This window comes from Lissotriton helveticus, chromosome 9 (genome assembly GCF_964261635.1).
Source record: "Lissotriton helveticus chromosome 9, aLisHel1.1, whole genome shotgun sequence".
Lineage (NCBI taxonomy): Eukaryota > Metazoa > Chordata > Amphibia > Caudata > Salamandridae > Lissotriton > Lissotriton helveticus.
Genome location: NC_136070.1, coordinates 628,527,659 through 629,681,091, shown reverse-complemented (window position 1 = coordinate 629,681,091; position 1,153,433 = coordinate 628,527,659). Strand labels below are relative to the sequence as shown.

At 44.3% G+C, this 1,153,433-nt stretch overlaps 2 protein-coding genes and 1 pseudogene across 5 annotated transcripts in view; 2 read left to right on the top strand and 1 right to left on the bottom strand.

Moving 5' to 3' along the window:
- LOC144781713 (putative palmitoyltransferase ZDHHC24) overlaps positions 1-202,098 on the top strand; it is a 385,661-nt gene extending 183,563 nt beyond the window's left edge. For 3 of the 4 annotated variants that reach the window (XM_078660689.1, XM_078660688.1, XM_078660687.1), the window contains 3 exons: positions 73,788-74,065; positions 138,619-138,931; positions 201,131-202,098. In XM_078660689.1, coding sequence (XP_078516815.1) covers positions 73,788-74,065; positions 138,619-138,929 — 589 coding nt within the window. In that variant the 3' untranslated portion in view covers positions 138,930-138,931; positions 201,131-202,098. The remainder of the gene's footprint in view (positions 1-73,787; positions 74,066-138,618; positions 138,932-201,130) is intronic. The other variant, XM_078660690.1, reaches the window with a different exon arrangement.
- Positions 202,099-284,109: 82,011 nt separating this feature from the next.
- Positions 284,110-1,081,919, bottom strand: LOC144781711 (cytochrome P450 2F2-like). Its single transcript, XM_078660686.1, has 10 exons — positions 1,081,796-1,081,919; positions 995,929-996,133; positions 845,988-846,150; positions 740,106-740,255; positions 612,315-612,475; positions 486,436-486,612; positions 450,427-450,568; positions 401,514-401,701; positions 306,057-306,198; positions 284,110-285,035 (listed from the first exon to the last, which is right to left on the bottom strand). The coding sequence occupies exons 2-10, from the start codon at positions 996,103-996,105 to the stop codon at positions 284,854-284,856; spliced, it is 1,482 nt and encodes a 493-aa protein (XP_078516812.1). The 5' UTR covers positions 996,106-996,133; positions 1,081,796-1,081,919; the 3' UTR covers positions 284,110-284,853.
- On the top strand, positions 285,489-298,162 carry LOC144782564 (uncharacterized; annotated as a pseudogene).
- Positions 1,081,920-1,153,433: the final 71,514 nt, after the last annotated feature.

Here is a 1,153,433-nt window from a genome sequence, read left to right as displayed (position 1 = left end):
GTTTTCCAGTGTAAAATGTTAACCTGCTCTCTCTTTCAAATTGGAAAACAGTTTGCTATGGTAGGGCGGGAACCGTGAGGCTCCCGCCCTACCATAGCAAACAGCAGTGTCCTGGGGGTAGGCACCCCATGACACTGCTGGAGCCGGCCCTGGGTGGTGGCGGTCCCCAGGGCCATCAAAGGCTCCAGGAGGGGGGCACGCATGCCCCCTCCCATCATTTGTAAAGCCCCGGGGGTAGTGGTCCCCGGGGCTGGGGAGTCCATCACGGACCCCCCAATTTAAATATTAGAGCCCAGGAGATGCATGTGGGGGGGTTTCAGCCCCCCACACAGGTTTATTTTTAAAAAAGAAGCCCCAGGGAGTGGTGGTCCCCGGGGCTGCGGGGGGGGGGCTGTGAGCCGTGGGCCCCCCATTATAAATAAAAACATTGCCCCCGGGGGCTAATTAATAATAAAGCGGGCTTCAGGTTTTTTTTCCTTTTTCACGGGATACGCGTACCCTACGCGTATCCCGCGATTTAAAATAATTAAAAAAGATTTTGACCTTGAGGTTCATTGTGAAACCCCCTGAGCAGCCCTAGGGGGTCAGGAAGACCTATAGCAAATAGCAAACTTTTCCTGTCAATCTACACACTCAATCTACACACATATACAAATAAATAACAAATCACATTTATTCCCACATTAAATCAAAACGAAACACAGTTTTCTATTCCTTGAACTTTTGAACCCTTTCCAACTGACAAAACTTTCAACCCTATCCCCATTCTGCCTTCTGCCTGTTGCCATAGAAACACTTCAGAGAACAGTTAACTAACCACACAGGTGAAAAGTTCATCAACCAATGTTGCAAATCAAAACAGCAAGTGTGCTTGACTTGTCAATATACCAGCTAATCTTAAGTAAAAATGTTTTCTATCACTTTATGTTAACTAATAAATATCAGGCTTTTAAAAAACAGAAAATTTCACCCTAGTTTTCAGTGTAAAATGTTTTCAAACAACCAATCATTTCTTTGCTTTTTTCAAAACTGCATCTTATCCACCATTTTAGAAAAATCTTATTTTTCAAACTGCCATTTCATTTACAGAGACCATCTGAGTGCCTCCAGACCTCTCTTCAAGATGCTTAGAGTGTGGATTGTGGGACACAGCTATATTTTCTGGAGCCAAAGGTACCCAGAACAGAAAGGATTTCACAAAGACCTAGGTTTACCAAATGTAGACATTAAATGGATTGGACAGAGAGGGTTAAAGTAGCACCAATTGATGCCATTGGTTAAATCCTTTTTACATCTCCAACACCCTGACCTTATAATTGTGCACTGTGGTGGCAATGATCTAGGCACTTTGACTGGGGTAGGTCTGGAAATGTTTATGAAGGACACCTTTACAGAACTGATGTCACTTTTCCCCCAAACTACCTTTGTCTATTCTAATATATGCCAAAGACAGAATTGGAACTGGTCCAATCAATTTTGTCCACAGATTGAGAAAGCTAGGAAACATGTGAACAAATCTGTTTCTGCTTTTCTCCGAAACTATAAAATGGGGTCCATTTACAACAACAATCTGCGTTTCAATATGGATGGCATCTATAGGAGAGATGGTGTACATTTTTTAAATGAGGGGAACAGAGTCTTCCTCTTGAACTTTAGACTCTGCATCAGTACTTACTTGTGTAGGTACTAAAATCTCCCAATAAACACAAAGGCTCTTTTTAGAGCCACCCAACATCCAAACACAAGCTTGAAAATATCTGAAAAATATATTTCTTTTGCAAGCTTAGGTACGCATACGGGACGACTTATAAACCTCGCGCCAATACGTCGTACGGCAGCGCTTGGTACGCGTACTATAATTTTACAGTAAAAAAAAATAGCTCCTATCACTAATTTTTATTATTATTACCCCATCCCCCGGGGCTCAAATAAATTGTTGGGGACCGTGGCAGGAGCCCCAATCCCCCCACGGTCCCTGCCGGCTCCCAGCGTCCTTCGGGAGCTGGCATTGCTTTTTGTCAGGGATAGCAGCTTACATGCTGCTCTCCCTGACGAAAAGCAATCTGCTTTCCTATTTGAAAGCAGTTTTCTATGGTAGGGTGGGAACCGCGAGGCTCCAGCCCTACCATAGCAAACAGCAGTGTCCCGGCAGTAGGCACCACGGGACACTGCAGGAGCCGGCCCTGGGGGGTGGTGGTCCCCAGGGCCACCAAGGGCTCCAGGAGGGGGGCCGCGCGGCCCCCCTCCCATCAATTGTAAAGTCCCGGGGGGGTGGTGGTCCCTGGGGCGTCCATCACGGATATTAGAGCCCCGGGGAGGTGGTGGTCCCCGTGGTGTGTGGGGGGGTTTCAGCCCCCCATACAGGTTTATTTTATTTTAAAAGAAGCCCCAGGGGTGACAGTCTCCAGGGCTGCGGGGGGGGTCCGTGAGCCCCCCGCATTAAAAATATTAAAGCCCGGGGGTGGCGGTCCCTGGGGCTGGGGGCCTCCGAGCCCCCACACCCTATTAAAATAAGCCCCGGGGTGTAGCGGTCCTTTAGAAACAATCAATTGCCCCCGGGGGCAAGAAAAAACAAATCTGCAAATTTTTTTCTCGAAATTTAAAAAAATAATAATATTTTTTGGGGGGCCATGGGGTCCTTGTGGGACCCCCTAAACAGCCCTAGAGGCCAGGGTGTTTCTACCTTGCCCCCTTTTTGCGTTTTTCACGTTTCTTTTTCTGTTTTCTTGTGCCTCGGTTCTACCGAGGCACAAGATGGCTGCCAACACTTCCTGGTTTGGAGTGTTGACAGACACTTTTAAGCCAATTAGCATGCAGCTCGTGCTCGTAATGGTACGCGTACTGTCCTCGGACGGTACGCGTACGGTACAACCTCGGATATATATCTATGATTTTACTGTTGATTTTCTAAGAAACTACTGAACAAATTTACACCATTTAACTAAAAGCATAATCTGCGAACCAAACGCTGCCTTTTTGTCAAATTTGGTGTAATTCCATTCAGCAGTTCGGGCTGTAGCCTCACTTAAAGAACCCTATGGAAAATTGAATGGGGAAAACACGTTTTGGGACCCCCCTTTTTCTCGACAGAGACCTTTTCATGTCTAGTAGTTACCATTGATAAAAAAATTAGCTGGAAGCCCCAATTAGATCTGCTTACAGTTAGCACGCGCAACGGTCTGGTGCTCTCTTGAAGGAGAAAAGGTTATCTTTCACCAAACCGATTGCTCCCTTGTTACATATTTATACCACTAAAACTACCGCCTCAATCCTATATGGGACTGAGCTGTGGGGTTACGCTAATCTTGACCACTTGGTGGTGGCTCAGAATATATTTTTGAGGTCTATAATTGTCCTTCCGCAGTCTACCCCGCTACTGCCCCTATATTTGGATCTTGGCTGTCAATCGATTAGTGATGTGGTCCACTATAGGCTGATAGGATATTGGAGGAGGCTTTGGGTCACTCCCGAATTATCACACTATGCATCGGCCTTACTTGAAGTTAGAGATCTGGATGTTTCCAGGAAAATCCCATGGCTAAGGAGTGTTAAAAATACACTTAGCGAGATTGGGATGAGCCGCCTCTGGACAGCACCTGACGAAAGTACTTTTCCATCTAAAACTGAGCTTAAGGCAGTGTACTGGAACATGATAGTCACAAGGCGATTCTCAGCTAATATCAATCCCTCACTGTCTAAATTATTTCTTGACGCAAAGTATGAGGCTTCTTATGAGAGCTACTGGGATCTAATTACTTCCACATGGGACAGGACACTGTACCATCAGTTTAAGGTGGGATCGCTACCAACAAATGTTTTTACGAACAAATGGTGCATATCCAACAGTAGCAATTGTCCCTCTTGTGATGATATGAGGGAATCTGTGTCACATTTTTTTCGCATGCCCATTGTATCACAAACCCAGGTCTAGATGGTTGAAACCTATATGTTCAAATATGGGGACTAGATCCAGCAGCGAGGTTTTTAGGATCCTAAAATCATCTCTAGAGGGTCCTTTTGTCATCGCTGTTGCAAAGCTTTTGGGTTGGGCATGGGTGATACGTTGGAAAGTTAAAACAACTGGGTAAAAGATTTCTGCTTATGTCTTGTAGTTACCCATTAACAATCTAGCACTTTGCATTTTATTGTATAAATTCGTCCCATATGATATTTATGATGAAATTATATTTCAGACTGTATTGTTAATATGGCTCGATTTACAGTTTTTAGATATTTATTGCTATATCATGAAACTTCAGGGCAATTGCTGCCAATTTGGACAAACCTGCACGTGGATACCCTCTGTTTTTATCCTTTTGTATGTTGATACAACTTTTTAGATTTTTAAAAAAAATCGAAATAAAGTTTTTGACTGACTAACTGGAATATATATGATACATATTTAAATAACAAACCAAACCACTTTCACTTGATGATGTCATCAGTGATGTCATTAGATATGTCATCAGTGATGTCACTGACCATGTCATGAACGATGCAATATGTGACATCATCAGCAGTGGATTGCAGACGCGCGAGATGTAGTTAGTTCAACTAACTATATCGGAGGAATTTCAATGGTTTTGTATGAATGAAATATCCAGCTAACTATAACACCCCTAAAACCTATTGTTTTTTCAGTGAATTTCTAAGGTTTTTTAAATGCTAATTCCTAACTATATCAGGGCTGGAACCTATAATTTTTTCAGTGAATTTAAAAGGTTTTTTAAATGCTAATTCCTAACTATATCAAGCCTGAAACCTATGTTTTTTTCAGTGAATTTCAAAGGTTTTTTAAATGCTAATTCCTAACTATATCAAGCCTGAAACCTATGTTTTTTTCAGTTAATTTCAAAGGTTTTTTAAATGCTAATTCCTAACTATAACATGTCTGAAACCTATGGTTTTTTCAGTGAATTTCAAAGGTTTTTTAAATGCTAATTCCTAACTAGAACATGTCTGAAACCTATGGTTTTTTCAGTGAATTTCAAAGGTTTTGTAAATGAGAATTCTTAAATGTATTAATTCTTATATTTATTGTTTTGATACTGATTTACTACATTTTTTTAAACTATTAATTTTTATATATTTTATTTTTTAAATTACGGTCCACTATAGGCCGATAGGATATTGGAGGAGGCTTTGGGTCACTCCAGAATTATCACACTATGCATTGGCCTTACTTGCAGTTAGAGATCTGGATGTTTCCAGGAAAATCCCATGGCTAAGGAGTGTTAAAAATACACTTAGCGAGATTGGGATGAGCCGCCTCTGAACAGCACCTGCCGAAAGTACTTTTCCATCTAAAACTGAGCTTAAGGCAGTGTACTGGAACATGATAGTCACGAGGCGATTCTCAGCTAATATCAATCCCTCACTGTCTAAATTATTTCTTGACGCAAAGTATGAGGCTTCTTATGAGAGCTACTGGGATCTAATTACTTCCACATGGGACAGGACACTGTACCATCAGTTTAAGGTGGGATCGCTACCAACAAATGTTTTTACGAACAAATGGTGCATATCCAACAGTAGCAATTGTCCCTCTTGTGATGATATGAGGGAATCTGTGTCACATTTTTTTCGCATGCCCATTGTATCACAAACCCAGGTCTAGATGGTTGAAACCTATATGTTCAAATATGGGGACTAGATCCAGCAGCGAGGCTTTTAGGATCCTAAAATCATCTCTAGAGGGTCCTTTTGTCATCGCTGTTGCAAAGCTTTTGGGTTGGGCATGGGTGATACGTTGGAAAGTTAAAACAACTGGGTTAAAGATTTCTGCTTATGTCTTGTAGTTACCCATTAACAATCTAGCACTTTGCATTTTATTGTAAAAATTCGTCCCATATGATATTTAATGATGAAATTATATTTCAGACTGTATTGTTAATATGGCTCGATTTAAAGTTTTAGATATTTATTGCTATATCATGAAACTTCAGGGCAATTGCTGCCAATTTGGACAAACCTGCACGTGGATACCCTCTGTTTTTATCCTTTTGTATGTTGATACAACTTTTTTGATTTTTTTTAAAAATCGAAATAAAGTTTTTGACTGACTAAATGGAATATATATGATACATATTTAAATAACAAATCAAACCACTTTCACTTGATGATGTCATCAGTGATGTCATTAGATATGTCATCAGTGATGTCACTGACCATGTCATGAACGATGTAATATGTGACATCATCAGCAGTGGATTGCAGACGCGCGAGATGTAGTTAGTACAACTTACTATATCGAAGGAATTTCAATAGTTTTGTATGAGTGAAATATCCAGCTAACTATAACACCCCTTAAACCTATTGTTTTTTCAGTGAATTTCTAAGGTTTTTTAAATGCTAATTCCTAACTATATCAGGGCTGAAACCTATAATTTTTTCAGTGAATTTCAAAGGTTTTTTAAATGCTAATTCCTAACTATATCAAGCCTGAAACCTATGGTTTTTTCAGTGAATTTCAAAGGTTTTTTAAATGCTAATTCCTAACTATATCAAGCCTGAAACCTATGTTTTTTTCAGTTAATTTCAAAGGTTTTTTAAATGCTAATTCCTAACTATAACATGTCTGAAACCTATGGTTTTTTCAGTGAATTTCAAAGGTTTTTTAAATGCTAATTCCTAACTATAACATGTCTGAAACCTATGGTTTTTTCAGTGAATTTCAAAGGTTTTGTAAATGAGAATTCTTAAATGTATTAATTCTTATATTTATTGTTTTGATACTGATTTACTACATTTTTTTAAACTATTAATTTTTAGATATTTTATTATTTTAATTACGGTCCACTATAGGCCGATAGGATATTGGAGGTGGCTTTGGGTCACTCCCGAATTATCACACTATGCATTGGCCTTACTTGCAGTTAGAGATCTGGATGTTTCCAGGAAAATCCCATGGCTAAGGAGTGTTAAAAATACACTTAGCGAGATTGGGATGAGCCGCCTCTGGACAGCACCTGCCGAAAGTACTTTTCCATCTAAAACTGAGCTTAAGGCAGTGTACTGGAACATGATAGTCACGAGGCGATTCTCAGCTAATATCAATCCATCACTGTCTAAATTATTTCTTGACGCAAAGTATGAGGCTTCTTATGAGAGCTACTGGGATCTAATTACTTCCACATGGGACAGGACACTACCATCAGTTTAAGGTGGGATCGCTACCAACAAATGTTTTTACGAACAAATGGTGCATATCCAACAGTAGCAATTGTCCCTCTTGTGATGATATGAGGGAATCTTTGTCACATTTTTTTCGCATGCCCATTGTATCACAAACCCAGGTCTAGATGGTTGAAACCTATATGTTCAAATATGGGGACTAGATCCAGCAGCGAGGCTTTTAGGATCCTAAAATCATCTCTAGAGGGTCCTTTTGTCATCGCTGTTGCAAAGTTTTTGGGTTGGGCATGGGTGATACGTTGGAAAGTTAAAACAACTGGGTAAAAGATTTCTGCTTATGTCTTGTAGTTTCCCATTAACAATCTAGCACTTTGCATTTTATTGTATAAATTCGTCCCATATGATATTTAATGATGAAATTATATTTCAGACTGTATTGTTAATATGGCTCATTTCAAGTTTTTAGATATTTATTGCTATATCATGAAACTTCAGGGCAATTGCTGCCAATTTGGACAAACCTGCACGTGGATACCCTCTGTTTTTATCCTTTTGTATGTTGATACAACTTTTTTGATTTTTTTTAAAAATCGAAATAATGTTTTTGACTGACTAACTGGAATATATATGATACATATTTAAATAACAAACCAAACCACTTTCACTTGATGATGTCATCAGTGATGTCATTTGATATGTCATCAGTGATGTCACTGACCATGTCATGAACGATGTAATATGTGACATCATCAGCAGTGGATTGCGGGCGCGCAAGATGTAGTTAGTACAACTAACTATATCGGAGGAATTTCAATGGTTTTGTATGAGTGAAATATCCAGCTAACTATTACACCCCTAAAACCTATTGTTTTTTTCAGTGAATTTCTAAGGTTTTTTAAATGCTAATTCCTAACTATATCAGGGCTGAAACCTATAATTTTTTCTGTGAATTTCAAAGGTTTTTTAAATGCTAATTCCTAACTATATCAAGCCTGAAACCTATGGTTTTTTCAGTGAATTTCAAAGGTTTTTTAAATGCTAATTCCTAACTATATCAAGCCTGAAACCTATGTTTTGTCAGTTAATTTCAAAGGTTTTTTAAATGCTAATTCCTAACTATAACATGTCTGAAACCTATGGTTTGTTAAGTGAATTTCAAAGGTTTTTTAAATGCTAATTCCTAACTATAACATGTCTGAAACCTATGGTTTTTTCAGTGAATTTCAAAGGTTTTGTAAATGAGAATTCTTAAATGTATTAATTCTTATATTTATTGTTTTGATACTGATTTACTACATTTTTTTAAACTATTCATTTTTAGATATTTTATTTTTTAAATTACATTATAATTACATAATTACATTATACATTATATTAAAAAATATACTTTCTGAGAATGATTAACTTTAGTTTAAATACTTAGCAAATAGGCAATAGAGTTTTAAGTACAATAGTTACAGTTGTTACAATGGGCAACACAATTTCAAACACAATGCAACATTGAGCTGAATGGGAATTTCTAGTTAAAGGCAATTAGTTACGTTATGGATTACTTTTCTAACCACAGGACTGGATCCTAGATTTAGTCCTGGGGCATCTCCTGTAAACAGTTGAATTAAATTGTTTTTGTTACAGTGTTGATTTTTAAGGAATATTATTGTATTTTAAAAGTTGACACTTAGAAACTTTTGCACATAGAATCACCAATGTTATCCTATGGGAGGAAATTCACTTAGCAAGTAAGTAGTGTTATTGTTACTTTTTCTAACTCAGTGGTGGATCCTGGATCCAGCACTGGTGCATCTCCTGTAAACAGTTGAAAGAATGCGTTTAAGTCATACAGGCGATTTTTAAGGAATATTTGTAGTTTATGAAAATAGACATTTTGAAACTTTTCTGGTGAAAATCAGACAATGGATTCCTATGAAAGAAAAAACCCAAAACTTTATTGTTAAGCCCCCAGGTGGGCCAGGTCCCGGGTGCAATTCCAAAGTATATAGCGGGGGCCTGTGGGGGGACCCCGCTGCCCCGGGCACCACCACATCCCCTGCGCTCTCATTTTCTAAAATAAAATGTGTGTGGGGGGCTCGAGCCCACCCCACACGCCCTGGGGACCACCACCTCCCTGGGGCTTTGCCAATTAAATGTGGGGGCACGCCCCCCGCAGCCCCAGGGACCTCCACCTCCCTGGGGCTCTGTTTTTAAAACAAAACATGTGTGTGGAGGGCTCAAGCCCCCCCACACACCCCAGGGACCACCACTTCCCCCGGGGCACTAAATATTCAGATTTGGGGGTCTGTTGCAGACCCCCGCAGCCCCAGGGACCTCCACCTCCCCGGGGCTCTGTTTTAAAAAAAAGACATGTGTGTGTAGGGCTCGAGCCCCCCCACATGCCCGGAGACCACCACTTCCCCGGGACACTAAATATTCAGATTTGGGGGTCTGTTACGGACCCCCCGGCCTGGTGGACCACCACCTCCCCGGAGCTTTAGAAATGAAAGGACAGGGGCCCTGCGGGAGCCCTTGGTGGCCCTCGGACCGCCACCCCCCCAGCACCGGCTCCTGCAATGTCCCAGGGTGCCCACCCCCGGGACATTGCTGTTTGCTCCCACCCTGTCATTGCAAACTCTGCTTCGGTTTTTGGATGCGAGATCTGGAAACCTGCTCTTGTTTCTAAAAACCGAAGCAGATTGCTTTTGCACAAGGGGAGTTGCATGTCAGCAGCTCCCTTTGTGCAAAAGCAGTGCCGGCTCCCGCAGGAGGCAGGGAGCCGATGGGACCGTGGGGGCATTGGGGATCCCCCCACGGTCGTGAACTTTGAGGCCAGGCCCCGGGGGATGGGGTCCTGGCGGAGGAACACGTGCCCCCTCCTGTATAATTGAAAAAAACACACGGAAGGAATGGGGTCCCTGGGGCCAGAAGTGGCCTGGACCCCCTCTTTAATTTTTATTTAAAAAATAGGCCATGCCCCAGGGGATAGGGTCCCAGGGGCGGATACGTAATAATGGAAGTGGATCTTTTTTTTTCGATCAAGTTTGGAGTCGGGACTCCAGCGCTCAGCATGGCCCCCCTGTGTAACGTTGTGCTGGATTCGTGAATTCACCTTAAATAAATAATTAAGTAGTATGTAATATAGAAGGTAGTCTTGTGTTTGTGAAGTTGTTTTAAAGAGGTATTGTGCTTGAAGCTAGTGACAAGATTACAATTAATAGAGTTGTTAAAAATATATCAAAATTAAAATTTAATATTTAAAGTTGAAAAGTGTGTTGTGTTATAGTACATTGAGTTTGTGCTTTTGTTTGTGAATTCGTGCTGGGTGCGCGAATCCCAAAAAATAAAATATGTATATGTTCAAAATACATTTTATAATCAGTATCATGTTATAGGGTGGCTCTAAAAAGAGCCCTTGTTTTCACATTGACTTTGTTGTAGTTACATGTAAGTGCCGATGCAGAGCTTTAGGTTGTTGAGAAAGACTCTGTTTCCCTGATCTTTGAAATATACTCCATCACTCCTGTAGATGCCATCCATATAAAAACGTAGATTATTGTTATATATGGAGCCCGTGCTATGGTCTCTGAGGTAAGCAGAAACAGCTTTATTGAAAAAATTTCTAGCTTTCTCAATCTGTGGACAGAATTGATTTGACCACTTCCATTTCTGTCTTTGGCATGTGTTAGAGTATACAAAGATAGTTTGAGGTAAAGGGAACATCAATTGTGCAAAGGTGTCCTTCATTAGCATTTTCAGACATACCCCAGTCAGTGTGCCTAGGTCATTTCCACCGCAGTGCACAATCATGAGGTCAGGGGGTTGGAGATGTAAAAAGGTTTTAACCAAAGACATCAAGTGGTGCCACTTTAATCCTCTCTGTGCAATCCACATTTTGCAAAGCTAGGTCTTTGTCAATACCTCAGCATTCTGCAAACCTTTTGCACCTGAAAGCATAGCTGTGCCCAACAATCCACACTGTAAGCATCTTGAAGGGAATGTGTGGAAGTAATGAAAAGATGTCTGTAGCTGAGGTAGTCTGTTGGTAGAATGAGAGGTATGTAAAATGGTGGAAAAGATGCTGTTTTTTTAAAAAGTGGAGAATTGATTGGCTGTTTAAGAACATTGTAGATTAAAAAATAGGGTGCATTTTACTTTAAAAAAAAGCATGTTTTCTATTGGTTAGTAAAAAATGTCTGAAAGGTACAATAGAAAGGATAAGGTCATTTTTTGCAAAGACAACCACACCTGTTGTATGAATTTGAAACATTGTGTGGTGAACTTGTAAATATGGTGAACGTGTGACCTGTCAGTTAAGTTCAGGGTTCCATGAACTGTTATAATGGAAACTGGCACTATACAGAATGGGGGTAGGGTTGAAACTTAACTGCAGCATTAAAATGTGAATTTGTAATGTAAATATAAATAATATGTTATTACAGTGACATTCCATAGTCAGTACTATCTTTAGAAGTGGTGTGATATTTAAAAATAGTGGTAAATGTATTTGTAATATATTTTTGAACTCGCGTATGGATCCGCGGCTCCATCGCTTTGGTGCACGGTGGAATCGCGTCTACAAAAAATTCTAGAAGCAGTTTGGGTACTGTAATGGGGTGGAAGGGATGAAAGGAGGTGAGTCAGATGCCTTAAAGAGTGATCTTAAGGATGGCTTTATTTTGGTATATGACTTTCTCCTCCTGATCATCAGCTTCTCTCGTGCAAAGGATGCAGGGTCCGTCTTGGCATTTGAATCCAGCCTGGGGGGGGGATTGATGCTACCGCTCCGTCCAGCAACCGGAAACAGCTCCGTCCAAGATCCGGAAACAGAGAGAGACAGAGGGAGGGGGATTAGAAGGACGATCTAGGTTTGAACACGTAGGGGCCAGGGGTGAAGGAAACCGAGTGCAGAGGTGCTATATACAGGTACGGCTTGTGCCTACAGTGCTTGTGAAAGGGAGGGAGTCACGGGGACACTTTTACTCTGTACAGCAATTATTTACACTCGGGATTTAACTCGGTAGGTAGGCTACGTCGCCCCACCCAACCCGCTACTCTGCCCCGTACCTGTTCAAGCCACGCTCCTCCCGCGGGAGCGTGGCCGGGCACCTCGTGGTGACGTTGGCCTCCTGGCTTGATGTTATCAGCTCGGGGGTCACCGTCGTGGCTCGTCTCGTCTCCCTACTCCTTGGTGCACAGCTCCGCTCTCCTTCTTCGCTCTCCTTCGCCTTTCTCGTCCTCCGGGGAAACGCCGTCCGTCGATTTCCTGGATCCGTCTTCTTTTGTTGTGGTGACGTCTGTCAGGGGAGGGGCGTCGTCAGGGTGGAATCCCCAGTTAAAGGAGCCCTGGTTACGTATATCCTTGTACGACCAGAAACTATCGTTTTCCTGCTGGTGCCACTCCTCCTGATAGTGTGAAGAGGGTTGCTGTTGAGAAGGGACAGAAGCGGGTGAGAGGGGGGGCAGCTAGCACCAGTCATGTAAATGTTCTTGTTCCCCGGAAGTCTGACCCGCTCCGTCACAGGTACTTTTAGAAGTTAGTTGGTACGGGTTAATATGTCTAACCAATAGTACTCTGTTTTAGAATTTGAAATAATGTAGGAAGCAATGTGATTTGTTACTAACATGTCTTTGTGTGGAGAAAGAGAGGGAAACGTTGCCATTACTGGTTTTGCCTTGCTGAGAGCAGTTCATAAGAAAATCGTTTGTGAGTTTCTGATATTTCATATTCTACAAATCAATTTAGAAGGGGAGTTATAAATTTGTGAGGTAAATTATGTGTTAGCTTAATTTTTAAAGATAAAAAAAATTCATAAACTTTGATGTTTGAAATATATTATTAAATGTAGAGATGTTTATTATAGTTTGTTTTATTGTAGTTAAATGTTGCTTGAAATAGATTTTGTATAGTATTATGTGTATATTGGAATATGGATTACTGATTATGGTAGTTTGTTTTAGTGTGTGGATATGTAAATTTGCAGTATACTCCATAATTTTAGCTGTTCCTTTAAATTTAGAGGTGGAATCTGTCAAATAGTAAGGTGTGCATGGACTTTTGTCTCATGTATGTTTCTACCTATATATGTATTTTCATACGTCTTATACATTTCAAGGTGCATGAAGTATAACAAAGAGCTGTTGTTCCTTTTTATGTGGTAGGGTCAAGAGTGTGAGTACTAGTAGAATGGTGAAGATGTGGCAAAAAACTGTGTTTTGAAGGATGCTCACACAAGGCATTATTAATTAGGCTTCTTTTTCTAGTCTGTGCAAAGGTATAGTTGAATGATGCCGCATAATTGTAGATAGAAAGTTGAAGATGCTGTATAAAAGTATGGTTTCAAAGATGCTCATCTAAGGTGTTATTAATTAGGCTTCTTTTTTTTGTCTGTTGAAAGGTATAGTTGAAAGATGCCGCATAATTTTAGATGTTTGGTTGAAATTGTACCTTTGTTCTTTGAATTTGGATAGTGTTATGAATGCTTTTAGTAATATGGTGAAACGTTTACAAAAGATATGTGAAGAATTCCTTATTTATGTATGCTTTTAGTAATATGGTGAAACTTTTACAAAAGATATGTGAAGAATTCCCTATTTGTGTTTGGGTATATTGTACCTCAGTAGTCCTGCAATCACCCAAGAAGTACACATGCACTTATAAAATCACCCATTCACTTGCTACGTAGTCATGTAAATCTCCAGACATTTTCCCTGCAGTCATGCAATCGCTAATGTGTTATCCATCTAGTCCTTTAATCCCCTTGTACTCTTTCAATCAGATACACACTTTTCTTGTACTTATGTAATCATTCAGCCAGTACTTTTGTACTTTTTAAAAACACCTATTCACTACCTTTGCACTCCTGTAATCAATCAGGCAGTATCTTAGTAGTTCAGTACTCACAAGCTGGTACTCATTAACTTTTAAATCACCCACTTACTTGCTATCTACTACAGTAATCCACCAGAGATTATCCTTGCAAGCATGTCATTATCCAGGGTCTAGTTATGTACTTTCCCTACAGTCATGCAATCATGCAGGCTGTACCTGTGCAGTCATGTAATAACCTACACACTACCCTTGCAGTCATAGAATCACCCATTGCCTTCACTTGTATTCATCCATTCACCTAGGCAGTAGTGAAAGGATGTTGACTGGACACATTTGGAACATTTTTGAAATTGACATTACTTGAAGAACCAGAGGGATCTTTCGCAATCTGGGAAGTACACCACCAATTGCCATTGGTTAATCTGACCGCATTCTTGCGAGTATCTACTACTTGCTGAGAATCTAAAAACTTTGAAAGACCTTTCCTAACTGAAACAGGATTTTTAACTTTGACCCAATCTCCAATCTGAATGTTGTGAGAAATTTTCTTTCCAGGTTTAACCTGTTTAGAACACACATCTGAGGATTTTCTATGAGCAGCGTCCCACATATTGCTCATGTCGCTACCTTGACAAAAATTTCTTATCATCCAGAAAGGATATACTTGTGAACAAGCTTTTCTTCCTCTCATGAGTTCGAATGGAGTGTAGTTGGTAGCAGAATGAGGAGAAGTGCGGTAGGACCATACAAGATCTTTGACTGCTTTAAATACACAACTTCTAGACTTGAAAGCAGCTTGAACACACTCCACAATAACTCTGTTAAATCTTTCTGTCTTGCCATTGCTTTGCGGATGATAGAGAGGAGTTCTGGTGTGTTTGATACCACACGACCTCAAAAAGGAGTTCATTTCATGAGAGATGAATCGAACGCCGTTATCGGTTAATATCTCCTCTGGATAACCTTCTCTCAAAAATATACTATTCAAGCAATCAATGACGCTTTTAGAATTTGGTATACTAATTGGTTCAACTTCGACCCACCTTGACAAATGATCAATGAGGACCAAAAAGTATTTGGAGTTGTTGGGGAGAACATGGAACGGTCCCAGAAAGTCCATTCCTAACTTCTGCCAAGCACGACCAGGAACAGAAACCTTAGATTCTACAAGGCCTTCCAAAACTAATACCTTGTCACTGGCATTACAACGTGAACATAGTCTGACAAACCCATCTATCTGAGAGTCCATTTTTGGCCACCAGAAGTCAGATCTCACTTTTCTTATAGTAATAGTGGCACCAAGATGGCCAGAATGTGCTACCAAAATAATTTTTTCCCTAAAACATGATGGAGGAACCAATTTGTCACCACGGACAATTATACCATTTTCCATTGAAAGCTCAGTATTAATCTTCCAAAACATTTGGAGATCGGGAGAAAGACATTTCTCTTTCGGCCACCCCTTTTTAATAAGAGAGGAAACTTCTTTAAGAACCACATCATCACTTAGTGCTTTGATCCAATCATCCTCTAGAAAAGATATGGACTCTTGACAGACATTAGCAACAAAGCACTCCTCTACTTCAGTCTCCCAATCTTGTTCATCACTGTCGGTTATGGGAAGCCTAGAGAGGCAGTCAGCTCTGCTGTTTCTTCCCCCTGGTATGTATTCCACGCTAAAGGAGAATTCAAGTAATTTCGTGGACAACCTTGCTAAACGAGCTGTCGTGCGTTTGACATTTTTTCCATTTAAAATATCAACCAAAGGTCGATGATCTGTTCTGAGAACAAAAGACCTGCCCCACAAATATGATTTGAATTTCTCCACACTCCATGTGCAGGCTAAAAGTTCTTTTTCAATGACGGAATATTTCCGTTCAACGGGACGGAGAGTGCGAGAGGCAAAGCCAATAGTGTATTCCTTCCCGCCAGAATATTGAGAAAGAACTGCACCCAAACCGTACTCACATGCATCAACCGTGACAAAAGTTTGTCTTCCTTCAACAAATGCTTGTAGAGCTGGAGCTGAAAGTATATGATCTTTGATAATATGAAAACCTTTTTGGCATTCTTCTGACCACACAAAGGCAGCCCCTTTCTTTAATAAAGACCTGAAGCATTCAGTAATTTTTGCATAATCCTTCATGAACTTTGCATAAAACTCACACAAACCGAGGAAAGACAAGAGTTGTTCTCTGTTTTGAGGAGCTGGTGCCTCAATAATGCTCTTAACTAAACCAGGCCTAGGTTTAATACCTTTTTCCGAAATGATATGTCCTAAATACTCTATTTCCTTGGCCTTGAAAATACATTTACTTTTCTGCAGGGTTAAACCTCTATTCTCGAGAACTTCGAAAACTTCATTAATTGCTTGGTTGTGCTCACTCTCTGTTTTAGTAAAAATGAGAATGTCATCTTGAAAGACAACTACATTGGGATTATGGGCAAACATTTCCGACATGAGTCTTTGAAAGACTGCTGTGGCTGACGCCAGTCCAAAGGGAAGACGACAGAATTGAAACACACCATCAGGAGTGACGAAGGCAGTGAGGTGTCTGGATTGAGGGTGCAATTCTACCTGGTGATAGGCAACTTTAAGATCAAGTTTCGTAAACTACGAAGATGACCCCACTTTGGCAATAAGGTCTTCAATACGTGGCAGAGGAAACCCATCAATCCAAATGGCTTCATTGAGAGTGCGTAAGTCAACACACATTCTCAAATCTCCTGATCTCTTCTTGGCTAAGACAATGGGGGAAAGCCATAGAGTGGATTCAACTTTTTCAATTATCCGTTGATCACACAGAGCCTTCAAATGTTTAGACAGATCACTTCTGATGCTCAAAGGAACATTGCGTAATTTGTGCTTGGTAGGAATTACATTGTCTTTTACTCTGATAGAATGCTGAAAGTTAGTAATTTTTCCAAGACGGTCCTCGAAGATTTTACTAAACTTTTGTTCCCAAGTATTATGAACATGAGAACAGAGTGTATTGCCAGTAACCATGGTAACAGAAGTGTCTCTTTTAACCTGTTTGTCAATGAAAACTGGATTAGCTAATCCTGGCTAAATAGTCAAACCTATTTCAGCTTGGTGGATAAGACCAAGAACATTAATTCCTTTCTTGGCCACATACACCTTCCCCTTGATAGTTACACCTAATACATTAATGTCAGCCCAGAAAAATCCAAGTAAATTAATCCTACTGTCTTCAAAGGCTACAGTAAGAATATCTGGGGGCAATAAACTCTTATCATGCCAAAATTTGGTGTATTTATCTTGTGAAATAATGGTGATGCGTGCACCAGTGTCGACTAGCAACTGAACGTGATCTTTTCCAATGATAACATCAACCTCGGGATCAGGAATATGTTGAGAAACGCTTTTTTCATGGGAATCCATGACTACCACTACGTATTCCTGATGCATGATGTCCTCATGAGAAAGATCACTCTCATTTGAAAAATTGTCGCTATTTTCGTTAATACTTTCATCATTGATGACACACCGAACATTTCCTCTTAAACTTCCTCTCCTGCCTCTCATGCATATTTTAGCAAAATGCCCCATTTTACCACACTGCCCGCATTGCTGATTGACAGCAGGACAGTTCTTAAAAGAAGAAACATGAGAAGAAGAACCACATCTATAGCAGAACATTCTAGAGTCAAATTGTCTGAATCTACCACCTCTAGATAAATTGGGCCTTCTGAAATTGCTACGTGGAACAAAAAGAATTCTGGTTGTAGGAGAACTAGAAACAGCACCAGAGATTGTGGTATTGGACATGGCTGTTTCCAGCTGTTTGACATCATCTATAGAGGTTTCTATACTTTTAGCTATATCGACCGCTTTATCTAATGTGGGGTCTTTGCACGTAAGTAACTTCTTTTGAATTTCCTTACAATAGCAACGTGCAACAAGTTGATCTCTAATGAGTTGTGATGTGAAATTGTCAAATTCACAATTTGCGGCTAACATTTTTAAAGCAGTTATAAAGGTATCAATGTTTTCATCACTCTTTTGTGTTCTTGTGAAAAACCTATACCTATGTACAACTAAGTTTTTTGTTTTAGTAAAATATTTTTCTAATTTCGCTTTAGCTATTTCAAACTCATCAGGATCTTGACCTTCAGGTGGATCATATGGAGGTAAATGGTCAAAAACGTTTTGACCTTCGACCCCCAAATGGTAGTACATGAGGTTCTTTTTCCTCTCCGGTCTGTATCTTTGGCCATCAATAGCACCTAAGTAAGCCATAAACGATCTAACCCATAATTTCCATTCTAATGGGGGATCACCAGGTACTTGTAAGAACGGAGCAGGTGGAGTGACACTTTGCATAGTTAAATAGAAGAGATTTTAAGTATTGATGGAATGAAGATTAAGTTTGCTAGGTTGAATTTGCTTGAAGAAAAATATTTGAAAACTTAGATTTGTTATAATCCTTCAATGAAGAAAAATATGCGCTGGTTGTGAAGAATGTGCGTTAAAACACCCAGAACTTATTTTCCCCCCAAAAAATTGTGAGCATATCACAGAAGTAATATGCTGCAAAGATTGTGTGTGTAACACAGAGGTGACACACTGTAATAATTGTGTGTGTACCACAGAAGCTATGAATTGTGTTGGAAAAATGTTCAATGTTCAATTGCAGATTGAGTTTCAATTTCTGTCACTAGATGGCAGCGTGCAATAGTAAATCTTGTCTCTTCTCTGTCCCAGATAGTGCGTGAATTGCTTGAAGAAATGAACACAGTGTATTTAGATAGTAAAATTGGAAAAAAAAAGTTTGACAAACACGAGTAAAAGCTGTGTGTGTCAGCGTCACATTCCAGGCATTACTTGATGTTTAAGGTAATTTTATTGTATCCGACGAGTAGCCAGCAACCAGCACGATGAATGGTTTATATTTTTCTTTTTAAAAACGAGAAGATGGTAAAAGTGTCTGACGTGTGATAACACGAATCCCCTCTCGAGCCAGCAAATTTACGTAGTGAGGTGCAGGTGACAGCCCCGTGTTGGCTTCGGTTGGTAGGAGGTTTCATCGGAGTTAGTTACCATGGAGAGTAACATACGAACTTGCACAGAGCGTGAATGCGTGGAAACGTGCCTGTAATTGGTTAAGTGTGAACGGCAGATGGTCACGTCATTCGCTCAAGATTCGACGACGTCATCATTTTTATGGACGCAGCGTTGGGTGAAGGTCCCGTTAACTTGATGAAACGTGGTGAGGATAATAGTGTTTTTTAATAACAAAGTGTTTTTGCATTCAGCAGTCGCGTGTGTCTTCAGGATCTGGGAAAGTCTTTTAGGAATTATATATTTCAGAGAGATTTTTGAAAGGAGCAGTTGAGCTTCCTCGTGCTTTCTTTTCCGTACTTCTCTTAGGTAAACAGAGAGGTAAATTACTGTGTTAGGCAAAGTCTTTGAATGGGTACGGCTCTCCCGCGCTCTCTCTCGAGTAAGTACTTGTAAATTAGGGTTGAAAATGTACTTACGGTTTTGCGTGTAGAATGACTGTATAATTTGGAGAGAAAAAAAAAACGGCACAAGTTGAAATTTCCTGGTAGGTCGGCAGGATCGTTGAGTAGATCCCGTCCTCAGTCGCCAGTGAAAGGATGTTGTCTGGACACAAGGAATATATTCTTTGAATGTAGTTTATTGCAGAAAGGGAGAGCCATCCCAGCAGGCAGGTGGATGGCAGAGTAATAACTGCCCCAAAGAGAACACTGTACATGGAACATTCACTGTGACATAGAATGGTTCCAAGTTGCGCAATGCATATCACCACAAGTAGTCAATGACCCATTGATCCTTTCAGGTGCAATTTATACACTTATCCATGCTGTCAATGTGTATGTTTGCACTCATGTAATTAGCTAGTCACTATCCATCTTCTCCTGCAGTTATCTAGTGACTACCCTTGCACTCATACAATTACCCAAGCACTACTCACAGAGAGTTTTGGAATCACTCAGACAGATCTGGTACATGTGTCAGTTTCTAGGTTTTACAGTATTTCAGAAATATTGTATACATATTTGTTTTAGATATGATGATTTGGAAAGGTAGACACATATGTATGCATACTTTTAACAATATGGGGAAACTTATAGTTGAGTTATTTAATAGTGTGCTGCTTTATATTTGACTAGTCCCAACTGTCATGCAGTTATAAAACCACCCAAGGACTCACCATGCAGTCTTACAATGATGGCGGCGCCACATATGCAGTGCTGTAATCACTCAGGTATGACTGCTGCACTGATGCCATCATTTAGGCACTATCTATGCACTTATGCAATCACTAAGGTATAACTCATGTAGTTATATATTCACTCAGTCACTACTGTTGCACTCCTTGAAACACGGAGATACAACCTTTCAACTCTTTTAATCACTCAGCCAGTAGTCATGCTGTTATGAAATCACTGAAGCACTACTTTCGCACTATTTTATTTACTCAGGCTCTACCTCAGTAATCCTGCAATCACACAAGAAGTACCCGTGCACTTATAAATTCACACAATCACTTGCTATGTAGTCATGTCAAACCTCAGACATTCTCCCTGTAGTCATACAATCAGTGAGATGTTATCTATGTATTCCTTTAATCCCCTTTTACTCTTTCAATCACATACGTACTTTTCTTATAGTTTTGTAATCATTCAGCCAGTACTCATACACTTGTAAAATGACCCAGTCACTACCTTTGCACTCCTGTAATCAGTCAGGCAGTATCTTAGTAGTTCAGTAATCACCCAGGCGGGGCTCATGGACTTATAAAATCGTCCACTCACTTGCTATCTACTAGACTAATCCCCCATATATTACCCTTGTAGGCAAGGAATCACTCATGGTCTAGTTATGTACTACCCCTTCATTTATGCAATCATACAGGCTGTTGCTGTGCATTCATGTATTCACCTAGCAGTACTCAATGACTCATCTATGCTTTCAGGTGCTATTTATACACTTATCCATGCACTCAATGTGTATGTTTGCACTCATGAAAATACGTATGAGTCCATTCTGATTCAATCTGCGCACCTGTTTCAGGCTATTGTTCATATGGAGCCTAAAACAGGTAAGCTGCCTCCATCATCATTTACAAAGAGGCTTAAAAGGAAGAGTTGTGTATTTACCTTTAGATTTAAAGAAAAATATTTAAACTATTGGTGTAGAGAGAGAGGAAACTGAACCTTTAGTTATTCTAGTTAAGGGTGTTCCAACAAAAAGCCCTCATGTAACAGCTATTAAAAGGCAGATAGGCAAGGGGAGAAGGGAAGGAGCTCCTGGTCCAAATGGAATTCCATCACCATTATACAAACAGGATGCAATATTCTGGGCTGAAGCGTTGTTAAGAGAAAGAAGGATGCTAAACATTCTACCTAGCTCCTGGAAAGGATCAATCATTTCTCCAATCCACAAATCCGGTGGAAAGTCAGCACCACAAAACTATCGCCTAGTAGCTTTACTAGACAATGAGGCAAAATATTTTGCTGGCACATTACTAGAAGCCCTCCAGGCATGGGCCACTGAAAAATTTGCAATACCCCTACAGCAGACTAGGTTCGTAAAATCAGTCGGAACATTAACCAACATCCTAAGTATGCCAATGCTCATGGATAAGGCTGAGGCTTCGCGGTCACCCCATGCTTATGCATCATTGACTACAAGGCCGCCTTTGACCAAGTTAACCGCTTTAAATTATGGACCAAACTGTACAAATGGGGGCTGCCACAGCCCTTTCTAAACCTGCTGACAAACTTACATACAGATACATGGCTGCAGGTGAAGTTGGGCAATAGATCTTCCCTGTCAAGACTTATACCTACGGACAAAGGTTTGAAACAGGGTTGCGTCTTGGCACCCACTCTGTTTAACCTTTACATAGCTGACTTAGTACCACTCTTGATCAGCTGTAATTCACATGCCCCAAAACTAGGAGACATTCTGATACCTTGCCTCCTGTATGCAGACGATATAGTCCTGATCAGTAAAACAAAAGTAGGGCTACAACATCTTCTAAACGTAACATGGGACTTTTCCAAAGCAAATTATCTAACGATCAATCTGGATAAAACGAGATCTATGATTATCATTAAAAAAGGAGACAAACTGCAGCCTGGTTCTGGGGAGAAACAAAAATTGAGGACACAGCGGAATACAAATACCTGGGAGTGAAGCTGGACGCAGGGGGACGCGTTTTGGCACAGAAAAATAGCATCAGGCGCAAATGCCTAATACTGGCTACCACGCTAAAAACATTAAACTCAAAACTGACGGCACCCTCGATCTTTACCTTGATTGAGGTAGCCCAGGCTAAACTACTGTCCACAATTACCTATGGCAGTGAGGTCCAGAAAGGCAGAGACACTTAAACACTAGATGCCACAGTAACAAAAGTATACAGGGTCAACTTTGGGCTGCACAAACACACCTCGCCTGCGCAAATCAGGCTTGAATTTGGCATTTGAAAACAAATAGGTACCAGACAAGGGGCCTTCATCATTGCGCGGGAGAAAGTGTGAAAAGCTCCGCACGGTACACTCAATGAACAGCTATGGAAGGAGTTGCAACAACACGCCAAATCACTTGCCACAGAATATCTCTACAGCAGCTTAAAAACGATGGGGCTATGGCAGCTTTGGGAAACACCAACAACTAGCATCATTTAAAAAAACTAGTGTGGAGGTCAGTGAAACATCTTTCCTTGCTGGATGACAAAGCTGCATTGGCAAAAAGGGCCCACAGCTGGATGACTTTGAAGTTATACACAAAGCTGGCCAGTCAAGCCTACTTCAATCTGGGCTATGGCCAAAAAACTAAAATTGCTTTCATGAAGTACAGACTGGGGCTGCTAACCTGTACACAACACCTCCCACCCTGACTAAGAGAGAAAGCGGGTCCTTTGTGGTGGTTATGCGGATCAGCTCCTGAAAATTTGCTGCATCTGCTGTGTTCCTGTAGAAAACTCCTCAAGGAACGGAAACAACTGCTGAAGCAACATTTTAACCAGCGGGGGATTCGTATCAGGAGGCAAGCTCTGCTGGCATGTTTCGCACCCTTTGATCCACAACTCAACTGCTGCCAAGTGAAGTACCGGAGACTGTGTGAAAGTAAAATGCCGGAAACGCTGATCTAAGGAAACCAGGTGGCAAATATATGAGCGACTCCCTAAGGCGCAGTGAAGAAATTCTCCCCACTTAAAAGAACTTCATTTCGGATGGACGAGGTGATCGGACTCCACAGCAGTTGAGAACACGCCATATGGAGCCGATGGTACTTCAACTTAGGGGTTAACTACCAAGGTCAGAAGGTCCTCAAACAGGGGGAGGGAAATCTGCTGACGACCTGGAATGCGGCCTGCAGCACACGGACACAAAACAGACTTCTTAACTGTAAAGCTATTTAACCCCCAAAAAATAAAAGCTTTTTTAGAAACTTTTTAACATAACATCCATGAAGGAATGTGTAGTATATGTATTTATTTTGCTTTTTGATTATGTGGGCTTTTTGCAACGTTTTTAATTAACTATGCAAATAAAAAAGTATAGCTTATACCTTATACCAACTAAGGGGCCGATTAGGATGGCGGACGGACTTGCGTCCGTCCGCCATCCCAGAGGTGGAGGGACCGTCCACATGGGCTGCGGCGGTCCCTCCGTGCAAATTAGGATGTGACCGCCACCCTGGCGGTCACATCCTGGATATTTAACATTGCGGCGGGTGCTGCTTCAAGCAGCACCCGCCGCAATGTTAAAAGTGCATGTTTTACCTTTACATGCACAAAGCGGCAGGCACCGCGCGGTGCCTGCCGCTTTGTGCATGTAAATACTGGGGGGTACCATAGGTACCCCCCATGTGCACCCCCCACCCGCCTACACCCTGGGGGCCCGCAACGGGCCCCAAAATCAAAAGTACACATGCTTTTCCACGGCGGAAAAACCGCCGCGGAAAAGCATGTTTAAAAATGCATCCTAATTTGGCTGGCAGTGTCTGATAGACACTGCCAGCCAAATGAGAGTTTTTCCGCCGCGGTTGTAATCCGACCGCGGCGGAAAAGCAGCGGACAGAAACCAAGACCCACCAGCCATCGTAATGCAGCGGTGGGTCTTTGGTGACTCCGCAGAGGATTTTCCGCCTCCTCCGGGCCGGAGGTGGCTTCCGCCGGCCCGGAGGAGGCGGAAAATCCTCCATCCTAATCGGCCCCTAAGAGTCGGAAAATATGGAAAGAGTTAGTAGATGTCACCAAAGTTCAAAATGCTTCGTTATATCTCATAAAAAACAATCTTTATTATAAAAATGTATATCTGGAAAAAGAAGAAATAGTTTTAGGAGATGATAGCGAAATTCCAACTGGCCAAATCGAAAAAGTGGACATCTACAGGAGTGAAGAAATTGATGAACATTACAGTGTACATCCTTTACATTCAAAGGAAGTGATTGGAAATACTATTTAATTATTTCAAATGAAAAAAGCAAAGGGAACTCCTATGAGTGTTTTGGAAAGAAGTTTAAAAGCCAGTTGTTTTGCACAGCTCTTCCCCACTTGAAAAGGTGGATGATATGATGAACGACCCGTGCAGATTCCACCTTCAGATCATCGTACAACAAGATTGTACTCAGAAGATCCAAGATTTTGACAGTGTATCTCATATATATTTAATCTTTTGTTTGACAGTGACTTGGCTGGACTTTCATATGCAGTGAACCACATATTAAAAATAGGAGTTCATCTTCAACATGTTTCTGCAAAAGGGAATTCATCGACTAAGTACAACAAAGAGACTATCATTTAGAATCTCAATTGATTAATTTGATGGCGTGTCAACGTGGTACTAATGAGTAATGGTTTTGTCGTCATGGAGAACTTAAATGTATGTTAAGGAACTTAGGAGCCTCTACATGGTTTGTTACACTAAGCTGTTCTGAATAAACATGGGATGATTTACTTGAATTTCTTCAAGAAGCAAATTCAAATATCAAAAACATTGAATTCAAGGCAGCTAGAGAACAGTGTTCCTTGGATCCTGTAAATGTGTGCAGCTATTTTAATCATTGGTTTCAAGCTATGATGTCTTTTATCTGCAATAAAAACAACCCACCTCTTGGAGAAGTTATTGATTTCTTTTGGAGAAAGGAGTACCAAGCTAGAGGTGCTCCTTGTATACATATGTTTTTATGTAACAAGGATGCACCTAAATTTGGAACTGATTCTGATGAGACTGGTTTATCTTTCATTGAAGACTATGTTATATGTGGTATTCCAAAAACAAGAGAAGAAAATAGCTTAAGACAACAAGTTTTACGGTTTCGAACTCATGGATGTGGAAAATATTATCGACGGAAATACAAGTCAAAGGAACATTTTTATACAAAATGTTGTTTTGGATTCCCACGTCCAGTAATTTCCAAAGGAAGAGTCAACAGTTTCATGTCTGCAGTGAGGCATACTATAGCTCGAAGATCTCCAAAGAATACTTACAATATAAAAAGAAGTGAAGATTCAAAGTATATTAATGATTACAATCCAGTGATTTTGACGATGTGGAATGCAAATATGGATATCCAGTTGCAGATAATTTGATTGCTGTTGCTCGCTATGTTGCGTCATACATAACAAAATGTGAAAAGACGGAGTTGATAGCAGCAATAGCCATGAGTGAAGTAGAAACAGCAATGCATCAAGCTCAACAGGATATTATGGAGTTGGGAAACTTGGAAGAACCACTAAATATTGAACAGAAAGAAATATGTCAGCAAGTTACATAACAGATTGACCATGGTTTACTTCATGAAGAAAAAGAATGCAACTGCACATCATTTAAACCTATTCGAATGTATATCAGTGGTCAATCTGGTACAGGAAAAAGTTTCTTAATTAAAGTTTTGACCAGTTATCTACAGAAAACCACTGAATCACATTTATCTTTTAACCGCTCCAACTGGGTTAGCAGCACACAACATTAAAGGGATTATGTTACATCGTTTACTGATGCTGCCAGTTGGACATGAAAACAATTTGGAATATCACAAGCTATCTGGAGAAGCTGGTTATGAAGTTTCAAGAGTACTAAAGAAAATGAAACTTCTGATAGTTGATGAGGTGAGCATGGTCTCAAACTTAATGCTTGCCTTTGTACATTTAAGAATGCAGCAGATTTTAAAAACAGATTATGATGTCTTATTTGGTAGAAAACATGCCATTGTATTCGGCGACCTACTGCAACTTACTCCTGTAAAAGGGCAACCAGTATTTAAAACACTTGTGCATGAAGACACCAGGAAATCGTTGGGAAGTATTGGAAGTGTCAACAGTTGGTCTCATTTTGAATATAAAGAACTTATTAAGAAAATGTGACAAGCAAGTGATGAACATTATGGAATGATTCTTCAAAATATAAGAATTGGTGTTTTGACAAAACATGGTAAAGAAGCTTTGCAAAGTCGGCTACTTACAAGCTTGTCTCCAAATGAAAATGTTGCGCCTGAAATAATATACAAAAAACTTGGAGAAAATATTATCTATAATTTGCCTAATGCCAACCCTGCAAGAGTCTTCTACATTCAATGAAGAACCTTTGAAGCTGGAAAAACAACAAATAATGAAAATGGGAGCCATTGATAAAATAGAACACAAAGGAATTACTATTATTTTGTCGGAAACATTTAATTGAAATATGGATTCTTTGAAAAGTCCATATCTAAGACTGCTGCTTTAGAAAAGAATTTACATGTATTTGAAAACCATCGGGTCATATTACGGCATAATTTAGATGTAGAAAAAGGTTTAGTAAATGGAGCAATGGGGAAAGTTTTTGATTTTGGTAAATATTAAAATAGAGATGAAGTTACATTTTTGAAGATTACATTTGATCAGATTGAAGAGGTAAAACAGATTGGACATTGTGCTGTTATTTTTTTTGCTTGTTAAAGACTTGTATGTTCGTAGAAAACAGTTTACTCTTTCTTTGGCATATGCAGTGACCATTCATAAATCTCAAGGTTTAAGTGTGGAGAATGCTTTGGTAAACATTGGAAGTACACTGTTTAAAGAGGGAATGACACATGTTGCATTGTCTCAAGTAAGAACATTAGCTGGATGTATGTGATTGATTTTGATGAGAGAAAGAATAGTGCAGATGCAAATTGTGTAAGAGAGTGTAATCGGTTAAGAAGATTGTATGCTCCGAACTTAGGTGAATATCCCGTATATGAAAAACGTGTAGTATGTCTAAAACGAACATATGAGAAACACTGTAGCGAGGTTGGAAAGAACAAAAAAAATCAAGGGAATGTTGTGGCTCCAAAGAAAATGAAAATGGACACTGTTGATGATGACGTAGGATACCAGTTAGATGTAATTGTGAATGTTGTGTTTTTTCTAGAAAATCTTCATCATCAAATTATGGAGAATCGAGAAAAAATATTTTGTTCTTAGTTGCATAATAATTTTCTTAAATTGACAACCGATAAAACTAGAATCCAAAGTCCTTCTGGCATTCTGCATCTTTTGGACATATGTTCTGGTTCTTCACATTTTACACTTAATGAACAACAAGATGCTCAAGAATGTTTTATGTTTATGCTTGCAGTATTGGAAGATGAAGGAATACAAATTGAAAATCTGTTTGGCCTACGTTACAGATGGGATCATAAATGTGATAGCTGTTCTTTTTCTTCTACCACTGAAATAGACACTGAACGATTCATATATTTGACAATACCAGATTGCAAAACAGTGTCTTTTAACAAATTAGTAAAAACAGCTAATCAAGATATGAAATGTACTAACTGCAAATCAGAAATGTTGTCAACATTATTTATAGAAAGATTTGGACAATGTTATTTTAATGCTACAACGTTGTAGAGCAAATAGAACAAAATTGGAAACCAAAATTAAAAATGTTGTGGCAAGTCAAGTGTCAATTTCAGGACGAACTTTTAAAGCAGTGACTATTATTTTCCATATTGGACCTAGTACATCTGGACCCTATACTGTGTATTTAAGATGCAGAAAGGATGGACACATTGTAATGATGTCCATTTAGATTTCAAATGTCGGTTGCCATATAAATTACCAAATTCATATCTAATATTTTTGATGCCAAAGTTCTGAAAACATCATTCAGCCTATTGGGAAGATGTCAATATGAATTAATGAGTTTATATTGGATCAGCCTATTGAGTAGATGTGAACAATTAGTGATTTTTTATTTTCGTTTCGGTTCATTGATATTGCATTTGGAAAATTGTGATAGAAAGAAGAAGCTCATATATTTGAAGTTTCTATTAAATGCAGTGAAAATGAGGGTTATTTTTGAAAATGTAAAGAGATAAATGAAGTAGTATGAATATTTTGAACATAGATTTGTTTGTTTTGTACAATCTTTTTGATTGTGATTTTTTGCCCGCTGTTTCATGATGATCAACATTAAAAATCACTGTGTATGGTGAAATTCAATAGAATCTGAAAACAGCAAAAAAGAAAACCTGATTGTTGTGTAATTCTAAGACTATGTTGTGTTCTTAATGTATAATATTATTTGCAATAATAGTATGTGTACTCCATTTGTGAAAGTCTGAAGGTGAAAATTGACCCCCAGTCCTTGCATATTGAAGAAACAAAAAGTGGACTCAAATCCCTAGCGAAGGAAAAGTCCAGACTAACTGATATGGAGTATTTGAGACAAAAAGAGTCAGGGCAATTTTTGATAAATAGTTGGAGGAATGAAAAATGTTATCCTTACCTAGATACCCTACCAAATCAATGACTCAGAATGGAACTTTTAAGAATGAGAGTAGGCATTAACCCCGCTCGAGCCAATGAGAAAATAAAAGGAATACTGATGGACCATGAGGGATGGTGTAAATGTGGGATGGGTATGAAATGTAATTGCCTTCCCATTCTGTTGAATTGCAAAAAATTGCTAGACAAACGAAAATTGTTCCTACGTTCAGTATTTTTAAAGTATGGGATTGGGACACTGATGCAAGCAATTGAGCTCCTCATGGACATGCAGTTCCTTGCTATAGCAATAGGAGTGGTGAAGTATATCCAGGCAGTTAAAAGGTTACTCATGGAATAGGGAATGGAGTAGTTGTCCGTGTACTAATAAAGAGTATTTGTAAATATAGTAATTTTAAGTGGTTTTTAAACAGAAAATTAAAAAGTCTAGATTATATCGGTGTTTTCAAATTGTGTCCTTAAATTGATTATGTATTTGTTTTACAAATCTAAGTGCAATTTTAGGATAATTAAGTTATCTTTTGTATGGAGATAATGAATTTGTAATAATCCCTTTGTATATTAATAATGGCATTTTTACAATTTTAATCAAAGGTTGTGTTTTAATGTTATGCTGTTTATTGACCGATGGTCAAAATAAACGTATCTTTTGAACTTGAATAGTATTTTCTCTTGTCTTTTACAGAAAGTAAAACTAAAGTTTGGAAATATTTTTAATTTAATTTACAATGAAACAGGAAGGCATTTCCTATGCACTGCTGCAATGAGCGTCACATTTCCCATACGTTTCTGAAATGAACCAGCTAATAACCATAGACTTATCCAATCACTCCACTAATGCGCAAGCTCTTATAAAATCACCACACACTACTCTTCCACTCTTGAAACCACCTTGACACAACCCATGCACTCATGCAATCATACACACATTACCCATAAACTAATGCAAGCAGTCAAGCACTACTCATGTGCTCTTCCAATCTTGCATACATTACCTCCGCACTCATGCAATCACCAAGGCATTATCCCAGCAGTTATAAAATCACAAGCACCACCCATACACTCCTGCAATCACTCAGGCACTACTCATCCACTCATGCAATAAACCAGACACTACTCATGTACTGCTTCAATCTACCTATGCATTATTCTGATCACCCACACACTACTCATTCACTCCTTTAATTATCCAGCCAGTAAACATGCACTCCTTCAATCACCCAGTCACTACCCATGCACTTATAAAATCACTATGCACTATCCTTGCACTCTTCCAATCACCCAGGCACTACTCATCGACTCATGCTATAACCTATGCACTATCCATACACTCATGCAATCACACAGGTACTATCCATGCACTCTTCCAATCACCCACGAACTACCCATATACTCATGTACTCACTATGCAGTACCCATACAGTCCTGTAGTCACCCAGTTAGTACCCAAGTACTCATGTAATCACTCGCCACTATTCAGGCACTTATAAAATCACCCAGGCACTACACATGCACTCGTCCAATCACCCAGGCATTAACCAAAAACTTAAACAATCACCCAGACACTATTCATTCACTCCTGTTACCCAGGCAGTTGCCATGCAGTGCTCCAATCACCCAGATACTACACATGCACTAATGCAATCACCCAGCCATTACCTATACACTCATGCAATCACCCAGGCACTACACATGCACTCTTCCAATCACACAAGCACTACCCATGTACTATGCAATCACCCAGGCATTATACATGTACTCATGCAATCACCCATGCACTACCCATGGAATCCTCCAATCACCCAGTCAGTACCCCAGCACTCATCCAATCACTCCGCCACTACCTAACCACTTCTCCAATCATCCAGGCAGTACTCATGCACCCATATAATCATGTACATATTATCCATACACTACATACAGCACATACAAATTTCTCTTTTTTTAACAGAATAAGTAGTCTAACATTAACTGTTTTTTTTCTTTTTTTGTTTTTCTAACTCCTTTTTGGATTTTTTGGGTGTTTAAAAAAAAAAACTACAGAATAAAGTAACAGAACTGTTGCCAAAACTTTTGCAATTTAAACAACATTGCAAAACAAAAATATTAACAATGATAGCTTCGAGCAGCAAAGGCTCTGGCATCGATGGACTGTTCGCCATAACACAAAATCTTTTTGCATTTGATGCATAACTGTTCTAGGCCAGCACATTCGGGCCTTATATCAGGTACTCAGTTCAACGATCCAGGACCAGAGGAAGTGCTTGGTACTGCTTGTTAGTCGTCCTGCTGCACTTGTTGTTCCAGCTCTCTTTTTCTTTGCTTTCGTGCCAGCTGTCGAGCATGTATTGCTTGTAGATGTTTTAAAATCAAAGAAGTACCACAGGAGTACTTCTTTTTGGAGCCTCAAGATAAAACATGTTTGTAAATGCTGCAGGTGACCTTTTAGGCATTAACTTTTTTTTCACCCTCCGGAAAAATAAACAAGTCCTACACAATACTCTCCTGTTTTTTGCATGGGGGTTCCTCAAAGTCATCATCTTCTTGATCGAAGTTCACCGGTGCATTTGAAGATGCTATCTTTGTAGGCTTGTAAAAAAACCACCAAAAAAGCTCAAGAAGAGAGAAAAACACAACAGGTGTGTCTCCTGCCACGATTCATCAAGGAATGACACAATTGGGTGGGGTCTTGTAACTTCTAGAATGAAAAGGGTCTCAACCAATGAAATTCTTTATTTTAAAAGTCACATGGATTCGCACACCATGCACGCACCCAGCGTTCACCCATTGCGATTCCGTAAAAATATTTTTAACAATAATTTTCTTTATTCTACTTACAGATATATGAATTTTATAAATAATTGATATATTCTCTTTCTTTAATATACTGATATAACTTATATATATCTGCATCTGATCCTGAATGAAATTGATACAAATTTCCGACCTTGTTGCTTTTTCCCACAGAGGGCTCAACTTTAGTGTTGGGATGTTTTGCGGCCTGAGTCCAGCCGCGGGAATGAAGTATGCCGCTCGAGGGCGGACCCGTGATGGCGCCAAGCAGTGTCATCTCTGCGGGAGGTCGGAGTCCTGTGACCAGATGATAAAACACAGCAGGATGCCCAACGCCACAAAGCATCAGCCCACAGGGGTTTTATAACTTTTATTCGACTTTGCTGCCACGCAGAACCTACTCACTTGAGGCATATCGCAAGCACTACAAGAACCACAATTCCGTTTGGACACGCCCACATGGGCGGGCTCTTGAGTATGTATGAAAGTGCACGCTAGGCTCTCTGAGTGAACAGCTGCCATTGACAAAGGGAGGATGATCCCGAAACCGGTTTGGCAAGGAACAAGAGAGATGCCTGTGCCGGAGTGCGTCTCATGCTGCATCTGATCCTGAATGAAATGGATCCAAATTTCCGACCTTGTTGCTTTTTCCCACAGAGGGCTCAACTTTAGTGTTGGGATATATATATATATATACATAAAAATAGTTTTCAAACTTAAAATTTTGCGGCGGAGTCGCACACCCAGCGTGACATCTGCAACTACGTAAGTAACGTTACACGAGATCGTAGTTTCCGCACCATCGCTTACGAAGCATGCATCCTACATGACTTTACCAATATGGCGGATTGGATTCGCGATCCGATCAAGACAGGTACACGATAGATGCGCAAATCCACTTTTTTATAAACAATAATGAATATTTACTCCTTAAGAGTTAGAAAATAATACATTATTTTTATAACAATAACAAAATAAGAAAAAATACTTTTGGGACATTATAGCAACAAATTACAATTTAAAAAACCTTTAGGGACGTTAAAGTTAGAAATTAGCCTTTAAAAAAACCTTTGAAATTCACTAAACAAATATAGGTTTCAGGGACGTTATAGTTAGAAATTAGCATTTAAAAAAACCTTAGAAATTCACTGAAAAAAAACTGGTTTCAGGGACGTTATAGTTAGAAATGAACATTTAAAAAACCTTTGAAATTCACTAAAAAACATAAGTTTCAAGGATGTTATAGTTAAAAATTAGCATTTAAAAAAACCCTTCGAAATTCACTGAAAAAAAATATAGGTTTCAGGAACGTTATAGTTAGTTGGACATTTCACTTGTACAAAACCAGAGAAACTCGGCCGTTAGAGTTAGCTGAGCTAACTGTAAATTGCGCCCCTGCAATGCACTGCTGATGACGTCACATATTACATCATTCATGACATGGTCAGTGACATCACTGATGACATCACTGAAGACATCATCCCCGTGAGAATCTGATGCACCTACTCACACCCCAATATAACCTTTGATACACCCACTCTAAAATACAGACTACTATTTTCGAAAGCATACACACCAATACCAGTTACTACATACCCACTCCCTGATATCTAGGTCTACACACACAGCCACTCATTCACCCATACAGTCACTGTTGCAGGCATTCACTCATCAATACAGCACTATCATTTGCACTCATACACCTATACAGACACTCATACACCGCCCTATAGAGTTACTCTCACACCTAGTCAATCATGCAAAGAATCATTCACACTCCAATTTACTCACCTATACAGTTATACACACACCACCTCACTAATTCATACAGATACTAACACATACTTACTCTCTTATACAATCACTGATACAAGCTTACACTCATTCGTACAGCCACTCTAACAATCACTCACTCTCACATATAGTCAGTTATATACTCCAACACTCACATATAGTGCCTTTCACATATGTAGTTACTCATGCATGTACCACTGAGACATCAATTCACTCACCAACATACCTATACACACACTCACCCACCCATATAGATCTTCAAAGATGCACTCTTGAACCCATACATCCAGTGAATCACCCACTCACACAATTATGCACAGAGTCACACACCCCCACCCACCCACACAGACACTCAGGCACCCATACAGATACTCAGACAGCCAATCAATAACCCATATAGACACTCGTGTAGCTACTCACCAACCCATTCAGCCGCATACACACCAACTGACAGACTGATAAAGACATTCAGACATTCACACAGTTTAGTCACTAACCCATGCCTTCAGTAAGACATGTTTAATCAGTCACTTATACAGTCAGTTATGCACCTACTAAATCATCCATTCAGACACTTCTACACCACTCTTTCTTCAATACACCTTGGTGTATATATATATATATATATATATATATATGTATGTATATATATATTCACTGAAAAAACCATAGGTTTCACACCAGTTATAGTTAGCTGAACATTTTACTCATACAAAACCATTGAAATTCCCACGTTATAGTTAGTTGGACTCACTATAACTCGCGCGCCCACAATCCACTGCTGATGATGTCACATATTACATCATTCATGACATGGTCAGTGACATCACTGATGACATCTCAAATGACATCACTGATGACATTTCAAATGACATCACTGATGACATCACTGATGACATCATCCAGTGACTGTGTGTTTCTGTAAAGTTTAAATATGTTTTACATATTCAAGAATGAGTGGGTGTATAAGTGTCTGGATGAAGGATTTAGTTGGTGCGTGACTGACTGTATGAGTGAGTGATTAAATGTGTCTTACTGAATGCATGGGTTAGTGACTAAACTGTTTGAATGTGTGCATCAGTATGTTTGTTGTGTAAGCTGCTGCATGTGTTGATCAGTAGCTATATGAGTGGCTATATGGGTTATTGATTGGTTGCCCAAGTATTTGCATGGGAGACTGAGTGTGTGTGTGGGTGGCTGGGAGGTGTGTGTCTCTGTGCATAGATGTGTGAGCAGTTGATTCACTAGGTGTATGGGTTCAAGAGTGCATGAGGAAACAGCTGTATGGGCGGTTGACTGTGCATGGCTGTGTTGGTGAGTGAATGGATATCTCAGTGCTACATGTCCAAGTAAGTACATATGTAAAACACAGTGCATGTGAGAGTTGGCATATATAAATGACTATACATGAGAGCGAGTGATTGTGCGAGTGGCTGTATGGATCAATGTGTACTTGTATCAGTGATTGTATAAGAGAGTAAGTATTTGTTAATATATGTTTGTATAATTGAGGTGTTGTCTGTATAACTGTATAGATGAGGAAATGGGAGTGTGATTGATTCTTTGCATGACTGACTAGGTGTGTGAGTAACTCCATGGATGAGTGGCAGTGTGTGAGTGTCTGTATATGTGTATGAGTGCATATGATAGTGTTGTATTGATGAGTGACTGTATGTATGAGTGATTGTATGGGTGAATGAGTGGATGTGTGTGTAGACCTAGGAATCCGTGAGTGCGTATGTGGTAACTGGTATTGGTGTGTCAATGGTTTCAGGAATGGTAGTCTGTATTTAACTCTGGGTGTGTCAAAGGTTATATTAGAGTTTGAGGAGGTGCATCGTATTATCACATGAATGATGTCATCGGTGTTGTGATCAGTGATGTCAGTTGAGATGTCATCAGTGATGTCATCAGTGATGTCATTTGAGATGTCATCAGTGATGTCATCAGTGATGTCATTTGAGATGTCATCAGTGATGTCATCAGTGATGTCACTGACCATGTCATGAATGATGTAATATGTGACATCATCAGCAGTGGATTGCGGGCGCGCGAGTTATAGTGAGTCCAACTAACTATAACGTGGGAATTTCAATGGTTTTGTATGAGTAAAATGTTCAGCTAACTATAACTAGTGTGAAACCTGTGGTTTTTTCAGTGAATTTCAAAGGTTTTTTAAATGCTAATTCCTAACTATAACGAGTGTTAAACCTATGGTTTTGTCAGTGAATTTCAAAGGGTTTTTAAAAGCTAATTCCTAACTATAACGAGTTTGAAACCTACGGTTTTTAAAGTGAATTGTTACGTTTTTTTAATAGCTATTTTTTATAGCTATTAATTATTATAATTTTTTTAAATTATTTAAATATTCTATATTTTTGTAATATTAATTGTTCAATGTATTTTTCCTATGTTTTTTTTTTTTAACTCCGGAGCGCTCAGGGTGCGCTTACCCGTAAACGCACCCATACACGTAGCGTGAGCGCTATTCCCGCGAGCGAAAAAAATATATAATTATGTATTTAAAGTAAATAATAATGCAAGACATTCAGTGGCATACTCATAAAAGTAGTATTTTTGATTTTAAATAACCGTATTTTAAGTTTAAACGCATTTCCGAAAATCTAGCAAAACGTCATTCAGTGTGATCTGTGTCAAAAAAGTTAGTCATAAATTTTTCAAAAAAACATTTAGCATACTAATTCATTTAAGACACAGAGCACAGCCCATATGAATGACCACTACATTACAATGCAGAAACCTGACTCATTTCCAAAATACTTTTCCAATATGCACCATTAATTTTTTTGCCAGCATTACATAGAAACATGAGACACAATGCAAACAGAAACAGTACCCTATAAGCTAAGAGATGCAAACTGTGAGGAGACACAGGTGACATTATAGAAAAAGGTGAAAATATAATTCCTTAATTAATGCAGACACTCAGTGTGAAAAAAGTTAAAGCCATACATTTTACCCCAAAAAATTTAGCATAGTAAATCGTTTCAGACACAGAGCACAGCCCATTTAAATGACCACTACATTACAAGGCAGAAACCTGACTCATTTCCAAAATACATTTCCAATATGCACCATTCATTTTTTTGCCAGCATTACAAAAAAACATGACACACAATGCAAGAATAAAGAAGCTCAATATGCATCTTAATCTTCCCCATAGTGCATACAGCACTCTATCTATATTAAATTAATCATTACTCACCTTTAAAAATACTTTTGAAGATTTAGAACAGTGTCAGTCACACACACCAGATTTTCTTAAGCAGAATCTCTGAAATGCACCTCAAACACTGCAACCACAAATGGCCCTGATTCCCTGTAATTCTTCACACATATCCCTGGACTTAACCAATCAAAATTCTTCCCACACTATTTCAAAACTAAACTGACATTTTAATTGGTTCTACATTTCAAAACTTTCAAACTCACATAATATTCACCCATCCCCCCAGTGCTCATTCAGCCTGTTACCATGGTAACTCCCACCTAACTCAGCACACAGGTGAAAAGTTCATGTCACTATGTTGCAAATAAACCCAGCAAGGGTGTTTGACTTCTCAATATAGCTGCTTATCCTGTGCAATGTTTCTTTCAATGACTTTTTCTCAACCATTAGAATTACTTCTTTCAAAAAACAGAAACATGCACCCTAATTTTCAGTGGAGAATTTTAAGAAACCACCAATCATTTCTTCTTTTTCAAGTGCACTGAATCTCAACCACTTTTTTTTTCATAACTCCTACTTTCAAACTGCCATTTCATTTCCACAACTCATCTGAATACAACCACATCTACCTTCAAGATGCCTAAAGTCTGAATTGTGGGTCATAGCTTTGTTCACTGGAGTGAAAAATATGCAGCAAACAGAGATATTCCCAACCTTGATTTACCAAATGTGGATATTATGTGGATTGGCCAGAGAGGATTGAGATGTCACGAATTGATACCATTGGTAAAATCCTTTATGCATCTACCACACCCATACCTCATAATTGTGCACTGTGGTGGAAATGACCTGGGCACTTTGACTGGGGTAGGTCTGGAAATGCTTTTAAAGGACATCTTTGGGCAATTGATGTCACTATTTCCAAAAACTGCCTTGGTATATTCTAATATATGCCAAAGGCAAAAATGGAACTGGTCCAACCAATTTTGTCCACAGATTAAGCAAGGAAACATATGAATAAATCTGTTTCTGCTTTCCTCAGAGACTATGGTATGGATTCTATATACCACAACAACTTGCGTTACAACATGCAAGGCATCTATAGGAGAGATGGTGTACATTTTACAGATGAGGGAAATAGAGTCTTCCTTTTGAATTTTAGACTCTGCATCGGTACCTACTTGTAGGTACAAAAAACACCCACATAACACAACAGCTCTTTTCAGAGCTACCCTACCTCTAAGCACTCTAAATTCTTTTTTTGTACTCTAATATTTTTCACTGTTTTTCCCCGTGGTGCGCTCAGGGTACGCGTACCTGTAAACGCCCGTGTAAGCGCACCCTGAGCTTACTTTGCGAAATTAAAAAAATAATAATAGTGTTTTTGCCCTTCAGGGTCCTCCTAGGCCCCCCTGAGAAAACCCAGGGGGTCAGGGGGTCTCTACCCTGCCCCCTTTTTTAGTATTCCCCTTTTGTTTTTTCACCTCTTGTGTCTCGATTCTACCAAGACACAAGATGGCGGACTCTCCGGACTATTTGGGATGTTGACAGACACCCGAGAGCCAATCAGCTTTCCGCTCGCGCACTTCCGTGGTGCGCCCCCTGGTACGCGTACCGGTAAGCGCTCGAAGCGCGCATATAGATATATATGTGTTTTTGAAGTTACTTTTCATAAAAACCACTGAAGCGATTTTAACCAAATATAGAAAAGGCACTTCTGCGTACCAGTCCCTACAATTTTACAAAGTTTGGTGTAATTCCATTCAGCGGTTAGGGCTGTAGCCGTGTCTGAACGTCCTATGGAAATTAACATGGGGAAAACACGTTTTGGGCCCCCCCTTTTTTCTCGGCCCCCGCATGACGAATCCCCCCGAAACTTCCAGGGAAGGAGCGGAGCGGAGCTGGCCTAAATTTTGGAAAATTACACGCAAATTCCTCAACCGGCGCCAAAGTTATTCCCAATAGAAAGTTACGGATTTCCTATGGAAACTAGGTCCTAACTATACCTACCTACTGGCGACCGCCAGTAGGTAATATATATAACATATTTAAACTTTACAGAAACACACAGTCACTGGATGATGTCATCAGTGATGTCACCGACCATGTCATGAATGATGCAATATGTGACGTCATGAGCAGTGCATTGCAGGGGCGCAAACTATTACGGCCAAATTTCTCTGGTTTTGTATGAGAGAAATGTCCTACTAACTATAACGTCCCTGAAACCTATGTTTTTTTCAGTGAGTATATATAAATATGTGACGAAGCGCTGCCGGATGCCCAACCCCGCCTCTCCTGACAAAACAATGCCGCCTTACCTTTCACCCTATCCCCTCCTTTATTCGCAGACTCCTACACCTTCCACACAGAAGGAACCCTGGCCCTTTAAGACCTCTCCACTCCCGACTGCTGCTGCTGCTCACGTGACCACATCAGCTGGTGCCTCCTCCTTCAAAGCGGAAGAGACTACGGACTCGGCGTTGGTCGTGTGGAGAGACCTGACGCCGTTTACCGAAGAAGACCTCGCAGTACAGACTTTTGCGGTGGCTACCGGGCCAGGGAGGACTGAGGAGTATCGGAAACCAGAGGCTGGAGTCAGGAGGAACGACCTTGCCGACCGAAGGACGAGCGTCTCCAGTGCCAGAAAAGGGGGACCCTCTCCGGCAAAATGAAGGAACCCGCCACGGCCCTGGGGTACGGAGCCATCTGGGGGCCGTATGGGTCAATGGAAAGGCGGAAGAGAAGGGTGGGGCTACCGACCGACCAAAGTCGCTGGGGATCGCCTTTCACGCTAGAAAGGAGACAAAAACAAGCTAGCGCGTCACTGGTGGCGGATGGGTGTACAAGCCCCTTCACTCCCTTACCCCAATTTGATTTAGGTGTTACGCCCTTTTACAAAGTTCTTTCCTTTTTTTCTTTTTTTTTTTGGTTGCCTCCACGCGGACTGTTGGGCTTCGTGTGAGCCACTTTCTACCCACTGACAAGAAGAGAGCAGAGGAACCCTTCAGTTACTCTCTGAAGCAAGAGAATGAAGACTAATATCAAAGACTTTAAGTACTTCTGTGTTTCTTTTTTCTTTGATCACAGCCCAAAGTGCGCCTATAAATAAAAAACCCTTGACTAAAGAATATCTCTGTCTCCTTGACTATTTCTCCTCTGAGCCACACGTGGTGTCAGAAGTGAGATTTAGAAAGCCTGCCAAGGGAGAAAACCATGGAGAACCTCATTCAACAACTCATACGTGGCCAGGAGAAACTTGAACGGGCCATTGAGAAACAAATATGTTATGTTATGTTAGGTAAATTTATTAGGCGCACAGATGCTCCAGCAAAGGAGCGTCCTGGCGCCCGTCAGGTAGCAACACAACATAACCAGATAAAAAAGGAACAAGACTAGGGAAACAAGAAGGTTTTTACAGCCCGCCGAAAGGAGAACAGATCCTCAAGTGCACGGATCTCAAAAGGGAGGGAATTCCATAAAGCAGCTGCTCGCACTTGGAAGGAGCGGCCCCCGGCGCGACAGCGTTTAAACCGGGGGACCACGGCAAGCTGTAGGTCAGAGGATCTTAGGGCACGGCCAGGAATATAGCGGGACAGGAGGTTTGCAAGGATAAGGGCAGGGGATCCCTTAATGATTTTAAAAGCAACGCAGAGAGCCTTGAACTGAATTCTGCGGGCAATCGGTAGCCAGTGCAACCTGCACAAGGTGTTAGAGGTGGCGCAGAATCTGGGCAGGCCCACGACTGCTCTTGCTGCTGCGTTCTGGACCCGCTGCAGGCGAGTGAGTTGCGCCTGATTTAAGCCCACTAACAAGGCATTAGCATAGTCAAGGCGTGACATCACGGTGGCCTGGATGACAAGTTGCCTGGTTTTCGCATCAAAGAATTTTAATACGGGTCGAAGACCTCACAAGATGCCAAAACAACAGGCAGCCGTACGTTTAGTGTGGCATTCAAAAGAAAGAGACGGATCGAGCCACACCCCAAGGTTTTTCAGTTGGACGACCGGAGTTGGTGTAGGGCCTAGATCCGTTGGCCACCATCTGTCGCCCCAGAGTTCCGTCTGCTTACCAAAGATCATAACCTCTGTCTTACCTGCGTTCAGCTGGAGACAGTTTGAGGTCATCCAGCTGGCCACCGCACGAAGTCCCTCCTGGAATCTGGGGCATCCACCTCTGCATCCCCGCTGATAGTAACCGCTAGCTGGGTGTCATCTGCATAGGACACCATAGTCATGCCCCAATGCCTGACAACCTCAGCCAGCGGTCTCACATATAGGTTAAATAATGTGGGACTCAGCGATGATCCTTGGGGGACCCCCAGTTCCAGAGGATGGAAAGCGGACTGGTGGGGAGGGACGGCGACGCAGTAAGAACGGTTGGTAAGAAACGATCGGAACCACTGGAGTGTGAGACCGGTGACACCGGCTTCCTCCAAGCGCTGCAGAAGGATCGGGTGGGCCACGGTGTCAAAGGCGGCGCTAAGATCTAAAAGTACCAGCGCCGCCGTTTGGCCCGAGTCCAGCACGGAACGCAAATGCTCCACCATATAAAGTAGAGCCGTCTCCGTGCTGTGCCCCGCTCGAAAACCATTCTGCGTCCTGTCCAGAATGTCAGCTTGTAAAAGATGGTCAGAGAGGACCGAGTTGACATGCGCTTCCAGCACTTTGGCAGGCCACGGGAGGAGGGAAATCGGGCGGTAGTTCTCTGGTTTGTCGGCATTCAAAGTTGGTTTCTTAAGGATAGGCACGACAACCGCCTGTTTCCACTTCGCTGGGACCACTCCGGATGCCAAAGAGTTGTTGATAAGGGAGCAAACCGGAGGGAGACCAGTCGATGGGAGGTCACTAAACAGAGATGGGCGAAGCGGATCAGCCGGGGATCCGGACTTAACCTGTTGGGCCAGCTTACCAAAGCTCACAGATGTTAATCTCGGGAGAGAATGTAGCACATTCAAGGTAAGAGGTTTAAAGGGGCCAGCAACAGCGGGGGCCGCGATAGGAAAGGCTCTATAGATCGCCTGTACCTTTTCCCGAAAATATGCAGCCAAAGCCTCACAGTGGGCCATAGAACCCTGATGCGTCAAGATCACTCTTTTAGAAGTGAGATCTTTCAAGGCTTTGAAGATCGTTTTGGAAGGGTTAGTGCTGGTACGAAACTGAAGGGTATAATATGCCGCACGAGTTTTGCAAACTGCTCGATGATAGACTTTTACTGCAGCAGAATACAGAGCTTTTTTATCACTGGCATACGCTTTACGCCATAGCCGCTCGGCTCGTCGGCAGATGTTTTTAAGTGCCCGTAGAGAATCGTCGTACCAAGGACTAGGGTCCCTGGTCCCACGCTTACACGCGACTAATGGAATAAGGGAATCAAGAGCCCTATTAACCCATTCACACAAACGATCATAGCCCTCGTCCACAGAGTCCGTAGCAACAGGTGGGTCGGAGGATAGCAGATAGAAAAAATCCTCAAGTTTTAATTTAGACCAACACCGTCTAGAAATTAAGCGAACCGCAGGTTTGCGGGGAGGCTCATGCAAAGGACAGTGTATGCAGACCAAATAATGGTCAGTCCAGGCCAGGGAAGAAGGGGTAGGACTCTGGCTTCTTGCAGGTTAGTAAAAAAAGGGTCAAGAGTGTGACCACCAACATGGGTGGGATGAGAAACCAACTGGATCAACTGGAGCGCCTCCAGGTCTGCAACCGAGCTACGAACTGCCGGTAAGGACAGGTTGTCGTAGTGGAGGTTTAAATCTCCAAGAATAGAGAAATTGGAGCAGCCTACGGCCAAGGTGCTAACAGCATCTGGAAGGGCCTCCCTGAAAGCCGCATCGCTGCCAGGGGGACGATAAATCAAAAGGCCAGTGAAAGCGAAGTTGGACGTGACTGAGATTTTAAACAGCGCGCTCTCACAGCCACTGACAAGAAGAGAGCAGAGGAACCCTTCAGTTACTCTCTGAAGCAAGAGAATGAAGACTAATATCAAAGACTTTAAGTACTTCTGTGTTTCTTTTTTCTTTGATCACAGCCCAAAGTGCGCCTATAAATAAAAAACCCTTGACTAAAGAATATCTCTGTCTCCTTGACTATTTCTCCTCTGAGCCACACGTGGTGTCAGAAGTGAGATTTAGAAAGCCTGCCAAGGGAGAAAACCATGGAGAATCTCACTCAACAACTCATACGTGGCCAGGAGAAACTTGAACGGGCCATTGAGAAACAAATATCGACCGCCCAGGCAGACATTGATCTATTTAAAGATACCATAGCACACCAGGGAGAAAGACTACAAGAAATGGCAGATGACCAACAGTTACCCACACAACTACAGAACCGTGCGGTAACAGGTCCCAATATTTCCCTACAAAAGTATACAGAGGGGGATGATCCTGATGCATTCCTCCACAATTTCGAGAGAGCAGCCCAAGGGGCAGGGTGGCCAGAGGCCAAATGGCCTTTCTTCTTGGGGCCTCTCCTTACCGGAGAGGCCCAAGCAGCTTATCAGGTGGCCAATGGGAATGGACACACTCCATAACAAGAGATAAAAACTATCATCTTGGACCATCTTGGAATGGACGCAGAAGCCTACCGAGTCAAATTCCGAAAAGAAAGGGGCAGTCCTGGTGATACTCCGAAAACCCTTTAATTCAAACTTAAGGCAGCAGCAGAGAAATGGCTACAACACCAAAACAATACAAAAGAAGAGATCATTTCCCTCATCCTATTGGAACAATACATAGAAGCCTTACCTTATCCCACACAACGATGGCTTAAGCAACATACTAAATTAACGGGTGAACAAGCTGTAGAAATGGCAACATCTTTCTATAGGGCACAACCCCGGGCTTTGCCATGGGACAATGAGAAGTCTGAGCGCCCTTCCCCTTTTGTTGTGAAACAGGAGAAAAAAACTGTGAAACCCCATGCAGAACCAAGTAAGACAAGACAATACCGTCCAGAACCCCTACCTATATGGGGGCCCCAGTGCTTCGAATGTGGAGACTGGGGCCACATTGCCAGGAACTGTACCTGGAAAAAGTCTGAGGAACCGATGGAAATAGGGTGTATTCCCCCGTCCATTCTCTACTCGGAAGAAATTGGGCCGAGCTTCTATGTAAGTGCACGTGTGGGGGACATCCCGGTAAAAGCCTTACTAGATTCGGGTTGTGGGCAATCCGTAATTCGTCAGTCCCTGGTACCACTTCCCTTCCCTATAATAAAGGACAGGTTTCCTATTCGGTGTGTACATGGAGATGTGAAACTGTATCCTTTAGTCTCTCTTCCAGTCTCACTCCCCAATCGAATAACTGTAGAAGCCAGGCTCGGAGTTCTCCCTACCCTCCCTGAAGAAGTTATTCTCGGCCGTGATAATCCAGCTTTTCTGACACTCCTAACAAACACCCTTAAAAGGAATCATAGCCTTCCACGACCCACTCTCCTTACTCAGGCCCCCTGGTTGTCCGATAAAAGCTTCCATCATGCTCCACAAACCGACCCCACTCTTCAACCTGCTTGGGACCACGCAAAACAAGACTCAACTTCTCCGAAGCATATTTACCCCTCCTTTAACATACAAAAATGACTGCTCTATTGCATAGCAAAAGATGCCGGTACTCCTCAACTTGTGGTACCCCAGAGCTTTTGAGAATAGGTACTCTTCTTTGCATTTCCCACCTGCTGGCGGGGCATAGGGGGTCTCAGAAAACCACAGAAATTCTATTACGTCATTTCTGTCGCACAGGTCACTCGCTTCTGTCGGGAATGCGAGGTCTGTCAAAAACAAAACCCTTACAGACCCCCTCCTGTACCACTACAACCACTCCCCATAATAGGAAATCCCTTTGAGAGGATAGCCATGAATCTTATTGGCCCACTCCAACTCACAAAAAAAGGCAACCTGTTTGCCTTAGTAGTGGTGTATTATGCCATACGATATCCCGAGGCCTTTCCCCTCCGTGCCCCCACCAGCCAAAACATCAGTGACAGGCTCCTAGACCTGTTTTCCAGGGTAGGATTCCCTCGCAAGATCCTCACGGACCAGGGAACCCCCTTCGACTCCAAAATCATACAAGAGGTCTGTAAGTCGCTTGACATCACACAGATTAAAACCTCTGTCTATCATCCCCAGACAGACGGTCTGTGTGAGCGATATAACTCCACCCTGAAATTAACGTTAAAAAAGCTATTGAGCGTGGAGGGGAAAGAATAGGACCGACTCCTCCCTTTAGCCTTATATGTGATACATAGCCAAACCCAATCCAATCTAGGGTGTTCTCCCTTTCAAATCATTTATGGTAGGGAGCCTCGTAGCCTGTTAGAGATAACAAAAGAGTATTGAGAACATGAAAAGGAGGAGTAAACCAAATATTTCCTAGAATACAACCCTGCATGGGTTGGTGAGTAGCTACATGAGTGTTTATATGGGTTATTGATTGGTTGTCTGAGTATCTGTGTGGGTGAGTGGGGGGTGGGTGACTGCATAGATATGTGAGTGGGTGTTTCACTGAGTGTATGGATTCAAGAGTATCTGGGAAAGGCTGTAGGGGTGGGTGTGTGTATATGGGTGTGTTGGTGAGTGAATGGATGTCTCAGTGGTACATGTGTTAGTAGGTACATATGTGAAAGGCATTATATGGGGGTGTTGGAGTATATAAATGAACATATGTAAGAATGAGTGATTGTGAGAGTGGCTGTATGGATGAGTGCGTGCTTGTGTCAGTGATTGTATAAGAGAGTAAGTATGTGTTAGTATCTGTATGAATAAGTGAGGTGCTGTGTGTATAACTGTATAGGTGACTAAATCGGAGTGTGATTGATTCTTTCCATAAATGACTAGGTGTGTGAGTAACTTTATGGATGAGTGGAGGTGTATCAGTGTCTGTATATGTGTATGAGGGCAAATGGTAGTGCTGTATTGCTGAGTAACTGCGTGTATGAGTGACTGTATGGGTGAATGAGTGTATATGTGTGTAGACCTGGATATGTAGTAACTGGCATTGGTGTGTTTATGGTTTCGAAAATGCTAGTCTGTATTTTAGAGTGGGTGTATCAAAGGTTATATTGGGGTGTTAGTAGGTGCATCAGATTATCACATGGATGATGTCCTCAGTGATGTCACTGACCATGTCATGAATGATATAATATGTGATGTCATTGCAGGGGCGCGAGTTACAGTTAGCTCAGCTAACAATAACTGCCAAATGTCTCTGGTTTTGTACGAGTGAAATGTCCAACTAACTATAAAATCCCTGAAACCTGTGTTTTTTTCAGTGAATTTCTATGTTTTTAAATGCTAATTTCTAACTGTAACATCCCTGAAACCTGGGTTTTTTTTCAGCAAATTTATAAGGTTTTTGAAATGCTAATTTCTAACAATAACGTCCCTGAAACCTATGGTTTTTTTCAGTGAATTTCAAAGTTGTTTTAAATGGTAATTTCTAACTATGCCTACAGAGGTGGGGCATGTGCAGAAAGAGGAAGAAAGGCGCAGATAGAAGCAAGAGAAATTAAGAAAGAGGCAACAGAAGTCCAAAAAGATTAAGAAAAATGCAGAAAGAAGCAAGAGATACGCAGAAAGAACCCACAGATGTCCTGAAAGAGGCCTTGTTGCAAAGTTATCCTGTGCCCCCAACTTTTTGCTGACTGGTACTGTTGGTAACTGACTCTGACTAACCAGGCCCGGAGCCAGTGCTATGCTGAAAGACACTTAGAATACAGTGAACACACCTACACACACTAGGGTACACTATGGGTTGGGATATCCCTGTGATTGGCATGACCTCCCCTGTAAGGCCCTAGTACATAATAGACCAGGGGGATTAAAACCACCTCTAACTCAGAGGTGCAGAAAGAGGCTAGAGAAGTGTAGAAAGAAGCAACAGAGGTGCCGAAAGAGGTAAGAGAGGTGCATAAAGAAGCAAGTGAAGTGCAGAAAGAGGCAAGAGAGGTATAGAAAGAGGCAAGAGAGGTACAGAAAGAGGCAACAGAAGTGCATAAAGGTGCAACCGAAGTACAGAAACGAGCAAGAAAAGTGCAGAAAGAGGCAAGAGAATTACAGAAAGAAGCAACAGCGGTGTAGAAAGAAGCAAGAGGAGTGCAGAAAGAGGCAAGTGAGGTGCAGAAAGAAACAAGAGCCGTGCAGAAAGAACCAACAGCGATACAAAAAGAGGATAGAGGGGTGCAGAAAGAGGTTGGGGAGGTGCACAAAGAGGCTAGAGAGGTACAGAAAGAGGCAGGAGGGATGTAGAAAGAAGGAAGAGAAGTGCAGAAAGACGCAAGAGAATTGCTGAAAGAAGCACGAGAGGTGTAGAAAGAAGCAAGAGAAGTGCAGGAAGAAGCAAGTAAGGTGCAGAAAGCAAGCAAGAGCAGTGCAGAAAGAACCAACAGTTATGCAAATACAGGCAAGAGGGGTGCAGAAAAGGTAGGAGGGGTGCACAAAGAGGCAAGAGAGGTACAGAAAGAAAGAGGCAGTAGGGGTGCAGAAAGAAGGAAGAGAAGTGCAGAAAGAAGTAACAGGTGCTGAAAGAGGCGCGAAGGGTGCAGAAAGAGCCAGAGAAGTGCAGAAAGAGGCAAGAGAGGTGCAGAAACAGGCAGGAAAGGTGCATAAAGAGGGAACAGGTGTGCAGATAGAGGCAAGAGAGGTGCAGAAAGAGAAAATAGGGGTGCAGAAAGAGGCAGGAGATCTGCAGAAAAAAACAACAGAGGTGCTGAAGGAGGCAAGTGAGTTAAAGAGAGGGGAAAGAGATCTGCAGAAAATAGCAACAGAGGTGCTGAAAGAGGCAATTGAGGTGCAGAAAGCAGCAATAGAGGTACAGAAAGAGGCAATAGAAGTGCAGAAAGAAGCAGCAGAGGAGCAGAAAGAGGCAAAAGGGATGCAGAAAGAGGCAAGAAAAGTGCAGAAAGGGGGGACAGGGGTGCAGAAGGAGGCAAGAGAGGTGCAGAAAGAGAAAAGAGGGTTGCAGAAAGGCAAGAGATCTACATAAAAAAGCAACAGAGGTGCTGAAAGAGGCAAGAGATCTGAAAAAAGCAACAGGCAAGTGAGGTGCGGAAAGCAGCAAGAGAGGTGTAAAAAGAAGGAAGAGTAGTGCAGAAAGGAGTAACAGATGGGCTGAAAGAGTCAAGAGAGGTGCAGAAAGAGAAATGAAGGTTGCAAAAGAGGCAAGAGATCTGCAGAAAAAAGCAACAATGGTGCTGAAACAGGCAAGTAAGGTGCAGAAAGAGCCAAGAGATCAGCAGAAAAAAACCCAGAGTTGCTGAAAGAGGCAAGTCAGCAGCAGAAAGAAGCAAGAGAGGTCCAGAAAGCGGAAATAGAAGTGCAGAAAGAAGCATCAGAGGTGCACAAAGAGGCAGGAGGGGTGCAAAAAGAGGAGAGAGAAGTGTAGAAAGAAGCAAAAGAGGTACTCAAAGGGGCAAGAGGATGCAGAAAGAGGCAAGAGCAGTGCAGAAAGAACCACGAGAAGTGCAGAAAGAAGCAACAGAAGCACAGAAAGAGTACAGAAAGAAGGAAGAGAAGTGCAGAAAGAAGGAACAGGGGTGCTGAAAGAGGCACGAAGGGTTCAGAAAGAAGAAACAGAGGTACAAAAAGAGGCAAGAGTGGTGCAGAAAGAGGGAAGAGAGGTGTAGAAAGAGGCTAGAGAGTTGCACAAAGAGGGAAGACAGATGCAGAAAGAGGCAGGAGGGGTGCAGAAACAGGCAGGAAAACTGCAGAAAGAGGCTGGAGAGTTGCTGAAAGAAGCATCAGAGGCACAGAAGGAGGCACAAGGAGTGCAGAAATAAGGAAGAGAAGTACATAATGAAGCAACAGGGTGCCGAAAGAAGCAAAAGAGGTGAAGAAAAAGGCAAGAGAACTGCAGAAAAAGGCAAGAAATGTGCAGAAAGAGACAAAAGAGGTACATAAAGAGACAACAGGGGTGCAGAAAGAAGCAAGACAGGAGCAGAAAGAAGCATGGAAAGTGCAGAATGAAGCAACAGGTGTGCAGAAAGAGGCAAGAGAAGTATAGAAAGAAGCAAGTGAGGTACAGAAAGAGCCAAGAGAGGTTCAGAAAGAGGCAAGAGGGGTGCATAAACCGGCAAGAGAACTGCAGAAACAGGCAAGAGAATTGCTGAAAGAGGCAAGTGAGATGCAGAAACTGGCAAAATGGTACAGAAAGAGTGAAGACGAGTGTAGAAAGAGACAACAGGGGTGCAGAAAGAAGCATGGAAAGAAGCATGGAAAGTGCCGAATGAAGCAACGGGTGCCGAAAGAGGCAACATAAGTGCAGAAGGAGGCAAGAGAACTGCAGAAAGAGGCAAGAGGGTTTCAGAAACAGGCATAAGAGGTACAGAAAGAGGGAACAGAGGTGCAGAAACAGGTAAAAGGGGTGTAGAAAGAGGCAAGAGGGGTGCAGAAATGTGCAAGAGAGGTGCAAAAAGAAGCAAAAGCAGTGCAAAAGAACCATCAGAGGTGCAAAAAGAGGCAAGTGAGGTGCATAAGGAGGCAAGAGAACTGCAGAAAGAGACAAGAAAGTTGCAGAAACAAGCAAAAGGGGTACAGAAAAAAGGAACAGGTGGGCAGACTGAGGCAAGAGAGGTGCAGAAAGAGGGAAGAGGAGTGCAGAAAAAGGCAAGAGGGATGCAGAAATTTGGAACAGGGGTGCAGGAAGAAGCCAGGGCAGTGCAGAAAGAACCAAGTGAGGTGCAAACAGAGGCAAGTGAGGTGCACAAGGAGGTAAGAGAACTTCAGAAAGAGTCAAGAAAGTTGCAGAAACTGGCAAGAGAAGTGCAGACAGGCAAGAGAATTGCTGAAAGAAGCAACAGCGGTGTAGAAAGAAGCAAGAAAAGTAAAGAAAGAGGCAAGTGAGATGCAGAAACAGGCAAGAAAGGTACAGAAAGAGGGAAGACGAGTGCAGAAAGAGACAACAGGGGTGCAGAAAGAAGCATGGAAAGTGCAGAATTAAGCAACAGGGGTGCAGAAAGAGGCAAGAGACGTTCAGAAAGAAGCAACAAAGGTGCAGAAGGAGGCAAAAGAACTATAGAAAGAGGCAAGAGAGTTGCAGAAACAGGAAGGGGTAGGAGAGGTGCACAGAGGCAAGAGGGGTACAGAAAGAGGCAGCAGAGGTGCAGAAAGAGGAAGAGAACTGCAGAAAGAAGCAACAGGTGCTGAAAGAGGCACGAAGGGTGCAGAAAGAGGCAAGACAGGTGCAGAAAGAAGGGACAGGTACAGAAAGAGGCAAGAGTGGTGCAGAAAGAGGGAAGAGAGGTGTAGAAAGCGGCAAGAGAGTTGCACGAAGAGGGGTGCAGAAATTTGCAAGATAGGTGCAGAAAGAAGCAAGAGCAGTGCGAATGAACTAACAGAGGTGCAAAAAGAGGCAAGTTAGGTGCAGAAGGAGGCAAGAGAACTGCAGAAAGAGGATGGGGATTTGCAGAAACAGGCAAAAGAGGTGCAGAAAGAGGGAACAGGTGGGCAGACTGAGGCAAGAGAGGTGCAGAAAGAGGGAGGAGGGGTGCAGAAAAAGGCAAGAGTGATGCAGAAATTTGGAACGGAGGTGCAGGAAGAAGCCAGAGCGGTGCAGAAAGAACCAACAGAAGTGCAGAAAGAGGCAAGAGGGGTACAGAAAGAGGCAAGTGAATTGCAGAACGAAGCAAAAGAGGTGCAAAAAGAGCCAACAGAGTTGGAAAAAGAGAGGTACAGGAAGGGGTAGGAGAGGTGCAAAAAGAGGCAAGAGGGATACAGAATGAGACAGCAGGGGTGCAGAAAGAACTGCATAAAGAAGCAACAGAGGTGCTGAAAGAGGCATGAAGGGTGCAGAAAGAGACAAGACGGGTGAAGAAAGAAGGGACAGAGGTACAGAAAGAGGCAAGAGTGGTGCAGACAGACGGAACAGAGGTGTAGAAAGAGGGGAGAGAGTTGCACAAAGAGGGAAGAGGGGTGCAGAAACAGGCAAAAGGGGTGCAGAAAGAAGCAAGTGAAGTGCACAAAGAGGCAAGAGAGTTACAGAACGAAGCAAGCGAAGTGTAGAAGGAAGCAAGAAAACTGCAGAAAGAGGCAAGTGAGGTGCAGAAAGAGGCAAAAAGGGTGCATAAAAAAGCAAGACAGATGCAGAAAGAAGCAAATGAGGTGCAGAAAGAGACAACACGTGCAGAAAGAGGGAAGAGAGGTGCAGAAAGTACAAGAGATTTGCAGAAAGAGACAGGAGAAGTGCAGAAAAAGAAAGAAACATGCAGAAAGAAGGAACAGAAATCCAGAAAGAGGGAAGGGAGGCGCAGATGGAAGCAAGAGTGTCTTGCACACCATTAGTATCAACTTAACACCCACATTTAGCAATAAGTAACAGGTGACCATTCTAGGTTTGCAAAGGGCCTTCCACTAAGCTGTAACACTTATTGCTGCTTTTTTGGAAACGTTTGAGCTAGAAACAAGGCTTATTTCGTTCAAATCTACAGATTAGGGAGCAGACGATGAATTATGTGGCTAATGCAGAACATTTATAATTGTGTGAAAGTGGAGCCAGACAGTCACATAATTCCAGTTGCCCTGCTCATACCTCTGACTAGGTCCACAAGTGCTCCTCAGTGATTCCTTCTTTTTTGTTTTCACTGTGTTCTTAGTTGAGCTTCTATGGAAACAAGGAAGACTAAACCTGAGGTTACCACTCCACAACTCAGACTACCATACCACATAATTACTCTCCATAAAACATAATCCCCATCTACATAATTTCTATACACTAAATACCACATACGTTCTACATATTTTCACTGCACAACATACCACATAATTCCACTACAACCAACGTACATCCACTCCACTCCCAAAAACATTAGTAAAAACCTTTGCATTAGAACGCCAATAGCTCTAATTCTTGCAAATGCGAAACCTATTACATTTCAAACACTTCTTTAGCTAGTTGTTGCCTTTGCAGAGTCCTGGAGAAAGGGTGCTGGGCCTCCAGGTATTCTGCTGCGTAGGTCTTACAGGAGGTACCAGGAGGGCTTCTTGGCCCCAAAGGCCCTCAGGGGTAAATTGGACTTCATCCCGCATCCCGTAGTCTGCCAGGAGGCGCGTTTGCAGAGTGGTGGAGAAGAAAGGGGGGCATGGCCTCCGAAGACGTCTTAGCAGACCCACTGTGTGGGACTTACTGAAGGTAACAAGAAGGGTAGTTGACCCCCAAGGACATCCTTGGGTGCCAACTACCCCTCCTATTACCTCCAGTAAGTCCCACACAGCAGAATTGCTAAGATCTCATAGAAGGCCATGCCCCCTTTGCCCACCACTCTACAAATGTCCCCTTTGCTGCTGGGGGTCCTCCAGTAAGCCCCACACAGTGTGATTGCCGAGAGGTGGATAATGGCCGTGCCCCCTTTCCCCACCACTCTGCAAGCGTGCCTCCTGGTGCATTCTAAGTTTGGGTATTAAGTTCCCTTCATTTCTGAGTGTCCCAGGGGGCCAACCAGCCCACCAGGTACCTCCAGTGAGCGCCACACACCTGGATTGCTGAGAGTGGTCCGAGGCCACGTCCCCATTTTACACCACTCTGCAAACGCGGCTCTTGGCGCGCTGCTGCTCAAGGGATGTAGTCCACTTGTGTCCTGAGGTCCTCATACCTCAGGACAGACCCCCAGGGAGCCTCGGTTTTCAACCTAGAACACGCAGGGTGGTGCTGGGAGGGAGCGAGCCTACGACGGGATAGCAGCTTTTTTAATATATATTTTTAGAAGAAGGCTGTGTGGCCCCCCTTCTTCTAGTATTTTTGGTGTCCTGGGGACCCAATCCCCCAGGGCCTGACCCGGGGCAAGGTCTCTTGAAAAAAAATATTTATTGGGAAGGGGGATGCGCGGCCCCCCTTCCCTAGGCCACTATTGGCCCCAGGGACCCCATCCCCTGGGGCTGGCCTCTTTTTAAAAAATATTTAAAGGGGAGGGGTGTCGAGAGGCCTCCCTCCCGGGACACTATTTGCCCCGGGGACCCCATCGCCCAGGGCCTGGCATCTTTAAAAAATTAGGGGAGGGGGGCTACATGGCCCCCATCCTAGGCCACTTCTAGCCTCGGGGCCCCATCCCAAACCAAAGCAGGAGTTTGCTATGAAAAGGCAGGAACCGTGCTCCTGCCCTGCCATACCAAACAGCAATGTCCCAGGGGTGGGCACCCCGGGACATAGCAGGAGCCGGCCCTGGAGGGGTGGCGGTCCCCAGGGCCATCGAGGGCTCCAGGAGGGGAGCCGAACGGCCCCCCTCCCAACATTTACAAAGCCCCTGGGAGGTGGTGGTCCCCGGGGCCCGGGGATCTGCAAGGGACACCCGCATTCAAATAATTAGTGCCCCGGGGAGGTGGTGGTTCCCGGGGCAGTGTGTGGGTGGCAGGACCCCCCATGCATTTATAAAACAAAGCCCCGAGAAGGTGGCGGTCCAAGGGAATGCGGGGGAGGCGCGTGCCTCCCGCATATAATTAAAGATAGCGCCGGGGAGGTGGAGGTCTCCGGGGCTGCGGGGGCCCCACGGGCCCGCTAATTTACTAGACATAGCCCTCGAGACCTGGCCCACCCGGGGGCTTTTTTTTTTTTTTTTGACAGCCGGATCCCCGCACCCAGCGCGAATTTGGCCGTTTAAAAAAAATATATATGCTTTTTTTGGGCATGGGGGTCCCTGTTGGACCCCCTGAGCAGGCCTAGGGGGTCAGGGGGTTTCTACCCTGCCCCCTTTTCTTAATTTTTCATCTTTTTTCTGATTTCTTGTGACTCGGTTACCGACTCCATAACCTGTTTCAAAATTCCTATGGAACTTAATATGGGGAAAACACGTTTTGGGATCCCCTTTTTTCTTGGCCCTCGCTAGAGGAATCACCCCGAAACTTTCAAGACAGGAGCTAACCGGTCCGCCACATTAGTTTTGAAAATTTCACAAAGGTTCGTCACCAAAGATATTGGCAAATCAAAAAAGGCTTTTCCTATGGAAACTAGGTCCTAACTATAAGTACCTACTGGCAACCGCCAGTAGGTAAAATATATATATATATATATATATATATATATGAAAGAGCAAACGCCACTGCGTTCAGCACAAGCCACGCCCACTGAGGGCGTATTTCACCGAATTGAAATAAAAGTAGTTAAAATCAGGTGAGCGTTTCTGTGCCTTTGTTGAAGCCCATGAATAAGAGACGTATTGCCTTGAAACGCGTCGGGAATGGAAAAATGCAGAATCAAGGAAGGTGGGCTGCTGAAGGCAACAATCCGGAAGGAACAGAGCACCGTTGTGTGCCCTCTTAAGCGCAGTGGCGTTTGCTCTTTCACATATCGCACGGCGGCCAGGGCCGTGGAAGAGGAGCACCAGTCTCATACCTTGTGAGAAGGCTGTGGAGGGGGACAATCTCTCTCAATCCGGCACGATGTTCTGAGCAAAGGAAAGCCCACACCCAGCGATTCTATCCTACTTAAGGAATTTAAAAATGCGAAATTATAACAGGGGCACAGAGCCTACTCAAGGGGACATAACTTACCTGCATGGACTGCATTTCCCAAAATGCTTTTAAAATCAGCACAAGCCACGCCCACTGAGGGCGTGTTTCACCGAATTGAAATAAAAGTAGTGAAAATCAGGTGAGCATTTCTGTGCCTTTGTTGAAGCCCATGAATAAGAGGCGTATTGCCTTGAAACGCGTCGGGAATGGAAAAATGCAGAATCAAGGAAGGTGGGCTGCTGAAGGCAACAATCCGGAAGGAACAGAGCACCGTCATGTGCCCTCTTAAGCGCAGTGGCGTTTGCTCTTTCATATATATATATATATAAATATATATATATATATATATATATATACGACTCCTGCTCCAAAAGAAAAAGGCAAGCACATGAAGATTGCTTGCATATGGCTTCTTTAAATGAAATAGGTCACCTCCAACTCAGCAGCTAAAACAGACACGTTTCGGCTGTCACACCAGCCTTTGTCAATCTAATTGACGCCATATTTAGCACTGAATAGATAGTGCCTGATTCATAGAACTGGAGGAAATACTATGGATACTTCAAATACTTCACAGTAAAATACACACATAAAAGAATGCATAATGAAATTGCGTAGTATATCAAAAACATCATGGGCAGTGTACAAAAATATAAGCGTGAACCTTTCAGACTATTGCAAGTTAACTACATTGAATCCACTGCTATTAATAAACAGATGCCGTCAACCACCTCATTAAGCATTCAAAAAGTTCATTGGGGTGCATATATTTCAATCCTGTTGTCGACTGGAGTTAATGTCACTTTCTGCTTGCCTGGTAACTGCTGAACAAATTGTTGTAAGACTTGTATATTGAAATTTAAAACATGAAGAACATACGCAAAAAAGTAGAAACAAAGTATCCATCAAAGTAAACAGTGCCCAGTAGTGAATATAGCCCATGAAAGTCTCTTAACCTCAGATTGAGCCTTAGCGTCGCCATAACATTCCTGAGGACTCTTGTGGGACTACCATTCCCAAGATGCCATAGTGAAACATAATTTTTCCGATGTCCTGAGATATGGCTGCAATAAGCAATAATGCTGATAAATACTGCTACGGTATGGGCCCTCTGTACAAGTTAATGAAAATCAACATCTCGGTGCTCCTGCGATGTTCTTGGCAAAGATAAAAATTACACAACATTGGAGTTAATAATGTTCAGCATAATGTGCATACATGGAAGCAGATCCGTGGCATCTCCGTCAGTCACTCGGAAAATATCCACAGTTTGCAGCAGCCCAACATAAATCATGATGCGGGATCGGGGGAGATCCTCATATCAAGATTGATAAACACCGCAAACCTCACCAAGCTGAGACAATACTCATATGGTGCCCAGTTACCAGAGCTGCCTCGGCCTGCTGAGGGAAACTGTAGGGTGGATGGCGAAACTCCGTCTATATGCTGAAAACCAGATGGTTTCCCTGCGTATATATATAATTGCTGTGCAGGAGCATGACTTGTGACCAAGGTAGCACATAGGCTACTTAAACTTTACAAAGGTAACACTCTAGGGCTTCAAAGGAAGAAAATATAGAAGCCCTCCAGAGCCCATGTTCAGTGGTCAGTACATGCGCACTGACCCCAAAACCATGGAAAAATAGTCTTATCGTTGATGCCATACACGATAAGGTCATAGTATATGGTCCAGAAATACCTGAATGGTATGAAATGTTAACTATCACCTGCAGACTGCAGCACTTATTGTGTATTCCACTAGTTTGACAAAAACATGTATTCTGGCCTATCCTTGTAGTCTGACTGCTGCAGTGTAAAACCTGCAGTGTGACCCATTCAAATAACCCTTTTCAAAATGTAAAAACCTCCCTTTCAAATATTAGTAGGTCACCACTATATAGGCCTTGTAGTTCACAAGTAAGGAGCATGTAGGCCGTGTAGCCCATAAAGGGGCATGTTGAAAATTAACTTTACCATGCCTCTACAGTGTCAAGGCCCAAAAGGTTGGGTTTACTGTGCCAGCTGTCCTATGTCTGAACCGCTTTAAATACCAACACTGTATCTTGAGAATGGGACCAATTAGAAAAACAATCAAACAACTAATTTTAATAGATATTAAAAATACAGTTTGCTTGTGAAGTTGCATTTTTAATAAATATTAAGGATTGGTAACTTATAAAAAGACACCCTTTTCCTTCCTCCAGTTCCTAGAGGCTAATTTGCATTAGCCCACCAGCTTCTACAAACCTGTACTTGGTCCGAATAAGGTGTGAAGTGCCTCCCTGGAGTAAACAGTCGGCTGACTTTCATGGGTAGAGAATATTCTGAGTGGGTTCTGTGGGCATCATGTGACAGCAGACTCTCAGATCCTGCTTAACAGTTCTGTTGAGCCATATATTAAACTTAGACAAGAGAGAATACAGGATGCCAAGACACTTCTTTTGTATCCCATTTGGTTGCTTAAGGACCCTGTTTTGATCATACCAGACGTCTGTATTTGGGTTTGTAGTGGTTACAGTGTCTGCTCCAAACTGGATTTAGTGTTAGATGTGGGAAGATACTGATCATTTTCCAATGACACTTCCACATCACATACACCCTCAACTCCCACAGCTCAAGCTTAATGTAGCTGAAGACTTTTGCTTTCTTGAAAATAGCCTGATACATGGCATTTTGGGCCTGTTTGCAGTAAGACCCCGGGAACCTTTAACTCAATGGTTAGGGAGTGTCCATGACTCACCCCCACCCACTAACTGGTGCCAGGCATAGCGTGGCACCTCCAGACACCCACTGCAGAACACTTTCCAGGCATGCAGAAGATTATAAGAGGACTAGTTCTGCTGTCTCTGACATGGGAGGACCCCTAAAGTTCTGGACCTGCTCTCTCTTGTACTTGGGGCAAAGAAGTGGACTCCACCGGTTAGTTGTCTGACCTCCTATGTAGCTACACAGAGAACAAGAGGCAAGAGGCCTTTTCCTGGAAGTAACCAGCTGATCAGTGGCAACTGTACCTTGACTGGACCCTGCTGTTGGCCTGTGACTGACACCCTGTGAGTCTATATTGCCTGCCCTATAGTTGTAAGAGGCTTTAGAAGTGTACTCCTGTGATAGTGAGGGCACCAGAAGAAAGTTTGAAATCTTTTGAAAACATTTCCTCCAGACCAGTGAAATAGAAACCTTTTCAAACTTTCGGACTACCAGACTTTTACTGGGACCACTCCACTTGGTATATACAAACTGGGCTTCATCACAGTCATCTTGAAATTGCACCTTGGTCTGCGTCTAGCACGATTGTTGACTATCATTGCAGCTTTACTTTTTCTTGGCTTTATTTCTACTTAAACTTTCAAAATTCATATCTTTTTGTCCCCTTTTTGGATTTTTGTAATTGTGGTGTCATTTAGTATATTCAGTTTTCCTCTGCTTTTTCTAATACAGTTGTGGATTTTAGTGTTTTGCATTTTTACTTTATTGCTGTTTTGGTACTTAATAAAGACTTTTCAAGTTGATGTCAAGGGTTCAAACTGACAAACGTTGTGATTATTCCCTGAAGTGGACAGTCGTCCACCCCAAAATATTAATCCAGTTTCTTATAGTGCTTAACAACACCACTAACTCATTTGAAAAGGTGGCCTGATGGTTTTGTACTTATATTTTCAGTTTATAGAGCTACAGCTTCACTTTGCTACAGTTTGTGGGAATTAAATGGATGTCAATCCTCATATTCGAAAGCCATTGAGAAAATATGTTCCATTTGAATTCCCTGACATTAGAAAAGCCTCTCATGTGGTCATTTGAGTGCACACGGTTGCTGCAGGTAGGTGTCCTCTATACCTCAAATGCTACAGGAGGGTTGATCAGATCATCATTTAGGATATCATAGTCTTGGAAACTCCCCATCATCCCATCTAAAGTAAGAAATCTTGTGATTCTTTTTACTCTCTTCTCCCCTTGGATTTGATTGGCACTATACTGCTAGCAATTTTACTTTTAAAGTGTACTTTATATGTCCCCACCCTTATATTATTTTACTCATTATTTTAATTATGCACTTGGTGCTTTCTTTTTTTTTATTATCCTTGATTGCTTTGTTTTGCCTCTCTGGTTTTAATCAGGTTTGTTTAATTTTTTTTCTTTTCAAAACCTCGACACTTCATGCTGAGTGCAGTTAGATCTTCTGGACTCCAGTTTTGTCCTTTTTTCAACTCAGTCTCCCACTCCCCCCTCCTCCGCCATCCGTGTCTGTTTTTTATTTTCCTTTAGCAGGGCTGGGTTGTCATTTGATCTTCTACTGCCACAACCTGTGGCACTTCACTTGAGCTTCATACACAAAAGCCTGACTTGGCTGTCTGCTCCGGTCTTAGCCTCAAAAGTGACTGAGGTCAGAACCCTTGACGTTTTATCCAACGGCCACAATGCCACAGATATTTTATATGAGAAAGCAACTTAGCATAAGTCCTTAACCATCAGGTTCACCTCTTTTCATTCAGGGAACTGCTCATTCTGACTCAAGTAGATACCGCCCTGCTTCTCTCCTGTTACTCCTGTTTCTATCTTTCTCTGTCCTCTTATCTCTTCTTAATGAGAGGCCCCTTCCAAAGAATACAACTGAAATTATTTATTTTACTAAGCTTAACTTATTGGAATTGTCTTTATTATTGAAACCTGAATACAGGTTTATTGGGAATATCCTTGCAAGTTCCCTCTCCTTACTAAATTCTTTGTAAGAATCATGTTGGTAAGAATGGTCAGTGGTTGCTAATAATATATTATGAGCAATATTCTCTTTCCGTTAACCCATTTGCTTCCTCGGAATGTCCTAAATATAATATTTCCCTATTGGCCTCTTCTTGGTTTGTCTCTGTTGTGGCATAGAGCCTTGGACTGGTAAACCGGTTCTCTCCAGGGAAACTGGAAAAATATGTGATGCCGGGGGAAAGGGAAACACCAAGTATGTGTTCTTCTGATCAGGTTGCACAATCCAATCCTTGAAAATAATGTGTCTCTCAGTAGCTCAATCCCTTCCATTTTGAAGTGATGAGAGACCAACCACTCATTGAAGTCCCCGTTATTTATAACAAGGCGATAATATTTGTTCTTCTTTTCCAAAAGACAAATATTGCTCAGGAACCCCTGCGGATGTTCCACAGAAGGGGCAACTGCTTCCTACATTTCTAAGCTCTTAGCTCCTGGGCTATCAGGTCTGATTACAACTTTGAGAAGGTGATCAGCTTCAATCTCTACCACTGCTGGGCGATCCATAGAATTCAAACTGGAACCCCTTGATTGTTTGAAGTGCCTAAGCATTACTGATCAGATCCCTACATTTGTGTGCAAACAAAGCCAAGCCCTCCCCCTATTTTAGTTCCAGGTCTTCTACTAGAACCTCAGAATGGGATACAACCTCTAAATTGATTTTGATCCTGCCACTTGCCTCTTCTTGATTGGTGTCCTCTCTGAAGACCTTGGCCTTTTAAGCGGCTGGAAGAGCACCCTCTGCCCCTCCCAAAAACTTTTATCCCCAAAAATCTTCTGGATTAAGTCTTGTGCCTTGTGAAGGGATGCAAATGTAGAAAAGTATTTTTCCAGTTCTTTGAGAAAGTGTTCCCCGAACATTCCCCTTTGGGCTACTGGGATGACATCTGAAGTGGCTATTCAATCTTGAGCAACAATGATTTGCTCCTCTGAGATGATGCAATTGACATTGTCCAAAAATCTTATGGCTTTTGGTCCTAACCTGATAGGGCCTCTCGTGATATTAGGGTTCCTGACTCCTTGGCTTCCTTTGCCTTTTCTAGGATTTTGAGCAGGGGACCAGCAATGTCCAACAGCTTATTCTGGCATGCACTCCAGAATCTGTCACTGCAATTCTTTGCTAAAAAGGTAGCCATCCTACCATCAATGTCTGGGGTTGTGGCCACCTTGGTCAAGGGCATTACACCCAAAGGTCTCCTCTAGCTAATTTGTGTAGAGGTTTTCTGAGAGGGTTGGCCACATATTGTGCCACCTTTTCAGCCTGGGTCCACTCAAACGGGACCCAGCAAACTGGCAGGTGTGTTATCTTGCAGGTTCTCTGCTTCTTCCGCCTTATGTCATTTATACTCGGCTAGTGGGCCAGACCTTTAGTGTTCTGTTTTCTCTTTTTATAGGTCTCAGTCATTTCTTTCCTTTCCTACTTTTTCTGTTTTATTATGACTTTTTTTTAGCATATCCTGCAGTGCCCAAGACAGTTCTACTGGGCCCTCCTTTTTCTGCATTTCATCTGCATTGTGCTGGACCCTGTACATACAGCAACTGCTTCTTGAAATGGTATTGTCCATTGTGTACAATTGTTTATTGTTGTACGAACGATTGTTTATTGTTGTAAGATAGCAAACATGTTGCTTCTAAATGTGTGAGGTATGTTTAAAACAATAGACTGTGTAAAATATATTTTCAGCTTTTTTATTTAAACAATAATGTTTAAACAGCAGCATGTTTTGTTTTTCTACTTCTTTTCTTCTATTTAACCTTCATGTGGTTGTTAAACGTTCGTGTTTGTTTTTTGAGGATGGGTATATAGTGGGTGGATTACTAAATGCTTAAGTTCAATGATGAGTGTCGGAGCTCATTTATGAAGATGTATTGAGTGCCCTAACTCAACAGTGACTGAAGAGGCATGTTCAGATGTAAGCAAGCACCTCTTGCATTTTAAGTGGTTGCTTTAGCTGACAACTCAGCCAGGAAAATGTTTAAAATAGTCCAACGCATCACTAATCCCATGGCCCTGGACAGCACAGTTACGCCATCTCCTACCCTCTGTGCTGACCTGTCAGACTATTTTGAGGATGAGATACAAATGACCTACTCTGTCTTTCCTCTATCGATCCCCCCATCTTTCACCTGCAGAGCCTTACCCCAACCCCCCCGGCACCTGGTCTGAATTCCACCCGTTGCCACCTGAGGTGTCACTCAAGGAACTGTATAATTGCAAGTTTGGCTCCCCCGGAGATCCTTGCTCGGCTTGGTTCTTTAAACTAATGGCCTCTTGGCTTAATCCGCTTTTGAGCGATACAAAAGGGGATGATGGACGGAGCGTTTGAGCAAATCAAACACTCACCCCCAGTCTACTGATCTGGGTTTAATCCATCACCATTCTTTAGCTCACTCGGCCACCCCAGTTCAGACATGGCTATATGCAAATCAGTCTGACCCTGTGCCTCATGGGAACAGTCCAGCCCGAACTGCCAAGCCATGTCTTCCCTGGACCGGAAACAAGCATCCTGGGACCGGTTTCAGATTCATAATCCTCATCAGCCAGGCTATCTTGAATCCAGTGGCCAAGTGAGCAAGGGACTCACGTCTGAGCATACCCTGCCACACTTAGGGCAAACAAAGCGATACAAAAGGGGATGATGGACGGAGCGTTTGAGCAAATCAAACACTCACCCCCAGTCTACTGATCTGGGTTTAATCCATCACCATTCTTTAGCTCACTCAGCCACCCCAGTTCAGACATGGCTATATGCAAATCAGTCTGACCCTGTGCCTCATGGGAACACTCCAGCCCGAACTGCCAAGCCATGTCTTCCCTGGACCGGAAACAAGCATCCTGGGACCGGTTTCGGATTCATAATCCTCATCAGCCAGGCTATCTTGAATCCAGTGGCCAAGTGAGCAAGGGACTCATGTCTGAGCATACCCTGCCACACTTAGGGCAAACAAAGCGATACAAAAGGGGATGATGGACGGAGCGTTTGAGCAAATCAAACACTCACCCCCAGTCTACTGATCTGGGTTTAATCCATCACCATTCTTTAGCTCACTCGGCCACCCCAGTTCAGACATGGCTATATGTAAATCAGTCTGACCCTGTGCCTCATGGGAACAGTCCAGCCCGAACCGCCAAGCCATGTCTTCCCTGGACCGGAAACAAGCATCCTGGGACCGGTTTCGGATTCATAATCCTCATCAGCCAGGCTATCTTGAATCCAGTGGCCAAGTGAGCAAGGGACTCACGTCTGAGCATACCCTGCCACACTTAGGGCAAACAAAGCGATACAAAAGGGGATGATGGACGGAGCGTTTGAGCAAATCAAACACTCACCCCCAGTCTACTGATCTGGGTTTAATCCATCACCATTCTTTAGCTCACTCAGCCACCCCAGTTCAGACATGGGTATATGCAAATCAGTCTGACCCTGTGCCTCATGGGAATAGTCCAGCCCGAACTGCCAAGCCATGTCTTCCCTGGACCGGAAACAAGCATCCTGGGACCGGTTTCGGATTCATAATCCTCATCAGCCAGGCTATCTTGAATCCAGTGGCCAAGTGAGCAAGGGACTCACGTCTGAGCATACCCTGCCACACTTAGGGCAAACAAAGCGATACAAAAGGGGATGATGGACGGAGCGTTTGAGCAAATCAAACACTCACCCCCAGTCTACTGATCTGGGTTTAATCCATCACCATTCTTTAGCTCACTCGGCCACCCCAGTTCAGACATGCTATATGCAAATCAGTCTGACCCTGTGCCTCATGGGAACAGTCCAGCCCGAACTGCCAAGCCATGTCTTCCCTGGACCGGACACAGGCATCCTGGGACCGGTTTCGGATTCATAATCCTCATCAGCCAGACTATCTTGAATCCAGTGGCCAAGTGAGCAAGGGACTCACGTCTGAGCATACCCTGCCACACTTAGGGCAAACAAAGCGATACAAAAGGGGATGATGGACGGAGCGTTTGAGCAAATCAAACACTCACCCCCAGTCTACTGATCTGGGTTTAATCCATCACCATTCTTTAGCTCACTCGGCCACCCCAGTTCAGACATGGCTATATGCAAATCAGTCTGACCCTGTGCCTCATGGGAACAGTCCAGCCCGAACTGCCAAGCCATGTCTTCCCTGGACCGGAAACAAGCATCCTGGGACCGGTTTCAGATTCATAATCCTCATCAGCCAGGCTATCTTGAATCCAGTGGCCAAGTGAGCAAGGGACTCACGTCTGAGCATACCCTGCCACACTTAGGGCAAACAAAGCGATACAAAAGGGGATGATGGACGGAGCGTTTGAACAAATCAAACACTCACCCCCAGTCTACTGATCTGGGTTTAATCCATCACCATTCTTTAGCTCACTCGGCCACCCCAGTTCAGACATGGCTATATGTAAATCAGTCTGACCCTGTGCCTCATGGGAACAGTCCAGCCCGAACCGCCAAGCCATGTCTTCCCTGGACCGGAAACAAGCATCCTGGGACCGGTTTCGGATTCATAATCCTCATCAGCCAGGCTATCTTGAATCCAGTGGCCAAGTGAGCAAGGGACTCACGTCTGAGCATACCCTGCCACACTTAGGGCAAACAAAGCGATACAAAAGGGGATGATGGACTGAGCGTTTGAGCAAATCAAACACTCACCCCCAGTCTACTGATCTGGGTTTAATCCATCACCATTCTTTAGCTCACTCAGCCACCCCAGTTCAGACATGGGTATATGCAAATCAGTCTGACCCTGTGCCTCATGGGAATAGTCCAGCCCGAACTGCCAAGCCATGTCTTCCCTGGACCGGAAACAAGCATCCTGGGACCGGTTTCGGATTCATAATCCTCATCAGCCAGGCTATCTTGAATCCAGTGGCCAAGTGAGCAAGGGACTCACGTCTGAGCATACCCTGCCACACTTAGGGCAAACAAAGCGATACAAAAGGGGATGATGGACGGAGCGTTTGAGCAAATCAAACACTCACCCCCAGTCTACTGATCTGGGTTTAATCCATCACCATTCTTAAGCTCACTCGGCCACCCCAGTTCAGACATGGCTATATGCAAATCAGTCTGACCCTGTGCCTCATGGGAACAGTCCAGCCCGAACTGCCAAGCCATGTCTTCCCTGGACCGGAAACAAGCATCCTGGGACCGGTTTCGGATTCATAATCCTCATCAGCCAGGCTATCTTGAATCCAGTGGCCAAGTGAGCAAGGGACTCACGTCTGAGCATACCCTGCCACACTTAGGGCAAACAAAGCGATACAAAAGGGGATGATGGACAGAGCGTTTGAGCAAATCAAACACTCAGCCCCAGTCTACTGATCTGGGTTTAATCCATCACCATTCTTTAGCTCACTCGGCCACCCCAGTTCAGACATGGCTATATGCAAATCAGTGTGACCCTGTGCCTCATGGGAACAGTCCAGCCCGAACTGCCAAGCCATGTCTTCCCTGGACCGGAAACAAGCATCCTGGGACCGGTTTCGGATTCATAATCCTCATCAGCCAGGCTATCTTGAATCCAGTGGCCAAGTGAGCAAGGGACTCATGTCTGAGCATACCCGCCCACACTTAGGGCAAACAAAGCGATACAAAAGGGGATGATGGACGGAGCGGTTGAGCAAATCAAACACTCACCCCCAGTCTACTGATCTGGGTTTAATCCATCACCATTCTTTAGCTCACTCGGCCACCCCAGTTCAGACATGGCTATATGCAAATCAGTCTGACCCTGTGCCTCGTGGGAACAGTCCAGCCCGAACTGCCAAGCCATGTCTTCCCTGGACCGGAAACAAGCATCCTGGGACCGGTTTCGGATTCATAATCCTCATCAGCCAGGCTATCTTGAATCCAGTGGCCAAGTGAGCAAGGGACTCACGTCTGAGCATACCCTGCCACACTTCGGGCAAACAAAGCGATACAAAAGGGGATGATGGACGGAGCGTTTGAGCAAATCAAACACTCACCCCCAGTCTACTGATCTGGGTTTAATCCATCACCATTCTTTAGCTCACTCGGCCACCCCAGTTCAGACATGGCTATATGCAAATCAGTCTGACCCTGTGCCTCATGGGAACAGTCCAGCCCGAACTGCCAAGCCATGTCTTCCCTGGACCGGAAACAAGCATCCTGGGACCGGTTTCGGATTCATAATCCTCATCAGCCAGGCTATCTTAAATCCAGTGGCCAAGTGAGCAAGGGACTCACGTCTGAGCATACCCTGCCACACTTAGGGCAAACAAAGCGATACAAAAGGGGATGATGGACGGAGCGTTTGAGCAAATCAAACACTCACCCCCAGTCTACTGATCTGGGTTTAATCCATCACCATTCTTTAGCTCACTCGGCCACCCCAGTTCAGACATGGCTATATGCAAATCAGTCTGACCCTGTGCCTCATGGGAACAGTCCAGCCCGAACTGCCAAGCCATGACTTCCCTGGACCGGAAACAAGCATCCTGGGACCGGTTTCGGAATCATAATCCTCATCAGCCAGGCTATCTTGAATCCAGTGGCCAAGTGAGCAAGGGACTCACGTCTGAGCATACCCTGCCACACTTAGGGCAAACAAAGCGATACAAAAGGGGATGATGGACGGAGCGTTTGAGCAAATCAAACACTCACCCCCAGTCTACTGATCTGGGTTTAATCCATCACCATTCTTTAGCTCACTCGGCCACCCCAGTTCAGACATGGCTATATGCAAATCAGTCTGACCCTGTGCCTCATGTGAACAGTCCAGCCCGAACTGCCAAGCCATGTCTTCCCTGGACCGGAAACAAGCATCCTGGGACCGGTTTCGGATTCATAATCCTCATCAGCCAGGCTATCTTGAATCCAGTGGCCAAGTGAGCAAGGGACTCATGTCTGAGCATACCCTGCCACACTTCGGGCAAACAAAGCGATACAAAAGGGGATGATGGACGGAGCGTTTGAGCAAATCAAACACTCACCCCCAGTCTACTGATCTGGGTTTAATCCATCACCATTCTTTAGCTCACTCGGCCACCCCAGTTCAGACATGGCTATATGCAAATCAGTCTGACCCTGTGCCTCATGGGAACAGTCCAGCCCGAACTGCCAAGCCATGTCTTCCCTGGACCGGAAACAAGCATCCTGGGACCGGTTTCGGATTCATAATCCTCATCAGCCAGGCTATCTTAAATCCAGTGGCCAAGTGAGCAAGGGACTCACGTCTGAGCATACCCTGCCACACTTAGGGCAAACAAAGCGATACAAAAGGGGATGATGGACGGAGCGTTTGAGCAAATCAAACACTCACCCCCAGTCTACTGATCTGGGTTTAATCCATCACCATTCTTTAGCTCACTCGGCCACCCCAGTTCAGACATGGCTATATGCAAATCAGTCTGACCCTGTGCCTCATGGGAACAGTCCAGCCCGAACTGCCAAGCCATGACTTCCCTGGACCGGAAACAAGCATCCTGGGACCGGTTTCGGAATCATAATCCTCATCAGCCAGGCTATCTTGAATCCAGTGGCCAAGTGAGCAAGGGACTCACGTCTGAGCATACCCTGCCACACTTAGGGCAAACAAAGCGATACAAAAGGGGATGATGGATGGAGCGTTTGAGCAAATCAAACACTCACCCCCAGTCTACTGATCTGGGTTTAATCCATCACCATTCTTTAGCTCACTCGGCCACCCCAGTTCAGACATGGCTATATGCAAATCAGTCTGACCCTGTGCCTCATGTGAACAGTCCAGCCCGAACTGCCAAGCCATGTCTTCCCTGGACCGGAAACAAGCATCCTGGGACCGGTTTCGGATTCATAATCCTCATCAGCCAGGCTATCTTGAATCCAGTGGCCAAGTGAGCAAGGGACTCAGTCTGAGCATACCCTGCCACACTTAGGGCAAACAAAGCAATACAAAAGGGGATGATGGACGGAGCGTTTGAGCAAATCAAACACTCACCCCCAGTCTACTGATCTGGGTTTAATCCATCACCATTCTTTAGCTCACTCGGCCACCCCAGTTCAGACATGGCTATATGCAAATCAGTCTGACCCTGTGCCTCATGGGAACAGTCCAGCCCGAACTGCCAAGCCATGTCTTCCCTGGACCAGAAACAAGCATCCTGGGATCGGTTTCGGATTCATAATCCTCATCAGCCAGGCTATCTTGAATCCAGTGGCCAAGTGAGCAAGGGACTCACGTCTGAGCATACCCTGCCACACTTAGGGCAAACAAAGCGATACAAAAGGGGATGATGGACGGAGCGTTTGAGCAAATCAAACACTCACCCCCAGTCTACTGATCTGGGTTTAATCCATCACCATTCTTTAGCTCACTCGGCCACCCCAGTTCAGACATGGCTATATGCAAATCAGTCTGACCCTGTGCCTCATGGGAACAGTCCAGCCCGAACTGCCAAGCCATGTCTTCCCTGGACCGGAAACAAGCATCCTGGGACCGGTTTCGGATTCATAATCCTCATCAGCCAGGCTATCTTGAATCCAGTGGCCAAGTGAGCAAGGGACTCACGTCTGAGCATACCCTGCCACACTTAGGGCAAACAAAGCGATACAAAAGGGGATGATGGACAGAGCGTTTGAGCAAATCAAACACTCACCCCCAGTCTACTGATCTGGGTTTAATCCATCACCATTCTTTAGCTCACTCGGCCACCCCAGTTCAGACATGGCTATTTACAAATCAGACTGACCCTGTGCCTCATGGGAACAGTCCAGCCCGAACTGCCAAGCCATGTCTTCCCTGGACCGGAAACAAGCATCCTGGGACCGGTTTCGGATTCATAATCCTCATCAGCCAGGCTATCTTGAATCCCGTGGCCAAGTGAGCAAGGGACTCACGTCTGAGCATACCCTGCCACACTTAGGGCAAACAAAGCGATACAAAAGGGGATGATGGACGGAGCGTTTGAGCAAATCAAACACTCACCCCCAGTCTACTGATCTGGGTTTAATCCATCACCATTCTTTAGCTCACTCGGCCACCCCAGTTCAGACATGGCTATATGCAAATCAGTCTGACCCTGTGCCTCATGGGAACAGTCCAGCCCGAACTGCCAATCCATGTCTTCCCTGGACCGGAAACAAGCATCCTGGGACCGGTTTCGGATTCATAATCCTCATCAGCCAGGCTATCTTGAATCCAGTGGCCAAGTGAGCAAGGGACTCACGTCTGAGCATACCCTGCCACACTTAGGGCAAACAAAGCAATACAAAAGGGGATGATGGACGGAGCGTTTGAGCAAATCAAACACTCACCCCCAGTCTACTGATCTGGGTTTAATCCATCACCATTCTTTAGCTCACTCGGCCAACCCAGTTCGGACATGTCTATATGCTAATCGGTCTGACCCTGTGCCTCATGGGAACAGTCCAGCCCGAACCACCCCCTTTTGTACCGCTTTTGGCTGCCATAAGTGTGGCAGGGTATGCTCAGACGTGAGTCCCTTGCTCACTTTGCCACTGGATTTAAGCAAGCCGGGCTGAAGACGGCTGGAATGCCAGAAACCGGTCCTCGGAAGCTTGTTTCCGGTCCAGGGAAGACATGGCTTGGCAGTTCGGGCTGGACTGTTCCCATTAAGCACAGGGTCAGACTGATTTGCATATTGCCATGTCTGAACTGGGGTGGCAGTGTGGGCTAAAGAACGGTTATGGATTAAACCCAGATCTTTTGACTGGGTGTGAGTGTTTGATTGATTCAGATGCTCCGTCCATCACCACCCCCTTTTGTACCTCTTTTGGCCGCCATAAGTGTGCCAGGGTATGCTCAGACGTGAGTCCCTTGCTCACTTTGCCACTGGATTCAAGCAAGCCGGGCTGAAGACGGCTGGAATGCCAGAAACCGGTCCTCGGAAGCTTGTTTCCGGTCCAGGGAAGACATGGCTTGGCAGTTCGGGCTGGACTGTTCCCATGAGGCACAGGGTCAGACTGATTTGCATATTGCCATGTCTGAACTGGGGTGGCAGAGTGGGCTAAAGAACGGTGATGGATTAAACCCAGATCTTTTGACTGGGTGTGAGTGTTTGATTGATTCAGATGCTCCGTCCATCACCACCCCCTTTTGTACCGCTTTTGGCCGCCATAAGTGTGGCAGGGTATGCTCGGACGTGAGTCCCTTGCTCACTTTGCCACTGGATTCAAGCAAGCCGGGCTGAAGACGGCTGGAATGCCAGAAACCGGTCCTCAGAAGCTTGTTTCCGGTCCAGGGAAGACATGGCTTGGCAGTTCGGGCTGGACTGTTCCCATGAGGCACAGGGTCAGACTGATTTGCATATTGCCATGTCTGAACTGGGGTGGCAGAGTGGGCTAAAGAACGGTGATGGATTAAACCCAGATCTTTTGACTGGGTGTGAGTGTTTGATTGATTCAGATGCTCCGTCCATCACCACCCCCTTTAATCCGCTTTTGAACCAGATCTGGAACTCCTCCCTGACATCTTGTATTTACCCAGCTGCTGGAAACAAGCTTTCCTGCTGCTTCTGCTCAAGAAACCAGATGCCGATCCTGCAGAGCACAATAATTTCAGGCATATCTCTCTGCTGTCTGCTCCAGCGAAAATCCTGGAAGAGGTAGTTCAGAAGCAACTGGCTGAATTCCTTGAATCAAATGATTGCTTCCATGACTCGCAATCGAGTTTTAGAGCAGGGTACAGTACAGAGACTGCTCTTCTGGAAGTCTCTGAAACCATTCGCAAATCTGTGGACTAGGGCGCCTCAGCTATGATGGTGTTGCTTGACCTGTCTGCAGCTTTCGATACTGGCCCACCCAACTCTATTCGAGAGACTGGGACAGGTAAGAGTGTGGGGTACGGCTCTGTCCTGGCTCCAATCGTTCATGGAGAATCATTTGCAGCAGGTATTTCAACACACTTAAAATCCTCTGAGAAACCCCTCGTCTGTAGGGTTCAGCGCTGAGCCCCCTTCTTTTTAATGTATACCTGGCCCCCCTGGTGACCTTGGTCGAGACATGGGGTGTGAGGGTAGTCTCCTATGCTGATGATACTCAGCTTGTGTTCTCTTTTAAAGAACACTCAGAGGCTGCCTTTCTCAATTTTAAGCAATGCATGTAAAACTTCTCGGCCTGGATGATTGAGAATTGCTTGAAGCTAAATACTGAGAAAACTGAGATCTTATTCTTCAACCAGGCGGCACCACTATTCTCTATTCTGTGGTTGCCCTCAGAGCTGAACCAACCACCTATCCCCCACCACTTATCCCGGTCGACTCCGCCAGAAACCTGGGGTTCAAATTGGATAACAACCTCTCCTGTAAGTACCAGGTGCATCATATCTCCTCTATATGCTTCTGAAAGTTAAGAGTGATGAGGAAATGTCTTCACTTCCTGCCGGAGGACTGCAGGAAGACTACGGTCCATGTACTGGTGACTTCCCAGCTGGTCTATTCTAATAGCCTTTACCTAGGGCTTCCAACTTACCTGATTCGCAGGCTGCAGATGATTGAAAACACAGTGGCCAGATTAATTAAGAAAGTGCAGTTTCGCCATAATATTTCCCCTCATTTACGGCGCCTCCATTGGCTATCTGTCAATAGGAGGATCGAGTTCAAGGCACTCTCCTTGGCCTACAGAGCCACCAGAGATCAGGGCCGGGCTACATGAGGCAGAAATTGCAAATATACCTGCATGACTGGGCATTGAGATCAAACCACCTGGTACTGCTCAGGGTTCCCCGCTTTTTTAAGGCCAGGATAGGGGGCAGAGCATTCACGGTGAAAACTACAAACCTTTGGAATACTATACCCCTCCACCTCCGCATGATGGAGTCAGAACAGGCCTTTAATAAGGCCTTAAAAACCTGGCTCTATAGCCTGCCTTAGATCGACCCTCTTTTACCGTTCACTGCAATTCTGCAACATAGCGCTGGAACACCTCTGATGAGGTAGCCGCTTGCTTTATAAACTCAGATTTTTATTAATATATATGTCTTTTACTCAGTTTTTTCTTTCACAATATTTTGAGTCTTAGCTAGTACATTTGCATTTTATTTTTAAAAAATATGTTAATGCTTCGAGTATTGTTTATAAATCATAATCATTCATAATCATTTCTGCACCTTACATTTGTGCCTCTGACGATGTTAACTTAGTAGGCTTTACAAGCGCTTCTAAAGGTTTGCCACGTGGCACATAAAGTGTAGGTTTCAAGTTTTATTTATTATGATAAGGAACTCTATTGAGGTCCACATAAAACAACATATACATACAAAACAACAAATGTATAAAAAAAGTTTCCATCACAAACACTTGCAATAACTTAATACAGGTCCAAAAAACATTTGAAAAAGTTATACAGTTTAAAAGCAAACATTTCATTAGGCGGGTTAATCAAGGCTGCCTTAAACAAAGATGCAGATAATATGTTAAGTTGTAAGCAAGTTAGTCTTAACCATCTACGCCTGCCAGGCATCAGTGCAGGGCAAACAAACATGACGTGATCTAGATCTTGATCATACAATTGGCAAAGATCACAACGTGCCGAACCACCAAACCAGCTGGCATGTAAAACTTTTAGCGGAAGCAAATTGTGTCTTAATAAGTACACCAGTCGTCTCACACCATGGAAAATATTCCAGTACATATACGGTTGAGCTTTCCGCAAGGTATAAGATTCAATCACAGGCGTACAACCTTTTTTCGCTAGGCAAAAGTCTCTATCTAGACTAAACCCCAATTCCCAGGAAACTGACTTCAAAACAGTTTTTAATTGATGAGGGGACAATAGAAATAGAGTCTCCTCATCTAATTTCAATTGTAACACAGCAAATCTGAAGTTTTTTACAATCGATGAGAAGTCATTAAAAGATCCTAATAATTCATTTTTTATGAGGTTTCTTAAGGTATTGGGTTCACCTTTAGATAATGCTACTACCCAGCGTATGATACTAGCCAGACCTTGTACCCTGCTGCTACGTAATCCCAATTCCAGTCTCAAGGAGGCAGTCGAATTTGCTGTGCCTACACACATTAAACTCCGAAGAATTTTTCCTTCTGCAGAGTTTAAAAAACTCCATTTTTTTGGATCAACTAACTCAATTCCATATAACAGGGAGGCAGGAACTTTCGCTCTGAAGACATCTAAAAGAATAGAAAAATGTCGTCTACCTGTGGCTTTATACAGCGAAACTAAGCTCTTTCCCTGAGAAATGGCCCTCCGAGAGTTATTGTCTATGTGTGGTTTGTCACTTAAAGTATGAGAGACAATTTTACCTAAAAAGGTATAAGAGTTCACACATTCTAGTTTTTCCCCCCCCACAACCCATGGAAAGTTAAAACATTTAGGCTTCTTTCTACCAGAAAAACAAATCACCTTGCTTTTTGCCGTATTTATAGATAAAAAATGACTTTCAGCAAATTCAGAAAGTGCGTGCAACCGATTATTTAGGCCCTTTGGGGTGAGATCCAAAATTAGGATGTCGTCTGCATACATTAGGCATGCAATTGGAACACCCCCCAGGGACGGGGCAATACCGGCGGAAGCCGAAAGGGCAGTGGGTAAATCAACAGTATATAGGGAAAATAGCAACGGAGCCAAAAGGCAACCTTGCTTCAACCCATTAGATGTTGAAATTAATCTCGATACGCCGCGATCACCTCCAAGTAATACTCTGCACCAAGTGTCGGAGTACAAGGCGCGAATTAACTTAATGAGTGATGCAGGCATACCTAGGTTAAATAACTTTCTCCACAGCAAATTTCTGTCAACTTTGTCAAAAGCGGTGGAAAAGTCAATAAAAGCACCATATACCTGACCACCCCGAACTTTCACATATTTTTCATTGATAACTTGTAATGCAGTCAGGTTATCTAAAGTTCCATGATTTTGTCTGAAACCAGTTTGCTCCAAGGGAAGGATTTTATGTTCAGATACCCAATCATTAATTAAAGAAAGCACACATTTTGCAAACACCTTACCAATAGCGTCAAGCAAGGCAATTTGACGATAATTTTGTGGTAGATCTCTTGCCCCTTTTTTATATAAAGGGACAATGATGCTTCCTTTCCAGGAGGGGGGGACTGTTCCGCTAAAAAAGCAGAATTCAAACACTGGAAAGAGTATTTTACTCCAAAGTTCACTCTGGTTTTTTAATACTGAAATTGGGATTTTGTCAGGACCCATCGCACCAGAGGAGCGCATATTCTTAATGGCACATTCAATTTCCTTTACTGTTGGACAATCTAATTTAGGTGAAACATTCTCAGATTCAATTTTAAACTCAAAAGAATTATTATTACTGTACAACTTCTCGATATAGTGAACCCACACCTGTTCCTCAATGGCAATGGGCGTAGGACTGGCTCTAGTACCACAGCCTTTGCCAATTAAGGACCAAAAGGTCTTAGTTTGGCGATTATAAGAAGCTTCCCTCAGTTGAATCCAGAGGGCATCTTCCTTAGAACGTTTTAAACGGGCCTTAAGCCTGACTCTCCTTCTTTTTAGAATAGACAACTTACATTTAGCTTCTTGGGTAAAACTTAAAAATTGTCCCCTTACAACTTTATTTATTTCTCTGTTTAAAGCCCGTAGAGGGTAAGGGGCTAAAAGGGACTGTTTCACACCTGATTTCTTTTTTGCACAAGCAGTTACGGAATCTAAAAAATTTGTAAAACATAACAATACGCTCCCTTCCCAGAAAGGTAAATTCTCAACAGTAGAATAGAGAAGAGGCGCTAGGTTTTCAACAATACAAGGATTCCAAAAACTTTGTGTAGGTGGGGGGGCTTCTGACTGGCCTTTGTAGAAGTACTGGTTCGCCAATTGTGAAATAAGCTAAAATGTAGGCACTGGAGTCTTCCCAGAGAAAATAGCTCAACAGTGTGATATTGTTTTCAAATTTTATGATGAAGAATATAACAAAAGTGCCTTTTAAAATAAAGTTTTTTTAGGAACATCATAATAGAATTCTAAAGAAGGGTGTATATATATTTATTAGAGTTTTATATTTCAAATGGCTACATATGTTTGTTGCTTTCATATGCTTTGATTGTTTTTCTATTAGTATTTTTATCAGTCACCAGCTTTGATTTCTCGTGACGTTTTGTGAGTGATGATCCTCTTTCGCACTAGAACGCATGGCTGATCAGATGTTTCTTTTCCAGATTTTGCTACTCCTGTGAAACTCATGTGCCACCACGCTGCAAGCACTGCTACAACTGCAATGTTTGCATCCTACGGAGAGACCACCATTGTGTGCTACTGGGCCAATGCCAGGGGCATGCCAACTACCGGTACCTGATTGGCTTCCTAATCTACTGCTGGGTCGGTCTTCTGTACGTCACTGTGTTTAATGCTGAGAATTTCATGGGCATTCTTCAAGAGGGCCTCAGTATTCATAGCTTCTTGTTGCTGCTGATGCCCTGGTTGATGCTGGTGACAGGTAGCGCACTTTATTTTTTCAACTACTTGTGCTTACATTGCAAAAATATAAAAAGCTGACTATTTGCTTTTTGCACTCACTTTATTCTACTACTAGGGCTGGGGACATAGAAGTGGCTGTCTGAGCTGCAGATCACTATTTCAGACCCAGACAACTTTTTGAAGATTCGGAGGGCAACTGCAGGGGAGTAGCTTCAGGGGGTTTGTTTAGCGAGTTACACCCATTAATCAATTTATTTTCTGGTAAATGGTTGGGCACAAGTGCTTTCAGTGGGGGGTGGTAAGGTGTCTGTCAGGTTTCCCCTATATACACACAGACAAAAACGAACACACACTCTCCCTTTCTTTGTTTTGAAAGGATACAACAGTGTTGGTAAGTTTACAAAATACTATGTTACCTTTATTTAGTACCCCTGCCAATCTGCATTCTCTCCCTTTCCCCTGCCCCTTAAGCCCCTCTCATGCGCCCTGCCCCATATAATGTATTTTAACAATATATGCCAGCGCGATTGTTAGGAAATCTGTAGCACGCCCCCCTTCCCCAATCTTGCTGATTAACCTACGCCCCTGGACAACTGTCTCCATATGTGTAAAAGAATTGGAGAGTGAATTATGCAGCTGTAGAGAGAGCATGGCACCTGCCAACATCCCGTTCATTATGAAGCTTCAAGCTCAATAAGTGAGAACTCTTGATTTATTTATTTTTAGTGTGTTCTATAGCGCGAACATGACCCTACACAGGGTATCAGAGCGCTTTACAGTAGCATATAAAACAACATTTTTACATATTACTAGCCATTGGTGATTGTGATATAAGCATGTCCGTAATGGCAGCATCATTAAAAGTTCACAGAAAGATAGCATCATCAAAAAGTTCAGAGATAGATTTCCATAAAGTCTTTAGAACTTAAATGAGATAAAAACTAGTATAACATTCCAAACTTAGTACAATGAGCTGCTTGTGTGAAAATTCTGCCAGCCCTGCAGAATGAAATACTTGAAGTACAGTTTTAAGGGAGTTCCTCTCCCCCATTTCAAGCAATGTTCATCTCCTAGGTGCAATCACAATGCATGAAGGGAAACAGACTCCTCCCACTGCACAAAAACGTACAAGTGATGATCCCCAAAATTAGAAGAAAATAGCCTTACTAGAATCAAAGTCATTACTTGGGCATTTTCAACCCTAAGTAGATACATTGGAAATCCTGCTTAAAGAACAGTCATGCTTGTGCGCAAAATCTTCCGGTCTACAAATCAGCACTTCGTATTAGTGGCCGTCAGCAAAGTTATTGGCCACCATTATTGAATCTAAAATGCCATGAGGGCAGCTGAAGTTGCTAATAGCTTCACCTTCCAATATCTAGGGCCAGATTCACATGAAAGCTGATTGAGGCGTTTTGAAAACATAGCAGTGTTGCACCCCTTTGCAATTCTCTTTTTACTTACATGATTACCCATCAGTCTTCACTGGGAAGAGAATATTCTCATTTATAGTTAGCTGGGCATGCAAACTGGTCTCTGTGCAGATAATGCCATTGTCTTAAACCAGGGTCAGACTGGACTAAAGGGCAATCAGGCAATGCTCGGTGGGCTGGTCTGACAGGTCATTGTGTGGGCCATTTTTAGGATGAGCATTCAAGACCTGTTGTAATTTCTCTTGTGGGTTTAAAGTTGGCCTGGCCTGTGAATTCCGTTCCGCTCGCAGAATTTGCGGAATTTGGATCATTTCACATTCCGCAGAGAACGCGGAATTGCCAAAAATTCAACGATCTCCAGCTTCGCGGAATTGTTTGCTTGTTCGCGCTTTCAAAATGTGTGTTCGCAAGATATTCCTTCCCGAGCACGCAAACAGCATTCGCGAACGGGTGGAACAAGCAATTCCGCGTGTTCGCTGAACTTTTGCGTGCTTGTGGAGATTTTTTACCGTTTCGCAGACTTTGGAGTAGCGCGACTAGGCAAATTCCACCCACCCCTAGTTTGAAGCCTTCCCCCTGCTTTTGATTTGTTTGTTTCAATGTCCTTTAAATATCTGTGGTTGCGAGTGGTCAGTCCTTCTTGGTCCCGCCTTTTTCCCTTCTGTTCCTCCCATGCAGCAGGGACTAAGTACTATCTCATTCTGCTATCGTACTTTATGTGTTCTTTGGAGGATTGTCTTTCTTGGCTTACTGGGCTGTCACTGTTTGCCTGTGTTCAGCTTTGGTGCCATAGCTGTTACATGTAAATATAGGATTCCTCCCTCCTACCTTCTCTTAATGGCACAGTTGGGTTAGTGCTGCCTCCCGCGCCATGCCACCTGCACTTCCGTTGACAGTATGTATTTAGCTTTTTTGCACTCTTCATGTCCACTGTCAGTTGGGCTTCTTTTTGGTTGTATATTCGAATGTTTAGGTCTTTTTTTAAAGGGTATTGGGATGGTAAAGTCTTGTCTCCCACTCCTCTCCTTGTCAGTGTTGCCAGATTGGGCTATTTCCCACACAAATGGGTGAAATGTATCCCATTTGTGTGGGGAAAACCCATACTTGGCGGGGGCTACTTTTTGGCAGATATAAGCCCAGTGTGCGCAAAATATCGGCTGGAGCAGCGCCAACCACGACGAGTCCGTGGCGTACCTATCACAGCTGCGCACTGTGTTTGGCAAGGTCCAGATTGGCAAATGAGCGCGCAAAGCGCGCTGATTGCTGAGGTTTGATTGGAGGACCAGTCTGTGCGCTCTGTGTTGTTGATGATGAATTATGTATAGATTTATGTACACGCCCCCAGCCCCTCACCCCCATTTGTGTGGCGGCCGGCGAGCAGCAGCACATGTGTATGTAAGTGCAAGCACACCTGCTTGCACATGTTGCTCACCCTAGCATAGCGGTGTTATTGTTATTGTTATTGTTAACTTAGTTTTTTATAGCGCCAACTCACCTACAGGTCTCTAGGCGCTCAGGACCAGATAACAAACAACAGTGAGTGAGGGCGAGAGAGAGGCAGGGACGAGTAATATGACTTATTTAACTGGGTCAAGTGCCTCCCTAAATAAAAAGGTTTTTAACAGTTTCCTGAAACACAGGAGGTTCGCTTCTTTCCGAAGTGATTCTGGTAGATTGTTCCAGATCTGTGGGACCATAACCGAGAAAGACCTCCCTCCTTTGGTTTTTAACTTGTAGCGAGGGCAGACCAGAAGCTGGGATTCGGCGGACCTCAAGACTCGCTTGGGGGTATACACCTCCAAGCGTTCTTTAATGTACGTAGGGGCTTGCCCATAGATAGCCTTATGGGCTGTGCACAGGCTCTTAAACTCCACCCTCTGTTCAATGGGGAGCCAATGTAACTTGAGCAGTAAAGGAAAGGCATGGGATCTTCTAGGTACCTTGAAGATCAGACGCGCCGCATCATTCAGGACCACCTGCAATCTATTAATCAAGATTTTAGGCAGACCTAAATAGATGGCGTTCCCATAATCCAGCCTCGAAACGATGGTGGCGGAGACTACCATACAGAGTGCGGAGAAGGAAAGGAGAGGGGCCAGCTTTCGTAGCTGTCTGATCAAGCCAGTACACATCCCTACTACTGAGGAAATCTGACTGGCCATTGACAACTCATTGTCAATCTTGATTCCGAGACTTTTTACTGTGTCACACGGTATCGGTAAGGGCCCTAATTCCGGGGGCCAATAAAGGTCACTCCAGGGCGAGGCTAAGGTGGAGACCACCAACACCTCCGTTTTTTTGGGATTTATTTTCAGCAGATTTGCCGTCATCCAGCTGACCGTATGTCTGAGAATATTCTGAGCGCTAGTTTGTGCCAGGATCGTATTGTCTAGACTTAGCAGCAACTGGGTGTCGTCAGCGTAATTAAATACACGACAACCCATGTTAGCTAACGAGTCGATCAGCGGCTGGAGGTAAAGGTGGAAAAGCAGTGGGGATAGTGCGGAGCCCTGAGGGACTCCGCACTCCAGAATGCCCACCTCAGAAATAGCGTCCCCCAGTTGGATCCTCTGGGTCCTACCGGTCAAGGAGGATTGGAGCCATTGATGGACCTGACCCCTTATCCCAAAAGCAGCCAATCTGTCCAATAGCAGGGAATGGCTGACAGTATCGAACGCCGCCGATAGATCTAAAAGTATCAAGTCGCTCGGTTTCTTACTGTCAGCCATACCTCTCAGCTCATCCAGCACCGAGAGCATCACCAACTCGGTGCTGTGATGTGCACAGAACCCCGCCTGACGCTCCTGGAGAAGATGGTGTGATTCCAGGAAAGAGGAAAGGGACCTCAGCACATGTTGCTCTAGAATCTTGGACAGAAAGGGCAGTTGGGATATCGGCCTATAGTTTTTTAAAATGGCCGGGTCGGCTCCGGGCTTTTTTAACAGAGGCTTAACACGTGCCTCCTTAAAACTTGATGGTAGATGGCCGGTCTCCATTGAGCTGTTAAGAAGGGAGATAATATGATCTTCCAGGATAGGGCGCGCCAAACGAAAGACCCTAGGGGGACACGGGTCCGTTGGGGAGCCTGACTTTGTATTGTTCATAAGCTGCGTCCAGCACAGGAAGCTTAGAAATATATACTTCGAAGGAGAGTTGAGCTTCCTGTGACGGACAGGGGGCCTTCAGGGCACTATTCTTGATCTCAGAGAGAATAATCTCCACTTTCTCAAGAAAGAAGCTTTGAAAGCTATCCGCAGTTATTGTTGTTTCCGTCATTTCTGTTTTTTTGCTCAACTCAGTTAAAATTTTGAACGTTTCCTTGTTGTCAGCTTGGCTTATACGGGGTTCATAAAAATCTGCTTTTGTTTCCATAATCAATTTTTTATATGACTTAAGTGAGATTTTGTATTGTTCCCTGTCTGTCCCATCTTTGGTTCTCCTCCAGGTCCTTTCTAGACAACGGAGTTTCCCTTTTGTGGTCCCTCAGGAGCGGGGTGAACCATGGAGCACCTTTTACTACTCCTTTTACTTTTTGTAGTTTCTCAGGAGCTATCTGGTCAATTGCCTGGCTCAGATTCTGCATTATATCCTTATAGTCCTGTTCTAGGTCTCCATTTGAGACTAAAGTTAGGACCCGATCAGAAAGGCTGCAGGTCAAGGATTGTGAATCCACTTTTGCCCATTGCCGGACCTTCTTCAATTTAGGAGGTTTTTGGGACAAATAGCTTGCTATAGGGATCTCACAGTTCACCAGATAGTGGTCCGACCAAATACATGGTACAATGTCCACTAGGTTTACCCTAGGGTCTGATGTCCAGATAAGGTCCAAGATGTGCCCCTTAACATGAGTGGGGGCATCCACAAGCTGTCTAATACCCAGTGAGGCCATAGTATTCTCCAGATGTCTAGCTGGCAGGTCTTTCTGGGCTTTATCCCAATGCATATTGAAATCCCCAGTCACGACCATTTTTTGGTATCTAGTACATAGATCAGACATGATCGGGGCAAATAAATCATTGAAGACTGAAGTGGAGTTTGGAGGACGATAGACGGTAAGGATCACTAGACATGAGTTATTCAAAGCGATCTTTACTCCAAGTATCTCAGCTAGTTCTATGGTCTCAGCAACAATTTTGACAGCTTTTAGGTTTTTCTTAAACAGGATTGCTACCCCCCCACCCCGGCATTTTCCGTGCGGTTATGCCATACCGCATCATAATTACTGGGAAGGGCAGCTATAATGTCTGGCAGGGAATTTTCGCCCAACCATGTCTCCGTAAGAGTTAACATATCAATAGCCTCATCTTGGAGGAGAGTAAAGATTTCAAAATGGTGCCTTTGAAGAGACCTAGTGTTTAAGCAGGTTACTTTCAAGGAGAAAGGGACTGGTCCAAAACGACCCCTACAAGGTCGGAAAATATTCAAGTCATCTAGTCTAGTCACCATAGTGGGGTCTAAAATATGCCTACCCGAATCCAGATCTAGCAGGTCTTTAGATGAGTATACCTGTCGCCGGCCAGAAGGCCTGGCCCCTGACCTCGATCGAACGCGGATGGGCGCAGACGGGCGCAGACGGGCTGGACTCTGGCGTGACTCTGGCGTGACTCCGGCGAGAGTCCGGCGAGCCCGCTGCGCGTGACCGCTGCGCGTAAGCATGCCCGTGTTAAATAAGGGTCTAGCGTCCTTCAGACAACTAGACCGTGGACCAAGATGGCGCCGCCAGGCGTCCTTCCCTCCCTCAATATGTCAGCCAAAATGGTAAACTTGGAGTGAGGGCCCGCCGAAAAAGTGGTGAGAAACTATTACAGTGCAGGCAAGAGGGCTGTGTTTAAAAACAGGGGAGGAAGCGCAAATTATTATTAAACAAAATACAAAACGGGATTTTTAAAAAGTATCAGTAGAAGCCTCAACTATTTTACGCAATTCGACGCTGCGCGCTCTGTATACAAACTCAATTCACCAGTCAAGGTCTAAAGACTGGTCGGCTCAATTTCCTCACCTTAAATAGGGTCTAGCGTCCTTCAGACAACTAGACCGTGAACCAAGATGGCGCCGCCAGGCGTCCTTCCCTCCCTCAATATGTCAGCCAAAATGGGAAACTTGGAGTGAGGGCCCGCCGAAAAAGCGGTGAGAAACTATTACAGTGCAGGCAAGTGGGCTGTGTTTAAAAACAGGGGAGGAAGCGGAAATTATTATTAAACAAAATACAAAACGGGATTTTTAAAAAGTATCAGTAGAAGCCTCAACTATTTTACGCAATTCGATGCTGCGCGCTCTGTATACAAACTCAATTCACCAGTCAAGGTCTAAAGACTGGTCGGCTCAATTTCCTCACCTTAAATAGGGTCTAGCGTCCTTCATACAACTAGACCGTGAACAAAGATGGCGCCGCCAGGCGTCCTTCCCTCCCTCAATATGTCAGCCAAAATGGGAAACTTCGAGTGAGGGCCCGCCGAAAAAGCGGTGAGAAACTATTACAGTGCAGGCAAGTGGGCTGTGTTTAAAAACAGGGGAGGAAGCGCAAATTATTATTAAACAAAATACAAAACGGGATTTTTAAAAAGTATCAGTAGAAGCCTCAACTATTTTACGCAATTCGACGCTGCGCGCTCTGTATACAAACTCAATTCACCAGTCAAGGTCTAAAGCGGTGTGTGGTGTGGGCCGGCGATACTAGTGTATGTGGATCCCCAGGGCCGTCAGTCTTGTAGCATGCGAAAGCGTTACCAATGACGGCCCTGGGCATCATTTTTGGCCAGCACCCGCACGGTGCTTTTTAGGCAAGCGGTGACGCACACCATGCTCTCTCTCGGCCCACATGGGACGCACTGTGAGTGTCAGCTGCTCTGATGGTCAATGTATTACTGCTGCAACACAGTCTTGTCCCTCCATTTACTCGGAGTCCTCCCGCTTTGAGACCCCCGACTGGATACTTACTCTCTGGACGGACCGAGGGAATGGAGTACTAGTCATGCACATGCAGTGTCAGTCGTAGTCGGACTCAGAGACCGGCCTGCCTGCACTGGGCCTGGCCTGTGTGCTGCTGTGGCCCCGCAAGCATGGCTTGGCCCCAGCCTTCCCTTAAATAGGTTGAGAATCTGATCGAAAGAGACCCATCACTGCTGGTGAGAAGCACGCCCCCTGCCCTAATTTAAGTAAGTGAAATTTAATTTTTACCTCTCTGTCCAGGCTATACAGCAGCAGTAGGAACTGGTTGTTGAAGTTTATGCCACAGAGGGTGTGTGCACTGACCAATGCGTTCCTGACCGGGTGCAGCCAACCTCATATTTGTTAAATTAACTTCAGGGTGCCTTAAACTTCAAGGTGCCTGTGTAATGTATCTCTCCGGTCCCGTTTTTCGTTGTGAGTGAGAGTTGGAAGGACACCACATATGAAGTTACCTGAAGGCGAAGGATGAGAAAGCATGGAACTGCCTTCCCTGTGTTTTTTATAGTGTCTTTTTCCATGGTGGACGCAGTGTGTTACTTATGCTAACTCATTAAAGGGAAAAATATGTAAATGTAATTTTTTTACTTTCGAAATTATTGGGTGGTAGTTTTTAGAAAAAAAGTTTTCAAAGCAGGTTTCGTGTTTTGGTAAAATTATTCCTTCCTAAAATGGAAGGCCTTGAAGCTATGGAGTTTCTTGCAGCTTCAGCACATAGAGGGGGGGGGTCATTAACGTAGTTAGTCAGTATGCAAGTGACATCATGGCGCTTGCCATCATAGCCCATGATGTCGCAATGTGTGGCATCACACTAAGTGACATCACAAGAAGTAACATCAGATAAGATCCCACACATTTGTATATCATGAGTGCATTAAGCGCATTATGAGATTTAACACATTTTGCTTTAGGGTTGCAAAGTCTGCGTTTTCAAATATTTTATGGGATTAAGACATCTTTTGCAGAGGTGCCCAGTAAATATCAGGAAATAATAATTGGTGAGATAGCTCTGGAGGGTAACGTATTTGTTGAAGAGATCTTGGTTTTGTGTAGTCCCAGATCTAAATCAAAGTAGTATAGAACTTAAATGTGTCTCCTGCAAAACACATCATGTAATATGGAGATGATAGATGTTTTGGTAAGTGGGCAACTGCCTTGAACACAGATCCTTTTGTCACTTGTAGTTCATAATTAGTAAGCCTTTTAATATAGCACAGCGAGCTATGTAGGATATGTGACTGCTACATCTTTTAACCCTCACTGAGTCATGCAACACTTCTTGTACATTGATTTACACATTACATGATTTATTTTCAATGTGCATGTTATGTAAAGCACTCTGACACCCTGCATTTGGCTGAGTAGCGCTATAAAAGAAATAAAATAGTGCTATTTAAGTTGTGTGTAAAATACTGGGACAGACTAACACATCTGACATTCTTACAGTTCATGCTCTTACATAAAGGGACTGAAAAAGTCGAAAGCATGCCTCTCTTAAGTATCTGTGAAGAGATAACAAGATGCGTGCATGTGTTTCCCTCCGTTGCATTTGCATTTAAGTGTGAGGTTGCAGGCCACTCTATCAAAAGGATGCCCCATGGCCCCTTAAATTAGCCTTTATCTATAAATGAAAAACTGGGACTAAACAAAACATGGATCCCTCCAGAAAATACATTATCCTCCAGAGTTTTCTTACCAGGGGCATATGTACAAGGAAAAAGAGCATTCTGGATGTTAAATGATCAATCAACCAGTTAAACTTCAACCCCCCCCACCCAAGACACCCTCAAATGGACGAGCGAGAAATCTTAGACAGATCTCCATGGACGACTTTGAAAGACGGTTATGCTCGCTCCTGCCTACCGCCTCGGACGATCTTTCTACAACGGAACTTACCACTCACTATGACTCTACTATGACCTCCATCCTTGATCAAGTAGCCCCCCTGAAACTAAAAAAAAACAGGAACATTCCGTCCAGATCATGGTTCAACTCTGACATCAATGCGGAAAGAAGACAACTAAGAGCCGCAGAATGACTATGAAGGAACAACCCCTCCAATTTCCTCCTCGAGCAACTCAAGGAAACCCGAAGGAAATACAAAAAGCACATTATTAACAAAAAAAACACCTTCTTCTGCACCACCCTCGACTCTGCGATAAATAGACCGAAAGAACTATTCAACATCATCAGATAAAAAACATCCAAGCCCTCAGCTGCCCTTGGCCAAGAATCCAAAGACCTAAGCGACAACGTCGCCAACTTCTTTAAAGACAAAATCTCCAAGATTGAGCTCTCACTTTATATCAACCCTAACCCCTCATGCACTAACCCTCCCCCAGAAACTGATGCCAACACATGCAAATACTTTGCAAAATCCTTGAAATCCTTCAACCCTGTACCTGAAAACGAGATTCTCAAACCGATCGCCACCTCCAAACCCACATCTCATGCACTTGACCCTTTACCCACCCAACTGACCAAAAAACTGCAACTCTCCATAGCTCCGTTCTGGTGCAAGATCATAAACAGCACCTTGAGTTCCATCATCATTCCTGACTGCCTCAAAGTCGGCCAAGTCACACCTCTCCTGAAAACACCCGGCCTTGACACCAATGACTTGAACAACTTCAGACCAGTTTCCAACCTCCCCCTCCTTGCTAAAATCCTTGAAAAATGCATTTTTTCACAACTAACGCAGCACATTGACAACCTTAACCTTCTATATCCCCACCAATCGGGATTCGGCAAAGGCTACATTTACCGAGACCGCGATCCTAAACATCGTGGACGACATGCACAAATCTCTAGATACCGACAAATGCTGCCTACTCATTCTCCTGGACTCATCGGCAGCCTTTGACACAGTGGATCACAATCTACTCATCAAGGCTCTGCAAGACAGAGCAGGTGCTGACGAGGTGGTCTTACAATGGTTCTCCTCCTTCTTTCAAAAGCGCTCCCAAAAAATAAAACTCAAATCCTTCACATCCGACTCACACTCCGTCAACAGAGGTGTCCCACAAGGATCAGTGCTCTCCCCTCAACTGTTCAACATTTATAAGGAACCCCTCACCTTCATACTTAAAAAAGCCAACACCACCTTCCATCTCTATGCAGACGACACCCAGATCTATCTGGAAACCTTTTCCTTTGAAGATATTCAGAGACTAAACAACACTCTCAAAGAGGTCCAACACTGGCTAGCAATAAACCCCCTCAAACTCAACCAAGACAAAACCCAAATACTCCTCATCTCCAAAAAAGAAGAAAATCCCCAAACCATTGGAATGGATCAAAGCAATCAATGCTCCCAACGGTAATCTCACCCCGGCCAACTCGATAAAATCTTTAGGAATCGCACTAGACCCTAAACTGGACATGGACAGACACATCAAGAATTCCACGAAAAGTGCCTTCCTCAATCTGAAGCTTCTGAACAAAATAAAACCCTTCATCACACCCAAAGACCTCATACAAGCCACCCAATCCTTGCTGATATGCAGACTTGATTATGAAATGCTATCCTCACTGGTACAGCGAAACCCCACCTGGGTCCCCTCAAAACTTCTTCAAGCGCAGCAGCCAAAATGGTCACCGGAGTCAGGAAATTTGAGCACATTGCACCTGCACTCAAAGAATTAAAATGGCTCCCAGTTGAGATGCGTGCCAGCTTCAGAACTGCCTGTCTCACACTCAAAGCCCTCCACACAGGGAAACCGGAATACCTGTCTTCCAAACTCAATAACGCCAGTCAGACAAGGAACCTCAGGAGCTCCAACTCCCTACTGCTCATCCCCATGAAAACACACAAACAAAACACCGCCGCACGATCCTTCGCTGGAAACACACCCAAAATCTGGAATTTCATCCCAGCACACATTAGAACTATCCCGTCCTTTGTAAAAAATGTAAAAAACTCCTAAAAGACATCTTCCTCAACCGCGCCTTCCCAAACAGTTAACCGTCGCTGTTGGACACTTGGTGACTTTCTGCAGCACCTTGCAACTTTCTCACCAGCAGTGCCCCTTACGCCCCCCCCCCCCAACTTGGTACCCCTCCTCCCTGTAATTGGTTTCCGTTCATGACAGGGTGCGTGGCTCCCAGGACTGCCTTACCTAGAGTTGGAACATGACACGCCGGGACGATATGAACCAATTTGTATACCTATGCCTGATTTTTGTTTTCCTGCATTATAATATATTATAATCTGTTGTAAAGCGCTCCGATACCCTAGGGTCTGGCCAGCACTACATAAAACTCCTTAAATAAACAAATTTAGCAAATGTTAACTTTGCAAGTTTTTGAGTGACATTTTATTTGGATTAACATTACTTTTAGTGTAAAATGCAAAGGGGAAAACTTGTCTGCTTGTCACAAACTTGAGTCCGACTTGGAAAGTTGAGAAAGTATGAGGGGTATTCCATTAGGGTGTATTAATTTTTGCTGTGATCAACAAGCTGTCCACAGTGAGGACTGGTTTTGAAAATGAGTAGCATTAAGACAGGTGCCCAGTTAACTCCCTCCCACTATCTGCATATTGAATAGAATTTACATTTGTCATTAAAATGGTTTCTGATGACTATTTCTGTATAATTTGAGACTTGTAACTTTTGGCTGGTTTTTGGGCTGACACTGGTCTACGTTGGGCTGAATTCGGGCTTATACTTGAGCGGCTTTGGGTTTGGGACGGGTCTCAAAATCTGGCAACACTGCTCCTTGTGCTTTCATGCTTGAGGGAGGCAGAATCCGCCCCCGGAACTACAGCCCACTCTCCTCACACCCTCACACTGTTCTTTCTTAGTCTCTTACCTCAGCTCTTCCATTGGCTGACGCACATCTGATTTCTAGAAATAACAGGTAACAAGATGCACTTAGAGCGTTAACGTTGTGAGCGGCCTACCGGGCCTTAAAGTGAGTTGCTAAAACAGAGTGTTGGCCCAGTGAGAGCCATTCTCCCACACATCTCCCTTTTCGGAGTAGCCATGTGCCTCAAACTCTCAAGACAGTGCGTAATTAAAACTCTGCAGCGGACACTGTTTGTTTATGTGCCCATTTCATAAGAACTGAGGTCATCTCTCCACCTCCTCATGCCCCATGGAAGTCGAAAGTCTGTCAGTGAAACACTTTTATTTAAAGAAGTTTCGCTCAGTGGCTGATGTTTGCAAGAGGGTGGAGGGGGAGAGGGTATGGGGGTGCTGCCAGTCCGCTTATACTGCGTGGGCGACCAGCTGCTGAAGAATTTGACAGCAGGTAGCAAGAAACACTTAGAAAGATAACTGGCTCTAGAGAAAAGTGTTTTAGGGGCTAGTGGCATCAATTCACTTGAAGGCACCCCATATCACACAGTATCAACTTTATTCATACAGCGAAGAGCAGAAATCACAGTCACACAAACTGAGCATGGAAACCTGGGCTAACCTTAACAAGTAGCTAATACGGCATGGTTCCTAACCGAATCTAACATCCTGAAATTAAATTTGCATTTTTAATAATTTCTGGTCCTACGGCAAGGTCGCTAACCGGTGTCAGATCCTTTTACCCAGCTACGCTCGTCCGAGATGCGCATGCGCGTCGAGGGCCCGTTTACCCTCGTGTGCTCCGTGAACTCCATTTAACCATAACAGGAGGGCCCTTACACTCGCGCCTTAGCGTCATAGTGTATGTGAGGGGTGGCTACCAGCCTGAGGAAAGCGTTGACTCCCCTCCCCCGCACCCAAGCAAGCGGATATCCTGCCCCTGAAGTTCTGGGAGAGACCAGTGGCCCCTCCCCCTGGGCGACCCCTTTCGTGAATGGGGCCGCCCCCACCTAAGGACCTTAAATTGCTGCTCACCGATTATGACCTTACCGCCACAGGCCAGCATAGTTGACCGACTATCTGGCCCCCCCAACCGCCTACACTGAAAGGTCATACCTCCTAATTAAAACCCTCTACCCCTGCTAGTTTATTCCCTATCAATAGGGCATTCCCTGACTCCGTCAAATGTACCCCTAACCTGCAAGTAGAGACAACCCCTCCAACTATCGCCAACCTTTTCTTGTGTATAGAGCACTGTGTGCCGCGCAACCTAGGAAACTGGCTTTCACACCATTGTCAAGCCCTACACTTAAACACACGTTACTCGCAAGGAGGAACCCAAGAAAGAGGGCATCAGCATGGAGAACCTACGTGGGCCCGCCACACTCCGAACAGACCCACTCATTGAATAGTCTATACAATAAAGAGGTAGCTAGCTACGTCTGGTATTCCACTAATACCACACAGTGGAAACATAAAATGAGGTAACTCACAAGCCCCCTAAAGGAAACCTTTCACTTTAGTTTTTGCAAGCAGCATCATTGAACATTCAGTTTTCCCAAATCAGTGCTGCTCGTAATTCCCTGCAATGATTGCGAAGCCAGGCTTCTGGGAGCATCAATGGTCGATGCCACCAGTATATCCAGGATAAGGACAACGCTGACCTATTCTTACTGTTACAGGTGAAAAGACCGGCAAATTTCACCTAGCCCAACATTGTTTTCATCTTGCAGAAAGTATCAATGTAAATGTAAATGTGGGTGCAAGACACAAATTGATAGCTAGGGAAGGTTGGAGCACTACTACCTCCCCTATTTGTCCCCTAAGCGACATCTGGCGCTGCAATACATCTAGCCACATAGTACAGGCCCTTCTCCCAAGCTTGGCTGGTTATTGTTGTTTAATGCTATATTTGATCGTAACTAGCAGACAAGAGAGGCGACCAGTGGCCCCTTGTAGCAATATCAACTATGACAATAAGTAAACAATGCCATCATAACATTTGCCCCATTAAGTAGCACCATTTGCTACTGTGTCAGTGAATCAGGACAGAGTATATTTGTCAAGCAGACCCAATAGTTCAAAGTAAAACGAACAGCCAAATGTGATTCTAGTATTTCCCTGCTGTGACCTTGTGGTTGAATTACCAACTGCGGGGATTAAAAGCATACACCGTTACTTGTGGTTGCAACGTTAAATAATTTGACTTATCCTTTCCCTGCACTTTTTTGGCCAGTATTTACATTACAAATTCAGGCACCGAGAGATTAAGTGAATTGCCCTAGAATCACAGGATGTATACGCGACCCCGAGGATCGTACCCTGGTCTCCAGCGTCGGGCGTCTATGCTGACGGACCACATCCCCTCCCTCTGCATTAATGCATGTGTTGTATAATTATCCTATCTTTGTTTCTATGTCTCACCCTGCATCTTACCTATGTCATAGATTCCAGAATGTAGATGGCTCTGCTCTTCCTAGTGTTCTAGGTGGAGACAGTTTGTGCCTGGCCAGCTTGTATGAAGATGCCTGCTGTACTTCTCTTGAAATAAACCTGCTCTACCACTCATGCAGTCTCCCAGCGATTTACTACATTTTTGGCGACATTGTAAAGCTGGTCGGCGAACAATTTGAGACTTGAGATGATCTTTGATGCCCAATCCAAGACATCGTTTCCGTGAGTGGAGCAGTATACAGCATAGGATCTTCAAAGTAAAAGAACCCATCGTCAGCAAGTTTCGACATCTTTTGTATTCTGCGAGTGAATACCAACTCTGCCAAAAGGTGCTCATTTACTTCAAATCGTGAGTAAATTTGAATATAGCGCGAGCGCATTGCGAAGACATTGACAACGAAATCTGTCGCTAAGCAACCGCGCTATCCCCGACGTCAATCTCCTCATTGTTGGAATCTCCAAGGAGATGGACGCTTCCTTTGCTGACGATACATGCGTTCCAACCCTCGATTGGATAGAATTCAAACCTCGTTTTGGATACTGCAATTGCGGCGGCCATTTTAGCTCTCAATCCTACACCTCCCAAGCCTCGTTTTCATTATTATTTCCGCGGCGGCCATTTTAAAGTACCTCAAACACGAAGGAAATAACAAAACAGCAACAGTACTGCAATCTTCGTCCTGGTACACCTTTGGATATCGAAAAGAAGAATTCCAACGAATTTAAACAAATAAGGGGTATGTTCACAATATAATAACAATTATTAACAGTTGTGCTACTTTTATCAATAAAAAAATAAAAAAAAATTTTTTATATACACTATTTATCAGCTCTAAACATGGCACAACAAATTATAGTAACCTTACCTCAATTCTTACCTGAGCCTGGTATCCCAGAAATTCCTTGGGAAGATTGGTACATAATGTTTGACAACTATCTCGAGGCACTAGACGGACAGGAATTCTCTGCAAAAAGGAAAAAATCCATACTTTTAAGTACCCTTGGTAAAGAAGGACAGAGAGTTTTCAGATTTTTGCCAATAGTTTTGAGAGCTAATGGTCAGGAAATGCCAGATGAATTTAAAGAAGCGGTTGCAAGGCTTGAAATCAGATTCTCAAAAGAAGAAAATTTGGTTATGAACCGCTATAAGTTTTATACACAACACCAAAAGGATTCAGAAACAATTGATGACTTTGTAGCTCGACTTAGAGAATTATCTGTAGAATGCAAATTCGGTCCTATGAACGATGAACTTATAAGGGATCAGCTTATAGTTCAGTGCTCAAATAAAAAGATACAAGAGAGGTTATGGGCTGCCAAGAACCCTTCTTTAAAAGATGCGATTGACCTGGCTAAAGTCATTGAAGAATCCAACAAATGCATAAAAGTCCTAGACTCACACAAGTCGTGTTCTCAACAAGAAATTTCTGTTGTCTCCGATAGGAAAAATTTGGTGGAATGTGAACATTGCAGTGGAGACAGTGTCGCTGTGGTCAAAAATAGGCCCAGACCTCCAGTAAAAAAAATCCTTCACAATGAATAAATATTGCAACAGATGTGGTAGTAATAGCCATTCATCAGACGCAAGGTTTTGCTTTGCTGCCAACAAAGAGTGTTTGAAATGTGGTAAAGTCGGACATTTCTCAAAAATGTGTAAAACAAAATCCAAACAAAGAGTAGCTACTGTAGATGACTATAATAATGACATTGTAACCGATGCATGTCATCGATGAAGTTGATGTCATAAGCGATGATCCAAGGCAAAACAGACCGAAAGCCATTTTCAAGATTGACTCTCACGAAGTATCCTTGATGGTGGACACAGGATCACGTCACACAATTATTCCTAAGTCCACTTTTGACACATTCTGGGAGGGTTTAAACTTAGAAGAGAGCGATATATCTCCAAAAGGTTTCAATGGTCAAAAGATTGAAATCCTTGGTTTCTTTGAATCTGAAATTGTCTTTGAGAAGAGATCTACAATTGGCAAAATATATGTCTCCATTGATGGCCCTCCCATACTGGGTTGGGTACATCAATACGATCTCTATATAGTCATTAATCCTAGAGCGAAGAATCAGATTATGGTTGTAGAAGACGATTCAATAGATTGCATTCTAAATGAATTCAGGTCTGTATTTAAAGACGAGCTGGGTGAACTGCGAGGCTATACTCACCTCATTAAACGAAGAAGAACAGTTTGCCTGTGCAACATCGTGTAAGGAGAATCCCCATTTCCATTCGAAATGAAGTAAAAGTCCTGATTGAGGAAATGCTTCAATCTGGAGTGATAGAACCAACGGAGGCATCAGCTTGGGTTTCTCCTGTGGTCATTTCTAAAAAATCAGACGGAAAATTAAGGTTCTGTGTTGACCTTAGGGCATTGAATAGGTGTGTAGTTGCGGATACATTTCCATTACCCAATATTGCTGAGATGGTTTCCACTCTTCAGGGAGCCAAATACTTCTCTAAGCTTGACCTGAAGAGTGCATACCATCAGGTCAAACTCCACGAGTCCTCAAAACATCTCACTGCATTTATCACTCCGGAGGGGATCTTCCAATTCACTCGTCTTCCCTTTGGTTTGATATCAGCAGCGAGTGTATTCCAAAGGCTGGTCAGTGAAATCTTTAAGGGGTTAAAGAACGTAGTGTTCTTTCAAGATGACATCTTGGTTTTTGGAAATTCAGTGGCCGATCACAATCTTGTTCTTAAAAATGTTTTACATAGAATTTGGGACACTGGTCTTACTTTACGTAAGGAGAAGTGCTCTTTTCTTGTTCAAAACATTGAATACTTGGGTCATGAAATTTCGGCAAACGGCGTAAAACCAAAGAAAGATCTCCTTTGTGCAATACGTTCTGCCCCTTGCCCGAGTGATAAAGACCAATTACGGTCATTCATGGGATTGATTGAATATTACTCCAAATTTGTGGAAAAATTTTCTGAGAAAACCTTGCCTTTGAGAGCTTTGTTAAAAAAAGGTTGCAAGTTTTCTTGGGGACCTGAGCTTGATATGTGCTTCAATAGTATCAAAGAAGACATTTGTAAAGCAAAAGTACTTGCACCTTTTGATACAAACAAAGTTTCCACTTTGTTGGTAGATGCCAGTGCACGTGGACTTGGTGCAGTTTTGTTACAAAGGCATAAAGATGGTGAGAGGCCGATTGCGTTTGCTTCGCGCACTCTTTCTCAGTGCGAACAGAATTACTCTGTCATTGAGAGAGAGGCCTTGGCGGCTGCATGGGGTGTCCACCATTTTCGACCTTATCTGTGGGGTATACGTTTCAACCTAAAGACTGATCACAAGCCACTAATCCGGATTCTTTCCCCAGGTGGTGCATCTTGTTGTTCTCCAAGGTTGGCGAGATTAGCTTCTAAACTCCAAGAGTATCACTTTGACATTTCTCACATTTCTGGTTGGAGGAACTTTCAGGCGGATTGTTTGTCTAGACTAGCTGTTCCGTCTAGTATGAATGCTGATCTCAATCTTGACGATATGAAGGAAAATATTGCTTGGATTGATGACGTGCTTTCCCTGAGTGAGAGTTCCTTTTCTCGTGCTGATTGGATTGAAGCTATGTCCAAAGACAATGTTATGCAGGAAGTTGTTGTACATAGCTTTTCCCTATCTGTCCTCTCCCTGCATGCTCTGGCTCCAACCTTCTAGACTGCTTGCATAGTTCTCTCTGTGTCACTGTCTGCCATTCCATTCTGTGGCAGTTACTACCTGGCCAGATGAGGTTACGGTCCTGTTACTTTTCTGTCTGCTGTATTAAACTGCTTACCTGCAATCTTACCGGATTTGGAGTCTTCTTTCTTTATACAACATTTTGGCGACTTCAGGATGGGAGCATCTGGCCAAATGTTTGCTACAGCCTAAGAAAAGATTATCCTACAACAGCGATCCGTTCCTCGACGAATCCACGAGTGTCAGCGCTTTGAGTTCTCGATGTCTTCTCCTTCTGCAACCGTCTGATGTCGAGATTTTATGGATTCAACTTCCTAAAACAGCGTTTTTGTTCTTTGCCTCCGTGGTTGCTACCCACAGCGTCACAAGCCTGAGGTGCGTAGCAACGGAGTTGAACGTCACTTGTGTGTGTCCCGCGTGGCCATAGCAACGGTCTTGCTGGATCTGCTTCCACGAGCGGAGTCTCGAGCTGAGTCTCGCGCATTGACTGCGCACTACTGCACGGACCTCCGGTTGTTGCGTGGTGTCTACGCAAGGTCATTAACGTGACCTTCGTGACAACATACGCTGGCGGCCATCTTTGTTTACTTCCTCAGTCCGATCTGTGCAGTTCATCAGTCCGATGCGAGCAGTTCGCTCGAGTGGTTCATTTCAAGTTAAAGTCGTTGGCACGCAACGTTTCCACACAAGTAAGCACGTTATTCATTAACATTAACGCTAGGAAGTGCAGCGCCGAACATTTTTACTGGTCAAAGTTCATAAGAATGATACGATATTTATTAACATTTGGTGATTACTCCTAACGCTAGGAAGTGCAGCGCTGAATCTTTTTACTAGTCAAAGTCCAAAAGAATTGTACTTTCGTTGCGACACTGAACTCCCTGTGCTTGGTATTCATATTGTTTTGGCTGCTGGTCTGTAATGGCGCAATCTATAAACATCGCTCTTCCTCCTCAGTTTCTAACTGAACCTGGCAGTCCTTCCACTCCTTGGGAAGACTGGGTCATTATGTTTAATGACTACATTGAAGCCTTGGATGGTGAGGGCTTCTCTGCCAAACGTAAGAAGGCCATCCTGATGACCACATTAGGCAAGGAAGGGCAAAGACTTTTTAAATATTTACCTCAAGTTCTTTCCGCCACGTCACAACCTTTGGATGAATTTGAAGAGGCCATTGCCAGACTGGAGAACAGATTTGGAAGGGAAGAAAACCTAATTCTTCAACGTTATAGGTTTTACAAAAATAAACAACTTGAGGGCGAAAGTATTGATGACTTTGTTGCTCGCCTTCGTGAGTTGTCAGTCAAATGCAACTTCGGTCAAATGGCTGACGAGCATATTAGGGATCAGTTGGTGGTACAGGTCAACAATAGAAAAATTCAGGAGCGCTTGTGGGCCGCTAAGAACCCTACTCTGAAGGTAGCAATCGATCTTGCTAAGGTGGTCGAGGAGAGCGAAAAATGTATTAAAGAGTTATCAAAATCTAGTTCGGATACCAAGGTTGCGGAAGTATCTTATAAATTAACTAATAGCGATATCAGTGATGATGAAACTGCTGCTGTTGCGATTGTCAGAAAGAAAGGTTATGTATTACAAAAGAAAAATATGTCTCAACAGCCATTCAGTAGATCACAGTCGCAACCTAGTAACAAGTTTGTGTCTAAAATGTGCTCTAGATGTGGGAGTTATTCTCATTCTTCTGATGCAAAATTTTGTTTCGCTAATAACAAAGAATGTTTAAAATGTGGTAAAATAGGCCACTTTGCAAAAGTGTGTAAGAATAGAGCCAATCAGAGGGTTACTGTGGTGTGTGATTACAATGAACTGAAGCGTGATGTCAACAAAATACTGATTTTGTATGATTCAGTGTGCGCGTGTGATGAGAAGAGGGAGCGTATTATTAAAGCAAAGGTCTTAGTTGATGGAAAAAACGTTGACTTGATGGTTGACACTGGGTCCAAGTGGACTATCATTCCCTCGTCTATGTTGTATGAGGTTTGGGGTAACAAACATTTGGAGGTCTGTGACATCTTTCCATCCGGTTACCAAGGGGAAAAAATTAACCTCCTTGGTTACTTCAATGCAATGATTGTTTTCAAGAACAGGTCAACCCAGGGCAAGATTTATGTGTCTGTGGATGGTCCCGCAATACTGGGTCGTTCTCACCAGTACGATCTACACATTATTGTCAATCCCAGAGCTGATGATCCCGTTCTTGTTGTGGATGATTGTTACGTGGATGACATACTTGCCAGTCACAGTCAGGTTTTTCGTGAGGAACTGGGTGAGCTACAGGGGTACACACACAGGATACTGTTAAAAGAGGGCAGTATTCCCGTACAGCACAAAGCGCGGCGTGTTCCTTTTGCCTTGCGGGCTGAGGTCAAGGCTGTTTTAGATGAGATGTTACAAGGGGGTATTATCGAACCGATTGAAGCCTCCCCATGGGTTTCTCCTGTTGTCATCTCGCTCAAACCTGACAACAAGATTCGTTTCTGTGTGGATCTACGCTCCTTGAACAGATGTGTGGTGGCCGATATATTCCCTTTACCTAATATAGGCGAATTAGTTTCCACCCTTAAGGGAGCTAGGTTTTTCAGCAAGCTAGACCTCAAGCATGCCTATCACCAGATTCGTCTGGATGATGCCTCAAAGCATCTTACGGCTTTTATCACGGGTGAGGGAACTTTCCAGTTTACTCGCTTACCGTTTGGTCTAATCTCTGCTGCCAGTGTTTTCCAGCGCATGGTTTCTGAAGTGTTCAAGGGGCTAGATAAAATTATCTTCTTCCAAGATGACATCCTCATCTTTGGCAATACCTTGGAGGAGCACAATGATGTTTTACGCAATGCCTTAGGTAGAATTGTGGATGCGGGTCTCACGTTGCGCCGAGAGAAGTGTGCGTTCTTGGTTGAAGAGGTTGAATATCTGGGTTTCTGTCTCTCTGCTGAGGGTGTAAGGCCTAAGAAAAATCTCTTAGAAGCGATAGAGCTGGCTCCTCCTCCTGTAGATAAAGAACAACTCAGGTCCTTCATGGGGCTAATTGAGTTTTATTCTAAGTTTATCAAAGATTTTTCCTCAAAGACTGCTCCCTTAAGAGTTTTACTAAAGAAAGGGGTCAAGTTCTCTTGGACGAGTGAGCAAGAGTTTTGCTTTAACTGTATCAAAACTGAACTTAAGTCTTCAGGTGTTCTCACACCCTTTGACATTAGACGTCCTTCTATTTTGATGGTTGATGCCAGTGGTGTTGGTCTCGGAGCTGTTCTCCTCCAGAAACATAAGTGTGGTGAGAAAACTGTCGCTTTTGCCTCGAGGCCTCTGTCGACCTCTGAGGTCAACTATTCTGTTATTGAGCGAGAGGCTCTTGCGGCTGCATGGGGCGTTAACTACTTTAGAACATATCTATGGGGTTCTCGGTTTGTTCTTCGCACGGATCACAAACCCCTAGTAAATGTTTTGGCACCTGGTGGTACAGGCAAGGGCTCCCCTAGGCTGGCCAGGTTAGCTTCTCGCCTTCAGGATTACCAGTTTGAAGTTGAATTTGTTCACGGCTGGAGGAATGTACAAGCCGACTGTTTATCGCGTCTCCCGGTTTCTTTTCCCAACCCCGGGGATTCCTTGTGTGAACAGGGCGATGACAAGGCTGTTGCCTCCTTACATGATGTCGTGTCTTTGTGTGAGAGTTCCTTTTCAGCTGAGGAGTGGTCCAAAGGCATGGATGATGATCATGTTTTGAAAGCTGTAGTTGATCTTGTTCTCAAGGGGGCGAGAAGAGAAAGTGCCGTGGAACCAGCTGTCAGACCCTTTCTTAAGGTTGTCAATGAGTTGTCTGTGTGTGGGAAAAATGTTCTCATGAGGGGCGATCGTTATGTTCCTCCAAGCTCTTTGAGGGGCAGGATTCTTGGTTTAGCTCATGAGGGCCATTTGGGTCAAACTTTTACTCAGCGGCGTGTAAAAGAAAATTTCTGGTGGCCCTCAATCAACAGTGATGCTGTGGAGTGTGTTGTCAAATGCTCCTTGTGCATGGAAGGAGAGAAGCGTCTCAAGGTCATTGGTTCTCAATCTGTTGGCAGCATTTCCTTTAAAAGCTTGCCTTGGCACACAATATGTTTAGATTTCATTGGCCCTATGTGCGAATTGCCCGTAAATCAACGTTTTGCGGTGGTTGTTGTTGACTGTTTCTCTAAGTGGTTGACTGTACGTTTCATGAAGGAGATTACAACTGACTCCACCATTCTTTTCCTCAAGTCTGTTTTTGTGAATGAGGGTTATCCTTCAGTTCTCATTACAGATAACGGCACCCAGCTCACCTCTACCAAAATGGCTTGTTTCTTGCGTGAATGTGGTATATCTCATCACCGCACCTGTCTTTATAATCCCGAAAGCAATGGTCTGTGTGAAAGGGTCAACCGACTAGTCAAGGGTGTTATACAGATGTCAGTTGCTAGTGGGTGTTTTTCTGATGAGCGTGTACAAGAGCTGGTTTGGGCTTACCGCTCAACACCCCATGGGCAGGCTGGAAAATCCCCTTTTGAACTGATGCGAGGGCGTTCCCCTGTGTCCAAGCTAACTCCTTCCTGGTTGAGGGATGATAACAAGCTTTCTTCCCCTTCAGATATTTCCCCTCTTCCCATCTCCACTGGCGATTTGGTCAAGGTTAAGCCGGGTCGCTGCTCCAAGGGCCTTTCTAAGTTCACTGGTCCCTTCCGGGTTAAGAAAGCTTTTCCCCATTTTGTTCTTCTTGAGAATGGTGCTAAGTGGAACTACAGAAGGGTTGCCTTATATCAGAAGGAGGTCTCCAATACCCATGATTCCGATCTTATTCCTTCTGAGACAGGCTGCAGTGGCTATATGTTGTCTGCTCGACAAGACTCCGAGTCGCGTGACTCACCTGCTGTACGGGGGGAGGTGGGTGGTGGCGATGCTCCTTCGTCTGCGTGTGATGATATGCATGAGTGTTCTGATACTACCTCTGGTGTTTCTTCTTCCAATGTCTCCTCAAGGTGTCCACGTTCCCGTCATCCTCCAGCTTACTTGAGTGACTATGTTCATTAACAGCTGTTATTGTTATTTTGCTCTTTCTTTCCCTTGTTTTCATTTTGTTCCCAAAGGAGGGAGATGTGTTGTACATAGCTTTTCCCTATCTGTCCTCTCCCTGCATGCTCTGGCTCCAACCTTCTAGACTGCTTGCATAGTTCTCTCTGTGTCACTGTCTGCCATTCCATTCTGTGGCAGTTACTACCTGGCCAGATGAGGTTACGGTCCTGTTACTTTTCTGTCTGCTGTATTAAACTGCTTACCTGCAATCTTACCGGATTTGGAGTCTTCTTTCTTTATACAACAGAAGTCATCCAGTTGATCAAACTAGGTTCACGTAGAGAGAGTTGTGTGCATGTTTCTGTTCGCCCTTTCTTAAAGTTGATTGATGAACTGTCTGTGTGTAAAGACAATGTGGTGATGCGCGGAGATAAGTTCGTGCCTCCTGCTGATTTGAGGTTAAAACTTATTTCCATAGCGCATGAGGGTCATCTTGGCCAAACCTTAACGCAACAAAGACTCAAGCTGAATTTCTGGTGGCCTGGGTTAGACTCTATGGTTTCTTCCTGGGTTGAAGATTGCCATACGTGTAAAGTAGGTGAGAAGAGATTGAAAGTTTCGGTTGGTTCTGAGATGGGTACGTTACATTTTCCTGATGTTCCGTGGCATACCATCTGTCTGGATTTCATTGGCCCTATGGCGGAACTACCTCTGTCTCAAAGATTTGCTGTTGTCATTGTAGATTGCTATTCCAAATGGTTATCTGTGGAGTTTCTGAAAGATATCACCACCGATACCACCATAAAGCACTTGAAAAATCTATTTTTTTGGGAGGGTTTCCCTAATGTTATCATTACAGACAATGGCACGCAGTTGGTTTCACATGCTATGCAAACCTTTTTGGCTGATTGTGGTATTTCCCATCACAGGACCTCCCTATACAATCCCCAAGGTAATGGTTTATGTGAGCGTTTGAATAGATTGGTCAAAGGTACCATTCAGATGGCCCTTTCCAATAGCTCTTCTGTCTCTTCTCTGGTTCGTCAAATGGTCTATGCCTATTGTACCACTCTTCACGGTACACAAAATAAGTCTCCCTTTGAGCTCATGAGGGGTAGAGTTCCGAGCACCAAACTAATTCCCTCTTGGCTTAAAGGTTTGGTTCTTCAATCACATCTGACAAAAGAAGTAAGTGTGCCTGGTTCTACTCCTAGTCCTTCCAATAAAGGTTCTGTGGGACAAGTGTCAAGAGTAGTTTCTAACAAACTTACTAAAGGTGACCTGGTAAAGGTGAAATCTAGTAGAATTTCTGGTGGTCTGTCGAAATTCTGTGGTCCCTTCACTGTAAAAATGATCTATCCTCACTATGTTGTTCTTTCCAATGGAGAGAAGTGGAACTTAAGGAGGGTGGCTCTTTATCAGAAAGCTGTTTCAGTTTCTGGTTCTCCGCCGACTCCTTCTATTTCCATCCAGGACCAAGAGGCTAGTGGGAATGATTGTTCAGGTTACATGTTTATTTCTCCTCAAGCTCCTACTGCACCTGTTCCTGTGCATGCTTTAGGTAGGAGTGATGGTGGAGGAGATGCTCCTGATTCCCAGCTTGCGTGCAGACCCTTAGATCAGTCTAGTTGTCTTCCTGGTCCCAACTCTCCTTTGTCTGCTTCTAGGCCCCAAAGATGCCGTAGGCCTCCTGTTTACTTAAATGATTTTTGCTGTGATAAGAGTTATATAAAGGAGTGACGTGTGTCCCTCTCTTATATTTCCTTTGCTGAATTTTGATATTCTTTGTTTTATCTTATCTCATATCCAACCTATTTTAACATGTTATTCTTCAATCTAAAGTCTAGGTTGTTTAGACTGTTACTGCTTTTAAGTTTCTCTTCAATGATAAGTTTTTATCTTGCTTCTAATTTGTTTAATTCAACGAGAGGAGATGTGTTGTATAATTATCCTATCTTTGTTTCTATGTCTCACCCTGCATCTTACCTATGTCATAGATTCCAGAATGTAGATGGCTCTGCTCTTCCTAGTGTTCTAGGTGGAGACAGTTTGTGCCTGGCCAGCTTGTATGAAGATGTCTGCTGTACTTCTCTTGAAATAAACCTGCTCTACCACTCATGCAGTCTCCCAGCGATTTACTACAGCATGCATTCGATATTTCACTTTTAAAACTTTGGCAGCTATGAGGACACCTTTTGAGCAAGGGAGCAACAGGCGCCTCTTGGTTGGTTATTTTGGTATGGCAGCACCACGGTCCCACTCGGTCACCTACATCTCAGAGATGATATTTTATTTATTTTTAATTTTTAATTTATTTACTTATTTATTTTTTGCATCTTTATATCGCGCAGAATCGACCAGAAGGTGTTGGAGCGCTTCAAACGGGCACCATATTTACATTACACCTTCAGGCACGGGAGATTAAGTGATTTGCCCAGGATTCAACAAGGCAGTCCTATTGCCTTTTAAATAAACAGCTTGGAAAACGAAGTGCATGTTCATCATAAGTTCTTGTCCTCTAACCTGAGCGAGGCTTGAACCCCGGACCCCATACTTACGAACCTGACCGCATTGGCCATGGGAACCCAAACAAAAACCTCTTGTAACTAACATAGAATGCATCGGTATTACTTCGAATTCATAATCTGATTTATCACCCAGCACATACTGGTAGTGGTAAGATACGGTTGGTGTTCATAAAACTTAGCTATCTCGAGCACAGGTTGTCGAATGTCAAAAACTTGCCTCAAAATCTCCTCACGGGATGCAAATTTTCATGGCATTACCGCTGACTGCCATTGGTGAAACCAAAGAAATCAGGTTTTACAAATTAATGCATGAGCACTTTCAGTCACATAAAAGCAAGGAAGGAGAAGACAATTAGGAGATGCTTCTCCAATCCCAATTCCCCCTCACGAAAACCCCATGATTATTTCACAAGACCTCGTGAGTTGAGGGCTAGCGCAGGCTTTAGGTCACCACTTCCAAGTTTTTTCCAACCTGTCTACACCTAAACATCCAATATCGGATATCAGCTCCGTGCTGATCACTGTAATCCCTAACCTATCAGAACACAGTTCCCAAAGACACATTTCCCGGTCAGGGAGGAAAGCCAGTTATGGCGGACAGTAGTATATCGCTAAAATTACCGACCCTTCTCGGTCGGAGTGTTGGAAAACACCACCACCCTCCTACTGCCCTTAACAGGGAAACATATACACACCGAGTGATACTCCTTTTCCCTTTCCCCATCTGGTCTCGTGTGCACTCCTCATAGCCCCCAAAAATGCCGGGCACAAGGCAGACGCAGCACCACATTGCTAGCGCTTTACATCTCATTCCCTTTGGTCGGCTCGGGGAGGTGTAGTGATTTGCCCAGAATGACAGGATGTTTAAGCGACATTACCGAGACTCGAACCCGGCTCCTCCTGGTCCGAGGTTGAGCACCCTAGCCGTTAGGCCACCTCCTCTCCACTTGTTGATAACGCCAGAGTACAACAAAGAAGGCATGCCTGGCCTGCTGCTCAGCTGCGACCAAACCACTGCATCAACCCATCCTCACCCAGTCTCTCGCTGCTTTGGGAAACAAAGCATCAAAGGCAGCGCTCTACCACTGAGCTACATCCTCCCCTCACAAGACCCACCACGCCAAACTTCGATACCTTAACATGTCCAAGCAAATCCCCTGCCCAAACAACACAAGCGCGCGTGTACCCACCGCTGATCAACTCTCCGTGCTCTCCACTGCCCAGCACCCTCGAGGCATCCGAGCGCCCACGGGCATCCGCAACGTACATCATGGCGCCGCACACAGACAGCTCCTTAAAGCTCCTCGAAGCGCGCCGCCTCAGTCCATGGAGATACTGGCAGCGGCGAAGTACTTAAGGAAGATCCACGATCCGCCGGACATTCCAGTGTTCCAACGCCGCCCTCAAGATCCCCGATCCGCCAGATAACCTGCAAAATAAACAAAAGCAAAATTAAACGGCCCCACTGTGGGGCGAGGAGCGAGCCTGGGAAGCGCGGGCACAAAGAGGCCGCTTCCCGCGCTCCCCAGGCTCTTAACCCCTCCCAGGCTGCGGTCCCGCCCCCTTGACCCGGAAGTGCAAAACTGCTTCCGGGGCAAGGGCGGGACGCGCGACCAACAAAGGATCGGCCTGAGGGGGGGGCCGGGCCCAGCCATGTGTGCGTGGGGGCCGATTGGCCCCCCCTTTTCTTCTGGATGCGGGTCTCAACCTTTCACCTTGGGTATTGATTCATGTCATCTACTGCTCGTTGTGTGTTGGTTATGAGTGCCAACGTGCCATCAAACAGCATCTTGTCTCTGTAAGTCACGTAAAATCGTGTACCAGTGTGTTGCAATTGTAATTTTACGTAGGCCTAGTGTGTCCTCCCTGTGTAGCGCAACATTTTCTGAATTAGCCCATACCTGCAGGGGGCGCTTCCAGGCCAGTGCCTTAGGGGGGTTAAGAGGACTTGCACATTTTTGTGATTAGCCGTTTTGCCTGAGGCGTGAGTTCACTCTTTGACTTTTGTTCCTGTGATAGATGTGTAGGATGCTTGTTTCCCACTCTGGGGGCACCACGCGTTCCGTGCAGCGGGTCAGGGCATCAGTTACCGCAATTCAGCATTCTCCAACTCGTGGGCAGCTCCACAGCATGTGTAGCGTCCGGGCAGTTAAAGTATTTATTATTTTTGGCCTCCGTGACATACGCTTTTTGCGTTATGTAATATTGTATTACGTGGAAGCTCATATTCCGCTGTATGCTAATAGGACCTTCTAATACAGTGGCCCACTCAGCGTTTGTGAAAGTGCTCTGAAGATCCCCCTCCCAGCTCTATCAATTGGTATCGCTGTGTGATGCCTAGGGAATGTGGAAAACCATTTGCCCATAACATGTAGGTATTGCATCATTGAATGCGTCGGAGGTTCCTGAGTAATGTCATCCTAATGTTTGCTCAGTGCTGCTATGACTACTCTGTGTAATAGGAATTGGCCTAGTAGGATTACATCCTCTTCAACTGGATAGGCAAACGGTATCAGGGCACCTTCACGATGCAAGTCTCCTACATCCTGGATCACCCCCTCTTCCCAATGGTGAAAATCCAACAACGTGACAGTTGTGTGCCCTCTGGGGGCGTCCAGTAGTGGTAACGCTGGTGCATGCGGTTTTGTGTTTCGTGTGATATGTAAGCACCTGCCATAGCAGCGGTATGCTGTGTTGAGCAGTAGTGGGGTTGGCGCTCTTTCTTTATTACATGGGTGTAACAGACTAAGGATGGTGCTGAGGAACCAGGGCGGGGAGGTGGTCGCTTTGTTGGGCAGATGATGCCCGGAGAACGACCTGGCCACCCATTGCAGCTGCGCAGCAAGATAATACCGTTCTAGATTGGGCATCCTCAATCCTCTTCGGTTTGTAGGCAGGTAAAGCTTCTGAAGAGCCACTCTGTTATGGGAATTTTCCCCGATGAAACTGCTCATTGCCCCTCAAGGGTTCGGAAGAAGGGCGGTGGTACATTTAAGGGTAGATTAGTGAAGTAGTATAGTAGGTGCTGTAACACTACTATTTTAATCAATACTCCACAGCCTGTAACCGTCAGTGGGAGTGCGCCTCAGAACAGCCTCTGTGAAGGTAGGGATGCCATCACTATGCCCAAGTTGCCGTCAAATAGGTTGTCTTGCTAATGGAAGACTCTGTCCCCAAGGTATTGGAATGTGTCTGTCTTCCAGTCCGTGTAAACATTGTTGAGCGTGTATCCCGGGTATGGGCACATTCTATCAAACAAATACAGACGTGACTTGGATGCGTTCTCTTTTAACCCTGGCAGAGCGGTACACACCTGCACAGTGTGCGCCAGTGACTGTGGAATGAACTGTATGTCCCTGATGTATGTAAGGAGGTCATCTGCGTATAGCGAGATTGCATGTGTGTCGTCCCCCAACAGGATTCCCCAGCCCATCCCCTGTATGTGAATGGCCGCTGCCAAGAGCTTGATAGCCAGTGAGAACAGCAGTGGGGAAAAGGGGCATCCCTGTCTAGTCCCTCTCTAATTGGGGCCGAGATGTAAGGCCCTGTCTGTACTCTAACTGTCGTCTCGTTATAAAATAGTTTGATCATGTTGAGAAAGGCGCCCCCAATTCCATAAAGTGGCAGCACAGCAAACAAGTATCTCTATTCCAGGGTGTCAAATGTGTTTTCAAGGTCCAACACTAGACAGCCGGAGTAGGGCTACTGATCTGAGTATTTTACCACCTTGAAGAAGCATCGTAAGTTTAACGAGGTGCTGCGGGCTGGTACAAATCTGTTTTGCTCAGCGTGAATTAGGGATGGGATCAGAGGTGCTAACGAGTTAGCTAGCAATTTTGGTAATATTTTGTAATCTGTGTTTAGTAGGGCTAAGGGGCGACATGAGCCCAGCTCTAGGGGTTCCTGTCAGGTTGAAGGTGCGAGACCAAGCGGGCCTCATTTAGTGACTTGGGGAAAGCTAGTCTCTCCAGGGCAGTGGTATAGAGGGCATGCAGGTGTGGGGTGAGAGATTTTGCATAGGCTTTATAATATTCTGCAGATAGGCCATCGGGGCCAGATGTCTTGCCCATTGCTAAGGCTGGGAAGGCTTCCCGAATCTCGTCAGGGGCAATTGGGGCATCCAGTGTTTCCCGCTGTTCTAGTATTATGGCAGGCAGGCGCACTGAGTCTAGAAAGATGTCTACACAGGCTTGATCGTGTTGGGTGATTGATTCGTAGAGTGCGGTATAGTGTCTTGTCATTTCTGTGTGTATCTCATGTTGTGTATACACTGCATTGCCCGCTGCTATGCGTATCACGTGTATGGAGGGGGCTAGGTTGCTCCTGGTTGTCATGGTCTTTCTGATGTTGCGTGTGTGTGTGCTGAGTGCGCAGCGTAGTTTAGGCATCGCAATCGTTCTGGCAGTTCCACTTGTTTTCCTCGCATCACGTCTAATCGCTGTCTGTAGTCTGCACCTGTCACCAGCTTGGCTTCATATTGTAATAGCTTGTGTTCTACCTTACCTATGTTTGCGGTCAATTGTTTGCGCATTTTCAACACGAGTCCCATACTGTGTCCCCTAAAAGTTAACTTAAATGCCTCCCATTCAAGAAGTGTGTTGTTTATGGAGCCTGCGTTAACATCAAAGTATTCCACTGTGGCAGTTGCCAAGGAGGCCTTGAATGCCTGGACCTCCAGCGCTGCTTGCTGGAGGTGCCAGGTAGTAACCGGCAGCAGGCCTATGTTCCAGCTAAGATCCACATGTTGGGTATTGTGATCAGAGTGCCTACGTCCCAGGTAATCGATCTTTCTGACAAGGGGTAACAGTGACGGTGAACTTAAAATGCGGTCTCGTCTAACACGTAGATCGTGTGCGCGAGAGTAGAAAGAGTATATGGGCCTGTCAGGGTTAGGAGCGCACCACACATTGTATAGGGACCAGGGGGCGAGCCAGGCGCTCAGTGCGTGAGCATTCGATAAAGGAGTAGTATGTGTCAGCGGGTTGAGTGAGTGGTCCAGAGTGACATCGAGCACAGAATTAAAGTCTCTGCCCAATAGCCAAAGGATCCTGCTCCAGGGAGCCAGGGCATTTGTGAGCTGGTGGAGGAATGCTGCCTGTTTGGTGTTGGGGGCATAGATGGACCCTATCAAAATGGTTTGACCATTTAACCAGCCTTTTGCAAACACATACCTGCCTCCCTCATCTGCTTTCATCTACTTCAGCGGGGGTCCCTGTTCTGATCCACACCAGCACTCCTTGTGCCTGAGAGGAGAAATTGGTGCTAAACACCTGACCTCGCTAACAGCAGCGTAGGCGGATTGCCTCCGCTTGTGTTAGATGAGTTTCCTGTGGGAGTGCTATGCTAGCTGTCCTACATTGCAGGTATGAATATATATAGTAGCATCTTGCTGATGTGTATATTCCCCTCACATTCCAAGTAATAATGTTAGCCTGTGTCATGATGTGGGTTTATGAATGAGTAAGCTGTATATGGCCTGGCTTACCGGGCTCAGTGAGAGTGATTGCTTATGCAGGGTTTGGGCGTTGTCTCCTCCATTTGTGGGTGCAAAAAGAAAATGGGGTTCAGCCCTACAATGTGTGAAACTTCATTAGAGTGGACCCAAAAAGGGGGCCCTCCAAAACTGTAACATTGTGTCATGGTAAGTACCGAATGTGTTGCTGGGGGTAATTCGTATGATGGTATCAGCTCCCAAGTGCCATATACTGTTGTGGTGAGAGAGCCCTGTAATGACAAGTGTATATAGTGTTGTAGTCAGAGAGCCCTGTAATGACAAGTGTACTATGGTTGGCACCTTCAGACGTCTTGCGGCGAGACAACCCCTCTTCGGTGCTTCCTTTGGTTATATCCTGGTCACACAATCTGGTCCCCGTCCGTGCAGTTAGAGTACCTGGCCCAGTCTAGGGGGGACCAGGTGGATTCTTTTTCATTCATTGATTTGGTGGATTCAGTTTCTTGATTCGAAATGCGCATCCGGTCGCTGATTGCCGCCGCTACCTGCAGAGTCTCACGCCATTCTAGTATTATTTGCTCCAAGTCGGGAACAGCTTTAGGTGCGATTAGTTGAGTCGCTCCTTTGGTCTTGGCCTTTCTGCAGTTGTCCCTGTCCTGGCGCGGTCTCACTTGTGTGTCTGGCGGTGTGCGCCTGGCTTCCAGTCCCAAACCCTCCAGCCAGTCCCAGGCATCCAACGGGTATCAAATAAATGTTGACCACTCTAAGCTGAGCCAAGAACGAGAGGGAGTAACGCATATCCAGAGCACGTAGGCAACATTTCACTATTTCAAAGGAGCTCTTTTGCCTCTGTTCCTGGGCCTTTTAGTCAGGAAACAGATAATGTGTTCATTTTGTATTATTATGTCTGGTAATTTACGGGTTTCCCTTAGGACAGTGTCTCTGTCTCTGTAGTTCAGTAGCCGAATCAGCAGCGGCCTGGGATTTGCGCCCGTAGGTGGTTTGCGAGCCGGTACTCTGTGTGCACACTCTACTACAAACTGGGGAGCCAGCGTGTTTCGGGTAATAGCTCCTTTAACTCGTTCTCCATGTAGGCCACTGCGTCTTGGCCGTCTTCGCCCTCCATTACACCCACCACTTGTATATTATTGCAGCGTGATCAGCCCTCTGCACCCTCCAGCATTTCTTCTAGGATGCTCACTCTGTCCAGTAAGCTCTGCAGTGTTGTGGCGTTTGAACGTGTGGTTGGACAAAGGTCAGTCAGTCTGAGTTCATTAGTTTGTACTTTCCCAGCTAACTTGCGACGATCTGCATGTAATAGTGTAAAATCTGTTGTGACTTTGTCGATTTTAGCTTCTAGGAACGTACGTATTTGATCGATAGTCACAGCAAGTTTTTCAACTGCACTCAGCACTGTGTCCATTTTGACAGCTAGTGTTAAATGTAAGGACTCTGGGCCCGTGATAGCTTCAGTATGGGGCAGCCCATCCACACCAGGTTGGGGTACTGTCTGTGATGCGGTTGACCGTAGATGACCCATAACTAGCCGTGGGCTGTAGGCATGGGAATGCTGTTCCTCAGATTGCAGTTTGACCGTGTTTGCGTTATATTGTCTTGCAACCATTGATCCTACTGCCACTTTTGAGATCTCTGCAGCAGGTTTGGCATAGCAATCCTATCCTTGTGTGGGGCCGGTGGGACTTCTCCAGGTCCTTTTCCTCAGGTCAGCTGTCTATTATTGTGTGGCGGTTTGGTGGTGGCCTCATTCGCAGGGCCCGAGGCTATAGCTTCTTCCCTGTGGGCTTCTACTGTGTTCTTTCTTGGTGTCCTGACTTTTCCAGGCTTCCTGTGGTGCTTCTTGCAGTGTGAGGGCCAGTGGTGGAACCGTCATCTAGTGTGTCAGTGTTTCTCGGGCCCGGGGCGCCTCGCAGATATCTCCTCTCTTCAGCCGTCGTTTTATGTGGTAGTGCCAGGAGAGTTTGTACTCAGATTTGTGGGATATAATCCAGTGTCATCCTAGTGCCGCATTTGTGTGGAGTGGTACATTCTCTCTGTCTGTGCTTCAATTGCAATGCGTGTCTCCCAGAACACTCCTAACCCCAGACCTGGGCCCGAACCAGCCCCCTGACCTTTTCTGGTCACCTCCTAATCCGGTGAAATCGTTGGGTTCCCTCCCTGCTCCTCACCTCATGTACCTTTGTGTGTCCAGTCGTGGACAGACGCCGCATCTCTTCTCAATAATGTGTAGGCTGATGTATTGCTCGCCGGGTCCCTCTGCGGTCTCGCTGACCGAGTGGAAGGCGAAGCGACGTACCACCACCGCTGGGTTAGGATTCCTTGTGCCTTATGCCCGATCTGGCCTCAAGGGCTCAGTGGTTTTTTTTTTCTGCTACAATCGGAGCGGGCCAGCCAAGGATTAAGGCAGCGCATCGGACCCCACTCTGCCCTACCGTCATCAATCACTTCTTCCGGCCTCGCCGCAAATTACCCCCTGCGGGTTGTGCTGCGGTCCGGGCCCTTCCAGGCACATTCTCTGGCTCAATTTCTGCTTGCTGTTTTCCGGCCTTAACCTGCTTTTACTTGGCTGCCGGTGGTTACTTTACCATTGCCGCTGGGCCGTCTCCTGGTCGTTGTAGGCCTCCAGTTCGATGTAGTGGTGAGGCATGGGGAGACGCGGCACCCTGCCACTGTCCGGATCAGAGGGTCTTTTAGCTAAAGCCCTATCCGACCTCCCAGGTTCTGAGGGATTCTCGCTGCAGTGGGCCAAGACAGCCAAGGGAAAAGGCCGCAGGTCAGGCCTCGTCCTACCTTCAACGCATTCCTGGTACTGTGCCAAATCGCTGTCCGCATGATGCATTTTTATTTATTTATTTATGGAATTCTAACGCGCTATAATCTACTCTAACAGAGTATCTCTGCGCACAGAAAGAAAAGAGAACAGAAAGAGGCAATAGCAACAAGTTGGTATTTGATTCGTTGGTCATCCGAGGGCGCACAGACTATGTCTGGAATAAAAATGTTTTAAGTTTTTTTCTAAACTTTAAGTGTTCTGGACATTGCCTGAGATCGAGAGGGAGTCTATTCCACCAGGTGGGTCCGACAACTGACAAAGCATTTCCACCTTGTCTGACCTTCTTTGCCGTTGGTACTCTCAATAAAAGTTGACTGCTGGACCTCAGGTCTCGGGTAGGATTGTATGGGATGAATTTATTGTTCCAATAGGATGGGCCACATCCATATAGGCTTTTATGGATTAAGCAACATATCTTAAAATTGATCCTTTTACGGACAGGAAGCCAATGTAATTTGTTTAAAAGGGGTTTAGATGGGGTTCTAGGTGGGGCATTCAATACTAGCCTCGCTGCAGTATTTTGTACCACCTGGAGTTTTGCAAGTACGCCCTCATTAGCTGACAACAACAGTCCATTGCAATAATCAAGGCGGCCCAATATCAGTGCCTGCACCAAGGTTTTCCTGGTAGAATCCGGTAATATTGGGAAAACTTTCCGTAGAAGTCCAATAACATGGAAACATTGGCCAACCACCCAGTTTCCATGCTGTTTAAAAGAGAGTGCTCGATCAAGGCGTACCCCTAGGTTTTTTACAACCAGTTTAGGCTCGGGCATTAGACCAAGCTCGTATGGCCACCAGTCTGGTGTCCACAGGGTTCTAGCCTCCCCAAAAAGCATGATTTCGGTCTTATTTACGTTGCATTGGAGATAATTCCGTGCCATCCATGTAGCCACAGCTTTCATGCCTTCGGAAAAAGCCGTCCTCACTTCGTCGGTGAGATTCTTAAAAGGAAACAAGAGCTGGGTATCATCCGCGTAGGAGACGGGGATGAACCCAAATTCTCTCAGAATTCTGGCCAGGGGTGCCACATAGATATTAAAAAGAGTAGGGCTCAAGCAAGAGCCCTGTGGCACCCCCTTAGTGATCTTAGTCTCAACCGACCGAAATGGGCCCATGCTAACAGCTTGGGAGCGGTTAGATATAAAACTTTTTAACCAAGCTAAGGCTGTGCTCTCAATGCCTATCGTGGTCAAGCGTTCGATTAAGATTTTATGAGATATCGCGTCGAACGCTGCCGACAAATCTAATAGTACCAGGATAACGGAGTATCCTTTATCCTGGTACATAAGGAGGTCATCAGTCACCGACAACAGGGCAGACTTGGTGCCATGTTTTGGTCTAAAGCCAAATTGAGAGCAATCTAGCCTATTAGTCTGTTCGTTATAGTTGGATACACTTTTGTTAACATGTTTCTCTATAAGTTTCCCCATGAAGGGAAGTAGGGATATGGGCCTAAGGTTAGACATTTCAGTCCAGGGAGTGGAAGAGTTTTTCCTGATGGGCCTCACCAATGCTTTCTTCCATTCCCCAGGGACCTGACCTTCCTTTAATGAAAGATTCACCAGGCTTTGAATCTGTGGGTTCAGAGTGTTCCCTACTTCTGGCATAATCCTGGCCGGAATGATATCTAAAGGACTACCACTCTTAATCTGGCCTAGATAGCATTCTATCTCTACCTGAGAGATAGGGGGGAAAGTGTCCAGAGTCACTTGTCCTGGTCTTTTTCCTTCATCCAGAAGTGGAGACATTACTCCTGTGGAGGACAAATTTACTCTGGTAATGTCATCGTGTATCCTATTTATCTTGTTGGTGAAAAAGTTGGCAACTTCATTACACAATTGTTGGGACGCTACTTCAGGGGTTTCACAAGCAGCCGGTTTCACAAATGATTGAAGGGTTTGATATAGAATTCTGGGGGCATTACCTGCGGCTGAGAGTAGAGATTCAATATGCCTTTTTCGGGCGCATCGGATTTATTTGTGATAAATAGTGAGAGCTGCCCAATAATGGGTCTTATCTGTATCGCAGTGGGTCGTTCTCCACCGCTTCTCCAACTTTCTGGCCGCTTGTTTAAGTATTCTTAAATGCTCCGAAAACCATACTTCCTGTTTCCGAGCTTGGCGAGGTTTAAACGTTTTCATAGGGGCAATATAGTATACCGCTTTAAGCATAGCTTGGTTCAAGTTGGCTAAAACCATATCCACATCCTCAGAAGGACTAATGGAGGGCTCAACAAACTGTTCCTGAAAAACTTCAGGAGTGACCTTATGCCATTGCCTGCGTCTACTCGGCAGGACTTGCGCCTGAGCGGAAACTTTGCCAGAATGGGAAATATGGAATTCCATAACAAAGTGGTCTGTCCAATTTACTTGTTTTGGAGGAACACATGTCATGGTGTTAGCTTTATTTGTAAAAATAAGGTCCAAAGTATGTCCTGCCTGGTGAGTGGGACCTGAATTCATTTGAGTGAGTCCAAACATGGAGAGATCAGTCAATAGAGAGTGTGCATCTCCACATTCCTTCAAGTCGCTGTGTACGTTAAAATCTCCTACGAGTATAAATTCACTCTCAATATCAATGTGTCTAGCTAAAATCTCCAACAATGCGATGTTAAAACTGGCATAAGGTTGTGAGTTGAAGCTCTGCAGCTACATTCGCTGGTCCGCTATCGCCTGCCACTCCTTTGTTATTGACCTGGTTGTGAACGGGTGCTGGTGGTTGCTTCGTGGCCACCGCAGGGTTGCCTGCAGTACACAGAAGGCCTCAGGGTGTCCCTCAGTATGCGCTGATTCCCTCTTCCGTTGATGCTCTCATTCCTCCCCACTGGGAGCACCGACGTTTTAACATATTTCGGCCATAAGGTTAATTACGGATGGCTTCTCATAACCAGGAAAAATTCAGGCTAATAGGGGCAGGTCGCAGAGCTCCTCTAGATCGTGTCCGCCATCTTGGCTGCTTGGCCACGCCCCCTCATCTGTCTTTCCTCATGATGCTTTAAAGCTCTCAGTGTCTGGTATAGAGTGTCAAAGAAAACAAAAATAAATTATTTCATGCTTAGCAACTTAATTTTTTTAATTGAAGCAGGCTGTGATTTACTTATGTAGTGATAAAATATCGAAATGTGAATTTCAAATATAAAAAAACAGTTGTATATGTGTTTAAATGTAATAATATAACAGATGTCACGTTGTTTAAGCTTTGCTTTTTTATCTGCAGCACAGCCAATATGGCATATAAGGGGTCCACACACTGACTAATCAGAGTCAATTGCTTCAATTTTATATTATATGTTTTTGGGATCAAAATAATCATTAAATATACAACCTCACGTATTATCTGGATGATGTGTTCTGCTGCTTCAGCTGTGGGAAGAAGGAAGACAGCAGTAAGTAGAACACAGGATATAAGACCAAGTGGGATCTACATTCTTGTCTTTAGGTGTGCACCTTCTGACTGCTCTTTTCAACCTCTTTGATGCTATCTTCTTCACATTCCTATGATTCTGTCTTACACTCTCTTGTCATTGAGATGACGCGTTCATGGGGAACAATCCCATTTTCTGAAATGCCGCCCCTTACACAGGGGTCTCGCCCCTCTTTAATATTTATTCTTCTCCTGGTTTGGTTGTATACTTTTAGTAATTTCCGCTTGTCAGTGGTGCGTAACAATGTTAATTTTTGTACTATCCATTCAGTCATTTAGCCTTGGTTCATTCATACTTTTATTTATCTACCCATTCAGCATCCTTGTAATTATCCAATCATTCTTTCAGCCTTTATGTATTCATTCAACAAGGGCCAATACCAGTCTAGCAGGGAGAGTTCTCACGCATTGAACATCACTCACCACGATTCTACTTTTAGAACAAAACTTTGCACTATCAGTGCACCTCCTCCCTGAGCCAGCCTACTGAACATAATCATTTCAACAGAAACAAACCAAAAAAACACTTGATCCTCGTGGGTCATGTATTCGCGGCTAAAGCTGGCCTAGGGATAAGATTAGCAAACTGCTACTACCACCTTTCAGCACTCCCATTATGATTGAAGTTGATGTTTACAAAAGCACTAATAAAGCTTAATTTCCTAAAACATACACTCACTAGGGACATGCACATCTTTGAGTGTTTTTTAAATGCGGTTATGTCACGTGATTCATTCTGCCTAGCTCTGATAGTATTTGACTTGTTTCTGCTATATGGTGGAGTGATAGCCAGCCATACCCTTAAAAGCTGTACAAAAACTGAGTAGCAGGACTTGTTAGAATTGCATCGTCAACCCACATATCCAAAGCAGGCCATCTACTTCTAATTCCTGTAAAGTTATAGTACTTTCTTACCACAGAAACACAATGGTAAAATGGTATATAAATACCCCCACTATTGACTGTTGAATAAATTATTGTTTCAAATTGCTCCTGATGAATTCACCAGCCCCACACCCCTATCAAACTACTTTACCATTTTATAAGATCGAATTGTGTTGCTTGATTTTACCTACTTCAGAAACTGTAAATTGTCTCTGCCATATCTTTGGGTAAGAGATGAAATATTAATGTGTTTGCAAGTTTGGGTCCACATTTCCTCTTTGCTTTTAAAACTACCATATCAGTGTAACTGGGTGATTTTAAATAACCGTTTTCAAAAAGCCTATTCATGATACATTTGGAGTGTTGCAGTATGGTTGTACTATTTGTTATTGTTAAGGGACATTGCAAGGTGATATATGCTTTAGTGGATGAAAAGTAGTTCCTCTCACAACTTCTTTTTGAAACAGCCAAGCTAGCTTTTAAACATGGAATCACTAGAGTTTAAGGCCTAGATGTATCAAGCCTTTTGCGATTCGTTAAGGCCGAAATTCGCAGAATTTCGGCTTTAACGAATCGCTAACGGACATTTTCCATCTTTTGGGATGTATGAGAAATTAGCAAAATAAGGAATCGCAAAAAATTGCGATTCCTTATTTTGCTTAAGCATTTAAGGAATCGCAATTTTGCGATTCCTTAAATGCCATGTATGAAACTTTTTTACATTGCGAATTCAGGTTAAGGAATCGCAAATTAACACCAATTTGAGGTTCGTGTAAATTTGCGAAATCCTTCCAAAAACCAAAATATGACAATTTTGAAGGTGGCATGTGACACACATACATGCCCATAGGGCATGTATGTGTGCCATATGCACACACATGTAAGTTTCAGGGGTGCAGCAGGGTGTCCATGAGACACCCCTGCACCCTTGAAATAATTCTCAAATTGCGATTAGCAAATTGCGAATTCGCAATTTGAGAATTACTTCACAATCATTCCTATGGGCCTCCTGGCCTCCTGGCCCATAGGAATGCATGGGAAATTATTCCCTATTTGCAAAATGTGAATTCGCAAATAAAGATTAATAAGGAATCGCTAAAAAAAGCGATTTTTTACATACATTCCATTTTGCGAATTCTAAATAGCGATTCGCTAAAAATCGCTATTTAAGATTCGCAAAATGGAATCTTGATACATCTAGGCCCAAATCCTTGTTCTTTAAACCCCTTTATTTTCACCAGATCCATATTCAAGCTCACTCTAAGCCACTGACCTCAACATAGGTCTCTTGCCCAATAGTCTTTAGGGGAATGCTTTAGGAGTGGTTATCAAAAAGTAAGTGGAAATGCTTTCAAAAAGTGAGCGAAGCTTTACCCTATGAAGTTCTTCACTGATCTGTGAGGGAACTTGGTTATAAGTGAAAATACCATAATAAGTAGTACTAGCAAACACATGATCACCAATTTGAGCATGGATGAGTAGAAAGAACATTCAAAGGGCTGTCACTAGTATATCACATATTTCCACTACACAACACACTACATCATTTTATGCCACACAATTCCACAACAAACCATTCTAATCCAACACATTTCTCCCTTGCACTTCCACCTACAAAGTCAACTCTCCCCCAGACACCCACTGCCCCTCTAATCTCTCCTTCACAATGCCACTACCTCTTCTCATCTTGCAATCCCACTGTCATACTTTGCTCACACTCCCTATCTCCGCTCTATACTGCCTGCTCACACATACTAACACAGTTTATTTCCAGTGCCTTTTCAAGGATTCCGTCCCTCAAGCCCATGCTCTCCTCCTCTTCTTAGGGTGTCTTCTGCGTCAACAGACACTCCCTCTTTATGCATCTGTAGCCTGCTCTCCCCTTCTTTTTCTCTTTCTCATGCACTCTTTCTGCTCCTCTGTCTCGAGTTCATTCACCACTTCGTGCACAAACCACCTATCCCTCTCTGTCTTCCTTTCTGTCTATTCAGTGCAGCTCTCACCCCTATCTATTCACCATGCCACATAATTCCACAACACAAATACATTCCACACCATGCAATTCCACCCCACACAATGCCACAACTAACAATTCAAATACTACCCACAGAATTCCGCTCCATACCACATACACCCACTACACTCCGAACCAAAACACATAGGTAAAACACATTGTCATTTACAGCGCAAATAGATCTAACGCTCCCAAATGCGAGACTTATTGCATTGCGAATGCTTGTTTGGGCTGTTTGTGGGCTTGTTTTATGGCTGATTTTTACTGTTGATGATTTCCTTGCTATTGAAACAAATATTGTCTGCAGCAAGCTCAAATCTATGCAGTCTTTCATATCTTCCAAAACACTTATACAACCTGCCTTTAACAGGTTCAAAACTGCCCAATTTGCAAACATGGGCCACGTTGTAACATCTAATTCAAAAATGGGGGCCCACTTTTTATTTGGATCCTCGTGCCTATTTTCTATCCCACTCTGACCCTGTCTTAAACCTAACGCCATTAGGTCGCCCAGTGTGAAATACATACACTTGAGATCCTTTATCCAAGATAAACACAAGAAACCCCCAAATAACGGCATTTGGAAAGCAGCGTAGTAAAATTAGAGGTAAAGCAAACTGAGGAAACATCCCAGGAACGAGAATTTCATCTGGAGGACTGGAAAGGAAAGTCAGTCATGAAAGAGGCAATTGTTATGCATGCATGGATACTGTAGTTTCCCATTTTTTCTTCTATAATCTTCATTTACCACTAACCTTTTGTTTCAGAGTAGCATGCTCCTTGCTGTAAAGCACTTCAAAGCCTCGTCCTGGGTAATGAGCGCTATATAAATGCCTTTACAATTACAAGTACAAATTATAGTCTGCATATAAAAAAGCAAAAAGGATGTGCATTTTTTTACTGCTGTGTAGAGAAGGCGGGTGGCACATAAACTCTGAGGTACAACACAAATAGGTCCATAGACTTTAAATATTTAACTACTATTATTTAACAATTTATTCTTTGGTTTCAAAAATTGTCCAGTCATTTTCATCACCCACATAAAATGTCCCTCCACACAGTCCTCTTCCCAATTTGCTCACACACGTTTTTCACAAGTTACTGTGCTTTCTCAAGTCTGTAATGCTATAAAAACATATTTCAGTTACATATATCCTTCTTTAATATCTGAAGACATTATCGTTGATACAAAAACATGAATAAAATATATCAAATTCACCCACAGTGTGTATTTATCTAATATTTACCCATATTTACCCAAAATGTCATATGTACCCAATCGACTAGAAATGTCTCAAACATTTCCAACAATATAAATGATCCCAACAATGGAACGGAGGAAAAAAAAATATTAGTTGAGTCAGATGACTAAGAGATACATTTTAATACGAATTGTATTCCCAATGTATCCATTGGAATGCTGACTCCAGTATTGGGGTTGCCTCTTTCCTAGTGGGATTCTTGGCTATACACCTACATACATGCTAGGTACACTTAGGTAGACCTAGTTACGGTTTGCATCGTGCTAGTACTCATGATTACTGCCATGTATCTATATGCCTGCATATATTCACTGTTTTAGCACCATGGTAGAATTATACCTTTTATTTACTCTGCTGGTGCTTATGATCATATAGATCTGTTTTTATCTAATGGTTGTTGCGGCACATTTATTTTATACTAGAATGCCTCTGTTTCAATAAATATTTATTGAAAACGTCCCCACCGTTTATTCTGTGTATCTCTGAGACAAAGTGAGCACAAGTTACTGAGCGAAAAGTACTGTACTGTTTCCACCATCCCTGGGGGGTCAGGGTTGCCATGTTCGATAGTTGCCAGAAATGATTAGCTCCTTGATAAGGTTGTGGGGCTTATAGTAGCTCTGTGAGCTAGCGGGTCTGCAGACTAACATTATCCTTTGGGGTTGTCTGTAATCAGTCTGGACACCAACCTTCATTTTATGTTGTCTAAACGTGCAGATCCTATATAGATTTGTAGGACCAACACGACAACCCACTATTGTGTCATGAGCCGGTTCTTGGTGGGTCGTGCAAGTACAAGCAATAAAATAAAGATCCCTTTAAATTCTATATTTATCTTGTCACATTTTCTGTATTCAAGTGTCAGAGGTCAAATGCCAGACTTTGTCTTCTGACAAATTGCTGCTTATGTTTTGTTAACATGGGGATTGGTATTTACAAATTCCTCTCACTTTTCAGTCAGAGAAAGAAAAGTAGTGAATGATGTTACAATCTTGCTGGTGCACAGAGAGTGAAAAAGGAAAGGCTGTAAGATGTAATTTTTTGTAGCATACAACAAACAAAATGTAAATTCCTGTAAATGCTTGTTACTTATGTACCAACTCAGGGGAGTGTATTACCCGACCCAGCATTGAGAGGGCATGTAAAGGATATTATAACACTGGATCTACCACCATAGGCAACCCCTGTTTGTCCTGGTACTGGCAAAGGTGCCGCCACTCGGGAATAAAGGGCTTGAAGGTTTTATGCAGCTGAAGAACAAGGTTTCACACTGGTTGCATAAGCGAATGACCTGGGACTGTCCACTTTATGATCAAATTAACATAGTCAGAAGAGTATCTTGGGTGTGTAGGGATGCCAAAACGTTTGAGGGTGATTGTGTGGTGTGATTTTTAACAGTGCGCAAGTGGGTGGCGATCTTGTAAGGGATTTGTCTCGCCTTTCAAATCATGAGTCGAGTATTGTGGCTGTACCTCAGTTGTTTTTTTAACTGGTCCTTATCTATGCTAATTTGGTCTGAAAGAGAAACAAGGAGAGAACATAGTTGGTAGGGTGATGGAGATGGAAATATACAATCTTCCCACTGCCAATAGGTTTGAGTCTCTAAGTAATTTGGACTCCTTAGACTGATTAAACCAACCTTATACCATCCCTGCCATAGATGCTTTGATTTGCAATCCATGGCAAGTGACAGGGGTCAGCTGAAAGTAATACGTTTGAACATAGCTGTGTTAGCAAGCAAAATGACTGACTGACAATGGTGCTGTTTTCTTAAAGAAATGTATGTAGTTTGCTTACAAGGCACGTGAGATACAGACTGTAATTATGCACTGGATGGCAATAGTTCTTTTCAAGTTCAATCAACCATAGGATTGCATGGGAGGGCAAAAGGACGTTTGTTATTATTAATTGCCCTTAGATTAAATTGTCATTTTGAGCATGTGGATACTCACTCAAGGAATTTAGTAGCTGTTATGCTAACATTTCAGTTGATGGGCAGCTTGCTTATCCTGAATGTTTAGAACTCCAATTTTACTCAAAATAAGGAAACACTTCATCGCTCTTAATAACTTTTTAGAAAACATTTTTAGCATAAGGGATTATTTTATTCATATAATGTTGATGGGTAATTTTAATTTGCATCTATGTGCAGCTTGCCCGACCATGAATCTCTGTAAATATGATGAGGGCACTTTATGCACGGTGCACTTTCGACCCAGGGATATCTGATGAACTCTGTTAGCTGGTTATAATTCAGACATCTTAACCCCGTTGGATATCAAGCACTCTATGGGAGATATCACACCATCTTTCATGGGGAGAGGAAGAGGATCTGTGATAGATTTTATCATTGTCTCTCCTGGATTTCACCATTTATTAATGGACTACAAGGTTCGATGGGACGGTTGAAGTGACCATAATTTGATGACAGCAGCTTTTAACTTGCATATTAAGTCACACGCTTAGGTTCCAAAACGTGAGGTGGCATTATCTTTAAGAGATCAGAACCACAAATTAAACTGGGCCATGATTAATCCAGATGATTTTCATCACCAACTATTTCAGTGTGGTGATGAGGATTTTGAGATTTGTCTGGATAAAGGCCTTCCTAACAATATTATCCTGTCCTCCTTTAGTACCACATGCAGAGTTACAACATCCCTGCTATTGAGGCAGGGCAAGCACCGAAGCCGCACTCCTGGTAGGTTGTTTGACCATTTGTGCACTAATGCAGTCTGTGACTTCAAGAAGTCCCTTAAGGAAATTCCTAGAGACCCTATTAATGTCTCCAGGTATCGGTCTGTATATAAACAGACCTTGAAGGAAAGGATTGTTTACATCAGGAAGCCTGGGAGAGGATAATTCATGCTTTTAAGGTCCGGGGTAGTGTGCTTTTTTGTTACATCGTAAATTGATCTTTAATGTGAGTTACTTTGAGCTCTTCTATGAACTCACACATTTCAGAAGATGTGTGGATGAAACATTTTGAGTCCATTTATGGTGGCCCAGAATCCACTCCTTCACCATTTCACCTAGACAAGTGGGCAAGTGGGAGGTTTGCTTGGAAGGAGGTCCTTTTGGATAATATAGCCCCAGGTTCAGATGGGGTACCTGGAGACTTATTTAAATCCAGTGTTGAGTTGTGGGCTTCTGTGGTCACTATCCATTTTAAAGCAACAATGTGTCAGGGTTTACCAGATTCCTGGGCTCATCCAATAACTGAGCCTGTATTTAAAAAAGACAAAAGAGAGGACCCGGATTCATACTGGCCCATCTCATTAATCGATTTCAAAGTGAAAATCTTGGGCGGGTGATTTTATATTGATCGAGTTCTTGGGCCAAACAGCAAAATGTGATATCTGATATACAGTATAGCTTCAGCTGTGGATTATGGACTGTTGACCAGTGTTTACATTTATATTTGATCTTCTCTAAGTACAAAACAGTCACAAAAGGGTTTCCTTCATGGATCTCAGTTCAGCCATTGACAGAGTGAATAGAGGTAAGCTCTGGGCTATACTGAGATCTATGGAGGTGGATATGAACATTGTTTGTTTGCTGAGAGATCTGCATTGCAATCTGACTGCTTCAGACCGATATGGCGATGGCGGGAATGTAACAAAAAACCTTTTGATTGAAAAGAAGAGTCAGTCAGGGATGTCTTTTAGCCCCTTTTCTTTCTACCCTGTATAATAACTCCCTAAACCAACATTTGCTGAAGGAAGGGAAGGACTTAGCCCTAGTGGGAAAGTGCCAGATTGGTGTTCTATTGTATGCAGATGATGCCGTACTTATCTCAATAACTGCTATGGGCCTTTAGCGGCTATTACATTAATTTGTGGAGTTCATGGATAATCTGAACTTAAGCATGAACATTAATAAAACACACATAATGGTTATAGGCCCAAAACAACACTAAACCAAGGTCCTTTTTTATTAGTGGCAAATGCATTAGCACAGTAAAACCATCAGTTTCAATGGACCCAACTTTGTGGAATTGGGTACATAGGTGTTTTGTCCAGAGGGCCGGCGAGCTTGAGGCTCTCACAATTCTCGGTGCACCCGAAGAAGAGGGGAAATAAACACAGCAAGGCGACTTCTGGTGTAGAGCTGGCCTCTGCCGAAGTCCCTCAATGTGCAGGAAAGTTTTGACAGGGATGGTGTTCGGCCTGAACACAAACAAGCCTTGGTGCTTGCATCAGGCTCCGGTACTCTGGGTATTGGTGCAGGGGCCTCCGGGGTGGATCAGTGCCTCGCAGACTCAATAGATCGACGGGGCTGACCTCCCGGACACTTGGAGACCTCCCCCTGGCCTGCTGCTGTGTCGGTGGACACGGTGGTCAGCAGATCAGTGAATCAGTCTGTGCGGTTGGTGAAATGCTGGCAGCCCTCCGAGGCTTTGGGAGGATGTACAGCTGTAAGATGAGTTGGGTATTTGCAATTGTCGGGACAAGAGCAGGCAGCGTTTGGCACAAAGTCTACAGTTAGTCCACAGTTCTCAGATCTTTGGCTCTTCTTTGTACTCTTGTCAATCAAATCTAAGTTTCTGGTGTCAGAGGGCCACCTAAATACTGAATTTCGGGGCTTAAAGGGGAGTGAAGAGTAGTAGGCAGTAGGCTACTTAGCCTTGGGGTCACTACACCCTCTATATGACCACTTCCTGTGTGGAGGTGGCATTACCCTGTCCCAGAGTTCTTAATTCCACCAAAAACTAAATGGTGGCACCCTTCTTTCATGGAGTACATCCGGTAGCCCACTTTAAGGGTGTGACTAGGCTGGTGGTACAACACGCCAACTTGCATAGCTAATTTCCCGCCTACCCTGGTGCCAAATGGGCCTCAGGGCATGGGGAGGTATCCAGGTCTGGGAGAAGCCGAGGTTGCATACCAAAGTGGAAGGGGCTTTGAAGCCCCTGGCATTGATATGCTAAATCACTAGTTATCCTGCAGGAGTAGGTGAAAACACCTCTCCGGAGCAGGCTTTGTTTCTTGACCTCAGAGAGTGGAGGCATTCATCTACAAGGGGTCAGAAACTGGTCTGTGGTGGCAGACTGGACAATACCAGGCAGCTAGCACACTAGAGGAGAAATAGGTTTCAGGGGGTACCTCTAAGGTGCCCTCTGGCTGCATGTCATAATAAATCTAACACTGAGATAAGTATGGATTTAATAGGACAAGCTGCTTGATACCATACACCATAGGTTTCAATTAAGCCATCATGTAGCAGGGTAATTCGTAATGACCAGTGGCCAGAACATGTACTTAAGATGGCTTCCTTTGCCACAATGTCTAGGAATCTAACTAGACATCACAGGGCATATCTGCTAAAGGCCTGCTACAGGGGTGACTTACATATGCTGCATGCATTGTCTGTGGGCATGGCACACAGGGTGTGTACCATGTCGTGTTCTCAAAATGGTTTGTACCATTTCACGCATTCTGCAATGGCAGTCTGTATGTGTTGCTGTGTGTATTCCTTGGGGTGGCCCAATGCATGCTCCAGCCCTTAGGAACCTGCTTTAGTGCCATGCCCCAGGTACCAGGGGTACCATTTACTAGGGAATTAAAGGGGTGCTAAAGTCTTTACCAATTGGTGTACAATTGTATATTTTACCTTGTTCTAGGGAAAGAGCCCTGGCACTAGGGGCCTGGTTAGCAGAAACCCAGTTCACCTTCAGTCAGAACTGCATCAGTACCAGGCAAAAAGTGGTAGGGGTGACGATGACAAAAACTGGCACTTTCCTACAATTGTGCCTTAAGGTTCAGTTTTTATCTTTCTTATTTTAAAGAGTTCAGTTCATCCCTTTTGTATCTCAAGCGTTTACCTGACATGGAGGTTTATCACTCTGTCGACAGCTTCCTTGCGGGAGCAGTTAGAGTCAGAAGGATCTTAGGTGACATATAAACTGTGTTACTCCAAACTTTTAGCTTAATATAAGAATCGAAATTTGCCTAGCGGATGTAACGGTAAGTTTCAATTCTATTAAGGACACGGAGGCAAGGATTATGCTTTCTATTCTTCGCTGTTTCATTACATACCATACAAAACTCACAGCAGCCCAGAAAGCACTTAGTCAAAAATAAAACTTAATCACAAGCTCATGAGACATTAGATAAACTACAATTTCCATGAGTCCATCAAACAATCCATAACATAGTCCTTCCACTCTTTCCATGGAGGCTAGATATGCAGTCCCTCTTCACTGTTCTCCCTCTTTCTTCGCGCAGGTTACGCTCGCTCTTCACTGGTCTTGTTTGGAACCATCATTGCCTGACAAAAAACACGATAGCATGAGCGTTGTAAAGGAAACCACACCGACAGCAAAGTAACCAACATCATCAAGCATGAAAATCCACATTGATCAATAGTCAGATCAAAACCCAATTACTTACTACCATACGGGTGGGTTCTTCTCCGAAGAAGAAGTCCAGGGAGGGATAATCCTCGCCTCTGTGTCCTTAATAGAATTGAAACTTACCGTTACATCCGCTAGGCAAATTTTGATTCTATGGCAGGACCGGAGGCTCAGATTATGCTAGTTCAAAGCTTACTCACCACCAACTGGGATATATCCAACACTGGTTTAAAGTAGAACCTCTTAAAGGTGGAATCCGAGGACCAATCCGCGGCGCGCAGTAAATCCTCTAAACAAGCTCCTGCAGAAAACGCCTTAGAAGCCATAGCTCCTCTGGCTGAATGAGCTTCAAAACTCTTACAGCCTGATTCATGAAAAACGGGATTTGCGAGTCTCATATAGCGATAAAATGCGAACCGCTATTGAGAACTCGCAAATCAGAATTCCTGAAGATTACCGGGAAAAAAAAGCGACTCGCACGCGGGCGCAAATTCCGTTAGCGACTAACGATAATCGCAGAATAATCGCTATTTCCGGCTACCTGCGTCGGGAATGCGAATCGCAATCTCGCGAGATTGGGAAAACAGGAAGTCGCTTTTTGAGCTCAGTGATGACATCACAACCAGGAAGCAGGCAGTTCCCACCCCCATTCACCACAGTGAGGCAGACCTCGAGGGAGCAAGTTGGAAAGCTGCAGCTATTCTGGTGATTGCGAAAGTGCTACTACTCTGCTGCCATGTCAGAGGAACCTGTTCCTGGCCCCAGCAACAACACAGGGCGGAAGAGGAAGCTAAAGTTTTCTGAGCAGGAGCTCGAAAATTTGATTGAAGGGGTGGTGGCCAACCACGATAAACTCTTTGGGAAAGACTCCAGGAAGGTCCCGGAGCAAGAAAAAAGGAGGATCTGGCTGGGAATAGCCTCCACTGTGAACTCCGTGGGTGTGGCCGATAGGTCACTTGAGGAGCTCAAGAAAAGATGGTATGACCTCCGAGGTCGTGCCAAGGAGAGGGTGGCGGAGCGCCTTGGAGAGTCATCGGGCACTGGAGGTGGCGGACCTACAGTCCCTCCTAACACACCCTTGGAGGACCAGGTGGAGAACACCCTTGAGAGGGAGGCGTGCGTTGGCGTCACACTTCTGGACTCCTCCCGCCCCACCCAAGACACCCAAGGTAAGTGGCATGCGACTGCGACCCTGTCCCCTATGACCGTCCCTGACCAAATAGGCTCACATAATGTTCCTTAGTCATGCCATTGTTGCGCATCAGGAAATGCCCTGAAGCATTGTGGGAGATGTAGTCTGTCCACAATGTAGTAGTACCACAATGCAGCCAGACAGGTTCCAAAGTACGCAAATCCACAGCCATCCAGGGAATGTCACCCAGCATGCATGTAACATCAGCACGTCTGACAGTCACATGCAACTAATGAGTGTCCACTTACCCTCACAGGTGGCGCAGAAAGCAGCGACAGTGAAAGGCTGCAAATAGATGAGGAGGCCCAGGAGGAGGATTTTCCACCACAAACCCAGGCACCAGCCCCTGCCGCTGCAACAACACCAGCAGCCAGGCCCCCCACCGTTGTGCCCCCTGCATCTGGCGGACCACCCACAGCCAAAGCCAGGACCCCCACCGTTGTGCCCCCTGCATCTGGCGGACCACCCACAGCCAAAGCCAGGCCCCCCACCGTTGAGCCCCCTGCATCTGGCGGACCTCCCACAGCCAAAGCCAGGACCCCCACCGTTGTGCCCCCTGCATCTGGCGGACCACCCACAGCCAAAGCCAGGCACGCCACTAATGTGCCTCCAGTCCCTGCCGCACCAGCAACGCCTGCTGTGACACCACCTGCAGCTGGTGCTACAACATCTGGGGGGCCTGCGACAGCGCCAACACAGCGGCCAGCCACAGTGACAGGCCAGCAGAGCAGGCGTGGGAGGTCTCGCCATCACACCACTGCTGCAATAAGCAGGAGGGGCAATGGACAGAGACATGCCTGTTTGAGCGTCGAAAGACGCATGTTGAGGATACATCAGCGCCAGTCACAGCAGCAAGGTGCCATTCAGCTCCAGCTCCACAAGATTGGGCGCAATGTGGCCGGAGTGGGAGACCGCATGGACCGCATGACGGCGGCCATGGCCCGCATGACTGCAGCCATGGAGGCCAACACCGCTGCGATGATTAAGCAGCGCAGTGCAGCAAGCCGGCGCCACCACCAGCTCATGAGCCGGCTGGCCTCCTACAGCAGGTCCAATTATGTGGCTGCAAATGCCACTTCACAGTTGTCGCGGCGGTCACTAACACAGCAGCACCAACTTGTACAGTGCTGTGAGGACATCACCAGGGTCCTGGAGCACCTCACCACGGCGGTTACGGCACTACACCCTCCTGCTCTACCTGCCACTGTAGGGGGTGACGATGGCAGTGAGGGGGCATCCAGCATCAGCAGCCACTCTGCCACACTAGTCCCGCCACTTAGGCGCAGCACCAGGGCAACGCCAGGTACAGGTGCCCCGGAAGAGGAAGAGCCTCAGAGGTGCTTGGGCATAACGCGCAGGAGGCGCAATTGACTCTTTCAGACAATCACAGGCACAGGCTGACAATAAGCCTGCCCTGTCCTTTGACACTGCAGTATGAAGGAATACTGTTAGTAGTAAATAGTTGTACTGGTGACATTTTTTGTGAATGAAACAAATATATTTATTTGGCAGCACACATTAGCGTTGTGTAATCATTACATTTTGCATGCAATTGTGATTTGTGGGGTGAGGGAAGAGGGTGGGCTAGAAATTGTTCTCTGTGATGTGGTTGCGACGTCTGTGGCCTTCAGCTGGGTTCTTCCCGCGTGCATGGTGCGCATGTGCTGGTGGCCGGTCGTCCCCTTCTGATTCACTGCCTGAGATGTCAACAGGTATCCGGCGCTTGGTTGCAATGTTATGAAGCATTGCACAGACAGCCACAATGCGGCAGCACACAGCAGGACTGTAATACATGGCCCCACCTGTCTTGTGCAGTATACGGAACCTGCTCTTGAGCAGGCCAAATGTCCTTTCTATACAGTTCCTTGTCCGGATGTGCGCAACATTGTAGCGCCGTTGCTGAGGTGTGGCAGGGTTGAGGTAAGGGGTCAGGAGGTATTCCCGTAGGGCGTAGCCACTGTCACCTGAATGAGAGGAGCAGATGTTGATTGCCTGTGCAGCGCAGTTACTTCATAGCAATGTGACATTGTCGACAAAGTGTACTTACCAAGTAGGTGTCCTTCCCCAAACTCTCCCCTGAGCAGTCGTGTGTGGAGTCCGCTGTGTCTGAAGATAAAGGAGTCATGGGTACTCCCTCGGTACTGGGCGACAATGTCAGTGATGATGGTCTTGGCATTGCAGACCATCTGTATGTTGAGGGAGTGGTAGGACTTTCTGTTGCGGAACATATACTCCGTGGCAGCTGGTGGGCAGATGGCGACGTGGGTACAGTCTATGCAGCCGAGGACATGGGGAAAATGGGCTACATTGTAAAATTGTAGCTTTGTCAAGTCCAATTCCTGTTGGCTCGTGGGAAATGTGATGTGACGGTGGAGCTGGGTGAGCATGGCGTCAACGAAAGTGTGGAGGCAGCGTGACATGGTGGGCTGGGATATCCCCCCAGCAGCCGCTACTATGCCCTGGAAACTCCCGGAGGCCAGGAGGTGCAGGCTACACAATACCTGCACATGTGTAGGCACCGAATTGTTTCGCCTTGTTGGGTGCTGCATGAGGGGGTCAAGTTCATGTATCAGCCAGATGATCATTTCCCCATTCAGCCTGTATTTAGCAAATATCTGTTCTCTGGTTTGGCCCAGCAAGGTGACCCGCTGGCGGTAAATCCTTTCCTGCCTCATGCGTCTCCTCCGTGCTGCTCGCTGTAGCCTTCGCCGCCTCACCACCATGTACATTCCTGGCATTGTGGAACGCCTAATGCTGCTGCTGAATGTCCTTATGTGTGATTGGTCAGGCCTGAACCTGTTGGTGATTGGCCAACGGTTTTTCAAATTTTACTTATTCATGGCTTTTATGGTTACCACCTGCTTTGAGTTGTCCTTAATTTGCGCCGCGCTAACTGCGATTTTGGGTTTTTTCGCAATTGGAGATTTTTCATGAATGCCGATTGAGAATATATTGCGTTTCGCTATTTATTTCGCAGATTCCGTGGTTGGTCGCTTTTTCCGTATCGCTAATGCTCGACTACCGGGAATCTGCGACTTTTATAGCGTAATCGCTATTCTGTGTTAGCGTATTCGCTATTATGTGTTAGCGATTTCGCTATTTTGTTCTTGAATGCCAATTACGTAAATTGCACCCGCAATTGCATTTTCGCAGCGATTGCGGGCGCTATTTCGCTTCATGAATCAGGCTGTTAGTATCAATGCCTGCTTCCTGCATGACACAACGCACCCACCTCGCAATAGTGGGGGAGGAGACTGCTTTGTGTGGCTTTCGCAAGGCAATTAACAATTGTCTCTCGCCCGGAGGGCGAAGTTCAAGAGTCATCTCTTCACAGGCTTTCAGACATTGCACTACACACAGTTTGAGTACATCCACAAAAGCTGGGTACGAGATCGTTCGTGACGCAGATTTTTTGCGACGCCCCACCATAAAGGTAACCCCTTCCGGGGAGAAAACCCTCGCCGAGACATCCAGGGCACGGACATCTGAAACTCTACTGCAATATACCAAACACAAAAGCATGGCCAGTTTAGCTGAAAGCTCTTTCAAAGACAAATATTTATTAGGCTGCCAGGACAAGAAGAGATTAAGGACCACGTTAACATCCCAGAGGACTGAGTACCGAGGCTCTGGAGGTAGTCAAAGACGAATGCCCCTCAAGAGCCTAAAAACAAACGGGTGTTCACCCACCGGTGCCCCGTCCACCGGATGATGGCCCGCCGAAATCGCTGAACGCAGCGCATTGATAGTTCGGTATGCTAGGCCTCTGGTTGCCAATTCTGCCAGAAAATTCAGAATAGGAACGACTCCTGCGACCAAGGGATCAAAGTCCCTTCGAAGACACCAACACATCCACTTAGTCCAAGCGATTCTGTAGCGCTTCACCGTACTGTTTGCCCAGGCCTTGGACAAAAGTCCCTCAGCCGACCTCGAAAGGCCCGGGAGCGACCAGCGTCGCCGGAAAGCCTCCCTGCCATGAGGCGGAGAGAACCGTGAGTGATGAGATGATGCGGCTCCCGATCCGGATTGAGCAGCAGGTGAGGAAACCGGGGGAGTAGGATTGGAGAATCCCAGGAAAGTTCCAGAAGAACTGAACACCAGACTTGGGACCTCCAGAGCGAGGTCACCATCACCAGCACCACCACCTGTCGGCGAACCTGGGCCGCCGTCCGCATCACCATCGAGAAAGGGGGGAACGCAAACGGTCTCTCCTGACTCCAATCTTGGAGAAAAGCATCGGTCGCCTCCGCCAGAGGATCCGGTCTCCAACTGAAAAACCTTGGGAGCTGATGATCCAAGCAGGACGCAAACAGATCCACTGAGAAAGGACCCCACAGACTGTTCAGCCACTGGAAGACCTGAACATCCAACATCCATTGGCTGGAGTCCCGCAGATGCCTGGAATGCCAATCCGCTACCTGATTGGCTTGAACCGGTAAATATTCCGCCGTTACGGATACCTGATGAGCGAGGCAGTAATCCCAGAACTCCTTCGCCAAAGCTGCCAGAGCCTGGGACCGAGGACCACCCAGGTGGTTGACGTACCGCACTGCTGAGACATTGTCCATCTTCAACAGTACACATGATTTCGCTGAATCTCTGGTCCAGCAGCGTACTGCGAAGGACCCCGCCAGAAGCTCCAAACAATTGATGTGCAACTTCTGTTCGTCGGACGACCAGGTGCCCCCTGTGGAAAAATCTCCGCAGCGGGCACCCCAACCCGACCTGCTGGCGTCGGATTCTATGACCAGGTCCGGAACTGATCCGGAGATCGCCCGACCGTTCCAGGCCTCCATGTGGGATAGCCACCACTCCATTTCCTCCTTCGCTTCATCCGATAAGGGAACCACCTGATCGTATGACATGCCCCTCCGGAGGTGTTGAGCTTTGAGACGCTGAAGCGCCCTGAAGTGAAGGGGACCCGGGAAAATCGCCTGGATGGAAGAGGAGAGAAGTCCCACCACCCGGCAATCTGCCGCAAGGAGGTACGATCCTTCACAATGGTCTGTCGTAAGAGATGCCGAATCTTGGCAATCTTTCGTGATGGCAAGCTGAGAGTGGCTCCTACGGAGTCTATGACAAACCCCAAGAAACTCATCGTCTGACTCGGTATCAAGACCGACTTGTCGCCGTTGATGATAAAGCCCAGTCCCTGCAAAAGGACGACTGTCTGCCAGAGTTGAGAACGCAACTTCTCTGGGCACTGTGCCATCAACAGGATGTCGTCCAAATAGACAATCATCCGGATACCCTGACTTCGCAGGTATTCCACCGCCGGGTGCAACACTTTCGTGAAGCACCAGGGGGCCGAGGAAAGCCCGAATGGAAGGGCGGTGAACTCGAACACGCAATTCCTCCAGAAAAACTGTAGAAAACGGCGGTGTGGAGGATGAATGGGAACCACAAGGTAAGCATCCTTGAGGTCCAAGCGTACCATCCAGTCTTGTGGAGGGAGGACATCCCGGAGGAGGTGAATCCCCTCCATTTTGAAGTGCCGATAAACCAACCACCCGTTGAACTCCTTGAGGTTGATTACCGGTCGCCGTCCCCCGTCGGTCTTGTCCACCAGAAAAACATTGCTTAGGAAACCCGAGGGGTGCCGAGTTGATCGACGAATGGCTCCCTTGCAAAGCAACTCTGAGACCTCTTCGTCTATCAACTGCGCATCGGCGTCTGAAAACACCATAGGACGCGGTGCGCTTACCTGAGCGGGTCGGTCGTAAAACTCTATGTGGAAACCTTGCACTGTCTGCAAGACCCAAGCGTCCGCAGTAAGAGCTACCCACTCCTCGTAAAAGGCCGCTAACCGACCCCCAATGCGCACCTGCTCTGCAGGGATTACAGACAAGACACTCACCGTTTGAGTTGTTGGAGCCGGAGTTCTTTCGGAATCCTCGACCACCAAATCGCTGCCCTCTTGTGGGATAAAAATTGGTGAAGTTGGCTGAGGTTTGGTACTGACCTCGCCCGGAGCCTTGCCCTCTATTGCCGGCATTCTGTCCGCCACGGCCGGTCGATCGGCCCCTACCTCAACCGGCCCCTTGGGGAAAACGTTGTTGGAAGACCCGTTTTATATTGGACTGAGCTTTGTCCAGCGAGGTAAAGGTGGACACAAATTTCCACAGCTCTTTTATGAAGGGTTTCCCGAAAAGCCCGCCTTGGGCCACGGCGCCAGCCTCCGAAGAGGCCAAGTCCCCCAATTTTGGATCCAACTTGATTAAAAGGGATCTCCGATGCTCTGTCGACAGGGCGCAGTTGGCGTTACCCAGGAAGATAACTACGCGCTGCGCCCAGTTTGAGAGGACGTCTGGGGAAAATGCAGCCCCTGTAACTTTTGCCTCCTCCGCCATATCGAGGATCTTGGTAATAGGGCCGACCGCGTCTAATAGCTAATCCTGGCATGACCGCCATGAGCGGTCAATGCCTTTGCGAGGATCCTTCATAAATTTTGCGAGGAAGGTGGCCATTTTCGCATCTAATTCCGGTGTAAGGGCCACCTTACCCTCCAGCGTGGGCCTCGGACATTCACCCCGTAGACACCCTCTAGCCTCCTTCTCCAACGGCTTACGCAGTCGGCTCGCCACAAACTTCGCTACCATGTCACCCGGCGCCCAGGCTGCGGATCGTGGATGAATAATCTCATCCGGATCCAGCATGCCTGAACTGTCCTTGGGCAACTCAGCGGCAGAGCTCGAAGGCCACCAAGAGCGGACCGACTCCCCATCGTCGTCAGTATCAGGGGAGTCCCCACCAGGAGATGGAGGCGCTGTACCCAAAGCCACCGAGAGATCGGGGGCCAAGGCCGGGGTAGGGGAGGAAGCGGTCGCCTTAGCCAAGAACGCATCCCGTAGGCGTTCAAAGGCGCCCCTGTCCACCCCCTGACCCCCCTCCGGCAACCCCTGCCTGCAAGGTTTCTTCGGGGCCGGGGGACCTTCACCTGAGGGGCCCGGGAGGCTTGTGGGCGCTCCCGCGTGAGCTTGCACCAATTTGGCGCACTCCTCAACAATGCGCGCGGAGAGGCGCTCCTCCATGGGGCCCACCACCTCCGTGACGCAGCGATAGATAGAGCTGTCCTCAGCGTGGTAAAATTCTTCATCATTCAAATAGGAGTGGGGCTCCTCATCATAAAACCCGTCCTGCTCCATTCTCAAAGACAGTAGGGACCCAAAACCCCTTTTTCAAGTACTACCCAACAGGGTGGGCGTCAGAGTATAATATGGACAGACCTGCGGACTGCAAATCTTTGGGGGCCACACGTTTGGCAATAAAGGCTGCACTTAAGCCTCTAAGCGCGCTGACCCTCAGAAGCCGACCAGGTCTACAGCCCCACTGCGTGCTACCACACACACTTTATTGGGCCTGTCACAGAACCCAGAGCTGCCCGGAGGCGATTGACCAGTAAAAACAACCGTAAGTGCACTGGATTGCCTGAAGGCGATTGACGCAGTAAAACCGCAAGTACAGACCCAAAGGGCGTAAGATAACTGGGGGCAATACAGACCCGGTGGACCGGGCGTTTGTGAGGCGGCAAGGGCAAGACTCCGGCTCGTTGCAATCCTCAGCGCGGCTCCTCTCTACGAGGCGAACCACGCTGCGGATCAACGAGACGTCGGAGAGCTCTCTAGCGGTCTTGTATACACACCACAACTCGCGTAGGGGACAAACGTCGCGTCAGGAACGAGAACGTTCCCGCGACTCAGGGGGCTCTGAAAGAATCACAATCAGAGCCCCTCCCGACCCCCACACATCAGCATTACCGACAATAAATCCCCCCAACAGATTAAGGAGAATCAAAAAACACTTACTGGCTGCGTGAGCAGCGAAGAAAGAGGAAGAACAGTGAAGAGGGACTGCATATCTAGCCTCCATGGAAAGAGTGGAAGGACTATGTTATGGATTGTTTGATGGTCTCATGGAAATTGTAGTTCATCTTATGTCTCATGAGCTTGTGATTAAGTTTTATTTTTGACTAAGTGCTTTCTGGGCTGCTGTGAGTTTTGTATGTAATAAAACAGCGAAGAATAGAAAGCATAATCTGAGCCTCCGGTCCTGCCATAGAATTGAATTTTTTTTTGTAAAAGTTTTATTTTATTTTAAGTTGCACAGGAAAATAAACAGAGGGCTGCGGGGGAACCGCACATAACTCAAAGTCATGGTAAAATCTTTGTACGCACAGCAACAGTGACTCAAGCCATTCCATATGCATATCCAGCCCAGGCGCGAGACCACATAGCAATTAGGACCATTGTACACAGTGTTCTAACAGTTTGTCATTAGGTCAGTCCAGCTGAGACACCCAGCGCCGCACTGCGCCGGGCCCTAGCCCTCCAGGAACCATACAAGCGGTGCAGATAAGCAGTTCGTGGATCCTCCACAGCCCAAAGACAGAAACAACCAACATCCCCACCCCACCCCCTCCCTCCCCCCAGTGGTGACGCCATTCACTCAACACTCAATCATACCTACATTACACTTGAAAGAGGTGCATCGACCTCAAAGAGGCCGGACAGACGGCCGAGGGCAACCCCTTAGACAGAAACGTAACCAGAGGACCCCACTGATACCGGAAATTCTTATACTGGCCCAGGAAGATGTCCGCCACTCTCTCCAGACTGAGCAACCTCCACAGCCGCGCGTGCCACAAGGAGACCGCCGGGGCCTCCTTCTTCTTCCAGGCCGCAGCCAGTGTGAGCTTCGCTGCACCGAGGCACAGCCACATAATCTTTTTATCCGCCCTGGTCTGATAGATGAGGCCAGGGTCCCGCAGCCCAAGCAGGACACAGGCCATAGAGTCATCAATGGGATAAGGCAATATGTCCTTCATGTGGGAGAGGATTTCCTCCCAGTACGGACGGATCACCGGGCAGTCCCACCAGATATGGCGGAAGTCCCCCAAAAGCCCGCAACCCCTCCAGCACTTATCCGAGGTCCTCGGGAAAATGCGGTGAAGCCTAGTCGGGCACATATACCACTGCATGACCGTTTTGAGATGGGCTTCCCTCAGGTGCAAGGAATGGTTAAAGGACGACAAGTCGCGCCACAGCGCCGACCATTCCGCGTCTGAGACATCTCGCCCCAGCATTTCCTCCCATTGCCCCATATAACGAGGTCGAGGAGCTATAGCCGATTGAAGCAGCAGTTGGTAAAGGAAGGAAATGGCCCCCTTCATGGCAGACGTCCGCAAAATAAAGGCTTCGAACGGCGTCGGTGGTCTCGTAGCCGCCTCCACCACTCCAGGCGACGTAGCCCAGTGAAGCAGCTGCACATGCCGGAATTGCTCAGTCTGGGCAACCCCATAATCCCTCATGCAGTTAGCGAAAGTGAGGGTGTCCGGGCCGTGGAACAAATGGGTCAACGCCCGACACCCCCCCTCCCTCCACACCGCAAACGGCCCCTCATGTAGCGCCGGCGGGAAAGCCGGGTTGAAATGCAAGGGCGTGAACGGCGAAGGGAACGTGGTCCAACGGTCATCTCCCGCCAGTGAGTCCCACACCTTCAACACCGTGCCGGTGGGAGTGCTGATATATGCATTGAGGGGGCGGTCCTTCTTCGGTTTCCAGGCCAGGTCCCAGATTGACCTGCCGGCAACGCATCGGTCCATATGGAGCCAGTGTTTCTCGGAGGTCTGTTGCGACCATTCTACCAAAACTCTTAGTTGCGCTGCTTTGTAATACAACTGCAGGTCCGGGAGCCCAACCCCACCCTCCGATCTCGGCCGACGGAGAACCGCATAGGAGACCCGTGCCTGACCCCCCTGCCACACAAAACGCAATAAAGAAGTCTTGAGGCGCCGAAAGAAATCGCTGCCCACGGGGATAGGCAAGGCTTGGAACAAATATAAGAATTTGGGGAGGAGGACCATCTTCACGGCATGGATTCTGCCCAGCCACGACAGAAACTTCGGCTTCCACCTATCCAATTCCGCCTGGGATTTCGCCAGCAAGGATGGGAAATTAGCCTGGAACAGCCCGCCCACCGTCGGAGTCAGGTGGACCCCCAGGTAGACAATCGAACCCGTGGCCCAGGACAACGGAGTCAGCGGCAGCACCCTGTCCCTCTCGACCTGCGACAGGGTAAGATTCAGGATGTGCGACTTGCTATAGTTGACCTTAAAGCCCGCCACTCCCTCAAACTCCAACAGGGCCTCCCGGACGCAAGGAAGCGAGCTCTCCGGATCAGTAACGGAGAGTAAGACATCGTCCGCGAAGAGCGAAATCTTATGCTGTTCCCCCGCGAATGGTAAACCTCGGATCCCCTCATGCTCCCGCACCGCCACCGCCAGCGGCTCAATGCTCAGCGCGAATAGCAGGGGGGACAGAGGGCAACCCTGCCTGGTGCCGCGAGTGTGAGCAAAAAATGCCGACACATGACCATTCACCGCAACCCGGGACCGGGGGCAGCAGTAGTTGGCCCTCACCATAGTGATGAAGGTCTCCGAAAAACCAAAGGCAGTCATGGTATTGAAAAGGAACCCCCAATCCACCCGATCGAAGGCCTTCTCGGCGTCCAGGCCCACTAGAACCGCCGGTATACGAAACCGTTCCGCTTTTTCTATAAGATGTACCACCCGACGCGTGTTATCATGCGTCTGGCGCCCCTTGATGAAGCCAGACTGATCCGGATGGATCAGCGCCGGCATAAGGTCTTGGAGCCTACGCGCCAGGATCGCCGAGTATAGTTTGGCGTCCAGATTAAGAAGCGCTATCGGGCGAAAGGAGGCGCAGTGTGCCGGATCCTTCCCCGGCTTTGGCAACACCGTAATCATCGCCTCTGCCAGGGAGCCAGTGGAGGAACCAGAGGAGGCCACATCATTAAAAAGGGCGACCAAGAAATCACAAAGCTCGGAGGCGTAAGATTTATAAAACACAGCCGTGTAACCGTCCGGGCCAGGCGCCTTGTGAAGCTTCAAGTTCGTAATAGCCGCTAGCACCTCCTCCCTGGTAATCGGTGCCCCTAAGAGCTCATTCCATTCCTTAGACACCTGCGGAAGGGTTAGACGCCCCAGGTATGCCTTCTGGGCAGCCGTTCCTAGTTGTTCCCCCCTGTATAGGTCCGAGTAAAAGCGACCGAAGAGGGCCGCCTTCGTCTCGTCCCGATGCTGCAGTTGTCCAGCAGAGTCGCGAATCCCTCCAATGTACTCACGTTCCCGCCTGTCACGAAGCTGTCGGGCCAAGTGCCTCCCCACCTTATTACCACAAGAGTAGGACTGTCGGCCCAACCGCAGTAGGGTAAACTCCGCCCTGTTATTGTAATGGGCCCTCAGTTTCCCCCGTACCGCCGTGAGAGGCCGGAGGGTCACCCTCGAGGGGTTGAGTTTATGTACCTGCTCGAGAGAGGCCAGTTCAGCCTCCAGGGCCTCCCTCTCCCTGCGTCGCATCCTATTGAGTTGTGCGTTAAGGCCCAAACAAGTGCCCCTGATGGACGCCTTAAAGGCATCCCACGTGTTGGTTACCGAGGTATCCGACGGTGGGTTGAGGGCAAAGAACTCCCTAATGGCCACCCGCAGCGCCTTGTTAGAAGCCTCGTCTCGAAGCACCGAGGCCGGGAAATACCATTTCCGTTGCCCGGAGCCTGTCGACGACCAGCGCAGAATAAGTACCAGCATGCTGTGGTCCGAGACCGAGAGGGGCAGTATGGTGGAGTCAAGGACATCTCCTCTAAGAGCCTGGCTAAGAAATATATGGTCCAGTCGGGAATATGAGCGGTGCACATTAGAAAAAAACGTGTAATCCCTGGACGTTGGATGTAGAGATCGCCACCCATCAATCAACCCCATGTCCACCACTTTTTGCCGCGACACCTCTGAGAACACACCAGTATCCGCCCTGCGAGCGCCAGAGCAATCCAGCGCCCCGTCCCACACCAAATTACAGTCCCCCATGATAAACAACTGCCCTTCAACAAAATCACCCACTTTCTGCAGTAAACTTTGTAAAAACTTATTCTGGCCAGTATTAGGAGCATACAGCACAACAAAGGTACAGAGCCTCCCCTGAACTAATCCCCGCACCATCAACCAGCGACCCTCCCTGTCCGTGCGCACCGCCACAGGCTGGAAACGCAGCGAGGCATGGAAGAGGAGGGCCACCCCCCTGTGCTTTGTGGAAGCGGAGGATCTGTATATCATGGGATATGCCTTATGCTTAAGCCGCAGCTCATCCGTGCGGGTAAGGTGAGTTTCCTGCAGACCCACTATATCCAAGTGGTGGTCCGTTATGTATTTCCACACCTTATGCCTTTTCTGCGGAGAGTTCAGTCCCTTAACATTCCAGGTCCCTATGCTAACAGGCATCGGGAGACAAAAAACAAGAATCCTCTATACCTCGGGGGCAGGCCCTCCACCCCAGCCGGTAGATGCCCTGTTTACAACACATGGCAAGATCAAGCCCCCGCCAACCCTCCGCCCCACAGTCCCAACCTCGAGTCCCACGCCCATCCGCCTCGCATCCCCCACACCAACAGCACCTCTCAGTCTCCCAATCATCACCACACAGCACCATCCACAGCACAGCCGCGTCACCACCAACACCCCCCCTCGCCCCCAACCCCAACACCCCAAACAACCCCACCAAGACCCTCCCCCCCCCAGAAACCCCCCCACAAACCATCAGAAGTCCAAAAGAGTCCTCCATGGGACGGCAAGGAGACATCGGCCGATGTCCCCCACGAGTCTCGTATCTGGGCGTCTTCTCCCAAAGTACATAGGAACCCACGATACCTGTAGGGGTGCGCCCCTCCGGCGCCAGCCAGATCCCTCTTCAGAAATCACGCCGCCCCGGAACCAAGCTGAGAGGCAGATAGCGTGGCGGTGGCAACCGAGGCCACCGCGTCGACCCGTTCTTGCAAGCTGGTGGGCCTGTCAGGCACCCTCCTCCCCCCCTCCCCGCCCACCCTGTGCCAGGAGGGGGACCGCCGCCGGCCCCTTGCGGAGGGACTCCTGTCGCCAGGTGAAGCATCCGGTCTGTCGATCCCCAGTAGATCCATGGCCGCTTGAAGAGACCTGATCTGTTCAAGCCTGTTGTTCCAACGAAATATGATGCGGAACGGGTGGCCCCAGGAGTAAGCAACGCCGCGGTCCCGCAGGAAGGCAGTCACAGGCCTGAATTCACGCCGCTTCTGAAGAGTAGAAGCTGCCAAATCCTGATACAGCTGTGGGTGGTGTCCACGAAACTGGATAGACGTAGCCTCCCGGGCCTTCTTCAGAATGCGCTCTTTCAACTGAAAATCGTGGATGCAGACTAGAATGTCCGGCGGAGGGCCCCCCCCGCGCCTAGGAAGACCAACCCTATGGGCTCTGTCCATCTTGACATCCGTAAGTTCTTCGTCGCCCAAGATCTGCCGGAACAGCTCCAGGATATAGCCTCTCAAATCGCCGGACTCCCCGTCCCATGGTACCGACTTAATACGGATGTTGTTCCGCCTGGAGCGGTTCTCTAGATCCTCCGCGTGGGACTGCAGATCCAGATTCTGTTCCCTAAGACGCAGCACATCCTGTTGCAGCTGATGGACATCATTAGCCAGGGTAAGATCATGGTCCTCCAGGGTGGCTACCCTCTCGCCAACCCCATCCAGGTCTCTCCTCACCTCCCGAAGGTCCGACGCGAGCTGGGACCGCAGCTCTGAGATGTCATCTTTAATGGAAGCAAATAGCTCAGTCATAAATGCTTTTGTGACCGGCGCCTCACCGTCCCCGGACATGGAGGAGGAGCCCGCCCCAGGCGATGGCGGAAGATTGGAGCCCCTGGCCAGGCCATCCTTGTTAGGCTTCCCCCTCCTCTGGTTGTTCGCCATCACAAGGTCCGCCGTGTGCGTCCCCTCAAGTTGATCCCAAGTCGCCGTCGACCACAAATCACAGTGGCAATCGCCGGCCACGAGGGCCTCCCGGCGTCCTTCTTCGAGGTGTTAGGGCCGCTATATCCGGACCTCTCCACTGATCGGCCCGCCCTGTAGATCTTGCGACAGCCCCCCCCAGGTCACAGTTCAATGGTGTGCGTGCCCCCACAGACCAGAGAGCGCTTCACATGTCCGGGCCACCGCTCCCAGATTCAATGGTGCCCAGGTCACTGCAGGGCACAGGCCCTCCGAGCCGAGCCTCACGCAGGTCGTAGATCACAGCCAAGACTCCAGGCGTTACGCCTCCTCCTCCACTATAGGCCGCCGCCGTCCAGTGTGCCCCGCAAGCAAGCGTAGGCCGCACTCGGCCGCAATCTGCAGGCGACTCGCCCCGGGGGGGCCGCCCAACCCGCCCAATGCCGCTTCTTCACAGCTCCCGCCCAGCAGTCCGGCACAGCCGTCGCCCTTCGCGGGCCAGATCGCGGTCCCGAGCCCCCCGGCTGCCTCCAGGCGCTCACCTCAGTCCGCGCTGCAGGGCCCCCGCTCCGCCGATCTGCATACAGCCCCCAGCTCAGCCGCCGTGCCCCCAGTGCGGTACACGGGAAGGGGGCAGCGGAGCAACGCCGACCTCCGGAGGTCCCGTCGGCCACTGAGGCTAAGGAGGCGCCGCTCCAGGTATCGGGCCGACCTCCACCACCTCACGGCAACCGCTCAGCCTGCACTTCCTGTCGGCTTCCTTTCTACGCCAGTCCGGCGTCGGACAGGCCCTTCACCGCATCCGCACCAAGAGCGCGCTTCTCCTCGCGGGACGCTCCGAGGGGCCAACGCTGCCGCCAGTACTCAGCCGCTATGCTCCGGTGCCCTTAGGCTACAAAACCACCGGTCCAAGCACGGTCCCGGGGGTGCTATTCGGTGCGTTGTAGAATTCGGCGCCGGAGGGAACGCAGAGAGCGTCTTACTCCGTCGCCATCTTGGCCACGCCCCCTAGAATTGAATTTTTAATGAGTACATTTGTTTGTCATCCGGGATAGCGTGAGATATTGATTGTGAGGTAATTATATAGAGCAATCGTAAATGCATAAATATGTATTCTGAATGTATTTAGAAATTAATGCTGTATTATGGGCATAGAACAGTTTATTTGAATATTTTATTTTAATGATGGTTGCTGGGCTTTTATTGTCTGTATTGAGCCAAATAAGCTTGATGATGATGATGCTCCAAAATAATAAGTAACCATTGGAGAGCAAATCTTTAGCTAATTCTGTGAATGAGGCTGTCAGAAGACAAATAAACTGCAAAAGGTAATCTGTATTTTTCAACCTTGCCACTGTAACAAGAAGCACAGTTAGGTTTTCGAAAGGAAGTAATCTCTCTGAAAATAATTTTTCTGCCATATTGTGTATTTTTGCAGGCCAAATCTGCATATCTACCTTCGTTTTTGCATTTGTTGCAGACATCTGTGTAGTGGGATTAATCTTCTGTTCTGGCTTCCTGGCCCTCCACACTGCCTTGCTTTTTCGAGGTGCCACCTGCAAAGAGTTGTATGCTGGACAACGCTGTTATGACCTGGGGTGGCGGCGTAATGTGAGGGAGTTTCTGGGTACCCGTTGGTTTTTGACCTGGCTCTCCCCTTGGATCTCTTCACCACTCCCAGGAGATGGAGTTCGTTTTGAGACTAGGAGTCCTCCAGTTCAACAGCTGGGGAAGTCGTCTGAACTCTGAAGGTGAGTCCATGAGACACATATATTAAATCAATCATATGTCAATGTTAGTTTGACAAATTGTTTAATCTGAGATTTGACTGAAAATCCAACTGAATATTCTCACAAGGAAACGGAGCACTCATCTTTTCAAAAATTATGTTTAACATGTGGTCCTTAGCAAATTTCATTCGAATAAATACGTTTTTAAAATAGGTTGCTGTCCCAAGGAACCCAGGCTATAGCCTTATATCCTGCCGTGCGGCCTATATCAGCCATCAAAGTCCTCCTGCTCTATCATCATAGGGAATAAGGTAGCGAAACTTTAATGGTGGGTACAGTCTGCTACGCAGGGCTATTATGCTGCCCCATTAGGGCTGGATATTCAAACAAAAAACACATCTTCCCTGGAGACATAGTGGTTTTAAACCCTCTCACAGCTCGGAAGCTTCTCAGGCTTTGCTTCGCCCTACTACTATGAATGTTTAACTATTACTGCCTGTGATGTTGTGCAGTCTAGTAGTTGGGATGGGAGGAGCACCGGGGCTGGAGGGAAGAGGCAGAGCATGAAGAGGAAAGGGCAGTTAGAGTAGGGACTGGGACCTGCATGGATGCAAGATAATAAAGCTCCATTAAATGTAACCTACGTGTCTGTCGTTATTGGTGTCACGACATGACAACTGGCGACGAGGATGGGATAAAGTGGTAAATTCACCCCAGAACCCTGCAGGAGCGCCCCGTCCCGAGCAGCGTCCGAAAAGAGAAGTGCTGCTGTGGAAAGTGAAACTGCTGCCCAAATCGAGAGGCCAGCAGCAGGTGATCCTCTTCCCAAGTCAGGCGACTGTGGGAGCCCAAGAGGAACCGAGAGAACAAGCGCCTGGGCGTCCAAACAAAAGAAACGCTCAATCGTGCCAAAACGCGACTCACACCCGATGCGTGCACGTTGGCGTGCACTGAGAGAGCAGGAGTCGGGAGCTCACTCCGACTCTGCCTGGCACCCCAAAACTTTGAAGACTGCCCCTGGAGGTGGACGCTGCCCCAAAAAGACTGGCTGGTAAGCGCTATCAAGCGCGGTGAAAAACGAAGCTCGAGCGGCCCCGACATCGGAATCTCACTCCCGATGCGTGAGTCTCGGCAGGTTGTCGCCGAGTGAGCGCGGGACCTGGTGAAGCAAGGTGGGAGCCCACCCCAACCATACCTGAATGTGGCAGCTGCTGAGGAAATCTGAAATCTGGAGCGTGTTGCCCTGAGACCGACTGCCGGTGAGTCCTGAAGAGAGAATGAATGGAGATGAAACCTCGTGGGAAATGAGAGTTCAGTGACGGCGGCCATCTTGAAGTCAGGCAGCTTTTGGGACATCCTCTATGTGTGGATTGCAAGCGGCCATTTTAAAGTCAGGCAGAATCAGAAATCAAGGAATAACTAGTGGCACATGCAAACAAACATTGACAATTGCAAATAAACATTGTTGAAAACACAACAAGCATTGGCTAAAGCAAGAGACGGTACGGCTACCATAGCTGACACCAGTTGTGAGCAGTACAAAGTGAGTGTCCCAAAGAACGCAAGTGCGTCGATAGTTCATCAACTCAGCCATATCAACCTCACCGGTTCGAAATGGAGGTGGTGCGGCCGCGGCTGTGGCTGCTCCTGTCGCACCCATCGTCTCTCATCTACGCCCCCCGGAGCCATTGACACTAGTGGCGGACGGAAGTATGGGTCCTCGCTGGCAGGAATGGTTGGAAGATTTTGAAGACTACCTAGAGGGATCGAAAGTGACCGGCGACAGAGACAAACTAATTGCACTCCGAATCTTGTTGGCAAAGACATTGGGAAAGTGATCAAAGAACTGTCAACAGATGATAAAGGGACCTATGATAAAGTACGTGAAGCACTCAACAAAAGGTTTGTGCATAAAAGAAATGTGGACTACGAGAGGTATGTGTTTCATCAAGCTCGCCAAGATAAAGAAGAAATGATGAGCACATTCATCGCACAATTGCGGCGATTATCACAATATTGCAAGTTTGACTCCTTTTCAACTGACGATGCCATCAGATTGAAAGTCATCGATGGTTGTCATTCAGAAACCCTTCGCAGGCGACTATTGAGAAAGAGTCATGATCTCGATGAGATTGAAGAGATGACGAGAGTGCATGACCAGGCAGAAGAACACGCAAAGGTCATGGAGACAGGACGGGGCGAAAAAAGGGAACAGGCCTACTGGACGCAAAGCTCCAGCCGTCAGAGAAGGTCTGGTGACCACCAGAGGAAATCTCGCCCGGCGTCCAGACACACACGTCGAAATAATCAACACCCCGATTCGAGAAGAAGGAGCAAGAGATCGAGTTACACCAGGAAGACAGAACGGACAAGGAAGTGCTATCGATGTGGGTATGATTTCCCACACACCGATTCGTGCCCAGCGATGGGGCAGCAGTGCCGTAAATGCGGACGTATGAACCATTTCAAAATCATTTGTGGAGTCTACAACACGGAGAGGAAGAGTGAAAAAACAAGATCTCGAACTGATGAAAGGCGCCACCATGTAAAGGCTGTGCAAGACAGGGCCGTGTCGTCCTCTGGCTCGTCACATTCCAGCAGAGAGTCTCACAACTCGCACTGGACTAGGCGGTCAACGTCCAGGGACTCCAGGTCGACCTCTCGAGAGACAAAATACACCGACGAATATGTCTGCATGGTGGCAGACCCGGATCAACAAAAAAAATATCCTCTGCTGGACATCGAAGTAGGGACTCATGCCACCAAATTTGTACTTGATAGTGGGGCGTCACTTAACTACATGCCAGTGACTGAATACAATAAGATGAGACCGCAGCCCATGTTGAGCCCTGCACACGTCAGAGTATTCACCTGGATGTTGAAAAAACCACTCCACTGTCTGGGCAAGTTCGCCACAACACTTAAGCATGAGTCAACAACAATTCAAGCGTATATTCATGTCATCCATGGACCGGAGGCTGATTGTCTCCTCAGTTTGCCCACAGCTGAAAGACTCAGGCTGGTTGAAATACTATATAGAGTCCATGACAATCCTGACATCATTCGGAAGTTTCCCAAACTCTTCCAAGGACTTGGCAAAATGAAGAACTGCCTGATTCGTTTACACATAAACAATCAAGTGCGTCCCATTGCTCAACATCCACGGCGAGTCCCTTTCCACCTACAACAGGCCGTAGAGGACGAGATCCAAGAACTGCTTCAGGCAGACATTATTGAAAAAACAGACGGTCCCACACCATGGGTGTCCCTGTGGTCATTGTCCCCAAGAAGGGCACACCTGAGAAAGTGAGATTGTGTGTGGACATGAGACTTCCCAACACCGCAATTAAACGGGAACGACACCCAGGACCTCATTTGAGCGATATGATAGCAGCGCTCAATGGAGCCAGAGTTTTCTCCAAATTAGACCTCAACAAAGGGTATCAGCAACTGGAATTACATGAAAAATCGAGATACATCACGACCTTTGCAACACACTTGGGTTTATTTCGCTATAAAAGACTGAGTTTCGGAGTCTCTTCCGCAGCAGAAATTTTTCAAGAGGTGATCCGCCAAATCATCAGGCACATCCCCAATTCACTGAATTACAGTGACGACATACTGGTGTATGGGTCAAATACTCAGGAACATGATCAGGCTTTGGATCGTGTGTGTCACGCCCTTCTGGAAGCTAACTTAACGTTGAACAAAGACAAGTGTGAGTTCCATCAATCAACACTCAAGTTCTTTGGTCACGTCTTTTCGGGAGCTGGGATGAAGCCTGATCCCGAGAAAGTGACTGCGCTAAATACCACCAAGAGCCCTCTGGATGTCAGCGATGTCCAATCCTTCCTGGGCATGGCCAGTTACTGCTCCAGATACATCAAAGACTATGCAACGATCAGTCATCCTCTCCGTGCCCTCACAAAGCAAGGCCAACCGTTTGTGTGGAGTCCCTCGTGTGAGAGGGCATTCCAAGAAATCAAGCAAGCAGTAGAGTCAGCGGACAACCTGGCCTATTTTAACACCAAAAGGAAGACGGAAATCACTGTGGATGCCAGTCCTGTTGGTCTAGGCGCCATTCTAGCACAATATGACAATGACACAGAGCGACGTTTCATTGTGGCCTACGCCAGTCGCAGCCTCTCGGACACTGAAAAAGCCTACTCGCAGCCTGAGAAGGAGAGCCTAGCGGTTGTGTGGGCATGTGAACATTTCCATGAGTTCATTTTTGGCAAACATTTTACCATGGTCACAGACCACCAAGCCCTTGTCACGATCTTTGGCAACCCCAAGGCCAAGATGCCTCCTCGCATTAAACGGTGGGGTCTGAGATTGCAGAAATACACCTTCACAATCATTCACAAACCCGGGAAGGGTGAGAATCCTGCGGACTACATGTCCAGACATCCACTGGCAGCTCATGAATCACGCCCGTCGATGGCTGAAGAATACATACACTTCGTGGTAAGTGTAGCCCGACCACCTGCCGTTCTTCGTGAGGCAATTAAGGAGGCGACGGCCCACGACAATATCCTCCAGAAAATAATGCGTCGGTTATCCACACATCGATGGAGACATGAGAGTGAAGATGAAATGAAAGACCCACAGATACGTCAGGAGATGCAAGCCTTCCGTCACGTCAGGGATGAGCTATCAACCACCTCAGAAGGGCTCTTGCTGAGGGACCATCGGATCGTCATCCCTAGACAACTACGTCAAGGAGTGGTTAATCTTGCGCATGAAGGTCATAGAGGAGTGGTTGCCACCAAGAGGACCTTAAGAGAGAGAGTGTGGTTTCCGCAACTAGATCAAATAGTAGAGTCCACGTTGGAAGACTGTCCGCAATGTCAACTAGTAAAGTCAGGTGATCCTCCAGCTCCACTTCAGATGACCCCATTGCTGGATGGAGTATGGCAGAAACTCGCCATGGATTTCTATGGACCCCTCCAATCTGGTCGGTGTGTGGTGGCAATCATGGACGAATACTCGCGATTCCCAATCGCTCAATTTGTGTCATCCACCAATGCATCCAGCACAATAGCGGTACTGGATGAAGTGTTTGCTGAGTGGGGTGTTCCTAAGGAACTCAAAACGGACAATGGCCCTCCTTTCAATAGTCATGAATTCAGTGAGTTTGCTAAACACATGAACTTTCACCATCGGAAGGTCACCCCTCTATGGCCACAAGCAAACGGCACCATTGAGAGATTCATGGCCACCCTAAAAAAGACCTTTCAACAAGCCATGCTAGAAAAGAAAGATCTGCAGATGGCTCTGAATGAAGTGTTAAGGGCGTATCGAACCACACCCCACGCGACCACCGGAAAATGCCCTGCCACACTCATGTTAGGCAGGCCCATCAGGACAAGGATTCCTACGTGGGAAGGAGCTCTAACACCGGTGTCCCCGACACACATTCACTACGAAACTGCAAAAGCTGACTGTGCGGAGAAGAATCAAATGAAGATATACGCTGATGCCCGACGGCATGCCAAGCCCCCCTCCTTGCAAACTGGAGATTGTGTAGTGGTTAAGCATGAACAGACCAAGAAGACTGACTGCAGGTTCAAAGACGAACCTCTCACTGTTACCCAGCACAAAGGCACCATGATTACGGCTGAGTCGGAGCAGAGACGAATTACTCGCAATGCGTCCCATTTTCAGAAGTGCACACCAGGTATGAAGGAAATACTTGAGAAGGACACGATGCACCCAGACATTAGAGAAGCAACTCAACCAAGCCCCTCATTGCGGTCGGGTCAGTTGCAAGGAAATGCGATAACTGACAGTGAACCCTATGTCAGACCACGAAGAGACATTGTCAAACCAAGAAGATTAATCGAAGAAATGGATTAGAAGCTGTTCAAATTTCTTTTGTTAACAAGGGGGGAGATGTGATGTTGTGCAGTCTAGTAGTTGGGATGGGAGGAGCACCGGGGCTGGAGGGAAGAGGCGGAGCATGGAGAGGAAAGGGCAGTTAGAGTAGGGACTGGGACCTGCATGGATGCAAGATAATAAAGCTCCATTAAATGTAACCTACGTGTCTGTCGTTATTGGTGTCACGACATGACACTGCCCACCTGGCTAGATTTGTTATTAACTGTCAACCATGCTCACCGGAAGCTGTGAAAGCGAGCAGCAGCAAGCCCAGGAATCTACTTGGCTATTACTAAACTGCTTTTTCTGGGGGGTTTTCTAGCACCACTGCCTCTGCCTCTCTCACTCCCCATGCACAAACCATGGAGAGGTGGGGGACCCGGAGAGTCAGAGCATGTGAATTAAAACATTGGAATGTTGACAACAGTGGGCCTCTACTGGTGTGTATAGCCCTTTGTTGTTCCATTGTCTTCAAAGGAGCTCTCAACATTCCAGTGTTCTCATTTTGCATGAGCTGTAGTTCTTAAGTTTAACAAGCGTTATTAACATAACTTGCAGTATAAAAACATAGGGCAAAAGTGGAACAATATTTGAGAGTAAGCACCCTATAAGATAAAATAGATGCCAAAAAACATAGCAGAAAGCTTTTTACATTTTAGGGTTATAAAGGAAGCGAAAGGGAAGGGAAAGAAAGGGGAAGAAATAAATATACTCTGCCACTATGAGCTGTATTTTTATTTTTCGTGATTGAAATAAACTTAGCAAGTTTAAACTCAAACTGTCTTTCATATTTGCAATACATTTGTCTGCCTTCACCACTAGGCACAGGGTTGCTAAACAGTGTCTTATGAGGTTTTGACTTTGAGATTCTTTAATGGACTCTTTTGTTATGGCAAGATTGCCAGCTACATAGTATTTTGAAAAGGACCCCCTGACTGCATGTGACGCTGGCATCTTGATTTTTTGCCAAAGCACCTATGAAATCCTGTGTGCGCACTGAGGCCTAGTCCTGAAATTGACCAGAAGAATCAAGGCCTAGATCTCAGATCAGGAGGTACTCCAAACGTATATCTGTTGGACACGAGACTACTACTGTCTGTGTCAATTGGGACATGTACTGTACTGTGGTGGTAGCATACCAATTTTTAATCCATAGTATTGGAAAGGACTTTTTACCGGTTCAAAGTGATAACATGATGCATGTAAAGTTGCGGTTACATATTATGCCAAGACCCTGTGCTGAAATAGCTTTAAGTATGTCAAGTGGGTATGCACGTATGGTACATGATATCCTGTCTCCATGTTGCTTGCAAATCGGTGAGTGCTAAAGCCAGTAGATCCATTTTGGATTGGTTCTGGTTTGACATGGTTCAAGTTCGAGATTGCAATACAGTCGCCCCAGACAGTGGAAGTATATTGCCTGCATTCCTGAGCTAGAGGGTATAGCCTAGACGCTGAAGTGTGGCGGGATGGAGTTTGGGTTGCCTTTAGAACTTCAATTGTAACCTTTTTAGCAGGGGCTTGCTGATTTGTTCTTCCTGGGTGCTGTCATGTAGTTGATAGAGGGAGGATGGTGGTGATTCAGCTGGAGAGCTGTGGTTCTGCGCGAGAGTCTGCCTAATTGCTGAGCGGGAAGGAGTTACTTGCCTTTTAGGAGCTGTCTGCCAGAGGAGAGGAAGCCCAGCTGCTAACTCCAGAGAGAGGGTGAGCACAGAAAAGGCAGACTGCTGTGATAGTGTTCTTGAAGTTGACAAGTGTGTGTCAGAGGATCCCTGGCCTCCTTGCATATCAATGATAAGTCAACATAAACCTGTGACTCGTCAGTGTTACATGTTTTAATTTTCTTTATTTTACAAACTCAAGCTTGACATACAATTGCCTGCCTTCTTTCCAACTCACAAAGGGAATACCACATTTCAGTGTTCATTAACTTCTGCGATTACATAAAATCAGTTGTCTAACATTTTTGAGGGCTACTGTTGCATTCTTCCAGTTTGTCAGTTTTCTCTGGGTCATATAATTCAATGGGGCATTTTATTTTTATTTTCTATCAGATTGTTGCCTTTCCTCCCATGTGTCCCGGTCTTGGAGCTCATGTTCAACTAGTAACATCCCCCAGATCAAAGTACTGTAAGCCTCCTCCCTTTAATACTGGAATCACCTCTTCAACCCAACATTCCATATTCACCCATCTGGTCATATCTGTTTCCCAGAATTTGTTTTGTGTATCTCTGCTTCACTTGTGAAGTTGGGCCAACTCTTTAGAATATAGTCATTATTCTAGTATATATCAAAAGTTGACTTTACTGAGCCTCCCCCCACACCCAACAGTCTACTGCAGAAACATGCAAAGCCACTTAGTCTTTCATCTTTATATACATCTACTTTTTGGGGCTTCCTAGTAGCATTGTCTCAAAATCTAGGCAACTTGGAACATATAAGAGCATGCCACTAAGCTAGTTGCAGAATGTGAATCTACTTACACTCTTTCTGTTGCACCGCCCTGCCATTACTTTTATTATTTGTGCATGTGTGTAGGTAATGTTCTGATCACTTTTTATGGCGAGCATAGACAGCCCATGCCCTGTCTGCAAGACCTGCTGTAATCAACAAAACATCTTTATTCTCACCTGCTGCTTACCATAGGTTCACGCCAGCGTCTCTCTATTTTGCTGCCTCCTAATTCGTTGGTGCAGCCAATACCTCACTTCCGTTTAAGGCCGAGGAGCACCACCAGCTGAGTACAGTTTCCTTACGATTTCCTTCGTTATGTGTTTTGTTACTTTCCGCCTGTCTTGTTTTTATTAGCCCATCCTGTTTTTCATTTGCTTTCCTTGCGTGTTTTTAGTAGCCCGTCCCGCTTTTCATTTGATTTATCTTTTATTGGCTGTGCATGGAGAAGGGTGGGGGCAAAGGGTCACCTCAGCCAGTGGTTTCACTGTGCGAGCGTGAATTTTTCTTGCACAGTCTAACTTGAACGAGTGTATCTATTACACCCTGACAGCTTATGTCGAGCACAACACTGGCAAACCTTCATACAGAAATGCCATACTCCAAAGTTGATACATCTCCAACCTAGGCAAGCAAAATCCTGCTCACTACTCCATGCACGCAATAGGGCAGTATTATTGGAGCTTTGCTGACTAGATCTGCTTTGAAATAGTTTGCCCCTCCAGGCAATACTAGTGTAAATCAGAAGCAAATGTTTATCTATTGCGGCTACAGCAGGGACGTTATATATGTCCGCCTGAGGCAGCTTGGTTTCATTTGTTTTCATAAAAAGTCAGATCTAGTTTTGGTGGTAAATAAGTGCAACAGACAGTGTTCCATATCTAGATATAGCAGCCAGAGGTGAGGTGTGGGCGGTGTCCTCTGCGCCTAAAGTGAATCAGGCGCTTATTAGACACACATCGACCCTTCCAGCACCGGCCTGAGGGCTGAGGATTGTGTGTGATGTGCAGGCTTATGGTATCAGTGTGGTGTTGGGGCTGGGAAGCATCTCTTTCGGCAGTCGAATGGAAATAAAAGTATTGTAAAATATGCACTGTGGAAGTCAATGAGTTTGGCACTTTCTTTTCTTTCTGGTTTTACTGATGTCTGTGGGAAGCTGATGTCCTTGGTTTAATCTACTCAGCGAGTCGGCTATGTCAGTTTTGAACCATGACACTGCACACTGAAGCGGAGTAAGTTGGTAGAATGCTCTAAAATTTGAGACTGCAACATACAATTTGCCTGGACCACAGTTATTCGAAGGAAAAACCTTTTTGGGGAATCAGACAAAATTAATTAAGTCCAAAAACGCAGCAATTTTTATTTATTGCCGATTATTTCAATATTTTTAAACATTATTTCAAATCTTGATAGCAGAAAAAACACTGTACATATCTTACAATTTTATACATAGAAAAAACACAAAAATGTCAATAAATCAACATCAAACATCATACAGAAAATTAAACAAAAAATCAATGGATACATAGAACTAGAAACATAAGTGCATGAATAATTAATAACTGAGAGCAATTGAATCTATGGGGAATAATATCAACTAAATGATAGTGGTTCAACTCTATCTAAGCTAATGAGTCTTGGTTATTTTTATCGTAGAATTGTTATTCCACCAAAAAAGCTGCCGACGTGTTTCAAGACCAGGACAATCATGCCTGGTCTCTCATCAGGGCTCAAAGTTCTTTGTATCGGGCTTTTCTTGAGGCGGAGGAGGAATGATGTGGAAGGCAACGAGGGACTTTAAGAGTTTTATCCAAAACAATCTTCGTTATGCCGTCTGGCGGTGTAAGCGCACTAGGGCGTTACCATCAATATTTCAAGATGTGAGGAAAATGATTATTTATCGTACAGTTATGTCCCATCATACACCCTCTTCCGTCATGTCCCCGAGCCCATCACGCCAAAACACGAGCACACGAGAACACGAGCACGAACCGACCACGCGCTGATCATGCGCCTCATGTAGTCACACACGCGCTCTCCTTCCCCAAAAAGTCAAACGCTTATCCTTATGGTCAAAGCGATTCCGAGAACCAACTGCCTCACTCAAACCGTACATTACTGTGGTTAAGCCGATGCCGAGAACAAGACCCCCTCCCCATCTGTAACCATTTCCCTATAATCGGGCCAATTCCGAGAAATGGGCCCCACTCTGTTAAACCACGATAACCAATTCCAAGAAGAAGAGCCCCCGAATGCTGAAACACGACAAACAGACATCCTGTCACGACCACCTCTCCCCTATCTAAGGAACCAGCCTAGTGTTATTTCTCCACACCTTCGCCTCTCTTGTGCTTCCTCATTCTAAATCATGACGCAGCCTTATCTCCTCTACCATGTCTTCACTCTTTCATGACGCTGCCTCCTTTTATGGTCATGACTTCTGTTTTATTGCAACATATGATCCGGACCTACATGACTTCTGTCTTATGTTAACGTATGATCCGGGCATTCATTGAAGGGAAGCTCCTTCCTCTTTTCCTGCTATAACTACTGTGTGTTCAGAAAATAAAGTTAGAGATTCTTCCGATCCTCCTCAGGTGACGGAGCTCTCCCTTAACTCGAGTTACTGAATAAAGACCCTGAATTCGAACCACCACGGAATCTACTCTTCATACTTTGAACTTATTGATATTGCCTAGAAATTCTGATCAAGGTAAATTACTAAAATATTTACCACAGCAAATTGGCACCCGAACAGGGGCTTCCCTTTCTCCCCACACGCCGGTGATGCGGACCTAGACCGGTCTCTTCAAGACATCGACGGACTTCTACGTGCACACTGCAGGGTGTTCCTGCATGAACTCCTTCGTGTCGAAGAGGGGCCGAGCCACGGCCTAGCCATCCATACGAGGCGGTGAGGACGACAGCGGAAGTTCCGACCCAGAGCCCGAAACCTGTGAAGATTGCCGAGTCCGAGGTCGTCTGAAACCCGACCAGTCCCTGTCCACGAGCGCTGCGTAATCAAGTGTCCAGATCTTCAAGGTCTTCAAGTTCTCTGCACCTCGGTGAGTACTGCTGGGGGTGTATAAAGACGGGTTCTGAATTTTCAGAGCACGGTAAAGACGGGTTCCGAATTATTCGGAGCACGGTAAAGACGGGTTCTGAGTTATTCAGAGCACGGTAAAGACGGGTTCTAGGTTTCTAGAAAACGGTATGTTTGTATTCTGATACTCAGAATATATCGAGTTTTTTCAAGTGTAAAGTTTTATCTTTATTTGATACAATGCCTTTGTTCTCTAAGCTGTGTAAACTGGGTACCCGGAAGGGGTTACTGGAACAGTCTGTACCAGTCCCCCCGAAGGATACTCCTGGTTATTTTATGTACACAAAGTATGGGATTGGTGCCATCTTGTATTTGGATCTTTGGGAAGGTTATACTAAAGATTTAGACATCGCGTTCAGATGGCCAAAGAGTGGCACATGGGATTTGAATTGTATCATTGCGGTTGAGAAAAGATGTTGGGAAAAGAAAGCGAGACCCTCGATGTTAGAGAGTGATGATATATGGCGAAAAGAAGCACATCGAAGGGAACAGAAAGAGCAAGGGAAAGTTGAGAAAGCAAAAGGAATGTCGGAAGAAAGTAAGATGAAAAAGTTACAGGATCAGGATGATGATATTTGTTCTGAACAAAAGAAAAGGGAGGTCTCAGCCTCAGTAACGGGTATATATCCTGTCCTCTCACCAAAAACAGGGTCCGAGATTAACTCAGATTCTAGTACCCCTACGGCACCTCCACGCCCTAAGGTTCCTTCTGTACCCGACGATTTTATTACTACTTACTTGATGGAGCCTCCTCCTGCTTATACGAATCAGGTAACAGCCAGACGAGTAGTTACTCAGACGGAACCCATCCCTGACACTTCGGGTGGTGTTCTACCTCTGTTAGAATGTGATTATGATCCAACCCCAGGGGAAGGTTCACAAGCAGATATTTCCCTTCGCTTACGAGAAGCTCTAGAAGGTATACGAGAGGTACCGAATATCACAAATTGCCTAAACAAAATTTATGAAGCGCTTCGAACAGGAGAAAATTTAGAAACACTACAGGAGGCTATAAAAAAATAGACCCAAAGCACATAGAAAATGCCTCTCACGATTCATGATCACTTGTTTTATTAGAATGATAGCTAGTGCAGGAAAAAGAGTTCCTGATGATTTACTACAAGTGGACCAAGCAGTAGTCGCAGGAAATTACAATAAAATAAAAGAAATAGATCTTTTTATTCCACTGTTCATAAGCAAGGTTTCCGATTCCCATCGAAAAGATGCCCCTACCCAGGGAACTGTGAATGAGAGTACGAGCGAGGATAGAGACGAAGGAACTGCTTTTCAGGGTGCAGTACGTTCCCGTATCCCTCGTTCTCAGAATAACGGACAATTCAAACTTAGAACTAAGAAATTGTCAGCCCCCACAGATAGGTTGTTCCAACGAACGCAAGAAGCTCTAGATGATTGGATGGACAACGAGTCTCCACTCACCACACAAGAAAAAGAACTCGCGAGATCAAGCACCCATTGGGTATCTCAATACTCCATATATGGCTCTGATATAGTTTCTCAAATGTTTTTATCGATCCCTCTAGCCTCTCAAAGGCTAGCTAGCATCTATATGGTTCAACACCTCATTACAATGTACGAAGATACTGGTTGCCCACCAAAAAGATTACATCCTCTCTTACGAGACTGTTTAGAAGGGAGGTGGGTGGCTAGGGGACAAGAATTCCTTAATATCTTCCTTGAACTACGACAGCGATATATCCAATGTTTTACAGACAGTTATGATATAAATCCCCATCCCTATGACCAAGGACAGTTCCCCCTCCGAGAAGTACACCCCGTTGCAGATTCCGATGGAAAGTTGCAACAAACATTCGTGTACACTCCTTTGACAAAACTAGAAATACTCGAGATGAAGAAAATGGTCCCTTCCCACGAAAAAGACCCTTCGGGTTTCCATAGGGAACTCAAGGACATTCTTCAAATGGGTTCCTTTACTTATAAAGACCTCAATATTCTCCTTAAAGTCCTGTTACCTCAAGGAACGTACGACAAGCTAAAAGGAAAAGATTGGGAGATTGAAGGGAAAAAGGTAACATGGGCAGACTTAGAAAAAGAAGATGCCACTCGTAATCCCGGACAAGGTTTGGGACCTCTAGTTCAGGAACTCCCTCGCTGTCTCCTTAAAATACTGTCCCAGTTGCTGACCACTAAGAAAGAAGATTGGGATGCTATCCCTGCATGTAAACAGAAACCAGATGAGGATATAGGGGACTATTATTCCAGGTTAGAGAAATGCTTCCTCATCAACAGCGACCTCTCCTCCGGTGGAGATGCCTATAGTCGATTATTTGTTTCCAAACTCGTAGAAAATGCCTTGCCCACGATCAAAAATAGAGTACTGAAGGTAGAAAGTACTTGGCAAGCAAGCTCCCCCTCACAAGCACTTCAGATGCTCCAATATCACCAAAATAGAATTAGGGACGAACAAGAACAAGAAAAGAAGAGAACAAAAGATACTAAAATGAAGGTATTAGTAGCACAAACTAATACGATCCAACAGACCCCTAAACAACCCCAAGTATCACAAGAAAAAGTTACTTGTAATTACTGTAAAAAGCCAGGACATTTCGTGCGTGACTGTCCAGTATTACAACATAATATTGCCACTGGGAAGACACAACCTCGTAACTATCCCCCTCGTCCTTCTGCTCCTCCAACTGATGCTAAACTTACCACCCAACTCTATCAGTACCCAGTGTCATCCTATCCTGAATTCCCCACGATCTCATGAAATAGCTGGGAGGAACACGATAATCGTCCACTAATACCGGTCCCGGTTGACCAAGAGGGTCCCTATGTACATGCTAAACTCCTAGGTAAGGAAGCAACATTTCTGATCGACACCGGGGCTAGTAGGACGACAGTGCAGCACAACGAAGTTCCCAAGGTACCCCTCTCTAGCTCAAATAGTATTTCCTTGGGTTTTTCTGGTACACCTGTCATCATCAAAGTTTCTGAACAATTTCTCTTAAAGTTGGTCCTCTTACAACTTCCACCGATTTAGTACTTACAAAGTCCTGTCCCGAAAATCTCCTTGGCATCCAGACACTAAAAGAACTAGGTGCTATAATATGTTGTTCCCCAGAAGGAGTCGGACTATTCCTCCGAGATTTTAAAGGTCGTTTCACCACACGAGAACTAGATGTCAGACTAAGAGACATTCCTGTTACACTATGGGCTACTGATCCAACAGATGTAGGATTCATGGATATTACACCACACTTAGTGACACTGAAAGAAGGCGTTGTCCTACCTCGTATCCGTCAATACAAATTACCTCCAGATGCAGAACAAGCCCTTATTCATATTATCGATGATTTGATGACAAAAGGAGTAGTCAGAGAAGTACCTTCCAACACATGTAACTCGCCAGTCCTGCCAGTCAGAAAGAAAACTGATGATGGTGCGCCACCAGTCTACAGACTCGTGGTTGACTTACGTGAACTCAATAAATGCGTAGTACCACAATACCCTGTGGTCTTGGATATCAGTACTCTGTTAACAGCCATAGATCCTGAGGCTGCACATTTCACTGTAATAGACCTGAAGAATGCTTTCATCAGTGTACCCATCCACCAAGACAGTCAGTACCTATTCGGATTCTCCCTACAAGGTCGTAGCTTCTGTTTCACAAGAGCTCCCCAAGGATATACAGAAAGTCCCAGTATCTACAGTCAGGCACTTAAAAGACAGTTAGATGACATTGTTCTGCCCGCCAACACGACATTGTTACAATATGTCGATGACTTGCTGGTCACCGCACGCTCCGAACCAGAATGTGAACAAGCTTCACGAATTGTCCTAATGTTCCTTGCACAACATGGCCACAAGGTGTCACCCTCGAAATTACAATTGTGTTTACAGCAGGTGGCCTACCTAGGACACCTGCTGTCAAAGGAGGGTAGGGCACTCACACCTGAAAGAATTCAACTCATTTTTAACATTCCTGTCCCCAAGACACAGAAAGAAGTCCGTGCCTTTATTGGCCTCACGTCTTACTGTAGACAATGGATTCCCCAGTTTGCATACTTGGCCAAACCCCTGATACAGCTAACAAGCACAACCTCTTCCCCATTGCCATGGACACCTGAGCACACTTTTGCTTTTGACACCCTCAAACAGGCATTATGCTCTGCACCTGTCCTAGCTACACCTGATTATGCCAAACCTTTTGTCCTCTTTGTCACAGAACGGGAAGGTACAGCCTTGTCAGTACTCATACAAACACAAGCTAACAAACACCGTCCCTGTGCTTATTTTTCTAGCACTCTTGACCCTGTTGCACAAGGTTTGCCGGCCTGCCTAAAATCTGTTGCAGCTACAGCTCTAGCAATACGACAAAGTGATTCCATAGTACTAGGACACTCCCTTGAAGTACAAGTTCCACATGCAGTAGAATTGCTTTTGAATAGGACACAGACACAACACCTAACCATAGCTCGCCTCACAGGTTACGAAGTCACTCTGTTCCAACCCCATATTATCATCAAAAGGTGCAATATCGTCAACCCAGCTACGCTACTGCCTACTGTTCCAGTTGACAACCAGGTTCATGACTGCTTAGAGGTGGTCGAACTAGTCACAAAACCCCGGTCTGATCTTACAGATGTCCCTCTAAGTACACCAGAACACACACTGTTTGTAGACGGTTCCTGTATGCGTCTCCAATCAGGCGAACTCTCAGCAGCCTATGCTGTCACTACAGAGAACACCGTCCTTCTAGCAGCCAGAATACCCGTACATTCTGCACAAGCAGCAGAACTAATAGCTCTCACCCAAGCATGTGGATGGTCCAAAGGAAAGCGAGTCAACATCTACACCGACTCACAATATGCATTCGGGGTAGTTCATAATTTCGGCATCCTTTGGAAAGAGAGAGGTTTCCTGACCTCTCATGGAACCAAGATCCAACATGGAGACCTTGTCCTCCAGCTACTAGAGTCAATACACAAACCCACAGAAATAGCCATACTAAAATGTAAAGCACACACCAAAGTTGTAGACTCTATCACCAGAGGTAATGCTCTGGCTGACGCCACAGCTAAACATACTGCTCAGACAGAAACACTAAACACCGAAACCACCATTAGTACTATCTGTCCAGTTATCGATCCGACCAAGGATGTAGTAGACATCCAAAATCAAGCCACAGAAACCGAAAAGAGAAAATGGGAAGAGGAGGGAGGATCACACACAGATCAAGGTTGGATAACACAGGACAAATCCAAATGGTTTCTCCCTGACCTAATGGTTCCCATAATGATAGAAACTGCTCATGGTCCCGCACACCTAGGACAGAAAGGAATGTTAGACAGTCTGAATCTGATATGGCACAACAAGCATCTGCGTGCAGCAGCCAAACAAAAAGTACGAACCTTTATGATTTGCTGTCAGTTCAATCCAGGGAAAAATGTATCCATTGAACAAGGAGGGTTCCATCCTCCAGATCACCCCTTCGAAGTCCTACAAATTGACTACATACAGATGGAGAGATGTCGGGGATATAAGTATGTCCTCGTAGTAGTCTGTACCTTAACTCGATGGACTAAAGCATACCCCGTCCCAGACTATGGTGCCCAGATGACTGCCAAGCAATTGGTGAGGGAATTCTTCCCTCGCTACGGGTTGCCAAGAGTCATTTACTCTGACAACGGACAACCATTCTCCTCTAAATTGATGGAAGCTGTCTCCTTACTGCTAGGATACAGCTGGAAGTTTCACTGTGTTAGGCATCCCCAAGCAGCAGGCCTAGTCGAACGACATACCCAGACATTAAAAACAAAATTAGCAAAAATATGCGCTGACAAACAAATAGATTGGGTTACAGCTCTTCCGGTTGCCCTCTTCTATATGAGAATGGTGGCACATTCCCGGACGGGTCTGTCCCCCTATGAAATTACATTTGGGAGGCCTCCGAATATCTTGGGTGTCCCATCTCCTAAAAAGCTAATTGACATTGATGCAAATGTACTGACAGATACTTGGCTTCTTTGATGTCTGCACTACGTTCTTGCCGTTCACAGGTGGCTGCAGCTTTTCCAGACAAGTCCACGCCCGACGAGCACTCCCTTCGGCCTGGTCAATGGGTGCTCGTCAGAAATTTTGATCGAACCAGCCCTCTGGAGAAAAGGTGGACGTCCCCCAAGCTGGTGCTGCTGACGACGAGGACCGCTATCAAAGTCGAGGGATGGAAAGGCTGGCTACACGTCTCTCATTGCAAACCCTTCTACGGACCAACTCCGGACACTGTTGCTGATCCTGAGACCAGAGACACTGAAAAAACAGACTTTAAAGACACTGAAACGACAGACTTTATTTCACCCCTCCCAGAACTTTTACCCCAAGAAGAGTACAAATCGCGGCTGCGATCTTACCCCAAACAGACTTGAGACATTTGCATCTGAATCCGGCCTGCCAGTGGCTATTTAAGCCCAAGACGGACGCTTGGTGAAGCGGTTGCAGGGAAGAGTCCGGTTACTGGTCCTTTTTTTTCCTCTCGAAGATTAAGCAGCCGAAATTATGAAGATAAAGACTCATTGTGCGAAACTGTTACATGACAAAGTTCCCCTTTTCCTTTCTATCATGATTCTTATTTTCTGCATCATGGCTTGTCTAGGTTGGTTCCTTCATCTAGCTTTCCCACCGTCTTCCCCCGCGCCCTTGAACAATACTGCTATGCATTCACACGTAGATCTTCCTCCACATCTCATGAACAGAAGAAAAGAGTTCTTCAATAACACATTCATCTCCACACTCCACCAACATCAATTGGTGATTAACAAAACAAATTGTTGGGTCTGTGGTTTAATGCCACATTCTGTGCACGGAGGAATGCCTTTTATTCCTCTCCCTTTTGGCTATGCTGGATCTACCTATGCACTCTCTATGATATTTTCCGCCTCTGTTAGGAACATTCCTGAGACCCCGATCAAAAACGCTAGTACCTGGAATGAGATAAAAACAAAAACAGTAAGAGCCGTCGCAAGGATGGTAACCTTCACAGCAACATGGGGACGAGCAGACATTAGTGAAAACACCAGTTACTCCCTCTTCAATGACACCACCTCCTTTAGGGAGACATTTTCAGTCCAGAAAAGACAGACAGACCAGGGAGGATGGGCCGTGCCCCACCAGGGCCTATTCTGCGTAAGAGGAAAGGGCAAGGGTCAGAAAATGGGAGATAGTGAATGTAACAAGACCTACACCCTACCTGATCCAAATTTCCCAACGATGGCCACTGCCCCCAACACCTACTTTATCTGTGGATCTCACGCGCGCACTTGGTTACCTCAAGGCTGGTCTGGAAAATGCTACATTGCATTTCTCCTCCCCCCTACCTACACCGCCCCAGCAGATTATCATCTCAGTGACCCCCCGACCGTAATTAATAGACGGCGAAGGGGGGCCATAGACGCTGAAGATACAGCGGGGCAAGAGGCTGGCGATTTCTTTAAAGGAGTCATCCCATTCTGGGGGCCTATGATCAACAGCCGCCACATAAGACAACTGACTCGTGTAGTCCAGGGAGCCATAAACGAAACAGCCGGTGCATTAAGTAACATCACCGCTGAGATGGCTGCAGACAGACTCATGACGTTACAAAACCGTATGGTCCTAGACATCATATTGGCTGACCGTGGTGGTGTATGTGAACTGATCGGGTCCAGCTGCTGTATATTTATCCCAGATAATGCACCCTCGGTGTATGCCGCTATTTCCCGCCTTCATATACTTTCCAGAAAACTAGATGCAGACACTGGTGCCTGGTCCCTGACGGGTTGGCTCTGGAGCCTCCTGTCCTCATGGGGATGGAAGGTGCTTACAGTCCTGGGTCTTGCTCTAGCTATTCTCTTCACCTGCTGCCTCTGTATTCAGTGCGGTCCAGCACTCTGTAGTTTCTGTATCACTACCTGCATTCCCAAAACCCAGACCAGAAAGAAAGAAAGAGAAAGAATCATGTTACAGGAACAAGTAAACGACCTAATGAGTATAGAGGTGGACTAGAAAAAGCAAAGAATTTTAGAAGGGTATATTATGGGACAAGGAGGGAATGAGGAAAATGATTATTTATCGTACAGTTATGTCCCATCATACACCCTCTTCCGTCATGTCCCCGAGCCCATCACGCCAAAACACGAGCACACGAGAACACGAGCACGAACCGACCACGCGCTGATCATGCGCCTCATGTAGTCACACACGCGCTCTCCTTCCCCAAAAAGTCAAACGCTTATCCTTATGGTCAAAGCGATTCCGAGAACCAACTGCCTCACTCAAACCGTACCTTACTGTGGTTAAGCCGATGCCGAGAACAAGACCCCCCCCCCATCTGTAACCATTTCCCTATAATCGGGCCAATTCCGAGAAATGGGCCCCACTCTGTTAAACCACGATAACCAATTCCAAGAAGAAGAGCCCCCGAATGCTGAAACACGACAAACAGACATCCTGTCACGACCACCTCTCCCCTATCTAAGGAACCAGCCTAGTGTTATTTCTCCACACCTTCGCCTCTCTTGTGCTTCCTCATTCTAAATCATGACGCAGCCTTATCTCCTCTACCATGTCTTCACTCTTTCATGACGCTGCCTCCTTTTATGGTCATGACTTCTGTTTTATTGCAACATATGATCAGGGCCTACATGACTTCTGTCTTATGTTAACGTATGATCCGGGCATTCATTGAAGGGAAGCTCCTTCCTCTTTTCCTGCTATAACTACTGTGTGTTCAGATAATAAAGTTAGAGATTCTTCCGATCCTCCTCAGGTGACGGAGCTCTCCCTTAACTCGAGTTACTGAATAAAGACCCTGAATTCGAACCACCACGGACTCTGCTCTTCATACTTTGAACTTATTGATATTGCCTAGAAATTCTGATCAAGGTAAATTACTAAAATATTTACCACAGATGACTGAGATCCTGAGGTGTGTGTGCAGGAGACAGCGTCCGTAACTGAAAGGCAACGCGTGTGGAAGGAATCCCAGAATCATTTACGAACAAATGACATGACAGGGAAAATATTGATGGTAACGCCCTAGTGCGCTTACACCGCCAGACGGCATAACCAAGATTGTTTTGGATAAAACTCTTAAAGTCCCTCGTTGCCTTCCACATCATTCCTCCTCCGCCTCAAGAAAAGCCCGATACAAAGAACTTTGAGCCCTGATGAGAGACCAGGCATGATTGTCCTGGTCTTGAAACGCGTCGGCAGCTTTTTTGGTGGAATAACAATTCTACGATAAAAATAACCAAGACTCATTAGCTTAGATAGAGTTGAACCACTATCATTTAGTTGATATTATTCCCCATAGATTCAATTGCTCTCAGTTATTAATTATGCATGCACTTATGTTTCTAGTTCTATGTATCCATTGATTTTTTGTTTAATTTTCTGTATGATGTTTGATGTTGATTTATTGACATTTTTGTGTTTTTTCTATGTATAAAATTGTAAGATATGTACAGTGTTTTTTCTGCTATCAAGATTTGAAATAATGTTTAAAAATAATGAAATAATCGGCAATAAATAAAAATTGCTGGGTTTTTGGACTTAATTAATTTCGTCTGATTCCCCAAAAAGGTTTTTCTTTTGAATAACTGTGGTCCAGGCAAATTGTATGTTGCATTTTGAAGAAGGCCTAGCCTGTACCACGTATTATAGGCCTATCTCCTTAGGACTAAAATTTGAGACTGGCATGCCTCCTTCCTCCCAAAGTAGCCAGACCATGCCCAGTGCTATTGTGCCTCTGTTCCATTCACGTGTAGCTGGGTCATAACCGAATCCATTTGCAGAAACTTGTTTCTGGGATCTACATCTGGAGATGACTGTTATTTTGCTCAATTCAATCCACACCATGAAATAATACATTGATAAAATCAGCCATATAGACAGACTTACTTCAACTTATGTTAACATTTCCCTCACATTACATTCATATATTTCTACTTGATCTTTAGCCATGTCTGGTGGCTCAGTGGACAATAGTCCACTGCAGGGGCTGGTGTTTGACTTCATGGTCACAGGTTCAAGTCCTGGCGGGTCCACTCAGCCTTTTATCATTCTGAGGTTGATAAAACGAGTACCATTGAGTTGAGTAACAATAAACATCTTTTATTCAGCACCAAGATGCCTGGGTGAACTTGAGCTTTACAAATACACATTTTATGTTATATAATTGTATGTCTAGGTATTAAAATAGTTTTGTTTGCACTTGCAGAGGTACTCTCTAGCCAATAGCAATTTATGTAACTTCAAATGAAACGCTGAGAGCGATCCCACGTATTGCAGTGTTTTCTCTAGCTCACCCCAGGTATTCGTTTAGTCTCTCATGATTAACAGTGTGTTATCACCATACCCAGATATAAAATGTTTAACTAGTAGTCCACCTTTCCTGTGACTCAACCTCATTATCTGCGCCAGTAGTTCAATAACTAGTGTGAGTTTTGAAGAAGACAAAGGGAAAAACCGTCTCTTTCCCCAGCTACCTTCCAACTATCAGGTATTTGCCTATTTTTACTGTTATATATTTAGCTATACACGTTTTTTTAGGACCCCCATATTGTGCATTTGTTCATATGCTTAGACCGTATAGGTTGTTATTAATTTGAAACAGCTGATGCATTTATTTTCAATATTTTGCCGTGAGCGAGATTGGGACTTGTGCTACATTCCAGACAACACAGAAGGTTCATGAACTCACAACAACAACGGAGTGCCCTCAGGGGCCACCCAAGTACTTGCCATTTATTACTAACAAGGAGACAACTGTTATAGGTGTGAAATTGATTGGCAATTTCAATACAGTCTCTTTGATACATTTGGGGTGAATCGGCATTGTTGGCCATACTGCAGCATCTTGCTACCGTATTCCAACCTCAGAAGGAACGCTGTTACCTACAATTGTTTCATAAATATATACCTCTATAGGTAAAAACACCTTAGGGGCTTGTCGTTCAAAACTGCAACCCCGGCCTATGGCTGAGGTAGAGGGAGTACAGAAAGAAAAAACACCTTCTGATGGAAAAAGAAACAGAAGAGTAAACGGAAAACATGGAATCGATCTCTACAAAAGCTGAAGTCCAGTCAGCCAGGTTGGTACTAGCATGTGAATAGCTGTTCTTCGTATACTTGAGATGACTCAAAGCGGCCAAACTGAGTGTCATGGGAGTGGCGAGTAGGCAAGTCAGAAAGCTGAAATGTGGCAGTCTCAGTATACCAAGCACAGTGGGACAGAGGAGGAGAACGGGTCGGATTCAAAAGCTCATTATGAAAAAAAAAGTGTCAGGCTTGAGCACTCAAAGAAGAAACATGCCTCAGAGTGTTAAAGTCCTTTTGGAGAATGGGATGTTCCCATTCGAACAACATGTCCACGAACGGCAGTGGGCAACTGCTCACTAAGCAAGACGAAATCCCATTCTGAATTGCTTATAAAACGAAACAATTACAGGTGGTCGATCGTCATAAAATGCCCAAGACAAGCAGCACTTATAGACAATGCAGCTGAGAAAAACATAATCCATTAAACTCTTAGGAACATCCAGGTACTATTTCTACTTGGAAATTAATAGATATGTAAACTTCCCATACAGAGTTCATAATGGAGAAATACAAACTGAGGGTGACATATCCCATACTTAAGTTTTCAGGTCACTTTTGTTGGATGCCTAAGATATCCTAGCTGAGGAAGAGTAGCCTCTTTGCTTTGTAAGGATATGCGTCGGGATGAAGTGATACTGGAATTGTTTTCTTCCCTAGTGCCTGAGAATCATGTGATTCCTCTGTGGAGGGAGCCAAACGTGTAGGTTTGAAATCCACTGAATCCGGAGGTGTAGGTCAATATTAAGTCATGATATTGCCTTGTCACTTAGCTATGAACATTCCTCAATTTCCGGTGTCTAAATCAGACAGTACCTATTGTATCCTACTAGACTAGAAAAATGGGAACTCAAACAGATGTACACATGCAGTGCAACATGCTCACAGTACTAGACTGATGGCAAATCTAGTACAGAAAAAAATGAAGACGGCTCTTGACATCGGTAATAGTTTCTTTTGTCAAAGTCAAAAAAGCTTTATTCTGTAAAATGACCATAAAAGCATTCTAATAAAAACAATTTATATTACTAAAAACTGTTGATACTTATACACACTTCAAAAATAGTTTACAAACATAAATACAGTCCATTTTTCCAATTGATAGCCCAAGGCGGTTAGTCAATCCAAAAGTAATATAAAACATTGCACATTAAAACCATTTAAAATCATACATTTTAAACATAGTTTCATAATTATTTGGATAACATGTTATTCCATTTAATATATAGATCACCAGATAGTACCTCATAGCAACTCAGAGGAGGTCAAACTACCATATTTCATCATCAAGGGCTTTTCATAAAATGCATATAGGCTTCTCATAAAATGCATTTAGTACAAAGTGTCCAAGTACATTTAAAATCAGGGGGCATTGCAGCTCCAGGTTCAGTCATCGAAATGTTCATAAGCTAATGCCTCTAAATAGGAATAATCCTTTCTTCTCCTAATAGACATTTGTATAAAATTACTAACTGCATTCAGAATTTTATCATTCTCCAAACTGAAAATAAAATTAAAAGCTTGCTTATAGTGATAACATTTGTTGGTTAGAAAAAGTGGTTTCAATACAAGTTTACGAATGTCCCTATAAAAGTTACAGAATAATAAAAAGTGCAACGTAGATTGGCATGATTTTCCATCACAGAGGCATTTCGAGAGTATGTGATACCACTTTCTTGACTTGGGAAATGCAATTAAATAGTGTAATGTACCAGCCTAATCCTTGTTAGGAAGAACCTTTGCTGGGTATTTCTTACTATAATAAGGTAAGGTTGTATGCCCATAAAAAGAGGACGCTCGCAATAAGAGGTAACACTTTCTTTCAAACTTGCTTCGCCCTGTCTTACCATATCCATAGAGGCAATAAACCTTGATGTCAACTCTTTTTTACTATACCCCTGTATAAACATTGGCTCTTTTCGATTTTGAGTTAGCTCGCAGCTTTTTAAAAGGGTATGGATATGTTCAAGAAAACGTATTTTCCTACTGTTGTCAATAGCCAGACAATCCAGTATTATATCCTTTGTAAACTTTGTTTATTCTTTTGTCCATATCCCATGCCATAAGATAAGGCCTGCTATTCCTATAAGGTCACTAATATTGGGCACAGACAATTCTTTTTGAACTATACAATTGGATGTAGAACTAGGAACTGCTAACAAATGTTTTAAAAACTCGTTCTCTTGAGTTTGGAGGGAGTCAATGTTAGCCTTTCCCCATAAGGCTGCCCTATAACATGCAGTTGTGATAGATTTGCTTCTATATAAGGTAAGCATTTCCCTTATGGGTTTATTTCCTATGTTTGTTGAAAATCGAAAAATGCCCTCAATTGTTTGCAAGAATTTTAGGTTAGATAAATTTATATGCGTGCCCCATGTACCATTCTTATTAAACAGTAAGCCTAAATATGTAAAGCTTGAAACTCTATTAATTACGGTGCCACCTACGTAGTGCTCTCTATTCCTTGCACTATTCTTACCACATGTCAGGACAAAGGTTTTGGTTAAGTTCAGCTGTTAATCCTTTTCAGTCATGAAATTAGTACATTTCTCCATCAGACATTGTAGGCCATTTGCTGTCCTTGAAATCAGGACAGCGTTGTCTGTGCAGAGGAGCACTGGAGTTAGACGAGCACCTACTCTTTGGGCATCAACTTTTAAATTTTGCAAAAAGGGGTCTACGTTATTTATATATAATGAAAATAAAAGAGGAGCTAAAACACACCCCTGTCTTATCCCCCGCGTTACCCTAAAATCCGAGGTACATTTGCCCTTTCAGCCAAACCGAACTCTGGATAATAAAAAGGTATTAATCTGAGACAGATATATGACGATGTCTTTCAGGGCACTTAAATCATCCAGTGTTTGCCATAATTTAACGTGGTTAACCTAGTTAAAAGCACTGGTGGGGTCAACAAAACAAAGATGTAGGGCCCCTCCCTTGGCTAAAGTATATTTCCCCACTAATAAATCCAGGTTTATGCCTTGTTCTACCTTCCCAATACCTCTTCTAAATCCATACTGGGCCTCGGTTAGTATGTTATTCTCAGAGGCCCAGTTTTCAAATCTTCCTAACAGGACTCTCCCCATCAATTTGGAGGTAAAGTCAAGAAGGGATATGGGACAGTAGCATTTCGCCTCCTCTCTATCCCCTTTTTTGAAAATGGGTACTATTATACTTTCTACCCAGGATGTAGGTAGCTATCCACCTAAGGTCACATTAGAAAAATTCTATAAGATATCATGTTTAAAAACATCAATCTATAAGATATCATGTTTAAAAACATCAATTGGAACGGAGTTGGAGGAAGAATCGCCATCGTCCACAAGAACAGCATCAGGGTCTAGCACCGACGACGCACTCAGCACCGCCGAACACATGCATTTCCAGATCCACACAGACCCTAACTCCACTCTCAGAGGCACCCTCGTCTACCGACCCCCCGGACCCCGTCCCCAGTTCAGCGACTCCATCGCCGACTTGATCAGCACGCACGCCCTGATATCCACCGACTACATCCTCCTCGGAGACCTGAACTTTCACCTTGAGAACAACAACGACAACAACTCCACAACCCTGATCGATAACCTCACCAACCTCGGAATGAAGGAACTCGTCACAACGCCCACCCACTCCGCCGGCCACACGCTCGACCCCCGTCTTCTCCTCAAGCCTGCACATCTCAGTCAGCCACACCACCGAACTCCTCTGGACCGACCACCGCTGCATCGCTTCGCCTCCCAGAAACCCACCACACACCACCGCACCCAACAGATCCCCCGCTGCTGCTAGAGCAAAATCACCGAAGACCAACTACACGCAAACCTCGCTCTCAGCCCACCCACCGAACCCTCCAACACTGACAACGTGCCCACAGCCTCAGACGCTGGATCGAGGACTGCGCCAACACCCTCGCCCTGCTGAAGAAACCTCCCCACAGAGACACCAGCAAGAGGGGCAGCAGGTTCACCCCAGAACTCCTAGCCTCCAAGCACGCCTGCCGGAAACTAGAGAAGAAATGGCACAGTGAACAAACTCAGGACAGCCACGCAGCACACAAGGACGCCATCCGCAACCACCACCACCTCCTCAGGGAGGCCAAGAGGACTTCTTTCAAAGACCGCCTCGACAACAACGCACACAATAGCAAGGAGCTCTTCAACATCGTGAAGGAACTCTCCAACCCCAGCTCCAACACCAACGACATCCCGCCGTTGTAAGCCCTGTGCGACTCCCTCGCCACCTTCTTCCACCGCAAGATAGCAGACATCCATGACAGATTCAACACCCAGACAGTCCCAACAAACAGTAACACAACAGACCCTCCGCACACCATCGACCACGACCCGCTGCTAGCCTGGGCCAGCGTGAGCATCGATGACACCATCAAGACCATGCGCACAATCCACTCCGGCTCTCCGTCAGACGCATTCCCGCACCACGTCTTCAACAGAGCAAGCAGCACCATCGCACCCCACCTGCACAACGTCATCAATCTCTCCCTCGAGACCGCTGCCTTCCCACAGATCTGGAAACACGCCGAGATCAACGCCCTACTCAAAAAACCTAAGGCAGACCCAAGAGACCTCAAGAACTTCCAGCCCATCTCTCTGCTCCCCTTCCCGGCCAAGAGCATCGAGAAAACCATCAACAGACAGCTAACTCATTACCTCGAAGAAAACAGAATCCTGGACGCTTCCCAGTCAGGGTTCCACAGCAACGAGACTACCCTCCTCGCCGCCACCGACGACATCCCTGCTGGACAACGGCGAGAACGCGGCACTCATCCTCCTAGACCTCTCTGCCGCCTTCGACACCGTCTGCCACCGCACACTACGCGCACGCCTCCACGCAGCAGGGATCCGAGACAAGGCTCTGGATTGGACCACCTCCTTCCTCTCTGACAGAACCCAGAGCATCCGCCTCCCCCATTCCGTTCCAAAACCTCCAAGATCATTTGCGGCGTACCCCAGGGATCCTCCCTCAGCCCAACGCTGTTCAACATTTACATGGTCCCTCTCGCACATGTAGCCTGACAGCACCACCTCAGCATAATCTCCTATGCCGACGACACTCAGCTGATCCTGTCCCTCACCAAGGTCCCCATCACCGCCAAAGCTAACGTCCGCGAAGGAATGAAGGCCGTCGCTGACTGGATGAAGACTAGCCGTCTGAATCTGAACTCGGACAAGATGGAGGTCCTCATCCTTGGCTCCAACCCTTCAGCCTGGGACGACTCCTGGTGGCCGACGGCACTGGGGGCAGTCCTGACACCCACCGACCATGCACGCAACCTGGGAATCATCCTCAACTCAATGCTCTCAATGACCAAGAAAGTCAACGCCGTCTCCTCCTCCTGCTTCAACACCCTGCGCAAGCTCCGCAAGATCTACAGATGGATCCCGACAGATACAAGAAAGACAGTCACCCAGGCCCTCGTCAGCAGCAGACTCGACTACGGAAACACCCTCTACGTGGGAGCCCCGACCAAGCTCATCATACGACTACAACGCATCCTATAACGCCTTGGCACGACTGATCCTCGACATCCCACGCCACGGCCACATCAGCCCCCACCTGAGAAACCTGCACTGGCTCCCCGTCAACAAGAGGATATCCTTCAAGCTCCTCACCCACGCACACAAGGCACTCCACAGGACCGTCCCAGCCTATCTCAACAGACGGCTCTCCTTCTACATCCCCAAACGCCAGCTACGCTCTGCCGACCTCTCACTCGCCACCGTCCCGCGCATCCGAAGAACAACCATCGGTGGGATATCCTTCTCCCACCTCGCTGCCAAGCCATGGAGCACCCTCCCACTGAGCCTGCGACAGACCCAAGACCTGCTGACCTTCAGGAGGATACTCAAGACTTGGCTGTTCGATCAGTAGGGCCCCCCCCAGCGCCTTGAGACCCTCGCGGGTATGTAGTGCGCTTTACAAATGATTGATTGATTGATTGAAAAACATCAATTGGAACCCCATCCAGTCCAACGGCTTTACCATTAGCACTTTTAATTAGGGCTCCTTTAATCTCTTCCAAAGTTAGCCGGGGTAGCCTAACAGGCTCAACTATAATAAAGTTGCTCTTCTCCTTTTGCTTGACTATAGCAGCTTCTGGGTTAAAAATACTTTCAAAGTGCATTATCCATTCTTCCGGTGGAACTAAAACCTCGATCTTCGCCGCTGAGATACCTCTGAGAAAAGGGTGATCAATGGTTTTCCAAAAATAAAGATGTATCACGTGTTACTGCAGCTTGTATTAATTTTTCCCAGGCCTCCTCTCGGATCTCTAATTTCCTTAGGCTCAAGGCAATTTTATATTTACATTATTCCTAGGTCTCATTTTTAAGGCGGCTTTTAATTCTTTATTTAACCTTGAACACGCCTGATTAAACCATCTGGGGCCTTGGTTGTGCATTTTTTCTTTTGTTTTAATTCTAAATCATCCTCTATTTCTGTAGTAATATTATAAAAAGCACTGATAATATCTGGTGGAAGAGCTGTCTAGGCAGATATCGATGTTGTGCTGTTTTTTCTCTATAAGGTTACCCATAAAAGTAGTTGGGTTAACTCCTGATCATTTTATTGAGACTCCGTAATTACCCTGTGTCTTGATATTTATATCAGCTGCCTTCCCTCTATTTAGCCATGTCGTAATAAACTTCAGGGTCATTATTAGGGGTGATGGTCACTAAACACACTTGCACAAACTTTAAAGTTTTCCACTAGGGCCCTACATTGTTCTGAGACAATGAAATGATCAATAGTTGAGGACGATGTAGCCCCTACAAATGTCGGGGTAGGTAACTGCCCATCAATAGCGTCTACTTCCATGACTACTAAATTATATTTGTGGATAGCAGAGTTAATTGCTTCACCATAAATATCATGGGGGAAATGGGAAATCCGGTCACCATAATAATCAAGGTAACCACATTGTTCTCCTACTGCAGTTTCACATCTTTCAATATTAAAATCACCTGCCCAGATGATCATAAAATCTCCCCCATTCCTTTTAAAAAACTTTCCAGATCTTCTACTAGAGAGTTAATCACCTTGGATCTTGTATTATCAAAAATATTGTTGTATAAGTTAATTACAACAAAGGACTGTTTCCCCTCAATTTTAAGATAAAGAAACTGATAAAATTGTGACATGGTATAAACTTTTCTTAAAGTTAGGGGCGAGGATACTGAAATTGCAGCGGCTAAGCCACCTTTTGCAAGCCCCATTCTGGGAGGAATAGCCTGGGTACATATTGATTTGTCAAACATAGTGCCTGAATCACAACACTTGGAAGTGTTCCCATTTCGTTCTATCCAGTATGCTTGTACGAGATTACCACCACTTTTGGAGGCTTCCAGTTTGCTAATACAAGATTGCCATAGGGGAAACAAATCAGTCGAGGATTGTTCCCAGTGGGAATAAAGGAAATTCTCTGTGATGATTGTATTGTCTTGTCATACATTGATCATATATAGTTCATTGGAGGTCACAGGTTAGGTGACTATTTATAATGGTCAGACAGAATAGTGACTATTTAGGCCAAAACCGACATAAAATAAAATAGTGTAATTCTTTTTGGATATATGAATTATCCAGTTAAGGGAAAGGACTTGCACCAGTTTTCTTATATAAATATGTTTCGTTACATTCTCCAAACCCATTGAGAAAATTACAATCCCTAATGGGACTCCTAAAGTTTGCAAAGGCTTATCTCCCACACTATGTTGAGCAGGTGAAGCTTTTACGTGACCTAACTTTACCCATTTTCTCTGAAAAAAAATTGAACAGTTGCACATGCGATTATCTTGTGTGAGCTATAGGCAGATATGTTGGAGACAAAATATTTGCAGAAACAGCACAGTAAGAAATTTGAGTTATCTAGGTTAGTCCATGCACATACAGCTACACGTATGCTTTTTTAAGTGAAGGATAAATAGTCCCCATAGGCCGTAAATCACACTTATATTAATTATGCAGGTAAGGAATGGTGCATTCTGGCTGAGAAAATTCTCACGGCAGTGCAACCAGGCATTTTGAACAAGCATCCACATGTGCAGGGAAAACAAATTATAATAGCTACTCCCATACCTACTTTAGAGTCAGGTATTAAAGCTAGTGTATTGAAGGCATGTGTATGGCACTTGGTCTGGATCCAATGGTCCTCATGACAAAAATCAAGTAATATAAAATGTGAATGCAATCCCACATGCTAGAATATCAGAATTCTTAAACTTTCAATAGTTTGATGTTGTCTACCTCAGTCTCATTGGCTGTATTACTAATTGTCAACAACTACAAGTATATAGTGGTTAAGGACAATTCCTAGAGTTCTGTTGGCATGGCCGTAAAAGACTTGCTGTAACTACTAGCGATGGAAGTGGTGCATACCTTCCATTCAGACAAGAGTTTCTGATGCCATTTCTGCTCTGGAAGTATGCCTGATGTTTTCGCATCCATTCTGTCTGGAATGGAACAGCATGGTTGAATGAGTCAATAGTACAATTACACAAGCCTTGACTGTGAGGGTACTTGACACAGGATTGTTATGATACCACATCCTATATCGGGCTCAGCAAACACTTCAATACCTTTCTATGGATAGTTCTATTTGGTTGCTCACTGTACTAACTTCTGTGTGGCATACAAATCTACATACCTGATTTGTAGCTCCCCGGAAAAGCTGAGAAGCAAAGTGACTCACCTGACTCATGTGTCAGACTGTTGCAAAATCTAAAAGATGAGGGGCAAACTTCTAAACAAGAAGAAATCTTCAGACTCCATCTTCAAAGGTACAAGTGGGAGAACTTGTTCAAGAAAAGATCCCAGGGAAAGTACCCTTTGAACTTCCATCCAGATCACCTGTGCAAGTAGTTCTTGGGTAGAAGGCACCCATAACGTAATCCTGGCCAAATTGCCTGGTGCTAAGAAAAACAGGAAGGTGTCAATCAAGCAGATCAAGTCGCATCATGTGGCAGATTCTGCATAGTTGCTTCCCACCCAGAAGGTTGGTTTATTCCAGGTAATGCGTCTTACTTTCACATCAAGAATGTGTGACCAATCTTGCTGTGCAAACGAAACCCGTTACCTGGAATAAACCAACCTTCTGATATTTGCTAAAACTCTGAGTGATCGCTTTATTGGGACATTTTTGGGAATACTGAGGCCCGGCTTGCTCCGCGGGCTGTAAGCGATCCTCTGCGTAGTCATCTGAGCAAGGACACACAAAAAAGGGCACTCTCAAAGAGATGAGAGGCTTCTTTCCATGCAGAAAGTGTAAAGCTTGCAATAAAAGCAAGAGAGTCTTAAGTTATGACATTCCTGACATTAAAAAAAAACTGAGAAAAATAACAAAATGGATAACTTGTAACACCGCATATACAGTATATTGTTTATTGTGTCCTTGCGGGTTAAGGTACATAGACAGCAGTATCCACCCGGTTAAGATCCGCATTTTAGAACATATGCGAGCAATTGTAAAACAAGATGAATCCTATCCAGTAGCAATGCATTACGCCACTTTGCATCAGAGCAACAGGGGCCTGTTGCAGTACTTTGGCCTGTACCATGTCCCAACTAATGTACGTGGAGGAGACAGAATCCTAAAATTACACAGATTAGAATCACGTTACATAATTGACCGGCCAACTAAATCCCTAAAAGGTTTGAACAGTGGGGAGTTGGCAGTGCATTTAGGTGATTGATCTGAGGAATAGCCAATATACGGCTTAATGAATAAGTGTGTAAAGTGTGAATATCAATTGATGTCAGTAGAATAAAATTGACAATGCTTTAGGACCATTTTGAGCACATTTACACAAGTATTTTGAAAGCCAATACACGGCAGAATGTACTAAAATTTGTATCAATTAGCTAACATTATCAAGCGCTGATACACGGCGCAATAACAACTGTTGGAGATTGGGATTTGAATTCATGCAGCGAGTCAGGATAATGACACAATCTAAAGCACAAGTTACTTACCTTCGGTAACGATATATCTGTAAGAAACAGCAGTTAGTATTAGATACCTTACCTTAAAATATCCCAGGCATCAGACTGGATCCGGAAAATTTTGTGTAGCAGTACCCCTGCACGTCGGTAGGCGTCGTCTGCGGCTCCGCGTCCATCGTCGTTTGCGCCGGGATGACGTCGCCGGAGTACTTAGACGCCGCCCTCGTGCGCTGACGTCAGTTCTTATACACAGCTTTTCCGCGCCAAAAATGCAGAGCCATGATAAAAACCAACACTGGTGCCATGAAAACTAGGACCCTGAAAGGGGATGACCTTAACCCCAGATATCAGTTCGCAGAACGGGGAGGATGGGTGGGGCGGTAAGGAATCTAATACTAACTACTGTTTCTTACAGATATATCATCACCAAAGGTAAGTAACATGCGCATCTGAAAGAAACAGGTTAGTATTAGATTCCTTACCTTAGAATAGACACCCCAGCAATACCAACCTCCATGGTGGGTCTGGGAACCAATGATCACACCAGAAAGTCCTGGAGAACGGAACGGCTGAAAAAGCCATCTCTCCGGACTTGGCTGTCCAGGCAATAGTGTCTTACGAACGTGTACAGCGAGGCCCACGTAGCTGCCTGACAGATGTCCTGCAAGGGGACTCCCCGACCCAGGGCAGTAGTTGCCGCCGTGGCCCGAGTGGAATGGGCACGTAGCCCCACAGGAGGCTCCTTTTTAGCAAGAGAGTAACAAGCCTTCATGCAAAAGACGACCCATCAAGAAATGGTCCGTTTGTGCACCGCCCGTCCCTTCTTAGCGCCCACGTAACCAACAAAGAGTTGGGCATCCACCCGGAACTTGGGTGTGCGATCCAGATAATATGAGAGTGCACGTTTTGGGTCCAGACAGTGGAGCCTCTCTTCCTCTTTCGAGGGATGCGGAGGCGGAAAAAAGGTGGGCAAGGTGATGGACTGCCCGATGTGGAAGGCTGTGACTACCTTGGGCAGGAAAGAGGATCGCGTCCGCAACACAACTTTGTCCGGATGGACAGAAAGGAAGGGAGGTTGAGAAGAAAGAGCCTGGAGCTCACTCACTCTCCTGGCAGAGGTGATGGCAACCAGGAATGCAGTCTTAAGAGTAAGAAGATGAAGAGGACAGTTATGAAGTGGCTCGAAGGGAGCGCACATCAGATAAGTCAGAACAAGGTTCAAGTCCCACTGAGACATCACGAAAGGAACAGGAGGAAACATATGAGTGATGCCCTTCAAACACCTATTCATAACCGGGGACTTGAACAAAGAGGGCTGGTCAGGGACCCTTAAGAAGGCGGAAATGGCAGAGAGGTAGCCCTTTAGAGTGCCCAGAGCAGAGCCCTGCTGGGCAGGAGAAAGAAGAAAGAGGAGTACCTCTGAAAGAAGGGCAGATAGGGGATCCACAACTTTTGGTGTGCACCATGCCACAAATTTGTTCCACCTGCAGGCGTATACCGATTTTGTGGAGGGATGCCTGGCTGCCAGAATCACATTACAGACTTCAGCAGGCAAGTCAAATGGCCTCAACTGCCGCTGCTCAATCTCCACGCATTTAAGTGGAGACTGGACAGGTTTGGGTGGAGGACTGTCCCCTGCTGCTGCGACAGAAGGTCCTCCTGAAGAGGCAGACGAATCGGGGGATCGACTGACATGCTGAGTAGCTCGGGATACCAGTATCTTCGTGCCCAGTCTGGAGCCACAAGGATGACTTGGGCACGGTTGCGCCTGATCTTCTTCAGCACTCTGGGCAGAAGTGGTATAGGCGGAAAGGCGTACAACAGACCGCAACTCCACTTGCGACGAAAAGCGTCTCCGAGCGAGTGCCGCCTTGGAAATTCCAACGCGCAGAACTGATGACATTGCGCGTTCTCTTCTGTGGCAAATAGCTCTAACCAAGGCTCTCCCCACTGCTGAAAGAGGCCATTTGTCATCCATTATGCACCGACAGCTGAGTTCGTCCGCCCTGGCTTTCAGGGAACCTGCCAGGTGTTGAACCACCAGGGTCACGCCCTGATGTTCCAGCCACTGCCAGAGGCGCAGAGCCTCCTGGCAAAGGGTCCGCGACCCCACCCCGCCCTGTTTGTTGCAGTACCACATGGCGGTGGTGTTGTCCGTGAACACCTGCACTACACTCAGCCGGACAGAGGGGAGGAATGCCTTCAGTGCAAGCCGGATCGCCCGCAGCTCCAGAAGGTTGATGTGGAGCCGGGACTCTGCCGGAGACCAGAGGCCTCTGATCTCCACCTCACCCATGTGGCCCCCCCAGCCCTGGAGGGACGCGTCCGTCACAACTACGTGCTCCGGGTGGGGTAGGGAGAGGGATCTGCCACTGACCCAATCGCGGTCCGTGAGCCACCACTGCAACTGTCTTGCAGTGCCCTCCGAGATCAAGACATGGACGGACAAGTTGCCCTGATGCTGGGCCCACTGAAACTTCAGGTCCCACTGCAGAGCCCGCATCCAACACCTGGCGTGATGCACTAGAAGGATGCAGGAGGCCATCAGCCCCAGAAGCCGCAGCGTCAACCTGACCGAGACTCGGGATAAAGGCTGAAAGATCGGAATCAGAGCCTGAATATCCTGAACCCGCTGTTCGGGAGGATAAACCCAAAACTGCGCCGAGTCTAGAACCGCTCCAATGAAGAGGAGCTTCTGAGAGGGACACAGGTGCAACTTCGGCACATTGATGGAGAACCCCAGCAGGTGCAGGAGGTTGGCCGTAGTCTGGAGGTGGCTGACGACGGTCTGGGGAGAGCCCTCCTTCAACAACCAATCATCGAGGTAGGGGAAGACTGAAATCCCTAACCTGCGCAGATGAGCTGCGACCACCGCCATCACTTTCGTGAACACCCATGGGGCGCTGGTAAGGCCGAAGGAAAACACGGTAAACTGAAAGTGCTTGTGGCCTACCGTGAACCCCATGTAGCGCCGGTGGGTCGTCAGGACGGGGATGTGGAAATAGGCATCCTGCAAGTCCAACGCTACCATCCAGTCTCCCGGGTCTAGGGCAGCTAAGACCTGAGCCAAAGTCAGCATCTTCTGGCCCAGGAACGCTCTTGATGGCCCCCTCGGCCAAGAGGGCCGTAACTTCCTCTTGCAGAAGTTGCAAGTGATCCCCTTGGCCGTAGCCCTGAAGTCCTTAAAGCGTTCCAGCGCATGATCTGCCTTGCCACCGAAGAGGTGGCTGCCATCGAAAGGCATGTCCATAAGGGTGTTTTGGACATCGGCTGAAAAGTTGGCGGACCTCAGCCAGGCGTGGCGGCGAACAGCCACAGACGTGGAAATCGCTCTTTTTAGCGAGTCCGTGGTATCCAGTCCACATCTGATAGAGTACCACGCTGCGTCCTTTCCCTCTGCAAGGGCTTGAGCGAGCTTCGCCCGGGCTCCTTCCGGGCACTCAGGCAGCACGGCCGCAACCGTATCCTACAGACAGTGGTTGTAACGGCCCAAGAGGCACGTGGTGTTAACTGACCGCAACCCCAAACTAAGGGAGGAGAACATCTTCTTTCCGAACTGTTCATACCTCTTGGATTCCCGATCTGGTGGTGCCGTCGGGAATGAGGATTGGGAGGTAGAGGCCTGGATAACCAGACTCCCGGGGTGGGCTGGGTGTACAAGAAACTAAGGCGCCCGGGGCTGGCGGTGGCGCCTAGCGACGTACCTATCTACAGGAGGACCTGTAGTGGACCTGGACCAAGTGCCCAACAGGACGTCTGTGAGAGCCTCATTAAACGGCAGTAGAGGCTCTGGGGAGCTTACCTGCGGTTTAAGGACCTCTGTGAGGATGTTGGACCTCACTGTTGCGACGGGGAGCTCAAGAGCCAAGGCCTTGGCTGCCCTCATCAGCACCACACTATAAGCTGCCCCCTCCTCCGTAGCCATGGTAGGAGGGGAGACAAAACCGGTGTCTGGGGAGGTTTCCAGGCCACTAGCGACATCAGTCGGTTGCAGTCAGCACAGGGCTTGAACCCGGGCATCCCTACCGGCACCGATGGAGTCGCACGACTCGAAACGGATCCAAAAAGGATCGAAAAAGCTTAGTCAAAAAGTGACTAAAGGGTACCACTACAGTGAGTGCAACAGTAGAGAAAGTGTTGGATAGCAGAGGGGTAAAAATGACTATTCCCACTTTTTGAAAAACTACCTTCCTTATGGCATTTTCAACTTCTTCACACACGATGATTTGAAAATTATCCGCATTTATCGAATTTGTTATATTAATTCCTATAAGGTCCAGAGAGTTTTCATCATTTGGTCCGGCACATTACAGGATTGAGTATATATTGAAAAGTGGGCAATCAATGCTTCTGCTGGTATGTTGGTATCGATTTTAGTGATTCATTCCACATTGCCCTTAGTAATCAGATTCCAGAAGGTGGTATGGTTATTTCCTCTTGTTGCGGTCAAAAGCAGCTCCCACTTTCCTCGATCCCATTCTTTTTTTTTCATCTTTTAACATTTTATTATAATCTGACGGACGTTTACGGATCTCCAATTACAGCATTTATCAGGGCTTCTTTGACCAAGCTACATTTATTACTGTACCATGTCGGTATTTCCCTTTTGTTCTTGCCCTGTTTGACCACTTCTGTATAGATGACATCTTTGGGGTCCTCAAAAAGATTGGAATGGATTTCCCTTATTGCTTTCAGGGACTTTACTTGATTTAAATATAAGTCTAGGGTGCAATAAGCCCATATTCCCCTTTCAACCAAGCTATATATGTGTTTCATGGTTTCCTCTGAGCGCCTTACTGACTGCAATTGAATTCTTTGCTTATTATTTGATGGCTGGGAACTATTATCTTGGGGATGAAGAATTGTTTTGACATCTTCTCTCATACTTATACTCAATGAAAGATCTAGGGTGTTGTGGTCACTGCTTATCCTGTTAATCACAATCACATCCAGTACACAAGACCATAATCTAACATCCACCAAGATGTAGTCTATTAGACTCGGACTAGGTACTCTGTTGAAGGTGGGGTTCCCTATCTTGTTTGATTTTGTCCTGATGTTGCATGCTCAAATGCCCTGGTTAAGACTTATCCTGTTGATTTGGATTGCTAGGGCTGACCATTTTTTGATGGGTCGGAGGTTTAAATCAGGAATTGCCCAGAGTCTATCTTCTTTGGAAAGGCTAGTGCAGCAGGAGATATCTAGTAGTTTGAACTGGCCATTAAAATCACTGCCTATTAATTTCATATTCACTGGAGGTAGTTTCACCATGTGTGATGCAAGATTACCTAATTGGGGGGATTCCTGTTTGCTTGCAGAGGGTCTCAGATATATATTATATCTGCTGAGAGTAAGACTATTAGAAAGTTTAATTGTTACACACAATATGTCTTTTGATATCTCCTCTACACTCAACACAATGAAACCAAAGTGCATCCCCAACGTGGTCAGCAAGCCCCCAGAGGGTCTGCCGCGCGTCCCTGTTACTGCTGCTATAACGTATGTAAAATACCCCAGCCATTTGATAAGAGAAGAGTGCCAGGTTTCTTGGAAAAGACATATGTTGTACTGTTCTACAAAAGATTCCCTATCCGGGTTCCCATTTTTGACCGGATCTGCAACGTTTCAACAGACTACCTTCAGGATGTGTTTTCTCTCAGTAACCTCATTTATGGTAGTCTCTACTTAGTTTAAATTTTTCTCTCTCCTTTTTTCATTCCTATAATTCCCAGAACTATTGACCCATTATAGCAACTATGTGTGTGATTATTAGATTTACACCCCCTCGTCTGATGGACATATCTGGTTTGGTGAGCCGAATATTGGAATTTTTCCTACGCCATCAGTCAGTCAACTTAATCGAGGGGCCCTAACCTATTATGAACAGGAACGTTATATATGATATTAGTCTGATACCACCAGGGATTTGGCAATGGCGTGTTGATCTTGGTAGCTCCTATAAAGGGCTTGTAAAAGTATCCCAATGGGAGTAGTTTTATTTTTGAAGACCCTGTGCCCCTGATATCTATTTGTTCTATACTGTAGTAGAATCCTCACGACCCCTGGGTCTCTGAAGTTGATAATAATACAGTTTCCTTCTTGGTCCATCTCGCCCTTTCCTATCCAGCCCACTCTTCGAGTGAAAAGAAAATTATCAACCAATGACATGGTTAAGTCAGTCACGGGTAAATTCATGGTATCAATGGTTGCTGTGTCCTTTCAATTAGCTTGTTGTCAGCCTGGTTTCACTTGGATTCGGTTCCTCCTCTGTGTGGTCTGGAGTTACTACCATGGGGCCTACAGAGCCAGTCCCATTTCCTGGAGTGTCAGGGGAACCTTTCTGCGCTGTTTTGTGGTTAGGTTTAGTTACAATCTCTGCACTAGTACTGGGATGTCCACGTTTCCTAATTGACGGAGGCACCTTGATGTAAGGTTTTGTAAATTGTTCAACTTCAGATAATCTTGTCAATATTGGGGAAAGTTCCTTTTTGATCGCTGTTTGGATTTTCTCAAGCAATTCCTCCACAAGGTCGCCCACCCAGCCTTGTTTGGTGATTTTCTCAGTTCCATCCACCTGACCACTGCTGTGCAGCTGATTTATGTACTCTATGGACTGGGGGCTGCACGCTGGTAAGCCGACTTGGGCATCATTTTTATTTTTTATTATACTTTTGGCCTTCTTCAGTAGGTTGCAAGTTTTTTGCAAACTAGCCCCTTTGGATTTGCTAGTGCAGCGTAATGATCTGTGTCTTCTTTTGTGATTCTCCTGTACCATGACCTGATCCGTTGGCTCGTCAGCAAATTCATTTATTACCATTTGATCCTGTGGTACTTTAGATTCCTTAGACAAGTGACTGTGTAGAGCATTAGGTTCTTTGTCCCCTGTCCCCCCCAAGAGATAGTCTCCTTTCCGTGAGTTTTATTTCAGTAGCGATGACTCCAATGGCCCCCTGGAGCATACAACCAATAGAGGTTGGGTGTACCAGTGAGCTTGTTTGAGTCGTTTGGGCCTCTGCTGTGCACTTTCTTTTCCCCATAGTTCCACTGGTGGTATACTGCCAGCTGCCAGTCTAAATGAATTCCTAGGGCAGGCTACACTGTTTTTATTGCATAACTATGTTGAGTACCAGAAAACATTAAAAGTTTATATAGTGAGACAGATACTCACCCTGCTTTGCCTCTGTTCCGACCTTGTGTACCTTTAGAATCCAATGAAAAGGGGCTGCCTTGCCTCCAGGACCACACGGAATGCTGTGGGACCGAGTCCCACCCCAGCCAGTTGCCCAGGAGAGTTGGGGTGAGCTGCGGTATGGAGGGGCCTCGGATGGCCCTGCGCTGCTTACCATAGTCTTCTAGATGATGGCTGACATGCATTCAGAACTAATGCAGGGCCCTGGGGGAAGTGAAGACGCAGTCTAGTCTTCCTCCGGGGTCGTTCGCGTGGGGAGGGACAGGTTGGGGTTAGGGGGTGTGGTTGGGGAGTGGGTATAAGAATACAGGAGAGGAAGGCGACTTCCTCTTCCTGCATTCTGGCATCGTCGGGTGGGGAAGTTTAATCAAGGTTAAGGTAGTTTGTGTAGGCCTTAGGGCAGGAGCTTTGTGGGTGGTTGCGGCGCGAACCACTGGTCTGTGGTGTGGAGCTTGTGGCGTCGGGTCCACGAGGCGGAGGTGTTCTAGGTAGCTGGCGGTATGGCTGACGTGACGGAGGACCAGGTGAGGAAGGCCTTGAGGGTGCTGGGGCGGGCCAGGCGGGAGGATCTCCTCCGGCCCCGGGTCTTAGGCGAAGCGTGGGTGGGGCTCGCCCGCACTCGGCGGGCGGCCTCTGTGGGTGTGTCTGCAGCGGTGGTGGCATGTATGGAGGAGCCACCACCGCCAGATATTAGTGCGGCGGGTAGGGTGAGGGGCTCGAGGCAGGTGGAGTGGCACGCGGAGGCCGGCGCAAGAGCCTGCCTCTGCCTGGAAAAGACTGAGAGAGTGCCCGTGGGCTGGTAATGGCGGGGGCGGGGCCTAGTGCACTAGCGTAGATAATGAAGGATTGGGCCCCTGCTGTGGTTGATGGGGGGGCAAGGGGCCATGTGGGGAGCCTGGTGCCTGTGGGCCAAGTGCAACAGCTGGGTGGGAGCAAAGGCGGTGGGATGCAGGGCCGGTTGCTGCCTGGGGAGGAGGAGCCAGGGGAAGCTAGTGATGGCGTGGAGGCGCCCTGCGAGGAGTACACAGGGGCAGTGGGAGGATGGGCCAATGGATCTCTCTCAGGGACTCTTGCCCCTGCACCCCTGCTCTGGTGGGGAGTGTGTGGAGAGGTCGCTCAGCAGTTTTGCAGGTAGGGAGTCTAAGGGGCACCTCTCAGGTCAATGGTGGGGCGCCCGTGGGTGCATATGCAGGGGGTGGGTCCCCGGGGTCATTGCCCCCCATTGCTCCCCAGGTGGGATTCCATGCATCTTGTAGATAGGATCAGGGAGCAGCGCCTACTGGTGCAAGAGTCAGAGGCGCGTTGGGCAGAATTAGAGGCGGCTTGATCTGGGGCGGTCTGGGACGAGGAGGCGGAGGGGCCCCCACGCCCACCTCGGAGGAGGAATGGTGGCCGGAGCAGGAGGACAAGGACAGGGCTGCCATGGCCACGTCTGAGACGGCAGATGGTAGTGGTGAGCGGCCGGGCAGTCAGGGACAGCCAGGATGGCGATGAGGCCCGACGAGCCCGATGAGCCCGCCCAAGTTGGAGCAACCTGGGGGGTATCCCAGCTGGCGGAGGTCAATAGAGGGGTGGTAGGTTCGGCAGGGCGCAAGACAGTTCCTGGACGCCGCCTTGAAAAAGCAGGGAGGTCTGCGGCGGCCTTCCCTCCAGCACGGGCATGGGCAACAGCGTTGTGTATGGAGCACGAGAGTGGGGGTGATGTGAAAGTACAGAAAGGAGTGAAGAGAGCGGTACGTGAGGTTATGTGGAAGCCTGTGGAGGAGGAGCCTGTTTTGGAGTTGGACTATGGTTCTGAGAGTGATGAACTGGAGGAGGGGGAGGTGAGGGATGACGTTGACAGGACGGGGGGTGCAGAGCAACAGTGGTATTGGTGTTTTGCAAGCCTCACGGAAGAAGAAGGGCAAGGCGAGGGCGGACACCACCAAAGCCAGCAGCTCGAAAGGACGGTCGGGAGAGACGCAGACGCCTTTGTCAGGTGAGTGGTCTTGGTGGTCAGCTTGGGACGGGGGCCGGAAGAAGGCATGTAGTTCGGTGGGAGTGGGGGACAGGTCTGTGAGGGACACGGGGGGATCAGCGGCCGATGTGTCCGGGTGGGGACGTCCAAGACAGAGGCAGGGAAGGTGGTAGTGACGGCGGGGGTCCAGACTGACAAAACTGATGGGAAAGAGGACAAGGATGGGAAAGGGGAGGACAAACATCAGGAAAAACTGCTGTATATGGGTTTGGCGATGCCACTGGGTTCCCACTTATCGGACAGATTAAGAGTAGGATTTGGAAGCATGAATACGTAGACATGTTCAAGCTATTGCACATGAAGGTGCAGGCGAAGGAAGGCTCTAAGGAGGAAGAATGGGAACTAACTAGGCGACCCAGGGTGCCAGTGAACATGGAAAACTGGACGTCCGCTTTTCTCATTTAAGCAAGTATATATTGCGAAAAACACTTAAGACAGAGCTATCCCCTCTTGAAGTACATGGATATTATACGGAAGGCCCAGTTGCAATGTGGGGGATTTGCCTGGTTGAGTTATGATGAGGAGTTCCGGGCCCAGGTTAGCGTGAACCCCGACAAGCCTTGGGTGGAAATCGATCAGGAGCTGTGGATGCAGTGGATGGCACCGACGCACTCGTCGGCTTCCACGCACACGATCAGTGGTTTGCCGGTCCCTTACCGGTCCTTCCGCCGCAGCCCGCCCAGTATGGGGTGGGGGGGGGGTGCTGCACCCACGGGAACCACCAGTCACACGGCTAAGCCCGGCACCAGCACTACAGGTGCATGCTACAACAAGGGATATTGCTCACGGTACCCTTGCAAGTTCAAGTATTAGTGCTCCAAATGTGGAGGCCGGCATGACGTCACTCAATGTTTCACCTTGGTCCCGCCTTCGGAGCAGTGGCGAAACACAAATGCGAAGGGTAGGGGGCAGCCTGGACAGAAGGGCGCCTACTCCAGTTAAGGTGGAGGCAATGGCCCCGTGGCTCTCGTGTTACCCGGACAGGGAAGCGGCTTTGAAGTTGGTTTGGGGTTTCACAGAGGGTTTTCGAGTGGGTTATCGGGGACCGAGGGTGCGGAGACGGGCAGACAATCTTAAATCGGCGAAAGAATTTCCAGGAGTAGTGGCAGCCAAACTGCAAAAGGAGGTGGTGGAAGGTAGGGGGGCAGGGCCGTTCGTGGAGTGGCTGCATGAACATTTGATCGTCTCCCCATTGGGAGTCGTGCCAAAGAAGGAGGAAGGAGAGTTTCGCATGATCCATCACCTCTCCTGGCCGGAAGGGCAGTCTGTGAACGATTTCATCGCAGAGGTAGACTCCCGGGTGCTATATGCGTCAGTAGACGATGCAATCCGCCTTGTGCGGGTTTGTGGGCTGAGGGCGGAACTGGCAAAGTGTGATATCATATCTGCTTTCCGCCTTTTGCCAGTACACCCTGCAGATTTTCTGTCCATGGGATGTGCCGTTTCCTGTGCACTTTTTGAGATGTTTAGCACATTTCTGCAATGGGCTTTTACACAGATTAGCGTGCATAGCCAAACGTGACGCACTATCTGGACGACTTTCTCTTTCTTGGGAAGGCTCAATCAGGGGACTGTGGCAGGGCCCTGTCACAGTTTGAGGAAATGGCGCAGCGTTTTGGAGTCCCTTTGGCGCCTGAGAAAACAGCTGGGCCCAGCTGCTGTTTGACGTTCTTGGGAATTGAGCTGGATTCCATTCACTGGATAGCTCGCCTCCCACAGACGAAGGTGGCTGAGATACAGGCATGCCTGTTGTGGGCTATTGGAGAAAAGAGGATTGCGTTGAGGGCAGTGCAGCAACTGTTGGGCTTCCTGAACTTTGCATGTCGGGTAGTGAGGGCTGGACGGACATTCTGCAGGCGGCTCGGCGTGGTCATGTCGGGGCAGTCTTACCATACCACAGGGTCCGGGTTACCATGGGAGTGTGGGCTGACTTAAGGACATGGCTGACGTTCCTCACTGACTTCAACGGGGTGTCACTCGACTCTGTGGAGGAAAGGATGGTTTGGCAAATCCAAATTTACTCTGACGCAGCCGGGGCAGCAGGTTTTGCCATCTTGTGGGATGGCAGATGGTGCGCTGTGGAGTGGCCGGCACATTGTGTGAAGCGGGGGAGGAGCATTGCTTTTCTGGAGTTTTTTCCCTTGTTTGTGGCTTTGGAGGTGTGGGGGTCGGAGTTTCAGAACAGGTCAGTGTTGTTCCATGTGGACAATATGACTGTGGTCGAGTTGGTCAACAGGCAGAGGGCGAGAGAACTGAGAGTGCTGCGTTTGTTGAGGAGTTTTATGCTGAAATGTTTGAGGTTGAATGTGGTTTTTCGAGCCAAGCATGTCCCTGGGGCGAATAATGACATTGCGAATGCTCTGTCTCGTTCGTAGTGGAAGCGGTTCCGGAGACTGGCCTGGAGCGGATCAGTTCAAGACCAGACTGCCGGCCGGCGTCTGGTCCTTTCGGGGAGTGAGGGTGTTAGGCCTGGTGGAGAAATCGGTAGCAAACTTAATGCTGGATGCTGGTCGTCTGGGGATTTGGTTGGGTCAGTCAAAGACGGATCAGTTGGGGCGGGGGAAGTGTTTTGTGTGAGGCTGGCTGTGGGGGAATGTGACTGGTGGCTGAGTGGAGGGCATTTTTGGGTTCCTCCTCGGGGTCTACAGGTGGGGAGATCTTTTGTCATGCGTCTGGGGCTAGAGTCATGGCTGTGCAATTGTTGGCGGTCTTGCATATGGTTTTGAACAGGTTGGGGTTGAACCCGGCGGGCTTTGGGACACATTCTTTTCGCATTGGGGCGGCGATGGCAGCGGCACGGTTGTGTTGGTCATAGGACAGGATCCGGCGGATTGGTAGGTGGAAGTCTCGGTGTTGTGAGCGTTCTGTCCGGAAGTAGGGTCCGGGTCTGGGTTCTGGAGTGAAAGGGAGAATGGGTGGTTTTGGGGGAGACGTGTTTCAGGATGTTTACTAATTCCTTTTTCTTCTCATAGGTTGTGTGGGTGGCCCGGGGGCCAAGACGGTCACATGGATTGTGGGTTATTCGTTAGTGCACTGGGCCTCCAAATATGCAGAGCAACAGGTGTACAGCCGTAACCTGGGACTTGGAGGACAACAACATGAGGCGCACTGGTGGGGGAAAGGGGGGATGCGATGGGGGGCACTATTGCCCTGGCTCGCAAAGATGGTCCCACAGAAAGGATGCCTGGATTTTTTGAGGGAGAACTACTTGATTCAGCTGTCGGGTTTGGTGCTCTTACAACTGATGCAAAGAGACTTGGGAGTAATGAAGCAAAGATTGGCTGGGACTTGTATTGCATGGACTGAATGTATCCCTAGGCGGATTTGGAAAGGGGCAATCAAACATGGGGCAGTTAAGAAAGCTCTAAGGAAATTGAACAGAGCGATGAGGGTTTTTTACGAAGAGAAAGGTATGAAGGTGATAGCGCACCCTGGACTACGACTGGAAGAACGACTACTCTTTAGGGATGACGATGTGCATATTTCGACAATGGGGAACGCCTATTACATGATGGAGATGAGAGATGTGGTCAGCAAGTTGTGGAATGAGGCGATATGGTGTCACAGGAATGTTTGAAAGAATGGGGCGAAAGATGCACAGTAGGTCCCCTGGGGGGGGGGGAGGTAACCGCCCTAAAGGGTGTTCCCTGGTTTGAGGTACTTGGGAGGGGTGGGGGAGTCACTAGCGGGCACACCCACCTCTCGTGAGGGGGATGAATGAATGATGGGGGGACTGGAGGCATGAGGGTAATGCCAGGATGCTAAGAGAGATCGGAAGAAAGGGATGAAGAACGGAATGGGTCATGGAGTGGAATGGAAGGTGAGGCCAGAGAGTATGAAGGTTGAGTTGATGTGGCGGGGGGATTTGTTGTTGATTACTGTGTATTTGGTTGTTGTTTATGTTTGTGCAGCCTGGTCCTAATAAATTGCCTTCTGCGCTTTAAACATCAGTGTGGCCTGATTATTGCGCGATGTATCATACTGTGGAATAATTCAATGCTTTGTTGCAAAGTGCAGTGGGTTGACATTGTCTCCTTCATCATGGACTTTCTGTTTATCTTAGTATTACGCACCTTGGTACAATGAATATGCTTTTAGCAATAGTAACACAAAAAACGTTTTAACTTCTGCAGTGCAGTCCTTTGATCTGTAAAGGAGACACAACACCTTTTAAATACTGATAGTCCTACTCATTTCACTGATCTTCATGTTGTCTTTCATGCCTCTAACACCATTGCCATTGATACTTCTTTCAAGAAACTGACTTCAGACGTATACTAGGAGATATAACTGTATTTTCTGGGCTCACTGTTTTTGGACTTGTTTGGTAGATGTACCATGGGTTTGTTTCTCGTAGGTTTGAACATCTTAAACAATCTGCTACGAACATTAATTCTATGTATCCATCTAAGCAGCATTGTTGCTGTGCAGTAGCTTTCTACTTGAGAGTGAAGTTGCTCTTGAGTTTGGAGGAGCACAGGTGTCTTGGTCTTCATAGGCCCCTCCCAACAGTTGCAAGATCTCTCTTACAGAAACACACTTCAAGTTTATTTAAATGGATAGTTAATTAAAACTTGTGCAGATTAAAAGAAAAAGAACAACATGCTTTCTAAGACCCAAATAAAATATATATAACTTTTACAGAATAATTAAAATTTTGCATAAGAAGGAATCCTATGGCAGTACTAGGGTTAAAAAGGTACGCAAACAATAAATAGACTGGTAAACAAGCCAAGGCTAACAGAATTATCAAATGCCAATGGAGCATTACCTGTAGTCTGACCTTTTTTCATATCTCGCCTAATAAAGTGCCAGGTGCAATAAAACCATCAGCAAAAGGAGGATTTCCTGCCATATGTCATTACCTCCTCGTCCTGGTCTCCCCGTCCCATTCCTGATACGTGAGCAGCTGGTCTGCTCCACAGAAACCCCTACCTAGCTGAGCTGTTTGCACTTCCCCCTATGATGATGTCACTATCACGTGACTATATAGGGGGAAGTGCCACAAACAACATCCTGTTCTTTTTTTTCTGCGATCCTGTGGACCGCGTTCCTGGCTGTGCTGTTGGGTCTTCGCTGACGAGGTGAGTTCCCTGCTGTTTTTTGATGTGTTCGGCGGCGTGCTTTAGCGGCTGTCTTTTCTTTATTGTTTTGCTTCCCCCAGGCTGTTTTTTTTCTACGCGGCTCGCGTTGCGTGCCGTCTCTGTCCTGGGGGCTTCATTTGTACACGCGGCTCACGTTAGCGGCCGTCTGTGTTCTGGGGCACTGTTTGTTCACGCGGCTCGCGTTAGCGGACGTTTTCTGTGCTTTCCTCACCTGGGCTCTGGTTGGCCTGCTCCAGCGGCCGTCCCTGGTTTTCCTTCGGTCCTTTTTCGCCCTGCTTTAGCGGGCTGGGGCTTTGCTGGTGCTGGTATTGTGGCGCTCCTGTTTTTTGTCTTTTTGGGGGCGTGTGGCCTGCTGATTGGGCTGTTTTATGCCGGCCCTTTGCCTTACCTGCCACAGGTGTTCAGGTCCTCGTCCTGTATTTAAGGGGTCCTTCTTGGATGTTTTTTTGTCCTTGTTTTTGCCTGTTGGTGTGGTTTTTGGTCTTGTGCTTTCATGGATGCTGAGGCTTCTTCTTCTGCGTCCCCTCTGGATGCCCTGCGCCTCCTTGTTGGTGAGGCCGTGGCTGCTGCTTTCCTGGCCAGGGATGCGGCTGCTCCTCCTCCCAAGAGACCTCGTGTTTCTGTGGATCCCCAGGCTGCCCCGGAGGATGACTTGGGTCCTGAGGAGGATGAGGGTGTGCGTGGACGTTTTGTTCAGGGTGCTGAGCTCTCTGAACTTTTCGCACATGTTCGGTCCAACTTGGGGTTCTCTCCTCCTGCCGCTGATGTCTTGGAGGATGACTTCTTCACGCAATATGTCCAGCCTGCTCCGGATTCTTTGCCTTTGCACAGTGCTATTCGCAAGGTGTTGTCCCACGAATGGCAGGAGGTGGATAAGTCTGCTTTTCCTTGTTTCCTGTCTCGGCGTTACCCTCTGGAGGGTTTTTCTGCTGAGTTTCCTCAGGCTGTGAAGGTGGACAATCTGATGGCTGGCCTCTCTTCTCAGGGTTTGTTCGTTTCTGAGGACGCCCTGCCAGCGGATGCTGTGGATAAGCGTATTGAGGGTGCTGTGAAGCGTTCTTATGTTGCTTCCAATTTTTCCGTCCGTGCGACTGCCTATTCCAACTATATGGTTCAGTCGCTCCTTAAGGATTTCCAGTCCCTGTCGGTTTTGCTGCAGGACGGCGAGGATGCCACTCCTCTTTTGTCTTTGATGGAGCAGCAGGTTCGGTACCTGTCGGATATTTCTTTTGACAATTTGGGGGCGGCGGCGGCTGCTTCTGGTGCTTCCATCGCTGCTCGTCGTCATATTTGGATGCGTTCCTGGAAGGCGGACTCTTCGCAGAAGTCGGTACTCCTTAAATTGCCTTTTGAGGGTTCCAAGGTTTTCGGTCCTCGGTTGGAGGATTTGGTCAAGCAATCTGCGGAGAATCGCAAGCTGGTGGCTCCTGTCCGCCCCCCTTCCCGGGGTCGTGGGTTTGGTTACCGTCGCGCCTTTGGGCCTCCTGCTCGTGGCGCTTCTCAGCCCTTTCGTGGCAGGGGTCGTGGCCGGGGGGCCCCTGGAAGTGCCAAGCCCCGGGCCGCTGCTGGTGTTGCTGCCGCCGCTTCCTCCTCTTCCCAATGACTCTCTGCCTTTGCCAGTTGGTGGTCGCCTTCAGTCCTTCCGCGACCAGTGGTTGTCGGTTCCGGATGCCTGGGCGGTGCGGACTGTTTCGGAGGGTTGCCGGATCGAGTTTTCCTCTCCTCCTCCTCCGGGTTTTGTTCGGACCCCTCTGCCCCGTCTTCCTCTGAGGCGAGAGGCTCTGTTGGCCGGCGTACAGCTCCTGTTGGAGAAGCGGGCTATTGTGGAGGTGCCTCCTCTGGAGCGGGGCACGGGGTGCTACTCCATTCTTTTTCTCGTTTCCAAGAAAGACACTTCGGATCTTCGGCCTGTCTTGGATCTGAAGCGGGTCAATCGCTTCGTGCTCCATCGTCCTTTCAAAATGGTGACTCTCCAGTCCATCCTGCCTCTGGTCCTTCCGGGTGGCTTCCTGGCGTCCCTGGACCTGATGGATGCTTATCTTCATGTTCCTGTCCATCCAGACGACCAATGTTTCCTCCGGTTTGCTGTGGGGAGCCGGCACTTTCAGTTCCGGGTGCTCCCGTTCGGCCTTTCTTCTGCGCCCAGGGTGTTCACCAAGCTGTTGGCCCCTCTGGTGGGTATTCTTCATTCCATGGGACTGCTGGTTTTTCCTTACTTGGATGACTGGTTGATTGTCTCTCCTTCTTTTTCGCAGGCTCTGTTGGATGTGGACCGGGTGTGTCTTCTGCTGGGGTCCTTTGGGTTCCTTATCAACCTCAGGAAGTCCTCCCTGGTGCCCTCCCAGTCCCTGAAATTCCTGGGGGCTCTCTTCAGAATGGACTTGGACATGGTTTTTCTCTCGCAGGAGCGCCAGTTGACTTTGTTTCGTCACCTTTCCTGGCTTCTGTCCCAGTCCCGGGTGTCTGCCCGTCTCTGGTTGCGGAGTCAGGGGGAGATGGCGTCCACTCTGCATCTCCTTCCTTGGTCCAGGCTGCATCTCTACCCCCTGTTGCATCATGTCCTCTCTCACTGGGATCCTGCCTCCTTGGACTACGAGACTCTCATCCCGGTCACTCCGGGGATTCGGGCGGATCTCCAGTGGTGGTTGTCCCCTCTGTCTCTGTCCCGGGGGTTCGATCTCCTTCCTCCCCTGTCTGTGGTGGTTTTGTCCACGGATGCCAGTGCTCTGGGGTGGGGTGCCGTTCTGGGTGCCTCCAAGGCTCAGGGTCGGTGGTCCGGCTTCGAGTCTCTCCAGTCGTCGAACTGGAAGGAGCTGCGGGCTGTCTGGTTGGCTCTTCTTTGGTTCGCTCCTCTCCTTCGGGGTCGGGCGGTCTCTGTGCAGATCGACAATCAGGTGGTTCGTGCTTATGTGAATCACCAGGGGGGCATGTGTCGTGCCCTGTTTCTCCTTTCCCGGAAGATCGGCCTGTGGGCCGAATCAAATCTCTTGTCTCTGACGGCGGTCTATCTTCCGGGGACGGAGAATGGGCCTGCGGACTCTTTGAGCCGGGTGTTCCCGTCCTCGGTGTCCCTCTGTCTGTCTCCGGATCTTTTCGATCTGATTGTCCTCCGGTTCGGCCTTCCTTGGCTGGATCTTTTTGCCTCGGAGGAGTCGGCCCTTCTTCCTCGGTTTTGCAGCATCGTTCCCTCTCCCCTGGCGTGGGCCTCCGATGCTTTCTCGATTCCTTGGTCGGAGGGTCTGCTGTTTGCCTTCCCTCCATTTGCCTTAATTCCGAGGGTCCTCCGGAAGGTTCGTTGGGATCGGGCGGAGGTTCTCCTGGTTGTTCCAGAGTGGTCTCGGCGGTCTTGGTACCCCCTTCTGCTGGCCTTTTCTGTTCGCCCTCATTGGCGGTTTCCCCTGTGTCCCTCCCCTCTGAGGGTTCCTCTTCTGAGCCTTGCCTCTCTGCGCCGCCTCCGGCTGGGGGTTTGGCACTTGAGAGGTTGACTTTGCTGGATCTTGGGTGCTCGATGGAGGTTGCCCGTTGTCTTCAGCTCTCTCGACGTCCTTCCACTTTGAAGTCGTATGCTCGTCACTGGAAGAGTTTCTCTACTTGGTGCCTTGGGAAGGGTCTCTCTTCTGCCTCCTGTGAGGCTGTGCGGGTGTTGGACTTCCTCCGGGTTGGTTTCCTCCAGGGTCTTGCTGTTTCTTCCCTGAGGGCTCAGTGGGCTGCCATTCTTGCTTTTCGGGGTTCCTCCGTTACCTCTGTCTCCCCGTTGGTGGCTCGCCTTCTGCGGAGTTTCTTGCTTCAGCGTCCCCTCTCCCGTTCTCCTGTGCCTCCTTGGGATCTTCCCCTGGTTCTGCAGGCTTTGACGGGTCCTCCTTTCGAGCCTTTGGACTCTGTGGCCCTGAAGTTCCTTTCTGCGAAGGTTATTTTCCTGGTGGCCATTACCTCTGGCCGGCGCGTTGGTGAGATTGGGGCGCTGATGGCTTCCCCGCCCTTCTTGCGCTTTTGTGAGGATAAGGTGATTCTCCGCCCGAGTCAGTTCTTTCTCCCTAAGGTGGTGTCTTCCTTTCACTGTCAGGAGGATATTGTTCTCCCTGTGTTTTTTCCGGCCCCTGCCTCTCCTGAGGAGGTGCTCCTTCATTCTTTGGATGTGTTGCGGGCTCTCCGCATCTATTTGGAGCGTACGGCTGTTTTCAGGAAGGTTGATTCCCTCTTTGTCACCTATGGCCTCTCGGGGCTGGGGCTGCGTCCTTCCTTGTCCACTCTGTCTAGGTGGGTCAGGGGTGCGGTGGTTTCCTCTTACGGCTCTGCCGGCTGTCCTCTGCCTTCCTCTGTTCAGGGTCGGTCGACCCGGAGCGTGTCGTCCTCCTGGGCCATGTTCAAGGGGGCCTCCTTGAGGGACATTTGCAATGCTGCCACATGGGCTTCTCCCCATACTTTTGTTTCCCATTACCGGCTTCAGTTGGGGATGGCGGCCTCTGCTGCCTTTGGGGCTCATGTCCTTTCTGCGGTGCATGATGTTTGAAATGTACTGTTTTCTGGGGATTAAATGGACCTGTTTGTTGTCTCAAACCTGTGTGGTCTGTTTTTTTCTGTCAATCACCGTGTGCTTGGGTATGGGCTCACGTATCAGGAATGGGACGGGGAGACAGGACGAGGAGGTAATGCCCGGTTACTTACCGGTAATACACATTACTCCGAGTCCTGGTCTCCCCGTCCCATTCCTGAGCCCTTCCCTCCCTCCCTGGTTTGGGTTTTTGTTTGGGTGATTGTCTGTGTTTTTCATTCTGGGTATCTTTGGTATTTTCAGGATGTTGTTTGTGGCACTTCCCCCTATATAGTCACGTGATAGTGACATCATCATAGGGGGAAGTGCAAACAGCTCAGCTAGGTAGGGGTTTCTGTGGAGCAGACCAGCTGCTCACGTATCAGGAATGGGACGGGGAGACCAGGACTCGGAGTAATGTGTATTACCGGTAAGTAACCGGGCATTATCAAAAGTGTGTGTTGTCAGCTGAATCATAAGGAATAGAGAGCAATGCGTGTGAGCAAGAGATTTAAAAATGAAGAGTTACCGACTGCTTGCTGCAGTGGCGACCAAGGATGCTGCAGGAACAGTGTCGACGCAGGGTCTTAGTAGTTTATTCTCTGCCATTGCAAGAAGCGTTACTAGCTTGCAGTTAAGCTGTTGATCCTCTGACTTAAGAAGGCTTGCACAGCCTGTCTCCGTATGCGGATCCACAGTGAATTAAACAGAGTTTTGAGCAAACAGGACTTCTCCTCCTTCAGGTTGGTAGGGGTGCAAAGCATGTGTGGCATATCCTCTGTTCCATTGCAGCACAAGCAGCAGCACTTTTAGGTTTCCCCCCTCAGCAACGGCGGAAGATGCAGAGCAGATGGAAGCAGTGGCGGCTGGTGACATTTGAAAGTAGTGAGGGGTAAACATTCAGGATGGGTGGCACCAATTTTATATTGTGTCCACAGTTTGAACTGACCACTCTATTGTCCTCTGTACTGGTTGGAAATGCCTACAGTCAATAGCAAAACAACTAAAAGGGTCTTGACTCAAAGAACTCAGCAAGGCTGAGCCAAACTATACTAAAGAAACGAAACAATTGCCAATACTGAGAATCTAGATTTCAGTTTTCTTTTAACCTGAAAAGAAATTGGTTATCATGAATGTAACATGGAAAACCTGCTTTATCAATTGCAACATATAATTTTATTGCTTCAGAAACGACCCAGTCCCGTCTCGCATATAAAAAATATTTTTTTGTGTTATCAACCTTTAAAACAGCACGAGGAACACTTTTGTGTCCTCCCCCCTTTTTCCGTTTTTGAACTGTATAAAGTCTTATAAAGGGTCTGTTTAAAACAATGGTTAATTGATTTCCCTGTATTATATTGTTGACACCGGGACTAGTATTAGTGTGTATGAGTTGGAGTATGAATGTATGGCCAAGAGTGCTTGATTTTGATAGCGTGTTGAATTTTTTGTGTTTTTGAATTTTCTGTGTACTTACATTTCAGTGTTGTATATAAATGTATATATTTAGTTTGTGTTTCCATGCAAAAAAAGTGTAAAAAATGTTAGATCGTTTCTGAAGCAATAAAATTATATATTGCAATTGATAAAGCAGGTTTTCCATGTTACATTCATGATAACCAATTTCTTTTCAGGTTAAAAGAAAACTGAAATCTAGATTCTCAGTATTGGCAATTGTTTCGTTTCTTTAGTACAGTCAATAGCAGCCACCCCTAATCCTGCAAACTAGCCATGCAATGCCAAGCACCCACTTAAATCTGTCTCACTAGATACTAGTGTCAGACAAAGCAACTCATAAAAGCAACTCGCATGAGTCCTCATATGTACCCACTTCCTAATACGTGTCCAATATCACGAATAACAATGTACAAAGCAATGTGGAACAAATCCAAGAACGGCTGGTTAAACAGAAGCAAGAAACTATTTGGAGCACCAAACAAGCCCTCGCAGTCAACTCCTAGCCCTACCACAACCCACTGGTGTGCAGAGACAGTCTGATGTGGATGCCGGGGCTCAGTAAGTTCCACCGAAGCACAACAGCCAACCCATAAGCAGTGGCACCAAATGTTGAATTTGCAACGGAAAATAAACAAATTGAAGGCGCACACTTCTTTCACAGAAACCTTCTCTATCAATGAGCTGGTGTCTGACGCACACTGGAGCAGCTTCACGCTTGTCCGACATCCATGGGCACTTAGACACCCACCTGGCTCGCACACACAGAACTCGTTATGTTGTTACAAGACTTTGCCCAAATCCCTTAATTATCACTCATGCAGACACCAGAAACAGACTGGAGTGACAGGAATGCGGGTTTATGCATGGTAGCACACACAGTGTGATGCCATGCTGCGAGGTCTTAGGCTAGCCCAAAGCGTAAATCGATTCTAAACAAAGTTAATGAGTGCGCGAGTGCTTTCATCCCAAACTTCATAGCACCCACCTATTCTGCCCAATCAGTAACAAAGAAATATATAAAAGTGTGTTCTTTACTTTACAGTAACAACAAAGATGCTCCCTACCTTTCTGCTCGTCAGAAATTTTAATTTTCAGGCATATCAGGCTTTTGTACGAGTGTTGCACAGTGGCGCCGCATTAACCCTTTGAACGAGGCAGTCAGACGTGGTTAATCAGTTCTGGCTTTTTTTTCCAGAATGGCTTTTTTTTGCTAGCTTTTTTTTCAGACGGTTGCCTCTCCTCCCCTTTCAGGCGTGGAGGATCATGGTGCAGGCTCTAATCCTGTCCCGTCTCGACTACGGGAACGCCCTGTACCTGGGCGCTCCGGCGAGCTCCATCAACAAACTTCAGGTCACTCTCAACTCTGCTGCACGTCTACTGCTTAGATTACCTCGGAGACACTGAGGGTCAGCCGCCTTGAGAAAACTCCACTGGCTGCCCATACAGGCCAGAATCCAATTCAAAGCGATGTGCATAGCCCATAAAGCTATATGGCACAAAGGCCCTGCTATGATCTGCTCCTTAGTCATCCCATACCACCCCCCTAGATCGCTACGCTCCAGCACTACCTTCTTGGCAGCAACTCGGAAAATTAAACGAGCTAGATGGGGGGGGGCGCTCATTCTCTTGGAACGCTGCCTCCCGTTGGAACTCCCTGCCCCTCACCCTACGCAGCGAACCAGATCTACCCAAGTTCCGCAAACATCTGAAAACCTTCCTCTTCCAGTAACCTCCCAGTCTGATAGCTGCCTCCGCCCACCCGTCCTAAGCGCTACAAGGCCTCAGGGTAGAAGCGCGCTTTATAAAACCCCATTTAATTTAATTTCATTTAATTTCATACTCATCAGGCACATTTGTACAAACGGTATCAAACTTTATTCTCGCAGGATCTGTGAGCAGGAGCACACCATGCGTCATACAGGGAGAGTAAGGCAGTGGCGGTTGAGGCAAATCACATTGGAGAGGCGCAAAAATATACACATAACAAATACACATAATAATATACACATTAATATAAAGAAATATTCACATTTAAAAAATCACTTACCTTACACTGCCGTTCTACGTTCTGCAGCACACCCTCATTGTTTTGCAGCACTTCCTCGAAGCCCACAGCCAACTCATCCAATCAAGGCGCTGATCTCATACTGTTAAGCAGCATGAGTAAAGCGTCTTGATTGGCTGGAGCATGCTGGCTCCACGCTCTGAAAGGCACTGTAGGCCTGTACCTACTCTCCCACCAGCTGTACAAGACAGTCAGGTTGGAGATGTTTGAATAGCACATGTCGGTTTGGCCGTAGCAAGGTAGCCAGCCAAACCAACATGCGCACTCAAAACGTAATTGGCCACTCCTCACTGCTGCCAATCATTGGCAGCAGTGATGCACTGGCCCGCCTTGCCCTCGCACTCCATTTTCTGGCAGAAAGCATCAAACATAAATTGGTAATAAAATCATTGTGTTTCCATTTTATGTTTGATGCTTTCTGCCCAGCAGTGTGGGGAGGGGGGTGACTCTCCTCTACTCCCACAGAGGACCCACCGCTGTCAGACACAGAATAATCATCTGCAGAGGAAAGCAGACCTCTGTCCCCCGCATCTTTTTTTTTTTAAAGCACCCCGTCCCTTAAATGGACAATTGCTACTTTGAAGAAAAATGTTTCCCATTTGGGGAGACATCAGTGTGAACAGGCATTGATTTCTTGGACCACTGCTTGCTCCCACAGAGGCCTCCCAACAAAATTCACAAAGGGTCACACTACAGGAAGAGATTCTGCTTTGTAAATCAGATACGACCCCAGCTTGTGTATTGGTTTCTGACCAGTGCTTTGCTATTGCAGTTTCTGCCACAAGCTATTAATACATTTCATTATGAATCACAATTATAGGGGATGTCCCTTTCACACCATCTCTTAACTGTGATTCGTAATGAGTTGCACAAGACATTTTGCCAGTTGAAAAGGATTTCTGACTTTCTACATGCCTTTAATATCTTGCGTTTTGCTGTCACAAAGACAATCATTTCCCAAATCTCAGGCTTTGTGACCACAAAATGCAATATCTCAGGCTATCAGTCCCTTTCACTGTCACTTCTTCGTTATCACCCCTCCCTCTGTCTGTGTGTGTGTGTGTGTGTGTGTGTGTGCATGTGTGTATGGATATTTTATAAGCAACCATTTTAACACGGTGGTGACATTGACTAAGTGTAGTAAAACGCTGGAGGCAAAGCGTATTAAGAAGTACAATTAAATCATTTGGCTACATGGTTGTGGAGACGCCCAACAAATGTTCCCTCCACCAGCAGCAGATCATCAATAACAGTTGCATTTCAAAGTATAACATTCTAAGAACTTGCATTCTATGGGCACACATAGAAACATAAGAACATTGGCAGATAATGTTCACCTTATGGTTCTACAAAGCAATGAAACCCATGTTAGCATAAAAATACACTTACCGTAACATCCTCTGCCAATACTACACATCTTCCCTTCTTTCCAAAAACCAAGAAAATATATAAAACTAAACATGAACAGAACTGGTAAACTTACATCAAAGCAAGCAACAACAAAGTTATGTTTGAAAACCTGCTCGGAGTGACAATAACTCTAAAGCTGTTTCTTGGGATCGAACACTTGGGCAACATAAAGGTCTCACCGTTCTTGATAGATAAAGGTTTCTTGCTTACTTTGTCCCTCACACAGTCATCACCAGGACTAGCCCTCACTTTGGCAATTCTGGCAAGGTTCCACCAATACCCCCTTCAACTTGAACCGCATTACCATTCACCTGATGGTAGGCACTTGGCCCCTCTGATGCAAGCAAGCAAATAGTTTGCATGTATCAAAGATGCTGCTGTTTATGCCGGGGATCCGCCCGTAGCGGCCAGCGGTGCGGGACAGAAGGTGTGGAGCGGACTTCGCGGGTCTGGTGGCGCGGCTCCTGAACACGGGCCGTGCCTTAAAGCCTGCTGGGATCTCCTGCTTGTGGCGACCTAGTGATTGATTGCGGCGCTGGGTAGCAGACGCAACGGGTGCTATTTCCTGGCGGCATGAAGCGATCAGTCAAGGCAGATGGAGGCTCAGCGGGGGAGAGGCGGTCACCTGATAGAGTCGGAGGGCACCGCACCGGATACCCATTGCTGGATGGGGTCCCCTCGCGGCCCGGACGGCACAGCATTGCAACCACCTGAGAGGCAGTAAATTCAGAGATTGCCTGACTTCAACATGGTGCCCGCGGCAGATGCCATGCCTCATATGGGCACTGGGGCCTCTAATACAGCAACAGATCTGCACCAGGGGAGGAGTGGCACCTGATCTCCACATCACTAGGGCGCCTTACATCACATAGCTCCAGCAAGTTGATAGGGCCAATTGAATATGTAGAGGCTACTAAGCATTTTAACCTGTCCTCTAGAATCATCAGGAGGCAGCGGTCGAGTGATTTCAAAATACCCGGGTGCCTGACCTCAAGATGGCCACTACACAAATGGACTAAACAACTAGGCTCCTACCTACTATTCCTCACTCTTTAAGCCCTTCCTCCACCCACCTCCTTCTCGCTCCACCGGACTACAGCAAATAGAGAAGCCCCTCCACCTACACCAGACTGGACTGGCTCATTGAACTTACACAAGCGGGGCTAAGGATGCTCCCCCACCATCCTCCCCCACCTGGCTCATCCATCATGACATAAATTATGGGATCTTCCTCTGACTGTTGAGACCTAGCTAGCTGACCGATGCCTGGTGGAGCTACCTGTTAGCTAAAGAGGAGATGGGTTGTGGACTTCCCCCTCGGCCGTCACCTACCCAGCCGGACTTTGGGCAGACTTTCCTTTGTCTCTCCGTCGCATCTCCCCCTACCCTTTTACCCTTCCCCCAACCCTTCTACGCACCATTTTATATCTCGTCTTCCTATGCTCTTTAAATGTTTTTTAACTGAGACCTTACTATTTGACCCAAGCCCGGTGGAGCTACCTGATAGCTAAAGAGGAGATAAGCCGTGGACTTCCCCCTAGGCCGTCACCTACCCAAGCCGGACTTCGGGCAGACTTCCTTCGGCTCACCGTCGTATTTCCCTCCTACCCCTTCACCCTACCCCCTTGCCCTTCTATGCTCCATTTATCTCATCTCCTATGCCAGCGCTATATAAAACTCATTAAATAAATAAATAATCTTTGCCAGTTGGTGTGAGTCAACCCAAATTTCATTATTTAGTGAAATCAAGTCCACACATACTCGCAGCTACCCACACCTCCTGCAAGCCACCACAAGGGGAGAACGCCGCAAAGAGGATTCTTTAGGCTTTATGACCCCCTTGTCGCACAGACTCTTAAGCTCCTTTTAAAGGTCTTCTCTTACACTTAACGGCACCCCTCTGAGTTTATGCTTGACAGGGACCACACCATCCTTTATGATGATCTTGTGCTTAAAAACTTGAATTTTGCTTAATCAATCACTAAACACAGAGGGAAAACTTCCACTTCTACCCCACGTCATCGCAGTCAACTTCCAAGACTTGCTCTCTGGCACCTGGCCTTAATATCAAACCAAACTGCCCTTGGTGAAACCACCCCAGGAAGTTAAGGCCCTTGACTGCCACACAGATTTTGCCTCTGATCTTCCTTCCATTGGAACATAATTTCTTCTTCTATGGATCCCAACAGTACAATCATGCAACCTTCGTAAGAGACAGCAGAACCGTCAGGTGGCAATAACAGTCTCTCACTCCATGTCGACTCAGTCATCCGTTGTTTTATCATGGTGATCTTGGCACCCGAATCCACCAAAAGTTTGAGAACTTTACTTCCCACACTCACTTCTGCTATAGGGTCTACACAACACGATGAGTCACCCGCAATGTGTTCATTATTGGTGTTTCCACCACTGCAGAAATAACTTCAGCATCTGACTCAATCACGTATGCCACAGGTTTTCTATAAGACTTCTTTGTAAAACAGACCTTGGCAAAATGTCCTACTCTTTTGCAGTAGTTGCACATAACATTAGCAGCCAGACATATTTCCCCTTTGGGGTGCGGAGCATTACCACACCGGAAACACATGTTCCCATTGTTGGAATCCCCATTGTCTATCTTAGTGGGCTTGGAACCTGCAGAGTTAATGTTACATCCAGACTTCTGTTGGGATTTACCTGCCCCAACCACATTAACACTTTTTAGCAGTTTGTCATCTAGCTTCTTTAATGAAGCATGATAAATCCCAATACTCTTGGCCACTTTGATGGTTTCCTCTAGCTTAGGATTCCCCATACTCAATAACTGGTGCCTAATCTGTTTATCTTTGCAATGACACACAAACTTGTCTCTGATCAACTGATCAGTGAATCCTTCGAATTGACAGTCAGCTGCCAATCTACGTAAAACTGATATGTATGCAACAACATCTTTCCCTTCAAGCTGTTTCCTCTTGAAAAATGTGTGTCTTGGAACCATGAGACTTGGCTATTTGTCGAATCTGTTCTTAAGTTTAAGTACCATTTTCTGATACTCCACACCATCATCTCATTCTTGTTGAGGTCAGTCAGGCAAATATTTGAATATGGATCTACCCTTGAACCCCAAAGAATGAATAAACAAACACTTACTCCTCTCTGCAACAAATCTCAAAGCCCCAATTGCTCCCAAGTAAGTTTTAAAAGCAGTGAACCAAATTTCCGACCTTACCGGTGATTGCCCCAGGGTATCTAAAAAAGTAGGCGGATGGTTAACAGCTTACATGGTACACATGTTGTTAATCGAAAAAGTGAACACAATATAGCATAAAGCCTACCAAATTGGAAGTTGACAATACAGACAAAACCCTGCCTGTATGAGCTGCATAGTATACACTATGGGGCAGATTTATGATGACTGGCGCATCCCCAGGGATGCGCCAGTCATCCTGCGCCGCAGCTCCGCCACCCATGGTGCGCCGCATTTACAATGCGGCGCACCATGGGGCAAAAACGGCACAGATGCGTGACGCATCTGTGCCGTAAAGGTGGCGCATTGCTGGAGCTGCGTCGCAAGCGCGACGCAGCTCCAGCAAGGCTCGGGGGTGCCCCATCTCCACAATGCTGCGTCAAGACCTACGCCTGCTTCAAGCAGGCGCAGGGTTTTGGCGCAGCATTGTCCTGAAAGTGACTGAGTGAAATCTCATAGATTTCACTCAGCCACTTTTGCGAGGCGCACCTGCCCCGGAACGCCCCCCCCTGCGCAGGAACGCCTCCTATGGCGCAGGGCTTTACAACGCGACGCATCTCCTAGATGCGTCACATTGTAAATAGGGCGCATTGTTTGCGCCGGCGTTGCGTCAAATAAAGTGACGCACCGGCGGCGCAAGGCCTTCATAAATCTGCCCCTATATGTGCAGGTATAATTAAACACAATGTGAGCACACTATGTAGACAAAAATACTTTTGTTTGACAATTTGTTAAAATAACAGACTTGGAGTAAAAGAAATAGATGAGCACAATCTCAGAATGGTGTGCGTATCACCAAACAGCACAACAAAATCTAAACTGTAGAGCTCACAGTTTCTGAATAAAGCACAAAAATAAATGCTGTTTAGTATGATGATCAATCGTCAACGGGTGTGTGCGTCACCGTAAATGCACCAGCAAAGAAAGCACAATGTAGGAAATACATCACCCCAACACAATGAAGAGCTGGAACCTCACAAAGCTAAAATATTTGAAAAATGGGATGAGTTGTAGAATAGACATAACCATCCAGGCAGGACACAGTAAGGTGTGCGCATCATCGTACTGTATTCACAATAAATGTGAATACAATAAATCCGCAGCCCAGAAAGCCATTCTGAATGTGTGACTGAATATCCGGACACATGAGTACTGGAACAGCTGCCGGCATCAAGCGGTTATAGAAGAAACAATAGCTGCCCTCTTCAAAATGGCTGGCCCACGTAAATTTCGTCTGAGATTTGGGATGTGACTGACAACCACCCACATCCAAGATTGCGGTTAAACAACTAGACTGCAGAACATCTTCTGCACAGTAACACCACAATCTATGTCAGCAGCAAAACTGGTCACAACTAGAAAACATACACTGTGGTGCACAGAAATCTAGACGAGAACAAGGCATGCCCTTGGATCATGAGATGATGGGATGACACAGGCAGCCAAAACCTGTACCGAAAGGTCCGACTGTGTTGCCAAATTGTCGCCACATATTTTGTAGTAAAACGCTGGAGGCAAAGTGTTTTAACAAGTAACATTAATTCTTGTGGCTACACGGTTGTGGAGATGCACAGCAAGCATTACATCCACCAGCAACAGCTCATCAATAACACTCACATTTCCAAGTATAAGATTTTAAGAACTTGCATTCCAAGGGTGCACATATTTACATAAGAACATTGGCAAAGAATGTTCACCCTATGGTTCTACAAAGCAGTAAAACCCACAGTAGCATGCACAATACACTTACTTCAAAATTCTCTGCCAAGACTACACCATGCAAGCAAGCAAGGCACAAAGATGAGGTGAACACATAGCCTGTACGTTGACAGCTTTTATGTTGACAGTGATATAACAGTGGAGTAGTAAACTGTGATAGGGTAAGGGACAGGCTGTACGAATGGAAAGACAAGTTGAAGTAAACCCGCTGCTGAGTGTTTTTCTGTAATGTCACGCATGGCCAATGATTTTGCAGCATTGTGTGCTGTCTGAAAGCTTAAATAGAAATTCTGCAGCTAGCGGCCATATAGGGCAGATGGTGATCCTCTTTCTGGTGGAAGTAGAATTGGGACTGAAGTACTTCTAGCAACCCAGCTACCCACAGTGTTCTGCCTTCATCCATCATCTACATCTGTTCCGTGGAAAGCTATCTGATTGGTCACAAGTTTCTCTCCACAAAAACCATTCAGTCCCCCTCAACGTTCTTATTGTGCGTAAAAGGCTCGTTTACGATTTGAGCGCAAATTCATGAGCTTTTAACTGAAGTTTGTAAGTCCATATTGTAAGATGTTTTCTTCCTGCCGTTAATGAACAGAAGTTTATATATTTTCTATCTATGTATTTTGGCAACTTACAAACAGCATGATACTATTGTTAGTAGTTTAAGTATTCAAGGTAAACTTTTTATCACAATCCTGAGACCTTCCAAAATCAATGGAGCATGTAATCTAGCTATTATAACAATTGTTAAATATAAGGTCACTGAAACTGCCTCAGTGTGCAGCATTACGACAGACGTAAAATATAAGGTCACCAAAACTGCCTCAGTTTCCATCAACATGTTACAGGTAATGCACGCCCTGGTGCCTAGATGAATTTCTACAGTGTATTCACCATGCAGGCATAGATAATGTCGTAATACCTGCAGTACATGACATTTTTGTGATGAACAGACTTTTGAATATTGTGTTTTGTTTTGTTTTGTTTGCAGCATGTGCCTTAAATGTTGGCCAATAACTTGCAGAAGCCTGTGTCCTACCTGGCCCAAGATTCCTGAATCATAAGTGGGGATTTGAAGCAATGTTCGGAATTCTCAATTTTTGTTGTCTTTAACATCTTTTTATTATTCACTTAAGCACAGAGATCACAAATGAATCCAACAATGATTCAGGACTGGATGGTGCTTTGGTGATATTGATATCATATGAGTGTTCTCCATTTTCAATGTTTTCTATGTTTTTTAACGGACAATATGTCAAATTTTTGGTTTTCTAGGTAAGTTTGAGGTGCAGTCATCCAAGCCTTGTGCTTATCAGCATGTGTGGGGGTAATACATTGACACCTTGAACAAAAAGCCCTTCTTCAAACTCCATTCCATGAGTATGCATGTCCCTACTTGCTACTCCACTCTCCTGTGTGTGTCCAGTGCAGCTCTCAACATTGGACTCCTATCTGTGGCCCTTACTAGAAGTACTAATAGCATTTAATGTTCTAGGATACTATAGGACTGGGTGGGAAGACTGGGATATGTGGTACCAAAATATTGATTTACAGTATCGACCTAGAACAAAATCTATTCCAAGATATTGATTTGCAAAATATCGTCAAGTTAGGTAGATTTTGATTTAGAGTAGGAAAGCTAACCTTGATGATATTGTGCAAGTCAATATTTTGGAGTCTGTTGTTGCAAGTCAGTTTTATGTGGTCATTGTTTTGACATACAGATATTGAGGATGTTTGTAGTTCTAGCTGTGTGGCTATATAATTCAGTAAGACAAGGTTCTTGTATACAGCGCTTTTGCATACCCCATCTCTGAAACATATTGGCAGGGGTGTGAGGATGGGGAAGGTGTTTCTGTTTCTTTCCTTAATCCTTCTTACATACTGTTATGGATGAGTGTTATGTACACCCTACAGACTGTTAACTTTTGAAACTCTAATAAAATCCATTAAAAAACATATTGACAGGTTACTTTGTGAAAGATCATGATGCCTAAACTTGTGATGACCTCTACTACATTCTCCTTGTTAGTTAATATGTCCCCCGTCTGATCTTTGATGACAAAATCATCTTTTCAAAGCAGTTAATACATTTGGGGCCAGATGTAGGTAATTTAAAATTACCGAATCTAAAATACCGAATGTTACCGATTCGGTATTTTAGAAACGGTAAATGGGATGTAGGTAAAAATTCGGTAATATTCGGTATCATCCATTCGGTATTTAACGAATAGGTATTTACCGATTCGTTAAATCCCATTCATCTCTATGGGCCTCCAGGCCCATAGGAATGAATGGGAATTAACAAATCGGTAAATACCGATTCGGTAAATACCGAATCGCCTATTCAAAAAAAGAAAAAAAAACAGGAGTCAGCCACCCCCCCACCCCCCTCCCAACCAGGAAGTGGCCACACCCAGGCATGTGCAAGCAATCAGAAGCTTCTTGAGAGGCTGTGAGAGCAGAGTAGAGTCCCTGAGCTACAGGAAAACTTTACTGCTTTTCAAGTTGAAAAAATGGCAAACAACGCTGAGAAGGAAGGTGCAGAGAGGAAGAGGAAAATCATATTCATCACCATGGAGCTGCAGGTCCTCGTGGAGGAGGTGGTTAAGGAACACCAAAAATTGTTTGGGAAGCAGTCCCTGGCGGTGGCAAAATCTGCCAAAAGGAAGAAGAAATACAGTCAAAGGTAAATGCTGTTGGAGTGACCCCATGGGAGATAGACGACCTGAAGAAGAGGTGGTACGACCTCAGGAGCTTAACAAAGTGAAAGATTGCAGAGCTCCACAAACAGGCGAACCTTACTGGAGGAGGGAGGAACAGGGCAACTGCCCTGACTGAGCTAGAGGAGCTGGTGGAGTCCACCATTGTACCAGAGAGCGTCTGTGGACTCGGAGATGCGGACAGCTCAGCCAGAGCTGCCACCAGAAAAGGTAAGAAGCATGTACAGCAATCACCCCCACCCCATCCCCTTCCCTTCCCCTATGTGGCAGTGTTAACCCCACTCCAGTAGATGTAGCAATATACACCAGCAATGCATTATGGGAGATGTAGTCTTTTAAACACCTACCATGTCATACAGTACACCAAGCAACAAGGCATGCGACACACATCAGTGATAAGCAAGCTGAGGCAATAGCTACAGTGTTTCAGTGATTAGAATTTAATTGTATAAGCTGTGCTGCAGGAACACAGAGCTAATGTACGCTTATCTGTCCACAGGCGAGACATCTCGCAGGCATACCAGGGAGAAGGAAGGCAGTGCACCACAGAGGGATGACACACAGAAGGCAAGCACAAGTGCAGGGAATACCAGACAGGACACCGGTGCACCAACGGCACAGCCAGCCTCCCAAGACCTGCAAATGTCACCACAGCTGCAGGCCTCCCCAGAGCGTTTTGGCTCCTCTCTACTACTGTCCTCACCTGAAGTGCCTTCGTCACCGGCTAACACAACACCTGCAGTGCAAAAGAGCAAGAGGCATGTAGTTGCCACACTACTTCAAATGGAGCCATCAGCAGGTGACACGGTGGGGGATGAGACACCAACCTTGGCTGGTGAAGAAAGCACTGCCATACAGCAGTCCAGCACAGAGAGTGCCCGCACAGGTACCAGACACAGAAGGCTCAGAGACAGCAGTGCTTCACAACATGTGGAGGGTCCCAATGTCTTCTGTGGACTGGAGGGTAGCATGGTGAAAATACAGCATATGCAGGGGAAGGCCATCCAGTCGGTGCAATGCCAGATGAGGCACCTGAATAAAAACATGGCAAACATTGGAAAGGGCATCAGCTCATTGGTGGATGAAAAAAAGAGATGGCATCAGGCATGAGAGAGATGGCTGCAGGGATGCGGGACATGTCACAGTCCGTGCTGCTCTTCTGTACCAAACCTGACCAGGACAGGGCAACAAGGCGGAAGGACAGGCAGCAAGCACAGCAACACACTAAGGCAGTCAACTGCCTGGCCACAGCCACTTCCCTTCTTTGCAGGCGATGCGTGAACATGCAGGAGGGACTGGCACACAGCAGCAAGGACGTGTCCAGGGGCCTTGCAAGGGTGACGAGTGCTGTAGAGGTGCTGCTTAATGCGCAGTACATACTGCTGCTCTGGATGTACCTGAGAGCAAGGAAAGCACCTGTAGAAGCAGCATGACAACCCCCCTATTGCTGAGACACAGAGGAGCAGCAGGCTCCATGGTGCTCCCACTGCCCTCACACCCAGTGAGGACAGCCACCCAATTTCATCTGGCACTGGTAGGCGTGGCCAAAAATTACTAATGCTGCCCACACTCCATGACCATGAATGGGGAAGTGACCCAGGACTCCCATTATTGATAAATACCATTTGTGTTGCACATTTTAAACTACGTTGGGTACATACTCCACCTGGCTGTGCCTCTTTACTTACTTAAAAGTAGTTACGTGTGATCTCTGCCCGTCTCTGTCTCCCATCTGTTGCTGGCGCCACTCCCGCTGTGTTGGGCTCAGGCTGTGCACATACATCATCGTGGTCCTCACAATCCCTTAATTCCACTTGTTGCAATGACCTTACAGCAGATGACTGGTGAGTACTGCTGTGCGCCTCTGCTTTTGTGGAGGCAGCGGAACCTGCTTTTTAACAGCCCAAAGGTGCGCTCCACAACGTTTCTAGTAGATTTGTGTGCCAAGTTGTATCGGCTCTCACTCAGGGTTGATAGGTTCAGGTAGGGTGTCAGGATGAACGAGCAGACGGCATATGCGCTATCACCTATTTGAAAATGAGAGAGCCATTAATCACATGCGCACCAACACATACATCTGCAATATCTATCAGGGTGTGTCACAGTGTTTTACCTAGCAGGTATCCTTCTCTGAATTCCCCCGCTGTCAGGCGTGTGTAGATCCCACTGTTCTGAAAGATGTAGGAGTCGTGGGTGCTTCCAGGGAATTTGGCCACAATGTCTGTGATAATGTTGGCAGCATCACAGATTACCAGCACATTGATAGAGTGGGTTGACTTTCTGTTTCTGTAAATGTACTCTGTGGCAGCAGGTGGTCAGATTGGGATGTGGGTGCCATCAATACAGCCGATGATGTGAGGGAACTGTGCCAGTTGATAGAAGTTAGTCTTGGTCTTTAGCAGTTCCGCAAGTGTGTCAGGGAAGCTGATGTAATGATGCATTCTCATGCTCCTCCCGTCTCCAGACCCTCTCTCCCACTGCCTGTAGCCGTAGCCGCCTTGCTATCACGTAGAATGCCGCCATTCTGGTCACACTGTTGCATTTTGGGGCCTTTTTTTTCCTGCACCTGGTTACCACCTGCTTTCAATCCATGGTAAATACCGACTCTTAAATACCGAATTTCATGAAATTCTGTATTTTAGAAGTTGCCTACATTTTTTACCATTTCTTATTTACCGATTCGGTAAATTAGAATTCGGTATTTTCCGCATAGGTAAATTCCGAATCGTTAAATTCGGATTCGGAAATTACCGGTACGTATTTACCGAATGGGTCTTTTTTAGGCTCCTACATCTCAAATGCCCAATACCGGTCGGTAACGGACGAAATTCGGTAATTTCGGCCGTTACCGACCGGTATTAGGCTACCTACATCTGGCCCTAGGTGGCTTATTGCTGTAGCTTAGGATTTTGCCTCATCTTCTGTATTGGCAAGCCATCTGTCTTGTCATAGACTAAGTAATTTTTCCTACACTGGAAGGTAGTCGTCTAGACTAATAATCATCCATTGTGCTACTGAGGTTTGTTTCGGATAGCCTACAATGATCCTTTCTGTAACAACTAGTCATGCTGCTCTTTTAGGGGTGGGTAGAGGTACATTTACATGCTCTTCAATAACTGTTCCACGGTCACCAAGACTTCTGAAATTTCCCTGGGCATCCCCTCGCTTCGTACTAAATAGAAGGGGGACCCCTCGTCACTTCAAGGCAGGTAGGCGGGGAAAGTACATCAAACAAAAGAGAACAGAGATAACCTGCCCTTAATAATTTAGTGTAGGCCTAGAAATAGGTCCTTATATACTTATATTCACCCCTGAACCACACATACAAACCTCACAACATGGTTACAAAAATATAAAGGTTTTATAACATGGAACAATAAACTTTCTCAGTACATGATTGTTGCATAAATTATTGCATCATATAAAAATTGTAGTCATTTAATATAAAAATAACTCAATCAAATCATCACAACAATCCCACATGCCAGCCAACACTTTCATACCAACATACATACAACTCTAAACACGCATAAGTCCACAGATATATTATAGCCAATGATTGATCTGAGAGTAATAGATGGAGCAAAATCCACTAGGGAAGAACCCCAGATCGCTCAGATGGTCCCCAGATGTAGAAAAGGCCAACGCGCGTTTCGGTGTATAGCCCCAGCCGGGGCTACACCTTCATCAGGGCGGGAGTATACAGAGGCATAGTGGGACAGGATGTCGTTTTCAGAAATAAGAGGCACAACAATTATTTAGATGAATGCACTGGCCTCAACAGACAAAATATTCATAAAATCCAGGTGGAAAGGACTCCTGTTGTATATCAAGAAATTTCAAACTGGAGGGATAGATCTATCTGATCAATTTCCACATAGGTGTCGATAATCAGCAGCCGGATAAGTTCTAACGCATTCTTCCACAGTCTGAATTAGAAATTGGTAATCACTTCACTTATCCGATAAATGAGGAAGCATTCAAGGTCTTCTTCAAACGAACCTGCACGGCGGATGCGCACAGGGTCCCAGACTCGTCAGAGGTCCTCTCGCTTCGTAAACAGCTTTCTCTGTCTCCTAGAAATTTGTCATGCCCATTACCCATTGACCCTTAGTGGGAGGAATGGGGCTCCCCCACGTTCTTGGAAATGGTTCTCTTACCTATTATGGAACCTAAGTGCACAGAAAGGAGTGATATTCTGTGGAGGTCTACTTTGCTTGGTATTCTTAAATCTAGGAACTGTGCCATGGATGGGATTAAGGGCCAGATGTAGGTAGGCTTTTACCGGGTGGTAACGGCCGAATTCGGCCGTTACCACCCGGTAAAAGCAATTTGACATGTAGGTCCCTGTAATTTACAGACTCGGTAAATTTACCGGTAGGTAAATTTACCGAGTATGTAAAATACCGAGTCGGTATCATTACTGATTCCGGACAATTGGTATGTAGGTGGGACTCTTCTGAGTCCCACAAGCAGTACAACATCGGTATTTTACCATCAAATACTACTTGATGGTAAAATACCGTTTCTGGTGTGCATGCACATGTGTGCATGCACACCTATGCCATATGACAGGCAGACCTGCCCTTAGGGCAGGTATGCCTGCCACATGGCACCCGAGCCTCTTTTGGGGGTGCCAGAGGGTGTCAAAGTGACACCCCCTGCACCCTTGTGACAGTCGGTATTTTCCGATGTGGTAAATACCGACCGGTATATGCCCAATCAATCCTATGGGCTTCAAAGCCCATAGGAATGCATGGGCATTGACTGGTCGGTATTTACCACATCGGAAATTACCGACTGTTTCCGATTCGGTAATTGCACATCTGCAATTACCTACATCTCGGTATTTTTATTTTCCGACCTCTTAAATACCGAGTCGGTATGACTCGGTATTTAAGAGGTCGGTAAATAAAAATTACCTACATCTGGCCCTTAGGCTCCCAGGATATCTTCAAAATCTGACCATCTCCCTCCAATATGTCTGTATTGGTGGACAGTCCCAAATTGTGTATAAAACGGTGTGCACTGCCTCCCCACAGCATAGACAGGGGATTGTTATGCTAGGATGCATTAAGGTCTATTCCTCCCATCATGTTAAAGAATTACCAGATGTGGGGGCTAGTATCACTCTTGAGGTTTGGTCCAACTTAACCTATGGACAGTCTAATGAGAGAAAAGGTTGAGGCACAAGTTATTTATTGTTTTGTTTTTATCCTTTCATTTTTCTTTCACGATAGTATAATCCTGTGAATGCGGTTCCTCATATAATTTCACATGGAATTCCCATTCTAGTATGTAATTTGTAATGTTGATATGTTGCATTCAGCCCACACGTGTTTCACCCCCTACGTGGCTCTCTTACCTGGTGCTTTTTCAAGGCTGAAAAGTTAAGGAAATTGTGGGTTTACTGTTGTTATGAAATTAAGACAAGTTTGTCCGGCACCAGGTGTGAAGAAATTTCAGATCCAAGTGTCAATATGTCTATTGCTAGGTATGTGGTTGTGCAAGATTCACCACCATAAGTCTTAAATGTGCGGTTTTTATACTATCACGTACGAAAAAAGAAAGAATGAAAACAAAACAACTTGTGTCTCTTTTTAATTCATTTGGTAAAAACCCTCAACCTTTTCTCTCAGTTAGGGGATTGTGACTCTCAATCTATATCCTTCCTTGGGCCCAAGCCAGTTTCCTACTGGGTCCTAAGGGGACAGAGATGATCTGGTGTGTTGTTGATGAGAGTGCAGTCTGTTTGTTAGATGAGTTTGGAAGTCATCTTATCTAGGAGTACCCTGCTTTTGAGGGGAGCTACTGTCCTCCATCTTTTTCCAGGATAGTCTCATAGCCTGCAGGGCATGGGGCAACTGAATATACTGGATCAACTGTGAGTCATACAGATCATAATTGGCCTGTAGGTCCTGGAAGTACTGTATCCAACCCTCTCCCCCCAGATTTCCAAGGGTTGATATCCCAACTAGGTCGTAAGGAGCCTTCCCCGTCATCCCTTCCAGCTCCTTCACCCTTTCTCCAATACATTATGGGCTCATCTGGGAGAGTCTGCCTTTCCACCCCACATAAGCCATGGCTTGTCCCAGGCCTCTAGGGAGTCTATTGTAGGTACCAGCAAGGGGTGGCCAAAATTGCTTCTCTAAACGTTATGTGCGTGGGATGTGCCTCCCATAAGGAACTTTTCAAGTTGTGTAGCGGGCTCTGTCCTGGGTACAAAGAACCATTTGTTTACTGCCTGACGATGGGAGGCCAAATAGTATGCCCTAATATGTGGGAGTGAAATGCCACCATTGTAAACAGTATTTTGTTAGGTTGGAAGAGTGTCCACAGTGTGCCATCCACTTTGTTAAAGAAAGCACCTGGCACTGGCCAAGTGGTATTTTCAATAGGTGTAAGAATTTGGGCATGGTGATCATTTTAAAAAGGGCAGCCCTGCCCATGATCGAGAGAGGCAGACGTCTCCACCGTCAACATTCCTGTCTTGGATTTGGTGCTGGAATGGGGTAATCTGTATCCCAAGATAGCTGAAATCCTGCGTAGAGGTCATAATTTCAGGCTGACTCAGGACCACTGGAGGCCAGGTACTCATTTGGTAGAGAACAGTTAATTTTGTATCCCAATCATCTTTCAAAGTTATGGAATACCAACAGGACCAACTTTAGTGATATAACTGGATTGGCAAGGTACAGCAGTATGTCATCTATGCCCAGGGTCACTTTTTCTGGGTCTCCTGTTACCTTTGGGAAGCCTACCACATCCCCTTGGACCTTCAGCCAAAATCTTCAAGCAGTATTCCTCTGAAAATGTTATACTTACCCTTGCTACTGGGATGGTCATATAGCAAGTGCACCCACCGGCAATAGTTTGGGCCGGGTCCCAGCTTGACCAAGACTTGGAAATGGTATTGCCAATGTATGGAATTGAACACCTTCTCTGTGTCCAAAGACACAATTTCATGGGGTAGTTGTGTGTCTACTTGGTAGTCTAACCAGCTGTTGAAAAAGGCGGTGATTGTTTTAAGTGGCCTGTTTCACTACAAATCCCATCTGATCCCTGTGTACTAGCATCAGGATGACTTTTCTAGGCAAAATTCTAACAATTTTGTCGCAACTTAACTTCACTGTTCAGCAACGAGATAGGTCTGTATGAGGCATACCGAGTACATGGAATTACAGATCTGGTTACCATAACAATATTTGCTCATTCAAAATCTTATGGCAGTTCGCCCATGTCCAAGGCCTCCCCAAACATGGGGGCGCATTGCGAAGGTGCGCTTATAGAATTCCACTGGAATGACGTTAGGCCCCGTTGTTATCCCAGTTTGCATTAAATCCACTCCCTCCATTACCGTTTCCAGGGAGAGGTTCTGATCCAAATTTCTCATCCACCGAAGGAAGCTATGAGACGGGCAACTCCTCAAGGAAGGATTTTTTTATTTTTTATTTAATATTTTATTGAACAAAAGAAAAGTCATCAATCAGTTGACAATCAATACATTACAAATTGTGCATGAATGGGCATTATGTAAAAAGCAGTACTTCAAGAATCATGACAACACAGAGGTCCGGCCTTGGCCATGGCCATATCAGCTGTGGGGGAGCTATAGAGTTCACCTCTGTACATATTCCAATGTCCCTATTTCTTAGGACACCCCCTGAGCTTATATACAGTTTTCTCAGCCAACATGTATTTATCCATTTCAGCAACCCACCCCACCAAAAGAGGTTTTTGTGGGGCTCCCCATTGCATTGCTATTGCGCGCTTCACCAGCAGAAAGCCGAGGGCCACCCATTGCAGTTCCATTTCAGTGAGGTCCGTGGCGTCCCAGATGTTAAGGAGCCCTCCCTTTGGTGACAAAGGGACTTGTTTTCCCAATGCATCTGTCATTTTCCGGGTCGCTCCCTCCCATAGGTCTTGAATTACGGGGCAGTCCCACACGATATGATAGAAGGAGCCCACGAGGCCGCAACCCCGGAGACACATATCATCCGTGCGCCGACCTATCCTAGCCAGGAGGGGAGCGGACATGTATGCCCTATGCAGTACTTTCAGCTGTATCAGTCTGAAACGGTGATTGATCGCTGTTTCCCTGGGGGACATCAGTGCCAACCGCCATTCGTCGTCTTCCATGGGACCTACGTCACCCTGCCACTTGTCTCTCAAAGTCTGAAAGGAGTTAGGCATATGGCTACATAATTTGCAATAGGTGCAGGGTATCGCCTTTGTTTGGAGGGGCTCAGAAAGCAGTCTGTCCTCAAGAGGTGAGGCCTGCGGAAGGGAAGAGAGGTCGGGAATATTAGTGAGAATGGCATGCTTGATTTGAAAATAGCGGGAGGCCTCGCCCTGGGTAAGAGCGTATTTCTCTTGGAGATCAGTGAAAGTCAATAGTTTACCCTTGTGGATTATGTCCCCCAGTGTGGAAATACCGATCATGTTCCACTTATCAAAACCCTGATGATGACAAAGGGAGCCAAGTTTTTGTGAAGCCCAAAGCGGTGTGGCCTTTGTGAACATGTCAGACCATCCTAAACGTTTGTTGGCACGGTGCCAAATTGCTATAGTTTGTGTCATGGGTCCCACATATCGACTACGGGGGGCCTACTATACAAGGCTCCTAGGTAACGCTCTCGTCCCGTTTGATACCGCTCCAGGTGAAAAGCTGCGTTGGTCGGTGGGCCATGAAGCCAAGAGTTGGTGGACACCAGCTGGGAGGCCCAGTGGTAGAGGCGTATATTGAGCAAGGCGATACCACCATCGTACCACCCTTGCGTAAGTTTATGGAGAGCCATGCGGGGAGCCTTGGGAATTATGCTGTAGGTTTCAGTAGTACAGTGTAAGGCGCTCACACAGTGCAGGCGAAAGTGGTGATGATGGATAGAATATAGGACAAGTTAGAACGGTGCAAACAGTATAGAGGGAAACCTTAAAGCCTCTCAAAGGTGAACAGGCACAAAGATGCCTGGACACTTGTACAAAGTGAACAACAGGTACTGTGCACACGTATGATAAGACAGTATCAGGTGATACAATGATTCTAGACAAAGAGAAGCATAAGTAGCGTTGATAAATTTCAAAATGGTCTGTAGATTAGTTCAGTGTTGATCTTTATTTCTTTGTCTTGTATAAACATACGCCAGCCGACACGTGTTTCGTCAACAGGGTAAAAACCTGTGACTTATCAGGGCTGTATGTGGCGCAAAGGATATCAATGAATGGTGAAAACCACGTGTGTTGGGAAACAGGGTAGGGACGTCAGCAATGGTGATCACTGATCGTCGCGCCGCCAGACAGATAAGTAATTCTGCTGCGGGTAGTCCGGGTCAGTCGTGAAACGCTCCTGGCCGTGTTCTGGCGGTGGGTGACGGGGAGCCTTACCGTCCCACAAGAGGGGGCGAAGGTCTCCTTCTAGCGCGCAGAAGTAGGAGTCGGCAACAGGAAACGGGCAATTCTGTAAGACGTATAAAAAGCGTGGGAGTGCCAGCATTTTGTAAAGAGCTGCCCTGCCCGGGAGGGACAGAGGAAACGAACGCCAGTGAGATATGTCGCTGTGGAGGCTTTGCAATGGGCCCTTTAGGTTTCAGTCATAGAATAATTTGGGATCCGGGGTAACAAAGATGCCAAGGTATTAAAACCCTTCCTGGGCACTGCAATTGAATATCCCCTTGGGAGGGGAGGTGGTGGGCCGTGTAGCCCATAGAGCACTGATTTTGACCAATTTATGGAAAAGCCAGAATATTTACCAAAGTTGGTGATGACGTGTAATAAACTGTTAATGGAGGATCTGGGGGAGGAGACATTAACAAGGATATCGTCTGCACATAATGAAATCTTGTCAACTGTGTCATCATTCCACCGGAGACCCCTAATGGAGGCATCTGTTCTGACCCAATGGGCCAACGGTTCCAGGGTAAGTGCGAACAATAGTGGGGAGAGGGGGCAGCCTTGCCTGGTCCCCCTGTGCAACGGAAACTGTCTGGAGGTATGGTCATTGACGCGTACCTGGCCCCAAAGATCGGTATACAGCAGTTGAATCCATTGAATAAAATTAGGACCAAAGCCAAAGCGTACTAGGACCTCGAAAAGGTAAGACCACTTTATGTATTCAAAAGCAAGTGTGGCGTCAAGAGATAATATCGCAAGGTCCTCTTGTATATAAGGCTGCCTACCCATGACATTGTGTACTCAGCGGAGGTTGAGGGCCGTATTCCGGCCCGGGAGGAATCCCGACTGGTCGTCATGAATTAGGGAAGGGAGGACTGTCAGAAGCCTGGTAGCCAAAAGTTTGGCCAAGATCTTTACTTCGGCATTAATAAGGGAAATCGGTCTATACAAACCGCAGTCTGTGGCCGGCTTATTAGGTTTGCGGATCACGGCTATGGAAGCCAACCGCTGATCAGGCGGCAGACTGCCACTATCACAGCTTTCCTCAAACATAGCTTTCAGATCAGGGATTACCTCTTGTGCCATTCCCTTCAGGAACTCAATGGGAACACCGTTGGGTCCCATGGCTTTACCCGATTTTATAGCAAAAAGAGCATTCCCAATCTCCTCTGTCGTGAGATCTGCCTCTAATTCCTCCTTGTCAGCTTCAGAGAGAGTGGGTAGATGCATTGCACTCAAGAGTAGTCGAGAGTCTTCTGCAGTATATTGCGCCCTGGCCGTGTAGACCTGCTCTAGGTGGTCTGCGAAGGCCTCTGATATCTCCCGCAGATCTGTGATGTGTGAATCGTCTGGGCGGGCCAGCAACGGGATCCATCTGGATCCCTGCTCGCGCCTCTCCAGCCAGGCCAGCATGTTACCTGCTCTATCGCCCAGTTCGTAAACCCGGTGGCGAGTTTTCAGGAGTTTAGCTTGTGCTTTTTCCAGGGCCAACGCTTTATATTCAAGTTGTTTGGTTCGGAGACGCAAGCCGTCTCCTCAGAAAGGGTTACTGTTGTGGGCCGACTCTAAATGGAGCAAATCTGTTTCAGCCTGGAGAAGCTGTTCATTCTGTTTATGTAGATATCCAGTCTTGAGAGCCAGTGCTCTCCCCTTAATGACTGCTTTATAGGCCTCTCAGATAGTGACATCCGATCGCACCGACCCAACATTCTCTGCAAAATAATATTCTGTATGCTCTAGCAGGCTTTCTTTTATGTCAGGGATTTTTATAAGCCATGGAGTTATGATTATGGGACCCCGGGTCGCTTGTCGATGGTATGTAAGTTCTATAGTAAGCGGGGAGTGATCTGAAATTCCACGAGGGAGTCCCCTGGGATGGCGGAAGAACCCGACATCTGTCGTAGGGCAGAAAAAGTAGTTGATGGCAGGAGCTGCTATTGTGTGCATTGGAAGATTGTGTGAAATAGGAGTTGTCCGGATGAAATGTCCGCCACAAGTCCTCAAGCCCCATCGCCTGTGTAAAGTCTAAAAGGTCTGATCCCTGCCTGTGGAAAGTGCGCTGGGGACACCTATCTAGTGCATCATTCATTGTCATATTGAAGTCTCCACCAATAACTAGGGAACCTTGTGGAAGATCTAGTAGGAGTTGTTCTAAGGCCTGCAACGCATCCTTACCAAGAGCCGGCGGGATGTAAGCTGAGACAACATTCAACTGCCTTCCCTCCCAAGTGGCCTCTGCCACAGCAAAGTGACCGAGCGGGTCAGCCCATGCCTTCGTGCAGGTAAGTGCAATGTTTTTTCTAATGAGAATGCCGGTACCTCGGGACCCCGATGTAAATCCTGCGTGAACGAGCAACTTATAACCCCCCCCCTCCCGGTGTAATGCCTGACATGTGTTACCCATCAAGTGAGTTTCTTGCAGTAGGACCAGGTCAGGAGCGTGGCGCTTGAGATATTGCAATACAACCCCCCTCTTTATCTTGCTGCCAAGGCCGTTGATGTTCCATGTCATGAGGGTAAGCGCCTTAGTCGAGGGGAGTGTCATGGTGGTGTGTAGGGTGGAAAACAGTTAAAGACCTCACATATGGAGACCCCATATTGTTGCCCGGACAAAACTGCTAAAAGAGGTATAGCCAGGGGGAGACCCAGAGGAGGACGAAAGTGCCCAAATTTCAGACATGGAGGGCCCCATAGGGCCTGACAATGCTGATTACTGCGGACAGTTTCAAGGAAGACTCTGCAACTAGCGAACAAAGATTGAACCAAAAGGAACCCCCCCCCCTCCCTTCCCACCCTCCCTTCCTGCCCCCCTGCCCGAAGACATTAAACTATCCACACCCCAACTTGGCAGAGTGCCTGTCGCCCTCCCAAACATTGACGGGGTACCTGGTGAGCCGTCGGTGCCTCTCGCCTGAGGCCTGCAAGATCATAGTGATTGATAAGATTCATAACAAAAACATAGCAATGTGCACATCCGCGTATTACAGTAAACAGTGTTAGGACTAGTCAATCCATAATATCTGGACCGGAGGAAGAGCCCAAGGACAGCATGAACGAGTTCTGAGTTGAACGCCGCTGCTCGAAGGAAAAGTCACAGCAGGAGGGACAAGGCTGGCAGACAGCATCATGGCAAACATCGCAGGGCTGGTCCAGAACCGCTAAGATACCTCATTGGTCATCGTGGCTAACATCGGTAAACAGTTCCTGGCTCTCTGGCAATGGGTTCCGATTGGAGAGGTCATCTGAAGTCTTACGATTGTTTGGGGTTTTCCCTGTCCGGCGCCAGCCATCAAGCCAGTCCCAAACCTCGCTCGGGGACATAAAGAACCATGCTTTGCCCTCCGACTCTACACGCAGTTTAGCAGGAAACAGCATAGAGTACTTTATACTTTTGTCTCGCAAGGCCTTTTTGACTTCTAAAAAACTGCGCCTACGTGCTTGCACTTTCATCGTGAAGTCGGGGAAAACTGTAATGCGAGCATTTTCCAGGTGTAAGGGCGGTCCCGCCCATGCCGTTTGGAGGATGACATCCGATCCCGGAAGTTGAAGACCCTAGCGATGATGGGACGGGGGAGAGGTCCCGGTTTTGGCCTCCCTCCTGGGACTCTGTGTGCCCGTTCAATCGAGAAATAGTTGGATAGGGGCTTGGGCTGGAGGTGTTTTAGGATCAAGTTCTCAACAAAGAGATCAGCGGTTGGACCCTCCAGCCGTTCTGGAACCCCCAGGATGTGGATGTTATTGCGCCTTGCCCATCCTTCATATTCATCCATCCAGGAGCTCTCCCATTTGCTGTTGTTGTTTCTGGAGTTGGGCTACTTGCTGTTGGAGAGTGGAGGTATCGTCCATAAGAGCTGCGGTTTTGATCTCAACGTCTTTAACTTTGGAATCCATTTTGCGGAGATCCGCCCGCAGTAAGGTAATCTCAATGTTCACAGAGTCTATGCATGTTTCCAAAGAGGAGCGGACTCCAGCTATCGCCTCCATAACGTCCTCCAAGGTAGGTGACTTCGCTGCAGGTGAAGGGGGTACAGCCTTAGGCTCCGCATCGGAGGTCGCATCCTTGCTCTCCCCCTTGGATCCCCAAGAGAGCTTGTTGATCTGTCTCTGGGTGGATGGCTTATTTCCCTTGTTAGAGGCCATCAGGGACGCAGATACTTGCCCCTTTTCTCGGGCGTAGGCAAAGGTACGGACCAACATGCAATAGAAGGGTTGTTCCCCAACACAAGCCAGAGCATCCAGCTACCACCCCCACTGGACAGCCATTTCTGGGGAGTCCGCAGTTAAGAGGTGACCAAGGGCAGAGTTAATGAGTCGAACAATGGTGCCATGAAAGGTGAGGGCTTGCCACTTACTGCTACGCTGTCCGTTGGTTATGTCTGTGAGGGCCCCGCGTGGAATGCAACAGTGCGGGCCCAGCAGCTATACAGTGGGCGAGAAAGTCCAAGGAAGGTCCGGGGGTCAGGCTTCGCTGCAGGTGGTCGCAGTTCGGGGGTATGGCCCCCGAGACCAAAACACACTAATGCGGGGTGCCAAGAGGGACCACGGGTGCCCCCGGGCCGCCCGGGCCACGAAGGAAGTCAGTGCACTATGGATACGTAGCCCCAGCACACAACCGCCACATAGGAGGCCAAAAATGTATCTCCACAGCGGGGGCCACTCCGTATGGCGGCCCGATGACGTCGCCTCCAGTAGTGGGAGCACCGCCGTCCCCTGAAGCAGGCAGGAGCCAAGGCGGCGCAGCAGATGTGGAGGCCTCAAGCCGGGGACTCGCGTAGGCGCTACCTCGGTCGGGATGGGTGCGGCCACCTCTTCAGTGCAGCTGTCGCGCAGGAGCTCAGGGAAGGATAAAAGCCTCCCAACCTGAAGGTGGAGTCTCAGGGGTCGGGGGAGGGACGCCGATTGTGTCCACAGCAAAGTGTCGCCGCAGCCACTCTGTTGTGGGGGCCCACGAGGCGCCGCGTAAGGGTGGCGTGTAGGCCCAGAAGCCGGGGCATTGCGTAAAAGCCGTGCCGGCGTCACGATAGCAAGGGCTGCTTCACTGTCACCGCGGGGCTCCCTGACGATGTAATGTCTCCAGCCAGTGGGGAAAGGCAGCAGGCACACTCCGGTGGTATCAGGTGAGTGAAGCTGTATTCCGGCAGGTCGGCAGGCCCCGCTGACGCCAACGAGAATCTAGGCGCTGGGCCGGGACCCCATAGCAGCCGCCATCTTGAAAACACCTCCGGGGACAGCTTTTCGTCGGGCTCGTTCTTCCTCTCCGCTTCCTCGGGGCCTCTCGCTCTGGCCCCAGGATGCGCACACAGGATAGGCGGTGGGGAACTCTCAATTTTAGGGGGTCCCACACACTGAAAAACTGATCTATTTGGCGGATATTCAGGCGAGGGCCGGGGAGCCGCTCTAACAGGCGACCATTCCCTCTGGCTGCTAGCCACGCCCCCCCCCCCCAGGAAGGATTTAATGTCAGTTTCTGAGGCTGAGGCCTGTACACTATAGAGGTCCGGATAACATTGTGCGAACCTGTTGGCAGTGCTCTTATCTGTAGGGACCCAGATCCCATCAGGAGTCTCTAATTCTCCCAGCCTTCTAGCCACTGTTTCCCTTTTGCTGAGCCATGCCAGCAGCCAACCTGCCCAGTCTCTCACATCATATAATTATAATTTCCCTTGGGTCATTTAGGAACTGGTATTACACTAAGTCATGACTCAATATCTGAGAAGTAGCCCTCAGGTAGCCACACCTTTAGGGTGGGCTACCAACCTCCTTACAGTAAAGAAAGGTTAATACATCTTGATGGTGGCAAGAAAATTGCGCTCTGAGATTGCCAAATGTCACACATCACTGGATCTTTGTCACCAAAGAGGAGGGCACCTAATAGCCTATTGGCTTGTGACCACTTTGTCCCCTCTGGGCATTTTACGGGGATATAACGTCCACCCCATGGCACACTGAACCTTAGATCACATTTGATTTGAAGAAAGGACCAATGAAGGCCTGCCCTGCTGCACTTGAAACTGCACAGAGAGAGGCTGCACCATCAGAAGACTGCACCTGCAGCACTTTGGGGCCAGTAAAGGTTAGACTGTGTCTACGGCTTCTGACCAGAGGAAAAATTGATTCCTGGGACCAATTCAAACTAGTGACTCCAAGGCCCAGTTGGCTGATTCCCCTGGAACCAGCTGTAGGGACACAAGACCTGAAAAAGCACAAATCGGCAAGTTGGTAGCTACTGCAGACGTTCTGTCACTAACTGTAGCCTGTCATACCAAATAACCAATCCTCGATGGCTGAAAGTAGAACCCGAGTCCGCCAGACCCTGGAGTGCCATCAAAGTCTGGATTTGTGAACCAAGAGGAGCACCAGTCCCCTCCAAAGGATTTCTTCTCAACCAGGGTGCAAGGAGACCACTAGTCTTGCTTTGGGTTGCCAGCTACTGCAATAAAGAGAACTTTATAGGGCCCTGATCTCTGTGGCCAAAGTCGCCTCATAACACCTGTGGACTGAGGACTCACCACAAAGACACCCCGTTGACCGTACATCAATCGGAGCATCCTTGAGCATCTTTTCACTTCCATCCTCAGCATCAGGACCACTCCATTGTAGTCTATGGTGGTCGTCCTGTAAAATGTAAAATGTGGTTAAAAATGCTCTTATGGGGAGGTAACTGTACAAAGGATCCTCCCTGGGCCTCTAGACCTCTATCCTGTTGGATTTGGTCCCCAGGGTTGGACTTACTCTTTTGAACGTTTTAAAAGTTTACAAGCTTTTTGGGACCACATCTTGTTTGTGGTTGCAGTCAGTTTAAAATATTGATAGCTCCAAAATTCTGTATCTCTGGAACCCTCTGGTGAATTTTGATCATCAAGGTCTCTAAATATTCATAAAAATACTCTCTATGTTTATAAGTTATTGTTGTGTCTCTTTCTTGTGGTGGTGACTTTCTTATTTCATTGGTTGGTGCTGTTATATGCTTTACACTAAGTTCCTTTGTCAAGCTTTGCTGCTTAAAGCCACAGCTACCCAGGGTTCAGCAAAGGTGATCAAAAAGAGCCTGACATGACTCAAGACAGTGTTTGATATTTTATTCAACGATAAGGCCTAACCGTCATATCCTATAATACAGCCAAATCTCACAACAGATGATATCTCAAATGACAGTGTTTTTTTTGTTTTTAAGCATCAGTGTTTAACTCATTTCAGCACTTAACTATAATGTTATATTAACTTCTTTTGTGTGAATTTCTAGGGCTTTTTAAAATGTAACATGTATCTTATTACAATACCTAGCTATAATGTCACTTTAACTCTTGGTGTTTTCATTGAACCATTCACAACACGGGATTGGCACAGCCCTATCCCCTGCTGGTGGCAGAACCACCAAAGGCTGTTCTCAGTGGTCAGCTTGCTGCCACTGCCCCTGCTCCCCTCATGCTTGCCCTCCATTCTCCATTGGTATGCACATGCCCCATCTCATGCCTTCCAAGGTCAGCCTTCTGCCCCGCCCCCTCCCACCTGCCCTACATTCTTTATGTGTGTGACCATGTCCTCTATAGTTCATTATCCTGCCTTCAGCAGCATCCCCTCTGTGGTCAGCTGGCTACACTTGCCCTGCACCACCTACCGTATGTTCTTAATGAGAATGCCCCAGCCCCTCCCTTGTGTCCTCCATGGCTCATTGTGCTCACCCTGTCCATGCTGACCTGCATGCTGTGGTCAGATTGCAACCCCTGCCCCCTTCAGTCTGCCCTTCATTTGTTATTTGCATGCCCCTGTCCCTTCCCTTTACTACTTGGTGGACAGCTGACTGCCCTGCACATGCCGACTTGCCTTACGTGGTCCTCTTGATGCCTCTACTCCCCTCCTCCTTGCCATTTATTTCTCTCTGTGTCAGTGACTCTGCCACCTCCCTCCTACCCGTCATAGTCTGCAGTGAAGCCCCTACCAATGCAGGACATCCCTTCATGGTTAGCTTGTTGTCCCTGCCCCCTCCTCTCTGCCTTCCATTGTCCAAGTCTGTGCCCTGCCTCTCCCTCCTCATGGCCTTTTGTGCTGACAATGCCCCTTCCGCTTGCACTCCATGCTTAGCTCAGTCACCTCCTCTCTGCCGTCTGTTGACTGAGTCCGTGCCGCTGCCTCCTCCCCTTGCCCTGCATTGTCTGATTGCTGTTATGACCCCTCCTGCTTGCCCACTGTGATTAGATTGTGACCCTGCCTCCTCTTTGTTGTCTGAGTCCATGCCCCTGCCCCCTCACACTAGTCCTTTATGGTTCATTGTGCTGCCACTGCCTCTCTTGCCTATCCTGTGTGGCCAGCTTCCTGTCCCTGCCTCCTCCCCTGGCTCCTATTGTGCGAGTCCATGCCCCTATACCTTCCTTCCTGGCTTCCATGGGCCATTGCGCTGTCCCTCCCTTCTGCCTTTCATTCTCCATATGGACCTTACCCTATACCTTGATACCCAACACACACATGACTCCCCACCATAACACATGTGGAATATAATTAAATACACGTGCATGCTTGCGTTGGAATACACTCACCACTTTTAGTATATGGCACTAATAGGGATGGCTCCCTATCACATTACGTTTTGAGCCTAATAAATATCACTGTTTAATCCACCAAGGTTCTACACCACACCTCTGCCAAACACGGGGTGAAGTTCTGGGATCATGTGACCCAGGTAGCGGATAGTCAAACTCATGTAGATGCTCTTCCTGAAAAGATCATGACTTTGTTTTAGATGTAAACCCCTGATGAAGTCTGCTGTGACTGACACAGCCAGAGACAAAACCCTTGTTGGTGAAGGGGCTTGTTTAATAGATATGAAATAAAAGAACAGTTGAAACCATGACCTCAACTTTGGATCTCTGTGTCCATTGTACTGCAAATCCCCCTTCTGCCTGTCCTGCACGGTCAGCTGGCTGCTCTTGCCCCCCTCCCCTATACCATCAGTTGTCCATGTACATGCCCCTGCCTACTCAAACTCTCCATGATTGTGCTGCACTGCGCATCCCACCTGCCCTTTGTGGTCTATTGTGCTGACATTGCCCCTTTTGCCTGCACTGTGTGGTCAATTTGCTGTGCCATCCCCTCCCTCTTCCGTCATTTGAATCAGTACCCCTACTGCCACCTGTTCTGCTTTCCATTGTCCATTGTGGTAATATTGCCCCCTGCACTCTATCGTCTGATGTGTTGTCCCCCCCTCTCCTGCTTGCCTAGTGTGGTTGATTATTCCTGCCCCTCATGCCTGCCTTGCATGGTCAGGTTGTTGCCCCCGCTCCATCCCCCATGCCCTCAGTTGTCCAGGTTCATGCCGCTATCTCCTCCCTCCTGCCCTCCATAGTCTGTTGGCATGCCCATGCCTTGTCCCCCTTGCCCTTCATAGGCTGTTGCACTTCCACTTTCCCTCCATCCTGCCTTGTGTGGTCAGCTTGCTGTTGCTTCCATCGCCCCTGCCCACTTCAATCTGTCTGCATGCCCCAGCCCCCTCTCTCTTGGTCCATTTTGCTCCCACTACCTTCCTGCCTGCTGCTCCTGACAACTCACCCTCCTGATTTCCATTGTCCAAGTCTACACCCCGAACCCATCCCTCCTGCCCTTCATGGTCCATAGTGCTGCCACTGCCCTCTATGGTTCATTGTGCTGCCACAACCTCTCTCATCGGCCCTGCAGGTTGGTTTGCTTCCCTTGCTACCCTACTCCATGGCCTCCATTGCTCATCATTCTGCCACTGACCCTAACTCCTACACTGTGTGATCTGGTATGCAGCCACTGGAGGGTTTAAAACTAGTTGCTAGTTTAATGTTTTTCATCAGATTGATTACTTGGTTATTTGCTGAATGAGTTACTTGAGCATTTTGCATAATCCTATCTTTAGACTATATTTGGGTTAAATTTGGGTGATATTTGAACTACATTTTGGCTCTTTTAAATAGCGGCTATCTTGGAAGTTTTTTTTTATCAAGCTTTCATTTCTTTTTTGTACTGCAGTACCCTTTTAGGGAAGCTTACAGCTTTGATTCAGTCAAGATGGCATTCCGGAGTGCCATAGTTTTGTCATATATATAGAATGCTAGTACTCTAGCTGCTGTATAGAACACTGTGGTAAAGCTGCAGTTAATCACCAGGGAGTTAACTGGTAAGCTGCTCTTGGTGTTGAAAGTGCATGTTTTAGTCTACATGCTTGAATGTTTTACTGAACTGGATGAGGAAAATAATATCTGAGAACTCATGGAAAATGTGTCCTAATTTTGCTTTCAACAAAACTAACCATAATTTCTTTGACAAACCAAAGCCCTTCATTTGTTCACTTCTAAAGGAAAATGTTAAGTTTTACAGCTTTTATACAATCACGAAGGCTTCAGGTGTGCTACATGCTTGTTGTTCAGTAGAACACTGAGGGATGCTGCAATAGAACAGTCTGCTACTGTACATTTGTTTCTTAGAAAATCAGACTTTATTCTCACATGCTTGCGAATAACAGTGTAAATATGTAGAAACTATCCTCTCATGTTAGCTTCTACAGCACCTTCCATAACCTATCATGAGTGTAAACAGTTTTCTCTCAAATATGACTCATCATATCCCAGCAGATGGTAAGCATTTTACACAGGATAAAATTACCCTAGATTGCACCACACTTCCTACAATCAGTATAGTACCATGACAAATGATTTATAATGTGACTAAAATCAGTTACCAATATATATATATATATATATATATATTACGCTCCATGGGGATGTCCAAGTAGTCCAATATATATATATCCTAGGCAACCCCTCCCCACTAGCTCTCAAGTCACTCTGGCCCCCCTCACTTGGCGTACCCCCCACTCCTAAGGACAAAATCAAGAGTCTAGGCATATAGCTTGATAAATCTCTCAATCTCAACGCCCAAGCCACCAAACTATCGGCGACCTGTTTTGGCCTACTTAGGCTAATACGGAAGATTCTTCCCATATTGCCCTTCCAAGCCAGGAAAATATTGATCCAGGGACTTGTTCTCTCCAGGCTGGATTTTGGAAATGCCCTTTACTTGGGAGTCCCCCAGTCCACCCTGAACACGCTCCAGATCGCACAGAACTGCGCAGCCCACTCATTACTTCAAATCCCCCGCCGTACCTCGGTTAAGACCGGACTGAGGAGCCTCCATTGGCTGCCATTGGCTGCCAGTGAGACGAAGAATTGAGTTCAAGACTCTCTGTATCACCCATCGAGCTTACTGTAAAACGGGACCGCCCATTAATCATTCCCTGATCACTGCATACATCCCCGCAAGACATCTCAGATCATCTTTCCTAGTTACAGTCCCTAGGATCAAGAAAGCCAGATGCAGAGGCCGAGCCTTCTCATACAATGCATCAAGGCTCTGGAACTCCGTTCCCCTTCACCTGCGTGCACAACCCAACTTACTATCCTTCCGTAAGCATTTAAAATTCTGCTCTTTTCACACCCTGATTAGCCTCACCCCTACACCCTGCTCTCACAATTCTGTAGCGCTAGGACGCCTCAGGGTAGCTATCGCGCTCTACAAATCCGCTTTCCATTCCATATATATATATATATATATATATATATATATATATATATATATATATATCCATCACCAAAGTTTCCTTGCTTGAAAACGCCAAACCACGGTGGGAAGTATATCCTCTCTTTATTGCAGGTAAGTAGAAAGCAGCGCCTTACTTCCCCCATGTCCAAATGCGCCAACCATGTTTGGGGCCAACCGCCCTTGATCACTGGTCTCAACACAGGCACCAACAGCTGCACTATTTAAAACGTTCTCACCGCCCTTTTTACGACAATGCATTCTGGGCAACAGAGTTCTTTACTAAAGTGGAATTCTTTTTCAAAGTGATGGCAGCCGGTTCTGTGTCGCTATATTGTATTCCCCTTAATGGGCTGGAAAGGGGAAACAACTGCAGCGTTCCACGTAATCACCACGCCTGCAACTGGAGGAACTTCCAACTCCACGAACCCTGTGTGCACAGGTCCGCGGCCAGCGAAGTATGCGGGGGGCATTCTCGCAACAAGGAGCGCCACATTAATAATCCATCACCAAAGTTTCCTTGCTTGAAAACGCCAAACCACAGTGGGAAGTATATCCTCTCTTTATTGCAGGTAAGTAGAAAGCAGCGCGTTACTTCCCCCATGTCCAAATGCGCCAAACATGTTTCGGGCCAACCGCCCTTGATCACTGGTCTCAACACAGGCACCAACAGCTGCACTATTTAAAACGTTCTCACCGCCCTTTTTACGACAATGCATTCTGGGCAACAGAGTTCTTTACCATAGTGGAATTATTTTTCAAAGTGATGGCAGCCGGTTCTGTGTCGCTATATTGTATTCCCCTTAGTGGGCTGGAATGGGGAAACAACTGCAGCGTTCCACGTAATCACCACGCCTGCAACTGGAGGAACTTCCAACTCCACGAACCCTGTGTGCACAGGTCCGCGGCCAGCGAAGTATGCGGGGGGCATTCTCACGACGAGGAGCGCCGCATTAATAATCCGTCACCAAAGTTTCCTTGCTTTAAAACGCCAAACCACAGTGGGAAGTATATCCTCTCTTTATTGCAGGTAAGTAGAAAGCAGCGCGTTACTTCCCCCATGTCCAAATGCGCCACACATGTTTCGGGCCAACCGCCCTTGATCACTGGTCTCAACACAGGCACCAACAGCTGCACTATTTAAAACGTTCTCACCGCCTTTTTTACGACAATGCATTCTGGGCAACAGAGTTCTTTACCATAGTGGAATTCTTTTTCAAAGTGATGGCAGCCGGTTCTGTGTCGCTATATTGTATTCCCCTTAGTGGTCTGGAATGGGGAAACAACTGCAGCGTTCGACGTAATCACCACGCCTGCAACTGGAGGAACTTCCAACTCCACGAACCCTGTGTGCACAGGTCCGCGGCCAGCGAAGTATGCGGGGGGCATTCTCGCGACGAGGAGCGCCGCATTAATAATCCATCACCAAAGTTTCCTTGCTTGAAAACGCCAAACCACAGTGGGAAGTATATCCTCTCTTTATTGCAGGTAAGTAGAAAGCAGCGCGTTACTTCCCCCATGTCCAAATGCGCCAAACATGTTTTGGGCCAAGCGCCCTTGATCACTGGTCTCAACACAGGCACCAACAGCTGCACTATTTAAAACGTTCTCACCGCCTTTTTTACGACAATGCATTCTGGGCAACAGAGTTCTTTACCATAGTGGAATTCTTTTTCAAAGTGATGGCAGCCGGTTCTGTGTCGCTATATTGTATTCCCCTTAGTGGTCTGGAATGGGGAAACAACGGCAGCGTTCGACGTAATCACCACGCCTGCAACTGGAGGAACTTCCAACTCCACGAACCCTGTGTGCACAGGTCCGCGGCCAGCGAAGTATGCGGGGGGCATTCTCGCGACGAGGAGCGCCGCATTAATAATCCATCACCAAAGTTTCCTTGCTTGAAAACGCCAAACCACAGTGGGAAGTATATCCTCTCTTTATTGCAGGTAAGTAGAAAGCAGCGCGTTACTTCCCCCATGTCCAAATTTGCCAAACATGTTTCGGGCCAACCGCCCTTGATCACTGGTCTCAACACAGGCACCAGCAGCTGCACTATTTAAAACGTTCTCACCGCCCTTTTTACGACAATGCATTCTGGGCTACAGAGTTCTTTATCATAGTGGAATTCTTTTTCAAAGTGATGGCAGCCGGTTCTGTGTCGCTATATTGTATTCCCCTTAGTGGGCTGGAATGGGGAAACAACTGCAGCGTTCCACGTAATCACCACTCCTGCAACTGGAGGAACTTCCAACTCCACGAACCCTGTGTGCACAGGTCCGCGGCCAGCGAAGTATGCGGGGGGCATTCTCGCGACGTAAAAAGGGCGGTGAGAACTTTTTAAATAGTGCAGCTGTTGGTGCCTGTGTTGAGACCAGTGATCAAGGGCGGTTGGCCCAAAACATGACTGGCGCATTTGGACATGGGGGAAGTAACGCGCTGCTTTCTACTTACCTGCAATAAAGAGAGGATATACTTCCCACTGTGGTTTGGCGTTTTCAAGCAAGGAAACTTTGGTGATGGATATATATATATATATATATATATATATATATATATATATATATATATATATATATATATATATATATATATATATATATATATATATATATATATATATATATATATATATATATATATATATATATATATATATATATATGATTGCCACACACTCTGAATCCTCGAGTGAAAAAGTAGACGGCACTCCAAGTCTGTGTTCACCATAAAAGATTTATTGGCAGACCCCCCTGCCCCCTCGACAGACGCGTTTCACCGTTTAGGCTTCGTCAAAAAAAAAAGAACAAAATATATATATATATATAAACACACAATCCACCAGTTGTCGGTCGATTTGTGGAAAAGTAAATTTTGCCATGTTCTGTGTCCCTACGTGTTCCCCATCCTATGTTATATGTGCATGATTAATATGCATATGTATTCCCCATGTTTGATTAAAGACGCAATTACAGTTGTGTCCATCCCTAGTATGCTAGTTTCCAGTTCTCGTGAAAGCTACGAATATCAGGCCTATGTAAAGCTACGTTGCCACGTTTCTCAGTGTGCACGTTATTTCATTGAAAAGTCCCCGTTTCTAGGCCTCAAAAGGGCCCGGACACCAGATTCAGCTCCTGTCTCCTGAACCCTCGCTGAGGAGCGATACAGCCCCCACCTGTATCCTCGACCCTTCACTTACTTCCTGCCTCACAGTGCCCGGCTCGGCCTGGCTCTGCCTACGAGTCTGCCAAGAGTATGTTATGATTCTAGTTATCAGTCCAGCCCTCCTTCTCTGCATTCCTAAACTACTGAATCGCATCAATAGTTTCCGTCATCGTCTAGCCTTTACGTCTCCATGTAAGAGAAATACTGTATTAATGGTCATTTAATATTCCTCAACACGCACTACATGTAGAATAATGCATGCTCCAGTCTTAGAGTCTGTTAGCCTCTCCCCTCCTGACCCTTAGTTTATATCAACATGTTCTCTAAACATCAGATACTAGATAGGGTTTAGGTACATGTCGCCCTGACTCTCCAGACTTCAGTCTCTACTCCTAGCACAGAGTTCATAGCCCCCAGCTTCTCCTAGTAACACGTCATTGTCAGTTTGCGCGCACCATTAGGTCAGAGGTCCCGGCTCCTTAGGTAGCCCCCTCCATGTTTCCGCCCCATTTATGACATATTCTGTTACGTTTACATCACATGTCTATGTATACGCCTCCTGTTACACCTACTTTCACCCTTATCTTTCGCGACTGCTATTGACCACACCCACTGCTCCGCCTATTGTATGTATTGCAATTGCAACTGTTTTAGTATATATGCTTGTGTACTGTTATTAAATGTTACGGCGATCCTTTTTCCCTAGCGCGCTCATTCCCTGTCCCCCCTGCAGGGCCCTGCCATCCTGTTCCCGTGCAGGTTGTCCTGTTCCTGTCCTTTATGCTGTATTAAACCTGCAAACTCCTACTACCTCGAATCTTGACTCTTATTTATTGAGCTATCTGTTATTACTATGTCCAGTCAAACCTAGATCCGGTATTATTTATTTATATACCACATAATGGAGCCCGAATAGGGACTTGCCCTTTCCCCACGCGCCGGTGAAGCCACGCCGGCCCCCTGACCCTCTGCAGCCGTGACGGAACCATACCGTGCACGTGCAGATATTTCTGCTTCAAGTATCCCTCAGGCCCACGGAGGAGACGGAGGTGGCGGTCCAGCATCCAGACGAGGCGGTGGAGGAACGCGGCGAGTCCCGACCAGAGCCCAAGCCGAGAGTCCAAGGTCCGAGGTATCCGGAGGCCCACCCGTAACTGAAGTCCGAAGTTCGTCCGTCCGGCGTCGAAGCAGTCCAGTCCAGTCCGAGGCCTTCCGTTCTTGCTGCCCGGTGAGTACCGTTGCTGGGGTAGTATCTAGACAGGGTCAATCTAATTGTCTCTGGTCCGTGGGGTTTGGTGGTACACAGATCCCAAAACGAAGTGTCCACTTCGGTGGATGCGGGTCCTGACGTGTCTCTTTATGAGACCGGTAAGTTTCGTACTGTTTCAGCAGTGCATCTAGTTTCTGTTCTAGTCAGTTCTGTTCTCGAGAAATTCATGTATTCTGTTTTCAGTATTCCAGGTAGTATTCTGTTCGAACTGTTATTTTAAATGTTCTTCATGTATTTTAATGTCGTGGTATGAAAGTGGTGTAATTATCGTGTTCATTTTGTATTGTATTGTGTCTAGATTACAGTTCAGTCATGCCCCTATTTTCTAAATTACGTCAGTTAAAAACTAGAAAAGGTCTGTTAGAAGCAGCAGTTCCTGTCCCGCCTAGGGACAGTCCAGGTCACTTTATGTATCAGAAGCATGGCATAAGTGCCATATTATATCTAGATTTATGGGTAGAGTATACCAAACAGTTAGAAGAAAAGTATAGATGGCCCGTATCAGGTACATGGGATGCCGAGTGCATCATGCGAGTAGAAGAAGCATTATGGAAAAAGAAAGCCAGACAGTCACAGAAAGATGCCATCGAGTTATGGCGCAAAGAATCTCATAAAAGAACCGAAAAAGAAATCAGAAAGTCAGAATTAAGTAGAGAATCCTTAGAACGAGCCCAAGAAAGGGAACTAATCGAGATAGGTGAACGAGTTAAAACCGAACAGTCAGACAGACAGAGGAATGCCCTTATTAAGGGTATGTATCCTCTTCTTGCCGAGGGCTTGCCAAAAGCAACCCCGGAGGCATCTAGTAATTTTCCGCCACCATTAGTTCCGATCAAGCTACGTCACAAACCGACCGCAGCTGATATTTTTATTTCGTCCTATTTGGACGACACGGTTCCAGAATATACAAATCCTGTTCCGCCAGCTCCTGTAAATAATGTAAATCCTGCTCCTCCAGTCACCGGAGTACCTGTTACGGTACCCCCGGTCCAGCCCACATTACAATTTCCCGCCGCGCCAGCACGAAGAGTATCAGTCGACGATTCCAGTATAGGGGCCGCAGGAGGAGGTCCTCCGGGTACCCCGCCACCACACCAACGAGTAACGTTAGTCGAGTTACATGAATGTGCGTTACAGCGTACGCCCAAATATAAGTCCGTTGCAGATATCCGACGAGCCCTTACTGAATGCCGCTATGATCCAGTTGCAGGTGATGATAGTACAGTTATACATTCCATCCGTGTAAGACGGGTGACCGGGTATTTGGATACCCTACCGAATATGAAAGAAGATCTAGACAGAATATATCGTTTCATCCGTACAGGGGATGATCCAGAAAGTATTGGCGAAGCCATGTCTCAAAGGAAAGCTGAGATCCAGCTCATGTTATTAAAGTTTCTGATTAATTGTTTAATAAGAGAACAAGATTATCCGACTAAAGATCCGGTCGAAATGAGAATCCTGACAAGGTGGAGTGATAATATAGCCGAGGGTAAGCACAGAACCATCAGTAGTATAGAGAGTATGTACAAGAGAATTCGTAAGGAAATAATAAAGTTACACGAACAACGTAAAGCAGCACAAGTAAGCGAGAAAGAAAATGACTCTTCTACAGAAGAGGTAGAGGACGAGAATCCCACCAGAATAGCGTATGTAGGTAGAACTAGACTTTCCGACCGACATTCACGTCTAGACTACAAGAAAACTGTCCCTCATCCAGCACCAGAACAAGGTTCTCTAGAACAAGTATTTCAAGCTACCGATCAAATTCTGAAATCACGAATCGGTTATAGTGAATTAAGTACTATGCATGAACAAGAACTAGCCCGATCAGCAGTCCGATGGATTACTGATTCTACCACTTTTCCAGACGAAATAGTGGCACAAATGTTTCTGAAACTGCCCCCAGCCGAGCAGCGACTGGTGGGTATGTATATGATCCAGCACCTCATTACATTGTATGAGGGTCAACACTCTGATCCAGGTCCGTTACACGATGTCCTGAACGAGTTACTCCAGTATAGATGGAAAGGTTTAGGTACCGATTTAATTAGTGTCATTCTAGAACAGCGCCATAAATATAGTGCGTTTTTGAACCCGCATTTTGTTCATGTCTCACCCCCAGAAAGTAAACCGTTTTACATAGACAGACAGAATCCGTTACGAGAAGTACACCCAGTTAAGACAGCGGATGGTGAAATGCAACGAGTGTTTGTTTACACTCCGATTACAAAGATGGAACTCTTAGAGATGAAGAAATTAATTCCCTGTCATGACAAAGATCCAGCAGGGTTCCACCGAGAATTAAAAGACATGCTCCGTATGGGAGAATACACGTATCCAGATATAATTAAAATGTTAAAAGTCCTGTTGCCCGCAGGCATATATCAAAAACTCAAGGAAAAAGAATGGGAGGTGGGAGAGAAAAAGATCGATTGGGCAGTTCTAGAAGCTGAAGATAAGATACGAGTACCAGGTACCGGTCTTGGAGAGAAATGTAAAGAATTACCAGAACTGTTAATACAAGTTTTGCCAAGATTGTTAGCCACTAAAAAGGAAGACTGGGATGCAATCTCAGCCTGTAAACAGAAACAAGACGAAGACACTAGTGATTTTTATTCTAGATTTGAGAAATGTTTTATTATAAACAGTGGCTTGAAGACGAGTAGCGAGTCATACCCTCATCTCTTTGTTACTAAATTAGTCGAGAATTCAAGTCCACAAGTTAAGAATCGAGTTTTGAAAGTCGAAAGTACCTGGCAAGCTAATACCCCGTCCCAAATGTTACAGATGCTTCAGTATCACCAGAATAGAATCAGAGAAGAGCAAGATCATGAAAGAAAACGTATGAAAGACACGAAAATGAAAGTACTAGTTGCACAATCTGTTCCTCAAGACAGTCAGAAGAGGGGTACGAATCAAGCCAGTCATCCTGCAGCTCCCGTTAAAGGGACCTGTAATTACTGTAAACAGCCAGGTCATTTTATAAACGAGTGTGCAGTTCTGAAACATAATATAGCTACTGGTAAAACTAAAGAAAGACCACGTCCGCCTAGACAAGAACAAGTTTCACAGACTTCTCAGCCACAGAATGCACAACAGACAGTTCCAGCACCGCAGCCTATTGCTGCAACACAGCATGTTACACAGCAGATGTACCAGTATGCACAGTCCGAGTATCCAGAGTATCAACAGTATTCATGAAACAGCCTAGAGAGGGAGGTAGGCTTGCCTCTCATCGAGATTCCTGTAGATCAAGAAGGTCCCTATGTTCATAGTCAAGTACTAGGGAAAGACAGAATGTTTCTGATTGATACAGGGGCAAGTAGGACGACCATCAGTCACGCCGAAGTTCCAGGGGCTCCGCTCTCAGGCTCTAGAAATGTTTCCCTTGGATTTTCAGGAAAGCCTATTGTAAACGAGATATCTAAGCCAGTTACTCTAGAAGTAGGTCCATTGTCCCGCACTACTGATCTGTTACTTACGAAGTCATGTCCAGAAAATCTGTTAGGCATTAAGACACTGAAAGAATTAGGTGCAGTTATTTGCTGTTCCCCAGAGGGAATACGATTGTTTTTACGTGACTTCAAGGGTCACTATGTATTACGAGATTTTGATCCGAGATTGTCTAATGTTCCGCAGCATCTATGGGCGCAAGGTCCAACTGATGTAGGTTATATGCAAATCACACCCCATCGTGTGACTCTCAAACCAGGTGTAGTGTTACCACGAATCAGACAGTACAGATTGCCACCTGAGGCTGTAGCAGCCTTATCCAAAATTATTGACGAGCTCATGGCTCAAGGAGTAGTTGTAGAAACTGACTCCAATGTATGTAATTCTCCGATCATTCCAGTCATGAAACGTACTGATCCAAATGCACCCCCAGTATATCGATTAGTGATTGACCTTCGAGAACTCAATAAATGTATTATTCCCCAGTACCCAGTTGTTCCAGACATCTCTTCCCTATTGACAGCCATTGATTCCGAAGCCTCATTTTTTACAGTCATAGACCTCAAGAACGCGTTTTTCAGTGTCCCCATTCATCCAGACAGCCAGTTTCTTTTCGGATTTTGTTTAAATGGAAGAAGCTATATGTTCACACGAGCTCCTCAAGGTTTCACGGAAAGTCCTAGCATTTACAGTCAAGCACTTAAGAGACAACTAGACAATATTCACATGCCAACTGACACTGCCCTGCTCCAGTATGTCGATGATCTACTGATCACAGCCCGTTCTGAACGTGCTTGCGAGCGAGCATCACTTACAGTCCTGTATTTCCTTGCCGAGATGGGGCACAAGGTGTCCCCTTCGAAGCTTCAATTCTGTGTCCAGCAAGTGATCTATTTAGGCCACTTACTGTCCAAGAGGGGTAGGCAGTTGACACCTGACCGTATCCAGTTAATAGCGAGTCTTCCTCAACCCAAGACACAGAAGGAGGTTCGTGCTTTTATCGGCCTCACTTCTTACTGCAGACAATGGATTCCTCAGTATGCATTTCTAGCTAAACCACTGATACAGTTAACGACACAGGAGGCAGCCGTATCGACTGTCCTCCCTTGGACATCTGAACATACACTTAGTTTCAATGAGTTAAAGAAAGCTTTATGCCAAGCTCCAGTTCTAGCTACACCGAACTACAGTAAGCCTTTTACACTTTTCGTCACTGAACGTGAAGGTACAGCATTATCTGTTCTCACACAAGATCAAGCAGGACAATACAAGCCCTGTGCTTATTTTTCGAGCACACTAGATCCTGTAGCCCAGGCTCTGCCTGCGTGCCTCAAGTCAGTTGCAGCCACAGCACTAGCTATCAGACAAAGTGATTCCATAGTATTAGGACATTCCTTGACAGTACAAGTTCCACACTCCGTGGAAGTTCTTTTAAACCGTACACAGACTCAACACTTGACAATTGCACGTTTAACAGGTTATGAATTGACACTGTTCCAGCCACACATAGAAATCAGACGCTGCAACGTTCTAAATCCTGCTACACTATTACCGTCAGTTAATTCGAATCCTGCCACACACGACTGTGTGGAAGTAGTTAATATTATGACCAAGCCAAGACAAGATCTGACAGATATTCCATTACCAGATCCCGACCTGACACTTTATGTGGATGGTTCATGTATGAGAACAAGTACAGGAGAACTAGTAGCCGCGTATGCAGTGACTACTGACACTGAAGTTATAGAAACACACCGTATTGACACCCTGTCTGCCCAAGCAGCAGAGCTAGTTGCTCTGACACAAGCCTGCATACACGCCAAGAACCTGAAAGTCAATGTTTACACAGATTCACGTTACGCATTCGGAGTTGTACACGACTTTGGAGTGCTCTGGCAGGAGAGAGGTTTCATGACTTCTCATGGAACCAAGATTCAGCATGGTCTCCTTATTCAAGCTCTGTTAGATGCCATACACTTACCAACATCTATTGCTATCATGAAATGCAAAGCACATACGAAAGTTACTGATACTATTTCTCAAGGTAATTATCTAGCAGATCGCACAGCCAAGCTTACAGCACAGACTCCAGACATTCCAGTTAATCCGACACAGACACATACTCCAGATCCGACTACCTGTATGACAGTTAAGGACCCTACTCAAGATGTCATAGATATCCAGTTACATGCTACTCCCGATGAAATCAAGAAATGGTCCGAACAAGGAGGGGTCCAGACAGATCAGGGATGGGTAACGAAGGGAAAAGTCACATGGTTTCTCCCCGACTCTATGGTTCAAGTCATTATCAATACCGCACATAGTCCAGCACATTTAGGAGAAAAAGCTATGTTAGACAGTATCCAGAACATTTGGTTCAACAAGCATTTACGAGCTGCAGCCAAGCAGAAAGTCCGTACCTGTATGATATGTTGCCAGTTTAATCCAGGTAAAAGTGTCCCGGTGGAACAAGGTGGATTCCAGCCCCCTGACCACCCTTTTGAAGTCCTCCAGATGGATTATATTCAGATGGAGCGATGTCGAGGTTTCAAGTATGTCCTTGTAGTTGTATGCGCTTTGTCCAGATGGACAGAAGCATATCCAGTCCCAGATTACACAGCCGCGACCACTGCCAAGCAGCTGGTTCGTGAGTTCTTCCCCCGTTATGGACTCCCTAGGGTCGTATATTCTGATAACGGCCAGCCATTCTCATCTGAGCTTATGAAACACGTTTCCCTTTTGTTAGGGTACCAGTGGAAGTTCCATTGTGTACGCCATCCTGAAGCAGCCGGTCTCGTAGAGAGACATAACCAGACCCTGAAAATCCGCATTGCCAAAATATGTAAAGAGAAAGGTGTGGACTGGCTAGTAGCTCTGCCAGTCGCTTTGTTTTATATGCGCATGGTCGCACATTCCAGATCAGGTCTGTCCCCGTATGAGGTCGTATTCGGCCGCCCCCCTAACATGTGGGGTACACCTAGACCCCGAAGTATTACAGATGTTTCAAGTAATATGCTGACAGATTACCTAGCTTCCTTGATGTCTGCCCTACACTCTTGTCGTTCACAGGTTGCCGCCGCATTTCCAGACAATACCGAGGTGGCACCGCATGAAATCGTTCCCGGATGCATGGTTCTTGTCCGGAATTTTGATCGTTCAAGTCCGCTGGAGCCCCGCTGGAAGGAGCCCAAACAGGTCCTCCTGGCCACCCGTACTGCCGTCAAGCTGGAAGGCAGGAAGGGCTGGGTCCACCTGTCTCATGTGAAAAGATTTTACGGACTAAAGACTGTTTCAAAGAACATTTCCGAGGATTTTAAGGATTGCCAAAGTACTATTCTTAAGGACTGTCCCGCAAAAGACAATGATACTAAACCCTCCCTGTTAGAGAAAACTCCGCAACAGGAGTATAAGAAGAAATTAAGGTCTAGTAAAATAAGTCAGCCAGTTTGATTGTCTAAGTCCTCCCCTAGGTGAAACGGTTAGACCGGTTTCTGACATGTATATAATAGACCCCCACAGAGAGAGAGTTAGTGAGAACTCTAAAAGTTGCACTATTATTTTATGTTTTCTGCTATATCTCAGCCTTATGATTACCTGCACAAGTTATGCATTTTATTTGTATTTTCCAGTTTCTCATGTAAATAAGTCTTCTAATGTTACAGTAGAGCACACGTTTAGTGATCTGCCTCCTCATGAACTATCTTATCGTCTTGCTATGCGTAATAATTCCTTTATCCGCATGTTACATTATTCACACCAGACCAGCAATGCCACTAATTGTTGGGTGTGTGGTCGACTCCCCCCTTTCCAGACACCGAAGGGAGTTCTGCCACTCTTTCCTTATCCATTTTCACATAATGGTTCGTGTGGAGCATGGTCCACGTTAACGTCATCCTCAACAGATATGTCTTTTCTTAACAGTACATGTTCTCCAGACAAGCAAGGTCTCCCCCACAGAACAGGGTTAGATCTAGAAAATGAAGTTTATAATTTGGGTACTTATTCTTCGAATTTTATGGTCCTGAATGTTCAGTCTGATACTACTCCAGACTTACCTGCTATGTCAGTACTACCAGTTAAAGGCGAATTATGTGTCCGAAAGAATGGTTCCGTACATGTAGGCCATAGTGATTGTACTACTATTGTCAAGTATAGCGATTGTCGATTATACTGAAACTGCTCTAGAACAATACATAGATATCAATAAAGGTGTCTTCCCTTATTTAGGTACTGTTGTGAATAGTAAACTGATACGTAGATTAACCAGAACACTTGAAGCAGTAGTGATTGAGACTACTTCTGCTCTAGGTAACTTAACCGAAGAGCAATCCTTTATGAGAATTGTCGTGCTCCAGAATCGTCTCGTCCTTGACGTCATACTGGCCGATAGGGGCGGGGCATGTAGAGTCATCGGATCTAGTTGCTGCATTTTCATTCCTAATAACGCACCGTCTGTTTATTCAGCTATAACCAGACTCCATAAAATTGCCCATATGTTACACCAAGATCCAGGTACCTGGACATGGTCCGGTTGGTTCTGAAATATAATTTCCGCCTGGGGATGGAAAGTATTGTCTTTTCTAGGTATTGCAGTAGCGATCATATTCAGTTGCTGCCTCTGTATACAATGTGGCCCTGCGATTTGTGGCATTTGCGCTACCTCTTGTATTCCTAGTCCCAAGTCCCGTTCTAAATCCCGTTCCAAGAAAATTCGAGACGAGCAAATGATACTGTATGAAATGATAGATGGTATCATGAATATTGATGTTTCCTGATGGAAACGTAGTGACAAGGAGGGAATGTGGAAAAGTAAATTTTGCCATGTTCTGTGTCCCTACGTGTTCCCCATCCTATGTTATATGTGCATGATTAATATGCATATGTATTCCCCATGTTTGATTAAAGACGCAATTACAGTTGTGTCCATCCCTAGTATGCTAGTTTCCAGTTCTCGTGAAAGCTACGAATATCAGGCCTATGTAAAGCTACGTTGCCACGTTTCTCAGTGTGCACGTTATTTCATTGAAAAGTCCCCGTTTCTAGGCCTCAAAAGGGCCCGGACACCAGATTCAGCTCCTGTCTCCTGAACCCTCGCTGAGGAGCGATACAGCCCCCACCTGTATCCTCGACCCTTCACTTACTTCCTGCCTCACAGTGCCCGGCTCGGCCTGGCTCTGCCTACGAGTCTGCCAAGAGTATGTTATGATTCTAGTTATCAGTCCAGCCCTCCTTCTCTGCATTCCTAAACTACTGAATCGCATCAATAGTTTCCGTCATCGTCTAGCCTTTACGTCTCCATGTAAGAGAAATACTGTATTAATGGTCATTTAATATTCCTCAACACGCACTACATGTAGAATAATGCATGCTCCAGTCTTAGAGTCTGTTAGCCTCTCCCCTCCTGACCCTTAGTTTATATCAACATGTTCTCTAAACATCAGATACTAGATAGGGTTTAGGTACATGTCGCCCTGACTCTCCAGACTTCAGTCTCTACTCCTAGCACAGAGTTCATAGCCCCCAGCTTCTCCTAGTAACACGTCATTGTCAGTTTGCGCGCACCATTAGGTCAGAGGTCCCGGCTCCTTAGGTAGCCCCCTCCATGTTTCCGCCCCATTTATGACATATTCTGTTACGTTTACATCACATGTCTATGTATACGCCTCCTGTTACACCTACTTTCACCCTTATCTTTCGCGACTGCTATTGACCACACCCACTGCTCCGCCTATTGTATGTATTGCAATTGCAACTGTTTTAGTATATATGCTTGTGTACTGTTATTAAATGTTACGCCAATCCTTTTTCCCTAGCGCGCTCATTCCCTGTCCCCCCTGCAGGGCCCTGCCATCCTGTTCCCGTGCAGGTTGTCCTGTTCCTGTCCTTTATGCTGTATTAAACCTGCAAACTCCTACTACCTCGAATCTTGACTCTTATTTATTGAGCTATCTGTTATTACTATGTCCAGTCAAACCTAGATCCGGTATTATTTATTTATATACCACAGATTAACGGCAAGCACACGAATATCCAGTTACAAAAGTGTTTATTTCCAAACCCCCCTCACCCTTGACAGACGCGTTTCGCTTTCAGCTTCGTCAGTGTCAGTTTGTGCCTTACAAAAATCGCCATTTTTAAACCCCACCAGACCTTACGAAAATTCAAAAACATAAATGATGGTCAATTCTGGTAACCATGGTGGCCATTTTGAAGTGTCTTATTTACCATCTATTCCAATGTTTAAAAAGGCGAGTATAAAGTGCTCTAGTGCAATTTAAAAACAGTGACAGCAACAAACATATCATTATACATATGCTGGCTCCAATTTCTGAAATTCATCACGTATTTTTACATTGTCCCATTATTTCTACATGAGGTATTCCGGTTCTCTTAGGACCTTTTTTTTTTTGCATCACGGGGTGTATCCCCTTATTAATTCCTAAATTACATTTTCTCCACCTATACCTAAGGGACTTGTTGTTGTGCCCTGAATGGGCTTTAGTTCATGTGTGTGATGATGGATTTATCAAAAACAGGGCACCATGTCACAATTCTAAGGGGTCATGTTCGTACAGTCAAAATTGATTCAGTTATTCCTATTACAGCATGGACAAAAGGAGAGCAACTCATCGCTATCTATAGATGTACCCACATCTCTTCATCATTGTTAAGACCCCATGGTGTCATAGTTTTGAGGTCGATAATATAGCTGGATTCTGCAATGCGAAGTGCCTTCTCCCTGTCTCCTCCCCGTTCAGAGCGACTAATTTGATCTATGCAGTAAAAACTGAGAAGATCTCTGTTGCTGCCATGGAATTTTGCAAAATGACGGGCTACCGGATAGGCTTTGTCTTTATTCGCGATAGCCCTCATGTGCTCTAGGATCCTCAAATTGGTGGGATTTATGGTACTGCCTATATATCGCTTATGGCAGGGGCACTCTAAACAATAGATAGTATATTCTGAGTTGCAATTCAGATGTTTAACAATTTTTCTGTTTGGTTTCTCATCTCCTGTCCTTCCTGGGTATTCTTTCACTTTTTTGCTGTACTTACCGGCTTTACAGCGCAAGCATGGATAGAACCCCTGTATGCTGCTAGTAACTGGGGTTTTCATCTGTGGGGAGAAGTGGCTGTGAATTAAATGATCTGAAAGAGACTGGCACCGACGATATGTAATCATCGGTCTATCTGAAAGATGTTTCCTTAAGATGTTGTCTGTGTGTAGTATGTGCCAGTTCTTCTTAAATGAGTGGACCAGATCACCTGATTTGTTGTTAAATGTGGTGATCATTCTTGTCTGATCGCCTTCTGGTTTGGCCTCCTGCACCACTAGGAGATCCCTCCTATTTATAGTTGATGCCTTGACCGCTGCCTGTTCTAGAATGCCTTTCGAGTAGCCCCTGGCCAGGAACCTACCCTTTGCATCTTGTTTGGCATTCTGAAAATCTTTTTCTGCTGTGCAGTTTCTTTTAAGGCGTAAATATTCACCATAAGGTACGTTTTTTATTAGACTCCTGGGGTGGTGGCTTGCCGCGTGTAACACGGCATTGCCCGCCGTCGGTTTTCTGTATAGTCGGGTCTGGAGACTACCGTTCTCTACAAATACCTCTAGGTCTAAATAACACACCCTTTCTTCACTAATGTTGCTGGTGAATCTCAGATTCAGATCATTATTGTCTAGGGAAGCGGCATATTCCTCAGCCGAGGACCTATCGCCCCGCCAGACAATAAAAAGATCATCAATGTATCTAGTCCACATCAAGATCCTCTCACTCCACACCTCATTAGTCCCTCCCCAGGCCTCGTGCCTCTCCCACTAGCCAACAAACAAGTTCGCATAGCTGGGGGAAAAGCACGAGCCCATGGAAGTACCCCGTATCTGTTTATACAGTTGACCAGAAAAAAGGAAAAAATTATTATACAAACAAAATCTGATCATGGATAATATCATGCTACTATGTGTCCGAAATCTGACATGCTTTTTATCTAGGAACCATTTCGTTGCCTTGAGTCCTTTTTCATGATTGATACATGTGTATAAATTGACAACGTCCAATGTTATTAGTAGCATATTTGGTTCCCAAGAGATGTTGTCCATGATACGAAGGAAATCTTGTGTATCCCTCACATAGGAGGGCAAGTCCTTTCCAATGGGAGCTAGATGTGAATCGATGAAGCGTGAGGTGTTTTCCAACATGCTCCCGATTGCAGAAACAATCGGTCTCCCTGGTGGTCTTCGGGCATTTTTATGGACTTTGGGGAAATGGTAGAAGGTGGGAAGTATCGGAAATTCACAATGGAGAAAATTGAACTCATCTGTACATAACATACCATCTTCTTTCCATCCGTTTAATAGGGTTTGATATTCTATGGTACTGTTTACATATTGATCTCTCTTTACAGTAATGTAGCACTCTGTATCTTGCAGTTGTCTTAGCGCTTCTAGTTCATAATTCTCCTTATTAAAAATGACGATATTCCCACCCTTGTCCGAGGGTTTTATCTCTATTGTTTTATCGTTTTTTAGAGCTTTTATCGCCTCCCATTCCCTCCTCGTGATATTAGAAGTTCTCATGTCCATTCTTTCTTTTGCCATTTTATCCAGGTCTAACAGTACAGCTTCATTGAAGACATCAATAGCATCATGGGATGCATTCGGTAATTTTTTTGATTTCTTTTTCATATTGCTCGGGTCCCTTGTCTGTATACCAGATACCTGATTGTCATTCTCCAAATTGGACTCCTCATTTTGGATCTCTTGAGTGGGTGTCAATAAGAACTCTGCAAGTGTTTCCTCTGTCATTCTCTCTGTGCGATCCACCGTGGTTGGATCCAAATGTGTTCCCACTATCACATTGCTTGGGTGTTGGAGGAAAATCTTCTTGAATTTCAGCTTTCTTATGTATCTGAATAGATCTATTTTTGTGTCCACAAGATTAAATTCGCTTGCAGGGCAAAAGCTTAAACCTTTCTTCAGTGCCATGATCTCATCTCCTGTAAGTGTTCTTTCCGACAGGTTGATAATATTATTGTCTTCCATGTGTGTTAATTTCTCTTTTTGCTGGAGACACTCCGGGTTACCATTGGTGTCGTGATTGGTTGCGAATCTCCCCTTGTGCCTCTTCCCCCGCCTCGTCCTCCTCTTTGATTTTGTTGAGGGGGATAGTTCCTTGCTGGTGGTCGCTGGCGGGTTTCTTTCATGACCTGGTACTCGTCTAAAAAAGGTTGTTTCATAGTCTCCTTTCCTTTCGCTGCGGATGCCATGGGTTGTTCCCCATTCCTCAGTTTCCACAGTCGTCGTTGCATTATTGCCTTGTGCAAGTCTTTTTCTTGTGGCGTCGAACTTCCGTGCAAATGTTAAGATTCTACCTGAAAGGTAGTCTTGTTCATCCCTTTGAAACTTTGAAAAAAAAAAAAAAAATATATATATATATATATATATATATATTACCTACTGGCGGTCGCCAGTAGGTATATATAGTTAGGATTTTTTCTCTATGGGTTTTTTGAAAATTCTATGTCTAATAACTTTGGCGTTTGTGGACGGAATTGGCTGAAATTTTCAGGAAAATGGCACATTTTGTTTCTGAGCAGCCCCTGAAAATTGGGGGGGGTTTCGTCCAGGGGGGGGTCGAGAAAAAAGGGGGGTCCCAAAACGTGTTTTTAACATTGAGTTTTCCATAGGGCGGTTGGCCTCACTTTTAGCCCGAACGGCTGAATGGATTTGCACGAAACTTGGCAAAATTGTAGGGACTGGTAGCCCGATGTGCCTTTTGTAGGTCTCAATATATGTGCTCCAGTGGATTTTGAGAAATTAACGTTTAAAAAAAGATATATATCTGTAACAGCGGACTGGGCAGCGGCCCAGGACGCGTACTTTTCGCGCAACGGAGCTTTGTGAAGCGAAGCTGATTGGTTCTCCGGCGTCTGTCAACATTCCAAACAGTCCGTAGCGGCCGCCATCTTGTCTCTCGGTAGGATCGAGAGACAAGAGGAGGTCAAAACAAAGGGGGAAATAACTATAAGGGGGCATAGTAGATCCTCGCTGACCCCCTAGGTTTGATGTGGAGGTTTTAAAAGGGCCCCGCGGGGCAAAAAAAAATAATAATAATAATAATCGAACGGCTGAATGGATTTGCACGAAACTTGGCAAAATTGTAGGGACTGGTAGCCCGATGTGCCTTTGCTAGGTCTCAATATATGTGCTTCAGTGGATTTTGAGAAATTAACGTTCAAAAAAAGATTTATATCTGTAACAGCGCACCGCTTCGCGTACTTTTCGCGTTACGGAGCTTTGCGAAGCGAAGCTGATTGGCTCTCCGGTGTCTGTAAACATTCCAAACAGTACGTAGCGGCCGCCATCTTGTCTCTCGGTAGGATCGAGAGACAAGAGGAGGCCAAAGCGAAGGGGCAAATGACCATAAGGGGGCATAGTAGATCCTCGCTGACCCCCTAGGTTTGATGTGGAGGTTTTAAAAGGGCCCCGCGGGGCAAAAAAAAAAATAATAATAATAATCGAACGGCTGATGACCATAAGGGGGCATAGTAGATCCTCGCTGACCCCCTAGGTTTGATGTGGAGGTTTTAAAAGGGCCCCGCGGGGCAAAAAAAAATAATAATAATAATAATCGAACGGCTGAATGGATTTGCACGAAACTTGGTAAAATATTAGGGACTGGTAGCCCGATGTGCCTTTGCTATGTCTCAATATATGTGCTTCAGTGCATTTTGAGAAATTAACGTTCAAAAACAAGATATATATCTGTAACAGCGCTCCGCTTCGCGGAGATAAAATTATATGTGTATTACCTAGCTGTTGCTAACACCAGTTAGCGACGGCTAGTAGGAGATAGCGACCATCTTGGGTCCCACTTTGCATGTGAGTGATATTTATCACTAATGACATGCAAAGTGGGCATGCCAAGATGTTAGCGACTGGAAACAGTCGCTAACATCGCTATCTCCTATTATCAACTTTTGGAAATATTCGAGATAAGCGCGAATATCTCCAAAAAGTAACAGCTGCCCTGAGCAGTTCTTAGCCATGTTATCCAATGGGAGGTGGATAACATGGCTAAGAGCATTAGCTCGGTAATGCATGAATATCGCGGAGTTTTCAGCGACATTAATGCATTGCGCTCGTTTTTTATCGTATTTGCGATAAACCTTGATAATAGCAAGGTTTATCTGCGATAATTTCTGACGGTAAAAAAATCTTTGCAATGCATCGTTAGGGATAAATATCGCTTAACTTTGGTAATATGCCCCAACGTCTGTTAACGTTCGATTCGAAGGAAATCAGGAATTGTTGAAAAACATTGTGTGCGCCATCTTGTCTTTTTTCAAATGCCACACTTTTGTCGTGCACGGCAGCCATTTTAGATGCCTTGACCAGATCCACTCTGTGAACGCTGTCGATCCTTACCATGGCTCCCCACCCTCGCAAGCATCTCCCCCAGGCAGTGGTCACCCCCGCTCTCTGTTTTATGCATGGGTAATAAACCTCCCCCCATCTGCGCTGTTCTTCCCTGAGAATCACACCCTGTGCCCGCCCGACACCTCCCTTTCGCCCTATTCACTACCGCACCCTCTGACACTCCTTTTCCTCTGTGTCCGATTGTCCAGGCCGGTCCTAGGCTATCAGCTAGCCCTGCAGATGTAGTTTATGGCCACAGCTGTAAAGAATCACCCGTCTTCAAAGGAGTTATAGTAGATCAAGGCCCACACTCGATGAGATCCGTCACAGCAGAAGCGTTGCTATTATCTGAAAACCATCCTGTATTGTGATTGGGGAGGGGACCGAGCGTGAAGCGGAAGATTCCAGGGATGACTCTTTGTACATCAAAGTTTTTACAATTATGTGTCACATTAAAAATATATAGCACTCCGACAAAGTAGTAAGATTATAAAACTTTAATAATTTATAAATATATACAAGAAAACAAAAATAGTAATAACATATAAACATTTTTAGAGAAAAACAACGAAGTAGCGGTCGGCTGTGCGAATAGTCCCAACGCAGCACAACGTCCAGATTTCCGGCGTGGGGCGTCGCGGGGGGTGGGTGATCAGTAGCAAACTGTTGTGCGAATAGTTCCAAGGCAGCAGAACGCGCCGAAATCTAGATGACACAAAAGTGATGTCTAGTAAGTTGCCACCCAGCAAATAACGGCGTGGGGCGTCGCGGGGGGTGGGTCATCAGTAGCAAACTGTTGTGCGAATAGTTCCAAGGCAGCAGAACGATGGCACCAAGGTGATGTCCAGTAAGTTGCCGCACTGGTTTTGGTATCCTACAATGCTGCTCCGAATAACGGCGTGGGGCGCCCCGGGGGAGGCGGCGTGAACGGGCCTCTCCAGGTGGAGTGTCATCTGTTGTAGTGGGGCGCCCCTTTACCGTTTCAGTTGCCATTCCGTCCGCTTTTGGTCCACTGTGTCAAAATCCGCCATTCAGCTGAGTTGCGCCCACTCTTGCGGTGCAGCGATAGGCGGCTGCCACAGGACTCTCAAAATGGCGGCAGGCTGTTTCCTTTTTGGGCCTGGTCCACTGAAATGGCCCTGGGACACCTTGGAAATCGGACGCTTGTCTGCTAGGTCTTGGACCCCATTCTCGAAAGCGTCCCCTCCGCCTTGAGAATTCATCAAAAGTTTTGGGGGCCCCGACTCCTGCAGGCTTCTGGTGGGGAGCGGCTGCCATGATTGCTCGCGGAATGACCACGACGGAGCTACGAGATGGTGGTGCTCTCATGGTGACGCCAGCTTCAGTCTGAAACATCCAGAAACAAGGTGGGGCTTTCATCGTTTGGGGGGAAAAAAAAGTTTTCATCCAATGAAAAGTGTTGTTTTTAGGTCATATGATCAAGCCTTCCATCATTAGGAAACCAAAAGTAAAATGAACCAATGAAAAGTTTTATAAAGAAGTCACATGACCTGTTATGCGGCATAGGGTATAAAATGTGGAGAAAATACGTTGGCACGTGAGGCGGTGTCAGTAGCGGACCGATGTGCGAATAGGCCGAAGGCAACACAACGCGCCAAGATCCGGATGGCATCGAGGTGGTGTCATAGTTGAGAGTTCTGAGCAGCGGTTGTAACACTGTCTGAAGCTTATTTGCAGCTGCTGCAGCTTCACTACGCGCGAAGATCCGGATGGCACCGAGGTGGTGTGTAGGAAGTTGCCGCACTGGTGTGGCCATCCTACAATGCTGAAAGTCGGCGTGGGGCGCCCCGTTGGCCTGTGAGTTTGCGTCAGTAGCGGACCGATGTGCGAATAGGCCGAAGGCAGCACAACGCGCCAAGATCCGGATGGCACCGAGGTGGTGTCTAGTAAGTTGTCGCACTTCTGTGGCCATCCTACAATGTTGAAAGTCGGCGTGGGGCGCCCCGTTGGCCTGTGAGATGGTGTCAGTAGCGGACTGATGTGTGAATGGGGCTAAAGGCAGCGCAACAATATTTTCTACTATATTTCCGGTGTAGAAGAGACCACAAGGCGCTGAGATGCCAAGATCCGGATGGCACCGAGGTGGTGTCTTGCAAGTTGTGGTACTGGTGTGGCCATCCTACAATGCTGAAAGTCGGCGTGGGGCGCCCCGTTGGCCTGTGAGATGGCGTCAGTAGCGGACCGATGTGCGAATAGGCCGAAGGCAGCACAACAATATTTTCTGACTGACACCACAAGGCGCTGAGATGCCAAGATCCGGATGGCACCGAGGTGATGTCTAAGTTGCGGACTGGTGTGCGAATGGGGCCAAAGGCAGCGTAACAATATTTTTTGTATGGAAGATACCACTAGGCGTTGAGATGCCAAGATTCGGATGGCACTGAGGTGATGTCTAGCAAGTTGGTGTGGTCATCCTACAATGCTGAAACTCGGCGTGGGTCACCCCATTAGCCTGTGAGATGGCGTCAGTAGCGGACCGATGTGCGAATAGGCCGAAGGCAGCACAACGCGCCAAGATCCGGATGTCACCGTGGTGGTTTCATAGTTGAGAGGCACTTCATCTGCAGTGGGGCGCCGAGATCCGGATGGCACCGAGGTGATGTCTAGCAAGTTGCTGTACTTGTGTGGTCATCCTACAATGCTGAAACTCGGCGTGGGTCGCCCCATTAGCCTGTGAGATAGCAGTTCTTTGGATTTGCGAATAGGCCGAAGGCAGCACAACAATATTTTCTGACTGACACCACAAGGCGCTGAGATGCCAAGATCCGGATGGCACCGAGGTGATGTCTAAGTTGCGGACTGGTGTGCGAATGGGGCCAAAGGCAGCGTAACAATATTTTTTGTATGGAAGATACCACTAGGCGTTGAGATGCCAAGATTCGGATGGCACTGAGGTGATGTCTAGCAAGTTGGTGTGGTCATCCTACAATGCTGAAACTCGGCGTGGGTCACCCCATTAGCCTGTGAGATGGCGTCAGTAGCGGACCGATGTGCGAATAGGCCGAAGGCAGCACAACGCGCCAAGATCCGGATGTCACCGTGGTGGTTTCATAGTTGAGAGGCACTTCATCTGCAGTGGGGCGCCGAGATCCGGATGGCACCGAGGTGATGTCTAGCAAGTTGCTGTACTTGTGTGGTCATCCTACAATGCTGAAACTCGGCGTGGGTCGCCCCATTAGCCTGTGAGATAGCAGTTCTTTGGATTTGCGAATAGGCCGAAGGCAGCACAACAATATTTTCTGACTGACACCACAAGGCGCTGAGATGCCAAGATCCGGATGGCACCGAGGTGATGTCTAAGTTGCGGACTGGTGTGCGAATGGGGCCAAAGGCAGCGTAACAATATTTTTTGTATGGAAGATACCACTAGGCGTTGAGATGCCAAGATTCGGATGGTACTGAGGTGATGTCTAGCAAGTTGCTGTGGTCATCCTACAATGCTGAAACTCGGCGTGGGTCACCCCATTAGCCTGTGAGATGGCGTCAGTAGCGGACCGATGTGCGAATAGGCCGAAGGCAGCACAACGCGCCAAGATCCGGATGTCACCGTGGTGGTTTCATAGTTGAGAGGCACTTCATCTGCAGTGGGGCGCCGAGATCCGGATGGCACCGAGGTGATGTCTAGCAAGTTGCTGTACTTGTGTGGTCATCCTACAATGCTGAAACTCGGCGTGGGTCGCCCCATTAGCCTGTGAGATAGCAGTTCTTTGGATTTGGGCCTGGCTCGTCTGCTGTAGTGGGGCGCCCCTTTACCGTTTCAGTTGCCATTCAGCTGAGTTTCGGCTGCTCTTGATGCTACAGCGACAGGCGGCTGCAACAGGACTCTCAAAATGGCGGCCTGTTCTTTGGATTTGGGCCTGGTCCACTAAAATGGCCCTGGGACACCTTAGAACTCGGACGTTCGATTTTTTTTTCCTTTCCTGTACATGCAAAAAAAGGTAAATGCCCGGTACGTTACACGCTTCATCTGCCACGATGAACTCTCTAGAGGAACCGAAAAAAAATATAGTTGTGGTAACTATACCATGCATCGTCATATGGAGAGGTGGCAACAATTAATTATAGTGCTGCATAAAAGAGAGATTTGGAGGAGAACCCCTGACCTGCTAGTACATTCATCAAAGAAGTGGCACTGAGAGCTTCAGAGGCAAGGGAAACGGTCCCAAATATTTAGAAGAACTTTGGAAAGATTAAAATGACATGTTTAGATTGTGGCAAATTTATTTCATGTGGACATCTGAGTGTTACTCTAATAAATACAGCATATGAACATCATCATAGTCGATGGTTGGTAGAGACATTTTGACTATATCCTGGACCTGCCCGTCCTCGCCCAAAATGGCGCCAGAATAAATGGGACTCGTAACTCCTTGTTGTGTACTGGTTGCAGAACCTTGAAATCACGAGATACGTATGCAGTTTTGAAGCACATGGCGGGCGGGGACGAGAATTGATTGAATATTTCGACATCCCTATTGATATTAAGTTCTGATGTGTTATTGATTACTGTACTGTTGAAAGTTCGAATTAACGTCACCCATGGTACTTGCCCGCAAATGTATATCTAGATAATTTTATTGTAACTGGCCCTGTCGTATTTTAATTATAAAATGTACGTCCACCGATTCCGTAACTGTTAGACACCTTAGTTCTTGCAACCTAATGGCCCGCCCGTTACGTTCCTCTACAGTGTAAATGTCTATTCATCATATACGATTACAGTTTGCTCCGTGGCCGGCCCACGTGGTTATAGGCTCGTATTTGTATAATGAAATTTTCACAATAAAGGTTTTTAAAAGAAAACATGGTAGTAGTATATACATTGGTAAAGTTTTTAATAATAGTCACTGTTTTAGAATCATTAAAAGGCAAGTGAAATAAAGCAGACCAATTACATGAAGGGTAAAAGGTATAATACGAAGGAACGCAGTAAAGATAAATGGTCAAGGGCTGTTGTGTTTTCTATTCCTGCAATATAAAGTGATCGATAAGAATCTCATATTCAGGCGTATCGGCGACTAAGACAGCAGGTCGACCCTCTTTTGCTCAACGGCTCCGTCATGGGACGAAGAAACGCTCTTTTTCTCGAAAAAAGAATATATTTTACTTGCAGGACAGTTGTAAAATTTCCGGGAAAGTACATTAGCCTGGAACATTATAACATATATTTAAGAAAAAATAATGTTCGGAAGTAATGAAAAGCGTAATTTTTAGGTCATATGATCAAGCCTTTCATCATTACAATAAGAAAAGTAAAATGAACCAATGAAAAGTTTTATTAACAAGTCACATGACTTGTTATGCTTACGTTACGCGCTGCGCGCCCCGGATGACTTCCGGATGCGCTAACGCGGCGCGTCATATGACGCATTACGCGACAACGCAGGTACAGAATATAGTCAAAATGTCTCCACCAACCAGCGGTCGGAACACAACCCCTTTCAGCAGGCTAAATAGTTCTGTTAAATGACAACAGAAGGGACAGGCAACAAGAACCATCAGTCAAAGAGGGGAGGGCTAGTTCTTCTCTACCGGGTTACATTGGGGCGCTACCGGAACTGATCGAATTGGTAGTCTACAGTGTTTCTGGATGTTTCAGACTGAAGCTGGGGTTAGCATGAGAGCAGCACCATTTCGTAGCTCCGTCGTGGTCATTCCGCAACCAATCATGGCAGCCGTTCTTTATCGTTATTTTGGGCGGGGTGGGTGGCGGAGCCGAGCTGTTTTGCAGCCATCATTGTGTGGAGTTCAGTTCATCTCACTAGTTTTGTATTTGTCATGAGGGGTTGTTCCTAATGTTTCTATTTTTGCGAGGTCAAAAAGAGATCCCATTAGTGGCCTACTGATTTTGCTCGATTCTTTTTCTTTTTTTTTACACGATTTTTCGTTATCTGCAAAGACTAAACAGAGTATTGCGACTCTGTGTTTGTTTGTAAATAGAGAATGAACCAAAGAGAACTAATTCTAAAACAGTAAATACTTGGATAACAATGAATCAAATGGAGAGAGAAGCAGGCACGACGGATTACAATGGGGGCAAAGACCTGCGTTAACTACCTTTCACTATCTGCAAAGAGAGAGTACTCCTAATAGAAATGAGGGGGGGGGGCACCATTCAAAGCAGATCAGTGTGCATAAACACGAAAATGTTTTCACTTACCACGTACTTGACATTCGACAGCTTATGATATTTGCTATTAAAAAACCATTGAAATTCACTGAAAAAACCATAGGTTATAGACCATATATAGTTAGGAATTAGCATTTACAAAACCTTGAAAATTCACTGAAAAAACCATAGGTTATAGACCATATATAGTTAGGAATTAGCATTTAAAAAACCTTATTTTACTCACACAAAACCATTGAAATTCCATATATAGTTAGTTGCACTAACTATATATCGCGCACCTGCAATCCACTGCTGATGATGTCACATATTACATCATTCATGACATGGTCAGTGACATCACTGATGACATCACTGATGACATCTCAAATGACATCACTGATGACATCACTGATGACAACATCCAGTGACTGTATGTTTCTGTAAAGTTAAAATATGTCTTACATATTGAAGAATGAGTGGATGTATAAGTGTCTGGATGAAGGATTTAGTAGGTGCGTGACTGACTGTATGAGTGAGTGATTAAATGTGTCTCACTGAATGCATGGGTTAGTGACTAAACTGTCTTAATTTGTGCATCATTATGTCTGTTGTGATGTAAACTGCTGCATGTGTTGATCATTAGCTATACGAGAGGCTATATGTGTTATTGATTGGTTGCCCAAGTATTTGTATGGGAGATTGAGTTTGTGTGGGGGTGGCTGGGAGGTGTGTGACTCTGTGCATAGATGTGTGAGCAGTTGATTCACTAGGTGTATGAGTTCAAGAGTGCATGTGGAAACAGCTACATGGGCAGTTGACTGTGTGCATGAGTGTATTGATGAGTGAATGGATATCTCAATGCTACATGTCATAGTAAGTACATATGTAAAACACAGTACATGTGAGAGTTGGCATATATAAATAACTGTGCATGAGAGCCACTGAATGTGTGAGTGGTTGTATGGATCATTGTGAACTTGTATCAGGGATTGTATAAGAGAGTAAATATGTGTTAGTATATGTTTGAATAAGTAAGGTGTGTATAACTGTATAGTTGAAGAAATGGAGGTGAGATTGTTTCTTTGCATGACTGACTAGGTGTGTGAGTAACTCCATGGATGAGTGACAGTGTGTGAGTGTCTGTATACACTGAGTGCATCTAAGGTTATATTAGAGTCTGAAGAGGTTTATCGTATTAGCACAAGAATGATGTCAAATGAGATGTCATCAGTGATGTCATCAGTGATGTCATTTGAGATGTCATCAGTGATGTCATCAGTGATGTCACTGACCATGTCATGAATGATGTAATATGTGACATCATCAGCAGTGGATTGCAGGTGCGCGATATATAGTTAGTGCAACTAACTATATATGGAATTTCAATGGTTTTGTGTGAGTAAAATAAGGTTTTTTAAATGCTAATTCCTAACTATATATGGTCTATAACCTATGGTTTTTTCAGTGAATATATATATATATATATATATATATATATATATACACACACACCTTTTGCTGACCCTCAAAATCAGACTTACTCCACAAAGCATTTCAATACCGACCATGTCACAGAGCTCTGTAATGGCTGCCACAACATGTCAATATTGTGGCCAGACAGTGAAGGGACCTCCCATTCATGCCTTTAGGGGTCGGAAGGTGTGCTTACCTTGGCCATTTATTATTTTTTTAATTCATTTTCCGGACATGGGTACCATATCCCTGAATCCTATAATGGCTGCCACAATATATTGATTAGATTGTAACAAACCAATCAGGATTGACAAGCTCCCTTTAGAGTGGCCAATTAGAACATATCTGTACAACAGTGCCAAAATATCTATACATTTGTGCCTTAATTTCTCAAAAACGACTCAACAAATGAAAATCAAATTAAAAAAAGCACACTTTCTAGGTAAAGATTTAACTTTTTTCCAAATTTGGCATATTTATGTTCAGCTGTTTTGTCTGTAGCCATGTCTAAAATTCCCTATGTAAAAGGCATAGGGAAAAAGCGTTCTGGGACCACCCTCTTTCTCGCCCATCACTTGTCAGATCACCCAGAAACTTTCCAAAACGGACCTGAGGTGGAAAGTTGTCTGAAGTTTCATGAAATGGCGATATTAGCAAAGCAAAAAGCCCTCCTTTTATGGAAACTCTGACCTAACAAAAAATACACAGATGCTCTAATTTCTCACGTGCCTCATGGGCCTGCATGCAGAGGCTTAATGTCTCTGCAAGATACACTGCCATAATGTTTTCACAATTATTATTATTACATTAATTCATTTTTAATCCTATTTCTTGTTTTTTATCTGCAGCTTTTAAATCCAGAAGATCGTTCAATTGCCAATTTTAACCACTTACCCCTTCTAGATGTTTATACGTGTAACTGTATATACTTGGCGACTATTTTTATGTGATTGTTCATGGGAACAACAATGAATATTTAAGCCCTTTATGATAGACTGGCTGATGTGTTTTTAAATTCTTCTTATCATGATTATATACATCTTGTATGAATTTCAGTTAAATAATATGTGGTATAGCATGTAGTGTTTGAGGCAGTTTACCAGGACGCCCTTCAATTGTAGTTTTAAAGTACTTTCTTAAATTAAGTATTTAAAAAAAGATGTAACGTTTATGCTTAATTTGGTGTAACCGAGTAAAGGAATTATCAATTGATTGATTGGCTTCTTAACTTGTCTCAAATATTCAAGCTTCTCACTTTAAAAGTATCAGATAAGGTAAATTGCATGTTCTTGTCATCGGAAGGGATCTTATTTCATTCTTTGATCAAGTGTGTAACCACTTATTAAGTAACATGTCATGGGCAGGCGTGCCTTCGGGTGGTCTTTTCTCCCCTTTACAAAGAGGACATGGAGATTTTCCAAACAAAGTTCCAATTTTCCTTACTGATTCTTGCTCTCCACGCACCACAAAATATCAACAGTTATACACCAATCTCAATGCAGCCATTTACATGTGATGAAGCAAGATTTTGCATATTACGCGACTTGCTTATATCAAGAACCTCGCATCACATTATATTCCTATAATTCAATCTGTATGTTTTACTAATGTCCTTTTATTTTGGATATGCATGTATCTTAGTGATGCTTGCCTATGTGTTTACTAATACGAATAACTCGTGTCCCTAAAATGGCCGCCGCTTGTGGGTTTGCTTCTGCGCATGCGTTAGTCACACTCACGTGACGTGACGTAGTTGCAGTTCTGGTGGGAAAATGTGCGCATGCGTGCTTGCGTCTAAAATGGCTGTCGGTGTTCTAACGTGGTGAAGCTTGTGCAGATGCTCTCGTGTTATTGTTTGTTGCACTAACTATAATGCAATAGTATATTTTTCTGATTTGAGAAGTATAAAGTAGCTCTTCATGGTATATAGTGAATTCATTTATTTCTATGTTTTAATTTGTTTTCGCTTACTTTTCATGTACCGCGGTATTGAGGATCTGATGCAAGGCTCAAGACTCCATATTAAGAGGATAGTCTGCGCATGACCGAACTCTGGCAGTGGCATTGACCAAGTGCCAACTGAAGGTCCCTGCCAAGACGTGCCTGGGAAAATGCACCTTTACCCAGCCAGAGAAGCTAAAAATTGTTACATTCGAAACAAATGTTATTTTTCCTATTGTATTCTGCAGAATCGGTCATGGGAACCCCAAATTCAATAGGCGGTTCCAAAATATGTAAAATTCAGCTTGTAGACGTAAATTGTGATTGGTGTGTTAGCCTATCCTACCTGGGGACCAATCAAAATTGGGGATTCTGACACTTGCAACATTTGGGGGGTGGTACACTGACCCGAAAATAGTATAACTAGCCTAGGTCTAGATAGAGAAATTGTCCGACTTGTCTGAATAGCTGACCTGTCACTGACCCAACGCACTCAATAGGTGACTAAATACAGAGCGCTGCGGAGCACTCTGTCCGAATTTGACCATAGACTCTAAAGGTTTTACTAAACCTTAAGTGCTGGCGGAGCACTTTGCTGGGGAGTTCGCTAACCCAATCGGGGTTCTGACTGATAGCTGCAGAGAGGGTGGAGCGCAGGCGTTGCTTCCGAACTGCGGGTGCTGGTCGTGCCTTGGTGGTCCTGTCCTGATCCTAACCTGGTTTTCCTGTCCTGTCCTGGGGTGTCCAATCTGCACCTGCTGTCCCATAGATGACTGTCCTTCCTTGGGGTATTTCCTGTCCTTGACTGATCCGTGGCCAGGGTTGGTCTGCACACCATTCTAGGTAATTATATAGGGCTAAGAACTCTATGCTGCATCTTCCATTTTCTGTCTTTGCTTTAATAAAGACATTTCTTTGCATACGTTAATATTCCATGCTTTCCGCAACCTACTATAAAAAACCCATACAGTATATTTTCCTTAGCATGTTCCTATGTTACCCTACCTTTTAGAACACATTCTCTCCATACTGTTTATGAATCATAAATGTGGTATAAAATTTTCTCCTGCAATCTGATTTTGAAGTAATGATGCTAGAACTATAGCGTGTTCCACTTTTTTCCCCTCCTATAGATATATGGGATTTCCAATCTTTACTTTGAAGTATTTTCTAAACAGTAAAATTCTAATTCGTGATCCATTTCCGAAATATATCTAGCATATCGCTTGTTATAGATGGTTGCCTTAGTTTTCTTTTATATGGTTATGTGCTCTTCGTTATTCTGTGTATAGACTGTTTTCTCGTTGTAAATTGCATCCTCTCAGAATCTGATTTCTAAGATAAACTTTTAAAACTTCCCAGTAGTCTGTGGTTATTTGATGAAAACAGAAGAAATAAAAGTCGGTATTGTATTTTGCCTGCCTTTTCTTTTACAGCTAGCTCCCTGATCCGTTGTGGTCATAGGTACCCGTAACGGTGGATTGGTAAGTCGGGTACAATAGAAATAAATAGGAAGGAACCAGGGTTACTGGTAGTAGAATTGTTAGGTCACCCGATTAATGTATATGATAAATTGGGAAAATATGGGCCTGGTACGTGTATGGTGAAAATTATTGGCCGGGTGACCTGCGATCTCTATCAGTAATTTTCTGGTAGCAGAGTTATGGTTAGGGACTAGTTAAAGTTAGGTAGTACTAGTTAAGCTAGATAGGTTGGATGCTGCTAAGAGTTTTTTTTATGCTGCTATTAAGGGTAAACATTTTTGTGAACTGATCACTCACGTGAAATGCTTTATTTTGAAAGATTATGAAATGTTTTAAATTGTTTTTCTTACTGTTATATTGATATATGTTCTAACAAAACTCGTTAGTCAATTTTACGTGTTTGTTTGGAATCCCCGGGGAATTGAATAGCGAGTGGTGAAGAGAATCCACTTTGCTCTGGGTCAGTGGCTCGAGGAAAATTGGTGCAGGTTAGGCAGAACTGGAAGCACTAATTAGGGCTTTCTGAATATATGTTTGAATAAATGATAGCAACGAGTTCGCTGGCAAAACATCTATTGTGATATAACCTAGAAAGGGTCACACTGGAAGGAGTAGCAGGTTCATCGAAGCTTGGGTGACAGCAAAGGGGTTCGCTAGTGAAACTTTAGACTCAGTATATATCCCGAAAAGAAGTGGATGAGTCAAAGAAGTAGCAGGTTCCCTAATGCTTGAGTGAAGGGTAGGCAGAAGAGATCTATCCGTAGTAAATGAAAGTAGACAGAAGAGGTTTACTTGCAGTAAAGCGTATCTTTCCTTTCTAGACACTCGAGTACAGTGGCAAATGTGTTTTCGTTGTTAAATAACAAAAGCACTTGCACTTTTAGAGAGAAATTAAGTTTCCGTTACCTTGTGAGGGAGGGAGTCAGTTGCGGAGCTGCTCTGACGTCACTCTGCGCCGCGCTGGGATTGGTAGGCGCAGTGGGTGTGTAGCGGAGCTGGAATTGTGAAGGAGGGGTGAGCGCCGAAGCGTGAGAACCTGTCTCGCGAAAGGCCGCGCACCCATTGGTCGAGATTATTTGAAACCGTGCACTTCATTGGTTGCACGAAAATAAAAACGCACTTGGATTGGAAGTGATTTGTAAACAAAGTCACTAGCAGAAATCGTATGTGGCACTCGTATAGACCGCATACTAGACCTGATCCACGACATTTAGGGTTTGAGAACGATCAGTGGAAAGGACATAAAACCGACATTATGTACGGAAATAAGAGAAAACTATCCCTTGTAAACAAAGTAAAGAATTATTTTAAAAAGGACAAGCCGATTAAAACCAGAGAAGGTGTTGTCATTCCGCCACCTAATACTCCCGCATCTTTCATGATGTTTGATAAAGGGTACCATTCATGTGTATGGTTGGAAAACTGGTCGGAATACACCAAGGATGACGGAATTTTGGCTTTCCCGTTAGAAGGAACATTTAATGGCAGGATTCTATTTATTTTGCGAACCCGAATGAATGACTTACATCCCAGACCTAGATTAACGCAGTACGAAGCTTTAGAGGAATGGGAGATCGAGGCTTTTGAGAGAGACAAGCCCCAAATGGATAAAGGGTTAACAAAATTTTATCCGAAGTTAAAGCAAGAGACCAGAGATAAAAAGATGAAACAGTGGAGACATAATATGATTGTAGAAGGGCTGTTTGCAATGATGCCAATGGGTGGGCCTCCTGCAGGAGAGAAGAGAACAGAAAAATGCAAACATTGGGTGCCCATTGGGGAGTCGGATGATGAATTACTAGATGACATGTTTATGAGAAGTCCGCCTCCTTATAATGAAGGACACCGACCCTCTAGGGAAGGGGATAATTCTCGGAGACCTCCTCTCTGAGAAGAGGCCAGATCAGTAAGTGTAGGAGAGGGTTGTCAAATACCTCCGTATAATGAGGGTTTAGGACCCCTAGGTGCTAGAGATATCTGTCAAAGAACTCCATTTAGTGGGGAGTCAAGATATTCGAGAGAAAGAGACTTCTGCTCTAGACCTCCCTACGAAGGTGAGGCAAGGCCTTCAATGTCAGGAATTCCGTTCTCAAGACCCCCGTCTGAGGAGGAACCAAGATCCCTAGGCACAGGAGGCTTGTTCCCAAAACCTAATTACGGTGAAGGACCAAGTGAGACACATCCCACTGCCCCGAGTTATGCCCCAACTTTGACCCCGCAGGTATTACATGACAATTCATTGGACAGGATATTGGAGGACAGGGAACAAGAGGCTCTAGCTAAGCAGAGAGCCGAGATAATTCAGAAAATCTCCCAGTTAAATACAAGTCCTGAAGTCTTGACAATCCCGGTAACTATTGGACCCGTGGTTCCGCTGTATGGGGATAGACAGAGAAGTCCGAAGACTCCAGTTATTACTCCAGTTGTAGCACAGCCGAGACGGGAGCCCTTAATTGTGGATGACCAGACCAGTGAATGTGAGTCCGAGGTCTCGCTAATGGATCTGCCCATGAGGGGTGCAGGAAAAAGGTTACAGAAAAGACATAATCCTTTCAACACGAGGGAGATTCAAATGGAATCGACTTCGGGTACCAAGAGTGTCACATTGGTGACTCCTGAAGAGATTGAAAGATGGAGTCGAGAGTTAGAAAAACAAACTCCTCAGTCGAAACCTTTAGATATCTTCAAGCTGAGAATAGAAATGGAAGAGCTAATGGCAGGAAATGTAGGTTTAGACAGATTAAATACCTATTCTGAAGAAGAGTTGCTGTTTATCGGCAGGAGTTTTACCCGAAACACCAGAGTGCTCCATGAAAAATTAACAGACACTGCAGCTAGTATGGGAATCGATATTTCAAAATCAAAGCCACTGCAGAAACCCTATAGAGCTGATTTTTCAGACAAAGATCTGGAAAATATGAATGTGTCAGGGAAAAAGGCGCAGGTTAAAGAATTATTGACTGTGTTGCAAAAATGGGGAGACGTAGAAAATTGGAAAGCCAGGTGGGCAAAGAAGAAAGAAGAGGCCAGATCTAAACAGACGTCTTCTGAGTTTGTTCTAAAGGAAGCTGACAAACCTGAGCAGTTGTACCCTATGCGTGAAGTGCCAGGTGGAATATACGTGCACGTTGCATGGTCCAGACAGGATATTGTGTCCTTTACCAATGACTTTCCCAAATTACGAGAAAAGCCTGTGGACTGGTACAGGCAGGTGGAAAGGTTTGTAAAGGTGCAAAAGTGCTTGTGGAAAGACCTGGATGGGTTTTTCGACATTGTGGTTCCTGTGGATTTATGGACCGAATGCAAGGTTGCCATTGATTGGCCCAACAAAGAATATGACAGGGACCCTGCTACAGGAGCCCACTCTGAGGAAGTGATGAGGAAATATGATCAGGTCATGTTACACCTGAAAAAGAAAGTGCCTGCAAAAGAAACTGATTGGACCAAAATAGATAGGACCACGCAGGAAAGGGATGAGACTGTGGGATCACTGACATATTATCGAAAGACACATTATCGAGATACAAAAATATCGACACAAAAATATCGAAATCAAAACTATCGAAGTTATATCTACATAATGGTAAGTACAAAAATATCGAAAAAATAATATCGTTGTACAAAAATATCGAAATAAAAAATATCGTTTTTTTAAATGTATTAATAATAATGTAAAAATAATTTAAAAATACATATAATTTAAAAATATTAACGCATGTTTTTACAACGCAGATACTTTTACAACGCATACCATTACAACATAGTATTGGTAAGTATATAATAATTTTTTATGTAAATTAATTAAAATAAATATAATATAATTTAATTTAATTTAATTAATTTAATTTAAATTTAATTTAACTTTAATTTTTACACTGTACCCCTGTACCCCAAAAACCCAAAACTGACCCTGAACCCTAAAAATACCCCTTTACCCAAAAACTAAAAACTGACCCTGAACCCTAAAAATACCCCTTTACCCAAAAACAAAAAACTGACCCTGTGCCCTAAAAATACCCCTTTACCCAAAAACTAAAAACTGACCCTGAACCCTAAAAATACCCCTTTACCCAAAAACCCCAAACTGACCCTGAACCCTAAAAATACCCCTTTACCCAAAAACAAAAAACCGACCCAGTGCCCTAAAAATACCCCTTTACCCAAAAACTAAAAACTGACCCTGAACCCTAAAAATACCCCTTTACCCAAAAACTAAAAACTGACCCTTAACCCTAAAAATACCCCTTTACCCAAAAACTAAAAACTGACCCTGAACCCTAAAAATACCCCTTTACCCAAAAACTAAAAACTGACCCTGAACCCTAAAAATACCCCTTTACCCAAAAACTAAAAACTGACCCTGAACCCTAAAAATACCCCTTTACCCAAAAACTAAAAACTGACCCAGAACCCTAAAAATACCCCTTTACCCAAAAACTAAAAACTGACCCTGTGCCCTAAAAATACCCCTTTACCCAAAAACTAAAAACTGACCCTGAACCCTAAAAATACCCCTTTACCCAAAAACTAAAAACTGACCCTGAACCCTAAAAATACCCCTTTACCCAAAAAACCAAAACTGACCCTGAACCCTAAAAATACCCCTTTACCCAAAAACTAAAAACTGACCCTGAACCCTAAAAATACCCCTTTACCCAAAAACTAAAAACTGACCCTAAACCCTAAAAATACCCCTTTACCCAGAAATAAATCTAATTAATGTAATTAACTAATTAACATTAATTAATTACCAATTAATTTTTAATTAACAATAACAATAAATTATATATCTTAGCACATTAAATCTAATTAATTTAATTAACTAATTAATATTCATTAATTACCAATTAATTATTAACAATAACACTACATTAAATATATTACCACATTAAATCTAATTAATGTAATTAACTAATTAGTTTCAATTAATTACAAATTAATTATTAATTTAAAAATATTTAAAAATATATATTAATTATTTAATTATTATTAAATTACTTCCCACCCTATTCCCCTATAAACCCACAACCCGCTCTAATACTAAAACGCAAAATGTTAACATAATTACTAATTTTCAAACATACATTTCTAAACATATTTAGCAAACATATAAACAACATAATAAAATACATAACACTAAACAACAAAATTTCGATATTACTAACATACATACCTTAATCTCGATATTCTGTCTGTCGATATTATGGCACATCGATATACTATACCATCGATATTAAAACATCGATATTATTGTATATCGATATTTTGTTTTCGATATTTTGTCTGACTACCGAGACTGTGCACTCCTTTTATGAAAGACTGTTACAGGTGTTCAAAACTTACAGTGGTATAGATAACATCGAGATGAAGGATATGACCCACTTCATTTACAGGTTTGTAAACGGTTTAAGACCCGAGATTTGCCAGTGGATTAAAGACAATAAGATTTGTTGGCAGTCAAAGAAGATGGATGAGGTCTTACGGTACGCAAAGTACTGTGAGGACGAGATGACAGATAAGCGAAAAGCCCTAAAGGAGAAGTTTATGTGGGCACAAGTGAAGCTAGCAGAACAACAGGAAAAGCAAATGAATAAAATGAATAAGAATACCCAAAATCAAGGCTGTGGGGGTGGGGGGAAGCCCAAGGTAAAAATGAGCAGAGAGGAAGCTAAAAGAAAATTTCCCTGCCACCAGTGCGGAGAAATTGGGCACTGGAGAGACGAGTGTCCATATTTACAGCATGATAATACCCAAAACCCTGATTTAACTCCACAGACGCAGAATGAAAAACCAAGAAAGACCCAGCATCAGGTAAAGGCAAGTCAATTGCCCCGAGCGTCAAAACCAAATTATAAGGGAAAATCACCACAGGGTGATGACATAGAAATCTGGGGAGGCAATGAGAATAGAAATACAGCAACTTCGCAGTTTCTGTTGAATGATACTTTTCTCTGTGACGACCAATACTGACGGGGCCTGAGAGGGGAGGACAAGGAGTGTGTTCTTGGCGCCTCCTTGCCGGTAGACCAGTCAGGGCCATACATTGAAGGAAAGGTTTATGGAAATGATGTCACCTTTCTATTGGACACTGGTGCTACCCGTTTTACTGTGAGAACAGCGGACGTTCCAAACCTACCCCTCTCGGGAGAAGCAATCCAAGTAGTGGGTGTGTCTAATCAATTGATTAGTACCCCAGTTACTGAGCCCATGGAGATCACAATAGGGAATTTCAAAGAAATGCATAGATTTGTAGTTTGTGATACCAGTCCAGTAAACTTACTGGGACGTGATTTGTTGTGCAAAATGAACTGCACCATCTTTTGCACACCAAAAGGCGTCGAAATTCAAACCCCAGACGAGGATGGCATGTTCAAATTAATGTTAATTAGACCAGACTCAGAAATTAAACAAATGACTATACAAGACTTACCTGAAGAACTCCAAAAGACAGTGAAACCAGAAGTATGGGACTTTACTGGAAAGGATGTAGGATTAATGGCAAATGTAGACCCAATACAAATAGCCATGAAAGAAAATGCAGTTTATCCCAATACCAAGCCATACAAAATGAGTGCAGAAGTGAGAGCAAGAGTTGCAATTGAAATAAAAAGACTGCTAGAAGCAAACATCATACAAGAAGTGATGAATAGTCCGTGTAACTCACCCATAATTGGAATCAAGAAACCTAGTGGCAAGTACAGGGTAGTGCAGGACCTGAGAAAGGTAAACAAAATAGTGGTTCCTTGCTGTCCTATTGTTCCAAACCCCGCAGTGATCCTATATCAGATTCCCTGGGATGCTGAGTGGTTTACCGTGATAGACCTATGTCACGCATTCTTTTTTATTCCATTACATCCAGACAGCAAATTTCTTTTCTCATTTGCTTTAGACAGTCACGTGTATGTTTGGAATCGGGTCCCTCAAGGGTACACAGAAAGTCCCTCTATCTTTAATCAGATTCTAAAAAAGTGCCTTGAATCTTTAGTATTACCTGGAAAATCTGTTTTGGTGCAATATATAGACGACCTTTTGGTGGCGTCTAAAAGTCATAGAGATTGTGTTATTGACACCATTGCTTTACTGAATCACCTAGGTGAAAAGGGACATAAAGTGTCCCCTGACAAATTACAGTTTTGTACAAAGTCAGTGAAATATCTGGGGCACCAGATAGAAAAAGGCATCAGAAAAGTTACCTCAGAGAGAGTCAAGATAATTCGAAACATGCAGTTACCCCGTACACAGAAAGAAGTCAGAATGTTCCTTGGGGTGGTAGGTTACTGCAGGCAATGGATTGTGGGATTTGCAGTCCTGGCAAAACCATTGATAAAAATGACAAAGAAAGGAGCAAAGGACCCCGTGGAATGGGATGATGAAAGCTTAACAGCATTTACTAAATTGCGGGAATGTCTGTGTACAGCCCCTGCTTTAGGAATGCCTGACTATTCCAAAGAATTTGCACTATTCTGTGACACACGAGATAATTGTGCACTGTCAGTCCTAACTCAGGAGCATGGTTTGACTAGACGTCCAGTGGCATATTTTTCTGCCACTTTGGATCCAGTGGCTGCTGGATTACCCGGATGTCTGAAAGCAGTAGCTGCAACTTGCACGAGTTTAGAACAGAGTGAATCTATTGTCATGGGACATCCTGTAACTGTGTATGTTCCCCATGCAGTTGTGATTTTATTGACCCGAACTAAAACTCAGTATCTCACCCCTAGTCGGCTGACTAAATACAAGAGGATTCTCGTGGGTGCTGCGAATGTAATCATTGCTCGATGCAACATTCTGAATCCAGCTACCGTGCTCCCTGACTCAATGCTTGCAGAAGCCAAGGGAGAGGACGAACATGACTGCATTGACCTGACCGAATTCAGTACTAAACCCCGCCCAGACATTAAGGAAATGCCTTTGCCTGTGGAAGATGAGGAGCTGTTCGTGGATGGCTCATGTATGAGACACGAACTTGTAGGCCTAAGTGCTGCTTATGCTGTAGTCTCTATAAAAGAAATTAAAGAAGCTTCCTGTTTATTTGGAGTGAAGTCTGCACACGTAGCCGAATTGATTGCATTAATAAGAGCCTGCAAAATTGGGAAAAACAAAAGAATAACAGTATATACTGACAGTCAGTACTGTTATGGGGTGGTGCATGACTTCGGCCAATTGTGGCTACAGAGGGAGTTTCTGACTTCTTCAGGTACTCCCATCAGAAATGGGAAGGTTGTACAAGATTTATTGGAGGCAATCCAATTACCAAAAGAATTGGCAGTGGTCAAATGTGCTGCTCATAAATCTGGTATTGACCATGTAACTCTGGGAAATAGATTTGCTGATGAAGTGGCCCAACATTGTACCAGAAATCACATGTCTGTAAATGTCAAACTGGGAGGACCTGGAAACAGCTGCCACCTTATGGTGTTTGAGGAAGTGCCCACTTGGGAAGAGTTGAGAGATTGGCAGCATGCTGTGCCTTCAACAGAGAAGGAAAAATGGAAGAAACTTGGTTGTCGACCGAGAAGTGAGGATGGTGTCGTTGTGGGCCCAAATGGTATGCCTGTGTTGCCTAGACATCTGCTTGCTTCTATGGCCAGACTGATACACGGAGATTCACACACTGGTAGGGATGCCATGGTTCTGGTTTTCCAACAAACATGGTACAATCCGAAGTTCAGGAAAGTAGCAGAGTCACTCTGCCAGAGGTGCTTAACATGTCAGCAGTTTAACGCTGGGAAAAGAACAGTAGTCGAATTGGGAAAAATTGGAAAATCAGGAGGTCCCTTTGTAAGAATACAGATTGACTTTATCACCATGCCTCGCTGTGAGGGAAAGAGATATGTCCTTGTCATTGTCTGCCTGTTTTCAAAATGGGTGGAAGCCTACCCTGCCAAAAAAAATGACGCCCTAACCGTAGCAAAATTTTTACTGCGAGAATTAATACCTAGGTTCGGGGTTCCAGTCACAATTGAATCAGATAGAGGCAAACAATTTCAGAATGAGGTAATCGATCAGCTCTGTAAAGCGTTTAAGATCACACAAAAACTGCACTGTGCATATCGACCAGAGGCTTCTGGAGTGGTGGAGCAAATAAATGGCACTATAAAATCAAGGTTAGGAAAAATGTGTGACTCTACGGGCATGAACTGGATAAATGCTTTACCTCTTGTTCTGATGGGACTTAGAAGTATTCCAGATCGAAAAACAGGCCTGAGCCCTCATGAAATCCTGATGGGAAGAGTTATGAGACAAGCATGGGTACCAGGACATAAACTGATAAACATTTCTGATGATTTGGTACTTGAGTACTGCAAGCAACTGGGTGACCAAGTGCGTTCTATCTCTCGCCAGATTGGGGAAGACGCCGTCGCCAATCCAACAACTCCAGTCCACAAATTGGTTCCTGGCGACTGGGTTGTACTCAAGAAACACACTCGTTCGAGTTGCCTTGCACCGAGGTGGGGAAAACAACGCCAGGTGATACTGGTGACCACGACAGCGGTGAAGTGTGCCGGCGTTCCAAAGTGGATCCATGCCAGCCATACACAGAAGGTGATTCCAGACGAGAAAACTGACGCTGAAGGTTGTCCAGCTGAGGGGTCTGCAGAAGTTGGTCCTGAAGTAGCTGATGACGAACAACTGAGCACCAGTCAAGATGATTGGATACCCATAATCGACCTGACTAATGACCCGATCAGAACAAGAAGTCAAACCTATGCAGATAGAGAGTGGGATAGAGAGGAAGAGATAGGCACAGGCGAAGATCCTCAGATTATTGAGATTCACGTCAAGTCTGAGGAAGAAGAAGGTCAGACAGGGACAGAGCAAGTGATCGACACACCTCCACAAACCCCTGAAGTCGAAAAGGGACAGACCAGAACTAGTGTAAAAGTTCGAGCAGAAGAAAATCAAGAGATCGAAGTGCTTGAACAGGATCAGTTAGAACTAGAAGAACGTGTTCAGGACACAGAAATAGAAACGCCCAAAAGTCAAATATAATGTACACCTGAACAAGGCCAGCTTAGTGACCAGGCAGAAGAAATAGGGACAAGACCTGGAACTAGTCAGACAGGAAGGGAAGAATCAGAAGTGCCACCAGCAAATGAAAATAAGAGAACATAAGAAGAAGGCCAAATCACAGTGCCAGCTAAGAGACTTAAGAAAAAGAAGCATATCGAACCAAGATATATTAAAAGACTGAGACTAAGAATAAAAACAGTTGAGGAGAAACTTGCAGAAAGAAGGAAAAGTCCTCGTATTGCAGATCAAGCTGGAGAAAGCTCCAAAAGAAGAAGTGACCGAATAAAAAGACTGAACGAGAAATACCAAGATCCTGAATGGACATATTTGGTCTTGGAGGAGTTTGAGGATCTTGATATAACTGACGAAAGTGACGAAGAACACTGATTATTCTGCCGAAGAAGACGAACCAACCTGAATTTGCGCAGTGTAAGCTACCCGTGCAAAGTTACAAAAGGGGGTTAAAATCTTCTTCTGAACGAAAATGTCTGTTTCAAATGTGAATGTAAGGCCTAGACGCAGTTGTTGTAAAACATGCTGCAGAGTGTGTATATGTAGCATAGCTATAGTGTTAATGATTTGGATAGGACTAACAGTTTTCATTCCTTATATTGTGAGCAAAAATACTAATATTGACCCTACACAGACTGTGACCACTGACACTGAAGAACTGACAACACGAAGTGTAGAAAGACGTGAAAAAGCACTCAGACAAACAAAATCAGACTTAGAAGCATCAGATGAGGAAGGACTACATTATCACGGAGTTAGGAACCAGACACATTTAAATGTTTTCGCAAACCTGTTAGTGCATTATGTAGAAACTATGGAAATAGAAGACTGCTACGTCTGCATGAAGCTACCTACGTCTGTAGCTGAAGGCGTGACTTATCATCACCTACCTTTGACCTATGGAATTTCCTGTAGCATTTTGGCTAGATTATTTTACAAAAAAGGACCGTTACAGTACTATTACTCTAACTCAGACGTGATATTTTCTGAACTTCCCATACGTGGAAATCTGAATCCTGTACATACTAAAAGTGACGTTACACGTTATATGGGAGAATACTTTCTGACTATAGGTACCATAGACTTAAATGAAGCACACAGAGATAACTTGACCTGTTCATTACATGAACGAGAAAAAATGTTTTTAAACATGGCAGAGAAAAGAAGGGAGAGTTTCCAAAAAAAGGCAAATGATAAAAGACAGAGAACTCCTAAATGGGCTGAAAACATGGAAAGCACCTCAAATGGTGGAAGTGGTCCTGCTTTGTTGCTGGATTTCGAAAGAAAAGGGAAACTCTGTCTTCACCGCGAAAAGACTAGTTATTATAATAACATGTTCATTGGTTCCAGTCAATGTGAGCACAATTACAAGGTAATTGGAGGTTGGGGTTTCAAAAATGGGTCAGAACCTGTGTTTCCCGGAATTTATTATATATGTGGAAACAAGGCTTATTTCAAATTGCCGGATCACTGGTATGGAAGCTGCTACTTTGGCATTGTCTTCCCGAAAATATACCATGTGAAGGAAATTGCTGGAAGCAATGAAAACACTAATGGCTTAGTGAGTAGTAAAAGAGAAAGCGTAGGTGAAATAATGGGTAGTATTTTTAGTGCACTGATACCTGGAGTGGGAGTGGTTCTGAACACACACAGAATTTGCAAATTATCCACAATAGTGGATGTGTTGTCTACTGACACAGCTCATGGATTCCTGCTGGTCAATACCGAAATGGTTGCGATCAGATCAATGGTTTTGCAGAACAGACTTGCGCTTGACACCTTATTAGCAAAAGAGGGCGGAGTCTGCCGGATGTTGAAAGCGCAACATTGTTGCACTTACATACCGGACAATAGTGTACAAATCAAAAAGTACGTAAAGAGCATTACTAATTTGGAAAAGGAACTCAAACCACTGGAGGTTGATAGTGCCTGGAAGAGACTTACTGATGGTCTCTCCGCTGTAGGTCATTGGTTTGCTAATTTAGGTAAAGGTTTATTGTTTAAGGTACTGATGCCAATTGGAGTGATAGGTTTCATCATATTTCTCATATTTGTCTGTTGCAAATGCCGCAAACACACAAAGAAATATGCTGTGAATAAAAGAGGTGTGAAACGGAGTGTGGATGAACTTGAATTGGAAGACTTGAATAATCAAATTTACAAAAGGGTGAAAAATTCTCACCCTAACAAAGATGTGAAAGAGAAATTGAATCGTCTGTTGGAAGAGATTGAGATGCACAAAGTGTGAGAGAAGTTGGCATCTGGTTCCATTAGTTTGTGATGATAGTAAATATCATCAAAGAGGGATTGATGAAGCAAGATTTCGCATATTACGCGACTTGCTTAAATCAAGAACCTCGCATCACATTATAATCCTATAATTCAATCTGTACGTTTTACTAATTTCCTTTTACTTTGGATATGCATGTTTCTTAGTGATGCTTGCCTATGTGTTTACTAATACGAATAACTCGTGTCCCTAAAATGGCCGCCGCTTGAGGGTTTGCTTCTGCGCATGCGTTAGTCACACTCACGTGACGTGACGTAGTTGCAGTTCTGGTGGGAAAATGTGCGCCTGCGTGCTTGCGTCTAAAATGGCTGTCGGTGTTCTAACGTGGTGAAGCTTGTGCAGATGCTCTCGTGTTATTGTTTGTTGCACTAACTATAATGCAATAGTATATTTTTCTGATTTGAGAAGTATAAAGTAGCTCTTCATGGTATATAGTGAATTCATTTATTTCTATGTTTTAATTTGTTTTCGCTTACTTTTCATGTACCGTGGTATTGAGGGTCTGATGCAAGGCTCAAGACTCCATATTAAGAGTATAGTCTGCGCATGACCGAACTCTGGCAGTGGCATTGACCAAGTGCCAACTGAAGGTCCCTGCCAAGACGTGCCTGGGAAGATGCACCTTCACCCAGCCGGAGAAGCTAAAAATTGTTACATTCGAAACAAATGTTATTTTTCCTATTGTATTCTGCAGAATCGGTCATGGGAACCCCAAATTCAATAGGCGGTTCCAAAATATGTAAAATTCAGCTTGTAGACGTAAATTGTGATTGATGTGTTAGCCTATCCTACCTGGGGACCAATCGAAATTGGGGATTCTGACACTTGCAACATTTGTATAACTAGCCTAGGTCTAGATAGAGAAATTGTCCGACTTTTCTGAATAGCTGACCTGTCACTGACCCAACGCACTCAATAGGTGACTAAATACAGAGCGCTGCGGAGCACTCTGTCCGAATTTGACCATAGACTCTAAAGGTTTTACTAAACCTTAAGTGCTGGCGGAGCACTTTGCTGGGGAGTTCGCTAACCCAATCGGGATTCTGACTGATAGCTGCAGAGAGGGTGGAGTGCAGGCGTTGCTTCCAAACTGCGGGTGCTGGTCGTGCCTTGGTGGTCCTGTCCTGATCCTAACCTGGTTTTCCTGTCCTGTCCTGGGGTGTCCAATCTGCACCTGCTGTCCCATAGATGACTGTCCTTCCTTGGGGTATTTCCTGTCCTTGACTGATCCGTGGCCAGGGTTGGTCTGCACACCATTCTAGGTAATTATATAGGGCTAAGAACTCTATGCTGCATCTTCCATTTTCTGTCTTTGCTTTAATAAAGACATTTCTTTGCATACGTTAATATTCCATGCTTTCCGCAACCTACTATAAAAAACCCATACAGTATATTTTCCTTAGCATGTTCCTATGTTACCCTACCTTTTAGAACACATTCTCTCCATACTGTTTATGAATCATAAATGTAGTATAAAATGTTCTCCTGCAATCTGATTTTGAAGTAATGATGCTAGAACTATAGCGTGTTCCACTTTTTTCCCCTCCTATAGATATATGGGATTTCCAATCTTTACTTTGAAGTATTTTCTAAACAGTAAAATTCTAATTCGTGATCCATTTCCGAAATCTATTTAGCATATCGCTTGTTATAGATGGTTGCCTTAGTTTTCTTTTATATGGTTATGTGCTCTTCGTTATTCTGTGTATAGACTGTTTTCTCGTTGTAAATTGCATCCTCTCAGAATCTGATTTCTAAGTTAAACTTTTAAAACTTCCCAGTAGTCTGTGGGTTTTTGATGAAAACAGAAGAAATAAAAGTCGGTATTGTATTTTGCCTGCCTTTTCTTTTACAGCTAGCTCCCTGATCCGTTGAGGTCATAGGTACCCGTAACGGTGGATTGGTAAGTCGGGTACAATAGAAATAAATAGGAAGGAACCAGGGTTACTGGTAGTAGAACTGTTAGGTCACCCGATTAATGTATATGATAAATTGGGAAAATATGGGCCTGGTACGTGTATGGTGAAAATTATTGGCCGGGTGACCTGCGATCTCTATCACATGAACTAGCCAACTCTAGCGTGACACCTGAAGACACAGCCAACCAGTCACAGTGCAAGTCACTACTTGATCAACCAATTGCAGTGCATCCAGCTCAAAAGTTAAAGAATCAAAGTACTGCCCTGGACTCAACCACCCAATCTCAGTGCGACACCAAATGACACATCTACTGGCAACCTTATGACACACAGGACAACTTACTTTGAGATATTACACACAAACAAATAAACACAGGTTAACAGTAACCTTTGTCTGTTTTGGCTAAATAGGAAAAGGAAAATTCAATCTCTTTTAAAACAAATCGCACAGAGAGAAGCAGTCTCTTTACCAGCGGTAACCCATTCTTGGTTAAACTGAGCTACAGAGACCCACAACTCTTTGTTTCCTGGTAGGCACGCTGAGCCCTTTTCAGGGGTGCCTCACTTCTCCAGTAATATGCGACATATGTAATAGGTTTTATACCCATTTTAAGTGATTTTATGTGTTCAAATTCACACTTTTCTTATACTTACCATTAATTTTGCCTGTATCTTATCGTCCTCAGGGGAGCCTGCTGGTTGGTTAGTGGGGTTGCTGGACTACCGGCTGTGTTATTATTTTCCCAACTGTCTGGCCACTCATTTCCCAGTCTCGGACCATTGGCAACTCTCCCATGTCATGCCCCCCTCAAATGGAGTGCTAGTTGAAGACACTCTCAGCGCGTCCACGCAGCTGAGCTACAGAGACATGCTTAGCCCACAACTCTTTTTTTCCTTGTAGGCACGCTTTGCCCTTTACAGGAGGTGCCTGGCTCCTGTAGTACTGGGTGACATATTTAACGGGTTTTATACCCATTTTAAATGAATTTATGTGCTCACTTTTGCACTTTACTTTTGCTTATCTTCAATTTCGCCAGTATCTTATCGTCCTCAGGGGAGTCTACTGGTCAGTAAATGGGGTTGTTGGACCCCGGGTTGATTATTATTTCCCCAACAGTTCAGCCACTTGCTTCAGTGCGTTGGCCCATTGGCCACGCCCGCCGGTCATGCCCCTTCCAATGGGGAGCTATATTAAGACACTCACTGTGCATCTATGCCACAAGCTTATCTGTGCTCGGACCGTGCCTCTGCTATCCCTCAACACCGAAGGCAAAACAGCGGCTGTATGACAATTAACTCCGCCCTCATAACCACCACACTTGCTCCCACTTGCTGCGCTAACCTACTGAGGAACATACAGGCTGAAATAGGAGTCTGGTCCAAGCACTACATTTCCAGCCCACAACGTACTGAGGTTCTTACCAATAGTAGGTATATGAGCGCCCTTCTAAATGCAAGTACGCTCATTAAACACAATACCAAATTTGCACTGTTTGTTGAACATCCTAATCTAGATATTGTATTCATTTATGGAACCTGGGCGGAGGCTACTTCAGGCCTAGACAATTGTGTCTATTACAATGGTGGTTGGAGGCTTTCTGACCCCCATCGTTGGTTTCAATTCCGACCAGCTGATTATGTATCAGCTGGTCAGAATTGAATGTGGCTGGTCATTACTGCTGACTTCCGATGGTGCCAGTCAGAACCAGTTCATAATTCCAAAGAGCGGGCCTTTTAGCCCTTGGGATTACGATGCACAATTTCCAGCATGGCATCCATGCTGGCCTGCTCGACATAGAAACCATGATTGGGGGCACCACCAGTGCCCCTTGTGTGTGCAGCCTCCGGTTGGGGGTCGAGGGGTCACCTGTGGTGCCCCCTGTTGATCCCTGCACCCTATGGCAGGCTCTTTGAGGTGCCTGCCACTGGGAGCAGAGATGAACAACACCTACCTTTTCACTATGGGAGCATGTATTATGGCTCATTTATGTCCCATTTACGTAACAGTGTCAGGCAGACAAAAGTCCGCCTGACATCGAAATCACCCCATTGGTGTCAGCAGTGCCAGCCAACTATTCAATTTTTAGTTCTCTCTTAGAAACCGGCTTCTATTCACCTGAATTCACCATGCTAGAGGACCTCAATTTTCACTTGGAGGCATGCACTGATAGAGATAAAGAGGCATTGCTAGATACAATGTCATGCATTGTTCTTACGCAACTGGAGGAGGACTCCACTCATAATGCAGGCCACACACTAAATGGTATTTTTTCCAGCAATCCTTTGCTGACCCTGACGGATATTCTTTCACTGTGCTGGTCAGATCACAATGCTGTCTTACCTGACCAATTTATTCAGGCTTTAATTGATTCTGAGCCCAACAGATCTAATGACCTAGAACTCCTTACTTGTGACTATGATAACTGGATCCGATTTATAGCCCATGTTTTAGCTCCTGCTAAGACAAGCAATTGTGGCAGAACTAAACCCTCTGCCCCGTGGTTCTCAGCTAGACTGAGAAATCAAAAACAGGTCTGCAGGAAACAAAAAAAAAGACTGTAGAGTAAGAACTATAGTCAGACAGAGAATGGTAATTATAGGCAATATATTGCAGTCCACAAATCCATGATAAGGAAGGGAAAAAACGGTATTTTACTCAGGAAATAGAAGTGTCTAAAAACGCATGAAAAAACAGTTTTTTAGAGTAAGGAATTACTCAAAAGTCTCATCCAATGTCAAACAGTAAAGTAGTATGTCCTTCTGTAATTCCTTGGCCATATACTTCTAAAATAAAGTGGAACTTATTTTTAACAAGTTTGCTGCATTGTCCACCCTTTTATCGAAGGAAGACAGACTGACCCCTCAAAATACTGTGATAGCCACCCTTAGAGACTTCACCCCCTGTAACAGCTAACAGGTGATAGAACTGAACAATATCACGAAATCAGGTTCATCCTATGATCCATGCCAACGGACTATCATAAAATTGTCCCCAGAGGTCATTGCAAGCAAACTTACCTTAATTTTTAACAACATGATTACCACTGGACAATTTCCCATACATTGGAAAAAAGAGTCAAATACTTCTGTTGCAAAGAAGCCGAACTTAGATCCCAGGGACCCTAACAGCTATTGCCCTATCTCTAGGCTCCCCTTTCCTGTGAAAACCATAGAAAATACCTTGAATAACCAACTAGCCAGTTTCAGTCAACACTCCTAGACCATACTCAGTTTGGTTTAAGGAGCTGTCATAGCACTGAAACCGCGCTGATAATGGCTACTAAGGAGATCAGATGAATTCTGAATCATGGATGGTGCTGCGCTCTTATGCTCTTAGACTTATCTGTGGCATTCGGTATGGTCAATCATGCACTTTTGGTTGACCATCTGAATCTTATTGGAGGCAGGGGATTGTCCTTGTCCTTTCTGAGGTCTTTTATGAGTGAACAAGAACAGACAGTGTTGTTAAAGGAGTTTAATCTAGATCCTTTTCACTGCCTTGCCGAGTGCTGCAAGGGTCCTCGTTGAACCCCACACTTTTTAACGTTTACGTTACGCCCCTTGCTGCTCGGATTAATTAATTTAGCTTCTCCCTGGTATCATATGCCAATGAAACCAAGATTGAGGTTTCCTTCTCTGACTCCTCTGACAGCACTGACCACAGATTTCAGAACTGTATGCTTGCCATAGATAACTGGATGGATAAAAATTGCTTAAATTAAATTCTGGCAAGACGGAGGTCCTCCTTTTTGGCAAGGACGCCTTCCCGTTGGACACTGAAACTAGGACTGCAGCCTTCACCAGCCAAGAAGGTAAAGAACCTGGGTGTTCTCGTGAACAACAACCTTGTCTTTGGAGATCAGGTCAATGCTACTATATGCGCTTCCTTTTATACACTCAAGTTAGTGAAAAAGATTCTTCCTTACATCCCTCCATCTTTACAGAAAGCAGTAGTGACAGCCTTGGTACTGTCAAAGCTGGATTACTGCAAGGCTTTACCTTAACATGCAAGTGCAGTTCATCAACAGGCTTCAGTCCCTTCAAAATGCGTCTGCTAGGCTTCAGTTGGGAATACCCAAATTTCAGTCAGCCAAACCTGCTCTACGAAGCTTCATTGGCTCCCAATCAAACAAAGAGTCAATTTCAAAGCCCTTTGTGTCAACTTTAGGGCTCTGCAGAATCTTGGCCCAAATTTTCTCATAGACAGGTTCAAATGGTATCATATGGTGCGGCTCCTCCATTTAAGTGCGGCCAAGTACATTGCTGTTCAAAAAAATTCAAGCGTGCCTCCTGGGACGGTGGAAGCTTTGTGACAGGGGCCTAGAAATTGTGGAACACCGGTAAGGAGACCTAACAGTGGAACCTTCTCAAGGTCAGCACCTAACATAAAGTAGCCCCAGATGATAATTGATACCCCTATTGAGTTCTCAGGGATTCGTGTGCACACTGGATAGCACCCACTGTAACAATGCTTGTTCCCTAGGGAACTGAATCAATTAGATATAACAGCACAGGTGCACCACAGCATAAGACAGATCATTATAGTATACAATTCCAATAAGTCACAAAAAATAGAAGTTCCTCGATTTGATTTCTTTATTTCAATAGAAAAATGAAGCACCATACAGCCGATGCGTTTCGTCCCAGAAAGGGACTTCTTCAGGGCGCTAGTAGAAAGAGATTTCAAATGAAGATGATAAGCGAAGATATAAGAATGTTGCACCGCAATGACAAAAAGGCTTGTCACACCAATTTGAGGACAAGTGGTCCAATGGCCGTCTAGTAACTAGTATATCCACTATTTTCAGAGGTTTTGGTATGTATAGGTCCAAAAGATGGATCTGCACTGGATAATAGATCTATCTGTCATCCATATCACATGTGCGATTCCATAGAGCGTAGTAAAGCGCAATAGGTCATTATTTCGTTTTAATGCCCAAATCGTAGTTCAATCTTAACGACCGGCGGTGTCAAAATCCACCCAGCAGCGACCGCTTTAAGTCCTCCGGCAGTGAGAGAACTGAAAATAATGGATATACTAGTTACTAGACGGCCATTGGACCACTTGTCCTCAATTTGGTGTGACAAGCCTTTAAATTGTGGAACACCCTTCCTCTGCATAATAGGTATATGCCAAACCTCCTGTCCTTTTATAAGGCACTGAAGACATTGCTTTCCATTTATTAATACAGCTGGCCTATCTCCGTAAAACTAAACTAAAACCATGAAGCCAATAAATGCAGCCAATAAACACTAAAACACTCAATATTTCATAATTGACACAAAGCCTTTCTAGGCACAACTCAGACATGTAGCTCACAAATAAGACCGAGCATCAAAAGCACAATAACCAAGCTCCATACCATCCCACAACTCAAAGCTGCATAGCCAAAGCGCTTTAATCTGCAAAATACTTTATTGACATTGAAAATATGACTATATATCTTACAATTCACTGCACAAAAAAAAGTACAATGCTTTCAAAGGCACAATCTACCATGAGTATTATACTCCTTTCTCCTCAAGTCAGGAATTGGCCTCAGAAACACCAGAATGCTGGCATTAATCCACACAAGTAACCACTAGAAGTCCGGAGCGTAGAAGGAATGGGGTACAATTTAATTGCAGGATCTAATATTATGAAGCGCAAAGGTCCTTCCAAATCCAATTAACCTACCAGATCTAGTTGTAACCATTCTGCGCTACCAAAAAAAACTGTGTGCTTTTACTCCACTGTCAAAACTAGCGCTACTGATTAACAAAGAGCGGTGTCAATCCCCTTAGGATTTTGTTGCTCCTCATTTGATCTCATTGGATCTCGTCATTCAGAGTGATACAATATTACATAACATTCAGAATTAAATCACATTAGGCTTCACAATAAAAACTGACAAGTATTAAAGTCAACACCACAAAGGTTTATTAAATGATTGTTATTACAGAAGGCAGAAATCAATGGTTAGAGTTAATCATTTAGTCATTAATACAAATGAATTAGCAATAGCAATAGATCAGAATAAAATGCAAATATGAAATAGCAGAGTATAATGCAGCTCAGTAAATATGTCAGAAATTGGGGATCAGGCCGACAGAGTGTCGATGTTTAAAGGTCAAAAGTGAGTGAGCCAAATACACTCTGGGTGAGACTCATTTTGAAGGGTAAAACACAGTAATACTCATGCATTTGGTGTGAACGTGCAAAGACCCATAAATCCCACACAATCATGTTAAAGGATGAACTATATTGTTTAAAATCGCAATTGTCAAATTTGTCCTACTGATTCATACAGTATAGTTCTCATCCCCGGTGCTCCGGTGACAGCTAATAGTTTGAACAAATTATTTTAAACTGAAGTTATTTACATTTTCTTTTTATTTACAAGGTTAAGTTCTCATGAGAATCATATTGTGGTCCCAAATGGTGAGGCCTAGAGCAACATTGATTTTACTAACACAGCATAAAACAAAGCTTGAGAACAAAGCTTCATTTTGTACAAGAGAGAATGACAGTGTTTCAAAACATTATGTACAACTTAACAATTGTGTACTGAGTGCATAGTGAGGAAAGGACTACGTGCTGGGCGAGATTGAGGCAGAACCCGACAATCATTTTGATTTGGGACCTACTTTATAAGTGTTCAAATAAAGCTTCTTAACAGGATATCTAGTTTTTAGTATGTGTTAATCACATTAGTTTAATGCAGTTATGCGGTTTCGTTAAAATTGCTTACTCGAGCAGATATGAGATACTTATGTCTACATGCTTTACTTTTGCATGCTCTAAGTAAATTTTGTGAAAAGTGTGATGGTACGGCCATCTAATATAAGAAATAATTGAAAGGGAATTGCATGTCACTATAGAGCTCAATAGCCTTATAAATGAACTTGCCCGGTTACTCACCGGTAATATCCATTACTCCGAGTCCTGGTCTCCCCATCCCATTCCTTGCAAGTGAGCAGCTAGTCTGCTCCCCGGAAACCTAAAACCTAGCAGAGCTTTTCAGTACTTCCCCCAATATGGCGCCACCAATCCGGTGAGGATAAGAGGGGAAGTGCGTCATAGAACATCCTGAGAATACCAAAGAAAACCCAAAAAGGAAAACAATCACCAAAAACAAAAACCAGGGAGGGAGGGAAGGGCTCAGGAATGGGACGGGGAGACCAGGACTCGGAGTAATGGATATTACCAGTGAGTAACCGGGCATTACCTCCTCGTCCTGTCTCCCCGTCCCATTCCTTACAAGTGAGCCCATACCCAAGCACACGGTGATTGTAAGAATAAAACAGACCAAAATGTGCGAGGAGAACAGGTCCATTTTAAACCACAGAAAACAGTACACATCACAAATCATGTACCGTAGACAGGACATGAGCCCCAAAGGCAGCAGAGGCCGCCATCCCCAACCGAAGTCGAAAATGGGAAACAAAAGTATGGGGAGTAGCCAAAGAGGCAGGAAAACAAATGACCCCCAAGGAGGCCCCCTTGAACATGGCCCAGGAGGACGAAAAACCCCTGGCCAACCCACCCTGAAAAGAAGAAGGGAGAGGACATTGGGCCGAAACGTAAGCAGAAACCTCAGCACCCCTGACCCAACGAGATAAGGTGGATAAAGAAGGCCGAAGCCCCTGCCCCGACAGGCTATAGGCAACAAACAAGGAATCAATCGTACGGAAACCAGCCGCACGCCCCAAGTAGAAGCGGAGAGCCCTCAGCACAGCTAACGAATGGAGGAACACCTCCGCAGGGGAGGCAGGACCCGGAAAAAACACCGGGAGAACAATATCCCCCCGACAGCGAAAAGAAGACACCACCGTAGGAAGAAAGAACTGACTCGGACGGAGAAGGACCATGTCAGCGCAAAAGCGCAAGAAGGGGGGAGAAGCCATCAGCGCCCCAAACTCACCAACCCTCCGCCCAGAATCAATGGCCACCAGGAAAATAACCTTAGCAGAAAGGAATTCCAGGGCACCGGAGTCCAAAGGCCCGAAAGGAGGACCCGTCAAAACCTGCAGAACCAAGGGAAGAACCAAAGGAGGCACAGGAGAACGAGAGACAGGACGCCAAAGCAAGAAACTCCTCAGAAGGCGAGCTACCATTGGGGAGACAGGAAACAGAGGAACCCCGAAAAGCAAGAACGGCAGCCCATAGCGCCCGCAGGAAAGAAACCGCAAGCCCCAAGACGAAACCTTCCCACAAGAAGTCCAACACCCTCACTGGCACACAGAAGGCAGAAGAGAGACTCTACCAGTGACGGGCATACGACTTCAAGGCGGAAGGACGCCGGGAAAGCCTGAGACATCGGGCAACCTCCACCGAGCAACCCAGCAAACTCAACCTCTCAAGTGCCAAACCCCCAGCCGGAGGCGACGCAGGGAGGCAAGCCCGAGAAGAGGAGCCCGCAGGGGGAGGGAGACAGGGGAAACCTCCAATGAGGGCAAACAGAAAAGGTCAGCAGAAGGGGGAACCAAGACTGCCGAGACCACTCCGGAACCACCAGGAGAACCACCACCCGATCCAACCGAATCTTCCGGAGGTCCCGCGGAATAAAGGGAAAGTGAGGGAAGGCAAACAGCAGACCCCCGACCACGGAATCGAGAAGCATCGGTGGCCCACGCCAACGGAGAGGGAACGACGCTGCAAAACAGAGGAAGAAGGGCGGAATCCTCCGAGGCAAACAGATCCAGCCAAGGAAGGCGGAACCTGAGGACAAACAGATCGAACAGATCCGGGGACAGACAGAGGGACACCAAGGAGGGGAACACCCTGCACAAAGAATCCGCAGGCCCATTCTCCACCCCCGGAAGACAGACCGCTGTCAGAGACAAGAGAGTCGACTCGGCCCAAAGGCCGATCCGCCGGGATAGGAGAAACAGAGCACGACACATGCCCCCCGGTGACTCACAGAAGAACGAACCACCAGAATGTCTGCACAGAGACCGCCCGACCCCGAAGGAGAGGAGCCAACCAAAGAAGAGCCAACCAAACCACCCTCAACCCCTTCCAGTCCGAGGACCGGAGGGATCCGAAACTGGACCACCCACCCCGAGCCTTGGAGGCACCCAAAACGGCACCCCACCCCAAAGCACTGGCATCCGCGGACAACACGACCACAGACTGAGGAGGAAGGAGATCGAACCCCCGGGACAGAGACAGGGGACAACCACCACCGGAGAACCGCCCGAATCCCCGGAGTGACAGGGACGAGAGTCTCGTAGCCCAAGGAGGCAGGATCCCAGTGTGACAGGACATGATGTAACAGGGGGTACAGACGCAGCGGGGCCCAAGGAAGGAGATGCAAAGCGGACGCCACCTCCCCCTGACTCCGCAACCAGAGCCTGGCAGACACCCAGGACTGTGACAGAAGCCAGGAAAGGTGACGAAACAATATTAACCGGCGCTCCTGGGAGAGCAACACCATGCGCAGGTCCATGCGGAAGAGAGCCCCCAGGAATTACAGGGACTGGGAGGGCACCAGGGAGGACATCCGGCGGTTGATGTGGAACCCAAAAAGACCCAGGAGAAGACACACCTGGCCCACATCCGACAGAGCCGGAGAAAAAGAAGGAGAGACAATCAACCAGTCAACCAGACAGGGAAACAGCTACAGCCCCCTGGAAAGAAGAAAACCCATCAGAGGGGCCAAGAGCACGCGAAAACCCAAGGCGCCGAGTAAAGGCCGAACAGGAGCACCCGGAACTGGCAGGGAAAGTCCCCCACAGCAAACCGGAGAAAAGTGCTGGTCCGCCGGAAGGACAGGAACGCGCAGACACGCATCCATCAGAACCAGGGACGCCAGGAAGCCTCACAGAAGCACCAGAGGCAGGATGGACAGCAAAGCCACCAACATGAACGCACGTCTGGGAAAGAAAGAACGAACCCCTAGAGACCCAAAACAGGGCACAGAACTGGAAGCATCCATCACGGAGACCAGGAAGAGGAACGAACAACAACCCTTGCCCCATACCAGAAAAGGAACCACCACGACAGCCAACTAATACAACAGAAGGCACACACCTCCAAGCAAGGCCACCTCCGTAGAGGATGACGGGGCTGGGGGGGGGGGACATCCAGAAGTGCGGGAGGGAGAACCCGAACCGGGAACCCATGGGCACAGGCCGCAGGGACCAGGCATCCGGAACCGGCAACCACTGGGGCAGGCAAAAAACACAGTCGCACCCCCAGCCGGGGGTCCGACCACCCAGGAGCCCAGAAAAGGGCCACTGAAACAGGACCAACGTTCGAGAGGACGCAGCCAACCAAGAACGCATCCATACACGACATCAGTAAAAGGAGAGCCTGGGCTTGGAACCAGCACCAGGGACTGGACCACGTAGACGGAAAAGGACGCAGCCCGACCTCAAAGAGTAAGTGCAGGAATGCTCAACCACCCCCTCCACTCGCTGACAGCGGCAGAGGGAGGGCAACATGGAGAAAAATATACAAAACGAAAGCGTACCTCCTGGAGATACAGTTACAGCATGGGCAGGCATCGAATCCCGGCCCGGAAGGGCGGACACCACCAAAGGTACAAGACTTACCTTAGAGCAAAAGCTCCACGGACCAAGAGTGGAAAAAATTCCACAGCAACCAGCACACCCAGGCAGACCCCAACCAGGGATCAACCAGGCAACCAGAAACACCAGGAGTGAAACTCACGACAACATGCGTTGCAATAAAGTGCACGTTCACCCATAGGTCTCCCGGAGTATAAAAAACAGATGTAGCATCGCCACCAAACCCAAAGGCAGCACCATAGCGACCTCAGAGGGATGAAAGGCTGAGTGCACCCGCCGGGACCCGAACCCAAGACCATGAGGTCGAGAACACAGGCCACAGCAGAGGATGCATCAGGCCACTGAGCCACCAGACCTAACATCTCCACAAAGCAAGAGGCACGAACCACCAGGCCACCGTGACGAAACCAAACAAAAACAGGCCACATCAGGGAGGCACGGCCGTAGCCCAGCGACCTTGACGAATACAGGTCGATGCAGGAGATGCAGCAGACCATGCGCACAGCGCTCCGCAAGTGCCACATAAACACCCCTTACGGACCCCACCACAGCAGCAGAAGGGGCAGGCCAAACAAGAAATGAAATGAAATGAAATGAAAAATTGCATTTGTATAGCGCATAACTGCCCTGAGGCCTCGCAGCCGGCCACCTGGCACCATGGCCGGAGAGCACTCGCCCCACCAATGAGGAGCAGGGCAGCGAAAGAAGGAGCCATCGAGGCACCCGACCACTTAAGCCAGGCGATAAGGGGGCGGACGCATAAAAAAGCGACCGGCCTCCCAACAAGAACCAAGGGGAGGCAACAATCCCAAAGGACGCTTCGCGCCGCAGAGAAAAAACAGAGGGCCTCCGCCCGCTAAAGCAGGGCGAGATGGGACCCCCGCGAGATGAGCAGCTGTCAAAGCAAGCCGTGTACCAGAGCGCGAGGGGCAGGGAAAAGAACAGGCACAAACGGCCGCTAAAGCAGGCCGTGAGAAGGCACAAAATATAAACGCACATTTCCCAGCACCAACCCCAAACACAAGAAAAAAAGCGGCAGCTACAGCAGGCTGCCAAAAGAAACAAATGAAAAAACAGAAGGGACACTTACCCGACCCGCAGCTCCGCTAGGCATGAAGGCAACTGACGAAGTCAGAAAAAAAATGAACAGGATGTTCTATGACGCACTTCCCCCTTTATCCTCACCGGATTGGTGGCGCCATATTGGGGGAAGTACTGAAAAGCTCTGCTAGGTTTTAGGTTTCTGGGGAGCAGACTAGCTGCTCACTTGTAAGGAATGGGACGGGGAGACAGGATGAGGAGGTAATGGCTTGTGGTCTCGTTCCTCTATAAGGTCACAGAACTCATTGATGACTTGCAATAGTCTTATAATGTACAGCGTAGGATACCTCATTCCATATATAAAGTTTTATGAGTTGTACAGGAAGTAAAATTAATATTGTTCTCACATCTCCCATAAGCCTTGCAAATTAGTTGAAAAGTTAAATAATACATCAAACTTATAAAGGAGTAAGCCAGTCTGAAAAGGCATTGATGATAAACGTGTTTGTATTTTTTTGTATTTTATTTGTAAGTTGTTTTATTTATTTTCAGATTCAGACATTAGGAGACATTAATTAAAACTACAAAGAAAGCAAAAATGCAAATCAGTTAGGGAATTAAAAAAAAAAAGCTGTTATAAATGTTGTTTTAAGAACGTTTGGTAAGAGTCAATACATCATTCCATTGGATAAAATCAGAGTGACCTCAGACAGTTATGGCACAGCTGTTCTTTAGTCCACAATATTTTGTGTCATCCAGAAGCACATCTGTGTATACTAGCTAAAAATGTGCACTGATGGAAACTAACAATGGTACATGTATTATGATTCTGTTGGATTATGCAGAATTGTATATCAGAACAATGCATGCTTCCAAAAGGCCACATTACAGCATCAACCCACATTTTCACTACACCTTCTTCCCTTAACAACTGCCTGTGGAAATTACAGAGGACTAAATTGTTCACCTTGCTCGCTCAAAGAATCTTCAGTCACTGGTAGGCATGCTGCTGGAATACGCAGCTTTAGAATCCTTCACCTTCCTGTGCTCAATATGTACATGAAAATGGCATTCGCTCAGGTATTATGAGTTCCTGAAATACATCATTCCCCTCCCAATTCATTCCTTTCTATTTGATCTTATTATAGGTTAACATTTTCAGAGTCTTGTATAGACCATGACCGTTTTGATTTTTTTTTTTTAAATTAGTAGACTGAATGTTCTGACTGATTTACAGTGTTACTTATTTTAAAATATGTTTCATTACTCTGAATGTAGTTGGCTAGTAGGTGTAGAATACAAAACATTAACAGCAAATATATATATATATTCTAAATTTATTTTCTCCTTATATTTAACTTGCAATAAACAAATGCAAGCTAGTGCACACCCATGTAGGCCGATGCAATTACAGACATAAGAAAAAAAGAATTGTCCAAACAGCAAGTGATTTGAAGGGTCTCCCTAACTATTTGAGCATTAATATATTCATTTTAAATATGAGGTTAGTCTCAAAATAGTTTCTTGCACCACTAAGACATCTACTGACACACACTTAAATGGAAGATTAATAAACCTATGTCTACCAAAGGGTTCCTATTTTAAAATTGAGAAGGTATTAATTGACAGAGAGGGTGGATGTTTGAGGTAACAAATGTGTAAAGGAGTTCTTGGACGTAAGCTTGGATCTCACTCATTTACGTTTTTTAAAAACAGATTTTGCCATAAATTGCTAAATATCTAAATCTATCCTCACCAATTTCTAACCAGCTGGTTTGATATCGGCACTAAAATTTCAAGGTGCATTTACGTCAGCCTGTTTAATAGGACATTCTTTAAATTAAACTGCTCCCATTCAGCAAACAGGGCATCCATTTTTCATAAATTAAGAATCAACTGACAGACTGCTGGGTCTATTTGATGTTCATTTCACTCAGCCTGCCAGACCTATTTCTGAAATGCACTACAAAGATGCTTGAGAGCTCACTGAAAATGTGCCTTTTTAGCATTCTTGAGGACTAATCCTAGTTTTATTTAAAAAAGAAGCCTATTATTTTTTTTGTTTACTGCTGTCTACTCTATAGGAAAATATTTCAGTTCTACAGCACCTACTCCAGCAACATGTGCATCACTTTGGTCATGACTATAATATGTTAGCATTCTATCTGGCTGCTGGAAATTTGATTGAAGCTGCAGAAGAACACTGATAAGTGTCATGACTATAATATGTTAGCATTCTATCTGGCTGCTGGAAATTTGATTGAAGCTGCAGAAGAACACTGATAAGTGTCATGACTATAATATGTTAGCATTCTATCTGGCTGCTGGAAATTTGATTGAAGCTGCAGAAGAACACTGATAAGTGTCATGACTATAATATGTTAGCATTCTATCTGGCTGCTGGAAATTTGATTGAAGCTGCAGAAGAACACTGATAAGTGTCATGACTATAATATGTTAGCATTCTATCTGGCCACTGGAAATTTGATTGAAGCTGCAGAAGAACACTGATAAGTGTCATGACTATAATATGTTAGCATTCTATCTGGCCACTGGAAATTTGATTGAAGCTGCAGATGAACACTGATAAGTCAACTGGCTGCCTGCGGCGTCCACCAGGAGTACATAGTTTACTCAGTATTTTAGACTTTTGCCTCATATGACAAAGGAAGATATTTGTAAAGTAGTTTATAGCATATGAGTTCCCACTTTAGCATCTAGAGCCCTTGTCATAATTTCAATGAGAAAATGATGTGAGAAAAATATTTTCACCCACGCATGGTTCATCAAATACCTGCAGACGGTCATCATTTTTCATTAGGTGAAATCAACTTAGAACTCACAAGTAGCAAGGCATCACCAACAACGAATTGCATTGTGAGTAACATCTATTATCCCTGTTTCTATATGCATCTTTTTGTGAAGTTCAAAACTTGGCGTTCACTGCAAAGCATTTCAACGGGGCAAACATGGCAGAGCCTTATCAGTAAACTCCAAAATAATCCAAAAACTGTGCTTCTTGTAAACCTAAAACCTAAATGGTCTAATGAAAAACACACCACTTGTCAACCAAGTTTGTGGCTTCCAGCCCAAATGTTAACGCCCAGTTTACAATTGCAATATTATCTCAATGGGGGTTGGGGGAGTTTAGAATCTTAGGAACTTACTGATCAGGGTGCAGTAGGCTCTTCTGCTTCACTTTGACCCTCTGACCTCACCGGAGTCAATATCTATCTCAGAGTGACCTTTCCCAGGATAGTGTTGATTAACTACTGAGCTCTTTCACATAATTTCTTAAGTGTCTCAAATCTGCTGCAAGAAGCCAATTAGCAGTGAAGGGAAGGAACAAATGAAATAGGCAATCCATCAAACACTGTTAGCTGGAACAACTGTAATTGGGATTAATTGTGAATTTGGTGAAATGCAATGATGTGTGAGAAATTAATTTTTGATTTATTACCAACCTAATGTTTATTTGTAGAGGAGTTTCTTGTGCTTTTGAGCTGCAATTTTTTTAATAACTCAGGCAGTACTGTGAGGCTTTTACTAGTGCAAACCTGCTTTCTAATCCGGCAAATTATATATTAAGAATGGTCCTCCTCAATTTACTCTAGAGGAAAGTGTGGGATTTTCTATGCTTACTAGAAGACATTAATCTTTCTCTCAATCTATCCCACTGTCCTCATGACCACTGTGCATTTGTATTGTGAGAATAATGGGGCATATTACCAACAACTAGCGATAATTATCGCTATGTTGGCTTAGCGGCAATATTTTTATCGGCGTGCTGCGGAGATTTTTATCGCTTAGGAACCTTGCTATTATCAAGGTTTATCTCCTAAGCGATAAAAATCGGCCGAAATGCATGAATATCGCTGAAAAGTCCACGATATTCATGCATTACCGAGCTAATGCTCTTAGCCATGTTATCCACTTACCATTGGATAACATGGCTAAGAACTGCTCAGGGGAAGGTGTTAGCTTTTGGAGATATTCGCGCTTAGCGCGAATATCTCCAAAAGTTGGTAATAGGAGATAGCGATGTTAGCGACTGTTTCCAGTCGCTAACATCTTGGCACGCCCACTTTGCATGTCATTAGTGATACATTTCACTGATATGCAAAGCGGGGCCCAAGATGGTCGCTATCTCCTACTAGCTGTCGCTAACTGGTGTTAGCGACAGCTAGGTAATAGGGAGATAATTTTATCTCCGCTTTCTTGGCCTCTAAAGCCAAAAAAGCGGAGATAAACCCCCTTGATAATATACCCCAATGTGTCTGGCATGTGTTTGACATATTCTCCTGTAGTAAGCAAACTGTTTTCTTACATTGCTTATCGATTTCAGACACTGGTCACTGAGGCTGATAGCACTGCAAACCTGATGGCCCAGAAACCCTCCTGCTCTTTGCTTCTTGGTGTTTCCACCTGCTGCTTAGAGAAAAATGTAAACCCCTAAACATTTCCATGAAATTAGTATTAAGTATATTCATAACTTCCAAGTTTCCCAGGTGCATGCTCGATGTCCTTCTCCCGTACAGGATTTTTTCTTTCAATTCTGGAACGTTGTAGTCTGTGTTTTAATGGAATAATCAAGATTATAAGTCCCAGAATGCAAAAAAGAATACTTGAGTGGAGCAGCAAATGTTGCATGGACCCGTGAACTTGGTATGGCTGTATATCTTGTATCATAATATTAACCTTTTCTGTTGGTTGCTGCACAGGCCTTCTTCCATGTCTCATTGATACAACAAATTTGCAAACTGTCAAATTTCCTAATTGTGACTGGAATGCAACTGGAAACACATTTTGTGGTTCCTTGAGAGCTATCTACTTCATTAACATATTTAAACTGAAGATGAGCATAAAGCAACAGGTGTGTGGCAAGAACACAATACAGGTTTTAGCAAATGTAGGTAGAATTTAGCGTGGAATCAAAGAGAACTTGAACGGGCGGGGTACGTTTGCTAAGAAGACTCCTATTGGACGGGCATCGACTTCCTCGGGGATGGTGAGTGGCTTTAGTGTGAAGTTCTGCAGGATCGTCGTGAAATAGATGAACAGCTCCATGACAGAAAGGTGTTCCCCCGGGCAAATGCGTTTCCCTGAAGTGAAAAAAAAGTGTAAAGAGTTTGTTATCCAAATATCATTTTAACAACAGTTTCAAGTTGTGTGAAGACGGATGTAGCGTAGTCAATGTTAGGGGGCGTGAGCCTGAGATTTCCCATCAGGCAACAAAGTATATCTAATTAAGCCAATGATTCTGAGTGAAAGTGCTATTTATGGCACTTGATAAAGAATGATTCAGTGGGGATCATTATTTATTGGGTGAGATAAATAACACATATCGCAAGTATTAGGGGAGTAACACAGATGTTTGGTGCTTACCCTGTTAAATTCCTGCAGGATTGACCTGCTGAAATTTAACGAACAGTGAGATATTTCATTAGATAACTGGCCATTACCAGATGTGGAAAACAGTACCCGATCCGGAATTCTGATCCCTTTGTAAACAGGGGTTTACGCAGGGGTCAAAAAATGCCGACCAACTTGTAGCCATGTCCGATAAAGAAGAGGACAGGTTTGCGCAACATGAAGGTGGTAATGGACAGGTTATGTGGAGTTTTCAGTTATTTGGAAAAGTAAGGCCAGCCAGTGTAGGAGCTGGACTATATTTTCCCCTCTTGTCTAGATCCTCCCCAGAGCAACGTAGGGCAGAGACTCCCAGGCTGTCAGGCTATAATAAGTCTTCATGCCTCTGCTGGTGCACAGGCTTTTGGAGCCAATCCAAACCCTTGGCTCAGTTCTGGTGCAGCTCTCCCTGTAAATATGTTGGACCGCCCACTTACCCAGTCTGCCGCAACAGTCAATAGATGTAGAGGTGCGTAGAATGCTGTCATGCCATTGGCAGCATTATGGAGGAGCTCCCGAGCTGCCTCAAACTCCCTGGGCCCTCACAGCCTCTGTATACTATACACCCGACCATACCTACCTCGGGCGCCCCAGACGCTGTATCGCTGGGGCGAAAAAGAAGGCTGAGGAGAAAGAGCAGGACTGCTGCTGAGAACCGCCCAACACTGAGTGCGATTCGGCACCCCCTACAAAGGCGAGGGGAACATCCTTTACAACGCAACTTTTACCACGCACTACTATTACTACGCAACTTTTACAACGCATTGCGCTGGGGGGCACTCTAGGATAGGGATTAGTTTAATTTACTATCCAACACATTCCCTACTATCCACGGGGACTGGAGTTGGAATAGTAAATTAATAGTAAATTAAACTATTCACTATCCAGCGCCCCCCAACGCAAGTCGTTGTAACGACTTGCGTTGTAAAACCTGCGTTGTAAAGGCATGCGTGGTAAAAGCATGTGTTGAAACGTCATACATCCCAAAGGCGAAGATGGTGTCCCCAAACTACTTATACAGTGCGCTCAAAGCTCATGCTCCTCTGCTGCATCACTTGGTCCCCGTACGGACTCTGCCACAGATGGTGGGGGTAGCAGCTTGCTGTCCCCCTCCTTCTCTGGTTGGTTTGGTTTGCCTCAGTCTTGTCCCCTTGTGGCCTCAGTCCACATTCTGGAACAGCCCATAAGGGCAAGCCAGGCTATAGGACCTGCAGTGAAATATAGCGGCAGATGGCTTAATTGCCCCCACCCCCCCACCCCCGGCATCATACTCTGCGCTGGGGCCGGCCAGTGGATGAATAATAGCCCCAGAATACAGAACTGCAGCAAATTTGGGACCCAGTGCCTGGGGGCTTATGATACTTGCTTAGGGCTGGTGAACAGGGGGCCTCAGTCTTTTTCTTTATTCCCCTGTTGGGTGTTTTTCCCTTTACTTTTGCTGTTGGGCATGTGTGGCCTTCCTCCTGTACACCTCGTTGTTGTCCACGCCGGACTGGTGGGCCAGCATGGAGGCTGTTGGAGTTGGCGGGGAGTGCCACACTTGTCAGAGGTTGCTGTCTTTACAGTGTCCCTGCCTAGGGGAGGTGGTAGCTGGCCTGTGGTCCCCTTGCTTGTTCTACATGGAGTAGAAGTGAGGATGGATGTGTTCTGGACTCTGGACAGGGGGAAGAACCATGACCCGAAATGGCTTCTGAGGAGTTTACGGTGTGAGGGACACCACTGCCCATGACTTTTGATAGTTGCCCCCTCCACTTCAGAGACTGTTAAGGACCCTACCAGATTGGCTCTTTTGATCACTGAGGCTGGGGAGGTGAATTATGTGGCTGCGCTCCGGTCCCTGGTATTTGTAGTGGGCTAACTCCCTTTACCCTGCTACACTGTGAAAACCATTTCCAGAGACTAAAGGACGCGGCCTCGAAGGTCACCTCCCGAGAAGGGATCAAGCAGGGCACTGGGGGTGGCATGGCTTTGCGACTCTGCAAAAAGTTCAATAAGCTGCTGATGGTGATCAATGTTACTGGGGAGTGGTTGAGGGCAATATTGACTCCACAGTGATAGAGCTGGGATTCACTCAGGAGGACTTGAAGAAGATGTTGGCATCAGTGTCTACCCCTGAGACTTCCCTCCAAGGCCTGCTGCCAAACATAGCAAGCATGGATCGCTGCCTCACCAACCTAGAAGCTCACACTCACTGATTGGAGGCCAAGATCAGGAGGGGTGAGCTTATAGTAATAACATCAGGATCGCTGGCCTACTGAAAAAGGTTGGGGCTGAGTCCATGCTTGGCTTCCTGGTGGACTGGCTCTAGGAGGTTGTGGCCCCCGAGGGGATGTCCCGGTTCTATGCTTTAGAACAGGCGCATTGCGACCCTGCCCGGCAGCCCATGTCGGGAGCCCCACCCAGTAATAGCTTGATTGCTGGATTACTGGGACAGGAACTTCCTTCTACAGCCGGTGCGCAGTCATGGCCCCTTTGATGTGGAGAACACTAGACTCTACCTTTACCCTGATTTCACCATTCAGGTTCTGCCTAATTTAAAGGCAAGATCCCTTATGTTACAAAGCCAATGGATTTTCTTGGTGGTACAGATGGTCAGGAGCACGTTTAACTCAGCCCTGTAGACGGACAACTCTGGGGTCACCCATAGCCTCCTCCAAAATGTTAAAGGTCTCAGGGCAATCTCTTCATCAAGGGGCCTGATACCCATGTCCATGCGGAAGGGAATAAGGGGGCTACTACGAGGTAGACCAACAAGCTGCTGGATACTGTGCTAGTGTACTTGCCCAAGAAAGACAAGGATCCGGGACTGGTAAACTCCTTCCGCCCCCTCTGTATGCTCAACGAGGATTACAAAATCCTGAGCAAGATCCTGGCAAACCAGGTCTTACCCCATGTGGGTATGCTAATACACCCAGACCAGACGGGTTGGTCCCTACTCCTAGCACAAGGCTCAATATACTCAAATTGATCCATGTTTTGGACACACATTTGCACTTCCCGCCACACTGTAGTGCTGTGAGTTGACATCCGAAAGGCATTTGATTCCCTCCGCTGGGACTTCCTCCATACCACAATGATCAGGGTTGGCTTTGGGTTCCAATTTGCTTACTGGACACAGCTGTTGTATACCAAACTGGTCTAGAGGGTATGGACGGGGTCAGTGATATCGGATTCCTAGCCGGTAAAACAGGGCTCTAGGCAGGGCTACCCGCTTTCCCCACTGCTATTTGCTCAAGAGCCCTTTGTGCTGACTGTATGACAGGGAAAGCATTGTAGGGGGCTGCAGTTTGTAGTGGATACTCTGTATATCTTGCTGTAAGCAGATGATATGCTATTGTATATATGCAAGAGATGAGTCCGAGCTGGAGGGGGCACTCGTGGCCCTCTCCAACTTCAGGGAGCTGTCAGGCCTCACTGTCAACTGGCATAAATTTGGTGCCTACCCGCTACATTCCAACACTATGGAGCCATGGATCACTCGCACCCCAGTGTGGCAACATATAGAGCAGCGGATCTGCACTTTGAGGGTCATTAAGCTAGGGCTCCATCCGCCCTGCGATGCTCGGTTACCTTTTAGAGTACTCTCCCACTTTCGGTGAGTGGCTGGATAGCGATCTCAAAGATGATACTACAGCGCTTTCTCTACTTGTTTGCTGCTCTGCTGGAAGAACTCCCTGGGGGGGGGGGGGAACTAGATGGTGTCCTGACTGTATTGGGACTCATCTAGAAAACAAATGGCTCTGTGGAAGCTGTGACTGCCTGTAGTTGACGTTGGAATTGCTCCCCCGGACATTGAACTCAACTATTTGGCTGCGTAGTTCCAGTGGGTGGCCCGGAGACGCTCCCATCTATGGTACACTCCAAGTCACGGAGAACATAGCCTGGCCTGTTGGGCTCTTTTGACCCAGATCTAGTTGAAACCAACCGTGCATCGGTGGTAGTAGGTGAGGATTTACTTATTAGAACAGCAAGGCACGTTTGGGCCTGGACAATGCTGAGGACTCCCACTGCTGATCGCTCTCTATTTGTCTTCACAGGCAACTGGGTAGACCTGCGCATGTGGATTTTATAACTCTACAACTACTGCCTAAACCACGACTTCCTGAACAACGAAGGCTAAACAACGACCAGTACTTAACCACTGCATTTTAAACAACTACTACCTTAACCACAAAAAAAATAACATCTAATTGCCCATTATCATTGTATGCCATTATTTAGTTTATTTAGTTATTTATGTAGTTTTAGTTTCGAAATGACTAGAAAAGAGTTGTGTCCAACAACGAGCACAATCATGCAGAGTGAGATGATAGGCAGTACTTTACTGGTTAATCATCTTATCATGTTAAAGAAACAAAGCTGTGCATCTTTACGCTTACAAATCAATGACTTTTAATTCGTTTTGCTAATTAAAAAAAGAGGATGAGCGTGAAATATTATCTTTTTAAGAATGGGAAAAATAATTACATTTTTTAAACTTATGCTTTAAGTGACGACTTTGAAAGTCAACATATTTTTTACATACTTCAAATTACCGGACGGGCAAGAAAAAAGGCAGTAATTCCCACAGTGTCACGAATTATGAAGTCCATCATCTATTTTTAAACAGCTGACTACATTAATCACTAAAATGGCGGCATAACAAACTGAAATAGATAAAGAAAACCACAAAAATCACATATACATACATAATTAAACATTATTTTTAAAAAGGGCTACAAGACATATTTTCTTTGTCATTATTATTCAATAATATTAAAGAACATTAAAAAAAGGACAACAACCATTTTGAAGTCATTTCAACTGTGACAGCCAGAGAGTAGAGAAGGATCGAGAAGAGAAAGGCTTCACAATAGAGAAAATCAAAGCAACACTGCCATCTACTGGAATAAACAGGTAAATAAAATGTAAACCAATGTTATCAACGTTAGCTGTATTAGAAAGTGAACTAATCCTTTTAAAAAATATATATTTTGATATCTAGTAATGTTGTCAATCAGAATCCGACTAAATTGCTAATCAAAACAGGATTAATGAGCGACATCCAGATTATTGAAAATAAAAATCAAATGTTTAAAACGTGATTTTCTTTAAGGTAATAAAAGTGTATAGTAATCTGTATTAAATAGGAAGATAATTGATCCGCCCTCATCCTCATAGTATCCTGCACCATCTCCCATAAAAAAATTTTTTTTTTTTATTTACCAATAACAGATATACTTCTTTGAAAATCGAATGAGTAGAGACATAGAGGAGAATAAAGACAACCATAAACCACAAGTATGTTTTATAATTATTTAATGTACATTTTTATGAAACAAAATAAAGAAAGAAATGTGTGCACCTGAATTTTTTAATAAAATAGAACAAAATGAATATTTAAAAAAAAATTTAAATGGAAGATGGTGGGTAATTGTATAGTATTGTAATTGCATTTATATAGCCCTTACCACCCCTAAAGTGAGAAAAGTTTGGACAGTGACTAAGAACCAAAAGAAAAATAAAAGTCAACTGAGATCAACTGTGAAAAAAGTCGCAGATAAAAACTAAGTAAGTATACTTAGACAACGCATACCATGAGCTCACATTTTATTAATTAAAAAAAACATGTTGGAGGGGGGAGACCCCCCGTCCCCGCCAAAGTTCCATTAACACCGTTGTAAAAGCATGCGTCGAAAAAGTGTGCTTGAGAAAATGATGCATTGCAAAAAAAAAAGAAGTGAGATAAAAAATGATTCTTTCCTTTACAGATTATTATAACATCCCAGCAGCAACAGCATAACAGCAGTGACATATTAGAATTTAGAAAAAAAGACAAAGAGAATTACAAAGTAAGTACCAGTAAAACTATTTTTAAAAAAAGACTGATCAAATACAACTTGATAAACCAAGACATTGTATGCCACAACACTGACAGTTATTTTTCTTTTTTTTTTTAGCTCAAACATGCTATGACATACCATTACCACACATATTTTTGAATTATAATACCCAACTTGTTTGTGGGTAGAGTACACATTGAATGCATTTAAAAGACAATGCTTGAGCTAAAAAAAACTCTGTTGTTAATTAAAAATGTGATAAAAAAAGATTCCTTTTCAGAACCAAAAGGTGGGTATTAAAGAAGCAAGAGCATAACACTGACTCTATAGCAACATAATACATGTATTTTCAAAGCAAATAAAGATATAATATGCATGTTCCAAGGCTATCAATGCCACTCATCCAGGAAGTCATCACAGAAGAGCTGTGAATAAACTCAATTATTGTACCATGTCTATTATATATTCTCGGGAATCTAATCCTATAAAATAAACAATGTTTCCTTGAAACAACCAAGTAGCAACCTTTAAGAATCAACAATAAAGAACAACAGATATACCTAGTAAGTACATGGAAATTTACAGAGAATGTGTTCAAATGCCACTTTAAGGGAAATAAGTAAGAACTTTTTTTTTCACTTACATGCCACCACCATGACTTATTTTTCCTAGACACGTTTTTAGCTCAAAAATGCTTTCACAAGCCAAGGCTTTACCGAACAAACCAACTTTTTGAAGGGGGAGACCCCCACCCCCAATCTCCCAATCTTCTTCTTAATAACGTTGAAAAAGAATGCCCTGTAAAAGAATTTTTGATATTAAGAACATGTTTACTTAAAAAAAATGTGTTATAAAACTGTTTTTTTTAAAAAAAACTTTCCATTTCAGAATAAAAGAAGCAAGAGCGAAATAGTGAACACCCGTTAAAAAATAAAAAAATCTGTATGTAGCATTTCTATTCTTTTCACAGATATCTATTCCTAAATTAAAAATCCACATCTCCTTAATTACATCAACCAAGCAAAATCCCACAAGAAACTTCAAAATATCCAACAAATATACAAGTAAGTACTGCTAAATGTCTTTAAAAATTACTGAAACTTTGTCGAAAAACAACTTAAAAACAAAAATAAGTTAGAAATGAAAATGAGTTATTAAAACCTTGGATGCCACTACCATGGCTTTTCTTTTAGAACACGTTTTAAGGTTTATGCATGCTTTTTAAACGCTTAACTTCCAATACAATTTTTAAATTTTTTAAATCTAATGTATTTGTGTTGGGGGGGGAGGGAGATCCACCACACTCCCCCTCTTCTTCCCATAATATCATGGTAAAAGCTTGCGTACCTGTGGGGGGAGACCCCCACACCCCCATCTACCAATGATAATGTTATAAATAAATGTGTATTTGTGGGGGAAGACCCCCACATCCCCCATCTCCCCTAATAACGTTGTAAAAACATGCGTATACATTGGGTAGACCACACACACCCCCTGTCTACCCATTAAAACGTTTAAAAAGCATGCATATTTGTGGGAGGAGACCCCCACACCCCCCATCTACCCATGTTAACGTTATGAATACATTTGTATTTGTGGGGGGATTCCCCCCCACGCCCCCATCTACCCTTAATAACGTTGTAAAAGCATGCGTATAAATTTGGGGAGACCACACACACACCCCGTCTACCCATTAAAACGTTTAAATAGCATGCATATTTGTGGAAGGAGACCCCCACATCCCCCATCTACCCATGTTAACATTATGAATAAATTCGTATTTGTGGGGGAATTCACCCCCACATCCCCCATCTACCCAAAATAAGGATGTAAAAGCATGCGTCTTTATTGGGGGAGACCACCCACACCCCTGTCTATCCATCATAACCATGAATGAGCATAGATAATTGTGAGGGGTAACAAACCGCACCCGCCAATACACCCTGAAATATGATGTGAAGACCTATGTTCATTAACCAACATGTGTAGTAATAAGCATAACCATTTTAAATCACATTTTTAAAGATACTACCCATTCAAGAAGCTGATTGAAATGTTCTTTTTCTTCCTATAAACAGATTTATCAACAATGACAAGCAGCAACCGTGCAACATATGTGAAATCTCGGACAGGGAATAACCTTCTAGAGCATGGTGGGTACCTCTATTGTAAAGATAAAACTGTTAAACCCAGATGTCATTGGAGGTGTGTGTACAATACTTCTCGTCCCATTGCACAGGCAGAGCGGTTACTCTGGAAGAAACCGTGGTTAGGACAACAGACCATAACCACTCTGCCTCTGCAATGGAAATAGAAGTAAGAGAAAATGTCCAACAGATCAAACTTCTAGCACGGACCTCCAATGAAAACTGTGGTACAAATCTGAGAGAAGTGGCTCAGAACATACTTTTGCATGTTGCAGGTAGCATGCCCTCCATCCCCAACCTTAGGCGAATGGTTCAAAGAGAAAAAGTGTCAAGTAATCCACACCCAATAACACCCCGTAATTTTGAAGATATTAACATACCTACTGGCAGATGTATCAAGCAAAATACCTCCCGGTAAAATAGCGAATCGGTAAAACAGGCCGATACCGAACGCAAAACCAGAAAATGCAATGCATCAACCCCAAATCGGTAAAAAATAAAGAATCGCTAAAAAATCCCCTCGGTAAATTACCGAATCGCAATTCAGACAATCGGAAATAACGAACACCAAAGCTGACCTCGGAAATACTGAATCGCTAATAAAGAATCGCAATGGAATGCATGAAAAATTGCAAATACCGAAAATGTCCAAAATCGCAATTTTGCATGAGCAAAATAAGGGGAATCTCAAACTGGAGGTAAAGTTATTTGAAGGAATGAAGAAAAAAAAAATTCTTTTCCAGGTGCTGACAATCAGTAACCCTTTAAAAATGCCCCTGGAACCCCTATAAGCCTACCAAAATGGCTGCCCCCTACGTGCTTGCTAGGAGGAGGAGGATCAACGTCCAGGCTCAGCGCAGGAGGATGATCCAGGACAGGGTCTTCAGTAAGCATGGGCGAAATTTGCGAATTCGCGGAACGATTTCCCCGCGAAATCGCAAAAAAATCCACGAATTTGCGAATTTCCCCGCAAAATCACAGATTTTTTTGCGATTTGCCCTGGAGTACTTTCTACTGGCTAATCCAGTAAGTGCTCCCTCATTGGGTAAATGTATAATGCTTTTACTACACTGCATCTGCATAAAGGGCCAGAAGATGTGTCTCCAGTGACCATGTGTGCCTGTAACACAGGCACAGGCACACATGATCACTGGAGACACATCTTCTGGCCCTTTACGCAGCTACAGTGTAGTAAAAGCACTATGGGGCAGATTTACAAGCCGCTTGCTCCTCTTTTGCGCCGCAGTTGCATCACTTTTGTGACGCAGCGGCAGCACAAAAGATGCGCCATGGTGCTGGGTATTAACAACGTGACGCATCTGAGAGACGTTCCGGCGCAGGGGAGGGCGTTCCTGCGCAGGAACGCCTCCTAAAAGTGGCTGAGTGAAATCTACAAGATTTCACTCAGTCACTTTTAGGCCAATGCTGCGTCAAAACCCTGCGCCTGCATGAAGCAGGCGCAAGGCTTGACGCAGCATTGGGGAGATAGGGCCCCCCAGAGCATTGCTGGAGCTGCGTCGCGCTTGCGACGCAGCTCCAGCAATGCGCTGCTTTTACGGCACAGATCCGTGACGCATCTGTGCCATTTTTGCTACATGGTGTGCTGAAATAAATGCAAAACTTAAATTGTCCAGTGTCAACACGGGTGCTGCATGTGGTACTATAGTTGGGCCATGGTTACGTCACCATGGATAGGGCGCCATTGCGACATGGCTACTTGCGTTTGCCACATAACCCCAGACTCCTGTCTTGTGACTCCTCCACATCTCCACGATGATGGCTGTTGCACTGCGCTCACTGCGCCTCCTCCCGCTGGTCTCCGGCAAGGAGACGCTGCTCACACTTGAGGCTGCCTCACTCCCCTCATCCACTCCCACACTGCTGACACTGACAGTTACAGACTGCAGATGCTCCACTGCAGGGGTCACTCTCTCGAGGGCCCTTGCCACATCCCCACAATAATGCCCTAAGTCCACCTGCAGGGACACGGACCTGCGGAAGAGCACAGCTGTGCTGTTGCACAGCTTAGTGATGGCCCTAATAGTGGAATTTGTATGGAGCATGTTCTGCCTGTGCCTCCGGCGCTCACTTTGTTGGCCTGTAACAACAGCACGTGTCAGTTCCTGCAGGCATAGCTTAATGTCATTGTTGCCCTCAGCTACGGCTGTGGTGAGCTCACGCACAGCGTCAGTCATGGTGCCAATTCTGTTGGACAGTTTTGTCATGGTAAGATTAATTGCACCCATGTGTCTCCACTGCAGGCGCTGGACACGCAGCATCCGAGTCTCAACGACACCGTACAGATCTGCCGGATCCACTGGTCTCGTTGCAGCCCTACCCAGGGGCCCGGCCCTCTGTCTGACACGCTGACGTGCTGCTGTTAGGGTGGTTGGAGTGACGACAGCCTGCCGTGGGACATTTGGGGCTGCTGTACTCTGCTCCGTCTCCATCTCGTGCAGGGAGGGGACATCTGCCCTGCGGCTCTGCGGAGTTGTCCGTACTGGTGGTGGTGGAGATGGTGGTCTTGTCCGCACTGATGGTGGTGGTGGAGGTGGTGTTCTTGTCCGCACTGATGGTGGTGGTGGAGGTGGTGTTCTTGTCCGCACGGATGGCGGTGGTGGAGGTGTTGTTCGCGGTGGTGGTGAAGGGGAGGACATGGCTTCATGTCCCTGTGGGTACTCGGCATCGGTCACCACTGGGGTCTCAGAGATGATGAGGCGGCCGCTGTCATCAGATTCCATGGGGGATGCATCTGTGTGTGAAACAGTGCATTGTTATTATTTTGTCATTATATGTGGGTATTGCATTCTTTTGTCTATATAAAGTACATATTTGGACTGACATTTGGCCCTTTGCTGCTGTTTTGATATCATTCACCTCTGGGGTCAGACATGCACTCATTCATGTTATGACTACAACTCCCATGATGCAACACTATGGTGAGGGTATGTGCTTTAGGCACGGTTACATGCGCACTGTGTCTGGCATGGGGGAGTGGGCAGGGATTGACAACACGCTTCATATCTACGCTGCCATGCATCTTACCTTGTCCTCCTTCCGCAGCACCAGAGGTGTCCAGTTGGGTGACCCCCACAACAGCTTCAGGTTCAATTGTTGACTCCACAAGGTCCTCCAGGGCTGTGTTTGGTGTCACATTGGATGACCCCCCACCTGTGCCTGCTGCATCCATGACCCTTTGAGCAATCTTCTCCTTTGCCCTTTTACGGAGGTCATACCAGCGTTTCTTTAAGTCGTCAATGCTGCGGTGGGTGACTCCGACAGCATTGACCCTGTCCTTGATGCGCAGCCACATCTTTCTTTTTTCTGCCTCAGGCACCTTCAGGGACAGCTTCCCAAACAGCCTCTCATTTTTGCTGCTGACACCCTCAATGAGTATTTCAAGTTCCTTATCAGAGAACTTGCGCTTTCTCTTTCTGGGTGTGTCCTTTCCCTGCTGGGGTGCCTCCTTCTCCATGATCAAATGCTTGGCAGGTGCTGGTTGCTGCTGGTTCTGTGTAGCTCCTCAGCTCCTGTGCTCTGCCTCCTCCTCTGAGCTCCTCAGGCACTGAATGGAGCATGGGCTGTCCAACTTCCTGGTTGTGATGTTATCAGCCTGCTTCCGATGAGTCGTGTATTTTTGGGAGTTCGCAATTACCGAGATCGCATTTACCGATTCGGTATTTGCTAATTCGGTATTTGCTAATGGTGTCTCGCTATCGTAGTTTCGCTGTGGAATAACGATTTTTAGCGATTCGGTAATTATTACCGATTCTCTTGATGCATCGCGGTTTGCATGTCCTTATTAGCGATTCCTTATTTTTCGCTAATAAGGACATGGAATACCGAATTTTGATGCATATGCCCCCAAGTCATTTATTAATAACTTTCTCTAATGATACCTTTCTTTTATATGATAATAGAGACATATTAAAAAGAATTTTAATTTTTAGCACTCACCATAACATTTTAACCCTAGAGAACAGTCCAATTTGGATGATGAATGGCACTTTCAAATCGACATCCCATCCATTTTCTTAAATTTACACTGTTCATGCTAACAAAAATAACGCTACAGTTCCTTTAGTCTATGCTCTGCTGCCTGACAAACATTCTTCTACGTACACTGAATTTGTGTCAGTATTAAAAAGCAAAACCATGAATAAAAGTCCTGCAAAAGTAATAATTGATTTTGAATTGGCGGTGATTACTATAATTATACCCTGAAACGCAAATCCAAGGATGTTTCTTTCACTTTTCGCAGGCTTATTGGTGCAAAATACACAAATCGTCATTGGTGGAGGAATATTTGTCAAGCAGCAAATTACAATTTGAATTAAGGAAACGAACAGCGTTGTGTTTTGTACCACCTGAGAGTGTAGATGAGTTCTACACTGCAATTACTGAATCAGAATTTTTTACCCAAAAAGAAGAAAAATTGGCTCCAATTCTAAATGGATTGGCCATCTGAGCAGGTCGGGCCGCAGGAGAAAACCCAAGTATCCTATTGAATGGTGGAACTGCTATTCAACCTGCTTGGAAGGTGGTTCCAAAACAAACAATGCAATTGAGGGATGGCATAATTGTTTTAATAAAACATTTGGTAGACATCATCCTAATATATATAATTTTCTGGAAATTTTGAAAAAAGAACAAAGTTTCCAGGAAATGGAACTAGCGCAATCATTGTCAGGTAGTCTGAATCCACGGATTTCCAAAAAAAGCATAGAAATGTCCGAGAGACTATTGGCTAAAATTCAACTATTTTCGTTGAGGGTGGCTTCAGACTACCTGGACAGTATTGCTTACGTATTACATTACTTACTTGACATTTTTTCTACATTCAAACATTAATTTGGAATTTTTTTAATTATTTTTCTCTACATAAAGTTAGGGTTCCTACCTTTAGCTGTCTTTTTTTTTCAACACAATGGGACTGCTTAATAATCCTTGAGTCACCATTGGTCATCATCTCCATATGCAACAATCTTTATCCAAAACAATTGTTTTAAAGATCCAATAAAAATCCCAGAATAACCATTTTTTTTCTTTTTAAATTAAAAAAAAAAACAGGATTTTGTTTTAAAAAAAAGGCAACTGGGTTTGCCTAAATGCATTGCATAACTGCAAACTCCTTTTATCCAACAATAAAATAAGCAAATGTCTTTTTTTTTTATTTCCATCATCCAAAAAGAGAATTCTTTTTGAAGACTTAGGGGCTCATTAGTATGGCGGGTGGAGTTTGTCCGCCCACCATAGTCCCAGGAAATGGGACCGTCCGCAAATGGTGCGGTGGTCCCGCACATTCCATTATGATGCGCCCGCCACAGTGGCGGGCACATCCCACATTCCTGACATTGTGGCAGGCGGTGCTCAAAGCACCGCCCGCCGCAATGCCAGAAATGCAAGTTGTGCATTTGCCAGCACAACGTGACAGGCACTGCGCAGTGCCTGCCACGTTGTACTGGCAAATGCAGGCGGGGTACCATAGGTACCCTCCATGTGCACCCCCAGAATCCCTGGGGGCCCGCTACGGGCCCCCAATGGCGAGGACCGCCTGCCTTTCCGTGGTGGCGTTGCCACCACGGAAAGGCATGACCCCACATGCATCATAATATGGATGACAGACACCGCCACCATATTAACTACTTTTCCGCCTGGTAGGCAATAGGGCGGATTGCCAACGGGCGGAAAACCGGCAGACGGTCTTTCTGTCCGCCGGGGCCCCCCGCCATAGTAATATGGCGGGCGGAATAGGCATGCGGGCGGGCAACTATATTAGCCTCATTCTACTTAATTTTCTAAATTGACCGATGTCATTCAATCCTCAAAATCCAATTCAATGAGCATTGCTGTTACCCCCCCAAAAAACCTCCAAAACATCGGGCAAAGCAGAATTTTTCAAATGTTCTTCATTTTAAGACTAATGTCGAATATCCAAGTTTTAAGGTCCATTTACTCCCAGCACTCGACAACCTGTTAAAAAAAAATTGCCCTGAATAACATTTTCCATTGTAGTTTATTCAATTGCTAAAACTAAAAGCATTCTCTTAACATTACATTTCAAAGAGAAATTGTTTTTTTTTAAAGGAACCATTCACATGGAGGAAATACAACTTGTAACGTGCATCGCTGTTTAACATCGAAAAAATGAGCATTACATTACTATTCTGTTTTTAAACAAAGCACTTCCCTCACTTTTATCTTTACAATAGAGGGGTCCACAATATTTTATACTATTAAGAAAATTAATGTAATCTTACCTGTCTGCTAAAGCTCCGTCATCTCATGTTCACGGCAAGGTTTACAGTCCTGAAAATGAAGGAAAACTATCTCGCGTATACAGCAGCAGATTCGAGCGAAATAGAAGATGGACAAAGCATTCCATTGGAAATAATTGAAAAGCGTCTGAAAATGAATTATTACTGTTTCTAAACCTATTTTAATTCTAAAACACTTTAGCATCTTTTATTAATACTTAAATTATTGTTTTGTTTTAAATTTAAATTGATCACAATGTTAATAAATATATTTTTTATGCAAAAATGACTCTGTTGATGTTTTCAAAATACAGATAAAATGTTTAAATGTATTTTTTAAAATGAATATATTCTGGAGATTAACAATATTATTTTCACGGTTTCTTTGAATGTTTTATTAATTTAAATAATTTTTTAATGAGAATTTTTTAATATGAGTAATAAAATTGTCATGTTAGTGTTAAATTAGATTTAAACCCATTTCTTGAAAAAACCCTACAACGCTTTCCAAGACGTAAGTACTTAGGAGCCCATTAGGATGTCGGGCGGATTGCCCCCGCCAGGCTGGCGGTAGCCACCGCCAGCCTGGCGGGGCAATCCGCCCGACATCCTTCCCTCAATTCCCCCCGCTATATTAGTATGGCGGGGGGGGACCACGGCGGAAGAAAACACCGCCCGCCACTTTTCCGCCCCGGTTGGCTTGCGGCCAGGGCGAAATATGTTGAATATGGTGGCAGTGTCTATGAGACACCGCCAGCCATATTACAATGGGCATTTTGCAATGCTTTTCCGTGGCGGCAATGCCGCCACAGAAAGGCATGCGGTGTTCACTCTGGGGGGCCCTGTGGGCCCCCAGAGTGACGGCCAAAGGGGGGTGGCACACGGGGGGTACCTGTGGTACCCCCCTGCAATTGCTTAATCGCAGCGGCAGGCACCGCGCAGTGCCTGCCGCTTTGATTATGCAAATGTGTGCATTTGTTTTTAACATTGTGGCGGGCGGTGCAGTGAGCACCGCCCGCCACAATGTTAAACTGAGGAATGCGCCCGCCACTGTGGCGGGCGCATCCTAATGCCAATGTCGGGACCCCCGCCCTTTAGGCGGGTGGTCTCGATCTCCGTTAGGGTGGCGGGCGGACTTTGTGGACTAATGGACCCCTTAGTATATAAAATAAATCCCTTAAATTAATGTCAAACATATAAAAAAAAATGTAATATTACATTTTTAAATAGGTAATTAAAATGTTTCACACCCAAAATTTCCAAATCTAGAATGAGTTAATGGATTGGAGGGGGAGTGAAATAACATGCAACACATTGTGCCAGGGTGTAAACAAGACATAAAGACTGTACTTTGCATTTCTTATTGTTAAAAATGTATTTTATTTCCAACCCATTACCCTTTAAATCCATTCATCGCATCACTGAAGGGATTTTATTGAAATTTTTATATATTTTTTTTCAAAACTATAAAATTAATTAATTCATGAGTAATTAAAAATATAATACCTGGGTATTAAAATAGATACCTGGGTATTAAAATACTTCCCCATCCTTTACCACTATCATCCCTACATCCCATCCCTAAAGGTAAGTATTTCTGATTTTTTATTGAAATTAGTATTCTATAATAAATGTACTTTTTTTATAATTACCTAACTAATTAAAATATAAACTGCGTTTGGTATTTCTTCCCAACCAATTACTCCTTAAATCCATTGATCCCATCACTGAAGGGATTTAAAAAAATATATATTTTTATATTTTTTTCAAAACTATAATAATAATTAATTCTAGAGTCATTAAAAATATAATACCTGGGAATTAAAATTGATACCTGGGTATTAAAATACTTCCCCACCCATTACCCCTATCATCCCTACATCCCATCCCTAAAGGTAAGTGTTTCAGAATTGTTTTTGAATTTCTTATTTTATAATTAATGTAATTTTTTTTATAATTATCTATGTATTTAAAATATAAACTGCATATAACATTTCTTCCCAACCCATTAACCCGTAAATCAAGTCATCTCATCACAGAAGGAAATTTATTAAAATATGTATATATTTTTTATAAAATCAATTAATACTAGAGTAATTAAAAATATAATACATTGGGTATTAAAATATATACCTGAGTATTAAAGCACTTCCCCACCCATTACCCCTATAAACCCTACATCCCGACCCTAAAGGTAAGTATGTTTAAATACATTTTATTTATTTGTATTAAATGTACATTTATTAAAAATACCAAGGTTATAAAATATTATTCTGAGTATTGCAATGCTTTCCAAACCTTTACCCATACATTCCTAACATCCCATCCCTGAAGCAATATTATCTAAATATTAATATTAATTGTTACATAGTATAAAAACATATTTAATACTTGAGTAATAAAAAGACATTGAAGTATTTAAAAAGTTCCTGACACATAAGCCCTTTAATTCCTACATGCCACCTCAAATTATTCAACAATAAAAATACAAATAATGATTAATTTTATTTATATATAATTATTTAATTTAATTTTAATACTTGTTTTATCTCAGTGAAAAATAATGACTGTAAAATAAAATTAACTAGGTATTAAATATATATATTTTTTAAACATACCTGATATGCCAGTAAATTCAAAAAGACACGATTCCCACGACGTGCTACCATTTGCAGATTCAATAAAGTTCAATACCGACGAGTTGTAGGGACGGAGATGAGTGATGTTATACAAAGTCAATGGCCAATCAAAGTGCAGGAAAAGTGAATCGGGAGGAATTAAGTGACGTGCCTAACATTCTTCCCGGACATCGAAGTTCCAGTCAAGGTGAATGAGGGAGGAAAGAAGTGATGTACCTAACATTCTTCCTGGACATCGAGATTCCAGTCTTCGCTGTTACTGTCATCGTTGTTCCTGACTTCGTGGGTCAGTACTTCGTTGTTCCTGACGTCGTTGTTCCAGACTTCGTTATTCGTCGTGAGTCGTTGTTTTTACTTCGTGGTAAACGTAAGTCGTTGTTCAGACTTCGTTGTAAAAGATGTTTCCCGCGCATGTGTGCCAATGCTCGGTTTACAATACTGGGTGACCTGTATACAGGAGGTGAAGTCACCCCGTTCTTGGAAATGTGAGAATCTTCTGACCTTCTGGCTGGGTACTTTCTTCTATTTGGGGCCTTCTAGGATAAGCAGGCACAGTCTCTGGGTAAAAATGTCAAACCAACATGTTATTTCTTCTTATTAATGCATACATTATTCCGACATTAAGTTAATCAACTGTAAAAGTCCAAGAACTTTTGCGAACTTGCAACTTACAAAGCGCAAAATTTATAAAATAATAACTCGTGACAATTTACATACGGGTTTGCTTGCAGTGTTTAAAATGCTACTTTTATGACTTTGGCCAGGAACCAGCTAAACAACTGCAGATATAAACACTGGGTTTTAGATATGTGGGCAACTTTTTACTTTCATATATTTATTTTCATAACATTTGGCCAGATGACTGTGAAACATGGCTACATGCAGTAAATTATAATTCAGATTTTCCTTGTGCCCTAGTGAGCAGGGTGTGGCATGCTTTCAAACCTCTCTTTAAGATTCAAAACTGAATGGCCAACCACCATATAAAACTCAACCCAACTAAAACAGAGTACCTTTTGATCTCACCACCGAAAGCAAAATGCCAGTACAAGAACGGATGGCTAACCTTCCTCCCGTGGATGGTTACCCCGCCAGTGTCCAAAGTGCCAGATCATTTGGCATCACCCTTGAAAATCAACCCAATCTTCACAGCCACATCACAGCCATGACCAACAGGGCACAACTCCAACCAACTTAGGGAGCTTTGGGGCATCAGGTAATTGATTCTGAAAGAGGACCTCAAAATACTGGTGCAGTCACTTGTACTCTCTAGACAGGTATACGGAATTTCCCTTCTCTCAGGCATTCCCAAAGTTCACCTAGGCCCACTGAGAGTAACTCTGCATGCTGCAGCATGCTTTGTTTTAGGTCTCTAGAGAGTAGATAATTCTTCCTGCTAAACTTCCACTGACAACCCATTGAAGTGCGGTCCCAATTAAAAATCACTTGCATTACCCACAGAGCGCTGCTACTCTCCACCCTCCTATCTAAACAACAAACTGAAAATCTCCTGAGCAGATAGGGGTTCCAGAAATGCCCAATCCATGCTATTGGAACCCCCAACTTCAGTCAAGAATGATGCATGAACCAGTCTTTCTCTGGAAATGCCACTAGAATCTGGAACTCTTTGCCTCCCTCCATCTAACCACCTGCCTATTAACCTTCAAAAAGGTCCTCAAGCTCCTCCTTTTTCACATACATCTTGCTTAATTCACCCTCGACCAGACTTTTGTATTCGCTCCATGGCGATCTGACCGGCATACGTTAGTTGACCCCACCATCTAAAATGATACTGCAACTGTGTATTTCCTGTGACCAATTGCTATAGCTGTTTCTTGTGGTTACTACTGCTCACTTCCACTGAAGTAATTGTTTGAGTTTAATTAATTGTAATTTAACCAGCGGTAACCCTTATATCCTGCTTGTTGTAAAGTGCTCTGATGCCTTCTGGCCATGTCCAAGCTATATAAAATAGTAAAAATAAATAAAGATCTTTGTACTTACTTTAATTACTTTGACTCACATGATTGTTATAATTCTCCCTTGAAGACAAAAATACAAATCCGTTGTGCATGTTGTGGGTTGGTAGGCACGTGGCAGGACACTTGTAGAGGACGGTTGGTGAAAGACGGAGAAAAATAGCAACAGGAGCAAACTGACATGAAGAACAAGGTGGAGCATGTCAAAGCGCAGTAATGCACCACATGCTTGGAGAAGCAGCACTATGCACTCTAACTAATAATGCTATTACCATGAGATATTTTGGTTTAACCCACCAACATTAAGTGGAACCATACAGCATTCCAGTACAATCATCTCAGGGGTCTTTGAGTTAGCCGATTATACAAGAAGTCATACTTTTGGAGAAATATGCAGATATTTTTTGCAGACCTCTTTACAGCTGTTTTCTCTAGTCCATTTTCGTGCCACACCAGTCTACATCAAAGCTACCTCTTGCACCTTCAGAATTATGAGCTCAGGAGAGTAACTTCAGAAACTAAGACTGTATTGGGAGTTCAATGAATGGTATGCCAAGCTACAGGGTGGAGGACATTACTTCTGACATTCGGATGGACTACCCTTTCTGAAATTTAGAAATGACCACCAGCTCAGTGGCCATCCCTATGAATTGAAATATATATAACGGTTTTGGTGGACAGCCACTGTTGGTTTTGACGGCTGTCCACCAAACTTTTTTTGATGTTCAGAAAAAAACTCCCAAAGCAAAAAACATATGACCCTCACACCCTTGGATTTTAATCCTAGGCTATGGGTGTCGATCTGAGAGACTGATGCATCCTTGATTTCTTTTGTTGCTTTTGTTTTCCACAGGTATGGCCAGTACATTTGATACACCAAGAGTGGGATAACTGGTTTTGTATTTTGTATCTTGTTAAAAAGGTTTTCTATAATTCACCGCTACACTTCTCCTTCGCAGTAGCACTAATTATTTATTTTATGGTCCTGACTAGAGCTGTGATACCGTGTAGGGTCCTTGCAGGCTGAAACATGTAGACCCCTTTACGTCCACCACATGCAGTTATAATTTCCAACTGCAGGTGCTCTGTTTTTAACCCTGACACCACAAACGTATCAATAAAGCGTTTTTTGCTCCTGGCAGTTAGTTTTAAACTTCACTCTTCACATCACTACTATTGTTGTTTTGCACTGCGCCCGTTATCCAACCAGCTTAGTGACATCTCATCTGGAGGATTTATTATATCCTCGATTTCATAGGAATTAAAACATCCCTGAGCTCCTCCCTCACAGTGAGGGAGTTGTAGCCCTTTGCGGGGCTAGGCTTCCCAGTCAAGAGGAGAATCCCAGATGATGAAGCATGCCACCTCGGTGGCTGATGGGATTACGTCCTAATTAAGGAACCATTCCAGAAGTACACTGAGATCACTCTTTGCTGTCTCTCTTTGCGGGCATAGTTATTTTCTTAGACTCAAGGATGTTATGTGTTTTTGCATTAGGGGCTTTACCTGGCAGTGATGACCAGAAACAAAAAACATTACACAGTCTATCCTAAATATGGAGGTAGTGTCATTTCCTTCCTCCTATGACCCCTACTCCATCTGGCCATTGAAGTAAGTTTTCCATCAATGGAGCCACAGGAGCCCTATTAATGGAAAACATAAGTTCTGTCTGTCTCACAATGAGGCAGGAGGACCTAGAGTTTGGTTGCTTGCAGCACAGTACCCAGTCCACTAAACTCTTAAATTGTGTTCTAATTCAGAAGAGAACATATCTCTGTTGTTGACAAAAGGAGGTAATAAACATTACTAACGTACATGTGAAAAATTTGACAAATATTCAAGGAAGGTTATTCGCAATAGAAAACAGTACCTGCAGAGAATGGCATGAAAGAAGGATTCAATTTGAAGCACCCATTTTCATCCAGAAAGTTTGCTGGGTCAAATATGTCAGGGTTTTTGTACTGGGCTGGGTTGAAATGCACAGAGGTCAACAAAGGAGTGAAATGAGTACCCTACAAAAAATATCAGCGCATTACAAAATGACAGAAAAGGAAACATTTACTAAAGCAGGCATCATCAGACTGAAAAGTCTACCAGGTATAGAGAATAGATCCACAAGGGGAAGGCTCTTTTGCTCACCAACGTCAATTAAACAAATTGGTTTTGGAAGCAAAGTAGCATTTCATTCACTCTACATCACAGAAAGTTATATTACAAGACTTATTACTTGAATGACATTGTAGGAAGTGACAAAACATCACCTTCAACCATGATGGTGGCACCACTACAATGTAAAGAAAAACTAAAAAGAATGTGAAATATATACATGTACTAAAGAATTGCTAATGTATATAAAATGCTGTTTTAGTTAGCAACCACATGTTTACCTGGATTCTTATGATATGCTAGAGTTCAAGCCATGACAGCCTAAAGCAAGCTCAGCGTTCATAGATCAAGTACAATGTATCATAGGCCAGGAAAAACTACATATTCCTGAAAGCAGTTTTTATATGCCAACTGCAGCATTATATACTCAGTTATAGCCATCCTAACATACACATCCATACATTTGATAAAACACAGATTTATCAGCCCAACAACAAGGCTGTGGCAAACTAAGGCCTAACATGGGTAGGTTCAGTCTCAGTCAGAGAGCAAAATCCCTATGCCATTTATAGCCATCACATAACAGCACCACCTCAGGTAAGGTGTGTCACCTTGTGTGGCATCTTATGGCTATTGCATACCAATACAGTCTCATTAGCCCAGGCTCAGTCTCATATGCTCATACATAGCCTCACCAGTCTAAATAAAGTCTCAAGCAGACAACTAAGATGTGATAGATGGAAAGGTTAGAAGTCATTATAACCAGTGATGGGACTTTGAGTAGCATTTCATTCAGTAATGTTTAGCCCAAAGGGACCGCCCGCCATAAGGGCGGGGGTCAAATGGCTAGCATTAGGATGCGCCCGACACTGTGGCGGGCGCATCCTGCATTCCTACCATTGTGGCGGGCGGTGGACTCAGCATTGCCCGCCACAATGGCAGGTAGGCATGCTGTGCATGGAACTGCTGGGGGGTACCATAGGTACCCCCCATGTGAACCCCCCACCCCCCCGGAGTCCATGGGGGCCCGCATCGGGCCCCCAAAGCAGACTACGCATGCCTTTCCGTGGCGGCAAAAAGATATCTGAAAAAGCCCATTGTAATATGGCTGGTGGTGTTTGATAGACACCGCCACCATATAAACCCTTTCCAGCCCTGGTCGCAAGGCGACCGGGGCGGAAAAGCGGCGGACGGTCTTTCCGTCCGCCGCGGACCCCCCAGCCATACTACCGCCGGCCTGGCAGGGGCGATCCGCCCACCATCCTAATGGGCCCCCAAGTTTATCTATATGCAAGCAGATATTGCACCTGTCTCATAAAAAACCTTCCAAGACAAACTGCTAGAAAGCCTGACCCTTGTATGGGAACAGCAAACAGAAAGGGTATGCCCAGACATGGGTCCCTTGCTCGCCATGCCATTGTTCAACATTCTGTCCATCATTTGTTCTTTTTGCATTTTATGCCCTAAGTGGAAAGGGTATGCCCAGATGTGGGTCCCTTGCTGACCATACCATTGAAGTCAAGCTAGCCTGGCTGATGAGGGATGTGTCCAAACTGGAATGACATGGTATGCCATTAAACAATGGATTTAAGAACAGATCTCTGTACTTGGGGTAAATGTTTGCCATTGCTCAGCATTCCGTCCATCATTTTTTCTTTTAACAGTAAACCCCAGAATTTCTTTACCTTATTGAGCTCCATCACTGAGTTCCATCTGGAACCAATACAGTACTTCAAATTTGTGACTTGCACCAAGGCAGTTAGAGATGAGAACTAACTATATGCATACCACTCATGTGTTTGACCTTAAACTGATTTTCAACCAATCCTGTAGGCCCCTTGTCTTTCAATAGAAACAACATAATCCGGCTGCTGCACATCCTCATTAGGTATCAAGCCAAGGAGTCATGTCTACACATTAGAGCAACTTAATACAAATCAATTACAAAGTTCAACAGAGAAATTTATGTCATTTGAGATGTCATCAGTGATGTCACTGACCATGTCATGAATAATGTAATATGTGACATCATCAGCTGTGGATTGCGGGCGCGCAAGTTATAACGGAGGGATTTCAGTGGTTTTGTATGAGTAAAATGTCCAGCTAATTATAACACCCCTGAAACCTATGGTTTTTTCAGTGAATTTCTAAGGTTTTTAAAATGCTAATTCCTAACTATAACATACCTGAAACCTATGGTTTTTTAAGTGAATTTCAAAGGTTTTTTAAAAGCTAATTTCTAATTATAATGTTCATTAGGTATATCTGTTTTTTCTGTCTTATTTTCAATATTTTCCCATTCTCAACCTAGTAAAAACTGCAAATATCACCTCTCTTCCATTGATACCTTCCACCAACAAAATTGCCACAAACCAGAACCACAACTAACGCTAATGATATACAAAGCAGGCGTTCCCGTTGAAAAAAACCCATGAAAACACCACTTCCCCATATTTTCAACAACCAGCCAAATCTGCAATGCTACCTAAAAACAGGCGATAATCCCACTTACCAGTAACAAATTAACAGTTAACTGGTATAAGAAGGTCGAGCAAGGCCGGACTGGGAACCGAAACCGGCCCTGGCAAAGTGCTCGGCCGGCCCCCCAGTCCCCCCGGGGGGGTTGGGGGGTGCGACCGCTCTCTTTGCTAGGGCCGGTTTTCGGCCGATTTTGTTACAGTGCCGTTTTTGCAGCATACGGCAAAACGACCCTGTAAACAAAACCGGCCCCCTGGGGCCCAAAACCGGCCCCCACCCTCGCGGGCGACCGGGGGATTGCCCGGTGCCTGCAACGGCCAGTCCGGGCCTGAGGTCGAGTATCTACTGCTTGAATTACACCCAACTCACACCCATGTCTAAAGATGATTATGTGATAGAGGTACTAATCATGCAGCTCTGACACCCAACAAAATCACAACACCCAGAGCCACCACCACCACAACCACCCCCCCGGACCACTCCCCCCTACTACCTCAGAGGCAGCGCGAAACTGGACAACGGACCTTCCCAAAATACCATAGCCACTCAACCGCACAAATAGCTGAATGTTCAGAGATGTGGCAACCAACTATGTATAAGGAAGGGAACTCGCACATCAACAATAATTCACACAATCCCAAGTGTACCGGTGATATGCTGTACACAACTCACTATACAAACAACAAACCTTTTCATGTGGAGATATAGTATTGAAACGTGTAGTGTACTGCACAGTGGACTCAACCATATTATCTCAGACACTGGGGAATATCTCGGTCATGTAGCTGTGTTGTCCCCCCCCCCTTGAAACAGAAGTAGAGTGGGCTGGTCCAACATACGCAACTCGAGCATAAGAGTATAAATACAAAGGCCACGCCCTGGGCGTGGTTCACTTGTGCGAAGACAAAATAGTCTGCCAGAGCGGTGGCCCTCACCCTGCCACGTGGCTGCCTAATTGACCACGGGCCTCCTCAACACAGGCCCCCTGTGAACTCAGCGCACAGCACCACAGACTTATGTCTGTACCGACTACTGCCTTCGATCTACACTGCGGACAGCTGGGTTCACAACTTGTATTCAGCCTTGATTTATTAATTGCACAGAGAACTGTACTCTATGTCCTCGAATTTTGTGTAGAAGAAGTGACAAAAAGCATTGCTCGATGTCTATGCTAACTACTGCCTTCAATCTGCACTGCGGACAGCAGGGTTCACAACTTGAATTCAGCTTTGGATCTACATTACGGACAGCATGGAATTCAGCCTTGATTTATTTAATGCAGAGACAATTGTACTCTATGTCCTCAGATTTTGTTAAAGGATGTGATAAAAAGCATTCCCCGATGACTGTGCTGACTACTGCCTTCGATCTACACTACGGACAGCAGGGCTCACGATATAGGTGAAATGGCGATTAGTGATGACGCAGTCCTGTAGGCAAGACACATTGTACCAGTGCGGCCCGCCTGGACCACGCATCATCGCAGGGTGCGCATACGCTGACTTCTTCAGGTGCCACTAACTCACTGCACCACAAGTCATCGCCATGTGGCCTTATTAAGGCACAATTCATTTGGCAGAAGACATTGCTCTCACTGCGGCCCACCCGGACCACGCATAATCGCATCATATGTCACATATTACATCATTCATGACATGGTCCGTGACGTCACTGATGACATCACTGATGACATCATCCACATGATAATCTGATGCACCTCCTCACACCCTAATATAACCTTTGATACACCCACTCTAAAATACAGACTACCATTTTTGAAACCATAGACACACCAATACCAGTTACTACATACCCACTCACTGATTCCTAGGTCCACACACACATCCACTCATCCACCCATACAGTCATTCATACATGCAGTCACTCATCAATACAGCACTATCATTTGCACTCATACGCCTATACAGACACTCACCCATAGAGTTACACACATACCTAGTCAGTCATGCAAAGAAGCAATCACACTCCCATTTACTCACCTATACAGTTATACTCACACCGCCGCACTTATTCTTACAGATACTAACACATACTTACTCTCTTATACAATCACTGATACAAGCCCACACTAATGCATACAGCCACTCTAACAATCACTAGCTCAAACATATAGTCATTTATATATTCCAACACTCACATATGCTGCCTTTTACATATGTAGTTACTTACGCATGTACCACTGAGATATCCATTCACTCACCAATACACACACTCACCCACCCATACAGTCCATCACAGATGCACTCATGGATCCATACACCCAGTGAATCGCACACTCACACATCTATGCACCCACCCACACAGACACTCAGGCACCCATACAGATTCTCAGACAACCAATCAATAACCCATATAGAAGGGCGGAGCCAGGCCGGCGGCCAAGATGGTCGCCCGGGCTCCCGGCTCCGTCGGCCTTCTTCCCCTGCCGCTGGATCCCGCTATCTATTCTGCGCTGCTGCCGGGATTCCGAACGTCGGAGAGGGCACTGCCTCTCCGTGTGAGACTTCGGCTGATTTCCGAGTTCTGAAGACGAAGAAATGCCCTCCTAAGCATTACGGCCTGTATGAGCCCCGGAGCCGCGACCCCGTGTGAGGCAGCTGCCGGCCACGAATAGAACGACAGCGGCCACACGGACCCGGAAGGTGCCGGTCCACCGTTATGGAGCTCCACCCACCTCTGAATGTGCACCCGACCCCCGCTCTGTTGAGCCTGGTGTATCTCCGCGTTCTGCCTTCGATCCATGCTTGTCATGCCCCCCCCTCGATTGCTGCCTTGTGGATCTGGAATACATGCTGCCGCTCTTTGTTTCCCTAACATGGCTTTGTGGAACTGGCGCGCAATTGATTGTATCCCGCACTCTAGGGGAGCGGAACCCATTGATCCGCTTCAGTTTTGACGGCACCTTTGAGAGCCGGGGGGCGAATATGTAAACCTTTTATGGGGACAGGGAGATCACTCCCACATAGTGTGCAACATGGTGGAGTTGGTATCAAGACCCCCCCCTTCCTATTTTTTTGTATCTCGGGCTGGCTGCTTTGGTGTGCACATAGGCGGCACTTATGCTGAGGGTCCCGGTCGATGCAGATGCCTTCGCCGAGCCGTTCCTTGCCCGTTGATATAGTGGCGCACGCTGAAGATCGGAGATTGGTGATCGGAGACCCCCCCCTCCTGTGTGCCGGTAGTTCGCGATCCAGATTGCATGGCCATCGTGTTCGAATCTTGGTACGTCTGGAATGAAGGAATACCCGATGCCGGTCCTTTCTTTGGAGGCTTCCCTTGTGTTGTTCCCTCTTCAAATATCGGTGGGGACACTGTTGTGGAAGTGTTATTATGACTTTCCCTGTGGCTGAGACGCGAGAGTTCGTATTTTGGAAGTCTCCCTGTTTGTTCCAACATGGCTGTCCCATCGACGCCTCCTTTTGCAACACAACGACTAATCTTCTTGCACTGGACTTTGTTTGTTTGCTCTGACACTGCCGGATGGGCTATGGATGGCTTTCAAATGTGTCGTGTCCTGGTATACGGCAAGATTCTCTACCTTCTTCCGGACTTACCTGCCTGCATCGTTTTTGGTAATTTGTCTGTCGGACCCTACACTGAACGGACTGTGATGTGACTATATTATGACTGGGTAGGTCGGGGTTGGATGATGGCCATCTGTTTCAGTGGGTTGCTGCACGGGGGGCTCTCGTCTTAACTAAGTGCTTTGCGGTGCTGGAGTGATGACCACTATCCTGTTTTTGAGTTGTCGCCTTTGAAAATTTGGGAGCAGCGCCGGGATGTTTGAATTGTTGAGCAGCGGGGGGGGGGCCTGTACTGGGGACCCCTCACTAACTTTTCTTTTCTTTATATTTCTTCTCCTTTCAATGTTTCTTCTTTCTTCTATATTTCGGGTTTAGATACTGGGCGACAGGCACACTGCTAAGGGGGGTAGGCCGTAGCCATTTGCAGGGGTGCAGGGTGGGGGGTTGGGGGAGGGGTTTTATTGTTTTTTTTCCTTTTTTTTTTGTTTCTATGGCCTTTTTCTTCGCTTTTTTGGTTTTCCCTTTACTTTTCCCTTTTTCTGCGTTTGGGATCGGTTTATTGTGCTGATTTCTGAGCTTTCATTGATTTGTCGTAATTTGTGCCTGAGCTGTTGTTGCATTGTGGATGGACCTGGGCGGGCGTCTAATCGGTACTCGTAGTAATTGTATGCATGTAAATCCTGACTTTTTGACACAGTACCCATGCCTTCTTTGTTATCGTCTTACTTTTGTAGGAATTCTTGTTTGGCCCGCCCATTCTGTAGCTATAGCTTACGGTTCGGCACCTGGTCCCCACACTATTTTATATCATATTGGAGCTTATTGAGTTCTTAGTGTCATCCTGCTTAACATAAAATTGAACCTCACTTATCCCGAAATATGATCGATGTGTGCCATAATATCGAGTTTTTCACGTGCTGCCGTGCCCCCGGGATGTTCGGCTGAATAGCGGTGTACACTTTTACGTTAATAAAGGTTTTAAAAAAAAATAAAAAATAAATAACCCATATAGACACTCATGTAGCTACTCACCAACCCATGCAGCCGCTTACACACCAACTGACAGACTGATACAGACATTCACACAGTTTTGTCACTAACTCATGCATTCAGTAAGACACGTTTAATCACTCGCTTATACAGCCAGCCATACACCTACTATATCATCCATTTACACACTCATACTCCCACTCATTCTTCAGTACACCTTGGCCTATATATATAAAAACATATTTAAACTTCAAAGAAACACACAGTTTGTCTATGGTTTCAAAAATGGTAGCCTGTATTTTAGAGTGGGTGTATCAAAGCCTATATTAGGGTGTGAGGAGGTGCATAAAATTATCACAGGGATGATGTCGTCAGTGATGTCATTTGATATGTCATCAGTGATTTCATCAGTGATGTCACTGACCTTATCATGAATGATGTAATATGTGATGTCATCAGCAGTGCATTGCAGGGGTGCGATTTCTAGTTAGCTAAACTAACTATTACAGCCGAATTTCACTGGTTTTGTACAAGTGAAATGCTCAACTAACTATAACGTACCTGAAACATGTGTTTTTTCATCAAAAAAAGAAATATATATATATATATATATATTACCTACTGGCGATAGCCAGTAGGTATATATAGTTAGGACTTTTTTTCCTATGGGATTTTTGAAAATTCTATGTCGAATAACTTTGGCGTTTGAGGACAGAATTGGCTGAAATTTTCAGGAAAATGGAACAATTTGTTTCTGAGCAGCCCCTGAAAATTTGGGGGGGTTTCGTCAAGGGGGGGCTGAGAAAAAAGGGGGGTCCCAAAACGTGTTTTTCCCATGCAATTTTCCATAGGGCGGTTAGCCTCACTTTTAGCCTGAACGGCTGAATGGATTTACACCAAACTTGGCAAAATTGTAGGGACTGGTAGCCTGATGTGCCTTTGCTATGTCTCAAGATATAGGCTCCAGTGGTTTTTATGAAAATTAACTTTGAAAAATATATATTGGGCTACATTGGGCTATATATATGTTGGAGCCCAAATGTAGCCGAATGTAGCCCAATGTAGCCCAATGTAGCCCAAAGATGGCCACCAGAGAAAAACAAAAAACAAATGTAGCCCAAATATCAGCCAGATGTAGCCCAACTATAGCCCAATGACAGAATGTCCCAGAGTGTTCTAAAGAACAACTAGAGTGCTAACAGTCCTACTTATTACAAAGGTATGGCACACCTGAAGCCATCTTGATTGGAATAAAGTGGTAACTCTTAAAACATTTAATTTAAAAAGGAACAAAATGAGGGGGTTCATTTTGCCATAGAAAGTATGATTAGCAAATATATGACGAAATCCCGCATACCATCAGTCCGCAAAAAAAATCCCGCATGTACTATTAGGTCGCAAATTAAAATAACGAAAACTTTTAGAACGAATATGCCTTTAGCATACACTAAACAACTAAACTACCCTAAACCCTAAAACACTACCCCCAGCATGACCCTACACTACACAAACAGTACAACACTACCCTAAACCCTAAAACACTACCCCCAGCATGACCCTACACTACACAAACACTACAACACTACCCTAAACCCTAAAACACTACCCCCAGCATGACCCTACACTACGCAAACACTACAACACTATCCAAAACCCTAAAACACTACACCCCAGCATGACCCTACACTACGCAAACACTACAACACTACCCTAAACCCTAAAACACTACCCCCAGCATGACCCTACACTACACAAACACTACAACACAACCCTAAACCCTAAAACACTACCCCCAGCATGACCCTACACTACGCAAACACTACAACACAACCCTAAACCCTAAAACACTACCCCCAGCATGACCCTACACTACGCAAACACTACAACACTACCCTAAACCCTAAAACACTACCCCCAGCATGACCCTACACTACGCAAACACTACAACACTACCCAAAACCCTAAAACACTACACCCCAGCATGACCCTACACTACGCAAACACTACAACACTACCCTAAACCCTAAAACACTACCCCCAGCATGACCCTACACTACGCAAACACTACAACACTACCCAAAACCCTAAAACACTACACCCCAGCATGACCCTACACTACGCAAACACTACAACACTACCCTAAACCCTAAAACACTACCCCCAGCATGACCCTACACTACGCAAACACTACAACACTACCCTAAACTCTAAAACACTACACCCAGCATGACCCTACACTACGCAAACACTACAACACTACCCTAAACCCTAAAACACTACCCCCAGCATGACCCTACACTACGCAAACACTACAACACTACCCTAAACCCTAAAACACTACCCCCAGCATGACCCTACACTACGCAAACACTACAACACTACCCTAAACCCTAAAACACTACCCCCAGCATGACCCTACACTACGCAAACACTACAACACTACCCAAAACCCTAAAACACTACCCCCAGCATGACCCTACACTACGCAAACACTACAACACTACCCAAAACCCTAAAACACTACCCCCCAGTATGACCCTACACTACGCAAACACTACAACACTACCCAAAACCCTAAAACACTACCCCCAGCATGACCCTACACTACGCAAACACTACAACACTACCCAAAACCCTAAAACACTACCCCCAGCATGACCCTACACTACGCAAACACTACAACACTACCCAAAACCCTAAAACACTACACCCCAGCATGACCCTACACTACGCAAACACTACAACACTACCCAAAACCCTAAAACACTACACCCCAGCATGACCCTACACTACGCAAACACTACAACACTACCCAAAACCCTAAAACACTACCCCCAGCATGACTCTACACTACGCAAACACTACAACACTACCCAAAACCCTAAAACACTACCCCCAGCATGACCCTACATTACGCAAACACTACAACACTACCCTAAACCCTAAAATCCTACACCCCAGCATGACCCTACACTACGCAAACACTACAACACTACCCAAAACCCTAAAACACTACCCCCAGCATGACCCTACACTACGCAAACACTACAACACTATCCTAAACCCTAAAACACTACGCCCAGCATGACCCTACACTATGCAAACACTACAACACTACCCTAAACCCTAAAACACTAGCCCCAGCATGACCCTACACTACGCAAACACTACAACACAACCCTAAACCCTAAAACACTACCCCCAGCATGACCCTACACTACGCAAACATTACAACACTACCCTAAACCCTAAAACACTACCCCCAGCATGACCCTACACTACGCAAACACTACAACACAACCCTAAACCCTAAAACACTACCCCCAGCATGACCCTACACTAAACAACCACCACAACTCTACACTACACTAACACAACACTACACTACACAACACTACACTACACTACACAATCACTAACCCACGAAAAAATTAACACAAACCCACTTACCTCTCTCGTCATCGTGGTTTTCACAACGCAAATGCATTTACCATACATGCCTTTAAAACGTAATTCTTTGTAAAGGCACGCGCGATAAATGCACATGCGTTTTGAAAAAATGCGGGATAATGGTATGCGAGGTCAATGACCTTGCGGGATAATGGTATGCGGACTGAAAGTCTGCGGGATAAAAAATGCAGGAAAATGGCTGCAAACCATGATTAGCAGCAGACTTCCCTGGTGAGCACTAGCTTTACTACAGTGATCTAATGAGCAACTAGAGTGCTAACATTCAGAATTTATGGCAAATGTGTGACACATCTGAATGCCTTCTTGATAGAACCAAAGTAAACAAGCATTGAAAATGCAATAGATCTCGCCCTCGTTTAAGGTAAAGCCATTCTGTTTGTAATGAGGTGGCTTTTTAGCTTTGCTTTTATTAGTGTTTTTAAAACTTTCATGTAAATAACATGCATATGTATGCATATATGTATATGTATGCATGCATTTATATGTATATAGATATGCAGATTATATATGTTTATATATGTATATTACCTACTGGCGATAGCCAGTGGGTATATATAGTTAGGATTTTTTCTCTATGGGATTTCTGAAAATTCTATGTCTAATAACTTTGGCGTTTGTGGACGGAATTGGCTGAAATTTTCAGGAAAATGGCACAGTTTGTTTCTGAGCAGCCCCTGAAAATTTGGAGGGGGTTTCGTCAAGGGGGGGCCGAGAAAAAAGGGGGGTCCCAAAACGCGTTTTTCCCATTCATTTTTCCATCGGGCGGTTGGACTCACTTTTAGCTCGAACGGCTGAATAGATTTACATGAAACTTGGCAAAATTGTAGATATGGTTTGCCCGACGTGCCTTTGCTATGTCTCAATATATGTGCTCCAGTGGATTTTGAGAAATTAACGTTAAAAAAAATATATATATCTGTGACAGCGCTCCGGTTAGCGCCCCGGTTCGCGTACCTGACGCGTAACGGAACTTCGCGAAGCGAAGCTGATTGGCTCTCCGGTGTCTGTCAACATTCTAAACAGTCCGGAGTGGCCGCCATCTTGTCTCTCGGTACGATCGAGAGACAAGATGTGGTGAAAAACGAAGGGGGAAATGAAGGAAAGGGGGCAAGGTAGACCACTCCTGACCCCCTAGGATTGATGAGGGGGATATTAAAGTGCCCCGCGGGGCAAAAAAAAAAAAAAAAACATTTTTTTTGCGATTTTACGCCGTAGAGGCGCGTCCCGGTACGTGAACCGGGCAGCTCACCGGGCAGCTCACCGGGCAGCTAACCGGGCAGCTAACCGGCAGCGTAGCTGTCAACATTGTAAACAGTCCGGAGCGGCCGCCATCTTGTCTCTCGGTAGGTTCGAGAGACAAGATGTGGTGAAAAAAGAAGGGGGAAATGAAGGAAAGGGGGCAAGGTAAACCCCTCCTGACCCCCTAGGATTGATGAGGGGGATATTAAAGTCCCCCGTGATTTTTCGCGGTAGAGGCGCTTCCCGGTACGCGAACCGGGCAGCTAACCGGCAGCGTAACGGGAGTCCGCCATCTTGTGTTTTTGGAGCGTCCGGTTCGCGTACCGGGTAGCGTCCCGGTAAGCGTAATAAGGGGAAAACCAAGAGAAACAGTAAAAAAAAAATTAAGGGAATAGATTTCCAGCAAACTTGGCAAAATTGTAGGGACTGTTTGTTTGATGTGCCTTTGCAAGGCCTCAAGATATGTGCACGTGTGGATTTTGTCTAATTAAGGTTAAAAATATATATATATATCTGTAAGCGTGCTCCGGCACGCTTACGTTACGGGTTTTGTTTGCGCTGCAGAGCCGATACGTCACGGTTATGCGACGCGTCATGAGGCGTCTCACGTGGCTACGTGATACGTCACGTAATAAAGAATATATTTTACAGCTATAGATATTAGCTTTTAAAAAACCAATGAAATTCACTGAAAAAACCATAGGTTATAGACCATATATAGTTAGGAATTTGCATTTACAAAACCTTGAAAATTCACTGTAAAAAACCATAGGTTAGAGACCATATATAGTTAGCTGGACATTTTATTGACATAAAACCAATGAAATTCCATATATAGTTAGTTGCACTAACTATATATCGCGCACCCGCAATCCACTGCTGATGGTGTCACATATTACATCATTCATGACATGGTCAGTGACATCACTGATGACATCACTGATGACATCTCAAATGACATCACTGATGACATCACTGATGACATCTCAAATGACATCACTGATGACATCATGACACACCAATACCAGTTACTACATACGCACTCACTGATTCCTACGTCTACACACACATTCACTCATTCACCCATACAATCACTCATACATACAGTCACTCATTATTACAACACTATCATATGCACTCATACACCTATGCAGACACTCACACACTGCCACTCATCCATGGAGTTACTCACACACCTAGTCAGTCCTGTAAAGAATCAATCACACTTCTATTTCCTCATCTATACAGTTAAACACAGAACACCATACTTCAGTGACATCACTGATGACATCACTGATGACATCTCAAATGACATCACTGATGACATCTCAAATGACATCACTGATGACATCATGACACACCAATACCAGTTACTACATAAGCACTCACTGATTCCTACGTCTACACACACATTCACTCATTCACCCATACAATCACTCATACATACAGTCACTCATTATTACAACACTATCATATGCACTCATACACCTAGTCAGTCCTGTGAAGAATCAATCACACTTCGATTTCCTCATCTATACAGTTAAACACAGAACACCATACTTTTCACACATATACTAACACATACTTACTCTCTTATACAATCACTGATACAAGTACACATTGATATGCACAGAGTCACACACCTCCCAGCCAGCCACACACACACTCAGTCTTCCATACATCCACTCATTCTTCAATATGTAAAACATATTTAAACTTTACAAAAACACACAGACACTAGATGATGTCATCAGTGATGTCATTTGAGATGTCATCAGTGATGTCATTTGAGATGTCATCAGTGATGTCATCAGTGATGTCACTGACCATGTCATGAATGATGTAATATGTGACATCATCAGCAGTGGATTGCGGGTGCGCGATATATAGTTAGTGCAACTAACTATATATGGAATTTCATTGGTTTTATGTCAATAAAATGTCCAGCTAACTATATATGGTCTCTAACCTATGGTTTTTTCAGTGAATTTTCAAGGTTTTGTAAATGCAAATTCCTAACTATATATGGTCTATAACCTATGGTTTTTTCAGTGAATATATATATATATGGACACATGTTTGAGTTTTTATATAAGTATACGTTTATACATAATATTAAATATTTGTGGAATATATTTAAATTACATCATATTGAATTTATATGCTAAAAAATTTAGTATTTACTCAATTAAAGTCTATTTATATTTAAAAACACCGATATTTTAAGTATAAAAGCATGATATTACAATAAACAAACTTTTTGAGACAATATTTTTGTCAACAATATAATTTACCACAATATTGTGTCAGTGATCCATTTGAAGGTGTACGAACATCACTGGGGTAATTTTTCTAAATGGTGCTCTTTCAGAAATATTCTTCCAGCAACATGTTGAGGGGGGTCCATTTGGGAATTTCCGAGCGATGGGCTTCTTTAGGGCCTGTCAATTTGTAACCTCTGCAGCGACTCCGATTGAAGCTATTAGGGGCCCAGCAGTTTTGAAATTTGATTCCATGGCTTTTAGGTTGTTGTGTAGTTTTCATTTGTGGAGGCTGGTGGTCCAGGCTCCTGTTCCTACTTGGGAACTTCCCCTGGTTTTGTCCTTCCTCCAGGAGGCTCCTTTTAAAATCTTTCTTCAGTTTCTTTCACATTTCTCACATTGAGAGTCTTTATTCTGGTGGCGATTTCACGAGGGCGAAGATTAGGGGAATTAGGGTTGACTTTAATGTCAAAAGCCCTTTCTGAAGATCTTTAAAAAAAATGGTACTGAGGCCAGACCCCTCTTTCGTTCCAGAGGTCTCTTCCTCTTTTCAGATGTTTCAGGACCGTATTCTGCCTTCTTTCTATCCTTTTTCATCTTCAGAACAGGACGTTTTCTGGCATTCCTTGGAGTTATTCATGGCTCTAACTATCAATTTAGAAAGGACCGAATCAGTCCATGAGGTGGTTTTTCTATTAACTTCTTGTGGCCTGTGTAAAACAGGTCAATGCCCTATAGTTTCCACCTTGAGCAGGTGGGTGAAGACTGTAATTTCTTTAGCCTACCAGAACACAGGTTTCAGTCTCCATGTGGACCTGCTGGGGTGTTCTACTGGAAGAACATCTTCTTGGGCCTCTTTTAAGGAAGTATCATTGAAGGACATTTGTGTGGCTGTGACATGGTCTAGTCCTCACTTCTTTGTTTCTCATTATAAGCTTCGGATTGGGGACTTGTTTTTCACGGTTTTTTAGTCCACTGTCCTGCCAGCAGTGGAATGATTATGAATTCCTCTTGATCTGATTCAATAAATCACATGGTGTTGCAGATTCTTGTACCTGTTATCAATTTCCTTCTATAGGTTTTTGACTTCAGTATACAATAAATTGGTGAGGACTGCAGTGACGAAGATGAAATGACTCTGTTGCTTACCGGGGATCTTCATTACTGAAAGTCATAGTCTTCCTCTCCACAGTCCTGCCTTCCCAATATACCCTCACTTCTATGTTAGGTGAGAGGAAATTGATGTGTTCTGTTTTTGGTTTTATGCTTTTTAGCTCCAGGAAGTCCTTATGGCTAAGCCCCGCCTTTATAGGCACGTGCCATTCCACTTCCTGTGGGTGATGAAGGATGGAGGTTTGTGTCTTTTCTGATCTGAATGAAATGCTTTGCATTAGCTATGAATAGCTCAATTGTTGAGGACTGTGACAAGGAAGAATATGATGCAGAGTAATAAAGATTAGCAGTAAACAATTGACTCATTACCTTTGATGTGAGGAAGAGATACCACTTTAGTGGTTGAATTGCACAGTGGAAAACAACAACACAAATTGTGCTCAATCCCAGTACTCTTGCTTAAAGAAATTGTGTGATCCTAGACAAATCTTTTATTTCACATAGCATTCTTTTACTTCATAAGCACATATGGAAATGCCTTCAAATATGTGAGGTTCAGGATGTGCATTGTACAAAATCACTCTTGTGCTTGATTTAATAGACAATTATATTGCTCCACCTTTTATATAGTCCTTATATCACCCAGTAAAGAGTACCAGTGACAAAAAGGTAGAGCCAATCATAAACCTTATGCATAGACTTTGGCCCATAAAGAGAGGCGGGCTATGAAACCAGGATCGCATTGAAACTGTGGTGTAATCATAGGACTGTACCATTTTAAGGAGCCAATAGACCTCCTTATCTCAAAACTCTGGCCCAAGTGGTGTCCACTCTGCAAGGAGATCCTTTGACATCTTATTTTCATATACGTTCAAAAGCGCTCAATCACGATCTAGAAAAGGGAGGTATGGAATTTAGTCAGTTTTCGTATATCTCCCTTCTCAGAGCGAAGCAGCAGAAAAAATAACTAGCTCCAGTGAGAATGATCGATGAGATTATACGATGCAGTGTGCACACCAAACAAAAGAAAAATGAGGCTTGCCTTGATTGTGACCAACAATACTTCTGATATATGGTCTCCCTGAAAGAGAAAAGAGATGTACAGGAGACAAAAATGCGCTCACCATTCACCTCAAGACAGCCAAAACTTCTGCAACCAGGGATCTTATTTTTTGCAAACCTGGCAACAATTCGAGGGGTCCAATATATCCTATTGAGGGTATAAAAGTGATTGTTCTTTAATGTGGCAAATGTAATAGTACTATATAGTAGTTTCAGAGATACTTGCCATAGGTGCTGTAGCTTTGTCCTTGGCATCATCTCCTCCCATGTCAGTTACGCTGCATTCTAATTTTCCTCCTCAGCATCTAGGAACGCTTAGTACCAGATGGAGACCTACTTTTTATGGACTACGGGGCATATACTCAAGAACGTGTGATAACCATCACAAAAGTAACTTAACACTTCTTCCAACATCACAGTCTATTGCGGGAAAATAAGCTGTGTTAACGAAGCATTCTCAACACGGCAACACCATGCGATGTACACCAGATAACGTGTTAACTGACCGTGTTAAAATCAACGCCACACCGCAAAAATGTGAAACGCGAACACAAAAAAAGCTGCGATGAGGCCAATCACGATATAAAAACCAGCGACAGGTCTGCAATTCACACGCGTCGAGCGGCAAAAATCACCATAAAAGTTGAACAAATTGACAAACAAATGCCAAACAATAGCGTAGCACAATGGATGTTACTGGAGCAAGTACGGAGGAGAACCAGAACCCCACAAGTTCCCCGGAGGACCTGCCTCGGACCTCGTGGTCAGGGAAGAACAAGGAGAGGAAGAGGAAGAGTAGGAAGAAGCGATTCAGTCCACAGGAAAACAGGATCACGATAATGGAGGTGGTCGAACACCATTTACAACTGTTTGTCACCTCCACTGTGTCGTTGGCAACAAAAAATGGACAAAGGCAGTCCATTGTGGACAAGGTGAATGCAGTGGGAGTGCTGAAGAGGACAAAGGAAGCGGTCAAGAGCCGCTGGAATGACGTCAAGCGCAAAACCAAGCTGAAACTCGCCAACAAACGGAAGGCAGCAATGCAGATAGGAGGTGGTAGTCCTGCACCTCAGGAGGAGCTGGACGAGATGGAGGAAATGGTGTCCACAGTCATCAGTGGGGAGATGGTGGCTGGAGTCGGGGGACAGGACACGGCTCAACATGACTGGACACAACAGCACCAGGGTGAGTAACGACCAGGGACTTGGGGAACGGGGGGAGATGGGCACAATGGCACACATGCACAATGGAGCTGAGCACATCTACGGACAAACCATGCCCCAGCCCTCAGCTCCCACCAAGAGACCAATGTACCCAAGTATGCAACATCTCAGTATTGTATGAGCACAGAGGTCAAAGGCACACAGCAGGAAAGGGATAAGGGGCAGCAAAATCAGAGCAGCAGGGGCCACCTCCCCAAAATGCAGCACACACACTTTACATGCAGAGCACATCAACACTGACAACAATGTGGCACAAACCACAACAAGTCCACCACAGAACACAACTGGTGCTGACTGTGTGTAGACACTAGCGAAGCACAAGTGGCATTGCAGGGGAATGTGAGTTGATAATGTACAAGTACAAACACACACTTCTGTTGTTGAAATGTCCACTGTTCCCCATCAAATAGGCAGCTCCTCCCAAACAGCCTTGATGTACACAGTCACGCAGTCTGTATGTAAACATGTACAATGCGACAACATACATGTGAACACATTATTAAACTGCATCTTCCCTTCACATTGTAGAGGGACAATCAACACCTCCTGCAGAGCAGCTCAAACCTCTCTTCTCTGATGAAGAAAAGGACCACCACAGCTTTAACTCCGCCACCCTCTAACAGCTTGTGGAGAGCCTCTGCAGTCCACCTCCAGGAGCAGGGCAGCCCATCTGCAACAAGGAGACCCCACCCCTGCACAGACCACACAGCAGGAGGCACCCACCACCAGGGCTGCCTCCCACGGCTCCCACGAAGAACACATGGCCTTCTACGCCATGTGTTGGGGTGCCAGGAGCAGCATACTGAATAGGTGCGGATGGGCTTCGACCGTATGGCAGACAAAATAGATCCCATGCGTCGGTGTCTAAGTCCCATCAGGGACCACACACAGTCCCTAACGGACACCCACAGTCTGCTCCATGCTCTCCAACAGACCATGGCTGACATCGCTGGACCCAGACTCAGAGACTAGAACAACTATCCAGTCAGAGTGGCTCTAGCGATGTCACACGGGAGTTGGGAAACATGCTGATGTTAATGGAGACCATGGAGCAGGCCAATGCGGAAAGAGCCGCTGCCACGGCTGCACACCAGTGAGTGGTAGCTGGGTTCCTCAGTGACCTCAAAACCATCCTCATGGCATAGCTGCCACAAGGCCTGGTGCTGATGCATGCTGCTGCTAACACTACATTCACATCTCCTCCCCCTTAAGTGTCAGTGCCACACAGTGCGGCAGACATTCCACCTCCGGCCACTGACGTGTCACTGACACACAGTGCTGGAGAAAGGCGAGAACCACCCACATGTGAGGCACATGGAACAGCAGAGAACAAAGATGCGGATGAAACCGCCATCGTGGTAAGAAGGACACAGTAGCATTAATCTCCGCCATATGGTCGGTTTCAGCTTGCTTCTGCCCTCGGCATTATCACCCTCCACTGTCCCCCAATGCACTCTGTGACACTCACCTTGGACCTCGCAATGGACTGCCATATTCTGTTTGATCGCCAATTACACATTATTCAGACTGCGGACTGAACTCTTCCTCGTCATTTGCACTTGTGATTCCCTGAAGGACTCTGGCTGGCTCTCCATGGGCCAACATCTTCATGTGGGGTTTGCATGGCCCTGTACTGCTCCAGATGCAACATTCCACTGAATGTGCATTAAACATTCAGAATCACACAGATGTGTCATGTCTATGGTCTTTCAAGTGTGGTAGTATGGATGAATGTAGGGTCAGTGAATTCCTCCTACGTTCATATGGCTCATGTCGTCGAACTTGGGTCACAGGGTGACACATTGCCGAATTTTAACCAGTTGGTGCCGACGCAACAATGGCGATATACACATTTGTTACTTCCTTGTCCAGCCCCGTATGAAACAAGGCCCAGAGCCCCGGGGTCATCGTCCAAACCCTTACCCTGGACTGGCATACGCCAGGCCAGCCCACTCTGCTTATGCTCTCAGGGGGGGACGGCAATGCTACATATGCCAGGACTTCCCTGTAGTGATCTGCTGAAAACAGGTCTAGTTGTCAGCATGCCACAGCCACTCCCTCACAGCTGGTTTATACCCACACCACACCCATCCAGCACTTGCATCACAGGCCATGTGACCCTGCCAATAAAAAGGGCTGGGCGCATGTGTTCAACACCATTTTCTGTCTCTATCTGGGTGGTGTTTATGTAGGCATGGGGGCCCAGGGGCCTGCAACATCACATTCCGCCGGCCCGGAGGTGACATGATGACATCTGCACCACGATACCCAATCATACAGGGTCCATGACTTACGGGGCACAGACTTGGTGACACTGGATACACTGCGGCTGGCACAGGCACACCGCCACGGGACAGTGACTTTCGGGGCACTGAGGTAGGGGCGCCTTAAGTGCTGAGCGGGAGTGCAGCTGCGATGATGCCCCGTCCTGGCGGTCCGGACTGCTCAGGATTTGTGTGCCCTGCTGGACCGCAGTGTAGGCCAGAGCCAGCGGTCAGCGTGGGCCTACCGCCACGTGGAGTCACCTCCTGGATCACAGAGTTAGTGGCACCTCAAGGGCTGAGTGGGTGTGCAGCCTGTGATGATGCTCTGTGCACTGGTATGCCCTCTTCCATGGCGAAATCAAGACCCAGCATCAAAAGTGAGACCTGGTGACCTGCAGAGCGGGGCTGCATGATGTGAAGGGTGCTATGTCTGTGGGTCCCGGGCCTGGGGCTTGCTGTAGCACATGGTGGGCCCTCTATTCTACATGCTGGTGGCAGAAGGTAAGCAGTGAGGCCTGGGTGTGCAGGGGTGGGCATGCACTGCTAGGCAGCGGGAGGGGCTGGGGTGCAGCCGCCAGGGTGTGCAGGGGTGGGCATGCACCTCTGGGCAGCGGGAGGAGCTGGGCTGCAGCTGCCTGGGTGCAAAGGGGCAGACAGGTGATGATGTCATGAGCAATTGTATGTACTTTGCCATTCATGTATCTGGACTCTGTTTCAGATGACTGATCCGTTTCAGATGTGGGACCTGGTGAACTGCACTACATGACTGCACGTGGTTGCAGACACACCGGTGGCATCTGGTGAGCAGTGTGGCCTGGTTGCGCAGTGTCAGCACTCTCTCTCCCTGTCCATCTCTTCTGTTATCTGTGTCTCCCTCCCCCTCTCTGTCCATATATCTCTCTCTCCCCCTCTCTGTCCGTCTATCTCTCTCCCCTTCTCTGTCTGTCTATCTCTCTCTCCCTCTCTTTCTCTCTCTCTCCTTCACTTTCTCTCTGTCCCTTGATGTGCGCAGGACACTCCTTCTCATCATGATTTTTGTCTTGCACACTGTGACCTACGGATTGTCCCGAAGGGAGTCACCATGTGCCTTCATTTCTGTTCTGTGTTTCTTTGAATACATTTTCATTTGTTGATTTGAAGGTGAATGTGTGATGCTCATTTTTGTGATGACACATGCATGTCACCAGATATTATTGTGCGACATCAGGCGGATTATTTGATATATGATTCTGTGTAGTTGATGTGGCATCCCTTTGTCCGGGGGCCCAGGTAGGGGGTCCTGGGGGGGTGGCGGTGAGTGTTGTGGCCCTCTTGGGTGTCCGGCCTGCATAATCAGTGGCTCCATGGCATCTGCTGCCCTTCAGGTGTGGTTCTTGCCTTGGCTCCCTTTTGTGGGGCATGCTGTGGTCCGACTTTACACCAAGTCAGAGCAGGTGTTAGTTTCCTGCTGCTAACGTAGCTTATTGCATGTTTTGTGGTCGTATAGCAGATCTGGCTGGTCGTTGAGAATGTTGCGGAGTGGTGTTGTCGCAGCTTTTGGCACGGGAACGCCTTGTAGTGTAGTTCCTATATTCCCAATAGACTCTGCGCATTGGAATAATATATTCAGCAGTGTAGACGTAGGACTGAGGTTAACTAGGTCTCTACTGACTATATTAGACTTAAGGTTTGCCAGCTAGCTCAGAGGTCACTAGAAACTTTCTCGAATGTTCAAGAAGGAATTAACTTTCCTGATTAGACAAGAAGGGATTAGCTTCCGACAACCATATAACATGACAACTTTGCTCCCTCAAAATAAGAGTGTATCTCTAGAGTTGTGTGAAAATAATAGACAGCTATTTCACTCAGACAAGTGTGCATACTTAGTTTCACCAGAGTGCAGAGAAAAGAGAGACGGGCGTTTTCAATAAAAGGTGTTATTTATTGAGCAGTCTTCTTTCTCATGCAAGAGAAATGAATTGCCACAATTGCAATACTCATAGTAAAGTAAAGTGCGTACAGTAAAAGGAGGATTATAAAATAATACTGTAAAAGCATTGATATGGTTTCTTAGCCATATGATACTTTAAAATAGATAAAATATATACATACATGTATACATTGACTAACGTACTCAACTGGTGCGTCTAAATACGCCTACCCCGGTGTACCTGACCAGAGCCTAATACGTGGGAAGGAGTAAGTAAGTAGCAGTTTAAGTTAAGTTGGTTTTGCCAAGAATCTGACTCAAGAATTCTCTTTAAGGGTTTAGTCAGCTCCGTACCTGGATAATTAGAAAGCAGGAGGTCTTGTATCTCTCTCTCAGGACTCGATATCCCAGTAACCCGCAAAGGTATCTGGAAACACCGGAGCTGGATTTCTCGGCAGGAGAAAAGACAGCGTCTCTCTCAGTGCATCAAAAGAGGAGGGGCAGCGTCCGTGGGCTCTCGCATCAGCTGGGCTCTCGGGCAAGTAGATAGCTGCTCTGCTCCAAAACCACCACCGTGTGTTTGCTTAGGGCAACGTTGGTATATTTATACCTGAAAGGTGCCGGGTTTGACGTAAGGTTGGACATAAGACGTCAATAAAGATGTCACTAAGAACTGGCCGTTCTTACAGTGCTTTACAGGAGTTCTAGGATGAAATCAAAACAAAAGCGAGGGGGATATCCCAGGTTGCTGGAGGTTTGGTTTGTTTAGAGAACTCGTTGTGCTTTCTAGGAGGCAGGGGAAGTAGCCTTGCTTAACGTGACAGCATGTGCTACGACTGAATATGTATATGATTACTATGCCGTTGTAGGGATATTATTGATTATAACCGGACAAGGGCATAAAATAGAAATATCGATTTAGGTTCCTAGATAAAAACACAATACCCACTCCACGATCTAATGTCCATCATTACTAAAACTAAGCAATAGTAAACATTTAAAGGTACATGTGTATTCCAACCCACCCCAAAATACATTTTTTGCATTTGAAATGGTGTATGCAAAATACATGAAAATGATATTGGTACTGTACGCTTTTCAAGCAGTGTAATCATTCAGTTAAAACGATGCATATATATGAATAGCTGAACGATTTGCGAAATTTACTCATGAAATGGCTCTTAATACAGAAAAGAAGGTCGAGACCATTCCATCACATATAAATACAGTTGCTGTAAATGTGCTAGAGGCTGAGGTAATATATTGTCTCTAGAGTTCCTAAAAATAGAAGCTCTGTTCTCTTAGAATAGTTCTACTTCAAGCAGAATACATGTGCCAGAAAAAGGTAAATATTTTGGAATCCGGAAGAAAAAATGATTTCGCTTTCAGGGGAGAGAGAAAAAATATAATTCCAAATATGTTCAGTAGCTTTTGTTTATCAAAGCCGAAGGCCAAATTCAGAGTTCAGGGAACGCTGTGTACTAGCTTGCTTAAAAGTTATTCTTTTTGTTTAGGGGAGAACATCATTTCAGACAGACTTTCAAAAAAGTGGTCTACCGCTTCAGGTGAAAGTTCGACCAAGTTGGAAAATGCCGCAACTGTGCAGTCGTGAAAATGATTGCTATCATCGATGACAGGATCAGCAATGCTCACAGAAGGTTGTACCTGGGTGATGTTGCTCTCATCTCGTACTTCACTACCACCTAATCGTAGTGTAGAAGTTTCAACGAATGCCGTCATCAGAATGGATAGCCGCTGGGGACAACACGATGCATGAGCCGTTACAGGACTTAGCAAAGTATCTGTATCCAATGGTACTGCTGATGGTAGTGTAAGACAGACGTCCAACACGCATTCTTCTCCGCATAGCATACATCGAAGCACAGGTAAGATGCAATTCTGCCAGATGGGCCTGAATGAAACAAACCAGGTCATATTCAGATCTCTTAGCCGGGCTAATCCAAGGACTTTAGTTATGCGGTCCCGGTAGCGTATAGCTAGGATTGTTTCTTCCATCGTTGCTGGAGTCTTGTCTGCGACTTGGCTTGCCATATCGAAGCAGAAGTATCAAAAATAAAATGCCTGCTACGAGACCCAATAGAAGTGGTAGGCCGCCAAAGACAGAATGGACAAAATTAGGAAAAATGCCCAGAACTGTTTTGAAGGGTGTTAACAGTCCCGAAAAAATTGTCTTAAATACATGTGGGATACCACTGGTATCAGACATATTTAGGATTTGGCTTAGCATTTCTGCTAAATGCACGGGGCAATTTGTTGATAAAAGGTTATGTATCTCTGCCGTTGTCCTTGCTACTTGCAGATCATACGTTTCTTTTGATGACGTCAAGGGCACAGTTGTCTGTAAAAGAACAGACTTCATTCTGCTTAAAGTATCAATTCCAATAGAAGAGATATTCAAAAAGGGCCAAATTTTCGCCTCCCTGTCTGGAGTGCTGTTTGGATACAATACTTGCATACAGCAAGTGACCATGGAACTAACGCTCACGAGATAAGCTTTTCCTGGCACCATGCCACAACATCTGTGGTCCACTATTAGAATATAGCTCCCGTTAGAAAGCCGTCTAAAGAATGGCTCTATTCGAGTTGCAGGTGTGCCATGCTGGTGACATGAAAGGTTCTTTGAAGTCCCCTCACAGGCCCCATGCAAGTTAATACCTTGACACAGAAGTATACCACTTAGTGACCGTTTACAATTATTACCACTAAGAAATACATTCTGTTCCCTTCCACTATAACATGTGTGTGTGTAAGGCATTTTCCATGATGACTTATTGTACCCTTTACCCAACCTTTCATACTGGCCTGCTGGTATATACTCTTGACAGTATTTAAATTGGAAAGTTGTTATCGGAATAGTTATGATTCTGTGTATTATCCATTCAATGATAGGTCTTTCTGACATTGTCAATGGTAATCTCTCAAGTTTTTCAATGCTCAGAATTGTATACTCTTCTCCTTTTTGTGCCAAACTGATTTGTGTATCAGTAAGGTTAAAGATAGAGAATAATGACGTTGTGGTGATTAAACGCCAGGGCACGTAGCCTGAACGCAGATTTTGCAACGTCCAGCCAAGCTGTACAATAGAATGCAATTGGGACTGACCGTGTTGTAACATTAGTAAGTCCTGCTCTATTATATCAATAGCAGATGATACAATACTGTTCAGTGAATATATTCTGGAAGACAGAGTCATTAACCCATTGTCCACAACAGAAAGTGATTTTTCCAAATTAATACGATCAATTTCTCGTATTTTTTCTGCTGTTTCAATTTGCATTACTTTCCAAACTTCGTTGTATGCAGCGTATACACCGGCCGCTATGAAACGTTTTTGCCGCTGTTTGCGTGGTCCCATTATGAAATCACGCAAGTCAGCAACGTCTTTAAGTAAAGTCAAGTGTTGCTTAATTTCTGCCAGTGTGGATGTCTGTAGCCATTCGAGGCAGAGTTTTCCTACACTGTATGTTGTAACTATCCCTCGATGTTGTCTCTGGGAGTATCTAGGGTCTGGCCTGGTCAATTTGAACCCCTGTAATTTGTTCAGGAATCTATCTTGACAGTTATTTGTGTCTGTGGGCCAGATCAACCATTTTTTCCAATCAGGATGTGTTCTGTTTTGGTTAAAAATATGGGATACGTCTATCTCAACATCTGTAGTGCTATTACTGTCAGGTGTTGGCTTTGGAATGGACGGTTTGTTTAAATCTTTTATCTTGGCTAGGCCAAGACAGGTTGTCTGTTGAATGGTGTCATTCAAGAATATAATTTGTTCTGGGATCATGCAGGCTCTAAATAATGATTCTATACCTTGGACCTGCCAATCTTTGGTACCCCAGATGGTTTTTGTTTCAATGTTGTTTTTCCAAAAATCAAAACCAAATGTAGTCATTTTTTCATAAAATGCTTCTGAATAGATTAATTTAGTGTTTGTCAGCATTGTTTTCATTCCTGTCTGATTTAACATTTTGAAATAAAACGTTTCTGCATCACTTGTGTTAAACCCTGAGAAGTATGGGAATTTCTTGTAAAATGTTTTCGAACTACCTTTTGGAGGAGTTGCACAATGTTCCCATTGATTATAATTAAAAACATTTCTTGGTTGAGCAGATTTATGCAAATAATGATGTGCAAAGTGGTTGTAGCAGTACATTTCTTCATAATTAGATGAACCCTGCAAGTAATCATGTTCTGTAAATTTTGCTGACATTACTAAATCTGACATCATATCATTAATACTTTCAAAGTCCCAATCATCAGAGAATGTACTCGGTTTTACAAAGTCACTTAATGAAACCTTAAACTGGTGTGGATATTTCAAGAGCTCAACCGGGCCATAGATTTCGTAATCAGTTTTGTCCCAAGCTACCCCACCGGGTATTGGATTGGCTGTGACATTCACTGGTGATAGTTCTCTTTTCTCGATGTGAGATAACTTGTGTGGCTTTAGGACCAAGTTGATGTTCTGACTTGCTGTGTCCATTGTACTGTATTTTCCCTCAATGAATTTTCCCAAACAAAGAACCATGATGAGCCAAAGCAGGAGGAAAAGTACACCTTAACACAATCCAAAATTCAATCCATGGAGAATTCAGATAGGTTTCTTTGAGTTGATGAAAGAGTTCTGTTACTTTGTCTTTAAAAGTTTTTGTTGTTGGCTGTTCTTCAGGCTCGCTTGGATCCTCAGAAAAATCATCGAAATTGATGAAGTAGCCAGATGCAGTTCTGTCAATTGTAGGAATCGCTTCCGGGTTTTCATTTGCTTTTGGAATTGTCTTTGTTTCATAAGCATAGGCTGAGCCTACATCGTTGTAGACAGGTGTTTCTTGACGAACTGTTGCAATTTGGGTTTCAAGAGGCACAAGTTCCATGGCATTGTTGCATAGTCCTTTTTTATTCACTGCAGGTCTATCATATGTGATTAGTCTCTCAGTTTGAACCTCTTGTATTGTAGCAAGTTTTGGTGTTCTGCTACTTCTTGGAAGTCCACTGGGCCTACTACTTATTATTGGCCACATGATTGTGGTTTTACCAGGTCGATGGATACAACTCGGTTCTCCTTTTTACCAGCAAGGGGCGGTAGTACATCTGATCTTGTTCCGCTGACAGCTAAGACAGGTACTGCTTTTCTGTAAGAAGGCCCAAATTCCTTCTTCACCGCGATCTTCTCTCTGACCAGATCCCCAATTTTTGGAATCCAGACAGGCCTTGCTGGGACCGGTGGTCTATCTTCAGTGGTTGTTGGCTGCTGTTTTAACTTTACGTTGCTCAGGTCTTTTCTTGTTTCATTTAAGTCCTGTAAAATAGCCAAACGATCTTTGATATCAAAGCATTTTTCTTCTACCACTGAAGTCTGACTATCTAAGTCCTGAATATGCATTCTAGTGCCGAACAATAGTTCGTACGGACTGAAACCTTTTAGAGAATTTCTTGGCAGATTGTTAAGACTACGTTGGACACTTGTTAAATGTTGGACCCACCCATCACCCGAACCTAATACCCTCGCCGTTATAGATTGCTTTATGTCTCGGTTTTTTTCTTTCCACAATCCCATTTCCCTCAGGATGGAAGGGACAAGAGTACCGCAATGCAATGCCCATGCTGGTCATGGCCTCCTTATAAGCTTGAGAGCTAAAAGCAGGACCCTGGTCAGAATGTAGCATGCCAATTGCGTATGTGCCGATATAGACTCGCAAATCTTTTATAACAGTTCTGGCGTCAGCCGAGCGCTGGTGTCTACATTTTAAGTGAATCTAGTCTTAAATATTTAATGGGACGCATTGTTTTTCTGGGTATTTTGTATTGATAGTCTTATGCTATCTAAAAGAAGGGTCCTGGCAATACTCTGGGCAGTTCGCCATTGCGATCTCTGTTGCAGTTTTGACAGCTTATTGCAAATTTATAATTTTGCAGGCTCATCCCCGGCCACCAGTATTCTGATTGTAATTCTCTCAGGGATTTCAAGATCCCTCGATGCCCTAGACCTTCTCCCATGTGTGCGTCTGCTATTAATAAGACTCTCCTGTTCGTGTTTGGAATTACTCTATCCCCCACTCCAGGGATTCGAGCAAAAGGAACGGAGTTTGCATCGATTATGTATGTATAATTGAGTGGATAGTTCACGGGTAATGCTGCACAGTCGCCTTTTGAAGACGTTTTTACAGCCAGCATGGTTTCCCCGTCTATGTATTTTTCTGAACGGTTTTTTGTGGCTACGGAAGCCGGTTTAGTTGCATCCGCTGTGGCTGTGTCAGCCAATAAATTCCCTGCAACGTGAACGCCATCACGCTGATGACTCAGTGTATGTATCACGTGAGTCTTTTGTAGTTCTTTCTGCAAAAGAACTACTTGTTCCCAAAGCATTTTATGCTTTATTGTGGCACCTGTGTCATCTTTGTAACCGTTTTGAACCCATTTCTGCAAGTCATTATTGTAAGACTTGACGCAGGAATGCGAATCGCACACTATTAGTGTCGGGAATTCGCGATCGGCAATATCGAGCGCCATTTTTAAAGCTAATAAATCAGTTCGTTGACCTGAATTGTCTTTTACGGATTGAGACATAGTTACCAGTGGTCTCAATTTACCTCCGTGCCACCGGTTTTTAACAACCGAGCACGTAGCATTGTAAGCTTGCTTTCCCCAAACTGAGGGTTGAGCAGATCCGTCTGTATATATTACACAGGCGTAAAGTTGTATGGGCAGAATTTCGATTGGCAGAGGATATTCTTTTTCATATGTTAGATATTTTAATTTTTTCATTTCCGGGTCAAAATAGTATTTCACTTTTTCTGTAGCAAGAGAGTTTTCCCACTGTATCCATTTTGGATCTAATGCCACGGTAGTTAAATTGCGTGGGCTTGTTAATGCCTCAAAGGCTGATTCTGCTGTTAAAACAGTTATCTGTTTGCTTTGGGCTTGGGCTCTTTCTTTTGCTACAGTTGTTTGAACCGCATTTACAATGTTTTCCGCAAGACTGAATGTTTTTTCAGCTTCTGTGTACAAATGTGATTTGTATGCTATTGGTACCTTTTCTCCCTCGTTAGAGGTCAGGTACGTGAATCCGCATCTTCCTGGGATGACTCGGATTACAAGGTTGCGTGTATTATCGCGAGTTTGTAATTATGTTTTAGCTAACATGTCTGTTTGCAATGATCTCAAAATTTCTTTGTGTTTTTGAGTCCCATTGATTGGTTTGAAATCAAGTTTTATTAGTTCATAGAGAGGTTTAACCCTCTCTGCATAATTTAAAATGTAAGTTCTTCCGAAATTCAGGAAACCTAGTATTGATTGTAAGTTCTTCAGCGTTTTTGGTCCTTGGAGTACAGCGCACTTCTCTAAGAAATTGTCGGCTAGGCTTTTGCCTTCACTTGATAATTCATATCCTAAAAACAGGACAGTTAGATGGGCAATTTCTGACTTTTTAAAGTTGAATTTGTAACCCTCTGCTGCAAACCCAAGTATTATGGTGTTTACTCTTTTCAAGTGAGTATCCAAGTCATCATCTGTTAGATAGATGTCATCGACATATGATAATGCTTCATCATCATATATTCGTAGTAACTCTGTTACTCTTGCTGAGAATAATCCTGGGCTATTCTTGAATCCCTGTGGGAGTCGACAGAAACCTTCTGCGACCCCATTATTGAGAAAGCGGTCAAATACCTGCTTCCAGGTGCAATGTTTTGACAAAAGAATCCATTAGAGATGTCTAATGTTGTTTTGTATTTTTTGCGCACGATGTTATTCATTAGTGCTGCACTGTGTGAGTTTTGTACTGCAAATGTCTTGCAACATGAGTTAAGGCGTCTTACATTTTTTCACCCTCGCTGCCTGAACTGTGGTCCTCGACTCTCTTGCTCTGCGGCCGGGCTTGGCTCCGCCAGATAGTCTGCAGCAACCGACCGGCCGGACTTGGCTCCGCCGGCCGGACCACATCCCCCAGCATCCTTAGGGGGCCAGCGTCGACGAACCAGCGCGCCAGGCGGCGCATATAGCACCGGCAGGGGCCGAGTCCCCTATCTTACATTTTTTCACCCTCGCTGCCTGAACTGTGGTCCTCGACTCTCTTGCTCTGCGGCCGGGCTTGGCTCCACCAGATAGTCTGCAGCAACCGACCGGCCGGGCTTGGCTCCGCCGGCCGTACCACATCCCCCAGCATCCTTAGGGGGCCAGCGTCGACGAACCAGCGCGCCAGGCGGCGCATATAGCACCGGCAGGTCCCTCGTCCCGCGAGGAAGCGCGCGGGACGCGCCGGACTAAGCCCGGACAAAGGGCGGGCCCTCTGTGGCCCTCAGTGGCTGAAATAGGCTGGGCTGGGCCCACTTATTAACATTTTTATTTTCCTTGTTTGTAATTATTTCATGTACAGCACTACATGGTATAACATGTCAGCTTAGCCCTTTTTCCTTCTACTCAGGAACTCTTTGAGACTCACCTCCATTTATTTATATTTTTAGTGTAATCTGTTATTAATCTTACTCATCGGGACTACGTTTCTCTTTCTATTATAAGCACAAGGATGACTGCTAAAAAGTTACGCTCAGGGAGATTACTGGGGGGAAGGTCCTGTATGAAGACACGATCCAACCCCCTCAGAAACAGGGCTGCCACTAATCTGCTATTAAAGGGACAATGTCAGCTGTTGAATCTTTGGGATAAACCCCAGGATAAGGCTTTGTTAAACTCTGCGAACAAAGCTTCTGTTATAGCTTCTCCATCTGGCATAACCCCTGCGGTGGTTAAGAAGGTTCCTTTTCCGTTGAATGAAGTTTGTTCTGGCTCCTTGACTTTTGAGGAGCCTTGTCCAGTGTCTGTCGCAATAACTAGTGTTATCAAATCCCCTGTTTCCAGTTCTGAAGGCGGCCAACAAAAGAAAAATGTAGCCTCAACCCTTGAAGTATTATATTCTAATGTTCCAAGAGGAGATTCACCGCCAAGGGTGGAAGTGAGGGGGGACTCCCATTTGTCTAGTATTGACCTGGAGTTATGCGGCCGATACCTAGCTGATGCTTCCTTGAAACCAGAAGAAGCGATCAAGTCCCCTATTGGTGTTACTCCATCTGGACTTTTGCTTTATAGTAGTACCCCCTCCATAAAATCACAAGATATTTCCTCTCAGTATAATATATCGAAGAGCCCATTGCTTAACATCTCTGGCATTGGTCCTTTAGGTCTTCCCGGCTCTGATAAATTGGAAAAACCTATTTCTGAATCTATGATTGCATTGGAACATTTGTTGGCATCCATTTTAATGTTATTGGGTAAATTTGTGGATAGCTCTGATTGTATTTTGGAGTCAGTTACTCAGATATTAAATGTCTTACTGTTAAAGCTTCCGGAAAAGGATCGTGATTTAGATCCTAAGGCGGGATTGCAAGGGTCTGAGCTGAGTAGTGACCACTTAGCCGGAAATGTTAATCCAGTCCAAAAAAAACATGTGGTTATTTCTAATTATGAGCCTCCTCTAGTCTCCACATCTTTTGCATTTAATTGTGTAAGAAATTCTGTTCTTGTAATTGAAGAAGAAAATATGTCTGTTACTGCTCCAGAACTTGAAAAAGAGCTATTCCCAATTTTTGTCCCCGAAAGTAAGGTCATAGGGGGTGTTGAAAAAGTAAAATCTGGAAATCATAGAAAAAATAAAGTGAAAAAGAGAAAACCAATCCGCAGATATAGAAAAAAAAAGCAGAGACAAATAATTTTTGAAGACTCTGTTGTTCCTGATATAATTGAACCTAGTTCTCAGGAGCACGTGCATGGGTCCTTGAGTCAGAAAGGTGCCATTCTTTCTTGATAATCTGAATCTCTCTGCAATAAATATTATAAATTCTCCTAAACGTACCACTCTTCCTGCGGGAGTTCCCTCCTTAAATGTAGCAGGTTTGACGATACCTCCCCCCGCAGTAGAGCTGATAGAGTCAGGTCCCATCGTACCTGTGGTTCTTAATCCACTAGCACCTGTTTTTCATACTACAGGTGTCGACGTTACATGGCCTCACCATTTGCCCACAAAAGTAGCAGAAGCTTCTGTTGATACACTGACTCTGGATTTTCTATCGTTATTTGATTCTGATCAGCCCTTAAATAGAGCATGGCTACTCAAATGTTTCAAAAGCATAGAGAGTCTAAAGTTAATCCAAACAAATGATATTGACTTAGTTTTCCTATCCGGAACAGCTGCCTCGCCCTATGCTAGGGTAAAGTCTATTCTAAATTTATAGTAAATCTTATATTACAACAGGCTGAGAATTTCCAGCGTTGGGGAATTGATGTTTTACCTGTTTTTTCTTCTCGTAGAGACAGTTTCCCTTATAATAGACTTCCCCAGCAGGGCAATGGCAAAAATGGGCATACTACTCTTTATGACGATTTAAAAATATGGGTATCGAAAAATACTCGTCTGGTGACACATGTAATGCCCCCCCCTTTAATTCAGAATAGTCTCCCAATAGAAGACAATCAGCGGTGGAATTGGCTGCCCGGTGATTTATCTAGTAAAACCACAGATAACCCTAAACTTTTCCAACATCTTTAGCAGTAACTTGAAAGTTATCTCTTGGAATGCCGCCGGGATAAACAGTAGCCCTGAGAAATTACAGTACTTATTCTCTTTGAACGCTAGTGTGATTTGCATCCAAGAGACTTGGTGCGCTAGTAGAATGTGTGTAGGGAGAGAATATTTTGTATTAGAGGCGGTGGCTGCTCCATCGAAGAAAGGGCATGCAAAAGGGGGAATTGCGTGCCTTTTATCTAATAGATTGAAGTGGAACTTCACCCATTATGTTGATCCCAGCAACTTATTTCAAGCTGTGTCCCTCTGTAGCTTAAATAGCAGGGGAAACTCTAATTCCTTGGTAATAATAAATGCCTATATTCCACCCGATGAATGTTTTAATATCCTATTGAAGCAAATGTTTTCATATATTAAGCAAATTAAAGATGTGGAATTTCCCCCATATGTTTTGTTGGTGGGCGATTTTAACTGTAAAGTTTCCAATTCAAGCCTTGAGCTATATAGAAATAAATTTAAAGAAGAAGCCCTCTTCATTCCCCAATCCCTCTTCCCTAGTAAAATTAAAACTAATAAGAGAGGGAAGTTATTGTTAGAAGAACTTGCAGCGGCAGAGGGATTAATAGTGAATGGTAGGCTTCCTTCCGATGTCCCTGCCAGTTATACCCATTGATCTTCCCAAAGTGAGTCAATTCTGGACTATGTAATCTCTGATTATTGTACTTTCTCCCTAGTGAAGGATTTGGTGGTCTCGTTGACGCAATTTAGCGACCACAACCTGATTACTATAAGCCTCTCTTTTCATCCTCCTGATTCTGATCCATGGTCCTTTGGCAGTGACTTAGTTAACTTTCATAGGGACTCTGGTAGATGTTTTTGGAATTTTAAAGCCAAGAAAGGCCTGGAGGGCATACTTGGTAAAGTAATATCAGAATTGAATGTTTGGCAGGGTTCAGAATTGATCCATTTTGAGAATTTTATGAAAGAGGTCATCTCTGTTGCCAAAAGGTCTAGATTTTCTGGGAAAAGGATTTATGTTCCCAGACCAATTTTCCTCCTAAATAAAGAAATAAATAAATTGGTGCGGGAACAATTTTTGTGTAGATCTATCGAAACGAAAAAGAAAATATGTTTGCTAAAAAGAAGGAGAAACAGAATCAGGAAGAAATTTAGAAAAGAAAAAGAAGACTCACTCTGGATAAAACTTCGGGAGGCCGCTGTTTATGGCAAAATAAGACAATTTTGGTCTCTCATTGGCGAGGGTTGTGGAGCAAGAGTTAGCTCTCTCCCTATTCCCATTGCTGAATTATCATGGGTCACCCATATTTCCAACCTGTATGCTGGGAATATCGCAATGGTAGATTGTAAGGAGTCTATTAAAGAAGATGTGTTTCCTGTTGATTCTCCATCGGAAAAAACTATTGAATTGGCCATTAGGGATATGCGCTCCTCCGGAGCAATGGGGCCTGATGAACTTCCCATTTCAGTTTTGAAGCAGGATCCTATCTCATGGAGTAAGATTCTTTTCCCTTTATTTAGATCTTGCTTCATTAGCAAAATCATACCACCTTCTTGGAAGGGGAGCATACTGGTGCCCCTATTCAAAAAGGGTGATAGGGATAATCCAATGAATTATCGCCAGATAGCTCTCCTGGAAGCCATTGGCAAAGTTTTTGCCAAATGTCTCCTCTTTTTAATAACGGATTGGGTTGAGGCGAATCAGATACTACCCCTTGAACAAACTGACTTCCGCAAGGGGCATGGTACATTGGATAATCTTACAGCCCTTCAGGTTATTACGGACAAATATATAAGAGTTCGGGGGGGGGGAGTGTATGCAGCTTTTATTGATTTCTCCACAGCATTCGACAAAGTTGACCGTCCCCTGCTGTGGAGAAAATTGTTTGATTTGGGCATGCCTCCCCTCCTACTAGACCTGGTGCGATCCCTCCATACGGACACCTGGTGCCGAGTGTTACAAGGAGGAGAAAGGGGTTTATCACGGGTTATCCCCTCCACTAATGGATTAAAACAAGGCTGCCTTCTTGCACCTCTACTCTTCTCTCTGTATATTGCTGATCTACCTGCTACCCTTTCATCTTGTGTTGGCATAGCCCCGGTAGTGGGTGGATCTTCTATTTCCTGCCTGCTATACGCAGACGACATTCTTATCCTGGATTTAACTCCTAAGGGATTGGCCAATCGTCTGCAGGCTCTACATCTGTTTGCAGAGTCCCATTATATGAGGATAAATGCGTCAAAAAGTAAAATCATGTGCATTACAGGAAAGAAAAAATCCAAATCTGAGAATTTTGGGTGGGCAGTAGGCGGCCAGAAACTGGAGGTGGTTAAGACATATACCTTTTTAGGAAAAATAATTTCCGCTAACTTGAGTGAGAAGCCTCATATCGATAACAATTCCCGTAAAGCCTGGTCCCAAGGCAAAAGTCTGAGTGCCCTCTACTCCGCCACAGGGAGAAGACATTTTGCTTGCTTACTGGAGGTTTTTAGGGCAAAAATTCCTCCACCGTTACTGTATGGAATGGAACTGATTGACATAAAGCACTTAGGCTTTTTGCACACGATAGAAGGAAAATTATTAAGGTCTATTACATCTCTTAACCGGCCTGTTCCGTGGCTGCGTGCAGAATGGAATTCGGTCTCCGTAGCAGCTGGGCGCAGGGCCTATCTGCTTTAGTTCGATGGGTTGTTAGCCTCGCTAGAGGTGAAATGGGGACTTTAAGATTCCTTCTTAAAGGGGAATTGTTGGGTAATTTAAAGGAGTACTCCCAAATTGTTAAGAACTTTAGAAAGGCTGTGGCACTTCTCGAATTAGAAGAGAGTACTCTCTTTACTATTTCTCCTTACCAGTTAAAATCCCTTTTGAAACAGGCGTCATGGGATTTATGTTTTATGTTGGATAAAAAGTCTATGCAAGCAAAGAGGGGAGGTGATCTTCTGGTTACCTCATATTCTATGAAGCTTGCCCAACCCTATGTCGCCTGGAATTTACCCCATGGTATTCGGAGATTCTGGTTCCTGTTAAGGCAGGACCTGTTACCCTTGAATAATCTTTTGGCAAAATGGTATGGATCCTCTTCTAGATGTAACTTTTGTAACTTATCTGTTCAGGATCGTTCCCATATATTGTTCATTTGCCATGCATTGCGACCACTTCGCTTGAAGTGGATAAAACCAATATGTTTGCAACTGGGTATCCTTAATATGAATTCTTTTTTACAGGCATTATACTCGCCTCCAAATGAAATGTTTTGCTTCAATATTTTTAACTTTTTTAAATGTTTTTTAGCTATTTATTGATGAAATATGGAGGTTTGTGACATTGACTCTCTTGTTATTGGAAAATGTTGTAGTTGTTATCTCATTTAAGAAAAATGTGTGTTTGTATTTGTTGTATTTTGTCTTATGTGGCCCTCTTTTGAGAGCCAAAACATAATAAAATAAATTGAAATTGATATTCAATTGAGTTAAGGCGTCTGTAGTCCAAAACTAGACGATATGAATCGTCTGGCTTGGAGACAGGAAACAAAGGATTGTTCATTTGTGAGGTGCATGTTTCAATCACCCCCTGGTACTCAAGTTGATCTAAGATCTCCCTGACTTGTTTTTTAGCTTCTTGCTTAATTGGGTACTGCCTTTGTGCAGTTGGTTGACATTTTAACTGGATTTTGTGAGGAGGAGAGTCCTCATCCCATCCTACATGATTTTTATATAATGCAGGAGCTTGGGCTACTGTCCATTTTCTTGCATATGTATATTTTCTATGAATTGGAATATGATTTGAGAAGGCAGACATAATCATTTCTTTGCCATGAGGGCACTCCCTGACAAACTCTGGTGGCCAGTCTTTCTCAGCTAAAAGGATGTCATAGCCTTTGGAAAGGTTATCCCAAAATAGACCCCTTACTTTCCTAGTCTTATCTCCCTCTATACGTAATGTTATTTCGTATATTTTATGAGGTTTGCTAACTCTGGTATCTGCAGCTTCCACCTGAATGTATTCATTCGTGTCCACTGTCTCCAGATGATTCATCAGGATCTTGCGAGCTATTGTCACTTCTGCTGCGCTGTCTAGCATTGTCTGGGCCCACTCTCCGTTTTTCAGTTGTGTCCTCAGTATCCTTGGCATGTTTAATTATTTTAATACTGGCTACCTTCTTTCTTGGAAATTGTCATTTTTTACTTTGATGAGCAGGTTCCTTGTCTTTGGACTTGACGTGCTCTTCCCTGTGTTCTGACCGTCCTCTTCTTTCCGATTTCTGCGAGGAAGTCTGAAAAGATCGAGAGGGACGTGTATCAATATCTTGATATCTATCAGGTTTTTTCAGATTATCCCTATTTCTAAGGTTGTATCTTTTCTCAGAGGGCTCCCTCTGGGGAGACTTGTGTCCTTGGTCCGGAGTTATTTCTCTCCGTCGAGGAGACCTTCCTCTGGACTGGAATCTTTTTTCTTTGGGAGTGGATTGTTTATTTCCATCCCAGCTCTTTTTTGGAGTGTTTAGATTATTTTTAATAAATATCTTTTCAGGATTTTCAGTTAGTTGGGGTTTTACTGGTTTCCCACCCAAACTATCTCTTCCTAGTTCTTCATAGGTTTTTTCTATGATTCTAGCAAGTTCAATTGGTTGGTCTGCTATATCTGTTTCTTTCAATTTCTGGCGGATCGCCACAAATGCTGCTTCTCCTTTTATGTTGGCTAATAATATAGCCGAGACCTGCTTGAAGTCTTTCAGTAATTTCATACCCAGAGTTAAAGCAGGTTCTGGACCGTATTCATTTTGAATCTGTCTTAGCACATCTGGAATTACCGCCATGGACGGAACACCATGTGTTTTTGTGTAAATGGAAGCAAAGACTGTGCCCCAAGTGTCACAGTCCTCCACATGTGGTGCGATCCCCATTGGAAGACAGATAGTCAGAATTCTGTGTTTCTCAGTAGGGGTAGTATCCGGAAATACTGCCTCTATTTGAGTTATTTTTTGTGCTAACCAGAATGGTATTTGTTCCCGTTTTGCGGGTACTTTACCCAGACATGATTGTATGTTCTGTGGTGTAATTTTGTTTGTGTTCCCCTGATGAGGGGTCAGCTGTGGAATGTTAATAGCTGGTTGGATTGTTGAAGTCCGCATTACATATTGGACTAATTGTCTATGTATTTTAATTAGTACTTTTAGCTGGACTAAAAGTTCTGGTACTGACATTTTTTTCAATTTTTTCATTTTTTCAATGTCTGGATGTGGTGTGTAGCTATATAGAACCGGCCACGCTGCTCCTGGTCTACCTAGTGGACCGAGCCTGGTGATGTGATTATTATGTTTTAGGGCGCCTTTAAACCAGAGCAGGTGCTCTTGGTATTTTAATGGGATTTCAACCTCCTCGAAAGGAGTGTATTCATCCGGAGGTTCCTCTATTTTGTAATAGTGGAATTCTTGTGTGACAGCGTTTGCTGCTGGAAAGTTTATCCATGAATAGAATACCTCTGTCTGCCGATATTCATGGGCCTCAATTACGAATACGACTATTCCACCTCTCGGTGTTAGTCCATTTTCTATAAGTTTAAGAGTTATAGTTTTTCTTATGTTGACCGGAATGATTATAGCATTCGGGTCATTCTGTAGGAGACTCGTGTCATCCTCTAGGAGTTGAGCTGCTATTCTAGCTGTCTCCCTTTCTTCTTCGTTTTCCCCCATTTTATTGGCAGAAAGGTTTTTGTTGCAGATCAAGTTTCAAGGAAACAAAGATTAGGTGCACAATATTTTGGAACACTGTATCCTTCAACGTTGACTAAACCAAAAACTATACATAGGAATCTCTTCCTACTAAGTTCCGGCGGATTTTAACCTTTTACCCACTCCAGACGTCTTTTGGAGTATTTACGGGAAAAAGGGGTTCTGTGTGAAAAAGCACGACTGAGTTACTCTAACGTCTTGCGTTAGATTTATCGCCTTACCAAACGTTGGGCGCCATGTAGTGTAGTTCCTATATTCCCAATAGGCTCTGCGCATTGGAATAATATATTCAGCAGTGTAGAAATAGGACTGAGGTTAACTAGGTCTCTACTGACTATATTAGACTTAAGGTTTGCCAGCTAGCTCAGAGGTCACTAGAAACTTTCTCGAATGTTCAAGAAGGAATTAACTTTCCTGATTAGACAAGAAGGGATTAGCTTCCGACTACCATATAACATGACAACTTTGCTCCCTCAGAATAAGAGTGTATCTCTAGAGTCGTGTGAAAACAATAGACAGCTATTTCACTCAGTCAAGTGTGCATACTTAGTTTCACCAGAGTGCAGAGAAAAGAGAGACGGGCGTTTTCAATAAAAGGTGTTATTAATTGAGCAATTCTCTTTAAGTGTTTAGTCAGCTCCGTACCTGGGTAATTAGAAAGCAGGAGGTCTTGTATCTCTCTCTCAGGACTCGATATCCCAGTAACCCGCGAAGGTATCTGGAAACACCGGAGCTGGATTTCTCGGCAGGAGAAAAGACAGCGTCTCTCTCAGTGCGTCAAAAGAGGAGGGGCAGCGTCCGTGGGCTCTCGCATCAGCTGGGCTCTCAGGCAAGTAGATAGCTGCTCTGCTCCAAAACCACCACTGTGTGTTTGCTTAGGGCAATGTTGGTATATTTATACCTGAAAGGTGCCGGGTTTGACGTAAGGTTGGACATAAGACGTCAATAAAGATGTCACTAAGAACTGGCCGTTCTTACAGTGCTTTACAGGAGTTCTAGGATGAAATCAAAACAAAAGCAAGGCGGATTTCCCAGGTTGCTGGAGGTTTGGTTTGTTTAGAGAACTCGTTGTGCTTTCTAGGAGGCAGGGGAAGTAGCCTTGCTTAACGTGACAGCATGTGCTACGACTGAATATGGATATGATTACTATGCCGTTGTAGGGATATTATTGATTATAACCGGACATGGGCATAAAATAGAAATATCGATTTAGGTTCCTAGATAAAAACACAATAGCCTACCCTGCATCTCATTAGGGATTAGTTGCGGGGGTCATCTGTGGCAATGGTTTTTGCGGCTGCTATCGCAGGTAAACTGGTGCTATGGGCTGTTAGCACCAGCTTATGAATCGGGTGATACATTCATCGTGACTTTGGCTGCAATAAAGTGCCGTTAACTCGGTGATAACTCCTTGAGAATATGCCCCTACATGTTTTTCATTCTCAACTCCACCTCCCAGGGTCTGCCAAAATCCTTCTTTTTGTTTGCATACCAAGGGGCCAGTTTAACATTTTAAATATGGATAGACATCCACCAGTCCTTGCCGCAAGCACCTCCCAAGGTAGCAGAACTTGAACTGTCAAAACTTGCCTTGAAGTTGTTGTACCAGCATGGATAGCTCAGATTATCCAGTAGACACTCCAGAGTGCTGGGGAAGTCCCAAATAGGGGAAAAATCTGAACAGTATTTAATATTCAAGGTCTTCCTAATTCTACACCAAAGACTGCGTACAGCCTTTATAAACTTAATCCGGATTTGGAGCCAAACTTGAAAAAAAAAACACGATTTCTAGGTCCTTGGTCATTATCAATATCCTACCCCATGTCGAAGTATCAGGGGACCCTAACAGCAACCTGGAGTTCTTGAACTGAAAGTCCTCACAATACAGCCTCAAGTCGGACAAGGCAGGCCTCCTTTTTATAATCTGTGTTTCAGCTTGTTTCTGGAGAATCTGATAGCCCTAGATGCCAAAATGAAAGACGTTCTCTTTCCTTGAATTTTAGCAATGAGTGCATTAGAGAAGGAGAGGGGAGTTCAATTAAAAAGATTTGTCAATTTTGGTAGAACAGACATTTTAATTAAATCACCCCACCCATATAATGTTATTTGGAGATTCTTCCACTTAGTCAGCAAGAGAGCTGTGTCTTGTGTCACCTTCCCCAGATTGTATCTTGAAATTGCATCGCAGGAATGGACAATGGAAATGTCCAAATATTTGAGTTCTGACTTCACTTCCCTGTCAAAAGTCTGTTACATTCCAACACATAGTCTCAGATTTGGCTTTAATAATACAGTAACCAGTAAGAGTCCCAATCTCTGCTACTAGCTCCTCCACTCTGGGGATGGTCTTAGCAAGACCAGCCATATAAATCATGGTTTTCCAATATTGGTCCTGCAAGGCCAAATCCATGACAGATTTTTAGCATATGCACATTTCAGATAAATGTTATTTTAAAAATCTGGCATGGATCAGGCTCTCTAGGAACGACATTGGAGAACCTAGTTGTAAATTATAAGATTGTCGGTATAAAAGACTAAATCCCTGAGACACAGAATTACTTGTGAATCCATCCTAAGAGACTGGACCAACGGCTCAATTTAAATATCAAAAAGGAGGGGAGAAAGGGGACACCCTTGCCTGGTGCCTCTAGAAATACTAAACATCCTAGTTAAGTACCTATTTATTCAGGCCCAAGAGGCTTCATACAGTTTTCATAGGCTTGCAATGAAATTTCGGGCTGAATTCCAGCACTGATAATACCTCCCAGAGATATACTCAGCAGACCCTGTCAAAATCTTAGCGACATCTATTGTGACTACAGCCAAGTGATCCGAACAGGTAGAAGCAGGTTCAATTGTACCAATTAGCTGTTGTGTGAGCTTGTGCATCTGCCTTTTTGAAGCAAAATCTTTCTGTTTGGGATGAATTAGTTGAGGTGATACATTGGCCAGTCTGCTAGCAAGAATACTAGTGAAGACCTTATAGTCAGCTTAAAAATGTGCGATTGGCCGTTGTGAGTCAGCGGTCTTAGGATCAATGGCGGGTTTTAAAATGAATACCAAAGCAGCTTCTTTCCATGAATCCGGAATCTGGGCATTCCCAAGATAAAGACAATTAAATAAATGTCCCCATACAGGAATGCCTACCTCTTTTAATAGCTTGCAGAAATGTGATACTCTACTCACTCACTCATACAGCTACTTACACAACCACTCACCAACCATTCACTCACTCACCCATACAGCCTCTTAACACAGTCACTCACTCACCCATATAACCACTCACACATGCACATGACCACTTACATACCCATTCACACATGTATATAAGCATTTACAGGCCCACTCACTCACTCATACAGCCAGTCACACAGACACTTACTCTCGAATACAGCCACTCACACAACAACTCACTTAACCAAACACTCACTCAGGCACTCACTCACCCATACAGCCTCTTACATACCCTGTCACTCATACAGCTATTCACACAGCCTCTTAGTCACCTATACAGCCACTCACACAGCCACTCACCCACCAAATCAGCCACTCACTCGCCCATATAGCTACTCACACACCCACTTATACACCCATAACACCACTAACACACCTATGCAGCCACTCAGATACCCACTCACACAGGGATACACACAGTCACACAGCCATTAAAATAATACATATTAGTAGTATGACTCATTAGTAGTAAGCAAAGTACACTAATTTAGCTTTTGTAGTACCTTAGTATATATGTTTAACACTCAAATTTTTAGAAAACACTCACAATGACTGCATGATATCATCAGTGATGTCATTTGAGATGTCTTTGACCGTGTCATGAGTGATGTAATATGTGAGGTCACAAGCAGTGCATTGCAGGGGCAAAAGTTATAGCTAGCTCAGGTAACTATAACTGCTACATTTCTATGGTTGTGTGCGTGTGAGACCTGAGCTTATCTATGATGCCCCTCTAACTTATGTTTTTTTTCAGTGGGAAAAAAATATACATTACCTTATCAATCCCAACCATTAAACTCGACCACCCCTAAGCCCTAGAAATACCCTTACCACTCAAATACCTTTACTCGTCCTAAACCCTATCAAATACCCTTACCATCCAAATACCCTTACCCATTCTAAACCCTAAATATATAATATCCTTACACACCAAACCTCAAAAATACCCTTGCCCCCCAAATACCTTTACCCATCCTAAACCCTAAAAATACCCTTACCTACTCTTAGCCAAACATATACCCTTGCCACCCAAATACCCCTATCTGCCCAAAACCCTAAAACACCGTTGTCACCCAAATTCCATTACCCACTCTAAACCCTAAAACACCCTTATCACACAAATACCCTTACCCCACCCTAAACCCTAAAATATCCTTGGCACCCAAATACGTTTACCCGCCCTAAACTCTAAAAATAACCTTGGGGACCGAATAACCTTACCCACTCTAAATCCTAACAATACCCTTGCCACTCAAACACCCTCACCCACCTTAAACCCTAAAAATACCCTTACCATCCAACTACCCATACCGATCCTAAACCCTAAAAACACCTTTGCTGCACAAACAGTTGACAAGAAGATAGTGTCTTGACATATGTGCAAGTGCACCACATATGGTGAAACATGCTCTAGTCAATTTGTGGGTGTGTGGCTGACGAGTACAAATGGTGCGGCAGATCTGCAGTTGAGTTCTTCTATTCATTGTACTTTGTGCCTGACTGCTGGTTTTGAGAGACACTACGCTGAACACAGGTGACTATTGGCAACATTTTTATGTAAGGTCTGAGGATTTAATTGCTATGGTGTTATTTTTTCCGTGAAGTTTTCCCAAGCACTCATTTGTATGGTTCCAGGGCACATATGAATAAACTCTATGTGTATGATTGTGTGCCTGTACACTCATGTCTGACTCATTGAGATCACTGTTACTGTGGCACTGTCTCTAGCATTTGTTTATATGGTGTGACAGCACCCATAACTTGAGGGCCATGTGTATGATTGTATCTTTGTGCACTCGCATAGGCTTGATTGGTTCACCTTTATTGGAATGGGGTATTAATGATACAGGTTATGGTCTGACACATTGCTTTGAGCAGTGTACATTTGCCGGATTGGGGAATTTGTTGGATTTTGGTATTTGTAACAATGCGAGCGCCATGCATATGCCCGTGAGCGAACTTGTTTCACTTATTCGCTTGAACTGTTCACCTCTGCCGGATTGGGGTATTTGTAATGCATATTATGGTCTGACATATTGCCTTGAGCTGGCCACTCTTGTCTGATTGGGACATTTGCTGGATCCTGATATTTGTAATGCATAATATGGTCTTTAAAAACGCTAGAGCTAGTGTGGAGTACCTTGTTTGATAGTCACAACATGTTGAGCTTTTGTCCTCATTATTACTGATAGAACACCTCACCTTACCACACTATTTTTCTTGTTCCCTTTGTTTTGGCTTTTATTAAGTGTTATTTTGATTATGCTTGAATACTTAGGGGCCTATTAGGATGGCGGACAGACTTTCATCCGCCCGCCACCCTAGCGGTGCTGGGACAGGCTGTCAGTGGTGCGGCGGTCCTGCATGGGCAATTAGGATGCCACCACCACGGTGTCGGTAGCATCCCCCATCCACAACATTGTGGTGGGCGGTGCACACAGCACCGCCCGCCACAATGCTGTGGCTACACTGTGTGCATTTGAAGGCACAACATGGCAGGCACCGCGTGGTACCTGCCACGTTGTGCATGCAAATGCTGGGGGGTACCATATGAACCCCCATGTGCCCCCCACCCCCAACATCCTGGGGGCCAAAACGGGCCCCCAACTCAGGAATCTGCATGCCTTTCCTTGGTGGCAAAAGCTGCTTCCCGCTGGCATCCTAATATGGCTGGCAGTGTCTAGCAGACACTGCCACCATATGCAACCCTTTTCCGCTCGGTCGACCCGTCGACCCGGCGGAAAAGCGGCAGACAGTCTTCCGGTCCGCTCCTGTCCCTCCACCATCATAATATTCCGGGGGGAAATGGGAGGCCGGCGGGGAGGATGTAGGGTGGATCGCCACCGCCATGCGGGCGGTGGCGATCCACCCTACATCATAATAGACCCCTTAATATTTTTGTAATTCCCGGAGTGAACACTAAATACAAATGGTCTAATGAATTACATGACAATATTTACTGAATATGGGTGAGTGATATTGGTTTCATGAAAAAACTATGAGATAGAAGCATTAGTCCCACTGGGTGAAGTCTGCATGTTTTTTAAGGTGTGGTGCTTTGTAAATGTTACTTTTACTTAAGGGCATATAAAGGCATATAAGGGGTGATTGCCACATTACGCGGCTATGCATGCATGTGTCCATCTGGTAAACTGATACACTGTGTGGTGTTTAGCTATGGCACAGTGAGACTCTTGAGATATATGATATGACTTTGTTCTCTACTTGCTCCAGCTTGGACATTAATTTGTTAAATCTCTGACTCTACAGCTAGAATTGACCTAGTGAACCACACAGCTTTACTATCAGGTACTACACCAATGCTTTACCTGAAGGCCCAGGCAGACCATTTGTGGGAGCACTTTAAAATTTAGGTGCAATCTATTGACGCTTTAGACACTGAGGTTTTTCCGGATATTTTCACCTTATTACTACTCCCTTTCTTTGGTTATAGGTTAAAGATATGTATAAATTAATTTAGTTGTGGATACCGATTGGTGATTCTCGCCTATATACTCTATGGTGGTGAGAATGCAACATTGAATTTATCAAACAATGTGGGTCATGATCCATCTCTTACTTGGAATATGGTGTTTGGTCAGTAGTTCACTCCTTGGGATTTTTTAGGGGCAAAAACAACATCTGGATTCATGATTAAGTTGTTACACTATTATTTGATATAAATTTCCTTTATGATCAACTTGTCTGAATGGGCTTTGTGAGTTCTTTACACCTTTACCTTTTAAATTACACTTTCTATGCTATTATAACTTGTTTTTTCTCTTTTTCTTTTTTTTTTCTATCCTGTACAAAGCCATTTAAAAAAAATGATTTTTGTATATACGATTATTTGATTGTTGATATACTCTGTAGGTGTTATGTTTGTTGGTTTGGAACATAGGTTAAGACGTATTTTATTTACTGAGGGCCCGATTCTGATATCGGACGGACCTGAGTCCGTCCAACACCAATTGGGAACCGTGACCAACCGACCTACTGTTGTCGGTTACACCCCTGCAAGTCTTGTTTCTTGTCTTGGAAAGGTTATATTTTCCTGGATATATTATTCACCGGGAAGCGATCAGTCTTTCTTTACTGGTGCACACTTCCACGCAGAGCAGTCTCGAATCTACACGGACATGTGCACAAGTAAAGAAAGACTGATCGCTTCCCGGTGAATAATATATCCAGGAAAATATAAATTTCCATGACAAGACACAAGACATACAATATTATATCAAGACATCAACAGATATTGTTAAAATTGGATGGAGCCAATATATCCTCAATAACATGGAGGACAAGTAATGACTGTAACATAACAACAGAATGAATTGCATTTCACTCTGCCTCTATGTATAAGAGTACATCCATTAGGGAAGTAATTCCTCATATAACAATCACTTGCACATTTTCAATACTTTTCTGGATCAGAGATACTTCCAGTTTTTTAAGACAGACCACTACACAGATGAAAAGTATATTTCTCTCTTGGTACTGAAGAAGGTGATACAAACCTGTTGTTTTCACCGAAACGTGCGTAGACCAATGATCACACATCTGGGAGCCCAAGAATCAAGTTAAAAGGAGAATCAACCACAAACAAATTTGATGGACTTGTGATTGTCAAAACTATGATTTTTGATAACTGTAACAAATAGGAGTAGCGAGTCGGACTTCATCACAGATGTGTTTTTATTGTGATTTCTTTGTGTGGTATGATTGTTGGTATGTATGAGTAGAATGAAAGGTGAGAATGGAAGGATGATGGTTCAAATTTGGGGGATACTATCATTTGAATCAATACTGAGAGAAGCTAAGCATGTCTTCTTACTAAATGAAATGACAATATGATTTTGTCTCATCTGTAAATGTTTTTGTGAATTTAAAAGATAAAAAGTATATGAAAATAAAGAAACACACATATATCTATAAAAAAATTATTTTGATAAATAAAGAAAATTAGAAAGAAAGTTATTTTTGTGCTGAGATTTTTTGCTTTGGGGAAATGTTTAGTCAGAGTTATTACCATTTTAGAAACTAGATCGGCCAGTTAAGAGGTTGTTTTCACTGTATTTCTTTCCTTTCCCCCTACTCTTAGGCCTCAAAGTAATTGGGGGACACCTTTGTTTTTACAGGCAGCTCATCCCTGCATCCTGTTGCCAGCACCCCTAGGTGCCTGCTACCGGGTGCAGGGATCAACAGAGGGGCACCTTAGGTGCCACCAGGCCGCCATTCTGCGTAATCGCACCCATGGGGGCCCTACTGCGGGCCCCCAAAGATAGTTTCAGACTGCCTTTTCATGCTGTAAACACCAGCATGAAAAGGCAGTGAAAAACTGCCATCGTACTCCCTCAGTCGTAAATGGGCGCCCGGGGGAATACTGAAGGATTTCCGGACGGCTGACGGGCTCTCCAAGCCCATCGTAAGCCATCCGGAAATCCGAGTCGTATTCCTTTCCGACCAAGCTCATCAGAATGGCTCGGTCAGAAAGGAATCCGGCCGGCACAGTCCAATCCGGGCAGGAGGGCTCTGAACGTCGTTCAGAGCCCTTCCGTCCGAAATTGGAATCCGCACCTTTATTGAACTGTCTGCTTTTATTGCGACTTCTATTTTATGATGTATTAATAATGCGTGTATGTCTCCACCTTGACATGATTTATTGTTCATTGTAAATGTGTTTTTGTAATAATCAAGTTTCACAATGTAATTTGTTTATGTTTCAATCTTTAGAGATTCTTTGCTGTATAAGGAATGGTTGAGTAACAGCCATACATGCATGCTGGAGTGTTTTAGACTGGTCCTAGTTTCTAATATACAGTTGTTATATATCTTTTATGTATTTATATTGGTGATTTTTGCATGTTTGCAGCCCCGAAGAAGCCTCATGTAGGCAAAATGTGTTGACTGCATTTGTCTGCTTATTTGTGATGATAAACACAAATATGTGCAATTTGCTTCAAATATGTGATGAACTGGTGGCTGGTTGATAGAGGTGGGCAACTTTCTCTTTTCTACACTGATTACTTTGTTTGGTGTAGGGATGTATGACGTTACAACGCATACTTTTACAACGCCTACCTTTACATCGCAAGTTTTACAACGCATACCATTACAATACATAATGCTTTTGGGCGCTGGATAGTGAATAGTTTAATTTACTATTCCTACCCCAGTCCCCGTGGATAGTAGGGAAGGTGTTGGATAGTACATTAAACCTATTCCCTATCCTAGAGCGCCCCCCAGCGCTATGCGTTGTAATGGTTTGCGTTGTAAAAGTTTCGTTGTAATGGTAGTGCGTTGTAAAAGTTTCGTTGTAAAGGCTGTATACCTTGGTGTAGCACATGGTTCCCTAGCTGCCAGAATCTGTTCAGGGTCGAAAGGTAGGATGGATCATTCATATTGGGACACTAAAAACCTACACACACAAAATTATAATTGAAATATTTGAAGCAGCCCCACAACCTACCTCCTTGAAAAGACATTTTTAGAATCCAACAATTCCACCCGAGCACCCTTCTTTAAGACTATTGCAATCCTCTTGGAATATTCTACCTGATCTGAAGAGGCATGCTGATCTATCTACTTTTGCTTAAAAATAAGGCCCTGCTCTTCATCGCCATGAGATGGGTCTCATGCAAAATCAAAATGTGGGCATTGCTGTCTTCTAGCTACTGTAAAATAGATCTCTACCTTCCATTGACCAAAGCACAATCACATTTCAGGTTAAAAGCCTAATTGATCTACCTATCCACGTTTAATCCTAAGACTTGAGTAAGAGGTAGCTGTTGGAAATGTACATCCTGCAAACCGCAAAACGATTGCTATAGATTGAAAGGGTGAACATGTGAACATGACAGTTTATATATATACCGGCGAACTGAATAGGTGGCAGGCGTAATTCTTGAAAAAGTTTCCAGCAGAAACGAAACATGTCGACAAAACGCTATGTCCTGTTCACCCTGCACGAATAAATGGTCAAAGGCAAGGTTGTGGCGACTCATCTTTCTCCCGTGGGAGACACCCTGTTGCATAAAATATCGGCGTGATTTACCTGAAGTGGTACGCACAAACTAAACGCAAGGCAAAATTGTGGTGATTTGATTTTCTCCCGTCGGAGATATTTTGTTGCTATTAATATCAGCGTGGTTCACCTGAAGAGGACGCCTACGGAACGAAGCGCCATGCAGCCCCGCACCTGAACCTTTCTTGTTTGAACCGTTACTCGGACTAGGAGTCTGCGGTGCTCCCGGGGACTGGACTCCGGTATCCGGCCCCCATTCAATCCGAAAAGGGGATTGACATAAGGGGGAACCTGCATCATGGCATCGGAGCAGAGGTTTTAAAAGTGGCAGGCACCACAACAGGACAATTATCTGCCACCCACTGGAAAAAACATTTGACAAATCGGACGCTGACCATACTACAGGTACCAGAATGCCATTGACAAACGGAAGTGATTCTTAAGGGGCGGAGCTATGTTGAGCTACGTTAAAAATTGTCAAAATTTACCTGCAGTTAACCGGCGAACTGAATAGGTGGCAGGCGTAATTCTCTAAAAAGTTTCCAGCAGAAACGAAACATGTCGACAAAACGCTATGTCCTGTTCACCCTGCACGAATAAATGGTCAAAGGCAAGGTTGTGGCGACTCATCTTTCTCCCGTGGGAGACACCCTGTTGCATAAAATATCGGCGTGATTTACCTGAAGTGGTACGCACAAACTAAACGCAAGGCAAAATTGTGGTGATTTGATTTTCTCCCGTCGGAGATATTTTGTTGCTATTAATATCAGCGTGGTTCACCTGAAGAGGACGCCTACGGAACGAAGCGCCATGCAGCCCCGCACCTGAACCTTTCTTGTTTGAACCGTTACTCGGACTAGGAGTCTGCGGTGCTCCCGGGGACTGGACTCCGGTATCCGGCCCCCATTCAATCCGAAAAGGGGATTGACATAAGGGGGAACCTGCATCATGGCATCGGAGCAGAGGTTTTAAAAGTGGCAGGCACCACAACAGGACAATTATCTGCCACCCACTGGAAAAAACATTTGACAAATCGGACGCTGACCATACTACAGGTACCAGAATGCCATTGACAAACGGAAGTGATTCTTAAGGGGCGGAGCTATGTTGAGCTACGTTAAAAATTGTCAAAATTTACCTGCAGTTAACCGGCGAACTGAATAGGTGGCAGGCGTAATTCTTGAAAAAGTTTCCAGCAGAAACGAAACATGTCGACAAAACGCTATGTCCTGTTCACCCTGCACGAATAAATGGTCAAAGGCAAGGTTGTGGCGACTCATCTTTCTCCCGTGGGAGACACCCTGTTGCATAAAATATCGGCGTAATTTACCTGAAGTGGTACGCACAAACTAAACGCAAGGCAAAATTGTGGTGATTTGATTTTCTCCCGTCGGAGATATTTTGTTGCTATATATATATATATATATATATATATATATATATATATATATATATATATATATATTCACTGAAAAAACCATAGGTTTCAGGGATGTTATAGTTAGCTGGACATTTCACTCGTACAAAACCATGGAAATTCCACCGTTATAGTTAGTTTAGCTAACTATAACTCGCGCCCCCACAATGCACTTCTCATGACGTCACGTATTACATCATTCATGGCATGGTCAAAAAGAAGACCGCAACACACTGTTATTTTCCCGACATGATTTGTAGGCCCCACGCAAATTATATAAATGGCCCTTAAAATATATTTTAAAAATGTACCTTCACAGTCCCTGTCCACTACCTTGTCACCACTGTACAGAGTTAACAGTGTTCCTACACTCCCCTCTACTACTTTGTTTTCCCGTACTCCTGTGAAGTGCGACATAAAATGGCTGACAAAAGTGACCCGTTCCCACCCGATAACAAGCAAACTTGTACTTGGAACAGTTTAGTCAATAAAATGTCCATGATGTTCCGCAGAAGGGGAGGCAATAGCTGTAAACAATTCTACTTTTAATACTTCAGAGCCAATGAACATTAAGTTTGGCAAGGTCCCGCTTGGAACACATTACCCAATGACATGTCCCTAGTACTCCGTAGAGGGGGAAGGAATCACTGACAACACTTCTCATTTCAATGGTTTACAGTCAATCAACATTAGGCTTGGGAAAGTCCTCCTTGGAACACTTCAGCCAATCAGATGTCCCTCCTACTCCATGGAGGGGCATTGAATGGCTGGCAACACTTCTACTTTCAATAGTTCACAACCAATCAACTTTAAGGTCTGGAAGCTCCTCCTTAGGACATCTCAGCCAATCTGATGTCCCTCCAACTCCGCGGAGGAGAAAGCAATAGCTAGCAACACTTCTACTTTCAATGATTCGCAACCAATAAACATTCAGCTCTGAAAGGTCCTCCTTAGAACAAGTGAGCTAATCAGATGTCCTTGCTACTCTGCAAAGGGGAAGTGAATGGCTAGCAACACTTCTACTTTCAATGGTTCGCAGCCAATGAACATTAAGGTTGTTTTTAGTGCACCTCAGCCAATTAAACATACTTTTCAGGTACAGATCACGCCTTGGACACTGGACACTGCCTGATTCCCTGAGCTGCTTACCGGGACTACAGCACCCAGAGAGCTGCGGGGGCTGCCACGAGACCGCTCTGCCCCTCCTCCCTGCACCAGGAGCCTACATCAACTTCTTGCGCCTCCCGCTTCGCGGGAGACGCTGCGCCCTGGACACTGGACACTGCCTGATTCCCTGAGCTGCTTACCGGGACTACAGCACCCAGAGAGCTGCGGGGGCCGCCACGACACCGCTCTGCCCCTCCTCTCTGCACCGGAAGTATATTGGACAGTATCAGACTCCGCAGCGCGGACGCGCGCGGACGTGCGCCGGTCAAAGCCCGGTCAAAGGGCGAGCCCGTCCGAGACAGGAGGAGACTGGACTGGGCCACCCCTCGTACTCCGTTATCTATGTAAGACACTAAAGCGTAGTAATTTTGTTTTACATTAGACATTTTCACTTGTACAACTTGTTTTTAATTTATTTTTAATTGTGGTATATTTGCGGCAAACTTGTGAAGGCTAATGGCATCAAAAAATGTGAAGGAGCAAAAGCCGGGTAACGCTTGGAGGGGAGCAGGGGTAACTGGAACATTGGATGCGTTTATTACCAGGGCCGCTTCGGTCCTGGAACACGAATTTTCTATAACCGAACGCCGTTTGTCCCTTGACCCCATGTACCTGAGGAGATCATCACTAGGTGGTATTGCTTTAGTAGCATCCCCAGAAAAACCAGTTATAATTAGCTCCCAGTCTGAAGCTAAAACCCAACATCGATACGATCTGTCAACGATATCAGACACAAGTGATATTGATGTTAGTACTGATTCTTTTATGACTTATCCAGCAATTGACCCCGGTTTATGTATACCCACATAACCGGGGAACAAGCAGCTAATTGAACCTAATTTACTCGACCGTTCAGTGGCGCTAGGTTCCCACCATAAGAGGAAACGAGGAGGAAATATACAAAAGGGGGGTTGTCCAAAAAAGACCAAAGTCATACTATCTAAGGTAGCGGTTAAACGGAACGAGGAATTAAAATCTAATATGAAACAATCTGCGAAATCCGGCCCCCCACTTAATAGACTAAGTGCCGACGTTGTAGATCCACTTTTAAAGGAGGCGAAGAGTATAGAGTGTCTGTTAGAAAGTATTGAACATCTGGTCAAATCTTTAATTTTACCTTTACTAGAATGATCAAAAAGGATTAGTGAACAGTTAGGAACACTTGAACAAACTACCCAGGCTAATTCCGCTCTATTAAATAAATTGGTCGAGTCTAAATCTCTCCACATAAGACCGAAAATTTTAACAACAGATAAGCAATCGATGGTATCCAGTGAGAACACCGTGCTAGCAAATAAAGAACTAATTAGTTCAGCAAGCACCACGATAAATAACGAGGTTTCACGGAAAGCTAGATTAATGAATATGGGAGATTATGTTGATACTCACACACCCACTTATAGACCCATACAACCACTCACACACCTATGCAGCCACTCAGATACCCACTCACACAGGGATACACACAGTCACACAGCCATTAAAATAATATATATTAGTAGTTTGACTCATTAGTAGTAAGCAAAGTACACTAATTTATCTTTTTTAGTACCTTAGTATATATGTTTAACACTCAAACTTTTAGAAAACACTCACAATCACTGCATGATATCATCATTGATGTCATTTGAGATGTCATTGACCGTGTCATGAGTGATGTAATATGTGAGGTCATAAGCAGTGCATTGCAGGGGAAAAGTTATAACTAGCTCGGGTAACTATAACTGCTGAATTTCTATGGTTTTGTGCGTGTGAGACCTGAGCTTATCTATGATGTCCCTCTAACCTATGTTTTTTTCAGTGGAAAAAAATATACATTACCTTATCAATCCCAACCATTAAACTCGACCACCTCTATGCCCTAGAAATACCCTTACCACTCAAATACCTTTACTCGCCCTAAACCCTATCAAATACCCTTACCATCCAAATACCCTTACCCATTCTAAACCCTAAATATATCCTTGCCACCAAAATATCCTTACACACCAAACCTCAAAAATACCCTTGCCCCCAAATACCTTTACCCATCCTAAACCCTAAAATACCCTTACCTACTCTTAGCCCAAAATATACCCTTGCCACCCAAATACCGCTATCTGCCCAAAACCCTAAAAACACCCTTGCCACCCAAATTCCCTTACCCACTCTAAACCCTAAAACACCCTTATCACAAAAATACCCTTACCCCACCCTAAACCCTAAAATATCCTTGGCACCCAAATACGTTTACCCGCCCTAAACTCTAAAAATAACAAAGGCCGAAATTCGCAGAATTTTGGCCTTTGCGAATCGCAAACGGCCTTTTTGCATGTTTTGGGATGTATGAACATTCCCAAAATAAGGAATTGCAAATGCTATGTATGTAGTATTTTTGGCTAGCGAATTTAGGTTAAGAATTCGCAAATTACCACCAACTTGTAGTTGATGGTAACTTGCGAATTCTTGCAAAAATGCACAATTTGGCATTATTAAAGGTGGCATGTGATGCACACACATGCCCATAGGGCATGTATGTGCGCCATATGCACACACATGTAGATTTCAGAGGTGCAGCAGGGTGTCTTTGAGACACCCCTGCACCCTTGAAATAATTCTCAAATTGCGATTAGCAAATTGCGAAATCGCAATTTGAGAATTATTTTGCAATCATTCCTATGGGCCTCCTGGCCCATAGGAATGCATTAGAAAATATTCCTTAATTCCGAATTCGCAAAATGCGAATTCGCAAATAAGGAAGACTAAGGAATCCCTAAAAAATAGCGATTTTTTTCTTACATACCATTTTGCAATTCCTAAATAGCGATTCCTTAAAAATCGCAATTTAGGAAATGCAAAATACTTTTTTGATACATATCGCCCTAGATCTCCCCCCGGAATCTAATCCATATGTAGTCGTGTTAACAGGTGTTCCCGAGTATAAACATGATAAGATTGAAACTTACCATGAGGTAAAGAATAAGGTAATGTTTTGATTGAGCAGAAAGAGGACACTTAGACCAGATTTACACAGTGAAATCTTAAATGTCCGCAGAGTAAGTTGGGTGGGTCACAGAACAAAGGATATTGAAGGAGATTGTATTGTTGTTAATTTCAGAGACCCCCGCGTGGTACGTTATATAAGTGGCTTTCATAATTATAGCAATGTGGGAGGCATTTTTTCTTTTGATTTAAGTTACTTTTACCCTTCATCACGTCCTATTTATGATGGCCCCTTGTTCCACAACTTATATCGCGGTGGCCCTATTCTTCCATTAGAAAGTCAATTTGACGTCCCAATTGGGAATCGTTTTGATTGTCTTTCGGGGCTTGGGGGAGTAGATTGACCAATAATGCAACTTGCAAATCCAAAAAGTACAGAAGATCATTTATCTCAAATGACAACGGACAAGCAGGGAAATACTGGTTTATACGAGCAATCCTCTCCAAATGTAACTATCAAGGAGTTAGTACTCTCTGAGATAGGACATGAAGTAGAAATCGGGGTAATTAACCCGATTGAAGAGATTGATAATGGTAACATAGAATATGCAGGGTCCACTTGTAGTGTTATTAACCGTACGAACAAGGGTACTTGGTCTATCATTTTTTGGAATATTGCTGGACTTAGATCCAAGTTGGATGATCCGTACTGGGTTAAACTTGTTAATGAATATCACACTGTATGCCTACAAGAAACATGGGCAGTCAAAGCATATCATTTGAATGGTTTTAAAACTATATTTACTCCAGCCATAGACTCATCACGAAGCAGAGCAAAGGGTGGACTCTGCACCTATGTATCGAACCTTTTTAAATATGAACGAATTGAGGTATTTTATAATAATTGTTTTTATCATATGGTTGGGTTACATATTGACAAAATATTTTGTTTATTGATCGTGAATTTTTATAACAACGTTCCCTCTGTGGACATCTCTGCAGTTTTGAAAACACTGAGAGCTGACATTAGCAGTCAATTGAGCAAGGTAACTAAAGAATTTGTGGTCGTGTGGGGCGGCGATTTTAATTGCGCACCGTGCCACATGGGTGAAAAGGGGAACTGTGGTTTGATGTTGGACAAGGATATAAACTTGTCACATTTTGCACACACCGAAACTGGGGACTTACTCAATGAAATTATTTTTATGTATGATTTGAGTTTTGCCAACAAAATGTGTCAACTGGAGACACCCTTTGTCGCTACTTTTAATGGTAGAGGGGTATTCTCTATAATTGATTTCATTTTGGTTTCCTCTTGTTATGGAGATAAAGTCTCCAATTACAGTACGCTAGAAGATCCTTAAGCGACCACTTTCCCATCAGGGTCGAAATCTCAGATCCATACCCTGTTACTAATCGTGATAAAACATCTAGGCCCTATTCTACCAACATAGCATTATCTAGACAAAACGGATATGCACTGAAATGGGCCAAAGTAGACCCAGATGACTTTTTATGTAAATTAATTGGGACCTGTAAAGCTAGTTTTGATATTTGTTTGGATATGGATGCCAATGACACAGAGGTAATAACATTTTTTAAGCTAATAACGACACATATAAAGGATAGTCTTTGAGTAGAACTAAAAACCCCAAAAAGTAAAAGATCAAGTTGGTTTGACACGATGTGTACCAAGGCCTATTCTAAGCTTAAACGGGCCTTGAATAATACTGTCAGGGACCAGAATTTGATCAGGGAACTGCGCAAGGTATATAAAATGGCGCAAAAGACTAGGAGGAACGCACTGAAGAGGGAGGCATGGGGAGCACTAACTGAAGCTTCCCAATTGCGAGACAAGACTGCCTTTTGGAAGGCAGTAAATGCACCCTTTTTTAAGGATAATTCCGGGGCACGAATTGAGATTGCTATTTCTGAACCTGAATGAGTGAGACATTTTGAATTACTTTATTGCGTGCCGGCCCTGATTGAAGAAAAAAAGAAGGTGATAGTAGAGGTGGACGCGATTAGTCCAGTAAAGAGTAGAATAAACCTGAATTTTTCTCTAGAAGAGGTATCTTCAAGCATTAAGCTGAGTTTGGGGGGCAAAGCGCCTGGTCCGGACGGTGTGCCGGTGGACATTTTTAAGAACAATATGACCTTATGGGCGCCATTGCTTACTCGACTCTTCAATGCCTCCGGCTTGGCCGGTTTGGTTCAGACATGGTACCAATTTTCAAAAAGGGCGATAGGTCTAGTTGTGCATGCTATCGCCCTATATCATTGCTTGACTCGACAGTTAAAATCATTGGTAGAGTTATCCTAAACAGGCTGCATATTTGGGCTGATGAACACAAGATTATTAGCGACCTACAATACGGCTTTAGGGAAGGTGTTGGCACCATAGATCAGTGCCTTAATTTATATATACTCCTAGAGAAATATACCAAAGCTAAAGGAGGCAGGATGTTTTTAACCTTTGTGGATTTAACATCCGCCTTTGACTGTGTTACCCACAGCAAGCTGTGGTTAATTTTAGAACGTTTGGGGGTGGAGGATAATATCATCGAATTTCTTAGAGACCTGTACAATGGCGCCAGGGCCGCAATTAGATTTGGAAAGAACGGTGAATGTACTAGGATGTTTGACGTTGCTAGGGGTGTGAGGCAAGGATGTGTCCTTGCCCCCTTTTTATTAACCATTTATATTAATGGTTTAGAAAAGACCTTGCTGGAAGATTGCCGAGATATGCCATTGGCGTCAAATCGCCCAATTCCAGCATTAATTTATGCTGATGATGGTGTGTTGATGGCAAGGACCCCTGTAGCGATGCAAAAAATGATTACCTCGTTTTCCACCTTCATGACTAAATTGGATTTAAAAGTCAATTGTGCCAAAACCTTTTGTATGAATTGAGGCTCACGTACAAATAAAAGAAAGAGAATTATGTACATTGACTCTAAACCATTAGACTTTACTCAAACTTTCCCCTATTTTGGTATCCTTTTTGAAAGTACTGGTCGATGGGGTAACGCAGTAAGAAGTAGGAGTTTGCTGTTCACCAAGTCAATAATGGCTCTGAAGTTATTCAATCAATCAATCAATCAATCAGAACAATTTGTAAAGCGCGCTACTCACCCGGAAGGGTCTCAAGGCGCTGGGGGGGGGGGGGGGCGTTACTGCTCGAAAAGCCAGGTCTTGAGTTGCTTCCTGAAGGAGAGATGGTCCTGGGTCAGCCGTAGGTGGATGGGGAGGGAGTTCCATGTCTTGGCCGCCAGGTAGGAGAAGGATCTTCCTCCGGCGGTGGCTCTGCGGATGCGTGGTACGGTGGCAAGGGCGCGGCTGGTCGATCGCAGCTGGCGGGTGGGCGTGTAGAAAGGAAGGCGGTTGTTGAGGTATTTGGGGCCCAGATCGTGGAGAGCTTTGTGTGCGTGGGTGAGGAGTCTGAACGTGATCCTCTTGCTGACGGGGAGCCAGTGCAGGTCTCTCAGGTGGGCGGAGATGTGGTTGTGGCGGGGGATGTCCAGGACGAGTCGCGCGGAGGCGTCCTGAATGCGTTGAAGTCTGTTCTGTAGTTTGGCAGTGGTTCCCACGTAGAGGGTGTTCCCGTAGTCCATTCGGCTGGTGACAAGTGCCTGGGTGACCATCTTCCTGGTTTCGGTGGGGATCCATCGGAAGATCTTACTGAGCATGCGCAGGGTGTTGAAGCAGGATGACGATACGGCGTTGACTTGTCTGGTCATTGCGAGGGCGGAGTCCAGGATGAAGCCCAGGTTTTGTGCGTGGTCCGTTGGCTTGGGGGTGGTGCCCAGGGCAGGGGGCCACCAGGAGTCGTCCCAGGCGGAGGGGGATGATCCCAGGATAAGGACTTCCGTCTTGTCTGAGTTCAGCTTCAGGCGGCTGTTCTTCATCCATTCGGCGACGTCCTTCATTCCCTCGTGTAGGCTGGCTCTGGCGTTGGCCGGGTCGTTGGTGAGGGAGAGGATCAGCTGGGTGTCGTCGGCATATGAGATGATGTTAAGGTTGTGTTGGCGTGCGATGGCTGCGAGGGGGCTCATGTAGACGTTGAAGAGGGTGGGGCTGAGCGAGGATCATTGAGGTACGCCGCAGTGACTTCGGTGGCCGCGGATCGGAATGGGGGAGGCGGACTCTCTGGGTTCTTCTGGCGAGGAACGAGGTGATCCACTCCAGTGCTTTCCCTTGGATTCCGATGTTGCTGAGGCGCTGTATTAGAGTGCGGTGGCAGACTGTGTCGAATGCTGCAGAGGGGTCCAGGAGGATGAGGGCAGCTGTTGACCCGTTGTCAAGCAGGGATCTGATGTCATCGGTGGCTGCGATGAGGGCGGTCTCGATGCTGTGGTTGGCTCGGAAACCGGACTGTGAGGGGTCGAGGGATCCGTTTGTCTCGAGGAAGGTGGTGAGCTGTATGTTGACGGTCTTCTCGATGACTTTGGCAGGAAAAGGGAGGAGCGAGATGGGGCGGAAGTTCTTGAGGTCGGTGGGGTCCGCTGTCGGTTTCTTCAGGAGGGCGCTGAGCTCGGCATGCTTCCAGCTCTCCGGGAAGGTGGCGGTGTTGAAGGAGATGTTGATGATGTTCCAGATTTGGGGTGCGATGATGGAGCCGGCCTTGTTGAAGACGTGGTGGGGGCAGGGGTCGGTAGGGGATCCGGAGTGGATGGTGTTCATCGTGCGGGTGGTGTCTTCGGTGCTGACCGGGGTCCATTTGCAGAGGGTGGTGGTGGGGGGCGTTGTTTCGGTGGTTGGTTGCGTGGTTGGTGCGTCGAAGCTGTTGTGTATGTCGGCGATCTTGCGGTGGAAGAAGGAGGCGAGCGAGTCTCAGAGGTCTTGTGAGGGTGTGATGTTGTTGTTTCCGGCGCTGGGGTTGGAGAGCTCTTTGACGATGCTGAAGAGTTCCTTGCTGTTGTGGGTGTTGTTGTCCAGGCGTTCTTTGAATGATGTCCTTTTGGTGGTGCGGATCAGCTGGTGGTGTGTGCGGGTGGCGTTCTTGGGGGCGGTCATGTTTTCTGTGGTCTGGTCGTGGCGCCAGGCTTTTTCGAGGGTGCGGCAGTTTTTCTTGGATGTTTTGAGTTCGTTGGTGAACCACAAGCCTTTTTTGCTGCCGTGTCAGCTGGGAGGGTTCTTCAGTGGTGCGAGGTCGTCGGCGCAGTTGATGAGCCACTGTGTGAAGATGCGGGCTGCTTCGTTGGGGTCCGTCGTGTTGGTGGGAGGGTTCTGGCTGAGGGAGGTGGTGAGCTGGTTGGCGGTGATCTTGCTCCAGCTCCTGCGGGGAACTTGTTGCGGGTGGTGGTGGGTCGTGGTTCTCTTGAAGCTGAAGTGGACGCAGCTGTGATCGGTCCAGTGAAGTCCGGTGGAGTGGCTGAAGGCGATATGCTTGCTGGAGGAGAAGACGGGGTCAAGCGTGTGGCCGGCGTAGTGGGTGGGGGTGTTCACCAGTTGCTTGAGTCCGAGGTTGGCGAGGTTGTCCTGCAGGGTAGTGGTGTTGCTGTCGTTGTTGTTCTCCAGGTGGAAGTTGAGGTCCCCTAGGAGGATGTAGTCAGAGGAGGCGAGGGCGTGCGGGCTGATGAAGTCTGCGATGGCTTCGCTGAATTGTGTGCGTGGTCCCGGGGGTTTGTAGATGAGAGTGCCTCTGAGGGTGGTCTTGGAATCAGTGTGTATCTGGAAGTGGAGGTGCTAGGCGGCGGTGAGGGTGTCGTTGGAGTTGGTCGTGATGCGGATGGTGTTCCTGTGGACGATGGCGATGCCTCCTCCGGTCTGGTTGACACGGTCCTTCCGGGTGATCTTGTATCCGTCCGGGATGGCTATGGTGATGTCGGGTGCTGAGGAGGCGTTCATCTATGTTTCCGTGAGGAAGGCGACGTCTGTAGATGTTGAGTCGAGCAGGTTCCAGAGTTCGACGGAGCGGGTGTTGAGCAGGATGCACTTGAGGTGGTTGTTGCTGGTGCCTGACTTTTCGGGTGCGGTGATGGTCCGGAGGCAGGTGAACTTGAAGGCTTGGCAGGTGAAAGGTCCGTGGGTGCGTTTCGGTGTGGCTCGGTGGCAGGCGGGGTTCTGGTCGGGTTTGAGTGCATTGAGGGTGGCGGCGTTGTACGTCCATCCTGTTGGCTGGCATCTTCGGGGGCCAGGGGTCCTGGCGCTGGGCGCGGTCCAGGCGCGGACAGGCACAGACGGGCTTGCTTTTGGTGTGCCCGCTGCGGGCGTCCGCTGCGTGGTCACTGCGCGGTCTCCATAAGTGGTAGGGGGAGGAGGGGTCAGCTGGGAGGCGGGAGGGCAGGCTGTCAATGGGCACGGGGGCGGGGCCGCAGGGGGGGGTCAGTGACGGGAAAAAAACGGCGGGGGTCAGCGGCGGGAAAAGCAGTGGTGCGGGGTCATGGGCTGCTGGCACACGGGGGTGCAGGAGAAGGCTGGCAGGCTGAGGAGGCGGCTGGCTGGCAGGCTGAGGAGGCGCTGTAGCGGCGGGGAAGCGACCTACCCGAGGGTCAAGGGTCGCTATTCAGCAAAAAGATGGGGAAGAAACCTGTAAAAGAACTTTTATTTATCTATAAAGCTAGCTGTGTGGCAATAGCTACATATGGGGTGGGAATTTGAGGGGATTCCAATGTCTCAGTTATACAGTTAGCTGAAAATAGCTTTCTGAGATATCTTCTATCAATTCCGGGAAGCACGTCCACCCATAATTGTCACGCTGAACTTAGTCTGCCTTATATAGAAGATCTTATTAAGGTGCAGCCGGTTCTCCTGTGGCACAGGGTATGGACTAATGATGAATGTCACCTGAACCGGTTTATTCTGGGGGACGCCTTGAAACTTGACTGTGTCCACAGGATTAGATGGTTACGGTACATAAAGACTTTTCTTGCAAATATTGATCATCTTGATTATTATGTGGACCCCCTGTCAATGATGTCACTGACCATGTCATGAGTGATGTAATATGTGACGTCATCAGCAGTGCATTGCACGCGCAAGTTATAGTGAGTCTAACTAACTATAACGTGGGAATTTCAATGGTTTTATGCGAATAAAATTTCCAGCTAACTATAACTGGAGTGAAACCTATGTTTTTTTTAGTGAATTTAATAGGTTTTTTAAATGCTAATTCCTAACTATAACTGGTGTGAAACCTATGGTTTTTTCAGTGAATTTCATAGGTTTTTTAATAGAAAATCTCTATGGGTATAAAAAGTAAAAAAATGTATAACGAATTTTATAATGTATAATTATGTAAATATATATATATATATATATATATTTTTGCCCTGGGGCGCTCCCGGGGCGCGTACCGGTGAACGCACGGGTAAGCGTAATGTTACGGCGCGCCCCGGGGCACGTACCCGGGAGCGTCCCATTAGCGCTATTCTCGCGAACGAAAACAACATCGTGACGTTTGGCGTAGACGCGTGATGCGTCATATGACGCACTGCGTAAGCGCACCCGGAAGCACGCGAGCGTATACAATCGCGCAACGTCCTGACGCGCTTACGCTACGCACCCCCGGGCGCGCCCAGGAGCGCGACTACGGGCGCGCCCCGGGGCGCGTAGCGTAAGCGCGTCGGGGCATGTGATCTGAAAATAACACTTTTCATTGGTGCAGATCAGTTTTGGTTTCTAAATGATGTAAGCCCGGATCATGTGACTTGAAAATAACACTTCTCATTGGTTCAGGACAGTTTGTTTTTCCCAAATGATGAAAGACCCCACCTTTTTTCCTTATTCTGACTTTGTCCTTTGACTGAGGAAGACCTGTTTCAGCAATAGAGAGAATTATTTTGTACTTTAAAATGGCTACAGTAGCAGCAGCAGCTGGAGCATCTGCACCACCACCACCACCACCACCACCACCAAGAGGACCACCACAACAGTACATTGGTGGTCAAGAAGAGGAGGAGGAGGAAGAGGAAGAGGAGGAGAGGTGAAGATGGCTGGCTGAAGACAATACCCCATACCAGCCAAGGCCACACATTGTATGGGAGTTTTTTTCAATCCCAGAGGGCAAGAGAAAAGCGAATGCAGCAAGGTAACTTGCCTAATCTGTGGCGAAGAACTCTCAAGGGGCAACCCAAACAAAAAATATTGCTTTGGTAATAATACCATGATTAGACATATGACCCGCAAGCATCCAAACAACTATTCTCGTACAGAGATGAGGGAACTGGCCAGAAACCTCCCCCAGTCTTCAAGGACCACCTCCAAAAGAAAGCAACCCACTCCATCGGGACCAGAACAACAATGTTTTGAAGATTTTAGAGTAACATGTATTTACTGTGGTAAGCTCATGTTGTATGGTGAAAAGAGCGTAAAGCTCATCGTCTTTGCTGGTGACAACCACAATTGCCCCAAAAAACCCAAATTTTTTCTGTTTTTTGCTCCAGTTGAGCCATTTTCAATTCCCTTTTTTTTGTTTCTCCCCATAAAAAATACAAAAAAAATATAAAACTGTTTTGAAAAGCCAAAAAAAGTACAAAATGTTCAAAAAAACAATAAAAAAATATAAAACAACAAAAAGAAGAAAAAAAACAGTTCTTTTTAGAACTACCTTTATTTTTTTTAAATAAACCTATATTTTTAAAGAATCTCTGTCAATTTTTTTTCCTTGGGGTACGCGTACCGGGGCGCGCACCCAAAAAAAAATAAAAAAAAATTAATGAAGGAGTTAGCATGAGGGAAGAACACAAAGAGAGTAATGTTAAGAGAAAGAGAGCTACAGGGAAAAACACATAGGGATTGTTTATTACATAGTAAAAAACAGAGAAGGTGTAATAGGGTGAAAGTGAGAAAAGTAAAATGACTAAAGGAGCGAAAGAAAGGAAGAGAGAGGAAGAAAACTAAAGTAGAGATAGTGGGAGAATGTGAGTGGGTGTTGAAAGAAAAAAAAAGAACAGTAAAAAATGGAGAATGAAGGGTAACAACAAAAAGAAGAAATAAAACAGTTCTTTTTAGAACTACCTTTATTTTTTTTAAATAAACCTATATTTTTAAAGAATCTCTGTCAATTTTTTTCCTTAGGGTACGCGTACCAGGGCGCGCACCCAAAAAAAATAAAAAAATAATAATGAAGGAGTCAGCATGAGGGAAGAACACAAACAGAGTAATGTTAAGAGAAAGAGAACTACAGGGAAAAACACAGAGGGATTGTTTATTACATAGTAAAAAACAGAGAAGGTGTAATAGGGTGAAAGTGAGAAAAGTAAAATGACTAAAGGAGGGAAAGAAAGGAAGAGAGAGGAAGAAAACTAAAGTAGAGATAGTGGGAGAATGTGAGTGGGTGTTGAAAGAAAAAAATAGAACAGTAAAAAATGGAGAATGAAGGGTAGTGGCGGAACCGAGATAAATGAAGAACGGTGAAGGAGGGTGAGAAAAAAACAGTTAGTGTAAGTAAAGAGGTGTGAAAGAGGGTGAAAAATTGAATTAGGATAACACATGGGGAATGACAAAGAGAAAGGACAAAGAGAGTAAAGGAAACACTGCCTGAATGGGTTTGAGTGAAACAGCAAAGAAAGGTAAGTAATGCAGTGTGTGTGACTTATAGGGAGTCAGTGGGTGTAGGTCGGGGTATGGGTGTGTAAGGTGTGTCTGTGGGTGTGGGTGTGGGTGTGTGGGGTGTTTCGGTGTGGGTGGAGGTGAGGGTGTGTGAGATATCTGTGAGGGGTGTGTGGGTGTGGGGGGTATGTGTGTGGGATGTATGTGTGTATATGGAATGTGTGTGTGTGTGTGAAGAGTGTGTGTGGGGGTGTGTATGAGGTGTGTGTGTGCTGTGTGTGTGGGGTGTATGTCAGACGTGTGTCTATGTGTTGGGAGGGGGATGAGGTGTGTGTGTTGGAGTGAAGTAAATAATTAAGAAAAAGAGAATGAGTGAAGAAGTAAAGGAAGGGAACAGAGGGTAAGTGAAGTAAAGAATGGGTACTGAAAGAAGTTGAATATGAGAGGGGAAATAGGGAAAGGGGAGTAAACATGGAGAATAAGTGAGGGAAGCAGAGTAAAGAAACAGGAGTGAGGTTCGTTGAGAAAATATTAGTGAGGTTAAAGCAAAGAGTGATGACAAACTACATTTTTTTAGTCACACTTACCATATAATTAATGTAAACTTAATTACATGTTTTTACTACACTTTGTATCTGTGAAAGAGAGAAGAAAAAATAAGTTATAATTAGTAAAATATGTATTTTAAATTAAAAGATACAAATGAAGAGGTTAAAAATCATAACAGTGTATTTAGAAATAAAGTAAGAGTGAAGGACACAGAAAGGGAAATAAAGTAAGGTAGAAGGACAAAAAGAGAGAAAAAGAAATAGAAGGAGAGCAAATTAATAAGAGTAAGGAATATAGATTCACTGACAGAGAGGAAGAGAAGAACAGAGAAATGACATGAAGGTAAGAAGGTGTGTGTGGGATGTGTGGGGTGTGTCTGTGAGGTATCTGTGTGTGCATGTGTGTGTGTTGGGGGTGAGGTGTGTGTGTTAGTGTGAGTGTGTGGGGTGTTTGTGTGTGGGGGGTGTGTGGGTGTGGGGGGTATGTGTGTAGGATGTGTGTGTATGTGTGGGATGTGTGGGTGTGTCTGTGAGGTGTGTGTGTGGGATGTGTGGGGTGTGTCTGTGAGGTATCTGTGTGTGCATGTGTGTGTGTGTTGGGGGGGGTGAGGTGTGTGTGTGAGTGTGGGTGTGTGGGATGTGTGGGTGTGGGTGTGGATGTGTAAGGTATCGGTGTGGGGGTGTGGGGTGTTTGGGTGTGGGTGGAGGTGTGCGTGTGTGAGGTATGTGTGGGGAGTGTGTGGGTGTGGGGTTGTGTGCGTGTGGGTGTGTGTGGGACGTACTTGTAGGTACCTAAAACAGCCACAGAACCCAAAAGCTCTTTTCAGAGCTACCCTACCTGTAATCACTCAAAATGATTATTTTACACTATTATTTTCACTATTTTTCACCAAAGTACGCTCCCTGGTACGCTCCCCGGTGCGCGTACCGGGCGCTCCCCACGCGAAAATTGAAAAAAAATTAAAACATGTTTTCACCCGCGGGACCCTTTTGTGGCCCCCACATCAAACCTAGGGGGTCGGGGGGGGTCTACCCTGCCCCCTTTTGGTCATTTCCCCCTTTGTTTTTGCCACCTCTTGTGTCTCGATCCTACCGAGACACAAGATGGCGGCCGCTCCGGACTGTTTGGAATGTTTACAGACACCCGAGAGCCAATCAGCTTTCCGTGCGCAAGTCGCGTGGCGCGCCCTGAGCGCTCCCCGGTGCGCGTACCGAGGCGCGGCTATAGATATCTAAATTTTTTTGAACCTAAATTACTCAAAATCCTCTGGAGCACATAACTTGAGACATAGCAAAGGCACATCGGGCTACCAGTCCCTATAATTTTGCCAAGTTTGGTGAAAATCCATTCAGCCGTTCGAGCTGAAAGTGAGTTCGACCGCCCTATTGAAATTAACATGGGGAAAACACGTTTTGGGACCCCCCTTTTATCTCGGCCCCCGCTTGACGAATGCCCCCCAAACTTTCAGGGAAGGACCGGAGCCGCGCGAGGCAAAGTTGAGGAAAGGCAGATTCCTCAACCGGCGCCAAAGTTATTCCCAATAGAATGTTGTGATTTCCCTATGGAAATCAATCCTAACTATAACTACCTACTGGCGACCGCCAGTGGGTAATATATATATATATATATATATATATATATATATATATACATATATATATATATGTATATATATATATATATAACATTCTATTGGGAATAACTTTGGCGCCGGTGGACGAATTTTCGCGAATTTCTCAAAGAAGATGGCCCGCTCCGCTCCTTCCCTGAAAATTTGGGGGGGATTCGTGAAGCGGGGGCCGAGATAAAAGGGGGGTCGCAAAACGTGTTTTCCCCATGTTAATTTCCATAGGGCGGTTGGACTCACTTTTAGCCCGAACGGCTGAATGGATTCCCACCAAACTTGGCAAAATTGTAGGGACTGGTAGCCCGATGTGCCTTTGCTATGTCTCAAGATATGTGTTCCAGATGATTTTGAGTACTTTAGGTTCAAAAAAATATATATATCTATAAACGCGCACCGGGGAGCGCACCCGGCGCGTAACGCGGGCTCACGAGCGGAAAGCTGATTGGATCTCGGGTGTCTGTCAACATTCCAAACAGTCCGGAGCGGCCGCCATCTTGTGTCTCGGTAGGATCGAGACACAAGAGGTGGCAAAAACAAAGGGACAAATGACCATAAAGGGGCAGGGTAGACCCTCCCTGATCCTCTAGGTTTGATGTGGGGGCCATAAAAGGGCCCCGCGGGGCAAAAAATAAATAAATAAAAAATCGATTTTCACGGGGGGGGGGGGGAGCGCCCGGTACGCGCACTGGGGAGCGTACCGGGGAGCGTACTAAGGGGAAAACCCAGTGAAACAGTAAAATAATAATTTAAAGTGCTTAGAGGTAGGGTAGCTTTGAATAGAGTTGTTGAGTTGTGTGGGTGATTTAAGTACCAGCATGTAGGTACCAATACAGAGTCTTACATTCAATGTACGCCGTCTCCTCTGTAGATAATTTATTGTGCTATATAGAATCTATACCATAGTCTGTCAGGAAAGCAGAAACAACATGGAGGCAGGAGATGAAAAAGAGATGTGAAATACTCATTGGAGATAATATAGTGGGAGAAAGGAAGTAACTATGAGCAAAATTACTATGTAACACAAAAAAGTTGCACAGTTTACTATAAGTCTTACTTTATATTATAATCATTTTGGTACTATTTCATGAATTACATATAAAAATGAATAATGTCTCGAACAATTTTTAATTATTAAATATAAATTTATTGTTGTGATTTTTCAAAATTTAAAAGAACTTCCAAGATTACGTCATCTGGAATCTCCTCATTTTGATTCCATGATTCTATTTCTTCAACACAATTAAGTAACTCTTGGTCCAGAGACTGATCCATTTTTTTTTATTTTTTAAAGACCTTTATTATTGGATTTGTACAGTACACAGCGTTTAGCTTACAACCCGTCCGGGCCAGCCGCGTATTATCAATGTCAATTCTTACGTATGGAGTGAACACAGCCACTAGGCTGACAACCCTGGGGTTCGGCGGCGTTCAAGGGATGTACTCAGAACTTTGCAATCATGTAACCAGTCAACAATGCAATATAACAATAACGGAAATAACGAGTGTTGTTTCGTAGGTCTTTCGTTTTCGCTATTTTCTTTTGTATGGTGGTCCTATGCAGACATGTAAATACAGTGCTATGGTAGCACTCATCAATGCCATCTTGTGAGCTGTGGCCCGCCGCAACATGTGTAAGACAGTTAAAGGATGACGTGTTAGCTCACTATCTAGGAGGGCATGTGATAGCATTAAGGAGAGGTGAGGCTACTTAGCTTCGTAAGCGTGTTGGACATTGGGCAAGTATACAACACGTTCGACCTAATGGGAGCGTCTAGTGCCCGTAGTCGTATCCGAGTAGGATCACTTTGACTCCGGTAGGCGCTTACAAAGTCCCCATGATGTAGCATGTTTTAAAAGCAAGAATAAAGGGGCGCGGTCCAGAGGAAGGGGGGACCCGCAGGTCTATAACATGTAGAACAACAACTTGGGAAATACAAATGAAGGGGAGAAGGGGAGTGGGATGGAGGTAGCCATGTGTCAGGGGGGGGAAGTAGTAGCTATATGTCAGTAGTCATTTAGTGGGCGAGGTAGGTCGGGGGGGCGCAGCAGGTCGGCCCGCTAGTATCTCGGTGTCATAAGGGAGGTTGTCCCGTGGAAAGGTATGGTAGCTGCGACAGGGTAGTAGTGATCTGAAGGCAGGCAGCGGTAGGATCCCTGACTATAGCGCTGCATGTGGAAGCATGGGCGCGGGAGAGGCAATACACCCGTCACTGCGAGTCAGGCAGGCGCGCAGCATACGGTAGCCAGGTCGTGGGAGTCATGAAGGGAACGAGCAGCACAGCATGGGCTATGTTTCAATATCGCAACAGGACCGGAGAGGGAGGAAAAGGGATGAGGGAGAGATCCGCCAGATGTAGTCATGCATCGCGATGCCAAACGTCGTGTGGGGATGTGTGGGCAGTTTACATCTCATCACGTGACCCCCTGTTCCACACATTTCTGCTGAAAGGTCTGGAGGATGGTGTCCCAGTGTTGTGCAATCGGGAATTGTCTAAGGCCCGCTGTTTCCTCCCGTCGCATGGCAGCGCTTTCTGCCCGTGCCCAGTTCACCATTGATTTGCTCCAGTGTCGGACGTGTGGAGGTGTGTCGGCCTTCCACCGCTTGGTGAGCAATCGCTTGGCCGTGATGAGCCCTAGATCCCAATACCGGGCCTGGACCTTGTTCAGCCGTGTACGTTTGTATAACCCCAGTATATAGGCCTCCCATGTTCGTGGTACTCGTTCGTCAGTGCAATGTGTCAGTAGTGTGGTCACCCCATCCCAGTATTGTTGAAGGGTAGGACAGTGCCAGAGCATGTGTAGTAGATCCGCTCCTATCTGGGAACAGCGATTGCAGGCCGTATCCGTGACCGAGAAATATCGGTTTATTTTGTCCGGAGTGAGGTACGCTCTGTGCAGTTTGTAAAGTTGTATAGTTTTAAAACGAGGGTTGCGTGGGACAATAACCGGGCTAGCTAGAATCATTGTCCATTCCCCATCCGTGTATTCCCTTCCTCTGTCTGTCGCCCATTTCTCCCGCAGCTGTAGAGTGCCGGGATGAGTATGGAGAAGAAGAGCCTGCGCCAGCCAGTGTATTATGTGCGTTCCATTACTCATGACGTGAAGGTACTGTAGGAGGTGATGGGTGGGCAATTCGACTGTGATGTCGCCCCAGGCGGCAGTTAATGTGCGGGTGAGGGACGCATGCAATAGAAATTTCCAGGCCGATAGTGATGTGTCGTCCACGAGGGTGGCGAAGGGGAGGAGGGCACCGTCAGAGTATAGGTCTCCCAGCGTGTCTACTCCCGCTGCGGTCCAGCTGGCTAGTTGTACAGCCGACATTGTCCCTGTTGCAGTCGGGGTACCCAATATGGGGAGTATGGGGTGTACGGTGTTGTCGCCTGCGTCAGGCGCAGGCAGCGGAGGAAACATCTGCGCGCTACCGCAAGATGCAGTTGCGACGGGCGTGGGGTCTCGGTCAGCAGGTGAAACAACACCTGGACCTGCAACTGCGTCCAGACTGCGACATCTGTGGCCGTATCTCCCAGGTTCTTTCCGCCTAGCCAGCCCGACACCCACTGCAGTTGCGCTGCCAGATAGTATAGTTCCAGGTTGGGAACAGCCAGTCCTCCCGCCTCGGTCGGCACATATAGTTTCGCCAGAGCGATACGGGGCCGGCCTTTGTTCCAAAGCAGGTCGCGTAGCAGGGCTTCGAGGTCCCGGAACGCCCGATTGGGGACATATGTCGGGATATTAGCGAGATCATTTTCGTCAGGGCTACGCGACTAGGAACGTTCAGAGGCAGCGTTTTCCAGAACCCAACCATCCAGAGACTGATCCATAAAGTCAAAGTCTTCAATATTTTCCTCAGGATTGTTCTCCAGAACAATTTCGAAAGAAATATTAATTTTGTTTTGTTCTCCTTCCATTTTCTTGCTGTAAATTGCATAAAAAATAAATATATCAGTAGAGTTAGGGCACTGTTGGGTTTAAGTTCAGACAGGTACTTCTGAGTTTTTAACAGTGAAGTTATCTTTGGGCAGTGTATGGTATCAGGCAGGAAGTAGAAATATAAAAAAGTGTATGTGAAGAAGCCTAAGTAAATTCATAATTATACCAGAGAAGCCTAACTCAATCTATAACTATAACAGAGAAGCCTATCTCAATCTATAACTATAACAGAGGGACAGTAAATAACTATCAGAAAACGTTTTTACAAATTAACTTAAAGTGCACCTTACAAATTAACAACTTACCTTATAGAAAGGTGATGAAGATAAATGAGAATATCCTTTAAAGATGTACCTCAGGTAGTTGTAGTCAAAATGGCCATGTTTCTCTCTCATTTTTCATTTATATTCATGTACATAACCAATCAAATGTCAAGAAATAAAAGTAGAAAATGAAAGTAACATTTTAATTGGTTGTAAATTCTAACACTTCATATGTGTTTTTGTCATGTAATTTACCTCAGGATATTTAGACAGGGCTACAGCCCAAATGGCTCAATGGAATTCCACCAAATTTGGGAAAATGGTAGGGACTGGTATGTAGTAGGGCCTATTCTATATTTGGTGAAAGTCTCTCCAGTGGTTTTTATGTAAATTAACTTTTAAAAAATGTTGGGAGCGCTTACCGGTGCGCGCCCCGGTACGCGTACCGGCAGCGCTACGGGAGTCCTCCATCTTGTGTTTCGGTAGATTTGAGACACAAGATGGAGGACAAACAACGTTGGGAATGGGTAAAAGGGGGCACGGTAGACACCCCCTGACCCCCTAGGTTTTCTGAGGGGGGCTTAGGAGGCCCATATAGGCCAAAAAAACAAAAAAAAATATTAATGTTTCGCGGGGGGAGCACCCGGTACGCGTACCGGGGAGCGTACCATGGGGAAAAACAGTGAAAAAAGTTAGAGTAAAATAATCATTTTGAGTGATCAGAGGTAGGGTAGCCCTGAAAAGAGCTTTTGGGTTCTGTGGCTGATTTAGGTACCTACAAGTAGGTTCCAATGCACAGTCTTAAATTCAGGAGAAATATTCAATTCCCCTCATCTGAAAAGTGCACACCATCTCCTCTGTAGATATCTTGCATGTTGTAACGCAAGTTATTGTTGTATATTGAACCCATTCCATAGTCTCTCATGTAAGCAGAAACAGATTTATTCATATGTTTCCGTGCTTTCTCAAATTGTGGACAAAATTGGTTGGACCACTTCCATTTCTGTCTTTGTCATATATTGGAATATACCAAGGCAGTTTGAGGAAAAAGTGCCATCAATTGCTCCAAGGTGTCCTTTAAAAGCATTTCCAGACCTACCCCAGTCAAAGTGCCTAAGTCATTTCCACCACAGTGCAGAATTATGAGGTGAGGGTGTGGCAGATGCAAAAAGGTTTTCACCAATGGTATCAATTGATGACATCTCAATCCTCTTTGGCCAATCCACTTGATGTCTACATTTGGTAAATCAAGGTTGTGAAAATTTCTGGTAGCTGCATACCTTTGAGCCCAGTGGATGTAGCTATGTCCAATAATCCAGACAGAATACATGGTAAGAGGAGGTTCTGGTGCAGTCAGATGAACTGTGGGAATGAAATGGCAGTTGGAACAGTAGGAGTTTGTAAAAAAAAACTGTGGAGTTTCAGTGCTCTTCTCAAGCAATGATTGGTGGATTCAGATAGTTGAAAACTGAAAGTTAGGGTGCATGGTTCTGTTCTGTGAAAGAAGTAATTTGAATGGTTAAGAAAAAGTAATTTAAAGAAACATTGCACCGGATAAGCTGGTGTATTGAGAGGTCAAACATCCTTGCTGAGTTCATTTGCAACATTGTAGAATAAACTTTTAAACCTGAGAGCTCAGTGAGGAGGGAGTTGCTATGGTAACAGGTAGAAAGGGCTGAAGGGGGGAGGGTGTTGGTTTGAAAATAGAGAGGGAAGAGGTTTAATTGGTTAACATGAGGGATATGTGTGTAGAATTAGAGATTTTCTGTGCCATTCATGGTTGCAGTGCCTGGAGTACATACCTTTTGCTCTGCTAAAGAAATATTGGTGTGTGTGTCTGACACTGTTCTCAATCTCCCAAAGCATTTGTAAAGGTGAGTAATGATTCATTTAATATAGACAGGGACTTGTATACTCTATGGAGAAGATTTGGAAGCAAATTGTGTTTTTTTAATGTTGCTTTGTGTCATGTTTTTTGATAATGCTTGGTAAAAAGTTTTTACTGCATAGAGGAATTGTATTTTGTAAAATTGTGAAGTTTCAGTAGTGACATGGAATGCTTGTACATAGGACCTGTGCTGTGTTTCTTAAATGTGATGTGAAAAACGATTTTGGGGAAAATGAATAACTTTTACATTTTTAAGAAGGAATAAATAGTGTCTGCATGCTTAAAGAAATAAATTTGAACCTTTCACAATGATGTCACCTGTGTTAACTCAGATTAGGAAGCAGATTGAGCTTCTTTCTTGTTGGTTTGTGTCATGTTTTTTGATAATGCTTGGTATTAACATTTGCAAGATAGAGGATTTGTATTTTGTGAAATAGTGACGTTTCAGTAGTGAAATTGAATGCTTGTACATAGGACCTGCGCTCTGTTTCTAAAATGTTATTTAAAAAACGATTTTGAGACAAATGAATGAATTTTACATTTTTGAGAATGAATAAATAGTGTCTGCATGATTAAATAAATATATTTGAACCTTTCACAATCATGTCACCTGTGTTACCTCAGATTAGGAAGCAGATTGTGCTTTTTTCTTGTTGGTTTGTGTCATGGTTTTTGATAATGTTTGGTATCAATGTTTGCAAGAGAGAGGAATTGTATTTTGTAAAATAGTGATGTTTCAGTAGTGAAATTGAATGCTTGTACATAGGACCTGCACACTGTTTCTTAAATGGTATTTAAAAAACGATTTTGGGGCAAATGAATGGCTTTTACATTTTTGAGAAGGAATAAATAGTGTCTGCATGATTAAATAAATATATTTGAACTTTTCACAATGATGTCACCTGTGTTTCCTCAGATTAGGAAGCAGATTGAGATTCTTTCTTGTTGGTTTGTGTCATGTTTTTTGATAATGCTTGGTATCAACATTTGTAAGATAGAGGAAAGGAGGTGGGGCCTGTGTCTAAGACTGCAGTGGGGGAGAGGTTTCATGAAGTCCATTCAATTGCCCTCTTAGACACAGGCCTCAATACCTCTGCTGCCCAGGACAGGCCTGACCTCATCTGTACTCCTGGTCAGGTCTCACCTCATCTGCATCCTGTTACTATCTATTTTACCCAATAGATTGAGGCCTGTCCAGGGGGCACGGAGGAGGTGAAGCTTGTATAGGGGTCAGAGGAGGTGAGTCCTGTCCACAGCACTCTTGGACACAGGACTTACCTCCTCCACACCCCTGGACAGGCCTCACCTCATCTGCACAATCTGCTTACTAATCGAATGCTTGTACATAGGACGAGCGCTCTGTTTCTTGAATGTTATTGGAAAAACGATTTTGGGGCAAATGAATAGCTTTTACATTTTTGAGAAGGAATAAATAGTGTCTGCAAGATTAAATAGATATATTTGAACCTTTCACAATCATGTCACCTGTGTTTCCTCAGATTAGGAAGTAGATTGTACAGATGAGGTGTGGCATGTCCAGGGGTGCAGAGGAGGTGAGGCCTGTATCCAAGAATGCAGTGGAGAGGACTCATCTCCTCTGACACTTGGACAAGCCTCACCTCATCCGTGCCCCCTGGACAGGCCTCAATCTATTGGGTATAATAGATGGTAACAGGGTGCAGATAAGGTGAGGCCTGTCCAGGGGTGTAGATAAGGTAAGGCCTGTCCAGGGGTGCGGATGAGGTGAGGCCTGTTCACGGTTGCAGATGAGTTGAGGCTTGTCCACGGGTGCAGAGGAGATGAGGCCTGTGTTCAAGAGTGTAGTGGGAGAGAGGCCTGTCCAGGGGTGCAAAGGAGGTGAGGCCTGTGTCTAAGAGTGCAGTGGGGTAGAGGCTTCATGAAGTCCATTCAATTGCCCTCCTAGACACAGGCCTCAACACCTCTGCTCCCCAGGACAGGCCTGACCTCATCTGTACTCCCGGTCAGGTCTCACTTCATCTGCATCCTGTTACTATCTATTTTACCCAATACATTGAGGCCTGTCCAGGGGGCACGGAGGAGGTGAGGTTTGTATAGGGGTCAGAGAAGGTGAGTCCTGTCCACAACACTCTTGGACATAGGACTTACCTCCTCTGCACCCCAGGACAGGCCTCACCTCATCAGCACAATCTGCTTACTAATTGAATGCTTGTACATAGGACGAGTGCTCTGTTTCTTGAATGTTATTGGAAAAACGATTTTGGGGCAAAAGAATAGCTTTTACATTTTTGAGAAGGAATACATAGTGTCTGCAAGATTAAATAGATATATTTGAACCTTTCACAATCATGTCACCTGTGTTACCTCAGATTAGGAAGCAGATTTTGCTTTTTGCTTGTTGGTTTGTGTGATGGTTTTTGATAATGTTTGGTATCAATCTTTGCAAGAGAGAGCAATTGTATTTTGTAAACTAGTGAGGTTTCAGTAGTGAAATGGAATGCTTGTACATAGGACCTGCGCTCTGTTTCTTAAATCTTATTTAAAAAATGATTTTGGGGCAAATGAATGGCTTTTACATTTTTGAGAAAGAATAAATAGTGTCTGCAAGATTAAATAGATATATTTGAATCTTTCAAAGTCATGTCACCTGTGTTTCCTCAGATTAGGAAGTAGATTGTGCAGATGAGGTGAGGCATGTCCAGGGGCGCAGAGGAGGTGAGGCCTGTATCCAAGAGTGCAGTGGAGAGGACTCACCTCCTCTGACCCTTGGACAAGCCTCACCTCCTCCGTGCCCCCTGGACAGGCCTCAATCTATTGGGTATAATAGATGGTAACAGGGTGCAGATGAGGTGACGCCTGTCCAGGGGTGTAGATGAGATGAGGCCTGTCCAGGGGTGCAGATGAGGTGAGGCCTGTTCAGGGTTGCAGATGAGTTGAGGCTTGTCCACGGGTGCAGAGGAGATGAGGCCTGTGTTCAAGAGTGTAGTGGGAGAGAGGCCTGTCCAGGGGTGCAAAGGAAGTGAGGCCTGTGCCTAAGAGTGCAGTGGGGTAGAGGCTTCATGAAGTCCATTCAATTGCCCTCCTAGACACAGGCCTTAACACCTCTGCTCCCCAGGACAGGCCTGCCCTCCTCTGTGCTCCTGGTCAGGTCTCACCTCATTTGCATCCTGTTACCATCTATTATACCCAATAGATTGAGGCCTGTTCAGGGGGCATGGAGGAGGCGAGTCTTGTCTAAGGGTCAGAGGAGGTGAGTCCTGTCCACAGCACTGTTGGACACAGGACTTACGTCCTCTGCACCCCTGGACAGGCCTCACCTCATCTGCACAATCTGCCTACTAATCTGAGGAAACACAGGTGACATGATTGTGAAATGTGATAATATATTTTTTTAATCATGCAGATACTATCTAATCCTTGTCAATAATGTAAAACCAATTCATGTGCCCGAAATCTTTTTTTAAATAACATTTACAAAACAGAGCACAGGTCATATGTATAAAAATTTCATTACACTACTGAAACCTCACTCATTTAGAAAATACAATTCCTTTATGCATCAACATTTCTTTGCCAAGGATTATCAACAATGTATTAGTCTCTATTATATTCTCTTCCTGACTTACTCCGTCTTACAACCTTTCTCCTTGTAACATTCTCTCCCAGAGTTACTCCCTATTACACCTTTTGTCTGTTTTACACCCTGTCTCCCTCTTTCTGAATTTTTTATTCTCTTCCTCTCTTTGTGTTACAGCCTCTGTCTGACTTACTCCTTGTTACATCCTCTCTCTGATTTACTTCCTCTTACACCCTCTCTCAAACTTAGTCTCTCTCTCTCCCTTTTACAGCCTCTCTCTGTTTTAGTCTCTTTTACATCCTCTCACCTTCTAACACCCTCTCTCTGTCTTACATCCTCTTACACCCTCTCTCTGTCTTCCACCCTGTTACACCCTTTTTCTGACTTACTCCCTTTCTCCCTTTCTTTGACTTACTCCCTCTCCCTATTACATCCTTTCTTACAACATATTATACACTCTCTCTGTCTTACTCCTTCTCTATGTTTTACTCCCTCAACCTGTTTCTTTGTCTGACTATCTCTGTCTTTTTGTGTTAGTTCCTCTAGCTCTTTTTCTCTGTCTTACTCCTAGTTACATAGTTGCTGCGATATAAACTTAGATATGTTTTAAAGTAGTGTTTATATTGTTTGCTTATTGTCATTGCTTTGTTGTTTGGTAATAGTGGTCTATAATGTGTTATTTTTTTCTTTAACACAGATTGAAATCAAGTAAGGAAATATGCCCTCAAGGAAGAGGAGAAGAAAAGATGCCAAGCGGGAAAAAAACAAAAACAGCAACGGAATAAAAGCACTCCTCTACAACAAATACTTCAAAAAACAGGAAAAAAGCTCCTGGTAAGACAACTAAGTCTTTCTTACGGAACATTTGTAGATCAAAAAAAAAATGTTGATGAGAATGTGAATAAAGAGAAGGAGAGAGCAAATTTGAAAAGGAAGGAGAGGCCCCCCAAAAATGTTACTACTGGAGCAGGAGAGAATAATATGTATAGGAATAGAAGGCAAAGCCAATTTAGGGACATACGTAAACGAATGTTTCGCAATAGGGTGGTTTTAAATTTGTTAAAAAATATTAAGAAAGGTAAACAGAGAGCTGCTTTTTATAAGAAAAAAAAGTGTAGAGAAGATTGTTGATCAGGCTTTGGAAGTTAAGAAAAAATTATTTATTTTAATAATCAATAGAATTAGGACACTTAACAAGACAATTGATGTTTTCAAATCAAACAGTAGATGCAAAAGAGTAATTCATCGGACTAATTTTTGTAAAAATTTTTCAGGAGAATGGATGCATAGTTCAAGTTGTGAGCCATTTTTTAATGAGGAGAGTTACTTCCAGGAGAATTATTTGGTGCATGCAGTTGACACCAGTGGTCGAGCATATGAGGTGAAAGACGGTTGTCCGATTGAAAAAGAGAAACTTGTGTCTAGAGATGCAGAAGAGGTGTTAGCTGATGAAGTTTTAGGGAGACGTACTAAGGGTCCTGTGTACACTTTCCATGGGGAAATGGTTCGTGCGCGACGAAATTGCAGTCAGGAGGATACATTCAATAAATCTCTAGAAACCATACAAAGCAATTTCAAAACAAGAGGGTATTCAGAAACATGCCTAAATGCTGCAGAAAGGAGAGCGAAAAAACTGAAGCGATCTGAAACGTTGGTACCTAAGCAAAATAAGAAGCCAGATGAACTAACGCAGGTTGCATTCATAACAGAATATGGTATGTTCAGCGGCCATATCTACAACATTTTGAGACGACACTGGGGTATACTACAGGATAGCTCAGTCCCATGTAGTGCCATTTCTGCATGACCAAAAGTTGTCTACCGCAAGGGTAAAACTATCAGAAACATATTATGTCCCAGCTACATAGAAGAAAGGAAATCCAATCCAAATGCATGGTTGCCGATTGGTGGGAAAGGCTTCCATACATGTGGAAATTGTAATGTCTGCCAATTTGGCATGAACAGATGTACAGAGTTCCAATATAATCGGTCAAAAAATTACCGCATATTTTCCTTCATGAACTGTAACACCACCTTCTGCATATATGTGCTGAAATGCTTCTGTGGGAAGATATATGTGGGAAGTAGTAGCAGACAACTGAAAATAAGAATTCAAGAACACGTTAGGGATATCAAAAAAAGAGATGAACGCTCCCCAGTCGCACAACACATAGCGGAGACACATCCATCACAGACTAATATCCAATTCCATGCAATAGATCATATTCGGGTTGGAAATAGAGGAGGAGACAGAACAGTGAGATTACGGCAGACGGAGGCAAAATGGATATGCCGTCTGAGGGCGGTGTCTGAGGGACTTAATTTCACAAATGAATTCCATCATTTTCTTTAAACCCTCCAAAATAATGCTAAATTATGTCGGGCCTGCTAATTTAAAATTTAAAATCTTATCCAACATACCCATAAATCTGATATATACCAAAGATGGCGAAATGAATGGTAGCAATGAACCAAATAATAACAAATTGTTAATAAATAAATCTGCAATATGGAGACTTAAGACAATAGCAATTCTGATCCATGTTAATTTGGGACTGGTCTCTAAGTAAGGACTGCTGTCCCATACATATCACACTGCATGTGTTTACATTCCAGAATGACACGCTAGGTCACATGTGAATATATTTTGTATAACTGGTAATGAATAAAACCGCTAATATCACTTTGACCTATTGATGGTCCATGCTGAATCACATGGGACAGCGGTGGTTGCCAAACAACGTGATATTGTTAAACATGTGACTGAATTGACCCCAATAACGCTACTCATTGGATATATCTTGATGGGTGGTGCATTTGGGATATGGACTAGAGCAATGACTCAATCTGGAGTGTTATCCCCAACGAGTCCTAAATAATCATAACATGTCACATTATGTGTACATATATACAAAAACATGAGGACACATACATCTGTCGCGTCAATAATGATTACTTAGAGTCGCTATGGCAGAAGTATTGAGGAGTATAGTCGTCGATGCATACCGAGCAATGGCGCCGCTTCACACTGTGAATTGCGAGCCAGACTAAAGTATACCAGTACGGAAACTACGTTTCAATACCCACTCTGCAATGGCGCCAGCGCATACTGCGAGTTGGGAGACACGGCGAAGTATTTAAGCAAAGAAACTACATTTCCCTTCGGCATTGTATGCTGGGAATGAAAACACCTTTATGACTGAATAACAAATAAATATAAAAATGGGGATGGTTGCACTCCACATGGTGTTTTATAATGATGCTAGATCTAAGATACGGATGAATATAAAGGTTGGAATTATGTGGACGAAATCCCCAACCAGTAAGATATGCTGGGGGCGTGACAATAACGGGCTGTTCGACTACTACAACTCCCAGGTATCTGTGAGTCTCGTGACGTATGAGCTGACACCTCACACGCGGCAAGATGCAATTATGCTCAGCTGTTTGAACTTTAGATTTAACGATGCTAGGTTACGAGTATTTAAAGGCACTGCCATTTGTCCGATTTCCATTCACTGGGAAGGGACGATGTACTCTAATCCGGGAGCACTGTAAAAGTAAGTACCGAGCGAGCCTTGCGTGATTCTTTTGAGTGTCAGCTGTTATTACACCCGGGCGACGTGTATGTCACTAGCCCGAAGGTCTGCTTATCAGGGACACTTTCGTGCTAGATTGTGGGAGTGATGCACGAGTAATGTGGAGGGTGCGCGGGCTTTGACGCATAAAACTAAGCCTAATGTTAGTGGCCGGTACTATGTGTGGGATTTGGGAGCGGCAACACTTGGCTACATGCGACTGCTACTAGCTCGATAATTCACTACTTGGGGACGCTTCCGGGGTGGCCTCTAAAAGTCATTACATAAATTAATCTACAAAGCGCCCAGGGTCTGTCATACAAAATCAAGAAACAGGTTAGCCGGTCCATAACATGTTATCACCAATTGGGTAAAATTCATTTAAAAATAGAGGGGAAACTGGTTACCGTCTTTCTCTTGAGAAAGGATAGGGGTAAAATTAACGCCGAAATCCATGACCTCACCAGTCCACATATGAAGTGGATATAATTATGATAACTAAACAGTTTTCTTTTTTCTTTCTTAACATCTCTAAACATTACGATATATGACTCATATGGTAGGACTGGGGTTAAAGTGTTTAGACTGTCCCAGACTTAGAACTAACGTCTACCTGGGGCAAGAAATATTCAAAAATGCGTGGCGTGAACATTGAAGAACCGTCTATCTATGAAAATAAATTAGTATTCAATGGCAAAAATATGACCATTGTATACTATAATCATAATGCCTAAGAACCAATTGTGAACAATCAGATAGGGGTAGTTGGTTGGTATAACCACACACCAAAAAAATCCTCATAGAAATAGGTTATTGAAGACTATGGACCCAGTATAGCAAGTATCTTAACAGGCTTTTTTTGAAACAGTTGCAATATTAGATCCCCATGCCAAAGTAGGGCCATGGAACTTCCTAAAAATAAGAGACGCTATAATATGAAATCATTACAATGAGTGTCTAAGGTTTGATTCTTGCATGTTATTCTAGATGCCCAATACTTAATGAAGAAATTTCTGATGGTCCCGTAAATCACAACCGTTGAACTCGTAGGACAGAAAACGAGAAAGACGCCACGATTAATATATCATATTACTTCTGATATTGTAAGTAAAAACTGTTTGGGTGCTTAATATTTCCTTTTATATGTGCTAACCTGGCACTAAAGTGAATTGTATACTTTTAGATCCCGGTGACACAGATGGGAATACTGTTAAAAGCTGCACATTAGAGGAAAGACTGAGAAGTTAGATCAAAAACAAAAGGAATTGGAAGAAGGAATACATTCTCTTTTTTTGTAAGTGCTAGTTAATTCTATGAACTCTAAGTATATCATCTGTATGTAGTCATAGGAACCTAATGCATATATTTGATACCCTATAGGTGGTCAGATTGATATATCTTGGTTCAAAAGACGCAAGGTGTATGTTTCACAGCTCAACCAACCTTAGAGGTATGCGAAATGCTTTATTCCGAGAAGAAAATGGTTCAGGAATGGGATATGAGGTGTATGAGTCTATGACCCTATAGCCATATAATTATGAGACACCAAGGAGCTTTGTATTTCCATTGTCCCAATGCACAATACTGAATCCATACTGGGCACCGTATGACATCTCTGGTTAAAAAGAAGATATAATTGATAGCACTTTCCTTAAAGAAGTAATTTTAGTTGAGTTTTGAAGTTAATCTCCTCCCTGTTTTAGCTTCATACTCGAATACTGTGAAAAGCTAATGTTTACAAATAATGTATTGGTGACACCATCTAATGCTTTCCAAATGTGTGAAGTGAAATGTTGTAAAACTGAAATATATTTTATATAATCATGTACAGGGGTCACCTGACATAGTGATGACTCCAGATATAGAATAGCTAATGGTTAATTGTATTAGGCTTAATGCAAACTACCATTTTTTAAGATCAAAGGAAACCTTTTTATGATGTATATAAGGTTTGTGTGTCTTTTTATGTCTTATGTAAAAAAAAATTCTATTTGGTAACTTTGTGTTTTATGTATAATTGCTTCTAGCCCTGAAGAAGTCACAGTGGTGACGAAACGCGTTGGCTGCTAGCAATTTCTTGAACTTTCACCATGCTTATCTTTGAATAAAAAGCTCTACTGCATATCTGTCAAGATTTGGACTTCACTTCTTCTTGGAAAGCGCTAAAGTTGTATATGTGTAAACACTATTGCATAATTGAGCAAAAAATATAATGTATATATAATTTCCCTTGTGCGGGTCCTTTTGCTATTATCATTGGATGTGATGTTTTTCATCACACTTTAGGGGGTGTTTACGGGTCACGCCCTCGACCTATACGCACAGGCCGCTGAGCACTAGATACTAGACCAAAAATAGTGGAATAGTGTGCAGGCAGTCAATAGCTCTGACCCAATTGTGCTGCGTTATTTACACTTGGAAGTGTAGTAGTATTTGTAGTGTGCGACAGGATTCAATCGATTTGTTTCGTAATTTCTTACGTACATATAGTGAGAGAAGTCTAAAACAGAAAATGAAGATGTTGCAAGACTTAGATCCTTGCAGAGTGAGAGAAAACACAGGTTTGCAAGGGCATTCACTGGCTTGTCTTTCTAGAAAAGTATGTCAGAGTGTTTTTCATCATTTTAGGATGTTAGCAGTGCATCATAACAAAATGAGGAAATTAGTGAGAAGGTTGTATTATGCAAAAAGTCCAGCACTTAAGCTTAAAGAATTAAACAGTGCTCTTTTGCATGGAACTGAATTAGATGTGAAGAAGATTTGTGAAGAAATTGAGATTTGTTATTTTGGTGAAAAAGAGGACAGTGTAGAAATTGACACAGAAATTCAAGGTAATGTGGTAGACAATGTGCAGATTTCAGGTACAGAAAAGTTTGACCAGGGAATTACCAAGTTTAAGGTGAAATCAAGTGAAAGGCCTAATTTTACTTGTGTGTGTTGTCGACGAACTCATTATAAGCATCAAACTAGATTAGTTGATTTATACGTAAAAAGTGAAAAGATAAATAATTATGAGTGGAAGGATTTTGCAACTTATTTGTTGGTGGAGAATTCTTTTGATTTGAGTTCTGATCAGCGTATTTGTAAATATTGTTATAATAAATTAAATGAAAACAGAATGCCTGCTAGAGCTGTTCATAATAATCTTGAGTTGGTAGACATTCCTCCTGAATTGATGGATTTAAATACATATGAATCTATTTTGATTCAATGTGTCCATCCTTTTCAGGCAATTGTTCGCATGGAGCCTAAGATAGGGAAATTGCCTCCTTCAGATTTACAGAGAGGATTAAAGGGAAGAGTTGTTTATTTGCCTCTAGATTTGAAGAAAAATATTGATACAATTGGTGTAGAGAAAGTGGAAGAGGAACCTCTGGTTACTCTAGTTAATGGGGTTCCGACAAAGAGTAAGAAAATCTGGCAAGATTTAGTGGATGTTAGGAAAGTCAAAAAGGCAACGTTGTATTTGGTCAAAAACAATGAGTACTACAAACATGTATGTGTTGGAGCAGAGGAAACAGCTGCAGATGAAGACAGTGATTGTTCTGCTGGCCAAATTGAAAAAGTTGATGTGTCTAGAAGTGAAGAAATATATGAACATTATACTGTTCATCCTTTGCATTCCAAAGAAGTAATGGGGAATGCAATTGACTTGTTTCAAATGAAATCAGCAAGAGGAAGTCCCATTAGTGTATGGGAAGAAAGTTTGGAAGCTCGTTGTTTTCCACATTTATTTCCAACAGGTCGAGGTGGACGATATGACGATCGACCAGTTCAAATTCCTGCATCTGAATATCGAACTTTAAGATTATATGCTGAAGATCCAAGGTTTCGTCAATGCATTCCATATTTGTTTCATCTACTATATGAAAGTGACTTGTCTGGGCTTTCTTATGCAGTAAACCATATACTGAAAAGTGGAGCACATCTGCAAAATGTTTCGGCGAGGGACTTTATGGAGAAAGTCAATCTGCAAGATAATATTTTGGAATCTCATCTAATCAATCTCGCGGCATGTCAGCGTGGTACAAACGAGTATTGGTACCGTCGTCATGGGGAATTGAAATGTATGCTAAGAAACTTAGGAACGCCTACATGGTTCCTCACTCTTAGCTGTGCTGAGTATGCATGGGACGACTTACTTCAATTTCTACGAGAGGCAAATGCAAATATACAAAATATAGAATTCAAAACTCCTGGAGAACTGTGTTCTTTGGATCCAGTGAATGTATGCAGATATTTCAGTCATAGATTTGAAGCTATGATGTCTTTTCTTACCAACAAAAAAAATCCTCCCCTTGGAGAGGTTTTGGATTTCTTTTGGAGAAAGGAGTATCAAGCGAGAGGTCCTCCTCACATACATATGTTGTTGTGGATTAAAGATGCACCCAAATTTGGAACAGATTCGGATGAGACAGTGATGAGCTTCATTGAAGAGTATTCAACATGTGCTGTTCCGAAAACTTCCGAAGAAAACAGTTTAAGGCAACAAGTTTTACGCTTTCAATCCCATCGTTGTGGAAAGTACTGTCGTCGAAAATTCAGAAACAAAGACAAGTTCTACACAAAATGTCGTTTTGGGTTTCCACGACCAGTGATTTCTAAAGCAGGAGTAAATAATTTGATGTCTTCTCTGCGACATACTGTGACGAGGAAATCACCAAAAAATACATACAATTTAAAAAGAAACGAAGAGTCCAAGTACATCAACGACTACAACCCAGTGATTTTGTCCATGTGGAATGCTAACATGGATATTCAGTTCGTTGCTGACAACTCTATTGCTGTGGCTCGATATGTAACGTCTTACATCACAAAAAAAGAAAAGACAGAACTGAGGGAAATGTGGGAGGACATTTCACATGAAAAGAGTATAAGTAAAAAATTATACAGTTTCAGTCTGAAGATGTTGTCCCATCGAGAAATTGGAGCATATGAATGTTCTGATCGGTTATCATCAGCAAGTCTCTACGCCAAGTCTAGAACAATTATTTGGGCGAGTCTAGGTCTTGCTACAACACGAAACCGAGTTTTGAAATCTGTACAAGAAATTGAGTATTTGGCGGAGAAAGAACCAAACAGTACAGATATTTTGAAGACAAACATGTTGGATACATACTATCCAAATAGAAGTAATCATCTTGAGAACAGTTGTTTGTATGAAGTTCTGCAAAACTATATTTATAAGAGGAACATCAGAGAAGATATCAATAATGGAATATATGCTGTCATTGGGTTTGAAGGATGTCTAGTGAAGCAGAGAAAAGGCCATTTGATTAATCATCAAAAATTGAGTTGCAAAAATCCAGAGAAAAGGGAATTTTACTATTTAGCTCTTTTGCAACTCTTTAAGCCATGGCGTACAGAAGAGGAACTACTTGGAGATTTTCTCTGTTACGAAGATTCTTTTAATGCAACCAAGGATACCATAGAATGTCCTGTTTTTCTAAATTATCTGCAAATGTTGAACGAAGAAATAGAACAAGAAACCACAATTGCTGTAGAGATTGCTAGAGACAGTTCTCAAGACAGTCAGAGTTCTACTTCATTGAGTCGGGATCCACTAGGAGGACCAATTATCCAAAATGAAGCTGCCACTGCCATGGATGAGGTGGAAAGAGCTATGTAACAAGCTCAAGATGATGTAGTTAACTTAGAAGATTTGGTGAAACAACTAAACCTTGAGCAGAAACAGATATATGACGAAGTCACAGAACAGATTGAACATGGATTCAGTCATGACAAAAAAGAGTGCTCATGTACATCATTTAAGCCTGTCCGACTGTACGTGAGTGGAGAAGCGGGAACTGGAAAAGGTTTTCTGATTAAAGCAATTGCAACTTAGCTGCAGAAAAGGACTGAATCACCGCTATCTTGTGTTGTTACCGCTCCAACTGGGCTGGCAGCATATAACATTAAAGGGATTACTTTACATCGTTTACTGATGCTACCAGTTGAGCATGATAACAAATTGCAATACCACAAGCTATCTGGAGATACGTGTTCCGAAGTTTCCAGAGTCCTGAAGAAAATGAAACTTCTTATGATTGATGAAGTAAGCATGGTCTCAAATCTAATGCTTGCTTTTGTGCATTTGAGAATGCAAGAAATTCTTAGAACAGAGTATGATGTGTTATTTGGAGGGAAACACATTATTGTTTTTGGAGATCTACTGCAGTTGGCTCCAGTGAAAGGACAACCAGTGTTTAAGATACCAGGAAGTGCCTAGGAAGCATTGGAAACGTTAATATATGGTTAAATTTCAAATATGCAAAACTACTTCAAAATATGCGACAGGCAAAGCATGAAGATTATAAAAATATTCTACAAGATGTAAGAATCGGAAAAGTAAGTGAGCATGGGAAAGAAGCTTTACATGCACGATTAATTTCAAATTTGTATCCAAATGAAAACATTCTTCCAGAGAATATTTTAAAAAAAATTAATGAGAACAAATCTGGGATATGTTTGATGCCAACTCTGCAAGAATGTTCCATCTTCAACAACAAAATGTTAAAGTTAGAAAATGAAGAGATAGTGAAACTGGAAGCTATAGATAAAATAGAGCATATGAGAGCAACAATTATTTTGTCTGAAAATTTGAAATCAAAATTGGATTCATTAGAGAAGACTATATCTAAAACTGCTGGTTTTGAAAAGACTCTGAATGTGTGTTTAAATTGTCGTATCATTTTGAGAAGGAATTTAAATGTTGAAAGAGGTCTGGTAAATAGAGCAATGGGTCATGTTGTTGATTTTGTGAATTACAAAAATAGAGATGGAATTGAAAGTTAAAAAATGTAATTTGATGGCATTGACGAAATAGAACAAATTTGTCGTTGTTCAGCTAGATTTTTGCTTGTAAAAGACTTATATGTTCGCCGAAAACAGTTTCCTGTTTGTTTGGCATATGCGGTGACAATTCATAAATCTCAAGGTTTAAAGAGGGTATGGCATATGTGGCATTATCACGAGTCAGAACTTTATCAGGATTGTACTCGATTGAGTGTGATGAAACAAAGATTTGTGCAGATCTAGATTGTGTTAAAGAATACAATAGGTTAAGAAGAGAGTATGCTCCACATTTGCCTCAATATCCTCTGTTTGAAAAACGTGTGGTGGGCCGAAAAAGAAGAAATGAGAATAATTGCAGTGAGGTAGTAGCAAAAAGACAAAAAGTAGATGAAACTGTAATTGTACGCAGAAAGAAAAAGGATTCTGTTGAAGATGTTGTTGGATTTCAGTTTGAAAACAGTTCTGGTGTCAACTGCTATGCTAATGTAGTGGTTAATGTTGTTGTTTTTCTCCAAACTTTACAAGAACAGATTGTTTAAAATCGGGATCAAAGATTCTGTTGTTTATTGAATTCTGTGTTTGAGAAATGTAGCAGTGATAGAGCAAAAATAGAAAGTGTTTCAGAAATTCGAAATCTTTCAGACATATGTTCTGGTCAAAAACAATTTTCACAGAATATTCAGCAAGATTGTCAGGAATTTTTAATGTATATGTTTGATGTATTGGAAGATGAAGGTGTAGATATAAAAAATCTTTTTAGCCTTTCTTATCAATGGCAGCAAGACTGCGACAACTGTAGTTTATCAAGTACTACTACAATAGACACCGAAAGATTTATATATTTGACTTTACAAGACTGCAAATCAGTGCCTTTTAATAATCTAGTTAAAGCAGCTGATCACAATATGGTGTGTACCCAATGTAAGTCTGCAATGCTGTCCACATTATTTATACAAAATTATGGTCAGTATGTCATTTTAATGTTCCAACGATGTAGACCTGATGGAACTAAATTGACAACTTCTATTAAAAATTTCGTGGCTTCTCAGTTATCAAGAACTTTTGCAACTGTAGCTATTATTTATCATGACGGTCCTTCAACAACATCAGGGCATTATACAATTTATTTAAAATGTCGAAAAGGTTGGACTAACTGTAATGATACTCATTTGACTTTCAAACAACGTTTGCCTTTTGACTTAAAAAATTCATACCTAGTGTTTTTACAACCAAAATTTAAGTAAAGGTAATTGGCCTATGAAGATGGGAGCAGTTAATAAAAGTTAGTCTGCTGTTTAAAATTATATTGTGAGTAAAAGTGTTCAAGATAATATAAATATTCTAGTTGTCATATAGGTACTGTAAATGGATCTCATAGTAAGTAATATCAGTATTATAGGAAATGTTGAATATCAGTGAGCTAGAGATTGTGAAAATGTTGTAGGAGCTTTTCTTTCAGAACGTTGGGAAAAACGGTAATTTCAGACTTTGTTTTGAGTAATTTGAAAACATACTGATACATCAGACACTATTTGGCCTTATGGAAAAGTGAAGGAATAAGCAAAGAGTCATGACTGAACACAAGAAGGAAATGAAAACATTGAAAAATATTTCACATGTTCTTGGAGCTTTTCTTATAGAAAGTCGATGAAATGGAAGTTTTAGAGAACAGCAGAGTGTTTTCCAACGAAAAGGACCCTCATGATGTACTATTTGGCTTAAAAGAAAAGTAAGTGAATCAAAGATTAGTGTACATATGTGATTTGTAAGTTTATATGGGTTTTTTCAACACAATCTTTTAGATTGTGTTTTTTTTTTCCCGCTGTCATATGATGAGTAGTTTGAACTCACTATTTTTAGTGAAATTTAATATATTCTGACAACAGCAAAAATAAACTATGTATCATGTTGTACAAGTTATTCTATAGTTTGTATTGTGTAATTTAAATTGTATTCCCATTGTCTCACACTCACTTTCCTTTTTCCACCCTCTTTCAGTTCTCTTTACTCACTCACACTGTCTTTCTCTCACTCTGTTTCACCGCCGTTCCTTTACTCCACTTCTTTCACAACCCCTCATTCCCATTTCAACTGTCTGCATCCCCTCTCTCCCTTGCACCACTTTTCAGCTTTCAGTCTCTCTGCTTTACTTCCCTTTTCCGTCTTTTCCTCCTTTGCTCTTTTAGTAATTCCTCTTTACTCACTCACCTCTTTTGTCGCAGTCTGTCACTATAACTCACCCACTCTCCCTCACTTATCTTTCTTTGCTCCTTTTTTTGTCCTCTTCTCTCTGTTTTTCGTTCACTACCTCTATGTCCTCAGTCCCTCACTCTCCTTGTGTTATGCTCACTTGTGTTTATCTACCTTCTATCATTTCTCTTACAACAACTTCACTGCTCCTCTCTCATCGTTCTTCATCCCCTTTTCTTTTACTCCGGTTCCATTACTACCCCTCATCTCCCTTACTCATTTTCCTTTCCTCACTCATTGTATTCCACTTCACTCAGTCCTTCCCTTAGTCCCTCTGTCTACTAACTTCCTCACTCCTTTTCCCTCAATCCTTCTAAATTATCCTCTCTCCCTTCATCCCTTCACTCTGTGACTCCCCTTCACTCACTCTCAGTCATCTTCCATTCCTCATTCTTGTAAATGCATCCTCAATCAGACTCCTTTCCCTCTCAGTCATTCCCTTTTTACTTACTCCTGTTTCCTGATTTAGTTTTTCTAACTCACATTCTTTTAGTATCTTTCTTACCTTCAGTTCATTTCTCTCTTCTTCTCTTCCTCTCTGTCACTGAATGTATCTGCCTTACTCTTAGTAATTTGCTCTCCTTCTATTTCTTTTTCCCTCTTTTTCTCCTTCTACATTACTTTTTTTCCCTTTCTGTGTCCTTCACTCTTACTTTATTTCTTAGTACACTTTTATGATTTTTAACCTCTTGACTTGTCTCTTCTATTTTAAAATATATATTGTACTAATTATAACTTATTTTTGTTCTCTCTTTCACAGATACAAAGTGTAGTAAAAACATGTAATTAAATTTACATTAATTATATGGTAAGTGTGACTAAAAAAATGTAGTTTGTCATCGCCCTTTGCTTTAACCTCACTACTATTCTCTCACCCTACCTCACTCTTGTTTCCTTACTCTGCTTCCCTCACTTATTCTTATCCTCCATGTTTACTCTTCTTTCCCTTACTCTCCTACTGCATTCAACTTCTTTCAGTCCCCCTGCTTTACTTCCCTTACCCTCTGTTCCCTTCCCTTGCTCCCTCACTCATTCCCTTACTGATTTACTTCACTCCTCTCACTCCTTCTCTCAGTCCGTCTGTCCTCACAGTTCCTCACTTCCGTTCCCTCACTCTGCCTCTCTTACCGTCACTGTCTCTGTCCCCTCACTCTGTCACTACTCTTTCGTCATGCTCACTCCCTACAACTCACCCACACTCCCTTACTTACCTTTCTTTGCTGCTTCACTCAGACCCTTTCAGTCACTCCTTCCTTTACTCTCTCTGTCTTTTCTCTCTGTCACTCCCCATAACTTACCCTTATTCACTTTTATCCACCCTCTTTCACCCCTCTTTACTTACACTCACTGCTCTTTTCTCACCCTCCCTCACTGTTGTTCCTTTACTCTGATTCCGTCACTACCCCTCATTCCCCATCCTTTACTGTCCTTCCTTTTACTTTCAACACCCACTCACATTTTCCCAGTACCTCTGCTTTAGTCTTCTTCCTCTCTCTTCCCTTCTTTCGCTTCCTTATTCATTTTCTTTTTCTCACTTACACCCTATTACACCTTCTCTCTGTCTTACTATGTAATAAACAGTCCCTCTGTGTTGCTCCCTCTAGCTCTCTTTCTCTTAACATCACTCTCTCTGTGTCTTTCCCTCATGCTCACTCCTTTATTTATTTTTTTTGGTGCGCTCCCCGGTACGCGTACCGGTGCACGTACCCTGGAAAAAAAAGAATGACAGAGTTTTTTAAAAATGTAGTTTTTTTTATAAATTGGAGGTAGTTCTAAAAATAACTTTTTTTTATTCTTTTTGTTTTATATTTTTTTAATTGTTTTTTTAAAACATTTTTTACTTTTTTTGGCTTTTCTGAACACTTTTATATTTTTTTTGTATTTTTTATGGGGAGAAGCAAAAAACAGGGAATTGTAAACGGATCAACTGGAGCAAAAAAAAATCAGGAAAAAATTCTGGTTTTTTGGGCACTTGTGGTTATCACCAGCAAGGTTGATGAGTGTGATACTTTGCTCACCATAGGTAATAGTTTTTCCACACAATGTACAAACGATTTTGTATCGACCAAACTTGGTTTGTATGTTTGGGACCATCTCCCTTGCCTCTGGACCCGATGGAGTGAGTTCTTTGCTTGTTGAGGCTCTGGAAGACGTTTGGGGAAGGTTTCTGCACAGTTCTCTCACCTCTGCCGCAGAATAGTTGTTGGGGTGCAATCGTTGCATGTGGCGAATCATGGTGTGATTCCCAAATGAATATTTTTTGGCAGGGTTCCCCCTGGATAGTACAGCGCCACAGATGAGACAGGTCACCTTTGCAGCATTTACCTTCTTTGCATCCCTTGGGAGTTTAAAAAACTCCCATATAAAGTGCTCCTTTGGTTTATATGGGGGATTGTCTTCAGGCAGGAACTGCCTTCTCTCATCCTCCTCCTCTTCCTCCTCCTCTTCTTCTTCACCACCAATGTGATGTTGTGGTGGCCCTTGTGGTGGTGGTGGTGGTGGTAGTGGGGCAGATGCTCCAGCTGCTGCTGCTAATGTAGCCATTTCTCTATCAATAGAAGCAGGTCTTCCTCACTCAAAGAACAAAGTGAGAATGAGGAAAAAAGGTGGGGGCTTTCATCATTTGGAAAACAAAACTGTTCTGAACCAATGAAAAGTGTTATTTTCAGGTCACATGACCCAGGCTTTCATCATTTGGAAACCAAAACTGTTCTGAACCAATGAAAAGTGTTCGTTTCAGGTCACATGACCCGACGCGCTTACGCTACGCGCCCCGGTGCGTGCCCGGGGGCGCTTACGTTGTGCGATCGTATGCGCTCGGGCGCTTCCAGAAGCGCTTACGCGGTGCGTCATAAGACGCATCACGCGGCTACGTGATACGTCACGATGATGTTTTCGTTCGCGGCATTGGCGCTAATGGGACGCTCCCCGGTATGCGCACCGGGGCGCGCCGCAAGACGGCGCTTACCGGTGCGCTCATCGGTACGCGCACCGGGAGCGCTCCAAGGCAAAAAAACAAAAAAAAATTACATAAATATACAATATAGGATTCATTATAAAATAGAAATTAGCTATTAAAAAACCTACGAAATTCACTGAAAAAACCATAGGTTTCACACCAGTTATAGTTAGGAATTAGCATTTAAAAAACCTATTAAATTCACTGAAAAAACCATAGGTTTCACACCAGTTATAGTTACCAGGAAATTTTACTCGCATAAAACCATTGAAATTCCCACGTTATAGTTAGTTGGACTCACTATAACTTGCGCGCCTGCAATACACTGCTGATGACATCACATATTACATCACTCATGACATGGTCAGTGACATCACTCATGACATCACTGATGACACCATCCAGTGAATGTGTGTCTTTCTGAAAAATAAATATGTGTTATATATGTATATGTAAAAGTTGATCGAAGAATAAATGTTTAAATAAGTGTTTACATGGATGTTTTTTAAAAAAAAATTGATTGGTTAAGTGCCTTATTAAGTGTATCTTAGTGAATACATATATTAGTGAGTAATGTTTACATATTTAAATATATGTATTATTGTTTCACTTTGTGTATAAGTGGTTGCATGGGTTGGTGAGTAGCTACATGTGTATGTATATGGGTTATTAGATGTTTTTCTTAGTATCAGTATGAGTGTTTGTATGGTTTGGTGGGGGTATTACTTAGCACATAGATGCATGAATGACTGACTCTATCTTTGTATGTGTTTTGAAGACAGCATATGTGCAGGACTGTATGGGTGGATGAGTGTGTATGTGTGTGTGTTAGTGAGTGAATAACTGTCTCACTAGTGCTGCAAATTCGCTCAGCATTCGTCAGGACCTAAATTAAGTCCTCCGGTGGTGTACGCGCGTTATGGCGCACCCTCCTGTGAGGCTCTAAAGGTGAAAAATTATTTTTGAAGTTTAGACCATATAATATTATTCACGGTTAGTCGCCGTGATAGCTCACTGCGATTTGCAGGAGCACAAAAAACCTGTGGAGAGGGAAAGAAAAAGACAATACAAAATAACACATAATGACACACACTGACATAGAATAAGCTCATCGTAATAGCAAATTATAGTGCATAGCACAATGTCAGAATGGTGTCAAAGCCATTATTTTATTATATTAGGGTGATCATTCCCAGGCACTCTGAAATTCACAGAGAGCCTTCAAGGTTTTTGATGTCCCCCATCGGTAAAGTGAAAGACTTTTCCACCCCGAGGTGACTTCAAAGGCTGTATTACAGCTGCTTTTATATAATTTAAAGAATTTTTCACATTTAGAGCCTCACGGGAGGGTGCGCCATAACGCGCGTACACCACCGGAGGACTTAATTTAGGTCCTGACGAATGCTGAGCGAATTTGCAGTTGTTACAGCAGAAACATGTTGACCAGTTATTTGTGTTAAAGGACACAGGTTTCCTGAAACAGAACCTTGTAGTCCGCCACTTTGTTTTTAACCTAATACAGGTTGGTCGGTATTAAGATTTTTGTACATGCCCCACCTTGTATTTTTAATTTTGCACCCACAGTTACACTCACACCCTAATTTGGGCACTGTTGCACTCACCACATCCCGCTCCGCTGTAGATCAGGCGTCGTAGCACGCTGGGGAGGCATTCGGCCACCCCAGCGGGGACCCAATGATGAAGCATGTCACCAACTAGTGGTGAGTGAGGGTCCTTTTACAAAAAAGATGTGATTTTGCTTTCCCCCTGGAAATCACACAGGGACTTTGGTTCCCCTTGGGAATATTTTTCTCCATAGGGGTCTCTTTGTTCTTGCGGGGGGAGGTAAGAGGCATATATATAAAGAAAAAGACACTAAAAACCTTTTGTTGAATTATTCTTTGTTCATTTGCACCTAGTCACTCCTTAGTTGTTGTTAAAATATTGATTGGGGTACAGGAGTGCCTGCTCATGCCCTTACTCTCTAGTTGTTAATTGATATATATTGCGCAGCGCACAGCTGCGAGAGTTTAAGTTTTCTGAAGTAGCGTAAGAGCTTTGTCTGTAAAATCAATCCACCATGGAGGATCAGTGTCTCTCCTTTTCCAAAGAAGAAGTGGTTGCTTTATTAGGTGATAGTACCCCAATTTATGACCCTTTTCTAGTACATACCATCTTGCAAAACCGGCGACTGGGATAAGTTAGGTGACCTAAAGCGCAATGACTCAAGTGTATCTCCAAGGCCCCGCTGGATGAGCCGACTGCCGGCCTGTAGCCTTGAACTTAAAAATCCATATGTAAGACACTCTTTTAATCATTACACTAACTAATATCAGGCACTATGAATTTTGGCATGGTTTAGGGAGTATTGTCTATACTACTATAATATTCGCACCATCTATCTCATTGGGGATTTGAACCCCGAATATAGGCATATTATCAGACACTACCTCTTTAAGAGCTGGAGCCTAGCGTAAAGGACTTTACGTTAAGCTACCCACGTGATCCGAACTTCCTCGCACTGCAAGATAAATGCGATCCCGGGAATGCACACCTCACTTCCGGGGAGACAGCAGCTCAGAGTGCAGGTATAATGCGGGGAGTCGCGAGTGCTGAAGTAAGTCACAAGCTCTAATTTGATTTAGCGGCAACAAAGGAAAACATTTTCTGTCCGTGGGATAACATCTTCTCTCCCCTTTGTTGAGATAGACACCGCATGAAGGCATCCCGAGCTGTCTCCACCCACGAGGAGAGTCCATTGCTCTCGTAACGTGAGTGTTTGTGTTTGTATGTCGCTACTGTTAAAAGCACCACTGAAATCTTACCAGGGGCCCCTTCTTTCACTGGGTTTCCAGGTACTAGTAGAAGAGGCACGATACTATTCAGGACGAAGCACGATAGCTACATTCTCTTTAATTATGACTTTTGGCAGTGTCAGGATGAGTAAAGCATACTCCCTCTACATCCTGCCTATATTAAATAAAAGCAGCTGTAATACAGCCTTTGAAGTCACCTCGGGGTGGAAAAGTCTTTCACTTTACCGATGGGGGACATCAAAAACCTTGAAGGCTCTCTGTGAATTTCAGAGTGCCTGGGAATGATCACCCTAATATAATAAAATAATGGCTTTGACACCATTCTGACATTGTGCTATGCACTATAATTTGCTATTACGATGAGCTTATTCTATGTCAGTGTGTGTCATTATGTGTTATTTTGTATTGTCTTTTTCTTTCCCTCTCCACAGGTTTTTTGTGCTCCTGCAAATCGCAGTGAGCTATCACGGCGACTAACCGTGAATAATATTATATGGTCTAAACTTCAAAAAGAATTTTTCACATTTAGAGCCTCACGGGAGGGTGCGCCATAATGCGCGTACACCACCGGAGGACTTAATTTAGGTCCTGACGAATGCTGAGCGAATTTGCAGTTGTTACAGCAGAAACATGTTGACCAGTTATTTGTGTTAAAGGACACAGGTTTCCTGAAACAGAACCTTGTAGTCCGCCACTTTGTTTTTAACCTAATACAGGTTGGTCGGTATTAAGATTTTTGTACATGCCCCACCTTGTATTTTTAATTTTGCACCCACAGTTACACTCACACCCTAATTTGGGCACTGTTGCACTCACCACATCCCGCTCCGCTGTAGATCAGGCGTCGTAGCACGCTGGGGAGGCATTCGGCCACCCCAGCGGGGACCCAATGATGAAGCATGTCACCAACTAGTGGTGAGTGAGGGTCCTTTTACAAAAAAGATGTGATTTTGCTTTCCCCCTGGAAATCACACAGGGACTTTGGTTCCCCTTGGGAATATTTTTCTCCATAGGGGTCTCTTTGTTCTTGCGGGGGGATTTAAGAGGCATAAATATAAAGAAAAAGACACTAAAAACCTTTTGTTGAATTATTCTTTGTTCATTTGCACCTAGTCACTCCTTAGTTGTTGTTAAAATATTGATTGGGGTACAGGAGTGCCTGCTCATGCCCTTACTCTCTAGTTGTTAATTGATATGTATCATCCAACAGCCAGGTCTGGTGTACAGCATGCAGTCAGTCATCCTTCTCAGGAAAGGGCTGCAATTCAGGTGAGCAAGAGTTTGGGCGAACGCAACAAGCCTGTCTAAATGCTCCTCTGCCTAAGCAAGGGCTCATGTGGCTATATATTAAACTAAACCCATGCATTCAGCACCTGAGCTCCAGATAAGCCACATCTTGCTGATTCTACCCACCCAGGACTCTCGCTTACAGACAGCAATCCATAATTCAATTTGCACGGAGTACCTTGTACAACGTGTTCTAAGGGATTATAATGTAATTACCAGGAAAAATACATGTAAGCAATTATTTCCAGAGTACACTGATGTGCAAGCAAAATGTGTTACAAAGTTCACTGTTTACAATGTGTCAATTTAACACATGAATATGTACAATGGAAGTGTTTGTCCACTGGGCCTATGCAACCATATGCCAATCAGTTAGGCTTGCTCACTCATGCTCACTATATAAAACGTCTCCCCAACTTTTAGGACCCAGTACTTTGAAATGTCACCAGTCTTCAATGCAAAAAGATTAAATTTATTGGTCAGAGTCCCCAACTTTAATAATTGGAAAACTTGCATACATATTTAAAAGCATCTATTTAATTTCATGCACTACAGGAGAGAGTGCTATCCAAACTAAAAGCCCTTCTTTCTGTTCACAGCGTTAAACCCCCTCGCATGTGTTCTGTACCTTCGGGAACTTGTATCCTCCAAACTCTATGTCCTTTGTAGCAGCGCGAGTGAGGGAAAGAGGAATGACGTCACCAAATCTCTGTATTTCATGAATGACTGCCTTCGTGTAGGGCATCTGATTCTTGTGTTCAATGGATGGGCTTTGATTCCGGCCAATTACACGATCTATCTCCTCCTGGACATTTTCTGTAAAGAAATCCAATAATTAGCTAAAAAAAAAAAAATGATTGCAAACTTTGTCCTGAGGCCGGTTAATAGGTCTATATGTGACCCATCTTATAATCATTAGTGGCAAAACAGAACGATGTAAATGGTGTGAGTTCAAATTGTGCTTGAAATATATGCTTTAAAGGTAAGAGTGATCTTCCACCTCAAGTGCAATAGTTCTTACGAAGACACATATCATTCAGTAACAAATGTATAGAGCAGACTTGCCTTACAATTTAATTGACTATTTGCCTTACAGTAATATCCCCTATAAACACAACGACTGACACTTCAGTAAAACGCTTACCTTAAAACACATTAATACATACCTATAAATAACACATTCTTAGGACACTGGAATTAATCAATAAAGGGGATATTCGCCTCAGGATAATGTTACATTTGTGAAGTTCTGTAGTCGAGTCAACAGATAATGAGTGCCCCTTATTTGGCCCCATTAAATCTGTCCATCCGTCTTTCAGAATGATCTCCAGCTGGTGGAGTAAAAAGGGATTACAACAAGAGCCTTGAGGTTCCCTTGAAAAATGAGAAATTGCCAGGGTAATCTGAGTCTTATTACCCGGTCATTACTCATTCTGCTCCGAATTTTCATTCTGAGATTTCAGCTGATTTCAGCCCAAGGCCCTGGGTGAGAATTACTGGGTCTGCAAATTCACCATGGACCTTATAATTCCAAATGGGCAGGTAACGTGTGGTGCAGAAATTATGCAAGAACCTCTTAATGTACCCCCTTCTGCGAAAGTGGGAGTCTGGTATTGAAACACAAATTAAAAGTCCTGGTAGTTTTCTTCCAACATGTGGGAGTAATTTATGTATTTTCCTGTTGAAGACCGCCAAGCTGTGTCTGGCAGTCCCAAATAGGGAAAAAAATATATTTGGAAATTTGCTCTAAAAAAGGAGTGTATTTGATGGTACGTTGTCCAGTGGTCTAATATGATTTGGGCCGTCAGTCAGAGGTTTCCAGCAGCAGAGTTAGAGGAGGTTTCACAGGCAGAAACATGACAGTTCATCCTTCTCTAAAAAGAGTGGACAAACAGGGAGTTTGTCAGTCAGGGTTCTCCGCCTCGAACCCCAGAATGTCGTAACTAGAAAAGGCTGTTGTTCATTTTGAAAGTACAAATGGCAAGCTGGTGAAACACATATGTGTCCTTGAACAGAGTAGACTGGAGGAGATAAACAGAAGAACCATATAATGACCATCCGTGTAAACTCCCTGCAAGATTTTGTAGAACAATGGTGGCTTTCACAATTTGTGTGAGTAGGATAAGAAGAGGCCTATTATCAAAAACTAGTGAAAATTATCGCTAACTAAGCTTAGCGACATATTTTCTATCGCCGTGCTTCGCCTGATTTTATCGCAGAGATAATGTGCTATTAGCAACGTTTATCTCAAATGCGATAACATTTCAGGCGTTAGCAGCGAAATGCGAGAATATCGCTGAGAATCCAGCGATATTCACGCATTATCGCTAACAGGGACTTAGCCAAAATATCCAACTCCCATTGGATATAATGGCTAAGAACTGGTCTGAGCAGGCGTTTGTTTTTGGAGATATTCGCGCTTAGCGTGAATATTTCCATCGCTACGCCTGCCTTGCTAATAGGCGAAAGCGACGTTAGCGACTGCTTTCAGTCGCTAACTGGTTGGGTACGCCCACTTTGCATGTCATTAGCGATAAATATCGCTGACATGCAAAGCTAGCCCCAAACCGCTCGCTATCGCTTAAAAGCTGTTGCTAACATCAGTTAGCGACAGCTTGCTAATAGGGCAATATAATTATAGCCGCTTAGTGGCCGAAAACGGACGCTAAAGCGGCGATAATCCAATATGGCCAGGCTTGATAATATGCCCCTTTGTCCCCACATCTCAACATACATTTCCCCTTCGAACCCGCTACTGAGTATGGCTAGAAGTGGCAGCTCATTAGTTCTCCTGCACACTGCTATTTGGCTGATGGTAGAAGTGTGGGGGGGCAGCAGTTTCTGTTTATCAAGGCGAGGATGTTTCTAGTTGGGCCTGCACTTGTGTTTGTCCCCAATTACTGATTCAAGAAGGCTGATGACATCCAGAGAGTTCTCACATTATTGCGTACGTGTTTTGGGTACTTCTTACTTGGAACCAGACATATGCTACTTGCTCTGAGAAGCATCAATTTAAGCAAAGTCTGTGTAGGGAGAGCAAACTGGAAATTACATTTGAAATACAACTGGTTCTATAGCATGGGAATGGGAATCCAAATTCTGTGTGGAAAATGTGCATAAAAGTGTGATCCAAACTGCCCACTTAATTCGAGTTCCAAGTTCTTCATAACCAAGAAAGAGAATACTTCACAGAGTAGTCAAAGGCCTCCTGTGAGACCAGGGCTGGTGTCTGCATGATAGCCAGTATTTCAGAATTGAGGGTTATCATCTGAAGTCTGCATTTTCTCATGGAGGAACCCAGGATCTGCCCAATGCCTAAAAGCCAGCCTGCTTTCTGAGACAGGGAAGGAATCTGACTGGCTCTGCAAGTAATGGGACTGTCAAGGAGGAGAAGCCTAGCCAGCAAGAGAAAAACACAAAGAAAACAGACTATTCGAGAGAAATATCGATGCTAGGGGTGACCCATGCTGACAGCTGGGCAACAGGTATCTCTCCCCTCCCACCCACAATATTTCACAGGTTCAAAGACCATCATGCATGCCTGGTAATCACTGCAGGCCACAATCTTGTGCTGCCCCTGTCAACAATGGAAGAAGCTGAGTTGCAGGTCAGTGGCTAAGAAGGCTGCTACTGCCAGGGATGGTGGTGGCTGCAACTGTCTTGTCATACATACTGCCCACATTCGGAGATTGGAGGGCTACAACTCCCAAGGACATTATGACCACTACAACATGACCCACAGAACTTCATCTGTCTGTCAAATCCAATTTTAAAGGGAGGTCATCGTGCATGCCGAAGACACGAGCTGCACACAACCTTTCCCCTATGCCGCTTTAACGCATGGGCATGCTGGGCAGTTGCCTGGGGGCCCCACGAGCATAGGGGCCGCATGCGAATCTATGCACAGACCAGAATTATTTGTATTGATTTAATCTTTGCTGTACAGCATGTTTTTTTTAATGTGAAAACATTTATTTTGTAGGAGGTACTAATTAAAATATGTTTCTTTTATCGATATTTTACATTTTTATTCCTGTCAGTGGTTTGGTAGGCAGGGCCCAGTGTAATGCTTGGCCCGGGGGCCTATAATGCTGTTAAAACGGCCCTGCCTCTCCCCATGACTGCTGCAGAATCAACAAGGTAAGTGATGCGGGCTTCGGCCTGTGATCGTAAGAGAGAGAATGTAACATGCGCTGAAGACTCAAGTATGAGGCTTGAGACTTTTCTGCTGATATCTATAACAAAGGTAAGAAACAGTGAACTGATTGCTCATATGAACCTGTGGGGTCAGCATAAAGTGATCTACATCTGTGCCTAATTCATGCGTCTGCCACAGAGTACCAGGATTATAACGGTGAGGGTCACCAGGATAGGAGAGTGCACTGGAGGTGAAGGGGGTGTAGCTCCCACTGAGGATGGTGACCAGAGGTACCACACCATATTTGCTATTCAAATTGCATTGTGTAGCATTTAGTTCTGTGTTGTGATTAAAGTAGTTTATTTTGCATAAATACAATCACTGGGCTGTACATTACGTTATTGTGTCTGTTAGTTATCCTCACTTCCATGGGTGTCAAGTGTGAAAAGTACAGAGCCATCATAGGACGAGCGCTAGGTCTCTAGTGGCAAACATCTTCGCCCACCATGGTTGGGGTCCAGTAGCCCCTGACTTCCCTGTGGCACCCCTGAACTAGGTCTGACAGCATGCATCTTCATTGCATCTTGCAGGATCCGATTTTGCCCTTCAAATGTGATTTTTTTTTACCTCTATGTGTATATCCAGGCTGCTCAAGGTGCTTTTCATAGAGACTAGAGTCTTCCCCTTGTTAACAATTAAATTCAGTTTCACAATCACATTACTCTGATACAGCGGATGTATGTCAGTACAACGCGATCTAAAAGATCGCGGTACTTGACAACGCTGTTTTTACAACGCAAGTCGTTACAACGACTTGCGTTGGAGGGCGCGGATTTTGGAATCTTATAATTTTATATTCCAACACCAGTCCACGTAACAGTAGGGAAGGTGTTGGAATATAAAATTACAACATTCCTTGCCCAACAGCGCCATCCAGCGCAAGTCGTAGTAACGACTTGAGTTGTAATGGCAGCGTTATAAAGGCACTGCGGTGTAAATACCGCGTTGTAAACGATGTTTCCCGATACAGCATCCCAGAGTGCTTTCTTTCTCATCAAATTTCTGACATATATATCCTTTATTGTTTGATTAATTAAAATCTTACAATAAAACAAATTCATGCAATGATCCATTATATACAGTTTAAATAGCAACAATTCTTTTAAAATGGAATACATCTTATATGATGAGTATTTTTGATAAAATCCTTTACAATAAGATAAGGATAAAGCAATCAATAATATTTTAAAAGGGCAGAATATAAAGTAATTATTAATTTTATGTTTCCTGGAGTTCTAATTTTTAACACACTTTAGTTAAAAAATTTGCCAGAGCAGAGTTCAAAGGTAAATCCTCTGGGGAAAGACATACGATCAGTGCCTGTCTGCAAGTTCTCACCCCTGTTTGATTAAATAGACTTTAATACAGTTGCTCTTTCATTTATCAGTTCAGAAGAGAGACATAAAAGATGGAAAATGTTCACCTCCCCAGATTTGCACAGCCTACATACAGTATCCTTTTCATGCGTTTTCCAAGGTGGTAGATGGCATAGACCTGGCAGTACACCAAAACGTGCTTTAATAAAGATTTGTTTATTTTTCCGCGACCATGGCTTGTTCAGGTATTTGTAAAACCATTTATTATGGGCCATGCATGCTTCCTTTTTGCAAAAGTGGCCTTGTCGTTTAGCAATGATAAATGATCTGTTGTTTTATTAACAATTTTCTTAAATGATTCCTGAGTAATAGAGGAGTCCCAAACCGTTTAAGCTTAAATTCTTCCAAGGCCGCATCCAAGTGTTTCCAAGCTGGTGATTTGATGTTGCCACTAATTTATCTCCAAATTAACTGGGACATTAAGTTGTCTTGGTTGTTTTTTATTCTATACCAGACTTTAATTATATGTCCCTTTCGAGCATACATCTGGTTATTTAGACCGAATTCCAGTCTGACTTGTGCTTGTGAGGCGTTGATGGGCAAATGGAAAAGGATTTTACATTTTTTTGAGGTAGCATTGTTGATAATAGCTGCATCTTTTCCATTTAATCTTTGCTGTACAGAATGTTTTTTAATGTCAAAACACTTATTTTGTAGGAGGTACTAATTAATATAAGTTTCTTTTATCGATAATTTACATTTTTATTCCTGTCAGTGGTTTGGTAGGCCGGGCCCAGTGTAATGCTTGGCCCGGGGGCCTATAATGCTGTTAAGACGGCCCTGTCTCTCCCCATGACTGCTGCAGAATCAACAAGGTAAGTGATGTGGGCTTCCGCCTGTGCTCGTAAGAGAGAGAATGTAACATGCGCTGAAGACTCAAGTATGAGGACTTGAGACTTTTCTGCTGATATCTATAACAAAGGTAAGAAAGAGTGAACTGATTGCTCATATGAATCTGTGGGTCAGCATAAAGTAATCTGAATCTGTGCCTAATTCATACCTCTGCCACAGAGTACCAGGATTATAACGGAGAGGGTCACCAGGATAGGAGAGTGTACTCGAGGTGAAGGGGGTGTAGCTCCCACTGATGATGGTGACCAGAGGTACCACACCATATTTGCTATTCAAATTGCATTGTGTAGCATTTAGTTCTGCTGTGTGATTAACGTAGTTTATTTTACAGAAATACAATCACTGGGCTGTACATTACGTTATTGTGTCTGTTAGTTAGCTGTTGAGTTCAGAGCAATTTCCCCTATGTTATTTCCCTAAGAAGTCTGTGACTGTTCATCCTCACTTCCCTGAGTGTCAAGTGCGAAAAGTACAGTGCCATCATAGGACGAGCGCTAGGTCTCTAGTGGCAAACATCTTCACCGACCATGATTGGGGTACAGTAGCCCCTGACTGCCCTGTGGCACCCCTGAGCTAGGTCTGACAGCATGCATCTTCATTGCATCCTGCAGGATCCGATTTTGCCCTTCAAATTTGATTTTTTTTACCTCTATGTGTATGTCCAGGCTGCTCAAGCTGCTTTCCATAGAGACTATAGTCTTCCCCTTGTTAACAATTACATTCAGTTTCACAATCACATTACTCTGATACAGCATCCCAGAGTGCTGTCTTTCTCATTAAATTTCTGACATGCATACATAGACACCACTCCCTGGCTGGTCAAACTATTATAGTGATTCAAGTGGGAGAAGATGTTGCAATCACACTGTCCCTGCAGCAGAAAGTAAAACCTGTTGCAGCCCACATCAAGCTTTCACACTTATGCAGTTGCAAGGCACGGGCTACCGTCAGGAACTGAGATGAGAGACTAGGGGGTGCACTACCGAGATTCCCCAGGGCCGGTTGTTTCTTCCTGGACATCTACCAGCCACTGGGGACGTCCTGGACCTCTCTCCTCCTGGGTAGGCTCTTCTCCTGCAGGGCACACAGGTGTCTTCATGGAAGGTACACAGCTCCTCCAGTAGACCTGTCAGACTTCAGGTGATACCTCCCTCACTTTGGGAAGGAAGCGGTCAAGACGACAAGAGCCATTCCTTGACCATGTAGAACTCAGAACTGGAACAAAATGGCGTGAGTGGGATTTCACTTTTAAACACAACCTCTAGAGAGGCAATGTGGATCCATTGTCTCAAACTATAGAACTGCTATAGGGTTATTCTCCTTTCTTGTGTACTTTTCAGGCTCTTATCCAAAACACAGTGTTTGTTGATGGTGATGTTTCTCACAGCAGGCACCAACTGGACTGTCTTCTTTCCAGAGCACCAACAGCAGAGGCACAAGGAAGTATGACATTTCTGTACCTGTTTGTCATCAGCCTAACTGTAATCAGGGAAAAAAGCAAAAGCCAGGCCTCACCTAAAGACTTCCTCACCTTTCACAATAGAATGTACAGTCCCGCCCTTCAAACTTGCCTTCCACCAAATGGCAGCACTCTGGAAGAATAACCAGATGCTTTTTGCTACACAAAAAGGATCATACAATGTCTAGAGGCAGCCTTGTCACCACCTTCCTCACAGAGCCTCCACAGAGGGTGCACACTCTAGAATAATATTTTGTTTTTCCAGTTCATATTGGTATATATTATCGTTTACTCAGAGTGCAACCCAGCTGTTGTTTTTGCTTTAGCCCAAGGGTTTTGGCATTCAAATAAAACCACAACTTTTCACAGGTGGTCCAGTAGGCCTCACCCTGGTGACACAAATGGAAAGATCTGGTCACACTATCTATTCCATTCAAACAAGGTATAATGCCACCAACGCGCTATGTGCTATACTCATGACAGGGACAGCAGTCCACTGTCTGTAATGAGGGCACATGGGGTGTGCCCCTCCATGTCATAAGGCTGGTCTAAGACCTCTCCTCCTGAAACAAGTTTAGGCTTCTCCATGTGACACCAGGGCCAATATAAAAGTCAGGATACTAGATATACTCACAGATGAACACTCAAGGCAGAGGATAACACCCATATACCATGCAGGTGACATTCTCATCCCAACACACATGTAATATTTCGAAATGAGGAAACATGAGAATACCAGCGCTTTAGCACCCAGTAAATAGGCCATATTTACCCCACTGTGGAGTTACCGACACAAGGGTACCGGAAACTCCAAGGGTGGGGAAAATCCACCCCATTTCAATTAAAAGCCTGAGGGTGCGCTAAGGAATGAGAAATTACCCAGCAAATTGGAAATTCCATGTCCAATTCTCCAGTAATTCCTCACTTTGGACCAGACTTTCACCTGAGATTTTGGCTTCGTTTAGCTGCCGAAATCTCTCTGAGAAAGTTAAGTGATCTACAGTGTTTACAAAAATCTCAGAAATCTGATGGGGCCTCTAACTGCTGGTACCAGAGCCGCCTGAATTAAAAGGCAGCTTGTAATGAGGGCCTTAAAGTCATAATGATGTCCTGCTTTCATTCTATGCCACAAGCCAACAGAACGCTGGTCATGCCTGCAGTACCCAATCACGTGTTAGGTGCATCTGCAGTAAGAACCTAAAAACATGCACCCGCCCCATCACCAGTTGAGTACCCACTGCCCACAATCAACACTACCAAGCATAGCCAGTGATATTTGTGACACTCCTGTATATGCAAATAGTGCCCCCATCACATATATAACATCACTAGTGCCAGCACAGCCTTACCATATGTCCCTTGTGGTAATGCTGTGATGACACTCAACGAAAATGATGGTCTCCTGTCTGAGGGGAGGAGTTCATGGCTATCTTACTCACCCAATGTAAATAAGACCAAATCCTCAGGGAGGTGGTTAAGGAAGCTTTGCCCTGCCATTCCCACAGATGGATGAGATGGAGTGGAACAAAGTTACGGGTTGACAAACCTGTTAAGCAGGGAGGAGTGGGTGGAACTTACCGCTATATGTATCAACAAACCATTTTGCATTTCCTAAATAGCGAATTTTAAGGAATCGCTATTTAGGAAATGCAAAACGGTATGTATGTACAAAATCGCTTTCCAATAGCGATTCCTTAGCATTCCTTAATTTGAGATTAGCAAATTGTCAATCGCAAATTACCCCTTCATTTCCATGGGCCAGGAGGCCCATAGGAATGAAAGTGCAATTTGCAATTAGCACTTTGCTGATCGCAAATTAGGGATGTTTCCAAGGGTGCAGGGGTGTCTCAAGAACACCCTGCTGCACCCCTGAAAAAGACATTTGGGGGCATATGGCGCACATACATGCCCTAAGGGCATGTATGGGCGTCATATGGCACCTTTGGTTTTTATCAAAAAAGATTTTTGATAAGAATTCGCAAATTACCACCAACTAGAAGTTGGTGGTAATTTGCTACTCCTTAATGGCATTTTTTGCATTTTATTTGTTTGATACATTGCATTTAAGGAATCGCAAAATTTGCAATTCCTTAAGTGCAATCGCAAAATAAGGATTAGCAAATTTTGCTAATCCTTATTTTGCATCAAACTTGTTTGATACATTCCATTTGTCTATTTAGCATTCGCAAAGGCCGAAATTCGCAGAATTTCGGCCTTTGCGAATGCTAAATAGCTTGATACATATAGCGGTTTGTCACAACAAGGAGGAAGCCGAGAAGGACAACAAGGGCATCAACCTGCTAATTTACGGCAGTCTGAGACCCCTGGAGTGTACCTAACCTGTCCTCCACCACCTTAATCTTCTGCTCTAGGGTCTTTGTGTGTTTCCACAAATCCCTCAGTAAATTCTCCTACCTGGGTCTTTCGGCTGTACTGTTCATGTTGCAATAGGACCAAGATTGATTTGCATAATTACCATTGGCTACGGTATTTTAAGCAAGCCAGCTATCACTCAATTTGTTTTCTTTATTGTAAATCTACGTGCAACAGGTATGACCAGATGTAGGTCCTGTGCTCACTGCGCCAATAGACTTCAGCTGCACCCTGCTGGCGAGACCCAAATAGGCAGAAACTGGTCTCGTTTCACTTTGCTTCCATTTAGTGTATTCCTGGCCTGGTAGTTTGCACTAGACGGTTCCTATTGGGGAGATGACTCGGCTGATTTGCATACAGCTGGTTCAGGTCTGAAAAGACATGGTAGCAAAAAAACAATGGATTTATCACATCTTACGCTCAAGTTGTGACTCAAAACTGCAGGTTCCATTCACCATCATGACTCTTTGCACAACAGGGACGGGTATTCTTCCTATCCACTCAAAACCACATTACACATCTTTTGCCACCAAGATTAAAAGTGTAGAAGTGTCGAGACTGTGGATAGCAGGCCAATGGTAGCTGGCTCACCAGAGACGACATGGAGGGACGTTTTGGGGCACCAAGGTTTCACTTTCTGTGGAGATTGGTCCTAGTCAGCATAAAAGGGAAGTTTACCAGTACACCTTTGGTTGTGCGTTGTCACTTGGCTCGGAGTTCCTGATCCTTTACTGTTTCTCCCCTCTCGGTACCTCTTTGTTCTAGTTTTTAGCCATTTCGTTAGAGTTGTTGTACTGTGTTTCATTGTTCTCCACTTGCCTTCTGCATAACAGTTTAATCAGTCTATGCGTCCCTCTGGTTTCCATGTATCGTAAGCCTATTCAATACAGTTTTTGAACATGATATTTTTGCCAGTCTACATTTCGGTGTCGCTGGTGTCCTGTCTACCATCCAACCAATGATGCAGTGGGAATATACCAGGACGGCTCCAGTGTCTGCTGCCTCTCCCTACCTCTCTCACCACCCCTTCCCATGCTTTTAACCAACTTCCAGACTGGAGTGTTCCTGCATCACACAAGATGAGGTAAAGGGGAGGCTGAGCCTAATAACGGGACTCTATTGCCAGATAGTCATCATTTCTACAAGCACTGAGCAGCATTTTTCAAATCTTTTTTTCGTGCCTTATTTCACACAGCATTTTTACATTCTTAACTAAGAATAACAGGCCTCGTGAGTCAACGTCTCCATGCTCCATCCTACCTCCTGTATTGCTGGCAGGGGGCTGCCTTTTATTAACTGAAGTGTCTATAAAACAGGTCAGGCTTTTGGCGGTTGCCACCAAGTGTCAGGTATGCTTCCTCCAACCTCCAAGGGTTCCATGTGTTTTACAATGTCTGTAGAAAAAGAAAGTAGAGGCATTTGGCCCAGTGATGATGCAATGAGCCACAATGCTTCTCTGCACTCCCTCTGTGTATATGTGTGTGTGAATATGAGCAACTGCACTGTGCTGCACCTGCTTCTCTAAGGCCACTTGCCCAGTCATCTCCTGCATTCTCTGCAGGCAGATTTCTAAAGTATGTGAGAGCTCTGTGATGAAGAAGATCATGTGAGATGGATACTATTTTATTCCCCTAACCAAAGTAGGTGGTCACTGATGCATTTACTAACCATTCAGGCTCCAAATAATCCACAGGTCACACAGGAATCCTGTAACATTGCTGCACCCACTAAAAAGCAGCGCCTGTGTTGAAGCAAAAACCTTAGTGAGGGGCAGGTGTGCTTCAGGTGATAATGTCACAGTCTTCTGCCTGCATCTGTTACCAGTGTTTATAAGTCTGATATTGTTAAATAATAATGAGCTTGTACAGCGAGCCATTTTTGGTGGCATTGACTGTAGTGTAGGATGCAACTTAAGATGTTAGATGATGACCCAGTACTTCCAGAAGTGGCTAAAGGTGTGATAGCACTGTTATAATAGCAAATGAAGTTCCAGTGTTCTGCAGTGATGTGCTAGACCAGAATAGACATCTGGCTGACAACTTTGCTGTTCCTCCCTCTTTGACTAAATTAAAATGAATGCTTATGGACTGAGTCTCCACCCAACAAAATGTTTCCAATGTGAAGTTAAAATATATATATTTTCTGTCAATAATTTGCATTATTTGATGGGGACCTTAAAGGTATTGTAGATTGTATAACAAGTCAACTTAAACTAGACAATGTTGACAGTTCAAAGCTATTCCATGAAATGTTCGTTTGACAAAAATCTTGAGAGTTATTTTTCCCTTGATATAATTTTCCTTAATTATTTCACCACGCTGTTTCTGCAACATATGACCTAAGTATCGAAGTAGAGCAAGGAGGTTTACCTATCAGCCTTCTGCATGCAGATCCTCCTTTCCACCTCTCTCTCCCTGTTGTCTAACTTCCAATTGGTATCAAAAGACTCACAGTCCTAGTCCCTGCCTCTCAACAAGTTCCCAGTCAGTTGAACCAAGAGCAAGGAAGGTGAAGCAGGACTATTGATGGTTCTTGTGGAGGAAACAAACCAGGAATAGAATAAGTTAAATGTGCAAAAATAGGCCCAGTAAAAAAAAATAGTACTTTGCATGCACTTGTTAACCCTGCTATGCATCCTATATTGTAGATCAATTAGGTATAATCAGACATGACTTAAACTGACACATCGATGTGTTACTTTTTGTATCTTTTTTTCCTATAATTAATATATTGAACTCTTACATCCCCTATGTATTTATCCATCTCTGGTGCATCATGCCATGTGTTGGAGCTTTAGCACTAAACAAAACCTCGGTCTATTTTAACAGAGCTCCAACACTGATGAAGTCTGCCAACTACCCACTCCATCTGCTTCAGAAGCTTAAACTCTCTTTCACACTTGCAATTTCTGATCAGCAGTAGAACAGCAGTAGAGGCACCCTTCCTCACCTATTGTCACAAAGCAAACCTTGAGGGCAATACGTAGCTTGTTGAACGCTGCCACTTCCATAGCTCCTTGTGTGTTCTGGTAGGAGGGCTGGAAGTAATGAGTAGGTGTGTTCTCAGCATTAGTGGGGTGGTGCTCAGCGAGACATGGGAACTGACTGGAGTACTCACATGAGGTACGAACTACATTGCTCTGTCCCTTCAGGGCGACCAACGCCCTGGCTTGTTCCAACATGGCTTGTAGGTTGTCCCCTCGCTGGGGCCCCGAGTCTCTTCCCCGTCTTCTCTGTCCTTTTTTTGCGGCCTCCGGCAGTGCCTGGTCTTCCCTGAAGCGAGCCGGGGATGTGTCTTTCTCCTGGTTGCCTTCCACTTGCTGGCCATTACTGTGAGCTCCTGTGATGCACCTTCCACTTTTCCTTTCCCTGCTGCTTGGAACCTATAGTTCTGTGTGTGTGCAGAATCCCTGCAACAATCCAGTGACTTTGAGTGTTTCTGAAACGTTTATAAATGTTAAATATATCTATACACCAAGGTGTATTGATGAATCAGTGGGTGTATGAGTGACTGTATGGATGATTTAGTGGGTGCAGGACTGACTGTATAAGTGAGTGATTATACGTGTCTCAGTGAATGTATGGGTGAGTGACCAATTTGTGTGAATATCTATATCAGTCTTGCAGTTGGTGTGTAAGTGGCAGCACAGGTTCGGGAGTAGGTACATGAGTGCCTATATGGGTTATTGATTGGTTGTCTGAGTACCTGTATGGGTGTCTGTGCAGGTGGGTGAGGAGGTGTTCGACTGCCTGCATAGATGAGTGAGTAGGTGGATCATTGGCTGTATGGGTTCAGGAGTGCATGTGAGAGGGGCTCTACGGGTGAGTGAGTGTGCATATGGCTGTGTCAGTGAGTGAATAGATGTGTCTGTAAATCTGTATTTTGTAAATCGCAAACTACTCATCCTTAGGGTCTCAAGGCGCTGGGGGCCATTGTGGAAATTAAGTGAGCTATTGCCCAGAGTCACATGGTGCTGAGCTGAGCTGCCACCAGAGCCAGGGATCGAACCATGAACCCTGTGCTCCGAAGTCAGCTGCCCTGGCTGCTGCACCACACCTCTGTGGTATATGGGTGAGTAACTGCATGTGTGAACGGCAGTATATATGAGTGTTGGAGTATATAAGTGACTGTGGGCCTGATTAACAAAGGCAATCTGAGACAAAAAGTATAACTTTCCCAGTTTTGGTACCAACAGAGATCATTTACGAGTCGTATCTTTACGTCTACAGTCGGGCCAGAATCTCTGAACCCGGGTCTCACTCTGCCACTCAGGCCATAATCTCTGGCTTGGGCCGTACTCTCTGGCTCGGGCCGGATGAAGTGTTATCAATGGGTGTTAGACCTGGCATCATTGGCATGAGTCTCCCTTCCATTTTGACGGATTGCCTCCTCTGTTTTGATATGTTTTTGCTGGTTATATGCTTTGAGCACTGCACCACTGCTATTCAGTGCCACATTGCAAGTGCTCCCTATGTTAAATTGATGTTCTAATTGGTGATTCCATGATTGGGTTATTTGATTTACCTGTCAGCCCCTAGTACACTGCACCGTGTGTGCCCAGGGCTTGTAAATCAAATGCTGCTGGTGGGCTTGCAGTACTGGTTGTGCCACCCACAGAAGCAGCTTGTAAAGTGTGTTTAGGCCTGCCATTGCAAGGCCTGTGTGCCGTTTAGTACTGCCATGTCGACTTGGCAAGTGCACCCACTTGCCAGTCCCTAAACCTTCCCTTTGCTTCATATCAGACACCCCTATGGTAGGCCCAAGGGCAGGGTGCATTGTAAGTATAAGGTAGGACCTGCTCTGATGTGTGTAGCATGTCCTAATAGTGAATTACAGCCATTTTCGTTTTTCACTATTGCAAGGCTACCTGTTCTCCATAGGCTAGAATGGGCAGTTAGATTGTTACATTCCTATAATCCTAACTGACTCAGGGAACATGGTAGAAATTCGAATTTAGTAATCATGAACTCAGAATGATAAAATACATCTTTTAGTAAAGTTGGTTTTAATGTTCTGTGTTTGAAAATACCACTTTTGGAAAGTAGGTATTTTCTTGCCTAACTGTCCAAGCCTGCCTCTGCTAGGTTGTGTATTCCCTTGTCTGGGTTTGTGAGTGACAGGGCTGGGGGATTCTAGGAGACAGGCTGGGGCAGCCCAGTGGTGAATAGAGAGATCTGCATCTAGATGAGAGGGAGAAGTTGCACCTGGGACCTGAATAGGGCTGGGCCTTCCCTCTACAATGCTGGCTCCACCTCCTGTGGCTTGTCTGATATCTCTGCCCTGCAATGTGAAAGGGAGTCGGAATCTTGTCAACAAAGTGCTCCAGAGCTGTGCCTTCCCTCCCCTGTGCTGGCTCCACCTCCTGTGGGGTGGCTGATGTCTCTGCCCTGCACAGTGAAAGGAAGGAGAGAGTCATGTAAACAAAGTGATCATGAACTGGTTTGGACTAGGCAGAGGCCTCTCTGCCTTCAGAGAACAAAGGATTGTGGGGTATGAATATTGGGACCCTGATCCCAAGAAATTAGATCACTTCTGGAACAAGAAACCTTTTGCCAAGGAGAAAAACCAAGAAATTAGATCACTTCTGGAACAAGAAACCTTTTGCCAAGGAGAAGAACCAAGGAAGCTCCAGGAGTTTGACTACCCCTCTGCCAGTGTGCTGTTTGCTGGGTTGGCCTGCAGTAGTTGCTTTATTGCCAAGGAAAGGAGAAGGAACTTTTTAAGGACTTTCATCATCTACAGAACATTCTCCAAGGGCTTGAACTGTGCTTGCCTCCTGCTGAAGTCTCTGGGACAAAAGACGTAATCTCCAGCTCCCCTCTGAATTCCCTTGCTGGGAATTCTACCTACAGACATTTGCGTGTCGCTGGGAGCATGTCGCCACCACCGCTGAAATCCTCGCATCACCGGAGAAGCAAGCCTTTGCCGCATCTCCCTGGAAGCGTGTGTTCATCGAAGCTGCCTGCTGTCACATCACCGGAGAAGCGTGAAGCCATTGGGACAGTCGACATTGCATCACCGGAGAAGCGTGTCGCAGGGCCTGTCGCGGCTCCAAAGTACAGAGCCGTCGCAAGGCTGTCAGGGCCTCTACGCATCATCATCGCAGCGTCACCTCATCGTCGCATCAAGGGCGCTATCTTCTCGCATCACAACTGGATCATCGCATCGCATGAAGGCGCAATCTTGCGCACCGCAACGTGCCCGCAGGCCGTGAATCTACACATCAACCCCGCACCGGTAAGGATCACATCTCGCATCCCCTATGCTGCACAAGCATTGAGGCATGACACATCATTTCCCCTGGATCACGGAACCGACGCAGCTCCCCTTTTGCGAGCCTTTTGTTTACTTTGAGTTACGCATCCAGGTACTTTGCTGAGAACTTTGTCGCATTTATCATCAACTTGGACTAAGTAACTTTTATCATCTTTAAAGCAATCTTAAGTGTAGTATTGTGGATTTCTGTTGTTTGTGGTCTTGTGTTAAGTCTATATAAAGAATACTTATTTTTATAAAACCTGTGTTGTGTCCATCTGTAGTGTTTTCACTGTATATATTCACAAATGCTTAACACACTGCCTCTGAGATAAGCCTGTTTGCTTGTGCCAAGCTACCAAAGGGGGTGAGCTGGGGTTATTAAGGAGTGTAATCCCCTTATCCTGATTTAGAAGTAAGAGTCTCTATTTGGACAAAGGTGAATACCATTGCCAACTAGAGACCCCCAGATCTAATAATGGGCCAGAATGCAAATGTGATAAATGGTAGAAGAGGTCATGAAAATCAGTTTGCTTCTTCGCATCATGGTACATGCAGTGCACAATTTGTGCTCCCTCCAATGTTGACTGTAGTGTCAACACTACATTCAGCACTAACTGGAGCGCCCTTCGTGTTGACTGTAGTGTTGACACTACAGTCAACACTGAGGGGAGCGCAAATAGTACCATGATGCAAAGGAGCAAACTTTTCTGGGTTATAAGGTAGTGTTTGGCCACATCCTTTTTCCTGCCCAAACTGTTTTTCATGACTTCCTCTACCATGTATCACACGTTTGTAATGTTCCTGTTTGTAAAAATAACATTGATTCCACTTCATCCGGCCTGAGCCGGAGAGTACAGCTCGAGCCGGAGAGCACGGCCCGAGCCGGAGAGTATGGCCTTGGTGCAGACTGCATGGCCCGGGTGCCGAGATTCCAGCCTGACTGCGGACGTAAAGATACGACTTGTAAATGACCTCTGTGAATATCGAAAGTTGTAAATGACTTCTGTGAATACCAAAGGTCGTAAAGTTAGACCTTTGTGTCAGATTACCTTTGTGAATCAGCCCCTGCATGTGTGGGTGAGTGATTCTGTCAGTGACTGCATAGCTGAGTAAGTATGTGTTAGTATCTGTATGAATAAGTGAGTTGGTGTGATTATAACTATATAGGTGAGTAAGTGGCTGTGTGATTGACTTTATAGGTGTGTGAGTAGCTCAATGAGTGTCTGACAGTATGTGAGTGGCTGTATGGGCGTATGAGTGGATATGTCAGAATCTGTATTAGTGAGTGGGTATATGAGTGATTATATGGGCGAGTGAGTGGAAGTGTATATAGACCTATGAATCGGTGAGTGGGTATGTAAGTTCTGTAAGTACTGCTATGGGTGTGTCAATGGTTTCGAGAATGGTAGTGTGAAAGTTGGAGTAGGTGTATGAAAGGTTACATGGAGCGGCTCCGTCAGAGATTCTGTGGATGATACCATCACTGATGTCATCAGTGATGTCTTCAGTGATGTCACTGACCATGTCATCAGTGATGTAATGTGAGGTCATATGCAGTGCATTATGGGGCACGAGTTATAGTTAGCTCAGCTAACTATAACTGCTGAATTTCTCTGGTTTTGTACGAGTGAAATATCAGCCTAACTATAATGTCCCTGTAACCTTTTGTTTTTTCAGCGAATAGTTAAGGTTTTTTTAATCCTATTTCCTATCTCTAACAGCCCTGTAAACTTTATTTTTTTCATTGAACTTCTAGTTTTTTTTTAATGCTAATTCCTAAGTATAACTTACCTGAAACCTTTGATTTTGTTCAGTGAATTTCCATGTTTTTTTAAGTAGCAATGGTCTTTGCAGAATGGTGTGGAAAAGGGGTGGGTCCTCTGGCCAGCTCTCAGAAATCCTGCTGAGTAGAACTTATAGAAATTACGAAGAGGGTTTCTTGGTACCCAAGGTCCTTTAGCATTCAAGACAACTTTGTTCCCCAACCAGTAGTATGCGAGGAGACATGTTTTCAGAGCGGTCAGAAAGGGAGTGTGGCCTCCAAAGACCTCTTAGCAACCTGACTGTGTGGAACTTCTTGGCGGTAACAAGAGGGATACTTGGCCCCCACATACCCTCAATAGCCAAGGAGTCTTCATCCCCCATCTAGAACTATGCCAGAAGGCGCATTTTTAGAGTGATGGAGAAAGGACATCCTTGATGATTGCACAGGAAGTGCCTGTATGATTCTGTGAGTGCCTTTGCCAAGTACAGATTGTGAATACAGGGGTTTTTTATCAAAGTGTAAAACACATATATAGACATATTTTACATAAGGATTCAGTGTAGCTATTTAGTAAGATACAAATTTAACGTTTCCTTGGTATTCATTTGTTGAAATAACTAAATCAAAAATGCATTTTCCTTCGTCACAGTAACACCAGAGGTCTCAATGACATCAGTTGTCACGAATACAAATGACAAAGTGAAAAACAGATATACAGACATTTTTACTTTTTTAATATAAGTCAATGTTCTGTGTTTAAATATTCTAGTAAGTGCATCAACAACATATACAAACATACTCAACACTCCCTCATCTCTCAGGAATCGTGGTAACAAGGCACACCTTTTCGCTCATTCACTCCTACATGTCCACAATAAAAATTGAACAAAATAATATAGTTTAAAATGTTTATTTTAACTATTGTGCTCTAAAATGCAGCTTATGAGCCACAACCTGAAGTAAAATGCACAAACCTAACTCAGTTAGCATTGCAAGGCCATATATCATATAGGGAGATGTCATTTTATAAAGACAGTGGATAAAGGACCATGAGGCCTAACCACCCTCCCCTTGGTAAGAAGAAGTATTATTATATTATAGAAGATCTCTGGGCTTTGTCAGCAGACCCCATATCTTAGTGCCTAGATGATATATCTACATCAAAGGAACCACATGGCTATTCTCCCTGGAAAGATCCCTCTCCAAGTGTTTGTTAAGCAAACATGCATCCCCATAATTTCAAAGCACACGTTTCCCGTAGCAGGAGCTGTGTTAGCATGTTTTGTCTAGGTGCCCAGGGTCTGACCAGAACAGAATAACAAGGGGCATTTTTTATCGACCTTGCTTACAGTGTTCAGAGTAAACTCCAGGAACCAGCAGAGAACGCACCAAACAGACAGTTCTCATGTGAAAAGTATAAATATAATCTTGCAAAAATAAAGCCATGTAGTAACATGCGCAAAAGCAGCATCATGCCAGCTGGGCTCTTGCTAACATAGCAATGTCGATAATGTCCCTATCGGCCATACTACATGATGATGTCATCAGCGATGTCATGTGAGATGTCATAAGTGATGTCACTGACCATGTCAAGAGTGACGTAATATGTGTGGTCATAAACAGTACAATGCTGGGTCGCCAGTTATAGTTAGTACAGCTAACTATAACTGCTGAAATTCTCTGGTTTTGTATGAGTGAAAGATCAGCCTAACTATAATGTCCCTGTAACCTTAGGTTTTTTCAGTGAATAACTGAGTTTTTTTTAATCCTATTTCCTAACTATAACAGCCAACAGCCCTGTAACCTTTTTTTGTGTGAATGTATATATATATATATATATATATATTACCTACTGGCGGTCGCCAGTAGGTATATATAGTTAGGATTTTTTCTCTATGGGATTTTTGAAAATTCTATGTCTAATAACTTTGGCGTTTGTGGACAGAATTGGCTGAAATTTTCTGGAAAATGGAACATTTTGTTTCTGAGCAGCCCCTGGAAATTTGGGGGGGGTTCGTCAAGGGGGGGCTGAGAAAAAAGGGGGGTCCCAAAACGTGTTTTTAACATTGAGTTTTCCATAGGGCGGTTGGCCTCACTTTTAGCCCGAACGGCTGAATGGATTTGCACGAAACTTGGCAAAATTGTAGGGACTGGTAGCCCGATGTGCCTTTTGTAGGTCTCAATATATGTGCTTCAGTGGATTTTGAGAAATTAACGTTCAAAAAAAGATATATATCTGTAACAGCGGACCGGGCAGCGCTCCGGTTCGCGGACTTTTCGCGCAACGGAGCTTTGTGAAGCGAAGCTGATTGGTTCTCCGGCGTCTGTAAACATTCCAAACAGTCCGTAGCGGCCGCCATCTTGTCTCTCGGTAGGATCGAGAGACAAGAGGAGGCCAAAGCGAAGGGGCAAATGACCATAAGGGGGCATAGTAGATCCTCGCTGACCCCCTAGGTTTGATGTGGAGGTTTTAAAAGGGCCCCGCGGGGCAAAAAAAAAATAATAATAATAATCGAACGGCTGAATGGATTTGCACGAAACTTGGTAAAATATTAGGGACTGGTAGCCCGATGTGCCTTTGCTAGGTCTCAATATATGTGCTCCAGTGGATTTTGAGAAATTAACGTTCAAAAAAAGATATATATCTGTAACAGCGCTCCGCTTCGCGTAGTGGAGGTTTGCGAAGCTGATTGGTCATTCTGTGACTGGGCTATAGTTGGGCTACATCTGGCTGATATTTGGGCTACATTTGTTTTTTTTGTTTTTGGCGGCCATCTTTGGGCTACATTGGGCTACATTGGGCTTCATTGGGCTTCATTGGGCTACATTGGGCTACATTTGGGCTCCAACATATATATAGGCCAATGTAGCCCAATATATATTTTTCAAAGTTAATTTTCGTAAAAACCACTGGAGCATATATCTTGAGACATAGCAAAGGCACATCGGGCTACCAGTCCCTACAATTTTGCCAAGTTTCGTGGAAATCCATTCAGCCGTTCGAGCTAACAGTGAGTCCAACCGCCCTATGGAAATGAAGGAAATGAATGGGTAATTTGTAATTAGCAAATAGCTCATCGCAAACTAGGAATGGTAAAGAATCGCTATTTATTCCTTAAAGTTCGCTATTTAGGAAATGCAAAAAACTTTGATGATACATATGGCGGTTCATCTCTAACAAGATAAGAAGCATAGGGATAGATTTATGATGACTGGCGCATCACCAGGGATGTGTTAGTCATTCTGTGCCGCTGTTGTGTCACCTATGGTGTGCTGCATTTACAATGCGGCGCATCATGGGGCAAAAACAGCACAGATGCGTGATGTATCTGTGCCGTAAAGGTGGCGCATTGCTGGAGTTGTATCGCAAGTGTGATGAAGCTCCAGCAAGGGTCGGGGGTGCCCCTGTCGCAGGGTTTCTGTTCTCACACAGAACTGTGGACAGAGGATTGGAACCTCGGCGAATTAGGGTGCCCCAAAACTCACATTAGTAATCAAAAACCCCTTAGCAAGCTAGGTACAGTGTCACATTGGATATAACAAACTCTCAATGTTTAGACAATCCAGAATATGAACTTATAGTACCTCAGGATACGTGGAACTCATGAACAGTCGGTCGTTATATATTTCTTAGAAACCAGAACATGGAGTTAAGAAGAACACATGTGTATTTGAAATGTTTATTTACTAATGCCGTCTTCTCAGGCGTAGTATCTTAGATAATACAAGTACACATATTATCAGTAGCAAAATTACCAGCATAGTTACTAGTACATAAAAAGCGAATGGTGACAGTATTTTAACATGCTGTAAATGAATAAGAGTTATCCACACTTATAAGCAGCCACGGGCCGTGGAGGGAGTTACGGTGGGGCAGGGAGGCGGGGAGGGGGAGGGGCAGGGTGGAGAGGGCTCCACCCTGCCCCTCCCCCTCCCCGCCTCCCTGCCCCACCGTAACTCCCTCCACGGCCCGCGGCTGCTTATATCTCACCCTCCCTAATACACATATTATATTATTTGCTAAGAAGGTCTGTTTGTGTTGGTTTAGGGCGTGCCCATACTTTAGTGTCTTAGATTTGAAGGAATCACATCAGCATACACCAGCTCTCTCTTCATGTGAACCGCATCAACTGTTGTGTATGTGTGTTCGGCAAAGCAATATAAAACCCGCCTCATGCCCAGAATTGTCAGAAGCTGCACTTATGTTATGAGTATGAAGTCGTGGAGATCAGACCTCATAACAATTCTGTATCGTGTTGTTCTTGAAACTTCAGCACTCGCTGTACAGATATAGTTTAACAAGCAAAGCAGATAGTAGAGCAATAACATATTATTCTCATGTAAACCACGATGAACTACTAGGTTGAAAGCTAAAGCAACAACTAAGTGTCGTGTGCAGAAGTTGCAAAAAAGGAAAAATGGCGTTTAAACCGGTAATGAGCCCATGCTAACTTAACACGGTGTAAAGATATCCAGGACCTAGATGACACCTCCCCATGATCCGGAAACGAACTGAATAAGATAATAGAAGTGCCATCTCATGAGAGCAGATTGCAACTTTATATGTGGACGGTCCGCAAGGTAAAACATTAAAAACTAGGAAAATTTAATGCTAAAGAAAAATAAAACAGCCAAGTACTTTATCGAGTCTTAAGCCAATAGGCAAGCTAAATAATAAAAACTTGACAAATAAGTCAATGAATTGTCAATGAAATGCTAGTACTCAGCATATCAAACATGAAAAAGGTCTATGACATAACTGTGTATGCAAAATAAGCTGCAACAGCCTCCAATAGGAAGTCACCGTCTTCATCCGAAAAGAGTTCAGCCATCCAATTTAAAAGCGGAAAAGAACATACGTGCTCTCCCAGCACCGGATCCTCTATCACCATCAGAGGACAGCTCGGTGGGTTTTCAAGAAAGCTCTGTTCCAAGAAAGACTGTGTTGCCGCCAGTAAATTCCAAGGACCAATTAGTCCATGCATCAATGCCACAGCCATAATCCTTTCGCCAGGACAAACCAACTCGTGAGTAATGATAGGAGTCATCAGCTGATTAAAGTCGACGTCAGGAGAAACCGGTCCGCAGAGACACAAATCAATGGCCCAATCGAAATCACAGGTCAGGCAGTGAAATACAGGCTGGACACAGGTGAAGTAGGAGAATCGAAAAGATAATCCATATGCCGTGCTTAATATCGCCAACGGCATTGTGCCATAATATTCTAGCATGCGATTGCGGAACAGTGTCAGCAGCTGCAGGGCGGGAGCTTGCACAGGAGGGACATCCATCTTTAAAAATGTAAAAAAGCACAAGAGCGTCCGCTGGTAATGCAAGTCAAAACTGGGAATCCACGAAGCCCAGTGGAAAAAATAGAATGAAAGAAAGCAGGGATGACTCCAAAGATTTTCTCAAATGAAGTCACGAGACCACTGGTAACAACTTTAAAAAAGTGCGCCAGGGCCTTTGTGGAGGACGCGTTAAAGATAGTCCGAACCATCTTGCTGAAATGGAAAGGCGAATCAGTTTTGAAAAGGGTCTGCACCTCTGTACGGGTGTTCGCTATGTGAAGCACGAAAGTTTCACGGGCCGAACTCAAGGCCACCTCTCTCTGAGACAAAAGAGCTCTTATTCTTGCCATGCCGTTGAAATCTGCTCCCAAGGTTGGTATTTGTGGCCAGATTGAAAACTCCCTATGTTCATGTGTGGGAGGAAATAGAACATTTCTGCAGCAAATAACCCGTTCACTTACTGTTACGATAAAAGGAATACTTTTAATTAACCCAGAACAATCTTCATTATTGAGCATCAAATAACTACCATTTTCCAACAACTTGAATGTGGGGATGATAGCAGGAACTGGCGTGCCTTGCGACACGCAAGCCATATTTGGTCGGTGTTTGTTGCATGAACCGTGTAACTGTATGTGCCTACACATTAGTGAATGATCTGGCGTCTCAGTGCATTCCTCTCCATTCAGATAAACTTCTTGATCATCTTTGAAACATCTGTATGTGTATGGAAGCGACCAGACCTCATGAAGAAAAGCACTACCTAAAGGTTCATAACGACCTATTGGTATATATTTCATACAATTTGAAAACTTATATAAAGCAAAAGGCAGCGTTATTAAACCGTGGATAAGGCACGTTGCCAAAAAACCCGCAATCCTCTGCTGATGATGTCACTGAGCATGTCATGAATGATGTAATATGTGACATCATCAGCAGTGGATTACGGGTAATAGTAGCTCTAGTTTACTCCCCTATAGCTGTCTTTCTTTTAACATAAGTGTCTGTTTCCTTCCCTTATACTTACTGTTCTTTTTAAAAAAAAACAAATTTTGGTTCACTTCCGGTTCGCGTACCGGCGAGCGAACTGGGAAGCGAACTACGAGAAATAGAGGTTGGCACAGTTCCAAATATTGTACCAATTTTTTAATAACGGGGAGGTAGTTCTGAAAAGAACTTTTTTTTTATTGTTTTTGTTGTTTTATATTTTTTTTATTATTTTTCTGAACATTTTTTTACTTTTTTTGAATTTTTCTGAACAGTTTTATATTTTTTTGGGTTTTTCTTGCAGGGGGCAATGAAAACGATTCATTGTAAAGGGCTCAACAGGAGCAACAAAACAAAAAAAAAGTATTTATTATTTGGGGCGTTTCGTACAAACTTGCATATGATAGTCAATAGCTCTGTTGATCAGAGTGATGCTTCTTTCTCCGTAGCAAATGAATCCACTGCAATGTACGCAGACGTGTTTTACTTCATGAAATCTCGTTTGAATATTTGGCACCATCTCCCTGCCCTCTGGTCCCGTTACTTCCGGTACAACAGATCTTCTGGCCATAATAGGGAGATTATCTAGGTCGTTACGAAACTGCAGCACTGTAGTTGTTAGGATGCCACCTAGTCATATGGCGATGCATTGTGTAGTTTCCGAAACTGTATTTTTTGTCGGTCCCTCTGGACAGTCTATCTTGACATATAAGGCAAGTTACGTATCTTGCATTTACTTTTTTCTGACCTTTGGGAATTTTAAAAAATTGCCAAATGAAGTTTTCTTTCCGGTGAGATGTCCTGGGCTCCTCAGGCAAAAAGTGCCTCTCTTCGTGCTCGTCGTCCTGTTCCTCTTCTTCCTCTTCTTGCTGAATTATAACTTGAGCAGGTGGTCCACTCTTCCTTGGATGTGGTGGAGGTGGTGGGGAAGCACCAGCTGAAGCTACTAAAGAAGCCATTGCTCACTGGTAACAAAGGGTCTTTCTCTCACAATGATGAAAGTCAGAGTGAGGAAAGAAGGAGGGATTTTCATCATTTGGGAAAAACAATAGTTCTCAACCAATGAAAAGTGTTCATTTTAGATTATATGACCTAGTCTTACATCATTAGGAAACCAAAAGTGAAATGAACCAATGAAAAGTGTCACATGACCTGCTGTGTTTACGTTAAGCACTTTGCAGGGCCTCCCGCTTTGCTTCCAGAAACCTGTGCTTTGCGACTCGGTAAGCGTACCAGTTCGCTAACGTAGCACGTCATATGACGTATCACGCGACAACGCGAAACGTCATGCGGACGGGAGGCGTCACGATGTTGTTTTCTAACGCGGCAGTTGCGGTAAAGAAACGTTTACCGGCTCGCGGTCTATTTCGCGGCATCAAGGTCAGCTAACGGGAAGCTTCCCGATTCGCGAAGCGGGAACGAAGAAAAAAAAAATAAAAAATAAAAAATTATTAATAAACATATAAAATATATTTTTGGATTTAAAGAAGAATACATTTTACAGCTACAGATATTAGCTGTTAAAAAACCAATGAAATTCACTGAAAAAATATATATATATTCACTGAAAAAACCATAGGTTATAGACCATATATAGTTAGGAATTAGCATTTACAAAACCTTGAAAATTCACTGAAAAAAACATAGGTTATAGACCATATATAGTTAGGAATTAGCATTTAGAAAACCTTATTTTACTCACACAAAACCATTGAAATTCCATATATAGTTAGTTGCACTAACTATATATCGCGCACCCGCAATCCACTGCTGATGATGTCACATATTACATCATTCATGACATGGTCAGTGACATCACTGATGACATCTCAAATGACATCACTGATGACATCACTGATGACATCTCAAATGATATCACTGATGACATCATGACACACCAATACCAGTTACTACATACGCACTCACTGATTCCTACGTCTACACACACATTCACTCATTCACCCATACAATTACTCATACATACAGTCAGTTATTATTAGAACACTATCATATGCACTCATACACCTAGTCAGTCCTGTGAAGAATCAATCACACTTCGATTTCCTCATCTATAGTTAAACACAGAACACCATACTTTTCACACATATACTAACACATACTTACTCTCTTATACAATCACTGATACAAGTACACATTGATATGCACAGCGTCACACACCTCCCAGCCAGCCACACACACACTCAGTCTTCCATCCATCCAGTCTTCAATATGTAAAACGTATTTAAACTTTACAAAAACACACAGACACTAGATGATGTCATCAGTGATGTCATTTGAGATGTCATCAGTGATGTCATCAGTGATGTCACTGACCATGTCATGAATGATCTAATATGTGACATCATCAGCAGTGGATTGCGGGTGCGCGATATATAGTTAGTGCAACTAACTATATATGGAATTTCAATGGTTTTGTGTGAGTAAAATAAGGTTTTCTAAATGCTAATTCCTAACTATATATGGTCTATAACCTATGGTTTTTTCAGTGAATTTTCAAGGTTTTGTAAATGCTAATTCCTAACTATATATGGTCTATAACCTATGGTTTTTTCAGTGAATATATATATATATATATATATATATAGAGGTGTGGCGCCGCGGCCAGGGCGACTGACGCTGGAATTTGGGGATCAGGGTTCGATCCCCGGCTCCAGCGGCAGGTCAGCCCAGCACCATGTGACTCTGGGCAATAGCTTGCTTAATCTTCCCGATGGCCCCCAGCGCCTAGAGACCCTTACGGGTGATTGTGCGCTTTACAAATGTGGATTATTATTATTATTATATATATATATATATATGTATATATATATATAAAAATCTCTATAAAGTCTGACTACAGTATCCGCCCCCTCAGAGCCAGAGCTACCATGTTGTGAAGAACTCCTGCACAACTAGTATGTCCTCATTCCGAATGTTTTTGAAGAAATATATGTTTTAAACAAGCCACTATACCACGTGGTGTATGATTATTTGACATTGCGCTGCAATACAGTCCCAGATTGGAAATACCTGCAAAAAACTCACAGCATGATTAGGATTGCGGTGGGTTAGTCACGATGATTGCTGGAGATTCAAACATATATGGATCATAGTGCATGGCTTTTGCGCCTCACCTGGGCAGTGCCAATAGTCCATACTACCCATTTCTACCATGTAGCCATAATGTCTCTTTTTATTTTGTATTCCATAAATGGAACATTCACAAGAGGTGATTAATTTTATCGTAAGTTACAAAATACTGCTGGAAAACCACATGTCTTAGCGTGCATGCGGCATTGGTCCTCACGAAAGCCATATTGACCAAGGGGGCACCTATTGGAAATGGCTGAAACATGTAGAACATGATAAAATAAGTGCAAGACTACTCATGTCTCATAAACATTCATTACTGTTTTGAAAATTTGCCCAAGGCCTCCATTAATAAAACACCTTAACGGGCTGACGATTTTGAGGCAATCTAAATCGCCTATTTTATTGGAGTTTCCCAAACAAAAAAACATGCTCCACTGTAACTTAGGCATCGTAGCACACACAGATTCATTCAGCATCCATGGTGGGAACCCTATGATTGAGCATGGCAATTGCTTACGTTGGTAGCGAGCTCGTTCTTACTGTTTGGTACATACTATGATAGGGAAGGTGGATGAGTCCCCTTGTCACTCTCCTATTTTTGTTAGTCATAAGTATTCCAAGTGAGTCATGAAAGTACTTCATTTTACATAGGTTTTTCACCAAATAATGAGCAAGAGTAGCTGATCGTAGTCTGAAGTTTATCAGATGAATTCATTAGGTTCATTAGAATATAGAATGTTAGGATCCTAGTCAATAGCAGGCACTTCCCACTAGGCAGTGGCTGCTGTTTAAGAAGATTTACCGACAGGAAAGAGAATTGGGAAAATCTCCTTTGGCTCTATCAGTCCAGAAGACCTATTATGAAGTAGTAGTAGAGGTTTCATAAGGTGCTAATCAAGGTAGAGGGTCACAAGTGTAAGGTACATATGTAGTTTCTTGCATTTAGTCATTCAAAACATGCATATCTCAAATATTGTTTGCACATAATTAATACTGAATGCTGATTTTTTTTAACTTCTTTATATATGCAGTTTTAAATAAAACAAACACAAAATGCAGGCTCTTCAGCTGTTCAGTTATCCAATAGTGAGCGAGTCGCCTAGGTGTGTATACCCCTCCCCACCCCCGCTTTCTGCCAAAAACAGCACTTACAAGAAGGGCTAGATCTAAATATAGGGATACACCCAGCCTCTGTTCTGGCAAAGTATCTTAAATGTATACATTTTGCCATTGTTTAGTCATATGATCAGGCAGTTTCAAAGAAGCCACTTGCACATCACTGTCTATTGCCTCAGCAAATTGCTGTGTGATAGCCCCCCAAATTGCCAGATCATTCACCACTTTATTTTCCCTCCTTGGCTTTCTAAAATGCATTTCTTCAGCCAATGCCCATTCGGGAGTGTCCTCACCCATACTGTGACACTAGGGTGTAGTTTACCCAGCCAGCTAATCGCAGCAAACCTTTTAGCTAACAATAAGGTAAACTGTAAAAACTTGCATTGTATTTTCTTCTGTGGAGGTCGACCAAAGAGGCCAAATAAGTATTTTTGAGGAGGAAGCACTAGAGGAATTTCCGTCACCCCCTGTCCCATACGCTGACCCTGACCCAGTGGTACATGACCCAGGACAGGACCTAGCCATGTGCTGAAATGATCTTCCCTCTGCTCCACATCTTGGGCAATCAGCAAGTCTAGGCAGATTTATTTTACTCGGTGTTAAATAAGTTTGGTGTAAGAAATGTAAATTCATTTATTTGGATTGAGCATTCCTCAAAATCCTCTTAACCAATTCACAGGCCATTGCCCATTCACTATATGGAAGTGGGCCACCCAAGTCTGCTTCCCATGCATACCTAGCTTTGTGTCTGGGGATGAGATGATCAAATGTCATGGTTTTATACGTTAGTGTAATTCATTGGCACTCCTCTCCTCCACCAAACAACCGTTATATTGCTACTGATGTGTTGGAAGGGGTGCAAGTCCCAATTGTTTAACTCACTGGCAAAGGGTGAGTTCCTGACAAACCTGACAAACCTCATAAAGGTGTGCTCCCAGATGTGAGCAATCCGCTGCATCATATATGAGGGCATGGATCTCAAGCCACTGCCCCTCATGAGTAGGACAGAAGGAGGCTCCCCACCAAATGTGTCTTGAAGTAGTAATTGTTCCCAATTATCCTCATCTGCAAGCCACTTCACAGTATGCTGAATATGGGCTGCATGATAATATTATTCCAGGCTCGGAAGGCCCAAGCCCCCTATGACTGGTCCAGAAACAGCACCTCTAGTACAACTCAGCTCCTTCTGCCAGCCCACACCAGAGACACCAGGATGTTGTGTAGCTGCTTAAAGACCTCAGGCCCCAGTGAACATAGTGTATTTTGTACATAGTAAAAACAGGGTGGCAACAGGGCCATCTTAGTCACCGCCACCAGAGCTGTGATTGAGAGTGAGGGTGTACTCCAAAATCATACAGATGTGCTTAGCCCATCTGTCACCCTACCCATGTTGTATGCATGTTGTCTGTTTGCTGTTGATGTAAGCTTGATGCCCAAATATCTAAAGCTGTCCAACTTCACCTACAGCCTATGTTAGGGAACTGCTCACTCACATGCACTGCCAGCTCCCCCAAGGACTAGAGATTGCTCTTGTCTTGACTGACTTAGAGACCAGCGATCTCTCCAAATGCCCTCAATAGTTGCATCAGTCTCACTAGTGAGATCATGTGATCAATAAGGTAGAAAAGAGCATCATCAGCATACACAGATACTTGATGTACCGGGACCCCAACTTTGATTCCCAAATCATATAAATATTTCCTAAGCTTGATGGCCAATGGCTCCAGGGCCAGTGCAAACAGAAGTGGGAATAATGGGCAACAGGACCTAACTACAGAACACAAGGCCAAAGCCCATCGCGCTGCACACTTCCAGTAGAAAAGATCAACTCAGAGTGTCAAATACCTTCCTAAGGACCACTGTGACCATAGAATGCTCCTCAGGACAGTCCGCAACAGGAGCAGCGCATAGGTTAGTTATCTGATGTTCATGGTTGGACTGGGACCCAGTATGAACCGGCACTGATCCCCATGAACTAGCTGTCCCACAACGTATCACAATTGTTTGCCCAGGAGTTTACACAGGACCTTTGTGTCTGAGTTGATCTTGGTCAGCGGTCGATAAGATGCTGGATATGGTGATGCTCCATCTGGCTTAGGAATCATATATATTATACTCTCTCGCCTAGTGAGTGGAAGGGTAACTACTTGTCTTGCAGTATTAAGGTACTCCAGGAGTTTCTTGCACAGACGGGATTAAATGCCTGGTAGAAGTCTGCTGGGAAGCTGACTCCCCCAGCGTCTTGCTCTTGGGCATCAAGTGTAATGATTCTCTAAGATCCTCTAAGGCAAGGTCATTCCATCAAAGCCTCTGTAACATTATGGACACTAGTACCGGCTTAAAAGTATCAGACAGGGTCAGAGGAGCTTTAGTCCACCTGCTGATAAATGCCCTTTAGATGCGCTCCAAATGTGCCATTTATGGCTCTTTGTGTCATCACAACTGTGCCCTTGGGGTGCTCCAGAAAGCACACTGGAGGAGTCTCCACCTCCCTCCTTAACAATCAGGCAAGAAGCCGACCAGGCCAATCGCCCTCTATGTGTAATTTCTGGTGATATGACTTACGTGTTAATTTAGCCAACCTAACCTATTTTCCACTAAGGGCGCATTTTATCACCAACACTTCAAACTAGGTTTCAAGAGATTCAGTTTCGCACTGCTGAGTCTCTGCCAGCCTACTCCCCATAACCACCAGATCTCCTTGTAGCTGCTTTTTCACTCCAAGTACCTTGCTCAGGCACACTCCCCACATTACCGCCTTCATTGCCTCCCATTCATCCGCACTCATGGTTGTAGAGCCCCAAGTTATCTCTCATATAGTCATCAAGCATAATGGAAAGGTCCACACGACAAATCTCACCTTTCAGCACGTCTGGTGTCATTCTGTAAGAAGAAACAAGGCCCCTCGTCTCCCGTTATCTACATTCCAACAATACAGAATTATTAGACAAAAACCTGCCCGATATCCAGAAGATGCCAATATACTCATGCCCAGACCAGAAACTAAATTACGATCCAGTCGGCTATAAGTGCTGTGGGGCAGATTTACAAAAAAATGACGCATCTGTATAGATGTGTCATTTTCCCTGCGCCACTATGAGAAACCCTTGCGCCACTATGGTTGCGCTGTATTTACAATACGATGCACCATGGCGCAAGGATTGACAGGTGCATCAGAAATACTGACGCATCTGTTGACACAAAAGTCACGCATTGCTGCAGTTGTTTCACAAGCACAACGCAACTCTAGCAATGCAGGGGGAGGCCTATCCTCATTGCACTGTGTCACTCCTAATGCCTGCTTCAAGCAGGAGTAAGAATTTGACACCGTAGCGTCCTAGAAGTGGCGACTGCATCACTTCTATGAGGCTTTTTTGCACTGGAATGACCCCCTGCATACATTATACCTGACGCAGCTATAATGTGACGTAGGGCTTTACAACGTGACCCATCTCCCTAGATGCATCACCTAAATGGGGCGCATTGTTATGCTGCTGCTGCGCCACAAAAAGTGACGCAATTATGGCGCAAAAATTACGCAAGGGGCTTGTAAATCTGCCCTGAAGTGTTGAAGACAGTGGTAGGAATATTCCTTGGGTGTAGGGCCCTCGATATATCCACAAAGCCTGCATTTGACACAGCATTGGCCAGAGCCACCTTCATATCTGGTTTAGTGTGCTGTCTCAGCATAATTTATTCTATTTATTGTGCCATCCAAGTAACTATTGATATCCCCAGCCCAAATCGTAAGAATCCATATATACCTTGTCAATAAGTCCTGTACCTAATAATATAATAGAAGCTCGTCATCAGTATTCAGTGCATAAGAGTTAAGGATGCAAATCTCTTTACCATCCAGTGTGATAAACAGTATTTTGTATTGACCTTCTAGGTCTGCCTCCGGTAGGTGAGTCTAAAGGGCATCCCTGGGGCTATCCACACCATCACTCCCCTGGCATATTCGGAGTAGGTGGCTGAGTACAACTGACTACTCCTCTTTTTTGCAAGCTTATGTGATTCTGCCTCTGTGAGATAGAGCTCCTGCTGACAGGCACCAGCAACCTTCTTACGTTTCACGTGATGAAATGGTAACTATCTACCACAGCTTAGCAATCCTAAATTAGCCCAAGGACCCCAATAATGATAAGGAAAAAAAAGGCCAATGCCGCCTCTCATAAAAAAAGGGGGGAAGTATCACCAATGGACAGTCAATGCGACCAATAGCATGCATTAAGGAAGAAAACATTGCACAGTAAATCTTAATTGGCATTCTCTGGTAATATATGTGGAACACGCAATTATGTGTCTGCCAATTAAATCCTAGCTAAATCAAACACTCAGTGCAGTTCCCTAGCTTTATCAGAGACCCCCAACATTTCAGTTATGCCTAGTCCATCCTTTTGATCTCAAACAAGACATGATAGGGTCAGAAGCTTGAGGCACCTCCATCGCACCCAAGATCTAATGGTATCCATGGTACAACAGGAGGTCCCCATCACTGCGAGCCAAAGGCCTAGCAGATAGTAAACCCCCCTAAGTTGTAAATATTATCTATTTATCATTTTGCCTAAGGTGTAAGTATGATCCTTCTCGGGCAACCCCCAGCATCTTGCTGGTGAGAGAGTCCCCAATCCGAGCATCCCTAAAACAGCCATTCTCCCATCCATCCAGTGCAGCAACCTAATTCCAGATATCATTAATATTCACAGGTGGACAAGTCTCACCATTGCAAAGGTACAAGTAATTTTCAAGTTAGAGTCTTCTGTTGGTGCCAAACAGTGAAATCTCTCTGGAGAGAACCCCATCAGGTCTCATCCGCCCCCAACTTCTGGTCACCCACATGCACCTCCATTGATCTGTCAAGTGCGTTCTCCCCTCGTATGACCACAGATGTAAGGCCTTCCAAAGAAGAGGACACCTCCTCATGTCGCATAGCACCATCCACTTGATTCAACACATGATGGGTCCTACATGAGACAATTCCAGATGCATCCAGTGGCCCACGTGTTCCCCCACTGTCTTCTTGAGCTATGAACATCGGTGAGGCGACACACCATGCCCAATCTTTACATTGGCACCCTATCCCAAAGCTCCAGGCAGGTCACAAACCTCCACCAGATGATCAGAAAAATAGTTTTTTCCGTTCGCTATCATTCGCCGTTTTTCTGGATAGAGGAGCATATACTTCAAGGTCAAGTCTTTGAGTTTTTGCTTGACCTCCAGGAACGCTTCTTTCTGAGTTTGAACCTTATGGATCTAGTCCGGGTAGATAGCAAGATTTACATTTTCGTACTAGAGTAGCCCCAAAGACAGGACATAGCAGAGCTCCTCAGCAGCACAACTTGTTGGCCATCTTGCCTTCCCATGCCCCCACTGAATGCAGATTTAATAAATGTTCTATGCTTCTGAAAAGGTAGCCACCCTGGGAAGAGTTTGTTGTATTTTTCCCAAACCAAGATATTGCTCACATAGTGAGAGTCCCATTCCAAATTTAAAAAAACGTGTAGTAGACTGTGACATCCATCTGTGAGTTCTAGTATATCAAAGTGCTTACCCTAGAAAATGTTGCTTCCTATTAGCCTTTTTTCGTCTGCTCATGTCTCACTCAGTTTGAAGACTGAATAGTGTTGCAATCTTCCCTGGAATATCCTCATTATGAAATCAACTGTATCCGTTCCGTGGAAATGCGGGTACACCAAACTCAATCGGGCCTGGGTCTCCATTTGCCTGCACAGGTCGGGCACATCAGCTGCTAGATGTGGAGAGTGGATCGCCTCTGGAGGACAGGGAAAGGAATCTGGTGCATAGCACTGCAGCAAAGCTCTCTTAGATAGTTGCCATCTTCTTTGACTCCAAGCTCTGCTCATTCTTGCTAACTTCTCCTAATGCAAAGCTCCGGAGTGAAGTAAACGGCCATTAAAATGTTAAGTGAAGAGTCAATACTTCTGATTACCTAGTTCAGCCCCTAGGCAATATAGGCTTTGTCTTGGTTTTGCAGTACAGTGAGCAAGGTGATTTTAGGATGGCCTAGAGCTGAAAATGTATATGGAACCTATTTCCTGACATTGAATAATATAGTCCTTATTTTTAGGTCTCGGAGAGGCGTGGGCAGAGCAGCAAAGCTGCTGCCACGCCTCTGCAAGAGATATTGTTTCTAAAAAGTGTACTGTCAGCCCCACCCCCTTTTCTATTGGGTAGCTTTGTGTTCATGGTAAACCCTGGCTTCCCATTGGAAAAGAGGGGTTTTGGGTGCCACCCTGTCCGCTTTTCGCACTGCCCCTCCGGACAATGTAGCCTGTTTTGTGGCAGGCGTGAAAGAGTATTTTTATCTGCTTGTTTATTTAACAAGCAGATAAGAACATTCTTCACGTCAGCTGCAAAGCAGGCACCGGGCACAGAGGCGCACAGGGTCATGGGGAGGATAGAGGGATCCCGGACGCGTCTCTAACTGACCATCTGACGGCCACGGAACGCGCTTGAGTGGAGCTGCGTGCTGGCATGCTAATGTCCAGTACTATGATGCCCTTGCGCTATATAAAATTAAAAATAATTAAATTAAAATGTAAAATGCCTTTTCAAGTAAAGCATGCATGGCCTGTAGTAATGTCCACGGTGACTTTGTTATGCGTCATCAACTCAACAATATTGACCCTCTTTTTGCGATTACCTGCAGACTGACTGCAGCGGTTGCTCCACACTGGGTTATTCAGGTGAGCTGGGGATCTTAAATCTGTGCCTCCACAAACAGTGGGCCCCTTCCTGCCTCCTGATAGTAAACTGTTCTGTCGTACAACAGGAATTAATTTATTGTCAGTTGTCTCCTATTGGTCCGTTTTAATTGTTTTTGTAATCCCTGTTCCACATGTGCAAACTTCCTTCCTGTTTTGGCCTCTGTTCCCATCTCTGTTAACTGTGAAACAACTCATTCGCAGCTGTGTCCACACTTGCTAATGAGAGCATGCACTGCTGTCCACCTTCCCACCTCAAGTCACCTAGCCTCTCCCTATGTTTCCCCCTGGGGTACCCTGATTTATTGGCACCTCAATTGCATGCCATCCTCCCACTGACAAACAATCTCCTTCTGTCTCAAACACATTAGCAAAGAATTGAGCTGTGTCGGAGACCCTGAACAGCATGTCCCCCACTCCATGCTGTTGGGATGGTACAGACTTCCTTCCCCAAGTGAATTGTGACAGGGACATCATTTATGGATTGCTCTGAATAGCAGATGGGCCTTCTGTAGTACGGATTGCAACTCCTGTGGATTGATTTGCATCCTTTTTAAGTCAAATCTACCAGACAGTGCAGGTGTCTGGCTGCTGGCGTTGCGGGTTAAGTGGTGTTGTAGGCGTTGTGGGTTGAGTGGTACTGTAGGCGTTGCGGGGTGAGTGGTGCTGTATGCGGTGGGGATTAAGTGGTGCTGTAGGCGTTGCGGGTTGAGTGGTGATGTAGACGTTGCGGGTTGAGTGGTGCTGTATGCGGTGGAGATTGAGTGGTGCTGTAGGCGTTGCGGGTTGAGTGGTGCTGTACGCAGTGGTGATTGAGTGGTGCTGTAGGCATTGTGAGTTGAGTGGTTATGTAGGCGTTGCGGGTTGAGTGGTGATGTAGGCGTTGGGGGTTAAGTGGTGCTGTACGCATTGGGGATTGAGTGGTGATGTAGGCGTTGCGGGTTGAGTGGTGAGCTAGGCGTTGCGGGTTGAGTGGTGATCTAGACGTTGCGGGTTGAGTGGTGATGTAGGCATTTTGGGTTGAGTGGTGATGTAGGCGTTGCCGGTTGAGTGGTGCTGTATGCGGTGGGGATTGAGTGGTGCTGTACGCGGTGGGGATTGAGTGGTGCTGTAGGCATTGCGAGTTGAGTGGTGCTGTAGGCGTTGCGGGTTGAGTGGTGCTGTAGGCGTTGCGGGTTGAGTGGTGCTGTAGGCGTTGTAGGTTGAGTGGTGCTGTAAGCGGTGGGGATTGAGTGGTGCTGTAGGTATTGCCGGTTGAGTGGTGATGTAGGCGTTGCGGGTTGAGTAGTGCTGCATGTGGTGGGGATTGAGTGCTGCTGTAGGCGTTGCGGGTTGAGTGGTGCTGTATGCGGTGGGGATTGAGTGGTGCTGTAGGCAATGCGGGTTGAGTGGTGCTGTAGGCAATGCGGGTTGAGTGGTGATGTAGGCGCTGCGGGTTGAGTGGTGATGTAGGCGTTGTGGGTTGAGTGGTGCTGTACGCTGTGGGGATTGAGTGGTGATGTAGGCGTTGCGGGTTGGGTGGTGATGTAGGCATTGCAGGTTGAGTGATGCTGTACGCGGTGGGGATTGAGTGGTGCTGTAGGCATTGCGGGTTGAGTGGTGCTGTACACGGTGGGAATTGAGTGGTGCTGTAGGCGTTGCGGGTTAAGTGGTGATATATGCGTTGTGGGTTGTGTGGTGATGTAGGCGTTGCGGGTTGAGTGGTGCTGTACGCGGTTGGGATTGAGTGGTGCTGTAGGCGTTGTCGGTTGAGTGGTGATGTAGGTGTTGTGGGTTGAGTGGTGATGTAGGCGTTGCGGTTTGAGTGGTGCTGTACGCGGTGGGGATTGAGTGGTGCTGTAGGCGTTGCCGTTTGAGTGGTGATGTAGGCATTGCGGGTTTAGTGGTGCTGTAGGAGTAGCGGGTTGAGTGGTGCTGTAGGCGTTGCAGGTTGAGTGGTTGTAGAATTCACCTTAGAAACAGACACGAATCCATGAAGAGTCAAATAGCATTTATTAGGGTTCGTTATGCTATGACAGTGAACAGCAACCCCAGCCACAGCACGGGCCACAACAGGTGGCAGCCTCACACTGCCCGCCGGCGCTCGCCTTGGAATGCTGGTCGCGGTGACATTCTAAGTGATGTCACCACGAGCGGCTCCATCACATGCAGAAGCGCCGGGAGGGAAACAAAGTGGGAAATACCACACATCCCCCTTCCCTGCAGAATGAAACATCGAATTACAACAAAGGAACCATAAGGTACAACAGAAACTTACATCATCACGTACTGTTCTAAATGTCTGGGTGGTCTGGTCGTTCTCCGGCTAGTCCTTACACCCGGGTGGGAGACCGGCCACTGCTTTTTGGGAGTGGGACTCAGGTTACCCTTGGAATCGTCATTACCCTCGTATTCTCTACAGGAATCCTGCCCGGGCGGGTGAAACCTCACAACTCTTCCCAGGTTCCAGATCCTCCCTTCCTGGGTCTTCACTGCATTCTTGAACAATCTAGTGATCTTGGTGGGCCTACTGTACTCTGACCACCTTGCCCTGCCTGTGGGTGTCCTGATATTCACATCATCTCCTACCTTAAACTTGGCCTCCTGTGTAGAGTGGAGCCTATCAAATCTTTCCTTCCTCCCCACCATGACTCCTTCCTGCCTCACTAATCCTTTCGCTTCTTTGGAGTGATCTGACCATCCCTTATTCCACCCCATCCACCCTGGGGATAGTTTGGTGTTGGGTATTCTTGCACGGAGCAACTTGAAAGGGGTGACTCCCGTTGTTTGGTGTGGGGTGAACCTGTATGCTTCGATCCTCCGCCATATTTCTTCTTTCCAGTTCATGCCACTGGCCTTCGCTAACTGGATACTCTCCTTGAGGGTCTTGCTAAAATGTTCAACCATGCCATTGGTCTCCGGGTGATACAGGGCACACCGCTTGTGTGTGACTCCTCTCTCCTCAAGGAAGTCTTCCATCTCTTTCGAACACGGTTGCACACCATTGTCCGTGAGCAGGCTGCTTGGTAATCCTTCCCTAATAAACAACCCTTGCAGGAACTCAATGACGACCTTAGTTGTGACTTCACTCACCACCTTCACTTCCGGCCACCTGGAGTACAGATCCATGAGTACTAGAATGTACGGCGTGCGCACTTCACCCGTCAATGGACCAACGATGTCCAACGCCAACTCTTCCCAGGGTCCAGAAGGTGGTGGCCTGCACACCATTGGGGGTGTCTGTTGTCTCAGTACTTTGTCACTGATGCTGCACGGAACACAGTCTCTTACTTTTCTTTCAATTGTGAGATCCATGCCCGGCCACCAGTAATATTCTCTCAACCTTTGTTTTGTCTTGGTGATTCCCAGGTGGCCATCGTGGGCCATGTCAATCAGATTCTCTCTCACCGTTGCGGGAGGTACCAGTCTTGTTCCTCTGAACAGACATTCATCGACCACAGACAGTTCGTCTTTGATAGTCCAGTATGGCCGCATGTCCTCATCTCGTTTATCTTTATTTTTCCATCCGTCTCTTACTCTTTTGCACACCTCCTCCAGGACTCCATCTTTCTTTTGCGCACTTTTCCATGTTTCTTCTCCTATCGCCTTCTGGATGGCGCACACATTTTCCGTCTGATAGTTTTCCATTTCATCATCTTCTTTCTCACTAGCTTCATTTGCCTTCTTTTTCATTCACGAGCCTTGACAGGCAATCCGCAGCAAAATTACGCGTTCCAGGGACGTACTCGACATGGAATGTGTATTCCTGGAGACCAACCACCCAGCGCCTGATCCTGCTTGAGATCGCATCCAGGCCCTTCTTGCTAAAAACCTCCACCAATGGTTTGTGGTCAGTGCGAAGGGTGAATTTTGTGCCTCACAGGAAATCCCTGAATTTGCCCAATGCCCAGAATACCGCTAAGGCTTCTTTTTCGATCACTGAGTAGTTGTTTTCTGACTTCTGGAAGGATCTTGAGGCGAAAGCTATTGTTTCTTCTCTGTCTTTGCCCACTTGAGTGAGGACCGCTCCCAACCCTTTTGCGCTAGCGTCGGTAGTGATTACTGTCGCCCGGTTGGGTATGAAAGTCTTTAGGCTGGGTGCTTCTGCAAGTGCATTTTTTACGTCCTCAAACTCTCTCTGATACTCCTGACTCCAGTCGAATGCTGTCTCCTTCTTCAACAACAGTCTGATAGCATACGTTCTTCCTGCCAGGTTCTGTATGAACTTCCCGTAGTATTCCAGCATTCCCATAAAGGACTTGATTTCGTCCTTGCTCTTAGGGGGCGCCAAATTCATAATGGTGTTTTGGAGCTCTGCTTTGGGACGGATACCTTCTGCCGTCACCTTGTGTCCCAAGAAATCCAGTTCCACGCAACTGAATACGCACTTTTCTCTCCTCACCGTTAGACCTTGTGACCTAAACCTGGCCAGCACTCGTCTCAGCCTCTCATCATGCTCCTCATGGTCTCTTGCAAACACCAGCACATCGTCCTGATAGCACACGACACCAGGAATCTCTTTCAGGATATTTCCCATGAGCCTCTGGAACACGGCTGCCGCAGAGACTAACCCGAAAGGCATCCTCTTGAACTTGTACGCGCCCATGGGCGTCACAAACGCTGTGAGCTCTTGCGACTCTTCGTGCAGTTTGATCTGAAAGTAGGCTGAGGTAAGGTCCAGTGTGGAGAATACTCTTGCACCCTCTAGCATGCTCATCATCTGGGTGATGTTGGGTAGCGGGAATTGGTCGACTACGACCTCTTTGTTGAGAGCTCTGAGATCAATGCATAGCCGAACCGACCCATCCCTTTTCTGGGCGGCCACGATAGGCGCCAGCCATTCCGTCGCTTCTACCGGTTCGATGACTCCTGCTTTGCACAGTTTCTCAAGTTCCGTCTTCACCGCCTCTTGGATGGCAATGGGTAGCTTCCTGACCTTGGCCACCACTGGCTTCGCGTTCTCTTTTAATTTGATCTTGTGGCAGTAGTGCTTCAAACATCCAAGCTCTTCGCTGAATACCTCCTTGAATTCAATCACTAAGTCTTCCTTTGGCTCTTGTATTTCTTGTATTAAGATTTGGGGATTGCTGTTGGGATTCAGATAGACTCCTAATTCCTTCTGTGCCTGCCAACCCAAAATGTTATCACCAACTGTGGACACATATACATTGGATACTGTCGTTCTGTCCTTGTATCCAACTTTGTCCCAGAAGTACCCTTTCATTGAGATAGGGCGACCAGCATACCCCCCGGGCTTCACATCCATTCTCTTCAAGATTATCCTCCCCTTTGACACGCGGGAAAATTCCTTCGCACTGATGATTGTTATTCTTGAACAGGAATCAAACAATGCCTCTAACTCTGTGCCCCTTACTTTTATTGTGTCTTTCGGGCTGCAGACCTGACCGTCTCCAACTTGCACTACTATTTCTTCACATGTGGTGTTCGTGAAACTGCGGCTCTGCCCTTCGCTCACCCGCACAACTATTTCTTCACATACAGTGTTGGTCCTGTCTTTACCCTGTCTGCTGAACCCCTGTCCACTTTGCAATATTGCCTAAAATGACCTCTCTTTCCGCACTTGTTGCACGTGAACTTGAGGGCAGGACACTCTTTGTCATTGGCCATGTGCCCTTGCTTCCCACGTCTATAACAGGAGCCCTTGAATGACCCTCCTGATTTGTTCTCTTTCTGCTCTTTATCCACTATTTTCTGGCCCTTGACCACAGACACAGCCTCACATTCAGTCACAACTTCGCTCACTTTTGGTTTCTCTTTGTTTCTTTTCTCACTGGTGTCCTGCTTTATTTCACTAACGCACCGTAACATGTGTTCTACTTGTTTGGCTATAATTAAAACCTCCCTCAGGGGTGGGTCATCCTCCAGCCACAACTCCTCCCGCACGCGCCTTATCCTACAAGCTAGCACGAACTGGTCCCTGATCCTTTCCTCACTTGCACCACCAAACTTGCTTGTGGAAGCTAGTTTCCTCAATTCAGATACAAAATCTTCAATTGATTCTCCTTCCTTCTGTACTATTTTCCCAAAATGGTAACGTTCCATTATGGTACTTGTCTTAGGGAGATAGTGTAAGTCTAATTTCTTCAAACTCACTTCTAGCTCATTCAGACCTCTTGCTTCCTGTGCCCCTAGATCTGGGAGGTGATCTAGAACCTCTTCCCCTTCCGCTCCTAGGTAATATGCCAATAACGCTACCTTTCTTCCTAACCCAAGGTTTGGGCCACACACAGTAGCATAATTCAAGAACACTTTTTTCCACTTTTTCCACAGTATGGTAGGTTCCCCAGGGCTGGTCAAAAAGAAAGGCGGGGGTGTTACACTCTGCATGCTAGCACAGTCACTAGAAACTCTCCTACAGGTATGTGAGGAAGATAAAGTTCAGGGACTACAGATTATTGAGCAAACAAAAATTATTAGGCTCAAGACAGTAATGCAGCAAATAAAATGCACCTCTCCCAGGAGATTTCTACACAGGAACACCCTGTACTGTAACCTTGCAGATAATATTGACAAAACTTCTTGAACCACTGGGTGGCACTGTGGCGCACGAACAGTTTCCACTGAGGCGAGTTACCAACATGAAATTCGCTCTGTTGTTGACCATAGGAGGGCGTTACCAGTCAGAAGAGATCAGCCCACTTCCACACTTCCTCCTAAGAGTGGCTGACTAACGATACATGGGAAAAAGGCCAAGTAAGTCTGGTGGTTGCCCTAAGGGTGGTGTTTTCAAATACTTGTTAAACGAGAGGGCTAAAGCCCCTGTGTTTAGGAGTCTGATGCACCTACGAGTGGCACGCTGCTCGCACCGCCCGTCACCACCACTACGTCAAATCTAGTCAGGGTACTAACCCTGTGCCTGCGCCACTTCACACTGGCAGGCTAGGGCAGATGACAACAGCAAAGCGTTCAATCAAAGGTCACACTGTCACGCGCCGCTAGCGCTCCTATTGCCTCAATTGTACGTAGCACCTCCATGTTTCCCGCAGACACCTCCGGTAACGCCGTTCTCTTCTCCCAGCTGGTGTTCCTAAGTCGAAGAGACATCCAACATTTAGCTCTCCCCGGCCGCTCACCACGCTTCTGTGACCTCCGCCAAGCTTCCACGCTTCGTGCGCCCTTCACTCGCCGATACCGCCACAGTGCCTCTTCATACTGCTGTCACTCCCTCCATTCTCTTCATACCTTGTCTCGAGCCAGATCAGATCGTTTGCATATTTTGCACACCGCTCAGTGTCAGACCGCTGCTGCCCCTCACCATATGTTATCCACGTTGCTTAAGTCGGCTTCGGGGGCATTTAGTGTTTAATTACCACATGGATACCGGCTTCGTGCCTCCTCATTCTGTTGACCTCCACTCTGAAGTATCCTTTTATATTTTCCACAAGTCGCTCACTGTACAGTTGCCAACTCGTTTCCGCTCCTATCCTTATTTCTTTTACAGCACTTCAGTCTGTTTAAGTCGCACTTCGCTGTTCTTCTTCAGCTTCTTTGCGCTTCTGACCTCATTTGCGTGTTGAGGTCGCTGTCACCGAAAGTCCCTCGTCGCCAGTGTAGAATTCGCCTTAGAAACAGACACGAATCCATGAAGAGTCACATAGCATTTATTAGGGTTCGTTATGCTATGACAGTGAACAGCGACCCCAGCCACAGCACGGGCCACAACAGGTGGCAGCCTCACACTGCCCGCCGGCGCTCGCCTTGGAATGTTGGTCGCGTTGACATTCTAAGTGATGTCACCGCGAGCGGCTCCATCACATGCAGAAGCGCCGGGGGGGAAACAAAGTGGGAAATACCACAGTGGTGCTGTATGCGGTGGGGATTGAGTGGTGCTTTAGGTGTTGCGGGTTGAGTGGTGATGTAGGCGTTGCGGGTTGAGTGGTGAAGTAGGCGTTGCGGGTTGAGTGGTGCTGTAGGCGTTGTAGTTTGAGTGGTGCTGTACCCGGTGGGGGTTGAGTGGTGCTGTAGGCGTTGCGGGTTGAGTGGTGATGTATCAACAAGGGGGGGTGTGGCACACTGCTAGGTAAACGCGAATATTCAACTTCTGGTGGCTCAGGTGCTGACCGGTTTGCTCCCTCTGGCCTTAGGGGAGTTCTCAATAGCAAGTTGTAGCTGTCAAGCTTGACAGGTAAGCCAGTCGCACTCTTTTGGGGAAATCAATCCCTAAAGTTCTTGCAGTTCAAACGTTATGTGTAATCATGACAGTATACCACCATAAACTGTTGTTTTCACAGGTTTATTCTTCTGTTTCAATGGTTAAATCACTTTTCTCAGGTTGAGCTGTTGCATCACAGCTATGTATCAATTCATCGTTTTCCAATAAACATTTGTCCACAAAGTCAACTTGAACCCAATGCATTTCGTGCCTTTTAGCACTTCATCAGGGGAAATACATTTCTGCAGGGTAAAATCAAATATGAAATATAATCAATGGCGGGAAGCAGGCCACAGTATGGATATTAAAGCTATGTGCTCGGGGGGTGTCGGGAATGTTTTACGAACATTTTATCGCGTGGTGAGATTCTAAAAAAACGATGTGAAAATCAAGTACATGCCCCAAGTGTTGTTAGGAACAGCTGAAAGGGTGGTTAAATTTTAGGCTAAATCAACAGGGTACAAATGACATTAAAGTGCTATGGGTGCCGGCAAACGTGAGTGTCATTTTTCGGAACAATACGGTAAAACGTCACAGCGACGTAAATATACATTGGGTGCAGAAAAGTGCTCAAGGTTTGTTAAAAACAAAAGAAACGTGAAAGAAACATACAGTACGGGTATGTAAACGCTATATGTTACTCACCGGACATTCAAACGAGTCGCTGCTCAACTATCGAAAACGATTCTGCTTGCGCATGCGTGCTAAGCGCGTTATATGGGAGTGTTCTCTTTCCCGTGTGAGAAAATAAAGAATGTAAAGAAATGTTCCATGTGCGTGAAATAAATAAAAGTGTAGCTACCTAATGTGTATGTGGGGAAAGGATAAACAATCGGTGCAAGGTGTAATAAAAATGGGTGAAACGAAATTAGAAGGTACGGATGTTAGGACCATCTACATCGCGGCCATCTTGGAAAGGTAGATGAAGTATAAACAAACATATGAAACCACATTGAATTAAACATTCATAGTGCCTACCACTACTCCCAACTTAATGAATGAACTTTAAACTCAAAGTTTCATTATTTAAAGTAAATTACATATGTATCTGGAGCATGATTTCAGGTAAAAAAATGTAATGCACACGGAGTTCATGATGTGTTGGAGCCTGAAGTAACTGAACAATTTAAAAGAAGCTACTAAATTCAAGACGTTCATTTAACCCCGTGGGGTTGCAGGAATTCAGTTTTTTAATCCAAAAAATTTCCCTTTGGAGCAGTCTTTTTTTATTATCACAGCCTTGCTTTATGGGAACACACTCCAAAATCAGAAAACAAATCTGACTGATGTTATGGCAATTGGAAATGTAATGGGCGGCTACTGGAGCCTTGGTGGTTCTGTTTCTAATTGTACTTTTATGCTCTGTCAGACGAGTCTTAATCTTTCTCTCTGTTTTCCCCACATAAGGGAGTCCACACGGACACTTCAAAAGGTAAACAACGTTTTTGGAGTCACATGTGGCGTTGGTAAAAAGCTTAATAGATTTTCCTGTGGTTGGGTGATTGATGCTGGTGCCACGTATTATATTATTACAATGACCACAGTTTGCACAAGGGATAGTTCCTGCGTATTTTTCGGGTTTGTTGCGTACCTCCTTTTCTATTAGATCCTTCAGATTTTTAGATCTTTGGTAAGCAAACAGTGGTTTGCCAAACATTCCTCTGAAATCCGGTTCTTTCTCAATCATTTCCCAATTTTTTAAAACAATTTTTTTCATTTGAAGGCTTAAGGTGGAAAATTTGGAAACGAACATTGGTCTGTTTTGAGTCGTATCCTTTGTGTGTGTTTTCAGTAGGTCTTCTCTGGAAATAGATTGTGTTCTTATCTGCGCTTCATCCAGTATGTTCTCAGGATATTTTCGTTCTCGAAATTTGGTAATCATGAGGTTTGCGTTCTTTTCATAAGTTTGGTCGCTGGATGATATTCTTTTCATCCTTAACAATTGTGAATACGGTAAGTGCCGTTTTAATGACATCGGGTGACAGCTGTCAAAAATCAGCATGTTATTCCTGTCTGTTTTTTTGGAATATACGTCTGTCTCAAACCGATTGTTTTGCAAGGAAATTAACACATCCAAGTAAGGTATGGACCCAGTGTTGATGGAATAGGTAAATTGAATATGGTCGTCAATGTCGTTGATATATTCGATAAACTCTTCAATTTCAGTTGGCGGACCTTTCCATATGAGAAAGATGTCGTCGATGTATCGCCAAAATTTGAGGATCTTATCTTGCCATCTGGGATTTTCAAGAATGTTCTCTAATTCCAACCTATGCATAAAAAGGTTCGCATAGCTGGGGGCCGCACAATTCCCCATTGAGGTACCTGCCAGCTGTTGAAAGTATTGTTCATTCCAGGAAAAATAACTGTGATACAGCGTAAAATGTAGCAGTTCCAACAGAAAGATTTTAAGGTCTTGTTTAATGTCATGGTCAATCAAAAATGACTCTATAGCTTCAATGCCCCTGTTGTGGGGGATGGACGTATACAATGAACATACATCGATTGTGCATAGTGTTATCTCCATTGTTTCGTCTAGTTCCGTTTCGTTGAGTTTAGTGAGAAAATCAGTGGTGTCACGAAGATAAGTTGACATTTTCTGAACAAGTGGTTGCAGGTGACGGTCTAAATACTTTCCTATCGGTCTGAACGGTGGTTTCTCTAAGTCCTTGTGGATCTTGGGTAGCATATGTATGCTTGGGCATTTTGGGTGATCCTGAAGCAAAAAACGTCTCTCTTTGTCTGTGATAGTTCCCATCTCAACTGCTTGATTGATGATGGTAGTTAAAACTCCTTTGAAAGTGTTAGTTGGGTCGCTCAACAATTTCATATATAGTTTGTCGTTGAACACATGATTGTTTACACTCTCAGTATAGTACTCCATGTCCATAATGACGATGGCGCCACCTTTGTCTGCTTTGCAGCATTTGATTTTTCTGTTTTCCGTGATTTGGTTAATCGCTCGGATCTCATGTACTGTCAAGTTTGAACGTTTCGTACTTGGTTTCCTGAATAGTTCCTTAATTTCATTAATGGTAATGGTTTCGTAGGAATCCAAGATTTTGTGGCTTACTGGAGCCAAGAAAGTACTCTTGCATTTTAAGCCTAACAATGTGTCTTCAGTTTGTGTTGAAGTTGGAGGTTCAGTCACCACATTGGTGAGAAAATGTCTCAAGCGAAGAGTCCTCATGAACTTGAAAAACCTCACTTCCATTTCCAATTCGTTTGGTTTGTAGGTTGGTACAAATGTGAGCCCACGTTGCAATACGGAAAGTTGATTTTTTATTTATTTCACGCACATGGAACATTTCTTTACATTCTTTATTTTCTCACACGGGAAAGAGAACACTCCCATATAACGCGCTTAGCACGCATGCGCAAGCAGAATCGTTTTCGATAGTTGAGCAGCGACTCGTTTGAATGTCCGGTGAGTAACATATAGCGTTTACATACCCGTACTGTATGTTTCTTTCACGTTTCTTTTGTTTTTAACAAACCTTGAGCACTTTTCTGAACCCGATGTATATTTACGTCGCTGTGACGTTTTACCGTATTGTTCCGAAAAATGACACTCACGTTTGCCGGCACCCATAGCACTTTAATGTCGTTTGTACCCTGTTGATTTAGCCTAAAATTTAACCACCCTTTCAGCTGTTCCTAACAACACTTGGGGCATGTACTTGATTTTCACATCGTTTTTTTAGAATCTCACCACGCGATAAAATGTTCGTAAAACATTCCCGACACCCCCCGAGCACATAGCTTTAATATCCATACTGTGGCCTGCTTCCCGCCATTGATTATATTTCATATTTGATTTTACCCTGCAGAAATGTATTTCCCCTGATGAAGTGCTAAAAGGCACGAAATGCATTGGGTTCAAGTTGACTTTGTGGACAAATGTTTATTGGAAAACGATGAATTGATACATACCTGTGATGCAACAGCTCAACCTGAGAAAAGTGATTTAACCATTGAAACAGAAGAATAAACCTGTGAAAACAACAGTTTATGATGGTATACTGTCATGATTACACATAACGTTTGAACTGCAAGAACTTTAGGGACTGAGTGGTGATGTAGGCATTGCGGCTTGAGTGGTGCTGTATGCGGTGGGGATTGAGTGGTGCTGTAGGCGTTGCGGGTTGAGTGGTGATGTAGGCTTTGCGGGTTGAGCGGTGCTATATGCGGTGGGTATTGAGTGGTGCTGTACGCGGTGGGGATTCAGTAGTGCTGTAGGCATTGTGGGTTGAGTTGTGATGTAGGCATTGCGGGTTGAGTGGTGATGTAGGCGTTGTGGGTTGAGTGGTGTTGTACGCGGTGGGGATTGAGTGGTGCTGTAGGCGTTGCGGGTTGAGTGGTGCTGTATGCGGTGGGGGTTAAGCGGTGCTGTAGGTGTTGGGAGTTGAGCGGTGCTGTACGTGGTGGGGATTGAGTGTTGATGTAGGCGTTGGGGGTTGAGTGGTGCTGTAGGCGGTGCACGTTTTCAGCAGGCACACTCCTCCAGTCGTCAGTGCACACTTTCATCAGGCACACACCACTATCCGTCACTGCACGCTTTTACCAGACATACACACCACCAGTTGTCAGTGCACGTTTTCACCGGGCACAAACACCACCAGTCGTTAGTGCACGCTTTCACTGGGCACAAACACCACCAGACGTCAGTGCACGCTTCCACCAGGCACCCACCACCAGACATCAGTGCACGCTTTCACCAGGCACACACACACCACCAGCCGTCAGTGTACGCTTTCACTAGGCACACACATCACCAGCCGTCAGTGCACGCTTTCACCAGGCACACACACCACCAGCCGTCAGTGCACGCTTCCACAAGGCACACACACCACCAGACGGCAGTGCACACTCCACCAGGCACACACACCACCAGCCATCAGTGCACAATTTCCACAGGCACACACACCACCAGCCATCAGTGCACACATCATTTCTTAACGCATCCACAATTAACTATTGTAGCAATCCCAGTATGGCGCACTTTACTTTTAAACATATTCATCTAAAGCGCAGCATGCCACCATTGCTACAAAAATAAATACACATTTTTTTGGCCTACAATTTATAGACTTTTGTTGCAGTTGGTGTTGCAATATATAGCAATACCAATAGCTCAAACTAAATTAACCCGAGACCTGTTGCTTGTAAATGCTTGTTTAAAAAGGCTCTCACCCACACTACAGTGTGCCATGCTTGATCATGGAGTCCTTGCCTGGTACATCTAACATTACCGCGCAGCTGGACCTCACTTTGGAGGGAGCACTTTGATGTAACAATTCAGGAGGGATCTGGAGGATGGATTAAAATAGCCTGCGCATCCTGCTCTTCTTTTGAGTCGCCAAAGGGAACATAAGAATAGGAATCCTATCTGTATTTTACCAACACCTCAATACCAGCAAACCATCTCTAACAGCAAGTCATATTTGCCTACACTTTTATCCAAAGCCCAATAACAGAACCCTATACTGTCCAGATATGCCTTTTATGACATGAAAGATAATCTAACAGTTTAACAAAAACACAGTGTGAGTGAGGTCTACAAGTCTGCCTGTACATCGAATGATACACTCATTAAGCAGAGAGTCAGGAGGAGACAAATAGAAGCTTCGGCTTGCCTCATCCATGCCATGTAGGAAATAGAGACTGGCAATCAACTATATAAGTAACTCATTGTTATTTTTCAGGTCAATCTGTCTTTTGAAGGGCTGAAAAATGGAGCGCTCCCTAATCGTCTTATGCCTCTCACTGCATCGTTCCAATTATTTCTTTCCATTAATTTCTCCATGCTTCTCCTTTTATGCTTGTCCCTCCTCTACCACATCTTCATTTATCTGTGTACTTAGATGACATCATTGGTTCTTCATTTGTTTACCTTGAATCCTGGGGTTTTTCATCATGTATATAAATCCAAACCTCAACGTTGTACTGCATGATTCTACTGATGCACAGAACACATCAAAGGTGGTCATTATCAAGGTGTCCCAGTTGAAGAAGGTAGATGGATTGTTTTTCTCCTGAAAGACAAGGTTTACATAAGGTTAAATGGATTTGATACACAGAATAGAAAGAAGCAACCATACATTTTCAAGGACTTGTCTAAGTTATCATTCATTCACATATGTATTCTTTAGTCGGAATCCATAAAGGTTCGCTAATAAAATAATGTTACTCTTTGTACCTATTTAATCACTAGATATCCTGTTTTCTCTGAGGTGCAGTGGCAATCTTCTTTAAAACAGCTCTACACATTCTGTTATTTTCTAGCATCCTTCTTTGATATCACTCTGGCTTTAAAACACTATTTTACCATATTTACATTTAGTTCTTATGTGGGTTTTCTGGTCTTCAGATGTATTTTAGGATCATTTAATTTCTCTAGTTCTTCTATTGGACCAATCAACCAGCTAACAGAGCTCCAAAATGAATTTACTGAACCTTCTGAGACATATTGTGGTATTGTTTGTTATTGGTGTCTTTAGTAGGATCCATGCTCTTGTGCACACTGTAATGGAATCACTTCTTCCTATTGTTCTGTTTTGGGGTCTGACATTGTCGTTTTAAAAGATGAAGTTGGTTAAATGCAAGGAAAGTCTGCCAGACGGGCAGCAGTGTGAGAGTGGTGAAAATATACACTGGTCTTGTAAAAAAGACAAGTCACCTACTGCCATAGAATGCAGCCCATAGGCTGTTAAGTCCTCACTTTGTGCCTAATGGTGGAATGCCACTTCCAACAGCCTGGTGCCCTTAGGGTAATTGTGCAATCTGTGCAACACATATTGCCTGGCCTGTTGGCCTTGTCCTTCCAGGAACTAGATACTGCTGCCAGTTTACTAAATGGAAACACCCCTCTGTTTAGGCTTTAGCAGTCATGTATGCCCTCTCCTTGCTTTGGCACTGTGTGCAGCCTAGCACAAACACAGGCACCCTTGCACCATAGTGCAAGTGTGCCTGCATCACTGGCAGGCTTGATTTTGTCCAGGAAGGGATACCTTCCTGCACAAAAACAATCCTCAGAGGTATTTTCCTCTATGTGTGCTGCAGAATGCAACACAATTGGAAAGAGGAAATAACAAGGAGAAATAAAGATATTTCTCCTCGTTATGCCTCACTTGTGAAGGCGTAGCATTTTGACACATCATAGCCTTAACACCAAGACACCAACTGGGCTCAACATGGATGAGGAGATTTCTGTGCACCTAGGATGATGCAATATCCTTTCGGATGGTCTCTGTGAGTTTGCATATCACATTAATGTATTTGCTTGCTTTTGGCTCACCATGTATGTATGCAAACATTCCACCTCTCCTCAACATATAGTTTTTTGGATGACAAAGAAGAGTTTTTAATAAGTGTTTTTGTCTGCACTAGTTATTTCTTTAGGTATGGCTTTATAGTAATTGCCTACACTTAAATCTATTGTGTGCACTTTGTTTTTGCCTTCTATACATCTTCTCACTTTGGGAACCCATGTTTTCTTTTGTCTTCTTTTCACATGTCCCATATATATAAGATTGCAGAACACATTCTCCAGCCTGTCTTAGCCTAGATCCTGGAGAACATAAGAAAGCACTAAAAGCCTGTTTTCATCAGTCACATGGGAAAGTTGTGGTAGTACTTTTTTCCTGGGCATCTGTGACGTAACAGTTGCTAGGAATGTTGTTTAATTTGGATGAACTGTGTACAGTGTATGAGGTCACCTTTAGCAGAATCAGGGAGACAATTTATTGTGCTAGCCCACTTGGGCACAATTTACGATGCAAATCTGATACTCTTAGGGGGACGCACTCACCAGGCTCTTTTAGCCTGCACCACCACTTTGTTGTTGTTTGCTGGGGTGGGACTCGGTACCCTAGCCTGCTTTGCCTGCCATAGGGAGAGGGAAGGGCCTCCTCCCAGTCAAACAATGCGGCCACTTCCCGCAGCGCGGGATGCGCTGACCAGCCTCTGTTAGCCTGCACCACAATTTTGTTGTTGTTTGCTGGGGTGGGACTCAGTCTCCCAGCCTGCTTCACCTGCCAGAGGGAGAGAGAGGGGCCTCCTCCCAGTCAAACATGGCGGCTGCTTCCCGCAGCACAGGAAGAGCGAGGGCATGCCAAGGTTGGACCCGGCCGCGCCTGTCGGAACCTGAAAGAGACTGGACTGGGCCCCCCCTCTAACGTGTTCCAGGGCGTATCGTCCAGTATAATGGGTAAGAAAAAGACAACAAAACCAGCTATGGAGAAGGTAACGCTCACCTTGCTGGATAACTTCTTGGCCAAAGCTAAATCCTCCTTGGATAATGAAATTGCATTAACTGAAAGGAGGCTGTCTAAGGATGGTGGCGATTACCGACCTGGCATCATAACCTTGCCTGCCCAGGACATACCATCAAGTTCGGTTGATCAGCCCCCTGTTTGCGACCCCGCCCAGGCGGATCCTGCCAATTTGGCCGCACTTCTGTGTCCTTCAGTAGCCCAGCCCTCCTCCATTGCCGCCGCAGTTACTGCTAAAAGGAAAACGGGGCCGTCCAAAGAAACGTCACCAACTACTGTTAAAGAGGTAAGAAGGGGCCTGTGCCCATCAGTTACAGCACCCACCCTTTCCTCTAAACAGGGTGATACCAAATTGACTCTGAACATTCAAGACATTGAATTTTTCCTAAAACAAATATTAGATCTATTCATTTCTCATCTGGATGCTATTGATGGCACTCTTGCTGGTTTAGCAGTTAATAGACCGTTGACACATTTAGTGCCGAATACTGGGGGGGGGCTTCTAGTACCACCGTCAGTTAATGTAATGGTTTCTGAAGATTCTATTACACGTAATCATCGTGAGGAGAACCAAATCAACCAGGTTGTGTCCTCACATAGTGAACATACCCCACACATAGGCCTCCCACGAATCACAGCTTTAAAAACGTCAACTTGCCCAAGTGCTGATAATAACACTCAGCAGGCAAATAGTATGATTATCAAAATTTCCCCACGGTCATCTACAATTTCTGGCCTGCCAAATATCCAGCACACAAGTTCCAGTAAGAGAAGTAAACTTCTATCCTTGAACCTACCCCCGGCTGCTTGCCCCTTCGTATGTGGAGAAGTGTGGCTCAGGGGTTAGAGGCAGCAGACCCGGAAGCTGAGATCGGTCCTGGACCAGGGTTCAATTCCCCGCCTCGGCGGGTCTTGGGCTAAAAATTCCACGGACTCGATAATTCTCGCCCCGGTGCCTCCTCGACTCACGGGTTCACACTCTGCGACTCTGGGCAATAGCTTGCTTAATCTCCACAACGGCCCCTCGCGGCGGGATGCCTGACTTTCACCTTGTGGATACCCTGCTATCTCACAGGGGAATATCAAGACAGGTTCCCTAAGCAAGCGCCGGGAAACCCACTGCGGGTAGCTGTGCGTTATATAAGCTCAACTACATTTACATTTACATTTCGTAATAATTTTGGTCAGCGTCCTTATTCTTAGAGTTGACCAAACTGAAGCAACTTTTCAATTGCTGAACAAAGCTTGCCATTTGCTGTCGCAAGCTGCTAATGTAGGCAAACCAATACAGCACCACCTGATCATGGCCAGAAGAATTTCATGGGTAGGGACAGATCCAAAATTATTTGAAAATTATTGTATTGTCCTCAACTTTAACAACCAATGACTCGGGAGAGATTTATTGAGTCAATTACCACCAGCCCCCAACTCCCAGATTTTTGCTGTTCAACTGTTTTTTTTTTTCCACAAACCCCCTACTATTCCCAAAAATATTACACAAAATCTGAGATCCCATGTAAATATTGACACTTCCTGTACCCCTCGGTTAGCCTATAGTAATATACCCCTAGCAAATTGATTTGGCCCCGTGGGGGAATTGGATAGTTGTGATTGACTGACTGACCCCCTACTCGGCCATACTGCCGAAGATCACTTTAGTTGAGGACAGAGCCCCTAGCACATATACAGGTGCGGGGGCCCAAACGAGTAATGATGGCTCAGCCCCACATGAATGTCTCAAGAATCTTACTATGAGTAAGAATACCCCAGAGCACTCTTGAGAGTGCTCCAGGGTATTCTTACTCATAGTAAGATTCTTGAGACATTTGTTTGATAGCACCTCAGGATCCAGGAGGTGAACACCCAGTGCACGTATAAGATTTTATTTTTGGTTTTACCATACAGCATACTACAATTACATTGGAGTGCAGCGGTCATTTCCCTTTGTTGATTCTGCCCTACATGAGTCATAGCTTTCTTCCTCTCCTGTCAACAAAACCCAATATTTATAAATGGTTATCGCTCATTTTTTACACAAGCTGTCCCCTCGATTTCTGGTAGAGCAAAAGGGGGCCTTTTAACTCTTATTGCGAATATTATATCTTTTCACAAGGTTGATTTTGTGAACACCTCTGCTTATTGTCATATCGTTGTGGGTAGCGGTCAAAATAGGCAAGATTTACTGATTATACATTTTTAGAATAATAATTTTGTAAATCAAGTAGAAGTGGATGACGAACCGACAAGTTCTATGGAGGATTTGATCTCTGAACACCCTAATCCACTATATACACTCTGTTTTGAAAATGTTGGGGGTAACTGATCTGAATGGGAATATGTTTGTCCATTTTAACCACCACAATTATGGTAATGCCCTGAAAAGTCTGTTGAGCGCTTGGGACCTGAAAATTGCTACTCAAATTTGTTTTAGCTCGGGGAACTTGTCCCCAACTTTCTATAGGTCAGGCACCACCACGTGCAATGATTTTATCCTGTTTCCCCTGTCTCTGAGTACTTCTCCCAATAAATTTGCTGTTATGATGACCGAACATAGCGATCATGCATTAATATTCTCCACATTCAATTGGACACCCCATAAGAAAGGGGAAATTAAAGTTGTACCTGAACCTTCTCTATCTAAGTAAAACGGTTATGCTTTAAAATGGAGAATGTAGACCCCAGTGAAATACTTTGTAAAACTCTGTCTTTGTCTTATCAGGAGATATGTCTATGCCTAGACCAAACAACTAATAGTGTACAAGTCGTGGTAGCCATAAGCGGTGCCTTATGTGTGATAAATGATTTATTAACCCAACAATTTTCCCAGAAAAATTCCCCACCTATTAAGTGGCTTGATAAACAATATTCTCAAGCATCTGTGGCGTTACAGAATGCACTTAAACTATCCCCAAGAGACCCTATTCTTACTAAAAACCTGAGGTCCAAATACAAACATGCAAGGCAGGTAAGAAAAAAGGCGCTCTATGTAGAAGCATCGGAGAATTTAAGATTAGGCTAACTGTCTAAAGACACTAAGGCTTTCTGGCAAGTGGTTAATTCCCTGTTTCGTCAAGAAAATAGCGGGCCCACTCTAGACCACCCCATAGATGAAGCTACACGGTTGTCTCATTTGCAGAACATTTTTCAAAAACTGACAGATGACTTCAGGGAGCTTTTTGAGTACTTGCTGGTTGCTCCACCGGTATTGAAATTTGTGCTGGATGAGGTTTCTCTAGTAATGTCCCAATCCCCTGCATTAAAGGCCTCAGGACCAGACGGGGTCCCAACGGATGTCTTTCTTATTAATAAAGACTTGTTGGCCCCAGTCTTGACTATAGCTTTTAATGCTATAGCCAAAACAGGCCCTCTCCCCTCCTGGAGAAATCTGTGATAATTCCTATATTCAAGAAAGGGAACGGTGCAGATCCTGCTAATTACCGCCCAATTTCCATCCTTGACAGCACAGCTAAAATGATGGGCAGATTGCTATTAAATAGGCTGGAGGAATGGGCCAAAGAAAATAATATACTTGCAGAAGCCCAATATGGCTTTAGAAAGGGTAGCAGTATGACAGACCAATGCCTCAAACTCGCCTTAATTTCTGCCAAATATGCCATTGCAAAGAAAGGCCATAGGTAAACCATACGTGAAACGAGACCTAGGTCATAGTTATACAAGTAATGGCAGGGTCAATCTCAAACATTTTCCTAACATGACCAATGTGTTGGATCTGTCTATTTCGATAACGAGACATATGTTGGTAAAAGACAAGAGAAAAAGTTCCCATGTTATATGAGTGATGGTACAGAAGTAGTTTACCAATATATGCTGTGCACATGTATCACATAAGTCTGATGCAAAGAAAAATATTTACATATATGAATTTATAAATTTACAGTTTCATTAGGTTGCCAATTAAGTAGTGTCAAATAATATCATACCAAAAAGAAATTCACTTACCAAAAAGGTCATGGTAAATTGTTCGGGCTTATCGTCCAAAGTTTAATGCTAAAAGGTTCAGGCTAATCGTCTGTGAAAGGGAAAACCATGTTGAGAGGGAAGGGTAAGAGTTTGGAAAAAGTAAACACCACAGCATGCATTAAGTAAAGGTATTTTTCTTTGCATCAGAATTATGTGATACATGTGCACATCATATATTGGTAACCTGCTTCTGTACCATCACTCATATAACATGGGAAGTTTTTCTCTTGTCTTTTCCCACCGTATCTCTCATTATCGTAATAGACAGATGCAACCCATAGAATCATGTTAGGAAAATGTTTGAGATGGACCCTGCCAAATAATCATTACATGTATAGATTAGGCCTGGGTGGTGAACTTCGCTCGGTTCACGGAGTTTGGGGAGTTTTCTGCACTCCACACTCCGCGGAGCTCACGGAGTGCAGAAAACTCCGCTTCACAATTTGCAGCAGAGTTTTTTCCCCGCTCGCGATCGCAAACTGTTTCACCTACAAGCTGTTCAGAAAGATCGTGTCAGAAAAGAACATGGCATCTCTCAAGCATAGGCCTCTAGGCCCGAAAAAGAGCAAAGACCATAGAAAGAAGGCATAAGATCCTGCCAAAGCCAATAGGCAAACCATACCACTAAGCAAGATATAGTCAGAAATATAGAGAGAAATTCAGGCCTACACATCCCTATGTTGTGTGATGATGTGAATTGCAAAGCATGTCAAAGGCAATAGTCAGTGTTATCTAGAGGTCACTATAGTGAGCTATAATGTGCTGAGATGGTGGTGGGCAACGGTCATGTGTGTGAGGCATGATTGGAAAATTACTGTCTCTACGATAGTAGAATACCAGCATGTATGGGGAAACATATGTCTTGAAGCAAATATAAGGGTTGTTAGATGTTTTGTGCTATGCAAAGTAATATCGCACAATATTTGGCTAATATATATTTTCAACTACCACTAGTAGGATTATATGAAGTATACATTCTAAGATGGCGGTTCTATACAGGGTTGATCCTTTGTTCATTTCAACATTTGTTATCAAGATGATGTATGTCCTTTTTTCATTTTCATTGGTATTACCAAGATGACTTATGGTATGAAATAGAATTTAACCAATGTTGTGAGGGAAAACGCCCACCCGTGATCAAGGTGACGTGTTCGCCAAAACATGTTGGCTTGTTTGTTCTCCCAATGGCACAAATAAATAACTTTTGGATTATACCAACCGCAAGCAAATTTGTAGTGCACATGTTTTCATTCGATCGCCAAGAAAGGAGGAACTCTGGGTATGGTTACACGTTCGTATGCGCCCCGCTGCCGTTAGGGTGAGGGGTCTCAATGTGGACTTGTGATTTGGATTAGGACGGCGTCTTTAACACCCCGGAACCTACTTCAGGACAGCTAGTCTGCACATAAATCTTTGTCTAAGGCTGGCATACAGACTACTTTTATTGGAATCACAGTGCGGAAGTTGGAGGACTCGTTCACTGTGTATGTACAAATTCATAGTGAGTATGTCTCCCTGAGTGAATGGAAATATGGTCAATGGGCCACTTGTGCAGTCAGTTGTATTTTACTGTTGAGTAGGCAGTCTTGCTTCTGACGAGTGTTCTCGTTTAGGATTTTGTGAAGGCAGCAGTATGGCTAAATCATTTATTGGGAATGCGACAGTGGATGCAAAGAGGAAACAGGAAGCTGACGTGCTATTTAGCACGAGCAGTATTGATTCAAACAGTGGACAAGGGGAAGATATTGCTATCTCCATAAAGAAAATACTATAAATTGGAAAAATTGATATGACAAGATGTCAAGAATTGGTGGGAAGCAACTGATTAGGAGAAGTACATTGAATGCGGCAGAGTACCTAGGGGCTTAAGAATTATGATAGTCCCCACATATGAGCAGCCAAATCCTGAAATATTAAAAGAGTGGGCAACCAATACATAGAAATGTTCAGTAGTAATGATACAAATTCTAATCAAATATGCCTGGCAAGACCAAAACCGTATTTTGCAGGAAAGAGACACTCTGTCACAAGAGATATTGAGCACAGAAAGTAAGGATAATTTTGAAAAAAGCGATGACAGGAATCAATTAAAAAATTAGTAAATTGGAAGAAGAAACTATGACCAAAAACCAACAGAAGTTTGTGAGGGATCTGAAAGATCACAAGTCGGGAAGAATTCTCACATTCAGTAGAACATATGATACGTATAGACCAGCAATAGGCGATCCACCAAGTATAGTGAAACATGATGCCCCCAGTACAAGTGCGAGTGAATTTAGTGAGGGCGATGTATCCGAGAATGGAAGACCATGTACACCAAGACCAAATACAAGTAAACCAATACATTTTCGTCAGGAATTCAAATTAATCAGAATGGAAAAATCAACAAAATTGGCAAAAGGACTGAGGCAAAGGCAGAGGGAGAGGCAAAGTTTGAGGATGCGGTGAAACAAACAAACATGAAGAAGCCGACGCCGAAAGACAACAAAAAAACCGCATGACAATGATTCCGAGGGACAAGAAATCAGGACAATGAAGGTACAAAATAGGAATGTCATAAATCTCTCCAATCATGTACTTAATGAGGATGAAATAGGAATATTAAAATTGGGTCTGTCATTTTGCCCCTCAAAACCTTTTGATAATTTGAAATGCAGGAAGTACCTGTTTAAATTCCCCCCAAAATTAAAACTTTGTAAATAGCATGCTCAAAAACAAAAAGCATTTTAACTGGGGGTTTCAGGGCTAGATCTAATAGCACTAGGTACTCAACTATTAAAGACATCAATGTATTACATACACTCAATGAATTGGACCCTGGTCAGGGCATTGTGGGTGATAAATATATTTATTTGGCCTACCTAGACATTGAATTGGATCAAAGTTGTCCGAGTGGCTTTCAAATCAAATCACCCTTTATGCCCATAATACAAGGAGGGGCCCCTGCTTGCTTTACAATAACCCCCGGTTGGGCCAGGTCCCGAGGGCCATCTTGGGAAACTACCAAACCCACACATTTCTGAAAACTAGACACCCTGGGGAGTCTAATGAGGTATGGCTTGCGTGGATCCTCCAACGTTTCCCTACCCAGAATCCCCTGCAAACCTCAAATTTAGCTGAAAAAAACATATTTTTGAGTGGAATCACCTTTCTGGCACGAATGTCCTACTACCCAGTGTTCCCCTTGTTCTCCCGAGTAAAATGATACCTCACTTGTGTGGGTGTCTGAAGCAGAATTGGCTAAAAATGTATTTTTAAAAAAATGTAGCGCTTAGAATTCTAGGTGCTAAACTCTAAATCCCCATGTTTTGGGCTCTTTCTAGTCACAGGCCTTTGGCCCACCCACACAAGTAAGGCATAATTGTACTTGGGAGAACAAGGGGAACGCTGGGTAGTAGGACATTTGTGCCGGCACGGTGATCCCATGCACATATTTATGGAAAAAGTGTTTTTTTCATCTAAATATGAGGTTTGCAGGGGATTCTGGGTAGGAAAACATTTTAGGACCCACGCAAGCCATACATCGCTGAACTCCCCCGGATGTCTAGTTTTCAGAAATGTTTGGGTTGGTAGTTTCCTAAGATGGTCGCTGAGCCCGGGGACAAAAACCCAGGTGACCCCTTTTGCAAATCCAGGTTGTTTTGTGATAGGTCATTTTGATGTCTCCTCAATACGTTTTGGGCCCTTGCCTGTCGCGGGGACTTGACCCACCCACGCGAGTGAGGTACCATTTTTTTCAGGAGACCTGGGTGAATACTGGGTGGTAGGAAATTTGGGGATTCACCTAGATTTCAGAACTTTCCCGCACAGAAATTTGAGAAAAAAGTGATTTTGTAAGCTAAATTTGAGGTTTGCAGGAGATTCTGGGTAGGAAAACGTTGGGGGAACCTCACAAGCCATACCTGGCTGGACTTCCCCGAGTGTCTAGTTTTCAGAAATGTGTGGGTTTGGTAGTTTTCTGAAGATGATTGCTGAGCCCGAGCCAAAAACCCAGGTGTTTCCCCTTGCAAAACAAGGTTGTTTTGTGATAGGATCCCTGCTTGGAGATCGCCCTCCTTTCCAATGATACCTCTCCCGTCTTTCTACGTGCTCAGGGGGCTGAGATAGTCCAGTAAGCACATAGAAAGTGAAATTGAAATGAGCCTAAAGGCACATTTCAGTTTCGGTTTCAGTGAAATGATGTCAGCGCGACGCGCGCACTGATCGTCATTTCACTGAAACAGAGTGGGGCCTCGGGAGCTGGGGAAGCTCTTGTCCAGCTCCAGAGGCTCTTTATCTGAAAAGGGAATACCTCTGGTGCCCGCACCAGAGGGATTTCCGGGGTGTGTGCTCATGACGGCCAGGAGCCATCATGAGCACATGCCCACCGTGTCTCATGACGGCTCCCGGCCGTCATGAGCATGCAAGGGGTTAACCATCAGTGATGTCACTTGAGAAGTCATCAGTGATGCCATATTTACCTGAGCTAAGTTTAACTTACTGCTTACGAGTCCTAGGGGTGGGCAGAATTTGCGTAACCGCACTATGCAAAGCTCTGCGAAATGGTAAAAAATCTCCGCGAGCACGCAAAAGATCCGCAAACACGCAGAATTGCCTGTTCCACCCGTTCGCAATGCTTTTTTCCTGTTTGCGAACGCTGTTTGTGGGCTCAGGGAGAAATATCTTGTGAACACGCATTTTGAAAGCGCAAACAAGCCAAAAATTCAGAGCAGTCGTGGATCGCAGAATTTTTGGCAATTCCGTCACTGATGACATCATCTAGTGATTATGAGTGTTTGCTAAATGTTGATGAGTGTTAAACATATATCCTATGGTACTACAAAAGTTAAATTTGTATACTTTGTGTACTACTAATGAGGGATAGTATTTCTAACATATATTATGTGAGTGGCTGGGTGACTGTGTATATGCGTGTGTAAGTGGATATGTAAGAGGATGTATGACTGTGTATGTGAGAGGCAGTACAGGTGTGTGGGTGGCTGTATAGGTGAGTGAGTGTGTGAGTAGCTGTATGGATGAATACGTGGGTATATGAGTAGCTGTATGGCTGAGTGATTGGCTGTGTGAGAGGCTGTATTGGTGAGTGAGTGTCTGTATGGGTGGGGGAGTGGCTGTATGGGTGACTGGGTGGGTGTGTAAGTGGCTGAATAGGTGAGTTAGTGGCTGTTTATTGGGTATTTGATTAAGTGAGTTGGTGTGTGTGAGAAGCTATATTGGAGAGTGAGTATCCGTTTGAGTGGCTCTATGGGTAAATGAGTGGGTGTGTGAGTGGTTGTATATATGTGTGAATAGGTATGTATTAGTTGTTTGGGTGTGTGATTGGGTGTATAAGTGACTGGGTGGGTGTGTGTGTGAGTGTTTGTATGGGTGAGAGTGGTTGTGTGAGTAGCAGTATGGGAGAGTGAGTGGGCATGTGAGTAGTTGTATGTGTCCGTGAATGGGTATGTGAGTAGTTGAGTGGTTGTCTGCGTGGGTGTACAAAAGGTTGTGTAGGCCTGTAAGTGGGTGTGTAAGTATTCTGTAGATCATGTCATCATTGATGTCATTTGAGATGTCATCAGTGATTTCACTGACCATGTCATGAGTGATTTACTATGTGAGATCATAACCAGTGCATTGCGGGGGCATAAGTTATAGTTTGCTAAGGTAACTATAACTGCTGAATTTCTATGGTTTTGTGCCTGTATAATCTGAGCCTAACTATAATGTCCCTGTAACCTGTTTTTTTCAGTGAATTTCTATTTTTTTTAATGTTAATTCCTAACTATAACAGCCCTGTAACTATTGTTTTCTTTTTGGTGAAATTCAAAGGTAAACCATGCATGCCTCGTCAACGCTTGATGAACTACGAATGTATCTGAACAACGTGTTACTTTACCAAGCATGCCTTTACAATGCAATTTTGTGGTAAAGGCATGACTGGAAAAGTGATATGTGCGGTAATGATAACACGTTTGTACCCCAACCCTGAACCCTAAAAACTACCCTGACCCCTTCTGGGCCCAAAAAACAACCCAGCCCCCACCCTGAGCCCTAAATACAACCCCACCCACCTTGAGCCCTAAAAACAATCCCGACCCCACCAAGCCCTAAAGATAACCCCAAACCTCTGAACTGTTAAATCTACCCAGACCCCATTCCCTGAGCCCTGAAGACAACCTGGCTCCCATGAGTCCTAACAATAACCCTGACCCACCCCTGAGCCCTAAAAACTAACCCTACCCCCCTGAGCCCTAAAAACCAATCCCAGGCCTTAAAAACAACCCTGACCCCCAGCTCTAAAAACAACCCAACCCCAAGCCCTAAAAACAACCCCAACCCTCCTTAGCCCTGAAAACTACCCTCATCCCCATATCATGGCACCAGTCCATCTTACATGACCACATCCACATCTCATGATCCTTCCTCTTCATGTGCCCACCCATCCGCATCTAGACCATGCACTGCCTTAACCACGATAATGCATGGTTAAGGCATATGTGTGGTTAAGGCAAGCATGGTTCTGCTAGCGGGGAAACAGCACATGTGACTCAGTCCACGTTGTAAAGGCCGTTTCCCCTTTTTAATGTTATTTCCTTTCTATACCATCCCTGTAATATTTGTTTTTTTTTGTGAATTTTAAAGTTTTTTAAATTTTATTTCCTAACTGTAACCTTTGAAAGTTGGTGTGGTGGTGCCTGTATAGGTCGGTAAGTGGCTGTGTGAGTTGTTGTACGGGTGTGTGAGTGGTTTGTGGGTGTGTGATTGACTGTATAAGTGTCTGTATGGGTTGGAGAGTGTGTGATTTGCTGTATGGGTCTTTGAGTGGGTGTGTATGGGCTTTGAGTGTGTGTGTTATGGGTCTGTTATTGGTTGTATGAGAGGTTTTTTGTCAGTGAGAGGGTGTGTTAGTACCTGCATGAGTTACTTTGTGAACATCAAAGCTTTACCTTCAATATGGTACAGTGATCCTTGGCAATATATCTGTCAGTAGGAAGTGTCTATCAGCTAGTAAAATGATTCATATGTCAACAATGCACACAAAGAAATGACACTGAAGTTACTGCTACGTAATAATTTTTGACCTGTGCAATGTATAGGCCAATATATTATATGGAATACCTAGGAACACCCAGAGCAGGTAAGATTTGAATGGATGGCAGATGTGTTGAAGAAACTAGCTGCTCATACAGCCTAACCCTCAGCAGAGTAACCTGTAGGGGCTCAGAGCCTCACCTGGAACTGCCTTAATCAGATTAAGTACTACTAAAGATAACAAGACACCAGAAGGCGAGACTGCTACTGCCTGGAGCACATCACACCCAGGGAAATGGCAACCCGGGTGAAGGTGAGCTGTGTATGGTAAGCTGCAGCTCATATTATTGAAGTTTTAAACATTTTTATGGGCGTCGCGAATCCGTCGTAATCCATGTAATCACATATTTTCTGTGCCGCTGGAGAGTCGTGATTCCGGCGTGTTTTTGGCAGAACTTAAAAACATATATAGGCACAATAAAAGTATTGTTTAAGGTAAGAGGTTTACTAATAAAGTAATAAAAAATGTTAAATTATGAGGAAACTACTTTTTTAAACTTGTTTAAAAACATTTTTGAAATTCACGATGACGTTGTGATGGGATCGCAAAGCCATCGCAGATCCCATGTAACACAGGAACAAACAGATTTGATAGGTTGAAACACCTTTTAATCATGAATATAAGAAGCTCCCACCCATTTTCTCCATCCTTTAGGAGTGGCTGTGATTTTTCACCCTTCTCTTTCTCCCCTGATAATTTTGTTGTGCTTTGGTGTTTTACTTTCTTTTTAATTTTGCACAAAATGGCATCTCCTCCTGACAATCAGCCAGAGGATCATGGCAGCTCTTTGTAGGAGGAGGACATAAGACCAAAGAAAGAAAGCATTGCAGGGCAGTTCTTCTGCATGCATAAACAAAGAGATTCTATCAATGTGTAGTGATTTGAATTTTTTATATTTATTTTTGTGGGTGGTGAAAAAAATTAACTCTCTCTTAGGGTGGTAAAGATGAGAGCACAATGTGCTTGTTAAAATACCCCTCACACACTAAAAAAATCCATTAGTGTCATGCTTCATCATTGGGGTCTTCCCGTCCCTCTACGGGGCGGGGCGTGCTACGACCTGACGAACTACGCGGGAGCACTAGTAAGGTGACAAAGGCTATGTGACAGTGCAAGGTGAGTGGTGTCAGTGAAGTGTAGGGACCTAGTAATGTGTGGGAATTAAAAAAGCTAAAAATCCTCTGGCTAGTGGAAAAAACAATTTATTCACTTCCCTAGCTGGGGACGTTAAGAAGGGGGTTTTGAGGTAGAGCAATTAGCTACTACCTGGTCTACATGTTTCGTAAGCAGTCCCCTACTGCTTACTCATCAGGACCTTCTAATGGCCCCTACTAGAATAAAGCTCAGTTTCTAAGTATGATATGCCTATAGTCCTAAAAACTAGCAGTAAAAATCCACTGTTAGTTTTAGCTTCAGGGCATGAGCTGGCCCAAGGGAAGCAAAAATGTATCAAAAAAGATGACCTGAATATGGTCTCTGTAAAGAAAATGGGAGAAAAAAGGGGAAGAGAGAAAAGCACAAATTTTTACAATTGTAACTGTAATTTGTCTTTAGGCACAACTTATTATTAGCGCCACAAGTCCCACTTGTCATTCATATTTGCCCGTTTAATAAAGAATATACTTAAGACTTTATGGACAGAGTGATGGTTCAATCTGCCAACCCCTGAATGTTCGTTTATTGCCCGAACATTGTGTTGCCCCACGTAATTAGGGCTGGTTTCATCTCAACATACGCACACTCATAACTCGATGCACACATAGGCACCACACAGGGATAAAAACGAGGGACCCGATTCTTTCGTATTTCAATTTCAGTAATAGTGTTAGAATCAATCATTAAAATCCCCATTAGGCACACCCAAGTTGTTGGATAGATTGCGATACATATTGCTGTGGCGCATGTGGTATGCCCCATGAGCTGACAGTCGGTAGGTATTCACCGCGGTAATCTGTAAAAGAGAAACCACGCCCTTAGCGTCAAAGAAACACACACATACATCTTAGCCCCTGTCTCGTAGGCCAAGTGTTTAGAGACCTTTGGCAAAGTCTATTACTCACAATGTCCGCATAAGTATATTGCCTTACTCCTACCCGTACTGCCGCTCTGAAGAGTAATCACGTCTGGAGTAGAGTGATCATTTAAGCTCCACTGAGCGCCGGTGTCGCGTTAGATGTCTGCTTGCAAGACTAGCGCGCTAACCTAAAATGGCCGCCGTAGATGGAACAAGGGTGTGCTTTTACGGAAGTCTTTCTTCCGTATCTATTACGTTATCAAAAACTATCAGCCCAAACATTCTTAATAAATGTGTTCTTATTATATATGCTCGTTAGTCCTTCTTGTTCATTATCTTTACCGGACAATTGGTGCCGATTCTGTTTCTTGATTGACTCACACTAGAACCAGTGAAAGGATACAACGGGCTGTTACGATGAAATACCGTGGGGTCAGCTGTAGATCATATATACCCACTCCCCATTGATAGGCACCACCTCCCCCGTGGGCTATTCACACAAACTCTGTTCACCCCCAAGAGCCCAGTGATGGACAAAAGTCGGTTATTTGATCACACCATCGTCAATGAAACTATAAAGTTAAATGAATATTTTGCATATTTGTAACACTGCTGCTAGGCTCATCTAACCTAATAAGATAATGTCCGCAATACCTGATAAACTTATAAATATATATTCTTTTAATATATTTGTAGTATTACTCAGCCCCTTGAGAATATCCGCCACTGACAGTCTTCATACTTTAGACATTGGCAGAATTCTTTAGTGATCCTGTAACATAATCTGGGCACAAGCCTCTTGAACCATCAACAGGGGCAACCCAGACTCCATAACAGCCCGTTGTATCCTTTCACTGGTTCTAGTGTGAGTCAATCAAGAAACAGAATCGGCACCAATTGTCCGGTAAAGATAATAAACAAGAAGGACTAACGAGCATATATAATAAGAACACATTTATTAAGAATGTTTGGGCTGATAGTTTTTGATAACGTAATAGATACGGAAGAAAGACTTCCGTAAAAGCACACCCTTGTTCCATCGACGGCGGCCATTTTAGGTTAGCGCGCTAGTCTTGCAAGCAGACATCTAACGCGACACCGGCGCTCAGTGGAGCTTAAATGATCACTCTACTCCAGACGCGATTACTCTTCAGAGCGGCAGTACGGGTAGGAGTAAGGCAATATACTTATGCGGACATTGTGAGTAATAGACTTTGCCAAAGGTCTCTAAACACTTGGCCTACGAGACAGGGGCTAAGATGTATGTGTGTGTTTCTTTGACGCTAAGGGCGTGGTTTCTCTTTTACAGATTACCGCGGTGAATACCTACCGACTGTCAGCTCATGGGGCATACCACATGCGCCACAGCAGTATGTATCGCAATCTATCCAACAACTTGGGTGTGCCTAATGGGGATTTTAATGATTGATTCTAACACTATTACTGAAATTGAAATACGAAAGAATCGGGTCCCTCGTTTTTATCCCTGTGTGGTGCCTATGTGTGCATCGAGTTATGAGTGTGCGTATGTTGAGATGAAACCAGCCCTAATTACGTGGGGCAACACAATGTTCGGGCAATAAACGAACATTCAGGGGATGGCAGATTGAACCATCACTCTGTCCATAAAGTCTTAAGTATATTCTTTATTAAACGGGCAAATATGAATGACAAGTGGGACTTGTGGCGCTAATAATAAGTTGTGCCTAAAGACAAATTACAGTTACAATTGTAGAAATTTGTGCTTTTCTCTCTTCCCCTTTTTTCTCCCATTTTCTTTACAGAGACCATATTCAGGTCATCTTTTTTGATACATTTTTGCTTCCCTTGGGCCAGCTCATGCCCTGAAGCTAAAACTAACAGTGGATTTTTACTGCTAGTTTTTAGGACTATAGGCATATCATACTTAGAAACTGAGCTTTATTCTAGTAGGGGCCATTAGAAGGTCCTGATGAGTAAGCAGTAGGGGACTGTTTACGAAACATGTAGACCAGGTAGTAGCTAATTGCTCTACCTCAAAACCCCCTTCTTAACGTCCCCAGCTAGGGAAGTGAATAAATAGTTTTTTCCACTAGCCAGAGGATTTTTAGCTTTTTTAATTCCCACACATTACTAGGTCCCTACACTTCACTGACACCACTCACCTTGCACTGTCACATAGCCTTTGTCACCTTACTAGTGCTCCCGCGTAGTTCATCAGGTCGTAGCACGCCCCGCCCCGTAGAGGGACGGGAAGACCCCAATGATGAAGCATGACACTAATTGATTTTTTTAGTGTGTGAGGGGTATTTTAACAAGCACATTGTGCTCTCATCTTTACCACCCTAAGAGAGAGTTAATTTTTTTCACCACCCACAAAAATAAATATAAAAAATTCAAATCACTACACATTGATAGAATCTCTTTGTTTATGCATATCGAATTGGAGGGTGATTCTGTCAATACCTCTTCACTTCCTCTATTGTTTTGGCAGTTCTTCTGCATCCCATTGGGGGGAAAAAGTAATTGCTAAAAAGGTAAAGGGCAATCTTTGCCAGAAGATCCTGTCAAGAGGAACGGAGAAGCAGTACTCTTGTGGTACTTCTAGTATGTTAAAGCACCTCAAGAATATTCACTCCAAACATCTGCTATGAGCAGAGAGAGTACGAAAGAGGAGCCAGCAAGGGAACATCTGTTGGAGACAATGCACAACCCGGCACCTCACCACTTCTCAAATATCATCGGACGTTCCAGCAATTGTTTGCGAATTTGCCAACCTTGGACAATTTTGCCTGAAGCCCAAAACAATTTTGAGCATAGGGGAGCAGTCAATACCTGCTCTGATTGACATCGTCAAGACACATAAGAGTTTCAGTCATTACATTTGTTTCACAACTTTTGTGTTTTTTGTTCACAAGCACTATGTTTTAAAGTTGTATTTGAAGAAACAAAAAAAAAACACAAATATATCCCACAATTGTTAGAAAATACCCACTTGTATTTTAAATGGTTCTTGTTAGAACCACCTATTCTGGTTTAAGAAAGCAACCATATATGTTATATGTACGTCTGTAACAGTGTAAATATGTCTTGTTATGTGTGTGTGCATGTCACTTAGTGTACAGATGAGTGAGGGGATATCTGAGTGCTTGTATGGGTCAGTGAGTGAGTGGTTGTGTCAGTGACTTTCTGGGTGAGTCAGTGAATTTAAATGGTTGTATGTTTGAGTGACAGTGTGTGAGTGGCTATATGGGTGAGTTTTGAGTGTTAGTGGGTATATGGGTGAGTGAGAGGGTGTGTGAGTGGTTGTATGGGTAAGTTAGTGGGTATGTGAGTGGCTGTTTGAGTGAGTGGGTGTGCCAGTGGCTGTATGGGTAAGTGAGTGCGTGCGTTAGTTCCTGTATGGGTGAGTGACTGGGTGTGAGTATCTGTGTGAGTGAGAGGGTGCTTGAGTACAGTATAGGTGAGAGGGTATGTCAGTGGCTATTTGGGTGAGATAATGGGTACATCTGTGCTGTATGGGTGGGTAGGTGGTGTATGAGTGAGTGAGTTCCTGTAGGGGTAAGTGAAAGGGTACATGAGTGGCTATATGGATGAGTGAGTGGATACATGAGTGTATGGATGAGTGAGTGACTGCCTAACTGGTGTATTGATGAGCAAGTGGGTGCATGAGTGCCTGTGCGTGTGTGAGTGAATAGTTACGTGAGTGGTATGATGATGAATGAGTGGGAACGTGTTAGTAGCTCTATGGGTAAGTGAGTTGGTGTGTGACTAGCTATATTAATGAATAAGTGAGTGTGTGAGTAGCTGTAAGGGTAAGTGACAGCATGAGTGATGTATTGGTGTGTGTGTTAGTGCCTGTATGGGTGAGTGATTGGCTGTATGAGTAACTCCATGGGTGAGTGAGTGGGTGTGCCAGTAGCTGTTTGGGCAAGTAAGTGGGTGCTTAAGTGGCTGTATGGGTGAGTGAGTGTGTGTGTTAGTGGCAGTGTGTGTGAGTGAGTGGGTACATGTGTCTGTACAGGCAAGTAACATTGTGTGAGTGCCTGTATAAGTTAGTGAGAAGGTGCATAAGTAGAGTACAGGTCTGAGGGGGTATGTCAATGCCTTTACAAAATACTCTAACACTATAGACACAATAAGAATGTAACAGAAAACATAGATGAAGGAAAATATGCAGTTGTTGGTTGTGATGGTTGTTTAGTTCGATAAACAAATGGCAATTTAATAAACCACAGAAAACTTAAATGCCAAACTCCTGGTAAAAGATAATTTTTCTATTTGGCACTTCTGCAACTGTTTAAGCCTGTGCATTCCGAATCAGATTACTCAAAAACTTTGACAGCTATGAAGATTCTTTCAACATTGTGATAGACAGTATTCAGTGTTCAGTCTTTCCTAAATACATGAAAATGTTAAATGATGTGATTGAATAGGAGGAAACAACTCCTGCTGAGATAGGTAATGAGAGTTCAAAAACCAGCCAAAGTTCAACACCTCTAAGTCAAGATCCTCTTGGAAAAACAATTATTGAAAATGAAGCTATAATAGCCATGAAAGAGGTGGAAAGTGCAATGCAGCAAGCAAGACAGTAAAGTCTTGATTTGGAACAGTTAGTTGGACTACCAAATGACGAGCAGAAATATATATGGCAGTAAAAGAGAGAATACAACATGGATTCCTTCATGAAACAAATGTACATCTATATCAATCAAGCCAATAGTCTTATATGTCAGTAGTCAGGCCGGCACCTGAAAAAGCTTTTAATTGAAGTGCTCACTGCTTTCCTACAGAGGACTACAGACTCATATTTGTCATGTGTAGTAAAAGCACCAACTAGATTAGCCACACACAACATTAAAGGAATTACAATACATCAACTTCTTATGCTGCCTGGGAAACATGACAACAAATAGCAGTACGTACAGAATGTTGTCCAGAGAAGCTTAACAAATGAAGCAAGTCTCTATTCAGCTTGTCTCCTTGGGCACAAGTATGGGCTGGATCTCCAGCTATTAATTCACTACAATTTTGTTTTTCTTTTCAAACAGTTTAATTTTTCTCATAGTTCATGATTTAAATAACAATCCTTGATGTTAATTCACATCATTTCGAAATTTCATGATTCACATCGATATAACTTTCTTATTCATTTTAACATGGAGTGGCCTCCCAATGCATTTCGGCGCAATGGCGCCTTTGTCAAGGGATCTGTGGATCAGAAATGGAGGTCATTAGTATTACTTTACTCTCGCCACCCACAACATACTGTGTGAAAGATACTCACAATCTAAATGATAACAATACATACTTATCATTTTGCCCTATTCATACAATTTAAATCTTTTTGCATTTTTAACGTGACGTATACATATTTAGCCGTGCAAGTATAAAGCAACTGATTCGAAAAAAACGTTAAACAGGTCCTGTGCGCGTAACTGAGCTCTCAATCATACAGGTAGTAATACGGATATAACTTAACTACTAGAGAGGGGGACTTAGTTACATGGTTTAGAAAAGAACGCTCAGGGTATTCATGAAATGCGGTATGCTAAACTGTAATAGTCCCGCTACCCGTTGTTTGAATGCATTGGTTCTAAACCCACCTCGGGTTTGACTATATTATCGCTCAGTTTAAGAGGTATAAAGACTATCGCTTACCGCTATTCAAAGCTATGTGGCGTGCTCTGGCTGCTGCTCCGCTGAACTCCGTTTCACAACAGCGGAGTTCCTGGCGGGAAACTATATTCAAAGCGATAGAGGGACGAGCTCTAGACTACGCCTACGCGCAAAGGTTGCTGGGACATGTATTTCTAAAGAAATTAAAGGGCAAGTGACACAAGTGACACAAAACGGATAACCAGGTATACCATGGCAAGCAGTTCATAAAGTTCACATATATATATTTATAAATGATTATAGGTAGCATAGAAATTCCACTCTTTCATTAAGCCCCCCTGGCTTTAAAGATTGCAAACGATAAATCCATTGATTTTCTCTCTTAAGAAGTTGAGCTTTGTTGTTTACGCCTTCATGTCTCTCCACGATTTCCAGAATGCACGCTTTCAGTTGGGTGATATCGTGCTTAGCTTCCATAAAGTGTGTGGCTACTGTGGATTTGAGCATTTTCGTTCTGATATTACTTTTGTGCTCGTTGAGTCTCACTTTTAGCTTGCGTTCTGTGTGACCTACGTAATGTAGATAGCATGGGCAACTTAACAAGTAGATGACGTTCATGGTGTCACATGTTCCATTTACCTTTAGATTAATTTTTTCTTTGAACTCAGGAGGTAGTAACGTATTACCTTTGCTGATATTGGCACAGTTGTGACAGTTTAAGCACGGTTGTGTTCCCTTGAATATCGTAGTGCTTGTTCTTTTTTTCGTAGGTTTCAACAATTGTCCTATGTTCCTTGATCTCGTATGTGCGAACAGAGGGTCTTTGGCAAATGCTCCTTTGAAATCGGGCTCCACACGTAGGATTGACCAGTGCTTTCTAATTATGTTTTTGAATGATTGGCTGGATGTAGAAAATTTACTGACGCATGTGATGCGTGACTCTTTAGTGGAGGATGCGCTGGTCAGTAGCTCTTCTCTCGTGACATTATCGATTCTTTGTCTGGCTTCATCGAGTATAGGCTTGGGGTAGCCCCTTCTTTGGAATCGTGATATCATTTAATCCATTTGCTCTTCAGCTTTGTCCGGTTCCGAGATGACTCTCTTGACCCTCATTAGTTGTGAGTAGGGTAGGTGCCTTTTTAGTGACGGTGGGTGATAACTGTCATATCTAAGTAAGTTATTGCGATCTGTATTTTTTCTGAACAAAGTGGTGGTGAATTTATCCCCTTGTCTGGTGATTGCTACGTCCAAAAAATTGATAGTTTTTTCATTGATTTCCCAGGTAAACTGAATACGATCGTTAATTTGGTTGAGTTTCATGATTTCCGGTAGCAATTGTTCCTGTGTGCCTTCCCAGGCAATAAAGATATCATCTATGAATCGCACATAGAGTTTGATATGCTCCTTCCAAATATCCTGACTTAGAATGTGGGTGTCTTCAAAATCTCTCATGAATATATTCGCATATGTGGGAGCTGCCGCATTTCCCATGGATGTTCCACTCATCTGTGCATACCATTCCTGACCATACTTAAAGTAACTATGCATTAAGGTGAAATGTAAAAGTTCCATAAGGAAAATTTTCATGTGATCATCATTGTCGCTGTTTAGGAGAACTTTTTCCACTGCCTCCAGGCCTGACTGATGGGGGATTGACTTATACAGCGCCTTCACGTCAATGGTAGCCATGACTATAGGCTCTTCTTCCACGATCAAAATCGCGGACAGTTTCTTTAAAAAGTCAGTGGTGTCTTTTATGTATGATTTAGCTTCCTTGGCAAAAGGTTGAAGGTATCTGTCCAAAAACTTACCGATCGGTTCATGGACGCTGTTGTAGGTGGAAACTATGGGTCTACAAGGAGGATTTTTCAAGTCCTTATGTATTTTAGGAGTCATATAAAACGAAGGACTGCGTGGTTCAGTTTGGATCAGAAATTGTTTAGTTTTCTCAACAAATGCCCCATTTTCCATGGCTTTATCCAAAATCTGTGATAGTATTTCTTGGATTTCTTTTGTGGGATTTTGTTGCAATCTCATATAGAGGTCGGTGTCAGCTAGATGTTCATTGATTTGAGATTCATAATACGTGCGATCTAGGATAACAAGGGCACCCCCCTTATCCGCTTTTTGGCATATTACAGTTTCATCTTGACTGATATTTTTAATGATGTTGATTTCACTAGATGGTATGTTGATGTGTTGTTTCTTATAACTAACTTGCAGTTTTTGAATGTCTTGTTTACATAGGGTTTCAAATAAATCTATTGCCTTATGGCTGATTGGGGCCATGTAGGTACTTTTAGATTTCAGTCCTTTTAGTTGATCTTGAGTTTCACTTTGTTTGTCTGTTATGACATTGTCAAAGAAATTCCTTAAGCGAAGTTTTCTAGTCAATTTGAACAAACTTACTTCCAGTTCGTAGTGGGTATATACGAGGTTCCTCTTTGTAGTGTTTTTATCTCCTTCTTGCTTAGAGGCTTGTTCGATATGTTAATAACCAAGTTTTCTTCGTCAAATTGTCTTATCATTATTTCCTCCTCCGGTTTGTTGGTTTCGTTACAGGTGGATCTTTTCCTCTTTTCCTCTTTTCCTGTTCCTGTGGCTCCTCCTGGGTCTTCCCTTCTGTCTTGGCCTACCTCTAAAAAAGGCTTCTCAGTAGATGTTGTTGGGATCTCCTTTGTTCTTGAACTGCACCACATAGGTATTCAGAACTTATAGCAGTGCTCAAACTTATCTTTCTTTTGGTCCAGAGAAGCTTGTCATGAAGTCTCAAGAGTACTGAAGACATTTAAACTTTTAATCATTGATGAGGTGAGCATGGTCTCAAATATAATTATTGCTTTTGAACACTTGAGAATTGAAGAGATTTCTAAAAACAGACTATGATGTGCTCTTTGGAAGAAAGCATTTAATTTTGTTTAGCGATCTACTACAACTTACCCCATGAAAGGACAGCCTGTGCTCAAAACACTTCTCCATGATGAAACTAGAAATGCATGGGGAAGTATTGGAAGCATAATCATTTGGCTAAACTTTCAATGCAAGGAACTACATAGGAATATGCGTCAAGAATATGACGTGGGGGGCGGAGCCAGACCGGCGGCCAAGATGGTCGCCCGGGCTCCCGGCTCCGTCGGCCTTCTTCCCCTACCGCCGGATCCCGCTATCTGTTCCGCGCTGCTGCCAGGGTTTCGAGCGTCGGAGAGAGCGCTGCCCCTCCGTGTGCGACTCGGGCTGATTTCCGAGCCCTGAGGATGAAGATATGCCCTCCTGAACACTACGGCCTTCACGAGCCCCGGAGCCGCGACCCCGCGTGATGCGGCTGCCGGCCGCGAGTTGAACAACAGCGGTCACACTGACCCGGATGATGGCGGTCTACCGCTATGGAGGCCCACCCACCTCTGAATACACACTCGGCACCCGCTCTGTTGAGCCCGATGTATCTCTGCATCCTGCTTCCATCCATGGATGTCATGCCCCCCCCCCCCCCCTCGATTGCTGTTTTGTGGGCCAGGAATATTTGGCGCCGCTCATTGTCTCACTAACATGGCTTGTGTAACCAGCGCGCAACTGCTTGTATCCCGCACTCTGGGGGTCGGAGCCGATGGATCCGCATCAGTTTTGAGGGCGCCTTTGAGATCTTGGGGGTGAATATGTGACCTTTTACGGGAAAATGGAGATGCCGCCTACGCTGTGTGCAACATGGAGGAGTTGGTATTAAGAACCCCCCTTTTTGTTTCTCGAGCTGGGTGCGTTGGTGAACACCTACGCGGCACTTATGCTGGGGGTCCCAGTCTATGCACTCGGCTTCACTGAGCCGTACCAGCCTGTGGTGATAGTGGCGCACGCTGAAGATTGGGGAGTGGGGATCAGAAGGCCCCCCCCCACTGTTTGCCAGTAGTTCACGGTCCGCATTGGGTGGCCGCTGTGTTCTAATCTTGGTCTATCCGAAATGAAGGAAAACCCGACGCCGGGATCATCTCTGGGGACTTCGTTTGTGGTATCCCCTCTGCAGGTATTGGTGGGGACACTGCTGTGGAAGTGGCGCTATGACTTTAACTGTGGCTGAGAAGCGAGAATTGGTATTTTGGAAGTCTCCCGCTTGTACCGCTATGGCTCGTCCCGTGGACACATTCTTTCGCACCACAATGACTGCGCTCTTTTTGGACTGGACTTTGATTGTTTGCTTTGGAGCTGCCGGATGCGCTGTGGAGGGCATTCGAGAGTGTCGTGTCCTGGTGTACTGCAAGTTTCCCTACCTTCCGCCGGACTTACCTGCCTGCATTACTTCTGGTATTTTGTTTGTCTGTCCCTACGCAGGGCGGATTGAGATGTGTCTCAACTATGACTGGGTGGGTTGGGGCTGAGTGTTGGCTACTTGTTTATTGGGTTGCTGCACAGGGGGTTCTCGTCTTAATTGTGCGACTTGTGATACTGGAGTGGTGACCACTATCCTGTTTTAGTTTGTCGCCTTTGACATCTTGGTAGCAGCGCTGAGGTGTTTGAATTGCTGCGCGGCGGTGGGGGGGGGGGGGGCGGGAGCCCGTACTGGGGACCCCTCAATGTTTTTCTTTCTTTATATTTCTTCTCTTTTCTATATTTCCTCTCTCTTCTATATTTCGGGTTTAGATACTGGGCGACAGGCACACTGCTGGGGGGTTAGGCCGTAGCCAACTGCAGGGGTGCGGGGTGGGGGGCTGGGGGTAGGGGTTTATTTTTTCTCTTTTTGTTTCTATGGCCTTTTTCTTCGCTCTTTTGGTTTTCCCTTTCCTTTTTCCTTTCTCTGCGTTTGGGATCAGTTTATCGTGTTGGTCTCTGAGTTCTCATTGATTTGTCGTATTCTGTGTCTGAGCTGTTGTTGCGCTGTAGGTAAGATCTGGGCGGGCGTTTACTCGGTACTTATAGTAATTGTATGCTTGTATATCCTGCTCTTTGACAAAGTACCCATGCCTTATTTGTGATCGTCTTAAATCCTGCAAGAATTCTTGTTTGGCCCGCCCATTCTATGACTATACTTTACGGCTCGGCACCTGGTCCCCACATTTCTTTGCGTTATATTGCAGCTTTCTATGTTTTTGATGTCATCCTGCTTAAAATAAAATTGAACCTCACTTATCCGGAAATGTGATCGCTGTATGCCATAATATTATGTCTTTAACGTGCTGCCGTGCCCCCGGGATGTTCGGCTGAATAGCGGTGTACACTTATACGTCAATAAAGGTTTTAAAAAAAAATAAATAAAAGAATCTGACGTGGAATACGGAAATATCCTCAACGCCATTAGAGTAAGAGTTCTCACCAAAGACGGAAAACGTCAATTAGAAAGCCAACTTGTTAAATAACTGTTTCCTACAACCAAGACAGCAGCAGAGCTAATGTTTAGTTTCATTCAAGAGAAAACATCAATTTGTCTTCCTGATGCCTACTTCTGTCTCCAGAACTGTGGGATTAGAGAAATGTTTAAGTCTTTGCAAGAATTGTAGAGTAACCATGCATAGAAATGTAAATGTTGAGGAAGGATTAGTAAATGGTGATATGGGTAATGTGATTGATTTCATTAACTTTCCAAATACTTTGGAACACTCTACTATACCAGTAGGTCAAGAGTTCACAGCACTTTCTTTGAGCAGCATGCTAGCTTCGAGTTCAACTGTAGCAGGCGTCGTTGACTTGTAGTAAATGTAAGTGTATCCAAAATAGCATAATAGCCAATCACAGATCTGCTTACTTATCCTTTAAAATCTGTACCTAATTTTAGATACCACGATATTTACTCCATCCAATCATATATGTCCTTTTTTTAACCTTGCTCACATCCATTTTAAAAAATGCCTTTCATTTTAAAAACTGTCTCATTCAGCTACAGCCTGATTCTGTGTGCTATTCCCCTTTGGCTTCAAAATGGTTAGAGTGTGGATTGTGGATCACAGCTTTGAGCCAGAGAGTGTGCTCGAAAGAGGGCATTGACAGGGACTTGCGTTTGCCTAACGTGGACATTACTGTGGTGGCAATGACCTAGGCACACTGACTGGGATAGGACTGGAAATCCTAATGAAGGGTACCTTTGGTCAATTAATGGCACGTTTCCCCTCACACTGCATTGGTGTACTCGAACATTTGCAAAAAGTAGAAATGGAAGTGGTCAAATGAATTATGTCCACAGACAGACAAAGCCAAGACAAATGTCAGTAAAACTGTTTCGGCATTTCTCAGAGACCACAACATGGGCTCCATCTACAACAACAACTTATGATTTGACATAGATGGCATATATAGAAGTGATGGAGTTAATTTCACAGATAAAAGGCAACCGTGTGTTTATTAACAACTGGAAAGACTGTAGCTATCTTCTATACACAATAAAAACAAAGACTCTTCTAAGAGCCACCCTTTTCCCAAACACTAGTACATTTAAACTTTAATTCCATTTGTAACATTTTTCCCATCGCCACTCTGCAAAGCAAAAGCTTAAGCTTAACTGAGACAAAATCCTAACTTTACAACTCGGATTTTGTCTCAGTTAAACTTAAGTTTGTCTTAAGTTTAACTTAAGACCAAAACTTAAGTTTAACTGAGACAAAATCCTAACTTTAGTACTCCTAAATGCCTTCTGTGAATACCGAAAGTCGTAAAGTTAGGATTTTGTCTCAGATTACTTTTGTGAATCAAGCCATCTGTGTTCAACAAAAAATGTACCATGAACCCTGTAGCGTCTTCCCCAGCCTGGGAACATGCAGATGAATACATCACAAATGGGGCTCTATAACAGACAACTTTATTCCTGAGCATACCATCATACACTGCATACATTTGCAACATAACTTTTATAACTACACCTTAACACCTCCCAGAAGAGTACATAATTCCTGTTAAGAGTCTGCCCGGTCCCACAATGTATATTACGACACTACAGCTCCCTCTTTGTTAAATAAAAAGTCCTGACAGCATTAGCATCATAGTTCCTCAATGGCTAGTTGAGACTCTCGCTCCGGTCTGCCAGATCGGGTGGTTTGAGACAGTTGGGGTGCACCTAGATCATGGACCGAAGACATAGGCTCAGACGTTTGATCTGGACATTTAGATAGGGTCTCCTCACTCGTGCTCTCAGGAGCTGACGAACATCGAGGTAGGTGTTCAAAGTGTGACGAGTCCTGCGTTATGGACTCTAGGGGTTGACAGCAAACTGAGCATCTGTTTTCTGATTCCATTTCCGTCGACCAGTACCCAGTCCCCTTTGTTGAAGGCTGTTTCCTGGGCGTGTCAGCGCTGCTCTGCACGTGTTTTCATTTTGCACTTTCAAGAAGTGTCTGTGACACAAACCTTATCAGCAGTCATCGATTGGTCTGATGTCCATTGCGGTAGTTTGGTTCTTATGGCTCTCCCAAATAGCACGGAGGCAGGACTTTCAACAGTTGCGGAATAAATCTTTGTTTTGCACCCCTCTGTTTGTTCATTATTATTATTTTTGTTAATATGTATATATGTGTATATTGTCTTTTTAGTTCAATTTTGTTTGTTGACCTAGTTAGCATTGTTGGGCAATCAGGATGTCATCATCATTGTAGTATCTTATTATGCAATATTAATGTACCCCGAACCCTTGCAGGGATGCTTTCTAAAATTATGTTTTTAACATATTGCCCTATACAGATCATCCATCTTCTCTGTGGTTCCACTTGCTCCACTTCACTTTGCCCTGATGAAGGTGTAGCCCCGGATGAGGCCACACACCGAAATGCGTGTTGGCGTCTGTTCCTCCCTTGGAACTCCCTGAACCAACCAGGATACCCAACCATCGGTCTCCACTCCATCAAAGACCATCCCTGCATAGTGTTGTGTGATGTATGAATGTCTAAGTATGTGTGGAGTTGATATGATTGTGTGGAGTAAGAACCACCGTTAATTTTGTTTTGCTGCTCTCTTATATATGTATATATTTATTCATTGGATTGTTTCAACTTATTTATAAGAAAAATGAACTTTAAAATAAAAAATTAATTTTGATAAATCAGAGCCAATGTTTTTCTGAAGTATCCCTCGTGGGTTCTGGGTACGTCACACAATATAGTGGACCTCGTTGAGGCCATTTATTAGACCATTCAGGGCAGGTTCCCCTTTCTTGTTTGAACAAACCTTATCAGCAGTCATCGATTGGTCTGATGTCCATTGCGGTAGTTTGGTTCTTATGGCTCTCCCAAATAGCACGGAGGCAGGACTTTTAACAGTTGCGGAATAAGGAGCTGATCGATAGGCACAAAGGGCTTGTCACATGGCTTGGTTTGTATTGATTCCTACTATTGTTGCTCATTGAATTACCCTCTTGAGGGTACCCATGAATCGTTCAACAACACCATTGGCTTCTGGCCAGAGAGGTGTACTCATTTGATGCTTGACATTCAGTCGAGCAAGAAACTATTTGAATTATTTGCTATTGAAATGCAAGCCATTATCATATTTGAGAATAGCGGGGATGCCCCAAGCTGCAAAGATGTCATCAAGCTGCTCGATGGCTTTGTCATAAGTTGTCAATTATAAGTCTTCCACCAACAGAAAGTGCAAATATTCTTCCATGACAATCATGAGATGATATCCTGTTCCTAGGGTCCCAAACAAGTCAACTGCAACTCTCTCCAAAGAATGCGCAGGAAGGTCAGACATTGTTAATGGATGCTGTGTCAATTTGGGAGATAGACATTTACAAAAGGGGCATGCCTTTAGTTGTTTCTCAACTCGTTTATTTCGGTGAAAGAACCACATTCGGTCACTTAGACCTCTTTTGGGGGCCACAATGCCACGTTGTCCTTCAAGGGCCTGCTCAATGACTTGCTGTCTCATGCTCTCAGGTATGATGATTCGCGAGTCTCTCCATATGATACCTTCTTGAGTGCCTGATAGTTCATCTTGTACATTTGTGAAATCCAACATCATCAGCAAAGGGTTGACTTCCTTTTTCCCCAAATTGTGTTGTAAGGAGGTCTTTGGGAATGAGCATGTCTTTATTTGCGTTGGTAGCAGCAATGAAAGCAGCAAATATCTGTTCATGGATAGAGCTACTGGCATACTGGATCTCACATTGAAGTTGAGATACTCTTCAGCCACTCTGGATGTTGAACGGAAGAGTGAAGAAAGGGACCGTTACATCTGATTGATTCAGACTTTTTGATCATTGACCGGGAAGCGGTTGTCATTTTGGAAATCCAATTCTATTTGGATAAGACTTACCATCACAAGAGTGAAGGGAGGTCGTTTTGAGCCTTAGCGCCCACCAGGTGCCATTAGGCGCAGCTAGAAGCTTTTCAGTGATAAAGATCATGACAGAACCAGAGGATTATTGTTCCTTTGCCCTCGTCCTGAGGAGGCTGTTAAGTTTACAGTGGCTGAAACGCATCCGCGTCGAAGATACTTCGTTAGAGGAATACTTCTTATAAATTAAAAATAGTTTTTCATAATAGTATATTGTGTGACACTAGAGAGTGGAAATAGAGTTGTGTTCCCTCTGCGCACAAACCTTTGGGCTACCTTCAGTGGACTGCCTTAAATAAATAGGCAGACAACAAACAGATTTTTAGGGCATTGGCAACATCATTTGGTGTTTATTTATGTTTTGATGTATGTATTACTTTGTGTATATGTCAAATTGTTTATTATCTTCAGTTGAAGATCGATCCCATTTATGTATGTGTGCCCCATTTCAACTTTGGTAATTTAGATTTGTAGGATTGTTGAACTACTAGTGAGGGTAATTGATTGTTGCCTACACGTTAATAAAAACTGCACATCTAGTCCTCCGTATCATTGTTCTTTTATACTTGAACTGTTACTATGCAGCAGTGCTTGTGAACAGTAGTCTGTGAGGTTTTGATCTTTCCCCCTCCTTCTGTACAATCGCATAGTCATACTCTTACAGTCACAACCCCTACCTCTCGATACGTGGGGTCATCTTGATTTTTTAGTTTCCAAAGATAGTGAACAACGCTTGATGGTCAGTGATAACAGTGAAGCGTTTTCCTTATATAAACACATGAAAATGTTCTCAGACCCACTTTACACCTGGACTCTCCTTTCCTGGCTGAGAATAAGTACATTCTGTTTCAGACAGACTTCTACTGGCATAGGCCAGAATGTGTCTCTGAGCATTCGGAGGGCCATTGTGTTGAGCAAGAATAGCCCCCTGCCCCACCATGCTTGCATCTACTGTGATCTCGCTATGTAACTTGGGGTCAATATAGGCCATTTCGGTTGTATTCCCAATCGTATGTTTTATTTCTTTGAAACTTTGGGCGCATACAGGAGACTACTGGAATGAGGCATTGGCTTTGATAAGTCTCTCAATGTGGCGCTCACTGTAGCAAAGTCACAAATGCATCTTGAGCAATAACTGGGCATGCCCAAGAAGGATTGCAGCATGGTTACATCTTGTAGGGGGCAAGTAGATGACAGGCCATGCACCTTATCCAGTTCAGGAGTCACTCCCCCATCAGAGAGTATTTGCCCAAAGAATCTAAGTTTGGTTTTGTTTAACTCAAACTTTACGGCATTCAGAGTGAGACCTCTATCTGCAAGTAACTGGCACATTTTACATTGTCCTGAATACCAGTATGTCATCACTGTAATTAAAAGCATGTGTAACCAGTTGAATTACTCAGTGAATAACATCCTAAGATATATCCACAGCCGAAGACACTCCAAACCTCAGTCTTTTGTATCTGAACAAACTAACATGAGTTGAAAAAGTAGCAATGTACCCACAGTTCTCTTCCAGCTTGAGTTGATGATATCCTTTGTTCAGGTCAAGACAGGAGAAGACTTTGGTTCCGTTCAGTTGCATGATCCAGGATGTCTTTCTCTCTTGAGTGCTTTATTGGCTCGGCTCATTCCACACAGATGATCACTGAACCTCCACTGTTCTTTTGAGGCACTACTACTATGAGCGAGACCCAGGGTGTAGGAAAGGTGGAGCGTTTCGATAATGTCATGCTTTAACGGTGTTTCTAGCTCTTTCTCAACACCCTCTTGTAAGTGAAAAATGTCTCTGCGGTGTTGTTGGGCAACAAGGTGAATGTCTTCTTAAGTAAGATAATTTCAAAAAGGCGGTGGTGATGGACAGAGTATCTGAGTTAATCAGAACACTCCTACCCAGTCAACAGATCAGAGCTTGATCCATCACCGTTTTTTAGCTCACTGCACCATCCCAGTTCAGAACCTGGCTACATGCAAATTAGTCTGTCCCTGGCCCAGTGCATCATGGGAACAGGGCAGACCAAACTACCAAGCCAATTCTTTACTGTCCATCACCACCCCCCTTTTTGAAATTATTTTCTTAAGTAAGAAGCTGCACTTTCAGTGTATTGAGTCATCCTAGGTTGTGAAACAATGACGGGAACTGATTCACGATTTCAGATTGAGCACAGAGGTAGTATTTGAGAGATATCAGTCCCTTGTCTACAGCAGTGGCAAAGCTGAGCAGGCATCCACTCGTGCTTGCACTGACACTGTTTTATGTTGTATGGTTGCAATAAACGACCTTTGACTCTGTAATGGTTTAGAAGCAGTTCATGTGTATACCTTCGTGTTTGAAGAGATAGCCACTGTCTATAATGAAGGTTATAAGGAGACTATTCAACTTTAATGTAATTTTAGGACAGCATCTGAAGGAACCTTGTTGTTTCATTGGTGATTCTTCTTTGATTTCTGGTCTTCTTTGTAAGCAGCTAATCCTACATGTGCATGTTGTTTCTTAGTCGATATCATCAATGCCCATCTCCCTTCTTCGCTAGCACTTGATAATGCCGTTGAGTAGTCTTTATACAATGAACTTGATTTCTTAGCTTCTACTTGTTGTAACTGATCTTGAATTTTGGCTTTGCGGGCATGACGAGAATGCTTCTGGAACCTTGTGAAGTCCATTTTCTTTACCCACTGTGACACACTTGGTTTCTCTTTTGGTCTCCAAACTGTTAGAAAATGGTTTCCTTTTCCACAGCCTTTGCACATTAGTCCTATATCTAGACATTTACCTACATAGGAAAACGAAAACCCATGACTGAAGCACAACTTTTTCTTCTTTGGAGACGACTTGTGTGCATCTATTGTTTACTTATGCTTCCTTTTCTTGATCAAAGCTGATTCATTGTGTGCTGTTCCTGCTTCCATATCAGCAGCTTTTCGATCTGCAGTTCTTCTGCTCTTGCAGCCATTAAAATTGTCTCTAAACTGAATGTCTCTTTCAGCATGTGTCTTCTGAAAGAGTCTGAAAGACAACCATTGATGACTCTGAGCTGCATGGCTTCTTCATCACTGAAGTCACAGAATTTAGAGTATTTGATAAGTGCGTCAAGTCTCTCAACAAACTCATCTATCGTTTCACAAGCATGTTGTCATGCTTGGTTGAAGATGTACCTTTCGTAGTCAAAATTCGGCATCAAACTGAACTGCGATGTTGCATCAGTTTGTGAGACTATCTTTAGCACTTCTTTCACTTCATCACAGGCAAGGTTTTTCAAATATTTAATGGTCTTTTTCTCGTCTTCTTCTTCTAGCACATCTATGAAGTCATGGATCATTTTGATCCATGCAGCTCACCAGGCACCAATGTTCTAGTTCTATGCTCTGTCAAACAAATCTGGTGGCTTCAGAAATATAGCAGCATAGTACCTTGTGCTCCGATCTGTTGCCATTGAGAGCACATGCTGTTCAGACAACGTTCTTCGCACAAAAAGGACCGGCAACCTCTCCACCCAACACCACCGTTTATTGGGCCTAGTCGTCTCGTCCGATTTTGAGGTCCTATACCACTTCACTTGCCAGTAAGTACGTTTCTGCTTTCATACCCGGTTGTCACTACCTTTAGCATTTACTTTGTATAGATGATGGCCCTGTGTTATCGTGCAATGCAATATCTCTTCTTTCAGCCTTACCTGTGGGTTTTGGGGGGATTTTCGAACATGCTCATCTTCAGAGCCTTCAATCTCTTTGATGGCTGTGCATGGACTGGAGTGGGGCTTTCACTCCACATACATCAAGGACAGACTGCTTTGCATCGATTTGGGGCACATGTAGCACACACGAGCAGTTTGCGGTAGAGTTATAAACTCTTAGGGAGAGCTACCTTGTTTCTTCAGGGGACGTGTCCCTAACTCATCGCCAGTTGAATCATCTTCCCCAGCCTGCAAGCATACAGATGAATATGCCATACACGTTACCTTGTAACAGACATCTATATTCCTCAGCATACGATCACACACTGAACACATTTTCATCATAACTTTCATAACCACACCTTATCAGCAAATTATGTAATTTCTATTTAGTGTCCGCTCAGAACTGCAAGGGCCCTACCACGCATAATATCATGGTCACTCTCTGGCTGTGCACCCAAAGTCTGAGATTCCATTTCTCCAACTTTCTGCGCCCTTATCTGTTTACGGGTATTCAGAAGAGGTTAAGCAACTCATGCTTAATCTTATTTTCTTCACAGAACGCTACCTGTTCTGAAGCCTGAAGGTCAACTTTTATTTTTTATTTTTTGTTAATACAAGGATCTTAGGAGCGTATACACTAAAGTAAGACTTATCAAGCCATGCAAGGCCACCATGCCTTTGATTTTGCACACGATGGACATTCAAGAACGAGTGCAATCAAGTGTAGTTTGAGATCTGAATATTGGTGGCCTGGCATGGACTGCAAAGTGGAACATAGTATTTAGGACTATTTGGCATGTGAATGGAGCAATAAGTCATAAGACTGTGACATACCCACCAGTGGTAACGGATAAGATGAATGCTCCATGGAAGAAAATTGGATTGGAAATGTCTTTATCTTATGGAGTTCTAGCTGCCAGATCTGGGTATGCTTTGGTGGCTGTGGATAACCATTCAGGTTCAAACCTCTGCACGTCGCCACTATAACAGTTCCAAAAGATGCGGCCTTACACAATGGTGTGCTGAGAAGATAGGTTTATTTGTCCAATAAGAAACTTTCACCGCACTCACACTACTAGTGCTCTTACAGCCCCCTTCAAGTGCCCATACTCTGAGCCCCTCCAATGTTCCACGACGCAGGATGCCACAGAACCCTCATCCAGCTCTGATGAATAAAGTCCTTATTTGTATTGTCCTGTCACTAACTAACAACATGAAAAGAAGACTTCTCAGTACGTTTTTAAAAATGTACATCATCCACTTTAGAGGTAGAGTTGGTAGCTGAAGAGTTGTCCTGGGGTCTCACTCGCCTGCAGACTGAGCAGTGCATCCTGGGGGAGACAAGATGCTGGCTGTTGCTATTTTCATCCTATCTGACCTTATGTCCTTGGATATGACCTGTATTTTCTTTTAAGAAGAGTTGCACATTATGGTAACCTTTTTTTTATGTCTATGTGATCTAACGATTTTAATTCATCTGTGTTTTTAGAAGTACATTTTGCTAATGTTTCCTTAATTAGGAGTTTCAAAACCTCTTTAGATTGTCAATAGATCCTGCCCATGAGCAGAGATTATTCAATGTTAATGTCTATCAATGAAAATCCCACGAGTTGAACTCCTTTCCATTTTCCTCTAAAGCTCACCTCCAAAGATGTACAATAATGTGGTATCACGGATACCCTTGAGCCCTCTTTTGGCAACAAACAGGCTTCAAATTGTTACCTAAACTTAAACGTCTATCCTTCATTTTCTATGAGGTGGTATATTTAAAGGTGTCTTCCAATGCACAATACTTCTTTCCACAAACTTTTAAGAAACAATGATTAAAGAAATCCATTTTAGGTAACTAACTGATTGTCAGTTGCATTGATAATTTGAATAGAAAAGATTAGATCCGAATTGTTTAAACTTTTTGAATTTGCTAAATGCAGCTCCTACTGCTTCCACAAGGAATTGAGCTAGAACCAGCAATCCAATCACTTATGCCAAATGAAAATCCCTCTCTGCCCTTCTAGTCTTCAGATATTAACATGATAGTCACCTGCTCCATCTTAATGAGGAAACTGTCAATGAAGTCTCTAGGACAGTTTAGGTCCAACGTCTCCTGGTTCTTTTTTGCTCTTTCTGAAATAAAGTCTCCCACCTGCTTGAAGTTCTTGAACATCTGGACATGAGGCCCTGGTAGCCAACGTAGAATACCTGGAAACATGTGATACAGCTAGAAAGAAAGGAGGAAAGAGTAGATTATGTCACTTATTATTGTATTTTTGCACTACGTTGACATCAGGTTATGTCTTCAATATGTGCTATTCATCGGTTATCTATGCTCAGGCAACATATCTACTATTAAAGCCACATAAAAAATAGAAAGAATAGAATTTGACCAAGTCAACAGAGGAAGATCTCCTCACAAGCTTGGCTATGGAATAACCATTACAGGAAGGCCTGATTATTTCACAGGTCATCTTGTTTTTCTTGTAATACTAGTCTGAACTTTCACCGCTTTACAACTATCATCATAATGTTGGTACTTCAGCAAGCGCTGTGATGTCCCTCAGGACTTGAGAGTCAGAGTAGCTACCACCTTTAAGAAACAGTGTGGGGTATACATAAGGGATCTCCCAAGGTGCAAACCTAGCATATTCCATTTCCTGATACTCAGCCAGAATTGTGAAACTTGTAATTCTACAGTACTGGATGGAGTTACAGCAGAACAACGGTTAAAACGCATGTGATTTTACTGGGCCCCCCATTCAATGCAACTCGAAGGGAGGGACTAAAAGTCCATTGGAAGCATCTATGCCTTATATCCTCTTCACAGAAAGAGGTGCACTGATGGCACAGGGGTAACTGCAGGGCTATACCTGGGCCAGAATGAAATTGAAATCACTAGGCATAATACACGAAATTTCTGAACATTTTGCAGTACATGATTTTGCACATTTTTGTAATTGAGAGACAGGTTCACGGTAACATTGGGGCAGATGTATCAAGCCTTTTGCGAATCGCAAAGGCCGAAATTCGCTGAATTTCAGCCTTTGCTAGACGCAAACGGTCTTTTTGCATGTTTTGGCATGCATCAAATTTTCACAAATTAAGGAATCGCAAGAATTTGCGATTCCTTATTTTGCCATAGCATTTAAGGAATCGCAATTTTTGCGATTCCTTAAATGCTATGTATGTAGCATTTTGGTATTGCGAATTTTGGATAAGAAATCGCAAATTAACACCAACTTGAAGTTGATGTTAATTTGCGAATTCTTTTAAAAATGCACAATTTGGCATTTTTGAAGGTGGCATGTGACGCACACACATGCCCATAGGGCATGTATGTGCGCCAAATGCACACACATGTACATTTCAGGGGTGCAGCAGGGTGTCTTTGAGACACCCCTGCACCCTTGAAATAATTCTCAATTTGCGATTAGCAAATTGCGAATTCCCAATTTGAGAATTATTTCACAATCATTCCTATGGGCCTCCTGGCCCATAGGAATGCATGGGAAATTATTCCTTAATTGCGAATTCGCAAAATGCGAATTTGCAAATAAGGAAGATTAAGGAATCGCTAAAAATTAGCGATTTTTTACATACATTCCATTTTGCGAATTCAAAATAGCGATTCCTTAAAAATCGCTATTTAGAAATCGCAAAATGGAATCTTGATACATCTGCCGCATTGTCTCCCCGAGAATCGAGATACATGTTCAGCTCCATCTCCTTCTGGCATCTGGCTTTAACTTTTTATATGAAGTATGCTCTATAGTGGAAAGTGTCAGGCAAGATATCACCGAGTACCATATTTACAAAAATATAATTTTACTAATTTCTGCACATTACTGGTAATAATTCAAGGGAGTGCCTATTTATTTGGTCACCAGCCAAATAGTACACAATCTTTGCTGTTTACCCAGCAAACAGCAATATAGTACATAATCTCTGTTATTGATTAATATCTGAAATCTCACTGTTTATCTGGCTGCAGGCTGAATAGAATAACTCATATACTATTTTTCAGCTGTAGGGATAAATAATGTGAAGGAGGTCTTTATTAAAAGGAGGTGTCTATGCACCCAGTCACCAGTTTAGTAAAAAATAATCTCTGATATTTAGAAGGCAGCTGTTTAAATAGCAAAGATTATTTATTATTCAACCAGATCCACCGGCTTCCTTCTACAAAAATTCATATTTAGCAAGGTTCACTAACCAGTCACATAAGCAGGCCTGCTGGTCAGAGATTTCAGATCTTTCTGAACGAGGAAGCTCTCAGGAGAAGTAATAGACATAGGTGGTAGGGTGAGAGTAAGATCCTGGGAGAGAGAGTGCGGGGCTGGGGAGAGGGGCTAGGCAGAGGGGGAGTACAGACGCTGGTTGTGAAATGGAGCAAAGGAGAGAAGAGACTGAAGGATGAGAGCACTGAGATGGCGTATCAGGGTTGAGAGTGATCAGGCAGATGGAGGTAGTAGGGTTATCAGAGAGAGTTTGGCGAGAGTACAGAGGTTGGACAGTAAGCGGATGGATGTGGACGGTGAGGAGACCAGCTGAGGCTGGTATGTGGAACAGATAGATTGTGGGTGAAATGGAACAGAATGGGGGGAGAGGAGAGACTGGCAGGAAGAGGAGAAAGACTAAGGAAGAGCAGAGAGGCTGATGAGGTCAGTATAACAACAGTTAAAAGGAGAAGAGAGACTGAGGTAAAAAAGGATAGACTCAGGAGGAGAGAGGAGAGCCTTGGTGAGACAGAAATGGGGGCAAGAGAATGGGAGAGATAAAGTGCAGTCTGGGGAGAGCAGAGAGATAGGGAGCAGTGAGTCCAGCGACAACAGCAGAGAAACATGAAGAGAACAGGGACTTGGGGAAAGCTGCAGATGGTAGGAGAGAGCTTGGAGTAGTGGGAGAGGGCAGCTAAGGAGGTGGTGGGACAGGCTAAATGGGGGAGGGTACAGACTGCAGAGAGTGAAGAAACTGAGAGCAAAGAGAGGAGGACAGTGAAGAGTTTGGGTGGAGAGTGGTGGGACTGTAGGGAGAGCGGCGGGTATGGCAGATTGACGGGGAGAGTGCGGAGACTGGGGAGAGAGGATAGAGTGAAGGAGAGCTGACAGACTGATGTGGAAAATTAGTACGGTTTGGTAAACATTATCTGCGCCATCTTGCCTTTTCCCCTGATGCCCCACTTTTTGTCGTGCGCACCCGCCATTTTAGGTGCCTCGATCAGAACCACCCTCTGCATACCACTGACCCCCACTCACTGGCCACCCCCGCTCTCACATGCCCTGGGTCATAAACCCCTCTTCAGCGCAGCCCTGCCTCAGAATCCCATCCTGTTCCCAGCGCGACACCTCCCTTCATTCCTTTCATGGTCCCATGTCCTTTGATACAAATCCCCTTTCCTGTGTGCCCGTTTGTGTTCCTCGTTCCCAGGCCGCCACCTAGCTCTACGGATGCTGTTTATTGTCCCCCACCCGTACAGTAGGAAGCTTACCCCATTAAAGGACCCTCGAGTTGATCAAAGCCCCCACCCTATGAGATCCGATCAACCCCCCACATTCCGTGAATCGGCGGAATGTCCAGCTGCGCGATGATCATCACCTGTTGTGACCGGGGTGGGGACTTCAACTGTAAATGTGTGTGGGAACGGGCCTGAAGGGGAGATTCCGAGGATGTCCTTCCATACTTCAAAGCATTGCAAGAATGTGTTACCTGCAATAAAATTCATAAACTGTGTATAAGAGGCCAGGCCTCAGAGATGCGGTTAGAGCACCTTGTGACGATACTGACTGTCCGAACTGATGTGTTCTCCTCCGGAGAGAATAAACCTTGTTTCCTGCCTTCCAGTCTCCAGCGCCTGCCTCTTCATTGATTAATATTTTGTGGGTTAAAGAGGCGATACCGCCGGGCAAATATTGGTTGTCCTGACCTTGTTTTTACAATTGGCGTCCCAAGCGTGGGGCCCATCAGCGACACGTGGATCCAGTGGGAGAGGTCCTGACGACAGAGTGAACGACTGCAACGATCGGGAGAGCTCTTGCCCAATAGACCCTCGTCTGGCAGCCGATCATCCGAACTTCACTGGTTCCGAACAGACCTCTCTCGAGTGATCTACGGTCCTGACTGGGAACCATCAGGAGTGCCGCGAGGAATACGAGGAAAAGAGGACGATCGGGCGCTGGATTCGGAAGATAAGAAACTGTCCATACGGTCCGGGTAAGGTCGTGTAAACACGACGAATTGCGAAATGATTGATTAATTGATTGGAAAATACTAGTATTACTCTTTGTTGACTTATTTGGAGATTCACTGTCTGCAAACAGAGAAACAACAGGCTCTCTCTCTTTGCAAAGAGTGAAGGATAGGTAACGCAGCCAGCGTGCCTATCTTTCTCCCCCACTGATTGATTGTTTTAACCCACACTGATTAATTGTTTTTGACCCCGAACTACTGTTCGCGGATTGTTTTCTGGAGATTCTCTGTCTGCAAACAGGAAAGAACAGGTTCCTCTTTGCAGATAGTGAAAGGGTAGAGGACGCAGACCTTTTGCGGGCCTACTTATTCTCCCCACTGATTGTTTATTGACTGTTTTGGTTCATGAGGTATTCACTGCCTGCAAACAACGTAGAATAGAAATATTCTGTCTAGTCTTTGCACGCAGTGATAAGATAGGCAGTGCTGACTTTTTGTCCTCGTTGTGAGCCGTCATGTCTGTCTTCTCCCCACTGATTGATAGTTGGTTCAGCCCGGACCGTTTATTAGAGGTGGACCATCTAGCTCCGCTGGAAGGCACCCCTAATAAAGACATGTTCACAAAGTATGGATTAGTTACCATAGCCTATAGTAAGCTGTGGCACAGGTATACCAAAGAAAATCAAGAGAAACAGTGGCCACTGATAGGATCCTTCGATCTTGATAAAATAGAAACGTTAGAAATAGCCCTTTGTAGTAATAAGACAACGCCTATTATGCTCGACAGTCTCGGTATGTGGCGCAAAGAAGCAATGCAACGAAAGAAAAGAGACGAAGTCAGAATAGGTAAAGGAATATATCGACAGGACAACCCCAAGACACATTTACCCGAAAGCAATCCCCCGACACTACGCACAGGACGACCAGACTTAGGGCAAAACCAATGTGCTTTTTGTAAATATTCCGGGCACTGGAAAGCCCAATGCCCGACTCTACTGAACGAGGGTAAGAGCAGAGGGCCGACAGAAATAACAGGCCGGCAGAAAGGGAAAAGGCGTGAGACAAAGATGAATCAGACTGACACGGACAGACCAGATAGAACCACCACGTTTGATTATGCCCGATGGCACAGATTTCGCCAGACCGATTTCAGCGACATGTTTGAGTCCTCATAGATCGAACAACGCTAAGACGGGAAAACCCAGTCTAGCTCTAAGTTACCCGGTGACGAACCCCGTACTACCGCTACTGTTCCCCAACACAAAAAGCCACCCTTCTCGGATAACATACAGAAACAATACACAGAGTAGTCTCGGACAGATTAGTATACATTCCATTAATGAACTCAAACTTCGAGTGCAATGGGACTGATCACTCTCTGCTGCCCCCCCCCCCTCTGTAAAAAGAAAAAGCAATTACAGGCCTGCATAGACAACCCCCCATTACCCAGACATGCCTGTCCAAACAAAATACCTACCCCCACTCCGGAAGTTCCCGAAATGCCGCAGGTCACCGGTCACGCCCATCCGGAAGGTGAAACACACAGCACGTGTGGGGCGGGGCCTGCTGACAGCCATCGATCGAGAAGATCGCCAGTGGGATGTCCAGGAGGCACCACGGGCCCGGCATGAAATGGCCTTCCCACCCCCTTCTTCCTGGGATTGGCGTCCCCCGGGCCACGAGCTGGGAGGGAGAGGCGACGCGAACGAGCCTCTCCCACCTCCTCGGATAGGAGGTTTCCCAGCCCCGGTCCGGCCATCACAAATACCTCTGCTGAAATTGGTACAGGGTGGGCTGGGAGGGAGAGGCGACGCGGACGAGCCTCTCCCACCTCCCCGGATAGGAGGTTTCCCAGCCCCCGGCCCGGCGCCGAAATCCTCCAGCCGGGCGGCGCCCATACTTGCACAGCACCGGACATGCAACGGCGGCGCCCATACTTGCACAGCACCGGACATGCAACGGCGGCGCCCATACTTCCGCAGCACAGGACATGCACCGCGACGCCCATACTTCCGCAGCACGGGACATGCAACGGCCGCCGGCCATACTTCCGCAGCACAGGACATGGGATGGCCCTCAAGTGTACTTGTGGAGTACGGGATGTGGGGTGGCCATCATGCATACCCATGAAAGAGGGCAGCGTGGAGTGCACCGGGAGAGGGAGACGGCGCGAACGAGTCTCCCTCGCCCCCCAGGTGGGGCGCCACAGCTGCACCCTAGCCGAATGTCCTGCTCCTACGACACAGTGTTCCATTTCTTCGCCCCAAAAGGTCTCTTCCACTCTTGCAGACTCGACGAAGGGAGGCTGCTGCAGGGCCTCAAAATGGCGTCTGGGCCCCCTGGAAGGCGGGTCTAGGCCGCTAAAGTAACTCTGACCAGCAGTGTAACTCGGACGCTTGCCCACCGGGGCACGAGCCCCCACCTCCGACAGCATCTCCACAGCCTTGAAGATTCTACAAAAGTCCCCGGAGCCCTCGGCCCCTGCAGGCTTCCGGTGAGGAACCACTGCCTTGATCGCTAACGAAATAACCACGACATAGCCACCCCTTCTGTTAGCACGAGTTTTTTTTGAACTGCCGAAAAGGACTCTGGTCCAACCGCCGGTTGTGGTAAACATTCTGTCCCTGATGCTACTTCCGGACTAACCCGGCCCCGCCCACAATGGCGCCGGTATCAATAGGAACTTACGAACACCTCGTGGTGTTTTTAGCTAATAAGACTTGATGTTCTTACGACACACGCCCACGGTATGCACATAGGAAATCTGATTGCAACTAGTCCGACTGTGCTTCCAATTATGAAATGAATGCCCCTTGATCCCTCAACTATTAATAGACGTTTTTTATTTCCTACAAATGAATGAATAAACCGTTTTACATGTTTTTAATGCTGCAAAATAGCCCCCCCTACTGTACGCACTTTAGCCATCGCCGTGTCCGGCCAAATACGATTGCATTCTCACATCTACATGCTGAACGATTGTGCAAATAAAGGTTTTCCAAACTATGAACAGGTATTGCATGTGTTTTTAAAATGTGGGATCAATGGGAGAGTTTTTCTGTGCACCCTGCTTTGTTCTCTTTTTAAGGTTATTAGAAGATGGTTGCTCAGCCCCGGATGGAGGATCGACTCTAAGGCACGATACTCTGCCCCCGAATATGCGACTGGCTCTGGAACTAATGCATGGAGAAGGACCTCGACTTCTGAGGACGGGTAAAATGAAGTGGTGTAAATGATAGAATGTTATAAGGGTATGGTACTCAAAGGTACTAGGAAACAGGGTTGGCCGACGAGCTGATATGCCTTAGGACAATCACAGCGTTGAAAAAAAAAAAAAATATTTTTAAGGACCCCGATAGCTAGATACATCTACAAACTAGATACCTCGCACTAAGCACCTCTGACCGTCTCCCTCGTGAACAACCTATCGCTCGCCATCCTTGCCACACTGATGCCCCCCCTGGCTTCAGAAATCAAGACCCCAGGGATTATATCCCGAGGAGATAAGACGAGTATGTGGTAAGTAAAGGACTTTCGTGCCCATGCATTTGATATGCTCGAATGTTGTCCCCCTCCCTTCCCCTCCTTTCATCCCTCTACAGGTTACATTGGAATCACGACTGAGGTATGGTGAAGGTCTGAAGCCTCGCCATGTCTGATACATGAAGCGGACTAACGCTGCAAGGTGGCGCCTAAGCACACCCACAAACTGCTCTTGTAACGAAAGAGCCAATAAGTTGTATGATATGATGAAACCCGATCACCCCCAATCCGTGTTGCGTGAATGGGCACATATCACGTATGTCTGAAACTATGAGAAAATGTTTTTATGTGACTGAAGCGTTGACTTAACTAGTCAAAGGACCGAGAGTGCGAGAAGTGCGACACAATGGTGCCTTTTACTCAATGCATGTCCCCCTGTACCCGGCCTAATGCTCGTCCGTCCCAAACTGCATGCTTTCGAAATTCTAACACAGACCCGTAATGTCTCATGTTGTGTAATGCACGGAATAGCCTATCTTAATACACGGCCACTCCCCATGTCGCACGTGTACTATTTAGCCTATTGTTGCACATCTCTCTCTCTCTCTCTCTCTCTCTCTCTCTCTCTCTCTCTCTCTCTCTCTCTCTCTCTCTCTCCTCCACACTCTCACTCTTCCAAACGACTAGCACCTAATTGGCAAACCGCCACCCCTGGTGCACCACCCAATTGGCTCCAAATACCGCAAGTATTTGCACAAATTTGTCTTAAATAAAATCACCTTGATGCCATGTTACTACCTCTCCTTTCTGCTAAATATCGATGAAACCCAGAATTGGCCAAAAGGGAAAGGACAGGTAAGACGACTGAGGTTCCCTAATCTGACCCGTAATAAGGGAACTGCATGTCAGTGGCCTCTATGATAGCGCGACCTTCCCCGTCCCGAATTGTCTCAATACCCAAACAGTAAAGGTGATCGAAACATCCCCATCTTCCCAGAACGCCCCAGTTTTGTATCATCTGCCCCGGACGAGAGTTTAAAAACTGTCCCTCACCCCCGGTTGTAAGAGATGGGTCGACTTACAACTAACACAGGCCAGCCGTTGTTCCTAGAAATGATTTGTTGATGAGCAAGCTACAGAGTTTAGAATTCGAGAAATGTCACTGAACGCTTACCAACTGAACTGTGGCCTTCTGCTAGATAACGCCCTCATGACACAAAGCAAGACGATAGTCCCTCACCCCAGTTTGCTATGTTCCTAGTTGTTTTCCATAAGACTCCGGTCACCCCAAGGAATGAGTCGGATAGTTATCGCAAGCCCCCGTTTTTTTTTTAATAAAGTAGTCAGGTTGTAAGAGACTATGTAGAAATTAGAGTGATGTTTGCAAAGTTAAGATTAGACCGAAATGAAGAAATTGTTGCAATAAACCTTGTTAAAAGTAAAATGTTTAGCTGAAAGGTAGGATGCATTGGTAGAATGGAAAACTGTTTAGCCTATGTTCGTTCCTCGGAAAGATACCTGTCAGACCATGGTGATAGCATGTTGCACTTTTTCGTAAAATATAAAGCACTGGAGAACGGGATAGCTTCGTAAGGCTCGTACTAGGAAAGTGGGTCTCTGCCAGAAGAACTAACGTGACTGTAATAAACAAAATGCAACGAATAGGTACCAGATCTCGTACCACGACACTGAATGTAACACCAACAAACACCAAAGAAATAGTTACGAAGGAAAGTTATAGGACATCCAGCAAGCCCATCATCCATTATTTATATGTTGGTTGTAAACCCCAATGTAACGGATGTTTCTCAGTTGCTTGGAGCTGGGAGAGAAATAGACTTATGTGATTACCTTCCTCTGCCAATTCTCTAAAGACTGTCTTTTCAAACTCATTTAAGGGTACCACTGTCGGAGGAGAGAAAGACCGGATGTGGGAGCACGCGGCCTGACTACAGATCGTGGGACATCTGCGACATTGGCCAAGGCGAGACCGCAACAGTAAGGAATCGCAGGACGAGGCACTGTTTTCGACAAAATGAGAGGAACGGGCTGATCTGATGCCCCTGCTCGATGATCAACATGTGCCGAAAAGTCCCTGCCCTCTGAACTCGGTCATGGGCCCGCCTACCTGAAATTTTCCGCCCCCCTGGTCTGTTCCCGATCTGGCCCTGCTCCATCCCCTTTTCCTCCGACCTACCCTAAGGACTACTCACACACCCCTTCTCCCACCTGAACTCCTTGACAATCGACTCGACACAGGGCGAAAAAGGACCTTTTTGACCAGGAAAACGAGAAAAAGGTCATGCCCTGCAACACAGGACCTAGAATAGAGCTGGACCCATAGCTCCACCGCCGGTGCTCAACAGCGCCAACAGAAGACTACAAAGAATGCTGAGAACTCACTAATAATGGTCCATGACCATGGGACTTCCCCTTCGAACAATGACACCCCTGATTATCGTTTTTACTACGTCTCATTTCTCTCCCAGCCACCATTGTATTGATTGTTCTCCAACCGAATGCGAAAAGAACTTACATATGTAATAACCTATCAGTCCATATTCCGAATGACTATAAGCATCTATGAAATGTACCCAATGCTCTCACTACAGAATCGTTTTTGTCCGATATTGCATTACTATGACTTTCCTGCAACGAGCTTAACGATAGGCCCGCCTCCTAGGATGAAAGATTTTAAACGTAATGAAAGATTCTAAATGTACTGTTTACAGTTCCTTCACATGGGTTCCTACTTCTTTTACTCATGACCGCCACAGTAGACATGGATAGGAAATAGGCCAGCAAGATGTCTTGGGAATGTTAAAGGGAGGACTGTGGAAAATTAGTACGGTTTGGTAAACATTATCTGCGCCATCTTGCCTTTTCCCCTGATGCCCCACTTTTTGTCGTGCGCACCCGCCATTTTAGGTGCCTCGATCAGAACCACCCTCTGCATACCACTGACCCCCACTCACTGGCCACCCCCGCTCTCACATGCCCTGGGTCATAAACCCCTCTTCAGCGCAGCCCTGCCTCAGAATCCCATCCTGTTCCCAGCGCGACACCTCCCTTCATTCCTTTCATGGTCCCAGGTCCTTTGATACAAACCCCCTTTCCTGTGTGCCCGTTTGTCTTCCTCGTTCCCAGGCCGCCACCTTGCTCTACGGATGCTGTTTATTGCCCCCCCCCGTACAGTAGGAAGCTTCCCCCATTAAAGGACCCTCGAGTTGATCAAAGCCCCCACCCTATGAGATCCGATCAACCCCCCACATTCCGTGAATCGGCGGAATGTCCAGCTGCGCGATGATCATCACCTGTTGTGACCGGGGTGGGGACTTCAACTGTAAATGTGTGTGGGAACGGGCCTGAAGGGGAGATTCCGAGGATGTCCTTCCATACTTCAAAGCATTGCAAGAATGTGTTACCTGCAATAAAATTCATAAACTGTGTATAAGAGGCCAGGCCTCAGAGATGCGGTTAGAGCACCTCGTGACGATACTGGCTGTCCGAACTGATGTGTTCTCCTCCGGAGAGAATAAACCTTGTTTCCTGCCTTCCAGTCTCCAGCGCCTGCCTCTTCATTGATTAATATTTTGTGGGTTAAAGAGGCGATACCGCCGGGCAAATATTGGTTGTCCTGACCTTGTTTTTACACTGAAGGAGAGACAGAGTGGCGTAAAATCGAGCAAGCTGAGGCAGTAGAGGGCAGGCTGGAGAATGAAGACAGACAGTGAAAGTAGACCAAATGGGAGGTAGAGAAGACGTGATGCAGAACTGAGAGAATGTTAGGGAAAGAAGAGACAGGTGGAGATAGTGAACAGTCTGGTAGGGAGAGTGGATAAAGGAAGATAGCAGAATGACTGGGAGAGTGGACATTCTGGGGAGAACAGAGAGAGACTGGGGGAGAGTAGTCAGATTACAGTCAGAACGGAGAGAGTAGAGGAAGAAAAGGCAAGCTGAGGCGGGAAGGACAGGCTGTGTGGCAGAGCAGACAGACTGTAAGTATAAGCAGACAGGAAGAATAGAGAGATAGGATGAGCGGAGAGACTGAGAAAGAGAACAGACCGACTGAGAGGCAGAGAAGAGCGAGTGGATAAAGTGCAGATTGGCTGGAGGAGAGATGGGGAGAGTGAAGAGACTGACAGGAAGAGTTGGCAGACTTTGAGAGAAATTTGATAACCTGGGAAGGGAAGTAGAGAGACAGGGAGAGAGCAGAGCCACTAGGAGGAAGAGCAGATAGACTGGGAGGGAGAGTAGACAGACTCAGGATAATGAAGGGGTTGGGACAGAGAGAAGACAGTCTGGGGGGAGAGCAGAGCGACAGAGAAAAGGAGAGCCTGGGAGGGTGAGTGGAGACACTGGAGGAGAGAGGACAGATCATCGGGAAGAGTGGGGTGACTGGGTGAGGCAGAGTGGGTGTTGCCGGGAAAGGAGAACATTTAGGGGTCCATTAGGATGGCGGGTGGACTTAGTCCGCCCGCCATCCCAGTGCAAAACGGGACCGCTCGCCATAGGAACGGCGGTCCCGCCTTGATAATTTAGGATGTGCCCACCACACTGGCGGGCGCATCCTGTATTTTTACCATTGCGGCGGCGTTTCAGAAAGCGCCGCCCGCCGCAACGGTAAAAATGCACGTTGTGCATTTCATAGCATGCACTTTGAAATGCGGGGGGGTACCATAGGTACCCCCCATGTGCACCCCCCACCCCCCGGACTCCCAGGGGGCCCGCAACGGGCCCCCGCAGGGAGTCTGCGCATGCCTTTCCATGGAGGTTTTGCCTCCACGGAAAGGCTTGTCTGCAGGCCCATCGTAATATGGCTGATGGTGTCTATTAGACACCGCCACCATATTATTCCTTTTCCGCTCCGGCCGCAAGGCGACCGGGGCGAAAAGCGGCGGACGGTCTTTCCGTCCGCCGAGGTCCCCCCGCCATACTAATATGGCGGGGGAAAACGAACGCTGATGTCGGGCGGATTGCCCCCGCTAGGCTGGCGGTGGCTACCGCCAGCCTGGCGGGGGCAATCCGCCCGACATCATAGTGGGCCCCTTAGTGCGCTCACAGCATGCAACTCGCCGCCCCTCCACAGAAACGACTCCCAAGGAGATAGACAACTGCAATTAATGTGTTTTAACCAAGGACGTAGCCTTTCATTCACATTGCCACACTGACTCAGTGAGGAATAATAACCATAGTTAGGAATACATTACTGTTATGAGAATATAGTAAGATTGGCCAAAGCCATTGTTATAAAAATACAGGACATAAGATCAGCAAAACAGGTCAACGATTGCGCAAGCAATGAAACAGTTGACTCCACCCATTACAGTGTAACACTTCAGAATGTACTTGAAAGATCAGTCCAAGCCATTATTGTTCTGAGAATACAGTAAGTAAGATCAGCAAAACAGTTCATAGATTATGCAACAAATAAAACAGTTGGAATTAGTCCGGAATGAAAAAGTGCCAGCAGGTCCTTTTCCATATCCATTGCCCATGCCCTCTACCCAGGAATTCACTGTAGGGCAACTTCTCCTTCACTCAGAGGGATGGGCAACACCCGCAGTTCCACATAAACCAGGGATTCACATTGCACTCCGTCCCTGCCGGGGTAACTGTCACTAGCAAAACCCTAAAAATGTTCAAATTCCAGACATCGTGGGGTAGGGCAGAGAGGTCCAGGACCACCAGCAGGTCAGTCCCTCTCCTGCCTAACCAGTGTCCGCTCAAATCACCCCTCCAAGGGGAAGGCTCAGTAAATCAGTCAAAATTTTGGGTAGCTCCTGTTCTCTGCTTCAAAAAATTCTGCCAATTCCTCCTTCCTTCAGGGGTGGGTGGGTGGTTATTTGCTGTGGTATGCTGGCTGGTGCGTGGTAGAGATAAAAAGAGGCTGATCCCTTGCCTCATGATGTGAGTGAAACAGACAAGGGACTCCCACTTTGGCTCTTGCCCATGGAGTGACTAAGGATGCCCCACTGATATTCTCGGGTCTGGTAAGGAGGGACAGAGAAATACTGGGGAGAGCTCACAGATTGGCAGTGGGAGCCAAGAGATTGAGGGAGTGTGGTCAGATTGGAGGAGAAATTTCAAAGACTAGGGGTAGAGTGGCAAGCTGAGGCAGAAGAGGGTAGCGGTTGGGCAGAGAAGACAGACTGGAGGTGAAACCAGGTAGACCGGGGGAAGATCAGAGAGTGATGAGACTGGGAAATGAACATATAGTCTGAGGAAACGTTGAGGGATGGGGAGATCAGAGAGACCTGGAGGGAAAGAGGTCGAATGGAGAAAATAATGAACGCAAAGACACTGGTGTGGAGAGTGATGAGGCGTGCAAGGAAAACAGGCAGAGTAGCTGAGGGAGGACAAGGCAGCATGGCAGGGTCAGAAGAGTTTGGCAAAGTGGCAAGACAGGGAAGGTGAACAGACAATCTAAGGAAGAATGGGGAGACAAAGTGAGAGGTGAGAGATTGAGAGGGAGAATGGCATTGCTGGGGAAAGCAGGAAGACTGTGGGGAGCTGGGAGACTGCTATGTATGTTAGATAAACTGGGTGTCAGCAGAGGCTGGAAATGAGCACCAACAGTCTTAGTTTAGCATTGAGAGATTGGAAGAGAGTAAAGAAATAATGGGGAGAGCAAACAGATGTGTGTAGAGACTAGAGGGAGTACAGAGTCTGGGAGGATGTATGAACAGAGTAGCAGGGAGACCAAAGACATAAGGCGTGCCGAGAGACAGGGAGTAAGAAAAGACAGTCTTTGAGGTATAACAGGGAGACTTACAGAGTGTTAAGACAGGAACAGAGTGGACAGTCTCATAGGGAGTGGAGATAAAAGGGAGGAGGCTCGCAGGGAGATCAGACAGTCTGGGCATTGTGACTGGGGAAAGTCGGGACATGGGAAAGGGGATCAGGCAGTCTGGGAGGAGAGCAGAGATATTGGAGGGAGAGCAGAGAGACTGACTTAGAGAGCAGTGAGACTGCGGAAGATACTAATTGTGAGAGTGAATGGACAGAGAGAAACAGGGAACTGAACAGAAGGATTAGCATGCACATAGTCTGCAAGGAGAGCAGGGGAAGAGGGGAGAGGGGAGAGGGGGAGAAGGAAAGTCTGGCTTGGAGAGCAGTCAGTCTAAGGAAGACAGGTAATGGACACACTGAGCAAGAGAGCAGAGAGATGGGGATTGTGGAGAGACAGAGAGAAAGGAGGCAGTCTGGGTGTGAGGATAGACATAGAGATTGAAAGTGAAGGCCGACTAGAAGGGAGAGCAGAGAGATGGAGAGAGAAGCATAGACATAGTATAAAGACTGATGGAGAGTTAGGAGCAATGTGAAGAGATTGAGATGGGGACTGGCAGCACGAGGGAGAGTGATGACATAAGGTGGAAGCAGAGAGAGTGTCTAGTAGAGCAGAAATCCGGGGGACATTGGAGAAAACGTTAGCCGGATTGGAATATTTGAAAGACAGCAGAGACAGTGGAGGTGGAGAAGAGGACTTAGGTTTTAAAGATATTATGGGGAAGAATAGAGAGTGTTAGCAGGACAGCAGTCAGACAGAGAGGGACAGCAGATAGACTAGGGGAGAGAGCAGACAGATGGGTAGGATTGCAGGTAGACTAAAGGGAATGACGGCAGAGGATGGGCAATCTGCAGAATGGACAAAATATAAAGATTAACAGGCAGACTTGGGGAAAGCAGGGCTGCTCAGAGGAAAATGGGCAGGCTCAAGGGGAAAACTGGTAGGAAAGTGATAGGCCCAAGTAGACAGTACAGGGGTAGAATGGGAATAGTGGAGAAAGTGGAAAGACTCAGTGGAATAACAGCAGAATTTGGGGACAGTGGCTAGGCTAAGGGGAAAGCATCTAGATTTAAGGGGAGAATAGACAGACATGGAAACATTAGGAGACTTGAGAGAGAATGAGGAGGCTGGGAAAAAACAGCCAGGATAGAGAGAAGCAGGCAAGCTAAGAAGAAAATGGGGAGACTCTCTCATGAATGGGTAGACTAAGAGAAAACAAGCAAACTGGGGAAAAGCAGGCAGACATGGAGGAGAACATGGAGACTGTAGAGATACTGACAGGCAGTGTGCAAATAGGCTGCCTAGAGGGCTGTGGAAGGTACAAGAAGAGTTGTGAAGGTAGAAGGTACTCTTGAAGACAGGCATATGTGTGGCTGTCGTGCTACAGGTAGGTTTGTAGGGTTTCTTAGGGGTCACACTGGGCCTTGTGCACTCAATTTCAACCAAGTGCAGCAAAAGCAACAGAGCTGATGCTCTGCAGATGCATGTACTTTGCAGATTGCCCACTGAGGTTCAGCTCTGAATACACAACTGAATGGTCTCTTTCTAGGTAGGAGGTACAGGATTTAGTAGTTGGGTGCTTGTCTACCCAGTATGTGGTGAGCCAGGAGACTCAGTTAAATATGAGTATGATGGCAGACTGATGGGGTGAGAAGACGAGGAAAATGCTCAAAGGATTACTTAGGGTTTGTGAGGGCCGAGATCTGTTGTATGGAGAGTAATAAAGTAAGCCCAAGGATCTGAGGGACAGCTGATGTGTTGTCGGACTGGAGGAAAGGATTATCTGGAGTCTTGAGGCTTAAGGTGGTAGAGGTTATATTCAGTAGAGGGCTGGTAGAGGTGCCCTTAGTCAATGCTTTAAGTGGACCGTGACTGAGCCATGGCAAATGGAAAAAACTGATGTTAACACTGACCAACCGGTCTCACTTTTGATGGTGTCCCTCAAAATTGAAATCAACTAAAACAAATGAATGACAGGCTTGAGTTTATAGCAGGGTAAGTTGCAACTTAATGTGGCTAAGTTGCTTTGGCATCGACATGCAACAATGTCCTATTAGGTATCAGTAAGATTATAGTTAATGATTTATGCAATACAAAAAGTGTATTACATGGTGCCACTAGTCCACAAAAAAGATATGACCAAACAGTCCTTTTCATATCGACAATTCTCAGATCATATGTATTCCCGTATAGGACTTACAGGACGTACCAGGAGGGCTTCTTGACCCCCAAGGTCCCTCAGGAGTAAAGTGGACTTCATCCCTCAACCAGTAGTGCGCCAGGAGGCGTGTTTTCAGAGAGGTGGAGAAAGGGGGCATAACCTCCAAAGTCCTCTTAGCAATCCCACTGTGTGGGACTTACTGGAGGTAACGGGAGGGGTATCAGGCCTCCAACTACCCCTCTATTACCTCCAGTAAGTCCCATACAGCAGGATTGCTGAGTTCTTATAACATGCCATGCCCCCTTTGTCCACCTCACTGCAAACACGCCTCCTGACATGCTCTTGGTTAGGGATAATGTCCTCTTTGCTGCTGGGGGTCCTTAGGGGCCAACTCGCGTACCTGTTACCTCCAGTAAGCCCCACACAGTGGGATTGCTGAGAGGTGGTTGCAGGCCAAGCCCCTTTCTCCACCACTCTGCAAACACGCCTCCTGGCATGCTCTTGGTTGGGGGATGAAGTTCCCTTGCCTCGTGAGCGTGCCTGGGGGCCAACTAGCCCTCCTGTTACCTCTATAAACGCAACACAGTTGGATTGCGGAGAGGTGGAAAGAGGCCACACCCCTTTCTCCGCCACTCTGCGAACACGTCTCCTTGGGGGATGAAGTCCACTTTAGTCTTGAAGTCCTCAGGACATAAGGAGACCCCATCGCTCCATCAGCAGTGCGCCAAGAGGCACATTTGCAGAGTGGTGGAAAAAGGTGTGCCCTCCAACCACCTTTCAGCAATCCCACTGTGTGGGCCTTACTGGAGGTAACAAATGGACTAGTTGGCCCCTAAGGACCCTCAGCATCGAAGGGGGCTTCATCCCCCAACCAAGAGGGCACCAGGAGGCGCATTTGCATTGTAGTGCACTGAGGTGGCGGGGCATCCGGAAAGTTGCCGGCTTTGTTTTTTTTTTAGGATGGTCCCAGAGGATGGGGACCCCATCCTCCGGGACCACGTAATTAAAAAAAACCTGAAAAAAAGGCAGGGGGAACGAGTGGACGCCCTCCTGGGCCATATTCGGCCCCAGGGACCCCATCTCCTGGGGTATAGCCACCTTTTTGGGGTCCATAGGGGGAGCATGAATGCCCCCGTGGTCCGGCTGGCTCCCGCTTCCTGCGGGGGCCGCCATGGCTTTTTACCCCTAGGAAGCTGCTGACATGCAGCTCCATGGGAGTAAAAAGCAAAGTGCTCCAATTTGAACAAGTGAGAGCAAAATGCTCTCGCTTGTTCACAGTGGAGCACTTGTTTCCTATGGGATGGTGGAAACAGTGCCCCAGCCATTCCATAGCAAATTTCAATTTCCCAGGGGTGGGCACCCTGGGACATTGCTGGCGCCAGCCCTGGGGGTTGGCCGTTCCCAGGAACATTTACAGCTCCACAAGGGGGGCTGCGTGGCCCCCTCCACAAATATTAAAGATCCAAAGAGGTGGTAGCCCCGGGGCTGTGTGGGGGGGGTTCGAGCCCCCCCGCACATCTTTTTAATTTTTCTCTGGAGAGGTGGCAGCCACTGGGGCTGAGGGGGCAGCATGGCTCCACTGCATTTATTCATAACTAGCCCTGGTAGGTGGCGCTCTTAAGGACTGCGCGGGGGAGTAGGAGTCCCTCTGCGCATTCATTTAAAAAATAAAGTCCAGGGGAGGTGGCGGTCCCTAGAACTGAAGGGGGCCAACAGGGCCCTCTGCATTTAATCAACATAGCCCTGGGGATGTGGAGGTCCCCAGGTATCCGTGGTGGGTTGGAGCCCCCCACACATCTTTTCAATTTAGCCCCAGGGAGGTGGGGCTCAGGGGCACCATGGCCCCTCTTCATGGTCTCTGGGGCTGCATGGGGGGTAGGAGCCTCCAACGCATTGATTTAAAAAATAAATCCCTGGGGAGGTGGCAGACCCCAGGGCTAAAGGGGGCCCACGTGGCCCTCTGCATTTAATAAACATAGCCCCGGGGAGGTGGCAGTCCATGGAGGTGTGGGGGCCCACGCGTGCCCTGTATCTATTTTAGATGTTGGTACAACCTATATTCAAAAAGGCAAGATAGGGTGGAAAGTGGATTTTGCTGGAAGCATCCAAAATCGGGAATACACTTTCTCTCTGCATAAAAAACAAATCTAGTCTAATTTCTTTCAGGATGGCGGTAAAGACCTGGTTATTCAAATCCAAATAACTCTTAGGCTAGCCTGACCGACACTCACAGTTCATACAATCAAGTGCTCAGACACCGCAGGGCAATAATGCTCTATACAAATACAGTTAACATAACATAACATACAATAATGATTGCCCCCAGGCTCACCCGTGGGCTTAAAGAAAACAAAACACTGGAGTCCACGCTTCGTTGTTTTTTTAATCCGGATTTGCAGATCAAACATGAATCCTGCCAAACAAATTCTTTTTTTGGCCTTGGGGGTCCCTGTGGGACCCCCTGAGCAGGCCTAGGGGGTCAGGGTGTTCTTAGCCTGCTCCCTTTTCTTATTTTGTAACGTTTTTTTACCTTTTTTCTTGTGACTCAGTTCAACGGAGTAACAAGATGGCTGCCACTACTTCCTGGTTTGAAGTGTTGACAGCCAATTAGATCGCAGGCACCAGATCAGGAAGGTTTGCGGATCCTCTGCGGCCATATTTTTATATCTGAGTAATCTTTAAATTACACCATTTAATAAAAAGAGTGCACTCCGGACCAAGAGCTACCATTCTGCCAAATTTGGTGTAATTTCGTTCAGCTGTCTGTGTCAACAGTTTCCTATGGAAATTAACAAGGAGGAAAAGTGTTTTGGGACCCCTCCTTTTTCTCGGCCCTTGCTTGATGAATCACCCTGAAACTTACAACACAGCAACTGAAGTGAGTGGGCCATTAGTTTTTAAAATTTCACGAAGATTCATCAAACAAAACTAGAGATATTGACAAAAGAAAGAAAGCTTTTTGAATAGAAACATGGTCCTAATTATAACAACTTACTGGCGACTGCCAGTAGGTAATACACACATATATATAAAATATTAACAAATCAAATGCAAAATATTTAATAAATTACAACATTTTATAAATATTAAAAATCGTCTACTAAAAATATTTAAAAACGAAATGATACAAAAAATGTACACACATATTTAGACACAATCAAACAAATGAACAAATAGTATTAGATATATTTAAACAACATAAAACATAAAAAATACTGCAAATAATGCAGCTACTATACTTACTCCAGGCTGTGCAACAGCAGAAAAAGTGTGGGATATCATAGGGGTAAGATTTACTATCCTCACTACAGTGTGTGCAGCAATAAGGAAAGCGTTGGACTCCAGACCTGTAAAATGTACTATTATCACTCCACTGTGTGCAACAGTAGGGAAAGCCTTGGACTTTGGAGGGGTTAAATTTACTATTCCCATCTCCAGTCTGTACAACAATAGGAAACGCAATGGACTCCTGAGAGGTAACATGTACTATTCCCACTCCTGTCTTAGCAAAGGTAGGAAAAGTGTTGGTCTTCGGAGGGCTAAAATAAACTATTCTCACTCCAGTCTGTGTAACAGTAGTGAAAGTACTTCACTTCAAACACATAACATAAATGAAAGTTAACCCTATTATTTTAAAATAAATATAAAACTCTTAAAGTGAACTTTATTAATGAACCTACACACTCACACATATATATAATTATATATATATTTCTCTATATATTTATGTATATATATATATAAAGCAATTAACATGATTAGAAAACAAATTAATAATGATTAATTCAAAAATGGTCATGTATTTATTACTTATTTATTTATTTATTTATTTATTTATTTAGAAGTTTTCTATAGCGCTAACAAGACCCGAAGGTATCAGAGCGCTTTACAGTAGAGGGAATGAAAAAGAGAACAACATGACACAAACCCAATAAAAGCAATCAGCGAAAGACAATTTGGAATGAAGAAAAGTTCGGACAGCAGGGCTTCTTGGTACAGGATTCAACATTACCGCATGGATTCTGAGATGTTTGCAGCTCCAAGTTACCCACAACCAAAGGAGCGGATAAGGCACAAGGATTTGAGTTGGCTCTTGAATTCTGCATAGGACGGTATAGTTCTGATGTGTGGGGGGATGGCGTTCCATATTTTGGGGGCATTTCCTGAGAAAGAGCAGTCCGCAGTTCTCTTCTTTCCGGTTTTTGGTAGGATGAGCAACAGGGAGTTAGAGCTTCTCAAATTTCTGGCTTGGCCTGCTTTTTTGAGTTTGTGTGCCAGGTATTCCGGTTTGCCGGTGTGGAGGGCCTTGTGGGTTAGGCAGGCCGTTCTGAAGGTACTTCGCATTTCCGCAGGGAGCCATTCGAGTTCTTTGAGTGCCGGGGAGATGTGGTCAGATTTTTTGCAGTCTGTGATCATTCTCGCTGCCGCGTGATGTGTTATTTTTAGTGGTGCCAGGTGCGATTTGGGGATGCCTGTTAGGATAGAGTTCCCATAATCCAGTCTTGATAGAACTAGAGATTGCGTGGCTAGTTTGAGGTCCTTGTTAGGAATGTAAGGTTTAATTTTGTTCAGAAGTCTGAGGTTGAAAAATGCGCTTTTCGCCGAATTCTTAATGTGGTTTGTCAGGGTTAGTTTGGGGTCTAGGGTGAAGCCCAGGGATTTAACGGAGTCGGCTAGCGTGAGGTTACCTTTGAGAGCATCGATCGACTTTAGCCACTCGGTGATTTGAGGGTTATCTTCTTTGTTTGAGATGAGGAGTGTTTCTGTCTTGTCGGGGATGAGTTTCAGGTGATTCTTTGTCAGCCAGTCTTGAACTTCATTTAGGACATCGTTGAGTCTGTGGATGTCTTTAAGAGAGGAGGTTTCCAGGTAAATCTGCTTGTCATCCGCGTAGAGGTGGAAGTGGATGTTGGCGTTCCTGAGTAACTTGGTGAGCGGTTCCATGTAGATGTTAAAGAGCTGGGGAGAGAGCACTGATCCTTGAGGGACACCCTTGTTGACTTGCTGGGTATCGGAGGTGAAGTTCTTAATTTTTATTAATTGCGAACGGTTATGTAAAAAGGAGGAAAACCACTTGAGAACTACCTCGCCAAGGCCGGCATCAAATTGCTACACTATTGTGGTAAATAAATAAATAATACCTCTCTTTTTGACTAGACATATATCATAACAGATAGCTCAATAAATAAGAGTCAAGATTCGAGGTAGTAGGAGTTTTGCAGGTTTTAATACAGCATAAGGACAGGAACAGGACAACCTGCATAGGAATAGGATGACAGGGCCCAGCAGCTGCTGGGGCTGGATCTGGGATGAGCGCGCTGACTTTTAATAACAATACATGAGCATATATACATAACGGAAACACATAGCATTACATTGCAGTAGGCGTAGCAGTGGGTGGAGCAGAAGGTGTGACGCGTAGCAGTCGCGAAAGATAAGGGCGAAAGTAGGTGTAACGGGGCGTATACATAGACATGTGGTGCAGACGTAACAGGATATGTCATGAATGGGGCGGAAACCATGGAGGGGGCTACCTGAGGAGCCGGGACCTCTAACCTGATGGTGCGCGCAAACTAGCAATGACGTATCACTAGGAGAAGCTGGGGGCTATGAACTCTGTGCTAGGAGCAGAGACTGAAGTCTGGAGGGTCGGAGCGACATGTACCTAAACCCTATCTAGTATCTGATGTTTAGAGAACATGTTGATATAAACTAGAAGTTAGGAGAGGAAAGGCTAACTTGATTCTGAGACTGGACCATGCATTATTCTACATGTAGTGCGTGATGAAGAATATTAAATGACCATTAAATGCAGTATTTCTCTAACGTGGAGACGTGAAGGCTAGACAATGACGGAAACTATTGATGCGATTCAGTAGCTTAGGAATGCAGGGAAGGAGGGCTGAACTGATAACTGGACTCATAACATATTCTTGGCAGACTCAGAGACTGAGCCAGGCTGGGCCGGGCACTGCGAGGCAGGAAGTAAGTGAAGGGTCGAGGATACAGGTGGGGGCTGTATCGCTCCTCAGCGAGGCTGCTGGAGACAGGAGCTGAATCTGGTGTCCGGGCCCTTTTGAGGCCTAGAAACGGGGACTTTATAATGGGATAACGTGCACACTGAGAAACGTGGCAACGTAGCTTTACATAGGCCTGATATTCGTAGTATTCACGAGAACTGAAAACTGGCATATTAGAGGTGGACACAACTGTAATTGCGTCATTAATCGGACATGGGGAATACATATGCATATCTAATCATGCACACATAACATATGATGGATGACACGTAGGGACACAGAACATGGCAAAATTTACTTTTCCACATTCCCTCCTTGTCACTACGTTCCCATCAGGAAATATCAATATTCATGATACCATCTATCATTTCATACAGTATCATTTGCTCGTCTCGAATTATCCTGGAACGGGATTTAGAACGGGGCTTGGGACTAGGAATACAAGAGGTAGCACAGATGCCGCAAATCGCAGGGCCACATTGTATACAGAGGCAGCAGCTGAATATGATCGCTACTGCAATACCTAGAAAGGACAATATTTTCCATCCCCATGCGGAAATTATACTCCAGAACCAACCGGACCATGTCCAGGTGCCTGGATCTTGGTGTATCAGATGGGCAATTTTATGGAGTCTGGTTATAGCTGAATAAACAGACGGCGCGTTATTTGGAATGAAAATGCAGCAACTAGATCCGATGACTCTACAGGCCCCGCCCCTATCGGCCAGTATGACGTCAAGGACGAGACGATTCTGTAAAACGACAAATCTCATAGCAGATTGCTCTTCAGTTAAGTTACCTAGAGCAGAGGCAGTCTCATTTATTACAGCTTCAAGGGTTCTGGTTAACCTACGGATTAGCTTACTATTCTGGACAGGGCCTATAAAGAAGAAGAAACCTCTGTTGAAATCTGTATACTGTTCTAGAGCAGTTTCAGTATAATCGACAATTGGGGACTCCCTTCTATGTCTAATGTGTACTAGATGTGTGTTTCTGTGATAATCAGATGGGGCTAGAAAAACTGGTGGCAGTAGGAAGGCAATGTAACAGGTTCCCTCCCAATCGAGGGGCAGACGAACATATGCGGTTTGACCACAAATAAAATATGAATGACGTGAAGCTTTGAAAATAGATTTCCCACTGTCACTATACTTGACAATAGTAGTACAATCACTATGTCCTACATGTACGGAACCATTATTTCGGACACATAATTCGCCTTTGACTGGTAGTACTGAAATAGCAGGTAAGTCTGGAGTAGTAACAGACTGAACATTCAGGACCATAAAATTCGACGAATAATTACCTAAATTATACACTTCATTTTCTAGATCTAAACCTGTTCGGTGAGGGAGACCTTGCTTGTCTGGAAAACATGTACTGTTAAGAAAAGACATATCTGTTGAGGATGACGTTAACGTGGACCATGCTCCACACGAACCATTATGTGAAAATGGATAAGGAAAAAGTGGCAGAACTCCCTTCGGCGTCTGGAAAGGGGGGAGTCGACCACACACCCAACAATTAGTGGCATTGCTGGTCTGGTGTGAATAATGTAACATACGGATAAATGAGTTATTTCGCATAGCGAGGCGGTAGGAGAGTTCATGAGGGGGCAGATCACTAAACGTGTGCTCTACTGTAGCATTAGCAGACTTATTTACATGAAGAACTGGGAAATACAGGAAAAATGCATAACTGGTGCAGGAAATCATAAGGCTGAAAAACAATATGAAACATAGAAAAACGATACATCGGATTGAGTTTTGACTAACTCTCTCACTATGGGGGTCTATTTTATACATGTCAGAAACAGTCTAACCGTTTCACCTAGGGGAGGACTTAGACAATCAAACTGGCTAACTTAATTTACTAGACCGTAGTTTCTGTTTATACTCCTGCTGCGGAGTTTTCTCTAACAGGGGAGGGGTTGTAACAATGTCATTTGCGGGACAGTCCTTGAGAACAATGCTTTGGCAATCCTTCAAATCCTGGGAAATGTTCTTTAAGACGGGTTTCAGTCCATTAAAAAGTTTAATATGAGAAAGGTGCACCCAGCCTTTGCGTCCTTCCAACTTCACGGCTGTACGGGTGGTGAGGAGGACCTGTCGGGGCTCTTTCCAACGAGGCTCCAGCGGACTTGATCTGTCAAAGTTGCGGACCATCACCATGGATCCTGGAACGATTTCATGCGGTGCCACCTCGGTATTGTCTGGAAATGCGGCGGCAACCTGTGAACGACATGAGTTGAGGGCAGACATCAAGGAAGCTAGGTAATCTGTCAGCATATTACTTGAAACATCGGTAATACTTCGGGGTCTAGGAGTACCCCACATGTTAGGGGGGCGGCCGAATACGACCTCATACGGGGACAGACCTGATCTGGAATGTGCGACCATGCGCATATAAAATAAAGCGACTGGCAGAGCTACTAGCCAGTCCACACCCTTTTCTTTACATATTTTGGCGATTCGGATTTTCAGAGTCTGGTTATGTCTCTCTACGAGACCGGCTGCTTCAGGATGGCGTACACAATGAAACTTCCACTGGTACCCTAACAACAGGGAAACATGCTTCATGAGTTCAGATGAGAATGGCTGACCGTTGTCAGAATATACGACTCTAGGGAGTCCATAACGGGGGAAGAACTCACGAACCAACTGCTTGGCAGTGGTCGCGGCTGTGTAATCTGGGACTGGATATGCTTCTGTCCACCTGGACAAAGCGCATACAACTACAAGGACATACTTGAAACCTCGACATCGCTCCATCTGAATATAATCCATCTGGAGAACTTCAAAAGGGTGGTCAGGGGGCTGGAAACCACCTTGTTCCACCGGGACACTTTTACCTGGATTAAACTGACAACATATCATACAGGTACGGACTTTCTGCTTGGCTGCAGCTCGTAAATGCTTGTTGAACCAAATGTTCTGGATACTATCTAACATAGCTTTTTCCCCTAAATGTGCTGGACTATGTGCGGTATTGATAATGACTTGAACCATAGAGTCGGGGAGAAACCATGTGGCTCTACCCTTCGTTAACCATCCTTGATCTGTCTGGACCCCTCCTTGTTCGGACCATTTCTTGATTTCATCGGGAGTAGCATGTAACTGGATATCTATGACATCTTGAGTAGGGTCCTTAACTGTCATGCATGTAGTCGGATCTGGAGTGTGTGTCATGTTAACTGGAATGTCTAGAGTCTGTGCTGTAAGCTTGGCTGTGCGATCTGCTAGATCATTACCTTGGGAAATAATGTCAGTAACTTTCGTATGTGCTTTGCATTTCATGATAGCAATAGATGTCGGTAAATGTATGGCATCTAACAGAGCTTGAATAAGGAGACCATGCTGAATCTTGGTTCCATGAGAAGTCATGAAACCTCTCTCCTGCCAGAGCACTCCGAAGTCGTGTACAACTCCAAATGCGTAGCGTGAATCTGTGTAAACATTAACTTTCAAGTTCTTGGCGTGTATACAGGCTTGTGTCAGAGCAACTAGCTCTGCTGCTTGAGCGGACAGAGTGTCAATACGGTGTGTTTCAATAACTTCGGTGTCAGTAGTCACTGCATACGCGGCGACTAGTTCTCCTGTACTAGTTCTCATACATGAACCATCCACATAAAGTGTCAGGTCGGGATCTGGTAACAGAGTATCTGTCAGATCTTGCCTTGGTTTTGTCGTAATATTAACTACTTCCACACAGTCATGTGTGGCAGAATTTGAATTAGCTGATGGTAACAGTGTAGCAGGGTTCAGGATGTTGCAGCGTCTGATTTCTATGTGTGGCTGGAACAGTGTCAATTCATAACCGGTTAAACGTGCAATTGTCAAGTGCTGAGTTTGTGTCCGGTTTAAAAGAACTTCCACGGAGTGTGGAACTTGTACTGTCAAGGTATGTCCTAAGACTATGGAATCACTTTGTCTGATAGCTAGGGCTGTGGCTGCAACTGACTTGAGGCACGCAGGCAGAGCCTGGGCTACAGGATCTAATGTGCTCGAAAAATAAGCACAGGGCTTGTATTGTCCTGCTTGATCTTGTGTGAGAACAGATAATGCTGTACCTTCGCGTTCAGTGACGAAAAGTGTAAAAGGCTTACTGTAGTTCGGTGTCGCTAGAACTGGAGCTTGGCATAAAGCTTTCTTTAACTCATTGAAACTAAGTGTATGTCCAGATGTCCAAGGGAGGACAGTCGATACGGCTGCCTCCTGTGTCGTTAACTGTATCAGTGGTTTGGCTAGAAATGCATACTGGGGAATCCATTGTCTGCAGTAAGAAGTGAGGCCGATAAAAGCACGTACCTCCTTCTGGGTCTTGGGCTGAGGAAGACTCGCTATTAACTGGATACGGTCTGGTGTCAACTGCCTACCCCTCTTGGACAGTAAGTGTCCTAAGTAGACCACTTGCTGGACACAGAATTGAAGCTTAGAAGGGGACACCTTGTGCCCCATCTCGGCTAGGAAATACAGAACTGTCAGTGATGCTCGCTCGCAAGTACGTTCAGAACGGGCTGTGATCAGTAGATCATCGACATACTGGAGCAGGGCAGTGTCAGTTGGCATGTGAATGTTGTCTAGTTGTCTCTTGAGTGCTTGACTGTAAATACTAGGACTTTCTGTGAAACCTTGAGGAGCTCGTGTGAACATATAGCTCCTTCCATTTAAACAAAATCCGAAAAGGAACTGGCTGTCTGGATGAATAGGAACACTGAAAAATGCGTTCTTGAGGTCTATGACAGTGAAGAACGTGGCTTCGGAATCAATGGCTGTCAATAGAGAAGAGATATCTGGAACAACTGGGTACTGAGGAATAATACATTTATTAAGCTCTCGTAAGTCAATCACTAATCGATATACTGGGGGTGCATTTGGATCAGTACGTTTCATGACTGGAATGATCGGAGAATTACATACATTGGAGTCAGTTTCTACAACCACTCCTTGAGCGATGAGCTCGTCAATAATTTTGGATAAGGCTGCTACAGCCTCAGGTGGCAATCTGTACTGTCTGATTCGTGGTAACACTACACCTGGCTTGAGAGTCACACGATAGGGTGTGATTTGCATGTAACCTACATCAGTTGGACCTTGCGCCCATAAGTGCCGCGGAACATTAGACAGTCTTGAATCAAAATCTCGTAATACATAGTGACCCTTGAAGTCACGTAGGAACAATCGTATCCCCTCTGGGGAACAGCATATAACTGCACCTAACTCTTTCAGTGTTTTAATGCCTAATAGATTTTCTGGACATGACTTAGTAAGTAACAGATCAGTAGTGCGGGACAATGGACCTACTTCTAGAGTAACTGGCTTTGAAATCTCATTTACGATAGGTTTTCCTGAAAATCCAAGGGAAACATTTCTTGAGCCTGAGAGCGGAGCCCCTGGAACTTCGGCATGACTAATTGTGGTCCTACTTGCCCCTGTATCAATCAAAAACTTTCTGTCTTTCCCTAATACTTGACTGTGAACATAGGGACCTTCTTGATCTACAGGTATCTCGATGAGAGGCAAGCCTACCTCCCTCTCTAGGCTGTTTCATGAATACTGCTGGTACTCTGGATACTCAGACTGTGCATACTGGTACATCTGCGATGTAACATGCTGTGTTGCAGCAATAGGCTGCGGTGCTGTAACTGTCTGTTGTGCATTCTGTGGCTGAGGAGTCTGTGAAACTTGCTCTTGTCTAGGCGGACGTGGTCTTTCTTTTGTTTTACCAGTAGCTATGTTGTGTTTCAGAACTGCACACTCATTTATAAAATGACCTGGCTGTTTACAATAATTGCAATTCCCTTTAACGGGAGCTGCAGGATGACTGGCTTGATTCGGACCCCTCTTCTGACTGTCTTGAGGAACAGATTGTGCAACTAGTACTTTCATTTTCGTATCTTTCATACGTTTTCTCTCGTGTTCTTGTTCTTCCCTGATTCTATTCTGGTGGTACTGGAGCATCTGCAACATCTGGGACGGGGTATTAGCTTGCCAGGTACTTTCGACTTTCAAAACTCGATTCTTAATTTGTGGGCTTGAATTCTCGACTAATTTAGTAACAAAGAGATGAGGGTATGACTCGCTACTTGTCTTGAGGCCACTATTGATGCTAAAGCATTTTTCAAACCTAGAATAAAAATCACTAATATCTTCATCTTGCTTCTGTTTACAGGCTGAGATTGCATCCCAGTCTTCTTTTCTAGTTGTCAATAATCTGGGTAAAACTTGAATCAATAATTCTGGTAATTCTTTACATTTATCCCCCAGACCGGTACCTGGTACTCGTGCCTTGTCTTCAGCTTCTAGAACTGCCCAATCGATCTTTTTCTCTCCCACCTCCCATTCTTTTTCCTTTAGCTTTTCATACACCCCTGCGGGTAACAGGACCTTTAACATTTTAATTATATCTGGGTATGTGTATTCTCCCATACGGAGCATGTCCTTTAATTCTCTATGGAACCCTGCTGGATCTTTGTCATGACAGGGAATTAATTTCTTCATTTCGAGGAGTTCCATCTTTGTAATCGGGGTGTAAACAAACACTCGTTGCATTTCACCGTCCTCTGTCTTAACTGGATGCACTTCTCGTAACGGGTTCTGTCTTTCCATGTAAAATGGTTTACTTTCTGGGGGTGAGACATGAACAAAATGCGGGTTCAGAAACGTTCTATATTTGTGGCGCTGTTCTAGAATGACACTAATTAAATCGGTACCTAGACCTCTCCATCTATACTGGAGTAACTCGTTCAGGATATCGTGTAACGGACCTGGATCAGAGTGCTGACCCTCATACAGAGTAATGAGGTGCTGGATCATATACATACCCACCAGTCGCTGCTCGGCTGGGGGCAATTTCAGAAACATTTGTGCCACTATTTCGTCTGGAAAAGTGGTAGAATCAGTAATCCATCGGACTGCTGATCGGGCTAGTTCCTGTTCATGCATGGTACTTAACTCACTGTAACCGATTCGTGATTTTAGAATGTGATCGGTAGCTTGGAACACTTGTTCTAGGGAACCTTGTTCTGGTGCTGAATGATGGAAAATAGACTTGTGTTCTAGGCGTAAATGGCGATCTGGAAATCTAGATTTTCCTACATACGCTATTCTGGCGGTATTCTCGTCCTCTACCTCTTCAGTATCAGAATTACTTTCTTTCTCGCTTACTTGTGCTGCTTTACGTTGTTCGTGTATCTTTATTATTTCTCTACGGATTTTCTTGTACATACTCTCCATAGCACCGACGGTCTTGTGCTTACCCTCGGCTATATTATCACTCCACCTTGTCAGGGTTTTCATTTCGGCCGGATCTTTAGACGGATAATCTTGTTCTCTTATTAGACAATTGATCAGAAACTTTAATATCATGAGCTGGATCTCGGCTTTCCTTTGAGACATGGCCTCGTTAATACTTTCTGGATCATCCCCTGTATGGATGAAACGATATATTCTGTCTAGATCTTCTTTCATATTCGGTAAGGTGACTAGATACTCGGCCACCTTTCTTACGCGGAATGAATATAAAACCATATTATCCTCGCCTGGGACTGGATCATAGCAGCATTCGGCAAGGGATTTTCTTATTTCTGCTACAGTCTGATGTCTGGGCGTACGCTGTGACGCTTGTGCATGTAATTCGGCTAACGTTAAACGCTTGTGTGGCGGCGGTGTTTGAGGAGTACCTCCTCCTGCGGCCCCTAGACTGGAGTCGTCTACTGAGGCTCTTCGTCCTGGCAGAGTGGGAAATGGAAATGTAGGCTGGACTTGTATGGCGGGCTGGACCGGGGGTACCGTAACAGGTACTCCGGTGTCTGGAGGAGCGGGAAGTGCCTGATTTACAGGGACTGGCGGAGCGCGAACAGGATTTGCATATTCTGGGACTGTGTCGTCCAAATAGGACGAAATAAAAATATCAGCTGCGGTCTGTTTGTGACGTAGCTTGGTCGGAACTAATGGTGGCGGGAAATTACTGGATGCCTCTGGGGTCGCTTTTGGCAAGCCCTCGGCAAGGAGAGGATACATACCCCTAATAAGGGCATGCCTCTGTCTGTCTGACTGTTCGGCTTTGACTTGTTCACCTATCTCGATTAGTTCTTTTTCTTGTGCTCGTTCTAAGGATTCTCGACTTAATTCTGACTTTCTGATTTCCTTTTCAGTTCTTTTATGAGCTTCTTTGCGCCATAACTCAATGGCATCTTTCTGTGACTGTCTGGCTTTCTTTTTCCATAATGCTTCTTCTACTCGCATGATGCATTCGGCATCCCATGTACCCGATACGGGCCATCTATACTTTTCTTCTAACTGTTTGGTATACTCTACCCATAAATCTAGATACAATATGGCACTTATGCCATGTTTCTGATACATAAAGTGACCTGGACTGTCCCTGGGCGGGACGGGAACTGCTGCTTCCAGCAGACCCTTTCTAGTTTTTAACTGACGTAATTTGGAAAATATGGGCATGACTGAACTGTAATCTAGACACAATACAATACACAATGAACACGATACTTATTCCCCATTCATACCACGACATTGAAATACATGAAAAACATTTAAAATAACAGTTCGAACAGAATACTACCTGGAAATACTGAGAACAGAACACATACATTTTCTCGAGAACAGAAACTGACTAGAACAGAAACTAGATGCACTGCTGAAACAGTACGAAACTTACCGGTCTCATAAAGAGACACGTCAGGACCCGCATCCACCGAAGTGGACACTTCGTTTGTGGGACTGTGTACCACCAACCCACAGACCAGAGTCAATGAAATTGACCCTGTCTAGATACCACCCCAGTAACGGTACTCACCGGGCAGCAAGAACGGAAGGCCTCGGACTGGACTGGACTGCTACGACGACGGACGACGAACTTCGGACTTCGGACTTCAGTTACGGGTGGACCTCCGGATACCTCGGACCTTGGACTCTTGGCTTGGGCTCTGGTCGGGACTCGCCGCGTTCCTCCACCGTCTCGTTTGGATGCTGGACCGCCTCCTCCGTCTCCTCCGTGGGCCTGAGGGATACTTGAAGCAGAAATATCTGCCGGTGCACAGAAGAGTTCCGTCACGACTGCAGAGGGTCAGGGGGTCGGCGTGGCTTCACCGACGCGTGGGGAAAGGGCAAGTCCCTATTCGGGCGCCATTATGTGGTAAATAAATAAATAATACCTCTCTTTTTGACTAGACATATATCATAACAGATAGCTCAATAAATAAGAGTCAAGATTCGAGGTAGTAGGAGTTTTGCAGGTTTTAATACAGCATAAGGACAGGAACAGGACAACCTGCATAGGAATAGGATGACAGGGCCCAGCAGCTGCTGGGGCTGGATCTGGGATGAGCGCGCTGACTTTTAATAACAATACATGAGCATATATACATAACGCAAACACATAGCATTACATTGCAGTAGGCGTAGCAGTGGGTGGAGCAGAAGGTGTGACGCGTAGCAGTCGCGAAAGATAAGGGCGAAAGTAGGTGTAACGGGGCGTATACATAGACATGTGGTGCAGACGTAACAGGATATGTCATGAATGGGGCGGAAACCATGGAGGGGGCTACCTGAGGAGCCGGGACCTCTAACCTGATGGTGCGCGCAAACTAGCAATGACGTATCACTAGGAGAAGCTGGGGGCTATGAACTCTGTGCTAGGAGCAGAGACTGAAGTCTGGAGGGTCGGAGCGACATGTACCTAAACCCTATCTAGTATCTGATGTTTAGAGAACATGTTGATATAAACTAGAAGTTAGGAGAGGAAAGGCTAACTTGATTCTGAGACTGGACCATGCATTATTCTACATGTAGTGCGTGATGAAGAATATTAAATGACCATTAAATGCAGTATTTCTCTAACGTGGAGACGTGAAGGCTAGACAATGACGGAAACTATTGATGCGATTCAGTAGCTTAGGAATGCAGGGAAGGAGGGCTGAACTGATAACTGGACTCATAACATATTCTTGGCAGACTCAGAGACTGAGCCAGGCTGGGCCGGGCACTGCGAGGCAGGAAGTAAGTGAAGGGTCGAGGATACAGGTGGGGGCTGTATCGCTCCTCAGCGAGGCTGCTGGAGACAGGAGCTGAATCTGGTGTCCGGGCCCTTTTGAGGCCTAGAAACGGGGACTTTATAATGGGATAACGTGCACACTGAGAAACGTGGCAACGTAGCTTTACATAGGCCTGATATTCGTAGTATTCACGAGAACTGAAAACTGGCATATTAGAGGTGGACACAACTGTAATTGCGTCATTAATCGGACATGGGGAATACATATGCATATCTAATCATGCACACATAACATATGATGGATGACACGTAGGGACACAGAACATGGCAAAATTTACTTTTCCACACTATACCAGCTCAAACCTACCAGCCCACACTTAAATTATAACTAAAATAAATAAATGTATCGATTAACAATTAATTCAATATTAATTAATAGTGTAATTATTAACTAATAATTAACGTCTAAATCTATAACCCTAAAAACTCAGCAGCCCACATCTACTATATAACTTAAAAATATAATTACATAATTTGCATATTTATTCATCAATTAAATAATAGATAATACATTAATAATTAATTCATATTTACCTAAAAAAAATCCCACCCTATAGTCCAGCAAATTCAACAACCTACAAATAATATACAACTAAAAAACATATTTATTACACAATTTACATATTTATTAATCAATTCAGTAGTTTATATTGAATTATTTGTTAATTATTACTTAATTAACTTCCCACCCTATACCTCTACAAACCCAGCATCCCACAGGAAAAGGAGAGCCTGGGAGGGTGAGTTCGCAGCCTGTGAGGGAGAGTGGAGACAGTGGAGGAGAGTGGACATATCACCAGGAAGAGTGGGGTGACTGGGTAAGGCAGAGTGGGTGTTGCCGGGAAAGGAGAACATTTAGTGCGCTCACAGCAGGCAACTCGCCGCCCCTCCACAGAAACGACTCCCAAGGAGATAGACAACTGCAATTAATGTGGTTTAACCAAGGACGTAGCCTTTCATTTACATAGCCACACTGACTCAGTGAGGAATAATAACCATAGTTAGGAATACATTACTGTAATGAGAATATAGTAAGATTGGCCAAAGCCATTGTTATAAAAATAAAGGACATAAGATCAGCAAAACCGGTCAACGATTGCGCAAGCAATGAAACAGTTGACTCCACCCATTACAGTGTAACACTTCAGAATGTACTTGAAAGATCAGTCCAAGCCATTATTGTTCTTAGAATACAGTAAGTAAGATCAGCAAAACAGTTCATAGATTATTCAAGAAATAAAACAGTTGGCATTAGTCCGGAATGAAAAAGTGCCAGCGGGCCCCTTTTCCATATCCATTGCCTATGCCCTATACCCAGGAATTCACTGTGGGGCAACTTCTCCTTCACTCAGAGGGATGGGCAACACCCACAGTTCCACATAAACCAGGGATTCACATTGCACTCCGTCCCTGCCGGGGTAACTGTCACTAGCAAAACCCCAAACATTTTTAAATTCCAGACATCGTGGGGTAGGGCAGAGAGGTCCAGGACCACCAGCAGTTCAGCCCCTCTCCTGCCTAACCTGCGTCCGCACAAAACCCCCCTCCAAGGGAAAGGCTCAGTAAATCAGTCCAAATTTTGGGTAGTTCCTGTTTTCTGCTACAAGAAATTCTGCCAAATCCTCCTTCCTTCAGGGGTGGGTGGGTGGTTATTTGCTGTGGTATGCTGGCTGGTGCGTGGTAGAGATAAAAAGAGGCTGATCCCTTGCCTCATGATGTCTTATATGCTGTCCGAGTGAAACAGACAAGGGACTCCCACTTTGGCTCTTGCCCATGGAGCGACTAAGGATGCCACACTGATATTTGCGGGTCTGGTAAGCAGGGACAGAGAAATACTGGGGAGAGCTGACAGATTGGCAGTGGGAGCCAGGAGATTGGGGGAGTGTGGTCAGATTGGAGGAGAAATTTCATAGACTAGGGGTAGAGTGGCAAGCTGAGGCAGAAGAGGGTAGCGGTTGGGCAGAGAAGACAGACTGGAGGTGAAACCAGGTAGACCGGGGGAAGATCAGTGAGTGATGAGACTGGGAAATGAACATATAGTCTGAGGAAACGTGGAGGGATGGGGAGATCAGAGAGACCTGGAGGGAAAGAGGTAGAATGGAGAAAATAATGAACGCAAAGAGACTGGTGTGGCGAGTGATAAGGCGTGCAAGGAAAACAGGCAGAGTAGCTGAGGGAGGACAAGGCAGCATGGCAGGGTCAGAAGAGTTTGGCAAAGTGACAAGCCAGGGAAGGAGGACAGACAATCTAAGGAAGAATGGGGAGACAAAGTGAGAGGTGAGAGATTCAGAGGGAGAATGGAATTGCTGGGGAAAGCAGGAAGACTGTGGGGAGCTGGGAGACTGCCATGTATGTTAGATAAACTGGGTGTGAGCAGAGGATGGAAATGAGCACCAACAGTCTTAGTTTAGCATTGAGAGATTGGAAGAGAGTAAAGAAATAATGGGGAGAGCAAACAGATGTGTGTAGAGACTAGAGGGAGTACAGAGTCTGGGAGGATGTATGAACAGAGTAGCAGGGAGACCAAAGGCATAAGGCGCGCCAAGAGACAGGGAGTAAGAAAAGACAGTCTCTGAGGTATAACAGGGAGACTTATAGAGTGTTAAGACAGGAACAGAGTGGACAGTCTCAGAGGGAGTGGAGATAAAAGGGAGGAGGCTCGCAGGGAGATCAGACAGTCTGGGCATTGTGACTGGGGAAAGTCAGGACATGGGAAAGGGGATCAGGCAGTCTGGGAGGAGAGCAGAGATATTGTAGGGAGAGCAGAGAGACTGACTTAGAGAGCAGTCACCCTGTGGAAGATACTAATTGTGAGAGTGAACAGACAGAAAGAAACAGCGGACTGAATAGAAGGATTAGCATACACATAGTCTGCAAGGAGAGCAGAGACAGCAGGGGGTGAGGGGAGAGGGGAGAGGGGGGAGAAGGAAAGGCTGGCTTGGAGAGCAGTCAGTCTAAGGAAGACAGGTAGTGGACACACTGAGCAAGGGAGCAGAGAGATGGGGATTGTGGAGAGACCGAGAGAAAGGAAGCAGCCTGGGTGTGAGGATAGACAGAGAGATTGAAAGTGAAGGCAGACTAGAAGGGAGAGCAGAGAGATGGGGAGAGTAGCATAGACATAGTATACAGACTGGTGGAGAGTTAAGAGAAATGTGAAGAGATGGGGACTGACAGCACGAGGGAGAGTGATGACATAAGGTGGAAGCAGAAAGAGTGTCTAGTAGAGCAGAAATCCGGGGGACATTGAAGAAAACGGTAGCAGGATTGGAATATTTGAAAGACAGCAGAGACAGTGGAGGTGGAGAAGAGGACTTTGGGATTAAAAGATACTATGGGGAAGAGAAGAGGGGTTAGCAGGAGAGCAGTCAGACAGAGAGGGACAGCAGATAGACTAGGGTAGAGAGCAGACAGATGGGTAGGATTTCAGGCAGACTAAAGGGAATGATGGCAGAGGATGGGCAATCTGCAGAATGGACAAAAACTAAAGGTTAACAGGCAGACTTGGGGAAAGCAGGGCTGCTCAGAGGAAAATGGGCAGGCTCAAGAGGAAAACTGGTAGGAAAGTGATAGGCCCAAGTAGACAGTACAGGGGTAGAATGGGAATAGTGGAGAAAGTAGAAAGACTCAGTGGAATAACAGCAGAATTTGGGGACAGTTGCTAGGCTAAGGGGAAAGCATCTAGATTTAATGGGAGAATAGACAGACATGGAAACGTTAGCAGACTTGAGAGAGAATGGGGAGGCTGGGAAAAAAACAGCTAGGATAGAGAGAAGCAGGCAAGCTAATAATAAAATGGGGAGACTCTCTCATGAATGGGTAGACTGAGAGAAAACAAGCAAACTGGGGAAAAGCAGGCAGGCATGGAGGAGAACATGGAAACTGTAGGGATACTGACAGGCAGTGTGCAAATAGGCTGCCTAGAGGGCAGTGGAAGGTACAAGAAGAGTTGTGAAGGCAGAAGGTACTCTTGAAGACAGGCATGTGTGTGGCTGTCGTGCTACAGATAGGTTTTTAGGGTTTCTTAGGGGTCAAACTGGGCCTTCTGCACTCAATTTCAACCAAGTGCAGCAAAAGCAACAGAGCTGATGCTGTGCAGATGCATCTACTTTACAGATTGCCCACGGCGGTTCAGCTCTGAATACACAACTGAATGGTCTCTTTCTAGGTAAGAGGTACATGATTTAGTAGTTGGGTGCTTGTCTACCCAGTATATGGTGAGCCAGGAGACGCAGTTAAATATGACTATGATGGCAGACTGATGGGGTGAGAAGACGAGGAAAATGCTCAAAGGTTTACTTAGGGTTTGTGAGGGCCAGATCTGTTGGATGGAGAGTAATAATGTAGGCCCAAGGATCTGAGGGACAGCTGATGTGTTGTCGAAAGGAGGAAAGGATTATCTGGAGTCTTGCGGCTTAAGGTAGTAGAGGTTGCATTCAGTAGAGGGCTGGTAGAGGTGCCCTGAGTCAATGCTTTAGGTGGACCGTGACTGAGCCATGGCAAAAGGAAAAAACTGATGTTAACACTGACCGACCGGTCTCACTTTTGATGGTGTCCCTCAAAATTGAAATCAACTAAAACAAATGAATGACAGGCTTGAGTGCATAGCAGGCTAACTTGCAACATAATGTGGCTAAGTTGCTTTGGCATCGACATGCAACAATATCCTATTAGGTATCAATAGGGAGTGGTGTGGCTCACTGGTTAGAGGCGGCAGACCCGGTGCGGCAGGGTCTTGGACCAGGGTCAACGGACTCGATAATTCTCGCCTCGATGCCTACTCTAACTAGGGATCACACTCGGCAACTCTGGGCATTAGCTTGCCTCATCTCCACAACGGCCCCCCACATACGCCGGGGAGGCCTGGTTTCACCTTGGAGATACCCAGTAGGGACCATCTCACAGGGAAAGCCAGGACGGGTTCCCCAGCGGTCTACAGAGCAGAGATACTCCTTCGGGAGTCGATTCTAGTGCTTTAGAAACCCACAATCAATCAATCAATCAATAAGATTATAGTTAATGATTTATGCAATACCAAAAGTGTATTATATGGTGCCACTAGTCCACAAAAAAGATATGACCAAACAGTCCTTTTCATATCGACAATTCTCAGATCATATGTATTCCCGTATAGGACTTACAGGACGTACCAGGAGGGCTTATTGACCCCCAAGGTCCCTCAGGAGTAAAGTGGACTTCATCCCTCAACCAGTAGTGCGCCAGGAGGCGTGTTTTCAGAGAGGTGGAGAAAGGGGGCATAACCTCCAAAGTCCTCTTAGCAATCCCACTGTGTGGGACTTACTGGAGGTAACGTGAGGGGTATCAGGCCTCCAACTACCCCTCTATTACCTCCAGTAAGTCCCATACAGCAGGATTGCTGAGTTCTTATAACATGCCATGCCCCCTTTGTCCACCTCACTGCAAACACGCCTCCTGACATGCTCTTGGTTAGGGATAATGTCCTCTTTGCTGCTGGGGGTCCTTAGGGGCCAACTAGCGTACCTGTTACCTCCAGTAAGCCCCACACAGTGGGATTGCTGAGAGGTGGTTGCAGGCCAAGCCCCTTTCTCCACCACTCTGCAAACACGCCTCCTGGCATGCTCTTGGTTGGGGGATGAAGTTCCCTTGCCTCGTGAGCGTCCCTGGGGGCCAACTAGCCCTCCTGTTACCTCTAGTAAACGCAACACAGTTGGATTGCGAAGAGGTGGAAAGAGGCCACACCCCTTTCTCCGCCACTCTGCGAACACGTCTCCTTGGGGGATGAAGTCCACTTTAGTCTTGAAGTCCTCAGGACATAAGGAGACCCCACTGCTCCATCAGCAGTGCGCCAAGAGGCACATTTGCAGAATGGTGGAAAAAGGTGTGGCCTCCAACCACCTTTCAGCAATCCCACTGTGTGGGCCTTACTGGAGGTAACAAATAGACTAGTTGGCCCCTAAGGACCCTCAGCATCGAAGGGGGCTTCATCCCCCAACCAAGAGGGCACCAGGAGGCGCATTTGCATTGTAGTGCACTGAGGTGGCGGGGCATCCGGAAAGTTGCCGGCTTTGTTTTTTTTTTAGGATGGTCCCAGAGGATGGGGACCCCATCCTCCGGGACCACGTAATTAAAAAAAAACCTGAAAAAAAGGCAGGGGGAACGAGTGGACGCCCTCCTGGGCCATATTCGGCCCCAGGGACCCCATCTCCTGGGGTATGGCCACCTTTTTGGGGTCCATGGGGGGAGCATGAATGCCCCCGTGGTCCGGCTGGCTCCCGCTTCCTGCGGGGGCCGCCATGGCTTTTTACCCCTAGGAAGCTGCTGACATGCAGCTCCATGGGAGTAAAAAGCAAAGTGCTCCAATTTGAACAAGTGAGAGCAAAATGCTCTCGCTTGTTCACAGTGGAGCACTTGTTTCCTATGGGATGGTGGAAACAGTGCTCCAGCCATTCCATAGCAAATTTCAATTTCCCAGGGGTGGGCACCCCGGGACATTGCTGGCGCCAGCCCTGGAGGGTGGCCATTCCCAGGAACATTTACAGCTCCACAAGGGCAGCTGCGTGGCCCCCTCCACAAATATTAAAGATCCAAAGAGGTGGTAGCCCCGGGGCTGTGTGTGTGGGGGGGGGGTTTGAGCCCCCCGCACATCTTTTTAACTTTTTTTCTGGAGAGGTGGCAGCCACTGGGGCTGAGGGGGCAGCATGGCTCCACTGCATTTATTCATAACTAGCCCTGGTAGGTGGCGGTCTTAAGGACTGCGCGGGGTAGTAGGAGTCCCTCTGCGCAGCATCTGTGGCGATCCGCCAGAAATTGAAAGAAACAGATATAGCAGAACAACCATTTGAACTTGCCAGAATCATAGAAAAATCCTATGAAGAACTAGGAAGAGATAGTTTGGGTGGGAAACCCGTAAAACCCCAACTAACTGAAAATCGTGAAAAGATATTTATTAAAAATAATCTAAACACTCCAAAAAAGAGCTGGGATGGAAATAAACAATCCACTCCCAAAGAAAAAAGATTCCAGTCCAGAGGAAGGTCTCCTCGGCGGAGAGAAAGATCTCCGGACCAAGGACACAAGTCTCCCCAGAGGGAGCCCTCTGAGAAAAGATACAACCTTAGAAATAGGGATAATCTAAAGAAACCTGATAGATATCAAGATATTGATACACGTCCCTCTCGATCTTTTCAGACTTCCTCGCAGAAATCAGAAAGAAGAGGACGGTCAGAACACAGGGAAGAGCACGTCAAGTCCAAAGACAAGGAACCTGCTCATCAAAGTAAAAAATTACAATTTCCAAGAAAGAAGGTAGCCAGCATTAAAATAGTCAAACATGCCGAGGATACAGAGGACACAGCTGAAAAACGGAGAGTGGGCCCAGACAGTGCTAGACAGCGCAGCAGAAGTGACCATAGCTCGCAAGATCCTGATGAATCATCTGGAGACAGTGGACACGAATGAATACATTCAAGTGGAAACTGCAGACAGCAGAGTTAGCAAACCTCATAAAATATACGAGATAACACTACGTATAAAGGGAGATAAGACTAGAAAAGTAAGGGGTCTATTTTGGGATAACCTTTCAAAAGGCTATGACATCCTTTTACCTGAAAAGGACTGGACACCAGAGTTTGTCAGGGAGTGCCCTCATGGCGCAGAAATGATTATGCCTGCCTTCTCAAATCACATTCCAATTCATAAAAAATATACACTTGCAAGAAAGTGGGCAGTAGCCCAAGCTCCTGCATTATATAAAAATCATGTAGGATGGGATGAGGACTCTCCTCCTCACAAAATCCAATTAAAATGTCAACCAACTGCACAAAGGCAGTACCCAATTAAGCAAGAAGCTAAAAAACAGGTCAGGGAGATCTTAGATCAACTTGAATACCAGGGGGTGATTGAAACATGCACCTCACAAATGAACAATCCTTTGTTTCCTGTCTCCAAACCAGACGAGTCATATCGTCTAGTTTTGGACTACAGACACCTTAACTCATGTTGCAAGACTTTTGCAGTACAAAACTCACACAGTGCAGCGCTAATGAATAACATCGTGCGCAAAAAATACAAAACAACATTAGACATCTCTAATGGATTCTTTTATCAAAACATAGCACCTGAAAGCAGGTATTTGACCGCTTTCTCAATAATGGGCTCGCAGAAAAATTTCTGTCGACTCCCACAGTGGTTCAAGAACAGCCCAGGATTATTCTCAGCAAGAGTAACAGAGTTACTACAAATATATGATGATGAGGCATTATCTTATGTCGATGACATCTATCTAACAGATGATGACTTGGATACTCACTTGAAAAGAGTAAACACCATAATACTTGGGTTTGCTGCAGAGGGTTACAAATTCAACTTTAAAAAGTCCGAATTGCCCATCTAACAGTCCTGTTTTTAGGATATGAATTATCAAGTGAAGGCAAAAGCCTGGCAGACTATTTCTTAGAGAAGTGTGCTGTACTCCAAGCACCAAAAACGCTGAGGAACTTACAATCAATACTAGGTTTCCTGAATTTCGGAAGAACTTACATTCTAAATTATGCAGAGAGGGTTAAACCTCTCTATGAATTAATAAAAATTGATGTTAAACCAATCAATTGGACTCAAAACCACACAGAAATTTTGAGATCATTGCAAACAGACATGTTAGCAAAACCAAAATTGCAAACTCGCGATAACACACGCAACCTTGTAATCCGAGTCATCCCAGGAAGAAGCGGATTCACGTACCTGACCTCTAATGAGGGAGAAAAGGTACCAATAGCATACAAATCCCACTTGTACTCACAAGCTGAAAAAACATCCAGTCTCGAGAAAAATGTTGTAAATACGGTTCAAACAGCTGTAGCAAAATAAAGAGCACAGGCCCAAGGCAGACGGATTACTGTTTTAACAGCAGAATCAGCCTTCGAGACATTAACAAGCCCATGTAATTTAACTACCGTGGCATTAGATCCAAAATGGATACAATGGAAAAATTCTCTTGCTACAGACAAAGTGAAATACTATTTTGATCCGGAAATGAAAAAATGGAATTTTCTAACATATGAAAAAGAATATCCTCTGCCTAACGACATTCTGCCTCTACAACAGTACGCCTGTGTAATATATACAGACGGATATGCACAACCCTCAGTTTGGGGAAAACAAGCTTATAACGCTACGTGCGAGGTTGTTAAATGCCGGTGGCGCGGAGGTAAATTGATGCCACTGGTAACAATATCACAATCTGTAAAAGACAATTCAGGTCAACAAACTGAATTAATAGCTTTAAAAATGGCGCTCGACATTGCTGATCGCGAATTCCCGACACTAATAATGTGCGATTCGCATTCCTGCGTCAGATCGTACAATAATGACTTGCAAAAATGGGTTCAAAACGGTTACAAAGATGACACAGGTGCCACAATCAAGCAAAAATCGCTTTGGGAACAAGTAGTTCTTTTACAGAAAGAACTACAAAAGACTCACGTGATACATACACTGAGTCATCAGCGTGATGGCGTTCACGCTGAAGGGAATTCCTTGGCTGAGACAGCCACAGCGGAAGCAACTAATCCGGCTTCCGTAGCCACAAAAAAGCGTTCAGAAAAATACATAGACGGGGAGACCGTGCTGGCGGTAAAAACGTCTTCAAAAGGCGACTGTGCAGCACTACCCGTGAACTATCCACTCAATTATACATACATAATCGATGCAAACTCCGTTCCTTTTGCTCGAATCCCTGGAGTGGGGGATAGAGTGATTCCAAACACGAACAGGAGAAACTTATTAATAGCAGACGCACACATCGGTGAAGGTCTAGGGCATCGAGGGATATTGAAATCTCTGAGAGAATTACGATCAGAATACTGGTGGCCGGGAATGAGCCTGCAAAACTACACATTTGCATTTAATTGTCAGAACTGCAACAGAGATCGCAGTGGCGAACTGCCCGGAGTATTGCCAGGACCCTTCTTTTAGATATCATAAGAATATCAATACGAAATACCCAGAAAAAATGCGTCCCATTAATATTATTTAAGACTAGATTCACTTAAAATGTAGACACCAGCGCTCGGCTGACGCCAGAACTGTTATAAAAGATTTGCGAGTCTATATCGGCACGTACGCAATTGGCAAGCTACATTCTGACCAGGGTCCTGCTTATAAGCTCTCGAGCTTATGGGGAGGCCATGACCAGCATGGGCATTGCATTGCGGTACTCTTGTCACTTCCTTCCTGAGGGAAACTTGAATGTGGAAAGAAAAAAACGAGACATAAAGCAATCTATAACGGCGAGGGTATTAGGTACGGGTGATGGGTGGGTCAAACATTTAACAAGTGTCCAACGTAGTCTTAATAATCTGCCAAGAAATTCTCTAAAAGGTTTCAGTCCGTATGAACTATTGTTCGGGACTAGAATGCATATTCAGGACCTCGATAGTCAGACTTCAGTGGTAGAAGAAAAATGCTTTGATATCAAAGATCGTTTGGCTATTTTACAGGACTTAAATGAAACAAGAAAAGACCTGAGCAACGTAAAGCTAAAACAGCAGCCAACAGCCACTGAAGAAAAACCACCTGTCCCAGCAAGGCCTGTCTGGATTCCAAAGATTGGGGATCTGGTCAGAGAGAAGATCGCGGTGAAGAAGGAATTTGGGCCTTCTTACAGAAAAGCAGTACCTGTCTTAGCTGTCAACGGAACAAGATCAGTGGTACTACCGCCCCTTGCTGGTAAAAAGAGAACCGAGTTGTATCCATCGACCTGGTAAAACCACAATCATGTGGCCAATAATAAGTAGTAGGCCCAGTGGACTCCCAAGAAATAGCAGAACACCAAAGTTTGCTACGATACAAGAGGTTCAAACTGAGAGACTAATCACATTTGATAAACCTGCAGTGAATAAAATAGGACTATGCAATAATGCCATGGAACTTGTGCCTCTTGAAACCCAAATTGAAACAGTTCGTCAAGAAACACCTGTCTACAACGATGTAGCCACAGACTATGCTAATGACACAAAGAAAATTCCAAAAGCTAATAAAAAATCGGAAGCAATTCCAACAATTGACAGAACTGCATCTGGCTACTTCATCAACTTCGATGACTTTTCTGAGGATCCGAGCGAACCTGAAGAACAGCCAGCAACCAAATCTTTTAAAAACAAAGTAACAGAACTCTTTCATCAACTCAAAGAAACCTATCTGATCTCTCCATGGATTGAATTTTGGATTGTGTTAGGTGTACTTTTCCTCCTGCTTTGGCTCATCATGGTACTTTGTTTGGGAAAATTCATTGAGGGAAAATACAGTACAATGGACACTGCAAGTCAGAACATCAACTTGGACCTAAAGCCACACAAGTCATCTCACATTGAGAAAAGAGAACTATCATCCGTGAATGTCACAGCCAATCCAATACCCGGTGGGGTAGCTTGGGACAAAACAGATTACGATATTTATGGCCCGGTCGAGCTCTTGAAGTATCCACACCAATTCAAGATTTCATTAAGTGACTTTGTAAAACCGAGCACATTCTCTGATGATTGGGACTTTGAAAGTATTAATGATATGATGTCAGATTTAGTAATGTCAGCAAAATTTACAGAACACGATTACTCGCAGGGTTCATCTAATTATGACGAATTGTACTGCTACAACCACTTTGCTCATGACTATTTGCATAAAACTGCTCAACCTAGAAATGCTAGAAAAGGTAGTTCAAAAACATTTTTTGAGAAATTTCCATACTTCTCAGGGTTTAACACAAGTGAAGCAGAAGTCCTTTATTTCAAAATGTTAAATAAGACAGGAATGAAAACAATGCTGACAAACACTAAATTAATCTATTCACAAGCATTTTATGAAAAAATGACTACATTTGGTTTTGATTTTTGGAAAAACTATAATAATAATAATAATAATAAAACCATTTATAAAGCGCCTGGTTACCCAAAAACAGTGTGTCCCCGCGCTAAGCACTGCAAAATAACTCAAAGGAAAGAACAGAGTTGAGCCAGAAAGGGGATGGGGAAGGAGAGGGGATTATGCACGTGGAAAGAGAAAAGTTTTAAGTCTTCCCCCGGAACCTGATTTCAGAGGGTTCCATCCGGAGCTCGAGCGGGAGTTCGTTCCAACATTTGGCAGCCAGGAATCTGAACGAACAACCTCCCATCCAAGCTCTGGTAATTTTGGGGAGCTTAAACATCATCATTCCAGAAGATCTCAGGTTCCTAATGGGGCGATGTATAGTTAAAAGGCTTTGTAAATAGCCAGGACCAGTGCCATGGGCAATACGATGGGCAAAGCAGAGGGACTTAAATTTAATTCGCTCCTTGATGGGGAGCCAGTGGAGTTTGGAAAGAGCGGATTTCCCCGAAGCTCTGCGAGGAAGTTTGAGCACAAGGCGTGCTGCAGCATTCTGAGCACACTGGAGTTGGTGGAGTCCCTTTTTGCTCAAACCTAAAAGCAGAGCATTCCCGTAGTCAAGATGGGGGGTTACTAAAGCGTGGACAATGATCTTCCTGGAATCCATGGGAAGGAGGTCTAAGACCTTCCGGAGAACTTTCAGTACGCTGAAGCACCTAGCTGTTACTTTACTGACGTGAGACTTGTATGAAAGGTCTGAGTCAAGTATTATGCCCAGATTAGGCACCGACACCACAGGACAGGGCGGATTGCCTAGTTCCACAGGCCACCACATGTGTGACCATGCTGAAGATGATTTCCCTACCACCAATAGCTCGGTTTTATCGCCATTCAGGCGTAGGCAATTGCTGTTCATCCAAGCTGCCACAGATGAAAGACAGTTGGCGAAATTGGTGGCATCTTCTTTGTGGTCGGGCGTAAGCTTGAACATCAATTGGGTGTCATCAGCGTAGCTGACAATGCCCACCCCAAAAGTCTCAGCTATGTGAGCCAGGGGTTCCATGTAGATGTTAAACAAAGTAGGGCTCAGACTAGAGCCCTGAGGAACCCCATGGCTTGCCTTCCTGAGAGTGGATTTAAAAGGGGGGCAGTGCATCTGAAAGCTCCTGTTAACCAAGAAGGACTCCATCCAAGCAAGGGCTTGTCCCTTTACTCCCATATCAGACATCCGAGACAGCAGCGTTGAGTGCAGCACGGTGTCAAAAGCTGCGCTGAGATCTAAAAGAACCAAATCTGCTGTCTCTCCTTCGTCCACTATGCGCCTTAGGCCCTCGGTGGAAAAGAGTAGGGCTGACTCTGTAGAGAAACCAGCTCTAAAACCCGATTGCGTGGGGTGCAGGAGAGAGTGTTCCTCCAGATAACTCATGAGCTGTCTATTCACTACTTTTTCCACAATCTTAGCGCAAAAGGGAAGAAGGGAAATAGGACAAAGGTTTTGAAATTGGGAGATGTGGATGTTGGCCTTCTTTTTAAGGGGGATTACCTGGGCAGTTTTCCAAGCATCCAATACCTGACATTCCTGAAAAGAGAGCAACACACTAAGACTGATCTGGTCGATTATTGTGGTCTCCATGACTCCTTTACAGCGAACCGGCGGGCAGACATCGCTCGGTGAGCCAGATTGAATACTGTTGGCGATGCTTAATAACTCTTGCTTCTCAGGTGTAATAAAACAAGTGAGACCGGGATTCCCCGTATAGATGTTATTGGCAACTACCTGTATTCTTGGATTGGTCTCATCCTTAGTAAAGGTGGCATGGATCTTATCGATCTTACTTACGAAAAAATCGGCAATAGAGTCGCACAATTCCTTCGAGTAAGTGTCTTGAGCTTCCAGTCTAGTAGGGACCGTGAGCTCTCTGTAGATAGTAAAAAGTTCTCTGGTAGGGTTATTCGCTGAATCAATTCTACTTTTAAGGTGGCAACTTTTTTCGAATCTCACCAGTTTGTGGTATTTATTCAGTTCACTTTTGTACAATAATTTATCCTCCATATTATAGTGTTTTCTCCAGCTACGCTCTAAAGTTTTACATCTGGCTCTGGTCAGTTTAAGTTTTTCCGAGAACCAGAGAGCGGTTTTAGATTGCCTGGCTGGGGGCTTGGATGTCCAGGGAGCTATCTCGTCCAGGGCAGTGGACAGCCATTTTTCATAGTTCTTCCAAGCCTCCCGAAGAGAGTTAGTTTGCGGAGGAGGGTTTTTTTGTAGTGCACATCTAAGTGCTTCTTGACTAAAAGTTTTCCAGTTTCTCCGTTTCAGGGAAGGAGGTTTAAACAGTCTGTTTTCTAAAGGGATATTGTCTATAAAGAACGGGATAATGCAGTGATCTGACCAAATTATTCTAACCGGAGGGGAGACTACAATACCCTCCCAGTTAGCAAAGATGGTATCCAGAAGGTGCCCAAGTTGGTGTGTGGGGGTGGTGGATTGAAGATTGAGTCCCAACGATGCCAGTGCTTCCGCCACATCCTGTGCCTCCCTGCATTCCTTATCATCAAAATGGAGGTTTAAATCCCCTAAAATGATGAATTTTTTGTACCGGAGAGCTGGCTGAGTAATGTATTCTAAAAGCTGATTACCAAACTGTCCAGCTACTCCAGGCGGGCGGTACACCAGCAGCCCATTGATGACACATCTCGGCCCTGTTTTAATAGTGAATAGGCCGCTTTCACTATGAGGTAGAGTGGCCTTCACTAAGGTGCATTCCAACTCAGCTTTATGAATAAGGGCTAGCCCCCCCCTCTTTGTTTATGTCTATCCAAACGGAGTAGACAATAGCCAGGAGGAATGGCCTCGAGCGCTTCAGGAGACGAATCTTCGTCCATCCATGTCTCAGTAAGAAAGAGCGCATCGGGATTATTAGTAGTTAATAAATCATGTATTTCAAGTTTGTGTTTTTTTAGTGACCTACAATTTAATAATAACATGTTCGGTTTGGGTATAACATGAGTGTTGTTCTTTGAGAGTTGAAAGGTCTGGTTGCAAAAACCGCATGACAAGGGTAGTGAATCAGCTTGAAAGATATGGCCACATCTATTTGCCACATTAGGGCGTAGTGCCAGAAGCTCCTGTTTAGTATATTGTGTATAGTACCTGACCGGTCCCACCATATCAGATAGCATCGGAGGGTTAGGAGGACTCGCCCCGCGCCCCGGTCTGTCGCGGACGGGCGCAGACGGGCTGGACTCTGGCTTGACTCCGGCGCGAATACGGCGCGCCCGCTGAACGCGTCCGCTGCGCGGAGCCATAGCCGTATGTTTTTATGCTGTTGACTCTCGCCCCAAGGGAGGATAGCCCTACCCAAGATGGCCGCCGCAGTAACTCCGCCCGTGCCCCAGGTACAACAGCCCTGAAATCGTCCGGACCCTCAGCAGGGGAAGGCAGCGCAGACTTGGGTGAGTGCAATCAAATTGAATTAAAATATAGGGTTAAAATAATGCCTCCACCCGAAAATTGGTGGAGACAGCCAGCGCTGCGCTAAATCCGCGTGCTGGTGCAGGGGGGAGAGGACACAAAGGGCAAGTGCATACAAAAGGATAATTTTTTAAAACAGAGCTAGAGAAAAGAGTGACCGCCCGGCTCAAGCCTCAGGCGAAATTGCAGAGTTCTCGCGAGTTCCAGGATCAGCTGTTTTTATGCTGTTGACTCTCGCCCCAAGGGAGGATAGCCCTACCCAAGATGGCCGCCGCAGTAACTCCGCCCGTGCCCCAGGTACAACAGCCCTGAAATCGGCCGGACCCTCAGGGGAAAGGGCAGCGCAGACTTGGGTGAGTGCAATCAAATTGAATTAAAATATAGGGTTAAAATAATGCCTCCACCCGAAAATCGGTGGAGACAGCCAGCGCTGCGCTAAATCCGCGTGCTGGTGCAGGGGGGAGAGGACACAAAGGGCAAGTGCATACAAAAGGATAATTTTTTTAAACAGAGCTAGAGAAAAGAGTGACCGCCCGGCTCAAGCCTCAGGCGAAATTGCAGAGTTCTCGCGAGTTCCAGGATCAGCTGTTTTTATGCTGTTGACTCTCGCCCCAAGGGAGGATAGCCCTACCCAAGATGGCCGCCGCAGTAACTCCGCCTGTGCCCCAGGTACAACAGCCCTGAAATCGGCCGGACCCTCAGGGGGAAGGCAGCGCAGACTTGGGTGAGTGCAATCAAATTGAATTAAAATATAGGGTTAAAATAATGCCTCCACCCGAAAATTGGTGGAGACAGCCAGCGCTGCGCTAAATCCGCGTGCTGGTGCAGGGGGGAGAGGACACAAAGGGCAAGTGCATACAAAAGGATAATTTTTTAAAACAGAGCTAGAGAAAAGAGTGACCGCCCGGCTCAAGCCTCAGGCGAAATTGCAGAGTTCTCGCGAGTTCCAGGATCAGCTGTTTTTATGCTGTTGACTCTCGCCCCAAGGGAGGATAGCCCTACCCAAGATGGCCGCCGCAGTAACTCCGCCTGTGCCCCAGGTACAACAGCCCTGAAATCGGCCGGACCCTCAGGGGGAAGGCAGCGCAGACTTGGGTGAGTGCAATCAAATTGAATTAAAATATAGGGTTAAAATAATGCCTCCACCCGAAAATCGGTGGAGACAGTCAGCGCCGCGCTAAATCCGCGTGCTGGTGCAGGGGGAAGAGGACACAAAGGGCAAGTGCATACAAAAGGATAATTTTTTAAAACAGAGCTAGAGAAAAGAGTGACCGCCCGGCTCAAGCCTCAGGCGAAATTGCAGAGTTCTATATTGAAACGAAAACCACCTGGGGTACCAAATATTGGCAGGTCCAAGGTATAGAATCATTATTTAGAGCCTGCATGATCCCAGAACAAATTATATTCTTGAATGACACAATTCAACAGACAACCTGTCTTGGCCTAGCCAAAATTAAAGATTTAAATAAACCGTCTATTCCAAAGCCAACACCTGACAGTAATAGCACTACAGATGTTGAGATAGACGTATCCCATATTTTTAACCAAAACAGAACACATCCTGATTGGAAAAAATGGTTGATCTGGCCCACAGACACAAATAACTGTCAAGATAGATTCCTGAACAAAATACAGGGGTTCAAATTGACCAGGCCAGACCCTGGATACTCCCAGAGACAACATCCAGGGATAGTTACAACATACAGTGTAGGAAAACTCTGCCTCGAATGGCTACAGAAATCCACACTGGCAGAAATTAAGCAACACTTGACTTTACTTAAAGATGGTGCTGACTGCGTGATTTCATAATGGGACCACGCAAACAGCGTCAAAAATGTTTCATAGCGGCCGGTATATATGCAGCTTACAACGAAGCTTGGAAAGTAATGCAAATTGAAACAGAGAAAATACGGAAATTGACCGTTTTAATTTGGAAAAATCACTTTCTGTTGTGGACAATGGGTTAATGACTCTGTCTTCCAGAATATATTCACTGGACAGTATTGTATCACCTGCTATAGATATAATAGAGCAGGACTTACTAATGTTACAACACGGTCAGTCCCAATTATGTTCTATTGTACAGCTTGGCTGGACGTTACAAAATCTGCGTTCAGGCTACGTGCCTTGGCGTTTAATCAACACAACGTCATTATTCTCTATCTTTAACCTTACTGATACACAAATCAGCTTGGCACAGAAAGGAGCGGAATATACAATTCTGAGCATTGAAAAACTTGAGAGATTACCATTGACAATGTCAGAACGACCTGCCATTGAATGGATAATACACGCAATAATAACTATTCCGATAACAACTTTCAAATTTAAATTCTGTCAAGAATATATACCAGCAGGCCAGTATGAAAGGTTGGGTAAAGGGTACATTAAGTCATCATGGAAATTACCTTACACACACACACATGTTATAGTGAAAAGGAACAGAATGTATTTCTTAGTGGTAATAATTGTAAAAGATCACTAAGTGGTATACTTCTGTGTCAAGGTATTAACCTGCATGGGGCCTGTGAGGGGACTTCAAATAACCTTTCATGTCACCAGCATGGCACACCTGCAACTCGAATAGAGCCATTCTTTAGACGGCTTTCTAATGGGAACTACATTCTAATAGTGGACCACAGATGTTGTGGCATGGTGCCAGGAAAAGCTTATCTAGTTAGCGTTAGTTCCATGGTCACTTGCTGTATGCAAGTATTGTTTCCAAACAGCACTCCAGACAGGGAGGAAAACATTTGGCCATTTTTGAATATCTCTTCTATTCGAATTGATACTTTAAGCAGAATAAAGTCTGTCCTTTTGCAGACAACTGTGCCCTTGACGTCATCAAAAGAAATGTATGATCTGCAAGTCACAAGGACAACAGCAGAGATACATAGCCTTTTATCAGCAAATTGCCCCCTACATTTCTCAGAAATGTTAAGCCAAATCCTAAATATGTCCGATACTGGCGGTATCCCACATATATTTAAGACAATTTTTTCGGGACTGTTAACACCCTTCACAACAGTTCTGGGCATTTTTCCTAATTTTGTCCATTCTGTCTTTGGTGGCCTACCACTCCTGTTGGGACTCGTAGCAGGCATTTTATTTTTGATTCTCCTGCTTCGTTATGGCAAGCCAAAACGCAGACAAGACTGCAGCAACAATGGAAGAAACGATCCTAGCTATACGCTATCGGGACCGCATACCCAAAGTCCTTGGATTAGCCCGGCTAAGAGATCTGAATATGACCTGGTTTCTTTCATTCAGACCCATCTGGCAGAATTGTATCTTACCTGTGCTACGATGTATGCTGTGCGGAGAAGAATGCGTGTTGGACGTCTGTCTCACACTACAATCAGAAGTACCATTGGATACAGATACTTTGCTAAGTCCTGTAACGGCTCATGCATCGTGTTGTCCCCAGCGGTTACCCATCCTGATGACGGCATTCGTTGAGACTTCACCACTGCGATTAAAGGGTAGTGAAGTACGAGATGAGAGCAACATCACCCAGGTACGACCTTCTGTGAGCACTGCTGATCCTGTCATCGATGATAGCAATCATGCTCATGACTGCACAGTTGCGGCATTTTCCAACTTGGTCGAACTTTCACCTGAAGCGGTAAACTGCTTTTTTGAAAGTCTGTCTGAAATGATGTTTTCCCCCGAACAAAAAGAATAACTTTTAAGCAAACTAGTACACAGCGTTCCATGAACTCTGAATTCGGCCTTCGGCTTTGATAAACAAAATCTACTGAACATATTTGGAACTATATATTTTTTTCTCTCTCCCCTGAAAGCGAAATTATTTTTTCCCGGTTCCAAAATATTTACCTTTTTCTTGGCACAAGTACTCTGCTTGAAGTAGAACTATTCTTAGAGAACAGAGCTTCTATTTTAGGACCTCTAAAGACAATATATCACGTCTAGCACATTTACAGCAACTGTATTTCTTTGTGATGGAATGGTCTTGCACCTTTTTTATGTATTAAGAGCCATTTCATGTGTAAATTTCGCAAATCATTCATGCCGATATATATATGCATCTTTTTTTAATGAATGATTACACTGCTTGAAACGCGTACAGTACCTATAATCATTTTCATGTATTTCGCATACACCATTTCAAATGCAAAAATGTATTTTGGGGTGGGTTGGTATACACATGCACCTTTTATGTTTACTATTGCTTAAGTTTTAGTAATGATGGACATTAATTCGTGGAGTGGGTTTAGTGTGTTATCTAGGAAACCTGAATCGATATTCCTATTTTATGCCCTTGTCCGGTTATAATCGATAATATCCATACAACGGCATAATAATCATATCCATAATTCAGTCGTAGCACATGCTGTCACATTAAGCAAGGCTACTTCTCCGGCCCCCTAGTAAGCACACCGAGTTCTCTAAACAAAACCAAGCCTCCAGCAACCTGGGAAATCCCCCTTGCCTTTGTTTTGACTTCGTCCTAGAACTCCAGTAAAGCACTGTAAGAACTGCCAGTTCTTAGTGACATCTTTATTGACGTCTTATGTCCAACCTTACGTCAAACCCAGGCACCTTTCAGGTATAAATATACCAACGTTGCCTTAAGCAAACACAAGGTGGTAATTCTGGAGCAGAGCAGCTATCTACTTCCGAGAGCCCAGCTGATGCGGAGAGCCCACGGACGCTGCCCCTCCTCCCTGACGCGCTGAGAATGACGCTGTCCTTTCTCCTGCCGAGAAATCCAGCTCCGGCCTTTGCAGCCTACCCTTGCGGGTTGCTGGGATATCGAGTCCTGAGAGAGAGATACCAGACCTCCTGCTTTCTATTACCCAGGTACGGAACTGACCAAACCCTTACAGAGAATTCTTGAGTCAGATTCTTGGCAAAACAAACTTAGCTTAAACTGCTACTTACTTACTCCCTCCCACGTATTAGGCTTAGGTCAGGTACACCGGGGTAGGCATAGTTAGAAGCACCAGTTGAGTACGATTAGTCAATGTATATATGTATGTATCTATTTTATCTATTTTAAAGTATCATATGGCTAAGAAACCATATCAATGCTTTTACAGTATTATTTTATAATCCTCCTTTTACTGTACGCACTTTACTTTACCATGAGAATTACAATTGTGGCAATTCATTTCTCTTGTATGAGGAAGAAGACTGCTCAATAAATAACACCTTTTATTGAAAACGCCCGTCTCTCTTTTCTCTGCATTCTGGTGAAAGTAAGTACGCACATTTGACTGAGTGAAATAGCTGTCTTTTGTTTTCACACGACTCTAGAGATATACTCTTATTCAGGGAGAGCAAAGTTGTCATGTTTTATGGTTGTCAGAAGCTAATCCCTTCTTGTCTATCCAGGGAGGTTAAACTCCTCCTCGTTTATTCGAGAAAGTTTCTAGTGACCTCTGAGCTAGCTGGCAAACCTTAAGTCTAATATAGTCAGTAGAGACCTAGATAACCTCAGTCCTACGTCTACACTGCTGAATATATTATTCCAATGCGCAGAGCCTTTGGGAATATAGGAACTACACTACAGCGCCAAGAGGCACATTTGCAGAGTGGTGGAAAAAGGTGTGGCCTCCAACCACCTTTCAGCAATCCCACTGTGTGGACCTTACTGGAGGTAACAAATGGACTAGTTGGCCCCTAAGGACCCTCTGCATCGAAGGGGGCTTCATCCCCCAACCAAGAGGGCACCAGGAGGCGCAATTGCATTGTAGTGCTCTGAGGGGGCGGGGTATCTGGCAAGTTTCCGGCTTTGTTTTTTTTTTTAGGAAGGGGGCTGTAAAAACCCTCCTTCCCTTGATTGTTTTGGGCCCTGGGGACCTCATCCCCCGGGGCCAGACCTGTTATTTTTTTTTAAATGAGGGGGTGCAACTTGGCCCCCCCTCCTGAGGCTGCTTCTGGCCCAGAGACCCTGTCCCTTGGGGTTAGGCCTTTCTTTTTTTTCACAAAAGGGGAGTGGGGTCTTCCCCCGGGGCATGGCAATTTTTTATATTAATTTTCAAGGGAGGGGGCCCAGTGGCACTCCTCCCGGCCATTTTCAGCCTCGGGGACCCCATCCCCCGGGACCATGCAATTTAAAAAAAACTGAAAAAAGGCAGGGGGGACGAGTGGAAGCCCTCCTGGGCCATATTCGGCCCCAGGGACCCCATCCCCTGGGGTATGACCACCTTTTTGGGGTCCATGGGGGGAGCATGAATGCCCCCGTAGTCCGGCTGGCTCCCGCTTCCTGCGGGGGCCGCCATGGCTTTTTACCCCTAGGAAGCTGCTGACTCTATGGGAGTAAAAAGCAAAGTGCTCCACTTTGAACAAGTGAGAGCAAAATGCTCTCACTTGTTCACAATGGAGCACTTGTTTCCTATGGAATGGTGAGAGAAGAGCTCCAGCCATTCCATAGCAAACTTCAATTTCCCAGGGGTGGGCAACCCGGGACATTGCTGGCGCCAGCCCTGGGGGGTGGCCGTTCCCAGGAACATTTACAGCTCCACAAGGGGGGCTGCGCCCCCCCTCCACAAATATTAAAGGCCCAAAGAGGTGGTAGTCCCGGGGCTGTGTGGGGAGGTTCGAGCCCCCCCGCACATCTTTTTAATTTTTCCCTGGAGAGGTGGCAGCGACTGGGGTTGAGGGGGCAGCATGGCTCCACTGCATTTATTTATAATTAGCCCCGGGAGGTGGCGCTCTTAAGGACTGCAAGGGGGAGTAGGAGCCCCTCCGCACATTCATTTAAAAAAGAAAGCTCTGGGGAGGTGGCGGTCCGTAAAACTGAAGGGGGCCTCTGCATTTAATCAACATAGCCCTGGGGATGTGGAGGTCCCTGGGGATCGGTGGGGGGTTGGAGCCCCCCACACATCTTTTCAATTTAGCCCCAGGGAGGTGGCGGCCACCAGGGATCCTCAGGGGCACCATCGCCCCCCTGCATGGTCTCTGGGGCTGCATGGGGGGTAGGAGCCTCCGACGCATTGATTTAAAAAATAAATCCCTGGGGAGGTGGCAGTCCCCAGTGCTGAAGGGGGCCCATGTGGCCCTCTGCATTTAATAAACATAGCCCCGGGGAGGTGGCAGTCCATGGAGGTGTGGGGGCCCACGCGTGCCCTGTATCTATTTTAGATGTTGGTACAACCTAGATTCAAAAAGGCAAGATAGGGTGGAAAGTGGATTTTGCTGGAAGCATCAAATATCGGGAATACACTTTCTCTCTGCATAAAAAACAAATCTAGTCTAATTTCTTTCAGGATGGCGGTAAAGACCTGGTTATTCAAATCCGGATAACTCTTATGCTAGCCTGACCGAAACTCACAGTTCATACAATCAAGTGCTCAGACACCGCAGGGTAATAATGCTCTCTACAAATACAGTTAACATAACATAACATTCAATAATGATTGCCCCCGGGACCACCCGTGGGATTAAAGAATAGAAAACACTGGAGTCCGCACTTCGTTTTTTTAATCCGGATTTGCAGATCCAACACGAATCTTGCCAAACAAATTATTTTTTTGGCCCTGGGTGTCCCTGTGGGACTCCCTGAGCAGCCCTAGGGGGTCAGGGTGTTCTTACCCTGCTCCCGTTTCTTATTTGTTAAAGTTTTTTTACCTTTTTTCTTGTGACTCAGTTCAACGGAGTCACGAGATGGCTGCCACTACTTCCTGGTTTGAAGTGTTGACAGCCAATCAGATCACAGGCTCGAGATCAGGAAGGTTTGCGGATCCTCTGCGGCCATATTTTTATATCTGAGGAATCTTTAAATTACTCAGGCACTACTGAACAGATTTACACCATTTAAAGAAAAGAGTGCACTCTGGACCAAGAGCTACAATTCTGCCAAATTTGGTGTAATTCCGTTCAGCTGTCTGTGTCAACAGTTTCCTATAGGAATTAACAAGGAGGAAAAGTGTTTTGGGACCCCTCCTTTTTCTCGGCCCTTGCTTGATGAATCACCCTGAAACTTACAACACAGCAACGGAAGTGAGTGGGCCATTAGTTTTGAAAATTTCATGAAGATTCATCAAACAAAACTAGAGATATTGACAAAAGAAAAAATGCTTTTTCAATAGAAACATGGCCCAAATTATAACAACTTACTGGCAACTGCCAGTAGGTAATACACACATATATATAAAATATTAACAAATCAAATGCAAAATATTTAATACATTACAACATTTTATAAATATTAAAAATGGTCTACTAAAAATATTTAAAAACTAAATGACACAAAAAATGTACACACATATTTAGACACAATCAAACAAATGAACAAATAGTATTAGATATATTTAAACAACATAAAACATATTAAATACTGGAAATAATGCAGCTACTATACTTACTCCAGGCTGTGCAACAGCAGGAAAAGTGTGGGATATCATCGGGGTAAGATTTACAATCCTCACTACAGTGTGTGCAACAATAGGGAAAGCGTTGGACTCCAAACATGTCAAATGTACTATTATCACTCCACTTTGTGCAACAGTAGGGAAAGCGTTGGACTTTAGAGGGGTTAAATTTACTATTCCCAACTCCAGTCTGTACAACAATAGGAAACGCAATGGACTCCTGAGAGGTAACTTACTATTCCCACTCCTGTCTTAGCAAAGGTAGGAAAAGTGTTGGTCTTCGGAGGGCTAAAATGTACTATTCTCACTCCAGTCTGTGTAACAGTAGCGAAAGTACTTCAAACACATAACATAAATGAAAGTTAACCCTATTATTTATTTTAAAATAAATATAAAACTCTTAAAGTGAACTTTATTAATGAACCTACACACTCACACATATATATAATTATATATATCTATATATATTTATGTATATATATATATATATATATATATATAAAACAAGTAACATTTTTTCTTTTTTTTTTAAATAATTTTTTATTGAGCAGGGCACAGGTAAGGTACAATACAAACAATGGAATTTTAGACAAAGAAAATGAAATACAAAATACAAAAAAAGGCTTCTTCATATTAAAAACAGAGACGAGGGGAAGCTCTTCAGCTGAATTTAGTCCGTTAGGAGTCAAGTTATAGAGTATAAGTACATTATCAATTTACAAGCAATGTGCAAAATACGCAAGTTCAATCCTAAAGTGCAAATGTAATTACAGTACACTTCAAACGAAGACAAAAAGTGCCAGTGCATTCGAATTTTCAAATAGTGCAAAACACGCCAAAGAAAGTGCATTTAATAGCTTATCAATTGACCCTGTCAAAAACTTAAGACTGCTAGCGTATGTTTTAACTTAATATCAACATTAATCTGAGATATTTAGCTTATTTAATTTGAAATATCTTTATTCGGCAAATTTATCACCATAAAAGAGCACATATACATATACAATTCACATTTATCATAAAAATTTGTAAAATACATAAGAACAGGGAGATCTCATTTTGATACATTTACAACACAACCAGATTAGTATCAACCAGTAGGGCCCCCCGAGATTTTAATAAACGGGAGCGTATCCGCCATGCGTTTCCCAAAAATTTAGCCACCCCACAGATCATGAGGGCAGACGAAGAGTCTGTTGAGAGGACACGGAGTGCCTGTTTATGGCACCTCAGCCCTAATTCCCTACAGACCGGTTTCAGCCAAAACTTCCTCGCCCCTTTATAGGCTGGGCATGCAAACAACAGGTGGGCCACCGATTCCTTGGGGGCCGCACAGCCGGGGCATGTACGTGAGAGGGCATCAGAGGCCGACCAACTTGCCGTGAAATCAAGTACTGGGAGCGTCCCATAGCGCAGTTTCAGGTACAGTGATCGATCCAACGGTTTAGTTATTAGGTCTAAAAAGGGTTCCAATTTCCTTACACTCTTAATTGATAAAAATTTGTCCGTAAGTGAACCCACATTCGTTGCCCTCGTGGCCTCACTCTGGACCCAATCCCAATAAAGTTTTTTAATAACGGCTTTGGGTGGCGGGGATTGAGACTCCCATGCCTCTCTTAAACCCAGATTGATGGCCAAATCTTTCAGTTTTTTTAGCCATCCTATTTTATTACCTGTGTCCAGCAAGAGTAGATCATCCATCCCTTCTGCATACTTAGCCAGCTCCTCAGTTCTTCTTAGTCGAGACCAGAAGAGCAACGGGCGAAGCCTCACCAGGTCTTTTAAAGATCTTCTGCCCAAATCTAGTCTTAGGGGGATCATTGGTGTTGAAGCAGGGAGAGCAGCCACTTTCCTAAAGAAATTATTTTCTGCCACCATCAAATCTGTAACCCCTTCAAACCCCCAAAGTTCGGAGCCATATAATGCTGAAGGAAGGATCTGACCCTCATAGATGGCCATAACTGGAGAAACCGGTTTACTGGAAGATTCCCGGAGTTCCTTCAGCGTCACCCCGGAAACTCTATGATGACTAAGGAGCATTTTGGAAAGATGATCTTTCCAGGTCATACGGCTGTTTATCCGGACTCCAAGATAATCAAAAGATGTGACCAGCTCAAGGGGGGCACTATTGAGCACGAGGTGATTTTTAAATCTTTTAGAGGGGGCAAAAGCCATCAATTTGGTTTTTGAAGTGTTAATGGTTAAGCCTCGAGTAGTACAAAAGGAGCTAAACAGGTTCAGGAGTTTTTGTAAGCCCACCGGGGATTTAGAGATTAATAGGGTATCGTCCGCGAAGAGAAGTGTGGGGATTTTCTCCCCCGCCAGGGATGGGGCATCCGTCTCTTCCCCCTTCAGATGGTCCACAACTCCGTTTACAAATAGGGAGAAGAGAGTCGGAGCCATAACACAACCCTGGCGTACTCCTCTCCGCACAGGGATCTTATCTGTTAACTGTCCCTGCGAACCCCATCTAACCCGCGCATAATTCCCCTCATGCAGCTTCGTTATTAGATGCAGAAGGCTACTGGGAAACCCCATTTCGCCAAGTATTTGCCAGAGTTTTGCACGAGGGACCAGGTCGAAAGCAGTCTTGAGATCTATGAAGGCCATATACAAACTGCCTTTCTTGATGGTAACCGCCTTCCAATAGATTGCAAAAAAGCGAAAGACCTGGTCCATCGTGCCAACCTTCTTTCTAAACCCCGCCTGCAAGTGGGAGAGAACACTAGCCTCCTCTATCCAATCGTCAACTCTCGAGATGATGACCCTGCCAACCACTTTCTGGATGATGTCAATCAGACTAATGGGTCTGTAGTTCGCAGGGTCATCTCTTGCCCCCTTCTTGTGCACAGTAACTACCTCGGCTCCTTTCCAGGAGTCTGGTACTTGGTGACCCCTCGTGATCAGATTCATAATACTGGCAATTAGTTTGGCCCAAACTTCTGGCTCAGCCTTCAGCAGATCTCCGGGGATCCCATCCTGCCCGGCGGCTTTCTTAGGGGTGAGGCGTCTGATTGCCAATAATACTTCTGAGGGCAAAAATAACAAATCTGTATCGTCCAGTTTTACCCCATCACCCAACCCTTTCACCCCCAAACTAGATATTTCCTCTATGCCGCCATATAGGGATGAAAAGTGAGTAAACCATTGCTGGCTAGTTATATGAACAGCCAGTGGTTGCGATTTACCCTGCCTTGTTTTGTTAATCAAATCCCAAAAGAGGTTCGAGTTCTTACTGCTCACAGCCAAGGAGAGTTCCTGCCAATGCCGTTCCTCCCACTCCCGTTTGGCCAGAACTAGTGCTTTCAGATAATCCCCTCTGGCCGCTCTAACCAGCAGAGGGTCACCCGAAAGCAGAGCCCTTGTCAGATTTTTCCTAGAGCTCTTACACTGTTCAGTGTACCAAGGTTTGCAGAGAGTAGACGGCATAACCGGAACCCTATTGCCTTTCCCCTTGGGAGTAAAGAATTGGCCCACTTGGTCTATTGTTGATTTATAGACAGAATCAAGTAAGGGGTGATGGGGATCAGTAGGTCGGTTGTCTCCCTCCCAAATCTCTAGTTTAGAGGACAAACCCTCAATCAGGGTCCTAATACTATCCATCTCGTCCTCCCCTAGGTTGGCCCTGTCCCATTTTAATCTGCGGTTGTTACTACATGGGACCACCTCTTTAGATATTTTTAAGGAGTCACTCACCCCCCTAACATCAAGACCCCCCCAATTGAACTTACAGCACAAGGGGTTATGGTCACTATCCTGACTAGGAGAGACCTTCATATCAATGAGGTCCGCCCAGAATCCAACATTCATTAAGATGTAATCTATTCGGGACGGGCCCGATAGTCTATTAAAGGTCACTGCCCCTAACTGGTCGGATAAAGTCCTACCATTAAGGGCTCTTAGTTTAAAATCCCTAGTCAGTGCGTTCAATTGAATAACCTTAGGTGACCATTTCTTAATAGTGGGGAGGGAGAGCGTTGGGATGGACCATTTCGAATCCTCCTCTTCAATTCCCAAAGGGTCATCCCCAAGGAGGGGTTCGAAAGTACAGTTAAAATCACCCCCCACTAGGATTTTAGCCGAACAAGAGCAGTTGGCTAAGGCCATTTCAAGGGCTGATAGAGTCAAGGAGGTAGAATCACCCGGTGTCCCTCTAACGTAAACATTGAATAGGTCAAGCCTGGCTGCATCCTCCCGTCCTCTCGCCGAAAGGTGGAGTATGTCGTTACAGTCCACATGGTGGCGTGTGACCCCCCAATTCAGGTCTATTTTTAACCAAACAATGAGCCCACCCGCTGGTCTGCCCTTACCTCTGCTTACAGCAGGCACAAAGTGGGTGGAAAACCCCGATTTGTGCAGCGGGACTAAGCTCCATGTTTCCTGGAAGAGGCAAACTTCAAACTGCTCAATGAATGTATGCCACTCCGGGATGTCGAGCTTCCTCTTTAACCCGGCAATGTTCCATGATAGAAGGTTTATTACCCGTTGTCCTCTGGGAAAAGAAATGCTACCCACCACAGTCGAACTCTCATCAGCCGCCCTACTCGTATGATTCCCCTCCTCACTAACCAGTGAGATAGTGGATATAGGGCAACCAACCATCATAGGTGGAGGCCCGGCTAGCCCAGAATCTTCATTAATTACATTGGGTATTGCCGTATGGGCGGTAGGTAAACTGTCTACTCCTGCTTCTGTGGACCCTCCGTTTAATCCAGTATCCTCTGCTCCCGAAAGTTCATACTCACCCCCCCCAAGCCCCAGACTTCAATCACAGTCTTCCAGCCCTGACAGCTGAGAAAACCGATTGTAAGTATCCAACGGGGTAAAAGGTATTAGGTGGTTCATCCTAGAGCCCATGTTCAGTGAATACCTATTGGGAACCGTAGACCAAGCGGTATGAGGGTCGGGCACCCTGATGGACTGGTGCCCATACTGGGGATAATTATTAATATAGGAGTTTATAAGGGGCGGCCTAAAAGACCGAGATCTCTTGTCGAATTTAGTACTAGTTACTTCAAACCTGGGGTAAAAGAATGTTAAAGCCCGTGGGGTAATGCCAGTTTCTCCATTCCCGGGTGGCCAGTTTAAGATATAATCAACTGCCCGCGGGTCTCTAAAGTTAACCACTACTAAATCCCCCTCTATATTTTTCGTGGTACGCCCCAGCCAATCAATCCTTCTGACATGGACTATGTCCCCATCTATATTCGGAGCTATCGGCCTATGCATCCTCAGCCAGTGGATGATTTTATTCTTAAGGTCAACATAACCCTCCTTCTTATTACCTATTAGTGGTGGCACCCCCGATAAGACCACAACGTAGGGCACAGCTTCTGGGGGGATCTCGACTTGTGGAACCCTTTTATGAGCAGATCTACTATTTCCACCGTCCTTGACTGTATTTTGGATGTTACTAATCGGAGCCTTTAAGAGTGATTTAGAGGGGGCGGCACCAGATGCAGTAGCTGTTGCCTTTGGATGTTTAAACGGCGATAAGTTTTGTGGAGGGGGATCAACTCTACCCTGGGGCTGGCTAGTTTGCTTAATCGGGGCAGGGACAGAAGAAATTCCAGGTTTCGTTGAGGGTTTAATAGGAGGGGGCCCTGTCGAGGGTATAGACTGCACCACCCCATTCCCTTTGTTAGCAGTGGCAGTGGACAAACTGGTTATAGCAGCTTCCAAGATGGTTAATCTAATTTCAACCCTCTTGATAGACTCATTAATAGGGCGAAGAAGAGATCTCAACAAAAATTCTAAATTCCCTGTTGCTGGGGAGGGAAGTTGGGGTGAAATAGCAGATGGCATAGCACCATTGTTGTCAATTGGAGCCACGTCATGTGTTTCCACTACAACAGGGCAAAGAAGCGGTATAGCCTCATCCTGTGGTGTTTGATCCTGGTCTACAACTGCTGGGGCCTCACGTGTAAAAAGAGTATTAGACCCTTTGCCAAAATCGGTGTGCGATGTTTTGGCTGTGCCTAATGCCACCCTATGTTTCTTCCTTCTTTTACTGGGGGGAGGGCGGTGGATCTGGACTACAGATAAAGACTTTTTTTTATGCTGTTTGTGTTTAGAAATCTCTATAACACGGCTACTGCTAGGGGTGGGTGAGACACTTACAATGTCCTCTGAGGGCAAAGAGGGGGTAGCTACAAAGTCTCGAAATAACAAAGGTACTCCGTCTTGGCTGGTGTTAACCTCGCTCAGGTCAATCAAATCAGTCGAATCACCCTCCCGGTTCAGTACATGAAGACTATCAGAGAGGGGTCTGGATTTCATGTTCTCAACTGAGCGGCGCCGCTCTGCCCTGCGCTCAGCTAAGGTAGCGTCCTTTTCCCCCTCAGTCTTCTTAGAAAAGTAATGCTCCAGTGAGCCATTACGTAATTTAGGGATTATACCCGGAGTAGCCTCCTCTGTTGCCATGTCCCTCTAGTATCGGGACACTATCCTCCAAACGGCGAAATGTAAGGGGTCTGGCCCGGCCCGGCCTCCTGCGGCCCCGGACGGCCACAGACGGTCCCGCCCTTGTCCCGGGCTTCTCCCGGCGCCCTCCCGCGCGCTCCCGCGCAGCGGGAACAGCTACTTCCTTTAAGGTGAACTAGGGGGCGTGGCCGGCAGGGAGAGGAGCCCAGCTGACAGGGGCGCGCGGGGACTCCTGGAACACAGAGTCCACCCGCTCTACCCTCGCAGCCCTGCCGGTACACAACTAGCCCCAAACAATGCTCCACACGCTGCAACCGCGAAGCGGGACCCGCGCAGCGGGTCCGGCGAGCAGCAGCGGTTGCAGTCAGGAAACAGCAGAGGTCCGAGGCTCCCAGTCCGTGGCGTTTAGAGAAGGTATGAAATGCTCCCGCTGGTGAGAGAGTTGCTGGTAATTAAATACCGCTGGGGTTTGAGGGCGCGGCCGGCAGGGAGAGGAGCCCAGCTGACAGGGGCGCGCGGGGACTCCTGGAACACAGAGTCCACCCGCTCTACCCTCGCAGCCCTGCCGGTACACAACTAGCCCCAAACAATGCTCCACACGCTGCAACCGCGAAGCGGGACCCGCGCAGCGGGTCCGGCGAGCAGCAGCGGTTGCAGTCAGGAAACAGCAGAGGTCCGAGGCTCCCAGTCCGTGGCGTTTAGAGAAGGTATGAAATGCTCCCGCTGGTGAGAGAGTTGCTGGTAATTAAATACCGCTGGGGTTTGAGGGCGCGGCCGGCAGGGAGAGGAGCCCAGCTGACAGGGGCGCGCGGGGACTCCTGGAACACAGAGTCCACCCGCTCTACCCTCGCAGCCCTGCCGGTACACAACTAGCCCCAAACAATGCTCCACACGCTGCAACCGCGAAGCGGGACCCGCGCAGCGGGTCCGGCGAGCAGCAGCGGTTGCAGTCAGGAAACAGCAGAGGTCCGAGGCTCCCAGTCCGTGGCGTTTAGAGAAGGTATGAAATGCTCCCGCTGGTGAGAGAGTTGCTGGTAATTAAATACCGCTGGGGTTTGAGGGCGCGGCCGGCAGGGAGAGGAGCCCAGCTGACAGGGGCGCGCGGGGACTCCTGGAACACAGAGTCCACCCGCTCTACCCTCGCAGCCCTGCCGGTACACAACTAGCCCCAAACAATGCTCCACACGCTGCAACCGCGAAGCGGGACCCGCGCAGCGGGTCCGGCGAGCAGCAGCGGTTGCAGTCAGGAAACAGCAGAGGTCCGAGGCTCCCAGTCCGTGGCGTTTAGAGAAGGTATGAAATGCTCCCGCTGGTGAGAGAGTTGCTGGTAATTAAATACCGCTGGGGTTTGAGGGCGCGGCCGGCAGGGAGAGGAGCCCAGCTGACAGGGGCGCGCGGGGACTCCTGGAACACAGAGTCCACCCGCTCTACCCTCGCAGCCCTGCCGGTACACAACTAGCCCCAAACAATGCTCCACACGCTGCAACCGCGAAGCGGGACCCGCGCAGCGGGTCCGGCGAGCAGCAGCGGTTGCAGTCAGGAAACAGCAGAGGTCCGAGGCTCCCAGTCCGTGGCGTTTAGAGAAGGTATGAATTAGCTTATTTAGTTTAACCCCCTCGTAACCTCAAGAGTCTCCAGGTATTTCCAGTTATTTTCAAATCTCCTGACTGCACCCACCCTCATTGCAAAAGCTTTTTCAAAACTCCTTGACCTCCTCATTTTATTAAGCCATTTCAGATGTGATGGAACTTCCTTGGTTTTCCAATTTTGGAGAATTAGGGAGCGAGCAATGACACAAGAAATAAATACAAATGTTTCCTCAGTATATTTAAGAAACCCTCTGTCCTTACTAATCCCAAATAGGGCCAACTCTGGTGTGGGGAGAAGTTTTTTACCACCCAGAGCCACCTCTAAATCTGCGAAAATGGCTTCCCAAAAAGATGTAAGCTGGGGACAAGTGAAAACAATATGAAGCCAACCACCCTGGCTCTCAGCTTGGCATCTGAAGCACTTATTCACTACCTCAGGGAACCTCTTCCCAAGTGCCTCTGGAGTCCAATACGCCAACCAGCGGGACAAGAAAGCCATTCTCTTAAAATTGGCAGCACGCAACGATTTATAGCCCAACACACTTAAAGTTTCCCAGTCTTTATGTGTAAAATTACATTGTGTTAGGGTGTCTATTTTGACTAGATGACAATCTATCATAGCGGCTTGCCCCTCGTAGTGAAGCTTCTTGTACCAGTTTCCTATCCCGCTGATTTTAGACTCGTACAAAAGTGTTGCCATCTCGTTCGTTGAATCTAGTAAGCCACCTATATCTTTCCTTAGAAAATGAACAATTTGTAAATATTCAAGAAACATGGGTCTGTCAGAATTACATACTCTGGCCAATACTTCTTGCCATGTAATAATGCTATTATGGATGATAAAATGCCTTAACTCCCTAAATCCCAAATTCTCCCAATTTATTATATGGCTATTTCTGATTTGCAGGCCTAAACAAGTACACTCTCGTAAGCTCAAAAACTTAGAGGCAGAGGAGCCAAGGTTTTCCTTAAAAAAGGACTGCACTCTGAATAAGTAGTCTTTCAGAGTCTTATATCGTGTCCTTTTTGGGAGCTTTTCAGTTTTTAAAAATACCTGGACTTGGGATTCAGCCTCCTGTAGCATTTTTTCTAAGAAGAAGCAATCACGAATGTTTTTTGCACCTATCACGCCTGCCATTAAATCAATAAAGACCGCATCATAATACGTTTTAGCATGTGGCAGAGCCAGTCCCCCCTGTTCAGTTGGAAGTTGAATTACGGACAGCTTCACCCTTGGTGCTTTCCCACCCAAAACAAATCTTCTAAACAAAGTTTCCATGTCTCTAAAAAAAATACAATTCAATTTAATAGGAACATTACAAAACAAGAATATTAGTAGGGGAAGGATCGACATCTTTATCAAGGATACCCTGCCAATCAGAGTGAGGGGAAGTAAAAGCCACTGAGCGAACAGATTCTTAATTTTATTAATCAATCTCCCATAGTTGAGAGAATACAACTGATTATATTCGCAGGTCACATAAATACCTAGATATCTTATCGGGTCTCGGCTGGCAGCCTGAGCGCGTAGGCAAGATGGAAAGAGGCTGAGTTTAGTATTTAGCGCGAGAACTTCAGTTTTCTTTGGATTTATTTTGTAACCTTCTATTTGTTCATAGGCCTTAAATTCCCTCAAAATACAGTCTAAATTCTCTTTGTTCGGCCTTAAATAGAGAATAATATCGTCTGCGAAGAGCTTGAGCTTCGCCATCCCATGGATAGGGGGGGAAATAGAAGGATTGTTTCTAATTTTAATCACCAAGGGTTCAATAAAAAAAGTAAAAAGCAGGGGAGATAACGAGCAGCCCTGCCTGGTCCCGCGATTGACTTTGATGGAACCGCCGTTGTTCGAGTTTATTATAACCTTCGCTGAAGCATCATGATAGATATTTTGAAGCATCTTAATCACATGTTCTGGAAACCCAAACTGGCCCAGAGAATAAAACAAGGTTGACCAGTTTACTAGGTCGAATGCTTTTTCCGCATCGACCATTAAGATGCAGGCAGGGGTTGAATTAATGTTGAAAAAATCCAGAGCCTGAATTAAAAATTCAGTATTTGAGGCCATTGAGCGGCCAGCTATAAATCCAGATTGGTCGAGATGTATAACTTCTTGTGCAGCATATACAAAGCGACGAGCCCAGATTTTCATTAAGATCTTATAATCTGAATTTAAAAGGCTAATAGGCCGATAGGAATTAATATCTTCTGGATTCTTATCTTTTTTAACAAATGATACTATCGTTGCTTCCTTAAAGGATGCAGGTACCAATCCACCTTGTTTGATATGATTAAATAAATTCTTAAGAGGTGTCGATAATTCCTTTATAAAGGTTTTAAAAAACTCGATTGGAAATCCGTCCTGCCCGCAAGCTTTCGCCCCTGCTGTAACTTTTATAGAGTCTACTTTTTCCCCTATACTAATTTCAATCCCAAATTCAAAAGCCCGATTGGCCAAGATCTTCGGGATTTCTATGTTAGAGAAATACTCCACTATTTGATCCTCCCTCACCGGATATTCGGTGGTATAAATACGACCAAAATGCTCCAAAAAAGCCTTTTGAATCAGATCCTTATTCACTAATTCTTGGCCACTCGTGGGATCCTTAATTTTAGCTATCAAGGCGGACTCCTGTCTCTTCCTCGTGGAATTAGCCAGGAGCTTGCCCACCAACTGGCTATCCTCATACACCGTCTGCTGGAAGGTTCTAGAACTATTAATTTCTTCCAGGATAAAAAAGTCTCTTAGCTCTGCCTTTGCTTGTACCAATTGATTTGGATGTAGACGGAGCTGAAGGGCGTATTCTTTATCTACAGTTCTTTGGAGCATAGATATTTTTAATTTCCTCTCTTTAGCCAAGGCCGATGTAAAAGATATTATCTGACCGCGAGCCGCGGCCTTAAACCCCTCCCAAACCGCAAATGGTTCAGCTGTATCGTTATTGATTTTAAAATATTCCGCAATCCATGCCCCGAACCCAGTTACCCACTCCTGGTTCTGAAGCAGAGTACGATCCAGCTGCCACCTGGATTGGTCTCTGCTTCTGCGCCAATACTAACTTCCAATTCTACCTTCCCATGATCAGAAAAGGGATTACACCCAATAGATGAATCTAGGGTCTGGATGGATCTAGATATAAAAAAAAAGTCAATCCTGGACGCCGTCCTGAAGCGATGAGAGTAGCAAGTAAAGGACTCCCCATCTGGATTCAACAGGCGCCATGGGTCAATAAGTTGGTATTCTGACATTAAGGAGCCTAAAACTTTTTTGGTGTTAGGTTTTAATTGTTTCTTGTTTTTTTTGGAGGTATCCTTTTTTAGATCTTGTATAAAGTTAAATCTCCTCCCATAATAATCTGTCCAGGAGCCCCTCTCAGAAAATCAATGATTTCTAAGATACTGGAGACTTCGTCGGATACCTGCCCATAATAATTGATAAAGTTCATCACCTTTCCATGTAATCTGGCAACAACCCATAACCATCTCCCTTTAGGATCCCTTTGAATTTGTATAATTTCCCAAGGAAGTCTTCTGGAGAAGTAAATGGCAAAACCTCTCTGGGCGACCCCTGCTGCTGATGCAAAAACAACGTGGGAAAAGTATCTTGGAATAAATAGATTAGGAGCATTTGATTTTAAGTGGGTCTCCTGGAGAAATAACACATGGGGATTTTGGGAAACTGCCCATTTTATAAGAGCGCCATATTCCTGTTTGTTTAAGACACCATTGGCATTCACTGATAGGATACCACATTTACTCATTTACCCAAAAAAATTCCCACAATTTTACGTTCTCATATGCGAATAAATTCAAACCCTGTCTGTACCTTCTGCTCTTTTTAACTGCTTTCCCCCCAACCCCCAAGCCCCCAACCCCAAATGGATCCCCCCCCCTGAAATGTGGAGCCTTCCGTCCCACCCACGCCGACCACATTTCACCCCTACCTCCTGACCTGGGTGTCTTCTTGTTACACCCTGCGTGACCCTGAAAACCCCCGACCCCCTCCAGCAAAGGTGAACTACATCCTGTTTTCTATTATTCTGATAGAAGGGTGAATCAAAATATCCTATACATAATTCGTATATAATCAAACTTCATTATACCCTCCTAAACAGAGCTATAAACTTGCTCAAGCATTCGCATTCGCCCCTGAAGAGATCTCCTTGAGGAGAGATTGAGCCTCCTCTATGTCTGAAAACATATAACTCTTTCCCTTCACCAGGACCTTTAGTTTCGATTGTTGAGCGATAGAAGCCTGCGCCCCCTGAGATTTAAAAAGATGAAGTATTTTTACGAATTCTTTCCTCCTTCGTGCTGCCGTGGCAGTCATGTCGGAAAAAATTCTACATTTTATAGTCTCCGTTGCTGAAAATTGTCGCTGTTGGAACGCCTTCGATAGGATTTTTTCCTTTATCCTGTAATCTGCTAAATTCATCAAAATCGTTCTAGGAAAAGCTGAGTTTGTGAATCTCTGTGCCGGAACCACGCATAATTGTTAAGTCACCCTCAAACTCCGGTAGTACTTTTTGGTGAATAAAGGAGTTGGCCCATGAGAGCATGTCTGACCCTTCAAGGCCCTCAGGGACCCCCACTATCCTTAGATTAGATCTACGAGAGTGGTTCTCCAATTCCTCGAGTTTATTCTCAAGTTTGCGTTCCATCAAACTCTTTTTACTGGCTGTCTCTTTAGCTTCCGCTCTAGCTTGATTTATGTGGTCCTCCAGAGCCGAGATTCTTTCTTCCGCCTCATACAATCTATTAGGAAGTCCTGACATTGACTCTTCAAATTTTTCTAGTCGGGAGTGTAAGGCGGCTATCTCAACTTGCTGATTTACTTTTACCGCACGAATCTCGTCGAGAATTAAGTTTAACATCTCGCGAATATCGAGCTGATAATTAATTTCCTTATCCGAGCTATCACCTTTCCCTCTGGCTTGGACTGCTGTGGTTACAACTAATAAAAAAAAAAAAAAAAAATGTTTCTCTTTTTTTTTCTTTTCTTTTTTTGATGCCTTAACACGAACAAGTTTTAGTGGCAAGAAAATGGGCAAAAAGACAAAAGGAACACCCAATGCTCTCCTTATATCGCCCCTCCTTGCCTCACCATGTTTCTTTTTGCAGAAGTCCAGTCCGTATTTTCTCACTTGCCATAAAGCCTTTAGGAGCCCTTTTTTTTCTCCCTTCCAGTCAAGGTTAAACGCTGCTCCTTATGTTCCAAAAACGAATCCTGTCTCTCTGCCTCTCCACTGCAGCAAAGCCAAGAAACATAAGCTGGAGATCTCGATCCATTTAATCAACGCCCGGACATCAAGGCATGAAGACGCCGGGGAACAGTTATTCCAGTCAATTTCATGCAGTTCCTCGAGGGCACCAGCTCGCACTTCCAAATGTCAGGGTGACGAGGTTCTCCGCTCAGCGACGTTTTCTTTCCGTTTTTTCATTACTAATAAGCGCCAGCTCGCTGCTCCTTTCGCCATTCCTGCGTCCTCTACAACTGTCGAGGAGAGGGCGGGGTCACAGGTCACAAGGCTAGCCGGAGGCGTGGAACTCCGGAGCCATCCCCTGCTTCCATCTGTGATAAAACAATTAACATGATTAGAAAACTAATTAATAATGATCAATTTAAAATGGTCATGTATTTATTACTTAATCAAATTGCCACACTATACCAGCTCAAACCTACCAGCCCACACTTAAATTATAACTAAAATAAATAAATGTATCGATTAACAATTAATTCAATATTAATTAATAATGTAAATATTAATTAATAATTAACTTCTAAATCTATAACCCCACAAACTCAGCAGCCCACATCTACTATATCACTTAAAAATATAATTATATAATTTGCATATTTATTAATCAATTAAATGATTATTAAAACATTAATAATTAATTCATATTTACCTAAAAAAATCCCACCCTATAGTCCTGCTAATTCAACAACCTACAAATAATATATAACTAAAAAATATATTTATTACACAATTTACATATTTATTAATCAATTAAGTAGATTATATTGAATTATTTGTTAATTATTACTTAATTAACTTCCTACCCTATACCCGTACAAACCCAACATCCCACACCTAATATATAACTTAACAATTACAATTACACAATTTACATAATTAATAATCAATTAAATAATTAATTATTACTTAACTTCCCATCCTATGCCCCTACAAACCCAGAAGCCCCCACCTAATATACAAGTTAAAAATACAATTACTACACAATTCATACAAGTAATAAATAATGAATTCATTACTAATATATTATTAATTAATTGGTAATTATCACTTAACTTCCCACCCTATACCCCTACAAAACCCAGCAGCCTGCACCTAATATATAACTTTAAAAATACAATTACTCAATTTACATAATTAATAATCAATTAAATAATTAACACATTATTAATTATTTGCTCATTATTTAGTAACTTCCCACCCTATATCCCTACAAACCAAGTAGCCCACAAATAATATAAAACATAAAAAATACAAATACTACACACTTTACATAATTAATAATCAATTATTTACTAATGCATTATTGTTAATTATTTCCTAATTAATTTTCCACCTATACCCCCACAAACACAGCAGCCTGCACCTAATATATAACTTAAAAAACTACAATTAGAACACAATTTACATAATTAATAACCAATTAAATGATTAGTAATAAATAGATCATTATTAATAATGAAAATTAATTAACATTCCACGCTATACCGTACCAGCTTAGCAACCCATAATGACAATATAAATAACTATTAGCAATGAAATTCAAAATGTAGAAATCACTTAAAATGACTATATTTAAAAATAGTAAATAGGCATTTAAGTCTATTAAAGTGCAAGAATCATGAATACATTGTAGTTTAAATTATACTTGAAGAACACAACCTTAATAAAACATTTATCATACTCAATATAAACATGTGAGGATTAGGACACAAGGATCAATCAACTCACAATAGTCAAAATACGTCTGCTTAAAAAAAAAGGAATAGACCTAAGGTAATCCTAAATATATAGCTCCCAAATCAATTCACACAAATGCAACACTGTGTTATATCTCTAAATCAACGGAGTGAAGTGCTACTAAAATATCTAAAAAAAACAAGTTTAGATAAATGTTACTATGAAGGAGCCGCTCTCAGAAGCAACAAAATACTTCTATATGAAAATTTGATAATCTTAACAAAGATATTTATGCATCACAATATTTTTGTATCACAATATTTTGTCTCCGATATTTCTACAACTTAATATTTCTAATCCAATATTTTGTCAAAACGCCTCCTGACCTACACCTTAAAGGTGGATAATCCCACAGCAGCCAGTTCCTGCAGGCGAGGAATCCTTTGTTTGGAAGAATGCAGACCAAGAAAACTATCCCTGTTGTTTGATATCTATATTGAGCCCCTGGCCCAAGCCTTGAGACTTGACGAACAGATCACTCCATTTCAGGTATCTGACTATAAATGTAAGCTGGCCCTATACGCCGATGACCTGCTGGTATATACCAACAATCCAGCAGAGGTGTTCCCCAGGATGGAGGACACCTTGGTTGAGTTTGGCCTGCACTCTGGATACTCGGTTAATTCCTCCAAGACTGAGATTATGTGCTGGGGCGTCGAAGGTTATTCCGGGAGGCACTGTGGGGAGTTTAGGTATTTGGGGATCACTATAACTCATAATATAGAAGACATCCCCATGACAAACCTGAAGAAAGTGTCTAAAGAAATTGATCATCTTTTCTTGAAATGGCAGAATCTCCCCCTTACTATCTTCGGCAGGGTAAACCTAGTTAAAATGGTTACCCTGCCGAAGTTGACTTATCTGTTTGTGGCTGTCCCACTTGACTTTCCCTGAAAATTTTTGGGCAAAATCCAAAGCAAGATAGGGAGCTTTATATGGGCCAACGAAAATTCCAGGTTATCTTGGAAGAAGTTCAAACGAAGGCTAGTTAAGGGAGGCCTTGCGCTCCCTGATGTCTTTCTTTACTCCCTGGCCTTTCAGTTTAAAAATATTCGCTGCCTTCTATCTAGCCCTCCTGGTTCTAATTGGGGGAAGATCTTGAATACCATGGTTTACTTCGAGGGAGGCAGTATTGGGTTTTTATATAAATTTGGCGCTCCCAGATTTTTCAAAAAGGTACGATTAAAAGTTATAAGATTAGCCCTCAGGGTATGGCAAAATTTGAAAATGAAGTGGGGAATAAGATATTATTCAGATTTTGCCCCTATCTGGGATTCCCCAGGGCTCCCCGCCTGTCTGAATGATATCTTGGCCATCCCGATTAGGAGGGCGGGAATTGCTACCTGGTCCGATTTGATATCTTCGGATGGAGTTCATCCATGGGATGTGCTGAGGGGAAAAATAGGGGACTCCTTCTCCCGCTTCAAATATTTGCAAATATGTTCCTGGTTTGCTGCGGAGAGTGACCTTATAGGTGGAAACTGGGAGATCGAAAATACACTCCAAAATGTAAACCCTATAAAAAAGGAGGTAGGGCTATGGTACAGGGCTTTAATCGACGCAGAGGATCTAGATCTTCCTCCTCCCTACATAGTATGGTACTCATCAACCCTGGAAAATGCCTCCGCTGATTTGTTTTTTTCTTCCCTTCATAATTTATATAAGTACGTTAAGTCAGCTTCTTTAAAGAGGAATCATTTCTCTGTGGTGAACAGATTATACTACACACCACAAAAGATTGCTAGGTTTGCCCCAAACTCAGCGCCGAAGTGCCCGAGGTGTGGTCTGGTGGAGGCGGACGATTTACATATGTTCTTTGAATGTGTACATCTAAGGGTCTTTTGGGAGAACGTTGAGAGGGCACTGGAGGGAATTTTTAAAGTTAAGATTAATCTTAATTTGCCTTTAGTTGTCTTTGGTATTGAAAATAACCCTACTCATCAACTGTCTAACAAATCGCCTGGTTTACTCCTCTGCTTGATATTAGTGGCCCGCAGAGAGATCTGCAGGTTGTGGAAAGTCCCCGAGCCACCGCACTATGAGATCTGGCTGAGAGCAGTATTGAGTATGGCGAGACTGGACCAAGGGGAGGGGAATATTTGGGTACCATTAAATAGCTGGGGCACAGAAATTAGGTTGGTTTAACCCCCTACGGTCCAATGATTACACCAAGCCTCGCACAAAAGAAGCTGGCCTGGTCGGCCTAAAAGCGAATACAAGAGCTTGGACCCAGGGCGCCCAGCTTGGAAGTGGGTCCTTATGCGAAAATTGCAGATGCTTAAGGTGAAATGAGGAAAAAAAAAAAAAAAGAAAAGTATCCAACAATGTATGAAACCAGCAATGCCAGCAGCCACCCAATCTCATCATCGATGGGGGAGAAACAATATATGGGGAGCAAAGAGAAAGGCTCCAATACTCTCTGTGTGCTCTGTAGGGGTGGGGCCAGATCATGCGTCACGGTGTCAGAAAGCTGCCACGGCTCTCTGAACAGCTCCCTAAGCAAACAGGCGGGGGAGCACCATGACTCGATGGCCCAGAACCATATGCACAGTCCGACTGGGAACTCCCACTCAAGTGCCGGTCCGTAAGGCTCAACGATCTCTAAAAGCCATCAGTACGTAAGGCAGCCACCACTCCTCTGCTCCCCAGCTCCCGTGGTGTAATTGTGATGCTCAGGAGGTATGCCCCCGGCCCGCTGCATACTCAGCATACTCCGCATACTCTGAGCCATACAATTGGAAGTGTCATGCAGCAGGTGTGTAGGGGGTTCAGCACCCTGTCATCCTCAACCTCCTCAGTGCAGTACTCTGGGATCTAGACTCATGGCCGAACAGCGTCAGCAGCGAGCTGACGTCTTGCTCCATCTTGTGGTTTGTGTCTAGATGCCTTGACTACACACTTGATAGGATGCCAGTCAAGGAGGGGCCTAAAGAGAGGAGGACGGCAGGTTGTGGCTGACGTTCATTCTTCACTAAAGTTTGGCAAGAAGTGGTTACTCCTTAACAACCAGGGTAACAATACACACTGCAGCCACAAGGTTCTGGGGGAACCAAAAGATCCATGAAATCATCAGTGGTTACCACTTACCAACCAGATCCAGAGGAGGGCGGCCTTGATTTATCTGGATGGGAGTTCTGACCTGCATTAATGCCTTGCGATAATGTTCACCTGAATATTGTCTCTAACAACAATGCTGGAGCACTCCAACCTGCAATTACAAATAGTTTTACTGGGACTGGGCAGGGGCCTGATCACACGCGCACAGAGAACACTGGATTCCTCATAGTCGAGCTCCCTCTCCTAGCTTTTGGTGTCCCAGGGACATAGGGTGCACAGGAACCCTGGTAACGAAAGAAGCATACCAGGTTCCAGTGACCCTGGAGGCCCCCCTCCCCAGTGCAGCCCTTGGTGATCTCCAAGGAGTCAATCATCTCTACAGATGTCCCCCTAGCCCAGGAAGGGTCAGCCAATGGCGTTAAAGTAAATAAGGCTATGTGCCAGCTGGAACCAGTTGATGGGCAGACTCTCGCTGTATAGTTTTCACAGCCCACCCAGGCTGGGTTAATGGCGACTACAGCGTGATATCTGGGCCCTGTTGCCATGGGGGATGACCAGGAGGTCTTCTAATCCCTCTGTGACTCGGTCAGTGCTTTCAGAGAGTGAGTATAATGATAATAATGATGATCAAGTGGTCCTATCAGTGTTAGCATCCAAGGACCATATTGCTAATTCGGAGCACCCAAGGCATCTCTCATGGCATCACTGCAACTCTTCCCTTGAGGAAAAGGGGTAGTCCAGAGGGGCTGTCAGCAACACTGCTGGAGGATTTTGTTACAACAACCTATGAGCAGAGAATATTGGACCCAGTTTCTTCTTTACCCCACGAGGCTGAATTATGCTGCATTTGATACTGAAGATTTGTATTTAAACTCTGCAAACTATGCAGATTTGTTTTGTTATCAGCACTATGGCCATCATTTTCTGCATAAATTTAATACATTTAGAAATGTGGTTAATTACACTGAATGAGATCATTGCCCAACTCCCATTGAAGGCAGCTCCAATACCCTTTTGAAAAAACGTACATGTTTCACTAACTTTAATCGATCCAAAGCAGACTCCTTTTATTTTAAAATGAGTTTTAAGTCCAATTCAAACGTTAGACTCACTCACACTAAGTTGCTGTCTTCAAAATTCTTTATGGATCTGTTAGCTATAGGTGGCAATGAGCTGTGGAAAGATACAATACATCTTAAATCTGTTTGGGGTTCTAAACCCTGGCAGGTGCAAGGCACAGAAGCTTTACATCATGCATGCCTTATCCCAAACCACATGTTGTTTTTGAATAGTACAGTTTCTCAAACAACGTGTTTTGGATTGGCAACATCTAAACAAATGAATGCCCCTAAAATTCCAAATCTGTATGCTTATCCTACATGGGACAATCATACAGATATGTCCCTTAACGATTTGCAGTCATTAATTTCGAACACCTCATTTAACATTTCTAACCTGGATCCCCAAGGGTGGTTGGTATGGCAAACAAGGTCAGATCTTGCCAACATCGTTTTTTGGGTCTGGCTCCTGGTTACACACAGGATAGACCGGACCCTCGTTTTGAAACTTCCTATTCAGTGTGAAAATTATGTCAAAATTGGCTGAAACTTTCCACCCTAGTGTCAGTTAAACATCATTTGTCCTTATTAACTGAAGATGTTAATTTGACAGTTTTTGTTAAAGGCCCTGTTGGTTGCAGGTCCAAGATATATATATATATATTCACTGAAAAAACCGTAGGTTTCAGGCCTTATATAGTTAGGAATTAGCATTTAAAAAACCTTTAAAATTCACTCAAAAAACTATAAGTTTTAGGGGTGTTATAGTTAGCTGGACATTTCACTCATACAAAACCATTGAAATTGCTCCTATATAGTTAGTTGTACTAACTATATTTTGCGCACCCGCAATCCACTGCTGATGATGTCACATATTACATCATCCATGACATGGTCAGTGACATCACTGATGACATCTCAAATGACGTCACTGATGACATCACTGAGTGCTTATGTGACTGTGTATCTTGGGACTCAAGAAACACGCATCAGAAACATAAACTTAAGGAAAATAAAAGCATTTGAATATACACCAACATTCAGCGCTTCAATAAGGACTCTAAGTGATATGATTTGATTGGACTTATTGTGCAAGTGGTGCTGTGCCAAACTTTGGAATATTCTCCACTACTCTCTACTACTTACTCTCTACTACTCCACTACTCTCTAATACTCACTCTCTACTACTCATTCTCTACTACTCTACTACTCTCTCTCTACTACTCACTCCCTACTACTCACTATCTACTACTCTCTACTACTCACTCTCTACTCTCTCTCTACTACTCTCTCTCTGCTACTCACTCTTTACTACTCACTATCTACTACTCTCTACTACTCACTCTCTACTTCTCACTCTCTACTACTCTCTACTACTCTCTCTCTATTACTCTCTACTACTCACTCTCTACTACTCACTCTCTACTACTCTACTACTCACTCTCTACTACTCTCTACTACTCACTCTACTACTCACTCTCTACTACTCTCTACTATTCCCTCTCTCTGCTACTCACTCTCTACTACTCTCTACTACTCACTCTTTACTACTCTCTACTACTCACTCTCTACTGCTCTCTACTACTCGCTCTACTACTTACTCTCTACTACTCACTCTCTACTACTCACTCTCTACTACTCTCTACTACTCACTCTACTATTCACTCTACTACTCTCTACTACTCACTCTCTGCTACTCTCTCTATTGCTCTCTACTACTCTCTACTACTCACTCTCTACTCTATTACTCACTCTCTTCTCTCTACCTCTCTATCTCTCTCTACTTCTTTCTCTACTAGTCTCTACCTCTCTACCTCTCTACCTCTACCTCTCTACCTCTACACCTCTACCTCTCTACCTCTCTCTATACGCACACATATACACATATATATGCATATACATTTATGTATGTATATATATATATATACATACATATACAAACATATATAATCTGCATATCTATATAAATACAAATATAAATGCATGCATACATATACATATATGCATGTTATTTACATGAAAGTTTTAAAAACACTAATAAAAGCAAAGCTAAAAAGCCACCTCATTACAAACAGAATGGCTTTAACTTAAACGAGGGCGAGATCTATTGCATTTTCAATGCTTGTTCACTTTGGTTCCCTCAAGAAGGCATTCAGATGTGTCACACATTTGCCATGAATTCTGAATGTTAGCACTCTAGTTGCTCATTAGATCACTGTAGTGAAGCTACTGCTCACCAGGGAAGTCTGCTGCTAATCATACTTTCTATGGCAAAATGAACCCCCTCATTTTGTTCCTTTTTAAATTAAATGTTTTCAGACTTACCACTTCATTCCAATCAAGATGGCTTCTGGTGGGCCATACTTTTGTCATAAGTAAGACTGTTAGCGATCTAGTTGTTCTTTAGAACACTCTGGGACATTCTGTCATTGGGCTATACTTGGGCTACTTCTGGGTGATATTCGGGCTACATTTGGGCTCTTTTGTCTCTGGTGGCCATCTTGGGAGACTGCATGTCAGAATTTTTTAATGAAATAGAAGAGGATTTGGGAAGTCACTCAAAATGTGCTCTAATTTTTCTTTCTGCAGCACTAATCATACTTTCTATGGCAAAATATACCCCCTCATTTTGTTCCTTTTTAAATTAAATGTTTTAAGAGTTACCACTTTATTCCAATCAAGATGGCTTCAGGTGTGCCATACCTTTGTAATAAGTAGGACTGTTAGCGCTCTAGTTGTTATTTAGTAGAACACAAAGGAATCTAATGACAGTCTCTGTCCTTGTTAGAAGTACATGTTTTACTGAGAATGTCAGACTTCATTCTCACATGACTGAGAAAAATATGCTTTCAGTTTAGCTTATAGATCCCCTTCCAAACCACTGTGGGAAAAGCATGAGATAATAGTTTTCTTTCAAACATGATTCATGATATCCCAGCAGAAGGCTTTTTCAAATGGTAAAATCACCTTAGAACACACCACAATTCCTAAAATGAGTATGGTACCATCAACAAATGATTTATAATGTAACTAAAGTCCTAAAACCCTCTATTAACTACAATGCTTTTTAATGAGTTGCTATCATGTATATTGGTCCCAAGATGGCTGCCAACACTTCTTGGATGAAGTGCTGACAGCCAATCAGATCTCACGATGAGATGTGTGGTTAGGCTCTGCCCAGATATATATGTGTTTTTGAAGTTAATTTTCATAAGAACCACTGGAGCAATTTTCACCAAATATAGCAAAGGCACTTCTGCCTACCAGTCCCTACAATTTTGCCAAGTTTGGTGTAATTCCGTTCAGCGGTTCGGGCTGTAGCCTTGTCAGAACGTCCTATGGAAATGAACATGGGGAAAACACGTTTTGGGACCCCCCTTTTTTCTCAGCCCCCACTTCACAAATCTCCCCGAAACTTTCAGGGAAGGAGCACAGCGGGGCAGGCCAACATTTTGGAAAATTACACGCAAATTCCTCAACCGGCGCTAAAGTTATTCCCAATAGAATGTTGCGGATTTCCTATGGTAGCTAGGCCCTAACTATATATACCTACTGGCTATCGCCAGTAGGTAATATATATATATATATATATATATCAAAAAACAAAGTTGTCTGCAGTGAGGAGCCCACACAAGTGGGTTTGTTATTCGCCACCTTCTTTAATGGAGATATTGCCTTACAAGCAGCAGAAGAGCCTCGCCAAATTCGAAAGTCCTGCCCGACGCGTTTCGTGCGTGAGCACTTCCTCATGGGCTATGGACTGGCAATTCAGTGTAGGTCACAGCAGTTTCTGCAGTCTTCTCTTAAAACACTCTCACCCGTGGCCTGATGGAAGTTGAAGTCGTGTAGTTTTCCTCCCGTGAGTCGCTGTGCCTTTGTTGTGTAGGAATTTAGGACCCTAGAGTAATTTTCCCGATTCATGCCCATATATAGGTATAAATTACGCAATCCTTATATAGGCATAGAAATCATTACCATATTTAGACTGAGCCTATGCAGCCCAAATACGGCATGGCTACTTCCACTAAGTTCCGAGAATCAACTACGATTTCTTAGAAAAACCCGCCATCAGCAGCTAGGGACTTCCCCTTGCCTGAATACTAATTTATCTAGTAAATCATGGAGTTTTCAAAGAACTGAGTCTTTGATGACGTTATTATGTCCAATCATGCGTCTAACTTGGCACCTTCAAGGTATAAATATGCCTACATTTGCCCAGACAAACACACAGTGGTTTGGAGCAGTTTGACTCTCTACTTGCCCGACGCGCCCTAGGAGCAGCAAGTGCCGAAGGAACCCGACCCTCCAGCTGAGGCACTGAGAGACGCTGTCTTTTCTCCTGCCGAGAAATCCAGCTCCAGTGTTTCCAGGCTACCCTTGCGGGTTGCTGGGAAATCGAGTCCTAAGAGAGAGATAGAAGACCTCCTTCATTCTAAAATCAAGGTACGGAGCTGATTAGACCCTTAGAGAATTCTTGGAATAGATTATTGGGAAAGAATACTAAAACTTAAGCTACACCTCACTCACTTTTTCCCTTGTACTAGACTTAGGTTAGGTACATCGGGGTAGGCGTATTTTAGAAGCACCAGTTGAGTACGTTTAGTCATTATTTATCACTGTATGTATTTTATGTATTATATGTTATTTTATATGGCTTAGAAACCCTACCATGCTTTTACAGTACTACTTTATAATACTTTTCGTATTATATGCATTGTACTTTATAACCAGTATTACGATTGTAGCAGAACATTTCTTATGCTTGAGAAAGAAGACTGTTCAATGAATACTTTTTATTGAAAACGCCCGTCTCTCTATTTCTCAGCACCGCTGGTGAAACGAATCATGCACGATTGACTGAGTAAAATAGCTATCTATTGTTTCCGCGACTCTAGAGATTGATTTCTTATTCTTGGGAAACAAAGTTGTCATGTTTATGCGGTTGTCAGGAACTAATCCCTTCTTGTGAATTCAAGAAAGTTTCTAGTGACCTCTGAGCTAGCTGGCACTCACAATTAAGTCTAATATATTCGGTAAAGACCAGTCGACCTCAGTCCTACGTCTAAGCTACAGGATATATTATTCCAATGCGCAGAGCCTATTGGGAATATAGGAACTACACTACATGGCGGCCAACGTTTGGTAAGGCGATAATTTGACGCTAGATACTAGAGTAACTCAGTAGTGCTTTTCACACAGACCCCTTTCCTGCGTAAAAACTCCAAAAGACGTCTGGAGTGGGTTAAAGGATAATATCCGCCAAAACTGAGCAGGACAAAAATCCTATGTATTAGTTTTTGGTTTATTCAACGTTGAAGGATACAGTGTTCCAAAATATTGTGCACCTAATCTTTGTTTCCTTGAAACATGCTCTGCAACACTTCCAGTCAACAAAAATGACGGATAGTGACGAAGAATTAGAAAGAGTTGCAGCAGCAGCTCAAGCAGCTTTAGATGACAGAAATCTCCTACAGAATGACCCGGATGTTAGAATCATCCCGGTAAATGTAAGAAAAACTATAACTTACAAACTCCTAAACAATGGAGTATCATCGAGAGGTGGTGAAGTAATCTATGTTATAGAGGCACATGAATATCGGCAGACAGAAGTATTCTATTCATGGGATCAGTTTCCTCCAGCAGATGCAGGAACAGACAAGTTTCACTACTACAAAGTAGAGGAACCTCAAATGGAATACGTTCCTTACGAGGACGTTGAAATTCCATTAACTTACCAAGAGCATCAGCTCTGGTTTAAAGGCGCCCTACAACATCAAAATCACATAACCAGGCTTGGTCCACTAGGGAGACCAGGAGCAACATGGCCGGTACTAGCCAGCTATACACCACATCCTGACATTGAAAACAGCTAAAACAATTAATTAAAATACATAGACAAATGGTTCAATATGTCATGCGAACCTTAACAGTCCAACCTACTGTGAGGATTCCACAGCACACCCCTCACCAGGGGAACACAAACAAAATCACACCACGGACTATACAATCAGTCATTGGTAAATTACCAGCAAAAAAGGAACAAATTACGTTCTGGTTAGCTCAAAAAATTACTCAAATTGAGGCAGTATTCCCTGATAGTACAGCTCATGAGAAACACAGAATTCTGACAATCTGTTTACCAATTGGGATTGCACCACACGTAGAGGACTGCGACACTTGGGGTACCGTCTTTGCTTCAATCTACACAAAAACACATGGTGTCCCGTTTATGGCGGTAATACCAGACGTTCTGAGACAGATTCAAAATTAATACGGTCCAGAACCGGCCTTGAATCTTGGTATGAAATTACTGAAAGATTTCAAAAAGGTTTCGGCTATGCTATTAGCCAACATCAAAGGTGAAGCAGGATCTGTGGCAATCCGCCAAAAGCTAAAAGAAACAGATATTACTGAGCAATCATATGAGCTTGCCAGAATTATTGAAAAATCTGATGAAGAACTAGGTAGAGCTAGTTTGGGTGAGAAACCATTAAAACCACAACTAACAGAAAATCCTGAAAAAGTTTTTATTAAAAATAATCTCATTACTCCTAAAAAGAAGTGGGAAAACACTAAACAAACACTTCCTTAAAAGAAGCATTCCCAGTCCAGAGGAAGATCTCCCCAACGGGAACCCTCTGAAAAGAGGTACAGCCTCAGAAATAGGGATAACTTAAGACAACCTGATAGATATCAAGATACTGATGCACATTCCTCTCGTACCTTTCAGACTTCCTAAGAGGACGATCAGAACAAAAAGAAGGACGCGTGAAGTCCAAAGACGAACAGCACGTTCCAAAAAATAAGAAAACTCAATTCACCAAGAAGAAGGTAGCAGGTGTAAAGATCCGACATGCCGAGGATCTTGTGGACACAACTCAAGAACGGGGAATGGGTCCAGCAATGCTAGACAGCGCAGCAGAAGTAACCATAGTTCGCAAGATCCTGAAGGATCATCTGGAGACAGTGGACTTGAATGAATGCATTCAAGTTGAAACTGCCGACACCAGGGTTAGTGTACCCCACAAGTTATATGAAGTAACACTCCAGATGGAGGGGGACATAACTAGGAAAATAAAAGCACTCTTTTGGGAGAAGCTATCTAAGGGTTATGACATTCTTCTAGCTGAACAAGACTGGCCACCTGAATTTGTCAGGGAGTGCCCACATGGCGAAAGAGATAATTATGCCAGCCTTCTCTAATCACATTCGAATTCATAAAAAACTACACCTATGCCAGAAAATGGGCTGTAGCCCAGGCTCCAGCATTATACAAAAATCACGTAGGATGGGATGAGGATTCTCCTCACCACAAAATCCAGTTAAAAATCAACCTACTGCACAAAGGCAGAATCCAGTTAAGCAAGAAGCAAAAAAACAAGTCAGGGAGATCTTAGATCAACTTGAATACGAAGGGGTGATTGAAACATGCACCTCATCAATGAACAATCCTTTGTTTCCTGTTTACAAACCAGACAATACATATCGTCTAGTTTTGGACTACAGACACTTAAACTCTTGTTGCAAAACTTTTGCAGTACAAAATGCACACAGTACAGCACTGATGAATAACATTGTGCGTAAAAATATAAAACTACATTAGATATTTCAAATGGGTTTTTCTGTCAAAACATTGCACCTGAAAGCAGGCACTTGACCGCTTTCTCAATCATGGGGACACAGCGACAATTTTGCCATCTCCCCCAGGGATTCAAGAATAGTCCAGGGTTATTTTCAGCCAGAGTAACAGAGTTACTACAAATTTACGATGATGAGGCATTATCTTATGTCGATTACATTTATCTTAAAGGCGATGATTTGGACGTGCACTTGAAAAGAGTGAACACCATAATACTTGGGTTCGCTTCTGAAGGGTATAAATTCAATTTAAAGAAATCACGAATTGCCCACCTCAACGTCCTATTCTAAGGATATGAGTTATCAAGTGAAGGCAAGAGCCTGGCAGCAAACTTCCTAAAGAAATGTGCGCTGCTCCAACCTCCGAAAACGCTGAAAAACTTACAATCAATTCTAGGTTTCCTGAATTTTGGAAAAACGTATGTTCTAAATTACGCAGAAAGGGTTAAACCTCTCTACGAACGAATCAAACCTGATTTCAAACCAACAATTTGGACTCAAAACCATACAGAAATTTTGCGTTCATTGCAAACAGACATGTTAGCTAAAACACAGTTAGAAACACGCGATAATACGTGCAATCTTGTGATCCGAATCATGCCAGGGAGATGCGGATTCACATACCTAACCTTTAACGAAGGTGAGACGGTACCAATAGCATACAAGTCACACTTGTACACACAAGCTGAAATGAAATTCACTTCAACAGAAAAGATACTGACAGCGGTTCAGACTGCAGTAGCAAAAGAGAGAGCTCTCGCGCAGGGTAAACGCATAATATTCGTTACATCTGTACCTGCCTTAGAGGCAGTGACTAAAGCAAGCATTCCCAATGCTAAGGCTTTACATCTGAGATGGATACAATGGGTTAATTCTCTTTCTGCAACAGACGTTGAATACGTTTTTGACCCCGACTTGAAGACACAAGAATTCCTACAATACGTACACAAATGTCCTCTGCCGACCGAAATTTTGCCTCTAGAACATTACAGATGTATAATCTATACAGACGGATCAGCACAGCCCGCAATTGGGGGTAAACAAGCCTATAGTGCTGCGTGCGTGATTGCTAAAGGTCGCTGGCGCGAAGGTAAATTGAGACCTATGGTCACTAAAACTCAATCACTCGGAGACTGTGCAGCTCAGCAAGCTGAACTACAGGCTTTCAAGATAGCGCTTGAAAATACCGATCGGGAATTCCCCACACTCATAGTGTGCGATTCGTACTTCTGTGTTGAATCTTACAACGAGCACTTGCAGAACTGGGTTGGAAACGGTTTTAAAAATGCAAAAGGTGGCACAATTAAGCATAAAATGCTTTGGGAACAAGTAGTTCTATTACAGAAAGAACTACAAAAGACTCACGTGATACATACACTAAGTCATCAACGTGATGGCGTTCACGTTGCAGGGAATTCATTGGCTGATGAAGCCGCGAAGGCAGCTGTGCAAACGGCTTCCGTAGCTAAAATCACTCGCCCAAAAAAAGTAATAGACGGGGAAATGTTACTAGCAGTAAAAGCCTCAATGCAAGGCAAATATGGAGCGTTACCTCTAAACTATTCACTCACATATACATACATGAGTGATGCAAACTCCGTTCCTTTTGCTCGAATCCCTGGAGTGGGGGACAGAGTAATTCCAGACAGGAACAGGAGAGGTGCTTTGGTTCAAAAAGCACATATGGGAAAGGGTCTGAGACATCGAGGGATCTTAGAATCTCTAATAGAATTAGAAGAGATGTACTGGTGGCAGGGAATGAGCGTCGAAGTTTACAAATTCGGAATTAACTGTGACACTTGTTACAAAGGTCATAGCTTCAAAAACCACCAGGTACCTGACTACAGTACAGCCAAACCAGTTCAGACACCATTGTTAGGCAGCATTAGACTATCTACACGCAGACATCACCATGGACAGATGCGGTCCCACAACTACTAGGACAAGATTTATTTGGATGTGGCCCCACCTCTCGGCTGACGCCAGAACTGTTATAAAGGGTCTGTGAGTCTTTATCGGCACATACGCAATCAGCACACTACATTCTGACCAGGGTCCTGCGTTTAGCTCTCGAGCTTACAAAGAGGCCATGGCTAGCTTGGGCGTTGCATTGCGGTATTCAGGTCCCTTCCATCCTGAGGGTAATGCGGTAGTGGAATGAAAAAAAAGTGACATAAAGCAATCCATAACAGCTAAGGTATTAGGTTTGGGTGATGGGTGGGTCAAACATCTAATAAGTGTCCAACGCTGTCTTAATAATCTGCCAAGAAATTCCCCGGGTGGAATCACTCCATATGAAATACTGTTTGGTACTAGAATGATAATCGAAGACCTCGATTGTCAAACTTCAGTAGTGGAACAAAAACCCTTTGATGTCAAAGATGGATGTATGGCATTACAAAGCATGGTTTTACCACGCATGCCTTTACATCACAGTTTTTACAACGCATGCTGTTACAACGCATAGCGTTAAGGGGTGCTGGATAGTGAATAGTTTAATTTACTATTCCAACTCCAGTCCCCGTGGATAGTAGGGAAGGTGTTGGATAGTAAATAAATCTATTCCCTATCCTAGAGCGCCCCCCAGCGCTATGCGTTGTAATAACATGCGTTGTAATAGTTGCGTCGTAAAGGCACTGCGTGGTAAAAGTTGCATTGAAAAGGATGTTCCCCGTCAAAGATTGTTTGTCTGTTTTACAGGACTTAAATGAAACAAGAAGAAGTCTGAGTAACACAATACAGAAGCAAACGACCACTGTCCCAGCAAGACCTGTCTGGATTCCAAAGATTGGGGATCTAGTCAGAGAAAAGATCGAGGTAAAGAAGGAATTTGGGCCTTCTTACAGAAAAGCAGTACCTGTCTTAGCTATCCACGGAATAAGATCAGTATTAATACCGCCCCTTGCTGGTAAAAGGGAGAACAGAGTTGTGTCTATCGACCTGGTCAAACCACATCATGTGGCCGATAATAAGTAGTAGGCCCAGTGGACTCCCAAGAAGTAGCAGACGACCAAATCTTGCTACAATCCAAGAGGTTCAAACTGAAAGACTTATCACCTATGATAAACCTTCAGTAAGAAAAGAAGGACTATGCAACAAAGCCATGGAACCTGTATCTCTGGATACCCAAATAACAGTTCGTCAAGAAACACCTGTCTACAACGATATAGCAACTGACTATACCTACATGGCAAAAGAAGAAACAGCTCCAGCGATTTCAAGTAATCCGGATGCAATTCCAACAATTGACAGAACTGCCTCTGGCTATTTTATCAACTTTGATACATTTTCTGAGTATCCCAGTGAACCTGAAAATACGCCAGCAAATAAAACTTTCAAAGAAAAAATAACAGAACTCTTTCATCAACTTGAAAAAACATATCTGGTTTCATCATGGATTGAATTTTGGATTGTGTTAAGTGTACTTTTCCTCCTGCTCTGGCTCATACTGGTGTTAAGTTTGGGAAGGATGATAGATGGAAAATACAGTACAATGGACACAGCAAGTAAGAAAATCAACTTGGTCCTGAAACCGCACAAATCATTTCATTGTGAAAGAAGAGACCTGTCATCAGTAAACATCACAGCCGTTCCTATACCTGGTGGTATAGCATGGGACAGAACTGATTATGACATTATGGCCCGGTGGAACTGCTGAAGATTCTACACCAGTTTAAGGTTTCTTTAAGTGACTTTGTCACTCCCAGCACATTTTCTGATGATTGGGACTTTGAAACTGTTAACAACATGATGACAGATTTAGAAATGTCAGCTAAATTTACAGAACATGAATACCTAGAAGGTTCATCAGATTATGAACAAATGTATTGCTTCAATCATTATGGTCACCATTATTTGCATACATCTGCAAACCCTAGAAATGTTTTTACTTATAATCAATGGGAACATTGTCCAATGCCACCAAGGCGTAGCTCAAAAACATTTTATGAAAAAGTTCCGCACTTTTCAGGGTTTAATGTTACAAATCCAGAAACGTTTTATTTTAAATATATAAATAAGACAGGAATGAAAACAATGTTGACCAATACTAAACACATTTATTCTGCAAACTTTTATGCTCAGCTGTCTACATTAGGATTTGACTTTTGGAAAGACAACATTGAGACAAAAACTGCCTGGGGCACAAAAGATTGGCAGGTGCAAGGTTTAGAAGCCTTATTCAGAGCCTGCATCATCCCAGAACAAATAATGTTTTTAAATGACACTGTTCAACAAACGCCTTGTCTTGGCCTGGCTAAGATAAAAGATTTAAACAAACCGTCTATACCTAAGCCCACATCTGACAGTAATGACACTAGACAAGAGGAGGTAGACGTATCATATATTTTTAAACAAAACAGAACTAACACTGATTGGAAAAAATGGTTAATCTGGCCCGCAGACATGAATAACTGTCAAGATAGATTCCTGAACAAAACACAGGGGTTCACAGTGAACAGGCCAGATCCAAGATATTCCCAGAGACAACATCCAGGGATAGTAACTACTTACAATGTAGGAAATCTATGCCTTGAGTGGCTACATAAATCTACACTTCCAGAAATCAAACAACACTTATCTTTACTGAAAGACGGCAATGATTTGCGAGATTTCTTAATGGGGCCTCGCAAACCACGTCAGAAACGTTTCATATACACCGGTATATACGCTGCTTACAATGAAGCATGGAAAATAACGCAAATGGAAACTGCAGAAAGAATACGAGAAATTGATCATATTAATTTAGAAAAAAGCCTCTCTGTAGTGGACAATGGGTTAATGATTCTGTCCTCCAGAATTTATTCTTTGGACAGCATCGTATCATCTGCAATTGACATAATAGAGCAAGACTTGCTAATGTTACAACATGGCCTGTCTCAATTACGTTCTATAGTGCTGCTAGGCTGGACGTTTCAAAGTCTCCGTTCAGGCTCTGTGCCATGGCGTCTAATCAATACCACGTCATTATTTACTGTGTTTAACCTTACAGATAAACAAATCTCTTTGGCACAAAGAGGAGCCGACTATACGGTGCTGAGCATTGTGAAACTGGAAAGATTACCATTGACAGTTTGAGTAGCCTGTCATTGAATGGATAATACATGGCACCATCACGATACCAGTGACGATTTTCCAATTTCAGTATTGTCTACAGCGTATACCAGCCGGCCTGTATGAAAGGTTGGGTAAAGAATACATTAAGTCGACCTGGAATTTACCCTACACACACAAATGTTGGAATGGGGGAAAGGAGGTATTCCTTAGTGGTAAAAATTGTAAGAACTCACTAAGTGGTACACTTTTGTGCCAAGGTATTAATTTAAACGGAGACTGCGAAGGTTCTGCAAATAACCTCTCTTGCCACCTGCACGGTTTACCCTCCACAGGAATAGAACCAATTTTCAGGCACCTATCCAAAGGCAGCTACGTTATGCTCAATGACCACAGCTGTTGTGGCATGTTGCCAGGAAGAGCGTATCTAGTTAGTGTGTCATCCAGGGTCACTTGTTGTATGCAAGTATTGTATCCAAAAAGTAAGACAGAAAGGGAGACGGCGTTATGGCCTTCACTGAATATCTCTTCGATAGGAATTGATACTTTAAGCAGAATGAAAGTCATTTCTTTTACAAAAAAATGTGCCACTGACCTCGTCTAGAGAAACGTATGATCTGCAAGTTGCAAGGACTACTGCAGAGATACATGCATTATTATCAACAAACTGCCCAGTACATTTCGCAGAAATGTTAAGTCAAATCTTAAATATGTCTGATACCAGTGGCATCGCACATGTATTTAAGACGCTTTTTTCAGGACTGTTAGCACCATTTGAAGCAGTCCTCTGCATTTTTCCAAATTTCGTGCACTCTGTGTTCGGCGGCCTGCCTCTCATCTTGGGACTCGTAGCAGGAATTGTTTTTATTCTTTCTGCTCCGATATGGCAAGTCCAGTGACCAGCAATACCCAAATTACCATGGAAGAAGCCCTCCTTGCCATGAGGCATCGAGAGAGAATTACACAGATTCTTGGATTGGCTCGTTTAAGGGATCTGAACGAAACTTGGTTCCTTTCGTTCAGACCAATCTGGCAAGATTGCATCTTACCTGTTCTGCGATGCCTGCTTTGCGGAGAAGAATGCGTGTTGGACATTTGTCTTACACTCTCATCAGTCCTGCCATCGGATGTTGATGCTTTGCTAGGTCCGGTAACGACTCATGCATCGTGTTGCCCCCAACGGCTGCCTATTCTGATGACGGCATTCATTGAGGTCTCACCGGCAAGTCTAACTGAGGGTGAGATACGTGACACTACAGGCACACAGGTACAACCTACTGCGGACATTGCTAATGCATCAAACGCTGACAGCGATGAATCTCATCTATGCACATTTGACCTGCTAACTGAAGTTCCACTTTCGCCTACTATGGTAGACGGTTTCTTTGCCAGCCTAGACAATCTGCTGTTTTCTCCTGACACAGAGAACAACTTTTGACTAATTCACACAGCGTTCCCTGAACTCTGAAATTCGGCCTTCGTTTTTTCAAAACAAACCGCCTAACAAACTTGAACTTTTTCCAAAATAGAACTTGTTGGCACAGAGTAAATCTGCTTAAAGTAGAACTATTCTTAGAGAACAAGATTTATTTTGAAAACTTCCTAGTGACAATATTTGGCCTTGTTCTACAAAACAAAACATTTTAAATGTTATACTATGGTCTCTAATTTTTTTTCCTGTACCTTAAAGAGACATTTCATGAATGTAATTTTGTCTTTCATAAATGTTAGAATGTATGCTCTCATACTATGCTTCATATCGGTTGAGACTTATTTTTTCATACAGTTTATACTCATTTCATGTGAACAAACCTTTCAAATGCAATTTGTATTTTGGGTGGGATTGTAAACACTTGTCTTAGATAAGTTCAGTGCTTATACATTTAGTTTTATTGAACTTAATATCGTGGAGTGGGTGTTGTGTAGGAATCTAGGACCCTAGTTTAATTTTCCCGATTCATGCCCATATGTAGGTATAAATTACCCGATCCTAATATAGGCATAGAAATCATTACCATATTTAGACTGAGCCTATGCAGCCCAAATACGGCATGGCTACTTCCACTAAGTTCCGTGAATCAACAACGATTTCTTAGACAAACCCGCCTTCAGCAGCTAGGGACTTCCCCTTGCCCGAATACTAATTTATCTAGGAAATCATGGAGTTTTCAAAGAACTGAGTCTTTGATGATGTTATTATGTCCAATCATACATCAAACTCGGCACCTTCAAGGTATAAATATGCCTACATTTGCCTAGACAAACACACGGTGGTTTGGAGTAGTTCGACTATCTACTTGCCCGACGCGCCCTGCAGCAGCAAGTGCCGAAGGAAGCCGACCCTCCAGCTGATGCACTGAGAGACGCTGTCTTTTCTCCTGCCGAGAAATCCAGTTGCAGCGTTTCCAGGCTACCCTTGCGGATTCTTGGGAAATCGAGTCCTAAGAGAGATATACGAGTCCTCCTTCATTCTAAAACCAAGGTACAGAGCTGATTAGACCCTTAGAGAATTCTTGGAATAGATTTTTGGCAAAGAATACTAAAACTTAAGCTACACCTCACTTACTTCTTCCCTTGTACTAGACTTAGGTTAGGTACATCGGGGTAGGCGTATTTTAGAAGCACCAGTTTAATACGTTTAGTCATTATTTATCACTGTATGTATTTTATGTATTATATGTTATTTTATATGGCTTAGAAACCATACCATGTTTTTACAGTACTACTTTATAATACTTTTCATATTATATGCATTGTACTTTATAACCAGTATTACTATTGTAGCAGTACATTTCTTATGCTTGAGAAAGAAGACTGTTCAATAAATACTTTTTATTGAAAACACCTGTCTCTCTATTTCTCAGCACCGTTGGAGAAACGAAGCATGCACGATTGACTGAGTAAAATAGCTATCTATTGTTTCCGCGGCTCTAGAGATTGATTTCTTATTCTTGGGAAACAAAGTTGTCATGTTTATGCGGTTGTCAGAAACGAATCCCTTCTAGTGAATTCGAGAAAGTTTCTAGTGACCTCTGAGCTAGTTGGCACTCACAATTAAGTCTCATATATTCGGTAGAGACCTAGTCGACCTCAGTCCTACGTCTAAGCTACAGGATATATTATTCCAATGCGCCGAGCCTTTTGGGAATATAGGAACTACACTACACCTTGACTGATAGTGTAGCAAATTAATCCCCAGTGGGTTGCGTAGGACCACTTCACATCCCTTGTAGTGCACATAACATTTCGCCATTGGGCATACCTGTCCTTCACGTCGTCACGCTGTTTAACATGATGGCAGGGCTGCACACGAGTACAGCGGGGCACCCTCGCGGCTCAAACTGCGCCGCTATACACCAAAACACAAAGCTGTCTGCAGTGAGGAGCCTACACAGGTAGGTTGTTATTCGCCACTTTCTTTAATGGAGATATTGCCTTACAAGCAGCAGAAGAGCCTAGCCAAATTCGAAAGTCCTGCAGACAACTTTGTGTTTTGATATATAAGGACACCCGTCCCGAGAAAGTGGAGCGAGGAGAACAGAGCTCACAACCATCTCGGAGGACGGTGGTAGGAGAATCAACGGCATTTTGTTTGTTTACTATCAGACGGCACGAGCGAGTTGGGAAACAAAGCACATTTTGGAAATTGATCAATGTTTAACGAATCAGCACGCCGGGAGGCGACGACTGACATATTCAAATTACGTCCTGTTGGGAATACACTGGACTCCACCCAGACACAGAATGCTGTCCAATCGAATATAAAAAGTATATACCAACAACTAGAGAGACTATACGAGAGGGAGATTAGGAAATGGTGGGAGGCCACTTCCCTCCAGCATTACGTGGAGGTGAATAGAGTACCACGTGGCCTCTGCATTTATACAATACCGGCATATGAAAATCCGGACCCTGAGTTATTGAGTGAATGGGCGGAGTACACGGCACACTCATCCGAAGGAATGTTAAAGATCCTGATTAAATTTGCCTGGAAGGATAGAGAAAAGGCCCTGAAAGATATAGAAGCACTAGAAAAAGAAATTCTCGAATCAGTCGAACAAACAAAACACGACGAAGAAAAAGAGCTTATGAAGAAACGTCTATCTATATGCGAAAAGAAGATTCAACTAAGAAAACAACCAAAATTTTAACGCGATACTTGCGATTATGAGCAGGGGAGAAAGTACGATGCCCCATGCCGTAATTTAAGAACAAGAACACAGAAGACTACAGAGGCCAGAGAAACCTCGGAATCAGAGGCCACAAGCGCGGAGCAATCTGAGGAAGAAAAGGGCCAAGACTACAGCCTTCTTTTCGCGAGGAATTCGACCTAATTCGTCAATCATGGCTGAGGGGAGGAAAGGGCCGCCCTCCGGAGCAATCAACAAGCACAAGCGCATCACAAGGAGAGGGGGGAGAAGGCATGGGAAGTGGAACAAGACAACTGAGGAATCGGAAAGTACGAACCTACAGGAGTTAACTGAAGATTTAACAATTATTAACCTTTCCACAAGAGTGCTAACATCTGATGAACAGAATGTTCTGAAATTGGGTCAAACGTTCTGCCCAACGAGCTGCTATGAGTACACGCAAACCCGTATTGACTTGTTTAAGTTCATCCGTAAGATAAAACTGTTGACATATTTCAAGCAAAGAGCTCCAGGTGCAGGAACATCGAGGGATGTAGAAAATAGACAACCCGAGATACAAGAACCAATGGACATACATATTCGGGACCGGGAAACACTAGCTATACTGGAGGAACTTGGGGACGAAAACAATACTCAACAGCTACCAGAAACAGATAATATAAGAAGAGCAGCCGAACTGGGAGTAACCCAAATAGGAGAACGAAGCACCTTTAAACCAACATCACGCTTCTGCCCTCAATCTCCCATTGATGCGATTGCCATTTTTCGGATACAGTAATTCAAGAACTTCAAAATCTAGCTAAACAACAAAAACATCTAAAAGGAAAAATTAAATGGAATATATCATCCAATCAGAGGAAGGCAATCCAAAGTTTGGAACAGGATGCATCCATTGTAATTAAGCCATCTGATAAAGGTGGGAATGTCGTTGTACAAACCCGGACTAACTATTGCAAGGAGGCACTACTCCAGTTACAAGACAAAAACAATTATCTACCAACAACGGAGGATGAATAGAAATACAGCATCCAGGACTATGAATATCTAATCCACAAATGGTACGGAAAAGGGATCCTGTCCAGGGAAGAACTGTTATTCCTACAAAACAAGCAACCGAGGATACCGACGTTCTACCATCTGCCAAAGATTCACAAAGACGCTGACAGACCACCGGAGAGACCTATAGTGTCGTCCATTGGGGGGCTAACTGAAAATATGTCTAAATTCATCGACAACTTTTTGGCCCCTTGGGCAACACAGTTGAGTTCTTATACTAAATATACCAAAGACTTTCTCAAGCAAATACAAGATGTCTGTTGGGAAAATGACTTCATCATGATAACATTGGACATTTAAAACTTGTATACAAGTATAAGACATATTGATGGATTGGCAGCGGTGAGAACTTTCTTTGGACAGCGCTCGGCCAGATATTTGGAGCACAGCGAAATGATAATGGAATTCATTTCATTTTGCCTGAATAATAACATTTTCATTTTTCAAGGCCAGCGTTACCTGCAGATCAGAGGTATGGCAATGGGCACCTGTTTCTTCCCCAGTTATGCGAACTTGTTCGTAGGCTGGTGGGAGAAGCAGGTGGCTTGGGCCGATGACAAGAGCGAGTGGGTGGACAGGGTGGTATGCTGGAGAAGATATATCGATGATCTCTTTATCATCTGGAAGGGATCCATGACTTCAGCAGAGAGATATATCGCAGCCCTTAACATAAATGACCTCAATCTCACATTCACCTATGATATGAGTATGAATGAAGTCCATTTTTTAGACCTTAGAGTCTTTGTGGAATCTGGGAAAATTCAAACCTCCCTATACAGGAAAAGCACAACTGGCAACTCAGTCCTCTATGGACGTAGTAGCCATCCAACGACCCTCGTGAATAGTATACCCTATGGGGAACTATTACGAATCAAAAGAAACAGTTCTAGTCAGCAAGACTATGACGAGGAAGCTAACAATAGTATCAGGCACTTCAGATCTCGAGGCTATTCACAAAAAGTACTACAGCAAGCTAAAAAGAAAGTAGACCTAGTTCAAAGACAAATACTATTGAGAGACACACGGAATTAAACACCTAAAGAAGGAACATGGGTTATGAGATTGATTACAGATTACTCTTCTGCAGCTAACAAAATAATATCTGTAATGCGCAGGAACTGGAGAATCCTGAAGTCAGATCACATAATAGGGAAAGATCTTTCGGACCACCCTTTAATAACTTTCAGAAAATCAAGATCATTAAGAGACAGACTAGTACAAAGTCATCTTGCGAAAGAAACACCCATTGTGGGACTGCGGACCATGCACGGCTCGTGCCCTTGCGGGAAATTCAAGGCCTGCAGTACCAGCAGGAGAGTTTTAACTTTCCAGGTCCCGGATAAAAATTCCCGTACGAAGATCTCTAAATTCATGACCTGTTCTACCACCCATGTTGTATACTGCTTGGAATGCCCCTGCGGGTATCGTTACGTAGGGAGCACAGTGAATGCGGTCAAGAAATGCATATTAGAGCACCAGAGGGCCATCGCTAATAAAGATGACAACTATCCGGTGGCCCGGCACTTTGCCACTCATCACAATAGTGACAGAAATCTCCTAACTTTCTTCTGTCTAGACTGCATCCCATTTGACATCAGGGGAGGGGACAAAGAGAAGAAATTACGACGTCTGGAGTCCAGATATATTATCGAACTACAGACGAAGTCACCAAAGGGTTTTAACGCAGGGGAAGAGCTCATAACTCACTTATAGTCCAATATGAATCGGTAAGGACAGCACACATGTCAGAGAACAATGAATACCAACATTACAATAACCCATCTCAACTATACAAATGCAGAGGTAGAGACCATTGATTCAAGAACATACAAAGAACAATAGGTAAATAGGGAGAGCTGAATTGGACACAGGAAGTATTTACCATAAGTAGGCTTCATACTGTGAAATCCAAAACCAGCCCATTCAGGGCTTGATCAACCAACCTATGTAAATATGTATATATTGAACCAGGGTCAAAATGTATTACAATCATTGTGGTAATTGGCTATTTACATAAAATTTCAACATGAGTATATTGGCAACAACAACGTATATCAAATGTATAGTTTATAATTAAAAGATTATATATGAATTTGGATCTTACCCATATAGGGTTTTATGATATTGAATATTGATTGTTTGATGTTGCCTATGATCTCTTTATTGGCAAAAACATACGTATAAATCACATTGAATTAACCAATTGTAAATATATGCCGATTTCACTGATTTAGACACTTTAAGATGGCGAACAAAATTGAACCACAAGTCCTTTGTTTATTTTTTGTAAATAGTTTGTCAATATTAACTTCCGCCCTGCAGACGCTAAGCTGACACTGACAAAAGCGAGAGCTGAAAAGCGTCTGTTGTTATTACTTTGTGCAAGAAATCTCTAAGAAGATTTAAACCAACATGAGTGCTGGTCCGGTCATTCAGTTGACAATGAAGCCATATATATATATATATATATATATATATATATCGCGTACAAGTTACCTCCCAAAGAAATATATATATATTCCAAATGCTGTCCCCTGCACCTTCTTCCGGTAAGTACAAAGACAAGGCAAATCCAACGCTTCTGGCACACAATTTTTATTTCATGGAGCGGCCAAATCTGACGCGTTTCGGGTGTCCGCCTTGTTCAGTATATATATATATATATATATATATATGCTATTTACAATGAAGTTTGGAAACTGTCGCAAATTGAAGCAGCTTCATGTTTAAGGGCTATAGACCAAGCAAATCTAGAAAAAGTGCTTGCTGACGTTGATAATAGCATCAATACTCTTTCTTCCAGGATTTATATCTTAGATAACATTGTTTCATCTGTTGTGGATATTGTGCAGGATGAAGTGTCTGTTTTGTACCATGGTCAAAATCAATTGCGTTCCATAATGCAGTTTGCTTGGACTTTACAAACATTGAAATCTGGAAAAGTGCCATAGGACTACATGAACACTTCATCTTTGTTTTGCCTTTTAATTTGACAGAAAGACAACAGTTCATGTCCATGAAGGATGCAACGTACTCTCTTTTGGATATTGAAAAATTAAAACCATTACCATTTTCTTTTGCCGAATCGAATTCTGCTGTATGGCTCATCCATGGGTTAATAACACTACCTTTCTCTTTGTTTAAGTTTAGTTCATGTATGAAACACTATGCACTAGGCAGGTATGAACTACTGGGTAGTGCCTTTCTCCATGAGGTTTGGTCTTTGCCATTCACATACAGGTGCATGAGAGATGACAGAGAAGTTTATTTAAAAGGCAAGAGGTGCACTTCCACACCTGATCACTCACTCCTGTTTAAGAATATACAATTGCAAGGCGCTTGTAACACTCAAGCACTGAATTTAGCTTGCATTTTAAAGGGAAATCCATTGGCAACTATAACCCCAACTTTCACACAGTTAGCCAACGGTAGCTATTTACTTTTAAATGATGAAACTTGCTGCGGGATGTTGGCTGGGATCCCTTACATTGTCACTGTCTCACAGCGCATAGTTTGCTGCAATAATGTGCTTTTCCTGACCCCGCATGGGAGGTACGACATCTCCATTTGGCCTTACATTCCGACCCTGAAAGCAGCATTCAACAAGTTGAACAGAATATGGGATCTATTGTTTCAAAAAGAAGTCGCTCTTACTTCTTCTCGTGAAACATGTGTCTTTCACCTAGCTAACACCCGTACAGAGGTGCATGCGCTTTTAAATACCGATCTCCCACTTAATTTCGGCGCCTTGATCCATACTATTTTCAATGCCTCTACTACAATAGGCTTGGCTCATTTTTTTAAACTTGTGGTCCCGGCCTTGTGACCTCATTCCAAACTATATTTGGAGTAATACCCGCATTTTTTCATTCTATTTTTTCCAACCTCTTTGGCGGCTTCCCTCTAATTCTCGCCTTGGTCAGGTGTGCTGTTGTTGGATTTGCTTGCTCCGGAATGGCTGCACTGTCTGCATCAAGAGACAGCCGACCCCGGCTGACACTGCTCCGTAATCGTGTGCTTGAATACTATGGAGTGCTGCCATTGGCCACGTTGAGCATATGGATTATCCTTCCCCTTTTCATACTTTACTTGCATCCTATCTGTCTTCCATTGCCTTGATTGCCAATTCGAATGGGCATTAGAACTCTGCATCTCGAATACAGTGTTTCCTGCCCCGGATTATGATCAGATGATGAGTCCCTTAGTGGCTCATGAGTTGGCCTGTTCTGGTGTTGGGATTATGGGCTGCGCGGCTGCGCATGGAGATTTGGCAAATTGGGATATATGTGCGGCTGCACATAACTTCCTGGAACAGAGTTATCTCAAAGAGCATGCAAGTTGCCCTCTGATGGTGCTAGAGGCTCCTGTTATCTAAGAACATGTATGTTTGTTTACTTTACTAAATTGGATGGCGATCTCTTTGCTGATAATAACAATGACTTCCTCTTGGAGGCTGTTACAACGTACTGTGCCTACATACTGATGGATTAAATGGATGTATGACATTACAATGCTTGCTTTTATCACGCATGCCTTTACAACGCAGTTTTTACAACGCATGCCTTTACAAAGCATAGTGCTTAGGGGTGCTGCATAGTGAATAGTTTAATTTACTATTCTAACTCCAGTCCCCGTGGATAGTAGGGAAGGTGTTGGATAGTAAATTAAATCTATTCCCTATGCTAGAGCGCCCCCCAGCGCTATGTGTTGTAATGACATGCGTTGTAATAGTCGCGTCGTAAAGGCACTGCGTGGTAAAAGTTGCGTTGTAAAGAATGTTTCCCGGATTAAATAGGCAACGGTCCATTTGACGATTGAGTAAATCACTGAAGTTTTTTTTCTTCTTCTCTCCTTGGCTGGCTGACGCCCCCATCTTGAAATATTTTTCCCTTACGTTTTTCTTTTTTAAAGTCATTTATTTTCTTTTTCTCTTCTCATGTGCCAAGTGGGGTGGCAGGGCCTTTTCCACCCTGGCCCCCAAATGGTGGACTGATCTTCCGCTTGATCTTAGATCGTTACCTTCCCTTCAGAAATTTCGAAAGGCTTTAAAAACTCTCCTCTTCCTACAAGCCTATGTGTAAGGATGGATGTTTCAACTTTGATGTGATTGTTAGGCGCTTTGATACCTGCGGGTTATTGTTCTGCGCATTATAAATCTTTATCAAATCAAATCAAATCAATCATGACACATTGGACAACACTGAACTTGTTTCTGTCTCACTCGAACTTGAACTCTGCGTTCTTATTATGAGTCTCTTTGTTCGTTGCCCCGATCAGGGGAGGGTGTAGTGAAGACACGGGTCTGCTTGCACACATTGCTATGTTAGCATAAGTGAATTAGATGCTTAAATGCCATTTTTCCACTTTTGCACACAACACCACATGCCTCTGTTCTTGAAAGTCAAACTGCTTGCTTTTCCTCACATGAGAACGGTCTGTTTTTCACATCTCTAGACTTACACCGCGACCTCAAGTCTGTACAGAGTTTTCAAGGTTAAATAACAACGTATGCTGTTGATTCAGGTTGATCGGCCCATGCTCTAGACATAACACCCACACAGCTGCAAATTACTGAAACTCGGGTGCTTTTAATATTGCATTGCATGCATTGGAGAAAAACCTTTCCATCTACAGAGAGCCCTGCTGATCCTGGGATGTGATTCAGTTCACCTGATCATTGGAGGTATGGGGTCCCCCGTTTTAACCTAGAGATCTTCTATTATTATAAAACTAGCCAGGGCAGGATGGTACACAGGGTGCTATAGACCTGGTTCCACTGTCATTATAATATGATTTCTCCCTTTGTGTTTTATGGAATTGTAACAATGCTGAGTGTATTAATTTTATGCATCTTTTTACTAATGTTGGCAAAAATACTGCATCTTAGAGCAGGTAGTTAAAATAAATATTTTAAACTATACCATGTCTCTGATTACTCACGTTGTGGACTTGTATAAGAATAAAAACAAAAGAGTGTTCCTAATTCCCACCATTCCTGAGAGTTCACTAAGTCGCTTGTTCTGGGTTGTCTAATCATTGGTAGCTTCACTGTAGCACGAAGAATGAATGAGACACTGATGCTAGTCGGACTGGGGTTCTGGGCACTGAGGTGGGTTTTTGGTACACTACAATACACCAAGGTCCTGGTTTCTGGCACATAGTTCTGTGCATGATCAGAATCCCTGCAAAAGCACTAAACATTAACCTGTGCTCTCCCTCTGGTAGTTTGTCACAGAGCAGACAGGCTTAACATAAGAGGCAATCTGTAAAGTATTTGTGCAACACTGTAGTTACAGTAGCACATAGAAAATGTCACAAAATGACTACACACCACCTTCGAATAATAACGAATATTTTTTTAGTAAAACAAACCAGAATGACAAAAATCCAATAAGTAGAACTTGAGATATGAGTTTTTCAAGATTAAACTGCTATATATTGCTTAAAAGCATTATCGCGCTTGACCGGGGTAAATCCGAAAGTTCAGGCCAAGCGCGATGGAGCTTGAGTCAGATAAAGGAGCCACAAGGTCCCGCTGAAAACAATACTTTTCTGGAGGATGCGTCCATGGCAAGAGCAAGATGCATCGTTATTAAGTCACAAAGTCAGATCCCGCATAGTCGTTGAGCCCTTCTGCGATGAAGACAATATGTTGTCATCAAGCCTCGAAATCAGATTCTTCATCATCATTGAGCCCCTGACGATGAAGGCAATGTCTTGTCATCAAGCTTCGCAGTCCGGTCCCAAAACATCGTCAAGCTGCCCAGGGATGTCTTCAAAGCAGCGCTGTGTAGATGTTGAAGGAAATGAGTTGGTTCCAATCTGTGCAAAATCAACTATGCATGGGTTTTGAAGAGGAACAGCTGCAGAGTCAGTTTTCAAGGCTCAGGACTGTATTGGCACCTCTTGGCAAGGCAGGACTCACACTTGTCAGAGTCCAGCAACAGAGGCAAAGTTGAAGGAAGCCTTTAATGGCCCTGAGATTTCAAAACAGGGGACAAACCAGCAAGCTCTTGGAGTCACCTGGGTTCTTGGATGATTTAGAGAGTCAGGTCCAGTCTTCTCACTCCCACACAAGAAGCAGCAGGCAGCAGGCCAAAACAGTAAAGTAACTTCAGCAAAGTGGAAGTCCCTCCTGGTAGAATGTCCTCAGGTCCAGAAGTGTCCTCTAGTCATGGTGTCATAGGTCCAGTACTTATATTTATTTTGGCCTTTGAAGTAGGGAGACTTCAAAGAGATGCTTTGAAGTGCACAATACCCTGGTCCCAGACTCACTACAGAGGGTATGCAAGCCTTTGTGTGTGTATGTTGCATGAATGTGAAATACCTTTAAAAACAAGAGACAAGAGGTGTTGCCAAAACAGGGAACAGTTATTTTAATTCAGCATTGCGGCCGCGAGATCCGTTACAGGCATTTAATCTAAGGACTGTCTCAATTTACAATCGATCTGAGATATTCTTTTATACAAATGATTGTATGCCATAAACGGTTACGGAGATCCTTGTATGGTAAGGAATGTAAGTTGCTGCCTTTTTAGTCGCAAATTAATTGTTAGAAGGATAAACCAAGTGGGCCTCGATCTTGAGTGGAAACAATGTGGCCAGTAGGTAACATGTCCAGATGTACGGCATGGGGGTGCAAGATCACTGCATGTGCTGTGTGTGATATGTTCTGTTTGCCTATGTGTTCCTAACTTACGTGGCATCTAACTTTATGGTATATTATGAGTGAGCATACCCCCTCCGACCATATGTGCTTTCATTGGGGCCAATCTCCATTGACAATTGCAGTGTCACTGTGCCTATCTGTGGGATTATTCTAAGGGTTCCTGTCTGTGTGTTTGTCTGCTGGCTACGTGCCACCCCACCTGTCAATCAATATCCTCGGACGTAGGTCTCAGTACGTGCCTGACCACGAATTTGCAAAGCAGGGTTGATTTGGAGTTTACAATAGGCGTATTCATTAATAAGGATGCGATTTCGTTCACATAAATTAATTTATCATTTCATAAATCAGCATTGGCGTTTTCCAAACTACCAGGGACAGAACCTAGGCCTTTCAGGTGCAGAGTGTCAGCTTCTCCCTCTCATCCTGCTTCACGATGACCCATCAACATTCAGATAGCCGCAAAGTCACACCTACTCTTCCTTTGAGTGCGGGCGTCTAGAAGGAATGCAAGTAGTCAGCTGTCACCCACCCCAGACATGTATTCCAGGGACAGGCACCAATGGTTTAAGTAAGAAAATGCCAACTTTCTAAAAGTGCAAAAGAACCAATTGATGGACGGAAAGCTGGCCAATGCAGGCATTCACCTCAGACACAAGGATCTGGGTTTAATCCATCATTCTTTTGGGCACCACACCACCCCAAATTGGACCCAGCATTATGCAAATCAGTCTTGACCCTGTCCCTTGTGGGAACAGCCGAGCCCGAAATGCCAAGCCAGGTCCTCCCTGGACCAGAAACAAGCATCCTGGGACCGGTTTCAATGCATCACCCTTCATCAGCCAGGCTAGCTTGAATCCATTGGTGTGGTGAGCACGGGACCCACGTCTGGGCATACCCTTCCGACTTAGGGCGATATATGCAAAAGAAACAATAGATAGACGGAATGCTGACCAATGCAGAGATTCACCACCAGTCACAAGGATCTAGGTTTAATCTATCATTCTTTTGGGCACCACACCACCCCAGATTGGACCCCGCCATACGCAAATCAGTCTTGACTCTGTTCCTTGTAGGAACAGTCCAGCCCGAACTGCCAAGACAGATCCTCCCTGGACCGGAAACAAGCATCCTGGGACTGGTTTCAGGGCATCACCCTTCATCAGCCAGGCTAGCTTGAATCCAGTGGTGTAGTGAGCAAGGGACCCACGTCTGGGCATACCCTTCTCAATTAGGGCGATATATGCAAAAGAAACAAGTGATGGACTGAATATGGGCCATGCACAGGGACACCAAATGTGCCCCCAGTGCAGACTTCAAAGCACTCTTGGAGTGTTCCCACCCAGCCCTAATCCACTAAGGCCTGCCTGGGAGGTGGTTACACCACCCTGTGACAGGAAACTTATTGTCCAGGCTTCCCTGCCGGAGTTTTGTCCAGCCGCAGGAGGCCAGACTCGTGTCTGTGGATGCAGCATCCATTTTGAGATGCCAGGGCTCTTTTAAACTGGTACCAGGTATACAGGTGTGTACACGTCTCTCCCTTTAGAAGGGTGGAATTCTACCCCCGCCGCCAGAATTGGCAGGGGGTAGGATTCCAAAGTGTTTGATGCCAAACACGACATGTTTCCGTGCAGCCATTCCAAAGTTAGCATTTACCGCGAGGTTATAATGCACTTAAGAATATATGGTCTGGCTTCACAGAACAGCCCCAGGGAATAGGTTCCAAAGGCTGTAAAGGGGCCCTGCTCAATCATGGGCACCCTCTCACACAAAACCAAGCACCCTGCCTTCAGGATTGATAAGGCCTGCCATTGGGGTGACTGATAGGTTTCTGTGTGCAGTGATTTAAGGTAGGTATAGGTAACCTATATCTTAGTAAGGGGTGCATGCACCACCTTACCCAGGCTGCAGTAGCAGTCCTGTGGTGTCATTTTGGAAGGCTTCCCAGGGGTGGCATAATACATGCTTCAGCCCCTGGTAGGCCTCTGGGGTACCTATGCCCTTAGTACCTAGTGTAACATATACTAGGGACTCACAAGGGTACCCCAGTAACCAAACTGGAGTGTACCTATAGTACATGGAATCAATTTAGAGAGGAAGCAGCTAGGCTGGGGTCCAGCCAGACTAAAGTAAAAAAACTGTGAAACCAGCAAAAAGTGGGGGTAACCATAAGAGGAGATCCTACTCTTCTACAGGTGTGCATCAGTCCGGCATTGAGCCCAAGGTTGTCAACACAGAACCTTAGTTCAGGTGTGACATCTAGAGGGGCACCCTTTAGACCCAACAACACTGGGCTGGGCCAAGGGCTGTTTGAGGACTCAATAACCCCCAAAGCCAGCATCTTGGAGACCTCCTCTTTGATGCTGGATCTCACCTTATCAGATAACCTGTACATTTTGTTCTTCACAGGCAAGCTGTCCCCAGTGTCAATATTGTGGTTACACCATGTAGTGACCTCTGGGATAAGGGAGAACATAGAGGCAAACTGTCCCAGCAACCGATGGCAGTCCCTCTGTTGATCTAGGGTCAAGGTAAGGGAGAGGTTCACTCCCTCCACTGACCCATTCAGTTCCTTAGAAGCAAGAAGGTCGGGAAAGGTTAACGCTAATCTTCCACTCATCAGTAACCAATAGCATGACTAACTCAGACATTTTGAAGTGGGGCTTGAGGCGACTGACATGCACAACCCTTAAAAGGTTCCTAGGAGTTCTAAGGTCAACCAAGTAAGTGACATCACTTTTGCACTCCTTCACCTCAAAAGGCCCAGACCAATCAACTTCCAGGGTCTGGGGCTCCCCTAGCTCTATTACCCACACTTTTTGTCCAGATTGAAATGCAACGGAGTGGTATTCTGGTCATGCCAGCATTTCATGTCTTCATGGCTAGCTTCCAGTTTTCCTGAGTGAACTTCCTCAAGCGGAATGCCTGGTTTCTCAATGGCAGCATGTAGCTTACTAAATCCTTAGTTGGGTTCTTGAGAAGTTGCTCCCAGCCATCCTTAATCAAACTGAGAGGTTCTTTCACAGGGTGCCCATACAGAACTTAAAAAGGCTGAAGGTAGCCCCGCCTGTAGGCGACCAAACGACATAGCAGGAGGATGTCCCACTTATGCCTCATGGGTTCCGATAGACCCATAATCATGGCTTTGAGGGTACAGTTGAATATCTCAATCAACCCATTGGTTTGGGGATGGTAAGAAGTGGTGAACTTGTAGGTTGCTCCACACTTCTTACACATGGCCTTCATGTAAATGAACATGAAGTCAGACCGCGGTCAGATACCCCACATGAGTAAAGACCCCCATCAGTGCACTGGCCACAGTCACTATCCTCAAAGAGATAGCTTTCAGGTATTGGGTTGCATGGTCCAACAAGACAAGAATGAATCTGTTGCCATGGGTTTCTTCAGATTCAGAGGCCCCCCAATGTTGATGCCAATCCACTGTAAAGTGATGCTAATGATAGAGAAAGGTTGAAGGGGAGCTTTACACTTCCCACCTAACTGCCACATATCTGCTAGGGAGGACAGGACCTACAGAATGCATCTGAGGCCTTCCTCATTTGAGGACAATAGAAGTGGGTGACAAGCCCGTCAAAGATCGTGTCTTTCTCCAAATAACGTGCCAGTGGCACATCATAAGCTAGCCCCAGTAGAAGGACCCTGAAGCACCGAGGTACCACCAACACATGTGCTGCACCAGGTTCAGGAGCCTTAGGCTCACTATGCAGAAGATCATTCTCACAGTACAATAGGGGTTTGCCAGGGGTGTCACCAGCATCCTGGGTTTCAGCCTGCTGCTAAAGACCCACAAGAGTAGAGTACTCCTTCTGCGCCTTGTAGACATTCTCCCTGGAGGGACCTCTGTCCTGCTACCAGTTGGACAGCTGAGGCAGGTTCCCCAGTTCAGCCACATCCTGCCTTGTAGGTACCAGGGTCCCACTCAGGGTAGGCCTCCGTCCGGACAGAGGGAGTGTCAGGAGTGATTTTCCTGTGCCCCTTGCCCTTTCTCTTTATGGCAGGAACCTGGGCCGTTCTTCCTGGCTCCAGGTCCTTCTGATCACCCTCTCGAGCTGCCATGGAAAGTGTGGTCAGGCACACCCACTCAGGCAACCCCCAAATCTCCAAGTGTGACCTGAACGCCACCTCCTGCAAGATGGTATACTCCAGGTAATTGCCAAGCATACAATCCACAGGCGTGGATGGACTCACAGCTACTCTCAAGGAATCTGAGACCCACCGACCCCCCATTCAAAGAGAACCAGAGCAACTGGATAGTAGCTCTCACAGTTGCCAGCTGCAACAAGTTGGTGGAACACATTAGGGACTACCTGCTTTCAAGACACCAGCTGATACAGGACAGTTGTCATGCTGTCTCCTGTGTTTCTCAGAGCCTCTACCCTCTGCTCACTGATGGTGGCCCACTGACTGTACTTCCTAGTATTGTCAGGCATGTGAGTTCTCTGCATCATCTCTCTGTACCCAGAGACACTAGAGTAACCTCTGCACTCTCCCCAAAACTATTTGCAGAAATCTCCTCCAAAGTGCTACACTAGCCAATCCCAGTGACTGCCCACTGTATGGAGGCTGTGCCAGCTTGGGACACTTGAAAAACAGAACAAGGTGGCTGATCAGGATTATTTCAAGACAATTCGAGATCCACACAGCCAAAGCGTGCTGCGTAGCCAACGGTTATAAATTCCAAACAAATTTATTGTCATTTGGGATCAATTTGCATTAGTTCATAAAAAACATGGCATCAAAGGAACTTCCTATCTTGTTTTTTTCACTTGTAAATGGTGCCTTTCGTGTAAAGGTTGTTCAAGTTGTAATTATTTTGCTATGTAATTTGTTTTAAGTTTGTTGTTGGTGTCGTCAAATCTTGAGTGTTCACCTTAAATGTTTGTATATTTGTATATATTGTACATATAACTGCATGTTTTTGAACTGACTGTTTAGATAGGAAGTTCCTTTGATGCCATGTTTTTTATGAACTAATGCAAATTGATCCCAAATGACAATAAATTTGTTTGGAATTTATAACCGTTGGCTACGCAGCACGCTTTGGCTGTGTGGATCTCGAATTGTCTTGAAATAATCCTGATCAGCCACCTTGTTCTGTTTTTCAATTGTTGAGATCCAGGCTGGTCAGTAGTAGGATCCAATACCTTCATTTGTATACAGCTTGGGACACTTGGCATCCCCTTTGTAGTGTCCTTGTTTCTGGCACTCATAATACTTCATGGGAGCCTTCACTGCAGACATACTGTCAGCCAACCACTTCATTTTGTTATCAGCAGAGGGCTGGGAACCCTGACCCACAGAACTATGTTGGGGTCCTTTAGAAAACTCCTTGCTCTGAGTTTTGTTTCCACCTCCTTCTTCTGGTAGGGACCATGCCCACCCTTGTTGTGATCCCCCCAAATACCGTTGATGGAACCTGGTGATGACTCAGTGGTCCACCTCCTTAGCAAGCTCCGTGGGGTCAGTGAGCTTACTGTCAACAAGGTGTGGGCACAGATCGGGAAAACAAAGACTGAATATGTGCTCTGTTGCCAAAAAATTATAAAACGCCTGGTAATCCTTTACCCCACTGCCCTTCACTTAACCAACCAGTGCCTTGGAAAAGGAATCCACAAAATCCACCCAGGTCTGCTGGGATAGCTTCTGACTGTCCCTGAATGTCTGTCTGTACTTTTCCGGGGTCAAACCAAACTTTCTGAGGGCCTCCTTCATGGGGGGAAAGGGATACCTCATCCTGCCAGACGCTTCTAGGGCCAGTAGAGTGTCCCTCCCCTCCGCAGACTAACTCCCCATTCTCTTTCATGGACCTTGTGCATCTGTAAAGCAATTTAGTAGGTCTTAAATAATCAGTCTATGTAGTCTCCCACTACAAATCCAGATACCAAACCCCCCTATCAGAGGGCATGGAACAATTGTTGACACAATCTTGGCTGGACTTAACCCTCCTGGCTTTGATTTCTAGCGCTCTCTGGCTCAACTCCTGAGCCAACATCAGTTTATTTTCTTCTACAGTCAATGTTTTCTCATGCATCTCCATGGCCAGCCTTTTCTCCTCTAAGGTTTGTTTCTATTGCTCTGCCTTTAGCTTTAGTTTGGCAAGTTGTAATTTTAGTTTCCTCTCCTACCTCCTGTCCTCCAGCTACTTTGGGGACAGGTCTTTAGAGGACAAACTGCTTCCTGCCCTGGGGGAACCATCTCTCCTTGTAGGCTCATGGGCTCCTGTCTCACAGGCAGGCCCACATTTTCCACTGCATCCTGGTCCAGCTTATCATCTTCTATGTCCTCATCACCCTCTATCTCCTCCTCTGGGGTCCCATGTGCTGCAGCTCTAGATTCCAGTCAGGTCCTCGGCCCCTTTTGCAGCTCCACCTTCTTGGTGAAGCCTTTGCACAAATCCTTGAGTTGGGTCACACTGTATTTCTCTATCCTGGCCAACTAAAAATCCATGTTTGCAGGTGCTGCTATGGGACCTCTAATCAGTAACATGATTTTAGGTAACAGCTAAAATGCCAACCAGGGAAATAAAAAAATAAAAAATGCCAATTAAAGAGATCAGGAAAAAATACAAGTTGGGATCAGAGACAATTGATTCAAATTGGTCTTCATTGTTTACAGTTATGCAAACCAAAAAACTGTGGGTTACTGCACAAACAAGTTATATCCTCACCACTCATCACCAATGGTAGAAATTGAGATTTCTTGTTGGTAGAGTATATACCCTGTCCAGGCAGGAGCCACAATCCTAGTCAGTGTAGGTCAGATACATAGCAATAATTAACCTGTGCTTACCCTCTGGTAGCCTGGCACAGAGCAGGCAGGCTTAACTTAAGAGGCAATTTGTAAACCATTTGTGCAACATTTTAATTACAGTAACACAGTGAAAACACCACAAAAAGACTCCACACCAGTTTAGAAAAATAAAGAATATTTTATTACTAAAGCAGGACCAAAATGACAAAAATGCAATAAGTAGAATAGTAGATATGAATTTTTTAAGATTAAACTGACAATTAGTGCTTAAAAGCTTAAAGCGCCAAGCGGAGATATCTGGTCGTGTTTGACCGGGGTAAATCCAAAAGTTCAGACTGACCACGATGGAGCGTGGGTTGGGTACAGGAGTCATGCAGGTCCCACTGAAAATAGTACCTTTAAGGAGGATGAGCCAATGGCGAGAGCAAGATGTGTTGGTTACGAGTCATGCAGTCGGATCACAGATCATCCTCGAGCCCCTTGGCAATGAAGGCAATGCGGCACCATTGAGCACAGATGGATGCAGCATTGTCGTTGAGCCCCTTACGATGAAGGCAATGTGTCGTCGTCGAGCCTCATATTTGGGTCCTGAGTCATCATCAAGCCCGCAAGGGTGTCCTTGAAGTGTCGCTGCAACGACATTGAAAGAAATGCACCATTTCTGAATGGTGCAAAGTCAACGATGTGTGGGTTTTGAAGTGAAACAGCTGTAGAACCCACTTTCAAGGCCCAGGACTGGATTGGCACCTCTTGGCAAGGCAGCATTCACAGTGGCAGAGTCCAGCAGCTGAAGCAAAGTTGAAGGAAGTCTTTGATGGCCCGAGAGGCAAGCCAGCAAGCCCTTGGAGTCAGTTAAGTGCTTGGTAGAGTTAGAATCAGCTCCAGTGCTTCTAACTCCCAGGCATCAATCAGCAGTCCAACACAGTAAAGCAGTGTCTGCAAAGTGGCAGTCCCTCCTGGCAGCACAGCAGTCTTCCTTCCTGGTAGAATGTCCTTGGTTCCGGAAGTATTTTCTGGTCTTGGTGTCGTAGGTCCAGTACTTTTACTCATTTTGACCTTTTAAGGATGGAGACTTCAAAGAGATGCTTTGCAATGCACAAGACCTGCATTTCCTGTGCTGGCCCCAGTTCCACTACAGGGGGAATTCAATCCTTTGTGTAAAGACAGGACCTAGTCCTTTCAGGTGCAGAGCGTCAGCTCCTTCCTCTCATCCTGCCTCAGGATAACACTACAACATGCAGATGGCTGCATAGTCACATCTACTCATCTTTTGTGTGTAGCTATCTAGAGGAAATGCAGGAAAGCCAGCTGTCACCCACCCCAGTAATGCATTCCAGGGACAGTCAGAAGGCACAGAATGGTTTAGGTAAGAAAATATAAATGTTCTAAAAGCGGCATTTTCCAAACTCCATTTTAAAAAGAAACTTCACCATGAGTTGTGTTTTTAAATTGTGAGTTCAGAGAAAACAATTTTCCCAATTTGAAACTGCACTTATAAAATGTTATAAGGCAGTCCCAATGTTATCTTGTATTTCACTACCCGGACATGTAAAACTTAAAAGTACATGTCCTGCATTTTAGTAGACACTGCACACCTGCCCTTAGGGCTGTCTAGGGCCTACCTTAGGGGGTGACTGAAAATGTAATTAAAAGGATGGTTTGGGCCTGGCAAGGAGGTTATCTAGCTAGGTCTAAATGACAGTTAAAAACTGCACACATAGACTATTCAGTGGCAGGCCTGAGCCATGTTTAAAGTGCTACTTAAGTGAGTGGCACAATCAGTACTGCAGGTCCACTAGTAGTATTTGTGTTCTTTGCCCTGGGCAGGTGTAGCGCACGTTACTAGGGACCTATAAGTAATTCAAATATGCCAATTGTGGATAACCCAATGTTACCATATTTAGAGTATAGAGGACATGCACTTTAGCACTGATTAGCAGTGGTAAAGTGGCCAGAAATCCTAAAACTAACACAAATTATGCCAGCAAAACAGGAGGTCAGATGACAAAAGGTTAGGGGAAACCACACAAAGGATGCTGGGTCTAACAGAGGTGAACTTCCAATACTGTCCGGACTAGTCCTGTGCCCGATCCTTATTCCCATGCTGCTCCTTGTCACCAACCGTAAGTGAAACAACTGAAGTAATCACTTCAGTTGCTCAACTCGAGATCATACCTAACTGTGAACTAGCACCTCTTTATCTGCTCAGCTCCTCATCAACATCCATGTCAAAGCCTGCTGTTTGTGTCTGGACTACTCTACCTGGCATCACTGTCCCTAGTATGCCTGCTTCCCACAATGCTGCAGTTACTGTCCTTATCCTGTTCCTTTTCACTATCTTTTTAGCACAATTGCTACCCTCCTTTATTGTTATTCATCAGAAACAGAGTTGTGTATATCAACATCAAATTATGCTTTGCAAGCATGAACGAGGCAAAGGTAGCTTACAGCAGGTACAAACAAGATGATACATTGGGGAAGGCTTTGTTCTCTGGGACAAGGCATCGAAAGGTCAGGTGAAGTCACTAGTTCTCATTATGACAGAGATAAGGGCAGTGCTTCTAAACACACTTCTCATACATCAGGCAAGTGGGGTACCTCCAGTCTAAGGTACAGTTTCTTCTGAGGCCTGCAACAAATCTCCTTTGTATGCCTCTCAGTACACATGGTAAAGTCAACAAAGGCGGTCCTAGACGTAATTTTTCAATATATCACATTGAATGAAACAAATTAATATTACTGTTATGAGATTAAATCCTGCAAGTGAATGAACAGCACAAGAAAGCCAAATGAAAGAGTCATTTCACAGTACCCAAAAATGTTATTAAACACGTTTCTGATGTGGCAACACAAATCGCAGATTTATTCACATCGTATTTGTTTTTTTAAAAAAAAATTTATTGAGATTTTTTTTTAAACAGTCTCCCCCCTCCCCCCTTCCCCACAGGACCATTTCCACAAAATCTTAAATCAGGAGCTAACAATATAATCCATTTACAGTATATTACTGATACATTTTGTCATGAGAGCATGGAAGAAAATGGAAGGAAAAGGTCTAGACAAGATGAAAAAAGAATATTTACATAGAACGAGAAAAGGAGAAAAAAAGGACTACAGATAAACATATACATATAAATGGGGTTAACCCACCCCTTTTCTCCATTCATTAATCGGAAACCAAATTTGTCGCTCCCTTGTTCTACCCCTTTTCCCCTTCCGTGCATATATCGCATTTTCTATGTTACAACTATATAACAGCCTTGCTACCCACTGCTGCAACGTAGGGGGTGTTCTGTCCTTCCAAGCCGTAGCTACACACAACCGCAATACTGCCATTGCTACAAAGAGAAAGTACTCTTGGTTACATTGGGGAGTCTTGTTTGCGACCCCTAACAGAATTAACTCTGGTTTTATCTTTACTTTCACTTTTAATGCCACGTCTAAAAATGTCTCCATGGCTTCTATGAGGGGCAGCAACCTAGGACAGGTAGCAAACATATGAGTTATATCCCCCTCCATGCTGTCACATCTGGGGCAGGTAATCCCTTGCGTTCCCCCCATTGTGCGATTTTGGCAGGTGTATAGTACAGTGTGTACAAAGTTTTAAAATGCTGCGCTTGCAGAGCTGATGAGCGAAGGATTTCTTGACCCAGCTGTAATGATTTCCCAAACATCCCCCGCACTATCCCTAATTTGTTCATTCATTTTATTTCCACATTTTCTAGGTCATCACCTTTATTCTTAAGTAGCTCCGCGTACAGCCTCCTGATTGTGCAACCCTGCCCCTCCTCGATAATCTGCAGTATTGTATTGCTTTCAAATCCTCGCGCCCCTCCTGCCTTGCCTACTAAGAAGCTTCTTATCTGTAAGTACTTGAAAAAACTTCTTGAGTTCATTCCAAATACCCCTTAAAGGACTGCGAATTGCTGCATACCCTCTGGCCCTATGAGATCCCCCACCTTCTTTATCCCCAGTCGTTCCCACGCCCCAAAAATTACATCTGCAAAGATGTCCTGCGGTATTGTGGGATTTTTACCAATCTAGTATGTGCATTAAATCTGCCCAAGCCGAAGCTCTTCTTAAAGGCCCTCCAAATCTTATATGCTGCCTCCACTGTTTTAGATTTTGTTTTCTTGAAGAAGCTCGGCTCTGTGTGTTTCAAAAACACGTTCTCTGTTTCTACTCCTAACACCAAACCATATATTTCCGTGGACCCAGTATGAGTTTCTTCTTCCATTTCGGCACCACCCAAAAGACCTGTCATCTGCTGTAATGCTGCTGCCCAGTAATACAATTTCAAATCCGGCATAGTCCAACCCCCCCGCTCCCGTGGTAATGACATAAATCTCAGTGCTCTTCTTGTTTTGCCTTGGGACCAGATGAAACGATTAAATACTTGTTCTATTGTATTAAACCAATCAGCATTAAAAAATAACGGCATCGATCTAAATAAGTATAAAAATTTAGGCAGGAGATTCATTTTCACAAAGTTCACTATAGACATGTGTATATTATGCACTCTGTCTAGGTCTCGCTTTGCCTTGCTTATTTTTGGACTAATATTTATATCGACTAGCTTATCTAGTTTTGCCGTGATATTCACTCCCAAGTAAACGCCTTCTGCCACCACCCGTGAGTCTGTACATACTGTATGTGCATTATGAATGATTTGTGTTTTGGCCTTATTCAGAGCATAGCCAGCCACCCGTCCAAACTGATCTGCTTCAATTTCTATCTCCCTGATAGCCTCAGTGGGTGTGGGTGTAATAACTGCCACGTCATCTGCGTACGCAAGGACTTTGCAGAGGCCGGTCAGAGGCTTGAGCAACTTGCGTTCACCCTTATGCATGCAGTTGGAGCCCTGTAGAGTGACTGTATTGCTTTCACAAAACTTTCCCCGCCTCCTGCTTTCCTCAGTACCGCCCATAGGAACTCCCAGGCCACGCGGTCAAAAGCCTTCTCAGGGTCTAGCAGGAGAACTGCCATGGGTCCCCCTGCCTCCCCCTGTGCTATCCCCTGCACGTCAAATAAGGTGATTACTTTCCTTATATGTTGTGTGGTGCCCCTGTTTGGAATAAACCCGTGTTGATTCTTGCTCACCAATCCTACTATTACTCTTGCCAATCTTATAGCTAGGGATTTTGAAAAAATCTTGACATCCGAGTTTATTAATGTTATCGGGCGATATGACCCCGGCTCAACAGGTGATTTTCCCTTCTTTAGAATTATTGTTATATCTGCCCCCGCCCAGCTTGCCGGGATTGATGCTCCTTTCTGAGCCTCAAGTATTGTGTTTATTAGATCTATCTTCAGTGTCTTAATCATATCCGGCCCGGAGGCTTTCCCAGCAGGTAAGCTCAACAAAGCCTCCAGAATTTCCTCTTCACTCAGCGGGGCCCCCAGCATTTCCCTATCCTCCTCGGTGAATACTCTGCTTGGTACGTCCTGAAGATATCTATCTATGCCCTCTACTGATGTGTCCTTCTCCTCCTTATACAGTTTATGGTAAAAATGCGTAAAGACCTCCCTAATCTCATTCTTACCCGAAACAATATTGCCTCCACTATCCCTTATTTCCTTGATTTCCCCCCTAGCTACTCTTTGTCTGGTTCTTATTGCAAGAGTGTGGCCAACCCTTTCATTATATTCATAGCAGTTCTCTCTTTTCGTATCGAAGATTTTTGCTGCTTTTATGGCTATTCTTTCTTCTGCAGCCGCTTTCGCCAAAGTAACTCGTAGAATTTGTTGATCTATATATTTCCTTTCTATAATAGCCTGCACCAGCTTCCGCTCTGCGTCTGACACTGCTTTCCTTAGCTGCTCTGAGAGTTCCCTTTCTTTTTTCTGCTTGGCCAGGCTAAAACTCAGAGTCTTGCCGTAAAAGTAACTCCGTCACTTTTACAAGGCTTCCTTGCGACAGAACGCCCACCCTGCATACATTATACCTGACGCAGGTATAATGTAGCTCAGGGCTTTACAACGTGACACATCTCCCTAGATGCATCATGTTGTGAATATCCCGCTTCGTGGCGCATTGTTTAGAATGCCGCTGCATCACAGAAGTGACGCAATGGCGGTGTAAAGTTGTCGCAAGGGGCTTGTAAATCTGCCCCTATATGCTTTCAATGCTGCTTACGCTATCTTCCAAAGTAGGTGTTGACGACATAAACAGTGTACTGAACAATCTCGTAGGAGGAGGTAAGAGACGCAAGGCGAAATGTACATATTTACGCAAGTGCATAAGAAGGGTGGAATGAGAGACTAGACATGGAAGGTTACTACCTGGCAGATAAATCGCAATATAAAACAGGGAGTTCTTTGGAAGAACCATCCACGGAACCAGGATCAATCGGTAGAAGTGATACTGGTGTCCCATTTGCTGGAGCTGCTCTTTGAAGTCTGAGTTAGGGACATAAAACAATTGAGGAAATATACAATCGGCTCTAAAGGATGATAAAGTAAAAGACGACTCTGGGCCATATTATATCTAGTGTGTACTGTACCTGATCATCTTTAACGGGAGGAAGGAATATAGTATAGGATGCTAATGAGGCCACACCCCCTTCAGATAGCACAATGTGGACACAAATGTTATCTATATCACAGAAGGATTCGCACAAATGTCTGTGACACCTTCTTTTTTAGTACTGTACCCCAGGGTGCAGAACATGAGTGCACATGTCCATTGCGTCCCCAATACACTGAATATAATACAGCCCCATGTGTACTGAGAACCATTAAAGTAATGGGGTAGACCCAGAGATAGTCAAAGGACCTGGGTATCAAACGGAAAAGTCAACAAAGGCGGTCCTAGAGGTAATTGTTCAATATATCACATTAAATTAAACAAATTAATATTACTGTTATGCAATTAAATCCAGCAAGCGAATGAACAGCACAAGAAAGCCAAATTCAAGAGTAATTTCACAGTACCCAAAAATGTTATTAAACACGTTTCTGATGTGGCAACACAAATCACAAATTTATTCGCATCGCATTTGAATGAAAAAAATATATACAATAAGTACAATAGAGACTGGGGGTTGCTGCCAGGTGCAGCAGGGAGAAAGTGCAAAAGTATGTGCTCAAGTGAAAATAGGGAAAGGAAGGATTTAGGAAACATTATTAAAAAGAAACTCCGCTAGTTTGTTGTATGCTAAGGTCCAATGCTCTTAGCAGTGAAAGAAGGCCTGCCCCACAGGACATTTGCAATGTTCTACTGTATTTAGAAATCACAGTGGCATAGCATCTGTGCAAGTCAGCGGGCGGAGGACAGCAGGGGTGCAGGCCCCAAATGGGGGGAGATTGTAGATGTTTCGTCCTCGAATAGTGCGGGTGGGTCAACACCTCAGCAATGGGTCTTCTTCAGGACGGGGTGGTGAGGGGACCTAGGTTGTAGAACAAATACACCCCCAGTAGCGAGGTAGGCAACCCATCGGTGGTGTGCCTCAATTAATCCAAATGATGCTCATTCTTACTGAGAGTTCATGAAGAAGTTTATCAACGGGATTCAATCCCAAATAATTCCGCTGTTGGTAGCGGGACCAGAAACAACCGGAGTGGGGGGCCTGATTAATCCTGGCAGACGTCTGTTAGATGGAACCCGATTCAGACGCCGGTTTACCAAATTACAGAACCACATACAGCTTTTTGCAGACTGGCGGCGCTTTGATTAATCAGTCCCCCACTCCGGTTGTTTCTGGTCCCGCTACCAACAGCGGAAATATTTGGGATTGAATCCCGTTGATAAACATCGACGATCTCCCCCCATTTGGGCCCTGCTCCCCTGCTGTCCCCCGCCCGCTGACTAATTGCACAGAGGCTATGCCACTGTGATTTCTAAATACATTGCAAATGTCCTGTGGGGCAGGCCTTCTTTCACTGCTAAGAGTATTGGACCTTAGCATACAACAAACTAGCGGAGTTTCTGTTATGATCTTGTTTATGCCATGGCTTCGCTCCTCGCGCCACGGTGGAATTTTGGGGTCAGAGGGTTCTATTGTGAGCGGCGCACTCTGACCTGGCAGTTGGGAGTTGCTGGCTGAAGGCGACGGGTGCGCTGACGCTGTGTGTTGCTGTATCCTAATAAAACCTTGAACCCAGATTGAGTCTCCGCCTCATGTTGAATATTACAACATATTTATGGCGACGAGGGGTCCTTCGGTCAGCGGGCGACACGGCGTACAGCAAAGAATTGGAGTGTGAAGAGATCGGAGTTCGTGTGAGACGAGTTACCATCTGATGTGACAGAGTGCTTGTCACCAGTCCGGCGCGAGATAAAGAAGTATTGCCAGTTTACATAGTGAGTAAGCAGCGCATCGCCACATAGGAGATTTCGTCAGGCTGTGAGAGAAAACGCACGCAAGATAGCCTGTGATCAATAGCAACGTATTATGGGAGAGAAGTATTTCCACACAGTCATCACCTCTAAGTAAATATTGCGTCTGAATACATGAATATTTGAGGAGAAATGTGTGAGGAAAACGTTGGGCAAGCGTCTGGGTAAAGAAATCTGAGAGTCAGCTGTGTAAAACTGACAGGCGGAACTGAAATATTGCCGGTAATGCGACATCGGAAGACTAATTACAGTTGGGCTTTGTGATTTTTCATTTTTTTTAAAAGAGCGAGATCGTATAGTAGTGGCAGTATAACGTGCGGTATTGTGGTGAAATAGATGAGTTGAGGATCATCATCTGTCAGAATCTGTGGGGCGTTACAGTAAAGGAACAACCTGGCAGTAAACTAATAGGCGAAGAGTCTGCCAGCTGACTGTAATTAACACGTGTATAAAGTAAACAAAGCGTGTTCCTGGGCGATATTGCCGGCATGGATAGCAGAAACCTGTAACTGTCTGTGTAGAAACACTGCCATCTTGTGGTTCAAAATGGTACATACGAGTTATTTGATGTACTGTTAAACGGTTTGCTTTTGAGAATGCAGTGGGTATAAACATAAGGAAAGTGAACTGCTTTTCATCCAAAGAAGATATTTGTTTCTTTGTCATTTTTATTTTGTTATGGATGCAACGGTATTTATTTTTTATTTTTTGGGGGGAAGAAACATTTCATCTAAAAATACCTAGAAATTGGGAGAAATAAGCAGACAGACATTCCCAGCATTTTTTTTCTCACAAGACAAATTAGCTTTGGAGTATCCTTTGGTGATTCATAATGGATGTAACTGCCCTTGATGTCTCAGCGCTATCTACTCCTCCTCACTTTCTCAGTCAACCAGGGAATCCAAGTATAGAATGAGACGAGTGGATTGAGATGTTTGATAACTATTTGGAAGCTTTGGTTGCGTTGGATTACAGTAGCAATAGAAAAAAAGCGATTCTACTTACCAATTTAGGAAAAGAAGGACAACACATTTTTAAGTACTTACCTGTTGCAAACAATGAACGTGGGCAACCTATTGAGAATGTTTTTGAAGAGGCACGAAAAAGATTGGAATTAAGATTTGCCAAAGAAACAAATATAGCGATGAGAAGATACACATTTTATACCCAGCCTCAGAAAGTAGGGGAGTCCATTGATGACTTTGTCACTAGACTTCGTGAACTCTCTTTAAAATGTAAATTTGGTCCTATGACCGAGGAAATGATTCGGGACCAACTGATTGTCCAATGTAGAAGCAGACAGACACAGGAACGCTTATGGGCTGCCAAAGATCTCTCTCTTAAGGATGCAATTGACATTGCTAAAATAATTGAAGAGTCGGATTCTAGCTTGAAAGAAATGGATCGTAGAGATTCTAAAGTTAACATGTCCAATGAGAGTGAAACTTCTGTTGTGGAGGGTTGCGAAGGGGAGGTAGCTGCCTCTACTAGATTCAAAGGTGGAAAGAGTACGTTGGGGGGTAGAATGTATCCCAGTAGGTGTGGCAACAAGACTTGTGGAAAGTGCGGGAGTACTTATCACACATCTGACTCTAAGCAGTGTTGGGCCATAGGGAAGAATGCAGAAGATGCGGCCGTAAGGGCCATTTTGCAAAAATGTGTAGAGATGCAAACAAAGGAAAGGTAGCAATGTTGTCAGAAGAGTCTAATATTAATGAGTGTTCATACAGACTTGATAGAATCCTGTGTGTTGAACCTTCTCTGTATGATGTTGTTGAGAATGGAGAAATCTGTCACACCAAACCTCATAATTTGAATGATCGAAGGAGACGCAGGCCAAAAGCAGAATTTGTCATTGAAAAGAAGAGAGTTGATATAATGGTTGATTCGGGGTGATTATATACCATCATAACTAAAAGAATCTTCAAGCAGGAGTGGCCTAACAAAAAATTATTACCCAAAGATATTAACCCTGGAGGGTAACAAGGGGAGCAGATAGACATACTAGGCTACATGCCAACTGATATTGTTTTTAAAAACAGGTCTGTCAAAGGTAAAGTGTACATAGCAGAATGTGGCCCGCCAATTTTGGGATGGTATCACCAATATGACCTCCACATTAAAATTGACCCACATGCTATTGAACAAGTCATGGTGGTGGACGACCTTTCAGTGGAAGACATTTTGGAGGGAGGTAAACGTGTTATCAGAGATCAGCTTGGCAACCTGGAGGGCTATGTCCACAAAATAAAGCTTAAACATAACACTGTTCCTGTCCAACACAAGCTGAGACAAGTTCCCATCATGGTAAGAGGGGAGGTGAAGAAAATGTTGGATAAAATGTTATCTAGTGGAGTCATTGAGCCGATTGAGTGCTCATCTTGTATTTCTCCAGTTGTAATTTCACAGAAGGCAGATGGAAATTTGCATTTCTGTGTTGATCTTAGGAGTTTGAATCAGAACATCATTCCTGACACTTTTCTTCTACCTAACATAAACGAACTTATGGTGATGCTTAGAGGGGCCAAATACTTTTTAAAGCTTGACCTTCGCCATGCTTATCATCAGATACGTTTGCATGAATCTTCAAAGCACTTGACAGCCTTCATCACCAATGAAGGGATATTTCAGTTTACCAGAATGCCATTCGGGTAAAGTTCGGCCACTAGTGTTTTTCAGAGGATCGTCACAGAGGTTTTCGAAGATCCACAAACGTCATCTATTTCCAGGATGATATCCTGGTATTTGGCGACAGTGTGAACAATCACAACATTGCCTTGAAAGATGCTCTTGGCAGGATTCTAGAATCAGGTTTAACTTTACGCAGGGAAAAATGTTCCTTTCTGGCAACTGAGGTGGAGTACCTAGGACATTCCATCTCATCTGATGGTGTTAAACCAAAGAGAGACCTACTAGCATCTATAAGATTGGCTCCTGTTCCTATTAATAGAGAACAATTGCGCTTATTCATTAGGTTAATTGAGTATTACTCAAAGTTTGCAAAAAACTTCGCAAGTAAGACAGAACCCCTTAAGGTACTCATGAGGAAAGGTGTCAAGTTTTGTTGGGAGGATGGTCAGAAAAACTGTTTTGATAGCATAAAGCTAGAAATATGCAATGAGGGCATTTTGGTTCCTTTTGCTGTAAATGCAAAAACTATTATCACTGTGGATGCAAGTGACACTGGCATAGGAGCTTTATTATCGCAGAATGATGGCACTACTGAAAAAATGGTGGCATTCTCTTCTCGCACTTTGACTTCTACTGAGCGCCATTACTCTGTTATAGAAAAAGAAACCCTGGCAGCTGCTTGGGGTGTGGAATATTTCAGGATGTATGTATGGGGGCGCAGATTCATGCTACGCACTGACCACAAACCTTTGCTAAAAATACTGTCACCAGGTGGAACAGGGAAGGGGTCAGCCAGACTTGCTCGGTTAGCCTCCAGGCTACAGGAATATAATTTTGATGTTGAATTCATTTCAGGCTGGCGCAATGTCCAAGCCGATTGTATGTCGCGACTGTCCTTAGACTGGGAAGAGGTAGACAAGACAGGCGTGTCTAAGAGAGAGAGTGAAGGAGCTATCTCTAGTGTAGAGGATGTGGTTCAGTGGAGTTGTGGCGCTATCAGTAAAAAGGAATGGGCAGAGGCTATGTCTCAAGATGAAGTTCTAAAAGGGGTCATGAACCTCATTTTGAAGGGAAGACGTAGGGAAAGCACTTTGCCCATCAGCATTAGACCCTTTAACCCCTTGCATGCTGATGACGGCCCCCAGCCGTCATGCACTACGGCGCTCGTGTGCTCATGACGGATGGGGGCCGTCATGAACCCGCCCTCTCTTTAAAAGTGCCGCACAGGCGCAGAATCGCGGCAGCATGCAAGGGGTTAATGCAGTCATTAATGAGTTATCCACTGTCGCAGATCAAGTTATCATGCGCGGTGATAAGATAATTCCCCCATTTAGCATTCACAAGAGACTTCGATTTGGCGCATGAAGGGCACTTGGGCCAAACTATTACAAAGAAACGTTTGAGAAATTAATTCTGGTGGCCTGGAATGGATAGTGATGTGGTTGATTGGGTTGAGAGATGCAGTGAGTGTTGCGAGAGTGAGAAAAGACTCAAGGTGGGACCTCAATCTGTCCCTAGTTCCATCCATGACCCTGGTGTGGTGTGACACAGCAGTTGCCTTGACTTTATCGGACCTATGTCGGGTGTTCACCCCAGTAAAAGATTTGGCTTGGTCGTAATGGATGTCCATTCAAGGTGGCTCATTGTGCATCTCCTCCCTGAAATAACCACTAGATTTACTATTAGAGTACTACGCATGGTTTTCAAAGAGGAAGGTTATCCCACTGTCCTTATTACGGACAACGGGATCCAATTGACTTTCAGTGAAATGAGAGAATTTCTAAGTGAGTGTGGTATCAAACAGTCCGTCACCACTTTGTACAATCCGCAATCCAACGGAATTGTCGAAAGAGCCATCGCATGGTTAAAGGTGCTATAAGTTTGTCTCTCACTAATAATCTTGACATAGATGAAACTTTAAGCAAATTAGTGTGGGCATATCGCACAACTGAGAATTCCACTACAGGAGTAGTTCCCTTCATTGCCATGCGAGGTAGAAAACCAACTTCTAAACTAGTGCCTCCTTGGATCAGGGAATTGGTAGAAGGAAAGAGTGTGAGTGGTAGTGACAAGAGTACCCCTATGCACTCTCCCATGAAGGTACATACCCAGGAAAAGAACTTGACAGGTATTCATGTAGGTGACTGGGTCAAAGTCTGATCCGGACGCTTGGTCGGAGGTCTATGCAAGTTTCGTGGTCCCTTCAAAGTTAGGGAGGTGCACTCTTTTTATGTTGTGTTGGATAATGGAGAAAAATGGAACCTACGTAGAGTGGCAAAGTATAGCTCATGAGACCATTCTCCTAAAACCTTTGTTAGGAAGAATCCATGTTCAGGTTACATGTTGACTCACGATCCTCAATTGCTTAACAGTGCTCGTACTGGTGCAGAGACGAGGGCACCAGGCCCCAGTGGGGACAACTTGAGCACTAGTCAAAGGGCAATTACCGTAAACGAAGAGTCTCATGATTTTTAAGGCACTCCACCTTACCAGAGACCCTTGCGAGTCAGGAGACTACTTCAACATTTGCATGATTTCATGGTAGGATGACTCATTGTTCTCTGTTTTACGTTTCTGCCTTTCCTCATCCCCACCCTATTCTTCTTCCCTTTCTTTTTGAAAATTCCCTACCTGCGTGTAGAGGAAAAGGGGGTATGTTATTTTCTTGTTTATGCCATGGCTCCGCTCCTCGCGCCACAGTGGAATGTTGGGGTCAGAGGGTTCTATTGTGAGCGGCGCACTCTGACCTGGCAGTTGGGAGTTGCTGGCTGAAGGTGGCGGGTGCGCTGACGCTGTGTCGCTGTATCCTAATAAAACCTTGAACCCATATTGAGTCTCCGCCTCATGCTGAACATTACAACAGTTTCTTTTGAATAATCTTTCCTAAATCCTTCCTTTCCCTATTTTCACTTGAGCACATACTTTTGCACATTCTCCCTGCTGCACCTGGCAGCAACCCCCAGGCTCTATTGTACTTATTGTATATATTTTTTTCATTCAAATACGATGTGAATACATTTGCAATTTGTGTTGCCACATCAGAAACGTGTTTAATAACATTTTTGGGTACTGTGAAATTACTCTTGAATTTGGCTTTCTTGTGCTGTTCATTCACTTGCAGGATTTAATCGCATAACAGTAATATTAATTTGTTTAATTTAATGTGATATATTGAACAATTACCTCTAGGACCGCATTTGTTGACTTTACCGTTTGATACCCAGGTCCTTTGACTATCTCTGGGTCTACCCCATTACTTTAATGGTTCTCAGTACACATGGGGCTGTATTATATTCAGTGTATTGGGGACACAATGGACATGTGCACTCATGTTCTGCACCCTGGGGTACAGTAGTAAAAAAGAAAGTGTCGCAGACATTTGTGCGACTCCTTCTGTGATATAGATAACATTTGTGTACACATTGTGCTATCTGAAGGAGGTGTGGCCTCATTAGCACCCTATACTATATTCCTTTATCCCGTTAAAGATGATCAGGTACAGTACACACTAGATATAATATGGCCCATAGTCGTCTTTTACTTTATCATCCTTTAGAGCCGTTTTGTATATTTCCTCAATTGTTTTATGTCCCTAACTCAGACTTCAAAGAGCAGCTCTAGCCAATGGGACACCAGAATCACTTCTACCGATTGATCCCGGTTCCGTGGTTGGTTCTTCCAAAGAACTCCCTGTTTTATATTGCGATTTATCTGCCAGGTAGTAACCTTCCATGTCTAGTCTCTCATTCCACCCTTCTTATGCACTTGCTTAAATATGTACATTTCGCCTTACTTCTCTTACCTCCTCCTATGAGATTGTTCAGTACACTGTTTATGTCGTCCACACCTACTTTGGAAGATAGCGTAAGCAGCATTGAAAGCATATAGGGGCAGATTTACAAGCCCCTTGCGGTATAATGTATGCAGGGTGGGCGTTCTGTCGCAAGGAACCCTCGTAAAAGTGACAGAGTTACTTTTATGACGCCACTGCATCAATACCTTGCGCCTGCTTGAAGCAGGCATAAGGAGTGATGCAGCATGATGGGAATAGGCATTCCTGACCATTGCTGGAGTTGTGTAGTGCTTACGACACAGCTCCAGCAATGCGCCACCTTTCCAACAAAAGATGCGTTACGCACCTGTCTCTCCTTGCTCCACGGTGCGCCGCATTGTAAATGTAGTGAAACATAACAGGAGTGGGACCCATAGACCACGTCGGGATTGGGTGCAATGTAGAGAAAAAAACAGACAATATCCCAACAGGTTTCAATTCAAAGACAGTTATGTACGTATGCAAAAAGCATTACAGAAACAAGAAAAAAGGAGACTCAATTGGATTTGGTTTAGGGTGTTATTCACCATATATTTCGAACAGAGATTCATCAGGGTATACAGTTAAAGCAGCACTGTATAAGAGAAATCATGTGACAACCCGAAGGCACTTGGTGCAAAGCAATATATACAGGTGAATATAGGTGGCGACGCAAGTGATCAGAGTGAACAGCGTGAACGGCGCAAAGTGAACAATAGTGTAAATAATGTACAGTGGTGGCTCAAGGAATTACAATTCACTTCAATTGTATTCATACATTTCCAATTTTTTGTGAGCCATTTGGAAGGACTGCGCCTAATATTGCGCTGTGGAGTCGACGGCGTTTCGATCCTCTTGAAATTAGGATCGTCTTTAGGATGGGGTTGTCCAGTTTGTGAAGTGCTGCGGGATGAAAATGAGAGATCAGGGGGGTAGGCGTAGCCGGGAGGTAAGCGCGAGTGGTGGGGCAAGGACTGACTGGAAGGTAGGGGGGCCCCTAAAGTGGGAAGGGAGAGTGCCGGTGGATGGCAAGACATAATAATACCTGGGTAAGGAGTGGATGGTGATACTGAGATGAAAGATTGAGAACTCAATGGTGATTATTGGCGAGCCAGAGTGGCCGGGGCTGTGAACTACGGAATGGGAACGAAATGGCAGGTGCACTAGAGATACTTGTGTTCGGGATGGCGCAGAGGCCGATTACAGTGCCTGAGCAGAAACAATCGCTGAGGTGTAAACCTAAATGTTTCTATTTATAGTGAGTACAGCCGTGCTAGTAATGCCCAGTGAAAGGCCGATTACAGTTCTTGTTTCTGTCATGCTTTTTGCATACGTACATAACTGTCTTTGAATTGAAACCTGTTGGGATATTGTCTTTTTTTTCTCTGCATTGTAAATGAGACGCATCCATGGTGACACAAGGCTTTTTTTCCGTCACGGAATTTAGCTGACGCATCTCTGCTAATATGCAGAGATGCTCCACTACTTGTAAATCTGCCCCATAGAGTGCAGGGAAACACAAACGACTCGGCCAACACTATGCTGCCAGTAAGCGACAATGCAAGTGTCAACCAGAATGTTAGTGACTTATGTATGTCCAGAACAATTGTAACAGTGTTAAGTGTGAGCCTCCACTTTACCATGTGCAAAACCTGTATTCCAGGTATCGAAAGATGTCTCCAGCCCACCAGAAGGGCATTATAGGGAGACTGTGGCTCCTCAACGGCCATGATGTGCTTTTTAGGTTAGCATGCAGATTTGTCTGAAACAAATTACGTGACTAATTTTCCATAAAATTAAAGCTTTACGACATTTACCACATGATCTACCATCTACTGCATAGTTTAACAAAAAATTGTTTCCAGTTCGAATGGTTCTATAGTTATTATAAATGCTGCCACATGTGTTGTCTAATGGATGAATGTTCTTTGCAAATGCTAGCTGGTCACCTGCCAGTTGCTGATTGCTGTATTTATGTGTTAAACTGATAGGAATGAGATGAAACCTTTGCAGGGACAATGGAAAGGTGTAAAATTTCCAAAATAATGAACTAATATCGTCACAAAATTACCATATTACGAAGCATAATTTGCCTTTTCTTGCCACATAATTTAGTCAACACTGCAGCATATGTCGGCCCTTTCCCTGTTGCATACATTCTAGTCTACCATTTTGAGGACAGACTTAGGGGCACATTATGATGGCGGACGGACCTGAGTCCGTCCGCCACCATAGAGTAGGAGGGAACCTCCGCATGGCCTGCGGAGGTCCCTCCAGTGCAATTAGGATGTGACCGCCACCCTGGCGGTCACATCCTCTATTTTTAACATTGCGGCGGGTGTGGCTTCAAGCTGCACCCGCAGCAATGTCAAAAATACACGCATTGCATTTCTATGTAGAAAGTGGCAGGCACCGCGCGGTGCCTGCCGCTTTCTGCATACAAATGCAGGGGGGTACCATAGGTACCCCCCATGTGCGCCCCCCACACCCCCTCCCTTCACCTAGGGGGCCCGCAACCGGCCCCCACAGTGAAGTTACACATGCTTTTCCACGGCGGAAAAGCCGCAGCGGAAAAGCATGTTTCAGAGCCCATTCTAATCTGGCTGACGGTGTCTGAGAGACACCGTCACCATATTAGTGCCTTTCCGCTGCGGTTGTGAGCCAACCGCGGCGGAAAAGCTGCAGACGGAAACCGGGACCCACCAGCCATCCTAATGTGGCGGTGGGTCTTTGGTGGGTCCGCAGAGGTTTTTCCGCATCCTCCGGGCCGGCGGTGGCTTCCGCCGGCCCGGAGGATGCGGAAAATCCTCCATCCTAATGAGGCCCTTAGTTGTGAACTTATCTACTAATTCCACTGATGTAGTCCTACTTCCTCTTTTAGTCCTACCCCACTCTCCACCACAGCCATCTTCCTCCCCTATAGAGTCTCTCTCAAAAGGAATGTAGGCATGATTGATGATTAACTTCAACCTATGTTGAGACCCTAACGTAACAATTATTAGCACCAAGTTCGAAGGTACATATTTTCTGCATATTAAATTTATACTTTTGATACAGACGCTCAACCGATTGAGTTTTCTTTCTATTTACAACGCCCCTTAATATCCAGGAGATTTAAAAATCCCCACAAATAGTCAAAGCCAAACAGTCCTGTTTACAAAAGTCACCATATTAGTGATAAGCACGTTTATTTCGATTTATAATTGCATGGGTACACTGAGAATAACGGTCTCCTACTGTGCCTTAAAATTCTTCAAATCTACGAACTCATGTGGCCATCCCATAAAAAGTGCAATTTTTATCAGGAATCTTATGGAAACTCACGATGCCACCGGTGCTGCTCATGGCCTGAAGGGCGTCTTGGACACAATGGATCAGTTTCTCAAATTCTTTATCTTCATATTCAAACCGGGTCCCAAACAGGGTGGAGCTGATGACGTTGGAAAGAGAGCGACTCATGTAGAACTCGGGGTCAACAGGGGCACCTAGAGAGAGCCAGGAAAGCACATCAGGAAAACAGTTTGGGGCCTATTCCCAAAGGTAAAGCTACATGTGCAGATTTACTAGTTGTAAATTTACTCTTACATTCTTGAGTAACTTTACTACTTTGGGCTATTCACAAAACCTGAGTGTAAATTTACAGAAAAAGCAAAACTTTATTTTTTTGTACATCTTTTATTATGATTATTATTATTATTATTATTAATAATAATAATAACAATAATAATAATAATAATAATAACAATAACATATTTAATACTAATTGCAGAAACGTATTTATAATTTAAACAGTTTTAAGTAATTTCGTTTCGATTAATATATTTTTAGTTGGCATATATAGCCATAAAAAGAAAGAGCTACAATACATACTATTAAGTAATTAAATTTCATTTAACAATTTCCGATGAGGTTTTATTTTACATCCCTACCTTCATCATTTTCTACGGGAGTGTGTTGTAGTATCTGTGGTAAGCCATATGTGGTGCTGAACTTACTACTGCTCCTTCCTGGCATTAGTATAATTCGAGGTGCAGTAGTAAATAGGAATGGGCTTACTTTTTTAAGTGTTGGTGCATGTCTCTCCTTGAACTCTTCGCTAACCAATTCTTAACCACTCCTTACTCCTACCTAAATTCTCTTTGGCAATAAGTATACCTCATTTTCAAGCCACTCCTCTCAGTGCCGCCCACATTTTCTAACACGTATACTTACATTGCAGAGACTGCAGTCGAGGCAGAAAACTCCACACAGAAAAAGACAGGACAGGCGGAGGCTTAGACCTCCACATGTAGTTTGTCCATTGTATTTTATAGTGCATTTGCAGTACTGTTATAGTACTACAAAAACACACAACAACGTGTTGCTTCTGAATAGGCCCCCTATATGCACAAGTGCCCCCACTTAGTCATATATTTTCAATGTCATGGGTGGATTGTTCTGCAAAAAATGTAGCCTATCCCTGGCTATTCCCCTATGAATGATAATCTAATATTGAGAATTTGAAACTCTTTGATGTTGCAGTTCAGAAAATCTCTAAAAACATGACCTCACGTGGTGTATGGCCAGGAAGACCTTATAAAGTCGACATATGGCTTACACCCATATACATACAAGGGTCTCCAACAGTAGTAATGATTATCAGTCAAACATCCACTTAACATATTTTTATTTTTCATGAAACATTTTGTCCCCAATAGCTGTTTGTCTGTTTTTAACAAAAGATGCAAATTTTGTTTTCAAACCAATGTTTTTCAGTTTGGCAAAAAAAAAAAAAACATTTGCCGCAAACAAAACATAACATTTACATGAGATAAAACCAACTGTTTTACAAAATGACTATATTTTGTTTTTATTAAAATCATTGGTGCCTAAACATCAAATTCATCAAGTATTAATAGGTACTGATACCACTCATGACTCAATTGATTCTGCTTTACATGGCTACGCTCACAAAATGTCAATAATTACCAATATGCTAATGTCTGCATATACCAAGGGCGTGCCTCGTCATGCCATCATGCCCAGAACAGCCTGATAATTAGTATTATTGTGCCAGGGCCAACAATATACCAGAAGTGGGCATCACCATGCCACTGGTGCCCACAATAAGCTAAGAATTACCACCCACTGTGTTTGGATCAGTGCCTTACGAAGGCATGGGCACCAAAATAATGTTTATGGACTCAATATTCGAAGAATTATTCAAAACTACCATTATTTCACAACTATCACTTTATGAGGGGAATAGTGTAACTTGACTGATAAGAACTGGCTGTCCAGGTTGTAGTGGCACTTTGTACTACATTAGTAAAAGCAAGTGACATGAGTATCTCACAAAGTACTCACTTGCCTCTTGCATGCAACCACCCTGACTTAGTTTTGTGCTTCCAATTGGCAGGGCATTGCATGACCTACTCCAACCTTATTCAGTGCTTTCGTTGGATAGTTCAGACACATTTTCAGGCACATCAATATGAGATGGAAGTCAGGCATTTGAAGGAAGGACGAGACCACAACTCCATGAAAGACCTCAAGGAAAACACAGCTGTTGGCTGAACATGCATGATTCTCTTTACAGAGTGCCAAATGTAAAGAAAACTATGGAGGACAGCCAAAAAAAAGAAGACATGGCCCAATTCAGTGGAGAAGGGCTCATAGTTACTCCGGAGAGGAAGGGGAGATACAATTGAGAGCAGATAATGGGATAAAGAAGCAACCCAGAGAAAGAGCAAAAGAAGATGAAGTGGGACTTCAGTAGTCACCTGACTTCAAACTACCCACGCTTGGACCCAGCAGTCAGGAAAAGGAGGTGCTGGGTTGATAGCAGCCTCCACTCTTAGACCAGCTATTAGTATGAAGCAAGTGGTGAGGGTTCTGTAGGAAAGAATTATCAGTAACCATGGGGGTTAGATACCAGACTGGGCCTCTTCACCTATGACCTACCCTGAAAGGCCTCAACTATTGCTCTCATCCCCCAGATGCGCTTCAACAATGGCCAAGATGAAGAGCACCAGGAGTCAGCCAAATCATGATTGACCTTTAATATCAGTTTTGCATCTTCCTGACACTTATTCCAAGGTGGATGAATGACCCATTCCAGTACATGCAAGACAGCTACTTAAAAGTTACTGAAGACCACCCACTTTTCTTCAACTTGACTGTCTTTCACCCTTCATGAATACAACCCATTATACAATAGTACATTGCTCTCACCAATAAAAACACAGACTAAGCTATCTCCTAGTGCTGCTCTTTTCTTAAACTACCACACCATCCTTCCCACTTCCCATTTGCTTCCATTGCTTCCTCTTCCCTTTAGTCCTTTGAAGTAGTCCTAATGCAAGCAAAGCACAAAATGCTTATCCAATGGTCAAAGGAACTTCAATGGCTGTTTCCTTTGCCCCAACCTTTGCTATTCCCTTGTTTAACAAAAGCAATGGGTGCACCACAAAAAGGTAAGTAATCACAAAGCAAATTATCCAATCCGTGTCCAAAGGTGTTTCTTCAAATTCTTCGTTTATTCAAAAAGTTAAAACAATTCAAGTTGAAATGAACAGCCGACGTGTTTCAACCAAACAAATGGACTTCTTCAGGGCATCTATGAGGCACTCCTAACGTATAGCATCAGGATATCTGTGGTGGATGAGACCAGCAGATGAATTTGGCGGATCTCATCCACATTATTATGAGAGCAAGGTGTGCTTTACTTTAGTGAAATAAGCCAGAACCAAGATAAGTCCAGGTAGCAAAATTCATTCAATCACACCATTGTAAGGTGGACCATATAATAGGGGCAATCACAGGTTCCAAACCGTGATAAGCCCGGAACCGCAGCCTAGTCCTGCCTCCTTACGAGATGTTGTCGGGAAAGAGCTTTGGTGCCCCTGTTGCTTTTGTTGAACATTGTTAATTCCAGTATTGGATTGCACCGTGACAGTGGGTGCGCTTACAGTGTGCGCACGCACATTTTTGGGTACTTCCCAATACATGTATAATAAATAGGGATAGCAGGTCAGGGGCTCGTTCTTTGTAGGATCCCACTGTCCCAGCTTGTATATCTTTGCTATTCCCTTTGTCAATTACTTTGAGTACAGATTCATATATGACCATGAGAACAACACTTTTCACCACCAGCTACGTCTCTATGGAAGAGGTTCATAGACAACATATTCTTCATCTGGAATGTTGATGAAAACACTGCAAAAAATGATTTGGAATGATTAAACTCCTTATCAACCAACTTACTGTTCACATCTCGCTAGAGCAATGTTTCTATTGATTTTTTGGGCCTCACTTGTTCTGTATTTGGTGGTCCTCTAGGAACTAGTTTGTACCACAAAACCATTGAATTTAATACATTAGTACAATACTTCTGCAATCACCACCAGGCTCTGAAGGATGGTGTACGTTTTGGCTAGTTTCTGTAGATTTGCAGAAGCGGTATGAGGAGGAAGGATTACTTCCATGAGGCAGTAATATTGGGCAAAAAGCTGTGCAATATGAGCTATCCACACCAACTGATAAAGCTATCCCTTAAAATACCCTTGCATTGCTCCTGTGAATATTTAGTCATCCCAAAAGTGAAGAGACCCTCTGAACACATGGTTTGCGGTACAACAAATTTGTACACAAAGTAATTCCTTCACTAAAATAATCAAGACACTTTTGGTGCTAATACAGTACACTGGCCTTTCAGAACAAACACCTATGTTTTTTTCAATAAGGGCAAGAGCATAAGAGACCACTTGGCACATAAATACATAAAGAAGAAACCTAATAACCTACCACTGAGGTTGGGCGAATAAAAAATTGCAAGCCATTGTCGATGCAGTATTTGTATAACCTGGATTTCCACTATGAATAAAAAGGATTTAAAACAAGGAGGGATCACATACACAATTAGAATTCACACACACTGTAATTCAAGCAATATAATGCACACCATTTGTTGCCCCTGCAATCACAAATACATCAAATATTTGAACCAGATTGTGTCAATACTGTTCTCTGATTTGGTGCAGGGTTATGCCAGCACCCCTCGTAACGCACTTCTATGAAACAACACACATAAAATGACAGAAGATGGCAAGTAATTGAGTTGGTTATAAAACCACTGAGGGTAGAGGACTTTTAAATCTTGCTTCACAAGGCTGAATTCCGCTAGATCCTAAAATGCAAAAGCATCACGAATGGTCAAAACTCCATGGAAGAATGTAATTCTGTCATGCCCACATGAACATGCAGTCTACCTCTTTACCACACTGACTGTATCTGTACAATTAATGCTGGACTATGTGTTCCATTCTGTACATATCATGTCCCATTAATTTGTCTTATGTCATACCATGTACAACTGATACATCTTATGTTGACAATAACTGTTTGATTTTGTATGAGTGGATCATATGTTTGAAAAAATAAAATTATATTCCATTTTAGGTCGAGCCTAGACAGCACTTGCGTTGTCTGGAAGATCTGTTATATGTACTTTGTGGGTTCTGGAGATCAGCCCCAGGGCTTGTCTGCTTCCTCTTAGGAACTTTTCTTTCTGTTCAACTGCCTCCATTTAACTGTCTTGATGGAAAACGACCAGTAGAGGTCAGTAAAATACCAGAATTGCTTTCTGCTTAGGGACTTTCTTTTTTTATTTTTCTGGCAACTGCCTCTATTCAACTGTCTTGATAGTAAACGACCAGTAGAGGTCAGTAAAAAAACAGAATTGCTTTCTGCTTAGGGACTATCTTTTTTTATTTTTCCGGCAACAGCCTCTATATAAATTTATTGATAGAAAGCAACCAGCAGAGGTCAATAAAATTCCTGAACCACTTTTGCATTCCCTAGATTCCAGGCCATAGAAACTTGCCTTCCTCGAGCACCCGTAGACAATGATTTTTTCAAATTGTGTGATATGACCACTGATCTCCATGTATTCCCATACCTGGTGTGTTCCGCATTTTGGTGCTTACTTTCCCTCTATGTTAAAGAACAGTAGATGTTTCTGCACCCGGGCTAATGTGCTGCATAGCTAAATACATATAAGGTCCCAAAAATGACACCGATTGCATTGCAAATGCTTGTTTTATTACCATGTAACTCGGCTGTCACAAATTTGAGGAGGCTGTTCCCCCACGAGGTGACTTCAGATTTCTTCCTTCCAATTAATTTGGACATCACATATCCTAGTTGCTGCAATCTGTGTCAACTAAGCGTACCATTCATTTTGGCAATGCCATCCAGTTAGTCAATTTTCATTAGGTGAAGGTTCGCCAAGGCACATCTTACTCAGGTTGCACTTTCAATTAAGTCTTGTACAGGCTTTAATTATTTTGAATATTTTTCAGATTCGTACAGATTGATTTCTTCGTGTCTACCCCAGTGAGTAGCATCAATTTTGAATTTTTATTTTGCAGTCATTTGATCATGATCCCTAATTTCGGATTCCACTCATTTAATTAACTCGTGCTTGATAGAAACACCGTCAACGATCATGCTAATCTGAAAAAGTAGTTTATGAACTGTACTATTCTCAGAAATCTATTTGTTCTTCCATTTTGTTCGTTATTATGGCACTAAATCTATATCACTTTGTGATCACCTGAGCACTGAGCCTCTTTTAGAGATTGTTAACCCAAAATAATATTTTAAGAAAGAATGTAAGTGCAAGCGCACCTGCGTGCAAATGCTGCACGCACCACCTAGCATAGTGGTGGTGCGGCGCGGTGTACCGTGTATGTGAGTCCCTGGGCCATCAATCTTGTAGCGCACGAAAGCGCTACCATTGATGGCCCTGGGCATCATGTTTGGCCGCCCCCGCGCTGAGCTGTTAAAATGCAGCAGTGACGCGGGACACCACCACACGTTCTCTTGAGTGGAGTCTCGGGAGTTCTGGGTGATTTGCTGCAGAACCCCTACCCCTTCCCCAACCCCAACAAAGAACAGGACGTGTTTGCAGGTGCCACTGTGGAGTCCATACAGGAGAGGCAAGAGCTAAAAGGATAATCATACATGCAAGAAATATTTGTGCCCGGAATTTAACAGTGAGGGTAGTGGTAATATTTGGAGGCCGAGGTGATTGCTAGTGATGGGGGAAGTAAGACCTGAGGAGCAAGTAAATGTAAGAGCAATAAGAACGAAAGAGAGAGATGAGTGACAAGAGTGTGGAACTTAAAAGAGGGGAACATTTTAGTTGAAATGGGAAAGGTACTGCATGTGGGGATGAGAAATGAGGTTCAAAATACATGATATCGGGATGGAATGGTGTCGCGATAGAACCAAGCTACACGGTTGGCTCCATTGGACTCCAGAGCAAATACACAAGGCCATGGGAGTTTCACTTGCCTCTCTGATCAAAGGTGCTGTCATTGCATAGCTACAAACTCAGATCTAAATATACCAATTCCCTTCATGGGATGTTTCTTTTCTCTATGTGGTGATGGTCTCAGGTGGGCTGATTGATGCCCCTGCTAAGAGTCTGCATACACACATTACATGCCTTGCAGTGGGACAAGTACCATTTGTTACTTGTACCTACAAAGTAACGGGAGTGGATGTTTTTTAAGCACATTTGCCGTCCCAACTAAAGGTCAACACCCAGGGTTTCAACAGAAAAACACTTCAGGAATTTGATTTTAGCAAAACATTGCTATTCCTGACGAGACTTCCGGTTTCCACGTTCGCATCGAGCAGAGCAGAGTTGAGGAGCTAAGGAGCGAAGGAGCAAAGCAGAGCGGAGGAGTCTGGATCTACTGCCCGGGTTTTTTTTTGTGCGACCGGCTCCCGCTCCTGAAGGCTTCTCCGGCGTCTTCAGCGTCCTGTCATACGGGCGCCTCGGCGTTTTTGATTCGTGCAGATTGTACGGGTGCGAGGGCAGGAGCGGCGGCTGTGGGCGGTGCTAAGGTGCTGCTGCGCTGCTGGTGCGGCGGCTGCTGCAGCTGCTGCGGGGGTTGGAGGAGCCTTGGCCTGCCGCCTGCCGCCTGGTTTACGTCTGCATCAGGCATCGAGCAGAGCTGAGGAACGGAGCGGAAGAGCGGATGTGCCTAGATCTGCCGTCCGGCCGTTGTGTGACCGGCTGCCGATCCCGCTCCTGAAGGTTTTCCCGGGATTCTGCCGTGTTGGTGCCTCGTGCTCTTGACTTCTGCGACCCATCCAGCTGCTTGAGTGCAAGACTCCAGCAATGAACAGCAATGTACAGTGAGTGGCGAGTGGCAAGTGGCAAGTGGTGTGTGGCGAGCGGCAGTTGAGGTTGATCGTGTCAGCTCTCCTTCCTTGTCCTCCGCCTACCGCGCCGCCCCCCGCCCTCCCTTCCCGCCACCGCCGCTTGTCCCCGCCCCTTTTGTCTTCTGTATCCCTCCCCGCTCCCGCCTCCCAGCTGCCCCGCCCACCCGCGCACTTGGCCTTAAATGGCGACCGTGCGACGCAGGTGAGTGTGACCCACTTGTGGGACACCCCCGCGCCGCACGGCCACCAGCTGCTGCGTGTGCCCCTGCCCGCCCTCTGCCTCGCGCTGCCTCGTTTGCCGGCTGCCGCCGCTGCGAGTGTTTTTTCCCTTGTTTTGCCTGTTCTTTGTGCCTGCTCTGTGATTCTCTGTGTAACTCTCTTTTTTCCCCGTTTTTTCCGGTAATTTGTGCTTGCTTTGTGATTCTCTGTGTAACTCTCTTTTTCCCCGTTCTTTTCGGTAATTTGTGCCTGTTTTTGCATTTATTTCCGTGTCAGCTCTCCTTCCTTGTCCTCCGCCTACCGCGCCGCCCCCCGCCCTCCCTTCCCGCCACCGCCGCTTGTCCCCGCCCCTTTTGTCTTCTGTATCCCTCCCCGCTCCCGCCTCCCAGCTGCCCCGCCCACCCGCGCACTTCGCCTTAAATGGCGACCGTGCGAACGCGCAGCGGTCACGCGCAGCGGGCGCGCCGATTGTGCGCCGAAGGCGCGCCAAAGGTAAGCCCGTCTGCGCCCGTCCGCGACCGGATCGCGACCAGCGCCAGGACCCCTGGCCCCCACCGACGGAAGCCGACCCGACGAACCTACAGCGCCGCCGACCTCACCGCACTCAACACCGGCCACATCCCAGGATGTCACCGAGCCGCCCCGAAGCACACCCACGGACCCTTCAGCTGCCTCGCCTGCAAGTTCTCCTGCATCCGGACCGTCCCTGCACCCGACAAACCGAACTCCAGCAGCACCCACCTCAAGTGCATCCTGCTCAACACCCGCTCCGTCCACAGACACGCCGTAGAACTCTGGAACCTGCTCGACACCACCGCCCCCGACGTTGCCTTCATCACCGAGACCTGGATGAACTCCTCCTCAGCCCCTGACATCGCCATCGCCATCCCAGAGGGCTACAAGATCACCCGGAGGGACCGCGACAACCAGACCGGAGGAGGCATCGCCATCATCCACAGAGACACCATCCGCATCACGACCAACACCGACGACACCCTCACCACCGCTGAACACCTGCACTTCCAGATCCACACCAACCCGAAGACCACCCTCAGAGGCACCCTGATCTACCGACCCCCGGGACCGCGCACACGATTCAGCGAGGACATCGCCGACTTCGTCAGCCCGCACGCTCTCCCCTCCGCCGACTACATCCTCCTGGGGGACCTCAACTTCCACCTGGAGAACAACAACGACCGCAACACCATCACCCTGCTCGACAACCTCGACAACCTCGGACTCAAGCAACTGGTGACCACCCCCACCCACCTCGCCGGACACACACTCGACGCCGTCTTCTCATCCAGCAAAGACGTCACCTTCAGCCACGCAACAGGACTCCACTGGACGGACCACAGCTGCGTCCACTTCACCTTCAGAAGAACGACGATCCACCACCTCCAGCAACAGGTTGCTCGAAGAAGCTGGAACAAGATCACAGCCGACCAGCTCACCGCCTCCCTGAGCCAGCACCCTCCCGCCAACTCAGCGAACCCCAGCCAGGCCGCCGACAACCTCACGAAGTGGATCAGCAACTGCGCGGACGAACTCGCCCCTCTAAGGACCCCGCCCAGCAGATCCTGCAGCAGAAAAACACCATGGTTCACCGACGAACTCAAGTGCTCCAAGAAGAACTGTCGAGCCCTCGAGAAAGCCTGGAGAAGGGAACCAACGACGGACAACATGACCACCCTCAAGCTCGCCACCCGGAAACACCACCAACTGATCCGCGCCACCAAGAAAAATGCATACAAGGACCGGCTGGACAACAACGCACACAACTGCAAGGAACTCTTCAACATCGTGAAAGAGCTCTCCAACCCCAACGCCGGAAACAACGACATCACACCGTCGCAAGACCTCTGCAACTCCCTCGCGTCCTACTTCCACAACAAGATCACGGACATACACAACAGCTTCAACAACCAACCAACGCAAGCCTCAACCGCAACGACGCCACCATCCACCACCCTCCGCACCTGGACCCCGATCAGCACCGAAGACACCATCCGCACCATGAACTCCATCCATTCCGGATCTCCGACTGACCCCTGCCCTCACCACGTCTTCAACAAGGCCGACGCTGTCCTCGCACCCCACCTGCGGGACATCATCAACACCTCCTTCGACTCCGCCACCTTCCCTGAGAGCTGGAAGCACGCCGAACTCAGCGCTCTCCTCAAGAAACCCACAGCAGACCCCACCGACCTCAAGAACTACCGTCCCATCTCGCTCCTCCCGTTCCCGGCCAAAGTCATCGAGAAGACCGTCAACAAACAGCTGGCCGCCTTCCTCGAGACGAATGGATCCCTCGACCCCTCACAGTCCGGCTTCCGAGCGAACCACAGCACCGAGACCGCCCTCATCGCCGCCACCGACGACCTTCGAACTCTGATGGACAACGGAGAAACAGCGGCCCTCATCCTCCTGGACCTCTCCGCGGCTTTCGACACTGTCTGCCACCGCACCCTAGTACAGCGCCTCAGCAACATCGGAATCCAGGAGAAGGCACTGGAATGGATCACCTCCTTCCTCGACGGAAGAACACAAAGAGTCCGCCTACCACCGTACAAGTCAGAGGCCACCAAAGTCATCTGCGGCGTACCCCAAGGATCCTCGCTGAGCCCAACCCTCTTCAACGTCTACATGAGCCCCCTCGCGGCCATCGCACGCCAACACAACCTGAACATCATCTCCTACGCCGACGACACCCAGCTGATCCTCTCCCTGACCAACGACCCCGCCACCGCCAGAGCCAACCTGCACGAAGGGATGAGAGACGTAGCCGAATGGATGACGACCAGCCGCCTGAAACTGAACTCAGACAAGACGGAGGTACTCATCCTGGGCTCCACGCCCTCCGCCTGGGACGACTCCTGGTGGCCCCCCGCCCTGGGCACCGCACCCAAACCGACGGACCACGCACGCAACCTGGGCTTCATCCTGGACTCCTCCCTCTCCATGACCAGGCAAGTCAACGCCGTCTCCTCGTCATGCTTCAACATCCTGCGCATGCTACGTAAGATCTTCCGGTGGATCCCCACCGAGACGAGGAAGACGGTCACCCAAGCCCTCGTCACCAGCCGACTGGACTACGGCAACGCCCTCTACGCCGGAACCACTGCCAAACTCCAGAAGAGACTCCAGCGGATCCAGAACGCTTCGGCGAGACTCATCCTCGACATCCCCCGACGCAGCCACATCTCCGGACACCTGAGAGATCTGCACTGGCTCCCGGTCAACAAGAGAATCACCTTCCGGCTCCTCACCCACGCGCACAAAGCCCTACACGACCAAGGCCCGAGCTACCTCAACAACCGGATCAACTTCTACACTCCCAAGCGCCTCCTCAGATCAACCAACCACGCCCTCGCCGCCGTCCCCCGCATCCGAAGAGCGACAACAGGAGGAAGATCCTTCTCCTACCTGGCCGCCAAGACCTGGAACTCACTCCCGACCAATCTGCGCCTGACCCAAGACCACCTCTCCTTCAGGAAGAAGCTCAAGACCTGGCTGTTCGAGCAGTAGCGGCACCCCCCCCCTCCCAGCGCCTTGAGACCCTACGGGTGAGTAGTGCGCTCTACAAATGACCTGATTGATTGATTGATTGATTGATTGATCGGTCAGTAAGCCGCGGAGCCACTGGAGCCTGTAATAAAAATCTGTCAAAATTCATTAAAGGAGCAAGTGCCAAGAGACTTTGACCTTTTGAGCGCCCCTCGACCTCTGTATTACCCTGCATGCCTAGCCAACAGCCCTACCCGCAGCCCGGATATAACCAACTAATTGATTAATTTATTAGTAATTAATCAGCAGCACAGGCAGATTCTGTACTGTGGTGTGTTTTTGGTGGTGTCTTCCTTGGAGGTGTTTGGAGGTGTCTTTTGGAGCTTAATCAAAGCACCCGTTGGTCTTTTCACTGGCCCATTTGATTCTCTAAAAGAGGAAAGTCATCTTCAGCTTATAGAGGGTGTATTATGAGGTCAAAAAAGGAGTGGCTACCTTTCCCACCTATTAAAAGGAAGAGAAAAATACAACAAACATTAATATTAGATACATTAAAAATAAAACAGGCAGGTGATATACAGTCCCTTAAATTATCTAAGGTCCATACATTTGGAAAACTGGAAAAGTCACCGTCAAAGTTTGACTTTATGAAAGATCCAACTGGTGCTATGCTAACATTGCTAACTAACTCATATAGTCTTCAAACACCAATTAACCCCTTCGATGCTCATGACAGAACGGTTCCGTCATGAGAGTCGGTTGAGCTGTGCTCATGACGGAACCGTTCCGTCATGAGCCGGTAGGCTCATTAGAACCTTAAGCACAGCGCCGCGCTGAAGGTGTTAAACCACTGAGTAGAACAAATATGACATCCCCTCAGCAAGGAGTCAGTGAACCAGGCCACCCTGAGATTGACGGGGAAGTGGAACGAATGTCAAACTCAACTAAGGACCAAGGCAACCATTGGGGTCAAATAACGGATCTAGAGATGTTAACTATCCCACTAACTGGTCGTTCACAACATGAGGACCTAAAATGCACGAGTCCAATGATGGGAGATACTCAACAGCTACTACCAACAAGGCAGCCAATGCCAATAGAAGTGCAAGAACAAATCAGAAAAGCTAATGGTATAGGGGAACCATCTAATTTGGGCCAAATAAAACAACCCACGCAAGAAGCTCTAAAAGATCTAACTGATGGGGTGAAAATTATAAGGGAAGCCAATACCCCACTGAAACCAGATCTTAATCTGTCTAAAATAAATTCTGTCCAAAATCTGGACCAGCCGAAATGTAATCAAAATAACAGATCTCAAACTAATATGGACGAATATAACATCATCCCAGAAACTCCGCAGCGTTGGACACTCTGTATCAAAAAGACGTTTTGAGTAGTAGGCAACAATTCATTAGTTCATGTGACAAGGGACATGATCTTCAAGGACCACAAAAAGATGAGTATAAGGATCAATAATCTATAAATGGGCAATACCATAGCCCAGGTATTCAGGTATCAGGAAGTGGGAACTTGGGAGCAATTTGGTATTTATTCTTTAAAACCTATCAATTAACCCTGGAAGCTTTAACATATCAGTCCAACAAAATGGAGGTGCAAATAGATCTCTTGAGTGCTATGGCATCCTATGTAGCTGGAATTGAGCAGAAGATAACAACACAAAATAATTTAATAGTAAGGGCACAATCTCAGCCAATATCCACGTACGAAGAGTGTAGTTGTGCCACACCTATTAACAAACTGGCTATCATTCCAGATGTTTTAAAAACAATAATTGACGATGTAAAAGGGAATTTTTGGAATTCAACCCAGCAAGATTGACTGCCCCTCTAAAGATACAATGAAATGTAAAGACAATATTGTTGTTGTTAAAGAAAAAATTAGATGATAAAACAAATGATCAAGAAGTGATAAACCTATGTTCAACACAATGAACGACGTCAGATGCAGCACCGGAAGTTCATCTATCAAAAAGACAGAAAAAAAAAAAACGGAAAGTGAAAAATAAAGTTTCGAAAAGTATAAAAACCGGATTTAGTGAGATCGAACACTGGAAACAACCATGACCAAATGTTATATATGTTATATTGTGAAGGCAAACAAATGTCACCAACAAAATCCTTTTACCCTATATTTAATAAAGATATATCGGAAGTACAAACAGTTATGAAAAATAAATGCTTAAACAAGCAAACTGATAGCAAAAAAATGATAGAGAATGAAAAAAACAGTCCTTAGAAACGCTGCAAGTGGAGGAAAGTAACAAACAGGTGGAAAATAAGCCATCAGAATTGGAAACAAAAAGAGCAAAGAGCGAGATTACCAGAGGGGATTAAACAAATAGAGATTTGTTAAAAACCTGGAAGGATATTAAATTACTACAAGATCTGGGAACTGAAAGGAAGCAGTTACATAAACATCAAAAATCATGGTCTCAAACTGTTAGTAATCATAATGGAAAGTTAACTGAGCATGCTCAAGGCGAAAATAGCCTGCAACAAATTAAATAAAATAACCCAGATCAAAGAAAAAGGAGTTGTACAGGTAATCTTTACGCCGGAATATGAATCTAGGGCTAATAATGATATCTTGAATTGTGGAAATATATTACAATTGTTTCATGCAGTACCTTCATTGAAAAAAAAATAAATGTACCGACATAGAATCAATTGAATTTCCCACAATCAAGAATAGTAATCGAGAATCGACATTAGTAACTTGGACATCATCTACTAATGCTAGCCTTATTATGCAAGAATACAATCTCTTTCAGGATTGGGGAATAAAAATAACAACTCCCCTTCAACCTTCCTATCCTACTCCTTTTGTTTCATCAAAATTACAAAATCATAACCAAATAAGAACCGAGAATAATAATAAATACTCAATATTAAAAAAAAACATAGGTATGACCAATGGGCATCTTTTAAGATCATTAGAGGAAAAAAAAGGAGACTTACTATTTGACACTGTCAAATTAGGTTGGCTAACAGCAGCTCTCCATATGTCAGGCAGGATTGACATCCACCAATCGAAGTTCCTTTAGGGGGGCCAACAATCATGAATAAAAGGGTCAGAATATGTTCTTGGAATATAAATGGGGTTCAAGCAAAGATCCAGAACAAGCAACTAGCTACCTTGTGCTGTTTTCAAATCATTTGTTTACAAGAGACTTGGGCTTTAGTTCCCTTCAGGTTAGAAGGTTTTAAGGGCTATTACTCATTGTCACAGAAGACAAGTAACTATGGCAGACCTTGTGTGGGTTTGGCTATTTTTAAATCAACAGATCTAAAAATGGAAAGTGAAATGGGCATCCAAAGTCAAAAGGACTATCAAATTGTCAAAATACAATACAAGGAACAAAATATAATTAAATATCCTGTAGTAATCAACGTATATATTCACCCCGATATTAAATCACAAAGAACTATGGCTAACAATTTGATGAATATGATATTGCAGCAATTATCACTGGAGATTTTAACATGAATATGCTGTGGTCTTACGTCAGAGATGTTGAAATACAGCGGCAAAATTACTTATAGTCAATCCCCAGTTTTTCATTACCAATGGGCATGAGGTAACAAAAGAATGAAAAAATTGGTAAGACTCTTGTAAAAGAATCAGAAACCATGGCCTAGATGTATCAAGCCTTTTGCGAATCGCAAAGGCCGAAATTCGCAGAATTTCGGCCTTTGCGAATCGCAAACGGTCTATTTGCAGGTTTTGGTATGCATCAAAAATTCACAAATTAAGGAATAGCAAAAATTTGCGATTCCTTATTTTGCCATAGCATTTAAGGAATCGCAATTTTGCGATTCCTTAAATGCTATGTATGTAGCATTTTTGAATTGCGAATTTTGGTTAAGAATTCGCAAATTACCACCAACTTGTAGTTGATGGTAATTTTCGAATTCTTTAAAAAATGCACAATTTGGCATTTTTTAAGGTGGCATGTGACGCACACACATGCCCATAGGGCATGTATGTGTGCCATATGCACACACATGTACATTTCAGGGGTGCAGCAGGGTGTCCTTGAGACACCCCTGCACCCTTGGAATGATTCTCAATTTGCGATTAGCAAATTGCGAATCGCAAATTGAGATTAATTTCACAATCACTCCTATGGGCCTCCTGGCCCATAGGAATGAATGGGAAATTATTCCTTCATTGCGAATTCGCAAATTGCGAATTCGCAAATAAGGAAGTTTAAGAAATTGCAAAAAAATAGAGATTTTTTATCCCATTTTGCGATTTCTAAATAGCGATTCCTTAAAAATCGCTATTTAGAAATCGCAAAATGGAATCTTGATACATCTTCCCCCATATGTCTAAGAGTGCTAAATGGGTGATTTCTTTGAGATTCACTACCTGCATGGACATTTTAAGCGGGGATCATAGGTCCAGAATAGATTATACCATAGCATCGTTGAATTTATTTCACAACATTTTGTCATATCAGAAAGAGGGAACAGATAGAAGCACTACCCTCTTATCAACCTCCTTCCTTCCTTGACCGTATTACTCTTCTCTTAGGAACAACTGAGTCCCCTTTTTGTCAGGCATTGCTACTTGGGGCTCTGACTCAGGTTGGACCTTCCATTCTATTTTCCTGGAATGGTAAATTGAGCCTTAGGATCAGCGTTTGATCCAATCCTTTTGCCCCTCCTTTGCTACATATCTTGCACGGCTAACCACCGTGGGTATATATTGTTTGGTGGGTAAGTGTTCCTCTATCCCCCTCCTCTTTCTGAGTCCCTGACCAATATATCACGGACCGGGTTGATATACCACTGAGTATTATCCCCTTTTGACCTTTTTCTTTCATTTTCACCAGTAAACTCTGTACCATCCCAATATGGACGGACAAGGTCTTAGTTTTGGTGATGATGATGCAGCAGCTATTCATAGGCTTCCATCTATGCTAGGCATGGACCTAGAAATTGCAACAGGGAGCAACTCCACAGACTGGAAAGCACTCTCTGATATGAAAAGAGAGTGGGTCAGAATCACTCTACATGGAGCATTAATGGCCGAATACTTTAAGGCTAAAATAGCACCTAACGGCCTCATTGTCAAGAACTTCCCCAGAATCTTCTGGGAGGACGGCCAATTTAAGATAGAATGGTCTCTCATTTCTTGGAAATGTACACATGATTTACTGATTCTTCTGGTAAACACAGCCAAACGTTTGGCTGATGAGCTCCTGACTAAAATCCAGGCAGCAGAAAGCGCCCTTAAAAACTCTGGACAGAACACCGGTTTTAAGACTAAGTTGACAGAGCTCAATAAAGAAATCACAGAACATAAAGATTTCTTAATGAAACAAAAAGTGGCAAAATTACAAAAGGATATTGAACGATTCTCCAAAGAGAAAGTCTATCCTTATCTCAAAGACGACTTTGTCCCCACAGGGACAGGGTATCTCTCAGACTCAAGTGCCTCCTCTTCAAAGCGAGGTTCCATCAACGATGACAACTCTAGTGGAGATGAGTGGCAACCTAGACCCCGGAGAGGCAATAGAGGAGGGAGACGGGGACAACCCTTTTACCAACCCCCCCCTACCAAGGTCCTCCAATGTGGCAATTCCCACAGTTTCAACACCCCATGACCCCGTTTGGACCTGCGTACCCCCCTCAGTTTGCCCCGCAAAATCTGAACCAGCAGCCTTTTTTAGACAGAGGTTGGGGCAGAGGGCGCGGGCGCAGGCGAGGAAACGCTCAGGACAAAAGGGTCCAGTGGGAGGACACACCAACCCCAGGGGTGGAAACGAGGAGCAGGACAGGGAGGAAGTGAGTCTCGTGGTGAACCTTTCATCACGCCAACTCACAATACCAGAAGAAAAAGTCCTCCAGAAAGGATTGGGATTTGTGCCCACCCCCAAAATAGACAATTTTGAACTGACTTGTGAGATTCAGAAATTCTTCCGGAAAGTCAGATTGAGAGCTTTCTTTGATGGTAAAGCCGTCGAGACACGCTCTGACTCGGGTCTTCATAATCCATCAACCTTTACACCTCATAGTGGGATGATACCCAACGAAGTCCTAACATATGAGCAGGCCGTGCTCAAGGACATCGGGGCTCTGAGACCATGTAAGAAATACCAGAATTTGTCCAATACTGAGAAACAAATACTCAACTCTCTGGGCAATGATGAAACCATCACGATCAAACAGGCTGACAAGGGTGGTGCCACAGTCCTAATGGACACTAAAGATTATGAAGTAGAATGCCTAAGACAACTAGGGGATAGACGCTACTACACTCCTATCCCGACTGACCCCACCGCACGGCTAAAAACCACCATCACAGGACTGGTGGAATCTGCAGAATGCCAGGAATGGATTACCAAAAAAGAGGCGGAATTCCTTGTAAAAAAGGATCCAAGAGTACCATACTTTTACACCCTCCCCAAAATTCATAAGGGGACAACACCGGTACCTGGACGCCCGATTGTGTCAGGGATAGGTTCTATCTTGGAGCCTCTATCACAATTTTGTGACTACTTCCTGCAACCGCTAGTGAAGAGAATCCCGTCCTATGTTCAAGACACCAAAGATGTCTTATGCCTCCTTGACAATCTGCAGGAGGACATCCACATTGACTTCCTCATTACCCTTGATGTGGAGGCCCTCTACACTAATATCCCACAGAGGGCCACACTCGGGGTAATAGAGAGGACTCTCAATATGGAAGTATGGACATCAGCAACACCACCTTGCTTCATCATGGAATGTGCCGAGCTTGCCCTGACTAAGAACTTCTTCGAATTCAAAGGACAGTATTACCAACAGACCCAGGGCACGTCCATGGGCAGTACCTTTGCCCCTTCGGTGGCATGCCTGTATATGGCAGATTTTGAGGAACAATACATTAATGGACCAATGAACCCCTACCATTCTAACATCATACTATGGAGGAGGTTCATTGATGACATCCTCATACTCTGGGCAGGGACAACACACCAGTACCTGGAGTTTTTCGCGTGGTTGAACGCCCTGAATAACTTCCTAACCTTCACAATCACTGCCTCAGACTCCAGGATAGCATTCCTGGACCTTACCATCAGATTGGAAAGGGGCAAGATCAATACTACGATGTATCGGAAGCCCACGGACAGGAACAGTTTATTACTCTTCACCAGCCACCATCCAAGAGCCTTGAGACTGAATCTTCCCTTTGGGCAATTTCTGCGGGTAAGGCGCAATTGCACCAACCTCACCGACTACAGGAATGAGTCTAGTATTCTTTCACGAAATTTGAAAGATAGAGGTTACCCCACCAGGGAGATTTACAAAGCACGAAAGCGGGCACAGAACAACAACAGAGAGGCACTCCTGGAGGATAACATCAGAACCTCACAAGAGGCCATGCCTTTGACTTGTGTTACAACCTTTACACCTATCTCTAATGACATTAAGACAATTGTCAAGAAACACTGGCAAATTCTCAATACAGGAGAGCTGACTCTGGAGATCCCCAGGTTTGCCTTTAAAAGGTCCAGTAACATAAAAGATGTCTTGGTTCACACCAGACCAAAACAAATTATAGTCCGCAGACAGAACACACTCTGGCAACTCCCTCCAGTTAAGGGACACTACCCGTGTGGTTCTTGCAGCGTCTGCCCCTTTACTAAGGTTACCAAGTCTATTAACTTGACAGAGACATTCACTTGGGAAATTCGCAATCATACCAATTGCAACTCCTCCAATTGTATCTACCTCATCAGGTGCCCTTGTGAATTACAATATGTGGGCATGACCACCAGATCGGTCAAGATTCGTATATCGGAACATCGCAGCAATATACGATGCAAAAAGACCAACAGGAAGATGTGCCGTCACTTCCTGGAACACAACCACACTGCTGACTCCATCAGGTGGGTCATTCTCGAAACACCCAACAGCAGATCTAAACAGGACCTATTCCACAAAGAGCAGTGTTGGATACATAGGTTATCCTCAGATAAGCGGGGACTCAACGAAGATATCCCGTGGGGAAGTCTATGATTTCATTGATGGACTGTGTCCCAGGCACGATACATACTAAGCCTTGGTATCTATCCCATGTCCTAATTGTCTGTACCAACATTTTGCTGGACACATACATGCCATGTCCTTCCAGCCTCTAGTAACTTCTATGCCAAATCTTTGCATAGTACACGTTGAGCTCCATTGGGCTTAAGAGGTTCGTTTTTCACCCTTCGTTTTTCACCCTTCCATGTTGGCGCCCATATTAGCGTCTTTCTACACAAGACACATGATGTGGCTTGCAAAATGTTAAATATAAGAGTGCTGACCAACTCTGTTAATATTCACACTAGGTGATCCTCACCGCTAGAGTGTTATGATAACAACACCCTACTTTAAGGCCACCCCGGATTTCGAAGTGTGGACGCGCTTGGATTGCCCTCTCCATGATGGCGACCGCGCTAGCTCCACCTAACACGTGACATATCAGTCACTGTGGTGACGCCCCATACCAGCAACAAAAACACCAATGCACTTAACGTCGAAGCCAAATCATTGCATAGCACACATCGAGCTCTACTGGGCTATTGATCTGAAGAGGTCCGTTTTTCACCCTTCCAAGATGGCGCCAATATTAGCGTCGGTCTACACAAGATACATGAAGTGCCTTGCTAAAATGTTAAATATAGAGTACTGACCAACTCTGCTGTTAATATTCATACTGTGTGACCCTCACCGCCAGAGTGTTAGGATATCAACACCCTACTTCAAGGCCACCCCGGATTTCAAAGTGTGGACGCGCTTGGATCGCCCCTTTCCAAGATGGCGACCACGCTAACACCACCAAACACGTGACATACCAGTCACGCTGGTGACGCCCCATACCAGCAACAAAAACACCAATGCACCGGGAACCCGGTACTATCCGGATCCCGGTAGCGATGGGTAGGCGTAAGAGCACTGACCAAGGCTCTAAGAAGTAAGTAAGCGGCGCGGTAGTCTCAGCAACCCCTGGGAGCGCAGCGAGTTGGGTGTACTGATCCCGACACCAGGATCTTTGTGGGCGCGCCGGGCGCTGCCGCAGGTAGGTTGGGCGCCTCTAAGCCGACTAAACACGAGTGCAACTGATTGCTCGATTGAACCAAGCTATATCAAGGATTGGGCAATACCGCAACATTTACACGCGGTCAGCGGCACATACAAGCGGAACCTAGTGTGCTTACGCTGTACATTGAGCGTGCTTACTTATATTGCTTAATCCGAATAAGAATATGGCCACAATTTCACCGAGGCATATTTGAGCAATGATAATATGCATTTGCCTACATACCTGCATACCAGTGAAAGCAGGATGAATGTATAAGAATGGCCCCAACATTGTAGGGCTTGTACTAATAGTGTGAAACATTATGCACCAAGAGAAATCAATTTCCATTACAGAAGAATTAAACACTTAGGCATTTGGGGGTCCCTGACATTTTTAGGTCTCGCCTGTCGATGCGCATGCGCATCGAGCTTGCGAGCCTATTGCGGCCTAACCACGCTTTAACTAACAAGCAAGGAATCGTGGCGATTCCTTGCAGTGCCCGTGACTTTTAAGCTCAATGCGCATGTGCATTGAGCTTAAAAGCGCGTGCACAGCCGCCCGCATTCCTCCGACACCTTTGAAGTGAAGCTTAGCTTCACTTCAAAGGCCCGGCTTCTTCACACCCACATGCCGCTCTCGCTCTCCCCGCTCCGCCCCCTCCCCTGCCCGCCGTGTGACCTCGCAAGCTCGATGCTAATTCTCATCATAGACACACCGCCAACCAGTTGTCGTCAGTCCCCACGCTTGCTTGTTTGTTCTTACATTCACAGACTGTCAGCGCACTCTGGGCTTTTGATATGTTGCAGGCGACTCTGGACAACGGCGTGTTTATTTATCAGGCCTGCCCCTTAGACAGGCAATTACCCAAACACTAACACCGGGTGACTTGTTTCACTGGGTGGACGCTCCCTATACTGTACCCCGTACTGGCACTGCCTGGCCACACGCACCCTCTGAAGATGCTAAAACACTCTGCTCTCATTACTCATGCCATAGCTGTACCCTGGGCTGCACACCACGTTTTGCCGACACAGCACCTACGACAGGCACCGCACCAGCTGACTACCCTGCCCTCATGACAGGCACTGCACCCGCTGCGTACACACAGCATCCGCTTCACGCACTGCCCATTGCTCACAACACTGAAGAGGCCTTAAACCGTCCCTTCTGTATGCACTGCACCCGACGCCTACACTGAATCCAGTGCTCGAACGCTCGTGTATCGCCCAAGCAAGAATGCACGTGAGCCCTGGCGAGCCTCTGCTCTGTATCAGGTGAGTGCGTTTAACGGGCTGAAGAGCGCGCGAGCACTTCACGTGGCGCGCGCTGCTGACACACTTGTACTCAGCGCCGAATGTAAACTCTAGGAAACAGGCGCGTGACGCTATTTCTCCACAAGACTATTGCAGACATAAAGCAAATTAATTAAATAATTTAGCAATGACGTGGTTCACTGAGTAGTGAGTTGAAAAATCATTTTACCTGTTTACATCAATTTTGATTCAGCGTCGTGGGTTCGAGAAAGTCCTCCTGAACACGTTAAAAAAAACAGCCAATATTTTATTCAGTTTTCTGTTCTAAAATGGTAAACATTGAAATACATATTAACTCTTCATTTAAACAGCAAGCGCAAGTAATATTAGGTAACTTTCGAAAGTTAGATACATTTTTTTTGGGGGGGGGGGGGGGAGATTTTGAGCAGTTTTTAGGTCTTTGGGTCATTCACATCAAAAGAGCAAAAGTACTCCTTGACTGGGTCTCAATTGCGTCACCTTGACGCCCCTCCCAAACCGACAATTTTCAAAATACATATTGATCCTTTTTATTAAACAGTAGTACCTAAAGGACTTTTTAAGTCCCCAGCCATATATATATTAGGGGCCCCTATTTGGAGTCCCAGCCACATAGTGCGAAAAGAAAGCTTGAACACGTGGCATTTCTTTTCCTGCTTGATCTAAAAAAAATTGTCTTGCAACAATCTTTCACACGGACTTCTGTGTCTAACAGTCATGTTCCTCCCATTGTAGGAAACACACGGTAAGAGTAGCTTTTTGGCTACTTACATGACAAGGGCATAATATCAAAAGAGGACGTATGCACACAGTGCCTGGATTTGCATCTTTAATTGAGCTGTAGAAACAAAATAGGTATAGAGAGATGAGAGGCAGAGAGGGTGAAATAGAGATGGGGTGGGGAGCAAAAAGAGGTAATGGCAGCTAGAACAAGCACTGACGTTGCCAATAGGTCTCGCAGTAGGAAAGTTGGAGCTATTGGTTTTGTAAATGACAAAGCCCTTTATGTTTTTAAAATGAAAACAAAAATAAAAGGCATTGTTATTTGCAATTGTAATAGCTCCAACTTTCCTACTGCGAGACCTATTGGCAACGCCAGTGCTTGTTTGAAAATTCGTGCCTTTGTCTTCTCTATAGCCATTAAACCCCTATTGGCTCTCTCCCTTGAAGTCACACCTACCGGGTACTGTTGACACCTGTACTCCTTGACCTGTAGGTGAGTATCTAAGGAATCCCAGTGGGTTTACTAAATAGACACCTTGAAAAAACTGCTGCTATCATGTTTTAATCTATTTTATTTTAGTTTCCTTATTTTTATTTTTACTTTATTGTTTCATTAATTGTAAATAAGATAGAGGTGACATGTGGTACATGTGAATGAAGTTGATACTTAATGGTCACTGCTCACAGAATGTCACAGCCACAGAGTCACTTCTCTTCACACAACCACAGTGTGCTCACGGTCAAGAATGGGAAACTGTTGTCCTTGTATTTTGGTAACTCTTCCTTTTGTCTCCTCTAGGCAAGAGCGGTTATAACCAGGTAGTACAACAGTAACAATGATGTTTATAGGTTGACACTTTAATAGGTCTTTCCTTGTGATAGATGTATAAATATATAAGGTCCTGAAGAATCGCAGCATAATTGCAGAAGCGAGAAACATGTTGACCACACAGAACGCTTTGTAGTCCTAGATCGTGATACAGAACCTAATCTCTGGCGATCATAGGCTACCCACTGGTTTTACTTATAGCATGGGAACCACCAGAATAAATTGCTCTCCGGTATCCCTTGCTATATTTTAACACACCCACCTACACTATTCACTTCTTATCTGGCCCCTCACTTGCACTTCACCCACAGGCTGTTGGAAAAAAGATCTCCGATAAAGAGCCCCTCCTAGAGGTGAGCCCGTTGGACATTGCACCGCCTGTCCAACGAGGAGCAACGGCCGATGATGAAGCATGACACTTGCAAGAGTGTGTGAGGCCATTCATTCCAACTAATGGGATGCCCAGGGTTGTCCTCCACTGAGCACTACCCTCTTATCAACCTCCTTCCTTCCTTGACCGTATTACTCTTCTCTTAGGAACAACTGAGTCCCCTTTTTGTCAGGCATTGCTACTTGGGGCTCTGACTCAGGTTGGACCTTCCATTCTATTTTCCTGGAATGGTAAATTGAGCCTTAGGATCAGCGTTTGATCCAATCCTTTTGCCCCTCCTTTGCTACATATCTTGCACGGCTAACCACCGTGGGTATATATTGTTTGGTGGGTAAGTGTTCCTCTATCCCCCTCCTCTTTCTGAGTCCCTGACCAATATATCACGGACCGGGTTGATATACCACTGAGTATTATCCCCTTTTGACCTTTTTCTTTCATTTTCACCAGTAAACTCTGTACCATCCCAATATGGACGGACAAGGTCTTAGTTTTGGTGATGATGATGCAGCAGCTATTCATAGGCTTCCATCTATGCTAGGCATGGACCTAGAAATTGCAACAGGGAGCAACTCCACAGACTGGAAAGCACTCTCTGATATGAAAAGAGAGTGGGTCAGAATCACTCTACATGGAGCATTAATGGCCGAATACTTTAAGGCTAAAATAGCACCTAACGGCCTCATTGTCAAGAACTTCCCCAGAATCTTCTGGGAGGACGGCCAATTTAAGATAGAATGGTCTCTCATTTCTTGGAAATGTACACATGATTTACTGATTCTTCTGGTAAACACAGCCAAACGTTTGGCTGATGAGCTCCTGACTAAAATCCAGGCAGCAGAAAGCGCCCTTAAAAACTCTGGACAGAACACCGGTTTTAAGACTAAGTTGACAGAGCTCAATAAAGAAATCACAGAACATAAAGATTTCTTAATGAAACAAAAAGTGGCAAAATTACAAAAGGATATTGAACGATTCTCCAAAGAGAAAGTCAATCCTTATCTCAAAGACGACTTTGTCCCCACAGGGACAGGGTATCTCTCAGACTCAAGTGCCTCCTCTTCAAAGCGAGGTTCCAACAACGATGACAACTCTAGTGGAGATGAGTGGCAACCTAGACCCCGGAGAGGCAATAGAGGAGGGAGACGGGGACAACCCTTTTACCAACCCCCCCCTACCAAGGTCCTCCAATGTGGCAATTCCCACAGTTTCAACACCCCATGACCCCGTTTGGACCTGCGTACCCCCCTCAGTTTGCCCCGCAAAATCTGAACCAGCAGCCTTTTTTAGACAGAGGTTGGGGCAGAGGGCGCGGGCGCAGGCGAGGAAACGCTCAGGACAAAAGGGTCCAGTGGGAGGACACACCAACCCCAGGGGTGGAAACGAGGAGCAGGACAGGGAGGAAGTGAGTCTCGTGGTGAACCTTTCATCACGCCAACTCACAATACCAGAAGAAAAAGTCCTCCAGAAAGAATTGGGATTTGTGCCCACCCCCAAAATAGACAATTTTGAACTGACTTGTGAGATTCAGAAATTCTTCCGGAAAGTCAGATTGAGAGCTTTCTTTGATGGTAAAACCATCGAGGCACGCTCTGACTCGGGTCTTCATAATCCATCAACCTTTACACCTCATAGTGGGATGATACCCAACGAAGTCCTAACATATGAGCAGGCCGTGCTCAAGGACATCGGGGCTCTGAGACCATGTAAGAAATACCAGAATTTGTCCAATACTGAGAAACAAATACTCAACTCTCTGGGCAATGATGAAACCATCACGATCAAACAGGCTGACAAGGGTGGTGCCAAAGTCCTAATGGACACTAAAGATTATGAAGTATAATGCCTAAGACAACTAGGGGATAGACGCTACTACACTCCTATCCCGACTGACCCCACCGCACGGCTAAAAACCACCATCACAGGACTGGTGGAATCTGCAGAATGCCAGGAATGGATTACCAAAAAAGAGGCGGAATTCCTTGTAAAAAAGGATCCAAGAGTACCATACTTTTACACCCTCCCCAAAATTCATAAGGGGACAACACCGGTACCTGGACGCCCGATTGTGTCAGGGATAGGTTCTATCTTGGAGCCTCTATCACAATTTTGTGACTACTTCCTGCAACCGCTAGTGAAGAGAATCCCGTCCTATGTTCAAGACACCAAAGATGTCTTATGCCTCCTTGACAATCTGCAGGAGGACATCCACATTGACTTCCTCATTACCCTTGATGTGGAGGCCCTCTACACTAATATCCCACAGAGGGCCACACTCGGGGTAATAGAGAGGACTCTCAATATGGAAGTATGGACATCAGCAACACCACCTTGCTTCATCATGGAATGTGCCGAGCTTGCCCTGACTAAGAACTTCTTCGAATTCAAAGGACAGTATTACCAACAGACCCAGGGCACGTCCATGGGCAGTACCTTTGCCCCTTCGGTGGCATGCCTGTATATGGCAGATTTTGAGGAACAATACATTAATGGACCAATGAACCCCTACCATTCTAACATCATACTATGGAGGAGGTTCATTGATGACATCCTCATACTCTGGGCAGGGACAACACACCAGTACCTGGAGTTTTTCGCGTGGTTGAACGCCCTGAATAACTTCCTAACCTTCACAATCACTGCCTCAGACTCCAGGATAGCATTCCTGGACCTTACCATCAGATTGGAAAGGGGCAAGATCAATACTACGATGTATCGGAAGCCCACGGACAGGAACAGTTTATTACTCTTCACCAGCCACCATCCAAGAGCCTTGAGACTGAATCTTCCCTTTGGGCAATTTCTGCGGGTAAGGCGCAATTGCACCAACCTCACCGACTACAGGAATGAGTCTAGTATTCTTTCACGAAATTTGAAAGATAGAGGTTACCCCACCAGGGAGATTTACAAAGCACGAAAGCGGGCACAGAACAACAACAGAGAGGCACTCCTGGAGGATAACATCAGAACCTCACAAGAGGCCATGCCTTTGACTTGTGTTACAACCTTTACACCTATCTCTAATGACATTAAGAGAATTGTCAAGAAACACTGGCAAATTCTCAATACAGGAGAGCTGACTCTGGAGATCCCCAGGTTTGCCTTTAAAAGGTCCAGTAACATAAAAGATGTCTTGGTTCACACCAGACCAAAACAAAGTATAGTCCGCAGACAGAACACACTCTGGCAACTCCCTCCAGTTAAGGGACACTACCCGTGTGGTTCTTGCAGCGTCTGCCCCTTTACTAAGGTTACCAAGTCTATTAACTTGACAGAGACATTCACTTGGGAAATTCGCAATCATACCAATTGCAACTCCTCCAATTGTATCTACCTCATCAGGTGCCCTTGTGAATTACAATATGTGGGCATGACCACCAGATCGGTCAAGATTCGTATATCGGAACATCGCAGCAATATACGATGCAAAAAGACCAACACGAAGATGTGCCGTCACTTCCTGGAACACAACCACACTGCTGGCTCCATCAGGTGGGTCATTCTCGAAACACCCAACAGCAGATCTAAACAGGACCTATTCCACAAAGAGCAGCGTTGGATACATAGGTTATCCTCAGATAAGCGGGGACTCAACGAAGATATCCCGTGGGGAAGTCTATGATTTCATTGATGGACTGTGTCCCAGGCACGATACATACTAAGCCTTGGTATCTATCCCATGTCCTAATTGTCTGTACCAACATTTTGCTGGACACATACATGCCATGTCCTTCCAGCCTCTAGTAACTTCTATGCCAAATCTTTGCATAGTACACGTTGAGCTCCATTGGGCTTAAGAGGTTCGTTTTTCACCCTTCGTTTTTCACCCTTCCATGTTGGCGCCCATATTAGCGTCTTTCTACACAAGACACATGATGTGCCTTACAAAATGTTAAATATAAGAGTGCTGACCAACTCTGTTAATATTCACACTAGGTGATCCTCACCGCTAGAGTGTTATGATAACAACACCCTACTTTAAGGCCACCCCGGATTTCGAAGTGTGGACGCGCTTGGATTGCCCTCTCCATGATGGCGACCGCGCTAGCTCCACCTAACACGTGACATATCAGTCACTGTGGTGACGCCCCATACCAGCAACAAAAACACCAATGCACTTAACGTCGAAGCCAAATCATTGCATAGCACACATCGAGCTCTACTGGGCTATTGATCTGAAGAGGTCCGTTTTTCACCCTTCCAAGATGGCGCCAATATTAGTGTCGGTCTACACAAGATACATGAAGTGCCTTGCTAAAATGTTAAATATAGAGTACTGACCAACTCTGCTGTTAATATTCATACTGTGTGACCCTCACCGCCAGGGTGTTAGGATATCAACACCCTACTTCAAGGCCACCCCGGATTTAAAAGTGTGGACGCGCTTGGATCGCCCCTTTCCAAGATGGCGACCACGCTAACACCACCAAACACGTGACATACCAGTCACGCTGGTGACGCCCCATACCAGCAACAAAAACTCCAATGCACCGGGAACCCGGTACTATCCGGATCCCGGTAGCGATGGGTAGGCGTAAGAGCACTGACCAAGGCTCTGAGAAGTAAGTATTACATAAAAGGGGGGTTAAACCCATGTAGTCACGGGGACCTGGGTGCTAGGTAATACATATATAGGAGAGGGTCCCCGTAAAAGTGGTGTATGCCAGCAGGCCACACTCAAAAGGGAATTAATAATAAATTATGAAAAAACAACAATCAACAAAATTTCCAATGGTAATAAAGTTTTATTACCAAAGAGTAGAAGACAAAAATTATCTATTTCAATACAAAATTTATACAAATTTACAGATTTTCAGTATTAGCAAGCCCCAAAGGGGGGGGAAGAAGGGAGAGGGAGAGAAAGAAACTAGAAGGTAAATAAGAGAAAAATACACAATATTGATAGTGACCTGATTATTACAAGATTAAATGACACTGTACAAAAAATTTTTTAACAATATAAATATAAAGGCCAAAGATACGGCCCAAATCGGACAATTCACAAAATATCAAAAAACATCCAGCACATATGGTAATTCAAATTAATATGGGTTGTGACTGGTGTATCAACAGAAAGACAAACAGTCGACGTTTCGACCCCTAATAACAGGCTGAGTAAAAGTCCTTTCACGGGGTCTTCATCAGGACGTCATACAGGGAAGGGGAAGGGGCCACACTGTGGGAAGAAACATTTGGACTTTAGTACAAGGTGAAGACGACTGTTGGTCCAGGTCTAAACCAAGCGATTAATTTAACAATATTTCAACAAATTTAATTTACCATGGGGTACGGCCTGTGAGAAGGGCTCTGTATACAGAGTTGGCGCCACGCAGTTAAGTCGCGGTCACTCACTAATGATCGGAAAATCAACAGAGGAGGAGAAGATCAACAATTAAGTATGTACATGCACTTATGTCAAAATACATCTTAGGATAAATCAAAGCCTACAAAAGGAGCCTAATATTGAACAGTTCGAGCTGCCATAAGAGTGGAACAACACAGCTTCTTGCCTTACTCGTATTCAGAAGATTAGAAATTAAATACTTAAATACCTCGAAATTCTGGCGAAATTATTGCACCAGGAGAAACAGCGGGCGGGGCACTCTTTGTGAGAAAGGACCATCCAGACCCGCTAGAAATCAATAAGTTAACGTACTCATGTTACTGAATACAGCAAATAATGGCACATAGGATTCATGAATTAATTCAGGGCCACAATGGCGAACTTACAAGAGTTTGTACTGTGACCAAGGTAAGCGGTCTCCGTCACCCTGGTAATGTGAGGAGCCGCCTGCTTGAAACAGGGACTGCTAACACGAAGGCGGGTAGGGGTGGTTGTCAACATCCAACCTGCCAACGAACAAATAATTAAAGAGGAAAGCTAGTATATTTGAAAAGAGCACCAGACACTACCGTACAGGATCGTATTCACTTACAAAGAAAGGTGAAGTATGACCTTTCCGTCTAAGAACACAGCCAGTGTTTTCGCTGTCGGGCACCACAGAGGAAGGGCGATTAGTGAGCGGGGCTCGTAGTCCCGTGGTTCCTAAAAGGACAAGGTAGTAATTAATTTCAAGCCTCTAAAGGGCCGGCGGGAAACAATCCGTCAGGTATTTTACTTACATTCAATTGCCACAGGGAAGGGGGATTGCGACCTTTCCGCCTGAGAGCTAAGCCGGTGTTTTCGCTGCGGGTCACCGCAGAGGAAAGGCGATTAGTGAGCGGGGCTCGTAGTGCCGTGCTTCCTAAAAGAACGGGATCGTGATTAATTTCAAGCCTTTAAGGGGCCGGCGGGAAAACAGGCCGTCAGGTATTTAACTTACATACGATTGCCAGAGCGTCTGCAAGGATCAGCGTCTGCAAGGATCAATCCGGACAGCAACTCCGCAAAGCAGCAATGCGGAGTTTGTGGGCGGGACCAGCTGATGTTGGTTCAAATAGAAATGAAGAAAATACTCGAGTCTACCGCGTTGAGGGAGGATAGTTTAAATAAGTGATTTTAAACTCGTAGGGAGTGTCTCGGCCTGCATAAAATTAATATTTATGAAAAATATGCTGTCACAGAATGAGTCTCATTTATACAAAGTGTCGACCACAATTAACGTTTACACCATATGGATTGTCATTCGTTAGAAAAGGTGCTTCTCTCACACAGGAGGAAGTAAACCCATTCCTTTATCAATTTCCCAAATCTACAGTTACGTGGCATCAAGTAATGAAAGATGGAGGGGCATCTCTCACGCAGGAGGATGAAACCCAATTCATACATTGTTCCAGAACACAATTAAAAAAGATATAATTTAGAACAGATCCAAACCTACGGGTGCATCTCACACACAGGTGGATGAAAACCCACTAAGGCCAAGACAAGGAGGGGTTTATTGCCCAAGCATTAGAGAGGGATAGACTGCAGAATCTCAGTTACTGGGGTTCAAGTGTACCAAAAGAGGGGACATGTTAGGTGATTCAACCTAAGGCTGCTAGTTGAGATAAACTACTCTCTTGTTCGTTTAGTCCGTTTTTTATGGAGTCCAAAAGTGACATCCATTTAGACTCCCGTGTATTCAGGATAGATAGGAGGTTACCTCCCCTTCTACCCAAGGTCACCTTTTCAACAGCGAACCACCGTAGGTCAGTGACCAAATGGCCAGCTGTGAGCCAATGGTCCACAAGGGGGGCCCCTGCCACTTTGCATCTCAATCTACTACAGTGGGAGGAAATTCTAGCCTTGATTTTCTGTTGCGTTTGACCCACATACAAAAGACTACATGGACACCGAATGATGTATATCACTCCAGTAGAGTTACAATTAGTGTAGTGTTTGAGAGTATATGTTCGTCCGCGGTGGTCGAATGTCTTAGTCTGGACTGTGGTTTCACAGGCAGTACATCCACCACATCTGTAGTGGCCTATCACTGGGGGCAAATTCCAGAGGGACGTTAAAGTAGGTTGGCTCTCGCCTTCAAGGAACGAATGAACCACCATGTCCCTTATGTTTTTCGCTCTCTTAAAGGAGTGAAGGGGCAACTCCTGTTGGTTGATGACGTCAGCCACCAATGGCCAGTTGTGATTAATGATCTTCTTAATGTCATTACTACGAGTTGAAAAAGTCGTGACGCAAATCACGCGGTCGGTAGTAGCACGTGAGGCGTCACTTGGATTAAGGAGGGAATCCCGAGGATTGTACCATGCGCGCTTTCTTGCCCTCTTGACCAACCTATTTGGATACCCTCGTGCTATCAGACGCTCACTCAGGACCTCCGATTCTTTAAAATAATCGGCTCTTGAGGAGCAATTTCTCCTAATCCTAAAAAATTGGCCGACTGGCAGGTTGTCTTTTAGCCCCCTAGGGTGGTGACTTTGGTATTGTAAAAGTGAATTGCGCTCAGTTGGCTTCCTGAACAAGGTGGTATGCAGTTGGTCTGAATCAACATAAATAGAGATATCTAGGAAAGGTATAACTTCTTTACTTGATTCCATCGTAAACTGAATCGCCGGATTCCGGGAGTTAAGCCAGTTATGGAAGACTTTAAGTTGGTCAACATCACCGTCCCAAATACACAAGACATCGTCTATATATCTTACCCACAGGGGCAGATGTTCCTTAAAAGGATTGGTGGCTGGGAAAATGTGTTGGTGTTCAAAATAATCCATAAAAATTATAGCTAGGTTTGGAGCAAAGGTGGCCCCCATCGCCACGCCCCTAGTCTGCAAATAAAATCGATCTTGAAAAATGAAAAAGTTTTGCATCATTGCAATTTCCAAAAGTTGGATAATGAACTCAGTAGGGACCTGGAGAGGGGCAGTTCGAGTGTCTAGGACCGTTCTTATTACATCCAATGCTTCTTGTTGGGGGATACTCGTATAAAGTGATACGATATCACATGTAACCAGGAGAGAGCTTTCTGGATTAAAGGGTCGACCATCTATCAAGTTAATGACTTGTGTGGTATCTCGTAAATAGGCTTTTGTATGGAGTGCGATGGGCTTCAGAAAAAAGTCAACGTATTGACAGAGAGGCTCTAAAAGGGAACCGCATCCAGAAACTATTGGACGTCCAGGAGGTTTGTTAAGGTTCTTATGTACCTTAGGTAAGGTATAGATTGTGGCCAGTCTGGGAAATTTTTGATTGAGGAACTCAAATTCCTGTTTGCTCAAAAACCCTGTGTCCAATCCCTCTTGGGTCACCCTTAGGATGTTATTGGCCAAATCACTAGAAGGATCACTGGGTAAGAGACGGTAGCTTATGCCATCTGATAGTTGTCTGTAGATTTCAGCTTTGTAATCAGAAAGGTCTTGAACCACAATTGCACCGCCTTTATCCGCGGGTTTTATAACAACCTCTTTGTTGTTACTTAAATCCGCCAGGGCCTTCTTCTCTGTTTTGGGTAAATTAAACCGCGTAAATTTAGGCTCCTTGAGGGTGAGATCTATGGAGGAAGTTACAATATCCTCAAAGGCAAGGATCCGACTATTCATAGCATATGTAGGTGGAAAAAAGGTTGAGGGAACCCTCAACCCAGTGACCGAATTATTTGGTCTGATGGTCTGATTTCGGAAGAAATAGCGTAACCTTATCCTTCGGAAAAAGCTAAAAAGTTCGGTTTTGAGCAGGAATTTATTGACCGAAGCTGTGGGGACATAAGAAAGTCCTCGGCCGAGGACCTTAAGTTCTGCCTCCTGGAATTGATGTTTAGAAATATTGATCACTGGACTGGCGACACTGGGAAGCCCAACAGTTGGTGGAGTGGGCATAGTTACCATCTGTAAGTGTTCCTGCGTGTGGATATCTCCCCGTGTGTCTCGGGGCGAAAGGTGACCCGCTTCTGTTGTTTGCCTCGACCACCTGCCCACCCTGCCTGTTGTTGGCCTCTGGCTTGTCCCCGGGGCCAGTTGTTGCCACGGCCTCGCGGTGGGCGCCACTGTCCCCGACCCTGATCTAAAAAATGAGGTTGAAATTGGGGGGGATACTGCTGGTAAGTAGGGTCTTGGATGGGATAAGGAGGGTAGGGGTATGCGGTGCTAGGTCCTGCCTCAGCTTCACTGCCAGAACTATAGGAGGAGTCTGAAAAGGTGGTATAGTTTTGTCGTCCTCTATACCCCCCACGGCCTCGATTAGTGAATCGGCCTTGACTATCCTGTTTGTAATATTCTGGCTGTAAGTAAGGATACACTAGTTTTTTGTCAAAGGCTCTGAGATCACGTGCCAATTTCTCCAATTTCTTCGTTTGTGCCGTAGTGTCGAAATCTTTTATGGTTGCTTCCAAATGGTCTATAGCTTCCTTGGCTTTGGTGAGTGTGCTATCACCCAAGATTTCAGCCTTCAAATCTGCAATCTCTTTGCTCAAGGAGACTACCTGTTCTGCGGCCGTCTCGACCCCCAGCACCATCCAGTGCCGGGAGCAATTATTTGCCACGTAACTAAATCCCTCTTTGAATTTAGGTACGTCGACAAATATCACAGGCTCGATTTTAATTTGTAACCCCACCGGGATTATATTCTCTTGCAAGTATCTTGTAAATAGGTGTCCATGAAGTCTAGTACGAATAAGTTTTTTCTCTAATCTTTCCAAACGGGCCACCTTATCATTGAGGGTGATATCAATGGCCGGGACCGAGGTAGATAAAAAGGTGGATGATAGGTCTTTGGTTAACTGATTGATATACTCCTCTGTGTAAGAAAGTAATTCGGATTCAACCATGGTATAACTAAATTTAATTTAGGGAAAAAGAACCTCGCAGGTCAAACCTGCTCAGATAGTGTTACATAAAAGGGGGGTTAAACATAATGATACTTGCAAGAGAATATAATCCCGGTGGGGTTACAAATTAAAATCGAGCCTGTGATATTTGTCGACGTACCTAAATTCAAAGAGGGATTTAGTTACGTGGCAAATAATTGCTCCCGGCACTGGATGGTGCTGGGGGTCGAGACGGCCGCAGAACAGGTAGTCTCCTTGAGCAAAGAGATTGCAGATTTGAAGGCTGAAATCTTGGGTGATAGCACACTCACCAAAGCCAAGGAAGCTATAGACCATTTGGAAGCAACCATAAAAGATTTCGACACTACGGCACAAACGAAGAAATTGGAGAAATTGGCACGTGATCTCAGAGCCTTTGACAAAAAACTAGTGTATCCTTACTTACAGCCAGAATATTACAAACAGGATAGTCAAGGCCGATTCACTAATCGAGGCCGTGGGGGGTATAGAGGACGACAAAACTATACCACCTTTTCAGACTCCTCCTATAGTTCTGGCAGTGAAGCTGAGGCAGGACCTAGCACCGCATACCCCTACCCTCCTTATCCCATCCAAGACCCTACTTACCAGCAGTATCCCCCCCAATTTCAACCTCATTTTTTAGATCAGGGTCGGGGACAGTGGCGCCCACCGCGAGGCCGTGGCAACAACTGGCCCCGGGGACAAGCCAGAGGCCAACAACAGGCAGGGTGGGCAGGTGGTCGAGGCAAACAACAGAAGCGGGTCACCTTTCGCCCCGAGACACACGGGGAGATATCCACACGCAGGAACACTTACAGATGGTAACTATGCCCACTCCACCAACTGTTGGGCTTCCCAGTGTCGCCAGTCCAGTGATCAATATTTCTAAACATCAATTCCAGGAGGCAGAACTTAAGGTCCTCGGCCGAGGACTTTCTTATGTCCCCACAGCTTCGGTCAATAAATTCCTGCTCAAAACCGAACTTTTTAGCTTTTTCCGAAGGATAAGGTTACGCTATTTCTTCCGAAATCAGACCATCAGACCAAATAATTCGGTCACTGGGTTGAGGGTTCCCTCAACCTTTTTTCCACCTACATATGCTATGAATAGTCGGATCCTTGCCTTTGAGGATATTGTAACTTCCTCCATAGATCTCACCCTCAAGGAGCCTAAATTTACGCGGTTTAATTTACCCAAAACAGAGAAGAAGGCCCTGGCGGATTTAAGTAACAACAAAGAGGTTGTTATAAAACCCGCGGATAAAGGCGGTGCAATTGTGGTTCAAGACCTTTCTGATTACAAAGCTGAAATCTACAGACAACTATCAGATGGCATAAGCTACCGTCTCTTACCCAGTGATCCTTCTAGTGATTTGGCCAATAACATCCTAAGGGTGACCCAAGAGGGATTGGACACAGGGTTTTTGAGCAAACAGGAATTTGAGTTCCTCAATCAAAAATTTCCCAGACTGGCCACAATCTATACCTTACCTAAGGTACATAAGAACCTTAACAAACCTCCTGGACGTCCAATAGTTTCTGGATGCGGTTCCCTTTTAGAGCCTCTCTGTCAATACGTTGACTTTTTTCTGAAGCCCATCGCACTCCATACAAAAGCCTATTTACGAGATACCACACAAGTCATTAACTTGATAGATGGTCGACCCTTTAATCCAGAAAGCTCTCTCCTGGTTACATGTGATATCGTATCACTTTATACGAGTATCCCCCAACAAGAAGCATTGGATGTAATAAGAACGGTCCTAGACACTCGAACTGCCCCTCTCCAGGTCCCTACTGAGTTCATTATCCAACTTTTGGAAATTGCAATGATGCAAAACTTTTTCATTTTTCAAGATCGATTTTATTTGCAGACTAGGGGCGTGGCGATGGGGGCCACCTTTGCTCCAAACCTAGCTATAATTTTTATGGATTATTTTGAACACCAACACATTTTCCCAGCCACCAATCCTTTTAAGGAACATCTGCCCCTGTGGGTAAGATATATAGACGATGTCTTGTGTATTTGGGACGGTGATGTTGACCAACTTAAAGTCTTCCATAACTGGCTTAACTCCCGGAATCCGGCGATTCAGTTTACGATGGAATCAAGTAAAGAAGTTATACCTTTCCTAGATATCTCTATTTATGTTGATTCAGACCAACTGCATACCACCTTGTTCAGGAAGCCAACTGAGCGCAATTCACTTTTACAATACCAAAGTCACCACCCTAGGGGGCTAAAAGACAACCTGCCAGTCGGCCAATTTTTTAGGATTAGGAGAAATTGCTGCTCAAGAGCCGATTATTTTAAAGAATCGGAGGTCCTGAGTGAGCGTCTGATAGCACGAGGGTATCCAAATAGGTTGGTCAAGAGGGCAAGAAAGCGCGCATGGTACAATCCTCGGGATTCCCTCCTTAATCCAAGTGACGCCTCACGTGCTACTACCGACCGCGTGATTTGCGTCACGACTTTTTCAACTCGTAGTAATGACATTAAGAAGATCATTAATCACAACTGGCCATTGGTGGCTGACGTCATCAACCAACAGGAGTTGCCCCTTCACTCCTTTAAGAGAGCGAAAAACATAAGGGACATGGTGGTTCATTCGTTCCTTGAAGGCGAGAGCCAACCTACTTTAACGTCCCTCTGGAATTTGCCCCCAGTGATAGGCCACTACAGATGTGGTGGATGTACTGCCTGTGAAACCACAGTCCAGACTAAGACATTCGACCACCGCGGACGAACATATACTCTCAAACACTACACTAATTGTAACTCTACTGGAGTGATATACATCATTCGGTGTCCATGTAGTCTTTTGTATGTGGGTCAAACGCAACAGAAAATCAAGGCTAGAATTTCCTCCCACTGTAGTAGATTGAGATGCAAAGTGGCAGGGGCCCCCCTTGTGGACCATTGGCTCACAGCTGGCCATTTGGTCACTGACCTACGGTGGTTCGCTGTTGAAAAGGTGACCTTGGGTAGAAGGGGAGGTAACCTCCTATCTATCCTGAATACACGGGAGTCTAAATGGATGTCACTTTTGGACTCCATAAAAAACGGACTAAACGAACAAGAGAGTAGTTTATCTCAACTAGCAGCCTTAGGTTGAATCACCTAACATGTCCCCTCTTTTGGTACACTTGAACCCCAGTAACTGAGATTCTGCAGTCTATCCCTCTCTAATGCTTGGGCAATAAACCCCTCCTTGTCTTGGCCTTAGTGGGTTTTCATCCACCTGTGTGTGAGATGCACCCGTAGGTTTGGATCTGTTCTAAATTATATCTTTTTTAATTGTGTTCTGGAACAATGTATGAATTGGGTTTCATCCTCCTGCGTGAGAGATGCCCCTCCATCTTTCATTACTTGATGCCACGTAACTGTAGATTTGGGAAATTGATAAAGGAATGGGTTTACTTCCTCCTGTGTGAGAGAAGCACCTTTTCTAACGAATGACAATCCATATGGTGTAAACGTTAATTGTGGTCGACACTTTGTATAAATGAGACTCATTCTGTGACAGCATATTTTTCATAAATATTAATTTTATGCAGGCCGAGACACTCCCTACGAGTTTAAAATCACTTATTTAAACTATCCTCCCTCAACGCGGTAGACTCGAGTATTTTCTTCATTTCTATTTGAACCAACATCAGCTGGTCCCGCCCACAAACTCCGCATTGCTGCTTTGCGGAGTTGCTGTCCGGATTGATCCTTGCAGACGCTGATCCTTGCAGACGCTCTGGCAATCGTATGTAAGTTAAATACCTGACGGCCTGTTTTCCCGCCGGCCCCTTAAAGGCTTGAAATTAATCATGATCCCGTTCTTTTAGGAAGCACGGCACTACGAGCCCTGCTCACTAATCGCCTTTCCTCTGCGGTGACCCGCAGCGAAAACACCGGCTTGGCTCTCAGGCGGAAAGGTCGCAATCCCCCTTCCCTGTGGCAATTGAATGTAAGTAAAATACCTGACGGATTGTTTCCCGCCGGCCCTTTAGAGGCTTGAAATTAATTACTACCTTGTCCTTTTAGGAACCACGGGACTACGAGCCCCGCTCACTAATCGCCCTTCCTCTGTGGTGCCCGACAGCGAAAACACTGGCTGTGTTCTTAGACGGAAAGGTCATACTTCACCTTTCTTTGTAAGTGAATACGATCCTGTACGGTAGTGTCTGGTGCTCTTTTCAAATATACTAGCTTTCCTCTTTAATTATTTGTTCGTTGGCAGGTTGGATGTTGACAACCACCCCTACCCGCCTTCGTGTTAGCAGTCCCTGTTTCAAGCAGGCGGCTCCTCACATTACCAGGGTGACGGAGACCGCTTACCTTGGTCACAGTACAAACTCTTGTAAGTTCGCCATTGTGGCCCTGAATTAATTCATGAATCCTATGTGCCATTATTTGCTGTATTCAGTAACATGAGTACGTTAACTTATTGATTTCTAGCGGGTCTGGATGGTCCTTTCTCACAAAGAGTGCCCCGCCCGCTGTTTCTCCTGGTGCAATAATTTCGCCAGAATTTCGAGGTATTTAAGTATTTAATTTCTAATCTTCTGAATACGAGTGAGGCAAGAAGCTGTGTTGTTCCACTCTTATGGCAGCTCGAACTGTTAAATATTAGGCTCCTTTTGTAGGCTTTGATTTATCCTAAGATGTATTTTGACATAAGTGCATGTACATACTTAATTGTTGATCTTCTCCTCCTCTGTTGATTTTCCGATCATTAGTGAGTGACCGCGACTTAACTGCGTGGCGCCAACTCTGTATACAGAGCCCTTCTCACAGGCCGTACCCCATGGTAAATTAAATTTGTTGAAATATTGTTAAATTAATCGCTTGGTTTAGACCTGGACCAACAGTCGTCTTCACCTTGTACTAAAGTCCAAATGTTTCTTCCCACAGTGTGGCCCCTTCCCCTTCCCTGTATGACGTCCTGATGAAGACCCCGTGAAAGGACTTTTACTCAGCCTGTTATTAGGGGTCGAAACGTCGACTGTTTGTCTTTCTGTTGATACACCAGTCACAACCCATATTAATTTGAATTACCATATGTGCTGGATGTTTTTTGATATTTTGTGAATTGTCCGATTTGGGCCGTATCTTTGGCCTTTATATTTATATTGTTAAAATTTTTTTTGTACAGTGTCATTTAATCTTGTAATAATCAGGTCACTATCAATATTGTGTATTTTTCTCTTATTTACCTTCTAGTTTCTTTCTCTCCCTCTCCCTTCTTCCCCCCCCTTTGGGGCTTGCTAATACTGAAAATCTGTAAATTTGTATAAATTTTGTATTGAAATAGATAATTTTTGTCTTCTACTCTTTGGTAATAAAACTTTATTACCATTGGAAATTTTGTTGATTGTTGTTTTTTCATAATTTATTATTAATTCCCTTTTGAGTGTGGCCTGCTGGCATACACCACTTTTACTGAGAAGTAAGTAAGCGGCGCGGTAGTCTCAGCAACCCCTGGGAGCGCAGCGAGTTGGGTGTACTGATCCCGACACCAGGATCTTTGTGGGCGCGCCGGGCGCTGCCGCAGGTAGGGTGGGCGCCTCTAAGCCGACTAAACACGAGTGCAACTGATTGCTCGATTGAACCAAGCTATATCAAGGATTGGGCAATACCGCAACATTTACACGCGGTCAGCGGCACATACAAGCGGAACCTAGTGTGCTTACGCTGTACATTGAGCGTGCTTACTTATATTGCTTAATCCGAATAAGAATATGGCCACAATTTCACCGAGGCATATTTGAGCAATGATAATATGCATTTGCCTACATACCTGCATACCAGTGAAAGCAGGATGAATGTATAAGAATGGCCCCAACATTGTAGGGCTTGTACTAATAGTGTGAAACATTATGCACCAAGAGAAATCAATTTCCATTACAGAAGAATTAAACACTTAGGCATTTGGGGGTCCCTGACATTTTTTGAAAATTCGTGCCTTTGTCTTCCCTATAGCCATTAAACCCCTATTGGCTCTCTCCCTTGAAGTCACACCTACCGGGTACTGTTGACACCTGTACTCCTTGACCTGTAGGTGGGTATCTAAGGAATCCCAGGGGGTTTACTAAATAGACACCTTGAAAAAACTGCTGCTATCATGTTTTAATCTATTGTATTTTAGTTTCCTTATTTTTATTTTTACTTTATTGTTTCATTAATTGTAAATAAGATAGAGGTGACATGTGGTACATGTGAATGAAGTTGATACTTAATGGTCACTGCTCACAGAATGTCACAGCCACAGAGTCACTTCTCTTCACACAACCACAGTGTGCTCACGGTCAAGATTGGGAAACTGTTGTCCTTGTATTTTGGTAACTCTTCCTTTTGTCTCCTCTAGGCAAGAGCGGTTATAACCAGGTAGTACAACAGTAACAATGATGTTTATAGGTTGACACTTTAATAGGTCTTTCCTTGTGATAGATGTATAAATATATAAGGTCCTGAAGAATCGCAGCATAATTGCAGAAGCGAGAAACATGTTGACCACACAGAACGCTTTGTAGTCCTAGATCGTGATACAGAACCTAATCTCTGGCGATCATAGGCTACCCACTGGTTTTACTTATAGCATGGAAACCGCCAGAATAAATTGCTCTCCGGTATCCCTTGCTATATTTTAACACACCCACCTACACTATTCACTTCTTATCTGGCCCCTCACTTGCACTTCACCCACAGGCTGTTGGAAAAAAGATCTCCGATAAAGAGCCCCTCCTAGAGGTGAGCCCATTGGACATTGCACCGCCTGTCCAACGAGGAGCAACGGCCGATGATGAAGCATGACACTTGCAAGAGTGTGTGAGGCCATTCATTCCAACTAATGGGATGCCCAGGGTTGTCCTCCACTGAGCACTACCCTCTTATCAACCTCCTTCCTTCCTTGACCGTATTACTCTTCTCTTAGGAACAACTGAGTCCCCTTTTTGTCAGGCATTGCTACTTGGGGCTCTGACTCAGGTTGGACCTTCCATTCCATTTTCCTGGAATGGTAAATTGAGCCTTAGGATCAGCGTTTGATCCAATCCTTTTGCCCCTCCTTTGCTACATATCTTGCACGGCTAACCACCGTGGGTATATATTGTTTGGTGGGTAAGTGTTCCTCTATCCCCCTCCTCTTTCTGAGTCCCTGACCAATATATCACGGACCGGGTTGATATACCACTGAGTATTATCCCCTTTTGACCTTTTTCTTTCATTTTCACCGGTAAACTCTGTACCATCCCAATATGGACGGACACGGTCTTAGTTTTGGTGATGATGATGCAGCAGCTATTCATAGGCTTCCATCTATGCTAGGCATGGACCTAGAAATTGCAACAGGGAGCAACTCCACAGACTGGAAAGCACTCTCTGATATGAAAAGAGAGTGGGTCAGAATCACTCTACATGGAGCATTAATGGCCGAATACTTTAAGGCTAAAATAGCACCTAACGGCCTCATTGTCAAGAACTTCCCCAGAATCTTCTGGGAGGACGGCCAATTTAAGATAGAATGGTCTCTCATTTCTTGGAAATGTACACATGATTTACTGATTCTTATGGTAAACACAGCCAAACGTTTGGCTGATGAGCTCCTGACTAAAATCCAGGCAGCAGAAAGCGCCCTTAAAAACTCTGGACAGAACACCGGTTTTAAGACTAAGTTGACAGAGCTCAATAAAGAAATCACAGAACATAAAGATTTCTTAATGAAACAAAAAGTGGCAAAATTACAAAAGGATATTGAACGATTCTCCAAAGAGAAAGTCTATCCTTATCTCAAAGACGACTTTGTCCCCACAGGGACAGGGTATCTCTCAGACTCAAGTGCCTCCTCTTCAAAGCGAGGTTCCAACAACGATGACAACTCTAGTGGAGATGAGTGGCAACCTAGACCCCGGAGAGGCAATAGAGGAGGGAGACGGGGACAACCCTTTTACCAACCCCCCCCCCTACCAAGGTCCTCCAATGTGGCAATTCCCACAGTTTCAACACCCCATGACCCCGTTTGGACCTGCGTACCCCCCTCAGTTTGCCCCGCAAAATCTGAACCAGCAGCCTTTTTTAGACAGAGGTTGGGGCAGAGGGCGCGGGCGCAGGCGAGGAAACGCTCAGGACAAAAGGGTCCAGTGGGAGGACACACCAACCCCAGGGGTGGAAACGAGGAGCAGGACAGGGAGGAAGTGAGTCTCGTGGTGAACCTTTCATCACGCCAACTCACAATACCAGAAGAAAAAGTCCTCCAGAAAGGATTGGGATTTGTGCCCACCCCCAAAATAGACAATTTTGAACTGACTTGTGAGATTCAGAAATTCTTCCGGAAAGTCAGATTGAGAGCTTTCTTTGATGGTAAAGCCGTCGAGACAAGCTCTGACTCGGGTCTTCATAATCCATCAACCTTTACACCTCATAGTGGGATGATACCCAACGAAGTCCTAACATATGAGCAGGCCGTGCTCAAGGACATCGGGGCTCTGAGACCATGTAAGAAATACCAGAATTTGTCCAATACTGAGAAACAAATACTCAACTCTCTGGGCAATGATGAAACCATCACGATCAAACAGGCTGACAAGGGTGGTGCCACAGTCCTAATGGACACTAAAGATTATGAAGTAGAATGCCTAAGACAACTAGGGGATAGACGCTACTACACTCCTATCCCGACTGACCCCACCGCACGGCTAAAAACCACCATCACAGGACTGGTGGAATCTGCAGAATGCCAGGAATGGATTACCAAAAAAGAGGCGGAATTCCTTGTAAAAAAGGATCCAAGAGTACCATACTTTTACACCCTCCCCAAAATTCATAAGGGGACAACACCGGTACCTGGACGCCCGATTGTGTCAGGGATAGGTTCTATCTTGGAGCCTCTATCACAATTTTGTGACTACTTCCTGCAACCGCTAGTGAAGAGAATCCCGTCCTATGTTCAAGACACCAAAGATGTCTTATGCCTCCTTGACAATCTGCAGGAGGACATCCACATTGACTTCCTCATTACCCTTGATGTGGAGGCCCTCTACACTAATATCCCACAGAGGGCCACACTCGGGGTAATAGAGAGGACTCTCAATATGGAAGTATGGACATCAGCAACACCACCTTGCTTCATCATGGAATGTGCCGAGCTTGCCCTGACTAAGAACTTCTTCGAATTCAAAGGACAGTATTACCAACAGACCCAGGGCACGTCCATGGGCAGTACCTTTGCCCCTTCGGTGGCATGCCTGTATATGGCAGATTTTGAGGAACAATACATTAATGGACCAATGAACCCCTACCATTCTAACATCATACTATGGAGGAGGTTCATTGATGACATCCTCATACTCTGGGCAGGGACAACACACCAGTACCTGGAGTTTTTCGCGTGGTTGAACGCCCTGAATAACTTCCTAATCTTCACAATCACTGCCTCAGACTCCAGGATAGCATTCCTGGACCTTACCATCAGATTGGAAAGGGGCAAGATCAATACTACGATGTATCGGAAGCCCACGGACAGGAACAGTTTATTACTCTTCACCAGCCACCATCCAAGAGCCTTGAGACTGAATCTTCCCTTTGGGCAATTTCTGCGGGTAAGGCGCAATTGCACCAACCTCACCGACTACAGGAATGAGTCTAGTATTCTTTCACGAAATTTGAAAGATAGAGGTTACCCCACCAGGGAGATTTACAAAGCACGAAAGCAGGCACAGAACAACAACAGAGAGGCACTCCTGGAGGATAACATCAGAACCTCACAAGAGGCCATGCCTTTGACTTGTGTTACAACCTTTACACCTATCTCTAATGACATTAAGACAATTGTCAAGAAACACTGGCAAATTCTCAATACAGGAGAGCTGACTCTGGAGATCCCCAGGTTTGCCTTTAAAAGGTCCAGTAACATAAAAGATGTCTTGGTTCACACCAGACCAAAACAAAGTATAGTCCGCAGACAGAACACACTCTGGCAACTCCCTCCAGTTAAGGGACACTACCCGTGTGGTTCTTGCAGCGTCTGCCCCTTTACTAAGGTTACCAAGTCTATTAACTTGACAGAGACATTCACTTGGGAAATTCGCAATCATACCAATTGCAACTCCTCCAATTGTATCTACCTCATCAGGTGCCCTTGTGAATTACAATATAAGGGCATGACCACCAGATCGGTCAAGATTCGTATATCGGAACATCGCAGCAATATACGATGCAAAAAGACCAACACGAAGATGTGCCGTCACTTCCTGGAACACAACCACACTGCTGACTCCATCAGGTGGGTCATTCTCGAAACACCCAACAGCAGATCTAAACAGGACCTATTCCACAAAGAGCAGCGTTGGATACATAGGTTATCCTCAGATAAGCGGGGACTCAACGAAGATATCCCGTGGGGAAGTCTATGATTTCATTGATGGACTGTGTCCCAGGCACGATACATACTAAGCCTTGGTATCTATCCCATGTCCTAATTGTCTGTACCAACATTTTGCTGGACACATACATGCCATGTCCTTCCAGCCTCTAGTAACTTCTATGCCAAATCTTTGCATAGTACACGTTGAGCTCCATTGGGCTTAAGAGGTTCGTTTTTCACCCTTCCATGTTGGCGCCCATATTAGCGTCTTTCTACACAAGACACATGATGTGCCTTGCAAAATGTTAAATATAAGAGTGCTGACCAACTCTGTTAATATTCACACTAGGTGATCCTCACCGCTAGAGTGTTATGATAATAACACCCTACTTTAAGGCCACCCCGGATTTCGAAGTGTGGACGCGCTTGGATTGCCCTCTCCATGATGGCGACCGCGCTAGCTCCACCTAACACGTGACATATCAGTCACTGTGGTGACGCCCCATACCAGCAACAAAAACCCCAATGCACTTAACGTCGAAGCCAAATCATTGCATAGCACACATCGAGCTCTACTGGGCTATTGATCTGAAGAGGTCCGTTTTTCACCCTTCCAAGATGGCGCCAATATTAGCGTCGGTCTACACAAGATACATGAAGTGCCTTGCTAAAATGGTAAATATAGAGTACTGACCAACTCTGCTGTTAATATTCATACTGTGTGACCCTCACCGCCAGAGTGTTAGGATATCAACACCCTACTTCAAGGCCACCCCAGATTTCAAAGTGTGGACGTGCTTGGATCGCCCCTTTCCAAGATGGCGACCACGCTAACACCACCAAACACGTGACATACCAGTCACGCTGGTGACGCCCCATACCAGCAACAAAAACACCAATGCACCGGGAACCCGGTACTATCCGGATCCCGGTAGCGATGGGTAGGCGTAAGAGCACTGACCAAGGCTCTGAGAAGTAAGTAAGCGGCGCGGTAGTCTCAGCAACCCCTGGGAGCGCAGCGAGTTGGGTGTACTGATCCCGACACCAGGATCTTTGTGGGCGCGCCGGGCGCTGCCGCAGGTAGGGTGGGCGCCTCTAAGCCGCCTAAACACGAGTGCAATTGATTGCTCGATTGAACCAAGCTATATCAAGGATTGGGCAATACCGCAACATTTACACGCGGTCAGCGGCACATACAAGCGGAACCTAGTGTGCTTACGCTGTACATTGAGCGTGCTTACTTATATTGCTTAATCCGAATAAGAATATGGCCACAATTTCACCGAGGCATATTTGAGCAATGATAATATGCATTTGCCTACATACCTTCATACCAGTGAAAGCAGGATGAATGTATAAGAATGGCCCCAACATTGTAGGGCTTGTACTAATAGTGTGAAACATTATGCACCAAGAGAAATCAATTTCCATTACAGAAGAATTAAACACTTAGGCATTTGGGGGTCCCTGACATTTTTTGAAAATTCGTGCCTTTGTCTTCCCTATAGCCATTAAACCCCTATTGGCTCTCTCCCTTGAAGTCACACCTACCGGGTACTGTTGACACCTGTACTCCTTGACCTGTAGGTGAGTATCTAAGGAATCCCAGTGGGTTTACTAAATAGACACCTTGAAAAAACTGCTGCTATCATGTTTTAATCTATTTTATTTTAGTTTCCTTATTTTTATTTTTACTTTATTGTTTCATTAATTGTAAATAAGATAGAGGCGACATGTGGTACATGTGAATGAAGTTGATACTTAATGGTCACTGCTCACAGAATGTCACAGCCACAGAGTCACTTCTCTTCACACAACCACAGTGTGCTCACGGTCAAGAATGGGAAACTGTTGTCCTTGTATTTTGGTAACTCTTCCTTTTGTCTCCTCTAGGCAAGAGCGGTTATAACCAGGTAGTACAACAGTAACAATGATGTTTATAGGTTGACACTTTAATAGGTCTTTCCTTGTGATAGATGTATAAATATATAAGGTCCTGAAGAATCGCAGCATAATTGCAGAAGCGAGAAACATGTTGACCACACAGAACGCTTTGTAGTCCTAGATCGTGATACAGAACCTAATCTCTGGCGATCATAGGCTACCCACTGGTTTTACTTATAGCATGGGAACCACCAGAATAAATTGCTCTCCGGTATCCCTTGCTATATTTTAACACACCCACCTACACTATTCACTTCTTATCTGGCCCCTCACTTGCACTTCACCCACAGGCTGTTGGAAAAAAGATCTCCGATAAAGAGCCCCTCCTAGAGGTGAGCCCGTTGGACATTGCACCGCCTGTCCAACGAGGAGCAACGGCCGATGATGAAGCATGACACTTGCAAGAGTGTGTGAGGCCATTCATTCCAACTAATGGGATGCCCAGGGTTGTCCTCCACTGAGCACTACCCTCTTATCAACCTCCTTCCTTCCTTGACCGTATTACTCTTCTCTTAGGAACAACTGAGTCCCCTTTTTGTCAGGCATTGCTACTTGGGGCTCTGACTCAGGTTGGACCTTCCATTCTATTTTCCTGGAATGGTAAATTGAGCCTTAGGATCAGCGTTTGATCCAATCCTTTTGCCCCTCCTTTGCTACACAACAGATAGAAGCGACCACGATCAACAAATAATTTAGTTGAACCTAAACGGACTAAGATTTGAAAACTATACAACAATTTCGGGAGAAATAGTGACAGTAAATTTATTGGTCAGATAGCATCAAAGATTCATTTACAAACACTGCGCAGGCAACTGTTGATTTTCACTTCGAAGGAGATTATTGAAATGCTATCGAAAAATGGTCTCTTTTTACAAAGGAATTAATTACCAGCCAATCTCAAAATTTGCTAATAAAGGTCAGTGGAGGAAAAAAACATCATGTTCATTGGTGAAAAAATCATTTGAAAGCCATCTATTAAAAAAAGAACGTAAGAGAATCCTGAGATTAGTAAGAAAGTTCCCAGTTACCTTAATTTACAGAGTACAGCTTAAAAGGATAAACACAGAAGTAAGGAAAATGATCTGGAAGGACAAAATGCAAGAAAAACAATTGTTGTGGGCGAAAGCTTTATATGCTTGCAAAAGGAGTAATACAAGAGACTTCTGGATTCTAGTAAACAAATTGAATAGACCTAGTAGGAAATCTACCTTATCAACAGTTACTGAATCTGAGTGTGTATTGTTTATAGATATGCACCTGAATCCTACTCCAAACATGGTTATGAATTCAACTGATTGGGCTATAAATGACTGGGCTAATGAAAAGCATTTAATTCCACTGAACCAATCGAGTTTTGTACAAAGTCAAGGTACAACAACAAATGTGTTAACACTGGGAATTTTAATGGAAAAATATAAAACAAAATAACAGCCATTATATTTATGTTTCGTTGATTTTAAAGCTGCCTTCAGCTGTGTGAATAGGCACATTTTATGGAGGAAACTGGATCTTTATGGCATTAGTTCCTGCCTTTTAAATGCAATACAATTGTTATATACTGATACTTGGACAAGAGTACGGCTAGGGAATGGTTCAAAGCTTTCTAGGAAAGTTAAAACAACTCAGGGCCTAAAGCAAGGGTGTGTTTTAGCTCCATATTTAATTAATCTATTTTTATCAGATTATATGCCAGCAATGAACAATGAGTTAGCAGACTCACCAAAGCTGGGTGAGAAACAAATATCGAATTTATTATACGCTGATGACATCGTCCTGCTAAGCCAAACAAGGATAGGGCTACAGTGATTAATAAACAAAACATCAATGTATTCAATTGAGAATAAAATGACTATAAATGAAACAAAAACAAAAGTAATGGAAGTCAGTACCAAGAAGCGGAAGTGCAGTACATACAAATGGTACCACCAAAAGCGGGAGCTAGAAAAAGTTAAATGTTATAAAGATCTTGGGATACTGTTTGATGAGAAAGGATCTTTTTCATTCCATAAAATAGAGATGAAGAAAAGAGCCAAAAGTTTACAAGGGACTTTTCGCTTACTTTACAGCTCCTTGGGAGGGCCAACTTATACCCCATTAATAAAAGTAATAAAAGCGAAACTGCTCCTGAGCCTTACATATGGAAGTGAAATACTTTGTGGTTTGGATTTTGCATTACTAAACAATGCTATTACAAATACATTTAAACATCTGTTTCGGCTTCCACTCAATGTATTGCCTTCACAGATAAGGCTGGAATTTGGCTTTTGAAATCAACAACATGCAAGAATGGGTCAGTATGTTCAGATCTGGAGACAAATCAAAACTAATATTAATAACCCAATGTGCACACTCTTGTGGCAAGAAATGCAACATAATGAAAAATTGTCTTTCTATAAATATCTGCAAAAAGCTCTTGAAGAATTGTCAATTGCAGACTATGCAATCTATGGGACGAAAGTATTATGCATTTTGTTTGTATATGTGCAGAAATGATGGTGGAAAGAAACAATATTTGAAAAACGGCTTCATTGATAGAGGTGCTTGTACTTACAGACATGAAATGGTAGTTTGTTTTAGACCAAAGGATATTAAAATGAACGCCAATTTTACTAAATTTGTAATACTTATTAAAAAGAGGTTGGATACTTGTGAGTTGACCACAGGAAATCTGGAAGTCTAAACTAATTAGGGATAAAATGTAGGTCTTTTTATGAAACTGCACATAATTACAGAAATATGAATTGATACTATTTATATTAAGTCCTGGAAAGATGATGGACTGATGGAATGTTTATAAATTATATTCATGTTTTATTTGAGAAAACTATTTTGAGACTTTTAGAAAATTTTTAATTATTGGTCTGTAATTTTAAATTGGCGTGTTTTTTAAGATTTTAGTAATTGTAAGACATTTGTTACTCATGCAAATAAGTACAATTTTATTGTGTATGGTTAATTAAAACCTTTACAAAAAAGAGAAAATTTCAAGGAACTTATTCCATAAAATAAGTAAGAATACATCTGAAGACTGGTGTGCATTTCAAAGTAAAAAAGTCTATCTTTCATTATCTAACTTCAAAGTTTTTTGTTTCACTAAGACTTTGAGTTTTGACCCGTTGATCACCTCCTTTTTGTTTTTCAGCAATAGGAGGCTCGCTTTCTGAAAAAATCTGGTAGCCCTGCAGGCTGCCTGCAGCTGTTGGCTATTCAATACTAGCATGACTGCCGGCCGACATGTTCTGATTTGGTGAATGCGAAATATTTGAAGGAGATAATACAGTCTCAAATTGCTCAGATAAGGACAGCTACACAGGACGTGGATCAGGGTTTCTTCAGAAAGACCACAAAGTCTGCACAATGATGTTGGCCATGTTTGCCGCCATGCCAGGATCTGATATTTTGTGATATAGGTTCCCAGCCGCAGTCGTAATAGCATATGTTGCGTGGATGGTGTTACGTAGTTAACTAAGTACGGTTGCGGAACACATCTCTCGTACGTGGCCAGTGCCATCCAGCCGTGTTTTTTCTTGGCCAATGTTGCTTTGTCAGCAATCCAGGATTTGTGTTTTGCCGCGCCATTGGCTGCTTTTTTGAAGGCCGCGAAGGTGTGATTGATGTTCCACGTCTCTTGCATATCAAGGTTTTCCAACGCTTCTTCCAGTATTTTTTTCCATGCCTTTTTTCCTTTTGTTTGATTGTTAATTTCGGACCAACAGTGACCCATCAGCGTGTCCTCTTGTGCTGCTCTTAGTTTCCAGCACGTTTTTATTATGGCTGCTTGTCTGGCTTGATGCTGATTAAGTAACTCGAATTCAAGGCGTACCTGCGCCTGTGATGCAAACTGCGGAATTTGGAAAAGGTATTTGAACAGCGCTGACTGTTGGAGGTTCAGGAAGTTTGCGTCTTTGCCTCTGTATAGGTCGGAGCCGTACGTGAGGGAAGGGAAAAATTTAGCAGCAATCACTTTCAGCAAATATTCATTGGATGGACATTTTTTTTTTGCCACACATATAACTGTAACCTCCGGCTCCATAGAAAGTTCAAAGGATCTGCAGTGTCAATTACAACAGCCCGGTCCTTTTGCCGCAGTGGAGGGGTCCTCGGCACATGAACTAGGGGATGGGAATTTTACAGATTCATCTCAAGTAGTAATTAATCCTGTTTCCTTGTTTTGCACTACCTCTATTGAGGACAACATTCAGGCTTCTCCTACTATAAATACTCCCGACATTTCAAAAACTATTGACACCTCACCTGATACTCCCAGAGGGGGGTTTAAAAAGGGTTGAGGCCGCGGTCGAAAAAAGAAAAACGGAGTAAACAAAGTCGGAGTCCCTGAGGGGGGCGCAGAGGTTGGAAAAGGAAAAGGGGTCAATACACCACATAAGAAAAAAATCTTCTTTTTTGAGTACAGAAATTAAGCCTAAAAACTCTAATGTGAAGAGTAAAACTAAAGCGAAGGCCACAGATTCAAAAACACTGCTCCCTACAAGCTCAAGAATTACTCCTTCACTTCGCTCTTACTTCAAAGTCGTTCCTCAGGTCTTACATCTCTCCGAAGAGATCGACGGCACAGGTATGGCATCGGTCCCAGAGGCTAGTCCCTCCTCTTATTGCCAACCATCAGTGCTAGCAGAAACTTCGCCGTTGGAGGTGGAAGATGTAGTCGACAAGAGCTGTAGTCAAATTATTGAAAATGCGGCAATCCCAGCTTTAGAAGGGAACCTGCAAGGTCTGCATGATCTAGAGATAGAACAACAGCCTGTACAGCCCGTGTTGTCTGTGCAGTCTGCGCAATCTCCGCCACGATCCTCACAAGTGGCAGAGCAGAGTTTTCCCCTAACCTCGACTACAGAGCTGACCAAGGAGACCCAAGGGGGTGTAGATATGGAAACCTCTTCTGTCCCTGCTCTACGTGATCCGAACTTATTACCAGCCCCTCCCTCTCCTTCTACTCCTTCTTCTCCGTCTCCCTCTCCGATGACGGCAGCCTCGTCTTAGAGATGTTTTCTGCCCTTACCCTGGAGATAAGAAAGGGATTCGCAGAATCATCTGCTAACCAACTAGAGATTAGAAACTACTGTGAAACACTTGATAATAAAATCGAAGGGCTCACTATAAGGACCGGAGTGCTAGAGGAAACGGTTGGTGCCCACTCAATTTATTTGGACCAAGCGAAAGTGGATATTCAGAAACTCACAAAGGAAGATCTGGCTCTCAGCAAGAGGATGGAGACTCTTGAAAACAACGCAAGACGGGGGAATATTCGTATTTTGAATGTTCCTGAAGGATCTGAAGGGTCAGATATTAAACAATACATCGTGTCTTTATTGAAGGAATCACTGAACTTAGAGTATACCCTAGCAGAACTGTCGGCTGACATTCAGAGGGTTCACAGGGATCCCTTTAAATTGAATCCTCAGAGGTCTAAACCTCGTAAAATCTTAGTAAACTTTCACACTTACCTTTTAAAGGAGCGCATCCTAAATATGGCCTTGAAACAAAAATCCTTGGCTGGGAAGGATTTTACCTTTTTGATAAGGTCAGACCTTTCTAGAGTAACACTTGAAAAGCAGTGGGAATTTGGGAGGCGCCTAGATGCCTTCAGATAACTAGGTGCAACAGCTCAGCTCATGTTTCCGGCAGCTCTCAAAGTAATGTACAATAACAAGATGTTTAACATCAGGTCTGTACAAGCAGCTGATGAGCTACTAATGGATCTGGGCAAGGGTGCTCGTAAGGTATGACATCTGGAACCTATAACTCCACCTTAAGTACCAACGGGGGTCTTCCATTTAATTCCCTATTTTTGATCTGGAAAATTTAGATGTGGATGTTGTGTTTCTCCTCTCACTTAAATACACTAGTCAACAAGATCACAGTCTTAGTTATTCTCCTTCTTTTTCTTTGAAATCTTCTTCACTTCTTTTTCTGTCACTTGAGAAAAAAAAAAAAAAAAGGCGGGTGATCTTTCTTGCTGGAGGTCAACCGGTGGGGCACTATCTACTGGACATTGTTCCGGTTAGATATTGCAAGGGTTCTTCACGGGGGGAGGGGCACTCACCATGGGTGGGTGAGTGCTGAGGGGTGGCAAAAATATAAAAAAAGTCCTCAATAACCACAATAACCTAAATAGTAGTTTTGGGAATGGTAATTCGCACATTATACATAATTGTTATAAGGAAGTTATGAATGAGATTACAAATATTCTTCTACGCTATAGTATTTTTGGTCGGCGTGGTTTACTGGATAAGAGATGAGTAGTGTCGGTCTTTTCTCCTGGAATGTCAACGGCCTGCGCACCAAGCCTCGAGCCAATAGAATCTTACAATATCTGAAGGACTTGGATGTGCAGGTCGTTGTGTTGCAGGAGACCCACTTAACACACAGTGAATTGATTGCACTTACCAAGAAGAACAGATGGATTGATTTTGTCGTTTCTACCACTCAAACATCTCATACAAGGGGGGTTGCGATAATTTTCGAAAAAAGAGCTAAAGCTAAGGTGGTTTGGCAGGCTGTAGACTCTTCTGGTAGATGGGCCATGGTCTCAGTCCTTATGGCCGGGTTCTCAGTTACAATCGTCGGTTATTATGGTCCGAACCAGGATGATCCATCTTGTCTGGAAACTATTTTTTCGCAGTTACTCAACGTTTCAGGACCTATAATACTAGCCGGCGATTTCAACATAGTGTTGGACCCTGTCTTGGAAAAAATCCCCTAATAATAGATCTTTGGTTTTGTCTAAAACTAGATCTTTCCTATTGGATGCTATGAGGCAGTATGGGTTTGTTGATGTCTGGCGACAAAGGTCGGGACAACAACAAGGGGTTTCTTTTCGGAACCTTAAATATCATCATAAGTCAAGGATCAACTTTATTTTAATAACTCAAAGACTGGTCGATTCTATCAAAACAATAGATTACCTTCCTTCTCATCTTTCAGACCATTCGGCGGTTAAATTGGAATTAGGTCTGCGTAACAAGAAACCCACGAGTACGTGGTCCTTTGATCGCTCTCTCCTCACCAATGATGAGGATATCTCATATCTGAAGTTGGAGACTCAGAACTTCTTTCTATCAAATAATAGTTCTGCCCTAAATAGAATTATTTGGGACTCTTTTAAGGCTACCTTGAGAGGGCTTATTACAGCTAAAGTTGCCTATCGTAGGAAGAATTATAATGAAAAGATTTCTTCCATTGAAGTAGAAATGGCTCGTGTTCAACACGACATTGATACTAACAGTACAGCTTCAGGGTCTATTTCAGATCCTCTTCACAATCAACTGCTGATTCTAAAAGCAAGCCTTGCTTCGATTTTAAATTTGAGAGTTCAACAAAGATGGGAAGCCAGTAAGTTGGCGCATTTTGAATATAGTGAAGGTGCTGGTAAATTACTGGCTTGGAAGACCAAAGTAGATCAGGTCCGGAACAACATAGCATCTATAAAAGTAGGAAATAGCAACTTTACCTCAGATGATGAAATTAGAAGAGCTTTTAGGGAATTCTTCCAAGATATATATGAAGAAGACAAGGTTATCACGGCTGAGGCTATTAAGAGCTGGTTGAGTAACATCCCTTTACCCTCTTTTTCTTTCGAACAATCACAACATTTGGATAATCCCATCAAAGAGTAAGAGGTAAGATTAGCCATTAGGAAGGGTAAGAAAGGGAAGGCATCCGGACCGGATGGGCTGCCAGCTGAATTATATAAACTCCTGGAGTCAGAAATTGTCCCCTTCCTCACCATTTTATTTAATCAAATCCTTTTAGAAGGAGTGTCCCCTCCGACATCATGGGATAATGCCTCTATCACCCTTATTTTAAAATCTTGTAAACCTAAGGAGGCCTGTGGCTCGTATAGGCCGATTTCTATTTTGAATGTGGATTATAAAATCTTTACCACAGTTTTATCCACTAGATTAGCCTCTATTGCGCCCTCTGTCCTTCACTCGGATCAAAAGGGGTTCCTGAAAGGGAGACAACTTTGAACTAACTTATGATTTGATTGGTGCCATAGATATGGCAACAACCAATAATCTTCTACTGGCCGCCCTTACGCTGGACGCAACCAAGGCTTTCGACAGAGTTAACTGGGTGTACCTGTCGGAAGCCTTGGCCAAATTTGATGTCGGGGAAAGGTTCCGTAGGGTGATAGGCCTGTTGTACAGCAATCCATCTGCATGCCTTCTCGTTAATGGTGACCTCTCGAGCCCTTTCTCCATCTCTAGGGGCACCCGACAGGGATGTCCGCTCTCTCCCTTGCTTTTTGATTTTTACATTGAGCCTTTTGCGCAACATCTAAGGGAGGAGGTCACCATTAAACCTTTTTACTATCAAGGTTGGATGAGGAAGGTAGCATTATACGCCGATGACGTGCTTATATTAACATCAGAGGTCACTACTGCTCTTCCGGCGATCTTGAAATTGGCCCACGACTTTGGACAAGTATCGGGATATGAGATTAATGCCGCGAAGACAGAAATGCTTGTATGGAATGATGAGAATGCCGTAACCGATTTGCAAGCAGGCACTTCATTGCGATTCCTAGGCTTGACGATAGTCAAGGACATTAATAAACTTGTCCAAACCAACCTATACTCAGTTGTTAAAGATTGTCGCAAGCTCCTCCAATCATGGACGCATTTGCCCCTTTCATTACTTGGTAGAGCCAATCTCATCAAAATGTCTATCCTTCCTAAAATTTCTTTTTTATTTAATACCATTCCTTTATACTTTGATCAAACTACCTTAGCCAAATTCCAATCTAACATCTCATCCTTTATCTGGAATAACCATCTTCCACGGATCGCTTGGAAAAAACTAAGATGGCGACGTGATAAGGGGGGCTTGGCGGCTCCAGACCTAAAAATTTATGCTTGGGCCTTTCAATTATCCCATTCACGAATGTTGTTGAAGGGTCCCTTAGCCTCTGGGGTAGGTCCTATGTATGCAGCTATGTTGGATGGGGAAAGAATTAATCGTTCAGGTTTTCTTTTTAAGTTTGATAATCCTAAATTTAAAAAAAAAATTAAACTGAAGATTTTACAAGGTCTTGCCAGAACTTGGGCTGAAGTCATGAAATCCATAAAACTAAATTATTTTTGCGAAAAAACTCTGTTGTGGGGCTAGCCTGAAAATCCTGCCTGGCTTGACGACACTCTAGCTATCCCTCTGAGAGAGGCAGGCCTGGAAGTTTGGGGTGACCTCTTTTTCGAGGGTGATTTACTCTCGTGGGAACATCTGCAAGCTAAGGTTGGCCCCAACCTTTCACGATTTAAATACTTACAGATTCATAGTTGGACTGTAGCCTATAAAACCTCACCCGATAACAGGAATACATTTAAACTTGGTGGGCATAGCCAATTTGTCTCTGATTTAGTAATCTGTGGTCCAGTTAAAAAAGAGGTATCTAAATGGTATAACCTCATTCTGGAGGAGTCGGATGGAGACTTTGTTCTGCCGGAGTTATTATGGGGCTCTGTTTTGATGGACCAGAATCTACAAGATCTTTGGATAACTTCTTTTGAACTTTTGTGGAACATAGTTAAACCGTCATGGCTTCGCAGAAATCATATCTTCACCCTGCATAGGGCATATTATTCCCTTCTTAGGTTATCTAAATTTGCCGGAGGAGAGTTAGTGTCCTGTGCTAAATGTGGGTTGATTGCTGCATCAGACACACGCATGTTTTTTGAATGCCCACTGTTAACCACATTTTGGGAGGAAATTGGTAATTCCCTCACAGAATCACTGGGAAATCTTGTCATCATAGATCTGTCCCTAGTAGTATTTGGGGTTTTAGAAGGTCTACAATATCCAGCCAGGTGTCTAGTCTTTTATGCTATCCTGCTTGCAAGAAGGGAGATTTGTAGAAAATGGAAAGACTCTTCACCTCCTACATTTAGAGATTGGCAATCTTCAATCTTGCAGTCTTCACGCATGAATCTGGCTAGATCTGGCAATCACAGTAAAAGGGCGTTCTGGTACCTACTTTCTTGGCTTCATTGATTCATCCGGGGTTTTTTTTTTCTTCTTTTCCCCGGGTCCTATGATTGATCTCCTATGGTGCTTCTATATCTTGTACCTATGGAACAGCCGCTAACCGGTTCATGCCCGGCCCCATTTGGCTGCTAAATTACCCCAAGGTTTGCCGCAGAAGGGCAACGTACGGACTCTGTGCCTTCCTAGGGGCAGTTGACAGCTGAGGGATAAATGGCCCCCACAAGTTTTGTGTCCCTTCCAGTTTACTAGATAAACTGAGACAGCTGTTCTATGTAAATTCCTTTGGGTACTTTGTCTACATGGTGGTTATGAGGACAAAAAAAAAAATTTGAATAGACCTAGTAGGAAATCTACCTTATCAACAGTTACTGAATCTGAGTGTGTATTGTTTATAGATATGCACCTGAATCCTACTCCAAACATGGTTATGAATTCAACTGATTGGGCTATAAATGACTGGGCTAATGAAAAGCATTTAATTCCACTGAACCAATCGAGTTTTGTACAAAGTCAAGGTACAACAACAAATGTGTTAACACTGGGTATTTGAATGGAAAAATATAAAACAAAATAACAGCCATTATATTTATGTTTCGTTGATTTTAAAGCTGCCTTCAGCTGTGTGAATAGGCAAATTTTATGGAGGAAACTGGATCTTTATGGCATTAGTTCCTGCCATTTAAATGCAATACAATTGTTATATACTGATACTTGGACAAGAGTACGGCTAGGGAATGGTTCAAAGCTTTCTAGGAAAGTTAAAACAACTCAGGGCCTAAAGCAAGGGTGTGTTTTAGCTCCATATTTAATTAATCTATTTTTATCAGATTTTATGCCAGCAATGAACAATGAGTTAGCAGACTCACCAAAGCTGGGTGAGAAACAAATATCGAATTTATTATACGCTGATGACATCGTCCTGCTAAGCCAAACAAGGATAGGGCTACAGCGATTAATAAACAAAACATCAATGTATTCAATTGAGAATAAAATGACTATAAATGAAACAAAAACTAGAGTAATGGAAGTCAGTACCAAGAAGCGGAAGTGCAGTACATACAAATGGTACCACCAAAAGCGGGAGCTAGAAAAAGTTCAATGTTATAAATATCTTGGGATACTGTTTGATGAGAAAGGATCTTTTTCATTCCATAAAATAGAGATGAAGAAAAGAGCCAAAAGTTTACAAGGGACTTTTCGCTTACTTTACAGCTCCTTGGGAGGTCCAACTTATACCCCATTAATAAAAGTAATAAAAGCGAAACTGCTCCTGAGCCTTACATATGGAAGTGAAATACTTTGTGGTTTGGATTTTGCATTACTAAACAATGCTATTACAAATACATTTAAATATCTGTTTCGGCTTCCACTCAATGTATTGCCTTCACAGATAAGGCTGGAATTTGGCTTTTGAAATCAACAACATGCAAGAATGGGTCAGTATGTTCAGATCTGGAGACAAATCAAAACTAATATTAATAACCCAATGTGCACACTCTTGTGGCAAGAAATGCAACATAATGAAAAATTGTCTTTCTATAAATATCTGCAAAAAGCTCTTGAAGAATTGTCAATTGCTGAGATCTGGGAAATGTCCTTAACAGCACAAAGTTTTTAGAAAATAATGAACAAATCAGTTAAACATTTATCCCTTTTAAAAGACAAAGAACTGTTTATTAAGAGATCCCACACATGGCTGTTGGTCCAGGAATATACAAGTCTTAAGGTTTAACCATATTTAGAAATACCATGGTCTGTACAAACCAAAAACATTTTTATGAAAGCAAGATTCAGCAACTTAGCTGGCTTAAAACATGCAGCGCCCTGGTTGAGACCATCTAAGCCAACTATGTGCAGACTATGCAATCTATGGGACGAAAGTATTATGCATTTTGTTTGTATATGTGCAGAAATGATGGTGGAAAGAAACAATATTTGAAAAACTGCTTCATTGATAGAGGTGCTCGTACTTGCAGACATGCTATGGTAGTTTGTTTTAGACCAAAGGATATTAAAATGAACGCCAATTTTACTAAATTTGTAATACTTATTAAAAAGAGGTTGGATACTTGTGAGTTGACCACAGGAAATCTGGAAGTCTAAAATAATTAGGGATAAAATGTAGGTCTTTTTATGAAACTGCACATAATTACAGAAATATGAATTGATACTATTTATATTAAGTCCTGGAAAGATGATGGACTGATGTAATGTTTATAAATTATATTCATGTTTTATTTGAGAAAACTATTTTGAGACTTTTAGACATTTTTTAATTATTGGTCTGTAATTTTAAATTGGTGTGTTTTTTAAGATTTTAGTAATTGTAAGACATTTGTTACTCATTCAAATAATTAAGTAAAATTTTATTGTGTATGGTTAATTAAAACCTTTACAAAAAAGAGAAAATTTCAAGGAACTTATTTCATAAAATAAGTAAGAATACATCTGCAGATTGGTGTGCATTTCAAAGTAAAAAAAAGTCTATCTTTCATTATCTAACTTCAAAGTTTTTTGTTTCACTAAGACTTTGAGTTTTGACCCGTTGATCACCTCCTTTTTGTTTTTCAGCAATAGGAGGCTCGCTTTCTGAAAAAATCTGGAAGCCCTGCAGGCTGTCTGCAGCTGTTGGCTATTCAAAACTAGCATGACTGCCGGCCGACATGTTCTGATTTGGTGAATGCAAAATATTTGAAGGAGATAATACAGTCTCAAATTGCTCAGAGAAGGACAGCTACACAGGACGTGGATCAGGGTTTCTTCAGAAAGACCACAAAGTCTGCACAATGATGTTGGCCATGTTTGCCGCCTTGCCGGGATCTGATATTTTGTGATATAGGTTCCCAGCCGCAGTCATAATAGCATATGTTGCGTGGATGGTGTTACGTAGTTAACTAAGTATGGTTGCGGAACACATCTCTCGTACGTGGCCAGTGCCATCCAGCCGTGATTTTTCTTGGCCAATGTTGCTTTGTCAGCAATCCAGGATTTGTGTTTTGCCACGCCATTGGCTGCTTTTTTGAAGGCCGCGAAGGTGTGATTGATGTTTCACGTCTCTTGCATATCAAGGTTTTCCAACGCTTCTTCCAGTATTTTTTTCCATGCCTTTTTTCCTTTTGTTTGATTGTTAATTTCGGACCAACAGTGACCCATCAGCGTGTCCTCTTGTGCTGCTCTTAGTTTCCAGCACGTTTTTATTATGGCTGCTTGTCTGGCTTGATGCTGATTAAGTAACTCGAATTCAAGGCGTACCTGCGCCTGTGATGCAAACTGCGGAATTTGGAAAAGGTATTTGAACAGCGCTGACTGTTGGAGGTTCAGGAAGTTTGCGTCTTTGCCTCTGTATAGGTCGGAGCCGTACGTGAGGGAAGGTAAAAATTTAGCAGCAATCACTTTCAGCAAATATTCATTGGATGGACATTTTAATTTTGTTTTTAGTATATTTAGGGCGAACCGCAATTTGTTTGCATGGGCTTTTCTATACAAGGTGTGTTCTCTTAATGACCATCTTGAATCAACCAGTACTCCCAGATATTTATAGGTGGTGCATTGCTCTATGTTGTTTCCCGCGATGTACCATCTGAATGTTTGCTGCCCTGGCTGAGACGCGAAGCAGACCACTTTCGTTTTCTTATAGTTGAATTCCAGCCCAAGCATACAGGTATATTCGTGCAACCTTGTTATAGCACGTTGAAGACCCAACGGGGTCTTACTGCAAAGGACTATGTCGTCCGCATACTGCATACTCCTTATTTTGTATTGGGCTAGATTAGGTGGGTCACTTTGAATCTCTGAGATGCTCTTATCGAGGTCCGCAGTGAAGATGTTGAAGAGGGTGGGGGCCAATATGCATCCCTGCTTGAGGCCGATGTGGGTGGGGATTTTTGATGTTGTTCTGTCCCCATTGCCCAGTTTTATCTTGACCCAAGTGGATGTGTATAGATTTATAATGGCCCGTAACAACTTCAGAGGTGTGCCCCAGTTGGCCATCTTTTCCCATAGGATCTCCCTTGGTACTGTGTCGATCGCCGCTTTTAGGTCAACGAAACAAGTGTATAGTTTTGTTGATTTGGTGTTTGCTCTATCGACAAGAAGGTTCAGCGCTGTCAGATTACATGACGTGTTGGTTCCAGGCCTGAACCCTGTCTGGGCGATTGGGAGGATGTTGTTGCTACTAATCGAATCTTCCAGTGCTGTCAGGAGATTTGATGCATATGCCTTGGCCTCTACGTCGATAAACGCAATTAGTCTGTAATTTGCTGGGTCTGTGCGCGCGCCTGCTTTGAAGATTGGGTGCAAAATGCTCCCTCTCTATGAGGAGGGAATACTTCCTGATTGAAATGCTTGATTATACAATGGAGTAAGGTATTCTGCCCAAAACGATTGATCTTGTTTGAAGAGCCCATTCGGCAAGCCATTTGGGCCTGGCGCACCTTTTGACCTCAATTTTTTCAAGACCATTTGGACCTGGCATTGCGTAATCCAGTTTGCACCAAAGGATTTATCTTCTTCCTGCTTTTCATACTCATGCAAATAAAATTTACCTACCTGCCTCCAATAAAAGTGAAGGCTGAGAAACAACCCGATCAATGTGCTCAAATAAATGACAATAAAGTAATTGTAAAGGAGTATATTTTGTTTTCTTATCATTCGGTTTATGGTTTTATCTTTTTTAAGCCAAAATTTGGTAGAAATTGAAATGAAGGATGTACATTGAAATCCCTCGAAGTGAAAAGCGCACCCGGGCTCACATATGAAGAATGTACTTAGTGTGCAGTGCGCGCGCGCGCAGCACAACCTGTATTGTATTGCACAGCTAGGGCAGTGGGACTTTCTGATGTACCCCTTAGCTTTGCTTCTTTGTAATAGGAACATTCTGTGCTAAATGCAGTTCACCAAGAACATGATAACAAAGGCTTCTATCCGGAGAATTACGGTAAGTCCTGCTCCATGAAGTTGAGATAAGACAAGGGAGCCTTTTAGCCATTTGAAGGTCCTTATTTTCATTTTTTACAGCCTCCTGCTAAACTTCCATCTATCGTACTCCAACTCTCTCACTTCTATTCAGATTCTCCTCTCAACTATTCTTTGTCTTTCTATGACCTTTACCTCTTACCTAGTGTTATGTCCATATTTTCCATTTTTCCTTTTCACATAATCCCAAGCCTCTTTTGACTCTGTTTTATCTTACATTCACCACTCTCTTCCTCTCAGCTATCTTTTTGAGTTTCCGTTCACGTTAAAATCTTCCCCTTTGCACCAGTTTCCCATTCCGGTGTGTCCTATACCTCACTCTTCCATTTTCTCAGAAAATTTCACTCAGTTACAGCTCAGATGCTAGCCTACCTATCTTCTTCCATCGCCTTCATGCTTCACAGTGCTCCATTCACCATTAAGTCCAACTCTTAATCTCTTGCCTGTATCTCAAATGCATCTTTACGAGTCTAATTTTCTCATTTCTATTTCTTTTAATTTCTTCACGCTATGTAACTTTTATTCGATTCAATTAAAAAATTCTTTATTTCGACCGTCCAGATCATAAAAGAGTGCAGATTAAAACATTAAAAAGGAGATATTTACAAAGCCATTACATAAACATCATAGATTTCGTTATACACATATTGACCGTATTTGCAATAAGAGGAATGATTTTCAAAATATTTAAAACTTTAACATTGGATATCAATTAATTTGCGCCTTTTAGTCCACATGGCTAGCAAGTACTTAGAAAGTGCAAATACGATAGAACTTGTTGTATTAGTCTTTAAAATTCTGAAAGCATATAAACAATTTTTGAAACCTAGGTTTCTACAGAGTGGGGCGAGCCAGTACTTCCTGGATTTGCTGTAAGCAGGACAGAAAAAGAGCACATGAAGTTCATCCTCAACATCACAGCTACATCCTGGACAAGACTTATTAGCGGGGGCTGGCCATTTGCTTGTAAAAGCTTTAAGTGGTAAAGTACCGTATCTCCATTGAATAAAAAGTTTCCTTGCTAAAATCGGGAAGACAATATCCATAAAATCCTCAAACATATAAGAATTTTTGAAGGCTAAAAAGGAATCAGTCAGGGTACCAACATTTAAGGCACAGACAGCAGAGTTCAATTTTTTGCCCTTAAAAATCCTGGTAAGGGACCTGCGCGATAACTCAAGACAGCCCCTTTCCGGGTTTTCCCACATATCAGGCAAACCTAAACGCAAAAATTCACGCTTGACGAATGCCAGACAGGGAATTTTGCCAGCACTATTAAGGCTCAATACCTCTTTCAACTCTTGCCTATAATATAGCAAATCTGTGGTTGCCCACAACCTATACCAAAACCTGAGCGGTTTTAATGCTAAGTCTTCTTCTATAGGTGAAAGTCCCATGTCTAGCCTTAGGGGGAGGAGCCGGGTACTTTGAGGAAGTGTCAACAACCGTCTAATGAAATTTGTTTCCAGCTTGGCAATTTCAGAGCCGCAAGAGTGTCCCCACAGCTCTCTGCCGTAGAGTGCTGCAGCCCTGGCTTGGGTCTTGTAAATCTCCAAAGCTGGGCTCACTGGCTTGAGTGTTGATGTATTTGAGAACCTTAACGATACCACCAACCAGCTGTGACAATTTTAATCTGGATTTTACTTGTTGAGGTCCCCAGGAGAGATTTTCATGTAATATTACCCCAAGATATTGGAATGTCGTGACCCTTTTCAACCTTACACGACCGAGAGTCAGATTTGGTCGTGTGGATGCCGAAGGATTAAATACCATATATTTTGTTTTGTCGGCATTTATCTCAAGGCCACGAGATCGACAAAAGTCCCCAAACCCATTCAGTATCCGTTGTATCCCCATAGGGGATTTGGAGAGCAGGAGAGTATCATCGGCAAACATAATCGCCGGTAACTTTTATTCTCTCTCTTATTTCTCTCACTTTGTTTCACTTCAATCTCCTTTGGTTTTACCTCTCAAGTGCAACTAGAACTTGCATTCTATCATACTCATATTTTCCTCTCGCTTCCACCTTTTATTTTCTCATATTCGTTGTTTTCTAGACATCCTCCAGCCACCTTATTACCCCTTCTCTGCTCTAATTGCTTTCTCTTTGTTCCCTTCTCATCTCCTGTTTTAACTCCAGTTGTCTCTCTTATCGTATTATAGGTTGATGTGTTTCTTGTGCGAGTAGCACAATACTAGGCAGAGCTGTTCTGGACCTGCAGATTTAGGTAGTGTGAGTATCACTGCGAAAGACCTATTTATTAATCTCCCGTCATCTTCTTGATTTGTTGCTTTTCAGTAGCAGGCTTGTGGCCTCTTGTGTTCTTGTTTAGTAATATAATGTCTGCCAGTCATTCCTGACATTCCTGGTACAAGCTGGCTCCCCTCTCTAGGCTCTGTCACCTAATAGAAATAGTCACCATTGTCACCGGCCTAGTGACAGATGCTCCAAGTGGAGATGACTTGTCTTGCACGAGATGTATGTCAATGCATTGCATAGTAATACCACGCATGCCATTACAACGCGGGTATTACTACGCGATGTCAATGACATCGCATACCATTACATCGCATACTTTTACCACGAGGATGCCTTTACCACGCATGCCATTACAACGCAAATGCGTGCGTGGTAAAGCTATACTTGTGGTAAAAGTATGCAAGGTGAGTTACATCCCTACTACGCTACCCACACTACTTCCACCCCTACACTACCCTAAACCCTAAAACACTACTACGCTACCCACACTACTCCCACCCCTACACTACCCTGAACCCTAAAACACTACTACGCTACCCACACTACTCCCACCCCTACACTACCCCAAACCCTAAAACACTACTACGCTACCCACACTACTCTAACCCCTACACTACCCTGAACCCTAAAACACTACTACGCTACCCACACTACTCCCACCCCTACACTACCCTAAACCCTAAACCCTAAAACACTACTACGCTACCCACTCTACTTCCACCCCTACACTACCCTGAACCCTAAAACACTACTACGCTACCCACACTACTCCCACTCCACACAACCCTGAACCCTAAAACACTACTACGCTACCCACACTACTCCCACCCCTACACTACCATGAACCCTAAAACACTACTACGCTACCCACACTACTTCCACCCCTACACTACCCTAAACCCTAAAACACTACTACGCTACCCACACTACTCCCACCCCTACACAACCCTGAATGATAAAACACTACTACGCTACCCACACTACTCCCACCCCTACACTACCATGAACCCTAAAACACTACTACGCTACCCACACTACTTCCACCCCTACACTACCCTAAACCCTAAAACACTACTACGCTACCCACACTACTCCCACCCCTACACCCTAAAACACTACTACGCTACCCACACTACTCCCACCCTTACACTACCCTAAACCCTAAAACACTACTACGCTACCCACACTACTCCCACCCCTACACCCTAAAACACTACTACGCTACCCACACTACTCCCACCCTTACACTACCCTAAACCCTAAAACACTACTATGCTACCCACACTACTCCCACCCCTACACTACCCTAAACCCTAAAACACTACTACGCTACCCACACTACTCCCACCCCTACACTACCCTAAACCCTAAAACAATATTACGCTACCCACACTACTCCCACCCCTACACTACCCTAAACCCTAAAACACTACTACGCTACCCACACTACTCCCACCCCTTCAATACCCTAAACCCTAAAACACTACTACGCTGCACACACTACTCCCACCTCGACACTACCCTAAACCCTAAAACACTACTACACTACCCACACTACTCCCACCCCTACACTACCCTAAACCCTAAAACACTACACTACACAAACACTACTACACTACCCTAAACCCTGAACACTACACTACACAAACACTACTACACTACCGTAAACCCTGAACACTACACTACACAAACACTACTACACTACAACCTAAATCACTACACTACAACACTACCCTAAACCCTAATACACTACAATAAACAAACACTACAACACTACACTACCCTAAAACCTAAATAACTACACTACATAAACCCTATACTACCCGACCTAATACACTACACTAAACAAACACGACAACACCACAACACACACTAACACGTTTTGAAAAAAACACACACAACACAAACATTACCACACTACTTTTAAACTGCCCTAAACACTACAAAAGTAACCCCCACCCCATGCACAAACCCCCTTACCTCTCTCCTCTCTAGCGTCGCCATCGGATCCTGCTTCCCCCTTCCTGCTTGCTTCACGTTGTTGTGAGGAAACAGCCTAAGTTTCCTCACAACAACGTGGATAGCTGCCCCCGCCGCCGCCTTTACACATTACATCGCATGCGTTGTAAAAGCGCATGCGATGTAATTGAATGCGTTGTAACATCGCATGCGTTACAACGCGTGGTAAAACCCGCATTGTAATGGCTGTTCTCCCTTGCGCGGGTTGATAAATGTGTTTCCAGTGCTTATATGGACAACTGCCAGAAATTTCAATTTTCTGAATGTAGGAAACCTGTCATGCAGTAAGTACTGGTCCTTCAGAGACAATTTTTCTGCTTATAAACTTTATGCTCACGAAATAATGGCACAGTGCTATCTCCAGATGAATAGTTTACGCACTTTAAACAATTGCTGTGCTTTTCAGCTTTTCAGAGTTCGTTGTGTTGTCAAGGGGGGGGTGACTGTTACCTTGCTATTCGGTTTCCCCAGTGTTGAGTCTGCAAGAATACAACCACGTCACCGGGCCACTGCTGCCCCGCCTTTATATTCTGAAGCAGTGAAAGAACCAGTTTTGGGTTTTGTGTTCCATACATGTAGCCTTCCATTGTAGAGGCACTTCCTACTTATAAGAAATGGTCACACACTACCCATGAATAATCTGTGATCCAGAAATGCTGGCTGTTCCTACTAAAACAATTCCAGGTATCGGAAGCATGGATCAAAGCTCTGATAGTTATGACCCTCCTCCTGTGAAATTAGCTAGACTTTGAATATTTATACCTCTGTCCTATACAGCAGCAGTAGACTGTCAGTTTATGATATATCTCGTCCCGTTGTTGTATATGGGAGACAGTTTTTTTTGTGCAGATTTTATATAGCGTGACCCGACTCAAAGGTATTGGAGTGGTTTACATGAGTGCCAGTTACGTTACACAAGGACACATAATCACATTTTTTTGTTGGTAGGCACAGGGAGATTAACAGCCTGATTCATCAAGAAAGGAAACAGCGACTCACAACTAGCGATTCGCAGCGAATCGCAAATGGAAAGGCGCAGATCGGAATTCATCATAGATAGCGAGTAATCAAAGCGATTCGCACACGGGCGCTAAAATCGATAGCGAGAAAATGAAATCGCTGAAAAAGTCGCAAAAACCCAGATATTCCGTCTCTATTTAGCGCCACGCAAATCCACATTAGCGACATCTCACCAGTAGCGAGAACTCACCAACGGGAAGTCGCTTTACGAGCGCCGTGATGACGTCGCAACCAGGAAGCAGGCAGTTGCCACACCCATTGTGAACTGCGAGGCTGACCGCGAGTCTGCAGCGAAACAGAGAGCTCCTACCGGGACACCTCCAAAGTAGCGCTAGTCACCCTTTAGCGACAGTAGCAATGACAGAGGAGACTGCACCAGGGCCCAGTGACACCGGGCGCAAGAGAAAGCTCAAGTTTACCGAGCCGGAGTTGGAGCACCTCATCGAGGGAGTGGTTGAAAACCACGCAAAACTCTTCGGAAAGGACTCCCGGAGGGTGCCAGAGATGGAGAGACGACGCATCTGGCTAGGAATTTCTGCCAAAGTGAACGCTGTGGGCGTGACACACAGGTCACTGGACGAATTAAAAAAGAGGTGGTACGACCTCCGAGGTCGTGCCAAGGAAAGGGTGGCAGAGAGGCTGGGCGAGACATCTGGTACTGGGGGCGGAGACCCTACTGTCCCTCCCAATACCCCCATGGAGGACCGCGTGGAGGACACCCTCGAGACAGAGGCATGCATAGGTGTCACCAACCTGGACTCATCCCGACCCAGCCAAGACAGCCAAGGTAAGTGGCATGCGACTGCGACCCTGTCCCCTACCAATGGCCATGGCCCTATAGCCTCCCATATGCATTCCAAGTCATACAAACAATGCACATGAGATCATGGCCACAAGCAATGTCGGACATGTAGACTGCCCATAATGTAAAAGAACCCCAAAGCAGCCACACGTAACCCAAAATAAGCTATCGCTAAGCTGTACGTGTGACAGATACATGGCATTAATGTAAGTCCAATTCCCCTCACAGGTGGCGGCGACTACAGCAGCGACAGCGACATGCTGCGGATCGATGAGTTAGAAGAGGATGCGGAGGAGGTGCCAACACCAACACCTCCTGCACCATCAGGCGTAGCCCCACACACCGCAGCCAGGCCAACACCAACAGCTCCAGCACCATCATTGGCAGCACCAATCCCTGCAGCCAGGGCAAGACATACAGCGCCAGCACCATCCGGCACTGCACCTAACCCTGCAGCCAGGGCGAGACAAACAGCGCCAGCACCATCCGGCGCAGCACCCAACCCTGCAGGCAGGGCCAGACCAACAGCGCCAGCACCATCCGGCGCAGCACCCAACCCTGCAGGCAGGGCCAGACCAACAGCTTCAGCACCATCCGGCGCAGCACCCAACCCTGCAGGCAGGGCCAGACCAACAGCTTCAGCATTATCAGGTGCTGCACCTTTGCCAAGCACAACTCCACCACCCGTGGCACCATCTACTCCTGGTGCATCAACTGCGGTGACTGTGCACACACCCACTGTGGACAGCCAGCAGAGCAGCCATGTCAGGGCTTCCCACCATGACACATCACACAGCGGCAGGAGGGGGATGGCTGTGCGCATGCCAGGCATGAGCACTGAGCGCCGGATGCTACGCATTCACCAACAGCAGGCACGACGGCAAGGGGCCATCCAGCTGCAACTACATAAAATTGCCCGCAATGTGGCCAATGTGGGTGATAGGATTGAGCGCATGGCGGCAGCCATGGAGGCCAACACTGCTGCAGTTATATCGCAGCGCAACTCCGCCCGCCGACGCCACCGGCAGCTCCTAACGCGCCTGACAGCCTACACCCGCTCAAACTACATAATGGGGAATGCCACCTCCCAGCTATCACGACGGTGCCTGGCGCAGCAGCAGCAGCTGATACAATGTGTCGAGGATGTTGGACGGGTGCTGGAGCAGGTCACCACTGCCGTACTGGCCCTCCATCCTACTGGTGAAGGCAATGTGGGGAGGGATGACACCAGTGAGTGCGCCTCCAGTGTCAGCAGCTTGTCTGCCTCAATGGTTGGCGTGTTACGCCGCAGCACCAGGCCCACTGCAGGGACACGTGCCGTCCCAGAGGAAGAGCCAGAGCGTCGTTTGGGGGCTGCGCGGCGGAGGCGTAATTGAGTTACTTGCAAGTTGCCTAGATAATGCTGATGATACAAGCATGTCCAGTGGCTAGTTAGGAGCAGTATGGCGCAATACTGCTGCAATATTATGAATGTAGACTTTACGTTATTATTGTGGATTTAACAATAATATTTATTCATGCAACATACATGGGCCTCCTGTCATTTTTTACATTGCCATGCAGGAGTGAATGTTGGGTGAGTGGATTGTGGCCTTCAGAAACTGTTCATAGTGATGTGGTTGCGCCGTCTGTGTCCTTCAGCAGGGTTCTCCCCGCGTGCATGCTGCACATGTGCTGGTGGACGGTCGTCCCCTTCAGACTCACTGCCAGAGATCTCTACTGGTATCCGGCGCTTGGTTGCAATGTTGTGTAACATTGCGCTGACAGCCACAATGCGGCAGCACACATCAGGACTGTAGTACATGGCCCCACCTGTCTTGTGCAGTATGCGGAACCGGCTCTTGAGTAGGCCGAATGTCCGTTCTATACAATTCCTTGTCCGTATGTGAGAAACATTGTACCGCCGTTGCTGTGGTGTAGCCGGGTTGAGGTATGGGGTGAGGAGGTATTCCCGGAGGGCGTAGCCGCTGTCACCTGCATGTGAGGAGCAGAGGGTGAGTGCCTGTGCTGCGCAGCTACATCATTGCAATGTGTAATTGTTGACAATGTGTACTTACCAAGTAGGTGTCCTTCCCCAAATTCTCCCCTGGCCAGTCGTGTGTGGAGGCCGCTGTGCCGGAATATAAAAGAGTCATGGGTACTCCCTGGGTACTGGGCCACGATGTCAGTTATGATAGTCTTGGCATTGCAGACCATCTGTATGTTGAGGGAGTGGTATGACTTCCGATTCCGGTACATGTACTCCGTCGCAGCTAGGGGGCAGATGGCAATGTGGGTGCAGTCTATGCATCCTATCACAGATGGGAAATGGGCCACATTGTAGAAGTTTAACTTTGTCAAGTCCAGTTCCTGTTGGCTGGTGGGGAATCTGATGTGTCGGTGTAGCTGGGTGAGCATTGCGTCAACAAAACTCCGGAGGCAGCGTGACATGGTGGGCTGGGATATCCCCCCTGCTGCGGCTACTATCCCCTGGAAGCTACCAGAGGCCAGGAGGTGCAGGCTACACAATACCTGTACATGTGTAGGCACAGCATTGGTCCGCCTTGTTGGGTGCTGCATCAGGGGGTCAAGGTCGTGTATGAGTTGAATTATCATGGCCCCATTCAACCGGTACTTCGCATAGATCTGCTCCCTGGTTTGTCCCAGCAGGGTGATCCGCTGGCGGAATATCCTGTCCTGTATTCTGCGTCTCCTCCGTGCTGCTCGCTGTAGCCTTCGCCGCCTGACCACCATGTACATTCCTGGCATTGTGAGACACCAACTGCTGCTGCTGTGTCTCCTTATGTGTGTTTGGTCAGCCCTGTCCCTGTTCCTGATTGGCCAACTGTTTTTCAAAATTTTCGCTAATCACTTTTATGGTTACCACCTGCTTTGGGTTGTCCTTAATTTGCGCGGCGCTAGTGGAGATTTTGAGGTTTTTCGCTATTAGAGAATTTTCATGAATTCCGATTGCGCTAGTATTGCGAATTCGCTAAATTTATTCTCTAATTCCGTGCTTTGGCGCTAACCTACTGGGATTCTGAGAATTTATTAGCGAATTCGCAATCTTTGTTTTGCGCTTTGGTTATTTTCTTCATGAATGCCGATTTGGGTAATTGCGGGCGCAATGGCATTTTCGCAGCTATTGCGCCCGCAATTTAGCTTCATGAATCAGGCTGTAAGTGATTTGCCAGAATCCCAGGCTGTGGAGTCCACCCTGAGGCTCGAACCTTGGTTTCCCAGCTCCAAAGTTAGCACGCTAGCCGTGAGACCACATCCTCTCTCCAATTGGAAATCCTCAAATCCTCACAGTTGGAAGGACCTCTAGTTTTGCTTTCACCTGCAGTGGAGTAGAGAGTGGTGTTGTAACTTAAACCCTGCCAATCCACCCATGCTGTTCACTGTTCTTTTTCCCCAGCACCCACCCACCCCTTCTTCCTGCCATGGGCCGCAATCTGAGAGATAGCCCTGGGCGCCAGAAGATCTAGGTATGCCACTGCATCCTCCACAATCTTTGTGCATGACAGTTGCATTGAGAGAAGGTTTGTGGTCCTTTCTGTTGATTTCCTAAACCAATAATCAGTTCGGTGAAACCAGTCGATGCACCAAGCTATGTCTCCTAATGAACATGTTCCATAATTACGTATGTTTTTCATATCCGAAGTGAAAATTGTGTCATAACTTAAATATGGGCTTAGGTAATTACGCAAAATAAATTTCACTGACCAGCAGATACAGAGCAGAGAGAGTTATATACACTGAAATAAGATATTCGCTGTACTCCAGGTCATTGGTCTTGTTTTATTTCTTACTTGTATTTTTTCTCTGCTTTCTGCACATATTCAAAGCCTATTTTAACATACACAAACCCTGAAGGCATCATTGAATAGGCACAGATTACGTGCAGAAAGTAGTGACACTCTAGGAGTGTGGCTTATGAGTCCATGGGACTCACCTGCATGTTTTGGAGGAGTGTTTATACCTACCTGATAAGATCAAGGCCTAGATGTATCAAGCCTTTTGCGATTCGTTAAGGCCGGAATTTGCAGAATTTCGGCCTTTACGAATCGCAAACGGACATTTTGCATCTTTTGGGATGTATGAGAAATTAGCAAAATAAGGAATCACAAAAAATTGCGATTCCTTATTTTGCTTAAGCATTTAAGGCATCGCAATTTTGCGATTCCTTAAATGCCATGTATGAAGCAATTTCAATTTGCGAATTCAGGTTAAGAAATCGCAAATTAACACCAATTTGAGGTTGGTGTTAATTTACGAATTCTTTTCAAAATTCACAATTTAGCAATTTTGAAGGTGGCATGTGACACACATACATGCCCATAGGGCATGTATGTGCGCCATATGCACACACATGTAAGTTTCAGGGGTGCAGCAGGGTGTCCATGAGACACCCCTGCACCCTTGCAATAATTCTCAAATTGCGATTCTCAAATTGTGAATTCGCAATTTGAGAATTATTTCGCAATCATTCCTATGGCCCTCCTGGCCCATAGGAATGAATGGGAAATTATTCCTTATTTGCGAGTTCGCAACTTGCGAATTCGCAAATTAGGAATAATAAGGAATCGGAAAAAAATTGCGATTTTAAACATACATCCCATTTTGCGATTTCTTAATAGCGATTCGGTAAAAATCGCTATTAAGAAATCGCAAATAGGAACGATGATACATCTAGGCCCAAAAGCAGCATTTAAAGCCCTACAGATCTACGTGCCACTTTCTGCGGAAAACAGGCAAGAACCCAAAAAATGCTGCGTCCAGAAAAGCAAGGGCTGGCTGTAAAAACTGATGGCTGATGGCTTCTTCACTTGTAAGCAAATGCTAACACTATTAACCACAAATATCAGAATGCAAGAGAGAAACTAGTGCTGAGATACTTGTAGCATGCCCCCCTACCCTAATAAACCTAACACATTAAATCTGAATTGACAATACCCTCTTTCTCAAATTCACGTTTCCCAGGCTTATAGGTTAGATGACGTTGCTGGAGCTTGATAGTAACTAAGGGCCTTATTCTGACTTTGGCAGTGTGGGAACAGGACGCCACACTAGTGCCCCACTCCTGCACCACCAAAGCCATATTTAGACCACCTGCCGCCGCTACGCCACGGATCGCAGAATTTTTGGCAGTTCCTCATTCTCCGCGGCATTGCCAAAATCAAGCAAATTCCGTGAGCAGAGCGGAATTTACCACCCAGGCCTACTCAGCAGGGTTGAAGCGCTATTTTCTACTGATTTCCCTCTTTTATATGCACTACGCAAATCATGTTTGCTAATTATCTTTGCTCCTTGTAATGATTTAAAAATTGCTTTTTAGATACCAATGCTTTTTTATTTAACCCACTATAATTAATGCAGAGCACTGAATAGTGATTCTTCTTCAGGACAAAAAAGAGGTGCCCCAGATGCTGAGGAGATACGTGCAATGAATTCATTTTACAAATCCGTCTGTAAACAAATAATTAATAATGTATCTTACTTACATTTTTTAATGAGGAATACATGCCCGCCAAAATAACAAATGTACTAAGTCCGATTGGCATGATACAATCATATTCCCTATGATGGGAAGTGAGCAGACATCAAGCTTTGCAAATATTGTAGAGTATGCATGATACTGGGGTTTTATAGAAAAAGAATATCCATAATTAGGTATCAAATAGTTGTGTAATCTTTTATATTTCAGTAGGGGACAAATCACCACTGGAATCATAATAATGGTCATGACAAAACTGATATGATAATAACAAGGTCCAGTTAGCCCAATTTATGTGTGGCTTATGTTTTATTAGGCTAAAGTGATGAGGTTGCCATGTAAGGTCCTGTGAAGGATTAGAAATCTACCTTCTCTGTCACGTACCATTTTGAGCGTTTGCCAGAGTGTTCCCCTATGGATAAAGTTAGCAACTCCGGAGACATAGATGGAGTAGAAGGAAGTATGCACCTCTTTATCCAGCGTGCCCAAAGCTGTGAGCAAGTGGGGTCGGCCGGGTGGAGCTCTTGGAGGAAGTAAATATCAATTCAGTGCCATTTAAATAGGCGAGTACATGAAAATGGATGTGTGCTGTCAGTGTAGAGCATGGCATTGTCTTGGTATACCTAGAAGAAATGGTGCATGTGAAGTGTGAAGTGAACCTATTCTGTGCTAAACTGACCTACATCGGACTTCCCAACTTTTCCTGTCCTCCACCCACTTCAACACACCCAACAAGCTGAAAAGCCACAAACCCACCCCCACCCTATTCCATGTACCCAAACTCAGCAAACAAACTGGAAGTCTCCCATGGAGGTCGCCAGTGGCCAAGTGTAGAGAGCTGGGTGGTCGAGGGGAATGAGGCATCACAGAGGGCTGCAAGGTGAGCAGTGATCAATAGCACTGAGGATTCCTAAATGATGTACTTGTGTGGAGTGCCCAACTGCATTGCACATTAGGAATTAGTGGTGCACCTTATGCATGCAAATAGTCCAGTCTCAATGCAGTTCAAACTGAAGATAACCTGTCAAGAGCCATTAGGGGGCAGGGGAAAACAGTTCATGAATTTGGCTGAAGCTGAAGCTGTGAATCAATGGGTACTCATTATCACTAAGGTGTCTACCAGATTCAGCCCGGGTGACAGTGGGTTCACCTGTCAGGGGGTCTTAAACGTATGCAAGAACTTCATTGCTGCCTTTGAGTCTGTGAAGAAATGGTCCTTGCCTTATGGCTGACCTGGAGCTTGGCCTGGTAAGTTAAAGAATAGGTGGCACCAGTATTCTGTAGGATGCAGTTCACCAGCAGGAACTCCCTGCAGATCAATTGAAAAGCCATGGTGAAATCGGGGTAGAAGGAGATGGTGTTGCCCTGATATTGAAGGGATTGTAATTTTTTGGGCCAATCTCAAAATGTCATCCCAGTCCCTGTAGTTTCATAAGCGGGTCATGATAAGCTGTGCTGGTGCACCTGGAAGGGCCGCTGACCCAGAGACCTGTGTGTGCACTCTATGACGAAGACACGGGAGAGAGCATACCCTAAAAGGGAATGGAGTATGCTCCCCTCATAGGTTTTCATTTTGTCTATGGTGTTGGACTCGGGCACTCCCAAAAATGAAGACATTATTGGGAGTGGAACATGCTTCTGGGCCTTCATTCTTATTTTTTATGACCTTCAGGACCTTCTCCATCTTTAAACAGTTCTTGTTAGCTGTCAATTGGGTGTCATTTATGTCCGACACTTGGTCTCAAGGTGCTCAATGCGGCTGTCCTGCTTATCCACACTTTCTCTCATATGATCCATCCTGGTGGTGAGCATATTACGTTTTGAATCAATGGTGCAGAGGATGTCTTCAGCCTCAAGTATGGTTCTTGGGTCCTGATCAGGACCTCTATCAAGGAGCACTAATACCCTCCCTCCTGGCCCCATGCTCAGGCTGCGTTGTTTGAGTTTGGCATCTACAGTCAAATGATAACTTGGGCTGTTTAGTGTCTTGTTTGCCAATGGTACTTTAATCGAGGTCACTCACCACCCACCTGTGAGGCATGCTGCAATGTCAGGAGAGGTCTAGCTAGGAATGCTGACAGGGCCCGTCCCTTTTCAGAGCCCACCAGTGCCACACAGCATCAAAAGGCACAATTGTACACAAGGACAGTTCTTCTGGCCTAATTATGAAGGTGGAGGGGTGCTATCTTCACTCCGATGTGCATCCAACAGTTTACAATAGATTACCAGTCTAGGAACAATTGTGCCGATCTCAGGCGAGGTCGGAGATTAACCCCTACATCCTACATGCAGCACCATGCAGCCGTCCGAGCAGTGAGACGGTTTCTCAGTGGGGTAAGGCACACAAGTCTTCATGTCCCACCACTCCATTGCACTGTGTGACCAGCCCAGGGAGGCACGAGCAGACACAGCAGCATGCGGCAGATCCAATTCTGGCCAACAAGTATAGATTTACTGCTGGTACCTCCAGAGCCAGTAATAGCCCACAAGCAGTGTCTCCATAAATGCCTCATGCAGTGCAGCGGAGAACATGGCGGTTCACAGTGCTACTGTCACAGTGGTCTGACGCTGAGGAAGCAAAACTCTGCCTTCTCGGCTGGGAGGACGGAATCGGAGCATACTGACCAGTAGAGTGCAGCAAAGAGCCGAAACGTCGAAAACGCCAAAAACGCCGGAGCCGCCACGCCGAGCAGCAGCAAGGTTGAGGTTCCGTGACGATTTTTACTCGTGTTTGTAACATTGTCGTAAATACATAATTTTGGTATCGGTAAACCGCGAATGAGCCATTTAGTATATCCTGGTGTTTTCGCTATGCTACGAGCAAGAGCACTCCTGCTACCAACACATTTGTGATCTACCCATGGCATCCATCTTAGAACACGGAAGCCATTTTGTATTCCTTGCCCTCACATAGTCAATGGACACGCAATGACCTCTTTTCATTAAAGGACACGTAGGCTTTGGCCGGCGATTCACCTTGCAAGTGACACGTGCACCTTAGGCCAGCAACGCTGTGGCAGCATGACTCGGCAAGAGCTGCCTCCCCAGCCTGAGGCCAGTCCTGCTATACTGGTTCTTGTGTTCGTTGGCCTGATCATGATTAGGCGGCCGAAGCTGGTAACCGTGCCCATTTACGACCCACAAACATTTCTTATCCTGTCTTTCTATCTTCCACACCTGGCTCTGCTCCTTTCCTTCTGGGCCTTTAGTAGGGGGAGGTAACGAAATTTACGATGAGGCGGTCCGGGTCTTGAATAAAGAATTGACATGGGATTATGATGGACTAGTGGGAACCCCTCATTTGTAATGTTTTGACATCAGATACTGTTGACGATTCCTGTGCAACGCCAAATATTTACTGTATAAAACACGAATGTTTAGAACTGTGGTAACATGTAAAGAATTTGCCTGAAGCCCAATATTTAGTATATAAGGAACAACCCTCTTTGTACAAATCGAACAGGCTCCTAGATACTGCCCATGTGTAGTTTCTGTGACTTCTGTGTCCCTGCAGTAATAAACCTTTGGTCTTTGACGCCACCATCGAGAAGCCCGTGTTTCTGTTTATTTGTGTACCAAGACAGGTTGAACTCCGGGGTCTTCGGGTGTTGTCCCTGACACCTCTGGACGGAACCAAAAAGTCCAGAACTCCATTTGGCGCCCAACTCGGGGCGACGTCATACGGTACCGGTCCAAAAGCCTGAAGAGTTCGAGGAGCTTCGTGTGAAGATTTCAGAGGGAGGCGCCCCACTTCATCGATCCCGGCATATCGCAAAAGTGGCCCCGACGTCCTCTTCCACGAGGGTTCCCGTTCAGACGGCTGCAGTGGTCCGTTGCCTTGACCGTCGCCCTGTCTTGGACCCGAGGTGCAGTCCTCAGTACGGCGAAACGTGACGGGTTTCTCCTTGGTGACGTCTTCAGTGCCTCAGTTAAGTATTCAGTGGTTGCTAGTTAAATATTTTGTGAGGATTGCTCCCGTTTGGATAATCCTTTTAGTTCTCAGTTCAGTTCAGTTCTGTAAGGTTATCACTGGTTATTCTAGTTACGATAATCATTCTGTTCAGTTCAGGTATCGATACATTTGTCAGTTCTGGTAGGCCTAAGTTCGTGGTTCGAGTGCGCATCTTTTCTGTTTGTGTCTTGTTTGTCTTGTGTTCCGGATTATAAAATGGTAAGTCGGAAAAATTGTATGTTGTCTTGTTTTAGTTGCAACAGTGATTCCCGGTTGGAGGACTCGTGTTTGGTTCCTCCGATTGGAACTCCCCTTTATGATCTATATTGCAAATTTGGTGTGGGCTCTATCTCTTATAATGAGGTATGGATCCGCTACACAGAGAAAGACGGTGTCCTTAGTTGGCCACTACATGGTAGTTTCGAACCTGAAGTTCTCGATAATCTAGAAAGAAGGTTGTTTAAGAAGAAAGCCCGGCCGGCAATGTTTGATTCTTTCCGTTATTGGCGAAAAGAATCTAAACAGAGAGAAATTAAAAAGTTGAAGAAAGAACAGAAAGAGCAAGAGTTGACTTTAGAACAGTCTGCTAGGCAGCTGCAACTCAACGAGTCTGAGAAAGCGATGGAGGTGGCCGATAGAGAGCGTAATTTAGCGATAGACAAGTGCTATCCTGCTTTACCATCGAGTACGGCTAAGATAGTAGAGGACCCTGAAAAGGATCCCCTGTTGTCTTACTTGTTACGATCACCCCCACCGTATGCACAAGGTGCTACGGCTCCACCTATACCGAATGTTCAATTACCGGTTGCTGGACAACCTGGTGTCCCTGTTCCCGCTCCCCTGAATCAAGTTCCTGTACCTCCTGTGGTCAATATTAATGTTCCTTTGACAACCCCTCTTCCAGGGTTGCCGACTTCTTTACCTATGCCTGTATCGCTCACACCTGCTAGTTTACAAGCTATCTTGCCTGCTACTCCTACTGTTCCTAATCTATCTGTTCCAACTGCTACTCTATTTACTGCCTCTGCTAATATTATGACTCCGCTTTCTGTTCGTCGAAGAATCACTGATTCTGTCTCTAATATTCTATCTCCCTTCTATAAAACTCTGATTAAGACTCCTACCTCTGACTCTGTGCAGAGACGTAGTCAGCTTCCCAGTACTGAAGAAAGAGGAATACTAGATTCCACTGCTCTTAGATGGGTTTCGAAAGTTGGAAGATATAATGTACAAAATGTATTAGATACATTTATGCAATGGAACGAACCGACACAACGATATGTGTTCGATGAAATGTGTTTCCTTCTACGTGAGGAATTGGAAGAGGATGACCCTGAATCAAATCTAGGAGAATTAATTAATGTTCAGAAAGAGTTTGCTACAGGTATGATAGTTGGACAAAATATAAAAGAAGCGATGGAACTGGTTCTAAGTTATAGATCCGACTCATCCCTTCTTTCACCGAGAGAGTTAGAGAAACGTAGTACGAAACGAAATCGTCAATATCCAATGAGAGAGGTTCCACCAATTTGGCGCGAAGCTGTGCAAGCTAATGCACCGCTTGGTATTGCAGCCGCTCCGGCCCAATTCCAGAGAGTATGGATACATATTCCATGGAAGCGAGCTGAAGTATTAGCAGTAAAACAGGCCTTGCCAGATCCGCGTAAAAATCCTGCAGGGTACTACAAAGAGTTGGCTCAAACAGTTGACGCTTGTGTATTGAATCTTGCTGACATAGATCTGCTATTTGGTAACGTAGTACCGCAACCAATTTGGGCTAAAATTCGTAAAGAGAATCATCCAGTTGCCCTAGGTGGTGAATGGGCAGCTATAATTGCAGCGGATGGTCAACAAATAGGTGGTTCCAAACCTGAACCTTTAATTGCTAATTTGCCTGGTAGAATAATCGATTTAATGAAAACCTTGATGCCAGCATTGCGCGTTAACTGGGACAAATTGTCCGCGTGCAAACAAAAGAAAGACGAAAGCGTCTCCGACTTTTTCACAAGATTCGAGGAGACTTTCGTGGATCATAGTGGTCAGGATATGAGCACAGAAGGAGGCCAGAGATTATTTGTCGATAAATTTGTGCACAATCTGTTGCCAGAACTTAGTAGTAAATTAAAGAATTCTGAAAGTGCGTGGGCTGTCTCTACGACTGCGCAAATACTTGCGACTGCTCAGTACTACGAAAATAGGGATAAAGAAGAGAAGGAAAAATCAGATAAAAAGACGAAAGATTTAAAAACTAAAGTACTTTTACAGCAAGCTTATCCGCCTCGCATGAATCAAACTAATATGCAGCAGGGGTCATATCAAAGAACGGATTATAACTTTCAAAGGCCACAATACCAGTGGAATCAATGTGCTTATTGCAAAAAGGAAGGTCATTACAAAAGTGAGTGTCCAGTTCGAACACAAAATAATGATGCGGCAGCTCAGAGAGGTCGTGGTAGTTCTATGCAAAACTCTAGAGGTCGAGGACGAGGTGCTATGCCTCCACAGACAAGTGATCGCCCCTCTAATTATTTCGACCAGCGAAATGGACAATCTGCCCAACAGAATAGGTCTCCACAGTATCATGTTGAAGACTATTATGAAGCTAGTGAGGAAGGTCAGCAAAGTGAATACTAGGACAGCCATGGACAAAGAGAGGGAGTAGTATCAGTACCAGTAGATCAGAGTGGGCCTTATGTCGCAGTAGCAACATCAGGTATAGTCGAACCGTTTCTGTTGGATACTGGTGCAGCAAAAAGTTCTATCATACATGCAAAACTCCCTGGCGCACCTTTGTCTGGCTCAACAAACGTTTCAGTAGGTTTTTCGGGCGCCCCTGTTCACAACCCTGTTTCTGGTCCTTTGTCTATTTCTGTTGGACCCCGTCAATTGAAAGCACCCCTGATTTTGACGACAGGTTGTAACGAAAATCTGCTTGGTTTAGACTTGTTAAAACGCCTGTACGCGACATTGTACTGTTCTCCAGCGGGAGTACAGCTTACGTTGGGTAAAAGAATCATCTCCCCGATGTACTTGTCGATGGATGCGCTCCCACCAGAGCTGCGTTCACTCCCTGATACTCTTTGGGCGACTGGTCCTAATGATGTAGGTCTATTGGAAATTCCACCCTATGTAGTAACTTTGAAAGCAAATGTCAAACTTCCACGAATTCCACAATACAGAATCTCTAGTGAAGGTGAGCGTGCGCTCCTACTGATAGTACAAGACCTGATCAAGAAAGATGTTGTAGAAGAGACTAGAGGTAATGTCTGTAATAGTCCTGTACTGCCTATTTTGAAACGAACTGACCCTACAAAGCCTCCAGTATATAGGTTCGTAATTGATCTTAGAGAGGTTAATAAAATTGTGATCCCACAGTTTCCCGTGGTACCAGACATTACTGCATTGTTAACGTTGATTCCCGCTACAGCAGCATGGTTTTCAGTTGTCGACTTGAAAAATGCCTTTTTCAGCATTCCGATAGCCGAGGAAAGCAGAGATATTTTCGGTTTTTCTCTAGGAGGACGAAGTTTTAGATTTAAACGCGCTCCACAAGGTTATTGTGAAAGCCCATCCATTTACAGTCAAGCATTAAAAAGTCAGTTAGATTCCTTCGTACTTCCTCGTGGTTCTGCTTTAGTACAGTATGTAGATGATCTTCTAGTGGCTGCCGATGACAAGGAAACTTGCAAAACAGCTACGATTTCTTTATTGCATCACTTGTCAGATTTGAATCATAAGGTGTCACCTTCAAAAATGCAATACTGCTGCCAAGAAGTGACCTACCTAGGTCATCTCTTGTCAAAGGAGGGAAGGAAGTTGACCCCAGAGAGAATAAAAGCAATTACACAGATGAATGTTCCTAGCACGCAGAGAGAAGTGCGTGCCTTTTTGGGTATTACCTCCTATTGTAGGCAATGGATCCCAAATTTTTCTCTTTTAGCAAAACCATTAGTAGCCTTGACTAAGAAAGGTGTTCCGAGTCCGGTACCATGGTCTGTTGAATGTCAGCAGAGTTTTTCTGAGTTACGAAATGCACTGTGTTCAGCACCTGTATTGGGTACACCCGACTACAGTAAGCCATTTACGCTCTATGTCCACGAGAGAGAAGGTTGTGCATTGAGTGTTTTGACGCAGAAATTTGGTGATAAACAACGCCCTTGTGCGTATTTTTCATCAACATTAGATCCAGTAGCTAGAGCATTGCCTAGTTGCTTGAGAGCTACAGCCGCAGCTGCAGCTTCCATTCGACAATCTGCTGGTTTAGTAATGAACAACATGCTAGTAGTTATGGTTCCTCATGCTGTGGATACACTCATGAACCGAACCAAGACGCAACACCTTACCAGTGCTAGATTATCAGGCTATGAACTGACACTATTAGCTAGTCATATTCAGATCAAAAGATGCAATGTATTGAATCCAGCAACATTGTTGCCGACTAGCCAAGAGTCGAGTGATTCCGAACCACACGACTGTTGTTTCAGAACTGAGGAAGAAACAAAAGGACGAATCGATCTAAAAAATACTCCGTTGTCAGATCCAGATGGCACGTTGTATGTTGATGGGTCTTGCTTCAAATTGGAGAATAGTGATGTGACTGCTGCCTATGCCGTAACGACTTTGAGTACGATTGTGGAGACTGCAAGAGTGAGTCAGAATTCTGCCCAGGCTGCAGAATTGATCGCGCTAACAAGAGCGTGCGTTTTAGCTAAGGGAAAGAGAGTGAATGTGTTCACAGATAGTCAGTACGCGTTCGGCGTGGCCCATAGTTTTGGCCGTTTGTGGAAAGAAAGAGGTTTCATTACGTCCCATGGGACTAAGATTCAACATGGTCAGCTAGTTAATGACTTGTTAGAATCTCTAACCTTACCGACTGAAGTTGCGATTGTGAAATGCAGTGCTCATAAAGCAATCACGGATGATGTTGGTCGTGGGAACGCTTTTGCTGATAAGATCGCAAAACAGACAGCTAGAAATATGATGAGTAGAATGTATGTTGCAACGTCTGCAAGATGGATTTCTGAGTCTGGAATGTGTGAAGACACAGTGGAAAGCGTGAAGGAAATTCAGAAAGAGGCGACTGAGGAGGAAAAACGTGCATGGAGAGAGAGCACGGGTAAATTGGACTCGAGTGGGTGTTGGATTGATTTGTCGGAACAACAGCGTTGGATGTTGCCTGATGCGTATGTGCTTGCAGTAGTGACGATGGCGCATGGATCAGCGCACATCAGTTCAAAAGGGATTTGTAAGATGTTGGCTCCGGTCTGGAAGAATGACGGAATTAGTAAGTGTGCAGAGAGAGTGGTGAGGAATTGTATGGTATGCTTGATGCATAATCCTGGCAAGGGAATCCCCACACCTGCAGGTCACTTCGCTCCTCCTTCCTGCCCTTTTGAAGTGATCCAGCTAGACTTCATCCACATGGATCGTTGTAATAACCTGAAATACGTCCTAGTGGTAGTTTGTGCTTTTTCCAGATGGATCGAAGCATACCCACTGAAGGACAATACTGCCTTATCCACTGCCAAAATTCTCCTTAAAGAATACTTCCCCCGATACGGAATGCCACGGATTGTATGGTCAGATAACGGAAGTGAGTTCGTAGGGAAAGTTATGCAGAGTGTGTGTGCCGGCCTAGGGATTAGGCAAAAATTTCATAGTGCGAATCATCCCCAGTCCGCGGGTTTAGTCGAGGGTTACAATGGCACCCTTAAACTGAAACTTGCTAAGATACAAGCATCCACGGGTTTGTCCTGGCCAGACGCATTGCCTTTGGCTTTGCTATCAACAAGAGCAACTGTACATTCTAGAATAGGGCTTAGTCCCTACGAAATAGTTTTTGGTCGTCCTGCAAATGTTTGGGGGGTACCTAGACCGAAAGAATTTAAGCAGCTGGAATACCCAATGTTAATTGATTACCTTTTCGACTTGACTGCTAAATTGAGTCTTATTCACCAACAGGTTTTCGACGCATTGCCAAAGCCACCGGAGAGTCCAGGCCATCAGCTGAAACCGGGTGATCAGGTGGTCATCCGAAATTTTGCAAGAACGAAAAACCTTCAGCCCAGATTCATTGGCCCTTTCCAGGTCCTGCTAGCAACGAGAACTGCTATTCGTGTGGCCGGAAGAAGGAATTGGATCCATACGACTCATGCTAAACGTGTGCCTCTGCCACTTCCTTACGACAACTGGGTAAAGAAAGGAATCGGTGCCTCTGAAACGGAACAAGTCCCCAGGTTCATACCTTTCAGCGATGCAGAACTAATCACGGATTCACCAAATTCTGACTCTCCTCCTGAAACGGCTCTTTTGAACCCTGAACATTTGTCATCTGCACCAAAAGAACATTTGTCATCTGCGAACGTGAACATTGCCACGTCAGCTGAAAATACATTGTTTCCAGATCAGACAGCTCCTGCAAAACTGAGATACAACTTACGTTCTCGCAATATGGACAAATAAAGCAGGAAACTGCCTATTTTCAGATTTGAATTTACTATACATTGCCTCCAGCCAGGAAGTTTGCTAATACTTTGTATCGTTTCTTTTTGTTTTAAAATTGCCTTGCCGTCTGGGTAGCCGTAGGGTCGTGGCTGTGTGCCTAGTTGAATCTGCAGGGGTCTGACACAAGGTCGATCTTTCTGTTAGTTCTGGGAACTCCCAGGGCTGATAGAGGCATTTTCATCTACGTACACATCATCAGTGGTCGCGAACGGTCGTAGAAGATGGAGCTTCCTGAGCTACAACGAGAAAATGTAATTTATGTTCGCAGAAATAGACTGTACAGAATACTACACAGCAAATGCTTTCTAATGCAATGTGCGGTTACATTTTTAACTGTTTTGATGACGCTGGTGGGTGGAATCGTTTTTGGCGTACATTTGATTTTTGTGCCAATAGCTACAGTACCTCCCCTTGATCCTACTACTTCTACGGTTTCTTCTATGCATTCTTTTCACTCATTTCCTGAACACGAACAAGCTCGACGCTCAGAATTTATTAATAATACATTTGTACAGCTCTTGCATCAACACCAACTGATAGTTAATACTACAAACTGCTGGGTGTGTGGCTTGATACCTCACACTATGGATAAAGGCATTCCCTATCTAGTCTTGCCTTTTAGCTATAATGGATCATTTCAGGCCTTTCAGACCATTTTCTCATATGCCCTTGAGACCTATCCTTCGCGTCCACCACGGTCCACTAAATACAACTCAGCCAACAAAGCTTTAGTCCAGGGAATTATTGATATGATTAAAGACGTCAATAATACTCCATCTTATCCTAGAGATGAATTACTGGTGTATCTGAGTTGGAACTCTACAGAGTATCGCCTTAGTTTGGGAGAAAGCAAGCGTAAAAGCTCCACTTCAGTTTGGGTCGTGCCTCACCGAGGTCAGGTCTGTTTGCAAGGAAATGGGAGAAATCCGAGAGCTCAGCTAGGGAAGAGTGAGTGCGTTGAGACTTACGTATTTCCGTCTAACTCCTCCCCTGCCTTTCTGACTGCTAGGGGTACCTACTTCATCTGTCAGGACAGAGCGTATACATGGCTGCCTGCTGACTTTTCAGGTTCATGTTATATTGCTCGATTGTTACCCCCGACATACACTGCTTCTTCAGATTATCATAAACCCAGATTAGCAAGAGGTGTCTTCAGCAAGGAAGATACCGCTGGTCAAGAAGCTGGAGACTTCTTCAAAGGTTTCCTTCCGTTTTGGGGGCCTATGGCCAATAGTAGAAATCTTCGCCAACTAACACGGGTAGTTGAATCTACTATCACGGAAACTGCAGGTGCCCTTAGTAACTTAACAGCTGAGCTTCAGGCGGATCGTCTCATGACGTTGCAGAATCGTATGGTTCTAGACGTAATACTTGCAGATCGAGGTGGGGTATGCAGAATGATCCAATCGAGCTGCTGTGTCTTTATTCCTAATAATGCTCCAACAGTCTATGAAGCAATCTCTAAGCTACACAAGATTTCCGACTCTATACACGTAGATAAGGGAAACTGGTCCTTCTTGGAGTGGTTTTGGACTCTGGTATCAGCGTGGGGATGGAAGGTTCTGATGGTTATTGGTGTCATCCTAGTATTTCTGTTCTCGTGCTGTCTTATTATCCAGTGTGGTCCCGCTCTGTGTAGTCTCTGCGCTGCAACCTGTTTCAGGAAACCACCTGCATTAGGAGAAAAGGCACGAGGCAGGATGATGACGCAACGACATGTCGCTGACCTAATGAGCATAGAAATGGACTCTGACTCTGATATAGACTGAGTAATTGCCTAAGTAAGGGCAAAAGGAGGGTCTGAGGTTCCGTGACGATTTTTACTCGTGTTTGTAACATTGTCGTAAATACATAATTTTGGTATCGGTAAACCGCGAATGAGCCATTTAGTATATCCTGGTGTTTTCGCTATGCTACGAGCAAGAGCACTCCTGCTACCAACACATTTGTGATCTACCCATGGCATCCATCTTAGAACACGGAAGCCATTTTGTATTCCTTGCCCTCACATAGTCAATGGACACGCAATGACCTCTTTTCATTAAAGGACACGTAGGCTTTGGCCGGCGATTCACCTTGCAAGTGACACGTGCACCTTAGGCCAGCAACGCTGTGGCAGCATGACTCGGCAAGAGCTGCCTCCCCAGCCTGAGGCCAGTCCTGCTATACTGGTTCTTGTGTTCGTTGGCCTGATCATGATTAGGCGGCCGAAGCTGGTAACCGTGCCCATTTACGACCCACAAACATTTCTTATCCTGTCTTTCTATCTTCCACACCTGGCTCTGCTCCTTTCCTTCTGGGCCTTTAGTAGGGGGAGGTAACGAAATTTACGATGAGGCGGTCCGGGTCTTGAATAAAGAATTGACATGGGATTATGATGGACTAGTGGGAACCCCTCATTTGTAATGTTTTGACATCAGATACTGTTGACGATTCCTGTGCAACGCCAAATATTTACTGTATAAAACACGAATGTTTAGAACTGTGGTAACATGTAAAGAATTTGCCTGAAGCCCAATATTTAGTATATAAGGAACAACCCTCTTTGTACAAATCGAACAGGCTCCTAGATACTGCCCATGTGTAGTTTCTGTGACTTCTGTGTCCCTGCAGTAATAAACCTTTGGTCTTTGACGCCACCATCGAGAAGCCCGTGTTTCTGTTTATTTGTGTACCAAGACAGGTTGAACTCCGGGGTCTTCGGGTGTTGTCCCTGACACCTCTGGACGGAACCAAAAAGTCCAGAACTCCATTGTGGGAGAGCTACGGCGGCACCTCACCTCACCCGACCAGTCCTGACCTGAGCGGTTCTGCGGTGGATGCAGTGGATGCGGGAGCGGGACCGGGAGAGTGGGGGCCAAGCCAGAGACAGTACGAAAAGGAAAGTAATAACAAAGAGGTGAGAGGCGGCCCGAGGCATTATGGCATTACGGCATTACGGGGGAAAATGCTGATAAACGGACGGGCGGGGTCATAAGCGAAGCGGAGCCACCGCGATACTGCTACCCCAGGAGGAGGGGTCAGCGACCCTGCATCGTGCATTGAGCGCCACAGAGCACTGATCACTGAACACTAAACATCAACAAAAAAAAAAACCTGTAAAACCCGTGGGTGCATTGTGCTCTGCATAAACTGTTTTTAGTTGAGATTGCTGCAAATTGTTGCAAATTCGGCAAGTTCTGTGTTCTGTGCTGTAAGAGCACCCGGCTTCTGTGGTGTGCTTCTGTGGCGTGCTGCTGCTTTTGCAGGACCCTGCAGGGTCTATTAACCAATAACCAACCACCAACCACCTAACAATTGCCTTGAACACCTTAAATACTTTAATCCTTGTTTTAGGAGTCGCGATGTTGCCCTGAACTCTTGACCTCCAAGGGCTATTGACTCACCCACTGCTGGTATCACTCTCTTCCCCGACGGCAGCTGCTCCTTGCTGCTGTTAATACCTGCCTACTGCCATTGCGTCCCGCCACCTAGCTGTGTTGTGTTGCGCCGAGAGGTTGCCAGTGCCCTTACAGCTTGGTAGTACTTTCTGGCGGTTGAGGCGGGGTGCACGGCAGCGAGCAGACGGGCTGGGGATGTAGACCGGTCACCAGTGGGATTACGGGATTGCCAGGCCACGGAGGGACGCTGAGCCTCCGCAAGTCTTATTGGGTTGACACACAACCAGGCCGAGGAGTTTTAGTAAGAGAGGAAGAACCAACGGAATCTGTTGGTTGGTTGTGGAGATTGAGTGCACGATACCAGGAAGGAGGAAACACCATTACAATACAGGTTACACAGATTGACAAAAGTGAGGTATCAATCAATCGGAAATGCGATCAGGTAAAGAAAGATCTGTGGGTAGCCCAAAGAAACGTACCCGAAAAAACCAAGCGCCAAAGGTACTTAAGAAATCTAGAGCTAAAGGAGACCTGAGGGGGGCGACTCAGACGCTAACTTCACCTATAGCGAGGATGTTTGAAAGGTCTACAAAAATCCCACAGAAATTTGACTTTATGAAAGATCCAGCAATGGCACTTATGTCAATACAATTAGACCCATAATCAAATATGCTACAGCCTCCTATCAAACCATCAAATATATCTAAAGAGAACTTGGACCTATTTGATGAAGTAGGGGCCAGTGACCACATCTCGAACCAACTACTAAACATTGGGAGTGGGCAAAGCGAAGGACAATTTTCTATATATAATGAATATACAGAGGAAAGATCAAAGGATCCTAACGACCTTGATACCATCAAGGATGCAGTTAACGAAGGGGCTCCAATCCCGCTAGAGGCCAATGTGATTATTAGAAAACAACAGGATAATATATCAGCTGAATATCTTCTAGCCTTTCCAGCAGGACACCGAGAGAACTGCGAGAGGGATAAAATTGAGTATGTACAAGGTAAACAACAAGCAGGCATTGAACTAATGAAACTAGAACACGGTCTAACTTCACAAATAAAAGCTGGCAGAGAACACAATATAACACAAAACCTTGGATCTAAAGAACAATTACAAGAGGTGAGTCTTAATCAACTACAGATAACTTCCAACACTAACAACACAATAGCTGGTAACGATTTACTAGTACCTACAGATGACTTTGCATCTATAACCAAAAATCCCAATAATAATACCAGGGCTTTATCGTCAAAATATGAACCAACATGTGCTGACAAAGAACTTCCAGGGAGAGAAAATAATCACGAAAATACCAATAATACGACTGATCTCAAAGAAACAAATGGGATCAAAAGAACAAGAAAAACTGGACGCAGGAACAATATGGGATATACACTATCAAACCTCAGTATTGACTCTTGAGGCACTATCAGCACAATCAAACAAAATGGACATTCAAATAGATATTTTGGGGTTTATGGCAAACGCAGTTGCCGGAATTGAGACCAAATTAGCAGAACTAAATAATCTAATAATAAAAGCTCAAAAGACATCAGCGCCAAATTACATCGAGTGCTCATGCTCCCCAATAATCAATAAGTTGGTAACTATACCGGAGGTCATGAAAACAATCCCGAATGACGTCAAAGAAAGTATCTGCATTAGAAAAAAGGGCACATGTAAGGAGGACGGTCTTCAATCTAACATTAGTGAAATTATACCTGTAGAAAAACAGGAGCAAGTACGACAAAAACTGTGTACCACTAACATACCAAATGAGATCATAAACTCAAATATAAACCAAAAAATAAAAACTATGGGAGATGACAAAAAACTGGTGAACTCACTATATGAATTGAACAACGAGGGAGAAAAGGAAGAGGACACAGTAGACTTTGAACCAACGAAAAGACAGAGAAAAAAGCTGCGTAAAGCGAGAAACAAGGCAATAAAGGAAAACACTTTTCAATTGAATACTAAAATGATCACATCTAACAAAGAAAGAGGAACAACAATAGACACTAAATCTGACTAATTTCCAACTAGGAATGAAGCAAGAATAAAACATAAACAAACAAAACTAATAGATGGTAACACCAATGGAATGAATACAATAAAATATAACACCAACGGAAAAAAACCAACAAAAGGCTCAAAAACTACTGAGGGAGATAATAAATACTATGATATCTTCTTAAAACCAATAGTTTCCAGTAATAATCATAATCTGGTACAAGTTAACAGCAGTACACTAACTGACAACTCCGAGGAAAAAAATCAAAACATAGATCAGGAAGATGGAGTAAAGCGAATAAATAAAGGAAACGGATGTATAATAAAAGAGTCTATTTATTCCAATATCCGAAATGACCCAACAAAATGTATGACCAAAGAGAAGGTGACAGGGACTGCACTGGAACCGGGAACATCCTCACCAAACGAAAATGGCCAACACAATTATATAACTCCACTAACGCAAAGAGAAGGAGATAAAAAACATCTGGTAAGCATCCTGAGGAACTGTAATCCAAAAAACTGATCTGGAGGCAACAAATGAAACAGTGAATAAGAGATTACAACCAAAACCTTGGAATGAAAAAGAACCAACAGAGGATTTGATATACCCAAATATCCAAAATAACTTAGTAATTGAAAGAAGAGGTCAGAACAGGCAGATCACTTATACCGATTACAGAAGAAATGGAGACTTCAATGGTGAAAAAAATAGGTCCACACAACTCGTTCTCAAACCACTTTACGAATCAAAAGGTCCACACGACGTACTAAATAGAGGAAATATCCTCCGATTGCTGAAATCGATAACAGCGCTTGAAATGATAACCACAAAAGATATTATATGTGTGGGCTTTCAGCCAAACCCTTAAGGAAACCTTCCGCTAACGCTACTAACAGTGGCCACAGGATCATTAGCGAATTTAATCCTTAAAGAACATGATACCTTTCTTGAATGGGGTATACTAATTAGTCACCCACTTCCAAAGGTCTAACCAATCCCACTCCTACACATAGAACGTCAAACAAAAAAACACAACCTGAAAGAATCGAGAATGTATTTTCTATCCTAAAAAATCCTCTTGGCAAAACAATCATTGAAGATAAAAAATGTTCGAATAGCCCAAAGAAAGACGATACTAATGAGGTAAACGAAAAATGGATTACAGCAGCCTTGCATGGTAACAAGGAACATTGACAACACTTGCCACTAATACTACTACAAGAACAGATCACGGCAACCTCTATAACGAAAATATGCTCATGGAACATCAAGGGGATTAATAGCAAGTTAAAAGATGCCAAAATAGAAGGTCTCTCGGACCAAAACCAATTAATATTATTGCAGGAAACATGGGCAATAGATCCGCCTATGTTAAAAAATTACAAGGGGTATTTTGTACCAGCAGTTAAATACAAGAAGTTTGGCCGGCCCTGTGGAGGACTAGCAATATACGTTCCACTGGTATTAGACGCAAAACACGATCAAATACAGACGAATAATCCGAATCTACTCGCAGTAAAATTACGATATAAAACTCTCAGAAGGGGGTCATATAAAATCTTGATATTAGTCAACATCTACATACCTCCGAAACAGAAATCAAAGAAAGAGATGACTACCGCCATAAATAATTTACTTCTGGAGTTAATCTTGGAAGAGCCGTTAGCGGACTATATCGTAACAGGTGACTTCAACACGAACTTGCTGACATCCTTTGTCCAGGATGACTTCGTCCAAACCCAAAACCAACAATGGGTAATCCCGGATCCAATAATGGAACCTAGAACACCTGATAAACAAAATAGAACAGGGATAAACTTGGTAAAGGACTTGGAAGCACTTGGTCTCAGGGTACTAAATGGGAGATTCACAACGGACTCTCCACCGGCCTGTTCTTTTTATTCAACCAATGGTAATTCATGTATTGATTACACATTCACATCATTGTGTACTTTTAACAGAGTGACATCCTATTGTCTAAAAAAAGTTTTGAACAGCGATCACAGTCAGCAAATCATTAAGATAAAGTTATTTAGCGCAGAATCTGAAAAGTACTCGACATTACAAGGCCACATCAGTACCACCAATTACAAGAAACTAAGGGGCCGATTATGATGGCGGACGGACCTGAGTCCGTCCGCCACCATAGAGTAGGAGGGACCGTCCGCAGGGGCAGCGGCGGTCCCTCCATGCAGATTGGGATGTGACCGCCAGGGTGGCGGTCACATCCTCTATTTTTAACATTGCAGCGGGTGCAGCTTCAAGCTGCATCCGCCGCAATGTTAAAAATGCATGCACAGCATTTGTGTGCACAAAGCAGCAGGCACCGCGCGGTGCCTGCCGCTTTGTCCACACAAATGCAGGGGGGTACCATAGGTACCCCCCATGTGCACCCCCCACCCACCCCCCTTCACCAAGGGGGCCCGCAACGGGCCCCCGCAGTGAAGGTCTGTATGCTTTTCCACGGCGGAAAAGCCGCAGTGGAAAAGCATACTTCCTACTCCATCATAATATGGCTGGCGGTGTCTGATAGACACCGCCAGCCATGTTAATGCTTTTCCGCCGCGGTCGGAGGGCGACGGCGGCGGAAAAGCGGCAGACAGATTCAGAGACCCACCAGCCAATTTGGCGGTGGGTCTTTCATTCATCTGCGGCGGATTTCCCGCATCCTCCGGGCCGGCGGTGGCAGCCGCCGGCCCGGAGGAGGAGGGAAATCCGCGATCCTAATGACCCCCTTACTTGGAAATCGGGAAATATGGATGAGATTACTGTAATGGCAAACAATCTAGCTGTGGAATGCTTTGATGAACAAACAAACTCTACTGCCCTAGACCAATGGGCTGAATTTACACAGAAAGTGGTGACCTACAATTCAAAAATAATAGGTAAACAAAGGAAAAAGAATACATTTATGAAAACAAGAGAAACCAAGATCTCTCTCCCATATGCTGTAAGGAAAACTAGAACCATGAGAAACAGGCTGAGGAAACAGCTAACCAAGACCCCACTTAACGAGGAAATACTGGCATCATTAAAAACTACAAATTGCACCTTAAGGAAATTAATCTGGAATGAAAAAAATAAAGACAAACAAGAGCTCTTGACAAAAATCTTTCATGCAAGTACTTTAAGAAACTCGCGGGAATTCTGGAGACTAATTAATGGCCTAGCCAGACCAAATAAAGTTGCTATAGGATCCAGCTTATCTGAAGAAGAATGGGTGACTTTCCTTAAAAAACACCTACATTCCAAATCCACAGCACATAAACAACCTGTAATCAATCCGATGTATATAAAAGCTGACCAAGAAGGCGACTGTAATATCTTAATAACTAAAACTCATGTGGCAGTGCTAATTAAAAGACAGAAGGATGTGGCCCTGGTCCCAATGGTATCCCATTTGCACTATATAAGGAAGCACTTGATTTCTGGTCTATTTATCTTACAGATGTTTTTAGAGAAGTAGTCGAGAGCGGCCAAATCCCTAAATCATGGAAAGGATCGCTAATAACACCGATCCTAAAGAAAGGAAATTGGCAACTATTGGAAAACTATCGCCTAATTACATTGCAGGACACCGACGCAAAGTTGTTTGCTGGAATCCTAGTGAAGAACTTAACGGAATGGGTAAAGGAGAAACAGGTACTGCCCTCGAATCAAACAGGCTTTATCAAGGGACTTGGTACATCCACAAATATTTTAATATTATCAATACTAATAGACAAAGCAATTACATCTAAAGAACTGCTATACCTGTGTTTCGTAGACTTTAAGTCTGCTTTTGTCTGTGTTGACAGAGAACTCCTTTGGGAAAAGCTTACCAAACAAGAAATTCTGTATAATCTCTTACAAATGATTCGGCTCCTGCACACAGATACTTGGGTAAAGGTAAGGTTAGGGGACGGAAACACATTAACCAACAAAATCCCTACATCAAGTGGCCTGAAACAAGGGTGCGTTCTGGCCCTTTACTTTTTAATTTATTTTTAGCAGATCTTTCTACAGACCTAAATGAAATCAATGCACATCCCCCAAGGTTAGCAAACAAACTGATATCTAACCTATTATATGCCGACGACGTTGTACTTTTAAGTCAAACCAAAGTTGGCATGCAACGATTAATCAATGGGATTTTTAGGTATTCACAGGATAATGGCATGCAAATAAATGAAGCTAAGATCAAAGTAATGGTCATCCCAAAAATGTGCATCTTAAATCCAAACACAAATGGTTATTGAAAGGGAAAAAATTGGAGCAAGTAGCCGACTATAAATACTTGGGAATTACTTTTAATGACAAAGGCAACTTTCAGACACAAAAAACGGATATTATAAGGAAAGCAAACTCCCTAGTAGGGACATTTAAAATCATTCAGAAAACAACAGGAGATTTGTCTTATCACCCTTTACTAAGAATAATTGCCGCAAAATTATTGCCTGCCCCAACCTACGGTAGTGAGGCACTCAATGGTAAAGATGCTGAGATTATTAATATAGCCGTAGCTAAAACGTACAGATCCTTATTCTCTCCCTTGAAGAATGCCTCACAAGCTCAGGTGAGACTTAAGTTTGGGCTAAACAATCAATGCTACGCAAGGAAAGGGCACATACTAAAAGTATGGAACCGAATAAAAAACGACAAAGATAATGAAATGTCCCACTTATTGTGGCAGGAAGTGAACAACAAAACAAACACAAATGTCAGCTCCTGCTTAAATAGTGCTATTGCAGAATTTGGTATAACACCAATCTTGGAAACCACAATTACGTTGGAGAGCTTCAAAAAAACAATAAACAAACTCACTAACTACCTCTCCATGAATATGGACAAAGATACTCTGGTCAAACGTAGCCACGCATGGTCAATTGTCTCTGGATTTAAGAAAAAAAGGTTCAAACCTACCTGGAAACTCCATGGTCTAAGAAAAATAAACATATTTTTATTAATGCTAGATTTGGCTTCTTCCCAGGCTCATGTCACTTAGCACCATGGAAAAGATCACAAGGAAATAACCTATGCAGACTTTGTAACCTGGGAGAAGAAAACATCTCACACTTATTGTGTCTTTGCCCGAATCTGGAAATTGAAAGAAAAACCACGCTTAAAAGAATGTTTAACATGCGTGGTGTAAGGACATGTAGACAGGCCCTGATCGCAAGTCTAAATCCAGAAGATTTGACAATGAGTTCTGCACTTGTTAAATTCCTCTGTGCTGTACAGAAGAAATTGGAGGTTTTTGTCTGACCAAACTACAGACTATATGAATATGGACTTTATATAATACAGCTCTTTTTCTTTTTAATGTGTATGATATATATTTAACTCTTTGAAAACTGATTGAAAATCCGATTGTTTTATAATTTTAAATTTGGTGAAGTTTTATCTGCCATTTTGTAAGATTTTAATTAATCAAACAAATAAAATAAAATTGAAACTTGAGCCTCATGCAGTAGTGGCTAAATCGGCTGAGGCAGCCCACATCCTCGATCGATTCCTCTTGTCCTCTTGCTTCTCTCCACCTGGGCTGCCAGGATCTCTGGCACCCCTCAGGCTTCCTTCTTGATTGCCCAAGGGAAGAGTAATTTCACCCAAGAGCCACAGTGCTATTCTGCACTCATAATACAAGTGAAGGTGTCAAGTGCCCCTTAAAGATGATCCCAGTTAGGAATTAAAAATAATAGGACAAAAAACCTCCTTGGCAATTTTATTGATTTTTGATTTCAGAAGAAACACTTTCAGAAAGAGAGATAACATAGACAAAAAATAGAGAGAGGTTTCTCTACTTTACTAGCACTTAATCTGCCAAAGAAAGGGGGTGGTCAGCACACTGCCTGACATCCCAGCAACCAGCTCGCTCAGATGCATTATGGTAAATGTGGTGCATGATAACATTTGCTTCAGTTAAAAGTCTTGTGTTCACCATAGTTAATGCAGCAAATGCTGTGTATTTCTACACATGTTTCAGGATAATTATCCTTCATCAGTAGAGAGTAACTCCTCATGTTAAGGGTGCTGGCTGTGCTGCTCACAGTCTTCACAGGTCTCTGTGCCACTCACTGACCGCAGGTGCATCAACCAGAGCTCATCAACAAACCTGCTCAAATGACGCCAATCAGACAAAGTGGGTAGGGAGCACACTGTCTGATATCCCAGCACCCAGTTGTATACTGCAAAGTGCTCTTGTATGTGTTTATGAAGAGAAAGGAGATAAAGTGATATAAAACAATTGCCAAGTATTGCACTATTTGGTCAAGCAGGAAAACCAAGATTGATCTGAGGTTTTCTGGTCTCACATTGCAATTCAGCCACTAGATGGGTAACTCTTTCCCTCGTTCGCCCCATATCCAAAGGTAATACTTTGGCTTTAATTCTGGTGCATGAGGTAAGAGCATGGGTGGAAGACAGAAGCAAGAACAAACTCTAGAGAGTAATCCTTTATAAACAAAAAGGGACAAGGTATGTATACGGGTAACAAAAGAAATCCCTTTTCGTTAAACACCAAAGGTGTATTCTTGGAAAACATTCTAAAATGATGTATAAGTTACACCCGTAACTTGTCTTTCCCAAATCTTATATTTTTTTTGGTTTTGTTTTCTTGACGATATTTGAAAAGTATTGTTTTTTGTTCACCCTTTGATGCACCTACATTTGTAATCCTTCATGGTTGTATTGCCTATAGATAAAAAGAATCTATTTATATATCTACGTCTGAAGAAGCTATATCCATAACAATCTACTCCTCATTCTATATTACGGGGGCAACCTATACATCTTCGTATAACGTTTTCCAAGACCGCACATTTGGTGTTTAATGAAAAGGGAATTTCTTTGGTTTCTGGCAGATAGAAGCTACATAAAGGGTAGACTTGGTTTAAACTTGAGGGTCCAGGAGAACCTCGAGGTGAGCCACAACCAAGCACTTGGCTCGAGCTTCGTTCGAGCTTGCAGTGGCTTGTCTATCTCTATCACTGCGTGTCAGTTAAGGGGACAAAGGCAAAGAAAGGATATCATTTTACAATCATCAACAATTTTGTAAAGCAGGAGTTCCAACAATACAGTGAAGGACCTCATTGTTCTAGATTCATAGTTTTCTCACTACTCCATATTTTAGTGAGGATACTAGTTCTCTCCCCAATGGGTAAAATCAATAATTGTCGGTTAACAGTCCGGGTTTCTTTTCACATACTTACTAATAGTATTTAATGTGATTTCAGTTTTTTCTACTGCTTTAACAAAAAAAAACAGATCACAGAAATAGGTTGAGATAGAGATTGCTCAAGAGCACACAATTTGCCACAAGGGGCGGACGAGATTAATAAAATGTTGCCCTCTGTTTCTATCTTGCTCATTACACAACAATCTACATTTTAGCTTACAGGAGAGCGTGTGAGTCTCCGCTGGCATGGACTGCGGTCCCCCTTCAAACTTCTTTTTAAAACTCATATTTCTACTGTACTTAACTGCTGTAGTTCTTTTGTGTTTAGTTCCACCTGCGGCACTGCTTGCACTGCTTGGGTGGCCTTGTCCAATCAGATGCGAGGTCTGGAGGAGCCAATTGTGCCTCCGGCATTTCAGGCCAGTCGCAGCACGGACAGACCGCTTATTGCGCCAAAGGCAAGCCCATCTGCACCTGTCCACATCTGGTCGTCGCCAGGCACTCTGTTCATTCTAGCACCCACAGACTAGTATACTCTCCCAAGGAATTTCCCTTACTGAGAACCACTATGAACCCCTGTCTTAACCAGGTCTAGGGCCCAGTTGATCCCATGTTCTCTTGTGAACACTGCTTTCAAAAAATCAGAATTGAGGGCCATGTTGCAATGCCCTCCTCCCACACTTTTAAATTCCTCAGTCTGTACTGTCGCTCTTTAGTAAAGCACCACGCTGATTTGTTTGACCTGATCCAGGAGGAAGGACCCGAGGTCCTATGCCTGACAGAGACTTGGCTCACCTCTGCCAAGGTTGCTGAACCACAGATGACGTTACCTCAGGGATATTCCACAAAGGTACTACACAGAGAGGACGGCGGAGTGGAGGTATAGCGATCATCTGTAAAACCAAATATGCCTATAGTCTCACTAATAAGACGATCTCAGATTGTGATGGTGGACTCTTTAAAATCTCTCTGAACCACAATTTTACTCTAACAGGGTTGCTCATCTACTGCTTACCTGGACCTTCTAAAAAGTTTAGAGAATCACTTGGCCATTCCATTTCTATCCTGGCAACTAAATCCGCTAATTTTAATATCGTGGGGGATCTTAACCTTCACCTGGAGGATTGCCAAAATTGTGAGATTACTAACATACCTTCCGTTAAGGTCCTTTCCCCCCTTCTTATGGCATGGACAGACCACTATCTCATTTCCATGGCTCTCCTAGATGATAATCCACCCTTGGGCACTTACCCTAAGCTCATTTAAAAAAAATGCCCTTGGCATAAGCTAGACACCAACCTCCTCTCAGACACTTTACACTCCCAAATCCCCCAACTGGCTGATGATGTTGAAACAGCTAATAGCTGCTCCCATGAATGGCTCACACACACCCTTGATAAACATATCCCTTCTAAACCCATGCCTTGCTGCAGAACCTACACCAGTCCTTGGTTTCACAGGACCCTAACCCAGATGAGAAAAAATTGCTTTGAGATGCAAATACAATTAAAATCTCAAGACACAATATCGTTCAGCCATTAAGGCCTATCATAAATCTGTATGTAAATCATGCGCTGAATTCTTTGCAGAAAAAAAACAAAAACAGTAATAATTCGAAAAAAATCTTCTCCTTGCTGAACGATATTAGAAATCCCCCTTCAGCTAGAACACCCATCATTATCTTTAACTCTCAATGTGAGGCCTTAGCTACTTTTTGTATTAAAAAAGTTGAGGACAGTTATAAATCCTTCCCACCATCTATCAGGATTGAAGGGCAATTCAACCCTATTAGTTGCTCAGAGACTCTCCTATACTCCTTCCCGGCGCTATCTTGGGAACATTTAAGAACTTTCTGCAAGAAAATTAAATCGGGATTACCAGCTGATCCTTCCAAACCCGATCATTTCCTACAATTCCAACCCCAACTTTTACCCACACTCTGTGAACTTATAAACATATCCCTAGCTTCTGCAGTTGTACCAGCTGCATGGAAACATGCCAAAGTCATTCCTTTGTTAAAGAAACCTACCTTGGATGCCTCCAAACCAGAAAGCTTTTGCCTAATCTCACTACTTCCTTTTGCAGCGAAAGTCACAGAGTCTTACATCAATTCCATTCTGACCAAATTTATAGAGTCCAACAATACACTGAACACTGCGCAGAATGGTTTCAGACCCGGCCATAGTACTGAATCAGCTTTGCTGGCAGTGACTGCGGAACTCACTGGATGAGGGCCATACCTCTGCCTTGATTCTTCTTGACCGTAGTGCCGCTTTCAACACTGTATCGCATAAAATCTTGGTGCAACCTCTACAAGATATTAGCTTAGGAGATAACGCCCTTAATTGGTTCATGTCTTTTCTATTAGGCAGATCCTTCCAAGTGATCTCACCTCCTTACCGCTCCCAGGTGCAGTTTGCACATCGCGGTGTTCCACAGGGCTTGGCTTTGAGCCCATTATTTAATATCTACATTAAACTTTTTGGCGTAAGTTGCAAAATGCAGGGGCCTCTCCATAGTCTCATACACTGACAATCTCAGCTAATGATCTCTTTATCCAACACCTCTGACCAACACATTGTCAAGTTCTGAAATGACATGATGGCCATCGCTGAATGGATGGCAGCCCACTGTCTTCAGCTGAACTCAAGCACATTTGATATTCTTCTTCAAAGAAGAGACACACATCTCTGGAGTGATTAATGGTGGCCTGCTGTATTGGGATCTCTCCCACCCTCAAGAAAACGGTATAAAACCTGGGCGTCTGGTTAGACTGTGCACTTACTTTTCAGGCACAGACAAAATCAGTGGCTAGCAGCTGCTTTGGACTCCCACGCGGACTGAAGCCACTGCTTGTGTTTTTCGATGCTCTAATAAGCCAGACCATCATCCAGTCTACTATCCTCTCTGGACTGGATTATTGCAACTCCCTCTACCTGGGCGCTAATAAAGCAGACATCAATCGGCTTCAGAGGGTGCAGAACGCTGCGGCACAGACCCTCTTCGCCCTCTTGAAATCCTGCCCTACCTCTATGTTCATACATAAATTGCACTGGCTCCCGGTAGAAAGGAGAATTCACTTCAAGTCCTTGTGTGTCTATCACAGAATCTTTTATGCACAAGCACCTCCCGTCAATCTTTTTCTCCCCTATGTACCAAAACATGCCCTCCATTCTTCTAATCAATATCTGTTACATGTTAGAAAAGCACGGGCCGGAGGCCAGTCATTCCGGGTGTTAGCTTCCTCGCTCTGGAATGCTTTCTCATGCTTTATCAGGAGCATAGAGGATCATGGGATTTTCAGGAGGGTAGTTAAGAGCTAGCTCTTCCCTGAACAATCCTCTGTTTTGCTTCTCTCTTGGTCTGTTAATCTGTGGATCTAGCGCTGGGACGCCCCGCCGCTGAGGCAGCCATGTGCTATACAAATCCGATAACATAACATAACAACAACAGGGGTGTGAGCGGTTCTGATGGTGAGACTCAGGTACAACTCTCACCATAGAAATGTCAGTGTGATGTGGACACTGCCTGGACTTTAAATACAGAGTCTTCATTCAGCATATGTTGGCAAAGTAGTAAACCTAGAAATAAACAAGTCTCTTAGTGCCCTGGCTAAATCTTTCCACTGTTCCATGTCTAGCGGTGGAGGCTGGGTGTTTTTGTCTGCCCACCTTCATGAACTGTACACCTTGTTGCAGGGTCTCTATCAAGGAATTTTTATAGCACTTGCTACCTTAACTGAGCCTGTTTCTAAGCACTCCTAAAGTTTACAGATAAGAGACGAAAGGCATAAGGAGATTGTGAGTCCTAAGATTCGATTACATTTGAACTCAACAATGAACCTACTTCCTTTGCACACTTGACTCACCCAAGGTAGAAACCGTGAGCAGAAAAGGCTTACACCAAAATGCAGTAGAGGGGTAGCTACTCAGATATAGCATAAGGCAGTATTGTTAAATCTAGGATGCTCCTAGAGACTAGGGACTTAATTTAGAGGGTAATATGGAATGAAACCAAAATTAATTCCATTACTTACTGTCCATATTATCTACATGCTTTGCTTCCACTACTTCCACTACATCCACCTTACTCCCCACAAATCCCAACCTCCTGGCATCAATGTGACCCTTGGTACTGATGGAGAGCGGTAATTTCTTCTGGTAGTTTCTCAATGTAAAACCTCCATGCTACCTCTAATTTACCGCTCAAAAGGTGTTGGGCCCTTCACACCATGTATTACCTTCAGGAGATTTTAATAAAGATGAACAGTCAAAATACAATTATTATTGTAAGCCAATAAAGAGAGTTGTTGATTATTTTAAAGGGTTTTATTTTCTAGTCAAAAAGTAAATTTTCTCTGACCCTTTATTCATTAGTAAAATATCAATCAGGTTACAGAATTTGGGAAACAGGAAAAATATCAATAATACAGAACACATTACAGTCTGCATATAAGCATTACATGTAGTTATGAAAAATGTGGCACAAAAGTCTTAAAGAGTTTCTAAGAAAAATAGTCTTGCAAAGCTAATCAGTACTTAAATAGTTTGCAAAAATATGCTATTAAAAGAAATAAATGCATAAATCAAATAAATCTTTTCAGACCTAATTAATTAGTAAAAACTTAAAGTTTAGCATCTAATCCTATCCTGATCCACTGCACTCTCTGTCTGTCTGTGTCTAAAGAGGAAAGCAGCCCGCCCTTCACAGGCCTCAAAGGAATGTGGCATGAAGTGCCAAGATATGACGTGGAAGCAAGAAACCTCCCCCTGACACTCCTCGGACGCAAGCCCGCCCTTCAGCAATCTCCCGGGACGTTTCTCGTACCTCGTAGCTGAGCTGAGAAAAAGAAGTGCCAGCCCCCATCCAGAGAGGACAGTATTTATACCATAATTATTGGCAGAGTACACAAAGATGTAACATTTTTCAGTAAAACCTTTACGTGATTGGTCAGTCATGATGCATGAGGTCACACTTCCCTGACTCATTCTAAAAACCTGACTTTACTAGTCTTAACAAAAGAAGCATACATGAATAACTACATTTATAAACATTTGCAACATTTACTAGGAAAAATGTTTCAATCTAATTCATCCTTCCTTCCTTCTCAGCGCAGTAGATGGACACTTTTAACTAACTGGTACATTGGCAGAATGACAAGAATGTGCAGTTCACGCTGTCCTTGACTTCTTGTCATGAGGAAAGCTGCCACAGTCTGCGCATGCTCCCTTCTCATTAAATTGCAAGTCATAGCCTTGATGGATTCACAGGCAGCCATGTTTTGTGTAGGCCCCAAAAATAAAACAAACACAAAGATAATATTAATTTCATGTAAATCAGTCCATTATGTTTCCCAAGTGCATTATTAATTCACACACATTATAAAAAGAGGTGTTATTAACTGAAAATGTTTATCAAAATATGCAACAAGTCAAAGTCTATTAAGACAGGAATAATTGATTTTATATTGCATGGGATGAGCTGGGAAGAGAGAAACACATTCTATTTATCTTCAAAGGTAAAAAGGCCACTTTTTCTCTACATTGCAAAAAAACACATGTTAATTCAGCAAAAGCATTTTCAGGCCTCACTTTCATGTTTTTCATGTGCCATGTTTTTAACCTGCACCAAAATGTGCGTTGCAATTTAAATGCAGCCTGTCTGAAGCACAAAAAAATAAACAATGCATGACTGCAGATGAAATCTGCTCCATCAAATCCACCCTTCTGATAATTCAAATCTTAATAAAATGATTTATAATTCATCACACATATTTAATTTCACAAGTGACAGTATTTTTTTTTTTTTTTAATTGCAAAAGCTGAGCACATAGCAATGTTACTTCTATTTCTAAGGCAAACACAAGTTTGGTCTGTAATCAGATCATATATAGCCAAGTTCAATTGTTTTAGTGCAGAGTTCTGTAAGTAGCTTTTTGGAACAGTTAGTCTTCTTTAAAATAAGTAACTAAAATAATAAAAAAGGAATTCAATATGACAGTTTCAGCATTTCTTTGCTCTGTGTCATCAGCTTGCCATCAGAATGGCTCATTAAGTGTGGCATTCTGTACTTTTTCCATGCAAATTAGACTACTTAGGTGCTGAGAAACTCTGGCAGAGCACCATCAATCCTTTGCACTTTTTCAACCAAGGCCTTTCACTCTTATTTTCACTTTGATCAGATTCAGATGTTTCACCACAGCATCTCTCAGATCAAAACCGTTGCACCATCCATTATGCAGATCTTGTGTAGCAGCTGCAATCTGGTGAGAAACTGCACACTGTACATCAACCAGACCTACACAGCAATGGCTAGTGTTCTCCTCAGTGTTTTCCACAAGTGCATTTGCATATGCATTTTCAAGCCACTTTAGTGTTGCTGAAACACAGTCTTTTGCAAAAGGTAACTCTGTGCTGCCATTGTGTTGCTTTATTATGCGTGACACTTCAGGCAGATGGCTACAATCCATTTCTTGTCCAATCTGTTGTTCTGCACTCATTATCTTTGAGACCACATTATGATCTGATTTCAGAGAAACTGGCAATCTATACCTGGGCATCAGTCTTTGCAATAACACATTTGCCACTTTGCAGTTGTCATTTTTCTCAAAAACAGTTCTGATACAACCCTGTTGTGCTGCTTCAAAAATATTTTCTTGAGCCTCTTTAAATTTAACTGTGAAGATTCCATAGAATGTACATGCTAACAGAACACAATTTTGTGCAACTGAATTAGCATTTCTCTCTCCCATGACTACAGTGACTCCCAATTGAGCAGATATACTGCATGTTATGGCAAGGGCAATCAATTTCGAATTTTGGGCTGGGGTAATTACTAAAAGCCATGAAGCTTTGACAACATCATGTATAAGGAGCACAGCATGTGCTGCTTTTAATGTGTCACCTTTCAAACTTGGGCCATCTACAAAATGGACATTGTTGGGCTGACTCAGACGTTCATCTTTAAATTCTGAATTTGGCTTTATGCATATTTTCATGATATTTAGACACTCATATGCAGTTTCATCATAATCCAATTCATTTGCTGACATTTCTGTGAAGCTAGGGTCAAAGGTCATTGGGCAATACATCACAGACCTTTGAACACAGTCATCTTTTTCAATAGGCAATGAGAGAGCGCAGCCCTCCCTCTCACTGCAAATTAGTGTATTTTCTTTCAAATAAACTTTCATTCCTAGTGCTGGGGCGCGACATTCTTTCTCTTTCAACTCTAGAAATGCTTTTGTGCAGTTGTTGTCCAATGGAAGCGGATCAGACACACCTGAGTGTGTCAGCCTCAGTAAAGGCTTAGCCACTAGGGAAAGGTTTAGTAACCACTCTCTACAGCAGCTAACCATTCCCAAAAATTTCCTGACTTCTTTCTGAATTTGAGGTGAATTCATCTTGGAAATTATTTCCACCCTCTCTGGTGACACCTTTCTACCTCCCTTTCCAATTTTGTGTCCCAGACATTCATCTTCTTTTTGACAGTACTCCTGACTATTCTCATGCAATGGCACTGTGACATGAGCTTGGCAAAAATCAATAAAAATAAGCCATTCTTCACCACATGGAATGTGAAAAAATATATTGGCTGGATTCGGTACCACAGGACAACATGGAAAAAATATGCTTTTAATCTCCTGCACTATTCTGTTCTTTTCATTTATTTTCTGTGAACCTATGATCAGAAAGTTACACAAACTTCTAATCAATTCCATCAAAAATCCTTTTATTGGTAAAATTCCTGCAACTGATTGTGTTCCTGAATACATGTCATCTGGTTCAAATTTTAATAAGACATGTTCAGCACATTTTATTAGCCTGGCATCCTTCTCTGTGAACTCTCTTATTTCTGTGTTTATTATTTTTTCCAAAGCAGAAGGTAATTTTTCAACAGTCTTTTCTGAAAACAATGCTACAACTGTCTCTTGATGGGCCATTTTAAAATGTACATCTTCATCAGGAATCTGAAAAATAACATTATCTGATGTACAGTAATCTGAGCTGCTTACTTTGCAAAATAATTGTTTTTCTGCTAGGCCTGAGTCACAGACAACAGTTTTGCAGTTTTCCTCAAATGGGCCTAATTTTGGTGCACAATTTTCTAATACTGGGTTTGTAATTTCTTTCTTTAAAACTCCTGCAACTAAATCTGGACTTTCCACTGCCTTCACAATGGAATTGGTAAATTCAGAACTGTGAGTGTTAAAATTCTCATTTGCAAAAAGAGCAACCTGTTGAACTGGATTCTGATTTTTTCTCAGGAAATAATTCCCATTTGCTCTGGACAACCTATTTAAATTAATGTTAGCATTTTCCATATTTTGTGGGACCATCTGTGCTTGAAAAATTCCTGCCATAGGTACCTGTTTCTGAACTGACATTTGCATTTGCTTAACTGGCGTATTTTGCTTCTGCAATTCTCCATGTTTTTGTGCATCATGTTTAAATTTATATTTCTTCTTCCAATGCTCAAATCTGTTATAAAGATGGCAAAAGGACACATTTTCCAGCAGTACAACATCCATACCTGAATTTTCACCAACCAAAATACCTTTACTTCCATCCTGTGCTCTTTTAATCTGTACCCAATCAACATCCTTTGCTGGCACTCTGCCCTTCAGGAAAATAATCACTGCTATATTTTCCTCCATAACAACAGAAAATGATGGTGCATTCATGCAAACCCTTTTCATTGTCTCTTCACTTGGCCCTTGAACAACAACTTTAGATTCAAAGCACAATTTAGTCAGCATGGCAATATAAAAGAACATTTCCAAATTAATGCACAACTCTTTTAAAAAGTCATCAAATCCATCAACTTGTGGGTACCACAGCACAATCTTGTCTCTCAATTGTGGGAATGTGTTCAGAAATGCTGCAAGTTCACTTTTATTCTGTGGCATAGGAACATGCACTTCTCCCACCATTTCTCTCAATGAGTAAGCAAAAGCTTCTCCCTCATTCTGCTTATTATTTTTCTCAACTATATCTGGTGGCTTCTTTTCCTTATCCATTTTCCTTTCTAGGTCTGGTGGTTTCTTTTTCTTCTCATGTTTTCTTGCCCACTTGTCTCCTAATTTCTCAAACCCATTGCAATTGAAAATATATTTTATTTCTGCAATGTGCAAATGCATTCCTGAAGAACACATTTTCTCATTTGCTTCATCATCCATGTGTACCCTGAAACTTTTCTGAAATGGAAAACTTCCTGAAACATAATTTTCATATTTTTGAGCCAAATCTGTCAGTCCATTATGTGTAGTTAATGCACATGCAGCTGTTTCCTTACTCAGGGAAATTAATTCTTTTTCATGACACTGGTTCACATTTTCATTATTTAAACAGCAGAGACTGTTAATGTCTCCATGTTCACATGTTCCATTTAAAACACTAGACTGTCTCTCTTTTCCAGGGCCTGTGTTAATATGTTCTCCCATGTTTTCTATCTTTTTAATCACTGCTGCTTCCTCAAAGCAGGTTTGAAAAATCCCATTTTCAATTACATTCATTTTATCCTGGGCTGCAGATGTTGTAAATACCATTTTTCCCTCGCCTTTCAGTGCTTGGGGTAATTTCTGTTCAATAATCTGTGTATTCTGAGTTTCTGAAATAAACTCTGGCAAAATCACTCCTTCTGCAGCCCTTTGCACCTTTTCAGTAGGGCCCATATTAATTGGGACAGTCATAATTTTTCTAGGCATTATCTGTGCATCTGCAGTTTGCAATTCTTTGACTGAATCAGGCACATTTGAAGCAGTAACACCTGGAGGTATCACTGTCAGTACTGAATCAACAGGTAATGGGTCAATATAAAATGTCTGCACAGTTCTCTCAGTCTCTATTTCTCTCTGTTCAACAGAAACAGTAGCCCCTGTAGTATTTACTGGTGCACTATTTTCAGTCTTTTTCATGGGAACCACATAAAGTGGTGGACACTCAGTTATCAATGCATCCATTATTTCATCCCCTGAATCATTATTTATTTGAAGCTCTTTGTCAGCATTAATTCCCTTCTCCTGTATATGGTGCTTTACCTTTTTATCCTCACTTGCTTTCTCTCTTGCTGTCTTTTCCCACAGGCTTAAGGCCTCAAATTGTGCAGCTTTAGATGGTGTCTTTATTTCACATAAGACTTCCCTTAATTTGTCAATTATTTGCAATTCAAAAGTACCATTATTTGGAAACCTCAAAGCACCCTCTTTTTCAGTAATCTTGCACCATTGGTGAACCCACATACATGTGTTTTGTCCCAAATTGGCAGACATAAAATGCACAGGTGTTCCTTCAGGAGCATCACCAATAAAAAACGAATTTTTCACTTTACCTCCTAACAGCTTCTTTAAACCTTCAAACATTTTCATTTTTGCAATAGTTCAATGCAATTTCGTTTTTTCCAAAGCTGTCAGGCTCAATTTCTGTCAGTTTTACTCCTACCACTGACCCTCCACAAAATCTTACTGCAATATTTCTCTTAAGCAATAACTCTGTTAGTAACAACATAAATACATTCGCTACTCTGTCTGTTGTGCTAAATAAATGATAGATTTATATTCACTGCGAGTAACACATTCCGCTTACCCTTCACAAAGTAAGACTTTCCGTTTACTCTTCAAACACTACTGGTAAATCCCTTCTGCTTACCTTTCACTCAGGCTCAGAAGAACCTGCTACTCCTTTGGACTTATCCTTCAGGATATATCTTAGTCCAAAGTTTCACCAGCGAACCCTTTTGCTGTCAATCAAGCTCAGAAGAACCTGCTACTCCTTTGGACTTATCCTTCAGGATATATCTAAGGCCAAAGTTTCACCAGCGAACCCTTTTGCTATCAATCAAGCTCAGAAGAACCTGCTACTCCTTTAGTGTGACCCTTTCTAGGTGATATCAGACCAAAGTTTCACCAGCGAACTCTTTGCTATTAATCACTCACACAGAAAATAGTCCCTAATTTAACACTACCAGCCCTCCTTAGCTTCTCAGTGTTATTCCAACAGACGAGTAACCTCAGTGCAGTGTGGCTTCCATTTACCACCCGCTATTCCTTCCCGGGATTCCACAGGTGTGCATACCTGCGTGTTCCAGACAACATAGAACAAGACACTAACTTAACATGAAGAGTTAAAACATGTAATCAATAACCAAAAAATTATGTCCTATGAAATTACCAATATATTCAATAACACCATCAATTCAAAATGAGCAAAATATCACCAACAGTAAAAAATCCTTACTATTTTCAACACTTCAAAAAACATGCTAGCATATTAACAACATTTCACAACCCTATTGATACTCACACCTCTTCTTGCATCACCTGCCAGTACTGCTTTGCCAGTCTTCAGGTTCTGAGCATTGGAGTCAGGAATCAGGACTTGGACATTTATCTAACTTGGGCAATTATTTTATTTCCCTCTTAAGGTCAATGATCCATTAGTTGAGTAGTTGATGGTGAAATCAATAATTACTAATCACCAAACTAATCAATAATGACCATCCTCTGCTTACCAAAAACTGATGGAGAGCGGTAATTTCTTCTGGTAGTTTCTCAATGTAAAACCTCCATGCTACCTCTAATTTACCGCTCAAAAGGTGTTGGGCCCTTCACACCATGTATTACCTTCAGGAGATTTTAATAAAGATGAACAGTCAAAATACAATTATTATTGTAAGCCAATAAAGAGAGTTGTTGATTATTTTAAAGGGTTTTATTTTCTAGTCAAAAAGTTAATTTTCTCTGACCCTTTATTCATTAGTAAAATATCAATCAGGTTACAGAATTTGGGAAAAAGGAAAAATATCAATAATACAGAACACATTACAGTCTGCATATAAGCATTACATGTAGTTATGAAAAATGTGGCGCAAAAGTCTTAAAGAGTTTCTAAGAAAAATAGTCTTGCAAAGCTAATCAGTACTTAAATAGTTTGCAAAAATATGCTATTAAGAGAAATAAATGCATAAATCAAATAAATCTTTTCAGACCTAATTAATTAGTCAAAACTTAAAGTTTAGCATCTAATCCTATCCTGATCCACTGCATCTCTGTCTGTCTGTGTCTAAAGAGGAAAGCAGCCCGCCCTTCACAGGCCTCAAAGGAATGTGGCATGAAGTGCCAAGATATGACGTGGAAGCAAGAAACCTCCCCCTGACACTCCTCGGACGCAAGCCCGCCCTTCAGCAATCTCCCGGGACGTTTCTCGTACCTAACCCATAGAAGCCAGCTGAGCTGAGAAAAAGAAGTGCCAGCCCCCATCCAGAGAGGACAGTATTTATACCATAATTATTGGCAGAGTACACAAAGATGTAACATTTTTCAGTAAAACCTTTACGTGATTGGTCAGTCATGATGCATGAGGTCACACTTCCCTGACTCATTCTAAAAACCTGACTTCACTAGTCTTAACAAAAGAAGCATACATGAATAACTACATTTATAAACATTTGCAACATTTACTAGGAAAAATGTTTCAATCTAATTCATCCTTCCTTCCTTCTCAGCGCAGTAGATGGACACTTTTAACTAACTGGTACATTGGCAGAATGACAAGAATGTGCAGTTCACGCTGTCCTTGACTTCTTGTCATGAGGAAAGCTGCCACAGTCTGCGCATGCTCCCTTCTCATTAAATTGCAAGTCATAGCCTTGATGGATTCACAGGCAGCCATGTTTTGTGTAGGCCCCAAAAATAAAACAAACACAAAGATAATATTAATTTCATGTAAATCAGTCCATTATGTTTCCCAAGTGCATTATTAATTCACACACATTATAAAAAGAGGTGTTATTAACTGAAAATGTTTATCAAAATATGCAACAAGTCAAAGTCTATTAAGACAGGAATAATTGATTTTATATTGCATGGGATGAGCTGGGAAGAGAGAAACACATTCTATTTATCTTCAAAGGTAAAAAGGCCACTTTTTCTCTACATTGCAAAAAAACACATGTTAATTCAGCAAAAGCATTTTCAGGCCTCACTTTCATGTTTTTCATGTGCCATGTTTTTAACCTGCACCAAAATGTGCGTTGCAATTTAAATGCAGCCTGTCTGAAGCACAAAAAAATAAACAATGCATGACTGCAGATGAAATCTGCTCCATCAGTACCACCACATACACTACCTTTTGGCTCCTAGGAAAATGTTTGCAAGTACCCATGATGTATACCTTCTTCAAATGCAGGTCAACCCGGCATCTGTGCCCCAGATTCTCTCCTGATGGTGGGGGGGGGAGCAATGTTAGGGCAGTCGTTGACCTTCCTCCTCTCTCAATGGAGGCTGGCGTGGCACCGTGTTTCATCTTGCGCAGCGTGCTCGGTATTGAGCGCAAAACCGGAATCTTTGGAGATACAGAGGTCCAACCACTTTATGGTGCCACAAGTTATCACTGAACACCTTATTTGTGAGCCCTGTGGAAATATTTGTCCAGCGCCAACATGAACTCTGTGACATTGTCACAGTAACCATGAGTATGACCGGCAAGTGATCTTATAGACTCCTAGGTATCACTGTTGTGTTACTGAGCTTCCCACAAACGTCTGGGGTCACTAGCCAATGATTTATATGAGGAAGCTCATCATGTACTGTAGGGTAGTAAATATATTCTCGCTTTCATTGGTTCATGCTTCGGATATCTGTAAGAGAGTGAGTGAAACATAGCTGCAAAATGTTATTATAGCAAGCCGATGAGTCAAAATTGGGGCTGTATGTATTTATATTTCTGAACATCATATGTGCACAGCACCCTGGCCCTGTGTCTGTAAAGATAGTCACATGCTGAAGATATGAATACACATCCCACAGTAGTGTGTATTAACCAAAAAAAGTATCTGTGGGTTCCCCTGTAGTGTAGCTCCTATTTTCCCAATAGGCTCTGCGCATTGGAATAGTACCTACAGCAGTAAAGACCTAGGCCAGACGTTAACTAGGTCTACTACTGTCGATACTAGACTTAATTTTTGGGTTTGCCAGCTAAGCTCAGAGTTCGCTAGAAACTTTCTCGAATGTTCAAGGAAGGAATTAACTCCCCTGATTAGACAAGAAGGGATTTAGTTTCTGACAACCATAGAACATGACAACTTTGCTCTCCCCTAATCAAGAGTCAATCTCGAGAGTCGTGTGAGCACAAGGCAATTATTTTACTCAGTCAGTACGTGCATTCTTAGTCTCATCAGAATGTAGAGAAAAGGAAGAGACGGGCGTGTTCAATAAAAAGGTGTTATTTATTGATCAGTCTCTTTTCTCGTACATGAGAAATGGATCGATATTATTGCAATACTTATAGTTAAGTAAAGTGCATACATTAAAAGCAATAGTATAAAATAATACTGTAAAAACATTGATATGGTTTCTGAGCCATATGATGTTTAAAATGATTAAAATATATTTACATACACATATACATTTGACTAAACGTACTCAACTGGTGTTTCTAAATACGCCTACCCCGTGTACCTGACCTAAGTCTAATGCGTGGGCGGGAATAGAAAGTTACAGTTTAAGTTAAGTTTGTTTTTGCCAAGTGAATAACTAAAGAATTCTCTGTGAGGGGTTATTCAGTTCTGTACCTGGAAGTTAGGATGAATGAGGAATGGTATCTCTTTCTCTGCTCTCGATATTCCAGGCTGCCTGCGAGGGCTGCCCAGAAGCGCCGGTGCTGGGTCTCTCGGCTTGAGATAGCAGTGCGTCTCTCAGCGCGTCAGGAAGGCGGGGCTGCGCCAGCGGGGTCTGCTTCTGCTCTCGGCTTCGGCAAGTATGGCTGCTCCGTCTTGTCACCACGCGTGTCTTTGCATAGGGCAAGGTCGGCAATATTTTTACCTTAAAGGTGCCGAGATTGACGTAAGGATGGACATAGATACGTCAATAAAGATGTCATACGACTTGCTCGTTAGCACATTCTTTACTAAAGTTCTCTGTGAAATCAAAACAATGGCCGCACGGATTTTCCAGGTTGTCATAGGTTTGATTTGTTATGAGAACGTCGTATGCCTTATCAGGGGCTAGAGGAATGTCGCTTGTCTAATTAGATCTCAAGCGTTATGGCCTAATCAGATAACACGTTCCTGTGCCGTAGTGTGACTGCGTCAGATAACGGTATCTGCATCATGGGGGCTTGTCTTGCCTCATGGGCTGACTGTTAGTTAACTTGATAGTTAGTTTAACCAGAATAGGGTCAGGAATAGGGGGACTGATTCAGAACCTATAGAAATACACGACACCCACTCCACGCTAACTATGGTCATATCTACTAATCTATGCATAGTATAACATAGTACAACATACTATAGAGTATAGTGTATACCTTACCACCCCAAAATACATAAATGCATTTCGAAATTTTCAAATATACTGAAAAATTGCAGTCATATATATCGTATGCACTTAAGCTATGAATTAAATGCAAAATTAAACACGCATTGTTATGCATTATTGCTTATTGGTATATGAGAAATACACATGAAATGGCTCTTAATATGGCTATACAGAAAGGAAGTTCGAGACCATTTCATCACATAATAAAATATTTGTGAACATCCCAGCGGGCAACTAAAGTTTATAAAGTATCTTAGTTCTCTAGGAATAGTTTCTTACTTTAAGCAGAAGATAAGTGTCCCGAAAAATTTGTGGAAAATAATTTGGGGCTGCTAAAAAATTGTTGTCCGTGAACTGGTGGGAAGAATTGTTCATGTGACTTTATTTTTAAAGTTGAAGGCCGAATTCAGGGAACGCCGTGTGCGAGTTTACTCAAAAGTCTCTATTTCTGTTCTGGAGAGAACATCATATCATTCAGGCTTTCGAAAAAACTGTCAACAGCTTCATGGGAAAGTTCCACTAAGTCGGAAATAGGGGTAACCATGCATTCGTGCGCATGATTGTCTCCATTGACATTCTGATTCGCATTGCTGACAGAAGGTCGTACCTGTTCGATGCTGCTTCCATCTTGAACTTCACTACTCTTCAATCGCAGTGGTGAAGATTCCAGGAATGCCGTCATCAGGATTGGCAACCTTTGAGGGCAGCACAAAGCGTGAACCTTGGTAGGAACCAACTGTGTATCTGCATCCACTGGCGCATCCGATTGTAGCGTCAGACAGGTGTCTAACACGCATTCTTCTCCGCATAGCAGACACCTTAGTACAGGTAAAACACACCTTTGCCACATTGGTCGAAATGATAGAAACCAAGTCATGTTTAGGTCTCTAAGCCGGGAGAGTCCCAGGATTTTTGATATCCGGTCCCGGTATCCAATGGCTAGGATCGTATCTTCCATTGTCGCGAGAGTTTGATCTGTGACATGGGTTGCCATAACGAAAAATAAGGACTAGGAATAGGATTCCTGCAATTAGTCCCAGGATCAGGGGAAGTCCGCCAAAAATCGAATGGACGAAATCTGGAAAAATACCCAGTATGGCTTTGAATGGTGTTAATGCCATCGAAAATACTTTCTTAAATACCCCTGAGATCCCATTGGTATCAGAAATATTTAAGATTTCGCTCAGGATTTCCGCGAAATGTACGGGGGAATTAGTTGATAATAATGTATGTATCTCTGCAGTCGTCCTTGCGACTTGTAGATCATACGTTTCTTTTGATGACGTGAGCCTTGTAGGCGTCTGAAGAAGCACTGTTTTCATTCTGCTTAAAGTATCTATTCGAATAGAAGTAATTTTCAAACTGGGCCATGCCCTTGCCTCCCTGTCTGGAAAGGAGCTGGGGAATAAAGAACGTCCACAGCACTTGACCTTCGCCGTTGTAGTTACTAGATAAGGAGTCCCGGGCATAAGACTGCAACATCTGCGGTCTACAATAAGAATGTAACTCCCATTATAGAGTCTTTGAAAGAATGGTTCTATTTCAGTTGCAGGTGCGCCTTGCTGGTGACATGAAAGGTTGTATGAATTCCCTTCACAGGCTCCATGCAAACTAATTCCGTTACACAGAAGCGTGCCGCTTAGTGACATAGCACAATTGTTGCCACTAAGAAACACTTTCTGTCCTTTATTACTGACACATGCATGTGAATAGGGCAGATTCCAAGTTGTTTTAAGGTACCCCTTTCCCAATTTCTCGTACATGCCAGCCTGTATATATTTTTGGCAGTATTGAAACCTGAAGGTTGAGATTGGAATATTTATGATTCCGTGGATTATCCATTCACTGACAGGTCGTTCTGACATTGTCATTGGTAATCTTTCTAGTTTTTCAATGCTCAAGATTGTATAATCAGCACCCTTTTGCGCCATACCGATTTGTCTATCAGTAAGGTTAAAGATTTGGAATAGTGACGTTGTGTTGATTAAACGCCAAGGCACATAGCCTGAACGCAGATTTTGTAACGTCCAGCCAAGCTGTACAATGGAACGCAATTGTGACTGACCATGTTGTAATAACAGTAAGTCTTGCGATAATATATCGATTGCTGAAGACACAATGCTGTCCAATGAAAAAATTCTGGAGGACAGAGTCATTAACCCATTGTCCACTACAGATAGTGATTTTTCCAAATTAATACGATCAATTTCCCGTATTCTTTCTGCTGTTTCAATTTGAGTAACCTTCCAGGCCTCATTGTATGCTGCATATACAGAGGCTGCTATGAAACGCTTTTGACGCTGTTTGCGTGGTCCCATTATGAAATCACGCAAGTCAGCACCATCAGTAAGTAAAGTTAGGTGTTGCTTAATTTCAGGCAGTGTGAAAGTCTGTAGCCATTGAAGGCATAATTTGCCCACACTGTAGGTTGTTATTATCCCTGGGTGATGTCTTTGGGGATATCTAGGGTCTGGCCTGGTCATTTTGAAACCCTGTGTTTTATTCAGGAATCTATCTTGACAGTAATTTGTATCTGTGGGCCAGATCAACCATTGTTTCCAATCAGGATGTGTTCTGTTTTGGTTTAATATATGGTTTACGTCTATTTCTTCATCTGTATCAGAGCTATTGCTAAACATTGTTGGCTTTGGAATAGACGGTTTAATTAAATCTTTGATTTTGGCTAAGCCAAGACAGGTGGTTTGTTGAACAGTGTCATTTAAAAATATCATTTGTTCTGGGATCATGCAGGCTCTAAACAAAGCTTCTATACCCTGTACTTGCCATTCTTTTGTACCCCAAACACTTTTCAGATCAACATTTTTGTCCCAATAATCAAATCCAAAAGTATTCATTTTTTCAAAGAATGAATCTGAATATATCAATTTTGTGTTGGTTATCATGGTTTTCATCCCTGTCTTGTTTGACAATTTAAAATAAAATGTTTCAGCATTACTTATGTTAAAACCTGAAAAATATGAATATTTGTCGTAAACGGTTCTTGAGCTCCCTTTTGGAGGTGTAGCACAATGTTCCCATTGATTGTAATTCAAAACATTTCTAGGTTGTGCAGATTTATGTAAAAAATGGTTACCATAATGGTTATAGCAATACATACTATCATAATTTGTAGAACCTTGCAAATAATCATGTTTTGTAAATTTAGCAGACATTACTAAGTCAGACATCATGTTGTTAATACTTTCGAAGTCCCAATCATCAGCAAATGAGTTTGGTTTTGCAAAGTCACTCAAGGAGATCTTGATTTGGTGTGGATATTTCAGGATCTCGACCGGACCATAAATTTCATAGTCAGTGTTGTCCCAGGCTACCCCACCAGGTATAGGATTGGCTGTGAAGTTGGCTGAAGAAAGTTCTGAAGAAAGTTCTCTTTTCTCGACGTGTGAAGATGTGTGTGGTTTGAGGATCAAGTTGATGTTCTGACTTGCTGTGTCCATTTTAGCATATTTTCCCTCAATGAAGCGTCCCAAAGTAAATACCATGATGAGCCAAAGTATGAGGATAAATGCACCAAAACCCACCCAAAATTCAATCCATGGAGAAACCAGATATGTTTCTTTCAGATGTTTCAAAAGTTCCTTAGCTTTGTCTTTAAAGGATTTTGATGATGGCTGTGTCTTTGATTCACTGAAGCCGTCAGAGGAATCATCGAAGTTGATGAAGTAACCGGATGCAGTTCTGTCAATTGTTCCAATTGGTTCAGGATTTCTGTTTTTTGCATTGTCACTCGGCACTTCATTGTAGATTGGTGTGTCTCTGCTAAATGTCTTTATTTGGGTTTTAAGAGGTCTGAGTTCTATTGCATTGTTGCATAGTCCTTCTTGTTCTTCTTTAGGCGTTTCGAATGTGATGAGCCTTTTTGTTAGGACCTCTGTGCTGGTAGCAAACCTTGGTGTTCTGCTACTTATTGGGAGTCCACTTGGCCTACTGTTTGTTATCGGCCACATGTTGTGGTTTTACCAGGTCGATGGATACAACTCGGTTCTCCTTTTTACCAGCAAGTGGCGGTAGTACAACTGATCTTGTCCCGTTGACAGACAAGACAGGAACTGCTTTTCTGTAGGAAGGCCCAAATTCCTTCTTTACCGCGATCTTTTCCCTGACTAGATCCCCGACTTTTGGAATCCAGACAGGTCTTGCTGGGACAGGTGGTGATTCTTCAGTGGTTGTTGGCTGTTGTTTCAACTGTATGTTGCTCAGGTCTTTTCTTGTTTTGTTTAAGTCCTGCAAAATAGCCAAACGGTCTTTGACATCAAAGGTTTTTTCTATTACCACTGAAGTCTGACTATCAAGGTCAGAGATCAACATCCTAGTTCCGAATAATAATTCGTACGGACTGAATCCCTTCAGAGAATTTCTTGGCAAGTTATTTAGACTACGTTGGACACTTATTAGATGTTTGACCCACCCAGCTCCCGAACCTAATACCTTTGCCGTTATAGATTGCTTTATGTCACGGTTTTTTCTTTCAACAATTCCGTTCCTCTCAGGGTGAAATGGACAAGAGTACCGCAATTGCACGCCCATGCTGACCATGGCCTCCTTATAAGCCCGAGAGCTAAAAGCAGGACCATTGTCCGAATGCAGCATGCCAATTGCGTATGTGCCGATAAAGACTCGCAAATCTTTTATAACAGTTCTGGCGTCAGCCGTTCGCTGGGGCCACATCCATATGAATCTCGTGCATGAGTCCACTGCAACCAAGATATATTTATAGTTACCATCCCTTTGTAAGGGACCGCAGTGGTCTAGATAAACACAGGCTAATGGTTTATCCGAGATTAGAAGGGGCGTCTGAGCTGGACGTCTCACCGTTGATACTTTCATTTTTTGACATATTTCACATTCTAGAACATAGTTCCTTGTTTGTCTTCTCATTTGTGGCCACCAGTATCTCTGTTTTAATAATGATACTGTGGCTGAGACTCCAGCATGAATAGAAGCAAGCCCTTCGTGTGCCGCTATTATTAGTCCTAACCTATGTTCCATGTTTGGAATTGCCCTATCCCCCACTCCAGGGATTCGAGCAAAAGGAACATTGTTTGCATCAGTTATGTATGAGTATTTTACTGGAAAGCCTTTAGGGAGTGGTTCTATCGAATCCTTTTCTGAAGTGCTGACAGCTTGTAATATTTCGCTGTCTATTTTTGTTTTTGACCGGGTGACGGCAGCTACGGAAGCCGTTTGCACAGCTGCCTTCGCGGCCTCATCAGCCAATGAATTCCCTGCAACGTGAACGCCATCACGTTGATGACTCAGTGTATGTATCACGTGAGTCTTTGGTAGTTCTTTTTGTAAAAGAGCTACTTGTTCCCAGAGCATTTTATGCTTGATTGTGCCACCTTTCGCATCCTTGAAACCGTTCTGAAGCCAGATCTGCAAGTATTCATTATAAGACTGAACGCAATAATACGAATCGCACACTATGAGTGTGGGGAATTCTCGATCGGTATTTTCAAGCGCCATCTTGAATGCTAGTAGTTCAGCTCGCTGAGCTGTACAATCTCCTAGGGATTGTGTTTTAGTGAGGGTTGGTTTAAATTTCCCTTCGTGCCAACGACCTTTAACAATCGCGCACGCAGCACTGTAAGCTTGTTTACCCCCTACTGCGGGTTGTGCTGATCCGTCTGTATATATTATACAGCCGTAGTGATCTAGAGGCAGAATTTCGGTTGGCGGAGGACATTCAAATTCATATTGGAGAAATTCTTGTGTTTTTAAGTAAGGATCAAATTCGTACACCACGTTTGTTGCAGCAAGAGAGTTAGCCCATTGTATCCATCTCGGATGGAGTGCTTTAGCATTTGGAATGCTTGCCTTTGTTACCGCCTCTAAGGCTGGTATTGGTGTCACGATTACTGTTCGTTTACCTTGTGCCAGGGCTCGTTCTTTTGCTATAGCTGTCTGTGTTGCTGTAAGAATTTTTTCCGTTGGGCTAAATTTCATTTCAGCCTTAGTGTACAAGTGTGATTTAAATGCAATTGGTACCTTTTCTCCCTCATTAGAGGTCAGGTATGTGAATCCGCATCTCCCTGGGATGACTCGGATCACAAGGTTGCGTGTGTTATCACGTGTTTCTAATTTTGTTTTAATTAGCATGTCTGTTTGTAAGGATCTCAAAATTTCTGTGTGTGCTTGAGTCCAATTGGATCTTTTAAAGTCTGGTTTAATTAGATCATAAAGGGGTTTGACCCTTTCTGCGTAATTTGCAATGTATGTTCTTCCGAAATGTAGGAAGCCTAGAATTGACTGTAGGTTTTTTAGTGTTTTAGGGGCTTGGATTACGGCACATTTCTCTAGGAAATTGTCTGCCAGGCTTTTGCCTTCACTTGATAACTCATATCCTAAGAATAGGACCGTCAGATGGGCAATTCTGGATTTTTTAAAGTTGAATTTGTAACCCTCTGCAGCGAACCCAAGTATTATGGTGTTCACCCTTTTCAAGTGAGTCTCCAAGTCATCATCTGTTAAGTAAATGTCATCGACATAAGATAATGCTTCATCATCATATAGTTGTAGTAATTCTGTTACTCTCGCTGAGAATACCCCCGGGCTGTTCTTGTACCCCTGGGCTAACCGACAGAATTGTTTTTGAGTGCCATTTACTGAGAATGCAGTTAAATATCTGCTCTCTGGTGCTATGTTTTGACAAAAGAATCCATTGGAGATGTCCAAGGTTGTTTTGTATTTTTTGCGCACTATGTTATTCATTAGTGCAGCACTGTGTGAGTTTTGCACTGCAAAGGTTTTGCAACATGTGTTAAGGTGTCGGTAATCCAAAACTAGACGATATGAATTGTCTGGTTTGGAGACCGGAAACAAAGGATTGTTCATTTGTGAGGTGCAAGTTTCAATCACCCCCTGGTATTCTAGCTGATCTAGTATTTAATTTACCTGTTTTTTAGCTTCTTGCTTAATTGGGTACTGCCTTTGTGCAGTAGGTTGTGATTTTAACTGGATTATGTGAGGAGGAGAATCCTCATCCCATCCTACATGATTTTTATATAAAGCAGGTGCTAAGGCCACTGCCCACTTTCTAGCAAGTGTGTATTTTTTATGAATCGGTATTTGATTCGAGAAGGCAGGCATAATTACTTCTTCGCCATGAGGGCACTCCCTGACAAACTCTGGTGGCCAGTCTTTTTCAGCTAGAAGGATGTCATAACCCTTTGAGAGGTTATCCCAAAATAGTCCCCTAATTTTCCTAGTCTTATCTCCCTCTATACGTAATGTTATCTCGTATATCTTGTGGGGCTTGCTAACTCTGGTGTCTGCAGTTTCCACTTGAAGGTATTCATTCGTGTCCACTGTCTCCAGATGATTCATAAGGACTTTGCGAGCTATGCTCACCTCTGCTGCGCTGTCTTGCATTGTCTGAGCCCATTCTCCGTTTTTCAGTTGTGTCCTCAGTATTCTCGGCATTTTTAACTACCTTGATACTGGCTACCTTCTTTTTTGGAAATTGTAATTTCTTTTTTTGTTGAGCAGGTTCCTTGTCTTTGGACTTGGCGTGCTCTTCTGATCGTCCTCTTCTTTCCGATTTCTGCGAGGAAGTCTGAAAAGATTGAGAGGGACGTGTATCAATGTCTTGATATCTATCAGGTTTTTTAATATTATCCCTATTTCTAAGGTTATATCTATTCCCAGAGGGGTCACTCTGCGGTGACCTTTGTCTTTGGTTTGGAGATTTCTCTCTTCGCCTAGGAGACCTTCCTCGGGACTGGAATTTCTTTTCTTTAGGATTGGATTGTTTGTTTCCATCCCAGTTCTTTTTTGGTGAATTATTATTATTAAAAAATATTTTTTCTGGACTTGTAGTCAGTTGCGGTTTTACTGGTATTCCACCTAGACTATCTCTGCCTAGTTCTTCATAGGATTTTTCTATGATTCTGGCAATTTCAGCTGGTTGGTCTGCTATATCTGTCTCTTTTAACCTCTGGCGGATCGCCACGTTTGCTGCTTCACCTTTTATGTTGGCTAATAATGTAGCCGAGACCTGCTTGAAGTCTTTTAGTAATTTCATACCAAGAGTTAAAGCAGGTTCTGGACCGTATTCATCTTGAATTTGTTTTAGCACATCTGGTATTACCGAAATGGATGGAACACCGTGCGTTTTTGTGTAGATGGAAGCAAAGACTGTACCCCAAGTGTCACAGTCCTCAATGTGTGGTGCGATTCCCATTGGGAGACATATAGTCAGAATCCTGTGTTTTTCTAATGGGGTGGTGTCAGGAAACACCGCCTCTATTTGGGTAATTTTCTGTGCCAACCAGAATGGTATCTGTTCCCGTTTAGCTGGAACTTTACCTAGGCAGGATTGGATGTTCTGTGGTGTAATTTTATTTGTGTTCCCCTGGTGAGGGGTCAGCTGTGGAAGTTTAATCGCTGGCTGAATTGTTGAAGTCCGCATTACATACTGAACTAATTGTCTATGAATTTTTAGTAGTTGTTTTAGCTGTATTAACAGCTCTGCTGCAGGCATTCTTTCGATGTCTGGATGTGGTGTGTATCCGGCTAAGACCGGCCACGTTGCTCCTGGTCTTCCTAAAGGACCGAGCCTTGTAATGTGATTGTTATGTTTTAGGGCGCCATCAAATAAGAGCAAATGCTCTTGGAATTTGAGTGGTACTTCCACCTCCTCGAAAGGAGTGTATGTTTCAGGAGGTTCCTCTACTTTGTAATAGTGGAAGTACTTTGTTACAGCATTTGCTGCTGGAAAATGTATCCATGAATAGTATACCTCTGTCTGCCGATATTCGTGTGCCTCGATTACGAATATGACTGTGCCACCTCTAGGTGTCAGTCCATTTTCTATAAGTTTTAAGGTTATAGATCTCCTTTTAATGACCGGAATGAGTGTTATATTCGGGTCTGCTGCTTGCATGGTAGCATCAGCATCTGCGAGTTCAGTAGCTAATCTAACTGCCTCTCTTTCTTCATCACTGTCTCCCATTTTACAGACAGGATGGTATTATGTCTATTTGCAGATCAGGTTTCTTTATGGAACAAAGATTAGATGCACAATATTTTGGAACTGTTTATCCTTCAACGTTGACTTGACCAAGAACCATACATAGGAGTTCCCTCCTGCGAGGTTTTGGAGGATATTGCCTTTCACCCACTCCAGACGTCTTTGGAGTATTTGGGAAAAGGGGTCTGAGTGAGAAAGCACGACTGAGTTACTCTAACTGTCTTACGTTAGTTTTATCGCCCTTTCCAAACACGTTGGGCGCCATGTAGTGTAGCTCCTATTTTCCCAATAGGCTCTGCGCATTGGAATAGTACCTACAGCAGTAAAGACCTAGGCCAGATGTTAACTAGGTCTACTACTGTCGATACTAGACTTAATTTTTGGGTTTGCCAGCTAAGCTCAGAGTTCGCTAGAAACTTTCTCGAATGTTCAAGGAAGGAATTAACTCCCCTGATTAGACAAGAAGGGATTTAGTTTCTGACAACCATAGAACATGACAACTTTGCTCTCCCCTAATCAAGAGTCAATCTCGAGAGTCGTGTGAGCACAAGGCAATTATTTTACTCAGTCAGTACGTGCATTCTTAGTCTCATCAGAATGTAGAGAAAAGGAAGAGACGGGCGTGTTCAATAAAAAGGTGTTATTTATTGATCAGTCTCTTTTCTCGTACATGAGAAATGGATCGATATTATTGCAATACTTATAGTTAAGTAAAGTGCATACATTAAAAGCAATAGTATAAAATAATACTGTAAAAACATTGATATGGTTTCTGAGCCATATGATGTTTAAAATGATTAAAATATTTTACATACACATATACATTTGACTAAACGTACTCAACTGGTGTTTCTAAATACGCCTACCCCGTGTACCTGACCTAAGTCTAATGCGTGGGCGGGAATAGAAAGTTACAGTTTAAGTTAAGTTTGTTTTTGCCAAGTGAATAACTAAAGAATTCTCTGTGAGGGGTTATTCAGTTCTGTACCTGGAAGTTAGGATGAATGAGGAATGGTATCTCTTTCTCTGCTCTCGATATTCCAGGCTGCCTGCGAGGGCTGCCCAGAAGCGCCGGTGCTGGGTCTCTCGGCTTGAGATAGCAGCGCGTCTCTCAGCGCGTCAGGAAGGCGGGGCTGCGCCAGCGGGGTCTGCTTCTGCTCTCGGCTTCGGCAAGTATGGCTGCTCCGTCTTGTCACCACGCGTGTCTTTGCATAGGGCAAGGTCGGCAATATTTATACCTTAAAGGTGCCGAGATTGACGTAAGGATGGACATAGATACGTCAATAAAGATGTCATACGACTTGCTCGTTAGCACATTCTTTACTAAAGTTCTCTGTGAAATCAAAACAATGGCCGCACGGATTTTCCAGGTTGTCATAGGTTTGATTTGTTATGAGAACGTCGTATGCCTTATCAGGGGCTGGAGGAATGTCGCTTGTCTAATTAGATCTCAAGCGTTATGGCCTAATCAGATAACACGTTCCTGTGCCGTAGTGTGACTGCGTCAGATAACGGTATCTGCATCATGGGGGCTTGTCTTGCCTCATGGGCTGACTGTTAGTTAACTTGATAGTTAGTTTAACCAGAATAGGGTCAGGAATAGGGGGACTGATTCAGAACCTATAGAAATACACGACACCCCATTCCTTAGAGAATTGTGATTCAGTACACTGCCTTCAATGTGTCTTTTGGAGGAATGCCACATCAATATTGTTCCTCAAGAATTCTGTGATCTGCTTACTTTTTATTGGTTATTAGGTCCCCTGATATTCCACAAGAGCAGTTTGAGGTGTAGTTAGAGTATAAAATTACTGAAGAGATAATATTGGGAGAGGAGCACAGTCTCACACAAAACGGTCATATTAGAAGAACACTGCAAACATACAATATGTAACTTCGTGTCTTGCAATTGTTGCAATAGAATCGACTTCATGGATGGCACTAATAATTAACAATGATAAGCAACCCCGCCCTCCATCCACACTTGAAACCACAAAGAACAGGGAATGCAGCTCTCCCATACTTCAAACAACCCATACTGTGGTGGCACAGGAAATAAAACACCCCAGATGCTAAACACTCCAGGGGATTAGAGGTCAGTTGGAGGTTGTGAGCTATGTTAAAGCAGTGGGAAGAAAATACGCCCCCTTGGACATAAAGTGGGCTGATCATTTCAAGTAGGAACATTAGAACTTCAGTCTAAAGGAGTACACCAGGCCTCTGACCAAATCCACTAATTAGTCCTAATTTTAAAAGAAACAACATCACATCAGGCACGCAAGAAGAATGATTTATATGCTTTTAAGGAGATCAAATATGCATATGTAACCAGATATACAAGTTAGGTCTTACAATGTAATGCAGAGACGGCTAAGAGTCAGAGCATGTACTGCAGTCTTTATCTGCGGAATCCCGGTGTTGAGAAGGTAACTGTGGGGCACATTATCAAGGGGGTTTATCTCCGCTTTTTTGGCTTTAAAAGCCAAGAAAGCGGAGATAAAATTATCTCCTTATTACCTAGCTGTCGCTAACACCAGTTAGCGACAGCTAGTAGGAGATAGCGACCATCTTGGGCCCCACTTTGCATGTCAGAGAAATTTATCACTAATGACATGCAAAGTGGGCGTGCCAAGATGTTAGCGACTGGAAACAGTTGCTAACATCGCTATCTCCTATCTCCAAAAGCTAACACCTGCCCTGAGCAGTTCTTAGCCATGTTATTCAATGGGAGGTGGATAACATGGCTAAGAGCATTAGCTCGGTAATGCCTGAATATCGCTGACTTTTCAGCGATATTCATGCATTGCGGCTGATTTTTATCGCATTTACGATAAACCTTGGTAATACCAAGGTTTATCTGCGATAAAAATCGCCGGAGGTCGGCGATACATTTTTGTCTCTAACCAAGCAATAGCGATTATTATCGCTATTGCTTGGTAATATCCCCCCTAGTACTTTAGGAATGGTTTGAAAACTTCAGTTTCAAGTACCTGAGCATTACTTAAGGATCTGTTTAGAAGGCAGGTTCTCTGTTATGTAGGGTGGAGCATAGCATATTCTCTACCAAGTTGTAAATGTTTTTTTTGCAGACATGATAGTGTGCCGTGCCTCTTGGACGGTGATGGTGAAGTCCAGGACAAGTGAGACAATGCAGCCCTCATATTGCAAACCTCGCTTTTTTCTAGCAAGTCTAAAACCCACGTCTCTGTCACAATAATTTAGTATTCAAGCAGTAATGTGTTTTTGGAGCACCTCTGGATGGGGACAAACATTCAAGGATCTATGTGCTTTTTCCAACAGAAACACAAAAGAGAAGTTCTCATCACCAAAAATAGTATTAAGTATATTTTCCACATGGAGATCCATTTTAACCAGTTTGGTGGATTCAGAAGTACAAATAATAAGAAGAGTGTTCCTGCATAAACGTGTCTTCACGTCCTCATTCTTGGTGCGGGCTACCTCAAGCTGCTTCTCCATCAGTCGCAAGGTTTTGGACTGCATATTAAGGCCATCCTCAAAATCAGAAAAATGTGTTCTGTACTGTCTACTCTATATGAAAAAAATCTGTCTAGGTCAGTGCTTCCCAAACTGTGGTCATGACTCACTGGTGGGTTAGCCAGCTGTTTTTGGTGTTGCAAAAGTCCAAGCAATCAATAAAGAAGTCTTTAAATTCTGTTTGAGTGAAATAAAAGACTGTAGGATAGCATTTTTCTGTAACACACAACAAAATGTAAATACCTGTAAAATGTGAATTGTACATATTCAGCAGTTAAAAAAGCAAAATTAAGCACATTTGTTTGTAATTCTGAAGTGTGATGGAAACAAAGATTTAAATAGAAGCACAACAAACCAATACACTTTACTTGGTGATGCACAAATGATAAATATTCAGGAAAACACAATGTCCACACATTACCATTTATTTGCAATATAGTTTAATTAATAAAACTTATGTCAGTCCAAATGTAATGACCATTTCAATGGCAATGTGTTGTCTGTAAATGGCAGGATGCTACCACTGCAGATTTCCTGCACTAACACTCTACCATCACCATTATGAAACACTACCAGTACAGCAGCAGCCCTCCTGAACTCTGCAATGCCACTGATGTGTTCCAGATACAGTGTCCAGCACTGCAACACCTTGCCTCAGTTCTGTGAAACCAAACCGCAGCAGAATGAAGCCATAGCCACAGTACTGCACATTACCAACCCCAGCATTGAGCCACTTTCACCCACTAATACAACATCACATTAACCTGAAAAACACTTTTTAACTCCACTGTCACTGCAACACCACTACGCTGCCTTGTTACACCACTCTAGAGCATGCAAAGTTCACACCGATAATGTGATACATCTAACAACACTGAAACACCAGTCCACAACATCTTAATAACACCTTACTGCAGAGAAACCCCAGTACCATGACTCCATTCAGCGTCATACCCATTTATGCAGGTCAACAACATCGGGCACAGTGCTTCCACTCGATGGCTGAGACACACAATCCTCCCACCACCTAGCATGACACCCACACACTCCAGACCATACCAAGTAGTTTAGCGCCTTCACACAGTCAATGCAGCAAAAAGGGTTGTGGGATGACTTTGTTAGGTGAAGGGCATTAGGATGGCCTGTCAGTCAATGAAACTTGTTTCTGCAATAATCACCATACAATTTCAACACAACATAATACATGCATTCATCACATAATGTCATACATTAAAAATAATTAAGAAGCAGCAATATGTTCATTGGTTTAGTGCATCAGGGGTTTCAGATTCCTGAGAATTTAGGGTGCACCATATAGTGGAGACTTGTTGTGGTCATTCTTAGGTAATCCTTATAACCTAATAAAAATCTACTGGCAGGTTCTCTGCTCTTGACCTTCAGCATTGTACTGATAATATAAGTATTACACTACCACAACACTTTCCTTCAGTACAAGCACTGTACTACCAGCAACAAGCACTGCATTTCCACCATCCCATCACAATATCACTATGCCAATTTCCCCGAATCTCATCATAGGTCACCACAGCATTACCACTTAGTACCCCAAACCATTGCATTGCCATCCTCCATCACTACAGTTTATTTTATTTTATTTATTTTGCATACTTGTATGGCGCTGGGAATCGACTCCCGAAGGAGTATCTCCGCGCCTTTGGCAGCATCTGAGAGACAGAAATGGCTAGTCATGATTTCTTGAATACCAACAGGGACATCTAATAATTAAAGAGAAATGTTTTGAGCTTTTTCCTAAAGGAAAAATGTTCCCTACATACTCTAATTTCCTTCGGGAGTTGGTTCCACAACTTGGGGCCAGCTACTGATAAGGCCCTCCCCCCCTTTCACCCGACAACCACACTACCATACCCACAGCTGCATTGGTATTCCAATGACTGAACTTTCTGCAGTCCCTGGGGTACGGCACTGATTCCCCACAATAGCAACCTGCCTCCACACAATTACTGATAAAACATTAGCTCAACGCTGAAACACATTTCAGAGTAAATATAAGCAGGACTTCTCCGTTTCATTTGACCATGCTTGTGTTCCTGAGGCGTTAATAAAGAACAGCTTTACTACTTAGAAAAACTACCAAGTGAAGTTAGGCGAGCCTCTGAAAGCTCAAGCCAGATGTCTGGCTCTGGGTCAGCTGGAGGTCCTTTTCAAACCTCGAGCTGAAAACGAGCCGAGCTTTCACAGATTGCAATGTGGCCTAGTGGATACAGCTGCCGATCAGGTAACATGGGATACCAGGTGTGACTTCGAGCACATATCACTGGGCCTGAAAAAAAACGTTGTCTGTGTCTGTTAATATGCACTCTGATGTCCTTGGGCAAGGTTCCTTCCCTGTAAAACTAACAAAAATAAAATATAGATTATGCCTGTCACCCATGCTTTAAACTGATAATCCAAGAATTATGGACAAATCATTAACACTTGATATAAGAAAGAGATACAGATCTAGTGGCTGAATTGCACCCTGTGAACTGGAAAATTTACAATCAATCCCAGCTTCCCTGTTTGAGCAAACTGAAAAATCCTAAGCCAACATTTTATTTTACTGAGTCTCCTTTTTCTTCTTTATCACAGATGAGAGCACCTTCAACTTGGTGAGTTCAGGATTTCTGCTGTTCAAATAATTTTTTTATTTTATTGAATAGTCTGTATTTTTTCTCCATGTATAATAAGAATCTAGTCAACAAATAGTGTACATTCGAGCCCTAACTTGCCTCTTAGGGCCAGATGTAGGTGGCCAAATACCGATCGCTAACTCTGAAATTCGCAGAATTTCAGCGTTTGCGATCGGTATTTGGCTGAGAGCAATGTAGGTGAGTTTAAACCTACTAGCAAAATAAGGAATCACAAAATTTGTGATTCCTTATTTTGCTCTTGCATTTAAGAAATTGCAAATTGCTATTCCTTAAATGCAAGGAATTGCTAATTACCACCAACTTCAAGTTGGTGGTAATTAGCGATTTCCTGTAAAAAAGCACTTTTTTGCTTTTTTAAAAGTGCCATATGGCACACATTCATGCCCTTAGGGCATGTATGTGCGCCACATGTGCACACATGCACATTTCAGGGGTGCAACAGGTTCCTTTTGACACCCTGGCACCCTTGAAATAGCTCCCGCTATTTGTGATTCTTTAATACCGATTCGCAAATATAGAATATCTTCCCATTCATTCCTATGGGCCTCCTAGCCCTTAGGAATGAATGGGTAGGTATTCCTTATTAAGGAATCTCAATTTGCGATTCTTTATTAAGGAATTTTAAGGATTCCTACCTACATTCAATTTAGCGAGTCCTTAATAGCGATTCGGTAAAAATCGCTATTAAGGACTCGCTAAATTGAATTTACCTACATCTGGCCCAAAGTTGAGTAAATGCGGAGTCATCAGGGTGGGGGCAAGAAAGTTTCTTAGTTCATGTTTAAAAACGGTCACTTCTAATAAATGCTTCTTAATGCAGTTACATAATCTGATGTGCTACGGTTAAAGGCTTCCGCATGTTGAAGAAATAAACTTTTTTGAAGACACCTTATCATATTTTAATATGAGATTTGTTGAATGATTTTCATACACATATTTTAAGTCTCGTCTCAGTGTAGGGGGCTGATAGATCCAGAGCCGACTCTTGGCTCAACTTTGGCTTGGCTCTCCATGTTAGGCTCACCAACCTCTAGTACAAAGCATAAGCATTTCACTATTTCACATAAGAAAATGTTGGTATATGTTTTCTGTGAGCATGAGTTTCAGTACAGGATCACAGAATGAGTCATGTGCGGCTTATACCAATGATGATGCTATTGCTTTAAATTAAAACATTATACATTTTTATAGCGTTGTTTTCTAAATACAGCCTAACGAAAAGGCAGCACATTGTTTATATTTATTCAGTTTTTTTTATAAACAAGATTGTTGCATAGAAGATTTATCAACAGACCTTTTGTTTCTCTGAAATATTTAATTAAGTATTCCACTTCCTCCTGGATCCTCTGCTCCGCAGTACTCTTCCCAATTCCAAACTGTCCCATGGTGGACATGGCAAATCGGCGGAGCTGTTTCCCTTTCTCACCGTTGGTGAAGGCAAATTCTATAAAGAGAGAGAGAGGTGAAACATATTTTTACCTATTGGTGTTAAGCTTATAATGTGACCTAAGTGTTTCCAGGATCCGTATTTCAAGGTGGAGCAATAGCTCCTATTAAAGACCAATTTGGCTGACTAATATAATAATGTTTACACTCTTAAAGTGTTGAATTTTTTGAATTGTCAAGAAACTCCATTTTCAGCAGCAACAGAATTATTTCAAGCTTGGGATACAAGTCTTAGATGGCCACGTAAACCTTGTGTTAGAACTGGGGTGTCTGGTTTGCAGAGGTATGTACCCTGTCCAAGCAGGAACCATCACACACTAAAAGATAACCTGTGCTCACCCTCTGGTAGCCAGTCAATCAGTCAGTCAAAATTTACTTTATTCGAGATAAAACTCATAAAAGCAGGACAAATACGATTTATCCATGATTCAAACAGGATTACATAAGTCTAAATTTAAAAAGCAACATTATTAAAACAACAAATGAATAGATAAATACAAGTACTATTCACTAGAGGAGGATATAAGCAGCATATTTCATAAAATAGAATAAATAGAAACATTTGATGTAAATTTAAAAAGAGATAATAAAATCGGTTAAAAAATAATCAGAACATGGTCAAAGACAATCATACATTATTCCAAAACAGTCAATTGACCTCGAATTGAATTCTGCCGTAGAGTCCATGCCCAACCCAAATATTTGGCTACAGCTACTGAAATGAACGGCGTAGTGCTAGTACATATCAGCCTCTCTGCAAAAGAGCTTTTGTTAGTGCCCAGTAACTTACTCATTGGTGTAAGCCAAATACGCCTCGGGATTACATGCAGGCACGCAGGCGAAGAGAAAGTGTGCAAGAGTTTCTACAGAATTCCCACAGGCCGGGTAAATATTAATGGTACTATCAGCAGACCATCTGGAGGTTAAAGCCTTCAGGGGCAAAGAACCAGCTCTGAGCTGAAAATAGAGCTTCCTGTCGCCTGGCTTGGTAATGATGTCCCAATAAGATTCAAATTTGGGCACTACTTTTGCCCCTAAGAAGACCCCAGCCATAGTGAAAGAATCAGTACCACTCCATACCTGGTACACAATCTGTTCCCAGTATCTATCCTTCAAAGTTTTTTTCGAAGGAAATATGACTTCCGTAGGGCTGTCCCAGAGCGTTTGCAAGCCCAGAGCTACCAGGTTGTTTCTTAAATGGGCAAGCCAATGAATCTCATGGAAGGAATCAGATTTGATAACATCTAAAAACCCTGCGGCATATGTGGAGAGCTCAGGTGTCGCCCAAAGCCTATGTCAGTATAAGATAGGGCGTAGCCTGGCACTATCAACAATTGCTTTTCTTCCCAAGTCATATCTTAATGGTACTAGGGGTGTGCTCTGCGAGAGGCCAATGATGTTGCGAAAAAACTTGTTTTCCGAGAGGGCCAATGGTGCCAGCTTCTCAAAGCCCCATAATTCGGCACCGTAGAGCACGGAGCTAACTACTTTACATTCATAAACTTCTAGAACAGGCTGAATTGGTTTGGACAACGACTTTTTATGTTCCAAAGAAAGAGCTCCTGCAATTTGGAAATGTTTGAGGGCTGATATATTTATATGGTGCTCCCATTTGAAGTCCTTCCCCAGATGGGCACCCAAATAAGTAGAAGAAAATAAATAACATAACATAACATAACAAAGCCTTGACCAATTTGAGTGGTTTCCCGTTCATAAAAACATTCCCCTTAAAAGCACGATGCGGATTAAAACTCATCAGGTTAGTTTTTGCCACGTTAATTTCTAGGCTTTTCCTGGAACAAAATTTATCAAAAATGTCTAAAGCATGCTGCAGGCCACTTGGAGTTTTAGAGATAATTAGCGTGTCGTCCGCAAACATTAAAACCAGGACCTTAATACCAGCTAGTGAGGGAGCATATGTGTTTACGGGTGCCAAACAATCAACTATATCGTTGATGTACAAGGAAAACAGAGTTGGGGCCATAGAGCAACCTTGCCTCACCTCACGCTCAACCGGAAATTGAGTGGTGACCCTGCCATGACCTCCCCATTGTATTTTAGCATAATTGGCCTCGTGCAGCCGCATCACCATGGTTGAAATCTCTGCAAAGAGACCTAATTGCTTTAGTGTCGTCCACAACTGTGAATGAGGGATAGGTCAAAAGCTGCACGCAGGTCAACAAAGGCAGCCTAGAGACTGCCTTTGCCCAGAATCACAGTCTTCCAGTGGAGGAGAGTAAAACGAAAGACTTGATCAATTGTGCTGGTATATTTTCTAAAACCCGCCTGAAAGGGGAACAATACATTGTTTTCTTCGATCCAGTCTAAAATCGTCTTCAAAAACATCCTCCTAATTGTTTTTTGGATAGTATCTATCAGACTGATGGGTCTGTAATTTCCAGGTTGAGTCTTTTTATACACAGGGATTATTATCGCCCCTTTCCAAGAAACCGGGACCATGGCACCTTGAGCTATAGCATTTGCCAGTAGCAATATGTATCAACCCCAACGAACCTTGTCATACAAAAAAACATCTGCGGGGCTCTACCTCCTGCCACAACGTTAAGGGCAATTAAAACCTCATTACTGTTAAAAACAAGATCTTTAGAAAATACAAAACTTATATCCTCCACTTGAACTCCTACATGATTGGACGCATACTGCGGTCTGAAGTAATCAATCCAACCTTCTTGAGTAACATAATTTTCAGGTTGTTCAGCCCTTCCCCTTCTGCCCCACTTGATAAGATTCCAGAATAATCTGGAATTCTTTTTCTCGCTTGCTTCCTTAAGCTCCTGCCACCGACGTTCATCCCAAAGTCTTTTTGCCTTAAGGATGACTCTTTTATAGGTCTGTCTGCCACAGCGAATTTCATCCAGATTGCCAACCTTTATGGCCTTGCCCAAATCTACTCTGGCTTTTCTACAATCTTCGTTGTACCACCTTAGTGTTTTAGGGGTAACTGTTTGCTTAGTTTTGCCAGGAGCTAAAAAAATTGCCACTGATAGACTTAAACAGGCTATCATGGATAGGAGTAACACAGCTCAAATCGAGATGACCAATACCCTCTTCTAATTTCAATAGAGCGCTGTCAACTTCTTCGGCGATTTTATTCAAGACCTCTATGTTAGAGGCTACTTTTGCCCAATTAAGACGCCTCATATCATTAGTTGGAACAATGACAGGGGGGAGAGCTCAGCCCTTTCTGGATGAGGTAAATCCCGGTCCCACCATCCATCTGTGACACACAGGGGGTTATGATTACTTTGCATGCAGCCTTTTATCTCCATATCTACAATCGTGTGCCAGAACTTCAGGTTACAAAGGACGTAGTCAATTCGACTCTTGCTTCACCCATTATTAAATGTTGCGGCCCCAGGTCTGTCTTTCAGAGTCCTGCCATTAAGCGCCCTAATCCCCCTTTCGCAACAGACTGTATTGATCTGTATCACTACCTCTGTCCACTTCTTGACAGGTTCAAGCTCCACTTTTGGTACCCCCCAATGACTATCTTCATCGTCGTCTATAGAATCCCGCTCAGTAGCTACTAGGGGCTCGAAGGTGGAGTTTAAGTCTCCTGCAACGATCACATTAGTGTCTTGCGAGTGGAGCTCGATGAGTGAATCCAAGGCCGCTATAACCTGTGATCTGCCCCCTCGTACCCCCCTCACATAGACATTGTAGATATCCAAGCATCCCAAAGAACCCAAATCGAGTCTTAATGCTTGGATGTCGTTACTCCCAGATGGTAATTCTTTAACGACTACAGGAAGTTCCTGCCGCACCCATGCGGTTAAACCCCCCATTGGACGCCCCGTAGCTCCTTTTATAGTGGGGACGAAATCAATAAATACCCAGAAAAAAAATGCGGCTGGGATTGCCAAGTCTCCTGAAAAAGGCAGACATCATAGTCACCAGTGAACGCTAACCATTCTGGTGATGATATTTTAGCACCCAAACCTGCTATATTCCAGGAAATTAATGTCCCCCCCTTAGGGCTACCATTCACAAATGGCAGGATGTTAACCTCATTCACACGATGGTCCCTGGAACCCCTATCTGGCCCTGTAATAAGTGATGAGCCAGGCTGGGTTGGACTAGTGGCCCTAACCTGGCACGTATTAACTTGCTGTGAACAATCGGCCCTAAAGATTGAACAATCGCCAGGGGGGAATCCAGACCTTTTGTGGTTTGCTACCTTAATAGAGTGATCGACTATATTGACATTTGTACCACTATGCCATTACCGGACCTCGGGCCATTGACAATCTCTTCCAGGTATATTTCCGGTTCGCCCCTGGCAGGGTCACCAGGGCTTAAATCAGGGAGTTTGACACAGAGCAGTCAGGATTATCAAAGGAGACAATTTATTTATTTATTTATTTATTTGAAAGGTTTTATGTAGTGCTGGCTAGACCCCGGGGTATCAGAGCGCTTTAGATGAGCAAAAATCAGATTACAGGAATTGTTCAAGAGCATAGTATAAACAATAAATAAAATCAAACGCTCCATTGAGGTCTAATAAACAGAGGCACAGCAAAAGCAGAAACATTTACAAATATTTGGGCGGGGTAAAGATTCAAGTGTAACGTATTTGTGCCACACACACACAGTAACACAATGCAAGCACCACAAAAATAATCCACACCAGTTTAGAAAAATTGATAATAATTTTATGAGTAAAACAAGACCAAAACAACAAAAATCCAATAAGTAGAATCAAAGTTATGAAGTTTCTAAAAATAATAAAAGCATAGTGCTTATGTACATGCAAACATACACACACACCCCAACAGCAACAAAGTATTTTGACAACTGAAATACATTTTTGATGTGGTACCAATAAATGATTTAATTTTGCAGGTTTCATGTGTGGGACTCTTTCTTTATGATGAAAGGTGTGGGACCCTTGGATCTGTAATGAAAACCAGGATGGAGCAAATGGCAATCTTTTGAGTCAAGCTGTCTTGTTTAGGACACTCTCTGGCAGGTGCCCGGCTGAAACAGTTTGATATATATGTCTAAAATATATTTAACGAGGGCCTGAGTTATAGTTTTTTAACTTAATTATAACTGATGAATTTCAGTGGTTTTTCGAGTTTGAAACATATTTTAACTGACATTTCACTTAAATATATAACATCACTTCAATCTTTGGTTTTTCAGGGAATTTGTACATTTTTTAACATAACGTAAGGTTTTATTTAACATATGTAAATATGCTACCCCTCTGTAGTGCATGGGTTTGGCTGCTCAACCACCTGCTAGTGGTCAACCCCCTGCCAAGCACAGCCTTGGCCATGCTAGCTCCCACCACCCCCAACCCCTGTGAGAATTCAAGTTACTTACTGTCCTTTTAAAACAAAAATTCTTGATCCTGCAGGACTCTTGCTAGAATCTGTTTGGGGCCAACATGCCCACCTATGATTCTGTAAGACTCTCTCAGGAGCAGAGGGGGCCACAGTGTCTCCAGAAATACTCCCATGGGATCTGGGGCACTAAAAATCTTTTTTTTCCAAATTTAATGCCAAGGAGGTCCCTCGTGCACATCCCGCACAATGGATAGGATGTCTGGGTATCATGGTATGACTACCCTACACCCTTACACCTTCAATACGTTTAATTTTCAGGACACAAAGACCAATTCTATTTGTGTTGTGACCAGCCAATCAGAGAGACTGCTCTCGCAGGACTCGAGGGAGCCTCTCACTACAGAGAGATGGCTGATGAGAAAAATGTGACTCATGGCCAATCAGATTTCTCCAATAGTTGGCGTTACGTGCCCCAGGGAATTTCACGAGACTCTTGCGTACCCAACCTTGCACATAAACCCTCTAAATTTTTCACTTTAACTTGTCACAAACTACAGAACAGATTTACACCAAATCACAAACACTTTTGTCTGTAGCACTGTCTGAAATTCCTTATGAAAATTGCATGGGAGAATTACATTTTAGGAACCCCCTTTTCCTTTGCCCCCACTTGATGGATCACTCCAAGTCTTTCCAGGAAGGAGTGTAGTGTAGTTCCTATATTCCCAATAGGCTCTGTGCATTGGAATAATATACCCTGTAGTTTAGACGTAGGACTGAGGTTGACTTGGTCTCTACCGAATCAATTAGACTTAATTGTGAGTGCCAGCTAGCTCAGAGATCACTAGAAGCTTTCTCAAGTTCACAAGAAGGGATTAGTTTCTGACAACCGCATAAACATGACAACTTTGTTTCCCAAGAATAAGAAATCAATCTCTAGAGTCGCGGAAACAATAGATAGCTATTTTACTCAGTCAATCGTGCATGCTGCGTTTCACCAGCGGTGCTGAGAAAATAGAGAGACGGGGGTTTTCAATAAAATGTATTTATTGAACAGTTCTCTTTCTCGAGCATAAGAAATGTACTGCTACAATTGTAATACTGGTTATAAAGTACAAGGCATATAATACGATAACTATTATAAAGTAGTACTGTAAAAGCATGATATGGTTTCTAAGCCATAAAATACCTAAAATACATAAAATACATACAGTGATAAAATAATGACTAAAATTACTCAACTGGTGCTTCTAAAATACGCCTACCCCGGTGTACCTAACCTAAGTCTAGTACAAGGGAAGAAGTAAGTGAGGTGTAGCTTAAGTTTAGTATTCTTTGCCAAGAATCTATTCCAAGAAGTCTCGTAAGGGTCTAACCAGCTCCGTACCTTGGTTTTTAGAATGAACGAGGTCTTGTATCTCTCTCCCAGCAAACCGCAAGGGTAGCCTGGAAACACTGGAGCTGGATTTCTCAGCAGGAGAGTCAGCTTCCTTCGGCACTTGCTGCTGCAGGGCGTCGGGCAAGTAGTTATTCGATCTGCTCCAAACCACTGTGTGTTTGTCTGGGCAAATGTAGGTATATTTATACCTTGAAGGTGCCAAGTTTGACGTATGATTGGACATAATAACGTCATCAAAGACTCAGTTCTTTGAAAACTCCATGATTTCCTAGATAAATTAGTATTCAGGCAAGGGAAAGTCCCTAGCTGCTGAAGGCGGATTTTTCTAAGAAATCGTTATTGATTCTCGGAACTTAGTGGAAGTAGCCATGCCGTATTTGGGCTGCATAGGCTCAGTCTAAATATGGTAATGATTTCTATGCCTATATAAGGATCGGGTAATTTATACCTATATATGGGCATGAATCGGGAAAATTACACTAGGGTCCTAGATTCCTACACAACACCCATTCCACGATATTAAGTTCAATAATACTAAATGTATAAGCATTGAACATATCTAAGGCAAGTGTTTACAATCCCACCCAAAATACAAATTGCATTTGAAAGGTTTGTTCACATGAAATGAGTATAAACTGTATGAAAAAATAATTCTCAACCAATATGAAGAATAGTATGAGAGCATAAATTCTAATATTTATGAAAAACGAAATTACATTCATGAAATGTCTCTTTAAGGTACAGACAAAAAATCGAGACTATCCCATAGCATAATATTTAAATTGTTTAGTTTTTTAGGACAAGGCCAAATATTGACATTAGGAAGTTTTCAAAAGAAATCTTGTTCTCTAAGAATAGTCCTACTTTAAGCAGATTACTCAGTGCCAACAAGTTCTATTTTGGAAAGTTCTAATTTGTTATACGATTTGTTTTGAAAAAACGAAGGCAGAATTTCAGAGTTCAGGGAACGCTGTATGAATTAGTCAAAAGTTATTCTCTGTGTCAGGAGAAAATATCAGATCGTCTAGGCCGGCAAAGAAACCGTCTACCATAGTAGGTGATAATGGAACCACTTCAGTTAGCAGGTTCAATGTGTATAGATGAGGATCATCGCCGTCAGCGTTTTAATGCATTAGCAATGTCCGCAGTAGTTAGTACCTGTGTGCCTGTAATGTCTCGTATCTCACCCTCAGTTAGACTTGCCGGTGAGACCTCAATGAATGCTGTCATCAGAATGGGCAGCCGTTGGGGGCAACATGATGCATGAGTCGTTACCGGACCTAGCAAAGCGGCAACATCCGATGGCAAGACTGATGGTAGTGTAAAACAAATGTCCAACACGCATTCCTCTACGCAAAGCAGGCATCGCAGAACAGGTAAGATGCAATCTTGCCAGATTGGTCTGAACGAAAGGAACCAAGTTGTGTTCAGATCCCTTAAACGAGCCAAGCCAAGAATCTGTGTAATTTTCTCAGGATACCTCATGGCAAAGAGGGCTTGTTCCATGGTAGTCTGTGTATCGCTGGTGACTGGACTTGCCATATCGGAGCAGAAGGAATAGAAATAGAATTCCTGCTACGAGTCACTTTGCCACTGGAGTCGAGCAAGCCCGGCTGAAGACGGCTGTAATGCCAGAAACCGGTCCTGGGAAGCTTGCTTCCGGTCCAGGGAAGACATGGCTTGGCAGTTCGGGTTGGACTGGTGCCATGAGGCACAGGGTCAGACTGATTTGCATATGGCCATGTCTGAACCGGAGTGGCGGAGTGAGCTAAAGAACGGTGATGGATTGAACCCAGATCAGTTGACTGGGGGTGAGTGTTTGTATCGCCAACTCTCCGTTCATCACCACCTTTGTTTTTTCTTTGTTCGCCCTAATTTGGCAGGGTATGCTCAGACGTGAGTCCCTTGCTCACTTTGCCACTGGAGTTGAGCAAGCCCGGCTGAAGACGGCTGTAATGCCAGAAACCGGTCCTGAGAAGCTTGGTTCCGGTCCAGGGAAGACATGGCTAGGCAGTTCGGGCTGGACTGTTCCCATGAGGCACAGGGTCAGACTGATTTGCATATGGCCATGTCTGAACTGGGGTGGCGGAGTGAGCTAAAGAACGGTGATGGATTGAACCCAGATCAGTTGACTGGGGGTGAGTGTTTGTATTGTCAACACTCCGTTCATCACCACCTTTGTTTTTTCTTTGTTAGCCCTAAGTTGGCAGGGTATGCTCAGACGTGGGTCCCTTGCTCACTTTGCCACTGGAGTCGAGCAAGCCTGGCTGAAGACGGCTGTAATGCCAGAAACCGGTCCAGGGAAGCTTCATTCCGGTCCGGGAAGACATGGCTTGGCAGTTCGGGCTGGACTGTTCCCATGAGGCACAGGGTCAGACTGATTTGCATATGGCCATGTCTGAACAGGGGTGGCAGAGTGAGCTAAAGAACGGCGATGGATTGAACCCAGATCAGTTGACTGGGGGTGAGTGTTTGTATTGTCAACGCTCCGTTCATCACCACCTTTGGGTTTTCTTTGTTCGCCCTAAGTTGGCAGGGTATGCTCAGACGTGAGTCCCTTGCTCACTTTGCCACTGGAGTCGAGCAAGCCCGGCTGAAGACGGCTGTAATGCCAGAAACCGGTCCTGGGAAGCTTGATTCCGGTCCAGGGAAGACATGGCTTGGCAGTTCGGGCTGGACTGTTCCCATGAGGCACAGGGTCAGACTGATTTGCATATGGCCATGTCTGAACTGGGGTGACGGATTGAGCTAAAGAATGGTGATGGATTGAACCCAGATCAGTTGACTGGGGGTGAGTGTTTGTATTGTCAACGCTCCGTTCATCACCACCTTTGGTTTTTCTTTGTTCGCCCTAAGTTGGCAGGGTATGCTCAGACGTGAGTCCCTTGCTCACTTTGCCATTGGAGTCGAGCAAGCCCGGCTGAAGGCGGCTGTAATGCCAGAAACCAGTCCTGGGAAGCTTGATTCCGGTCGAAGGAAAACATGGCTTGGCAGTTCGGGCTGGACTGTTCCCATGAGGCACAGGGTCAGACTGATTTGCATATGGCCATGTCTGAACTGGGGTGGCGGACTGAGCTAAAGAACGGTGATGTATTGAATCTGGATCAGTTGACTGGGGGTGAGTGTTTGTATTGTCAACACTCCGTTCATCACCACCTTTGTTTTTTCTTTGTTCGCCCTAAGTTGGCAGGGTATGCTCAGACGTGAGTCCCTTGCTCACTTTGCCACTGGAGTCGAGCAAGCCCAGCTGAAGACGGCTGTAATGCCAGAAACCGGTCCTGGGAAGCTTGATTCCGGTCCAGGGAAGAAATGGCTTGGCAGTTCGGGCTGGACTGTTCCCATGAGGCACAGGGTCAGACTGATTTGCATATGGCCATGTCTGAACTGGGGTGGCGGAGTGAGCTAAAGAACGGTGATGGATTGAACCCAGATCAGTGGACTGGGGGTGAGTGTTTGTATTGTCAACGCTCCGTTCATCACCACCTTCGGTTTTTCTTTGTTCGCCCTAAGTTGGCAGGGTATGCTCAGACGTGAGTCCCTTGCTCACTTTGCCACTGGAGTCGAGCAAGCCCGGCTGAAGACGGCTGTAATGCCAGAAACCGGTCCTGGGAAGCTTGATTCCGGTCCAGGGAAGACATGGCTTGGCAGTTCGGGCTGGACTGTTCCCATGAGGCACAGGGTCAGACTGATTTGCATATGGCCATGTCTGAACTGGGGTGACGGATTGAGCTAAAGAATGGTGATGGATTGAACTCAGATCAGTTGACTGGGGGTGAGTGTTTGTATTGTCAACCCTCCGTTCATCACCACCTTTGGTTTTTCTTTGTTCGCCCTAAGTTGGCAGGGTATGCTCAGATGTGAGTCCCTTGCTCACTTTGCCACTGGAGTCGAGCAAGCCCGGCTGAAGGCGGCTGTAATGCCAGAAACCAGTCCTGGGAAGCTTGATTCCGGTCGAAGGAAAACATGGCTTGGCAGTTCGGGCTGGACTGTTCCCATGAGGCACAGGGTCAGACTGATTTGCATATGGCCATGTCTGAACTGGGGTGGCGGACTGAGCTAAAGAACGGTGATGGATTGAACCTGGATCAGTTGACTGGGGGTGAGTGTTTGTATTGTCAACGCTCCGTTCATCACCACCTTTGGTTTTCTTTGTTCGCCCTAAGTTGGCAGGGCATGCTCAGACGTGCGTCCCTTGCTCACTTTGCCACTGGAGTCGAGCACGCCCCGCTGAAGACGGCTGTAGTGCCAGAAACAGGTCCTGGGAAGCTTGATTCCGGTCCATGGAAGACATGGCTTGGCAGTTCGGGCTGGACTGTTCCCATGAGGCACAGGGTCAGACTGATTTGCATATGGCCATGTCTGAACTGGGGTGGCGGAGTGAGCTAAAGAACGGTGATGGATTGAACCCAGGTCAGTTGACTGGGGGTGAGTGTTTGTATTGTCAACACTCCGTTCATCACCACCTTTGTTTTTTCTTTGTTCGCCCTAAGTTGGCAGGGTATGCTCAGACGTGAGTCCCTTGCTCACTTTGCCACTGGAGTCGAGCAAGCCCAGCTGAAGACGGCTGTAATGCCAGAAACCGGTCCTGGGAAGCTTGATTCCGGTCCAGGGAAGACATGGCTTGGCAGTTCGGGCTGGACTGTTCCCATGAGGCACAGGGTCAGACTGATTTGCATATGGCCATGTCTGAACTGGGGTGGCGGAGTGAGCTAAAGAACGGTGATGGATTGAACCCAGATCAGTTGACTGGGGTGAGTGTTTGTATTGTCAACGCTCCGTTCATCACTACCTTTGGTTTTTCACGAGTCCCAAGATGAGAGGCAGGCCGCCGAACACAGAGTGTACGAAATTTGGAAAAATGCCGAGGACTGCTTCAAATGGTGCTAACAGTCCAGAAAAAATCATCTTAAATACATGTGCGATGCCACTGGTATCAGACATATATAAGATTTGACTTAACATTTCTGCGAAATGTACTGGGCAGTTTGTCCTTGCAACTTGCAGATCATACGTTTTTCTAGACAAGGTCAATGGCATCGTTTTTTGTAAAAGAATGACTTTCATTCTGCTTAAAGTATCAATTCGTATAGAAGAAATATTCAGTGAAGGCAATAGCGCAGTCTCCCTTTCTGTCTTGCTTTTTGGATACAATACTTGCATACAACAAGTGACCCTGGATGACACACTAACTAGATACGCTTTTCCAGGCAACATGCCTCAACAGCTGTGGTCATTGAGCATAACGTAGCTGCAATTGGATAGCTGCCTGAAAATTGGTTCTCTCATGCCACCGTGCAGGTGGCATGAGAGGTGTTTTGCAGAACCTTCGCAGGCTCCGTGTAAATTAAGACCATGGCACAAAAGTGTACCACTTAGTGAGTTCTTACAATTTTTACCACTAAGGAATACCTCATTTTCCCTATTACAACATTTGTGTGTGTAAGGTAAAGTCCAGGTCGACTTAATGTATTCTTTACCCAACCTTTCATACAGGCCCGCTGGTATATGCTGTAGACAATACTGAAATTGGAAAATCGTCACTGGTATCATGATGGTGCCATGTATTATCCATTCAATGACAGGCTTCTCAGAAACTGTCAATGGTAATCTTTCCAGTTTCTCAATGCTCAGCACCGTATAGTCTGCTCCTCTTTGTGCCAAAGAGATTTGTTTATCTGTAAGGTTAAACCCAGTAAATAATGACGTGGTATTGATTAGACGCCATGACACGTAGCCTGAACGGAGATTTTGTAACGTCCAGCAGCATTATAGAACGTAATTGAGACTGGCCATGTTGTAACATTAGCCAGTCTTGCTCTAATATGTCAATTGCAGATGATACAATGCTGTCCAAAGAATATATTCTGGAGGACAGAGTCATTAACCTATTTTCTCTAAATTAATACGATCAATTTCTCGTATTCTTTCTGCAGTTTCCATTTGCGGTATTTTCCATGCTTCGTTGTAAGCAGCGTATATACAGGTGTATATGAAACGTTTTTGACGTGGTTTGCGAGGCCCCATTAAGAAATCTCGCAAATCATTGCCTTCTTTAAGTAAAGATAAGTGTTGTTTGATTTCTGGAAGTGTAGATTTATGTAGCCACTCAAGGCATAGCTTTCGTACACTGTAAGTAGTTACCTTCCCTGGATGTTGTCTCTGGGAGTATCTTGGATCTGGCCTATTCACTGTGAACCCTTGTGTTTTGTTCAGGAATCTATCTTGACAGGTATTCGTGTCTGTGGGCCAGATTAACAATTTTTTCTATTCAGGATTAGTTCTGTTTTGAATTAAAATCTGTTTTACGTCTACCTCCTCATCCGCAGAGTTATTGCTGTCAGGTGAGGGCTTTGGTATGGACCGTTTGTTTAAATCTTTTATTTTAGCCAGGCTAAGACAAGAAGTTTGCTGAACAGTGTCATTTAAAAACATTATTTGTTCTGGTATGATGCAGGCTCTGAACAAGGCTTCTAAACCTTGCACCTGCCAATCTTTTGTGCCCCAGACAGTTTTTGTCTCAATGTTGTCTTTCCAAAAGTCAAAACCTAATGTAGATAGCTGAGCATAAACGTTTGCAGAATAAAATTGTTTAGTATTGATCAGCATTGTTTTTATTCCTGTCTTATTCTCATTTCTCAAATAAAACGTTTCTGGATTTGTAACATTAAATCCTGAGAAGTACTGAAACTTTTCATAAAATGTTTTCGAGCTGCCCTTTGGAAGTGTTGGACAATGTTCCCATTAATTGTAAGCAAAAACATTTCTAGGGCTTGCAGATTTATGCAAATAATGGTGACCATAATGATTAAAACAATACATTTGTTCATAATCTGATGAACCTTCTAGGTATTCATGTTCTGTAAATTTAGCTGACATTTCTAAATCTGTCATCATGTTATAAACAGTTTCAAAGTCCCAATCATCAGAAAATGTGCTGGGTGAGACAAAGTGACTCAAATAAACCTTAAATTGGTGTGGAATCTTCAGCAGTTCCACCAGGCCATAGATGTCATAATCAGTTCTATCCCATGCTATACCACCAGGTATAGGGACGGCTGTAATGTTTACTGATGACAGGTCTCTTCTTTCATGATGAGATGATTTGTGAGGTTTCAGGAGCAAGTTGATTTTCTTACATGCTGTGTCCATTGTACTGTATTTTCCATCTATCATCATTCCCAAACTTAACACAAGTATGAGCCAAAGCAGGAGAAAAAGTACACCTAACACAATCCAAAACTCAACCCATGGTGAACCAGGCATGTTTTCTCAAGTTGATGAAAGAGTTCTGTTATTTTTTTCTTTGAAAGTTGTATTTGCTGGCGTTGCTTCAGGTTCACTGGGATCCTCAGAGAAGGTATCAAAGTTGATGAAATAGCCAGAGGCAGTTCTGTCAATTGTTGGAATAGCATCAGTATTGTTTGGAAATGTTGGAGCTGCTTCTTCCTTAGTCATATTTGTATATTCAGAGGCTACATCATTGTAGACTGGTGTTTCTTGACAAACTGTTATTTGGGTTTCCAGAGGCACAAGTTCCATGGCATTGTTGCATAGTCCTTTTTTTCTTACTGCATGTTTATCAAAGGTGATTAGTCTTTCAGTTTGAACCTATTGGAGGATTGTAGCAAGATTAGGTTGTCTGCTACATCTTGGGAGTCGACTGGGCCTACTACTTATTATCGGCCACATGATGTGGTTTGACCAGGTCGATGGACACAACTCTGTTCTCCTCTCCCTTTTACCAGCAAGGGGCGGTAGTAACACTGATCTTGTTCCGTGGATAGCTAAGACAGGTACTGCTTTTCTGTAAGAACGTCCAAATTCCTTCTTTACTGCGATTTTTTCCCTGACTAGATCCCCAATCTTTGGAATCCAGACAGGTCTTGCTGGGACAGGTGGTTTTTCTTCAGTGGTCGTTTGCTTCTGTATTGTGTTACTCAGACTTCTTCTTGTTTCATTTAAGTCCTGTAAAACAGGAATTCTGAATTTGCATACTTCGACGCTCATTCCCGGCCACTAGTATATCTAATTCTATTAGAGATTCTAAGATCCCTTGATGTCTCAGACCCTCTCCCATATGTGTTTCGTGAACCAAAGCACCTCTCTCGTTCCTGTTTGGAATTACTCTGTCCCCCACTCCAGGGATTTGAGCAAAAGGAACGGAGTTTGCATCAATTATGTATGTATTACCGAGTGGATAGTTTGCAGGTAATGCTGCATAGCTACCTTCCATTGAGGCTTTGACTGCTAACATTGTTCCACCGTCTATTACTCTTTTTGAGCCAATGATTGTAGCTACGGAAGCCGTTTGCACAGCTGCCTCCACGGCTTCATCAGCCAATGAATTCCCTGCAACGTGAACGCCATCATGCTGATGACTCAGTGTATGAATTACGTGAGTCTTTTGTAGTTCTTTTTGCCAAAGAACTACTTATTCCCAAAGCATTTTATGCTTGATTGTGCCACCTTTTTAATTTTTGAAACAGTTTCAAGCCCAGTTCTGCAAGTGCTCGTAGTAAGATTCAACGCAGAAATATGAATCGCACACTATCAGTGTGGGGAATTCGCAATCGGTATTTTCAAGCGCCATCTTGAAAGCCTGTAGTTCAGCTCACTGAGCTGTAAGTCTCCGAGTGATTGAGTTTTAGCGACCATAGGTCTAAATTTACCTTCGCGCCAGCGACCTTTAACAATAGATTATACATCCGTAATGTTCTAGAGGCAGAATCTCGGTCGGCAGAGGAGATTCGTATTCGTATTGTAGGAATTCTTGTGTCTTCAAGTAGGTGTCAAAGACGTATTCAATGTCTGTTGCAGCAAGAGAATTAACCCATTGCATCCATCTCGGATGTAAAGCTTTAGCATTGGGAATGCTTTCTTTCGTCACTGCCTCTAATGCAGGTACAGGTGTAACGATCATTATGCGTTTACCCTGTGCGAGAGCTCTCTCTTTTGCTACTGTGTACAAGTGTGATTTGTATGTTATTGGTACCTTTTCACCTTCATTAACCCCTTCAGCGCTCATGATGAGTGCAGCTCGTCATGAGCTACGGCGCTCCGGTGCTTATGACGAGCTGAGCTCGGCATGAATGCGCCTGTTCCGTGGAAGGCTCGCATGCTGGGCTGATTCCCCTGCAGTGCTGAGCGTTCCATTGGAACGGGTGAGGCCATGACGAGCTCAGCTCGTCATGAGCACCGGAGGGCCGTAGCTCATAACGAGCTGATCTCGTCATGAGCATGGGGGCGCTGGGCGTGCCCCCCCGCCCACCAGCACAGCAGGGGAAACAGCCCGCATCGAAGGGGTTAAAGGTCAGGTATGTGAATCCGCATCTCCCTGGGATGATTCGGATCACAAGATTGTGCGCATTATTGCGTGTTTCTAACTGTGTTTTTGCTAACATGTCTGTTTGCACTGAACACAAAATTTCTGTATGGTTTTGAGTCCAATTTGTTGGTTTGAAATCAGGTTTGATTAGTTCGTAGAGAGGTTTAACCCTTTCTGCGTAATTCCGAACATAAGTTCTTCCGAAATTCAGGAAACCTAGAATTGACTGTAAGTTCTTCAGCGTCTTTGGAGTTAGGAGCAGCGCACATTTCTCTAGGAAGTTGGCTGCCAGGCTTTTGCCTTCACTTGATAATTCATATCCTAAGAATAGGACGTTGAGATGGGCAATTTGTGATTTCTTAAAATTGAATTTGTACCCTTCAGAAGCGAGCCCAAGTATTATGGTGTTCACTCTTTCCAAGTGCACGTCCAAATCATCGTCTGTAAGATAGATGTCATCGACAAAAGATAATGCCTCATCATCGTACATTTGTAGTAACTCTGTTACTTTGGCTAAAAATAACCCTGGACTATTCTTGAATCCTTGGGGGAGACGGCAAAATTGTTGTTGTATCCCCATAATTGAGAAAGTGGTCAAATGCCTGCTTTCAGGTGCAATATTTTGACAGAAAAACCCATTTGAAATATCTAATGTGGTTTTATATTATTTACGCACAATGTTATTTATCAGTGCTGCACTGTGTGCATTTTGTACTGCAAATGTTTTGCAACAGGAGTTTAAGTCCAAAACTAGACGATATGATTGTTCATTGACAAGGTGCATGTTTCAATCAACCCTTGGTATTCGAGTTGATTTAAAATCTCCCTGACTTGTTTTTTAGCTTCTTGCTTAACTTGATACTGCCTTTGTGCAGTAGGTTGATTTTTTAACTGGATTTTATGGTGGGGAGAGTCCTCATCCCATCCCACATGATTTTTATATAATTCTGGTGCCTGGGCCACAGCCCATTTTCTGGCATAGGTGTATTTTTTATGAATAGGAATATGATTTGAGAAGGCTGGCATAATTATCTCTTTGCCATGTGGGCATTCCTTGACAAATTCAGGTGGCCAGTCTTGTTCAGCTAGAAGAATGTCATAACCCTTAGATAGCTTCTCCCAAAAGAGTGCTTTTATTTTTCTAGGCATGTCCTCCTAAATCCGGAGTGTTATTTCATATAACTTGTGGGGTACACTAACCCTGGTGTCGGCAGTTTCAACTTGAATGCATCCATTCAAGTCCACTGTCTCCAGATGATACTTCAGGTTCCTGCGAGCTATGGTTACTTCTGCTGCGCTGTCTAGCATTGTCTGGGCCCATTCCCAGTTCTTGAGCTGTGTCCTCAAAATCCTCGGCATGGCTGATCTTTACACTTGCTACCTTCTTCTTGGTGAATTGGGTTTTATTATTTTTTGGAACGTGCTGTTCGTCTTTGTACTTCACGCGTTCTTTTTGGTCTGATCGTCCTCTTCTTTCTGATTTCTGCGAGGAAGTCTGAAAGGTACGAGAGAAACGTGTATCAGTATCTTGATATCTGACAGGTTTTCTTAAGTTATCCCTATTTCTGAGGTTGTACCTCTTTTCCGAGGGCTCCCGTTGGGGAGACCTATCTCCCCGTTGGGGAGATCTTCCTCTGGACTGAGAAAGCTTCTCTTTAGGAAGTGTCTGTTTATTATTTTCCCACTTCTTTTTAGGAGTAGTGAGATTATTTTTAATAAAAACTTTTTCAGGATTTTCTGTTAATTGTGGTTTTAATGGTTTCCCACCCAAACTATCTCTACATAGTTCTTCAAAAGATTTTGCAATAATCCTTGCAAGCTCATATGGTTGGTCTGTTATATCTGTTTCTTTTAGCTTTTGGCGGATTGCCACGGATGCTGCTTCACCTTTGATGTTGGCTAACAGTATAGCTGAGACCTGTTTGAAATCTTTCAGTAATTTCATACCAAGATTCAAGGCCGGTTGTGGACCGTATTCATTTTGAATCTGTCTCAGAATGTCTGGTATTACCGCCCTTGGACGGGACAGCATGTGTTTTTGTGTAGATGGAAGCAACAACTGTACCCCAAGTGTCGCAGTCAGAAATCTGTGTTTCTCATGAGGTGTACTATCAGGGAATACTGCCTCAATTTGAGTAATTTTTTGAGCTAACCAGAATAGAATTTGTTCCCTCTTTGTGGGCAATTTACCAATGACTGACTGTATAGTCTGTGGTGTGATTTTGTTTGTGTTTCCCTGGTGAGGGGTGTGCTGTGGAATCCTCAGAGTAGGTTGGACTGTTAAGGTCCGCATGACATATTGAACCAATTGTCTATGTATGTTAATTAACTGTTTTAGCTGTACTAACAGTTCTGGACCTGTCATGTTTTGAATGTCAGGATGTGGCGTATAGCTGGCTAGTACCGGCCATGTCGCTCCTGGTCTACCTAGTGGACCAAGCTGGGTTATGTGATTTTCATGTTGTAGGGCGCCTTTAAACCAGAGCTGATGCTCTTGGTAAGTTAATAGAATTTCAACGTCCTCGTAAGGAACTTATTCCGTTGAAGGTTCCTCTACTTTGTAGTAGTGGAACTTGTGTGTCCCTCCATCTGCTGGAGGAAAGTGAATCCATGAATAGAACACTTCTGTCTGCCGATATTCATGTGCCTCTATAACAAATATTACTTTACCACCTCTCGATGATACTCCATTATTTATGAGTTTGTAAGTTATAGTTTTTCTTACATTTACCGGGATGATTACAGCATCCGGGTCATTCTGTAGGAGATTTCTGCCTTCTAAAACTGCTTGAGCTGCAGCTAATTCTTTGTCACTAATCATTGATTTACTGACTGAAGAGTTTGCAGAACATGTTTCAAGGAAACAAAGATTAGTTGCACAATATTTTGGGACACTGTATCCTTCAACGTTGAACAAACCAAAAAACTAATACATAGGATTTTTCGTCCTACTCAGTTTTGGCGGATATTATCCTTTTACCTCAACAGACGTCTATTGGCGTATTTTATAGGAAAAAGGGGTCTGTGTGAAAAGCACGACTGAGTTACTCTAGTATCTAGCGTTAAATTATCACCTTACCAAACGCTGGGCGCCATGTAGTGTAGTTCCTATATTCCCAATAGGCTCTGCGCATTGGAATAATATATCCTGTAGTTTAGACGTAGGACTGAGGTCGACTAGGTCTCTACCGAATCTATTAGACTTAATTGTGAGTGCCAGCTAGCTCAGAGGTCACTAGAAGCGTTCTCGAATTCACAAGAAGGGATTAGTTTCTGACAACCGCATAAACATGACAACTTTGTTTCCCAAGAATAAGAAATCAATCTCTAGAGTCGCGGAAATAATAGATAGCTATTTTACTCAGTCAATCGTGCATGCTTCGTTTCACCAGCGGTGCTGAGAAAATAGAGAGACGGGCGTTTTCAATAAAATGTATTTATTAAACAGTCTTCTTTCTCGAGCATAAGAAATGTACTGCTACAATTGTAATACTGGGTATAAAGTACAAGGCATATAATACGATACGTATTATAAAGTAGTACAGTAAAAGCATGATATGGTTTCTAAGCCATAAAATACCTAAAATACATAAAATACATACAGTGATAAAATAATGACTAAAATGACTGCTGCTTCTAAAATACGCCTACCCCGGTGTACCTAACCTAAGTCTAGTACAAGGGTAGAAGTAAGTGAGGTGTAGCTTAAGTTTAGTACTCTTTGCCAAGAATCTATTCCAAGAATTCTCTTAATGGTCTAATCAGCTCCGTACCTTGGTTTTAGAATGAAGGAGGTCTTGTATATCTCTCTCAGGACTCGATTTCCCAGCAACCCGCAAGGGTAGCCTGGAAACACTGGAGCTGGATTTCTCGGCAGGAGAAAAGACAGCGTCTCTCAGTGCGTCAGCTGGAGGGTCGGCTTCCTTTGGCACTTGCTGCTGCAGGGCGTTGGGCCAGTAGTTAGTTGATCTGCTCCAAACCACCGTGTGTTTGTCTGGGCAAATGAAGGCATATTTATACCTTGAAGGTGCCAAGTTTGACGTATGATTGGACATTATAACGTCATCAAAGACTCAGTTCTTTGAAAACTCCATGATTTCCTAGATAAATTAGTATTCAGGCAAGGGAAAGTCCCTAGCTGCTGAAGGCGGGTTTTTCTAAGAAATCGTTGTTGATTCTCGTAACTTAGTGGAAGTAGCCATGCCTTATTTGGGCTGCATAGGCTCAGTCTAAATATGGTAATGATTTCTATGCCTATATAAGGATCGGGTAATTTATACCTATATATGGGCATGAATCGGGAAAATTACACTAGGGTCCTAGATTCCTACACAACAGGAGATGAAGTGGACGACGTTTGTTCTTGGAAAGTATTGTGAAGATTCGCCCAGCGGCAATGCATCTTGTCAGATCGACTTGTCAGGTTTCTCCTTGTCCTCTGGGCCTATGTAGCAAAAAGATTTAAATTCCCAGGTTTTCTGAATGTTAGGAGGAGTATACTTTGACATAGTCAAGGGTTACATGACCCATGGGATCGCATTTAGGGAACAAGACTCACTCCAGCAGACTCACTCCAGCAGAAGCCACCAGCAGGGTCCAAGACAGGTGCAGTTGGAATTGCCCATTTGGGCTCTTTCAGGAAAAGGCGTCTTGCATTGTCTGCAAATTATATATATAATTTTTTACAACTCAACCGTAAACAGAAAATAAACATGCAACATAAGTTAATACGATTGAGCTGTAAGAATTAATTAAATAAAAATGAATACATATTGAATATCACCAATAACAACTCTGACAACCTCAACACATAATAAAAAATAAGAGGCAAAACAAATAGTGATAGAAAAACATTAGCAAATAAATTATAAATAATACAATACCTAAATGTAACCCACCCTTTAAAAATTAGAAAAAGCAGCCAGAACAGGAGGCTTGCACCAAGCATCAGCATGGAATCAAGCCAACCCAAAAACAGTGGGCAGGTACAAGCATAGCATTTTGTCCCAAAGGATGACATCAGTGAAGAGGAGAACCTCCAAAAAGTATTTAAAAATTAAAATAAAGCATAACGTACAGTGTTGTCACTGAAGACATCATAATCCATAATAATCAAAAAAGCAAAATCCTCCCTCAATAGACAATAAAAATACAAAAAATGAAAAATATCAAGAATAAAAATGAAACTCCAAATGCGTAATTGCAATGCACGTGTGCCAAACAAAAACAACAAAAAAAGTTCCAGGAAAAAAAAATCAAGGAAATTAAAATAACTTTGATGAAATTATAACCAAATGTATTTCCCAAAAACTGTGTTCCATGAGCCAAACATGAAGCATGTAAAAAAAATCACAACACACCCATGCACACAACATATAAAGCCTTTAAACATACAATTGGATATCACAAAACACATATAATAAATACATAACTAGCATGGACAATACTTTTATAACTGCAGAATAATGAGGCCTACCAACTAATACAACTCGCTTTTTTTAGATGAATTCAACAAAAACTAACAAACCCTTACCTTCAATAACTAAACTAATCTTAAACAGCCAGGAACAGCCCAAAATAACAATAAAACAGGCTACAAACTTAAAGAAAAAGTAAAAACATGTCCAGTAATAAACATAAAAAAAGAGTAGAATCCCCTACAGAATGATGCAAAATAAACATACTATTCCCTCATACTTGACTTTATTATATAGAAAAGTTGTAAAATTGAAAGACAAAATTAAGAATGTAAAAAAAGGAAATGTACGCAAAATGTAAAGACAATTCTTTTAAAATATATATTTTTATGTAACAAAACTTTTAAAATAGAAACTGTTCACAATATGTCAAAAACATGAATTACAATAGAAGAAAATTTTAATTTTAAAAAGTTAATGTTTATGAAAGAGTGTATGAATGAAAATTATGTTTTGAAACACAAATACATATTAGATGTAAAAACCTGAGGAATACAAAACTGTATCTGTTACAAATATGGCTACATGTATGAAGCAACACTTATATTACAAAAGCAATGGGCCATTCTTGAATTTTCATTTGATATCTTAAAATGTAAAACAAAGCTTATTATAAAAAAATAACACGTATATCAACACTACTTTCACCTACAAAACTAGAAACAAAATCAAAAAAGTAATAATGCTTTAAAACATAATTTCTTTCTAACAAAAGCTAAAAACATTTATTATTCCAAATTCAACCTAGGATACATTGTGGAAAGTGTTAGACATTAATCAGTGTACATTTACTACTCCTACTCCAAATTAAACCTAATTGAGCAAACTGTTGAACTTTCAGGTGTGTAGATTTACTCTCTCCCCCTCCACTCTAAGCCACATTCGGGAAAGTGTTGGACTTTGAAGGGGTGAAGATTTATGTTTCCCTCTCCAATCTATGCATGTTAGCAGCTCTCCATGTGGGAAAGCAATGCCGGCTCCCGAAGGACGCGGGGAGCCGGCTGGGACCGTAGGGGCATTGGGGCTCCCCCCACAGTCCCCAACATTGTATATAAGCCCCGGGGGATGAGGTCCCCGGGGATGATAAAAATGAGTGATAGGGGCTATATTTTTTGGGGGGGTAAAATTAGGAGTCGCGCACCCAAAGCGATGCTCAGTGCGGCCCCTGGTGTGCACGTGTTCGATGCACGGCTTCAAACCCGCAGAGAGCGCCACTCCAGCGCGTGTGGTGTTCGACTTGTACGCGTTGGCTGCACGACTTTGGCGTATTGGGTGCGCGACTCCAAGCCAAAAAAAAATGATATTTTTCAGATATACATCAAGCTTATGTGTTTAGTTCTTAGGTGGCTCTGAAAAGAGCCCTTGTGTTTATTGCGAGATTTTAGTACCTACAAGTAAGTACCGATGCAGAGTCTAAAGTTCAAGAGGAAAACTCTGTTCCCCTCATCTGTAAAATGTACACCATCTCTCCTATAGATGAAACTCCTGTAATGCCACTTTTGTGACTCTCAGCATGTTTTTAGAGCCCTAAATGTGTATGTCTGTGCCCTGTCAGTGCTATTCTGTCAAGTTTGAATGTCTGACTGCTACCATGTCTGGGGTATGGCTCAACATGCATGTGCAGTGTGACACATGTTCTGCAGCTGTTGACCCTAACTGTCCCAGTCTATCACATCCCTACACAAATCTTGTCAGAGCTACTTCATCATTCAGTCCCAGAAGGACATATCTCTTAGCCAGGAAGACCACATGGATGCAATTGAACACACAGCCTCGTACCCGGCTGCCAGTATAATGAGTAGAAAGTGACCCGGGCAGTTTCTTTATCCACATTCAGAGAGCATGAGGTGTGAAACAAAGGTAGTCTAGTACCTATCGGCTTCTTTACGTATGTCATCTTACCCCTAAAAAGGCACTGACACACTCATTGAGGTGCAGCTGATGAACCTAACTTAAAAACTATACAGTCTATCATACCACTGTACAAATGTTGTCACAGCTAGGTCAGGATTCAGTTCCAAAAGCACTGATCTGGTACTTAGACAGGTGTCACGTAAGCACTTGAACACACAGCTTCATACCTGGCCGCCCTGTATAATGAGGAGAAAGTGATCAATGCAGCTTCAACTACACAAAATTGGAGAACTTGCGGCGTGTAACAGAGGAAATCCAGTACTTAAAGGCTATTTTATATTTGTTATGTCACCCCACAAAGACACTGACAAACTCATTGAGGTCTCTAGAAACATGCTGAGAGTCACAAAAGTGGCATTACAGGAGTTTGTCTTTCAATTTGGGTTATGCCTGGCAATGCGAGCTCTGCCTCTCTAATGAAAGTGGTGAAGAAAAGTGCGCTTTAAAAGATATTGTCTAATGTAATAACCTGTATTCTTTTCCATATAAGTTTCTGCAAAGGTTTACTGAAAGTAGGTCGAACATAGTGATGTGTGCTTAAAACTGAGAGCGTACTATTTCAAGTTTGAATGTCTGACTCCTATCATGTCTTCGGTATGTGTCATGGTTACGGGCTACGGCTCTAGAGGCACCTCGGTCACACGCCACGTCTCAGACAGGTGTATGCATCGACTCTGTGGCAAGATTCATTCTTCCTACCACTTGGCCCGCTATTGGTGGTAATGCTGTCGTCCTATCCTCTCCAGAAAATATTACTGACGATTAAGGTACGTCGAATCCGCAACAACGTGCACACCATGGTACGTCAACTCCGCACCAAGACTAGTGTCACAACTGTTACTATGGCAGAAAGCAGTATCCAGCTAATAGACATTGTTTCATCTGCTGCACTTCAAACAGTTGCTTGTTGTGCTTGTAGTGAGTTATTTTTGTTTCCTTTTATTGTGTGCAAAAGGGCCGGTTCTGAACATTGCTGGTTCTGTTGTAGCCACGCCCCCATGCAACGTCACTAGAGCGTCCCTAGTAGAGTGACATCCATCTTGGTCGAGTCTCTCCTATAAAAGGAGACCACGCCCAATGCCATGCGCTCGTTATTCCTCAACCTTGCCGGTGTAAGTATCTTCCCGCAGCGAGGAGTTTCTTCTCTGCTTTTTCCTGGATTCTGACAAGGACTTTCTGGGCAGCTAACAGAGTGCAGAGCAAGCGCAATGGAACAGCAGAAGGAGCGGGCTCATCTGAACCTGGGTAAGAGCATCCTTTGCTGTACGTTCAGGAAAAACGTATGCAGTGTGTTTATTTGACAGTGCCACGGTCATGATAGTCTTTGAACTCAGGTCATTATCTGATTGATAGTATCTGGATCTTTGAGGATAATTTTTGGACATTTCAGTTTCGAACTAGAGACACAAAAGTAAAAGCTCAAGGTCTATAAAAAAGCATTATGTAAAAAGTTGCGTGGCAGGTTCTGTATGTAATTTCTTACTACCCAAAAAAGTCAACGGAGAAAGAACATTGAAAGACTTTAAAGAAGGTACCTGGTGGGTATCATTCACATTCCTGTTTCTAAACCTACAAATCAAACTGTTTCTTCAATGTTTTCAATATACTAAATGTTCTTTTGTGTTCTATTTATAGCTTATTTTAAACTCACTTCCTGGCAGAGCAAAAGGGAAGGAACAGGTGATTATAACTATATACATATATTCTAGTGAAATCTAAATACTAATAGATGTTGTAGTAAACCTGTCTAAAGTATTTAATATTATTGTTACAGGTCTCCTTCCCAGCAGTCCCCTTCCCAACGCCCTTTCTACCACCTGGCCACTCTAAGGCTCTGTCTGATAATCACAAGCAGAGATTGGAGCTGCCTGGAGGTGGACCCTTTTAGCATCGACCTGACAGAATACCGAGCCCACAGATCATCCTTCCTCCTGTTTGCTCAATTCTAGAATGGCCACCCTAGATGATACCCTTAAGGCATTAGGTCAAGTTCAGCGGGAGTTGGTAGATTCTAAGGCACGAACATGAACAATGTTGCACATCTACAACAAAGGATTGAAAGTAGGGAAAAGCCGAACTTAATCCTTTTGATGTTCCCCCGGGGAAGTTTCCAAGTATGGTTCAACCAGTGGGACATGGAGCTACGGGTGGAGGCGTAAACCCTATCTCTATTTCTGTAACTGTACCTCCCCAGATACCTAAGGCGGTTCCCGAACGTTTCTCTGGAGACCCTAGTAAAACTCAGGTCTTTCTACCGCAAATTGAGTTACATTTTACTTGCAAATCCGCATCATTCCCTGATGCACAATCAAAGGTGGCATTCCTTATCTCCTACCTAATTGGTGATGCAGTTTCATGGGCAGTCCAATTAGTTTGTGAGGATAACGCTATCTTGCATAATTGAAAAACCTTTGTCATAGAATTTGAAAAAGTATTTGACGGCAGAACAGCTACCCTGTCTGCAGATAGGGAGTTATTAGATCTATGTGAAGGCAACCGAGATCTGGTCACCTATTTAACTCATTTTAATTGTCTAGTGTCTGAAACTAAATGGCCTGAAGAAAAGACCCACAATTTATAATCATGGGTTACGTGAATTAAAAGACGTTCTAGCACAAATAGATCCTCAGCCAAAAGGATGTACAGAGGTCAACAATTTAACCCTGCGCTTAGAACATAGACTAGCTGAACAAAAAGGTTGATGTCCTGAGAGAAGTGGGTTTCGTTTTGAATGAAGTAAACCTGTCCTTAGTACACCACCTCAAGACAGTCAAGGAGAACCCATGGAAATAGGATCAGTTGGTCCAGCACTTACCAAAGAAGAAAAAGAGTCACGCAGGAAGAAGGGATTGTGTCATTACCGTGGCAAAAAAGGCCACTTTGTAAAAGAGTGTCCTACCAAACCAAAGAATAAAACCTTTCAGTCAGCCATCCAAACAATAGATTTTTTTTTTTTATTTATGCATTTTCAATAGTAAAAAAACAAAACATACATTTATCTGGATTAGAGCATTGGTACAGCATGGGGAGGACAGAAGAATACATAAAATAAATCCAGGTTACAGATCTTGGTATTACAGAATATGATAGTGCAGATATACACAGACATGGTAGTTATTAAAAGTACCTTTTGTAGCCGTAGCAGCTAGAACAATCTCACAGTTCGTAGCAGGCATCAAATGTCAGTTATTGATAACAGATAAGACGTAAGTGGCCTCAAATATCTCGGGCTGAGACGTTGTAGGCAATTCCTCAGCGTAACAAGTGAGGTGATCGCGACAGTAAGCCAGGTCCTGTAGCCACAGTTTGGTGGTAGGGGCCGGCCTGCCCCCCAGCATATGGAGACCCTGTGCTTCGCCAGTAACAGTGCTATAGACACAAGCTTCCTATTAGAGGCCTTAATCTTAGAGACATTACCCAGCAGGCATACTTGTGGGCTACATTCAATTGGTTCCTCTACCATCCGGAATAAAATTTGCATGACTGAATTCCAATACTTATGCACTCTGGGGCAATCCCAAGCTAGATGACAAAAATTAGCACCATGCACATCGCAGCGTTTACAATTGTCAGCGTCCCGCAAGCCATATTTATGAAGTTGAGTGGAGTATAGTACAGCTAATTTAAGTATTTAAAGTGCACCAAACGCAAATGACCATTCGCTATCAGCTGGCCCGTTAAGCGGCAACTAGCAACCCACTCATCCTTAGATAGCGGTGTGGGTAGCATAGCATTCCACTTAGCTAATGCAGACACATCCCAACAGCTACCTCCCTCTGTGATGCCTGGTAGAATTTAGTGACCAGCTTGGCTCTGGATGTAGTGGTATATAAAAGTTGTAGGGCTTCTAGTGCCGGTGGCTCTGTGGGGAACTGCAGATAGTGTGCACGCATAGCGGAGTGCAGCCTAGTGTAGACAAAGAGATGCATGGTGGTAACAGTACCCCGGGCACTTATATTATCTGAAGTTATAAATTGACCTCCAGGGAATATAGTCTCCATTGTGGACATTTCCATATCCCTGAGGGTCTTTAATGTGCTAGCTTTCCCAGTAACAGAGAGATCCGAGTGATGCAGCAGTGTCATGCTGGGCGCGTATAATGGCAACTTCTGCGCACACTTGCCCAGTTCATGCCAGGCCCTAGATATGGTTTGTGAGGTGTCGAACTCCCCTTTTTCGAAGACCATGTGTCTGTTAACAATCATGGCTTTAAGTGGTAAATGGTGCACAGCACCGGCCTCGACTGATACATGTGGGATATATGCTGGTTCATGCTGCCAATAGTAGGCATAATGCGCCTGCGCGCAAAGATAGTAAAGATGGAAGTCAGGCGCAGCGAACCACCCGTGCTCATAAGGGAGAGTGAGGATCTCCCACTTAAGCCGAGATTTTTTGCCTCCCCAGGCCAGTGCGATCTAGAGGGAACGCAATTGATCAAAAAAGTGTTGTATGAGATATACAGGAATGTTTAGGAAAAGATACAAAAAGCGCGGTAGAACCAACATCTACATCAGCGCTATTTGGTCCGCAAATGACAGTGGTAACTTGATCAAACGACTTACCTGCTCCTCAAGCCGCGTAATGGCAGTGCCAAAGTTGGATTGTACAACAGCCTGTGGATCCCTCTGGAGCCATATTCCCAAGTATTTTACAGTGTCTGTAAACCAGGATAAGGGGTAATCCATGTGGAACGCGTGCAATCCGTGAGTGGGAACACAATCGATTTAGAGAACTGCTCGAATCGGACATACTCCCGTATAAGCTATGCAAGATACCATGCAGGCTCACGAACGTACAGCACCTCGTCATCCATATACATGGAGACTGCAAGAGGATGCTCTAGAAAACGCAAGGCGGTTTGAGTACGGTACTGCCTAAGAATACAAGCTAACGGTTCAAGAAAGAGAGAAAATAATAAAGGTGACAATGGGCACCCCTGTCGTGTGCCACGCTGTACTTGAATTGCCTCCGACAGTTGCCTGTTTATTAAGACCCGCGCTACAGAACTGGTATATAATAATTGTATCCAATTAATAAAAATAAGGGGAACACCCATGCAATGGAGAATAGCAAACATATATGACCAGGGGATCGAATCAAAAGCTTTGACAGCGTCAAGTAACACCGCCACCGCCGGTAGTGTGTGCTTCAACACATGCATCACAGCAAATAGCGTACGCAAGTTGTGCGACGTAGAGCGGGTTGGACCAAATCCTGATTGGTCAGGAAGCACCATAAAACGAAGAAGTAATTGCAGCCTGGTTGCTAAGACCTTTGCTAATATTTTTACATCCGTATTGATTGAGGATAAGGGTCTTTAGGACTCGCAACCATTCGGTGGCTTCCCAGGTTTTAAGAGTGCAACGATTAGAGCCTAGCATAGGAATGGCGGCAAATATTGAGTCTCATATGCCTCCTCGAATAGCTGAAGGAGGCATGGGGCCAGCTGGTCAATATATTCTTTATAAAACTCAGCCGGTAACCCATCAGTGCCCGCAGCCTTCCCATTAGGCAAATCCTTAATGGCATCCCGCACTTCGCCTAACGTGAGCGGACGCATCAGAAACTTTTGCTGTCCTCTCGACAGCCATACTAAGGCAATGTCATCCAGATATTGTTCAAGCTCCTCTGCATCTGCCCAGGGTCGTCGAGCATACATCTTGGTGTAGTAATCCGTAAACGTGTGCAGTATAGTGGGTGTATCATAACATGAGCCAACATCTGTAGCAATTGCCTGAATCATACATGCTTTAGAGCGAGGTTCCAGTATACAGTTAGCTAATATTCTCCCCGGTTGGCCACCTTCCCCATAATAACGTGCTTTCCACCAGCGTGACAAATGATTAATCTCTCGATCAGCTGTGTCGTTATATTCTATGATTTTCCACTTGATAGGGGCCAGCGTAGTAGGCTCTGCCTGAGTGCCATATTTGCATTCTAAGACCTTCTATTCACGCTCAGGAGCTGACATCGTGTGACGTAGAGATTTTAAAACCCATGCCTGAAGACCAATACATGCTCCCCTAATCGTGGCTTTGAATGCTTCCCAGAGCATTTCCATAGTTTAGAAGGACCGAGTATTAAAGGAAAAATAGTCAGATATGACCTCACAAATTCCTTCCTGAAAGACTTGATCTAACAAGGAGGTCGCCTGCAGCCTCCTTTGAAAAGGAGGGGGAACACGGGATGGTAGAAGCCTGTTAAGAACCACCGGTGAGTGATCTGATTCTGTGCAAGTGTTTAATCTGTGTAGTCCATGTGCGGACCTCTTGGGTGCCTAGCAAGTAGTCAATACGCGACCAGGACTGTTGAGCGTATGAATGACATGTACCCTCTCTAGTGTTTGGGTGACTCCACCTCCAAATATCTGTAAGGCCTAGGGACCACATGCCATCATGCACTGATACAGCAGCCCTCCGAGTTGGGGGATCTCCCGCAGTCACCCGATCCACTGTAGGATCTAAAACCACATTAAAATCACCCCCCACATATAATAGCTGAGGAAGGCAACTTACAAACCTTGCTCCACAGCATATCAAAAAAGGCAGGGTCGTCAACATTGGGCCCATACGGGTTCACAATAATCAGCAGCGTGTGATAAAATGTACCCTGCACTATAATATAACGCCCTTCCTTATCTTCTTCCACATGCCTCAGCTCGAAGGGACTACCTTTCTTTACCAAAATCATAACCCCTTTCGCATAAGAAGAATATGAGGCCGCCAACCGTACCCCGGCCCATCTAGTGGCCACATGTGAGACTGCCCGCTTAGTAAGATGCGACTCCTGCAACAAGGCAAGGTGGATATGGTGCTGATCTAGATAAGACAGCACCTGCCATACTTTCTTAGCGTTATTAAGCCCTCGCACATTCCAACTCAACCAAGAAATTGTGGAGCATTTGGGGTCAACAATGTCTAGAGAGTCTATGAAGAAAAGTCTGCATCTGCGTCTTGAAAATATACATAATACAAGTCATATCCTGCTGATATACCATACTCCATGTAATCATAGGCATAAAGTGTTCCCCAACAGTCCCCCCTCATCCACTTCGGTATTGAAAGTATGCCGTGCATAAACCCTCCCTAAGACAGAACAGTACATGACCATTAAAAGCCGTGTGTCACATTTTATGAAACAGGGGATACAAAACAGTAATCCCACAGGGGCTCTTGAATGGGCCCAACCAAAACACAGAACCTTTTGGGGAATTCCCTTACTGTGGGTCGCTAGTAGCTCCTGGCCCCCGCATAACAGGGTGGGTCGGGATTCGTATATATAGGCTAACCCACCCACGACCCGGCATTAATTAGCAAGGTTACAACACATAGAGCAAATACTGAGATAACAGCGATCATGAGGTTCCCCACCTAGTCAGGAACGTAAGAAAAACAGCATTAGCATGCAAGGAGGGATGTTCATGTTAACCTGAAAAGTCTTACAGCTGTCCATCATTGTTCAGGAGCGATGTCATCTTCAAAGATAAACCCAACATAGTACATACAATAGCCCTAAAGAGCAAGAGGGACACAACAGCATAATATAGAACACAGCATAAATCTCACATGTTTATTCCTCTGAGTCAGAGTTTGCATCCCTCTCCCGCAGTGTCTCCTGACGTACATATTGAAGCGCTTCTTTAGGTGTCGTGAAGATATGCGCCTTCCCGGCATGTTGAATTCATAGTCGGGCAGGGAACAGCACTGCTCACTGTATGTGGAGCTCCTGCAGTTTTTTCTTGACCGCGTGGAATTCTCGGTGCACCTGTTGCACAGCGACGCTAAAATCGGGAAAGAGCTCCACCTTCATGTCTTGATATTCAAGTATGCCTTTTTCCCTGGCCAGACGAAGCCCTGTGTCCCAAGCCCGGTAAGTCTAGCAATTATGGGACGAGGCGGGGCACCAAGGACCGGTCGGGCAGCTAAGGTGTGCCCTTTCTACAATGAGCACCTTTGAGAAATGCTCTGCCCCCAGTAAGGTAGTAAGCAGCGTTTCCACATACAACTCCATGGGCCTGGTGTTGGTGGATTCGGATATGCCCGTTATGCAGGAGTGACCCCATACCCTGCATTGCAGGCCAGGTCGCCCCCCCTACCACCGAACAGCTCCACCTGTTCACCGCCTGCTACTGCCTTGTGCGCGAGTTCACGCCTGCTGTGCCCGCTATCACCGCTGTGACTTGTGGTTTGTTTTTCACTGTGTTTTCCCCCTGTAATTCTGTGTAACTTTGCTTATTGAAGGGTTTTTGTTAAGGCTTGCTCGCATCTCTTACTTCTTGTTTTATGTTCCCCGTTTTCCCGCCGCTGCCCCTGCGGCCACGCCCCCTCGCTGCCCCGCTCCCACCTGCTCCTCCCTCCCTCCCCTCCTTAAAATGGCAGCCGCTGCGCGACAGTGGGAGTGACCCCTGACCCTGCATTGCAGAACAGGTCACCCCCCCTACCGCCGAACAGCTCCACCTGTTCACCGCCTGCTACTGCCTTGTGCGCGAGTTCACGCCTGTTGTGCCCGCTATCACCGCTGTGACTTGTGATTTGTTTTTCACTGCGTTTTCCCCCTGTAATTCTGTGTAACTTTACTTATTGAAGCATTTTTGTTAAGGTTGGCTCGCATCTCTTCGCATCTCTTCCCCCCACCCCTTCTTGTTTTCTGTTTCCCGCCTTCCTGCCGCTGCCCCTGCGGCCACGCCCACTCGCTGCCCTGCTCCCCTCTACCAGCTAATCCTCCCTCCCTCCCCGCCTTAAAATGGCTCGCCAAAGGCAAGCCTGTCTGCGCCCGTCCGCGCCTGGACAGCGCCCAGCACTAGAACCCCTGCACCCCGAACCCGCCACGACGCCAGACTCCGTAACGACGCCAACACCCTCCGCGCTCTCAACATCGGGCGAGACACCGCTGCTTCCACGCCACCCCGAAAGGCACCCACGGACCCTTCTCCTGCCACACCGCAACTTTACATGTGACAGAACCACCAAACCACCAAAGACCGGACCAAACCACCTCAGCTGCATACTCCTCAACACCCGCTCCGCACGCAAACACGCCTTTGAGCTCTGGGACCTGCTCGACACCCCTGCCCCAGACGTTGCCTTCCTGACCGAGAGCTGGTGGAATGATTCCTCGGCACCTGACATCGCCATAGCCATCCCGGACGGCTACAAGATCTCCCGCAGAGACCGCACCAACGGAACGGGAGGAGGGCTATCCATCGTTCACAAGTCCACCCTCTAGGCCCACACCCTCACAGACGAATCCCTCAACCCCGCCGAACACCTTCACTTCCGATCCACACCGACCCCAACACCACCCTCAGAGGAACTCTCATCTACAGATCCCCCAGACCCCGGGCCCCATTCAGCGACTCCATCGCCGACCTCGCCAGCTCCCACGCACTCACCTCCACGGACTACATCCTCCTCGGGGACCTAAACTTTCACCTTGAAAACAACAACAACGCCAACTCCACCACCCTGCTCGACAACCTCGCCACCCTCGGCCTCAGACAACTCGTCACCGAACCCACCCACGGCGCCGGACACACGCTCGACCCCGTCTTTGCCACAAGCACCCACATCGCCTTCAATTACACCACCGAACACCACTGGACCGACCACCGATGCATCCACTTCACCTTCAAGAAACCTACCACACACCACCGCACCCAACAGCTGCCCCACCACTGCTGGAGCAAAGTCACCATAGACCAGCTGACCTCCACCCTCACCCAGAACCCACCCTCTGACCCCACCGACACAGACGCCGCCGCCCGAAACTTCTGACAGTGGATCGACGACTGGGCCGACACCCTCGCCCCGCTCAAGAAACCCTCCATCAACCACTCCAGCAAGAAAGCCGCCTGGTTCACCGAAGAACTCCAGACCTCCAAACATACATGCCGGAAGCTGGAGAAGAAATGGCTCGACGACCGTACACCAAACAGCCACGCAGCCCACAAGGACGCCATCCGCAGACATCACCACCTCATCAGCACGGCCTAGAGAAGTTCCTTCAAAACCCGCCTGGACAACAACGCACACGACAGCAAGAGCTTTTCAACATAGTGAAGGAACTCTCCAACCCCAGCGCCAACACCAAAGACATCCCGCCCTCGCAAGATCTGTGCAACTCACTGGTGGATTACCCACCTTAGGGGAACTGCCACTCTAGTATATAGACTCTGAATAAGGTGGATTACCAGCCGGAATAAAGCTTATTTACTTGGAATATCCAACCTTTTTTAAAATTCACGCACTCACTGCACCACCGAGTATCTACACACCCAAGGGCCACCCGCCCCCACTTCATCATACGGCTAAGGAACAAAGATATCCGATAAAGAGCCCCTTCGCTGGTGCCCGTTGGACATGGCAGCACCCTTCCAACGAGGAGCATGTCCAAATGATGAAGCATGACACCTAGCTTGCTGGGTGTGTGAGGACCCTAGTTCCGCAAAAGCGGGATTCCCCCATCCCACCACCTCCTATTTTTTTAGCCCACCCAACCCACCACCACTAACATTGCTGGTGACGGGCCCCTTTCCAGAGGAACAGCTTCCAAGTCTTTTGTTCAGCGCAACTCACTGGCCACCTTCTTCGATCACAAGATCGCCGACATCCACGACAGCTTCAACGCCTTATCAACCCCGTCCGCAACCGACCCCACCCCCAACGCCACCTGCACCAACCAGCTGACTTCCTGGTCCTACGTCAACGACGACGAGACACGCAAGGTCATGAACTCTATCCTCTCAGGATCTCTATCAGACCCCTGCCCACACCACGTTTTCAACAAAGCAGATGCAACCATCGCACCCCAACTATGGAAGGTCAGCAACATCTCCTTCGACACAGCGACATTCCCGGAAATCTGGAAGCACGCCGATATCAACGCCCTCCTCAAGAAACCCAAGGCGGACCCCAAAGACCTCAAGAACTTCCCGCCCATCTCCCTGCTACCCTTCCCGGTGAAGGTCATCGAGAAAATCTCCAACATACAGCTGACCCGCCACCTCGAGGACAACAACATCCTAGACCCATCCCAGTCCGGATTCAGATGAAACCACAGCACCGAGACAGCCCTCATCGCCGTCACAGACGACATCAGGCGCCAACTAGACAACGGCAAAACCTCAGCCCTCATCCTCCTGGACCTGTCAGCTGCCTTCGACACGGTCTGCCACCGCACACTTAAAACTAGCCTCCAAGAAGCCGGAATCCAGAAGAAAGCCCTGGACTGGACCACGTCCTTCCTTTCTGGCAGAACCCAACGAGTACGCCTCCCACCCTTCCGATACAAAGCCACCAACATCATCTGCGGCGTACCACAGAGCTTATCACTCAGCCGGACCCTGTTCAATGTCTACATGGCCCCCCTCGCACAAGTGGCCCGCCAGCACAACCTGAACATCATCTCCCGCGCCGACGACACCCAGCTCATCCTCTCCCTCACCAAGGACCCACACACCACCAAAACCAACCTCCACGAGGGAATGAAGGCCGTCGCCGAGTGGATGAGGAACATCCGCCTGATGCTGACCTTGGACAAGACGGAAGTCCTCATCCTTGGCCCCACCCCATCTGCGTGGGATGACTCCTGGTGGCCGACAACACCGGGAACAGCTCCAACACCCACGGACCACGCACGCAACCTAGGATTCATCCTCGACTCCTCCCTCTCCATGTCCAAGCAGGTCAACGCCATCTCCTCCTCCAGCTACAACACCCTCCGCATGCTCCACAGGATCTACAAGTGGATCCCGACCGAAACCAGAAAAACAGTGACCCATGCCCTCGTCAGCAGCAGGCTGGACTACGGCAACGCACTCTACGCAGGAATCCCGGCCAAACACCTGCGACGACTACAACACATCTAAAACGCCTCCGCCCGACTGATCCTCAACGTGCCACGCCGCAGCCGCATCACCTCCCACCTAAGAGACCTGCACTGGCTCCCCGTCAACAAGATGATCACCTTCAACCTCCTCACCCACGCACAAAAAGCACTCCACAACACCGGATCAGCCTACCTGAACAACTGGCTCAACTTCTGCACCCCCGCTCACCAGCTCCGCACCGCCAGCTTCGCCCTCGCCACCGTCCCACGCATCCAACGAACAACCTACGGTGGCAGATCCTTCTCCTTCCTCGCCGCAAAGACCTGGAACACCCTCCCCATCTGTGGCAGACCCAAGACCTGCTTACATTCAGAAGGCTCCTCAAGACCTGGCTCTTCGAGCAGTAGCAGCAACCCATACCCCCCCCCCGCCCCTTGAGACCCTCACAGGTAAGTAGGGCGCTTTACAAGTCCCTTGATTGATTGATTGATTAATTATTTCTGCGTGACATGGCTTCAATGTCCTCATTCTTTGCTCTGATGACCTCCAGTGGCTTCTCCATGTTAGTGGTGGATGTGCAGGTGACCCCCACGCGATCTTCCGTGGTCGAGATGCGCTGTTTTGCCTCCACGATCTGTGACCCATGCTTGTCGATCTTGGTTGCCATGGTATCCATGCGCAAATTGAGGGGATCAATTTTGGCGTCGATAGACTGCAGACTCTGCTGCATGCTTAGCATTAAGAGCTCCAGTTTCACATTTGCTCCTGGTTCTGGATCGGGGTCAGTGTCGGAAGCGTTTGAGGCCTGCGATTTAGAGAGTTTCTTAGCTTCAAAATGTAGCTTACTTTGCTGCTTGTCCGTCCGCCCCATAATTAACTACTGTCGCACACCAATGCAATGGGCTGGAGGCATCACGCAGGAAGTAGAGCACAGGAGGCAGTTCAGCCACGATGTGAATTGAGAGCTGCATGTGTCACTAAGGCTCAATGTACCGTCTCTTCCCAGCACCAGTAAGGGAGAAAAAACTGGTAGCATGATAGATGGTTCAGTTTCAGTGGCCGATACACAGAGAAAGCAATGTGGTTTGGCACATCAGTGGGGCATAGACCATAATCCACTCAAAAGAGGGGATCAGCACCACACATCGCCGCCAATCCCACAATGTTGGCCGTAACATCCACTCCAGCAAGGTTCAGACCAGCGACGCCCTGCAACCTCGAACGGGCACAGAGCGGAGTCGCACCATGGGGTAGCTAGAGGCAGCTAAATACTCAGTTGACAGCAGGGGCTATGCCGATAGCCAGAGTTTGAAAATGATATCCCCAGTCTCTCAACATCCGCAATAGGGGCACACCTGTTATGCTGTGAAGGCCACCACCAACAACTGATCAAACATTGTCCCACATGCAGCCAAATCCACAGCCGCCCCCAAGGAAGGTCACTCCACCAAGGCCGGGCAGTATAGCCGTTAGCGCTGATACCGCAATGTGGAGGCCGCCAACTATCGCTAATCAGGAGATGTGCGATGAGCATAGACGCACCTCAGAGTCCCGGCAAGCTGCAAAATACTCAGTGTGTCGGGCGCGCTACACCCAGGGCCACCGCCCCCAGGCCGCCAACAGGGACCTAAGCCTCTCAGCCACGATAATGGACAGGAGACACACTGCAAGTGGCTTACCTGGCCAATCTGCATTTCCGAGATGGCAGCTATCCCACGTGTCCCAGGTTTGCTGATCAGCCAGCCGCACACGATCATCCCGCAATGGTTCGCGTGGGGGGGGGGGGGGTTGTGGAGAGTCAGCAAGCACGGCAATATCGCCGGGTGGGCTCTGTGCAGACAATTCATCCTGCCAAAGAGAAACAGTCCGTAGTCCGGATTCTCCGGGCTGCGATCTTGACTCCAGCGAGGTCTGACAAATTACCAGCGGTGAAAGGTGTACAATAGTTATCACAAAGACCGCAAATCAGTCCTCTCTGCGACCGGAATAGCAAATAATCATTTTTAGCAGTGGATGGTGCCAAAATTAGCGGATGATAGGCGGATTGTTGTCCCGACCAGCAGAGCTGCACTAAAGTGCGTCCATCTTGCTCCGGGCTCTCTAGCGCCCCAGCCATCAAAACAATAGATACAACTTCAACCCTGACGGGAAACTAACTGGATCAAAAGATAAAAAGGGGAATCTTTTTAGTATTGGGCAAATCTCCTCTGTTCATTCTTCAGATAACGATCGAGTGACTCATTTGATTCAAAAAATCACACCCAAGATTAGACATTCAATTACTGTACTTCTTGACTCTGGAGCCACAGGTAATTTCGTAGACACAACCTTGGCTCACCACTTATCCTTGCCATGTGAACCTAAGATCAAAAAAGAAATTGTACAAACTGTCGATGGAAGAGTTTTAACCTCAGGATCAATTACTAAACAAACCAAGGCAATGCAATTGGAATTTACTGTAGCCTCATTAAAACATACTGAAACCATCTCTTTCAATCTAATTGGTGCCCCTCAATATGGATTCATTCTAGGAATGCCCTGGCTACAATCACCTAACCCACAAATAGATTGGGTTCAAAAGAAAATCATTGGACTTTCTGACTTTTGCAAACAACATTGTGTTTTGAGTGATTCAGAACAAAAGAAAATTGTTCAAGTACAGGATTATGCTCTTGCTACTGCAGAAGAACAGGAAACCAAATTGCCCCCACAGTATGAGAAATATCATGATATCTTTAATGACAAAGAAGCAGAAATCTTACCTCCTCATCGGGCATACGATTGCCAAATTGACTTAATACCTGGGGCCATGGTTCCTAATTGCCTTAACCCATGCCCTGGCCGAAAAAGAGAACAAACACCTGAAAGAATATCGGGATAAATACCTGGCCAACAGTTTTATTTGACCTTCTAAATCCCCAGCAGCCTCTCAACTATTTTTGGTGCCAAAAGCAAACGGCGAACTTTGCTCCTGAATAGACTACAGAGCATTGAACTAAATTACCATTAAGAACAAATATCCACTCCCGCTCATCCCTGTTCTGCTAGACCTAGTAAAATCATCGGTGATATATACAGAATTAGATTTAAAAGGCGCGTACCACCTGGTACGCATGAGAGCGGGAGATGAGTGGAAAACGGCATTTAAAACCAGATACAGTCTCTTTGAATATACGGTAATGCCGTTTGGCCTCTGCAATGCCCCAGCAGCATTCCAGTTTTTTCTTAATTACATTTTGCAAGAGTTTCTTGACAAGTTCGTCATTGTTTACATTTATTAAATTTTGATCTACTCTGCTTCCCACAAGTTACATGAACAACACGTTTATACGATTTAAGACCAATTGCAAAAACACAGTCTTTACTGCAAACTGACAAAATGTGACTTTCATGTCACTAAAGTAGAATTCCTCTGAGTCATTTTAACTCCTGGAGGGTTTCAGATGGCCCAAAGAAAGATCCAAGCAGTGCTTAATTGGCCAAGTCTGAAAACTGTCCGAGATAGCCAGTGTTTTCTGGGCTTTGCAAATTTCTATCGATGGTTTATTACTTATTTTTCCCAGACTATAGCTCCAATTACTCAGCTGTTGCGAAAAATCTTTCTGTTTCAATGGAACTCGCAGGCTCAGAATGTTTTTGATCAACTTAAAAGAGCTTTTACTATTGATCCTATTTTAGTCCATACTAACCCAGAAAAAACATATATCGTAGAAGCTGACACTTCTGATATTGCAATCGGAGCAATCTTATCACAACAAAGTGTAACCACAGGCCAGCTGCAACCAGTCGCTTTTATGTCCAAGAAGATATCTTTGGCTGAAAAGAATTACACAATCGCCGGAAAATAACTGTTGGCAATAAAAGAAGCATTTAATGAGTGGAGACATCATTTTCTTGGTGCACAACATACCATCACAGTGTTCACAGATTACCACAATTTACAATTCATGAAAACAGCTTGAGTATTAACACCTCGTCAATTGTGGTGGATGCTTTCCTTTTCCGAGTATGATTTTGTGGTCACATTTCGCCCATGCGTGGAGGACAATAAAAAAGCTGATGGCCCAACCAGTCAAGATTCAACACAACTCCCCTTGACTGAGAGGCCACAAGCCGTAATTGATCCAGATAAAGTTATTTGTATTGTGACTACTGAGAACTTTTTTAATTCAGTATGAGATAACTTCCCAGTGCAAACATGGACAACCCGATTAACTCAGGAGGCCAATAGACAGATTATCCAAGAATTACCATTCCATGGAAATGCCTTATTTCTGCCTACAAAACAGTTACGTAAGACAGTATTTGGTTGGCACCACAATCACCTCTGCTCAGGACATCCTGGTAGGTTAAAAACTATAACTGCAAAAATACTGAATTTTTGGTGGCTAAAATTAACCCAGGATGTTTCCCAATGGGTTGCTGATTGTGAAGTGTGTGCTCGCAATAAAAATGAACATGGAAAACCAAGAGGTTTACTACTACCCCTGCAAACGGCACAAAGACCATGGGAACTCTGTTCAGTAGACTTTATTTCCGAAATACCAGTAGATCAGGGTCACACATGTATCCTTGTAATTGTGGATAGTTTCACTAAATTAGGACACTTTGTGGCATGCAAGAAAATACCTACTTCTAGTGAGTTGGCTAAGTTACTTCTCTTTCATGTTATTCGTTTACATGGCAGTCCAAAGAATTTTTTTGACCCTGGACCTCAGTTTACTGCTACATTTTGGTCTCAATGGAGTCGAGCTCTGCAAATCTCTCCAGCTCTATCTACAAGTTACCATTCACAGTCCAATGGTCAAACTGAGAGACTTAATCAGACTGTAAAACAATATCTTCGTTGTTATGTTTCATCCACAAAAGATTCTTGGGTGAATTTACTCTGGTTAGCAGAAATTGCATACAATTCTGCTCATCATTCATCTCTACAAGCCTCTCCCTTCTATTCTACATACGGGTTCCATCCCACCTACTTGCCTGTGGTTCTCCCTGACAACCAAAGCTTGGTCCCATCAATTAAATCAGGCAAATTCAGAAAGTACATTCCTCCATTATGTGACAGCTGGAAAAAAGCAAAACTAGCATACAAATTGGCTCTCGTTATACAATAGGTGATAAAGTATGGCTTTCAACCGCGAACATTACTTTCAAGAATAAGAAAGCTTTTCATCCCAAATTCATCAGTCCATATACAATCCTTAAACAAATCAATCCAGTAACCTACAGGGTGCAATTACCTCCTCATCTAAAAATCCACCCTATTTTTCACACCTTGTTATTGAAACCCGCAACTCAAATTTGCTCTTCCCCCCAAGGTCCTTTGTCCATCATGGGTCATGCAGAGTTCGAAGTCTGTCGTATTTTAGATTCCCAGCGACGGGGTTCTCAGTTGTGGTATCTGATCCCCTGGAAGGGCTACGGTCCCAAACATGACTCTTGGGAGCCTGCTGAAAATGCACACGCACCTCGCTTGGTACGACAGTTCCATGACTCCTACCCTCGTTATCCTGCCCCTAGAGTCTGCTTGGGAGGGGGGATACTGCCATGGTTGCGGGCTGCGGCTCTAGGGGCACCTCCGACACACGCCACATCTCAGACAGTTGAATTCATCGACTCTGTGGAAAGATTTATTCTTCCTACCCCTTGGCCCACTATTGGTGGTTATGTTGTCGCTCTGTCCTCTCCAGAAAATATCCCTGACTATTATGGTACGTCGACTCTGCAACAACGTGCGCACCTTGGTACGTCAACTCCGCACCAAGACTAGTGTCACAACTGCGACTATGGCAGAAAGTGGTATCCAGCTACTAGACACATTGTTTTATCTGGTGTATAGACATTGATTCAGCTGATGCACTTCAAACAGTTGCTTGTTGTGCTTGTAGTGAGTTATTTTTGTTTCCTTTTATTGGGTGCAAAAGGGCCGGTTCTGGACATTGCCGGTTCTGTTGTGATCACACCCCCATGCAACATCACTAGAGCGCCCCAAGCAGCATGACATCCATCTTGGGTGGGTCTCTCCTATATAAGGAGACCACGCCCAATGCCACGCGCTCGTTATTCCTTAACCTTGCCGGAGCAAGGATCTTCCCAGAGCAAGGAGTTTATTCTCAGCTTTTTCCTGGATTCTGACAAGGACTTCCTGGGCAGCTAACGGAGTGCAGAGCAAGCGCAACGGAACAGCAGAAAGAGCGGGCTCATCTGAACCTGGGTAAGAGCATCCTTTGCCGTACGTTCAGGAAAAAACTTAAGCAGTGTGTGCATTTGGCAGTGTCACGTTCACGATGGTCTTTGAACTCAGGTCATTATCTGATTCATAGTATCTGGATCTTTGAGGATCATTTATGGACATTTCAGTTTCGAACTAAAGCACAAAAGTAGAAGCTCAAGGTCTCTCAAAAAACATTATGTACAAAGTTGCGTGGCAGGTCCTGCATCTCATTTCTTATTATCCAAAAAAGTCAACGGAGAAAGAACATTGAAACACTTTAAAGAAGGAACCTGGGGGGTATAATTCACATTACTGTTTTTGAACCTACAAAATCAAACTGTTTCTTCAATGTGTTGAATATACCAAATGTTCTTTTATGTTCTATTTATAGCTTATTTTAAACTCACTTCCTGGCAGAGCAATAGGGAAGGAACAGGTGATTATAACTGTTTACATATACTCAGGGGAAATCTAAATACTAATAGATCTTTTAGAAAACCAGTGTAAAGTATTTAATATTATTGTTACAGGTCTCCTTCGCAGCAGTCACCTTCCCAACACCCTTTCCCCCACCTGGTCACACTAAAGCTCTGTATGATAATCACAAGCAGAGATTGGAGCTGCCTGGAGGTTGACCCTTTTAGCATCGTGCAAGTCCTGAGGAACATCGACCTGACAGAATGTCTGCACGTCTATGTGTATTTTGACCCGTGTTGTATAGCTGATCACCCTAACTTAAAAACTTTACAGTCCATCATACACATTTTGTTAGAGAAACTTTAGCATTCAGTTCGAGAAGCACAGGTCTCTTAACTAGACAGGAGTCACAGAAGCACTTGAACAGACCTGGCTCCTGGTGTTATGAACAGCAAGTGATGCATGCAGCTTCTATTACACACATTTGGTGAGCATGCAATTTATTATTTTATTTCTCTATTCGGATGTGAAACAACCATAAAAGATACAGTACATCATATAATAAATAAGCAAACAATTCGTACTTATACACAATAAACATTTAAAACAATACAAAGAAATAAAAATCACCTACCCAAAATCAATCAATTCTAGATAGTCTAGATATATAAGCGGCCCACAAGAAACTTAACACTGCACAGAGTATAAGAGGGTTGGGTAGCAACTGTAAATGAGGGCCACTTTGGCATGCCTAAACTTCTGACTTTTTAACAAGGGCAGGAGGAAACATTTTCTGGGGAATTAAAAATATTTACACAATAGTATAAAATGTAACGTGTCCTGAGGAGATCGAAGAACGCAGCACAGGGACCTCGTTGATCTGGTGAGAGAAAAAACCCACGGGGATGCCAAAAGATGATGGAGATGGTGGAATCTAAAACGCGTTGTTAAAAATCTATTGTGAGCACTAGTTAGGGCCAATAAGTATGGTTCAATGCCCGGGACCACTTTCAACATTACATATGTCCTTACTGAGGGTTTTCTGAGCTCATGATTTTCACGATTCTCAGTTCAAAATTTGTGGTGCAGGTCTTTTATGGTTTTAACGTCTACCTTACTTAAAGTGTCATGTGCAAAAAAGATATCTGGCCTGCCCATTGCCTGAAAAGAATCATTTACATAATGTATCCAAGGTATTTTGTTTCCATGCTCCAATTTCAGGCAATCCGATACAATCATGTGATGTAAATTCTTATGATCGGAAGTCTATATCTTAATCCAGCACACTAAGGGTTTATTTGCCACTAGGTCCGCCAGGAAGCCGACCCCTAGCTCTTCATGCACAGACCAGACTGGCGCACCTTGGGGGACTCGTAGGATCTGACGCAGGAATTTATTTTTGGCCACCTGTAACCTGTGTGGGGGCACATACCCCCGGATTCCACTACCGTACACTACTCTCGAGATGCCTTTGGACTTGAACAATTTTGAAATGACCTCCGGGGCCCATGAACCCAATCTGCTTGCAATACTAATATTGGCTCCCAGGGATTTATTCAACTTGTTCAACTTCCCTTCTAAGAGGGCTTCCCACTGTAGTTTTTCATCAAATAGCACTCCAAAATAGGGTATGGCTGGGACCTTTCCAAGAATATGATTACCGGCTTTAAAACGTTTTGTCCAGAGCCCCCATGGGACCACCACTAGTACATAGGACTTAGTGTAATTCACCGACAGGTCCAACCTGTCCATAAGTGCCACAAAACAGTCTATTTAAACCTGCAGGCCCCGGCCCGTACCAGCCATGAGCACTGCGCCATCAGCATAAAGTCGGCCTGGCAGAACTCTCCTACCTACTCTAGAGGAGTCTGACTGGAGGGCCAAGAGTGCCGCCTGAGGCCGTTAATATAATCTGAAAATAAAAAAGGAGCTAAAATGCACCCTTGGAGCATCCCATATGCAATTAAAATGATTGGTAACTTCTCCCTCGTGTGAGACTCTAACTGCCGCCGATGTATGGGCATGGAGTGATGTAAGTAGATGTACAATACGAGGATCCACTTCCAATGAGGTTAATAGATGCCACAACTAGACAGGTTTACCTGGTGGTCAAATGCGGGCGCAAGGTCCATGAAGGCCAAATACATGGCGCCCGGTTGGACCACAGTATACTTGGAAATCAGAAGGTAGAGATTGAGGCATTGATCCGATGTTGACAAGCCTTCACGAAAACCATATTGAGTCCTGTGCACACGTTTATAGAGTTATTAGGTTTTGATGTCAAAACCAGATGTATTAAACACGGTTTATAGAAAGAATAATGGAGGTCGACTTCCAGGGTTTGACGTGGAATAAATTATATTTTGATTCGATCAGGACAAAAGAAACAAACTAGCCGACATCTCTACCGGTCGTATGGTTAACAATGACTGGGGAGAGGGATGAAGAGGATGGTAACTGAGGCCTCCCTTGGGACGTATGACTAATCACAGGGAACACATGGGGTGATGGAACTTCCAATATCTCATTTGGGCTTGATGTTAATTAAGAGCACACATCCTCTATCCTCTTTCTTGAGGAGTCAGTCTGCTGAGGAAGGTGGGTGCACAACTCTTCATCCTCCTGGAGTCAATCCAGCTCGTTCAAATCAACAAGGGGAGCAACTGAGTTTGCAAGGGGCAACAAACATCTCAAACATCTCTCAACAGGTCTACCCCTTGCGGGCAATCCCCCCCCTCCAGTTTGCTCAGTGGAGGTCTGTAGAAAAAGCCTAGTGTGATTAATTTAATGCAGGAGGTTAGAGAAAAAGACTTAGAAGCAGAAAAAGGATTTGGCGTGCTAACTCAGGATATTGTACAGAGATTATAATGCAGTCTCCCTCAAAGGTTTTCCTAGATGGACCTATCCGCGGCACCCTCCGAGCCATCAGGATATCCTCATGATCCCTGATGGAACTCCCGGAATGCAAGGCCAACCAGCGGGAGACTTTGTTAATTAGTTGAGTCGTGGATTCCTCTTTATGGGCAGATAAGCCGGGTACTTCCTGACAAAACCACAGAATAGGGAGCACATGCAGGGGGAAAGTCGCTCACAGTAGTCTGGCAAGCCCTAGCTAGTTGCATCCCTGTATAGGGGGCATCTTCAGAACCGAGCCCCTGGCGCACCCGCATGGCACTGGGGCCGCCGTCTCCCAGGATACTAGAACCACCAGAGCATAGCATTGTAGATTGAACCACAACTCCGTTGGTCTTTGAAGGAACATTAACATGCGGGACACCGCTATTACACAAGGGATTTGCAAACGGCATAATATCAGCTGGTGGGGGGGCGCATGGGCAGGTGACAAAGGTGGATGGTTTTCTACAGTTGACAAAATAATATCCATTTTGCTTGTCAGGTCCCTTGTTACTACCTCCAGTCTATCCAGTCTGTTCAAAAGTGAGGATAAAAGGTCCTATAAGAGTCTCTGTGAAGTTATGTGGGACTGGGGCCAATAGGGTCAACAGTTCCTCCGCAAACAGACCACTAACCACATTTTCCTGCCCCTGGCGTGTAATCGGAGGGGCTTTCATGGTCTTCTTTGCCCTCCGTTTCCGTTTGGGAGGAGATACAAAAGGGAGATATAAAAGGGGGTGGCGGTAAGGGAGGAAGCTCGGGCCTCAAGAGTGAAGGTGCCTCAATGGGAACCAAGTTTGAAGCCGGGGAAGGGGTAGGCTGAGACTGGTCCATAGGGGTCATTTGCAAAGTAGATGGCAAACTTGCCCCGACCCCCCTATATCTAATGAAAGCTAGCTCTCAGCCTAAACAATCTCCTTGTTGATAGCTCCCACAGCCTTTGCTAGAAAAGTGTCAATGGTACGACACGGCTGGACCATAGGAGTCGCTGGCTGAGTTTTCCTTTTCCCCATTTTACTGGATTAGGCAAATCCCCACAACAAAGGAGCTAGACACCAGAGAGACCTAGGGAGGGCAGCAGAGGAGCGGGGCAATGAATAATCAGTTTAGAATCAAAGTTACAGTAAAGTTCCACACATGTTTCCAAAATGATTGGCCAGAAAGAAGGATTACTCACAGCGTGATCCAAATCCAAAAGACCTGCAACAACCCCTTCAAATTGCAAGCGGCGGTGGCGATACAATGGACTTTCACACTGTCCCAGAATGTCCAGCCAAGAGAATAGGCCCAGCCCAGCCACGGTCAGTCGCGAACGGGCGCAGACGGGCCCACCCGTCGAACAGGCTTTGCCCAGGCGAGGCACGGGAACTCCCGTGCATGGCCAGCACTGCAGTGGCCCGTTTGTTTTTGTATGTGCCTCCTGGTGCTGAGGGTCCCGCGTGCGTTGGAGGCAGTACGCAATGCTGCCAGGGAGGCTGGGGGATGTAGTTCTTCGTCTCCTAGCTCCCGGTCACCTTGTCTCCTTCGCCCCTAGCGAGGGGTGTACAACAGCAGTCACAGTAGGTCAGAAGGGCTTCCCGCACTGTGGAAGCCCCTGTTTGTTTTTGTAGGCGCCTCCTGGTGCTGAGGGTCCCACATGCTTTGGCGGCAACACATTATGCCGCTAGGGAGGTTAGGGGTGTAGTTCTCTGCCTCCCAGCTCCCCGTCACCTCGTCTGCTTGGCCAATAGCGAGGGGTGTACTGCAGCAGTTCAAGCAGGTCAGAAGGGCTTCCCATGCTGCAGTAGCCCCTATTTGTTTGTATAGGCGCCTCCTAGGGCTGAGGGTCCCACGTGCATTGGCGGCAACACGCTATGCCGCTAGGAAGGCTGGGAATCTAGTTCTCCGCCTCGAGGTTCCCGGTCACATTTTCTCCTTCACCCCCAGCGAGAGGTGTACAGTAACAGTCACTGCAGGTCAGAAGGGCTTCGTGAAACAGAGGTAATCTTCTTTACATGCTTCATCTTATCCCATGAAAGGCACTGACACAGGTCTCTAGAAATATGCTGACACTCACAAAAGTGGCATGACAGGAGGCGGCCTTTAATTTTGTGTTAGGCCTGGCATTACAAGCTCTGCCTCCCTACATGAACCTTGTAGAGAAAATCTTTAAAATAAGTTCAAGATGCATTATCCTTTATCCTAGTCCATATAAGTCTCTGTAACGGTATCCCACAAGTAGGCCGTACTTAGTGAGGTGTGTGCTTTAAACTGGAAGTGTACTTTGTCAAGTTTGAATATCTGACTGTTACCATGCCTCAGTTATGTCTGCACGTTTACGTGTAGTCTGACATGTGTGGTGCAGCTGATGACCCTTACTATACAGTCAATTATACCCCTACTCCAATTTTGTCAGAGTTACTTCAGCCTTCAGTCCCACAACCACAGATCTCTTAGCTAGGCAGGACTCATATAAGTACTTGATCACACATCTTTATACATGGTTGCCCTGCATAATGAACAGCAAGTGATGCATGCTGCTTCTACTATGCACATTGGAGAGCCTGCAGTTCGAAACAGATGTAGTCTGCTATCTATAGGCTTCTTTATATGTGTCATTTTGTCCCCTACAAGGCACTGAAACACTCATTGAGGTCTTTAGAAAGATGATGAGACTCACAAGAGTTTCATGACGTGAGTTGGTCTTTCATTTTCACTTAGGGCTGGCATTATGAGCTCTGCCTCTTAAATGAAACTGGCAAAAAAATGAGCTGTAAAATATTTTGTCACATGTATCAATCTGTATCCTAGTCCATATAAGACTCTGCAAAGATACTCTGCAAGCAGGTTGTACATAGTGAGGAGTGTGCTTTAAACTGAAAGTGTAGTGAATCAAGTTTGAATGTCTGAGTACTATCATGTATTAGGTATTTCTGCACTTCTTAGTGCAGTCTGACACATGTGATGAATCTGATAAACTTAACCTAAAACATATACAGACTATCATACACTTGCACAAATCTTGTCAGAGCTACTTTAGCATTCAGTTTCAGAAGCATGGTTCTCCTAGCTAGACAGAAGTCACAGAAGCACTTTAACAGACAGCTTTATACCTGGCTGCCCTGTATGATGAACAGCAAGTGATGCATGCAGCTTCTACTACACACATTTGGAGAGCATGCAGTGTGAAACACATATAGTCTTCTACCTGTAGGCTTCTTTACATGTGTCATCTTGTCCCCTAAAATGCACTGATACACTCATTGACGCATTGCGAGCTCTACACTCTCTAGGGAAACAGGTAGAGAACAGTGAAGTTTAAAACATGTTCAAGATGTATTAACCTTAATCCTAGTCCATATAATTCTCTGCAGCTGTGTGGGTCTTACTGGAGGTGACAGGTGGGCTAGTTGACCACCAAGGACCCTCAATAGCTAAGGGTATTTCATCCCTCTACCAGAAACGTGCAGGATGCCGCTTAGCAGAGGAATGGAGAAAAGGGGTTTGTCATCCTACCAGGGCTGTCCTGCTGAGTGAGACTTAACCGCAACGATGCGGCGGCTTTTCCCGCTGTGCGCGGCGATTTTAAAAACCCCGCGGTGCATGACGAGCTCAGCTCGTCATGAGCGCACAGCAGGTTACGCTCATGACGAGCTGAGCTCGTCATCAGCCTGGAAGGGGTTAAAGGAGGTAACAGGAGGGGTGGTTGGTCCGCAATTACCTGTCCTGTTATCTCCAGAAAGTCCCACATATCAGGATTGCTAAGAGGTCTAAGGAGACCACGCCCTCTTTCTCCACCACTATGCAAACTTGGCTTGTGGTATAATACTGGTTGGAAATATAACAAAATGAATATGAACCGCTGCACTCCTAGTGTATATATATGGTAGTAAAGTTTTCGTTAATGGTCAAATCTTATAGGTACTCCAGGTGTTCACCTCCTGGGTCACGAGGTGCTATGAACAAATATTGCGGGAAATCCTACGGCGAGTAGGAATGACCTGAAGTACTCTTAAAGCACGACTGTGCTGTCTATTGTTGCACGTAGTTAATCCAAGATAACTTGTAGATTTAGCTCCATACAGTTTGCGTTTGTTTAAACATTTATTTATTCATCACCATATTCCATTCATATGATTGGATAATATCATCTTCTATTCCATATTTGTTTCTCAAAAAACATGTTATTGTTCCACATAATTTTGGAATCCCCAATGCATTTCGCACAAAAGTGCGCTTCCTCAGGGGGTCTGTAATTGAATAGAAATAACAAAAATAGGTACACTAGTACATATCCAGGAGACGGTAAGTACATATAATTACACGCAATATTAGGCGAGTGAATACAAGTCTAATCAAAGGTAAATGGATCGGAACTGAAAAGTGGAAGGTATGAAGCAGAAACCGAAAGGTAGTTATAGGGGTGCTCCACGTGAACGTCCTCAGTGACTAGATAAAAAATAGGAAATAAGAAATAAGAACAGCCAGAGAAAAGCGGTGTCTATTTCCAAATTTGAGGTGGTACAGATTGTATAAATCGTGGGAGAACAAGTGTGAAAGAACCATGAGTATGGTGAATAGCGAAACCATGCGCTGCGTTTCCCCGTGCGGTTAAACAAACAGTCGTAGTGCCGAAGAATCATAAAGTAACAAAGAAACAGTGATATCGACGATGTCTTACCAGAGTAACAAAAAGGTCAAAGAATCAGCGTCGGGTAGCCCTGTGTTGGCGAGGACCAGGCTCCGTGACTAGCAGGAACCCGGAAGACGCCACGCATGCGCAGTAGCGCATTGAAAAGAGTTTCGGAAAGTGAACATAGAAAAGAGACCTGCTCAGCATCCGTGTGTGTGAAGGTTGTCCCATAGACTTGTAGAGTAAAAGTAACATGCATCCCTTATAGCCAAACCATAGGAAGATGATAGAAAGCCAAAGCGTAAAGCAGGAAAAAATGAAATGTAAAATGGGAATAAAGATAAACATGAAAAAGAAGCTGAGGTACAATGGAAATAATGCAAGATAGCGCAATCTGACCTTATTTATTTTATAGCCCCCTATCGCCTGGAATTCTGAGAAAATTCCTAGGATTTCCTCCTGAGTATGTTCCTTAGAGTTTAAAAAAAGGACGATATCATGGGCGTAAAGTTTTATATTGGTCATACCTTGTAAGGGGGGAGTACGTGCCATTTTTTGTCTGATAGCTATTGCCAAGGGTTCTATAAAAAGGGCGAATAAAATAGGGGATAAGGGACAACCTTGTCTTGTGCCCCTATTTATTCAAAAAGTACCCACAGTTGTAGAATTAACCAATATTTGCGCATGGGAGCCATGGTATAAGCTTTTTATTAGTTGTAGGAACCGTTCTGGGAAACCAAACTTTTCCAGGATTAGATTAAAAAAAGACAATCCCATGATACCAGGTCAAAAGCTTTCTCTGCATCTAAAAATCACACCTGAGCATATATCACATTCTTATTAAAATAATCTAATGCTTCTAATAAAAATGTTGTGTTGGTAGAGAACTGTCTCCCAGCCACATTGATCTACATGTATAAGTAGGCCCACATTTCTATTAAGTCTATTTGTGAGAAGCTTTGTAAAAACTCTATAGTCAACGTTAAGAAGACTTAAAATAGCCTACTGAGGTTGGGAGGATCGTCCCTTCCAAACATAAGAGACTATTATCATGCACATTTTGCACACAACAATCATGGGTTTTAATCTCAGCCGGACCTTCATTTTGTTAACTCCGACTCCTGGAAAAAGTGGCCTGAGATAGAAATTGGGCTTCTTCACTCAAAGGATGTGCTTAAATGGTCATTTATTAACATAAAGCACTTCCTGAAAAATATTAATGCTGGAATTTTAACAGCAAATTCAGGTATAAGTGAAGCTCTTGAAGCCTCTTCAACCCCTTCCATGCTTCTGTCGGCCATTGCTGACGGCATCGCTACCTCGCTGGTGCTGCCGTCGGCCAATGGCCGATGCGGCCCCGCCCGTTTCGGCACTGCCGCAAAACTGGCGGCGCATGGGAGGGGTTAAAACTGTCACCTAGCGCATGGGTGAAAATCTTTAATGATATTAAATTCGTCCCCATTTACGAAAAAATACGAGATAGATGGTGGAAAAAAGACTGTTTGAAGTTCCCAAGAATAACTTGGAATAGAATTAACAAACTTAACGCTACAGTAATTAGAGGTGTCAATTTTAAACGTATGCAATTTTATACAAAATGGTTAATTTATAGGATTCCATTTTCTCTGCATAAAATATATCCTCAAATTGAGGATATGTGTTTTTGTTGTGCTAAGGAGGGAGGAGGCACTTGGTCAAATATTGTTTGGGACTGTCCCAAAATTGGGAATCTATGGGAAGAAATTGAAAAATATCTCAGAATTACCATAGACCACTCTATTTCCATCGATAAATATATTGCAGTTCTGGGTTGCTCCACAAATATAACATTGAACAATATGCAAGAAGAATACCTATTTATATCCACCTTAGTGGCAAGATCTTTAATCCTCCAAAACTGGCGTAGCGATAAGGTACCTTCTTTTCAGGCATGGAGAGCAAAGCTTATTAAAGTTAAAGAATTTGAGAGAAGATATGCATTAAGATCAGGATCATTTAGTAAATTTGAGAAACGCTGGAGGTCCATTGGAAATTAATCTGGATCCTGGGTTAAAAGATTGTTGGTAGTGAAACTGTGCAATATCTTTTTTTTTAATAGAAGTTCTGGGACTCTAAGTACAACGGTAGATCGTTTTATGTATATTTTTGTTCTATGCTGTTAAATCTATTTAATATTGAGCACCAATGAATTTTATTTAGTATCTTTTGTGTCTTCTGTTACTTGAGTAATTGTGCAATATATCATTCTCTATGTATATTCTGTGCTGTTAAGAATTGTAACAGCTGAATGTTTTAAACTGACATATTTATATATTCTTGTCATGCTGTTAATCGGGAGTCATCTCGAGCACCTATGCACTTTGCACTTTGCTCCTTACTCTGTTTTGGCATATTGTATTTTGAGCTGTACTCTCAATAAAAACATTAAAAAAAAAAAACAGAAGTGTTCTATTGGTAAAGAGTGCTATTAGTTCCCATTCCCGGTTTCCGGCTGACCAAAGATGCAGTGGCTGATGGCCCTGCCCTGTATGTCTACCACCGAGGGAGCTTGGAACTCCATTCTCGCGGCCCTCCGAGAAATCGTCTGTTGGCTGCCTTACCGATAGTGCCCTTCTCGCTTTAAAATAGGGAGGAGAGCATCCTCTGGCCATTGATGTTACTCTATTATGGAACTTCTTCAGCCCAGGTTGGCTCCAGGGCATGTGCCCTGCTGGATACTTTGTTCTGCATTCTGTCCATCAATTGTTGTTTTTGCATTTGTCAACCCGAGTGGGACGCGTATGCCCAGACATGCGTCCCGTGCTCTCCATGCCACTGGAGTCAAGCTATCCTGGCTGAAGAGGGGTGAAACCCCGAAATCGGACCTAGGATGCTTGTTTCCAGTCCAGGGAGGATCTGGCCTGGCAGTTCGGGCTGGACTGTTCCCATTGGGTGCAGGGTAAAGACTGATTTGCATATAATTCAAACTGAATGGCATGGTGAGCTAAACTGCAATGGATTTGGGCCCAGATCTCTGTACTGGGGTGAATGTATGACAATGTTCTGCATTCTGTCCATCATTTGTTGTTTTTGCATTGGATACTTTGTTGCCCCTGTCACGGAAGCTTCCAGTTTACAGGTGGTCAAGGCAGAGTCAGCACTTGTTGTGAGGAAGACACTGGTTCTATTGTGGGGTGCTTCTCAAGCTGGAATTAGGATCCAGGTTAGGATGCCCACCAGGGGTGGCCCAAAGAAGGACGATGGACCAGGAGTAGACACCTCACACACCTCCCAGAAGATAGTAAAAATTATTGCTGCCTGTTAAGATGGGTGACGGCAATATATGTACCCATAGTGGGCTAAAAGGGGTGAACGTTGTCACATGCCCTCCCACTGCCACCCCAAACATCCAGGAGAGGGCGGAGAATGTATCTAGTTGTAAGGAGCCGACTACCTCTATTTCTATATTATCATCCCAACTGGATCTGCCTGAGGTGCATGTGGCTTATGGGAACTCTTTTCAAGCAAAACATGGAGTGCCTCCTGGTGGCAATCAGACCTAGAACCCATCAAATCCCTCCAACCATGCCAGAGACCTTGTAATCATAATTTGCATGAAGCTTACCATGAAATCACAGATTAATGCTATCTTCTTCTACTGCTTCCTCACTCTGCGCATGCTACATAAGATCTTCAATCGGCTAGCCCAACACACAAGATGCACCGTGACACAAGCCTCATAACCATCCAACTGGAATACATCAATGCTCTCTACATAGGAATCACTGCACGTCCTTCTACAGAGATTTCAGACCATACAACTGCCTGAAATTAAACCCAGATAAAACTGAGGTCCTTATACTGGGCAATCAACCTGCCATTTGGTCTCCTGACTGGTGGCCAGCACCACTTGTCTCTTTCCATCTCCAAAGCGTATTGTAAGGAACTTGAGCATTTGTTTTGACCAAAAGCTGACTTTGAATTACTTTAGCAGGCAGGTATTTTGGTGTTCTCCAGTCTTTGAAAACCTTTATTGGTCTCCTACCATCATCTGCCCTAAAGACAGTGATCCAAGTTTTAGTCATCTCACGGCGGGATTACTGTAATATTTTGTATTTGGGTGTCTCCCATTCACGGCTGTTGAGACTCCAACAGGTTGAGAACTTGGCAGCTCAGCTGCTTTTAAATCTTCCCAAACGGGCTTCCGTGGGCCCAGCACTGCTTAAGCTTCAATGGCTTCAAGTGAAGAAGTGTGTCGCTTTCAAAACTCTCTGTTACTCCAACAGGATTTTCAGAAAGACTGGTGCAACTTATTTGCATTCTCTCATCACATCCTGTCCCCTTTTGATGCATCTTTGAACCTCTGAGGCCTTATTAGGTAAGATCCCGAGAGTTTGTATAGAGGAGAGCTCTTTTGGCTACCTTGCACCCAAGCTCTGGAATTCTCTCCTGCTGCAGTTGAGGTAATCTAAGACAGAATAACTGTTCGGCAAACATTTTAAAACTTGTTTTTTTTAAGTAGGCATCTGTTGATCTTGTGCATCTGAGATCTCGGTTTGGAGATTGACCTTAGCACCCAGCCAGTCATATTGGAGGAGCTATCAGCCTGATTCATCAAGAAAGGAAACAGCGACTCTCAACTAGCGAATCACAGCGAATCGCAAATGGAAAGGCGCAGATCGGAATTCATCATAGATAGCGAGTAATCAAAGCGATTCGCACACGGGCGCTAAAATCGATAGCGAGAAAATGAAATCGCCGAAAAAGTCGCAAAAACCCAGATATTCCGTCTCTATTTAGCGCCACGCAAATCCACATTAGCGACATCTCGCCAGTAGCGAGAACTCACCAACGGGAAGTCGCTTTACGAGCGCCGTGATGACGTCGCAACCAGGAAGCAGCCAGTTGCCACACCCATTCTGAACTGCGAGGCTGACCGCGAGTCTGCAGCGAAACTGAGAGCTCCTACCGGGACACCTCCAAAGTAGCGCTAGTCACCCTTTAGCGACAGTAGCAATGACAGAGGAGACTGCACCAGGGCCCAGTGACACCGGGCGCAAGAGAAAGCTCAAGTTTACCGAGCCGGAGTTGGAGCACCTCATCGAGGGAGTGGTTGAAAACCACGCTAAACTCTTCGGAAAGGACTCCCGGAGGGTGCAGAGATGGAGAGACGTCGCATCTGGCTAGGAATTTCTGCCAAAGTGAACGCTGTGGGCGTGACACACAGGTCACTGGACAAATTAAAGAAGAGGTGGTACGACCTTCGAGGTCGTGCCAAGGAAAGGGTGGCAGAGAGGCTGGCCGAGACATCTGGTACTGGGGGCGGAGACCCTACTGTACCTCCCAATACCCCCATGGAGGACCGCGTGGAGGACACCCTCGAGACAGAGGCATGCATAGGTGTCACCAACCTGGACTCATCCCGACCCAGCCAAGACAGCCAAGGTAAGTGGCATGCGACTGCGACCCTGTCCCCTACCAATGGCCATGGCCCTATAGCCTCCCATATGCATTCCAAGTCATACAAACAATGCACATGAGATCATGGCCACAAGCAATGTCGGACATGTAGACTGCCCATAATGTAAAATAACCCCAAAGCAGCCAGACGTAACCCAAAATGAGCTATCGCTAAGCTGTACGTGTGACAGATACATGGCATTAATGTAAGTCCAATTCCCCTAACAGGTGGCGCCGACTACAGCAGCGACAGCGACATGCTGCAGATCGATGAATCAGAAGAGGATGCGGAGGAGGTGCCAACACCAACACCTCATGCACCATCAGGCGTAGCCCCACACACCGCAGCCAGGCCAACACCAACAGCTCCAGCACCATCATTGGCAGCACCAATCCCTGCAGCCAGGGCAAGACATACAGCGCCAGCACCATCCGGCGCTGCACCTAACCCTGCAGCCAGGGCGAGACATACAGTGCCAGCACCATCCGGCGCAGCACCCAACCCTGCAGCCAGGGCGAGACAAACAGCGCCAGCACCATCCGGCGCAGCACCCAACCCTGCAGCCAGGGCCAGACCAACAGTGCCAGCACCATCCGGCGCAGCACCCAACCCTGCAGGCAGGGCCAGACCAACAGCTTCAGCACCATCAGGTGCTGCACCTTTGCCAAGCACAACTCCACCACCCGTGGCACCATCTACTCCTGGTGCATCAACTGCGGTGACTGTGCACACACCCACTGTGGACAGCCAGCAGAGCAGCCATGTCAGGGCTTCCCACCATGACACATCACACAGCAGCAGGAGGGGGATGGCTGTGCTCAAGCCAGGCATGAGCACTGAGCGCCGGATGCTACGCATTCACCAACAGCAGGCACGACGGCAAGGGGCCATCCAGCTGCAACTACATAAAATTGGCCGCAATGTGGCCAATGTGGGTGATAGTATTGAGCGCATGGCGGCGGCCATGGAGGCCAACACTGCTGCAGTTATATCGCAGCGCAACTCCGCCCGCCGACGCCACCGGCAGCTCCTAACGCGCCTGACAGCCTACACCCGCTCAAACTACATAATGGGGAATGCCACCTCCCAGCTATCACGACGGTGCCTGGCGCAGCAGCAGCAGCTGATACAATGTGTCGAGGATGTTGGACGGGTGCTGGAGCAGGTCACCACTGCCGTACTGGCACTCCATCCTACTGGTGAAGGCAATGTGGGGAGGGACGACACCAGTGAGTGCGCCTCCAGTGTCAGCAGCTTGTCTGCCTCAATGGTTGGCGTGTTACGCCGCAGCACCAGGCCCACTGCAGGGACACGTGCCGTCCCAGAGGAAGAGCCAGAGCGTCGTTTGGGGGCTGCGCGGCGGAGGCGCAATTGAGTTACTTGCAAGTTGCCTAGATAATGCTGATGATACAAGCATGTCCAGTGGCTAGTTAGGAGCAGTATGGCGCAATACTGCTGCAATATTATGAATGTAGACTTTACGTTATTATTGTGGATTGAACAATAATATTTATTCATGCAACATACATGGGCCTCCTGTCATTTTTTACATTGCCATGCAGGAGTGAATGTTGGGTGAGTGGATTGTGGCCTTCAGAAACTGTTCATAGTGATGTGGTTGCGCCGTCTGTGTCCTTCAGCAGGGTTCTCCCCGCGTGCATGCCGCACATGTGCTGGTGGACGGTCGTCCCCTTCAGACTCACTGCCAGAGATCTCGACTGGTATCCGGCGCTTGGTTGCAATGTTGTGTAACATTGCGCAGACAGCCACAATGCGGCAGCACACATCAGGACTGTAGTACATGGCCCCACCTGTCTTGTGCAGTATGCGGAACCGGCTCTTGAGTAGGCCGAATGTCCGTTCTATACAATTCCTTGTCCGTATGTGAGAAACATTGTACCGCCGTTGCTGTGGTGTAGCCGGGTTGAGGTATGGGGTGAGGAGGTATTCCCGGAGGGCGTAGCCGCTGTCACCTGCATGTGAGGAGCAGAGGGTGAGTGCCTGTGCTGCGCAGCTACATCATTGCAATGTGTAATTGTTGACAATGTGTACTTACCAAGTAGGTGTCCTTCCCCAAATTCTCCCCTGGCCAGTCGTGTGTGGAGGCCGCTGTCATGGGTACTCCCTGGGTACTGGGCCACGATGTCAGTTATGGTAGTCTTGGCATTGCAGACCATCTGTATGTTGAGGGAGTGGTATGACTTTCGATTCCGGTACACGTACTCCGTCGCAGCTGGGGGGCAGATGGCAATGTGGGTGCAGTCTATGCATCCTATCACAGATGGGAAATGGGCCACATTGTAGAAGTTTAACTTTGTCAAGTCCAGTTCCTGTTGGCTGGTGGGGAATCTGATGTGTCGGTGTAGCTGGGTGAGCATTGCGTCAACAAAACTCCGGAGGCAGCGTGACATGGTGGGCTGGGATATCCCCCCTGCTGCGGCTACTATCCCCTGGAAGCTACCAGAGGCCAGGAGGTGCAGGCTACACAATACCTGTACATGTGTAGGCACAGCATTGGTCCGCCTTGTTGGGTGCTGCATCAGGGGGTCAAGGTCGTGTATGAGTTGAATTATCATGGCCCCATTCAACCGGTACTTCGCATAGATCTGCTCCCTGGTTTGTCCCAGCAGGGTGATCCGCTGGCGGAATATCCTCTCCTGTATTCTGCGTCTCCTCCGTGCTGCTCGCTGTAGCCTTCGCCGCCTGACCACCATGTACATTCCTGGCATTGTGAGACACCAACTGCTGCTGCTGTGTCTCCTTATGTCTGTTTGGTCAGCCCTGTCCCTGTTCCTGATTGGCCAACTGTTTTTCAAAATTTTCGCTAATCACTTTTATGGTTACCACCTGCTTTGGGTTGTCCTTAATTTGCGCGGCGCTAATGGAGATTTTGAGGTTTTTCGCTATTAGAGAATTTTCATGAATTCCGATTGCGCTAGTATTGCGAATTCGCTAAATTTATTCTCTAATTCCGTGCTTTGGCGCAAACCTACAGGGAATCTGAGAATTTATTAGCGAATTCGCAATCTTTGTTTTGCGCTTTGGTTATTTTCTTCATGGGTAATTGCGGGCGCAATGCCATTTTCGCAGCTATTGCGCCCGCAATTTAGCTTCATGAATCAGGCTGTATGCGCTTTATAAGCGCCTTTATTATTATTTTGTTATTACAGAAAGCAGCAGCCAGACTCATTCTCAGCCTTTCCTAAATTAACCCACATCACACCCCACCTCAAGAAACTCCACTGACTCCCCATGCAGAAGAGATGCCAATTCAAGATGCTCACACACGAACACAAGGCTCTAAACAACCAAGGATCTGCTTACATTAACCACCGCCTGAAATACCACCAACCATTGCAAAGACTACGCTCCACCTCCCTTTCACTTGCCCACACTCCAAGCAGAAGTGAAGGACGCTCCCCACACACTACCGAACCATCACCTCACTTCCATATTTCTGATTGGCCCTCAAGACCTGGCTGTTCGAATGAGCCTCCTGGGACTTCAAGTTCCTGGATACCCCATTGGGTGATTAGCCGCACTTTCTAAATCCTGATTGATGCCATAGCAGGGTCACCAGCGGCTCAGTTGGTCTCTCTGCCACAATCCATTTGGATCTCTCAGCCTTGGTGCCTGGCTAGCCTCGGAGCCCGCAGCAAAGGGGGGGTAATAGGCATTATTTTCCTTTTAGGATTTATCTGACAGTGATTGGGATGAAGGCCTGGATCAAGTGGCTTAATCAGTACTGGCCTCTAATGTCTGCAGCAATCACTCTGACCTTTCAGGTTAGACATCTGGGTGCTCTGATCTATCTGCTATTTCATCTCAATGATGGAGCAGGAGGGAAGTCCGGCAGTTGATCAAGCAGAGGGCCTTGTCTCTGCAGTATTCGATCAAGGGGTAATTAACGCTGTAGACTTGTTGGAGGTAGATGATGAGCTGTTGTGGGATCCAGATGGGACTGAGCTGACACCAATAAATTGCTCTCCATTGGGGGTGGCATCCCTAGCTATACCATATTTACCTTGTAATCAGGATGTGGTAAGGGATTACCCACCCCTCTACGGATCTCTAGCTGCCGGTTTGGCTCAGGATGCCCCCACTCTGAATGCTATCTATCATCTTCTTCTGCAGCACAGACAGGACGATTGTAAAGACCCATTGGCCCTGAAGGCCGCCCACCTTAAACCCCAAGTGGTTCTCTGTAAGCAGTCAATAACATGGACATTATTCAGCCACGATTGGGAGTAGTGGAAGCTTCCCAGCCAGCTCTTCAAAAGGCAGAGGAAGCAAATAGCTCGAGGACTACTCAGCACGAACACAAGCTCACCACCCTGGTGTCAAGGGTGGAAAACATAGAGAGCAGGTCACGTCAGAATAATTTGAGGGTCTTTAGGGCCCCAGGATGGGTGGAAGATGATGATCCCCGCAGTTTTGTTGTTCACCAGTTGTGAGAGTCCTTCCCAATTTGGAGTGACTGGGACATGCATTGCATAATCCAGCATGCATTGTTTTCCATTCCAATCTCCCAGTAAGCCCTTCCAGTATTCCAAGGCTATATTGCTTTATATAGGAAACTTCATTCTTTAACAAGAGATCTTTCGGGCTGCAACTCCTAAGCTGCCTGTTAAAGCAAGTGGTATTGATTTCTTTGTTCGTTCATATTTCTACAATCAAACGGTGGTGAGACGCTGGAAGTTGCAGGAGCATATTCCGGCACTCCAGCAGCTAGTTGCCGTTTTTTCTCTCATGGAGCCTGCTACCCTGCGGATTCGAAAAGATGGCTAGAATTTCTATTGCTTTGATGGTCAAAAAGTCCAGAAACTGCTAACCAAGTAGATACCGGGGGACTGATGTTGCTCTATTACTGATTTGGGTGTGTGCCAGGGCAACAAGGTCTCTTATTGTCCAATGCACAATGGGCTTCTTCAATCTGGGTTTGGTGAAATCAGCCTTGGTGTTTGATCGAAGAAGGATTGGTCTGCCTGCTATTATGATGGCTAAGGGCATCTATGGGGGGGGGGGGTGGACTAACAGGTTGACTTCTTCTCTCCTGTAGGTATCACCTCATCTCTTCGCTATTCTGTCTTTTTCACTTTGTTTGGGACTGCACTATCCTGGGTAGGCTGCTTTTTCTTTTTCTGACTTTTTAGGAGGGTGGGGGGTTGGCCGTCATGCCGATTAAGCAATGAGCCTCAATGAATAACAACACCAGTGGAAGAGGTTTTGGCCCTTGGCTTTGAAGGGTACAGCATGTTTGGTTTGCCTGGATGGGAGCCAGGGAAGGGGGTGGGGTGGGTCTAGGGTCAGCAGGGTGGTGGATTGGAAATATAGTCTTCTTTTACAGTGCATTTGGGGTGCTATTGTTTGGCAATGTGATTTAGAGCAATGTTGTTTACGGTGGAAGAAGCATGTATATCTTGGTTTGGCACTACATTTATGGATATGGTGTATCTCAATCTGTAAGGTGGATAAATAGCTGGTTGATTTCATGGTGTAATGGTAACAGTTACCAATGGCGACAGCCCTGACCACCAGCTTCATATCCTATCATGGAATATCAATGGGGTAAAGTCACCATATAAGCTCAAACATGTACGGGAAAAACAGAACATGCTTAGACCACAAATTCTGTGTCTCTAGGAGATTCATGTGTCTCAAATGGAGGGCTCACTGTTAAAATAATTTAGTTATCAGGCTCTATTCCTTCACTGTTACACTTCCGCCCAGAAATGTATTGCACTCCTGGCACGGAATGGCTGATGGGGGGTTCTATGCCAAAAGATAGACCCAGTTGGTTAGTGGTGACTATTCAGAAGGACAGGAACCACTTTACTATCTGTGTCCTATATGGGACAAACATGGATGGCCCTAAGGTCCTGGATTTTCTTTTATCCAAGTTTCATTTTTGGGTCCTTCCCTATATCGTCTGCGGCGACTTTAAAGTAACCCTGGGCGTAGTTCGCGAAGAAGCGATACGCATAGCTAGGCGAAGTGCACATCGCGCTACGCGTAGCACTACGCGAACTGCGCAGTACCCTGTTTGCGATGATTGCACAGTGCCGGAAGCTTGTAAGCACTGTGCAGTCATTGAAAACGGCATCTTGAACAGTGCGAGCTGTCTTTTACTGCCCCTCAAATAGATTTTTACTCGAGCTGCAGCTTTCTCAATGTGGACTGGTAGTTTCTCATTGCGAGCGGTCGCGAGCATACGCGACCACTTGCAATGAGAAGTCTGACTTTCCCGCGTTGAGAATCTCGCTGGGAGGTATATTTTCCACGCTCGCGATCGGCAACGTGATGTTGCTGATCGCGAACGAGGAAAAAGTTTCGCCGGGATGTCATTTTGCTTGCTCGCGGTCGTCAACTTGATGTTGAGGACCGCGAGCAAGCAACAAATGACCGCTGCACTACGCTACGCGTGTTTGCACTTTGCTACGTGCAGTTCGCGTAGTGAGTAGTAGCGCAAACTTCACAAACTACGCGAGCTTAGCGTAGTGCTTTGCCCAGGGTTACTTTAAAGTGATGCTGTGTCCTAAAAGCGATTTGGCATCCCACCTTGTGTCTTCCAATCAGCTATCTAATGAACTGGCTCGAAGGGGCTAGCACTGGCTCCAGGGGTCTGTTCATCAGCTAATCTCCGCATATACTCTAGTAGATCTTTGGTGCTGTATATGTCCTGAGAAACCGAGATATACATTCTATTCCGTTCCCCATAAATCTATGTTAAGTTTAGACAGGCACTTGGTTAGTAATACTCTTGTTTCCTCTGTAAGGATCATACTGAACCTGAGGGTCTTATTGAATCATAATTCTTTGTCACTGTTTATCCATCTAGGGGAGTCTACTCAGGCATTAGGCCCTTGGAGCTGGATATTCAAACATAGATTACTGTTGGATGGTGGCTATGATAGCTCTATGAGTGTCCACTTAGGTGAGTTTCTTGAATTTAACATTGGATCAGCACCACTCCCAGAGGTCTGGGATACCCTTAAAGCCTCATGTCGTAGACAGACCCTTCAATTCACCTCCAGTAAACTGAGGATGGTATTGACAGAGGAAATTACGACGTGATGGACTCTTAGGTCCTTGGAATCAAATTTGGGATATAGTATAACGGGGAAGGAAGGGCCTCAGGCTGACTGGCTTTTGGAGCAATCCACAGTTCTCAGAGTCTCTCTCAGAAAACAAATCTGGGGTAGGGCGGTAAAAAAGGGAAGGGCCCGGCAACTGACACCTTTTGAAAAAGTGAGGAAATGGGGGTAAAGCCTATAATTCAGGGTAATACATATCTAGATCTAATACCATCTAGCAGATCAGGGGCAAGAATGGGGCCCTTATGGCCTGGCCAGCTGTAGTCAGTGAGGTATTTCTCAATTTCTAAAAGAACCTCTATATATACATTTCTTTATTCGGCTTTACACATTGGCAAACCATAAAAGCAACATTTTAATAATACAATTTCATATCTTAGGAAATAAAAAAGTAAGCGTGTTACAAGCTAAGATTCGGACAGAGTAAAATTAGTACATTTGAAATAATGGAACGTATTGTTTCGTTGCATCATCTGAAACCACATCCAGGATACATTTTACAGATTTTTCCTGTGCTTCATGACGCATTTTAAAAAGTTCAGGTTGTGAAAACAAACAGATTCAGATTCTAGCAGTTGGAGGCGAAGCATTGCAGGACGACATTGTCTCTGTCCCCAATGCCTTAACAGAGGTAGTAGCCATATTTTCCGATGCGGAAGGTGGAATTTACAAAACAATATTGTGTGTAAATTAGTTTGTTTTGATTCTTCGTCACAGGGACAGACAGGGAAGGTTAAATCCCACCTGTTTCCGTCATAGAAGGCTACTAGTCTGAAAAAAAGGTCTAGCCTGAATCTTGTCGGTAGCATCCTCTCATAGGTACTAATCTGTAGTGTTAATTAAGGCTGGATGGAGTATGTGGCCTGGATCATATTGGTGTGAAGGACCGAGGGTTTCGTGGACTCAGAGGTCAGCCTCAGTAACTCTAGGTGACTCAGTGCCAATTGTTTCAGCGCTCTCTTTGGTAAATCGATAATGCCTTCGGGTTGGAAGTAGTACTTCTCCATGCCTAGGTCTTTAAGGAAATTCCTGATATACCGAAGCCATATTATATTATTAGTTCGATCAAGAGTCATTGTCTCTGCTGCAATTGTCTGTGTCAATGAGTTTTTATCAGAAGTCCAGATGCGCCTCCAAAGCAGTAGTGGCTGAATCTTTATAAGATCCTCTAAATAGGGGACACCAAGTTCCAAATGAGATGCATAGATAGAAGTGCATCTCGGTGTTGCCAAGAGGAATCTAAAAAAAGAGTTTTCTACGACCTGAAGGGTACTGACGTCTACATGACCCCAGAGGCCCGCCCCATATAGTGCGATCGCCTGACACTTTGCACTATACATTTTTAGTAGCTCTACTGGTGCCCTTCTCCCCAGTCTCTGAGAGAAGCTCATCAGGGCCGCTGTGGCTCTTTTAAAAAGGTGACACCTTGCCTCTACTGCAGGCCGCCAGTTCAGTTTTTTATCAATCATAATACCTAGGTACGGGTACTGGGCAGTTACCTCAAGTTTTTGACCTTTGAGATAAATGCTCTTCGCTTGTTTTTTCCCACTGCCTGCTGTCATGACGAACGTTTTTTTCACGTTCACATGTAAGTCCAGCTTGCCCATGTAGTCAGTGTACCTATTCAGGGTCTTCTGTAGTTCGCGCGGAGTGCGCGCCAAAATGACGGCGTCGTCTGCATAAAGCAGAGCGGGAATCAGGCGCTTTTTTACCCGTGGCAGGTCCTGGGCCCCCCTCAACATCTCTTCCTCAAGGCCGTTGGTATACAAAGAGAATAAGAAGGGGGCCAGGACACACCCCTGCCTGACTCCACGCTCCACGCCAAACGATGCCGTCAACTCCCCCTTTAAGCCAAAACGCACCCTCGCAGAGGCTCTAGAATATAGTTCCCTCAAGAAGTCTAAGAGGGCAGAATCCACTCCCATTAGTCTCAGAATTGTTCAGAGCTTAGCGTGCGAGACACAATCAAAAGCAGCGGACAGGTCTACATACACCATATAGACCGTGTCCTTCTTTGCTTGGGTGTATTTGCCCATTAACAAACTAAGATTAAGGGCCTGCTCCACCGTGCCAAACCCCTCTCGAAATCCAAACTGGAGATCGGAGATATTGCCTTTCTCCTCAGCCCACTGCTGGAGTCGCTCGAGGACTACCCTGCCTGCGACTTTCCCCAAGGAGTCCAGCAGTGAGATGGGGCGATAGCATGTAACATCCTGGCGATCCCCTTTCTTAAAAATTGGGACCATGATAGAATTGGTCCAAGATTCTATCAGTCCCACTTTTTCTGCTGCACTACACACTCTAGTGAGAATAGGGGCCCAGAGATCTAGATTATATTTGAAGAGATGGACGGGGACCCCGTCTGGGCCCGGTGCTTTCCCATTTTTGCTTGCTTCTAGTGCAACTAATACCTCAGAGATGTTAAACTGCAGGGATATTGGGTACTCAACGATTGGGAGTGTGTTTTCTGTCCCTCCTGATGTTACTGTGTTTCTAAAGATTTTAGAAAAGTGGGACACCCATTTGTCTTCCCCTATGGCCACTTCTATCTTGGGACTGTTATCATCTATTAGATAGGGAGATCTAACTGTTCGCCAGAATGCCTCACTGTTTTTGGAGAGAGCACTAATATGGAGATCATCCCATAGCTTCTGTTTTAGTTCTTGTATTCTCAGTTTGCGTGCCCTACTATATTGTTGTCTACAGAGTTAAATCTGGGCCGAGTCTCTGGGTGTATTTTTTAGAGCCAGCTTTAAGTTGGTTAAGGCCGCTGTGCAGCTATGGTTAAACCATCCTTTGCTGGTTGTTTTCAAGCCTTTGGGATTTACTATGAGAAGGCTCTTAGTTTTCTCCAATATTTGAGTGAAATTATTTAAGACAGCCTCATCCGTTTCTTGCAAATCCAAACATTTAATTATGTTTGGATAGGCCGCTTTTACCAGTTTTCCGGTAATTTCAGCCGGGTTTAGCTTCTCCCATTTTAGTGTGTACCCATTTTGTTTACCTATCTCCAGTTTGTTCTGGGCAAGTGTTTTCTCTATGATTGTAGTTAGGGGTTTGGACTTATTTAAGTGAAGATCCAGCCTCAGGGCGGAATGATCACTTAAAGTATTATTCCTGACCTCAAAAGATCTAACTCTAGCTGCCAGTCCAGACGAGAGAAGGATATAGTCAACTGTCGTCTGGCATCCCCTGACAACATAGGTTGGTTGTAAGGAGTTTGTATCCAGGCTTGACCTGTTGGCTATTACGAGATCTAAATCCGATAACATGTTATTCATGGCAACCCCCACCTTAGTATGGACAAAATGCATTAATGGGGCGTCATATTCGTCCACTATCCCACATTGGTTTTTCTCAATGTGTGGGCATGGGTGTAAATTAAAATCCCCTCCCCAAAGCAGATGGATTGCCCCTTTTCCTGTCCTAGATTGACGGGACTGGATTATTTTCTCCTGTATATTAGAGAGGAGGGTCAAAAACTGTCCCTCTTCTAGGTTGTTGTTAAAGTTGATTAGGAGAATGGGATCCTTGTTCTTAAAGGCCAGGGAGAGTATTAGGAAATTTGGGTCAGACCCAACTATCGTCACTTTTAGGTGGTTCACAGTGTTTGCGATATAAGTGGTCATCCCTCCCTTCGGTCTGCCTGCGTTGCAGGTCAGGGCTGGGATAAAGTAAGTTGTATAACCTAGAAGGTGGAGTTCCACTGTGGACCATGTCTCTTGTAGACAGATAATTTTCCCCTGTTCCAAAAAGTATAGAGCCGTCCAATGTTCCCTCTAATTTTTTTCCTCTGTGTGCGGCAGTTTAAGGTCTTTGTGCACTCCAGCCACAGCAATGTGCGCCAAGAACCCAACATGTGTGGGTGCAGCGACAGGGGTCTGACACAGAGGTTCCTGCTTGAGTGTGCAGTTAAATGGTTGTATAATGTTCGAAATGAGAAAGTGCATCTGCAACCACGACAAAGCAACACTAATATATATTAGAAAACCGGGGCAACCGGCCTCCTTCCACAGTGCCAGTGAACCTCTTCTTTCCTAACTAACTACACAGCGGCAGCTCAGGGACATCTTAATGATTTTGAGGGCCCTGGGCCAAATGTATTTTGGGGGCCTCTGTGCGGATCAGCTTTGAATTTATGATCCAGTTTCACCTTTCTATTGTCCTTTTGGCCAGATCACAAACCGTGCACAGACACACTGGTTCAAATTCCAAATGTGTTTATAGTTAATATTTAAGGATAGTGATGTATTTTTCCAATATTGTAACACAGTAGAAACCCACTAATTCTACTGCAAATAATCACTGTGACATCCTCCCATTTTTCATATCTGAGTACCTGTTTGGATCTAAAATATATTTTTTTATAGATGTTGCATGAAACAAAAACACATTTGTCATAAAATGTCTGTAATGCAATCTCACTCATTACCCAGAACAAAAAATAAATGAGAGGAAAATGCTATTTGCGATAATCTGTTTGAGAATTATTCAAGGTCATCAGGGCAGGACTCTCTGCAGTACAGATCTGGCTCTACCAAGGCGGGGGGTACGCCACTCTTTAAAACTGATAATCATGAGTTTACTTATCTGCTCTAAAGATGGTTTCCTGGCTGCGCATGTGTGCATTCAGAGTCACTAATATATGTCAGTGATTCTGAAAGCACACGTGGTGCTTTTAGGCTTGCTCAGGGCTTTAAGTTGGATGAAAAAACTGGGGGGTCTCTCGAAGGGGCGTGCCTGATGTAATTAAGGGCGTGGCTTAAAAACACGTAAGCTAAAAATCTGTGCCTAGCATAGCGTGCCACCCGGCTGTTATTGTGCTGCCTCTGTCATTGCATTGCATCCAGATATATATAATACAAGTAACTTTATACCTACAACATGACAGGACTATTGACTTTGTCAATCGTTGTTAGTTGCATAAGATAAACAACCAAGAACTATGGCTTTGTTGAATATAATATTGAAAATGCCGCAGTTCTGAAATGATGAGACTGTGGAAAAAGTATAAAAGGTCCTCTGAGGTTACACCAAAGGCTTTGAGCAGTTGCACTGCTGCACTGTCTGATGCTTGGAGAGAGTTACTCGAATTATCTTTCCATACATTTTTTGACCATTAAGATGACTCATTGCAAGTTGAGGTTGGTTTGCATCAGCCATCTGTATGAAAGAACTGTCTTTCTTATTGTATAAAATCTCCACACGCTGCACATCCCCATAAATACTGAAGAGGGTAACAGACTTTGGGGCGAAACCATCTCTTCATTTAGATTGCTAACCAAGCGTACAGTGTAGACTCCAGGTGTCTTTCCACCCATACCAGCACGAGCAGCAGCATGAGCTGCCACAGCAGCATTAGGAATACCCATGGGACTTGGAGTTCCTTAAACAGCTGTAACTGGAAGCCCTAAAAGAGACGTATATGTAATCCTTTCAGTGTTCAAAACCTTCCCTCAGATAAGTTACTTATTGTTTACACGTCTTTGAAGTATGAAAGGCTCAAACCTTTATAAACAAATAAGCTATTAATTAGTATAATCTCAGATTCTTCTAGAAACACAACAACCACTGCGCCCTCGGCCTGGTCGCCCCCACGCTCCTCACCTCTCCTGCTCCCTGAGCCCTCCTGAGCCTCCTGCTGCCTGTGTCCAACGCCGCATTGCGCCGACGCCGATTTCAGCGCCCCAGCCGCCGCAGGGCCGCCCGCCCAGCCTGCCTGCACCCGCTTTCCCGCCGCTGCCTGCGGCCCCGCCCCCACGCCTGCCGATTGGACAGCAAGCTCCCGGCTCCCTTCTTATGACGCCCCCAGAGCGACCGCGCAGCGTACGCGCTCAGCGGGAGCACCGATTGAGCACCGAAGGTGCGCCAAAGGTAAGCCCGTCTGCGCCCGTCCGCGCCTGGCCCGTGCCCAGCGCCAGGACCCTTGGCCCCCGCAGAAACCAGCCCATCCGCCGGACCTACGACGCCACCGAACTCTACGCACTCAACACCGGGAGATTCCCGGCCTGCTACCGAGCCACCCCGAGACGCACCCACGGACCCTTCTGCTGCCACTCCTGCAAGTTCACCTGCATCCGGACCTGCACCTCTCCAGCACCGACCAAGACCAAGACGAGCAACAGCAGCCGCCACCTGAAATGCTTCCTGCTCAACACCCGCTCCGTCCACAGACACGCCGTCGAGCTCTGGAACCTGCTTGACACAACTTCACCAGACGTCGCCTTCCTCACGGAAACCTGGATGAACGCCTCTTCAGCGCCCGACATCGCCATCGCCATCCCAGACGGCTACAAGATCATCCGTAGGGACCGTATCAACCAGACCGGAGAAGGCATCGCCATCATCCACAAGAACACGATCCGCATCACGACCGACACCGACGACTCCCTGGCACCCGCCGAACACCTGCACTTCCAGGTCCACATCAACCCCATGACCACCCTCAGAGGCACCCTCATCTACAGACCCCCAGGACCACGCACACAATTCAGCGAGGACATCGCCGACTTCCTCAGCCCTCACGCCCTCCTCTCCGCTGACTACATCCTCCTCGGGGACCTCAACTTCCACCTGGAGAACAACAATGACCGCAACACCACCACCCTTCTGGACAACCTCGCTAACCTCGGACTCAAGCAACTGGTGACCACCCCCACCCACTACGCCGGACACACACTCGACCCCGTCTTCTCATCCAGCAAGGACATAACCTTCAGCCACACCACCGGACTCCACTGGACAGACCACAGCTGCGTCCACTTCAGCTTCAAAAGGACCACAATCCACCACCAACAACAACAGGTCCCACGCAGAAGCTGGAACAAGATCACAGCCGACCAGCTCACATCTTCCCTGAGCAAGAACCCACCCACCAGCGCAACGAACCCCAGCCAAGCGGCCACCAACCTCACCAAGTGGATCAGCGACTGCGCAGACGACCTCGCCCCCCTGAGGACCCCGCCCAGCAGACCCGGCAGCAAGAAAGCCCCATGGTTCACCGACGAACTCAAGAGCTCCAAGAAGAACTGCCGAGACCTCGAGAGAACCTGGCGCAGAGACCCAACACCGGACAACATGACTGCCCTCAAGCTCGCCACCCGAAAACACCACCAACTCATCCGTGCCACCAAGAAAACTGCTTTCAAGGAACGACTGGACTACAACGCACACAACAGCAAGGAACTCTTCAACATCGTTAAAGAGCTCTCCAACCCCAACGCCGGAAACAACGACATCACCCCTTCGCAAGACCTCTGCAACTCCCTCGCCACCTACTTCCACAACAAGATCGCGGACATACACAACAGCTTCAGCACTCAACCAACGCACGCCATGACCGAACCACCACACCCCACCACCACCCTCCGCGCCTGGACCCCGATCAGCACCGAAGACACCGTCCGCACGATGAACTCCATCCACTCCGGATCTCCGACCAACCCCTGCCCCCACCACGTCTTCAACAAGGCCGACGCTGTCATCGCACCCCACCTGCGGGACATCATCAACACCTCCTTCGACACCGCTACCTTCCGGAGAGCTGGAAGCACGCCGAACTCAGCGCTCTTCTCAAGAAGCCATCAGCCGACCCCACCGACCTCAAGAACTACCGCCCCATCTCGCTGCTCCCGTTCCCTGCAAAAGTCATCGAGAAGACCGTCAACAAGCAGCTGGCCGCCTTCCTCGAGACTAACGGATCCCTCGACCTCTCGCAGTCTGGCTTCCGGGCCAACCACAGCACCGAGACCGCCCTGATCGCAGCCACCGATGACATCCGAGCACTGCTCGACAACGGAGAAACAGCAGCCCTCATCCTCCTAGACCTCTCCGCGGCCTTCAACACTGTCTGCCACCGTACACTACTACAGCGTCTCAGCAACGTCGGAATCCAGGAGAAGGCACTGGAGTGGATCACCTCCTTCCTCACCGGAAGGACGCAGAGAGTCCGCCTCCCACCGTTCAGATCTGAAGCCACCGAAGTCATCTGTGGCGTTCCCCAAGGCTCCTCGCTCAGCCCTACCCTCTTCAACGTCTACATGAGCCCCCTCGCAGCCATCGCACGCCAGCACAACCTCAACATCATCTCCTACGCCGATGACACCCAGCTGATCCTCTCCCTCACCAACGACCCCGCCACCGCCAGAGCCAACCTTCACGAAGGGATGAAAGAGGTAGCCGAATGGATGAAGAACAGCCGCCTGAAACTGAACTCGGACAAGACGGAAGTCCACATCCTGGGATCCTCACCCTCCGCCTGGGACGACTCCTGGTGGCCCCCCGCCCTGGGCAGCGCACCCAAACCAACAGACCACGCACGCAACCTGGGATTCATCCTGGACTCCTCCCTCTCCATGACCATACAAGTCAACGCCGTCTCCTCATCGTGCTTCAACACCCTGCGCATGCTACGTAAGATCTTCCGGTGGATCTCCACCGAGACCAGGAAGATGGTCACCCAGGCCCTCGTCACCAGCCGCCTGGACTACGGCAACTCCCTCTACGCCGGAACCACCGCCAAACTCCAGAAGAGACTCCAGCGGATCCAGAACGCCTCAGCACGACTCATCCTGGACATCCCCCGTCGCAGCCACATCTCCGGACACCTGAGAGACCTGCACTGGCTCCCGGTCAACAAGAGAATCACCTTCCGTCTCCTCACCCACGCACACAAAGCCCTACACAACCAAGGCCCAGGTTACCTCAACAGTCGCCTCAACTTCTACGCTCCCAAACGCAAGATCCGATCGACCGGCCACGCCCTCGCTGCCGTCCCCCGCATCTGAAGAGCCACCACAGGGGGACGGTCCTTCTCCTACCTCGCCGCCAAGACATGGAACTCCCTCCTGACCCACCTCCGCCTGACCCAGGACCACCTCGCCTTCAGGAAGCAACTCAAAACCTGGCTGTTCGAGCAGTAGCGGACCCCCCTTCCCTAGCGCCTTGAGACCCTCTGGGTGAGTAGTGCGCCATATAAATGCTTTGATTGATTGATTGATTGAACCCGCACTGAAATACGCTGACATTAATCTTGCTCTCCAGAAGAAAATGAAAAGCTGGCTTCATGGTTTAAAAAAATCACCCTTTGTAGTTTCTAGAGTGATTCTCTTTATGGCAGTGATTGAGGGACGCTTGGCAGAAACCGGCAGATGGTTGCGGGGCTGGCGGTGACTCTGCAGCAACGCTAACAGGGGAGTAAAAAAGTATGTTAGTTGACCTCCGCCACAGAGAACTAGTTAAGTGGCCCTGGCCTCATACATCGGAATGATCCAGGAGCCAGTTGTAGAGGGGGGATGGTGGCAGCGCGAGCATGCCCTGTGGAGAGGGGGCGAAAGACACTGAACTATTGGCGGTGCAATGGGTTAGTGTTTTTGGCGCGGGACGGTGGTTTCATTCAGGTGAACACTGGGAATGAGCCGATAAAATAGGATAACTGCCGAGGGTACAGAGGAGGTTACATGGGACTAACATCTTTTGCATTCTTTTTGCTAAATAAATAACTTTTGAGAACTGACATGCTTGCGGTGTATTTCGGACTTACACGTCGGAGGAGCAATTTAACAATTGGTCGTAGTGATAGCTAGCTAGTAGCTAAGGATGTAGAACTCTGTGATCATGGGATAAAGCAAAGGTTCATCTATTGGTGCAAGGTGCGTAGCTGCTAGCAATCCTCTGCCTAAGCGTTTCAAAAGCACACTTCCTGAAAGCAGATCTCTTCACACCAACTGCAACATCAGAGACAATACCGTCCATTGAATTTCGTCTCTTAAAGGAGCACGGCTGGGGGCTGATTGTGGGCCATTGTGAAAATAATTGTTAATTGCAGCATTGACGATGCTGCAATTAACAAACATTTTCACAAGGGCTCACAAACAGCCCCCAGCCGTGCTCCATTAAGAAGTAAGTACAGCAGTAAGTGCAGGAGCCAGGAAATGACCATTTTTCACGCCGCTAGCATTACAAAAGCGGCGGCGAAAATGCTCTCCAGGATATGTTATGGGTGCGCGCTCCACACGCAGCACTGCGCGCTCGGGAGGACAGATGTGGGCATGCGCCCAGGCGCGCACGTAAGGGGGAACACTGGAGCCGTCCCATCCTCAATTTTAGGGCGGAGACCCGCCACATTCCAAAAGAAGATGGATAAAGGCGGTGGCACAGGATTAACCACCACTTCTTCATTTGCTAGGGACAGTGTGTTTATTACTTGGGGTGAAATGGGATTGCTGGATTCGGTCACCGCTAGTGGTCAATCGACCATTTCGAGGCCACTGAATCTATTTCTCGTCTGGATATTGAACCAAGTATCCCAGCGGGGCGGCTCTCTATGGGTCGTTCTCTGCATATATGGGCCCCAATCGTCCCATCCCCCCCTCCTATAGCGTGATCCCACTGTGTGCCAGGAGCTATCATAGTCATGACCACGAGGGGCCACTGTTTGTCTTATGTTGCCATATTCAAAAGGCCGGGGGGCTGTTATTTCCCAGGGAGTTTCGTAATCGTTAAAGGGGCCGTTGCATTGCCTTGCAGGGTAGAAGAAGGAAAGTGGTTTCGTACTTATACCTCCGTTTATACTCGAGTGCTCCCAAGAGCAGATGTAGTCTACTACTCGGGGGGTCCTCGAATGTAATGACAATACAATCTCCCGGAATTGTTTTTCTACCGTTTCCCACCCAGATAGTCCTACGAACCATCAAAATCCTAGAAGGCTAGGTTGGTGGAATAGGGCAATTGGTATTTAACCAGTGCTGGGCCTTATTTTGCAATGACCACGTAGGTTCTGAGTTGTAATCTACCAACTCAGGGACGCCAGTCATTACTACCACAAAGGGGGATGCTTCCGGTGGCATCTCAACAGGGAGTCTACCTTCAGGGGGTCCTCTGGGGCCACCTCTGTTTGGTACTGGAGCCAGGTTTTTTGAGCTTTAAGGAGGACTCTTTTTCTTTCACTGAGGACATTTCTCGATTCATTCAGCAATATTATGAACATAAGTAGGCTGTCTGGAATTCGGTTAAAACTGACTCTACTCGAAAATACCCTACAGGATGAAAATCAGCTGACCTGGTTTAAACCGAGTGTCACTCTTTTTCATCGTTGTTGCAGGTTTTGGGCACTTGAGGGAGCCAAAGCATATTAAACTGTGGTGCCTGGTGTGGAGGTGTGAGGCAAAAACAGTACTTCTGGGCCGGTCCAGCACATGCACATGGGGAGCCGTGGTGTGAATGGCCCAAGGGACATAGCAACACCAGGCCCCCTGCCTGGCTCACGTGGGGGGTGAGGAGCTGTTGTGCTCTGCTGTCTTACTGCCGCAGGCTGCTCCCGAGTACTTGACAGGTCTTTGCAAAGACCATTTCCTTAACAAGGCTTTGATGTTGTTAACAAAGGCACTGCGGGGGCTACAGGGCCCTGCTTCGCCCCTTTGGTGTGAGGAGACATTTGCCTCAGTGTTGGGGGTCACGGAGAGCACCGAGGTGTCATAGAGCAGACCCTAATGCTAATGCTTCATCTGTAATGGGGAATCAACTTGTAATAACCTGCCTTCGTATACGGCGAGAGTTTATGCCTTACAATGAACCTCACTTGCGTAATTTGAGGATTATGTCTGAAAATTGTTAAAAAAAATAATTGCCTCCTGTAAGTATGGTGGCAGATCACCAGCAGGACCACACAGAAGAATCGTCCTGGCAGGGGGGGTCTGCCGAGCCCAGAGAATGATGCCACACAGTGACAGGGAGCAGCCTAAAGCGGACTCGCGGCGCCTTTAGTCTTCATTGTATCAGACCCCCCCCCCCCCCCCCCCCCCGTTGTGTGTGTCAGCCCAGGCTGGCACAGCTTTGGTGCCTGGCGACCGTCTGATTGCAGCCACACCCGAGTAGTTAACAGGTCTTTAAAAGACCATTTATTGTTTTCACCCCTTCTTACAGCCACTGTCTATGGTTGTTAGAATTAGGCCCCCCCTCCCCCCAAGATATGTTTCAGCCCCCCCCCCCCCGAAATTTGGCTCTAGTTGCCCGCCTGACCAGGAGCCTTAGAACTTTGCTACAGCAGCACCCCTGTTCAAACCGTGACCCCAACAGATTGTCCAGCGCCCCTTGCTATTCCAGCAGTGGAGCCCCACCTCTACCCCTTCCTGAGTTCTCTTGCCACGGCCTGCAGTTCCGAGTGCTACGCCATGGCCGGGACCCAAGAACCGAGCTCTAATAAATAAACATAAATAAATCTCGCTCGTGACCTAGTGCTCTCCGTCGTGCTTCTGCGAAGAGTGCACATGTAAACACCCACTGCTCGTGGTGGGGGTACAAAGTACGAGGGATGTATCACCCTTCAACCAGATTTTTGAGTGGGGAGTTTAGGGGCAATTTCCATCACCAGATTTTTCAAGTGGCAAATGAAGAATAAACAAATCTTCTTCAGTTCTTTGGGGACTGCACGACATCTTTGTTTAATTTTTTTTCCTTCTTTTAATTGTGGTACTTAAGGTATTGAACTTCTACCAATATCGTTCAGTTATGTAAGCCAAGGGACCCAGCGATGGGGAATGAAGGTGCTATTTTATGTTAAAGCTACAGCTGGAACGCCTGTTTTGAAAACAAAGTGTTTTTAGAAAGTTTAGCTCCTGATCGCAATTAGCTACAAGCATTGGTGGCAAAGCCTTGTGACATGTGTTGCAGTGTAACGGAAGGCCCATTGTAAAGGTTGACTGGTCACCTTTCTGTTGCTTATGGCTATGTTTGACTGTTACACTTGGTACTAATGCGGTACAACCTATTCCCAGACAGTGTTAACAAGTGTTGAAATAGTGAAGCAATACTATCAGCAAATGTGCCGCATTAGGCAGCATAGTTTACATTTTCTTACTGCATAATTCGGTCAACCCTGCCACGTAATTTGGCCCTCTTCTGCAGCATAATTCCAGTGCCCCACAACTACGTATCATTTTCCTTAGCTATTCACTTTGCGAGCACATTGTAATAATTTGGTAAAGGATCTGTGTTCTAAAAACCGAACTTCTCTGTGTGTAACATAAAACAATCTTGCTTTACATTTAATAGTAATATAGGCTGTATAAACTATTAGAGAAAGTAAACCTGCATTTTGGGTAACTCGTGGGAAGGTAGTCAGGGCATGGGAATATGTATGTGTTCTTGAATATTTCATGTTTAAAAAAGTAAAAATGCCTTGATGTAAATCTTATGTACCCGAGACACTGGTACATTTATTTTTCAATTTTAAAACCGTGATCATATTGTTTCATGACGTGTTGTCGGATTTACATCATTTGATGGCTCGTGCTTTGGCTCTTGGGGCCGAGCCAGAGCCCCTGGCTTAGCTCTCCCAGGATGTGCGTTCTCCCCAGAAACGGGATGTCTCCTACACTCTTGCTGCTCGTACTCGGAAAGCTCAGAGTAAGTTTGTTGTAGGACTACACTTGCTGTGGAGGCAGGGCAATACAGATTAGTGGAATGGCGCCAAATTCCGATAGCCAGTTAAACAAAAGGGTAGGGCACCAGGGTAACCTGGGAGCACAAGCAAAGGGCTCCTTTATCTACTCTCCATTTAACAAGCTTGTTAAGGCTTGGGTGCTTTGATGCCGTCATGCGAGCCCATACTCTCAGGTGAATAGAACCAAAGCGCATTGTTTCAACAAAACAAAAAACAACTTTCTTTGTATACATCCTCTGCCTGACCTCCTCGCTAAAATCATGCGAAGTCTGCGCTGAGCACACAGAATGTGCAAGCTCACAAAGCCAAAGAAGCATTGGCATAGGCAATAGGTCTCGCCTTTGGGACCTTATAAATGTTTAGCCATGCAACAGTTGATGTTGTTGCACGAAAAATATTGTGCTGGATAACTAAACACTTGTAAGGTCCCAAAGGCGAGACCTTATGGATATGCCAAAGCTTGTTTGACTTGCATATGCCCCTTCAGCCACATTGCAATTTCATAATAGCATTAAAAAAAGTTCTCTTCGTATATTTGACAAACACTTGCTGAGTGACCAATGCATGCTTCCATTTAAAACAAGCATTTACAATGCAGTAGGTCTTGCATTTAAGCAGTTTGAGCTATTAAAATTGCGAATAACAATGCCTTTTATTTTTGTTTTTGTTTTTAAAACATAAATAAAAGTCTTTGTCATTTACAATGCCAATAGCTTAAACTCGCATAAATGCGAGAACTATTGCATTGCAAATGCTTGTTAAATCTGAGCTGCAGAATCAAAGAACAATGGAAAGTATTTCATGACTTTATTAAGCTTCTGAACTGTAGAGCAGTATACAATTTCTGAATAAAAATTGAAAAAGCAAAGCGTTACATAAACACCGGCAAAACACAGTTTCAGTTGTTTTTATGGCGCGAAAATGAGTAAACACTGAAAAGCACAGTTTTTTTGAGGTATGGAAATCACTGGAAAACACTGAAAAAACACCACCAGAATTTACCAAAAATAGAAACTGAAAACAGGAAAGCCTAATAATAAGGTTGACTCCCATTCAGCGGTCCAAATTGGAGGCACCCATAACTCTTTTGGAGGTAAAGATGCTATTAGCTCCATGGCCAGTGGGAAGGCTTTGGGCCATTAGAGTTCTATGCCACCTTCTGACAGACGCTGGCTCCAAAGGTAAGGGATTTCTTTAATTCCTTTCATCTGTCTGATAAGGTCCCTGAGTCTTGGAGGGAGACAAATATTGCCATTCATCCAAAAAGGGGAAGGATTGTGCACTCTGTGGTTGTACCACGCAAGTTCCTTAATTAACACCGATAATAAGATCTATACTCGTGTCCTCGCTAATTGTCTGTCTGTAATCATATTGGAATTGGGGAACCTAAATGAGCATGGACTCATCTCTGGCCAGGACCCAACATTGAATGCCAATCCACCAATTATGGCCTTGGAGGTGGCCTCTGCATATAGGGGTCCAGTCAGTATGATCTGTTTGAATGCTGAGAAGGCCTTTGAATGGGTCTTTGTCTCTGCAGCCAGTAGCTTCTACTCTGGCCCTAAGGCAAGGATTTGCAGTGCAGGTTTATTATCGTATCTCATTTTTATTCTCCACTTTACCTGGCAGGGGTGCACTATCTCCCCTCAGTAATTCACTCTTTATATTGAATCATTTAGTCAAACTCTTAAACAGATGGAAGAGATACAACCTCTGAGACTACCCCACTATGAAATAAAATTCTGGTGTATGAGGATGACATCGTCTTGAACTCTGCACCATGCAGTGGTCTGCCATCAGTAGCGGCAGCAGCCCAATCATTAAGAGAAATCGGAGGTTACAAGTTAAATTCGGATAAGACTCAGATCTTATCCAATCTGGATCCTCCCAGCCAAGATGACAGATGGATACAGCCATTGGTGTATCTTGGAGTCACCTCAACTCTTAATATCTCTGAGATTCTCAGGAATAACTATGGGAAGTTGTATCAACATTAAGTAGACTCTTTTTAATGGAACCGTTTTAACTTGGGGCTTATTGGTTGCTGCATTCTATTAAGATGATTACTCTCCCTCTGTATCTTTATATTTTTTGCTGTACCCCACTTTTCCTTCCAGGGGCTTTTTTCACTGAAGGTGAGGCATTATGGCAGACGTTTATCTGGTCCTATTGGAATCCTTGCTGTAAGATTCAGTTTCTACACCATTCTAAGCAAGATGGGGGGTGGGGGGGTCTCACTCCAGATTCTTAGGTTTTATTATCTGGCGTCATTTTTCTCACAACTTCAGTTGGTATTGGGGTTGGGGTTGTGGCCACGGGGTCATATGTTTGCAGAACTTCTTCTATTGGGTTAATCGATAGTCTCCAGTGTGGGTATAGTGGACACAATGTACTTTAAGCAAACCCGCTTTAAGATGTTAAATGTTTTCCACTTTATCTGGGGTTCCTTTAAGAGAATCTTTCCCAGCATTACCCTGCTTCATCAGCTTATGTGTATGGGTTACAATCCCAATTTTCCTCATTTTATTCATGAAGGTTTATGGGAGACTTGAGGAAGGGTTACCCTCCTGACTATAGGCCAACTATTTGATGGTGATGTCTTTTCTTCATTTGGAAATATACAGCAACTTTAAAGAATGTTTACATTTTCTGCAAAACTCTGCCAATTCACATTTGACCCTGAATTGGTGAAATGTGTGAGTGATGGCAAAGTTTAGACCCTTATCCAGAACTTTGATCTCTAGGTCTGTGAGTGTGCTTGTTGTTTTTTTGACTACTAGGACTGTGATGTACTTGTTCCCGGATTGTTTCTCTGGTCATGCTCCAAGTATGTACTTGTTGGTTGGTGGTTGTTGTTCTCCCAAGTTGACCAAGATTATTGATAGTTAAAAATAAAAATTGTCATCCTCAATGCATAAAACAATCACAAATAAAATAATTTTAAAAGTTGACAACGCTGAGGCGAAAGGACACCAGGTTGGCGCAGACATGGAAACAATAGTAAATACTAAATTTAACTCATATAGTCATATACAGGAAATAATCAAATATTCATCAAAGCCAGCACCCTAAAATTCTAAAGACCTCATCACGAGTTATGAGGTATGTGAGTGTTACCACCCTGCTCCAACACCGCCAAACCCGAGTGGGAACCGCTCACCAGATCAAGAGTTTTGTCCTGGTGTGGCGGGCAGTTCTTTGGCATTTCCAGGGTGGTGCTTATGAAATAGGCACTGCAAGGGGAACGTCAAAGGCCGTACCTGCATGGCCTGGAATGGGTTGCATGCACCTAGGGGGCACATGTTGGGCCCCCCTGTGCACATCCACATGGCATGAGGCACCGGGTTGCCTTGTAGGGCCCCCTTTATTTCTTCTCTGCCACTTATTTCATGATGGGCTCACTGCCAAGGAAACCGTGGAGGGGAGGAAACTCATAATATGCTTGGCGGGACTGCAGCGGTCCCACCACGCATATTGCGACCTCAGGACTGCCAGGCAACCACCAGGAAACTGTTGTTCCCTGGTGGTTGCTGAGGTCCTTGTGCGGCTCACCAGCCCTAGTCAAAATAGGGCGGTCGGGAGACCGCCACCATGAGTTTGGTGCTGCATGTACCGCCAGATTCATAATAAGGGCCTTAATCAGGCATGTTGCCTGACAGCTTTTGGCTAGTTATCCAGGCTGTCTGCAAGTACTTTGACACTGCCACTACCACAAGCATAGATATGTAAATTTTGCAAATTTGATAGGATTCTCCTCTTTCTGCTAGACTAAGGGATTGGCACAGAGGCCCTATCCACCTACTTCTGTCTTTAGCATATAGGGGACAGAAGAGTAACACATTTTCATCTGTTTCCATTACAGTTTTACAATACAAACAGTAGTGTGACTCCTGCTTTAGAACCTCAGCCTCAGCCGTAAAAGCTGCAACTGAAGTGTCCAATACCAGAACAGTAAAACCAGTGATCGTGCACATTCTGGGCATAGCAAATCTAAAATATCGGCCTTACTTGTGGACTTATAGAGTAAGATCGCATTTGTTAAACTGCCTGTGTTGTGTTGATGCTCCTTGCAGGTGGCAACTTTCTCATAAACCATTTCATTCACTATTTGTACATCTCCAGAGCAGAATTCCCAGAATTTTTCATGAATGCCATTTTATTTTTACAGCTAATTTCATTCTCAATATGTCTACCAGCCTTTCTCTAAAGTGCCACAGTGCTCCAAAATGCGCATCCAAAATAGCAATGGTCTTAGTGTAGCCAACATGGTTATTTCGTGGATACCTAAATTCAAACATAGTGGTGATCTTCTCCCTATACTAATGAGGGCTTCTAAGGACATTGTTTTCCACAACACTCAAGGAGTCTGTGTTGCAGTGGCCCCATAGTTTTACACCGTATCGAGCTTCCCCCTTGCTTGGGACTTATACATTTTAACAGCTTGTAGGACAGAGGTCCAATTGGCCTTTTTTGCAAATTTACATACTGCCCCAGCTCTGTTCTTCACAGTGATTGAACTTTTTAATATCCGCAGTTCCCAAGACCCTCTTTCATCAAGTCTGATGCCAAGGTAATCAAGTGGGAGACATCGTTTACAACAAATGCGATACACAAAGCAGTTGTTACAATGACCGCGTTGTTACAACTCAAACCATTACATCGCAAGTTGTTACAACAACTGGCTGTAGGGGGCAGAAGGTGTTGAATTTACAATCCAACACATTCCCTTATGTTGTACAAACTGGAGTAGGAATAGTAAATTATACAATTCCTAAGTCCAGCCTTCTCCCTATAGCTCCCTATAGCAAGTCCTAGTTCTCCTTTTTTAAAATTGGCATAATCTCAGCACCGCTCCAAGATGTAGGGCTGGCCCCCCCATCCAGAATGCATTTGAGACAGTGTTTATGCATGGCACCAAAATAGCACTGCCAGATTTGAAGAGATCTGCAGGGATCTCATCAAGGCCCAGTGCTTTCCCTTGTCTAAATGAGACCACAGCTTTTGCAGTTTCCTCCAAGGAGTAAGCTACTGTAGGCAGGTTGGGATTTATTGGACAGCTAGCATGCTTAGGGGAAACAACTCTATTTCAGGTCAAATTGAATACAAATGTCCAAAATGAAAAACCTATTCACAGGGTAGGACTGAAGACGCAACCGGTTTACCCAATTTCCCATTGCTTCAACTGACCAAAAAACATATTTCTCTTTCGTGATCGGTTGTTGTGGAATCCAAAAGATCCAGCCAAATACCATTTTTCCATTTTGATTTGGATTCCTTGAAGATGTAGCCAGGGAGATAGCCCTTTTTTCCAGAATAACACCCTTTTTTAATTGCTTACAGCAACTTTGCCTTAGCACTTTTACACAACTTATTAAACCAGCCTTTCGGGGCCATTAGATTTAGGCCACCCTAAGGCTTCATTGGTTAAAAGATTGCTTAACTCTGTAAACGCGACATTATGCTCATTTAAAATTGATGCATTGTTCCCTCAGTTTGTTACATTCGGTCAATGTGGGTGGCAAGAATTAAATATAGATCCATAACTGCCTTGGGTGAAGAACTAACTGCCACCCACTTGACAATCCTCCTATTGCTTGCTACTTCTAGATGATTCAGGTGGCCAATTGCTTCAGAGGCAATGTCATTGACAGCTTCAATTTAAGTATCAGGGGATTGTGATAGCTCTCATATAGCTCTAACACCGACAAGTTTGCCAGTTTGCTCCAGTCCCGCATCCAACAGGATGCAGTCAATAGTACTAGAGTACAACCCTCTTCTAAATGTGGGATTAGAATTTTTGTCAGAGGGTGACCTACTGTTACAAGCACACAAGTCATGCATCAAGGTGAGTTTCACCACTTGGAGGGCCGTCCTAAAAAGATTTCTTCTTGGTGGAGTGAGGATTTGGTGTAATATATGATATGGCTGGGGACTTATGGTCGAGCACACTCTCAGATACTGTTCTGGGTCCAGTCAGTATTGTTTACTTAACCTTAGCTCAATGCTGAGTAGCTCTGGCTGTGAGCAGTAAGGCTTGGCAAAGGAACTTGGGGCCAGATGTAGGAGGCCATTTACCGACCAGTAACGGCCGATTTCGGCCGTTACCGACCGGTAAATGGGTATTTGTGATGTAGGGGGCCTATTTTACCGATTCGGTAAATTTACCAAATCGGTAAATTTACCGAATCGGTAAAATACAGAATCGGTATTTTTACCGATTCTGTAACGGCCAGATGTAGGTAGGACTTTTCTGAGTCCCAAAGGCCTTACAGATTCGGTATTTTACCATCCAATCCAATTGATTCCTATGGGCTTCAAGGCCCATAGGAATCAATGGGCATTACCGAATCGGTATTTACAGAATCAGTAAATGCCGAATCTTAACGATTCGGTATTTATTGATTCTGAAATACCTACATCCCCCCCTCTATTTTACCACTTCTTAAATACCGAATCGGTAAAATTCGGTATTTAAGAAGTGGTAAAATAGAATTACCTACATCTAGCCCCTAGTGTAATGCATTTAACAGCACCACACAATGTAAAAAGATAATCACACACCAATAAAAAGATACAACACCAATTTATAAAAATAGAGCATATGATTATGAGTTTTAGAGACCTTGATCATAACAATCCACTAAAGGATTCTGTAGATACAGATTTTATAACTTTATACCGCCTTTAAATGCAACTGCAGACAAGCATGGGCAAATGGTCAAATGTAAAGTTTTACAAACGGTTCAAAAGTTTTGCAAGAGTTAGTGTGGCTTGGGCAACCAAATACAGCAGGGGAAAGGTCTAGGGAACCAGAAAGGTCACTTTATTCACTTACCTGGCCACCAGAGCACTTTCAAAGCTAGTGCCAAACTTTATAGGACAACCGCCATAGAAGTTAATAGAGTGGTCTTGATGTTGAGGGATGCAAGCAAAGATGCTCAAAAGGATGTTCCAGTTGTGATGCAGTAGACGAGGGTGGGGGGATCTCATGGTGGTTCCTCTGACCACTAGTGATATGGGGTGACTTTAGACACGGAGATCGGGGACCCTCGAAGTTGACTACATTGCAGTAGTTGTACAGCCAACGCTGCACTGCGGTTGGATGCAAACTCTTTGATGGGGGCTGGTGCCCCTTGGATATGACAAATCCAACTCCGAACCGCACTCCTGGGTCCAACAAACTCGGATGCCGGCTTTGGTTATTTCAGATTTGCCCTTTGCTGTATCGGGCAACTGGTAGAAGCAAAACGCCTGCTATGACTACCACTTTTTCTGTTAGGGCTTTGCAGCTTTTGTAGTCCTGGAGCTTGTTCCAGGAGATCAACAAACTGATCCCTGGAGTCACTGGTCTTAGTGATTCTGGGAAATCAACTATTCCCAGGGCCAGGAGCCGCGGGCACAGTCCCAACCTCACCAGCCTTTCTTTTAGGTTCAAGGGCAGCAGGGAAGAACTTCTTTAGTCCTCTCTCCTTCTCCAATGTGAACCGAGGGACAGGGTGCAAGGAAATGAGCCAGAAATGAGCCAGAGGGGATCATGCAATAACAAGCCAATGGGCTACTGGGTCCCCACCCCTCTAGTGATGAAGTTCCTGTGATGTGTGGCATCTGGCTATCCCAGAGTAGCCCATTTCTGCCCAATTCAAAATGACATGACCCTTCTTCAGTCATGAGGAGCAGGGTGGCCCTCCCTAGTGGTGTGGCTAACAGAGGCCTATCTGCTCACGGGAAACCGGTTTGACAACAGGTTTCCCTACCTTGGCCCTGTCTCCTAATTGTCTACAAAAACAAAAGACCTCCTGCTCAGCGATGTTGTTACCAGTGGCCTTTTACAGGTGGATTCACCTTTGAAGCCTGCCTTGTTGTCTAATGCCCTGAAGGGCCATACTGGGAGTGGAGGTTACACCTTGCTCTGCAGCAACAGCCTTCGTTCCCAGGCCTGGGAGTCATTAACATGTCTTTCCAGGTGGCCAGAAATCTGTCTAAGCGTTATGACCTTTGGGAGTTCACTGTACAAACTTTCTAAAAGTAGCTTAACTTCAGTAGTGACTTAAAATGTAGCCTGGGCATCCGGTCGGATTTAATGTCCCAATTAATTTGATACTTAACTTGACCTTGTTTGGTGGTCCCATTCAGGAGTTAGATGGGTTGGAGTGCCAACCGTTTATCCCTGTGTTAGCCAATGGGGATCCTCACCTTTCCCCAGCAAAACCACAGTTTGGAAGTGCTGCTGCTAAGACGTATAGAACTTCAGATGTATTACTTAGTAGGATACAACTCCCTGTAATAGGACTCTATATGCCTTCCTTAGAGGAGACTTACATATATTATTTAAGGGAATGGATGACTTTGCTATTAGGTTTAATGGCAAGGTCAAACTCCCAGTCTAACACACTACCCTGTCAGTCTGCAGTGGCAATCTGGGGTCCATGTTACCTCCGTTACATGTAGAGTGGCAGAACCAGTGCTGCAGTCCTGTAGGAACACTCTGCCTTATACGCCCCGGGCACCATATATTAGGGACTTTTAAGTATGTCAGTACTTGCTAATTGGGTGTATCCAATTAAATATAACTTTTGTATAGGGTTAAACACTGGCCCAGAGGTCTGGTTAGGAGATCTCATTGCACTCTCAGAGACGAAAAACCAGCAGCATAAGTCCAAAGAAATGGGGATGAACATGCAATGAGATGCACTTCCTTCCAGTTGGGGATGTAAGTTCAAAGATTCCGCATATTGAATCTTCGATGCTAGAGAGATCTTGGGATATAACACTTGGTTTGAAAGAAAGATTGGAGTTACCAGCCACAAGGACATGGTCAGATTCAGAGTGTACTGCCAATATTCAGTCCAGCATTCAAAGAGTTTGTGATTTCTGCTCATTTCCGCCCCTCCTTTGCATATATTGATTATTAAGAACGGTTTGGACTTTGGGGAAGGAAAGAATTAGCCCATGGACATCTGGGGAACCTGTTTTGAGTACAGAAATAGAATAAGACAAAGTGGACTGCACCAGTATGATGAGCCCACCTCTGGGACACCCAACAGCAGCTTTAATAGTGGGCACGCTGTAGCTCTTGAACCTGCCCCTATGCATTTGTTGTCCTCCCAATGGACAAGTGCATCTTTCTTTTTATTTCCCCCGTATGGTCCTTGACCATGCCCTAATAATGGAGGTCTGAAATACTTGGTGTGCCTTGAGTTTTATACTGATTAAACAAATGCGACCATATAGTTGTATTTGGAATTGTGGTGGCAGTGAAGGCGGTGTGGAAGAGGGTAGAAGGGAGGTAGAGAATTGAAGCTACCCCATAGATGCCCTCAGCGTTTGCCCCTAAATTTAGTTTGTTGTTGTTACTTGCTGATGCCTCCCACTACTGTTGCTTCTTGGATATGAGTATGAGGATCAGTCTCCAGAAAGCTAGTTATCTGTTTTATTCTTTTGGTCCTCAGGGTCATGAGTTGAGTGGTCTTGTCTGGCATATGGATATACTTACTCATGAGAAAAGCATCACCCCCCCGCCAACTCCAACCCCCTTCTTCATGTCTATAATGTACTCATGGGATTATGTCGGTCTTCCTCTTTTTTTTCTGATTGCCTTACAGCTTGTGACTACAAAGCATGCTTGTATCTGGCATACTTAGGGGCGAGAAAGATATACCAATCATGTAGGTTCACTAGGTCTGATTAATTTATCGAAAGTGTGTAGTTATCAAAGGTTTGCCCAACTTTAATGGCCACAAATGTGAATAATTATTAGGGATCCCAGTTGCATGGTATTTATTTTTTGGACATTTCCGTCTGTATTTATCCATATTTATTTTTTGCTAATTTTATCTCTATTTATTCATATTTAAGTTGGGGTTTTGTAAGAAGAATGAAGCTGAAATTGTTATGTTCCCACATTTATTTAACCAAGAAATATGCACTCATGCTTGAATGGCTTTCAGGTTGTAGTGATCTGAACACTTGCGAAAGATACATCAATGCACTTATATCAAAATTCACTGAAAAAACCATAGGTTATAGACCATATATAGTTAGGAATTAGCATTTAAAAAACCTTATTTTACTCACACAAAACCATTGAAATTCCATATATAGTTAGTTGCACTAACTATATATCGCGCACCCGCAATCCACTGCTGATCATGTCACATATTACATCATTCATGACATGGTCAGTGACATCACTGATGACATCACTGATGACATCTCAAATGACATCACTGATGACATCACTGATGACAACATCCAGTGACTATGTTTCTGTAAAGTTAAAATATGTCTTACATATTGAAGAATGAGTGGATGTATAAGTGTCTGGATGAAGGATTTAGTAGGTGCATGCCTGACTGTATGAGTGAGTGATTAAATGTGTCTCACTGAGTGCATGGGTTAGTGACTAAACTGTCTTAATGTGTGCATCATTATGTCTGTTGTTCTGTAAACTGCTGCATGTGTTGATCAGTAGCTATATGAGTAACTATATGGGTTATTGATTGGTTGCCCAAGTATTTGTATGGGAGACTGAGTGTGTGTGTGGGTGGCTGGGAGGTGTATGACTCTGTGCATAGATGTGTGAGCAGTTGATTCACTAGATGTATGGGTTCAAAAGTGCATGTGGAAACAGCTGTATGGGCGGTTGACTGTGTGCATGAGTGTATTGGTGAGTGAATGGATATCTCAGTGCTGCATGTCAAAGTAAGTACATATGTAAAACACAGTACATGTGAGAGTTGACATATATAAATAACTGTGCATAAGAGCCAGTGAATGTGTGAGTGGCTGTATGGATCACTGTGAACTTGTATCAGGGATTGTATAATAGAGTAAATATGTGTTAGTATATGTTTGAATAAGTAAGGTGTGTATAACTGTATAGTTGAGGAAATGGAGGTGTGATTGATTCTTTGCATGACTGACTAGGTGTGTGAGTAACTCCATGGATGAGTGACAGTCTGTGAGTGTCTGTTTACACTGAGTGTATCTAAGGTTATATTAGAGTCTGAAGAGGTTCATCGTATTATCACATGAATGATGTCATCAGTGATGTGATCAGTAATGTCAAATGAGATGTCATCAGTGATGTCATCAGTGATGTCATTTGAGATGTCATCAGTGATGTCATCAGTGATGTCATTTGAGATGTCATCAGTGATGTCATCAGTGATGTCATTTGAGATGTCATCAGTGATGTCATCAGTGATGTCACTGACCATGTCATGAATGATGTAATATGTGACATGATCAGCAGTGGATTGCGGGTGCGCGATATATAGTTAGTGCAACTAACTATATATGGAATTTCAATGGTTTTGTGTGAGTAAAATAAGGTTTTTTAAATGCTAATTCCTAACTATATATGGTCTATAACCTATGGTTTTTTCAGTGAATTTTCAAGGTTTTGTAAATGCTAATTCCTAACTATATATGGTCTATAACCTATGGTTTTTTCAGTGAATTTCAATGGTTTTTTAATAGCAAATATCATAAGCTGTCGAATGTCAAGTACGTGGTAAGTGAAAACATTTTCGTGTTTATGCACACTGATCTGCTTTGAATGGTGCCCCCCCCCTCATTTCTATTAGGAGTACTCTCTCTTTGCAGATAGTGAAAGGTAGTTAACGCAGGCCTTTGCCCCCGTTGTAATCCGTCGTGCCTGCTTCTCTCTCCATTTGATTGATTGTTATCCAAGTATTTACTGTTTTAGAATTAGTTCTCTTTGGTTCATTCTCTATTTACAAACAAACACAGAGTCGCAATACTCTGTTTAGTCTTTGCAGATAACGAAAAATCGTGTAAAAAAAAAAGAAAAGGAATCGAGTAAAATCAGTAGGCCACTAATGGGATCTCTTTTTGACCTCGCTAAAATAGAAACATTAGGAACAACCCCTCATGACAAATACAAAACTAGTGAGATGAACTGAACTCCACACAATGATGGCTGCAAAACAGCTCGGCTCCGCCACCCACCCCGCCCAAAATAACGATAAAGAGCGGCTGCCATGATTGGTTGCGGAATGGCCACAACGGAGCTATGAAATGGTGCTGCTCTCATGCTAACCCCAGCTTCAGTCTGAAACATCCAGAAACACTGTAGACTACCAATTCGATCAGTTCCGGTAGCGCCCCAATGTAACCCGGTAGAGAAGAACTAGCCCTCCCCTCTTTGACTGATGGTTCTTGTTGCCTGTCCCTTCTGTTGTCATTTAACAGAACTATTTAGCCTGCTGAAAGGGGTTGTGTTCCGACCGCTGGTTGGTGGAGACATTTTGACTATATTCTGGACCTGCGTTGTCACGTAATGCGTCATATGACGCGCCGCGTTAGCGCATCCGGAAGTCATCCGGGGCGCGCAGCGCGTAACGTAAGCATAACAAGTCATGTGACTTGTTAATAAAACTTTTCATTGGTTCATTTTACTTTTCTTATTGTAATGATGAAAGGCTTGGTCATATCACCTAAAAATTACGCTTTTCATTACTTCCGAACATTATTTTTTCTTAAATATATGTTATAATGTTCCAGGCTAATGTACTTTCCCGGAAATTTTACAACTGTCCTGCAAGTAAAATATATTCTTTTTTCGAGAAAAAGAGCGTTTCTTCGTCCCATGACGGAGCCGTTGAGCAAAAGAGGGTCGACCTGCTGTCTTAGTCGCCGATACGCCTGAATATGAGATTCTTATCGATCACTTTATGTTGCAGGAATAGAAAACACAACAGCCCTTGACCATTTATCTTTACTGCGTTCCTTCGTATTATACCTTTTACCCTTCATGTAATTGGTCTGCTTTATTTCACTTGCCTTTTAATGATTCTAAAACAGTGACTATTATTAAAAACTTTACCAATGTATATACTACTACCATGTTTTCTTTTAAAAACCTTTATTGTGAAAATTTCATTATACAAATACGAGCCTATAACCACGTGGGCCTGCCACGGAGCAAACTGTAATCGTATATGATGAATAGACATTTACACTGTAGAGGAACGTAACGGGCGGGCCATTAGGTTGCAAGAACTAAGGTGTCTAACAGTTACGGAATCGGTGGACGTACATTTTATAATTAAAATATGACAGGGCCAGTTACAATAAAATTATCTAGATATACATTTGCGGGCAAGTACCATGGGTGACGTTAATTCGAACTTTCAACAGTACAGTAATCAATAACACATCAGAACTTAATATCAATAGGGATGTCGAAATATTCAATCAATTCTCGTCCCCGCCCGCCATGTGCTTCAAAACTGCATACGTATCTCGTGATTTCAAGGTTCTGCAACCAGTACACAACAAGGAGTTACGAGTCCCATTTATTCCGGCGCCATTTTGGGCGAGGACGGGCAGGTCCAGGATATAGTCAAAATGTCTCTACCAACCATCGACTATGATGATGTTCATATGCTGTATTTATTAGAGTAACACTCATCTGTCCACATGAAATTAATTTACCACAATCTAAACATGTCATTTTAATCTTTCCAAAGTTCTTCTAAATATTTGGGACCGTTTCCCTTGCCTCTGAAGCTCTCAGTGCCACTTCTTTGATGAATGTACTAGCAGGTCAGGGGTTCTCCTCCAAATCTCTCTTTTATGCAGCACTATAATTAATTGGTGCCACCTCTCCATATGACGATGCATGGTATAGTTACCACAACTATATTTTTTTTCGGTTCCTCTGGAGAGTTCATCGTGGCAGATGAAGCGTGTAACGTACCGGGCATTTACCTTTTTTTGCATGTACAGGAAAGGAAAAAAAATCGAGCGTCCGAGTTCTAAGGTGTCCCAGGGCCATTTTAGTGGACCAGGCCCAAATCCAAAGAACAGCCATCTCACAGGCTAATGGGGCAACCCACGCCGAGTTTCAGCATTGTAGGATGACCACACCAGTACAGCAACTTGCTAGACATCACCTCGGTGCCATCCGAATCTTGGCATCTCAACGCCTACTGGTATCTTCCATACAGAAAATATTGTTACGCTGCCTTTGGCCCCATTCGCACATCGGTCCGCAACTTAGACATCACCTCGGTGCCATCCGGATCTTGGCATCTCAGCGCCTTGTGGTGTATTCTCTTCAGAAAATATTGTTGCGCTGCCTTTGGCCCCATTCGCACATCGGTCCGCAACTTAGACATCACCTCGGTGCCATCCGGATCTTGGCATCTCAGCGCCTTGTGGTGTCTTCTACTCCGAAAATATTGTAGAAAATATTGTTGCGCTGCCTTTGGCCCCATTCGCACATCAGTCCGCTACTGACACCATCTCACAGGCCAACAGGGCGCCCCACGCCGACTTTTACCATTGTAGGATGGCCACACCAGTGCCACAACTTGCTAGACACCACCTCGGTGCCATCCGGATCTTGGCATCTCAGCGCCTTGTGGTGTCTTCAAATCAGAAAATATTGTTGCGCTGCCTTTGGCCCCATTCGCACATCGGTCCGCTACTGACGCCATCTCACAGGCCAACGGGGCGCCCCACGCCGACTTTCAACATTGTAGGATGGCTACAGAAGTGCAGCAACTTACTAGACACCACCTCGGTGCCATCCGGATCTTGGCGCGTTGTGCTGCCTTCGGCCTATTCGCACATCGGTCCGCTACTGACGCAAACTCACAGGCCAACGGGGCGCCCCACGCCGACTTTCAGCATTGTTGGATGGCCACACCAGTGCGGCAACTTACTAGACACCACCTCGGTGCCATCCGGATCTTGGCGCGTTGTGCTGCCTTCGGCCTATTCGCACATCGGTCCGCTACTGACGCAAACTCACAGGCCAACGGGGCGCCCCACGCCGACTTTCAGCATTGTAGGATGGCCACACCAGTGCACCTTACTAGACACCACCTCGGTGCCATCCGGATCTTGGCGCGTAGTGAAGCTGCAGCAGCTGCAAATAAGCTTCAGACAGTGTTACAACCGCTGCTCAGAACTCTCAACTATGACACCACCTCGGTGCCATCCGGATCTTGGCGCGTTGTATTGCCTTCGGCCTATTCGCACATCGGTCCGCTACTGACGCCGCCTCACGTGCCAACGTATTTTCTCCGCATTTTATACCCTATGCCGCATAACAGGTCATGTGACTTGTTTATAAAACTTTTCATTGGTTCATTTTACTTTTGGTTTCCTAATGATGGAAGGCTTGATCATATGACCTAAAAACAACACTTTTCATTGGATGAAAACTTTTTTTTTTCCCCAAACGATGAAAGCCCCACCTTGTTTCTGGATGTTTCAGACTGAAGCTGGCGTCAGCATGAGAGCACCACCATCTCGTAGCTCAGTCGTGGTCATTCCGCGAGCAATCATGGCAGCCGCTCCCCACCAGAAGCCTGCAGGAGTCGGGGCCCCCAAAACTTTTGATGAATTCTCAAGGCGGAGGGGACGCTTTCGAGAATGGGGTCCAAGACCTAGCAGACAAGCGTCCGATTTCCAAGGTGTCCCAGGGCCATTTCAGTGGACCAGGCCCAAAAAGGAAACAGCCTGCCGCCATTTTGAGAGTCCTGTGACAGCCGCCTATCGCTGCACCGCAAGAGTGGGCGCAACTCAGCTGAATTGCGGCTTTTGACACAGTGCACCAAAAACGGACGGAATGGCAACTGAAACGGTAAAGGGGCGCCCCACTACAACAGATGACACTCCACCTGGAGAGGCCCGTTCACGCCGCCTCCCCCGGGTTGCCCCACGCCGTTATTCGGAGCAGCATTGTAGGATACCAAAACCAGTGCGGCAACTTACTGGACATCACTTTGGTGCCATCGTTCTGCTGCCTTGGAACTATTCGCACAACAGTTTGCTACTGATGACCCACCCCCCGCGATGCCCCACGCCGTTATTTGCTGGGTGGCAACTTACTAGACATCACTTTCGTGTCATCTAGATTTCAGCGCGTTCTGCTGCCTTGGAACTATTCGCACAACAGTTTGCTACTGATGACCCACCCCCCGCGACGCCCCACGCCGGAAATCTGGACGTTGTGCTGCGTTGGGACTATTCGCACAGCCGACCGCTACTTCGTTGTTTTTCCCTAAAAATGTTTATATGTTATTACTATTTTTGTTTTCTTGTATATATTTATAAATTATTAAAGTTTTATAATCTTACTACTTTGTCGGAGTGCTATATATTTTTAATGTGACACATAATTGTAAAAACTTTGATGTACAAAGAGTCATCCCTGGAATCTTCCGCTTCAGGCTCGGTCCCCTCCCCAATCACAATACAGGATGGTTTTCAGATAATAGCAACGCTTCTGCTGTGACGGATCTCATCGAGTGTGGGCCTTGATCTACTATAACTCCTTTGAAGAGGGGTGATTCTTTACAGCTGTGGCCATAAACTACATCTGCAGGGCTAGCTGATACCCTAGGACCAGCCTGGACAATCGGACACAGAGGAAAAGGAGTGTCAGAGGGTGCGGTAGTGAATAGGGCGAAAGGGAGGTGTTGGGCGGGCACAGGGTGTCATTCTCAGGGAAGAGCATCGCAGATGGGGGGAGGTTTATTACCCATGCATAAGACAGAGAGCGGGGGTGACCACTGCCTGGGGGAGATGCTTGCGAGGGTGGGGAGCCATGCTAAGGATCGACAGCGTGCACAGAGTGGGTCTGGTCAAGGCATCTAAAATGGCTGCCGTGCACGACAAAAGTGTGGCATTTGAAAAAAGACAAGATGGCGCAGACAATGTTTTTCAACACTTCCTGATTTCCTTCGAATCGAACGTTAACAGACGTTGGGGCATATTACCAAAGTTAAGCGATATTTATCCCTAACGATGCTTAGCAACGATTTTTTTACCGTCAGAAATTATCGCAGATAAACCTTGCTATTATCAAGGTTTATCGCAAATACGATAAAAAACGACCGCAATGCATTAATATCGCTGAAAACTCAGCGATATTCATGCATTACCGAGCTAATGCTCTTAGCCATGTTATCCACCTCCCATTGGATAACATGGCTAAGAACTGCTCAGGGCAGGTGGTAGCTTTTGGAGATATTCGCGCTTATCTCGAATATTTCCAAAAGTTGATAATAGGAGATAGCGATGTTAGCGACTGTTTCCAGTCGCTAACATCTTGGCATGCCCACTTTGCATGTCATTAGTGATAAATATCACTCACATGCAAAGTGGGGCCCAAGATGGTCGCTATCTTCTACTAGCCGTCGCTAACTGGTGTTAGCAACAGCTAGGTAATACACATATAATTTTATCTCCGCGAAGCGGAGCGCTGTTACAGATATATATCTTGTTTTTGAACGTTAATTTCTCAAAATGCACTGAAGCACATATATTGAGACCTAGCAAAGGCACATCGGGCTACCAGTCCCTACAATTTTGCCAAGTTTCGTGCAAATCCATTCAGCTGTTCGATCCTACCGAGAGACAAGATGGCGGCCGCTAGGGACTGTTTGGAATGTTTACAGACACCGGAGAGCCAATCAGCTTCGCTTCGCAAAGCTCCGTAACGCGAAAAGTACGCGAAGCAGTGCGCTGTTACAGATATATATCTTTTTTTGAACGTTAATTTCTCAAAATCCACTGGAGCACATATATTGAGATCTAGCAAAGGCACATCGGGCTACCAGTCCCTACAATTTTGCCAAGTTTCGTGCAAATCCATTCAGCTGTTCGATTATTATTATTATTTTTTTTTTTTGCCCCGCGGGGCCCTTTTAAAACCTCCACATCAAACCTAAACGGTCAGGGAGGATCTACTATGCCCCCTTATGGTCATTTGCCCCTTCGGTTTGGCCTCCGCTTGTCTCTCGATCCTACCGAGAGACAAGATGGCGGCCGCTACGGACTGTTTGGAATGTTTACAGACGCCGGAGAACCAATCAGCTTCGCTTCACAAAGCTCCGTTGCACGAAAAGTACGCGTCCTGGAGCGCTGCCCGGTCCGCTGTTACAGATATATATCTTTTTTTAAACGTTAATTTCTCAAAATCCACTGTAGCACATATATTGAGACCTACAAAAGGCACATCGGGCTACCAGTCCCTACAATTTTGCCAAGTTTCGTGCAAATCCATTCAGCCGTTCGGGCTAAAAGTGAGGCCAACCGCCCTATGGAAAACTCAATGTTAAAAACACGTTTTGGGACCCCCCTTTTTTCTCGGCCCCCCCTTGACGAACCCCCCCAAATTTTCAAGGGCTACTCAGAAACAAAATGTGCCATTTTCCTGAAAATTTCAGCCAATTCCGTCCACAAACGCCAAAGTTATTAGACATAGAATTTTCAAAAATCCCATAGAGAAAAAATCCTAACTATATATACCTACTGGCGACCGCCAGTAGGTAATAAGCACATCTCAGTATCACCCTTGTGCATATGTACAGCTGTTTAACACTCTTTACTGAAAATCCTTTCTTTTTTAACTCCCTTACCTTTCAATCTACACAACTATTGGCCTGGCAGTCATGGCAGAGAGCATTTAGAATCACTCAAAAAGCAACCCAAGTTTCATTTTTATCCTAATTTAAAAATAAATACAGGCAAGAAAATGAATGGTATTTATCCGTAAAAATCAGTAAAAACGGAAAATAGGGAGCCTCAATAATGATCTTTGTAACTATGCAGCTATATTTTCACAAACACTTTACAAGGTCATGAGAAAGATGCATGACTAAAATGATAACAAGTAGTGTAGGCTGGGACTACACTACGCCCTCTGGATACGCATGAATGCCAAACACTGAAATGGTTGCACAAACCTGGACTAGAAACAAAAAAATATTAATTATGTAAATAGAATATAAGAACATTTATGTCACTGAAAGTATTCTGTCTCCCTTTTTTCCACCTACAGAATTCACAGAAGTCTGCCCAGATCGTATTGTATGACTGTTTGGAGTGAGTGTGACTGAGCAAAGTTGGCTTGTTAGAACAAGTAATTTATAAGGAATCTGGGGAATCTAGGGATCTGATCTGGTCCTAAGTAAAATCACATGATCCTAACGTGGCTGAAACATGTAGACCATAGTAGATGCTCGAGAAATAGCACCTAGAAGGCATCCACTTTTGTTTTTAATCTTGCCACAGGAACCCACATTCATATTTCAACCTTGGATACCATGTAGACAATTTTATTTTCCAAGACCCCTCCCAATATACCTAGTGTTTCCTCTTGCATGCCCCAAAATAGTTGGTATTGGGGAGAACTCTATGATGAAGCATGCCACTGTACTAATCAGGGGGCTATACTTTTTTTATGCAAAAGAAAACACTGTCTCCGTGGCTTTAGGGAGCTGCTAGTGCAATAACTTGTGGGTTCACTCTCTCTTTGAATATTATTTAGATACTGGGAAACTGCTGCTCTTCTCCTTATTTTGATTTAGAGTGAATGAAAATAGCCATGTAACCCTGTCCCTGATTTTTTGGTACGAGAAATAATTATCTGCAGATGTCCTAATGAATAAAAGTAAGCATGAACAATCAAGGCACGGATAAACATCAGTGAAACAATAAACCAAGAAAAATATCTGTGGCTTCATATGTCTTCCTGTTTAAATACTTCAGTGGATTGTTTACCAGGAAGAAATGAAAAAAAACTTGCTTTCAAAATATTATCTGATAATTACATAAACCTTTTAGGGCATTTGCTGCAGTTCACCAAAAGAACAGACAGTAGTCACCTTTAGTTATTTGATGCATTATAACCGTTGTGTGATAGGGTGCCACACTCTGGCCAAAATGGCCCTTATTCTTGATCAGCTTTCCAAAATCCACTTCCCCAATATCTGCACCGATGGCTTATAGCCCCACAACAGCTTCCTGTAGAACGCCACGACTGCCAACTTACTGGCTGTAGCGATGGCCAACAGACCCTTGTCAATCAGAGACATAATGAAAGGAACCACATAATTCTCCAGGCTTGGCTTCCATCTGCACTGTTATGTTGGACTGCCCCTAACAGCACAAACTCTTCCAAAGCAAGCAAGTGTGCCTTGCGAGAAGACTCAAACAACGAGCTGGGGATAAATTGCATCATGCGCTCTTGCCCACAGACCACATATGAGCCAGCATTACAGTCTTTGTCTCGACAGCCCATGGTGCAAGCCCACGGAACCTCATCCACTGGAAATGAGAAAGAGCATTTGCAAAGTAATTGTTTACTCCAGCAATTTGTTGTGCTTTGTAAATTAAATTCATGGGTAAACACTCTAACACAAAAACCCATAACAATTGGCAAACCAATTGGATCTCGTGCTGACTATGGATTGACAATGCTTACCACCAATGTTGTCCACGTTGATCATGACCATTCTCTTAGCAAATTTATGCTCCAACAGACAAACTGCCACCACCAATGGAAAGAACTAGAGGAAGGCAATGCTCTGTCCCCCATGCTTCCACTCCACCGGTTGCTGTTCCGCACACCACCAACCCTACCAAAAGATTCCGAGACCATGGCCATCTGCTGCATCTGAAAACATCTCTCTCCCACACTCTTGCCATAGAAATACCATTGCATTCACTCAGAAAAACTCGCCATAGCCACAAATCCTCCCTCACTCCCGCTTTAAGGTGCACCCTGTGGTGAGGGAGTGACATCCCTGCCAGTGCCCAACCCAACCTCCTACAGAAAGTTCTGCCTGCCCTTATTGCCCTGCACGTAAAATTCAAATTACCTAGCAGGACCTGAATGTCCTTCACCTGCACCTTGGCCTTGTCCAACATCTTCTCTAGGAGCTCTCGACAATACTGCTTCTTCTTTTTTGGCAATCTGATCTCCATCCTGTGGAAATCCAACTCAATGCCGAAAATGTAAGCACCTGCACCGGCCCCACTGCCTTTGTTGATGCTAAAGAGACACTCAAATCCTGCATTAAATCCAGAAACAATAGCAAACCTTCCTGACATTCCCAGGACTGCGGGGCACCCACCAAGAAAAAATTGTCCAAATAGTGTGTCATCACCCCTTTTCCTGCCACAAGGAACACCTTCTGCAAAAAGAAACTGAATGCCTCAAACAATGAACATGAAATTGAACACTCCATTGGCAATGACTTGTCCACAAAAAAACTTTCCTCCAAAATGTATGCCCACCAACTCATAATCCTCAAGGTGAACTGATAACACCTGAAACACCGATTTCATATCACATTTTGCCATCAAAGTGCCCTCGTCGAATTTATTTACCAATTGAACAGCTGTGTCTACGGATGCATACCGCACCCCGCTACATGCCTAAGGAATGAAATCCTTGACCAAGAGGCCCTTCAGCCACAACAGATGTTGAATCAGGCAGAACTCCCCGGGCTCCTTCTCAGGGATCACCCCAATCGGAGAAATCCACAAATTCACCAGAGGCCAGTCATAGAATGGCCCTTCCATCCACCCTTCTCTCACCTCCTTCAACAATTTGTCCTAAACAAATCCCTTTCTCACTTTTACTAACTGAAAATTATCGACTCATTGCCACACCCTGGTACCTTCATAGAACAAACAAAACCCAAACAAAAAATCTGGCAACAACCACTCCTTTTCCTCTTCCATCCCAAACAAATTTACCCAATGCCACCGCCTATCACCCTCAACTGTAATACGCACTCAAAATCGAAGTCAAACAAAACTTTGTTCTGTGCAAAGTATGACACCATAAAAGCATTCTAATCGGCGGGATTGGTTACAGTTTTTCTTTTACAAAAATGAGAGTATACAGTTAAATTTAAAAAAGACAAAAAATCAGCTCAATCGATACATCAAAATACAATACACATTACATGACATGTAGTACAAATAGGCAAAATAACCTATGTCATATAGGTACAAGAGAGTGCAAAGTGCTTATTATTTGTCCTGATAACATACGCAGTAAAAACAATCAAAGTGACCTGTGTTAATATGTTCGTAAAGTGCATTTTGCTAAGAAATAAATGTCCCTATAAAAACTACAAAAGGATAACGAAAATGGTGCAGCATAGATTGGGGAGGCTTTCGTTCTCAAAAAGTGCATTTGTGCTATTGTATGTCCCGGAGTGCTATTTTATGTCCCACGGTGTGGTACATATCCTATATACATACACTCATCTGGATTTTTATATACCAATGCATCTAAATGTGAGTAAATTTTCCTTCTTCTTCTTGCCATTAATATGAACAAGATGACTGCATTTGTAATTTTCTCATTTTCCAGATCACATTCCAAGTTAAAAGCATGTTTGCAATGGAAAAGCATATTAGATAAAAATAAAGGTTTTAAGACAAATTTTGGAATATCCTTATAAAAACTACAAAAGAGTAAAAGATGCAGCGTAGATTGGGGGACTTCCCATCACACGGACAATTTGGCAGATTGTGGAACTACTTTTCCATTTTAGGGAATGCAATAATATAGTAAAGTGTGCCAAGCCTAATCCTTGTTAAATAAAATCTGTGTTGGATATTTCTTACCTGCGTAAGATATCATTGTATGCCCCTTACAAAGGGGCGTTCGCAATAAGAGACAACACTGTGTTTTTCGCTAACTTCAACCCCTCTTATGCATTCCCTAGCATTCATATATCTTAGTTTCGGTTCACTTTTGCTATAATCCTGGCTAGATGTAGGTTTCTTTCTATTAGTATCTATCTTACAGCATATTAAAACGGAAAAAATGTGCTCTAACCAGGGGATTTTCCTGCTATGGTCGAGGGCCAGACAGTCCAAGATCAAATCCTTTGGAAATTTTGTCTTGCCTTTGGCCCATATCCCTTGCCAAAGAGTGATCCCCGCCATATTTATTAAATCACTAGAGTATGGTACGGATAACTCTTTGTACTGCCAGGGACTGACAACAATTTTTTCAAGAATTTCTTTTCTTGGATTTGAAGGGCAGCAGTATGACTCTCCACCACGCACTTTTGCCACAGGGTTCTTCCCCTCTGCCCCATCTGCGCTCACTGTAACCAGTCCACTGACCCCTAATCCCATTTGGCTGCCCGAACTCACCCTGCTGAGGTCCACGCTGTGTGAGCATATGCTTCCCAACACATTTTGAGCAGTTGTATCTATACTTACAGTACTCCTGCAAGCTTTGTCCCATGTTGTATGGCCAGCATGCTTCACCAATCTCTGCTTGTCCCCTTCCTGCCCCACCCCACCACCTGTGTGGGACGCCCTCGAAAGGGCTTCTAGATAACCGGCCACCTACATGCTGTGTAAGTCGATGGGTCATTCTGGCGTCATCGTTTAAAGGAACAGCTCATTGTCCAGCTACACCCAAATACCATTCGCATCATCCACGAGGCGGGTGCAAAAGCCCTTGTTGAACTGCACCAGGCTAACCCCCGAATGTAACTTTCACTTTTTGCACTACTTCAAGATACTTAAACAATGCGATGCACCTCTCTGGATATTTCTTGCAGTATATGCTGAATAAATAAGAAAAGCCGCTGTCCATTTTTCAATATTGATCCGCACCTTGGGCCTGTGAGACAGCTCATACTCTTCTTTCTTGGAGCCCTCCTCTGCCCTCACCTCCTTATGTAAAAGTTTAAAAATGGCAACATACTCCCCTTTACAAATGGCCTCTTTAGTGGCCAACATCAAGTGGACTCCCAATGACTCCACGATTCCCATGTATGGCAGCTTTTTATGCTTTACTTCCTTGTCCTTCTTCTTCTTCTTCTTCTTCCCCATGCTCTTGTCCTCACCCATTGCCCCAGACTCCACCACCATCTCCTGCGATTTCTTACTCATCCCCTGCTTCCGCTTCCCACTCCCTCGTGACTGTCCGCTGATCCGGCACATACCCTTTAAGAGCAAAGGCTAGACTCCCCCTTCACTTGTGTGTCCGTCTCTACTTTCACACCCCCAGCAGCAGTGCCCGCCAGGCAAGGCTCCTTACCTGGTCTCAAGGTCATAACCCTCACCAAAGCCATCCATCCTGACACCGGTCTTACCTCTGTTTGGACGGACACTGCCCTTGCCAAAACTGTGACAGGCTGCTGTAAAACACCATTACTCCCTTTTGGAAGTAACAATATACAGAGTGGATTCCGGGTTGGTGGCAGCATCCCGGCGCCATTAGAAAGAGAGACAGCGCACAGGGCATATCTTGAGAACTTTGCTCGTAATTTTAAACTTTGCTTTTAACTATTGACCTATGCTCTTTTGCACTAATGTCATGCCTTACTGACTAACTGTGATTAAAACGGTTTTTATTTTGTCAGATTCTCTTTCAGGCTGAAGGTGTTTTTCAATTACATCGTCTAAGGCACGCCGCGCAGCTGATTACTAGCGCCACCTTTACTTACCTTCAGATAGCAGCCCCTCTAACCCGGTCCACCGCGGCTCCCCTGCCGATTGTGTGGAGGGCGGCTCATCTACCGCGGCTCCTGGTGCCGGTCTGGTGGTGAGAGCGGGCGCCATATTGGGAGGAGTCCGAGAGCACTGGGACCTGAGGCAGCGGTCCAGTTGCTCAAGGCTCCTTCACATAAAACGTGATGTGTTGGAGGGAGCGCAGCGGGCGCGACGGAGGCGCGCCGGAGTCGCGCTAGAGTCAAGCTCGTCTGCGCTCGTCCGCGAGCGTCCGGGACTAGGGGCGAAGGATAGTGCCTGCTCCTACACATACACATCCGCTGATTTACTAGCGCTGAGACCACCTACTACGATGTGTCCACCCGTCCCTCGCAACACGGCTAAACGAATCACTCACTTGGGTATAAGCATTCCCGCTACTTCTATAGCTGACCTTGTCCCTAAGTATGCGATGCTTACTACCACACCTAGTACTACCTGTTCGTTTAGGTGCATATATTTAAACACCCGTTCCATGATTAAACATCAGGCGGACATCTTTCTGCTATTAATGGACATACAACCGGATATGTTGCTATTGACTGAGACTTGGCTCACCCCAGATTCCCTACCGGACATTCTAGCTGCCCTACCAGCAGACTATTACATACTGTCAGCAATACGTCCGGGAGGGAAAACTGGGGGAGGAGTGGCCATTATTGTTCATAAGAAACATCAACTCAGACAACTGTCATCCCTGCCTTTATCCAATACAGAAAACATTGTCGCTAAATTAGACACCCCTAATGGATCACTTGCACTGGTGCTACTATATCGCCCACCCCAAACCATGGCCACATTTCCATCTACCTTAGCACAGCTATTGGCCCCGCTGGTCATTAACCATTCTAAACTACTTTTGGTCGGGGACCTAAATTTTTGGTTTGACAATATATCGCAAGACCCCCAGGCTGCAGAGATGAAAGACCTTTTTGACGACCTCAACATGATACAACACATTCGCACTGAGACTCATCAGAAAGGTCATAGTCTCGACCAAATCTGGTCTTTGAATCTATCACTATCCTCGATAGACATAAAACCGTGCTGTTGGTCTGATCATTATAGTATAAGCTTCTCTTTTCAGTTAGACAAGACCAATCAATTCAAGCTACAAACCAGCAAGACCATCAGGAAATGGACTTCCATGGATATGTCAGCTTTTTAAAATTTTTTAAATACTTCCCTTCCCCCTGAGACCACCAATGTGGAGCAGGCCGATCATCGGCTCAAAGAATGGCTTACCTCAGCGATTGACATCTTTGCCCCCCCTACGCGTCTTTGCAGCTCTAGGAGCTCGGACGCACACAAATGGTTCACACCTGAGCTTAAAAAATTAAAACTGGAAGTGAGGCAACAGGAAAGGTTATGGCGCTCCCAGTACTGTCCTTTAGCCAGGGCTACTTACTGCCTAGCCAGGAAGGCTTATCAAAAAATTCTACATAACCATAAGACTGCCCACTTCTCATCTAAAATCTTAAACGCCACCAATAAGTCGAAAGAAATCTTTAGGATAGTGAATGACTTATGTAATGATGACAGAACTTCTCCTCCCGTAGTTCCTACTCAAGCATTATGTAATTCCCTGAATGACTTCTTTAGTGAAAAGATTTTATTGATTAAACAGAACATCTCCACACTTCCAGTCTGTACCCCGGTGGACGACATTTCTTTTAATCCCTCAACTTTACACTCTTTTCCCCCTATTGATTTGCAAGTCTTTTTAGAACTTTTGTCTAGAGTCAAATCAGGCTCCCCTATGGATGTCTGTCCCCCTCAAATTATGAGGGAAATTGGCCGGGCCATTCCTAATAGCATGATACCTTTGCTTAACAACTCTCTCACTCTTGGGATAGTGCCCAGCAGTTTCAAGCAGGCTTTATTGATACCTCTCACTAAGAAACCTGGTATTGATCCGCTGGACCTCACGAATTACCGGCCCATATCCCTGCTGCCCTTCCTATCCAAAATGTTGGAGGCTCATGTTACGAACTGCCTCTCAAGCTTTGTGGAGGAATCGGGTTATCTTCAACCTAACCAAGCAGGATTTCGGCCTGGCCACTCTACTGAAGCAGTAATACTGGCTGTCCAGAACACCTTGAGGTCCAACGCTGACAAAAATCTTCACCAAGCCCTGGTGCTCCTGGACCTGTCTGCGGCTTTCGACACGGTTGACTATTCCATTCTGGTCAACCGTGTCGAACAGGCAGGTCTCAGAGACTCTGCCTTGGCCTGGCTAAAATCGTTCATATCTGAACGCACCCAAGCAGTCTGCCTAGGCTCTTTTTCTGCTGCTAAAACCAAGTCCTTCTGTGGGGTCCCCCAAGGCTCTTCGTTGTCTCCCTTATTGTTTAATTTGTATATGCGGCCCCTTCTTTTTGTTTTAAGGGAACACAAAGTCACTGTATACAACTATGCAGATGACTTGCAGCTAGTCTTTGTACTCAACTCTTCAAATGCTGTAGAGGATTTTCAGGCCACCATGACCCTCATCCAGAGTTGGATGTCCTTAAATCATCTCAAGTTAAATCCGGGGAAAACTGAGTTGATCCTGCCCGGCAAGAGCGAAATCAGCTGGAGCCCTAATTTTTGGCCTGCTGATATGGGTCTCCCCCCAAAGAAATCTCAAACAGTAAAAAGCCTGGGGGTTACCATCAATGAGGACCTTACTTTAAAATCCCAGATTGGAACCGTGGTTTCTTCTGGATTTTTCCAACTGAGGAAAATTAGGAAAATCACACATTTCCTTACCCATACCGCTCCAATTCAGGTAGTCATGGCCCTAGTCCTATCCCATATCGACTTCTCAAACAGTCTCTATCTTGGCCTACCTGTAGGCCAACTTAGAAGATTGCAGTACCTGCAGAATCAGGCCGCTAGACTGATCTGCAATGTACCTAAATGGGAATCGATCAAATTAGGCTTAGAGACCTTGCATTGGTTGCCTGTGGCCCAAAGAGCCGAATTTAAAGCAGGGTGCATCATTTTCAAGGCATTGCAAGGCAAGGGCCCCCTTTTTATCAGGCAGTTGATTGGAAGGTATGTTCCCTCACGTAGCCTGAGATCAGCACACAAAGGCCTACTTGAGGTACCACGCTTTAAGAAAAAACGACAGGGAGGCAGTAGTTTTCACTTTTTAGCAGCCACCTTGTGGAACTCCCTGCCGCTAGCTCTCAGACAGAGCAAGGACCTTCTTGACTTTCGAAAGGCATTTAAGACTCACCTCTTCAAACAGGCATACTTGAAATAGAGACTTCTGTTGATTTACCCCTTGTTATGTTGTTTTTTTAATCTCTTTCCAGCGCCAAGAAGCCCTTGGGCGTATGCGCGCTTTATAAATTTTAAATAACATAACATAACATAACATTAGTTTAGATTAGCAGTTTATAGAGCGCCTGGTTACTCCAAACAAAATGTCCCTGCTCTAAAAATGCTTCCTGTCTGTCAGCGGTGAAACACCCAGTTCAATGCCTCAACACCAACCAGACTGGAAGACCCTGAAAAACCAAGTTTTAAAGTTGCTACGGAACAGCACTTCTGAAGCCTGCATCTTTAGATTGAGTGGCAATTCGTTCCACATTTTTGCTGCTAAAAAGCCGAACGATCTGCGTCCCAATCGGGCTCTCTGTACTTTAGGAATAGTCAGCCTTGCAGTGCCCATAGGCCTAACATTCCTAATAGGTCTATAAGGGGTGATTAAAGGGAACAAATAACTAGGACCCTTCTCAATAGAGATTCTGTGACAAAGCATAAGGCTTTAAAATTCACTCTGTCCTGTACCGGAAGCCAGTGACATTCTACAAGGGGGAGCCCCTATAGGGGTTCGCTTTGGGATGCTCAATAGTAGACGAGCTGCAGCATTCTGAACTCTCGCCAGCGTTCTCATTCTGCCTTTAGTGAGCCCTAAGTATAGAACATTGCGGTAATCCAAGCAGGAAATGGTCACTGCCTGGATACTAATTTCTTTTGCTGCTAGAGGTAATAGATCTAATATTTTTTGTAATATTCTCAGTAGGCCAAAACATGTGCTGGCCACACTTGATATCTGTTCCTCAAATGATAGCATAATATCAAACAACACCCCTAAATTTGTAATCTTGGATCTAGAGACCGGGGTCGACCCTAAGTCAGAATGCCACCAGGTATGAAACCAGATAGAGGGTTATTTGCCAACTACCACAATGTCGGATTTGCCTGCATTTAATTGCAGACAATTGATTTTCATTCAATTGGCCAAATCCATTAGGCAATCTCTAAGCTTAGGAGTGGCCTCCGCTTCATTTTGCTCTAGAATGACAATCAGCTGAGTATCATCAGGATCAGATACAAATTTCACCCCATGTTTTGCCACTTCCTCCGCTAAAGGGCATATGTAAACATTGAACAACGTTGGGCTCAAAGGCGCGCCCTGTGGCACCCCTTGTTGCAGAGGTAGGGTCTCAGAGGTGAAAGGCCGCTGAAAGAGTTTGAAGGACCTATCTTACAAAAAACTATTATTTTAATTCAAAGTAGCACCTCTGACTCAAATATCCCACGGTTGTTCCGAAAGAAGGCTGTGGGATACTGTGCCAAAGGTGGCACTCAGGTCCAGCAGGATGAGAGCTGCCGTCTCACTGTTGTCTGTGGCCATTTTCAGCAATTCGGAGGCTAGATGTAATGCAGATTTGGTGCTATATATCAGTCTGAAACCAGATTTGGTCTTGTGAAGCACCCAGTTATCTTCAATGAATTTAGTCACTTTAAGATTGAGTACATTTTCTGCTATTTTAGCAAAAAGAGGAAGCAAATATACAAGTCTTAGATTTTCATGAAGACCGAGATACAAGGAGGGTTTCTTCACCAGAGCGACCACCATAGCATGTTTCCAGTGACTTAGGACCTGCCCTGAGCAAACAGAGGAATTAAACAGGATTGTAAGCACTGGAGCAATAGCTTCCTTCCCTCGTAACAGCTCGTAGGTGGGATAGTATCTGTGGGAGAACCACTTTAACCGCTGAAAGAGGCTGAAGTATATCCTTCACAGTAGGAGCTTGGAACTTAAACAGCACTTCATGTGATAATTCATTCTTTGGGGGGAGTAATATATCATTTCTGCTGACCCCTGGGAAAGTGGCATACATTTTCTCGATTTTTTCAGCAAAAAGCTAGCCACTTGCTTACAATATTCTATGGAAGATGTCATCAGTGCCGTAACATGTTCAAGGTAGGTAGGCTCCTTTACAATAGGGGAAATGTCCTCAGGAGAATACTTAGCGGATTCAGTCTAATGCACCTAAAATTCCCTACATGTTCTCCTAATATGATGGTATAGCTACAGGTCCTGTGCTTCGCAAGCCTTGTCCCTGCTAAACAGTCGTGGCACACATGACTCGTGGGTGGGAGGATCGTGCAGGGGTTCGCGCGAGGGGGTTAAAAAAAGACATTTAAAAAACTTACCTTACCGGGTCACGCGCCGCCTCCGCTCCTGGCCGGGTCCCACACCCGCGTTTTCCGGGAACAAGAAGCATGCATCCTCCCTCCCCTCCCGTGAGCCAATCACAATGCTGCAATGGCAGCGTTGTGATTGGCGTGGACAGCGCCCAGCCGGGCGCCTGTAGGGAGGCCATTTACTCTATGTAGGCTGCATGCACCTAAGCAGAGGTGCACCACAATGCAGAGTGGAACAATACAACATTTATGTAATGAGGTCCCTGGCAACCAGCCTGCCAGCATTGGGATACACGTAACATGTTATATGGAAATTGTTATTTGAAAAAATTATGCAGAACGCAGTGGGCACATTCAAGGTCACTGCTTGCTGACATGGAAATAAACAGAGATTGAAAACATAATATTTTCCGAAGGGGATGAAACGTCATGATGTTGTATACATTTACCCAATTATGAAGCAAAAGCTGGAAAAATGGCGTCTCAAGATTCTCACAACTTCACAATTCAAGCAATACAAATATATCTTCGATAAATATTTTTTGTAAAAGTTGCAAAACAAAGCAAAAGTCATCTTTTGAAGATTTTCTCTTTTTTGTTAACAAAATCAATTATCTGAAGTCCTATACTCACCGTTGCCTTTAGTGAAATCGGAAAAGAGAGGATAATGTCCTCGGTCAGCAAAAGCATCACCTTGGTCGATCAGGGCAGCTTTTATAGTTTCATAGCTACAGAGCACCACGTGTCGCTGAGGTCCAAGGTAGAGAGTGTACAATGAACCATACTTCTTGTGCATCTGTGAAAAGAAAACTAATATGGAGTATCTGTTGGCTTTCAAGTAATTTTTGAGTGAAAGTAGTCTTTGTTGTCAGAATTTGAAAACTTGCAGTATGATTTAGAGTTTGGTAGATGGGTTATGACCTTGTAACAAGGGGGTCAGAGGGATATCTGTCACATTTGTGATGGACTAATCTGTCTGCCAAACAGGGCATCGCTTACTTAATAATTTTAGGGCGTGTGTGGCCGAGATGTCCCAACAAGCAATAAGGTGTACCCACTAAAGCCATGATTCTGAGTGAAGGTTCTATCTGTCACACCGAATAAAGAATTAATCAATCAGTAATTATTGAGTGCAGCTCTTTACACCAGAGGGTATATGGGGGCTCAGGTCTCATAAAAAGCTTAAAAAGTTAAAAAGCTGGGTCTTGAGTCCCCTTGTGAATGCCACTAGAGGGCGATGTTGGCTGGCATAGGGTAGGTTGTTCCAGGCATTGGCAGTGAGGTAGGAGAAGGAACAACTTACACAGTGGGTTCGGCAAATGGGCAGGTGTGTGCGTAGGCTAGGGAGACAAAGCACAGGTGTCTGGAGGGATTGTGGAAGTTCAGGGGGTGGCTGATATATGCTGGTCCCTGGTCATGGAGGGTCTTTAGGACATATGTTAGCATCTTGAACTGGCATCTCTTTTGGATGGGGAGCCAATGGAGGTTCTTGAGGTGGGGGATGTTGCCGATCTGTTTGCGGAGAATGAGGATGATGAATCTGACCACTGCATTCTGAATAGTCTGGAGTCTCTTGAGGAATTGGGAAGTTACTCCTGTGTAGATGGTGTTTCTGTAGTCCAGCTGGCTGGTGGCGAGAGCTTGAGTGGTGGTTTTTCTGGTGTTAACGGGGATCCATCTGAAGTTTTTTTGGAGCATGCAGAGGAGACTGCAATGACCTGATGCTTCTTGGTGGACTTGCTGTCTGCGATGATGCATAGATTGAAGGCGTGGTTGGTTGGTGTGGGCCTGAGTTGGGGGGCCACCAGGTGTCATCCCACAGGGAGGTGTTCTTCCAGAAAATCAGCACTACTGTCATGTCTGTGTTGAGTTTGAGGCAGTTGGTCCTCATCCAGTTGGCGACAATTGTCAAGGCATACCAGAAGTTTGTTCTGGTGGTCAAGGGGTATTCCATGAATTGAGAGGATGAATTGGGTGTCGTCTGCACAGGATATGATGTTGAGTCAATGGGTTCTGATAGTGTCGACCAGGGGTCTCATGTAGGTGTTGAACACAGTGGGTCTGAGGGAGGATACTTGAGGTATGCCACAAACATTGCTCTTGGGTTCTGAGGTCAAGTGTGGTAGGTGTATTCTCTTGGTTTGTCCTGTGACTAGGGATGCAATCCATTTGAGGGCATTACCCTGGATACTGATATGGTGGAGTCTTTTGGTGAGGGTGTGGTGTGATATGGTGTTGAATGGCCTGAGAGTACAAGGAGGTTTAAGGCAGCTATATTAGCCCTGTTAAGCATGGTTCTGATGTCTTCTGTGGTGGCCAAAAGGGCAGTCTCATTGTTTTGGTTGGAGCGGAAGCCGGATTGGGAATTGTCGAGCAGGTAGTTTCTCTCTAGGTGTTCGGTGACCTGGTGGTTGATGGCCTTCTCAAGGAATTTGGCAGGGTATGAACGCAGAGAAGTGGCCACAGTAATGTTTAAGTTTGCTGGGGTCAGCGGAGGGTTTCTTCAGGTGGGCTCTGAGCTCTGCATCTGTCTGGAAAAGCAGCTGTGTTTATGGATGCATTGAGATTGGAGGTGAGTTTCATATCGATTTCTTTGTTTCTGAGGTTTAAAAAGTGGTGGGGTCAGGGATCCGGGGTGCTCCAGAGTGGATGGAGGTCATGATGGCTGAGGTGTTCTGTGTAGTGAGTGGAATCCATGAGGTGAGCGGGTGACTGGGGCTGTTTGTGAGAGGAGGCTGTTGAAGTTGATGGGTTGGGGATCGAAGTTGTTATAGATGGTAGCAATCTTGTTGTGGAAGTGGTTCAACAGTGTGTGGCTGAGGTCCTGGGAAGGGCTGACCGTTTTCTCGGCAGCTGATGGGCGGTAGAATTCTTTAACAATGTTGAAGAGTTCCTTACTGTGGTTGGTGCTTGCTATGATTTAGTCTGGCAAGGAGTCTCTTTTTGTGTCCTTGATGCCTTGGTCTTATATGTATTTAGGGCTGACTTGAAGGGGGTGTGGTCTGTTTAGTTTCTGGTGGTGTGCCAACATATTTCTAGTCACTTTCAGTTGCATTTGTTAGTCCTGAGGTCTGGTGTATACCAGCTGGCTTGTATCGTGGATCTGCTGGTTATGGCTGACTTCATGGGGGTGACCCTGTCAACGCTATTGGTAATCCAGGTGGAGACGTTTTGGACCGCCTGTTTCAAGTGGGTCACGGCATGGGGCTGGGTGATGTTGAAGGCGTCCGTTCACTGGGTCTCTGTCACTTTGTTCCAGCTGCAGTGGGAGGAGCTCGGGGGCCTGGTAGTGGTACCTGGGGAGCCTGTGATGGTGAAGTGGAAAATGGCGTGACCGTTCCAGACGAGTTTGGTGACATGACTGTACTTGATTCTGTCACTGGATAGGAAGATTGGGTCCAGCGTGTGTCCTGTGCTGTGTGTGGGGTTCATGACTAGTTGGGTGAGGCCGATATTGCTCATGCTTTCCCAGAGTTTGGTGGAGTTGGCGTCTTTAGGGTCATCCAGGTGGAAGTTGAGGTCACTGAGAAAGATGCAGTGCTTGTAGTCAATAGTAGAGGGGCAATGAATTCACAGAAACCGGGAAGTGGTCGTGGGTGTCTGTAAGCGAGGGTTCTTCTGATGATTGTCCTGGCGTTGGTTTGGAGTTGGAAGTTGACGGGTTCCTTGATCGATGTGGTGTCATCTTCAGTGGTGGTGCATCAGAGAGTTTCCTTGTGGATGATGGTAATGCCTCCTCCATGTCTGTTGATGCGGTTTTGGTGTATCATCTTGTAGCCGTCAGGCATTGAGGTGCAGAAGTTGTTGTGGCACCTGGGGTCCAGGGCCTGGAGCTCGGCGGTGGAGTATCAATGATTGGCAAGAGGGCCAGGGTTCATGGCGCTGGGTGTGGTCCAGGCACAGACGGGAATGCATTTGGCAAGCCCGCTACGTAGCCATGCTGCAGCCTCCATTTAGGGCAGTGGGAAGCAGGAGGTGAGAGAGGCGAAATAGGGGGAAATGAGCGGCGGGCGGGCCAAGTTAAAACCAGCAAAAACAGTGAAATATGAGCAAGGGCTAACTAAACAGGAAAGGAAATGCCAAATCTGGCACAGATAAAACAAAAACAGAGTGAAGTGCCAACAGCTAAACAGGAAAAAAAAATGTCTCAGACTGACACAAATAAAAACAAGTGAAGTGAGATTTGTAAGACGGAAGTGGCAGGCCGCGGGGAGTGGGGGAGGAAGTGGCCGTGACAGTGGCACACCAGGGGCAGCAGGGGAAACCTGCTAGATGTAGCAAGGGCTAACTAAACGGGAAAGGAAATTACTAATCTGGTCAGATAAAACAAAAATATAGCGAAGTGACAACAGATAAACTAACAGAAAATAAAAATGGCTAGACTGGCACTGATCAAAACAAAGTGGCAACCAGAAGGGGGGAGTAGCGGTGAGCGGAGGAGGAAGTGGCTGCATCAGCAGCACACTAGCGGCAGAAGGGGAGATCTACTAGAGGAAGTGAGAGGAAGCTAGCACAAGGACCACAATGCATATCACAAGGTTTTGGAGAGTAACGTAAATTTCGAAGCTTGCCAAAATCGGTATAGTATGGTAAATACCATACACTTTCCCTGATTAAATTGTGGCATGCTTGACCTGCTTAAATGTCTTGAACATTGAGATATTTTATGCAATTACCGGTAACAACAAAATACGGTAAATATCACCCAACTCGAAATTCCTATTCCTTTGCAAATGGATTTAGACAGGGGTCAGATAATACTAACCAACTTGTAATCAGTGCAGAAAAGAATAGGGCGAGTTGGCAAGACTGGATGGTGGTAATGCACAGGATTAGAGGAGTTTCAATTATTTGGAAAAGTAAGGTCAGCTGGTAAAGGCGTAGTCTGGATTATGTTGTCACTCTAGTTCTGTTCCTCCTCAGAGCAATGTAGGGCAGAGAAACCCAGTGTCTGTTGCCAGATCTACATGCCAAATATAATTTCCTGTCTCTTCTTGTGCACAGGCTTTTGGAGCCAAGCCCTACTCTTGACTGGGTTCTGGCTCAACTCTACCTGTTGATATATTTGCCTACCGAGCTTTACCCTGTCTACAGCAACAGTGATTTGATGTCACAGGTTTTGCAGCCAACCAATCCAAATAACAGCGCCAGGCAAGACTAACTGAGTGATTATGAGGGGGATCTGCACCCCATACACCCCCCTTAAACTACATTCCTACTGCCAACCTCTAAATATGGCTCTTCAGTTGAAAAATTAGAAGGCACTCTTAAAGAAGGAAAATGTTAATCAATTATTTTTTCTCATTGAATATATTTTTATTGCTATTTAATTACCGATATCCGCATTGTTTATTGTGTCCCAGACAGTGGAAAGTTAGCACCTTTGCCTTGAATTAGAAGATCACCCACACATAATTATTGACTTAAGACCTAAGAAGTGAACAAGAGATAGAAAAGAGCACAGAAAATAATAATGTAAGTAGAAACGTGGAAAGGAAGGAGAAGTAGAAACTGGTCTGGCATAACAAGAGAAAAAACATGTAGAGACTGGTGAAAATGGAATAAGGTCCAGTGGAAAAGAGGCAGGAAGATAAGCTGTGAGGGTTTGTGGAAAATCATGGTAACATTTATATAAACGATGACAAAAGGAAAAAGGGGAAGCGGAATTCCCTCTCCATGACCAGACAAGTCAACGCCGTCTCCTCGTCGTGCTTCAACATCCTGCGCATGCTACGTAAGATCTTCCGATGGATCCCCACCGAGACCAGGAAGACCGTCACCCAGGCCCTCGTCACCAGCCGTCTGGACTACGGCAACTCCCTCTACGCCGGAACCACCGCCAAACTCCAGAAGAGACTCCAGCGGATCCAGAACACCTCAGCACGACTCATCCTGGACATCCCCCGTCGCAGCCACATCTCCGGACACCTGAGAGACCTGCACTGGCTCCCGGTCAACAAGAGAATCACCTTTCGGCTCCTCACCCACGCTCACAAAGCCCTACACAACCAAGGCCCAGGATACCTCAACAGCCGCCTCAACTTCTACGCTCCCAAACGCCAGCTTCAATCGACCAGCCACGCCCTCGCCGCGGTCCCCCGCATCCGAAGAGCCAGCACAGGAGGAAGGTCCTTCTCCTACCTGGCCGCCAAGACTTGGAACTCCCTTCCGACCCACCTCCGCCTGACCCAAGACCACCTCGCCTTCAGGAAGCAGCTCAAGACCTGGCTGTTCGAGCAGTAGCGGACCCCCCCCCCAGCGCCTTGAGACCCTCCGGGTGAGTAGTGCGCTATATAAATGCATTGATTGATTTATTGATTGATTAACTAAATGTTTGTTTACAACAAGGTACATTTGCTTTTTTGTAATTATGCGACAATCATGAAAACTATGCAAAATCATGTGTAATTATGCAAAGCGCAAAACCATCATTTAGCGCTATATTCAGCGCAAAATGTGCTAGTGTGTCAATTTTTGATATGCGGATACATTTATTGTTAATAAGTAGTGCATAAAAACAAGAGTACCATAAACAAAAGCAACTTTCTTTCTGGTGGCCCTATTTGTTTGCAGTTAATTTTTTATAGTGAATGTTACATTCTCTGTGAATTTATACTGCCAATAGCAAGCAATTACGTAAAATGGCATAATGGCATAATTTCAGAAATGTTCATGCAGCGCAATTTACATTTCTCTCAGGCCTAAAGAAGACTGTCATTCAAGCAAAACTAATATTTAGACATATTACAATTCAACATGTCATGAAGCCTTAAACTGTTAAAATATCATTTGTAGCAAAATGGTGATCTACCCATTTAACCTCCTGGGATTTTTGCTTTTGGATTACCTCGTTTTGGACTTTCACTGTGAGTGGGTATCACTAAGAGAGCATCACTCACAGTAAACCCTGCTATGGCGGATTGAGAGTGCTAACCACCAGTCTCCACCTTTTATGAGAATGTCCACTGTTGCAGAATTGAGGAAATACACTGAGGATTGATTGCATGTAAATACATTAACCCACATGTGTGCACATGAGTGCGTTCTGAGCATGTGAGACAACAGTCTAGCTCAGCCTGCTATCTACGCAAAGGTATCCTGTCAATGAAGGGACCCTTCCGGTATTAGTGCTGACCTGGTGTAGGTCTTATAAAGTGGGCGGGTATACATATTGTGTATCTGTAGCAATTAGTGAAAAGCCTGTGTGCTTCACATGACTAAATTATACATTTTGGGCAAATTTTGACAAGTACAGTTTCACTCGACTTAGACCCAGCGATATAGGTGAGAAACTAATCCTAGGGTAAAAATGGGCCAGAGTGCAGCTCCAACGTCATGTCACCTAGGTGATATCTTTACTCCTTAAGGCACTTGGACAAAATTCTCTGACACAACTCCTCATTGGATTTCATTTCTGGCCTTTGTGACAAGTAAATTAATCTTCTTGCCAGCAGGGTGATCAAAGGTCTCCCCACACATTTGGGCCATTTGCCAATGCTTGAACGTGTTCCTCAGAAAAGGAAGAGTGGGGACCGAATCTGCATGTCAAAATTACTTTTTGCACTGCACCTGCCCTGGGAGGCTCACACTCACAGAAACAAAGGAAAGTTCAGCACCTGGAGCCAAACAAAGGAGGGGATCCCTTTTGAACTTTTGTAGGGAAGAGACCAGGCAGCTGTGGAAGTTAGGGGTAGGGCTAAGGCCCTTAGAGAAGGTCTTTCAAGAAATAACTTCCAGTCACAATGTTGGAATGTCACAAAATACTGTGAAGAATGGTTGGGGCAGCGGTGGAGTAATGATGTGTCACCCTAGGATCAGGTGAAGGTGACCACCTGCAAGAAATTTCTATCCTACTTAAAAACCCCTGTACAAGGGAAATACCAGAGAGATTTCTTTTTAACTGGAGTGTCACCGCCAAAGGAATGCTCAGCGGAAGTAAGCACCACTTGACACCATTGCAAGGATGGAATTTTGGGATCCAGCGGGTACACATGGAGTAGGAGTGTTTCTCTAGATCCATAGGTGTTGGCCTTGTTAAACCCGCTGAGGGATATTAGAGGTATGATACTGAGGGAGAACCATGGAGATGGGTGACTTTCATCAAAAGGGGAGGCGGGGCCTCAATTGCTGACACACAAGTACGTTGCAAGATGGCCAGATCCATGAGACCTGAGGAGCGTGGGGTGGGTATGCTCCTGGTGGACTGCAGAGGAGCTAATAGATCAGTCACCAGGTGTAAGTAAAGGCTGGTGCCAAGAGACCAGACAGAGGACACGTCCAGCACCAGGAGCTAAAGTGCAGGCGGGCAGCCCTGATCCCTCCCTAATTGAAGGAGAGCAGTGAAATCAAGCTTCATGTAGAAATATAGAGGCCAGGAGGGCTTAAATAAATACTTCTGGTGGCTTGAGATTGTTTCATCTCACAAAGGATAACCGAATGGTATAGAACCTCATGTGTGTAGAAAAAATGTGTATTGTGAAAAAAGCATTTGCTTTTAAAGATGAGAACCCTCACTCACCACGCAGGTAAAATGCTTCATCATTGGGTTCCCTCTTGTACACAGTAGCCTCAAGGCTGACTGTGTGGGCTACAACTCTCCCGCAGGAGAGGAGCGTGAGGTGTTTTCTACTCCAATGTGATATGAGAGTGAGGGGCAGAGTGCAAAAATTATAACATAAAGTGATTTAAAATCATCTCAAGTAGGGAAAATATCTTTAATCTGTATACCTAATGGATGAAATAAAAAGCCAGTGTAACGATAGGAATAAAAAAATATAACCTATCTGACTAGGTCAACATGTTTCTGCCAGGTATATAATTTGCGGCATTCATCAGGACCACTGTCATATCACTCTGCTGTACTTCGTGATAAACAAAACATACTTATGTGAACTCTATAAGGACCAGCTTCCATCTGGTCTTGTCTCTAAGCAGAACAAATTCTGCCTCTACCTTACCTTGTTTTTGCATCTACCTTACATAGGTCCTTTGTCTAAGTGCGGGTACCTTAGACGCCGTCACTTTATCCGAGTATACAAACAAAGGCCAAAGGGGGGCTAGAGATTGTTGCCAGGAGTAAACCAACACCAATATTATGCGAACTGACCCAACTAGGCCAAATAAATGGACTAGTTAGGAAATGGAGCACACAGCGCCCTGCTGCAATTTCTACTTTTCTACCGTGGAGGCCATGTACCCCAGGGGTCAGCAGAAGATGCTGCAGGGAATGGATGTGTGTGCTTCCCTCCTATGTTGTTTAAAGTCTCCAGGGAAGCCCAGTGCCTGAAGACCTATGCAAGACAGGAAAAAAATAGAGCACCACCACACTCCTTGTTCCAAAGTTCTGTGGAGGGTGCCAGAGCCCCCATGGCTTGTTTCCACTGGCCCTCGGAGCCCCAGAACAGTCCAGGCCGACATGCGTTGATCTTCTCCCCAACAGGAAATCACTTTTGTGCCCAAAAGTTGGACTGGGCATCCAATAAAAAGTCAGAGGCCTTTGCTGCACCAAGAGAAGAGAAAGTCCACTGCTGTATCAAAAATAACTCCACAGGCCGATCAGCAGGGGCAAGGAAGTACCCCTTAAGCCCCAGCAAAGGACCCTGAAAAATATGCATATGGGCCTGGGGGAGCCCAATGGTGGGCAGTGGTACTACTAGGTTTGTTTTGAATGGTGTGGGGGTAGCTACCAGGACCACAACACTCCAGATATTAATATTAAAGGAGCCACCCTAAGTCTTCCAGGTGTACTAAGGAGTGACATGGGGAGACTATCCTTTGTTTTCAGTATACTTGGAGCTAGTGTTTTTAAACAGATGGTCGAGAATGTGGGATCTTCTGTTAGTTGATCTAATACTGCAGAATCTTAAAAGTAGAATAAGGGCTCATGTACACCTTACAATGAATCGGTCATGCTTTCCTGAAAATGACAAACATTAACAAAAGGTTTTATTGAAAAATACAAATTTAGCAGCCACATGTTACGTTAGGAAGGTTATTGAAGTGTTTTTTAAATGTTTCAATAAAAGTCACGGGGTTAACAGTGAGTATGACAGGTCTTAAAGAACATCAATGTTACATCACGCCATCCACTGTGATTTTAATTGTATTGTTTTTGTTTTGTGGGAAATATTTCTGATTTTAATAACATGGTGACAAATCGACAAAGCCAGTAGGCCTGCATTTTGATAACAACCCCCCTATATTTTGCCTAGTATAAACTGGAATATTGGGGTTCTAGAGTGCAAGGCTCGTTAGGGGGTGTGACTAGTTAGGAGGGTGTCACTTTAGGTATTTCCACCTGCCTACTGGAACATATTTGTAAATCATTGTGTAGTATTCAGTAGTGTGTGCATAATAAAGAACTTTTCTTTTTATATGTAAAAGCACTGACTTTACCTGATTTATTGGCTGTTGTTTGTTGAATGCTGCATGGCTTGGGATACTAGCCCACACCACTTCCCATAAGTTGGCCTTGAACTGCTCTACTTAACTACCTCGAGAGAGTCAGATGCTACAACAGGGTACTTGGTTTCCATGGGGATGGACATTTATGGTTCAATTGCTTGCAAAGGATCCATATACTTTGCATCTTTTATCCCACTTTCTTGCATTATCAAATCAACATAAATAAACTTAAAATGATCTACAGCTAAGTCATATTGACTAGCTTAAATGGAAATATGAACTTTTCAAGAAGATTTTCAGAGAACATATTTTATCAAATGCTAACTTACTGGGATTCCTGTAATAGAGTATTAGAGATAATAACTTTACCACTTTGTTCTGGAAGTATCTAGGGTAACTCAATCTCTTTACCTGGCAAACTTGTACAAAGCATGATCAAAGTGAATCATGTAAAAGGAAGGCTTTGCAAACTTTACTGGCCTATCTCTGTCCTTGCATTGGACTTAATTACTACTCCAACGCATTATCTCCTAACTGTTCTGCAACAATATGTGATGGCAGTAGAAGCCAAGTCCCACAAGTGTCATCAAAATAGTTGGCTATACTTTTGAGTTTTTCAGTAAACCTCAACTTTCAATCATATATAAATAGACAAGGCAAAGAGTTTTAACTGGCCAACTCCCTGTAATCCAACATCACTTAAACATCACTTGCTTCTAAACCGTGTCCTTCCAAAAAAAGCACAATCTAGCTTTGTAGGTTTTTAACGTGGAATGTTTTGCGCATGAACAGGTCTCCAGTTCAGAGATATCCTTGATGACACTGCCCTCTTCAAAGAGACATTAACGTGATTTGGTAGGATTTTTCTTGGGTAGGGAAGTATGAGTGTTTGTATTGTTGGGAGCTACAGTTTTTGTGGGCTGCAAATGTTTTTCGATCTATCGGTGTGGGTGTATAGAGATGACGTTTAAAATGCACCACTAGAGATGCAAGAGCATCAACTAAGTATCAGGAGTTGCCTCTTTTCCTTTTCTTTCTCTCATTGGATTTGAGGCTTCTTAGTGGTGAACTGGCGGTATGTATCAAGCTAAACAGCACTAAGCCCATTATTTCAAAATACACAGTAAAATCGAATACAATTTTACTGTTACTATTCAGTAATTTCAAGTTGAACCCCCTGGGAAGGAGAATTCCGAAATGGACCAATTTGCCTAGTAGCAAAACCACACATAATATCCAGTTACATGGACTTTAACATATACCTTTAGCATTTGATCTGAGCTGGTGGTAAATTGATGCATGGAGGGATGTCTGGGTGGGGTGGTGGAAGGGAGGGAGGGAAAGGTATTTCTGGTGGGAGCATTGTAGACTCACCTGACTGCTGTTCCTGTCGTGCTCTGTGAGCGTAACGGATCACTTCTGCTGTTCTCTGCGCTGTCAGAGAGGATTTAATAACTCTCCGTGCTCCGTGCTGTTGCCTCCCCGTGGACTCGCTGGTGTGAGCGAGAGCTGCTGTCGGCACGCTCTGACCTACGCTCCCAGCTTGAGTCTACAGGGTTGAGGCCAGGGCAAGTGAAAGAACTACATCTAGCCCGGGGGACTGCGAGGACCAGCAACCCATGCCTGGAGCAGCTGGTGCCTCTTCCCCCAGGCGACACGCCCACGGACACGCCCACCGGCGATTCAAGGATTTAGCTTCGTGACACCCGCTTCGCGGGCGCCACTCACCTGACTGCTGTTCCTGTCGTGCTCTGTGAGCGTAACGGATCACTTCTGCTGTTCTCTGCGCTGTCAGAGAGGATTTAATAACTCTCCGTGCTCCGTGCTGTTGCCTCCCCGTGGACTCGCTGGTGTGAGCGAGAGCTGCTGTCGGCACGCTCTGACCTACGCTCCCAGCTTGAGTCTACAGGGTTGAGGCCAGGGCAAGTGAAAGAACTACATCTAGCCCGGGGGACTGCGAGGACCAGCAACCCCTGCCTGGAGCAGCTGGTGCCTCTTCCCCCAGGCGACACGCCCACGGACACGCCCACTGGCTATACGTATAAAATAACAAGTAGTCTCCCGCGACGCGGGACGCGCGTGGGACCAAGCGCGGAGCTAAGCCCGGGCAAAGGGCGGGCCGTCTGCGGCCGTCCGAGGACGCACTAGGACGGGACGGGCCACCCTACTAACATCGGCTCTCAAAAAGTAAGGCTCATTCGTATCTGAACACATAAACAAAGTACATTTTGGTTTCTAAGTACGCGGGAATTGAAGTTCGATATTAACATCAATTGCGCGAAAGGAAATGGGGCTTAAAAAATTACGATCACGGACCATCTTCATGAAACGTATGGGCACAGAGGATGCTGTACAGAAAACAAAAGACAAATCAGTTAAACAAGGTCGTATACTGCGGACCCCGGCAATCAGTGAATATTTTTCTGGTCTTACAACCAAGGATGAAACTGACAAAATTATAATAGATCCAGAAGCGACAAACATCTCCGTAGTACCCGCAGGGCTAGAAACACGTTTTGAAATTGCATCCGGATCCAATTTAAATCTTCATCTGAGTAATGTGGTTTCTGATAATAAGCAAAAATCTATCGATTCCCTTAACAAATTACAATTCCAGGATCAAGAGGAGATTCATCTTGTATCCTCTACTCCCAAAAAAAGCTCTGGGAGCAAATGTCAACTAGAAGAACTCTGGGCTAATAAATAAAAGATATCAGAAAAACTATCAGAGCCCAAAATAACCAATAGTTTCCCTCAGTTAATAAACCCTGCACAACCTCTCTCACTTGAATCATCTGTTGACCCATTCAATATAAAAACTAACTATTCAGCTAACATTGTTACACCAATGTCAAAAGCCCTTTTCACACTACAAGAGATACTTGAGTCAGTGCTCTCCTTTCTGGGAAATATACTAGAAAATTCGGACCAAACCTTGGACGTTCAAATCGGGATCCTTAGGCATCTAGTGGAGGAAAAGAAGAGAAGAAAATCCCCTGAAATGGAAAATAAACATCCGGAATACAATAATGATCTACAAAAGAATAATAATATAAGTCATTGCAACATTGAAAAGGAGACACAAAAACACGACCGTGGTACTCAGACATTAAATGTAACAAAACGAAAAAAGGGAAAGCTAGAAAATCAACTTGAAACATCAATAATCTCTCTAAAAAAACTCTTTACGGAAAAACCTCCAAGTGAAAAGCAATATCCAATTTTCACAAAAGCGATCAAATCAAATACACTAAATAACGATGATCTGATTGAAAATATTCAAGAAGTCAGTCTCAATAATACGCCAGAAAATAAAAAAGGTGGGAAACCCTGTAGTAAGAAAGAAACTCAGCAAGTGGAAGGAAAAAAAAAGAGGAAAAAGCCATTAAGACGTATCCATAAAAGAAAAAATCGCAAGTTGAAATTCCAAAATCCATATTTGTCAATGAAATACAAGAAGTACAAGAAGGTGATTCCGTAAAATCAGGATTGATTGAGAATATGGAAACCAGCTACAAAAAAAAGGAAGAGAAATTACAACTACTAGACCCGGTAGCAAAAGAATTTTATCCATACAAACTCTTTGAAAAACCAGTACACCATGACATATGTGAAAGAAATAACGAAGGAAAAAATTATTATGGTGCAGAAATATGTTACTCCAAAACATTACAACTTGAAGAACTTTTCCCAATGGATACGGTACCTCTTAATAGAAGTAGGGTCGTCAATCTCCTTCACTATATAAAGCCATTAGAAACCCTAACTAGCAGTGAAATTGATTTAGTAACTTTCCCGCAACGAGATAACACTAAAAAAGCTATAGTATCGTTTTGGTCATATGTTATCCCTGAGATCATACTCAAAGAAAAAGAGACATTACACAAACATGGATATGATGTTATCCCAGTAATGATTCCAAAGGAAGATAGAATCCCCACAGGATACGATGAACAAATACGATCAATCTCTAATTCCCAATATGAAAATCACTTCAGACCCATTGATTTGACTGGAGCGTCGAATTTAGGAACTAATCTTATAGGGAAAGACTCTCTAAAAATAAAAGTGGAAAATGGAGAAAGGGCAGTATGGCACCAAGACTCTAAAGGAAGAGACTTCAGTGAAAGCATAAAGTCGTGGTCAAGGGTATCAGGGAATTGGAACAGTAAGAAATTCTCTACATGTCTTGGACAATCTGTTTAACAATGGCCTAAAAATAACATCATGGAACATGGCGGGGAAAAATACGATCAAACTGAAGGAGGCCATAAGTAACCATCCAGACATCTTGATGCTACAAGAAACATGGGCAACTGACTCATTTTCTTTGAAAAACTATTATGCTTATGACACCCCAGCCATAGCCACTAATCGGGGCCATGCAAAAGGTGGTTTGGCCATTCTATTGTCGGAGGAATACTTGTGGGGCCAGGAAGTTATTCAAACCAAATCATACCACCTGCAATGTATAAAGGTCGTACTAAAAATACATAACTCAGCATCCGAAAAGGCAATTTTGCTTTTCAACGTATATGCCCCTCCCGGCAAGAATGAAGATATCACATTTGTGGAGATAATGGAAACCATTGTGCAGATAGTAGAAGATCAATTACATATTCCATACATAATAACAGGTGACTTAAATGGCAAAATCTCTAATTTTGAAATTAGTACATGGGCCGAATTATATAAAGAGGAATCTGTTGAATTCTCAGTCCCACAATTCCCTAAAGGTTTAAAATCCGATAAAAGAGGAAAACTATTACTATCTACATTGCCCACTTTAAATGGTGTAATCTTGAATGGCAACATAGAAGGCGATATCCCGGCATCCTACACCAGACGGGGTAACGGAAGTCTATCCATTATTGACTACATCATCTGCAGTATGAATCTATTGGAGACTGCTACCCACCTACAAGTAAAGCTAAGCAAAGAGAGTGACCATGCGCTGATGAATTTAACTACGGAATGGAAGCCTCAAACTGCACTAGATAGGCAGTTAATTTTCCATAAAAGTTCTGTCTTGATAAATGGAGAACAGAGAAGAATTTTCTGGAGCTCTAAAAATCTGGACAGAATATCGACATTGATTGAGCATACTGGTCTCCTAGAATTTTTTTTTTCGGAGGACCCAATAGAAAACTTTGAAAACATAACTGATGAGCTTAGGAATTTTCTATTGGACAATTTACATCGTGCTCCTCCAGGAGTTAACAGGTGGAATAATCAAAATTTCAATAAAAATAAAGTACAAACTAACCAAAATTCTATTACGAAGAAAAAACTGAACAAACTCGTACGTGTCCAATATATGAATGCCTCTATATCTACTGAGAAAGAAATCAATAAACTAAAAAATAAACTCAGGAGAGAGAAGCAAAGAAATAAAAAAGAAACTCAAGACCGCAATTGGATTGACATTCAAGTAGCAGCAAAAGACTCTAATCAACGCAAATATTGGTCCCTCATAGCAAAATTAACAGGGACAAAAAAGAAACTTCAACCAATACCTGTCCCCCCAAAGGAGTGGGAAACTTATCTCACTGATTTGTACAAAGTAAACCCGATTATATCTGATGGGAAAAGTCAAGAAAAAAGTAAAAGTAAAGGCGAAGTCGACTTACAAACTCTTAGAGTTACAGCTATCTCAGTGGAAAGGACAATCAGAAAAGCAAGAAAAACAGGTGCCTCTGGCCCAGATCAGATTCCTATAAAGATTTATCAAGCAAATCCAAGGGAATGGAGTAAATCGTTATCGGATCTATTTAATTTTATCTTCAAAATCGGACAAATACCAAAATCCTGGCAGGGGAGTATGATTATCCAAATACATAAAAAGGGGAGCAAGACAACTGCCGGAAATTATAGGCAAATTGCCCTAATGGACGCTGCGGGTAAAATCTTTGCAGCAGAAGTTCTAAAAGACTAAAAGACTGGGCTTTGTTACTGTATAAAATTCCAATGTTCCAAGCTGGCTTTAGGCTAAAACATTCAGTTACAGACAATATTGCTATTATCCAAACAATATTAGATAAATATGTAACAGGAAAATCTCAGCCAGTATACGCAGTGTTCATCGATTACTCGACTGCGTTCGACCGTGTCGATCGACCAACTTTATGGCATAAACTCAGGGAACTTGGAATTCCAGATCAATTACTGCAAACCATTGTGAATCTTCATACCAATACCTGGTGTCAGGTACAAATGGGGGGAGAAAAGGGCCTAACAAAAAGGATACAAACAGCTAATGGTCTAAAGCAAGGGTGCCTTCTGGCCCCATTATTATTTTCTTTATATCTCAGCGACCTGCCTAAACAGCTACAGCAGGGCTTATGTTTATCACCTAAAATTGCTAAGCAAAGCATACAAGTACTACTGTATGCTGATGATATAGTGATGCTTGATCTAACCCCTTTCGGTCTACAAAATTCTCTGGATATACTTCATGCTTATTCAAAAGCAAACTTCTTAACCCCGAACTTAAATAAAACACAAATTGTGGTTTTTTCGAGAAAGAAATTTAGTAATAATTACAGCTGGAGTCTAGGTGGAGAAAAAATAGAAATAGTGAACGAGTATCCCTATTTAGGCAGGATACTATCAAAGAACACCTCTAATGCAAAACATATAGAAAATTTAATGAAGAAATCTGATGTTCACACTGAGGCCCTCTTAAGACTCTACCGTTCTACTGGGAATCGGCACTTCTCCTCTCTGATTAAAATATATAAAGCAAAAATTCCACCTGTGCTATCATATGCAACAGAGTATATTCCGATAAAACAGTGGACCTACATGGACCGTAAAGAGGGGAAAATTTTAAAAAGAATAATGAAGGTCTCTGATTCCGTACCAGTTCAGGCATTACGTTTGGAATTCTCGATCACAAGTTCGTTCGCCACAGCAGTAGCCAACGTAATCAGGTGGAGCTACAATCTTCTTAATGCAAAGGAGGGCACATTAAGACACTTACTGAAAAAGGAAGTCTTTAACGGTGAAACAAAAAACCAGACCTTCTCAAACAATATGAAAATTATATTCCAAATGGCAGAAATCACCCCGGATATTTTATGTAGTTGGACAGTAGCTCAATTGAAACTCTTTCTAAGATGCTATACCCCGAAGCTAAGCTATGAATTAGACTATGACCACTGCAAAAAACTGAAAACATATAAATCCTTCACGGACTCTCTGGAATATAAGCAAATTCAACCATATATCGGGTTCTCCCTGATCCATGGCGCAAGAAGGACAATCACTATGTTAAGACTGGGCATTTTACCAGTACTAACTTACACAGCAAGATGGTCGCCAGGAGGAACATTCCTATGCCCCCTGTGTGAAGGGGGAGACCAAGACATTGAGCATTTGCTGTTTGTGTGTCCCAATATAAATGTAACTATTGCACGCACAAGATATCTTGCCCCGATTTATCAAACTTGTAGAATCATCAAAGTGAGTGAACTATTGCAGTTGTGTAAACATCCGTCAAATGAATTTGTTTGTTACAATTTCTTTAAGTTTTTAAAATCTTTTTTACCATTGTACTGATTATATGTGAAACTTATCTTTTTCTATCTTTGTAAATTGTATATTTGTGGTCCTCTGTCGAGTACCAGTACAAATAAAATTTTTGACTTTGACTTTGTAGACTCTACCATGAAAAAAAACACAGGGAATGAAGCTTGGCTGCTGCAGCAGCCACATCATCTTGCGATTTTACTTTGCAGAACTCCTGCATGGTAAAATTGCCTCTGGATTTCTCACACCAGGAAAAAACGGACCTAGAAAAACTGAACAACTTGGATGCAGGTGGAACATAATTATACTCTTCTCCAGCAATAGATCAAATATTCATGATTCAGTAAACAGTAGTTATACAGGAGTCTTGCATGTCTCTTAGAATCCAATTTTATTCAATAAATGGGAATTGACAGAAGCAGTAAATTCAGCCCAGCCAACGTGTTTCGTCCCATTTGGGACTTCCTCATGGTTGATCAATGTTTCGGTGTTGTATTCCACCAGGTCTTATATCCTGTTCTTATTTCATAATTCTTCATCAATACAATTTTGTGCCAATAGACTGCATGTAGTATTCTCATGTTTTCTTCACCACTCATGTTCCTCGGTCCAAATGTCGATCGAATTCACGCCTGATAATGCCACGGTCACAGGTTTGTTCCCTGCACAGGCCACCAAAAAGATGCCTGAATTCGATGGACATCCTGAGCTGTACACAGCTTGCCGCTGTGCATATCGTTGTTGGCTATAGTGACTGGCCTGAGTCCACTGCCTGTAACCAACCTTGCCGGTCCTTAAGCCAGTCAACTCCTGCAAACATCCTTGTACGGGTAGGATTTTGGATAGGTTTGGCGAATGGCACCAAGTTTACAAAGGAATCAAAACAGCTCTTCAATGGAAACTCTGTTCTAAGCATAACTACACATATAAAAGCACAACTGTGATATAATTATTATTTTACTGTAATTGAACTTCCAATCTACTGGTCGCTCCAGGACTCCTGATGCAGTTACCCTGACGTAAAGTTCCTAAGGTCTGACTCTTATGTAGGCCCCAACTCTATCTTCACTCGATGAGGTAGCCATCTTCACTCCCTTTCACAATGGGAGAGACCATCTTTCACGATTTATGCAGAATCATTGTCATGTCTGCCATTCAACGCAAATATTAATTTCCATTTGTTTAGAAGAAATGTGAAAACACCAAACCATTTGATTAATGACACATATACAACCATCAATGCAACATTTGCCTGGGTCAAATGTCTACTTTTCACCATGTCAAGGATAATTTAGAACACATACGGATATATTACCAAAATAATGTAGTCTGAATTGACGTTGTTTCACCTTACATGTCCATAGGGAAATATCAAGGATGCCTACATTGATGCACATAATCTATGTCAGACATTGTTAAACTTATGTAAAAAATTCCAGTTTCTGGTACGTTTTATTATACAATGACGACCATTTGTCAGGAGTGGTACATCGCCCAGTTTTTCACCAGAGATTCTGTGAGAGTTGGTCTCACCAACTGACAGCACACTTTTCACTTTGTAAATGCTACATCCCACCAGAAGCTGATAACACTGCATCCTGGAGGAAGACCGACTGATTGCTGCTGAGGTGTGTCTTTGCCCTTAGTGGGGGACACTGTCTTTGTGCCTCCACTGATAAAGACAGCCTTTGCTATCAACAGGGTATGCAGTGCGTCTCTTCTCCCGAAGAAACTATACTGCACGTTGCTCTGTCTTCCATACTCTCACAGTATAGCACATGGAGGTAGACGTTAGGGTGGTAGGTACTAGATTACATTTTACTAACATTTTAAAAATGCTAGATTTGTTAAATTTCTTTTTGTTATTTATAAACGTGCCTTCTTGCTGTTTTTATATTCTGTGTAGTTGTTTTAGATGTACTGAGAAACAGATTGTTCTGGTAGTAATAAATACTTTTAATTCAAAAGTGTTCATTCTTCTTAGTACAGTGTTTATGATCATTTGAATAACGAAATAAGGTTTGTTGCTGTTTACACGGTCTCCCTGATTCGTTTATGGGATTGTTAGTTACTCAAAGCCAATACTACTATATCAATTACAAACTGAATAGCTTCTTTTGGGGCTACAATAACTTGTCTTTCACATTAATCACTGGTACATTGAACCAAGTTCACTCGAGTCACCCATGGGTGGGAAAGCACACCTTGTAGGGTCACACCAAAGTCATAACTTACACAAAAGTCGGTGCCCAATGTGGGGCTTGTATTTTATGGTTACACCTTTGTAGGAAGCTGGCTCTCTATATAGTGGACCAAAATGAGGTATACCGTGCAGAGACCAGATGAAACTTAATGGTTTACAATGGCTTGCTTCAACAAACCAAAAGTGTTCTATTTTGTCGTAGTGTGGTTGAGCAGCGTTAAACTTATCAGAGGGGAGTTGAGCATTTGTTGTACGCACAGAGTCAATAAATGAGACACCCACTCAATGAAGAAATTCAAGACCAATTTAGAAAAATAACATGTATTTTTATATTTATTTAGACACCAGATCTATGGGATCAGGTAAGTACTTTTCGAGTTAGCGATTTTAGAAAACACAGCAAATACAGCTGTCAGATTTGAGGCATGAGCCTCATTCATGGTAATGTTATCCTACGGGAGAAACATACAGTGCATAGGTATACCTGCAATCGAGTTACAGGGTGACTCTTCTGGGCTTAAGATAAGTAGAGGCCAAGGTCCTTATAACCACCAGCAGTTTCGGTTTATAAGCCCTGGAGTGTCAGCGTGCAATGATGCTAGTCACAAGGGTAGACTCAAACATTAAAGTTTAAATTGATGGAGAAACCTGTAAGAAGAAAAATGCTTCAAGTGGGGACTTTGGGACAAGTCTGTCGGAACCCAAGAGGGGGTTCGGTTCTTGGAGGTCTCTGGGGCAAGGGTGCACCGCTGGTAGGCTTGGACTCTGGCTGTGGGGCTTGGGTGCGGAGAAGTGTTTTGTGGAGGTCATTCGTGTTGGAGGCTCTCACTTTTCAGGTGCACCTGGAGATGGGGACACAACAGGACAGCTGAATCACTCTAAGTGCTGGCTTCTGTGATGTTGACAATTCTCATCAGTAGGTCTGTCTTGGCGGTGCTAGTGTCGGGCTGGACACTTAACAGATTTGGCTAGTGCAAGGACTCCGGTACCCCGGGTATTGGTGCTGGATGGTCTAGCATCTCGAGACTCACTGGAGAGATAGGGCTAACCTCTGTGAGCTTTAGGAACCTCTTCCTGGCCTGCTGCTGCGTCAGAGGACCTGGTGGTCAGCAGGCCAGTGAACTGGAATTTCTGGTAGGTGCCTGAAGGATGCAGGGAAGTGGAGGAGTCACTTCAAGGGAGATGCTGGCTGGTTTGTCGAAGTGTTAGCAGCCCTCCAAGGCCTTAGGAGGATGCACAGCTGCTGGATGAGTCAGGTCTTTGCAACTGTGCGAACAGAAGCAGGCAGGCAGGGTTTTGCACCAATTCCAGTGCAGGTCCACAGTTCCTGGATTTTCAGCTCTTCTTTGGCCTTCTCTTCTTCAGTTAGACAAATCTGTTTTCCTGGTGTATGGGGACCACCTAAATGGTCAATTTAGGGATGTTAAGGGGAGTGTAGGGTATTGTTGCGAGCCACTCACCTGAAACTCCAGGTGGTTCCGATTGGGGGAAGAGAGTCGCTAAATCCCCTTGAGGACTAACTGCAGATAGCAGTGGTACAGAATATACCACGCTGGCAGGGGTTCCCAAGGGGAAGGTGGGTGGGAAGAGAGAGAACCAATACCGGATGCTCAAGGACCTGGTCGCATCACATGACTACGTCACTAGCTTTTGGGTGATCAGCACTTTTTGATTGGGATATTACTTGGGTAACATGCAAGCATAGCATGTCACTACCTGTAAATAACAAGCAGACACAACTATTACTGACTGAACACTCGGGTGGGTTAACATACGATGCACATTAGCTATATAACACACATTAGCATATCTTCCTGCCAACAGTTAACACATTACTGGTTGGGTAGTCTTTCTAACATAACACAAAATATGTTGAATAACAACTGTTATCAAACAGCACCGTTGCCTATAACCTTTCTCTGTTCGCAATATAAAACAAACACTGGCACAACAGAATCTGTGTAGTGTCCAAAAACGCACTTGTCCCAATGCTCATATATGTACACCAATTGTAGTACAAGTTCCACAGTAGATTACACATGTGTGCTACTGGCACACCAGTCCCAATAAGGAAGTCAGTGCCTTCCAATTGTCACTAAATAAATTGCTGATTTAATTTCCCAAAAATGTGCGAACGCTGTTACCCGATTTTTGTGCTACAAGAGGCAATGGGAGTCTAGTGCCAGCTGCTCTAGTACTTTCCTACTGTCTATTGTCTGTTTCTCTTTTGTAGGACGCTGCCGAAGGCTGGAGCGCTGAAGTCACCAAAGTGCTGGAGTCTGGATGCAGAAGTGGCGATGGAGTCGAGAGCTCGGTGCACTGGACGGGGGTCGGGGAGTTGGAGTGAGAGGTCCACATCCAACCAGGCTAAGAGTGGTACTGCATGCACGAGCAGTTTATTTACCGATGGCAGGAACAGGTGATCTTTGGCATGTGTAGTGCTGCAATGACTTGGTAATGAGAAGCCGACGGTGCACATAGGCTTGAACTTGGCAGTTGACAAGTGCCACTTATTGACACAAGGTGTGGCTGTCAGCAGATGTTGCGTGCAGAAGGAAAGTATGGCCAAGATGTGTGCCGTATACATGCTACAAATGAGTGTTCTTGTAATGTAAGTCTGCCCTTACTACATGAAGGGAGGAGACAGCAAATGTGACACCACATGAACCTACCACTGCCACCAGGGAACAGAAGCAAAAGATCAAAACAATATACATGCTGCCACCAGGGTACAGGAGTACAAGGTCAATGCAATGTAAATCAAATAATATGGTGTAGGCCACATAATCGGGCACAGGGACCACATGACTTTAGGAATAATCCAGGCACGCTGTAGAGTTTGTGAGAAACATGGCAGGTATTTGCAATGAACTATTGACACCTGGGGTCACTACACCACCTAGGTGACTACTTCCTGTGGGGAGAGGCTATCCCCCTGTCCCAGAGTTCCTAATTTCACCACAGCAAAGATGGTGAAATTCTTCTTTTCGTGTCCACTTCAGGTAGCCCACCTTAAGGAAGTGAATTACTTGACAGTGTTAATTTCGTTATTTGCTGAATAAGTTGTTTATTAGTACTTTGTTCTCATCTATGAATTCAGTTTCATTCATATTTCTCAAAGATCCATGACAACATTTTCTGGATAATGTTAAATAACAGTATTTAATGGTTATTCATTGATCGTTCCCAAGCCCAATGCATTTCGGGTCCTGAGACCTTCAACAGGGCTCCCTGAAAATAAACATGAAAACAATGTATGTTTGAGTGCATTGTTTCAGTCACCTACTAACCCTAAAATGAACCCTGTCATAAAAATGAAAATGCTAATCATTCCTCTATAATTGCCCCTTGCTGGGGTGCATACGTGCAGGAAACTGTGCCTAAGAGTCCAATGATGAGAGGTTCAAAAACGCCCAAATGCCGTAAATCCGAGCACATGCTCACCTGATGTCTATGGTCCTGGAGAAACTAACATTAATTGCCTATTCACTTTGGGAAGTGCGAGTACATCTTGCCTGTGACATGCATTCAACTGTGAGTAGACCATAGGTACGCAATACGCTTCACCAATAGCACCACATGTTATTTATGTATAGGGTGTTTGAAATAAAAAAAACTGAACAACGAGAGAGAACTGTTGACATTGAGCCGTGCCGCCGGACAAATGAAGAACCAAGGAAACACCCCCCTCCCACCCCCATGCGCGGCGACCGCCGAAGAGGCGCCGGCACCCCTGGCCAATGGGGGCCAAGGCGAGATAAAAAAAAAAAACAATGGAAATGGGGCCTACCTGGCCTGGAAGGCGAGTATTTATTTATTTTATTTATTTTGGAATTTTATAAAGCGCATGGCATTACGCACACCGGCGTGTCCCCGCGCTAGGAGAGAAGGTGAGAAGACATGACAGGGAGGCTATACCAATGCTGAGCAGAAGAGATAAGTTTTCAGCGCTCTGCGGAATTTTACTTCGGAGGGTTCGAGGCGTAACTCCCTCGGAAGCATGTTCCAACTCTTCGCCGCCAGTAACCTGAAGGATCTGCCACCCATTCGGGTTTTCTTAATTTTAGGGACAGCGAGTAGCCCGGTGTCAGAGGATCTAAGCCTGCGTCCAGGACTATAGGGAGTGATGAGGGTAGAAAGAGGGATAGGTGCTTTGCCGTTGATGATACGGTGGCATACGCATAGTGCTTTAAAAGTTATCCTCTCCCTCACCGGAAGCCAATGGAGGGTTTTTAGAGCCGCTCTAGAAGCAGTTCTTTTTGGGAGCCTCAACACCAGCCGTGCTGTGGCATTTTGTAGTACCTGGAGGCGGTTAAGGCTTTTAGCTGTTATACCCAGATAGAGAAGGTTGGAATAATCCAATCTTGATGTAACCAAAGCGTGCACAAGAGTCTGTCTGGCACCGACCGGAAGTATATCCAGGATCTTACGTATACTCTTTAGGATACCAAAGCACATCCCGGTGACCCGGTCTACCTGGGGAGCAAATGTGAGGGCAGAGTCAAACATAACCCCAAGATTTTTTGCCTGTTGACAAGGCACTGGGGTCGTTCCTAGGCAGGCCGGCCACCATGTCGATGACCACACACTCGGACCACCCCCTACCACGAGCACCTTAGTTTTGGACCCATTCAGCCTCAGGCAGTTGTCAGACATCCAGGATGCAAGCTCCTGCATGCAGGCACTGAAGCTGATCGCCGCAACGTCCGGCGCCCGTGACAGTGAGATGGCCAGTTGTGTGTCATCGGCATATGACACTAGCTGGATTCCATAGCCTTCAACTATGGTGGCCACTGGGGAGACATACAGGTTAAACAGGGTGGGGCTCAGGGCAGAGCCCTGAGGTACCCCCTGGTCAAGATTGAACATCCGGGAGTAATGTTCACCCTGTCTAACCTGAAAGCCCCGACCAGTGAGGAAAGATTGAATCCATCTCAGTGCTGAACCCGTTATACCGCCTTTGTTTAGACACTGTAGCAGAGTGTAATGTGCTACAGTGTCAAACGCTGCGCTTAGGTCTAGAAGAATGAGGGCCATGGTTTGGCCCTCATCTACTCCTTGCCTGATGGTCTCCGTGGCCATCAGCAGCGCAGACTCCGTGGAGTGGCGGGACCGGAAGCCAAATTGAGTAGGATGTAATAGATTGGCTTGCTCAACAAATGCCATAAGCTGGAGGTTCACTACCTTTTCCGCCACCTTGGCCAGATAGGGAAGGAGTGAGATGGGACGCAGGTTGTCCATCTGGTCCCAACTAAGATTCGGTTTTTTTTGAAGAGGGAGGACAACAGCCTGTTTCCAGGTTTTGGGTACAGTGTAGGAGTTAAAAGATACATCGAGAACCTCCCTAATATATGGTTCAAGAGTCTCGATGCTTTCTGCAAGAAGTTTAGGTGCCGCCGGATCACGAGGAGACCCAGACTTAATGGTACGGCATATCTGTTGGAGCCTGTCCGGGGAGGGAGTAAAGAAATGGTCCAGTCTGCTGACACCATCAGCCTCCGATGTGTTTTCCCTAAACTCAGATCCCTTTCCCCCCCCCCCCTGTAAAGGAGGAATAGATGGTAGCCACTTTGTTCGAAAAGAAAGCGGCAATCCGGGGGGCAGGAGTAGGGGGGCATATAAGCACTGCTCCCCCAGGCAAGCTCCTATCTTCACGGAGCGGGGGGGCAGCACCGGCGTCGGAGCCCAATTTTGTCCCACCCACCCACACCTAAGGAACAGCAATGTCGCAGGGCTGAGCAACAGGCAAGGCGTGACGAAGAACTATGCTGATATCGGTTGGTACGGAGGCACACCGGAGGGTGGTGTGCCAGAATAGGTCCACTCATTTTCAGATGCCTCACGGCTGGGTGAGTTGGCCTAAGGACCGGTGTGTAGGACCACAACTCTCTGGGATGCCTCACGCTGGGTAAGTTGGCCTACCAATGAAAGAGGGGGGTACCAAATGGAGACGGCGCTCGCAGCCCAGCTCCTGCCGGACGGCAGGGCACAACAAGAGTCGGACAAGGTAGCGAGGTGGCCTAACTCCGGGACAGAAGTTACTCCCTCCCCGAGCAAAGTGAGCATAAAAACCAACCACCAAAGAAAATGACCCAGAAGGGCCAAGAGACAATACCAAGGAAGCTTGTTATGACATAACATGCTAAATATGCAAAGTATATACATGTTTCCTTGTATTCCCAATAAACTGCGGCCAACAAATGACCACCAAAAGACAAACGTGTACGTTGGCTTTTCTTGTCATGATAAGGTATACAGTATGGGGGAATATGGCATACATGTGGGAGTGGGGCAGAGTGCCGGGGTTATGACAGAAAGCGTACATCCAAACATTCAATGCACCCGCATTCACCAACATGCGCGTGTGATAAAAATAGTACGCAATAGACTGCTGATTTTTACTGAATTACAGTACCCTTAAACAAAGCCTCTCTTACTCGAAAGAATAACCACGAGAACGCCGTGGACCCGCTGTTGGAACGCTTGCGTTCTAAACAGTCCGCTGCCGCCTTTGAAACCTAACATCTATGTGCATGAAAAAAAGTGCCAGAAAGCTCAGAAATAAACCTCGGCTGACCAATGGTAGTGCTCATAGTCTTAAAGGGAGCATGCATAGGTAACACAAGACTTGAACCTTAAAAGCCAAAATCCAGCAATGATGCAACCACCAAAATAAATCATACGCAGATAATAATCTAAAACAAATAGTGTTTGACTGGGAATATTGCATTTGCACAATTCAAAGCATGTGACATTGCTGGATATGTGCCAAATAGAATACAAAAACAAACAAGCATTTGCAATGCAATAGGTCTCGCATTTAAGAGTTTGCGCAATTGGCCTTCTAAATGGCAATGTCTTTTACCCAAGTGTTTTTGTTTGGAGTGGAGTGAATGCATGTGGTGTGGAGTGGAATTATGTGGGTTGAATTGAAGTTGTAAGTTATGGAATGTGTGGTGTGGAATTGTGTGGAGTGTGTAGTGTATTTATGTAGTAGAATTATGTGGCATGGTTATTAGAAAGGAGTGAGAGCTGCACAGAATAGATAGAATGGAGGATTGAGAAGGATAGGTAGCTTGTGTATGAAGTAGTGAATGAACTCCAGACAGAGGAGCCGAAAGAGTTTGTGAGAAAGAAAGAAGGAGACAGTAGGCCATAGACACATGAAGATGGAGTGCCAGGGTATGCAGAAGACATCCTGAGAAGAGGAGGAGAGCGTTGGTTTAGCCTGAAGTGAACCACATGAGAAGCGAGAACAGTGCATGAGAGCAAGAGAAAGGTCCTTTCAGAATGGATAGCTACTGCAGACTCTTGCCCATTGCATCACTCAGCCACCTTACATTAAGACTTCTACCTCACCCACCTCCCGACTTGTTGCTCTAGTCCCCGCCTGGAAAGGGTCTCCCCACGAGTCAATGTGTATGTATATTACTCCTATATTATGTGATTTCCTGCTATCAAAGTTGTAATGTGCTTTGAGGCCCTCGATTCGCATTGAGTCAATATGTATACTACTGTTATTTTTTGTGATTTCCCCACTACCTATGTTGTAAAGCATTCCGATACCTTCGTGTCTGGCTAGCGCTATATAAAACTCCTAAATAAATAATAAATGTGTAAGAACAGAGTGCGAGAGAGGGAGAGAGACAGGGATGAGTGGGAGGGGTGAGTGGAGGTAAGAGGTGGAGTAGTGCACAGCTCGAGGAGGTATAGGTGCCAACAACTAAGTAATGGCTCTTCAGTGTGAGTAATTAACACAAAACAGCCGTTTGACTGCACAGCACTACAAGTCTTTTCGGTCACAAAGCCACAAGTACCTTTACAAAAATGAACAGCATTAAAAATGGCAATTTGTGAGAAGGAAAACACAAGAGGAAAATGGAACAAAACGGCTTACCAGTCTGGGAAGATGTTCCAGTTTTCTCTGATTGATTGACCTCGGTGATAGTCTTGTTTACTTTTATATTACACCATACCGCCTCTCTATAGTTATTCCAAAAGGAGCGGCAGAAGGTTAGGTAACATAGCTACAGGGAATCAACAGTATTCCACTAGTGCCAAAATTCCAGCTTATTGAGAAGCTCTTACCACACACCCAGAGTTGGCGAGGCAAGAAGAGAAGGCACACAGCACACTCCGGGGCATGCCATGAAACTCATTTTAAGCACTAATCTATTCATTCCATACACGTGCATTACTGACACTGAATACTGTGTGGTGTGCTGGACATAGAGTTAAAATGGCAAGTGCTGAACTGCAATTCAGTGCTTGAAGTGGGAAAATAGAAGTGCAGGTACTCTGTACCAGAGTACCTGCTTATTTCTGAGAAGTGCTGTACTCTCCAGTTAAAAGTATTACGTCTCTCTTGAGAAGTGCCGGTACTCTCCCCCTCAAAATAAAAAAGATCCGGTACTCCGTACTGGACAGTACCGGCCCATTTAAAGCACTGCTGCAAACCAAAGGCAAATCCTGGTAAAAAAAAAAAAGTTTAGACCTGCCTCTGTTTCACTGAGCAAGTGATCCCAGCCACTTGGTGCAACTACAGGGGGAGAGAGCAGCAGCATGGCTTATAGCAATCTGTCTCTTCCTTCATTGATTAGTCTCCGTGTTGTTCTTCCCTTACTGTCTTGCTCAGTTACCTTCCTCTCACGTCTTCTATTGATCTTTCTCGCCCTTCCTTTCGCTGTTCTTGCCTTCCTCTGTCTCGTAGTTAAATTGGTGACTCTCTTTCTTCTGCTTATGATTGTTCTCCACCTGCTGTTACTTCTTACATGGATTTTTCTAATTCCAACAAATGCTCTCTTGGTCAGTTTGCGTGTCTCTTCCGTTACTATGGCATTGTTTTTTTCCCCTCAAATTGTGTGGACCTTTTCCTATTTGGCTCTCATTATTCTTTTGCTCACCTCTCCTCTTTAGCTGTTTCCCCTCCTTTCTTGAATTGACCTGTCTCTTCTTCCTTGCTTGTGCTAGCCTCGGAATCCCTTCCTTCTGCTTCGAGCAGCACACCCTAGAAACAGCGTAAACCTGTCTGTATTCCAACAAACAATAATGCTTCATGTTAGATAAAGCTTCATAGTCATACCAAACAAGATGTATTGTGAATCAGTGTACTCAGGCCTGTGTGATTAGAATACGTCTACCTCCCCCCCATGTGGGGCGGTGACTAGTGGAATAGGGGTAACTGGGCCAGGGAGTCTGGGGGAGACCCACTGTATACTGTAACCTGTAAATGGTGGAACGTGTAGGTGATATATGGACGCCAGGTGAGTGCTGCTCGGGACATCTCATAGTCAACGTGATTCTAAATAAGTGTTTACGTTGACTAATGCTGCACTTTTTTAAATGTATTTTACGTTTTCGTTTTTGCCATGGGAAATGCTAATAAAGCCAAGTTAAAAAAATAAATAAAGACTACGTCTACATAGGCCATCATGTATAAGCAGAAACCATCGACATTCATGCCAACTGCAGTTTCTGGATGTCTAAAATGACCTCTTTATAAAGAGCACAAAGAACAATTGGTGAAGAGAATGCAGTACAATGTCATACATTCACCCCAGTACAGAGATCTGGGCCTAAATCCATCGTTTTTTTGGTCACCATGCCATTTCAGTTTGGACCCAGCCATATGCAAATCAGTCTTGACCCTGCACACAATGGGAACAGTCCAGCCTGAACTGCCAGGCCAGGTCCTCCCTGGACTGGAAACAAGCATCCTAGTACTGGTTTCGGGCTTTCAGCCCTCATCAGCCAGGATAGCTTGACTCCAGTGGCATGGAGAGTGCGGGACCCATGTCTGGGCATACCCGGCCCAATCGGGTTGACAAATGCAAAAAGAACAATTGTTGGACAGAATGCAGAACAATGTCATACATTCACCCCATGAAGTATTACTCTTCCTCAGCTAGGATACCTTGACTCCAGTGGCATGGAGAGCACATGACCCATGTCGGGGCATACTTGTGCCACTGGATTCAAGCTAGCCTGGCTGATGAAGGGTAATACCCAGAAACCGTTCCCAGGATGCTTGTTTCCGGTCCAGGGAGGACCTGGCTTGTCAGTTTGGTCTGGACTGTTCCCATGAGACACATTGTCAAGACTGATTTGCATATGGCTGGGTCTAAACTGGGATGGCATGGTGAGCAAACAAACAATAGATTTAACCCAGATCTCTTGACTGGGGATGAAAGTATGATTTATTCAGCATTCCGTCCATCATTTGTTTGGTAGCACTTTTTACCCTAAGTGGGATGGGTATGCCCAGACATGGGTCCCCTGCTCACTGTGCCACTGGATTCAAGCTAGCCTGGCTGATGAAGGATAATACCCAGAAACCGGTCCTAGGATGATTGTTTCTGGTCCTTGGAGGACCTGGCTTGGCAGTTCAGTCTGGACTGTTCCCATGAGGCACAGGGTCAAGACTGATTTGCATATGGCTGGGTCTAAACTGGGGTGGCATGGTGAGCAAAATAACAATGGATTTAACCCAGATCTCATGACTGGTGGTGAATGTAAGATTTATGCAGCATTCCGTCCATCATTTGTTTGCGTAGCACTCTTTATAAAGAGCATCACCAAAATGTATTTCAAAACTCAGACAGCATCTGTCTGGTCACGGCGCACACCTTGACTTGTAACTTGGTAAAAAGTAGAAAGACGTCATCTATTTTCTTCGGTTATAAGGTTGTAACAGAGCTCTAATCCACAAGCCTCTGCCCTAGACACAGCCACGACGAATGCCTCGTGTTAATGGCTGTAAATGGCATCTTTTACAGCTGCGCGACCAAACCTATAGCTATAAACCAGCTCCCACCAGGCACATCCACTGCTGCTCTGCACTCAGAATCCCTCACTGTCCGTCTGCCGACAATCAAAGTCCTGAGTATTCAATGGGAGAATTCCACCTTGAGGCAGCGAGGGGCAGAGATCCTTTCGGGCACGGGCTCCCCTGTTTACACTGGAGTACACGCAGTTCTCACAGTCCTAAAGAGTTGCGTCTTAGACATCAGCTGTATCTTAATATGGGAAGCCATGAGATACATGTCACAGTGCAAGCCTCTGTTAGGGAAATATCCATGTAATCATTATTTTCTAAGACACATTCTGGTCTTGTAAACTCGACTTTCCCTGTAGTAACATCTACATTGTACTCGCTACTCACTTCAACTGGGTATTTTGGTTTTCTCGTGTTGGCAGAAAGATTAGCATAATATCAAGCATCCACGGCAAACTGATTTAACACTTTACGAAATGCATCTGTTGCCAATCTGTAAATGTGCACAAAAAAAGAGGTGCATTCTTCACATCAGTGTGAAGGCTTTTGGCCCCATGAAGAAAAAAAGTACTGCTTGCAAGCAGCACATTGAAGAGTGGTGTACAGTTCATGTAATAGGGCCAGTCACCCTGGGAGGGGACTATGCACACTAAGGAGGGTCAGCCACACTAATACACCAATGAAAAGGCTGCATTTTAGAACCACAAAAGAAATAACCTATGGAAATTGATGGGCGTGTCAAGAACCAATGGATGAGATACTGCATGTCGAGAGACAGCGCATGCACGCTGCCTAGGCTCGACCTACAAAATAGATGTATACAAAAGAGAATTCAATGTGATACAAACATGTTCAAATTGTTTACAAAAGATATGCTGATTCAAGCTTATTGTTCATCCTGTGGGGCATATATTAAGTTTTTACTATTGCAATTTGCTGAGGGATTTAGTTAAAATATATTGCTTTTTGTATGATGTGCTACTCTGTTGCCAAGATGACTATTTACAATGTACAGAGCTTAAGCTTCTTTGTGTCCCTTTGTAATCGCTCTCCTGATTGCATTTTTTGAGGGATAATATCTCTTGATCTTCTGTATACAAACACATGTAAACCTTGTAAATCTGGTTAATTTTGCAAAATTTCCCACCTCTTGAATATGATGGTTTATATTGTTTGTGCTTTTGTCGAATATTTTAACATGCAAGCCATCCTACTGGATGAAGAACACGGTGTAACAAGAGCAGGTAGGAAAGTAGTTCTTTTTTTACACAAACATTTGACGCCCCTACTTGTGCTGTTTTAAGTGGGGTACAGGGCTCACCTACATTGTTATAGCAGCTTCCGAAGCATGTGTCCCTTATCAAGATCCCAGCAGCAGCTCACTTACTGACTTACTAACTTCATCTTAGCACCCAGCAGTCTTCGTTATTGCGTGGAACAGTAATGGGTAAAAACAAAGTGGTCACATGGACCCCAAACGCCTCTGCAGGTCCCGTAGATACCATGGACTCCTTTTTGTAAATGGTGGCTGGGACCCTTGATAAGGAGATCGAGTTGGTGAGCTGGCATCTTTCTCATTCCCCCGTTAATCAGTCAGTCAGTCAGTCCCTCGAGAGTGCTGTTGCTCCCTGAACCCACTCCAGGATCGCCCTTATATTGTCAATGCAAAGCATTGGGGGCACGTCTGGTTGTGTGGCTGGCCAACCCACACCCCTTAAACCTTAATCACTCCCTGTCTGCACCCCGGTGACTAATCCCTCTCTCTCCAAGGTACAGGGCAATGGCAGCCCCGTTAAGTCGCCAGCCATTTATCCATCATTACCCACCGGGAGGGTCAGGGGAGGAGCTTGGGATAGCTCTGATTCGAAAAGAAAGTGTTCTTTGACTGGGGGAAAAGCTAAGCGGCCAAGAGCCAAGGGCACAAAGCAAAAAGTACCCAACGCACAAATACTTGAAAAGGCAGACATGGTGGCCCTGTTGGAATCCTTTTTAGGCTCCCTACAAACTGTACTGGACTCAAAATTAGACACACTTAAGCAATGCGTTACTTCTATAGAATTGGGACTTCTTCATCTCAGTGAGCATATCTTACAAAGGGAGCAGGCACCTCAGGTTTTTCTGGTTGTGTCAGTATGGAGGCCCCCAATCTTGATGATCATCATACAAGCCAAAAGGAGCAGCCACTTCAACAAAATCCCATTACAGAGAGTGTCCCCATCCTCCAGGGCACTCACCGCTCTAGTATATCCCACAGAACAATGTGGTCCCATTAGTAGGGTCAGAAGGAGGGGCATCGTCATGTAATTTAATGTAATAGCTCATTTTTAGAGCGCAACTATCACTCCGAGGAGCATCATGGCGCTAAGCGGAACCCAGAAAAGGAAGCAAAAACAAGTTAACTACTAACAGTATGAAAAAAGAGTCAAATCAGAGTTTTGCAGAGAGTGTCTGTGCACTACCCATGCACTCCTCCAATCATCCAGTCAGTACCCATGCACTCCACCAATCACCCAACAAGTACCCATTCATTCATCCAATCACTCCTCCACTAGCCAAACATTCATAAAATCCCCACACAGTACCCTTGCACCTCTCCAATCACACACACAGTATCATTGCTCTCATGCAATCACTCAGGTAGTTTTTATTTTTTTAACCAATAGATGTGGTTTTGTAAGAACCGTTTTTTTAAACAAAAGAAAATTCAAAACAGCAAATGAGCTATTTAACAAAAAGAAAAGCACATTATAAAAAAGTTAACATTTATTTGCTTTGATGGCACTCGTCACAATGACCATGCACAGCTCCGCAATGCACAGTTTGGTGTGGTACTTTTTGCAGACTATGGCCACTTCAAAGTGTTCAGGGACGATATGGGGCCTTCGTGCTGGAGGATCTTGCTGAGAAGAGGTAGAAGGAGCATTCAGGTCTTGCTCTGCCGCTTCGTTGAGTTGTCTCCTCCTCTCTTCTCTAGCCAAGTGAACAGGGTGGAGAGTCTCAATGTCCTTCTTCATGCTGTTGGTCCAGCATGAGTATTTTACATCTGCACCCCTTGATAAAATCTGTTTACAGATTGTACAGGTTACCGTGCAGGCATTGACTTTCTTCTCGCCTTCTGGCACAGTAAAAAAAGGCCCACACAACACTCTCTTTCCTCTTTTTCACAGGTTCCACAATCTTGTCGTCCTCAACATCTAAGGGATCGATGACTGCATGACTGGATGCCTTAGTGTAGATAGAAAATCAAAAAACACACAAAATTGGAAAGAAAGTATAGAGCAACAAGCAGCAGGTCTTGTCACCGAGATAGCCAAGTAATAAGAGGAATATCACAAGGCTGGATCCTCCCTCTTACAGAATGAAAATAATTTATACCAATCAGATTCTTTCTTTTTCTGCTGACATGAAGTCGCCTAGGGTGCGCGCACCGGTTGCTTACGCATCGTGCACCCGTAAAATATTGTATACATAATTATAATGTATAAAATGTATAATGTATAAAATTTTCATACAATATTTTAAAAAGGATATTAGTGATAGTGTTTATTCCAATAAGGTATTCTAACTTTCAATAGTGATATTTCAAACTTTGAAAATACACGACCCTGGCGCGATCCCAGCACGACCCCGAAATGCGTGCAGTGACGGGTCACTCGCCGTTATAGTTAGAAATTAGTATTTAAAAAACCTCTGAAATTCACTGAAAAAACCATATGTTTCAGGGATGTTATAGTTAGAAATTAGCATTTACAAAAACTTGGAAATTCACTGAAAAAAACATAGGTTTCAGGGACGTTATAGTTAGAAATTAGTATTTAAAAAATCTTTGAAATTCACTGAAAAAACCATAGGTTTCAGGGACGTTATAGTTAGAAATTAGCATTTACAAAAACTTGGAAATTCACTGGTAAAACAATAGGTTTCAGGGACATTATAGTCATTAAAAAACCTTTGAAATTCACTGAAAAAACCAAATGCTTCAGGGATGTTATAGTTAGATGGACATTTCACTCTTACACAACCAGAGAAATTCAGGCGTTATAGTTAGTTGACTAACTTTAACTCGGGCCCCCGCAATGCACTACTGATGACATCACCTATTACATCACTCATGACTCATTACATATACACACACACATATATTAGCGACTGGCGGTCGCCAGTAGGTAGTTATAGTTAGGACCGATTATGCATAGGAAATCTGCAACATTCTATTCCCAATAACTTTGGCGCCGATTGATGAATCTTTGTGAAATTTTCCAAAATTCTGGCCTGCTCCAATCCTGAAAGTTTCAGGGTGATTCGTCAAGTGGGTGCCGAGAAAAAAGGGGGTCCCAAAACGTGTTTTCCCCATGCAATTTCCCATAGGACCTTTAGCCACAGCTACAGCCCGAGCGGCTGAATGGAATGACATCAAATTTGGCAAAGAGGTAGTCCTCAGTTCAGACTTGTGCCTTTCGGTTAAATGGTGTCAATCTGTTCAGTATTTCCTGAGAAAAATACAGTTAAAGTTATTTATATATCTATGGGCGCGGTAGATAAACGGAGTGTGCGAGGATTGTCATTGTACCATAAGCACACCCTTCCGATCACGCTCTGAATGCTATTTGGCTGTCAAGTGGTTGTCAACATTCGAAACCAGGAACTGTTGGCAGCCATTTTGTGCCTTGGTAGAAGCAAGGCTGAGGACGTCAGTGAAATATGTGTGCAAAACGGAGAAAGGGGGCAGGGTAGAAATCATTTTACCCTCTAGGGTACCAGAAGGACCCCCAGGGCCCAGAATGCTTTTTTTCTTAAAAACCTGGCAGGTGCATGTAGGGTGCGCGGACTGTGCCGTAAAATAAATAAAACAAAACTGAGCTTTTTTTATATTTAGCCCCCAGGGGGCTAAATACCAGGGGCAAAATTATTACATTTTATGGGGGGCCCAGAGGGGCCCCCCAGCCCCGGGTATTGTCACCCCTCTGGGCTAAAAAACAAATGGTGGGGGTCAAAGGTCCTCAAAGCCGCGGGGACCACCACCCTCCGGAGCTTTATGTATTGTGAGGGGGACTGCGTGGCCCCCATCCTGGAGCACTCGAGGGCCCCGTTACCCCACGGGGCTACAAGAAAAATGGTTGGGGGGGCTGCAAGGTCTCCAAATCCCCGGGGACCACCACTCCCCGGGACTTTACGTATTGTGGGAGGGCCGGCTCCTGCAGTGTCCCGGGGTGTCCATCCCACCCTCCGATAGCAAGGAAATCTGTTCTCTCTTTCAAAATCTAAATCAGATTGCTTTTCCACATGGGGAGCTGCATGTTACTAGCTCCCCATGTTGAAAAGCAATGCTGGCTCCCAAATGGGTAGAAGTTGTGCACCAAAGGCGCTGGAGTCGCGCACCCTACAGATTATGCATCCAGCACGTGCACACCAGGGGGCCGCACTGAGTACTGCGCTGGGTGCGCGACTTTTAATTTTACTGTAAAAAAATAGCCCCTATCAGTAATTTCTAATATTCGCGGGGACCGTATCCCCGGGTCTCATAAAAAATGTTGAGGACCGTGGGGGGAGCCACAAGGCCCCCACGGTCCTGCCGGCTCCCCGCATTCTTCGGGAGCCGGCATTGCTTTTCTGCATGGGGAGATGCTAACTTGCATGTGGAAATGCAATCTGGTTTTGATTTTGAAAGTGAGAACAGATTTCACTGCTGTGTCTTTCAAAATGCAAACTAAGTTTGCTATGGGAGGGCGGGATGTGGGAGAATCCCGCCTTCTCATAGCAAACAGCAGTGTCCCGGGGGTAGGCACCCCAGGACACTGCAGGAGCCGGCCCTGGTGCGTGGCGGTCCACAGGGCCCTCAAGGGCTCCAGGGCCATGCAGCCTGCCTCCCACAATATACAAATCCCCGGGGATGGTGGTTCCCGGGGCTTGAGAGGGGTCATTGAGGCGCACACACTTCTAATTTTGCAGGGGGGGGGCTTTGGACGCGAAAATTACGCAAGGGGGTTGTAAATCTGGTACACAGTGGTCTGTTTTACTTTGCTTTCCTTTCTGTATTGTAGAGGATCCAGGGTAAATATAACAGTTTCTGTACAGCCAGTACCTTTCAACCCTACCCCCAAACGGCTTTCTGCCTGTTACCATAGTAACAGTTCATGGAACACTTACGTGAGCACAGAGGTTAGAAGTTCACCACGCTATGTTGCTAATGGAAAAAGTTACTGTGCTGGAGTTTTAAAACTTTTCCATAGGAGCCGTTAGTCGTAGCTATAGACTCTGATAAAGATCTGGTAAAGAGTTGGCCTCAAAATTATATTCCAATTATAAATATCATTTCTATTGGGGACCGCCACCCCCCAAAAAAAGAAGACGTATATACTTTTTTAAAATTAACTTTTATTGAAACAACAATAAATAACTGGCAACGTAACTTAAAGATAACAATATAATAAATAAATAGAAACATAACTTTAACAAAACAATATAATAAACAAAATGTGATGTGGACTCCAATAGAAGTACGGTAGGTAATCTGCAAAACAAAAATGAAAATTAGTGTTTAAAATTAGATTGATGTGACTAAATGAGGTCAAACATTACAAGTCAAGGTAACACTTGGCGATATTTCCTTATTTTTACATCTGCAGTGTGCCAGATACAGTTCACTTGTCTTATAGGCCCGCGTTCAAGAGGTGTCTGTATGGAAGTGCCTACTGCATCAGATTTACACTATGGATCAACGGGTCTTTAAAATGATTCAGAGATGAGACAGAATTAGGTGAGAGATCAAGTCATTATGTAGGACAATATTCTTTAGGGCTTATTTACAAGACTCTTGCGCCGCTTTTGTGTTACTTTTCCCATGTTGAAAGTGACGCAAAAGTGGCGCAAGGGGCTTGTAAATAAGCTTTTTTACTTCTAATGCATTTTATCAGAGGGACTGTATATCTAGGCTGCTCTGCTTGTGTAAACACTGTGACCAACAGAGTTCACAACTTGAACTCAGCTTTGGTTCTACACGTCAGAGTGGACAGCAGCGTCCATAACTTTAAAAGAGAAAGAGTAACGATGTGAGAGAGAGTGAGAGAGAGAAAGAGAGAAAAAACAGCATTAAAAGTGTGAGAGAGAGAAAGTTATATATGGAGCAGTTAATACTGGAGAAAATACTCGTAGCTCACCTTTTGCCTCCGTTGTGTGTCCATGTACGTGCTGGTTCATAGTGCACCCTCCAGTTTAGTGAGCTGAAAGATAGTATACAGAGTTAGTAATAGCATAGTACATACAACTGTACACGTATATTGTTGTATGTACTTTATTCAATACATTTTTTTTATCATAAAAGTCTGTACATCTTCATTCATAAAAAAAGAAAACGGCAATTCATTTGTACATACAACCAATGTACACGATAATAAATACATAAAAAAGGGGTATATACAATAAAATCAAGAGGTACAAAAAGGTAGCAGTACATTGTACTAAAAGTGCCACAATCTGGGTGGGCCTGCAGTCTTCTAAAACGTACTTTTCTTTATCAACTTTGTGCGGGTCTGCCAGGCACTTCCCAGGTACTTTGCTACCCCACACACAATGACCAAAGATGATGTATCGGAAGTTAAAACACATAGGGACATCCTGTGGCATCTAAACCCCAACTCTTTGCAAATCGGTTTCAGCCATGTTCTCCTCGCAACCTTGTATGCTTTACATGCAAAAAGAAAATGGGCTAGCGACTCCGAAGGAGCTGAGCACCCTGGGCATGGAGCAGGTGGGGAGCCGCAATTTTTCCAACCTGCTATGGTTTCATTAATCAGGAGGGTCCCGAACCTCTACTTTAAGTAGAGAGACCTATCCCTGGGCTTTTGAATGAAGTCGAGGAATGGTTCGAGCTTCCTAACTGGTTTATGCTCCAAGAACTGCTAGGTAAAAGTATCCCATTTGGAGCTATGTAACTCCTCCTCCTGTACCCAGTCCCAATACATCTTCTCATTGTCTGTTTAGGTGGCATACACTGGCTGGCCCATATGTCACTTAACCCTATATTTGAAACCAGCTGTCTAAGTTTGCTTAACCACTTGATCTTATTACAGACGTTTAGTTTAATCAGTTGATCAAGGGCAGCCACATAATTTGCCAATTCAGGCGTCCTTCTTAGACGTACCCAGAAAAATAAAGGACAAAAGCAAATTATGTTTTTGATCGAACGCTCACCCATGTCCTGACACAGCGGTTTTAGAGGGGTAGAAACAGGAAGTGAAACCAGATCTCTAAGGAACTTATTCTCTGATCTGACCAACTCAGTAATATTCTCAAATCCCCATAGCTCAAACCCGTATACTGCCAATGACAATGCTTTTCCTTCATACACAACAAGGGCCGGAGCTATTGGTTTGCTGGTGGACCCCCGATGTTCTCTTAAAATAGCTCCTGACACTCGCTTGTGGTTAAGAAGCATTTTGGCCATATGAGAGTTCCAATTCATCAGGTTATTAACCCTAACTCCCAAGTAGTCGAACGAGTCAACCACCTCTAGTGGGGTGCCATTAAGGGAAATGTTGTTCCTAAATCTTTTTGAGGGTGACATGGTCATTAGCTTCGTCTTGGTGGTATTAATGGTTAGACCTCTTTCCACACAAAAAGAGCTAAATCTATCTAGCAGCTTTTGGAGGCCTGCTGGGGTTTTAGATATCAGGAGGGTGTCATCGGCGAAGAGCAGGGTGGGTATTTTCTCTCCCGCCAGGACTGGGGCATCGGCTGGGTCCTCCCTCAAATGGTCTACCACCCCATTAACAAAGAGAGAAAACAAAGTCTGGGCCATCACACAGCCCTGGCGGACCCCCCTGTTCACGGCCACCCTCTCTGTCAGCTGTCCCTGATCCCCCCATCTGATATTCGCGTAGTTCCCCTCATGCAGTTTCTTAATGAAAGTGAGAAGGGCAATGGGGAGACCCAGGTCTTGCAGCACCTGCCATAGTTTATTGCGGGGCACCAAGTCGAAGGCCGTCTTAAGGTCTATAAAGGCGAGGTATAAGCTGCCTTTCCCAATGGTCACGGTTTTCTAGTACACAGCAAAAAATCTAAATACCTGGTCCATCGTGCCCACCTTCCATCTGAAACCCGCCTGGAAGTGTGAGAGAATGTTCCCATCTTCCATCCACAACCCTATCCTAGAGACAATGACCCTGCCAACCACCTTCTGGATCACGTTGATTAGACTAATCGGCCTGTATTTGGCAGGGTCCTCTCTAGCACCTTTTTTGTACACCGTTACTACCTCAGCTCCCTTCCACGAATCCGGAACGGGGTGACCCCTTGCAATCAGATTCATTAGTAGGGAGATGAAGTTAGCCCAAAGCATAGGGTCATTTAGAAGTAAATCCCCAGGAAGCCCGTCGGGGCCCGCCACCTTTCCCGGGGCAAAGTTCTTAATAGCCAGATGTACCTCATTAATGGAAAAGGGTTCTGCTGCGACCTGTATTTCTGACCCATAACTAACGGGAGCGTTTTGTGGGGGCCGAGCCTCGCCCGTGCCACAGTACAGATCAAAAAAATGGGTATTGTTGTTCCGTAATGTGGTTCGGGATAGGATCGGCTCCCCTTCTCTTGGCTTTATTAAATAGATCCCAGAATAGGGTTAAATCTTTCATCTGGGAAGCAGATTTAAGTTCCAGCCAGTGCTGCTCCTCCCAATCGCGCTTTGCTAGCGCTATGGCTCTTGAGTATTCCTTTCTAGCCGCTCTTACTAATGTCAAATCTTTTTTGTGCAGTGCTGTGGTAAGAGCTTTCCTCTTTAGCCTACATAGGGCCGTGTACCAGAGGTTACTTGATTTTGCTAGGGCCCGTTTCCGCGTTCTAGTCTCCTTAATATAAAGAACGAGCCCAACCTCTCTATTATATTGCTATAAAATTTAATGAGGGACTGGGCCTGGGGTTTTTCCAGGGCTGCCTCAAACTCTTCCAGCTCCAGAGTCTTCAATTCTATGTGTTCCCTGATACTAGATAGTTTATCTTCCTGACAAGCAACCCTGTGCCATTTCAAACGGCGATTACAATTCGATGGCATGACCTCCTTTGTTTGCATAAGCTGGACCTTAGTTGTCTTCTCATTGGGCATTCCCCATCTAATTTTCATACACAAGGGATTGTGATCACTGTCCTGGGACTGTACTACCTCCCTGTCCAGTAGATCACCCCAAAGACGGGTGTCCAACAATATGTAATCTATACGTGATGGGCTGCTAAGCCTGTTAAAGGTATTAGCCCCGTTTGAATCAGAGCATGTCCTTCCATTTAGTGCTCTCAAATTGTATTCTAGAGTTAGAGCATTGATCTGAATTGCCCTTGGGGACCACTTTTTAATTGGTGCCAGAGTCGGGATAGGTATAGACCATCTAGTATCTTCCTCTCCGATTCCTAGGAAATCTTCCCCGCTTAGGGGTTCGTATGTGCAGTTAAAATCTCCTGCCACGATTGTATTGGCGAGGGGAGGGAGACCAGCTAATTCTGACTCTAAGGCTGTTATCGTGGGAGACGTTTGTGCCCCCGGAGACCCTCTTGCGTATACATTAAATAGCTCTACATTATTACCCTTTTGAGGTCCTTTGATTGTAAGGTGTAAAATATCCACTATGGGAGAATTGTGGATAGTAATAACCCAGTTCAGTGCAATCTTAACCCAAATGTGGAGACCCCCTGCTGGTCAACCATTCCCTGAGCATGTGGCGGGGGTATAAAAGGTGGTGTACCCCGGTTTGTATATAGGGAGCATACTCCATGTCTCCTGAAACAAGCAGACATCGAACTTGTCAATAAAATCATTCCATTCCGGTATGGACAATTTTTTTTTGAGTCCTGCTATATTCCAGGAGAGAAGTTGGATCACCCTAGAGTTTGCTACCGGCATATCTACAGTACCGTGCTTGACCCCACCCTTCCCAACCCCACTGCAGGATCTTGATACTGTTGTAGATGCACATGGGGCACTCCCTCGCTCCACCCCATCTTCTAGTTCTAATACGGGGGACCGATGGTGAGCCTCATCTAGTCAGTCTACTCTATTGAGGCCAGATTCACCCCGCTCATTGTCTGTGGACCAGAGTGGCAGACGTCTGATTTGAATATCTGAATGCTTGGAGGGGGAGGTGCGGTACTCCAGGGCCACTAAATTCTCCGCAATTTCGGTGTTGGAAAGCTGTAGCTCAATACAGTCTGTCTGGGAACTGAATAGGGAGATCCTTTTTACCCTCACCATATCTTCCCTAATGATTGACCTACAGCCCCTCACGTGGCATAACCAATGTATTGCTTTGTTGTGGATAGACTCACAGCTTTCATGGCCAGAATTACTACTTTGTTTGGGGACCTTGGTCATGTAAACTATTGTCGCTGGATTTCTTACAGGGGAGCTATTCTTTTTAGTTTCTGGGCCCTCCTTCCCACACTGCCTTTCTCTTACTGGAGGGGGGTTTCGATGTTCTGGATTACTAGAATGTGGGCCCAACTGCTTGGCTCTGTCTCCCTGACTTTGCATAATTTCTTCAATAGATCTACTAGGGCCTGTTGGAGTGGGCCAGCCACGGGACCCCTGTGGGGCGTAACCAACCACCCTTACTGCCCCCCCTCCTTCCAAAGCTTTGGGAAGTGACTGTGCCCTGATAGCTTTACAAGATTGAGTAGATGTTGGGGGTTGAACATTTGGATCCCTTGACAATTCCACCTTTCGAATTAATTCCTCCATCATCACTTTTACAAGAGCCACATCCCTTCAGAGCTTTTCAACTTTCTGCAATCTCATCATATTAGTATGGTCAAACTTAGCACACATTCGAGGGACATCATTTAAGTGCTCTTTTTCCTTATTTACGCATACAAGATTTGCTGCTATATCCCCTGATAACATTTCTAAAACCGCAAATCTGTTTGAACATGCAACTCCTTCCACAATAATGTCCCTTGAGGAGTCTAATCGAATAGGACCCTCTGCTTCCTTGTTAGTGGTTTCCTTCAAGGGCGATACCTCAGCTGACCCTTCCGCTGATCTATGGACTTCACAACTGAGAGGATTAGGTGATGGTTTCTTATTAAAAATAGCAGGGATCACCTTTTTCCGGGACTGCAAAAGGGACTCGGCAAGGGGATCAGTAATCTCCACTGTATTACTGCTAGTGCTCCCAGCTAAAACACCTTTACACTCATCGACAATGGCTTCAATTCTAGTGAGCATGCAATTGGCTGCTGCATGTACCACCTTTTTTTGCCTTTTTCCCTTTTTTTACTGGTAGGGTTGTCGCCCCTCCCTCCATAGTTTTCCTTTTTCCCATTTTGCACTGCACTTTACAGCACCAAAACAGGTCTAATACAGATTGTTACCCCAAAAGGTCACCGGCACAGGAACTGAACAGTCCGTATTACACTCTCCCCAGCCACAGCCCACAAAGACCCGACAATAGGCAAACAGTACCTTGTGTCCCTATGTGACAAGTTCACGATGTTGGGGGGGGCCCTGCCCTGCCTCTTCCTGTCGCTGACGGGCGCAGGATGTGCCTGCCCTTGACCCGGGCTTCGCCCGGGCAGCGCCCGGGCATGCCCGCGTGCGTTCCGCTCCGCGGTAGTCCCCGCTGAATTTGAAAGGGCCAGGGTCACGTGGGGTGGCTCCTCTCCTCACGTGAGACCGCGCTGCCCTCTGGGTCTTGTTGGCTGGGCAGCGTGCGGTCCGCGTCACAGGAGGAGCGAGGAGCGAGGTCCCGCCGGAATATGCACTGGCTTCCCCCTTGAGTACAGGCTTGACAAGGTCCCACTGCCACTGCTGCCAGTAATCAGGAGTCAGGTATGGGGTTTAGTAGAAGGCGCGTCTCGCTCCACGGAAGTCCCGGCTGAATTTTAAAGGGCCAGGGTCACGTGGGGTGGCTCCTCTCCTCACGCGAGACCGCGCTGCCCTCTGGGTCTTGTAGGCTGGGCAGCGTGCGGTCCGCGTCACAGGAGGAGCGAGGAGCGAGGTCCCGCCGGAATCTGCACTGGCTTCCCCCTCGAGTACAGGCTTGACAAGGTCCCACTGCCACTGCTGCCAGTAATAAGGAGTCAGGTATGGGGTTTAGTAGAAGGCGCGTCCTGCTCCACGGAAGTCCCGGCTGAATTTTAAAGGGCCAGGGTCACGTGGGGTGGCTCCTCTCCTCACACGAGACCGCGCTGCCCTCTGGGTCTTGTAGGCTGGGCAGCGCGCGGTCCGCGTCACAGGAGGAGCGAAGGTCCCGCTGGAAACTGCACCGGCTTCCCCCTCGAGTACAGGCTTGACAAGGTCCCACTGCCACTGCTGCCAGGAATCAGGAGTCAGGTATGGGGTTTAGTAGAAGGCGCGTTGGTCTTTATATTTGTACACTCAGGATACTGTATTATAACAAGTTCCATTATAAGGAGGTGTCTGTGCGCTGTTTTTGTCCAAAGTAGTATATCCCATGCATTCCCACTGCATAGCGGTGAGTTCTCAATATTGGGTATCTAGACTGTTGCACCTAGTTGACTCGCAGAGTCCGAAGGTGAGTGTTTTTCTTGGGAAGTCAGAGGCAGATTTAGAAGCTCCTTGCTCCACTTTTCCCATGTTAAAAGTGACACAAAAGTGGCGCACGGGGCTTGTACATCTGCCCCTCAAACTGTTGTAACCTATCTATTCTCACAGCTCGGAGGTGATTGTACATTCCTACGCAGTGAAGATGCTGCACACTACCCACTCTCTCCTTTCACAGATGACTTGTCGTTGTTTCGGAAACAAGCTTCTTTGCTCACCTTGTGCCATTGGCCTGATTCAAAGAGGGTGCACTACGTGTCGAAGCAGCCTTCTCCGAAGTTGTTACGATGGCCATGCATCATCGCAGAATCCTCGAACGTTGAGCTTTAGAGGTGTTAGGGGGAGGCCAATTTGTGAAACACAACCTGTAAGATAAAAAGGAAGTTAACATTGTGTGTCATTTTTTTATCAAAGGAGAGAGGAAGTGAGAGAGTGACTGCAAAGAATATTCGCAGCTCACCTTTCTGTCACCGGTGTGTTTTTCACCAGGTGCCGGGACATAATGCACCCTGAAGCTCTACATATAAAAGATAGTAAAAGAAAGACGTTATGATTGGCTATTGTTACTATCTTAATGTTTAGTTGAATAACATCCCCCTTTCAAACACCTTCCCTCTCGCAATTAAAAACAAATATTTGTATAGTTTATATTCCGGACGTTTGACCTATTATAAAAACGTTCCTGCTATTGAAAAAAAAAATACATGCAATAAGATACGCTATATAGGACTGCGTACGCCTAAATCGCCGCGTCGCTTTTTTGTATCCAGAGTGCTGCACCCCATTGAATCCCATTGATGCGCACCAAGGCCTCATTACTCACCTTTTTGTAGACAGGACACCTTCTACATCATGCAGTCCCGCACTGCCACTAAGAAATCTGACATATGGCGCTGAGTCTTGATATCGGTATGGCTAACGACATACTTGTGCTCCCATCATCATCATCGCAGGTTCTTCACCCGCTCAGTCCTTCTGGTACCACTAACTCAGTGACCAAAGAGGTCATGCACGTGGTGGTGGGCCCCCTATTTGGTGGTTCGGACCTACTTGAGGCGTCCGAACCACCAGGGTGGGCCATCACAGCGCTTGCGATGGGAGCAACTCTAAAATGGTGTACAGCACGTGCGCCCCGTCTTTTTTATAGGTACGGTCACGTGTGTAGTGACGGATGCGCTAGATGGGTGTGGTGTGGGTGTATACCAGCCATGAGGGAGTGTGTGTGTGCTGTTCTGACAACTAGACCTGGAACTAAGAAATCACTTCAATGGAAATCTGGGCAATGTTTCGTTGTTGTGTTTTCCTGGAAGCGTAAGGGGAGTGGGCTGGTCTGACGTATGCCAGTGCTGCGTGTGGCTCTGAACCATGATTTCCGAGCTATGGGCGTGGTCCCGTCGTGAGTTATATGAGAAATCAAGTGATTCGGGTGTCCGTTTTGTAGTGCTGACGTCACCCGGGTCTTAAAAACAAACGTGTCATTATATCTGTCAAGTCCTACAACTTGGCCAACATGGAAGGTACGGGGTATTACTGACTATATTCGTTCATAGTTGCATACATAAAAGATGGTGGACATGATGTATTTCTGCGATTATGAATGTTTATTGTACATTCAGTGGAGTGTTGTAGCTGTAGTAGTGCAGGGCTGTGAAAGGTTTAAGTTGTAGTTTTTGGCACATGAAGGGCAGCTAATATATATACGTATGTGGTCATTCAGGTAGACTGTAGAACTTGATGCTGGAAATCAGTGTTCGAGTCTCGGAGTTGCGTCCACATCCTGTTATTGTAGAGTAATGACGATATGCACACATGCCTGAAAATGTATTGTAAATACGGTGCTCATGTAAATAGCTGGTATAGTTTTGGGTTGATTTTGCACTATATAAATATGCTTTAAAAAAAAGGAGGAATAGCCCACACTTATTTTCACAGGTAAGATGGTTGCATACGCTATTTATAGCACAATATAATGTGGTAGGGCGGAGGAGCAGCATTTTACAAACACAATAAATACACAGACACAGATAGTTGAAGTGGGTACGAACATGTGTGCTCGACTCCATTTTCTACGTTGTTGTTGGTAACAAGTAGAATAGTAATCATGATATCATATACAGATATTCAATCATAAATGGTTTATGACTTCTGCTGTACGAAGGTAGGAGCATTGTATGTGAAATAATACACAGAAGATTCTATCGTAAAGGGTTCATGAGTTGTGGTGCACTGAGGTAGGGGTGGTTTCTGTGGAGCCTGCGATGATGCGTGGTTCAGGCAGACCGCACTACTAAAAATGTGTTTTGACTATTGAATTTTGCCTTAACAAGGGCACGTGGTGATTATTTACGGTGTACTGAGTTAGTGGTACGTCTGGTGTTTATCGTGTGCTCACCCTGCGATGATGTGTGGTCTGAGCGGGCTGTACTGAAATCATTCACTGTTGCATACTGGACTATATGAACTTTTAGGTGGGGAAAAAACCTAGGATCAATGGTTATCAATTGCTGTGCAAACTAGGTGTACTGATTGCTCCCCATAACAAATTAAATGATTCCACTTCGCGCAGTGCATTGTAACTTATGTTGTTCTCACAGGGGCTCTTCCGTTGGTGTCATCCTGGGACCGGTTTTGGGTTCATAACCCCCATCAGCCAGGATATCTTGAATCCAGTGGCAGAGTGAGCAAGGGACCCACGTCTAGGCATACCCTGCCAACTCAGGGCAAACAAAGCAATACCAAAGGGTCGGTCCAGGGAAGACATGGCTTGGCAGTTTGGGCTGGACTGTTCCCATGAGGCACAGGGTCAGACTGATTTTGCATAATGCCATGCCTGAACTGGGGTGGTGGAGTGAGTTAAAGAATGATGATGGATTAAACCCAGATCAGTTGACTGGGGGTGAGTGTTTGATTTGCTCAAGCACTCCGTCCATCATCCCTTTTGGTATCGCTTTGTTTGCCCTGAGTTGGCAGGGTATGCCAGACGTGGGTCCCTTGCTCACACTGCCACTGGATTCAAGATAGCCTGGCTGATGAGGGCTATGAACCCGAAACCGGTCCCAGGATGCTTGTTTCCGGTTCAGGGAAGACATGGCGTGGCAGTTCGGGCTGGACTGTTCCCATGAGGCACAGGGTCAGACTGATTTGCATATGGCTATGTCTGAACTGGGGTGGTGGAGTGAGCTAAAGAATGATGATGGATTAAACCCAGATCAGTTGACTGGGGGTGAGTGCTTGATTTGCTCAAACACTCCGTCCATCATCCTTTGGTATCACAGAGTGAGGCAAGCAACTGAGAAAACGCAAATACTTGGGAATATTATGAATGAAGATTTAGAAGCCCCACACCGAGAAAGGCCTAGTATGTTTCTCCAACCATCCATAGAGGAAAAAGCATCTCTAGAGCCTGATCAGAAACGATCACAAAAGAGCAATACCAGTACTAATTCTATCACCAATCGAACAACAAACTGCGGACACACTTCAGTAATAAAGCTAGAGAATGACACAAAGTCTAATAAGTCAGGAGAAACAACAAGGTGCAACCTTAAAGAGACAATTGAGAGTCAACTGGCCTTCACTACTCAAGTGACTTCATCCTTACATATAAGGGCTAACCAGTGACAAGAAATGCAGGCACCCGCAAAAGAATTAGGAACCACGTCAGAGCTCCCTTGGCACGGAGAGGAAGGCCAACTGTCTAAACTGTCTAAACCAAGACAACAAACATTTTGCCAAAAAGAAAGAGAGAAAGTAGAATCTTCCACCTACCAGGTGTTATCATCAGCAATACGAGGATGTGAGCCTACATCACCCAGCAAAATTTACAAAGGGACCAGGAGCTCAGACAAATTAAGGAATGCGACAAGTGCTATATGGTTCAGTCTGGATTATATCTCGAAAGGTAGGCACGACATGCTGAATAGAGGTAATATTCTACAGCTGCTATCTCATATTCTCTCTTTGGAAGAAGTGACAACTTCGGATCTGGTTTCAATGGAATTCTTAGATGACGACGGAACTGGCGATGAAAAAATTAAAGCAACATGGTCATTGTCAGCAATTGCACATAAAAACCTAGCAGAGGCTCACATATTTAAAAATTGGGGGATAACAACATCTAATATAAAGCCAACATACCTGGAATTATTAATTTCGGCAGTAACGGTGGAGGATCAGGCTCCTGTTAAAAGTTCCAGAATATGTGGAACAAGCAATGAGCAACATTCTAGTGTCATTAGAAGGACCCAAGATGGAAAGTCATCACCAACTGGATTAACTGATCTAAGATGGATTGCTAGAACAATAAACGTGGAATGTTAATGGTCTAGCCAACAAATTATCTGACTCAGATTTTGTATGCTATATAAGATCTTTTGATATTGTGGCATTACAAGAAACATGGCAAGCAGACCCTGTGCACCTTCAGGAATTCTTGCGTTTCTTTACTGGTGCAATAAGGACGGCAAAATACGGTCACCTCCAAGGCGGTCTAGCCACCTACGTTTCAGCCACCAGTGCACACACGGTCAAGGAAGTTGGACCAACTTCTTCAGTATCAATGGAAGTAAACCTCCTCACCTCGCGACAAAAACCAGGCAATGGGGAAATCGATCTTACCTTGATCAATGCCTATGTCCACCAAAAATCGAAAGCAAATGCAGCTAAAGAATTATGCAACTTCCTGGAAGAGTGTATAAGAGAAAGACCGACAACAGATCTTATGCTCACCGGGGACTTTAACCTTAATCTTATGGGATTCTAATTCAAAATTCAGCCTGGGATATACCATCACAAGGGAAGCAGTATGTATCCAAACAAACCAAATTAGGTAAACAGATATTAGAGGACCTCAAACTCTTCAACATCAGAGCATTAAATGGAAGGTTTGCTGGAGACAATCTCCCAGCTACAACATTTCACTCAACAAGAATCAATACTATATTGGACTATGTTTTTATTTCATTACATGACCTCCTTTCAGATAGGTGAAAAAGCGGACAGCAACCACTGTCCCCAAGAAGAAATTGTCCCCAAAATTGTCAAGCCTAAATTTGAGTTATCCTTGGTGCCAAAAGAGTCAGTTTATACTATTAACTATAAAAGGATTAAGTACTCAGCAGCAACCGATAAAATCATATTGAAAAGACTAAGCAGCACTTCGATGCTAGAATCGGATCTAGCGAAATTGAGAAATGGGAACAATTCACAACATCTATATTCGCTTACGCTACAAGATCTAAGCCACTAGTCCAAGTGGGCCGCAGCAGCATGAATCAGTTTACGCGAGAGTATAAAGAGAAGATTAGGTGCACAAAAAATCTATTTATCACATGATGAGACAACTTCAGCATAACACTATGGATATGGGAAAACACGATCTCTTACTGAAACTAAAGGCAACGCTGAAAAACATAAAATGGGAAGCCAATAGATCTGTGGAGGACAATATGTGGGCAAAACTGCAAGCTGACACCAAACGTAGCGATGGTGCAAGATTTTGGAAAACCATAAACCACTTCATAAGACCTATGCACAACGGAGTCTCCTCTAATATTACAGAAGAAGTATGGGCAAGCCATCTTAGGAATCATTTTAATCAGGATATGGATTACAAATTGGAAACAAAAACTGATAGTGTGATAAGAAATCTTATAAAAAATAAAGCACAGACATTCCAAAAGAGCACCGGCAATCCAGAAGGTCACACACTAATCATAAATGATGGACTGACAAGTATACAAAGCATCATTAAGCACCAAATGGTGCCAGGTCCGAACGGAATTCCGCCCACTCTTTATAAACAAGATGAGAACGAATGGGCAGCAGCGCTCAAACCACCATTTTTGGAAATAAGACATTTTAACAGATTGCCAGGCTTCTGGAAGGGCTAAATCATCTCTCCAATTTTTAAGTCAGGGGACAAGTCTCTCCCACAAAATTATAGATTAGTGGCCCTAATGGACAACGAGGCAAAGTATTTTGCAGGTACACTCTTGGAGGAGTTGCAGGCATGGGCCACAGAGAAATCACTAATTTCGGCCAATCAGACTGGCTTCACAAAATCAGTTGGGAAAGCGACTAATATCCTAACAATGGGTATGTTAATAGATAAGGCTGAATCAACTAAAATGCCCATTCACTTCTGTTTTATAAACTATAAGGCTGCTTTTGACCATTTAAATCTGAACATTTTATGGTCCAAATGGAAACGTTGGGGGATACCAAGGTCTCTGTTAGACTTGCTGATTAACCTTCATACGTAGACATGGGTCCAGATAAAGTTTGCTGATGGATCACTCCTGTCAAGACGCATACCAACTAACAAAGGCCTTAAACAGGGTTGTGTCTTAGCCCCCACATTATTCAATTTGTTTTTAGGAGATCTCATCCCGATCCTAAATAGCTGTAACTCTCATGCCCCCAAGTTAGGAGGGCTTTTACTTCCGTGTCTTCTCTACGCGGACGATATAGTCCTAATCAGCCACACAAAAGTAGGACTACAACATCTTGTGAATGCTACCCAGGCCTATTCTGAAGCAAATGAACTGACCATAAACCTGGAGAAAACGTAGACAATGACGATCAGTAAGAACAGGAAAAAATTGTCTTCCTGGTTTTGGAACAATGACCGCATTGAGGATACATCAGTATATAAAAACCTAGGAGTAAAAATCGATAACAGTGGCCAGTTTACTATACAGAAAAACAGCATCAGAGGTAAAGGCCTTGCCTTGGCAATCTCTTTAAAAGCACTAAACAGCAAACTTACTGGCCCCTTCCTCCTACCTCTGGTACAAGTATTACGAGCTAAACTCCTGCCAACAATCACCTATGGGAGCAAAGTACAGAGAGGCAGAGATGCAAAGACCCTCGATAATACAGTCATAGCCGCATACAGGATTATTTTTAGCCTGCCCAAACAAATCTCACAAGTACAAATTAGGCTAGAGTTTGGTGTCCAGAAACAGCCCCTGGCAAGACAGGGGGCATACATAACTACCTGGGTCAAAGTGTGAAAATCCAAACAAGGAACACTAAACGATCATCTATGGATGGAGTTAGAGCAACACTCTGCCTCACCAGCTGCCAATTATCTTAAAAGTAGCTTGGCGAATATGGGCTTAAATCAGCTTTGGGATACCCCCACAAATCATACCACGCTTCAAAAACTGGTTAAGAAAACAAACATCTTTCGTGGGTTGAAGACACGTTAGCCCTCGCAAAAAGGTCACATGGATGGCTGACCCTGAACTTGTATTCCACACAAGCACCACAGAGTTACCTTGAATTGGGTTATGCTAAAACTGCTAAAATGCAGTTTTAAAAGTACAGGTTGGGCTTGTTACCCTGTATCTGGCATTTTCCACATTGGCTAAAGGATAAGGCGGACTCCCTCTGCCGGTTATGTGGTTCAGCGCCAGAGGATATTCTGCATTTGTTATGCTCATGTGACAAACTGTTGGATGAACGAAAACATCTGCTGAAATGCCATTTTAATCGGCGAGGGATACGCTCACGAAGACAAGCAGTTCTCGCCTGCTTTGCACCCCAGGTCTTGATTCCTAATTGTTTTTTAGATAATATTATAATACAAAACTGTATCTATTTCCTGTTAAGGTTGTCCAAAAAGTATGAATTTTTATGATTTTAGAAAGAATCGAAAAATTGTGATTATTATATACTGGTTTTACCAATGCATGTAGATCTAGTTTTAAATGTTGATGTTTTTACTGCAATGGTTTTAATTAACTATGCAAATAAAAATTACTTACTTACTTTCCATTGAAAAGTACTAGAGGTTTGGGAACAAATAAGAAAAACTACTCAGGAGACCCATTTAATAAGTACCTGGCGTAACGTTGGTGGCACCATGTCATATGGCTCCTACTGATTCAGTAAGACTGTATATTTGGGCAAAATAGGCATCACAACTATGGGACTACATCAACTAATACCATCAGGATATGTTGATCTAGTTCCTAGCTAAATCACAGTGCACCACCTGGACCCCTAAATCTTACAGGGTACCTGTTTGTGTCTGCAACCTCAGAACATGACAACCCTAATTCTTCTAAAGAAATCGTGGAAACAGATCTACCCATTCATCATTAATTCAGGGAGACACAAGAAATAAACAAATGATCTTCAAAGATCGCAAGTGCGATTGAAACTTCACAGCTGTTTCCCCGATGTCAGCCAGTGAACAAGGGACTCCAGAACCCGAAACTCCTATGGCAAAAGACATTAAGCTGAGAGGGCTTCTCTGAGTATGCTGTTGTCTGCAAGAATAAAAGGATAACATTCACGTCATGTGTGGGGCCTCATCCTTTGGGCACTTTCATATGGCATATATGCGGCCTGCCCTGGCCGCGAGGATTGCCCCACTGCAGACATCAGTGGGTCCATTCACCCGTGAATTAAGGGTGCAAGTGGAACAGCGTATCCGTCCTGGTGAGACATAAGCATGGCAGCAGCTCAGCCCAGCTTTAAACAGCGATGCAAAAGAAAGACATGAAGTAATGTGAGGAATGGACGGCGGCATCCACTTTGGAATTTAATATCTACCTGAACCTCAAAGACCACGATGCACTGCACACCCATTGGGGCAGGACTTCTTTCAAAGATCGCGAGTGTAATTGAGACTTCACAGCCATTTCCCCGATGTCAGCCAGTGAACAAGGGACTCCAGAACCGAAACGCGTATGGCAAAAGACATTTAGCAGAGAGGGCTCCACTGAGTATGCTGTTGTCTGCCAAAATAAAAGGATAAAATTCACGTTGTGTGTGGCGCCTCATCCTTTTTTTCATCCTCAATTGCCTCCTGTCCGCCATCATTATAGCATTAAAATTACATACTTGCCACTTCTTGCTACACGTAAAGATGACAGAAGTTCTGTTTGACAATTTCAGCATATATTGTTTTGTGTAGCTTGTCTCAGCAATCTTTTAGAAGTCACACTTTTGCGATCTCTTAATGTTAAATAAATGTAAAGCTTCAAATCTATTTCTGTGGTTGATTCTGTGTATGAGCAATCTTCACATTCATGGTTCCATGAGTAACTAAATACAAATAACTCATTAACAGGGTATGTCATCATCTTCTTCTATAACAGCAGCCATCACCATTATAAACTGCATTGTCTTGAGTGTTTTGAGTAAACTGTACAGATCCACTACATGTATCTACAATGTCTCGAATGCCTGACACACAATGGTTTTAGTTCTGTCACTCTGGAGACAGTGCAATAAAATGCACAGTGCCGAACACAATACTTTTTGTTGTTTCTCTTGAATTGCACATACTACAGGAGGTAATGCAAACAATAAGTTGAGCATAACATTAGCATAGCCATTGACATCAGAAGGATTTGACAACTGCAAACCAAAAATATCTCCCTCATTTTAAATTTTGTTTTTAACATCTTCCTTCTTCTGTTTGATTACTTTCTTTGCAACAACATCACTATACTGCTTGGAAAGTTTCTGATTTGGAAAGATGGACCATTTCTCCTAAACTGGATACTGTATTAAGTGAAGAGCATAAAGACATCTTAAATACTGGTACTATTTTATATCTTGAATCTGCATTGACTCTGCTCTCATCAAATGCAACTAGATATAAACCAGACAACTCCCAAATAGAGACAAAGGTACATATGTCATACCTTCTTTAAATACTGTACTACCAATTTTAATAAATGCTGCATCTAAACTTAAACCTTGTGATTTGTGAAGAGCAACAGCATATTCTAAACTGTTTCAGTCTCAGGTATACATCTTTGACAAGCAAAAAAGTTCAGTACATTGCCCAATTTCATTGGTAATCTGATCAAACTTAATCACAAGGTATTCCACCTCATTCCTATTAGAAAAATTAATAAAATCAGCATCTTTACCCCCAGCACCATGAACCAACCATTCTTCAACATTTAAATTTCAGCACACACTCAACCTACAATTTTTACATTTCTACAACCTTGCAGTTCGTGAAATGGGTTTCTCTAATGAATACAGTTTTCCTTGTAACTTTTCACTCAGCAAAATCGTGACACCCTGGTGTTCCATTTTATTTGATGCCTTCAGTTTTTCTTTTTTTCCAATTCCAGCATTTCATTGTTGAACGATGTACACTCCTCCAATGTAGGCATTAGATACACTATATGTTTACCTTCATGTATAAAGCATAACATTAGTTCTGCTGCAGCCTTTGTTGTTGGATAACGTTTTTTAGAAAGATGACTTATCAGAACACGCTTTTCCTCCTTTAAAAGAACACCTACTCTAGAACATGTAGAATATTTCAATAATCCATGTCAGAAGCTTGTAGCATATTCCTAATTAATTCTTTGTGCTTGGATATAAAACAAATATTCACACTTCCAGTGCTTCCCAAAGAATTCCTAGTTTCATCATGGAGCAGTGTTTTGAACACTGGCTCATCCTTCACAGGTGTAAGTTGCAATAGATCTCCAAAAACAATCAAATGTTTTTCTCCAAATGTGACATTATAATCCAATCTCAAAACTTCTTGCATTCTCAAATGCAAAAAGGCAAGCATTAAGTTTGAGATCATGCTCACTTCATTGATGATTAAAAGTTTCGGCTTTTGAAACTATGTTGACGATTCAAGATAAGCTTCACCAGACAGCTTTTGGTATTCCAGTTTGTCGTCATGTTCCACAGGCAGTATCAGAAGACAATGTAAAGTAAGACCTTTGATATTGTGTGCAGCCAATCCAGTAAGTGCTGTAACCACACATGATAAATTAGACTCTGTACTCTTTTGTAGAAAAGCAGTAAGAACTTGTACTAGGAAACGTTTATCAATATCAGCTTAACCACTGACGTACAAGAGTAGAGGCTTAAATGTTGAACATGCACACTCTTTCTTGTCATGAAGCAATACATGCTCAGTCGTAGCTTTCAATTCCATATATCTATATCTATATCTACACCTATATATATATATATATATATATATATATATATATATATATATATATATATATATATATGCAACGAATCTCCTTCCCAAAAAGAATAGAGCAGAGACCCAAGGGGAAACAGTTGGAGGCGTTTATTTTGCAGTAAGTGGCGGATGCATTTCTGGCCATAGATAGCCTTCGTCAGCGCCCAAAGCCTCCTCGAGAGATGCAGCACTCTGCTGATGGTTCCCGCCCCTTATGAACCTGTGGTAACAAGTCCGCACCGCCCCTTAGTTGTTGAGGCAGCACACCTGTGTAGTACCCAGTTGGTGAGGGGAAACTAGAAGTCCCAGAGTTCCCGATGGTAGGTTCCTGGAGGTGTTGCTGGGGGGATGAAGTAATGATTTACTCCTTGTGCGTACATCCGGGAAGCCAAGTGTGCCCTCAAACATAAAAAACCAAAATGTGATGATTTTTTAAAAAAAGAACAGCTTTGCAGTCCACAAAACAGCGCCTCCTCAGCTCCCCTGTACCGCTTCAGCCACGAAGTCCAGGGATACATGCGGCAGGGACTGCAGTGACATCGCACGCTGCCCAGAGCGAGGTTAATAACCTCACAACTACCAAATTTCTTCCCGGGCTCCTTGGCGGACATAGGACCATCCAAACACCTTTGGCAAGACAGAGAACTGGAACAGTTCAGGCCAGTGAAGTCCAAGCCCAGAGTGAAGCGGGGGTGCTCTGTAGTGCGTCTCTGGCTGACGCAATGGTATGTGCAACGAATCTCCTTCCCAAAAAGAATAGAGCAGAGACCCAAGGGGAAACAGTTGGAGGCGTTTATTTTGCAGTAAGTGGCGGATGCATTTCTGGCCAGATAGCCTTCGTCAGCGCCCAAAGCCTCCTCGAGAGATGCAGCACTCTGCTGATGGGTCCCGCCCCTTATGAACCTGTGGTAACAAGTCCGCACCGCCCCTTAGTTGTTGAGGCAGCACACCTGTGTAGTACCCAGTTGGTGAGGGGAAACTAGAAGTCCCAGAGTTCCCGATGGTAGGTTCCTGGAGGTGTTGCTGGGGGGATGAAGTAATGATTTACTCCTTGTGCGTACATCCGGGAAGCCAAGTGTGCCCTCAAACATAAAAAACCAAAATGTGATGATTTTTTAAAAAAAGAACAGCTTTGCAGTCCACAAAACAGCGCCTCCTCAGCTCCCCTGTACCGCTTCAGCCACGAAGTCCAGGGATACATGCGGCAGGGACTGCAGTGACATCGCACGCTGCCCAGAGCGAGGTTAATAACCTCACATCTACCAAATTTCTTCCCGGGCTCCTTGGCGGACATAGGACCATCCAAACACCTTTGGCAAGACAGACAACTGGAACAGTTCAGGCCAGTGAAGTCCAAGCCCAGAGTGAAGCGGGGGTGCTCTGTAGTGCGTCTCTGGCTGACGCAATGGTATGTGCAACGAATCTCCTTCCCAAAAAGAATAGAGCAGAGACCCAAGGGGAAACAGTTGGAGGCGTTTATTTTGCAGTAAGTGGCGGATGCATTTCTGGCCATAGATAGCCTTCGTCAGCGCCCAAAGCCTCCTCGAGAGATGCAGCACTCTGCTGATGGGTCCCGCCCCTTATGAACCTGTGGTATATACGAAAAGGTCATGCTTGATCTCCGGAAATTGAGGGAGAATCTAGTAGGGGATAATAGACCTATGTGGAACCTGACATAGGATCAAAGGAAAGCAATAAGGGATCTGGAAGTTGCAATAAGAGCATAATAATAAAACCCTCTGATAAGGGTGGTAATGTGGTCCTACAAACTCGGAATAGCTATTGCAAAGAAGCTCTTCTTCAACTTAGCAACCGAGATAATTATGCACCCATTACAATGAAGGAGTACTTGGAAAGTATCACATAGTACGAATCACTGACGCGAAAATGGCACGAGAAAGGTATGCTGTCTTTGGAGGAATTTAAATTTCTACAAGTTCCCAATCCTAGGATACCCACCTTCTACCACCTGCCAAAGGTGCATAAAGACCCTGAGAAACTGCCAGGACGCCCCATAATTTCATCCATTGGGGGTCTTTTGGAGAACATGTCGAGGTTTATAGACTTCTACCTCTTTCCCTTTGTGGAGGAATTGTACTCCTATACTAGAGACACGAAGGATTTCCTACGATATGTGGAAGGAAGCCCATGGGAAGCCCATGGGAATCGGACTTCCTGATGGTGACATTGAATATAGCCTGTCTATATACAAGTATCTCACATGAACAAGGCATAGATGCGATTAGCCAGATTTTGCAACAAAGACCATCGGAATACAGAGAACAGAGTGAGATGTTGATTGACTTTCTTCATTTCTGCCTGTTCAATAATATTTTTATTTTTAAGGACCAAATCTACGGACAAAAGCGGGGGACAGCCATTGGAGCCTGCTTCGCCCCCAGCTACGCGAACTTGTTCGTCGGCTGGTGGGAGAAGCGGGCGGCATGGTCGGACTCCTGCGACCATTGGGTCGACAAAACCATAATTTGGAGGCGCTATATTGATGACCTCTTTCTTGTCTGGCGAGGTAGTAGAGTGTCAGTCGAGGAATATATCAAACACCTCAACAGTAACAACTTAAATCTGAAATTCTCTGGTGAGATTAGCAATACTGAGGTCAACTACCTAGATGTCAGAGTATTCATAGCAGATGGCAGGATACAGACAGCACTCTTTAGGAAGCCGACAGCGGGCAATTCAGTGCTCCATGCACGAAGCAGCCACCCATCAGCCTTAAGAACAGTATTCCTTATGGGGAACTTTTGCATATTAAACGCAATAGCTCCAGGTCTGAAGATTACAAGGAGGCGGGGACAGCTTGCCTCCACAGATTCATGGAGCGTGGCTACAAAGAAAGGGTCCTGAGTGACGCATGGAAGAAAGCCCAGGTCAAGAGGAGAACGGATCTGATCAAGGAACTCCTAAAGAGAAAAGTGCAGGTACTAACAATCTTAGGCTTATCAGGAATTTCTCTAATGCGGCAAAGAGCTTTAAGAGAATTATATACTCCAATTGGAATATATTAAAATCCAATCCTATTATTGGTCGTGACATTCCAGCACACCATTCTGTAACATTCCGCAAGACCAGATCACTCAAGGATCACCTGGTGCAGAGCCACGTAGCCCCTGTTACCAGAGGTATACAGGGTATAAGTGGTTTTTACCCATGCAATAAATGCAAGGCATGTGCAGATAGCAAGAAAATCACATGCTACTCTGTACCAGGCAGGGGTGATCCGGTAGCCATAAAGAAATTTATGAACTGTCTGACACCCTTCGTAGTCTACTGCCTCATTTGCCCGTGCTGCCTTAGATATGCAGGGAGCACAAGTCACCCAGCAAAAATCAGCATTTTGGAACATCAAAGGGCAATACAAAATAATGACAGTAACTACCCGGTAGCGCGTCATTTCTTAACTCACCACAATAGCAATCGCAAACTTTTGAGCTACTTCTGTCTACATCATGTAGCACAAGACTCCAGAGGTGGAGACAGAGAGAAACGCCTTAGGAGACTTGAGTCTCGTTACATTATTGATTTGGCAACAAAAACACCTTTGGGACTTAACATGGGGGAGGAATTGAGAGTACACCTGTAAATATTGTATATAATATTTGTTTCAATTAATTTTTCTTTTTCTTTTTTGAGTATTGAGATTACCAGTGGAAGCTCAGGCCAAATGCGATGATTTGAAGTCTAAGATTAAGTGTGCCTTACATGTATGGTTGTAGTAATCCATCTCCAAATAATTCAGTGTACTTTGAATCGGAGATGAAAGTAATCATGCTGCAAATTCAATTTTTGAACCTTATATTTTTGCATGGTTTAATTTTGTTCCATCAGCCCATCTGAGGGTTCAATTTTGGTTTGATTCAAATGTGAGAGACGAGGTCTGATAAGTGTTCATTGCGACACATAAGCCCATTCAGGGACTGTATTGAATTGTTACTTGCATTCGTAATATGAATTTATGGAGTGCATTAATTGAATTTTCGACAACTGTTGGTCTCCCAATTTTGAAGCCAGTGAATGTATACAATTTATGTTCTTATTACTATGAGTGTGCCATTTACATGTTTTTTATGCACACATGCAATGTATATACTTCATTTGTTTTCATCGCGCTAACATTCGCGTTGCCTGACACAGCAATGGCGTCCAAAAGGGACAGATCCCACGAGTTTTCACGATGTAGTTCCAGTTTATAATGTGTAGCGTCATGGCGGCCGCCTCATACTGACGAAGGCATACCGCCGAAATGCGTCTTGTTCTTCATTTCTTGTGTGCAAAATAAATCCGATCCGGATTTAAACCCCCCGTGAGTGTGAATCTTTTTTCTGTGGAGCTCAGTATATATATATATATATATACTACCAGGAACTAATAGTGGAGGACCTAAAAAAACTATACATCAGTACAAATAAGAAGAGCCAGGCCATTGCAAGACAGAACCAGTGTTATAACTTACTAATCAAAAAATTGAGAACCAACGAGGGGTTGGTGGTGAAACAGGCGGACAAGGGTGGTAATATCGTCCTCTGGGGGCGTGAGCTATATCTAGCAGAAGCAGCTAAACAATTAAGTGATACATCCTGTTACCGCAAAACCAACATCACCGTGATTAGAGCAGCCTGGAACGAACTCAATGGCAAACTTATTGGCTGGCGGAGCAGTGGGCTGATCACATTAGACGAACTTAAATTTCTAAAAAAGGAATTTCCTGTGATACCCACGTTTTACCTTCTGCCGAAGGTCCACAAGGATCCTCGGGTCCCACCTGGTAGGCCTATTATATCGGCGATTGGCAGCGCAACAGAAAACCTCTCAAGATATATTGACTATTTTTTACAGGAGTGGGTGAAGGGACTGAACTCTTACATAAGAGATACTACTGACTTTCTGTGCAAATTGTCGAAACTGGAGTGGAAAGAGAATTACATATTGATGACACTGGACATTTGTTCTCTCTATACCTCTATAAGACACATGGATGGCATGAAGGCAGTTCAATTTTTTCTTGATAAACGTCCTATGCATGATATTGAACACAACAGAATGCTCATGGGGATGTTACAAATTTGTTTGCAGCAAAATTTCTTTTCATTTGGTGGCCAAGCCTATCAACAGCTTAGGGGGGTTGCCATGGGGTCTTGCTTTTCCCCCAGCTTCGCGTGTCTTCACATGGGGCTGTGTGAGGAGCAGACCCTTATGGGACAGCACAGAACTATCGTTGAACAAAATATTCAATTATACCTCAGATATATAGATGATTTGTTTTTTGTCTGGAGTGGTTCAATGGACAGTGCTGTTGAATTTGTTGCTAAACTTAATACCAATGATGTGAATTTAGAATTTACATCGTCAATTAGTGATATTTCAGTGCAGTTTCTGGATGTAGAAGTCTACATTGATAGACAGAACAACAAATTGGAGACGAGATTGCATAGAAAGATTACTGCCGGTAACACGTTGTTACATGCGTCAAGCAGCCATCCCCAACATTTAATACGCAGCATCCCGTATGGGGAGATGCTGCGCATTAAACGTATCTGCAGTACTGAGTCTGAATGCAGATTAGCCCAGGAGCAGTGTAGATCACGCTTTTTGGAGAGGGGGTACAGTAAAAAGGTAGTGGAAGTTGCCATAACCAAAACTAACAAATTTACCCGAGAGCAACTACTAGGAATTTATCCAGTGGATAGCAGTGACTTAGCTGAGACTCAGCCTATAGTTAAGGAGAGAGTACAGTGTCGAGCCATTGTTACTTATAGCCAACAACACAGTGAAATACGTAAGATCTTTTCACGGAATTGGAATCTGGTTCGGGGTGATCCCATAATAGGAAATCTGGTTAAGAACAAACCTGATATCACCTTTAGGAAATCTCCATCACTAGGCAATGCCATTGTCAGTAGCACTATGGACGCTCCCAAAAAATGGTGGGAACGCATCACCGGATTTAAGAAATGCCAGAGCTGCAAGGCATGTAAACATGGCATAAATAAGACCCATTTTATCAGTCCCTTTCATGACACTCCTGTTGCCATTAGACAGAAATTGGGGTGCAAGACCGAATATGTTGTTTACGTATTAGTGTGTCCTTGTGGCCTACAATATGTGGGGAGTACTCGTCTCCCGGCCCACAAGCGCATCCTCCAACATCTACGAGCGATTATAGACCAGGCATACCCCGTGGCCAGACACTTTGAGAAACATCACCAAAGTAATGCAGATCTTTTAAAGTACTATTTAGTTGATACTGTATTACCCTTGAAGAGGGGAGATGGGAAACTCCGTCTCTTAGAAACACGCTACATCCTCGAACTAAATAGTAAACAGCCTGGGGGATTGAACCATAGTGAGGACCTTTACACATGTCTTGGATGATCTATGGTTCCTATCAAGAATTTTCCTGCAGGACACCGGTTGTCGTTTGAGCTAAATGAAATTATATGTAAATATGTACATCAGGCAGCCTCTGAATACTTGTATTCCTATTTGAATAATAGGTACAATTTTAATGCACTGTCACTTTATTTAAAATTGAATGACCCCCGAGGAAGTACATAGTAGAAAATGGGTGTTAACGTGAATTTTAGCTGATATAATGAGGAATTGAGATTTGGCTCTGGTCAAATAATGATATTGTTCGGACAGTTAATCAGATTACAACTGAACAGGGTTAGGTATTAAAACATATGAATTGAAGGTTGCAATTTTATACTTAATGACCTGAATATGCCAAGGGTTTTTATACCCACCAAAAGGTAACAAAAGGGCTAGATTTAGTCTGTCTTTTGTGGCAAACTAGAGTCAATGTAATATTTGTAAATAGGGTGTAAATATATGAAATTAGAATATGGATCTATACATATTTTTAAGGAAATAGAATTTTCTTTTCTTTTCATTTTGTATTGAATATTCTTATTGGGTTGTTTCCCTTTTATATATATGCATACCTTCTTACCCTGAACAATATCTATGGAAAGCGATCTGCAAAATGGATATATGTGATGAAATGTCGTTTTTGCTTTGATAATGCACTTTGAACCAACAAATAATGCAGAGCACTATGCTCTAAACTTTGTTTTCTCCATTAACTGTGAATTGGTGTATATCCCTTTAAATTTTTAAAGTGGAAGTACTGCCCATGTGATTATCACACTATATATGTCACTTCCTTCTTCTTGACATGACATGTGATCAAGCCTCGGCTGAGGCGAAACGCGTCATGGCGACTGGTGGGCGTTTGAATACACAATAAAACTCACTGGAACGAGAATCACCGAGTTTGTGGCTTTTTTCGAATTCTCGTCAATCAACAGAAGCGGATGCTAAGCTGGGTTTCGAGACTTGTGGAAATATATATATATATATTCACTGAAAAAACCATAGGTTATAGACCATATATAGTTAGGAATTAGCATTTAAAAAACCTTATTTTACTCACACAAAACCATTGAAATTCCATATATAGTTAGTTGCACTAACTATATATCGCGCACCCGCAATCCACTGCTGATGATGTCACATATTACATCATTCATGACATGGTCAGTGACATCACTGATGACATCACTGATGACAACATCCAGTGATTATGTGTTTCTGTAAAGTTTAAATATGTTTTACATATTGAAGAATGAGTGGATGTATAAGTGTCTGAATGAAGGTTTTAGTAGGTGCGTGATTGACTGTATGAGTGAGTGATTAAATGCGTCTTACTGAATGCACGGGTTAGTGACTAAACTGTCTGAAAGTGTGCATCAGTATGTCTGTTGTTGTGCAAGCTGCTGCATGTGTTGATCAGTAGCTATATAAGTAGCTATATGGGTTATTGATTGGTTGCACAAGTATTTGTATGGGAGACTGAGTGTGTGTATGGCTGGCTGGGAGGTGTGTGACTCTGTGCAGATCAATGTGTACTTGTATCAGTGATTCTATAAGAGAGTAACTATGTGTTAGTATATGTTTCAAAAATGTAAGGTGTTCTGTGTTTAACTGTATAGATGAGAAAATGGAAGTGTGATTGATTCTTTTCAGGACTGACTAGGTGTGTGAGTAACTCCATGGATGAGTGGCAGAGTGTGAGTGTCTGTATAGGTGTATGAGTGCATATGATAGTGTTGTAAAGATGAGTGATTGTATGTATGAATGATTGTATGAGTGAATGTGTGTGTAGACATAGGAATCAGTGAGTGCGTATGTAGTAACTAGTATTGGTGTGTCAATGGTTTCAAAAATGATACTCTCTATTTAACACTGGGTGTAACGGAGGTTATATTACAGTGTGAGGAGATGCATTGTATTATCACATGAATGATATCATCAGTGATGTGATCATTGATGTCAAGTGAGATGTCATCAGTGATGTCATTTGAGATGTCATCAGTGATGTCATCAGTGATGTCACTGACCATGTCATGAATGATGTAATATGTGACATCATCAGCAGTGGATTGCGGGTGCGCGATATATAGTTAGTGCAACTAACTATATATGGAATTTCAATGGTTTTGTGTGAGTAAAATAAGGTTTTTTAAATGCTAATTCCTAACTATATATGGTCTATAACCTATGGTTTTTTCAGTGAATTTTCAAGGTTTTGTAAATGCTAATTCCTAACTATATATGGTCTATAACCTATGGTTTTTTCAGTGAATTTCAATGGTTTTTTAATAGCAAATATCATAAGCTGTCGAATGTCAAGTACGTGGTAAGTAAAAACATTTTCGTGTTTATGCACACTGATCTGCTTTGAATGCTGCCCCCCACCCCTCATTTCTATTAGGAGTACTCTCTCTTTGCAGATAGTGAAGGGTAGTTAACGCAGCCCTTTGCCCCCTTTGTAATCCGTCGTGCCTGCTTCTCTCTCCATTTGATTGATTGTTCTCTTTGGTTCATTCTCTATTTACAAACAAGCACAGAGTCAAAATACTCTGTTTAGTCTTTGCAGATAGCGAAAAACCGTGTAAAAAAACAAAAGGAATCGAGCAAAATCAGTAGGCCACTAATGGGATCTCTTTTTGACCTCGCTAAAATAGAAACATTAGGAACAACCTGTTGAAAATAGCAATGCGTATGTACATAAGCGGCGTTCATTTGTGTTCACAGTACCCCTTGTTGATTGTTTGAATCGAGCATTGAATTGTTCGAAGTTGGTTCTCTTAAGGATCTTCTCTGCCTGCAAACGAGGAAGAATAGGAATATTCTCTCTCCCTTTGCAGATAGTGAAGGGTAGGTAACGCAAGCCTTTAACACGTCGTACCTATTTCATTCCTCATTGATTGATTGATTGTCCGAACATTGACTGTTTGGGAATTAGTTCTTTTTGGAGGTATTCCCTGTTTGCAAATAAACGTAGGAAAATCTTTGCAAGTAGTGAAAGGGTACGTAATGCGGACCTTTCTCCCCCGTTGTAATCTGTCATGCCTATCTACTCCCCACTGATTGATGCACCTGTTTCACCCGGACCATTTACTAGACATACGTCATCTGGCCCGACCAGAGAGCACCCCTAGTGAAAAGGACATATGCAATAATAACGAAGTGATCACTGTATCCTGTTAACAGAAACTTTAGCATGAAACAACCTGGAAAGAAAAGAATAGGAAATCGAAAATCAGTAGGCCACTGATGAACATGAACTTTTATTAAACAACGAACAAAGAAACGATAACATAACGTAATGATAAAACCTATTAATGTCCTAGAAACAAGAAAACGTTAGAAATATGCCAGTGGTGAGAGACCAGAAAAACAGTAAGAGAAACCAAATCACCCCTCGCTGTCCCACCGCCTGCCACGCCAAAAAAATCGATAGACTAGGGAAAATGCAAGTCAGTAGAACATCCGCCCCCACTCTGGAAACTTCCAAGGTGGGGCAGGGTTCCGGCTACGCCCAGCCGGGAGCAGCCCATATAAGGCAGGTCCTGCTGCCACGCCTCGGCCAGGAGATCCTAACGTAGGGTGTAGCCGGAGGAGAGGCCGAGACCAGCGGGACCCAGCCAGGGGATTGCCTTTACAACGCTGAACAGTTGCAGGGGGGGGGGGGAATGTCTCCTCGACCCTCCCCTCTCTCTCCCAGTCCGGCCGCGGTGGCCCTTGAGAGTTGCAGGTAGTCCCGCCACATGCTCTTCCGGTCCGGCCACCAACGGTCGGGGGGCTGAGGCCGACGGGATCCGGCTGCAGCCAATAAACCAAGAAACCCGTTCATGGGGCCAGAGCCAGGGGCGTCCGGCCGACATCTACCGGAAGCCCGGCCCGAAGACGGACGGGACACTTCTTCTTTCTTGTATAATTGCTGCAACAACCCTGGGGGGGGATGTCTTGCACATGCCTCCGACCCCCCCCCCCTCGTCCTCATCGCCTGGTCCGGCCATAAGAAATCTCAAGCGAGACGCCGTGGGGTGCACTGGGAGGGAGAGACGGTGCGAACAGGCCTCTCCCGCCTCCCCAGGTGGAGGCTTCCCAGCTGCACCCTCAGCGCTCCAGGCGCCCGGAAAAGGGTTCTTCCACTGTGGCCATGCTGCAACGTCTCGCCCGGCAGGGTGGAGCCCGTCCGCTCATTTGACCCCGCGATCGCCAGTAGCTACCGAACTCTCAAAATGGCGGTCGACCTGGCAAGAGCGGGCCCAGCATAAAGAAATGGCCCGGTCACTGGTTGACTCCACCACCGTAGTCCTCCACGACCTTGAAGATTCTAGAGGAGCCGCGGGAGTCTCCGACCCCCGATGGGGAATGACTGCCATGATCACCCGTGGAGTGACGAAACTGTATCCGCGGGACGTCGGCGCCAGCCTCACTTTGAATTACTAGAATCCTGCAGACCTCACTTCCGGTGAAAGCACAGTGTGACCCGGTAGGAAAAATTGTTGCACCCCCTCCCCTTTTTGACTGATAGTTCAAACCACCGATCCTTTCCTTTGCCCTTTTAACGGAACTTTGGACTGCCTCCCCCTCTTTTACATTTTCTAGAGAAAACAAAACATTAACCACTACAATAACATAGCAGTTGACACCAGAACTGTTTTCAAATTGAAAACCAACAACATCTTCAACAGAATCCTTTTTGTTTCTGCTGTGACCCTGCTACAGCACAGGCATTGTCCCCAGCAGTAATTCTGCAATGCCGGTAAGAATAGCTGTGGTGCCTACTGGACTCACTCACCCCCGCGGCGCCCCACGCCGTTATTTGCTGGGCGGCAACTTGCTAGACATCACTTTCGTGCCATCTAGATTTCAGCGCGTTCTGCTGCCTTGGAACTATTCGCACAACAGACCGCTACTGACAAGAATATTTCATTATTGGTGCTGTCAATTTCAATAAATCTATTGGATAATTCAAAAGAAATTGCCACGGTCTCTTCGTTGTTTAAATGTTTTTACTGTTTTTGTTTTGTTGTATATATTTATATGTTATTAAAGTTTTATATTCCTACTACTTTGTTGGAGTGCTATATATTTTTAATGTGACACATAATTGTAAAAACTTTGATGTACAAAGAGTGATTCCTGGAATCTTCCGCTTCAGGCTCGGTCCCCTCCCCAATCACAATACAGGATAGTTTTCAGATAGTAGGAACACGTGTGGTGTGACGGATCTCATCGGGTGTGGGCCTTGATCTACTATAACTCCTTTGAAGAGGGGTGATTCTTTACAGCTGGGGCCATAAACTACATCTGCAGGGCTAGCTGATAGCCTGGACAATCGGACACAGAGGAAGAGGAGTGTCAGAGGGTGCGGTAGTGAATAGGGCGAAAGGGAGGTGTCGGGCGGGCACAGTGTGATTCTCAGGGAAGAGCAGCGCAGATGGGGGGAGGTTTATTGCCCATGCATAAGACAGAGAGCGGGGGTGACCAGTGCCTGGGGAAGATGCTTGCGAGGGTGAGGAGCCATGCTACGAATCGACAGCGTGCAGAGAGTGGGTCTGGTCAAGACATCTAAAATGGCTGCCGTGCACGACAAAAGTGTGGCATTTCAAAAAAGGCAAGATGGCGCAGACAATGTTTTTCAACACTTCCTCATTTCCTTCGAATCGAACGTTAACAGACGTTGGGGCATATTACCAAAGTTAAGCGATATTTATCGCTAACGATGCTTACCAACGAATTTTTTACCGCTAAGCATCATCAGAAATTATCGAAGATAAACCTTGCTATTATCAAGGTTTATCACAAATGCGATAATAAACGGCCGCAATGCATGAATATCGCTAAAAACTCAGCGATATTCATACATTACCGAGCTAATGCTCTTAGCCATGTTATCCACCTCCCATTGGATAACATGGCTAAGAACTGCTCAGGGCAGGTGTTACTTTTTGGAGATATTCGCGCTTAGCGCGAATATCTCCAAAAGTTGGTAATAGGAGATAGATATCTTGCATGTTGTAATGCAAGTTATTGTGGTATATGGAACTCATACCATAATCTCTCAGGAAAGCAGAAACTGATCCTTTTGGGACCGCCTAAAAAGGCCTAGGGGGTGAGGAGTACTCTACTTTGCCCCCTTTTCACGTTCCGAACTATTTTATTTTACTCTCTTCTGTAATTACACAAAATAGCAGCGATAAGATGCATCGGAGACACACAGTGAGAGAAAGGAGGCCGGAGATGAAGAAGAGATGTCAAATACACATTGGAGATAATATAGTGGCAGAAGGGAAGTAAATATGAGTAAACTTACCATGTAACATAAAAATGTTGCACTCTATACTATAAGTCTCATTTTATACTACAATCACTTCGCTACAACCTCATGAATTAAAAATAAAAATGAATAATGTCTCAAACAATTTTTGATTTCTAAATATAAATTTATTCTTCAGAATTTTCTAAATTTGAAAGAACTAGTAACATGTCCTCATCAGCAATGTCCTCATGAAAAGTCTCCAATAATGATTCTTGTAACTCTATGGTCTCCAAACACTCGATAAATTCGCCATCAAGAGATTGATCAAAAAAATCATTCAAGTCATCTCCTCCTTCTGACAATATTTCATTATTGGTGCTGTCAATTTCAATCAATGTAGTGGAATCATTCAAGTCATCTCCTCGTGACAATATTTCATTATTGGTGCTCTCAATTTCAATCAATGTAGTGGAATCATTCAAGTCATCTCCTCCTTGTGACAATATTTCATTATTGGTGCTGTCCATTTCAATCAATCTAATGGAATCATACAAGTCATCTCCTCCTTGTGACAATATTTCATTATTGCTGCTCTCAATTTCAATCAACGTAGTGGAATCATTCAAGTCATCTCCTTGTGACAATATTTCATTCTTGGTGCTGTCCATTTCAATCAATCTAATGGAATCATACAAGTCATGTCCTCCTTGTGACAATATTTCATTATTGGTGCTCTCAATTTCAATCAATGTAGTGGACAATTCAAAAGAAATTGCCACGGTCTCTTCATTGTGAGCCATTTTATTTTGAAATTGCTTGCTGTAAATTGCAGAAAAAAATAATCACTTTCATTTATCGTTTTTAGTAATACATAATATAAAACTAACTTTATCAAGTATTTAGTATAACAGAAGGACTGCAAATAAATAACAGAAAACATTTTTCAAATTATCTTCAAGTGTACAACATAGTTCCCCTTACAAATTAACAACTCACCTTTTTAAAAGTAGGAAAAGTGTTAGTACTGTGTAAATCAAACACCAGAAATTCACCACCAAAAATTCCTCACAAATGTACCTCAGACAGTAGTATCACAAAATGGCTGTGGTTTCCTCTCATTTGACATATATACATAACCAATTAACTTTCATCACACACAAATACAAAACCAAAGTAACATTTTAATTGGTTCTAAATTTCAACACTTTCAAATGTGTTTTCCCCATGCAATTTTCCATAGGACATTTACATACGTCTACAGCCTGAATGGCTGAACGGAATTACACCAAACTTGGCAAAATGGTACATCAAACCTAAGAGGTCAGGAAGGATCTACTATGCCCCCTTATGGTCATTTCCCCCTTCGCTTTGACCTCCTCTTGTCTCTCAATCCTACCGAGAGACAAGATGGCGGCCGCTACGGACTGTTTGGAATGTTGACAGACGCCGGAGAACCAATCAGCTTCGCAAAGCTCCGTAACGCGAAAAGTACGCGAAGCGGAGCGCTGTTACAGATATATATCTTTTTTTGAACGTTAATTTCTCAAAATCCACTGGAGCACATATATTGAGACCTAGCAAAGGCACATCGGGCTACCAGTCCCTAATATTTTACCAAGTTTCGTGCAAATCCATTCAGCCGTTCGATTATTATTATTTTTTTTTTTTTGTTGCCCCGCGGGGCCCTTTTAAAACCTCCACATCAAACCTAGGGGGTCAGCGAGGATCTACTATTCCCCCTTATGGTCATTTGCCCCTTCGCTTTGGCCTCCTCTTGTCTCTCGATCCTACCGAGAGACAAGATGGCGGCCGCTACGGACTGTTTGGAATGTTGACAGACGCCAGAGAACCAATCAGCTTCGCTTCACAAAGCTCCGTTGCGCGAAAAGTACGCGTCCTGGGCCGCTGCCCGGTCCGCTGTTACAGATATATATCTTTTTTTAAACGTTAATTTCTCAAAATCCACTGGAGCACATATATTGAGACCTACAAAAGGCACATCGGGCTACCAGTCCCTACAATTTTGCCAAGTTTCGTGCAAATCCATTCAGCCGTTCGGGCTAAAAGTGAGGCCAACCGCCCTATGGAAAACTCAATGTTAAAAACACGTTTTGGGACCCCCCTTTTTTCTCGGCCCCCACTGGACGAACCCCCCCCCAAATTTTCAAGGGCTGCTCAGAAACAGAATGTGCCATTTTCCTGAAAATTTCAGCCAATTCCGTCCACAAACGCCAAAGTTATTAGACATAGAATTTTCAAAAAACCCATAGAGAAAAAATCCTAACTATATATACCTACTGGCGACCGCCAGTAGGTAATATATATATATATATATATATATATATATATCGAAAACACAAAGTGCCTGAATCATTTGGGAGGCACACAACAGTCCTCTGCCCTCCTCCCTCCTGGCTTCACCATGCAGCACGCCTTTCCGCTTCACCTCATTCATGTGCCCGACGCGTTTCAGGGAACCTCCCCCCTCCTCAGGGGCTGTAATCAGTAAGACTCGATGATACACCATTTGTTTAGGGACCATTTATTTATACAAGTCCTCCGGTGGGCGTGTGCTGAGTGCATCGCCAATCATAGTTTGCTGGGACTTGTAGTCCTTTAATGATGCATGTTTAAAACATCCACTTTGTAGTAAAGTCGAGAGTTGCTGATAAATTATGCATATTGTTCTAATGCCTGTAGTAGGCTGCGTTGCAGTTCGGCGCGCTGTTTCATTTCAAAAAGAGTCCTGTGCCAAAACATACCTCCAATCAGTTTAGAAGTGAAAGCCTCAAACTGCTGACAAGAGTCCGTCTTTCAGCAGATAGTGGTGCTCTCCCCACGGCCAGGCTGCCATGTAGGAAAATCGAAAACACAAAGTGCCTGAAGCATTTGGGAGGCACACAACAGTCCTCTGCCCTCCTCCCTCCTGGCTTCATCATGCAGCACGCCTTTCCGCTTCACCTCATTCATGTGCCCGACGCGTTTCAGGGAACCTCCCCCCTCCTCAGGGGCTGCAATCAGTAAGACTCGATGATGCACCATTTGTTTAGGGACCATTTATTTATACAAGTCCTCCGGTGGGCGTGTGCTGAGTGCATCGCCAATCATAGTTTGCTGGGACTTGAAGTCCTTTAATGATGCATGTTTAAAACATCCACTTTGTAGTAAAGTCGAGAGTTGCTGATAAATTATGCATATTGTTCTAATGCCTGTAGTCATAACGACCAATACAATAACTTGGTCAGGAAAATATAAGCTGACAATTCAATCATTGTTTGTCAGGCCGACAAAGGGGGCAATGTCGTGCTATGGCCACGAACCTTGTATTTAGAAGAGGCATATTTACAACTTCATGACGCAACCTGTTACAAACGTTGTGATCTCACTGACATAAGACAGGCTCAGAATGGACTGGGGAGCCTGTTATTGAGTTGGCAAAGTGCGGGCCTCTTGAGTCTTGACGAGTTTAAGTTTTTGAAAAAAGACTTTCCGGTGATGCCGGTATTCTACTTAATCCCCAAAATTCACAAGGATTCCCACAAGCCACCAGGCAGACCCATCATTTCTGCCAGGGATGGTCTGCTGGAGAATGTCACAAAATACATTGACTTTTTTCTCCAAGACTTTGTTACTGCTCTGCCATCTTATGTACAAGACTATAGCGATTTCTTAAGAAAATTGCAATCTGTAGAATGGCAACCTGGGTACTGGTTAATTACACTCGATGTATCATCGTTATATACCAGATAAGACAGTGTGACGGTTTAAGGGCTACACAATATTTCTTGGATAATAGATCGGTTCAGTTTGTAGAGCACAACAAGATGCTGATGTCAATGACCTCCTTCTGCTTGAACAATAACTATTTTCAGTTCAACAGCCAATGTTTCCAGCAGATCAGGGGGGTGGCCATGGGGGCCTGTTTCTCTCCCAATTATGCCTGTTTGCATATGGGCTACTGGGAGAGACAGGTCCTCATGGGGTCGCACCATCAGGTCGTGGCAGGGCAGATTGTTCAATGGTATCGCTACATTGATGATATCTTTTTAATTTGGCACGGTACCGAACAGGAGGCCTTGGAATTCATCATGCAGCTCAATATCAACGCATTTAACCTAGAGTTCACCCACCATATGAGTCAGGAGAGCGTGTGTTTCTTAGATGTTCGGGTCTTAGTCAGTAATAACAAACTACAAACCACACTGTTTCGCAAACCCACCGCTGGAAACACTGTTCTCCATGCGAGAAGTCACCATCCGGCACACCTGATCTGCAGCATCCCCTTTGGGGAGATGCTGCGGATCAGACGCATTTGTAGCACGGAGGAACAGTGTAGACAGGCTCAGGATGACAGTAAGGCACGTTTTTTAGCCAGGGGTTATTCTCTGTCAATCATTGATTCTGCGATCAGAAAGGTTAATGCTATGCCTAGGGAGGTTGCCTTACAACCTCAGAAGGGCTCAATACAGGAGACTGATAATACCAATCAACCAGTCAGACTGGTGTTGACATTCAATCAGCAATTCCAGGCATTACGTAAGATCGTTTCGAAAAACTGGAATCTTGTCTTCAATGACCCAATCATAGGCCACCTAATGCCAGCAAAGCCCAACTTCTCTTGCAAAAGGGCATTTTCACTGAGGGAAGCATTGGTCAAATCCAGCCCTGAGGTGGTTACAGTGACCCCTTGGTTCAAAGCGATCAAGGGCTTTAAAAGGTGTTCCTCCTGCAAAGCCTGTCAACATGGCATCAATAAAACCCAATACCTGACTCCTTTCTCTGAAATTCCCCGGCTGATCACAAAACAACTCACGTGCAAAACGGAGTACACAGTTTATGTGCTGGAGTGTCCCTGTGCCCTGCAATACATGGGTAGCTCCAAGTTGTAGTTGCACAAAAGGATACTCCAGCACATTAGGGCAATCAACACCAAGGACCCCTCCTACCCAGTGGCGCGTCATTTTAAGGAACATCATGGCAAACAAAGTCATCTTCTAAGATATTTTGCCATTAACGCGGTCCCACCCTTACGTAGAGGTGGCAACCGGGAGGAAAGTTGCGGGCCCTAGAGACTAAATATATCTTCGATCTGGATACTAGGTCTCCCATGGGTCTCAACACCAGTGTGGATTTCCACACACATTTATAATCCTAATTTTGCCTTTTATTAGGCTGCCAGTTTGTCAGCGGTAAGTGTACAACCCAACTGTACCCTATTTAAAAGCTGTGGGTGTTCCATGACAGGACCCTGTTTTTAAGGCTCCCAGCAATCAGCATAGGCATAGTTAAGCCATCCGAATAAACTGAAAATTCCAGCTTGCTAGCTGTGGCAGTTGACCCGTGGTTGTTAAGATTAGTTCATTAGATTATGAAATTGTACCCCATGTTCACCATCGTAGGGGCTTTCATTATAGCACTTTAAGTTTAAGTGTTTACACTTTTACACTTACACCTTCTTCTCTTGTTTTACTTTACTTAATTTGCATGAGTTGGTGGGAAGGTGGGGTTTTAAGCTCCCTGGTTATTAGAATAATTTGAATAGTTTATATTCTGGTGTTTGGTACAATACATATATGAGCATACAACTTTACCCACTTGGGTTTTATTCTTCTTATCTTTTACACATGCATTACAATGACATTAGTCAAAAAGCAGAAACACAGTGAAAATTCATTACAGAATCTGTGACATTTTACAGTATTGTTTTTGTCTCATGATCACTATTATTGCTTCCGCCAATTTTTAAGGGTTTTTATGAATTATTTTAATGATTATGAAATCAAATATTCCCTTAATGAAATGTTGGTGTTTCTGCTGTTGCTAATACTGCTCGTATATTGATACAAAAACTGTTTACTATGTTTATTACCTCGCATTGGGAACCACCAATCATGTTTCACCATTCGTTGCACTTGCACTTTAAAAAGTGTGTGTCCCTCCCTTAACGTCATGTGATCAAGGCCTCTGAGAAGGCCGAAACGTTATGCTGGTGGCGATTTTTGAATCCAAATAAATATTTATTCACCTCAGCCTGGGTCAACTTTCGTTTTCTGGACTGGTGGTACCTGGTGGCTACGCTGGTTCGTGTGGGACGAGTTCGAGTTTTATATATATATATATATATATATATATATATATATGATGAAGCTTGTCGCTTGAAGGGCGCCATGCCGAGTAAACAGCAACAAAGAGTCGACCCAAAAGTGCTGGTGCAAAGGTGGTTTTAATTGAATAAAGCCAGCACTGCCGCCATGACGCGTTTCGCCTTCGAGAAGGCTTGATCACAGAGGTTTTGGACATGTTGTCTTATGAATTTGGACTAACGCTGCTGTTTTGAATATGCGCTTATCAACTTTATTCTTCACACAAACCGAATATTTGGATTCTGGGCGAACGCTCTTGTACATAAATGAAATTATTTATCGTGTATATACATTACTTTTTCTATCGGCTTGTGTCTTGTAAATATGCTTTTGTATTTATCAATTGTATATTTTGAGTTTATGAATTGTAAAACACTAGAGGACAAAATAACATGATGTTTTATGATGATATATTTATATATCTTTGGTTGATTGCATAAACGCAGCATTTCATTATAAAGTATTTCTTCCATTTTCATGATAGGTTTTCATACACTGTCACTTTAAAAGTTCTGCTTACTGTCATGCAGTTTGTCATGTGATCAAGCCTTCTCGAAGGCAAAACGCGTCATGGCGGCAGCGCTGGCTTTATTCAATTAAAACCACCTTTGCACCAGCACTTTTGGGTCGACTCTTTGTTGCTGTTTACTTGGCATGGCGTCCTTCAAGCGACAAGCTTCATCATACATCTAGTACCTATGCTTTCCAGGTACGAGTAGGACCCCTTCCCACCAAGGGCAACGCGGCAGGAAGTCATTGTTCCGGATTCCTCTGGGACTGCTTACTATCTCCGGCGAGGAGAACGCTGCGACGCCCCTATTTTACCATTGATGTGTTTCAGCGGGACTGCAACCAGAGCATTCCGTATTCAGTGCTATTGAGACCGGATCTGAGTTTTGAACCCCGGAAAACACCAGGGAAACGGCAGAGGGAAGTGTGCACGGTAACTGGTAGGACATTCATTCCAATTACCAGTTTACCGTTACAGTGCATCTATAATACTAGCCACAAATTAAGCGCTTTCAATGATGGCCGCCGACAGACTGCGCAATCGAGCACAGGCAGCAGATTCCATGTTTCTTGATTCCCCAGCCTAGTAATTCTGGTTCAGAACGCCAAGGTTTAAACAGCTTCAAAAGAGCCAAATTCTCTTTTGTCAGCAGTTTAACAACTCAGTTTTCTATGGTTAATTAGATTGACCTTGGTATGTCGCACCAAACACTCATGACAACCAACTACTGTAAATGTACCTTCATCTATATTTTCTGTCACGTAGTTTTTATATGTGTAGTACTGGAGTACTTCATATAAACAGATATTTTCTAGACGTACACTCCATTTGGATAGTAAGTATTCAACATGTTACTTTTCACAATGTCTGGACTCCCTGGCTCAAACTCTGCAAGATATTCCATTTCTTACAAAAGTTTCATAACTCGTTTACAACCTGATGCTAGGCCTAGACTCAAAGAATTCCTTTCGACTTAGAATATAAACTAGCAAAACTCAACCATCACAGAATTCATAGGATCCAATTTCTCTGTGCAAAAGCATCTTCAAACTTAAGTCTTACAATTTGTTTGTTTAGAGACTTCTCATCAGAAACCTCTGCCCACACATTTCACCTCTGTCTTATTAGACTTTGCAATGCGTGAAGTAACATAATGAGCAACAGCTATAGAGTTGTCTGCCAGAAACTGAATATCAATATTGGAATTCCACATTTTCAAAATGACCCGACTGTAGTCATTAATATATTTTGACGTCTCTGTTCTTCTTAAGTCGTACATGTTTTTTTGTGATTTATAAGTAACTATATGTCTCACTCCAGACATAAAACTGTTCACTTTTCCTGTTGAAATTATAGATCTTGGAAATCCAAAACTACATAAAAGGTTCCTTTTGCTCTATACTTCTGCCACTTTTCCATATCTATGTGGTAGAAGTGCAGTACTTGCTGCTTTTGGCTCTTTATGTCAGTTTTGTTTGGAATGCTATATGTGATATACTCCTCTATGAAAGAAAGAACAGAAAGTAAGAACAAATTCATCTGTGTGTGTTCCAAATTTAGGTGCACCTTTTACCCACAACAGTATGTGAATATAAGCTGCACCTCTTTCTTGGTACCCTTTTCGCCAAAACAAATCAGTAACTTCTCCAAGACATGGGTTTTTTGCAGATGAAGGATACCATGGCTTGAAATCTGTGGTTAAAATATCTGCAAACATTGCAGGATCCAAAGATTAAAGTTTTTATGGTGCCTTCAATATCAAAGTTAAAGTGTACTTCTCTCAAAAAGTCATGTAAGCCATCCCATGCATCTTCACAACTCAGGGTTACAAACCAAATTGGTGCACCTAAATTTCACAATTTACACTTCAGCTCACCATGACGTGGATACCAATACACATTGGCACACCATCAAATTGATCAAATTGCACTCTAGCGTCTTATTTTTTCCATGGAGTTTGTCAGCAAATTCTCTTGCAGACATATTTTGTAGATTAACTCCTATCCTAATGATATGGTTGTCAGAATATGACAGTCCAGACAAATCAGTTTCAAATTATAGATTAAACACATACAGAATACTTTGTCGAAATCTGGAGTCCTGTGAATATAATCTTGTTAATCTATAGTCAGCTGCAGGCATTTGTACAGGACAGTCATCAGAATATCTGCCTACTTCAGTTGAAAATAGTTGAAGAACACATCAAGCCTCTAAACTGTTCTCCCACAAACTCATTGGAGCTCCTTTAGCTTTTTTTGTCTGATACAGTTCATTAGAATCTCCCATAACCTCTTTTGGATGCAGTGGATGAATGCTGTTGCGCTCATATATTTGTTCTTCAGACCTAATTCTATCTACTTTTTCAAACTGTCCACTTCAAGGCAACATGTCTTCCTCCATGCAACTTCCATGTGCAACAACATCTACATCTTTATAGTACACAGTATTCTCTTTTAGGTAAAAAGTAGCTTTCTTCACCATAACATTCACTAGGTCCTGGCAGATTTTATTTTTGTGGGCACATCAGTTACTAAAGTAACACACAGTTCTTCCAAATCTCTCTCAGCAATACTGTGTTTAAATACGAAAGAGAAGTACACAACTTTACCTTGATCTGGCAACCATGTTGTTGTCCTCTAATTTGTGATAGCAATATTTGCAGATGATCTGGAGTGTCAACAAATTATAACACTCTTCCACAGACAGATACACTGCAAATTCTATCCACTTTTCCGTTTCCTTCTTCAGTTTTCAAAACACAACAAAATTATGAATTTAGCCTTTGTAGTGGGGGCATCAACAACAAATACAAACATAGTTTGGTTTCTCTGTAGAAACAACATTAAACTTTACCATTTCTCACCTAAATGTATAAGTACTAACTTCTGTGTTTTATTCCTCTATAAATGAACATACAAAATCCTCATTTTGGCCAGACTTTTCCAAAGAAACTGTCCAGAACCAAAAAAACATAAATGTATAACTTCATAAACATTTTTAACCTCCAATACTGTACCATACAAAAGTGTTTTGTTAATTTCTCCTAAAAATAGTACAGGACTTTTTACAAAGTTAAGTCTTTTAACAAAAGTTCGCATTTCAGAATGATGAACAGCCAATACTTGACAATGATGAAAGGTGTTTCTGCAGACGTTCTTGGCTAGACAAGCCAATGCGTATTCTTGTAAATTAGTATATCTCCTTACTTTGCATGAATCTAATCCTCGTAGCAATGCAACTTTCTGTCTCACATTTGTTCAGGGAAATAGACATAGAAAAGGTCTTAAAATATCAACTGATCAGGGTGTGGCTAATATTGCTGCTTGTTTGGACGTGCTTGGGTGTTGCTATGTCTTCACCTCTAATCCAGGCTCGCGTACAGCTCCCGCAAACCGAGATTTTTTGCCCCTGATGGTCTTTGGGGACGACTGATAGCCTGAATCTCCAGTGGTGGTGGCTCCAGGGCCCCCATGACAGCTGAGTGGGAGCCCGATTAGAGTACAAGTGCCACTGGAAGCTGTTTGTGGCCTGAGCGGTGAGGTGGGTGCTGCAGTGCTGTGGAGACCTACGCATCCTTGCCCCAGTGCTTTGAGGAACTGAGGGAGGAGGGAGTTGGGCCCAGGTGCGTCCTGTGTTGCTCCGGTGGCCTTCCCTGCTGACATCTGAAAGACTCGCAGAGGTTGACAGAGGTGAGGAGGCCCTCCTCAGAATCAGACCGTGTAGCTCCCCCTGTATCTGACACTTGCTGACCTGGGTGCAGGAATAGGGGGGGGTGAGACGAGGGCTCTTTGTCCCCTAGCAAATATCCTTCCCCCCCCCCCGAGCACCAGAGCCCCCCTTGACTGCTGAAGAACTGGGTCCCTGCAGTTTGGAAGCTGTGGAAATACACATGGGTGCAGGAGCACCGGAGCGGGGCTAGAGGATGATGGGTGTGAACCCTGCCTTTTTGGTGGATTGAGAGTGGGGCTCTCGGGTGGATCCCTTGGCACGCATTGCTGTGCTGATCTTGCTTCAAATGCTGGCAGGGCTCCTACTCCTGTGACACACAAGGCCTTTGCAGAGGAGTAGTGGTGCAGAAGCCTGTCAGTGGCTTTGGGCCCAGCTCCCCGCCCAACCTATGCGGACTCACTGATCAAGAGCAGCGGGGCACAGGTGAGCGGTAGTACTCCCGGTCCCCCTCTAATTCTGGCTTGTTTTACTGAGGCAGCATCATGGCCTCGTGGCTGGAGGCGGAACTTGTGAAGAGTGGGCCTCCAAGCACTTGGGCAGGATCCCAGGGTTGCAGGGGTGAGTGAGCTGGAGCAGTTGTGGAAGAGGGACATGCCTGGGTGGATGTTGGCTCTCCTAAATATCGCACAGTGATTTCACGGACATGGAAGGGATTGTGCAGGGAGCTGGCTAGCCTGCTACAGAACTCTGACTAACCCTTCATCTTGACCTGGTGTTTGAGGAGCCTTGTAGGATCCGTGCGGTTCTTCACACTTCGTCCCTTTGGGTCTTGACCACCTGGCTGGCACATCAAGCATGAGAACTGCAGCATCACTCTGGTCTGGCGAGACTTTCCATAGCCGTTCACGATACCGAAGTTACCAGTTTGTCGGTTCACTGGCAGGGGTCCTGCTGCGCCTCAGCGCTCTCTGGTTCGATTTACCTTTTGCCATAGACCTACTGGCAGGACTCACTAACATGGTCTCCACCAAAGCCAAAAAGGACCACTCACTACCTGATATGCTCACCAGAAACACTGGGGGAGTCCTGGGTGAGATGGCCACAATGGCAGAAACAGGATCAGTAGGCGACGTCAAAGCATCAGACTGCCCTGTTATCCCTGCGTTCCTGGAGACGCTTTTCACCTCCTTTTGTGAAGACTTAAAGGCGGTTAAGAATGATCTCTCCCCTGATCTGCATGATGTTCACAGATATCTGGAAGAGGTAGGAGAAAGAGTTGCCGCATTGGAAGATGGATCTACGGGGAACGACGAAGAGGTTGAGAGCTTACAGCAGGACATGATTCATCTCCTGGAACAACAGATTGAACTACAGTCGCATTTGGATGACCTCGAAAACAGATCCAGAAGTAACAATATTCGAAAATGCAGAGTTCCAAATGCTGCAGAGGGTCCGATTTAGAGGAATACAGGTGCCACCAGGTTGGGCCACAGAGAGCAGCACAGAAGTCACCAGAGGACACTTTGGTGTGTTTCCATTCTGCACAAGGCACGCAATGCCCACCCACCCCAATTTCACGGCCACACTCCCCAGCTTTTCCCAGACTTGGCGATGGTTGAAATTGTAGAAACAGCTGGACTTCTGACAGGTCATTGACCATTTGAGAAATGCTGGAATCCTTTACTTCTGGTGCCATCCGTTTTGCCTCATCTTTCGTCTTGATGGTAAGGCCATTCAGCTTAGCTCTCTCTCTGAAGCCTGCAAAGTCCTTGGCATTGAGTATTCACAACAAGAGTCCCAGCCATCCTCCACACAAGATTGCAGAGGTATGCAAAAGAGGCATAGGAGTCACCATTAGTTTGCCCTGGAGGACCTGCATTCATGCTGTACACCATAGTGCGGGAGAAGGCAGCTGTTCTTTGCTCCGTCTGGTGATGGGGCAGACTCAGAAGAAACTTGAGTATAGGGCAGACATTAGGGGTATTTTGCCGTGGCGGGTGGGCCATGAGTGGTGAGGGCGAGTGACAAGCCTGCTTCTGGTTTGCTAATGGATGCTTCTGCTGATGCCACCCCCCTGTTGATGTTTCCATGTTTTGATGGACTGTTGTCCGGTTACTCCTTAACTGTTGTTTATATTTAGGGGTTTGGGGTTTTAGGGGATTTATTCCTTCCCCTCTCACTACGCGTTCTACATTAGGCTAACTCACACTAAGGGGCCCAGCCTCTCCTATTGACTTAATCACTACTTCTCAATTCCCTGTATATCCTGGATAGGGATCGTAGCATAGCAGCTCTTCCCTCTCCATCTTATATGGAGCTTAAGCTGATCAGCCTCAATGTTCAAGGAGTAAACAATCCCACTAAAAGAGCAGCGATCCTCTCGATACTCAAACATATGGGAGGTGACATCTTCCTCCTTCAAGAGACCGACCTAGTGTCTAAAGATGTCCATATAATGCAATCTCAGCAGTTCTGGCAGCAATATTGGTCCTCCAGTCCTACTGGGGTGCTATTTGACACAACCGTGGCGATTAAGGGTCGTCTTTTGGACCGCCGTCTGAGGATGGGCACCTTTGACTTCACCCATGCAAATGTTTATGCTCCTAACAAGTGGCAAGAGAGTTTTCTGAGTCTCTAGCCAAGGTCCTTCAGTCCCCAGATGCGTTTGTAGTGATTGGGGGTGACCTGAATCTTTTGATGGACTCGGATATAGACTGATCCGGTCAAAGATGTACCCAGACTGAAGTCTTTCCACCTGAGGGCCTTCGCTGGCTCACGGACTGTGGTTTACAAAGTTTATGGTGCTGATCTCATCCCAACAAACAGGATTACACATTCTTTTTGCAGCACATAAGATGTATATCCGATTTGTTTACTATTTAGATTCCCAGTCCCTGTTAGATCACATAATTCATACTACTATTAAGCCCCGTTATCTCTCGGACCACATGCCTATAACTCAGCCATTGCAGTTGCCAACCTCTCCTTCCCAGAGATCCTTCTGGTGACTTCACAATGCGATGCTGTGGTCAACCCATACGGGAGCTGCAATTCAAACAGTCCTTAAAGACTACTTGACCCTCAGCGATAATAGGGTGTCACCTCTGGCCTCAGTGTCAGAGGCCTTGAAGTTGGTTGCTCGAGGAGAGCTTATTGCTCTCTCTGCAGCTGAGAATCATGGGCATCGCAATGGGAAGATCTTGAGAGAAGGGTCTCTGAACTGGAGACTAACCACAAGAGGACTCCCAGAGTTTGGAGGAAACTGGAGAAGGCCTGCTTACAGCATAAACAATTAGATCTAGACTAAGCAGAATATGCCATGCTGCGTTTCAAACATGGATGTACCTGGGGAACAACAGCAGTGGACCTATGTTAGCACACTGACTCCGTAGAACGCAATACGTTCGCTTGGCGAAGTCTAGTACTACTGGCTCGACATTGAATAAGAGACACCAAGGGCATTGTGGCAGCATTCCATATCTTTCATGTCTCGGTATCTTCCACTGACTGGTGACCCCATGGAGTGCCTTCATGGTGCTGCTTTCACTCTCCTGCCTCCTGCAGAGGCTGAAGAGCTAGACCAGTCAATCCACATGGATAAGGTGATCTCAAACATCACTCGCCTGAAGCCTTTAAAGTCCCCTGGCCCAGATGGCTTCAGTGCTTTGTTTTATAAGACTTTCTGCTCAGACTTAACTCCTGTGCTCACATGACTTTTCAATTATTTCACCTGGTCGGGCTCACTGGTGGAGTCCGTGCTGGAAGCTTCCATATCAGTCAGTCAAATATCTTTATTCGGTTTCATATGATAAAACCATAAAAGCACAGTAAAACACAAAATAACATATGGTATGATACATACAATCCAAATGGGAACATACTTATTATAACATAAGCAGTTCAAAAAAATATTTTTCCTTTTTGTTAGCGCTTAAAAGTATCTAAAGTGCATAGTGCCAAAGATAGTGACTAGGGTTAGGTGGGTTAGTCACAACACGCCCTAAGCCTAATAGCAGATTTGAACAAATTTAGCACATAAAAAAGGTATTATCTGTCAATATCTGAGGAAATATAAAAGCAGGCCGCACTTGTCTAAAGTTGGCCTGTTTCAAAATGGGAATTAAAAAGGATTTTCTAGGTATATCATAAAATGTGCAGAACATCATAAACTGAACCATGTCCTGCGGAGATGTACCATCGCAGCTGCAGGACGAAAGAGGTTGCCCTTTATTCTGACCCCTAGGATGGGCAAGGAGAAGATGGAAAAGTTTGAACCAGAAACTGGTCAGAAGGAAGCGATCATATGAGTTTGTGAGCCCCAGTAAGTACGGCTCTGCCATCACAGAGGTCCTTAACATTATGAAGTGATGTACACTGGGCTTCAGAAGCTCCCTCTCTTCCCTTACCATGGTCTGGTGTGCAATAAAAGCTGTCTTAATGTGGGCTAACTCTTTATTGCACGCTGCATTGGGGTTGGAAAAAAGATCTCCTCTTCCCACACTCATTAGGCTCCTCCCTATATATTTAGGCCATGGTACCCCAGGTGCGTGATCAAGAGCCAGAAAACCTTTAAGGATTACTTTATTTAGCGAGGTCCCCTCCCCAACCCAGATTTTTTGCCAGAGTGACACCGGTCAAAAAGCTATCAGATCGGAAATGTAGGGCATGTCTACCTCCTCATGAGCAGTGAAAGAGGGGATACCTTGAGGAACGAATAACAAACCTCTCAGGAATTTGTTTTCCGCAGTTTGAATACTGTTTGTGTTGGTGTATCCACAAATGTCACTGCCATAGAGGGCCTGTGAGAAACACTTAGCCCTGTAGAGCTTAAGAAGGGTCCCCACTGGTCTTTTCCCTAGCCTGGTGGAGAAATTAAATATTTTTGCAGTCTCCCTGTTGATGTAATTTCTCTTGCTGGTCGGTTGGGGACCCCCAAATTAATTTTTTCATCCAGGAGTCCTTCCAGGTAGGAGAACACACTCAACTTAGGAATCGGGGTAAGCCCTACCCTGAAGGTGTATGACCTACTCGGCCGAGCCCCTACTTGCATGATATATGATTTGGAGTTATTAATCATCAGATCCAAGTCCCCCATAAACTGCGTGAAGGAGGTTATAAGTATTTGCAATCCCGTTCAGTCCTGGCCATCAGGTCAACGTCATCTGCATATAAGAGGACCGCGAGGCCCCGCTGTCCTGCCTGAGGGAAGTCCGCCTTGGTCTCTAAGAGGTTTTTCTCTATATTGTTAATAGAAAGGTTAAATAAAAAGAGCCAAAATACAACCCTGACTGACTCCACCCATAACGGGAAACGAGCGTGATACATTCAAGCCGGACGAATAATGCACCGCCCCCTTAGTGTGTCGATGGAGGTCGTATAGGAAAGAGACTATATCCCTCTCCACCCCTAAAGAAGAAAGGGTCTGCCACAATTTACCTCAATTAACGCAATCAAATAGGGAAGACAAACCCATAAAGGTCAAAAAGATGGTACTGGAGCGGGCTACCGTGTACTTATTCAATATCATAAAAAGATTTAGACATTGATCAATTGTAGAGTGGCCATAACGGAAGCCGTATTGGGACTCCGACAAGATGTTATTGTCAAGAGCCAAGACGATACTCTTCCCAGCAGTATATGCCGACCACTTTGACCACGGAGTCTAACGGGGACTCAGGCATATAACAGAGAGTCCTGTCCCTGTTTTGAAGACAGGAACAATTATGGAATTGGCCCAGCAGGCAGGAATGCCCGATCTCGCGGCCGCATTAATTACAGAAGTAAGCAGTGGTGCCCAGAACGCCACATCTGACAAATAGATACCAGGAGATATTCTATCTGGTCCTGAGGCCTTATTGCGGGTCATACCAGTGATGCCTCGCCTCACTTCATCCTCCGTTACAGATAGAATTATCTTTTCAGTTCCATTTTCTAATGGTAAAAACTGGGCCGAATTTCCCTTAAACATGCTCTCAAAATGGTTAACCCAATCATTCTCTGTAATGTGTGCGTCTAGTACATTTGGGGCCTCTACTCCCAAAAAAGGGCTATTGATAATGCTCCAAAACTGGGCGCTACATTTAATAGTTGTTGTGTCCATGAACTTACCCCTAGCTTCGTCATTCAGGTCCTCCTTACGCTTGCTCAGGGCTATCTTACATCGATTCCTTTGAATTTTAACTAAGGAGCTGGTCCTGGAGGTGGTATGCAACGCAATTCTAAGCCTCCTAGCAGCAAGTGAGCATTCTGGATTAAACAATCTGGGTGCCTTTTCCTGTTGAGCTTTAGGTGCAGGGGCGTTAATAACTCAGCAATAAAGCTAGAGATAGATTTGAAGGCGCGAATGATGGACTCATCTGACTCCACCTCCACGTCTTGACAAATCTGAATCTCACTCTGACACTTCATCAAGAGAGACTCATACAAGGAGTCTGGTGAAATCTGTACCCATTTGAGCCTTCTCCCTCCCTCTGTGGGCTGAAGTACCTCTCCTCCACTACTCCTCCATTCCAATCCCAATGTAGGCCAGTTGACTTTGATGCACAGTTGATTATGGTCGCTGTGATTACTAGCTCTTACTAAAAAGTCAGAAATCCGGTAAAAAAGATGGGTGGAGACTAAGATAAAACCAATAAATGAGGGTTTATTTATTTATTTATTTTTGATATTTGTTAAGCGCGAACAAATGCCCGTGGGCGTATCGGCGCTATAGCCTCAGTGCATGACTCTCCAGATGGTATTTCATGAGATGGGTTACTGATTGAACAACCAGGTCTTTAACCTTTTACAAAATAAAAGGAGAGAGTGAATTGACCTAATCGACAGTGGGAGGGCATTCCAGAGTCGGGTTGCAGTGACCATAAACCGTCTGTCTCCCCAAGAGACTGTCTTTGTGCGTGGTACTCTCAATTGATGCAGTGTCATGGATCTCAGTTGTCTAGGAGGGCAGTAGAGTGTTAATTGATCTCTGAGGAACTGTGGGCCTTGATTGTGCAATGCTTTAAATGCGAGGCAAAGTGTCTTGAATTTTATACGATTTTTGATCATGAGCCAGTGGTAGTTCCTAATCGTTTGAGCAATCGGTTTAAATTTGGGGATTCTAGAAAGCAGTCTTGCCGCCACGTTTTGTATGGTTTGCATTTTGTTGACCACCCGAGTTTGTGCATTGGCAAATAAGCCGTTGCAGTAATCCAGTGAGGATAAAACCAGTGTGCTTACCAACGTTTTTCCGGCACTTTCTGGTAAGAATGGAATGATTTTTCTTATGAGTCTTAGCTTGTGGAATGCTGTTGCTGCTATTTGATTGGCGTGGGCAACGAAATTAAGATTTTCGTCGAAAACAACTCCCAGGTTCCTAACCCTTGGGACAGGATTGGGCAGAGTTCCAAAGGATGAGGGTCACCAAACAGTGGACCAGCTTGGGGAGAGTTTCCCAAAGATGACAACCTCCGTCTTCCCGGAGTTAAGTTTAAGGCAATTGGAGGCCATCCACTCTCCAATTCCACACATGCCCTCCTGGAAGCGCTCTGCCACCTCTTCTCCATCCTTATTGATGGCGAGGACTAGCTGGGTGTCATCGGCGTAGGAGGTAAGGCTCATCCCATATGATTTGATAACTCTAGCTAGGTCCAACACATAGATGTTAAAAAGTGTCGGACTTAGGGATGAGCCTTGGGGAACCCCACAGGGCAGAGATAGGTCAGCCGAATGGAAAGGTCCTAAGGTAACAGCCTGAGCCCTTCCGGATAAAAAGGAGGCCAGTAGGTTCTTTGCTTCCAGTTGGATGCCCATTTTTTCGACACGGTCGATCAGAATGGAATGATCGACCGTGTCGAAAGCCGTGGATAGGTCCAGCAGTACAAGTACTGCTGTTCCTCCCTGGTCTCTGATGACTCTGATATCCTCAGCGGCTTTAATGAGGGCAGTTTCCGTGCCATGGAATTTACGGAATCCAAACTGGGTGTTATCCAGCAAGTGGTGTTCCTTGATGTATTCGGACAGCTGGTGATTCATAGCTTTCTCTGCCACCTTTGCCAAGAAAGGAAGACTGGCTATTGGTCTGTAGTTTTTTAATTCGTCTTTATCCAGATGCGTTTTTTTTAGAAGTGGTTTTAAAAGAGTGTTTTTCAACATGTCTGGATAGATCCCTGATTTGAACCTGGCATTGCGGATTTGTGTTATCACATGTGATAGTAGATCCATAACAGGGGGGAACATTTTTGGTGGGCATGGGTCCAGAGCCGATCCTGATTTTATGAGTTTGAAAATATCCGTTATTTGTGACTCTGTGACTTCTTTGAATTGGATTAAAGAACAATCAGGGGGTGTGATACAGGTAGAATGGGTGATGGCGTTGTCCTTAAGCGAGAAGGCTGTATAAATGTCATTAACTTTTGAGTAAAAGAAATTGGCCAAGGCATCACAGAGGGATTGGGAGGGTGAGGGAGCCAAATCAGGGGTATTCCCTGCCAACTGCTTTACTACGAAATGAGAGGAAAGGGTCCCAGTATATAGGGGGAAGAATTAAATACACTTCAAGTGAATTAATCAAACACAATTATTGTGATCCACACGATTTTATTTCAAAGTGGGATCCAGTATATTGAATATACATAACATCAAATGTAATCAACTGTATTTAAAGTCATACAGTGCCCCAAGGAGGGAAGGGGGAAGTGATAGTGAAAAGGGTAAAGGGAGTGATGGGATAATTGTGACAGTAAAATCAGTACTTCAAAAAACCAATACACGCTATAATTGGTATAGCAACAACTGCCATCAGACATGGCTACATTATTTGTAGAGAGGCATACGGCACATGGTATAATGAATATACGAAATCTTGGCGTGGGGTTGCCAGTAATAAAATGTCGACGTTTCGACCCTCTGTGGTTGCAGGGTACTTTAACCTTGCTGTGGGGTCTTCATCAGGACGAGGGGGTGGGGCAAGAGACCTATTAAAAGTATAATGAATTCAAATTAGAGGGATATTACTAATGCCTCTAAATATCACAAGGGTAGAAATGGACAAACGTGGTATCAAAACAATTAAATAATTAGATAGTCGATTGCATTAATAATTATTTTGTGTTTCAGCAAGTCCGAGACACAGAGAAAACTAATGGCTTAGTTTAAAAGTTGAAAATAGAGCGCCTGGGTAGGGAAACCAGCAGAGTACAGGGTGGCTCACCACTAGCACGTAGCACGCAATTGAAAGGAATACTACTGAACATTAAGGAAAAATTTGTGAGAGTAAAGGCTATCAATAAGCGTGATTCAAAATTAAATAGCCATAAAAATAGAATTAAAGAACATACCACAGAGTCAAGAGTCCTACGTGTGGTCTTTGATTGCAAGTAGAAAATAATGGAGCTGCATCTGGAATGATGAGCATGCATTGATTACTTGTCTGTGTTGGAAAAAACGCTTGAGTGAATTACAGCATTGTCCGGTTGGGGACAGTAAAACGGGGCTTACCGGTAGTTGTGTCCTGTTGAGTTTCAGGATGCGGTAATTTCAAAGTCAGCCGGGATTAATCCGCGGTAGGTTTGCTAGGGCAAAAATATAAAGGAATCGTAAGGTGAACAGGCCAAAACGCCGTAGTGTAAGGCGGGAAGGACGTTTGGAGAGGAAAAATACTCACTCGGTCAATGTGAATCAAGTGCTCCGTACGGGGGCAGCCAGTCAATGCTGCGTTTCCGCGTTAGGTGGTGAAGTCATGGTAACCGATCACGTGGTGATCATGATGGAGCTCGAAGAAAGACTAACGGGCTCGCCTAGTATAGGACAGGCGCTCGCTATTGTTGTTGGATACAACGGGATTCTTATTGGGCATGCATATTTGATATCCAAATGATAAATAATTCGGATATTGTTTTGAAATACAAGTAAATGTGGAAACGATAAAAATAATAAAAAACAATAAAACGCTCGTTTTACAATTGGCACATTAATGAATGCTAAGCGTACCTCTCTGACATGAGGGTAAGGCCAGGCAATGAGAGAATCAGCTATTACAGTTACAAATTATTTGGAGACACAATAATACAAGAAGTGGTGTACATATCAAACATAAAGGTAAGCCCGCATGTAAGTATCCATAAGTCAGAGACACAGTATTTCAGACAATGGTGTATCTCTCAAACATGTGGGTGAAGCCAGAATTTGAGTGTCCACATGTAATTAAATAGAAAAACACAGCATATTAAAGGAATGGTGTACTGATGGATTCAATGGTGGAATCAATAAACAGAGCGCACAAGCCCGTCATGGTAGTGTGGCCAATTGGGAAAATGAGCTATCTAGTTCATTCAGACCAGATTCAATTGAATTAAAAAAGTAAATCCATTTCAATTCTCGGGTATTTAGAATGTCCGAGATGTTGCCACCTCGTGGTCCCAAGGTTGCTTTTTCGATGACCAACCATTGTAAGCTCTCTGGAGGATGGGAATTCAGCTTGAAGTGTTCTACTAGGGGTGCGCCCTGAACATCACATCGAATTCGGCTCATGTGCTGTAGTATCCTGGATTTTATTTTTTGCTGGGTTTGTCCAATGTAGATTTTGTCGCAAGGACATACAATAGCGTAGATGATGTTGTTAGAATTGCAGTTGCTAAAGGATTTGAGTTTGACGGTGAGGTGGAGATATACAAATTCCTTGGTCTGGATAGTAGAGTCGCAAGCCTTACACTGGCCGCATTTGAAATGACCAATGACAGGTGGTAAGTTCCACATGGTATTGATAGTGGGTTGGGTCTCAGGAGATAAAAATGAACTGACAACGTAGTCCTTAATGCTCTTAGCTTTCTTAAAAGCATGTAGTGGTGTTTCAGGTTGTTTTATTTGATCAGATACCAGATGCCAATGCTTATTGATAATTTGCTTGATACTGTTACTTTTAGTATTGAAAGTTGTGACACAGACAATACGGCTCTCATCCTGGTTGGTTCTGTCTTTAGGTATTAATAGTTCTTCACGAGGATAGAACCAAGCCCTTTTGCGGGCTTTTTTGATCAGACGTCTTGGGTATCCCCGATTTTGCAGACGGTTTGAAAGATCCTGTGACTCAGAAAAATAATCGTCTTTGTTTGAGCAATTCCTTCGGATCCTCAGAAATTGCCCAAATGGCAAGTTATCCCGAAGGGCACGGGGATGATGACTGTTGTAAGCCAACAGGGAATTCCTCTCAGATGTTTTCCGGTATAGTTTCGTGCAGAGTCTGCCCGACTCGTGATAGATGGTGACATCAAGAAAGTCAATGGTGTTACTGTCGGATTGGATGGTAAACTTGACATATTCTGATTGTTGATTGAGCCAGGTAAAGAAAATGTTTAATTGGTCATGACTACCGTTCCAGATCATTAGGATGTCATCGATGTACCGCATCCAGAGGCCGATCTGGTCTCTGAATGGGTTCGATTGATTGAGGATGGTATCTTCTTCAAACGCTGCCATATACAAAATGGCTACATCAGGAGCAAAGGGAGCACCCATGGCTACGCCCGAGGTTTGTAGATAGAATTTATTGTCGAACAAAAAGAAATTGCGGGTCATGGCGATTTTGAGCAAGGCTACAATGAACTCCGAGGGTACTTGGACAGGTGCCGGGCGTTTCTGAAGGCTTCTTGCTATCACTGTGAGAGCCTCCTGTTGGGGGATGCAAGTATAGAGGGAAATTACATCGCATGTTGTTAGTCTTTGGATCAATGGATCATAGGGAATATTCTCAATTATATTTATAGTATGCATTGTGTCTCTGAGGTATGATGGAGTAGCCTCCGCAAGTGGCTTGATGAAAAAGTCAATATATTTCCCTAGTGGTTCCAATATAGAGCCGCAGCCAGAAACAATTGGGCGTCCAGGAGGGTTGTCCATGTTTTTGTGGAGTTTGGGCAAAGTATATAGTGTTGCCAGGCGGGGGTGTTTGTTGTTCAAAAAGTGGAATTCATTCTCAGACAGGAAGCCTAAACTGAGACCTTCCTGGGTGACTTCTAGGATCTCTGTTGCGACGGATCGGGTGGGGTCCGACCTCAATAGTTGGTAACATTTGTCGTCCTGAAGTTGACGTAGGATCTCAGATTTATAGGCAGATAAATCTTGTATGACAATAGCCCCACCTTTGTCGGCTGGCTTGATCACGATTTCATGGTTATTGGCCAATGACTGTAAAGATGTTTTTTGGAGTTTGCTGGTGTTGTACCGAACAAAAGTCTTGTCTTGGAGAACTTGTTGTACATCCCGCCAGACAACGGCTTCATAGGCTAGAATTTGATTGGACATATTGTTAGCATACGGAACAAAGGTTGAGGGAGGTCGAAGGCCCGTAACAGATGACTTGAGCGTCGCTTCCGTGTTACGGAAGAAGTACTTGAGTCGAATCTTTCGGAAGAATTTGTATAGTTCTGTTCTGATTGTGAAATTGTCTGGATTGTACGTGGGAACATACGATAGTCCTTTGCTTAGTACTTGTAGTTCGGCATCGGCAAGTTGCTGGTTGGAAATATTGTTGCACCAGAGATTGGTTGATCTTGATCATTAAAACTTCCAAACTGGCGGCTGATGCCATTTTGATAGAGATTCAGATCACCGAATCTAAAATTAAAGCTACACTCTCTGAAAAGATCTTCCGCAAGAAGAAGGAGGAATCTGACAAGACCAATAGTGAATATAAAGATCATATCTTATTCACGAAGATGGAGAAATTTAAGAAAGATCTGGACAAATTCCAATTTGACCGGGTCTATCCTTACACCAGCGAATCATATGCTCCATCCGTGAATTCCAACAGTCGTAAAACCAGCTCCAACTATGGTACTTCTGATTCAGACAGCAACACCTCAGGGAGTGACTCTAATAGTGATAACCAGACTAGACCAAGGAGGGGCCGTGGCAAAAAGAACTTTAATCAATCATGGCGGGGCAACCAACACAACCAGAGACCGCAGCAATGGTGGCCACCCAACAACTGGCAATGTGGAGGCCCTGGTTTCTTCCCTAACCAACAGAATCCCTTCCAAGCCCCAATGGGTCCTTTTCCACCGAATTACCCACCGGCTTTCCCAACTAATTACAACGGACAGCCTTTTTTAGGGTATGGCCACGCCAGGGCACGTGGAAGAAGGAGAGGTCAAGCTCCAGTTCAAACACCAGCACAACCTCAAGTGCAGTTCAGCTCACCACCAACGACGAGTTCGACCAGGAACTTACGGAGCAACACGGCCAAGAACAAGGAACAAACCCACACGGAGGCAGCATCGTAATGAATCTTAGCAGTTGCATTTTGACTGAGATTGAACAGTCTGCCCTTAACAGAGGTCTGGGTTTTGTTCCCACCTTTCGAAATGAACATTTTGAAACTCGTTTGGAACTGGCCAGGTTCACCAGAAAGGTGAGACTACACTTCTTTTTCATGGATAGGGACAGATCACCACAAGAGGAGGTAATGACGAATACAGGGCTTAAACCAAAATCGACTTTCTACCCACCCACTCACCTGATGCCAGCCAATGTGTTGGCTTTTGAACAGGCCCTTGAGAGAGATTTTGAAGAATTGTTCAAACAAGATGAAAGGCCTTTTCACAATCTTCCCAAAGTGGAGCATCAAGCCCTTAAAACTTTGTCAGCTGATGCCTCTATAATCGTGAAACCAGCTGACAAAGGCGGGGCGACTGTTGTCCTGGACACGGAGACATATCGAGCTGAATGTCTCCGACAGCTCAGTGACGTCAGATCCTACCGCCTTCTTGATCAGGATCCAACAGTGGATTTACAAAGAACGATCCGGGAACATGACAGAGGAAGCACTCGCTGAAGGCTGGGTGACTGATTCTGAGGCCAAATTCCTCAATACAGAACATCCAGTCACTCCTTACTTCTACATCTTACCAAAGGTGCACAAGGAGCAACGCCCGCCGCCAGGGAGGCCGATCATTTCAGGCATTGGGTCCGTATTGGAACCCTTGTCGACGTTTGTTGACCATTTTCTACGCCCTATGGTCCAAACTATGCCCACATACCTGAAGGATACTGCGGACGTCTTACGCCTCTTACCTGTTTTGGATTTTGATGTTACCACTGATCTGCTGGTGTCGTTCGATGTAGAGGCTCTATACACCTCTATACCTCAGGACGAAACGCTTGAAGTGATCCAGTCTTTACTTGAATCGAAGGAGTTAGACACCATCACTCCGGTGCACTTCATTATGGCCTGTGCCACTCTGGCGATGAAGAAAAACTTTTTCAAGTTCGAAGAAAATATATACTTGCAAGTGTCCGGGACCAGTATGGGGAGCGTTTATGCCCCCAGCCTGGCGAACCTTTACGTACACTACTTCGAACAACGACATGTCCTGACTGAGTCCAATCCATACCTTGACCACATAAAAACATGGAAACGATATATCGACGATATATTGGTGGTCTGGCGGGGTACAAAGGACAGTTGTCAGGATTTTCTAGGCTGGCTGAACAGCAGGAATGCTTTCCTACGCTTCACCATAGAGATTGGTGGTCGGAATCTGGCCTTTCTTGACCTTATGATTAATGCCACCACCATGGGTTTACAATCAGAACTGTACAAGAAACCCATGTCCAGGAACTCCCTCTTGGCTTATGACAGCCATCACCCTAAGTCATTACGGGATAATTTGCCATTCGGGCAATTCTTGCGAGTTCAGAGAAATTGCTCTACCAGCACGGCCTTCAAGGTGCACTCCACGGCACTCAAGACTCAACTTATTAACAGGAAATATCCTCCCCGCCTGGTACATCGAGCCATGAAAAGGGCTAGTAACAACAGCCGAGCTGCAATACTGGAACCTGCTCCCCCTAAACCCCCATTGGATAGACTCACTTTTGTGCACACTTTTGGCACATTATCAAACCACATCAAAAAAGCAGTGAAGAAACGGTGGCCTATCTTGAATTCAGGACCCCACTCGATCCCACAGCCGTTATTCGCCTTCAAGAGAGGACCTAATTTGAGAGACCGAATGGTCCACACTAGACCACGTGACGAGACCCCGAGAGCAGTAGGTACTCTATGGGACCTCCCCCCAGTAGCCGGTCATCACCCGTGTGGCACATGTCAATCTTGTGCCCAGACGTCAAAAACTACAGAAATTGACATTGGTACATCTAGACCCTGGAGGCAATTGAGATTCACCAATTGCAACAGCGACAAGTTAATCTACTTGATCACCTGCCCCTGCGGCCTTAGGTACGTAGGGATGACTACTCGTAAGATCAAGGTGAGGTTGTCTGAACACAGAAGTACCATCAACTGCAAGAGGCAGGCAACAAGACTTACTAATCATTTCATCACCTTGAACCATCCCCCTACGTCATTCAAATGGACGGTCCTTGAAAAACCGTTCATCCCGTCCCATGTCACTAATGTGAGTAATTTCCTGCTCAAGAAAGAGCAAAAATGGGTCTTGACCCTTGGCACTGACCGCACAGGGTTGAACGACGACATACCCTGGTCTTCGTTCTGATATTATCACCCATATTGTGCGGTGTGACCTAGGTTCAAACAAGTATCAAGGTGTGCTGAATTAAAATTCTTTCAAACTTCTTGTGCTTGAGGAGTTTTTCTGACAACATACCTTGATCGTCAGGGGGTTATCCCAGATCAGAGGGCACTTTGCTACTGCTCTGGTGATGTTCTGATCTCAGGGGGACTCCTACTATCTTTGCAAGTCACAGAGGGACGATGGCTGGCTCCCGTTAAATATTATACAGACTTCCAGTCAGGTAAACACTGCAGTTCGGTGGTTGTTTATCTTCAACGTTCTGGTCAGCGCTGCACTTACTTGCCATTCGGTAGAGTTTTGCAGCGCTGGACCGCATTTTTGAATGGCAGTAGGCATGTTCTTTTACGAACATCGCATTGACCTGCCTCAGGCCAACACCACAGCTCGGTGTTTATTTACCGTTTGTTTATTTACCTTTATTTACCTAATATTCCCATAACAACGTGGGGACTGCCATAGATTGGTCAGTTGCCCACAGCGTCGATCCTATCCCTGCACGCTAGAGTTTTGCTCCATGCAGCGTCCATCCAACCACAGCGCGTCTGTTATCATCAACGCATGACGCGTCCCTTCCCCACATCACGTGGGTAGATTCGGCCAATCAACTGCCGGGAATCAAATAGAGCGTGTAAACACTCTGCCGGCACCTCCCCAGACGGCACAGATGCCGCGTTGGAGTACCGACGGTTAGGTAAGGTGAACGCGAGAGTATTTTCCTTTATTTTCCTTCGTTATGCCACTGGCTTTCGCTTTAATAAGGGGTACAATATTCTGTTTTGCCGACTGAAACGGCGCTTGTTGACAGTGTTTAGCACTTCGGGCTGCTGACTGACACTGAGCGAGTTCTCTGGCATAATGGGTCCATTGCATATTAGCTTGCACCGCTAAACTCTTGGCATTCTTATAAACAACGAAGGAGTCATTGCGACTGCATGTATGCATTTATGCGGTATTACTGCCTTGATTAACACTTTTTGCAGTAGGATTAATTAACCTAATAATACTTAGTCTGTTGAGAGCTGGCGGTAAACTAAGGAATTATCCCATGTTTATGAGTGGACATCTTTATGGACACTTGACTGAACGGGCTATGAATGGGCATGACAACAAGTATACCGTTCAGCAGGGTCACACTAGCACATTACCATACTCATGTGTGCCCCAGCCTAATACTATGACATTTGGTCTCGGCAACGTCCTATTGAATCTTTTGTTGACACTTTGGTGAGTGATTCAGCTGTTGGATTTATTCACCTTTTTCAGAGCGGTGCTTCACCTTTGTCCTGAGCCGCAGCCAGGTGGGGTGAGGTCTTTACTTCTTACAAATCAGGTAGGAAGTAGTCCGTGAAATTTGTACACAACTTTTTCACATTCTATCTAAATGGATGATACTAGTACAATACAGTGTGTAATGATTGAATGTCTTGGATATAGATCTCACCTACGTTAAGAATGTACGATGGTGTATAAGGTAGTTTACTGTGGTGGACAGGTGGTGGGTGCTGTATTTATGCCATATCTTTCTTTTTCAGTCAATTACTGAATTGGTAAGAAGTATCGGAACGAGTACACCTACAAGGTTCAGGTGACATTTAAAATTAACAATGAAATCGTTCCAGTATTCTTCTTTTCTTGTATAGAACACATTATCTCACTTTAGGGTTTTTTTTTGTTTGCAGTAGCGTTAAAATTTAGGTCCTGAAGAAAGCAAGGCCAAAGGGCCAACAATTGCTGAAACATGTCGACCACGTTCCACCGCTAGACAGTTTATTAATTCCCCTGTCTTGGCTATTTTTTAACCTTGGTGTCAGGAGCTGTACTTTAATAAAATATTTTTTGCTCCTCAAACTAATTTTACCCACTTTCCTTATCACTCTTGGTATTACTTATCCCTAGCACTGCACTCTTTTTTTACCCCAGCAGCCACGTTGTGAGTATATATCCTTCTAACTCACATCAACCATCCTTGCCCCACAGGAGGGCCAGTCCTTCTCTGTCGGAGCAAATAATAGGTATGGTGTTTGTCCTCGGAGCCCCAAATGATGAAGGGCGGTTCCGAGTGGTGACTGATGGGTGCCAGAGATCGGACACAAACCTGACCTGGTTGCTATAGTTCTCACTGTTTGGCTTTTTGGTAACCACCCCTGTTCTTGGTAATCACCTTTTAAATTCTGACCCTCTAATACTTTTGTGATATATGTAATTGGGGCGTGTATTTAGAGCTGGTCAATAAATTGCCCTTGGATCCCCCTTAATTATATTTGTTGTTGATGGAAATATTAACCACAGGATTTAGGGTTTCAACCGGTACTCTTGATTCTACCACCGGTAGGTCTTGTTGCGAGTAACTCGCTCGCCGTGCTGTTCTGGTTGGAACCGAACTTGTTTGGAAGATTGGCCTCGTCCTGCGTCCCAGTTGTGGTTCTGCTGGGAGCCACGTTGGTTCTGCCCGCGGGGCCATGAATTGCCTCTTCCTCGTGGAGGTCGCCAAGAGCCCCGACCCTGTCCTAAAAAAGGCGGGAATTGCTGGGGTGGGTAGTTGTAATCGAAGTATTGGTATTGATGATTAGGACCAGATGATTCTTGTTCTCCTTCAGAGCTGTAGGACGAGTCAGAGAATGTTGGATAGTTCCGTCTTCCTCGGTAGCTCCCACGGCCTCTGTTGGTGAAACGACCCTGTGTGTCTTGACGGTAATAATCGTCCTGTAAGTATGGATAAGTCTTTTTTTTGTCGTAAAGACGAATATCCCGTGCCAATTTCTCAAGTTTGCGGTTTTGAGTTGTTAGGTCAAAGTCATTGAGTGTGGCTTGTAGATTGGTGAGGGTGTCCTTGGCGCTGGCGAAGTTGGTATCAGCGGTTATTTCAGCTTTCAATGCACTGATTTCAGCAGTGAGTTGTTGTACTTGATCAGCAGCAGTTTCAACGCCTAACACCATCCAGTGGCGAGAGCAATTATTGGAGATATGGCTAAATCCGTCTCTGAATTTTGGAACTTCAATAAAGATAGCCGGTTCAATTTTGATTTGAAGTCCAACCGGAATTATGTTCTCTTTAAGATACTTGGTGAGCAAGTGGCCATGCCACCGTGTCCGTACAAGTTTCTTCTCCAGGCGCTCAAGGCGGGAGATTTTATCCTTGAGTCAAAAATCAATTGAAGGAATCTCAGATTGAAAAAAGATATTATCAGGATTCTCAAGCAGTTTGTCAATGTAGTCCTCCGAGTAGGACAAAAGTTCTCTTTCTACCATATTGTGAATTTCAAAATAGTCGTAGAGTTGTCTATTGGAATTCTTAGCGTTTTCTATTTGTTTGCTAAAGAACTTCCTCTTAGCCTCGGTAATAATTTTTTTATATATGGCCAGTGTCTCTTTGTCGCGGAATTTACTTTCCAAATCGTATGATTTGCGCCAATGTCTCTCAAGATTCCTACAAATCTGTTTTTGTTTTCTAAGATCTTCCGTAAACCAGGGTGCAGAAGGCAGTGTCCTATTTCTAGATGTGTTTTTATATGGTACCAGTGCCTTCATAGCGTTGCCTAACCATTCTGAATATTGATTCATGGCTAAACTCGGGTCTGTGAAGATAGTAGGGCAGGTATTGTCCAACAGTGCTCTGAGATCTGCATTATTTATGTCCTTCCAAACCTTGAAAGGCTCACGACTAGGGGGGGCCGATCTGTTTATGGGGGCATCATTGATTGAAATTACACAAAGAATGGCGTGATGATCGGACCATGGGAGTGGAAGGATATCTATGGATCCCTTCTGAGTTAGAAAAAATGCCATCCAGAATGTGAACAGCCTCGTGTGTGGGAGAGGTGACTAATTGAAAAAGCCCCATTGTTTCCATATCGGACAGTAAAGCTTGTGTTTCGTTGCTGTCTAGATTATCTAAATGGAAATTAAGGTCACCTAGGACCGTAAATGAATCCTCTGTTGCTAATGATTCGAGCATATTGTTCAGATTTAAGAGGAATTCTGCGCGTGCTCCTGGCGGTCTGAATAGGAGTGCTCCTTTGAAATTATGCGGGGGGTCAGCATGATGGCAAAGTGAATTGCTTCACATGTTGGTGAGGGTACAGGGAATGTTCTCACGGGTTCATGATCTAGCTTCTTAAAGGCAGGAATTAGGTTCCTCCTGTCAGAATCCAATTTACCCATAGTTGATTACAAATCCAGGTCACAAACTAGGGAATTTGATTTGTTCCCCTGCCTACTATGTTCAAAGTGCTTATCCGCAGCGTGATTCTCCCAGAACCCTGCCAGCTTGGGTCCCCACAAGGATGAACGTTGAAATCCCCTAACAGGACTATATTACTTGTCTCACCGGGGGATGCCATAATATTTGTCAAAAAAGTGCCTAGTCGAGTAACATTACAAACCTCATGAAGGGAAGATGTAGCATTATAAAAGTTCAAAAGCAGTAATGTGCATGACCCCAGTGCATATAATAAGGCCTGAAGGCATAAGTTGTACCACCCCTTATCCTAAGTGACACATAAACTGTGAGGCCCTTCTTCGGTCGTCCGGCCCCTGAAAAAGTTGCAGGTATGTTAAAGAACTTAAAACCTTCCAAGAAATGAGAATTATCGATGGTCCAGGTTTCCTGCAGGCAGATAATGTTGTACTTTTGGATAAAACTCAGCCATTCCGGATCTAAAGCTTACTGGCCAAGCCGGCTATGTACCAGGAAATAATGTTACAAAGATTAATGTCCTGATCATGACTGCTGAAGTTCTGTTGAACCGACTGGTACATGGATCTGGTTGTGGGGCAGGGGCCTTGGAGATCTAGATACTGGCACTTCCAGTCAATCACAATTTTTGAGTTGATCCAGCGGTGCAAATGTGTTAAAAAGTGGGACCGGGAAGACACATGAGGCCAATCAAAGAGAGCTGGGGTAACTGGTTTCTTTAAATGTAGTGCCATGGGTGAATGTGCGTAAAAATAGCCCAAATGGAGTACCATAATAGTGGTAACAGGACCCTTACTATTACAGCGGCTAGCTGCATGAAGATTTCTTTCTACCAGGTGTGTCCGGTTAAAATTGATGATTATAAAATCACCACCTATACTTTTTTTTAACCTCCTATCCAGGCCACCCTCTGGATCATGATGATGTGCCTCTCCACTCTGAAACCCAAGGGTGTATTGTTATTGAGCCAGTGAAGGACTTTGTTCTTTAACTGTTAAAAGTCGTCAGTAACACCCAGCTTCAACACTGGCACATTTCCCAGGACCACAACATAAGGAGTTGCTTCCGGAGGTAGAGGGATAAAATTTGGTCCCTGAGACTGTGTTTCCTGTACCCCGATAGCAGTAGTCGAGGCTACCCCGCCTACTAGCCTGGTGCTGAAAGTCAACTCAGTCCGATTACAGGCCTCTGACCTAGATAAATCCTGGGGGCATGCCCTCGCCTGTATTCCATCTGTAGAGAATAGATGTGGGCCATTACATTTAAAGGGGGCTGCAGACAGAGGGATGATGCACATGCGTTCCATAGTGTGTGTAAAATGGGCCTCATCTGTAGCAGTTACCGGAACTGCAGCTTCATAACTAGTGCTGGCTGTAAAGTTGGAGGTCTTGATAAGTTGAGATAAGTTGGAAAATTCCCTCTTGCTGGAGATCAGTCTTTGCTTAAATGGTTCTAGTTTAGTGTCCAAACCATCAAGAAGGGAACCCACACATGCCTCCAGTATGGCTGCCAATTCATCTTTCGATTCGGGAACTTCTCCCTGGGTACTGGGGATCTGATTGGATTGCCCTGGCCTCTGGGGTGGTACACATATGCTTGGCCCCAAATCCAACTTCCCCAAGCTCCGCCCCTCCTGCACGTCAACTTGAGAAGGTTGATTATTTTGCAGGTACCTTGTTACCTGATGTGGGCACCAGAATCGATTGTTCCCTGCCTTTCTCATAAAGTCTACCATGGATATATTGGAAACCAAGCTGTTAAAATTGATGTACTGCCCCTGTAGGGCTCACCTTGTTGTGGTGCTGTCTGTTAGCTCTGGGCCTGTAAGGACAGTTCTGTATACGTCATGGGCCTGACTTGCCATTCTCTGTTTTCCCTGTACAGCAGCCTCAATGATGAAATGAAGTGGTGCTAGGTGTGTGAGGCCCTGGAAGACAGATCTAAGATGGGGGCCAGCCCAGCCTCCTCTGGGCTCTGACGGTAAATGAACGGGCCCGCCCTTGGCCCAGGATTTGCCCTCGCACGTCCAGCGCCGCGGGAGCAGCAGCTGTAATTTGTGCGCCTCTGGGCACAGTGGCGTTGGCGGTGGAGCCAGGGAGTCTTGGCAATGGAGTTCTAGCTCCTCTCCCTCTGATGCTGGCTCTGACGGGCGGCAAGGTTGCAGGCAGGTCACAGCAAAAATTCAAGTTTTCCAGCGCCGCGTGAGCCGCGGCTCTCATTTACGCCCCTCCAGGTGCAGTGGCATTGACGGCTTGAGCCAGGTAGTCTGGGCAATGGAGTCCTTGCTCCTCTCCCGCTGAGGCTGGCTCTGATGGGCTGCAAGTTTCCAGGCAGGTCATGGCAAAAATTCAAGTTTTCCATACCAGTAATTCCCAAGCAAGTTAAAGATCTGACCACTATGGATCCTATAGGCCCATTTCAATGCTGAACATCAATGCAAAACTCTTTGCAAGTATTTTGGCTCACGGCTCACCATCACAATCACCTTATGCCGGATCTTATAGATCCAGACCAATCTGGTTAAATTCCCTCCCGCTAATGTAAAGATAACACAATGCGCATATGTAATTTTATGGACAAAGTGCACCAGTCGCATAAGGAAGCTTTATTGCTTTCTATAGATGCTGAGAAGGCATTTGACTGTGTGCACTAGCCATACCTTTTTAAAACACTGATGAGGTATAGCATCGATGAGAGATTGAGAGATCTAGGAACTCGGTTCAGTGTATATATAGTGCTCCCCAAGCGGTGGTGAGGGTTAATGGGGCCCAGTCTTGACACTTTCCCATCTGTTGGGATACTCGTCAAGGGTGCCCGCTATCACTGCTTCTTTTTGCACTATATATGGAAACACTGGTGCGGAAGGTTTGAGAAAACCCAGCTGTACCAGGGATTCAGTTTTGTTTCGGTCACCATTTAATCAGCCTTTACGCAAACGAGCCCCTAATCTCACTTCTGGCTATTGTTGGGGAACTTCAGGAATTTGGTCTGGTCCCTAGATTCTGTGCTAATTTGCAGAAGTCACAGATCTTGAACCTTATGGTTGCCCTGGAGAATGAGTGGGTCTTAAGATTGCAATTTCTTTTTCAGTGGGTTACTGAGGGCCTTCCATACCTGACATTTCCTTAGCATGATCATTATCCAAGACTGATGCGATAGATTATGCGTCTCTGGCTACTCAGATTCATAAAGAACTAGCTTTTGGAACCGTTTATTCCTATTGTGGCTGGGGAGGGTAGCGGCAGTCAAGATGTCTGTTCTTCCTTTTTCCTTTATATTTCTCAAACATTACCCTTGGCTTCTCCATCTGGTGCCGTTTGTTCTCTCCAGTGGACCATTGGCAACTTCATTTGGGGAGATAAGAAGCCCTGGCTGCACAAACATCTGTTCTATCGCTCGAAACCTGAGGGTGGACAGGCGGTACCTTTGTTGTCTCCTTTTCATCAAGCCGCCCAGTTGTAGATCCGAGTTGAGTGGAACAGAACACTTTCTAAGAAGCACTGGGCCTTTATGGACCAGGCTGTGGCAGGCACTCAGATACGGAAGGAGGAGTGGCTTCCTCACTGACATAGAGCTTGGGGATTATATCAGGGCTCAAACAATCCACTCTTCCGCTTGCATTTGCGAGCCAGATTCAATTAAGGTGAGCTGTTTTTATGTCCTACTCGCCCTTTATGGCAAGAGGAAGACAAACTGACTTATGACCTCTGTCTCTGAAAGCAGAGGAAATGTGATGAGATAGCAAGATTTAAAGGCATCTTTATTGCTCACAAAGTGAATGAGCAATAAAAATGCCTTTACAGCTTGTTAACTTGTCACATTTGCTCTGCTTTCAGAGACTGAGGTCAAGTGCATTTCAGTTAGGTCGAGTACATTTTTTAGGTTACTAGACTTGCAGGTCTAGTAAGAATTAAATGATTTTTCAAGCCCTGTATATTCTTCAACCATGACAAGCACAGCTCTAAATGTATAGGATGCACTTGCAGTTAAGTCTGGCTTGACCACTTTCCCCTCCCCCATGACTACTCTCTTTGCTAATCAAGAATTTTCCCCCGGGAGGGCTCATGGTGGATTGTGTAGATGGATAGACTGGGGCTGTGAGCAACTAGGATGTTTTTTCAACCTGAAAGGTCTTCTTCTTTTCGACCAGTTTAAACTTGACTACTGCCTGACGGAGGCAGACTATGTCTCATATTTGCAACTCTGCCTCTGGGTTGCAGGTGCTGACACTCGACAATGGGCGGGTTGTCCAAAGACCTTGTTTGAAAAGTTGTTGTTCCTCAAAACGGATGATAAGCGTTTAATTTCTGGGATCTATGCTCTGTTGGGGAAGATTGGGTCAAAGCTTAGATCCATGGCCCAAAGGAGATGGGAGGCCAAAATGGGCAGACCTCATTCTCAGAAAGAGTGAAACGACATACACTATGGAGTTCACCACACAGCACATACAATGGCAGGCACTGAAACGGCTTCAAAACTGCTTCCTATTGGTAATACACCCAGATATGGATTTATAAATGGAGTGCTGATCATGCTGGGGACTGTTGGAGGGGATGTGGTGATGCTGGGGCCCAAATCCCTCTTTTGTGGTATTATCCAAGATATTGGGAACAGGTATTGGATGATATTGATTTGGCTTCTGATGTTAGCATTTCATGATTACCAGCATACACTCTCTTGGGGCTACCAAATCCATTGCAGTTTTCTCTTTATTCCATTAAAGAGAGGCAGATTGCTCTTGCATTGAGCACAGCCCAAAAAGTGATACTCAGCTGTGGGTCATGGATCAGACACCGGAGCACACCTCCTGGCTACACAAATTATGGCTTCTCCGGGGAATGGAGAAGCACTCTATGGCGGTCAACACTAGGTGCTCCTCCTACATCGACCTGTGGGCCCCTTTCAACCACGTCCTCTCTGTGCAGTTTAGGGAATTAACATGCACGTCCTATCTCTGGATTCTTTGTTTCATCCCACAAGCCCCCCCCAGCATTCCCGGGATTCAAAGCATTCAAAATTGAGGCTGACTTGACTGTGTGCCTTGTACCTTTCTGTTTGTTGCTGCTTTGTTCAAAATTGGTCATAAGCTGGGAAGGAGGGAGGAGGAAGGGGGATGTATAGGTGCTTTTCTTTTTCTTGCATTTTTTTCCTGCTTTATTAAAATTCAGCCCTGTTTATGCTGCCGACCCTCGGGCTGAAGATAGTGACTTTTTTTTACATCTGAGCGCGGCTGGCCCTGAAGGGTTGTAGGCAACATGCTGTGTTATGCTGAGAGTGAACTGTGTGAATAAACAGAATTGATCCTTGTTAGACTTGGCATCTTTGGTGAATTCCCCCTGACTTTTGCTTCTACCTACTGTATTTTTGATGCTGTACTGGCTTAGATGCTTTGGGTGCTTTGCCACTGCTGATCAGTGTCAAAGTGCAAGCCTCCCGGTGTAAATTATTGGTTCTCCCTGATTGGATTATTTGATTTACTTGTAAGACCCTAGTAAAGTGCACTGAGGTGTGCCAGGGCCTGTAAATCAAATAGTACTAGTTGGCCTGAAGCACTGATTGTGCCACCCACATGAGTAGCCCTAGAAAGGTATCTCAGGCCTGCGACTGCAGTGTCTGTGCGCAGTTTGTTAACTGCCATGTCCACTTGGCAAGTGTACCCACTTGCCAGGCCCTAACCTTCCCTTTTCTTACACGTAAGGCACCCCTATGATAAGCCTAAGGTACCCCATGGGCACGGAGCAGTGTATGTGAAAGGCAAGACATGTACTGGTGTGAGTAACATGTCCTGATAGTGAAATACTGCCAATTTCGTTTTATACTATTGAAAGGCTATCTGTCCCATAGGATAGAATGAGAAATACTTTGTAATATCTTACAAGTATAACTTCCCATTGGGACAAGATAGAGAAATAAAGTGTAGGCTAAAGTAGGCATTTTCTTGTTTAACCATTTTGTGTGTCTCTGCCTTTTTGGTGTATTGACTGTCTGGCTTTGGAGTGACAGGGGCTCTGGTTGTGCATTCACTGAGGACAGCCACTGGAGTGATTGAGGTGTGCTTGGTCCTTCCTTGATGACTCAGAACTGAGCTGCATTTAGAGAAGTCAGAGGAGATTTATTGCACCTGAATAGGGTCTCCCTTGCAAAATGCTATCTCTACCCCCTGTGGTCATACTGCACCAGTGAGGACAGAACTGGTTTGGACAGGGCTCGGAGACCCTCACACAAAGTGAACAAATGCATTTTGGGGTATAAGTATTAGATCTTAAACCCTAGAAGTTAGATTACTTCTGGACTCAAGAGGAACCTTTGTCAAGGGGAAGAGCTGAAGAGCTATGAGGAGGAGTACTGCCCCTTTGATGTGGGCTGTGTGGAGTTGGCCTGCAGTTGCTGTTTCTGTCAAGGAGAGGACAAAGACTGTAACTTTACTTTGAACCTGATCGAAAAAGATCTCCAATGGCCTGTGTGTGCTGGACTCCTGTTCTAAAGTCTCAGGGATACAAAACGTCACCCCCAGCTGCCCTAAACTCTGTTGCTGAGAGTTCTAACCTGCCAGAAGGAGTCTATTCCAGTTATGGGCTCCGGAGGTTGTTGCTGCTGTTTGAGAGATGGAAGAAAAGAAAAACTGAAGAAACTGATGCATCACTCTGCTTGTGGCTGTTTTTCCAACAGAGCACCACTGTGCGAAAAGAATCTCCACGAATTGCCGATCTGCTGCCAAAGCGACACAGCACCTGTCACTGCTGCAAGAACTGATGCATCGAGGGATCGCAGCTGAAGAAACCGACACAGTGCCACACAATGCTGCCACATGGATTACTGCTGCATCCCGGATTTTCACACATCGTACCTGTGTGGCAAGTTTTCCTGACGCATCACCCGCAGACCAAAACTGTCTTGGAGTCGACGCATCACTTCCTGCTACAGACCGGATTCGATGCAGCATTTCTCCTGCGTGCAGCAGAACTGTTGCATTGCCTCCCTGTGGTCTCAGGAACTGATGCATCTATTTGTTTCTCTACGCTTCCCATCTCTGCGGCTGTTTGGCCTTGTGAATTTTGACACATCTACAGGTACTTTGTGAGAAATCACATCTCATTAGTTTTCTATATACTAAGTTGCTTGAAACCTTTTTAAAGTCATATTGCCATTTTGGTCTAACTGAGTTTAAGATACTTTATTTGTTCTAAACTGGTGTGGTGTCCATTTGTGGGTTATCACTGTATTACTGTGTGTTTTTGGTACAAATACTTTACACATTGCCTTTGGGATAGTCTGTCTGCTCGTGCCAAGCTAACCAGGGGTAAGCAGGGGTTATCTAAAGTGAGTATCCCCCTTACCCTGACTAGACGCAAGGGTCCCTATTTGGACAAAGGTTCCTACGTCTGCCAACTAGAGACCTCCATTTCTAACAATCCTAAAATGCACTTAATGGGTAAACACTTTATCAACCACAGTCTCAGTATGTTGTTTTTGGTTCAATGCTGCCCTTCTCTTACTCTCTAACATGTTTCATAGCAAATTCTTTATTACCCTAATTCTAAACATTTTATTCATATTTCTTTAAATTGTTTCTGTCTCATTGTCAAACTAGGTATTTTCTTATACAATTTCTTACTTTTAATATCACTTAATGCTTCTCCTTTGTGACTTGATTTTAAAAACCTTGCTTTTTAATTGAAAGTTTTCACACATTTTGCATTCTTTCACATACTGTTTTGAGAAACTCCTCAGTTCTCGAACCCTCTAGTTCATAGGGTGGGTTCCCCAGGGTGGGCGGAGGGGGTCAATTGTAGAAATGAAAACTAAAAAGAATTTCCTCTTTTGACAATTTTAGATTAAAACCCCTTTTTTGAAAAAAATGTCCTTTCTTCTTATTTTCGGGCAAAGATTTCCAGGCCTTTTTGGTATTTCTTCCCTTTTTTAAATACCCTTACATTTAACGATGAGCCCGGATAAACCTGGGCTTCTAAGAATACTACCCTGGAATGTCAATGGCCTTAGGGTCCCTTTAAGAAGGAGGAAGATTTTAGAATATCTCAGGCTCATTAATTCAGATAGTATCTTTATTCAGGAATCACATCTAGTTAAGGAGGAATGGCCGGAGATTTTAAAAGGTCAACAATTAATTGAGCATTGTGTATGCACCTCACAGTTTTGTACAGTCAAATGGGTCACTCTGCTATTCAAAAAATCTTCTCAGGCTATATTAGGGGAGTGTGTGGTCAATCCTTTAGGTAGATGGGTAATTGCTAAGGCCAAAATATATGGTGTCTGGTTGGCATTGGTTGGATACTACGGCCCCAATGTGGATGACCCTATGCTCCTACGTAAGCTGTTTCAGTATCTAGTAGATATTAATGAACCAATTATATTGGGAGGTGATTTCAATGTCTTCCTAGATTCAGCACAAGACACAACTTCCAAAAGGGCAGTTGAAGCAACCCCTAACATGAGAAGGGTTCTGAAACAATTGATTTTTGATACAGGTCTTATTGACATTTGGAAATTTATGAGTTCCAGGGAGGGGACCGAGGGGAAACTTTACTTTTTATAATAAAAAGCTTGGACATCGATCTAGGATCAATTTCTTTCTTGTGGATTTAGCCATTAGAAAAAACACTAAGAAAGTTACACATATCAGACCATTTGGCAGTCTCCCTGGAGGTCTGCTATGGCGTTGGACCCTAAACCGCACTTTACTATTAGATCCCTCAGTAATAGATAACTTGTAAGTAGCCACAACTGAATATTTCGCCTTTAACGTGGATTCAGCCCCTCTGAATACGGTATGGGACACATATAAGGCCTATCTTAGAGGCATTCTTTCTAGTTTAAATTTGGCACAGTATAAAAAGGTTAAGGAGGAGATTAAAACCCTTGAAGCCTCTATTAATACCTTCCAGGGTGCTTTAGTAGATTCTCCTAACCTCGCCACTAGAACCCAAATAGAAAGGGATTTGATATTGGCAAAATCCAAACTGGCTGATTATTTGGAGGTCAGGGTAGGATGAAAATGGGAAGATAGCAGGTTATCCAATTATGAGTTTGGGGAGGGATGTGGAAAACTCCTAGCGTGGAAGACTAAAGCCAATCAGTCTAGAAATGTTATCAAAGATCTTGAATGCCAAACCTCAGGTAACATCATTTCTGAGGATGGCGAGATCAAAAATACATTTGGACAGTTTTGCCAAGACCTATGCACAGAGGATACAGTCATAAACAAGGAGCAACTAGAGGCTTTTTTCAGGATCTTGAACTTCCATCCCTTAATGAGGACCTAAAAGACAAATTGAATTACCCTATCACTATTGAGGAAGTCCATAAATTCATAAGTAGTTTAAAAAAAAGAAAAGCTGCAGGTCCTGGTGCCTTTCCCTTCAAAATGTACATGTTATTAAAAGAAGAATTAGCCCAGATTTTGCTTAAACCCTTTAATTCAGCCTTTATTTCTAACCAAGAATTATCATCTTCTTGGGACTTTGCCACTATAACCATCCTCCTTAAATCCAACAAAAATCGGAGGGTGTGTGAATTGTATAGACCTATTACCCTTCTTAATATCGACTATAAGGTTTATACTCAGATACTCACTATGCGTTTAGACCCGATAGTAGGGTCTCGGATACACTCTGACCAAAAAGGCTTCATAAAGGGGAGGCAATTACAAGATTTGACGTTTGAGCTACTTGGCGCTATTGATTTGGCAATGGAGTATGGTATCCCTCTGACGGTCATGACATGCGATGCCGCAAAAGCATTTGATAGGGTTAGCTGGCCATTTCTTTATGAGGTGATCCAATGCTTCAATTTAGGAGAAACCTTTCTATCTGCTGTCAAAGCCCTCTATAAAATCCTTTAGCCAGAGTGTTGGAAAATGGGAATCTGTCTAAGCCATTAAATATCGGAAGGGGAACTAAACAGTGATGCGCTTTATCCCTGCTCCTTTTTAGCCTCTACATCGAGCCGTTGGCCCAAAAACGGAGAGAATGTAACAGCATTTCTCCATTTGTACGCAATGGCTGGGAGAAAAAGAATGGGCTTTATGCTGATGATCTAATGATCCGCACAGGTCACTTCCATCTATCTCTCCCAGCAATCTGGGAGACATTAGAGAGTTTTGGCAAGATATCTGGTTATGCCGCGAACCAACATAAAACTGAGATTATGCAATGGGACACTAACTACCCTTGTGATCTAATCAGGAAAAGCATACGATATCTAGGAATCCAAGCTGTGGAGAGTTTGGAGAAAATATCAAAGTGAACTTTGACATTGTAATATTTAAAGTGCGGAAACAACTTCAGATATGGGAATCCCTTCCTTTATCGTTTTCAGGCAGATCCAATCTTCTAAAAATGTCTATTCTCCCTAAATATACCTTTTTATTCAATATAATCCCTTTAGAATTTAAGAGGGAGTGGATTAAAAATGTACAAGGGGACTTTGCTAGCTTTATATGGGGGAAAAAAGGCCCAGAATTGTCTGGAGAAAACTCAGCGTGAAAAACAAAAGTGGGGGTATAGCTAGTCCAGACCTCCTCAAGTATTATTGGGCTTTCCACCTGAAACTTTGTAGGCAATTGTTGAGGGATACTCCCTATCTATCACTGTTCTTTCAAGCTCTTACATTGAGTTCACCAGATGAATTGAGTTTTTTTCTTTTTAAATTTGGGGACACTAGGTATTTCAAAAAAGTGAGGCTAAAGGTCCTTCAGGGTGCATGTAAGATCTGGTCCCAAAATGAGCACAGTTACAGATACCATATTTTAGTTATTATGCACCCATTTGGAATTCACCAGGTACGCCAGCTTGCCTTCAAGACTCACTTGCTATCCCGTTAAAGGAATGTGTTTTTTTAGATGGGGTCAACTCCTGAAAGGTATGGATTTAATCTCCTGGCAAAGGATGCAGGAGATTTCTGAAGGGTCAGTGTCAAAATATAAGTACACAATTTGATTATACCAGTGTGTCAATCCATTCTAAGAGATATTAAACATGACAATTCTACTCCCTCCCAATCAGGAATTGCAGCTTTTTAAATCTAATAAGGACTCTCCAATGTTATCCTATAAGAAGGGTAGCCCCATATTAGTGAAACACGATTTTGGATGTATTTCACTACCAGGACATGCAAAACTTAAAAGTACGACTCGTACCTTTTAGTTACACAGCATCCTGCCCCATGGGCTACTTAAGGCCTAACTTAGGGGTAACTTATATGCAATAAACAGGGAGATTAAGGCTTGGTAATGGGTTTTAAATGCCAAGTCAACATGGCAGCAAAACTGAACACACAAAATCTGCAGTGGCAAGCCTTAATACATATTTAAATGGCTATCTGTGTGGGAAGTACAATATGTGCTGCAGGCCCACTAGTACCATTTAATGTACAGGCCCTGGCTACAAGTAGTTAACTCTGCTGGGAATTACAGATAAATTGAATATACCAATTATGGATAAGTCAATGAATCCATGTTTAGGGGAGAGGCACGTGCACTTTATCACCATCTAGCAGAGGTAATGTGCTCAGACGTCTAAGGCCTACTGGGTGCCTAGGTATGTGACTCATAGTTTTAGTGGCTGTATGGTTCTCTAAATGGGTATGCAAGTGGCTGTATGGATTCATAACTGGCTGGGTTAGTAAGTGCTGTGTGAATGTGTGAATGTATGATTAAGTCACTGTTGCAGTCTGACGGGGTTATGAGTGGCTGCATCATTTTATAAATAGGTATGCTAGAGGCTGTATTGGTGGGAGACTGGTTGTGTAACTGGCTGTATGGGTTTGTAGGGTGCGTTTGTAAGTGACTCAATGCTGGGTACATGAATAGCTGTATTGTTGTGTGAGTGGATGTGAAAGAGCTTGTGTGGATGTGTGAATGATTTTGTAGGTGAGTAAATGGGTGTGTAAATTTTTTAATGTGTATGCGACTCAGTGTGTCATTCACTGTCTAGCTATGTGACTCGTGGATACATAAGTGCATTTTTGGGAATGTAATGGGCTGTAACAGTGACTGCCTCACTGTGTCAGTGAGTACAAATTACACACTATTAACTTTCATACTATAATCAAGCACCCACTTCAAACACATTCATTCACACACACTTTATAAATTAAATATAGTTTCAGTCTACCAATTCCGCTTTCTCCTTTCATGGTGACTATGTTTTTACTTAATTTCTTCATCTAACCTCCCTTCTATCTTTCCTTTTATTGTAAAGTACACATTCTTTACATATACTTCTTTACAGTGCACCCCGATCAGTCGAAAGCAATTTTGGGGGAGTTGTCCCAAATTAGAGGCTTCATGCCGGCTCTAGTTAGACCGATTGGTGGAGCTCAGGAGGTGGTAGGTAGTAAAGAGGAGGAGGAAGCAGCGGTAGGGGTCCCAATGTCAAAGAAAGAGGAACCTTCAGTATATATATCCAGGCAACCAATGGTTGTGAAAAAATGGGGTGAAATGAGATATTATACGAGTAGATTCGAGAGAAGGGAGGTTGCTCGTACAAAAAGATGTCAATCAAGATATCCTGTCAGGAAGTTGGGAAGAGGGGAAGGAGAAAAGATGGAATTAGTAGGTAAAGTGAGGGGGAAAACGCAAAGACTAAAAGAGAACAAGGTAAAATCCATGAGGGTTCAGGAAGAACATTGATAACGTTTAGAAAGATTAAAGATTAATAAAAGTGTACAGGTACCTACAATAAGGGAGATTCAGGGTAAAGAGGGGAAAAGTTCAAAAAGGGGAACAACAAGACAAGTAAGCTCAGGAGACTTAGGAATGCCTAGGTGCAGCTAGGCCCCAGTTGAAAATGTGAAGGGAGATCATTTGTTAATGAGACGGGAAAACAACTTAAAGGGGGATACCTATAATTCAAGGCAAGAAGGTACTCAAGATCTATGGGTTTTCCTAAAACCTGATAATGACGGTAAAGGTGGAAAAAAAGTGAGAAAACTAAACCCATTAAATCGATCTCAACTCGTATTCACTATGGCAAAATGTGCAAGTTTAAGGAGCATTGGCACAAAGGACCTTAAAGAAGTGGAATTTGTAACAAGCAGTACGGGGGGGAAGTGACTAAGGTCCTCTTTTATTCTGCCTGGGTGAAAGATGCGGTGGAAAAAGCTAAAAATGAGCTACAAAAGGAGGGAATTAGGTTGGTAAGAAAAGAGGATATACGGGGACAGTACTTCCTGACTAACCATGCTGGTCTAGGGTTACGACAGATAAAACTAATCAACTCGAATTTTAATAACAAGGAGGATATAGCAATTACTGTAACTGACTGTGAATTTGCAGGGTATGAGGAAGATGTATTTGCCAGAAATAGGTATAAAGCCCTAGCATCCCCAGAATTTAGGGAGTATGATGAAGAGGGATTTCTGAGCGAAATCGACTAGGATCATGGGTCGTCACACAGTATATCAATCCTATCATGGAATATAAATGGTTACAAGAAAATTTCGGCACAGATCGAATTCGATAAAATTATAAAGAGTAACGATATCTTGTGCCTACAGGAGACATGGCTGTGTAACAATACCCTTGAATCCTTAGTTACGGAAGGATTCGCCCAACACTCCAAAGCAGCAAAGAAAAATAACCTGGGGAGGCCATCAGGGGGTCAACTTACGCTGGTCTCCTCATAGATGGCTAAGAACATTGAAAGGTTAAACTTACTTTGTGAGTGGGCGTTGGGCTGTAGAATCCTACCGCAGAAGGTAGACCCCCGTTATGAGGGCATTTGCATCATAAATGTGTATATACAGAAGGGAAAGGATCATGAATATAAAGGGAACCTGGGAAATTTAAAAGAAGACCTAGAGTCCATTATCGTTAAGCATGAGAAGGACTGAGTACTGGTGGTAGGTGATTTTAACCATAGACTAGACCCCTGAAAGGTGGATAGTTGGTATAAAGAATTCTTAGAATGCCACAATATAGAAGTAGCAATCTTCCCTAGGGGGGAGATCTCACAGCAGGATGAAACGTTCACTCAGTTAATGGGGTCTCTGGGCATGGTATGTTCAAATGGGAGACTTAAGCCAGATCGGCCAGCGGGATGGACCTTTGTGAGAGGCCAGCAACATTGTCCAATAGACTACGTGTTTTGCCAGGCTTGGTGTTTCGATTTTATTATTAATTTTGAGGTGATGAAAATGACAGACAGTGACCACTTCCCCTTGAGAGTAGAATTACACATACTGAAAAGTGCAAATAGAGAGAGGGCTCTACAGGCCCATGTGGACTATCCAAAACGGCTAACAACCTGTGTATCGGCAGAACATATAGAAAAGCTAAAGTCAATCCAGCAGTTGATTCCAACTGAAGAAATTCAACCTAAAGTAGGAATTCCTTGGTTCGAATTAACCATAGGCAAGCTGGCGGATTCCCTAAAGAAGGTATTCACGACAAAAAAGTCAGGATTGGGTAGCCATGCTGTTAATAAAAACAGGAAGCCCTGGTTTGACGAAGAGTGCAGAGTAGTCAAGGCACTGATAAGACAGAAGGAGAGAAGACTAAAGGCCCTGTTTAAGGTGGACTTATATCAGGCACTTCAGCAACTAAGGTTAAAATATAAAACATTAACTCGGAACAAAAAAAGGCTGTATAAAGATAAGAGTTGGGCAGATATGCTGGAGGTAATTGAAACCAAAGATACAAGAGGGTTCTGGAAACTAGTCCAAGAAAGTGTGGGCAGGAAAACAGGACCCTTGGTTTGTATGGTCCCCGAAGATGACTGGGTAGGCTACTTGGGAGAAATTTATGGAAAATGGAAGACACAAGAACAGCCAAGAAGCAGAGATTGGCCACAAGTAAGGGATGAGATAAAGGAATTTTTCACCCCAAGATATACCATTGAAACCATAGCAAGTCTGAAGCTTACCCGAGCTGCAGGCCCAGATAATCTCCCGGCAGTGATAATTAAAACGAGACCAGAATGGTGGGCGGAGCTCTTTGCTAAGATGTTCCTAGTAATCCTGGAAACAGGAATCGTACCAAATAGCTGGAAGGGCGCAATTATAAGGCCACTTCATAAAAAGGGTGATCACAAACTTCCAAAAAATTATAGGCTGATAAACTTCTTAGATATATGGGAATAAGTCTTCGCAAAAATCATATTGAATGTCTTAAAAGATTGGGCAGAAGAAAACCAGATTATCCCTCGGAACAGGGAGGGATTAAAGCTGGTCACACCACAATTGATCATTGCTTTGCCCTATGGGCCATAGCATGGAAGTCGATGGAAACGCGGGGAATGTTATTTTGTTGTTTTGTAGACTTCCGTGCAGCTTTTGATCTGGTGGATAGAGAGCTGCTGTGGGAGGCCTTAATTAGTTATGGAATTCAAAATGATCTATTACAGCTGATACAAATGCTCCACACTAAAAATTGGGCCCAGATAATCTTAGACATAGATGGTAGTTTATCAGGGAAAATAGAAATTGGGAATGGGCTACGGCAGGGATGTGTATTGGCCCCCCTTCTGTTTTCCTTGTTCCTAGCAGATCTCCCATCGATCTTGGGTAATGCTATTGGGGCAAGCCCGAAATTAAATGGCAAGCAGATTGCATGCTTACTTTATGCCGATGACCTGGTGATCATGGACCAGACTGAGGTAGGCCTGCAAAGGAAATTGAATTTATTTAATGACTATTGTTACAGGGAAAAACTTGTGCTAAACATGGATAAGACCAAAACCCTGAGTTTTGGCTGTAAGAAAACTGGGTTCTCTTGGAGGATAGGGTTAGAGAAAGTGGAATCGGGTACTGAGTGTAGATACTTGGGGCTATGGTTCAATAAAAGTTTGAAATGGAATACCCACTTCGAGGCATCAAAAGTAAGAACTTCTGCTTCGATCAGCGGCCTGAAACTGTTTAATAATGCCTATGGTGCAATGACTGACAGACCAGTGCTAAAAGCATATGTGGCTATTGTACCCCCGCAATTTTTGTATGGCGCTGAACTGTTATTTTTAAGTGGAAAGGAAAACTGGGATGTCGAGGAAGGCAAACATTTTTAAAAGTTATTTACTCTCCCCTTGTCAGCAATGGTTTAGGCTGTAAGACTGGAACTCTGTTTGACTTCATGGGGTATCCAAGTCGGTATGGCCTTATTACGCTTCTGGCAACGCCTAGAAGTAGGCATAAACACCAAAATATCTCAATGGTGCAAAAATGAAATACAGAATAGTGAACTAAAATGGGCAAGGGAGATTACGGGGATTATAACAAAGCTATATAATAAGATGGGAGTTAATATACGCCCCACTGTCCAGGTGGATAATATCGATAAGAAGACACTCAGGTTGATGGAGAAGGAAATAACCAATGCACAAGATCAAAACAACCTTGCAAGTAAAATCTCGACTCGTTTTATTGCTGCTGCATCGAAAAATTATCAAGTTTTCCCGCAATTTAGGTTATAGTGTTTTTTTTAGATTGTACTTGTTTTTAGAATGTATTTATGCGTGTCAATGAAATGTTCTTTTAGATGAAAATGTTATTAATGATTTGTATTGTTTGTGGCCCAATGGTCCGAATAAACGTGAAATAAACTTGAACTTGAAACAGTGCACCCTAATTCACATGCCAGTAGAATCTCTTTGCTGTTGTCCAATGGATGTTCTCCAACTCTTCTCCTAATATCAGTCAATATATCTTTTAGTGCAATTCTTAAATCAGAAAAATAACAATGGTCTCCCGCTCTCAGTACAAAAGTATCAATAATGGCTCCTCTTCCGACTCGTCTTTCACTGATACTGCTGTACTGAAAAAATCACAGGCTTCCTTTCATATATGAAATCTTGTCTTACCACTTCTAAATGCTCACTGGCTTTTTATCCCTTTTCATGTTTTTTGTAAAGAAGCCCAATGTGGTAGTATTTTTGGGCAGATCCACCACGGCGGTCAGAGCTGCCCGTGTAAATTTATGGCAGTTCCGTGGATCCACACTAAGGGGCACATTAGGATCACGGGAGGATCGCCACCGCCCGCATGGCGGTGGCGATCTGCCCGTGATCTGACCCTGCCCGCCACCCATTTCCCTCCGCCATATTACTATGGCGGGGGGACAGCGACAGACGGTCTTTCCATCCGCCGCTGTCCCCCCGCCATAGTAATAACGAGTTGACCGGGCAGAAAAGGGTTTAATATGGTGGCGGTGTCTGTTAGACACCGCTAGCCATATTAACATGGGTGCGGAAAGATGCCTTTCAATGCCGCCACGGAAAGGCATGCGGGAATAGACTGCGAAGGCCCGTTCCTGGCCCCCAGGTACTCTGGGGGGTGCACATGGGGTGTACCTATGGTACCCCCTGCAGTTCCATGCACAACATGGCAGGTACCGCGCGGTGCCTGCCATGTTGTGCCTGGAAGTGCACAACATGCCTTCCTGGCATTGTGGCTGGCGGTGCTGAGTGCACCGCCTGCCACAATGACAGGAATACAGGATGCGCCTGCCACTGTGGCGGGCGCATCCTAATTGCCCCCACGGGACCCCCGCCCTTATGGCGGGCAGTCCCGTTTCCCCTGCCCACCATCCTAATGACCCCTTAAGTCCCTTACATGCATTTAAATATGTGCTGTTAATGCTTTGTATTTATACTTTACCTACTAAAATGTACTTAATTAGAAGCCAAACACTCCCTAACAAGCAATGTTTGTACACCACTGCTTTTAAATTTCACAGTGCAGTCTGTTCTCTTCCCTCCCCCCACAGACGTTTGGCATTATTTCCATAGTGACCATGTTTGAAACACTCTCTGCTAGCACTAAGTCACAAGTTCATAAGGATTTCTGTAAACAGAATGTTTGCTTCGAATTAACTGTAGCAGGTTTGGTTGTCTGTTAGAAATTCCAAGCAAATCCCAAACAACATATTTTTCCATAGGCAATCACAGTGGTAAATATTTTTTTCTTAAAGTCACTACCTATTTTTAGTTCCCTCCATCATCAAATCAAACATGTTCTTTTAAATTTTACTTACTGTACTCCACTTTAGCTGCCTTTCATCTTCCAAACTGCCTCCTTTTGCTGCAGCCCTTTCCTGTGTGCTACTCCTGCTTCTCTCCAAAATGAATTTTGGGCCACAGTTTTGTGGTTTGGGACAGAGAGAGTGCTAGAAAGAGTGACATTGACAGGGACCTAGGTTTACCTAATGTAGACATTTCTTGGGTTGGCCAGGGAGGGTTAAAGTGGCATCAATTACTGCCTTTGGTTAAAAGCATTGTGGATTGCTAACATACAGACCTCATGATTGTGCACTGTTGTGGCAATGACCTAGGCACAATTACTGGGGTAGGACTGGAAATCCGAATGAAGGATACCATTTGTAAATTAATTATACTTTTCCCATATACTGCCTTGGTGTTCTCCAACACTTGCCAAAGATAGAAATGGAATAGGTAAACCACATTTTGTCCACAGATCAACAAAGCCAGGACATATGTCAAAACTGTTCCTGCATTCCTCAGAGACCACAACATGGGCTCTATATAAAACAACAACTTACGTTTTGATATGGACTGAATATATCAAAAAGACGGACTCCATTTTACAGACTGAGGCAACAGGGTATTCCTAAATAGACTGCATCCTGTATTATATGTAGTTATGATCTACACATCATAAACACAAAGTCTCTTTTCAGAGCTAACCCTTTTCCCAAACAATGGTTAGTTTGGTTTTCAAATTCTTTTTTTTAATTTCTCACTCGGATCCGTTGCAGACCCTAAACCAAAAAGCACACATTCAATACAGAGCGCAACACATTTTGGCTCCATGACTCATCAATTTTCTAACCAAAAGCACTAATTTAAAACAACAACACATTTAATACAGTCGACATGTGCATGGCTCTATGGGTCTGTGAGTGGATGTATTCCTGGTTTGTAGGATCTTTGACCAGGTGTTTTGATGGGTGTGTGAGTGGGTGTGCTATTGACTATGTGGGTCTGTGAATGGATGTGTGAGTAGTTGTGTGGGATGTGAGAGTGTGTGAGTGGGTCTGTGAGTAAGTGTGTAAGTGGCTGTATGGGTCTTTGTGTGGGTTGGGGAGTGGCTGTTTGAGTCTGTGAAAGGGTGTGTGAGTGGCTATGTGGGTTGGTGAGTGGGTGTGTGGGTCTGTGAATGGGTTTGTGAGTGGCTGTATGGGTCTGTAAACGGGTATGCAAATGGTTATGTGGGTGTGAGTGGATGTGTGAGTGGCTGTATGTATCAGTGAGTGGGTTTGTTCATGGCTGTATTGGTATGTCAGTGGGTATGTGAGTGGCTGTGTGGGTTTGTGAGTGGCTTTATGAGTCTGTGAGTAGGTATGTTATTGGCTGTGTAGGCTGGTGGGTGTGTGAGCTGCTGTATAAATTGGTGAGTGGGTATGTGAATAGCTGGGTGGAACTATGGGTAGGTGTGTGAGTTGTTATGTGGGTGTGTGAGTGGGTATATGAGTGGCTGTATGAGCAGGCCTAAAAAAAACATAAACATGTTACTATCCCTGCAGATTGAGTACATTGAATAATCTACTTGACCTAATTGTAATTGACAAGTAAACTGGACTCAAATTGTGTGATCACTGGCAAATATTTTATTTTACAGAGTCACCCTTTTCTTCATTCTCAGGTATGGGCTCTCTTCAAATGTGAGTTCATCATTGCTGCTGAATAAAACAAAACTCTTTTGTTTGATTGAATAGACTAAACATGTGCTCCATGTGTAATAAGAATCCATTCACATATAGGGTACACATGATCCCTGACTTGCCACTCAGTTTACTTATAGCATTGTCATCAGGACAGGGGCGACAGTATTTTTCAGTTCCTGCTTAAACACTCAGTTTCAATAAATATATTACTATAGTGTGATGTGGTAGCGCACTGTCATTTACGTGCAGTACATTTTCAAGAAATGGCCACACACCTGCCCACTACCTTGCATGTTTAATGGCTTTTGATAAAACTTTATTCGGATATAATATATCCATAAAAGCACAGAGATAGCAATAAAAATGTACATTTTAAAACATTACTCAATAGGTACACAAAAACCCGTAATGTATAGACACATCAATAATGTACAGATATTACAAAATAAAAGGTGTTCCAGACAACCAATTTTTGTACATTTACGACAGGAATTCTTTAAGGCTAAAAACACATTTCATATAGGAGATAGCAGTATAGATTGGAATATTGCAATGGGTTTTAGCAAATAGTAGCGTTTACATAAAGTAAATACAGTCAAATGGGAACGGCTGGCAGCATAAAAGGAAAATACTAACAAGCTATAAGCTGTAGAGTTAGGACTATATAAAATAGAGCATCAGTTTCTCCATTTAGAACTAATCATAGTCTCTGCAATATTTAATGCAGGCCTTTAAGAAACAAACTATGGGTTTAACACTAAGTTCAGTATCTAGACATTGCAAAGCAAGGAGCGCCGGACGACAGCGGCGCAAACCGATGTATTTTATTAAAGGAATAATCCACTTTCTCCGCGGAAATACATAATGGTTACAGAAAAATACTATATGCAAGGGAGATTGCTCTGAGGATTCATCGCAAGGGCAGGGTGGAAGATTATTAGACCAATCATTTTGCTTCGGGAACGTTACCAATCGATGAAAAATATTGAAACGGAACCGGGTTAATAAGTATTTCTCATAATCTGTAAAGGTGAATTGTAGGTATGGCTGGATCCCAAATGAGGTCTGAACCGCTAGAAGATGGACATTCGAGGGCTTAATAGTCTCCTTGGTTAAGCGAAGGTCCCGCAGATGTGATAAACATAGATTTTTCAAATTTGCCCTTGATATTTCTACTATAGTCAATGAGTAAGAAAAATAGATTTCTAGGTTTAGCTCTACTAAAAAATTACGCACATAGATCAACCAAGAAATAGATTTCCAGTTTTCTAGGGCTAGACAGTCCGTAATTAGGGAGCGAGTCAGTTTGCATTCTTTTGTCCGCCATATACGGTGCCATATGAGTATTGGCTGGATGGCAATAGTGTCAGATAAGTAATCTAGGCCTAACTCTAAATGGCAACCGTAAGTCGGTGAACTTTTAGGAACAGCCAAAAGGTATCTTATAAAACCATTTTCCACTTTTTGTAGGGTATCAGTTGCGACGTGGCCCCACACCCCTGCACCGCAAGTCGCTACTGAGCAACATTTTGCCTGGTAAATTTTAAGCATCTCACGGGAAGGGCCTAGCCCCAAATTCTGTGCAAATGATACCAAAGCTGTGGTGGCTCTAATGAATGACAGTTTCCTAGTCTGAATTGCTTGCTGCCAGCTAGACTTGTTATCAATCAAAATGCCCAGGTAGGGGTAAGAGTTTGTGCATTCCAGCTTGATGTTATCCACATAGATTCCTTTTGCATGCCTTGCTCTTTTCCCTAGATGCATTACATAGGTTTTTCTAATATTAATTTTGAGATCTAAGCTCGCCATGAATTGGCAATATCTATTTAGACGAAGCTGTAGCTGGAGTGGTGTCCTGGCCATGATGACCGCATCGTCCGCGTAAAGTAACATGGGAATTCGATGGCGGTCTATCATGGGAAGGGCTTGGCTCCCTTCCAACATTGCAGCCTTCAAACCATTTGTGTAGAGATTAAAGAGAAAGGGAGCCAGCACACCCCCCGTCTGACTCCCTTTACCACAGAAAATGGTTTGGTAAGCTCTCCACCTGGGCCATATCTTACTTTGGCAGATGCATCTGAGTATAGATGTTGCATAAAATAGACAAGCGGGGATCTACGCCCATATTCAGGAGAATTTTCCAGAGCTTGGCATGGGAGACACAGTCGAATGCTGTAGACAGGTCGACATAGGCCAAATGCAATTTACCGCTCTTTGCCCCTACATATTTACCCATTATTAGTGAAAGATTTAAAGCGTTCTACAGTCCCCAAACTCTCCTGGAACCCATACTGTAGATCTGATATTACAAACTTTTTGGAGGCCCAGTCTTGGAGTCTTTGGAGGACTAGGCGCCCAGCCACTTTACCAGCAGCGTCCAGGAGGGAAATAGGTCTGTAGCAGGCTGGGTTATTGCAATCGCCTTTTTTAAATATGGGGAGCAGAATTGAGGTGGTCCATGATTTAATTGGGCCTAATGTGGTTACGGCTTCAAAAACCCTGGTGAGAATAGGGGACCATAAGTCGAGATTATATTTGAAGATGTCGACTGGCACCCCATCAGGGCCTGGGGCTTTCCCACATTTAGATGCCATCAAGGCGGTAACTACTTCCTCGTGATCAAAATACAGGTTCGCTGTATGGGTTAAGCAGTTACGAGGGTCACCCCACCCTATTGGGTCAGTTGGCATTTGGTTATTACCCTCTGTGTGCCCAAAGATCTTGGAAAAGTGATTGACCCCAGCGATTTCGTCCACTGCCACTTCGATTCGGGGGATGGAATATGGGTCTGTTAGAAATGGGGCTTTAACAATATGCCAAAAAGTAGTGGTGTCTTTCAGGGAGCAGCTCTGATGTAATTGGTCCCATAAATCTTTTTTAATATCCAATTTGCACCTTTTTAGGGCCTGGTTATAGTCCCTTCTTAGTTTTATAATTTCCTCCTTATCTCTGACGGTCTTACGTAATGCTTTCTTTAAAAGTGAGTAAGCTCGCCTAGTTACGGAGTTAAACCAGCCCTTTTTGGGGTGCTTATATTTTTCCATTTTTCGTAGCAGTTCATCCTTAATTGCGTTTGTGATAACTAGGAAGCTAGCCAGTATCTGGTCGTATCGGGAGTCCGGATTAAGGCATACCTCTACTTGCGGGAGTGTGCGTCTCAATAACTTAGCTGTGGTTTCAGCAGGATCTGTTTTTCCCCATTTTATTGAGTACCCATTTAGTTTGTCTACCCTCAATGATTGTTGGGTCAATAACGTGGGCAAGTTATGTTTTTTGTGAGAGTCAGGTATTTTAATAATCATGGTATTTGGAAAGTGGTCGCTGCTAGCGTTGTTGCCTGTGCTAAAGCTACGCATTTGATCTGTCATGTTTTGAGAGACTAATATAAAATCAATTAAGGCGGACAGGCCCCTGCCATTAAATGTGGGAGAGAATTCAACTGGGGGGGGCTACGAGTTCATTTTCAAATCCAAGCTCCAAAATAAAAAGGATCTCAGTTAAGCGCTTCCCTACGCTGGTGTGCAGGAAGTGGGTCACATTTCTTGGTGTCGCTCTCCTTGCATAGAGTTAAATTAAAATCTCCTCCCCAGATCAGGAGAAGAGAAACATTATCTAAAACAGGAAGTAAATCCTGATACGGTAGATTATTATAAAAATTTAAAAAATAATTATGTAGTAAATCGACGCTTTGTTAGGCAATATTTTAAGTATTTGAAAATTAGGACCCTGCATTAACTCTACTATACCTGCACTTGGAAACTCATTAGAGATATATATTAGCAAGCCGCCTTTTGCTCTGCCAGAAGCAGAGGGTTGGGCAAATGAGTTATATGTCTTGTAGCCTTGTAGGTGGATCGGAGCAGTCAGCCAGGTTTCTTGCAGACAGATGATGTTGTATTGTCTTATATCTGTTAGCCAGGAGGGTAGATCTATCTTTGAACGAAGCCCTGCCATGTTCCAGAATATCATTTTAAGGTATAAATTAGTATGTATTGGGACTCCCGGGTTCGAATCATCTAATGGTACGCCTACAATTCCTTATAAACAACTTGATACTTAGTTCCCCAGGCTAGAAAGAGGTGAGAGAACAAACACAGAGTGTCTGGAGCTAAGGGAGCGTGTCAGTCAGTCAGGGAACAAGGTGTTCCCTTGTTGGAACTAGGGGACCTCACACACCCAGACGGGAGCCTAGGTGTCATGCTTCATCATCGGTCTCCTGCTCCTCGTCAGACTGGCGCTGCAATGTCTGACGGGCGCCGTAGGCGCTCTTTGATGGAGATCTTTTGTTCCAGCCAGTTTTTGCGTGAGGGTGAGGGGTCTGGTGTAAGTGTAGTCGTGAGTGAAAGGTGAGGTTTAAAAGAAGGTGAGTCAGTCCACAATGAACTTTATTTGGGGTGGCTGACTCCCTAGTTTAAAAGGGTGGGAGGGGAGAAAGGGACTGTTTAGGCTACAGTGAACTTACTCAACCCTCTAAAAAGGTCGACATGTTTCATGCCAATGTGGCAATTCTTCAGGACCTCAAGTGGGTACTACACAGTGAAAAATGAAAAATAAATAAAGTATCTAAATACAACCTCAATGGGTCAATCAGGAAGCAAGCCAGCAGGTCTTGCTCTGGAGGGGAACCCTAGGAACAACCCTAAAGGGCCCCGCAGTCTGTTCACGTGGGGCAGTTCAAGTGGTAAAGTACCTGAGACGAAGAGCTGCCAGGGCGGAAAACCTACCCACACCACGAAGCGCTCCTGCCGGTAGCGCGGAACGCCTACAATTCCTTCCAGGGTTTCAATATGGAAATGGTCAGGGTAATCCGCTATAGTAGGAAGCGGGTCAGCAGTAGCTGGAACATTACCCTGCATTATAGGTAGGGGACCCCCCGGAGCGTTAATGTTATTAGAAGATTTGTCTAGGGATTTATCATGGATGGTACTATTATGGGAGGAGGAGTCTAGCATACTCTCAGGTTTGCAATCTGGTATTACCAGTCATTCATTATCATCTAAGCCCGATAGTGGGCTAAATCTATTCTGAGTGGTAAAGGCTTGTGGCCGAGTATATAGATCGAGTTAGTTTCTCCACAGAGGGGGCTTCAAAATACTCCTTACTGGAGGATAGAAGTAGCCTAGTGGTAAAATATTAATCCCTAACGGGTCTAGGATATGGTTTACACCTAATTCCAATATCTCTTTAACCAGAAGGGGGGAAGCAAAGGTAATTACTATACAATCCCCTCTAAGTGCTTTCTCCCTAGTGCCTACCCACTTGACCCTCCGAATCATCTTAAATTCCTCAAATAAATATCTATTTAGGCCTACCCGGGTGCTTAGCCAGTGCAAGGACTTATTTTTTAGCGCATCAGGAGATTCTTCTTCCGGGCCACTAAGGTGCGGCACTTTGGCCATCACTAACACATATGGAGTTGCTTCTGGGGGCAGGTCTAAATGCTGGTTGGTTGCATTTAGCTTGTACTGGTATCTAGTATGTTGTAGTGAGTATTGCGATTGTCTGGGAGCTTTTGAGGAAGGAGGGTTTGGGGTACCATCACAGAAAACTAGTGGGCTAATATCATTAACTTTACTTTGTGGTACTAGCATATTAGATTGCCTAGTGACTGTGAATAGTCTTTCATTAGTTCCTGTAGGGGGTTTGGCCATAGCGCTGGAATGGGCAGTTTGTGTATAGGAATTCTTCTTGACAGGTGGGGGTTGGCTCAGTGAGGTGCTTGGGGTTACGGTTGTGGGGTTATCGTTGGTTTGACCAGTGGCTCTAGTGGGTTGATTAACTTTGCGGTGAGGAATTCCTCAATTTGCACTAGTCTGGCTGTCATTTGGTCTAACCTAACCCTTACATAAAGATCTAAACGCTCGACAAGGGAACCCAGTTTCTGTAAGTCCATCTGCGAGTTATAACTGCTAGAGGTTGAAATATTTCTGGTTGTTAGATGTTTTCTATTGCCCTGACATTTCTTTCCTGTCAGTGATGGATAAAGCAGTTTCTTTGGGGGGGGATGGACTTGTACACAATATCGGGAAGTAAGGTTCCCTGAATCTTTTGGAATGGCTTCAGTTTCTGCTGGATTTTTGGACCTTTTTGGGGAAGGTTGGAGAAGCGAGTCATTAACAAGGGGAATAATCTCCTCACAGCTTGTTTGGATACAGCCCGTTAAACGCTGGCCAGAGAGAGTTCCTTGGGCTGTATCGGCTCTCTCAGAAGGGGCAGAGGAATCCTGGCTCAGTCTAGATGTTGTACTCTCGATTGACTCTTCAACCGAGAGGATCTGTTTATCCAGCATCCCCACCGCCCCTGTAAGGTAATTTAATAGGGCCTGCTGTGAGTGGGAGGAGGTCTTGCTACTCCTAGGGATTTTAGGACTCATTTGTTTTCTCTTACCCATAATTCTTAAAGAATAGCAGCTAGACTTAGTTGGTTAGTACGGCAAAATATAGGATTCAAAGATGCACAATCAAAAACAGAGTAAATAAATAGGGCCAGATACAGAACCTAGAAAGACAATAAATATATTACTAAAATAACCCCAATAGTGCACTACTCCCTCCCCGATGTACGGTGCTATCTAGTCGTTGCTATAAGAGCAGTATAATAGTCCTTACATGGAGTCTATAAAGTAACACTGGTGACCAGACTCGACATCGAATATTCTGCACAGGAACAGTTGGTAAATGTTAGTCAATTTTGGTCAATACCTCGAGGTCAACAATTCAGAGACCTGGCCCAACCCGACCTCCTCTGGCCTCTGATTGCCGTAGATGGCCCGCCCTTTGTCCGAGCTTAGCCCGGGCGCTCCCGCGTGCTTCCCACAACGCGGGGAGTGACGCGGCTACTTGTGCGCCTCCTGGCGCGTTTTTCCGGTCAGCGGCTTCCGGCCGCAAGGTCTATTGAGAGTTGGAGTCCACCGGAGTCCACCGGGGCCAAAAAGCTCTCCCCCACTCGGCGGTCGCACCACAGATAGAAAAGTGTGGTGGCGGGGGGCGAGCAGGGGCACCAACACAAAAGAGCGGGTCCGGCGGGGCAGTCAGGCCGATCCGTTCCGGGCAGCAGGTAAGGGTCCAGTTCACCCGATGGGTCTTTGCAAAGCGTCGCGCTCCACCGGGAGTGACGCGGCTACTTGTGCGCCTCCTGGCGCGTTTTTCCGGTCTGCGGCTTCCGGCCACAAGGTCTATTGGGAGTTGGAGTCCACCGGAGTCCACCGGGGCCAAAAAGCTCTCCCCTAATCGGCAGCCGCACCACAGATATCTGTGGTGCGGCGGCGGGGGGCGAGCAGGGGCACCAACACAAAAGAGCGGGTCCGGCGGGGCAGTCAGGCCGATCCGTTCCGGGCAGCAGGTAAGGGTCCAGTTCACCCGATGGGGTCTTTGCAAATGATAAAACAATATAGTATATTAACAATAATCTGTGAAAATTGTGTTTTCAAAAACATATTTATCATTTGCACATCACCAAGTAAAGTAATTTGATTTATTTGTCAAATCAAATCAAATCTTTTATTCGATTAGCCTTTGTGTTAACCATAAAAAGTACATCATATTTAAACATTTCATCATAAAATCACAATTGTTGTTAATGCATTAATACAATACAAATTTTTAAAAAGACGAGAAAATAAAGTAAAAAGGAAATACAGTAATAGTACAGAATTTCATAAATTCAACTGGGATTCATTTCTAGAGCTTTACGAATAGTTATACATGATTTAAAAAACAGGGCTAAATTCCTTGCCACATATTGTGATTCGAGCTGCTGCAACGCTAGAAACGCTGGACGACAGGTCCTCAACCCCATTTGACGCAACAGTGGTAAAACCCAGCGCCTGCGTATTTCAGCATAGTAATGACAAAACAATACTACGTGCATGGTTGATTGAGGGGAGACCTTGTCACATGGACATTTATCCAGTTCGTGTGACCAGTTTAGCGTTTTTGGGAAAGTGACCAGTCTGAAAAACAGATTAAAACGCAACCTGGTTAATAGATATTTTTCATGGTTGGATATGTGATACGATAAGTAGGGCTGTATTCCTGGAGACACTTGAGCCATCAAAATGTGAGCATTGGATTGCTTGGATATTTCACCAGACATACGAAGTTCCCTTAAGTGATTAAGACAATGATGTTTCAGCGTTTTTCTGCTCATCTCGTTGATAGTTGAGGGCTCAATGGTATACTGTATGAGGTCAAGATCTTTTAGGAAGTTTACCACATAAGCCAACCATGGGATGTTTTTCCAGGACGACATCTCGAGACATTCTGAAATCAGGGCACGTGTAAGATGGCACTGGGGCTTTGTCCAGATGCGATGCCATAGGAGCATTGGTTGACATTTGATGTAGTCTATTAAATAGTCTATCCCAAGCTCAATATGACTACCGTAAGTGGGGGCGCTCCGCGGGAGGGCCAGCAGGTATTTAACAAAGCCATTTTGAATTTTTTGTAATTCGACCGTATTTACATAGCCCCATACACCGGCTCCATATGTGGCGATGCTCAAGCATTTTGCTTGGTGAATTTTGAGCAGTACGGGGGGGGTTGGTTTGCCCATTTTTCTGGAAAATGAGACGAGGGCAGAGGTTGCTCGTTGGTAAAGCAGTTTCCTGGATACCATCGCCCTTTTCCATGTTAACTGGTCATCTATTAGGATGCCCAGATAGGGGTATTCCCTAACGCGTTCCAGTTTTGAGTGCTCAATACAAAGATGTTTGGAGCTTTTTACCTTGGGCCCTGTTTGCATGACAAAGGTCTTGGTCTTATTGACCTTTAACCCGAGTGAAAGCATGTAGTTGCAATATTTATCCAGCTGCTTCTGGAGCTGCACTAAGGACCTAGCGAAAATTACTGAATCGTCAGCATAAAGGAGTGCTGGAATAGGGCGCTGATTGATGGTAGGTAAGTCCTGGCTCCCTTCTAACATGGCTGCTTCCAGACCATTGGTGTATAAATTAAATAAGAAGGGAGCCAGGACGCAGCCCTGTCTTACTCCGCGATTTATAGGAAAAGAGGGTGTTAACTCTCCACCCGTACCAAATCTTACGCAAGCCGAGGCGTCAGTATAAAGCTCGCGCAAGAACTTGATAAGGGGTGGGTCAATGCCCAACTCGTCCAGAATAGACCACAGCTTGGCGTGGATTACACAATCAAACGCCGCGCTGAGGTGAACGTAGACCATGAATAGGTTGCCCCTCTTTACTCCAACATACTTCCCTATTAGGAGTGTTAGGTTTAGAGCCTGTTCAACAGTACCCAGATTTATTTGTCATATTCACACAGAAGTACAATTACTGAAATATATTTTGAAATGTTTGTACAGTTGACTTATTAGCTATTTAAATGTGTGTTAGAAAAAACCTGATATCCTACAGCCTTTCATTTCACACTTCGTACAGCCGGTCAGACAGTTCACTTTACAAGATCCTGGAACTCTACAGTCAGAGAAGGAAAAGTAATTGCACACTGACTTCTGACCTCTGTCTCTGAACATAAAGCAAATATGACAAGATAAAAACAAGATTTAAAGGCATCTTTATTGCTACTTCACTTTCTGACTGAACAGAACACCTGTTCTTTGTCAACTCACCAGAACAGGCACATAAGTCCTAAATATACCTTGACTTCATAGAATCTGACACGCCACAGCGAGTGGGCAAGTTAGTTTTTCGATGCCTGATGGGTCTGTGAATTGGTGTGTTAGTGGCAGTATGGGTGTGTGAGTGTCTGTGGCTGTGGGAGTGGCTGTGTGGGTCTGTGTGGGTCTGTGTGTATGTGTGGTTGTGTGGATCTGTGTGTCGAGGTGTTATGTTTGAGTGGGTGTTTCAGTCACTATACATGGTGGCGAGTGGCTGTGTGAGTGGCTGTATGGGTCTTTGAGTGAACGTGTGAGTGGCTGTGTTAGTATGTGAGTGGATGTGTGAGTGGCTGTATGAGTGTATGCCTGGGTATCCTATTGTCTGTATGGGTCTGTGTATGTGTTTGTATGGGTGTGTGGGCCTATGAGTAGGTTGGTGGGTCTGAATATGTGTGTGTATCTGTGTGGGTTTCTGAGCAAATGTGTGAGCTGGTGTATGTGTCAGTGTGTGGGTGCATGACTGGCTGTATGGGTGAGTGAATGGATGTGTGAGAAACTGTATGTGACAGTGAGTGGGTATGTGAGTGACTGTATGGGTGTGTGAGTGGGTCTGTGAGTGGCTACATGGGTCCCTGAGTGGGTGTGAGGGTGGCTGTATGAGTCTCTGAATGTGTGTGAGAGTAGCCGTATGGTTCTGTGAATGGGTTTATGAGTGAGTATATGGATCTGTGAGTGGGAGTGGGAGTGGCTGTATGGGTGTGTGCGTGGGTATCTGAATGTCTATATAGGTCTATGTCTAAGTGTTTGGATCATTGAATGGATGTGTGAGTTGGTGTGTGTGTGTGAATCTCTACGTGGGTGCATGAGTGGCTGTGTGGGTCTATGAGTGGGTGTGTGAGTGGTTATGTGGGTTTGTGAGTGGCTATATGTGTCAGTGAGTGGGTCTATAAGAAGTTATGTGGGTCGGTGAGTGGGTGTGAGCAGCTGTATGAGTGTGTCAATAGGTCTTAGAGTAGCTGTGTGAGTGGGTGTGCGAGTAGCTACATGGGTATGCAAATGGCTGTATGAGGTTGTAAAAGTGGCTGTATCAGGCTGCGAGTGGGTGTGTGAGAAGCTGTAAGACTCAGTGAGTGAGTATGTGAGTCACTGTATGGGTCTGTGGGTTGGTGTGTGCGTCGTTAAGTGGGTATGTGATTGGCTGTATGAGTGGCTGTATTTGTCACTGGGTAGGTGTGTGAGTGGCTGTGAGGGTATGTGAGTAGGTGTGTGAGTAGTTGTGTGGGTCTGTGAAAGGGTGAGTGGTTGTATATGTGTGTGATTGGGTTTATTAGTGTCTTTGAGGTTATGTAAGTGGCTGTGCGGGCCTGTGAGCGGGTATTTGAGTGGCTGTTTGGGTCTTTGAGTGGGTGTGTGAGTGGTTATGTGGGTGTATGAGTACCTGTATGGGTCTGTGAATGGGCGTGTGAATAGATATGTGGGTCTGTGAGTGGATGTGTGAGTGGATGTCTGGGTGTGTGAGTGGATATCTGAGTGTCTGTATGGATCTGTGAGTAGTTGTGTGAGTAAATGTGTCAGTATGTGGTTGGATATGTGAGGGTGTGTGTCAGTGGCTGTGTAGGTCTCTTAGTGGGCGTATAAGTCAATCTATGGGTCTCTGAATTGGTATGTGAGTGCCTATATGGGTATATGAGTAGCGGTGTGGTAGTATAATAGAGTGTGTGTAAGTGGGACTGTAAGGGATATATTTTCTTCATTGGGTGTTGGATCAAGGGATCTATTGCAGATTCACACAGGGCCCACCCTGAGCACTGCAAGGGATCTGAGGATCCCTGCACATGAAAAAACAAGTTTTAGTCAATTTCTTTCTATCAGGCATCCCTCACAGACCCTTATATGGCACCCATGGCCTGACCCCTTCTTCATATATTTCATTTCAATTTAATGACCCCAGGACCATGTCCCGATAAATAAGGTGCGGGTGCAACTTTCCTGTCTGGTAAAGGCGAGCCAATCACAGAATTGGTGTTGGCATGCGGATCCACGTTTCCACCGCATTCCTAAATGTACAAAATTATTTTATCTTTAATAACTCCAAAACTACTGAATGGATATACACCAAATTAGAAAAAGGGTTCATTCTGGAGCAACTACTAGCTTTCTGCCAATTTTGGTCTAATTCCACTAACAGTTCGGGCTGCAATCGTGCCTAAAATCCCTAGGGGCCCCATTACGATGTCGGTCCGAGTTGCCTTGGACCAACATCATAGTGGATTGGGAACAAACCGACCCCAGGTCGGCAGTTCCGACTGCCTCATTTGGAACATCCATTTTCCTATGAAAGCTTGTGCGGCGGGTCGAAAAGCCCACATCATACATAAGCCCTCATAGAAAAATTGATGTTTCCAAATATCCCAGCCACACGGTCCAGGGATTTTCAGGGGGGTGCCATAGGTGCCCATGAAGCCCGGATGCGGAGGGCCAGGGGGCAGAGGGGCCCTGCTTGGGACCCCCAGTGTCACTTTTCAACAGCCTTCCCATCTCAGAAAGGCCAACATGGAAAGAGTTGTAAGAAACCAACATCAAAATCCCGATGGCAGAAACGCAGTCCTTAAGAGATTATGAGGACTTTCCGACTATAGAGCCCGTTGGAAAGCGTCAGTCGGTCCCTCAGTCTGCTGCCTCCAACCACACTCATCGTAATGCATCGGTCAGATCACAGCAGTAGGTGCGGTTTTGGACAGCAACCAACAAGCCATTGGTTTTTTTCCGAGCCGCATCCCAATTAGGCCCTTTGTCTATGGAAACTAGGTCCTAACAATAACTACATACTGACGACAGCCAAATGGATATAGATATGGTATTCAATCAAATTTTCGAGTTGGAATTGTCGACTTACACAAATGTTGAGTTTCAAATATCGTGGCACAGAAATATCGACAGCAAGAATATCGTCGTCAAAAACATTGAATGTAGGGTAAGAAATATCGATTTCAAAAATATAGAAGTCATTAATATCATTTGCAAAAATATAGTTATTTAAAATATTGATTTTGTAATTAGTGTTATGTATTTTAGTATATATTTTAAATGTATGTGATGTATTTTTTGTATAAATATTGTTTATCTTTTTTAATATATGTGTTAAATTTCTAGTAGTCATTGTAAAGGAGTGGGGACCGCTACAGCTGGGCCTACTAGTAAGTACAAGGCACACACAATTACTGGACACAACACCTGGGTTACTTAGTTGGAACGGAAGTCACGAGCAACTTCCCCCCGTTTATTTATAGCCTTCTGGCCACGCCTGGCCAGAAGGTGATACATAGTGTGATATTGTTTCCGGGTCTCGCCCGAGACCCGCGAAACACTAGAGCGCCACATCCCTTCCCACCTTGGTATTTATTTTTCTTTTGTTACGAATAGTCTTGGTGAGTCAACATGCAAAATCAGCCAACCTCCGCTTGGGCCTGGGGTTAGGTCGAAGGTTGTGAAAACTTCGCCCCCTGGCTAGTGGAGGTTCAACTTCTTCCCTCCTTGGAGATGGCGGTGCGCTGATGGATTCACCACTCTCAACCGGATCACCAATACTGTCAGATGGGCCTGCAACTTCATTACCGGGTTCATCACACGCTGGAGTGGTTTCAGAAACAGATGGGATCCATTTGAACCATGAGACATTCCTGGTGATTTCTTCTCCACTTTTCTGTGCCGTGACAGCTGTGCCTTTTGTTGCTTTGACTCTCCACAGTTCGACTTCAAAGGGAGTGCGAAACTTTCCTCCAGGTCTCCGTGTCCGCACTTGATCCAGCGGCCTATAGAAAATATATCATAAACAACGCTACCCAACTTCATAACCTATAAACAAAATTCTATACTAATTCATGGACCCATTTATAAACCTGACATATTTTGGGCCTACTGAATCAGGTGGTCGGATTAAATCTATATACACCTAATTTACAAAATATATACAATATTATACATTTGCGGAAAGAATAGTGTCATTATAACAATACCTAGCTATTTAAACGACCACCATTGGCGACGTGATCTAGCTAATAGTAACCTACACTTCTGAATAATCAAGACCAGCTTGTTTGTCAAAAGTAAGATTTTATTTACTAAATTATGGTATTTCAATTGGTAGTTTTATAAATGTAATTTATTAGCATTGAAGCAAGCATGATTGAAAAGAAACGTGAGAAAAATACAATTTAAGCAAGTGAATCAAAGTTAAAGTAAGTATTTAAAAGTTTAGCATTTCTAAAACCTAAGTCCCTAACTGAGCTAAAATAGATAGAAATTAAAGTAAAGTTCTTTGAGGATTCTTACGTGCTCCACGCAATGTCCGACAGCACTTCACCCTCATCGGAAAGTCAGAAAGCAGCAGCCAGCCCATCCCTAGGGGCATGACTTTTTATACCTTTCTACGCTAACTAAACTACGCAAAGGAAAGTTTTCAGAAATCTTCGACGTCCCATTGGCTGAGAGTGACAAGTGACATGTCACCCACATTTCAAATCTTCCATTAGGTCACTTTTCATAAGGACCATTGTCTTTTCCGTATGCAACCAGGAGCTTCCTAGGTTTGCAACAAATGTACAATAATGTTCTTGCTGCGTCCATTTGACTTCCGCGGATGCCAAGTTAAGGCTGACAAAATGTTCTTTTTCGACCTTGGCCACGTCCGACAGAATGATGATAGCACGTCAGTTTTTGCTTTGTGTATGCAGCTTTTGACGAACACTTTATTTCAGAATGGGCGTCTCGTGACTTTTGCAGAAGTAAATTTCAGCTTTTAGCAACTCGAGCAAACTAGGCCCAAAAGCAGGCAACTTATGCTTTCTAGTATAAAACAAACACAAGAAAAGTATTAATGTAAGAAATAATGTAGATTCTGTATCCACCCCAGGATTTACTAATTAATTAACCCACCCGATTAGTCAAATGTTACCTAGCAAATGCAAACAAATAAAGCAGCGTTTATATCTACCAGTCTTCATTAATCTATGAGACTTATGTGCACCTAGAATAGTAGAAATGACATCACATAGACAAGGAAAAGCAAAATAAGCACATGCTTCTATTAAGTTTGCAGCAGTTAGTAATGACAAATACGAAAACAATAAATTATTTTATTATTTTGCACGAACAAAAAGATGCAACAATTATGCACGTTTATGAGCACACATGTTAGTCCCCCCATGTGTAAAGTTTAATCTAAGTTGTATTAGCACGACATATCACAAATCATTAATATTATTATTCATGTTATGGAAATGTGACTTCACGAGTTTAAACAAAATTTTGTTTTCTATCTCGCTCCATCAACTCCCTCATCTGGTGATTAACAAATCACCACACCAGCACCCAAAATTTTGTAATTTAAACTTCCGAGAAAATGATTCAAATTCATTTGTGTCAGTAAATTCTAAAATCCAGTATCTGCAAAATCCTCAGAATTTGCATAACGTTCTCTATGTAACTCTTGTAACTCAATCTCTCTTTCTTCTTCTTTTCTAAGTTTATAGATTCTTTTCTTTTCTTTCAATTGCTTCTTTCTTTTATGCAACAAACAACCTATTTTGGTCAAAATAAAAATGAATACTATTATAATCAAAGGTGCCAAAATCTTGCCAAGAATTGAACTTCCAATGTCATGGAACCAGTTTTTAATTGCTTGGAATCTTTTAGAAAGTTTCCCTGTAAAATCTTCTTCTTCTAAAGGAATTATCTCGGAATGCATTTGTGTAATGTTCTTAATGTACATTTCAATATTCTTACTTTCATCAGGTATATATGTGCAACAATGTTGTACATGTAAAATGCCACAGACTCCTCCCTCTTTTGCTAGAAGTATGTCTAAAGCAAGGCGATCTTGAATTACCATGGATCTAATAGCAATAACTTCAACATTCACTAATTGGAATCCATCAGCTGTGTCAGTTGATAATCTATCAACTATAGTGGACAATTTTCTGATTCTCCCTGCATTTAGGGTTATACCAACAAAAGGTATTACTGCTTGAAAAATATCTCCCAGAACTTCAGTAAAAGTTTCTCTTTTAACTCTATTTACATAATTATGAATTTTAAACAATCCTTCTGAATCTCTGTCAACATGAAACACTTTAGGAAAAACAATTCCCACATAACAAGTTCCATACCAGTGGTCTGGAAGGTTGTAGTAGGCTTTGTCACCACAAACAAAATAAATCCCAGGAAAGATTGGATCCTTTCCACCTTTGAATCCCCAACCTCCCAAAATCTGATAAGTATCTTCACAGTTACTTGCACCTACAAAGTAATTATCAAAAAGTGTATTATCTCTTCTAATGCAAAGCTTTCCACTAACTGGTTTATCTATGTGAATTGCAATATTTTCAAGCATTTTGCCATTTAACTTTTCATCCTCTTTCTGCCAGAATTTTGACTTAGTCTGCTTGACTAATTCATTCCTTTTATAAATTGCTCTTCTCTCCTCAACCATATTCAAAAATTTCTTTCCTTCAGCACTTAATTTGCAAGTTAGATTATTTTTATAAGCATACTCATAAGTGAGTTCGTTAGTAACTAGGAAATATTCCCTCATTTGTTTTGCTTTCTTATGCTTATTTAAAGCATTTTCAATCTTAATATTTGCGAAAATCTCGTCAAAATCTGAATAGTAATATTCTAAGCGTCCAGTTTGATAAAATAAGCTAGTTAACACACTACATGTTACACCATAAGTGAGAGGAAGCATATTATATGTTACTCCCTCAGAAACAGAAGCAGGTAACTTGACACAGACGTAGCAGTCTTTTGCATCCATTACCTTAACATATTCACTCAATAGCTTTGTGAATGTATTACTTGAAAAATCACTAATTGATTTATCTTGATGAATGTTAGGCTGATGATCAATAACTTTCGCAGACGCACTATGTTTAGTTTGGCTAACCAAAGCTTTGCTTGTTATGTTAACTTTGTGTAATTCTCTGTTCATCTCCAAAGGGATAATCACAGCTAAAACTAACCAGAGCAGAATTAAAATGAGCAGACACACCAGAGTCATCTTACAGCATCTTTTAAAAACAGAACACCTTGAAGTGCTCTCCTTAACATAAGGCATTTTTGGTTAGTTTAGCCTCAAAATAAAACAAAATAAAACAAAATTTTTAAAATCTAAATTTATATTTACACCCCCCTTTTAAAATATATATATATTTTTTTTTTTAAAACCCTAAACAAGATTTCTTCGACCTTATGTCATACATAAGTTTTCTTTAACTAAACAGTTTTTCTTCGACCTTGTGTCAACTAACAAATTTTCTTCAGCCTTTTGCCAATTTAATATTTCTGTAGTTCAATCATTGTCACTAATTTCTTGGATTTCCTCTTCTTCTTCACTACTACCATATATGTCAATAACAGGTGGAATTACTAAATAAGTCCACTCAGGAGACTTGTATTTCTGGTTTGGTCTTACTATTCTTTTTCCTTTTCTCGACACCACTTCAATTTTCCTTCCAACTCCAATCTCCTTTCCAGGACTCTTTTGACTACTGATTTCTTCAACTTGCTCTTTTGGTTTCTTGATCAATCTGACTCTCAATCTTCCACCAGGCCAGTAGTCTGCTTTTCTCACGTACTTCTTCCTTGGTTCAGAATTATTTGATTCTGACTTCCAAGTCCTTTTCTTTCTGTTTCCACTTTCACCATCCACGTCACTTTCTTCAGTTTCGTAGTCTGAAATTTCAATTGACTCAGGAACTTCTCTATTCGGCAATTTCACTCCTTCAGGAACTTCACTTTGTTTTCCATCACTGGTACTCGGTAATTCGTCTTCTTCCTCTTCTTCAATTACCCCCAACTTCCCAGATTTTGGATTTCTGTTCCTTACTCCAGAGCTTGTTCTCTGCCTTTCGATACTCTCCTGGTCTGAAACTTCTTTTTGTTCTGCTTCTTTGTCTTCGATAGAGACAACCGAATCCTCAGTTATCTTTCCCTTTAACAGATTCTCTTCACCTTCAGAATCTATTTCAATGATTTCCAAGTCTTTTCTTGTCAAATTTCCATTTACTGGCACAGTTTCCAGATGTCGACTTTCTTGTCGATCTTCAGAATCTGGATTTATTTCACCTTCTGTTTCGCCTTCTGCTTCAGAATCAGAATCATCTGTGGTATCACTTTCAACATCAGAACTCTCAGGAGTTGGTACTGGAATAGTATGACTAGGATGAATCCAGCGTTTCAATCCTCTGCACTTTACAGCATTAGTAGTGATCAAAATTATTTGCCTAGGCTTCTGCCATCTAGGAGCTAGACAATTCCTTCTCCGATGTACTTTCGTTCTGACCCAATCGCCAGGTCTCAGATCATGTGTCAAAACCTTTTCATTTGATTGTGCTTCAGTTCCCACCTGATTAGACACAGAAGTTACCATATCAGATAACCTTTTACAGTAATCCAAAATAGCACTGTCATTTATGCTCAACAGTTTACCTACAGGTACAAAAGCTTGCCTCATAACTCTTCCCATTAAAATTTCATGAGGACTCAAACCTGTCTTTTTATCTGGTGTACTTCTTAATGACATCAAAACAAGTGGAAGAGCATCAGTCCACTTTACACCTGTTTCAAGACACATTTTTCCAATTCTGTTTTTAATTGTTCCATTAATTTGTTCAACCACCCCAGATGCCTCTGGTCTGTATGCACAGTGTATTTTCTGCTCAATGCTCAAAGCTTCGCAAATTAACTTCATCAGTTTGTTATCAAAATGGCTTCCTCCATCACTCTCAATAGTGACTGGAAAACCGTACCTTGGGATGATTTCTCTGAGCATCAGTTTTGCCACTGTAATTGAATCATAATGTCGTGTAGGGAAAGCCTCTACCCATCTTGAAAATAAGCAAACAATTACAAGGACATATTTCAAACAATTGTGTAAGGGCATTTCGATGAAATCCATTTGTAACCTGGTAAAGGGACCACCCTCTCGACCAATTATTCCTGTCCCCACCACTGATTTTCTGTTTGGATTCATTTGTTGGCATGACAAACACCTTTGACAAAAAGATTCTGCAATAGTTCTGAACTTAGTATTGAACCATGTTTCTCTGAAAAGTCTAACCATAGAATCTCTTCCAAGATGTGCTGGGCCATGATATAATCTGGCCATGTCAGCAATCAAACAATTTGGTAAGACCACTCTGCCATCTTTGTAAACCCACACTCCATCCTCTTCACGTGGTCTACAATCTGATCTTAACCACAAGTCTTTTTCTTCATCATCTGCTTCATTTTGTAAATCTCTAATCTCATGCCATGTTTCTACAACTGTTGTTAGCATTAATGAATTTGAATCAGTTTCTTTACTCCTTTCTCGATTGTATGAATAATTTTTTCTTGCGCAGTATTTAGCCGTTTCATCTGCAAAGGCATTGCCCTTGGAGATATAATCAACTCCTTTAGTGTGCGCTGCACACTTAACAATGGCGATTTCTTTCGGCAATTGTATTGCTTCAATTAATCTCCTAATGAAAACTGCATTTTTAATTGGTGACCCTGCTGATGTCATGTATCCTCTTTGTGACCAGAGTTGTCCATAATCATGCACAACTCCATACCCATACTGACTATCAGTAATGATGGTAACTCTTATATCTTTTGATATTTCACATGCACGAATCAAAGCAATCAATTCAGCTACTTGTGCTGAACGAACTCCTTCAAGACATGATGCTTCTTCGACGTCTTTAACTGTACAAACTGAATATGAAGCTTTCAAGACACCTCCTTCGGATCTTAAGCATGAGCCATCTACAAAGTAGACAAAATCCGATTCAGACAAAGGTCTGTCTTTGATGTCTTTTCTTGGTTTAGTGCGGAATTCCATGACATCTAAACATTCATGTTCTGTTTCAATGTTATCAACAATTTCAGAATCAGGCAGTAATGTAGAAGGATTCAGATTCAAACATCTTGAAATCGAAACATTATCTGCTCCTAGTATGATTTTCTCATACTTTGTCAATCTGCTACTTGTTAAATGCTGAGTCTTACCTCTTGTCAGCAATATTTCTACTGAATGAGGCACAAAAACTTTCACAGGAAATCCCATAATGATCCCCTCACTTTGTTCAAGACTAATACTTGTAGCTGCAACTGCTTTTAAGCAACCTGGTAATGCTTTTGCAATTGGATCAAGAACTGCAGAGAAGTATGCAATAGGTTTCTTTAGATTTCCATGTCTCTGAATCAACACAGATAATGCACATCCTTCTCTCTCACTGCAATACAGTTCAAAATCTTTCTCATAATTTGGCATACCTAAAGCAGGTGCTTGGCATAAGCTCTTTTTCAGGTTCTCAAAAGAATCCATCTCAGTATCATTGAGAATAATTGGATCTTTTACATCTGATTTTGTCAGTCTTTGTAGTGGTTTTGCAATTACTGAAAATCCACTTATCCATTGTCGACAGTAACCAACCATTCCCAAAAACATTCTGACCTGTCTTTGTGTTCTTGGCGGTAACATTGCTTGAATCATTTTTATTCTCTCAATTGTTACTTGTCTTTTTCCTTTTGCAATTCTGTGACCAAGATATTTTATTTCTTGTTTGCAAAACTGTAATTTTGCTGGGGACACTTTATGTCCGTCTTCTGCAAGACGATTTAACAGAATTATTGTGTCTGTCACACAATTTTCTCTTGTCTTAGCAGCTATCAACAAATCATCAATATACTGCACTAATGTAGACCTACCAGGTAAGTCTAGGTCTTCTAATGATCTTTTTAACAGTTCATTAAAGATTGAAGGACTCTCTGTATAGCCCTGTGGGATTCTTGACCATCCGAGGGTCTTACCTTGGAATCTGAAAGCAAAGATTTCATAACTGTCTGGATGTAAAGGAACCGTAAAGAAAGCATTGCAAAGATCAATGACTGTATACCATTCAGCATCATGTGGAATTTGGTATAGAATTACTGCTGGATTTGGAACCACAGGACAACATGGAACGACAATTTGATTAACCTTTCTCAAATCTTGTACGATTCTAAATGTTCCATTTGACTTTTTAACTCCCATAATTGGTGAATTACAAGGACTACTCTCCATTTCCTTTAATACGCCTTGTTTAATGAATTTTTCAATAATAGGTGTAATCCCTTCAATTGTTTCTGTTTTCATTTTATACTGTGGAATGTTTGGAAATTCTATTCCCTGTTTTAAAGTAATTTTTACTGGATCTATGTTTTTCATTAGACCCATTTCGTTCCCAGTAAAATCCCATATTTCAGATTTCACTGTTTCTCTGAGTTCTTCAGGCAAATCTTTCTTTTCCATTGCAGGAAACAATTTTGTTTCTTCTGCTTCCATCATCATCATTGTCATTCTGTACAAACCATCTTCCTCCATTGTTTGTAACTCAACTCCATCAGGAGAACAATATATTCTGCAATTCATTTTACATAGGATGTCTCTGCCCAATAGATTCACTGGACTACTATTACAAACTACAAATCTGTGTTTGTCTCTGTAATTTCCAATTTCAACTGGAACTGGATCAGTTAAGTCAGTTTTAATTTGCTGATTACTTACTCCGACAACTTGGATGGTATCCCCAGAGAGAGGTAGGTTTTCTATTTCCACTGATCTAACAGTAGAACGGGTAGCACCAGTGTCCACTAGAAAAGTGATGTCTACATCATTAACTTTCCCGTTTACAAAAGGACCAGACTGGTCAACCTCAAGAGTGGCTCCAACAACACACTCTTCCTCCTCTCTCGGGCACCGTCAGCAATAATCATCAGAATCACTGTCTTGACTTTCTGTTAATAAAAACTGTTGTGAAGCATTTTGCATTTGAACTCTTTGCTGCTTTTGCTGTTTTTGCGGTTTTATTACCTGTTCATTTCCCTGAAATGCCACGTTTGGATTATATTTTTGAACTCCCCCACAATTCGGAAAAGGTGGTTGTGGCAATTGATCCTGACGATTATTCACCTGTTGCTGTTGCTGTTGCTGCAACTGTTGCTGAATGTTTAATTCGTTTAACCCCTGTTGCATCTGTAGCTGTCGCTGCAGGTCAACACCATTCTGCATCTGTGGATTCAATAAGGGATTCTTTAAGTTTTTAGGAGGATGAGGACACTCGTCTCTCCAATGTCCAATTTCGCCACAATTAAAACAAGGTAATCTTTGTTTCAACTCCTCAATCTTTGGGCTAAATTTCTTTGGGAAATTATTACCTTTAAACTTTCCTTGTATCTGGTTTGTATTTCCAGTTTGAACAAAATTAGTGTTCTTATTACCCATGCTGGCAATCTGTTGCTCAGCCACTTTTACCTGAGCCCACATGGCTTTCTCTTTGTGCTTCTTCTGTCTCACTTCTAATTCATCACTGCAATACTTAGCCTTTCTTAGAATATCATCTACAGAAAGTGATTGCCATCCTACAATGCTATTTCTGATCATGTCTCCAATTTCAGGTTTTAGTCCATAAACAAATCTATAGACAAAATGACTCATATCTTTTTCATCTAGTTTTTCATAACCACTGTATTGTTTAAAGATTAACAGTAGTCTTTCATAAAAAGAATGAACTGATTCTTTTGTTTCCTGTTCTGTCCTTTCTATTTTAACCCAATCGACTTCTTTGGGTGGAATTTTGTTTTTCATCCAAACAATTACCTTTTCGTAAAAATCCATTACAAGTGGATTTGGAGCACCTGTTTCTTTGATTCGCTCAGGTTCTGTTTTTGGCCAACTAATCGATATTTTGCATTCTGTCCAAAGATCTGATGGAACGACAATGTCAAAAAATCCATCTAAATCAATCCACAGAACTTTTGACACTTTGATAAATCTATCCACTTGTCTGTACCATTCCACTGGTTTTTCCCTCAATTTTGGAAAGTCATTTGTAAACAACAGAATGTCCTGTCTCGACCAAGGGACATGAACATATCCTCCACCTGCAATTTCTCTCATTGGAAATTGTTTTGACAATTTTTCCAATCTTTCATCTTCCTTCTTTTTCGTCCATTTTACTCTCCACTTATTCAGTTGTCCTAGCTTTTTGATATAAACAATCAAATCTTTTATATGTAGTATTCTTCCCATTGAGTTCAAACTCTCAATGTCACTTTCTGAAAAGTCTAATCTGTAATGTTTCGCAAAATTCTTTTGTTTGCTCACATCGATTTCAAGTTCCGCTGCTAGATCCTCTAGTTGATCATATTTATTTTTTGTTTTCCACTGAATGCTTTTGCAAATGAACAGTAGTTCATCATCTCGATAGTAATTTAAACTATCTGGACCGATTGTTCCGATTATTAATTCTTCGATATTTGCTTTTAATTTGGCCACATCAAGTTTTGGTGTGGTTACCCTGACTTCAGGACTCCCTACATCTGATATAGCACCCATTGGTGTTTTTGGAGATAAATCCTCATTAAAGGTTAAATCAGGCATTCTCGATCTAGTAGAGTTTAATTCAGATAAGTCTGAATAAAATTTTTCAGCAACCCTTTGAATTTCTGTATTTAAAGGAATAGTTAATCCTGTCTTGTTTGTTTCTCTTTGGTCAAATACAGGTTGAACAGGACCAATCGTTACTGGAACTGTCACAGCTTCCATGCCTTTTGTCATTCTTTTAATTAATTCTTCTTTAGATCTTAAATATTCAGTAGAATCGACATCTTCAACATTTCTTGCCTCTCTTGTATAATCTTTTGGAGCTTCTCTTGCCCTTGGAGCCATTGTAAAATGTCTACCTTCATTTCGAGCATTATCAAATTCTGGTCTTCTAGGAGTTTCAATGATTTCACAATTATTTGGATAAAGTTTAGGAGCTTCATTAATTGGAGGTGCACTCGGTGAAGTTTCAGTAGAAACCACCGGAGTAGACCATGATCTAGGAGGTCTCAAAGGCTGATTCTTTCTAGCTGTAGTATATATTTCTTCCATAACTGCATCCTCAGATTCACTTTCCATAGATTTCCCAGCAGGAGTACCCATTACCATTTCTTGAATTAAATACAATCCTTCACTCATATTTCCCTGTCTCAACATTCGCAATCTATCTTCATGAGTTTCTCTTCTCCAAGGTGGATTTTTAGAAGGTCTTTTAATTCCACTAGCTTCTCTTTGTAACTGATACATTTCGTCTTCCCACTCAACTAATGCTTCAAATTGAGTTGGTCTCGGTTTTGGAACAAGAGCATTCATTTTCTCTCGTAAATTTCTCAAAACTTTTACATTAAATGAACCATCATCAGGCCAAGTTAAAACACCGTCGTTCTTAGTATAGCGTTTCCAACTATCAAACCATAAAACGGTATGATATCCATATTCACCTTCCATGTACGCTGCAGGTGTTTTATACTTATGAAGTAGTTTACCACCTCGCGTTTCGATTTTCTTGTCAGGTGAAAATAAATTTTTAAACTTCTGAAATAATGTTGGCTTTTTCTCAACATGTTTAAAATGATAACTCATTTTTAAGAGTTAAATCTAATTCACAAAATCGTTCGTAAAATATTTCCGGGATGTTCCGCAAAACAACCAATCCGTGCGCGAAACACACCAACAAGCCAATGACAGTTGAGTTACGTCACTTTTCTGCTCAACCAATAAAAATGGAGTTTTCCTGAATAACCAATTAACTTACAGATCGTCAGAGACTCAAGAGCCAATCAGAGTATAGTTTGTGACGTAGGTCACCCAATCCCAGCGCGGCTCTGTGACGTACACAGCAGCTGCGGTTTCTCTTTTCTCACTCCTGGCGCTTACCCCTCCTTCACAAAATCTTTTCACAGCGCCATTTTAAGAACACTTTTCAGTGTAAATTAATTCTTAACAATGACAATAAGGACTCATCTGTTCGTTTCACTATTTAGGATAGTTTACATACATTCAAGTATCCACACTTCGGAATAGACGGCGCTATTCACACTAAGGATAATTTTCAATTGTCAGTAGAGTAACCCTTACCCCACCCTTCTAACACGTATAATTATGAACTCGTTTTCCTCTGAACGCACCGCGAAGTGACAGTTCTAAGAGTTCCACTTGAACATAAAATACAAATCAAACTCGCACTTTCACACGGAAAATTCCCTAATTTCGAACACACATGAAATCCGTACAGGACTCTCACCTGTTTATAGAAATCATGCACCGTTAGCAAAATAACGACGTTATCCGTACAGGGCTCTCACCTGTTTATAGATATGAAACATGTACCCGTACAGGACTCTAACCTGTTTATAGATAATCATGCACCGACGCTACTTTACCCTTCACTCAAGCTCGGATATAACTAATACTCTTATCACAGTGAGTTTTATGGAAGGCGCTTTGTCCCTATTCTCATGCTGCTCTAATTTCTTAGAAAACCCTCACTATACAAGATTTACACCTAGCCCTAAAACTGTGCTGCACGGCGACAACACTATGGTACACGGCGATACCTCTTGTGATACTCGGCGATATCACTACAAACAGAACAGATGGCTTGCGTGACTAATTTCTCGCCACACAATCTATACCGGTATAGCTTACAGATAGCACGAATAACAAACTCAACACCAAATCTCCAGGGATCAACTCCTTGTCTCGTGCTCGCCTTTTCTTGCTTGCTCTCTCGTTCGTCCGTCTTCTCCTCTCTTGTGTGGCGGCCGGTGTATATGGTTCAGGCATCCAGTTTTCTGCAGTCGGCAGCAGGTCATGACGGGGTCCTGCAAACATCAACGACCACGGGGATCTCTGGGTGGTGCTGTGAGGAGTGCTTCTATACTCCCTCAGAAAAAGTTGTAGTGCTGTCTCTGGATCTTTCCCTTCTACCATTGCTATTCTCAGTGTTTTATTGACAGTCCTCATGAATCGTTCTGCTTCCCCATTGGCTTGCGGCCATTGGGGTGTGATTCGACGATGCTTTACCCCTAACTTTTGCAGGAATTCTTTGAATTCGTTTCCTTGAAACGGTGGTCCATTGTCCGTTTTGACCACCTGTGGAATACCAAACATCGCAAATATTTTGCTGAGGATCGGTTGGACATTTATGAAGCTGGTGGATGGTGCTACTTCAACCACTGGGTATTTGGTGTAACTGTCTACCAGTACCACAGTCACTCTCCCGTCAGGAAAACTACCAAAATCCAGGCTGTCCAGGGTGCTGGAGACGGCTCTTCCGTTATGACAGGTGCAGGGGTATCCGGCAAACTGGTCAACTGGCATGCACGACAGTTCCTAACTACATTGTCCACCTTTTCATCCATGTCAGGAAACCACACCTTTTCCCTCATTCTAGCTTTCATTCGTCTTGTACCTTGGTGTCCTTCATGAGCTAATAAGGTCGCTCGATCTTGAAGAGTGTTCGGGATCACTGCCCGTGACCCTCGAAGGATGAGTCCATTGTTTGCTCTACTGAGTTCATTGTGCACCCTCCAGAACTGGGACAGCCGAATACGATCTGCTTCATTCCAGTTGCTCACATTACGCAGGAAATTTTCCCATGATCCAGTGTCAATTGCTGTCTTTACTCGTGCCACAACGACATCATGGTCGTATTGAGTTACAATGTCTTCCGCTGCCATTGCTTGGGGACATGACAGTTGTGACACCATGTCCACAAATTCTTCGGTACGGAGTTCTTGGTCAGGAGTCTCACTTACTTCTACCTGGGGATGTCGTGACAGAAAGTTCGCCGGGTTCTTTGCTCCCGGTCTGTAGACTAGATCCATTTGGTAATGTTGGACCTGGATCGCCCATCTCTCAATTCTCTGCGGCGGGTGAGGTGCTGTTCCCTTAAACAAAGGTATCAACGGCTGATGATCTGTGACCATCCTGAAGGGTTGGCCGGTAATGTATAAGTGGAAATGATTGCAAGCCCACTTCACTGCCAACGCCTCTCTCTCGATCTGTGAGTATCTCGCTTCCGTCGCTGTGAGGGCCTTGCTTGCAAACGCCAGGGGAACCCACACACCAGGCTCCGACTCTTGTGTCAATAGCGCGCCCAAACCAACAGGACTGGCATCCACCACAATTTCAGTCTGTCTTGCTGTATCAAAATATGCCATTGTGGTGCTGTCTAACAATGCTGCCTTTACTTTGTCAAAAGCTTCGACTTCTGGTTGAGACCATCTCCAGGGGGTTTCCTTTTTTGTCAGATTCCGCAGAGGTTTGGCTATGGTAGCTAGCTGCGGGATGAACCGGGCACAATATTGCGCCATGCCCATGAAGCTTCTCACCTCCGACGCGGTGGTTGGGGCTGGAGCACACTTGATGGCATTTGACTTCCGAGGGTCTATCCTGACTCCTTCAGAGTCGAAGACGTATCCGAAGAACTCTATGGACTGTTTGAAGAATTGACACTTGTCCTTATGCAACGTGACTTCAAACTCAGCGAGTCTCCGAAGCTTAGCTTTCAGCCTCCTATGGTGTTCTTCACTAGTCTTGGCGTGGATGAGTATGTCATCACTGACATTCAAGACTCCACTCAATCCAGACAGGATCTCTTTAATGGCGTTTTGAAAGATTTCGGCCGCCGATGTTATGCCAAAGTTGAGTCTTTTATATCGCCTCAGTCCTAAGTGCGTCGAGAACGTCGTGATGTAACGGCTTCCTTCTGCTAGTTTTAGTTGATGGTATCCCGCATTTAGGTCTAATTTGGAGAACCATTGTGCTCCGTTGAGGTCTGTTAGTATGTCATCCACTGTGGGCATGAGATGCCTCTCCCTCTTGATTGCTTTATTGGGCATCCTCATGTCGATGCATATGCGAATTTTGCCAGGCTGCTTGGGTTTCTCAGCGATTACCATGGGCGATACCCACGGTGTCGGTCCTGTTACTTTTCCTATCACTCCCTGCTCTTCCAACGTTAATAACTCTCGTTCCACAGCCGACCTCAGATGAAAGGGAATTCTCCTGTGCCGCAATGCTATAGGTTGTATGGCCTTGTCAATGTGTAGTTTGACCGGCGGTCTTTTGATGGTCCCTAGGCCTTGAAACAGGGACGGGAACAATTGAAGGATTTCTTCCGTGTGCAGCGCTTTAACAGCATTAGCGAAGGCAATTAGCTTAAGGTCCTCGGCCGTGTGGCTGCCGACCAACAAATCAGCTTCTTTGTCAATCACATGAAATGTGGTCGTCAACTCTTGATCTTCGGCTTTTACTTGCACAGTCATTTTTCCTCGCAGGGGTAACGGCGTCTTGCTGCCATATGTGAGGATGCGAGCTTTCGATGGTACCAGTTGTGGCCGTGGTTTTAGCGCCTTGTAATGCTGAATGCCCATCACATTGATCGTTGCTCCAGTGTCTATAACTCCAGTTACCGTCGATCCATCGATTTGAATCTGACACTTTGCTGTGGTCTTTGCCTCCTCTTAAGTTCACTCACGAATGATACGTAGTAGCACTCTTCCTCATCTTCCGTCGATGAGTCGTCTAGCTGCTGCGGGTAGCGGGACGGTGTTCTACCCCCACTCGACGAGTGAGCATCATATACCTCTTCCAGGGCAAGTTGTCTGACCGCTTTAGACGGCACTTTCTTCCTGACGGTTCCTTGTCCTCTGAATTTTCCTCTGCCACCACCCCTGCAGACACTGGCGAAGTGGTTAAATCCTCCGCATTTGTCACACGTCTTGCCACGTGCAGGGCAGCCATCTTGGTTGTGTTCTTCATATCCGCAGGAGCCACATTGCGCACGCCGCTGTGTCCTGGTCGCCCATCTTCCTCTTCCTCCACGACTGCTGCTCCGCATGGCATCAACCCTTTCTGTCTTCACTGTCACTTCCGCGCTTGCTGAAGGGTTAATGGCGGCTTCCATCGCCGTGGCTCGTGCATCTGACAGCTCATGAGACCTGGCTAACATTAATATTTCATCCAATGTTATGCGGGGTTGTCTCAGTATCAGTGTCCTGAGGTGTTTGTTCCTGCATCCTTGAATCAGCTGCGCTGTTACTTCCTTCGTTTGATCATCGTCTGGACACGTGCTTATCAGTTCTCTAAGTCTGGCATGAAAGGCATCCATCGTTTCTCCTTCCCTTTGTCTGGACTGTCTGAATTTGAATCTTTCGAAATGAGGGTTCAATTGCGGATCAAAGTGTGCATTTAGCGCTTGAACAGCAGCATTATAATCTGTCGATGCTCCAGTGTTCGGTAGGTGTGAGAATAATTTGTACAGTTCGTCACCCCCAAAGTGCAGGAGCAAAGATCTTTTCACTTCATTCTCCTTTTCCCTCGTAGCCGTGAAGTAGTTATTTAACCGACTCAGCCACACTGCCCACCTTGGCGCTGCTGTGCCTGGGTCAGCCAGCGCACTAAATGGTGGTATCGGGTTGATTTGGGAGTGTGGCAACGGTTGGACAATTGGACCTACTGCTTGTTGTCCTGCCTGCCCTACTCCCGGTGCCGGGGCTGCTGCCTGCTGAGCTCCTCCTGTCGCTGCGGCGTCTTGCACAACTGACATTGTTGTGACTACCTAGGCTTGGTCTTGTGTGTCCGTCTTTGTTATGCAGCCAATCTTTCCTGGTTGGTTCTGCTCGTGTTCATATGTGCGTCTTGTGTTCATGCCACTTGGTGTTTACCGTGTATATCCTTGGACGTTGTTCAAAACAACACTTTTCCCCTATTTGTTATTTTTTTTTTCTTGTATGTGCCAATGCTTGATTGTGTGCCCTTCGATGATGCCACCACCTCACTTCAACTATGCAGCATACATATCGCAGGAGCGGGGCACTCCCGCGCAGATCACACACCTTCTAGCAGACTAAGGCTTCTTCGCGCGTCTCCGACGCTGGGGCAGGCCTCGCTGAGTCTGCGCATGCGCGAACCACCTCAAACGTCGACCGGGCCCTCGCGCTGCACTGCTGATCACCGTCGCGCCTCTCACCGCAGAGGTGTAGCCGCACACCGGCCTCCACGCAGCTCCACTCACGCTGAGCTCCGGTGCACACGCGGATGGCGGTACCTTCCTCTCCTGCCTTCCGTCCTGCACGGCAGAGCATGCCTTGGGCTGGGTCACGCCGACACCGCAACACAGGGATCGTCCCACTCTCCGGCAGGGTCCTGTCACCGCTACTACCACCCTCGTCGCCAGTGTAAAGGAGTGGGGACCGCTACAGCTGGGCCTACTAGTAAGTACAAGGCACACACAATTACTGGACACAACACCTGGGTTACTTAGTTGGAACGGAAGTCACGAGCAACTTCCCCCCGTTTATTTATAGCCTTCTGGCCACGCCTGGCCAGAAGGTGATATATAGTGTGATAGTGTTTCCGGGTCTCGCCCGAGACCCGCGAAACACTAGGGCGCCACAGTCATTATTTTATTTTATTTACATTTTGCATTGTTTAGATCTGTAGCGGGTTGTGAGTTTTTAGGGAAATAGGGTGGGAAGTAATTTAATTATAATAAACTAATTAATATTTTTATTTATTAATATTTATTTAATAGGGAGTTTATAATAATAATTGTGTTTTTACTTTTTTGGTAACTTTTATGTGTGGGCTGGGGGTTTATATTGGTATCAAGTGGGTAGTCATTTATTTTTAATTAATTATAATTTAGTTGTTAATTAATATTAATTATTCAATTGATAGTTCATTATCGTAATTATGTAATTAATTTTACGTGTGGGCTGTGGTGTTTATAGGGGTAAAGGGTAGGAAGTAATTCATTTTTAATTAAGTAATTATTAGTTGGTAATGAATAATAAATCATTGATAATTAATTGTGTTAATTATATTTTTGGAGGGTGTAGGTGTTGGGTTTATAGGGGTAAAAGGTGGGAAGTTATTTATTTTTAATTAATTAGTTGGTAATTAATATTAAATAATTAATTGGAAATTAAATATGGAGATTGTGTAATTAATTTTAGTTGTGGGGTGTTTAGGGCTGAAGGATGGTAAGTAATTTATTTTTAATTAATAACTAGTTGATAATTGATAATTAATTAATTGATAATCAGGGTAATAGCTTAATTATTTTTTGTGTGTGGGTTGTGGGGATTATTGGGGTAAAGGGTGTGAAGTTAATTAATTTTTACGTGTTTTAATTTTCTTTATGATCAGTATTTGTTTAATTCATAATTATGTTAATTATGCAAATACTTTTTTTATTTTGGATGTGGGTTAAGAGTTGTGTGGTGTTATAGGGTAGGAAGAAAAGAAACAACATTTATGTAATTATTAATGTTTTTGTTGATAAATTATTTCTAAATATAAATATTTATTTTTTTGAAAAATATTTTTTATTGTATTTAATGTAATATTTGTAGGTATTTGTGATATTCATTTAACATATTAATATGTTTTTATTTTTTTAATTTTTAATATATTTGTATTTTCGTTTTTAGCATATTTATATATTTTCTTTTACTTTCTTTAAAAAATATTTGTATTTTGTTGGTTTTTAATTTTTAACTGACCCAAGTGGGAATAGTACATTTTACCCCTCCGCAATTCAACACTTTCCCTATTGATGCACTGACTGGAGTGGTAATACTACATTTTATCCCTCCCCTATCTAACACTTTCCCTACTGGTGAACATACGGGAGTGGGAATAGTAAATGTATCCCTCCGGTAGCCAACACTTTCCCTACTGTTGCGCTCATTGGAGCGGGAACAGTAATTTTACCCCTCCGAAATCCAACACTTTTCCTACTGTTCCGGTCATTGGAGCACATATTTTAGTGTTTTGACGCTTTGACGAAGTCAATAGGTCTGCATTACTTAAAATGACACCCTTTACATTGTTACATTACATAGCTATGCGCATCCAACCCCACGCCATGCACTGCAATGGACATCTTACTTTACGTTAAAAAACATACAAAAGTCACTGACAAAAACCAAAAGTTTGTGATGTAATAGTTAGGAATTGTATTAATCTCTTACTTTAAACTTTTAAAAAAAATGAAATTCACTGAAAACAAACAAAGGTTAAAGGTATGTTACATTTATGTAAAAATGTCAGTTAACACATACACCGTTTTTAATATTTAAAAATGTAGCTCTTGTAGCACTCTTGTAATAGCACTTTACATACTACAAAAAGCAGTTAGTGAACAGGCTACAGGAAGTTTAGCAAATCTTTGATCTCCTCAGATCTCTTGAATTTTGAAATATGTATATGTTTAAAAATTGACATAGACAGCATTTGCATAAGTGCTGAAAGGGTATTCATCCTCCTGCAGTCCCAGAGATGTGGCATTGTGCATAAGATATTTAAAAAACGTCATAAACTAGTTATGACTATGGTTTACAAACACTCCGACCCAAGTAGTGTAGTGTAATTATCTCTTTGGGTGAAAATGCACTATTCCTAATGACGGCCATAGTAGTGCCACTATAATGGAGAAGTGTGGCTCAAATGGTTAGAGCGGCAGACCCTGATGCAGAGGTCTGGCCCGGGACCAGAGTTCAATACCCGCCTTGGGCTCAATTTCCTCGGACCTGACAATTCTCGCCTCGGTGCCTATTCTAATCATGGGTCCCACTCTGCGATTCTGGGCAATAGCTTGCTTAATCTCCACAACGGCCCCAAAAGCGCTGGGATGCCTGGTTTCACCCTGGGGGGTGCCCAGGAGTGGACACTCACAGGGAAAACCAGGAAGGGTTCCTAAGCGGTATACGGACAGCGCCGGGACACTACCTCAGGGAAGTAGCTCTGCGCTCTATAAATACCGGTACATTTACATTTACATAATGGGATTGCAAAGGAAATGCAAGATTGTATTTGTTATAACCATTCTCTTGTGATTAGTTGACATTTTAGTCGAAATGTTGCCCTATTGAATGTTTAAGTTAAGGGTACTTATCATTGATTTAAGAAGAGAGGAGATCCTTTCTCCATTTGTAATGTTTAGGAATTCATGCGCGATCCTCTAGACATGTACAGTTGTTTCCCTCTCTACAGCCCTTGAGACACAGAAGTGAAGCAGCGTATCACAAACACCTCATGCAGATTTCTAACAATCAAAATAGTGTCTAAAAATCAGGAAGAAATATCCTGCCCACCTACAACTCTGACAATTGTGAATATAGCAGATTTAGAGCCTGATTTAGATTTCGGCGCATGGTTTACTCCGTCACAACGGTGAAGGAGTAACCCATATGCGGAAATCTAAATCAGGCCATTTGTCTGAATCATTATTTGATGCAACTCAAACACCACATGATTTGCAATAGATCACAGCCCAGTAGATAATGCACTAAACAATCTGGCACTTATACATAACACAGTTGCTATGTGACACATTACCTTCATGAGTGAGTTGACCACATCCTTGAAATGGATTTGTAGTATGTTGCCTATGAAGGGCAATGGAGGTGGGCCAGGAGGGAAATGCTCTTTTCCTTTCCACCATTCTCTTTTCATTACTATGAGACATGACATGAGGAAAAGTAAGATAAGAATGACAACTTCCCAGATTTCCATCTTGGACACCGAAGGTCTGTGCTTTTACCTGCAAAATAAAAAATGCACTAATATGAGTGCCTTCTAAATAATGTAACACTAAGAGGCCGATCACAATGTCATTCGGAAAGGCTCCGAATTGGACCCGGTATGGCATAATCTGATTCAGAACCCTCGTTTCCAAACGAATCGTACATATTTCCCAACAGCCCATTAGGATGCCTGGAAACCATTCAAGCAGTCCGAATTAGTTCTGAAAGGCATTCGGACAGGCTGAGTCTTTCGAAGCTGAATCGTACAGCTCTATTGACATGGTTTCCGAACGAGCGATTACGAGGACCGATTCAGACAGCCATTCTGGTTTGGTCTGCCCGACACAAAACGAATGTCGGAGTCTGTCTTTGGGTCTCGTTGCAGGCTCCCCTTCACCCAGAGGCATCCAATTGGGGCCTGTGGGGGTACCCAAGGGACCTCGCTTCCCAACCATGCACAATGTGGCAGGCACCATGGGGTGCCACCACAGGGTGCAAGGTTTTTTCCAACCACTCCCTTTTTCAAATGGGAGCCTATGCTCTCGTTCAGAACACAGGCTCCCATTGAAGTCAATGTGAGTCCGACCTAACAATGTTGGGAAGCATCGTAATCGGTCGTTCGAACTTCCAGAACCTGATTCGCTCACAAACGATTCCGAGACCGATTTGTTCGCAACAGTTTCTGAATGACATTGTAATCTGACTTTAAGTATGAAACAATGTTGACAACAGTAAGTCAATTCAAAAGGCAAAATTCTATTGTCTCCTTTATCATAAATTTAATGTAAAGTTCCCTCAACCCCGAAAAAAACACGTCTTTCCATAAACATGTGATTTTCTATAAATGTTTCTAACATGCATTTTTGCAAAATTATGTTTGCATGAGAAGTCAATGAACCATAAACAAGTGCAAAGTTGGACAGAGCAAAAATGAGGACCTTCATCATTCAATTGATATTTTATGATTTATTTTATTATGGACAGCTGGCAGGACAAGTACGATTAACAATTATATTTGACCTTTATATGTAAACCCTATTAACCTCTTTCTTACATGTATCGGTGTAGACACTGTCCCAATCCTGTGACAGAAACCTTAATGGAGAGTACAGTAATAGCCTATGAACTGAAACATCAACCCGCAGATGTTTGAATACCACCTTTCCTACAATGGTCAGCCAAGATTTGGAGGAATCATATCTGTATCTACTGGGCTGAGGATAGGGCTTGGTATGCTATTTTAATCGTTTTTGTAAAGCTTCATTCACTGTGAAAGTTGCCTCAAGGTGCTGAGGTAGTTCTTTGACATTTTGTAAAAAAATGACTGGTATTAATGCAGACCAGAATAGGTTTACTGTATCAACTATTTTGAGCCCAAGTAAAAACTGATGGGTTTGTAATTAATGACTTAAACCATGATTGTTTTAAAATCTTTATTAAACAGTTCATTGTTATCGAGGAGTTCATATTGTTAGATATAATGCTTAATGGTAGAACAGAACTAGTGAGGTATCGCCTGGGAACTAATAATCTAATAATCTCTTACATCACATGATGCATGACTTGGGACTTTCAGTTTCACCAAAGAGCATTTCCTCAAAGTAAATCCTAGAGCAATTCTATAATATCATGGGGGAGGGGTTATCAACTGGTACCTAGATATTCTTGAAATTGCAATAGAGATGGTGCATTGGAATCCAATGAGTGGAGGAAAGAATCTACAATGAAGGAATTACCACTAAAACTACAATTGTTACTATATCAACACAGCAACACGGAAGACTGCAGTGGGATTTCTGCGCAACCAATTTCCTAATTTGCATGTTAAATGCACATAAAAATCAAGGAATGCTTCATTTTTCTGAGGTTACCTCTTTCCCAACTTGTGTTAGAGATGAGAATGCCCAGTTATATTTGTCTGGGATGAGGAACAGCACCGTCATTGTCATTTTCTACTGCTAGCTGAACAGATTCTGACACTTCTGGCTTTGCGTTTCAATATTTTGAAAGCGATGTTTCATTAGTACTAATCTTAAAAAATGGCTGTTATGATAACACAATAAAAAATGAAGACAATGGCTCATTAATGTGACAAGTGATACGTAAAAAAAACAATATCTGTGCCCTCCCGTTATAGATTAGATGATCTTTGTGAGACAGTTGTCTCTGCCATCCATAAAACAGGGGCCCGGGCCCTCAACTGGGGAAATACCAGCCCATATCTCTGCTGTATGCTACATTTAAATATCTAGGAAAACTAGACATCGGGCCCAGGGGCCTGAGACTGCGCCCCCCAGCTTATAGGGGTGGGCGGAATTTGCGTAGTCGGGCTACGCAAAGCTCCTCGAAACGGTAAAAAATCTCTGAGAGCACGCAAAAGTTCTGCGAACACGCGGAATTGCTTGTTCCGCCAGTTCGCAATGCTTTTTTCCTGTTCGCGAATGCTGTTTGCGTGCTCGGGGAGAAATATTTCACGAACACGCATTTTGAAAGCGCGAACAAGCAAAAAATTCTGCGAAGCCGCGGATCGCGGAATGATTCACAATTCCGCGTTCTCCGCGGAGCCCAAAATTACCCAAATTCCGGGAGCGGAACGGAATTTACCCTTCCAGGCCTACTCTAAACTTGGTGAGTAAATCGTTTTTATCATTTGGTCTGCATTGTTAGTAATCAACATGGAGAAAAGGAAAGCTGGAGGGTCTGACTTCACCTCCCCCAAATCTACTTCTATAGACAAGATGCCCCTAAGGGCAATAGGGGTAATTACTACCAAATTTGAACTTATCGAGAGGCACCTCTCCTTGGGTGGTGGTGACCCCATAGTGTACCCAGGCCCCTCATTCTCACGCCCTACTCTAACTATTATCAAGGCTCATGATCGCCCAAATGACTAATTAAATGCTGGTCACAGCAAAAAGGAAAAGTCATGTGCTGCTCCAGATAGCAAGGGCTTAAGACATGAAAGTACAGTAGGGCAGTGAAACAAGCACCTAAAAAGGCTAAACAGGCTGTTAAGAGAAAGGCAAATATGGATGGGCATCCTGCCGACTCCGTAGGAGTTTCCATTCCAGGAAAGACCTGACTTGGCAGTTCGGGCTGTGCTGTTCCCATGAGGAACCCAGTCAAGACATATATTCATATTGCTGGGTCTGAATTGGGATGTCGAAGTGAGACAATGAACGATGATGGATTCAACTCAGATCTGTGACTGGGGGTGAGTGTCTGAAAAGTTCCAGTGCTCCGTCCATCATCTCCTTGTGTTTGCTTTGTTTACCCTATGTTGGCAGGGTATGCCTAGACATGAGTCCCTTGCTCACTTTGCCTCTAAACTGGAGCTAGCCTGGATGATAAGGGGTGTTACCCTGAAACCGATCCCAGGATGGTTGTTTCCTGTCCAGGGAAGATCTGGCCTGGCAGTTCGGGCTGGACTGTTCCCAAGAGGAACAGGGTCAAGACTGATTTGCATATGGCTGGGTATGAACTGGGGTGTCGAAGTGAGTTAAAGAACGATGATGGATTCAACCCAGTTCTGTGACGGGGGTGAGTGTCTAAAAAGTTTCAGCAACCCGTCCATCATCTCCTTGTGTTGCTTTGTTCAACTTAAGTTGACAGGTTATGTCCAGAAGTGGGTCCCTTGCTTACTTTGCCACTAGATTCAAGCTAACTTGGCTGATGAAGGGTGTTACCCAGAAACCGGTCCCAGGATGCTTGTTTCCAGTCACTGGAAGACCGGAGTTGGTATTTTGGGCTGGGCTGTTCCCATGAGGAACACGGTCAAGACTTCTTTGCATATGGCTGGGTATGAACTGGGGCGGCAAAGTGAGTTAAAGAATGATGATGAGTTCAACCCAGATCTGTGACTGGGGGTGAGTGTCTAAAAACCTTCAGCATTCCGTCCATCATCTCCTTGTAATACTTTGTTCAACCTAAGTTGACAGGTTATGTCCAGAGGTGGGTCCCTTGCTCACTTTACCACTTGACTCAAGCTAGCCTGGCTGATGAAGGGTGTTACCCCAAAACCTATCCCAGGCTGCTTCATTCCAGTCCCGGGAAGACCAGACGTGTTCCTCATGGGCTGTTCCCATGAGGAACACGGTCAAGACTTTTTTCCAAATGACTGGGTATGAACTGGGGTGGCGAAGTGAGTTAAAGAACGATGATGAATTCAACCCAGATCTGTGACTGGGGGTGAGTGTCTAAAAGGTTTCAGCGTTCCATCCATCATCTCCTTGTGGTCCTTTGCTCACTTTGCCACTGGATTCAAGCTAGACTGGCTGGTGAGGGGTGATAACACAAAACAGGCCCCAGGATTCTTGTTTCCAGTCCAGGGAAGACCTGGCTTGGCAGTTCGGGCTGGAGCATTCCACAGAGGAACAGGGTTAAGGCTGATTTGCATAATGCTCGGTCTGATCTGGGGTGGCACAGTAAGTTAAAGAACGGTGATGGATTCAACCCAGATCTGTGACTCGGCTGAGTGTCTGAAATGTTTCAGCGCTCATCCATCATCTCCTTGTGTTTGCTTTCTTTGCCCCAAGTTGGCAGGGTATGCCCAGACGTGAGTCCCTTTTTCACTTTGCCACTGGATACAAGATAGTCTGGCTGATGAGGGGGTGTTACCGTGAAACCGGTCCCAGGATGCTTGTCTCCCGTCCAGGCAAGACCTGGCTTGGCAATAAGGGCTGGACTGCTCCCATGAGGAACAGGATCAAGACTGATTTCCATATAGCTGGGTCTGAACTGGGGTACTAAAGTGAGATAAAGAACAATGATGGATTCAACCCGGATCTGTGACTGGGGGTGAGTGCCTAAAAAGTTTTAGTACTCGGTCCATCATCTCCTTGTGCTGGCTTTGTATGCCCTAAATAGGCAGGTATGCCCAGATGTGGGTCCCTTGCTCAATTTGCCAATGGATTCAAGCTGAACGGTAATACCCAGAAACCGGTCCCTGGATGCTTGTTTCTGGTTCAGCGTAGACCTGGCTTGGCAGTTCGTGCTAGACTGTTCCATTGAGGCACAGGGTCAAGACTGATTTGCATATAGCTGGGTCTCAACTGAGGTGGCAAAGTGAGCTAAAGAATGATTATGGATTCAACCTTGTGACTGGGGGTGAGTGTCTGGAAATTTTCAGAGCTCAGTCCAGCACCTCCTTGTGTTTTCTTTGTTTGACCCCGTAGTGTACCCAGGCCCTTAATTCTCAGCCTCTACTCCAATTACTATCAAGGCTCATGATCGCCCAAATGACTAATTAAATGCTGATCACAGCAAGATGGAAAAGTCATGTGCCTTTCCAGATAGCAAGGGTTTAAGACATGAAAGTGCAGTAGGGCAGTTGAATCAAGCACCTAAAAAGGCTAAACAGGCTGTTAAGAGAAACCGGTCCCAGGATGCTTGCTTCCCGTCCAGGCAAGACCTGGCTTGGCAATACGGGCTGGACTGCTCCCATGAGGAACAGGATCAAGACAGATTTCCATATGGCTGGGTCTGAACTGGGGTACTAAAGTGAGATAAAGAACAATGATAGATTCAACCCGGATCTGTGACTGGGGGTGAGTGTCTAAAAAGTTTTAGTACTCGGTCCGTCATCTCCTTGTGCTGGCTTTGTACACCCTAAATAAGCAGGTATGCCCAGATGTGGGTCCGTTGTTCAATTTTCCACTGGATTCAAGCTAGCCTGGCTCATGATGGGTGTTACACCAAAACTGGTCCCAGGATGCCTGTTACTGGTCAAGGGAAGACCTGTCTTGGAAATTTGCCTGGACTGTTCCTATGAGGGACAGGGTCAAGACTGATTTGCATATGGCTGGGTCAAACTGGAGTGGCGAAGAGGAGTAGAACCGATGATGGATTCAACCCAGATCTGTGACTGGTGTGAGTGCCCAAAAAGTTTCAACGCTCCATCCATTATCTCCTTGCATTTGCTTTGTTCGCCCTATGATGGCAGGGTATGCCCAGACATGGGTCCCTTGCACACTTTGCCACTGGATTCAAGCTAGCTTACTGTTGATGGCAGTTACACAGAAACTGATCCCAGGATGCTTGTTCTCAGTACAGGAAAGACGTGGCTTGGCAGTTCGGGCTGCACTGTTGCCATGAGGAACAGATTCAAGATTGATTTGCAGATGGCTGGGTCTGAACTGGGATGGAGAGGTGAGCTAAAGAATGATGATGGATTCAATCCCAATCTGTGACTGGGTGTGAGTGTCTGAAAAGTTTCAGTGTTCCCTCAATCATCTCCTTGCATTTGCTTTGTTCGCCCTAAATTGGCAGAGTCGTGAGTCCCATGTTCACTTTGCCACTGGATTCAAGCTTGCCTTGCTGATGAGGGGTGTTACCCCCGCAACCAGTCCTAGGATATTTGTTTCCGGTCCAGGGAAGAGCAAGGTTGGCAGTTCAGGCTGGACTGTTCCCAGAAGGAACAGGGTCATCAGTGATTTGCTTATGGCTTGGTCTGAACTTGGGAGGCAAAGTTGAGCTAAAGAACGATGATGGTTTCAACCCAAATCTGTGACTGGGAGTGAGTGCCTGAAAAGTTTAAACACTCTGTCCATCGACTCCTTGTGTTTGTTTTGCTCACCCTTAGTTGGCAGAGTATGCCCAGACATGGGTCCCTTGATCACTTTACCACTGGGTTAAAGCTAGCCTGGCTGATGAGGGGTGTTACCCCAAAACCGGTCCCAGGATTCTTGTTTCTGGGACAGGGAAGGCCTGGTTTGGCAGATTGGGCTGGACTGCTCCCATGAGGAACAGGGTCAAGACTAATTTGCATATGGCTGGATTTGAACTGGGGTGACAAAGTGAGCTAAAGAATGATGATAGATTAAACCCAGGTCTGTAATAGGGGGGGAGTGTCTAAAAAGTTTCAGAGCTCCGTGCATCATCTCCTTTGTGTTTGCTTTGTTCGCCGTACGTTGGCAGGGTATGCCCAGATGTGGGTCCCTTGATCACTTTACCACTGGATTCAAGCTAGCCCAGCTGATGAGGGGTGTTACCCCGAAATCAGTCTCAGGATGCTTGTTTCCGGTACAGGGAAGACTTGGCTTTGCGATTCGGGCTGGACTGCTCCCCTTGAGTAACAGGGTCAAGACTGATTTGCATATGGCTGGGTCAGTACTGGGGTGGAGAAGTGAGCTAAAGAACGATGATGGATTCATCGCAGATCTGTGACTGGGAGTCAGTGTTTGAAATGCTTCAGCACTCCGTCCGTCAACTCCTTCTGTTTGATTTTTTTTACCCTAACTTGGCAGAGTATGCTGAGACATGGGTCCCTCGCTCACTTTACCACTGGATTCAAGCTAGCCCAGCTGATGAGGGATGTTACCCTGAAACCAGTCCCAGGATGCTTGTTCCCAGTCCAGGGAAGACCCAGCTTGACAGTTCGTTCTTGACTGTTCCCATGAGGAACAGGGTCAAGATTGATTTGCATATGGCTGGGCCTGAACTGGAGTGGCGAAGTAGGCTATAGAAGGATGATGAATTCAACCCAGATCTGTGACTGGGGGTTAGTGTCTGAAAAGCTTCAGCGCACCGTCGACTATATCCTTGTGTTTGCTCTGTTGCCCTAAGTTGGCAGGGTATGCCCAGACCTAAGTCCCTTGCTCACTTAGCCACTGCATTCAAGCTAACATGGCTGATGAGGGGAGCTACCCCAAAACTTTGCCCCAGGATGCTTGTTTCTGGTCCAAGGAAAACCAGCTTGAGAGTTCGGACTTGACTGTTCCCATGAGGAACAGTGTCAAGACTGATTTGCATATGGCTGCGCCTGAACTGGGGTGGCGAATTGTGCTAAAGAACGATGATGGATTCAATCCAGATCTGAGACTGAGGGTGAGTGCCTGAAAGGTTTCAATGCTCCATCCATCATCTCATTGCATTTGCTTTGTTCGCCTTATGTTGGCAGGGTATGCCCAGACATGGGTCCCTTGCTCTATTTGCCACTGGATTCAAGCAGGCCTTGCTGATGATGGGCGTTACCCACACCCGGTCCTAGGATACTTGTTTCTAGTACAGGGAAGACCTAGTTAGGTAGCTTGGGCTGGACTGCTCCCATTAGAACAGGGTCAAGACTGATTTTCATATGGGGGTCTGAACTGCGGTGAGAAGTGAGCTCAAAAACTAAGATGGGTGCAACCCAGATCTGTGACTGGGGGTGAGTGTCTGAAAAGTTTCAGCACTCCGTCCACCATCTCCTTGTGTTTACATTTAGCACTGAGGCAGTTTCCAATGGAAGGGGGAGACCATGTGGGGGCACGATGACCTGGGAAGCTACTCATATTAATTACACAGTGGTGGGGTCCGAGGCTATTTCAAATGACATTGTGTGTCTCAAAACCAACACCTAATGGAAGTACTATTAGAATTTACAACATCTACTCAATACATACAGGAAATAAACAAGAATAGCCAGTAGATGGCGAGCTCTCTTCTCACTTGAGTAAACTCCAGCCGGGGTATTGAAAATAGTGGGGGGGGGGTGACCTTAACTGTCAGTTTGAGCCTTTAGACCATTCACATAGGGCCCACTTCTTGGAAAAGGATAGAGTCTGTTCTATACCTGATCTCACCATCAATCCGATTACATAATGGCTCACCTTGCAATTCAAATCAATGCCCTGGTGTTAAACTAGAGTTTGCGAGCATGCAACAGGAGGGCTAAGTCTGATAGAGCTAGGACTCAAAGGTTTAAGTTTAATTGATTATATTTTAGTAGACGTCAGGTTATTGCCCCTAGTTAAGGATAAGATTGTGGTCACTGATGGTTAGGGCCATCAAAAGGGAGGATAAGGGAGTGATTCACATCAAAAGAGATTCCTATAAGGCACTTAGTAAGGCAAAAAGGGAGTGGGATAACAGGTGGCGGGTTCAACTTTTTGAAGCCACCAGAGATAATAAACAAGCTACAGTGAACATGGCGGGCTTAGTGGAGTTTGATGACAACATCGCTGCTGATGTATGGATTCAGCTTTTTTACGACCTCTATTCATCATCACCAGGGGACATCAGGCAAGATGCAAAAACAAGTAGTCTGTACAGTGTCAACACAGCCAGGTTAGCTGAGAACTGTGCATTTCAGCCAATTTCCTGTCTTGAGGTTTAATCGGCTATTAGAAAGATTGTGCCCAATAAAGCCCCAGGAATAGACAGAATACCCGGCAATCTATTTCTCTCAGAAATCAAAATATAGGGACCTTATCTTACAGTGGTTTTCAATGCCATCTTAAATGGGCTGAGCACTTACGTATCATCGGTAGGGGCTGAAATAATTCTTATACTTAAGATCTCACCCCAGACCCTGCCAATTACTGGCTTATTATCATTATCGAATCCACTCAAAAACTCTTCAGCAGGGTCATACTTACTAGGCTCCAGCAACGGTTAGAAGATCATGCAGTTTTATATCCGCTGCAAGCTGATTTTTGGTCAAATACTTCTACAATAGACCAACTATTTAGACTCTTGTTGGTCTATTGGAGGACTGTCATCATTGATAAGAGTAGGCTCTCTGTGGTATCCATAGATCTTAAAGCAGCCTTTGATATGGTCCCAAGAATTACGTTGTGGCAGGTGCTCGCTAAAATGACTGTCCCCAAGTACCTATGTAGAACTACTGCCAGATTACATGCAAATAATTATGCACTGCTACGTTGTGGGAAGCTGGGAGAACTGACACACCCTATCTCTGTAGGCAAGGATGTCAGACAGGGTTGTGTGTTAGCCCCCATCCTTTTCACATTGTACCTCATCAACCTTGTAAGCACCTTAATGTATGTGATAATGATGCCCTCAAGTTGACAAGCATGAGGGTTACAGACCTCATGTTTGCTAACGACACGGTTTTTCAAAGTCAGAGGGTTGTAAATAAACATTAATAAAACAAAATACATGGTGTTGAACCCTTGCAGTTCCAAATGTCCAAATCGGACACTGGATGGCATTCCTCTTGAAAGGGTGCACTTATTTGATTACTTGGGGATGACTCTTGATGAGAACATGGATTAAGGCTACCATGTTACAAAAGTTAAAATTAGGACACTATGTAGGGGGCTTACTGAAGCTACTTAATGGGTCCCTTTATAAACTTGTTTCTCCGGCCCCACGGATGTATTATTATCAAGCTTTGGGTGCAGCCCCTTATGGCACAGAGAAATGGGGATATAAAAAGCCAAAAAAATCAGCAACTTGAGGAAAAATGTTTTTTGAGGCTTTTACTGAGTCTCCCTGTAAGCAAACCTTTGATCCCCCTGAAATTTGACATGGATCAGATCTGTTACTGCAGTCGGAGTGTTGAGGAGGCCAATGGAGGAGGCCAAGAGGTTCTGACATGGAGTGAAAATATAAACCAGGCACAAAGCCACTGCCAAGAGGAAGGCAGCAACGGTGACAGGAGTTGGGAGTCCTGTGCCAAAGGAGGAGCTGGAGGAAATGGAGGCCACAGTCAACAGTGTAATGTCGTAGGTCCCAGGGCCCTAATGCGTACAACAAGACCACAGGGACACACGCAGATATCATGTTGAACTGGCTACAGGCACGTGCGCCCGCCCCTTTATTGGCAGGGCCACATGTACAGTGACGCCTGTGCTGGATGTGTGTGGGGTGAGTGTAAGCCAGCCCGCACGGAGTGGTTGGTGCTGGCAACAACCTGAACATTAGACACCAGTGCAACAGAAATAGAAAATACCTTAACAAAAGAGTCAACTGCTGAGCAACATGGAGGGAGCTGGTGCAAGTACAGAGGCCACCCAACATACAAACAGAAGTGTCCTTGAGTTGCAGTGCACTGAGGTTGGGGCACTAGCGCTCAGCGCACTCATGTGATGAAAATTACTAGGATTGTGTCCATTCGGGATATTCCTGGTGCAGATTCAGTGGGGTGTGTTAGACCTGCATCATCGTCCTCATCAACGTCCCAGGTCTCCCTCACTGCCTGAGGTGACATTGCTGCGCAACCTCTCCCCGCACAAAACTCAATCAGTAACGGTCCATGGGTTGTGGTGCACTGAGTCAGTGGCACCTGGAGTGCTTAGCAAGGGATCAGGGAGATGATGGCATTCACGGCAGCTCTGAGCAACTCCGTCAGTCTGCCAGTACCACTGTTTTGACTCTGGCAGATGGTAGTTGGAGTTGGCCCTGGCGATGGTGGTGTGTGCCTCCTGCGGTGATGCCACGTCCTGGACGGTCAGGACTCGATTGGATGTGTGAGCCCTGGTGGTCCGCAGTTGAGGCCGGAAGCAGCGGACAGCGCAGGGCCACAGACACATGGTGTCGATGACCCCAAGACCACCGTCACAGAGGTCATCCAATATTCATACAGACAGGGTCCCTGACTTGAGTTGCACAGAGTTAGTAGCCCCCGATGCACAGCGGCCGGCACAGGCACTCTGCCACGTGGTGGGCCCTCTTTGACACACGCTGGTGTCGGCAGGTTGCCATTGAGGCCTGGGTGCGCAGGGCCAGGCAGGACAGGTTCAGGGACCAGTGTCCCAGGGTGCAGCAGGCGCACAGTATCACAGGCAACTCCACTCATGGTGACAGCGTCTGCTTCGTGGGAGGGTGAGAGGCGCGGCCCTGGCAGATACGTTGGGAATCCAGAAGAAGACAACGCCCAGAGTTATGTGCCTTTTATTCACACCCCTACGCTGGCCTGGCGTACACCGGGACAACCCACTCCGCTCATGCTTCCGGGTGGGATGTAACAAGCTACATTTCCGCGATCTTCCACACTGGTTGAGGTGACATGGTTGCGTCCACTGTCCACTAAACTCCATACAACCAGCGGGGTCTGTCGACATGGATATGTGTGTGGTCTGCATATTGCAGTCTGTTCAGCACAATGACGCCACACTTGGCATTGTGTACATTCATATTCAATGATCAATTGCCTCCTTCGCACATGTCTGGTGTCTACCTCTTCCCACATCCTGCTATTGAGTGGCTGAGATGCCATGCCATTTATTGCTAATCTACATGGCTTGCCCAGGTTCCCACAGTAAGTTGTGCTGTAGTGTCTGGTGGGTGTGCATGTTGTATGTGAGCTTGTGACATGTGCATTTCCTGTGTTGTGAGTTGCATGATTGTGGAGTTGAGGTGTGTGGTGTGTTCATTTGGTATTGGCCAATGAGCAGTGCATTTCCGTGGGTGCTATCCTGGTAGCGTAGGTTGATGATGGACTGTCGAAAGGTGTAGGAATCATGCACACTGCCTGGAGGGTTGGCAACGACATTGGCGGAGATTCCCCAGTGGTCCTATATTGCCTGGACATTGGTTGGATATGTGCGCTTTCTGTTGCGCTTATTGTGTGCTGGTAAACTGGTAATATCGGCTGTTAGCACCAGCTTGTGAATGGGGCGATGAATTTATCACCACTTTGGCTGCGATAAAGTGCAGTTAACTCGGCGATAAGTCTTTAGAACATGCCCCACAGTCTTTTAAACTGTCACCCTTAAAATCAATGCAGACTTTAGACATTACAGAGATAAGTATTAAACAACATTAAACACCCTCACCCCCATAAAATACATAAGACGTTTGTCTAAGATCTAATGTCTTACTGCCCATTTATATGAACACAAAGATTGTCTGTTGGGATAATGCCACCATTCAGACGGAGACTAATAACTACAATTCCTTTCTTCTCTGCCTCTGGACCTTGCCCTGATCAGTTCCACTTATGTCCCCAGACTTTTGCTTCGACTACCAGAGTTAAATTAGGGCATCCCACGTGATTAAATTAATACAGTCCAATGTGTAAATTGAGATTTTACTCACTACTCCCCATTGCACCACAATCCTATGGGGGGCGAAATACAGTACTATTAGTCATGTTGCAGTGTTATATGCTCTCCTCTGATAGAGTGATTCAATGTTCTTACAACACTGATAATGACATTGCATGTTTATACTTTCACCTCGTGCTTAATTCCTCTTGCTTTCCCCTGAGTATCATGACATTCACATGCCACTATTTTGGTGTCACACCTGCCTGCCTTTTTGTATGGTCCAGAAAGCACGGTATGTATTGGATACCCAGCAGAATTTGTTCTTTGTATTCCCGCATTGTTTCTCAATTTGGTACGGATGGGAACTATCGAACCATACATAGGCTAGCATGTGGGAGTTTTGGATTAGGCTGCTATTATGATAGGCATTCAGGATTCCCTGAACAAGGCAATCTGCTGTCTACGGTTTTGAAATAGAGAACAGTTTTAGGAATATTGTAATTTATGGATATATATCACAAAGTGAACTGTGGAGAACTAAAGGTTATGTTTTTTCTAAGGTTCAACGTCTTATGCCAACTGATAATGTAGATAGCACTTGGACTTTCAAATGGGCAACGGTTTTTGCCTTTTTCTTTGCTTTTATTTTATTTTATTTATTGTTTTGTTTTCTTTTTACTTATTGCAGTTAAGTAATATTCTATGATACTGGGATACAATAATAATGGACATCTGGATATTGTAGTATTTGAATCAGTTAAAAATGACTAAAATTATTTTAGAAAATAATGTGAAATTATCTGGGCTTGCTTTTGAGTGGAGTTAATGGAAAATGTGCCACTTTTTTGATGAAATGATAAACTGAAAGAAGAAACTACTGATTGAATTTCATCCCCCATAAAGATAGCCCAGGTATTTATTGAGAATCACTTCAATAATACTATGTTCTTTACTAAAAATAATTATTTCCAAATGTTTGAAAGTTGATCTTGCTGTTATTAGTAATATGCATTTTTCTTTGATGGAGGCACTACTATTAGTCTGTGAAGGTAAGATTTAAAATAAGACCCTTTGAGACAATGTCACTGCAGACTGCGTTCATACCTATTCAAATGACGTTTGGGCCCACTAGCAATACCTCAGCCTCCACAACTAGTTCACATCCACCATGCAAAGGAGCACAGGGAACCACTGGCATTGTTCTTCCCCTATGGTGAGGATCAGTACTAGTTGTGTGGTATAGAGAGCATATAAGACATGGCCTGCTCACTTAGAAAAACAGAAAAGTGAGTACTTCACCCTTGGCCCTCCTGCAAAGCAGGCCAGACTCGGAACCAAAACTGGCCCTGGCAAAGAGCTCGTCTAGCCCCCCTGGGTGTGGCCGAGCTGTTTGCCAGGGCCAGTTTCAGTCAATTTTGTTACAGGGTCCGATGTTGCAGCTAAGCCTCAAAAACGGCCCTGTAACAAAAATGGCCCCCAAGGATCCAAAATCGTCCCCCACCCTAGCAGCCCACCGGGGAAATGCCCGGTGACCGCTACGGACAGTCCGGCCCTGCTGCAAAGGCATGTACAAAACTAAATGTCATGGCACTTCCCATACGCAAGGAAGAACTTGCAATCACAAACATGGTTTGGCATTGGGGGCGCTAGAGGGCGCCAGGCAAGATGGCTGCACGAATGTGAGGCTCCGCCAGATCGAGCTAAAATCCTTCCAAAATCCTACACATCCTGCCTTTGCAGCTTACCAGCGTGGTGGCTATGCGTGAGGCGATGCGGTGCTGATTGGCGTTGTTTCTGGATTCCCGACCCTTCTCCAGAGGCGGATACTGGCGGTTGGCCTTCTCGCTGGGACTCGGCATCGTGGTGCTCGGGACCGATTGCTGCGACTGGAGCCTGGCGGCTGTGGTGGACCCCTGAGACACCTGGCATTGAGATCGGGGGCAGTGAGAGCGACCAGAGAGGATCGTCGAGGCCAGTGGGGGAGTTCCGGTCTGTAGCAGTGGCGAGCGGACGTCTTCGGGGCTGGCGCCGGTCTCTGCTGGTGGCGGTGAGTGGGGTAGCGGCCTAGGAAAGCCCGGGGCTGCGGAGGTGGCACTAGGCCGCACTGTGCCGCTCCGCGCGCACTGCGGCCGGCGGGTGCGGGCGCGGACGGGGGCGAAGGCGAGGAGACAGCGGCTTGATGGAGGCTCCGTGGTGCCTGGGCATTGCCGATAACTGTGTTATGAAGCTGGTGATGGGCTCGATAGTGGACTGAGCAAGGGAGCTCGGCGATCTCAAAGGGGCATGGCCTGGGCCTAACTTCATCGCTGCTTGTTGGCTGGAGGTGGTGCCCGTGTGGCGCCTGGCGCTTCTTCTCCCCTGAGGCTGGCACTGATTGCATCTTTGGATACGGATACTGGTCTGGCCTGCTGACATTGCCTAATCCTTGCAAGATCGCACACTACTACCAGTGCTATTGGGTATAGCGGACTGGCGGATCTGTGGCGCCTAGGGCAGTGCACACGATTGTGGCTGAGAACTGTTGCTGGGCTCGATGGCACGTTGAGAGGGAGAGGTCGGCGTCCTGAGGGGGCATGGAATGAGCCTAGCTTAAACTCTGTTTATAGTCCGGTGGTGGTGCTCGTGTGGCTCCTGGAGCTTCCTCTCCTTGGGAGCTGGAACTGAGCACACTCTTTGATTTGGCTCCGGGACTGGCCTGCTGGCATTGCCTAATCCCTATTGACTTGCGCACTGCTGCCGGTGATATTGGTTATAACGGACTGGTGGCAGCATGGGCAGGCCTGAGAGAAATCAGCCCAAATTAAACTTTGACACTAGAAAAACCGCAATGTCCTCATCGCAGGTGCCAACGGACGCTAATTCTGCTGGGGCATCGGGGGGTGACGCCGAATTTAGAGGCCACGCTCGTGGCTATGCAAAAGACAATGCAGTCCATTGAAGGCACCATGGAAGCAGTTAATAACAGACTTGACCATATGGCTACACAATTCGACAGACAGAATGAACGGATGGGAGAAGTTGAGCAAAGGGTATCTGCCACAGAGGATGGTCTAGCCACCGTGACTAATAAAGTTTTCAACATGGAACGTGTTTTGGCGGTTCTCCAGGCCAAAAACGAGGAGTTGGAAGGGCGGTCCGGACGCAACAACATCCGCGTCACGGGGCTGCCGGAATCCACAAATGTTGGCAGAATGGAAGAATTCATGGAACGATTATTGATTGACATCTCTGGGACGGAACAGCTGTCCCGAGTTTTCATAGTGGAACAAGCACATCGCTCCTTAGCGAAACGGCCAGGGCCTGGAGCGTTGCCCCGTCCCATCATTGCCCGCATACTTAATTATAAGGACAGAGACGTGATCTTGCGTCTGGCATGGGAGAAGGGCGCCATAGAATATCAGGGCAACAAACTTGAGTTTTACCGCGATTTCACGATGGCAGTGCAAACAGCGCGGAAAGAATTTAATGCAGTAAAGCAACTTCTCCGAGCGGAGGATATACCGTATGCCATGCTGTACCCGGCCCGTCCCCGGATTGGGGCACCATCAGATAACAAAATCTTTACCTCTCCTAAGGTAGCCATGGACTATGCTAAAAAGCAGAAAAAGAGAAAACAAGACTCAAATACAGCGCAGGATAGGGAGGAAGGCCTACAAGATGAAGTTGCATGAGCCTTTGGACTCTTCCAGCAACTCAGTAATTCTTGTTCCTCCTCAATGGGGTGCTGCTGCTCCTGGACGGTCCACTCTCATAATTGACGATTTAGCAATATATCACTTAAGCTGGTGGGTGGTGGACTTGTGCATCTTTGCAATTCACCGGTAATGCACGTACCCCGGCTACTGTTTCACGACTTATGCACTGATTGAGTTGAAAACTGTTGAGGTCATGCAGCTGACCTTCCGGGACCACTTTTTGATGTAAGGGATAAGACTAATGGGAAGATATGGTCTAGGGGTTGGCTGTTTGCTGGGAATGTCATTTGCTGCAATGTTTTTGGTGTTTTAATGGTTGCATGATGGCGCAGCACAGGACGATGGTTAGAATATTGCCTCTCAATTTGCGAAGTACAGGTGCGCTATGAGGTAGGCCGCAGCGCTGGGGTGGCGGGGGTTGGATGTTCATACAAATAGCTTGGTCCTCTCCTGCTTAGTTCACTGGTGGGAGATGGGCGCCCCTATGCCCCCGCATATGGGAGTTCCCCACAAAATGTTTGGTGTAGAGTTAAGAGTTTGGAGTCTGGGGGGTTGGGGAAGGCTTTGGCAGGTTGGGGGTGCTGAAGTGTGTGGGGGGAGGGCAAATGGTTACCAGGGATTTCAGATCTGGGTAGTTTACTCAATTTTCATGGGTGGGAGGTCGGGAGGGCTGGACAATGGGTATAGGATCTATTGGTTGACGTGCCACTTTGCTTTTCAGACGATTCCTGCAGATGGATATTTGGTTTGTTGCCTTGAATTCAGCAATTGGTGCTGGGCGGCGGGCTCCCTCTATATGTTTCAGGATTCAATGGAGGGAAGACCATATGGATAAGGGGGGCAAGATTAGTTTGATCACATGGAATGTAAGGGGACTGAACCGACCACAGAAGACGAGACAGATGTTGGCCTTTTTTAACATGAAAAACAACACACCTGCCAATGCTGAGCAGTTTTTCTCGAAACAATGCTTATAGAAATGTGCATGAAAAATAAACATGAACACTAGCTTTAGAAATTGCAACGTTTCTTTTAATTCTTTTGCAGACTATTTTGCTTTTTAGTCTTTGCTTGTTTTTTATGGCATGAGAATACAAAAAATTGTAAAAAAGACTACTATACATTTACATACAAACAGAAGAAAACAAACTTTGGTATGTACATAATTCACTCAAACTCACAATCAACACATTCTTGGCCATCCAATCATACAAAAAACATTCATACTGGTCCCATGGTCATAAATACAGTTTGTGATAATGCAAGAAAAATAATATTTGTAAATTTCAAACGATAGTCAAACTTTTTACACAGTTCTTTAGAAAAAGTAATAATCCATCAATTGAATGACACAACCATGACAAAAGTGATGACACGGGACCGAGTCAGATCGACGCGTTTCGAACCCTATCCTTTCAAGGGTTCTCTTCAGGACCACAGTTTTACTCAATACGTGGGTCAAAGCTCCTCAAGTGGTATAGGAAGACAGAAGTATTCCCAGCAAAAGGGAGCGAAGAAGTGCTTGCATGTAGCGCGTGTGCGCTCAACCAATCCTTGTCAATTTGGTGACGCTCGGTCCGTGAAGTGTATGGATCCGGCGTCTCGTGAAAACAAATTCAAACACTCAAAACAGTATCTCAAACGTCCTCGCTCCTCACCCAACGGTCACTAGCGGGTTACTGAGGCCTTTTTTAACAGGCATGGGGTACAGGTGGTCTTCCTTCAGGAGACACATCTTAAAGGAAGGGCAGTGGAGACAGTGGCTAGGCAATGGGCGGGCACCCGATTAGCATCGAACTACTCCTCATATGCTCGTGGGGTTATGATCTTGATTAAGAAAAATGTACCGTTTGTTTCACTACATGAGGAAATTGACAAAGAAGGTAGATATATTATATTGCATGGGAAGCTGTGTGGTACGCTGATAACGATGGTCAATGTCTATGGTCCAAATATTGATGATCCTGAATTTTATGTCGCTCTATGAAACAAAGTATATGCTCTGCCACCCTCGGCAATTATCTGCGGAGGGGATTTGAATATGACACTGGATGTTGCGCTAGATAGGAAGGATGATAGACCCTATATGCACAGAAGGGCAGCTGATGCGGTGCGTGATGGTATGAATGGGCTTGGATTGGTGGATGTGTGGAGGCTGGGGCATCCGGGAGTGAGAGAAGGTACTTGCTATACACCAGCGCATGACACGTGGTCGAGGCTGGACTATTGGTTGGTGACACGGGATGTTAGCGGCTGGGTCATGAAAGCGTGCCACTTACCCCGAACGCTCTCCGATCATGCTCCTGTGCTCATGGAGGTGGGGTTGCCGTCGCATGCTCCTGCTCCCTTTTCATGGCGTTTGTCACCGGGTACTTTGACAGATCTGGTATTCCGTGAAGAACTGAGGACAATTATTGAAGAATTTTTTGACAAAAATGTTGGTTCTGTTGAGAACATGGGTACAGTGTGGGAAGCCTTTAAGGTAACGATACGGGCAGCGTGTATAGGACTGCAATCAGGAGTGCTTAAGTCGCTGAGGGATTCCATGGACAAACTGGAGGGTGAATTGTTATCTTTAGAGCGCCGGCAAGAGCTACTACCGGAGGAGTCCATATTGGCTGAAATCCGGATGAAAGTCACTGAGTACAATGAGCTAGCAGACCAGGAGGTTAAATTCTTGTCCAAACGCACCAGGGTGCGGTATTACAGTGAGGGGGGCGTGCAGGACGTGGACTGGCAGACAGAATTAAAGAACCATGGGCTAGGCACTGTGGAGTACAGGAGATTGTGGATGGGGACGCCACCGTGACTAGCGCGACTGGTGTCTTGGATTGGTTTGTACAATACTATGAGCAGATGTATGGGCATAGGGAGACGGCAGGGGAGGAAGAATTAGCGCAATATTTGGAGGACATAGCATTGGTCTGGCTTTCGAAGGGACAACAAGATTTCCTAATGCATTGCATTACGGAGGGGGAGTTTCGAGATGCAAACTGCGGCTCTGCCGAATGGCAAGGCGGCCGGTACAGACGGTTTGCCATCTGAATTCTATAAAGAGTATGTAGATTTGCTCTTGCCACGCTTGGCGATGGTTCTGGAAGAAGCGTTAGAGCGGGGACAATTACCGGCAACGATGAGGGAGGCATTGTTGGTTGCTTTGCCGAAACCGGGCAAGCCACCGAATCAATGCGAGTCATATCGGCCTCTATCCCTGATGAATACAGACGTTAAGATCATCGCCAAGGTGCTAGCAACACGGTTGCGACTGATATTGCCGGTTATGGTTCTGCCAGATCAGTCCGGTTTTATCCCACTCAGATCCACGACTCATAATCTGAGAGCTCTGTTCGCAGTTCTGCATCTTCTCAAGCCAGATCTTGCGGCGGTGCTTTTGGATGCTGCGAAAGCATTCGATTCCATGGCCTGGCGATACATGATAGCAGTGCTGCATCGCATGGGAGTGCTGTTTTTCTTTACGTCCTTAATCACTCTGCTCTACACAAACCCGATAGCGAGAGTGCGGGTTAACGGTCATGTGTCGGCGCCGTTCCCCATACAGAGGGGGACTAGGCAAGGTTGTCCCCTTTCACCTTTACTATTTGCTGTCATGTTGGAGCTCCTAGCATGTATTCTGCGACAGAGATATGCAGACACGGCATTACGATTCCCTCTCAGGTCCCTGGCGGTATCCATGTATGCCGATGATATGGTTCTGTACATAAGGGGACCCGCTCAAAATTTGGAAAAAGTATTACGGGAATTCATTAGATTTGGGCGCTTTTCGGGCTTATCCATCAACTGGGATAAATCCATATTGCTGCCCCTAACGGACGCCACGCTGCCTTTCCCATTGGAATTTCCATTGGCGTGGGCGACGGAGCCGGTACGTTACCTGGGGATCTGGGTGCACAGGGATTGCCAGGAAACAATTCGAGCAAACTACGGAGTGGCTATTTTGAAATTGGAAGATCAGGTCACACGTTGGATTCAGCTGCCACTCTCGTTTGCTGATCGGGTATCTCTGATCAAAATGGTGGTTCTTCCTAAATTTTTGTACTATTTTGTTAACGTACCACTTGTCCTGACGTCCCATTTTTTTGCACAACTGCAATCATTGTTAATTACGTTAGCCTGGGCCGGGAGGAAACCACGAGTGAAGTGGGATGTATTGACAAAACCTTACGAATTGGGAGGTTTCGCTGTACCAGACATGAGACTGTACTATCTCTGTGCTCAGGCTCATTTTGCTACTTACTGGCTAACAGCCCCACCATATACGCCACACGTGGCACTTGAGGCAAGCGCAGTACTTCCGCTGCCCCTCAAGGCAATGATAGTGAATCCACACTCAATATTTAACAAGGGTGAAGTGGATACGGTGCACTGTACTTCCAGAGCTTGGCGAGAGTTAGGCAAACGATCGAACAGATTGCCATTATATGCCCCAGGTATGCCATTGCTGTATCATGCCGAGATCTCGGTATCGAGCGAACTGGGAGCTTTACAGTTGCTGCAGGGTGCAGGGATTAACGCTATGGGAGATGTATTTCCGAATGCCAGTTTCATACCGTTGCAGAACTTGTTGGAACAGACGACTAATACCACTATGGCCACGTTTATTTATGTCAGGCTCCACACTGCGATACGTGCTTTATATCCTTCCTTCCCGGATGAACCACCGGTGTTGGGTGCCTTACAGCTACTATATACAAGGACAAATCGAGTGAAATTGATCTCGCGATTATACCGGGCTTCACAGGAGGATGAGGGAGGAGGCGGTGTGATACCTAGAGCTAGGTGGGATGCATGTTTACCGGAACCGCTGACTGATGATGAATGGTCTGACTGCTGTTCCATGACTGGTGGATTTGCGGCTAATGGAAATTTCCGACTCATTCACTATAAATTCTTACAACAATGATATTACACGCCTGCACAGTTAGCTAAGTATGGTCTTCGTGACATGTCTAATTGTGTGCGATGTGGTGTAGAAGGTGCTGACTTTATTCACTTGGCATGGGGGTGTGGCCGAGTGTATGCGTTTTGGGTTGCTGTGACTGCAGCGCTCTCTGAAATGACATCACTTGAAATTGCTGCTGATCCGCGCCTGTGCTTGCTGGGCATAGCCTCTGGAGTGCCTGCCGGAATGAGACGATTGGTAGTGATGGCACTACAGCTTGCTAAGCGCAGAGTGGCTGTTTCGTGGGGGGGGAAGCGAGCGCCAGATGTTAAAGTATGGTTGCAAGACATGGCATATTGTCGGGATCAGCTGACCTGTTATTATGAGGAACTGCCTGTTGCCTTGAGGCCACGTGATGTCTGGGGCCCATACACAGCGTATATGTTGTCTAAGCTTGATGATGATTGATATATAGCATACCATAAGACGCCAGTGGCGGACGAGGGGGTCCGTGGTTAGTATTGGCTGAGCAGTTGTTCACCGCTGAGATGTGACTATGGTGCTGATGTTCTTCTCCTCACTATATGAATATTTATTATAGGATATATGTGGGTAGACCCTTGACCTAGCATCCATCTGTCTGTGGCACGGTTTTTCTCAATGGGAACAGCCTTCTGCAGTATGCATGGCCTAACCAAACCATCAACCAAGGCTGCGATACATTACATATTCCGTATACCTCGCTTACCTTATGCTTTTATGTAACATTCGACGTTGACATGATCTGATCCCTGGGGTGTTTGGGTGGGGGGATGTTGAAGTATTAAACTGTTATTGTAGTATATCTAAAAATGAGACTGCTTATAATCTGCATAATAATATACAAGAGTCAGATTCCTCAATTTCGCATGCTGTACACATTGCCTATGGTCTCCATTGTTGCGATTCTTACGATAATTGAGGTATGTACACGAAATGCTTTGCGGTCGGCCCCATTTTCGGGTTGTAGGCCAAACGCTGTGTTCTTGTAATAAGTGCAATAAAAGTCTTTAAAAAAAAAACATGGTTTGGCATTTTTGCCGTTATCAGTGAGTTGCAGCTGGAGTGCTTCACCAGACTAGCACAGGACATATATCTGGCTATACAGTTTACATTTAGGAGATCTCACTGAGAAAAATGCAAAAAAGTGATGGATGAAATTTTTGAATTCATCACAGCCACTGTTGCTTTCATTATGCTACATTCAAGTCCCATCCTCCAGAATTTCAGAGATAAAACCAAGGTATAGGAAATGACCATATTTTGTGTTTTATACACCCAGATTAGTGCCCTATCTATTTTTGTAAGCTGTGGAACTCTGTGCACTTTACCGCTGCTAATCAGTAGTAAAGTGTCCTTACTCCACTTTTAACAAGGTTGAAATGGCAAACACCTAAGTAACATATTTAACTTACCTATAAGTCCATAGTAGATGGTAAAAATTGTAGCCAGGCCTGAAAGTTAAATGCCACTAGTGGACTGCAGGACATATTGTGCCATCCTCTACAGTGACAGTGCAAACATGGCATCAGTCCTACCATTGTATTCTGACTGGAGCAGTGTAAAAACTGTAATGACACCTATCAAAATAATCACTTTTGACAGATCTAAACCCTCCTTTTAAATATTAATGAATCACCCCTAAGTAGGCATTGCACGCCACAAGGCAGGGTGCATTCTATTTAAAAGCAAGACTAGCAGATAGAAAAACACTGAAAAGCAATACTAAATATTAATTCTGATATCAGTGTATGGATCAGCTAGATTCCAAAACTCCAATCAATATTTAGCAAAAGCTCAACCTAGTGCTGAAGTTGATTTTTTGATAAATATTAAGAAAAACATATTTTTGGAAACTTAACTTTTCCCTGTCTGAAACTCCTAAAGGCCAGTTTACACAAGTCTCCCTTTGGGCTCTGACAGGGTGCTTAATTTATTTCAAAGGGGTCTCCCCTGTCACAAGCAGATGTCAGATGATACCTGTACAGGCTCCTTTTGTTCCCCCAGTCAGGCAGATGCCGATCCCGGTCGGAGAGAAGCTGCTCGTACAACTGGTTTGGGGTGACAACAAAAGAGATACTGCTCATTGCACTGGCCAAATCTCTGCTTGTGCACACAGGCTCTGATCAAAGGGAGAAGGGTTTCACCATTTTGGATTTTAGTAGCCCTGAGCAAAAGTTAAATTACTTGGGCATAATTTATACAGTTTTGGCAATTATAGACTTCTTTCTAAAATTCCTGAAAGTATGCCATTACACCACTTTCCTTGAATACACTTACGAAGTGAGAACTTACTGCAAATGGTCCAATTTCCTGAAAAAGTACCTCAAACACGCAGGAAGAACAGTATAAATGCGTCTTCATGCCAAAAATTGATGTGAGGACGCATTTGGTGCTAACATAAAGTGTGAAATTGTCATGTAGTTATGCATACTTTTGCAAGATTTAATGTAAATATAAAAAAATGAATCAAATTATAGATTTTGGAAGTGAATGGCACTTTGGGATTAATGTAACAGGGCAGACAGGAAATGCAGCAAAAGTGGGTATGGTTGGGAACTATTGCCCTGATGATTAGGAAAGGGTCACCCCAGCCACTAGTTAGTACCAGGCATAAAAGTGACATCCCCTGACACCCTCCTCAAATTACTTTCTGGACCGGAGACAGATGAGAAGTGGACAGAACCTGCTCTAAGTGCCCTGAAAACATCTCTGAAGGACTGAACTTGCTCCCACTTGTACCAAGGACAAAGAGGTGGACGTCAATAGTCAAATAGCTAACCTCCTATTCCAGCTAAAGGGATACAACATACAAGAGGTATTTACCTGCAACTGCCAAGCTGATCTGTTCCAACTAGACCTGCCCTGCACTCTACTGTTGGCTTCTGCTGGAGTGAGTCCTGACCCCAAGTGGTTTCCTGAGGTCCTGGACTTCTCCAACCACCCTTGAAAACCTAGGATTTAGAACCTTTTTCACCTTGAAGAGGTTTTTTTCGCACATGCGACTTGTCTCTAAACGTGAAGGTTAAGATACTGATTTTTCTCAAAACAGGAAACTCGTATATATTGGAAGGCATTGCCTCACAATTGACCGGAAAGAGACAGAAGTTTTGAACAGGAGAGAACGATGCTTTTGAAGTACTAACTAAAGAGGTGGGTTCAATCTATCGTATATAGTCAGAGATGCGAGACACCTTTGGAGATATGGATAGACTTCATTCCCCTATAATTACCTTTTTCCAGCTGAGGGGAATACCATGATCTAACTCTGCGAGGATACTTGATACGATCCTTCAAATAGAATCATACCAGCAAATTTTCTTTGGGGGTAAGAGAAGCCTCAACACCTAGATCGTATTTCTGACTGAACAAGTAATATGGAGATCATGGTATTTATACTTTGGTCTCTTGATTTACAGGGAGCCACATTGGAATCCTTCCGATTTAGGACATTTAGGATCATACACGGTCTAATTGCTGAAACCCTCCCTAAATGGGCAAGATTAGTAATCTATTGTTTTTAATGTAAGTACCCTATTGCAAACTGATAATGCGGAGTATGTTCACTATGTGAGATTTTTGGAAAGAAATGGCGATGTCAGGAAGATGAAATATGAATTCCCATTGTTATGATATTGTCATACCTTCAGTTATTGATTTATTCTTTCTCTCATTTCGGGTGAATGTTTACCTTTTGAGGACATTGTTGTTGGTTGGTCACGTGGGGTTATGTTGTGTTATTTCCTAGTCATGATACGAATTGGTGCACATATTGGTTTTTTTTGGGGATTATATATGGTGACTGTATTTATTATATATATTTTAGGTCCCCTGGATATATGGGTTTGTTTATCTGGAAGAGGTCCTGAGGAAGGTGGCCTTGCGCCGCCGAAACGCACGTCGACCAAGTGCGGGGTCTCATACTGTGACTTGAGACCTGCAGATTGGCAGGGTGTCTCTGCCAATTTGGATTCAGTTTCCGTTTTTCAGATGTTGTGGTTATGAATGTAGTGAGGGTATGATTGTGTGTGAATGTTGTGACAGACTGTTAGTTACCAGGGGCATAACTATTTGGGTGAATTGACTTTTTTTGTATATAGCTATGCATTGTGCTTACTTTATTGTGTTTTCTTTTTTCTTTGTATGAATTATAAAATTGTCTATGAACTAAATACTGATAAAAACGTTTTTTATATATTAAAAAAAAGAAATTTTTCCACCTCTGAATAACTATGAAAAAAAGATTAAAATAAAAACGAAATGATAAATTGGAAATAAAATGTGACAACTTTTGAAGAAAATGAATAAGATTGTTGTGTATCTGTCACCAACATTATATAAAAAATTGGATACATATTTGTATTGAAATATTGTGGCCATTGAGGGAAAATTGCTGTGTTTCTTCATTCCCCTCCTTTCCCTGGCCGGATTTAGCTTTGAGGGGGTCCCATTAAACTTGCTATAGAGCGTGCAAATACCCTTGGGTGTCTCGGCGCTGTGGTCAACAGGGTCATGTCAGTTTATTGGGTAAAGAGCCAGGTTTTAACATTTTTTCCAAAGCTAAGCAAAGAGGGTCTGGTTTTAATATGAAGAGGAAGAGAGTTCCAGAGTTTACCAGTTGCGACCAGAAATCTTCTGTCACCCTATGAAGCCTTGTTAGTACGGGGGATAGGCAAAAGGAAAGCTGAAGCAGAACCATGTATGTTATTCTTTAATGATTATTTATATGTATTGTACACTGACACCTCTTTATTCCTAAATAAAGCTATCTTTTAAAACTGACAGACATAAGGGAGTGTTTCTCCCGCCAAGCACAAAACACAGCCAAGACCTCTGGAGCTTCAGCCCTCAGGCAAGGCAGGCACCCTGATGACAGATCAAATGCATCTAGATCTACTGAGTTAATGACTTGGAATCTGTAATAACTGTGAGCAGTAGTAAGAGTGGGAGCCGGCTCCCTTGTTGTGTGATGCTTCACCCATGCTGGGTGTACAAGATTTTAATTTACCAAATGCTAAACAGGGGCCCTTCCCAGAAAAGGTTTGTAACCCAAGGCCCTGATTCGCAGCTGATGGGGGGGTGCAAAGACGCAGAAATTGCTCAAGGACTAACTGTGTCTATGGTTGGCCTGGGCTCTATCAACCAACTTCCAGGGGTGCTTAGTAAGTTTAGTAACCCAAACAAGGCCAAACTGCACCCTCCGAGTCAGGGGGGACTCTCCTCAGCACAATAGTCGGGCAGATCTGAATATTGGGAGTGCTTCATTTCTCTCTCTGATCAATCGGAATGCTCTGAAGATTTAGAATCTCTTGGAGGCCACACAGATAGGAGAAACTTGCAGGCAAGCACCTCTAGTGACATATGCCCTCCAACATAGGGGGCTGAGACTCTAACTGCAGTAGTAACCCAACATGGGCATGCCTGGCTGTTAAAAAAGAAAAACATGCCTATACTGGGGGTGATAAGCAGTGGATATCCTCTGTACTACTGCAACTGGAAAGCACTACACATGGCTGTAAACTTGAGGGTTAAAATCATCTGAATGCCCCCACATTAAAGGCAATTTAACAAAAGCATCATGGCCCATAGTGAGGATACTTGTGTGGACAGCCGCAAGGCTCAATCAGTGAACAGGAAGCTACAAGGAGCCATGCAGAGAGTTGCTAAAACATCTCTCAATTCTCTGAAAGAATGTCTGAGATGGAAAATAGGATAGTCGCCCTGGAGACTAAGGTGATAAAAAATACGAAAGTGACGGAGGCACTAGAGTCACAGATGACTGATACCCAGTGGAAGCTGGAAGAATTAGAGAACAGGCTCAGAAGAACAATCTAAGAGTGTGTTAGGGGTGGCAGATCTCTAAAAATACATTGTGGAATTATCCAAGGGCACCTTCCCAGAATTGGCTAGCTGGAATTGGTAGGGTGAAATCCGAAGAGCCCACACATTTTATTTTTTACAACACCCCCGATATAGGCTGGGTATGGGGAAACCAAGAGCAATTTTGTTGTTCTTTGGGAACTTTCTCCTTCGACAGTCAGTATCTGAAATTGCAGGCCCGACCAGAAGCACACCTACAATCGATGTTCATTCTTTGTGTGACCTGACTTTTGCCACATTACAGTGGAGAGACGGTGGTGAATCAGACAGTTGACATAGCCTTTTCACAGTAAGGGGCACAGGTGTATTTAACCCCTTCCATGCTCATGATGAGCTCAGCTCGTCATGAATCACAGTGGAGCTGTTCTCATGACGAGCTGAGCTCGTCATACCGGCCGGGGCCCTCACAGGCGCGGTTAATTCCCCGCCTGTGCGGGAGAATTAATCAGTGGGCGGGTCTGTGACAAGCCCAGCTCGTTATGAGCACAGCTCCACTGTGAGTCATGACGAGCGGTGCTGCGGACCCCCCCCCCCCCGCACCGTGAGGGAATTACCCCCGCAATGAAGGGGTTGATGAACCCAGCCAAACTGAAGATTATAATTAGGGCTCCCCTTTTTATGGTATTTATTTTGTATACATTTCCGTCTGTATGTATCCATATTTAATTTTAGGCCCTTTTATCTGTATTTATCCATATTTATTTCGTGTTTTTCAGATAAACAAAGTTGTAAAACTGTACATTTCCATATTTATTTAACTGATAGACGTGCAGTCATAATTTGATGTCTGACCTGTTTTAGCTACTTAAGGTGCAAAATATTGCATAACAGTACATTTACTGGTAAATATGACCATTTTATCACAAATGTATTTTGACATATGCCTTTATTTAAAAAAATTTCACCCTGTTTTTTTAATTTCCCATGCTGTCCATCTGCTCAGCTGTTGGGCTATATTTCATGAAAGACAGCAAAGAAAGTCACTTAAAAGAAGCCCAATTTTCTGTATTTATCCACTTTTAAAAATAAATGCAGACAGAAAACACACTGTTTTGTGTCTGTATTTATCTGTAAAAATCCGCAAAAACTGATTTCTGGGAACCTTAATTATAATCCATGACAGAACTCCAGAAATCAAGACAAAGCAGTCCCTTGAAAATCTTTGGCTGGGTTGAATTTGGGATATAAAATTATAAAAACAAGCTCTTTAATGATGAGGTTGTGATCAAATACTATACCAAAATTCTGTAACTCACAATTGATTATTATGTTTATGACTATGTTTGCCAATCACAATTTTTCACAGTATAGGATTTTAGCTTCAATTCTTAGTGGGATAGAAGGTTGAAGCAGCTAGAATTGGTATTGGCTGCGGGGTAAAACTAGTTAAGCCTCCACCCACTGGCAAGTAGGTGAGATTATGATTATGGGTCCTCTGTTTCTTTTTTTTTGTTAGGATGTGGTGGTTTTGGATTTAATATGTGGATGGGTCGAGGGTTGATTAACTCTTTAGAGAATAAGTTAGATTTAGGATAGGGTCAGGTATGCGAGGACGCCACATCTCCATCTATTGACCACTTTGAATTAATTGCCTTGAAGGGGTAGTGGGGTGTGGGAGGCTGGTGGGGAGGAGTTGGGATGGGGTAGAATGGGATGGAGGGTTGGACGGGGGGGTCTGGGCAAAGGAAGGAGCATTAACGTGTGGGAAAGTAGACACAAATGATGTGCATTGATTTGATTTGAAATTGATTTGTTAATTGGTATGATACTAGGAGTGTGGAATCTGAGTAATACCACAGATGTTTTTCAACTATTAAGATTGCAGCAAAAGGATGCAGGTGCCAATTTATGTCTTCATCTCTATGATGCTTTCAGACTGAGCATCTTGAAGTACTAATTGGTATTTTACATGGTTCATGTCCAATGGGGTGCTCCCGAAAAGTTATGCATACAACAGCCTGTCATAGGGGATAATGTGGAGAAGTGTGGCTCACTGGTTAGAGGCGGCAGACCCGTAAGCAGAGAACGGCCCGGGACCAGGGTTCGATTCCCGACGCGGCAGGGTCGTGGACCAGGGTCAGCGGACTCGATAATTCTCGCCTCGGTGCCTACTCTAGTCAGAAACCACACTCGGCAACTCTGGGCATCAGCTTGCCTCATCTTCACAACGGCCCCCCCAGACTGCCGGGGATGCTTGGTCGCACCTTAGAGATACCCATCAGGGACCTTCTCTCAGGGTGAGCCAGGACGGGTTCCCCAGCGGTCGAAGCGTGGAGATACTCCTCCGGGAGTCGATTCCTAGCGCTATATAAACCCGCAATTAAATAATAAACTGTGTATCGTTACACTTAATGTTTGTGGACTAAACAATAGGGCCAAGAGAGGTAGGGTGGCATTAGTCCCAGGATTAATTAAACTCAATAGTGTATCGACTCTGTCTTGAGTGGACCTCCTTTTGGACCTTGTGCTGGGCTGTTCGTCCTATGTAGCAGCGCCTCTACTCAACTCCTCGCCGAGGGAGTCAGCGGGGAACTTGTCAGCTGTGTGGCGGCTGGGGAGTCTTGGGGCTTTCCACAGGGCTGCGAGCAGAACTGCAGGGACTCCATATCCCAGGAGTCCCTGACTGGCCAACTGGTAACACCTGGCCCGCTCTCCCTGCTTGCCCCGCCCCCGCGCACAGGTTGGATTTATAAACTGCTTTGACCCTCGCTATCAAGGGATAGCGTATCGACCCTGTCTTGAGTGGACCTCCTTTTGGACCTTGTGCTGGGCTGTTCGTCCTTTGGAGCAGCGCCTCTACTCAACTCCTCGCCGGACGCGCTGCGCGGCTCCCGCTTCGCCGAGGGAGTCAGCGGGGGACTTGTCATCTGTGTGGCGGCTGGTGAGTCTTGGGGCTTTCCACAGGGCTGCGAGCAGAACTGCAGGGACTCCATATCCCAGGAGTCCCTGACTGGCCAACTGGTAACACCTGGCCCGCTCTACCTGCTTGCCCCGCCCCCTGGGCGGCCCTTATCCAATAACTGTAGAACCTACTGCCGCTGCGCGGGAGCGTGCGGGAGTGTCCCGGGAGAAGCCCGGGACAAGGGCGGGGCTGTCTGTAGCCATCCGTGGTCGGACAAGGTTGGGTTGGGCCATCCCCCCTGGTTTGTTTGTATCTATTGCCCCTCACGGTCAAACCTACGAGGTTTTGTGATTCACCTGGTTGTTATAGATTCCTCCCCTCCCCTTCTCCATTTTTTGTTGTTAGGTTGCACTAATTATGCCTTTACGTTCCGGGAAGGAACGAACTGTGCAGTTGCAAACTTCAAAGGGGGTGGTTTCTGGTCCCCTAGATGCCTTCCTTATTAAAGCCACTGGAATCCTGGAGAAGGAGATAGCTTTTGCCGAGAAATGGCTCTCACTAGATCTTGTCAGTGAGAAGCGTTCCTCGTTAGGCCCTATTGCCGCAGCGCTTAGTCCAGAAGCATTATTAATAGGTGCTAACCGTTCCCTGGTTCCCGTTTTGGTGGATGTTCACCATGATGCAGCGGGAGCTTCTTTAGTATCAAGTTGTAGTGACTTAAACTCCAGCGATTCATCTGGTAGTGGGGTGAGGGGTAGTATGCACTTAGTAAGCCAATCCCAATTAGATTCATCCTCGGAAGAGGATTCCCCAAGGAATCATCCCTGCAAGAGGAAGCGAAATATGGGTCGACAGAGGGTAGGTGTCTCAAAAATATCCAAAACAGCTTATACACCACGATCAACCTCTAACCCCGAGGCTACAACTAGCTCACAGCCTACCTTGGTCTCTAGTGTTCATGGGCCTCCTTCCCAAGTTGCTCCTTGGTTGCCAAACATCTGCACTGCGAGCAATAGCAGTGACGATGGCCTCATGGCAAAGATGGAAGTATTAATTAAAACTCTTTTGCTGCCTGTACTTGAAAGAACTAGACTTATGACCTCAAAATTAGATGTGCTTGAGAATCTTGTTAATACAACACCTGCATGCTAAAAAAGATGGTTAATGCCCAGGCTGCACTGTCCAATCCCATCTCCAGTAGTATTCCTAAATCCCAGGGAGGAGCTACATTAAGTAATCAGTCCCAGCCAATAATCGCTAAGCCCACCTCTGCCCGGGCAGTTTTAAATAATCCCGATGGCATATATCCTAGGGGCAATACCCCAAATAATGACCCCGCGCCCACTTTTGCTGCATTAGTACAGGCTTCAAAACCCAAGAAGGCCAGGTCTAAATCAAATCTCGCTCCCCAGCCAAGTACTTCCAAGACTACTGTTACTACTACTTTGGCACAGAACCCTGTGAAATGTGGTCTTAAACCACCCACTCAGCCCAAAGCAAGTTTTAGAGCAGTTGGGAGTGCAAATAGTAATCCTGCCAACTCCCCCAGGAAGGGCAAAAACGGGGTCCCCCTCGTACTGACCTACCTATTGATGCAACTCCATACACAATTGTCCTAACGGGTGTTTCACCCATTAGGGAGGGCCAAACAGAATCCTATGGTGATCTCAAAAACAAAGTTGTTTTTTGGTTAAGCAAAAATCGACCTCTCCCACCCTCCTCCTCAACTGAGATACTGAATGTCAGAAGAGTGGATTGGGTGGGTCATTGTGAGAAGGATTTAGAAGGGGATTGTATCATTATAATCTTCAGGGATCCCTGGGTGGTTGATTACATACGCAGGGAGGCAAGGTTTGGGAGGATGGGGGATGTGCAGTCCTTGGGTTTGGGATATTTCTACCCTAAAAGAGATGGTGCGCCCCTTTCCAACTCCCTAATGCCTAGAAGACCCGTTTGTAGATCCCAGATGGATAGGATCCCTTACTCTCCATTCTATCCACCATTGTTTAACCATTATGATTCCCTCTCTGGCCTGGAGGGTATTGATTGACTGCACCCCGCACCTAGTAGAGGGTGCCATCTGAGAAATCATGCAAATGGCAATAATGGAGTTTGTAATATAAGCTTGAGTTATGTGGGAGGACATTTGGAGAAGGCTGTGGAGAAGGTTGTTGAGATCAGTACAGTCATCTAGCATTCAATCATGCATGACAAGTATTATTGGGGAGGATCTGTGCAATTTGGATCAAGCCACTCGATTTAATCAGGTTGAGCCGCTTAAAGTTGTTTCATGGAACATCGCAGGGTTAAAGGGACGAATAGGTTCGGAGGATTGGGCTGACTTTATTGATACTTTTGATATTGTAATCCTTCAAGAGAGTTGGGCCCCTGATCCTATATATCGGGTAGGGTTCTTAAACTTTTATAAGCCAGCAATCCGGGGCCCAAAAGGCAGAGCCTCAGGGGGCCTATTAATCTGGGTTAGGCAGTCTATTGGGTATAGACCTATCGAAATAGTAGTGGCTAACCCCGATCTCCTGGGAATAAAACTCAGTAAGGCGGGCTTCCAGGACATTGTAGTTGTTAACATTTATGCCCGAGGTCGTCCAGGAGGGCGCTGTCCGGCTATTTTGGATGAACTGGACTCTTACCTTGAGCAGATAGGGAGAGACAGATTAATCCTCATAGCAGGGGACCTCAATTGCACCTTGGAACCCCTGTTTAGCGAGGGTGAGGATTTGGGGGCTGAGGAAGATGCAGTATGGAATATCCCGTCCCTATCTCTGATTAATTGTAAAAAGGCCACCGAGGCTGCTCTCCATTCGTTAGGGTTGTGTTTGGAGTGGGGCCTGAGAGCGGCAAATGGGCGAACGGCCTCTGACAAGGTTGGCCAACCCACTTTTGACAATGGGATTAGTAAAAGCCGAATAGATTATATTTTGGTCAAAATGGAATATTGGTCACTCGTGGTCGATATGGAAGTCGTGGCCTGCCCGGAGAGTGACCATAACCCATTGTCCTTAAGTCTGCAGCTTCCAGGCGGCCCTGGTAGGCCCCCAACAACATCCTGCCTAACAGCAGAGGCAGTTTTGTCTAATGATAGAAGAAGGGTCAAATGGTGTAGGGTCGTGGAAGACCACACTTTGTTAGATGGCATAGCAAATGAGGTCTCGTTGACTTTGAGCGCCTTTTTAAATTTATCGCCCACCATGGATGCTGTTCCTCAGATTAGTGATCTTCACGATCAGTGTTTCACTAAACTCAATGCCCTTTTAACTCTGCCGTTAAAACGCGGGAAAGTGAAGGAATTGGGTGCCCAGAAAAAATGGTATAATAAGAACTGAAGGATGGCACATAGCAGCCTAATAAAAGCCATTAAATCTAGGGTCTCTAGCGAAATTAAAATGGCCCGCCAAACGTATAAAAAGGTACAGTGGATTGCGAAAAGAGAATGGGACGAGCGCCATTGGTCCGACCTTTTTGAGGCTTGTCAATCATCTAATCAAGTAAAGTTTTGGGAAATTGTAAAATGGGGTAGGAATCCGGATTCCCAAATTCCTGTAAATTATGTCCCAGCTGAGGTATGGGTGGACTTTTATTCTAGCCAGTTTAAAGATCCAGACTTAGAACCCCAAATCGGTCAGGTACTGTGTGCATCCCCGCTCGCTGTCCCTAATTCTACGCTAGTTTTTACAACTTCGGATACCGAGTCTGCACTCAGTTCAGTACAATCAGGGAAAGCCCCAGGAATGGATTCTATCCCTGCTGACCAGTTTAAAACAAATCTCCAACTATGGGTTCCCTATATAACTCTGCTTGCCAATGCCATCGCACGGGGGGCAAGGATTCCAGAGTCCTAGAAAGGGGCGGAAATTCTCCCCATTTTTAAAAAAGGGGACCGTTCGGTTCCGGGAAACTACCGTCCCATAAGCCTAATTGACTCCCTACAAAACATTCTCGCCAGGATGGTTCTAGTTAGAATCCAGGGGTGGATGGAGATGGAAAGTATTCTCTCCCCGTTACAGGCTGGCTTTAGATCAGGCACTAGTACCATCGACCAAGTTTTCAGATTCATCATGATTTACTGGAAGGTGGTGCTAGTAGGCGGCGGATCCATCTATGCCGCCTTTGTGGACCTTAAGTCGGCCTTCGATCTTGTGCCCAGGGCAAAATTGTGGGATGTCCTAAGAAATCTGGCCTTACCGCCTGAACTTCTAGACCTCGTGGTTAGATTGCACAAGGATAACTTTGCCCGGGTGAGGTGGGGAGGCCAAGGGCAAGTGACGGCTAGTTTTCCTGTAACGCGAGGGGTCCGTCAGGTATGTGTTTTGGCTCCTACCCTTTTTTTTTTATTGTTTATTGATCAGGTTGTGAAGTTTTTTGCCAACACCCCCACTGACGCTCCCTCTTTAGGTGGGTCTAAGTTCCCAATGCTTATATTTGCTGACGACACTTTACTCCTCTCAAAAACGCGTAGGGGGCTGCAAATTGCGTTTAATAGGTTTGAGGAGTTTTGTAAATTAAACGATTTACAAATTAATGTAAGTAAGACAAAAGTCATGGTCTTAACTAAAAACCGTCCCATCAAAAGTACAGTCAGCTTGAATGGCGTTAGTATTGAACAAGTGGAGGTCATGACATATCTCGGAGTGACCCTAGACTACCGCCTTCGATGGAAACCCCAGGTCGACGTACTCCAACTTAAATTTGCACGGCTTACGGGTTGTTTGGTTAAGGAGCAACAAATGTCACTAACTAAATGGGTTGCACCAGCTCTTAAGATTTATGAAGTCAAAATTAGCACTGCCATCCTGTATGGGGCTGACCTATGGGGCTACATGGATCTCTCACGACTAGTAACAGTCTTGTTAGATATGGGCTGCAAGCCCATTAACAAGATGGCTCCTATCGGCTAGTAGCATTATGGAGACGTATCTGGACATCACCGGACCTAAGTCTTTCTGCCAATGAATTGGCGGAAGTCAGATCAGTATGGGGTTCTACTAATATTCCCTGGCTACGGGAGGTAAAAATGGTATTGGAGGAGATGGGCCTTAATCAGCTATGGGTTTCCCCAGAGTCCACCTCCTTCCCCTCCAAGCAAGACTTTAAAGCACTTTATTGGGCTTCTGTCAAAAACTTATCTGTGGTACAATCAGATGCTACGAGCCTGACGGGCAGATTTTTGGCTCACAAATTAGACCCCTCTCTGGAGATCTACTGGGACGTGATCACTAAGACCATAGACAAAAAACTTTACCACCAGTTTCGAGTAGGGTCCTTGCCAGTAAGGTCATTTACAAAGAATTGGTCTGTTCATTTACTTGATTCTTGTCCCTGGTGTTTTAGACCATAAGGAGAGTGTAGGCCATTTTATTTTTGCATGCCCCGCCTATCAAGCCCCAAGAAACAAATGGATTAGGCCCATATGCCGTAGATTGGAAGTTAGAGGGAGTACGGAGGCCTTGAGGGTGCTACGTACCAATACTTCTGAGATGGTGGTTGTGGGTGTTGCTAAGTATTTGGGGTGGGCATGGGTTATTAGATTTAATATACCATTTAATCTTTTTTAACTGATGAAATATGTTTTTTATATATGATGGTTTAAATGTCTTTCTATGTATGTTTTATCCTGTTTTGGTAATTGTCTTTTATGATGAAAAAAAAATCGAAATAAAGACCTATGAAACTGAATTAAACTCAAACTAGTCTACCTTCAGTAAATGCATATTCCCTAGGGTAAGAGAGGTCTCTTCTCCGATCTGGGACTGGGCCTTCCGAGTTATAGCAAAACACAAAAGATGATGGAAGGACTGTTGCACATTGGCAAAACATTCACCCCCAGTCACAGATCTGGGTTTAAACCGGTCCTAGGATGCTTGATTCTGGTCCAGGGAAGACATGGCCTGGCAGTTCGGTCTCGACTGGTCCCATGAGGCACAGGGTCAAGACTGATTTGCATATGGCTATGTCTGAACTGGGTTGGTGTGGTGAGCAAAATAACGATGGATTAAACCCAGATCTGTGACTGGGGGGTGAATGTTTGACAATGTTCAACATTCTGTCCATCATCTTTTTGTGTTGCACCTTCCGAGTTATACACTAGAGGGGTTGCCATACTTGCTAAAAAATAATAAACTGGTAGGTGGGTTATTTTAGGATCACGTACTGGTGCAGAGCAGTTTACGCTAGGCTCAGTTTATGGAGCTAACACTGATGACGCTGACATTTTTTACGTTTGAATATAGTGCTTGGAAATTGTCCAGTTCCACTCATATTCTGTGGTGATTTTAATATACATTTAGAGGTTGACAACAGACGAGATGCCCCTCAGGAATATTAAGGGAGCAAACCCATAGTATTTAAGGCACTGTGGCGGTTGGTCAAAGATCACAGCTTAGTGGATATTTGGGAGAAATTTAAGGTTCCGGGCTATACATTTCCCTCATACCCACATAATAAACTAGTTTGTTTGGCCTATAATTTTGCATCTACCGTATTTAGTACCCATGCTGCAGTTCAGAGGCTTCCTAGGGCCCTGTGGATTATAGCCCTCTGGGCGTGGAGGTTCCGGTAGTAGGGTTGGTTAAACTATAAGCTAATTGGACCTTTGATAAAAAAAAAATCCTATGTAATGCAAAATATATAGATCATATAGACAATGGACAGTTGAATTCTTAGAGATACATTGGGGCGCTGCTAAAGATAAGGTGCTCTGGGATATTATAAAGGCTGGAATCAGAGGGGAAACATTGAGCTAAATTTGCTAACAACAAAGAAAAAACAAAGGGAGACTCATGCCTTGTTTAAAGATCTTTCATTATTAGAGCAGCACTTGATCTAGGTGATCTCTCAGAAGCAGGATCCCAATTAGGTTCAGCAGAGAATTGCAGTTTTAAGATCTAAAGTTACGCAGGTTTTTAGTACAGAAATCGCAGCTAACTTTTATAATCATAGAATGGAGTGCTATAAATACAGTGAAATGTTGAGCGTCTTCTTCCATTGCGCATTATGCAAAGGGAGGTGGAGACAGGGAAACAATCCAGGATGATCAGTGAACTAAATATGACGCACCAGGAGATATAGTTAAAGTCTTCAAAGATTTCTATGAGAAATTATATACAGAGGAGTTGGCTGCATCACTGGGGAGGCATGATTATGGGAGTAATAGAAGGGGTAGGGCTTATTATGGCGGCTCAGGCTGGTCTGGACCACCAATCACTGCAGAGGAAATTGCTGTGGCAATTATCTCATTGGTATCAGGAAAGGCAACGGGCCAGATAGTCTTCCCCTTGAATTATACAAGGCACTATATAATGAGCTGGGACAAGATATGCTTTCAGTTTTTTTTAAAAGCACAGGGAGGTGAGACTCTCTCTTCATGGGGAATAAACTAATATAAATGTTTTTAAAACAAAAGGGAAAGCTCCCCTAAATCTAGGGTCCAATAGACCAATAACGTTGATATATCGTGATGCCAAAATTTACTCCAAGGTCTTGGCAACACGTTTATGCAAAATCATGGCTACTTTAGTTTCCTCTCAGCAGCGTGGATTTATCCCAGGCCATGGAATGGTTGATGATGTAAAGAGAGAGATTAACCTGTATGATTTTACAGAAATAACGCAGACAAAAATTAGCCTGATTCTAATGGATGCCGAGAAGGCATTTGATATTGGCTTGTGGAGCTTTCTAGCGGTGCTGCTTGGGAAATTTGGGATTGACCCTGGTTTTATCAGGGCTATTAAATCACTCTAACATGCTCCTATGGCTAAACTGCGTATTATGGGGATAGAGTTAGAAGATATTCAGATCTCTAGGGGGACCACCGCTATTATTCGCATTGCATATTCACCCATTTATTACAATGCTAGAAAGGAATCAACCAGTGTTAAGAGGACAAGTTAAATATAAAGTGTTGGCGTATTAGGATGTTGCAGCTGTTGGGAAGGCAGATCCTCTGCAGGTCTTAACGGAGATACAGAAGAAAGCAAATCTATTTGGTATATCCTCGGGCATTAAACTTAATCAGGGCAAAATCAAGGGGTGGGTGCCAAAGAGATTGTATATTTTGATCCTTGTGCAGTCTAGGAGATAGTTTATCTGTGGATCCACTTTTCTGCAAACATATGGCATATTATGGACCTAAATATGACCCCCTTGGCATACTACGTAGAATGGGATCTTTGGAGAATCAATCACTTTTATCTGTCATTGGTGAGGAGGGGCAACGTCTTAAAAATGACAATTCTACCCAAATTACTATATCTATTCAGGGCCATTACATTGGAGATTAGCCGACGTTGGTTGTCTAAATTGGAAAGTCTCCGCTATTGCTTTCTGTGGGATTTTAGGAATCCAAGGAGGGACGCTAAATGTATGCTAATGCTTAAAACCCATGGAAACTCAGCTGATTCCAATTTAACCTTGTATTAATGGGAATGTACCGTGCAAAATATGGACATCCTGATCACGAGCAGAACATATGATTGAAATCCAGTCGAAGCCCCATCAATTTATAACCTCATTTTGGGAGATGAAGCTAAAGGTTATTCGTTAAAAAATATTGAACCTAGCTACTACAAGAAAACATGCAAGTCAGCCCACCTGGATACCCCTTGTTGTCTAGTTTTCAAAACTGTACTGGTTGGCTTGGTTTCCATATATGCCAGCTGAGCTAGGGTCCAAAATCTTGAGCTACCACATTGGATAAAAGGCTTAGTTTTCGGTGGAAAAATTAGATGCATCCATGTTGCATTTTGGGCCAATTTCTGCTGCAGGCACTAGGCCTACCCACACAAATGAGGTATTGTTTTTATCGGGAGACTTGAGGGAAAGCCATGTGGGTGTAAGTTTGTGGCTCCCCATAGATTCCAGAACTTTCCATCAAGGAAATGTGAAGTAAATGTGTTTTCAGTCAAAGTTTGAGGTTTGCAAGGGATTCTGGGTAAAATATGTGGTGACAGTCACACAAGTCAGATGAAACAAGAGGAGCTAGGCCCTTAGGAACAGGAAGGGAGGCTGGACCTTATTTAAGTAGAAACACGAAAAATTGCCTCACAACCTACTTTTACATCCACATTTATGGAGTGCTGAAGACGGTCACTGTTGTATTCAACAAGGTACTTTTATTTATACCAAACCATTTTTTTGTTTTATCGAAATTTGTCGAAGAAATGATACATGAAGGCACACAAAAACACTTATCTATATAACATATTTACACTATACAACAAAGAATAATCAATAGCTAATATTTGATACAATCCTACAACAATACAGTACAATTTTACATGTATGAGTAAAGAATGGAGCTTAAAAAGAATTAAGCAAAAAAGAAAAATGGAAAAAGAGGAAAAAGTGAGAAAGGAAAACAGAAAATTTCTAAATTAATTTAACACCAGCAAGCGCTGATAAAAAGGACTGAATTCCAGATTGGTCCTTTCTGACTAGCCGACGCGTTTCGAATCCAGTTAGCAATTTCCTGGAATCTCTTCAGGGCACAATCAGTCTGTCTGTTAAGGGAAAATGTAAAGAGGAAGGGGATATGAGTGATGGAACTGTGGGTACAACTCCCCAATGTGTGACACTCAGACAAAGAGGGGGAACCTACCAGAGTAAAAGGAGAACTGAATTCAAGTAGCAGGGCACGATGATTCAGGCTGTGCAGAAATAGGCTTCTCAAACTGCAGAAAACGAAAAGCTGGGGCCACCTACAAGATTTATACATGCTTGTGAGAGAATACCCTCATACATCAGTGGGTACAGTGTTTGGAAATTATTTGAGGAATCTACCTTCTGCCAGTGTGATGGCGGAGGGGGGCTGTCGCCGTTTTAGCATAAACGCCTGGTGGATTTCATCGCAGGCAAGGGGCCGCGGGCGCTAGAGAAAAAGGCAAGCATCAAAATGTGTTTTAGTAAGATTCCCTTCTGAAAAACCAAGCCCGTAAGCGGCGGAAATGAACGGTGACATACCTTACGGCTCGCGTCAATTGAAGAGCAAGTGTCCGTTTTTTGAAGTATTTATTTAAGTCCGTCGAGGATCGGTGAAGCATCCGCTGTAAATAGATAGCGGAATACGGATTATATATTGAACACGCTTGTGTCCTCTGACAAAACGGAGCGAGCGGTAGCAACGTACCTTTGTCCGCCCTCATCTCCGTCTGTGACTTTCTGCAATAGATCCAAGGCGGAACAAGGAAGTGTGAGCTTGGTAAATGCGCTCGCATGCCTCTATGGCTTATGGAAGTTGTAGTCAAATATATGGCCCAGAAGGGTTCGTGCAGACCTCGGTGCAAATTTTACAAGAAAAAAATGAAATGAAAAGGTGGCCAGCCTGAATGTCAAGTACAAGATAAAATGAAGATTAAATCAAGAACGGTTCAGACGAAAAAGAGCCGCCCATGCTGCTGCACGGCGCCAAGGCAAACTGGCAATCATAATCTAGCGATTTCAGACAAAGTGTTCAGACCCTTCTGCACACTGTTAAACTTAAGGATCAGATACGCCTCTTTTTTAAGAAGCATTTTGTCTACGTCCACATTGCGATTTGAAGGACGGACGGTATGTAACACAGTCCATTTCAAATCATTTTCGTTATGTTTGGCTGTAAGAAAATGTTCGACCATTGGGGCATTCATGATATTATTTTTTATCCGTGATCTATGTTGGCAAATCCGGGTGTTGACCTGTTGCGTTGTTTTGCCGATATAGATCTTGTCACAAGGGCATTGGACTAAGTAAACAACATTTTTGGTCTTACAATTCGAAAATTCCATGTGTTTCCATCTAATGTCACCCTGAAGGAACTCAGACCCTTCGATGGTATTAGGGCACATGACGCAGGTGCCACACTTGTGGTGCCCTGTGATTGGTTTGAGGTTCCATTGTGTAAGTAAATAATTTTTCTTTTTTGGTAAGAAAACATCCGCCCTCATGATTTGTTGGCCTATATTTTGGTTTTTTTTGTATGCGAACAATGGGCGTGGAAAGGGGCATTCGAGGTTGTCCAACAAATGCCAATTACTCAATACTGCTTTCCTCAGTTTATGAGTATCCGCCCCAAAGGTAGTGACACAGACAAGTCTTTCTAGTGCAGGTTTGGGTCGAACTTGAAGCAGGGTTTCTCGTGGCCTCCTTCAAAAAGGGATACACCTGCTCAATTTTGAACGATTTGACGTCCCTGTCGTATTTAAATGTTTTATCAGTTTTATCATTAATGGTGTTGTCTTTAAAGGTACTTATTTCTTTGTCTATTTTTTCCAGTAATGCCTTGGCGTCAGCCACAACCGGGCTACTCTTAATCGTCTCGATCAGTGCCTCGATTTCTTTTTCTTCTTCTGAACACAATCTCTGGGCCGTCTCTATGGTGTGGACCATAAGGTCCCGGCTACATTTTGTATTTATGAAACTAAATCCCTTCTTGTATTCAGCATCTTCAATAAAGATAACAGGGACATTTTTGACCTGAAGGCCCCAAGGGATAGTGCCTCCCTTAAGGTGCCTCAGGAGAAAATGGCCATGTAACTCTGTGCGTACATGCTTTTTCTGTAGTCTTAAAAGTCTATCTGATTCGTTCTGCTGTTTTGCAGAAGTGCTGAGTGTCACATGAGCAAAGGGAGAAGAATCTATTACATTTTGAATATGGTTTTCACTGAAAGATAACGTGTCTTTATCTGACATATTTTTGGGAAATTGAGAATTTCCCACGAAATGACTTAATTAAATTGAGAAAAAAGAAAGAAAACACTAAAGTGTCCTTCGGCTTTCGCGGGTAGAAGCCCGCACCAATACAGATGAAACAAGAGGAGCTAGGCCCTTAGGAACAGGAAGGGAGGCTGGACCTTATTTAAGTAGAAACACGAAAAATTGCCTCACAACCTACTTTTACATCCACATTTATGGAGTGCTGAAGACGGTCACTGTTGTATTCAACAAGGTACTTTTATTTATACCAAACCATTTTTTTGTTTTATCGAAATTTGCTTAATTCTTTTTAAGCTTCGTTCTTTACTCATACATGTAAAATTGTACTGTATTGTTGTAGGATTGTATCAAATATTAGCTATTGATTATTCTTTGTTGTATAGTGTAAATATGTTATATAGATAAGTGTTTTTGTGTGCCTTCATGTATCATTTCTTCGACAAATTTCGATAAAACAAAAAAATGGTTTGGTATAAATAAAAGTACCTTGTTGAATACAACAGTGACCGTCTTCAGCACTCCATAAATGTGGATGTAAAAGTAGGTTGTGAGGCAATTTTTCGAGTCACACAAGTCAGCATACCCTTGACACTCCTAAGTGTCTAGTTTTATAGTCTTAAAAACGTACAAGTTAGCTAGGTTTCGATGGGGCAGGGTTTCGCAAACAAAAATGAAAACTGCTCGAGTTGATACCCCCATAATAGATACTAACAGTAAGTAGTTGTAGAAAGTCTAATGTACACAAAACATGAACACAAGGGAATTTGCTTTATGCATGCCCGAACTAACATGTAAATAAAACAATATTGTAATAATATTTGTGATTTGAATGAAACGAGAAACGTTGCATGACTAGGTCGCAACTGCATCAGTAATTTGCATGTTGCATCCTGCTTTAAATTAATAAATAATGCCGCTTTTGCACAAAGATTATGCTAGGTAACATTAAAAGGGAATAGTGCAAGGTGGGTGATAAACAGTGAAAGTTTCATTATCATATAATTAATAAATGTTAATTTTTATTTACTTTAGTGTGCTAGATGAAATCTCCATTCTTCACTATGTTGGCTGAAGTGGGAGGGGAAAGTTTCGAGGAGTGAGTCCGCTCTGTCAGAAACAAGGCAGATGTCCTGTGCACCATAGATGGCACGAGAAAGTTGAAGGCCGGAGTGTCGAACAATTGCCAAGAGAAGTGCCTAGTCGTGGGACCAGAGATTCATTCTGCGGATGATGTTAAATAATGAATAGAGAAGGTTACATTTTGTATCATGTGTAATAAAGTGAGAACGAGCTGAGAACCATATCCTGGGAACAAATGGTGAACAATGAATTAGTTGTATTAAAGGTGAAGTCACAGTGGTGTGACAATGCCACCTCCCAAGCCCAGCAATCCCTTTGCGAGTTTTATGAAAGTTTGCAACGATTGTGGGATGGACATGTTAGTTTTAGGGTATTATTGGGATGCCTTTAGGGGTGTGGTTTAAGCTTATGCTGGCAGGAGAAAAAGAGGGGAGCTGCATCGCTGTCCTTCGGTTTGCAGAGAGGCCTAGCTGTTCCTGACCTGTCCTGTTCCTGTCCTTTTTACCCTTCATTCCATGATTCTATTTCGGGTAACCCCCACCATCACATAGGCCGAGTGGGTGGTTTTCCTACAGACCGATAGGTTTGTATTTAGTCTAACTTGTCCTCAGAATGTTACTTATTGAGGTATTTTGTCTCGGAAACTTAGCCTCTCCCCCTATCCACTCCGTCAATGATATTGATATGTTTTATTTAGATGAAACTATTGTCTCTTCATCTATCCCCTCCGTTAGGTGTATTCTGTTACGCATATATTTTTGCTGAAACTTTTGCCTCTTACTCTATCCACTCCTTCATTGCATAAAGTCATTGTTTGTTTGGATGAGTTTGTATTAATTTAAGTTTGCATATGAAACTTCTCCTTTCGTGAGATTCAGTGTTTGTATTATGTGACGAAATGCAGTTGAGCAAAATCCTTAATAATTTGCGATAACATATTTTTTTACTTTAACGAGAGTCTGTGATCATTTATTTGACTAAATGGTTGGTAAGTTAGTAGTTATCATTGGCATCAACTATTCAACTAATTGGTCCATCGACGGAGTGCAAGGAAAGTTGATATAGAGAATCAGTTAATAAAAATGTCTCATTTGAATCTATGAAAAGGAAGAATTGAACGCACAAATAAATTGACCCAGCACATCAGGGATTCTGGGTGAATGTGTATGGGCCATTGTAGTATGATGTTATTGAGTATTGATCCCTGATCAATTATTGGTGTCGGGCTGGATCAGTTTCTTAGTAGCATAGGACGGTTTAATTATTGATTAGTTTGGTAATGATTATGGATTATATATTCTTAACCCGAAAAGTTAGTGTCATGTTCTATGTTGTCTAGAAGTACAGGTACGAAGATATCTGAGGAATCCTGGGAATGGAATTTAGCCTGAAGTAGGCAGAAGAAGAGTGTGATTGCGAAGCTACACTGCAGAAGTACTTTGTCTGTTGTAATAAAACCTAAAAGCTACGGAGGGCTGTAGGTGTTATATTAGGGAATTTTCGTATGTAAGTAGAGTGTTTAGGTCCACTTCCGAAACTCTAGCCTTATACCCAGGAGAGTAACAAGACCTCGTTTCACACCAACAAGTCCTCCTGTGAAATTTTGGCCTTATCCCTAGAGGAATAACAGGTCCTCCCGGAGCTTGATAGAAAAGTGAAATAACGTTGGCCATTATCATTGTTTGCTGTGTTAGAAAATGTCTTTGAAAAAGTGAAGACTTTCTCTTTATGTAGTGGAGCAGACAAGATAGCATTGTTTTGTGTTATTACTAACTGAATTTTGATTCAAGAAAACTCAGGAAAATATTGCCGTAGTATTTTGTGAAGGGAGGGTCCTTAGAAGGAGTAATACTGTTGTCAGAAAAAGCCGCGTTGGCATTGGTCAGGCAGCGGGCGTGTACTGAGCTCTGATTGGTTGGTTGGTGCGAGCCGCGCTAGTATTGGTTGAAATAACAGATATGTAGAGATCCGTGATTGGTTGGTTAGTGTGCGTCGCGCTAGTATAGGATGAAACTTGATCAATAGAATAAGTGGAATTACAGAAAGGTTTTTTTTGTTTATTCATGATAAGACCCATTAGCAAAAGGAGTCAGAAAAATGAAGTTGATGCAGAAAATCAAGAATTTCTTCAAAAAGGACAAACCAATTGTGACTTGAGAGGGACGTCCGATTCCACCTCCAAAAACTCCTGCTTCTTTTATGATGTTAGAGTGAGGATATCTTACGTGTATGTGGTTGGAGAATTGGGTTGAGTATACATTGATGATGGTGTCATAGCCTTTCCACAACATGGTACATTTAATGTAAGGATATTGCAGGATCTGAGAAATCGAATGAATTCATTAGAACGGAATCCTAGATTAACACAGGATGAAGCTTTGGAAAGATGGGAAGTTGAAGCATTTTAGAGAGAAAAATACCGAATTGGTAACAGAGGATGTATGATATTCATATATCCTTTAGAGAGTAAGGAAGAAAAGCTGAAAAGATGGAGGAGAGCTGTGGTAACAGAAGGATTATACCCAGTTTTATCAGTTGATGAGCAAACTGGAGGTACATATAAGGAGAAAAGGAACCATATAGAGACTCCAAGTGTAAGGGGTGATATGAATGATTCTAATGACAATTAATTGATAGAAGTCATTATAAATAAAAGACCTCCGCCTTATGAAGACAATCTAGGGGTGGTGACTCTAAGTGCACCACAAATAGGAACTCCATTGACTCCACAAGTCTCAGATATAGCGAAAGTTGTGAAGGAAAATGAAGAAAAACTGTTGACTAAGGCCAGGTTAGAACAGGTCTAGAAATTGAATCAGTAGAGTTTGAATGTAGAAGCATTAATTATACCGTTAACAATTGGTCCTGTAGTTCCATTGTATGGAGATAGACAGAATGTATCCAAAGTGCATACATTGGCTGTACCAGGAAGTAGTATCAGGAGTGGTGTAAATGAGGAAGATGTCAATAATACATTGTTAGATCTTCCGATTTGTGAGTTGATAACAGAGACCCCACAAAGAGGTATACAATTAGACCCAAGGAGAATAGGGCCAAATGTCACTCCAATAGCAGGGAATTCAGCAGGTCCTTCACCAGAAGAATGAAATAATTGGTTAAAAGAAATGTCAAAGCCGAAATCACAGCCACAGATTATTAATGTGAGTCAATTAAAAGTAGATTTGGAATGGGCGTTGCTTGCGCGCCGGCAAGATGGCAGCGTAGCCCCAGAGCTCCGCATTGAGCCTCGGAGCATTACTTCTTCTCGCAGTGCAGAGGGGCTTCTCCGCATGCAGTGAGCTGTCTCGGGACACCGGAATGTAAGATGCTTCGCCCGACGTCTCTGTTTCCCGGCTCCGTGCAAGTTTCGGCACCTTTCCGCGGAGGATTGCATCTTCATGTTCGCGGCCGCCATTTTGTGAGCGCCAGCCGCGTTTCCTCACAGCGGCCGGCGGGACAGCGAGAAGGTTTCTCGTACAATTCAAAAATGCCGCTTTTGCCATAATTTACCTTCCAAAAGCAGCGCTTTTCAAAGGTGAGCCTCCCCCTTTCAACTGTGACTTTCCTCATGCTGCTTAATCTACTTGTCCTTGAAATGCCTTGATTCACCGACCGCCATTTTGTGCATTTTCGAATTTCTTCACATGACCTCCTACACTTTTCATTTGGCACCCTGCGGGGGAGTTATTCACAGTATTTGGACATTGCATTTCTTTTCTCAGTGGTCAATTCTCGTCCTGGATGCTGTACCCCTGATATTTTCCTGCATTGGCCCCTATTGCCTTCTTTTGCTGGATTTTCACCATTAATTTGTGGAACTTCTTCTTCTTTGCGCCAAGCATATTTACTTATCGCAGCATGTTATTTTTCTCATTCCCGCAATTTCTTTTGTTTCACCACTTGCGTGCTCTTATTCCGTGCTCATATCTCGCATAACCTCTTCTTCTTCGAGTATCTCCTTGACCTCCCATGGGGAAAATTCGCAACCTAAAGCTCACATCTACTGCTCCAAAAGTTCCGTTTGGTTCGGATTCTGATTCTCCTCTCCCAGACATGGAGGAACACCGACCATCAAAATCGGATACACCGCACGGAGCCATTCCAAAGACTTCCAACGTGGGCAAGGCGCCTTCCTCTTTGGTTTCTTCTAAGCGTCTCAAAAAAGATCCACCTTCTCCTGGGAGCTCGTCCTCCTCTTCCTCTATGGATCTTATACTAGAGGAACTCCGTGCTCTCAAGCCTTTCATGGAAGCAACCACCAAAAACATGCAGGCAATGCAAGAGAAGTGGTCATCTCTGGATGCAAGTGTTCTCACCTTGGAACAGTCCGCAGACTCCTTGCAATCCTCCTGTTCTCGTATTTCGTCCATGGAAACGGAGATACTACTACTAAAGCGACAAACAGAGGATTTGGAAAACAGGAACCGCAGAAACAACCTACGCCTTTACGGCCTTCCGGAACTTTCAGAAGGGTCTAACCCCACAGCCTTCTTCCAGTCCTTTCTTTCTAAGATTTTGGATACACCAGCTTTATCGTCTATTAACATTCAACGAGCTCATCGTCTTGGTCCTAGAGTTGCTACCAAGCCTAGAGGTGTCATCATGCTCTTCCTTCAATATACCGACCTTCTTCAAGTCCTTTCTGCTGTCAAACTCAAGAAACAGATCATTTGGGAAGGTCATCGTCTCTATATTTCGCAGGATGTATCCAGGGCCACAGCAGAACGCAGGAAGCAGTTCTTAGACATGAGACCGCAGCTTAGAGCACTCAATGCTCGATATGGCCTTTTGCATCCTTGTCTCTTCAAGGTTACTTATAAAGACAAGACAACCACTTACGAGGATCCTGTGGTCTTACAAGCCTTTCTTCGCCACCACGGTCCTGATGTCATGGATATGTCCAATCCTGGATGATTGTCTCACTAATTTCCTTTACTAATACAGTTAAAGATGGTTCTGAATTCTCCATAGTCGCACTGTTGATACTCTAAAGCACTAAATTGTTGTCTCTTCTGTGTTTTTTCATGTATTTTTCTATATGTTCATATTTCTTTATCCCAACTCTGTTTTTATTCCTGATTTTGCTCACATTTTTACCCTCATGTTTCTCTTCTTCCAACAGGTACTTACCTCCATCACTTCGCCTTGTGTTTACCCTCTTATCCCCTCGTGCTACCTCTCTTGGATGTCATCATATTTGAGGTTTGATGTTTGCCCTGGATGTTCTCGTCGTCGTCTCCTGCCACCACGACCCCCCCCTTCCTGTTCGGTTTTCTTATTTTTGTAAGTATGTCTTTCAGTCGTTCGTCTCGGACATGTACTGTCTCTTTTCTCTCTACTGATTCTGTCCTCCTTCCTCCTTCCAATTCCATGAACTCTTCTCCACTCTACTTTTCTTCTTACTTTTACCATTTCCTCATTTACACATTTTTCTTATTTGCCTCTTTCTTTCTGTGCTCATCATTGCTCACATCCTTGACTCCTTTTCTCTTCTTATTTTTCTTTTCTACTTTTCTCATTTCTTCTCAATTGTATTTTTATGCATTATTAAGCATGTTGTTTATTGATGTTTTCTAATTTGTTTCATTCCGTGTAACGACATGGAACGTTAAGGGTTTAAATAACCCCATTAAAAGACAGAGGGTTCTCTCGCATTTAGCAAGACTTAAAACTGATATTGCCCTCCTTCAAGAAACTCATCTTTCTGAACCAGAGGCTTTGAAACTTAAACGTTGCTGGGTGGGTCATGTTCTTTGTTCACCTACTACTTCTAGGAAGAATGGAGTTGTACTCTTGTTACACAAAAAGTTAAATGTTTCTTCAATTACTCAAGAATGTGATGTTGATGGCCGTTGGCTTATTGTTAATTTACTCATTGATAACATTCCTCTCACCCTTTTTAATGTGTACGCTCCTACTGCAATTGATAAATCTTTCTGGCCTGCTATTTCTACCAAAGTGTCTTCCCTTACTGGAGAGTATATAGTCCTCGCTGGAGACTGCAATCAGATTGTGGATCCTTTCCTTGATAGACACTCAAAAGTAAAATTTACCCCCTCTAGAATGCACACGCAATTTCTCAACTCATTTCATAATAATGCCCTTGTGGATATCTGGAGACTTTGTAACCCCGACCTTCGTGAATATAGTTTCTTTTCCCCTCCTCACCAATCCCAGTCCCGTATTGATCATATATTTCTCAGTAAACCCTTATCCCAACACGCTATCCGCTCAGAAATTGGCTCTATTCTGCTCTCCGACCATGCCCCTGTTTTTGTAGACCTAGACTTACATCCATTCTCCCCTCACTCTGGCAGATGGCGTTTTAATAACGCTTTACTTACAGACCCCACTTTTACCGCTGAATTTACTGCCTTTGCTACGGAATTCTTTCTTTTAAATCAAACCCCTGATTCTTCCTTTGTTATGGTCTGGGACTCTTTTAAAGCAGCTGCTAGGGGTTTTATTATTAATTTTGTGTCACGACGGAAAAAATTACACGCGGCCAAATCGGAGAAAATTCTAGCCGACATTAAAGCCTTAGAACAAGCCTATTTCACTTCTAAATCTGACTCTTCCCTTAAAGCTCTTATTGATGCCAAAATCTCTTTTAACAAATTTACAACAGAAGCCGCTTCCAATATCCTTCTCAAATGTAACTCTAGGTATTACGGTGGTAAGAATAAAATGGGGAAGCTCCTGGCCAACTATCTAAAGATCCGTAAGGAACGCACAAAAATTCAGTCTATTAAAACCTCTTCTGGCGAAACCACATTTAAAGATAAAGAAATTCTTGCAGAGTTCGCTAAATTCTATGACACACTTTATACTCCTGAGCAAACTCCTACTCCTGACGATCTTCTTGCTTATTTTCAATCCCTACCCTCTCCCTCAACCTCACATGTTGATTTTCATGCTTTAGACCGTGATATTTCTCTTTCTGAAATTTCTCATGCGGTTTCTAAACTTCACCATGGTAAATCCCCGGGCCCCGATGGTTTTACAATTGAGTTTTACAGTCACTTCGCTTCTCTTCTCCTCCCCCAAACTCCTACTTTTATTTCAATCCTTTTCCGACTCCGGCTCTTCTAGCGGTTCCTTCCAACAAGCCTTAATTTGCTTAATTCCAAAAGATGATAAAGACCATTCCCTATGCAAGAATTATAGACCAATATCTTTGGTCAATACTGATTATAAAATCCTAGCAAAAATATTAGCCCTCCGTATGGAGTCTCTTTTACCGGACATCATCGGACCAGAACAATCTGGTTTTGTCAAAGGACGTCTTTCCTCAGATATTTCCCGAGTTTTTCTTAACATACTTGGTAAATCTTCTTCTCTTACTCTTCCTTTTGCAGCTATCTCCCTTGATGCAGAGAAGGCTTTCGATCGCATTGGTTGGGATTTCATGTTTCAAGCTTTACGTTGGATTGGTATTCCTCCTAAATTCATTTCTGTTATCTCCTTGCTTTATTCTAATCCTCAAGCCTCTATCTTTGTTAATGGCATGTCTTCGGGTTATTTCTCCCTCCATAGAGGAGTTCGACAAGGCTGCCCACTATCTCCCTTACTTTTTATTTTGGCTTTAGAACCCTTCCTTACAAAAATTCGTTTAGATGACACTATTTCTGGTTTTCCTTTTGGTTCCCAGCAAGTCAAGCTCTCGGTCTATGCTGATGATATTCTTTTTTACTGCTATGACCCTGCTACTTCCATTCCCTCTTTTCTTCAACAAGTCTCTTCATTTTCTGCGGTCTCCGGGTATCGTTTGAACGCTGATAAATGTGAGATTCTGCCTTTAAATGCTCTTTGTCAGAAGCACTTTTTCTCTTCTACGGGTTTTTCATGGCAACCTTCCAAAATTAAATATTTAGGGGTTTGGTTTGCTCCTTTGTTATCTGATACTCTCAAGCTAAATTTTGATTATGTATATAAGAAAATGGATGCAGCTATCACTCGTTGGCATCCACTCTTTTTGTCCTGGTGGGGTCACCTCAATTCTATAAAAATGATGCTATCTCCCCTACTTCTTTATACTATTTCCATGCTTCCTTTGCACATCCCTCTATCTTTCTTTAAGAAAATTGATTCCCTACTACTGAAATTCCTCTGGAACGGTAAAAGATCCCGAATAGCCCTTGCTTCATTACGTAAAGATAAAACTAATTCTGGAGTCCGCTTTCCTGATTTCAAACTTTATCATCGCGCTTTTTCTCTAAAGCAAACAACTCGCTGGTTATCATCTGACTTACCTCATTATCCTCCTGTCTGGTTAAGCATGGAATCCTCTTTCATCTCTCCTTTTACCTTTCAGGAATTCTTATCCTTTACTTCTTCCTTAACTCGTCTTCGCTCCCCTATTCTTTCACATTCTCGTAATCTCCTTTCCCCTTACATCTCGTCCTCTTATTCATCTCTTCTTTCTCTTCATGAACAACCGATCTGGAATAATGCTCTTCTTAAAATAAAAAACCGTACCATATATTGGAAAACTTGGCATTCTTGAGGTCTTTCCTGGATATCTCAATTAGTGTCTCAAGGTAAACCTATTTCCTTTCAACAACTTCAATCTCTTTTCTCTTTACCTGTTTCTGCCCGAGCTCAATATGATGCCCTTTATCCAGCCTTACTTCCATATCTTCAAGCTCTTCCTTCTTCTAACGAAATCCCGGCAACTTACAGACCCACTGCCCTTTTATTGGATGCGTCTCCTTCTGCTTCCGCCTTATATAATTCTTTTCGTCTTGTCAATGATAGATCAAAATCTCATACTGAACTCGCTTGGGAACTGGACTTTTCTCAGACATGGCCGGTTCCTCTTTGGGACAAAATTTGGACTAAACTCCATAGGACCTCCAGAGCTGCTAACACTACCCAGACTTTATTTTTTCTTTATCATAGAATTTTATTTACTCCACTCGCCCTATCCCGTTTCGCACCAGACACTCCCTCCTCCTGTTGGTCCTGTCCATTCCCCTCTGCCGATCTCAAACATATGTTGTTCGAATGCCCCCCTATTTCCCAGTTCTGGAAGATGGTCTGGAAGCAAATTCAAAAGATTTTTCAATTCCAAATCCCCTTTTCGCCTTTGCTAGTTTTTCTAGGTTCCCTCTCGTCAGAACTTCCCCATCCCTCCAGCCATTACTCTTTACTTGACCTCTTCCTTGCTATAGCTTTTCATATCATTACCTCTAATTGGAAACAAGCTACAAATGTTACCTATCGCTCTTGGTGGAATGCAATTTGTTTTAATCACCGTTTGGACACTAATTACGTATCTCCCATCTCCTTAGCTATTAAACGGGACCTGCTTTGGCTCCCTTTGGTAACATATCTCTCTCCTTCTGCTCCAGTTCCTCCCTCTCCTGCTCCGGACACAGTTGAAGTTCGTAAACCCCCATGAATTCCTCATTACTTGTTTTTATTCATACTTATATTTGATTATTATTGTTATTATATTCATATATATTATACTTTTACATAAAGTATTCCTCTCTTTATGATATGTTCATGCTTTCTCATGCTTGTAATGCTTATTTTATGATGTTTTTATTTTTAATGTTTATTTCTGCCATTTGCTTATTGTAACTCTTCTCTTTCCCTCCCTTTCCCTTCATTTCCCCCTTTTTATTCCTCAATAAATCAAACTTTAAAAAAAAAAGTAGATTTGGAAGAAATGATTATTGGTACAATAAGTTCAGACATATTTGGGACCTATCAAGATGAAGAGTTATTGTTTGTGTAAAAAAACTTACCTGGAGAGCAAAGAATTTACATGAGAAAATATCTGAAGCTGTTAGTGAGTATGGGATAGACATAGACAAGTCAAAAGTGTTACAAAAATCATACAGTTTGGCTTTCACTGAAAAGGACTTAGAGAGTTTGAATGCATTTGGAAAAAAGTTGCAGATAAAGGAAATAAGGAATATTTTGAAAAAATAGGAAGATGTAGATCACTGGAAAAATAGGTGGACGAAAAAGAAAGAAGAAGCAGCTTGTAAAGGAGCATCTATGTTTCCAATGAAAGAAACAGAACAGGTTGATAGGGCATGTGAAGGTGTAGAAGGTTCTATTAAAAGATTTAGATGGGTTGTTTCAGATTGTTGTTCCAGCATATTTATGGACAGAGTGTAAGATCACTGTTGATTGGCCAAAAGATGAATATTCTAGAGACGTTAAAACAGGTGCACCGTCAGAGAAGGTGATGAAAAAGTACAATCAAGTAATCACGTTTCTGAAAGGAAAAATTTCCCCTAAGGAAACAGATTGGGATTGTAGAGGCAAGATGGCGGTCTACCGTTAGATCGTACTGCAGCACTTCACTGAGCTCCACATCATCGTGACCAAGATCGGAGATGACCCATGCTCTCAGCGCTCAACGCTCGATCGGACGGAACTTGTAATGACTGCCGACCGATTTCTGAATGATGAAGGCTGAGAATCTTGTAAATTGTTCATTTTGAACCAATGTGCTACATTTCTACCTTGCTCCCGTTTTGCTCAGAAATACGCGGCGTTATGGTACAGGGGCTGTCTCAGCCCAGAAGTTACAGGAAAAGCCACGAAAAACATTTGAACTCACCTGGGCATATGCAGAAGTATGTGGCTCCGCCTCACAGTAACGCTCCGGACAGATTCCTGCCTGCTTCAGTAGCCGAGCTTCGGTAGACATCGCAACCAATACAGCCGCTGCTACAGAATTCCGGATTCATAGTGTGTGGCAGCTTCACTTTTCTGGTTCAGCCGCGTGTGCAGAAATATCCGCGGAAATCTCGGAAATCACTGGTCATGCCGCCGAAGAGTGCTTCTGCTGCTTCAGCTGCCGCGGCCAGAGCGCAGGTTGCGAAGGCAGCTAGAGTTCTACGCAAAGAGGCTGAAAGGCAACAACGAGAGGACTCATTGGATGGGGAAGAGTCTGACAGTGCCTCGGCCAAAATGGTGAAAGCTAAGGCGAAGAAGCAACAAACAGTTGTACCCACGAACAATACTCCAAGACAAGAGGTCCTCGCCTCACGAAGGAAGCTAAGTACTACAGGGGGGGGGGGCACAGTACTTGATTTACTCTTAAGGAAACAATTAGTTCAGGCTAGTCCTCAGGCTGAGTTAATATTAGCTATACCTCCAGATGATGTTCAGAATAATATGCTGGACGAGGGCTCCCCAGCTCTCCCAATGCCTCAAACAAATATCACTCTGGATTTAATTAATGGATCTTCCGGTCTCCCAAGGGCTGCTGCCAAACCCCAGCCCACAACTATGGCTATGGTAAATAACTTGATTGTTACAGAGACTTCTGAGTCATTACAATCTAGTGAGTTGGTCGAAACTGATGGAGTGAGCGGGCTGGAAGCTGGCGAGGTCCGAGGTGCGGAGGGACGCACCATGTCGTTTACAGGCCCTGGTGGAAACATATTAGGGGTACATAGTGAGCTAGATAGATTGGTTGTGGAGGGTCCATCAGTCACAAATCCGACCGTACCCGCAAGTTTGTCAGCTACACCAGCTACACCAACTACACCAGTTACATCACACCCTGTTGCTCCTGAAGAACAGTTGACTACACCCCTACATATGCATCCTAGCAGCCCCTCGGGAGTGACGGCAGTGAACAGAGGTGTCAATGTGCTAATGCCTAGTGTAAACTTGCTACAAACCGCCTTGCTGCCGGAGGGTGAAAAAGACCTTAGCGAGTTTTATTCCTTCTCGGACGAGACCGGTGAGGTCGGAGCCGATGTCGTGGGGGAATGGTCGGAGAGCTATGAGTCTACGGAGGAAGATGAGGAGTCGGAACCTCTCCCTAATTCTTCAGAAGATAGTTATGGGGAAGGAAGACAGAATGCCAACACTGTTAAAGCTAAGACTAAAGCAGGGTCCAGAGACATGCAATGTGGCCTGGCCAAGGGCCGCCCTGGTGTCAGCCATGGTGTCAACTCTGGTATCTCTGAGATGCCCTCCACGGCGGTCGAGACTATCTTACAGGCTATAGCAGCACATAGAGAAGAGACAGCTCTGGACAGCAAAAGATCTCGTGCAGCGCTGCGCAAAATGCAAGGGGTTGTTAAGAAGCTTTCTAAAACCTTTAGTCACATAGGTGAAAGAGTCACGGAGATGGAAGTAAGGGTAATGTCGGCTGAAAAAGACTCCTCTGAGAATTCCGAGAAAATTAAGCTTCAGGAGGCAGAGCTTATGGATATCAAGTGGAAGCTTGAGGACTTCGAAAATAGGCAACGGCTTAATAATGTACGTGTTTTAGGAATTCCAGAGAAGATGGAGGGGGAGAACATACAGGCCTTTATTATCAAACTATTCAGTGAATCTATGCCTGAATTACAAGACTGGAATTGGGATGTGGAAATACAGCGGGCCCACGAGTTCCGTTCAACCTGCCACCTAAACCAGGGGTGTATCCCCGTGCTATTCTAGTATATTTTGGAATTTTTTTGTTACGGCAGACGGTGGCGGAGAAAGCGAGACCCGATCGCAAACTATCATTCAATGACTTTTCATTTTTTTCAAGGCCCCATTTCTGTCACGCAACCGTGGAGAGACGGTGGCGGTTGCGTTTATTGATTAAACCATTTCAAGATAAGGGATCCCTAGCATTCCTGAACAATCCCGCTAAACTCAAAATTGTACATGGTGGTCAGACAAAGTTCTTCCAGTCTGAAATGAAAGCAAAAGCCTATCTTGATGAATTATCTTAGATAAATTATAGGTATTGCTATTAATAACCTGTACATGTTTAGGAAAGAACAGCATGTAATCATGGTCGGTTTGCATTATGTAGTGTACATGTGGATGTCTCGTAATAATTGTTAGGTATGAGCTAAGATTTATTAGGTCGGTATGTAAGATATAGGAGCCACTTCGGTCATGGTTTATATTTTTGTACTTATTTCTTTACTAGTCTTTTCTTGTTGGGGAGCGGTAGCTCAGTAGAAGTGCAGCAACTACATCACCCAGACTCTGGTTGAGTCTGAATGCCTACGTAAGGGGGAAAGGGGTAATGGGGGAGGGTTCAGGGGAGGGTTCCTTGGGGTGGTGGGAAGGGGGGGTGTGGGGGAGTGGGAGTAAAAACTAAAAATGAACCAGGTCTATCAGCAAGAGCAATGTTAACTTTCGAAACAATGGGAAAGGAGGTAAAGCAAGACAAGGAATATTATTTGATTAAGGACACTCTGCAATCTTTTTACATAAACAATGGGTAGACTTAGTGTTCAATCTTGGAACGTAGGGGGGCTCCTATCCAGAGACAAACGTCTTCGATTGGACGAATTAATGAAATTAAATCCTGTAGATATATTGTGCGTTCAGGAGACGCATGTTCCCTGGAGTAAAAGAGCTTTATAGAGCCTCAAGGGGTATAATCTGCTGATAACATCATCCCAATCTTCGAATACCAGAGGTGTAGCAATTTTTGCAAAATCCTGTTTCGGCCTGGGAGTACGTTTTCTGTCTGACTCACATGGAAGGTGGGCAATTGTTAAATTGGCCAGCGGTATTATCATCTGCTCTGTTTATGGATCAAACTATGATGACCCTGCAGTATTCGAAGTTCTGGAAACTGAATTAGCTACGTGGCAAGGTCCGCTAATCCTCTGTGGTGATTTTAACATCTCACTTTTGCCATCATTTACGGCGCTACCGCCGAAGCAGAAATATGTGGGTCGGAAACCAAGGGTGTACCGCGCTGTTAAAAGGTTGGTATGTAGCTTGGGTTTAATTGACATATGGTTACAAAACAATCCTAATGACCCAGGCTATACTTATTTTTCCCACCCTCATCAAAAACATGTCCGAATCGATTACATGTTCACCTCTGGTGATCTAGCATCCTATTCATTCATAAATAAACCGCCTAAAATAATCTCGGATCATAATCCTTTAGTATTGTCAACCACCCACAATGCCAGTTTCACTCAGCAATGCTCTTGGTCTTTTGATAGAAAGCTGCTATCTAACAATGAGTACATTAATCATATTAAAGCCTGGACAGAGGAATTTTTTTAATATGAATCGCTTTAGTGCATCAAGAAATATTGTATGGGATTGCTACAAATCTGCACTAAGGGGGGAAACCATTAGTTTCCAAAATAAAGCCGGAAGAATCTTAAGAAAAGAATATGAATTGAAAATTTCAGCCCTGGCCAAAGCTGAGGAAGAACATACCGTTAGAATTACACAAAAACAAGAAGCCAGGCACTTGATGTTTCAGGTAGCAGTGTTGAAATCTGAACTAAACACTAAGCTCAGTCAGAAAGCCGCCCAAACATATCAAGCACACAGGAAACAAGTTTATGAAAGTGGAGAGAAAGTTGGTAGGCAGCTGGCACTTCGCACGCGCCAGAAAAATGTTAGGAATAGCATTTCCTCAATAGTAGATAATGGGCAGACATTTACTCATGCGACAGACATCTGTCATCAATTCCAAATGTATTATCAGAGCCTCTACTCAGAGGAAGTACCAGCTACCGAAAATGATATAGCAGATTATCTTGAGAATTTTCTTACTAATTCTGAGGCTATGAAGCTTCTAGATGATACCACCAGGGAAGAGCTTGAAAGAGAAATTACTTTGGCAGAGGTGGGTTCTGCATTATCTTTATTGTCATCTGGTAAAGCAGCAGGTCCAGACAAATTGCCGATTGATCTGTTTAAAATTCTTAGTCACCAGCTGTGTCCTATTTTGTATGATTTATTTCTTGGGATTCAATGGAATGGTGTTCCACCAGACTCTTGGGATGAGGCTAACATAATCATTTTTCCAAAGAAGGGGAAACCCCCCGAGCGGCTAACTTCGTATCGCCCCATATCCTTGATTAATTCGGACTCTAAATTATATGCAAAGGTATTGGCTCTCAGACTCAGTGGGGTCATTGAACGTCTTGTCTCCCCGTGGCAGCATGGCTTTATCCCTGGTAAAGGGACTACAGATCATACCCGCCGGGTAATTGCATTGTTTCATGCTATGTCTGCCGCGGGGGGACAGATGTCGGTGATTCTACTTGACGCTGAGAAAGCCTTTGACCGCGTCTCATGGGACTTTCTGTGGGAAGTCATGAAACGCAATAATTTCGGCCCCAAATTTATCAAATCTATTAAGTCAATGTATCTCCGCCCCAAAGCAAAAATTCTAGCAGCAGGGTCAGTATCAGGACGTATCAACATTGCTAGGGGCACTAGGCAGGGGTGTCCGTGCTCGCCCCTGCTTTTTGCTTTATATATTAATCCCCTTATCTTGAAACTATTAGAAAGTAACATTATTAAGCCTGTTATTAGCTGTCATTTCGAAACTAAAGTATTGGCCTATGCCGATGATATCGCGGTTACTACATCTGACCCGATTGAGGCTATTTGTGAAATAGAGAGAGTGACCACGGAATTTGGGAGCTGCTCGGGGTACTCTCTTAACAGAGGAAAGACGATTATTCTGTGCACCGATAATACCATTTGTTCGGATCAACGAAGAGCTGAAAAGGCTACGTATTTGGGAGTTGTTGTTTGTGCTAATACTAAGTTATTAGCAAAAGCTAATTTTGATCCACTAGTGGTTAAGATAAAGGATGACCTCGATAGGGTTAATAGTCTCCATCTCTCCATTATAGGAAGAGCCAACTATTTAAAAATGAATATGTTACCCAGATGTCTCTATTTATTCCGGGCGATTCCGCTAGCCATAGATCAGAACGTGTTAGTGCTGATTAACTCGTTAATGTCTAAATTTATGTGGCAACATGGTAAGATTCGGAGATCGCTTACGCTATTATCACTCCCTTATGATAGAGGCGGCCTTACTATACCTAACATTATTCTTTATCACTGGGCGGCGTTTTTAAAACAGCTTACTCCCTTGATTAGTGGTCTAAGTGTAGAGAGCTCGGAAGGCATTGGTGCAATACCTTCAATATATGAGCTTCTATTAGGTCAGGAGGCCAAGGGCTTACTCTTACGGAAAACTAAGGCAAAGAACTATAAAGATTTTAAGGGAGAAGTTATAGCTAGTGCATGGAGAATTTGGAATAAAGTGGCCAAATATATGCATATTGGGAAGATTAATTGATATATGCCGCTCTGGCGCTCCAATGTCATTCAAGGCCTCGATTGTGATCCTGTTGCAAGGAAATGGGACAATCTGGGAATCAAAACAATTGGTGAATTCTTAGTAAATAACTTCGATACCACCTTTTTTGATTTGAAAGTAAAATATAATCTACCAAATGGAGACTTTTTAAAATTTGCTCAGGTATTTGCTAAATTAAAGGCCAAAGAGTCTCTAATTTCCCTTTCTAGAATTGAAATCTTGGATGCTATACCCAGAATGCACACCAGGATAGGGACCTTGTATAATATTCTTTTGAGCAAGATACATGATGATCTAGAAAAAATCGAAATTAAATGGGCAACAAAATTAAATAGTCCTAACGTGGACATTGATAGAGTGCTAGAGATGAGTCAGAAGCTTTTTATGGCTAGCAATCTTAAAGCGCAACTTTTTAAAACAGTATTTGATCTTTATTTCACTCCTGCTAAACTTTTTTCGTGGGGTAAGCGTGAGAATGATTTATGTCCTAGATGTACTCAAGGGCCGGCAACCCTTATTCATATGTTTTGTAATTGTTCCGATTTTACTTTAATTAAGAGCATGATGTTATCCTTTTGGGAAGAGGTATTTGGTCACAAAATACCTGAGTCAGAAACTTTGTTTTTATTACGACATGATTATTCTTTAAATCTAGCAAAATCAGAAGAAAGATTATTGTTTATAGGTACAGCGGTATTAAGGCTAATTCTGTCGGCTCGTTGGAAAGAATCTGACCCGCCAAGTTTTCAGATGTGGCTAGCACGCTTCCTAGCGGTCTATAGATATGAAACCGCTATTTTTGAAACTAGAGGAGTTAAATCTAGGGCGCGTGGGGAAGCGCTCTGGGTCCGGTTACTAACTGGAAAGCTGGCATTATTCCTAGTGGTATTGGTTGATCTAAGTATTTGTGCCTTTATTTTATTTCATTGCCCTATGTGTTTACTCTATGATTTCTTCTGTTTAATTATTGCCTTTGCTTGATTATTCGCCTTGTCTTTATCCTTTGCTACATGGTGTACTTATGTTATGTTGGTTGCTTCTACTCTTTGTAATATGACTCTTGCTTTTCCTGGTTAAAAAAAAAAAAGAAAAAAAGGAAACAGATTGGATTAAAATTGACAGGGCTACCCAGGAACCAAAAGAGTCGGTACATGCCTACTATGAAAGGTTGTTCCAAGTATTTAAACAGTTTAGTGGATTCAAAAATATTGGAGACAAAGATATGGGACATTTTGTGTATTGTTTTGTGTTCCGACTAAAACCTGAAATTAGTATACTCATTCAACAGCATTTGATTTGCTGGCAGAGCAAAACAATAGATGACATTTTAAGGTATGCCAAGTATTGTAGTGATTTAAAGAAATTGAGGAGTTAGGCCCAAGGGACGAGGACTAGGCAGAGTTGTATACATATATGAGAGAAGAAAAATTGCCTGAACCTCAACTTATTTGAAAGCTTTCACAATGTTTGCTTCATGGCCAAACACATTCCTTTTTGTTTGAACCAGTATTTTATTTTTACCTTTCACTTCACACGTTTATATTTTCATTAAATTATTTCTGTATGAAAAGAGAAATAGTCCACTCTTTTGTACATTACATATATAAACAATTATGGAAAAAAAACATTTTGAATCCACATATCCATTAGGACATACTCTACATACTACATCACAGTGCACAATTTTACACAAAAAGCTGAAAAGACAAAACATAAAAGCATCAAATACACATATTTGTTCACAAATTGCAGTAAATTAATCAGTAATCCTAGACTTTTTATACACAAGTGATTGCAGGAGTTGCGCCAGTAATTGACCAAATGATTGAACAAGGATTTTTAAAGGAAATAATAAGCAGTCCTTGTAATTCGCCTATCATAGGTATCAAAAAGCCAAGTGGGAAATACCGGAAGGTACAGGATTTGCGCAAAATTAATAAAATTATAGTACCCTGTTGTCCAGTGGTACCAAATCCAGCAGTGATTCTTTATCAGATTCCCTGTGATACTGAATGGTAGGAAGTAATTGATTTGTGCTAGGCATTCTTTTCGATTCCTTTGAATCCAGAAAGCCAGTATTTGTTTGCATTCCGGTTCGGAGACCGTGTTTTGGCATGGTGCAGGGTTCCTTAAGGGAACACAGAGAGCCCCTCAGTCTTTCCCTGATCTTAAAAAAAATATCAGGAGACTCTAGTCATGCCAGGTAATTTGGTTTTGGTTCAATACATTGATGACCCACTGGTAGCATCAAAGACACGAGAGGCATGTGTGACAGACACAGTTGCCCTATTGAACCATTTGGCAGAGGGAGGACACAAAGTGTCCCCAGTAAAATTACAATGTTGTAAACAGGAAGTGCAGTACCTTGGATACAAAATAGAAAAGGGAGTTAGAAAGGTAACTCCAGAAAGAATCAGTGTTATCAAACAGATGAGTCCACCCAAAACTCAGAAAGAATTATGAATGTTTTTGGGAATGGTTGGATACTGTTGACAGTGGATATGTGGTTTCTCACTGATTTAAAAACCTCTACAGAGGTTGACTCGAAAAGATGTGAAAGATCCGATTGTTTTGAGTAATGAAAGTATGGATGCTTTTACAAAATTGAGAAGCAGTCCTTGTTGAGCACCTGCATTGGGAATGCCTGATTATACAAAGGAATTTGCGTTGTACTGTTGTGAGAGAGATGGATGTGCACTTTCAGTGCTAACTCAGAAACATGGAATGGCACGACGTCCAGTAGCATATTTTTATGCTTCTCTGGATTCAGTGGCTGCAGCGTTACCAGAATGTTTGGAAGCAGTAGCAGCTACTTGTATGAGTCTGGATCAAAGTGAACCAATTGTGATGAAATACCCAGTCAAAGTGTATATGCCACATTCTGTTGAGATTCTTTTGACTCGCACCAGGACACAGTATCTTACTTCTGGTCGGCTGACTAAGTACGAGAGAGTGATTTGGGGTGCTGAAAATGTGACTGTGGTAAGGTGCACTACTGTGAATTCTGCAACTCTATTGCCTAATTCTCGTTGTGAGGAAGTGAGAGAGGAAGTGGATCATGATTGTCTGGATGTGATTGAATTATGCACCAAACCTAGGCCAGACATAGAAGATAGTCCATTGGAAGGATCAGATTGTGAGATGTTTGTTGATGGATCATGTTTGAGAAATGAAAGAGGAGAATTGTGCACTGCCTATGCTGTTTTCAAAATAGGAGTTTCTGAAGCATTCTGTCTAAAAGGAGTAAATTCCGCCCAAATTGCTGAGCTACTAGCTCTGATTAGAGCATGCAAAATTGCCAAAAGCCTGAAAGTAACAATATTCACAGACAGCCAATACGGATTTGGAATTGTCCAAGATTTCAGCCAGCTATGGATGCAAAGGGGATTTCTGACCTCTTCAGGTTTCCCTATTAAAAATGGTAAAACTGTAAAAGAACTATTGGATGCCTTGCAATTACCCAAAAGAATTGCAGTAGTCAAATGTGCCGCACATAAACCAGAAGATGATTATGTGACGAAGGGGAACAGATATGCCGTCCAAATAGCACATTACTGTGCACGAAATACAGTGGCTTTGAACAGATCAATTGAAAGGGGAAATACCAAATGCCATCTTATGTTCACATTTGCGTATCAAGTAAGAGAGAGAGGACTATATAGCTAGTCCGTATCCCCAAGGATTTATATGTAATCAAAAAGGACTGACTATATGTGGACGTATTACAGGACTCAGAGCTGTATTGTAAATGGAAACCCATTAGGTTTTGTCATGAAGCCCTCACCCACCAACCTGGTTGGTGGCATGCTTCATCATCTGGCCCACCCAGTGACACCGAATGTGTCCCGGGTGTGCTTCGACGCCTGATTACAGCAGAGCAGGTATATTACTGAGAGTGCAGTGTAGTGGTGTGAAAAGTAAAAAGTTAAAATGCTATACAGTGGTCCCAGTACCCGATGATAAATTAAATTTTAATAATAACTGGGCCTCTGTTAGCGTTTAAAAACAAGGCAGGTGGATGTTATGGTGGTAAAATTAAGACCTCCTACATCCAAATATGGTCTACATGTTTCAGCCAGTGCCTTAGATTAAGCTGGCTTTCCTCAGGACCGTTAATAAGTGTAAGTGCAAGTTTAAAAATAAAATTAAGTGAGTGTGTGGTTAGACTATGTGTTGCACTCACTAAGGTGCTATAAGTGCGCGAGGGGGATTCCCTCACGAAGTATACGCCAGCGTTTTGCCGCGAATGCTCTCAGGAGTGAGTGGGCAGAAGGGTATGACCGGTATTGTCGGTCAAGAGCTGCGGGGTACCTGTTGTGCCGTCATCAGCCTCCAGAGGCTAGGAGTATTCGCAGCAAAACATTGGCGTATGCTTGGTGAGGGAATTGAGGGGATTGAGAGTCTATTATGTGTGTGGTAAAAAAGCCTACTATAGGTTGCCTGCACACTGGTATTGTAGTTGTTATTTTGCTATTGTCTTTCCGAAGGTCTATCATGTGGACTGGAGCAGCCACAAACTGAACGAAGTAAAGCAAGGATTAACACATAACCAAAGAACAAGCTTCTCAGAAATAGTAGGTGATATTTTTGGTGCACTGATACCCTCAGTTGATCGTTTATCTACAGATACTGCTGGTGGGTTCTTGATGATTGATACGGAAATGGTTGCAATAAGATCAATGGTTTTGCAGAATCGACTTGCTCTTGATATCCTATTGGCAAAAGAGGGTAGAGTCTGTGGTATGGTAAAAGTCCAACATTGCTGCACATATATCCCTGATAAGAGTAAAGGAATTGAGGGGTATATAAAGAATATTACAAAAATGTCATGAAGATTTGACCCAACTGGAGGTTGACAGTGTTTGGGAGAGGCTTGGTAAGAGTTTCTCCTCTATAGGAAAATGTTTTTCTACCTTTGGAAGTGGTTTATTAGGGCAAATAATAATGACAATTGTTTTCAGTAGCTACAGTAGTATTAGTAATAATAAGAACATATAAGTGTTGTAAGTCTAAAAGTGAATGAAAGGAAGTGACAGTAACAAAGAATAAATGAAGAGCAAGAAAGAGAAAAAGAGAAGAGAAAGAATTAGAGGAAATAAAAGGAGCATACTATGATTTGATGAAAGATTTAGATGAGGGTGCCATAAAAAGAGAGAAGCATACATAGTTTTAAATAATTGAAGATGGCATTCAGCATGGTAGGTATTTTATGATGGCTCCTGAAACCCAGTAGAGGGGAGGATTGATGAAGCAGGGTTTCGCAACATAAAATGAAACCTGCTCGAATTGATACGCCCATAAAACAGTAAGTAGTTGTGGAAAGACTAGCCTACACCCAACATGAACACAAGGGAATTTGCTTTGCGCATGCCTTAACTGACACGTAAATAAAATAATATTGTAATAATATTTGTGATTTGAATGAAACGAGAAACATTGCATGACTAGGCCGCATGTGCATCAGTAATTTGCATGTTGCATCCTGCTTTGAATTAATAAATAATGCCGCTTTTGCACAAAGATTATGCTAGGTAACACTATTGGGGAATAGTGCAAGGTGGGTGGTAAACAGTGAAGGTTTCATTTTCATATAATTAATAAATGTTCATTTTCATGTACTTTTTTTTTGATTTTTCAAAAACCTTTATTGAACAAAATTGCACAGCAAGTTTACAATAATGCACCATATCAAGACAGTATATACAGGCATACAGTATATTGCACCAAAGGTTACCTCGAACACGTAACACAGGAAATCAATACAGAGGACATATATTGTGGAAGCATTAGGGTAGTAGAGTGAACCACAGAAAGAGGCACCTCAAGTATAGGTGAGAAGCTAATGGAGCAGAAGGGAGTGTGAGCGGGGAGCAAGCTACTCATTGACCATCACCGGCAACTGCCACGGGCAGAGCGCCAGCGGGGAGCACGGGGGAGGTCGCAGGGTGCTGATAGATGCGACTTAAGAGGTAAGAGACAAGTGGACCCCATATGTCAATTGGGCGAGATTTGGCTGGCATGAGGTCCCAAAATTCCGACAGGAGCATCTGACAGCGCGATGCATCCTCGAGCCAAAGGGCGATCTAAGGTCCAAGCCTGCAACCCCAGCACATGGAGACCCTACACCGCGTGAGGACAAGAAGCATGGCAGTCAAGCTGTGGGAGGCATCTGGGCAAAATGTAACGAAGCCTAAGAGGCAGAGGATCTAGCTAGACCAGCGACGAGGTGATCTCAGAAAAAGGCGGTGCAGACCTCACGCCAATATGGGGGGACCGGAGGGCGCAGTCAGTCGAGGTGGGAAAAGTCTGCCACAGGAGCAGAGCAGCGCTGGCATCTATCGTTGGGGATAAGTCCCATCTAGTGCAATTGGGCAGGAGTCCTGTAGAGCCTATGTAAATACTTACAGTGGATAAGGCACAGACAGTAGTTTGGGGATAGGCGTTTAATCTGATTGCAACAATAGAGTCAGTCAACTTGAGGGATTTCGATACCCAGGTCCTCACGCCACACAACACGCGCACGGTCAGTTGAAATGGAAGATGCTGCCATTGTGAGGGCGTACATTTTAGTGACTAGTTTCCAGGGGGAGGGGGATGTGTAAAGGAAGTCAAGCGTTGCCATCGAGGGAGGGAGCTGGGGGAACGGGAAGTGAAGCTCCCTGCAGATAGCCCTGCGTTGATAGTAAAGCAGAGTGTCCATGGGGCCGGAGTAGGCAGAGAGTGGGAAGAATGTGTCCCCAGGGTAGAGATCTGACACTGTGAAAAGCCCTAAGTGGGTGGCATGTTGAACCATCCCAGAAGTCTGGAGGGGAGGGAAAACCGGATGATGAGCAATAGGCATAGTATTCGCGTAAAGCATATTGGAGCCGGAAAATTTACGGAGCCCTTTCAGGCCCAGCGCAAGGTCTCCACCGTATCGATCTCAGTGCGTGGGAGTTTCGCCGGGGCGAGCAAGGCAGTCGCGTTCGGCCACAAGGCAGCAAGGTTGGCCTCCACCGTGACATGCGGCTTAAAAGGAGTAGGGTGGAGCTAAAAATAAAGAAAACTGGCTTGGGCGCTAAGCTCATAAAGTTTAAAATCGGGGGCACCATGGCCGCCACGTGATATCGGGAGAGTGAGAATATTGTATGCAATCCTGAGCTGTCGGCCGGCCCAGACCAGAGTAATGGGCAAAGAGCGGACTTTGCGAAAAAAAAGGGCACTGAGGGGGATGGGAATATTGAGGAATAAGTATAAAAACTTTGGGAGCACCACCATCTTGGTGATGGCAATGCGACTAGCCAGAGACAAAGGCAGCCGGTTCCAGAGGGGAATCTTGGACTCAAACCAGTCCACAGCGCAGCCAAAGTTAGCTCTCCAAAGTTCGTCCACGTCCCTACTCAGCCAGATGCCTAAGTATCTAGTGGGACCCGACGCCCACACAAAGGGGTTTTACGGAGTGAAAGGCACCGTGGCATCAGTGGGGGGGAAAAGAACAGACTTATTCTAGTTAACCTGGATGCCAGAGTAGCTCCCAAACTGTATCACCTCATGAACCTGTGGACTGAGGTTCTCCTGAGAATTGCGGACATAAAGAGTAACGTCATCCGCATACATGGACACTACGAGAGCGCAAGCCACAAAGCCGAGGCCACTCTGGGTGTGATGCTGTCGAAGTCTATCTGCGAGGGGTTCCATTGCGATGGCAAAAAGCATGGGTGACAGCAGGCACCCTTGCCTGGTACCACGCTCGATAGAGCTATGCTCAGATATTTGACCGTTAATCTGGGGGCGGGCAGTGGGAAGGGTATAGAGAAGTAATATTTTACATGTGAAGACTAGTCTGAAGCCTAAGCGGGGTAGGAGATAGAAGAGGAAGGGCCACTCTAAGTTATCGAAGTCTTTGATGGCGTCAAGCCGGGCGGCCACTGCCGGGAGCGCCGGGTTAATTTGATGGAGGGAGGAGAAGATGGTCTGGAGATTGTGAGAGGTCGCGCGGCCGGGAATAAATCTGGACCGGTTCGGGCGGACAATAAGCGGCTTGAGGGGGAGAAGGCGGGAGGCGAGTAGTTTGGCGAAGATTTTATTGTCCATATTAATTAGTGACAAGGGGCGAAAGGAGTCTCGCAGCTCAGGGGGTTTGTTCGCTTTAGGAGTAGAGTAAGTAGAGCCTCGCGGAGGGAGGGGGGAAATTGACCGTTCTCATAGGATTCGTTGTACATGGCAGCTAAGTGTGAGACCTGAAGGGGTGCAAAGGACTTATAGAAGAAGACAGGCAGGCTGTCCAAGCCGGGGGCCTTGTCACCGGGCATGCCATTGATCGCAGCAAGGATTTCTTCTTTGGAGAAGGGCTCATCAAGGAATTCCCGGTGAGGGTTGCCAAGCCAAAGGAGCTGAAGGGTGTCAAAGTATTGATCGAGAACCTCACGCGGGGGCACCGATCCGGCCGTGTAAAGTTGTGTGTAAAATGCAATGAATAGTGCTTTGATTTCCTATGGGGAGGTGGTTCTGTCAGGGCCTCCATCCTGAAGTGAGGTTATATAGGACACAGAGCGAGGCGGGCGGAGGAGGTTGGCGAGGGTCTTACCAGGGTGGTCGCCCTCAACAAAGCTGTGTGCCCGCGCCTTCCTGCTGAGAAACGCGAGTTCTCTGTTGGCCTCGTCAGCGAAGTGGATGACCTTCCCCCGAATCTGAGCTAGCATGTCAGGGTTGGGTTCCCGGTAGAGAGAAGAATCCAGAGCCTTAATCTCCATTTCCAATTTATCAAGAGTGCCACGGATAAAGCGTAGGACACCGGACTGTTTGGAAATACATTCCCCATGGATAACGGCCTTAAAACCCTCCCAGAGCGTGGAGGGGAGTCGACAGTGCCTTCGTTAAGCTCAAAATAATTATTGATTGGGGTTTGTATCTCATCGCAGAAGACCGAGTCGCATAGCGCATTGGTGGGGAGCTGCCAGGAGAACGCGCGACAGGGGGAGTGAGGGAGCGCAGACAGAGGAGGACAGGAGCATGATCTGAGAGCGCGCCATGTGTTCAACAGAGGTGAGCCAAGCAAGGGCGTCCGGGGTGGTGATCCAAAGGTCCAGGCGGGACCAACAGCCATGGGAGCTAGTTACGCAAGTGCCCTCCCATGCCTCGGGGCGAGTGTGGTGCCACACATCCTACAGGGAATTATTAGTAAGAATGAGCTTAGTAGTGAAGCTGCGCGCGGGTGAGAAGCGTGAGGACCGGAGCGATCTAATGTGGTGGAGAGTGATACATTAATGTCGCCCCCCCAGAGGAGCGCAGCAGGGCCCAGGGAAGAAATGTGGTACCAGACTTGCGCGAAGAAGTCCGGATCGTCATTATTGGGACCATACATTGCAGCAAGTGTCCATGGCTGGGCCTGAAGGGTACCATGAAGGATCACAAAGCGCCCCCCCCAGGGTCAACAACTACCTGGGAAGTCTGCCACGGCAGCCCTCTGTGCAGCAGGATGGACACCCCCTGAGAGTAGTTAGAGTATAAGGAGGAGTGTATTCCACCCCAGTGCCTGGAAAGAAGTCTGAAGGAGGTCGCAGGCAGCAGGTGGGTCTCCTGCATAAAGCAAATGTTTACCCTATGCCGGGTGAGGTGGGTGTGGACCAGGCGTACCTTGCAGTGGTTGTTAAGACCGCGGACATTCCAGGTCCAGAAAGTAGAGTCTCTCATGGTGCCATGTGAAGGAAATTAGTGTTGCGTGAGGCCGTATGTGAGGGTGAAACCTTGTGCAGTCGATTGGAGTGGTGCCTTAGGTAGCAGAGGAAGAATCTCTGTGCAATAACATTGGGAACACAATAATTTGACACAGTCAAAATCACAACAAAAGCCTCCTAAGGAGGCGACAGACCCAAAAGCACAAAACCCCAGTAAGGCAATTAGTAACAGATATGCAATGAGGACACATTACAGTGAACCAGAAGAGTGCAGGAGAACGACCTGTACAAATGAGATGACGTGTCATGAAGGGACCAAAAAGAAAAGCATATATCAAAGCAAACAATAGGGCCTCAGGAACCCCCCTCCCCAACACCCACACCAACCCCCTAATCAGGCTGAGAGACCACACTAACCCACAACTGGGAAGGGAGAAGTCTAGGTCCAAGGAGGGAATCGTCCCATGGAGGCATGGCATCGCTCAGCATACACCCCTGCCAAAGAGGCAAGGTGGCCAAGCCATAGGTCGTAGCAGACAACAGAAGAAAGGACACCAGAGGATCAGGGGCACCAAGCACGAAGCATAATTATGATATGAAGTGCCCCATGAAGAAAAAAGAACAAAGTGGGCCAAATCGAAACAGGTAGCTGAGCAACGTGAAGAAAAACCAGAAGAAGAGTCAAAGGTTCACTACAGTTCAGTCATTGTCGCTTAAGTTGCCATCGGCGGAGGCTTGAGAGTTAGCAGCAGAGGATCGATGTGACCGGTGTAGTTTCTTTGCGAAGGCCAAATCGTCCTTGGGATCTGGGACTGACTCGCAGTTTAGCGGGATATGCCAAGGAGTGCGAGCAGCCAGCACCGCCATGGTGTAGACGGGGTAGAACGACAAGGAGCTAGCCTGATGACAAATGTCACCCTTCTCCCTGGCCATTCGAAGAATGGCATTGCGGTCCCTGAAGTTCAGGATTTTGGCAATGATTGGGCGAGCTGACAGGCCAGGGCCAGGACGAGGTCCGTGGGAGTGGTGAGCCCACTCAACGATGAGGATAGGACATCGCCAAAAAGTTTGCGGATGAGCTATTCTACAAAGTACTCCTTTGGTGAGATATTGGTGGATTCTGGCACACCCATGATGCAGAGTTTGCTCCAACGGGAATCCGTCTCCAAATCCTCATTTTCATTCTGAATCAGTTCCAGTATCTTATCCATATGAAGAAGCTTTTAGCGATCCTGAGTGGCGGCATCTTCAGCATCAGAGACCCTTGTTTCAACATGCAACAGGCGAGCGTCATGAGAGTCCACACGGGCCTTGACCGTGTCCAGACGGATGCTCAAGCTGGGCTGCAATGCCTGTGACTGTGGATTTGACTTCCAACATGATTAAGATCATCCTCCCGTGTTAAGGCCATCTCTGTACTGGCGGCAGGGCCATCCCCATCAGTGACCGCACCATCCTGGCGCATTTGCCGGCACTGATCAAAGGTGATCTTGGTTGTTTGGGGTCAGTCTTCTCCATGGCTGGGCAGAGGCAGGTGAGGGAAGCAGCCAGGCAGCAGGAGGAAGGCAGCAGCCAGGGGCAATGCGGCAGCGCCCTGGGGTGTGTGAGATGTGTCCCGGGTAAAAAATGGGTGAAACAGGCGGTCAGGGCAAGGAGACAAAAGTGCAGGCCCTCAGTAAACAGGCGGCAGCCGAGCAAGATATGGGGTGTGGCGTTAAAGCCCCAGGTGACAACCCCCATGATGGCAGGTTGCAACAAGTGCCCAGCAGGTCCATGGGTCCCACAGAGGAATGGCGAGGAAGGTGGTGCGGTAGGGGCACCGGACCGGCAAGGTGGTGCAGGGAGTCCGTAGATTTGGGTGCTGCCTGGTGAGGAGTGGTCCCAGCAGCAGGTGCCGCAGAAGATGGCAGCAGCGGGGAGACACGGGGTGTGCAGCCCGAAGCACAGGGCCAGTGCAGTGAGCCCAGCAGCCGGAGGCACTGCTGTGATACCCCAGCAGCCATGATGAAATATAAGGCCCGCGTGGCCCAGATTCCCCCAACCCCGCCGCAGAAGCCCCCACAGCAGTGGCACCACCTGGACAGGTGGGAAACGAACAGCAGAGGGGCCCCCAATGGGCCGCCACGGGAGCAGGAGTGTAATGAGCAGATGGCCACCAAGGCCGTTTCCAGGCACCTAAAGTCTGAGGCACCCACAAGAACGTTCCCCAGCTGGCACCGAGCTCAACAGGAAGGTCGTGGCGGACGTCACTTGAAGGGTACAGGGCCGGGCGCCAGTAGGGATGGTGGCTGTGAAGAGCCAGCCACCTGGCAGTGTTGGCAGGCGGGCAGCCGAGAGGCCGGAGTCAAAGGGCAGCAGAAACGTCCCCAGCAGCAGCAATGGAGCACCGCGGGGAGCCAGGGGGCTGCACCAGAGGAGGACAACAAGTAGCGGGGAGTCACGGGGAGCACGCCGCCCACGTCATCAGCACCAGTGGAGGTAGGCCATCGCAGCAAGCACCAGTAATTAGAAAATGGCACCCACGCAAGTAGAAGGCCAGGACCAGATGGTACAGCTCACATGCTCCCGGTCACACCACAGGTTGCCCCCATACCGGCAGCACTCACCAGCTACGGCAGTCAGGAGGTGGAGGCAGTGCACAGGTCATGGCTCTGGTCACAGGAGGCCGCCAGTGAGGGGTAGCAGGAAGAACGCCAGCAGAGGGGCCTGGATCCGAAGCACGGGCCCAGTGACAGAACTCGGCTCAGCTGAGTTGTAGGGGGCCGAAAGTCGGATCAGGCAGTGCCCTGGGGCGAGCTAAGTCAGGATGGCATGGCGTCAGGTGGCAGCGATGTGAAAGTCTGCAGGATTTCTGCCGGATAATCGGCTTGGCCAGCAGAGCCCACTCAAATTGCAGCCATCTTGCAGCCAGCTAAGCCACACCCCCTTCATTTTCATTTACTTTAGTGTGCTGGATGAAATCGCCATCTTCACGAAGTTGGCTGAAGTGGGAGGGGGAAGTTTCGAGGAGTGAGTCCGCTCTGTCAGAAACAAGACAGATGCGCTGTGCACCACAGATGACATGAAAAAGTTGAAGGCCAGAGTGTTGAACGACTGCCAAGAGAAGTGCCCAGTCGTGGGACCGGAGATTAATTTTCCGGATGTTGTTAAATAATGAATAGAGAATGTTAAATATTGTATCATGTGTAATAAAGTGAGAACGAGCTGAGAACCATACCCTGGGAACAAATGGTGAACAATGAACTAGTTGAATTGAAGGTGAAGCCACAGTGGTGTGACAACGCCACCTCCCAAGCCCACCAATCCCTTTGAGAGTTTTATGGAAGTTTGCAGCAATTGTGAGACGGACATGTTCCTTTTATGGTATTATTGGGGTACATTTAGGGATGTGGTTTAAGCTTAGGCTGCAGGAGAGAAAGAGTGGAGATGCAACACTGTCTGTCAGTTTGCAGAGAGGCCTAGCTGTTCCTGAACTGTCCTGTTCCTGTCCATTTTACCCTTCGTTCTCTGATTCTATTTCGGGGAACCCCCACCATCTCCTAGGTTGAGGGGGTAGTTTTCCTACAGACCAATAGGTTTGTATTTAGTCTAACTTGTCCTCAGAATTTTACTTATTGATGTATTTTGTCTCTGAAACATTTGTCTCTCCACTTATCCACTCCATCAATGATATTGATATGTATTATTTAGATGAAACTATTGTCTCTTCATCCATCCCTCCCGTTAGGTGTATTATGTTACGCATATATTTTTGCTGAAACTTTTGTCTCTTACTCTATCCACTCCTTCATTGCATAAAGTCAAGGTTTGTTTGGATGAGTTTGTATTCATTCAAGTTTGCACATGAAATTTCTCCTTTTGTGAGATTCAGTGTTTGTAATATGTGACCAAATGCAGTTGAGCATAATCCTTAACAATTTGAGATATAATTCTTTAATAACTTTACAGAGAGTCCGTGATCATTTAATTGACTAAATGCTACCTAAGTGAGTAGTTATCATTGCCATCTACTATTCAACTAATTGGGCCATTGGCCAAGTGGAAGGAAAGTTGATGTAGAGAATCAGTTATTAAAAATGTCTCATTTGAATCTATGGAAAGGAAGAATTGAACGCACAAATGAATTGACCCCAGTGAATCAGGGATTCTCGGTGAATGTGTATGGGCCATTATAGTATGATGTTATTGAGTATTGACCCCTGAACAATTATTGGTGTCACACTGGATCACTAGGTTTCCCTTAGTGCCGGCTGAGTTAGGGACAAGATTCTAGAACTACCCACATGAAAAAAGTTCCAGTTTCGGCGAAAAAATGTGATGCATACACATTGCATTTTGGTCCATTTCCTGGTGCGGGCACTAGGCCTATGTACAAGAGTAAGATGTCATATTTATCACAAGACTTAGGGAAACACGGATTTGCACAACAAATGTGTAGGAAGGTGGAATCTGACTACATGGTTGCCCCCGCTTTTTTCCTGGTGTTTTGATGGTGTTTGACTTAGTTTGGCTGGGATCCTGCTATTCAGGCCCCAGGCTATCTGCTTTCCTCTCTAAATTGATTCCATGTACATTAGGTACACTCCAGATTGGTTACTGGGTTACCCTTGTGAGTCCCTAGTATATGGTACCTTAGGTACTAAGGGCATAGGTACCCCAGAGGCCCACCAGGGGCTGACGCATGTATTATGCCATCCCTGGGTGGTCTTCCAAAATTGCACCACAGGACTGCTACTGCGGCCTGGGTAAGGTGGTGCATGCACCCCTTACTAAGAAATAGGTTACCTATATCTACATTAAATAACTGACACATATAAGCCTATCAGTCACTCCTATGGCAGGCCTTATCAATCTTGAAGGCAAAGTGATTGGTTTTGTGTGAGAGGGTGCCCATGTATGAGCAGGGCCCCTCTGCAGCTTTCGGAGCCTATTCTCTGAGGCTGATCTGTGATGCAGCCAGACCATATACTCTTAAGTGCATTATAACCTCACGGTAAATGCTAACTTTGGAATGGCTGCATGGAAACATGTTGTGTTTGGTGTCAAACACTTTGGAATCCTACCCCTCCCACCAGTCCTGGCAGCGGGGGTAGAATTCCACCTTTTTAGAGGGAGAAGACATGTACACACTGGTCTGCCCGGTAATAGTTTAAACGAGCCCCAGCATCACAAAATGGATGCTGCAGTCACAGACACGAGTCTGGCCTCCTGCTGCTGACTGAAACTCTGGCAGGGGAGGCCTGGACAATAGGATTCTTGTCACAGGGAGGTGTAACCAACACCCAGACAGGCTTTAGTGTATTGGGGCTGGGTGGGTGCACTCTCAGAGTGCTTTGATGTCTGCACTGGGGGCACATTTGGTGTCCCTGTGCATAGCCCAGTTCAAACCGGTTACAGGGGTTACCAGCCCCTGCTCTGGTGCGAAACTGGACAAAGGAAATGGGTGTAGCCACCCCTCTTTCCAAACCCTCCCATAGGTCGGTCCCCAGAGTATGTCCAAGCCCTTTTCTTGATATAAGTAAGGGAACCCTGGCAACAGAACTTTAGATTACACCTGCATGAAACTCTGCTACTGAATCCTGGAACTTCGACGCTCTACTCAAGACTAGAGGACGGAAGAATCTCCCTTGGGGTCAAGGAGTGACTCCCCTGATCAAACAGGCACCAACAAAGCATCTTGCCGGTCTGCATTCTCGAAGCTCCCACAGGACTAGTCAAAGTATTTGCGACACAGGACAGGGACTTCCAAACTTCTCAGAGGCCGACATGAAATTCCAGCAAATCTGAGACCCGCAGCCCTCACGAGTGACATGGGACCGGAACTCCTGGACACCATGCCCATTTGCAAGTGCATTGACTTCCCGAGCTTTCCTGAAGTTATGCATTTTGTTACTTGCAGCCCAAGCCCCGAGCACCTTCTGAACCAAAGATTGTGGGCCTACTCTCCACGAGTGTTCCGTGGGCCTGCTCCTTGCATTTCAGGTCGAGGCTCCTTCGCCATCCCTGGTCCGTCGACTGGTGGGTCCCCTCGAAGGCAACTCTACTTTTCCTTGGGCTTCTCTGGTTGCTCCAGATGTGCCCTGACACCCCACCAAAGGGTGAGTCCCTCAGACCTTGCTAGTCCGCACCGAAGCCAATCTCTGCTTTCTGCGTGGATTGCGGTTGCCAAGGCTTGTTGGGTCCAATCTAGGTACCAGCACTGCAGCACTCGACATCCTTAGTGGGACAGTTCGAATCCAGTGCCTGGTCATCGCCGATGCCTCCTGGTTCTCGTGGCTGAAGAGTCAAGCTTTACCTTCTTCACCTGCAAGCACCCGACATTGGTGGGCATCTGCTCATTGCAATCCTGGTCTCTGGCTAGTGACCCAGACTCTGTCCCCTCTGCTTTGAGGTACTCCTGCTCTTCGATCCAGGCTTGGATCACTCCGGACCCTTTCCACTTGGTCGCCAGCAGCACTTTTGCAGCAGATTGCCATTGAAATCAAAGCCGAAACCCAACATTAAAAGACACCTTTGCACCCGGCTTCCCTGGTTGAGGTAACTTGAGTACTCAGGTGTTCACCTGGGCGTTGACTCTAGAACCTCCTAGTTCTGAAGGGGTTTGCTCCAAGTCCTCTTCCTTGTGTCCTTTATCTTTAAAATTCCAACTGGGACTTTCCCCATAGAAGTTAATGGTAATTCACAGCTGTGTTAAGACACTGCACGCGTCCCCCGTGAATCCCCTGTATCACTACCTTCGGTGGTTTGTGGTGGCCCCAGCGGTTTTCAAGGCTCAAGGCTTTGTATCTATGCAAGTCGTGGTTCTTATACCACTTTATTGATATATAGCTTGGTACGTCCCTAGGGCTCAACGTATATTGTGCTAATTTACTGTGTGCTATTAAGTTTATCGAATGTACTTTTGCCTCTAGCCTCATAAAGATATTAGTGGGATGTGTTTGGAATGAATACATATATTTTATATATATACCTGGTGTGGTTCTCCTTTCATTTGATCATTCACGAGATTATAGACTGGTAAAACAAGCTGCTTTCCATTCCTCCAAGACTTAGCCTGAAGGCTGCTCTCCACAGCTACCACTAGGGTAGCTTTCTTTAAAGGTTGTCTTTAACCTACCATCAATAAGGGTCGTTTGGACTGGTGCAAGGTGCCCAATCGAATAGTGGACATCATATGCCAGGACAACTCTCACATTGCTGTGCAGGTATGGGATTTCAGCTTGCCATTGTTTTACCAGATAATCCCAAGTGTTTTATTAATTGAAAACCACTAAAGGTACCAGAGGTACATATAATACAAGCTTAAATACAGTAACTTCTACTGAACTTAGAGTTGTGTGTCAAGGGTTTAGCACGCCCCTTCTACAACTCAAGAGAGTTTAGTAGGTAAATAACTAGAGTAGGTAGGTACATACACCACACCTCATTAGTAATGTCTTCAAGGCCAGGAACCAGGGGGTCCCTGCCAGATGTCAGTATGTTACAGACATCCAAGTAAGATACATTTCCTTTTACGGAATGAAGGGCTCTGTGTGCTATGAGGAAATTGAAGATAGGCCAGAGTGCCAATACCCAACGCCTCAGAGAAATACTGCTGTTAGATAATCTCAAGAAGGCTTTAGAGCCTGAGGGGTTAGGCAGTGGGGGTGGGGCAGCAGCTGAGCCAGAGACCAGTGGTACCAACCCACAGGACTTAGATTCTGATGCTGACCAGGCAGGTGACAATGACCTGAACCTGGACAATCCAACTCCTACTGGAGATGAAGAGGAAGGCCAAGGTGGCCCTCTCTTTGTTGTCCCAGGAAGAGTGGGAGGTATGCCTAGAAGACCTAGATCTCCCTCTGTGGAGTCTGACCATTCTGGTGTATCTGTAGGGACCTCAGTCTCTTCTCTTAGGGGGGCACCTCTGAGGAGAAGAGAGAAAGGCAGATGAGAATTCAGGAACATCAGCTGAGAATCAAGAGACAGCTGATAGCCTTAGAAAGGGAGTCCCTAGAGCTTGAAAGGGCTAGGAAAAAGATGGGACTAGAGTCCCATGGTGGCAGCAACTTCCCTAGTGGAAGGGATAGGTCTTATGACCATAAAACCTCAACAAGATTGTCCCTCCCTACCAGAGTGGGGATGACATCCACAAATGGATAACTACACTGGAAAGGGCCTGCAAAGTTCAGAAGGTCCCCCAGGAGCAGGGGGCAGCAACCTTGTGGCTCTCCTTTGCAGACAAAGGTAGAGACAAGCTCCTCACTGTCAGAGAAGTGGATGCTGTCAATTACTAAGTCTTGAAGAGTGCTCTGATTGATGGGTTTGAACTAACCACTGAACAGTATAGGTTGAAGTTCAGAGACACCCAAAAAGCTCAGACTCAAGACTGGGTTGACTTTGCAGATTGTGCTACTAAGGCTGTGGAAGGCTGGTTACTGGGCAGCAAGGTGCATGACTTTGTAGGATTGTACAATTTGATTATGAGGGGGCAGATCCTTAATAATTGTGAAAAACAGCTTTTACACCAATGCCTGGTGGACTCAGATCTGACCTCTCCCCAAGAATTGGGAAAGAAGGCAGACAAATGGGTCAGAACCAGGGTAAGGCCTGAGAATCAAGGTGGTGACTAGAATAAAGATTCTACCAAGTCCCAAGAGAAAGGTGGGGATAAATCAAAAGACAAGCGCCTGCAGGGCCCCAAAAACCTACTTTTGGGGGTGGGTCCCAAACTCCTTCCTCTCCTGAAACGAAACCATATTGCCATGTTTGTAAAAAGCTTGGCCGTTGGAAAACTGATCCCAGTTGCCCTAGAGTTGGCAATAAAGAAAATATTCCTCCAACAAACACTACCACTACTCCTGGTACTACTAGTAGTAATCCCCCAGGCGGTAGTGTTGTACCCAAAAAGCTAGGTGCATTCTCATGGGGAACAGGGGTGAGCCCTAGTTTAGACAGGCCCCCCTCTCAAGCCTCCTTAGTCTGTGATGGTGGCATGGGATATGCCACTTTTACTATGGGTCTCAATGCTTTTGGCAGGTACAGACAGGAGCCCATAGTCAATGGTCAGAAACCTGTGGCCTACAGGGACACAAGGGCTAGTATCACCATGGTGACCGGGAAACTAGTCCCCCCTCAACAGCTTTTACCTGAGTTTAAGTGCCAGGTGACCAACATTGATGGTGTCAGAACAGATCACTCCATGGCCATAGTCAATCTCAGCTGGAGAGGGGTCACAGGCCCAAAAATAGTGGCAGTGGCCCCTAACTCGCCTGTAGATTGCCTACTGGGCAATGATCTGGAGATTTCAGCCTGGGCTGAAGTTGAACAACATACACATCTGAGAATGCTGGGCATCCCTGCATCCCTGAGAAAGTTAGTGGGGCTGCGAGGGCCACAGCCCAGCCCCAGGGACATTTTGGAGTGATGGAGCCTGAAAGAATGGCCCACTCTCCTCCACAAGAGAGCACAAAGAATGAAGAACAGTCTTTTTCCCCCCAGACTATTGGTAAGGGCCAGCCTCCTCAGGGAACTGATCCTATCCCTTGTGAAGGAACTGCGCCAGAGGTAGTCAGGCCTGGCCAGGCAGTACCTCTATTGGCACGGGACCCTTCTAAGGTGGTACCCAGTCTGGAGCAGGTAACCTGCCCCTCTCTACCCTGCCTCAGTCAGTTCAGGGCTGAAGAGGTCAGGGAGGTCAGTGGACCCCATAGGGCTCCTTGTCCAGAGGAACCCCCCATCAGCAGATTAGGGGCACTCAGTCTACTAGCCCTAGCCAGGTGGATATTCCTTAACCCCCTGAGGGATCCCTTTTAACATTGAATAGGGACCACACTCAGATGGGCTCTGTTGGGCAAAGGCAAACCTAGGACCCAGTGGTCTCAAACCTACCATGTCCCTCCAGTGTCCCAACCAAAGGGACCCTACCCCAAGCTGTAGGCAGCCAAAGGTTGACCCTTAGAGCAAAGTATAACTCACTCATGGAAAGAAAGGCATCCATGGTGACCAGTGAACTGAGGAAGCTGAGACCAACCCTATTAGGGCTTCACTTTCCCACTCAGACACCTCACCAGCCGTTTACTTTACCAAAACACACCTCGGTAGTAATGCCCCATGTTGGAGACCCTCTCATACCCTTAGGGTGAGGGATTGCTTAATGGACCATAAGACAGGTGGTAACCATGCTAGTGCAGGTACTTTCTTATATGGCCACTTAGCCAATAAAGGCTCACCTGGACAAGGTTAGCCTCATCTCCTTTCGTTAGGGGGGGGGGGTTATGTAGGAAGGTGGAATCTGACTACATGGTTGCCCCCACTTTTTTCCTGGTGTTTTGATGGTTTTTGACTTAGTTTGGCTGGGATACTGCTATTCAGGGCCCCAGCCTATCTGCTTTCCTCTCTAAATTGATTCCATGTACATTAGGTACATTCCAGATTGGTTACTGGGTTACCCTTGTGAGTCCCTAGTTTAGGGTACCTTAGGTACTAAGGGCATAGGTACCCCCAGAGGCCTACCAGGGGCTGAAGCATGTGTTATGCCACCTCTGGGAAGCCTTCCAAAATTGTACCACAGGACTGCTATTGCAGCCTGGGTAAGGTAGTGCATGCACCCCTTACTAAGATATAGGTTACCTATATCCACTTTAAATCACAGACACATATAAGCCTATCAGTCACTCCTATGGCAGGCCTTATCAATCCTGAAGGTAGAGTGCTTGGTTTTGTGTGAGAGGGTGCCCATGCATGAGCAGGGCCCCTCTGCAGCTTTCAGAGACTATTCTCTGAGGCTTCTCTGTGATGCAGCCAGACCATATACTCTTAAGTGCATTATAACCTCGCGGTAAATGCTAACTTTGGAATAGCTGCATGGAAACAGGACTGGCAGGGGGGTAGGATTCCAAAGTGGTGTCAAACAATTTGGAATCCTAACCCCTGCCAGTACTGGTGATGGGGGTAGAATCCCACCCTTCTAGAGGGAGAAGACATGTACACACTGGTCTGCCCGGTAATAGTTTAAATGAGCCCCAGCATCACAAAATTGATGCTGCAGCCACAGACACGAGTCTGGCCTCCTGCTGCTGACCTAAACTTGCTTCCTTTCCAGTGAAGAATTGGCTTGGTAGTTTGGTCTGCCCTGTTCCCATGATGCACTGGGCCAGGGACAGACTAATTTGCATATAGCCAGGTTCTGAACTGGGATGGTGCACTGAGCTAAAAAACGGTGATGGATCAAGCCCTGATCTGTTGACGGGGTAGGAGTGTTCTGATTAACTCAGATACTCTGTCCATCACCACCCCCTTTTTGAAATATTTTGACCTAAACTCTGGCAGGGGAAGGCCTGGACAATAGGTTTCCTGTCACAGGGAGGTGTAACCACCTGCCAGACAGGCTTTAGTGTATTGTGGCTGAGTGGGTGAACTCTCAGAGTGCTTTGACGTCTGCACTGGGGGCACATTTGGTGTCCCTGTGCATAGCCCAGTTCAAACCGGTTACAGGGGTTACCAGCCCCTGCTCTGGCATGAAACTGGACAAAGGAAATGGGTGTAGCCACCCCTCTTTCCAAACCCTCCCATAGGTGGGTCCCCAGAGTATGTCCAACCTCTTTTCTCTCAGTATAAGTAAGGGAACCCTGGCAACAGGACTTTAAATTACATCTGGACGAAACTGTGATACTGAATCCTGGAACTTCGACGCTCTACTCAAGACTAGAGGATGGAAGTATCTCCCTTGGGGTCAAGGAGTGACTCCCCTGTTCAAACAGGCACCAACGACGCATGTTGCCGGTCTGAATCCTCGAAGCTCCCACCAGACTCCGAAATATTTGCAACACAGGGCATGGACTTCCAGACTTCTCAGATGCCGACGCGAGATCCCAGCAAAGCTGGGACCCGCAGCCCTCACAAGTGAGGTGGGACCAGAACTCGTGCACATTTGCTAGTGCATCCACTTCCCTAGCTTTTCCCGAAGTTGTTCATTTTGTTACTTGTAGCCCAATCTCTGAGCACCATCTGCACCAAAGATTGTGGGCCTATAATCCACGAGTGTTCCGTGGGTCTGCTCCTTGCATTTCAGCTCAAGGCTACCTCACAATCCCTTGTCCGTCGACTGGTGGGTCTCCTCGAAGACAACTCCACTTTTCCTTGAGGTTCCCTGGTTGCTCCAGACATGCCCAGAATCTCCACCAAAGGGTGAGTCCCTCAGACATTGCTTGTCTGCACCATAGACCATCTCTGCTTTCTGCGTGGGTTGCGGTGTCCAATCTGGACACCGACACTGCAGCACTTGACATCCTTCATGGGACAGCTCGAATCCAGTGCCTGGTCATCGCCGACGCCTCCTGGTCCTCGTGGCTGAAGAGTCAAGCTTCACCTTCTTCACCTGCAAGCACCTGACATCGGTGGGCATCCACTCATCACCTTCCTGGTCACTGGCTAGTGACCCAGATTCTGTCCCCTCTGCTTTCAGGTTATTTTCATCTTTGATCCAGGCTTGGATCACTCCAGACACTTTCCACTTGGTCGCCAGCAGCACTTTTGCAGCAGATCTCCATTGAAATCAACAACGAAACCAGACATCAAAAGACACCTATGCACCCGGCTTTCCTGGATGAGGTAACTCAAGTACTCCAGTGCTCATGTGGTTGTTGACTCTAAAACCTCCTAGTTCTAAAGAGGTTTGCTCCAAGTCCTCTTCTAAGTCTCATTTATCCTTAAAATTCCAACCGCGACTTTCTCCATGGAAGTTAATCGTGATTCGGGGCTGTGTTTAGACACTGCATGCGTCCCCCGTGGGTCCCCTGTGTCACTACCTTGGGTGGTTCCTGGTGGCCCCAGGGGTTCTGAAGGCTCTAGGCCTTGTATCTATGCAAGTCGTGGTTCTTATACCACTTTATTTATATATGGCTTGGTACACCTCTAGGGCTCAACGTATATTGTGCTAATTTACTGTGTGCTATTAAGTTTATCGAATGTACATTTGCCACTAGCCTCATAAAGAGACTAGTGGGATGTGTTTAGAATAAATATATTTTTTTTATATATATATACCGGGTGTGGTTCTCCTTTCATTTGATCATTCACGAGATTATAGACTGTTAAAACAAGCTGCTTTACATTCCTCCAAGACTTAGCCTGATGGCTGCTCTCCACAGCTACCACTAGGATAGCTTTCTATAAAGGTTGTCTTTAACCTAACATCAATAAGGGTCATTCGGACTGGTGCAAGGTGACCACTAGAATAGTGGACAGCATATGCCAGGCCAACTTCTCACAAAATGTTATTACCAATTGTCTTTCCAGGCATTTGTGCCTTCCAAATGTAAGGCTGTGTAAGAAATAAGTCATAGCCAGAAATGCCCTGTAATCCACAAATTAAAAAATGCACAAATAACCACTGTTTTTAAATGCCGTATCTTGTGCCGATTTTTGAAATACATACGTTTCCTTGATATCTATTTTTTCCTTTTTATATTTTACCCAATGAATTTCTGTAAGCCAAGTACACAATGAAAAACTGTTAAAATATGCCGCTCATTTATTGGTTCAGGGCAAGTCGCCTTCTTGGAGAACCTACAAGCCCTTTATATCCACGCAACCAGAGGGGTCCAGAAGAGATAACAGAATATTGATTTCACAAATCTGCTATTGTTAGAAGAAGTTGCAGGTGAAAAAGTGGGCACAAATGGCTGTTTTTTTCAACTCAATTTCAATACTTTTTTATTTCAACTGTTACTTTCTATAGAAAAATCTTGATGGATCTCCACAAATGCCCCCTTGGTGAATTTAGAATTCTGTCTACTTTTTAGAATTCTGTCTACTTTTCAGAAATGTATAACTTTCCGGGATTTACCATTAGTTTCACACCCATTTCTACCACTAACTGGAAGGAGGTTGAAAGCACACACAAATTGGACAATGGGCTATGCCCTAGTAAAAGGCAAAAATTGTGTTGGAAAAATTTGGTGATGTTAGCACTGCAAGCCCTTTGCTGATGCCATTTGCAGGGGGAAAAACAGACGCTTTCTTCTGCAGCACTTTTTTCCCATTTTTCCCCCAAAAAACAAAGTTTATCTGTACTTAGGCTAATTTCTCAGTCCTGTTAAGGGAAATCCACAGTCCCTGGTTACCTTCAAAATCCCCAGGACATTGAGAAAAAAGGACTCAAGTTTGGCGTGGATACCTTTTGTTAACAACATGTTATGGGGGTCTAAACTCACACTACCCCAAATAGCCAAAAAAAGGCTTAGCTCTGTGGGGAAAGACCTAGCAGTGAAGTGGTTAACAAGGGAGCGGGTCTTTAATGGCCGGTTTAGCCCAGCTACACTGGGCTATAAGGCTATTAGAACATTTCCCCTCATCAGAGCAGAAAGTTCTAATTAGTAAAACAAATGCCTCTTGTAGCCAAAGGGGGTTGAAATCCCTTCCGACTCCTTGAGGCCTTTGTGAGCAGCTGCTGCTGTGTAAGACAAACTTGGAATGTTGGAACTCTGGGCTTTTAACAGCCATTAGAAGCCCAGAGCTATTCCATTGTCTTCAATGGAGCACTCAACATTCTAATGATCTGATCTACTTGTTCTTGAAACAAAATTCCAACAAAACGTGTTCCATTAAGAAACTGCAAGCCAGCCAAGACAAGAGCAAAATATTGAAAAAAATAAAATACACTATTTTATGCACCTTCCTAACCTCCTAAGCTTAGAAATACTAACAGATACTGCTTTCTTCAAGGCTGGTTTGATGCACACTAGCTAAAGGATGCCAAAATGCAGTAGCGCAAAAAGCCAATCTACACTGTGGAAAATGCACTGTGTTGTCCTAGAATTCGAACACGCGCGTTGTACTAAAGGTAACAGTAAATTACAATGACATCTTATCAGCAGCTGAAAAGTTTGCATTATATACTATTTTAAATTTCAAAAGGCGCTTAAAGCGTGCACTGTATAAGTTAGTCCAACCCAAAAACAGGTGCCAACAATGGGCAGCACTGAAGCCTGAGGGAAATCCATTTCAAAACCACACCCTGGCACAGTAAACCACAGTGAGTAGCACTAGAAGAGGTAAAATGAGGACACAGAATAGGATTCCTGTACTTCAAAACAAAGAACTCATAGGAAGAAGGCATTGATAAAAGATGTACAGAACATGGACAATTTGGGGGTGTTTTTGATAATGGTCGATGTGGAAAAAACAGCAAATATTGGTGGACAACCCTTCCATCCCCTCCGAGCACTATCCCCCCTATTTAGACCACTTCTTCAGCATAGCTAACAATATTGCTTATGTGTGACATTTAAAAAAGTGACATATTCATGGTTTCAGTTTACTAATGAGTGACATTTAACAACCAAATGTGTGACATTTAGGGGCATATTTACAAGTCCCTATCTCCACGGGAACGTCACTTTTTACAGCGTTCCTGTGGCGATAGGGACTTTGCCTTATTTACAAGGCAGCGTTAAGCCACTTAACGCAGCTTACCTTTGCCTCGCAAATACGGCCCCTTTTTCCCGCTATGCTTAGTGTAAAAGGGGAGGGCAATGGGTGTTGCTCGGGGTGTTGCACCGCAACACCTGTTGATTTTTACGCTGACCCCTATTTACAAGGGTGGCGTAAATAGAAAGCAGCGCCAAATTTAAGACCAGGGAAAACCTGGTCTTGCCCTAGCGCAACGAGGAGAAATGTTTAATTTCTCCTTGTTTTTGCTGTTTTCATTCGTGCTGCGTTGTGCAGCACAAATGGAAACAGCAAAGAGCCTATGATTGTTTATGTACAGAAAGGTCCCCCTTCCTGCCCATGAACAATAATTTAAAAAATGCAGTTTTGCAACTTCTATGTGTGCTGCATTAAACAGAACACATAGAAGTTGCAAAACTGCATTTTTCAAAAATGATTGTTTATGTGCAGAAAGGGGGGCATTCCTTCACATAAACAATCTTCCGATCAATGCAGACACCCTTGAACTATGGTGCAAGGGTGCCTGCATTGGCGCTAGGCTGCTAAATTTAGCACCAGCGCAGGGGGAAACGCAGGGCTGCGCCACATTCTTGTAAATATGGTGCAGCACTTTGTTTCTGAAGTGGCAGAGTGAGGCATTGAGCTACGAAGGCTAGCGCCTCACTCCGCCACTTCCCTTGTAAATATGCCCCTTAGAGTGACACTTCCTCACGAGCAAATACAACCTATGAAGACCAATTAAGTCCATGTAAACACTCACCCTGATTCCTTCCCAACTAATAAATGATCACAACTTAGTGGTAATAATATATCCACCAAAAAGAAGATGGATTGATGCATGGAATGGTTTCCTTGGGTCGACAAGAGTAACCCAACAATAATAATCAATAATACTGGACAAACCATTACTTCGAGAGCAGTGTGCAGACTGGCCTAAAGCGCTTCGACGCCTTATCAGAGGTAGTATCCACTATATAAATAAGAGTACAATACAGTAGATCATCATAGGATCGTGTCTGGTCCTACGAACCTGTAAAAAGGCACTCGTTCCTAGGATTGCCTCTTTCGCATCTATGTCACCAGAAAGAAAGAGATGCTTCTGTGCTAAGTATTCTGGATCTCAGAACAATAAAAAAATATGTTTGCCCCAGAGCCCACTAAATCAGTTCAACCCGTTGTAAAACACAAAAAAAACTGGCTCCACCACGTATTTCCGTATATACATGAACACGGGGTAGTGTTTGATACTTCGAAAACAGGACACAGAGTTCTTGAGTTTCTTTGGAAGTCGGTATCTACTTTTCATGTTACTGGGTGCCAAGAAGCTTCATTTTATGCCTAATGCAGCCAGCCACGCAATGTACCCTCTTCTCAAAGAGACATTGCCCGACAAACTCTGTGCAACAAGGAAAGGGCACCGAGCAGTCGAGAGACCCGCTGCACGCTCAGGTGAGAAATGCGCAGCCCTGACACAAATGTCCTACTTAGCGGAGTCGGAGAGCGAATCGATCGTGATGAAAACACCTGATAGACTACTAGATTGAAAATACACACCTGCGACCCGGCTGTAACTAGCTGTCTAAGGGTGATAATGCTGGTGTCAAAGGGACAGACTCACGCCGTGAGCCACCGGGGTTTTCGTTTCACTCACTCACCGATAAATCCTAGGAAAGTTTCAGTGTAACTGCTGCTGCTCGGCGGCCGTCCAGTTTGAGTCGCCTCCTAGTTTCTTCTGGTGCTGTGTCTTCTTCGAATAGTGTTTCCCCTGCTTCGCCGCTCTTTTGGGACAGGGCGGCACCTCTATTAAAGTGGAGGCGCGTCGCCCCACCAGGTGGCAGCAGATGAAAAGATATGATATATAAAACGACAATAAATCGATTTTATTATCATTTTCTTTATCTTCCCCCCCCTGTGGGCTGCCAGGAGCAGCATCATAGTAGGCTATCCGCAACTTTCAAAAAAAGAAAATAAAGAATAAAAATTGAATAAAAGAAAGAAAATTCAAGTCACTACTTTTGTGTGTCTTTCTGAATATTTGGGAAAACTATCATTTCTGTTTATCAATATGTTCTAAAATTGTTTTTGCAACTAATGTGTAACTTTTTGAAGGGTGCTGTCCAACTTTCATAATTAGTCTCTTTGGGCGATAGTTTGTCTACCTCCCTTAAGGCCCGTGTGGGAATCACGTGTCTGGACATAGCACCTTCAGTCTTGACAAAGCTGATGGTATTTCAACAGTGGTGCAGTTTTTTCCTCAATTCCCAGTTCTTTTGTCGCATCATAGGGCGGGGCCCTGCAATGCATGACAACTGTGGGGAGGAGGGGTGATGGGCACTATTAAGTGCACATGATGGTGATGCAGCAAGATTACCAGCTTGGGTTACTTTAAAACACCATACTCACCTGGGCCCATAACACATGTATACATAAGCTGATATAATCACCGCTGGTGATTAGGACTTATATTTACCTTATGATAAAATGTACCTTTATACCATTTCTTACCAAACCATATCACCTTAGTTCTCAATTTTCTCTGGTCAATTGATCAGGTTGTTAGCAGAATAGGTAGATATTACATTTACCTTTATTAATTTGAATGACCACAGACTCGAGAGAGTTGTAAAAGCTTTATCTATGCAAACATTTTGTGAGTCAAAGACTAATACATGTCAAACTCCAACTTTTAAGGAGAAAATGATCAAAGTAAAACATAAAGACTTAGTAAAATGTCATGACGTTGGTACCTGGGAAGGGTGGAAAAGGAAACGGTACAAGGACATACCACACAGATTTATATTTATCTAGAATGGTGTGAGGACCAAACCCTGGTCAAGGAGCTGGGAAAGGGACTGCTGAGTAGTCAGGAGCCAACAGTTCAGGACAGATTCAGGTCAGGACAGGTGACCTCTTCTAAGTGCCACACTAGCGTCGCACCCCTCTCTGGTACTGCTCTCCCCGATTCTTCCCCCTTCTAGATGGACAGGTTTGTCTTCTTCAGCAATTTCTCTGACTCTTCTCTCTCTCTGTCTCTTCTCTCTCGATTCTTTTCTCAGAGTGCTCGAACAGCGTCTCTGACCTCTGTGGAATCCGCCGTCTTCTGCGTCTGATGGGTCTGTGACAGGTTGGTGACAAGTCTGACAACTAACTGACTGAACCTACCTTAGTTATACTATTCTAAATGTATGTACCCCCCCCAATGTTTCACTTTCGTGAATCCCCTCTTCCGATTGGACAAGGGGATGGGGAGAGGTCATCACACCATACTAATGTAAGGGCACTTCTTTTGGTTCATTGTTCAATATTCCTACCCCTTAATTTCACTTTCCCATGCTTTATTCCCAACCGCATTTCATATTAATTTAATCTGGATCACTGACATAATATCGACGGACAGAATATCGACTAGCAAAAATATCGATGCCAAAATATCGACAGACAGAATATCGAGTTTGTATCTACAAACAGGTAAGTACAAAAATATCGAGTCCAAAATATCGTTTACAAAAATATAGTTAATTAAAATATCGACTTTATTAAAAACAGTGTTAAATTAAATTAATAGTTAAAATTAATTACTAAAATATACTTAAAAATACTTAAATTAACTTATAATAATTAAATAATTATTAAAAGTTATAAAAAAATTGTTTTACAATCATATTTGTTAAAACATATATATATAGTAACATATTATAATTAAATAATATCCAATATTATTACCGTACAATAGCAGATGTGTAAAAAATACTATTCCCACTCCAGAGAGTGCAACAGTAGGGAAAGCGTTGGATAGCGTAGGGGTTAAAATTACTATTCCCACTCCAAAGAGTGCAACAGTAGAGAAAGCGTTGGATAGCATAGGGGTAAAAATTACTATTCCCACTCCAGTGAGTGCAACAGTAGGGAAAGCATTGGATAGCGTAGGGGTAAAAATTACTATTCCCACTCCAGTGGGTGCAACAGTAGGGAAAGCGTTGGATAGCGTAGGGGTAAAAATTACTATTCCCACTCCAGTGGGTGCAACATTAGGGAAAGCATTGGATAGCGTAGGGTTTAAATTACTATTCCCACTCCAGTGGGTGCAACAGTAGGGAAAGCGTTGGATAGCGTAGGGGTAAAAATTTCTATTCCCACTCCAGTGGGTGCAACAGTAGAGAAAGCGTTGGATAGCGTAGGGGTAAAAATTAGTATTCCCACTCCAGTGGGTGCAACAGTAGGGAAAGTGTTGGATAGCATAGGGGTAAAATTTACTATTCCCACTCCAGTGGGTGCAACAGTAGGGAAAGCGTTGGATAGCGTAGGGGTAAAAATTACTATTCCAACTCCAAAGAGTGCAACAGTAGGGAAAGCGTTGGATAGCGTAGGGGTAAAAATTACTATTCCCACTCCAGTGAGTGCAACAGTAGGGAAAGCGTTGGATAGTGTAGGGGTAAAAATTACTATTCCCACTCCAATGAGTGCAACAGTAGGGAAAGCGTTGGATAGCATAGTGGTAAGAATTACTATTCCCACTCCAGAGAGTGCAATAGTAGTGAAATTAAATACTTCATATATTATTTCTGTAAATATAAATTAATATCTATAACAAATTAATTATAAGTAATTACAAATTTAATATAATATAATAATTAATCAATTAAAATGACAAATTGAAAATAATTATTACAATTATTTACCTATTAATACAAATGAATTACAAATTAACAATTAATATTTTAACATTTAAAAATTAATTCACAATTAATTCTAATTAAATACAATTAAATACATTTATTTATTTAATTAATTATAAATAAATAACTTCCCACCCCATTCCCCTATAAACCCGCTAAAGAAAATAAATTAGTAAAATTAACATATTTAGCAATTAATCAATTGATTAAAATTAATTGCCAATTAAAATTAATTAATTACCAAATATAAATTAATTAACAATTAATTAAAATGAATACCAATAAATACATTTACATATTTATTTAATTATAATTAAATTACTTCCCACCCTATTCCCCTATACACCCACAACCCGCTACAGAAAATAAATTATTAAAATTAACATAATTAACAATTAATCACTTAATTAAAATTAATTGCCAATTAAAATTTAATTAATTACCAAATATAAATTATTTAACAATTAATTAAAAATTAATACCAATAAATAAATTTACATATTTAATTAATTATAATTAAATTACTTCCCACCCTATTCCCCTATAAACCCACAACCCGCTACAGAATGAAATTACGCAAAAATTAAAAAAACAAATTTCATTAATTAAAATAAATTATAACATAAATACACACTTTTCACACATATAATAACATAAAAACACTATAACAAATTAGATAATATTAAAAATTCGATAATTTTAATAACCTATATTATATACTACGATATTTTAACTGTCTATATTTTTAACATTCGATATTACATTACTTACCTTAAAAACGATATTTTTGATGTATATATTCTGTCCAGTCGATATTTTGTCCAATCTATATTTAAAACTCAATATTATGTCCATTCGATATTTTGTAGTCGATATTTTGACTGTTTACCATTTAATCTACAATGTATACACATTTTGACTTCTTCTCCTTCCCCTCTCCGGGTCAAGAGGTGTTGTTCCCAGGCGCTTCTCTGGTTAAAGTGTCCTTGGCTGGGTTTCAATGTCACAGCACAGAATTTAAGAAATACAAAATATGGGTGGGTCTGCACACCGTCTCAATCAAACTCATATGGTATGTAAATACTATTTGTACTCTATTTGCGTGCAGTGCTGTTGGGGAGGGTACCTATCTCCTGGGTATAACAGTGTAAGTGTGAGTCCAGGGAAACCCGGGACTAAGCTATGCACAGCTTCAACGGCACTCTGGCCTAAACAAGATAAACATCATAAACAACCCTTGCAAAAGTCGTGAACATAAATTTTACTTCAATTTTTGCACAACAATCATCAAAAAATGATAATCAGATGAATCATGAATTTAAACTTGCAAAATCATGTCTTTTGATACATTTCACAGTGTTAAACGATAAAAGACAATTCTATTCTCAATAAGAGTATTCATCAATACCCCAATGCATTTCGGGTTCAATCTGAACCCTTCATCAGGGGTGTAAATATTTCAAACAGCAAAGTTAGTTCAATTCAAAATCTTCGGAGTCAGTCAGGTAGCGAATCTACAAAAAATACATATGGTTACCTCAGTTATGACAATCAAAGAATACTGTACAGTTTTTGAATCAGCTGTGGGTATTTACATTCTGAAAAACGACACCTCCACGAATGAAAACCAACAGTGAAAAAGTCATAAAAAGTAAAGTCAAAAACACCAATCTGCCCCTGAACCATGTGTGATAAAATGTCTATTATCAATAAGTGAAAAGAAATCAGAACAAAGAGAAAAGCCGAGATCAGAATAGTGGAAAAAGTTAATGAAATGCGCTGTGAGTCATACTACCCTAGACCCCTCTTAGGTGGTGATATCCACAATATACCTTCTGTAGTCCAACATGAGCCCAATGAAAATGTCGTATATTTTCAATATCGATGCTACAAGAAAGATAAGTGTATGAAAAAAGACCTTGAACAAGTGAAATATTCTACATCATCACATTCTAATCTCACATTTCAAGAACGAAGGATTTTGAACAAGATGCGACAAGATCGTTTAATCACTTTTCAACCAGCTGATAAGGGAGGAGCACTGGTAATCCTTGACACTGAGTTTTACCAACGAAGTGTGAACATGCATGTTCAAAATGAGGACACATATTTTCTACTACCACAAGACCCGATCAAAGAATTACAATTGGTTTTGAACACCATTTTGACAAAAAGAGTAGAGATGGGAATAATCACTGAAAAGGAGAAACAGTTTTTGTTCAATCAACATCCGCAAACTCCATCAATATACATGCTACCTAAGGTGCATAAGGACAGATACAACCCCCCCTTTCGCCCCATTGTGGCCGGATGTGGGTCAATACATGAAGCCTTAGGATACTTCTTGGATTTCTACCTTCAGCCATTGGTCCAGGCATGGACAACTTATGTCAAGGATACAACAGACTGTCTATTGAAGCTTGATTCAATCAGAGAAGTTTTTACCCAAGACATACTGTTTTGTACCATCGACGTGGTGGCGCTATACACGTCCATAGCTCATGAAGAGGGACTTGAAGCTATGGAATGGAGATTGTTAAGTTCGGATTTACCGCAAGAAAAAAGTGTATTTCTTCTGGAACTACTTCATTTTGCTTTGTTTCACAGTTATTTTCGCTGGCAAGATCGTTTTTATGCACAGAGGACGGGTACCTCTATGGGATTCCTGAAGTGGCAGAGTGAGGCATTGTGCCACGAAGGCTAGCGCCTCACTCCGCCACTTCCCTTGTAAATATGCCCCTTAGAGTGACACTTCCTCACGAGCAAATACAACCTATGAAGACCAATTAAGTCCATGTAAACACTCACCCTGATTCCTTCCCAACTAACAAATGATCACAACTTAGTGGTAATAATATCCACCAAAAAGAAAATGGATTGATGCGTGGAATGGTTTCCTTGGGCCGACAAGAGTAACCCAACAATAATAATCAATAATACTGGGCAAACCATTAGTTCGAGAGCAGTGTGCAGACTGGCCTAAAGCGCTTCGACGCCTTATCAGAGGTAGTATCCACTATATAAATAGGAGTACAATACAGTAGATCATCATAGGATCGTGTCTGGTCCTACGAACCTGTAACAAGGCACTCATTCCTGGGATTGCCTCTTTCGCATCTATGTCACCAGAAAGAAAGAGATGCTTCTGTGCTAAGTATTCTGGATCTCAGAACAATAAAAAAATATGGTTGCCCCAGAGCCCACTAAATCAGTTCAACCCGTTGTAAAACACAAAAAAAACTGGCTCCACCACGTATTTCCGTATATACATGAACACGGGGTAGTGTTTGATACTTCGAAAACAGGACACCGAGTTCTTGAGTTTCTTTGGAAGTCGGTATCTACTTTTCATGTTACTGGGTGCCAAGAAGCTTCATTTTATGCCTAATGCAGCCAGCCACGCAATGTACCCTCTTCTCAAAGAGACATTGCCCGACAAACTCTGTGCAACAAGGAAAGGGCACCGAGCAGTCGAGAGACCCGCTGCACGCTCAGGTGAGAAATGCGCAGCCCTGACACAAATGTCCTACTTAGCGGAGTCGGAGAGCGAATCGATCGTGATGAAAACACCTGATAGACTACTAGATTGAAAATACACACCTGCGACCCGGCTGTAACTAGCTGTCTAAGGGTGATAATGCTGGTGTCAAAGGGACAGACTCACGCCGTGAGCCACCGGGGTTTTTGTTTCACTCACTCACCGATAAATCCTAGGAACGTTTCAGTGTATCTGCTGCTGCTCGGCGGCCGTCCAGTTTGAGTCGCCTCCTAGTTTCTTCTGGTGCTGTGTCTTCTTCGAATAGTGTTTCCCCTGCTCCTCCGCTCTTTTGGGACAGGGCGGCACCTCTATTAAAGTGGAGGCGCGTCGCCCCACTAGGTGGCAGCAGATGAAAAGATATGAAATATAAAACGATAATAAATCGATTTTATTATCATTTTCTTTATCTTACCACCTGCGGGCTGCCAGGAGCAGCATCATAGGGCGGGGCCCTGCAATGCATGACAACAGTGGGGAGGAGGGGTGATGAGCACTATTAAGTGCACATGATGATGATGCAGCAAGATTACCAGCTTGGGTTACTTTAAAATACCACACTCACCTGGGCCCATAAAACATGCATACATAAGCTGATAATCACCGCTGGTGATTAGGACTTATATTTACCTTATGATAAAATGTACCTTTATACCATTTCTTACCAAACCATATCACCTTAGTTCTGAATTTTCTCTGGTCAATAGATCAGGTTGTTAGCAGAATAGGTAGAAATTACATTTAGCTTTATTAATTTGAATGACAACAGACTCGAGAGAGTTGTAAAAGCTTTATCTATGCAAACATTTTGTGAGTCAAAGACTAATACATGTCAAACACCAACTTTTAAGGAGAAAATGATCAAAGTAAAACATAAAGACTTAGCAAAATCTCATGACGTTGGTACCTGGGAAGGGTGGAAAAGGAAACGGTACAAGGACATACCACACAGATTTATATTTATCTAGAATGGTGTGAGGACCAAACCCTGGTCAAGGAGCTGGGAAAGGGACTCCTGAGTAGTCAGGAGCCAACAGTTCAGGACAGATTCTGGTCAGGACAGGTGACCTCTTCTAAGTGCAACACCAGCGTCGCACCCCTCTCTGGTACTGCTCTCCCCGATTCTTCCCCCTTCTAGATGGACAGGTTTGTCTTCTTCAGCAATTTCTCCGACTCTTCTCTCTCTCCGTCTCTTCTCTCTCGATTCTTTTCTCAGAGTGCTCGAACAGCGTCTCTGACCTCTGTGGCATCCGCCGTCTTCTGCGTCTGATGGGTCTGTGACAGGTTGGTGACAAGTTTGACAACTAACTGACTGAACCTACCTTAGTTATACTATTCTAAATGTATGTACCACCCCCCCAATGTTTCACTTTTGTGAATCCCCTCTTCCTATTGGACAAGGGGATGGGGAGAGGTCATCACCCCGTACTAATGTAAGGGCACTTCTTTTGGTTCATTGTTCAATATTCCTACCCCTTAATTTCACTTTCCCATGCTTTATTCCCAACCGCATTTCATATTAATTTAATCTACAATGTATACACATTTTGACTTCTTCTCCTTCCCCTCTCCGGGTCAAGAGGTGTTGTTCCCAGGCGCTTCTCTGGTTAAAGTGTCCTTGGCTGGGTTTCAATGTCACAGCACAGAGTTTGACAGAGTCCAGTGCGCTTGCGCATAAAAACGCAAGATGGAGATTTCTGTCACCCTCAAGGCCCAAATACGACCTAATAACAAAGTTAAAGAAATTATTTTTAGAATACAAAAATAAATGAATGCACTGTATACCACGTATTCCTCCTCTAATCCATTTAATTTATTTTAACTATTGCATTAGCAGTTTAGTAAGACGTGCATGGTTTAGTTTGATCGTAGCATGTGCATTTAGCATGTGAGGTTCAAGCGGCCATCTTAAATACTACTGCGCAGCTGCAAAGATTTCCCACCAAGCGAAAGACGTCATATTACGTAGATGCAGTAGACGCATGCGCAGAAGATTCCCGTGTTTTCGGCAGCCATATTAAGCCACTGGGATTACTTGTTAGGAAAGCACATTGAAAAGCTTCCCCTGGATGATGTAAAATGTAGTGAAATGCAATTATTAGTATCCACGAAACATGTTGGTTACATTATTACATGTTATTCAAGAGGATTGCATCCAAGCAAGTTTCTTATGTACGAAACCTTGCTTAATCAATCCCCAACATCTTATAGGCTTGTCTCAAGGAGAGGAGGTAGCTATACAAAACGGAATCCACAATATTCTTACACAAATTCATCCACCGCACAGAAAGAAGAAGCACTGCAATAGTCGCCTACTTGCAGATTTAGAACATTTAAACCTCCGAGCTTTAAACGGAAGAATTCCGGATGAAACTCCACCACTTGGCTCGTATTACTCCTCTACGACAAGTTCCATACTGGACTACACCTTTGCAAGTCTCGCTCTCTTCCCATATATATCTTGGTACAGCATGGGGGATAAGGACGACAGCGATCATTGCCCCCAAGAACTTCAAATAATAGCAACTGCAGCAAGACAAATCAGCACGGATGCAACTATGGGGTCGATCTTTACCTCCAACTTAAGAAGGATTAAATGCACAACAAACTATATAAACTTTAAGCCAGAAGCAGCAATTCAACTCTTCAGTTCACCAGTTTTCATCTCAGAAGACCAAATATATAACTGGGAACAGTTTACTGCCAATTTACTAGATCGATATGCAGAAACCTCTTCTACAGAAAATAACTCCAAGAAAGCATGGAAAATCGATAAAATTTTGAAGGAACAAAGTTTACAGCTGAAAAATCTCAAAAAATCAATAAATGCAAGTCTGCGCAGGCTGAGAAGACTCCCAGAGAATGCCACTGCACGAGCCTCCTAGAATGAACAAAGGGCTAAATTAAAAAGGCTCAAATGGAACATCAACAGTGAGCGCGAGATGGCAATTTGGGCAAAACTTCTATATGACACAAAAAGCAACAACAGCGCCCGCTTCTGGAGGACGGTGAATGGGATTATCCACCCATGCCATAAGGGCATTGGGTCACATATTGCGGAAGCGAATTGGGTAAAATACCTTTAATAGCTAAACAGACAGTGCTGAAACTCTAATGTCCAATAGCAGGACATTTGAAGAACAAGTTGGAGCAAGTAAATCAGAGATTGGGAGCAGGAGCAGCCACGCATAGAAAATAGTCCATCAGGCACAGATAATTGCTCTATGCCTCTCTTAATCAAAAAGCAGATCGACAAGGGAAGGAAGGAAAGGACTCCGGGACCGAACGGAATTCCACCTGCCCTGTTCAAAGCCAAGACTGAAGACTGGGTTGAAATCCTACAACTTCTATTTTAGGAAGTCAGGCGGCTAAACAGAATTCCGGATTCATGGAAGGGCTCAACAATAGTGCCAATTCACAAAAAAGGTGACAAGTCGGAGCCCAACAATTACCGCCTAGTAGCTCTAATAGACAATGAAGCAAAATACTTTGCGGGCACTTTACTAGAGGAGCTGACAAATTGGGCGGAGACAAACTTGATAATACCGCTGAACCAGACCGGTTTTCGCAAAATAGCAGCACATCTACAAACATCCTCACAATCTCACTAATAATCGATGCAGCTAAAGCATCAAAACTACCTTTATTCTTATGCTATATTGACTTTGGCACTGCTTTCGATAATGTAGAGAGGGGGAAACTATGGGGGAAATAGGCGCAATGAGGTTTATCACAGCCTACTCTAAACATGCTGAAACTTCTGCATACAGACACTTGGGTACAGGTGAAACTAGGTGGCGGTACCCACATCTCTTCGAAAGTTCCAACAACAAAGGGACTGAAACAGGGTTGCGTGCTTGCACCAACTCTGTTTCATTTATATTTGGCTGACCTCCCAAAAACGCTAGAGGCCTGTAACACATTCGCCGAGATTAGGAGGGAAAACATTGTCCAACCTTATGTACGCAGATTATGTAGTTCTGCTCAGTCATACCTACGTTGGTCTCCATCATCTACTGACGGAAATGCAGAACTACGCCACAGCAAACAACCTAAAAATAATCTTGAGTAAGACGCCGACAATGTCAATAAACAACAAAAAGAACCTCCATAGAAATTGGTTCCTTGGTGGCATAAAACTCGATCCAGCTCAGGAATACAAGTACCTTGGAGTTATATTCAATAAGGAAGGGTCGTTCCGGCGACAGAAAGAGGAAGGGAGAAGGAAAGGTCTGCTGATTGCCCTAACGATAAAAAATCTCGCAACTAAACTGATGGGGCCGACCCTGACTCCGCTTTTGAAAGTAGTCCAGGCTAAACTAATCCCCTCAATTGCTTATGGCAGTGAGGCAATACGGGGAAGGGATGCTAAGGAGCTGGACAATACGTAGGTCAAAGCCTATAGAATCATGTTCAGCCTTCCGTCCTACACATCACCTGCTCAAATAAGTTTGGAGTTTGGCCTCCTACAACAAGATCTAGCTAGGTATGGTGCTTATATCATCTGCTTGCACCGGGCCAGAAATGCCACCACAAACATGCTAAACAATCTGTTGTGGCGGGATACACAGCATAGGGAGCATTCCCAAACCAGAAGCTACCTTCAGTTAGTACCCTAGAATCTACCTAACTCACAGAACTTTGGGATGCGGAAATTGGCTATCACAATTTCAAAAAACTGGTCTGTAAATCCTTAAAACAAATCACATGCTTGGATGACCCTTAACTCCTACAAATCACTGACCCCGCAACCTTTTTTTAACCAGGGCTACCTGAAGTCTATAAAAATGAATTTTTCTGAGGCATAGGATGGGAATCTTTCCGTGCATTCAACATCTTCCACCATGGCTAATGACACTAGCACAAGAGCCGTGCAGGCTATGCAAAGCCAAACAAGGTGACATACTACACTTGATTTGTTTATGCAAGGAACAAATCAGCTCGGCAACAGCGTCTTAAAGAACCCTTAAAACAGAAAGGCATCAGCACCAGGAGACAAGCGGTGCTAGCCTGTTTAAACCCAGAAAATATACAACTAAACTGCAGATTGGTAAAATTCCTTATGCTAGAGGATCAAAAAATGTTAAAAACAACAAAAACAACAAAAACAGAACCAGGCATTGGAACTGCAGTACACCGCTGACAGGAACATGTCCCAATTTAGATCATACAAAGACAAACTGCCAGGAGGTAAGGGAAAGTCCTCGCAACGAGTGGAGAAAATCTGAACAAATCAAACATAGTGACCGGTAAAAAGAATTCTATGGCTGGTCCAAAGGAACACAAGACTGTATTTACAGCATTGAGTTATATAAGGACATACAACATGTTTATAATCTATCTTGATTTTATATCTGCAAAGTCTTATCTAACAGTGGGACTCATTTGGTTTTAACTTGAAGAGTTCCTCTCATAATTTTTAAAAAACTACAAGGCAGTGCAAAAGGAGGCAATCAAACATACATTGTTAAATATGTTATATATATATTTTTGTATTCTGTATTTTATGCAGCAATATTGCAATGGTTTTAAGTAACTATGCGGGAAATAAATAACTTTGAACCTTGAACCCTCTTTGATGGCATTCTATGCCATCACTAATTACTAAACCAGATACCAACTTTAGCAATTTCCCATTTCAATTTCTTCAATTCCTTTGGAATTTCCCTTTCCTTTTTTCTTTTGGAAACCCTTCAGTCTTTTGTAAATATCTCCCTTTATTTCTTCAAGCTGAATTTCTTCATATTTTCTTTCCCTTCCCTTTTCATTCACTCCATACCATTTTCTTTACCTGCAGCATTTGCACCAAACCATTATTGTTAAGACTAATAGTGTTATTCCCATTATTGCCATCAGTATTTGACCTATACTTCTCCCTACATTAGAAGACCAACTACCTATAGAAGAAATACTATTTGCTAGTTTCTTCCATACACTGTCAACTTTCAGTGGTTTCAAATCTTCTTCCAAATTCGTGATATTTTTGACAGACTTGCCAATTTCAACACATTTGTCAGGTATGTAGGTACAACAATGTTGTGCCTTCAACATTTTACAGACTCCACCCTCTTTTGCCAATATTATATCAAGGGCAATTTGATTTTGCAAAACCATAGATCTGACCACAACCAGTTCGGTATTGATCAATAAAAATCCACCAGCAGTGTCAGTCGATAAGCGATCAACCACTGTAAATAATTTACAAATTATTTGTGTATTCCGAATTACTCCCACTAAAAGTATCAATGCACTAAATATATCTCCTACAATTTCTGAAAAACAAGTACTTTTCTTGCATGTTAGTCCATTATGTTCTTCATTGCTTCCAGTGATTCTTTTTACATGATATACTTTGGGGAATACTATTCTGAAATAGCGACTCACATACCAATGGTCAGGCAGCTTAAAGTAAGCTTTGTTTCCATATACATAATACTCTCCAGGAAATACTGGATCTGTTCCACCTTTAGTCCCATCCCCCGATTATCAGAAAATTGTGCTCACATTCACTGGAACCAATAAATATATTGTTATTTTTTAACCTGAGAAGACAGATTTTCCCTTTCTTTTCAAGGTCCAGGAACATAGCAGCATGAGCCTTGACAGTTGCAATTGTCTTCTTTCTCAGCCCACTTTGGTATCCGAGGTTTTGGTTCAGAGACCCTTCTACTAAATTCAAAAATATATTTTATTCCTCATGTAACTTATGTTAGATTATGCTTATGTACTTCAGCTATATCGATTATTTTCATTGTAAGAAAATACTCACCCATGAATTGTGAATCTCAACTGCTAAGGAGAGGGTTCATGCTTTTCTGCAGGGGACTTCAGAAAAAATCACATCTATGTTAGAATAATGATATTGTAATTTTCGAGTTCTATAAAATAAATTAGCTAAAATACTACATGAAATACCATATGTCAATGGTAAATCATGATATGGTACTCATTCTGCTACAGATGTCGGCAATTTCATACATACATACCAATCGCTAATTTCCATGGTTTTGTCAGTACTAACCATACAATAAGTACTACAAATATGCTACATATACACATTCTACAGCATCTCTTTACACAATTTCGTTTCGGTTTCCCAGCAGCTCTATTATCAGCCATTTTAGACTAAGAAGATTTTTCCCCTCTTTTTAACTTTTGTACAGAATACAACCTGGGGATTTGTCTTTCTTCCAGTTGGTCTCACTTCTTCATCAATTCGATTAGCATTTAATTCTTCATCACTATCTCCACTTATTTCCAGATTCTCGAAATCTTCAAGAATTACATATGTCCATTCAGGACCCTTGAATTTATTATTCAGTCTTTTCAATCGTGGACTTCTCCTTCTTGGCTTTTCTGTTGACGGTCATGATTGGCTCGTTACTTCATTTACTTGATCAGGTTCTTCATTTATTGTCTCGAGGCAATATTTCAGTCTCTTAATAATACTAGGCCAAGTATCACCTTTCCTTATTCTTTTAGCCTGCACTGTGCTTTCAGCTTCTTCAAGAGCTCTTTTGTTTTAGTTGATTTGTGGCGCAACTTGATTATTTCCGTCTTCTGAATTCCTCTCTATCTGACCTTGTCCCGGGCCTACTCCCTTAGCTGTTTCTGGAAATGGGGGCCGAAGCACCCTGCTTGTCATCTCAGCGCTGTTTAACCCCGTTGCATCCTGGTAAACGCAGTTAGTTCGCACTTTCAAGTCGCTGTAGTTTTTAACCATTGTTGGTTCTGCCAGTGCAGATATCTCTATAGCTGTTTCTGCCTGGATGTATTCTTCTTTTCTATTCTGACACTGTTCAGGATTTCGTTTGATTTGGCTTTGTTCTTCTTCCTGAACTTGTTTTCCTTTTCCTAACTGGTCCTGATCAGGTCTTATAATTTCTTGATTTTCTTCTGCCTGGGTCTTTTCTCTAATGCCAATCTGTCCCTGCTCAGACTTTTATGATATGTTGCTTTTATTTTTTTCTGTCTGAGTAAATTTTTCTTTCCTTATCTGGTCTTGCTCAGGTTCAATTTTAGCTTTATTTTCTGTAATGTGAGCACGTTCTTCTATTCCTTACTCGTCCTCACTCTCATCCTGTCTTTCTAATTGAGTTTGACTTCTTGTTCTCACAATAATTTCAGGTATGTCCACTACTGGGATCCAGTCATCCTGACTAGTGCTAGGTTGTTCTTGTTCGGCTACTTCAGAGTCTGTTATTCGTGACCCTTCAGCTGCACAACCATTACCCCCCTCAACTGCTCAAATTAGTTGGGGATCTACTTCATAAGGTGCTGGCACTCTTTTTGTATGGCTTGCATGAATACAATTAGGCAAGCCTGCACATTTTACAGCTGTTGTTGTAACCAATATAACCTGATGTGTTTTTTCCCACCTTGGTGCTAGACACAATTCTCAAGTGTGATTTTTCACAACTACCCAGTCAGCAGGATTCAGATCATGCACTTGGTTCGGCTGCCTGGCAACAGCGTCCTCCCCAACCTGATGAGAGATAGAACGCACTTGGTCAGCCAACTCTTTGCAATACTCTAGTACCAAATCATCAGATATATTCAACAGCTTATATCCTGGTATACATGCTTACCTCATTGCCCTTCCCATGAGTATTTCATGGGGACTCAGACCAGTATTTTTATCTGGGATACTTCTGATCCCCATCAGGACAAGAGGTAAAGCATCAGGCCACTCCAATGGGCTGGATGCACATACCTTTCCCAGTCTTGACTTGATTGTGCCATTCAATTCTTCTACCATTCCAAAAGCCTCTGGATGGTATGCACAGTGTAGCTTTTGTTCAATTTTAAAAGCTTCACAAATCAATCAAATTATTTCATTATTAAAATGAGACCCTCTGTCTGATTCAATAGTTACTGGAAAACCGAATCGAGGAATGAGTTCCTGCAATAGGAGTTTGGCCACTGTCAAACTGTCATTTCTTTTGGTTGGGTATGCTTCCAACCACTTTGAAAATAAACAAACCATGACAAGTACATATTTCAGTCCTCGACAAACAGGTAACTGAATGAAATCAATTTGAAGACTTATAAATGGACCCTCTGCTTTCCCAATTTTTCCTGTGCTGACTACAGTTTTCCTGCCTGGGTTCATTTCTTGACGAGTTAAGCACCTCTGGCAAAGACTCTCTACGACATTCCTGAATCTTGCATTGAACCAATCTTGTCTTAAAAGTCTAATCATAGCATCTCTATCTATGTGAGTGTCTCCATGATACATTCTAGCCATGGGTGCAAGCATACAGTCTGGCAACACTGGTCTTACATCCAGGTAAATCCGCACGCCACAGCATTGAATGGGCGCTTTCCTGAGGATATTCCACCAATTGCCACTTTTCACTCGTCAAAAACATCTTCCCATCTGGATTACACGTTTGTAACATTAGCCATGTTTGATAAAATATCAATCTTCAAAATAGGTGATATGGCCCAGAGCGATCACCTTCCACAGGAAATAACGTTGAAAGCGAGATCAGCCGCTACACTAGACATCTGGAAACCAATTGCCACCGAAGAAGTCTCTAATTTAATGCGTTTAAGGTGCAATGTCAACAATATTGAAGCCCTTTCAGCCTCTGCAAAAACTTTGTTTGAGAGGGAAAAATGGTATCCCAATTGTAACAGCATGGGAAATCTTTATTAAGACCTTCAGTTGTCATTTTGCAACTAGGACAGGGGCCAATCAAGATAACTAGAAGGCGGATTAAAAAAAGTAAATTCCAGTCCAGAAACTAAGAGCCTCAAATGCACCATAAACTGAACCCTTCGTCAACTGCGAAAAACACCGGGGAACTTGGAGCTGCAGTCATCCCTTAGACAACTGAAAGCACTACTTAGATGGAGGAAGTGGACAAAAATAAAGCAAAAGAACGACGAAACGTGGGCCTAATTATTGCACGATGCCAAGCAACACAATAGTGCTAAGTTCTGGCAAACAATTCATGAGATAGATCATCCGAACCACCCTGGAATCAGTTCCAATATAGCAGAGAACATCTGGGTTGATTACCTTTCCGCTCACTTTAATAACAAGGGAGCAGATACCGTGACATCTGTCATCGAATCCCCCAACAAGAGAAAAGCGACACACTTGGTCAGCAGCACCAACATTCATAAGCAACAGGGGACCCCGATGGCTGGGGATTCGGACCCCACAGACCCTATAGCAGAGGAAGGGTACGCCCCCACAGAAAAACAGATAAAAGGCCTAATAACCAAGGGAAGAGACATGGGAGTGCCCGGCCCTAACGGGATACCACCGAAACTGTATAAACATGATGCCAACTTTTGGAGCAAGGCTCTATTACCAGTTTTCAAGAGCTTAAAAAACACGGCTACCATTCCGGAATCTTAGAAAGGATCTATTATTAGACCAATTTTTAAGCAAGGCAAAAGAAATGATCCAATTAACTACCAATTGTTCGCCCTCCTTGACGTAGACGCCAAATACTATGCCGGTACAATCTTGGACGAGCTAACATCTTGGGCTTCAGACCATTCCATCATCCCCATCAATCAAACCGGGTTCCGTAGCGGCCAGGGAACTACAACAAACATACTGGCTCTCACACTGCTAATGGATGCAGCCAAAACTTCAAAGATGCCTCTCTTCCTGTGTTTCATTGACTATACAGCCGCTTTCGACCATGTCGACCGTTCCAAACTTTGGGTAAAACTGGACAATTGGGGTAGTCCAACCACTCTTTTGGATCGGCTAAAACAGCTGCACACAGACAAATGGATCAGGGTCAAACTAGGTGAAGGGGCATACATCTCAAAACTTATCAAGACCTCTAAGGGCCTCAAGCAGCGGTGCGTCCTGGCCCCGACCCTCTTTAATCTATTTTTGGCTGACCCACCTGGGGAGTTGGACAGTTGCGTATCCCATGCTCCCAACTTGGGGAACAAGCTAATCTCAAACTTGCTATATGCGGACGACCTGGTTTTAATTAGTAGGACACCAATTGGCCTTCATCATTTGATAAACACGACAAGCAGTTTTTCTAAGCGGAACTCCCTAAAAATAAACCTCAAGAAGACGAAAATGATGGCAGTCAACTATCATAAAAAGAAGACCAATAGTTGGTTCCTTGACGGCCAATGCTTGGACAAAGTACAAAGCTATAAATACCTGGGAATCCTAATGGATCATAAAAACACATTTAAACTCAAGCTAGAGTCCATCCGAAGAAAGGGAACCACCACGTATCTAGCCCTGAAGCCATTGAAGAGACAGCTCCCCGACCTCACGCTTGAACCCTTTTTACAAGTCTTGAGGGCTAAACTGCTGCTGACACTGTCATATGGGAGTGAGGCTCTAAAAGGTAAAGATGCAGCAGTTTTAGATGTCGTAATAGCTAACGCCTACAGAGCAATTTTCCACCTCCCAAAATATGTCTCCCCGGCTCAAATACGGTTAGAATTTGGGATTCAAAGACAAACGGTAGAAAGGAGGAGCACCTATGTTAAAAGTTGGCATAAAATCCGAAGCACTGAGGCAGGATCTTTAAATTTCCATCTTTGGAAAGCCCTGGTCAGCCAAGAAATATGCCCAGCCAGGGAGTACTTGCTCAATTCCGTTGAGTTACTGGGCCTGTCTGATCTCTGGGCCGCTCCAACGGACCATCTTTCTTTCAAAAAAGCAGCACGAAAAACAACATAAATGCTATCTGTCTTAGAAGACAAAGCAATTCTCACTAATAAGGCACACGGCTGGATAGTGCTCAGTGACTATGTAAGGCTGAAACCCCAAGCCTATTTGAGTGCCGGAATCAAGATAAGTAAGAAGGAAAACTTTTTGAGGTTGCAGCTGGGGGTAATTCCGATTAAGCCCCATCTTCCAGCATGGGAAAGGAAAGGTGGCACTTCGACTTGTCGCCTATGTGGAAGTGGGAAGGAAGACATCATCCACGTTCTCTGCAACTGCCCCAACTTGAAGGATATAAGATGCACCTTGTTGCGCCCTTCTTTCAGGCATTACGGCAGCCGGTCCTGTAGGCAGGCAGTGAAGCTATGCTTCAAGCCCACTGACTTTCAGCTCAACTGTCGGCTAACAACATTTTTTGAGACTGTAACAAAGAGACTTAAAACCCTGCTGCTATCCGAACCATGCTGATAAACTTTATAAGTATATTATTAACTCAATACTTTGTTTTAGCTGTATCTGTATTTTAATCACCAGGGGCCCGATGTAGGTCACGAAATACCGGTCGGTAACGGCCGAATTCGGCCGTTACCGACCGGTATTTGGTGATTGAGATGTAGGGGACTATATTTGACAGATTCGGTAAATTTACCGATTAGGTAAATTTACCGAATCTGTAAAATACCGAATCGGTAATTTTTCCGAATCGGAAAATTCCTGATGTAGGTAGCACTGTTTCCAGTGCTACAGGCCTTTCAGATTCGGTATTTTACCACCCAATCCAATTGGGTGGTTAAATACCGAATCCAGGTGTGCATGCACATGTGTGCATGCACACCTATGCCATGTGACAGACAGACATGCCCTTAGGGCATGTCTGTGTGCCACATGGCACACATGCCTGTATTTGGGGTGCTAAAGGGTGTCAAAGTGACACCCCCTGCACCCTTGCTAAAATCGGTATTTACCGAATCTGTAAATACCGATTCGGTAATGCCCATTGATTCCTATGGGCTTCAATGCCCATAGGAATCAATGGGCATTACCGAATCTTAACGATTCGGTATTTACCGAGTCTGTATTACCTACATCCCCCCCCCCTCTATTTTACCACTTCTTAAATACCGATTCGGTATCATTCGGTATTTAAGAAGTGGTCAAATAAAATTACCTACATCGGGCCCCAGATCTTCAATCTGGACAGTGGTCTTGATTAAGCTGTGCCATTCGATCTGGGAAGTTGTTGTAGTCATTGGCAAATAGCACTACATGAGATGCAAGAGTCTATGTAAATAATGTATAAATATAGAACATGCAATTGATGACTTTTAGATTACGCATCTTTTAACTGTTTTAATTGTATTCAATTGTGTATAATGGGAATAATTCTTGCTATGTATTTGCAAAGGTTTTAACTAATCAAGGAAAATAAAATATCTTATCTTATCTTATCTATCTTGACACTTGTCACATGTGTATCAGTAGTGCGAATTTGTCATGCACAGCAACACTGGGATGGCACAGTCATCACTACCGGCACCTGTCTCCTGATGCCAGGGACAGGGGCACTTTGTCAACTGACATGTCATGCTCAGCATGACCCTATGTGACTATGTCAGGTGTGTGTCATGTGTTCTATTGATCTTGCTGTTTGTGTTCTATAAACTGCATCTGCTGTTGGTGCATCTAACATGGGTCTGTGTTGAGATGGGAATGGTTTCACATCTACGCACACCATGCCACATGTGTTTTACCATGGCTGTTGGGTCTGTGTGCATCAGACATCATATTTCCCCAGGCATACATGTTTGCGTTTTGTCAATGGATGTGTAGTATTGTAGTCACCTGTACCCCTTAATCGCAATGTGTTTGATATCTACATTTGACATTCCATTTGACCTGTGCGTGTGTCTTGTAGTCAGCTGTCTGGATGGGATGACATCCTTCCACTGCAGGTATAGTGACGTGTGTCACTTCGGTGATATCTCTGGATGTTCACTCAGACCCGCCCACCAGCTCATTTCAGGGCATGTCATGTTGATTTGTCAATCAACAGGTGTATCTGGCTTTTCGTAGGAGTGCCTGCAAGCTGGCATATGTGTCCTGAATGTATTGCACATGACAGACTCCATAGTGACCTGATGTATAGTTGCAGTTTAGTATGTGCTATGTTCCTTGCCATTGATGTTGGCTGCCTGTCAATCATCATTAATATCAAAAATGTCCTGCAGGGCACTGCCTGTACCAAGGATATTCCCGGTCTTGGCTACCATGAGGGAACGTGCATGCATCCGACTTTACAGATTCACTCAACAGTTGATTGAGGAATTGACGAACAAGCTGGCACCACATCTCCAACCGCAACACAGGTAGCCTACTGCCCTGAACCCCCAAGATAAAGGTGATGGCAGCCCTACATTTTTTGCTACAGGTACATTTCAATTAACCATAGCTGATGTTGGTGGGATGTCACAGACGATGTTCAGCCGTGTCCTACGTGATGTTTTGGCAGCCATGTTGGTGCACATTGATAAATTTATCCAATTTCCTACTCCTGAAGAGTTGACAGATGTCAAGGGTGATTTCTATGCCTTGGGAGAGATGCCACATGTCATTGGGTCCATTGATGGGACACATGTGGCTTTGGTGCCACCACAGGCACAGGAGCAGGCTTACCACAACCGTAAACATTACCATTCTATAAATGCCCTTGAGGTGTGTCTTGCTAACATGCTGATTTCACACGTTTGTGCACGTTTTCCAGGATCGGCACACAATGCATTCATCATGAGGCGTAGCAGGGTGCCAAAAATGATGCTGCGGCCGTGCAACGAACGGGCATGTATTGTTGGTTGGTCAACTCTGTTTGTCCTGCGTGTTTCAGTATCTTTTGCTCTTACAGCATCTCCTGACCCACTTATTTACATGATGTTTCCATGTAGGGGACTCGGGATATCCCAACATGCCATGGCTAATGACACCTCTCCGCAACCCAAGAAAAGCTGCAGATCAATCAATCAATCAATCATGCCATTTGTATAGCGCACTACTCACCCGGGAGGGTCTCAAGGCGCTTGGGGGGAGGGGTATGCTACTGCTCGAACAGCCAGGTCTTGAGTTGTTTCCTGAAGGCGAGATGGTCCTGGGTCAGCCGAAGGTGGATGGGGAGGGAGTTCCAAGTCTTGGCAGCCAGGTAAGAGAATGATCTTCCTCCGGCGGTGGCTCTTCGGATGCGTGGTACGGCTGCGAGGGCGAGGCTGGTGGACCGTAGCTGGCGGGTGGGCGTGTAGAAGGTCAGGCGGTCGTTGAGGTACTTGGGGCCCAGGTCGTGGAGAGACTTGTGTGCGTGGGTGAGGAGCCGGAACGTGATCCTCTTGTTGACGGGGAGCCAGTGCAGGTTCCTCAGGTGGCTGGAGATGTGGCTGCGTCGGGGGACATCCAGGATTAGTTGGGCGGAGGCGTTCTGGATGCGCTGGAGTCTTTTCTGTAGCTTGGCTGCGGTTCCGGCGTAGAGGGCGTTTCCGTAGTCCAGTCGGCTGGTGACGAGTGCCTGGGTGACAGTCTTCCTGGTCTCGGTCGGGATCCAGCGGAAGATCTTGCGAAGCATACACAGGGTGTTGAAGCACGATGAGGAGACGGCGTTGACTTGTCTGGTCATAGAGAGGGAGGGGTCCAGGATGAAGCCCAGGTTGCGTGCGTGGTCGGTTGGCTTGGGTGCGGTGCCCAGGGCTGGGGGCCACCAGGAGTCGTCCCAGGCGTAGGGCGAAGATCCCAGGATGAGGACTTCCGTCTTGTCCGAGTTCAGTTTCAGGCGGCTGTCCTTCATCCACTCGGCGACGTCTTTCATCCCTTCGTGTAGGCAGGTTCTGGCGGTGTCGGGGTCTCTGGTGAGGGAGAGGATCAGCTGGGTGTCGTCGGCGTCAGCGGTACAATAATGCACATGGGCAGACCAGGCGAGTGATTGAGAGGACATTTGGCCTCCTGAAGAGCCGATTCCGGTGCCTCGATAAGACCAGCGGGTCCCTCCCATATGCACCAGACAAGGTCTGTAAGATCTTCATTGTGTGCTTCATGCTGCACAACATGGCAGTTGAGAAGGCAGTGCCACTTATCCTGGATCCTGAGGAGCAGGAACATCCACCCTTTGAGGATCAAGGGCTTGGTCACGATGCAAGTGATGAGGAGGAGGAGGATGATATCCGGAGTCAGCTCATACGCAACTTCTTCTCATAATTGTGATTCACTGGGTATGTGTGAGTAAGCTTGTAGCATTGAGTGGCATGTGTTGCAATGTGTGTGTCCAGCTGACTGAATGCAAAGTGACTTTGATGTGTGTTCTGATGTGTCACTCGAGTGCTGATGTCATGCCACACAGTAATTTGCAATTACTTTCTTTGAAATTTGCATGTGTACTACATTGTTCATGTTTCTTAACTGCCCATGTCTGCTGCAAAAATTGTTTTCCGGTGAACTCTTGTGTGTCTGTCATTACCAGGTTGCTGTGCCTGTTGTCTGCTCGTGTCATCTTTGTCCTCCTGCTATTCCTCATGATGATTGCAATGTGGGCTGAATCAGCGTTCGATGCACGGACATGTGTACATGTCAGTTCAGGTAAGATATTCAAACAGGCTTTTTGGTGTTGGTACTGTTTGGGGATGTGTGTGAACTCTTTCTGTGCATGTTGTAGTACCATGCATACATGTCTCATCACCATGGATCAAATAACATGTAGCATCACTCCCATGACATGACAGTCACCCTTCTTGACAGTCATCTGTAGTGGAGTGTGGACTCTGGTGAAGGCATCAATGTGTGTAAACCTTTTCACTTTACACATTGCGGATGTCACGGGTTGACATTGTGTGGAACATCACAACAACAGGCTCTATGGGGAATTGCAGCCTCTCCGTGTGCAGCAGGATGTGTTTGGCTCATCCCCTTAATCTTGTGTGCCAGTACATTTGGATTTACAATATCCATGTTGTGAAGGTGTGGGCCAGCATATGTCCCACATGTTCTGTCAACTGTCCTGTGAGTCTGTTTGCATGGATGCATTGCCCTTTGTGCCAGTATGTCATGTCACTGTCACGTCACTCCCTCAGGGCCGGTGGAGAACACTGCAGTGCAAGCCTTCTCAGTAAGTGGATAACATTTACATTTCCCATGAAGCCAAGAACGTGACGCTGATGACGTCATGACGTTGGGCGGAATTGAATGTAAACGCTTCCGTGGCACCAGTCGTGGGCCGTTAATTCCAGGATTCTCTTGTGACGTGCTGCATATCCTGGTCACAGTAGGGGTGCTTTTGCACCATCACTCCTCGTTACTCTCGATTGAATTCCGGCCCAGCAGCTTGTTCTGTTTGGCATTTCGAAGTCCAGTTGGACAAGCCGATGACTGGCTCTTGCGGGGCTTCCTTGTGTTTACCTAATTCCTTCCCTCGTTGGACGAGCTTCTTAAAGCACTTGCGGGGGCTGTGTAATTTCCCTTCTTGACCCTCACTGATCCCCTGGGGGATCTACGGATTGTTGGCTTAGCGTGAGATGCGCAGCAGTGCATTTGATTTACTGTTCATTGGACTTTATTCATACACTGTGAATTTCTGGATTACCGCAAGGCTTTAATTGCGTTGAAGCAGCCTGCAGAGCGTTATACCCCCTTCATTTCGCTGCAATACTCTGCTACCTTTTATTTTTCTTCTATGATCCCTGTGCTAGTTGCACATTCCTTGGAACAGGATCATAATATTGTCCATTCATTTTGCAACTCGTACAACATTATCTTTGGTGTGTTATGGTGTTTAATCACCTTTCCATGTGCTATGAATTCTTATATTTCTTTTTGGGTATGTTGCGAACTGCTGGATAATTACATGCAAATGTATAGAACAGACTTCTTTGTAAGTGTGTAGTAATGTCCTTGTTCTATCCTTAGATCCAGAACCACTTTCATTACTGTGATCTCAACTAGGATACAGTGGCTGTTGTTTTCACTTACAGGTATTACTGTTACAGTATAGGTCCTGAGGTATTCTGTGATTCGGTGACAAGAAGTGTTAAATCCTTATGCTTGTTTACCTTTGTTTCAGATCTCCCTCCATGCTGTTCCCTTCCTTTCCTTCCCTCCCCTGATCACCTTTTTGAGTCTGTTATTTCTACTCAGACCAAGGGACTATCGGGAGATGGACCCCTTTGAGCATCGTACATTTCTGAGGATTCAAGGCCCTGACAGTCACCGGCAGTCATGTGCACATTGGTTCACCAGCAGCACAGATAGACTCATTACATGACTGCTATTTTCTGCATAGCAATGGCACTGGGCATGGATATTGGCTCATGCAGCATGGCCTCAACATATACTTGATCCGTTTGTGTAGTAAATGTTTTCTACACAATCTAATGTGCCTCATCTCTGTCACTGCAGATCTCTTGCGACTTTGCATGCGTCATCTATGGCATAATTGTCAAAGATTGTGCATATGGGTGTATGTGTACTTTGGCAACATGCATGCAGTTCTTCATGGCTAATGGTCCCTAGTGTGCATGAAGTACTTGGTTGTGTATGTATTTGTGCAGGTTGCTACCCATAACGGGCAGGCAACACCTGCTGACGCTGTGTGTCCTGGGCGCAGCTTGGCCTTTCGGAGCCTGCGCCTGTGCCCGTAATTTTTGGTGATTGTTCATCCATTAACTTTGAGTGACCCATGAGTAACCAGACACTCCTTCCTGTCCATACACCTGTTACACTGTGCCTTTCTAACCTCCTTGTCTTTGTGTGCTACTTTTTGCCTAGTTTCGCAGCCCTTCCGCCGTCAGGTGTTCACGCATTCCTGCTGCTGCCTCCCCTGCGGCACCGCCACACCGAGTGCCCTGATTCTGCAATCCACACACCTCCCAGATGCTCCTCCCTCCCTCCACCCATTCTTAATGCAGGCAGCAACTTGTCTGTGCCACTGTTGCGCTAACAACGTGCCAAAGGCAGGTCCATCAGCGCCCATCAGCGCCTGCAACGTGCACAGTGCAAGACCCTCTGGTCCTTGCATGACTCACGTAACACAACAGACTCATGCTCCAGCCACCCTCCAAGCAATGAACACCAGACAATCAACCACCTGCTATCAGGCAACACCTAAGCGCATATACGACAGCTTCACATGCTGGGTGTGCAACTCCAACTGCCTACACCGCGCTTCCCCGCCTACCAGACCATGTCCGTACAACCAGATAACGTGCCTCCTACTCCACACATACTCCGTACACCAGCACGCCATTGGACTCTGTTACCTCCTCAACACAACAGCCCTACACATCGCCTTTATTACAGTAACCTGGTTGAACGCATCCTCAGCACACAACTTCCACATTGCCATCACAGATGGATACAAGATCACCCGCAGGGACTGCACCAACAATCCAGGAGGATGAATTGCAATGAATTCACAAGTACACCCTTAGAGTCACATGCAACACCAAAGACACACTCAGCATTGTCAAGCACCTGCACATCAGGTTTCACACCAACCCCTGACCACCCTCAGACTTACACTCATGTACAGATCTCCAGGCCTACATCCACTATTCGGCTAAGCCATCAACAACTACATCAGCACGCACGCCCTGATCTCCACAGACTACATGGGGCTGGGCACAGCAACTTCTGACTGGAGGACAACCACACCACCATCCTTCATTGGTACATCAACATTTGCATACAGTTCTCCAACAAGCAACACACTGCCCCATACCCCGCAACAGATCCCCCAAAGATGCTTAGCTAAGTCACCACAGACACGCTGTGTGGCACCCTCGCCCAGGACACTCCAACCAACACCACCACAACACCCTGCAAGCCAACACGCTGGATCAGCGACTGATCCAACAATCTTGCCACTTTGACTGACTTTCCTGTGAAGCACCACAGTTAAGCCACCTGGGACAAGGCAGACCTACTGGACTCATACAGATCTAGCCCGACTCTTGTGCAAACCTTGCGACACAAACAACCATCAGTTACCTTTCAGCCCTGAAAACTGCCACACACAGACATCATCATAACATCAGCATGGACAAGAGGACATCCTTCATATAGGGCCTAGGCACCAACACACAGGAGCTCATCGGCATCGTGAGTGAACTATCTAACCCCAGCTCTACATCCAAAAGACATCCCACCCTTGCAAGGCCAAGCGAATACCTCGCAACATTCTACCACTGCAAGCTCGTGGACATACACGACAGCCTTGGCCCACAGAGGCAGACAGCGCTATTATCCGTGGGACATACCCCCCTCAGGTTCTGGACTCCCGTCAGCAGCAAAGACACCACCCGGCTCATGTACACCATCCACTCCGGCTCTCCATCAGGTTCCTTCCCACACAACATCTCAATCACAGCATACCCCATCCTTGAAGACCACCTCAGGCATGTCATGAATGTCTCCTTTGGGTAAGCCACATTCCATGGGAGCTGGAGGCATGCAGAGACCAAGGCCCTTATTAAACAAGGGTCGGCAGTACCGCAGGATCTCATGGGACATCACCCTGCTTCCCTACCCAGCAAATGTCATCAAGAAGACAGTCAACGAGCAACTGACCAACTCCCTCCAAGCAAACACCTCCAGGCAACACGCCCAGTCCATCTTCCACAGTAATCACACCACTGCAACTGCCCTTATTGCCACCGCCAATGACATCTTGGACCCTGCTCAACAATGGTGAGACCACCACCCTCACCCCCTCGACCTCTCAACGGCATTCTACACCATGTGCTACCACACTGTCAGATCACACATCTCCAACACTGGGATCCCGAGGAGGGCCCAGGATTAAATGGCCAGGTACCTCACCAGCAAGGCCCTGGGAGTCCGCCTCCCCCCTTCAGCACGTAGTACACTGGGCTCATCCGGCCCATGCCCCAGGGCTCATCTCTCAGCGTTATGATCTTCAATGGCTCCATGACCCCCCTCTCCACCATCACATGCGCATACGACCTCATCATCATGTCCTATGCCATTGACACCCAGCTGCTCTTACCCTCACCAAAGACCCAGCCACTGCCAGATCCAACCTTCAAAAAGGCATGAGGTCTGTTGACGAATGGCTGAACATCAGCCACCTGAGGCTGGACTTGGACAAGACTGAGGTCATCATCTGAGGATTGTCCCCTTACGGCTGGGACAACTCCTTGTGTCCCACCGGCCTGGGCACCGAAACAGCACCCAGTGGCCACGCACGCAAGCTGGTGTTCATCGTAGACTCCTTGCTCACAATAACCATGCAACTCAACACCATCTCTACCTCATGCTGCAACACCCTCTGCATGCTGCAAATGATCCTCAGATAGATCCACTCCAAGGAAAGACAGACAGTCACTACGGCAACGCCCTCTATGCATGGACAACAGCCAAACTCCAGGAGGGCTTGTACACATCCAGGATGCATCCGTACACCTCATCCTCAACATCCCCTGCCACAGCCACATCACCTTCCACCTGAGATACCTACAATGGCTCACTGTCGACTGCAGGATCACTTTCAGACTCCTCACCCACCTCCGGAGGCACTCCACAACCCCAGACCCAAAAACGACCTTGGACGTCTCTCATCCAGCACCCCGTTGTCTCAACTCCGTCCAGCCAACCTTGCCCTCGCCACCATTCATCACATCAACAGAACAACTGCATGCGGGAGATAGTTCTCCCACCTCGCCAAACAGACCTGGGACTCCCTTCCTGGGCACCTCCACATGACCCATGACCTCTACGCCTTCATGATACTCTTCCAAACCTGTCTGTCCGAGCAGTATTGCAACCCCCCTCAGAAGCTTGTAACCATCACGGGTGAGTATTGAGCTCCATGTATGTATTTGATGATACATTGTGACCTATGTGTGTCCTCGCCCGGTCTCAGATCCCAGTGTATGGATGGCTTGAGTTTGTTCCACACTCAGGCATACTTTGACATATCCCCACACGTATGTTGTTGACTCATGCTAAATGACTGCAACATCAATTTTCCTTGTGATTGTTTTGTTAATTTATCTGTCAGGTGCGTGATTCGTGAGTAAGTGATAGGTGCTGTACAATAATCCAGAGAATCCAAAGTTCACAGAGGGAGATGTGATGCCTTGCAGTTGGACAGTCAATGAGGTGATGCTGTTCACACAAAGTCCAGGTGCCAGACCAGGTGACCGGGGGGATGCACATGGCCCGCTGCCTCTCACTGTCTTTTCCGTGGACGACCCACCTTCCGTGGGGGACCCTCATATGCAGGCCTTGACGATGCACAGGATACTCCGTCGGTGGATTCCTCCTCCTCCTCCCTCCCTGTGCCTGGTGGCGGTCTTCGCCTAGAAGTGTCTTGCCTGGTGACACAGGGAGGGTGCTCCATGTTGTCTGCGATCCAACGGAGTGAATGGCTTATGTCCCTTTGCACCGCCAGGTGCTCAGCCAGTCATGCCTCCATCCGTCCTTGGTGTTTTTGTTGACTGGCATGTTGCTTGGCCTACAGGTTTTTGATCTCTGTGAGGGTCCCCACTACCTGACTGATCTCCCTGGTGTCCCGCCGGTATGCCTCCATGATGTTGCATAGTTCAGACATACCGGGCCCTACAGCTAGCTGGTCAGGTTCTCGCCTCCCCCTGGCACCACTCCTACCACCCCTGCCCACACAAGCCTGGCCTGACGTTGTGGGCACATCGGGTCGACGAGACCCCTGAGGGATGGCAGTGGTGGTGTTGTCTGCCACCTCCTGGGTGCCTGGGAACCTTGTCCCTCATTGTCAGACTGGCTCAGTTGTTCACTGTGGGCAGGGCTCCTAGATTTCTGCTGGGATGTGGCAGGAATGGTGGTGGTGGTTGGCGCAGATGTTCCTGATACAGGTGCTGCACGGGTTTGGCCACCAGAGGTGCCATGTCGGTCAGGGACTTCCGTGGAGTGGTGAGAGCCCTCGTTGTCGGTGGGATCAGGGTCCTGTGGAGCCTGGGACTGTGAATCATCTCCCCCATTGTTGGGGGTAGATTCAGCATGTTACCCTGTGGGTGTGAGAGACAGGCAATGTTAATGCCATTTGATGGCACATCCATTTTTCATACATTGTAGTTGGCACTGTTCCACCTGGTAGTTGTCTATGCTTTGGATTAGCCTCAATGTTCACTTGTGGATGGGTATGTTGTGGGGTCAGATTGATATGTGCTCTAGAGTCACTGACATGTGGGGGCATATTTACAATAACTGGAACATCCATGCATATCATCGGGGATTCGCCAGTGATTGTGCACCACAGCTCCGCCAGCATGGATGCGACACATTTACAATGCGGAGCACCATGGGTGAAAAACGGCACAGCTTGAAGAAAACCACAAACCTTCTCAGGGGTCCCACTGATACTTGGTCCTTTTAAACCAACAAAGAAAAATTGGCACAGAAGCTGTAATATAAAATACATATTTATTAATCCTCAGATGAGGGAGACTATGTCACACAGAAGCCTTAGCAAATGAATGAGGCAGTCTAAGGAGTACAGAAAACTGGGACCTTATATATGCTTAGGGTTACATAGTCAGCATAAGACCAAGGGGCAGTCCTGGCTCATGTAAGCATGCAAAATGACTAATATGGACATGCAAGATCTGCTTGCTCAACAAAGTGGGAGGAGCTAACAGTGGCTGTTTTTGGCAAACACATCCTGAATTTTACATACTAGGAACAGTTGCAAGGACAGCTGCAAGCTCAACTGAGCATGTGCGAAGGTGGGAGATGCTGAATATAGTTCGTTTCTAGGCACATTACAAGAGCAGTCAACACTGATGGAGGACAGAGCACATGGCAAACAAGATGGCTGCCAGAAATACAAAATGACTTTCAGCTCATGCTAACAAATTCGTCCAATCTTCAACAAGCTGCGTCACGCATCTGTGCAGTAGAAGTGGCGCATTGCTGGAGTTGCGTCGCCAGCGCAACGCAGCTCCAGCAATGCTCTGTTGGGCCCTATCTGCACAATGATGCGTCAATCCTTACGCCTGCTTCAAGCATGCGCATGGTTTTGACGCAGCATGGGCTTAAAAGTGACTAAGTAAAATCTTGTAGATTTCACTCTGCCACTTTTGGGAGGCGTTCTTGCGCCAGAACACCCACCCACCCACCCCCCCTCCACGGCAGGACACCTAGTTCTGGCGCAGGGCTTTAGAACGTGACACATCTCCCAGATGTGTCACCTTGTAAATACCCAGCACCATGGTGCCACTTTTGTGCCTCCGCTGTGTCACAAAGGTGACGCAACAGCGGCGTGAAAGAGGCGCAAGGGGCTTGTGAATCTGACCGTGCATTTTTTGCTTGGATGCTTCAGCATATCTGTATTGGTTTTGTTGTGTTACATGTCCATTGTGACTGTGGGGCACTCCATTGCCTGTCCCAGGAGAGTATGTTTGTGTAAGGGGTGTGTGTGACTGGCCCTGCTGGTAGTTGGAGTCTGAGTTGGCACTGGGCCTCCCTCGTGGTGTAGCTGTCCCCCCATGGAGCATGCTGCCATGACAGTGGTTGTGACTTCATGTCCAAGATATCTGACCTTGCTGTCCTGGTGTTTGTGTTTGCACTGGTCACAGGAGGGCCTTGTGCTGCCTACACCAGGCCCAGTGTCAGCTATCTTGTCAGTACTTTCCCACTGCCTGTGCATTGAGCATGGTGCATGGGTGGGTACCTGGGCCATATGGGATGAGGGCAATTGGGCATGGGCGTACACAGAAATGTTTCTAGGGGTGGGCACATTTTTAACTTCATCACCATCCCCCTTGCACCCTTCTCCCCACTGCCTTGCACACTTCTCCCCACTGCCTTGCATCCTTCGCCCCCTCCGCCTTTCACCCCTATCCATCATGAACCCATATCCCCATTTGCCTTGCACCCTTCTCGCCCTCTGCCTTGCACCCTTCTCGCACTCTGCCTTGCACCCTTCTCGCCCTCTGCCTTGCACCCTTCTCGCCCTCTGCCTTGCACCCTTCTCGGCCACCCCCTTGCACCCTTCCCACCCAATGGAGCGGGATGCCACCTTGAACAATGGCACCATTTCAGAAGCATGATGGACTAGGGCCGGCCCAGACTGGGCACACACCAGACGCACTGGCGATCCAGGGGTGGCAAGAGCCCCCCTTGCCCCCCCTGCGGACGCCCATGCAATTGGGTCTGATTTGGAGTCCCACAATGCATTTTGTGACACCCATCCTTCCAGCATACCGAACGTATATTTTTGTGTCTGTGCTTCCTGTAGCATGGGACATAGCATGGCCTTGCTTTCTCAATGGGGCATACACATGTTAATAGCATTAGCGTTGTTTTTGGATGTAGATCTGGGCGGTGGGCGCTTGGGCGTTTGTGCAGGCATTTTTTTGTACTTGGGGTGTGGATGCCATTACCCCCATGTTACATGAGTTGTTTGTGTACTCACCAGGCTCTACTACTCCTTCAATTCCATGTACTCCCACCGGTGGAAGCAGGGCCATCACCTTCTCCTCCCAGGGCTGGTACTGTACTGGTCTTCGGGGATCACCACCTCCAGTGTGCTGGCTCTGTGCGTACTCTTCGTCCATTTTCTGCTTGATCATCCTCCGCAGATCGTACCACCTGGCCTGGCACTCCTTCATTGTGCGTCTGATGGGTACAACAGCATTCACCCTATTGACTATCCTTTCCCACAGGCGGGTTTTCTCTGCTATGCTGGTCCATCTGACCAATGTCCCAAACAGCTGTGGCTCAACTCTGATGACTTCGTTTACAAGGATCTCCAACTCCTTCTTTGTGAACTTTGGATTCTTCTGTGTGGACATGGTGTGGGGTGACAGTGTGTATAGATGTGGATGAGTGGGTCTGAATACGAATGGGGTTTATGTGTGAAGGTGGATGTGTGCAGTTGGTGGTTTGTTGTCAGCGTCTCTTGCAAATTGGGTCTGTTGCAAAGGATCATGGATTGTGTGTATGGGCCCTTTTTATTGGTCCATTTGTGGGTGGGGCTTAGTTTGAATTTTTGGTGGGTGTGTTATAAGGGGTTGTTCTGAGTTAGCCCCTCTGTTTGCCTGTTTGAATCTGCCCAGGACATTCATTCCCATGGTTTGTACACTGGAGACGTGTGCTTCGTTCAGTGTGGGTTCGTCTCGTTGTTCATTGTGTGGCCCGCTCATACGCAACGCTTTTACGGGGTTCGCGTGTGAAACGCACCGTACCCCTGCATTCGCATCAGCATGTGTAATGCACCATACCCCGCAACCGCATTCGCATCAGCGTGTGAGACGCACTGTAACCCTGCATTCACCTCAGCGTGTGAGACGCACTGTACCCCTGCATTCGCATCAGCGTGTGAAACGCACCGTACACGCACCCGCATTCGCATCAGCGTGTGAGACGCACCGTACCCCTGCATTCACATCAGCGTGTGAAACGCACCGTACCCCGCATTCGCGTGCGCTTAGTTCAGTGTGGGTTCGTCCAGTATTTGATTGTGTGTCTCGCTCATACGCGATGTTTTCCGTACAATTCATAGCTCATACGCCTCGTTTTCCGTACAAATCGCATTGTGATTCCCTGGTCTGGATCATACTTGTCGGGTCGTACAGCATGTTTACGATTCGTACGGGTCACTTTGAGGGTCCGTATCACACGGATTTTCTCTTGCTTTTCGTACGGTTCGCAACAATTTGGTAATATATATTTCATACGAATCGTACTACGCAATTCTGACGGAATTTTACGAGTCGTACGGAAATGGCTACGGATTACATGCGTTGTACGGATTTGTTTCCCGGATCGGAATCGCCCATTAATAATCAGTTTTAATAATTATTTTATTAACTTATAAATTATTTAAAAATATTATAAATTACAAATACATCTATACACATAAAATAATAAAAAATAAGTAATTATGTATAACTAATTTAAAAAAATTAATTTACTTATAATATTTTGAAAATTAATTATATACTACATTAGCTAAAATAATACAAAAAATATTAAATAGCAGAGGGAATAAACTACTATTCCAACTCTAGAAAAAACAACAATAAGGAAAATGTTGGATAGCGTAGGGCTTACATTTGCTATTCCCACTCCAGGGAGTGCAACAGTAGGGAAAGTGTTGGATAGGGTAGGGGTATAAATTACTATTCCCACTCCAGGGAGTGCAACAGTAAGGAAAGTGTAGAATAGCATAGGGGTAAAAATGACTATTCCCACTACAAAGAGTGCAACAGTAGGGAAAGTGTTGGACAGCGTAGGGGAACAAATTACTATTCCAACTCCAGAGAGTGCAGCAGTAGGGAAAGTGTTGGATAGTGTTGGATAGTGTAGTGTAGGGGTAAAAAGTACTATTTCAACACCAAAGAGTGCAACAGTAGGGACATTGTTGGATAGCGTAGGGGTAAAAATTACTATTCCAACTCCAGAGAGTGCAACAATAGGGAAAGTGTTGGATAGCGTAGGGGTAAAAATTACTATTTCCACTCCAGACAGTGCAACAGTAGGGAAAGTGTTGGATAGCGTAGGGGTAAACATTACTATTCCAACTCCAGAGGTTGCAACAGTAGGGAAAGTGTTGGACAGCGTAGGGGTAAACATTACTAATCCAACTCCAAAGAGTGCAACAGTAGGGACATTGTTGGATAGTGATGGAGTAAAAATTACTATTCCTACTTCAGAGAGTGCAACAATAGGGACAGTGTTGGATAGCGTAGGGGTAAAAATTACAATTCCCACTCCAGACAGTGCAACAGTAGGGAAAGTGTTGGATAGCGTAGGGGTAAACATTACTATTCCAACACCAGAGGGTGTAACAGTAGAGAAAGTGTTGGATAGCGTAGGTGTAAACATTACTATTCCCACTCCAGAGGGTGCAACAGTAGTGAAAGTGTTGGATAGAGTAGGGGTAAAAATTACTATTCCCCCTCCAGAGAGTGGAACCGTAGGGAAAGTATTGTATAGCGTAGGGGTAAAAATTACTATTCCATCTCCAGAGAGTGGAACAGTAGGGAAAGTGTTGGATAGCGAAGGGGTAAAAATTACTATTCCAACTCCATAGATTGAAACAGTAGGGAAAGTGTTGGATAGCATAGGGATAAAAATTGCAATATTTTTTTACCATTTCCAAGCTTTATTTCGATCTGATAGACCATAAAAGCAGTACATAAAATACAGGCAATACTAAGTTCAGGCAGTAAAACATTAATTATCATTACAGAATAAAACCCTATACAGTGAATTGGACACATTTAAGAAATGTATTTAAAAAAATGTAAAACGTAATAAACATTTGGTTGAAGTTCATGATAGGATCAAGACAATAGGAAATGGCAGTAAAACATTCATCATATACAGGGAGAAATTAAAAACTTGTGACACCTGTGCCACATAGAGTTAAGGAACCGGGACACAGCAAATACTATTGGAGGGTGAGTGTCAGTTCTCAAGACTCTAAAAGCCTCCAGTGACTCCCTGAACCCCAGGTTCCTGCAAATTGGTATAAGCTAGTGCCTCCTGGGTATGTCGTATTCTGGACAGAAGAAGAAAACGTGGATAGGAGTCTCTTCTTGGCTATTACAGGCAGGGCAGCTAACAGGGGAAGCTTTTGACCAACTTCTTTGTGAATGTGTGGACCGGCAAGCAACCCACTATAAATTGGACATAAAGTTTCCTTGCCATAAACAGTTGTACATCATCGAGGAAGAGCTCAAATGAATACTGGTCTTTTAACTTGAAAAAGTCGGAGGTTAAGCGGCCTACGTTTGTACTCCCTTGGGTTTCGGTCAGTCTCAACTATCTGTAAGATTTGACTAGTTCGAGCCGTGATATTGTCAGGGACTATTACTATTTCAACTTCAGAGAGTGCAACAGTAGGGAAAGTGTTGGATAGCATAGAAGTTAAAAAGTAACACACTTATAAATAAAATCCTTTTTTAAAATAATTAATGTTTTAATTATTAAATAACTAAATTATTTACAAATACCAATAAACCATTAAAAACATAATTACCAATGAATAATTAATTATTAATACATTAGTAATAAATACCAATAAACAATAATTAATAAATATTAATTACCAAATAATAAATATTACAATATTTTCCATAACAACAACATATTAATTATTAACAAGTAATTACGAATTAAAAAATATTGAACAATTAAATAATGTTTATACCAAAAATAATAATTATTAATAATAATTACCAATTAAAAATTACTTATTAATGTATTAATGGAAACTATCAATAAACAATATTTAATAATATGTAATTAATTATAAATCAACAATAAATTAATTTTGATAACCAAAAAATTATACTTTAAAATAATTACCAATCAATAATTAATGTCCAATAAATTAATTGTCAATACCCAACAATAAATGTAATAATTATTTAATGAGATTTCAATTACTTCCAACACTATTCCCCTATAAACGCAGAGCACACTCCAATAATAAAACAATACACTTAACATAATTATCAATTAATCAATTAATAAAAATTAATTACCAATTAATAAAAATTAATTACCAATTAAAAATTAATTGTTGGTTGATAGCTTTATTTCGATATGCAAATATATCTTAAAAGCATTACATACATGTATAAAACTACAAATCATCAATTTAAAATGCATTCGAGAATTAAAACAAGTAAAAATGTCATTGGTACATGCAATAAGTTAGTTAAGAATGAATTAAATTGAAATAGAAAGTCTTTTAGAGCGAATCAACCATGCCCATTTTAAAAATTTTGAGACACCACAGACTATAGGGGGGGAAGTATCAGTTAATAATATGCGTAACGCCACCATGTGCTGGCGTGTCCCTAATAGACTGCAGAGAGGTTTAAGCCAACACCTCCTTGGTCGAGAATAATCGGGGCACTCAAAGAGGATATGTGCCACCGTCTCGGGCCTTGTGGAACAAAGGGCACAAAAAGGCGAAAACTGGACAGGCATTTTCCATCTTGAAAGGAGATCCCCTATCGGAAGAGTGCCTACTCTAAACTTAAAGTAAAGAGCCCTGTCAGTTGGCATGGTAATCAAATCCAGATAGGGTTCATAGGCCACCACGTCCTTAATTCTTCGAAAAGCTGCGGTGGAATTGCTTTGACGGGAGTTACCAATAAGCTGCGAGGAGACCCATTCCCAATACAGTTTTTTCAGGATAGCCTTGGGTGGAGAAGATTTTGTAGCCCAAGAAGCCCCCAAACCCAGTTCCCCCAAGAGGTTTTTGAAATCCCTTAACCACTTAATCTTGTGCCAGCCCCCCATTCCCATCACCTCAGACAGCCCATCGGCATATGATTTCAGTTCTGGGACCCCCCACAAACGGGCCCATAAAAGCAGTGGCCGGAGGCGAGCCTGATCCTTGATCGATTTACAGCCCACGTCCAAAAGCACCGGAACTGTGGGGGTGCTCAAGGGGAGAGCCGGTAGGTCTTTCAAGAATTTGTTCTCCGACTTGGATAGAGCCTCCAAGTTACAAAGACCCCATAGCTCCGCCCCGTATAACGATGCAGTGACTCCTCTTGCTTTCTAAATGTCAATTGCGAGTGCCACGGACTGTTTAGATGAGGCGCGATACTCCTGTAGCAGCGCGCCCCCCACCCTTTTATGGCTGAGAACCATCTTGTTAATATGGGGTGTCCAGCTCATAGCATCGCTCATGCGTATTCCCAAATAGTCAAACTCAGAGACTTTCTCGAGGGAGACAGAGTTCAAAACTGGAGCACGTCCTAGTTTCCGTGGTTGGTGCATGATCAGGTATTTTGTCTTGTCTACATTGATCACCAAACCCCTTGCCGAACAAAATTCCTGGAAACGGTTCAGAAGCTTCTGGAGACCCTGGGGAGTCTTGGCAATGAGGAGGGTGTCGTCTGCAAACAGTAGGGCAGGGATCCGTACGCCCCCCAGGGAGGGTGCATCTGCTGGTTCTTGTAGCAGGTGCTCTACCACACCATTTACGTACAAGGAAAATAGTGTAGGAGCCAGCACACATCCCTGTCGGACGCCCCTGCAAATCGGGATCCTGTCTGTCTTTTCCCCATTCTGGCCCCAGCGCACCTGAGCATAGTTATCTGTATGGAGTTTGATCAGGAGCGACAGAATGTAAGGGGGCAACCCAAGACCCTGCAGAACCCTCCAGAGTTCCTCCCTGGGAACCAGGTCAAAGGCAGTCTTCAAGTCAATGAAGGCCAAATAGAGACTGCCTTTGCCCAGCACCACCACCTTCCAGTGCAGTAGCATCAGTCTGAAGACTTGTTCGATGGTCCCTGTTTCTGAGCGGAATCCCGCCTGAAAATCCGACAGGATATGGTTTTCATCCACCCAGTGTAGAATCCTCCCCAGGATCGCCTTCCCCGCCACCTTTTGTGTCGAGTCAATCAGGCTTATCGTCCTATAGTTCCCCGGATTGTCCCGACATCCCTTTTTAAATATGGGCACAACCTCTGCCCCTTTCCAAGATTCAGGAACAGGTCCTTCCTCCATGATAGCTTTCAAAAGGGCAGTTACCAGATTGCCCCATTCAATCGGGTAGGCACGGAGTAGATCCCCTGGAAGCCCATCAGGACCAGCTGCCTACAAGGGTACCAAGGACTTGGTTACATTCACGACCTCCCGTGAAGTGAAGGGGTCTAGAACACTGTCCTCTGCCAAAGGGGTAGGGGAAAATGGCTCATTGAGGGACCCTTCTACCCGTGAGTATAGGGCCCTGAAGTGGTTAAACCAGGTCTGGGCCGGGATAGTGCAAGTCCTCAACGTATCATCAGGTCTGTTCCTGGATCCCACCAAATTCCAGAAGCCCCTAACATCCTTTCCTTTGCTAGCATCCAGAAGGTCCGCCCAGAACTTTTCCTCCCACTCCTTTTTCGCTATTTTTAGGGTTTGGGTGTAGATCTTCCTAGCCGACCTGATCCTAGTTTGGGACTTTGATTTGACTGCTTCCACCAGTGCTTTCTTACTTGCCCCGCATTTATGGGTATACCAGCCCTGTCCTTTCAATGGGCGGGCCCGTGTCTTAGCCCCATTGTGTCTAGTTGGAACATTGAACAAGTTGCTTATGGCCGTGGTCAAGTCACAAAAGATCCCAGACACCTCCTCAGGCCCTCCCTCAGGAGAGTCCAAGTTGCATTGGGCTGTGGCCAGAAGTAGTGTTATAGCTGCAACCTTCTCCACGGATAGGGTGAGCTTTGCCCACTTCAGCCTCTTACCACAGTTCGAAACATATGTTTCCCCAAGTTTAGCGATGGTACGGGGCCTCAGGCCCTCTTTACCCTCCGACCACCAGGGAGTCAAAGCAAGAGAGAGCAGGTTGTGATCGCTCTCAACGGACATGATATTTTCCATATCCCTCACCGAGCTCCATAAAGACACGTCAAGCAAGATGTAATCAATTCTTGACGTGTGGTTGGGCCTATTGTACGTATGGGCTCCTGCCTTATCAGAGCTTGACCTCCCATTGAGGGCCCTCAGGTCGAATTCCATACTAAGGGTGTTAATCTGAAGTGCCACTTCAGTCCACCTCTTGATCGGGGTTAGCTCTAGAACCGGAATCCCCCTCCTTTGGTCCTCCTCCTCCAAAACCATGGTGTCGTCCGAGCCCAAGGGCTCGAACGTACAATTTAAATCGCCCGCAACCAGGGTACATGATTTAAATGGAGATGACCTTAGCAAGCCCTCCAGGAGAGCAATAGTAGGCGACTGTCTACCTCCCTTTGTGCCCCGAGCATAGATGTTATAAATATTCAAGATGGCGCGTCCCCGGGCATCTTTTAAGGTGATGTTAAGGAGATCAGGGCAATTGGTCTGGTGCTCCTCTACTCTACAATTTAGAGAAGTTGCCACCCAGATGAGGAGGCCACCCGAAGGGCGTCCCCTCCCCGATAGCGGATAGACAGCAGAAATAGAGTAGGAAGAATATCCCACCTTATGGGTCGGCTCCCTGCTCCATGTCTCCTGGAAAATACAGATGGAGTACTCTTCCACAAAAGCATTTCAGTCCGGCAGGGCCAGCTTCCTGTCAATTCCTGCCACTTTCCAACTGAAAATCCTAAGGACTGGATCCGTTACAGCTGGAACGCGTCTGGGCACGACATCGCGGTGGCCATTGGTCCCGACCCGAACGAGAGGTCCACTGCCCTCTCCATAGTTACCCTGCCCCCCCACCAGGTTCCTGGATGACAGATGGGACTATATGGTTTATTGTTGGGGTGGATAAGGTATTACATATGCCCTCTATGATAGACCGGGGCAAGCAGGTATCACTTGTATGAATGGAACTGTGAACTAAAATATCATCCGTTTCACATGCCCGAGGTGGTCTAGTACGTGCAGTATTACAGTCCCCCTGGAGTCAATCGCAGTCATTTAGTCCTGACAGAATACCAAACCTATTTCCCAAACTAATCCCCCATTCATTAGATTGGGCACCTACTCCCCACCTATTCATCAAGGTGTCCCACTTTGGCCCTAAAATCTTGGGATACGTTACATTTTGCCGCTCACCGTAAAAGAATTTTTATGGTGAGGGGAACAATAGTACCACTCCTACGTTGGGGGGGGGGAGAATATTTAACAAAACATTGGGGAGAACAGCCGAATGGGAAAAGTTCACCACCACACAGTCCCCTTTAAACTTTTTCGGTCTGCTCCCTATCCAGGCTGTTCTTCTGACTGACGTAATCTCCCCTGCTAATTGCTGTTTCCCTCCACGAGCCATCTGCATATTGCCTGACAGCCAGTGCAACGCCTTACTAGAGAGGGATTCTGGTTGCCCAGGTGCCAGCGGTGAAACGTTTGCCAATACCAGTACCAGAGGTGAAGCTTCTACCATGAATTGAGGAGAATCTGTTTCATGGCAAAATACTGGTTGGGCGGTGGATGTTGGCAAAACCTCCTCTCTTACTATTGTATGAATATCTACATTTGCTGGCACCTGACCAGGTGGAATAGTTGCCATCATACTTCTCTCTACCTCAACCACAGTCGGACCATTCTCCCCTGATGTACCTGTTAAATTTGAAACCAGGGTCACTATGTTGCCAACCTCCCCATTTACCTTGTTCTGGATCCCACTGAGTTTTTTCACCTCTGCAGTGAGCTTATCAATTTTGGCCACCATTGGTTTTATAATGGCTTTGATTTTACACTCAATCATATCTGCTATTCTAAGAAATAGCTTGTCATCCATGATGTGCTTGGCACTGGCCTCCCCAGCATCCATATTCTTATCCTTAGTTTTCCGAGGAGGTGAAGCCCTTTTCTTCCTTAACCCTGAGCGTAACCCACCACGCTTGGGTAGGGTCTTTTTACATTTTCTGTCTAGCCTAGTTTCCTTCTCTACAGAGGAAAGATCATTTTCTAAGACCTGAACATGAATCTCTGGATCAGAGTCAACATCACTTTCCAAATTAGCCTCAGGGTCAATTTCTAGATCGACCGCTGGGAGTGTGCTTTGATCATACATCCCACTGGCATGGAGATCGGTCTCGGGGGCATCGCTACCTGCAGCCTGTAGGGATGTATCGGCCACAGTAAATAGCTGCTGGGATGGGCTTATAGGAGGGAGTACTGGTGATTGGCTTAGTCCTAATGACTGACGGCTTTCGCAGTTAATTTTAGACACTACTTGGACCATATAATTATCCATCGTATTTGACGCGATTGGAGCTAGTTTTTTTGGCATATTACACAGTTGCTAATTAGCACCCACAAGAATATAAGGGGTATTATGCCCTCAGACAAGCAGTAGTCAAGTCAAGTCAATAAACTTTATTCGGTTGTTCGATTTGACAACCATAAAAGTATTTACATTACAATTAATAGAACACATATTCATTAAAAGGAGAGAGTTCAATTGTAATTAAAATCACAGGAGTAAGAGCACTAGACTACATCAGACATTAAAAAAAAAAAAACAATTAAAAATAGAATTCCTTTAACGAAAAATATAAATAACAATTCATATATCAGTGTTATTATCCTTCCATACTGTTTCTGAATTTAACTGCCAATTTTAAAAAACTACATATAAACAAAGTGTATTCACAATTTAACAGCTGGAGAAAATGTTGTGCAGGACGAAATTGTACAAAGTTCAATTTTTTCAAACAGGGTTTCAAATATAGCTTCCTTGGTATGATATAAAAAGGACAAAAGAACAGAAAGTGTGCCAGGTCTTGCGGAGACTTATCGTCGCAGCCGCAAGCCGGCAACACTTGACCTCGATGAGATCCCCTAGGAACAGCCAACAAAAAATGAAACAGGTTGAACCTGAACCTTGTCAGTAAGAAACGGTCATAACTAGACATTTGCCATGTCAGGTAGGGTTCCATGAGCAAAGTGCTTTTAATTAATATATGATTACGTACACTGTCTTTTTTTAGTTCACATGATTCCCTTTCCTGTTGTCTAGAGTCAATAAAAGCATTCTTGACCGTGATAAGATCCATTTTGGTGATGGATTCCGGAAATAAGAAAAGTTCAGATCGACCTAGATCAGTAAAGCATTTATATAAGTATTTTAGCCAGGGAACCTCCTTCCTGTTATCCCATGTAAGTGCTTCTCTTAGAATAAGCTTGGTAAGTGGGATATTATCATTTAACCAACAATTCATCCAGCATAGCAAGGGATTCGCTGCAATTTTGTCACATACGTACGGAACCCCCAATTCTTCATGCACAGAAAAATTTGCTGTACCCCTGGGAACCCTTAAAATCTGTTTTAAAAAGTTATTTTCTACTATCTGTAATGCATCCAGGGGAGCATATCCCCATATTTCACTGCCATAACATGCTGTGGTAACACTTTTGGCCTTGTATAGTTGGAGTAGAGCGGCAACTGGACTATTTCCCATTTTTCTGGAGAAATCCAATATAGCCGCGTTAACCCTAGTAACATCTCCCTTCTTTTTTTGGATCACTGGTCCCCAGTTTAGTTGACTATCAAAGAGGACCCCAAGGTAGGAGAATGTGTGAGTTACAGGGATTTCTACTCCAGCTACGTTTAAGCGATTTGATTTTTTGAAGCCTTGACCAACCTTCATTATGTAGGATTTGGTATTGTTAATACTTAAATCTCTTGTCTTCATGAAGAAGTAGAAGGAATCTAATAGGATTTGAAGTCCGTTGGCCGTTCTGGATAAAAGGACTGCGTCGTCCGCATATAGTAGGACCGGCAGTCCTTTTCGACCAATATACGGATAGTCTGTGTTAGTGCTTAAAAGGTTCTCTTCCAAATCATTAATGTAGAGGTTAAAAAGGAACGGGGCCAAAATGCACCCTTGACGGACGCCCCGATACACTCCAAAATCTTTGGTCACTTTTAGATCCTGGGTGTATCTGACATTTGCTTTAGTATCAGAGTGCATATCTTCTAAAAAATTAACTAGGTTTTTATCCACGCCCATTTTTTCCATGGCGCCCCAGAGCTTCTCCCGACTCACGCAATCGAAAGCCGAGGAGAGGTCCATGAACGCCATGTGAATCGTTCCTCTTCGAGCCTTAGTGTACTTCCCAATGATAAGGTACAAATTTAGACATTGAGAAATAGTGGAATGTCCAGGCCTGAAACCATACTGGATTGGAGATATTATATTATTTTCCTCTGACCATCTGACCAATCTGTTTAAAATGACTCCTCCAACAACTTTTGCCACGGAGTTTATTAGTGATATTGGTCTATAGCAGGCAGGACTGCTACGGTCTCCTTTCTTGAAAATAGGTACAATTGTAGATACCCCCCATGATTGTGGGCATCCACATAACACAGCAGCATTAAGTACTGCTGTAAGGACCGGCGCCCATAGTGCTATACATGATTTAAAGAGGTCAGGCGGAAGTCCGTCAGGTCCGGGTGCCTTGTTGTTTGATAGACCCTTGATTCCCTTTATAATTTCATCAATTGAGAAGCATAGTGAAATTTCTCTACTTTTATTTGGGCTGTGTTCTACCTGTGACTCATTGTTTTTAAAAATAGAACTGAAGTGGTTTATCCATTCTTCCTCTGGGATATTAGTGCCCACACTTGAAGTACTAGGACAATCAAAAATAGGTTTATTGATAATCTCCCAGAACTTCGAGCTATTTTTTAGTGTCTCAGGGTCTAACAATGACTCCCATACACTTTTTTTGACTGCTCGCTTGCGGGCGGCAAGTGACTTCTTATATTCAGCCCGCAAGCCCCTGATGATCAGTGGATCTCTTGGTTTTGTTTTTAAGGCTTTCTTAAGCTCGCGGCTAGCCTTCGAACAATCACTGTCAAACCATTTCGGGTTACTATTTGAACTGATTTTCCCTTTAATAGGTATCGTTAAAAACGACTCCACCTTCTTGGCAATCTCCTTGAAAGATGTCAAGATTTGCAAAGGTGCTGATGCAGGAGATGTGCATGCCATCAGTTCATGATTACAGACTACATTAATAGAGGTATAAAATCGATCGCAATCCACCATTGACCATTTTAGGCGACGCTTGCCATCAATGCATTTTATAAGTCCACGGTCCTCTCGAGAGTTGCGCTTTTCAAGTAAACTCGTGCCCATTGTAATGCATAAAGGGTTATGGTCGCTATAAATGCTCAAAAGGATCGAAAAATCCTCAATAATATTAACAAAGTCAGCTGAAAAAAGAATATGATCTACATAAGATCCTGTAGCATGGCCTTTAAAGGTAGGGGTTAAGAATACAGTTTGATCAGGTACTGTCGACATTGCTGTGAATAGATTGTTTTCATTCATTAGATCATTTAAACCTGTACCCCTCCGCGAGTGTTCAAAGTGAATTCCTTCCATACTATTGCAACCCATTTGTTCAACAGGTCTCACGCTAGGGTTCCCACATAAATGTGTGTTGAAGTCAGCCACTAGAATCTTAAGGCGTGGCAGTAAACTATCATTTGCCCTTAGGAAATCACGCAAGGACTCTATGTTACAATCTCCAGACTGATTCACAGCATTGTAAAAATTAAACAATACAAAATTGGTTTTACCCCTCTTAAGTTCTAGAATCTGGATATTATTGTTACCAGAGTAGTGTTCAGTTTTATGACATATGAGCGACAAGTTAACAAAGATAGCCAAGCCCCCTTTAGCTCTTCCACTAGCAGATGGAGTTGCCGGAATTATAAAGCTCTGATATCCTTCAATATGTACATTTCTCCCTGCTACCCATGTTTCTTGGAGACATATTATAGGATATTTTTTAACAAAATACAACCAATCATTGTCTTTCAGTTTGTCAAGGAGACCAGCTATATTCCATGATAATAATGATAATAGCCCCTCCTTACATTTTTGAGGTCCACATTGTATTATGTCCATTTTCTCACATGCAAGTGGGCTAGTGGATATTAAATCAGTACTATGACATTCCTGAACTGACCCAGGATTGTCCATAATGTAAGCTGGGGGAAGATCTAAATTTATATCATTTTGTGGACCAGGATTATCATTTAGATGGTTCTCAGCACCCAATACCGCAACATTACTACCTAGCGATTTTAAATCTTGGTTAACGTTCCCTGAGCTTGTGTCTTCTGGTAGGCGATCATTGGGGGCAGTGTTGCGTAGTGTGACAGGTAGTCATTCTACCCCGTCCAACCCACCCTCCGCAGAGAAGACGTCATACCTATTGGAAGTGGGAATATTAAAGCAGTTATTGAGGTGATTAGGGTATTGATGATCTGTGTGATGTGGTCGTAATGGTCGATCATATCTGTCCCTACTATAACCCCAGTTGTTAGTTGGTGCGTCAAAACCCCAACCATTTGTTGTTTCTGGCCATATTGGCCCAGGGTAAGTGTGAACAGGCTTAGGATATGTCATGCTCCGTTGTTTTTTCCCAAAAAATTCCAAAGTAAGAGGAATGGTGGTGCCTCTCCTTCGTTGCGGTGGTAGAATATTGGGAAGGATATTTGGTAAGACTGCAGAGTTTACAAAATTTATAATTATGCAATCACCTTTAAATTTTTTGGGATTTTGTCCTATCCATGAGACCCTTCTGGCTGATTTGATATCTCTAGCTAGCTGTTGTTTCCCCCATGGGGCCAAACGCATATTACCCGATAGCCAATGCAGGGCTTTACTTATTAGCGCTGCGGGGGGTTCAGATTGATCTGGTGCTAGTGGGGGAGCATTAGCTAATACCAGTACTAAAGGTGCCGCATCTTCAATAAAGTGTAGTGTATCTTCTTCTACACTTGGTAGGGTTGTTTCGGGAGGATGTGTGCTGTGGATCTCCCGTGGCAGTAAGTGATTGGACGCAATAGTTGGGGGTCTGTTCTAATTGATTTACCTGTATGGTGTTAGAAGTTGTACCTTCATCTGATCGAAATCCAAAGGCCTCTTTTACAGGTAAAACCAATTTTTTAACTATTCCTGATATGGTTGACACCTCTTCCATTATCTTCTTCTGATCTGCACCTAGCTTTTTTACATCTGCAGATAGCTTATCCAGTTTGGTCACTACTGGTTTAATTAAAGCTTTAAATTTGGTGTCAATTAAATCTGCTATCCTAGATATAAGTTCTTCATCCACATTTGACTTCTCATCGTCTTCCACTTTCCTCGAACGTTTTTCCCTACTTCTCATTGGTGACGCGGCCCTCTTCCTCCCAGAACAGACTCCACCTCGAAGTGTTGTATAGCTCCTATATATCCTTATATCGTGTTAAGTTAGCATAGGTACATTTGAGATTTAAACGCCATTTTTCCTTTCTTGCAACTTCTGCACACGACCCTCATTTGTTGACTTAGCTTTCAACCTAGTAGTTTGCCGTGGTGAATGTGAGAATAATATGTTATTGCTCTGATATCTGCTTTGTTTAATAAAACATGTCTGCACGGAGAGTGCTGAAGTTTCAGGAGCAACACGATATGGAATTGTTATGAGGTCTGATCTCCACGCCTTCATAGTCATAACACAAGTGCAGCCTTTGCCAACTTGGGCTTGAGGCGGGATTGATATTGCTTTGCACGAGAATTGTTAACACACTTGATGCGGTGCACATGCAGAGAGAGCTGGTGTATGCTGATGTGATTCCTTCATGCTAGGACACTAAGGTATGGGCCCGCCCTAAAACAACCCAAAGAGACCTTCTTAGATAATAATATAATATATGTGTTAGGGAGGGTGGGATATAAGTGTTGTTAACTCTTATTCATTACAGCATGTTAACATGCTGTCACCATTCGCTTTTTATGTCTTAGTAACTATGCTGATAATTTTGCTACTGATAATAAGTATACTTGTATTATCAAAGATACTGCGCCTGAGAAGACGGCATTAGTAAATAAACATTTCAAATGCACATGTGTCTTCTTTACTCCATGTTCTGGTTTGTAATGATAATATAACGAAAGAGTGTTCATGAGTCCCACGTACCCTGAGGTACTGTAAGTTCATGTTCTGGTTTGTCTAAACATTGGGTGTTTGATATGTCCAATGAGACACTGTAGCTAGCTAGGTAAGGGGTGAGTTGGTTGCTAAGGTAAGTTTTGGGACATCCTAATTTGCCGAGGTTCCACTCCTCTGTGCACAGTTCTGTGTGAGTACAGAAACCCTGCAACATGGCGCCCAACGGTTTCGGTGGTCTTATATCATGACACTCGAGTAGTTTATCGTTCATGCCATAACCCCTTCACGTCCGTTTCCGGAAAACGGGGTGTTGGTGAAACCTACCTATTTTTTGAAATAGGTCTTTATTCAAGCTTGATTCTTACTTAAACGGTTTCTTTGAATTACTACCCAGTTGTGCTACAAAGTATTCTTTGTGTTTTCTTGTTTCCAATTCTGTGATGGCGGCTGCGGTGGCTATTGCACAGCATAGTCGCGTAGCGATACGCAACCATCTTCAGACGTACCAGGTCCCAGTAGATGGGATGGCTGTGATTTTCGTGGTAAGTGCAGATCCGGCGTTTCCTTACGAGTTGTTTTACTCTTGGGTTACGTTTCCGGCTGTGGACGCTAATTCTGGTTTGTACCACTCCTACACCGCCTCGGATGTCCCGGCTGAATATACGCCATACAGGGCATTGGAAATACCTATTGATCATTGGCAGCATCGAGTTTGGTTTGATGGCGCCCTCCCCCACTCTTTGTCCCGTGCGAGGTTAGGTCCACTCTCAATTCCAGGTACTAATTGGCCTGCGTTGGGTGGCTTTACCCCGCACCCGAATCACGGGGCTTGCACCCTGGCTGAAATTCGCAGGCTGCATGTAGTTTCCATTTCCGTGATTCGTGCTTTAGTGCAATACATCGGTCGACATCTTCCTGGTGGTCCCCAGGGGGGTGCGGCCGCTCCCATGGAACGAGGCGGTATGCGTCTCAATCCAGTGATGGTAAATTCGGTTTTTGGTGCGCGTCCTGTTGACAACGATGACTTCCCATTCTGGCTAGCAGAGAAGTTTGATCAACTGGAGGCGGTTTTTCCGAATTCTACTCCTGCTGATAAACATAGAATGTTGACGATTACTCTACCGAAGGATATTACTCCTGAACTTGCTGACTGTGACAGCTGGGGAAAAACATTTGCGGCAGTTTATACAAGGTGCTTCGGCACCCCGTCTATGACTGCCCTGCCTGAAATCGTTAGACGTGTTCAGAATGATCACGGTCCAGAGGCAGCGGTTGAATTGGGTATGCGCCTGTGTGGTTCTTTTGAGATTGTAAGTGATCTCATTCTCTCCAATGTTAAAGGAGATGCAGTTAACTTTCAGGTGTCGAATGCTTTGGCTGCTCTGCCCGATGCCGACAAACCCCGCCAGTTAGCAAAGATTGTGGTGGCCGCTTATAAAACGATTGGCCGCACAAGTAGAGGTCTGAAATATTTTCCAGTGAAGGAGAAAAAACAACCACAGGGACAATCTGCAGTGACAGATGCCCAGCCCAAGTCCAAGAAACAAAATTGGCCTAAAAAACAGACACAGGGGAAGCAGACAATGCAGACTCAGAGTACTTTTCCTGCAATAGAAGCTCCTGCGCCATCCGAAAAAGTTTATGATTTGCGCGACCGCGCGATGATTAAATCACCTGATCGTTTTCAGGGTTCTGATCAACGCTCTCCTCGTTCCTTTCAGGACACATCGGCCCCGAAGACCGGTGGAGGAGGAGGGGGTGGACGTGGACGTGGTGGCCAACAAGGACGTGGTCAGTCCCGCCAGACGGACGGCGCAGTGAAGCAGGAGGATTCTACGCCTAGGCGTCCGCAGTTTGCGAAAAAGAAAGTCGCAGCCTTAACAGCGCATCGATATGCCACAGATAGTGAGAACGCGGCTTCGGAATCTGACTTGGGCTCTGACGTTGCTGGACAGCGCGGCGGAGATAACCATAGTCAGAGAGGCGCTGCGTCCACTACTGAGGGTGACAGCGACTGATGTCTACGTTGTGATAGAAACAGCGGATACGAGACTTGCTCCCCCTGAAAGACTATATGAAATTGTCCTGTTAATTGAAGGTGACATACAGCGTACCGTTAAAGGTGTATTTTGGGAGAATCTATCTTCCACATATGATATTTTACTTTCGGAGGCTGACTGGCCCCCACCTTTTGTGCTCGCGGCGCCGCGAGGGGAGGAGGTAATCCTACCCAGTTTCGCGAACACTGTCTCGAAAGAGCATGCGCAGCATTTTGCAGAAGAGTGGGCTCGGGCTCTCGCGCCGGCTCTGTACCGTAACCAATGTGGTTGGGATAAATTGTCGCCTTGCCACGAAATTCCGTTGCGGTCTCAGCCGCAGCCTCAACCTCAATATCCCATTCGGCGTGAAGCAAAATCTTCCATCGCGGAAATCCTTGAACAATTGGAATATCAGGGAGTTATTGAAACGTGTGTGTCACCGATGAATAATCCCCTTTTTACTGTGAATAAACCTGACGGATCATATCGTTTGGTTTTGGATTACCGGCATTTAAACTCGCATTGCCGTAACTGTGCAGTACAGAATACCCACGGCTCTGCCCTGGTGGATAGTCTCGTGCGTAAGCGTTTCAAGACAACGCTTGACATATCCAATGGTTTTTATGCCCACAGATTGGACAGCTTTAGCTCCCAATGGACCAGTTTTACAAGCGCTGGAGTCCAAAAACAATTCCGGCGTCTTCCGATGGGCTACAAGAATAGTCCTGGTGTATTTACCGCTCGAATTGTCTCTATTCTGGAGGCACTCGACCCTGATGCTTTTTCGTATGTGGATGACATATATCTCACAGACGACGATATTTGGGAGCATCTGTGTCGTGTAAATTCTCTTGTTTGCAACTTCGCAGACATGGGTTACAAATTCAACTTTGCAAAATCGCACATTGCTGAACACACAGTGTTGTTTTTGGGCTATGAGCTCAACAATGAAGGTAGGGGTTTGGCTCCTCACTTCTTGGAGAAGTGCGCACAATTGCGCGCACCAACAACTCTGAAAAAATTACAATCCTTACTGGGCTTTTTGAATTTCGGCAGAACTTACATTCCGGAATATGCCCAGCGTATCAAGCCTTTGTATGCTTTGATACAACCAACTTTCTCAAAATCATGCTGGCTGCCTGAGCATTCAGTCATTTTGCAATCCTTGCAGGCTGATCTGCTCGCTTCTAAATATTTACTGACTCGTGATAACCACACCAACCTGGTCATAAGAATAATTCCTGGGACGGTGGGTTTCACTTACCTCACTTTTAATGAAGGTGACACAGTACCTATTGCTTACAAGTCACACTTGTACACCTCGGCTGAGATGCGGTTTCCCACCATAGAAAAGGTTTTAACTGCTGTACAGATGGCTATTCTAAAGGAACGAGCTCTGTCACAGGGGAAACGCATGCTAGTGGTAACACCCTGTCCTCATTTGGAGGCAGTCACGAAAGCCAGTGTACCAAATTCAAAAGCTTTGCACCCTCGGTGGATTCAGTGGGCTGCGTCATTGTCATCCTCGGATGTCATGTTTATTTTTGACGCTTCCTTACGGTAACAGGAGTTCTTGCAGTATGAATTCGTTCACCCTGCTCCTCTGGCGATGCGACCTTTGGAGGACTTCCATTGCATCATTTACACTGATGGGTCGGCGCAGGTTGCGCATGGCTCTAAACATGCCTACGTTTCCGCATGCGCCATTGTGGTCGGTGCTATGTTGAATGATGAGTTCATTTCCAGGGAGGTACACACGTTGCCCCTGGGAGATTGCACCGCACAATTGGCAGAGCTTCGTGCTCTCTTACTAGCTTTGGAGTACGCAGATCCAAGTGTTACTACTCTAATTGTAAGTGATTCTTACTACTGTGTCCAGTCTTACAATGAAAACTTGTTCTTTTGGATTCAAAATGAATTTCATGATTCCAAGGGTAGCACAATAAAACATAAAATGATCTGGGTTCGAGTGGCAGAGCTTAAGGCTATGTTGCCACTCGTTTATGTGATTCATACTCTCGGTCATCAGCGCGTGGGAGTTCACGCTTTTGGCAACTCGCTTGCTGATGAAGCAGCGAAATCAGCAGTATCTACATACTTAGTTGCAGCAGTTACTAGGTCTAAAACCAAGATTGATAGCGACATCTTGGCAGCGATTGCTGCCTCTGAGAAGGGAAGTAAACATCCTTCGGGATTCCCTTCGAAGTATAAATACCACTTAAGTCCCGAAAAGGTTCCTTTTGTGACAATTCCTGATGTTGGGGAACGGCTGATTCCCAACTCGGATCGCAGAACAGACTTGATTGCAGCGGCTCATGAAGGTGTGGCGTCTGCGCATGCGGGCGTCTCAGCCACTGTAACGCAACTACAACAACGTTTCTGGTGGCGGGGACTGTACAAACAGACGCGTGATTATGTCCTTCTTTGTGACATATGCCAGCAGATTAAACCTTCAACTGCTACGCGTCCGCCTCAGACTCAGTTGTACATTTCTAATAAACCACTAGGCTGTGTTTATTTAGATCACTGCGGTCCATTTTCATCTGATACTGCGTATAAATACATCTTAGTAGCAGTTGACTCATGCACACGCTTTGTGTGGTTATGGCCACATCGCAGCGCTGATTCCCGGACTGTCATCAGAGATTTGCGTATCTTTATAGGGATTTTTGCCTGTGGTACCTTCCATTCGGATCAGGGTCCGGCTTTCGCCTCTAAGGCGTATAAGGATGCCATGACTTCGATGGGGGTCCAAGTCAAGTTTTCGTCACCCTACAGACCCGAGGGTAATAGTGTAGTTGAACGAATGAACCGTGATTTAAAGCAATCTTTGACAGCCCGAGTTATAGGCACTGGCAGAAATTGGCTGGCTCACCTCTATGGCGTGCAGCGTGCTCTTAATAATCTCCCTAGAAGGTCTCTGGGTGGGCGGACCCCATACGAAATGCTCTTTGGCATCAAGATGTTCGTCCCTGACCTTGACGGTCTAGACTCGGTGGTTCGCGCCACTTCCTTTGACGCAGATGAACATTGCAATGTTTTACAGAATCTACAAAAGACGAGAGACGCTCTTGCAAAGGAACATTTGCCCTCCACATCGGATGATGCGTTGCAGATCCCGGTAGTTGGCTGGCTACCCAAAGTTGGAGAACTGGTTCGAGAGAAGATCGACAACAAGAAAGAGTTTGGTCCCTCCTATCGAGCTCCGGTCCCAGTGCTTGGAGTGAAGGGCACAAGAACAGTCATTTTACCACCACTTCCAGGTCGTAAGGAAAACAGGTTTATTTCTATTGACAATGTCAAGATACACAGAGTGGCCGATTCTTCTTAGCATGACACCGGCTGTTTCCTGTCCTTCCATTGTGAGAAATTCAATTATGCCCACTGCTTCTAATAATGAACCTGAGGTGGCCATCGAATTACCTGCTGTTTCCAGTCCATTATTGAATAATTTACCAGGAACTAACCTTGATGAGACAGACTATACATACCCCACTGATTTGTCCATGCCTGACCTGCAAGCTCGTTTAGCCACGGAATCCAGATTTTCATTTGACTCTGTTTCCCTTGCCTCGAAAAAACCCTCTAAAATTGCATTATATGCTAGCCTGTTTAAAAAACATTTTTTGATACCTCCTTGGATATACATTTGGCTGGTCCTTTTTTCAGTTTACCTTTTTATGTCAATTGGTTTTGTGTTTTATTTTTTTCGGATTATGAATGGACACTATGTCGAGGAGAGAACTTGCATTACTCATTTGAATGGAACTTTGGCCCCACTTTCCTCTTCACATTCTACACACAGATTAAAAAGAGACTTGACTTTGGTTAACATCACAGCGTGGCCTGTTCTGGATGGAATCGCGTGGGATGCTGTTCGTTTTCAGATTCATGGTCCAACGGAAGTCGTTAATGTTCCTAATGTACTGAGAGTTAATATGGGGGATGTGGTGAAACAAAACATTCGTTCTGATGATTGGGATGTTAATGCGGTGGAAAGTTTGTTTTCTGATTTGAAATACTATGCTGCCTTTGATGCTGAGGATTTATATTTAGAATCTGCTAATTATGGTGAATTGTTCTGTTACCAACATTATGGCAATCACTTCTTACACAAGACATCTTCCCGAAGGGATGCGGTTAATTTTACTCAGTGGGAACATTGCCCAGCACCTACACAAGGGAGTTCAGAAACGTTTCTTAAAAAGTATACTTATTTCACTGACTTTAATCAGTCCAATCCCGAGTCCTTTTATTTTAAATTTCAAAAACAGCCACTGTCCAAGGTTCGACTTACAAATACAAAATTGTTGTATTCGAAGGCCTTCCTAGATCAATTAGTTACTGGGGGGTATGAGTTATGGAAGGATACCATAGACCTTAAATCAGTTTGGGGCTCAAGGGCCTGGCAGGTACGAGGCACTGAGGCTTTGCACCGTGCATGTCTCATCCCAAATCATATGTGGTTTTTGAATGAAACCATTTCCCAAACTACATGCTTTGGATTGGCTACGTCTAAAAGGTTAAACACCCCGTCTTTCCCGGAGTTGGAGGAATATGAGAATTGGAGTAATTTTACTAAATTGTCCATTAAAGATATTCAGGCTCTGCTTCTGAATTCCTCCTTTAACATTTCCAGTATGAATCCCAAGGGTTGGCTGCTTTGGCACCGTGGTGCTGATTCTTGCCAGAAAAGATTTTTAAATATAACTGACGGTTTTAAGGCTGTTAGATCTGATCCCCGTTTTGATTTGAGTCATACTGTCACCTCTTACTCTGTGGGCAAGTTGTGTCAAGCTTGGCTGAAACATTCAACTTTACCTGCGGTTAAGTATCACCTTTCCAAACTGAATGCAGACGTGGATTTGAATGATTTCATTAAGGGCCCAGCTAGTGGCAGGTCGAAAAGGTGGTTATATGGTGTTTACAATGAAATTTGGAAACTCTCACAGATTGAGGCTGCTTCACGCCTTAGGGCTATTGATCAGGCAAATCTTGAGAAAGTGCTTGCAGTTGTTGACAATAGCATTAACGTGCTTTCCTCTAGAATTTACACATTAGATAATATTGTGTCGTCTGTTGTTGATATTGTGCATGATGAAGTGTCTGTATTATACCATGGTCAAAATCAATTACGTTCAATCATGCAGTTTGCATGGACACTACAGACTCTAAAAATGGGTAAAGTTCCCTGGGGATACATGAACGTTTCCTCTTTATTTGCACCTTTTAATTTGACAGACAAACAACGCTTGCTTTCAATGCGTGATGCTTCCTTTTCTATGCTCCATATTGAAAGATTGGAATCTTTACCTTTTTCTGTGGCTGAGACCACTGCTGCTACGTGGCTTATCCACGGTTTAATAACGCTGCCTTTTGCTTTATATAAGTTTTCAAATTGTATGAAATATGTGCCAATAGGTCGTTTTGAACCCTTAGGTAGCGGTTTTCTTCATGAGGTCTGGTCACTCCCATACACATACAGATGTTTCAAGGATGAACAAGAAGTTTATCTAACAGGGGATGAGTGTACTGAGACGCCAGATCATTCTTTAATGTGCAGACACATACAATTACACGGTTCATGTAACCAGGACCGACCGAATATGGCTTGCGTTTTACAGGGCACGCCAGTTCCTGCTATCATCCCCACGTTTAAATTGTTAGAGAATGGTAGTTATTTAATGCTCAATAATGAAAACTGCTGTGGTTTAATTAAAGGTATAGCTTTCATAGTAACGGTTAGTGAGCGAGTTATTTGCTGCAGAAATGTTCTTTATCCTCCCACACGTGAACATAGGGAGTCTTCCATTTGGCCACAGATACCGACCTTGGGAGCAGAATTCAGCGGCATGGCTAGAATAAGAGCTCTATTGTCCCAGAAAGAGGTGGCCTTGAGCTCGGCCCGTGAAACTTTCGTGCTTCACATTGCTAACACCCGTACGGAGGTTCAGGCTCTTTTAAACACTGATTTGCCTTTGCATTTCGGAGCCATGGTCCGTTCTATCTTTAACGCGTCCTCCACAACGGGTCTAGCACATTTTTTTAAAGTTGTTAGCGGTGGTCTCGTGACTTCCTTTGAGAAGATTTTTGGAGTCATCCCTGCCTTCTTCCATTCTATTTTTTCGTCCTTATTTGGAGGGTTCCCGTTTTTACTTGCATTAGCGGCTGGCGCATTGGTGGTTTTCTGCCTTTTTAAATATGGATGCCCTTCCTGTGCAAGACCACGCTCAGCTGCTACTGACACGGTTTCGCAACCGCATGCTTGATTATTATGGCACACTGCCGTTGGCGACTCTAAGCACGGCGTTTGGATTATCTTTTCGGTTCTCCTATTTCACCTGTGTCCAGCCTGTGTTTCGCTGCCTGACCTGTGATTTCCTTTGGGCCATTGATTTGTGCCTCTGCGGACCAATATCTTCTGACGTCGATTTTGATCAACTGATGAGTCCTATCATTGCTCACAAGTTGGTTTGTTCTGACGAAAGGATTATGGCCTTGGCGGTGGCACATGGACTAATGGGTCCCTGGGATGTGTTATCGGCAGCGCAAAATTTCTTGGAACAAAGTTTTCTTGAAAACCCACCGAGCTGTCCTCTGATGGTTATAGAGGATCCGGTGCTGGAAGATCACGTATGTTCCTTTCATCTTTTAAATTGGATGGCTGAACTGTTTTCGGATGAGGACAGTGACTTCCTCCTGGAGGCTGTTGCAGCTTACTTTTCATATACAGTCTTATCATAGACACTGCCTCAAATTGACATGCTGATTGATAGCATTTCCTTGATTTTATTGACTTTTGGTCAAGACATTTTATTTTTTGCTTGCCTATTGGCTTGAGCCACATTATACTTGTGGGCTATTTTTTAGCATTAGTTTTTATAATTGGATTTTTATTCATGCTCGTTTATAAATGGATTCTGCTCTCATGTGATGGCACTTCTGTTATCTTATTTAGTCCGTTCTCGGATCATGGGGGGGTGTTGTATAGCTCCTATATATCCTTATATCGTGTTAAGTTAGCATAGGTACATTTGAGATTTAAACGCCATTTTTCCTTTCTTGCAACTTCTGCACACGACCCTCATTTGTTGACTTAGCTTTCAACCTAGTAGTTTGCCGTGGTGAATGTGAGAATAATATGTTATTGCTCTGATATCTGCTTTGTTTAATAAAACATGTCTGCACGGAGAGTGCTGAAGTTTCAGGAGCAACACGATATGGAATTGTTATGAGGTCTGATCTCCACGCCTTCATAGTCATAACACAAGTGCAGCCTTTGCCAACTTGGGCTTGAGGCGGGATTGATATTGCTTTGCACGAGAATTGTTAACACACTTGATGCGGTGCACATGCAGAGAGAGCTGGTGTATGCTGATGTGATTCCTTCATGCTAGGACACTAAGGTATGGGCCCGCCCTAAAACAACCCAAAGAGACCTTCTTAGATAATAATATAATATATGTGTTAGGGAGGGTGGGATATAAGTGTTGTTAACTCTTATTCATTACAGCATGTTAACATGCTGTCACCATTCGCTTTTTATGTCTTAGTAACTATGCTGATAATTTTGCTACTGATAATAAGTATACTTGTATTATCAAAGATACTGCGCCTGAGAAGACGGCATTAGTAAATAAACATTTCAAATGCACATGTGTCTTCTTTACTCCATGTTCTGGTTTGTAATGATAATATAACGAAAGAGTGTTCATGAGTCCCACGTACCCTGAGGTACTGTAAGTTCATGTTCTGGTTTGTCTAAACATTGGGTGTTTGATATGTCCAATGAGACACTGTAGCTAGCTAGGTAAGGGGTGAGTTGGTTGCTAAGGTAAGTTTTGGGACATCCTAATTTGCCGAGGTTCCACTCCTCTGTGCACAGTTCTGTGTGAGTACAGAAACCCTGCAACAGAAGTAGTTGTGTTTTTCTACACTTTCTAATAGCTCGAGGAGCTGGGGCTTGAGCAGGAGGGTCAGCATCAATATTTGTCTGCTCACTCTCTTGTGCAGTTTGATCCTCTTCAAGATCAACTATCTGAGAGTCCGAATCATTAGCCGTGGCTGTGTCTTGTCCCTGTACTATATTAATACTCATGTTTGAGGGACCGTTATCAGGTGTATCAGAATCTAGGATTTCACTTCCCTCAGCCTGAGAAGGGATATCAATCCACGGTGAATCTGGTGATGGGCTTAAGGGGGATAAATTGGGGGAATGACTGAGACCTAAGGATTGTCTCCTATCGTTATTAATCTTTGACACAACTTGTACCAAATAGTTTTCTATGCTATTACCCCCCGCGCTAAATTCTTTTTTGGCATTCTTATTTAGAACTAATAATAAATCCTAGACTTTAGCGGACTAATGAACCGAGAGGGCACACAATAATACGATACAAAATATTAAAGGTTGAACGTCAGTATCAAGGATTATTAGTCTTACTGCAACCATGTAGGTCTGGTTCAACAGGGGCAGAGTAGCGTGTCCAGTCCAGTCTCAGCCTGTCTCGGACTGTCTAAGACTGTCCGCCCTTTGTCCGGGCTTCGTCCGGCGTCCCGCACACGCGTCCCGCTGTACGTCTGTTGCACGTTTTTGTAGGAGGAGTAGGGGGCGGGAAGAGACTCCAGGTGCGCTCCGATGCTCCTGCGCGGAACCCTGGGTCTCGCAGTCCCGTCCCCTGCAACAGCAGCCTTTCCGGTGTTTTAAAAGTGAAATACTCCTTCTCCTCGCACTTTACAGCAGCGGCTGGCGGAAAGAAAGAATCCTGCGCTGAGTCTTGATCTCTGTGACACAGCTGCGAGCAGCTCCCGCGAGGCGGGGGCTGCGAGCTGTTTTAAACAATCCAGGCAATCAGGGAGGAGCAGGGGGCGGGAAGAGACTCCAGGTGCGCTCCGATGCTCCTGCGCGGAACCCTGGGTCTCGCAGTCCCGTCCCCTGTAACAGCAGCCTTTCCGGTGTTTTAAAAGTGAAATACTCCTTCTCCTCGCACTTTACAGCAGCGGCTGGCGGAAAGAAAGAATCCTGCGCTGAGTCTTGATCTCTGTGACACAGCTGCGAGCAGCTCCCGCGAGGCGGGGGCTGCGAGCTGTTTTAAACAATCCAGGCAATCAGGGAGGAGCAGGGGGCGGGAAGAGACTCCAGGTGCGCTCCGATGCTCCTGCGCGGAACCCTGGGTCTCGCAGTCCCGTCCCCTGTAACAGCAGCCTTTCCGGTGTTTTAAAAGTGAAATACTCCTTCTCCTCGCACTTTACAGCAGCGGCTGGCGGAAAGAAAGAATCCTGCGCTGAGTCTTGATCTCTGTGACACAGCTGCGAGCAGCTCCCGCGAGGCGGGGGCTGCGAGCTGTTTTAAACAATCCAGGCAATCAGGGAGGAGCAGGGGGCGGGAAGAGACTCCAGGTGCGCTCCGATGCTCCTGCGCGGAACCCTGGGTCTCGCAGTCCCGTCCCCTGTAACAGCAGCCTTTCCGGTGTTTTAAAAGTGAAATACTCCTTCTCCTCGCACTTTACAGCAGCGGCTGGCGGAAAGAAAGAATCCTGCGCTGAGTCTTGATCTCTGTGACACAGCTGCGAGCAGCACTTAAATGGGAGAGGAAAGAGGCAAGCAAGTCAACAGTCCTCTTGTATAGAATAATAGGAGTAAGTAAAATAGTCTTACGAACTGAGGATACTTCAAATGTGGTAGTAGCAGAGTGGTCAGCCCAGTCCAGTCACGGGCAGTCTCGGACTGTCTAAGACTGTCCGACCTTTGTCCGGGCTTCGTCCCGTGTCTCGTCCCACACGCGTCCCGCTTCGCGGAGAGCCCAGGCTGCTCTTGTAGCCCTCAACAGACAAGGGGGCGTGGCCGCTGCGGGAAGATGCTACAGCTGGTTCCAAAGCCTCGCAGTCCCGCAGCAGTAAAGCAGCAATCAACGGCACTCCGGGAGAGCGAGTGCGGCGCTTGTGTCGTCCTTTCAAAGCCCCAGCAACAGCAAAGCCAACAGGACTCCTAGTCCCCCGCAAGTCCCAGCAACAAGGTCCGCAGCAAATAAGTTAGTGAGTGGCACCCGCGAAAGGTTATGGGCTCGGCAAATAAGGGAGCGTGGCCGCTGTGGGAAGAGGCTACAGCTGGTTCCAAAGCCTCGCAGTCCCGCAGCGGTAAAGCAGCAATCAACGGCACTCCGGGAGAGCGAGTGCGGTGCTTGTGTCGTCCTTTCAAAGCCCCAGCAACAGCAAAGCCAACAGGACTCCTAGTCCCCCGCAAGTCCCAGCAACAAGGTCCGCAGCAAATAAGTTAGTGAGTGGCACCCGCGAAGCGGGTGCCGCGAAAGGTTATGGGCTCGGCAAATAAGGGGGCGTGGCCGCTGCGGGAAGAGGCTACAGCTGGTTCCAAAGCCTCGCAGTCCCGCAGCGGTAAAGCAGCAATCAACAGCACTCCGGGAGAGCGAGTGCGGCGCTTGTGTCGTCCTTTCTAAGCCCCAGCAACAGCAAAGCCAACAGGACTCCTAGTCCCCCGCAAGTCCCAGCAACAAGGTCCGCAGCAAATAAGTTAGTGAGCGGCAACGCGAAGCGGGTGCCGCAAAAGGTTATGGGCTCGGCAAATAAGGGGGCATGGCCGCTGCGGGAAGAGCCTACAGCTGGTTCCAAAGCCTCGCAGTCCCGTAGTGGTAAAGCAGCAATCAACGGCACTCCGGGAGAGCGAGTGCGGCGCTTGTGTCGTCCTTTCAAAGCCCCAGCAACAGCAAAGCCAACAGGACTCCTAGTCCCCCGCAAGTCCCAGCAACAAGGTCCGCAGCAAATAAGTTAGTGAGTGGCACCCGCGAAGCGGGTGCCGCAAAAGGTTATGGGCTCGGCAAATAAGGGGGCGTGGCCGCTGCGGGAAGAGGCTACAGCTGGTTCCAAGGCCTCGCAGTCCCGCAGCGGTAAAGCAGCAATCAACGGCACTCCGGGAGAGCGAGTGCGGCGCTTGTGTCGTCCCTTCAAAGTCCCAGCAACAGCAAAGCCAACAGGACTCCTAGTCCCCCGCAAGTCCCAGCAACAAGGTCCGCAGCAAATAAGTTAGTGAGTGGCACCCGCGAAAGGTTATGGGCTCGGCAAATAAGGGGGCGTGGCCGCTGTGGGAAGAGGCTACAGCTGGTTACAAGGCCTCGCAGTCCCGCAGCAGTAAAGCAGCAATCAACGGCACTCCGGGAGAGCGAGTGCGGCGCTTGTGTCGTCCTTTCAAAGCCCCAGCAACAGCAAAGCCAACAGGACTCCTAGTCCCCCGCAAGTCCCAGCAACAAGGTCCGCAGCAAATAAGTTAGTGAGTGGCACCCGCGAAAGGTTATGGGCTCGGCAAATAAGGGAGCGTGGCCGCTGTGGGAAGAGGCTACAGCTGGTTCCAAAGCCTCGCAGTCCCGCAGCGGTAAAGCAGCAATCAACGGCACTCCGGGAGAGCGAGTGCGGTGCTTGTGTCGTCCTTTCAAAGCCCCAGCAACAGCAAAGCCAACAGGACTCCTAGTCCCCCGCAAGTCCCAGCAACAAGGTCCGCAGCAAATAAGTTAGTGAGTGGCACCCGCGAAAGGTTATGGGCTCGGCAAATAAGGGGGCGTGGCCGCTGCGGGAAGAGGCTACAGCTGGTTCCAAAGCCTCGCAGTCCCGCAGCGGTAAAGCAGCAATCAACGGCACTCCGGGAGAGCGAGTGCGGCGCTTGTGTCGTCCTTTCTAAGCCCCAGCAACAGCAAAGCCAACAGGACTCCTAGTCCCCCGCAAGTCCCAGCAACAAGGTCCGCAGCAAATAAGTTAGTGAGTGGCACCCGCGAAGTGGGTGCCGCGAAAGGTTATGGGCTCGGCAAATAAGGGGGCATGGCCGCTGCGGGAAGAGCCTACAGCTGGTTCCAAAGCCTCGCAGTCCCGTAGTGGTAAAGCAGCAATCAACGGCACTCCGGGAGAGCGAGTGCGGCGCTTGTGTCGTCCTTTCAAAGCCCCAGCAACAGCAAAGCCAACAGGACTCCTAGTCCCCCGCAAGTCCCAGCAACAAGGTCCGCAGCAAATAAGTTAGTGAGTGGCACCCGCGAAGCGGGTGCCGCGAAAGGTTATGGGCTCGGCAAATAAGGGGGCGTGGCCGCTGCGGGAAGAGGCTACAGCTGGTTCCAAGGCCTCGCAGTCCCGCAGCGGTAAAGCAGCAATCAACGGCACTCCGGGAGAGCGAGTGCGGCGCTTGTGTCGTCCCTTCAAAGTCCCAGCAACAGCAAAGCCAACAGGACTCCTAGTCCCCCGCAAGTCCCAGCAACAAGGTCCGCAGCAAATAAGTTAGTGAGTGGCATAATATAATTATCAATACCAATAAATGAAAATAAATTAATACTTAGTTATAATTAAATTACTTCCCACCCTATTCCCCTATAAACCCACAACCCGCTACAAAACTTAAACGCAAAGATTAATTAAAATTAATGTATAATTCCTAAAAATGTATAAATAATTTAGTATATTTAAATTACTTCCCACCCATTTCCCCTATAAACCCACAACCCGCTACGGTACTATCACACAAAATTGACTTGAAAAAACATTATTAACATATACAAATTGTATACATATTTTAAAACCAGTAGAACACTTAACAAAAAACATATAACACATACATATTAAATACATAATAAAATACATAACAATAATATAAATATCAATATTAGTAACATCGATATTAGTAACATCGATATATTTGATATCGATATTACTAACTTCAATGTTACTTACATCGATATAAATTTTTTTATATTACTTACCTTAGGGTCGATATTCTGTCCATCGATATTCTTAACATCGATATTCTGTCCCTTCGATATTATCAACTCTATATTAGTGTAGGTCGATATTTAATTTTAGATATTTTGACTGCTCACCGAAACTTAAAATGCAACAATTTATGCCTGTGGTTTGGTGAGCCTCGACGAACTTGTGCGCAGCATCTGCCCCACAGTTATGGGTGCCCAAGATCATTCTCCCATACCACACACACTTTTTCTTTTTTTCAATTGTTTAGGAACAGCTGGTCAAGGGTAGGTAGAGCCGATGCTGTTTCTCCAGTTAGCTGCCAATACTTCAGCAGCAGGAACTGGGGGGGTGCTCCTTCTTGAGGGAGGGGAGGGAGCAGGATGTGAGGGGGGTGGGGACATGGGTGGGGTCGTGGGGGGGGGTAGGGTGGTGGGGCTTACTTTGGAAAAAAGCTCTCATGTCGGAAGGGTTTTTTAAAAAAATGATTGAGGGAGGATTGTATGAAGGAATATTACAGAATAAAAAGATTAATTTGATTCCTAATATTATATGGCACTATTATTAAAATGCCTAGCATGGAATGTTGCCAGACTTAACAATAAAAGCAAAAGACGTCTGGTTAGGGAAGAACTAGCACTGTATAAACCTCATCTTGCCTTTTTATCAGAAACTCATACTGCTTATAAGGATAAAAAGATTTTGGGACAGTTTGGATATGAGGTTTTAATCTGCTCTAATTATAATGCTTCTATAAGGGGGGTCGCCATTCTTAAAGACACTCGTTTCAAGACTGAAATTTGTAAATCCATATGTGACAAGAGGGGCCGGTGGGCTATTACTCAATGAATAATAGAGAAACGCAAATTTGTTTTTTGTGTGGTTTACGGATCTAATACTGATGAAGCTTTTGTCTTTGACCAATTGAATATAGAACTGCTGGGATGGGAGGGAGAATTAGTGATGATGGGTGATTTTAATTGCATTATGAACTATCAACTTGATACTACCAGGCGAGATGCCTTTCAACGTATGCGGCGAACTCGGGCTGCTATCCTCGAAATAGGACGCATTCACGATGTTAAGGACGTCTGGCGTAGTATTTATCCTGATGCACCTGGTTACACATACTATTCGGCCCCTCATAGACTCTGTTCACGTATTGATATGGTTTGGTCATCAAACACTCTTCTGAATTCTTGCTTTATAGAACTTCTCCCTCGTGTCACGTCAGATCATAACCCTATCTTATTCTCATTTAATATTGAGCACAGTCATCCTACACCTCGCGCATTTTCCTTTCCTAGACACTTGTTTACTAATACTTTATTTATAACTCAACTTAAGGCAAATATTTTAGACTTCATTGAGCTCAATATTAATTCTACTACATGTATTACAGTGTGGGATGCCTGTAAGGCAAGTATACGGGGCAATTCACTCAGCAATTTCTTTTTAGACAGAATTTCGAATCTCTGGAAAAGGACAAATTGCTGATCAGTGAGATCCTAATGGCTGAGCGTATGTTGGCTGAGGCACTTAGGTTATGCTCGCCTAATGCCTTTGAATTAGGATTACAACTAGGGAGGTTAAAAACGACTCTCAAGACTATTTTTTGGGAAAAAAGCAGCATAAAACTGAATAAATATCACATCAGTCATTATGAGAGCGGGGACAAAATTGGGAAACTATTAGCCTATAAAGTGGCGGATGAGAAAGCTAACACCCGGATAAAAAAACTGATTGGCCCAAATAATACTATATACGAAGAACCATCACAGATATTGGATCAATTCTCTAAATTTTATCAGAAATTATACACCCCTAAAATTTACACGACCTCGACCTGCATTCAGGATTATTTATCCGATAACACTCCAGGTAATTTAGATCTACCCGAGCTACACCAGCTATCTGATCATATTAATCAATTAGAGAATAGGCAGGCAATTTGTGCCTTGCCTTCTGGAAAAGCGTCTGGGGAAGACGCTATACCCCTTGAAATTTATAAGATCTGTATTGAAGAAATATTACCTTTCTTTCATCAAGTTGTTAACTTTATTGGTGATAACGGAAAAGCTCCCAGGTCTTGGAACGTGGTTAAACTGGTTTTCTTTTTAAAGAAAGATAAACCAACAGAGGACTGTGGTTCATACCGTCCTATTTCGTTAGTTAACGCTGACGCTAAGGTTTTTTCCAAAATTTTGGCAACTCATTTGGCTCCGCTCATCCCTAAAATAGTCAACCCGCAACAACATGGGTTTGTAACAGGCAGAGACACTACGGCTCATATTAATATGGCCATTATTGCTTTTGATATTGCAGAAACAGAATCCACCCCGCTCCGTATGATTTTGCTGGATGCAGAAAAGGTTTTTGACCGAGTGGGGTGGGACTACCTATGGCAAGTAATGGCTAAAATGTGGCTTTAGTGGAAAATTCTTAGGCTGGATGCAGTCATTGTATGATAACCCAACCGCGAAAGTATGTTATGCGGGCCTGACTTCCTCTAGTTTCTCCAGATCACGGGGCACTCGTCAGAGGTGCCCTCTGTCACCACTTTTGTTTGCTTTATCTATGGAACCTTTTTTTATGCTTTACAGTCACAATCTGATATCATTCCCTTTAAGCGGGGTCCTCATTTATTGAAGATTACGGCATATGCCGATGACATAGCCATATTTTCTACAGATATTTTAAAGGCATTGAAGGGAATCATTGGTGAAGCAAGCAGATTCGGAGATGTCTCTGGCTACAAACTAAACTTAAACAAAACCCAAATTATCGCCAATTATAAACCGGCAACAGTAATATCTGGACTGTGTAAGACAGCTACATACTTAGGGGTAAGAATCTCAGCCAAAATTAAAGATATAATAATAATCAATTATGAGGCTCTCGTTAAAACTACGATAATGACGCTTAAAAAAATGGCATAAAATTTCCCTTAATATTATAGGTAAGATCAATTTGATCAAAATGAAAATACTGCCTAAATTTCTTTATTTATTTCGCTCTATCCCTCTGTCATTGAGTAATTCTTTTTTCAAGAAGCTGGACGGAATTTTTAGCAGCTTCATCTGGGGTTATCGTAAAGCCCGGCGGTCTATGGAGCTGCTTAAGGCTGCCCCTGAGGACGGTGGGCTGAATTTCCCAGACTTTAAGTTATATTTTTGGGCAACTTTCTTAGGACGCTTGCGGGGCCTACTTGGTACTGATAATAAACCTTATTTGTTTATCTTCATGCTAAACACAGACTCTAATTTATTTTTGTTAAGGACTAACGACCCTAATTATTTCAAAAGAGTGAAATTTAAGACGGTTAAGGATTTAGTCAAAATCTGGCGCAACATTTTGTTTTTTTGTCACACCTCCTTTTATCATCCTAAACTCTTATTATGGGGGAATCCTGGTCTTCCTGGAATATTCAATGATGGGGGAACTAATAGTTGGGGCATATGTGGTATAAAAACACTTGGGGACTTATATGGGGCTCAGGGTTTTCTGAGTTTTGAGTCACTAAAGGTTATATATAAGGTCAGGGAATTAATGAGGTTTAAATATATACAGATGTATGATTTTTTTATTCGGAAAATGAAACTTTTTGAGTTATCGGACTCAGATATTTGGGATTATCTGTATTCTGAAAAGAATAAATCTCTAATTAGCATTGGATATAAAGGATTCGGGACGTATAAGGTAGCTGACTGCTCCAGGCTAGCGGTAAAGTGGAGCCAAATGCTGGGGACTAATATTACCCCGATTATGATTAGTCAATCCCTTCGGAATAGCAATAACTCCACTTCTTCTTCTAGCTTGAGGTTTCAGCAATTTAAAACTACTTGTATGCTGTATCACACTCCAGAAAAGATCTCAAAATGGTCAATAAATGCCTTATATACTGAAAGAACTAAATGCCCCAAGTGCGTTTGGCCGCAGCGAATCTGGAACATATGTTATTTTCGTACCCTAAGTTATCCGAATTTTGGACGGCCTTAGACAAAATAATGAAACAAAAATTAACACACTCCCCATCTCTCACGGCATCTTTAATCTTACTGGATATTCGTTCAGTTAATACGCCCCAGCAAACCTTAATCGGGATTATGTTGTTATGTGCTAAGCTAATAATAGCCCGTGCATGGATTTGTCCCATTTCTCCATATATCATGGAATGGTGGTATCTTCTTAACGAAATTTATGTGATGGAATATGCTCTGGCCAAACAACGAGGCACAAAATCGTTAATAAAATTTGAGAAAATCTGGGACTCCTTTTTGTAAATGGAATCTTCTAAATGTTCTAACTGTTGTTATCATCTGTAATATCTGATTTTGTTATTTGGCTTCTGTGTTCGGATTTATATGTATGAACTTTGTACCAAAAGTGATTTTTATTCTGTATCCCTCTTCTTGTGTTAATTCCCTTTTTGTTATGTGTACCTTCTGATCCATGAGATGCAATAAAAAAAAAAAAAAAAAAAAAGATATTACTTACCTTAGGGTCGATATTCTGTCCATCGATATTCTTAACATCGATATTCTGTCCCTTCGATATTATCAACTCTATATTAGTGTAGGTCGATATTTAATTTTAGATATTTTGACTGCTCACCGAAACTTAAAATGCAACAATTTATGCCTGTGGTTTGGTGAGCCTCGACGAACTTGTGCGCAGCATCTGCCCCACTGTGTATCAGTTATGGGTGCCCAAGATCATTCTCCCATACCACACGCACTCCAGCATCCCGGGAGGGCAACAGTGCCACTTCGTTCTTATATAATCTAGTCACCAAGTGTGTGCCATCCCCATCTTCAATAGCGGGAACTCTGTTGGTTCCAATGGGTAACTGTGCACGATGCCTTCTAGGCACCCTGTAATCTCTTGAGTGATCCATATACGTTGCATCCCGAAAGTGAGGGTCCGCAGTGCGGGAGAATACATGCCCCTTAGGAAAAAGGTCACCGAAGATCTCCAAATGAAACTTGGCCAATGTGCGCTCCACCAGCACCTCCTGCAAGATAGGAATCCACACATTACCTGCCACTGGCAATGCAGAGGAATACAAAATCAAAAAGCCAGTCAGTTTCAGTAATTTATGCCATGCCCAACTAGTGGTAGATATAGTTTGAATATCATTAGGGTCTGCGGGTATCCCTCAGGCTGCATGGATCCGAGGGATGCAGAAAGTGCCAACTCAGCTTCCGTACGATGAAAGGGTATACGAATATCCACGTGATACCAGAGGCGAGCAAAACTTGCCTGTGTTACCAAGTAATACACCTGGAAATTTGGCACCCCAACCCCCCCTTTCATAAGCCAGCATGAGGACATCCCAGCTAATGCAAGGTTGCTTACCCCCCCACACCAATCGTATAAATAAAGTGTGATGATTGGAAAAAAAACTATTATACAATGGGATTGGGCGGTTATTAAATAAGTACAGAAACTGGGGGAGGACCACGACTTTAATAATTGCTATTCTCCCCGTGTGGACAAGGGCAAGGCCAGACGTTTCTCTATATTCTGCCCTAACCGCTCAAGTACCGGCCCATAGTTTAATTGCAGAATACGATCTTTGCCCCTATGAATCTGGATTCTGAGGTATTTAACAGAATCCTCATTCCAGAGCAGGGGGTATTCACAATCTGTACGGCTAGGTGCCACCGTGATCTGCAACACCTCTGATTTCGCCCAGTTATTACACATACCTGGTGACCTCAGGCAGTATTGGCGTCAAGTTATCATCAGGGCGCCGGACATATAGGATAATGTCATCCACATATAATGTAAGTAACAGCGGGCCAGTATTACATTGTAAACCCCTATGGAAATGTTGCTCCAGTAGGTGTCGCACCAATGGGTCCAAGGCAAGAACAAACAACAGTGGGGACAAAAGACATCCCTGCCTGGTGCCGCGTTCAAGGAGAAATTCCGGCGATAGTGTCCCATTGAGTCAAATGTGCTCTTTTGGTTGCGTGTACAGCAAGCGCACAATCGCCAAGCACTGGTCCGGCACTCCTAACCTGCTCAGGATAGTGTAAAGAAAAGGCCATTCGAGCGAATCAAATGCCTTTTTGGCATCAAGTAGCACCGCGGCCGCCGGAACAGCTGGGTTTATTCTATGCAGAGTCGCAAACAAGGTGCGAAGGTGCGAAGGTTTAGTGCGGTGGACATATTAGGGATAAATCCAGGGGAAATCAATTTCTCAATGATGTGTGCAAGCCGTGTGGCCAACATTTTGGCCAACACCTTGTTGTCGAAGTTTAAAAGCCTCAGGGGTCTGTAGGACCCACATCACAAAGGATCCTTACCCGGTTTTGGAAGTAAAGTTATGACTGCCTCCCTTAGGGTGGGTGGAAGCACCCTGGCGTCCATAGCCTCCTGGTATACATCGATTAAGCATGACACCAGTATATACTTAAACTGCTTGTAAAAGCAGCCAGTGAACCCATCTAGGACCGAGCCTTTGTGCCATCCAGAGCATCGATAGCCTCAGTCACTTCCTCCACCGAAAAAGGTTCAGCGAGAAACTCCTGATGTGCTTTTTCCATCCAAACCATGGTAACCTCATTGAGATAGTATGCGATGTCCTCTGACTGCCCTGTCTCTCTAGTGGTGTAAAGTGCCTTGTAGTATGCAAGCACTTCTTCTAATATACCCACTGTGCCAACTATATTCTGGGCATCACTGCCCAATAATTCCGCAGTATATGTGGGTTTATGAGATTGCCTTACGATATTGCCAAGAGTCCTTCCAGGATGTTCACCCTCACCATATCTTCTTGCTGTTCCATATTTATCAGGAAAATGCGCCTCACGTTCAGCCGACTCCCGTACCATAAGTGTAACACTTTGCCGTAAATGAGAAGGGGTTATAGAACCACCGTCCAGTTGATCTAGATTAGCCAATTGAGATTCAATGCAGGCAAGAGTGCGTCGGAGGTCACGCAGGATACCCTCATTCTTGGATATGCACACTCCTCTAGTCTATGTTTGAATGCCTCCCATAGTGTGGCCTTGGATGAAACAGAGCCATCATTCATTGGGAAGTATTCATTGATACTGCATCTTTCAATGCCATGTCAGGGAATCGCCACAGGCGCTACACCCCTCGCACCGGGCACACGCATATTCGCCACCACCGGCAAGTGATCAGATAGTGTGCGAGGAGGAGTCAACATCGCCATCACCCATAGTGCCATACCGGCAACAAGAACCAGTAATCAAGTTGTGTCCATGTGTTGTGGGGTGCGGAGTAATGAGTGTATCCATCCTGTCTTCTATTGCGGTACCTCCAGGCATCCACAAGCCCATAGCTATCAATAATGTCTGACAGTGCCTTCCTAGCCCTCGGCTTTGTGTCTACTGCGGAGGAGGTGCTGTCCTGCACTGAATTAGGCAATAAGTTGAAATCCCCTCCCACACAGATCAAGTCACCCCGTGTGCATTATTTTTTATTTATTTATTTTTACCATTTGTTAAGCGCACTGTTACCGGGCGGTGTCCTGGCGCTGAAACGATACATTATCTCCGGGAGGCAAAGAAAATTACTAGAGGTTAAAGAGCCATGTTTTGATATTTTTCCTGAAGGTCATGAGGTCGTTACTTTGTTTTAGGGCGAGGGGCATTTAATTCCAGATGCTGGATGCTCCGTGGAAGAAACTGCGTCCTCCCCATCGGGCTTTCCTAATACGGTTAGTCATAACCAGGCTTTTATTAGCAGATCTTAGTTGTCGCCCTGGTTTGTACAGTTGGAGGTGTTCTTGAAGGAAGGAAGGACCTATTCCATTTACTGCCTTGAATACTATACAAAGAGCTTTAAACATGATACGTTTCCGTATTGGAAGCCAATGTAGATTTTTTAGTTCCTGAGTGACCGATGCAAACTTAGGTAGACCAGTAATCAGTCGGGCAGCAGCATTTTGTAGCGTTTGCATTTTGTTCAGAACTCCCTGCTGGGCCTCCAGATACATGCTATTGCAGTAGTCAAGGCGGGACAGCACAAGTGCTGTCACCACCGTTTTCCTGCTATCACTGGAAAGGAAGAGAAGGATTTTCCTAATGGTTTTTATTATCCAGTGAATGGAGGATGATAAGGCATTAGCCTGTGATTTGAAAGAAAGTTGGGAGTCAATAATCACCCCCAGGTTTTTTACTGTAGTGGCTGGAATGGGTGGGGCTCCCATTTCATGAGGCCACCAGTTAGGGGTCCAGAGATTGGTCACATTTCCAAAGAGAAGAACCTCCGTTTTTGAGGAGTTCAATTTAAGGCAGTTCCTTGTCATCCATGAACTTACTGCAGTCATGCAGTCCTGGAATCTGGCCGCAATTCCTTCCTCTCGCCCCGGGAGCAGAGATACCACAATTTGAGTATCATCTGCATACGATGTTAATTCGAAGCCAAAAGAACGAATCACCGGGGCTAGGGAGGTAACATAAACATTAAATAAGGTAGGACTTAGGGAGGAGCCCTGAGGAACCCCTCCTGGGAGGGTAAAAGGGCTAGATTCAAAATCTCCCATGGCCACCACCTGGATCCTGTCTGATAGAAAGGATTTCAGCATGGTCAATGCGACTCCTTGGATTCCGCAGCCCTCAAGACGGTCCAACAGAATGTTATGGTGCACCGTATCGAAGGCCGCGGATAGGTCCAGGAGCACCAGGACTGCCCGTCCTCCAGCATCCATTACTTTCCTGATTTCCTCAGTGGATTTAATGAGGGCTGTCTCGGTGCTGTGGCCTTCCCTGAACCCATGTTGAGCAGGGTCCAGACCACCAGAGGATCGGAGGAAGTCACAAAGCTGAGCATTCATGATCCTTTCAATAAGCTTAGCCGGTAGTGGGAGTCTAGATATGGGTCGATAGCTACTAGGGTCAGAGATGTCTAGATTAGATTTTTTGAGCAGAGGAGCTATTGAGACTTGTTTCCAACATAGTGGATACGCTCCCTCTTTGAACATTTTATTGAACAGATCTGCTAGCAAGGCGGATATAGGGGCGGCTGCCAGATGAGCCACTGAGACTGGGCATGGATCCCGGGGGGAGCCAGATTTGGTTCTCAGTAGTAGCTTTTTTACTACTTCTGTTGTTACTGGCCGGAACTCCCTGAGTTCCAAATTATGTGAATTTGTTTGCGTGGTCATATGTGATCCCTCGGCAAGAGTGAGCCCCACATGAGGTTCAAGGGCTGTGAAGATTTGCTCCACTTTATTTAGAAAGAACTTGGCGAGGATCTCGCAGAGCTCCAGACTAGGAGGGATAGTGACAGAATTTGGAGTGGACAGAGTGGTCACAGTCTGAAAAAGTTCTTTGGAGGAGTTCTTAGCTCCCTCAATTCTAGCAGAGAAATATACACTTTTTGCTTTTTTGATCATTTCTTTATATATCTTTTGGCTTGTTTTGAGTTTTTGTTTATCTGCCTGTGAATATTCAGTGCGCCATTGGCGTTCGAGTTTTTTGCAAGATACCTTGTAATCTCTTAATTCCAAGGTGAACCAAGGAGCTGATGGTATTGTGCGTGTCGGGCGAGATAATTTGGGCTTGACTAGAGATGTGCATGCATCTTTTATCCAGCTAGTGTATCTTTCAGTAGCCTCGTTTATATCAACCGATGGGGTAAAGGTAGAGGCTACAAGACAGTCCTCCAATGCTTTACCATCCAGGCATATAGAGCTTGGCAGGTTTCCTATCCTTCCTTGCTCTAACTGACTTAGACGGTTGAATTTTAAAAAGGACCACTGAGTGATCTGTCCACGCTAAAGGCTCCGCGTGGCTGAAATGAAGGTCAGGGTTATTTGTGAAAATCCCATCTAGCGTATGTCCCTTTACATGTGTGGTACCCCTTACCATCTGAGTTAGTCCTGCCGTCAGCATGGTGTCTACCAAAATTTCTGTCTGAGGGTCTGAATTTTCCTCTAAGTGAAAGTTAAAATCACCAAGCATAGTGAATGATTTGGCGCAAAGGGCTTCTTCCAAGTAAGTACCTCTTCCAAGTAAGTACCTATTTCTTCGAGAAATAGGGTTTTGGGACCGGGAGGTCTGTATACGAGGCAACCTTGGAAAGTATTATGGTTAGAGATGGTAAGTTTAAATCCTAATACCTCCGTTGACTGGCAGGTCAATGTCTGAAAGGTGCCTTGGATGGAGGCGTGGTAGATAATGGCTATCCCACCTCCCCTTTGACCGGGTCTATCCTGGACCCGACAGCAGTAACCCGTTGGAGTGGCAATAACTAAGTCTGGCCCTGAGGCCGCATCAGTCCAGGTCTCAGTGATGAA

Coding starts and splice junctions, on each gene's coding strand:
- LOC144781711 (XM_078660686.1), bottom strand. CDS start 996,105: ATGGAAATCTGGGAAGTTGTCATTCTTATCTTACTTTTCCTCATGTCA. Junction 306,199..401,513: donor GAGGATACAAGTTCCCGAAG/GTACAGAACACA, acceptor TATTTTTTGTAG/GGTACTCATTTCACTCCTTT. Junction 285,036..306,056: donor TTTCATGCCATTCTCTGCAG/GTACTGTTTTCT, acceptor TTTTCACTTCAG/GGAAACGCATTTGCCCGGGG.